We start from the raw sequence: 1153433 nt of genomic DNA, 5'->3' as shown, positions 1-1153433 counted from the left end.
CAACCACAGACAGCATAGAGAAATGCATATAGAAGTGACCTTTTGGCATAGCACAGGTGGGAATTTAAATTGTTATTTTTCTGGGATTAGGAGTAGGGGCCTGAGTAGTTTCAGGAGGAGGAGCAACGGCAGCATGAACTTGGTGAAAAAAATAATCGAGCAGTGGTGTCACAAGGCAGCAGATAGGTGATTGGTTGGTGAGTTTTACCGTTGTCTTGTTTTTCTCTCTATGTTAGGGCAGCGGGTTAAACTAAAAAATTTAGTTGATATTCTAATAAATTTTAAATTTGGTAAATTATAAATTTCATCAGCTTTAGATAATTATTCAGTTTTATTTCTGGTCAGTTTAGATAGTTGTCAATGAATAGAGGCATGCAGGTGTACTTCATTCCTGTTGAATGCACATCACATGTCATATGGGAAACCCCCTGTATTTTACCAGGTGTGGGGGGGTGGGGTGTGACTTACTGTTGAACACTCAGAAGAAAAGTCAGCCCCAAATGGACCAATTTTAAACAAGGTCACCCCACAGCAAGAACACGCTGGGGGTGGCCTTAGCAATCGGAAGGTCTGACTTCCGCCCCTCAAGAGCTGCTAGCCAATCTGATTGACTAACAGACCTAGCAATCCCAGCAGCACCAGAATTTAGTGGTGGGTGCTTGTGGGACTACAAGCAGGTCCCAAGAACATCGATGGTGTCCAGACCCAGGTCAGTCCCGGGCTTTTAGGATGGGGAGGGATTGGGCACCCTAGGGAGGGAGATGATGGGTTAGGGGTTGGTGAGTTTTGGAGGTTAGGTGGAGAGGAACAAAGATGGGGAGGTAACATCTTCGTGGATTCTTCCAATCTGCACAGGGCACCCCGCCAATTGATGGGCATCCCCCCTTCCTTCCTGCCTTTTCAAAAGAGTTGTTTAAAAAATAGTCTTGACTCCCACCTGTCTGCCACTGCCCAGTGTTTTATGATAGTGGAGGCAGATTGAGGGCCTTAAAAGGGCCTCAGTAGGCCTAAGGGCAGTGGGCGCCTTACCAACCCTTTCGCATTACAGTGACCTTGTCAGGGGTGGGCAAGAAGGCAGTGGGCTTGCCACCCACTGAAAACCTGCCTGGCAGGGGTGGGGGTTGGGGGTAGTCAGTAAAATCCAGCCCAAGGAGGTTTCTCGTGTCCTGGACATCCACCTGTGTTGTCAGCTGGAGTGGCTCAAGGTCTGGATTTCAGAGCTTGAGAAGCAGCTGTTGGCACTGCAGTGCATGTGTGAGGTTGAAAGCTACATGGATAGTACATTTCAGGAGGTGGTCATCCCACAGCTTCAGAGTGACAGCCAGAGAGAATGGATGACAGCCAGACAGACAAGCAGGACCAGGCAGACAATGCAGGAGGGCTCTGAGTGCATCACGCTTTCCAACTGGCATTCAGTTCTGAATACTGATGAGAGAGATGGTTCATCTGGACAGTGCAGCCAAAGATAAGTCACAGCACAATGGGTGGCTCAACTGTACAAGGGACAGGGAGGTGGAAGGTCAAGAAACAATAGCAATAGATGATTCAATAGTTAGGCGAACAGAAATGAGTTTCTGACTACAGATTGGTATGATGCCTCCCTTGTGCCAGAGTCAAGGATGTCAGTTAGTGGTTGCAGAACATTTTGAGGCGGGAGAGTGAACAACCAGAGGTCATTGTATATATTGGTCCCAATGATGTTGCTAGAAAGGGAATGAGGTCCTGCAGGAAGATTCTAGAGAGCTAGGAAAGAAATTAAAAAGTAGAACCTCAAAGGTAGTAATCGCTGGATTACTTGAAGTACCATTCACTAGTGAATAAGAAAGAAAGGATAACTGAATGCATAGCCAGACAGATAGTACAAGAAGGAGGGTTTTGATTCTGGGGACACTGAGGCTTGTTCCTGGGAAGTGGGACCTGTGCAAGCCAGAAAGTTTGCACTTTAACAGGACTGAGACTAATAGCGTGCTGGCGAGGTTTGCTAGAGCTGCTGGGAGAGTTTGGACTGGTTAGTCATGGGACGGGGACCTGAGTGTAAATTCAGAAGATAGAGAAGCAAAGCGTGAAATAGAAGCCAGAAAATTACTAAGCAAATATGGAAGGCCTGGGGAACAAAGGCTAGAAAATAGGCAGCAAAGGAGTTGTTCTGTGATTATTGGTATATACTTCAATGCAAGGATTCCAATGAATAAGGTAGATGAGCAAAGGGCACAGATTAACAGATGGGAATATAATATCATAGCTATTACGTGTAGCTTAAAAAGGATCAGAATGGCAGATCATTATTCCTGGTTGCAGGGTTTTCAGACAGGATAGAGAGATTTAAAAAAAGGAGAGAGTCACGGTATTGTTTAAAAAAGTAATCACAGCTATGAGGGGGGATGATATGCTAGTAAGATAACCAAATGAGGTCATATGGGTTGAGCTGAGGTACAAAAAAGGAGCAATCATACTGCTGGAAGTATAACATAGACCCCCAAACAGTCAATGGAGATAGAAGAGCAAATATGTAGGCAAATAGCTGAAGTGTAGAAAAAATTGAGCAGTAAGATTAGGGGATTGAATCTACCCTAACATTAACTGGGATAAAATCAGTGTAAACAGGTATTGAAGGTGCAGAATTCTTCAACTGCATTCAGGAGAGCTTCTTTAGCTAGTGCATAGCAAGGCCAACAACTGAAGGAGCAATATCAGTGGGGGAACATTTTAATGGTAGTGATCATAATTCAGTTCGATATATTGTAGTTACAGAAGAGGATGAAGATGGATCAAGAGTAAAAGTTCTAAATTGTGGAAAGGTCAGTTTTACTGAGGTGAGTTCTGATTTGGCAAATGTGGACTGAACACAGCCACTTGAAGGTAAATCAGTATCACAGCAATGGCAGGCATTCAAAGAGGAGATAGTGAGGGTTCAGAACAAATATGTCTCTACTAAGAAAAAGGGTGGGGCTTCCAAATCTAGACCTCACAGTAAAGTGTGGATTAACTTACTGTGTATGATAAGATGAAAAAGGGAAGTAAGCATACATCAAAAATCCTAGAGGAATATGAAAAGTGCAAGGGTGAAATTAAAAATGAGTTTAGGAAAGCAAAGGAAGAGCATGAAAAAATATTGCCAAGTACAATGAAGGAAAACCCAAAGATGTTTTAATAAATACAGAAAGTTCAGAAGGATAACTAAGGAAAGAATAGAGCCAATAGGGCCAATAGAGGCCCTAAAGTTAAAATGCAAAAGCAAGCCAAAGGCTCCTTCAACAGCACCTTCCAAACCCGTGATCTCTACCACCCAGAAGGACAAGGGCAACAAATGCATGGGAACGCCATCACCTGCAAGTTCCCCTCCAAGCCAAACATCATCCTGACTTAGAACTATATTGCCATTCGTTCACTGTTGCTGGGTCAAAATCCTGGCACTCCCTCTCTAACAGCACTGTTGGTGTACCTAAACCACAAGGAGTGCACCAGTTCAAGAAGGCGATTCACCTCCACCTTCTCAAGATCAATTAGGGATAGGCAATAAACATGCTGGCCTAGCTAGCGACGCTCATGTCCCATGAAGGAATGGAAAAAAACTTGTGTACAAAGAGGCGTGGGCATGGGTTTTAATGAATACTTTACACCTGTTTTCACAACAAAGGGAGGTGAGCAGACATTGTAGTTGAGGAGGAGTGTGAAATATTGGATCAACTAAGTATAATGAGGGAAAAATTATGAAGGTGTTTAGAATTCTTGAAAGTGGATAAATCGGCAGGTGTGGATGCAATGTATCGCAGGCTGCGAAGAGAAGCAAGGGCACAAATAACAGAAGCTCATTTCCAATCCTTTCTGGCATGATGCAGGAGGACTGCATTGTTTAAAAAGGGAGGATAGGCTAACTCAAATAATTACAAGCCAGTCCGGCTAACCTTGGTGGTAGGCAAATTATTGAAAAAAAATACTGAGGGATAGTATAAACCATTATTCAGAAAGTCACAGGTTAATAAAGGCCATTCAGCATGAATTTGTTACGAGAAGGTTGTATCTGACTAACTTGATTGATTTTTTTGAGGTGGTAACAAGGAAGGCTGATGAAGTAGTGCATTTGATATTGTCTAAATAAATCTTAGCAAGTCTTTTGGCAAGGTCCCACAAAAGGATTGATCAGAAAATGAAGAGTCCATGGGGTCCAAGTGGCAAGCGGCTCAGTAGCAGGAAGCAAAGGGTAATAGTTGACTGGGTGCCTGGGTCACTTGAAGGATGTTTCTAGTGGGGTTCCATAGGGTTCAATACTGGATCTCTTGCCATTTGTATTATATACCAATGATTTAGACTTAACTGTAGAGAGCATGATTTACAGGTTTGCAGATGATACAAACATTGGCTGTGTGGTTGATAATAAGGAACAAAGCTGCAGATGCAGTAGGGTATCATGAAGCTGGGCGGGCAGAAAAGTGGCAAATGGAATTCAGTCCAGAGAAGAGTGAGGTAATGTATTTGGGGAGAGCATAAAAGGCAAGGGAATACACATTTCATGGTAGGATACTGAGAAGTGTAGAAGAATAGAGGAGAGTTAGGGTGCATGTCCACAGATCCTTAAAGGTAGCAGGACAGATACAATGGTTAAGGAGGCAGATAGGAGACTTTCCTTTATTGGCTCAGGCATCAATTATAAGAACAGGGAAGTTCTGCTAGAACTGTATAAATTGCTAACTAGATAGACCACAACTAGAGTACTGCATACAGTTCTGGCCGCTGCATTGCAGGAAGGATGTAATCACACTAGAGAATGTACAGAGGAGATTTACAAAGATGTTGCTAGGAATGGAGAATTTTAACTATAAATAAAGATTGGATAAGCTGGGGTTGCTTTCTTTGGAACACAGAAGGTTGAGGGAATATTTAATTGAGGTGTATAAAATTATAAGGACAGAGAAAGAATGGATAGAAAGGATCTATGTTGACAAGAAAAGTCAATAACCTGGGGAACATAGTTTTAAAGTTGTAGTAATTATAGTTTTGGGAAACATAGAACTGTATCTTTAAGAACAATCCGGTGTTGTAAGATCACATGATCTGTTTAGACCAATGTGTTAACAGTGCAGGGAACCTCTGCAGGGGAGTTCTTCTTTAATTATGGTGTTTGGTGCACAAATGTAATTGGTTCTGCAGTCTTGTAAATAAAGCCAAATGTTTCCACTTAGAAAAGTTGTCTGAAGATCAACCCAATAACAAACTGGCAGCAAGGATAAATCAGATCTGGTGCTATTCCTCGCCCAGCGATTGTGAGTATCCAAGCTTGGTAAAGATAAAACAAGATATACTCATCCGAAAGCCACAATTTGACAGAATCGCACTCTTTGAGCCAACCACAGACTCAATATATAGAACATCTTGGATTCTTCTCTGAAGCAAACAAAATCACAGGGGGTAAACCATTAAAAATGAAAGTAGACACGGCTGTTTCTGGCACTGTAATAGGGGAACGTACTTTCAGATATTTAAATAAAGATGATCAACAATTACATTTGGAATAAGCATCTGCCAAGTTGAAAACGTACACAGGTGAAGAAATCCAAGTAAAAGGTATCACTAGAGCAACTGTTCACTATAAACACCAATCAGCATATCTACCAGTGAAGGTGGTAGCAGGTGAAGGGCCAAGCCTTCTAGGACATGATTGGTTGAAGGAGATTAAATTAAACTGGACCGATATCTTCCAGTTGTGAGCAGGTGGACTACCAGAGCTGCTAAAAAAAAGACACCATCTTCAAAGATGAACTGGGAAAAATCTAAGGCCTACAGGCCAAGGTTTACATGGATCCAGAAGCAACTACTTGCTTCCTGAAAGCAAGACCGGTGCCATATGCCCTGAGAGAGAAAGTTAACACTGAGCTGAACTGGCTAGAGGGGCTGAGGATCATAAAAGTGGTTCAGTTCTCAGAGTGGACAAAACCCATAGTCCCCTTCCTTAAACCAGTCCAGATGATCAGGATCTGTGGGGACTATAAACTAACGGTCAACAGAGCAGCTAAACTGGACAGTTAGCCTATTGCCAAGATTGAAGACCTATATGCCAAACTAGTAGGAGGGACAACATATACAATGCTTGACATGGGTCATGCATATCAGCAACTGGAGCTGGATGACGCCACCGGGAATTCATAACCATAAATACCCACAAAGGGTTATACCACAATACACACCTGCCCTTCAGTATTTCTTCAGCCTGTGCCATTTTCCAGAGGGCAATGGAGAGTTTACTACAGGGACTATTTCAGGTTGTGGTCTAGCTGGATGGTGTACTGGTAACTGGATTCACAGAAAAGGAACACTTGGCTAACCTAGAGGAAGTCCTGAAACGATTTTTAGAAGCAGCCGTGCACATGAAGAAGGAAGAATGCATTTTTCAAGCAAATGAAATCATCTATTTGGGCCAGCAGATAGATGCCCAAGGGCTACATACGGTTGAAGAGAAGGTTAAAGCAATAAGAGAGGCACCTGCACCAAAGAACACCTTGGAACTTAAATTATTTTTATTTTTAGGGATGATAAGTTATTATGTTCTACCAAATTTATCCACAGTTCTAGCCCCTCTGCATTCAATGCTAAGAAAAAAAACAGCGTTGGTTTTGGGAGGCACCCCAAAAAGAAGCCTTCATGAAAGTAAAACAGCTCTTAAACTCTTTGAATTTGCTTGTGCATTTTGACCAGATGAAGGAATTGGTGCTAACCTGCAATGCTTCCTCCTATGGAGTGGGAGCAGTACTATCTCCAAAATGGACGGCAGCACAAAGAGGCCGATAGGCTATGTATCCAGGACACTTACCACAGCTGAAAAAGGATGTTCTCAGATTGAAAAGGAAGGTCTGCAGATTATTTTTTTTGTAAAAAAATTCCGCCAATACATGCATGGGCAACATTTCAGGATAGGATCAGACCACAAACCATTTTTGGGTCTATATAGTGAGGAAAAGTCTATACCTCCCATATCCTCTGCAAGAATACAAAGATAGACCCTAATTTTGGCAGCATATGAATACACCTTTGTACATGCACCAGGATTCATATAGCAAATGCCCTAAGTCACCTTCCTGTGCAAGATAATGATGAACATGTCCCAATCCCACATGTCCACAATCCTCACTAGTCTGTGCCAGGCAGATAAGAAACTGAACGAATTGTGATCCAGTCCTGTCTCAAGTGAGAGACTAAGTGTTACATGGTCGGTCCCAGAAACCAGTCTCTGATAAAATGAAGCCATTTTTCAATCAAAGACACGAGATTAACAATCAGGATGGTATTCTATTAAGGGGTGCATGGGTCATAGTTCCTGCACAAAGAAGGGAACCACTTTTAGTAGAGCTACACAGTGCCCATCCAGGGATCTCCTGATTGAAGACAATAGTGTGGAGTTATCTTTAGTGGCCGGGGATGGACGGCAATATTGAAAATGTGGGGAAACACTGTGTGCAATGTCAAAAAGCTACAAAAAGTGCCAGTGGCAGCTCTATTACACCCATGGAAGTAGCCTGGTAGACCCTGGGTGTGATTGCACATTGATTATGTAGGTCCTTTCCTTGAAACCATGTTTCTACTGATTACAGATACTCATTCTAAGTGGTTAGACATTCATGAGGTAAAGTTGTCAATGTCAGGTGCTTTAATAGAAAAACTACGCCAGAGCTTTGCCATCCACATATTGCCAGAGGTAATTGTCTCAGATAATGGTACTGCACTTATGAGAACTGAGTTCCAACAATTTATCAGCCTCAACGGTATCACTGCAGACTGAAGACTGCACCGTACCATCTGTCATCAAACGGAGTGGTGGAAAGGGCAGTACAAGCTTTTAAGACGGGAATGAAAAAGTTAACAGGCAATTCGTTGGAGACCAAATTTGCTTGTTTTCTATTTCACTACAGAACGACCCCCCACACTATGACAGGAGCAACACCTGCACAATTACTGATGAGGCGCCATCGTCATACAAAACTAAGTCTAATACTTCCCAATTTGAAGGGGAAGGTGGGGAAAAGTCAAGGGAACCAAAAAAGCGACTCGTGATTTGCATAGTCTTGAGCGATAACTTATTGTTGGAGAAACAGTATATGTAAAGAATCTCAGTGGAGGACCGAAGTGGTTACCTGGTGAAGTGAGTTCTGTGCCCAGGCCATTGTCGTCCATGTGCAAGTGGAGGGACGGATCACCCCGTAAGCATATGGACCATTTAAGAAAAAGTGAGATATCCCAACAAAATGATGTTCCGCCTGTAACCATTACTGAACCAGTGGTTCCTGTTGAAGATGCTCAACCAGGGCTAGACATGCCTGATGTCTCTATCAGAGTGGAAGACACTAAACTGCAAGTGCCTAATGAGGGACCTGATGTTAATGCACTTCCAGAGAATGTGCCTCCTACAAAACAACCTGACGTTGTGGAGCTGCGAAGTTTCATATGGCCCAGGAAACCACCTGAAAGATTGAACTTATAATTTCAAGACCTGTGTAAATATTGTAATGTAATGAGATAAATATCCTTGTAAATACAAAATTAACAGAAAAGTTAAAGGGGGAGGAATGTAGTAATTATATTTTTGGGAATTATATTTTAGGACTGTAGCTTTAAGAATAATCCACTGTTGTAAGATCACGTGATCTGTGTAAACCATGTTAATGGCGCGGGAAATCTCTAGTAGGGAGTTCTTCTTTAGTTATGGAGTTTAGTTTACACATGTAGTTGCTGCTGCTATCTTGTAAATAAAGTCAAATGTTTCTAATGAGAAAAGTTGTCTGAAGATCAACTCTATAACAAAAGTCTTTGGTGGAAGGATTAGAAAGGAATTGAGGAGGCGTTTCTTCACCCAGAGGGTAGTGGGGTTCAGGAACTCACTGCCTGAAAGGGTGGTAGAAGCAGAAATCTTAACTGCATGAAAAACATGGATATACACTTGAATGTCATAATCTACAAAGAAATGGACCCAAGAGCCAGAAAGTGGGAGGCTGGATAGGACATTTTGGCTGACACAGACACAATGGGCTGAATGGCCTCCTTCTGTGCAGTAAATTGTCTATAGTCTAATGAGAATTCAAATGAAATTGTCTGAATCATTGTGTTTATACAAAATGTTATGAGGAAACAGAGTTAATTTCAGGATGGAAAACTGTAACTTGTGGAGTGCCACAAGGATCAGAGCTGGGCCCTCAACTATTTACGATCTCTATTAATGACTTGGATGAAGGGACAACTGTATTAAAGCCAAATTTGTTGATACAAAGATAGGTAGGAAAGCAAGTTATGAAGAGGATATAAAGAGTCTGCAAAGAAATATGGATAGGTTAAGTGAGTGGGCAAAAATTTGGCAGATGGAGTATAATGCAGGAAAATGTGAGGTGTCCACTTTGGCAAGATGAATAGAATAACAGAATATTATATAACTGGAGAGAGACTGCAAAATGCTGCGGTACAGAGGGACCTGGTGTCTGTACATGAATCACAAAAAGCCAACATGCAGGTACAGCAAGTAACTAGGAAGGTAATTGGAATGTTGGCCTTTATTGCAAGGGGGATAGAGTACAAAAGTAGGGAAGTCTTGCTACAACTGTTCAGAGCACTGATGAGACCACACCAAGAGTATCGTGTACAGTGCTGGTCAGCTTACTTAAGGATTGCATTGGAAGCAGTTCAGAGAATGTTCATTAGGCTAATCCCTGGGATAAAGAATTGTTGAGTGGTTGGGCCTACAGTCATTGGAGTTTAGAAAAAAGGTGATCTTATTGAAATGGATAAGATTCTGAGGAAGCCTGGCAGGGTAGATGCTGAAAAGATGTTTCCCATCGTAGGGGAATCTAGAATTGGGGGGCAAGGTTAAAAATAATGAGTCTTCCATTTAAGATGGAAATGAGGAGGAATTTCTTCTGAGGAGAGTTGTTCCCCAGCATTCAGTGGAGGCTAGGTCATTGAATATATTCAAGGCTAAGTTAGATTTTTGATTGACAAGGGAGTCAATGGTTATGGAGGGCAGGTAGGAAAGTGGAATTAAGGCCACAATCAGATCAGTTATAATCTCACTGAATGGCAGAGCAGACTCAAGGGGCTGGATGGCCTACACTTGTTCCCATTTCTTATGTTCTTATGAAGACCAGATTGATCATTGTCTGAGTTCTTATCCCACTTTGCAATCTGGAGAGTATGCCCAAGGTCATTAAGTTAAAGATAACAGCAATGATGCTGATATCTGGTAGAATACTTCATGTAACTTGGGTTTCATTTGGTCTGCTTCCTATTTTAGTTTCAATAATGAACTTGGAGATTTTGCTTATAATACCTTTGTCTCTGCCACTCTTCTATGTTATCATGAAACTGGTAAAAGTGATATCCGAAGTATGGCCTCTGTTCCTGTTTTTAAACCAAATATCGATGTAGCACATTTTAACCCTCAAGTTTGAATCCTTATTTTAGCCATTAGTCATCAATCTAGAACCTTATCAAAGGTTTTACAAGTGCAAAATTAAATGCATTTTCAATCCACGAGGCCTGCAACATCTTTAAACATGACTTTTTTTCTATAGAAACTGTTGGTGCCATCTTTAACTGTGGGCACCAGTTTTATGAAGAACCATGCATAGGTGGTGGAGCAATATTGCTTGATTAAGTATTATTTCCCTGCTAGAACCAACTACAGTAAGTCCCTGTTTTAAGTCATTCTGCTTTAACATCAGTCAGTTAATAGGGCCCGTCTTCACAATTAAACATTGTTTCGTGCCAGGGCTGTATCGCATGATCCAATAGGCACCATTTTGAGGCAGCCTCTTCCACTCCCTGACCCTCCCTCTTGGCAGATCTTCCCCATCACTGCTAACCCTCGCTCTCACTAATCTTCTCAGTCACTACTGACCTTCCCTCTCACTGCCTCTCCAGCTTGCGGCTTACCTCTGCACCCCTGTAACTTGAAGCTGCTCTTCCTGCCTCCCACCGGATGAGCCCTCACTCCCAGAGAGGGTTTGGGAGAGGGAAGCAACGAATAGGAGAGGGGGGTTCTGTGAGAGGGAAGGTCAACAAGCATGATTGGTGGTGTCCAAGAGGGGCAGCCAGCTGGAGGGTTAGGGAGATTGAGAGACGGTGAGCCAGAGGGTCAGGAAGCAGGAGAAACTGTGGACTGAAAGGTTGAGGAGTGGGAGAGGTGGTGAACTGGAAAGGCAGCATGCCAGAGGGTCAGGCTGCAGGTCAGAGAGGTAGCAAGTCGGAGACACAGCAAGCCAGAAGAAAGTAGAAGGAGTTAGTATATTTCCTCTATATTTTTTAATTTATTTTATTTTAAAAGTTATTTCATTTTTGAATACAGGAATCAGGCAATGTAAAGTATTTCAACTTACAGCATATAATGTTTTCATATTTTTTAGGATAGGGTCCTACAGACCCTGAATATAGCTTTTACATTGGTTGTAATGGGAAAATCTGATTCCTTTGAAGTTGTTTCATATAAAGTTGCATTTTTCAAGAACGTGACTACAATGTTCAGTAAGGACTAACTGTATATGGTTTGAACAGAGCTAATTGTTGCATCAACTCTCCTGGTTTATCTAGAAGTCTCAAGGAATGGGGAATGGAAGATGAATCTCCCAGGCACTGCTGTTAGCAATCTGGGAGAAAGTATAACATTGTAAATGTGAACAATCCTATTTCCTTTAAATGGACTTGGGCAACCTCCTGATTCTCAGAATTTCTTGTGCAGCAGCTACTGTCACAAAATGATGAGCAAAGGGACATAATTACAAGGCACCAAGCTTCATAAAATTAGTGACATTTGCAAACTGTGACAAGTTGTCTCATGCTCAGACTCTAGGAATACATTCAGAGTTGTCAATCTTGACTCGGCATTAATATTACATAGAATGTACAACACAAAAAAATAAGTTGCTCAGCCCAACTGGTTTAGGCTAGTGATAATGCAATACATAAGCCTCCTCCCACATAATCTATCTCTCTGTCCTTTAGGTGTTTGTCCAGATTTCCCTTAAATGCATCTATGCAATTTGGCTCAACTATTTCTTGTGGAAGCGAGTTCCACAGTTTTACCACTCTCTGGGTAGGAAGTCCTTCCTGAAATCAATGTTGGATTTATCTTATATATTTATGGCCTCTAGTTTAGGACTTTGCCCTGAAGTTCCTCAAATTCTTTGAGGAAGTGACAAGAAGGGTTGATGAAGGTAGTGCAGGGTATATTGTGTACATGGATTTTAGCAAGGCATTTGACAAGGTCCCACAAGGCAGATTGGTCAGGAAAGTAAAAGCCCATGTGATTCAGGGTAATGTGGCAAACTGGATAAAAGGTTGACTTTGTAACAGGAAACAAAGGGTAATGGTCGAAGGATGCCCTTGCGAATGGAAAGTTGTCTCAAGTGGTGTTACACGGTGTTGAGACCCTTGCTGTTTGTATTATATATTAATGATTTGGACGTGAACGTGGGGGGCACAATTGGGAAACCTGCAGATGACACAAAGATTGGCCGAGTAGTGGATAGTATAGAGGATAGCCATAATCTCCAAAACGATTTAGATGGGTTGGTGGAGTGGGTGGTAAAGTGGCAGATGGATTTTAACATAGAGAAGTGTGAGGTCATACATTTAGGGAGGTCAAACAGTTACAGGGATTTCACAATAAATGGGAATATACTAAGAGGAGTAGATGAAGTGAGAGATCTTGGTGTACAAGTACACAGGTCCCTGAAGGCAGCAGTTCAAGCAGACAAGGTTGTAAAGAAGGCATATGGAATATTCTCCTTCATTGGCAGAGGTATAGAATATAAAAGTAAGGATATAATGTTGGAATTGTATAAAACACTGGTGAGGCCACAACTGGAGTATTGTGTGCAGTTCTGGTCACCACATTACAGGAAGGATATAATAGCTCTGGAGAGAGTGCAGAGGAGATTGACAAGAATGTTGCCAGGGTTAAAAAAGTGTGGCCATGAGGAGAGATTGGATAAGTTGGGGTTATTTTCCTTCGAACAAAGAAGGCTGAGAGGTGACTTGATTGAGGTGTACAAAATTATGAGGGGAATAGATAGGGTGGACAGGATAAAATTGTTTCCCTTGATGGAGAATTTTAGAGCCAGGGGACATAGATTCAAGGTAAGTGGCAGAAGGTGTAGGGGGGACATGAGGAAGAACTTTTTTACGCAGAGGGTAGTGGGTGTCTGGAATTCACTGCCCAAGTTGGTGGTAGAGGCAGAAACTCTAAACTTTTTTAAAAGTACCTGGATCTGCACCGTAAGTGCTGTAAGTTGCAAGGCTATGAGCTGGGTGCAGGAAGGTGGGATGGGTGTCCTCGGGCTGGCATGGACAAGATGAGCCGAATGACCTCCTTCTGTGTTGTAATTTTTCTATGGTTCTAAATGGAAACATTTTTTCTACATCTACTTTAGCAAATCCTTTCATAACCTTAAAGATCTTTCATTGTTGTTGGAGAAAAGAAGCCCAGCCAGTGCGGTCTTTCCTGATAATTACAACTGCTCAGTTGTGGTATCATTCTTGTAAATCTTTTTCATAAATCCACCAGTGGCTCTTTTTGTAGTATGGAGACCAGAACTGGTCTAACTAAGCTTTATACAAGTTTAATAACTTCTCAGCTTTTCAATTCTATCCTTCTGGAAATGAACCCCATCACTTAAAATGGTTAGAGGTTTATGATCAAAACTTGAGTGAGCAGGAACACAAATTGTTTAATCGGACAGAGCTATGTTTATTTTTCAGACAGAGTAGATTTTTTGAATCAAATGACTGGAAGGAAAGCGGGGGCTGGGGGGGGGTGGGGATGCGGGTGCAGTGGCAGTATTCACTAAAGATAGCAATACAGTGCTGGAAAGAGGATATTCCAGAGGGATCAAGGACAGAATTTCTTTGGTTAGAGGTAAAGAATGAAAAAGATGCAATAACATTGATCACTATATATATAAACCTCCAACTAGTGGAATGGATGCAGAGAAACAAATCTGCAAAGAAATTACAGTCATGTGCAAAAATTATAGGGTAATTATAATGGGGGACTTCAATTATCCAAATATAGAATGGGATAGGAATAGTGCAAAGGGACAAGAGGGCTGAGAGATCCAGAATGTGTTCAAGATAGTTTTCTGCAGCAGTATGTTTATTATTGAAAAATGTTCATTTTGTCAAAGATTTTTGTCTTGCACTCATCAGGACAATTGCAAGAATAGCAATGTCAGGGGAAGCAACAACTTTATATTGTATGAGGAGAGAGTGCTGATTGGTTGGCAAGTTGCTAGAGGCATGCACCACTTAATGACTGACAGTTAACTGCCTAGCATTGTTTGAAATCTTAAACCAGGCAGCTTGACTCTGGTCAAGGAATGAACCAGCGAATGGCTATCACTCATTTTGCTTAGCTGAAACATGCGCAATGTGTGTACATGTTCTTTCTGTCTGCAAAGAACAGGGCCCTGTGTATTATTATATGTAGCTTCCTGTACATGCAAATGCGCAACACTGCAAGCCAGGCTGACAATATTAAATTGGCTGTCAGCATAATTTTTAACACACTGAGGACTATTTAGCAAACGTTATCCAATCACAGAATCACATCTATTGTTGGGCACTGTGTTTTGAGTTTTGCAAGCATGGGCTAGTTAGGTATGGTCGAAACCTTGCCCATTGCGAACAGCGGAATGGACTTGCAGTTTGATATGATCTGCCATTCTTTGGAATGTATGTCCTACATACCTAGCATCACACTGGCACTAAAATTCATATACTACCTTACTCATTTGTGTGATAGGCAGAATGTCTTTTTGACTTGATGACAGCATCCTGTTAGTGGTGAATACCACTCTTCACCACTTTCTCATAAGACAACCCACTCAGTACAGGTACCATGAGGGCACCCTTTTAGGACAGAGATGAGGAGAATTTTTTTCTCTTAGAGGGCTGTACGACGTTGGAACTCTCTGCCTCGGAAGACGATGGAAGTGGGGTCACTGAATATCTTTAAGGCGGAGGTAGATAGATTCTTGTTAGGCAAGGGAATCAAAGGTTATTGGGGGTAGATGGGAATGTGGAATTGGAAATGCAAACTGATCAGCCATGATATTATTGAATGGTGGGGCAGGCTCAAGGGACCTATTGCGTATGTTTAAAATTTCAAACAATGCTTGGCAGTTAACTGTCAGTCACCATTAACTGGTGCATTCTCCATGGCAACACCTCTACCAATCAGTGTCCACTTGCCAACCAATCAGCACTCTCTTCTCATACAGTATATAGTTGTTGCTTCCCCTGACGTTGCTATTTTGCCATTGTCCTGATGAATGCAAAACAAAAAGCTTTGACAAAATGTCTTCTTTCAACAATACGCAAGTTCTGTACTACCAAATGATTATAAGTTAATTAAACATGATTTTCCCTTAATGAATCCATGCTGGCTTCGGCAAAATGTCCTTTTTCAGCGATACTCAAATTCTTTGGTACCAAACCGCCATTAGCAATATGTTTCCAGCCCAACAAGGAGGAAGGCATTGTTGGACCTGGTTCTGGTGAATGAGTTGGTCCAAGTGGATCAAATAGCAGTGGGAGAGCATTTAGGGCACAAGGATCATTGTATCACAAGGTTTAGGTTGGCCATGGAAAAAAACAAGGAACAATCCAGAGGAGGGATAATTAACTGGGGGAAAGTCAACTTCAATGGGATGAGAATGCATCTGAGTCATGTGAGTTGGAATCAAATGTTGGCAGAAAAGACGGTGGCTGAACAATGGGCTTCCTTCAAAGAAAAATTATTGCAGGCAATGTCAAGGTATATTCCCCTGAAGGAGAAAGGTAGGACAAATAAATCCAGAAATCCCTGGATGATGAGAGAGATAGAGATGAAGATGAAAAGGAAGAAGCGAGTATACGACAGATGTCAGGTAGAAAAGAGAATGGAGAATCAGGCTTAATATAGAAGGACCAAGGAGAAGTGAAGAAACTAATAAGAAAAGCAAGGAGAGAGCATGAAAATGACTGGCAGCTAATATATAAGGAAATCCCAAGGTCTTCTATAAGCATATAAATAACAAAAGGGTGGTAAAAGAAAGAGTAGGGCTGATTAGGGATTTAAAAAGGGGAATTGTACATGGAGGCAGGAGAAATAGCGGAGGTATTGAACTAGAACTTTGCATCTGCCTTTCTACCAAGGCTGAGGTAAGAGAGGAGGTAATTGGTGTACTAGAAGAATTTACAATTGAGGAGGAGGAGGCTTTAGAAATCTTTACTTAAAATTTATAAGGTACCAGAACCAGATGAAATGCATCCAAGGGTACAGAAGGAAGTGAGAAAGGAAATTGCAGAGCACTAGTGATAATCTTCCAGTCTGCCTTGGACACAGGGGTGGAGCCAGAGGATTGGAGAATTGCGAATATTACACCCTTGTTCAAAAAAGGGTACAAGAATAGAGTTGACAAATACAGACCATTCAGATTGACATTAGTAATGGGGGAACTTCTGGAAACTATAGTTCAGGACAAAATCAGTAGTCACTTAGACAAGTGCAGGATAATTAAGGAAAGCCAGCATGTGGTATGTGAATTTTAATGCCAGTGTGATGCTAGGTATGTAGGCCGTATGTCCCAAAGACTGATGGATTGAATCAAACAGCATGTCTCAGCCGCTGTTCACAATGGGCGTAGGGTACAGACCGTACCCGACCAGCCCATGCTTGCAAAACTCAAAACACAGTGTCCAACATTAGATGTGATTCCACAATTGGACAAAAATTTGCTAAATAATCTTCAGTGTGCTAAGAATTACACTGACAGCCAGTTTAAGATTGAGAGTCAAGTTCGCAGTGTGGCACATTTGGAGACTACATATATTAATACACAGGGCCCTGCTCTTTGCAGACAGAAAGAACATTACATACATTGCGTCTATTTCAGCTAAATAAAATAAGTGACAGCCATTCACTGACCCATTCCTCAGGACAATGACTTGACCAATCTGGGTCAAGCTGCCTGGTTTAAAGTTCAAACAATGCTTGGCAGTTAACTGTCAGTCACAATCAGTGGTGCATTCTCCATGGCAATGCCATTTGCCAACCAATCAGCACTCTCTTCACATAAGTATAAATTATTTCCCCCTTATATTGGTATTCTTGCAAGTGTCTTGATGAGTGCAAGACAAAAAGTTTAGATGTCTCTTTTATCAGCAATATTTAACTAACTTGCTGGAGCTTTTTGAGGTGGTAACAGGGAAGGTTGTTAAGGGCAATGCTGTTGGTGTGGTGTTATATGGATTTTCAAAAGGCATTTGATACAATGTCACACAACAGACTTGAGTAAAATTCTAGCTCATGGGATAAAAGGGAGAGTAGGCACTTGGATAAGAGAGTGGACGTGTGACAGGAAACAAAGTAGTGGTTGATGAATGTTTTTCAGACATGAGGAGGGTTTGGAGTGGAGTTCCCCAGGGGTCAGTGTTGGGACCCTTGCTTTTCCTGATATAGTAATAACTTAGACAGTGATGTTCAGGGCATGATATCAAAATTTGCAGGTGATACAAAGGTTAGAAACATTGTCAACTGTGATGAGGATAATCTGACCCTCAAAAAGACAGACATGTTGGTGGATTGGACAGACAAATGGAAGATGAAGTTCAGTGCAGAAAAGTGTGAGGTGATTCATTTTGGCAGGAAGAACATGGAGAGACAAGATAAAATAAAGGGCAAAGCTCTAAAGAAGGTGAAGAACCTCCTTTGTGCATAAGTCATTGAAGATGGCAGGGCATATTGAAAGAGCAGTTAATAAAGCATATAGTATCTTTAGCTTTATTAATATGGGCTTTGAGTACAAAAGTAAAGAGGTCATGTCAAACTTGTACAAGACACTAGTTAGGCCTCATCTAGAGTACTGCGTCCAATTCTGGGCACCATACTTGGGGAAGGATGTGAAGGCATTGGAGAGAGTACAGAGGAATTTCACAAGAATGATTCCATGAATAAAGAACTGTAGCTATGAGGATTGATTGAAGAGGTTGAGACTGTTAAAGCAGAGAGGAGACTTGATAGAGATATTCGAGATCCTGAGGGGTATGGGCAGGGTAAATTGTGAAAAACTGTTCCCACCCAAGGGAGCATCAAGAACCAGAAGGCATATTCATGTGGCTAACTCCCAAGCCTGAATGTGAAAGAAACGCAGAGCAGGATGCTTAAGTAGAGAGCTTTATTGCTCACTACTAGAGTTCACTTCTCCCCTCTAACACACCAGATAGCCTGTGTTCCTCTTTTGAGAAAACCAATTAAACTAAATTAGGAAAACCAAGGGACAAAACAAAATGCAGCCCTTAAAAGGGATACTGCAAACAGAAAATCAAATATTAAAGGAAACTTACAAACATTAAACCAAAATGTGATCAAAGGAGTCTATAAAGCACCCCAGTCCCCACCGAGCACAGATAGCCTCTATGGATCTCAGATAGCAGACACCATAAGCGCCTTCTCCAGGGACACCCAGCCACAGAAGAGGGGCAGACAGTCAGGCTAGATGACCCCACTGCCTGGACCTGTTCATGGCCAGGCCCAGGAGCAGGTCCTCCTCCCTCTGCACCAGGCATCAAAGATCAGAAGTGTAGGAGAGACAGTGTTGGCTGACTCTTCCTCATATCCAATTGAGTATCATTAACTAACAGTACCCAGCACCTGTTCATCTTATTACCAGCAAGTACTTGGTATTTACATTCATTAACCAAAACCTATTAGCTGTTAACAATTCAAAATAATTGGTAAAAGGAGTAAAAGTGATGAGCAAAAAGAAATTCATCCGGGGTGGTCAGAATCTGGAACAAACTTTCTGAGTGGAGGCAGGTTTGATCAACGTATTCAAAAAGGAATTGGATGGCTATCTGAAAAGATAGAATGTGTAAGGTTACAGGGATAAGGCAGGAGAGTGGAACTAGTTAGAATGTTCTTTCAGGGAGCCAGTGCTGATTTGGTGGGCCGAATAACCTCCTTCTGCACTGTAAACATTCTGTGAATGAGACTTGACAGAGGTTTACGCGATCCAGCCAGCCGCCAGTCACTGAACAATTCAATGTTTGCAAGTTCCCTCCCTTTCCCTTCCCCTTACGAGCAGGAAGGGGTTTGCAGGCCTGCAATGCAGAAACTGCATTGGGACAATAACAATAAGCTTCTATTCAACACAGAACATTTTAAATTCACACAAGAAATATTTCTAAACAGACCACACTCGTAACTTATCATCACTGTGTAACTAATTCAACTCAACAGCTTCCAGACTATTTTCCACCTGGCCACTTGCTCTCATACCCCATTACAAACTCCCTAGCTTCCACACAACACACATATGACACAGAGATAAAAACAAAAAAACTGCGGATGCTGGAAATCCAAAACAAAAACAGAATTACCTGGAAAAACTCAGCAGGTCTGGCAGCATCGGCGGAGAAGAAAAGAGTTGACGTTTCGAGTCCTCATGACCCTTCAACAGAACTTGAGTTCGAGTCCAAGGAAGAGTTGAAATATAAGCTGGTTTAAGGTGTGTGGGGGGGGGGGAAGAGAGAGAGAGAGAGAGAGAAAAGTGGAGGGGGGGTGTGGTTGTAGGGACAAACAAGCAGTGATAGAAGCAGATCATCAAAAGATGTCAACAACAATAGAACAAAAGAACACATAAGTGTTAAAGTTGGTGATATTATCTAAACGAATGTGCTAATTAAGAATGGATGGTAGGGCACTCAAGGTATAGCTCTAGTGGGGGTGGGGAGAGCATAAAAGATTTTAAAATATTTAAAAATAATGGAAATAGGTGGGAAAAGAAAAATCTATATAATTTGTTGGAAAAAAAAGGAAGGGGGAAACAGAAAGGGGGTGGGGATGGGGGAGGGAGCTCATGACCTAAAGTTGTTGAATTCAATATTCAGTCCGGAAGGCTGTAAAGTCCCTAGTCGGAAGATGAGGTGTTGTTCCTCCAGTTTGTTTGCTGCATTGTTCCAGTGAAGCCCAACGCAAACTGGAGGAACAACACCTCATCTTCCGACTAGGGACTTTACAGCCTTCCGGACTGAATATTGAATTCAACAACTTTAGGTCATGAGCTCCCTCCCCCATCCCCACCCCCACCCCCTTTCTGTTTCCCCCTTCCTTTTTTTTCCAATAAATTATATAGATTTTTCTTTTTCCACCTATTTCCATTATTTTTAAAGATTTTAAAATCTTTTATGCTCTCCCCACCCCCACTAGAGCTATACCTTGACTGCCCTACCATCCATTCTTAATTAGCACATTCGTTTAGATAATATCACCAACTTTAACACCTATGTGTTCTTTTGTTCTATTGTTGTTGACATCTTTTGATGATCTGCTTCTATCACTGCTTGTTTGTCCCTACAACCACACCCCCCCCCCTCCACTTCTCTCTCTCTCTCTCTCTACCCCACACACACACCTTAAACCAGCTTATATTTCAACTCTTTCTTGGACTCGGACTCAAGTTCTGTCGAAGGGTCATGAGGACTCGAAACGTCAACTCTTTTCTTCTCCGCCGATGCTGCCGGACCTGCTGATTTTTCCAGGTAATTCTGTTTTTGTTTTACACATATGACACATCCACAGCCAAGACCCGCACACGTAATAAATAGCCCCACCCCGATCCGTGGCCCCGCCCTCGAATCTTCAAACACCGCCCGAACCCCTGGCCCCGCCCAAGAGTCTTCAAGCCCCGCCCGAACCCCTGGGCCCGACTCGAGAGCTTCGGCCCTGACAAGGCAAAGCGTTGACTTTGGGCTGTGGGGCTTCTCACGGACTGTTGAGCCTAATTAAGTGCCTGACAAAATTGTTGAGATTTTATCATTTTTTTGCCAAATTACTCGACGATCCACATTAAATAGAAACAAATCAATAGAGTTGCGTTATGTTTGTTCAAGAAAATGGTGGTCGATATAATCAGGCATTCGGGAAGCCCGGCCGTGCAAAGGATGATGTCAGTGAAGGGTTTGTGGGGGTGGGGCTTGTGATCTGGGACGCCAACAGCGGAGGCTCAGCGTCAGCAAGATGCCGCTGTTTGAGGGTCTGGGGACTGGCGGCGAGAAGACGGCAGTTGTCATCGACCTAGGAGCCGCATACACCAAGTGAGTTGGGTAGAGGAATAGGATACTGATAATCAGAATTACTGATAAGAGTTAGCTGGATAGGGTCTGAGGAGGCTCGTGTGGAGCATAAACGCCGGCATTGAGCTCTTCAACAACACTCAGGCCGAATGGCCTGTTTCTGTACTGGGAAAATAAAAGTGGTACACAAAACAGTTGTTAAATCCTAAAATAAAAGCAAAATACTGCGGATGCTGGAAATCTAGAACAAAAATAGCTGGAAAAATTCAGCAGTTCTGACAGCACCCGCGGAGAGGAATACAGTTAACGTTTCGAGTCTGTATGACCCTTCGCCAGAACTAAGGAAATAGGAATAAGGAAGAGTTGATAAATCCTAGTTGAATTTGCCACAGTACGTTGCATTTGTCTTTACCAAGGAAGCAAGCAGACGCTGCCTAGGTCATGGTGGAAATAGTTGAGACACTTGAAAGGTTTTGAATTGATAAAATGGGGCCGGGTATTGAATACACTACTTAAATTTGATAAGATGGTAGTATGGGATGAGATGCATGCAGGAAAGCTGAAGGGAGTGGGAATTGGTCATTCTTTTCTAGCCTTTCTTAGACTTGGGTGGTGTCAGAGGATTGGAGAATTGCAAATTTTACACCCTTGTTCAAAAAAAGGGTGTAATAATTTCAGCAACTAGGGGCCAGCCAGTTTAACTTTGGTGGTGGGGAAACTTTTAAAATGATAATCAGGACAAAAGTAATAGTCACTTGCAGTCACAATAGCAAATGCAGGTTAATTAAGGAAAGCCAGCACGGATTTGTTAAGGGAAAATCTTGAGATTATTTTTGACGAGGTAACAGAGTGTTGATGTAGTGTACTGGAAGTCCATGTACACTACATCAACAGCATTACCAAACCTCATTATGCCTACTTGGCTGAGAATCCAGACTCTTAAAGAAGGATTATGTGAATGAGCTTGTTTACACAGGTGCAAAGAAATGTTGACTTTGCTTATCTGACATTTCTGTGCAGTTATAATTTATTTTTTCTGTGGTCTCTTTTGTTAATGTCTCTGTTTACAAGGTGCCAAGTGCTTAAAGCTTCTGCTATTGATAATTTAATGGTTTTATTGACCTCTAGGGCACTGTAGGAACACTTTTTTAATTTCCCTCCCTAACAGTACTGTGGTTGTACCTACACCATGTGGGCTGTAGCAGTTCAAGAAGGCATCTCACCACCATCTCAAGGGCAATTAGGGATGGGGAATAAATGCTGGCCTATCCAGTGATGCTCCACAACCCATGAATGAATGAAAAACGCTAACTGCCCTGCTATTTGTTTCCATCTTAATTGATTTTATTTCAAATTTCCTTCATTGTAGCTTTCTCCTTGATTTTGAAAACTAAAATCTCAACAAGTATGAAATTAGTGTTAGTGATCAAAGATACCTTAGAATTGTCCCCTCCTTCCAGCAGGCAACCCATATATTAGCATTTCAAGGGCATGAGATACACCAGTCAGACCCCTTCCCAATGGAAGCTGGCCATTTCCTGGTAGTTGAATATATTTTTATCGCAGATGAGACATAGGATCCCTATTCTGCATAGAAAAACAACTTGATGGCAATCTTTATATTAGTCTGCATTTTCCTCCAAATACGTTGTCCTGTTTCAGCTACTCCAAAGACTCCTGTGGGGAAGCTCTTGCAGTCTATAAGCTGAAGCCTTCCCTTATTGTGAGCTCAGGGGTTAAACAGAAAACTCCTTCATCTTCAACTTTGAAAAGTAATGGAATGTTTGATTAGACCTTGGCTTAGGACTTTAAAGATTTTAGATGGGTGGCTTAATTAGAACAAGACAGGTTGAGATATACTTTCAAAAGTCCAGGATAAAGGAGATAAAATAGGTCGCTCTTGGTAGCCAATTTTTTTTTATCCAAGTTGATGATAGTGACAGAAATGCCTATATATCCCCGTGACGATGGAATCTCCTATAAAGACTGAATTTCTACTCTTCAATGTTCCTTCTTGTGCAGTCCCTTGCGCATTAGTACCTTGGTCTGAACTGCAGTCCTTCAAGGTGTCCCCAGTGCTGAGCACCAATCTTGAGTGGCACATACCCCAAAGCCTCCTGTACTCCCTGCCTCTTCCTACTCTTATGGGTAGCCCCCATCTAGTATCCTGAACTCTCATTGTCTATGAGGTGGCCACTTCATGGAATGTATGATCAAGGAAGCACTCATCTTCTCTGCTCTGCAGTGACTCCAGCTGCCCCTCAAGCTCAGAAATCTCAAGCTTTGAGCTGGAGACACTTACCACACACATGGTTCCCCCAGACATGTCAGGCATCTAGAAGCGTGCTCATCGTGCAGGAATTGCAATTTCCAGCTCTGTTCATTCCAAGGACAGCTCATGTAAGCAAGCCTATGAACTGTGTAATATTATTGGATCATTTTTCCAGAGTTAACAGAACATTCTTTGTGACCTACCTAATTTTTTAGACAGTGGAAGCTCAATTACAGGTAGCATAACAAAAGCTAAAATACAAATTAGATCTTGAAAGGTTAAAAACTGAATAGTAGAAAAAGATCAAACATCAAATTTTACTTAAACATTATTTAACACTCAAATCAGTTGTGAAACAAACATTACGAAACTCTGGTAGATTTTTTTTTGTCTGAAGCTTCTGTGAAGTGCCTTGGGGTATTTCACTGTTAAAGATACTACATAAATGTATGTTGTGATGTTCATGGGGCATTTCCACCCTTGCCAATCAATTGTCTGAGACAGAGAAAACCAAGGAAGAATGGTTGCAGGCTGAGGTCAGAGATATCTCATGACCCTTTAAAATTCAAACTAGAACAAAGATATTTTTCACTATTAAGTAAAGCTGTTAGCTATCTGTAGGATTTAAAAGCACAGATTACTGCAACAGGTTCTCATTTTCTGGTAGGCTAACTGGCCCTAGTGATTAGTTTTGTCTACATTTTGGGCTCCTGAATGCACTTAAATTCTTCACCTGCTAAATAATAGTGATACAACTTCTCCACCTGTTTGGCCTGATCTTACATTTCCTCTTGAAAATTATAAACATTAGATAAGAAAATAAACTTTGAATTGATTTATTCACACAAGTGAGCTTTAGCTAGTTGGAATCTTGCCTCTCTTTGACTATATCAGCGCACGAGTGTGCCTGGAGTTGAAGCATGGACTATCCACTGGTTTGTTTGAGGCCTTCCACTATCAGTGGGCTCCAGAGGGGTTGGAATGCTTCATCAGTAATCGATAGTTTTAATTTAATATGCCAACCTTCCTGTAGTGATTGTGGGTTAAAACTTTTCTTACTGCTTTTAGAGGTCTCGTGATTGTAAAGACTAACCAGCCCCAAGCATGGGTAATCTTAGGGGTGGAGCTTTCTATTCGTGGACCTGGTTCCAGCATGTAGCTTCTACAAGTGCTCTGTAAATAAAGTTATCTGTTTCATGTAAGACACCTGTACAGTACACCAAGTTTATTACAATTGGCTGCAAGGCTAAATAGTTCCGACGCTGCACCTTGCCCTTGTGAATGTGAGTTTGCTAGTTCTTAAGGAAAGAAAGAAAAGCTTACTCACCAGTCATGCCACTCTTCGGCAGAATTGACCCTTATGACTCGTTAATGAAGACTGGAGCCAATACATAGAGTGCCTAGGTTTTTATTTCGTGGCGAATGAAATAACAGCGGAGGTGAAGTAGAAAGCAGTTCTTTTAAGTGTCTGTGGGAGCAAGACATATACCCTCCTCTGTAATCAGATGGCCCTGAATGTGCCCAAATCTAAATCTTTTAATGAGCTGGTAGACCTCGTGAAGACACATTTTCAGCCGAAGCCATCGGTGATTATGCAGAGATTAAGTTCAACTCCAAATTAAGGGCCCCAGGTGAGTTAATTGCAGTTTATATCACGAAGTTGAAACAGTTGACTGAACACTGCAGCTTCAGAGATGCACTCAATGACATGTCGTGGGACCGTTTGATTTGTGGCATTCACAACAACACCATTCAGCACTGTTTACTTGCAGAAGTTAATATTGATTTGAGGCGGGCCATGGAAATAGCGCTAGCAACGGAGAGCACTGAGAGGGTCTCATAGGCTTTTCAGAGTATGTAACATGGCACTGTTCTTTAGTTGGGCTGGGAACCTACTGAAAACCAGAGAGACAGTCGTGAAGCGGGAAACAGTCTTTACTGCTCAAGAAATGAAAAGACATATAGGAAGCATCTCGCCAGCGATTCAGAACTTCATTTGTTACCAATGTGAGAGTAACCAGGTACCAGAAACCTGCAGATTTAAAGAGGCAAAATGCCACCACTGTCACAAATAAGGGCATGCAATAAAGCAATGTAGGGCGAAAGCGAGACAGCCAATCAGACAGCAGACCAAGATGATTGAAGTGCACAATATAACTGAACCAGAAGCTGCTGATACTGATATCTATTCTCTATATAATGTCAAAGCAGTAAAACCTGAATCAATCACCATCACCCTTCAAGTGAATGGGAAGCCTTTAGCCATGGAGGTAGACATGGGAGCATCGACCACAGCAATGGGAGAGCATGCATTTAAATACCTAAGTGAAGGTACCCACTCACTGAATCTGGAGCAAACCATGGTTTAGCTGAAGATGTACACTGGAGAGTCAATACAGGTGAAAGGCATCACCTCTTTACCTGTGTCCTACAGGCAACAGACAGCCCAGCTGCCAGAGATCTTTGTAACAGGTGAAGGACCTAGTCCTCTGGGCCGCAATTGGCTAAAAGAAATGAAGCTCAAATTCGAGAGAATTTCGAGAGAACAGGACAAATTCCTGAGTTGATAGGGAATATGACAGTATATCTTGGAATAAGTTAGGAGAATCAAAGGACCTTCACAGGATGCAAGGATCCCTAAGGCTTGGTTCCACTGGAAACTCATGAAAACAAATATAGTGCCACTCTGAAGAAACAGCTGGTAGAGAAGACTCAACAATGTTTAATGTTCCAGGAGGAAGCCAAAAAATACAGGAGGAGACAAGGAGCTGAAGTATCAGCTGATTGAAACAAAAAAGGCATTAGAAGGAAAAGTTGTGGAACATTCAAGATGCAATTGGGTAACAAAGCCATGGGTAGTTCAACCACTGAACTGAACCAGGTTAAGATTTCACCAGAGAGAAATTTGGCTGATTGTGAAATTAGAATGAAGGTTGAGATAAAACTCTGCGGTAAACAGAAGAAGAAAGATGGAAATCAAATCTGAAAGGCCAATAGGCTATGTCTTCAGAACCCCCTCTGCAGCTAAAAAGGGTTATTCACAACTTGAAAAGGAAGGTTTATCTGTAATATTTGGAGTCAAGAAATTCCATCAGTATCTGCGTGGTTGACATTTTACCGTAGTGTCCGATCATAAGCCACGAATGGAAGGTAAAGTAATTCTGCCGATTGCCTTAGCAAGAATTCAACGGTGGGCTTTGATTTTATCGGCGTATGAGTACACCTTTATGCACTGTCCTGAAATGCATATTGTAATTGCAGACGCACTGCATTGTCTTCTGTTACCAGATAGCATTGTACATGTTCCAGTGCCACAAGAAGTTGTGCTTGTGTTAAATTTCTTGGACTCTTCGCTGGTCTATGTGAAGCAAATAAGGAATTGGACAAGCCAGGATCCAATTTTATCAAAAGTCTGAAACCAGCTATTGCAAGGATGGTTGAATGCACCAGTCTCTGAAGAGATGAGAACATTCCATGCCCATAAAACTGAGTTAGGTTATCAAGATGGAATCTTCTTGTGGGGATTAAGAAGGAAGGAAGAGAACCACTCTTGACAGAGCTTCACAGTGCTCATTCAGGCATTTCAAAGATGAAGATGCTTGTGAAGCTATGTCTGGTGGCCAGGTATAGACAGTGATATAGAAAAAATGGTTAAACACTCTCCAGTGTTAGTAACAACTGACTTTGTAAGTCCATTTTTAGGTGCCATGTTTTTATTGATCATCAATGTGCATTCTAAGTGGATGAATGTGTATGAAGTTAGATCACCAACATCGTGTGCAACTATTGAAAAGCTGTGCTAATGTTTTAGTTTAAATGGCCCACCTGAAGTAATTGTTTCTGAAAACAGTACAGCCTTCACTAGTACGGAATTCCAGAGATTCGTGAGTTTAAGTGGAATTAAACATTTTAAAACAGCACCATATTATCCCTCATTTCAATGGGTTAGCAGAAACAGCAGTGCAAACATTCAAATCAAGAATGAAAAAGCTATCCGAAGAAACATTAGAAACTCGAATTTTACGTTTTCTTCACAATTATCGTATGATACCTCATGCAACTTAAGTAATTCAGATGGTGTTGAATTCAGATGAAATGCTGCCTTCGTACAAGGTTAAGTCTGGTGTTTCCAAACTTAGAGGGGAAGGTAGAGCAGAACCAGAGTAGTCAGAAAGTGAATCATGATATTCATAGCAAAGCTCAAAAACTTACTATGGGGTACAGAGTTTTCGTGAGAAATTTTGGCTATGGACCTAGTTGCGTTCCTGGCATAATTGTCTCTGAAACTGGACCTTTGTCGTACCATGCGGAAGGCCAGATTGTTCGAAAACGTGGATCATCTAAGGAGTAGAGAGACATTCCAACAACCAGTTAATTCGCCTATAATTGATGTTGAACCTTTAATCCCTGAGGTGCCAGATCGGCCTAGAATGGACATACCTGATGTCACTGTTGAATTACCTAATTCAGAACTGCCTTTGTCTAAGGATGTCCTGACTCTGCAGTTCCTGATCATGTCGATCCAGTGCAAGAATCTCAAGCCGTAGAGCTATGTCACTCTAATCAAATTAGAAAACCACCTCAGAGACTTACTTTATAATTACATGACTTGTGTATATATGTATATGTTGCAGGTTAAGATATTCCTGTAAATAAATGTAAAAAAAATTAAAGGGGAGGAATGTAGTGATTGTGGGTTAAAACTTTTCCTACTGCTTTTAGGGGCCACGTGATCAGCAGGTAATCTTAGGGGTGGAGCTTTCTAGTCATGGACCTGGTTCAAGCAAGTAGCTTCTACAAGAGCTCTGTAAATGAAGTTATTTGTTTCAAGTAAGAAACCTGTCCAGTACACCAAGTTCATTAAATTGCCTTTCAATTTTTATTTTAGCGCTTTAGTGGTATACCCTTAAGATTTATTACCTCTTAATTATTAAACCCTTGCAGTTAGTTGAAAGTAAAAACAAGGCAGATGGTGAAAGTAAATTAAATATCTAAATTGCCACCAGCAGTGAGAAAAGAAACCAATCACCAAAATTTCTCGGATTTTGAGACTGCAGTCTTTTTCTGATTTGAAATGTGACAAATTTTTATGTCCCTGCATTGTTAAAAATTTCTGTTAAACATGTATCCCACTATCTAACCTGAAGATGTTTGTATTTTATAGTTTAAAACAGTTACTACTTGGTAACAACACAAGCTGGAGCTCAAATTTAGAGTGGAAACCTAGCCTGACTCATGTAATAACCTGATGCACTGGGGAAAGTAGTTTTGCACGACTTGAGTGAAGCATTATATGTAATACACGTGATGATAAACACTGTATTTATGTGGTTAATTTGTGTTTAAAGAATGTAAACACTACCACTTTCACACACTAAATTTAAACTATTTTAATAGGAGCTCAATATATACATTTCCTTGGCAAGGGAACTAGAGATGCAGAAAGACAGTTCAAAATGGTTCAAACCCTTCCTGCATTTACTAGTTTGAATATAAATGCAATACAAAGAGTAAATAAAATACCTTATAGGAGCAAAAAGCTGTAAAGTGATCTTACACTTTGCTTTGGGGAATTGCCCCTCTATCGCCATGATTTAATTTTATTTAATATAATAGACTGTCTTTCCACAAAGAAATGTAAGGCACAAACCATGGCTTTATAAAGAATACATTAAAACATTAGAACATTCTCATTTGCATTTATTTTGAACAATTTGTTAGCTTTGTGCAAAATTTAGAATTACCTTAACAATACACACTACCTCGTGAATTTCCAAAATGCACAACCTTTAGAATGAACTGTCTGTCCTAGACTATCTAAAGTCACATATGTATGTCTGGTATGAAGATTGGCAACAAGCAGCCAAGAAGACACCAGGAAGTGAAAAGCAAGTTTGGAGCAGTTGTGGTGAAACTGTGTCTCCTCCCACTTTGCTTAAAAGTCTAACTTTTCTAAAAGTCTATTTTAATCTACCACGGCTGAGGCACTGACAATGATTGGGCGACACACACTTATTTACTCTGTTCACAACCTAACGTGAGCAGGTGCTCAGATTTACTTCCAACTGAACCTGACGTGTTCTCCTCTACTCTGTGCTCTTTTACAAAGGATTCAAAACATATCCAAGTTGGGAGGTGCTCAAACAACCTCATGCTGGACCCAATTTACTATCAGGGCTTCATCACTACGTATAAGGCCTGAATTGGGGGTAGAGATGGAAAGAAAATAGATTTAATTTTTAAAAAATCTTTTATTCAAGAAGTACGTGCTAAAACATTCTAAAAGTTCTACAGAAAAAACAATTAAAGACCCTCCTTTTACTGTTTCAATTGTTGAGTAATTTTATCCAGTGAGCAGTTGACTGTACGGACCAGGAAGATGTGCGGTCCAATCTCTGGTTTGTGCTGACTTTGTTGATCTCAGCTGGTAACAAAGTTGGCACCTTAGGTAGTGGTAACCCTGGCTCCCACACATCTTCACTAACCAGAAACTTCAATATGTTTGGCCTTCGAAGATTGAATGGAGCCAGGCAGTGATAGCCCCATCTGTCAAAAATTAGCAGAGAAAAAGCTAGCATGGTGGGAAAGAAATCCAATATTAAAATACCTCTGCCAAAAGAGTAACTGGATGTTTATTTTCTGTCAATTGATCTGTTTCTTGAAAAAGAATGTATAGCTTCATCGTCATAGTCAGTAAATGTAACTTTTTGAAGTTTCATTGTATGTTCATAATGGCTATTAATGTAGGTATGATATTTAAAAATACCTGGTATATTGAAGATTTCTTCCAATTTCTAGATGTGGTTTTGCTGGAGAAACTGGACCAAGATGCATTATCCCTAGTGAAATTAAGAAGCTGGGTATAACACAAGTAAGGTTTTTTACCTTCACTTCAAAAAGTAATTTGTGTAAAGTGCTTTAAGACAATTTTGGAGATGTGACCAGCTGCTCTGTTAATGCAAAACTTTTGTTTGCTTTTCTGCAGTGGACCTGGGGCAGGTCATTATAATAGAAAAAAAGCAAAATACTGCAGGTGTTGGAAATCTGCCAGATGCTGCCAGACCTGCTGAGTTTTTCCAGCATTTTCTGTTTTTATTTATAATAGAATTCTAACATAGCTGCAAAGCAACCTTCAATTCAAAGTGTAATCCCAATTGACTTGGGAACACAGGAGTATCAGATTTTTCAGGAATGTTGTCTGATGGTATTTGGGGCTTGATGCTGCACTGGTACATTATCTGGCTGGGTTTAAGAAATATTCAGGTGGTTTGGTAGAATTGTTAGGTGTTTTATAAAACTTAAACAATTAAATCTTTTGAGAAGCAAATTGTTCTGCTTGTGATCTTTAAATATTAAAATATTTAATAGTTGTTAATGCAGCTTTCTCATTGTTAGAGTGCAATTGACAGTATGCCCTAAAACTTAGTACAACCTTTGCAGCTATCCATTTCCTATGTCTATGATGGTGACTAGCTGCTCATGACTTAGCTTGCTAAGATTTAGAATTGCAAAACTTCACAAATCTATTAATTTTTAAGCTTTATCAATGAGTTAAAATGTGGATAATATAGGTGCATAAATAATATGTTGCTCTTTGATATTTTTAGTACACCTTTTACTATGATGAAATTTGTTCAGGAAGTGGGTGTCACTGGCAAGGGCAACATTGATTACCCATTCTACTTATCCTTAAGAAGATGGTGGTGAGCCTTGTTCAGGTGCATTCCATGTTCTGAAGGTGCTTCCAAAGTGCTGTTAGATAGGGAGTTCCAGGATTTAAGGCTATCCCTGAACATTTCCTTGTATTACTCTCAACCACATTCCGCTTCCAAGTTCTTAACCCTACTTCCTTCTGTGTCTGCCTCGGCCATAAGACATAGGACCAGAAATTAGGCCATTCGGCCCATCGAGTCTGTTCTGCCATTCAATCATGGCTGATAAGTTTCTCAACCCCATTCTCCCGCCTTCTCCCATAACCTTTGATCCCCTTACCAATCAAGAACCTATCTATCTTGGTCTTAAATACACTCAATGACCTGGCCTCCACAGCCTTCTGTGGCAAGGAATTCCATAGATTCACCACTCTCTGGCTAAAGAAGTTTCTCCTCATTTCTGTTCTAAAAGGTCTTCCCTTTACTCTGAGGCTGTGCCCTCGGGTCCTAGTCTCTCCTACTAATGGAAACATCTTCCCCACGTCCACTCTATCCAGGCCTTTCAGTATTCTGTAGGTTTCAATCAGATCCCCCCTCATCTTTCTAAACTCCATCAAGAATAGACCCAGAGTCCTCAAACATTCCTCATATGTTAAGCCAATTAATTACTGAGATCGTTCTCGTGAACCTTCTCTGGATCCTCTCTAGGGCCAGCACATCCTTCCTGAGATACGGGGCCCAAAATTGCTCACAATATTCTAAATGTGGTCTGACCAGAGCCTTAAAAAGCCTCAGCAGCACATCCCTGCTTTTATATTCTAGTCCTCTTGAAATAAATGCCAACATTGCATTTGCCTTCCTAATTACAGCGTCAACCTGCAAATTAACCTTAAGAGAATCCTGAACTAGGACTCCCAAGTCCTTTTGCACTCCAGATTTCTGAATTCTCTCCCCATTTAGAAAATAGTCTATGCCTCTATTCTTCCAAACAAAGTGCATGATCTCACACATGCCCACGTTGTATTCCATCTGCCATTTCTTTGCCCATTCTTCTAACCTGTCCAAATCCTTCTGCAGCCTCCTCGCCTCCTCAATACTACCTGTCCCTCCACCTATCTTTGTATCATCTGCAAACTTAGCCAGGATGCCCTCAGTTCCTTCATCTAGATCATTAATGTATAAAGTGATAAGTTGTGGTCCCAACACTGACCCCTGCAGAACTGCACTAGTCACCGGCCACCATCCTGAGAAGGATCCCCTTATCCCCACTCTCTGCCTCCTGCCAGACAGCCAATCTTCTATCCATGCTAGTACCTTGCCTCTAACACCATGGGCTCTTATCTTACTGAGCAGCCTCCTTTGCGGCACCTTGTCAAAGACCTTCTGGAAGTCCAAGTAGATAACATCCATTGGCTCTCCTTTGTCTAACCTCTTCGTTACCTCCTCAAAGAATTCTAACAGATTTGTCAGGCATGACCTCCCCTTGATGAAACCATGCTGACTTTGCCCAATTTTACCATGCACTTCCAAGTATTCTGAAATCTCATCCTTAATAATGGACTCTAAAATCTTACCAACGGCCTGTAATTTCCCATCTTTTGCCTCACTCCCTTCTTAAACATGGGGGTTACATTAGCAATTTTCCAGTCCTCTGGGACCCTCCCTGACTCCAGTGATTCCTGAAAGATCACGACTAACGCCTCCACTGTCTCTTCAGCTATCTCCTTCAGAACTCTGGGGTGTAATCCATCTGGTCCAGGTGATTTATCCACCTTCAGACCTTTTAGTTTTCTTAGCACCTTCTCCTTGGTAATGGCCACCATACTCACCTCTGCCCCCCCAACTCTCTTGAACATTGGGGATGTCACTCGTGTCTTACAGTGTGAAGACTGATGCAAAGTACCTATTCAGTTCCTCTACCATTTCTTTGTTCCCCACTACTACTTCCCCAGCGTCATTTTCCAGCGGCCCAATGTCCACTTTTGCCTCTCTCTTACCCTTTTATATATCTAAAAAAATGCTCTTGCAATCTTCTTTTATATTACTGGGGGGGTGGGGGGGGGATGGTTTTGAAACTTTCCACCAATTCACTTACAACTGCGCTTTCAAAATCCCAACTGTCTAGCCTTTGACCCTCACACATAACAACATTTCTGCAGCTACTAATTTGCTCACCAACAACCTCAACTCCACCTTTGATGCTCTAATCTCCACTGAAATCATTACTCTGTTTTACTTCGGCCGTTCACCCAGTATGGCCCTCATTGCTACTCCCTTAGGTCAGGGGGTGCAGACCTGAATAGATATGGTGGACAACTTCTTCAGCCATTCACTGTCAGATCTGGCTGGACCACATGAAGTGCTATTGGGTCTTGCTCTCATATGCCGAAAATGCTCATGATTCCAGGAGTATTCTTGAATGCGAAGATCTTTTCTTTACTGCATAACAACTTCTTAAAACCCTCTCCCCTGCCTCTTTCACATCTTCTCCACCAAGTGCAAGGAGATCCACCACCTGCTCCCTCAATCCTATTTTCAGTAAACTACTGACTATCCCACTTCTCCTCCTGGTCCCATGTTAGCCATTATTGTTAACAGTTCTCTCTTTTCAGGTTGATATTATGATTCCAGCTGATGTTACCACTGGACAAGCCAGATTCTAGGGTGGAACCTGGCTTGATAGATCCTAACTTTTATTTTAGTTTATAAACATGCAGGGCGACTACTGAACAGAGTCACTGGAGTCAGCTGATAAATTTTTAACAAAAGAACATAACATTTATTAAACAAAAAAAATGAACTATATTACAATACTCCTTCACACACTATACTTTTACAGATATATGCAGCTTTGTAAAGATAATGCAAGTTACAAAACCTATCTTATACTCTAACGTTCATAGTACGTACACAGTCCATATAAATCAGTAGGCAACCTGTGATCAAACACACCACACTCTGAAACCAAAGGACACATACCACCCCAAATAGATGCTACAGATCTCCCATTAACTCCCACCAGACATTTGTCACACCATAAGCCAACCAGTCTCTCTGAACTCCCACCTAAGGGTTCCCAATCTCCTTTCTCGAAGAACCTGCTTTGGAATCTTCTCCCAAACAACACTTCCTCTCAGACCACTCCCACAAGGGTCCATCTCCAGGGTTTCAAACTCTCCTTCCAATGTTCTTTTCCCTTGGATCGCCATCTGCATTCAGGCTTTGCCTTCCACCCACTCTCTCTCGGATACTCAGCCATGTCAACAGAACACCACTGCTTCACATGCCCATAGCAAGGAGTCACCAACCTTTGGCTGTCTCCTCGAATCTTCTGGCTTCTCAAGCTTATTTTGCTTTTAAGTCTGCGTCCTGGATCTTACTCCCTTTAATCAAGGAACCTTCCTCTGCTCCTCACTCTTGGCTTCACTTAACTGGACCTTTACCAGATTCCTGTTCTTTTCCTTTGACTAAATGGTCTTCTTGGGACCCCTCCTTTCTGTCCCACACCTAGGCTTTGGGACCTTTTGGTCCTTTTGGGAAATCTGCTCTCTGCAGTTCCCTCTGCTGTGTCCAGCTTCTCCTAGTTCCTGGTTTCAACTGAACTAAAAAAAAAACTGCTTTTCTGTTTCTCCTTGTGTCTGTGGCAGTAGCCCAGTTTTTCTACTTTGAGTCATAAAAGCACAATAGAATGCAGGTATACAAAGTCTTCAGACTTGCAAGCAGCTTTTAAGATGAAACTAAACTCAAGTTCCCCCCTTCCTTAACACCAATACAGAAGCACAAAAACAACCCCAAATACTAAGATAACTCACTCAAACCATCACCTTTCTTTCCCACTCCTTGGCTTTAGGACCTTTTAGTTCTTTTGGAAAATCTGCTCTCTGCAGTTCCCTCTGCTGTGTTCAGCTCTCTGGCTCCTGGTTTCAACTGAACTAAAAAAAAACTGCTGTTCTGTTTCTGTGTTCGTGAGCCCCCTGTTGCTAGGCAACAGCCCAGTTTTTCTACTTCAAGAGTTGTAAAACCTCATTAGAATGCAGGTATACAAACAGTGCCTTCAGACTTGCAGACAACTTTTAAAATGAAACTAAAACTCAAGTTCCCCCCTTAACACCAATACACAACCACAAATTAAACAATGCTAAAATTCGTTCCTAACACCGACAAATATAAATTTAACTCACTCAAACTATCTCTAGTTACTAACATCTCTTTCCTTTAAATTTGTCTTCATCAACCCTCTTTTAAAAAAAAACTAACCCTTGACCTTGCCATCCTTGTAAACTACCGCCCAATCTCCAACCTCCCTTTTCTTTTCCAATGCCTTTGAACATGTCGCCTCCTAGTTCCGTGCCCATATTTCCCGGAACTGCATTTTTGAATCCCTTCAATCAGGCTTCTGCCTTTGCCACAGTACTAAAATGGATCTTATCAAAGTCACAAATGATAACCTATATGACTGTAACAAAGTTAAACTCCCCTTCTTGTTCTTCTCAACCTATTTGCAGACTATGATACAGTTGACCACACCATCCCTTTTCAATGCTTCTCTACCATCTTCCAGCTAGGTGGGACTGCACTCGCCTCATTCCACTATCATCTATCTAACTGTAGCCAGAGAATTGCCTACAATGGGTTTCTCTTGCTCCTGTACCGTTACCTCTGATGTTGCCCAAGGATCTATCATAGGCCCCCTTCCTATTTCTTATCTACAAGCTGTCCCTTGGCTTTAGTTTTCACATGCGCATTAGGGGCAAACAGATTTACCTCACCACCACCCCCCTCGACTCCTTTGCTGTCTCTTAAGTATCAGATGGATTGTCTGACATCCAGTACTGAATGAGCAGAAATTTCCTCCAATTAAATATTTAGAAGACCAAAGCTTGTGTCTTTGGCCTCTGCTACAAGCTCCATTCCCTAATCAGCAATTCCATCCCACTTCCTGGCAACTGCCTGGGGCTCAACTGGCTTCCGATCACATATCTGCACCATCACTAAGACTGCATATTTCTGTAACATCGCCTGACTCCACCCCTGTCTCAGCTCATCTGCAGTTGAAACTCTCATGCTTTCATTAGCGCTAGACTTAACTATTTCGACACGCTTCTAACCACCCTCGTTCTACCCTCTGTAAAGTTGAGAAAATCCGAAACACTGCTGCGCATAGCCTTACTCACACCAATCACCCAATGCTCACTACATTGGCACCTGGTTAAACAATACCTTCTTTCTTAACATTCTCATCCTTATTTTCAAATTCCTGCATGGCATTGCTCCTCTCTATCTCTCTACCCTGCTCCAGGCATGCAAACATTTGAGGTATATGGCCTCTTCTAATTCTGGCCCCTTGAGCATCCCCAATTTTAATTGCTCCGCCATTGTTAGCCGTGCCTTCAGTTGCAAGGGCCTAAGTTCTAGAATTCCTTCTCCAACTAAACATCTCACCTTTCTTCCTTTCTTTTCTCCTTGAAGGCGCTTCTTGAATCCTACCTCTTTGACTAAGCTGTTGGTCCTTCTAATATCTCCTTACGTGGCTTGGTGTAAATTTTACTTTGTAACACTCCTGCAACGTGCCTTGAGACGTTTTACAATGTTAACGGCACTACATAAACACATGTTGCTGCTTATGTTGACCATGCTAAGATGTCGGGATGACAGGGTGGAGTGTAACTTGGAGGTGATAGTGTTCTAATGTGTTTGCTGCCCTTGCCCTTCTGGGTAGGAAAGTTCACAGGTTGGGAGATGCCGTCGAAGGACCCTTGATGAGTTGCTATAGGGCATTTTGTAGATGGTATACACTGCAGCCTTGTTGAACAGGTGGTGGAGGAAATTAATGTTTATGGTAATGGATGGGGTACTGATCAAGCAGACTGCTTTGTCCTGGATGGTGTTGAGCTTTGTGAGTGGCATTGGAGATGCACCGATCCAAGGAACTGGGGAATATTCTCTACATTCTGACTTGTAACTTACCTCCTGATAATGCACTTGCTGCACAATACCTAGCCTCTGACCTGCTCTTGTAGTCATTGTATTTATGTGGTCCAGGTAAGTTTTTGGTCAATGGTAACCCTGAGGCTGTTGATGGTGGAGAACTTGACAACACCATTGATTTTCAAAGGGAAGTGGTTAGACACTCTCTTGTGATGGTGATTGTCTGGCATTTTAACACCAAGAATATTACCTGCCACTTATTAGCACAAGCCTAGATGTTATTCAGGTCTTGCTGTGTATAGGCACAGACTGCTTCATTATCTGAGGAGTTATGAATGGAACTAAATACTGCAATTGTCAGCAAATATCCCCACTTCTGGGGTGGGATTTTATGGTGCTGCCGAAGTCAATGGACTTTTGAATGGCTTGCTGCATTTTACAGCCTCGTCCCCACTGTGAAGGGGCTGTAACATTCTGCCTCTGACATATGATGAAGCAGCTATAGATGGTGGGTCCTAGGTCATTATCCTGAGGAGCTCCAATGACAGTATCAGTGGGCTGAGATGATTGGTCTCTAACTACAGCAATCATTTTCATATATGCTAGGTATGATCCAGCCAGTGGAAGGTTTTCCCCTGATCTCCATTGATTTTAATTTTACTAGGTGTTGCATAAAAGCAAAATACTGCGGATGCTGGAAATATGAAATAAAAACAGAAAATGCTGGAAAAACTCAGCAGGCCTGACGGTATCTGTGGAGAGAGAAAACAGTTAACGTTTCGAGTCCGCACAACTCTTCAGAGCTGAAGAAGAGTCATGCGGACTTGAAACATTAACTGTGTTTCCTCTCTCCTCAGATGCTGTGAGGCCTGATGAGTTTTTCCAGCATTTTCTGTTTATTATTAGGTGCTGCACTTGGTCAAATGCTGCCTTGAGTCAAGAGCAGCCACTCTAACCATAACCTTCTGACATTCAGCATTTTTTGTCCATATTTTGACTAAGGCTGAAATGAGGTCTGGAGCCGAGCAGCCCTGGCTCAAAATTTAATTATGTAGCCTGTGTGGCTGGGAACTTTCACACTCTCTTAACATTTGAATCAACTCCAGGTGGGCTTTGAACAGGAATTGCAGGAGGGGCCTATCTTTTTTCCCAGGTTTGGTATTTTGTTGGAGTTATAGTCCATAAGGAATTAACCCAAGCATTATGAGACTGCCTGCCCTGGGGATCTCTCATTTCTTCCTGGAATCCAGCTGGAACCCAACTCCTGATTCACACTACAACACCAACAACTACTTACGTTAAAAGCACTATATAAATATAGTAAAGCACTTCCAGTTGCTCCACTGGTGCATTATAAAACAAAATATGAAATTGAACCACATAGGAGATATTAGGTCAAATGATCAAAAGCCTGGGCAAGGAGACAGTTTTTAAGGAGTGCCTTAAGGGAAGAAAGTGAGGTAGAGAGGCGAAGAGTATAGGGAGGATACTTAGGGCCTTGGCAACTGAAGGCACAGTCACCAATGGTGGAGCAATTAAAATCTGGAATGCTCAAAAGGCTGTAATTAGATGGGTGTAGATAAGCTGGAGGGTTATGGGGCTGGAAGAGAATACAGAGAGAGGAACAAAACCATGGAGGGATTTGAAAACAAGGAAAATAATTTTAAAATCAAGACATTGCTTTACTGCGAACCAGTGTAGGTCAGCGAGTACAGGGGTGATAGGTGAACAGGACTTGATGCGAGTTAAGACATGGGCAGCAGACTTTTGGATAACCTCAAGTTACTGTGGGAGACCAGTCAAGGGTGCAATGGAATAGTCAAGTCTGGAGGTGATGAAGGCACAAATGAGGGTTTCAGCAGCAGATGAGCTGAGATGGGTGAAGTTGAGAAGGGTTCAATCATGTAGATTGGGCAACAGGATTTCAATCTCATTCATTTGAGAGAGTGTGAAGGGAGTTTCAGGATTAAAATCCTACTTAGAGTTTTGATGGGGGAGCGGTATGTGGTGAGTGTTGCAGGTGTTGGATTACTAAAGTTCATTGTGGGGAAGGGGGTTGGAATAATGAACTCCAGTTAAGTTGGGGAGTGGCGCAAGTGCAGGAGGACTAGAATTGTGCTTTTGCTTTTTTTTTACTGCCTCTGTAATGAGAGACTTCAGATCTTTTCTAGTTGCATTGTAACAACAGATTTTTCTGCTGGTGCTTACTGGTTCTGTTTTCTGTCTTCTGGAGTTGGGAGTGGAGAGAGACACTTATTTTTGTAATTGTGTTTTTAGGCAAAATGCCTCTGACAATTTTAACTGAAGTCTTGAATTTTTCTATTTTGGCTGAGTTAGTATTGCTCTAACAGACCTTTTCATCGATTCTGCTGAACTTTCCATTTCTAGTTTTCCAACATTTTTGGTTTCGTTTTGGTCCTTCAACTTTATCAGAATGAGTTGAATGCTTCCAAATATGGTAGGTCTGTTGCATAATGTTGGAAAATCATGCCTACCTACTGAATGGTGCACTCACAAGCAACTTTTTATATATACTTGATGTTTTTACTTACCTATTGATTACTATTAGAATTGTGTCAATTTGCATTGTTTTTTGCACATGACTAACAGTGAACCAAAAGGAAAGCTTTGCAGCTGTATTAGCAGCAATAATATATATGAACTTATTAGTCTCCATCACTTGTAGACTTAGAGTAATGATTGTAAATTGTAAACCTCCAAATGCACATCTAGAATGTCAGTAAGATGTTTTTGCTTTTTTTTTCAGGCTGTGAAAGTAGTTCAGTTTAACATTAATACTGAAGAGCTTTATGGTTATTTGAAGGAATTCATTCACACATTGTACTTCAGGTAGAGTGAATTGTAAAAATATTTTTTACTAATACTGTAATTGTTCGTTGCAATTTTAATATGCTAAGCAAGCTGGGATTCAGGGCATAATAGATTTTGCATTAAATTTCTCTTTTTTTAAAAGGTATTTACCTTCCCGTACCAACGAGAGTAGACTTATTCCAAATCCCTACACAATATTACTCTTGATCTGGCTGCGAGCACATGTACAACAGCATATTTTATCTTTCAGTAAAAATCGCACCAGGATAAAATTTCTGAGGTGAAGGGTGGGAATTGCTGACCTCACAGCATAACTTCATTGAATGTTAGCAGAAAGCCCCAGAGAAATGGTGCAAAAGGCCATTTGTGCTGTTTCTCTAGAATTTGCACTGAAGTTACAGGAGAGCCCAAACAACAATTCCTCACCACTTTTTTTAATAAGTTGCAAGAGATTGAAAACTTGCTGTGTGGGAAACAGTCAATATAAACTTTAATTCCGCCATTATAATTAATTTACAGTCATGCTACTCTGGAGGGAAAAATAGAAGATTTAAAAATTACAATTTTCATTTTAGTTCTGAGAATGTGATTGATCCTTAATTTTGGGTTACATGTTGATTGCTCCATTTTTATGACTTCTAGTTGACTAATTTCTGTTTGTTAATTTCTCTGAAGTTTGGAACCAGTTCTATTTAACTTGGTCTGTTTTCTTCCCCCTTTTCCTTAACAGACATTTATTGGTAAACCCAAGGGATCGTCGAGTTGTTATTATTGAATCTATTCTATGCCCATCACACTTCAGAGAAACGCTTACCAGGGTGTTCTTTAAGCACTTTGAGGTAGGAAGCAATGTAGCTAATGATGTATTATATAAAAGAAAATAAATAAGATAGATTAACCTGAGTGTAATCTAATTGGAAATTAGTTTATATGTTAGCTCAGTCACTGCCTGTATAAATCTATAACTGGCTTTTATCACAAAAGTCAGAAATCACTTCTGAAGGCATTCAATAGTTTGTGGATTTTGTAATTTATCTGAATAGATAGCTTATAAAATAAACAGCTGATGTGTAACCAAGCAATGATCTATCTTCATCAAACGGGCAGCTCTTGTGCACTTTTTACCTGAAAGATTTTAGCAGCATTGGATGGTAACTGAGAACAGATTACCTACCTTCACAGTTGGAGAAGACCATGTGCACAATGGGCCACACAGGAGTAAAATAAATATATCAGAATGGCACCTATCTTGGTTACTAAAGGTGCATTGATGAACATGCTGAGAAATATGTGTTTTATGTTTTTAACTGCAGAACCAGACCAGATTTGTTAGTTCTTTGCCATACCACTAGATGGAGTACAAAATGACCTGCTCCATTTCTGGATGGGAAACAGAAGAAAGAAAATTGGTTGATTTAAGAATTACCTCCTGGTGACTCTGCATATGTGAACTATTGAGCAATAGATATTTTAAATGATTACATTTGGATTTTCCATTGTAATTGAATACCTAGGATATAATTTCAAATCAGAAATAATATAAGGATTTGGACTCTACTAAACCCCAAGAAAATTCTTGTTGACAAACAACCATATTGGCAAAAAGAACAATCACTAATTTAGATTACAAACTAACAAGGTTTATTGGACAATAAAGATTAATAGTTAATATTTCATTAGTGAAGGCATGGCATGATTTACAAGTTCAACGTGTGTCAGTTTGTCTTTCCTGTGGATCCAGGGACTTTTGGGATCTTCTCTTTTTGTTCCTTGAACCTGGTCTCTTGACTCATGAAGTCCTTCAAGATTTTAGCCTAGCCAACTTAACTCTAACATACAAACAAATCCCTTTGCAGCTTGAAGACTTCAACTCTGAAGAATTCTTTTCCAATCCAAAGCTACATACTTTCACAACTGCCTGCTGCGTACTCATTCTTTCTCTCTGGCGGAAAAGGCTTTCTAACAAAGATTGTGGCTTTCCTAAAGTGACTAAGACTGTAATTTACTACTGATTTTCTAAGCTAGACTTTAACTGACTGAACGATTCCTCGGGAGTTAAGTGGTTAAATGTTTTCTATTCACTCTCCCTTGAGGCAATTGCTTTAACTCTGGAAATCCTGTCTATGCTGGATCCACTGATCTCTCATACTGGGGTTCTTACAGAAACCCCTCAGCCTGTGACAAATGCGCATCGACTGACAATGTACTATGCAAATACTTCCTAGCAAGTGCCCTACCCCTAACATTCTCTCCTGACAAATGCCATGTGACAAATGCTAACCCTTGGCAAGTGCAAAGACTTCAGTGAAGTACCCCATTTTTATACCCCTTTTGCAGGTAGCTTTGCAGCATTTAGCCTGAGTATGTACATAATAACGATAACTATCACTAGAGACAAAGCACTAGGGAAACTAATGGGGCTAAAGGCCGATAAGTCCCCTGGACCTGATGGGTTGCATCCTAAGATATTAAAGGAAGTAGCTACAGAGATAGTGGATGCACTGGTAGTAATCTTCCAAGAATCCTTAAGTTCTGGAAAAGTCCCAGAGGATTGGAAAACAGCCAATGTAAGACCTTTATTCAAAAATGGAGGGAGACAGAAAACAGGTAACCATTGGCCAGTTAGCTTAACACCTGTCATTCGGAAAATGATGGAGTCTATTATAAAGGATCTAATAGCAGAGCACTTAGAAATACATAATCTAATCAAGCAGAGTCAGCATAGCTTCATGAAGAGGAAATCATACCTAACAAATTTATTAGAATTCTTTGAGGATGTAACAAGCAGGATAGATAAAGGGGAACCAATGGATGTAATGTATTTGGATTTCCAAAAGGCACTCAGTAAGGTACCGCACATAAGACTACTTAATAAGATAAGAGCCCATGGTGTTAGGGGTAGTATATTAGCATAAATAGAGGATTAGCTAACTAATAGAAGACAGAGTTGGGATAAGGGGGGCATTTTCGGGATGGCAACCTGTAACTAGTGGAGTTCCACAGGGAACAGTGCTGGGGCCTCAATTATTTACAATATATATTAATGACTTGGATGAGGGAAGTGAACGTACTGTCGCCAAATTTGTGGATGATACAAAAATAGGTGGGAAGGCCAGTGGAGAAGATGGCAAGGAGTCTACAGAGAGATATAGACAGGTTAAGTGAGTGGGCAAAAATCTTGGCAGATGGAATATAATGTGGGAAACTGTGAGATTATGCACTTTGGCAAGAAGAATAGAGGAGCTGAATATTATTTAAATGGAAAAAGGCTGCAGCACAGACAGATTTGAGTCCTTGTGCATGAATCCCAAAAAGCTAACATACAAGTTCAATACGGAATGCAAATGGAATGTTGGCCTTTATTTCAAAGGGAATGGAGTATAAAAATAGGGAATTCTTACTAAAACTAAACAAGGCACTAGTTAGACCATACCTAGAATGCTGTGAACAATTTTGGCCCCTTTTTCTAAGGAAAGATTTACTGGCATTGGAGGCAGTCCAGAGAAGGTTCACTAGGTTGATCCTAGGTATAGAGGGATTTTCTTATGAGGAGAGGTTGTTTAGGTTAGGCCTGTACTCATTGGAGTTTTGAAGAATGAGAGGTAACCTTATTGAAACATATAAGATTCTTAGGGGGCTTGACAGGGTAGATGCTGAGAGGTTGTTTCCCCTTGTGGAAGAGTCAAAGACCAGAGGGCATAATGTCAGAGTAAGGGGGTGCCCATTTAAAACAGATGAGGAGGAATTTCTTCTCTGAGGGTAGAGAATCTGTGGAACTTTTTATCACAGAGGGCTGTATAGGCCGGGTCATTAACTATATTCAAGGCTGAGATAGACAGATTTTTAACAAGTAAGGGAATCGAGGGTTGTGGGGAAAGGGCAGGAAAGTGGAGTTGAGGATTATCAGATCAGCCATGATCTCATTGAATGGCAGAGCAGATTCAATGGGCCGAGTGACCTACTTCTGCTCCTAAGTGCACCTGGATCAAAACAACTAATGATTTCTAATTCAATATTTCCAACACTTGACCAACGGGAAGAACACTGTTAGCATCCCCACAATAATCTAACCTTAATTTGTATTTCTAACCAGAGGTCCTTGGAACATCTAGTCAATCAGCTTTGCAGCCTTGGCATCCCTTTTGACTGCTAAACTATAACTTGTATCTTTGACCAGAGGTCCTTGGAACATCTCGTCCTCAAGCCACCTTCCTAGCCAATTAGCATTATAGCTTTGGCTTCTCTTCACTGCTAAGTTAGACTTGCTGGAGCCCAAGTGTGTAAATCTGGCCTAGCTGTAACTTCAATTCACTCCCAAAGGTCCATGTGTTCTTTCTTAAACCTACATCACAGTGTTTGGCACCTAGAGATGCCAACTTTGACTTTCTCAACAATATACCCCAAAATTCATGAACCATCCTAATAATACATACAAATTAAGCCTTTTTGTCTCTAAGTTTATATACAGTACAATTTGATCATTTAAGCCTTATTAATTACATAAATGAGCCAATGAGGTTAAGTTGAACAATAAGTTATATAATTTCAGATTTCTCCACTTGTATTTTTGTAGGTTCCTTCAGTGCTTTTTGCTCCAAGCCATCTCATGTCTCTCCTGACTCTCGGCATCAATTCTGCTGTGGTATTAGATTGTGGGTATACAGAAGCACTAGCATTACCTGTATCTTTTTGAAAATGTGTTTATATTTAACCATCATCAATGTGGGGAAAGAATACTGGTAATAAATAGAAGCTCAGTTGTACATATTTTTAAAAAGCAAACTTAATGACTGAATTTAATGGCATTGTGATAAGGTTTCACAAGGAAGGCCCTCTGATGATTTCTAACTTCCTCCTTCCTGGAGTTGTTAAACCCATTTGTACAAAATGATTTCATACTCTATGCTGTGGATGTGTTTATTCCTGAACTGTGCTTTCAGATTCTGGTGACCATGACCAAAATTGTTCATTTATTGACTGCCTTTCCTGTTGTAATGAGTTTTATATGGTAAAGGTTGACTTGATTGCATTTGCAGTGTTACAATATCTTAGTCCATCAGCTTTTGAATAACTGAAACTTACACTCTCTCAATTGTTTAGTAGAAAATTAAAAGAAAGTAAAATACTTTAGGAGGAAAATAATTGGAATAGATTTAGGTTAATTTATGTCAGTGTATAATAAAATTCTATACAAATGAGAGAGAAAGGGGTGAGGAGTGAAGAGACTTGATACACTAGTGTTTTTATAATGTAAATAGTTAAGTATTGTAATGTTTGCTTCAACATTATAATGAAAACATTTTTCTTAAAGTTATGTCCATGGAGAGCCAAATTTCTCTAGACATGTAGCATATCTGTTCATTTTAAGAATTAAAATACCTTTTTTTTAAATCATGTATTTTCTTCCCCCTTCGCTCGCAGCGTATTATATTGGCTCAGTCATAACCACATATGGCAGTTAAAACTGGTAACACAATCTTTTTAACATTTTGGGTGAATAGGTTGCTATAAGGAATTTTATCTGTTAATATTCAAAAATAACCTCCTTATACTTGCTGTCTGGGCTAATGAGTGCATAACTCATTTTCAACGGTGGTTAATTGCTTGAAAAAAGGGATATTATTAAGAATGGGGAGAAAACAGGGAAGTCATATAGACTGGTTAGATTATTTGGGGAAAAAGCAATGGAGTTGTTGGGCCAGGTGTCCTGTTTCTGTGCTGTAAGGTTTGAGGGGAAGATGTTCCTTTAAGGGAAAACAGTGACTGTAATGGTATGCAAAGCAATACTGAAAATATATATATGTTATATAACTTTTTGCCTATTTGAAATTTAACCTTAGCTTTATCAGATATATGAAGGAATTCCTATTCTGAGTGCTTGGGAAGCACTTCCACTGGGTGGAAGAACAATCCACATGTAAGGATTTAAAATATGTAACATCTGCACATGTATTGATATTTTAATATTTGACTTGAATTTGACATTCAATCCACTTAAAGATTGAAGTGGGAAAAAAATCTAAAATGTTTTTATTACTGAAGGGAGTTGGAGTCACGGTTATTAGAAGAATGCAGTGTGGACACTGGGACTAAGACTGGAGAAGGCTTGGCATCTGTGATGAGTAAGGCTTGAAATACCAATGTTTTAATATTTTGCATATTTCTATATATTTCATGGTACTCCATCAATAAGTTCTCTATTTCTAGATAGCTCTCTGGTTTCAAAATGATTTGTATCCTAAGAAATACTTTTTGTGCCAGTTATGTATGCACATTGGTTGAAACATGAAATAGCAAAAAGTTCATTTTACAAAGACTTTGAATGTGTTAGATTTTTAAAGGTGTCTAGTAGTAAATATTTACATTTTTATAATGTAATATTCTGTGGCCTGGGCTCTTAATGTTGTTCCAAATTCATTTCATCAGGCTCACTTCCAGAAGAAACTCTAGAGGATATCAAAGGTAGGAACTATCTTGCGTGATTCTTTCATTGTTAGTGAAGATTTATGTGGCAAATATGTTAGCCCATTAAATATTTTTAAAAGTGCAAATGTTGTAAATATAGAATAAATACATAAAATGCTGAAATGTGCAATAGATTGGTCATCTATGGAATGTAGTGGTAGTAGGGGATAGTATAGTGAGGGGGATTGACACTGTTCTCTGCAGCAAAGAGCAAGAGTCCAGATGGCTTCGTTGCCTGCCTGGTGCCAGGGTTTGGAACATCTTCTCAGGGCTGGAGAGGAACTTGCAGTGGGAGAGAGAGGATCCAGTTGTTGTGGCCCACGTAGGTACCAATGACATAGGTAGAACTAGGAAAGAGGTTCTGCAAAATCAGTATGAGGAGCTAGGTCCAAATTAAGAAGCAGACCCTCAAAGGTAATAATCTCAGGATTATCACCTGAGCCACATGCAAATTGGCATAGGGCAAATAAGATTAGAGAGACGAATGCGTGGCTCAAAGACTGGTGAGGGAGAAGTGGGTTCTGGTTTGTGGGGCACTGGGGAAAGTGGGGGTTGTGCTGTTGGGACGGCCTACATCTGAACAGTGCTGGGGTGAAGTGTCCTTGCAAATCGCATAACTAGAGAAGTAGAGAGAGCTTTAAACTAAACAAGAGGGGTGAGGGATCAAAGTTGAGTAGAGGTAGCAATTCAAGGTATATAGTCAAGACAGGAGAGCAAAATAGTAATATGAGAAATGAGGGACAGAGAGAAAAAAAACCTAAGAGTAAATCAACAGTCAAGACTAGATATTATAAAGCCAACAAAACTGAAGGCTCTCTGTCTGAATGCACATAGCATTCATAACAAAGTAAATGAACTGATGGCCCACATTGAAGTAAATAAATATGATCGGATAGCAATTACAGAGACATGGCTGCAGGACAACAAAGATTGGGTCCTTAATATTGAAGGTACATTACATTCAGGAAGAATTGGAAGCTAGGTAAAGCTGGAGGGGTAGCACTGTTAATCAAACAGGGCATTGGTGCAATAGTTAGAAATGACAGTTCAAGAAATCAGGATATAGATTCGTTTTGGGTGGAGATGAGGAATAGTAGGGGGAAAAGTTATTAGTGGGAGTCTACAGGCCCCCTAACAGTAGCCACAGTGTAGGACAAAGTATTCAAGAGAAAATATTATGTGTTTGTGATAAAGGGACGGCAATAATCATGTGTGATTTTAATCTACACGCAAACTGGAAAAATCAGATTGGCCGTAGTAGCCTGGATGAGGAGTTCTTAGAATACTTTCGAGAGAGTTCCTTAGAACAGCATGTTCTGGAAAGAACCAGAGAGCAGGTTATATTAGATTTAGTATTTTGTAACGTGACAAGATTAATTAATAACTTCAGAGTAAAGGCAGCCCTAGATAACAACAACCACAATATGATTGAATTTTACATCCAGTTTGAAAGGGAGAAGAGCGGGTCTAAGACTAGTATCTTAAATTTAAATAAGGACAACTACGTGGGGATGAAAGCTGAGCTAGCTGAAGTGCACTGGGAAACTAGGCTAGAGGATAGATCAATAGAGAAGCAGTGGCATATGTTTAAGGTGATATTTCAGGACATACAGAATAAATACATTCCTACTACAAAGAAAAATTCTAAGGGGAGGACCCACCATCCATGGTTAACTAAAGATATTAAGGAAAGCATCAAACATACAACTCAGCAAAGATGAGTGGCAAGACAGATGATTGGACAGAATATAAAGAACGGCAGAGAATGACTAAAAGGTTAATCAGAAGAAAGAAATTAAAGTATGAAAGGAAGCTAGCTATAAATTGTAAAAAAACTATTTACAATCTATATTACTGACTTGGATTCAGGAATAGAAGGTACTATAGCTAAATTTGCAGCTGACACCAAAATAGGTGGGAAAGTAAGTTGCAATGAAGAAATAAGAAATTTACAAATGGATATGGACAGGTTAGGTGAATGGGCCAAAATTTGGCAGATGGAGTTTAATGTGGATAAACGTGAGGTTATCCATTTTGGTCAGAAGAATAAAAAGGTGACTTATTATTTAAATGGAGAGAAACTTCAGAATGCTTCAGTGCAGAGGGACCTGGGTGTCCTCATGCATGAATTGCAGAAAGCTAGTATGCAGGTACAGTGGGTAATAAGGAAGGCAAATGGAATTTTGGCATTTATTGCTAAAGGAATAGAGTATAAAAATAGGGAAGTGTTGTTGCAACTGTACAAGGCATTGGTGAGACCTCACCTGGAGTACTGTGCACAGTTTTGGTCCCCTTACTTGAGGAAGGATGTAGTTGCATTGGAGGTGGTTCAGAGTAGGTTCACTAGATTGATTCCAGAGATGCGGGGCTTGTCTTATGAGGAGAGATTGAGCAGCTTAGGCCTATACTTGCTAGAGTTTAGAAGGATGAGAGGAGATCTAATTGAAGCAAATAAGAAGCTAAAAGGGATAGACAAAGTAGACGTGGAGCAGATGTTTCCCCTTGTGGGACATTCTAGAATGAGAGGGCATAGTTTTAGGCTAAGGGGTGGTAGATTTAAATCAGAGATGAGGAGGAATTACTTTTCTCAAAGGGTCATGAATCTGTGGAATTCACTACCTCAGCGTGCAATGGATGCTGGGATGCTGAATAAATTTGAGGAGATAGACAGATTTTTAATTAGTAACAGGTTGAAAGGTTATGGGGAGAGGGCGGGAAATTGGAGTTGAGGCCGAAATGAGATCAACCATGAGCGCATTGAATGGCGGGGCAGGCTCGAGGGGCTGAATTGCCTACTCCTGCTCCTAGTTCTTGTGTTCTTATGAATTGCAAGAGTTTCTACAGGTATTTTAAAAAGGAAAAGAGTAAGTAAAGTGAGTGTTGGCTCTCTAGAGAGTGACAGTGGGGAGTTAATAGTAGATAATGAGGAAGAGGCAGAAGAAATGAACAAATATTTTGCTTCTGTGTTCACTGTAGAGGATACAGAAAACATTCCAGTAATAGCTGCAAATCAGGAGGTGAACAGGAGAAAAGAACTTGGTGAAATTGAAATCACTAGGGAAATGGTACTGAGCAAATTGATGGCGCTACAGGCTGGCAAGTCTCTGGGTCCCGATGGACTACATCCTAGGGCCTTAAAAGAGGTGGCAAATGAGGTAGTCAACTGGTGTTAATTTTCCAAAATTCACTAGATTCTGGAAAGGTTCCATCAGATTGGAAAGTAGCAAACATAACCCCTCTATTCAAGAAGGGAGGGAGGCAGAAAACAGGAAACTATAGGCCAGTTAGCTTGACGCCAGTCATGGCAAAGCTATTAGAATCGATCATTAAGGAGGTTATAGCTGGCCACTTAGAGGAGTTCAAAACAATTGGGAAGAGTCAACATGGTTTTGTGAAAGGAAAATCGTGTTTAACCAATTTATTAGAATTTTTTGAAGGCGTAATATGTGCAGTGGATAAACGGGAGCCTATAGGCGTACTGTATTTGGTTTTCCAGAAGGCATTTGTCACATCAAAGACTATTACGGAAAATAGAAATGCATGGTGTAGTGGGTAATATATTAGCATGGATAGAAGATTGTCTGGCTGGCTGGCAGAAAGCAGAGAGTATGCATAAATGGTTCTTTTTCTGATTGGCAGGATGTGACAAGTGGAGTCCCACAGGGGTCTATACTAGGGTCTCAACATCTTACGATTTACATCAATGACTTAGGTGGGGGGGAGTGAAGACATTGAGCTAAATTTGCAGATGACACAAAGATGGTTAGGAAAGTATGTTGTGAAGAGGTTATGAGGAGGTTGCAGATGGATATAGGTAAGTTGATTGGGCAAAGATCTGGCAAATGGTGTTTAATGTGGGAAAATGTGAAGTGCACTTTGGCAAGAAGAACAAAAAAGCGGAGTGTTACTTAAATGAGAATGACAGCATAATTCTGAGGTGCAGAGGGACCTTGGTGTTCTAGTACGTGCGTCACAAAAAGTTAGTATGAGGTACAGCAAGTAGTTAAGACTAATTGAATGCTATCCTTTATTATGGGAGGGATTGAAAATAAAAGTAACAATGTTATGCTTCAGTTATCCAGGGCACTGGTGAGACCGCACCTTGAATACTGTGTGCAGTTTTGGTCTCCTTATTTCAGGAAGGATGTAAATGCATTGGAGGCGGTTCAAAGGAGGTTTATTACATTGACACCTGGAATGAGTGGGTTGTCTTATGAGGAAAGGTTGGACAGACTGGGCTTGTTTCCACTGGAGTTTAGAAGAGTGAGGGGTGATTTGATTGAAGTATACAAGATCCTGAACGGCCTTGACAAGGTGGACGTGGAAAGGATGTTTCCTCCTGTGTATGAATCCAGAATTAGGGGGCACTGTTTTAACATTAGGAATCACACTTTTAGGACTGAGATGAGGAGAATTTTTTCCTGAGTGTTGTGCAACTTTTGGAATTCTCTGACTCAGGAGGTGGGGGAGGTGGGGTCATTGAATATTTTTAAGGCAAAGGTAGATAGATTCTTATTAGGCAAGGGAATCCAAGGTTATTGGGGTTAGATGGGAATGTGAAAATCGAAACACAAACAGATCAGCCATGATCTTCTTGAATGGCGGAGCAGGCTCGAGGGGCCGAATGGTCTACTCCTGTTCCTATTTCTTATGTTCTTATCTGAAACAGCAAAGTAGATTAATGTTTCTGGTGTAACCTTTGACAGATTAATCTGAATTTTTTTTGAAGAGGGTGTGAAGTTAGCATGTGAAGTTCACATCTGTTCAGAATCTTATTATTAGGACTAACAAGCTTTCCATTTTCTTTAAAACCATGAAATAACTTCACAGCACATTGATATGAAATCTGATTTAACAAAAGGAGGTGCATAAAGCAACATGGAAGTGAAATGCATAGTGAAAATTAGGATGAAGCACGAAAAAAGTTATCAATATTAACCTGTGCCGAATAAGCATACATTTGATTGAAATCCATGTACTCATATAATTTTTAGAAAAATTTAATTTTTTCAAATTGTCCTTTTCAGTTCGCACTTGCTTTGTGAGTGATCTCCAGAGGGGACTGAAAATTCAAGCTGCCAAGTTTAACATTGATGGAAAAACTGAGGTCAGCATTAATTACTGGTGAATAAGATTGACTAATCGAGCTGCAAAGTCAGAGGTGCATTGCAGTAATTTGATATTTTATATTTGTTTGTAGCGCCCCCAACAACCTCCAGATGTGGCATACCCTCTAGATGGAGAAAGAATTTTACATGTCAAAGGATCAATCAGGTTGGATCACTTGTATAAACAATATAAATTAGCTGCATCATAACTGGGTTGTGCTGAAAGGAATGGCATAGTATGTTGAAGTGGTAAGAGAAGTTTTTAACTCCGGCTTCTCCACTTAATGTCGGCTTGATTTCAACCGTTTTGTTATTTGGGTGTAACAAAGCAAATTGGCAATTGGGCAATTATCATGCATTTCCTACCTTCTAACTAATCCAACAAAGAAACCCTTCCACTGGAATTTAGTTGAGCTTTTCAGTTGTGAAACCATTAGTATATGCTTATGAAGAATATAAGCAAAGGGCAGATTAGAGGGAAATGGATCTAAGTAACCAGTAGAAAAAATAAATCAGCTCCTGTGGTGAAATAAAAATTGAACAAATCAGGCTCCCTCAGTGGTTTTGTTTGTTAATAACATTGTCTGGTATGGAACTGAGCCATAAAGACTGGAGAAATATTGGGTTCAGTCCATGGTTTGTGTTGAATTAGATAATCTCTTAGATGATGGGAATGCGACATTTAATTTCAGTATACATAGGCTAAGGTAACATAATCGGCAGAATATTACACTTGGCGTGTGGGCGCATGCCCAAGTGTAAAATGACCCGCGATGATGTCGGGTGTGCGTCCCGACGTCATCGCGCAGTCTCGTGATTTCATTTGGTGGGCGCGTGCTGGAGTTGGCTGCGTGCCCGCCTATAATTAAAGACCTATTAAGACCATTAACAATCTAATTAAATTCAAATTTATGTTGCCCACCCAACCTAACAGTTGGCAGGCAGGCGAAAAGGCCAAGCAGCCTTTCCATTTTTTAGGAAACTTCATCCACGAGCAGGTTTCCTGAAGCAAATAAACATTAAATAAAAACTTTATTTTTGAATTAAAAACATGTCCCAGCTCATGTGACAGTCACATGAGGGGACATGTTTTATTAAATTTTTATTCTCCTCTTTTTTTTTTAAACAGCTCTTCAATCTCCCTGAGGCAGCTCCATGCCTCAGATAGATTGAAGTGCTCTTCCTCGCACATACACAAACTGTGCACTAGGCCCAGCTCTCCCTCCTCTCCCCCAGCCTGCACAGGCAGCCGCTTGCGATCCACACAGTGCGTGCCTTAATTAGTAAAGAAATTTTAGCAACCAACTAAAAAAAGGTGACTTACAATTTTATAGGCATGTTAAAGCAAACTGTTATAGGGAACTTTGTTAACTTATCATTCTATGAATGTTGCCCACGCACAAAACTCCTATTGTCAAGATTTTATCTTTTAAGTTAAGGAGTAATAGTGTATTCTGAGTCTATATTGTTACACTGACTGCTAAATTAGTTGTTTGTAATATCGTTATAAACAAAGTGATTTGATTGAATTTTTAGTTCAAAGACTTTTTCATTTTTTGTTTGCAGAGATTCTGTAATTGAAATTCTCTTTGAACAAGATAATGAAGAGAAGTCTATTGCCACTTTAATCCTTGACTCACTTTTACAGGTAGGAGGGTGGTGTGTGCTAAATTTGGATTTATTATGTAAAAAAGACTTTGTCAGCCTCTTTGGATACAATATTATAGTTTACCGTTAAATGTGTGGAAGTGACCCAGAGTTAAAATACTGTTTTATCATCATGGGACTCATGTTTAGGTATAGCTTCGGTGGCAGTTCACATCAGTAGTTGCACTATAACTCCATGTATCTGGGTTGAGTCCAAGCCTCACTTGAGCGCACAATCTAGGCTGATGCTTTAGTACAGTACTAAAGGAGTACTGTGTTGTCAAATACCATCCTTCAAATGATATTTTAAACAAAGGTCCTTCAAGTAAATAAAATAATTCCAGGGCAGTGTTTAAAGTGAAGCAGGGGGTTTTCCCAATGGCCTACCCAATATGAATTCCTAAACTATTACTGCCCCCGCGCACCCCCCCCCCCCCCCCCAAAAAAACCCAGATTAACTGGATCTTTCTCATTTACTACTGTCGGACATATTGTTCAAAATTGTTTACAAAGTAACAATAATCATACTTCAAAAGTAATTTGATGTGAAGAGCTTTGGGGTTTCCTGCCAACATGAAATCCCAAAGGTCTTCACATCAAAATACTATATGAAAGTAAGTTATTTCTTGTGCAAGCACTATTATGTGGCAGCAGAACAAGATGGGTGGTGTAGGTTTGATATTTTTTCACTTATGAAGTGGCAGTCTTAGTTGTACTGATTGAGGAGAAGCCAGGCACTTCCTTGTGGAGCATGGGGGAGAAGAACAACACATGAGCATATGAATTAGGAGCTGAATTAGAGCATTCGGCCTTTCGAGCCTGTCCTGCCATTTGATATGATCATGGCCTCAATTCCACTTTCCTACCTATCCCCAATGCCCTGTGACACCCTTGTAAGTCACAAACCTATCTACCTCTGCCTTAAATATATTCGGTGACCCTCCCTCCATTGCTCTCTGGAGAAGAGAGTTCCACAGACTCTCAAACCTCAGAGGAAAAAATTCTCCACTTGTTTGTCTTAAATGAGAGACTGCTTTTTTTAAACTGCGTCCCCAAGTTCTGGTCTCTGCCACAAAAGGAAATGCCCTTTCAGCATCCACCCTGTCAGGTCCCCTCAGGATCTTATGTGCTTCAGTAAGATCGCCTCTTGTTCTTCTAAACTCCAATGGATACAGGCCTACATGTCCAACCTTTCCTCATAAGATAAGCCCCCAATCTCAGTAATCAGTTGAGTAAACTGTCTCTGAAATGCTTCTAATGAAATGATATTCTTTCTTAAATAAGATGACCAAAACTGTACATGGTACTGTAGATGTGGTCTCACCAATACCCTGTACAGCTGTCACAAAACATCTCTACTTATAAATTTCATTCCCCTTGCAATAAATGACATCATTCTATTTGTCTTCCTAATCACTTGCTATAGCTGCATACTAGCTTTTTGTGATTCATGTACCAGGAAATCCAGATCCCTCTATACCTCAAGAACTCTGCAATCACTCTCCAATTAAATAATATGCTGCTTTTCTACTCTTCCTGTCAAAGTGTACAAGTTCACATTTTCCCACATTATACTCTATCTGCTGAATTTTTGCCCACTCACTTAACCTATCTATATCCATTTGCAGACTCCTTATGTCTTCTTCACAATTTACTTTCCTACTTATCTTTGCGTCATCAGCAAATTTAGCAATCATATATTTGGTCCCTTCATCCAAGTCATTGATATAGATTGTAAGTAGTTGAGGCCCCAGCACTGATCCTTGTGCCCTCCACTTGTTACATATTGTCAAACCAAAAATGACCAATTTATACCTACTGTTTCTTGTGGGTAGCTAATCCTCTATCCATGCTAATATGTTATCCCTTACACCATGAGCTTTCATTTTGCGTCGTAACCTTTGATGTGGCACCTTGTCAAATGCCTTATGGAAATCTAAATACATCACATTCACAGGTTCCCTTTATCCATGCTGCTTTTTACTTCCTCTAATAAATCAAACACTATTTCCCTTTCACAAAACCATGTTGACTCTACCTGATTGAATTGAGATTTTCTAAGTGCCTCGCTATAACGTTTATTAGATTCCAGCATTTTCCCTATGATAGATGTTAAGCTAATTGGCCTGTAGTTTCCTGCTTTCTGTCTCCCTCCTTTCTTGAATAGAGGAGTTACATTTGCTATTTTCCAATCTGATGGGATCTTTCCAAAATCTAGGGAATAGATCTACTATTTCGGCAGCCAAGACTCTTGGATGAAATCCATCAGGACCTAGGAACTTGTCAGCTTTTAGATCTAATAATTTTCTCAGTACCGTTTCCCTGGTGATTGTAATTGTTTTATGTTCCTCCCTCCCTTTCACCCCCGTGTCACAGTTATTTCTGGAATGTTGTTTGTATGCTCTACAGTGAAGACAGACGCAAATACCTGTTCAATTCATCCCCCATTTCCTGATTTTTCCATTATTAATTCCCCAGACTCTCACGCTGGAGGGCCAAGGCTCACTACTTTTTTTCCTTTTTAAATACTTGTAGAAACTCTTCCTATCAGTTTTTATATTTCGAACTAGCTTTCTCTCATACTCTAATTTCTCCATCACTATATTTTTAGCTATCCTTTGCTGTTTTTTTTTTTATACTCTGTTCAAGCTTCTGACCTGCCACTAATCTTTGTGGAATTTTACACTATTTTCTTTCAATTTGACCCTATCTTTAACTTCTTTAGTCAGCCAAGGATGGTGTGTCCTTCCCCCACTCTTTTTTTTCTCACTGGAATGTATCTTTGCTGAGTGTCATGAAATATCTCCTTAAATGCCTACCACTGCATCTCTACTGACCTAACCCTTAACCTAATTTCCCTGTTCACTTTAGCCAACTCTGTCTTCATACCCTCATAATTGCCCTCATTTAAGTTTAAAACGTTAGTCTTAGACCCACTTTTCTCTCCCTCAGACTGAAATTCAGTCATATTATGATCACTGCTACCTAGGGGCACCTTTACTATGAGGTCATTAATTAATCTTGTCTCGTTGCACATTACAGGATCTAGAATAATCCTGCTCTCTGGTTGCCTTTAGAAAATGATGCTCTAAGAAACTGTTCTGAAAACACAATGTGCTCTTCTTTCAGGCTACCTTTGCCAATTTGATTCATCCAATCTATATGTAGATTAAAATTACCCATAATTATCGCTGCACCTTTCTCACAAGCACACAATATTTCTTGTATACCCCGTCATACAGTGTAGTTATTATTAAGGGGCCTATAAACCAATTCCACGAGGGACTTCCTACCTTTACTATTTCTTATCACCACCCAAACTGATACTACATCTTGATCTTTAGAACTAAAGTGTTCTCTCTATTGTACTGTCATCCTTAATTAACAGAGGTACCTTTCCGCCTTTTTCTAAATTCCTGTCCTTCCAAAATGTCATGTACCCTTGAATATTCAGGTCTAAGCCTTTGTCATCTTGCAGCTATGTCTCTGTAATGGCTATCAGATCATACATATTTATTTCTATCTATTTTCTTCCAATTCAAAGTCTTTACTTCTGTCTTTTTACTATTTTGCCACTTCCAGCCTTATTTGCTGGCACATTCTTAAGTTTGTACGTGCTGTCCCTTCCTGCCATGCTCTGATTATCATTTCCCTCATTCATATCTTGCTCTCTAGACCTGTCTTCTCTCTTTAATTTATCACATCTTCCCACACTTGATCCCTCCCTCCCACGACTTAGTTTAAAGCCCTCTCTGCCACCCTAGTTATATATGTCACCAGAACATCGGGCCCAGCACGATTCCGATGAAGACTGTCCCAACTGTACAGCTCCCACTTTCCCCAATATTGGTGCCATGAATTGAAACCCATTTCTCCCACACCAATCTTTGAGCCATGCATTTAACTATCTAATCTTGTTTACCCTTTCCAATTTGCTCATGGCTCAGGTAATAAACGAGAGATCATCACCTTTGAGGTACTGCTTTTTAATTTAGCCCCTAGCTGCTCATAGACCCTAAGCAGAACCTCTTTCCTGGTCCTGACCAGGGAAATACCCACATGACCATGACCACTGGATCCTCCCTCTCCCATTGCAAGCTTCTCTGTCGCTCACAGCAGATGTCCTGAACTCTGGGACTGGGCAGGCAACACAGTCTTTTGGACTCTCGCTCTTGGCTGCAGAGAACTGTGTCTATCCACCTGACTATACTGAACCCAACTACCACTTTGTTCCTATTTACTCCCCCAGCTTGAATGGTTTCCTGTACCATAATGCCATGGTCAGTTCGCTCATCCACTTTGCAGCCCCAGCTTTCATCCACACACACTGCAAGAACCTCTAATCCGTTGGACAATTGCAAAGGCTGAGGCTCCTCCTCTTCTACTCCCCTTACATGCCTCACTTGCAGCCACACCCTCCTGTCCCTGACCACTGACCAAAACAGATGAACCTATCCTAAGGGCAGTAAACCCCTCCAGGAACAAAGTGTCCAAGTAACTTTCCCCGTCCCTGATACATCAACGTATCTGCAGCTTGGACTTCAGCTCAATGACTCTGAGCTGAAGCTCCTCAAGCAGCAGACACTTGGTGCCAACGTGTTTGCCCTGGATTACACTGGCATCCAGAAGCTCCCAGGTTCTGCACTTGCAACACGTCACCTCCCCTGCTGTTTTTATTATGTTAATTTATTTTTTCTCAACTAATTTATAATTAATAAAGCCAGCTACTTCCAATTAGCTTTACTACTGCTAGCAAGCCTCACTACTGCTAAGAAACCTTACAATTACCAATAAATTAAATGGGTTTTGAAAGATATACCAGCCAAATACTTACCAACCAATCACCTTTCCTGTTTCCCTGTGATGTCACACTTCAGTTTTTCTCCTAAAGCAGCCAGTCCACAAACAGCATCCCCTTGCTGTTTAATGAACTCTCCACACAGCTAAATTAACTCTCCGCGCAGCTGCATGAGGTCTGCATCACGCGCTTAGTACAGTTGAATGAAGTCGAGGCCACGTGGCCGAGTGAGGTCAGGGCCGCGCACTGTGCACGGCTAAATGACATCTTATTGGGTATACATAATACATTGTTTGAGAGAAATAGAGAGAGAGCAATGATGCTTCTGTTTTACTGAAGTAATTTTTAATGATTGTTGCTAGTGCCCCATTGACACAAGAAAACAGTTGGCAGAGAACCTTGTGATCATTGGCGGAACTGCTATGCTGCCTGGTTTTTTACATCGAATTATGGCTGAAATTCGGTACCTGGTGGAGAAACCAAAATACAAAGAAGTATTGGCTGCCAAGACGTTCAAAGTTCACACTCCACCTGCAAAACCAAACACTGTGGCTTGGCTAGGAGGTAAGAATGTGTTCTCTGTAGCACTTATGAAGCCTTATATGTTTATGAACAGTTTTATTGTCTTGAGCGGATTATTTAAGACTAATGAACAGGTGCCCAGAATGAAAATGTTGCACAGTGGGATATCTGTCCAATTTCCTGTATGTGGCCCTTTTCTGCTCAATATGTTTTGGCTCAAAAACTCAATATTGGGCATATATAGCATGGTCCCCATTATGGAGTAAGCTTGCATTCAAGGAGGTGTGACTTCAGAATACTGATGCAGCAAAAACTTGTACAATGTTTTTTGTTTTCCTTCATTCTGCACTCTGAAATTCAGTGTGGTTGTAAAACAAGAATTCCCTTGGGTTATCTATACATAAATGTGTTAACTTGAGATTTGCTGAAAGAGTGACAAATTGCAAAGATTACAAATCTAACAAACTAAAGCAATGTATTATATATTCATCTTTCAATTATTTTAAATCATAAAATCATGATGGGCCATTTAACATCATGCTTGTGCCAACTCTTTGGAAGAGTTGGAACAACTCAGGCCTGACAGCATCTGTGGAGAGAACGATAGAGTCTGTTTGACTCTTCTTCAGAGCTAAAGGGAAGTAGAAATGTGCTGAAATATATGCTGTTTAAGGGAGGTGGAACAGATGAAGCTGGATAGAAGGCAAAGGAGAGGTTGCAAACAAAAGGTCAAAGGGTTGTTAATAGTGGTGGTTCTGGCTAAAGGAGGTACTAATGATGACATTAAGAGTGGAAAGCAGAATGTGACAATGGCAGGACCAGTGTAAGCACTCTGGAAAGTGACAGATGGCCCTGCTGGGGATGGGGTGCGGGGGAGGGGATGGTGGTGGGGAAAAAAGATCGAAAAGGCTAAAAGCTGGGGAAAAAACAATGATTAAAAATGGAAATAAATTTTTTAAATAATAATGAAACTAAGAAGGAAGAAAATAAATTAATTAAAATTAAGCAATAAAAATGAATATAGAAAAAAGGGGGGATCAAAAAAGGGTGAGGATGGAGGAGAGAGTTCATGGTCTGAAGTTGTTGAACTCAACGTTAAGTCCAGAAGGTTGTAAAGTGCCTAATCAGAAGATGAGATGCTGTTCCTCCAGTTTGTGTTGAGCTTCACTGGAACATTGCAGCAGGTCAAGGACGGACATGTGGGCATGAAAGCAGGGAGGGGTGTTAAAATGGCAAGTGACGGGAAGGTCTGGGTCATGCTTGCGGACAGACCGAAGAAACTCCTCTCTTAGTTCCTTCACCTCCGTCGCATCTGTTCCGATGATGCCACTTTCCGAAACAGTGTTTCTGACATTTCTTCCTTAACCGAGGTTTCCCACCCACAGTCGTTGACAGGGCCCTCAACCGTGTCCGACCCATCTCCCGTGCTTCTGCCCTCGCACCTTTCTCTCCCTCCCAGAACCATGGTAGGGTCCCCCTTGTCCTCACTTTTCACCCCACCAGCCTCCGCATTCAAAGGACCATCCTCCGCCATTTCCACCAACTCCAGCATGATGCTACCAATAACCACATCTTCCCTTCGCCATCACCCCTCCCCCTACCCCTGTCAGCATTCTGTAGGGACCATTCCCTCTGGGATACCCTGGCCCACTCCTCCAACACCTCAACCCCCTCCCACGGCACCTTCCCATGCAATCACAGAAGGTGTAACACCTGCCCCTTTTACTCTCTCCCCGCCGCCACCCCCCCCCCCCCCCAAAACCTCCTCACCATCCAAGGGCCCAAACACTCCTTTCAAGTGAAGCAGCATTTCACTTGCACTTCCCTCAGTTTGGTCTACTGCATTCTCTGATCCCAATGCGGTCTCCTCTACATTGGAGCAGACTGGGTGACTACTTTGTGGAACACTTTCGGTCTGTCCGCAAGCATGACCCAGACCTTCCCGTCTCTTGCTGTTTCAACACCCCATCCTGCTCTCATGCCCACATGTCCGTCCTTGACCTGCTGCAATGTTCCAGTGAAGCTCAACGCAAACTGGAGCAACAGCACCTCCTCTTCCGATCAGGCACTTGACAGCCTTCTGGACTTAACATCGACTTCAGACCATGAGCTCTTTCCTCCATCCCCACCCCTTTTTGATACGCCCCCCCCCCCCCCCCAACTTATTTCTATATTCAATTGTGTTTTTTTAAATATTTATTTATTTATTTCCCACTTATTTTCATTATTTTAAAAATTTATTTCCATTTTTATTCATTGTTTTATCCCCAGCTTTTAGCCTTTTCGATCTTTTCTTTCCCCCATCACCATCCTCTCCCCCCACCCCACCCCCACGAGGGACATCTGTCACTTTCCAGAGTGCTTACCATGATCCTGCCATTATCACACTCTGCTTTCCACTCATAATGTCACCATTTACACCTCCTTTAGCCAGTACCACCACTATTAACAACCCTTTGACCTTTTTGTTTATGACATCTTTCGCAACCTCTCCTTTGCCTCCACCTATTGCTGGCCTTCTATCCAGCTTCACCTGTTCCACCTCCCTTAAACAATATATATTTCACCACAATTCTACTTCCCTTTAGCTCTGAAAAAGGGTCAAACAGACTCGAAACGTTAACTCTGTCTTTCTCTCCACAGATGCTGTCAGACCTACTGAGTATTTCCAGCATTTTTTGTTTTTGTTTGATTTCCAGCATCTGCAGTATTTTGCCTTTATCTTTGAAAGAGTTGTCTAATTTAGCCCCACAACTCTGTTTTTCCTAAGCCTGCAATTCACTTCATATACCAGTTGTGTTTTGAAAGTTCCTATGGAATCTGTAGTAGGTATATTCAGGTAGTTTGTTCCAGATCATCGTAACCCTCTGTGTATGAAATAATTTCATTTTTCCTTGGGGTAGAATTTTACAGCCAGCAGGCTTACAGACTGAGGAGTGGGAGAGTGAGGGGGCCGTAAAATTCCCTGGATGGCTTCCCCACTGCTCTCCCACCCACCCTGATATGTCCGCAATTTTTCGGGGCATGGGTGAGGCCAAGTCCAGCCCCACCATCTTTGCCCCAATTGAGGCCCTTGTGGGCAATTATTCACTGCTTGAGGTCTGTTTCCCACGGGAGGGATTCAGGGCAGGCGTAAGCCTGGCAAATCATCCTGTTTGGACCTCAGGTGAGAAGGGGGATGGGGGGAGCTTCAGTTGCCGCCTTTCCATTTCAGGAGCCAGCCCCCCCGCCCCCCAAAAACATAGATGTTCCCTTCCCCCCTCCCCAGGCAGTTCCATCAACACTCCCACCCCTTCTCCCAAACCCCTAGGCCTCACCTCCCCTCCCCCTGTGAGTCCCCCTGCATTTACTTGGTCTTGGACTCAAGACCTAGAATTTTGGGACTACCAGCAGCCCCATTCCTGGCGAGTGCTACTGGCACTGTTGGGACTATAGAGCTGCCAACCAATCAGAGTACTTTTGCTAATTATTTTAAATCTATGACCATTGGTTCATTGCCTGCTTGCCAGAAGAAATGAGTTCTCCCTACTTGCTCTACCAAAACCCCTTCATAACTTTGAATATCTCTATATTAGGAGAGGCAGTGGCATAATGGTATTGTCGCTGGGCTAGTAATCCAGAGACCCAGGGTAATGCTCTGGGGAGCCAGGTTCGAATCCTGCAGCAGATGGTGGAATTTGTATTTGATTAAAAAAAACGTGGAATTAAAAGTCTAATGATAGCCATGAAACCATTATTGATTGTTGTAAAAACCCATCTGGTTCACTAATGCCCTTTAGGGAGGGAAATCTGCTGTCCTTACCTGGCCTGGCCTACATGTGACTCTAGACCCACAGCAATGCCTTCTGAACAAGGGCAATTTGGAATGGGCAATAAATGCCCAGAACTGTACATGATACTCCAGCTGAGGCCTGACCATTGATTTACAAAGGTTTAGCACAACTTCCTTGTTCGTTTCCTTTATTTCTAAAAACAAGTATTCCAACTTATCAGCTTGCTTGAACATCTTTGTGTTTTTGTGAATATGCACTCCCAGGTCCCCCATCTTTTGCAACCCCCACCCTGGCCTCCCCTCAAAGTAATACAATTCTAATAGTGATGCATCTCCATGTTGTCTCTCCCACTTCACCCTTAATCACATTAAATTGCATCTGCCATGTATCTGCCCATTTCATCAGTCTTTTTATAGCCAACTGAAGTCTGCTACTATCCTCTTCATTTTGTTACAAAGTTTTGTATCATATACAGACTTTGAAATTGTGCTCCTTAATACTAAGTCAGAATCTTTTATATATGACAGGAGAAGTAATGGTCCTACTACTAGGGTGCCCCACTGCATCTTTCTCACCTAAAAAATAAGCCAATTGTTTATTCACTGGGACTCAGTCTCCTGTACTTAAGTCATCACATCCTACCATTCAAAAGTCTGCTGCCTGTGTCCTTACTCGCACCAAGTCTTGTTCACCCATCACTTAGAACTCACTGACCTACATTATGTCTAGGTAAAGCAATGCTTCAATTTTTAAAAATCCCATCCTTGTTTTCAAATTTCTCCATAATATCACCCTTCTCTATCTTTGTAATCTCCTACAGTCCCACAACCCTCTGAGATACCTACATTCCGCTAATTCTGGCCTTTTTAAGCGACTCTATATTGATCACCGCACCATTAATGACCGTACCTTCAGCTACCTAGGTGCTAAGCTCTGAAATTTCCTCCCAAAATCTCTCGACACCCCTGCCTGTTTCCTCTTTAAGCCACTATTTAAAACCTGCCTCTTGACCAAGCTTTTGACCATCTGCCCTAATAATAACTTGTATTTATATAATACTTTTAACATAATAAAACATCCCAGAGCACTTCAAGGGACACTATAAAACAAAATATGACCGAGCCAATTGAGATATTGGGCAGATAACCACTACTTGGCTAGGGGAGATAGCAGCATAGTGGTAATGTCACTGGACTAGTAATCTAGAGGCCCAAGCTAATATTCTGGGGACATGGGTTCAAATTTCACTATGGCAGCCTGTGGAATTTGAATTGAATTCCTTAAACCTGGAATATAAAGTTAGCCTTAGTAATGGTAACCATGAAACTATCATCGATTGCTGTAAAAAGCCATCTGAGTTACTAATGTCCTTTAGGGAAGGAAACCTGCCACCTTTACCTGGTCTGGCCTATATGTGACTACAGACGCTCAGCGATGTGATTGACTCTTAACTGCCATCTGAAATGGCAATTAGGGATGAGTAATAAATACTGGTCTTTGCCAGCAATGCCCACATCCCATGAAAGAATAAAGAAAAAAATGGTGTCATTCTTTGCTTTATAATGCTGCTGTTAAGCACTTTGGGATGTTTTATTATGTTGGCAGTTCCTCCTCATGGGAAAATGCTTGGTTTCTTCACAAGGTATCTTCATCTTGAAGTCCTGCTATTACTCATGTTTTCCTGGTCACTTTTTTGGTTGAATTTAATGGCCATGGTGGTGGCCCCGTCCACCGACCAGAAAGCCAGGATAATCCTGCCTTGGCTATTTTCAGAAGTCTCAACAGAATTCAGTGACTAAGGGCAGAGGTCCTGCACTTGAACTGCCATCCAATCGGGGCCACTGGAAGGGGTGGCTAGTCTGGGTCTGCAGCATGCCCAGACCAGCAAAGATGAAGGCTGTGAGGTGCAGGTAAGTTTGTGGGGCTCGTTGAGACTGATCAGACAGATGCGGGTGGGAAGAGCAGCCATGAGAGCGGTGGGGGGAGGTTCTTTCAGTGGGTTAGCCCTTGCAACCGCAAGACATCCTTCCACATTGAATATACTATTGCATTTCACAATCATTGTTATTCAATGGAAAAATAAATGAAATATTGGAACAATGCATAAGCCACTTACTTGGTACATCTTTGAGCATTGAATTGAATGATATTGCAAATAAATACATTGGAAGCCAGTATGAAAAATTATTTCTGAACTATTCAGTTTTTCAAAGTTATTTTCTTTACCTCTGTGGTTCACCTGTCCTGGACTATTTGCATTTATTACTATACCTACAATATCTGCTAGGGGGTTGGAGAAGTATAATGGAAGATCTGTGAGGCAGGGAGTATGCAAGATTTTTGCTTGTATTTTATTACTAAAAAGTGTTACATTTACTTGCTTTTAGGAGCAATTTTTGGTGCTCTGCAGGACATTTTGGGTAGTCGTTCAGTCTCCAAAGAATATTACAGCCAGACAGGTCGTATTCCTGATTGGTGCTGCCTGAGTAACCCACCTCTAGAAATGATGTATGAAACTAGTAAAGCACCGCCTCCACTGATGAAGAGAGCGTATTCCACCGAGAAGTAGAGATAACATTGATGTTCTGAGACAACCGACTTTAGAAGTAACAAAGTGTCTAGCATATTGTATATTGTAAAATTATGTTGCTCAAATTTTCTGTATGTTCTTGTTATCACTCTCAAAACTATTTGAACACTTGTTAGAGAAAAGGTGATGTGTATTCTAAAGCTCTTAATTTCAACATTGTATGTTTTCCATTAAGCATTTTAAGGTCTGAACTCTGAAAGGTGAAGTAAAGGTATGGCGTTAAATTCTTACTATAAGTGCTGCTGGAGATGAATTTTTCCAACAGATAATGTAGTCAGCTCTGAAGGTTTATAATTGCAAATGTTTGAGTAGAAAGGGATCCTGGTACACAAGTGTATACTTTTGGTCCAAAGTTTACAATAAAAGTTTTTGAAGCCACACTGTGTTTTTAATATAGCAACCTTGTGCTATATTGTAGTTAAGTCACCCTTTGCCAGAAAGCATTTATTGTGTGCAATATCAATGCTATTTTGAAATAATTACATTTTAAACTGAGTCATTATGGGAGGTGGTGGCGTAGTGATAATGTTATTGGACCAGTAATCAAGAGGTCCAGCTAATGCTATGAGGACGAGTTCAATCCTACCATGGCAGCTGATGGCATTTAAACTCAATTAATAAATCTGGAATTAAAAGCTGGTCTCAGTAATGGTGACGGTGAACCATTGTCTGGTTGACAATATCATTTAAGGAAGGGAATCTGCTGTCCTTGCCTGGTTTGGCCTACATATGACTCCAGACCCATAGCAATGTGGTTGACTCTTAAATGCCCTAGTAAGCTTCTCAGCTGTATCAAAATGCTACAGAAAAGTCAATAAGGAGGGAAACTGAATGGACAACCTGAAATCAATCTAGGCACCGGAAACGACAATGGCACACCCAGCCTTGTCGACCCTGCAAACTCCTCATTACTAACACCTGGGGGCTTGTGCCAAAGTTGGGATTGCTGTCCCACAGACTAGTCAAGTCATACTTTCAGAATCATATCTCGCAATGTCCGAGTCACCACCATCCCTGGGCATGTCCTGTCCCACCGGTAGGATAACCCACAAGAGGTGGAGGCACAGTGATATACAGTCAGGAGGGAGTTGCCCTGGGTGTCCTCAACATTGACTCTGGACCCCATGAAATCTCATCACATCAGGTCAAACATAGGCAAGGAAGCCTGCTGCTGATTACCACCTACCACCCCCCTACAGCTAATGAATCCGTACTCCTCCATGTTGCACACCATTTGGAGGAAGCACTGAGGGTGGCAAGGGCACAGAATATACTCTGGGTGGGGACTTCAATGTCCATCATCAAGAGTGGCTCGGTAGCACTACTGCTGACTGAGCTGGCTGAGTCCTGAAGCACAAGGATGCTAGACTGGGTATGCGGTAGTTGGTGAGGGAACCAACAAGAGGGGAAAACCTACTTCACTTTTTCCTCACTGATCTACCTGTCATAAATGCATCTGTCCATGCCAGTGACAGTTGGAGTAACCACCGCACAGCCCTTGTGGAGACGAAGTCCTGTCTTCACCCTCCATCATGTGTGGCACTACCAAAGTACTAAAAGGGAAAGATTTTGTTTAGATATAACACTCAATACTGGGTATCCAAGAGCTTTTGTGAGCCAATAGCTGCAGAATTTTATTCAACCACAATCTGTGACCTCTCTGCCTGGCATATCCCCCACTCTACTATTTCCACCAAGCCAGGAGATCAACCCTGGTTCAATAAATAGTGCAGAAGGGCATTTCAGGGGACAGCACTAGGCACATCTAAAAATGAGTTGTCAACCTGGTGAAGCCATAGCACAGGACTACTTGCATACCAAACAGCAGAAGCAACATGCAACAGGCAGAGTTAAGTGACCCCACAATCAACAGATCAGATCTAAGCCCTGCAGTCCTGCCACATCCAGTCAGGAATGGTGGTGGACATTTAAACAACAACAGGAGGAGGAGGCTCCACAAATATCCGTGTCCTCAATGATGGGAGAGCCAGAACATCATTTGCAACCATCTTCAGCCAAAATTGCCAAGTGGATGATCTATCTCAGCCTCCTCCTGAGGTCCCCAGCATCACTGATGCCAGTCTTAAGCCAATTCTATTCGCTCCATGTGATATCAAGAACAGCTGAAGGCACTGGATATTGCAAAGGCTATGGGCCTTTATTGACAGTATTCCAGGAACAGTACTGAAGACTTGTGCTCAAAAACTAGCCATGCCCCTAGCTAAGTTGTTCCAGTGCAGCTCCAACACTGGCATTTATTCGGCAATGTCGAAAATTATCCAGGTATGTCCTGTTCACAAAAAGCAGGACAAATCCAACCCAGCCAATTACCACCCTATTAGTCTACTCTCGTTCATCAGCAAAGTGATGGAAGGGCTCATCGACATTGCTATCAGGTAGCACTTAATCAGCAACAACCTGCTTACTGATGTTCAATTTGGGTTCTGCCAGGGCCACTCAGCTCCTGACCTCATTTCAGCCTTAGTCCAAACATGGACAAAAGAACTGAACTCCAGAGGTGAGATGAGGGGGACTGCCCTTGACATTAAGGCAACATTTGACTGAGTGTGTCATCAAGGACCCCTGGCATTACTGTAGTCAATGGGAATTAAAGGGAAAATTCTCCACTGGTTGGAGTCATACCTATCACAAAGGAAGATGGTTGAGGTCAATCATTTCCACACTGGGACATCGATGCGGGAGTTGCTCAGGGTAATGTCCAAGGCCTAACCATCTTCAGCTGTTTTATCAATGACCACCTCTCCATCTTAAGGTAAGAAGTGAGGATGTTCACTGATGGTTGCACAATGTTCAGCACCATTTGCAACTCTTCATTCTGAAGCTGTCCATGCCCATATGCAGCAAGACCTGGATAACATTCAGGCTTCGGCTGTTAAGTGGCAAGTAATGTTCATGCCACACAAGTGCCAAGCAATGACCATGTCCCCTTGACATTCAATGGCAGTGCCATCACTGAATCCCCCTCTATAAAAATTCTGGGGGATAATACCATTGATCAGAAACTGAAGTGTACCAAGTTATCCAGCTCCAAAAGCAGGATAGAACCTGAGAATTCTGCGATGAGTAACTGAGCTCAAGTCCACCATCTACAAGGCACAAGTCAGGAGTTTGATGGAATACTCTCCACTTGCCTGGATGTGTGCAGCTCCAACACCACAAGAGGTTGGACACCATCCAGGACAAAGCAGCCTGCTTGATCGGCAGCCCGTCCACTACCTTAAACATTCGCTCCCTCCACCACCGACGCACAGTGGCAGCAGTGTGTACTATCTACAAGATGCACTGCAAAAACTCACCAACGACCCTTAGACAGCACCACCCAAACCCACGACCTCTACCAGCTTGAAGGACAAGGGAAGCAGATGCTGACACAAACTCACCAATCTCACACCAGGACTAGGTAAACTAGGTGTAGATTTGATTTATTTGAAGATACAGTACAGGGTGGCTCAGCAGACAGATCTACTTTAGAAATTCAGCAACTATTACTCACAGGACAACACAGCCTCAATTCCTACACAAACATGCTAGCTGCTGGTCACATGCTTTTTAGCCAGGTTAATTGCTCATTTGCATATCTCTTAAAGCAATATCACAACACTACCCACCCTATCCACCTATTTACTTACCTCACAAACATACGTTCACTAACACACTGAAAAACTATTTGTTTCCCAAAGCTTTTCAGTGTATGAAGACTTATCGAAATATGGCAGCTTGTGCCGGAAAGAAGGGATGTGGCTTGGCTTCTCCCAAGGATCCTGCACTGCGAGGAAAGACTCCAAGAACAGGTACGTTCCACGTTTCTGAAGAAGCCCAGTTCAGAAGCCTGGAGCTCCAAATTGGTGAAAAAAAAATAGGAGTGGAGTGGCAATATGGTGATTGCCATTCATTGGAAGATTCAGCCCATTGATTCTGACGAACATCTGGCAGAGCAGCAGAATCTCAAAAGAAATGCACTCCGCATAATTTATTAACTCATGGAAGTACATCAGAGGAGGATTTCTGCCGAAGATAGGGTGACCTATTGAGAGAATTCCTGAGGAAATTACTGGTGTGTTTTAGTACATTATAACCTTCATGACCATATTAGAGGTTCCCTTTTTTTGTTGATTTGTTCTTAATCAGGGAGCCTTATACCGCAACTCCACCTGCTGTGTCAAGACCGGCATGGTGTCCTTCAGCATGATCATCCCAGGAATATGGCAAGGCTGCATATTCACCCCAATTCTTTTCCTTGTGGTTAAAGATTTCACAATGAGGAATGTGATGGTGGATGCAGACTTTGGCATCTCATGGCACCACCACCGGTTGACGGATCTGGATTTCGCAGACAATATCACCTTGCTGGTCAAAGAATCCTGCACATGTTCCAGGACATGATCACCAGTCTTGAGAGTAGCGGCACCAAGGCTGGTCCACAGTGTATGAAGACTTATCGAAATATGGCAGCTTGTGCTGGAAAGAAGGGACGTGGCTTGGCTTCTCCCAATGATCCTGCACTGTGAAGAAAGACTCCAAGAACAGGTATGCTCCAAGTTTCTGAAGAAGCCCAGTTCAGAAGCCCGGACTTCTGAACCGGGCCAGAGATGCGGAGCTCCACATTGGTGAAAAAAAAATCAGCTGCGAGAAAACGAAGACAATGATGACTGGTTGGCAACAAAGCCTTCCCATCACTATCGGGCAACAGAACATTGAGGATAGCAACCACTTCCCCTCCCTAGGAAGCAACATCTCCAGAGAGGGTGATGTAGAGATCAACACCCACACAAGAATCGGCAAAGCAGCATCAATCTGTCTTCCAACAGTTTCACACAGTTTGGGCATCCAACACCATCAACACAGCCATGAAGCTGTCCATATGTCCATAGTAATACCAACCACAATCGATGCCAGTGAAACATGGAAGAGAACAACAAAGTTGTCACATAAATTAGATGTCTTTCACCATACATTGGACCAGGGCTGGTGGCAGAGTCTTTTTTTTATTAATTCATGGGATCTGGGCTTCGCTGGCTGGGCCAGCATTTATTGCCCATCCCTAGTTGCCCTTGAGAAGATGGTGGTGAGCTGCCTTCTTGAACTGCTGTGTTGTGGTGTAGGTACACCCATAGTGCTGTTGGGAGTTCCAGGATTTTGACCCAGTGACAGTGAACATTCTGCTCATTGTCCCACATGGGACCAGAGGAACTAAGTCCAAGTACCTAACTAAGCCATAATCATGATTTGAGGTGAAAATTTGTCTTTCATTAGGATTGCCATATCTAAAGACCTGTTTGACAGGATTTGGAGAAAGCGAATCTATCTTTCCCTCTTTGATTCCCTGAGCCAGACTGATTTTTGGGGGGTGATTTGTTGTCAATTTGCTTGATACTAAATCTGATAATGAATGATTTCAATACTGAGAAGCAAGTACAAATGGGAATTGATTAATTTGTAATAAGTTTTATTTTAAAAAGTGTTGATCTCTACACTGCAGTAAAAATCAGAATTCATAAATGAATAGTTCCATATATTAGAGCCATGTGAAAGAATATAGTTAGCCAGGAGCCGGCAATGTAGAAAACAGGAGAAAGAAATCACAGACCAAGAAATTCTTTGAGTCTTCTCCCATTCAGCTGCTAGAAATTTACGTGCTTAAATGTGATTTCTGTTGAACTTCCATAGCTTACAGTGGCAGAGTAGGAGAAGACCAAGGAAATTCCCAGAAATAGTGGCCAGCTTCAAGTAGAAAGTAATTACGAGAATCATCATATATAAAAATCATCTCAATGTATTTGTTTTTATAAGTATTCAGATAGATAGCTTCCAAATTCAAAACTTGCATCCTGTAAAGAATCTTCAGCTGTGTCAAGGGTGATTTGTTGTTTTAAATGTGACAGTTAAATTGAATTTTCATTGATTCTTTCTTTTAGGAGCACAGCTCTGATCAGCTTACTGTTTACCAAGCCAATCATAAACTTGGCAGTGTTACTGACTGATCAGGGTTTTCTTGGTATAGGTGCATTCCATTGGATTTGGCAGTTCATTTGAATTATATGTTCATCAGTACCTGTGGTATCAGAGACCTCATCATTTAATTTTTGCTTCTTGAAAAATATCACATTTGTTATTACAAACTCGATTTGCTTCTTTAATCACCAAATAATGATGAATCATTGACTTGTATATTGTTTAGTGAGTTTAATCTTTTCCCTGGTTTTCAAAATATAGAACAGTAACTGATATCTCTGTAGCTATCTCACTGATCATTTACCAATAGCTCAAAATAGTTAAAATTCCTGGTGATTCAGGCGAAGCTGTGATGACCTTCGTCTCATTAACCCAGATCTTGTGGAGGAGGGATGGATTTCTGTGAACTATGTTGACTAGTTTCCCATTCTACAATAAGAAATAAAAGCACAAAAATCAAGGATTTAAATATAGCATCAAATATTATCTTGCATGTATTATTAGGCTTGAATGTTTAGTAAAATTAACATTTAAGATGGCTAACACAGCTCAATGATATACATGCCCAATTCACCAGCCATATATATTAGTCAGGCTTTTAGGAATACATAAAGGGTAAAATCAGAACTAAACATGACTGGGAAAAGAATGTGATTAATGAGTCGGAAGACAATTGGATTCACTGAGAAACATGCTATAAATGTGAGAAACAAGCTGCTGTAATGATTTTTCAAAACATATGAGAAAAGGGGTTCATTCAAAGACTGGGGTTGTTCACATGCTAATATCTACAGGGATCTAAAGACTAAATTGGGAGAGGGGATGGATGCATGCGAGAAAAAGATCCATTTGTGACTGATATAAAAAGTTCTTTAGACAAAGTATGAAATCTGTTCAGAATGGATAGAATAGAGAAGGCAAAAATCTTGGAACCATTTTATTAAACAGCTGGTTCAGAAACATATTGCAATGGGAAGTAAGTGCTTTGTAAGGTTTTTCTACGTTAATAAACTAAAATGGAATGAAAGTCATCTGTAATTATTTTGTGAAATTGCTGAGGTTAATTCTGTACGTTATAGTTAACTGAGCTATAACTTAGAAACAGTTCTGACTTTAAACAAGCTCTAATATATCATTCAATTATATAAGACACAGCTTGCATGAGACATTGTGTTAGTTAGATTATGATTTTTTTTTAAAAAAGCACTGCAACATGAAGCTTACAAAACGGTGATTACAAAAAACTAATTCACTGGACGTAAAATACTTTGGAGTGTCTAAGAGTGCAATAAGGGATAATATAAATGCAAGTTCTTTCTTATTGTAATAAGATATTAAATCTTTGCACACATATTTGCCTATACTTCTTGCGGGTGAGACTTCCGGTTTTCAAAAGGCTTTCTTCATTAAAAGAAAAATATTGCAGGTGCTGGAAATCTGAAATAAAAACAGAAAATGCTGGAAAAGCTCAACAGGTCTGGTAGCACCTGTGGAGAGAGAAACAGAGTTAACGTTTCGAGTCCAGTATGACTCTTCTCCGGAACAGTGGAGAGGTAGGAAGGTGATGGGTTTTATGCTATTGAAAATGGGGGAGGAGCAGTTGGAGGAAAGTGGTCAGGGATAGGTAGGAGGGCAGGAGAGATTAAATGACAAAGGAACACAAAACAAAGGGAGTGGCAATGATAGTATTAAAGACTAAAGCAGGTGTTAATACTGAATATCACAATCACAGAATTGTTATGGTGCAGAAGGCCATTCGGCCCATCATGTCTGCACCAGTTCTCCAAATGAACATTATGACTTAGTGCCATGCTCCTGCCTTATCCCTGTACCCTTGCACATTGTTTCTATTCAGACAATCACCTAATGCCCTCTTGAATGCCTCAATGGAACCTGCCTCCACCACACTTCCAGGCAGTGCATTCAAGACTCAAACAAACACTGTGTGAAAAAGCTTTCTCTCGCATCACATTTGCTTCATTTGCAAATCACTTTAAATCTGTACCCTATTGTTCTCAGCCCTTTTACAAGTGGGATTGTTTCTCTCTATCTACTCCATCCAGCCACCTCATGATTTTGAACACCGCTATCAAACCTTCTCTTAGCCTTCTCCTCTCCAAGGTGAACAGTCCCAATCTCTCCAATTTATCTTCATAACTGAAGTTTCTCATCCCTGGAACCATTCTTGTAAACCTCTTCTGCACTCTTCAATGCATTCACATCCTTCCTATAGTGTGGCGCACAGAACTGTACACAATACTCCAGCTGAGGTCTAACTAGTGTCTTACATAAGCTCAGCATAATCTCGTTGTATTCTGCCCCTATTAATAAAGCCCAGGATACTGTATGCTTTATTAACTGCTCTCTCCACCTGTCCTGCCACCTTCAATAATCTATGCACATATATACCCAAGTCCCTCTGCTCCTGCAGCCCTTTAAGAATTGTGCCCCTTATTTTATATTGTCTCTCATGTTCCTCCTACCAAAATGCATCACTTCTCAGTTCTCCACATTGAACTTCATCTGCCACCTATCTGCCCACTTCAGCAAATTGTCTATGTCCTTTTGAAGTTCTACACTGTGCACCTCACGGTTTACAATGCTTCCAAGTTTCGTACCATCCACAAACTTTGAAATGGTCCCCCACACACCAAGATCTAGATCATTAGTATATATCAGGAAAATCAGGGTTCTAATACCGATCCCTGGGGAACTACACAGCAAAACTTCCTCCAGCCTGAAAAATATCCATTGACCATTACCCTCTGTTTCCTATCACTCAGCCAATCTTGTATCCTTGTTGCTACTGTCCCTTTTATTCCATGAGCTATAACGTTTCTCACAAGTCTATTGTGTGGCACTGTATCAAATGCCTTCTGAAAGTCCATGTACACCACATCAACAGCATTACCTTTATCAATCCTCTCTGTTACCTCTTCAAAAAACCCCAGCAAGTTAGTTAAACACAATTTCCCCTTTAGAAATCCACGCTGGCTCTTCCTAATCAACCCACATTTTTCCATGTGACTACTAATTCTATCCCAAATAACTGTTTCTAGAAACTTCCCCATCACTGAAATTAAACTGACTGGTCTCTAATTGCTGGGCTTATCCTTACAACCTTTTTTGAACAAGGGTGTAATGTTTGCAATTCTCCATTACTCTGGCACCTCCCCTGAGTCTAGGGAAGACTGAAAGAATAAAAGTCAGGACTGTCTAAAATCGAAATAGCAGAATGTATTAATAGCAGGAAAAGGGTCAGCACTGTCTGAAAGCAAAAACATGAGAACAAGATACAGTCTGACACTTTGTGGGGGGTGGGAATCAAAATGGAGAACAGGGCTCATGGTCTTAAGTTGTTGGACTCAATTGTTGACCATCACATTTCTACCTCTCTACAGTTCTGAAGAAGCCATACTGGACTTAAAACTTTGTCTGTTTCTCTTTCCACAGATGCTGCCAGACCTGCTGAGTTTTTCCAAAATTTTCTGTTGTTATCATTATTGGTTCTTCATTGCCGCCTTTGGGTCTCTTAGCACCACACAACACTCCCAGTTGCTGAAGACAGATGGGCAATCTGTTTTCAGTCCTCCATTAATTCTACTTTGAAAATGACTGCTACAAAATGAGTGGTGTTAGCTTAAGATGATTCCCCTATTTCCTTTCCCTCGTTCTGTCAAGTGTTACAGATTTTTAAATTTGTCATCTCGCTCAGTGGCACAGCTAAAGTGGTAACTTATACATGTAAAATGTGAATCCACATGCTAACTCTGTGATACCCCCATTTGTAATTCATGTTTAATGTGCAATTTTTTTGGAATGTATAACAATGTAATAAATGGCAATTTTATTTCTGACTTTCTAATAGACAACTGGTAGGTTTGTCATTATTTTTGTTCTAGATATTCTTGTATCATTTTTATATATTTGTATCAGATTATCTTGATTAAAAAGGGTGTTTTAAAATATATTGATTTGATTAGCTTTAATTCAGCCTTTTTAAAGAAAGTGAAAAAAGACTCATTACCAAAGAGTAAAATTTGTGATTGTTGATCATGATCAATTAAAATGGATATAGTTACATATGCAACATGGAATGCAACAAAACCTATATTTACCGCTACATCCCAGACTAAAATCTTCTTTCTGTCACCTCCACTGATGAGTCTATTTCCATCCAGATGTAGACACCTCACCACCCCAATGTGCTCTGACATGGTAAAGAGACATTTTCCTGTGGAAAATCATTGATATTTCTTAGAGTACTTCACTTCTTACAACATTAATGTAATATACTATTTATTATGAATTCCAAAAAACAATTTGAGCAGTTGTACATTCATTCAAGTACCAAGTGTGGTACACACTTGAACATATGTCCAGCAAATGCTTTCTTTTTTGGTGGTGCGGAAGGGAGAAGATGGTGATGGAGGATTGTAGATTTTTTTTACTGGCACGAACTCGATGAGTTGAATTGCTTCCTTAATCCACACTTAATATTATTTCACTTTTAAAGGTTGTAATTTTTTCCATCACTTTTCTTGGTCTCTGTCACACAAATATTCATGGTGAAGACAGCAGGCACGTGACTCCTTGTACATGGAAAACAGCATTGCTTCCACCGCTAAACTCCAGGCTTTGCTTATATGGGAGGTCTTTGTTCAGCATCCTACTTTTGTCCAATATGGTATCCAAATTTAACATAACCCAAGACAATCTTTCCTCTTTATCTGACAGAGAAATGTCTGTACTTGGGAGTGGGAAGGTCCTGTGCTATGTTTTCTACTTGGGGAAGTCTTAAAGCTATTTATAAGCTATAGAAACAAAATAAAGGTTTCTCAAATCCCCAAGCAGTAGTTGTACTGTTTTATCAAAGATGTCATAGTCACTAACTGTCACAATGCAAAATTCTGGCATTAAAATGTAGTCCTGTGTGACAGTCAATTATGAACTCATTTGCATCACATTTATGTGCAGGACATCTATATAGCAGCTCTGGAAAACCCATACACTAAATATAATCTTGCTGAGAATAAAAATATGGGAACTAAATCCCTTTGGGCTTTGATCACAGCATATGTGCTAGGACCTGCCTGCTAGAGACCTCTGACACTGCCCAAATTTGTGGGATTGAAGAAGTCACATAATTTACCTGTGCCACTGCACATCTCCCACATCTACCATAGGAGAGAAGCTTAAACTTTTAGCCTCAGGTTCTCTGGAGAAAAGAAATAAAACAGTTCTCCCATCAAATCCCTTTATAAATGATACATTTTTCTAAATCTTTGGTGATTCATGCCTTGATTCTTAGGTAGGTCCTCCATTCAACATTCAGTCTGTCTCACCCAGCATACAAGCTTGCAAATGCTCCATCAGACAAGGAAACACCTGGCCTGAGAATCCCCAGCCATAGCCATTATAGTGGCAAAGGTTCTTCCCCTAACAAAGCCCATCAGAAAGTAGCAGAGAAGGGAGGGACCCTGTCTCTTAAGGCCCTGGTCTAACCTACCTGAGTTACCATACCAGCGTGCTGAAGGGATTTCCAGCCAAATACATTTTGATGGAAAGTCGTCCCTTGCATCCTCAGCACTCCCAAATAGCTTCTCTGCGTTATAGGTTCTCAATCATAAGAGAACTCAAATATTACAATATTGTTTGAAGCATAAAGTGTAAGTTTCACTTTGAAATTTAGACATTGAATAAAATTATTTTTTTTGGGGACTCTTGGATTTTCTCATGGAAATCAGTCCAAGTGGCACAATGCTGGAAAACATTAATATTAGTGCCACAAATTGATAAGTTTCTACTTTTTTGGCAGAGTTCCTGATCCAATCAGACACAATAAAGGGATGATTTGAAACACATTACATGAGGGACAAAAGAATAGGGAAATATAAGGGATAGAAAGAGGTTATTAGAATGGAAGGAAGCTTGTATGGAATTGAAACACGAACATGAACCTGTTGGGTTAAATGCCCTCTTTTGTTGTCGGGTCTAGGTAATTGTTTGACTTGCTTGGTATAGAGTGGAGGTGCTATAGTAGGAAGAAGGAATCCATTGATGATGTGGTCCATATCAATCAAGCAAAGTTTTCTAAAGTTCTTTAAAGATTAACATGGATACAGGCCTATAAAAAAGGTAACTGATTGTATCGTTGATGGAGTTATTTGTGGCCTGACAAAGGAAACAAGCTTCTAAAATAAATTCAAAATAAGTTGTCTGTTTTTCACACCTGTAAAGTCCCAGACTCGAATCGTACTATCTGATGAACCAGAGCAGATTGTCTTCTCATTAAACATCAAACAGTACTGTAGAGAATACATCGAAAAATTACATTAAAAATTGTAAGACTAGCTAGGTATAAAATGTGGGTGATATTATTTTCTTTCAATAATATAAATAAAGAGACAGGAACATAAGAGGTCATAAGATATCAAGTCAGTGTAGAGACAGGAGTGAAAGGAAGGAGGAATATTTCAGGAAGAAACTTGGGGTAGGACTTTTGGGAGTAGGGGTTGATTGAGAACAAGCTTTTAAAGAAGAGACAAGAGGGGTGGAAAAAGGTAAGGTGTTCGAAGGAGAAGGTGCTGGATGGGTAAGGGAGAAGAGTTAAAATTTGGTGAAAAGTTTCTCACTGCCAGCATAACAGTTTGGGCAGGGCAGATGGTGAAAAGTAGGGAAGCTTCTGTAAAGGACAAGGTGTTGCCAACTGGACGTTAAGGTTTCATCAATACCATGATGTCAATGCAGTTATCCACAAAAAAGTTGTGGTAGCTGAGGGCCTCATTTACCAGTGAGCCAAATTCTAGAGGGAAATGTGGACGGGGTGATTGATGATCAGCCGGCAGAGTCCAAAGAGGCTGTACTGGATGGAATCAATAGACAGTATTGAAGTTGGTGAAATTAGCCCCCAGTCAGCATGCTGTACCTGAGTGGTCTTGGCAGAAATTCATATGGTTGTTATTTCAGAAATTTTTTATAGATCTTCCTCCCTTTCAGATCTTCACTAAAATAAGGCACCTGTTTAACGTAGTCTAACGCAGACTTTGTGCATTTAGTTCAGTCCCTGCACTTGTTTTATTTCTGTTTAAATAACTTTTATGGCTATGAGCTCTGTGTTAGCAAATAATTGCAGGAAGAGGACCATTAATTTTCTCCTGTAAAACAGCACATTAGATAATAAAGTGTTCTCCATAATTGTGAACCTTATTACAATGTAAAAAGCAAATTCTGTAGGCACAGTCATATAACTTTTATAATGGTAGTGGAGGAATTTCCCCTGTTAATAAATGTTATGACATTGGATCAGGTATAGACCATTTAGCCCCTCGAGTCTGTTCCACCAATAAATGAAATCACGGCTGATCTGTGACCTAACTCCATATACATGCCTTAATACCTTCAGCTAACAAAAATGAGTTAGGTAAGGTAAAATGAATTTTTGAAATACAACTTTTCCCCAGTTTGAAGTCTTGGCAGTTCTATAAAGAACTAGAGAAATAGGATAATGAGTATGCTGTATTATTCCTTCATATATGCATTCATTGACTAATTGGTACTGAAATAGGTGGAAAGACAATCTGAAGTGAAAGATGTCATGAAACTGCAGACAGTAGCAGCCTGATGGGTAAAAATCAAACAGCAAAACAGCAAAAGTAACAACATTTAACAGACAACAATCTGTTCTGTTTTCTTCATTTTTATTGCTGGCAAGGCCAGCATTTATTCTCAATCCTAATTACCCTGGAGAAGGTGGTTATGAGCTACCTTCTTAAACTGCTGTAGTCCTCATATTGTAGGTATACCTGCAGTACTGAAAGGGAAGGGAGTACCAGGGTTTTAACCCACTTGGTGAAGGAACAACAAAATATTTCCAAGTCAGAATTGCCTGCTAATTGGAGGGGAAATTGCAGGTGGCGGTATTCCCATTTGCTTGCTGCCCCTGCTCTTCTAGATGGTAGGGGTTGCAAGTTTGGAAGGTGTTGTCAAAGGAGAATTGGTAAATTGCATCAGTGGATCTTGTAGATGGCACACACTGTTTCCACTGTGCACCAGTGGTGGAGGAAGTGAACGTTTATGGATGGGATGCCAATCAAACAGGCTGGTTTGTCCTGGATGACATTGAGATTCCTGAATGTCATTGGAGCTGCACTCACACGTCAGAAATATTATGAAACCAGCTGCATTAGAATATCTGTCAGGGAGATTAGCACATGACGCAAAGCTAAAAATGATTAGTTTCTTGTTCTTTGGGCCATCTAAGGATAAGTCAGTTGCTGAAAAGACTTTCAGCTGCAGATCCTATTTTCACACACATCTCTGAACTCATCATTGGCAAATTTTCCTCCATTATCAGACAGAAATTTTGCTGGCATCCCTAGTCCAGTCCCTATCCATCCTTCAATATTTTTACTAATTTCACACTTCTCACTAATCTCCCCTATTAGCCTCATATACTCTTCATCAACCACACCTGCATCCTTTAACAGGACTTTTAATCTTTGACAAGAAGGGTATGCAAATCGTCTATGTAACAGTTTTGGTCTATGTCTATTTATAGGGATTCAGGGGAATCACCAGATAATGCCCACCACTTGTATACAATTAAACACAATTAATATATAATTAACATTGTGTACTCCCGCAACTTAGGTAGTCCCTAATAGGAGCATAAGTAGGGGTTAAAGGTTCACATTTCACACATTGGACAGCATGGTAGCTCAGCATGTACACATACTAGAGATTTTGATTAAAATTATTGTTTCAATAAAGTTGTTACATGTGCAAATTGACACTGTTTTCTTGCCAAATTTGGAATGGCCTTCATCACGTGGTATGAAAAGAAGCTATGTGAGTTAAGCTCATGAGGAAATGTCTGTAGATAATTGAGGGACGAGGAAAGATGTCAACAGGAAAGTGACCAATGTGAACATTAAAACATAGTTTACTTCCTTGCAGCCATGAACAGATTATTCTTTGCTCTCTCTTCTAGCTGTTACTGCTCTTGTGAATGATCCTTATGCTGCTCCTGATGCATTGGGCCTCCATGATAAGGCCTCTTTGTAATGCTTCTTGCCCAGCAGGAAAAGCATAAGCTTGCAGTTAGAGACAATCCAGAAGGAACTAGGATTCTAGCGACTGTAGCTGGACTTTATTGCTAGGCGCCCACAGAAAGATCCAGGCATCTAAAGTGCTTCTTTAACATGCCAATAACACACTCTATGATGAATTTAATAGTTACATGGACTCTTTGCACTGATGCTTAGCTCATATCCTGGCAAACTGTGTTGTCAATCACAGCTGCCTTGTTCCCTCGGGAGGCACTCAAGACTCCCGGCTAGAACAGAATAGTGCTGAGGCACTGAGTTGCATTAAAATCAGTTGTCAGGAAAGCAATGATTTACTTCTATGATGAAGCATTGCTGGTTCTAACCAAACTGGACATTGAGAGAATGAAATCCTTTCTTGTTGATGGGATTGAACAAGGAAGCACGAGTGACCACATAGATAAAATCCTGGGACCATGGGAAAATTGCCACTCTCTAAAATTGCAGTCTCCTGCCATGACACTTCTGGTTGTCCAGAGGAAAGTGGATGAAATGGCTTTCTCTAGCAAAAAGCGCACACGTTGCTTATTTTACACATCAGTACATAGCTGATATGGAGGTCTTATGGCACAGCGGTTGCGTCCCTAAAGCTAGGCCAGAAACTCTGGGATCAAGTCCCACTTCAAGACTTGATGGCCATGAGTGGTGCATTCATAATGTGGCCAAACTGATTGATTATGAGTCTATAAATCCTTCCAAGATGCCTGATGGCAGGTGGTAAAAAGCAGGAGAGTTTCCTGGTTAGCCATACTGCAGGAGGCAATGGCAAACCACTGCAGTACTTTGCCAAGCCAATCTTGGATTAATCCAATGGAGGTCCATGGTCATCATTGCCCTCTTAGGACACAGTGTGCAGAAGAGGAGGGGAACATGGCTGATTGGATAATGTTAGTGATGTCCCAAGTGGCAGCCAGAATTTTTTTTATTAATTCATTTATGGGATGTGGGGGTTGCTGGCTAGGCCAGCATTTATTGCCCATCCCTAACTGCCCTTGAGAAGGTGCTAGTGAGATGCCTTCTTGAACTGCTGCAATCCCTGTGGTGTAGGTACACCCACAGGGCTTTTGGTGGTGGTGGTGGTGGGGCAGCGACAGTGAAGAAACGGTGATATATTTCCAGTCAGGATGGGGTGTGGCTTGGGGGGGAAATTCCTGGTGGTGGAGTTCCCATGTATCTGCTGCCCTTGTCCTTCTAGATGGTAGTGGTCATGGGTTTAGAAGGTGCTGCCTAAGGAACGTTAGAACCTAAGGACAGGACTCTGGGGAGTCAGGAGGTGTTACTCACCACAGGATTCCTAGTCTCTTGTAGCCATAGTATTTATATGGCTAGTCCAGTTCAGTTCCTGGTCAATGGTAACCCGCAGGATGTTGACAATGGGAGATTCAGTGATGGTAATGCCATTGAATGTCAAGAGGCAACGATTAGATTCTCTCTTGTTGAAGATAATTATTACCTGACACTTGTGTGGCGTGAATGTTACTTGCCACTTGTCAACCTAAGCCTGGATATTGTCCAGGTCTTGCTGCATTTGGATATGGAATGCTCTAGTATCTGAGGAGTCACGAATGGTGCTGAACATTGTGCAATCATCAGCGAACATTCCCACTTCTGACCTTATAATGGAAGGAAGGTAATTGATGAAGCAGCTGAAGATGGTTGGGCCTAGGACATTACCCTGAGGGACACTTACAGTGATGTCCTGGAACTTAGATAATTGACCTCCAGCAGCCGCAACCATCTTCCTTTGTGCTAGGAATGACTCCAACCAGCAGAGAGTTTTCTCCCTGATTCCCATTGACTCCAGTTTTGCCAGGGCTCCTTGATGCCACACTTGGTCGAATGCTGTCTTGATGTCAAGGGCAGTCACTCTCACTTCGCCTCTGGAGTTCAGCTCTTTGATCCCTGTTTGAACCAAGATTGTATTGAGATCAGAAGCTGAGTGACGATGGCGGAACCCAAACTGGGCATCGGTAAACAGATTATTGCTAAGCAAGTGCCACTTGATAGCACTGCTGATGACCCCCTCCATCACTTTACTGATGGAGAGTAGACTGATGGGGTGGTAATTGGCCAGGTTGGATTTGTCCTGCTTTTTGTGTACAGGACATACGTGGGCAATTTTCCACATTGTTGGGTAGATGTGTGTTTTAGCTGTACTGGAATAACTTGGCTAGGAGCACAGCAAGTTCTGGAGCACAAATCTTTAATACTATTGCCAGGATATTGTCAGAGCCTTTGCACTATCCAGTGCCTTCAGCCATTTCTTGATATCATGTGGAGTGAATCGAATTGGCTGAAGCTGGCATCTGTGATACTGGGGTTCTCTGAAGGGGACAAAGATGGATCATTCACTCTGCATGTCTAGCTGAAGATTGTTGCGAATGTTTCAACCTATCTTTTGCATTGATGTGCTGGGCTCCCTCATCATTAAGGATGGGGATATTTGTGGAGTCTCCTCTTCTAGTGAATTGTTTAACTGTCCACTATCATTCATGACTGAATATGGCAGGGCTGAAAAGCTTAGATCTGATCCGTTGGTTGTGGAATCACTTAGCCCTGTCTATAACTTGCTGTATATGCTGTTTGGCATGCAAGTAGACCTGTGTTGAAGCTTCACCAGGTTGACACCTCATTTTTAGGTATTCCTGATGCTGCTCTTGGCATGCCCTCCTGCACTCTTCATTGAAACATCGTTGATCCCCTGGCTTGGTGGTAATGGTAGAGTGCCAGGTCATGAGGTTACAGATTGTGGTTGAGTACAATTCCGCAGCTGCTAATAGCCCACAGAGCCTCATGGTTGTCCAGTCTTGAGTTGCTAGACCTGTTTGAAATCTATCCCATTTTGCACAGTGGTAGTGCCATACAACACGCAAGAGGGTATCCCCAATGTGAACTCAGGACATTGTCTCCCCCAAGGACTGTGCGGTGATCACTCCTACCGATACTGTCATGGACAGATGCAGGCAGGTGAGGATGAGGTCAAGTATGTTTTTCCCTCTTGTTGGTTCCCTCACCAATTGCCGCAGACCCAGTCTAGCAGCTATGTCCTTTAGGACTCGGCCAGCTCGGTCTGTGTTGGTGCTACCAAGCCATTCTTGGTGATAGACATTGAGGTCTGCCACCCTGACTACATTCCCTAAAGAGATTCCCTAACTAATAATGTGTTCAAATGTTCATACCTCTGGTCTTTAGTGCATATGCCTTTAACAATTAAAGCTCTAAAATAAAACAGGTTGGTTCTGAGAACCCTTGATGAGCTGGAGAGTAAAACTTCGATAGGTCTATAACACACTTTTGCCCAGAGTTGTAGATTCACTGTTAAAATGTCAGTTCTTAATCTGATAGTGATATGCATTTTTCACAACCAGCAGCTGATACACAGCAGTATGCCTAAATTAAACTTCATATAACTGACAGCACATCAACTTGTGTACTGCTAACTCTTCAACTGGTGCTCTGTCTGTAACAATTTGTTTTCTGGTTACATTATCTTTTTCTGTCTTTAAATCTGGAAAGATATGTTCTTCTCATATTTGCTTTCTGTCTCTGTCACCTTGTGCAAACTACTTACCACATCCCCTGTGTGTCCTTGACACTTACACAGCAATTTTCCACTGTCTGTTAACCAGATAAGCACTAAGCAATCCCCTCCTCCACTCACAACGTATCGACAGTCAAACTGACAGCAGTTCACCACTGTGAAGAGGAAAATGCACCCAAGACTATAAACAGATACACTCTCAGTAAAAATTATTTTAAAACATTACATACTTTATCTTTGAATTTTTAAAAGTTTTAATATTCAAGCTTCTACTTTAGAAAAATATCGTGATTGAGATCATCAGCGGACTGAACTATACAAACAATTTACACTCAGGGCAGAATCTTGTGGAGGTGACAGGGATCTCAGCTGCTGGCTGGACAGCTGGTGAGACCACCGCATCCCCTCTTTTTGGGAAGGCCCACTGCATCACTCAAGCACATAATAGGCCATGTTGGGCCTTCCCCCAGTATCAAGGGCCCCACGGGCATAACTGATTACCTGAGCTAGATAAAATGTGGCTATGTCTCAAAATAAGTTGGCCTGTTTTCTGTAAGTTTGCTTTTTAACCATGACAAAAGCAAAAAACTAATACTATAATAAATTCAAAAACATAAATTGGCACCATGAAACACATAACATTGCCATTTTTAAACCAAGAGTTGAGGGGGAAAAAAAAATCACTTCACAAAGTGGTGAAAATTATTTTGTCCTCATTTTAGGCCTGAGAAAAGCAGCATCTAAATGGAAATCTCTGCTCCATCACAGAGACACATCTGTGACAAAACATGTTTTCAGCATTGTTTTACATCAGCAAATGGAAGTATGGTGACACTGTTATATTGTTTAAAGTGGGATTATCAGTGTACACATCCCATATGCTGCCACAAACCACCTGGATTTATATATCAAATGCATCACTGATGTATACAGCATATATTATTAAGAAACAATATCTTATAAATGTGTATAAAACATATTGCTAGAACAATTGTGACAAAAAATTCAATATTTATTTTGGCAAATTCATAAAATCAGCATACAACATCACACAAAGGCATACAGTTATAAACTATAGGCAGCACTTTCAAGTGATGAACCCTGCAGGGCCTTCAGTGGGTTGGGAACATGTTGGCAATTTCAGCAGGCTTTGCTAAGGCTCATTCACTAAGCCACAATATTAGCATTCTGCCTCTGTGTTCCCCAGCCAATCATAGAGGGATAACATATCAATTCAGGAAGGATTTCTGATTAAAGGGTTCCCAGAATGAGTCAGAATGGCTGAACTGGTCAAGGATTCCTGAGGCTGCAGCAATCACGGGAAAGGAGGAGAGGACGAGAGCCGCAAAGGTTGTCCCCCACTATGTGCTTGGCCACACCACCCCCCAGGTTTCTCACCCTTATCTGGTGGTCCTCCTGCGCAATCTAAAGAACTGAAGTGAAGTGATTTTTCCCAAGGGTGGGAGGAAGAGACAAGCCTCTTCAAATTAGCAGACGTGCATGAAAGAGTCCAAGGAAGTCAGCGGCCGAAGTGTGGTCCCTCCAAAGACAGTGCACCAGGAGGATCAAGATCCTCAGGAATAGGGGGAAAGGTGAATGGCATAGCAATGTCAGGTGCCATGCCCTACACTTATGACTTTCCTGGCATTGTCCTGCACAGTACTCCTCCGAACCACACACCGTGCAGCTCCACTCATTCCTCTCTCTCCAGGCAGCTTCTCACATCCCCATCCAGACAGCCAACACTCACAATCACTCTCTTCCTATTGCCCTTTCTCACACATGCTTCATAGTCACCCTCTGGAAGGAGGTCTTGTTTCACTTTGCAGATGTTAGCAATGACTTGCCCTAAAAGCCTGAGCCTCCTGAGGCACTGGTGCTCAGACATAGAGAGAGCTGACTCTCTACTGTAGACCTTTTGTTGGGGGTTTTGTCACCTTGGAGCTGGATCTCCATGTCCATCCTCTGAGCCCTGTGAAGCAGCATGTGACTGAGGAGATGGCAGGTGGTTCTGCTGCTGGTGTTCCTCCGAATACCGTTGGCAATGGTGTTGCTGCTCCTCTTGTTCTCCATCAGGAAGCAAGGCAACTGCATAAGTTTCTCCCATGCCGTGGTGATGGCTGACTGTAGGAAACTGCAGCTGAAGGTGAGTGAAGTGCAAGACAGATGAACTGACTTCCAAGAAGTTGTCAATCACCTGTCAAGCAGGAAAAGCACACTCTGAGAAGAAGTGCCATGAGCACCATCCTCTCACCAGTGCATTGCTGGAACTCTTCATTTTTCAAGGGATTCCCAGTATGTCAGTTTCACTGACGAAGCACTCCACACTGTACATTCGTCTGGTGACCCTGGCAAATTGATGACAACTTGGGAATAGGACCGCTGGCTGTTAAAGTCAGAACGTTTGATTAAAACAGCAGTTAATGACTTACTTGAATATTTTAATTACTTATCTGACAGCCCCAAGTAGAATTCCCATTCACCTGCAAACACACCTTGGTGACACCCAGAAGCGAACAAGATAATGTCGGCATCCTAACTTGACGTCACTTTTAGGGGATGTAATTGCCTGCACGTACCCCAACCCTTAACTGCTAAAATTTCCCCAAAGTTGATGTTAATGGGAAAGAGAAATGGAGGTAAAGAGAAAATCAAATGGAAAATGGGAACATATGAACACACGAATTAGGAGGATTAGGCAATTTGGCCCCGCGAGCCTGCTCGGCCATTCAATAAGATCATGGCTGATCAGATTGTGGCCTCAACTCCACATTCCGTCCATCCCTGATAACCTCTGACTGCCTTGTTAGTCAAGAATCTATCTACCTCTGCCTTAAAAATATTTTTTGACCCTGCCTCCATAGCTCCCTGGGGAAGAATTCCAAAGATTCATGACCCTCTGAGAGAAAAAATTTCTTCACATCTTCGTCTTAAATGAAAGACCCCATGTTTCTAAACTGTGTCCCCTAGTTCTAGTCTCTCCCATAAGGGGTAACATCCTTTCAGCATCCAGCTGTTAAGTTCCCTCAGGATCATATATGTTTCAATAACACTATCTCTCAATCTTCCAAACTCTATTGGATACAGGCCCAGCCTGTCCAACTTTTCCTCGTAAGATAACCCTGCTTTCCCAGGTATCAATCGATTGAACCTTCTCTGAGCTGCTTCGAATGCATTTATATCCTTTCTTAAATAAGAAGACCAAAACTGCACACAGTACCCTAGATGTGGTCTCACCAATGTTCTGTACAATTGTAGAAAAACATCCCTACTTTTATATTCCATTCTCCTTGCAATAAACAACATCATTCCATTTACGTTACTAATCACTTGCTGTACCTGCGTACTAACTTTTCCTGATTCATGTACTTGGGCACCCAGATCCCGCTGTACCTCAAAGTTTTGCAATCTCTCTCCATTTAAATAATAGGCTGCTTTTCTATTCTTCCTGCCCAAGTGGACAGGTTCACATTTTCCCACATTATAATCCAACAGCCAAAATTGTGCCCACTCACTTAATCTATCTATGTACCATTGCAGACTCCTTATGTTCTATTCATAACTTACTTTCCTATCTCTTTTTGTATCATCAGCAAATTTAGCAGCCATACATTCAGTCCCTTCATCCAAGTCATTGACTGTAAAAAGTTGAGACTGACTCCTGTGGCACTCCATTCGTCACATCTTGCCAACTGGAAAAAGACCCATTTATCCCTACCTTCTGCTTCCTGTTAGCTAACCAATCCTCTATCCATACTAATATGTTATCCCCTACACCATGAGCTTTCATTTTGCATCGTAACCTTTGATGTGGACCTTGTCAAAAATGCCTTCTGGAGATCTAAGTATACTACATCCACAGTTTCCCTTTTGTCCATGCTGCTTGTTACTTCCTCAAAGAATACCAGCAAATTAGTCAAACATGATTCCCTTTCACAAGATCACGTTGACTTTGCTTGATTGCATTGAGATTTTCTAAGTGCCTCGCTACAACCTCCTTAATAGATTCAAGCAATTTCCCTATGACATACGTTAACTGGCCTGTTTTCTCTCTCCTTCCTTTCTTGCGTAGAGGATTCACATTCGCTATTTTCCAAGCTTTCCAGAATCTAAAGAATTTTGGAAAATTAAAACCAATGCATCTACTATCTCAGTGACCGCTTTATTTTAAACCCTAGGATGAAGTTCATTAGGACCTGGGGGCTTCTTTTAGATCAAATACTTTTCTCAGTACCCTTTCCCTGGTGATTGTAATTGTTTTGCGTTCCTCCCTCCCTTTCACCTCCTGATTCACAATTATTTCTGGGATGTTATTTGTATGCTCTATTGTGAAGACAGATGCAGAATATTTGTTCAATTCATCTTTATTTTCCTTTTTGTCCATTATTAATTCCCCAGGCTCAATCTCTAGAGGACCAACTCTTGCTTTACTTACACTTTTCCTTTTTAATATATCTAATAAATAAGCAATATCCTGTCAGATGCAATATAATGTTCAATATAATTCATAAGTTCAGAAAGTGACCGTTGTTTTTCCAGAATTACTTCAACAAACGACTGTAGTAATCTCCAGCCAAAATGCATAGACAGATGAAAATGGATATTGATGCATTTTGGGGGAGTTTCTAACGATCTCCTGCCAAATTTGCAAAAAGAGATCTGTGATAGTACTGTAGAATTTCAGAACCAAAATTCTCGCATTCTGGGGTTAAGTTTCCCCTGTTCTGTGTCCAATGAACACTTAATTCATAGACGCAAAGCTGAGAAAAAAGGGGTACAGACGTATTATTTCAGATCACCACCTGCAGTAATTTTGCATTGCTCTCATACTTGCAGGATTTCCCTTCAGGGTAGGCTTGTGCTTGCACCTAAAACAGGCACAAACAATTAATCATTCTTTTTCTTGACCTCTGCAGAAGCTTAAGCAGTGTATAGGATCTTAGAGGTTAGGCAGGACTTGAAGGCACAAAAAGGTAAATGGCCTTTTTGCAAATGCAACAAGAAGTTGACAAGACTGAAGGCCTTTTGGTGACCCCTTTTGGATAGTGGCTAGAAGGACCCACAGCCAATGACCATTACCACTGATGCAAATCTCTCAAGCAGGTTACGAAGAAGAGTCATATTGGCCTTAAGATGTTACTCTCTCCACAGATGCTGCCAAACCTGCTGAGTTTTTCCAGCATTTCTGTTTTTATTTCCAATCTCCAGCATCCACAGTATTTTGCTGTTATCTCAGGTAAGAGCTGCATTTTCTCCCTCATTCCCCGGTGCAGGCACTGGCCAAGGGACAGACTTGCACCAGGGAAATGTGAGGCCTCACAGACTAGGTCATTTAGAATGTACATTGGGTTCAGAGGGAAGAAAATAGGCCTCAAATGTATAATTAAAAGTTAATCTCGAAAATAGACATTGCAATCTTTTACAAACATTTTCTCCTTGTGTTTATTTCAGGGTAATTACCTTCTGTATGGCCTTTTAGTACAGCTGTACATTCTCCTCTTTGTATATTCCACATTCTTACTGTGTGGTCCCAGGATGTGCTAGCGACTAGATGCTCTTTCATAGCTAAGTACTGTTTAGTAAGCAAATGGTTAGTATCATCTTAAGTATATATAAACAATCTTATCACGTTTAAACATATTGCAACATGTACAGTCATTTAAAATTATTACAAATATCATGCAGAGCATTAGTTTGATTTTAAATATATAGATCATTTAAAATAAAATCAGTTAGTGTGACTATATAATGATCAGTAAGAGATCTCCACAACAATGCACTTGTTTTGAAATATTTTCTAATTGTAAACATTAGAAATAATCATCAACAATTATTAACTTGAATACATTTTTACTTATTTTGTGAATAATGTTGTTCAAATAATCAGTGATGAAGACAACACTTGGATAACTGGCTTGGAAGAATTGTTTAATGATTATTCACAAGGGGTTGATTCAATGAGGAACATTTACAGACTGCATGAGTGTTCCAGCGAACTGGGCACCTAATTCATAAGGCATTAACTTCAGAAAAAGATGATCTTTCAAAACTTGAGACCTCAGAGTGTCACTTTTACACTGCTTAGTTTGGCAATTTTAGTACTTAAACTGGTCCCACACTAAGATCAGCAATTTTTTCATCTGTTCACTCTTTCAGCACTGATCATTTGTATAAAATAGATGTAGCTCAGATTTCCTACTCTGGCTTTTCTATGTCTGATCATATTGAGGAGGGCAGTTCTATCTATGAACAGTTGCTGATCATGCATAGCTTCTTTTAAGTGCAGCTAAAGCAACCAAATGATGTTTAAATGTCACACAAGATTCTTTGCCCCTCATGGAAAACAAGCAGGGAGCAGATTATAATCAGCTAATCTTGCAGAAGATGGTGAGATCATCTCCCCTCTTTGCTTGTGAAGGGTCTCCGGAGTGCAGCAATCTTGGTTCCATAGCTTAAATTACATGATCACTACTTAGGCTAGATTAATAATTATGACTGAGGGACTCCAATCTTAATGCCAGTGTTAGTCCACACATTTTAGTGGGTTTACAGTTCCACCAACTATGAGACTTTTAGACTCTTCCAAACCCCACAGATGTGATGGCTTAAAGAGAAAGATTTTAAAATGACATAATTTGACACAATAGTTTGGACTTTTTTGATTTATGAAAGAGAGTCATGGTTACACACACTATTTGGAGAACGTTTAACAGAAAGATTGCCAATTTTTCCTCCTATATCCAAAGACTACAGGGGTAATTTTCTAAATTTGTGTGGCCATTGGAGAGCCTTGCCTCCTGCAATGCACAATGGAAATTCAGATATATGTAGAAGGCGCCCCAAGCTAGAAATTTAACCTAATTTTCCTCAGTGAAAATAACACAGTATTTGAAAGAAAAGCTGATATACAAAGCACTGAGACTTTTTTGTTAAATAATCACTGAATTTCATAAATTGAACACAAAGATGAGCATTAGATTTTAACTACACAGTTAATAACATTACCTGGATCTCATCTTCATGACCTCGTAGAATTTTCCGACACCGGCCATCCTGAATTGACCAAACTCGAAGAGTTCTGAGTTACAAGAGCAAATGAGATAAACTAGCATTGATTTACAGAAAAGGCATACATTAATAAAAAATTATGAATATCAGACAAATATTTATTGCCAAAGTTGTCATGATAAATTTCCTTTAAATTCAAACTAATTTTTTTTCTTACAGTAATATACTTTTGCACAAATTTCAATTGTAGAATATCTTGCTTTTTTATGACCATTGTATGATGATCAATAAGGTACCAAGGTGCTGTTACCCCCAATAGCTCAGCTAGTAAAAGCAGTGAGTAGCCACAAGGTTTGATCTCTGATGTGTGCTGGATGGACCACCTGGCATTGACCTAGGCACCAGAAACAACAATGGCAAACTCAGCATTGTGGACCCTGAAAAGTCCTCCTTACAAACACCTGGGAGCTACTGCCAAAATTGGGAGAGCTGTCTCACAGACTAGACAAGTAACAGCCTGATATTGTCATCCTCATGGAAATGTCCCAGATAATGTCCCAGACACCACCATCACCATCCCTGGGGGTGTCCTGTCCCACCGGCAGGACAGACCGAGCAGAGGTGTGTGGCACTGTGGTATACAGTCAGGAGGGAGTTGCCCTGGGAGTCCTCAACATTGACTGCGGACCCAATAAAGTCTCATGGCATCAGTCAAACATGGGCAAAGAAACCACCTGCTGATTGCCATGTACCACCCTCCCTCAGTGATGAATCAGTGCTCCTTCATGTTGAACACCATTTGGAGGAAGCACTGAGGGTGGCAAGGGTGCAGAATGTTCTCTGGGTGGGACTTCAATGTCCATCACCAAGAATGGCTCAGTAGTACCACTACTGACCGGATTGGCTGGACATTAGCTAAAGGACATAGCTGCTAGACTGGGTCTGCAGCAGGTAGTGAAGGAACCAACAAAAGAGAAAAACATACTTGACCTCATCCTCACCAACCTGCCAGCTGCAGATGCATCAGTCCATGACAGTATCAGTAGGAGTGACCACTGCACAGCAGTTGTGGCAAAGAAGTCCCGCCTTCACATTGCGGATGCCCTTCATCGTGTTGTGTGGCAGTACCACCGTGCTAAATGGGATAGATTTCGAACAGATCTAACAACTCAAGACTGGGCAACCATGAGGCACTGTGGCCCATCAGCAGCGGCAGAATTGTACTCGAGCACAATCTGTAACCTCATGGCCCAGCATATCCCCCACTCCACCAATACCATCAAGCCAAAGGATCAATCCTGGCTCAATGACGAATACAGGAGGGCATGCCAGGAGCAGCACCATGCATACTTAAAAATGAGGTATCAACCTGATGAAGCTATAACACAGGACTACTTGCGTGCCAAACACCACAAGCAGGAGGAGATAGACAGAGCTAAGCAATCCCACAACAAACAGATCAGATCTAAGCTCTGCAGTCCTGCCACATCCAGTCTTGAATGATGGTGGAAAATTAAACAACTCACTAGAGGAGAAGGCTCTACAAATATCCCCATCCTCGATGATGGGGGAGCCCAGCACATCAGTGCAAAAGATAAGACTGAAGCATTTGCTACAACCTTCAGCAGGAAGTGCCAGGTGAATGATCCATCTAGGCCTCCTCCGGAGGTCCCCAGCATCACAGATGCCTGCCTTCTGCCTATTCTATTCACCCCATGTGATTTCAAGAAATGGCTGAAGGCACTGGATAGTGCAAAGGCTATGGGCCCTGACAATATTCCAGCAATAGTACTGAAGACTTGTGTCATCCCGCACCCCCCCCAAGAACTTGGCGTGCCCCTGGTCAAGTTGTTCCAGTACAACTACAACACTGGCATCTACCCAGCTATGTGAAAAATTGTGTACAGGTATGTCCTGTACACAAAAAGCAGGACATATTCAACACAGCCAATTACCACCCCATCAGTCTACTCTCCATGATCAGTAATGGAAGGGGTCATCAACAGTTCTATCAAGCAGCTCTTGCTTAGCAATAATCTGCTCACTGATGCCCAGTTTGGGTTCCGCCAGAGCCACTCAACTCCTGACTTCAGTACAGCCTTGGTTCAGCCATGGACAAAAGAACTGAACTCCAGAGGTGAGGTGAGAGTGACTGCCGTTGACATCAAGGCAGCATTTGACCAAGTGTGGCATCAAGGAGCCCTAGCAAAACTGGAGTCAATGGGAATTAGGGGGAAAACTCTCCACTAGTTGGAGTCATACCTAGCACAAAGGAAGATGGTTGTTAGACATCAGTCATCTCAGCTCCAGGATATCACTGCAAGAGTTCCTCAGGATAGTGTCCTAGGCCCAACCATCTTCATCAATGACATTCCTCCAATCATAAGGTCAGAAGTGGAGATGTTCGCTAATGATTGCACAATGTTCAGCCCCATTCATGACTCCTCAGATACTGAAGCCATCCATATCCAAATGCAGCAAGACCTGGACAATATTCAGGCTTGGGCTGACAAATGGCAAGTAACCTTTGCACCACACAAGTGCCAGGCAATGACCACCTCCAACAACAGAGAAATTAACCATCGCCCCTTGACGTTTAATGGCATTACCATCATTGAATCCCGCATATCAATATCCTGGGGGTTACCATTGACCAGAAACTGAACTGGACTAGCCATATAAATACTGTGGCTACAAGAGCAGGTCAGAGGCTAGAAGTTGTGCGATGGGTAACTCACCTCTTGACTCCCCAAAGCCAGTTCACCATCTACAAGGTACAAGTCAGGAGTGTGATGGAATAATCTCCATTTGCCTGGATGAGTTCAGCTCCCACAACACTCAAGAAGCTCAATACTATCCAGGATAAAGCAGCCTGCTTGATTGGCACCACATCCACAAACATTCACTCCCTCCACCACTGACGCACAATAGCAGCAGTGTGTAGCATCTGCAAAATGCACTGCAGGAATTCACCAAGGCTCCTTCCAAACCCATGACCACTGCCATCTAGAAGAACAAAGGCAGCAGATAGATGGGAACACCACCGTCTGGAAGTTCCCCTCCAAGTCACTCACTATCCTGACTTGGAAATATATCACCATTCCTCGCTGTCCCTGCGTCAAAATCCTGGAACTCCCTCCCTAACAGCACTGTGGATGTACCTACACCACATAGATTGCACTGGTTCAAGAAGGCAGCTCACCACCACCTTCTCAAAGTTTGGTAGGGATGGGCAATAAGTGCTTTCCCAGCCATCCTGTGAATGAATGAAAAAACAATTAACTGTCTAAGGTAGAGTGCCATATTGGTTTCAGTTCCCCTGGACTAAAAATGGGAGAATTAGCCAGAATACCTGCTCTTGATAACTGTATAATAATGTTGTTTACATGTGTGTACACACATAAAATTTTACATATGTGTATGTGGACAAGATCAAGATCAGCTGTGGTGTTTCCTTCAGTTGGATAAGTTAGCAACATTGCATGGCTGAGAGAGGCAAGAGATTGTAAAGGGATGAAGAAAGCAGATAGTTTACCGCAAAATATAAAAATAAACTATATATTACAGGGTGGCAAGATGAAACATAACGGCCCAGATTTTCTGGTCAGTAGCAAAGCAAGGGCGCTTGCCACTGACCTTGTAGAAAGCTGCCCTCCAAGATCAAACGATCTCTGTGGTGGTTTTATTTTCTCCTTTTCTGAAGGCATTTAAATCTGACTCCAATTCAGGGGTACGTCTTGATGTGCCACTGTGGGGGTGTCAACAAGTATCTAAGGGGGCAAAATGTTTTGGTATTGACACATGGCAAACCAGGAAGTTAAAACCACTGAATCTTTTCATTTTTAAGTTAATTTTTCAGATGTCAAAATATATGACAATGATTGGACAAAGGCAGAAGTTAAAGTAAATATAAACAAACTGTTTTTAAAATATGTGGATTTTTAAATTATTATAGCGAACTTTGACATTCCACTAATATAAAAAATTAGCTCTTTTTATTTATTTGTTCACAGGATGTGGGTGTCGCTGGCTAGGCCAGCATTTATTACCCATCCTTAATCGCCATTGAGAAGATACAGGTGAGCCACCTTCTTGATCTGCTGCAGTCCATGGGGTATAGGTACACCCACAGTGCTGTTAGGGTGTTCCAGAATTTTGACTATGAAGGAATAGCAGTATATCAGGATGGTGTGTAGCTTGGAGGGAAACTTGCAGGCGGTGGTGTTCCCTTTCATCTGCTGCCCTTGTCTTTCTAGGTGGTCGAGGTCACAGGTTTGGAAGCAGCCTTGGTGAGTTGCTGCAGTGCATCTACTGCCAGTGTTGGAGCTGCACTTATCCAAACTTGTTCAAATGCTGCCTTGATGTCACTCTCACCTCATCTCCTGAGTTCAGCTCTTTTATCCATGTTTGGATCAAGGTTGTAATGAAGTCAGGAGCTGAGTGGCCTTGGCGGTAGCCAAACTAACTGTAAGTGAGCAGGTTATTGCTGTGTAAGTGCCACTTGATAGCACTGTAGAAGTAACCTTCCAACACTTTGCTGATGATTGAGACTTGATTGATGGGATGGTAATTGGCTGGGATGGATTTGTCTTGCTTTTTGTGGACCGGACATACCGGGCAATTTTCCATATTGTCGAGTAAATGCCAGTGTTATAGCTCTACTGGTATATTTTGGCTAGCGGTGCGGCTAATTCTGGAGCACAAGTTTTTAGTACTATTGCTGGAATGTTGTCCGGGTCCATAGCCTTTGCAGTGTCCAGTGCCTTCAGCTTTTTTGATATCATGTGGAGTGAAATGAATTGCCATAAGACGGGCATCTGTGGTGCTGGGGACCTCAGGAGGAGACTGAAATAGATCATCCATTTGACATTTTGGCTGAAGATGGTTGTAAATGCTTCAGCCTTGTCTTTTACACTGATGTCCTGGGCTCCCCCATCAATGAGGATGAGGATATTTGTGGAACCTCCTCCTCCTGTTAGTTGTTTAATTGTTCACCACCATTCATGACTGGATATGGCAGGACTGAAGAGCTTAAATCTGATCTGTTAGTTGTGGGACTACTTAGCTCTGTCTACCTCATGCTGTTTCAGCTGCTTGGCATGCAAGTAGTCCATCAGATTGACACCTTAAATTTAGGTATGTCTGGTGTTGCTCCTGCACTCTTCACTCTTCATTCAACCAGGGTTGATCCCCTAGTGTGATGGTAATTGTAGAGTGGGGGATATGCCAGGCAATGAGGTTACAGATTGTGTTTGAATACAGTTCTGCTACTGCTGATGACCAACAGCACCTCATGGCTACCCAGTTTTGAGTTGCTAGATTAGTTTGAAACCTATCCCATTTAGCACAGCAGTAGTGCCACACAACATGATGGAAGGTTTTCTCAATATAAAGTCCTTGTCTCCACAAGAACTGTGCAGTGTTCACTCCAACAGTGATCACTCCTACCAATATTGTCATGGACAGATGCATCTGCAACAGGTTGGTGAAGACAAGGTCAAGTAGGTTTTTCCCTCTTGTTGGTTCCCTCACCAACTACCGCAGACCCAGTCTAGCAGCTATGTCCTTTAAGACTCAGCCAGCTTGGTCAGTAATGATGCCACTGAGTGAGTCTTGGTGATGAACATTGAAGTCCCCCAATCAAAGTATTTTTTATGCCCATGCCACCCTTAGTGCTTCTTCCAATTGGTGTTCAACATGAAGGAGTACTGATTTATCGGTTAAAGGGGGAGGGGTGAAGTAGGTGGCAATCAGAAGGAGGTTTCCTTGCCCATGTTTGACCTGATGCCGTGAGACTTCATGGGGTTGGGAGTCAATGTTGATAACTGCCAGGGCAATTCCCTTGTGACTGTATTCCATCGTGCCGCTACCTCTGGTGGGTCTGTTCTGCTGGTGGGACAGGGCATGCCGAAGGATGGTGATGGTGGTGTCTGGGACATTGTCTGTAAGGTATGATTCAGTGATTATGGGTATATCAGGCTGTTGCTTGACTAGTCTGTGCATCAGCTCTCCCAATTTTGGCACAAGCCCCTAAAGGGGCATAGAGAGAGTAGATAGGAAGAAACTTTTCACTTAGCCAAGGTGTCAATAACCAGGGGGCATATATTTAAGGTAAGGGGCAGAATGTTTACAGGGGATTTGAGAAAAATACTTTTCACCCAGGTGGTTGGAATCTGGAACACACTGCCTGAGGGGGTGATAGAGGTAGGAACCCTCATAACATTTAAGAAGCATTTAGATAAGCACTTGAAATGCCTTGGCATACAGGGCTACGGGCCGAGTGCTACAAAATAGGATTAGAATAGATTGGTGCTTGATGGCTGCACAGACACGATGGGCTGAAGGGCCTGTTTCTGTTCTGCATAACGCTATGACTCTGTTAGTAAGGAGGACTTTTCAGGGTCGACAGATCTGGGTTTGCCATTATTCCTGGTGCCTAGGTCGATGCTCGGTTGGCAGTCTGGTTTCACTCCTTTTAGGCAGTTTGGTGTAGTGGTTTGATATGACGGAGCAGCTTGCTCAGCCATTTTAGAGTCAACCATGTTGCTGTGGGTCTGGAGTCACATGTAGACCAGACCAGGTAAGGACAGCAGATTTCTTTCCTTAAAAGACATAAGGGAACCAGATAGTTTTTACGACAATCGACAATGATTTCATAGTCACCATTATTGGGAATAGCTTTTTAATTCCAGATTTACTAATTGAATGCAAATTCCACCAGGCACCCAGAACATGCATCCCAAAACCTGGGCCTCTGGATTACTTGTTCAGTGACATTATCACTACGCTACCGCCTCCCTACCTCCTCTTAAGGGCCAGTGAGTGTGTTTGGCAGTAGTTATAATGTTATTATGCTATTAAAACCTGTTACACTTCATTCATCAAAGTGAAACTTTTTCAAAGATTTATACAGTGAACCTAAAAGTGCATAAGTAGAGGTTTTTGTCAAATCATGATTGCAATGGAGCTTGCAGTCTATGGGAACCTCTACAGTACACCCTCTGGAAGAGTATAGACTTAATGACAGCAACTTCTGGATTTCCACTTTATTCTGCAAATGTGCACATTCCAAAAGTTGATGCCAGTTTCAATGGAGTATAACAGTGAATGCTGACATTTCCACAGCAAAATCCAAGCCAATGTTCAAATCCCAATATTCTGTGCCATGGAGTGATAGGTTGTGGGCTTGTGTCTGATTTGTGACACAGCAGGTTTGATTTCAATAATATCACCTTATTGAGAAGAGGTCAAACAATTCTCGACTGAGGAAGATGGAACAATGAACGTTTAGTGAGCCAGAGGCATTCTCTAGAACCCAACATTGTAGTCAGCGACAGAGTGATTTTGTTGATAATCTGGGAACAGCTCTCCAACCTGTACCCTCAGGCCAGTACAAGGCATGAAGAAAACAAGACAAAAGGCAGAATTTTACAGTCCCCCACTGGTGGGTTTGAAGTTGGGGAGTTTGTAAAATCCAGCATATGGCCTGCTTGATGCCTACCCGCCTGCTCCAACCTGTCTCCCATTTTAAGGAGGGGCGGTGGAGGCGTTGGGCAGCCTGACTGCCCTTACGCCTACTAAGGCCCTTGAGTGGCCAATTAATGGCCATTTAAGTGCCTCATCCCAACCCGCTGCTATTTTTCCCTTGGTAGGGGGAGGCCCATGCCGGGTGGGTAGCCCAGCAGCTTTTGCTGGGCAAGCTGGTGTTGGTAAGGAGAGGGTGGGCATCCTTCAGGGGTCCCTTGTGCCTGTCACCACCCCCCCCCCCACCCCCCTCAAGGTCATTCCCCCCTTTTAACCCTCCATCCCTGGCCTCTCAAACCTGGCCTGATCCCCCTCACCTCTCTTACCCCACTCGATGGGGCCTGCCAGCCAGGACCGTCAATATCCCGGACTTACCTGAAGTCCAGCTTCCATCAGTTCCTCTTCTGTGGGGGTTGGCTGTAGTCCCAGCTGTAACCACTGCCTGAACCTGGCGCTGCTGTGACTAGAGAGCTGCTGCCAATCATGCTGGCCAATAGTCAAATTGTCTGGCAGCTAAGGCGGGACTTCCTCCCAAGTGAGGGCAGAAGTCCTGTCTCCAGCCAATTAAGGCTCCATGGAGCGTTAAGTGGCTGCCAAGCAGCAAGTATTGGCTGGGATGTATTCCCTGCCCATACTTGGGTGGCGGGGTGGGAAACCCCACCATCCAAAAATCCTGAGTGGGATTTTCCATTCTAGGCTTAAGTCCCATTGTGGAGGCGGGAACTGGGGGATGTTTCCCACTGTGGAAGCTGGTGGAAATTTGTGCCAAATCATGTGATGGTGGCCTAATTAATTATGCAGTAGTGGGTTTCTTGATGTATTGCGCAGCAGGGCACACCCTGCCAACATATCCGAATGCCATATTTAAAAAATGCCCGGACATCAACTTCTTACCCACCGTTGGAGCAGACAGGCCAGCGATCTCAGAGAGCTCCAGCAGTTCATCCAACCCACAGAGGACCAAGGACATTCGGGAGGAAGAAGAAAGTGCACCTGTTGAGGTGTCACAACAGTCACCTGCACCCTCCACCAGCACAGACACATACCTTGGTGGGTACCAGATGCAGTTCAGGCACGGTCTCACATTCTGGTGGTCACCACATTGTCATGTGTCCACAGCAGGAGGAGGCAGGGTCAGCCAAGCTCACCTGCACTCGGAGGACTGCTGGGGAAGAGGCAATTGCAACGTCCAAGTCAGTTGATGAGCCTCTGGGATCAACCCCGCCCAATGTGCTGGGGATGCTGCGAGGGGTGGGGGAACATCAGGCAGAGGTGTTGGAGGCCCTCAACAGAGTGGCACGTGAGAAGGAGAAGACCACCCGACTGCTGGCTGATGAAGAGATACTGACATGTATGCACATCGAGGTCTCCATGGGGAGGGTGGTGGACGCCATGGAGAACCTGGTCCAGCAGAATGTCCAGATTCTGCCAGAGATGCATGCAGACCTCACTCCATCACTGTGGTCATGGGTAAGCTTTTGCACTGGCTACACAAGAGGAGAACTAAGTACCTCAATCTCCCTCCAGGTGCCGCTCCCCTTCAAGGAGTTAGGCAGGGCCCCTCAGGCATACAAAGGGAGGAGAAGCAGCTGTTGGACATCCCTAGGACTTCCACTCAGGACTCTTGAGTGTGTCTGGCCCCCTCGCCTGTGACCATCTTCAGCTTCATCCTGTATGACCGCAGAGGGAAAGGCTGCCCAAAAGCAGGATAGCCAAAGTAAGCCGGGGTCCTCCAGGCTTCAAGTCTCCAGAGAACGGCTGGCAAGGTCATCCAAGACAACAGGGTAAACTGGTCAGCAGGCCACCTCCAACCCTGCTGCAGATGTCGGGGGAGCACCTAGGTGTGGTAGGGAACACAAAATTAAGAAATTTTGATTTCACATGTGGGTGCATGGCTGCACTATGATGTTATGATACTGATGTGGTTTATTTGTGATTCCTAGTCCTTTAGCCTGTGCAAATCCCACCCCGCCAACCATCTTCAGAGGAACACCCCAGACTGGGACTATGTCCCCCAGAATCATGCATGTGCAGGAAGGCAAATGTCTTTGCCAAGGCCTTTGCAAGCCATGTGCAAGCAGTTTCCCATGCACGCTGAGCCTTTGCCCTTCACACTCATCTGTTCCAACATCCTAGCATTGTAAGTATTACATGCTAGGGTTCCCCTTCAGTTGTCCAGTTGAAATGACCTACATCTCCGCCCATCCCCGATGACTCAACTCCCATGCAGCATCTCGAGATCTCCACCAAAGGTTCTGGGTAGTTGCCAGCAGCCATGGTTTGTGTTATGGCCATGGTTTGTGTTACATTTCATGTGCAGTCCAAAACCTTTATCCCTCCCCCCGTGACCCACACACTTCCCCCCCATAACCATTGACTCCCCAGGTGTAACATTTGACCATTCCACAGTTATCCTTCAACTCGACCCCATCACCCACCATCCTGTGAGGGTGAATGTACATGTCCCCTACCTTCCAGAAGAGCCCACCCCATTACAATAGACATGCCCCCACCCATTGTTCCTACCCTCAGAATCAGCTTTTACTTCTGTATCCCCTCCAAAAACCAACAGTGCCCCTTCACCTGTCATTGCCAAACCCTCACCATTGGCTCCCACTGTCCCCTTTAACCCTCACCATCCTTTCCTACTTACAATTCCCTTAGTATGTCCCCCACGACTCATCATTTGACACCACAGATCCCTTTGAACCCCTTTCCCTTCCTCTCTCCCATGACTGTTCACACCTGCACACCCCTGCCCACAGCACTTCCCACCCTCCCGCTTTATACCAGCCAGATCATTCCATGATCCCCACAGCATCCCTCTTTCCCCTACCACCCCCACCTCATCTGCCTCCTCTGCCCCCCTTATTCCACCTCTTCATTCCACTCATCCCTGTCTAATGTCACCCCCCCCCCCCCCCCCCCCCCCCCCCCCCCCCCCCTCAAACACAGACCATCACTGCCCAACAGTGCTTATTGCAGCTGCAGCAGGAAGATCCATCTCCTGGCAGCTCTTGCAGCAACAGTTTCCACATGGTTGATGCTCCACCTATCCACTGCTGTACGTGGTGTTCCAGGGTCCATGGTTGCTGAAGTCCTCCATCTTCCAATCTCCAATAGTCGCCCCAGGACTCCTTCCATATGTCCACACCACATCGCTGTGGATGTGTTGAGATATCCCACTGACGGCACGGATAATTGGATGGGGGTACAATTCCGGTCAGGCCTTCATCTGCATTCCATTAATGGGGTGCAAAACAGCTTAATGCCCGCCTCTGGCAGGAGTGGCAACCTGACATGATGGGCAGGAGCATTTAACGCCAGTGGGAAACCGATTTTTAAGTTCCTGCTGCAGTCCCCCCTGTCCGCCCACCATTAAGCCCACCGTTCTTGGGACTGGAAAATTCCACCCCTGTCCATAACATATTACATTTTTATGCCAATATCAATTATTAACAGATCTTTATTGAAAATATTCAATTGTTGAACCATCACTTCAAAAATGAATGTGCTACCTGTAGAATTTGAGTTTTACCTATCCGAGCTGGCACTGACCACCTGTGTTCCATCAAAACAGAGATGATCAATTCCTGAATTGTGACCCATCAGTGCTCTCAGACAAATACCAGTTTCCGTTTGGAAAATTCGAATCAAGCTGTCAGCGCAACCTGTTACAATGACTTCATTCTGAAAATCAGAGATATTTACTTCAGCTTTTACATTATTAATAATTACACCATTCAGACTCAAAAACTGTTGCATCATATAAGTGTTTTTTAAAAGTCATTTTAAGGATGGAATGTTTATCAAATTTTGGCACTGACATCCAGGGTCGGATTTTTTACCAGAGGTGGGAAACAGGAACCAGGCCTGTTTTGTCATAAACTTGCCTTCAGTGGGAAATTGACTGAAGTTCAGATTTTAGCAGTGGTGAGCCCTTGATTGATATGGAGATGGGTTCCTGTCAAATTAAAGTTGGAGTGGCATGAATGGAGGTAGATCAGGAGGATTTATTTAGATACCCACAGCAGCCATCACAGAGACTGCTGATGTCCTCAGGGAGTGGATTTGTGTCAAAGACTTTCCCTGGGCCACAGGGAGGTGAGATGTCACAGGATAGTTTGAGATCTGGCACCCAGGAGGGAAAGGAGGGTGATCTTCTTCTAGGAGGCTGGCAGGAGGATACCACCTTGTCATGCTTTGAGGCATCTTTCTGCTCAGCATCATCTCCCTCTATCTCTAATTCCTACTCCTGTTCCTCCCCTGATGAGCTTTCCCCTTCCAGGCCTCACTGTCTCCAAGGTCCACACTTCTCTGGAGGCCATGTTATGGAGAGCGCAACAGTCTATAGCAACTGAATGCCTTGCAGTGCACCATCTGACCTGGTTGAGTGCCCTCTGAGTCTGTGATGCCCTATCAGTTGTGATCCTGATTTGTTGTCCAGCCTTGGTGAAGGGGGCATCTGTCACCTGGTTGATACATTGGTGTGCAAGCCATCTGTGAATTGCCACAGAGGTTCATACTGACAAGGGTACTGATGTCTGACTGTCACTGAGACAGTCTCCTTCAACATTGGTTCTCAGTCATATCCTCAGTCGTCGCCTCTGCCTGTATATCCTGTGCTCAGGGTAGGGTCACCTTCTCCTTTGTGCCCTCATCCCTTTCCTCATGCCTACTGATGCCCGGTGCTCTGCACTCCCTGTGCAGGCTAGTGCTGTTTATCTCCAGTGGCCTCAATTTCTCGATTACTTATTTCCAGCTGTACTCTTCTTGGCACTTGAGTGCAGTCCAAACAGCCTTGCCCACTTTTCAGAAGGGTGACAATCCACTGAACTGGCAAAATTCTTAATTCTAACTCCTCTCTGACTTACGATGGCTACTGCAATTTTAACTTCAAAGTCCTTTAACCTATGATAAGCATGCATACTTACCTTTTGCAACTTTTCTGGTCTCCATGTCTTGCTCCCGACATAATCCTCACCTCCCTTCAGCTGGCCTGAGGCAGACAGCTGCAAAACACCTGCTGTCTGCAGGAAAATGAATAAGGTTTCTAGAGTCGGACTTTTAACAATAATTTAACTAGATTAATTGGCCTGTTTAGGAGAGCAGATGAGTTCAGAGGTCTGAGCTCCCCACACAACCCTCACAAATAGCACCGACACCAGAAACAGAGGCTGGACATCAGGCTGCATGTTATTATTGCCATTTTTTCCAGCCACCCACCTCCATTCTGGTCTGAATTGGGTCGTGAAAATCCCAGTGTCATTATCAAGCACTCATGTATAACATGATGCAAAAGCTACAGTAAAACTCCTTAGACTTTGTCCTCAATGTGCCTAACACCTCAGAAATTTACTACATGAATGTTTTTATTTTAGACACTGGGGTTTTACAGTCCCCCTGGGTAGGTGGAGGGGTGAAGACATAAAATTGGGCACTATGCCATGGGGTGCCATTCCTGGCACCTACCTGCCCATCCACACATACAATTTTACCAACAGCAGGGTAGGCATCAGGAGGCCCAGCTGCAAGTTGGCCAATTGAGGCCCTTAAGCAACAGCCTCCTTCCTCCACCGTTGGGATTTTACCAATGGTGCAAGAGGCCCATGCCAAGTGTGCAGCCCAGCAGATTTTACTGGTCGGGCTGGTGACCAGTCAAGGGGAAAAGGTGTTTTTTTACCGATCCCCTGTGCCCACTTCAGGCACCCACTAAGGTCTTCTCACCCTGGCATTTCCCTTCCCACACCACCCAGTCTTTTTGTAACTGGCATTCCTCCAGACAACCCTGTGCCATCAATACCACTGAAAAGTCAAGGCTACATAGTGAGTCATTCACCCTGTAAATGTCTTTGTGCAGCTCATGCATTCACTCTAAGCGCTGTTGTCCTTGACTCTCCATGAGCTTGGCCACTCTCAGTGGAAGAGCTACTTGTTCAAAGTCCTAAGCCATTGTGGTGTACATGAGCTGGATCAACACCTCCATCCTCAGCCCTTGACCACGTATTGCCTCAGGGAATTCAGGAAGCACATCTGTTGCTGCTAGTCTGGGTAGAGCCTCCTTTCCTGTGCCTCCTAAGGCCCTGCATCTGTAACCAGCTGAGCAGGGCTGTATTTGTCCTTCCTCCTCCAAAGGGAGGCAGCCTACAGCTGCCTCAGTCTCTGGCACCTCCTCCTGCACACTAGTCCCATGTTCTCACCTAGTGTCACCCTAGGTAACCACGTATGAGGATTCACTGAGGCGACTATACCTGCACTGGTGGAGGGTGCTTGTAAGCTCTCCTATTACTGCTCTTTGTCTAGTGATGGTGAGAGAGACGGTTTCCTTGGCTTGACATCTGCACCCATGAGGGACATAAGAACAGGACGTAAGAATTAGCCTTGAAGAGCAGAAGCTTCTGCATGTGCTGAAATATTCCAATGCAGCTCAGGATTCAGTATGCTGGCAGATAGAGTGGAATGCAATGTAGCCCCTAAATAAACATATTGCACTCTCTCATCACCATCTCTGACATGAATGTCCATTTCGTCTTGCTCAACTTCCTTATCATCCTTGACCCAGGTGATGTCCATGGCTCCCTCCTTTGTGGCAGTGATAATGTGAACTTAGGGAGCACCTCCTACTGTCTGGGCCCTTTCACATGCGTTATGGGTCTGTTTCTCCTGTAAGGACAAAAGAAAGCATGATAAGGCAACGCTGGCCTCCATGGCCAATATCAGTTGCTCCTATTCATTATAAGCTGCACATCTCAGTGCTGACAGGTCCTCAGTAGCACTATTGCTCTGAGCCATTCTGAGGAGTCAGTAGGTGCCCTGGGCGCACACTCCTTCCATGTTCAGGAGAAGCATATGGCCTCAGGCTCCTCAGCTGGTGTGCCTACTGGAGGGTGAATACCCAGAGGCCTGTCCTGAGAGTTGGGGGTTGCACTCACCTGGCCAGAGCATATTAGATCATTGAACCTCTTCCTGCACTGGATCCAATTTCTGTGCGCCACACTCCTTCCGCTGACTGTATCAGCTATCTTGATGCAGGCCTGCTTAGTCTGGTGGGGGTCTCCTCCTGCCACTCTCTGGGAAGAAGACCTCCTTCCTCTCCCTTTCGGCCTCGAGGAGAATCACAAGGCCTGCATCTGCAAATCAATGGGTTTCCATGCCCCTGGTTCTGGGCCCTTGCCTCTCCTGAGACATTCTATGACCTTCCAAACTGAAGGTAAAAAGTGAAACATCAGCCGCAATAATGGCTACTGTGGTATATTTAAATCGGGCTCGCATTTGAAGAGTCCCACCTCCGTTCCCGCCCTCATCACTGCTAATTAGCTGCCAAACTCATCTCTAGGCTAATTAAGGAGGGAGCGCTCCTGTAAAAATCAGGACCGGTGACTGTTTCTCCCCTGGGATGGGTTCAGGAACCAGAAACAGTCCAGAAAATCCTGCCCTGCTTGTCAGGAATTGGTTTCAAGACTCCATGGCCCATTTGAAGCAAACTGAGATTACTTTAGGAAGAAAACCCAGACTAATACCGTCTAGCAGTCTTGGGGAGTAATATGACCTATCCATGATTAATAATACATTGGGATCAAATTGAATCCACTTCACTTCTGGGATGATATGGCCTTTAATCCAAAGTTAACATGTAGAATGCTAGAAACACAAGACTGAATCAAAAAGCTGTAACTCAATCACATGGGTTGGTGTTATCTGTTTCAGATGAAGTTACATTGTTTCATAGTTTGCCATTGTGAGATTTGAACTCTTGATCTTGGGGTTACAAACCCAGTACCATAACCACTTCAACACAAAAACAAAAACAGAATCACCTGGAAAAACTCAGCAGGTCTGGCAGCATCGGCGGAGAAGAAAAGAGTTGACGTTTCGAGTCCTCATGACCCTTCGACAGAACTTGAGTTCGAGTCCAAGAAAGAGTTGAAATATAAGCTGGTTTAAGGTGTGTGTGTGGGGGGGCGGAGAGAGAGAGAGAGAGAGAGGTGGAGTGGGGATGTGGTTGTAGGGACAAACAAGCAGTGATAGAAGCAGATCATCAAAAGATGTCAACAACAATTGTACAAAAGAACACATAGGTGTTAAAGTTAAAGTTGGTGATATTATCTAAACGAATGTGCTAATTAAGAATGGATGGTAGGGCACTCAAGGTATAGCTCTAGTGGGGGTGGGGAGAGCATAAAAGATGTAAAAAAAAAATAATTTTAAAAAAAATATTTTTTATATAATGGAAATAGGTGGGAAAAGGAAAATCTATATAATTTATTGGAAAAAAAAGAAAAGGAAGGGGGAAACAGAAAGGGGGTGGGGATGGGGGAGGGAGCTCACGACCTAAAGTTGTTGAATTCAATATTCAGTCCGGATGGCTGTAAAGTGCCTAGTCGGAAGATGAGGTGTTGTTCCTCCAGTTTGCTTTGAGCTTCACTGGAACAATGCAGCAAGCCAAGGACAGACATGTGGGCAAGAGAGCAGGGTGGAGTGTTAAAATGGCAAGCAACAGGGAGGTTTGGGTCATTCTTGCGGACAGACCGCAGGTGTTCTGCAAAGCGGTCGCCCAGTTTACGTTTGGTCTCTCCAATGTAGAGGAGACCACATTGGGAGCAACGAATGCAGTAGACTAAGTTGGGGGAAATGCAAGTGAAATGCTGCTTCACATGAAAGGAGTGTTTGGGTTCTTGGATGGTGAGGAGAGAGGAAGTGAAGGGGCAGGTGTTGCATCTTTTGCGTAGGCATGGGGTGGTGCCATAGGAGGGGGTTGAGGAGTAGGGGGTGATGGAGGAGTGGACCAGGGTGTCCCAGAGGGAGCGATCCCTACGGAATGCCGATAGGGGGGGTGAAGGGAAGATGTGTTTGGTGGTGGCATCATGCTGGAGTTGACGGAAATGGCAGAGGATGATCCTTTGAATGCGGAGGCTGGTGGGGTGATAAGTGAGGACAAGGGGGACCCTACCATGTTTCTGGGAGGGAGGAGAAGGCGTGAGGGCGGATGCGCGGGAGATGGGCCGGACACGGTTGAGGGCCCTGTCAACGACCGTGGGTGGAAAACCTCGGTTAAGGAAGAAGGAGGACATGTCAGAGGAACTGTTTTTGAAGGTAGCATCATCGGAACAGATGCGACGGAGGCGAAGGAACTGAGAGAATGGGATGGAGTCCTTACAGGAAGCGGGGTGTGAGGAGCTGTAGTCGAGATAGCTGTGGGAGTCGGTGGGTTTGTAATGGATACCATAACCACTTGGCTATTTAAGCCAAGCCTGGGTTGGTGTTATATTGAAGCAGTTTGTAAATGCCAATTGAGCCTTGAAATTGGATTATAGCTTTTAAATTACTCACAGGCATTTCTTATTTTATATCAATTGCACTAAAATAGCTTTAATTTTTAAAAATTATTTTGTGCAATGCCATTTACAAGATTATGATGTTAACCATTAATTTCTGCAGGGATTTTTTTGATCCTCAGCTGCAACTTTGGGGGCAGATCTAAAGAAACAGCATAGGCATTTCCAGTTCTTTTTCAAAATTTTGATAGATCGTCCATAAATGTTAGATAGGAAAATCCCTTCAGGAATTCAACCTCCAATGTGTGATAGGAACAGAGGATATAGAGAATAGAATATGATTTACATTCCCTGATTGAGTGACCTGTTAACTCATGAGCAACAGATATGGGAGAATTGTGGTTAGCTTGTTGTTTAGTGTTCTGATGATATAATTTTAATTACTTATCTATTGTGATAACAGTTATAGGTTGTTTAATTTTGAATAAGATCTAAGCTAATGCACACTTGATTGTTACCATTGCAACTTTTTTTTAACTACCATTTTGTTTTACTACCTCCATGAAATAGCAACATCAATTTGTATTTATATAGTGCCTTTAACAATATATTTACATAGTGCTGTAACATAATAAATCATCCCAAGGTTTTTCACTAGTAATAAAATGTCCCAAGCACTTCACAGGAGCGATACAAAGCAAAATTTGACACCAAGCCACATGAGGCATTATTAAGGCAGAAGACCAAAAGCTTGGTCAGCAAGGGGTGGATTTAATGTAATTGAAGAAGTGCAGGAAGGTCATGCCACACTCGTATGTAATCCCTGAGCCCCTACAACTGGGCTCAGGAATAATTGGTGTCAATTAGCTCAATAATAAACCTAATTAACAACCTGCCACAAGTGGGCGAATTTCCCCCATGGGCCATTCTAGAGGGCCACCTCTAACTTAATCGTAGGAAGTTTTCCCACTTCCAGGAGACTGATGTGTGGCCTCTCCTGTGATTAAGTGGACTTGGCTTCCCATATTTCCTGCTACAACGGGCTGCATTAAATCCAGCGTAAGGTAGGTTTTTAGAAGCTAATTAAAGGAGGTAAGAGAGGCAGGGGATGGAAAGGTTTAGGAAGGAAATCCCAGAGCTTAGAGGCAGCTCAATGCTTGGTTACAAATTTTAGAACAATTAAAATTGAAGATGTTCAACAGGCCAGAAATAGATGAATGCAGCTGTCTGGGAGGGTTGTGGCTCAAGGAGATTGTAGAGGTGGGGTGGGGCAAAGCATAGTGGGATGTGAAAACAAAGATGAGAATTTTCAAATCGAGGAGTTGCTTGACTGGAACCTGCTGACATAGATCAGCAAGCACAGAGGTGATAGGTGAACAGGACTTGGTGTGAATAAAAACATGGGCAGTAGTGTTTTGTATGACCTCATGTTTACAATAGAATGTGCAAGGTGGCCGGGAGTGCATTGGAATACTGATCTAGAGGCAACAAAGGCATGGATGATGGTTTCAGCAGCAGATGAGATGAAGCAGCGGTATCAAGTCCGTGATGTTGCAGAGGTGAAAAATGTTGGTTTCAGTGATGGTGTGAGTATGTGGGCAGAAGCTCATCTCGAGGTAAAATACGACACCCAGGGCAGAAGTTTTTGGATGGCGGGGTTTCCCACCCTGCCAACTGAAGAATCAGCGGAGAACACATCCCCACACATCACAGCAGCCCTGCAGCCAATTAATGCTCCAAAGGGCGTTAATTCATTGGAGGCATGACCTCCACCACTCACTCGGGTGGAAATCCCATCTCAGAGAGCTGCTGACCAATCTGATTAAGCAGCAGCTCTGTAGTCCCAGCAGTGCCAGAGGCAGCAGTGGTCAGGACTAAATTCCAGGGAGCAGGACCAGGTAAATGCAGGAGGTCTCATACTGGGGAGGGGAGGTGAGGCCCAGGGTGGGTGGGGTGAGGAGGATGGGGTTCTTGCTGTCCAGGGAGCACTCACAGGAGGTAGACCTTGTCCTGGTATGGAAAGGGCACCTTTGAGGAAAGCAGCCCCCTCTTTCTGCCTGAGGCCCAAGCCTTGTGACCTACCAGGTTTCCCCACCCACCCCTGAGTTCCTCTTCCCAGCCTCAAAATTGAGGTCAGGCAGGACCTCAAGACCTCAAAGTGACCATTAATTGGTTGAGTGTGTGTGGGCTGTCCTAGGCCTCACAGTCCCTCTGCAAAATTGCAGAAATGTCGGGAGGCTGACAGAAAGGCTTATGGGAAGTTTATGGGCACCCCCAGCTGCAAACACATTGGCGAAGGATTGTAAAATTCTGCCTAAGGTTGTGAGCAGTCTGTTTCAGCCTCATACAGTTGCCAGATACAGGGATAGAGTCAGTAACCAGGGAATGGAGTTTGTAGTGGGAATTGAAAACAATAGCTTCGGTCTTCCCAATGTTTAATTGAAGGAAATTTCTTCTCATCCAATACTGCAATAACAAATCTGATAAGTTAGGAACAAATGCAAACAAAAATGTAAATACTTTGGAATGAATTAAAGTATACAGTTCCTTTTTGTGTTTGTTTAACAATTCTTACTGGTAGTTGGATGAAAAAAAATCTACCTTAATGCAAACACTTGTTACAGCATCTGTGTGGCTATCCAGTACATGCAGACAAATTGCAGTGAACAGATCCCATACACGAGCAGTTTTGTCTGAACTTCCACTAACAAGCCGTTTCCCTGTGAACATGAAAGAGGCAGAAAGTATGTTATAATGGAGACAATGCGAGATAAGAGTCCTGTTGTGTTTAAATATTTTGTTGAAAAAATGGAGTCCACATGTACAATTCAGGTAACGTTTTATATTTCTTAAATAGACATTAAAAGAATATGTGCAGGGCAAGTTGTAACTGAGTAACCTAGTAGAGGTCTTCGAGGAAATAACAAATAGCATTGGCAGATGTTGTTCATTTGTACTTTTATTCAAGTACTTGATAAGAAGGAAGTGGGGTTTTGGCTTAGTGGCTGCATTCCTGCCTCTCAGTCAGAAACTGGAGGGTTTACACCTCACTCCAGACAGCCCAGGAAATAGAGTTTAGAATATGTCTCTAAATATTGTGTGGACGCAAGCAAGTTTCTCATGTCAGGGCAGAGTGATCACTGGCTTAGTGATAGTATTCCAGCCTCTGAGTCAGAAGGGTTGAGTTTGCAGGCCCCAGGCAACTCTGGCAGAAGGGGAGACTGGAGTGCTAGCTTTGGGCATACTGGATTGATTGGTGGGAGAGGGCACTTGGAAACAATGGGTACAAGTGGTCCCCTCCCCCATTGTAAAGGACAGATGGGGTTTTCTAATCCATCTAGGACAAGGTACGCCTAAGATGAAACAGTGAAACACTGGCAATGGCCTACACAAATACTGTTCCCTGGTAGTAGCTCAAGAATCTCATTTGTGAGACTTGATTTAGTAATAAGAGCAAACTAGACCCAAATTCGAATCACACCATGGCAGATGGCGAAATCTGAATTCAATAGCAGAATGTGTTAATAGCAGAAAAAGGGTCAGCGCTGTTGAAAGCAAAAACATGAGAACAAGATACACCGGCACCTGGCAGGAAAAAAATTCAAAAATGAAGGACAGAGTTCATGGTCTGAAGTTGTTAAACTCATGTTGAGTCAAGAAGGCTGTGAAGTGCCTAATTGTAAGATGAGATGCTGTTCCTCCAACTTGTGCTAGGCTTAACTGGAACATTGTAGTAGGCTGAGAACAGAAACGTGAGCACAAGAACAAGATGAAGAATTAAAATGGCATGTGGGTGTCACTGCCTAGGCCAGCATTTATTGTCTATCACTGTGGGTCTGGAGTCACGTGTAGGCCAGACCAGGTAAGGATGGCAGATTTCCTTCCCTAAAGGATATTAGTGAACCAGATGGGTTTTTACAACAATTGGTAATGGTTTCATAGTCATCATCAGACTTTTAATTCTAACCTGGGTCTCCAGAGTATTAGCCTGGGTCTCTCGAATACTAGTCCAGTGATAATACATTATGCCAAGACCTACCCGAATGAAAACAGCAGACTGAGCAAAGGTGTTCCACAAAGCAGTCATGCAGTCTGATTTTGTCTCCCCAATGTAGAGGAGACTGCATTGTGAGCAATGATTACAGTAGACCATATTGAAAGAAGTGCAAGTAACTCGTTGCTTCACCTGGAAGGAGTGTTTTGGGGCTTTGGACATGAAGAGGGAGAAGGCAAAGGGGCAGGTGTTACACCTCCTGCGATTACATGGGATGGTCCTGTGGGAAGAGGATGAGGTGTTGAGGGTGATAGAGGAGTGGACCAGGGTGTCATAGACAGAACAGTCCATTTGGAATGCTGACAGGGGAGGTGAGGGGAAGATGTTTGGCGGCTGCATAATGCTGGAGTTGGCAGAGGATGATCCTTTTGGATACGAAGACTGGTGGTGGTGGAAAATGAGGACCAGGGGAACAATATTGTAGTTCTGGGAGGAAGGAGAAGGGGTGAGGGCAAAAGTGCAGTAAATCAGTCGAACATGTTTGAGAGCCCTGTCAACCACGGTGGGGAGGAATCCTTAGCTGTGGGAAAAGGAAGATATGTCAGAAGCACTGTTGTGGAAAGTAGCATCACCAGAACAGGTGCAACTAAAATGGAGAAACTGGGGGAATGGAATAGAGTCTACAGGAAACAGGGTGTGAGGAAGTATAGCTGTGGGCTCGTAATGAATATTGGTGGACAGTCTATAACAGGAATGGAGAGAAAGAAGTCAAGAAAGGGAAGGGAAGTGTTGGAGATGGGCCATGTGAAGGTAAGAGAAGGGTGAAAATAGGAAGCAAAATTGATTAACTTTTCCAGTTCCAAACGAGAGCACGAAGCGGCACTGCTTGGTGTACTGGAAAAAAAAGTTGTGGGAGGGACCCTGAGTAGGATTGGAACAAGGAATGTTCCACATACCCCACAAAAAGAAAGGCATAGCTATGGCCCATTAAGGTAGCCACACTTTTTTATTTGGAGGAAGTGAGACAAGGTAAAGGAGAAAATGTTCAAAGAGAGAACAAGTTCAGCCTGGCGGAGGAGGGTGGTGGTGGTGGATGGGGATTGTTCAAGCCTCCATTCAAGGAAGAAACAGAGAGCCCTCAGACCATCTTGATGGGGAGTGGAGGTGTAGAGGAATTGACGTCCATAGGGAAAAAGAAGTGCATGTGTAAAAAACCAGATGAGGACAGAATTGGGTTTGTCTGCAATGCCTTGGTTTATATCCTTTCATGGTATAGTTCCTCCCTACCACTTACATCTTTTATTACAACCCACCTCTTCCTGGAACTCTCTGCTCCTCTGACTTGGTATTTTTGCGTATCCCTTCCCTTTATCAACTTTGGCTGCTGTTCCTGCACCCATCTAGGCCTCACTTCCTGCATCTTCTCTTTTAAGGTCCTCCTTTAAAACACATCTTATTGACCAAGCTTTTGGTTACAGCTCCCAATATTTCCTTTTTTGGCCTTTATCCTTTTGTGAAGTGTTTTGGGACATTTTTCGATGTTAATGGTGCTATATAAATACAAGGACTTATTGTAATTGTGATTGAATAGTCAGCCAATGCTCATAGTCTAGTTTCACATCTGAATAATGGCCATTCAGTCAAGGTGCATGAGGGCCACCTGTGTGTGTAAAACTGTATACATCAATGCTTAGGAAAGAAAAATCATCGCAGTTTATTTCATATTCTACGTTTTTCTATTTCCCATTCTCTGCTCTTGCTGAATATTACTTACCATCACAGTCAAGGCAATCTACTCTTTCTTGATGGCCTCGAAGTAAAGGTAAAACTGTATATCTACCCATTGCCCAGTTTTGATTCAGGTAGCAAGCCCTGATGTAAATCTCTTTCCATCGGCAGGTTGGAGACAGTGTTGGAAAATCAGAAAGTGTAGCAGTACTGTATCTTGGAGATGTTAGACCTAACAAAATGAAAGGATGACAATTTATTAACAGATATCAAAGAGCAAAATATTGCATGGTATTTCATTCCATGCTTGTTCTGATAAACCATTGGACTGGCACTTATGAATGGCCATAAAATCCTGAGGTTGTCTTAAAGTTCCAGCCAGACATTGTTATTCTGTTACATAATCTATAGTGAATATCTTACAGGTATGCCTGCCAATAGGCTGAAGGTAGCAGAGGGTGCATGACATATGCAAATGGATAACACAAACAGTTACTGAGTTTGAAAGAATACAATATTTTTCAACCTTTCGGGTGGAATTTTCCAGTCCCGCCAGTGGCGGGAATATTGGCGGAAGGTGGGAGGTCTTGACTTTCAAGGTGGGTTAAAGGTGATTTGAGGTCCTGATGAACAATGGCAAGAACCCCATTTGCATTTATTAGTATCTCATGCATGCTCATTAAAAGACTATCTTGTGGGAATTAAGTTTGTCCTCCAAATTAAGTTTCCTGCCAGTGAGAATTTAGAACATTCAATTTACAACTGTATATAAGTGGTGCGCACCTGGCAAGCTTCATCTCTTCCACAATTTTAAGATCCATAGATATTGCTTTCTCTTTCTTGGGGACCTCACATAACTTCTCTCGAGTGCCGTTAGCAAACCCTGCGTCAAGGCTGGACGAGGGAGGCAGACGAAGGGTGGAAGCAGGGGAGGGAGTTTAGTGGGGTGGAATGAAGACTGGACAGGGGAGGCAGGTTTATGGGGGAAGGGTGGGGGAGAGTGTCCATGGAAGGGTGGGGGGGAATGTCCTTGGAAGTTTGGGGGTGGGGGCAGTGTCTTAGAGGGCAGGATTGGTGTTATCCATGTTGGGGTCCTGGGGGAAGAAATAAGGGTACTGGTGATAGGAAGAAACAGTCACAGTCAGAGATGGGAGTGGAATGAGGTATGGTGGCAGGTCCAATGTCAGAGTCTGGTAGGTGAAGGTCTCATCAGGAGGGGCACAAGACAGTTGGCTTGGATAATTGGGGGGGGCGGCAGGGTCAGGCCATGGGGATGGTAGCAGGTGTCGGCTCTGAGGGGAGGGAAGGCATATGGAAGTGGATCATGATAGGGTCCAAGGTAATGGGGGAGAGGTTCAAGTCTGACAGAGGGGAGAGGATTGGTGATATTGGGTGGGTCTATGATGATGGCAGTGGAGGGGGGGGAAGTTGATGGGTCACAGGGGGAGGGTAGAATCGAGTTTGAAAGGTGACGCGCACCATTTTTTCAAACTGGCCTTGACCACACAGTTAGTCAGTTAGTCAATCACTGAGATCCCTGCAGATGGGAAAGGGGTCTTTTCTGGTGGGTGGAGTTCAAGGTCAACACAAGTGGCCAACTAAAGGAACACCCTAACAATTATGAGGCAACTGGATGTCAAAGATGCTCAGTTGTGCTCCCCTCTCTATGCTGCAGCCCGCATTGCAGCAGGTCTGTTCTGACTTATGGGTCTGGTAACATCAAGATCCCTGCAAGGTGCGAGGCTGCCATTCATTCTGTGCCATTTACTATCAGCTGCAGTCGAAGACAAGAATAAGAGAAGAGAGGGGGTGCAATGCCTCCAAGGGACACTGTGGTTGGAGGGCAGACAACTTGCGACTCCCAACCTCTATCCTGCCGAGTGAACAGTCATGGCTGACAAGGGATCATCATCTTCGTCAGACTTTCTAACGCTGCCATGGCAATAGTCCATCTATAGTTTCAAGGGTAGTGGAGACAAGTGGAAAAGTGTCCGAGTGAGGCTTCTTGCACTTGGCTGTCATCGCCCTAGTCAAAGAACAATGTCTCCATGTGCATTCGTGTATGAACAGGAGGAACACCCATCTTTGGTGCACCAGGATGTCCTTTACCTGGAAGTGGTTGGGTGGGAATGCCATGCCATATGCAGGATGCAGGGGAATCCTGCCTTGGTAATGCCTGTCATCCAAATGAGGAGAAGAAGAGCCTGCCACCGATTGGCACAGGGCCAGGAAGAGCAAGGCCCTGAGCAGTAAGAAGCAGCGGGGACTCGAAGGTCAAAAGGCTGGCGAACATGTGCCACTGCAACGGCAAGCATTTACCCGATCATGGGTGTGTCGCCGGTGGTGCTCTTATCTAGACATGAGCGAAAGGCGATGGTGGAGGCACCCTCGTATGTCCCAGGATATGGTTGCTCACATGTGCCAGCTTCTTCAGTACGAGCTGCGGCTGCAAGGAGGGCAGACAACTTTCATCTAGACAAGTAATCCAGAGTTCCTGGCCTGTATTAAGTGAATGTCTTTCTGGGTGCCATTTAAATATGGCGCTAGGACCTTTGACCCCATGATGTAGCAGCAGAGTGGGCAACTTCCTGCCCGCCCTGCCATGAATTTGCCGCACTCCTCCCGGATGCATCATTAATGAGCTCAAAAGTGGAAGATCACACGTGTTCACCCACCCCTGCCGCCCAGCAGGAATCATACCGACTATCCCATCCTACACAAGACTTAGGGTGGAATTTTCTGCTCTGAAGACCAAGGGCCGAATTTTATGTCCCATGGTCGGGTGCACACCCGATCGGGCGTAAAATTGCACAGGATGACATCGGGCGAGTGCAATATTTCGCTCGGCAGGTGCACAAGGATGCAGAGCCACGCTCGCCATTAAATAAGAGGCCACTTCAGGCCCTTAACAGTCCAATTGATGGTGATTTTTCCTTGCCCGTGCGATTTTTTGCTCGTCGCATGGACAAAACGGATAGGCGGTCAGCTTACATTATCAAAAACTTCAACCACGGGTGGAATAAAAATGTCAGCATCATTGCCAGTGTGAGTAGTGAGATGTTTTGGGAGATTGGTTGCTTATTGGCACTTGGCAGCCTCATCTCTGTTCGGGGTTTCACTCTTAGCATTTCCTGAATTTATTTCAGGACTTATTGGTGTCTGCAAGGTCCTCGGAGGATTCAGGCCATGTGGTCCTTTCCAGGTATCAGTCAGCCTTCCGTTACCCTGGTAATGGGGGTTGTAGACTCCGCTGGATGCACCGCCTCTGAGGAAAAAGAGAGGGGCAGAAGGGGAGGAGGCCAGTTGTCCCACTGCAACTTCCAGGGGAGGGACCTGTGGGAGGAGAGGCACAGGCACAAGGGGTGCAGGGCCACCAGGAAGTCCAAGGCGGAAGGGGTCGCAGAATATGCCACTTTCCTGCTGCCAGGATTTACAGGCAGCAGTGCAGCTACCTCAATATGTGTGAGGCGCAATGCCGAAGGAGACTCTGCCTCTCAAGGGAGACCATGACCTCCATTTGCCAGATGATTGGGCCCTGAGGTCAGCTCCGACTGTGTGGATGGACACCCCATGCCAGTGGCTCTGAAGGTTACGATGACCCTCAACTTCTATGCCTCCGGCTCTTTCCAGGGGTCAGTGGGAGATCTGTGTGGAGTCTCCCAATCTGCTGTCCACGGTTGCGTCTAGCTGGTGACAGAAGCTGTGTTCAGGCGAGGTCTTGACCATTATTCTTTACTGTACGGACAAGGCCAGCCAGGCTGAGTGAGCCAGAGGCTTTGCAGCGATTGCTGGGTTCCCCTGCTTCCAGGGTACTATCGACTGCACACATGTGGTCATCAAGGCGGATCAACCGGGTGCCTTCATCAGCAGGAATGGATTCCACTCCATGAATGTGCAGTTAGTATGTGACCACAGGGTGCAGATTCTGCAAGTCTGTGCAGATACCCTGGCAGCTGTCATGACTCTTACATCCTGAGACACTCCCAGGTGCTGAGGCTCTTCAGTGCTCCAGCCCGGCTGGATGGATGGCTGCTGGGTGACAAGGGCTATCCATTGAAGAGGTGGCTCATGACACCTCTCCGCCAGCAAAGATCAGGCAGAGAAGCATTACAATACAAGTCAGGCCTCCACAAGGGCGGTGGTAGAGAGGACCATAGGTCTTCTCAAGATGCACTTCCCATGCCTTGACCATTCAGGGGGAGCACTATAATACCCCCAAGAGTAGATGTCACTGATAATGGTCGCATGCTGTGCTCTCCACATCTGACACTGACAAAGGGGGACCCACTGGAGGAAGAGGATCTTGACGCTGCTGCACAAGCCACAGATGATGAGTCTGCAGGGAGGCAGGGACTCCAGGGATGCCTTGATCCAATGCCCCTTCAGCTAGGCTACCAAAGATCAGCTTCAACCGCATGCCAGGGCTGCCGCCTCCATTCCAGACGCCTGAAAGGACCCTTTCATATGAACATAAAGAATACTCAGTGCCTGTGCAATAAAGTTCAGAACCGCCCTACGTCCAACGCAGTTTATCTCGTTCTGACAGTTCAATAATATTTACATAAGCATTTCTGGTCTTCAACCCCAGGCTAGTATACATAAAGTCAACATAAATGAACATAAGAGCACCCGTGACCTGTCCCTCTTTGGTGACTTTAACTTACGTTTGCGAGTACTACGTCTTGGTGCTCCCCCCTCACTGGCACCAGCAATGGAGACAGCCTGCTGACAGTGCTGTCTTGTTGGCTTTGATGACTTTGACAGTGGTCCTCTGGCTGGTGGAGCCTGTGCTGGCCCTGCCTGGGAGGAAGCAGCCGGTGCCACGGCTGGCATCTCCCCAGTCGCCACAGCCTCATCAAATGCAACAGTCACTGGCAGAGGGATGGAGGAACTGCTGTCTTCACCAGAGTGCCCTGAGAAGAGCCTGCAGAGACGACAAGCAGCTCGTGCATCAGCGTGAGTTCACTGTGGACGCCCCTGCTCACCATTGATGGACGGGCACCTAGCTGGGATGCTGGGTGCCTCATCCATTTCCGACACGGGCACTGACTACCTGAGGACAGTGCCTGTGTGAGGGCTTGCAGGTCCGAGCGCAACCCCAGGAACCCCTGATTCTGTTCCTGGAGCTGCCTCTCCATTCGCAACAGAGGAGGCAGTGCACTCGATGGTAAACGCAATGCTGATGCTCCACATGGACTCCTCCACTGAGGAGACCATGGCACGCATACCCTTATGGATCTCCGCCAGATCCTCCTGCACATTCTGCTGGACATCCAGCAACTGCCACCTAATGGATGACTCCAGAGATTCATCATCAGCCTTCAAGTGAGCGTCGTCCTGGTCCCCAGCAGACTTCTGACTGCCGCTGCCCTGGGCACACTCTGCCTCCACCTGCATCTCAAGCGAGTGTGAAGTGCCCTCACCAATGTGCACTCAGATACTAGCCACCGATCTAATGCCCACCGAGGTGCTGGTATCTGTGCTAGTGCCTGCTTTAGACAGCGGGTGTTATACAGGTGCAACAGAAGCTTGGTGGTCCTCCGGTATCGGGGTGGCCCTTCAGGGTCCATAGACACAAGTCTGCTGGTGAACCTAAAAGGGAGAACAAGAACGTGTCATTTGTTAAAGTCATCACAATGTCACTGCATACTAGGCATCCTGGTGAGACCATGGAGATCCGCATCATGGTGCCTTCGTTTTCCAATGATCAATGGGGACTCCAGGTTCAAGGCTCACATCAATGAAGAGACTACACTAGAATGGTTGCACAAACCAAAAGTCTCACCTCTGTGCACTGCACTCTTACTTTTGTCTGGCACCCCTGCCTCTCCACACCCGGTTGCACGGGGTGTGTGCCAGCTTTCGAGCTCCAGGGCATCTTGCTCATACCTGAAAAGGATTAGGAGGCTAGCGGGGCCTCCGCTGGTCCACGACCTTTCAATATGGCTGTGGGCCATCTTCTCCTGAAACAACAGAGCATTGAATAGTCTACTCTGTACCTGCAACTCCACTGCAGCCTGGCCAACCCCCTTGGCCAGCTCCAGTGTCATTGACAGTTGGCACTCAGACTGTAGCACCCTTAAGGTCTGCGGGGGGAACAGACACACCATAACACTTCTGAATACTGACCCATGCCAACATGGTACTCACCCTTCCTGAGGGCAGCAGGACATTGAAGCGCTTCCGGCACTTGACCCAGGTGCGCCATACCACATCATAGCTGCTCACCATTGCTGCAAACTCCTCCCATGCCCTCTTTGTGAGATGTCATGGCCTCCTCCTCCCACCCCTGGGTACAAGGGTGTCTCTCCTGGCAGCCGCCACCTGTAGGAGGACAGCGAGGCACTCACCAGAAAAGCTGGTGGCTGAGTGTCCACCCAACCTGCTCTCCCACCTGCCGTGTCCAGCCACACTTGAATCCACAGTGAGAGTGCAGGAGACGTCCTTCCGTGGCAACCTTCCAGAGGCTGCCTGGGCTTCCTTTAAACCAGCCACCAGGTCGCCATTGGACCGCCAGCGTGAAATCGCTGTCGAGGCCCGATTGTGGGCGGCGGACCGTTTCCCGGCTGCTCCCGGGCCTGCCCACCGGGCCCACCTGACAACCTCAAAATTCTGGCCAAAATGCAGTGATGGGCAGGAAAGTTGGCACAGTTCCCACCATCTGGCTGGATGGGTTCCCCACCTGCTTTTCACCTCATTATGTATGCACAAACAAGAATGAGCGGCATGTTGTATCTTGTGGCGGGGCAGGCTGGGATTCGTCAGCCCCACTGTTATCTCATCAGGTCATATTTCAGGGCGTCATATTTAAACGGCACCCACACACACATTCATTCTCTGCAACCCAGGACTTGGTATGCAAGCACCAGAATGGCCATCAGAAGAGACAAACGATGTGCACCAAAGTTCAGCGATAAGGGACTAGTGACATTCCTCCAGGCAGTCGAGGTACGGCAGGAGGTCCTTTACTCTGTGATGGGAGCCGGAGGTCCACCAGCCTCACCACCAAGGCTTGGGAGTAGGTCGTCAAGGCAGTTAGCTCCTGTTATCCTCAGGAGAGGACTACTCTCCAGTGCCGAAAAAGGAAGAATGATGTTATCTGCCAGAGTAAGTCAACCTTCTCCTCCCTCTTAACTCACACTTTCAGAAGGCCATCAGGCATTCACAGGGTTACAGTCCACAGGGACCTCACACACTACCAGCACAAGGAACATGATCACTGATTCTCTTACACACACTATAACATCTTCATCTCTAGTCACATCCTGCGCAAGTTGCATCTTCAGCCATTACGTAGGTCCACTCAGCACAAACAGCAAGCAGACATGCTTATCATATAGTTTGGCATCTGTCCTGCTCACAGTCTATCCATCTGTCTTTATATAGGACAAGATTGCCCACAACAACAGGAATCCCAGACAGGACAGGGAGCATAGCTCAGGCCACTTGCTTCCTTTGAAGAGCAGGTGGCAGAGCTGGCTGGCAAGGACAGGGTCCATAATGCACTGAAGGCGAGTTCGGCATCTCCTAACAAGCCATTGAAACTTGAAACTCAATCCAGTAGTCTTTTCCCACCTGCTGAAACTGAGTGCTCTTTAATGTAGGCGACTATCTAGCCAATCACTAATTATCTCTTCCCTCTATTATAGTCACCAGCAAGGAGGAGACACACCACCAGCCAGTCCATCAGCCCCAGCTCCCAGACCGCCTCAGATGAGGATCCTGAGGAACCACTAGCTGCAGAGCCATCACTGCATTCACCTGCACTCTCCACCAGTGCAGGGACACACACCTCGAGATCTAGTTTTATTGCAGGCTCAGGGTCACCACAAGAGATGGAGGAAATGACAGCCAAGATTACTGTTACTCTGAGGACTGCTGGAGGCCAAATCGAGTCCGATGAGTCTCTGGAATCAGCCCACTGAAAGATGTTGGAGCTCCAGAGACAAGCCAGAATACTGCAGGCAGGATTGTCAGAGGCCGTCAGCAGATTATAATGGAGGAGTCCATCCACATTCTGTCTGATGTTGTGGCACCAACATGCCAGCACACCGAAGTCACCATCGGAAGGGTGGTGACCGCCATGGAGACCTTGGTCCAGCAGCTTGTACTGGAAATATGCTCAGACTTGCACACAATCACGAAAGCCATAAGTGGAATCCATCAATGGCTGTGAAAAGCGGGTGGGGCACCTTGAGCTCCCTCCAGGAGCCCCTTCTCCTCAAGGAGTCAGGGAAGGACTCTTGGGCACCCACAGCAAGGAGAATCAGCCGGACACCCCGGGGCAATCCACCCAGGGCTCTCCTGGCGGTCCAGCCGCTCCAAGTCCCCTCTGCCTGTGACCCCAGCAACTTCAGCTGCTCAAGCCGAGGGGCGTGCACCTGCTCCACGCAGGAGACCTAAAGTAGGCCAGGGCTCTCCAGGCCTCGGCCCTCCAGAGGACGCCCGCCAAGCTCATCACAGTTAACAGGGCATAGCAGTTAGCAGGCATAGCAGTTAGCAGGCTGCCTCCAACGCTGCTGCAGATGTCGGGGATGCATCTAGATGTAGTGGTAGGGTAAGAAGCTGATGCTGCTGCACTGACGTCTTTTCTATGTGGTTCTTATGTGTTTTAATGGCAACCCGTATTGGAGTCATTCTAACTCAGTGCATCTTTCAATGACCTCCATGGAATGTCTTTCAGGCTTGGTTGTGGGTTACATTTCAAGTAATAGTCAGGGACCTTAGCCACTCATGGGGACCTGTAGCATGACATCGTGACCGCATGTTAAGCTAGACATTGCCCCTATAGTAGTTTCTACTCTCCACCTGCATGATGTAGAGTTATGGACCTAGCAAGCACTTGGTGACTCCTGAAATGTCTGCTCGATGGCCATGACTGTGCGAGATTAGGGTGTGTTTCTAGGCTCATGATGCCGTACTATTAAATGGGAGAAAGCTGGTTTGCACCTGAAGATCTAGCTAGCATGGCTTGACAGAATTCCTGACCTAGCTCTCCGATGGCTAATTGACATGGTTATTTGATCATGACAGTGCCATCAGTGTCCCAGGCTTCATTGCGCATATCTGAAACTGCTGGAGTGAAAATGTAGAGTCCTCAAATGGGATCAGAGCAAAGTTCCAGTATATCTGATGTCTGAGTTTTATTATCAAGAAAGTTACTAAGTAAATGCAGTGTTGAGATTGACTGGGCCACCTCATACCCATATGCCAATGCAATGCTGACATGAAGTTGGGAAGCTCCGTACGAAGGCTGGGTCATGGTGCTTGTCAATTATCAGACGATGGTGCCGTTGAAGCTCCCACACAAAGGTGGCCTGACTCGCAGACTCACATCCATAACTAAGAATGACAGATCAGAGTGTCCTAAAAAACAATCATGCTGGGACTCAGTATGAGGATGAGGCATGAAAATCATTCTTGCATGAGGATAGCCTGTGGAGAGATGCCACAGTCTGGATTCAAATCCGTCATCAAACGTTCTCACGAGAACCAGTGATTGATGATTGTCCTCCTTGAGGCGCCTTGCAGCACTCCAGACATACAGCCATGAGTGCACTGAGGTTTGCAGTGGTGTTCCTGCCGGTTGAAGGATGCCATAGGCAATGAAATGATGGCATGATGCTTGAAAAGACCGCAACATGTCTAATTGCTTCACAGTGAGCAGTTCTTATCCCATAACAGAACAGCCACATTCTCCAGAAGCCACCTCGCCTTCCAAGGATGAGATGTTGAGGATAGCAAATAAGTTGCTAATGTTGAGCTTGCATGGAGGGCACAAATAAAAGGCTCATATGAGTTAGTGATATTCATTGTCCTGGGACCTTGTGGCTATAAGGATCTCACGGGCATGTCTGTTGCAGCTGGGTTGTGCTGTGGCCTCTTTCTATGGGGCCTCAACATCCTCGCCCTCATTGAGCTCATCCTTCTCAACGTCCTCATCATCAGAGGAGATGTGTAGTTCCTCCATTTCTCCATCTGGCAGCTCATCCCATTGGCACATCAGGTTGTGTAGAGCACAGCAAACCATGATGATGTGGGACACCCTCTGGGGAGAGTGCTGGAGAACGCCGCCTAACCAGTCTAGACATCTGAAATGCATCTTGAGCCTGCCAATGGTCTGCTCAATCAAGGAGCATGTCACAAAATGAGCTGCATTGTACAACTCTGATGCACTCAGTGGCTGCCAAAAGGGCATCATTGGCCATGTCTTTTGGGGTAGCCTTTGTGACCAATGAGACAACCCTGAATACGCCAAAGACCCTCGAAGATCTGTAGCACCTGCGACTGACCAAGATGTAAGAGTTATACGAGCTCCCAAGGTCTCTCGCACAGACCTGCATAATCTGCTTTTGGTGATCACAGCTCAACTGCACATTAAGAGAGTGGAATTTTCTATTGATGAATCTTTGTGGCTGCTGCCAGTGAGCTCTTACTGCAACATATGTGCAGTCAATGGCACCCTGCACTTGTGGGAAGCCAGGGATCACCACAAATCCCACTGCTCTGGCAGCCTGGCTGGCTTCAGCAAGGGAGAAATGAACATAATTGTGTGCCTTACTGAATAGAACGTCAGATGATCTTTATGAGCGGAGGTTTGTGATATCCTGTAGAGGTCCACAGTGGAGCCCTGGAATAAGCCACTCGCAAAAAAGGTTGAATGCGGTCACCTTTAGAGCCACTGGCAACGGTTGGCTTCCCAGGCCGTGCAGCATTAGATCCTCCAGAAGAATTTGGCAGATGTGAGGCACCACATCCCTTGCAAGCAAATGCAACTTCGGCACTATCTCTTGCTCATCTGCAAGTATGAGAGGCGTCTTCGGTACACCCTGCATCGCATCATTGGTCTCTCCACCTCAGCTTTTGGCTCTTCATGGGCCCCACTGGCCCATGTTCCTCAGGGTGAGGCTCTTCCCTTTGCCCTGCCTAACGGTGATGGGCCCTTTTTCTCCTCCTCAATTGCATGAGAGCCATGAAAAAGACAGCCTTGCCTGCTGCCTCCATTGTGCACTCCTCTTCACCTCTGGAAAAATTGAACAGAGACATGATTGAACATTATCCTGCAATAATAACCTTCCACCGCCAAGCTAGGGTGTTATTGTGAAGCCCTTGGGCTGCTCTCATTCCAGGTGTTCCATCCCCAGATCTTCCCTCACAGCTGTAGCACGGCCTTAAAGCTCACTGGAAGCTGTCTCCATCCCTCACCAATGCCCCAGTCATGACAAAGCTTTCACAAAGTGGGTTGGATCTGGATGAGCACAGCCAGGCACTATAAGCCTCAGTCAGGGTAATGTCAGGCTGCCTCCTTTGGAGTAAACTAAGCCCAGTCTTGCACTAATGTAATGACCATAATTGTTGAACAATGTAAAGCCTGAACCTCTCAGCTGCAACGTATAGAGGTCTTTGGAGCATCCTACACATGTACGTTAGCTGTGGACCCTTTTACAGTTGGATTCTTCTGACCTTTGCACATTCCTATGAGAGGGACACATGGTCATTCACACCCATTCAACATTTGGCCCCAAGCCGTAATGGATTCTTGGAAGTATGTGCATGATGGGTTAAATTGCCTAAATCATTCAATTGGCTTTTGAGCCTTCCTAACATTTCTTAGCTGAGCCTTGCTCACCACGTCCTGAAGTGGAAATTATTATGGTGCCTCTTCATTTAAAGTACAGTGGTTCACTCCTCCCACAAGCCTTCAGACCCCCGGCAAGTTTTTTTCCAAGGTTACTTTTCAACTGCATTATCCCATCGCCTGTCAAAATGGTGCTGCTCCACTTTATTATGAAACCAGCTTCGAACCACCACTCCCCCTTCCTCCTGTAATTGTCCAAGTCCCTCCTATCACGCTTGAAGAGCATCACACACAAGTTTCCCCCCTCCAATCACTGTCCTGCCTTCCTCTTTAACCCTGGAGCCCATCGTAATTCTTGTAGATACCCCTGTCCTACCCTCTGAACCATTTCCTGTGGATGTCCCAATGCCCCATGTCGACCTCACCCCTCCCAATCCTGAGGCCCTGTGTACAATGACCTACTGAGACCGTCCCCCCACCATTAGGCTATCAAGTGCCCCTGCAACCGACACCCCCCCACCCCCCACCCCCCACCCCCCGACCACCTACTTAACAGTTACCCATTTACAGGTTGCAGATGCCTCCCCTGACTGTGCTCTCTGCAGCCCAGTACCAAACCACCAACCCCCAGGACCCTAACTTGTAAGGGATTAACCAAGCCCTGCACACCATGTTATGCATGACTGACACAGCACGGACAGGCCCTTCCCCTCCCTGGACTGGGACCAGGACATGCATGCCATGCACAGCCTTGTAGCATGGTGCATACTGCCCCAGGACTGCCTGTGCTTTCTGGCCCCAACTCCATGGTTTGCACTGCCCCAGGACTGCCTCAGACTTATGCTCCCTCTTCCTTTCTGCACTGCACACATCAGTCATGGTCTCTGTCCACCCCTTCCCTCCCAGGCTCGAGTCAACACCCGCCCGCGCACCCCCATCCCAGTCGTGTGTGTCTGAACATCCCTTCCCTTTTGTGCCCCACTCACCTCCCCTGCAGTCAAGCGTATGCCTTCCAGCCCCTTTCCTTGCCTCTGTCTAGCTTTACCAGCCCCCCACCCCACCCAATCAAGCATGTAGAATTCAGCCCCTTCCCTTCCCTTCCTACTGGCTTCGCCTGAGCAGCCTTGACACAGAGTCAGAGCAGCTGCAAGCGCAGTGCAGTGAAAGGTAGACGACCTCCGTGTGCACAAGCCTCGAAGTCACAAGTAATGTGCAGTTCACCAGGTGCATGTCAGTAATATTCCATCGAGATTCACACCGATCTGATTAACCGCTGAAGTGGCCATCGGATTTGGAGTGTAAGTATAATTCCGGCGAGCAGGGTTTTTAATGAGCATTCATAGGATGTAAAGGCCTGCAAATGCGGTTCCTGCCACGGTGCAGCTGGCAACCCAAACCATCGTGAAAGTCAGGAGAGGAAAATCGCAACCCATTTTTACAGCGGTGGAAAACCAACTTTTGATCGCACGCTAACATTTTCGGTGCCACCCATCATGATGCCTGCCTTTGGTGGGACTGGAAAACCCAGAACTTAGTTCTGCCCTCAGTTTTTTTAATACAAATATTATACAGAATAAAAAATTGCGCACTATGTACAGGCATTATAATACGACATACTTAGCTGCAACAAAAAATACATATTTTCCTGTTTGATAATCAGGCTACATATTTGATGCAGAGGAAGTACATGCTGATTTTTAATGATAGAACATAATGCTTTAGTTATACACTTGTTAGCTCCTCTTAGAGAAAGTGCAGAAACACAAGCCTTCAGTGCTGGGACAGGCAAGAAAAAGGAGTACAAAACAAAAACAGAAATACCTGGAAAAACTCAGCAGGTCTGGCAGCATCGGTGGAGAAGAACAAAGTTGATATTTCAAGTCCTCATGACCCTTCAATAGAACTAAGTAAAAATAGGAAAGGGGTGAAATATAAGCTGGTTTGAGGTTGGGGGGATGGGGTGAGAGAAGTGGGGGCGGGGTGGTTGTAGGGACAAGCAAGCAGTGATAGGAGCAGATAATCAAAAGATGTCACAGACAAAAGAACAAAGAGGTGTTGAAGGTGGTGATATTATCTAAAAGGATGTGTTAATTAAGAATGGATAGCAGGGACACGCAAAGTACAGATAGCTCTAGTGGGGGTGGGGTGAAATAAGGCTAAAAGGGCATAAAAGTTATAGATTTAAAAATAATGGAAATAGGTGGGAAAAGAAAAATCTATATAAATTATTGGAAAAAACAAAAGGGAGGGGGACGAAACGGAAAGGGGGTGAGGATGGAGGAGGGGGGTTCAAGATCTAAAGTTGTTGAACTCAATATTCTGTCCGGAAGGCTGCAAAGTACCTAGTGGGAAGATGAGGTGCTGTTCCTCCAGTTTGCATTGAGCTTCACTGGAACAATGCAGCAAGCCAAGGACAGACATGTGGGCAAGGGAGCAGGGTGGAGTGTTAAAATGGCAAGCGACGGGGAGGTTTGGGTCATTCTTGCAGACAGACCGAAGGTATTCTGCAAAGTGGTCGCCCAGTCTGCGTTTGGTCTCTCCAATGTAGAGGAGACCGCATTGGGAGCAACGAATGCAATAGACTAAGTTGGGGGAAATGCAAGTGAAATGCTGCTTCACTTGAAAGGAGTGTTTGGGCCCTTGGACAGTGAGGAGAGAGGAAGTGAAGGGGCAGGTGTTGCATATTTTGCGTATGCATGGGGAGGTGCCGTAGATGGGGGTTGAGGAATAAGGGGTGATGGAGGAGTGGACCAAGGTGTCACGGTTCATTAGCTTATTACTCATGGTTCCTTCAGTCTTAAATGTGTTCTTAAATTTGGAAAGTTATTTTTGATCACTGCTTTGCCAGCTTCCTGTGAATTCCTTCAGAGAATTAACCCAACCCAACCTTGATTCAAAACAGAGAAACTCATCTCATGCAGTAGCAAGTCTACTTAGCCAGCCATTACACAAAAGCAGTGTTCCTCTGTCACTTGACTGTAGACTCTGCTTTGCAACTCCACACTGTGCTTTCTGAATTTGCATTCCCAGCCATCACTTTTTTCTTTATTTCAGCTTTGCACAGACTGAAAGCTTTTCAGAATTATATTCAAGACTTTAAAAAGACTGCAACGTTTTTTAATCCCCATTTGTGGCCGCATTTCTTTTAACATTCAAGCTCAAGCCATCTAGCATGGCCTGCTCAGCTCCAGGACTGTCATTTGAATCAGTCCCTAACAGTGTGGTCTCAGCCCCAGGATTGTCTTCTGAATCTGCCCCTGACAGTGTGACCTCAGCCCTAGGAATGTCTCATACTAATACCCTCTGTACTTTTGATAACGACCCCCTAGACATGAGCCTGTGCCCCACTCTTCCCTCCCACACACCACTCACTTCTCCCTGCCCCAGTCATGCATCTGTGCTCCACTCTTCCCTCCTGTGCTCCATGCACACTTCCCCCCACCACCCCAGTCACGGATCGGTTTCATCTTCCCTATCATGCTTCATTCACTCCCCCCACCACCCCCCAGTCTGTGTTCCATTCTCCCTTCCCATGCTCCACTCACTCCCCTCCATCAAATCATGCCTCTACCTTTTCCCCTTCCCTCCAGTGCTACACTCACTCCCTCCCAGTCATGCCTCTGTCTTCCCCCTCTCCAGTGGTATTGCCTCCCATGCACCAGCCTTGGTGCAGCTTCTGACAAGCACCAAGATCTCGCAGTGGCGCTGTTAAAGGTAGGCAAAAGAAGTGTCCACATGCCTCGGAGTCACTGGTGAAGTGAGGGTCACCAGGTGTACACCACTTATATACAGTTGTGATACACACCTTTCTAATTATCCATTGGCAGGGCATTTAAATTTGGAGGTGCAAAGGGATACAAGTGTGGTTCCCAACATGGATCAGCGGGAAAGAGGTTTAACCTACCATGGAAGTCGGGAGAACAAAATTCCAAACTATTTTCCTGCCAGCAGGAAACTGACTTTTGCCATCACTTCGAATTCTGTGCTCCCGCCTGCTTCAAGTCCCACCACTGGTAGGAGCGAAAAATTCCACCCATTTTGTTGAAAATTAAAGTGGTCAAGTAAAGTTGCAGCTTTAAAGGGCAAGCAGCTCAAAATTAAGGAGATGCAGACATTTGAAGGTAAATGTTGTTGAATAAGGCATAGCAATTTGCAGATCTTAATGTAATATTCATAGGCTCTGTATTGCTGGTTTGGATCAGTGAAAATTACAATCACAAATTTCTGTGAATATATCTTATTTTCATTGGTACAAACTATCAATCCAAGAAATATGAAATTACAATAAGATTCATAAAGTGCTATACCTTATTCAACAGTGGAGTAACATTTTATCACTAATTGTGTATACTATAAGGAATGATATATATTATAATAAAAGCAAAATACTGCGGATGCTGGAAATCAGAAACAAAAACAAAAATAGCTGGAAAAACTCAGCAGGCCTGATAGCATCTGTGGAAAGGAACACAGGTAACGTTTCGAGTCTGTATGATTCTTCATCAGAACTAAGAAATATAGAAATGAGGTGAAATATAAGCTGGTTGAGGGGGTAGGACAGGTAGAGTTGGATAGAGGGCCAATAATAGGTGGAGGCAAAGAAGAGATTGCTAAAGATGTCATAGATAAAAGGACAAAAGGATGTTGACGGTGGTGATATTAGCTGAGGAATGTGCTAATGATGACATTAGGGGTAGAAAGCAGGACGAGCAAGGTACAGATAGCCCTAGTGAGGGTGGGATGGGGGGAAGGGATCGAAATAGGCTAAAAGGTAGAGATACAACAATGGATGGAAATATATTTAAAAATAATGGAAATAGGTGGGAAAAGAAACACATATATAAAAAAGAAAATATAAATTATTGGAAAAGGGGGGATTGGAAAGGGGGTGGGGATGGAGGAGAGAGTTCATGATCTGAAGTTGTTGAACTCAATATTCAGTCCGGAAGGCTGTAAAGTGCCTAGTCAGAAGATGAAGTGCTGTTCCTCCAGTTTGCGTTGAGCTACATTGGAACATTGCAGCAGGCCTAGGACGGACATGTGGGCATGAGAGCAGGGCAGTGTGTTGAAATGGCAAGCGACAGGGAGGTCTGGGTCATGCTTGCAGACAGATCGAAGGTGTTCCGCAAAGCGGTCACCCACTCTGCGTTTGGTCTTTCCAATGTAGAGACCGCATTGGGAGCAGCAAATGCAGTAGACTAAATTGAGGGAAGTGAAAGTGAAATGCTGCTTCACTTGAAAGGAGTGTTTGGGCCGTTGGACAGTGAGGAAAGGGGAAGTAAGGGGGCAGGTGTTGCACCTTCTGCGGTTGCATGGGAAGGTGCTGTGGGAGGGGGTTGAGGTGTAGGGATGATGGAGGAGTGGACCATGGTGTCCCGGAGGGAATGATCCCTGCAGAATGCCGCCGGTGGGGTGAAGGGAAAATGTGTTTGGTGGTGGCATCATGAGTTGGTGGAAATGGCGGAGGATGTTCCTTTGAATGTGGAGGCCGGTACGGTAATAAGTGAGGACAAAGAGGACCCTATCATGGTTCTAGGAGGGAGAGGAAGGTGTGAGGGCGGATGCGAGGGCCCGTCAACCACCGTGGGTGGAAAACCTCGGTTAAAGAAGAAGGAAGAAATGTCAGAGGAACTGTTTTTGAAAGTGACATCATCAGAACAGATGCGACGGAGGCGAAGGAACTGAGAGAATGGGATGGAGTCCCTACAGGAAGCTGGGTGTGAGGAGCTGTAGTCGAGGTAGCTGTGGGAGTCAGTAGGCTTATAATGAATATTGATTGACAGTCAACCACCAGAAATTGAGACAGAGTGGTCAAGGAAGGGAAGGGAAGTGTCAGTGATGGACCATGTGAAAATGATGGAGGGCTGGAAATTGGAAGCAAAATTAATAAATTTTTCCAGGTCCAGACGAGAGCATGAAGGGGCACTGAAGCAGTCATCGATGTACCGGAGAAAGAGTTGTGGAAGGGGGCCTGAGTAGGACTGGAACAAGGACTGTTCCACATAGTCCATAAAGAGACAGCCATAACTGGGGCCCATGCAGGTACCCATAGCCACACCTTTTATTTGGAGGAAGTGAGACGAGTTTAAGGAGAAATTGTTCAGTGGGAGAACAAGTTCAGCCAGACGGAGGAGAGTAGTGGTGGATGGGGATTGTTCGGGCCTCTGTTTGAGGAAGAAGTGGAGAACCCTCAGACCATCCCGGTGGGGGATGGAAATGTAGAGGGATTGGACATCCATGGTGAAGAGGAGGTGGTTGGGCCAGGGAACTGGAAATTGTTGAAATGAGGTAGGGTGTCAGAGGAATCACAGATGTAGGTGGGAAGGGACAAGGGTTTATATATATATATGATATATATTAATCATTTGAAGTCAGTGGGTTTCTCACTATTCAAACAAAGAATATTCTCAACATTTATCATCCTATCATTTATTCTTCACCAACATGTACATTGAATTTCCTAATTACTTAGTCACAGCAGATAATTTGTATTTTCAAAAGCATTTTTTCTAAATGAATTTAACAGTATAGTATGATTTTCTTTACTGCGATAAAATCCTTCTAACATGGAAGTGAATAATTTAACCAAAAATGTACAATTCTCAAAGACAGTCATTAGTAAAGTTTGCTAGAAGCACCACCAACCAATGGATCGTGCAGTATGTTACCTGTGGGACTGTAACTGTACTGGTTCTTGGAGAAGAGTTGCTGATCAATGTCAAAATTAAGCCAGTTTTGAACAGCACATAGTGGCTGCCTATTAAAAAAAAAACAGTATTATACATGACTTGCTGATGAAAAATAAAATTGAAACCATTTACCATGCAAACAAATGTTTTGCTCTCGTTAATTTCAGTTTTCAAAACAATTCAAATATCTGAAATTTTGTGTAATTTATCCATCTGTGTTCTACAAGTATTTGCTTTAAAAATATATCAGATTAATGAGCAAAAGTTGGTAAGTTCAACCTTATTAGCACAGTACGTAGACTGATGCTTCAAAGCTAATGAAGGACAATAAACTATTTAAAATTCTCCTTGAAAACGACAACATTTAGCAGTTCATAAAACAATTTATTTTCCTTAAGAGTGACATGCATACATTTTTCTCTAGAGGCTTCTGTGATTATTTGATCCTGATCATCTCTTAACAACTGTCAGTTAAGTATTTTAAAAAGTTCCTTTGCTCTTAAAGCAAGATGAGTAAAGACCAGACTATTTTGAATTAATTAAACTCTGATGAATTTCTCGAAGAAATAATTGGAAGTAAAATTTTAATTTTCACTATGGGCCAGATTTTAGTTTAGGGAACGGTAGTTTCTCCATGCCCCCCATCCCTGACCGAAAAGATGGCCATCAGCCTGCCCACCCGAAACCCGGCCTCTCCGCAGCAATATTACACTGGGAACGCCTTAAATGCTTCAGACTGGGACTTTCTCCCCACTTGCGAGGAAGTCCTGCCCTACATGCCAGCCGGGTTAGAACAGTGGCCACTGCTGGGACTACAAGTTATAGAGCCTGGATTTCAAGATAACTGGGATTTTGGACAGGCCAGGCTGCTAGACCACAGCAACGGGAGTGAAAGGCTGGGCTTGGGAGAACAAAGGGGAGAGTTAAAGGGGGGAGTATGATATGGGGGGGTGGCAGTTGTCTCCGATAGGCACAAGAAGCCCTGCACATGAGGTATCCCACCTTCTTGCCCTACAGCAGTTCGTCCAGAAAAGCTGCTGGGCTACCGACCTTGCCCCCGCCTCCCCAAGCCGCATGTAAAATAGCGGAGATGGAATGAGGCTCTTAAATGACCATTAATAGGCACTTAAGGGTCTCATTAGGCCCAAGGGTGGGTGGGCTGCCTGATGCCTTCCCTGCCCACTGTAATACAGAGATAGGTTGGGGGTGGGCAGGGGGGTAGTGGGAAGGCCACCCGCTTTATTTTACAAACCCAGGGCTGTAAAGTCAAGCCCTATGATATTTCTAAAGACTGATTCTCTACTAATATTTACAATGCTGAGACATTTAATTTTACACCAGGATACTTCCTGACTCAAGAGACCCACCTCGGTCGTAGAAATCTGGAAATTTCCCAACTCAGCAGACCCATCCCAGTTTAAAAGGGTCCCATTAGATTTAATTTTTTTTTCCAGGGTGGCATGAACAGGATCACGTCAGGCCCACCAACTCCAGAAGCAAATCCTAGTTGGCCACGGGAAGAGCAAGTGCCAGATGGGTTGGTTAGAAGGCCCACTTCAGTTCGTGGAGACTTTGTCCCAGCTGTTTTAGGAGCTATTAGGCCCCTTAACACTCACCCCTCAACCCCACCCACCCCATGCCCCCTCCATGTCAACCCATGCCCCCACCCACCCTCATGCCCCCACCCAACCTCCATGCCCCCTCCATACCATCTCATGTTCCCACCCACCCCCATACCCCATCATACGCTCCCATGGCCTCTCATACTCTCATGCCACCTGCATAGATAGTCACTCAATATCTATCAGGAGTCTGATGGAATACTCCCCACTTGCCTGGATGAGTGCAGCTCCTACAACACTCAAAAAGCTTGCACTGTCCAGGACAAAGCAGCCCGCTTGATTAGTACCACATCCACAAACATTCACTCCCTCCACCACCGAGGCACAGTAGCAGCAGTGTGTACCATCTACAAGGCGCATAATTGCAGTAATTCACCAAGGCTCCTTAGACAGCACCCTCCAAACCCACGACCACTACCATCTAGAAGAACAAAGATAGCAGATGGATGGGAACACCATCATCTAGAAGTTCCCCTCCAAGTCACTCACTATCCTGACTTGGAAATATATAGCTGTTCCTTCACTGTCACTGAGTCAAAATCTTAGAACTCCCTTCCTAATAGCACTGTGGGTGTAACTACACCACAGGACTGCAGTGGCTCAAGAAGGCAGCTCACCACTACTTTCTCAAGGGCAACTAGGGATGGGCAATAAATGCTGGCCCAACCAGCGAAGCCCACATCCCATGAATGAATTTTTAAAAATCTACCATGGGCAGACCTCAGGAATTATGTGGAGTAAAGTAAGTAAACTTCTAACAATCTAATACAGCTCTCATTCATACACACTTGATTGTGAAAAACTCCCATTCATGAAACCCATTCAAAGCATTTGAATTTCAAGTATTCAATCTCTTATAAAAACAACAAACTTCTATTCAGACCCCCACATCAAAGACAGTTAATCCTTTCATAGCCTCTTTATACAGTCAATCAAACTGTGAACTCAGAACCTCCTACTGAGATTATTGTAGATTTTGAAATTTAGCCAAACATTTATTAAGACAATAATAGTAGCCCTTGGAAAATTCAACAGAGATCTATTGAAACAGCACAAACAGATGGTATTTTTAACCTACATCAGATGGCCTGTCAATCAAAACAGTCCAGCATTAATTTTTTTTAACTTTCAGTGACAGCTTAAGCCAGTTTTTTGTTCAAGTTTAAAAAGCAGGGAGTTTGAAAGAGTTCAGACTATGACACTTAAACAGACCTTATCTGTCCTTCCAGTGTGTTTATATCTCCTTTATCAATTCATAACTCTCACGTCCTGGAACAGCCAAAATAACGTCTGTTTGAACTCAACTCCTGCCTGTGTGAATCATGTGCCACCCCTTTCCTCATGTTAGCAAAAAATGGGGTCTGTTGGGAATGGGGGCAGGACTTCTGCATCCAGGTCCTGACAACCATTTTTAAATGTCCATGGAGTCTTAGCGATTTGGCAAAAACCTGGCCCTGGGTTTTGTAAAGTTGTCTTCATTCTAAAATTTGGTATAATTTACAGTTGCAGTTGTTCAAACTTTACATTAATTAAAGCGTCACACTAAGAAACATTTTAAAAATACCAATACTTAAGCAGTATGCATGTCATTGCAGTTTGTAATTTTTTGCATAACTATTGTTATATTCATTAAAGTGAAGAATTCAGAGGAAAGGGTTATCATGTTGATAAGACTGTTAACAAAGTGTATAGGATCATGGGCATCATAAATTGACGCATAGGGCTTGATTTTAACTCTGTGCAAGTGGATGGGTTTTGATTGAATTAAAATCACACTCACAGAGTACAAAAGCAAGGAACTTATGCTAAAACTTTATAAATCATTGGTTACGCTTCAGCTGAAGTATTGTGCTCAACTCTGATCACCACATTTTAGGAAGGATGTCAATACTTTGGAGAGAGTGCAGAAGGGATTTATGAAGGATGAGGGTCTTCAGTTTTATGGAAATATCAGAAAAGCTGGGATTGTTCTCCTAAAAGCAGAGATGGTTAAGTGGGGATTTAATAGAATTGTTCAAAATTATGAAGGGTTTTGACTGAGTAAAGAGAAACTGTTTCTGCTAGCAGGAGGGTCGGTAACCAGAGCACATAGATTTAAAGTAGATTTAGGACTAAATGGATTAACCTTTCAAATAATCAGCACTGGCAGGATAGGCCTTTTGTGTGGTATAATTCCATAACTTTCCATTTTGGACAGTGTCAGCATGAATCAAGCAAAAGGTTTTGCACCCTGTGAAGAGCTTATATCAGTCTGTTCCAGCAACAGCTGCAGATCTCTCTCTACTTGGCTCTTTTCTAACACGAGCTATTATTTGGCTTCTCTGCCAATTTATACCTATGAATGCTGCATTGGGGGCAGTTATTGTCCTTTAAATCCATGCCCATTAGGAATTGAACTGAGACTGCACAAATTCTTTTCGTACAGGACAGACGGCACACAGATGATTTAAGTGGGCAGAATTTATACTCCGGTCCCAGAGATGATAGGTTAGTGTCTCACCCAATCTCCTGCAGTCTGTATTTATTAGTTTAGGTTCACTGGATTACATGTACAGAGAGTTTTTTTTACAAACAATAGATAAACAAAGTTTTTTTAAGATGATTTTAACTCACATTCAGAATATTAAAACAAGTAAAGAAGTTTTAGTTTACCACAGAATGTCAGTGTTTGTAAATTCCCTCCAAGATCTGTTACAGCATGCCATCCTGCAAAGATCCTCCGCAGACAAAAATGAAAATATTCTTTCTACCAGCTCTTGTGGAAGAATTAATACAAAGTCAATGGATAACAAGGGACAGAGTTCAGTGTAGATCTTTTTTAGCTGTGGCAGCTGGAAAATAAAAATAATGAGGTAATCAGAATTGTTCTAAAAATAGGTGTGATCCGAATTAGTATTTGAAGACACTATTAAAATGATTTCTATAAGAAAAAATATCTCAGATTTATATAGCACCTTACCACATCCCAAAGCATTTCATAACCAATGAATTATATTTTTTAATTGAGCAAATACAGTAGCTAATTTGGACATAGCAATATTTCAGGAAAAACAATTGTGATAAATGTTCTTCAAATAGTGCTGTGGGATCTTTTACATCCGCCTAAAAAGGGAGACAAAACCTCGGTTTAACATGTGACCAATGAATAACAGCAATACAGTATTCCCTCTGTATTAAAAGTGTCACCCTAGATTATGTGATTGAACGAATAATCCTCTCAGAACCAAGAACGCCAATAATTAAATCAAGCTGACATTCATTCTAGTTTTTGACAACAACTTTACCATCACTGAATCACAGAATGACTATAGTAAAATCCATGCCAGCTCACTGCAAGAGCACTCTATTAATCCCACTCACCCACCCTTTCAAAATAGCCCTGTAATTTATTTTCTTTTCAGGTACTTAGCCAATCCTCTTTTGAAATCCCTGGTTATGTCTGTGTTCACCACACTCTCAGGTTACACCTTCCATAGCCGAACCACTCGCTGAGTGAAAAAGGTTTTTCCACATGTCACAGTTAATTCTTTTTCCAACTAACCTTAAGTTGATAACATCTTTGTCAGGATTATTGCACTACAAGCTATCTGACTGTATAGAGTATCAAAATTAATTAATATGGTTTTGAATACCAAGCTACTGCATGGGAGTGTATTTCATACTGCAATGACTTCCACTGCAGTGAATTGAAATTAGTTTTCTTTTTAGAACATAAGAACATAAGAAATAGGAGCAGGAACAGGCTATTCAGCCCTCGAGCCTACTCCGCCATTCAATAAGATCAAGGCTGATCTGTTTGTGTTTCGAGTTTCACATTCCCACCTACCCATGATAACCTTTGATTCCCTTGCCTAACAAGAATCTATCTAGCTTTTTTTAAAAAAAAAATATTTTATTCATCACGGGATGTGGGCTTCGCTGACTGGGCCAGCATTAATTGCCCAGCCCTAGTTGCCTTTGAGAAGGTGGTAATGAGCTGCCTTCTTGTACCGCTGCAGTCCATGTGGTGTAGGTACACCCGCAGTGCTGTTAGGAAGGGATTTTGACCCAGCGACAGTGAGAGAATGGTGATACATTTCCAAGTCAGGATGGTGAGTGACTGGGAGGAGAACTTCCAGGTGGTGGTGTTCCCATCTATCTGCTGCCCTTGTTCTTCTAGATGGTAGTGCTCATGGGTTTGTAAGGTACTGTCAAAGGAGCCTTGTTGCATTTCTGCAATGCATCTTGTAGATGGTTACCGCTGCTGCTACTGTGCGTCAGCAGTGGAGGGAGTGAATATTTGTGGATGTGGTGCCAATCAAGCGGGCTGCTTTGTTCTAGACAGTGTCAAGCTTCTTGAGTATTGTGGGAGCTGCACTCATCCAGGCAAGTGGGGTGTATTCCATCACACTACAGATTTGTGCCTTGTAGATGGTGGACAGGCTTTGGGGAGTCAGGAGGTGACTCACACGATTCCTAGCCTCTCACCTGCTCTTGTAGCCAGAGTATATATATGGCTAGTTCCGCCTTGAAAATATTCAATGACCCCACTTCCACCGCATTCTGAGGCAGAGTTCCAAAGTCGCATAACCCTCTGAGAGAAAAAAAAAAATTCTCCTCGTCTCTGTCCTAGAAGGGCAACCCCTAATTTTAAAACAGTGCCCCCTAGTTCTGGACACACCCACAAGAGGAAACATCCTTTCCACGTCCACTTTGTAAAGACCGTTGAGGGATCTTCTATCACCCCTCACTTTTCTAAGCTCCAGTGGAAACAAGCCCAGACTGTCCAGCCTTTCCTCATTAGACAACACGCTCATTCCAGGTGTTAATCTAGTAAACCTCCTCTGAACTGCCTCCAACGTATTTACATCCTTCTTTAAATAAGGAGACCAAAACTGCACACAGTACACAGTTTTTGAGATGTGAAGTTTTTCACCATTTTGCTGTGATGCCAACCTCCCAGACCATGCAGACCTGGATAGAATACAAACAGATAACGGTGGAAAAAGTCAGTAGGATTCTAAATGTTGTCAACTGTGATGGGGATAGTCTTGAACTTCAAAAGTACATAGACATGTTGGTGGATTGGGCAGACAAGTGGTAGAAGAAGTTCAATGCAGAGAAGTGCGAGGTGATTTGTTTTGGCAGGAAAGATATGGTGCGGTATAAATTAAAGAGAGAGTCTCTAAAGGAGGTGCAGGAACAGAGGGACCTCGGTGTATACGTACATAGGTCATTGATGATGGCAGGACATATTGAGAGAGCATTTAATAAAGCATTTGGTACCTTAGGCTTTATTAATAGGGGCATTGAGTACAAGAGTCATGTTGAACTTGTATAAGACACTAGTTTAGGCCTCAACTGGAGTACTGCATCCAGTTCTGGATACCATACTTGAGGAAGGATGTGAAGGCATTGAAGAGAGTACAGAGGAGAGTCACAAGAATGATTTCTGGGAGAAAGAACTGTAGCAATATGGATAGATTAGAGAGGTTGGGATTTTTTGTCCTTGCAGAAAAGAAGTCTGAGGAGACTTGATAGAGCTTTTCAAGATCCTAAGGGGTATGGACAGGGTAAATAGTGGGAAACTGTCCCCACACAAGAGAACATTAAGAACCAGAGGGCACAGATTCAAATAATTGGCAAAATGTGATGTGAGGAAAAAATTTTTCACCCAGAGGGTGGTTGGAGTCTGGAACAAGCTTCCTGAAAGGGTGGTGAAGGCAGGTTCAATCGAGGTATTCAAAAGGGAATTGGATTACTACCTGAAAAGAGAGATGTGCAAGGTTACAGGGATAAGGCAGGGGAGTAGGACTAGGCGGAATGTTCTTTCAGAGAGCCAGTGCAGACTCAATGGGCCAAAAAGCCTTCTTTTGCACTGTAAAGATAATGTGATACTGTGATGCCTTGAGGTCTGGCAACATCTGTGGAGAGAGAAATGGAGTTAACGTTTGGAGTCTGTATGAACCTTCTTCAGGCCTGGACAGAGGTTGCCACCGCAGTGCGTATATGGCATAAGTCCACAGAAACCAGGTCCAGAGTAGGAAATTCCACTCCCTTTTCACCCTGGCAAGGTGAATGCACTGTTGACCCCTCAGAACAGGTCTCTGGGTATTCAGCCTTCAGCAGACACACCAGCTGTGGAACCTCAGGAGGCAGACTGCCCTTGAACATGGAAGGAATATGTGCCTAGGATACTTACTGACCCTTCAGCAAGGCTCAGAGGCATAATGCTGCTGAGTGCTGCCAGCACTGATACGCAGCTTCCTATCTCAATAAGCTCTTGGTATTGGCCATAGACGTCAGTTGTGCTTTATCCCTCTTTTTTTTGTATTTGCAGGAAAAACAAGCTCATAATGCCTGCGAGGAGGCCCAGACAGGAGGAGGGGTTTCCTGCCTACACACCATCACCACAATGGAAAAGGGAGCTATGAAGATCGCCGAGTCACCGACAAAAAAAAGTCGGAAAAGAGATTAAACCTTGCAATGCTTACATTAAGCGGGTGCATTGAACTCCAGCCCATCCGAAAGCATGCTGAAGACTGAACTGCATGGGGAAGCCTCAGCAGGCAGAGATATCTACTCCCCAAGGCATGGTGTCCTCCTGTGTCTCCCACAGTTCTGACATTGAGGCACAAAGATCAATTCCTTCACCATTGCCGGGTCAAGCGCTACCAGAGCAGAGGTCACACCTGATAAGCACACCCTCCACCATGAAGCCAGGCCTGTGATTCTCCTTTTATTAATGATGCTACAAGAAAATTGGGATGAAGTAGTGAAGGGGAGCAGGGGTCCATGAACAGTGACAGTGAAAAAGCGACAGATGTGCATCCTTCATTGGTGGTAAGAGTTGAGTTTTTCCAGGCTGCATTTTCAGTGGAAGTAGTCTCACAGGCAGCTCAAGTTCCATACCATGAAGTTCCTCCTGGGTCAGAAGAGCTCAACTGGATCAGATAATCCCTGATATTGTTGGTGTCCCGATCAGACCCTTGAGCCCCATGATGGGCCTGGCCATCTCCCTGTGTAACCAGGGCACCTCAATGTTCTGCTTCTTCCTCCTCCTCCACCTCCTCCTCTTCCATGTCCTGTTCCTCCTCTGCCTCTGATGAGCTGCGTCCATCCAGCACTTCACCCTCCTCAAGGTTCATACCGCTCTGGAAGGCCATGTTGTGGAAAGTGTAGCAGATCACCACTATGTGTGGGGGATCCTTTCAAGCGTGTACTGCAGCACTGACCAGTCCAGGCACCCAAATAGCATCTTCAGAAGTCCGATGGCTTGCTCAGTGGATGTCCTAATGAGCAGAAATCTGCAGCCATGGTTCTCCTGCGCCTCTGTGGTGGATTCTCAGAAAGGGGTGAGTAGCCATCTCGCCAAGGCATATCCTATGTCCACTAAAATCCATGCATGGAATTTGGCAAGTCAATTGAGGAGTTGCAACAGCCTGGACTGCCACAGGGTGCAGGAGTAACAGCAGCTGCCAGGAAAGCCAGTGCACACTTGTTGTGGTCACAGGCTAGATGGATGTTGAAGGAAACCCTTCCTGTTGAAGAATGTCACTGGGCTGTCAGTTGGTGCATTGATGGCCAATTTTGTGCAACCGATGATGCCTTACACTTGGGGAATCCAGCAACGGAGGTAAAACCCACTGCCCTCTGTACTGGCAAGGCTCCATCTATATGGAATTGTACATACTACCTGCAGTAATCTGTGAGCTGCAGTGGTATACAGCTGCTTGCAAAATGCTACCAAGCTCTGCAGCTGATCCTTAGAAAGAGCCAGAGGTGAAGAAGTTCAAGGCTACAGTAACTTTGACAGCTACTGGCAGGGCCTGGAATGCAGTGACGTGAGATGTGAGGTCTTCTAGGGCGAGGGCACAAATCTCTGTGACTATCTGCCTGGACAGTCGCAGTCTCTTATGGCACTGCTTCTCAGTCATCTCAAGGTAGCTCCTTCTTTGGCAATAGATCCTATGCTGAGGGAATGGCCTCCATTGCTTTCCTGCTCCTCGTCCCTCTCCTCTGTCTTCCTGATGCCAGGGACTCTGCCCTTCCTATGGAGGAAGTTACTCCTCTTTGCCATCTGACCTGAAATATGATAGTCATGTTTTCCAGCTGCTGCCTTCCTTGTGCTCATGTAGCCTGTGTTTGAAACAGTTATGCTTGGAAGCTCTGCCCCCTCCTTTTATGCCCCCACGATGCCAGGACAGTAAGGCTCCCTGAGCTGCCTGAGCAGTTACTGACCACTTTCCCTGCATCTCCAATGATGCAAAGGCACCTGTAAGCCAATGGCTGAGTCCCTCTCTGTGCCATTCTCCCTTTCATGGGGCCCACCTGATTTGTTGGGACAGCCATGACTGGCTCCCCGCTGTATGTCCTATCCATGCAATTGGTCTGCTCCAGACCTCTTGTGCAGCTTGTGCACTGCCATCAAAATCAGAACATGGCCCTCCATAAGCTCTTTAACAACCTTAATTACCATTATTACTGAATCAGATGAGTTCTCTCCCCACTCTGGTGAAACCTGACACTGCCAGTAACAGCAACGGGAAACTGGCACACCAGTCAGCACTGGTATTTTCAATCCTGCCTGCCTCTGATCACGCCCCCAGCTAAAACTTCAACCTCAAACAATAAGGCCCAGATTTTTGCCACAACAGAGAGCTGTTCGTGGCAAAAATAATCTAAGTGGCTGGAAACCTAAGTCCTGACCCCAAACATGGCAATTCCCATTTTTGTGGGGGCAGGGCACATTTTGGGCATGCACGTTTTATGGAGGCAGCTGGCCATTTAAATCATCAACTGCTTCCATTCCAAAAGTATTTTGGTAGCTCTGGAGGTGAAACTCCAGTGTGCAGATTAGACCTGGTAAGAGCAGGTCTAAGCTTTGTGGATTCATTTGGATAGCTAGGATATCCCTTTGGATAGGGAAGGTACCCCTTTGGATCTGGTCCCGGGACACCTTTGGTGGAGGTCAGGCACCCTTTGGGATAGATCAGATGCTCTGTGGGGAAGGTAAGGTGCCCTTTGAAATTGTTAAAAGTAGGCATAAATGTGTGTAAAAAAGTGCATAAACTCATTACTGTCAAGCTCACTGGAACTGTCAACTGACCTGTCAAAATTAACAGTGAAAACTATCAGAAGCACCTGTCAAAGGGACTTGTCAAAAGGAGCTGTTAAAACTGTCAGAAGCATCTGTCAAAGGGAGCTGTCAAGCTGTCAAGGCATTTAAAAGTCCTCCCTTTAAATCTTTGAAAAAAATGTCTGGAGTGTTAAAACAAGATGATTGCCTGTCATTTCACTCTGTCTGTTGACATAAGCCTAAGGGTTTCCATTACTGGATTAGTGTTGCATGACTGATTTCACAACCATCCATTATCACAGCAGGGTGCCTGCTATTTCACAGTTTGATTGGCAGCTACAGTGGTTATAGATTCTCACCTGGGACTATGAATTCCAATGTTTGTTGTTATAAGCCTTTATTTAATTGAAGGAATGTAAATGTAGTAAATGGGTTTTTTATGAATGAGTGTTTTTTTTAAATATAATGAAGTTTGAAATTGACTTATATAACTTTATTTTATCTCATCTCTGAGGCCCATGGTGAGTTGACCTGGTAGATGTAAGGGCAAAGTGGGTGGGGGCATGGGTTAGCATGAGTTGGCATTAAGTTGGCATATGGACTATAAAGGGCATGGGATGGGTGGAGGGGCATAGGTTGACATGGAGGGTATGAGGGGCCATCAGGTGTGGGAGGACGGAAATGAGGTGACATGATGCGTACGAGGGATTACGGGGTGGGTAGAGGAGCATGAGGTGGCATAGAGGGTATGTGCAGTTATGGGGAATGGGTGGGGACATGAGGTGGCAGCTGTTGGCATGGATGGGTCATGTGAGTGTGTGTGTGGATTGAGGGGTGAGGGCTGGAGGGATGTTTCATGTCCTATTTTTTACTTTTAAACTTTGAACACAGTGCCGGAACCCCAAGGCAGTCCTTCCAACCAGTCAGCCTCTGCACCTGGCATCATCCTCAGTTTTTCCCAGGTCACCCGTCCCAAAGATCCGATGTCTGGGCAGCCATTTTTAAAGGTCAGATTCGCGGAACCAACCCTGGAACAAAAATCTGGGGCTGTCTACAATGTTATGAAAAGGATTAGGGTTGCTTTTCTTCTGAAACAAAAACAGAATTACCTGGAAAAACTCAGCAGGTCTGGCAGCATCGGCGGAGAAGAAAAGAGTTGATGTTTCGAGTCCTCATGACCCTTCAACAGAACTAGGCGAATCCAAGGAAGGGGTGAAATATAAGTTGGTTTAAGGTGTGTGTGTGTGTGTGTGTGTGTGTGTGTGTGGGGGGGGGGGAGGGGTTGGGGGGAGAGAAGTGGAGGGGGGTGGTGTGGTTGTAGGGACAAACAAGCAGTGATAGAAGCAGATCATCAAAAGATGTCACAGACAACAGAACAAAAGAACACATAGGTGTTGAAGTTGGTGATATTATCTAAACAAATGTGCTAATTAAGAATGGATGGTAGGGCACTCAAGGTATAGCTCTAGTGGGGGTGGGGGGAGCAGAAAAGATTTAAAAATATTTTAAAATAATGGAAATAAGTGGGAAAAGAAACATCTATATAATTTATTGGAAAAAACAAAAGGAAGAAACAGAAAGGGGGTGGTTTCTTCTGGTCTGCTCCAAAATGCCACCCTAAAAATATGCACTATTCCCGTTTTCCTCTTAAAAAGCAATGCATCCTGAATTTCTATTTGATATTTCAGATATCTCACTGTGTCCAAAGAAGGCCCAGCTATACATTTAAATAAATGTCAGATGATTTTGCACACACATTTCCTCTAATAGTGTCAGATGTAGGTCTGACAGTAAGCTGTTCCATTACGACCTGATCATACTTGATCTACTGTTTAGATGCTATTTGTCTTAAAGCGCAGGCTAATATTGTCAAGAAAGAAAGAAAGATCTTTACTTTTGACGTCTGGAATTTTATAAAAAATGTTTTTGCTGTTCACCATTTGTTGAAAATTTTTCACTTACTGCTGTGTGCAGTAGTGTGGTTCTCTCCTGTGGTTCCTCTGCAGTCAAGTGACGAGCACTTCCACAAGTCCAACCACAACCACAAGCCCCTTGACAGCTTCTGAAGAAATGTGCCAGGCCCTCTCCGAGCCACCAATAACGTTTCAATAGCACATAACAGGAATTCCACCTCCACCCCACCCCGCTCCAACTGCAATTGTACACCTGCAGCTCGCCACCTTGAATAAAAGACAAGGCTCATAATAAAGCCCAACTTCCCTCTATTCTCACACTATTATTCCTCATATCCACGCTTATTTTCCTTATTCCTCTTACCAGTTTCATCCAAGGCGAACGGCAGGGGCACATGAATTGCTATTTTGGGAGCTGCTGCCACCCTAGCCATATCACAGTTACCGGAACTCATGCATAGGGGATGAAACTTTTAAATCAACATTAAGGTCAGCAAAATGCAACTCAGCGTCTAATAGGCGCAAATTAAATTTAAAACACTCACAACGCCTCAGTAGTTAAACATTTATATAACAAACGGTTGACATACAGAACGTATCTTTCCCCAGAGAAGGTTAATTCGTGATCAAAGGGTACTGCTGCCGACAATTATAAGCTGAGACACGCATCTGTGAATATGCTTCAATTTGTATATTTTATATTTAAAATGTATGATTATTGTGTTATCTTTCTAATAGAAAACTCAAGCAGGCAACAAAAATATTACTAATACTTCCAAAAGGTTACAGTGAACAACATCTTGATCGTGTATCTACATGTGTTTCTCTGGATGATTAAATGTGTTGAGGGGCTGTTTTGCATTTGTTCTTCCGGAAAGAAAGGCAGGTTTGAATCAGAGGCGCATTTACCTGACACACACGGAGCAAACGCGACAACACTTCGTCCTGTTCCTTTACATTGAGGGAGATGAATACAGAGGAGATCAGGTCCATTTTTTCTTCGAATGACGACTCCATCTCCGCCTTTCTGCGGCCCCAGCGGCCGAGTTTCTCCCAGGCCGTGCGAACCTCAGCAGCGGACGCCAGGTCGGTAACCATAGCAACCGGCGCAGCGGCCGCCCCGGGCGGCGCCTATACTTGGCGGAGGGGGGCGGGGCGAACGATCCGAGTGACCGGGGTAGCGGGCACTCAGCTATTACTGGGTGAGCACAAATTGTTCGAAGTGTGTTTAAAATAAAGAAGCGCTTTCATTCTCGGGCAGTACCGATCATTTCCGTGTAAAATGGTAGGTCCAATATTGCTCCTCCCGCCTGACCTGAAACCCGTAACCGCCCCCCCCGAGCGATGAGATTAACTAGTTTGAATGCGAAAAGCTCTGGATGAGATCATTAAACGTACATTAAAGTTTGATATTTAAACGTATTAATAAAATTCAGGTAAGTGCAAGATCATATAAAAAACAACGCCCAACGTGGGGCTCGAACCCACGACCCTGGGATTAAGAGTCCCATGCTCTACCGACTGAGCTAGCCGGGCTAATGCTGCTTAGGGCAAAAACAAAATTAAAAATATCGGGAAAAACCCAGCAGGTCTGACAATATCGACAAAGAGGAACACAGTTAACGTTCCGACTCCATATGACTCTTCATCAGAACTGAGGAAAAATAGAAATGAGGTGAAACAAGGGAGATTTCCAGCAGCCACAGTATTTTGCTTTTATCTGGTACTATTTAATCCTGGCAAGGATTATCTGTAATTAATCTAATACATGTTACACTTTACATTATGTAGTGAAACCATAGAAAAGTTACTGTGCAGAAAGAGGCCATTCAGCCCATCATGTCTGTGCCAGCCAGAAAAAGAAACTAGCCGTTCATTTTAATCCCACTTTCCAGAACCTGGTCCATCGCCTTTCAGGTTACAGCACTTCAGATGCAGATCCAAGTACTTTTGAATTGAGCATTTCAGCCTCAACCATCGATTTAGGCAGTGAATTCCAGACACTCACCACTCTCTGGGTGAAAAAGTTTTTCCTCATGTCCTCTCTAATCCTTCTACCAATCACCTTAAATCTATGCCCCTTAGCTAGACGTAACAAGTCTTCATTGCCTACACTATCTAGGCCCTTCATAATTTTGTACACCTCAAGTAGGTCACCCCTCAGCCTCCTCTGTTCTAAGGAAAACAACACTTGCCTATCCAAACTTTCCTCATAGCTGCAATTTTCAAGCCCTGGTAGCACTTTTGTAAATCTTCTCTGTATTCTGTCCAGAGCAATTATGTCCTTCCTGTAATGTGGTGACCAGAACAGTACATAAAATTCCAGTTGTGGCCTAACCAGCATTTTACACAGTTCACAGAATCACAGAATGACACAGTGCAGAAGAGGCTCTTCAGCCCATCGAGTCTGCACTGACACATGAGAAACACTTGACCTACCTACCTAATTCCATTTACCAGCACTTGGCCCATAGCCTTGAATGTTTTGACATGCCATGTGCTCATCCAGGTACTTTTTAAAGGATGTGAGGCAACCTGCCTCCATCGGCCTCCCAGGCAGCGCATTCCTGACCATTACCACCCTCTTGGTAAAAAAGTTTTTCCTCACATCCCTCCAAACCTCCTGCCTCTCACCTTGAACTTATGTCCCCTCGTGACTGACCCTTCAACGAAGGGGTACAGCTGCTCCCCACATTACAGGAAGGACATAATTGCTCTGGACAGAATACAGAGAAGATTTACAAAAGTGCTACCAGGGCTTGAAAATTGCAGCTATGAGGAAAGTTTGGATAGGCAAGTGTTGTTTTCCTTAGAACAGAGGAGGCTGAGGGGTGACCTACTTGAGGTGTACAAAATTATGAAGGGCCTAGATAGTGTAGGCAGTGAAGACTTGTTACGTCTAGCTAAGGGGCATAGATTTAAGGTGATTGGTAGAAGGATTAGAGAGGACATGAGGAAAAACTTTTTCACCCAGAGAGTGGTGAGTGTCTGGAATTCACTGCCTAAATCGATGGTTGAGGCTGAAATGCTCAATTCAAAAGTACTTGGATCTGCATCTGAAGTGCTGTAACCTGAAAGGCGATGGACCAGGTTCTGGAAAGTGGGATTAAAATGAACGGCTAGTTTCTTTTTCTGGCTGGCACAGACATGATGGGCTGAATGGCCTCTTTCTGCACAGTAACTTTTCTATGGTTTCACTACATAATGTAAAGTGTAACATGTATCAGATTTGCCCACCACTGAGGTCAGACTGACCGGTCTATAATTTTCTGGCCTATCCCTTGCACCCTTTTTAAATAATGGTATAACATTTGCAGATCTCCAATCCTCTGGTACCTTGCCTATATCTAGTGAGGATTGGAAAATGATCCTCAGAGCATCCGCTATTTCCTCCCTGGCTTCCTTTAACAGCCTGGGATACAATCCATCCAGCCCTGGTGACTTATCCACCTTCAAGGATGTCAGTCATTCCAGTACTTCCTCTCTCATTATGCTTATTTTGTCCAATGTTTCACACTCCTCATTAACTAAAAAGTCTGCATTATCCCTCTCCTTCGTGAAGACAGATACAAAGTACTCATTGAGAACACTGCCCACATCTTCAGCATCAATGCACAAGTTACCATGTACACCTCTGATAGGCCCTATCCTTTCCTTAGTTATTCTCTTGCTCTTAATGTATAGGTAAAACATCTCTGGGTTTCTTTGACTTTACTTGCCAATATTTTTTGTATTCTCTCTTTGCTTTCCTAATTTCCATTTTTACTTCACCCTTGTACATTCTACGCTCCTCTAGGCTTCCTACCATATTAAGTCTTTTGTGACTGTCATAAGCTTTCTTTTTTCTGCTTTTTCTTGGCCTGTATGCTTCTGGATAATCAGGGGGGTCTAGATTTAGCAATACCACCCTTTATTTTTGTGGAGACATGTCTATCCTGTAGAATCTCGCTTTTGAATGCCTCCCATTGATTTGACAGTTTTTCCTTCTAATAGCTGCATCCAGTCCACTCTCACCAGCTCATCTTTGAGCTTTGTAAAACTTGTCTTCCCCCAATTTAGAACTTTCACTCCTGTTCTATTTTTGTCCTTTTCCATAATAATGCTAAGTCTAACTGTATTATGGTCACTATCTCCAAAATGGTCCCCCAATGCTACTTCATCCTCTTGCCCAGCTTCATTTCCTAAGACTAAATTTAGAATTGCACCCTTTCTTGTTGGGCTTGTTATGTGCTGGCTAAAAAAGTTCTCTTGAATGCAGTTCAAGAATTTTGTGCCCTCTGTGCCCTTCACATTGTTTGTATCCCAACTGATATTAGGGTAGTTGAAGTCCCCAACGACTACTGCCCTATTGTTTTTGCACTCAGAAATTTGCCTACCTATTTGGTCTTCTAACTCTCTTCCACTATTTGGGGGTCTATAGTACACTCCTAGCAGTATGGCTGCCCCTTTTTATTTCTGAGCTCAACCCATACGGCCTCATTTGATGCCTCATTTAATATATCTTCCCTCCTCACAGCTATAATTGTTTCTTTAACCAATAATGGTTACACCCCCATCTTTTTTATCACCCTCACTATCCTGGCTGAAAACTCTACATCCAGGGATGTTGAGCTGCCATTTTTACCCTTCCTTAAGCCAAGTTTCTGTTATAGCGATGATATCATGCTACCAGGTATCCATCAGCTCATCGGCTTTATTTGCTATACCCCTTGTATTTACATATACGCCTTTTAACACTGCCATATTCAAGGCCTATACACTTTTTAACCTGTGCTTCTTCTGTCTTTCAGAGTCTCTCACTAATTCTCCATCTCCCATTCCCTGCTCTAAGTTTGCCCTCAGGTTGCCATCTCCCGCCAATCTCTTTTAAATCCTTCCCCCCCCCCCCCCCCCCCCCCCCCCCCCCCCCACCCCCCTGCAGCTCTAGCAAATCTCCCTGCGAGGATATTCATCCCGGTCCTGTTCAGGTGTAGACCGTCCAGCTTGTATGGTCCCACCTTCCCCAGCAATGGTTCTAATGCCCCAAAAATCTGATGCCCTCCCTCCAACATCAGCTTTCCAGCCACATGTTTAAACAGCCAATTCTCCTATTTCTCTACTCACTTGCACGTTGGACTGGGAGTAATCCTGAGATTGTTGCTTTAGAGGTCCTGTCTTTCAATTTCCTTCCTAGCTCCCTAAAGTCGGCTTTCAGGACCTCATCCCCTTTCCTGCCTAAGTCATTGGTACCAACATGGACCACGACCTCCGACTGATCACCCTCCCCCAGAAGAATGGCCTGCAGCCACTCTGTGACATCCTTGACCTTCGCACGAGGGAGGCAACATACCATCCCGGAGTCATGTCTATGGCCACAGAAACGCCTGTCTGTTCCCCTAACTAACAAATCCCCTATCGCTATAGCTCTTACATTTTTCTTCCTCCCCTCCAGTACAGCTGAAGCACTTGTGGTGCCGCAAACTTGGCTCTGACTGCACTCCTCTGAGGAAACAGCACCCTCACCAGCTTCCAAAACGGAAAACCGATTTGTGAGTTGGACCCCAAGGGACTCCTGCATTACCTGCCTAATTTTTTGGACTGCCAGCGGGTCACCTATTCCCTCCAGGCTCCTATGTTGCAGTGTGACTACCTCTCTGAACTTGCTATCCACGTGGCTCTCAGCCTCACAGATGCACCACAGTGACTCCAGCCACCGTTCGAGCTCTGAAACCCAGAGCTCAAGGTTCTGCAGCTGGTGACACTTCCTGCACATATGGCTGTCGAGGACATCGGGAGTACCCATGACTTCCCACATATTACAGTGTGTGCATTCTACACGACCGGGTTGTCCTGCCATGGCTCAATTTACTTTTATGTTATATTCACCAGATACTCACCAAACAGCTAGCTTCTTCTCCATCCAATCTAATTGCTTCTTTCCTGTGATGTTATAATTTGCTTTCTTCTCTATCCTTTTGAAACTCAGCACGGGCCGGCTCCGAGCAGCTAACAGGTCCCCCTCTCTGACTGCTCTTCCTGAAGGTGAGTGATGTAGGCCACACTCACCGTGCTGTATTTATTCTCTCCTCGCTCCATGTATCTCCTGCAGGTCCGCCTCTCCAACTGCTCTTCCCAAAGGGTTGGTGTTTAACAATTTCTTGGTGCATGGCCCGCTATTTCTATGGTCCGGCTCTTTAAAAAAACTGAGGCACACGATGAATGTCCCGGCGGGAACGATCCCTGCAGAAAGCCGCTGGGGGTGTGAAGGAAAGATGTGTTTGGTGGTGGCATCATGCTGGAGTTGGTGGAAATGGCGGAGGATGATCCTTTGAATGTGGAGGCTGTTGGGGTGATAAGTGAGGACAAGGGGGACCCTATCATGGTTCTGGAAGGGAGAGGAAGGTGTGAGAGCGGATGCGCAGGAGATGGGCCGGATACGGTTGTGGGCCCTGTCAACCACTGTGGGTGGAAAACCTCAGTTAAGGAAGAAGGTATACATGTCAGGAGAACTGTTTTTGAAAATGGCATCATCAGAACAGATGCAATGGAGGCGAAAGAACTGAATGGGATGGAGTCCTTACAGGAAGCGGGGTGTGAGGAGCTGCAGTTACGGTAGCTGTGGGAGTCGGTAGGCTTGTAATCAATATTGGTCGACAGTCTATCACTAGAAATTGAGACTGAGAGGTCAAGGCATGGAAGGGAAGTGTCAGTGATGGCCCACATGAAAATGATGGAGGGGTGGAAATTGGAAGCAAAATTAATAAATTTTTCCAACTCCAGAAAAGAGCATGAAGCGGCACCGAAGCAGTCATCGATATGCCAGAGAAAGAGTTGTGGGAGGGGGCCTGAGTAGGACTGGAACAAGGAATGCTCCACATACCTCATAAAGAAACAGGCAGAACATCCTTTAGATAATATCACCACCGTCAACACCCCTTTGTCCTTTTGTCCATGACATCTTTGGCAGGCTCTTCTTGACCTCCACCCATCACTGGCCCCCTATCGAGCTCCACCTGTCCCAACCCTTGTACCAGTTTATTTTTCATCTCATTTCTCTATTTTCTAGTTCTGATGAAGGGCCAAACAGACTCGAAACGTCAGTTGTATCCCTCTCCGCAGCTGCTGACAGACCTGCTGAGTTTTTCCAGGTATTTTTGTTTTTGTTCTAGATTTCCAGCACATGCAGTATTTTGCTTTTATCTTTGAGTAAATAGTTGGCTGCAACCTTGTAGTTGCATAATTTGGACACAAAATGGCACAATGTTGAATCTCTGAAATTGATCTGGCAATTTTGACATTTTGTTGAATTAGCTCCATCGCAAAAATATTTTCGAAATTTTAATGAATATAATTTTACATTATAGAATATACTATTTTAACCATTCACTGATGGGCCTTTTTTTAACTTTGCCCTGTTTTAAAGGCATTCTGCCAGCCACCTGCCGCTTGTATTTTTTTCCGAGGAGTTGCAGTCTTTAGTTTCTAGCCTTCGCTTTGCTCCTAGCTTTAAAATTTATAATTTTTCCTGTTGGCCTCACTCTCAGTTCTTATATCTCGCCACTTTTGTCCCATTCCCCATTGTTATCCCCCATTATTCCCCACACTTATCGTTACTTTCTGGTTTCACTTTCGGCTCTGTCTTATTCCACTCTTCAGCGTCTAACCCCGTTCCATCATTAACATTTTTTGAAATCGTCCCTTTGCTCGTCACCACCAAATTCTTGTGTTCTGTGATCTTTGTTTCTCCTTGCTTGTTCTGCACAGCCTTATAAATTCTCGCTAATTTCTCATGACTTCCCTGAACCAAATAATTGCAAAATAAATAATCAATCCTCCCACCAAAACATTTTTTCTCTCAAACATATTGTCGCCTTCATAAATATACTGATTTCAAAGGTTTGTAGTAATCTCTTTTGGTGAATCTGAGGAATCAGTTTTCAGCACTCCTTCGATAGCTCAGCTGGTAGAGCGGAGGACTGTAGAGTTTACAAAGGCATCCTTAGGTCGCTGGTTCGATTCCGGCTCGAAGGAGGTAAATTTTTTTCTTCATGCTGAGCACAGCCTTTGCTTTCATGGTAGACTCTGAGTGATTTTTTTCTGATCCGCTTGTTCCATATTTAGATTTATATTTGACCTCCCATCATTAACACAGACTCGAATCCCAGGCGGCAGCTCAGCAATCCTGGCCCCAGAACAGAAGCGCTCTGCTCGCTGCTGAAGCTATGTTGGGCCGAGTGCCGGCGTGTAGCTCAGCGCCACTCAAATTATGGTGCAGTCAATACACTGACGGATAATAAAGCACAAATGATGATGTGTAAGAAACAGTGCTATCGCCCGGCTAGCTCAGTCGGTAGAGCATGGGACTCTTAATCCCAGGGTCGTGGGTTCGAGCCCCACGTTGGGCGGGAGCTTTTTTTACCGAATTGTTTTATTCAAAGTACAGTTTCATTGGTATGTAGAATTCATTAAAGAATTATAAAGAAAAGGTATAGGCCAGTGGACGAGAAATAATAGTGAGGAGGAAAGCAGTTTTGTGAACTACGCTTGTGCCAAGAAGTTAGTGCACATGATTGTCAATACAATGACTGCATCATTTAACCACAAGGGGACAGGAAGGCAAATCTGTGGACAGTGCTGACATGGGGAATTGAAGGGCGGGTTTGGGGAGATGAGGGCATAGTGTAGACCGGGAAAGGGGCACGGACCAGCTAGCAGCGGAGCGCGGGTATATCAAGAAGAAAATACAGCTACAAAAAAATATTGCCGGATGCTGGAAATACTCAGCAGGTTAGGCATATTTTTGGAGAGCGAGAAACAGTTGATGTTTCAGGACAATGGCCCATCGTCAGTTCTTTAATTGTCCTGAAATGTTTACCCTGTTATTCTCTTCACATACGCTGTCTGACCTTCTGATCCAGCCCTGGCTGTGAGTGGAAAATAAAACTGATTCATCCACAGGAGGTAAGGAGTAATGGTCCACAAACACATTAATAGAGGCCGACTGGCTGCAATTGAGATGCAACCGAGAGTGTATGGAGCAGCAGGCTTTATGACTGATTGTGAAAGCAAACCTCGGGAGTAGGGGCTGTATGAAATAGGACCTTCAAAGTACGTGGATTTAGCTCAACATTTTTCTACTGGAGCATTTGAGCCTGAAGCCTCTGCATTGTAAGATTTCCATGTACAAAATAGATACATAGTCGAAGATACTAAGCAGAACAACAAACAGCTCAGAACAAACTTTTTCGTAATTGGTAATTTGTGATGGTATTTGGGGCTCGGTAATAGAAGCATAGAAAGTTTACTGCACAGAAAGAAGTCACTTGGCCCATTGTGTCTGCACCAGTCGAACAACAAGCCATCCAGCCTAACCCCACTTTCCAGCATTTGGTCCGTAGCCCTGCAGGTTATGGCACTTCGGGCACATATCCAGACACCTTTTAAATTAGGTGAGGGTTTCTTCCTCTGTTACCTTTTCAAGCAGTGAGTTACAGACCCCTACAAGGTTTGTAGAAGGATTAGAGAAGAGATGAGGAAAGATGTGTTTTAATGTAAGGGGATAGTATCAGGGAAAAAAGGGAACTGGAGATAAGGGGCAGGAAAGCAGATAATAGGTAGAAAGCTCTTCAATTTGGAAACATCTCTGGAAGAACTGGCCATCATCTTTATGATAAGAATGTTATAAGATCAGTTGAACAACTGCCTCTACACTGAGCGAGTGAAGCTCAGAATGATTGCAGTTAGACTATCACAAATGGTTTGTCACTTAATGTTAGCCTCACAACGCCACACTCAAGTAGGGTTGCCAACTCTAACTGAATGTATTCCTGGAGGTTTCATCTCATGACTTTGCCCCAGGCTCCAGCCATTAGTTGACCAACACATCCATCCTTGTGATGCACTACCTTAGTATGCCAATTGGAAATCAGAAAGACTCAGTGCCCAATTAAATGATGCTTGACTGTCAGCCAAACAGGCTTTTCTCCCCCCATTTTCAATACCTTTATATCTGGTATAGAGAAATATTCAAAGAAAATAACACAAAAAATGAATCTCCCAATCAGCAGTGTCCTGATGATTGATCTTTAATTCCTGACAATTCAAGGCCAATTTTGGAAGGTTGGCAACCCTACAGGTGCCTTGCCATTAAAATACTCACTGTTTTAAATGTAAAACAATAGATGTTGTTTACAATTTACATAGAATCTAAATATGATCATAAGAAATAGCAGCAGGAGTAGGCCATTCAGCCCCTCGAGCCTGCTCTGCCATTCAATAAGATCTTGGCTGATCTGATTGTGGGCTGAAATCCACTTTCCTGCCTGCCCCTATAACCCTTGACTCTCTTGTCATTCAAAAATCTTCCTAACTCAGCCTTGTACATATTCAATGACTCAACCTCCACTGTTCTCGGGGAAAGAAAATCCTAAAGTCTAACGACCCTCTGAAAGAAAAATTCCTCCTTATTCCTGTCTGAATTAGAAGACCCCTTATTTATAAACTGTGCCCCCTGCTTCTAGACTCCCCCACAAGGGGAGCATCCACCCTGTCAAGCCCCCTCAGAATCTTATCTGTTTCAACAAGATCACCTCCCATTCTTCAAAAACTCCAATGAATATAGGCCTAACTTGCTCAACCTTTCTTAAGACAATAGCTTCACCCCAGCCAAGTGAACCTCATCTGAATTGCTTCCAATGCAATTATATCCTTCCTTAAATAAGGAGACCAAAACTGTATACAGTAATAAAGATGTGGTCTCCTATAAAGCTTTGTACATCTGTAACAGCACTTTGCTACTTTTGTATTCCATTTCCCTTGCTGGAAAGGCCAACATTCCATTTTGCCTTCCGAACCACTTTCTGTACCTGCATGCTAGCTTTTTGTGATTCATATACCAGGACACCAGGGTCCCCTTGTACTACGGATTTCTGCAGTCGCCTTCCATTTAATTGGTGTTCTGCTTTTCTATTCTTCCTGCCAAAGTGGACAAGCTCATATTTTCCCACATTATACTCCCTCCGCCAAATATTTGCTCACTCACTTAACATATCTTTGTAGACTCTTTGGCCTGGATTTTTGCTCTCAGGTTGAAGTGCAGACTTGGGACATTTCTCAGCTCCACAAACCCAATCCTTGCAAAAGTGGCCCAGAAGGTCGGATTTTTGTTCTGGGGGGTGGGTTCCCTGGGAGTTGGGCCAGGCGACCCCAGAACAAGTACAGAGATGTCATGTGTGGAGGGGTTCAGCGGATAGCCTGCCGTTCTGCTCCAGCATTGTGTTGAAGTTTGATTAAAAAACACAGAAAAACATTAAACAGCCCTCCAGCCCTCATCCCTCACACCTCCTCACCCCCCACACTCCATCCATGCCAACCCATGCTGCCACCTAGCACCCATGGCCCCTCATATGCTCCATGCCAAGCTATGTCCTCACCCACCCCCATGGCCCCCATACCCTCCATGCCAACCTTTGCCCCTCTGCCCACCCATGATCCCTCATACCCTCCATGATAACCTATGTCCCCCTCCCACCCCATGGTGTTTTATAGTCCTGTAAGGTTGTGCGATTCTCTCGCAGAGTCTCACTTAGGTTTGGGGCCGTACTCTAGACATAACAGAAATGAGTGACTGAGTACCAAATAATGTGTGAAAACAACAATCTTTATTAAACAATTATTAATGATTAAAAGGAAGGGAAAAAAGATAACTTTGTTAAAAAGAAAGGAAGAATGAAAAAAGCACCTTATATATAGGAAGAAAGACAACTTTATTGTGTAACCTCAAATTGGTACGTTCAGGACAGCTCCCCTAAATGGTAAAACGACCCCAATTTGTTCCCAAAATGGTACAATTCCCCTTGGATCATACATCACCAAGTCTCCGAATAACCTTGCACAGAGGGGTGGACTCTCCAGCCAGTCACTCCGTTGACGTCCCTCTACCTCCAAAGTCTTCAATGGTTGACTATTCCACTCTGGCCGCAGTCCCGAATGTTGACTGCTGTACCCCTTTAAGTCCAATTTCTGACTCTATTCCAGCCTTTCAAGGACGCAGATTTTCTCAAAACAAGAGTTTGATAAACATGAGTCCTTATCAAATTCTTCTCACAGGCACTGCAAGTCTTGCAGACTTCACAATATTCAAGCTGTTTACATATCTTTGATGATGCTTCCCATCTTCCATCAATCAGGCTATATCATACATCAATCAAACTCCAACTCCTAATTCCACCCCATGTGCAAGGTTATCCATTGTCTTGGCTTGTAGTTCAAGAGTCATTGAATGCAGTCATAAACTGACTCCTGTTAAGCAATAACAACTTTTAGCAAGTCTAGCCCAAAAAGGCACAAACAATGGTTTACAATAACAGCTGTGAATGTGGCTTGCTTTGAACAGAATGAAAGCAAAGTGTTGGGAAAAACAAGTCCACAGTTAATACAATCACTACTGATTACTGTTGATTAATTATTTAACTTAAAATCAAGGTCTACAAAGTAACTTTTAAATATTCAATACAGGCTTAATACAGGTTCTTTTAAAATCAAGAGCAAAGCAGAAACAAAATGCAAAAATATAAAATTGCAAAAATTAGTGGCTGCAGGTCTGAGGCCTATGCCAACTTAGTGCCAACAGCACGTGCACCCCCACCCACCACCCACGACCCTTACACCTACCATGTCAACTCACCCTGTATGAATCATGGGAAGACCTCAGTACCCACACTGAGATAAAATAAAATAAAGTTCCAAGTGTCTATTGCAGAATTTATTTAAAAAAATACTCTCATCCATAAAAATCTATTTACTATATTTGTATTCATTCAACTACATTATCCTTTATAAGAACACACATTTCATTCACTTGCATAATCCTGTATATTAACAAGCATTGGTATTCATATTCCCACTTCAAAGAGTCCAAAACCACTTGGAATTATCAATCAAACTATAAAGTGGCCGGCACCCTACTGTGATAAGGGACAGTTGTGAAATCAGTGATGCAGCACTAATCCAGTAATGGTAGCCATAAGGCTTATGTCAACAGATAGGGTGAAATAGCAAGCAATTTTTTTTTACACTTCAGTGAGTTTTTTCAAAGACTTAAAGGGCAGGAGTTTAAATGCCTTAACAGCTTGACAGCTCTGTCTGACAGTTCACGTTAACACTTTTGACAGTTTTTGACAGCTCCTCTTGACAGTTCTTCTTGAAAATTTTGACAGGTGTTTTTGGTAGCTCCTCTTGACAGTTAAGCTTGACACTTTTGATAGTTTTTGACAGTTCCACTTGAAGTTCATCTTGGCACATTTGACAGTTGTTTTGACAGCTCCAATGAGCTTCACTTTCCAATGAGTTTATGCACTAATTTTGGTAATTGCAAAGGGCACCTGACCTCCCCAAAAGGGCATCTGACCTCCCCAAAATGTATCCTGGGACTATGTCCAAAGGGCAGTCTTACCTCTCCAGAAAAGTACCTCAGCTATCCAAATGAATCCACAAAGTTCATCTTGCTCCTGTGTTATCTCAGTCAGATCCATTCTTATTTTATTGAAGTTGGCTTTCCTCCAATTAATTATTCGTATTGTTCCTTGTCCTTTTCCATGGTCAACCTAAACCATACGATACAATGATCATTGTCCCCTACTTACACTTGATCCACTTGACCCACTTCATTCCCAAGAACCAGGTCTAGCAATTCCTCCTTTCTCATTTGACTGGAAACAGATTGCTATAGAAAATTTTCCTGAACACACTCTAAGAACTCTTGCCCCTTCTCTGCCCTTTACACTACTTTTACCTCAGTATATAATCAGATAATTAAAGTCTCCCATTAAAGATACCTTACAATTTTTACATTTTTCTGTAATTTCCTTTCAAATTTGTTTGTTCCTCTACATCTTTCCTACTATTTGGTGGTCTATAGACTACAATGAACAACGTAATTGCATCTTTTTTGTTCCTTGATTATAGCCAAATAGATTCTTGAACCCTCTGGAACATCCTTTCTCTCCAGCACTGCAATGTTCTCCTTAATCAACACTGCCATCCCTCCCCCTTTACTTTCTTTCCTGAATGTCTTGTATTCAGGAATATTTAATACCCAGTCCTGCCCTGCTTTGAACCAGGTCACCGTTATCACCACAACATCATATGTCGACTTGGCTATTTGCACCTGCAACTTACCACACCCTGTGCATTTACACACACATACAGTAACCCTAATGTAGACTATTACTTCCCACGCTTATGCTGAACTCACCTACAACTTTACTATTTCCTACCTGGTGCTATCTTTCCGAGTATTCTGTGCACCCTGATATTCCTCTCTAATATTACTTCCTGATTACACGTATACCAATTTGGTTTAAACCCCCCCACCTCCCCACCCCCAATAGCACTAGGAAATTGTCCAGCAAGGAGACTGGCTTTGTTTAGGTGCAACCAGTCCAACCTGTACAGGTCCCAATCCCCAGGATTGGTCCCAATATTACAAGAATCTAAAGATCTTCCTCATGCACTCATGCACCATCTTTCCAGCCATGCATTCATCTGCTTTATCCTCCAATTTCTGTGCTCACTTGCATGTGGTACTGGTAGTAGTCTGGAGATTGCTACCTTTGAAATCCTGCTTGCTAATTTTCTTCCTAGCTCCCTAAATTCTGACAGGAGGACCACATCCCTCTTCCTCCCTAAATCATTGGTACCAATGTGGACCACAACCACAGGCTGTTCACCCCTCCTTCCCCCTGCCACCGTCAGGTGCTCTGCAGCCATACAGTGACATCTTTGACTCTGGCACCAGGGAGGCAATATACTATACGGAATTCATATCTGTTGCCACAGAAATATCTGTCTGCTCCCTAACTATTGAATTTCCTATTGCTCTTCCAGTCTTCTTCATGCGCCCCTGTACAGCTGAACCCACCATGGGCTTGGCTGTGGCTGCTGTCTCCAGGCTGAATTATCACTCCCATCAGTATTCAGAACTGAATACTAGTTGGAGAGTATTATGATCTTGAGGGAGACCACTTCACTTTTAAAAAGAAATTCAAAGTCCCAGTTATTATCTGAAAGAAATTATGCCACAAAATTTCATGTCTTAAACAAAACTTTTAATGTAAAAGAATTAAACAAAGCAAGTACTACCGCCTGAACAATATATTTTGTAAACCCTTACTGTTAAAACCTTAAAACTCAATGGGACACTCTCTGTTCTATTGTATTTCCACTCAAGATTTCTCCTATACATCACAGGATCTTGAGGATTCCTTCATTTCTCCTGGGACCAAACCAAGGTGTGCAACCAGTCTTAGGAATCCTGCTCAGTTTCCCAGTCTGGCACTTAGGTTTACAGAACTCTCTTTCTCTGCAAAGATTCCTCTGTTGTTCTCTGCCAATAGCTTTGCCAGGCAGATCTCACAAGTTTTCTTCCTCATGCCCTTGGACTTTTCATTCCAAGCATGAGCCCCACTTGCAATTCCTTCTTACTGACTCCAGACCAGGAACACCCCTGATTCTTAATAGATTCTATGCTTCTTGTACTGGCTGCTGACAGATCATTATTGTCGGCTGTCCCTTGATTTGAGGATGATGTCTACTCAGGGTCGCAAGTTTCTGCCATGGGTCTTCAGGTGACAGAACTGGCCAGTTCTTGACCCACAGCTCTTTGGACACATGGGGCAGGGCATCCCATGAAGTAGTGGGACCTGGAGTGCAAGATTTGCTTCCTTTTCTTTCCTTCTCTGATGCTGCTGTGCCTCATCATTAAGGAGTGTGGACTTAAAGCATAATGCAGCTTGATGGACAAGTTGTCACCATTCTGAACAATTGGTAGCAAGCTTCTCCCAATCATTAGTGTCAATGCTGCCACACTTCACAAGAGCTTCAGAGTGTCTTTGAAGTGGTTTCTTTGTCCTCCCCTGGAATTCTGGCCATTTGAGAGTTGAGAAAACAGGATCTCGAGGGGACACACTTTTCAGCCTTCCAGACACAGTTTCCAGTCCATCAGAGTTGATCTTGCAGGAGTTTTACCTGAATGTTTGCGGAGCTGGCTTCAAGAAGGATACCAGCATTTGTTTAATGGCCCTCCCATTGAATCTGGAGAATGCAGAGGAGGTATGCTGATGGAATATCTCTATTGCTCTTATGTGTGGCTGATACACAGCCTAGGTCTCACTGCATTACATGACCATGGTGACAACATCTGCTTTGTATGCTAGGACTTTTGGTGGCTTGCAGAGGTCTTTGTTGTCAAACACTAACTGTCATAGTTTGTAGAAGGCTGAGCTAGCGCAGCTGATCCGGTGTTGGATCTCCTCATCACTGGTGGCCTTTTGTGGGATGTGCCTGCCAAGATATAGGAAGTGCTCAACATATTCCAGAGACTCTCCTTCAACATATGGGAAGTAGAATATTTGGCTGACCACGTGTGGGTTGACATATGAGTTTTGTTTTGACAACATCCAAGGTTGAAAAGCAAAGGGTAAACAAGAGCACGGTAAAAGACGTGGTGGGAAGAGAAAACCCCAGTGATCCAACAGTGTGCTGACCATCGTGACATGAATAGCTTTTTTTTTTGAAGCCACCAGGGCCATCTATAGACCCAGGTCAAATGGACAAAATCCCCTTCACTCACAGGATGGTGTTTCTCTTCTAAAGAATTGCAATTCAATCCGTGAACATTGGAAAGATTATTTTCAACAACTCCTCAACATTCAAGGACATGTATGCAGAATTGAAGAGATCAAGAGTGGCTTGCAAATTTGGTGCACAGTGAGCAATGACACTGCAGTCATCCACAAACTGTAGATCATGTATTTCTATGGAGGTCAGTTTAGTTTTGGCACAGAGATGACTGAGGCTAAGGACTTTTCCCTCAAGGTGGTATTTAATGCTCACACCAAAGGCAGCTGATCTTTAACAAGGTGAATAGCCACTGTCTGGGTAGATTGTAAACAGTATGAGGGCTATCATGCAGCCTTGCTTAACTCCAGTCCAGATTTTGAAGATGTCTGTTTCAGATCTCCCACTCAAGGCATTTGTAAGATCATGAAGCAGTTGCAGGAATGTGATGAAGTTTCTTGGACATCCAGATCTTTGGAACACAACCCACAGATCCTCACGATTTACTGAGTCAAATGCTTTGGCATTTTTGTTTCAGTGGGTCACATATCTCAGCATTGTTTTTGTCGAGCTAGTCCTAATGCTCGATCTCAATTGCTTGGATCCAGGAGTCTAGTACAGCTGAAGTTATTTGATCCCACTGTTCTGAAACTGAGTTGGTTGTGTAAACATTTTCCAGATTGGTTGTGAGCTGCACTTGGAATTCCAAAAGGACCATAAGACCATAAAACATAGGAGCAGAAATTAGGCCATTCGGCCCATCGAGTCTGCTCCACCATTCAATCATGGCTGATAAGTTTCTCAACCCCATTCTCCCGCCTTCTCCCTGTAACCTTTGATCTCCTTACCAATCAAGAACCTATCTATCTCGGTCTTAAATACACTCAATGACCTGGCCTCCACAGCCTTCTGTGGCAATGAATTCCATAGATTCACCACTCTCTGGCTAAAGAAGTTTCTCCTCATCTCTGTTCTAAAAGGTCTTCCCTTTACTCTGAGGCTGTGCCCTCGGGTCCTAGTCTCTCCTACTAATGGAAACATCTTCCCCACGTCCACTCTATCCAGGCCTTTCAGTATTCTGTAAGTTTCAATCAGATACCCCCTCATCCTTCTAAACTCCATTGAGTATAGACCTGGAGTCCTCAAACGTTCCTCATATGTTCCTCACATGTTAAGCCTTTCATTCCTGGGATCGTTCTCGTAAACCTCCTCTGGACCCTCTCCAGGGCCAGCACATCCTTCCTGAGATACGGGGCCCAAAATTGCTCACAATATTCTAAATGTGGTCTGACCAGAGCCTTATAAAGCCTCAGCAGCACATCCCTGTTTTATATTCTAGTCCTCTCAAAATAAATGCCAACATTGCATTTGCCTTCCTAACTACTGACTCAACCTGCAAGTTAACCTTAAGAGAATCCTGGACTAGGACTCCCAAGTTCCTTTGCACTCCAGATTTCTGAATTCTCTCCCCATTTAGAAAATAGTCTATGCCTCTATTCTTCCTACCAAAGTGCATGAACTCACACTTGCCCACGTTGTATTCCATCTGCTACTTCTTTGCCCATTCTTCTAACCTGTCCAAATCCTTCTGCAGCCTCCCCGCCTCCTCAATACCACCTGTCCCTCCACCTATCTTTGTATCATCTGCAAACTTAGCCAGGATGCCCTCAGTTCCTTCATCTAGATCATTAATGTATAAAGTGAAAAGCTGTGATCCCAACACTAACCCCTGCGGAACTTCACTAGTCACCAGCCGCCATCCTAAGAAGGACCCCCTTATCCCCACTCTGCCACCTGTCAGACAGCCAATCTTCTATCCATGCTTGTACCTTGCCTCTAACACCATGGGCTCTTATCTTACTGAGCAGCCTCCTGTGCGGCACCTTGTCAAAGGCCTTCTGGAAGTCCAAGTAGATAATATCTATTGGCTTTCCTTTGTCTAACCTACTCATTACCTCCTTAAAGAATTCTAACAGATTTGTCAGGCATGACCTCCCCTTGATGAAAACATGCTGACTTTGCCCTATTTTACCATGCACTTCCAAGTATTCTGAAATCTCATCCTTAATAATGGACTCTAAAATCTTACCAACAACCGAGGTCAGGCTAATTGGCCTGTAATTTCCCGTCTTTTGCCTCACTCCCTTCTTAAATAGGGGGGTTACATTAGCGATTTTCCAGTCCTCTGGGACCCTCCCTGACTCCAGTGATTCCTGAAAGATCACCACTAACGCATGCACTATCTCTTCAGTTATCTCCTTCAGAACTCTGGGGTGTAATCCATCTGGTGCAGTTGATTTATCCACCTTCAGACTTTTCAGTTTTCTTAGCACCTTCTCCTTGGCAATGGCCACCGTACTCACCTCTGCCCCCCCGATTCTCTTGAACTTTGGGGATGTTACTCGTGTCTTCCACCGTGAAGGCTGACGCAAAGTACCTATTCAGTTCCTCCGCCATTTCTTTGTTCCCCACCACTACTTCTCCAGCGTCATTTTCCAGCGGCCCAATGTCCACTTTTGCCTCTCTCTTACCCTTTATATATCTAAAAAAACTCTTGCAATCTTCTTTTATATTACTGGCTAGTTTACCCTCATATTTAATCTTCTCCCTCCTTATTTCTTTTTTAGTTGTCCTCTGTTGGTCTTTGTGGGCTTCCCAATCCCCTGGTTTCCCAGTGCTCTTTGCCACATTGTATGCTTTCTCTTTAGCTTTTATGCTGTCCCTGACTTCCCTTGTCAGCCATGGTTGCCTCATCTTCCCTTTAGTATGCTTCTTCTTCCTAGGGATGAATTTTTGCTGTGTCTCCCAAATGACTCCCAGAAACTCCTGCCATTGCTGTTCCACTGTCTTTCCTGCTAGGCTCATCTCCCAGTCAATTCTGGCCAGCTCCTTCCTCATGCCTCTGTAGTTGCCTCTGTTCAACTGTAATACTGTTACATCTGATTCCAGCCTTTTCCTCTCAAATTGCAGGGTAAATTCTATCATATTATGGTCACTTCCTCCTAAGGGTTCCTTCAACTTAAGCTCCCTTATCAAATCTGCTTCATTACACATCACTAAATCTAGAGTTGCCTGTTCCCTAGTGAGATCCACCACAACTGCTCCAAAAAGCCATCTCGTAGACATTCCACAAATTCCTTTTCTTGGGATCCACTACCAACCTGATTTTCCCAGTCTAACTGCATATTGAAATCCCCCATGATCACTGTAACCTTGCCTTTCTTACATGCCTTTTCTATCTCCTGGTGTATCTTGTGCCCCACATCCTGACTACTGTTCGGAGGCATGTACATAACTCCCATTATGGTTTTTTTACCTTTGCGGTTCCTCAACTCTACCCACACAGATTCTACATCATCTGACCCTACGTCATTTCTTGCTATCGATTTAATTTCATTTCTTACTAACAAAGCAACCCCACCGCCTCTGCCAACCTGCCTATCTTTTCGATAGGATGTATATCCTTGGATATTTAGCTCCCAGTCCTGATCCCTTTGCAGCCATGTCTCCGTGATTCCCACCACATCATACCTGCCAACTTCAATCTGTGACACAAGCTCATATACCTTATTTTGTATACTGCGTGCATTCAGATACAACACCTTTAGTTCTGTATTTCCCATCCCCTTTCTCATTGATGTCCCTTTATCTGATGTGCTTGAAGTTAGATTCCTAGCCCTTTCCAAACACTCTGTTCTATTTTGTGTTCTGGAGACTTTAATAGCCTCTCCTGGGCTCTCCTTTCTTTTCAGTTTTTTCAAAATTTTCCATGAAGTTGAGTCCACTCCCCCCCCCCCCCCCCCCCCCCCCCCCCCCCCCCCCCCCCACCCCGGCCACCCCCCACTGCCACATGCTAACCTGCTGCTTTGTTTCCCATTAGTCATACTTCTTGGAGTTTTACCAAAACCCCCCCCACTCCCCCCGACCCCCACTTTCTCCCTTTGGTCAGACTGCCTTAGGGCTGAGACATTGACCTTTTTCCTCTTGGATGTACCACTGCCTTCTCACAGCCATCCAAGCTGACTCTGATAGTTCTGTGAGACAACACATAGATAAATCCAAAGGATGGCCTCCCTGCAGTCTATCCCATAGCCACAGCACACCTAGGATGTCCCAGATAGAAATTTAAATTAATTAACACGCATTCCCTGACTTGTCCTTTGATCTGAAAAGTATATGGACACTTTAAGAACAATCTTGTTTACCCTTTGTTTTTCAACCTTTCTTTGATCTGGGGAAATGGCATGAATAATTTATGTATCTGATGGAACTAATGGCTCTCTTACTAGACTTACTGGTTCTATCAAGAATCCCAGTGTTTACAAGATACAACACCTGCCCCTTTACTTCCCCTATCCTCATCATCCAAGGGCCCAAACACTCCTTTCAAGTGAAGCAGCACTTCACTTGCACTTCGCTCAATTTAGTCTACTGCATTCGCTGTTCCCAATGTGGTTTCCTCTACATTGGAGAGACCAAGCGCAGACACCTTCAGTCTGTCCGCAAGCATGACCCAGACCTCCATGTCGCTTGCAATTTCAACACTCCACCCTGCTCTCATGCCCACATGTCCATCCTTGGCCTGCTGCAATGTTCCAGTGAAGCTCAACACAAACTGGAGGAACAGCACCTCATCTTCCGACTAGGCACTTTACAGCCTTCTGTACTGAATATTGAGTTCAACAATTTTAGATCATGAACTCTCTCCTCCATCTCCACTCCCCTTCCGATCCCCCTTTTTTCCAATAATTTATTAGATTTTTCTTTTCCCACCTATTTCCATTATTTTTAAATATAATTTTTAAATCTATTTCCATCCATTCTTTTATCTCTACTTTTTAGCCTATTTCGATCCCTTCCCCCCACCCCACCCCCACTAAGGCTATCTGTACCTTGCTCGTCCTGCTTTCTACTCTTAATGTCACCTATTAGCACATTTCTTAGCTAATATCACCACCGTCAACACCACTTTGTCCTTTTGTCTATGACATCTTTTGGCAATCTCCACCTATCACTGGCCCTCTATCCAGTTCTACTTGTCCCACACTCCCTTAAACCAGCTTATATTTCACCTCTCTTCTATTTTCCCTTAGTTCTGTTGGAGAGTCATACGGACTCGAAATGTTTTACTATGTTCCTCTCCGCAGATGCTGTCAGACCTGCTGAATTTTTCCAGGTATTTTTATTTTGTCCCAGTGTTTACAAGTTGCTTTGAGTTTCTTTGATCTGGGGAGCCTCCAGGAATAAAGTAATTGAAACCTTCTCAGTTTCTAAACATTTTCTGAGATGTCTTCAGGCAAACCAGTTAGATCCAAAGTAGCTATTAAAATCCTAGCTGTGAATACCTTTTAGCACTGTCCCAGCAACACAATAAAACATTCCCTTTGAACTGTAATCACCCAGGTCTGTTTGAATTCCACTTACTTCAGGGTTGTTTACCAGTTTCTCAATCAGATTTTTCCATTTACCTACATTTAAATTTCAATTCATAACCTCAAATTTTGATTCCTAAAACGTATGAATTAAGAAATTACATATTCATAACTAGGGTAAGATGCACTCAGAAGCCTCTTGCATTACCTCACATATGTGCCGCAGTAACCCCAGCTGCTCCTGAAGCTTCAAAACCCGGACATCGAGCTACTTCAACACTTCTTGTGCATATGGTTATGAAGGACCCAGGAAGTGTCCTGGAGTTCCTACATGGCACAAGATGTGCACTTGATGTTGGAGCTGCCTTCCTATTCTTCTATTAGGTAGTAAAACTTACTATTAAAAAAGAGTCACCAGCAACTCACTTCCCTTCAGCTGATGTCACTTAAATATAATTTAATTTAAATTTTAATTCATTTTTCACTTAACCTTTATTATCTAAAATAAAATTGAATTTTTAATTTGCCAACTCCTTAGACTATATTCCTAACTTTGGAGGAAGAGAAACAAAGCTGCAAAACTGGGAATGATGGACACTTGGCAGATGAAATTTAATGCAGAGAAATGTGAAGTGTTACGTTTTGGTAGGAAGAATGAGGAACAGCTATATAAAATAAAAGGATACAATCCTAAAATGGGTGAAGGAGCAGTGGGATCTCTGGGTGTTTGTACACAAATTGTTGAAAGTTGTAGGGCAGATTGAGAACATGATTGAAAAGGCATATGGGATCCTGGGTTTTATAAATGAAGGCATGGAGTACAAAAACAATTATATTATGGTGAATCTTTATAAAATATGGTTCAGCCTCAACTGGAGTGTGTTGTCCAATTCTGGGCACCACACTTTAGGAAGGATGTGAAGGCTTTAGAGAGGATGTAGAGAATGGTTCCAGGGATTGACAGACTTCAGTTCTGTGGATATATTGTAGCGGCTGGGCCTGTTCCTATTAGAGAGGAGATTTAATAGAGGTGTTCAACATGAAGGGGTCTGGGCAGAGTAGGTAGGGAGAAACTCCATTGGAGGCAAGGATCGAGCACAAGAGGTCACAGATTTAAGGTGATTGGCAAAAGAACCAATGGTGACATGAGGAAAAACTTTTTTACGCAGTGAGTGGGTAACATCTGGAATGCACTGCCTGAGAGTGTGGTGGAGTCAGATTAAATCATGGTATTCAAAAAGGAATTGGATAATTATCTGATGAAAAAGAATTTGCAGGGTTAAGGGGAAAAGAGAGGGGAGTGGGACTAGGTGTGTTGGTTTTGCAGAGCTGGCATGGATGTGACAGGCTGAATGGCCTCCTTCTGTGCTGTAACGAGTCAATGAAACTCACCAGCCAATCAACTCACAATTTTCTGGTGATGTCAGTTTGATCTTTTTTGTCTCTCACTTTTTCATACTCAAATGCACCATTGGGCCGCCCCTGCTGCCAACTTACTCTTTCTCTTATCTACCTCTGCTGCTGTGTCCAATCAGGCCTGTGCTCTTCTCCCTGTTTTTAATTGCTCCAACCATTTGCAGCTGTGCCTCCAGCTGCTGAGGCCTAATGCTTTGGAATTTCACCCCCTCCCAGTCCCTCTTTACTCCTTTTAAGATACTCCTTAAAATCTATCTCTTTAGCTAAGCTTTTGGTCATCTGCTCCAATATTCCTTTATGTGACGTGGTGTCAAATTTTGTTTGGTAATGCTCCTGTGAACTGCATTAAATACACTATATAAATGCAAATTGTTCTTTTTTGCACAGCCAGTTATCGTAGTTTGGAATGCTCTACCTGAAAGAGTGAGGGAAGCAGATTTAATTGTTCGAAAGGGAATACAATAAATACTCCTGGTTCCCATAAGTTTGAAATAATTGCACTTTTAGGTTCAAAATGCTGGAGCTTCATGGAGTGTAAAATTTCTTGCAGCTCTCCTTGTGGCTGGTGGAATGATACATTATTGCTGGGCATCTATTGTGCAGCAGTAAATGTGGTGACCTTGATGTACATTCTCAAAACAATTAGTTCCAAGCTCTTTACAATTAATAACACAAGACTCCAGGGAAAGAGCAGGGAATTGGGATGTGTTGCTGCATTTTTAAAAATTCACACACGGGATGTGGGTGATGCTGGCTATGCCAGCATTTATTGTCAGTCCCTAATTACCCTTGAGAAGGTGGTGGTAAGCTGCCTTCTTGAACTGTTGCAGTCCATGTGGTGTAGGTACACCCACAGTGCTGTTACAGAGGGAGTTCCATGATTTTGAGACAACAACAGTGAAGGAACGACAATATATTTCCAAGCCAGGATGGTGAGTGGCTTGGAGGGGATCTTCTATGTGGTAGTGTTCCCATGTGTCTGCTCCTTTTGTCCTTCTAGATGGCAGTGGTCATGGGTTTGGAAGGCGCTAAGGTGCCTTGGTGAGTCCCTGCAACGCATCTTGTAGATGTTACACACTGCTGCCGCTGTGCGTCGGTCATGGAGGGAGTGAATGTTTGTGGGAGGGGTGCCAATCAAGTGGGCTGCTTTGTCCTGGATGGTGTTCTTGAGTGTTTTTTATATTGTAAAACGTCAATTTATTAACAGTCCAGCTCACGATCCATACATCATTTTACAAAGTCTTAAATGACCCCAATAAATCCCCTGAACACAGAACCCGACATCTATTATGCGGATTCAAAACACTCACTGGTGCATTTTTTTTAATATAGAGAAAAACAATTTTGTTTAATCTCCCAGTTTCAAGTGCTGTTTCATCACTGGTACATTGTTTTGGTCACATTGACGCTGCTCCTTTCAGTCCTGAGCTCTCCCTTCATATGGGCAACACGCGCGGCTCGACTACATATTAGACGCTGCTGATTGGTGGATCGGGAACACGGTCTTGTCCAATCAGAAGGCGCCTTATTGGTGGCGTGAGTGGAAAGCCGAGTGAGAAGTGCTGCTGATATCGTTTGGTCCGGAATGAGCTCCATCGGTACCGGGGTGAGTGGGTGAGGCCTGTGGCTGAGCGTTCGGATGGGAAAGTATCAGGCGGGCGGTGTTCTCGGTCTGCGAGGGTTTGCTGAGCGGGCCCGGGCTCGGGCCCAGGCCTTTCCCCCGAGGCCGGGAGCTAGGCCCTGGGGAGCTGGGCCAGCAATTCCACAAGTAGCAGCGCGACAGCCACCGGCTGACGGTGGGGCTGGGCTCCGGGGGGGGGGGTCGAGATATTTTTGAGCACCTTCAATGTGGGCTGGACATTCCGGCCGCCACTCTGCGTCTGAAGCTGCTGAGTCACGAGGACTCCCCCCCGCCCCCCGTCAAAGAGAAAGTACCGGCGAGGGGGCGGGTTCATTCTGAAACCGGGATTATAGTGGAGAGTAGCTTCCTGCTTGTTAGTTGAGAGTCTTGGCCATCATCCAATAACATTCAACAAAAGAAAAACAAATCAAAAAGTTAAATACTGCGGATGCTGGAAATCTGGAATAAAAAATAAAATGTTGAAAATGCTCAGCGGGTCAGGCAGCATCTGTGGGTAGAGAACCAGGGATAACGTGAGGACCCCTAACCTGAAATGTTAACTCTCTCTCCCCAGAGGTGCAAAATCACATTGGTGATGGAAGTGGTGACCCGAATTTAATTAGTTTAAAGGTTAACATGTTAGGTTCACGTTTATTTTATTGCTGAAGAAAATTAATATGTGCTGGGGTACCTACAGCTCCATGGAATCTTTCTAAATAGGACCTGAGTCATACTCTCAGAGCAAGCTTGATGATGAAATAGGGTGCATAAAAGCTACCCTGATCAGCTCATGGTTTGCTTTATGTTGCACAAACTCATGAATGGGCCTAAGGCCACCACTTTCGGTCCTGAAAAGTGCCCAATCTGCCTCAGATTACCCTGCAAGGGTAAGGGGGTCTCAAAAATTTGAGCAACAGGTGAAGCTATTTCACGCTGCTACTATGTAGTAGCAGCACAAGTGGTATTCTCCACTAATAGGATGCTGCTATCAAGTTAAAAAGATTCTGCCAACCACAGACATGAGTAATGTGGTAAGACCATAAGGCATAGGAGCAGAAATTAGGCCATTTGGCCCATCAAGTCTGCTCTGCCATTCCATCATGGCTGATAAGTTTCTCAACACCATTCTCCCGCCTTCTCCCTGTAACCTTTGATCTCCTTACCAATCAAGAACCTATCTATCTCGGTCTTAAATACACTCAATGACCTGGCCTCCACAGCCTTGTGTGGCAATGAATTCCATAGATTCACCACTCTCTGGCTAAAGAAGTTTCTCTTTATCTCTAAAAGATCTTCCCTTTACTCTGAGGCTGTGCCCTCAGGTCCTAGTCTCTCCCATGGAAACATCTTCCCCACGTCCACTCTATCCAGGCCTTTCAGTATTCTGTAAGTTTCAATCAGATCCCCCCTCATCCTTCTAAACTCCATCAAGGAAAGACCCAGAGTCCTCAAACGTTCCTCATATGTTAAGCCTGTCATTCCTGGGATCATTCTCGTGAACCTCCTCTGGACTCTCTCCAGGGTCAGCACATCCTTTCAGAGATCCGGGGCCCAAAATTGCTCACAATATTCTAAATGTGGTCTGACCAGAGCCTTATAAAGCCTCAGCAGTACATCCCTGCTTTTATATTCTAGTCCTTTCGAAATAAATGCCAACATTGCATTTGCATTTCAGTGCCTGTGTGATGCCAGGTATGTAGACCATATGGGTTGATCGTATCAAACAGCACGTCCCTTTAGCTGTTCACAATAAATAAAGTACTGACCGTACCCAACCATCACGGGCTTGCAAAACTCAAAACCTAGTGTCCAACATTAGTTAAAATTCTGCGATTGGACAGCACTTGCAAGACTCTGATTGTGATCCTGATTATGCTAAGAATTACACTGACAACCAATTTAAGACTCAGTTGGGCTCACAGTGTGGCTTACTTGTGTGCCAGAAGCTACATATATTCATACAGAGCACTGTCCTTGCTGACAGGAGCATGTCCACACATTGCAGCTTTCTCAACTAAACAAAAGCTTGGGGGACAGCCATTTCGTGGTTCATTGGTCAATCTTGACTAATCAGAGTCAAGCTTCCTGGTTTGAATTTAAACAGAAGCTTGGCAGTTTACTGTTCCCTGGTGCCCTCTTCTCATGCAGTATAAATTGTTCCCTTTTAAGTTTGGTATTCTTGTGAAACTGTCCTGATGAGTGCAAGACTAAAAGCTTCCACACCATGTATCTCTTTTTTCCAGCAATACTCAATAAAAGGTCTAACTCTTAGAACTGGTGGATGCCGAGACATCATAGAATAGCCTGTCATGTCGGTGCCGGCTCTCTGCAAGAACAATGCACCTAGTGCCACTACCCTGCCTTTTAGCCGTGCAAATTTTCCCTCTTCAGATAACGATCCGAGTCTCTCTTGACAGCCATGATTGAATCTGCTTCCACTACACTGTCAGGTTCCAGGTCCTAATGACAAGTTGTGTGAAGGATTTCCTCATGTCGCTGTTGGTCCTTTTGCCAATCACTTTAATTTGGTGTCATCTGGTTCTTGATTCTTCCACCAATGGAATAGTTTCTCCCTATCTACTCTGACCAGCTCGTGAATTACTTTTGAAATGTAATCACTATTGTTATGTAGGAAGTCTGGCAGCCAATTTGTGCAAGCTAGATCCCACAAATAACAATATGAAAGTGACCAGATAATCTATATTTTTAGTGATGTTGGTTGAGGGATAAATATTGACTGTGGTACTGGGGAGAACTCCTCTGCTCCATTTTGAATATGCTATGGAATCTTTTTACCTCCACCTGAGAGGGCAAGGTGTTTGGTGTACTGGCCAAAAAAAGGCACCTTTGACTGTGGAGCGCTCCCTACTGCGCTGGAATGTCAGCCCAAATATTTGAACATATAATTTGATGTGGGATTTGAACCTACAACCTTCTGATTCAGAAATGAAAGTAGCCCCACTGAGCCATAGCTAACATTTAAGTTTCAAAATGCAAGGAGCTATGTGCGCTAAACCTAATTGTTGGCTGATTTGTTATTTTGTACATTGTGTTCATGTAGAATGGATGTTTGAGTTTTAATATTAAATTATGCTTTTGGTGAAATTTAGGAATAATAGAAATGTACCATTATGTAAGAAGGTGACAAATAGCATTTTAATATTTTAGTTTGCTGTTGGGAGTCATGCTGGGCTGATAGAGATGTAATTTTAATATTGAACATGCCAGAAAAGAGAGGAAAAAAAAGTTTATAGTGCTTTTTTCAAATCCCAAAGCACTTCACAGCCAATTAAGTTCTTTTTGAAGTGCAATCATTGCAGCGTAGGAAACCTGTCAACCAATTAGCACTCAGGTAATCTGTTTGTGATACAAAAATAGAAAATACTAGAAATACTCAGATTTGACAGCATCTGTGGAGAGAAACAAAGTTTAACACTTAAGGTTGATAATGATACTTCATCAGAACTGAGGGAAGATAGAAATGTATTTTTCCTGTTTTTATTTCAAATTTTCAGCATCTGTATTTTGCTTTAGTAATCTATAATGTTGGCTGAGGGATAAATGTTGGTCAAGGCTCTGGATGAACTTCCTATCTCTTTTTGAATAATGTTGTGGAATCAGAGTTTACTATTTCAAAGCAGATACTTCTTGACTCTCCTCTTAGAACTTACCTTCTTGACTAGGCTTTTTTTGAGTTGTACCATTGGACAGTCTTTCATTGGAACCATGCTGGGTCCTGATGATTTGTGTAACTAGAGCTGTAGAGGGGGCACTAAACTAAACAGTGAGGAGGGGGGGTTCATGTGAAGAGATATTTAGAAAGTTAACAAGAAAGGACAAGGCAATAGTGTAGGGTAGTGATATGGGTAATGATAACCAGAGTGTGACAGAAAAGGACAGAGAGTACACCAATAGTGCCAGAGTAGGGAAACATGGTATAAGGAGAGAATGAAGCTCTTGTTATGAATGCTGTGTGCATTCAGATAAAAGTGGATGAGTTGATAACACAATTGGAAATAAATGGGATTGATATAGCCATTACGTAGATATGGTAGCAAAGTGACCAAGGCTGGGAACTTAACATTCAAGGATGACATTATGGAAGGACAGGAAGAAAGGACAAGGAAGTGAGTTAGCTCTGTTAATAAAGGATGAGATCAGTACAATAGTGAGAAATGATCTTGGCTTGGAAGGTCTAGATGTAGAATCAGTTTGGATGGAGATAAGAAATAACAAGAGAAAGAAGTCACTGGTGGGAGTAATTTATAGGCCCTCTAACAGTAGCTACACTATGGGACAGAGTATATGTGAAGAAATATAGATTTCCAATTTGATTTGTCCAAAGGTAACCTTGCTGAGTTCAGAGAGTGTATCTAGGAGAGTTTTTTTTAGAACAATATGTTCTGGAACCAACCAGGGAATTGGCAATTTTTGACCTGGTAATGTGCAATGAGACAGATTTAGATGGTATCAAATTGAAAGAAAAGACGCACAATGCTGCAAAGATTAGTGGTAGGCCGGAAGATTGGGAAAATTTTAAATGAAAGTAAACCAGCAAGAAATTTAAAAACCAACAGGAAGAGCTTCTACAATTATCTAAAAAGAGAGAGTACCTAAAGTAAAGGTTGGTCCCTTAGAGGGTGAGTGGGGAATTTAATTTTTTTAAAATTCATTCACAGGATGTGGACTTTGCTGGCTGTGCTATCATTTATTGTCCATCCCTAGTTGCCCTTGAGGTGGTGTGGTGAGCTGCTGCCTTGAGCCGCTGCAGTCCATGTGGTGTAGGTGTTAGGAAGGGAGTTCAGGATTTTGCCCCAGTGACCGAGAAGGAACAGCGATATATTTCCAAGTCCAGGTGGTGAGTGACTTGGAGGGGAACTTCTAGGTGTTGGCGTCCCCCATGTATCTGCTGCCATTGTCCTTCTAGATGGTAGTGGTCATGGGTTTGGAAGGTGCTGTCTAAGGAGTCTTGGTGAAATAATGGGAAACAAGGAAATAGCAGAGACTTTGAACAAGTATCTGTCTTCACGGTAGAAGACACGCAGCATCCTAAAAATAGTAGAAAATTGAAGGGAAAAGGGAAGGAGGGACTTAAATCAATCTCAATCACTGGAGGAAAAAGTACAAGATAAAGTAATGACTGACAAGTTTCATGGACCTGATGGTTTGCATCCTAGGGACTTAAAAGAAGTGGCTGCAGAGGTGGTGGATGCATTGGTTGTAATCTTCCAAAATTCTCTAGATTTGGTGAAGGCCTCAGTGGATTGATAAGGTGCCAAATAAAAGATTACGACACAAGAGCTCATGGTGTTGGTTGGGGTTAATATATTTGCATGGTAGAGGATTGGCTAATGAATAGGAAACAAAGTCAGAATGAATGGGTCATTTTTAACTTGGGCAAACTGTAACTGATGGAGTGCTACAGAGATCACTCAGCCTCAACTATTTACACCCTGTTTTAACGACTTGGATGAAGGGACTGAATGTATCTTAGCCAAGGTAGATAGGGAACTAAGATAAACAGGCAGGGAGGACATAGTCTGTGGGCAAAAATGTGGCAGATGAGGTTGTCTGTTAATGTGGGAAGAATAGAGCAGAATATTATTTAAAATGAGAGAGACTGCCAAATGCTGTGGTAGAGGATCTGGGTGAACTTGTACATGCATCGCAAAAAGTTAGCATGCAGGTACAGCAAGTAATTAGGAAGGCAAATGGAACGTTATGGCACAGCAGTTGGTAAAGGCTGAATTGTTTAAATCCCAGAGGGAAACTTGAACAACTATCATAACATTTTCAATTGCTATGCTTGATATGCAGCTCTGAATTCAGGAATAAGAACACTGAGCCTCGAGGTTTTTTATATAAAATTAAATTAAACATTTATTAAACAAACACATACGTGTCTACAAATTACTGCCATAATAACTTTTAAACAAATCCCCAAATTAATCATTCCCAGGTAAATCTTCAAGGCAACAATAACCCAGATACCAGGCAAAGCACATTTGACTGCACAAATTCAAAATGAGGTTCGTTGCAATTTGGTTCCTTTGCAGACACCGTTGTAGGCTTACGGGGTGGTTGGATCTTAAATGCCTCTGACTTACACACAAAAGCTCCTTTTTGATTATACCTAGCTTTTCCTTTGAATGTAAATTTTCCATGATATCCTAGTCTTTATAACGTCACTCTTCTAACAATAACATTTTCACCCTAATTTTATTAGTAATATTTTATTAGTAATATAAACACATTGCTTTGTGTCTCCCAGCTAGGTGAGAGATTTTACCCATTCTTGTGAATGCTTTATTCAAAAATGCAAATTGCCCCATGACACCTATGTTTCTAAACTTCTCCATGTTTATCTAATTACCATTTCAAACCTATTTCTTTCTATACATCAAAGCATCCATGCTAGCTGGCTTTAATCCAATTAAGACACGCTACAATTCCATTTTAAAAAATAATTTCAAGTAACATTATAGACATTAATATCTCCATGACAGCCTATGTCACTAGGAGAATGGAGTATAAAAATTGAGAAATCTTGCTACAACTGTGAAAGGCATTGGTGAGGTACACCTAGAGTATTGCATACAGCTTTAGTCTCCTTAAGGAGGGATATTTGCACTGGAGGCAGTTCAGAGAAGGTTCATTTGGTTGATTTCTGAAATTAAGAGTTGTCTTTGAGCAAGTTGGGCCTATATTCATTGAAGTTTAGAAGAAAAGGTTATCTTATTGAAGCATTTAAGAAAATGAGGGGCTTGACTGGGTAGGTGCTGAGGATGTTTCTCCTTGTGGGGAATTTAGGACTTGGGTATTTCAAAATAACGGGTCCCCTATTGGAGGTGAGGAGGAATTTCTTCTGAGGGTCATTAATCCTTGTAATTCACTACCCCAGGGGGCATTGGAGCTAGGTCATTGTTTAAGTCAGCCCCTGAATGTATTCAGATTTTTAATTGACCAGGGAATCAAAGTGGAGTTAAAGCCACAATCGAATCAGCCATGACATTGAATAAAAGAGCAGATTCAAATAGGAGTAGGCTACTCAGTCCTTTATGTTTTGGTTAACTGTCCTAATATTTCCATATATGGTTCAGTGTTGAATTTTGTTAATGCTCTGTGAAACTAAGCTAAAGATATTACATATATGCAAGTAGTTGGGGGATTGGTCAGAGTTCTTCCTACTGATTACCATCCAGCAACTATTGCATAAGTATGTCCTTGTTAAGTGACTGGTATCCAAAATCAAACCCAAAATGGATCCTTGATTTAAATAGAAATATAACAAATTAAGACATTGCAGATGAGGCAGTGCATCGGGATTGTAGCATGTGGGCATTTGTGGACAATGAGACTGTCCAAGGCTGTCACATCTGCAAGAAATATCTCGAGGCACCATGGCTTGGACGTTGAGCTGGAGTCGTATCTGGAGACACATGGACACAAGGGAAGAGGAATTACTGGATTATTTATGAGTACAGTTGCACACTAGAAGGTGGTGCAGGAAGGTAGCTAAGAAAAATTGAGGAGAGGGAGTTAAGCAGGACCAGCAAACACTGCTCCTAGCCAAGTTATACAGTAGTCAAAACGTCTGAAGGAGAAAGACGTGGTAAGGACAACCAGAATGCCAATAAAGACTTAAATGCTATCAAAAGGGAACTAGATGAGCACATGAGAGAAAAGGGAATAAAAAGTTTAAAGACTATCATGAAGTAGCTGGAATGGGAGACTCGTATGAGCGATAAACACCAGCACAAACTATTTGGGCCTGTTTGTGCTATATATTCTTTGCAAACTTTCTATACTTGATTTATAATTTTGGTATTGCTTATAATGTGTAAGATTTTTCTCGCTTGCTTTGAATTTCCAGTATGATTTGTCAGCATCCACCTTCTCTCCTGATGGACGAGTATTCCAGGTTGAATATGCGATGAAAGCTGTAGAGAACAGTAGGTAAGGAGTCCATCGTCATTACGAATGTTTTCTCAGGGAATGCTTAAATTTTTAGAAGCTTCAATGAGGTTTCAGGTTAGTATTGTGTTTTGTGTATGAGCGTTGACTCCTTGCTGTGGTATGATTCCACAGGCATCAGTTGTTCAAGTAGTCATTCTTCACTTGAGAATCAATTGTTTGCATAAACTCCAAATCTGACTCTGTCATTGTCCAATGTCAATTCAGTTACTTTCAAAAGATGCTAATGATACCAGCCATGAAACAAATTAATTTCAAAATGTATGATCCAAGACAAAGGTTAAGTTCACTGTTCGCTTCCATTTGATAAAAGTTGACAAAACTCAGATTTAAAACTCTTGCAGATATTTAAAAGTACTAAAGCAGAGTCAGTTATAAACTGAAAATTTAGCCCTTGATCAAAATAAAAACATGTACAAATGTTTGTGATTTCAAAACCTTAACCTTTCTCTTACCGCAATCAGTTCTTTGTTTCAATTTAATTTCACAGCACAGCTATTGGGATAAGATGTAAAGATGGAGTAGTGTTTGGAGTAGAGAAATTGGTCCTTTCTAAACTGTACGAACAAGGCTCCAACAAACGCATATTTAACATCGATCGTCATGTAGGAATGGTAAGAATTTTATAAGCATCCTTCCCCCAAAAGAGGCACGTTAGTTAGTTTGTGAAGGAAATTGAAACATTCTTGTATTATGTCGATGAGCCCTGTGTGCAAAATTGTATCAAGTATGTAAAGAATTGGTACTGAATAGAACATTGTAGCAAGAATGCGAATTTTAACAACAGTGTACTATATTTTGATTTCAGTACAGGCCTAACTTTTAAAGATCACAATAAGCAACTCTTGTTTCATCCCACAGGCAGTAGCAGGTCTTTTGGCAGATGCACGGTCTCTTACTGATATTGCAAGAGAAGAAGCTTCCAACTTTAGATCCAACTATGGATATGATATTCCATTGAGGGTATGAGATCTATTTAGCAGTTATTGTAGTACAACTTTGAATTTTACATGGGTATATTGCACAATATAACATCTACAACTTAATCCAGTGACTAACCATGGAACAATGTTTAATCCACAAAATCATAAATTGTCCCAGGTGATTTTGATGTGTTATTTCTTCCCCCACCCGAAGGCATTGACTTCCTCCAGTAATCCAGTCCCATGGTTACCAGGAGCTATTTCTCACGTGTTACGATTTTTTGAAATGTGAGCTTCGGGTGATGTCAGCAGGCAATTTGCCCACAAGGTCATTGTAGAATAGCTGAATCCTGTCCTTGCCATACATGAACATGTGCATTTTCGATAGAGGTTGCTGGATAGCAATGATTTTTTAAATAAATGCTTTTTTTCCTCATCCTACTTTCGCCTGAAGAGCTGAGGCTAATTGTAATAAACTACGACTGCGCTCTCAGATTAGGAAACTCAGAAACTAGGGACCAAGCCAGGAGCCTTTCTGGCTTAGGTATTTGCTACATAAATTGCTCAGGAAGCACGAATTACAGTGCTTCTCTTAAATGCATACATTAACTAGAGTATTTAACACAATCCAGTTAATTTGTCCTACCTTGCCCATTCTTGTCCTGTTAGTTTTTGCACCTACCTAATAAAGTTCAAACCCTAAACAAAGTTTCTTGCTAGTCATATGCCAGGACAGTGTTGTCCAATAGGAATTGCACACTTGTGCAAAAGGTGGTATCTTTTTAACCCTAATGCCCTGTATACACTTTGAATACAGATACATAGACATGTATTTATTTACTGAACAGACATATCATTAGTTCATCGTCTTTGCTTACATTTTCCAATTTTGAAATTTGCCACAAAAATTTATAGTATATATTAAAATTAGCTATTTGGGCTAAAGAATGCTGATGTATTGCAAAGTTATCACAAGTATTTATTTTTTCTTTTAGCATTTGGCAGACAGAGTAGCAATGTACGTCCACGCTTACACATTATATAGTGCTGTGAGGCCATTTGGAAGCAGGTAATTTTATTGTAGTGATTTGAAAAGTGTGACTTCTGTATTGCATGTTTATACAGTTGATGTAAAGCACCTCAGCTGTGAATGAACAGTTATGGGATTATGGTGTGAAATTGATAAAAGAAGAAATGTGCAAACCATAGATATTTTAATTTTATGCAGCATTTATTGGAAATCTTAGTGACAAATTAATTTCAAAACTTTTATAGCTTTATTATGGGGTCTTATGACAAGGACGATGGAGCTCAGATGTACATGATTGACCCTTCAGGAGTGTCCCATGTAAGTATCTCCAAGAATATGTTTGCCTAACTTTTTCTGTAATTGACTTAGAAAATTGATCATGTAAGCAGTGGTTTTAAAACATCAGTAAATATCGTATGAACTCTTATTAGCAGCAAGATAATGACTTGATTGTATATGTTAGGGCAGCATGGTGTTTCTACAGAATTTTTTTTTAAGAAAAAGCCCCAAAACTTGGCCCTCATTTAAGTGTGGTGTATTCTATTGAACACCATGTACTATGGTCTGATTAGAAATGAAATATTTAACATTTTAAAGCAGCCAGCAATACTTCCTGTTATATTGTGGAGGAGATTAAATTATATTATGCAGAATATTGAATAACTACATTTAAAGTGATGTTGGATTTGTAAACCTATACAAGAAACTGCACAAAATTATAATGACATTGAATTCTATAACAGCTACACTTGTCGTAAAATACTAATAATTTGAAAACTACATTCTCCTCTTTTAGCTCGTCTCATCATGTGCTAGTTAGTGTGCATCTAAAGGGGTGAAGCAGATCTCGCCTAGTTCAGTTCAGGAACAAGCTGCTTGGAGGTTTAAGGGCAGTGATAATTTATCATCTTGTACCACTTTGTAACCAGTCCAAGTTAAGTTGTCTGTGTTAAGTGTATACATTCTCATACCAGCTTAAGTCATGGAATGAATATGTGCTATGAGATTTTTTTTAAATGACACTTACTTCCTGCATGAATACTGGAGTATTTTGTGGTTAAAATCCTGTTATATTGCTGTAGGGTTACTGGGGATGTGCAATTGGAAAAGCTAAAGAAGCAGCAAAAACAGAAATTGAGAAGCTGCAGGTAAGCCATAAAATTTGAAATGGATATAATGTGAGGAAATGAAACTAAGGGGTATGAGAACAAATTGGGTAATGAAATTAGGTTTTTGGGACATCAGTTATGAAGGAAACTGGCATGGATTAACAAATCAGGCAAAAGCTTGTGCATCAGATTTACTCAACTGTCAGATTAATGAAAGGCTTGTGCTTCTGATACATGTTTGATCTTGGGTGTTAATCTGTCAATTTGTACAAGCATAATATGGTACATTATTGAAATCTGAGATCTGCTAAAACAATTTTTCATTGGGAATAAATGTTGGAGACCAGTTGTAGCAAATGAAAAAGTGCTTTGGAGTTCATCTGCACAAAAAGATTAATTAGAAGAAAGTCCTAAGCGTCCTTAATGTAATATTAGGAACATCACAGGCAGCACAAATTTTTCAATTTAAAACTAGTTTCTTGAAGGGTCAAAGTAGCAGCAACTCTCCCATGAAGTTGATTATGAGTATACCATGCAACAATGGTTTGTTGTTGAGGAAGCTGCATTTTAAGTGGCCTGTCCCTTTGAAGCCATGATGTATAATTACATTAGATGGCCCAAGTTTAATTAGAGTTCAGTTGATTGGAAGTTACTGGTAAATCTTTTGCTCTTAAACATTAAATGACTGTCATTTTTAAAAATAGGTTAAGAATGACATTGAATGGATTCCTTCAAAACTGGTATACTTACATGATGTCCAATGCACGTCAACTTTGCTACAAATTTCAATAAAGGAAATTAAACCCTGCTAACATACATTTGACCATGTAATTACATCCTCTTACCAGTGGAGGTGAGGTGTCAGGTTTAAATGTGAACATTATTTGACTTTATTGAGAATTCATAACAACGTATGACTTTAAAATGGAGGCTGAATGGTGCCTTTGTGTCCTAATCCAATTATCCCTTGATCTTTAACGCCACTTAAATTACCTGCATATGTTCTACAAATTAACAAGTGTAACGAATCAACTAGTGTATACTTTTTTCCCCACAACTGCTTTACAGATGAAAGACATGACTTGCAGGGAAGTGGTTAAAGAAGTTGCAAAAATGTAAGTTTATAATATTGGCTAGAATGCTTTTTGCTATGTATTCAGATTTTCTTTAAACAGTCTTGCTGTCTTAGTGCCAATAAAGTGACTGGTTTACTTTAATAGTTGCAGCAAAGGAAATTTTTCCATTTCTCACCTGCCATTCCTGCAGGCATGACGAGGAGAGAGAGATTCGAGCATTTCTCTAATACTACATCAGCCTTCATATGTGAATGTAGATAAGTGCCAAGTTGAGGAATGCAGACATTAGCAGTTCATTTCTCATCCCATGTCTATACGCATACAGTCTGCACCAGTTCTCTGTTCAGCAGTGAAGTGGGGACCTTGGTATTTTTCTCCCTAACCCAGGGACTTTCCTGGCTGAGGCCATGCAGCTTAGCAAAATTTAGGTGTTGGACCAAGATCATTGTAGTGATGCATTTATACCATTACACTATACTAAACTCCGCATGGGGTGCTCGGATTACCATCTGCACATGTTATAACTATTAAATTTAAAGCTTGAAATATAATCTTTGTATTCCCTACACCTGAGAATTTTTAATCCATTAATATGCAAGTTAGGAGTTAACATTATGTATGGATAACCACGAGTAGTAGCTTGCTTAAGCTATCTTTTGATAATACTTAAATATTTAAATACTGAAAATCAGATTTCTAATCCTGAAGTGTTGCATTCAAGCTGCGAATGTTACATCAGTTTTAGTAAATCTGTCACTTTGCAATGGTAGCTCTAAAGTACAGTACTACTCATGAGGTCAGAGGTTGCTATAATGTGCTTGCCACATAAAAGTGCAATTGTGTATGTTGTGACTTCTCTGGCAGTTGAAAGAAAATTGTTCACTAATTAGTGCGCTTGATAATGTTTAGATATACATAAATAATTAAGCAGCTAAAACCTACAATTTTTGCCCACACCAGCAAGCAACATTCCTTTTAAAGGCCAGAATTCCTGACAAAGGTGCAATTCTCCCTTTGACATCAGAGTGTATTATATCTATTCTCAGTTGTAGATTTGAGTGAATACTACTTTTGCCCTAGCTTGACTACTGCAATTTCAAGGAAAAGCTGAAAAGGAGAAACTCGTCAAATTAAAACAAATTTTGGGGAATGAATGCAGGCACCAAAAAAAAATTTTCATGTGACATTTCATTACTCATTTTGATAGTACCTTAAGTAATTCTACCTTCCTTTAAGTAATTCTACCTTCCTTTATCTCCTGGTGTTAATTGCACTGATATCTCCCCCATACAGATACTTGACTGAAATATATCACAAATGTCCTCACATCCATGGGAAAGCTGACTGATTGATTGATTATCTTCCAGCCCGGGCATGACTAGAGAGATAGATTCAAGCATTTCTCTAGTACTATAACAGTCTTCCTATATGAATGTAGATAAGCACTAGGTTTTGAGGAATGAAGGCAGACATCACTAGCAGTTAATTTCTCCTTATCATCCCATGTCTGTACCAGTTCTCTGTTCAACAGTGAAGTGGGGACCTTGGTATTTTTGGTCATTTGTAGTGCTCCTATTGGGGCCTGGTAGTTAAACTTGTAGGACTTTCCTGGTGTATATAGCTCTGCTCATCATGGGATGAGTTATTGGGAGGGGGAAGCTGGCATAATTCAGTCTTCAATGTTGTCAAATGCAAATTCACACTGACAGGATTGAACTGGAATAACTCAATTTAGTAGTCAAAATATATTAATTACTGTGCCAAAGGAGATAGATTTCAAAAAGATCAAGCAACTCAAAACTGGGCATCCATGAGATACTATGGGTCATCAGCAGCAGAATCGTATACAATCACAATCTGTAACCTCAGCCTGGCATAGACCACAATCTACCATCAATCTAGGGGATCAACCCTAGTTCAATGAAGAGTGCAGGAGGGCATGCCAGAACAGCAGCAGGCATACCTAAAAATGAGGTGTCAACCCAATGAAGCTACAACAGGCCTACTTGCATGCTGCTTCCACTATTTGGTCTGCGATAGACAGAGCTAAGCAATCCCACAACCAGCAAATCAGATCTAAACTCTGCAGTTCTGTAACATCCATTTGTGAATGGTGGTGCACTATTAAACAACTAACTAGAGGAGGAGCCTCCATAAATATCCCCATCCACAGTTCAAAAGACAAGGCTGAAGCATTTGCAACCATGTTCAGGCAGAAGTGTCCAATGGATGATTCAGCTCTGCAGCATCAGGAGCTCCCCAGCATCATAGATGCCAGTCTTCGGCCAATTCGAGTTACTCCGTGACATCAAGAAATGGCTAAAGGCATTGGTTTCTGCAAAGGCTATGGGCACTGACAACAACAGGACCAGCTATAACACTGGCATCTACACAGCAATGTGGAAAATTACCTATGTATGCCTTGTTAACACCACCACCTGGAAGTTCCCCTCCAAGCCATTCACCATCCTGACTTGGAAGTGTATCGCTGTTCCTTCACTGTCACTGGGTCAAAATCCTGGAACTCCCTAGTAGCACTATAGGTGCACCTACACCACAGACTGCAGCAGTTCAAGAAGGCAGCTCATCACCACATTCTTAAGGGCAATTAGGGATGGGCAGTAAATGCTGGCCTAGCCCATGATGCCCACATCCTGTGAAGGAATAATAAAACTAGACAGTGATAAGACAATATTAGGTCTTAACAATGCACTTTCGTCTGTGGGACAGAGGTTTTAATCTAGCTCAGGCTGAAGTGAACACTGCTGTTTCTACAGAATGTACAGATCCCTTGTGAAATGAGTAAGTGTTCCAAATTTGCCTAAACCCACTTCACTAGGCCTACAGCAGAAAACAATTCAGAAATTAATCTTGGGCATAGGAATGACTGTGGGAAGTATTTGTAACGCCATTAGCAAACATATATTTGTTTTGCATCTCTGGGCTCTTGTTCCTTTGCTCATTTTCAGATACAATGTACATTTTTTTTTTTAAGAACACAAGCTATGATATGGTTACAGAAACATGGTTTTAGAGGGTAACTAAGAGTAATCTGTACTGTGCAGGTAAAATATATACTTATGTAAAATGTGATTTTTTTTTTGTAAAAACAGATGAGCATGTTAGCTGTCTAGTGCTAAATTGTGGAACTATTCTTGAGTGGGTTAAATGTGGGGACCAAAAATGGGCTAGGGCCTGTTTTTTGTGTATTCAAAGACAAGAAATTTGTAAGGCCAACGAGCGAATTACATGCCTGCACAACCTAGTTAGAATATTATAGTTTTTGCAAAAGCCAGTATAAAAGTTCAAGCTTTAAGACTAGGCTACTGCCAGCCTGGTGGCAATTGCATGCTAATAAATTACAAAGTGGAATATTTGCTACTTTTAACGTTTTAGAATATTAGCCCCTCAACCAAGAATTAAGTTGATTGTAAATCAAGACAAATATTGCCATCTTTATTCTCAGCAGGACCACCAGAGGGAGCAGTTGTTAATCTGTTAACAAATGTCAATGGTATGTTACTAGTGCTTGTGGTCTCAAAAGTCCCCCTCTTTGGGAAAGAAATAGAAGGGGATTCTGCTGTAGCCTCCCAATATTATGTCCCTACAAATAAATTCATTTTCATAATACACCAAGTGTAATACAATTAGTTCTAAATATAGATAGGCTGACTGTTGAAAAACATTTTACTTAAGTCTGGAGCAAGAGAAGATAGTGGATAATCAAAGTTTTTTTAAAACATCATGTACTACTGTGGTTGATTATTCAAAGTTAAATGCACAATTTCCCCCCCCCCCCCCGCCCCCCCCCACCTTTGAACTTTGATTTTTAAACTATTTACTGTTTTATCTTCAGAATCTACATAGTCCATGATGAAGTAAAGGATAAATCTTTCGAGTTGGAGCTAAGCTGGGTTGGAGAAAGTAATGTTTTCTTTTAAAGATTCTATGTATATTGATAAACAATTTTCATCTTTTAACAGTAACATTAGTAATTTTGAATACTTCAGTTTAAAAATACCCGTGTTCGTTAACATTGTTTCTTCTGACTTCTGTACGTTGCTTGTTTCTATGCAGTAATGTTTAATCAACACATATTTTCTTATCTATTGGCATTGTTACAATCCCAAATTTGCTTTTTGAATCAGTATTTCAATCAACTTTTACTTAGTTGAGGCTACAAGGGGGCTTTCAGCTCAAACTGGCACACTCGAGTTGATCTTCTGGCAGACTAAACTGATGAGCTAGATGAGCCCACAGTACTCTAAATTGTTGTCAATTCATCAGACAACTGGTCTCCTTTACATTGGTTCCTCAATGCGAGTTGAGCGACTGCTTTGCAGAACACCTCCATTCGTTTCAAAGCATGACTGAGCTTCTAGTTGATAATCACTAATTCTCCACCTTGGTCCCACTCTGCAGGAGAGGTCAAGGACAGAAATGTCAGTGAAAGAGACTTGAGTACCTCTTTTCAACTGGGCACTTTACAGCTATCTGGACTCTGAGTTCAATAATTTTAGATCACAATCTCTCATCTCCCCCCACCCCCTACAAACACACCAGCATGCTGTTTTGGGTATTTTTCACTGGTTCAATTTTTCCTCGTTTCTTCTTTATTCCCTTACTGTGCTATCCTGCCATTCACACCACATCTAGACAGCTTGTCATTTAATCTCTCCTGCCCTCCATCCTGTCACAGGCCTTCCTTTTTTACCCCACACTCTTCCCCCATCCACTGCTCAAAACTGATTACATCAGTTCTGATGAAAGGTCATAGAGCTGAAACACTGTCTTCACAAATGCTGCCTGACAACCATCTTGTCTTTATTTTATATTAGCTAATTTACATCATTCAGGCTTGATAAACTCCAGCAGTACATTTTTGTACATTCAATGCATTAGACATCTAGATGATTTAGGAAAGGGTGGGAGGCAAAAGTAGAAGATTGAAAGATATTTACTTTTTCTCTTGATACTATTATAATTTGATGTTTTACTTTGCAGTTACAAAAGGCAGACATGAACTTGTACCTAAAGATATCAAAGAGGAAGCAGAAAAATATGCCAAAGTAAATAAAATAAATTTCAATGCAACTTTTGCAATTTGCCTTGTGTAACACATTCTCCTCACCATGTTTTTTCTTCCTTAGGAATCTCTTGAGGAAGATGACGAATCTGATGAAGACAACATGTAATTAATTTCTTTTAAAATATATAGAGTACTGTTTGAAACAACTCCTGCCTTTTTCCTTTGTATTTTTAAAACTGATATCACAGTATCAAGTTTAAAGTTGGTTTTCTTATGTCTAACTTTGAACTTTACAAAATACTTGTAAGAAGGTAACTCATTAAAAGATTAAATGTTACATCAGTGTGACCAAAATAAAAATCTTACCTATTGACTCAGTTTCTTTCTTTCTTAATAGGACTTTATTGCAGAGGCAGTACATTTTCTCTGGAGTTATGGAACTATTATAAGGTTAATGTGGTCTAGAGATCAGCCAGTGCTTGAACACTTATAGGTATAGATTTGTGAAATAAGATCTCAGAAGACAGGTTTTTCTGGGATGGGGAGAAAAACATCATAGCTAGAAAACATTTCAGCTGCTTTTTCTCTCTTCCCCCTCTGCCCCATGTGGTGGTTAAAGGTGGTGTAATCCAGGATTTTGACCCAGTTAAACAATATTTCCAAGTCAGCATTTTGTTGCCCTTATGTGCTTAAATCAGTAGAGATCATAGGTTTGAGAGAGAACTTGCTAGTTTGTTTTTAAAACATTCATTGGATGTGGGCATCACTGGCAAACCTAAGGGCATTTTAGAGTCAACCACATTGCTGTGGGTCTGGAGTTACATTTAGGAATTCCTTCCCTAAAGGACATTAGTGAACCAGATGCATTTTTATGACAATAGATTCATGGTCATCATTAGACTTAATTCAATAAATATCTGGAATTTATCTGCTGCGGTGGGATTTGAACCCTGGTCCACAGCACATTACCAGTCCAGTGACAATACCATTATGCCACTGCCTCCCCCTAGTTCCTCTAGTATATATTTTGTTTGAATGCACTGCAGTCACTGTGCAATGGTGATGGAAGGAATGAATGTTTAGAGTGTTAAGAGGTGTGACTCAAGCAGGTTGCTTTGGCCTGGATGCTGTTGAGTATGTGTTGCTTTGATGTTATAGATAGTCACTCACCGTGTCTCACTTCAGCTTTTTTGTCCATGTTTGGGCCAAAGGCTGCAATAAGGCCTGGTGGAACCCAAATTCAGCAGGTCATTGATGAGTAAGTGCCACTTAACAGCAGTCAATAGCAACTTCCATCACAGAGATTGGGGCAGTAATTAGCCTGCTATGATTTTTTCTGCTTTTTATAGACGGCATACCTGGGTAAATTTCCATTTTTTATGTAGATGCTAGTGTTGGACCTGTATGGGAACAGTTTGACTAGTTTAAGAGCACAAGTCTTCAGAACCACAGCTGGGATATTGGTAGGGCCCATAGCCTTTGCTGTATTTAGTGTGCTCAGTCATTTCAAATTGGCTGAATACTATCATCTGACAGTAGGAACAGGAAGGGATAGATAAATCATCCATGCAGCAGTCTGTCTGAAGATGGTTACTGTAGCATACTGCTTCTGTTTTTCAGCATGCATGTAGTCTTGTACTGCAGCTTCACCAGGTTACCACCTATTTTTGTTAAAGGTATGCCTGTCCTGCTACTAGCATGCACACCTCATTGAACCAGGGTTGGTCATTGCTCCTCTAGCTGGATGATGATATACCAGACCAGGAGGTTCCAGATCATGGAGTACAATTCCTCTGCTGCTGATGGCCTGCAGTGCTATTTGAACTGCTGTGTTCTGAATCTCTCATTTAGCATGGTAGTAGTACTACAAATGATGGAGTTAAGATGGGACTAGGTATTCATAAAAACTCTTTACTGATCACTCCTAACAAAACTGCAATAAATTGGTGAGGATGAACTGAGGTGAATGTAACAGCATGTGACTTGAACGCGCCTTAGTAAAATTGAAGTTAATGGGAATTGGGGAAAACTCACCACTGGCTGGAGTCCTACCAAGCATAAAGTAACTCTTTCGAGTAGATCTAACTCTTTCGAGTACAAACCCGTTTCCATCTGTTTCAGATGAAGTTAGATAGTTTGCCATTGTGAGATTTGAACTCTTGATCTTGGGGTTACAAACCTAGTACCATAACCACTTGGCTATTTAGGCCAAGCCCAAGCATAAAGTAACTCTTTCGAGTACAAACCTGTTTCCATCTGTTTCAGATGAAGTTACATAGTTTGCCATTGTGAGATTTGAACTCTTGATCTTGGGGTTACAAACCCAGTACCATAACCACTTGGCTATTTAGGCCAAGCCCTATACTTCTGGTGATGGCACTATGTTTTTTAGTAACTCTTTCGAGTACAAACACGTTTCCATCTGTTCCTATTCAGATGAAGTTTCATAGTTTGCTATTGTGAGATTTGAACTCTTGATACTCTTTTTGAGTAAACCTGTTTCCATCTGTTTCAGATGAAGTTACATTGTTTCATAGTTTGCCATTGTGAGATTTGAACTCTTGATCTTGGGGTTACAAACCCAGTACCATAACCACTTGGCTATTTAGGCCAAGCTCAATATCTGAAGGAATGAGACTCTAACTCTTTCGAGTACAAACCCGTTTCCATCTGTTTCAGATGAAATTACATTGTTTCATAGTTTGCCATTGTGAGATTTGAACTCTTGATAATCTTTTAAATGAAAACCAAATCAACAAAATTGGGATAAATCAGGCACAGCCCCTAATTCAGGTCAGCTGTAAAACCAAGGACAAAGTTTAAAGGAACCTTACAAACTTTAAATCAAAATGTGATTAAAGGGGTCAACAAAACACCCCAGTCCCCACGGTGCCCACCGAGCACAGAAGGCCTCGAGTGCAAAAGTCTTGTAACCCTTTCAAGTATAAACATGTTTCCATCTGTTCCTATTCAGATAAAGTTACATTGTTTCATAGTTTGCCATTGTGAGATTTGAACTCTTGATCTTGGGGTTACAAACCCAGTACCATAACCACTTGGCTATTTAGGCCAAGCCCAAGCATAAAGTAACTCTTTCAAGTACAAACCCGTTCCCATCTGTTTCAGATGAAGTTACATTGTTTCCCATTGTGAGATTTGAACTCTTGATCTTGGGGTTACAAACCCAGTACCATAACCACTTGGCTATTTAGGCCAAGCCCAAGCATAAAGTAACTCTTTCGAGTAAATGGTTGCATTCTAACCTTGGTGCACACCAGGAAGTGATCTGTATCACAGTCAGCATTGTCTTAGCTGTGTAATTCTTTCGAGTACAAACCCGTTTCCGTCTGTTTCAGATGAAGTTACATTGTTTCATAGTTTGCCATTGTGAGATTTGAACTCTAGATCTTGGGGTTACAAACCCAGTACCATAACCACTTTGCTATTTAGGCCAAGCCCCAAGCATAAAGTAACTCTTTTGAGTACAAACATGTTTCCATCTGTTCCTATTCAGATGAAGTTACATTGTTTCATAGTTTGCCATTGTGAGATTTGAACTCTTGATCTTGGGGTTACAAACCCAGTACCATAACCACTTGGCTATTTAGGCCAAGCACAAGCATAAAGTAACTCTTTCGAGTACAAACACATTTCCATCTGTTCCTATTCAGATGAAGTTACATTGTTTCATAGTTTGCCATTGTGAGATTTGAACTCTTGATCTTGGGGTTACAAACCCAGTACCATAAGCACTTGGCTATTTAGGCCAAGCACAAGCATAAAGTAACTCTTTCGAGTACAAACCCGTTTCCATCTGTTTCAGATGAAGTCACATTGTTTCATAGTTTGCCATTGTGAGATTTGAACTCTTGATCTTGGGGTTACAAACCCAGTACCATAACCACTTGGCTATTTAGGCCAAGCATAAAGTAACTCTTTTGAGTACAAACATGTTTCCATCTGTTCCTATTCAGATGAAGTTACATTGTTTCATGGTTTGCCATTGTGAGATTTGAACTCTTGATCTTGGGATTACAAACCCAGTACCATAACCACTTGGCTATTTAGGCCAAGCGATAAAGTAACTCTTTTGAGTACAAACATGTTTCCATCTGTTCCTATTCAGATGAAGTTACATTGTTTCATAGTTTGCCATTGTGAGATTTGAACTCTTGATAATCTTTTAAATGAAAACCAAATCAACAAAATTGGGATAAATCAGGCACAGCCCCTAATTCAGGTCAGCTGTAAAACCAAGAACAAAGTATAAAGGAAACTTACAAACTTTAAATCAAAATGTGATTAAAGGGGTCAACAAAACACCCCAGTCCCCGCGGTGCCCACCGAGCACGGAAGGCCTCGAGAGTGCCAGCAGACACCGCGTGCTCCTTCTCCAGGGACATCCGGCAGCGAACGTAGCCACGGAAGAGGGACAAACAATCGGGCGGGACTCCCCCGTCGATCGCCCGCTGCCTGGACCTGTTAATGGCCAACTTGGCCAGGCCCAGGAGCAGGTTCACGAGGAGGTCCTCCTCCTTCCCGACCCCCTTCCGCACCGGGTGCCCATAGATCAGGAGCGTGGGGCTGAAGTGCAAACAAAACATCAATAAAAGGTTTTTCAAATAACTAAAAAGGGAGTGCAGCCTACAACACCCTATGTATACATGGTCCACGGACTCCACAAGACCGCAAAAAGGGCACGTGTCCTGAGAGTCCGTGAACCAATGCATCCTCTTATTATAAGGGACTGCTGCATGCAACACCCTCCAACCCAGGTCCCCGATAGAAAGGGGGAGGACACCTCCGTAGAGGGCCTCCCATCGGGGGCCTCCGCCGCCGGACAAGGGCGAGAAAATGGAAGGTGTGCAGCAGCAGTCCATACAAAAAGCTCCTCTTTGCCGTGCCAAGAGGCACAGAGGGCATGTCCCCGAGGCGGCTCATATTGTGGGGCACCAGCACCCGAGGGAGGGTTCGGGGCTTGGGGCCAATGTGGAATTCCGTCCGAACAGGGGAACGCTCAGACGGAAGACAACCGCGCACCTGGGCCGCCTCAAGACCCAAAATAACGTCGGGTCCGAGCACGACCGTTCTCAGGTCTTGGATGGCATCGGCTGCGACCTGGACACTCACAGACGCGCGTCGCGCCAACTCCTGCGGGAGCATCCAGCCCAGTCCTCCGCCACCCAGCACGTCCCCGATCCTGGTCACCCCTGCGGCCACAGCCCTCCTCTCCGCCAACCACTGAAAAGGACGGAGGGGCGGATTCCTGAGCAGCGGCTCTCTGACGATAGCCGCTACTCCTGACAGGGGAGAGCTGCGTCGCGAGGCGACCACTTTCCAGACTTTGATCAGGTCCTGGTAAAAGACGGGCAACGCCTGCAAGGAGCCACCGAGGCCCAGCTGTTCTATAAACAGGAGCTGCACGTCATAATTCAGGCCGTGCACCTGACGGAAGAAATACGTCATCAGGGCACACCATCTAGGAGGAGGCTCGACGTAGAGGTATCGCTACAGGGTCTGAAGGCGGAAAGTCGCCACCTGTGTGCGTAGGCACACTAGCGCCTGACCACCCTCCCTAAGCGGGAGACTCAGAACCTCGGCAGCGACCCAGTGCAATCTTTTGTCCCAGAAGAAGTCGACTAACAATCTCTGGATTCTTGTGACAAAGTCCGGGGGAGGGGTCAAAGTGACCAGCCGATACCACAACATGGCGGCGATCAGCTGGTTTATGACCAGAACTCGACCTCGGTAAGATAGCACTCGGAGCAGTCCTGTCCAGCGCCGCAGGCGAGCGGTGACTTTCGTCTCCAGTTCCTGCCAGTTTGCCGGCCAGGATTCCTCAGCGGGGCAGAGATGGACCCCCAGGTAGAGGAGGCTGGTCCTGCTCCAGGTGAAAGGCCTGAGCTCCTCGGGTAGGGGATCCATCTGCCACTGACCGACCAGGAGTCCAGAACATTTACCCCAGTTGATCCTGGCAGAAGAAGCGGCAGAGTAGACCTCCAGGCACTCGCGCATCCTCCGCAGGTCAGCCGGGTCACTAAACATAAGGAGCACGTCATCGGCGTAAGCCGAAAGGACCATCCCGATGCCCGGCCCGCGCAGAACCAATCCCGACAACCTCCTCCGCAAGAGGCGCAGGAAAGGCTCCACGCAAATAGAATACAACTGGCCAGACAGGGGGCAGCCCTGACGTACCCCTCTCCCAAAGCGAAGGGGCGCCGTCAGGGACCCGTTAACCTTCACTAGACACTCCGCGGCGGTGTACAGAAGTCGGATCCGGGCGACAAAATGCATCCCGAACCCGAAAGCTCGCAGAGTTCCGAGTAAGTATTCGTGATCCACCCTGTCGAACGCCTTCTCCTGATCAAGAGACAGGAAGGCGCTCGACAGACCAGCCCTCTGGGAATGGTGGATGATGTCCCGGACCAGATGGATGTTATCATAAATGGTTCGGTCGGGGACGGTGTAGGACTGGTCAGGGTGGATCATGTGGTCCAGCACGGTGCCGAGCCGAGAAGACATGGCTCGGGCGAAGATTTTGTAGTCCGTGCTGAGGAGGGAGACCGGGCGCCAGTTTTTAAGAAGGCGGAGATCCCCCTTCTTCGGCAGCAGGGCAATCACGGCCCTGCGCCACGAAAGGGGCATCTCCCCGGTAGCAATGCTCTCCCCCAGGACCCCCGCGAAGTCGCTCCCCAAGACGTCCCAGAACGCCCTGAAGAACTCCACGGTCAGCCCGTCTAGTCCCGGGGTTTTGCCCCTAGAAAGACCGTCGAGTGCGCCGGTCAGCTCCCCCAGACTTATAGGGGAGTCGAGCTTTCCGGCGCACTCCGGGCCGACCTGCGGCAGGTCCTCCCACAAAACTCTGCAAGCTTCCTCACTGGACGGATCCGGAGAGAACAGGGCAGTGTAGTAATCTCGGGCAATGGCCCTGATGCCCTCCGGATCCGAGACAAGGGATCCGTCGTCGGCCAGCAGCGTAAAGAGCTGCTTACGGACCCCGTGCCTTTTTTCCAGTGAGTAGAAGAAGGGAGAGCCACGGTCCATCTCCTTAAGGAAACAGATCCGCGACCTCACGAACGCGCCCCGAGACCCGACCAGTTGCAGGTCCCGCAGCGCGCCCTTCTTCTCATCGTACACCGACCGCAGGGCCGGGTCCGCGTCGGGCTGACGGAGACGTGCCTCCAGGTCGAGCACCTCCTTCTCCAACTCCTCGACCCAGGATTTGCGTCTCTTTGTCGACCCCTTCGCGTACTCTTGACAGAAAACTCGGACGTGAGTCTTGCCCACGTCCCACCATAGCCTCAAGGAGGGGAAGCCTCCCCGCTTCCTTCTCCAGCCGGCCCAGAAGCGACGGAACGAGTCCAGGAACCGCTGGTCTTCCAACAACAGGTTATTAAAATGCCAGTACGCGGACCCCGTCCGAGCGCAGAACGAAGTGAGCTCCGCCCACACCAGACGGTGGTCCGTGCATGGAACCTGCTGTATAGAAGCAGCCGGAACGCAGGACACGTACGCCTTCGAAACGTAAAGGCGGTCGAGTCTGGACGCTCCGACTCCAGGTGACACAAAGGTGAACACGCTAGAGTCAGGATGGAGATTTCGCCAGACGTCCACTAAGTCGAAGGACCTGACCAGGTCCCGCAACTTACTCACACCTCGCGTGCAGTGTGGGGTACCGTGACGGTCCCGGACCCCGAGGGTGCAATTGAAATCCCCCCCGAGGACGATGCACTCGCCAGCGTCGATGGAGCCAAGATGAGTGGACACTTCTTCAAAGAAGCTCGCTTGCTGCTGCGTGCCCAGGGGAGCGTACACATTCACAAAGTGAAGCACCGCCCCCCCCAGACGCACAGTCAGGTGCAGCAACCGGCCTGGCAACGGCTCCTTGACCCCCAAGATCTTCGGCTGAAAATGCGGGGCCAACAAGATAGCCACCCCGCCCAAATTGGAGGCTAGGTGACTCATGTAGACCCCCCCTCGCCACTCCAGGAGCCACGTGGCTTCGTCACCCGGAACGGTATGGGTTTCTTGCAGGAAGCACAACGCATACTTCCCGTCCCTGAGGACCGAGAAGTTCTGGAACCTGCGCTGTGCAGCCCTGCTGCCGCGGATGTTGAGGCTGGCTATAGTCGTCTTCATTGTCAAAGGTACATCAAATCTTCACCTTAAGTCATTAAAAAGAAGAAGAGGACTTTTTAGTCCTTCCTCTCCTTCAGGAGCCCAGCGAGAAACGTTTGGACCCTCCGCCGCGCGTTCCTATCCAACTCAGGAGACTTGAGAGCCTCGCGAGTGGACCAGAACACCAGCGGAAAAGAATGCCACCGGTCCAAGGCCAACTGAACCCTGTCTCGGCGACCGCGATGACTCGCCAAAAAGTCCCGGAGTTCCCTTGGGGGGATGAGGGGGGAGTCAGTGGAGGGCACCAGGGGATCCACCGCCTCGCTTGAGAGCGACTCAGCGTAATCTCCAGCGCTCACCACGGACACCCTGTCCTCCTCCAGGTCGTCGCCTCCAGCTTCCGATCCCTCCCCCGCATTGAGTACGGGGGCTGATTCGGAGCTGCCAGCTGGCCCCACCTGTACCTCGATCCCACCCCCAGGATCAAGGCCAGAGGGGTCCTCTCTGGTCTCCTCTAAACGTTTTGGGTCAGAGGGCAGCGGCAGTTCTGATGCCCGCTCTCCTCCCGGCACCGGGTCGTCCGGGGAGCTCAGGACAAGCTCCTGACCCAAAACTAGGACGCCCGGTGCTAAGGTTTGGGAGGGAGCGGGAAGGCCTTCCTTCTCACCGCCACCCAATGACCCGTTGACATTTTTTAAATTTTGAAAGTTACAGTCCCCCGATGAGCCAGAAGGTACCTCGGGGGTATCGAGGGTCTCTGAGTCGGGCACCACCTCAAGGGAGGTGCCTTCAGTGACCCCCGAGGGGCCCTGTTCAGGGGACTGCAGCAGGTTGACAGGGGTAACAGTGGTGGGAGTCGGTGCAGGGGTTTTGAGTTCCCCCAGAGGACAGGGTGAGATTTTACTTGGCGGAGACGCCACCACCTCTTCATCGGGGGAAGGGACACACCCAACTTCTTCAGTTTGGGCATCACCCACCTCCTCCTCCGAAGCGTGACGTCTCTTCCGGGTCAGGCTGGGGGCTAGGGAGACCTCCATTTCCGAGGCCCCCTCCTCCTTGTCCAGCCCTCCCGGACACTCCACCCTCTGGGTTTTGGGTGTTAGATACCCCGGCTCGGGGTCCCGCGTCTTTTCCCCGCCGGCCCCGGGAGCACGCACAGAAACGACGCCGGGCCCAGCACTCAGCGCCTTAGCACCCACAGGCCCGGGAGCACACGCGGACACGACGCCGGGGCCGGATGTTGTCTTTTCCCCCGAGCCGGTGCTTGCAGGTGTTTGGGGGTTTTGGGGCGTTTCAGGGGCCGCCTCCAGGTTGCGGGTCTTCCTCTGCGCCTTCTTACGGCGTGGGGGCTCTCCCCCCGCCTCACCGGCAGCCGAGATGGCAGTGGCCGCCGGCGTCGCTTCCCCTTGCGGGGAGGGAGATGGAGTGGTGGCGGGGGGAGGAGGGGCGGTGCCAGCCGTGGCCGCTTGGGTGGGGCTCGTAGCCTTGGAGGCGGGGCAGTTCTTCCTCACGTGCCCCGCCTCCTTACAAGCATGGCACCGCACGCCCTCCACGGTCCAGAAGACCCGATAGGCGGTCCCCTCAAAATTGATAACGAAGGCCCCCTCCAGGCACTCCTCCTGGGCCAAGCGGACAAATACCTGGCGCCGGAAGGAGTACACATGGCGGAGGGCCGAGTCTTTGAGGCCGAGCGGGATTGGTGCAACCCCCGACCTGACCTCCCCCAATTTATTAAGGTGGGGGAGGAGGAGCTCACTGGATAGAAAAGGCGGGATGTTCGAAATAATAATTCTCTGGGCGGTGGCCTCAAGGGGGTCCACCGCCAGAAAAGTCCCGCCCACAGTGAGTCCTTTTTGCAGGGCGAGGTGCACCGCCCGCTCGGACCTCAAGAAGAATATGGCCTTCCCATACATTTTAGAGGCCGCGACAATGGCTGAGGGGCCGACGACCCCAGCCATAGCCTTTACACAGGCCTCTATTGTCATTTCAGGGTGAGCATAGCTCTTTACCCCAAGGGCCCTGGTCAGGAGGCGGAAAGGTGACAGGGCAGCGGGAGCAGCTGGAGCCGCAGAAGCAACCACCCCCGCATAAGTTTTCTTTTTTTGAGGCCCTGCCACCGGTGACAAAACCGCCTCCACATTAGCCCTCGAGGGCCCGGCCACAGGTGATGGTGAATTGGCCTTAGGGCCAGAGCCACGCCCACCCCGGGAAGGATTGGCCATTTTGTTTTTTTCTTTTTTTTTAGAAATATAGGGAGGAAAGGGGGTGGGGGAGAGTGGTAGAAACAACCTCCCCTCTTTTAGGCAGGAGAGGAGAGGAGGGAGAGGAGTAAAAGACAGGGAGGCACAGGAGGGAAAGAGGTAAATGTCCTGGTGGGTGTCCTCGATGGTGGATGGACGGTGGGTGGGGGCCTGATGTTCTTCAGGCAGGGGGAGGCGATGTCTTCACCAGCTATTGCTGGCCTTACTGGGAAAAGGGCTGGGTTGGGGGGAGGGGTGGCAGAAAGATGGTTTCAGCACACACACACACCCTCCCTCTCTTCCTTCCCCAACTCCTCTGGCAGTCTTCTTGCCTCCCCCTACAAAAACACAGTTCTTAATTGCCCCCACCTTAAACAAAAATACACAGTTCAGACACCCACCTAGGATGTTGTTTTTTAACTCAGTCCTGGCCTCCTGGCCTTCCTGTCCTGTATCAACAGTAGCAACTGTTCTCTTCTCTCCCTCTCTCTCCTTTGGCAGCACTGGAGGAGCAGCAGCAGAAGCAGCAGCAGCACACAGCAGAAGCAACAACCCCAAAGGCAACAGCAGAAACAGTTGAAACACTGAGGAGCAGCAACACCAACACCACACACCTTCTCTCCTCAGTATCAGGAAACCAACTGAATCCACAATTGCCTCCACGAGATCGTTAAGAAGATGAACTCTTGATACTCTTTTTGAGTAAACCTGTTTCCATCTGTTTCAGATGAAGTTACATTGTTTCATAGTTTGCCATTGTGAGATTTGAACTCTTGATACTCTTTTTTTGAGTAAACCTGTTTCCATCTGTTTCAGATGAAGTTATATTGTTTCATAGTTTGCCATTGTGAGATTTGAACTCTTGATCTTGGGGTTACAAACCCAGTACCATAACCACTTGGCTATTTAGGCCAAGCCAAATGAAATTCGCAAACATTTCTATACAGCAAGGGTGGTAGAAGAGCTCTTAGACATATATTCATGGTAATAGTCAGAGGAAGCTCTTTTGTAACCCATACATATTGCATTTGTTTGTTATCTTTTACATTGTTTCATAGTTTGTCATTATGAGATTTGAACTCTTGATCTTGGGGTTACAAACCCAGTACCATAACCACTTGGCTATTTAGGCCAAGCACTATTTGAAGATGTAACTCTTTCGAGTACAAACCCATTTCCATCTGAAGTTACATTGTTTCATAGTTTGCCATTGTGAGATTTGAACTCTTGATAATCTTTTAAATGAAAACCAAATCAACAAAATTGGGATAAATCAGGCACAGCCCCTAATTCAGGTCAGCTGTAAAACCAAGAACAAAGTTTAAAGGAAACTTACAAACTTTAAATCAAAATGTGATTAAAGGGGTCATAAAAAAAAAAAATTACATTGTTTCATAATTTGCCATGGTGAGATTTGAACTCTTGATCTTGGGGTTACAAACCCAGTACCATAACCACTTGGCTATTTAGGCCAAGCACAAGCATAAAGTAACTCTTTCGAGTACAAACACGTTTCCATCTGTTTCAGATGAAGTTACATTGTTTGCCATTGTGAGATTTGAACTCTTGATACTCTTTCGAGTACAAACCTGTTTCCATCTGTTTCAGATGAAGTTACATGTTTCATAGTTTGCCATTGTGAGATTTGAACTCTTGATCTTGGGGTTACAAACCCAGTACCATAACCACTTGGCTATTTAGGCCAAGCATTAAATGGAAGGTGTGTTAAGATGTAACTCTTTTGAGTACAAACCTGTTTCCATCTGTTTCAAATGAAGTTACATTGTTTCATAGTTTGCTATTATGAGATTTGAACTCTTGATCTTGGGGTTACAAACCCAGTATCATAACCACTTGGCTATTTAGGCCAAGCTCTATAAGATTTGAACTCTTGATACTCTTTTGAGTAAACCTGTTTCCATCTGTTTCAGATGAAGTTACATTGTTTCATAGTTTGCCATTGTGAGATTTGAACTCTTGATACTCTTTTTTGAGTAAACCTGTTTCCATCTGTTTCAGATGAAGTTACATTGTTTCATAGTTTGCCATTGTGAGATTTGAACTCTTGATACTCTTTCAAGTACAAACCTGTTTCCATCTGTTTCAGATGAAGTCACATTGTTCCATAGTTTGCCATTGTGAGATTTGAACTCTTGATACTCTTTTTGAGTAAATCCGTTTCCATCTGTTTCAGATGAAGTTACATTGTTTCATAGTTTGCCATTGTGAGATTTGAACTCTTGATCTTGGGGTTACAAACCCAGTACCATAACCACTTGGCTATTTAGGCTAAGCACAAGCATAAAGTAAGGTGATGTGATTATTAGAAGCCAATTATCTCAGCCCTAATTCATTGCCCTGTGGAACTCCCTCAGCTGTGTCCTAATAACCATCTATAGCTGTTTCATCAATGACCTTTCATGTAGTGTTCAACATAAGAGTACTGATCAATAAGCAGGTGGTAATCAGGTTTCCTCACCCATATTTGACCTGATGCCATGAGAGTTCATGGAGGTCTGGAGTCAAGGGCCATGTCCCCCTAACTATGCCATTGCACTGAACAAGCCTATTCTGATCCAGTATTTTCTTATTCATGAAGATCACAAACACTAACATTGCCTTTCCTTCAGACTCAGTTATTCCAATATCCTCCTGGCCAGCCTCCCATAATCTATAGAAGTCAGCTGCATAACTATCACTCCATGTCCTTGATCCACACTGGGTGCCAGTCCCCAAAAGCTCCAAATTAACATTTTTTCACAGTCACTTCCCTCCTAACTTTATCCTCCTCTAGCTCCAGGACCTTCCTTCTTCTGAACCCCACCAAACTCTGTTCCCATGACTAACCACTTGCTGATACCTCTTTACCAAGCATTGGTGTTCATTCTATCAGCTGCTTCATTAATGACCTTCTTTCCATCATAAGATCAGAAGTGGGGCTGTTTGTCAATTGCATAATGTTCAGCACCATTTGCGATCACTCAGATGTCCAAATGCAGCAAGACCTGGACAATATCCATGCTTGGGCTGACTAGTGGCAAGTAACATTCCAGCCACAGAAGTGCCAGGCAATGGCCACCTCCAGCAAGAGAATCTAACCATTTCCCCGTGACTTTCAATGGCATTATCACAATCTCCCACTATCAATATCTGGGGGGTTACCACTGACCAGAAAATGAAATGGACTAGCTACATAAATACTGTGGCTACAAGAGCAGTTTGGAGGCTAGGAATCCTACACCAAGTAACTCACCTGACTCCCCAAAGCCTGTCCACCATCGACAAGGCACAAGTTAGGAGTATGATGGAATACTCTCCACTTGCCTAGATGAGTGCAGCTCCAACAACAGTCAAGAAGCTTGACACCATCCAGAACAACACCATCCCACTTGATGGGCACCGCATCCACAAACATTCATTCCCTCCACCACTGACACAGTGGCATCTACCATCTACAAGATGCACTGCAGCGACTCACCAAAGCTCCTTAGGCAATACCTTCCAAACCCACAGTGCTAACATCTCAAAGGACAAGGGCAGCAGACACATGGGAATACCGCCACCTGGAAGTTCCCCTCCAAGCTACTCACCATCCTGACTTGGAAATATATCATTCCTTCATTGTCACTAGGCCAAAAACCTGGAACTCCCTCCCAAACTGCACTGTGGGTATACCTACACCACATGGACTGCAGTGGTTCAAAACACAGCGCACTGCCACCCTCAAGGGCAATAAATGCTGGCCTAGCTAATGTTACCCACATCCTATGAATGAATAAAAAGAGACTCTAAGGAACTCCTGCAGTGATGTCCTGAATTGAGATGATTGACCTCCAAAAACCTCAACTATCTATCTTTGTGCTAGGAATGACTCCAACCAGCAGAGATTCCCCTCCCCCCACCCCCGATTCCCATTGACTCCAGTTTTGCTAGGGCTCCTTGATGCCACACTCAAGTCAAATACTGCCTTGGTGTCTAGGGCAGTCATTCTCGCCTCACCTCTGGAGTTCAGCTCTTTTGTCCATGTTTGAACCAAGGCTGTAATGTGGTCAGGAGCTATGTTGTACTGGCGGAACCCAAACAGAGCATGTGAGCAGGTTATTGTTAAGCAGGTGCCGCTTGATAGCACTGTTGATGACCCCTCCCATCACTTTACTGATGACATAGATCTTTAGGATTCTAAACTTGTGGTGGGTTATGTGGGATTTTCCCCAAAACTCCAACCAATTGGGAATGTGGGTTTGCATGCTGCTACCTTAACACAAAACTAAGATCAATAACATTGGTGAGAGAATTGAAATGCTATGTATTATTTGCATTGGCAAAAAATTTGTTTCCGGTATGTCAAGTTACTTTTTAATTTGGTATAAAATATACTGTGCATTTGATGTAGAACCCTAAAGTAGTTTAAATCCAGTTACAAACTTATTTGTATGGGATGTTTGTTACAATAAAGTATACATATCTCTCAAGGGGTGCTACTGAGCAACAAATTAAGACAAAGAAGGGTCTGCCAGACAATCATTGACTGCTGCCAAAAAAATCTCAAAACACAAACTTAAATCCTCTGGCCCTTTAAAGGAAGGATCCTGACTTGATGGTCTTAGTTGGAAAGTAGTTATTATAATGTCTACAACTGAAATGTTCTAATGTTTTTCCAATTTAAACTTGGCCCTTTTCAAAATAAAGGCATTTGGCAAAAAAAAAGTTTAGGGTCACTTTCTGATGACAAGACTGATTAAACAGTTGGAACTGAAAACTAGTATTCAAAGGGAAGAATGGAAACACCACCACCTGCAAGTTCCTCTCCAAGCCACACACCATCCTGACTTGGAAATATAAAGGCTGTTCCTTGACCGTCACCGGGTCAGAAAAACTGGAACGCCCTTCCTAACAGCTATGTATGTGGGTGTACCTACACCACATGGACTGCAACAGTTCAAGGTGACAGCTCCCCGTCATCTTAGGGATGGACAACAAATGCCAGCCTGACCAGCAATGCTTCTATGAACAAATTATACTTTAAAAAAACATGGCGCAAACTTTTAAGTGTGAACTTTTCCTGATCTTCAGAGACAAAAGTAGTGGAAGGGTATTTGTAGCTTGTCTAGAAGTCATTTAAAGGTAATTGAAGAAATTAAGTAGACCAGGTCTAGCAACAATGAAGCCAATTGTAAATTATATGATGTATCCTGTTTAGTTGCATTCACCAAAACTGTTTTCCGAATGGAAATATGAAAATTTGCCTGCTTAACAAGTATTAATTGTCTAAGTGCTTTTTATTGCAATTGTTCTTTGATTACTTGTGTAACAGTATTGTAGTAATATAAGCTTTACTGAGTAAACTTACAGAGAGGGAGGCTTCAGGTGAAGGACCATAAGACCCTAAGATGTAGGAGCAGAAGTAGGCCATATGGCCCATCGAGTCTGCTCCGTCATTCAATGAGATCATGGCTGATCTGATAATCCTCAACTCCACTTTCCTACCCTTTACCCATAACCTGCGGTTCCCTTACTGATTAAAAATATGTCTATCTGAACATTTAAAAATCCAAACAGAAGATCAAGGAAATGAGCAATATAGCAATGTGGGTAAAGACAAGCAGAGTTGGACAGGAAGGGACAGAGAGTTGAACATAAATTATACATCAGCGAATAAGGACACTGCAGGGAATAGAAAAAAAATAAAATTAAAGGTTCTTATCGGAATGCATGGGACATCTGCAGAAAGATAGATGAACTAGTGGTACAAAGAGGTAAACGGTTTAGATTTAATCACCATTACAGCGACATGATTGTAAGGTGACCAGGATTGGGAAATAAGTATTCCAGTGTGAGAATGGATTTTTTAAAAAATATTTTCTGGGAATATCATGTTGTTCTGTAAAGAAAGCTAGGTGTCCGTGTGTGTAATTTAATTAAGCTGGGCAATAGATTGATAGGAGTCAGGTTGTCTGGTGAGCTTAAAACATGAAACAATAGAGATGTTAAGTTTGAGGTACAAGTACATTGGTTAGATCTAATATTTGCGTTTTTAAGATAAGTGGATAGTTTGTTTGAATATCAAAGGGTGACCAGAAACATGTTTTCATCTTGCAAGAGTTCCAGAGGTAAACAGTAGTGGGGATGTTATATTTTATTGACCTGAAAGCAAAGGCAAGATAGAGATATAAAAGATTTTATATTTTGGAAGAATGAATTTCAAAGAGGTGCGAGAACAATGAAACTGGAGAATTTTTATTGGTTGTTTGGGGGTGGGGGGGATGGTATTTTAGAATTACTGTAGAAAGCTTAGCAAGAAAGTTGCGAGGAGAACATAGAGGCTACAATGAGATATAGACAGATTAAGTGAGTAAGAAACAAGATGGCTGATGGAGTATAATGTGGTAAAGTATGAAGTTATTTGCTTTGGTTGTAAGACTAGAAGAACAGAATATTTTTTAAAATAAAGGTGTGAAACCTGTAAATGTTGGTGTTCAAAGAGACTTGGGTGTGCTCATACAAGGAGTGCAGAAAGTTAGCAGGTATAGCAAGCAATTAGGAAGGCAAATGGCATGTTGATCTTAAGATAAAAGCAAAAAACTGCGGATGCTGGAAATCCAAAACAAAAACAGCTAGAAAAACTCAGCAGGTCTGGCAGCTTCTGCAGAGAGGAGCACAGTTAACGTTTCAAGTCCGAATGACCCTTCAACAGAACTAAGTAAAAATAGAAGAGAGGTGAGATATAAGCTGGTTTAAGGGGGGGTGGAACAGGTTGAGTTGGATAGAGGGCCAGTAATAGGTGGAGGCAAAGAAGAGATTGCCATAGATGTCACTGACAAAAGGACAAAGAGGTGTTGAAGGTGGTGATATTATCTAAGGAATGTGCTAATTAAGGGTAGAAAGCAGGACAAGCAAGGTACAGATAGCCCGGTGGGGTGAAGGAATGGAAAAAGGCTAAAAGGTAGAGATACAACAATGGATGGAAATACATTTAAAAATAATGGAAATAGGTGGGAAAAGAAAAATCTATATAAATTATTGGGGAAAAAAGGGGGGTGGGGGAGAGAATCGGAAAGGGGGTGGGGATGGAGGAGAGAGTTCATGATGTAAAATTGTTGAATTCAATATTCAGACCGGAAGGCTGTAAGTGCCTAGTCGGAAGATGAGGTGCTGTTCCTCCAGTTTGCGTTGAGCTTCACTGGAACAATGCAGCAGGCCAAGGATGGACATGAGTGGGCATGTTGATCTTTACTGCATGGGGATTGTAGTACAGGAATAAAGTAGTCTTGCTACAAGTGTACAGGACTTTGGTGAGACGACATCTGGAATACTGTGTGCTGTTTTGGTCTCCATATTCAAGGAAGGATATACTTGCATTGGAGGTTCACGAAATTGGTCCCTAGGATGAGGGGGTTGTCATATGTAGAGAGGCTGAGTAAATTGAGCCTATATTTTCTGGAGTTTAGAAGAATTAGAGGTCACCTTATTGAAACTTAAGATTCTGAGGGGGCTTGACAAGGTAGATACTGAGAGCATGTTTCTTCTTGTGGGGAAATCTAGAACTAAGAGGCACAGTTTGAAAATAAGGGGGTTTCCCCATTTAAGATACAGGAGGGGAGGAATTTCTTCTGAGGGTCGTTAGTGTTTGGAATTCTCTTCCACTGATAGTAGTGGAAGCTGGGTCATTGCACATATACAAGGCTGAGTTAAACAGATTTTTGACTTGACAAAAGAGTAATAGGGGAAAACAGTCTGGAAAGTGCAGTTAAGGCCACAATCAGATCAGCCATGGTTTCATTGAATGGAAGAGCAGACTCGAGAGACCAAATAGCCTACTCCTGCTCCTATTTCTCATGTCCTTATAATTGAGCTGATCAGACTTTTTTTTTAAACTTAGTGCCCATCTTTTGCCCCTCTCTGCAGCAGTTTGCTCAACTCTCGTTTCCTTTCACCATCTAGTTTTTCACCATCAATTGTCATACAGGTGAAAAGCTGTAGCAGGTGGTTAAGGATCTGTGGACCTCCTCCTGCTAGATCGAGTCCAGCAGGGTTCTAGAGGAAGCGCATATAGAAGTAGTACCATGATGCAAGTTGCAGCACAACTAGCTCTTAGGAAGTTGATGAGATGAAAGAAAATATGTAATGCAGAATGCCAGATATTTAGTCTCAGCAAGAATGATCAGACATAGTATTTAATTTTTATTTTAATTATATTTTGATTAAATTACAACTATTTGAATCTAGAAATGGTTTAATGTTGGCTACTAAGTGACTTACCTATAAGCTAATTGGAGCTAGTAGTAGGTTAATTCATTGGTCACAAAAACGGTAGGATTAGTTATGACTAGCTTTTTACCGCCCCCCCCCCTCCAAATGAGTGAGGATGTGACAGAATAAATTTGAACTCAGCAGTGAGAGATCAGCAGAATGCTAAAAGCCAGGAGTATGTTATGTTTAGCCTGAGCAGGAGAGCAGTCTTGCTGAGGTGCAGTTGGCTTAAATTATACTTAAGGGTTAACTCACTTAGGATGCTTAGGCAGGGATGAAGCTGGTTATATATACACACACTATCTGCATAGTGAGAGATCCTGCACACTTCCCACCTCCAGGATGACAAGAATTGTTTGCCACTGACGTTGAAGACAGTTGATATGCCATCATATGTGCGGGTTTGAAGGATTCTTAGAATCCACATTTGAGGAGAATGTCACATTACAGCTAGTGCGAAATTGAGAGGAAGAGAAGTGGATGACCATCCACTGACAAGAGGTTTGATTGGAAGTAATAATGAAGCCTTCAGCCACCAAATCACCAAGAGTATTGAATGAACAACGAGTACTGAAATTTAAAGTTTTGTGACAATTACGACAACTGACAAGGATAACTAAGAGTGCAGCCACAGCATGGTGAAAGAGTGGGTACCAAAGGGGAGAAATGTCACAGGGGTTGGAGAGGTTCTTTCATAGCTATGCTAGTGTCATAAATAATGCACTCAGTGCCAATTCAAACAGGAGTATCTTAAAGTGGCAGCTCATAGGAAGAAACAGAACTGGAAGCATCAGAATTACACCAATTTAACAGTAGAACCAGAATGCAGATAATTTCAAAATTGCTCCCAGTGTCATGTGGCAGTCTGGAAAAAATGTAGCTAGAGAGACAAAGGAGGGAAGGGCTCGGATGGATTCAGTCTGAGACAATTATGTGGTGCTGTTTACATATGTCCCAAGGAACTTTACAGCCATACAAGTATTTCAAACAAAAAAGTGTAGTCACTATTGTAATGTAGGGAAAGCAACAGCCATTTGCACATGGCAAGCTCCCTCAAAACAGCAATGTGATAATCACCATGTAATCTATTTTTAGTAATGTTGGCTAGGGGATCAGGAAAATTCCCCACTTGTACTTCAGAATAATATCATGGGATGTTTTACATCCACCTGAGAGAAAAGAAAAAGGTAATCTATAATCACGCTTGCATTTAATGTGCATTTCTTAACATTACATAAGAACAGAAGTAGGCCATTATTGGCTGTGTTACACATGCCATGACTGGGAAAGGTACTGTTTAATGCATATTGTTCCTTACACTGTTATCAACTTGATTGGATTTTTACCCTATCTTCAATCTACTTTAAGGATCAAAAATGCCAGATTACAAAATTTCTTTGCCCAAATTAGTGTGTGTAGAGATCTGAGGCTTGTGGGGTTGAAGGAAGTTACAGAGCCACAAGTGTGGCAAGTGAATGGGGGGGGGGCTTTAAAACAAAGATGTTTCACACTATGAGCCAATGTTGGTCAGTGAGCACACTATATTTGTGAGGGGAGAGAGAAGTGGCAAACAAAGATAAGAGAATGAAACAGTCTTTAATACCAAGTGTGCTGATTCTTAACCCCACCCACCAGTCAAGTTCAGAACAAGCAAAAGATTTGTTCGCCCTTGCTTACAAACTGATTAGACCCACTGCCTATAGCCAATGTTCCCTCCAAGATGTGCGCGAGCATGGTAGCACAGTAATCTGAAATGTACTGGGCACTGAAAAAACAGACTAAACACAACTTTAAGATAAAAGCAAAATACTGCGGATGCTAGAAATCTGAAATAAAAACAAAAATACCTGGAAAAACTCAGCAGGTCTGACAGCATCTGCGGAGAGGAACACAGTTAACGTTTCGAGTCCGATAACTCTTCATCAGAACTTTGTCAGTTTGTTGGGAAAAATTTTCAGCTTGTCAGTCACTACTTTAGAATGTAAACTGTCCAATGACAAAAAAGTAGTACCATTGAGTTTATAGCAAAACTAATACAAAGACAAATTAGAAGGAATTAGCTACAACCCTAAAAACAGCATCCTTCAAAGGCCAGAGACAAAACAGCCTCAGAAACCTACAATTGATAGTATCACAAAGATGCTTCAAGAGGTTTGAACATCATGAGTGCACCTGATTAGTCCATATGTTATTCATTAATTTCAACCCATATTATGAGCTGTGTTTAGTGGCATGGGTCACTAAGTAACAACTCAGAGCAGAACCGTTGCTGATTTTAGCTTTCAAGTCACTGCTGAATATTTTAATATCCCCTAAAGCCACCTGGCTGAGACTGACTACTAACCAAGGATTAAATCCAAAGCTTATCCATATGGTTCAATTTTTCAACTTCAATTCACTAACCCAACAAATCATGAAGTAGAAACAGAAAATGCTGGAAAAACTCAGCAGGTCTGGCAGCATCTGTGGAGTAAAAAAGAGTTAATGTTCGAAGTCCAATATGACCCTCCTTTGGAAAAGAGTCATATTGAACTCGAAACGTTGATTTGAAATGTTAACAGTTTCTGCACGTTTCCCACCCATGCAAAATTGCATTGCCTGTGAGGTCAAAGCCAGCGATCTCCAAGGCAGCTACCTACATCAAAGATAGCGCAGATCTTCACAGAGTCCTCCCAAGCCAGCACAAAGTAGCACAGAGAACTGAAAGTTGAGGACACCTTTTGGCAGGTCTGTCCTAATTGGCATTGCAGCCTAGAGGTGGGCATGGCCCGATGCAGTGTTGACAATATTAGCAGCAGTGGAGGAGAGTTGATACAGCAATGTGGTTACTTGGATCGGTTTTGATGATCAGGCCTCCATTTTAGCAGCGGTAAAGGGATTCAAATTGCACTTTCACAGAAGCTGCACTTAGTTCAAGACGTGTTTTACCCAGAAGCCAGCAGCCCTGCCAGTAGAAAATATCCATCTTCCAGTTGAGGGATGGGTGCATAAATGGTACATTGCTAGTAAGGTAACTGGAACAGCTTAACAGAACTTTGTCATACAATAGGTTGAGATGCACAAATCCCTGAGAAAAACAGCAACCCCAAGATTCCTATGTTCGGAAGAGCCAAAGTTGAGATTTGCACCTCTGCAAGAATTTCCATTGTGACCGATTTACCCAGGATTCTCCTAAAGCACCAAACCACAGGATAACCAACTCAAATAAAATAAGGAACATTTCGACTGGGGGTCCAGGAGGAAGGTGGTGGGGTGGGTGCTGATCACCATAAGATTTGCGGTGGTAGCGAGCATGACTGTAGGGGTGGGGGGGCAGGGGGTTTCTGGTTCACCATAATAGCAGGGAGCACCATAATTTGCAGGTGCCAGAAGCTCCTCAGTGGTCAGACCACTATGACGCCAAGCGGAAGACATCCAAGAGATGAACCTGTAGCAAGAGCTTCAACCATTGGCAAGATACCGCAAGACAACATGACACAGGTGCTGCAACCAACAGCCAGTACAACCATTAGCCAGATGATGCTGGGACTGAGAAGCAGCTATCAACTGACCGCAGCACACTTCAGTAAGGCAAGGAAGCAAACCAGTAAGAAATCTGTTGCACAGAAAGCTAAACTGCAAGGTAAGCCTATTGACAAGTCACACTCACAATAGTTAGAGACTTTTTCCATCCCAACGTGCATCATGGTAAAACACACATAGGAAGAAAAACAGAATGAGCACTATAGATGAGCTACAAGTTTGTTCCCCCCATAAGGAACGGAATAAGCCAATGACCACTGATCCCACCAGAGCTGAGAAGGAGCGGTTCAACTCAAATAACAAAAAATAATTAAGATCAACCAAAAGCCAGAAAGACCACACAAAGCAACCTCTTATTCAACAAGGTTTACCCAGTAGAGTCTACCACTCCAACTGTTGGGAAGACAAGATCTGGAAGATCTTCAGGCAGTCTGGAGACTGCTGAACCTTGGTCTCTTGCCGAACAAGAATCTATCTACCTCTTCCTTAAAACATTCAGTGACCCTGCCTCCACTGCCTTCTGAGGCAGAGTTCCAAACTCTCTCAGTCCTCAGAAAAAAATTCTCATCTGTCCAATAAGGCTGACCCCTAATTTTAAAACAGTAACCCCTTGCTCTGAACTCACCCTCAAGAGGAAACATCCTTTCCATGTCCACCTTGTCAAGATCATTCAGAATTTTATATACTTCAGTCATCACCCCTCACTCCTAAAAACTCCAGTGAAAACAAGCCCAGCCTGTCCTACCTATCTTCATAAGGCAACCTGCTCATTCCAGGTATCAATTTAGTAAACCTCCTCTGAACCGCTTCCAATGCATTTTTTATTCAATGACTAGATCAGCATTTATTGCCCATTCCTAACTGCCCTTGAGAAAGTGGTGGTGAGCTGCCTTCTTTCACCACTGCAGTCTATGTGGTGTAGGTACACCCACAGTGCTGGTAGGGAGAGTGTTCCAGGATTTTGACCAGTAAGTAAAGGAATGAAATATATTTCCAAGTCAGGATGGTGAGTGGCTTGGAGGGGAACTTCTAGATGGTGGTGTTCCCATGTGTCTCCCATCCTTGTCCTTTGAGATGGTAGTGGTTACAGATTTGGTAGGTGCTGTCTAAGGAGCCTTGGCAAGTTCCTCCAGTGCATCTTGTAGATGGTATACATTGCTGCCACTGTGCGTCAGTGGTGGAGGAAATGAATATTTATGGATTGGGATGCTGATTATGCAGACTTTGTCCTGCATGGTGTCTCGAGTGTCATGGGAGCTGCGCTCATCCAGGCAAGTGGAGAGTATTCCAACACATTCCTGACTTGTGCCTTGGAGATCGTGGCCAGGCTTTGGGGAATCAGGTGAGTTACCTGCTGCAGGATTCCTAGCCTTTGACCTCATGTATCCATAGTATTCATACAGCTGGTCAATGATAACTTCCAGGACATTGATAGTGGGGGATTCAGCAATGGTAATGCCATTGATTGTCAAAGGGCGATGTTTTGATTCTCTCTTATTGGAGATGGTCATTGCCTAGCACTTGTGTGGCACGAATGTTACTTGCCATTTTTCAACCCAAGCCTGAATATTGCCCAGGTCTTGCTGCAATTGGACATGGACTGCTTTAGTATCTGCGGAGTTGCAAACGGTGAACATTGCAGAATCACCAGCAAACATTTCTACTTCTGACCTGATGATGGAAGGAATGTTATTGGATGAAGCAGCTACAGATGTCTGGGCCTAGGTCACTGCCCTGAGGAACTCCTGCAGTGATGTTCTGGAACACAGATGGTTGAACTCCAACCATCTTTCTTTGTACTAGGTATGGCTCCAACCAGCAGAGAGTTTCCCCCTGATTCCCATCAACTCAAGTTTTTCTCAATGCCACAATCTGTCAAATGCTGCCTTGATGTCAAGGGCAGTCATTCTCACCTCACCACTGGAACTCAGCTCTTTTGTGCATGTTTGAACCAAGGGCTTAAAGAGGTTAGGAGCTGAGTGACCCTGGCAGAGCTCAAACTGAGCATGAGTAAGCAGGTTATTGCTAAGCAAGTGCCACTTGATAGCACTGTTGATGACCCCTTCCATCACATTTGAGATATTTGAGAGTAGACTGACTGGACAGTAATTGGTTGGATTTGTCCTGTCTTGTGTGTACAGGACATACCTAGGCAATTTTCCACATTGCCGAGTCGATGCCAATGCTGTAGCTGTACTGGAACAGCTCAGCTTGGGGCATGGCAACTTCTGGATGTCATGAAGATATTATGATGTTATTGGAAATTATTTTAAAGTGGGCTTGTAGTAGTGTGTGCATCTTAATTGGATTGAAGCCAGCTAGTCTGGGTGCTTTGATGTATAGTAGTTTTGAGATGTTAAACAGTAAGGTAGAGGGTGCACTCGCATTTTGTTGAATATACCATTCGAAGATTGGGGGTAAAATCTTGCACCAAGCTAGGAGATACCAAACAATATGTTTATATTACTAATAAAGTTGGTACTATGAAACGGGTTTTACTGTTAGAAGAGGTGGAGTTCAAAGGGCCTGGCAATACAATGATAATTTGCATTCAAAGGGAAGGCAAGGTATATACAGAAGAGTTGTGTGTGTGTCAGTGAAAAGGCATGTAAGATCTAAGCCGCCTGTGAGCCTACAACAGCACAAAGGAACCAAATTGAAAGGAACCTCGTTTTGAATTCATAAGATAAAACATGCTTTGCCTAGTGTCTGTTTATGTCTATGGCCCATTACAAAGCCTAGGAGCAGCTCTGTTACTGCTATAGCTGGATCTGCAACCTACAACTAGATCATGGATTGCTCTTAAAAGTGAACAGAAAACTAAGTACAGTTCACAACATTTATGTCATAGGCTCATTCCAGGAAACTACAGTTATTTGGTCATTCAGCCAATTTGCTGTGCAATTCTCCATCAGGAAAGTCATTTATGCCTCCTTCTCCAGGGCAGTTTATTGTGATTTGGCTGTACTCCCATGCTGATGGTCGAAGTTTTCAGAATTGCTGGATTCTCAGGACAATTAATTGTGCCCATATTGCACTGTGCCCCAAATGTAGCCACTCCCATCCCCAGTAATATGAAGTACAAAGGCTACCATTCCATTCCCACTGTTGCATGTGAATGCACAGCAAAAACAACTTGTTTTTATGTAGCATCTTTAATGTTCTCAAACATTCCATGATAACTCTTATCATTTCCTCTTCATTCTTAAAGGCACCTTGTTCTCCTACACCCACCCCCACCTTACCCAGGCAAATTACTACAGGGAAGAGTATACATGCTCTACAACAATGTAGAAATTCTCACAATTAAAAAAAGTGGATGATAAATAGATTTTGATTCTTGAATCTTTAATTCTTGGGACCTTTGTATTGACGTTAAAGATAATAAAAATTAAAATGGATGTTTACTTATTAAAAATGAAGCTCGTGTATGATGATCAGAATATTAGGGGATTATTGCCTCTTTATTAAAAGAATTTATTACTTCCACGGATTCCAGGTACCCAGCAGGATTTTTAAGTTGCTGAACACGTGTCCTTCAAACAAAATTCCAGATTCAGACTGCAGAACTTCACAAAACATATTGAAGCTATCTCTAGATTCAAATGCTTACCAGGCCCTTAGTGCAATTCTCAGTGGATTTTTCATGACCATGGAATGCTTAAGTGTAGCAGACACATTGGTTAAATTAGATGAAAGCCACTTCAACTGATTCCATCAGAAAACTGCCATTTCGAAATGAGGTCTACAAACAAAAGAGAAACCCATGTAAGCATGACCAAATGCCATATTTTATTTCACAAACACAAATTTTACCATTTTCTGAGATTGTGGGTGGGGGGAAGAAAAGGGAAAAAGGAACACATCAAATCGGTGTTCTCACTCATGGCAGGATGCAAGTTGAGACATCACTTTTCACCTTCTGCCCTCCAAGCGAGGCTTCAGCGAGCAGAGTGGAGCTGTCGAGAGCAGGGCTTCCGCGAGCAGAGCGGGGCTGTCGCGAGCAGGGCTTAAGTTTAAGGAAATTGTCTTTTAATTAACAAAAAGTATGGCAAGGGAGCTCAGTCCCATGTGTTGTATGGCCTGCAGCATGTGGGAATTCTTAGATACTTCTTGCAGTCTGCATGACCAGCTTGAGCAATGGGTTTCAGAGCTTGAGTGTCAGTTGCAGTGCATAAGGGTTACGTGGATAGCACATTTTTAGATGCGGCCACTCCACAGCTTAAGGAAGTGCAGTCAGAGGAGTGACCACCAGCAAGAAAAAGGGAGGGAGGCAGGCAGGTAGTCAGGAAACTCCAGTGTATCTCACTCAAGAACAGTTTTTCTGTGTTGGAAAACGGTGAGGGTGAAGGTTCCTCTGGAGAGTGCAGCCAGAGCCAAATTCATGGCATTATGGGTGGCTCAGCCTTTTTTTATTCATTTGTGGGATGTGGGCGTCGCTGGCTAGGTCAGCATTTATTGTGCATCCCTATCTGCCCTTGTTCAATGGGCATTTTTAAGAGTTATCCACATTGCTGTGGGTCTGGAGTCACATGTAGGCCAGACCAGGTAAGGACAGCAGATTTCCTTCTCTAAAGGGCATTCGTGAACCAGATGGGCTTTTTTTTTTGACAATCAACAATGGTTTAGATTTTTAATTCCAGATATTTATTGAATTCAAATTCCACTATCTGCCATGGTGGGATTCGAACCCCGGTCCCCAAAGCATTAACCTGGGTCTCTGGATTACCAGTCCTGTGACAATACCACTATGCCACTGCCTCCCCAAGCTGTACAAGGCGGGGAGGAGTAAGAGTGCAAGAGCAATAGTGGTAGGAGACTCAATAGTGAATGGTGCAGACAGGCACTTCTGCGGCTGTAGTTGTGACTCCAGGATGGTGCATTGCCTCCCTGGTGCCAGGGTCAAGGATGTCACAGAACAGCTGCAGGCATTCTTAAGGGTTAAGGAAAACAAACAATCAGAGGTTATGGTTCACATTGGTACCAACGACATAGGTAGAGAAAGAAGGTTGAGGTTGTGCAATAAGAATTTAGGGAGCTAGGTAGTAGATTAAAAAGCAGGACCTCAAAGGTTGCAATCTCTGGATTACTTCCTATGCCACATGCTAGTGAGTATAGGAATAGGAGGATGGAGATGTGAATGCATGGCTGAAGAGATGGAGTAGGAGGGAGGGCTTTAGTTTCCTGGATCACTGGGTCTGTTTCCGGCGAAGGTAAGGCCTGAACAAGTCGGACAGGTTGCACCTGAACTGGAATGGGACCAACGTCCTTGCAGGGAGGTTTGCTAGTGCTTGGGGGGGGGACTAATTTGGCAGGGGATGGTTTACATAGTAGAGGTACAGAAGGGGGTGATGCACAGTGACATATAGAAGAGAAACCAAGTCAGTCTGGAAGGCAAAGCATATACAGACCTGTTAAGGCACAAGGGAACAATGCAAGGCTGTATTGCATCTATTTTAAACACAAGAAACCTCACAGGAAAGGCAGATGAATTGAGGGTGTTGATTAACACATGGTAATATGATACTGTTGCTATCACAGAGACATGGTTAAGGGAAGGGCAGGACTGACAGCTTAATATTCCAGGGTATAGAAGCTTCAGGCGTGATGGGTGGGTGGTCATGTGTAAAAGAGGAGGTGGCATTGCACTATTGATCAAGGACTGCAATAAGGAGGGATGGCATCTTAGAAGGTCCTTCAAATGAGGGCCATATGGGTAGAACTTAAAAACAAAAAAGGGACAAACACTTTGCTGGGAGTATACTGTAGGCCTCCAAACAGTCAGGGAAGTGTTGAGGAGCAGATATGTCGGCAAATCTCAGAGAAGTTAAAAATAATAGGGTAATAATAGTAGGGGATTTCAACTTCCCCAATATTAATTGGGATAGTCTTAGTATGAATGGTTTAGAGGGGATGGAATTGTTAAAGTGCATCCAGGAGAGCTTTTTGAGCCAGCACGTAGAGAGTCCTACTAGAGATGGGGCAGTACTGGACCTAATTTTAGGGAAAAAAGCCAGGCAAGTGGTAGAAGTGTCATTTCAGGGATAGTGATCATAACTAAGATTTAACAGTGTTATGGAAAAGGACAAAGGTGGACTGGAAATAAAGGTCCTGAATTGGGGGAAGGCCAATTTTAATATGATAAGACAGGATCTGGCCAAAGTGGACTGGGAGCAGCTACTTGTAGGAAAGTGTACATCAGACCAGTGGGAGTCATTCAAAAAGGAAACAGTGAGAGTAAGGTAACATGTTGACCCTGAGATGATGAAGGGTAGGACCAACAAGTCCAGGGAGCTCTGGATGTCAAGGGATATAGAGAATTGAGTAAGGAAAAAAAAGAGGAGCCTTATGGCAGATACAGAGGGCTGAAAACAGCAGAAGCCCTACAGGAGTATAGAAAGTATAACGGTGGTTTGGGGGCGGGAACTTAAAAAGTAATTAGGAGAGCTAAGAGGGGGCATGAAAAAACACTGGTGGGAAAGATAAAAGAAAATCCCAAGGCATTTTATAAGTATATTAAGGGCAAGAGGGAATGAGTAGGGCCCAAAGTGACAATCTGTGCCTGGAGCTGGAGGATGTAAGTGAGGTTTTAAATGATTACTTTTCATCTGTGTTCACCATGGAGAAGGACGATGTCAGTGTGGAAATCAGGAAGAGGGGGGCTATGATTTTCTTAAACAAATTAGCAAAGGAGGAGGTATTAGCGATTTTAGCAGGCTTAAAAGTGGATAAATCCACAGGCTCAGATGAGATGTATCCCAGGTTGCTATGTGAGGCAAGGAAGGAGATTGCAGGGGCTCTGGCACTAATTTTCAAATCCTTTCTGGCCACAGGAGGCATGCCAGAGGACAGCGAATGTGGTATCTTTATTCAAGGGTAGTAGGGATAAACCAGGTAATTACAGGCCAGTGAGTCTAGCATCAGTGGTAGGGAAACTATTGGAAAAAAATTCTGAGGGACAGGATTAATCTCCACTTGGAGAGGCAGAGATTAATTAGGGTTAGTCAGCATGGCTTTGTCAGGGGGAGATCATGTCTAACAAATTTGATTGAATTTTGAGAGGTGGTGACTAGTTGCATAGGTGAGGGTAGTGCAGTTCATACAGTCTACATGGACTTTGGTAAGGCTTTTGACAAGGTCTCGCATGGGAGAATGGTCAAGAAGGTAAGAGCCCATGGGATCCAGGGCAATTTGGCAAATTGGATCTAAAATTGGCTTAGTGGCAAGAGGCAGAGGGTGATGGTCCAAGGTTGTTTTTGTGATTGGAAGCCTGTGAAGAGTAGTGTACCGCAAGGGTCAATGATGGGTCGCTTGCTGTTTGCAGTGTACATTAGACATGAATATAGGAGGAATGATCAGTAAGTCTGCAGATGACATGAAAATTGGTGGTGTCGTAAATTGTGGGGAGGAAAGCCTTAGATTACAGGACCATATAAATGGACTGATAAGATGGGCAGGGCAGTTAGCGAATGGAATTTAATCATGAGAAGTGCGAGGTGATGTATTTTGGGAGGACTAACAGGGCAAGGGAATACACAATGAATGGTAGGACCCTAGGAAGTACAGAGGATCAGAGGAGCCTTGGTGTACGTGTCCATAGATCCCTGAAGGCAGCAGCAGAGATAGATAAGGTGGTTAAGAAAGCATATGCGGTACTTGCCTTTATTAGCCAATGCATATAAGAGCAGGGAAACTATGTTGGCGCTGTATAAAACACTAGTCAGGCCACACGTGGAGTAGAGTGTGCAGTTCTGGCTACCACACTTTAGGAAGGATGTGATTGCACTGGAGAGGGTGCAGAGGAGATTCACCAGGATGTTGCCTGGACTGGATAGGTTAGGGTTGTTTTCCTTAGAGTACAGAAGGCTGAGGGGGGGGGGGGGGTGGAGAAACCAGAGTGGTATACAAAATTATGAGGGGCATAGATAGGAAGAAACTTTGCCCCTCAGCAGAGGGTCAATAGCCAGGGGGCATAGATTTAAGGTAAGGGGCAGGAGGTTTGGAGGGGATTTGAGGAACAAATCTCACCCAAAGAGTGGTTGGTATCTGGAACACACTGCCTGAGGGGGGTTGTAGAGGCAGGAGCCCTCAACATTTTAGTATTTTGATGAGCACTTGAAACACCATAGCATTCAGGGCTACGGGCCAAGTGCTGGAAAATGGGATTAGAATAGATAGGTGCTTGATGGCCGGCACACACACACGAATGGGCCGAAGGGCCTGTTTCTCTGCTGTATAACTCTATGATCCCACCCCCACTCTCAGCTTGAAGGCTCCTGATGCAATTTCACATTCTACTTTATTCGCCCACATTTTTCAATGTTTCAATGAGACATTTTAAATTTTCTTTTAAAAACTTAAACTACAGAAAAGCAAAGCATTGCTCAGGCTACTTTTATTTATGTCAATTAAATGGTTTTGTGTGCTTCCTAATTTCATTACTAACATTGAGAGAATATATGTACACAATTAACCTAACCTCCTTCAGGATAACACCTTTCTCTCTCACTACTCCTCTGGCACCTTCATGTGCTTAGCTTCGTTTAATTCTCCTGTCCTTGCTTTAACATTGTTATTTACTGATGTCAAAGCTTTAAACCTTGGCCCCTCCTCCAATTTCACTTCCCTCCCTAAACATCCCCCCCCCAACCTCCCTCCCTGTCCCACCCATATTCACTGCCACATCCTTGAACCTGCCATCTCATAAGGTCTCACTGAGATGAGGCCATTTCTGGCCACTTCCTTGTATTCTTCACCACATTTCCAACCTCCTTCAGATCCCACTTTTCATCCTGCCCTAAAAACTCCGCTAAACCACTCTCACCAGTGCTTTCAAACAACAAACTGTCTAGCCTGTCTATCTACTCCCTACGATACTTCAATAGTTGTCAATCTGCTTAGCCATTCCCTTACCTTTACTTTGGCGTCCTTGTTTCCAGCAAAACTTTGCTTTGCTCCCAACCCAGTGACACAGGTATAACCCCCATCTTCATCCATTGATAGACCAAATGGGCTATTTCTACTCCTATTTAGGTCCCCTGAAGTTCAAGAGGTGCAGCTTTAAGAACATCTGTCCAGGATCATCGGAGAGAAGCTAACCCCTGCCGCTAACTTTTCTTCACCAGCTAGCCTAAAGCTCAAACAAAAATACCTGGAAAAACTCAGCAGATCTGGCAGCATCTGTGGAGAGGAACACAGTTAACGTTTTATCTCTACCTTTTAGCCTTTTTTGATTCCTTCACCCCACCCCCACTAGGGCTATCTGTACCTTGCTCGTCCTGCTTTCCACCCTTAATTAGCACATTCCTTAGAAAATATCACCACCTTCAACACCTCTTTGTCCTATGGTCTGTGACATCTTTTGGTTATCTCCACCTATCACTGGCCCTCTATCCAGCTCTTCTTGTCCCACCCCCCCACCCCCAAACCAGCTTATATTTCACCCCTTTTCTATTTTTCCTTAGTTCTGTTGAAGAGTCATGCGGATTCAAAATGTTAACTGTGCTCCTCTCCACAGATGCTGCCAGACCTGCTGAGTTTTTCCAGGTATTTTTGTTTTGGATTTCCAGCATCTGCAGTTTTTTGCTTTTTTCTTAGTGTTTAATTGACTGCCTACCTTGAAGAAGTTTTGCTCTTCTCTCTGTCAGGATTTTCATATCTCTCTTTTGCCTTGTTCACCTTCATTGCTTTCCATTTCTCTCCTGGTGTTTGACAAGATGTTTACTAATATTTCCTTCCTCAGTGACTGTCTCCGATCCGACTTACCCAACATGGATTTCAACTAAAGTTCCATCCCTTATGTTTCGAACCCACCCAGGATTACAGGTATCTCTAGGACATACAACGCTCCTCGGACTGCTGTTCTCATCGCATTCTGAGATCCACATTCAGTGCCGTGCGCCGCCATATGAACACACTCGACCTCTCCCTCCAGCAGCACCGCCGCACCCTTTTTCAAAGCTGCGCATGCCCCCAGTTTCATTTTATTCTTCGTCTTATACGAAGCCTCAACAAGAAACTTTGTCTCTTTCTTTCAGGTGCAAAGGAATGCAAAGCTCCAACAACTCATCGACACCAACACCCATCCAGGACCCTGCACCCCGCCTGTCCCTCTGTCCTCATCCTGTCTTCCAATCCCAGCCCCGGCCATGTATTCACCATACCCCCTGACCTTCCCCTCTCCGACGCTGAACGTTCAGTGCTCAGCAAAGGACTTAGTTTCGTACCCTTACGCCCTCATCTCAATGAATTTCGGGCTCGGCACGATGCTGAACTCTTCTTCCGCCACCTTCGTCTCCGTGCTCACTTCTTTGGGCAGGAGTCCTCTCCCCGTTCAATGAATCCTTTTACCCACCTCCAATATTCTCCCTCTGGATTCTTACCTTCTCTTGATCTTTGCATTGAGAACTGTCGGTGTGACATTAGTCGTCTCAATTTCTCTGTTCCTCTCACACATTCTAACCTGTCTCCCTCTGAACTTGCTGCGCTCTGGTCTCTCAGGTCCAACACTGACATTGTCATCAAACCTGCTGACAAGGGTGGTGCTGGTGTTGTCTGGCGCACTGATTTCTACCTTACAGAGGCTGAGCGTCAACTCGCAGACACTTACTCCTACCTCTCCCTGGACCATGACCCCACCACTGAACATCAAGCCATTGTTTCCAGGACTGTTACTGACCTCATCTCCTCTGGAGATCTTCCTTCCAAAGCTTCCAACCTAATGGTCTCCCAACCTCAGACAGCCCGCTTCTACCTCCTACCCAAAATCCACAAACAGGACTGTCCCGGCAATCCGATCGTGTCAGCCTGTTCCTGCCCCACGGAACTCATTTCTTGCTATCTTGACTCCATTCTCTCCCCTTGTCCAGTCCCTTCCCACCTACATCCATGATTCCTCTGACACCGTACATCATATCAACAATTTCCAGTTACCTGACCCCAACCGCCTCCTCTTCACCATGGACGGCCAATCCCTCTATACTTCCACCCCCCACCAGGATGGCCTGATGGCTCTCCGATTCTTCCTCAAACAGAGGCCCGAACAATCCCCATCCACCACTACTCTCCTCCGTCTGGCTGAACTTGTTCTCACACTGAACAATTTCTCCTTAAGCTCATCTCACTTCCTCCAAATGAAAGGTGTGGCTATGGTACCCACATGGGCCCCAGCTATGCCTGTCTCTTTATGGGGTATGTGGAACATTCCTTGTTCCAGTCCTACTCCCGCCCCCTCCTACAACTCTTTCTCCGGTGCATTGATGATTACTTCAGTGCTGCTTCATGCTCTTGTCAGGATCTGGAAAAATTTCTTAATTTTGCTTCCAATTTCCACCCCTCCATCATTTCTTCAAGGTCCATTTCTGACATTTCCCTTCCCTTCCTTGACCTCCCTGTCTCAATTTCTGGTGATAGACTGTCCACCAATATCCAGTACAAGCCTACCAACTCCCACAGCTACCTCGACTACAGCTCCTGCTTCCTGTAAGGACCCCATCCCATTCTCTCAATTCCTTCGCCTCCGTTGCATCTGTTCTGATGATGCCACTTTCAAAAACAGTTCCTCTGACATGTCCTCCTTCTTCCTTAACTGAGGTTTTTCACCCATGGTAGTTGACAGGGCCCTCAACCGTGTCCGGCTCATCTCCCGCGTATCCGCCCTCACACCTTCCTCTCTCTCCCAGAAACATGATAGGGTCCCCCTTGTCCTCACTTATCACCCCACCAGCCTCCGCATTCAAAGGATCATCCTCCGCCATTTCCGCCAACTCCAGCATGATGCCACCAACAAACACATCTTCCCTTCACACCCCCCGGCAGCATTCCGCAGGGATCGTTCCCTCCAGGACACCCTGGTCCACTCCTCCATCACCCCCTACACCTCAACCCCCTCCCACGGCACCTTCCCATGCATCCGCAGAAGGTGCAACACCTGCCCCTTTACTTCCCCTCTCCTCACCATCCAAGGGCCCAAACACTCCTTTCAAGTGAAGCAGCATTTCACTTGCACTTCTCTCAACTTAGCCTACTGCATTCGTTGCTCCCAATGCGGTTTTCCTCTACATTGGAGAAACCAAACACAGACTGGGTGACTGCTTTGCGGAACACCTTCAGTCTGTCCGCAAGCATTACCCAGACCTCCATGTCGCTTGCCATTTCAACACTCCACCCTGCTCTCATGCCCACATGTCTGTCCTTGGCTTGCTGCATTGTTCCAGTGAAGCTCAACGCAAACTGGAGGAACAGCACCTCATCTTCCAACTAGGCACTTTATAGCCTTCCGGACTGAATTTTGAGTTCAACAATTTTAGATTGTGAACTCTCTCCTCTATCCCCACCCCCTTACCGATTTTCCCCCTCCTTTTTGTTTTTTCCAATAACTTATATAGACTTTTCTTTTCCCACCTATTTCCATTATTTTTAAAATGTATTTCCATCCATTGTTTTATCTCTACCTTTTAGCCTTTTTCGATTCCTTCACCGCACCCCACCCCCACTAGGGCTATCTGTACCTTGCTTGTCCTGCTTTCTATCCTTAATTAGTACATTCCTTTAGATAATATCACCACTTTCAACACCTCTTTGTCCTTTTGTCTGTGACATCTTTGGTTATCTTCACCTATCACTGGCTCTCTATCCAGCTCTTCTTGTCTCACCCCACCCCCTTAAACCAGCTTATATTTCACCCCTTTTCCATTTTTCCTCAGTTCTGTTGAAGAGTCATTCGGACTTGAAATGTTAACTGTGCTCCTCTCCACAGATGCTGCCAGAGCTGAGTTTTTCCAGGTATTTTTGTTTTGGATTTCCAGCATCTGCAGTATTTTGCTTTTAGTCTAAAAGTCTTCTCGTGTCTCATTTTACCTCCAACAAATGCAAGGAGCACATGGATTTCTTTGGCACTTAGATCAAGAACATGAATTCAACTGCCTCTGTTGATCCAACAACCATCCTACCTGCTCTTCTCCATGGCAAAATAAATTTCCCCACAGAATCCCCTGCCCTAGGAGGGAAAATCAATTATTTGTACTTAATGGATGTGAAGATCAATTGCCATGTGAATGCAATCCACTAGAAGTACAAGTTGACTTTTTCATCTCATCAACAGCACAATAAAGAAAACAAATAGCAAACCTAGATGGCCTGGGATTGCTAACATTCCCGAGTGAAAATATTGTAAATGATCCCATTAGTTGGGAATGGATTCCCTGCACTATGTGCCTAGTCCAATTAAATCCCAATACATACTTCACCCAAAGACTATATTTTGTCTCAACTCCATATGGAGTGCCACAGATCATCTATACTAATATTCAAGTTATTCTAAAATAGCAGAAAGTGACAATACTAGTGCCGCACGTGTTTAAATCTGCCATGCAAGTTTCATTGCCAAAATAGTAAAATATATTGATACTCAATGATAAAGAACTGGAGTGAAAAATATGCTCTTTGGTAAGTTTCACACTGGAAACAGATTCTACATAAATATCTGATGTGAAGTTCCAAATAAAGGATCATGTTGCAACTTATAAAAGGCACAGCTGCAACAATCCATTCAAATCCTGACAGATCCAAAGCCAATTTAAATCCCAGTCTGATAGGCGTGCAATCAATAACTGCAGAGCAAAAAAAAATTTGAAAGATTAGAACTTATGTTAAACAGTTATAATATGACCAAACCATTGCAAAATGCTTCACATCAGTGATACTTCTAATCCAACTGTGAACGTTAGTACATTTGTGGATAAGAATAGGCCACAAGAAAGCACCAACGTACTTTGGAAAGGCAATTAAAAAAATGCAATATATAATGACAATCATTCAACACTAGAGGCACACAAAAAAAGTAGACTGCTACATATTGTATTAAAAAACCATATATATTGCTCATCCTGGCTATGCCCTGTAAAATTACAGCTGCAATATTGTTACTTTGTGCAATTTCAATCTAAATGTGGCTGTACGTTTCTGCTGAGGAATGGGTTTTAATTGTACCATTGACAAGGCTTAAATAATTTAAAACAGTACTGACAAAAGTACACAAAATTATAAACAAGTTCATTTTGTCTTGTGTGCAGGTTGCATCACAAACTAAAACGTTTAACTTACTCAGTGTATTAACCCTACAAAGAAAGTCAAACCAAAAAAAAAGAAGCACCAGAAAAACACATTTCCACATCTTTTGTGCCCAGAGTTTTGTTTCTATTACAGGATACTTCTCACCAGTATTCAGCAGAATGCACAGATAAGGAGAAAAGTGAGATCTGCTTCAGGTTGCGGAGCCTCTAGCATGCACAGATACATAAAATTCCTCAAACAACAGCAAACATGTTATGGTACAGGTCTTCTTTCCTGTATAATGAGGTGTTTAGCTCTAACAGTATTCTAAAAGGTAGATCTGGGACGAGAGAACATTAATGTGTTAATTATATCTGCACCTTCAAGAAACATGAGAACTTCAACCCTCATCTAATTGTGGATCAGTTAAGCCACTCCATCTGGAAAAGGGCCATACTATGCATAAGATAGTAAGACACGTGTGCCAACCATGGTTATGCATATTATCAATTATCCCACTAGATTGCAAAGGGAGAAAGAGAAGAGCAGAAGCATCTGAGCTCACCTGTAAATAGCCACCTGGGCAAAGTACAGGAGAGCTGCTGACACGGACAGAATTTTTTTTTGCAAACTAGTACCTTCAGAAGGCTAGAGGAAAACAAAGACGACCATTTACTACGACAAATAGCTGCAAAGAGAAATCAGATTTGGACAATAAAATTCAATTGTCATGCATTCTACCAACTGAGTCCACATGACTATTTTTCAGAGTGTACTCAAAACATTAACTCCGTTTCTCTCTCCACAGATGCTGCCAGACCTGCTGAGTTTTTCCAGCATTTTCTGTCTTTATTTCAGATTTCCAGCATCCGCAGTATTTTGCTTTTATTCCTGTGGTATCTGTTAGTCCTATAGGTGGCGAGATAGGTATTTTCAGCATTGAAAAGGTGTCACAATGTGACACGGAATGCTATTTCATAACAATGTTTATTTTAGCCACTGGGTTCCCATATGTGGCCCAAAAACATTTTTTTTTTGGAGAGTTTTGCTTGACCACCATATTTTTAACAAAAATTTTTGGCGTCCAAAATAAAAAAAAAATTAAATCAGTTCATGACAACATAACATACTTAACCTTATTGAAAACAGTAAAAGACAAGTCAACAAAGTTTTTACTTAAGGTCTCTGCCTCTTCAGAAAGCCTGAACTTTTATTTGATATCTTTGCCCAGAAACATTTAATGAAGAGAATAAAAGCCAGAGCTTTCTGCCTAGCATCCACCTACAAAAGAGAGGTTCCAAAGACTGGGAAAAAAATGAAAAGGTAGACAGGAAGTAAGTATCTCCACAATAACATTAAAGAAAAGGTGAACTTAAAAATTACAAATAAAGCCTTAAAAGCAATAGACGGGAAGTTAGGAAGGAAATTTGAGGCTGAAGGGGCCTCTTACGACTGCATCTAGTTTTGGGAAAGCTGGGGGGCCAGGGTGCAGCTTGATAGAGAATGAATGAATGAGGGGTCAAAGGGGACAGGAACCAAGAATACAGGAATTGTGGGGCTCTTTCAAGAGAAGAAAGAAAAGTGATAAGAGTATGGGGATAGAAGGGAGGAAGGAAAACAGGTTATAGGAAGCTGAAGAGGCAAGGGCATGAGTGATTAGGGGACAATATAGGAAAGAAGTTGCCGAGGACAGAGTTTTTCCTGCACCCTCTACATCAAATGTCACTTGAAGCTGGTGGCTTTCTTCCCCTACCACACCAGATTGTACCTCCTGAAAGGAAAACAAGAGTTAAGGGGAATTAAGAGGTGGTAAAAGTAGCAGAGGAATATCAGCAATATGAAGCTATCAAATTCAGATAAAAATATAACATACTCATGTAGGTTTTAGCCATGCTCCCCACATTTCCTAATGACAGAGGACTCATAGAATCCCCTCCCCCCCAACACATCCACACACATTATAATCAGCCTTTTGTCCAACCCCACCAGACACCAGCCCCTCTTTTCCCAATCCCCCCCACCCCCACTCACAAAACAGCTCTTCACTCTCGATCTCCCTTTACTCTCCTAACATAAAGCAGACCCTCTTTGCAAATTTCCTTCCTCCACACCATCACTCACTCAGCAGCCCCTTTCCAACCCTCCTTCCTTCCCTAATCAAGTCAGTCAGCAGCCCCTCTCCCCTTCTGGTCTAGTTATCAGTGCCTATGGGTCTGTACAATAGGCAGACAGGAGCAGAATCAGTTTGAAGCCACCACTCACCTTCCTGGTTCACTTACAAGAGGTATACCATATACTTCACGACAATTTTAAGTAACATTGGTGACTCAAACATCTACCATTTGGCAGCATGGGTGTTGGACAATGCCTTGAGAGTGACACCAGTTGTACAGCCCAAAAACACCAATCTCTTTTTGACATAAACTGACGCCACAATTCAAGAACTATTAGCCTGGATTCTATGGTCACCAGTCACCACACTTAAAGCCACCCACAAAGTTTGTGCACTTTAGAGCAGAGACTTGCTCTAACTCAGCATCAGTTCCAATGTAGTACCCTTTACAGAGATCAGTGGCATCTGTAAGTAGAAACAGTGTGATTCTTCAGTGAGACATGCAGCAAGTATAAATTAGATTTAAATCATGTACAGAAATCAAAATAAAAAGATTGTAAGTGACATTTGGAATTAAGATGGAGAGATAAAAGAAACAGAAGTGTCGCACTTCATTGGCTATAAAGTACTTTGGGATATCCTGAGGTTGTGAAAGGTGCTGTATAAACGGTTCTTTATATCAGTGTTAAATTATATAAATCTATGCTATTGCATAACTGATCTATATTTCACTGCAAATCATAAGCTGCATTCTCCAGTCAACATTGCTTTTGCCACCTTTGAGCTACCAAATTTGACAAGTTTAGTTAAGTGGCATTACATAGATCATTTATGTAGAAGAGAAGTGCTGCTCCAAATTCTCACTCCTGCAGGATTTCAGTCTACTCCTTGCCCCCTCTCTCTCCACCCGTCTGACTATGCAATATGAGCACTTTTTTTTAATGAACGCATCTTATCCAGTTCCTTACTTTAAAAAAATCTAAGACAGTAAATGATGTTGTTTTAGTATCATTGGGTACATTCTATTTTCTCAGATCAGGGATACAATGGAGGTACTATTCGATAAACTGGTCTTTCATTGGTACTTCCCACATATGTACAAATCTCCCACATGTGCACCTGTGGTGCAAAAGTTAGCTGCCATTTAGAAACCCTAGCCTGAATGTTGTCCAGGTCTTTCTGCATGCAGGTACAGACTGCTTCAGTTGTGAGGAATTGCGAATGGTACCGAACACTTGTGCAATAATCAGCAACATTCCCACATCTGCCCTTAATATGGAGGGAAGGTCATTGATGAAGCAGCTGAAGATTGTTGGGCCTAGGAGTTCCTTAGTGTATTTCTGTAGCAATGTCCTGGGCTGAGATGATTGGCCTTTATATAAGCATTACTTTGTTTGAGAATTATATATGAGCAATACAAAGGGCATTCTACAATGAGAGCTGAGCTTTTGGGAGCATTTTCTAAATACATTTTTTTGAACAGCAACCAAACTTTACTTAAATGAATGCATAATGGAGTATACAGAACATAATGTTAAACAGAGTCTACAGAATGTAGCTAGTGCATGGCTTAAAGTGAAAATCAAAAAACTGTTGGTGCCTTATGTCTTTCTAAAGAGGCCCAGTCCCTGTAAAAGCAGTACTCTGCCAAGCAGTAACATTGTCTAGGTTTTGGCAGCCACATTACATTTTTAAAATCTTGAATCCAGTGCCAAGTGCTGCTCAATAGCACAGCTAAGCAAAAATGCCACTTCTGAAGTCCTGCACCTGGAGGGAGTTTCCTTTTCAACTGATGTACAGGAGAACATTAACAACTTTCAAAATGTCAATTTCTTTCGTTAAGTTTCTACTGGAGCAGCATGAACAAATAGACTTGTTTTAATGTCAGTGAAGCTTTACTTCATTCATGAAAAGGGCAACATAGTAAATTTAAACTGTTATAGAGGCTTGGAAATTTTATCAACATGACAAAGGGAATATTGAGAAAAACTACTGAATGTTATAATAAAAAGAAATGTCTTGCATTAATATTACTCAAGACACAGGGGATAACTCACCCAATCTCATTCAAAGTTGTGATGTGGGATCTTTCATGAACACACGTGGGTGCAGACAGGGTCTCAGTTTAATATCTCATTCAAAAGACATGACCTCTGACACTGCAGCATACCCTCAGTACTGCACTGGAGTATCTGCCTTGATTTTTGTGCTCAAGTCCCCAGGATGAGACTTGAACTCTCAGCCTTTTGATTCAGAAGAGTGTACTACAAACTGAGCCACAACTAACAATAAACTTAAGTATAGACCACTACTGCGGCAAAATGGAATATTTGTCTGTTTTAATCTTCAGTACGTTACACTACTCAAGTTAACTGATTTTTAGGGAAGTCATCAAAATGACTTCTGCCATTGCATGCTGGAAAATAGTCTACATTTCTTGGACCCTGTCTGAAGCACAGAAATAAGTCAGTTAAGTTGCTAATTAATAACAGACAGTCTGTGAGGAAAACAACGGTGAAAGTGCTAAGAACACTATGTATAATCAGCCAACTAATCAACTTCAATCTATTGAGAACAATCTGGTCTCAAGTGGTCTTCAAAAGGGAAGGTCGCTGATAAAAATAAAAACCTTACATAGCTGCTGCTAGGTCAGGATTGATAAAAACTTGCATTTATGTCCTTATGACAAGCAATAATGTATTTCTGAAGTGTAGTCACCATTGTAATGTAAACAAGCGAAGCAGTCAATCGAAGAACAGAAAGGTCCAAGCCTTCAGTTGGTCGATGGACAAGTATTGACTGGGACATCAGGAAAACTCTGTTCTTCCAGTAGCGCCATGGGATCTTTTATATCAAATGAACTGGCAGACAGGGCATCAGTTTAATCTTATTTTAGGCCTCAGTGTAATCTTAAAGATAAATGGCACTCCCCTTTTCAAAGATAGATTAGGAAATTAGTAGTTTACAAACAGCAAAAAGATTAAATGACCTATTGAGTCCATGATGATGAAATTAAGTACAACAACTTCATATATAAACAGGTTTCTTTAATGTTCTAAAACATACCAAGGCACTTCACAGAAGCATTATAAAATAAAATACGACACCAAGCTACATAAGGAGATATTAAGTCAGATAACCAAAAGTTTGGTCAAAAAGTTAAGCTTTAAGGAGTGTCTAAAGGGAGGAAAACAAGGCCGAGAGCCACGGAGATGTAGGGGGTGAATTGAAGAACTTAGGACCTAGGTAAATGAAAGCATAGCCACCAACAGTCGAACAATTAAAATTGGGGATGCTCAAGAAGCAGGAATTAGATGAGTTAAATATCTCAGAAGGTTCTGGGCTCAAGGAGATTTTAGAGGCAAGGCCACAGAGGTATTTGAAAACAGAAAATGGTAGGTGGTGTGAAAGAAACTATTTGAATGGCACATTGTGGCAATTGTTGTTTCACATGGCTCTAAACTGCACTTATATACACAAAGTTGGTTTTTGATAGATGTTTTCAAAAATATGAAGGTTTCGATGAGTTAAGTAGCAATCGCTTGCTCTGACTGGCAAGAATGTAACCGGAAGGTACAAATTTAAAGTGATCACAAGAACAGAAAAAGCGTTTGCAAAACATCTATTCAGAATTTATTTAGAATGTGAAGCACTCTGAATTGGGGATTATATAGTTGTTTGAAAGAGGAATGTTAAGTATATAGGGCGAGAAGAAAGTTAGATCAGATCAAATGGCTTATGTAAGAAAAACATAAGATAGATTTAATGAATTTAATTTAATGAATTTAATTCTGCTTTAGAATAATGATGCTTTGTATTAATGTAGCTGGCCATTCATTGTACAAGAAATTGCTTTAGGTTCATATTCATTTTGGGCCTCAAGAAGCCAGACATAAGATTTGGATGTGACATTCCTGTTAATTATGATTTTAAACAAACAGCAACGCTCGAAGACCAGATACAAACACCAACATATAGGTAATGGTGAATAAACTTTGCACAATGCATTTTGCAAGGAATGAACAGTGAGTTGGCTGATCTTTGCCATGATTCCAGTTACAGAACACTATCACACTGATGCTGAAAAGTGTGTGTACAGGTTGAGATATTAGCTTAGGGCAGGATTAGTTTTAGCTCTGACATCCTACCTATGAATGAAAAGCTTTACACTTCTGATGTAGGTTCACACAAAGAATGCTGAAGGGTTGAAGAATGGCTCACACAAAGAGCTGAAGAGTTGCTTACATACATGGAACCAAAGTCTAGTTCTTTCAGGAGAGAAAATGCTGCTGGGCTTACCTACTGGATTAGAACATTGTCCACTTAATTAGAAACAAAATACATTTGATCTTGTGTTTAAGGGCTTTCAAAAAGGTATTAGATAAAATACCACAATCAACATTTTTGCAAAACTGAATCCCATGGGGCTAAATGGGCAGTGGCTGTGTGGTTACAAAATTGGCTTCGAGAGTAATAGTGAAAGTTGTTTTTTTCCAAGACTGAAAGGAAGGCTTGCATTTATATAGCAACCTTTCACAATCTCAGAACATCCTAAAGTGCTTTACAGCCAATTAAGATTTTTGAAGTATAGTCACTTCTGCAATGTAGGAAATAAGGCAGGCAATTGAGCACAGCAAGCTCCCACAAAAGCAATGTGATAATAACCACATAATCTATTTGAGATGTTGGGAGGTAAACGTTGGCCAGTGCACTGGGAGTAACACACCTGCTCTTTGAAAGTGTTTAGCATCTTTTACATTCATCTGAGAAAGGAGACAATGCCTTTGTTTAATGTCTCATTCGAAAGACAAAAAAAAAACAATGGTGTCCCCCCCCAGGGATTGGTATTTGGGCCACTGTTCTTTTAATGACCTGGACTTGGATTTACAGGAAGACATTTCAAAGCTTGCAGATAATACAAAACTCGGAAATGTAGTAAACACTGAGAAGGAGAATAAGAGATTTTTATAAGACTAGATGGGTGGACGCAGATGAAACGAAATTTAATGCAGAGAAACATGAAGTGCTATGTTTTAATAAAAACAGAGACAATATGAACTAATTGGTACAATTTTAAAGGGGATGCAAAGATACTGGGGCGGGGGGGGGAAATCACATCTAAGTACACAAGCCTTTGAAGGTGGCAGTGCAAGCTGGAAAGATGAAAAAAAAAAGCATAGGGATCCTGGACTTTATTCGTAGAAGAGTACAAAAGCAAGAAAAATATGCAAGGCCTTTACAGAACACTGGTTATGCCTTCGATGAAGTATTGTGGCCTATTCTGGGCACCATATATTTTACAAAGAATGTTAAGGCCTTGGAGAGGACACAGAGGAGATTTACTAGAAAGATATCAAGGATATCTCCACTTATGTGGAGAGACTAGAGAAGCTAGGATTGTTAATCTCATGAGCAGAGAAGATTTAATAGAGGTATTCAAAATCATGTATGGTTTTGGTTGAGTAAATAAGGAAAAACTGTATCCAGTGGAAAAAGTGTTAGTAACCAGAGGACACAGATTTAAGGTAACTGGCAAAAGAATCAGAGGTCAAAAGAAATACTTAAGCAGGAAGTTATGATGATCAGGAATGCACTGCCTGAATGGATGGTGGAAACAGATTCAATAGTAACATTCAGAAGGAATTGGATAAAATACTTGAAAGAGAAAAAAATTGCAGGGCAATGGTGAATGTGCAGGAAATAGAACAGCTCTTTCAAAGAGCCAGCACAGGCACGATGGCCAAATAGCCTCCTTCTGGACGGTTTTAAACTATGGTTCTAAGGCTTCATTTATTGAGAACTGTTCAGGATTAATTTTACAATGGCAGTGTGCTTTTGCATCAAGCATGGTCCCAGAAACAATCCCAAAGATTGAACATTATTCTATTTATCTGGAAGAGAGCAGGACAAGAAAATTGGGAAGTGGTGTAAATGCTCTCATTTGGATTTGAAACCAGCCTGGATTTATGAGGGAAAACTATCTCCCTCTCTCATATCTCCAGGATATGGACTCAGAGCACAAAATTACCAGTCTGAGACCTATTGGATGGCTGCTTTGAGAAGTGGAAACCTTCAATACTGCAGAAGCTGCTTTTTTAGATCTTGCACTAAGAAACATTTCTGTGCTTATATTTTGAGCATGTCTTAAGATGTTAAATTAACAAATCTTTTCTAAGTTTAACTTTACTAAAATAACAGCGCATTTGAATTTTAAAAGCCAGGATTAGAATTTCAAATTATGTGGTCCAAGTTTAGTTAATTAGCAGGGAAAGAAAAAGAAAATTCAGCAAAAGGCATTCAAAACAAAGCAAAAGACTTTTGGTCATATGAAATTTTCTTGAAACTTCTGGTGTTCAAAGGGAGGAACACAAATGGGCCATCGGAAAAGGAACAGGCCAATTAGTCCCTTGAGCTTGTTCTATCATTCAGTGCAGTCATGGATAATCTGTAACCTAACTTCATGTACCTGCCTTTACCCCATATCCCTAATGCCTTTGATTAACAAAAATCTAACAATCGCAGATTTAAAATTAACTGACCTAGCATCAATTTGCATTTGCAAAAGAGTTTCAAATTTCTTCCTCCTTTTCCTAATTTCACTCTCAAAAAGATCAGGCACTAATTTTTAGACAATGTTCATGTCCTCAACTCTCCAACCAGCTCTAAGGTAGATAGAGAGAAACTATTAATTCCCCTTAATACCTTGAAAATTTGTATCAAATTACCCATTAACCTTCTAAATTTCAGGGAAAAGAATCCTAGTTTGTGTAATCTCTCCTTGAAATTCAACACCTGGAAGTCCAGGTATCATTCTGGTAAATGTACTTCCTCCAGTATCTTCCTAAAGTGTGGTGCCCAGAATTGCTCACAGTACTCCAGGTTTGATCTAACCAGAGCTTCGTATAGTACAGGATAACTTCTACGTCTATGCTGGGGGATAAAACATGTCCATTTTGGTCACCCTCTCCAACAATATGCAATTATTTAGTGCCTTTAATGCAGTAAAGCATATACCAAGACTCTCACAGGAATATACCTTAGATCACGATGTTTAAGTTGGCCCACTGTATAAGATGACCCCATTTTGTCAGTGCCAAATGCATGTTTAGGCCTATTCTTAGTGTGCAAGTTGACCACACATATTACAGCTCTGAAATACATGTTGAGGGTTATGCTTGCCTTACAAGTCAGTGCATGGAATCAAGTATGCAATGATACAGGCTATGTTGATAAGATGATGAAGGGCAGTTTCAGGCAAGGCAATTCTCAAAGAGAAATGGGTCCTCCTGCAAAAAGAATGAACAATAAAGCTGCTTTCAAGCTAAAAGGTGTAACATTTGCTATCTCGTTAGATAACTGTGCTGCGAGGCAATTTGTTGAGAGTGAACAACTGGTGTGAGAATGGAAGAAGGAATCCACCTTGAAGAGGATGCTCAAGGCCAAACACACCATGAGAACAGGAAAATGGTGGTCATAATACAAATGAATTCCACATTAAGTTTGCAATGACATACTCCAAATCAAAAACGAGAATTCTAAACTTAAAAAGCCAATTAGGGGTATGAGCAAAGAGCTGTCCAAGGTTGATTGAGTAAAGAAAGTTGAGGCTATGACAGTATTAAATATGGGAAACATTTAAAGAAACATTAAAATTGGCCAAAACTAGTATTAGATTAGAATCGGAATTGTTACAGCACAGAGGAGCCCATTTGGCCCATCATGTTTGCAGAGGTTCTCTGGATGGCACCATGTGAATTGCGCATTCATCCACCTTCGCCCCATAACACTGCATGTTCTTCCTTTTCAGATTAGTCTCCTTTTGAATGCCTCGACTGAACCAGTCTCCACCACAGACTCAGGCAGTGCATTCCAGACCTTAACCATTTCTCTTGAACAAGTTTTATCATGTTACTTTTGCTTCTTTGGCCAATTACTTTAAATCTGCACCCTCTTGTTCTCAATCCTTTAACAATTGGGATTAATTTCTCCCCATTTACTCTGTCCTGACCCCTCATGATTTTGAATACCTCTACTCTGAAGAGAAGACTGAGCAGATTTTTAAAGTCATTTAGGAGCGAAATTAGGACAAAAAAAAACTTATGCCATCGCAAAGAACAGTAGTAAATCTGAGGATTGGGAATGTTTTAGAAACCATAGGACTACCAAAGCATTGATAAATAGGGAAAAAAATAGAATGAGAGTAAACTAACCAGGAATATAAAACCAGATTGTAAATGCTTTTACAAGTATGAAAAAAGGAAGAGAGTAGCTAAAGCAAGCACTGATCCCTTAGAAGCAGGGACAGAAGAAATCATCATGGGGAATGAGGAAATGGCAGAACAAATATTGTGTGTCAGTCTTCACAGCAGAAGTTAAATACCAGAAATAGACAGAAACCTAGGGGGCTAATAAGAGTGAGGAAATTAGGGTAATTAATATCAGCTGAGAAGAGTACCAGAGAAACTCAAGGGACAAAAATCTGACAAATTCCCAAGACCTCATGACCTACACTTCAGGGTTCTAAAAGAGAGCTGCAGAGGTAGTGTATGCACATGCACAGATTTTCAAGGTTCCGTAGATTCTGGAATGCTCCTTGCAGGTTGAAGGTTAGTGGAGTGCTCAGTTATTTACAATGTATATTAATGATTTAGGCGCACAGACAGATTAATGTATCTATGCTTTTAACAATTATTTCATGGGATGTGGGTGTTGCTGGAAGGCCAGCAGTTTGCTGACAATATAAAGCAAGGTGAATGCAAGCTGTGAAGAGGACACAAAAAGGCTGCAAAGGGATATAGACGGGTTGAGCAAGTGGACAATGTAGCACATAGAGTAGATAGAGGGAAAATGAGAAACTTTGATCGTAAAAATAAAAAAAGCAGAATTTTGTTTTAAAATGGCACAAAACTTGTAAATGTCGATGTTCAAAAGACTTGGGTGTACTTATATAAAGGAACACAAAGTTAGCATGCAGGTACAGCAAGCAACATGGAAAGCAAGTGGCGCTGGCCTTCATTGCAAGGGAATTGGAATACAACAATAAAGACATCTTGCTACAATTGTACAGGGCTTTGGTGTGACCACACTGAGTGCCGTTTTAGTGTTAATATTTAAGGAAGCATATAATTACATTGGAGGCAGTACAGCAAAGATTCACTAGATTCATCCCAGGGATGAAGGAACTTGACAGTGTTGACACCAAGAGGCTGGTTTCCCTGGCAGGGGAATCAAGAACAAGGGGCTGATCATATAGGACTAAGACAAGGAGAAGTTCCTTCACACAACAGGTTTGAATCTCTGGAAGAGGGTTGTGCATGCACCATCATTGAATATATTTTAAGGTTGAGATAGACAGTTCTTTGGTCTCTCAGGAAATAAAGGGATATGGGGAGCAGGTGAGAAAGTGGAGCAGAAGCCAGGGATCAGCCACGTTTATATTGAATGGTGGAGAAGGCCCAATGGGCTACATGGTCTTTTACTGCTCCTATGCTTCATTTTCTTGTTGGAAGGATGCATGGGCATTCAGGGATTAAACAATAGTATGAATATTTGAAAACTGAGACACTGGTGGAGCCAGTGTAGGTCATGAAATACGGGTAATGGGCAAATGGGACTTGCTGTGGTTTAGTTTAAGGGCAGCAGCATATTAGAGTTCAAGTATACGGAGGATGGAAGATAGATCAACCAGGAGTACACCGCAACAATCGTGTCATGTGGCAACAAAAGCACAGATGCGCGTTTCAGCAGTTGACAAGCTCAGGCGAGGGTGGAGACAGGCAGTCTCATGGAGCTGAAACTAGGCGGTCTTTGTGAAGAGAATATGGATTCTAAACTCAACTCAGGATCAAATGACAGAGATGACAAACAGTATAGTGCAGTCTGAGACAGTGGCAAGGGAGGGCAATGGAATCATTGGTGAGGGGTAATGATGCAAGGTGAGGCATTGGTCTTCCCAATGTTTAACTTGGGGAAATCATGTATCATAAAGGACTGGGTGTCAGAAAAGCAGTCTAACGGAGAGGCTGGAAAAGAAAAGGGATGACAATGTACAGCAAGCATTGGCAATGTGCATGTGGAACCCAATATTGTGTTTTTAAAGATTATGAGTGGTGAATATTATGGCTTAGTGGGTAGCATTCTTGCATCCGAGTAAGAATGTGTGGGTTCAAGTCCCACTCCGGAAGCATGAGCACAAAACTCTAGGCCAGGGTCAATGGCTTTTTTTAAACCTGAAGGGCCTTAAAAAAAAACCCTAAAATAAAAACTATTGGGAGCTGCAAGAAAATTTGGCATTTCTAAACCAAATACTTGGTAAATTGCCAAACAACTCTGTTAGGATGCATAATTTGCATGAATAATAAATGAAATTCATGTATTGAATTTGTGTAATGGAAAAATCAAAAATATAATAGACATAACTGAATTATCATGACTTGTTGTTTTTAAAACTATAATTGTTAGTCACCTTTAGGATGTGTATAATCTAGACTTTTTTAGGCTATTGATTCTCACGATAAAAAATAGTTTCTAAGAGCACATTCAGAATAACTAACAATAATGGTTGCAGCCTTAAAACCTATTCTTCAAATCAAAGGCATTCTCTTTAACCATGGTGTAGCTATACCACACAAACAGTTATTTACAGCACGATTTTTTTTGTTAAAATCATTTGAAACGGTCAAGTGCAGCATGGCTCTAAAATTTTTGACTGTTTCTTCATGTTAATGCGATCCAACTGAAAAACACTGGGAGCTGCAAATGGGATGTTAAAGAGCTACAGGTTGCAGACCCCTGATCTAGACTAACACTCCAGTGCAGCACTAGGGGAGTGTCACAATGTCAGAGGTGACACCTTTCGAATGAGACAGCAAACCAAGGCCTCAGCTTCCCTCACAAATGGATGTAAAAGATCCCAAGACACTGTTCAAAGGCAGAAAAGTTCTCCCTTGTGCCCTGCCCAATATTTATTCTTCAATCAACATCACAAAAAGATCACGTTGCTGTGTACAAATTGGCTGGAGCATTATAACACTGACAAACTTGTAAGAACTTAATTGGTCGTAAAGCACCTTAGGCTGTGCCAAGATCTATATGGACACTGCATAAACATCAGGTCGATGTCACTGAGGTAACAGGATGAAAGGCAAGAGTGAGCTAAAGGCAGATCCTCAGGGAATGATATGAAAAGCCTTAACAGGAGATTCGCTCACTGTGACTGGATGGATAAAACTGAAACCATACAAGGGTGTTCCCACTCAGCTGGACATGGGGGTGGTTATGCTGGAGGTATAGAAAATACTAGTTAGGCCACAACTTGAATACTGCGTGCAGATCTGGTCATCCCGTTACAGAAAGGATGTAATTACACTAGAGGGTACAGAAGAGATTTAGGAGGATGGTGCCAAGATTAGAAAATTGCAGCTACGAGGAAAGATTGGATAGGCTGGGATTGCTTTTCTTGTAACAGGGTAGGCTGAGGGGAGATTTAATTGAGGTATACAAGGTTGTGAAGGGCCTGGAAAGAGTGGATGGGAAGGACCTATTCTCTTAGCACAGAAGTCAATGATGAGGGAACATAGGTTTAATTAGAAGGATTAAAGGGGATACAAGGTTTTTTTTCCACCCAGGGTGGTAGGGGTCTGGAACTCACTTTCTAAAGGGTAGTAGAGACAGAAACCCTAACCTTATTGGAAAGGTGTCTGGACATGCACCCAAAGTCCTGTAACCTCCAGGACCACAGATCTAGTGCTGGGAAATGGGATTAGGCAGGAGGGGCTTGTTCTTCAGCTGGCACACACACAATGTGCAGAATGGCCTCCTTCTGTGATGTAATTTTTTTATAACATCTTCTAAGTACCTGAAAAGGAGGATGTGCAGGGGTGTGGGGAGGGCAGGGAGCAGCAGTATGTAAATTGCTCCTTAGGAAAGCCAGCATGAACACAATGGGCTGAATGGCCCTCTGTGTTCTAATGTTTCTATGACTCTAAAAAGCATCAGAGAAGGATGATGCAGTTAATTGTGCCCAAGGCTGCAGACAGATCGAGAAGGACGAGGAGGGATAGTGCACCACGGTAAAGTCAGAGAATATCATTTGAGTGTTTGGTTAGAGCTGTTTCAATGCTATGGCAGGTGTGGAAACCTGTTTGGAGGGATTCAAAGATTCAAACGGTTGAAGGATGGATGGACATGGATTTGGGAGGCAACATGTTCAGTGATGCAGAGAGAGGTTGTTGATGGGCAGTGGCTTGCAAAGACTGAAGGTAGAAGGGTGGGTTATTTGGTTGAGGAATGGTGATGAAAAATTTGAAAGGGAAGGGGTCAATACTGAGAAGAGGTAACCATTTATATAACAGCGAACACGAAAATCAAGAAAGGAAGCTGGGAGATCAGCAGTAAAGAATTGGATCAAGGGACTAGGAGGTGGGTTTCATGGACATGAGCTTGGCTTTAATATATGGGGAGAGGAGAACGAAAAAGAAATGTATGATCTCAGGATTACAGCAGGAGAAAACCTGAAAAAAATCTAGCTTGATGGGCAAGGCAGGCATGGGGAAAGGTATGTAGCAGTAATAGCTAATAGATAGTCTCAATTCTAGTTGTCCATGAGATTGTTGCATATGTTGGAGGTGAGGAAGAACAATGTTAAGGAATTTAAGGAGATGATTGGCCAGTGATGAAATAAGCTACAGTTTAACTTTGCATTCCAGGATGATTCTGGAGTGGTCAGCAGTCTTGATATAATGAGAGCACTGCCTGATGGTGCTTGATGTGATCCAGCCAAATGCAGCAATAAATGGCTAACCCACTTGTAGATTCAAGTCTGCACCCCTTAGATTTGTATGACAGAGGGAGAGCAAGTCTGTCACTGGGAATAATGGAAAAGGTGGAAGGGTGAGGCGATGATTGAGCAGATCGATAATTGCAGAAGTATCATGGCAAACAGAGAACCAAAGGATTGACAGTTGGGTTTTTAAAAACGTCACTGTAAATCAATTGGCAAGTCTATTTTCCATGGGCAGATTCATAAAGAAGTGGGGTTGGAAGAGGGATGTCAGTCTCGAGTTAGACAAGGAATTGATCAGAGATAACCTTGTCTGTGACAGAGATTGGAATAGAGGAGGCCACTTTGTGGGAGTAGGTAGAGAACAAGGATTTTAAAAAGACATCACCACCACCATGGTGTTTTGATGGGAACTACTACCTTACGGAGGTTTCAGCAAGGGCCAAATTGTCACCACAAGCCAAGTATCCAACAGGACCAAGCTGTTAATGCAATCAAGTGCAATAAGGTCAGGATGACAAGTACGCTGCAAGTGAACATACATTCTGGAAGGAAATGCAGAAGGGGGCAATGATTGTTGATCCACCAGAGTTCGCTGGGACAGCAGTGGGAAGGCCAAATGTGATAGCAAGGAGCTTGGCAAAATTAGCCCCAGTAGCCTCTGGGGTTGACATGAGTTTGGGTGAGCAGGAACATAGTGGTCCTAGGTGGGGACAGCTGCATCCAGAATATGCTGACGGCTTATTGATTTGGAATATCCTGCCACTGTTTCACTTCCTGCTCCCACACTTAGCACTAGAGTTGCCCATGGGCCTATCCTTAGCCCATGACTACTTCTCATCAACTGGTTGTCCCCTCCGCGACATCATCCAAGAACAATGCCAGGTTCCACATGTATGCTGTTAACGACATTCACCCTACTCTCCCTCACCACCTTCCTATGTGATTCGCTAGGTATGACTGGATAGTCAGGAACAGAACAGTGGATGGTATTGTCAACTGTGTCAAAAGGCTGCAGGCAGGGAGAGGATTAAGATAGTTCACCAGTCACATATCAAAATCATAAATGACATTCTAAGAATCATTTCAGTGCTGACAGTGGTGTAAACCTTAGTGGATAGGCTCAAACTTGAGGTTGCAGGAAAGATGGGCACAAATTTGGGAGGGCAACATATTCAAGAGCTTGAGAGAGGAAAGGGAGGTTGGAAATGGTGTAGTTTACAAAGGTGGAAAGGATATGGGTTGGTTTTGGAGACAGGTGATGACAGCAAATTTGAAGGACAGTATCCAAGAGGGAACTATTATCATCAACCAATACTGTTATTCATTCCAAATTTCCAGCATCCACTACATTTTGCTTTTGTATCAGCTGACACAATGGCCAAGAAGTAAAGTTGATCACAAATCTGGTGAGAATTGGGTCAAGGGAACAGGACATGGGTCACATGAGCACAGAGGTTAAGAGGGGAAATAGAAGAGAAATAGAGAAAGATGCAAGAGCGTTTGGTAATTGCTGCTACATGCCATCCCACTTATTGGATATTTAAGAGGGTTAGAAACAAGCATGAGCATGAATTTATATTTCCCATTGCAACAGAAACACAAAACTAAATGATCAAGGAACATTAAAAAAATGTGAAGTATTTTAGAAATGCATAAACAAAAGAAAAGTCAGGATAGTGAGAGGTCCATAAAATTAAATGCACATGATAAACTGGCAGGTAATAATAGTGAAATGGGAGAAATATTTACTAGTTACTTTGCCTCACTATTCACCCCAGCCAGTGTGGCCATGATATTAGAAGAGATTAAAAAATACAAGAGGGAATAATTGATAAACTAATCAAACTTCTAGGATAACACTCATGGTCCAGTGCAATTACATCCACATATGTTAAAGAAAGTTATGAGAGATCTCGCAGCAGCTTTATAACAGAAAGAATGACATATATTTAACAGAATCAGAGAATTGTTACGATGCTGGAGGGGGCCATTCGGCCTATTGTGTCTGCACTGGCTCTCCAAATGAGCAATTCACTTCGTGCCATTCTCCCACCTTCTCCCTAAAACGCTGCACATTCTTCCTTTTTAGGTAACAGCCTAATTCCCTTTTGAATGCTTCAATTAAACCTACCTCCACTACACTCAGGCAGTGCATTCCAGATCTTAACCACTCACTGCTTGAAAAGGTTTTTTCTCATATCACTTTCGCCAATTATTTTAAAATTGGTGCCTTCATTCTTGATCCTTTCACGAGTGGGAACAGTTTCTCCCTATGTATTCTGTCCTGATCCCTCGTGATTTTGATCTTGTCGATCAAATCTCATCTTGGCCTTCTTTCCTCCAAGGGAAACAGTCCTAACTTCGCCAATCTATCTTCATAACTGAAGTTCCTCATCCCTGGAACCATTTTCATGAATCTTTTCTACACCCTAACGCCTTTATGTCATTCCTAAAAAGTGGCGCCCACAACTGGATGCAATGCTCCAGATGGCACGAACTCGTGTCCTATACAAGTTCAATATAACTTCCATGCTTCTGTACTCTTGCCTCCTAAGCCGAGGGTATTGTATGCTTTATTAGCCGCTTTCTCAACCTGTCCTGCCACCTTCAATGTCTTATGTACATATACACCCATGTCCCTTTGTTTCTGTACCCCATTCAGAGTTGAACCTCTTTTTATCATCTCTCCATATTCTTAACAATCGCTTCACATTTCTCTGCATTGAACTTCATGTGCCATCTGTCCACCCATTCCACCCACCTGTCTATGTCCTTAAGATGTACACTATCCTCCTCACAGTTCATAATACTTCCAAGTTTCATAACATCCACAAACTTTGAAACTGTGGCCTGTACACCAAGGTTTAGATCATAAATGCATTATCAAGAAAAGCAAGAGTCCCTGGAGAACTCCTCTACAAACCTTCCACTTGCCCAAAAAAAAATCCATTAACTGCTACTCTCTTTTCCCTGTCACTCGGTCAATTTCACATCCAAGTTGCGACTGTCCATTTTATTCCATGAGATATAACTTTGCTCACATGTCGTGTGGCACTAGATCAAATGCCTTTTGGAAGTCGTGTACACCACATCAACAGCATTGTCTTCATCAACCTTCTGTGTTACCTCTTCAAAAGATTCTAGCAAGTTAGTCAACTTGACTTTCCCTTAAGAAATCCATGCTGACTTTCCTTAATTAAACCGCTATTAATTTTGTCCTGAAACATTATAGTGCCTTGGATAGTCATTAGATGACTCAAAGTGCTGTACAGCCAATGAAATACCTCCAATGTATAGTCACCTGCAATATAGGAAATGCGGTAGCCAATTTGCACTCAGCAAGCTTCCACAAATGATTAGTATGATATTGCTATTTGTGATGTGACTGAGTGATAAATATGAGGGCATCAGGGATAACTCTCCTGCTCTTCATCTTTTACATCCACTGGAGCAGGCAGATGGGGCCTCCGTTTAACTTCTCATCTGAAAGATGGTACCTGACAGTGCAGTACTCCCTCAGTTCTGCACTGGAGTGCCAACACAAATTTGTGTTCAAGGCCTGGAATGGGACTTGAACCCAGATCCTTGAGATGTGGGGAGAGAGTGCTACCAATTGAATGATGGCTGACAAAAAAATATATATATTTAAAAGGGACAAGAACAAATCCAAGGAATATAGACCAATCAGGTTAATGTTGGTCACGGGAAAGGTAATGGAATCTTTCCTCAAAGTAGTAATAGAAAAACATTTAGAAACTGGAAACAGAGGAGTCAGCACATATTACAAAAGGGAAGGTCATGCTTAACCAGCCTTATTAAATTCTTTGAAATAACTGAAGATGGATGTTACCTTCTTTAATATTTTGGGAACATGGTAGTATTCCGTAAAGGTGGCTATGTGTGTGTCCATGGGTAATTAAACTGGGGGAAGGTTAGTAAAGACAAATTGCCTGTAGGCACTGAGAGATGAAAGGTAAAGGTGCGAGATACATGCATCTGTAATGAGGCGTTATAGTGAAGCTGGCATTACAAGTAAATAAATTGGGTTTTAAAATTTTCATTGAGAGATAGATAAGGGCTTGACTTTTCAGCTGCTACATTTCAGAGGCAGTTTAAGGGACTTTTACAACTCAAAGATTTATAGGTAAACAAGGGACGGTGATGACCTGTGGTGCAATTTTACTCTTGTACGTATAAGTTTTCCTTCTTGTTAAGAAATCTTTTAATTTTAAAATCCTAAAAGTGTTACTGGGATTCTACGCTTATGGGATCAATCGTTTTAAAATGTAAAAAAGTTATGGTCAAAGTTTCCCTCTGGGTTTGGCTTGCTCAGCGTATAACATTGGCTGTTGTCGTAACATAACAGAAAATAAATAAGGGGAATGGAGTAGATGTAATATATTTGGATTTTCAAAAGGTCTGAGATTAAGGTACCACATAGTATATTCACAATTAATGTCACAGCATGTGGAATCAGGTGATAAGCAGCAGAATGGATAGCAATTTGGCTACAAAAGGAGAAGGGGTAAAGGTAGATACTCAGACTGGCATGAAGTAAGAAGAGATGTTCTTCAAGTATCGGCACTGGGACCACTGTTGTTCACCCTTTACATACTAAACTATATCAATTTGGAAGTACAATTTCCAAATTTTCAGAAGGCACTAAATTGGGAGGTATAGTTAATACTGAGAACAACTGTAACAAAATACAAGACAACATTAATAAACTTGAAGAATAAGTGTGTAATTGGCAAATGAATTTCAATATTGGCATGTGAGGTTGTGTATCTTGGTAGCCAAGAGTCAGATGGCCAAATACTCCTTAGAAAGTGAGTTTAGATGGGGTAGAGACGCAAAAGTATCTAACGGTGCAGTTACAAATCAGGAACGTAGAGAGCTTGATAAAGCCATAAGGCAGCAAACAAGCTACTAGTACTCATTTCTTGAAGTATAGAACTGAAAAGCAGAAAAAGACCACACCTGAAGTATGAGAACAGTTCTAGTCTCCAAATTAACAAAGAAACAGGAGCATGAGTAGGTCAATCGGCCCTTTGAACCTGCTCCACCAGTCAATATCATGGCTGATCCCCTATCTCAAAGCCATACTCCCACTTTCCCTTCCATACTCCTTGATGCCTTTAGAGTCTAGAAATCTATTTCCTTCTTAAATATATTCAGTGACTTGGTCTCCACAGCCCTCTCTGGTAGTAGGGTCACCACCCTCTGAGTGAAGAAGTTTCTCCTCACTTCAGTCCTAAATGGCCTGCCTCATATCCTGAGACTGTGACTCCCTTGTTCTGGCTGGGGCTTCTAAAGGAAACATCATTCCTGAATCCAGGCTGAACAGCTCTGTCAGAATTTTATACGTTTCAAAGAGATCCCCTCTCATTCTTCTAAACTCCAGTGAATATAGTTGATCCAATTTCTCCTCATATGACAGTTTTGCCATCCTAAGAATCAGTCAGGTGAACCTTGGCTGCACTCCCTCTATGGCAAGTATATCCTTTCTTAGGTCAGGAGACCAAAACTGTACACAATAAATACTCCAGGTGTGGTCACACCAAAGCACTGCACAGCTGCAGTAAGACATCTTTGCTCCTGCACTCAAACCCTCTCACAATGAAGGCCAACATACCATTTCCCTTCTCAACTGCTTGCTGCACCTGCATGCTTGCTTTCAGTGATAGGTGTAGAAGGACACCCAGGTCCCTTTGTACCTCAACATTTCCCAATCTATCTCCATTTAAATAATATTCTGCCATTTGGTTTTCCTACTGAAGTGGATAACTTCACACTTATCCACATAATACTGTGTCTGCCATGTATTTGTCCACTCAACTGTCTAAAATCGCCCTGAAGCCTCTTAACATCCTCCTCACCAAGTTGTGTCATCAGAAAGCTAGGAAATACATTACATTTGGTTCCCTCATCCAAATCATTGATATATATTATGAATAGCTGGGACCCAAACATTGATCCCTGCGGTACCCCACCAGTCACCACCTGCCACTCTGAAAAAGACCCATTTATTCCTACTCTTCTTCCTGTCTGTTAACCAATTCTCAATCTCTGCCAATATATTACCCCCAATCCCATGTGCTTTAATTTTACACACTAACCTCTTATCCATCAAAAGCTTTCTGAAAATCCAAATACATCACATTCACTGGTTCTCCCTTATCTACTCTGCTAGTTAGGTCCTCAAAAAATTCCAGTAGGTTTATCAAACATGATTTCCCTTTCATAAATCCATGCTGACTTTGACTAATTCCACTGATATTTTCCAAGTGTCCTGTTATCACATCCTTTATAATATACGCTAGTATTTTCCCTACTGATGTTAGGCTAACTGGTCTGCAAGTCACTGTTTGGCCCTTCTTTTTGCCACCCTCCAATCTGCTGGGACTGTTCCAGAACCAACGGAATTTTGGAAGATGACAACCAATGCACCCGCTATTTCCGTGGCCACCTCCTTTAGTATTATAAGCAATTAAAGGCACTGGAGAAGGTGTAAAAAGAAATCTACAAGTTTGACGCAAAAAAACGGAGAGATTAAACCTATCAGAAAAGATTGAACACGATGGGCCTCTCTTCTCTATAAAACAGATGGCTGAGGAGTGATCCAATAGCAGTCATTAAGATTATGAATAGGTTTAAATAGGGTAGACACAGAAGGTATTTTCACTTGTGGGGAAGATCAGAATTAGAAGCCATAGATATATTGATAGTCACGTACAAGCCATTAGAGTAAAGAAGTTTCTCTTGAATTCCAAGTGTGGTTAGAATGTCGAACTCTACCACAAGGAGTAGTGAGACAAATAGCTGCTTTTAAAAAGGTAGAAAAACACAGAAGGGAGAAAGGAATAGAAGGATATGTTGACAGGGGCAAATAAGTTATGGTTAGAACAGGCATTATGTGTAATTCCCTGTGAGACCCCCTGCCCCCACCCCCTGTTTAGGATTTCCTCATGCCCAGATATTTAAGCAAAAGCATAGGAATGCTTCCTAATGCTATTTACTCAGGATCACAGAAAAGCACCTTTGACCTCAACAGTGGAAGTTTCCATCTCCCAAACTAACCATCCTATATCAGGTATGCACTGAGCACATACCCACAAGTTATACAAGAAAGGTACACGCCGAGTTCCCCCTCACTAATCTGGGTTGATTTCAAATACAAATATGAGTGGCATTAAAGTCACTATCCAGTTTCCTCTACAATTTAGATATTAAACAAATTTTAAATAACTAAGTTATAACATTCCTCTTATCCCACCTCCTGCATTTAAATAATCACCAAAATTACAAGTGGGCAGGAACATGGCTGCAGACTACTCCGTTCACTTAATTTAAAAGAATGGCACTGGCAGATGGTTGCTATTATAGGTTTACAGACTGATGATAGAATCCGAAAAGCACTGATCTTAAACTGATTAATAAATGCACCTTGAAAGTAGCATGGGTAATTGGACCCCTTTCGCTCTTTGATGAGCGTATAGCTGGCAAGGCTAGCATTTATTGCCCATCCCTAAATGCCCTTGTGGCGGTGAGCCACTTTCTTGATTAGAACAAATGGATCTTGGATACTGTAAGTGACTGGTTCATAGCTGGGAATAGGCAGGAACTATAAGGAAGCTGTCCTGAATTTTTTTCAATTAACATAGTGGCATCAACAGCTGTTTGTCATAATGACACATTTGGTTCAAGAAAAATTTGTTGGAATTCAGATGTGTTGCTGAAATAATTTCTCTCCTCTTTCTAACTGCATCATTACCATTTTTTAGTAAAGAATGATGGGTTTAATTTTGTAAACTTTACCAAACATCCAGCAGAAAGTTTCTGACTTCATGTTTAGCAGTTGCGTAAATAAGTAGCTACATTTACATGGTTGCTGAGCAAGGGAGGGCACAAAGCACAAATTGTCAGCTTCCAAAAAAATGTTGTCTTACGACTTATTTAGCATGTATGTAGTAGAATCACATGGCATCACTCAGGGGGAGGCGGAAGCTACATAATGCGTTACCAGGATCAACGATTTATGGCTGAATGTGAACTAGTTGCATGCTATCCTTGGATTCACAATATTTATGGAACAAATCTAACAGCTTGACCGTTTCCCTTGAAAGCCATAAATGGTCATCCCAATTATATTTCTTTACTGATGTAGCTCCTATTTTTTAAAAGCCCAGGATACAACATGGTTGGGAGAATGTTTGCAGATCCATATAGATAGCAGCTTTATATGGCAATAGTTAACATAGGGATCCTTGCTCTGGTGGAACTGGCTGGTGCTACTGTACTCTAGCAGTACTGTGATAAGGATGGATGTTTTGTGGCTCCTTTGGAAAGGGTGGGTGAGAGAAGGTAATGATTCTTAGGGCAGGAGCAAAGCAAAGAATCAGGAATTGGAAGGCATATCCAATTGGGGCAAATGGAGTGAGATGATGGAGAATAAAGGCTGTAAGCATTTTTGTTGCCTTCAGGTTTGGGAAAGTCTGTTATTTGAAGATTTTGGACTTCAGATGCTTCCTCAAAATGATAGGGACCTGACAACAGAACTGTACTTTCACATCTCAAACTGCATTCCAATCCCTTACCAGGATTTGGGTCTTATGGTGCATCAGGGACTTCTTCATAACTTTGGGAAGGTGTTACCTTGTAAATGTGAATAGCAGACAGTTCGTGGTTAGGACCAGGAATTAAGTTTTGAAGTATGGAGGTTCATATCATGTTGAATTGGGGGAAGAGGTGGTGAACAAAGGCTACCTTGGCTGTGAGAGATGTTTGGCAGTCTGCAAGCTTTGGGGTTGAAAAAATAAAAGCCACGCAAGCAAACATAGGCAGAATTCAGTGGAGATTTGGATAGAGAGAAGAAATAATGCTGTGACTTTGGAACTGAAAAAATAGAACAGGGAAAGGAAAACAATGTGATAAATTAACAGACCTTTAGTAAAACATGGTTAAGGAAAAACAAAACAAAGTCATGAGTCATACCTAGGAATGCATTGTGATCCATCCTTGCTAATGTTAAAGTATATGTGAAGATTACAGATATAAAAACAGAAAATGCTGGAAAAGCTCAGCAGGTCTGGCAGTATCTGTGGAGAAAGAAACAGAGTTAACGTTTCAAGTCCGTACGACTTCTTCACTGTGAAGATTAGTATCTTGGCACCAACCAATTGGGGAGTTCAGCTAAGAAAACTGAAAAAGACTGACTGATTTGCATTTATAATAGCATCTTTCATGATGGCAAGTTATCCTAAAGCACTTTACAGCCAATGAATTTTTTTTTGAGTGCATTCACTGTTGCAATGCAGAAAACATGAGTCAATTTTCACACAGCAAGCTCCCACAACAGCAATGTGATAAATAACTAGATAATCTGTTTTGTTAACACAAAATTTGAATATTGCTGCAAAGAGAGAGACATGTTGGCAAAGCTGTCCGCCTTTCACTCATCAGGACTAGCTCCAGAATGCTCAATTTCAAATGATCACAACAATTTGTACCACAGGAGAAAATGGTGTCGACTTGCCAACCAATCAGCACCCTTTTTTCCTGTAGCATAAATTGTTGTGATCATTTGAAATTGGGCATTCTTGGGTTTGTCCTCATGACTGCAAGATGGAAAGCTTTGGCTACATGTCTCTCTTTTCAGCAATATTCATTATCTGTTTTCCATGTTGAGGGATAAATATTGGCCTGGACATCGGGAATAAGTCCTCTGCTCATTTGAAATATTGCCTTGAAATCTTTTGCATCCACCTGACAGGTCCAAAAGGCTTCAGTTTTACATCCCATCCAAAGGATGGGTGGTAGTACTGCACTGCCTCAAAACTAGACTGATGAAAATCTAAACAGTTTTAATAAGTGCTATGGATCTGGCACAGCATTGTTCATGGGAAGCTGGATGATGTATTTGTGAGGGAGGGTTGAGAGATTTAATGGAGAATGCATTATTGTGTATATTTAAGGTGTATGGAATAGAGGAAATGGTTGTAAAAGATATCAATGCATAATAGGTCAGTTGATGGAGACAAATTAAAACGGAAATAGCTGGAGAGATTAAATTCTCTATTGTCCAAGTTCAAAAAGACTGTGAATCTTTGAAATTTTCCACCCAAGAGCTGTGGATGCTCAGTCATTGAACGTGTTCAAGACAGAGGTCAATAGATTTTTTTTTTAGGTACTAAAAGAATTAAGGGGCATGGGGATAGCGCAAGCGGGTGGAGATAGATCAACCTGTGGAGCAGGCTCGAAGGGTCAAATGACCCGTTCCTGTTCATATTTCCTATGTTCTTATGTTATGTATTTGTAGAGATTTATAAAAGGAAATAAGTTATAACTTTAATTAATATAAAATTATATAATCTTTGCATCCAGTAAACATTGTATTACATGGTAAATATAGAGGAAAATTGTTCTTCCCTAAAAATTGAGTTTCTAACACAACTCAATGCCAATTTGATTACAAGGCTCACACAAAATGAGATAAAGCACAGGGTAATCTGTTTTAGTGATGTTGCTGAGAGATAAATGCTGGCCAGGACACAGGGGAAACTCACCTCCTCCTCTTTCAGCACTACCTTGGGATCTTCTATGTGCACCTGAGGGAGAAGGGGCCCCTGTTTAACCTTAGTATGTATTCTTCACACATAATTATCTTGCAACAATAAGTCACTGTACACAATGTATTTAAATATATTATTTCACATGAATTTACTTCAACTCAAGATTTCTTTTTATAAAATTCTACATGCTGTCTTAAATTTGGATTTTCCTTTCATAATATTCCAAGTGCTGGTGATTTGTTATGAGAAAATAAAGTTCCTGATATTCCTAGATTTGCTTTTCACCACTTGAAACAAAACCCTTAACCTGTCCTACTTTAATTAGATTGTGAAATTATGACAAAGTATACCATTACACTAGATTTTAAATCCTGTTTGGTTCTACAATTGTTCAAAATGAAAATCTGAGTCATTAAACTGGGAATCTCAAGACATCTCTGCAAGGTAGGAGTGCATTGGAACATTCACCACCTGTCCGGATGAGTGGAGATCTACCACCACCAAAGCAGCTCAAAATTATTCAGGACAAAACAGTCTGTTTGATGGGCAGCTGATCCGCACTGGCTTTAAAACATATTTCTTCTACCACTTGTGTACCATCTCAACATACCATCTCTTCTTCAGGGGCACTGCCCAAAATAGCAACCACGCCAAAAGACGAATGATTTTCATTTATATAGTGCTTTTAACAACCTCAGAATATCCCAAAGTACAGCCAGAGAAGTAATTATAAAGTAACTTTTGAAGTAAAGTAGGAAATGCAGCAATCTGTTTTAGTGATGTCAGTTGATTGACAAATATTTGACAAGAACACCCTTACTTCAAAAATAGTATCATGGGATCTTTTATGCACACAAGGGGGATGCTGTGGGAGATCTAGTAGCTTGCATTAAAAGTTTTCCATTTGTTCAAAGTTGGCAACATTTTCCATTCTATCATGTCTAGGTAATAGAAATTGTGTATATAAACTCAGCATGCTGTAATTACACTCTAAAGAGATAGAGTGCCAGCATCGGCAAGAGTGATGGGACAAGAGGAGAAAATGTGCCTATTTTTCTCTTAACAGAACCAGAGGGATTGAGACTTTCGAAAGGAAGACGCAGGGGCAAAATTTCAGCTCCATCGTAAGATCTGGTAACAGTCACCTACTGCAAAAGTAAGAAACCTTGCCTCTGTATTAAAGGGAAATCACAAGCTTATAACATGCATGTGTACAGTCCTTTCACCTCTTGGTTTTTTATCAAGTCCAGCTAGATGGATTGAAAGCTCCCTTCCTCTCCTCGCCATCTAAGAGACAATTCTTTTAATCAAAATGCAGGCCCTGTGTTTAGAGGGCCACAGCACAAGACAACTTTTAGCTGCATTTTAAGATTAAGATAAAGTTAGAAAGGCAAATAGTGTGCTAACCTTTATTGCAAGAGGATATGAGTGCAGGAGTAAAGAAGTCTTGCTGCAATTGTATACAGCCTTGGTGAGCCCATACCTGGAGTATTGTGTACAGCTTTGGTCTCCTTATCTAAGGAACAACACACATGCAATAGAGGGATCGCAACAAAGGTTAACCAGACTGATTCCTGAGATGTCAGGAATGTCCAATGTAGAGAGATTGAGGAGACTGGGCCTATATTTTCTCTAGAGTTAAGAAGGATGAGAGGTAATCTCATTGAAGCATTTAAAAGTCTTACAGGGCAGATGTAGGAAGGATGTTTTCCCTGGCTGAGGGGACAGAAGTAGGTCATTTTGGAGATGAGATGGAATTTCTTAACTCAGAATGGTAAATCTTGGGCTGTGGAAGCTCAGCCATTGAATATGTTCAAGACAGAAATCAACACATTTCTAGATATTATCAAGGAATATGGGGATAGACTGGGAAAGTGGCAATGAGCTACATTGGTATTGACAGCATGTTAGTCTTTCCGAAAGGCGTACTATTTTAACAACTAATATAAGCACACAAGGAAGATACAGATGCACCGCCAGAGTACAAAACATTAAGTTTCTTAATACATTCACTGGAAATGCAGAGCCTAAGGTCGTTTTACGGCATTTAAAGGCGTTTTGTAAATGTAAGTTTCTGTTATCTCCACCGTGAGTAGGTAATTACAAGTAAGATTTTATAATCTACTGGTCTTTCGAGTGCTGCAAAGTTTCTGCGCCCTACAGTAGTAACAACTCTACAGATTGACAGTACAAAGCCCCTCGCGCATGCCGCGTGCACACTATTTACAGCCGCAGCTGTTTCCGGGTACGTAACAGCTCCATGACGCACTAACAGCTAAAGACGCCATTGAACCGAACCAACTCCCCAATGACGAGAACAGAAATAGCCTTCATTTGACCTTTTATTTTCACTGTCTGAAACATTTTTCACACTCCGTAACAATCCTAAAACTTACATTAGAAAGCATCCTAACGACCCCGATGAAAAAACGACGAAGAAGCCGCCAGATGGCAGTTAAAAGCAAAGAATTTCATGACCCACCTCATCCTCCTCGCGGTCGCTGCTGCTTCAACAGGACCTCAAACTGCAAAAATCGCCACCAAAATGGCGCCTGAGCACCTCTCCCATATGCGCCTGCGCACGGCTTGAGCGCCGTCTGAAGCAATAGAGCCTGCGCAGAAAGAGGGGGATGTGCTGCACCCTGGCCTAAGCCGCCGCTCGGGCCCGTTTCCATGTGACCGCGCAGCCAATCAGTGAACGGAGCGGCCGTCTTGCTCAACATTCAGCCAATCGGAGTTCGAGAAGGGCAGGCTGCTCAACAGCTTGTTATTTCGGTTTTCGCTGGGACCCGGGGAAGTGGACGTTATCGGTGGACGTGTGTGAGTATGCGGTTCCCCAATCTGCCCGGCTAACCCTTCACTTCTGTAGTTTTAGTGCAAAAAACAATCTGCCTTTAAATAGCATCGTGGGCGGAGGCTGGTTCGTTTTCGGTTATGAAGCTGAGGTGAATTCGCTGGAGCCCTTTTCCCCTCTTCTCTCGGTTTAAAGTGAACGTAGGTGGGCATTGAATGGCAGTCAGCTCCGACTTCTCCACTACCCGCCTGTTCACGCATTTTGCTGTTCCCCTTGGACCGGTAGTTCAATTAAGAACCCAGGTTTTTAATCTGTTGGGACAGTACGAAGGTGACTTGTATGTTTACAGTGGTTTCGTGCTTTTTTTTATTCATGTGCGGAACCTCGATCGTCGCGATTTTTGTTAAAGCGCCTTTAGATGTGAGGGGGGACGGGCTTGGAAGGCGGTCCGAGGTAGCAATGCTCTTTTTAACTTCGCCACTGTTTCCCATCGACCTGTTTTAAAGTATTGGCCTCACTTGCTTCTCTACAGATGGTGCGTTTGTACAATCGTTTCGAACTGCAAAGGAAAAGTGGGGGTAAACGAGCGATTTCTACTCGTAGGGAGGGTGTTGGAGGGGGAGGGTGCATTTGGCTGTCGATCTATGAGCGGAGAAGGCGACTGATTTGCCGGGACACCTCCATAATTGTACTACAGGATCTGAGCTTGTTGAACTGACATGGTGCAGAAAGCGAGAGAGCAATGGCGACGTGACACAGGATGGAGGAGCAAGCGGGAAGGGGCAGTTAAATTGTCCTCAAAATCCACACTCGGTTTCAATTGAACCGTCATTGATCTCCCAGTAATGTATTTATTAGATTGTTTAATAATTTCATGGGTGTGAACTTCGTAGCTTCCCCTTTATGGGACGAGTAGTGTAGAACGAGAGGAAAAACACGTTATTTACATTTTAGTATGTTGGAACCTTGTTTGATCGTACCTTTTCTTTAACTGCAGTGATCACAACTTCGAGCTGGAAGCACTCACGTAAATAGGACAACCGAAAATGAAGGTAAGTTGTTTGCATTGACTCCATTACTTCTTGACAATGTTTCTCTTTTTTGACGAGTTATGTTAACTACTTTTGTCCACAGTGGTAATGCTTGACCGTCTCAGATCGATTGTTCTTATTAAAATAGTTATTTGAACTGAGTAGGTCTAGTAGTAATAATGCTAGGAATACTGTTTGGAGCACTGTTGTGGTTAATTTCTAATGATAGATATTATACATAACCACCAATAACTGCCTTTTGAAATATAGACTAACGGATGAAACTTCTGAAAGTGTTTCAGAAGAAGCAAAATTATGAAGTACTAAAATGCACTTAGAATGAAAGAGGATACTGCAAGGGATAAAAGAAAATGGTGATTTTTTTGGAGAATCCCCTCAAACTTTATGCTAGATTGGGTAAGGTGCTGGAGGACTTCTTGTGCCTTTCAAACTGTACCCTTATGCCCCACAAATCTATCTTTTACAAATGTATCATTGAAAAAGCCCCATGTTTAATGAATGTTGTCACAATTGGAAACTGCAGAAAAACTCAAAACATTGTGCATTTGCCTAATAACGATTTTGAACTGTTTAATGGCCATTTGCATTGTCTTTTGGTATGTGTGCAATTTTTTTTGATAATTTTCAGCTGTAACAGCGTTCAACAAACTGATCTGTTTTAGTTTATTTGTTTGGTTGTAGGTTTCCAGTTGTAATTGCAGTCAGCAAATCGTGATCTGTTTCAGTTTATTCATTTGCTTGTAAGTAATAAAATAAATGTCAAATATATTGTTAGAAATATCAGTTGGCTAGGACATTAATTCTTTTAGTGTATAATAACTGTCCAGCTTAGACATGACTTGAGAAGTATTTGGGTTTTTACATAAGCATACTTGATGCTTGCTTTACACACCTGAAGAAGAACTTGCATTTGTATAGTGTCAACTTCAGGATGTTTCTAGCTGCTTGTCAGTCAACGAAGCACTTTGAATTGTAGCCACTGTTGTCATGTAGGGAAACAAGGCATTCAGTTTGCATATAGCAAGTTCCCTTAAAAACAGAAATGAGAAAAATGACTAAATAATATGTTTTAGTGCTGCTGTTTGAGGGATAAATATTAGCTAGAACATTTGGAGAATGCTTCTGCTCTTCTTTGTATAGTGAGACCTTTCATATCTACCTGAGGATAGATGGGGCCTCAGTTTAATGTCTCATCTGAAATTATAGCACTTAATCAGCTTTGCACTTAATAGAGGAAAGTATTTATTTTATTTAAGTGTAAGTCCATCTAAAATAACTAATATAAGTGACTTTCTCTTACCGGTAAGTAGTTACTTTTAAATATGGATATTTTGGCAACTGCTGGGGTGGTGTGAGAGTAAACACTATTGTAACATCGGACCTCAAGATTGGATTGCTACCAAATTTGACAGGTGATTTTTCTCTCAGCAATTACAAATCCTTTTGAAAATTGTTGTGCTGGAATTTGTTGGTTCAACATTGTTTTACTTGAGTATTATTTAAGAATACAGTATTCTCTTAATATGACTTCTTGTGATGTTTACTTAATTCAAGCTGCTGAGTAATTGCAAGCTTTTCATAGTAAAAAAAAACACTTTGAATTAAGAGGAGTAGATTGCACATTTCATATATTTTGAATACCAAATGAGTGGCTTAGCTAGAGAAATACTGCTCTTTTGGGCTCTTAATTAGAAATCCCATTTTGCTTAGGGAAGGAGCAAAATATGAATAACACATGCTCACCTTTGTCTTTTTGTTTATCAGCATGTATCATTGCATTATTGAAGTACTAAATTTTGACTAGATATAAATGGTTTGGTTCCAAGTAGTTAATATTAAAGTCTGTGATCTGGAAATGTATTGATGACTGTCTTGTTTCTGGCTGGGAAGAAGGTTATGTACTTGTTTTGAAACCATTTATCTACATGTGTGTTGTTTTTAAATACAAGTTTGCAAAGTACTGACAGGAAGAGGGAGTAGTGAAATCAATATGCTGTGTATGTGTGCAAAGGTGTTTCACTGATTCAAACTCCATAAGCGAATTAATCTCATTAGGCATTGGATTCCTTTTGATAATGGGTCAAATGATAACTGCAAGTGCTTGGTCTCAAAGAAGTGGTTGGTATTTTTGTTACCGGGAAAGGTAGCATAGTGATTGTGTTACTGGATTAGTAATCTACTGGCCTGGGATGAATAATCTGAAAGCTAGTATTGTATCTGTAATAGTGACATGTAACTACTGGATTGTCATTAAGAAAACTCACTTGGTTCACCAATCTGAGCCTGCTCTTTTTTACCTGTCTGGCTTATATGTGGTTCTAGACCCAATGTGGATGACTCTTAAATTCCTTCTGAAATGGCCAACATGGCACTCAGTAGTCAAGATGATGGTTCACCACCTTCTCAAGGGCAATTTGGGATGGGCAGTAAATTTTGGCCTTGCCAGCAATGCCCAGATCCTGAAATTGAGTAAACAAAAAATGTGTTTTGAAGATGGATTTACATTGTTGTGAAAGATCCACAAAAGTAGTGAGGCATATACAGTTTAATTACATTCCTTCGGAATCCACAAGGTATCTTGGTGCATATTCCCAAGACAATCAGATATTGGGTTAGCCCTTGGGCTAATACTGAAGCACTTACTCTTAGCAGCTCAAAATGCTTGACCATCAGCAGCTTCCTCCACTTGAGTCTTTCTTAAGTTATGTGTAAAATAAATAAAACTAAACGAAGCATAATGCAAATTTTAAAATAGTAAATATTGAATATGTTTGTTTCGAGGAAAGGGAGTGGAAAAAGATTTTTTTAAAGTGCATGCCAATATTGTAGTACTACAGTACTAAATCCACTTGTGATATTTGAGCCTAATTGGTGATTTCTCAATCCATGCATGTGAAGTAAAATTTGATGGATCAGTCAAAAAGCAAATGAGCATGCAGTAACAGAAGGGGGAAATTTATTTTTGGTCAAATAAGTGCTGTTTATGCATTTATGTTTCAAATATAAAAGCCAAGGTGTTAACAGCCTTTATTTGATACAATTTTATTGGAGGACATTTTTGAGTAGTTCTTAGTTTTCAACTTTAGAAATTACAGTTTGGATGCAAACATGGTTTTTACACAGCTTGTGGAGTGCCAGTTTTCACATTAATTCTGCTTTCCATTGTTAGTGTAAGTTTTGCTGCTATTTAGTCAAACTACCTTGACAGTTTTTTTTCTCAAGGAAAAAAAGACTAATCTTTTTCTCTTGTGTAATTAAAAAAGCACTTTTCGTTGGATTACAGACTGACACATGTTGTGTTACATTGAAACCAACCCATTTTGGCTGAGGGTGATTGCATGATTGTGATCACTTCTTGATTTCGTTAGAAGTTCCTTACACTTTTGAATCTAGCACTGAAAAATGACTTCTAAAGTTACCTTTCATTAATTTCTTCTTTTGGCTTTTATTTAGGTTTCTCTGAATGGCACATCAGTTCCCAAATGAGGAAATGAGCATTTTTTTCCCCCAAACCTCCAGAAATACATATTTAAACTAACTGTTCCAAATACGTCAAAAGGCAAGGTGGGGTTCACTCATCCACATTTTCATCTATCAGAGAAAGGTCATGCCTCTGGTCAGCAATTTTTCTGTAAATAGGAAATTTGAAAGATAAACCAGTGCCTTATGTTTCCATGCCACTGTCAATCAGTAAGCCAGGAAACTGAGCTGCCTTTCTTAAAAAAAAGTGAAATGACATCATCATTGAAGGTGAAATCCCTTCTTGCTTATAGTTATGTGTGATAGTGATTTCTCGGAGATTTACAGTGAAGCTGCTTGGTGGGGCACTTTGCCCACAAACAGGGAAGGAAGATGGAGAATCATTCCAGAGATCTGGAAACTGGCTACAACCTTTAGTTTACAATGTTTAATAATGCATGACATATATTGCAGAGATTATAACTGACTGAAATAAATAAATTGATAATATAGCAATTTTATCTGCAGAGCCAAATCTAAATTATCTTGTTTTTTAAATTAAACTTTAAACAAGTACACCAAAAACAAATAAGGGCAGCGAAGTATACTGTTATAAACATGGCTGATGGCTGTAATGATGCTCACAAACCTGGAATGCAAACAATCTTGGTAACAAATACAAATGTGTTAAATTCGATGAGGCAACGCTTATGGAAATTAACTACTTAGATGAGGTACTGTCACTAGGAGTTGCTAGCATAAATGAAGGAGGAGTCGTGGGGGTGGGGTGTAACCTCATCCTCCATTGGGGCAGCAGCATTTTATTTGTGTTGTATTTTGCATCTGCTGAGGTTTTCTTATTGTGGGTGAAATTAAGGAAAAATTATTTGTACGAGCTATTAAAGATCCAGGAATCACTAGTGATAGTTGAGGGAAAAATAACAGACTCTGAAAATCATGCGGGATAATCCAAGAATCTTTCTTGGCTTGGAATGTCTTTTTCTAGGATTCACGAGCAATACATCAGGAAAGTGGGCCAACCTGAAGGCTCTGTTTTAATTGGAAAGCATGCATAGCTCTTCTTGACTGGACAGTCTTTAGAGCATTTAGATCCAGACTAATCATGATGGTAGAAATATTTGGTGCATAGGTGTGGACATCAGTGAAGAACTGGAGGTGCATAAGTTGGCCAACTCTTGAGTCCAGTGGATCGCCAGTGCAAATTCTAGAAGGCTTGGGTTGGTGCGAAGGAATAGTAATCTCATTAACACGTTCCTATTTGGGTGGACCTATTGACTAGTCCAAGATATGCAAGAGAATATGTTCTGATTTGTCAGAGTTTTGCATTCTACTTCAGGGCCATGAATTAAAATTGAAGCAGATTTAATTGAGCACTGACCTTGGACCCATGCAACTGCTTTCCAGTGTGTGACAAACATCATCTGTTGTTGGCTTACTATATCGTTATATACACATTTAAAGTCCTGTTGACTTGTGATTAATTTAGGTACAACAGAATTGATGGTCCAGTTTTTTTAATCAAGCTTCAAAAAGTTTGTCTTTAAAAATCTTGTCAAAGTTTGTATAAATATTTGGTCACAGATTTGTATTCAGATGTCTAAACAAAATAGCTCAGGATTCTTCAGGTATAGATTGCTCATTGGTTTATTTTGCAGTCTATATAATCAGTAAAAATATGCTGCAATTATTTTGAAGTTATGAATTTCTGCTTACAGTTATTTGAAGTAATTATTTTGATTTATGTTCGGCTTAGATGAAGTTCGGTTTCGGTGTCCTACAGTTACAGGTAGAACCATCAACACTTGCAGACAAATATAATTTACTATATAAATGGAGGCGATAAACTAAACTGGAAGGAGCATCGGTGTTGCTGTAGGTAACTGGTTGAGCTTCTTGTAAACGGGATAGTTTAAAAAATATCTGGCAAACTTGAACAGTTAATCTGCATTTGTGAAGTGAAGATATTTGTGACAACAATTTCAAATTCAAATCCAATCTCAGCTCTTGAGTTTGGGCTACTGATGTAAACTCTAAAGGTTCATGTTATTGTCCTATGATTGTATTCTCAAGACTTATAACACCATCCTCTTCTTGGGCTAGCTAAAGACAAGCCTAATTTTTGTTTTCTCCACTACTGAAAGTCTCCGAAAACTTCCCTAGCCCTTCCACTTTAACTTCCAACTACAACAACTTGTATTTACATTTTATATAATAAAACATCCGAAGGCGCTTCACAGAGGCATAATGAAACCAAATATGACGCAGAACCATGTAAAGAAATGTTAGGTCAGCTGACCAATAACTTAATGAAACAGATAGGTTTTAAGGAGTGTTTCAGAAGGGAATTCCAGGGCTTAAGGCCCAGGCAACTGAAGGCATAACCCGTAATGGAGTGATTAAAGTCAGGGATGCTCAAGAGGTGGGAATTAGAAGAGCACAGATATCTTGGGGGTGGGGTGGCTGTGGGGTTGGATAAGATTAGAGAGACAGAACGAAGTCAAGCCAGAAAGCAATTTGCAAACAAGAATGAGAATTTTGAAGTTGAGGTGCTGTTTGACTGGGAGCCAGTATAGGTCAGCGAACACAGGAGTGATCAGTAAATGGTATTTGATGTGAGTTAGGTCAAGGGCAGCAAAGTATTGGATAACCGTAAGGTTTTGGAGGATAAAATGTGGAAGGCCAGGAGTATTTAAGAATAGCCAAGTATAGAGGTAACAAAGACATGTTACGAGGGTTTCAGCAGCAGAAGAACTGGGGCAGGGTAAAGGCGGGCCATGTTACAGAGGTGGAGTAGGTGATCTTAGTGATTTTGGATATATAGTTGAAAGTTCAACTTGGGGACAGATATGACACATTTCAGCCTCAGACAGTTGTCAGGGAGAGGGATGGAATCGGTGGTGCAGGAGTGCAGTTTATGGTGGATGGAACACAGTGGATTCTGTCTTCCCAATATTTTATGGCCAGGGTGGATTCTGTCTTCCCAAAGCTTGATTTGTACAAGTGAGATCATATGCCCTACTGTTACAGTCCTGTGTGCCCATCAGACCACCCCCCCTCCGGCTTCCTTGTGCTGAATCTTCATCTCCCTCTCATTTCCCTCCTGTTTCCCCTCATGCCTTCTCCAAGCTGAACTTGTCCATGGGGCCTGCCTCTCATTCTCTTGAGCTCCTTACCATTGAACACCTGACCTCCAATTTCCTTTCCCAACCTTAATCCTTAAAACGTTGTAATTGGTTTCCTTTCTTCAGGGACTGTCATCTCCTTTTCAAAGCTGTTGACAACACCCCAATCTGTCAAACAGAAAAAGCACTTGAGCTCAGTCTTTTCTCCCCTTTCCTGTCCATCTTCCCCGCAACTGCTGTTTGAATCTCTCCAAAGAGACATTCATATAAACATATGAACATACATAGAAAATAGGAGTAGAAGTAGGCCATTTGGCCCCTCGAGTCTGCTCTACCATTCAATAAGATTATGGCTGATCTGTTTGTGTTTCGAGTTCCACATTCTCATCTACCCTGATAACCTTTAATTCCCTTGCCTAACAAGAATCTATCTGTTCTAAAATTATTCAGTGACCCCACTTTCACTTTTTCTGAGGCAGAGTTGCAAAGTCACACTTTCAGGAGAAAAAAATTCTCCTCACCTCTGTCCTATAAGGGTGACCCCTAATTTTAAAACAGTGCCCCCTAGTTCTGGACTCACCCACAAGAGGAAACATTGTCAAGACCATTCAGGATCTTATATACTTCAGTCAAGTCACCCGTCACTCTTCTAGACTCCAATGGAAACAAGCCCAGCCTGTCCAACCTATCTCATTCCAGGTATCAACCTAGTAAACCTCCTCTGAACCGCCGCCAATGAATTTACATCCTTCCTTAAGTAAGGAGACCAAAACTGCACACAGTATTCGAGGTGCGGTCTCACCAATGCCCTGTATAACTGAAGCATAACATCCTTACTTTTATGTTCAATTCCTCTCGTAATAAAGGATAGCATCCCATTAGCCTTCTTGATTACATGCTGTACCTACGTACCAACTTTTTGTGACTCATGCATGAGAACACCTAGATCCCCGGCACCACAGAATTGTGCAGTCATTCTCCGTTTTTTTATTTTTCCTGCCAAAGTGAACAACCTCATATTTTCCCACGTTATACTCCATCTGCCAGATGTTTGCCCACTCACTCAACTTATGTATATCCGTCTGCAAACTCCTTATGTCTTATTTACAATGTACTTTCCTTGCTATCTTTGTGTCGGCTGCAAATTTAGCCACCATGCCTTCACTCTCCTCATCTGAGTCATTGATGTGAATTCTAAAAAGTTGAGGCCCCTGCACAGACCCCTGCGGGACCCTCCTAGTCACATCCTGCCAATCAGGCAAAGACCCATTTATGTATCCTCTGCTTTCTGCCAGCCAGCCAATCCTCTATCCAGTTTAATATGTTACCCCCTGCACCATGAGGTTTTATTTTCTGCAATAACCTTTAATGAGGCACCTTATCAAATGCCTTCTTGAAATCCAAGTACAGTATGTCTACAGGCTGCTCTTTATCCACAGCACATGTTACTCCTTCAAAGAACTCTAGTAAATTGGTTAAACAAAACCATGCTGACTCTTCCTGATTGCCTTCTGTTTTTCTAAGTGCCCATCTTTTTAATGAGCAACTCCAACACCTTCCCCACAACAGATGTCAAGCTAACTGGCCTATAGTTTCCTGTTTTCTGCCTCCCTCCCTTCTTGAATAGAGGGGTTATTTTGCTACTTTTCAGTCTGATGGAGCTTTCCAGAATTGAGAGAATTTTGGAAAATTAACACTGACACATCTACTACCTCATTAGCCACGTCTTTTAAGACCCTAGGATGAAGTCCATCTGGACCCGGAGACTCGTCAGTCCGCAGCTCCCAACAGTTTGCTCAGTATCGCTTTCTGAGTGATTGTAATTTCACTAAGTTCCTCTCTCCCTTCCACCTCCTGATTTACCGCTATTACTGGAATGTTTTTTATACCCTCTAAAGTGAAGACAGAAGCAAAATATTTGTCCATTTCATCTGCCATTTCCTTTTTATCTACTATTATTCATCTCTGCCACAACACTGAAACAGCACCAGTCCAAGGTACAGACGACAAGCTGTGTGATGTGATGGATTATCAACCGTTCTGCAACTTTGGACTCATTCAATCACACCATCCTCCACCTTGCATAGTCCAGCTCAGTGGGATTGTCCTCACTTAGCTCTACTTTTGCTTATCTGATTGAAGCTAGACTATCTCCAGCAGTGGCTCCTCTACCTGCTTTCACACTCTTGTCCCTACAGGCCCCGTAGAGTCTACACCTGGCTTAATTCAACAGCTCAGGCAGCATCTTTGGAGAGAAGCAGAGTTAATGTTTCAGGTTGAGTGACCTTTCATCAGAATCATTCTGATGAGAGGCTGTTTGACCTGAAGTGTTAACTCTGTTTCTCTCCACAGAAGCTGCCTGAACTGTTGAGTTTTTCCAGCATTCTTTTCAATTTCAGATTTCCAGCATCCACAGTATTTCGCTTTGCTATACCTGGCTTCTTCATTTAAACACTACTCAGCACCAATTCAGCTTCCATGCATAAGCTGAACAGCTGAAAAGTGTGAATGCTGACTACATCACCTGTGATCTCGCCACCTCAAATTTTGTACACTTAGCATCTATTCCAACCATTTTCAAGACGATTGTGAGAACATTAATGGGAGCAGAAGTAGGCCATACAGCTTTTTGAGCCTGCAATCATGGCTGATCTTTGATCTCAACTCCACTTTACTGTCCAATCCCCATTTCCCTTGATTCCCTTAGTCTGAAAATCTACCTATTTTGGTCTTGAAAATACTCAATGACTGAGCATGCACAGCCCTCTAGGACATAGAATTCTAAAAGTGAAGAAATTCCTCATCTCAGTTCTAAATGACCAGCCCCTTACCCTGAGACTATCCTGCTTATTCTGGACCTTTCATCTGGTGGAAACAGCCCCATAACATCCATCTTGTCAAGTCCTCGCAGAATCTTAAAAGTTTCAGTTAGATTACACCTCATTCCTCTGAACTCCAGAAAGTATAGACCTATTCTACTCAATTCAATAAGGCCTGATCACGCTTTTTGTGCTCTCAGTCCTTTCATCCTCATGTGCCCCAGTCCACCAAAGCTGCCTATTTTTACCTCTATCATCCCCTACCTTGAGCTCAGACCACTTGCCACTGAAACTGACATCCATAAATGCTCTCTTGGTTGACCTTCCATCTCCCATGCTTCATAATGTTGAGCTCGTCCAAAATACCAGAAAGCTGGTTCCTGGCTGAAGCAAAGAATGGTAGGTAGCAAAGAATATCTCCAGGTTCATGTAGTCTCCTGGGGTACTTTTGATTAGCGTGGATAGACAGACTGTCTTTTTCATTGAGTTGCATTGAGGGCGCAACACAAAAACAGGCCAGTTCATCCCAATAGTATATGTTGATACCTCCTGTCATCCTGCTTCATCTAATCCTTTCATCCGATTATGCTTATTTAGTTTCCTGGTAAATGTGCAAGGAAATGTTATCCTCAACTTACCCTTGTGGTATAGCATTGACATTCATACCATTCTTTAGATAAGGAAGTTTCTCCAGAATACTCCGTTGGATTTATTAGTGGCTGAAATTCGTGACCTCAGGTTTTGGACTTTCCCACAAGTAGAAACATTTATTTTATGCCTCTGTCTGTGTAACCTACTCCTCCTACAAGCTCTTGAGATCTTTGCAGTCCTCCAATGCTGGCCTCTTGTGCATTCCCTAAATCCCTATGCTTGTCTTCCTCTCTGTTCCCCTTGAAGATGCTCCTCTTTGGCCAAGTTTTTGCTTAACTGACCTAATATTGCCTTATGGGGCTTGGTGTCAAGTTTTGTTTTATAATGCTCCTGTTAATTGCCTTGGGCTGGTTAACCGTGTAAAGGTACTATAGAAATGCATGTTCTTGTCTACTCTATCAAACCTTTTCATTGTCTTGGTGACTTTGATCAGGTTATTCTTGAGCTTTCTCTTTTCTAGAGAAAAGATCCAAAGCCTGTTCTGCCTTTCCTGATAAATGCATCTTAGTTCTGATATTGTCCTCGTTTCCCTATTACGATCTTGATGACACTTCAGAAACAGTTCATTGGCTGTAAACTGCTTTGAGATGTCCTGTGGTCATGAATGGCACTTAGGTAAATGTCCTTTGAATCTTTTTAGATCCTTCTCCAATCCTTTATTATGTTTTTTTATAACATGGAGATCAGAACCATGCTCAGTACTCTTGAGTGTGGTCTAACCAAGGCTCTATGCAAGTTTAGCATGACTTCCCAGTTTTCCACTACTATCAGTCCAGAAATGAATCCGTGTGCTTTATTTGCTTTTATGGCCTTTTTAACCAATGCTGCTGCTACATTTAATGATTTGTCTATCTCTAGATCATAGGCACACAGGAACTGGAGTAGGCCATTTAGCTCCTGGAGCCTGTTCTGCCATTCGCTGACATCGTGGCTGAAATGTGACCTAGCTGCATATACCTGCCTTTGCTCCATATACCTGAATGGCTTTGGTTAACAAAAAACTATCAATCTCAAATTTAAAATTAACAATTGATCTAGCATCAGTTGTTGTTTGCAAAAAGGAGTTTTAACCTTGTATCACCATTTGTGTGTAGAAATACTTCTTGATTTCACTCCTGAAAGGTCTGGCTCTAATTTTCAGACTATGCCCCCTAGCCCTAGACTCCCCAATTTTCTTCCTACTTACTCTTTCTATGTCCCCTAATACCTCAACTACAATCAAATCACCCCATAACTTTCTAACTTCCAAATTTGTGTAATCTTTCCTTATAATTTAACCCTTGAAGTCCAGGTATCTTTCTGGTGAATCTGTACTGCATTCCCTCCAGAGCTTTAGAAGGATAAAAGCAAAATACTGTGGATGCTGGAAATCCAAAATAAAAACAAAAAATGGTGGGAAAACTCAGCAGGTCTACAGCATCTGTGGGAAGAGAAACAAAGTTGACGTTTCGAGTCTGTAACTTTAATTTCGTTTCTCTCTCCACAAATACTGCCAGACCTGCTGAGTTTTTCAACCATTTTCTGCTTTTATGAAGGATACATTGGCCATGCCCAGAACTGCTCACAATACTCTGTGTGTGATCTAACCAGGACTTTGTATAGCTGTAGTATAACATGTATTCTTGTCCTCTAAATATAAAGGCCAGTATCCCATTAGACTTATTATTATTTTCTATACCTGTTCATGACTATGTTCCTGGACACCCAAATCTCTTTAGACCATTACACTTTCTAGCTTTTCATAATTGAGAAGGTATTCAGCTCTATCCTTGATCCATAGCGGATGGCCTCACGTTTATCTGTATTGAAATTCCATTTGCCACATTTTTGCCCACTCGCTTCTTCCGTTAAAACTGATGACGGTCATTGACTTGATGGGTTAGGTGGAATTTAATGACTCCACCCCAACCCCTCAGAGGCAGGAGAGGATCAGCCAGGAAGGTGTGAGGTGGAGACCCCAACACTTTTTCATCTCTAAGATAAAAGCTAAAAACTGCGGATGCTGGAAATCCAAAACAAAAATAAAAATACCTGGAAAAACTCAGCAGGTCTGGCAGCGTCTGCGGAAAGGAACACAGTTAACGTTTCGAGTCCTTATGACTCTTCAACAGAACCATACGGATTCGAAATGTTAACTGTGTTCCTCTCCGCAGATGCTGCCAGACCTGCTGAGTTTTTCCAGGTATTTTTGTTTTTACTTTTTCATCTCCCTCTGATTAAGTCCGGGGAATGGGAGGGCTTAATGGTTTTGCTGCCCTTGGAATCCTACCAGTGCCAGGTGGGGTACTCACCACCCAGGATTACTGCACAGCAAACTGGGTTTGCCTGCAGTCTTTTCGGGGTTCCCTGGTTCTCGGGTACTCCTATGTCCAACTGAGGGACCCAGCATCAGGAAGTGGGGGACCCGAAGGAACCCCCCCTCCCCTGCCTTTGCTGCCGATTCCCCCATCCCTGGGCCCTACATCATGCCACACTTAGCTGACTCTGGAGGATCCATCGGCAAACCTCTGCTTAGGCCCCAGTGCAATATTGACAGTGGCCACTGCTACCAGTGGTGCTGCCAGTACTGGAAGCAGCCAGCCAATCCCACTAGAAGGTTCCAGGATTTAATGTCCCAGGAATCCTCGGAGGCAGTGTGTCTGCTACACCAGTTATGTACTTTATTCTGTCCTGGAGATCAAGTTGATGGCCACCCATTTTCATTGTGGAGGTCAATGTCACCAACCACCCCCCACTCTCAAAACCTGGCTGCCCACATTAAATTCTGCCCATTAACTCTGTTTCTCTCTCCACAGGTGCTGCCTGACCTGCGTATTTCCAGCATTTTTTTTTTCAGATTTCCAGCATCTGCAGTAATTTGCTTTTGATTTAATCTGTTAATATCTCGTATTCCTTGGCTCCTCAAGCCATTCAGTGTCTTATTACCCAACTAGTAAGTGGCCTCCTTATTCTTGCCAAAATGCACCAGCTTACACCTGTCAGTAATGAATTTTGTGGGAGTGTGTAATGAGGCCTGAGTGCAACAAGGTACTAGTGCTTACTGGGGAATTTGATGCAGAGGGAGAAGGAGGCACTGCTTTTTCTTTCTCTTTTTCAGCCTCCAGAAGCTGATGAGTGTTCAAAGCTTAATTAAGTGAGCAGGTAGGAGATTGATCACTGAGTTTTAAGATTTTATCCCTCTGAACAGGGGCAGTAGTTTAAACTGATACTGAGGAGATGTAAGTACTGTGTTAAATTTTATAGCTTAACTAGTTAAGGTAGTTGGTAAACTACAGGTAACAATTAAGTGATATTTATAAATTTGAAATCTAATTAGCTTTATATAACACAATAAAGGTGGCAGAGCAGGTTATGTGTTGCAGCTGTAGCATGTGGACAGTGTGATCCACAGCAACCAGATCGGCAGTAAATATCTGCAGTTTGAGGAAGCTTTGGTCCAAACCCGGACAAAAGAGCTGAACTCAGGAGGTGAGGTGCGAGCGACTACCTTTAACAGCAAGATAGCGTTTGACCCAAGTGTAGCATCAAGGAGTCCTAGCAAAACTGGAGTCAATGAGACTTGGGGAAAATTCTCCAGTGGTTGGAGTCATACCTTGCACTAAGGAAGATTGTTATTGGAGGTCAGTCATCTCAGCTCTGGGACAAGAGTTCCTTAGGGTGGTGTCCTGGGCTCAACCATCTTCAGTTGTATTATGAATGACCTTCCCTCCTTCATAAGGTCAGAAGTCGGGATTTTGGCTGATGAATGTTCAGCACCATTTGTGACTCCTCAGATACTAAAGAAGTCTGTGTACAAGAGTAGCAAGACCTGGAGAACATTCAGGCTTGGGCTGATAAATGGTAAGTTACATTTGTGCCACACAAGTGCCAAACAATGACCATCTCTAACAACAGAGAATCCGACCGTTTCCCCCTGAAGTATAATGGCATTACCAATGCTGAATTCTCGACTATCAAACCCCTGGTGGTTACAATTGACTAGAAACTGAATTGGACCAGCTGTGTAAACATTGTGGTTACAAGAGCAGGTCAGAGGCTGGGAATTCTGTGGCAAGTAACTTGCCCCCTGACTCCCTAAAGCCTGTCCTCCATCTACGAGGCACAAGCCAGGAGTTTGATAGAATGCAATCCACTTGCCTGGATGAGTGCAACTCCAACAACATTCAGGAAGCTCAACACCATCCAAGACAAAGCTGCCCGCTTGATTGGCACCCAATTCCCCGCCTTCAACATTCACTCCCCCACCACCGACGCACAGTGGCAGCAGTGTACCATCTACAAGATGCACTGCATAACTCACCAAGGCACCTTTGAAAAACATCCCAAACCCATGACCGCTGCCATCTGGAAAGACAAGGACAGCAGAAGCATGCGAACACTACACCTGCAAGTTCCCCTCCAAGTCACGCACCATCCTGACTTGGAACTATATCACTGTTCCTTCACTGTCACTGGGTCAAAATCCTGGAACTCCCTTCCGCCCAGCACTATGGGAGTACCTACACCACGTGGACTGCAGCGGTTCAAGATGGCGGCTCACCATGACTTTCTCAAAGGCAATTAGGGATGGGCAAGTAATGCTGGCCTTGCCAACAATGCCCACATCCCATGAAAGAATAAAAAAAACTTCAGCTCAGAGTTGATGAGCTGGAGCCTTGACATCCTTCCTAAAATGTGGTGCCCAGAATTGAACATAATAGTCTACCTATGGCCTAACCTGTGTTTTTATAAGGTTTGTACTCTACTCCACTGTTAATAAAGTCGAGGATTCCAAGTGCATTTTTAAAAATGTCTTCTCAGCTTGCCCTGCCACCTTCATACACCCCAAGTCTCTGCACTGTTGCGCCCCATTTAAAATTGTACCAATTAGTTCACATTGCCTCTTCTCAATTTTTTTCAAGCAAAATGTAGCACTTCATGCATTTCTGCATTAAATTTCATCTGCCATGTCCCTACACATTACCAATTTTTCTCTATTCTCCTCAAATCTCTCATTATGCTCCTTAGTGTTAGTGTATTTCTGAGTTTTGTATCATTTGCAACCTTTGAAATTATGTCCTATAATCCCAAGTCCAGCTATTAATATATCTCAAAAAGAACAACAGTCCTAATACTGACCCCTGGTTGACACCACTATGTACTTCAGCCTGAAAAGCAACCAGTCACACTTTTTTTTTCTGTCCCTTGGTCCAGTTTTATGTCCATGCTCTCATTGTCCTTTTCATCCCATGGGCTTTAATTTTGCCAGCAAGTCTGTTATATGGTGCTTTGTCAAACACCTTTTGAGTGCCTACATACACAATATCAACTGCACTACCCTCATCTACCCTCTTCGTTACTTCTTCAAAGAAGTTGAACAAGTTAGTCAAACGTGATTTGCCTTTAACAAACCCATGCTGATTGGCATTTGAGAAGGTATGGACTGATGAATGAAGTTAATTTGTTTTGGTCTATTCTTCCTAAAAGGCTCCCCACCACTGATGGTGGACTAACTACTCAGTCATTGCTAGCTTTAATCCCTCCCCCTTTTTAAACGGGTGTAACATTTGAAATCCTCCAGGCTATGCTAGATTAACTTTGCTCTGTTTTCTGCCACAAAATAAAATAATGTCTAAAATTAAGTTTATTTGTTTAGAAATAAGTTTTACAGTACAAACAAAAATATACTTGTAAAATGCTGTTGATGATCCATTTTGGTGTGTAAAAATTGCTTAAGTTTGATTGTACTTTGACTTCGCCAACATGCTCAATTGAATTACTGTCTTGTACATGTCAAAAGATTACACTGTAATGTTACTGACTTTGGGTACTGCAGGTGTTGGGCTATCTTTTCCCTCGAGAAAAACTGATTAAATTTAAAACGTACAATCTATAGGCACTTTACGGTGTGATTATAGTTTTTTTTCTTATCCACAGCCTTGTTATGATTAGGAATGGTAGATATTCAACCACAAACCGCTTCAAATTTTGCTTCGAAGGGGAAGAAAGAACTTGCGTTTAGTTATAGGCTTTCATGAGTCCAGGACATCTCAAAGCACTTTACTGATAATTAAGTGGTTTTGTTTGAGTGTAGTTACTGTTCTAATATAGGAAATGCAGTAGCCAATTTGAGTACAGCAAAGTCCCACTAATGGCATAGAAATGTGACCAGGTAATCTGTTGTACTGATATTGGTTTGGGAATAAATGTTGGCAAAAATGCCAGGTAGAAGTCCCCTGCTGTTCTGCAAATAGCACCATGGGATCTTTTATGCCTACTTCAGAAGGCCATTGGGACCTTGGTTTAATGTCTCATCAGAAAGACGGCATCATGCTTTTTTATCACTTTCCCTTGGCCTCTTATTTCTCTACTCCTGTCTGTGCTCCCTTCTTTGACTGAATTACAAGTGTTTCAGCAGAAAAGGCCATTAATTCCTCTGCATGTGCCACCTATTTTATTCTAACTCTGCTCATCTCCTTTGATATCCCACTCTTTAAAGCCATAATCTAAGTAACTTTTTTCAAGAATGTATGCATTTGCTTTGATGATGGTCTGTAGCAGAGAGTTCCAAATGGTAATCAATCATTATGTTAAAAAAATTACTTTTTTATGACCTCCTTGAATACTCTGCGATTACCTGAGATTTGTGCCCTTCTTACCATTTCATTGACAAGTGCAAGCACTCTAGCATCTTCTACTGCAATGTAACTATTTAAAATCTGAAAAGACATTGATCAGCTCATAACTTAAACACTTGGGTGGCAGTGAAAAAGCACTGATTTCTTCAGTGTCTTTTTGGCTATAATCCTATATCTCCGATAACAGTATTAAATGGATTTGTGTAAAAATATTTTCACCTTTAGTAAAGTTAGTTTTATTAATACAAAAGCAAAATACTCAAGATGCTGGCAATCTGAAATTACAGAAAATGCAGTCCACGCTCACCAGGCCTGGCAGCATCCATGGAGAGAGAAACATTTGATATTTCCAGACTGTGACCTTCCACCTAGTTTTATTAACATTGGGACAGGCAAATTATTTTCTTGTCGGGTGTTCGCCTTCACAGATATTCTCATGTATTTGTAGGCAGAATGAGAAAGTGGCTGCTTGTTCTGGTGAAGGTTTCATAATAGTCTGTTATAATGTATGTGCTTGCATAGTAACTACAGTGCAGCAACAGACATTTGGCTCAACAGGTCTATGCCAGTGTTTATGCTCCACTTCAGCCTCCTCCCATCCTTTTTCATCTAACCCCATCAACATGTTGCATGGATCTTTCTAATGGCTGCAGCTGTTATTGAGAAATCTTCATTCTTCTGTAAATCTGCAGTAACTAGTAATAGTTGTGAGAGATTGTCAGTGAATTTGTATCTATTTCTAAAATGCTTACAAATTTTCCAAGTATTTCTTCAGTCCTTACCAAGCTGTAATTGATATTTTTCTTCTCCTGTTTTCACCCAAAAGTGGAAAAAAAGTCACCACAAAAATGCAAACCTAGTCTCTTCTTTGTATGATCTGCTTGACTTTAGCTAAACAATTTGATTCACAAAGGAATTTTTAAGATTGAAACACTGATATATCATAGAATCATGGATTGATACATCACAGAAGGAGTCTATTCAGCCCATCATTCCTGTGCCTGCCCTTTGAAAGAGCTATCCAATTAGTCCTGTTTCCCTGCCCTCTTCCCCATAGCGTTGCAAATTTCCCCCTTCATGTTTTTATCCACTTGTTTTTAAAAGTATTGTTGCATTTGCTCCCACCACCTTTTCAGGAACTACATTCCAGACCATTACAGTATGTTTTTTAAAAAAGTCTCATCTCACCTCTGATTCTTTTGCCAATTAGCTTAAATCTTTGTCCTTTGGACCTTTCTCTACTGGAAGCAGATTCTCTGGATCTACCCTATCAAAACCCAACATAGTTTTGAACACTTCTCTTAAATCTAACCTTGAGAATAATTCCAGCTTCCCTAGTCTAACCATGTAATTGTTTTGAATATAATTTATTGTATATACTTGTAACTTGTGTTAGTGGCTTTTCAGAAATGGTTACCAGATGTCATTTTGGAAAAATTGTACTATCAATTAGCCCCCACTAAACCTAAAACACTTTGTTTTTGTTGGTTGAGAAATGAAGACTGTTACACCTATTAATTTTCCCCTGACCCCCAAAAAAGGGAAAACTGATGAATTGGACTGATCAGCAACCCTTGGGCACAAATACATTTGTAATATTTTTCCTTTTCCCTGTCAAAATTTTCTTTTCTACTTTTGCTTCTGTAATAACCTGACCTCTAACTAAAAGAGTAAGCTTGCTCCTGAGTGACATGCAAGAGCAGCATGTGTTGACTTTTAGTTTTCTTCCCCTTCCTCACTCCTTGTGAGGAGACTGCTCAACTGAATGTTTCACAATGACTGAAAAGATAAACTTCAACATCACCAAGCTGACGCAGTATTGATGAATTAATGTTTGGGACTACCTAGTTGTTTGTCGAAAGTTCAATGAATTATCAGAAGACGGAATAACTTCTTAAATAACCTTGCATATATTGGGTTGCCATGCACATGAGATGATATGCATTCTCAACCTAGCACATAACATGGCAACATAGATATATGGCACAGAAAGAGGCAATTCAGCTCATCATGTCTGTGCCAGCAGAAAAAAAGCTATCAAGCCTAATTCCATTTTCCAGTTCTTGATCCTTACTTAGCCTTGTAGATATGGCATCTTAAATGCGAATAAGAGTGTTTTTTAAATGTCTCTACCATCCTTTCAGGCAGTGACTTCAGATCACCCACCACCCTTTGGGTGAAAGAAATAATTACCCTCCACTCCCCTCTAATTCTTTAACTTTAAATCTATGCCCCTGGTAACAAAAATTGGTCCTTCCTATCGACTCTATCTAGCCCTCTCATAATTGTATACATCTCAATTAAATCTCCCCTTAGCCTTCTGTGCTTCAAAGAAAACAAACCCAGCCCATCCAGTCTTTCCTCAAAGCTAAAATTTTCCATTCTTGGCAATATCCTTGTAAATTTCTTCTGTACCCCCTCTAGAATTTTTTTTTTAAATATACAAATTTAAAATTCAGAGCCATACAATTAATCGTTTCTAATCAAGATTTACAGTAGAGTTCTGTTGGATCAATATTTTGTGATGAGTGAATTTTAGCCAGAGGTGGAACCTGTTGCATCAAAATGTCTATTTTGTGTTTCTGTTGTAATTCAGTAAGATGCCACCCAAAAGATAATGGAGAAAATTATTGTTTATGGGATTGAGATTTATGTATTAGCATGGATTATCGATTGGTTAACAGAGTAGGAATAAACAGGACATTTTTGGGTTGATAAGCTGTAACCAGTACCACAAAGATTAGGGCCTCAACTTTTCATAATCTATGTCAATGACTTAGGTGAGGGAACCTTATGCAATGTATCCAAGTTTGCCAACAATACAGAGTTAAGAGGGGAACTAAGCTGTGAGGAGGACTCAAAGAGGCTGCAAACTGAGAACATGAGAAAAGGAATACAATGTAGAGAAATATGAATTTGCCAACTTTGTTCAGTAAAATACAAAAGTAGAATGTTTTTCATTTGGTGTGAAATCTGTGAAATGTTAGTACTCAGAGGATCTGGCTGTCCTTGAACACAAAGTGAACATGTGATACAGCAAGAAATTAGGAAGGCAAACCATATGTTAGACTTGGAATATAAGAGTAAAGAAGCCTTGCTGTAATTATAGAGGGCTTTGAGACCACACCTGGAGCTGTGAACAGTTTTGGAATTGTTACCTAAAGAAGGATAAATTTGCTTTAAAGGGAGTGCAGCAAAGGTTCAATACTGATTCCTGGGATCAGGGCATTGTTCTGTGAAGAGATATTGAATAGGCTAGGCCTATATTTTCTCCAGCTTAGAAGAATAAGAGGTCATATCATTGGCACATATAAAATTATTAAGAGGCTTGATACTGTAGATGTTAGGAGGATGATTTCCTTGGCTGGGGAGTCAAGAACTAGTAATCTCAGACTAAGGGGCTGGCCACTTAGGATTGAGATGATGAGAAATTTCTTCACTGAGGTTGTGAAAGTTTGGAATTCTCTATCCGATAGAGCTGCAGATGCTTAGTTGAAGAATATAAGGGTAGTGTGGGAAGGTGGAGGTCAGGTAGAAGATCAACAATGATCTTATTGAATGGAGGAGCAGGTCGAGGGGCTAAATGTGGCTGACTCTGAAATTCCCTCTGAAATAGCCCAGCAAGCCACTCAGTTGTATCAAACCACTACAGACAATTGGATAAGGAATGAAACTGGATGGACCACCCGGCATCAATCTAGGCACTGAAAATGACAATGGCAAACGGGGCTCTGTCAACCCTGTGAAGTTCTCCTTAATAACATCTGGGAGCTTGTGCCAAAATTGCAGATTGCTGTTCCTTCATTGTCACTGGGTCAAGATCCTAGAACTTCCTCATGGACTGCAGCAGTTCAAGAAGACAGCTCACCACCACCTTCTCAGGACGATTAGGGATGGGCAATTAATGCTGGCCTAGCCAGCAACATCCACATCTCATGAATGAATATTTTTAAAAATGGCCCTGTCCTGCGCCTATTTCTTATGTTCTTATATCTAGTTTTCTTTTGAAATATTACTACAAGTTATAAAATGTGTTTTTGCTGATGCGTAGTTGTCTTCAGTCGTGTAATCTGGTTTTAAAGTAGGCATAGCCATCATTATTTAGAATTATTGGAATTGTGTAGAGGAATGACAAAGTAAATCATTAGATGTGTCAAATAAATAAAACATAAGATGTCTCGATAGATTAGATGAAGGAGTGAACATTGATTACATCGGGAAATAATTTGTGGCTGTAGATTTTGGATAGTTTAGTGTCTTGTCAATGTTAAAGTGAGCTGTCACTTCTGAGGCAAGTTTTTGATGCAAAAGTTGTATTTGCTATTTCTGATTTGTTAGCTTCCTGGTTGATTTAGTCCTCTATGGTTCATGCAAAATGCATGCAATTCACTGAGTTGAAGATCTGAACCCTCATTTTCAACATTGACTGAAGAAGTGTTCAGGTAGTGGATATTTTAGAGTGGTTTAGGGAGCCACTTTCTGGACTAAAGATAGAATTGCTTCTCTTTAGCCGATGTCCATTGTGTTTCACATAAAGTGCTTCTATGTATCAATTAACATATTAAGGAATAGAAGGTGCGTTGTTTTATTAATTGGGAATATATTTGTTTTGAGAAAGGAGATGGAGTTCTGTTATAATTGTGTTTTCATTTACTTTTTGGCAGAAGCAATTTTCTCGCATATATTCAGCAATTCTTATGGTTGGGGAAACGCTTATAGTTCAATGTCAAAGTTAACAATCCATTCAACGGCTTCAGCTGCTGCATTGTGAATGGTTGTGATGCTTCCAGGAATGGATCTCTCGGGGCAGAAGTTCAGTATGTGGGTGATGGTCTTACTTGGATGGCCGTAGTCACAGTTTGAGCTGTTCCTTATATTCCACTTTTGGAACAAATGTCCACATTTTCCCTGGTCCACCCTCAAATGGTTGAGGGTTGTCCAAATTTTCTGTGAAAGGTTGAAATCTTGGACTTCACCACTTTGATCAGTTACCAGCGTTTGGTTGGTGATGCTTGCAGTCAACCAAAGCCTTGGTACTCGACGAGAATGCAAGCATAGCTAATTCATGTTTTAAAGCCCAAGTCATATACAGAATTACAAAATCTCTCCACGCTCGAAGGATTCCTCATGTAACTTCAATAAATGCAAGTTATTGATTCACTCATAACTAAAAGGAATTTCAATCTATAATGTAGGTTAAATGTACAAGGAAAGTGTTCACCATATAATAAGATGGTACTTGTGTGTGTTTCAGATCCAGGTATATGAGTGGTAGAATGGAAAAGCAGAATATATTTTAAAGGGGTGAGAGACTGGTATATGTTGGTATTTGTAGGGACCTGGGCATTTTTGGAGACAAATCAAATAAAGTTAACATGTAGGCACAGCAAGTAGTTAGGAAGGCAAATTGTGTGTTTGTCTTTAGTGCAAGAGTATTTTGGTGAGATCACATCTTGAGTACTATGTACAGTTTTGAACCCGTACCTAAAGAAGGCTATACTTGTCTTAGAGGGGGTACAAGATAGATTCTTTAGATTAATTCTCAGGGTGAGACAGCTGTACTTTGAGGACAAGATTGAGTAGATTCTCTGGAGTTTAGAAGAATGAGAGATATGAACATTCTTAGAGGTCTTCACAGGTAGATTCTCAGAGGCTGACTCCTTGACTGGAGAGTCTGGAACTTGGGGTCATAGTCTCAAGATAAGATGTTGGCCATTTAAGAGTGAGTTGAGGAAAAATTTCTTCTCTGAAGTGGTTGTGAATCTTTGGAATTCTCTATCCTAAAGAACTGTTGTGGTCAGTAATTGGACACTAGGGGAATTAAGGAATATAGGGATAGAATGGGAACGTGGTGTTGGTTTAGAAGTTCAACCATGATCTTAATGATGGAGCAGACTTGATGAGCTCTTTGACCTCCTCCTGCTCCTATTTCTTATGTTCTTGTGAGGTTTGGACCTGTCATTTTCAGAATCTTTGTGTATCGTGGCTAATCTAATTCCACTCAAATGATCTTTGGAAAAAAAATGTTGTCATATCGTATGTGTTCATGGGTCAAGGTATTTATTTCCATCTTCCACCAAGAAGTGATGTAAAGTACTGACTGTATGGATCCTTTGGATTCAGCAAATTAGTTGCGATTGATAAGGCATTTTTCTAAATCAACTAATACTTGACAAAATTAAACTTAACGATCTGGCTACAAAGCATTTATTTAATACTGCACTAATAAAATTTTTGAAGAACCTCGTAAAACGTGTGTAAGATGTTTTTAGTCTAGAGTGTGTTAGATGGGCAATGTTATGAGGCTGTCATTGTCACCTTAACCATGAACTGTGTTGCTGTGTAATGCCTATCAGTGTGGTGTTCTGTTAGAATTGAGAAATATGGGTGACGCTTCCATTTTTCAAATGTGTTTTCCCTTGGTGGATGGTCACAACCTGCATTGTGTGATTTAGTCATGTGAGAGCTGGATATATTTTACTTTCTAATAGAGAAATACCATACGTAAGAATTTACATTCATGTAGAATGAAGTTTATGAGAAAAGCAGTATTACATTACTGAGTTAATAATTAGATAACTTGAGCTAGCTTGTCTCCTACAATAAATTTGTTACTTTTATGTAAGAATTATAAATGATCATTGTGTACATTAAATGCTACCCTAAGGATTCCTTGCAGACCTGCAGTGTGTAGGAGATACTAAGATGATAATCAAAACAGAAGTGAACTTCCACAGAACTACAAATTTAATTAAATATATTTTGGAAAACAAAAGCTGAATTCTTCAGTTGGCTATTATGTGTACTGCTTGTGAGACAGGTAGCTGATTACAAAGATGAAGAACAGGATTGCTAAACTACTTCACTTGCATCTAGATGTGGTTACACTTTTAATGTTGGCAAATTGTTGTCTTGAGTTGGATCTTTGACATGTAACAGTTTAAAAAATGACACCCAAAAGCTTCTGGATGCTTAACTGACCATCTGGCATATTTTAAAGGTTTGCCTTAGACCAATTGCTGTTCTGCAACAATGCAAAGTCAGAGTGGTATGAGACTATCTGTCGGAGGAAAATATGATTACCTAATGATGAGGGTTTAATTATCTAGGTGACAACTGTTGTGTAGTAAAGCGAATAGCGGACACGGTTCCCATTTTATCTTCTTTCCTGAAGGCATGCTAGATATGGTTCTCTGGAAGTCAGCAGCTCTCGTTCCTTGCATTGTTTTTATTCATACGCGGGATGTGGGCATCACCAGCCAGGCCAGCATTTATTGCCCATCTCTAATTGCCCTTGAGAAGGTGACAGCTAGCCGCCTACTTGAACCATTGTAGTTCATTTGGTGTAGGTACATTCACAGTGCTATTAGGCAGGGAGTTCCAGGATTTTGACCCAGTCACAGTGAAGGAACGGCAATAAAGTTCCAAGTCAGAATGGCGTGTGGCTTGGAGGGAACTTGCAGGTGGTGGCGTTCCCACGCAATTGCTGCACTTGACAACCTAGGTGGTAGAGGTCCCGGGTTTAAAAGGTACTATCTAAGGAGTCTTGGTGAGTTGCTGCAGTGTATCTTGTAGATGGTACACACTCCTGACACTGTGCATCGGTGGTGGAGGGCGTGAATATGTAAAGCAGTGAATGGGGTTCCATTCAAGTGGGCTGCAATGTACTGGCTGATGTTGAGTTTCTTGAGTGTTGTTGGAGCTGCATTTATCCAGGCAAGTGGTAGGGTATTCCATCACACCTCCTGATTTGTACCTTGTAGATGGTCGACAAGCTTTGAGGAACCAGGAGATGAGTTACTCACCGCACAGTTCCCAGCCTCTGACTTGCTCTCATAGTCACAGAATTTATATGGCTGGTCCAATTCAGTTTCTGGGCAGTGGTAACCACAGGATGTTGATTGTGGGGGATTCAGCGATGGTAATGCCATTGAATATCAAGTGGATATGGTTAGATTCTCTCTTGTTGGAGATGGTCATTGCCTGGCAATGGTGTGGCATGAATGTTACTTGCCACTTATTAACCCAAACCTGAATGTTGTCCAGGTCTTGCTTCATACGGACACAGACTGCTTCAGTATCTGAGGAGTTGCGAATGGTTCTGAACATTGTGCAGTCATCAGTGAACACCCCTACTTCTGACCTTATGATGGAAGGAAGGTCATTGATGAAGCAGCTGAAGATGGTTGGGCCTAGGATACTGCCCTGAGGAACTCCTGCAATGATGTCCTGGGACTGAGATGATTGACCTGCAACAACCACAACCATCTTCCTTTGTGTTAGGTATGACTCCAAACAGTTGTTAAGATATGGCAGGTGGTATTTGCAAGGCTGACCAAATCCACAAGAGAAACTTGGCCAAGCTATCATAATGGTTTTGGCTATTTGTATTTATTACGAGAAGGTTTGTGCACTGAATTCAGAAATAATGAATCTGCTTACATCTTAGATTTTAAAAAGTAAATTAAAACATTTATTAACAAAAGAAAAGAATAAAGTATATACACAGGATTACAATTACATGGTTACTTAATATTACAACAGTTCCCAAAATTGCTAGTTAATCAAACTCCCAACTACACACCCTCTTTAAGGCAACTGTCCAAAATAGATTTTAAATTTGTAGAGACAATCCAGCAAGATTACCACACACACCCACTCAACAATGGAATTCCAAAGGCTTTTAACACAACTTTGCTTACTAGAACAGCAGATTTCTGCAAAGTGGCTAGAGGCTTTTCCCCAAGTCTGTTTCACTTGGTTGCATCTATCAGATCTTGCACAGCCACACCTCCACAGCTTTCCAATCCTTCCATAAATATATTTCTTCCTCTTTAATCTGTAAATCCCATTGTTACCCCATGTCTTTGGAATTTACTTTTCCCGTAATATAAAAATCTTCAATGTTGTCATTATGGCTGGCACTTTTGGGAAAAATCAATGTAATAACCTGCTTTATTTGTCTTGTTAGTTGTAAACATCCTACCATGTCTCTTTGAAAACCAAACACTTCTCCACTTATCTTAAAATGCAATTTTCATTCACACCCTATCTGCTGACTTTACCCTAGCTCACTCATTAGCATTTCAAATGCCCTTTTACACCTTACTCTGTTGATAATTTCAACCCTGCGGTCTATCTGTCTCTAATTTTTTAAAATCAGCCGCACAGACAGAACCATCCACGCACATGCACAAACATAAGCCTACTCTACAGTACCCCACAGTAATATTATGAAAAATATGATGGTTTTGTGACACATTGGGGAGATTTCCCTGTGATTCCCATTGAGTCCAATTTTGCCAGGGTTCCTTGATGCCACCTTCTGTCAAATGCTATCTTGATGTCAAGGGCAGTCAATCTCAACTCACCTCGAGAGTTCAGCTCTTTTGTCTATGTTTGGACCATGACTGTAATGACAGGGGCTGAGTGGCCTTGGCGGAACCCAAAATGAGCATCAGTGAGCAGGTTATTGCTGGGCAAATGCCGCTTCATAGCACTGTCAACAACCCCTTCCATCACTTTGCTGATGATCGAGAGTAGACTGATGGGGTGGTAAATGACTGAATTGGATTTGTCCTACTTTTTGTGGGCAGCACATTCTTGGGCAATTTTCCACGTTACTGGGTAGGTAGGTGCCAGTGTTGTAGCTGCACTGGAACAGCTTGGCAAGGGGCACAGCTAGTTCTGGAGCACAATCTTCAGTACTATTGACAGAATCATATCAGGGACTGTAGCCTTTGGGAGTATCCAGTGCCTTGAGCCATTTCTTGATACCACGTAGAGTGAAATGAATTGGCAGAAGACTGGTAAGTGTGATGCTGGGGACCTTGGTGGGGGTGTGGAGGGGCTGAGATCATCTACTTGGCACTTCTTGCTGAAGGTGGTTGCTCGTCCTTTGCATTGATGTGCTGAGCTCCCCCATCATTGAGGATGTGGACATTTGTGGAGCCACCCCCTCCTGCTAGTTGTTTAACTGTCCACCACCATTGACGACTGAATGTGGTAGGGCCACAGAGCTTAGATCAGATCCACGGGTTGTGGGATCTCTTAGCTCTTGCATGATCTGTCATAAATTGTTTGCTGTGGCTCACTGAGCAGCCCCCTTGCTTCTGAGCTAGGAAGTTCCAGGTTCAAGTAAAGCTCCAATACTTCAGCACAAAAATCAAGGCTAACATTCAGTTCAAGGGGTTGTATTTGGAAGAGACATGGAACCAAGTCCCTGCCTCTCCTTGAATGGTGGACATAAAAGATATCATGGCACTGTCTTGAAGAAGAGCAGGGCGGTTATCCTCAGCATCCAGATCAATGTACAGATTATCTGGTCATTATTACATTGCTGTTATTGGAGCTTCTTGTGCGCAAATTGGTTGCCGTGTTTCCTGCATTACCACAGTGACCACATTCATTGGCCCTAAAGTGCTTTGAGATGTTCATTGGTCGTGAAAGGCATCATGTTAATGCAAGTGGTTCTGTGCTTTTGTGTGATCCTGGACATGAATGTTAGCTTTATCCATTTACGGGTGTGGCAAAGCCTATGTAACAGTATGAAGGTAGTAGGAGGCAGAACTAGTTTTAAAAATATAAATAAGTACGTTGTGCTTTTGGTATAAGGCGAAAACTGGGGGTAGTTAAACTGGCTGCATGACATGATGTGCCTGAGTTCCAGAAAGTGGCTTATGTTCGACTGCCATACAATATTACTAGAGTAAAATCTCAATGGGTCAAATCCCAGGGGAACTGCCTCCAAATTAGTGTTAAGCAGAGATTCATGATAGCTGAGGAGGCCCCATGCCCACATGAATGCGTCTCTTTGTAACCTGATATGCCTACAAATGCGGTCTCTGTCTAAAGCAACAGATTCAAATCCAAACGAGAAACAGTAAAGCAGTAAATGTGTGTGAAAAAGTCTTTATTCAATTTGTTCACACCTTACAATGACCCGACATAGTAAAGGGCCGAGGTTTGCATTGAAAATTGCCATTCGTTAGCTCCGGAAAAACCTCTGTCACTTTCTTCTGTTCAGCGTGCTGTCTTCTCGTGCTCGATACAGTCCACCATGTCGTCAATGTAGTCAAACAACTTTTCAATGTTCTTATGCTATGAAATCCCGCAGTATCTCTACGGCCTTTGCGGCATTGGCTAGGGAGACAGGAAGGTGAGTGGGCAGGCATTCACTGGACTTTTAAGGGTCATCAGCCTCTTTGGGGCCCCATGGTTTCGCACTTTTGTGTGGTCTAACTCCACTCTGGTTAGCGACATCATATGTCAAGCGTAGACAATTTCAGGTAGCCCAGAGTTACCTGTGTGGAACTTTGGCTCGTCATGGGCATTGTTTTATGGGATTTGCTATTCTGCTGTTGGGAATGATTCACGACTTTGACATAACTGGAATTTCGTCTCATCTGAGTTTGACTCACTGCGATTTCACTGTATTCTGTTTAAACCAGGGAAATCTTGTTTGGATGCTGTAAACGTCATCTAATTGTTGTTCATTCAGCCTGGAAATGGGGTTGCCAAAGGACAAAGTCATGAATTTGTATTCCAATAGTAGAGAGTTTTAAAGTGCCCTAAAACTAGACTGACAGCAGCAGATTATGTTTCTGTCAGATGGGGATCACAAATTCTGTTTTCAAGTATTGCAAATAGCAGTTAGGAATTTTTTCCACTTATATATTATAGGAAGCTGAAGGCACATTTTTATTTTTCAGCGACATAGTAGGAACTGTGCATTTTCTTCCTCCCGCTTCCTGGTTCAAGCCTGGAAGCATTGAAAGCAATTATTGCCCTCCTTCCTGTTGGTTTAGTTAGCAGCAAAGATTAGACCTAGGATCTTTCTACATCGCAGGCTCCCATTTATCAATGCATTGACCAATGGAATTGTCAGTGGAAACCATATTCTTGAATTCCATAATAAAAACAAGTTCTGGAATGACTCAGCAGGTCCGGCAGCATCCGTGGCAAGAGAAACAGAGTTGATGTTTCGAGTCAAATGTGACTTTTTGCTTTAATTTTATTCTAGAATTCCATATTTGGGCCAATTTTGGATTTTCCACATTACTCTTTAATGGATCTGCTTTACTTTAATTTATGACTTGTGATTGATTGTTTTTATAATTTACAGGCAGCTGATGAGCCTGCCTATCTCACAGTGGGGACAGATGTCAGTGCCAAGTACCGTGGTGCCTTCTGTGAGGCAAAGATTAAGACCGTGAAGCGACTGGTAAAGGTTAAGGTATGTTCCTTGCTGTTCATCAGAAATCCATTCCTTTATTCAGCCACTTTTCTCTTACTATAATATTTTGTTGAGGGGAGGTTTCAGTATGCTAAGTACACTTTTGTTATGTCATATTATCTAGGTGATCTTTAAGCATGACAGTTCTACACAAGTTGTCCAGGATGACCAAGTGAAAGGCCCATTAAGGGTATGTATGACTTTTCACTGATGTTCTGCTTGAATTCCTCCAAGTTAAAGCTTACATTGGTGCAGAAATGAACCCATCATCAGACTTTCTCTGCGCTTTCTTTGCCAGTCTCTCAAGATTTACCTTATATAAACTACAACTCATGCAAAATTGCCACTACTGTTAAGTCCTGCTCTCCTATCACATCACCAATCTCCACTTAGTCTCAATTTCCCCATGTATAATGTTAGATTTAAGAAGTACAAGTTGTTTAATACCTCTTCAGCCCAGAATGCTTAAGACCAAGGCATGTCTGGATTTCAGAATTCTCTGGATTATAGAATAACGTTAGAATGCCTAACTACAAGTGTGTGAATCAGATATAAGTAAGTATCTGAGACATAAAATATGGTTAAAATTAGTGTTAAGACATCGAAGTGCACATTTTCAAATCCATTCATTTGAAAATGTGGGCTGATGCAGTCGGTTCCAGACTAAAATTTAGCATCTTCAACAGTTAAGCAATACACCTCTTTATAAATGCTTTTTAAGGCTTGTAAATCCCAATGCATTCATAGAACAGTAAGTGCTCGCTTAACATTGTAGCTGCATTCTTGAAAAGTACAACCTTAAATGAAATAACAATAAGTGAATTAGATTTTTCCATTATAACCAATGTAAAAGCTGTAGCTAGGTTCTGTAGGACTTTCCTCATCAGAAAAAAACATGAAAACATTATACCCTGTAAGTTGAAATACTTTTGATTGCAAAATTCCCATAGTTCTAACTTCACATCCACAAACTCCCTCCACCACTGACGCACAGTAGCAGCAGTGTATATCACCTTTGGGGGAGGTGATGGTATAGTGGTATTGTCACTGGACTAGTAATCCAGAGACCCAGGGTAACGCTTTGGGGACCGGGCTTTGAATCCCACCATGGCAGATGTTGGAATTTGAATTCAATAAAAATCTGGAATTAAAAGCCTAATGGTGACCGTGAAACCATTTTCGATTTTGTAAACACCCAACTGGTTCACCATTGTCCTTGTGGGAAGGAGATCTGCTGTCCTTACCTGGTCTTGCCTACGTGTGACTCCAGACCCACAGCAATGAACAAAGGCAATAAGGGATGGGTAATAAATGCTGGCCTAGCGAGGGACGCCCACACACCATGAATGAATGATAAAAAAGATGTGCTGCAGGAATTCACCAAGGCTCTTCAGACAGCATCTTCCAAACCCATGACCACTACATCCTAGAAGGGCATGGGCAGCAGATAATGGGAACGCCACCATCTGGAAGTTCCCTTCCAAGTCACTCACCATCCTGACTTGGAAATATATTGCCTTACCTTCACTGTTGCTGGGTCAAAACCCCGGAACTCCCTTCCGAACAGCACTGTGGGTGTACCTACACCACATGGACTGCAGTGGTTCAAGAAGGCAGCTCGCCACCACCTTCTAAAGGGCAACTAGGGATGAGCAATATGTGCTGGCCCAGCCAGCGAAACCCACATCCCGTGAATGAATAACGAAAAATAAATGAAATAACGTTTGAAGTAAGATAAATTTCAAAATATAAAAAGTATTCTGACTCTTGGTACTCACCTCCAGCTTGCCGACCCTCCGACTCCCTGCCTCTCTCCTGATCGGCGATCCCACCCCTTGTCTTACTGCCTCTTCAGTTTGTTGCCCCTCCTGCTCCCTGACCCTCTGGCTTGCTGCCACTCCCATTCCCCAATCCTCCGGCTTGACGGCCCTCTTAGTCATCGCCGATTGTGCTCGCCGACCCTCCCTTTTGCTTAGACACCCTCCCCCACCTTGGTGCTGCTCCTGCAAACTGCTTTCCTCCCCTGAACCCTTTTTGTGTATGAGGTCTTGCGAGGTGACTGGCAAGAGGCAGGAAGAACAGTTTCGAGTTGCTGGATTGCAGCGGTAAGCTGCAAGCTTAAAAGGGGGACAAGAGGGAGGATCATTGAGAGGGAAGGTTGGCAATGACCGGAAGGATCAGCAAGAGCAAGGGTCAGCAGCGACAGGGAGGTACAGCGAGAGGCAAGGTCGGCAGCAATTGGGAGGTTCAGCGAGAGAGAAGATCAGCAAGAAGGAAGCTCGGCAGTGACTGGAAGGGTCAGTGAGAGGGAAGGTTGGCAGCGTCTGGGATGGTTAGCGAGAAGGAATGTTGTCAGTGACTGGAAGGGTGGGCGAGAGGTAAGGTTGGCAAGAGGGTGTGTGGGTGAGAGAAAAGGTCGGCAGCAATTGGAAGGGTTGGTGAGAGAGAAGGTTGCCAAGAGGGAAGGTCAACAAGAGGGAGTGTCAGCAGAAGGAAAGGTCGACAGTAACCACAAGGGTCGATGAGGGGAAGATGGGCATTGACCAGAAGGGTCAGTAAGAAGGAAGGTTGTGAGAAGAAAGGTCGGCAGCGACTTGGTGGGTCGGTGAGAGGGAAGGTCGGTGGTGACCAGGAGGGTCAGGGAGCAGGAGAGGCTATAAGGCCATAAGACCATAAGATGTAGGAGCAAAAGTAGGTATTTTGGCCCATCAAGTCTGCTCCACCATTCAATGAGATCATGGCTGACCTGATAATCCTCAACTCCACTTTCTTGCCTTTTCCCCATAACCCTTGATTCCCTTACTGATTAAAAATCTGTCTATCTCAGCCTTGAATATACTTAATGACCCAGCTGTACAGTCTTCTGCGGTAAAGAATCCAACAGATTGACTACCTTCTGAGAGAAGAAATTCTTCCTCATCTCTGTTTTAAATGGGCACCCCCTTACTCAGATTATGCCTTCTGCTCATAGACTCTCCCACAAGTGGAAACAACCTCTCAGCTTCTACCCTGTCAAGCCCCCTAAGAATCTTATATGTTTCAGTAAGGTCGCCTCTCATTCTTCTAAACATCAGTGAGTACAAGCCCAACCTACTCAACCTCTGCACAAAAAATGGTGTCGATCAGCTCATGCAACCCTATGTCAGACCTGGCAGGAAACTAGGTTAAAACGAAGCTTCCGACATGAAACGCAAATACTATTAGTTAATTGACGTTAAAGCAGAGCAACTTAAAATGGGGCAACTTAAAACTGGGACTTGCTGTATACATTTGAAGACTTTTGCATTTATCTGAGGTCCTTAACTAATCCGTACCCTCTATACTGCTGCTTTCCAAACTATTTTCCTATTTTCTCTCTCTCACTTAAATATACACACAGACAAGTGTCAATACTTTTGAAACAGAATTGCCAGCTTGGGGTAAGGAATGTGTACACCACACAGACAGGAGAAGAAATATAGCAAAGTTTGAAGCCACCAAGTCTTCCTGGCTTAGCTGCACGACCTCTCAGTTTTTCCCACTCTCTGGACATATCAGTCAGTCCCTGAGTTACACTTTCCTGCCTCTGCTTGCACCAAGTTGGCGTACAAATATCCTGGGCCCTCTCATCACTTGCTATTTATAGTGTTTTCTAAGGTCAAAGAGCACTTGGGGCTCACCATCCACCCCTTGCTTTTGGTAACATTGATCCAGTGGGTCAATGGCTGTCCCACCAGAGCCTCCGGACTGGTTATTTTTCCTCCATGGTCACTATTTCTGCCTCGGAAAAGGGGGAGCTTGAGACCCCAAAAGCTATCTCTGCAAACCCCTCAGCTAAATAAAAATACCAGACAACTTCTGTTTCCAGATTTTGGATTTCCAGACTGGAGAGGTTACAGTGCACTGTGCGACCTGTTCTTGATCAGACTTGCATTATGTGAGACAAATAGTGATATGCATTTATAAAATAACTGGTTGCCTATTTAAAATGGGGTCTTTGAACAATGCTGAGAAAGCAGATCATAGTGGTTGCATATCGGATGAGGAATCTTTTCTACCTACTAAATTTTATATTTGGTTTTCCCAGGGCGTGGGATTTTTATTCGTTCATGGGATGTGGGTGTCGCTGGCTAGGCCAGCATTTATTGCCCATCCCTAATTGCTCTTGAGAAAGTGAGCTGCCTTCTTGAACCTCTGCAGTCCATGTGGTCTAGGTACATCCACAGCGCTGTTAGGGAGGGAGTTCCAGGATCTTGACCCAGTGACATTGAAGGAACGGCCATGTATTTCCAAGTTGAGATGGTACGTGGCTTGGAGGGGATCTTCCAGGTGGTGATGTCTGCTGGCTTTGTCCTTCTAGATGGTTGTGGTCGTGGGTTTGGAAGGTGCTGTCTAAGGAGCCTTGGTGAATTCCTGCAGTGCATCTTGTAGATGGTGTACACTGCTGTTACTGTGCGTTGATGGTAGAGGCAGTAAATGTTTGTGGATGGGGTGCCAATCAAGTGGGCTGCTTTGTCCTGGACGGTGTCAAGCTTCTTGGAACTGCAGTCATCCAGGCAAGTGGAGAGTATTCCTTCATAAACTTGACTGTGCCTTGTAGATGGTGGACAAGCTTTGGGGAGTCAGGAGGTGCATTACCCACTGCAGGATTCCTAGCCAATGACCTGCTCTTGCAGCCACAGATTTATATGGCTAGCCCACTTCAGTTTCTGGGCAAGGGTAACCTCCAGGATGTTATTAGTGGAGGAATTCAGTGATGGTAATGCCATTGAATATCAAGGGGCAATGGTTAGATTCTCTCTTGTTGGAGATGGTCATTGCCTTGCACTTGTGTGGCACAAATGTTTCTTGCCACTTGTCAGCCCAAGCCTAGATACTGCATTTGGAAATATTGCATTTGGACAAGGACTGTTTCAGTATCTGAGGAGTCATGAATGGGGCTGAACATTGTGCAGTCATCAGCGAACATCCCCACTTCTGACCTTACGATGGAGGCAAGGTCATTGCTGAAACAGCTGAAGGTGGTTGGGCCTAGGGCACTACCCTGAGGAACTCCTGCAGTGATATCCTTGAACTGAGATGATTGACCTCCAACAAAGAGACACGCTGTTGAAGCTTTTCATCTTGCAGTCATCAGGACAGATTCGCAACAATTTAATCTGCATGAGAAAAGATTGCTGATTGGTTGGCAAGTGGACTGTGATTGGTAGAGGCGTTGCTCTGGAGAATGCACCAAGGAACGTTTAATTGTGAAGCTTTTGCTTAAATTAGCTTCACACCAGGTGGGTTGACTCTGGTCATGGCATTGCCATGGGGAATGGCTGTCCCCGAAGCTTTTGTTTAGTTTAAAATGGCACAATGCGTGGACATGCTTACTCTGTCTGCAAAGGACAGTGCCCTGTTTGTTAAGATATGTAGCTTCTGGCATGCATAAGTGAGCCACACTGCGAGCCCGACTGATAATCTTAAATTGGTTGTCAAGTGTAATTCTTGGCACAATCAGGATTTCTAACAAGTGCCGACCAAACGCGGAATTACATCTCATGTTGTTCACTATGTTTTGAGTTTTGCAAGCATGGGCTGGTTGGGTACATTCAGTACCTGGCCTGTTGCGAACAGCCGAAGAGAGGTGTTGTTTGATATGATCTGCCAGTTGTTGGGACGTACAGCCTACATACCTGGCATCTCACAGGCTCTGGTTCACATTCATACCACATTACTCATTTGTGTGGTAGGCAGAATGTCTTTTTGGCTTGTTAGCAGTCTCCTGTTAGTGGGGAATACCAGTAATACAATAGTAATAACTACTAATAATAATAGCAGTGTGAAATGTTCACCTGTCGCTCAAGTTTTTAAGAGACCTTACCCTTTCAGAGTAATCTGAGGCAGACTGAGCACTTCGTGGGGCAGAAGGTGGTGGCCTTAGGCCCATTCATGAATTTGCACAAGATAGAGTGAGCGATGATCTGATCAAGGTAGCTATTACCCACAGGATGGCTTTGATGCACCTTATTTCAGCAGGAAGAAAATGGCTCAAGCCCTATTTCCAAGGTTGCCAATAACACCAGTCTTATAGTGTGTGGAACTGTAGGAATCCAAATGCGTATAGTGACCAGCGAAGGTAGGCTTGCGATAGACAGCAGTCGAGAACCCATTGGCAGATTTCTCAACTGGCACATCGAGGAAAGGGAGCATTTGATTACTCCTTTCAAAGGTGAATTTGAGTGTAGGATGGAGCCCATTAAGATGTGCAAAGAAATTCTTACGTCCAGCAGAGGATTGAAATATAGCAAATATATCATGTGCGTATCGGAAATATGAAAGGGATAGGAGGTTAGTGGTAATTTCTGTCAAAGACCTTTTTCTCATGGAAACCGACACACATATTTGCAAGAGCTGGGCCTAGAGGGCATCCCATGGCAACACCATCTATTTGGGCATACATGGTATCATTAAAACTAAATTCTCTGCACGAGTGCTGAATTCTTAAGTTCAAAGAATACAGATTCAGACAATGGCAGCCTGTCTAGATCACCATAATGACATGGTGCAAATGTCTATAGCTTCCTTGAGTGGTACATTGCTGAATAGGCTAGCAGTGCCAAACAAGGACATGGATATGGCATTGCTATTGATATGCAAGTCCTGTATTGGTCTTTGCAAATGTGAAGGAATCGTTTACCATGTATGTGGAAAACTTGCTCAGAACTGATTGTAGTAACTCGCTCAACCATTTGGCCAGTTCACATTGTACAGAACCAGCCATAGATAAGATAAGGTGTAAAGGGACATCACTTTTGTGTGTCTTTGGCAGCCCATACATAGGTGGACAGAGTGAGCTGTGAGGATGAATCCTATCTCATATACCATCCAGCAGCTCATTACCCTTACACAAATCCAACAAGCGTTTTCATAACCTGCTTTCGAGCAGGTCTGTCTGGCCATGCTTATCAGTTGGTTCAATGGATATGAACTTGGACCCGTCATTAAGAATGGCATGCATTTTCTTGTTATAGTGACACTTTTTAAGGATGACTATTCTAGTCCCTTTGTTGTGTTTCCAGATATGCATGTATGGGTTGGCCTTGAGGCCTCTCATCACCACCAGACATTCGTGTTGCATGTAGAAATCAACCAAGTTGATCAGTATTCCACAATATGCGTACGCTAGTTCAACCAGACGTGCTTTCAGTTTTTCAGGAATACTCAAGTTCTGTAAACCAAACAACAATTTACAAATAATTATGAATGTAATTCAATCATTGCTGACCAATTGGTGCTACAAAATTATATCATTCAAGATTTTGTTTGATAGACCTTGGGATTTTTGCAGAGTGACACAGTATCTGCAGAAGATATTATTTAATGATTCACCTGGTTTGTGATAATGTTGGGCTTCTGCATTATGGTATTTGGTAGTCATCAAGTACCAGATCAGATATATTTTACTACTGCCTTTTCCCCACCTGCAATTTTAGTTAAACACATATTTTCCTTGTTGTAGGTGACTCATAATTGGCATATGGTTGAAGTGTCGGGAATTGTGCAATGTATTGTAATTTAGAGCAGAAACATAAGAGTACGCTAAAGATGTCCCTATATTGTATCACATACAAGTATGCTCATTTGTGACTCTCAAAAATTGACTAAAAACGCGAAAGTGAAACCAATCATTATTAAATCTAACGAATGATTAAATCTCAAGTTTGATTTCTGCTTCTGTGTTTTATTTTACTTTAGAATTTGAGCATCAGTGCTATGGTTAGAAAGAAAAATTAATTAAGAGATCTAGTTACAGAATAGAATCCGTATCAGTTGAATTCTGTGATTGGGTCACCTGATTGGTTACTCATTGATATGTGCAGAAAATGGCTCATGTTAATTATTACCTTTCCTTAATGGAAGAATTGCTTCATGTGGTTACCTGACGTAGATTAATGTGGTTTTGATATGTTTGTCCTTTGCAGCAATACATGATCCACCATGCCAGTGATTTTACTTTCACTTGCTCCAGAGTGCACTCACCACCTTCTCTCCATTTTATTCATTTGATTTCCATAATGATCTTCCCATCATCATGTTACCTAAAGTGGGCAGTTGGAGGGCAATTTTAGAAATAGTGTCAAACTGTGTCAACAGACCTCCCATTAATGTGATTATGCTCATTTGCTAGTGCCTTGCTCTGATGCTAAAAGAATTTTTTTTCCAAGCATTAACACAACCATAATCGGTTCATTCAAACTGAGGCATCTGCTCATGAGCAACATTTCTACAGAATTAAAAGATTTTATTGCAACGGCAATTTTCTATCACCTTGTCAGGTAGAAGTTGTAGGGACCTGGAGAGGTTCAGTGGGTATCTCTCTTGCCCCTGAACCAGAAGGCCCTGGGTTCAAGTCTCACTCCAGGAATTGTTGGCTATGAAAGAACCCAGCCATTGGTGCAGGCAAGCCAGTATGTATTGGTGCCAGTCCCCAGCCTGGATAAATGAGGAGGGTTCGAAGGACATCTGGCTGTAGAACTACCCACCAAATCCAAAAAATGGAAAGTTGATCTGAAGGTGTGGTCAACTAGCATTGTGGCGACCCTGTATAACATGGGAAAAGTTGAAAGAGAAAAAATTCTTGAACTGCATTCAAGATAACTTTTTCAGTCAGTGTGTAATAAGCCCAATGAAGGGGTGCAATTCTACTTTTAGTCTTAGGAAATGAAGCTAGGCAAGTGGATGAAGTAGCAGTGGGGGACTATTTTGGAGGTATTCACCATAATTTTTTTTTATTCATTCACGGGATGTGGGCTTTGCTGGCTGGGCCAACATTTATTGCCCGTTCCTAGTTGCCCTTGAGAAGATGGTGGTGAGTTGCTTTCTTGAATTGCTGCAATCCATGTGGTGTAGGTACACCCAGAATGCTGTTAAGAAGGGAGTTCCAGGATTTTGACCCAGCGTTAGGGAAGGAACGGCGGTATGTTTCCAAGTCAGGATGGTGAGTGACAGTTAAATTTAGATCATTATGGAAAAGGACAAAGATAGAACAGGAGTAAAAGTTCTAAATTGGGGAAAGATAAATTTTACAAAGCTGAGAGGTCAGCAGGCGAGAGTGGACTGGATAGAGCTACTAGAAGGGAAAACAATGTCAAATCAGTGGGAGGTATTCAAAAACGAGATCCTACGGGCACAGTGTAGAAACATCGGCACAAAGAAAAAGGGTGGTATTGCCCAATCTAGAGCCCCCTGGTTATCCAAAAACTTAAAGGGTAAGATGAAGCAGAAAAAGAGAGCTTATGACAGCCACAGAAAGCTTAATACTGTAGAAAGCCTGGAGGAGTATAAGTACAGGAGTGAAGTAAAAATGGAAATTAAGAAAGCAAAGAGTGGATATGAAAAAATATTGGCAAGTTAAACCAAAGAAAACCGAAATCCAGTACATTAAGAGCTAGAGGATAACGAAGGAAAGGGTAGGGCCTCTCAGAGATGTACATGGTAACTTGTGTCTTGATGCTGAAGGTGTGGGCAGGTTTCTAGATGAGTACTTTGTCTCTGTCTTCACTAAGGAGAGGGATGGTGCAGACGTTCTAGTTAAAGAGGATGTCTGCGAAATATTAGAGACAATAAACACAGTGAGAGAGGAATTACTGAAGGGACTGGCATCCTTGAAGTTGGATAAATCACCAGGGCCAGATGGATTGTATCCCAGGTTGTTAAAGGAAGCCAGGGAGGAAGTAGCGGATGCCTTGAGGATCATTTTCCAATCCTCACTAGATACAGGCAAGGTACCAGAGGATTGGAGGTCTGCAAGTATTGTACCAATATTTAAAAAGGGTGCGAGGGGTAGGCAAGAAAATTATAGGCTGGTCAGCCTGATTTTGGTGGTGGGAAAATTATTGGATTTTAGGAAGGCATTTGACAAGGTCCTACATGGCAGACTGGTCAGAAAAGTGAGATCCCATGGGATACAGGGTAAGGTGATGAGTTGGATCCAAAATTGGTTCAGTAATAGGAAATGAAGGGTAATGGATGTTTTTGCGAGTGGCAACTAGTTTCCAGTGGTGTCCCACACGGCTCAGTGTTGGAGCCCTTGCTGTTTGTCATAAATATTAATGATTTGGACTTAAATGTGGGTGGCATGATTGGGAAATTTGCAGATGACACAAAAATTGGCCATGTAGTTGATAGTGAAGAGGACAGCTGTTGTCTCCAGGATGATATCAATGGTTTGGCTGAGTGGGCGGAGAAGTGGCAAATGGAATTCAATCCAGAGAAGTGTGAGGAAATGCATTTGGGGAGGGCAAACAAAGCAAGGGAATACTCAATAAACGGGAGGATATTGAGAAGGGTTGAGGAAGTGAGAGACCTTGGAGTGCATGTCCACAAGTCCTTGAAGGTGGCAGGACAGGTGGATAAGGTGGTAAAGAAAGTACTTGGAATACTTTTCTTTATTGGATGAGGTATTGAATACAAAAGCAGGGATGTAATGCTGGAACTATATAAAATGTTGGTTAGGTCACAGCTGGAATTTTGAGTACAGTTAGGAAGGACATAATTGCTGTGGAGAGAGTACAGAGAAGATTTACAAGAATGCTGCCAGGGCTTGAAAATTGCAGCTGTGAAGAAAGATTGGATAGGCAGAGTTGTTTTCCTTAGAACAGAGGAGGCTGAGGGGTGCCCTAATTGAGGTGTACAAAATTGAGGGGCCTAGATAGGGTAGATAGAATCGACCTGTTTGACTAGGAGCGATCAATTACCAGATTTAAGGTGATTGGTGGAGGGATTAGAAGGGACATGAGAACAAACTTTCACCCAGAGCGTGGTGGGTGCCTGGAATTCACTGTCTAAATCGGTGGTTGAGGCTGAAACACTCAGCTCAAAAGACACTTGGATCTGCATCTGAAGTGCTGTAACCCACAAGGCTACAGACCAGGTACTAGAAAGTGGGATTAAAAATGAGTAGCTAGTGTCGTTTTTCTCTTTTAATGGCCAGCGCAATCACGGGCTGAATGGCCTCTTTCTGTGCCGTAACTTTCCTGTGGTTCTATGGTTAAAGAAGTAAGATTGTAAGTTATAAAGATATAATAAAGCAGGGCCAGGGAAGACTATCACGTACATCAGTGCTTGCCCTGGGCAACAATACCTTCCCAGCTGTTAGAAATGTTATTTCCTGAGAGAGCTATTAAGGCAAAGGGAGACAGGTGAAATCAAGCCAACTTCAGGAAGAAAACGTTTGAGCAGAATTCTTCTTTTGCTCTTTCATAAGCCGCATGTTACCAAGGCTCACAAGCAGGATGTTTTTAATTCATTCATGGGATGTGGACATCGCTGGCAAGGACAGAATGTATTGTCCATCCCTATTTGCCCTTGAGAAGGTGATGGTGAGTCACCACCTTGTATCCCTGCAGTCTGTGTGGCAAAGGTACTCCCAAAGTACCAAAGCAACAATGAAGAAATGGTGACATATTTCCACGTCAAGATGGTGTGTGATTTGAAGGAGGAATTGGAGGTGCTGATGTTCTCATGTGCTTGCTGCCCTTGTCCTTCTAGATAGTAAAGATCCTGGGTTTAGGAGATGCATTCTAAAAAGCTTTGGCATGTTGCTGCGGTGCATCTTTTATAGATGGTACATTCTGCAGCTAGAGTGCACCAGTGGTGGAAGGAATGTTTGTTTAACGAGAGAAATTTAGTGCCAATCAAGGGGGCTCCTTTGTCCTAGATGGTGTTGAGCTTGATTAACCCACTGCTGCTAGCCAGTGCAGGGATTGGGCTACGGCTGACAGATTGGCAGGTTTGAACTTTAGGTTGGACCAGTTCGGCACAACATAGCCAGGACAATATCCTCCAATGACACTTTGCTGTTTGCAACAATCTCAAAATGGTGTCACAATTTAGAAATGTAAAGATTGGTGTTAAAATTATTTGGGGTCAGTTTTGGCTGAGAGCTGACATAATAAATTGGTGGAATGTTCCTTTTAAAACAAACCTGCCTGATTTTTATATGAAAATGCTTAATCTGTGTTGTGTCTTGTAATTTTGTGGCGAAGATGAAGAAGTATACAAGTTTGGGATCATAGACATGAGCTTTCTGCTTTTTCCTCTTCAGCTCTCTGCCTGAAGGCAAGTCTGACCCACAGCACCATGACCCCCACTACCGATGGGGCAGGAGGCAGGTCCCAAACCCGCCCCAGCAGGAATGGGGACTGAACCCTGTGCAGCTGGTACCAATCTGATCCACAGTGGGCGTCTGGTCAACTGAGCCAACCGACCTCCTAAGGAGTCCAAGTTGCTGTGGCAACATGCACTTTTAACATGAATGTTGTAGTCCAGAGCTATGAATAGTGATCATAGATGCTCCAATTTTTTTTCCACCTCTTAGCTGATCAGGAATTTATTTTTTGATTCATTTGTGGGATGTGGGCGTCCCTGGCTAGGCCAGCATTTGGGCAACAATACCTTCCCAGCTGTTAGAAATGTTATTTCCTGAGAGAGCTATTAAGGCAAAGGGAGATGGGTGAAATCAAGCCAACTTCAGGAAGAAAAAGTTTGAGCAGAATTCCTCTTTTGCTCTTTCATAAGCCGCATGTTACCAAGGCTCACCAGCAGGATGTTTTTAATTCATTCATGGGATGTGGGCATCGCTGGTAAGGACAGAATGTATTGTCCATCCCTAATTGCCCTTGAGAAAGTGATAGTGAGCCGCCATCTTGTATCCCTGCAGTCTGTGTGGCAAAGGTACTCCCAAAGTACCAAAGCAACAATGAAGAAATGGTGATATATTTCCACGTCAAGATGGTGTGTGATTTGAAGGAGGAATTGGAGGTGCTGATGTTCTCATGTGCTTGCTGCCCTTGTCCTTCTAGATAGTAAAGATCCTGGGTTTAGGAGATGCATTCTAAAAAGCTTTGGCAAGTTGCTGCGGTGCATCTTTTATAGATGGTACATTCTGCAGCCAGAGTGCACCAGTGGTGGAAGGAATGGTTGTTTAACGAGACGAATTTAGTGCCAATCAAGTGGGCTGCTTTGTCCTAGATGGTGTTGAGCTTGATTAACCCACTGCTGCTAGCCAGTGCAGGGATTGGGCTACGGCTGACAGATTGGCAGGTTTGAACTTTAGGTTGGACCAGTTCGGCACAACATAGCCAGGACAATACCCTCCAATGACACTTTGCTGTTTGCAACAATCTCAAAATGGTGTCACAATTTAGAAATGTAAAGATTGGTGTTAAAATTATTTGGGGTCAGTTTTGGCTGAGAGCTGACATAATAAATTGGCGGAATATTTCTTTTGAAACAAACCTGCCTGATTTTTATATGAAAATGCTTAATCTGTGTTGTGTCTTTTAATTTTGTGGTGAAGATGAAGAAGTATACAAGTTTGGGATCATAGACATGAGCTATCTGCTTTTTCCTCTTCAGCTCTCTGCCTGAAGGCAAGTCTGACCCACAGCACCATGAGCCCCATTACCTGTGGGGCAGAAGGCAGGTCCCAAACCCGCCCCAGCAGGAATGGGGACTGAACCCCGTGCAGCTGGTACCAATCTGATCCACAGTGGGCCTCTGGTCAACTGAGCCAACCGACCTCCTAAGGAGTCCAAGATGCGGTGGCAACATGCACTTTTACATGAATGTTGTAGTCCAGAGCTATGAACAGTGATCATAGGTGCTCCAATTTTTTTTCCACCTCTTAGCTGATTAGGAATTTATTTTTTGATTCATTTATGGGATGTGGGTGTCCCTGGCTAGGCCAGCATTTATTGCCCATCACTAATTGTCCTTGAGAAGGTAGTGGTGAGCTGCCTTCTTGAACTGTTACAATCCATGTAGAGTAGATACACCTACAGTGCTATTAGGAAGTGAGTTCCAGGATTTTGACCCAGCGACAGAGAAAGAATGGCGACATATTTCCAAGTCAGGATGGTGATTGGCTTGGAGGAGTCTACTGCTCTTGTCCTTTTAGATGGTAGTGGTCATGGGTTTGGATGGTGCTGTCTGAAGAACCTTGGTGAGTTCTTGCAGAGCTTCCTGAGTGTTGTTGGAGCTGCACTCATCCAGGCAAGTGGAGAATATTCCATCACTCTCATAACTTGTGCCTTGTAAATGGTGGTCAGGCTTTGGGGAGTCGAGAGGTGAGTTACTCATCGTAGAATTTCTAGCTTCTGACTTGCTCTTGTAGCCATAGTGTAAAAATGGCTAGTCCAGTTCAGCTTCTGATTAATGGAAATCTCTAGGACGTCGATAGTGGGGGATTCAGGGATGGTAATGCCATTGAATGTCATGGGCTGATGGATAGATTCTCTCTTGTTGGAGATGGTAATTGCGCAAATGTTACTTGCCACGTGTCAGCCCAAACCTGGAAATCGTCCAGGCCTTGCTGCAGTTGGACTATTCCAGTATCTGAGTAGTCGCAAATGGTGCTAAACATTGTGCAATCATCAGCAAATATCCCCACTTGAACTGACCTTATGATGGAAGGAAGATAATTGACGAAGTTCTGAAGAAGCTGGGCCTAGACCTCCCACTCTTTACTGCCTGCCATTGGCATATGTTGAAAAGATTTACAGGTTGATACTTAGCCTATTTTGGCCACATTATGAATGCACCTTTGCACCTTCCCATGCCATCAGATCCAGGAGTGGAATTGAACTGGGAGCTTCTGGCTCAGAGGCAAGGATACTACCCACTGCGCCACAAGACCTCCTAAGACATGAGCTATTCTTGTGCAATTCCCAGGAATTTTACCTTAGCATTAATGTCATACATCATCCTTTAAAATATTACAAGTAATCTTGCAAGGAAATACATGCTTCCTACAACACTGATTCATTTTAATCCAGTTATTTCTTCCTTATGCAAGTTGACAAGCATCTCTTTTCATGATGATTGACACAGCAAGTACATTATTGATGAAGCCATGATAATATAAAACAATTCTTGGAATTATTACCACCTTGGAAGGTGGTAATCCTGTCTTATTTCTATAGTTCCCGTCTGGACCTATTCTTCACAGATTGTATGCATTGCTTTATTGTATTTGGATTGCACCACTTTACATCTGATGGGTGCGTTGTAAGATTCACATGGGATGTTTATTTTTGTTTCAAAATGCTTTGTATTCTGATTCAGATTGGAGCATCAGTGGAAGTGAAAGGGTCTGATGGCTCTTACCAGGAGGCTGCCATCAATAAACTGACAGATGCTAGCTGGTATACTGTGGGTGAGTGAACTGCTTTACATTTTGTTATGTGACAACCTTCAGTATGTTTTTGAAACTAGATTGATAATTCCGTTTATTTAAAATGCATAATGTTCTAAGAGTGTATTTAAGATTCTTTCTGCAGATCCAGATGCGCTGTGCCACACATTTGCCTTGTGCATCACAATATATATGTCGCCAACTCCACCCAAAAGTCAATTAACATGCTAGGAGAGATGGAGATCAGATTAAAACCCAGGCCATTTGGGAGAGGAGAATGAAAATCTGGAATATTTCTCTGACCAATCCTTGCTGCACCCACACCTTAGACAATCTATACTAATCTACGGGACTGCTCCGGCCCTGTTTAATGAAATATAGTACCTGCTTTTTATACGGGATGATGTCTGCACCAGCCAGAAATAGATCCAGTTCTCGCTGTAGGGTTCCATAGTTTCATTTGTTTAAATCCATTAATATATGGAGAAATGTTAATATTTAAATTTATTAACTTAATATTAAATTTAATATTTAAAAAAACTGACCTGATAATAGCTCCATTATTATCAAAAATAATATTCTTCTGAACTATAAATTTTGTAACCAAAGTAAGCTTTAGAATAGCTCCTGTTGTAGTATTCTTTAAGTGGGTAGGTCCATAATTTGTATGCATCATCAGACAGAATATGATGTCCATGATCCCGCCACCGAACATAAACCATTGTTTCCAGGGCTGTCACTGACCTCATTTCCTCTGGAGACCTTCCTTCCACAGCTTCTAACCTCATAGTCTCCCTTAGTTTCACAGCCGCATATGCAACTATGGGAACCCTACAGCGAGAACTGGATCTGTTTCTGGCTGATGCAGACATCATCCCGTACAAAAAGTACGTCCAAATGCTCCTTTCAGGTCAAGCGTTGCTTCACTTGCACCTCCTTCAATTTGGTCTACTGTATTCGTTGCTTCCAATGCGTTCCCCTCTACACTGGGGAGACTAAATGCAGACTGGACGGAACACCTTCACTCAGTCTGTAAGCATGACCCAGACCTTCCTGTCGCTTGCCATTTCAACATACCACTTGTTCCCGTGCCCACATGTCTGTCCTTGGCTTGCTGCAATGTTCCAGTGAAGCCCAATGCAAACTGGAGGAAGAGCACTTCATCTTCCGATTAGGCACTTTACAGTCTTCTGAACTTAACATTTGAGTTCAACAACTTCAGACCATGAACTCTCCCCTCCCTCTTGACTCCTTTTTTTTATCCAATCTTTTATTATTATTTATTTGCCTATATATTTATTTATATATATATTTTTAAGCGTTATTTTATTCCTTTATTTATTCATTTTTAAACCCTTTATCCCCAGACCCCACCCCACAGGGCCATCTGCTACTTATTTTTACGTCTTGCTTTCACGGAGTGCTGACCCTTGTTCTGCTATTAACACCTTCGCCACCCTTACCCTTTACCACTACCATTAACACTCCCTTTGACTTGCGTCAATGACATCTTTGTCAATCTCTCCTTAGCTGTCACCTATCCCTGACCTTCTATTTCGTTCCACCTGCTTCCACCCCCTCTTAAACAGTATAAAATCCATCATATTTCTACTCTTTAGCTCTGAAGAAGAGTCATACGGACTTGAAACATTAACTCTGTTTCTCTCTCCACAGATGTTGCCAGACCTGCTGAGCTTTTCCAGCATTTTCTGTTTTTATTTCAGATTTCTAGCATCCGCAGTATTTGCTTTTACCTTAGGATATGATGTTATCTGTCACGTGACAGTAGTTGGAATGTGTTAGCTGGCCTAGTAAGACTTGCTAGTAAGAGTTCTTCAGCAGTGTGTATGTACTACTGTAACCTTTGAATAAAAAAAGCACACTAGTTTATCAGTCCTCCTTGAGCGATTGGTGAACTTGTGTTTGACAAACAGAAGGAAAAGCAATAGCTTCTAGCATCCACAAGGTTTGTGGGAGGGGAGCATTCTGCTACAGAAGAATATTTCTTAATTTAGGAGTTCTAAGTGATATTCTGGAAGTGTGAGGTCCGATGAACCAAAGCCATTCTTCATCTGACGCAATTAATTGTTAATAAAAACAGAAAATGCTGGAAATACTTAGCAGGTCCAGCTGCATCTGTGCAGAGCAATAGAGTTCACATTTCAAGCTGATAGCCTTTCCCAGTTCTGATGAAAGGTCATCAACTTGAAACATGAACTGTTTCTCTTTCCATAGATACTAACAGACCTGCTGAATATTTCCAGCATTTTCTATTTTATTTCAGATTTCCAGCAAGGACAGTATTTTGCTTCTGTTCCAAATAGTTACTATTCCATTTAATTATTTTATTCTTAATTTCAGTGTCTTTCAATCTAAAGTTACTTGTCAACATTCGAGAGGTGGCATAATTTTAGAAAATGTTTTTCTTCTATTGTGGAGAATTATCCTTGGCCTAAGCATCCTCTCCCCCCACCAAAAGAGCACTGATACTTTTCTGTAACCATTTTTATTAATACATTGCCACCGAATGCATGCTGTACAAGTCTCTTTAAAACAGTTTGTAACTAATCTCATGGCATGTTGATAGCACCAGTACAGATGACTTGCGTTTGGAAAGAGAAATGGCCTACAGTATTTTGTGCTTCTAATTTTTATGAATTAAACTTTGCTGTAAAGTGCACATAAACCTGGATGGAGGGTATTAAATGGATCAGGGAACTATTATACCACAGTATAAACATCAGGATAGGTGAGGAACAGATTGGTAATTTAATAAATTTAGTTAAAGATAGGCCTTTAGCTCATTTGGTCTCATCCTTCAACGTATCGTTTTACCATCATTGCAGTTCAACTTTAACATCATAAATGGGAAACAGGACCTCAATTTAACATTTCCTTTGAAGGATACAACTTCTGGCAACATAGCACTCCCTCTGTACAGCACTAGATTCTTAGCCTAACTTATTACCTCAAGTATTGGTGTGTTGTTTGAACCTACAGCCCTTCTGAGCCAGAATCAAGATTGGATCCAACTGAGCAAATTGTACTTGGTGCCAGAAGTGTTTTACAGATTTCACTGAAATATAAAATCCTCTTTTTAATAAGTGAATTGATGTAAATCATTAGTGACAAACTGCTAGTTTTAGCTTCCTGGCCCTACTCATCCTACCACTATTTCTGGAAGAGATGCACACTGTTGGGCTGTCTTAGAATGCATTCATTTGAACCTCCAGTCTCTTAACTGATCAATTTAATTGTATTTTGGTTTTCATTTTGTGGTTATGTTCTTCTACTCTTTCTGGTGTTGATCTTTTTGGTTTTTCTAAAAAGTATGTGTTGCTTCTTTTCAATGCTGCCCCTGATTTCCCAAGCATTATTCTCATTGGTACCACTGCATGGCAATAATGAGACTGTAACGATGCTGGTTTTGTTATAATATTGGTTAGCTCCCATATAACATGTTATACTGAGAATTGCACATTGTCTCTTTATTCTTTCATGGGATGTGGGTGTCACTGGCAAGACCAGCATTTGTTGCCCATCCAAATTGCCCTTGAACTGAGTGGCTTGCTTGGTCATGTCAGAGGGCAGTTAAGAGTCAGCCACATTGCTGTGGGTCTGGAGTCACATGTAGGCCAGACTGGGTGAGGATGGCAGATTTCCTTCCCTGCAAGACATTAGTGAACCAAATGGTTTTTTACGACAATGGATGATAGTTTCACTATCATGATGCGAGCTGATACTAGCTTTCAGTCCCAGGTTTATTAATTGAATTTAAATTCCACCAACTGCTGTGATGGGATTTGAACCCAAAGCATTAGCTGGATCTCTGGACTACTCATCCAGTGACATTACAACAACACCACCATCTCCCTACTTACCTTACTAACATATTGTGAATTTTATTGTTGCCTGTAAATAACTGTAAATAATCACTCCATTCCCCAAAGACTATGTTAGACTATGCTCTTTCAGTAGCTTGCAGATGGAAAACTTTTTAAAAGAGGGTTGAAGGGATTTTATTATGTTTCATACACTGGTGCAGTGAAAGATTCACTGTAGATTTCCTTCTACCATATTAAGGTCAGGTTTATCTTACAAGGTTGCCTCACATGGTAAATACTGTCATATATGTTCTTCCAGTGCCACCAAAATTTTCCAGGAGGAGGTTTTGCTTCCTGCCTTGAGAGACAAAGTGCCATTGGCAAGGAAGTAAGAGGGATGCTAGTAATATGAATACAAACTTGATAAGAGTGACAGGAAACAGTTGTGGCAAATGGTGTTGTTTCAAACTGGAGGAAGCTTTATAGTAGGATTCCCCAATCATCTTTATATATTAATGACCTAGACTTTGGTGTACTGGGTGATGATTCATGCTTGGAAGTATTATGAACTGTTGAGGAGGATAGTGTAGAATTTCAAAAGGATGTAGACAGCTTGATGGAATGGGCGGACAAGCAGGAGATGAAATTTAATGCCGGTAAGTGTGAAGAGATCCATTTTGGTCAATGTGAGTACATTAGAGGGTACACAAAAGATTCCTGAGAATGGTTCCAGAGATGAGGGACTTCAATTACGTAGATAGAAGTGAAGGTTCAGAGGTTATTTGATCAAGGTGTTCAAAATCATGAAGGGGCTGGACAGAGTAGTTAGTTTCCACCATTCCCATTGGTGGAAAGGTCAACAGCCAGAGGACACTGATGTAAGGTGGTTTCCAAAAGAACGAAAGGCGACATGAGGAAAAAATTTTATGCAACGAGTGGTTAGGATCTGGAATGCACTGTCTTAGTGTGGTGGAGGCAGATTCAATTGTGGATTTCAAAAAAGCATTATTTGAAGAGAAAAACATTTGCAGAGCTATGGGGAATTAACGGGGGAATGGCATTAGATGAATTGCCCTTGCAGACAATTGGCATAGACTTAATGGGTCGAATGGCTTCCTCCTGCACTGCAACCATCTTATGAAATGCCAATAGAATCTGCCAAAGGGGGAATGCCCTTTTGACATTGCTGTAACATTGCGAAAGGTCTGCAGCCAGGATGACAATCATAAAAATGGCTTTTTATATTACATGATTTATTTTAACTTCGTGTGAATTTTGTACTCTTCAATGGGAGACGTTGGTGTAGTGGTAATGTTGCTGGACTAGTAATGCAGAGACCCAGGCTAATGCTCTGGGGACATGGGTTCAAATCCCACCATGGCAACTGGTGGGATTTGAATTCAGTTAATAAATGTGGAATACAAAGCTAATCTCAGTAATGGTGACCATGAAACTATCATTGATTGTGTAAAAACCCATCTGGTTCACTAACGCCCTTTCAGGAAGGAAACCTGCATTCTTACATGGTCTGGCCTACATGTGACTTCAGACCCACAGCAAAGTGGTTGACTCTGAAATGGCCCAGCAAGCCACTCAGTTCAAGAGCAATTAGGGTTGGGCAACAACGGCTGGCCTTGCCAACGACGCCCACATCCCATGAAAGAATAAAGGAAAAAAAGGATGTTGACACTGTGATTTTCTTCCATTTTTCACATGAGGCACCCTGTTTGCTTTTTGAATGGTTACCAATTAGTACCAAGCAAGGGACAGTTTTATGTCATGTTGGCTAATATATGTTTGGAATGGGATTGAGACTGCCCAAACTCATTTCCTAACAGCCCTTTACTGCAAGCAGGAATGGGAGACTTTGAAGCCGTTGGGGCTGTGCCGGAACCTATGTTACAGAAGAGAAAAGCTAGCTCCTAAACCACTTCATCACCTTTGCTCTTCGACTCCTGTTCCCTGCAAGATTTGGACTTGTGCATTTAACCTGGTTTTGGCAAATCCATCCTGATCTCATTGAATAACAAGCTCAAGGGGCAAAATGGCCTATTCATGTTCCTATGTTTCTAGTGTAAATGCAATTATCAATTTGGCAATATTCTTGATACTAAAACTTATCATGGTGCAAATGCTATCAATCTTATTTGTAAGTGTTGGAATGTTAGCAAATAGCATAACCACTAAATTGGTGGGTTTTTGTACAATGTTTTGTTTAGCATCTACTAGCTGTAATTGTTTCCAATTTGGTAGCTTTTCCAATTTATTATTTAATGGCTGTCCTGTCAACATCGATGTATTTTCTAATTTTCAGCAGTTCATGAAAAAAAATCAAACCACCCTGAATGCAAGTCTTATAGGCCCCTTTTATTTCACAGCCCCAATTAAGGCAGTAAGTCCCCCAATTAAGGCAGTAAGTATCTCTGAAGTGGTTATTTTTTTGCAGACAACTTGAGTAGGCAGTGCCCTCAACTGAAAGTACAAGTACTGCAGACAGAAACAAAGGTTTATTTATTGCTAGGCTGTAAAATCCTAGGCTGCCTATACTGTGGAAGCTATCTGTTCTCTATTGCAATGTCACAACGCATAATACCAGAGCAGCATGTACAAGTTGTTGCTATTTCTGGTTGTGACACCTTCCCTGAAGTCTAAGGAAGGTCCAGCAATCAGAAATAGAGATCATTTTCATGTTCTTCCCTAGTACTATGCAATGTAGCATTGCAATATAGAATGGATAAATTCTACAGCACTGGCAGCCTGTTGTAGTGGAGAATCATGGTGATCCTGTAATATGAAGGGATAATTGTATCAAATTCAACATACAAGCTCAAATTCCCATCAGCTACATTGAAAGATGAGACAAATATCTTCTATTTGGAATGCACTATAACTTATTAATACTAATTAATGTATTGCTTGTCATCATTTGCCTTTCTTAGTAAAACACCCACATGTACTTCACTTAGATCTTATGGTTCATTGATATATTGCTATTCCACATGCTTGATAATCCTTGTGAAGTGTTTGTGATTTGCATCCTAATATTTTCAAAATAATTAGGACTGTGGCCCATTAGCCTGGGGTTACTTTTACGCAGAACTTGTAATATTGCAAATTTAAGATGAATTCACTATTTTTTGCTGAATTCCAAAAGTACTGCAGTTAAGATTTAATAGCTCAGCAAGGTAGCAGTTTGCTCCCTTGACAGATGAATAGACTCAATAGGAAATGTTATATGTGAATTTCAGACTACACCCTTAACATAGCATTGTTATGGACTTTGCAGACTGTGTTTCACGTTTTTAGGATTAACTGGGAAGTCTGTGTTTTAACTCTAGCATAGCGAGGGTGTGGTTGAAAGAAAACTTCTTCCAATTCCTTTTGTATCCAGTTTTTATAGGAAGAATATTGGAACTTTCCTGCAGAATGACCTGTATGTGTTGCACTGAGCCAATGTTATACAAGTCGCACCAATACTGTGCTGTTACTCCAATAAATTTAAGAAATGATTTCCAACAGTTTCCTATAAGTGTATTTGTGCTTTGGGCTCTCTCCCAACACTTTAAACTCAGGCTGACAACAAATACCAGTTTCTACAAGCAGATGTGCTTACACTAAAACCTGTGGGGGTCATCAGTAGGAATGGTGTGATGTAATGTTTTAAATTTCCCTTTTACCTTGATATATCGAACTAAGCATGCTCCACTGTTTACTCATGAGGTGAAAGCATCATTCTGTTGGATTATATTGTTTAGGAGAAAGCTGATAAGTTAAATGTATTTATAAGGAATATAATCACACAGAAGGGAAAGATGATAACAAGTAGCCAGCAATTAAAAATTGACATAGATAATACTTGGTGTTCTGAAAATATTAGGGTCTGAAATGTTGGCAGTTCTTTACAAAATATTTTAGTTGAGTGGCAGATTCCATGGAACCTCTTATTGGCAAAAACAACAACTGGTATTTATACAGCAGCTTTAATGTAATAAAACATCCTGGAAAACGTCATGGAAGCCTTATAAACCAACATTTGATACCGAATCAAATTAACTGATATTATGTTAAATCTCCAAAAGCTTGGACAAATAGATAGGTTTTAAGGAGCATCTTAAAGAAGGAAAGAGGCAGCGAGGTTTAGAGATGGAATTCCAGAGCTTGAGCCTTGTACAGCCGAAGGCATGGCCACTAGTGGTGGAGCAGTTAAAATCAGGAGTCCTTAGAGGTTATAATTAGAAGAGTGCAGAGAACTTAAAAGATGTTGGGCTGGAGATTACAGAGATAAAGGTACGATGCTATGGAGGGATTTGGAAGCAAGAAAGAGAATTTTAAGCTTGAGGTGTTGCTTAACTGGGAGCCAATGTAAGTCAGCGAGCAAATCACTCATGGGCGAATGGAATGTGGCGTGAGTAAGGCTGAGCAGAATTTTGGATGACCTCCGGTTTACATTGGGTAGAATGTGTGAGGCCGCCCAGGAGTGCACTGGAATAGTTAAGTCTAGGGGTAATGAAGGCAAGAATGTGTTTTTTAGCAGCAGAGGAGTTGAGGCAGGGCTGACTCGGGACAATGTTACGGAAATGGAAATAGGTGTTCTGAATGATGGCGTGGATGCATGGTTAGAAGCTCACCACGGGGTTAATTATGATACCAGAGTTTTGAATAGTCTGGTTTAGCCTAAGATAGTTGTCAGAGAGAGGGAGGATTCAGTAGCTAGGGAACAGAGTTTGTTGCAAGGACCAAAGACAATGACTTTGGTCTTCAGAAAATTTCTGCTCATCCAATACCAGATGGCGGACTAGCAGTATGATAATTTGATGACAATGCAGGAATCGAGAGAGGCGGTGATGAGGTAGAGAACATCATTGTCAGCTTCCATGTGAAAATTGACATTATGTTTTTGGATCATGTTGCCAAGAGGCAGAATGTAGTTGAGAAATCAGAGGACGAAGGACAGATCCTTGCTGGACACCCTTGGTCATGATGCATAAGTGGGAAGAGAAGCCATTGTAAGTGACTGTCTGGCTATGATTGGATAGATATGAATGGAACCAGGTGAGTACAGTCCTACCCAGTTGAAAGACATTGGAGACGCATGGAAGGAGGATGCTGTGATCTACCAAGTCAAAAGGCTTCATGATGAACGAGAAGGGATAGTTTACCTTTGTCATAGTTACATATGCACAGGGAAGTCAAACCAAGCTTCAAGACACTCAATCAGAGTTCTGTCCAAAAGATGTGACATCAGAATCAATACTACCATTAAAGTACATAGGGTGTGAACAACTGTGTGAGGCTCTGATGAGATAAATTGGGAAGAACTATTTCCCCTGGTAAGTAAATTGATAACTAGAGGGAATAAATTTAAAATGATCACCAAAACGATGTGGGGAGAGATCAAGATTTTTAATGCAAAGGTGTTAGGACATAGAATGGCTTATCAGAAACAGTGCTGGAAGCAGTATTTGTACAGTTTTTAAAAGAAAACTGAGCATATATTTTAAAATGGTAAAATTTAGACAGCTACAGGTAGAGCCAAGTGGAGTAGGACTAAATGAATAGCTGCTTCAGAACTGACTCAAGTATGAAAGACTGATCAACCACCTTCTATGCTGCAAAATTTGATGAGCAGTGGCTTCTTGGCCATTGGTTGAGAGATTTTTATCATGATACCTGCGCAGAAATTAAAACAATATATATTGATATTTCAAATAAAAACAACATTTTGGAAATATGCAGCAGCTCAATTGGCATCTGTAAAGAGAAAAGATAGGGGATTATGATGTTTTGGATATCTATCCATACTATGAGCTAGAACTGCTGTAACCTGAACACACTGGGAAAAACATAGTTCTTTTCTCATTGTAGATTATACTGAAGCAGCCCATGCCCAAATGCAGCAAGACCTAGACAATATCCAGGTTTGGGCTGACAAGTGGCAAGTAACACTCATGCCACACAAGTGCCAGGCAATAACATCTCCAACAAGAGAGAATCTAACCATCACCCCATGACAATCAATGGCATTACCATTGCTGAGTGCCCCACTATCCACTTCCTGGGGAGTTACCATTGAACAGAAACTGAATTGGACTAACCATAAAAATATTGTGGCTAGAAGAGCAGGTCAGAGTCTAGGAATCCTGCAGTGAGTAACTCACCTCCTGACTCCCCAAAGCTTGTCCACCATCTACAAGGCACAAGTCAGGAGTGTGATGGAATACTCTCCACTTGCCTGGATGAGTGCAGCTCCAACAACACCGAAGAAGCTCGACACCATCCAGGACAAACCAGCCCGCTTGTTTGGCACCACCTCCACAAACATTCGCTCCCTCCATCACCAATGCACAGTGGCAGCAGTGTCTACCATCTACAAGATGCACTGCAGCAACTCACCAAGGCTCCTTGCATAGCACCTTCCAAACCCATGACCGGAATGTCCAGAAGGACAAGGACAAGGACAGCAGATGTGGGAATACCACTACTTGGAAGTTCCCCTTCAAACCACTCACCATCCTGACTTGAAAATATATTGTTCCTTCAGTGTCGCTGGGTCAAAATCCTGGAACTCCCAAACCACCCACCTCACCCAACAGCATGTGGATGTACCTATACCACATGGACTGCAGTAGTTTAAGAAGGCAGCTCACCACAACCTTTTCAAAGGGCAATTAGAGATGGGCAATAAATGCTGGTTCAGCCAGCGACATCTACACCTCATGATTGAACTAAAAAAAATGCTGGTGCTAAAATGCCTTGCTGTTTATTCTCATCTTAATTGTTTTTATTTCAAAGTTCCTTTATTGTCTTTTTCTTGTTACTTGATGAAATTTCCCCTTCAAAATTATGAAATTAATGTTAGTGATCAAAGATACTTCAGTTTTGTCCTCTTCTTCCAGCAGGCAACCCATATATTAGCACTTCAAGGGCATGTGATACACTAGTTAGGCCCCTTCCCCGTGTAAGTTGGCTATCTCTTGGTAGCTTAATATACTTTTATCACAGTTAAGACATTGGATCCCTATTCTACATAGAAAAATTGCTTAATGGCAATCTTTATATTAGTCTGCATTTTCCTCCAAATATTTTGCTGTGATTCAGCTACTCCAAGGACTCGTGTAGGCAAGCTCTTGCAATCTACAAGCCTTCCTTTACTGTGAGCTCAGGGGTTAAACAGAAAACTCCTATCATCATCTTCAACTTTGAAAAGTAATAGAATGCTTGATTAGAACTTGGTTTAGACTATCAATTGCTTAACAAATTTGTTAACTGGCAAATGAGAAGTAAGCAGTAATGATGATGCATTCTAGATTTAGAGTAGTTGCTGTTTTAACTATCCATCATTGGTAGATGGAAAAATGATGGTTATGTTTGCTTTGCTAAATTTCAAAATGAGCTGGACCTGGCTCAAGGTCTCTGACTAAACCTTACGTGATAGTTGTTTGCTCATCTACCCAAAGGCTTTCTAGTTTACCTATTTCACTCTAAAGATTTTAGATGGATGGCTTAATTAGAACAAGACAGGTTTAAATGTATCTTCAAAATTTGTCCAGGCCAAAGGGGAAAAAAAAAGGTAGCTCTTTATGCTGTAGAACGCACTAATACGGGAAGTGGTTAAAGCAAATAGGGTGGTATAGTTGCATTTAAGGGGAAGCTAGACATTCATATAAAGGAGAGGAGAAGAGGGTTGTGATGATAGATTTGGATGATGATGGGATGAGACTTGAATGGAACTTAAGTGCCGGCATAGACTAGTTGGGCTGAATGCCCTGTTCCTATGCCATATATCCAATGTAATCCTATGTAAATCTCAAAACAAAGCTGCCAATCAAATCTAAATTTAAATGAAGACCACCTATTGCTTATGTTTAAATAAGGACTTGTCCCTTCTCTCAGATACATGTTGCAGATATTAAAAGCAAAATACTGCAGATTCTGTTTTTATTACAGACATAATAGTTGTTCTGGGTCCATTTTGTCTTGAAACAAGCTAGACTATTCTCTGTGAGTATGTATGCATGTGCTGTAATCAAAACAAAGATGCCAATAGCGTTCTTCATTTCTGTCAGTTATACCAACAAGTAAAAACAGCCTTACACATTGAGGCATGTTGGAACTCCATTGCTGTCACAAATAACAACTGTCGTATTTTCTCCACATTTTTTACATTGTATTTGACTGACTTATGGCTGGAATTACAGTAAATCTTACCTGGTTAGCAGTTTATGCCATAGTTCAGGATATAAATTTGCTGCCTAATTTCTGTTTTTAATTTGGGAATTTTTTTTCCTGTCTAGTGTTTGATGACGGGGATGAGAGGACCCTTAGGCGTACGTCTCTATGCCTGAAGGGAGAGAGACATTTTGCAGAGAGTGAGGTGAGCAATTGTTGTCTAGATATTGTCATGAGGTAATCTTTATAATACAGAACAATAACTTCAATGCTTGCTTTCAGACCCTTGATCAGTTGCCACTGACAAACCCGGAACACTTTGGGACACCAGTCATTGGGAAGAAAACAAACCGAGGAAGGAGATTGTCCTCTGCTCCTGCGTAAGTACCCTCTTACCAGCATGTATGTTTTGTTTTATTCTATAACATTTTGTGCAGGAATTCTTGAATTTGTCTGAGATGTAACCTAGAAAATGGTTCTTCATTCTTAATTACTTTATGGATGGAAAATGAAGTTACCGGAGTTATTCTCTGCATAACACTCATGAAAGCCTGTTTAGACTTCAGAGTACAACTGACATCGGTGACAATAATCGGATATAATTTTAAAAGGTAGTTGAGTGGTACTTGCAGATTTTAATGTGTTCCATGATTATGCTTATGACCACAAATGTGGTTTCACTAAAGTTCCTGCGAATATTTCTTTAATTTAAAGAGATTGTCCTCCTGGAGAGGAAAGTCAGACAGATTGAGCATGTGCTGTGTTTGGCATCCAGTTTCAAAATATCATTGATGGAATTCTTTGCACAGATTACTTGCTCACAAATTGTTTAGACAACAGGAGAAATAAGTTTCACGGGAGAACATGGTAAACTATTTTGCATATCACTAATATTATGTACGAGTGTAATGCAACCAGGTATTTTTATCATGCTTTTGATAGACAACCTCCTTAATCAGTTCTGATGTTGTGAGACTGATGGGCATCAATTTTGAGGCAAGGAATGTTCCCACTGGTATTGAGGTTTCATTCATTGCTATGTTGAAACTGCCGTACCTCATACATTCAAACCTTATTCCAAGATGTTGTCAGTAAAGTTTTACTAGTTGATGAATGTGGGTGAAATTACTCAGAGCTTGTAACCCAGAACAGTAAGAAGGTTAAATATAAATGCTGCCTATTTCTTCATGTGATGAGTTGCTTCCCAGACAGCTCCAGAGTTGTTGATGGGATAGTTGGGAATAGGTTGTCTTTTTGACTCCTATTGTTGTTTTGTCTGAAGAGCTGGGCTCTGTTTCTATGTCAACAAAATGTTGAAGAAATTTCTGAAATTTTGTGAAGAGGAGAGAATGGGAGGTCTCCCACTTTGAGGTATTACAGTAATTCTTTTCTATTCCAAGAAAAAAATATCCATAATGCTTATTACTGATGGCCTCTGATATGAATGAGTGATATTGGCCAGGAACTATCAACCAGAAAAGGCCAATCTGTTCGCAACAAATAATTTTAAATTTAGAAAAATGCGCCTTTGAAGAGCACATTTCAGTTTTAAAAAAGTCTGTAGACCAACAGTCATGATTTACAGATGGGAAATGTACCCCCTTGAGAAGTATATTAATAGAAATTGAAGAAAGCAATGGACTATGCAAATAAAAAGGGTTTAGATATAACAACGGTTGTTGCTATGACTCAAATATAATTTAAATTCTTTAGATAACTCATTGAGATAATAGTTGCTGATCACTGTTGAATTTGGTAAAAAGCAATTTAAAATACAACTGTTAAGTTTATTTTGTATGTTTTGGTAAACACATAAAAATAGCATCTTGAATAAGTTGAAGTAAAGCAGGTTGTCTCAGGCCAGTAGCTGTGAATTCTGTGTTTTATGTTTCCTGCTTCATCTTTTAAATCTATAGTTCTTGGGTCAGCTCATGAACACAGTTAACTTCATTTTTTTGCTGCTGATGTTAAAGGTACCATATTAATTGGAAATCATACCACTGATACCTCCATGTATTTACTTAGTTTTAATTATTTTGTGCTGTGGCAAGTTTTCTTATGGCTATTCTTAATATGTAGATTATTCAAAAGAAATGAAAATCAGCACATTTATTGGTCCAAGTACCCGTTTGGCTTTGCTTCAGTGTGTAATGGCTTATGAGGGAAAACCGAAATTGAACCCGGAATGAAATGTTTGGCTTGGCTCAGTTGATTATACTTTGACCTTTGAGTCAGGAGGTCGTGCGTTCAAACCTCATTCCAGGATTTGATAACATAATCTTGGCTAACACCAAAGTGTAATCCTGAAGGTGTGTAAGAGGTGGATGAGGCATTTAAACTGAGTTGCCATCTGTCCTTCAAGTGGATGTTCAAGATCGAATCTTGATTTGAAGAAGAACAAGTGAGTTCCCCCTGTGACCTGGTCAACAATTATCCTTCAACCAACACAACCAAAAACAAATTAACTGGTCCATCTCACTTTTGTGTTCGAATTGATTGCCATGTTTCCCTTTTTTACACTAACTACACTCAAAAGTCCTTCATTGGCGCAAGTGCTTCAGGGTATCCTGAGGATGTGAAAGGCACTATCCACATACAAGTTCTTTCTCTCTTCAGATTCAAACAAATTCTCGCTTCAAATTACTGCTTAGTCCACAACTATGTAAATATGTTTTCGATTGTATTATGCGATATGATATTAAGTATTTTGCCCTTGTAAATATCTGCATACATGCACAAAACTGAAATATTTATTAAAGCCCTTGTTATGATCATCATTAAGAACTTCATGGGATTTAAAAAATATATATTTTGCAGACCTGAGGATGAAAGGGAAGAGGAACCAAGTGAAGATGAGGATGATGACAAGCGACGTCTTAATGATGAACTTTTGGGCAAAGTAGTTTATGTAGATTGTAACGCAGACAAGAGAAAAGGCTGGTATCCAGCTTTGGTAAGTGAGATAATATCACTACAGGATCTACCTTTCAAACGCTTGATTTAAGATATGTAATTGGATCATTACTGCTTAATTTTAAATATTTGTTTTACTCTCAACCATGACTGTGTGTTAATATGTCTATTTTACATTATTTGCATTCATTTCTAAATCAATGTGCTGTAAGGGTATACGGTTTATTGCTGAAAGGTTGGACATTAAAACCACTTTACTTAGAGTAAAATGGCACTACCTGGTGTAGCATGAAAGGTAACAGACTGGATAGGTCAAGACTTTGTTCTGATCTTTTCTGAGTTTGATATACTCGGGTAGTAGTTCGATTGCTAGTGTTGCCGTTATTTCCCCTGGGCTTGAGAAAGAGAAAATGAGCTCAAATTTGAGATGTTGAGTACAATCCAGTGAACCCCTGTTGGAAATTATGGCTCTGATGAGAAAAAAAATCAGGCTGTGCTGTGATAACCTTCCAGAGTCAAATTGCTTTGCAATATTTGCTGTTTAGGCTTTTGTATCAAGATACTTAGAGAGGGGGAGAGGTGTCTCTAATTGATGCACTTCATATTTGCTATTCCTTATGAAGCTTTAAAGAAATGAGTCGGAAAATTATACCTGTACATTTTGTATTTTACTTTCATTACAAGCTGTTCCTCCATCTTGATTTGTTTAATCAATTGAAACTGATATTTGGCACCTAATAGAGTTTTTAATTGCACAAAAATTCCCCCTCTTGCTATCTAGTGGCACCCTGAACTGCCCCAATGACTTTTGCTAGAAAGCATCCCAATGTAGGTCTACATTTCTTTTGGGCTTACCTGGTAACCAATCTTAAGGTGACCATAGTGAGATTTCAATTCCAGTTGGGTGATGTATATCTAGAGCGTCTTGTTATATTAGCAGAAATTCAAAATGACTTTAAATATTCCTAAATATTTTTCTTCCTAATCTTTTAGCGTTTTGGCTTTGGCTTTTAAAATTTTTTTTAAAAGAAGTGCTTGCCCCTTTTCATTTCAGGTGCTCTCTCCAAGTTGCAGTGATGAAATCACTGTGAAAAAGGACCAATGCTTAGTGCGATCCTTTGCAGACTCCAAATTGTAAGTGTAAATATGAAACGTATGGATGCAAAATAAGCTGTTTAACTTGCAAGCTTTTTGAGTATGTAAATCTGTCACCATCTCCCAAAAGATTCTACACCGGTTGTAGGTAATGTACAGCACTAATTTTTGAATGCTAAGCTTTATGGCAAAGTGAAGCTATACTTAAGTTTCATTCTTTGTTATTATATATTATATATATTATTTTCTACAAATGTGGTTGACTCTTAAATGTGGTTCACTCTTAGATGCCCTCTGAAATGGCCTAGCAAGCCATTCAGTTGTATCAAGCGCTAAAAAGTCAAAAAGGAATGGAATTGGACGGACCACCCAGCATCGACCGAGGCACCAGAAACGACAATGGCAAACTCAGCCCTGTCGACCCTCCTTAATAATATCTGGGGCTGGTGCCAAAATTGGGAGATCTGTCTCACAGACTAATCAAGCAACAGCCTGACATAGTTATATTCACGGAATCAAACCTACAGACAATGTTCCAGACACCACCATCACCATTCCTGGTATGCCCTGTCCCAGCAGCAGGACAGACCCAGCAGAGGTGGCGACGCAGTGATACTTTAGACAGCACCTTCCAAACCCACAACTGCTACCATCTCAAAGGACAAGGGCAGCAAACACATGGGAACACCAACACCTGCAAGTTCCCCTCCAAGCCACTCACCAACCTGGCTTGGAAACATATTGCTGTTCCTTCACTGAGTCAAAATCATGGAACTCCCTCCCTAACAGCACTGTGGGTGTACCTACACCACATGGACTGCAGTGGTTCAAGAAGGTAGCTTACCACCATCTTCTCAAGGGCAATTAGTGTTGGGCAATAAATGCTGGCCTAGCCAGCAATGCCCACAACCCCTGGACAAATAAAAAAAAAGATTCAGAAGTGACACTAAACCGCAAAGAAAGTTTTAGCAGGCTTCATGCTTAAATATGCAGTTCACTAGAACTGACTTTGAAGCTGCTCGCAAATGTCTATTTTACCTTTACCTTTATCTTTAAACTCAGAAACAATTTGGTTCAGGTGAAATATGATAAGATCATTTAACAACTCAAGTATTTGACTATAACAGCTTTTAAATTCTGTTCCAAAACTTTTCCTGATGTTTACATGAGGTTGCTATTGTTCCAGTGCTTTCTGTGGGGTTCCAGTGCTTTCTGTGGGGTTCCAGTGCTTTCTGCGGGGTTCTCCCAATCTGCTGTCACTTCAACAGAAGCCACAGAGAAACTGTATAGATTGCCACTCTGCACTATGTTGTTTAATATTAAGCTTCAGTAACCCGAATGGCCTTTTATTGTTCTTGTCCTGCATTGTTGTAAAGTGATTATTGCTGCTATCATTTGTAAATTGTTCCTTTAAAATAATCTAGGTGTGACTGGACCATTTTCTTTATGCAATCATAATTGCTAAAGTCAGAACAAAGATGATGGCACTAAAGCCGTTCAATCTCATGATGGCATATTGTTTGGCTGGCAGTTTAAATACTTAATTCTAACCAGGTATTCACTAACAAGATTGAAATGACCAAATTAAATGCAGCTTCCACAAAACAGTTTCAAATGCACAGTTTTTAACTGCATTATTAACCATTGTACTCTCAAGTGTTCAGACTTATAGATATAAAAAGCCGTTCTTCATGAATCATTGTGTGACCATCTACCCAGGAGAGGAGTTACTGGTGCAGCAATGTCAAGAAGGACTTGAGCAGGGTGTTTTAAGTGTTATCTTCTCATGGTTGTCTGCATTTGAAGCTCAGTTTTCAAAAGTAAATTTAGATAATTAGCTATGTAGTAACATTGGCAGTGCATGGATGGGGACACTTCATTGAAAACGATAGGGCTGTATTTATTAATTTGGTTTTTATTACTTGGTAAGTAGTTAGTACTAGGACTGTAAAGTCTAATAGAATATCAGGTTTTATGTGACAAAGCCAGTGCTCTTTATTTTAAGCTGAACCTTGGTGTCTTTCTTTTTAAAAATCAGCTATCCTATAGCAAGAAAGGATATCCGAGAGCTTGACTGGGACAAAGTTTCAAAACCAGACCCGGTTGTTAAACAAGGTAAGGAAAGGAAACTAGCATCGAAGGTGGAGTGAATTGCAAATCTTTCCCCTATCATCTAATGCTGCCAATTGTGAGCAGCATATTTGAATCATGGCACAAATGAGGGCTTTTGCCTTGTTTCCTGCTTTTAGACAGTAAAATCTAAATAGAAGAGTCAGACAACAGGCTAGAGCTCTAGATTGTGAAACATGCAGTTGTACTTGTGGTCTGTTGGGCTGTCCATGCAGGAGGTAGATTTTGTTCCATGGGGGAATGCTGTGATAATCCATAAGATTTTTATTTTATAATGGAGTCTCTTTTTACCATTGTAAAGCTTGTTATAGTGCCACTTGCATTTATTCCAACATAATCTTGTGATTTTGACTTGAGCTGTTGGCGGGAGCGTATGGCTCAAATAATTATCAGACTGTTTCTCTCATTTCTGGGACTTGGATTTAAATCTGTTCCACATAGGTGGACTGCAAGTCACCACTCTAATGACTGATAACTCAGTAGATGCTAATTGAAATAAGTTGGGCAGTCTTAATTCACTGTACAGCAAATTCAAGTTGCACCAGTTAGCAGCTTCACTTAGAGGCTGCAAGCATAGATATAATATGAAAAATTGATGTGATTTTGACATGCGAAGATTTTCTCAGTAGAAAAGGGTAGGTAGAATTGCCACCTATCTTAAATTTGTGCAACGCTTGATGCTAATACTAGAAGCTTCCTTCCTCTAGTGTTGACATTCTGTACCTTTGGGAACAAAATTACACCAAAAAGCATCATATCATTCCATCTGTGTGACAACTTTATTTCAGTAAGTTGTAGGGTAACCAAGCCACAGCCATCAATTTCTCCTTTACTCTTTAATGCGATCTTTAAGAGAGCATTCAGTGTTGTCCATCTTAACATACATGGTAATACAAAACCAAAATACTGCAGATGCTGGAAACTTGCAATGAAAACAGAAAATAATGGAAATACTCAGCAGGTAAAGCAGTACCTGTGGAGAGAGAAACTGAGTTAATGTTTCAGGTCAATGACCTTGCATCAGAACTGAGAAAGGTTAGAAATGTAATAGGTTTTAAGCAAGTGAAAGAGGGAGGGTGGAGAAAGAACTTGTCCTTTTGGCTCTGCACCACTACTGTATTGTCATTTAATATCTCCTGTCTTCACCCTATCACTGACCTTCACTTGTGTTCTTTTTTCATTCCCCCCCTCCTCCTCACTTGCTTAAAACCTATTACATTTTTATCTTTTCCCTGTTTTTACAAAAGATCATTGACCTGAAACATTAACTTTATTTCTCGCTCCACAGATGTCCCCTGACCTGCCGAGTATTTCCATCATTTCTTTTTTTTTTGTTTAACTTACATGCAATTTAGTTTCAGGATTTCTAAAGCCATTATAAAAGCAAAGCATTGGGGCTCATTTTTAGAATGATAGAATTGAAAGGTAGAGAAATTATGCTAAACTTATATGGAACTTTGATTAGACTATATTTACAAGTACTGTACACAGTTCTGTTCTCAATATAATAAAAATAGGATATTGAGGCACTGGAGGAGATGCAGTTTATTTTTACAAGGATGATAGCAGAACTTAAGGTTATACCAATCAGTAAAAATTGAACTGACTTGATGGGGGTTCTTGTCTTCAGAGAAAAGATGGTTGAGGATGACCTGACCTGTTCCTAGAATGTGAAATGGTTTGATGATTTGATAAAGTAGATGTGGAGAAAATGTGGGGAGACCTAAACAAGGGGCCACAAATATAATACTATTAAATCCAATAGGTAATTCAGAGGATAATTCTCTACCCAAAGAGTGGTTAGAATGTTGAACTTGTTCGTAGTAGTTAAGGCCAATTCTTTTTAATGCATTTCAAGGGATGCTTGATAAAGACATGGGGGAGGATGGGATAGAAGGTTCTGCTGATAGTTCGATGAAGAGGTGTGGGGCATAAACATGACACAGATTAGTTAGGCTGATTGACTGGTTTCTGTGCTGTACATTGCATGTAATGCTGCATAAATGAATATACATGGGCATGTACATGTTCCTTATTAAACATTATATTGTATTTTAGGTAGATCCAAAATATTTTATTCTGGATTATATAATCAAACAAATATGCATATATTGATTTGCTTGTTGGTCTCTAGTAAACTGCTAAATCTTTTTGGCAATTCAGCATTAGGCATCACTTCCACGTTTGGAGAAGCTGTGTTGCTTTTGTAAAAATGCCTCCATTTCTATAGGTGCTCACTTTCAAAAAGCTGCATTCCTAATAAAATTATGGGTGTATGTTCCATAGGGTCCAGGGCACTTCCATATTTTCACTTCTGGGAGCATGATGAATCTGTGCTGTGAACTTTTATCTGACTTTTATCAACTGAGAAACTGACTTTGCCAATGTTGGCTTGCCTAACATTACAATGAAGGGATTTGCTGGAGTGAGTGAGGAGATACTGATTCCACTGGCTGGATGGTTTGGTAACTAGAGGACATAGATTTAAGATAACTGGCAAAAGAACCAGAGGGGAGATGAGAATATTTTTAACACATCATGTTGTTATGATCTGAAATGTACTGGCTGGAAGGGCAACAGAAGCAGATTCAGTAGTGACCTACAAAAGGGAATTTTTTATACACTTAAAGTAAGGATTTGCAGCATTATTTGGAAAGTGTGGGGCAGTGGGACTAATTGGCCAGCTATTTCAAAGAACTGACATAGATATGATGGCCAAATGATTCTATGTTGGTCAGATATCAACCAAATTAATAAGATCTAACTTTTAAATACTGGTTTTCTGTAGCACTTGAAGAAGCTCACAAATTCTACCAGCAACGGATTGTTCCTGAGAGCTGGAAGGTGGACATGAGTGTCATTTTAGAATCCTCAAGTAGTGATGAGGAGGAGGAGGAAGAGGAAGCGGAGAATGATGAGGACGATGAGGAAAATAAGCAAGAGGTAGGACATTTTTGTAATTTTGTTTATTGAACAATTTTCTGTTTGAAAATTTGGGATCAGAAACTATCACAAGGAATTGATTGTCTTTATAGAATAATATTACGATACAGAGCTTGAATTTTTTTGGTTAAGCATTTTAAATAGATTTTTCTCCAGAGGGAAGCTTAATATAAATATATAAACATGAAACAAACAAATTGACCATGTTGGGATTTTTAATTTATTGAGAAACCTGAAGGCAAATTGCTAAAAGAAGAACAATAGATTGAACAATGGAAGTTTCATGTATTTTCCAACCATAATGCAGACACCACTCCTAAAATGTCAAAGCTACCTGTTTCCAAGCTGTAACAAATGTCAGCAACTCTAGCTTATATGCAACAATGTTGCTACATTCTTAAAGCTAACAGATCAACAGGTCATCACATTTTACAACAATTATTCTTTTTAGCTTCAGGTTTCTCAATGAATATTATAATGTGTATGCCACATTATTGAACATTTGTCTGATTTTTCAATGTAAAGTAAATTGAAAGCGGAGAAAATTGCATCCACAGATTTTCAGTCTCCAGTGAACTGTTAAACCTTTTAAATTCTTTACAGAACTGCTTAAAGTTTTAGAATGTGTGCATATTGGCAATACAGCATTGAACTTCACTTGGATGAAACTTTGCTCCTGAGTAAATTTAGTTTCATTTCCACTGCTTGGTATGATCAAGACTGCACTGTGGATAGAATTGATTTAAAATCTGCATGTTCAAGCTGAAATGGGTGGGTGTCCAGTCCACTTCCTACAGGGTTTCCCTAGCAACATGCTGATGGTTTTATCATGAGCATGCTCAAAAATAATTCAAGACCTTGCAGCAGCTTGGCAGACAGCCTGTGGAAGCTTGCCATATTTTCAAATCCACTTTCCATGACTTGAACGTAATGTTGGATTTTTTTTTCCCAGGCCAAAAACAACACTAAAGTCAAGTAATGACACTAATCAGCTAATTAGGAAAGGGAGCAAAAAGCTTTTGTCCAGATAGATTGTGCTGCAGAATTTTGACTCCTTTATGGTTATAGATTATTTGACTTGTGAAGTAAATGTTTTGTGTCCCGATTACCTCTCCCCTTATCATACATGTGTATATAAATTTAAAAGTATCAAATCTTGACTTTGTAATTATATAAAACAAACTTCTTTTTGATGTAACAATACTCTAGTAAATGTATTCATACCAATAAAACATTCACTTGCAGCATACACATCACACCCCAAACAGTCATACTTACACTTTACATACATTATGGTTTTAAAATATATCACACTTGCACCTGATTGGTTTAATAAATATTCATAAGGCAGCAAGGTTACAGCTGGGCGGTGAGAAAGCTATTCACTTCCTGTTATTTTCTTCTGGCATTTCCCTAAAATAAGGAATTGGGAGACTGACATGCAGTTACCAATTTGAGGAGACACTGCCCTGAGCAGGAGTAACTAGGCTCTAATTAGCCTGAGGTGTACCAGCTCTTGCCTGCAGGGTACAGTTGAGCAGCTGGAAGATCAGGGATGGAATTTTCCATGCTCTGCCTGTCAGTGGTGGGCCGTGTTGCCCACTGTCGGACGATGGGAATCTCATTGAAATACATCTGCATATCGTTTTGAGTCCATCCCACCAGAATCATCCCCCCATGCTTGATCATCTGATGTGTTTCACAGCAGCATATATAAGTCATGCACTTGGCAGGCTGCACTTTGAGAGGAGTTCGGAGGTGAATGCACAGTAATATTGTGCAGTGCTCGCCAGGATCGCCTGTTGGACTTCAAGGTTGAGGCATGTTGTGGGGGTGGGTGTGTGGGCAAGGGCTGCCCTGTGGTTGAGGAATGTTGGAGGGGGAGCACTGGCTGCCCTACAATTGAGGTGTGTTGTGGGGGGAGGGGGGCAAAGGAGGCACCTGGCTGCACAGAGGGAGGAGCAGCACCCTCAGGAAGAAGGGGTGACAGGCTCTCCCACATGCTGCTGAAGAGCCACAGAGAGCCATCGCTGGTCAGCATCTAGCTAGACCCAGGGTCTATAGACACCGCCTTTCATTCCTGCAGATGACCGAGAACCAGCGTCTCCAAAGGCTGTGTGTGTCTAGGGAAGTGGTCGGTCACTGCTAGAACCTGCTGCTGCAGGATTTCGCACCACAGGGACATGTAGGGCATCTACTGCCCGTGGCTGTGAAAGCGACCACAATGCTCAATTTTTATGCCAGTGGCTCCTTTCAGGCTTCATAGGTGACCTCTGTGGGATATCACAAGTCTCTATCCACAAGTGCATCCATGAGGTCACAGATGCCACCTTTGTGAGGGCACACAACTTTGTGCATTTCACCTGGGACCAGGAAAGCCAGGATGCAAGAGCAATTGGATTTGCCCAGCTCGCAGGCTTTCCAAAGGTGCAGGGTGCAGGTGCAGACTAAACTCACGTGGCGCTCAGATCTCTGTCGCAACAAGCAGCCAACTATGTCAACTGCAAGGGATTCCATTTGCTGAATGTGCAGGTGATGTGTGACCACCACAAATGTATCTTGCAGGTCTGTGCACGGTTCCCGGGAAATGTCCGCGATTTCTGCATTCTCAGGCGGTCACAGATCCCTGACCTCTTCCAGGGTCCATAGAGACTGCGTGGATGGCTCCTCGTGGACAAGGACTACCTGCAGAGGACATGGCTGATGACACCCATGTGGCGGCTGGAGGGATGGCTCCTCAGGGGCTAGGGCTATCCACATAGGACGTGCCTGATGACATCCACGTGGCGGCCTCAGACTGCAGCAGCGTGAAGTACAACGAGGCTTATGCTGCAACTTGAACCTTGGTAGAGCAAACCATTGGGATGCTGAAAATGAGTTTCCGGTGTCTGGACCAATCTAGTGGAACCGTGCAATACAGTCCACCAAGGGTGTCATGCATCGTCGTTGCCTCCTGCACCCTTTACAACCTGGCACTGTAATGGGGAGAGGAGCTGGCTTAGGAGAAGCTGGAGGTTTCCTCCGGTGAGGAGGCTGTTGACAGGGATAAGGGTGAGGAGGTCCACGAAGGTGAGGATGACAGTGATGAAGCCCTTGCACTGGCTAGACGAAGCAGGCGTGCTCGGGAGGACCCATAGCTGCCAGATTTGTGGAGGATGATGAAGATATGCATGGAAGAGACACTATAGATCTTCATGTTGCTTCTGTGAACATTTGACTCCTGTGTGGCTTAAGGCAGTGCACAAACCCTCTGTGATAAGGCTTCTGTTGTGGGGACGCAGCAGAAGCCCTAATAGTCGCTTGATTCCAGAAGGACAATGATGACATGCAATGAGGACACTCCATGGATCTTCACACAGCCTCTGTGAATGTCTGATTCCTGTCTGGCCAAGGGCTTACGCTCTGATCAGGTTCATATCTGGAGACGTAGCCGTGAAACTTTAAATGCACCTGATCCTTTGTCAGCCTTCAGCACCTGACCCCTTCAGGAACACAGCATCACTGGTCACAGATGTTGACGAGATGGTGGCCAGCCTCATCTTAAAAGTGCTGAGAGCACACAGAGAGAATGATGGAACTCTGTGACGCCTGCCCACGACATTCTGGCAGCAATGACAGGCACCATCGAGGTGCAGGTATCACTAATGTATCCAGACAGTATGAGGCTGGACGATCACTTTGGTCTGAAGGCTGCACAAAGCACAGGGAAGAGGCCCTGGACTGAGATACCTGCCTTTATCTTGTGCAGAAACTGAGGTTTCACATCTGAGTGACACGAACACTGCTGATCAGAATAAGGAGCCATAGGTAGGGAAACATTCTTGGGAGTTTATTTACAATAGTGAACATTATGTAAAGCTGATTAACACCTGTGCCAAGGTTGTGCAACTACATCTTCTTAACTATTTTGTTAATTTAGTTTAATTGTTTTAACTCCAAAAGATTTATATCTTCTTAACCTTCCCAACCTTGTTGATACATCTTGGTGCTTTCTGGACATCCACAGCAGAGGTGGAGGCAGCCTGCTGCCTGCTATGCCCTGCCTGAGATGACCTTGGCGGGTGTCCTCTGGAGGGCCGAGACCTGGGGGGCCTTACCCTGCTTTTAGGGCCCTGCTGTGTGGCAGTGGCACCCTCCTCGGCCTGTGGAGCTGGAGCTGCTGGAGTCACAGGAAGAAGGTATTCAGATGGGCTAGATACTCCCAGAATCACCTGATCCCGCCCCAGATTTCTTCTGTAGCCTAGTTAGACTTGGTGTACTTAAGAGACCAGGCCAAAATAAACACTATTACATGTTTGCAGCTGAAGACTTTCCTGAAGGAAGTCCCTTTGTGCCTATTATGAAATAGCTATCAAAATGTAAATATTTAACTATTGTATAATCCATTTTATAATCCAATTTTTACAATTGATTGTGAGCTCTTTAGTACAATGCTTCTATCATGATTAAGCATCGTGATCTCCAATTTATCATGAGCAATGCCAAGGGACATCTTCTAGTAAAAATGAAACTTCTGTGATCTGTTCTTGCACCAGGTAGTTACTGTTTAAACAATATTATAGAATCATATAAATTTACGGTACGCAAGGAGGCCATTCTGCCCATGTCCATGCCGGCTGATGATGCTTTCCAATTTTTTAAAACAGAAGTCTTGTGGTGGCGTGTGTGTGTTGTGTGTGAAGATCCATTTGAAACATTACAAATGTTTTACTTCCTGACAAGCAGGTCTATTTTGGTTAACAAATCTGTCCTCTAATAAAACACTGTTGCGTCTGCCCATTTGGTCGCCAAGTACATCAGCATTAAACTCCTGGCATCTGAGATGAACATTTCTCTCCAATTTCTCTTCTTTCCCCAACACCACACCACACCTAAATAAAAGGACATTTGTACCTTCACTTGTATATTTGTACCTAGAAGGAAAAAAGAAAGACTTGCATTTATAAAGTGTCTTTCACATCCACGGGACATCCCAAAGTGTTAACTTATTTTGTGCAGTCACTGTTGTAATATCGGAATCACAGCCAATTTGAGCACAGCAAGCTCCTATAAAACAGTAATTTAATAAGGATCAGATTTTTTTATTAATGATTTTAAGTGGCTAGGTGACGGTGTGGGGCACTGTAGCTCTTAAGGTATTTCATGAGCAGTATATAATGTGACAATTCTTTTTTATGGCTTGATTAACAGTACTGCTATACTTGAGAAATGGTTAACAATTAATAGATTTAGATTAGCAATTTTTGTAGTGTGCATTTCTATTTGAATTCATTATTGCAGCTTCCATAATGAATCAATGATTCAAAACTGCAAATTGTACCAGAATTCTCTGAAGCAAATAGCATCAGTTTTTTTTTTTCAAACTTTGGTTCATAACAGACCAGTTTCTGTTTTTTCATTTATCTTTCACATAATATATTTATCATTTACTGCCAGCCCCTTGGGTTGATGTGGCTCAGAGTAAGTATAGTAATCATATAGTTTAGGGCTCATATTAATATTTTAGAGGTAGTTTTTTCATTTGGGAAGGTTAAATTTGTAAGGGTAAGGTAATTGATATGCTGGACTTTAGAAATTGCCAGAACTCCTCAAATAATGGCATTTTGGAAGGTTCTTTGTATACTCATAAGGTCAGAGTTAGGAGGGTGAAAGCCATAAAAATGGCAGGTGGCCTTCATTTAGCTGGGAACTGCAGACAGTAAGTCTGAGGAGAATTGCCCTAACTTCATTAGAAATTTTAATTATTCATGCAGACCTCGGGGTCAAAAGATTTTGATTTCGAAGCCAAAAATTAATAGATTTTTAGATTAATCGGATATCTCAACTAACCTCTTTTAGCATCAAGATGAGTAATTCAGGGTGGAGCCTTGTCTGGAATTCTAGGAAGTTGTCTGTGGATTTTTCCAGAAGGTCTTTGGGTTTGGAATTAAAGCACCTGAGTTCATCAGTGTAAGCCCTAAGTTCAGCAGGCAGAGAAAGAAAGTCTACTAAAAGCTGAAAAGCTGTAGACCAGAAGCAAAAGGGAGATCAGAAGTTGGGGATATTTCTGAAGTGGAGGCACTAAGTATGAATGCAATGAAGTCCATGTTTGAGCTGAAAAGCCCTTTGTGAAGTGTTAAAGGAAAATTGAAGAATCATTTATACAAAAACTAACGGAAGAAACCCCATGAAATTTCAGACCGCAAAGAATGGCTGAACACCAAGGAGAAATCAAAGTGAATTTCAGAGAACTGTGGCATACCTTTTGGGTTAGTCCCAGGAAAAGTGAATGAATCTTCAAGAGCGTGATAAGTAGCCAGACTTTCTGGGGGGAGGTCACAAGGAAAAAGGGGAGGTTTTGTTGGGAATTTTATTCTAAAGTATGTGTGCTTGTGTATTAATATGCATTTCAATATATCGTATAACGATTCGCCTAAGACTGTGTTTGCTTTAATTGTTTCTTGTATACTAAAATTCATTTGCTTTAAACCTTGAAATCTTGTAGCATAACTTCTTTCAGTTGGTTACCTGGTGTTAGAGTTCCTTTTTAAATGTTTACAGTCCCAACCAGGATTGTAATGTGAGTAAAAGTGTGCTCATTACTTGTTTCCCATATTCGTCCCCTCCTTTGCAATTTACCAGAACATATCTTCTTCAAAGTTGAATTGTAGCTTATTTAAAAATAATATAGAATCTGTTGGTATTTGTGGTCATGTACTTAACTTGTGCTAGAACAAAGGCTGTTGACTGCTTATTGCGCATGTTCTGTCTTGCACAGTGATGTCCAGCAGTGAGAACCTCCTTGGATCTCAGTTCGCTTGCATTTTTGCAAATTTATTGCCAATCCCGAATTGGTGGTGGTGAGCTTCCTTCTTGAACGTCCAGAAAATTGTATCTGCAACCTTTTGCTGAAGAAGAGATTTAATTCTTTTGGAGGGGAGGAGGAGAAATGAGAAGCAGGATACAAACACACACAACTCAACAAGAACTGAAAGTTATATAGTGCTTTGAAAGTAGTAAATCACATCAGAGCAATTAAGAGCGATTTCAAGAGAAACACTCAGCTGCATAAGGAGACTTCAGGACAGAAGTCAAAAAGCTTGATCAAAGAGGTAGATTTTAAGGAGCACCAGCAAAGAAGAGAGACATGGAGAGTTTACAGAGAGAATTCCAGATCTTAGAACATAGGCTACTGAAAGCACAGCCACCGAATGGTGAAGCAATTAAATTTAGGGATGCACAAGATGCCAGAATTGGAAGAGAGCAGAAATCTTGAAGGCTTGTAGGATTGGAGGAGGCAACAGAGATAGCGAGCGAGGAGGTAATGAATCCATATTTAAAAGCATGGATGAGGATTTTCAAATTGAGGCATTGTTGGACTAGGATCCAATGTAGGTCAGCGAACAAAGTTTGGAGCGAGTTAAGATGTGGGGAGCAGAGTTTTAGATGAGCACAAGTTTATGTAGAGTGCAAGATGGGAGGCCAGTCAGGAGTGCATTGGAGAAGTCGGTTCTGGAGGCAACTTTTGTGTATTCATTCATGGGATGTGGGCATCGCTGGCCAAGCCAGCATTTATTGCCAATCCCAAATTGGTGGTGGTGAGCTTCCTTCTTGAACCACTGCAGTCCATGTGGTGTAGGTATACATACGGTGCTGTTAGAGAGGGAGATCCAGGAACAAGACCTGGACAGTATCCAGGCTTGGGCTAACAAGTGGCAGGTGACATTTGTGCCACACAAGGACCAGGCAAAGGCCATGTTCAACAAGAAATAATCTAACCTTTGCCCCTTGACATTCAATGGCAGCGACTCAGTGCTAGTGAAGCAACGGCGATATATTTCCAAGTCAGCATGGTGAGTGGCTTGGAGGGGAACTTATATGTGGTAGTGTTCCCATGTGTCTGCTCCTCTTGTCCTTCTAGACGGCAGTGGTCGTGGGTTTGGAAGGTGCTGGCTAAGGAGCTTTGGTGAGTTCCTGCAATGCATCTTGTAGATGGTACACACTGCTGCCACTGTGCATTGGTGATGGAGGGGGGTGAATGTTTGTGGATGTGGTGCCAATCAAGCAGGCTGCTTCATTCCGGATGTCAAGCTTCTTGAGTGTTGTTGGAGGCAAGTGGAGAATATTCCATCACATTCGTGACTTGTGTCTTGTAGAATGGTGGACAGGCTTTGGGAAGTTAGGAGATGAGTTACTGGCTGCAGAATTCCTAGCCTCTTGACCTGTTATTGTAGCCTCAGTATTTACATAGCTAATCTAGTTCAGTTTCAAGTCAATGGTAATCCCCAGTATGTTGATAGTGGGGGATTCAGCAATGGTAGTCCCATTGAATGTTATGGGGTTATGTTTAGGGCCTGCCTTGTTGGATATGGTCACTGCCTGGCACTTGTGTGGCACAAATGTTACTTGCCACTTGTTAGCCCAAGCCTGGATCTTGGCCAGGTCTTGCTGCATTTGGACATGGACTGCTTTAGCATCTGTGGAATCGCAAATGGTGCTGTACATTGTGTAATCATCAGCAAACATCCCCACTTCTGACCTTTATGATGGAAGAGGAAGGTCACTAATGAAGCAGCTGAAGATGGGTGAGCGTATAATCCTGAGGAATTCCTGCAGTTATGCCCTGGAACCAAGATGATTGGCCTCCAGCAACCCATTCATCTTCCTTTGTGCTAGGTATGACTCCAAACAGCGGAAAGTTTTCCCCTGATTCCCCTTGACTCCAGTTTTGCTTAGGGTCCTTGATGGCAAATTCGGTCAACTGCTGCCTTGATGTCAAGGGCAGTAACTGTCACCCCACCTTGTGAGTTCAGCTTTTTTGTCCATATCTGAACCCAGGCTGTAATGAGGTCAAGAGCTGAGTGGCCCTGGCGGAACCCAAACTGAGCCTCAGTGAGCAGGTTATTGCTAAGTAAGTGCCATTTGTTAGCACTGTTGAAGACCCCTTCCATCATTTTGCTGATGATCAAGAGCAGACTGATGCGGCAGTAATTGGCCAGGTTGGATTTGTCCTGCTTTTTGTGTCCAGGACATAGCTGAGCGATTTTCCACACTGCTGAGTGGATGCCAGTGTTGTAGCTATACTGGAGCAGCTTGACTAGGGGCACAGCTAGTTCTGGAGCCCAAGTCTTCAGTACTATTGCCAGATTATTGTCAGGGCCCTTAGCCTTTGCAGTATCGAGTACCTTCAGTGTTTCTTGATGATACACGGAGTGAATTGAATTGGCTGAAGACTGGCATCTGTAATGCTCTGAAGGAGGCCGAGATGGATCGTCCACTCAGCACTTCTGGCTGAAGATTGTTGCAGATGCTTCAGCTTTATCTTTTGCACTGATGTGCTTGGCTCCCTCATCATTGAGGATGGGGATATTTGTGGAGTTTCCTCTTCCGCCATTCAGTTGTTTAATTGTCCGTCAGTTACGGCGGTACGTGCAGGACTGCAGAGCTTAGATATGATCCATTGGTTGTGGAATCACTTAGCTCCATCTATTACTTGCTGCTTATGCTGTTTGGCACGCAAGTAGTCTTGTGTTGTTGCTTCACCAGGTTGACACTTCTCTTCACTGAGACATTGATGAGGGTTTCAACCTCAGATGAGCTGAGGCAAGATTAGAGTCAAGTAGTTTTACGTTGGTGGAAGTAAGCAGTCTTTATGGTGCAGATATGTGATTGGAAGCTCATCCCAGGATCAAAAGAACAGAGAATTGAAGACTTCGATTTAGATAGTGCATTTCATTACCATAGGACATCCCAAAGCATCTTATCACCAATTAAATGCTTTTGAAATATCTTGAAGGGTTGGGTAGATGGCTTGCTTGGAGGTTTATGTGCTCCCTCTGACACCTCAGCTGACACTGCTCAAACACAACATCAAAGCTGCTAAAGGTCTTGCTCAGCTTAAAGTTGCCAGTGATGGCAACTGCGGACAAGGAACTGATTTTTGTGGCAGCGACCAAAGACAATGGCTTTAATCTTTCAAATATTTATTTCTACTTATCCACTATTGGATGTAAGGCAAGCAGTGAGACAAATCAGAGACAGTAAAGGGATCCAAAGAGATGGTGGTGCGCTAGAGCTGAGTGTGTCATCTCTGCATACAGGTGGAATCTGATGTATTTTTGGATTCTTGGGAGGGATAGCATGTCAATGAAAATAGATGGGGGCCAAGGGTGGATTCTTGGGGGACTCCAGCGGTTTCAGTGTGGGAATTGGAGGAGATACCATTGCAAATAATTCTCCAGCTACAATTCAACAGGTAAGAATGGAATCAAGCAAGAGTAGTTTTGGAGGGGGAATGGTGTGGTCAACGGTGTCAAAGTCTGCAAATAGGTTGAGAAGGATGATGAGGGATAGTTTATTTGTCATCATCAGTTAGCGCCTTTGACAAGGGCTGTCAATACTTTGGCTGGACTCAAAACTTGATTGAAGGGTTTTAAACATGGAATTGTAGGAAATATGGGCACAAACTTGGAAAGTGATAACATGCTCAAGGAATTGGAGAGGAAAGGCAGGTTACAAGGACAGATGGATTGAATGTAGTTTTTTGAGGAGAGGGTGCTGACCGCAGGTTTTAAGCGGGTGGGGACCAGTGTTCCCTCCACCTCTGTGGCTATGCACAAAATCTAGTAGGGGCTATGCACTTAAATTACCCATGTACTCACTGCCTGAGGGGACAGAACTGTTAATTATGTCAGTTAACATGGGACCGAGGAAGGGAAGTTGAGTGGTCAGCAGTTTTTGTTCAGAACAGTTTTGAGGGAATGGTATGTTGCGTGTATTATCAAGGTTAAGGATACACGGGCGAACGACTTTGGGGTTAAGAACCTTGAGCGTATGTAAATAAAGACTTCTGGGACACTGGGTCTTGGTTCAGGAGGAGGGAGACCTGTGTAACGTGGCATTCTGTAAATAAATCTAGTATAAAGTAAAAAGATTGGTGTCTGATTTCCTATTTCACCATCTGGCATCAGAATGAATTAACATGGTAGCAGAGGATGATTGCCTAAACGTGAAGGTTGAAAAGTAAGAAAAAAATCTTCAGACAGAAGTTTTGGTACTCCAAGTTACTTTTGTGAAGAACTGTTGAAAGCGAGTGTAAATTGCCAAGGTATGATTACTCAGCGATGTTTTCTGAATCTGAACCTTATGACCAGTAGAAAAATGAAATGGATGTATGGATATGAGTTACATCCTCACCGAAAAGAAAACAAGGTATGGCCTTGGCATTATTGCTTCCTATTTTGTGAGCTGGAGACCCATCAGTTGGATACCGATAAAGGTTTGGGTCTTCTATGAAGCTTCATGAATGAAATTTAGAAAGGGCAGAATTTTGCCCTTGGCGGGTGTGCAGGCCCGACCGGCTTGGCAGCAGGCAGGTAGCCGATTGCAGCTGCTGAAACAGGCCCTGTTGCCATTTTAAGTGGGCTGCCCAACTGTCAAGAGTGTGCTCTTTCGCATATGCGCTCAAAGAGTGCACATCTCCCTGAGACTAAGTGCTGTCTCAGGGAGATCACTGACAGTGTTTCAAATGTTAAAAATAGAGTAATAAAAACATTATTTACATGGCCCCCTCATGTGACCATGTCACACATGGGACATGTTAATAAATATCACAAAAACTTTATTAAACTTATTTAAAACCGACATGAAACCTCATCCCGCCGGTGGATGAGGTTTCATGTTTTTTTAGAAGCCCGCCGGGGGCTCCTGGCCTGTCTGCCAGCCTTAAAGTTGGATGGGCAGTGCCTTTAATTGGCTTAATTATCCTGTCAATGGCCTCAATTGGCCATTGACAGGTTGGTGGGCAGACAGCTGATCACGCTGTCCGCCCGCCTTCCTGAATATTTAAATGGACCCCCGGACGTCATCCTCCGTCATTTTCGCGTCGGCGAGCCAGGCCCCGTCGCCAACAGAAAAATTCTGCCCAAAAAGTTGACCTATTAGATGCTTACAAGGCAAGGCCAAATTTTGGTAGATTTTGAAAGACGACGGTCAATCCATAGAGGAATATATGATGGACTGCATAACAGACTACATAAAAGATACCAGAAATTCAGTCTGGAAATTCCTGATTCAGTGCTCGCATTTAAGTTGTTGGATAGTACTAAGGTGTTGATTATGGAACAGGTGTTTAATTTTCAGGAAAGGACACCTTTTTAGAGCAAATATCTGCTGCTTTAAAAAAAAATTCTGGGTAAGCAGTCATTTCCAGCAGCATTGATGGCACGAATGGGACATTCTGTGGTGTCTTAAATGATGGAAGATTTAATGATCGTGGCCTTTAAAGATCGTTGAGGTGCAGGTGTCAGTACGACAGAAGAGTTACAGACACGAGGAATGAGGGTGAAGGCATTTTTGGCAGATCTGGCAGATGATAGGATTGGAGTAGAAATAATAGACGAGTGAACCCCGGGATTGCCTGGGAAACTGTTAACAGGCGTTTCAGATGTGACTTGAAATATCATTATGCAATGAATTCCCCAAAGCGGTACAGCTGGGTTTTCAAAGCGACGCATAACACAGGGAATTTGGAAGTTGAAGCTGCCGATAATGATCGGTCTAAGGGAATTGTACTAGTCAGAATAACCTTTAGTCTGGTAGAGAGTTTATTAGTCACAGATTCTTTAATTATGCTATTTCAGATAGCAGGTGCACCTCGACAGTGTGTGCAACAGATTGAAACTAAATAACACTTTGTAATATGGATCAAAGTAAAGTCAGGGAGTATGGAAGTTCTACATGTTTTAGTTTCAGGGATGAAAACACACTGAGGTCACTGAAAAGAGTGATGATTCTATGCAAAATAGCTGGAGTAAGCCACTTTATTAGTACAGATGTAGTCTCCAATGATATATACTAGCTGCTCAAGCATTATTGCATCCTCTTAACCTTGCATTTCTAATTAGAATGTTAAAGGCATCAGCTGATTAAAAATTTGAGGAAAAAAGCAAGTTGTCTTAAAGCTACATTATCAAATTGCTCATCCTTGTCACAGATTAAAAATCCTTCTAAAGGATGTAGGTGTGGTTGATGATGAGTACACAAGGCTCATCAAAGAGATTAGTGAAAATTGTGATATATGTAAAAAGTATCGGAGGACGCCATCACAGCCTGTTGAAAGTGTCCCATTGGCATGATACTTTCATGAAGTTATAGCCATGGATTTAAAGTGTGCATCAAGGACAGGAACATTTTCATTTTACATTTTATAGACATGACAACCAGATTTGGTCATTCTACAGAATTACATGGTAAGAACAAAAAGGTGGTTGTAGATAAATTAATGGAAAAATGGATAAGGAATAGATTGGAACACCAGCTAAATTTCTGACTGACAATGGGAGGGTAATTTGCCAATTACGAGTTTAGAGATACGTGCGAAAATATGAAAATTGTGGTCATGGAATCCTGCAGCTGAAAGCCCTTTCAGCAATGAACTCTGAAAGAAATCACGCAGTCAATCAACCAAACTGCCAGCTAACTACTGCACTGGTATGGGCAGACCATGCAAATAATTTGCTTCAGATGGTGGCGGCAATAGTCCTTATCAGTTAGCCTGTGGGAGGAACCCCAAAATACCTTCTGTGCTGTGTGATAGTCCCCCGGCCCTAGAAGGAACCACAATTAGTTCTGTTTTTTCTGCGCTTGAATGCTTTACACGCAGGGAGAAGGGCATTTATCGATGCAGAAATCTTGGAGACAATTCAGAAAGCTCTACGGCATTGAGTAAGACTGTCTTTTAGGCTTGCTATTGAGCCAATCAGTAGCAAACACTGGAGAGAAATATGCTATGATTCGAGAAGCAATGAACACTGGGAACTGCGAGTGTGTGAAGATAGCGAGACTCTGGGCGTGCGGGGTCTCCACTCACCACACTTTTCCCTGGTTCTGGCTCTTTTCCCGCAGCTCCTGGTTCTCTGGCCTGGCTGTGTGTCTCCCGGCTCTCCACACGTCCCTGTCAGTTCATGGCGTTTCTCTTGGCAGGCACCAGCCTCAGGCCTCACTCCAGGTCTCCCCTCTGCTCTCATCGTACACTCCCCACACATGCCAATTTGGTGAATGAGTGTGTGTGGGGATGGGTAGGTGTGTGTAAAGGCGGGTGTGATAGGGGTGTGCATGTGTGTGAGAGGGTGGGTGTGTGTGTGTGTCTGCGTGTGAGAGGAACGGGTGTGTATGCCTGTGTGTGAGAGAGATGGCTGTGTAAGAGAGAGACGGGTGTGTGTGTGCCTGTGTGTGAGAGAGGCGGGTGTGTGCGCGTGAGAGTGAGAGGTGCATGAGAGAAAGTGAGGGGTGGGGGGTGTGCGTGAGAGAGCGAGTAAGGGGGGTGTGTGTGTGTATGTATGTATGAGAGAGGGGTGTGTGTGTGAGTGAGGGAGGGGGTGGAGAGAGGGAGAGGAGAGTTTATTTCTGGCTCACTCCCAATCTCAGGGTCCTGGTTCATCCTCACCCCAACACACCAACAGGTATTCTCATAATTGGTGGAGGGTAAATGAGTTAACACACTGGGCCTGAGAGTTAGCTGGACACACACACTCTCACCCTTTCACACTCCAGTGGTCATCTTTATTTATTACTCATTTTTTTTAATTATCAATTTATTGTTGTGATTTTTATTTTGCACAGCAAATTGTTTCTTTTCATATGTCATCATTGCTTTTTTTAAAAAATTCATGTTTAATATTGTGCCAAACCTTATCTTTCTGTAATTTGCTCAATGGGCCCCTGAGTGTGGGAAAAATTGAAATGTGACCCCCCACACAAAAAGGTTTGAATAGCCTGTTCTCCACCATTCATTCTAAGGATAAAGCAGCTGCTTGCAAAAGAATGGAAAATTGGAAAATTAGAAAATTAAAATGATTTTGCTGAACTATATTCCAAAGCCAGCAGAAGTATAGCTGTGGCCTGTGTTGATATTGTTGGATTTGTGAAAACCCTGTCTGCTGATGTTTGCACAGCATTTGGTCATGGTTTTTGATTGTAACTTGTATTATGGGGCTAGATGTTTGACTATTGTTATCTTTCTTTCTCCAGTCAGAAGAGGAGCTTGATCCAGAAGAGAGAGATAACTTCTTGCAGCAACTCTACAAGTTTATGGAAGATAGGGGTAAGGGCTTCTTGAAAGCTGAAGCTGGCCTTATAATTTGATCTAATAACTGGTTTGAATTTAGTGCAAGTATAAAAGATATGGACAGTGGCAATATAGATGTAATCGGAAGGTTTTTTTGAGTTATAAATGAAAGTGACTTGTGTAATCAAGACTGAAATGTTTAGAAACAAAGCCTGAAGTGACTTCAAATGTATAGTTGTCTTGCCCAATCGAAAGCCATCCTGCCCCAGCGCTGCTTTATAACAGGTTACTGAGCTTGCAATTCACACACAGCAATGCTGCGAATTTCAGCTAGGATACCAAATAATTTTCCACCATCATTTTGGAGAGGTCAATTAATGCAGGATAAGTGTGTTAATGGGATGCACATCTCGTTTTACCATCCATAATTTAACAAGTGCCAAAATTCACCAAAATAAATAATGCAAGTAATTCTAAACTCCTGGATGCACAAACTTGGTTGATATATGTCCATAGCCATTGTTAACCAATGATGTACATATATTTGAGTTAATGAGTATGATATGGTTGTTTGGCTTGCTGTGAATATAATTGACTTGCAAAGTAAGGTAAACCACGTGAAAATTGATGTATGAAAGTGAATATGTATTTTGATGCTATGCACCCATGCTCCTAAGCTGTGTGGGTGTGCGCCCGCACAGTAGCTTGCAAGATACCGTGCAGGCCTTTTTCTTTGAGAAATAATGCTTGTGCACGGCCGTGCAAATAAATTTAATGGGACTCTGCACTGATCTCAGCCGCAGGTAAAAGCTAAATTTAAAAGGGAACATTGATGATAAGGTACACTTGAGATTTTTGCATAATTCAGTGGAACTTTTTTGTTTTAGGAATATAACCAATTAATTACATTTTCTAGGAACACCAATCAATAAACCACCTGTACTGGGCTATAAGGATCTGAATCTCTTCAAACTCTTCAGACTGGTATATCGACATGGTGGCTGTGACAATGTAAGTTGTCCTTATTTGGGCATGTTGTAACAGAAATGTAATATTTTCTTTAGCTCCAGGAACAAAACAGTGTCATGAGTTTGTACTTTTGGTTCAATATAAGTTGATTTTTTTCTATGTATTTTGTAACAAGATTTTGTATTCCAAGTTTTTTGGAATTATTTAAGCTAGCAGTTGTGGTTTAGAAGCACATTATTCAATTTTCATTGTTTTTAAAATGACACTTTTTTATGAGTGTGTAGTTGACTCCTCTTGTATTTTGTTGGAAGGTGCCTAAAGATCTAATCTATCAATTGAAACACTGAAATTAAGGATCAATACAGATGGACATCATTTAACAGTTCTCCAGTTCATTTTGGTTGGTTTTGTGTAACCTTTTGATTAGATCTAAGGAGTTCTACTTCATAGATTGTTGGAATGATGAATGCTGAAATTTAGGAATTAGAAGTTTGATTTATTTTGTTGAGTTTCATTCGTTAAGATATCTCCCAAAGAAAAGCTTAGCGACCATTGTGGTAGAAGTTAAGATTTTTTAACATTATCAGAGGTTAAAGAATGACCATCACTGTTGTTTTATGTAGTATGCATTTACTTCAAAATTGCATGTTCTTCTCCCCCCTTTTTTTTCTCCCTTTGCCACTGAAGCATTTGTTTCACCACTTGGATTCACTGGCACTATACGCAATTGCACAAAGAATGCCTGAGCAGTGTCTAAAATATTCGCCATTCCAGTCTGGAATTTGACCAATGAGTTGTTCAAGAGTGACTTGGGGCAACGTATTTGAAGATTCTTCCTTCTCTGTAGGCTTGTACTTGGCCTTTGCTTTACACCAGCTTTGAAAAAGTTAAAACAGGGAACTCTTAAGGAAACACAACTAGTTTGTTTCAGTATCAGTGCTTTTTTATTTCTTATTTTGATGCCACCATACAAAATTAAATGTTGATGCCTAAGACATAGTTAAATTTGTGTTCATTTAACATAACCTTCTGAAGTGGATAGAACAACTAAATAAAAACGGAAAATGCTGGAAAACCTTCAGGTCTGGTAGCATTTATGGAGAGAGAAACAGAATTAACGTTTCGAGTCCGTATCACTCTTCAAAGCTGAAGAGGAGTCATATGGACTTGAAACATTAACTCTGTTTCTCTTTCCACAGATGCTGTCAGGCCTGTTGAGTTTTTCCAGCATTTTCTGTTTTTATTTCAGATTTTCAGCATCCGTAGTATTTTGCTTTCATCAGAACGATTAAATAGCTCATGTTACATTTTGAAAAAGTTACCAAATACAGTGATTCCTCACTTAACATTGTAGGTTGTGTTCCTGAAAATTGCAATTTTAAGTGAAGCAACTTTAAGTGAATCAAATTTTGCCCTTACAACCCATGTAAAAGCTGTAATTAGGTTCTGTAGGCCCTTTCTCATCAGAAAAAAAGATCAAGATGAAAAACTGTATATTCCTCAATTCCTACTTGGTATTTGGTAAGATTTCCCTCTGTAGTTCTCCTCTACATTTTCACAGGAGGTGCACAATGACTTCTGTCAATGGTCGCATTAATTTTAAAAAAAGTTCAAAAGATTTGCCTGAAGATTCCATAGAGGGCATGGAGTTAAGCTATTCATAGGAGATTGTTCTTGGGAAAAGGAGTTAGCAAAAGAAGCACATTGGAGTTTGTACAATCGGAGCTGCTGATTGTGAAATCTTTGAGCACAGTCACTTTTGCTCTTGATGTACTGCTTATAAATATTTAATTGGGCCCATTTAAAATTTTATAGATGCATGTCAACCTGTGGGCCTTTCTTTGGTTCTGGTTCACCCTAACATTATGACCAACTTGAGAGACACTGGTATCTCATGAGTAATTGTTTATAACAAAATGAGCTGTCCATCATTGAACTTTCTCAAGGAGGGTAATGCTTTTAGTAGTTTATGGTTCCAAGAAGCTATGCATACTCGAGTGTGGTCTGACTAGTGTTTGGTACAGCATTTACTTCACTGTAGTTGAGGAGTGATGGAAGTTCTGTTTCATGAACCAAAGTGCCTTGTAGCTGCTTGTTGACTTTGTACATTCCACTTTATTTGGATTTAAATTCCTAAGTAAGGGCATCCATTAGTAACTTCAAAGGGGGAATCATGCATTGTGTAGTTGGGTACTGATTGGACATTGAGTATTGCTGATTCGCATGATGTTGCATCTCTGTATGTTGAATTTCGTTCCCCATATATTGACGCATTTGACAAGATTATTTAGATCTTCCTGGACACCAGCCTCATCTGCTACTTCAGTAATGGCTTTGTAGTCTTGGCAGTCATCTGCAAAGGGTCTGATCTGGCTTGATATTCTATCCTGGATATCACATATATTCATAAATGTAATTAACTTTAAACTAAAATAAATTTTAAAATATAAAAGAAACATTCTAACTCTTTCTACTTAACTCCTGCTTGCCGCCTCTCTCCTGCTCACCGCCTCTCACCTGCACTTTTTGCTGGCCAACCCTCCTGCTCACTGCTTCTGTCGCTCCCCATTTCCCTCTCCTGATCCCACTGTGAGCGAGGGCTCAAGGGAGAGATGTCAAGAGTGGGGAAACAAGAGATGGAGCAAGAAAAGCTGCAAGCAGGATGTTTGGGGCAGGAAGGAGTCAGCAAGCGGGAAAAGCTGCTCCAAAATGATGCAATTCTGGTCACATGACACCATGTTGGCCCTGAATCATTTTAGCTGGAAGTGCCTCTATGGTATATTTTTGCCAGTTATGTATATTTAAGGCTCAAATATACTTTTTAAAAATTATTTAATTATGTCTTCTAACAATCTTTAGAAAACTCACCATTCCTGAAAATCTCCCAGTTTAATTACACAAGCAATTATGTAATTGGAAATTCTCAACCATGAATTTCTGTAGAGTGCAAAAAACAATATGGAAAATGAGTCTTTCAGTTGGCTAGAATTGATTGTGTTAACTCTTGCTGGCGTAACTGTGGACCATACAAAACTGGATTGATGAACTATTTGAGAATATTGTCTGTTTTTTCTTGTTGACTATCTGAAATTTAGTTACTAAAACCTGCTTCTTTCTGTAGATTGACAGTGGTTCTGTGTGGAAACAAATATACATGGACCTTGGCATTCCAATTCTGAACTCTGCTGCCTCTTACAATGTAAAAACTGCTTATAAGAAGTAAGTAGCTCTGATATATTTACTTTTTATGTAAAGCTCATTTTACTCATTGGCCTTTTTTTGAAAATTTTAAAGTTCTTCTTGGGAAGGCAGAGGGTAAAACTTTACATCTTCATATTCGCATTTTTCCTTCAATCCTTTTCAATGGCATTTCCAATTAATTCACTATATGAACAGGGCATGCATGGCTGCAGATACTTCAAGCAAGTATTGTAACTCAAGAGCAAATTGTGCGTATACGATTTATTTTGCAATGTACTGATAATTCTGAAACACTGAATTCTTCAGAATTTTCTTTCATTCTGGTTCTGTTCAAATTAAAACACAATGTCTCCATTTATCACTAAGCAAGATGGTCAGACTCCACAAGTTGCATAATCACAAACATTTCCCAAATTTCTTAGTTGCAGCTTGTTGATGTGGAATGTGTAAATCTTTTCAATGTCTATGTGTGGCCAGGACAGACTGAAGGACATAAATGGCCAGGTAATCTTTTTACTTAAACAAACTTGCATATAATGCCAGGAATCTTTTAAGAAAAATGTCACCAGACTAAATGCTGATCAGGGGTAAGTATGATAAATGGTATAATTCCCTGAGGCTATTTTTTTTCAATGGTATGAATAGAGCTACATGAGGGAACTCTCTTAACTGATGAAAGGTTAACATAGGGCAATAGGATTCTCCTGCAATTCACTGCTCATATTGGGATTGCTGTTTGAAAGGCTTCTATTTTTCTTAAGATTCTGCTGCCTACTATTGGCTGACTATTTAATTGTGCTGATACCAAATAATTGAGTAATAAGAAAGGAAAGTAAAGTAACAATGGAAGAGTAGTCTGTTTGTACTCTAGATTTTTCTCTTTTGTTAATTTATCAGGATACTTCTGTAGGTGAAGATTTGCTCCCTATGATTCAAGAGTGCCTTTACTCTTCAATTTGTACTGAACCCAGGGGGTGACCATTATATGATCTTCCTTAGCCTAAAAAGGAAGTTGAATAAATAGACCATGGCATTGTCTATAAATGCTAAACATATTTATTAGAAACAATGTGCATTTATATAGCATCTTTTATGTCTCCAGATGTCCCAAAGCGCTTTACAGCCTGAAGTGTTTGCAACTATCTTCAGCCAGAAGTGCCGAGTGGATGATCCTTCTCAGCCTCCTCCTGAGGTCCCTACCAACACAGATGCCAGTCTTCAGCCAATTCGATTCACTCCACGTGACATCAAGAAACGGCTAAGTGCACTGGACACAGCAAAGGCTATGGGCCCTGACAACATCCCGGCTGTAGTGCTGAAAACCTGTACTCCCGAACTAGCCGCGCCCCTAGCTAAGCTGTTCCAGTACAGCTACAACACTGGCATCTACCCGACAATGTGGAAAATTGCCCAGGTATGTCCTGTCCACAAAAAGCAGGACAAATCCAACCCGGCCAATTATTGCCCTATTAGCCTACTCCCAATCATCAGCAAAGAAACGGTAGGAGTTGTCAACAGCACATTCAAATAGCATTTACTCACCAAAGGTCTGCTCGCTGTTGCTCTGTTTGGGTTCCACCAGGACCACTCAGTTTCAGACCTCATTACAGCCTTGGCCCAAATATGGACACAAGAGCTGAATTCTAGAGGTGAGGTGTGACTGCTCTTGACACCAAGACAGCAGTTGGCTAAGTGTGGCATCAAGGAGGAGCCCTAATAAAATTGAAATTAATGGGGATGAAGGGAAAAACTCTCTGATGGCTGGAGACATACCTGGCACAAAGGAAGATCACTGTGGTTGTTAGAGCCAATCTTCTCAGCCTCAGGACACTTTGTAGTAGTCCTGAGGGCAGTGTCTGAGACCCAACTATCTCCAGTCACTTCATCAATAACTTTACCTTAACCATGTCAGATGTGGGACTGAAAGTTGTTGTTTGTGCCATGTTCATCTCAGCAGATACAACTGGCACAATTCCTTAGATAATGTAGCTTACCATGCCCACATATGGCAAGGCTTGGATAACATCCAATCTCTGGCTGATCCATGGCAGGTAGCTTTCACTCCAGGAAATGACCATCTCAAAGAAGAGAGAACCTAACCACCTCACAATGACATTCAACAACATTAACATCTTGGTGTCCCTCACCATCAGCATCCTGGGGGTTATCTTTGATCAGGCTGGGCCAGTCATTTAAATGCCATGACTGTTGAGCAGGTCAAAGGTCACTGTTGCATGCCTCAGATCCTGATTCCCCAAAGCCTCTCCACCACTACAAGGCACAAGTCAGGGATGTGATGGAATACTCTCCGCTTGCCTGGATGGTTGCAGCTGCAACAACAAACAAGAAGCTTGACACCAGCGAGGACAAAGCAGTCTGCCCGATTGGCTCCTCATCTGTTAGAGTAACCATCTGCTCTGCTAGTCTGCTGTAGCTTAGTGTGTGCTATTTTTAGGATGCACTGCAGCAACTGGCCAAAACTTTTCAGCAGAAACCTGTGACCTCCAACAGCTAAAAGGACCACGACAGCAGGTGCATGGAAATGCTATTAACTCCCCAAGATTCCCTCCACGTTGCACGCCATCCTGATGAAGACATTTATCTCCTTTCCTTAATTCTCGCTACCTCAAAATCCTGAGACTCCCTAAAGCTTTTGGGAGTATCTTCATCACAAGAACTGCAGAGGTTCAAAAAGGACCACCGCCACTTTTTTAACTGTAACAAGAAATGGGTAAAAAAAAATACCAGCCCTGCCAGTGACACCCAAATCTTAAAAACAAATTTATAAAAAAAATTAACTACATTTTAAATGTAATCAGGTTTGCTTTGTAGGTAAACCAGTCAATGGATAAGTGAACAAAAGCAATGACTTAGATTGCTTATGGTTACAAGCCAAACTGTCCACCCTTGGAATAAAGAATATATGAAAAGTTGTATCTGCTATGCTTAACTGCAATCTAAACACTGTATCGCTAAATATTAACCTTTATATAGCAGCTTGTTGTGAGCTGTGCTGATACATCCCTGGCTTAGCTATCTATCTGATTGCATCAGACAGCTGTCTCAATTTGAACATGACAAATAGAAATACTTTTTGAAAAGAAAAATGTTGAGTCAAAGGAAGTTTAAAGATTTGCCTCTTGCCTGAAAAAGATGATTTGGTTTGTTTTGAATTGAATGGCTCAGACCCTCTTTTGGATAATTGACCTGGTATGAGATCTATTTCTGGAAATACACATCTTAACAAGCGCGGAAATTTTCTGTGAGTAAACCTGCTATTTAACCCCAAATGTATCATACTGGAAGAAGCCAGAGCTATTATTTATCACAATGCTTTATTTTTATCACTGGGAACTCTTGTCTGTTTTGATTGGTGTAAGGGATATTGTCTTATGCTTTTTTTTATGCTCTTCTGTGTCGCAGAGCTGCGTGTGCCTTGGTATTAATGTAAGGTTGGTAGCATTATGGGACTCTGATGGGAATTGATAATGGAATAGAGATGGTCCATTCATTGTTCGTGGCTGATCAAAACAGTTGCACATTGCTGAGTTACTGCCATTGCAACTCCATTTCCACATCTTTATTTTTGAGTACTAGCGTATAGTTAGTTGAGGTATTGTCAGGTTGCTCACGGTTCATAGCCTCCAGCTGTGAGATGTTCATTGAGTTTAATATTCTGACTATGCATACTGCAAGAGGTCTGACACAGGAGTTGTGATGGCTGACCAAGTGCAGCCAGCTGCATCTCAATTTCAGTCTACTCTTAACAGGATGGTTCTGGAAAGTTGGGTGGTGAGGTCATGAGATTATTTCTTTTGTTCCTGACTATGGCTACTCTTTTATGTATGGAGGTGTAATACCCAAAAGTAGATAAAGATCATCTCCCCTGCTAGGTTTAAGGCAGCCTGTAATGCAGCTGCATTAGGCATTCAGAACTGAGTTTAATTTCTTTGTATGGGAAGAATGTTTCCATATTTTACAGCAGAAAAACAGAGCTGGAATCCTGATAGTGTTTGGGTCTGTGTTCCACTTTGAGTTGGCCAGATTTTCTGCTATACTTTTCCTAGGTTCAATTTGAGCTTTGGTCTTGATCATGCATTCTTTGTAAGTGCAGTGCGGTACCATCAAGGTATACAGGGTGGGAACAATGATCAGAATGTGGACAAAAGATTCTCTTGCAATGTATATCTCAGTAATAGTAATCACTTTTTGAAATGCTTGTCTTCCCCAAGAATCTGATGTGTATTTGATGCCCTGATACCAAATAATCAATGGAATAAGAAAGGAAAACAACAAAGGACAAACAATAAGCACTTGCAGCATATACTCAAATTGGACTTTTTTTCATTTTCAGCAATCTCTCATATTTTGTTTACTCACCAGTATAAGATTTTAATCCTTTGTCCCTCGTTCCCATTTCTCTCTTTTATAGTGTTCCTGGTGCTTGGCTTGTTTCCTTTGATTCTGTTCTGAATAAAAATAGAATTGCCTCCTTCTACAATGCCAAATCTTCAAAATAAAATCTATTCTCAACCTCTACAATTATCATTCCATTTTTCATCTTTCCTTTCTTTCTAAAGTTCTGGAATGCACGAACACGCAACCTTCTCTCTCTCACACCGCACGCGTGCGCGCACACACACACTCACCCATACCTTGGAATCAAGACCTCCTTCAAGGGGACTGAAATTACGCTGATTATCTTTGTCACTGAAACCCAAGCCCACACCTTCATCACTATCCCTCCATCTCCACCATTATCTCTCTGCTATCTTCAACACTGCTGACCACTCCATCCATAAATGGTTCTCCTCTGTAGTCCACCTTTTGTGCCGCTCTTCTCTCCTGATGTTGTTCTTACCGAACTGTACATTGGTACTAATTCACCTTTCCTTTTATGCTGCACTGTCACCTGTGCTGAACTTCATTGCTCACCCCTCTCCTAATCGTCATTTGCTGCTTAGTGCCATAATTCAAAAAAGTGTTTAGCTTCTACATGTACGCCAATGACTGTTAGCTCTACTTCTGTGCCGCCTCAATCAACGTCATGGCTTTCACCCCCTTCTCCAATGCCTGAATGGCATCAAGTACTAGATGGCCTATGGTTGGAAGCAGCTTAATGTCAGCAAAATTAAAGCCTTCCTCTTTAATGCAACACTTGTGTTCTTTGGCCCTTATTTCCATCTTTAACACTGACGTTGTATGCCAGAGCTAGTCATCTGCTATTAATGTGTAGCGTTACATCAGTCTAATTAAACCTAGTTGCATCACAGAAACCTGACAGCATCATAATAAAACTGCAAATTCAGAGGTAAAAGTTCATAGCTTCATTTTGCCTCTCGTCAATTATTTTCTCAATCATAAATTCTCAAATGTTATGCTATTTAAAAACAATTGATTTAAAGGGAGAATTTTCTGGAAACATTGGTCTGAGAGAAGTCTCCGGCTAGGTCCGCAGGTAAAGATCTGGATGCTCTGCTAGATCTTGAGCTCAGCTTCCTTCCTTGTATCTGACCTGTAGAACTATTTATTTTCCACCTCCAGAACATTACATCACTTCACCTGACCATTCCTACACTGCTTTTGAAACCCTAATCCACGTTTTTATCATTTTAGGGCTAGATCCTCCAATCCTCTAGTTGCTGGTATTTTTGTTTTCACACTTCATAAACTCAGAGTGAATCCAGGATGCTATGGTTTTGCCTTTCTCTGCACCAAGACATCTGTCTTCACTTAGTTTTCAGTGCTGCAGAGTATCAAAAACGACTTGCATTTATTCAATGCCTTTAGCACAGAAAAATGTGCCTGGATAACTCGGAGGCATGTAGAAAGCTGATGTCAAACAAAGAAGAAGCTAGAAGGATGACCAAAATCTTGCCGAAAGAGTTGAATTTTAAAGAAACTCTGGAAGGATAAAAAGAGAGAGATGAAAGGATTTAGGAAGGGCATTTCTAAGAGCGGAGCTGAGGCAGCAGAAGGCATAGCACCAATGGTGGGATTATTTTGCCCCCTCCCGATGCACAAGGATTCAGTCAGAGGGAGAATGGGGTCTAGAGGAGGTTACAAAACTCAGGGAAGGGTGCAACCAGGGAAGAATTTAAACACAATAAAAAATTTTAAATTTGAGGTGTTGAAACTTGAGCCAATGTAGGCCAGTGAGAACTAGTGTGACGAGCAAATATGACTTTGGGATTGGATACAGGCATTTCTGGGTGAGCTGATGTTTATGGAGGGTGGAGGATGGGAGGTCAGCCAGGAAAGCATTGGAGTAACTGAGTGCAGATGTGACAAGCATATGAATGAGAGCTCCAGCGACAAATGAGTTTAGGCGGCAGCTAGAGACTGGATGTCTTGAAAGCCATCTGACAGTGCAGAGGAAGTTGAGAAATTGAGAGAGGTAGGACCTTGTTGGCATACCTGTAAAAGCTGACACCATGGCTTTGGATGATGTTGCCAATGGATAACCTGTAAATGAGGAAGAAGAAGAGAAGGCCAAGGAATCTTGGAAATTGTGAAAAAGTGTGGCTGGTGAAGGTATTGGTAAAGATGGCCATAATTGAATAGTTAAAATTTGAATCAAGCAAGGGCAGATTCATTATTGAACATGGGAAAGTGGCATTGAAGGAGGATCCTGTGATTAGTTGTGTTGAAAGTTGAGGATTGGTACTACACCGCAATCAATCACTGAAAATGTTGTTCATGACTTTGGTTAAAGTTGTTTAATGCTGTGAGAGGAACAGAAACCTGATTGAAGGGATTCAAACAGCTTCAAGAATCTCATCCTCAGTTGTAAAATTCTTCCACAGCATTGTCCCTCCAGATCTTTGTAATTTCCTCCAATCATATGACCCTGCAAATTCTCTCCACTCATTTTTCACCAGTTGAGTTCTCCTTTCTCAGTCCTACCATTAGTTTAAATGGTGGAAAATTAAGAGCATTGTTGCCCGATCTTACAAGCAGGTTGGAGGTGTCTGGTTGGAAAATTACCATTTTAAAGTTGCTGAAGAAACTAAGTAAAATTCTATCTATAATTATTTGTTCAAATTTAAAATACATCAACACAATGAAATATGACTCTCTGTCTAAGACATTGGGATCAGCATGATAAAATTAGTGATAATAGTTAACTCTTCTATCCTGAACTCTTCAATCAGAAAAGTAGTTGATTTAATTAGACCAGATTATTATATATTGTACTATATTCTGTCAGATCCAGGCCTACCCCAGAATTACAGTCCAGCTTCCTAAAACCATTGCAGTATTTCCATCAAAGACAACGTCTCTTTCCCTGAATCTGCTGCCTACTGATCTGAATTTTATCACTATCTGCTGTAACCTTTCAAGGATATATATTTTTTAAATCATTATCACTACTTCAGATTTGCTGGTTACTAAAAATGTTCATGGATACTTTTAAAACTCCAAATTTGGGAATATTTGTATGAATGTTCATTGTCTGAATGTGCTTGACTATAAAACACATAAGCTTCACATAGGTGAGCACATTTCCTGACTGAAATTAATACCACAAAATCATTGCACAAAATGTGTAATTTAGTTTAATTGTATGTCTGTAAAAAGGTTCATAACTGAATAAAAGTTGTGCTGCAAATCTAGTTGAAATGATGCTTAAGTTGGTTTTCTTTATGATTATGAAATATTTTGGGCATTATTCTTAACTTCCTACCCGTCAGTGTTGTATTTTCAAATCTAGTTATAGTCAGTGGCTTTGTTTAACATCAGATCTGTGCCTTTCTTTTCTCCTTCTCTGCATCCTAGGTACTTGTATGGCTTTGAGGAATACTGTCGTGCAGCTGACCTCCGCTTCAGGACCATTCACCACATAGAATCTATAGGAAAACCAGTAGAGAAGGATGAAGAGAATGGGACATGTGATCCAAAGAAAGCACCTACAACTTTAGATGATGAGAAAAGTGATGACACTGAAAATGACAAAGAGGAAAAAGAAGTGAGATCTCCGAGAGTAAGTAATTCTCCAGCTTGAAACTAATTGCAGTGGCGCTGACATAACAGTGTAAAGGTTAAACATTGAATTTTCTTTACAACTTTCTGAGCAGCATCAACATTGGTTCCTTCAGAGTCATCATCGTCCTAATGTAGAGGTACAGTTTCAAATATAAATCACAATAGTGTTGCCGCACCTAAGCAACATTTTACATTTTGCCTGTAAATGTTATGGTATTGCTGTGAATTGTGTGAAATAACTTATTTGTGATCCTGTCTCCAGCTGTCTTCCTGGTCATAGATTTAATTTGATTAGTATGCACAGAAGGAATTAAATTCAGAGTAGATTATCTAAAATCTTTGTGTAGCACAACCCATCTTGTGGTAACTACTTAGAAGTTTGTTTAGATGGATTCTGTAGTATCCAACGTAATAAAATCCTCTAATAAAAATCATAATTTAGAATCCATTTAGATTTTTTCCACACACGGGGGAGATTCCCCACTGCTGAAGAAAATTAGGGTGATGGGGTCAGGGAGGAAGTAGTTCAGGGCGTGCTTATCTTTTTAAAGTTGCCCAACAATTGAACAATTGTTCTGGGCCTGAATCATCAGCCCAGCAGGCATGATTGGCAGGCCTGAGAGTGGTCAGGAAACGGACCACCGACTGCGATCAGCCCCCGACCGTGAGTTCACGTTGGCTGGCCAATTAATGGCCAGCCAGCGTGAAACGCCTGCTGAATAGCTCAGTGCTGCCAGGGTGGGGGCAGGAGGAGGGCAGACGATGACGTTTCCGTGGGCACAGGTGAGTGCTGAACGAAAGCTCCCTGAAGGCAGAGAGCTGCCTTGGGGAGCTACAGACCCAAAAACGATGAAATAAAGTTTTGAAAATCAGGAAAAAAACGTCCAAGCATCACAATCAAGCAACAGAACATATAGATGATAAAAATGCTGTCCACAGATTTTTAAAAAAATTTTATTTTATTTAATAGTGGAAACCAGATCCCGCCCTTGGATGAGGTTTGATGAAAGATGCAAAGTCCGCCTGGCCGATTTGCCTGTCTGCCAACTGTAAGGTTGGATGAGCCACGGAAAATCAGACGGTTGTGCCGTTTATGGGCTTAATTGCCCTCTCAATTGTTGGTGGGCACACTTCTGACTTTTGTGTGCACCCACCGAGCAAAAATATCACGCAAGCGCGGGACACTCGCCCGATGTCTTCTCGTGCAATTTTATGCCCGATTAAGTTGGGCGCATGCCAGCCCATGGGACGTAAAATTCTGCCCTTCATTTTTAAGGGCAGGATACTTCAACACCACCTAGTGGCTGAATCAAGTGCTGGAGACCTGAAACACAATTATCCTTGTACCTTCAAAATAGAATGGAGTAGATTTTCCAATTTTCTATACTCCTTTCCTAAGAACATAACAAATAGGAGGAGGCCAATTTGCCCCTCAAGCCTGCTTTGTCATTTGTTAAGATTATGGCTGATTTGATTGTGGCCTCAAATCTACTTTCCGACCTGCCGCCATAACCCTCAACTCCCTTGCACATCAAAAATCTGTCTAACTCAGCCTTGAACATATTTGATGACCCTACCTCCGCCTCTGTATGGAGAGAGAATCCCAAAGATTAACAACCCTCTCAGATGACATTCTTCCTCACCTCTGACTTAAATGGGAGACTGCTTATTTTGAAACTGTGTGCTGTAACTCTAGACTCCCCCATGAGGGGAAACATTCTCTTGGTATATACCTTGTCAAGCCCCTAATCAGAATCTTTCCTAATAGCACTCACTCTTATTTGGATGCAGTTCCACAGATGGCAATTTCTCTCCATGCTCTTGCTGAGATTGCAAGTCTTCATGTTGTTTCATTGGTGATATGACATTACAGTTGAAATTCATCTTCTCGTTCTTAACTACAAAATCCAACAGGAGTTGGAGCAATCAAGAGAGGAAGCTCTGATTTTTTTTTGTGTATTTCCCTTCCTAAGCCTGATTCTGAGGCCAGTTGTAGCTCTCAATTAATTCTTTACACGACTCCAGACAGATTGGGAATTTAACCTGAAATCTAGTCCCAAGGCTAGATAGGAGTGAAAACAAAAGAAATCTTTCAATGCTTGATATCTTGATTTCTGTTCAGTAACTTTGGTTGGAATGTGGGTTTATGGACATTGCTGGTGCACTGTGCCTTTTACCCACTTGGTTATTGGAGGAACTCTGGAACAAGGTAGATGTGAAGAAGGATTGAACTGTCAAAATCTACAGAATGTACTAACTGCAACAAAAACTTGCTAACTTATCTAGTGTTTTTCTGTGTTAGTTTAACATTTGTCATGTTATCGAGTTTTGAAATTAAGTGGAAATATACTTCTGAAGGAGGACGTTACAAATCAAAGCGATGTTGTATAATATTATATAATATAAATATTAATATTAATAGAATTTTCCAAAAGATATACAAAATAAATCCCCTCTTAATTGGTAATAATGACTTGCCACTGACTAATTTGAACTAATTGTCTGCAGTACTGCAAGTTAAATAGTGTCTTTAAAGGTCATGTTCAGCTCTTAATTTATTTTCTTAATAAAAAGATTAAAGTCTGGGGTAAACGCTTTTGGCACAAATTCTTAGAAATACTGTTAATTTTATTCTTGGGTAACAAATGTAACTTACTGTAAATACTTTGGGCAGGCAACATTGAGATGTGTATTATAGTCGGTTAAACAAATGCTTTGTTTTTCAGATATACTCTTCAAACTGTGCATCTATGTTTAATGTGTCTGTTTGCACATCTGTGCTTGTTTCTGGAATGGCAGAACAATTAATTTGATTTTCTGCCTCTGTCAAAAACTCAGTACTTCAGATGACTGTATTTTGATCTTTGAATCACTTCCTGGGAGATAATAAATACCCATAGATGTTATCTATTTTTGTATAATATTGGATATTACATTTAACAGCATTTAATATTTGTGATGTTTTACAGGTTTTTTATATTTTTAAGATGTCTGGAATTTAATGTGAAGCTATAGCGAATGCACTTTTGTGAGGTGCTGTTAAGTTCTGCCATGTTTGTTCCCAAGCAGTATTGACGAATAAATAACCCAGTTCCTTATAACATGCTTTATAGGGGTTTAATATCATCTTCAAATGCATAACACTTGCTAGTTCCACATCAATAGTTTTTGCATATTGTGAAACGCAAGTACCAATGGAACATAATTGCTAATCAGGATGCATATTTCAACAATACCTAACTATAGGTTGAATAATGGAAATGCTTAATCGGCCACAAAAATGTCTTGGCTGAGGAGCTTTTATCATCCAGACTTACATTGAAATGATCCAGCAAGGAATAGAAAGCTGAATATTTTTGTTTAATCTATTGCAGTTTTAATTATAAGCTTGAGTTTAACCAAACTTTCCTGCTTTAGGGTCGGAGGAGAAATGCAACACCTGCCAAAAAAGAAGTCAAAGAATTAAAAAAAGAAAAGGTGAATGAGGAAATTAGTAAAGAAAATAAAGAGGTTAAGGAGGACTCCAAGAAACAGGGGAAGGAAACTGATACAGGTCAGCAGAAAAATGTGTCTACACCCAAAAGCAGGGCAGAGAAGAATAAGAAAGAAGAGTCTGAAAAAGATTCTGAGGAAGAGGAGGAAGGTGATGAAGACACTGAAGAGGACCATGAGGATAGACAAACAAAGTATGTACTTCATTAAATATGCTGTTGCTTAAATATATTTACACACACATACACTTACACACACACAGCAGTATTGACTTTGCACATAATGTGTTAGGCATGTATCATCTACAAAAGAGCCTCTACCTAGCGAGAGGAACGCAGTGGTGCCACAGAGAATTTATGAACTGTTTGTGTCTTTTCAAAGCATAAAATAGTTATGTTTGTATTTTCTTATATCTGATTGGACACTTTTGCTCAGAGTAACTGGAAATGTATAGGATGGTTTCTACTGAAAGCGAAGTTTAAATGATTAGAAAACAAAGAGCTTGGTTTTCATTTTTACTGCATTTCACATCCTTCAGATATCCTGAAACATTACGTAGGCCATGAATTTCGCTTATGCAACTAATTTATACACTTGGTCCCATAAGCAGGGGAGATAAATGACATGTAAATTTGTTTTGGGAGTATTTGTGGAATGCATTTTTTTTTTAGGAAACAAATAAACTGAGGGCAATCCAGGGGCTGAGACCTGTTGGACAGCACACACCATGAATGAAACCTGTGCCCTTTGTGATCTACACAGCTTAGTTCCAATCTGGGTGGTGCATTTAATTACGCTGCCATTTGAGGAGATTACAACTAAACTTTATTTCTGAGTGCATTTAAAAACTGTGCCATGTCTCTTAATTTTTATTATTCATTTTTTCCCTTGCTGGCTTTTCCCAGGGAAGGGAATGAAAATAAAGAGGAGGAGGAAGATGAGGAGGAGGAGGAGGAGGAGGAGGAGGATGATGAATTTGAACGATTCCCTTCTGGTACCAAGGTTAAAGTAAAATATGGGCGTGGAAAAAATCAGAAAATCTATGAAGCCAATATTAGAAATTCTGAAGTTGATGATGGAGAGGTTGTCTATTTAGTACATTACTATGGTTGGAATACAAGGTAAGAAAGTTGACTTTACAAATTGTTGCAATTATTTTTATCACTCCACTTATTTCTGTTGGCTACTGTAGTTTTGACCTAACTTCGAAGAACAAGCTTGATTCTAATTTTACAAAGCCATCAGAATTGCAATTCCTAAAATGTAGTATTATTTCTTTACTGAAACTATGTACTTCATTCCACCTCAAAACTTTTTTTAAAAGAAAGGTTTGGGTGCCTGTCGTTGCATTGCTGTTTTAATTTGGAGTTTATTGCAGATATTGGCCTGAAATGGTGTGGCCAGCAAGTTACACTGAAATTTATGCCAATCTTCCTATTAGCAAGTTGCACAATTTCCTCAAAATCTCATTACTCACTAGCATTTAAAAAGCAGTGTAAACCACATGTAAGCAGTTGGAGACCAAAGAAGGCACCAAACTTATTCCATGGGCCATCTCGCTATTTCGTTCGGGCGCATGCCAGCCAAAATGTCAACGGCCTATTTAAGTACATTAAGAAACTATTTGAACTAATTAAGAACGCTGCCCATCCAACCTTAAGGTTGGCAGGCAGGTGAAGAGCCCAAGCGGCCTTCGCGTTTTTCAGGAAACCTCACCCACTTGCGGGAAGAGGCTTCCTCAAGCTTTTATAAAATAAATACATTTTCCAAACTTCACAAACATGTCCCAGCTTTCACTTGAGGGGACATGTTTAAATAAATTTTTACTTCATTTATTTAAATGTTTTATAATCTACTCAATCTCCCCGAGGCAGCTCTGTGCCTCAGAGATTGCTGCGCTCTTTCGCGTGCATGTGCAAAAGAGTGCAGGCCCTGACTCTCCCTCCGCCCACAAAGGTAGCGCTGTGCATTACACTGGGTGGGCCTTAATTGGCCCGCCCGCTTAAAATGGCGCACAGCCAATTGCGGGCGGCAATTGGTTCTGCACCTGCTCCGGCCCAGCCCACCCGCCATAGGAAAAATTCTCCCCCTGATTTATATAGCTGGAACTGGTGTCTGTTACTCCTGTTTATGTTGGCTTGTGATGCCAAACCCTGACTTCAATAAGTCTCTTGTTCTGTTTCTGATTGACTTGAGATTACTTGGTTTTGGTGTTTTTTGGGAGTTTTCCAGTTGAGTACTTGTTTCTAATTGTATAAGGTTAGTTTTATCTTAACCTTTTTGCAAAACCTACTGTTCTTGTTTGCCTTTGGTATTGATAGAGATATATTGCATTGTTTTCTGTTCCCTTTACATTTCTTTGTTAAATATGAAAAGGAATTCCATTCAAATAGTTTGAATTGATTTTGACATGTCCTATTTCTATGTGTTGTATTTGGTTTAAATGTTGAGCTTCTGAAAGTATAAAATGTCTTTTTTTTCAGGTATGACGAATGGGTAAAAGGTGATAGAATTCTCTGGCCTTCAGAAAGAGGTGCACCAAAAGGGAAACATAGAAGAAAATTAAAGGTACTAGAAGATAAACGCTGTTTTCTTTAAATCACTTCTTGATATTTTTTGCATCATAATGTAGGAAAATGAATTATGTTGACAAGGGAAATAACCCATCTTAACCAAATGTTCAATGGGTGTTGACGGGTGAAAAAGCGTATTCCATCGCGTAGTGCAGAGATTGCTGAACAAAATATTTGTAAGATTACTATTTTGTCTGCTACAAATTCCAGTGTTTGGGCCTTTCCTCTCCTTCATCAGCAACATGGGAATAAGAGTCGGCTATTTAATTAGATCATAATTGAAAGGTACCTCAATTCCTTTTACCTGCCTTTGATCTATATTATACTATATTTCTAAACTATTTGCTAAATGCTATCAAAATAAGCTTTCAATTTGACCTATTCTAAGGATTTAATATAATAATTTAAAATATTTCCATTGTCGTAGGCAGTTATCTATTTCAAATCCAGATTATTCCAAAGTTGTGGTTAGATATTACTGTTAGTTGTAGAGTTATAAGGTCAAAAGAGTAAGCATTTTAAGTTGACTAGTATGCTGGATTCGCACTTTGTCCTTTTGTTTGATTGCCCTTTCCCATGTTCAAATTCATAACAGACTGACTGAAAATTTGCTATCAATGGAATGAAAGTCAGGTAAGTTCTATAAAGGCCATGCAGTACACCTCACAAGCGTAACGCCCAAGCGTGAAAATTAAAGTCTACACCCTTGTCTTAAACTATTGGCATAAAATGGGTTAAAAAAAACCTTAATCCAATTTTTTGTGCATGTGAGTTTCAGCACAAAACTGCTCAAATTTCAGCATAATTTAATATGGGAATTGGAAAAATTAAAACTGATCAAGATAAAATAAAAAGAAACTTCCCGACGTATCTTACAGTTTTGTATCAAGGGCTCTAGGTTAGTGGGTTTATTAAACGCAGAACAACCAGAGATAGCAACCTATCTCTGTAACCTATGTACTGTTCCGATCTCATAACGTCTGTTTGTCTATGCTCTTTTCTATTGTTTTTTTCAATAGAAACCAAGAGTACTATGGGGAAGTAAGGAAATAAAAACAGAAAATACTGGAAATGCATCACTGGTTTGTTTGCATCTTAAAAGATACATGTATTTCCAGTGTTTTGTGTTTTAATTCCGATCTGCTAATGCTAGAAGTTGTGATGCAATCTCTGTCTTCCACATGCTCTAAGCATTCTTTTCCATACAATAAGAATAGATCAGTTTGATAGTATGGGACAAGAACAAGCCTCACTTTCAAGTAGTGTTCCTGGTTAATTTTAATCTTCTGTGTTCTATCTGGAAGAAACCCATCAATTGAGAGGGATTTTGCAGGCAGGTGGACACCAGAGACATGGAGCAAACACAAGAAGATTAAGAATATGACAGAAAGCATGGAACAAATAAAGACACTTTGATCAACTTGAGCATGCTTTTTAATACTCAGCTTATACCACATTTTTTTACTCCATGTCTCCTGCTTCAAGTCAGTTGATAGTTAGTCCAGCCCCACTGTCTTTGATTATATAATCTAGGCTGACACCAGTCTAATATGAAGAGAATACTTCATTGTTAAGGTGTTATCTTTCAGTTGAGATATTAAAGTGTGGCCGTGTCTGCCTGCTTATGTGAATGTAAAAGATCCTATGATTCTATTGGAAGAATGTTGACAACTGTTGCCATTTGATCTTCTGAGGAAAAAAATCCCATTAATGATCATGGCCCCCGAAAGTAATCATGTAAACAACTCCATGCGCAACTGCATTTTTATCATCTGTCTATTTTTTTAGAACTACTTCGTCAGGATTTTTATTTCTTTAGGAAAGAACCCAGAATGGTTAGATTTAGAAGTCACTACCACAAAGAGTAGTTGAGGTAACTAGAATAGATGCATTTAAAGGGAAGCTGGATAAACACATGAGGGAGAAAGGAATATATGGATAAGTTAATGTAAGGTGGGAGGCGGTTCATGTGGACCATAAACATCAGCATAGACTTGTTGAGCAGAATGGCCTCTTTCAGTGCTGTAAGTGCTATGTAAATGATGCAAAATAGACTTTCGCTTCTGAAATCATGCTGTTTGGTGTACATGTTTTCAAACCAAGAGACTTGCTCACTTTTTATTAGTTCATTGGATAAATTGTAAAATGTTATGTCTTTTAAACAAACTGTCATCTTGGAATGCATCAACTCTGTTCACCCATGTGTTCACTGATCTACATTGGTTCCTAGTCCACCAATCCCTTGAATTTAAAATCCTTATCCTTGTTTGCAATTCCTTCCTGGGGCTCACCACCTCCAACTCTATAACCTTCCAAGATTCCTGCACTCCTACAGTTCTGGTCACGTACACATCCCTGATATCACTTCATCATTGGCAGCCATGCTTTCAGCTGTCTAAGTCCCAAACTTTGAAATTCCCTCCTGTCCCTCCACCTCTTTGTCTCCTTTAAAGTGCTCCTTAAAATCTGCCTCTTTGACTAAGATTTTGGTCACCTGTCCTAACATCTCTCTATGTGACTTGGTGTCAAATTTTGTTTGCTGACATTCCTGGGAGGCACCTTGGGACGTTTTACTATATAAAAGGTGCCATATAAATATATAAATGAAAGCTGTTGTTCTGTAGGTGCTAATTTCATTATTTGTTACATGCAGAATAAACAAGATCACGAAAAGAAAGACGATGACAAACAAAACAAATCAAAACGTGGGCGCCCTAGTCTGAAATCTCCACCGACTGCCAATTCGCAACGTAGTTTATCCAAAACTCCAGGTAACGAGGGGAAAAGTGGAACCAGAAGTATGAGGAATAATACATCTGATTCTTCACCTATTCTCAATGGAGTGGAAGGTATGAAGTGAAATGCTACATTTTACTGTTTCTTTCTCCTCAAAGAGAATTAAGGTCTCTCGTGCCATGTTTATGATAGTAAATGCTACACTGTATTGATAAGTATCCTTAAAACTGCTATAGTATGGATTTTAGATTCTGATTTCAAACTTATGCTTTCAGAATCATCCATCTGTATTGTGCAATTGGTTAAAACTCCAAATGTGTAAGTGTGGTATGAATGTTGGACTTTCTGGCGAGTTACTGTCAACTAAAAATGCATAACTTCAACGTTCCATTGAATCAATGTCTCATCCTGGTCTTGCTTTTCAACTGGCAAACATGCTTTTGGATTCATGTACATTTTAATTAAATGTATAATTTCTGCTAATTGCTTATAACTCTTAATGTTTGCTTTCTCCAGGTCTTCCTCGAAGGCGCACCAGGCGTAGTTCTGGGATGTATGATTCAGACAAAGCATCAAATGGTACAGATAATTGGTTATTAACCTGAACTAATAGTTATTGTTTTATATACCAGTAAATTAAAGGACCAATGTGTGTCCCATTTATATTTTTTATTATATGGTGCCGGTACTTGTTTTCCAAATTTCCCCCATATTTCTTCAGCATAGATTTGAAACAGCAGCGATAATACTATAACATCTGGGTCTACATAGGAATAGCAGTACGCCATTCAGCCCTTTGTGTTTTATGTCTCACTCAGTGAGATCATGGCTGATCTATATTTTCTCCATCCAGCTGCCTTGGCTCTGTACCCTTTTATACCTTTATCTAGCAAATATCTATCAATCTTAGGTTTAAAATTATCTATTGAGCTAGTGTCTACTGTATTTTGTGCAAGAAAGTTCAACACTCCTAACACCCTTTGAATTAAGAGATATTTCCTGGCTCCTCTCCTGAATGGCCTAGCTCTGATTTTAGGATTATATCTCTTTGTCTTGGACTCCTCTGAGATTTGCTAAAACATGTGCACTCAGAAGCATTATATTCTTCTGACCTATGACTTTTCTAGATGACTGTGCCAGTGCAAGGTGTCACTGGTATGGAAATTAATGTTGCTGGCCTACATGACAGCTGACCAGAAGAACATGGTACCTCAGTGGTTGCTATGTACTGTATTACAGGTCTCTTTTTCCATGTAAGAAAGGAATTAGACCACATAGTAAAATTGACTTCTGCCTCTGGAAGTAATTGTGTACGTTATTTATATTGTGTTGCTACATTTGAATAGAGATATGCTTTTGGAGCCAGTGCTGTAATATAAATGACTGGTGCAATATTTAAGGTTTGTACCATTCACAAGCTAATGATCGGATTGGCATGCTTCATATTTGACTCAGTGTAGGATCAATTTGTTGTATTTACCTGTTTGGGCTTGATTGTGATGTGCTGAGGTACTTGACTATTATTTATTCCAGTAATCTAAATCTATTTTTTTGAAGGTTCAGTAAAAAATTACCTTTTTGTTTCAAAGTGAACAAAAATAAGCTTTAAGTTCCTTCTTGCTCCAGTGTGTCATTTTAATGAAAATGCATTGTTCATCTCCAACAGCATAATGTCTAGTTTTTGGGACTGACTCTTGATTGCTCCAGGCTGTTGGTGTGTAAATACTTGCTTCAGAGCAAATACTATTGCAAGATTTTAGCCCAGGATTAAGCATTTGTCTCAAAAGCTAGTAAAGGAGTTCTCCAACCAATAAGTGGGTAGCACATTTCCATCAATGGTAAAAGGAGAAAATCTGGTTCTAGTGAATTACTCAGGTTTTCCCCTTAAAAATAGACCAGGAATATATAAATGTAGATAGTACACGAAAAAGAGGTCAAGAATAAGATGCCCCCTCCAAAAAAGAAACAGATATAAATGTGTTTCTAATTTACACAACTGTTGGTAGCCTCCATAGGTGGTCTGGCTTCTAAACAGAAACACCACAACTTTCATTTATATAGTGTATGTGATGTAGGAGAATGTTCCAAGGGACTTCAGTGGTGTGAGGAAAAAGATGGCATGAGCCAGGAAAGGACAGATAGGACAGACCAAAAACTTGATGGATTTTATTGAGCATCTTAAAGGAAGCCAGAGAGGGGGATGTTTGAAGTTGGAGGACGAAGAGTGAATTTGGGTGGTTAGAGGAGATTAGAGATGGGGACAAGCAAGGTCCTTTTTAAATGGTATAAACCTTGGCTCAGTGGTAGCACTCCCATCACTACAGAGTCATAAAGTTGTGGGTTCAAGTCCCCATCCAGAGATCTGAGCACATAATCTGAGCTGCCACTTCAGTACAGTACTGAAGGAATGCTACACTCCAGATGCCACCTTTCAAATGGGATGTTAAATCAAGGCCCTGCCAGACCCTCAGATTGACTTGAAAGATCTCACTGCTCTATTCAAAAAAGTGAGTGGGCATTCCCCTAGTGTCCCCACCAGCATTTATCCCTCAAACATTTAAATGCGGATGATCTGGTCATTTATTTCATTGCAGTTTATGAGATGTTGCAGTGCTTAAACAACAAAACTGGGTGCTGCGTTTCCTACGTTGCAACAATGATTGCACTCCAAAAGTACTTAATTGAGTGTGATGTGCTTTTGGACATCTTGGTGCTATCGAGAGCCCTATTTTAACAGTAAATTCTGTTAATTTCTCTTTTGGTTGTATGGAGAACTCAGAAGTACAATCTTGCTTTAATAGAGGCAAAATACGGTGGATGCTGGAAATCTGAATTAAAAACAAAGTGCTGGAAATAATCAGCAGGTCTGACAGCATCTGCAGGGAGAGAAAAACAGAGTTAACTTTTCAAGTCGAATATGACTCTTCAGAACTATCTTGTTTTACTGGTAATACTAGGACCAAAAGAAAATTGGTCAGTGTGACAAGCATGTTGCACAATAATTTTTTCTGTTGTGTTTAGATCAAAAGCATATTTTAACGTGTTTCTTTACAAGGGATTACATAGGATATATGGCTCAGAAACAGGCCATTCAGCCCAACCAGTCCATGCTGTACTTTCACCCCATTTAAGCTTCCTCCTGTCTATCCTAGTCTGAATCCCTTCTCCCTTACATGCTTGTCTAAACGACCCCTTAAATGTATCTATACCATTTGCTTCAACCACTCCCTGTGGCAGTGAGTTCCACATTTTCATGTTAGCTGTGCCTTAGGTAGCACTATCGCCACTGCATCCAGGGCTTGAGTTTATGAATCAAGGCTGACACCATGGTGCAGGACTGAAGAGCACTGTACTGAGTTGCTGTCTTTTGGATGAGATGTTGAACTAATGCCTCAAGTGCCTGCTCAGGTGGATGTAAAAGATCCCACGGCACTATTTCGAGGAAAAGCAGGGAAGTTATCCCTGGTGGTCAAGTCAGTGTTCAAAAACAGGTTATCTGATCATTATTATGTTGCTGTTTGTGGGAGTTTGCTATGCACAAATTGGCTGCTCCGTTTGCTACTTTACAACAGTGATTACATTTCCTTTTACAACAATGACTACACTTCAAAAGTACCTCAATAGCTGTAAACTGCTTTGAGAGGTCCCGTGGTCATGCAAAGCGCTGAATAAATGCAAGTCTTGTTATTTGAATAAACTTTCTTCTGAATTCTCTGTTGGATTTCTTGGTTGACTATCCTATATTGATGGTTTCCAGTTATGCTCTTCCACACAAGTAGAAATGTTTTCTCTGTATCCACTCTATCTAAACCTTTCATAATTTTAAAGACCTCTAGCCTTCCACTGCCTTTTTTTCAAGAGGAAAGAGATGTACCTTGTTCATCCTTTCCTGATATGTATATCCTCGCATTTCTGGCATAATATTTTAAAAACTTTTCTGCACTCTTTCAACTGCCTCCAAATCATTTTTATGATTAGGTGACCAGAACCGCACATTGTACTCTTAAGTGTAGTCTTACCAAGATTCGATGCAGGTTTAGCATAATTTTTCTATTTTGAATTTTATTTTTCTAGAAACAAACCCTTGTGTTTGGTTTGCTATTTTTAATGGCCTTGCTAACCAAAGGTACAATTTTCAGTGATTGATGTATTTGTACTCCAAGGCCAGGATTTTCCCGTTGGTGGGGGGGCCCACTCACCGACGCGTGGTGATGTCACGTGGAACTCCTAACGTTTAAATTTTCATGTAGGCGGGGACTCAGCAGTATCAGCTGTGCGCCGGCTGACCTGTCAATGGCCAATTGAGGCCATTGATACGGTCATTAAAGTAACTAATGAACATTCCCGTCCAACCTTAAGGTTGGTGGGCAGACCAGGAGCCCAGGCGGGTATTAGAAAAAGCATGAAACCCCGTCCACAGGTGGGATAAGGTTTCATGTAGGTTTTTAAAAATTTAATTAAAGTGTTTTTACAAGTTATGGACGTGTCCCAGCTCATGTCAGGGAATTTTTTTTTCTATTTTTTAATAATTTTTAATATACAGCCGATCTCCCTGAGGCCTTAATTGGGCCGCCCATGTAAAATGGTGGTGTGCCCCTGATTGGAGGCGTGCCTCTGCATACCAGCTCTTCAACTCCTTCCACCCACCCCCCCCATGGGGGGAATAATCTGCCCCAAGTTCCCTTTGTTCTTCTACCCCATCTAGACCTACATCTTCCAAGTAATAAGTGACCTTCCTGTCCTTCCAACCAAAATGTACTACTTAACATTTAATTGTCCGTTTTGCATATTTATTAATGTACTCGTGTAATTTGTTGTAGTCTCCTTCAATATTGACCATCCTTCTTTAATTTGGTGTCATCCACAAATGTAGAAATTATGTTTTTGCTTCCAAAGTCCAAATCATTCATGTAAATTGTGAACAGCAGTGTTCCCAGCACTGATTTTTGTGGAACAGCACCACCCACCCTCTGCCTTTCTGAATAGCTAGCCTTTACTCCCGCTCTCTGCCTTCTGTCTTGAAGCCAGCTAGCAATCTGTTCTGCCACTTGTCCCCTGAGTTTGCATTACCTGTTCTTATTCATTAGTCCATTAGAGGAGACACCTTATCAAAGACCTTTTGAAAATCCAGATGAATTACATCTAATGCATTACCATTGCCTACTCTCTGTGTCACCTCCTCAAAAATTCAATTATGTTGGTCGAGCAAGATTTTGCTTTTTGAAATCCATGCTGACTACTCTGTTATATTTTTCATTTCTAGGTTTTCTTCTATTCTCACCTTTAATAGAGCTTCCATTATTTTCCTACCACCGAAGTTAAGCTGACAGGTCCATAATTCCCTGGACATGTTCTATCCCCCCTTATATATAGGTATATGTTAGCTCTCTGCCAGTCCTTTAGCATTGCATTTTAACGTTTTCTGTATGTTTTAGGATAAGATATTAGTTGAGCTGCATATTATCATGTTGCATTTTTATTTTTGCTTCATTCTCAATATTTAATTTGAAATCATGTTTTGTTATAGGGTCTACCAACTCCTCAGATGAAAGTGAAGTAGAAATTTCAGCAGACAAATCTGTGAAAGAGGAGGTTGGTTCCACAAAGACATTAGATGAAGAAGAGAAACCTGAAGGGAAAAAACTCAAAGATATTTGTATGCAAGAAATGAGGGAATTACCTTGTGAGGACAATTTGAAAACCACATCTGTAAAGCAAGAAGTAGAAAGTATAGAACAAACTGATAACGAGAAAATGGTAACTCAGGCTGAAGATATACGAAAAGAGATTGTGGATAAGTCTCCAAAAGGCAAAGGAAGGAGGAGTAGGACACGGGATTTGTATTCGGAAAATAGTAAGACTATCCTTGCTAATCACATAATTACTGAAAGCAGAGAAGACACGGAAAAATTGGAAAGCTCAGAGGCCAAGCAGTTACCTGTTCCCAGTGTGCCTGAAGAAGCAGTCCCAGTTATAGACACTGGCTTGTCAAATGAACTTACAAATGATGAGAAGAAACCAGGGAAAAGAAAATCTCCGGAGCAGTTAACGCCTGATAAAAGACTTCGAATAGAAAGTGAAGAAAAAATGCAAACAGTAAAAGATATAGCTATTGAGAATATGGAGTACTTTGCAGGTGATTTTGAAGAATCTAAAACTGTTGACAGGTTAGAACTTGAAAATGGTGAAGCTTCTCCTTTAGAGATTGTGACAAATAGGTGTGTGAAGCAGGAATTGGAAGCGCCCTGTCTAGAAATTGAAGAGAATATTTCATTGAAAACTGATGAAGATATTATGCCTCCAATTGGACCTGAAGCTTTAGTTTGCCATGAGGTAGATTTGGATGACTTTGATGAAAAAGAGAAAAGTAGCAATGAAGATGTACGCGCTGGAAACTCTGGATCCAATTCTCCTGAATCAGTGATAGCTGTTGTATCTGGCTCAGTGCAGCAGGTTTTGCCAATTGCTTCCCCAGCACTGCTTCATCAGGATGAGGTTCGTAGCGTAAAAAGTGAAAGTGATATTACTATTGAAGTGGACAGTGTTGCTGGAGAATCGCAGGAAGGATTGTGCGAGAGTGAGTCTGCCAATGGGTTTGATGCCAGTACAAGCTCGAGCAGCAGCATTATAGTACAAGAGGCTGAGAACAAGGAAAAAGGTAGACATTTGTATACATAAGCAGCATTGTTAACTATGGAATTAATTCTGAAATGTTGGATAATTTGTGTAGTATGTTTCAGGTTTTGTTGGGGGCACTTTTTATTTTGCATTTTCATTCCTTCTTACTGCTCTCTGTGCCAGACACCATTTGCTGATCAGGTGGGCAAACAAGCAACCTATTTTGAGGCTTCTAGCAAAGCCACTCTGAACACTGTTAAAAAGTTTGTAGGAAGGTGAATCTCCGTCTCTTATTAATATTCTGCATGCTATTTTTTCAAGGAAGTAGCTGCATGGATGATCTCCCAGGCCATTTAAGTGGAAAACACTGTTACTGTCCTTTTTAGTGGTTCCCAAAATACCATCCTTTTTGAAAAAAATATTATTAATTCATTTTTTGCTAGTGTCTCGCATACTTGTAATCATTTTGCACACTTTTAAGAATTACATTTTCTATCTCCTTCCTGTTTTGGAAATGTTCAATTACGCTTGGGTAGAACTCAAACTCTCTAGTACCTCAAGAGGGCATATTCTTGGTGTGAGCCTATGCAGTGAAAAGCCTATTTCAGTATGAGAGACATCACAGCAAAACCACATCTAAAGTCATACACCTGCTCATCTAAAATCTTGTGTAACCAGGGATCAATGGATAACATCAATCAGAAGCAATCGTGTGTGGGGTGTGTAAAATTAATTCTCTGGAAGCATGGCAGTCAAGTGGCCCAAATGCTTGGGAGCTTTCATGAGTAACAACAGCACCATTAGAAGCCATTCAGGGAAATAGCTAAATGGGACTAATTTAGTAGACAAAACCAGGGATCAAAAGACTTGTTTTAAAGATTACTTATTGTCGTATGGCTCAGCCTCCAGCAGAGAAGGTATGGCTTAACTTTTATCAGCAGTATTAGGTATGATCCAGGTGATGTGCAAGATTTGGGTAAAGCATTTTGTGTATCCTAGGTCTATATGGGGTTTTGATTATGGCTGGACCCACAGAAGAAATTTCCATCTATAAGCACTCTAAAAACCACTTGGCATTGACCTTTATTTATACCAGTGTCTTATAGGCATGAACATGTTGATATTTAAATGAAATCCAGGAACCATTTGGGTCTTTAATAACTATAACCTCAGTAGCTCAGCAGCTTAATTGTTCTGCAGCAGCATGGTTTACTTTTGCATTCAATTGTTTTAATTTCATGTAGGTCAGAAAAGAATAAGTGACAACAGCAATGGGACACCAGCGAAGAAACAAAAGCGTAGCCACAAACGGTCAAATGTGTCCAGTAAGAATGAAAAGAATGGAACTGGTAGGCTCTGAAGTCAGAACTTTAAAACAAGTTTTTACCTTTTTATTAAATGCATGCACGTTTTTAATTCTGATTTTATCTATAAAGGCAATAGCAGTGACAGTGAGGACCTTGCAGTCACTGACAACTCCAATAAATGCACTCCAGTGAAGAGCTCAAATAAGTCTCAAAAACTTGGCAGATCCCCTTCAAGGACTTCTCCAAACAGTAAAGATGGGGATAAGCATAAAGAGAAAGATGGAAGTGATGGTACATCACCCAGGACTTATAAATGGAGTTTCCAGCTCAGTAAGAAAACTTTACATTACTGTAAATTGTTACTTTACTTGATGCGTCAAACAGCTTAATGTGCTAACCTATCATGTTGATATGAGAGGATGGAGTGTAAAAATAACTGATGAATTTGAAATAAATCTTCTCAGTTTATTCTACAAAGTAAATTTTTGTTTGGCCAATTATCATCTCCAACAGCAATAGCGTGCAGGTTGGTGTTAATGCAAAGTACCTGCTTTTAGATGCGTCTAGAGTTATTGTGCTTGGATGAAACGCCAAAATTTGTATGACAGAACTCCTATTCTTGAATCTTCTGCTGGCTCAATTTTCAAGTGATGGGAATCGGAATCTAATGTGGCTATGTTTTCTTCCGTGTTGCACACCACCTCCTTCACATTAAACTTAAATGATTAAACTGTTTTTGTTAATTAATGGAATGTCAAAAAAAGTATTCGTGGTGCTGATTCTCATTGGACAGCTGAGGCTGATAGAAAAAAACGATGCTGGGGAGATCTCTAATGCCCATAATGCCTAAATGTAACAATGGCTCTGAGCTACATGGAATATGTATGTAATACAATTAGTCTGATCTGCGGGTACTCGAAATAGCCAGCATGTTTATTGTGTTTGACTTCAATGGAAATGGCAAATGGTTAGCGATATTTGCTTAATATAAGTGGCTGATCATGATGAACATGGGTGGTGTAAATGGTGGAGATTTGTCCTTGTAATTTGCAGTCAGTTAAAATTCTGCATTGTACTATCTTACAGTGTTTGTCGTTGCTGCATTTGAAAAATGAACCTTACTTGAACAGAAGGGGAAAATTTCTTTTTTTGCTGGTGCTGGGGAGTGAGCTGGTCCAAGTGGACTAAATATCTCTGGGGAATACTTGGGTGAGAAAATCATGATGTCATAAGATTTAGACAGGTATTACAGTGGAGTAAGGAGCAATCTAAAGTGGAAGAGAGCTAATTTCAATGGGATGAAAAGAGATCCAGCCAAAGTGAAATGGAACAAAAGACTGAGAGAATAAAATCTGTAACAGAAAAATGGGTGATCTTTAAGGAGATGCCTTCGGTAAAGACTAGGTACATTCCAACAAGAGTGCAAGGTAGGAGAACCAAAACCAGGGCTCCTTGGATGACAAGGGAGATAGAGAATATGATGAAATAAAGAAAAGAGGATGTATGATGCACGTCTGGTGAATTCTTTAAGTGAGAGTCAGGTTAAATACAGAAGGTTGAGAGAGGAAGTGAAGAGGGAAAGTAAGACTGGCAAAGAGACCATATAAGAATAGAATGGCACTCAACATAAAAAGGAATCCAAAAATCATCAGCTGACATGTAAATAGTAAGAGGGTAGTAGAAGATGGCATGGGTCTTATTTGGGATAGGAGGGTGATATATGCTTAGAGCGCAGGGTAAGGCTAGAATACTTAATGTATACTTTGTAAATTGTTTACTAAGGAGGAGGAATCTGACAAAATATCAGTGGAAGTAGAGGTGGTAGAGGTAATGGATAGGGTGAAAATTGAAATGCAGCATGTGCTGAAAAGGCAGTCAGTGCATGGAGTGGGTAAATCACTTGGTCCAGATGGCTTGCATCCCAGGTTGCTAAAGTAAGTTGGGGTGGAGATGGTGGAAGGGCTTGCCATAATCTTCTCATCATCCCTAGATACAGGGGAGATGCCAGAGGACTGGAGAATGACAAATGCCTTATTCAAGAAAGTGTGTAAGGGTATCCATAGTAGCTACAGGCCAGTTGGTTTAATATCAGTGATAAACAAGGTGTTAGAAACAATGAACGAGGGAAAAGTCAACAGGCACTTGGAGAGATTTGGGTTATTTAAGGATAACCAGTGCAGATTTGTAAAAGGCAGATCGTGCTTACTATTCTAATTCATTTTTTTGATGAAGTAACAGAGAAAGTTGATGAAGGGAATGCAATGGATGTTGTCTATATGGATCTCAAGAAAGAAGGCTGCTTAACAAAATTGTGACTCATGTAATAGGAGGGTCAATGTCAATTTGGATTTAAAAAAAGCTGTGTTGAGGACAGAAAACAGGGAGTTTTGATTAATGGTTATTTTTCAGACTGGGGGATGGTGGACAATGCTGTTTCCCCAAGGGTCAGTGTTAGGACCACTGCTTTTTTGAGATATCATTGGAATACAGAGTAAAATTTCAAAATTTACCGATGATACCAAACTTGGAGGTGTGGCAAACAGTGAGGATGATACTAATTGACTGCAACAGGACATAGGCTAACAGAATGGGCAGCCAAGTGACAGATGGAATTTAATACAGAGAAGTGTGAGGTGTTGGATTTTGGCAAAAGGGATAGGGAGAGTCAATGTAGAATTAATGGCACACTTCTAATGAACGTGCAGAGACTATAGGACTTGGGGGCTGCACATGCATGGACCTTTTAAGGTGGCAGGACGTACTGAGAGAGTGGTTAGCAAAGCATAAGGGATCTTGCATTTCATAACAGAGGCATTGAGTACATAAGTAGGGAAGTTATGCTGAATCTTAATAAAGCTCTGGTTCAGTCACCACCATTTGCTTCCAGTTATGGCCACCACACTTAAGGGAAGGATATGAGGCTCCTTGAGAGTGTGCAGAGGAAATTTACTGAAACGATATCAGACAGACCATTTTAGCCACAAGGTTAGGTTGGAAAAGCTGGCATTGCTCTCCTTGAAGCTGAGGAGATTTGATAGAGGTGTACAGATTACAACAGATTTGGATAAGGTGGACAAGGAAAATCTGTTCCCCTTAGCTGATGTTACAAGGACCAGGAGACAGAGATTTAAGATTTTGGGCAAGATGTACAGGGGAAATATAAAGGTGAACTTTTTTCCACATTGAGTCATAGTGATTTGGAACTCACTGGCCACGAGGTTGGTAGAAATAGAAATTATGAATGATTTCGAAGGGAAATTGGATGGGCGGTTGAAAGAGCTACGGGGATAGAGCGGTGCAAAGGGACGGATTGGTATGACCCACGGAGAGCTGACATGGACTCGATGGGCTGAATGGCCTCCTGTGCCATAAACGACTCTAAATTACTCTAACCATATCTTGTTGATCATTTTATTTATGTTACCAAGTTGATGCTGGAATGAATCCAGCATGAGATTGACTGCAGAATGAGTGTGACCTAATCGAAATCTTTAAAATCATGAAAGGTTTTGATATAATAGAAAGTGTGTTTCCATTTGTGAAGAAGAGCAAAACTAGAGGCCATCAATACATGATTGTCCACCAAGAAATCAAATAGGGAATTCAGAAGGAACTTAATGAGTGGTGAGATGTTGACCCCGCTACCTCGAGAAGTAGTTGAGGCAAATAGTGTTGATGCATTTAAGGGGAAGCTAGTTAATTATATGACAAAGAAGTGATAGATTTAGATGCGGAGGCTTGTGTGGTGCACTAAGTGTCAGCATGGGCAAATGGCCTCTTGCAGTGCTGTATATTCCATGGAAAATGACTCTGGTGCTATCTCTAAAATGTTCAGATATGGAAATGCATGAGGTTTATATGGTTTGTTTCGAAGTGTCTGCACGTTCTAACAGGAGGCAATTGAAGTGATATTTTTGGGAGGTGAGAGTAGCAACTAGAGGGCTGTTATACTGGGAAGGTGCTCCATATTTGTCATTTTTTTAATGCTTCTGATATGCAGCTTTTAATATGATGCTGATGTTTAAAATTAACCCACCAGATAGCCAATGCCTGAACACAAAATATTGAATTTTTCTGCTCCAAACAATCTGGCCGGTTCTACTTTTCATGGATCCTTTTAGATGTCTGATGGCAGTCATATGACCCATGCCTCCATTAATCCTTTGAATTGATTGGACCATGGGAATTGAATGAACAATTATTATGTTCTTCCAGAGTTTTGATTGGTCCATTGGATCAACACACCTGTACTTCCTGTTAGTCGCTTGCAGCATTCACAAGTTTACTAGAGGAGCAGCAACAATTAACAACTGTATTTTGACTAAGCATCCACACCAGAAATGTCAACTTTTTTTTCCTCCACAGACATTGTCTGACCTGCTAAATGTTTCCAGCACATTGTATTTTATGTTTTAGATTTGCAGCAACTGTGGTATTTTGCATTTATTTAGTTAGTTAACCTGTTTCAGAGCATTTCATCTAGTTATACTTCATGCATTACAATACGTCTCAAATTGAACCCCATGGTCACAACCTCAGTGTCCGACAATGTGTTGGCACTACAAATGTGAGATGAGTTTTTGTCCAGTAAAATTGATGCATTTTTAGGTTTATCCATCCTTGTGCTGTTTGTAACCACAGAACTGACCAATAGTAGTAATGTTAATGACGCCTTGGTGTGATTGATAGTGGATAAAGAAGGACATAAAAAGTTGGGTATTAAGTTGCTTTCCTGGAAATGAAATTGAGAATTAGTTTGTGTTGATGAAGAATAAATAATATACAATTCATTTGGATCCTGTCCTATTTATTGTAATTTAACTGGAAACGTTTTTAAAAATGTGTGTGTGGATTTAATCATTCGTCTTTTCAACAGCTGACCTTAACAACCTGACAAGTGCTGAACGAATAGCCTTTCTACAAGATAAATTACAGGAGATCAGAAAATATTACATGTCTTTGAAATCTGAAGTAGCATCCATAGACAGGAGGAGAAAACGGTTAAAAAAGAAAGAAAGAGAAGGTAATATCCAATATAATTTATGACTTGCACAGTAGCATGAATAACAATGTTTCATATTCTTTTTACATTGGAACAGGAGTCGGCCATTCAGCCACTCAGTCAGATTATTGCCAACCTGTAAACTCAATTTATGCACTTTTTTATATATATCCCATCCCCTATGAATTTCTTTTTTGAAATTTCAATAGGCCCAGAGCCTTTTGGGGTAGAGTATTCCAGTTTTCCGCTGTGTTTCTTGTGAAAAAGTGCTTCTCGATTTCACTCTTGATTGACAAGCTCTGATTTCAAAATTATGCTTCCTTGTTCTCAATTCTACACCAGAAGGACTAGATTCCCTGCATCAAGGCTATTGAATCTTTTGCCCATTTTTAACAGCTCAATTTCTAAACTCTCTAGGGTGATATAAACCAAGCTTATGCAACCTTTACATCAAATCTAACCCTTTCAAACCAGTATCATTCTGCTGAATGTGTGCTGCACCCCCTCCAAGGTCAATGTATCCTTCCTAAGTGTGGTACCCAAACTTAACTCCAGATGGGGTCACACTAAGGTTCTATACAATTGAAGCATCATTTCCTCCCCTTTATATTCCAGCTCTGAGATATAGCCAACATTCCATTTGAGTTTTTGATTAATTTTTGAACCTGTGCACTAACTTTTAATGGTTTGTTTACATGAACATTCTAATCCCTTGGGCAAAAAATTTTCGCTCAGCGGGCGGGCGCGCACCCGATCTGCTCGAGTGTTAAATGATGCGCATTGACGTCACCAAGCGTGCCAACGTCAACGCATAGACGCATGATAGCTAAGTCAACGGGCACGCGCTGGATCTGGCAGCGCGCCCGCTGACAGTTAAAAGGCCTGTTAAGGCCTTTAAGTAATCAATTAACTTAAATTTTTCACTGCCCGCCCAACCTAATTGTTGGTGGGCAGGCGAAAAGGCCAAATGGCCTTTGCATTTTTTTGAAAACTTCATCCGCGGGCAGGATGAGGTTTCCAAAAACAAATAAAGGTAAACTAAAAGTTTTAAAATTGAATTAATAACATGTCCCTGCTCACAAGAGGGGACATGTTTTATTACATTTTTGTTTTCTTTTTTAACAACGCTTCATCAGCCTGAGGCAGCACTGTGCATCAGGGAGATTGTGAAGCGCTCAGCCGGCTCACCCTCATCTCTTCCCACCCTCCCTGCACAGGCAGTGCTGCTGCTGCTGTTTCACGCTGGGCGGGCCTTAATTGGCTAGCCAGTGTGAAATTGCAGTCCATTCCCGATCACAGCTGATGGTCGGCTTCCTGCCCAGCACTACCAAGCCTGCCCGCCAAAGGCAAAGTTCTGCCCCTTTGCTCCTCTTCATCTTTCACTATAAAGAAAATGTCCTGACTTCTCTTTCTCCGTCCAAAGTGGATGACCTCGGACTTCTGGAATTCCATCTGCCTTAATTTTGCCCATTCGCTTCATCTGTTTATGTTCCTTCGTAACTTCCTTCTCTCAAATGTACAACTTACTCCTAATTTAGTATCATTTGAAAACTTGGGTATTCAGCACTCTAGCTCCTTCAACCATCATTAATACTTATACTGAAAAGTTGAGCCCCCAAAAATGTCCCCTTTGTTTCTAGTCACATTCTCTGAGCTGCTAAACAATGACCAAACCAATCTAGATTTTACAACGAAGAGATTAATTTAAACACAAAAGAGTCTTGAACAGTTTCTTCCTATTTTTCCTCAAGCTAACTGATAATATTGTTTTTTTTTTCAATTGAGATCCAGACTTTTTTTATCATTGTTACTATATAGTAATGTAATTGAAATTGATTACATAATATTCAATATGAAGCTAACCAAAATAGCATCAGTCATTCAGTCTTTATATTTAATATTTCTTCATATTGTTCATTTTCATGCTGTGGTAAGATCTAAAAATGTGTTTCTTACTCTTGTTATTTTCTGTCTTTTAATGCTCCCTCCCTAAAGAAGATGACAGACTTCCCAGATTTCATCTCATGTTGCTGGTGAGCCAGCAAAACAGCACCTGGTGACTCACCAGGTTTTATGAGCTTTTTTTTTCCCACCTCTCCTTGTGGGGAAGCATCTGATTTTCTGTTGGGCTCGTCTTCTGATGACATAATCTGGATTGGGCACTTAACTTGTGGAGAATCAAGTCTGAACCTGTCAGCCTTTGGGACGGCGTGTTGAAAGTTCAATGAGCAAGACAACCTATTATAAACTTTGAGATCTTACAAGGACCAGTTATAATAATTATCAGTGCATATACTGACAATGTACAATATTTTATGCAGATCTGTTTGCTAATTTATATGATCTTTTACCCTATAGTTACATCTGCAGCTCCAGGCACATCGTCTGCTTCTTCAGAAACTGGAATGAGTCCTACTTCCTCTTCACCAGCCCAGAATAGTGTGGCAGTAGAGTGCAGGTGATGAAACGCCCCTCCAACCTTCACTATCCCTTTCCACAGCAGCTGCTGCCATGACACAAGTGCTATAAACCCTGGAACATTAACATAGGAAACACTCAGCTGATTGGACTTGTGCATTACCAGTGGGATTCAAGTAAATGTTTCCTACTCCACCTGGTTAACTTCCAGTTCCTTTAGCACTGCAAGGCACAGAGTTGAATGTAATTTGGAAATGCGACATGGTTCACTGATGACTACTGTCCACTCTATTACATGATAAAGCACTTTGTGGAAGCCTCTCAGTGAATTAATAAAATGAATGTGACCATTTTCTTCGGAAGACACACGCAGAACAATAACTGCACCAGAAGAAAGCTTTGTTGGTAATGGAACGGATGATGCAAAGTATGAGCCCAGTAAGCACAGTTCATATGTTGGGTTAGTAGTTCCAATTCAGTCTTAGTTGTGGGAGCATTAGCTATGTTGAACTGCCAAAGTACACGGTGAGCAGAGTGCCCTATTTTGTGTAATTTGGAAATGGGACAAAATAGATTGTTACAGGAAATTTAGTGTATTGAAAACTGAAACTGTAATGAAAAATGTCTTCCGCTATTTTGCTGTTGGATTTTGAGCACACAGTTATGCAAATGAGATTTCTTATTTAAATTTTGTAATGTTTACAGTCATTGGAGAAGCTGGTTTTCAGTAGACTAATTTCTGTAGCAAGACTATTTTGTCTCTTTTTATATGTAATTGCAGAGTTTTTATTTTATTACAAAAAAGTTTCAAATATATCACAGCAATGAAGTTATTTAACAAAAATTTCTAGACCTGAGAATTTTGTGTAAAATAAAAAAATTGTATTATCTTGCAACTTGTGAAGTATATTTATTCAGACAAGGCAATGGACATAATACTTGTATTTTTTATGTATTTTTAAACAAGAAAGAAAGATATTTTCAGACTTGGTTCAGTTTTCCAGGTTTGTTGGCTCTAATTTACAAGATGTTACAAACCTTGAATTACGATTTCAAATCATTTCAAAAGCAGGGTGGCCTGCCCTGAATTACGTATCCTGTAAGGTTCAGTTGTTTAGCTTTATGGTCATACTGCCTAATGGTAAAATGTGTATTATTTGCCCTGTTAAACAAGGCTGGTTGGTCCAACCTTTGAAACTATGCCAAATTATCTACAATCCAAACGTTGTACAATTAAAAGCAGCATAGCACAACAAAAACTACAAGGAATTATGGTTACCATTAGGTGGCTGTGTAGAATTTTCAGTCCATGGGTACAGCCATGGTGACTCCATTGCATACTTTGTATATATTTCAACTCTTCCAGAACCATGTATTTAAAGGATACAGTTTGCACATATATTGTGTACAGATGTGATTATTTTATCAATTTTTATCCATACTTGTACTGTACATTGTAAGGAGTTGGTGTCCCTTCCCAATGTTTAATATACTGTAGAGTAATAGTGTGAATGCTCTAGACTGTTTGTATATTATGATACTGTGGTTCAGAACAGCATTGGGCCTGAGGTGGATTGTAATAGTATTCCATAGAACTGCTAACAAATCAATGTCCATTCATTTTATGTTTGAGATTTTTTTTGTATTTCTTGACAGCGTGAAATTGTAGTAGTTATTACAATGGATTTTTTTCTTCCACACTTGTAGTGGGAGAGAATAATTTGACAATGGCTAAACTTTCTAAAAGCAGAGCAAACTTTTTTTTTCTCTCTTCCACTTGCAAAGCTGGTGTATCGTAATGTGAAATAAAATGGAGCTCAGTACAGAGTTTAATAAAGGCCAAGTTTTAAGAAATCTGCTTTGAATTATTTTTGTCACATTTTGTGACATTTTCTGCATGATGCACCATTCCCTAGCTAAGAAAGTGGGCTGGCAACCTACTTCTAAGCCCCATGCCATTGCTGTTCTCAGTCTGGTTAAGTGGCATATAATAAAAGTTCAAGTGGTGTGCTCATTAACTTAGTACCTCCCTTATTGTCTCAGATGAAATTGAGAACCTGCTTTGCTGGAAAATTGGAATGTGGTGATACGAATAAGATATTGGGCTCAATCACTATTAGAAGTAGTGTGGCACATCACTTATTTCCTCGAAAAGAAAATGAAATCATTCATGTGGTATGTTCCTACAAGGAAAACATACATTCCAGCAGAAATGATCTTCTCAATTTATTTATTTTCCACTTCCAGTAATGTTTTAAATATTAGCATTTCATTAACCATTTACACAACGCAAAATATGAAGAACTTAAACCATTAAGATGCTGAAATTCTCACACATCCTTGCTGAGATTTTGAAAAAGAGATAGTGTCCTGATACGTTATCCTCCTCCTCTTCATTGATCTCTGCAGCCCTAGACATGCGCATTATACTTTCCCTCTCCAATGCCTCTCCTCCATTGTCCAGCTCTGTGGTATTGCCCTTGCTTGGTTCCATTATTACCTGTCCAATAGTAACCAGAGAGCATCTTCAGCAGCGGCTTTTCTTTCCACCCCTGCACAGTTATTTCCAGAGTCCCAAAAATATGTATCCTGGAATCCCTTCTGCTTCCTCACCTATATGGCAGCCCTTTGGCAAATTCAACATTAGATGGGGATCAGAATTCACCTGTATGCTGCTGAAACTGCCTCTCCACCATCTCTCTCAAGCTCTCAGATAACTCTGTAGTTAGCCTGCTTTGCTGACAGTTTTATATGAGCCATAACTTCTTTCAGTTAGATTTGGAAAGGCCAAAGCCAGAGTGTTTGGCCTCCATTACAAACTCTATACCTTTGCCACAGACTTCAACCCCATCCAGGGCCACTGTTTTAGGCTGAAGCAGAATGTTCATAACCTTCATGACCTGTTCACTCTAAGTTGAGCATCTGACCTCACATTTGATGAGACCACCTACTTCCACTTTAGAAACATTGCAGATTTTTCCCTGCCTCAGCCATGCCTTCATCACCTCAAAATTTCCCTTGCTCCAATGATTCCCTGGGACTCCCATCCTCGTGCTTCAAAGTTTGCATGCCATCTCAAGCCGTCCAGCTTATATCCTATCCCACATCAAGTCATGTTTAACCATTATGCCTGACCTGTTTTGGTTCCTGATCTCCTAATGCCTTAAGTTTAAAATTGTCATCCTCATGTTTAAAACTTAACATGGCCTTGCTTATATCTATCTTATCCTGCAATAACCTGCCTACCCCTCCTACCCCTGCACCGCCCAAGTACTTTATGGTTCTCTGACTCTTAATGCTTGTGCAGCATCCTGCCTTCACTGACAGGTAGAGATCTGTATGCTGAACAGAACAAATGCTGTTGTTGTGAATAATTGTTCCTGTACTGCTGACAACCACATTATCACTTATGTATGGTAAGCCATAGTTATAATTGAGCACTTTTTCCATTGAACTTAGAAGTGCTTATTTCTTTAATATATTTTATGAGGAAGCAACAAGTTTGTTACTGAGTACATTAATGCAGTAAATGAGTAGCAGTAAACTTTTGAAGGAAGATTGAAGAACAGCCATGTACCTTTTTCAGAAGTCCTTGAAACTAAGAGGCAAAGTACTGCAGATGCTGGATATCTGAATTAACAGGAAAATTATGGATACACAGGCAGCATCTGTGAAGAAAAGATGGGTAGAATGAATAGTTTAGGCCAATGACTATCTGAGACACCTTTTTACAATTTTAAGTAATGTCATCCTGTCATCAAAGCGTTTTCCTTGTCGACATCAGCCAAGTCTACCTGTCATTTTAGATATTACAGCAAATACACAATCTTTGGTTTGACATTATGTGGTCAGGAGACATGATAATTTTACTCAATTGAAGAGTGCAACTTGGATCGGCCCTTAGCTTGTTACTGTATTCATAATGCCTTACATTTGATGTGATGTTGCTGTTAATTCATAATGAAAGACGGACAGTGAGCAATGAGAATAGTAACATCAAACTAGGTGCAGTATAGCTTTAAGGATCTAGAAACTGATTGGAAGTGGGAATCTTGAATTTGAGAAAATCTGATAAATGTATTCAATTTCTGTCAGTCTCATTCATTTTACATACATCTTACAAACTGGTATTTGTTGAAAATATCGTTAAAGAAAATGAGTGAAACAATGGCTTGAGTGTTGTTTATCTTGCATCCAGTGGGCTAATCACTTAATTCAATGACTCTTGATGCTGTTGGTTCTAGTTTTGAACCCTCGCCTGGATTTCTAGTAGTATCATGTAAATAGTAACTCAGTACCTCGTTAGTTTCACACTGAAACATTTCATACAAGCAGTTGCTGTTGTTAGGTTAATAGACAAAAATAGCAAAAATTGATTGCTTTCCTTATTAAGTTATCTTAATAGATGACGGTGATGTAAGATAAAAAGGAAGGCCACTTAGCCCACCTCAGCTGATTCATCCAGAAAGATTTGCCCTTGCAAACTACCGTGTCATTTCAAATCTTATCTCCCAGGTTCTTACTATGTTCTTAATGTTCAAGTTCATGCCCCTGCTTTCCTAAAGCATGGTGTTTGGATCTCTGAAATCAAGTGCTTCCCCTGCAGTAGCACTGAAATGGCCTGAATGAAAGTTACAAATTACATCCTGTGTGACTGTGACCCTGATGGATCATTATTCCAATTTTTAAGAATTATTTATTTGTTCATGGCATGCAGGCATCGCTGGCTAGACCAGCATTTATTGTCCACTTCTAATTGCCCTTGAGAAGGTGATGTTGAGCCACCTTCTTGAATCGCTGCAGTCAATGTGTAGGTACACGCACAGTGCTGTTAGGAAGGGAGTTCAAGGATTTTGACCTAGCAACAGTGAAGAATTGGCAATATAATTCCAAGTCAGGATGATGTGTGACTTGGAAGGGAACTTGCAGGTGGTGCTGTTCCCACGCATCTGCTGCTGTTGTTCTTCCAGGTGGTAGAGGTTGCAGGTTTGGAAGGTGCTGTCGAAGCAGCTTCGGTAAGTTGCTGTAGTGCATCTTGTGGATCATACACACTGGTGGAAGCAGTGAATGTTGAAGGTATTGGATGGAGTGCCGATCAATCAGCTGCTTTGTCCAGGGTGGTGTCAAGCTTCTTGATTGTTGTTTCAGCTGCACACATCACACTCATTGGCATCACAGGCATTGGGGATTCAGGAGGTGAGTTACTCTCTGCAAAATTCCCAGCTTCTGACCTGCTCTTGAAGCCACAGTATTTATATAGTTGGTGCAGTTCAGTTTCTGGACAATGGTAACTCCCAGGATGTTGATAGTGGGGGATTCAGTGATGGTAATGCCATTGAATGTTGAGGGGAGATGGTTAGGTTCTCTCTTGTTGGAGCTGGTCATTCCCTGACAGTTGTATGGTGCGAATGCTACTTGCCATTTATCAGCCCAAGCCTGAATAGTCTTGCAGCATATGGACTGCTTCAGTATCTGAGGAATTGTGAATGGTGCTGAACATTGTGCAATCATCCACGAATATCCCCACTTCTGACCTTATGATGGAGGAAATATGAAATGAAACCGCTGAAGATGGCTGCGCCTAGGACACTACCCTGAGGAACACCTGCAGCAATGTCCCAGGACGGAGATGATTGACCTCCAACAACCACAGCTGTCTTCCTTTGTGCTAGGTATGACACTAACCAATGGGAAAGTTTTCCCCAATGACCACTTACTTCATTTTGTCTAGGGGTCTTTGATGCCACACTCAGTCAAATGTGGCTGTGATGTCAAGGACTGTCGCTCTCACTTCACCTTTGGAATTCAGGTCTTTTGTCGATATTTGGGTTAAGGCTGTAATGTCAGGAGCTGAGTGGCCCTGGCGGAACCCAAACTGAGTGTCAGTGAGCAAGTTATTGCTGTGCAAGTGCCACTTGATAACACTGTCAATGACATCTTCCATCACTTTGCTGATAATCAAGAGGAGGCTGATGGGGCGATAATCAAGAGGAGGCTGATGGGGCGATAATTGGCCGGGTTGGATTTGTCCTGTTTTTTGTGGACATAACATACCTGGGCTACATCCCAGCTGCAGAGATGGGGGTTGTTGGAGGTGAGGTGTTGGGGATTGTCATGGGGTGGGGGTCTGAAGTCAGGGGGGCTTTGGGAGGGTCCGAGGTTGAGGGGGGGTCTGGGGTCTGGGGAGGGGGTGGTTGTGGGGGTCTGGAGTTGGGGGTTGAGTCTGCGGTAGGGGATGGAGGTTGGTTGGAGGTCCAGGGGCTGTGGGGGAGGGGTCCAAGGTCTGGGTGCGCTGTGTGGGAGGTCCAAGGTCCGGAGGGGGGTCATGAGGTGGGGTGGGGGTTCCGAAGTCTGGGGCAGGTCCAAAGTCTGGTGGGGTGTGGGGCCGAGGTCAGGGGGGAGGGGGTGGGTGGGATTTAGAGGTCTGGGGGTGTTGGAGTTCAAGGGGGGTTGGGGGTATTGGATTTCGAGGGGTTAGGGGGTGTCGGAGTTCAGGGCGGATGGAGTCCCATAGTGGGGGCTGTCAGGGGTGTGGGGGAGTCCTGTGGGGTCAGTCTGGGCCTTACAATAGTTAGTCAGAAGCTGCAAGAGGTTTTAATTCTAACTTTTCTGAGTAGCTATTGGTATAACCCTGGCAGAACCATACGAAGTTTGTGATTTAAACTGCATTTTCAGATGGTTCCCAGCACAGAGCAATTGTCATGCAAACCTTTACCTGGGAACATCCCAGAGGGAATCCCTAGCGCATCTTTGGGATACCCCCCAACTCTGACACTGCTGAGCTGGGAAGTTACAGGCCAAAGTGCTTGTACTCAGTTTGCAGAAAACTTCCATATAATATATGCAAGCACTTCTGTCTGATGTTAAAGCACCATTTCAAACTACCAAGCCTGGGGATAATTATTTCTGAAATTGGAATTGATAGAATAAATTGATATGAGTTGCTATTTTGAGCACTCAAAGGGAAATTTGAAGTTTCAGGAAATAAACAAAATTTTGATTTTCAAAAAAAACTAAATGAAAAACAATCTAGGTAGTGTTATGATCCCAGCTGATGTTAATACTGGGCAAGTCAGATTCCAGAGTGAAACCGGGTTGGTAGATCCTAACTTTGATTATTTTAGAAACCATGGAGGTCAGTTACCGAACACAATCATAAGACTCTGCCAGTATACTTCTAACACAAAGAATAAAATGTTTATTATCAAGAAAAAATGAACTGTATTACACCAGACAACAAGGTTGGAAAGATTTCCTTACAGATACCAGAAAATTATTCAAACTCTCACTACTCCTTTTATCCCAGCAACCCTTCCAGACACAAAAACCCAATGAAACGTTACCACTGTCTAGACATCAAAGTTTATTGCTTGGGTTAGCTCAGTTTCAAACAATTTTCTTCCAGCAGACTTCTGAGCATCCACTAGATGCTTTTCTTCAGCTGATCTCTCTCCCTGAAACACCCGAAAATCACCATCTAAACTCATTATTACTTCAACTTCAGGGCAAACATACGAGTTCCCTAAACTCAGTTCCCCAGCAGGCTCATAGGACTTCTTATTTGAAAGGTTAGACCTTCTGCCTGCACTCTCTGGTATACACACACAAACTGAACTCCCTCCTGTGTTTTCCTGTCTCTCTGTGTGTCTCTGGACTTTTGTCACTAGGCAACAGCACATTTTTTCCTACTTTTTGTTTTTTTTTAACTTCACTAAACTACTAACTCCTTGGTAACCTATCTCTTCACTTAAAGAGTTGTAAAACCTCATTAAAAATGCATGTATACAAACAGGGCCCCAGAGTTCCTGCTACCAAGTTCACAAAAACCTCTAATTGACACTAAAGCCAGGTTTCACCTTAATACCCATTTTTTTTTTTATTCATTCACTGGATGTGGGTTTTGCTGGCTGGGCATTTATTGCCCATCCTTAATTAGACCATAAGACATAGAAGCAGAAGCAGGCCACTTGGCCCATCAAGTCTGCTCCACTATTCAATGAGATCACGGCTGATCTGATAATCCTCAACTCCACTTTCCTGCCTTTTCCCCATAACCCTTGATTCCCTTACTGATTAAAAATGTCTATCTCAACCTTGAATATACTTAACGACCCATCCTCTACAGCTCTCTGCAGTAAAGAATTCCACAGATTCACTACCCTCTGAGAGGAGAAATTCCTCTTCATTTCTGTCTTAAATGGGTGACCCCTTACTCTGACATTATGCTCTCTGGTCCCAGACTCTCCCATAAGGGAAAACAACCTCTCAGCATCTACCCTATCAAGTCCCCTAAGAATGTTATATGTTTCAATAAGGTCGCCTTTCATTCTTCTAAACTCAAATGAGCATCGGCCCAACGTACTCAACCGCTCCTCATAAGAAAAATCCCTCCATACCCGGGATCACCCTAGTGAACCTTCTTTGGACTGCTTCCAGTGCCAGTATATCTTCCCTTAGATATTAGGGGACCAAAACTGTTCACAGTATTCTAGGTACCCTTGAGAAGGTGGTGGTGAGCTACCTTCTTGAGCAGTTGAACTCCATGTGGTGTAGGTACACCCACAGTGCTGTTAGGAAGGGAGTTCCAGGATTTTGACCCAGTGACAGTGAAGGAATGGCATATATTTCACTCACCATCAATATGATGAATGACTTGGAGGGGAACTTCCAGGTGGTGGTGCTCCCATCTATCTGCTGGCCTTGTCCTTCTGGATGGTATTGGTGGTGGGTTTGGAAGGTGTTGTCTAAGGAGCCTTGGTGAATTCCTGCAGAGCATCTTGTAGATGGTACACACTGCTGCTACTGTGCATTGGTGGTGGAGGATCTGAATGTTTGTGGATGTGGTGCCAATTAAGCAGGCTACTTTGTCTTGGATGGTGTCAAGCTTCTTGAATGTTGTGGGAGCTGCACTCATCCAGGCAAGTGGGGAGTATTCCATCACACTCCTGACCTGTGCCTTGTAGGTGGTGGACAGGCTTTCGGGAGTCAGGAGATACGTTACTCATCGCAGGATTCCTAGCCTCTGACCTGCTCTTGTAGCCACAGTATTTATATGCCCAGTCCAGTTCAGTTTCAGGTCAATGGTAATCCCAAGGATGTTGATACTGAGGGATTCAGTGAAGGTAATACCATTGTATGTCATGGGGAAATGGTTGAATTCTCTCTTGTTGGAGATGACCATTGCCTGGCACTTCTGTGGTGCGAATGTTACTTGCCACTTCTCAGCCCAAGTCTGGATATTGTCCAGGTCTTGCTGCATTTGGACATGGACTGCTTCAGTATTTAAGGAGTCACGAATGGTGCTGAACATTGGGCAATCATAAGTGAACATCCCCACTTCTAACTTTACAATGGAAGGAAGGTCATTGATGAGCAGCTGAAGATGGTTGGGCTGAGGACACTAACCTCAGGAACTCCTGCAGTGATCTCCTGGAGCTGAGATGACTGACCTTCAACAACCACAACCATCCTCCTTTGTGCTAGGTATGACTCCAACCAGTGGAGAGTTTTCCCCGGTTCCCATTGACTCCAGTTTTGCTAGGGCTCCTTGATGCCACACTCAGTCAAATGCGGCCTTAATGTCAAGGGAAGATTGTAGGAAATGCTTCAGCCTTACTTTTTACTCTGATGTGCTGGACTCCCCCATCATTGAGGATGAGGATATTTGTGGAGCCTCCTCCTCCTCTGAATTGTTTAATTGTCCACCACCATTCACAATTGGATGTGGCAGGACTGCAGAGCTTAGATCTGATCCATTGATTGTAGGACCGCTCAGCTCTATCACTTGTTGTTTATGCTGTTTGGCACACAAGCTGTACTGTGTTATAGCTTCACCAGGTTGACATTTCATTTTTAGGTATGCCTAGTACTGCTCCTGGCATAGCCTCCTGCACTCTTGAACCAGGGTTGATCCCCTGGCTTGATGGTAATGGCGGAGTGGGGGATATGCCAGGCCATGAGGTTACATATTGTGTTCCAGTACAATTCTGCTGCTGCTGATGGCCCACAGCATCTCATGGATGCCCAGTCTTGAGTTACTAGATCTGTTCGAAATCTATCCCATTTAGCATGGTGGTAGTGCTACACAACAGGATGAAGGGTATCCTCAGTGTGAAGGCAGGACCTCGTCTCCACAACGACTGTGTGGTGGTCACTCCTACCGATAATGTCAGGGACAGATGCATCTGCAGCAGGCAGCTTGGTGAGGATGAGGTCAAGTATGTTTTTCCCTTTTGTTGGTTCCCTTACCACCTGCCGCAGACCCAGTCTAGCAGCTATGTCCTTTAGGACTTGGCCAGCTTGGTCAGTGGTCGTGTTACCGAGCAACTCCTGGTGATGGACATTGAAGTCCCCCACCCAGAGTACATTATGCGCCCTTGCCACCCTCAGTGCTTCCTCCAAGTGGTGTTCAACATGGGGGAGCACTGATTCATCAGCTGAGGGAGGGCAGGACATGATAATCAGCAGGAGGTTTCCTTGCACATGTTTGACCTGACGCCATGAGACTTCATGGAGTCCAGAGTCGATGTGGAGGACTCTCAGGGCAACTCCCTCCTGACTGTATACCATTGTGCTGCCACTCTGCTGGGTCTGTCCTGCTGCAGACCCAGTCTAGCAGCTATGTCCTTTAGGACTTGGCCAGGGATGGTGATGGTGGTGTCTGGGACATTATCTGTAAGATATGATTCCGTGAGGATGACTATGTCAGACTGTTGCTTGACTAGTCTGTGAGGCAGCTCTTTCAATTTTAGCACTAGCCTCCAGTGTTAGTAAGGACTTTGCAGGGTCAACAGGGCTGAGTTTGCTGTTGTAATTTCTGATGCCTAGGTCAATGCCGGATTGTCTATCTGGTTTCATTCCTTTTTTGAGACTTTGTAGCAGTTTGATACAACTGGGTGGTTTGCTAGGCCATTTCAGAGGGCATTTAAGAGTCAAACACATTGCTGTGGGTCTGGAGTCACAAGTAGGCCAGACCAAATAAGGACAGCAGATTTTCTTCCCTAAAAGGACATGAGTGAACCAGATAGGATTTTACAACAATCAACAATGGTTTCTTGTCATCATTAGACGTTTAATTCCAGATTTTTTTTATTGAATTCAAATTCCACCATCTGCCATGGAGGGATTCAAACCCGGGTCCCCAGCGTATTACCCTGGGTCTCTGGATTATTAGTCCAATGACAATACCACTACTAAATTAAACTTAAAGCTATACATTGTTCCTAACAGTGGTTTCTGGGTATTAAAAAAAGTTTGTTTTGGGAAGAACATACTTGAATACTGACAAAGTCTGTGAGCCCAACAGCACTGTTATTTGAATTTAACAGCACTGTTATTTGAATTTAACAGCACTGTTATTTGAAATAGAAAAAGAAAGTCGGGCACAATTTAGTGGGTCATTTTGCTTGAAAAAAAATTGTCTAAAACGAAGATCAAACAATTTGCCTTGTATCAAATGTTAGATTCTGTTTAAAGATATTTTGGGAACATTGTACTGAACAGTGAGGTCTCTCCCTGTCTCCTGAATGAGATGGAATAGTAAATATTGAGATGGCTCACTTAGAATAAAAGATAGTTAGGAAAAATGACCCAGCAACAAAAGGAAATCAGAATAACTCACCTTGTGTGTAGTTCAGTGTAACTCTTTCAAGTACAAACACATTTCCATCTGTTCCTATTCAGATGAAATTACATTGTTTCATAATTTGCCATGGTGAGATTTGAAGTCTTGATCTTGGGGTTACAAGCGCAGTACCATAAACACTTGGCTATCACACCAGTGTAGTAGGTATATCAATCTAGCATCGATGTACATCCAAGTGAAAATTAGGAAAGTGTAGATAAATGAGATTATTAAATGGCTGGTTTTCTCTTGGACATGCTTATGTCCCTGTCTGTGACTGTCTTAAGAGAACTGAATCTGATAGTTTGGCCACTAGTGGGACCTTACAGGGGAGATAAGCAAAGATCTCAAGACAGATGCTCCTTTTGATCTTTTGATAAGATCACCTGAGAGTTGAGATTGTGAGGCATGATATTGGGATACCGGTCTAAGTGTGCAAATGTGAGTTGTTACATATAAAGCAACTAACATATAGAAATACATGGTGAAATGCACTGAAGAATGGGTCTCATACATGCACAATTACATGACAAACAGCTTGACTTGAAATCGTTAATGTGGACACTGGAAAGAAACATTTTTTTAGATCATCAAGGCACTGACACATACTCTATAGTGAAACTGACTTAAAACAATGACAGAATTAAACACACTGGTATTGGTCAAAATGAGTAAAGTTGAAGTAAAAAGAACTTTTAAAAATGATTGGGGTAATTAGGGTTTAGGAGTAAGAATACTTAATAAGAACTATCCACAAGTTGGTTACAGATAAAGGGAGAGCTGGAGAATTTATTAATGATATATTAAACTGTAGCTTTAGTCCACTCCTGCAAAAAGACAAAGGATATTTTTGGGTAAGGTGATCCAGAGGTCAAGACTGATATTACAAGTAGATAGTGATCATGGGTCACACTCCACCAGAAAATAATTCACTTCATTACAAGAAATCTTGGGGATTGAGCACAAATTGCAAAGTTCCACCAACCCCAGTCTTCAGGAGTATAAGAAAGGCAAAATAGGAACCTCCAAACTATGTTGAAAAAGCTGTGTATACAATCAATCAAATATTTAAAGGCATTGTTGTGATTGTATTTGGAAAATGCCACAAGTAACAATCAGAGAGGGTGAAGGATTGAGGGCAGAGTATGAATGTCCTGATGCACCTGGTACAAAAGAGCCTTCATTATCCCAGCTGGCACAAAAGGATTGGAATGGGAAAAGTTGGAGATGGCTCAGTGATGATTAAACTGGCTGAAGATTAATAAAAGAGACCATGGGTTGGAAGCTTGCCACAGTGTGGGAGGAAAAGGATAGCTCATGTATGTAAAAGTGATGCTAGGAATGAGAATGCTATTTTTCAGTTCATTAAAGCACAGGGGCAGTCAGGACTATAGCAAATCCAGAAAGGGGAAATAGGACTCTCCAAACTATGTTGAAAAAGTATCAAATTTGGAAACAATTCCAATGAATGGGAGATTTATAGCCCATCAGAATCTTGGAATGGAATATTAATCTATCCTATGTGTTCCCCCAAAAATTCTAATCAACCAAAACTACAAATGGGACTGCTTGGATGTTGAGTGCTGTTCAGAACGAGGAGTTTAATTGTGTCGATATGATGATAGGAATCCTCGGAAGGTAGCTTGTGGTTTGTATTGGATCAGGAGTCATCCACATGTGACATGGTCATTCAGAAGTATAGAAAAACCATGCTAGACATGTATATCTCCAGTTGTGAACCTGTTGTGTTACCACCAATGCCCATGAAATGTGGTATGGGAAAGAGTCAAGGCCCATTAAGAGGCCACCTGTTGTTTTAAACCAGCTCAGACTACCCGAATAGGGAGTGATGTATCGTTCCTTCTACAGGTCTATATCATCACTGAGCAAAGGATAAACCTTTCAATGCAAGAGGAGACGCTCAAAGTGGTTGCACAGTTTGGATATTCTGTACCCATCTCTCATTGGCCAGTATTTTATTCTTTCCCCCATGGCGAGTTTGGAGGTGGGCAGGGCATTTAATTTGGCAGGATGGTGGCGGGTGGAGACCCCTCAATTAAGTGCGTGGTGGGAAGGCCCAGAGGTAGCTATCCTGCCCAGTTGCCAATTGAGGCGCTTAAGGGGCAATTAATGCCCAATTAAGGGTCTCTTCCTGCTGCTGCTGGCATTAACCCAACATCAGGTGAGCCTGTCATGACACAGGGAGCATGACATGCAAATCTGTATGGGTTGCTTGTGGACTGCTGGGGGGAGGGGGGAGAAAGGCGGGGAGGTGGGGGGAGAAAGGCGGGGAGGTGGGGGGAGAAAGGCGGAGGGGTGGATTCCCTCATTCTAAGACACTCAGTGTTTGCGCGAGGGACACACCACTGAGAAGGGAAGGGGGGGGGGTGGATGGGGAACAGCCTGCTGAAAGCCAGACCCTGCTGAAAGCCAGATCCTGCCTTTGCTGCCAGCAATATCAAACCGCTAAATCTCTCACACCATCACTCACTCTGGCCTAAGTCACTGCGACCCTGGGCCTCTGATGAGTGTCGTTCCAGCAATAGCCACTGGTGGTTGATCAAAAATCTGCCAGCCTCTTCCCTGTGGACTTTCTGCCCTAGGGTCCTGATCCCGTAGGAAGCCCAATGGTGATCTCTCAACTGCTTGATTGGCACCTAATATCAGTGGACCTTCTTGGAGGAGACAGCGCATGTCCTGTGCGGGCTCTCCAGCCACTGGCCGAAACCCCCATTGCCTCCACAATATTCCCCACATTAATTCTGAAATCCATGATAGAAGGGATGGCCACCTCACAGCATCATTTAGTCAAAATAAAACAGAGTAACGAACAAAGAGGCAACAAAATAAGGGAAGATCATGTTTGGAAACTGTCTATAATGCCGGGCAGCAGCCATGGCTCAGGACATTGTTGGTCTGCCATTTGTGATGCTTGGTCCACAGACTGAATAAACAACTAATAGTTTAGAGGTAGCTTCATTAACCTATGGGAAGTAATAATTAGTGAGGGATGAGTAAGTATATTTTATCTTCAAGGCGGGAAGTTTTCTGAGAAAATTATGTCTTAGAATTATGCTTTGTAAAAGAAATAAAGCATGCGTTAAAATTATTTAGCTTTAACACATGTATCAGTTTAAACATTTTAGTTTAGAATCTGAGTGAACCTTTGTAACCTTGGCTTACATATGTGTCTCTAACTGCAAAAAGCTGTGCTGGTCTGGTTAGAGCTAGAACTGATAGATGAAATGTTCTGGAAGCATGAGAATCTTCTTAGGGATGTATAGATTACAAATCTTTCAGGTTAAACCAATTAAACCAAATCAACAAAATGAGGACAAATCAAGCACAGCCCCTAATTCAGGTCAGCTGTAAAACTAAAGACAAAATTTAAAGGAAACTTACAACTTTAAACCAAAATGTGATTAAAGGGGTCAATAAAGCACCCCAGTCCCCGTGGCGCCCACCAAGCACGAAAGGCCTCGAGAGTGCCAGCAGACACCACGTGCTCCCTCTCCAGAGACACCCGGCCGCGAACGTAGCCGCGGAAGAGGGACAAACAATCGGGCGGGATGTATAGATTAGGAGCTAACATCAGATGTTCAGGGCCAATTAAAAATCAATTATGTGCCCTGGTAACTGGTCAGTTGGCTCAAATGGTTTGTAAAAGAGGGGACTAATTAACTGTTTAGGGTATAAGAAAGGAGGTTGAAAGCATGTTCTTTGCAGTGGAGAGAAAACAGATCCAACAAGAAGGATGATCTTTACCCAGGATCCAAGAAGTTGACGAAGGCTGAACAGGGTGCAGAAGTCTGAAGAGATTACAAGAGTTTAAGAAGTCAGAAAGAGAAGATTACAGGATACATCTAGTCTGGATTTTTGCATGCTCTGTTGTGCTTAGTCAAAACAGGTAAGTATATAATGTTAAACTTTAGTTAATTAATGTCTAGTTTATAAAGACATATTATGCTTAATAAGTTTTTCTACTTTGCTATAATTTGACAGTGTTGAATTATTTATCACACCTGAATTCCTTAATAGGAAACAGGGTCAGGATAAACAGGTCATTTTCATGTTGATAAACTAACTTAACTAGTGGTGTGCCACAGGGATCCATGCTGGGACCTCAACTGTTTACAATCTATATTAATGGCTTGGATGAAGGGAGTGACTGTGTTGTAGCCAATTTTGCTGATGATACAAAGATAGGTCAGAAGGCAAGTAATGAGGTGGATATAAAGAGTCTGAAATGGATATAGATAGGTTAATTGGGCAGGCAAATATTTTGCTGATGGAGTATAGTCTTGGAAGTTGAGGTTATCTACTGTGGTAGGAAGAATAGAAAAGCAGAATATGGCCACTATAAATCATGTGATATTTTGAACTCCAGACAGTCCTGTGTATCAACCAAATACCTAATTAAATGTGGACATTCATAGCCATCTGGGGAATTCACACATTCCTTTGTTTAAAGATGGACCATCAACAGAAGAACTATAGCACTCTAGCTGGTCTGTCTTTCTGTTTGTGGACAAAAGTAGCATAGAAACTCAATGTGCTAGATGAATGTGAATGGATCCCATTGATCTCCCATTGTATTATAATGGTCCTTCATCCAAACTAGAATGGGTAAATTTCAAGGTGCCAAACACCAACACCAGATGTATAATCAACACACACCCTTTTTTTTTTTAAAAGGAAAAAGGACTTTGAACTTGTACAATTCTCATGGTGAATAAAACATTTGTTGTCTGCTTTTAAAATAACAGCAAGAAACTATTCTGCAGGCAGAGTTCCAGCAGCACGTCATCTCAGCAGTCAAGGTGATAAACAGCAATATCTTGAAAGTGGGAGAAGGATTCCCCCCGCCAATCTGTTCCAACTCCAAGTTCACTTGTGAACCAACCTTCTGGAAATTCAACTACAAGAAGCCTTCAGCTTGCTAAGAATCCTCTTCTTACAAGGCCTTCATTTAAGAGAGAATATCAACTCACCTAAGAAACCACAGGCCTGCCATGAAAGAGACTGAGACACTCATAAATTTGTAATTTTTAAAAACTTTTACCTGTATCTAACCTGAGTGTGTTTGAATTGAGTGAGTGAGATGTCATGTTTTAAACATCCAGGGCAAGTGTGTGATGGCAAATAACTTTTTAAAATAGAACACTCCAAAAAGTTTTTTGTTGCTGGAATTATTTAAATTGGGACAATCACTGTGTGTGTGTGTGTGTGTGTGTGTGTGTGCGTGTGTGCATAAGAAATGCACACCTTTAGCATACATACCAATATTAATCACAGGCAATAGAAAGGAACACACAAATTCTTTCCATGACAGAAGGTGAATGGAGTGCTGGCCTTTTATTTCAAGGGGGATGGAGTATAAAAGTAGGGAAGTCTTGCTGTAGAGGGCATTGGTGAGACTGCACCTAGAGTACTTTGTACAGTTTGGTCTCCTTCCTTAGGGGGAGAGAAACTTGCATTAAAAGTTCAGACAAGGTTCACCAGGCTATTTCCTGGATTAAGGGTTGTCTTATGATAGATTGTGTGGCTTGAGCCTATACTCGTTTAGAAGGAAGTGAGGTGATCTTATTGACATATAAGACTCTGAGGGGGCTTGACAGGGTAGATGCTGAGAGGATATTTCCCCTCTTGGAGGAATCTAGAACTAGGGGGCACAGTATAAAAATAATAGGTCTTCTATTTAAGACTGAAGTGAGGAGGAATTTCTTTTGAGCGTTGTTAGTCTTTGGAATTCTCTTCCCCAGAGTGTAGTGGAGGCTGGGCTATTGGATATATTCAGGGCTGAGGTAGACAGATTTTTGATCTACAAGGGAGTCGAGGATTAGGGTGAGCAGAGAGGAAAGTGGAGTGAAGGCCACAATCAGATCAACCATGATCTTATTGAATGGCCTACTCATACTCGTATTTCTTATGATCAGGGATAGATACTTGGGGGGCACTAGGGGTAATGCTAAAGGAGCAGGAAGAGAAACCATTGCAGGTGATATTCTAGCTAACATAAGATGGCTACAGATGAAAGCAGGCAAGTGCAGTCCAACCCATCTGGATAATGATGGATTGTTGTTAGAGGATGATAGTGGGTTCAATCATGTGGAAGGTTGCAGAGAGGTCAAAAAGGAATAGTTTGTCTTTGTCACACAAGATGTCATTTGTGACATTGATAGGAGTGTTTGGGTACCGTGGTGGAGAGGATGGTGGTCAGAAAGCTAGTTGGAGGGATTCATGCATGGAGTTTTGGGAAAGAGGTATGGATTTGAGAGATGACAACAAGGGCTTTGGAAAGCAAAATGAGATTGGAGTTGAGGCAGTACAATCGTGCAATTTGCTGTTGAAGTGGAGGTGTGCTAGTCTGTCCCATTGCCCTTAGGAAAGGCTGGAAGCTGGAATGGGGACGGTCCCAGGATCAACCTGGATGGCCTGAGTGGCTTTCCTCGTTCCTGTTCTTGTTTGTCCTTTTTGAAGATGCCCAAGTTCATTGTCTGGCGTGTTTGGTACGCTTCTGGTGGATCTGTGCCTAGAAGGTCCTGCAGCAAATAGGACAGGATTCTACTGATAATTGAATTGTTAGCTTGGGATTTCTCATTCCTAATTATCCATGTAGGGGAGGTCTTGTGGTAGCTTCCCTGCCTCTGAGCCAGAAGCTCAGGGTTTAAATCTCATTCCAAGATATGATGACCAAGGCAGGTGCATTCCTAACGTGGTCAAACAGGTTGAGTATCACCTTGTAAACCCTTCCAAAATGCCAGTGGCAGGCAGTAAGGAGAGAAATTCCAGCCCACCTGCAGAAGGCAACGCCAAACCACTCCAATACCTTGCCAAGCATAACCATGGACCAACACATGGAAGTCCATGGTCGCCAACCTCCTCTTAGGGCATGGAACTTTAGGAGAGAGAGGTGGAATTATCGTGCGAACCCTCCGATTGTTCCAGTCAGAAAGATGGCATCGCCTCGCCCCGCCCCGCCCGGGCTCTCGAACCACCGCACTTGCTGCCAGTATGTGTTAGCGGAAGCTGGGGGTGAGGGTACAGGGTTTCAGTTCCGGGTCGGGTTGCAGACAGGAGCTGACAGTGGGCAGGAATGCTGCTGATTGGTAAGACAGGGGCCATCGTGGCCGGGGTCTTTGGAGCAGCCTTCATCGGTTATTGTATATATTTTGACAGAAAAAGAAGAAGCGCCCCCGATTTCAGAGCAAAGTTGCGCGAAAGTAAGTGTTGCCCTCGGGCCTCGCTCGCCGTCTCCCAGTTACCAACGACAAATGGATGTTTGTATAACTGCAGGTGGTTGTGTCCTGTTAACCAACACTCAACAACATTGCATTTAGCATGGAGGCTGCTGAGACATGCTCAGTTACAGGAATAAATATAATTTATTTAGAATAACAGACAGCCCGCGGGGGGCCCCGGCATCGTTCTCTCAATTGATTTTTCCAGCGTGGATGAACTTGCTAAATTACAGGAGAGTGCAGCTGCTCTAAAGAACGTGGGTCAGAACTGGAATAAAAGCACCTTCCTTGCAGCACAATCTGCTTTATAACGTGAGTTTCGGCTGGTTCTAAAATTATGACTGTCATAAGTATTTCTTCACAGATGCTGCCTTTATATTTCCAGCATTTTCTGTGTTTATTTCAGATTTCCAGTAACTGCAGTAATTTGCTCAATGTGGTAATTAAACCGTCAGATAGTTAGATGAGAGTGCCTCATTGGTTAACCATAGTGAACACATGGTTACAAGGAGAGAAGTGGGGGGCCGTGTGGTGTAGTTGTAGGGTCAAACAAGCAGTGATAGGAGCAGATAATCAAAAGATGTCACAGACAAAAGAACAAAGGTGTTGATATTATCTAAGAGAATGTGCTAATTAAGAACGGATGGCAGGACACACAAGGTACAGCTCTAGTGGGGGTGGGGTGAAATAAGACTAACAGGGCATAAGAGGTATAGATTTAAAAATAATGGAAATAGGTGGGAAAATAAAAATCTATATAAATTATTGGAAAAAACAAAAAGGGAGGGGGAAGAAACAGAAAGTGGGTGGGGATGGAGGAGCGAGTTCAAGATCTAAAGCTGTTGAATTCAATATTCAGTCAAGAAGGCTGTAAAGTGCCTAGTCGGAAGATGAGGTGCTGTTCCTCCAGTTTGCGTTGAGTTTCACTGGAGCAATGCAGCAAGCCAAGGACCGACATGTGGGCAAGAGAGCAGGGTGGAGTGTTAAAATGGCAGGCGACAGGGAGGTTTGGGTCGTTCTTACGGACAGACCGCAGGTGTTCTGCAAAGCGGTGGACCATTTGCGTTTGGTCTTTCCAATGTAGAGGAGACCACATTGGGAGCAACGAATGCAGTAGACTAAGTTGGGGGAAATGCAAGTGAAATGCTGCTTCACTTGAAAGGAGTTTGGGCCCTTGGACGGTGAGGAGAGAGGAAGTGAAGGGGCAGGTGTTGCATCTTTTGCGTATGCATCGGAAGGTGCCGTAGGTAGGGGTTGAGGAGTAGGGGGTGATGGAGGAGTGGACCAGGGTGCTCTGGAGGGAACGATCCCTACGGAATGCCGCTGGGGGAGGGGGGTGAAGGGAAGATGTATTTGGTGGTGGCATCATGCTGGAGTTGGCAGATATGGCGGAGGATGATCCTTTGAATGCAGAGGCTGGTGGGGTGATAAGTGAGAACAAGGGGGACCCTATCATGTTTCTGGGAGGTAGGAGAAGGCGTGAGGGAGGATGTGAGGGAGATGGGCCGGACACGGTTGAGGGCCCAGTCAACGACCGTGGGTGGAAAACCTCGGTTAAGGAAGAAGGAGGACATGTCAGAGGAACTGTTTTTGAAGGTAGCATCATCAGAACAGATGCGACAGAGGCGAAGGAACTGAGAGAATGGGATGGAGTCCTTACAGGAAGCGGGGTGTGAGGAGCTGCAGTCGAGGTAGCTGTGGGAGTCGGTAGGCTTGTAATGGATACTGGTGGACAGTCTATCACCAGAAATTGAGACAGAGACGTCAAGGAAGGGAAGGGAAGTGTCAGAGATGGACCACGTGAAAATGATGGAGGGGTGGAGATTGGAAGCAAAATTAATAAATTTTTCCAGGTCCCGACGAAAGCATGAAGCAGCACCGAAACAGTACCTTGTGTGTCCTGCCATCCATTCTTAGTTAGCACATTCTCTTGGATAATATCACCACCTTCAACACCTCTTTGTTCTTTTGTCTGTGACATCTTTTGATTATCTGCTCCTATCACTGCTTGCTTGTCCCTACAACCACCACCCCCACCCGCCACGTCTCTTTCTCTCTTTTCCCCCCCCCCTCCCAAAACCTTAAACCAGCTTATATGTCACCCCTCTCCTAATTTTACTCAGTTCTGTTGAAGGGTCAAGAGGATTCGAAACGTCAACTTTGCTCTTCTCTGCCGATGCTGCCAGACCTGCTGAGTTTTTCCAGGTAATTCTGTTTTTGTTTTGGATTTCCAGCATCCGCAGTTTTTTGTTTTTATCACATGGTTATAAGACTAAGGTAAAGAGAAACAAATTCCATTAGATGATTTTGTAAACTGGCCTTTGTTTTAGACGTACCTTTAGTTTTTAAAGGTTGATTTGTGATCAACTTTAATATAGTAGTATTAAGTTGAAGATTGAATCATAGCGTAACTACTCTTATTATTTCTCAGAATGATCTGTATACATGAAGATGCCAGTGGAGCGGCTCTTTAAGTTAAGGAAAGCATATCTTGATAATATTTGTGTTGTTTATTCGAAGTTCAACACTTAACATTTGACTTATTTATACTGGGACCCTGCTATAACATGGCTTAGGTGGTCCATATCTCTAGACTGCATTTATAGATGAGACTGTTTTATAATGGAGCCCCAGTGTATTTTGTGAGAACCACATCTGGTTGGGTATAAATTTTATTGGGGTTTTTTTGTTCCCTATATCAATTAACATTTCCTCCTAGGCTAGGAAGATGTGTATGCATTGGGCCCCTCCAAACAGTGTCTTTTGCTGGTGCCTAATACTCAGGCTTACGCATATATACACTATCCAGCAGGAGTCACTGGATAGCCAGCAGCAGTATTAGTAGGTTTGTCTCTTTGCTAAAACAATGGTGTTGAGGTCAACTGAAATTCCTTTGCTGCCTCAGCAGAGTTTAGTTACTTATCTGGAAGCCTTTCTGACTTGTGTGCTCTAATACTAGACTGGAAAAATACTATTTAAATGAAAACTTTGGGGTCCAAGAGGGGACCCATATTATACTGAGTTCCACACTATAGCAGACCACAGTGTATTTTTTATAAATAAAACTAGAATTCCCTTTCTATCCCACTTTCCATTTTTAAGCTCCACTCTCTTCCCTCATGCTGTGTGGTGTTCCCCAGTTGAGAAGGTTAAGGTGAGAAAGTTGTTTTCCTTCTAAGCTTCCTTTGATACAAACTTTTGATTCTTTTATTAGACAGAGTAATTTGCCAACTTCTGTTTTCTCCCTACTTTTTTTCTGGTTCCCATCTTTTCCTTTTCTTTGTTCTCTCAAGGTTGACAATTAATGGATGAGAGAGTGCAACCTACTACAATGCACAGTAATTTAAAATATAACTATTATATCAATGTTAAAGTTTTAATAGAAGACAATTGTTGTAATTTTGATATATTTTAAGTAACTATTATTGCTCAGCTGCAGAATTCAGTTTAGAAGCTATCAAGCCCACAATATAAACTGTAAAGTGAGAATTGGTGGCATGCTTGTAACCTTTTTTGATTATCTCTAGAGTAAATCAGCTATGTTTTGTAGCAGTACTGAAGTTTTATTGTCACAACCGACTTTTCCTTTAGCATGACAGAGCCATTGTTATAGTGGATTCTTGTCAGTACAAGAGTAGGAGGGGCACTAAAATAAGGTTTTATTTGATTTCACTCAATAGTTCAGCGGAAGTTGCATGAATTTATCTCTCAATTTGAGAACTGGGATTTGTTAATGGAAAGAAAGAGTAGTGTTATGTCCACTTTATACATATACTACTTTTAGATCTACGTTTTAATGTGTAATACTGCATGTACCCATGAGTTCTATGCAAGTGATTATTTTTTAAAAAGTCAGTCACCAGTAAACTTATTAAAACTAAATTACATGTCCGAACAATAGTAAAAGTAAATTGGTGATCTGGAATTTATAATTACCAAAGACTACAAAGCATTATGTGCGGCTTTGACATATTCCTTTTTTCCCCTCGAGATTTATTTGCCATACAACTTTTCACTTGGCTGAATGTTGGATGAATGCTTATCTAATCGAAGTAAACATACACTGTTTCAGCTCTGATTACAATGTGAAATGAAATTTTGTAGTCTTGAACTGGCATCAAAATAATCTGTTTGTTTAAGGGCAAAATGTATATAATTTAATCATTAGAACCATAATGAAACATTGTGCTTTTAGAAAATCACATGGTTAAATTTTAATAAACATTTGAACCAAAACTCAGGTACATTTTGAATAACTATCGAGGCCAAAAACCACCATTTTCTTTTTGATTATTAAAATACAAGTTTGTTCAGATAAGAAATATCTTTCTTTAGTAGATAAGAATAAGATAAATTGAATATTGCCTTGCTGGCTATGCTACAGTTGTTCCTTGGCCAGAGTTTTATAATGATGTAAAGGAAGATCACAAGGTTCAAACTGTATTACAGGAGGAAAGAATAGGTTTGATCTTACTTCATGTGCTTCAAAATATATAAAATGAATTAGTGATGCTGTAATTGGCAAGTATAATTGCTCACTGATGTAAATGATCACAGTTGATTTATTTTACAATTCCGGTGAATGAATATAAACATATACAAAACTTATATTCCCAGCTCTCCAGTGGTTTAATAAGGAAGTTCCTTTAACTTCGTCTGTGTTCTACTTCAAAATTCAGAAATTGGATTTCATTTTGCATTCTATATTTCCATGATTTTAAATGGCTATTCTGATTCTCAAAATTTACAGGAAGAAGAAAACAGAAGAAACAAGATAAAGAAAACGATTGTATTGGCAAGGTAAGATTAACTACTCAGTGATGCACAGCATTATACTTGGTAAATTTTTGGGAATTGAGCGAGCAGCAGGTATTTGGACCAGGAACTTTTCCAGGTTCAATTCCTAGTGTCTGCAGAATTATCTGATATCCTCTAAAGGCAGTAAGAACTTGCTGAAATTAGAATCAATGTCTTTGATTATAAAGTGGGTAGAGGGTGGGCACAAGGAGAATCAATCACAGTTTTTGCTGCTTATTGTTATCTAATGATACCTGTTGTCAAGTATGTGGGTGGAGGAAAGCTTGGTGTACACTGTGGTGCAGTTTATATTTTAAAAGCAGCTGACACGCGTTGTCTACATTGATACATGAAGAATGATCAACTGCTTGAAGTATTAGAGAACTGTGTATAAATCTAACATGCCTCAGGAACAAACGGAAGAAAACTGGGTGGAAAAAATATTTAAGAAATATTGTAATGGCATATCACATGGCAGCAGTTGCCAAGCCAAACAAAATGTTGGAGTGTACACATCCCAGGATGTCCATTTTATTGCTATATTTAGTTATTCAAAAAGGAAAATTTAGTTCTGGATCTTAGATTTATGGGCTAAGAAATTTGATTGGAGTGAAATCTGCTCTGATTGGAATTAAACAAAAAAAGGGAAACGTGTCCAAGTTTTTAAAATTATTATCCTTACTAAAATTAGCAATGATTTTATGTTCAGAAGTTAGCTTTTTTTGCATTGAATTAATCATAAAACAAATTGACCGATTCCCGATTCAGTACTGAATAGGATTGACTCATTGCCACTGTGGAGAGAATGATCCCCTATATGTGAACCTAAATGACAGGGAGCTGAGATACACTAAATTACAATTTCTCATCCTTTTATTCTTTCTTAATAAAATATAAGACACTGTAAAACCCCAACAACTTACTTGAAACTGCACTGTACTTCGAAGTGAATATAAACAATGAGCACTACCATGTTTTATAAAACGGTTACAGCAGTTTTAACTACGTGACTTTGGTTTGGACAGGACTAGAGACTTAATGGTGTAGATTTTATGGTCAGTGGTGAAGCAAGGATGCTTACCATTGCCACTGGTAGAATTTAGCATTCAGTTTGGAGAGTGAGAAACTTGGGTTGGAAACAACTGTGCTAAACTTAAGGGTAATTACAGTGGAATGAGGGCAGAGTTGGCTGGATTGGACTGGGAAAGGAGTTTAGCAGAAAAGATGGTTGATGAACAGTGGCAGACGTTTAAGAAAATAGTTCATGACTCTCAACAAAGCTATATCCTAGTGAGGAAGGAGGATTCAAAGAAGGAAATAAACTAATCATGATTAACCAAGGAAGTTAAGGACAGTATCAAATTGAAAGAAAAAAAGACATACAATGTGGTAATGATTAGTGGTAAGCCAGAGGATTGGGAAAGTTTTAAAAACCAACAAAAGATGACCAGAAAAAAAAGGGAGAAAATAAACTTTGAGGGTAAACTAGCAAGTAATATAAAAATGCACCGTAAGAGCTTCTTTAAATATATATAAAAAGGAAGCAAGGCCAAAGTGAACATAGGCACCTTAGAGAATGAGGCTGGAAAAATAATAATGGGGAACCAGGAAATGGCAGAGGAGTTGAATAAATACTTTGCATCAGTCTTCACAATAGAAGATACTAATAGCATTCCAAAAATACTAAACAATCAAGGGGCAAAAGTGAAGGGGGGGTTGTGTGGGGGAGAGGAAATAAATACAATAACTATCACTAGAGAAAAAATACTAGGGAAACTAATGGGGCTAAAGGCCAATAAGTCTCCTGGACCTGATGGGTTGCAGGCCAATAAGTCCTCTGGACCTGATGGGTTGCATCCTAGGATATTAAAGGAAACAGCTACAGAGATGGTGGATGCACTGGTAGTAATGTTCAAAGAATCCTTAGATTCTGGAAAAGTCCCAGAGGATTGGAAAACTGCCAACGTAACACCCTTATTCAAAAAGGGAGGGGGACAAAAAACAGTTAACTGTAAGCCAGTTAGCTTAACATCTGTCATTGGGAAAATGTTGGAGTCTGTTATAAAGGATGTACTAGCAGAGCATTAAGAAATGCATAATCTAACCAAGCAGAGTCAGCATGGCTTTATGAAGGGGAAATCATGCCTGACAAATCGATCAGAATTCTTTGAGGAGGTAACAACCAGGATAGATAAAGGAGAACCAGTAAATGTAATATATTTGGATTTCCAAAAGGCGTTATATATATATATATATAGTGCATGAATCCCAAAAAGCTAACCTACAAGTTCAACAGGTAATAGGGAAAGCAACTGGAGTGTTGGCCTTTATTTCAAAGGGAATGGAGTATAAAAATAGGGAAGTCTTGCTAAAACTACACAAGGCACTAATTGGACCACAGCTAGAATACTGTGAATAATTTTGGTGCCCTTATCTAAGCAAAGATCTACTAGCGTTGGAGGCAGCCCAGAAAGGTTTACGAGGTTGATCCTGGGAATGGAGGGATTTTCCTTTTGAGGACAGATTGAGTAGGTTGGGCCTGTACTCATTGGAGTTTAGAAGAATGAGAGGCGACCTTATTGAAACATATAAGATTCTTAGGGGGCTTGACAGAGTAGATGCTGAGAGGTTGTTGCCCCTTGTGGGAGAGTCTAGGACCAGAGAGCATAATCTGAGTAAGGGGGTGCCCATTTAAAACAGGATGAGGAGGAATTTCTTCTCCTGAGGGTAGTCAACCTGTGGAATTCTTTACTGCAGAGGGCTGTAGAGGCTGGGTCATTAAGTATATTCAAGGCTGAGATAGATTTTTAATCAGTAAGGGAATCAAGGGTTATGGGGAAAAGGCAGGAAAGTGGAATTGAGGATTATCAGATCAGCCATGATCTCATTGAATGGTGGAGCAGATTTGATGGGCCAAATGGCCTACATCTGCTCCTATGTCTTATGGTCTTATTGGACCTTGAAGAAATCTAATGATTTCTATGGTTTGCTTTTCCTCTTTCCTGGCAGCTGTTTAAATCTGGCACCAAGTCAAGGGGCGGTCTTGGCATGCTGGAGTAGTGATATCCGCAAGCAGAGACGGAGTAAATCACAAAAGCTAACCAGGAAATTAAAAGCAGTTAAATTCCTACCTACACTTTTAAAGTAAAATTTTACCTAGTGAAAGAAATGAGCATCACTGGATTAAGAAAGAAACTAAAATAAGAACAAACTTTTTAAAAAAAGAAAAACACCTTTTAAAAAAAAATACTAAGGTAGATTTTTTCATCAGTATGGAGAAATTAGACATTCCACAAATATAAAATTAGCTTTTCAGGGCACACAGAGTGTTTAATAGTAATTATGAAGTTGGTATGGCATTAAAATCCCAGTTACACCTCATTCAAAAGGTGTAACTTTTTCGAGGGTTTTTATAGCAAAGCTAACGGCATAAGGGTGGAAGTTTGCGTTAACTTTTTTTGAATTCCATAATTTTGTGGGGATGTGGGGATGGAAACATGGGGAGAGAAACATAGAATTAATGACAACAACTTCTGGATTTCTGTGTTACTCTGTGCATTTGTGGACTCAAAAGTTGTTGTCAGTTTCAGTGGAGAAATGATAAACACTAAAAGTTTTGCTATCGTTACTACACCAAAATCCAGGCCAATATTCCTTGTTCTAACATTTTCAGCAGAGATAGCGAGTTAGTAATATTAAGGAAGCATTCTACCAGAAGACTAAAATTTAGTGAGTTTCTGGCCAATGTGTTGAGACAAAATCAATGTGCATAGAGCTGAGAACAAGAAGGGTGCTGGTACAATCATCACACATTACAGGGCACAAAATTTTGAAGATAACAGGAGAAATTTATGGATGGTTCTGAGAGATGTGCAATAATATTGGGTAACTTTGCTTTCTAGATCAGTTTTTTAAACCAACAATGAAGGAAGCATTGATTGGTTTTGTTGTGGAAAATTAACTGAGGCAAAATACTTGATATTAAAGTAGAACAATTGTGAAACTGCGACAACAAAATTATTAGGTTCAATATAAGAATAGGAAAGTATAATGAAAAGCCAAAAATAAAATGTTGAAATGGGAAGAGCCAAAGCTCAGTGCATTAAGAACCTTGATCCAAATTAATTGGGTAAAAAAGTTAGCAAAAGGACAACCAATCAGTAGTAGGAAATCTTCAAATATGAAATGGATAGAGTGGAAGACAATTTTTTGCCTTTTGGAATACATCAAAAAGATGAGTTCTGTGAAGACATAGACAGGTTAAAACCAAACCTCAAAGGGAGGTGTATAATAAAATTAGGACTAACAGTACCAAAGAAAATCACGAGGAATGTATTGTCATGGTGAATGGCAAGGTTTGAATGCTTAAAAGGGAATATAAAAAGGGCTAGCAGGTAATATAAAATGAAATAGTGAGAACTTTTTAAAAGCATATTAATAGCAAAAGAATGGCTAAAATGAATCCAGTTGCTTATGGATTAAGGGGAAAATTGAATCTGGATGAAAGCATGAGGTAGACATTAAATGAATATTTTGAATAACTAAAAGCAAAATATTGTGGATGCTGGAAATCTGAAACAAAAACAGAAAATGCTGAAAAAGCTCAGCAGGTCTGATAGCATCTGTGAAGACAGAAACAGAGTTAATGTTTCGAATCCATATCACCCTTCATCAGAGCTGAAGAGAAGTGGAAATGTGTGAAATTTAAACTGTGTGTGTGTGGTGGTGGTGGGGGGGCCGCGGTGTGTGTGTGTGTGCGCGCGTATGCGTGCGCGTCCGCAGGTGGAGCTGGATAGTAGGCCAGTGATAGGTGGGGACAAAGGAAGGATTGACAAAGATGTCATGAATTAAAGGTGCTGATAGTGGCATAAAGGTAAGAAAGAAGAATGTGCTAATAGCGGAGCAATGGCGGGAGGAAAAAAAAAGATCAAAAATGGGATAAAGGGGGGATAAAACCACGGGTAAATACATAAAAATAAAATAAATGTAGAAAAAAGGGGGTGAGGATGATGGAGAGAGTTCATGGTCTGAAGTTGTTGAACTCCATGGGCAGAATTTTGCCGTCGGCGAGCAGAGGGTGTAAAATGCTCGCTGACGCGGGATGACATCAGGGGAATCCCCGATGTCATCCCGCCCCATTTAAATTTTCAGGGAGGCGGGGGCACAGCAAAATCAGCTGTGCGCCCACCAACCTGTCAATGACCAATTGAGGCCATTAACAGGATCATTTAAACAATTAAAGGACCTGCCCGTCCAACTTTAAGGTTGGTGGGCAGGCCAGGAGCCCCGGCGGCAAATAGAAAAAGCATGAAACCTCACCCATTGGCGGGATGAGGTTTCACACAGGGTTCTAAAAAGTTTAATAAAGTTTTACTGTAATTTATGAACATGTTCCATCTCATGTGACATTTTCACATGAGGAGGACATGTTAGCGAATTTTTTTTTTCTATTAATCTTTTTAAAAGTGTAAGCTATCTCCCTGAGGCAGCACTTAGCTTCAGGGAGATGTGCGCTCTTTCGTGCGCATGCGTGAAAGAGCGCACTCTTGTTTTTGGGCAATCCCCTCCTGCCCGCACAGGAAGTGCACAGCGATTCCCGCCGGACGTCACGCTGGGTGGGCCTTAATTGGCCCGCTCACGTAAAATGGCGGTGGGGCCCACTTCTCTGGCGGGGATTGGCTCCCAGCCCGCTGGAGATTGGATCGGGCCAGCCCGCCTGGCAGGCAGAAAATTCTGCCCCATGTTAAGTCCAGAAGGCTGTCAAGTGCCTAATTGGAAGATAGGGTGCTGTTCCTCCAGTTTGCGTTGGGCTTCGCTGGAACATTGCAGCAGGCCAAGGACGGACATGTGGGCATGAACAGGATGGCGTTGAAACGGCAAACAACAGGCAGGTCTGGGTCATGCTTGTGGACAGACCAGAGGTGTTGCGCAAAACGGTCACCCATAAAGGACTTCCTTTAAGGACTTCAACCCGTTCCTCCAGTTCCTTCGCCTCTGTCGCATCTGTTCCGATGATTCCACTTTCCAAAATGGCGCTTTTGACATGTCTTCCTTACCTGAGGTTTTCCCCAACTGTGCTTGACAGGGCCCTCAGCCGTGTCCAACCCATCTCCTGTGCCTCTGCCCTCACACCTTCCCCTCCCTCCCAAAATCATGATAAGGTCCCCGATTTCCTTACTTTTCATCCCACTAGCCTCTGCATTCAGAGGATCATCCCCCACTATTTCCGCCAACTCTAGCATGATGCCACCAAACACATCTTCCCCTCAACCCCCTGTCAGCATGCCTTGGGGACCATTCCCTCCAGGACACCCTGGTCCGTTCTTCCATCACCCCCAACACCTCATCCCCTTCCCACAGCATCTTCCCTTGCAATTGCAGAAGGTGCAACACCTGCTCCTTTATTTCCTCCCTCCTCACCAGTCAAGGGCCCAAACACTCCTTTCAAGCGAAGCAGCACTTCACTTGCACCTCCTTCATTTTAGTCTGTTGCATCCACTGCTCGCATTGTGGTCTCCTCTACATTAGGTGACTGCGAAACACCTCCGGTCTGTCTGCAAGCATGACCCAGATCTTCTGGTCGCTTGCCATTTCAACACATCATCCTGCCCTCGTGCCCACATGTCAATCCTTTGCCTGCTGCAATGTTCCAGTGAAGCCCAGTGCAAATTGGAGGAACGGCACCTCATCTTCCAATTAGGCACTTGACATTTCATTTATTTTTAATTTATTCATTCACTTTTTAAATTCATTTATCTGTAGTTTTATCCCCCCTTCTAACCCATTTTCTTTCCTTTTTCCCCCACCGCCACCCCCCTCCTCGTCCCCTACAGGGCCATCTGTTACTTGTTCCATGATGTTCTTTCACACATTGCTACCCTTGTTCTGCTATTATCACATTCTGCTTTCTTGCCTTTATGCCACTATCAGCACCTTTTTTAGCATTAACCACTACAATTAACAATCCCTTTGTCCTTTAGTTCACGACATCTTTGTCAATCCCTCTTTTGTCCCCACCTATCACTGGCCTTCTATCCAGCTCCACCTGCACCCCCCCCACTGCCCCACAAAACAGTATAAATTTCATCACATTTCCACTTCTCTTCAGATCTGAAGGAGGGTCAAACGTTAACTCTGTTTCTCTCCCCACAGATGCTGTCAGATCTGCTGAGTTTTTCCAGCGTTTTCTGTTTTTATTTCAGATTTCTAGCATCCGCAGTATTTTGCTTTAACCTTTGAATCGATAAACACACAGACATCATACAGCAGTATATGAAATTGATAAGCTTTATAACATGTATTACTGCTTGAATTTGAAAAGCACCTTTAAACATAGAAATTGTTCCAAGACACTTCACAAATAGGTGTTAAGGAAATGGGCATTGAACTGGAAAAAGGGATTAGGCATGAATGAAAATTAGTTGTGATGGATTTTGAGATTTTTAAAGATGAAGAGGGAGGTCCAGAGGTAGGGAAAGCTAAGGGAAGAAGTTCCATGGAGTAGTACAGAGATTACTGAAGTTCTGCCACCACTGGTGAGATGGAAATGTACAAAAGGCCAGAGTCCGAGGAACAATGTATTCATAAAGGATTACGGCATTGAGAGAGGCAGTATTTCTGATTTAAATATGTTTGGGACAGAAAGCCAAGGTTAGTCAAGGAAGTTGAAAAACCTAATAGGCAAGTGGACATGTGAATGATACATATGTGAAAGTTTTGGGACAAGTTGGAGTTCCTGGAGAGCTGAGGATGGAAGGCCAGTAAGGGTTCAGTTTGAGTAGTGTGAGATTTTAGTGACAGTCTGATGTAGAGTTGGTGGCAGGAACTGTTGTAGTGATGAAGGAAGTTGCCTTGGTAATGAAGAGGATATGGGAGTTAAAGCTTAGGAGTTTGTGCTGGAGCCGAAGATGATGGCTTCAGTCTGTCAGATGTAAAACTGGAAGAAGTTGTAATTCATTTGGGTCTGGGTGTCAAACAAAGTCAAGGTGGATAAGGAGGGATGATGTACCAAAAATGCTGTCATGGAGGACATTCATACCTTTGGCTAGAGTTGTTTGGGTGCTATGAGAAGGGGGGATATTGAACTGGGAAAATTTGAATATGGAGTTTTGGGAGATTGGGCAGAGTTGAGAGATGACAGCATGTTTGAGGAGCTTATAAAGGGAGATTGTATTTGTGATAGAGGGAGCGGATGGGCTGAGTTTTTAAGGAGCAGGGAGATGATGATTTTGTCATGGAGCTTGAAGGTGCCAAAAAGAACCTTTGCTAGTGTCAGCCCGCATGGAACCAGGAAATGGAGTTGTGGGGTGTAGACTGAGGAATCAGATGATGTGTTTCACGGAGATGAGCTTGGAGAGTGCAAGGTGGATGGAAATGGTTGAATCCTGAGCTGGTGTGTGGGCGCTGGGGTCAGGGGGAAGAGGTAGAGGTGAAGAAATACAATTAAACGAGGCAGCATATCCAGCTGTGGAACTTTTATGGTAATTAAAGTAGTATACACCAGAAGGACAACAGACTACAGGAGTAAAAAGCCATTCAGGAATAGTCATCATAGTAGACAAAGAACAATTATTTTAGTGACCAAAATTGTTATGATGGTGGAACAAGCCCACAAAGTAGCCAAAAAGCATGCTAGATATTTCAAGATGTATATTATGGTGGGTTTTTTAGTTTGTTAAATCCATACACAAAAAGAGGATAGACCTTCATTTGTTCATCAGACATTGTGTTGTGTAATCACAAATGATAATCTCTCAATAACCCATTAGATCCAACAAGTGTGTTCCTTTTCCATTGCTCCATCTCACCTGTGTTCTCTACCATATTCCTTGATCTTTTCTCTCTTCAAGTGCCTCTAATTTTCTCTTTAACAAGTTTATATTGCTTCAAAAAACTTCCCTGTAACTTATTTCACAATTGTATTTGCATTAGGTGAAAAATCTGCAATTGACTTATACTGCTTTCCTCATTTTTAACTTGTGTCTCATGATGAGATTCTCAGAAGAGTTATAAAGATTTTACAATTTTTAGAAAATATTGGAGGTCTGTAAAACCAAAAGCAATAAAAATAATTACAGCTTTACCATGTCCTTGGGGCATTCCATAAAATTCTTTACATGCAATTAATTACTTTTGAAATGTAGTTACTGTTGTTATGCAGCAAACATGGCAGCCAGTTCGTGCACAGCAAGGTCTTGCAACACAACAAATTTAATAAATATCTGCTAAGCTGTTCTTGGTGGTGTCGCCTAGAAGGAAGAATGTAGGCCAAGATACTGAAAAACCCTTTGCTTTCAAATAACAATTGAACATAAGCTGAGACCCAGTCTGCTTGCTCAGATGAATCTCATTTGAAGGAATGCACCTCCGATAATGTAACATTTCTTATGTGCTGCACATAGTGTCAACTGTTCATGTTAAATCAGTCGTAGGAATTAGTGAGCTGACATTGCAATATCATGACATGAAGGTAATAGATTATATTGTAGGGTTAAGCTATATAAGAAAATTATCATGTTATGTCTGTGAATAACGTTCGGAGTAAGTTATAGATTTATCTAGCCATTATCTTCATTTTGGGTTTTGAAGTAAATGTTAGAATTAAATACTGTTGTGACTCATGTTTCTCATTGGCTTGTAAATTCAGTTACCTGATCTGAAAGATGTTGAAGCAGTACAGAAATTTTTTCTTGAAGAGGTACAGTTGGGAGAAGAATTGCTGGCAAGAGGTAAACCATGGATGTTATTGCTCATTATATAGTTCTTTCACAACTAGACCAGATTTTGTATTGACACCAAAGTTGTACAGTAACCATGTACCACGCTGTGCCTTCATTTTGTTAAGTATCTTTCCTCCCTCTACTTTCATTGGCAAAATCCATTTTAAAAGTGCGAGTATTTGGATCCAGCATCAGTTTTGTCTAAAGATGGTGCTGTGGTATTGATTTATAGTGCAGTTCTGCTTTTCAACAAATATTATGACATCCTAATTGTTGTAAAAACCAGGGCTCAATAAAAATCAGGACCTGGCTGAATTGTGGCCTCCAATTCTTATTTCTCTTTCTTGTGCTGCTGCTAGATTTTAATTCCTGCTTAATTTCACCACTGGCATTTGGCCACACAATCATTCTGGACTTGAAAATCAAAACAAATATGTCAGGGTTTTCTGTTCCTTCAGTTGAATACTGGACTTGCCTGTCTGTCTTGTCTTTCCCCAAGATCTGCTACAACACACGTGGCTCCTGTTCCCTATAGTTATAGGTGAAACCCCTGCAAAAAACTCAATGTCAAATGTGTCCTCAACCCTTGCATTGCTCCCCTGCCCACTTCTGCTCCACAGCTTGGTTGCCACCACATTGCCTTCATCTTGGTGTCTTTCTTACTCGCCATCCAATCTTCTGTCATCTCTGTAATGGCCCAACATTTAGGCGACTCTGGGCTTGTCACTAGATGTTCTGTGAAAATAATTTGAGAGTAGTAGGTACTGGCACAATATCAGTGAAGTCTGCACAGATGGGGAAGTACTCATTGACAGGAACAAGCAAACTGCCCGCTGGGTATAGCACTACTCTGAGCTATTCTCATGAAATATAGATATCTTGCTATCTTGCTGCCTTTGCTTAATGACCTTCTGCAGCTACTCATTATGTATGAGCTTGTTGCAGAACACTCATTACTTGAGCACCAACTCCCTAGCAGCAAGGAAAGCACCTGGAAAGGATAGAATGAACATCAACTAAGTTACTCAAGTATGGAAAACCCCACCTGCTGCCATACCCCCATGACTTCTTCCTCCTCTGCTGGAGAGAAGGCCCTGTCCCACAGGCTGTGTGATGCAAACAGCATCACATTATACAAGAACACAGGCGATCGAGGGGATTGCAACAACTACCAGGGCAATGCACTCCTTACCTTCATTGGGAAAGCCTTTTCCAGAGTCATTCTAACAAGGCTCCATCGACTAACCAACAGAACCAACTGGAGGCACAACGTGGCTTTATAACAGGTAGACATGATCTTCTCCTGACGTCAGCTTTGAGACATGAACAGTGCATCAAACACTCTACCTTGCTTTTGTGGATTTCACAAAAGCATTTGACACCATGACTATGATAGGCCTGTACTGGATATTAGAGAAAATTGGCTGTTCTCTGAAAATTCTCACTCATATGGTGCTTTTACAATCATGTGCACCACAACAGGGCTTCCTCTTGGCTTCTACTCTGGTATCCTTTTCTGTGTCTTACTGACCTATGCTTTCCTTGCCAACATGGAAGGGGTATACTTATCAAGACTGAAAGCCAAGACAAAAGTGTGGCATGTCCTGATCAGAGAACTTCTGTATGCTGATGATGCTGCACTGGTTGCCTAGAAGACCAGCTCCAAAGGTTCATGGATGGTATGTCTCATGCTTGCGTCATGTTTTCCCTCACTATCCATGTCAAGAAAACTGTAGTTATGGTACAGGGTATTGTGAATTTGTCTGTGATCATACTTAACATACCACTGGAAGCAATCCACAAATTCTGCCACCTTGGATCTATGGTGACAGCCTGCCTCTTGACAAAGAGCTCAGGATATACATTGGAAAGGCAGCCACCAAATTTGGCTGACTATCAAAATGGACATGGAAAACAACAACCTGACCCGCAGGACCAAGGTACTACAAGGCCTGTATCCTCAGCACATTGCTGTATGGCAGCAAAGCCTGGGCAACTTACACCTATCAAGAAGAAAGGCTCAATAACGTTCATGTTTGGTGTCTATAATGCATCCTTGGCATCACATGGAAGGATAAAGTCACCAATGAAACAGTCCTTCCTAGGGCAAACATGCTGGGAGGTAACATATGTCAAAAGACCAGCAGGGTGCCCAAAGCTTTGATTCAAGGATGCTGTCAAGAGACACGAGTGCCCTCAATACCAATCATGACAAGTGGGAAGCTCTGCTGACACCTGTGGACAGAAGATTGCCACCACAACATTTTGTTTCATAAACTCCGAAGCAGATGCCAGCCCTGCAAACAAGGTATCAGCAGAGATTATCCTGCACTACTGCAAGGAGCAACTTCATGTGTGGCACTTGTGGCAGACTTTGCCTTTCCAGAATTGGCTTCTCCAATAATCAAAAGAAGTACAGCAGATGATCTCATTTGGCCTTACCAGCTGTATTCCCCCAAATTTTCTCAGATGGAAGGATGGCAATACAGTGAATAAGTAAATTTCAGCTGTTTCAGTTCCATTGGACTGCATAAATAGGTGCAAGCAGATACAATGCAACAAAATTATTTCTGGATTGTGGGAGATCCACATGTAGCAGTCTATTGGGATTTTAGCATTTGTCAGCTGACTTTCAGAGATATATGTGCATAATAACTTGGAACATGGTAATCCTTATTTTAACATCGAACGTCAGACCTACCAAGTATGTAAAGCAATTAGTATCCATTTCCTGATTGATTCAGGTACTTGGCTTGCCTTATCACTGCACTAATATCTAACTGGACAGTGGCTGTTGAGCAAGGTTCACAGCTGGCAAGATAGTTAATAGATTACATTCCCACTACCAAAGGACAACTGCACACATATGCTTAGAGACCTGTAGAATGTAGTGACATGTCAATACATTTTCAGTGTTTGAGTGCAGGTGTTAATAACAGTTAATAATTTTACATGAAGTACAGCGGATCCTTGAATACCCAACTTAACCCCACACAGGGATGGCCCTTAAGTTGAATCAGGCCCAAGTAATGTGGTGAAGCAAATATTTCCTTTTCAAAAATGTTGAAATTTAAACCATTCCATCATTATTCAAGTGGAGCATCATTAATGCATGTTTATCTTGCTCAATTCAGAAAATGTGTACATATCTATAATATATTAAGTTTTATGTGTGGTGGGCACCACCTGTAAGTTACATGTAATTTGTTAACTTTAGCCATCATACTTTACCACATCCTTTGAAACACCTGAGGCAAATCTAAAATCAACCCACAAAATAACAAGTATTGAATTCAGTTTGACAATTTACCAAAGTGGTATTTGAACTCTCAACCTCGATGTTACTTGTCTATAGCTTTAACTGCAACTTTGCTGATTTTCAGGTGATTATGAGAAAGGAGTTGACCATTTAAGCAATGCTGTATCTGTGTGTGGTCAGCCCCAGCAATTATTACAGGTTCTCCAGCAGACATTACCACACCCAGTGTTCCAAATGCTTATCCAAAGATTGCCTGCTGTTAGACAGGTATGATAATATTCATTTCTGATATTTGTAAACTTGTTCACTCTTTTTCCTTAAATATATTGCATGTACTGATTATTATTTGAAAATAAAGGAAATGTTTAATTTAAAGATACAAAAATGTTATATAGTAGACAACCTACAGATTTGCTTTTTATATTTCCAAATCTAATTACTCTAGCATTGGCCACTAAGGAACATTTAAAAAGATTTTCAGAGGAATATGATCACTTATCGAGTCCAAATTTTAAATTTGTATTAACGTATTGAAGATTTTTTTAATATAACAAGTGAAGCACTGGCTGAGTTGCAATTTAGCTGATAGGAAAACCTGCAACAGGGCTTTGGTGAACTACATCTGGAATGCTGTGTGCAGTTTTGGTTTCCATATTTAAGGAGCAATATAGTTACATTGGAGGCAGTACATTAAAGGTTCACTGAAATGATCTTTGGGAAGATGGGGTTTTCCTATGATGAGAGGCTGTGTAAATTGGGAATATATTCTCTGGAGTTTAGAAGGATGAGAGGCAATCTTATTGAAACATACAAGGGAGTTGATGGCGTGGACGCTGAGAGATTGTTTCCGCTGGCTGGGGAATCCAAAACATGGAGTCTCAGGATAAGGGGCTAATCATTTAGAATTGAGATGAGAAATTACTTCACGAAAAGGGTTATGAATCTTTGGAATTCTCTACCTCCAGAGGGTTGTGGATGCTCCATCATTTAAGGCTGAGGTTGATTTTTTTTTTTTGTCTCTCAGGGAATTGGGGAAACAGGTGGGAAAGTAGAGTTGAAACCCAAGATCAGCCATGATTGTATTGAATGGCAGAGCAGGCTTGATGGGCTGTGTGGTCTACTCTTGCTCTTATTTCTTGTATTCTGTCATAAATCTCCAAGTTCAAGACTGGTTTTGTCTAATTAGCAAAACAAAAAACATCGAACTGTTAATATTTGCCAGTTGGTAAACTCTGTAAATAGTCTAGGTTAATTTATCAGAGGTCCTACAGTTTAAAAAAAAAAATTATTTTAAAGTAGTTTCATCTTCAGTGACATTGCAAAGTTGTGTAGAAGTTATTTGGAATTATATTTTTTCTCTAAGGGGCAAATAATCAGTTGAAGTCACAAGTAAAACTACGTGCTCACTTTGTTTTAAAAACTACAGAATCCTACTTGTACCATTCAATGAGGTACAAGGCCCATTTATTTATTTGAAAAGTATTTTTGCAACACTTAAGGATTGCATCAAATATATGAAACTATATTGCCCATTACCCATGGAGTACATTAACCAATTCTTAACTAGTAGTTAATATTTTTCTATAACCCTCCCATAAGACAGTATAAAGCACAAATATGAATTAGTGGAAAACATGGGTAATTAGCATGAACAAACAAGACTGGCTATACATAAGACAACCTCTCTTCGGACAAAAGATTTTTTTCGTGATTAATAGCTATAAAGCATTTTGATTAGCAAGTGGGCTGGTAATGAGACAACTGGTCTTTAATCTATTTCTTAAAAATGGTAGGTACTTGGAAATTTGGCAAAATATGAGGGCAGTGGGCAAATAGTGTGAAGATTAAAGTTAGTGTTCTTATTGCTGTGCTGTTGCTGCATTGGGTTGAATGAAAGGATTGTATTTTGAAAGCAAGTGTATTACTGAAACAGAGCCTAGAAGTTTCCAAATATAAATAACTATGGTTCTAACTGGATATCTTAAACGTTTTATCAGAAGTATAAAGTAAAATGAATACATGTACCATCTGTTTCTTTTTAAACACAGAACAGAAAGATGTCTTGATGATTTCTTGTTTGTTACAATAAATGTGAATTTCTCTTCCTCACACTATCCCCACCCCCCACCATCAGCGTTTTCTTGCAGGTATGAATGCACAGAATTTGGTAGAAGATGACGTTGAATAAAAGGTTTACACCATCTTCAGCTCCAATAAAGTTTATTCCATCATCATTGTGGACTTTAACCTCAGTGATTACTGTAGACTTAAGTTTACAAGCAATTCAAATGTGTACCATTCACTTTCAAATAAACCAGAAGCGTTGGTCCATCAGACATAATGAATTCCTGTTTCCATCTATCTTTTCTTGATTATAAGAATGTTCATTTCATTTGCATTTTAATAGGCACCAGTGTTTGTGGCCATTCTTCTACTAGTGCAACACTGTTTTATACTCCATTTGTACCCTCTCAGTTGGTCCATTTTTATATCCGAGGTTGGCTAATCAGTCCTGCTTTGGCTGCTAAAGCTTCATTTTGTTGAATATGATATTCCTGAAAACGCATTGATATTCTTTGGGTCATCTTCAAATATTTCTGTAGACAATGTTCTGAACAGGTTACCTGCATTGAAAATAAAAGTTTATACCAAAATATATTGCAAGGAAAACTAGTAAATCAAAAGTGCAGCTTCTTTTAGTATACATTTCCAGTGTAAACGGAAACCTTCATATTCCCCATCACATGTAAACCGTTTACATATGCAAAAATATACACAACAGGTATTATGACCAGTACAAAGCAGTTTTCAGAACAGTGCCCAATATGTTTGAACATCGTGACCAGGGGACAATTCAAGAAATGTAACACATCACAAGGATACTTGTTCACACATACCAGTCAAAAAGTCAGTGTACGTGAAATGCTGGTTTGAGTGACAGAATAAATGGAGATATTTCTCCTGATAGCTAATGATTATAAGGAGACTCAAAAAGGGTAAGAGGGAGACGAGCTACTTTCAAGGTTTAGCAAATTCAATTCTTAAGTCTTCTGCATTAATTACAGGAGTTGCCCTCAAGGATAATTCTCCTGCTTCTTTCTCTATTCCTGTGAGGGTCATGAAATAGGATGGCCTTTGGTTGGTGCTTCTTTTGCCTTATGACAATATTCCAGGGGTGGAATTTTATAGCCCCATTGCGGCAGGAGCGAGGTCATTCTAAAGTCCACTGACTTCAATGGGACCACCAGCATAAAATTCCACCCCATGTTTCAAGAGAATGCCAACTATGATTTTGATTTAACTGGCTGGAGTGAAATCCCTACAACTTATAATGAAATACAGAAGACACTTGTTGAGTTGAAACTTAGCTACCGTGAATCATGACGGTAAAGTTTTCACCCAAATAGATCGTAGTTGGAGATTTGTAATGGCTTACGTTCTGTAATTGTGTGGCTGTCGGATAAGTCATGTGCCTGTCCAGAAAATAAAGTTTAACATCTCACTTTATGGAAATTTCATATTACCCTATTTTTTTAAAAAAAAGCAATTTTCAGTGATTGGTATAATTAATGTACTCTGTTATATACGTTTTTGTTTGTAAACTATGTAGCATTTCACATTCATGGTGGGCTCTAGTTATTTTACTTTTTGTCCCTTAATAACCAAGATCTCATACTCAATGAGATGAATGACCTGCAACTGTCTTTGGAAGCATTAGAGGAAAATTCTGACATTTCCACAGGAAAAAGTTTCCTCCTCCTTCAATGGTACAAGAAAACCATTTATGTCCGCTTGGTTTTCTATGATTTTGATCCATTAGACTTTCTAGTTTTCAATTCTCCTTCTGTTTGGGTGTTGCAGAAAATAAAAAGGTTCTTGGGTTAGAGTGAAAGAGCTTCTGCTCCCCTTGAATTTGGAAGGTTGATGATGATGGTGAAATCTGAGGGGCTGATTGCCTCATGTATTCTAGCAGCAGAGGCAGAATGAGTCAATAAATTGGCCCCTTTAGGGCCTCGATAGGCCTAAGGATGGGACGACTGTCTGACCCCTACCCGCCCCCTGTAAAAAAGAAAAAAAGTATTCAAATTCAACACTGACATCCCTGATCTTTGTGAAAACAAAAATTCAGGGAAGAAAAAGCATGAAGGACATTTGTTGTACAACTGGAAGTTCCCCCTTCAAAAAGTTGGTTGCCATCTTATCTATTTCAAATCTGGCTGCCCTGGAGTGATAATACACTGGGGTAGTCTTAATGATTTGAAAGTGGGACTTCTATTCTTCAGGGTCCAAACACAGCAGTGTCCACTGCTGCAAATACAAGTTGAGTCTGGGTATTTTGGTTAGGCAGGAAGGCACAAAGTGGGGTACCATCTTGTGGGAGGTGACCCTGATGAGCGCAGGGGACCCCCACACTCAAAGGAGGTACCTTCTCACCCTTAGCCCAAGCAATGAAATCTGAGAGGCTGATTGCCATCCTCAGCCACATGTGTTCTAGTGGCAGAGGCAGAAATAAGTCAATAAATTGGCCTCTTTAAGGGCCTCAATAAGCCTAAGGATGGGAGGACTGTCTGACCCTACCCTGTATTATGGGGCACTGGGCTACCCACCCACTCTATTTGATGTGTCCCCCTGCTTTCAAATATGCTGACAGGGGGCTGCAAAATTCACCCCCAACCATATTCAAAAAGTCTAGAAAGAAGCATTCCCCGATTTTTGAGTACCATATCACATTTGATATACTGCAACCTCATTGTAGATCACGCACAGATTATTTTAAGCAGCATTTAAGGCTCACAAAATGACAACACCACCTTTCAATTGAACTACCCTAAACAAATGAATTTAAAATAAAAATGTAGTTTTGTTTAAAGATCTAATAAGTGGGGAATATTAGAAAGCATTTGTGAAGGTACGATTCTTCAGTGCTTTCTCAAAACAAGAGTGGTTGAATAGAAGTCAAATTGAGAAATAATTGTGTTGACTTTAAACTACTTCATTGGAAATACAATTAGTACAGAATATACCTCTTCTGTTCTCACTTCCCTAGTTGTGAAGTCCTTTACACAGTCCATAAAGCAGTGCTCAGTCAGTTTGTTGTATGTGCCCAGAAATTCTTTAAACTGTGCAGGTGGAAGAAAAAAGGAACATTGTTATGGTATTAAATCTGTGTTGCCTTCTGTAGTAACACTTAAATGTGTTTACTAATTTTCAATATTAAAGTAAACCTCAATGAAATTTACCTGTTTTATTTGGTCTGTTTCTGATATTTGTGCCATTACAACTATGCTTTTCTGGTCTTGGGAAGGGTTATTGTATCTGGCAATAAAACAACAATTTAGTATAGACACACATTAGAATTGAAAAGAGATGTTGTGTTAAACTTGTATAGAATTATGATTAGACCACATTTGAAGCAGTGTGCAGTTCTGATCTCCATATAATAAAAGGAACACAGAGCCACTGGAGAAATTGCAAAAAAGATTCATAAGGATGATACCAGAACCGAGAGGTTATACCCATCAGCAAAAAAATGAAAAGGCTGAAGCCCTTTGCTCTAGAAAAGAGAAGGCTGAAAGTTAACCTGATAGAAGTTTTTTGATTATTAAAGGTAAACATAAATAAAGTGTTTCTACTTGGTGGTGGTATCAAAACCAGGGGCCATAAATATAAAAGCAAAAAACTGCGGATGCTGGAAATCCAAAACAAAAACAAAAATACCTGGAAAAACTCAGCAAGTCTGGCAGCATCTGCGGAGAGGAACACAGTTAACGTTTTGAGTCTGAATGACCCTTCAAAAGAACTAAGTAAAAACAGAAGAGAGGTGAAATATAAGCTGGTTTAAGGGGGGGTGGAACAAGTAGAACCAGAAGATGTCACAGACAAAAGGACAAAAATTAAGGGTAGAAAGCAGGACAAGCAAGGTACAGATAGCCCTAGTGGGGGTGGGGTGGGGTGAAGGAATTGAAAAAGGCTAAAAGGTAGGGAGGTTTATGGAGGGAATTCCAGACCTTGAGGCTGAGGCAACTGAAGGCATAGCTGCTTGTGATGGAGCAAAAAAAATCAAATGCTGAAGAGACTAGAATTAGAGGAGCACAGCTATCTTGGATAGTTATGTGGCTGAAGATGACAGATGGGGAGGGGCTGAGGCCATGGAGGGAGAATTTTAAAATTGAGGCATTGTTTAACGGGGATCCAATGCAGGTTAGTGAGCACAGCAGTAGTGAGTGAATTGGACGTGCTATGAATTAGAGCAGTGGCAGTAGAGTTTTGGATGGACTCAAATTTACAGAGGGTAGAATGTGGGAATCAGGAATGCATTGGAATAGTCAAGTCCGGAAGTAACAAAGACATGGATAAGGATTTCAGTGGCAGATGAGCTGAGGTGTGAAGGAGTTCGGTGATACTGAATTGGAAATAAATGGTCTTAGTAATAGCATTGATATATTGACACTCATTTCAGGGTCAAATATGACACCAAAGTTGTGAACAGGCTGATTCAGCCTCAGTTACTATGCAGAGATGGAGTTGGTAGTTAGGAAATGGAGTTTGTAGCAGGGACCAAAGACAATGGTTTCAGTTTTTCCAATAGTTAACTGGAGGACATTTCTGATTAGTACTGGATCTCAGCCAAGCAGCCTGGTAATTTAACAGCAAAGGAATCAAATGAGGTGATGATGAAGTAGAGCTGGTTAGCATACATGTGAAAAATGACATCATGGTTTCAGGTGATGTCGCCAAAGGGAAGCATGTAGTTGAGAAATACGAGAGGACCAATGGTTATGGTGCGGAAGTGAGACAAGAAGACATTGCGAGTAATTTTCTGGTTATGGGTATGGCTGGAAGTTGCTGGAGAGATGTTGAAGGAGGATGCTGTGGTCAACCATGTCAAAAGCTGCAGAGCAGTCAAGGAGGGATTGTTTACCTTTCTTGTCATGGTCACATAGGATATCATTTGTGATTTTGACGAGAGCCGTTTTAGTACTGTGGCTGGAGTGGAGACCTGACGAGGGGAATTCAACACAGAGCTCCAGGAAAGATGGGCATGTACTTAGAAAGCGACATGTTCAAGCACTTTGGAGAGGAAAGGTAAGTTGGAGATGGAAGGGTAGTTTGCAAGAAGAAATTTCTTTACCTAAAGCTTGGAGCTCACTCTCATAGAGAGTTGATTTGAACTACATATATGTATTTAAGGGAAAGCTAGATAAACACAAGGGCAATAGATTATGCTGTTAGGGTGGGAGGAGGCTTATATGAACATAAACACTGGCGTAGACCAGTCAAGCCAAATGGCTTATTTCTGTGCTGAACATTCTATGTAATATGGTTCTTAAAAAAACAATTTGTAATGTAACTGGTCAACCAGAGAGATATAGAAAAGCACTAAAAAGAGCTTTGCAGTCCATTTGGGTGGTCCCAAAAATTAATATTTGTTGACTCCTTCACAGCTGTCTAATTCACCCTTGATATTGCCCCACATTATTTGGTTCCATGTCCCAAGGTAGTTAATTCCACAACTTTGCCACCTTTGCATAAAGTATGGGTCTAAACTGTACATGCTATTTAGTTTGGACAATGGCAGTGTGAGCGCGAACAGAAAAAGGAGGATAGGTAGAAAGGGAAGCATAAAAAATTGACAAAGTGAAATAGGCTTCAATGGCTGAGGCACCTGGCAGAAGAAAAACAGAAGCAACAAAACTCTGCCAACCATCAGCAGTGTTCTGACTGGGCTCCCCACCTTAAGTACCAACTGGCTCCTTGCCCCATCCCGTAGATGTCAGGAGAAAATTAAGAATTGTAGTTAAGGTCTGAATATAAAGTCATTCTTAAGATCAGAGGGCTGGAAAGGGCCTAGTAGGAAGATAAGGTGTTGCTCCTCAAGCTTTGAAGTACTTCAAAAGTACTTCATTAGCTCTAAAGTGCTTTGAGACAGCCGATGGTTGTGAAAGGTGATATATAAATACAAGTCTTAATTTGGAACAGTGTCAAAGGCTAAAGACAGGTCAGAGTAGGGTGGAGAATTAAAATGCAAGTGACAGGATGCTCAGGACAGAGAGAGAGAGAGGAGTTCAACAAAGCAAATCAGTATTTGGTTTCACTGATGTAGAGAAGATTGTACCAAGACCAGCAAAGACTAAGTATATGTGAAATTGCTTCTCACAGGATGAGAACTTTCATGGAAAGGTGTGGGAAGGACAGCAGGTGGTATGGGTGATCCAAGAATGAATCAGGATGGTGGGGTATGGCGGGGCGGGGCACCAGGGTGCAGTGGAGGAAACGGAGCCTTTGGGATGTTGAGATGGGAGGAGGTGTTTGGTGGTGAGATCATACTGTAGGTAGTGGAACTGGCAGATGATCTAACAAGTGCACAGCCTGGTAGGATGGAAAGTTAGAACAAGGGGGACCCTATCACGGGTGGGGGAGAGGCGATACGGCATAAGCACCAGAAAGAGCAGTCAACCATGGTGGAGGGGAATCCTCAGCTAGGGAAAAATGCCGTTTCAGAAACTTGAATGGAAGATCATCTGAACAGGTTTCACAGAGGCAGATAAACTGGGAGAAGGTAATAGAGTCCTTACAGGAAGCTGGATGGAAGGAAATTAATGCCTTCCACAACGCCCTGGATTACATTTCTTCTTGAGTTGAGAAAATAATGGAGCTAAATAAAACTGCACATGGCTCCATTTCATTGCGGGGTGAGGAATAGAATAATAACAGGCCATGTGATCCACCCAGTCCGTACTGGTGGTTAACCTTCACAACAGCAGTGCCCACAGATTCCCTACAACCAGAGAAAGAGCCAGTTTGCTGGAAACATGGACTCAACTGTAAAGGGGCCGATCACCTGTGCAGCAACCAACGACGGATGCACTTCAAACCGCACAAAATCCTCCCACAAGAAGTAGGAGCTGTGGCTACAGTCAGTAAAGACACATCGGAGCCTTTCCAGCCACATGCGTTGTGAGTGGTTGTCAAGGAAGAGGTTACGGCTGCTCGATCCCGTTTCACCTCTATTCACGAAAATACCGCTGGAGCCATGACTTACCGGAGCGTCTTCCCGCCTCAAATCCGAACTCCCAGTGGCACATTCACTAGCGTCATCAGTAAAGTAAAATAACCCAGCTTTGTACGGTCACTGACCATTGATTATAGAAGTTCAAGGACCAGATTTCAGTTGAAACAGATTTTTTTTAAGAGAAAGTTATGTAAATAGTGCGGGGGCAATCGAAAGCGTCAGCTGGGAAATCCGGGCTAGTTTTGCTTTGTTGGAGGCGGGGAGCTGGGATTTAACGGTCCAGTAATGCCCGGATGCAGCTCGAGCCCTTTTTGAATTTTGATCAAAAGTTTCGACTCCAGAAGAAATAACAGGATAGGGGGCCCTAGCGGCACTTGTGTGAACCCCCCACGACAGAAGACCCCAGCAATACCCACCTGCCCCTGACAGGAGACCCTAGCAATACCCCTCCAGGGTCCCCAACATCTCTGTCCCCCTCTCGGGTCCCCAACATTTCTCCCCCTCCCCCCCCTTCCAGGGTCCCCAACATTTCTCCCCCTCCACCCCCCCTTCCAGGGTCCCCAACATTTCTCCCCCTCCCCCCCTTCCAGGGTCCCCAACATTTCTCCCCCTCCACCCCCCCTTCCAGGGTCCCCAACATTTCTCCCCCTCCCCCCCCTTCCAGGGTCCCCAACATTTCTCCCCCTCCCCCCCCTTCCAGGGTCCCCAACATTTCTCCCCCTCCCCACCTCCCGGGTCCCCAACATTTCTCCCCCTGTTCCCCCCCCCCACCTCCCGGGTCCCCAACATTTCTCCCCCTGTCCCCCCCCCCACCTCCCGGGTCCCCAACATTTCTCCCCCTGTTCCCCCCCCCCACCTCCCGGGTCCCCAACATTTCTCCCCCTGTTCCCCCCCCCCCCCCACCTCCAGGGTCCCCAACATTTCTCCCCCTCTCCCCCCCCCACCTCCCGGGTCCCCAACATTTCTCCCCCTCCCCCCCACCACCTCCTGGGTCCCCAACATTTCTCCCCCTCTCCCCCCCCCACCTCCCGGGTCCCCAACATTTCTCCCCCTCTCCCCCCCCCCCCACCTCCCGGGTCCCCAACATTTCTCCCCCTCTCCCCCCCCCCACCTCCCGGGTCCCCAACATTTCTCCCCCCACCTCCCGGGTCCCCAACATTTCTCCCCCTCCCCCCCACCTCCCGGGTCCCCAACATTTCTCCCCTCCCCCCCCACCTCCCGGGTCCCCAACATTTCTCCCCCTCCCCCCCCACCTCCCGGGTCCCCAACATTTCTCCCCCTCCCCCCCACCTCCCGGGTCCCCAACATTTCTCCCCCTCCCCCCCACCTCCCGGGTCCCCAACATTTCTCCCCCTCCCCCCCACCTCCCGGGTCCCCAACATTTCTCCCCCTCCCCCCCACCTCCCGGGTCCCCAACATTTCTCCCCCTCCCCCCCACCTCCCGGGTCCCCAACATTTCTCCCCCTCCCGGGTCCCCAACATTTCTCCCCCTCCCCCCCACCTCCCGGGTCCCCAACATTTCTCCCCCTCCCCCCCCCACCTCCCGGGTCCCCAACATTTCTCCCCCTCCCCCCCCACCTCCCGGGTCCCCAACATTTCTCCCCCTCCCCCCCACCTCCCGGGTCCCCAACATTTCTCCCCCTCCCCCCCACCTCCCGGGTCCCCAACATTTCTCCCCCTCCCCCCCCACCTCCCGGGTCCCCAACATTTCTCCCCCTCCCCCCCCACCTCCCGGGTCCCCAACATTTCTCCCCCTCCCGGGTCCCCAACATTTCTCCCCCTCCCCCCCACCTCCCGGGTCCCCAACATTTCTCCCCCTCCCCCCCCACCTCCCGGGTCCCCAACATTTCTCCCCCTCCCCCCCCACCTCCCGGGTCCCCAACATTTCTCCCCCTCCCCCCCCACCTCCCGGGTCCCCAACATTTCTCCCCCTCCCCCCCCACCTCCCGGGTCCCCAACATTTCTCCCCCTCCCCCCCACCTCCCGGGTCCCCAACATTTCTCCCCCTCCCGGGTCCCCAACATTTCTCCCCCTCCCCCCTCCACCTCCCGGGTCCCCAACATTTCTCCCCCCCATCCCCGATAGGGGTCCCCAGCAATCATCCTCTTCCCGGAGCCGCGATTCTACTGCAGTCCGTTAAAACAGATAGAGTCAGTCCGGGCGTTGTCCCTGGAGACGCTGTTAAGCCCGCCTTCCGCGGGAACTGCGGGGCAAAGACCCGGTTTTCACCCGTTTGTGTACGAGCTGCCAGAGCACTCGGCGCCGTTGAAAGGGTTAACGCGTTTCTTTCTAATATTGTTTAAAATTTTTTTTGTGCCAATGGAATAAAAAAGGTGCGGCGAAGTGACCAGTGGTTAGTTTGTGTTTATTACTTTTAAACTCCTGGTGTTTGCGAAGAGGGAAGCAGCCGCTGACTGGAAGGCCTGGGCTTAGGTTGAGTGACGACCGCAAATCTCCAAACACAGCTCATCTCCGGTAGCAAAGGAAATTGGAGGGGGAGGGCGCGAATGGAGTTACCGGTCAGTGTTGTGGAAAGGGGCCGTGCCTGCTATCCTGGGACTGCCAACAGAGACCGAATGTCGGTGCAAAAGTTGCGTGAAGTAACTTCTCTTTCCGGTGCAGAGGAATCAGTTTACATTCCACCCGCTCTGCCAGTGAATAAACCACGGAGCGACAAATTAGCATCTAATGCAGATATGTCAGGAGGAGAGACTCTACCAGGTCAATGTCCATTCTTCTCTAGTGTTCAATCTGTTAACTTGAATTTAATTTGGTAAAATGCTAAATATATGTTTTCTATTGATTTACAACAGCGCATGGGTGAAACTATTATTTGCAAAAAGGTACTGCCACATAGTGAGGTTGGATGTTCGAAGGAAATCTTTGAGTGATGTTGAATTAATGCATTCATAATTACAGCAGAGGCGCCCATGGGTCTACATTGCATCTCTACAAACAGTCTTCTTCACATTTTGGGGCTCTTACTTATTCTAAAGAAATACATACCCTCCAAAGACATCAGTACATTTGGTTAAAGTAGAAACACTCGATACTATAGGGAATTTAGGAGAAACTTCTTCACCCAGAGGAATGAGAATATGGAACTCGCAACCACGGGGAGTGGTTGGAGGGAATGCATTTTAATGCATTTAACAGGAGCTGGACAATCATGTGAGGGTTATTCTGATAGAATTATATAGATGAATGAAGAGAAGAGGTTTGAGTGGAGTGCAGGTGCCAGCATAAACTACTTCGGTTGACTGGCTTGTTTCTGTATACTGGATATCCTATGTAATAAATGAAAAAAATAATATTGCAACTTTTTTTTCTCTCTCCAATCTTGAAGGTATACAAGGTGATTTGTGCTGGGGATAAGGCAAGGGTGGTTTCAGGGGCATGGAAACAACAACTTGTATTTATATAGTGTCTTTAATGCATTAAAATGTCCCAATTTGTTTCACATGCATTGTCATTGTGGAGCTGGAGGAGATCAAAGAGAGAGGGATTTGAAAATAAGGAAGGAAATTTTAAAATTGAAGCATTACTTAACTGAAAGCCAATGTAAATGGGTGAACAGACCTTGGTTGAGACAGGGCATGGACAGCAGAGTTTTTGATGACTTCAAGTTTATGGAGGGTAGAAAGTGGAAGACTGGCCAGGAGCATGTTAGAATAGTCAAGTCAAGAGGTAACAAAAGCAAGAATGAGGGTTTCAGCAGCAGATGAGAGATGGAGGTGGAAATAGGCAATTTTAGTGATGGTGCAGATATACAATTGGAGGCTCATCTTGAGGTCACACATGACACCAATGTTGTAAGCAATCATTTGTTTAGCTTCAGACAGTTGCCACAGAGAGGGATGGAGTTAGTGACTAGTGACTGCAGTCAATTAACCTTTTAAGGTAAGAACCTGGGTATTTAGGAATAGGAATGGAGCATTCAGCTCCTCAAGCCTGTTTCACCATTTGATGAGATCGTGGCTGATCTGTATTCTAACTCCATCGACCTGCCTTGGCTCAATATCCCTTAATATCTTTGGCTAGCAAAAAGCTATCGATTGCAAATTTAAAATGATTAATTGAGTTGGTATCTACTTTTTTTGTGGGAACGAGTTCCACACTTCCAGCACCTTTTGCGTGAAGAAGTATTTTCTAACTTCTCTTCTGAATGGCCTGTGATTTTTAAGCTTTTGTCACATTGCCCTAGACAACTCCACCAGTTTCTAACTCTACCAAATCCTTTCAAAATTCTGAAAACCTCAATGAAATCACCCCTTCACTTTCTATGTTCCAGGGAATCCAAGCCTTATTTATGAAATCTCACCTCATAGTCCAACCCTGGAACCCCGCTAACATTCTAATGAATCTTCCAAAGCCAATGTATCCTTTCTAATGTGCAATGCCTTAACGGTACACAGAACTCAAGATGTGGTCAAACCAGGGCTTTGTGTAGCTGTAGTAAAGTTGGTCACAGCTAGTGAGCCACTCAAACCCGAGTTACTGTTCACGTTACAGTTTTTTCGGTACAGCTATACTCAATTTAAAATCACAATTTTGGCAGAATACCTCTATAACAGAATTGTGAATTTTGATTTTCAGCATGATAATTTGAGACTTTGATGTGTGACAATAGCCAATGCATAAAGTACATTCTTAGCTAGTAGAAGAACCTGCAACTGGACCTCTTGTCACAAATTCCCACGTTCAAGACCTGTTTTGCCTAATCACCAAAACGAAAAGCTACACTTATTAAACTGTAATATTTATTTGCTCAGTTGGTAAATGTTGCAAATAGTATAGGTTAATTCACCAGCGGCCTTCCAAAATCTTTTAGTCAAAACAAAGATATTTATGTCTCAACGTGGTCGCATTTCATCTCTGATGACAGTGCAAATTTAAATCATCACTGTGTTGTGAAGAAGACTGTGCAGTAGTTATTTGGAATTGCATTGCTATCCATATTATTGATTCCTGAAATTAATTAAGTGATAATCAATTGAAATGACAAAATTATGTACAAATTTTCTTTCAAAGCCTGGAGAACCCTGCTTACATCATTCAAGGAGATGAGGCCATTTGTTTTATTTCTTTTTTAAAACATGTTTGCAAGTCTTAATGATTGCGTCCCAGCCACACACAAGCAAAATATTGTAGGTGCTTGAAATCTGGAGGAAAATGTTGAAAATACTCCTTGAGTATTTCCAGCATTTTTATTTGTTTATCACCATGTATTTTAAAATATATATGTTGCATTACCCTAGGGATACAATGGATTAGTAATAAACAGTTCTGCAAGTTTTGTTGTATTGAAATTACTGCATTTAAAACAAAATTAAAGAGATGCAGACCTCTTGAAAGCAAATCTGGTCTTTTTCTAAATTTGGTTATTGTCATTTTATGGAAATCAACAAAGCAAATTATTTATATTTTATTAATTATGAGTACTATGGATTATACGGCTCCGCTAGTTTTGTTTAATTATATCTTGGAACTTCTTAAAGTAAAGAAGAACTGTGAATATTTTGAAAACACTTTCCTGTTATTTTGCATTTCATGGAAATTGTCTATTCTTGATTAAGCTTTATGTGTGGCTCTTTTGTAAGGATTATGCTTATTAATTTATTCATATTGATTTGATTTCAGCACATGTACATGATTATAGAACAAAATCAACTGGTGTCCAGACTCAAAAAGAAACCAACTATAACAAGTTACCACAATGGGTGAGCAAATATTTAATTACCTATAAATTGAGTTTAGTAGCATTTTCTTCATTGAAAAATCTGTTATAATTCAGTCCAGTTTGGTTGGTTGAAAGTCTGTTCATTTGCTGGTTGTTAAGGGTCTTATGTAAAATATGTTAGTGCTGTTTCAAATCAATTACTTGTGTTTGCCACAGAGCACCACTGCTTTCACACTCTGTAAGAGAAACTTTTAACAGCTCAGTTTAAAGAACATTTCTATTTGAGAATGGGAGGCAGGGGAGGGATGTACAAACAACGTTAAATATTACATTTCCTATTAATTTTTGTACATTCCAAGTTATTAATCTTAAATTGCTGATACTAATGTACCTTGGTGTTCTGATTTAGAATTTATTTATTAATGAGACAACAGCTGTGTAAAGAGTTATTTCAAAATTCAAATAGGACAAAACAGCAAATAAAAAAATACAAGCACAAATAGGACAGAGTTGTCTGGGCTTCAAGGGCCAGATTGGCATGGCTTGGTTTATAGGTTGGATACCTACCACTGTTTTAGCATATTTGAGTGACAAATTGCAGTGACAATAACAACATGCATTTATATAGTGCTCTGGGGGAGGTGGGACCTGTAAAACGCTGGTTAGGTTGTACCTAAATAGAGTTGGGATTGAGTTCCTTGTGGGATGCTTTGCTAGTGCTATTAGGGAGGGTTTAAATTAACTTGGCAGAGATGTGAGAACCAGAAGATAATATCAGAGAGGAATACCAAGGAGTTCAAAATACTGGGCGAGATAGATAGCATTAAAATAAGGAATAGTTAGTTAATAGGTGGGATAGAGCAAGGGACAAAACAATAAAGAATAAATCAGGGTTACTGTGCATGTATGTGAATGTGTGGCATGTGAGATAAATAAAACTCGTGAGTTATAGGTTCAGATTGCCATGTGGACATATGATGTTGTGGTAATAACAGAGACCTGGTTTAAATAAGGACAGTCAGGGCGTTAAATATTCCTGGATACTAGTTCTCAGGAAAGATAGGAAAGGGAGAAAAGGAGGAGGGGTGGTGGCATCGATTTTGGGGAGCATTGCAGTGTTGGCGAAAGAGAATGTCCCAGAGGGGTCAAGGATGGACCCTATTTGGCTAGAGATAAAAAACAGAAAAGGTGCAATTACATTGCCTGGTATGGTCTGCAGGCTGCCAACCACTGGGAAGGATGTAGAGAAACACATTTAGTCGTGTAAAGAGCAGAGAGGGGCAAGAGTTCCTAGAGTGTGTTCAGGAAAATTTTCTACAGCATGTTTGCAGTCCAGTGACAAAGGAGGCATTGCTAGACATGGTTCTTGGGAATGAGGTGGGCCAAATGGATCAAGTATCAGTAGGAGAATGTTTACGGGACAGTGATCATTGTAGCACAGGGTTTAGGCTGATTATGGAAAAGGGCATTCTAGAGTAAGAATAATTAACTGGGGGAAAGCCAACTTCAATGGGGTAAGAACGGACTTGGGCCAAATGAACAGGAGTCAAAGATTGGCAGGAGAAATGATAGACGAACACTGGACTACCTTCAAATAAGAGAGAGTTTGGGCACAGTCAAGGTATATTCCCTTGAAAGGGGAAGGTAGGGCAAACAAAGCCAGAGCTCCCTGGATGACAAAAGAGATAGAAATTACGAAAAAGGAGAAAAGTTGTGCTTACGACAGATGTCAGGTAGAAAAGATAATTGGAAACTAGCCAGAATATAGAAGGTTCAGAGGGGAGATGGCAAAGCAAATAAGAAAAGCAAAGAAGGGATATGAAAAAAGGCTGGCAGCCAACATAAAAAGGAACCCCAAAGTCTTCTGTAGGCATGTAAATAGTAAAAAGGTAAAAGGAGGAGTAAGGCCGATTTGGGACCAAAAGGGGATTTACACATGGAGGCAGAAGGCATAGCTGATATATTAAATGAACACTATGCATCTGTCTTTACCAAGGAAGAAGATGCTACCCAGGCCATGATGATAGAGGGGATAATTCAGACATTAGAAGGGTTTAAAATTAATGAACAGAAGGTATTGGATAAGCTGCCTGTACTTAAAGTTGATGAGGAACCAGGACCGGATGAGATGCATCCAAGGATACCGAGGGAAGTGAGAGTGGAAATTGTGGAGGCACTGGCCATAATTTTGCAATCTTCCTTTGGCTCGGGGTGGTGCCAAAGGACTGGACAATTGTAAATGTTACATTCTTGTTCTATAAGGGTGTAAAGATAGGCCCAGCAACTACTGGCCAGTCAGTTTAATCTCAGTGATAGGGAAACTTTTACAAACAGTAATTCAGGACAAAATGAGTAGTAACTTGGACAAATGTGGGTTAATTAAGGAAAGCCAGCATGGATTTGTTAAGGGAAAATCGTGTTTAACTAACTTGCTGGAGTTTTTTGATGAGGCAACAGAGGGTTAATGTGGGTAATGCTGTTAAGTGGTGTACGTGAACTTCCATAAGGCATTTGATAAAGTGCCGCACAACAGACTTGTGAACAAAATTAGAGCTCATGGAATAAAAGGGACAGTAGCAACATGGATACAAAATTAGGTGAGTGATAGGAAACAGAGAGTAGTGGTGAACAGTTGTTTATTGAACTAGAGGAAGGTTTATAGTGGAAAACCTCAGGAGCCAGTTTTAGGGCTCCTGCTCTTCCTGAAATATGTTAAGACATAGAACCAGATGTGCAGGGCCCAATTTCAAAATTTGCAAACGATGCACAACTTGGAAGTATTGTGAATTTTGAGGAGGATGGTGTCGAACTTCAAAAGTACTTAGATGGGTTGGTGGACTGGACGGACAAGTGACAGATGAATCGCTTCACATTTCTCTGCATTAAATTTCATTTTGGTAGGAAAAATGCAGTGAAGCAATATAAAATAAAGGGTACAATTCTAAGGGGAGTGCAGGAGCAGAGGGACCTGGGTGTATGTATGCATAAATCATTGGAAGTGTCAGGGCAGGTTGAGAGCACGGTTAATAAAGCATACAGCATCCTGGGCTTTCTCAGTAGGGGCAATAGGGTACAAAAGCAAGGAAGCTATGTTGAACTTATATATAACACTGGTTTGGCTTCAATTGGAGTATTGCATCTAGTTCTGGATGCTGCACTTTAGGAAGAATGTGAAGGCATTTGAGAGAGTGCAGAAAAGATTCATGAGAATGGTTCCAGGGATGAGGTTTTCAGCTTTGTGCTTAGATTGGAGAAGTTATGACTATTTTCCTTGGAGAAAAGAATGCTGAGAGGGAATTTGAGATTATTTAAAATCACGAGGGATTGGGGCAGAGTAGATAGGGAGAAACCGTTCCCACTCTTGAAAGGATGAAGAATGAGAGGGCACAGATCTAAAGTAATTGGCAAAAGAAGCAAAAGCAATGTGAGAAAAAACTTCTTGATGCAGTGAGTGGTTAAAGCCTGGAATGCACTGCCTGAGAGTGTGGTGGAGGCAGGTTCAATAGAAGCATGGAAAAGGAAATTAGACTGTTATCTGAAAAGGAAGAATGTGCAGGGATACAGGGAGAAGGCGGGAGAATGGCACCAAGGAAATTGTTCATGGAGAAGTGTAGGAGTGCAGGCATGATGGGTTGAATGGCCTTCTGTGTTGTCACAATTCTTTGATTCAATGCAGATAAACTGTCTCAAAGTACATCGCAACAATGGAATTTAATGGGATGCTGAGCCAAAGAAGGAGGTATTAGGAGAGGCTAACTAAAAGCTTGGCCAAGGAGGTGGATTTTAAGGAAGGTGTTGCCAATGACGTATCATAAGAGAAGATGCAAAAGAGGGCAGAGTCGGAGTAAGGAGATTTGGGGTGGGGGAATGGGGTTGAAGAGTTCTGGAGACCATGAAGGATTTAAGTGGAGGGATGAATTTTAAATTGAGCCATTGGGGAATTGTCAATCAATATAGATCAACATTAATGGGTGATGGCCTTTTGGATGAGCTGAAATTTTGGAAGATATGGGTGGCTGGGTGGTGGACTATTGAAGTAGTCAATTCTGGTGATGGCAAAAACTTGGATGAGGCAGATGGGCTGAAATAGTTGCAGAGCCAGATGATATGGAGGTGCAAGTAGACCATCTTTTTGATGGAATGGATGTGAGGTTAGCTCAGGGTCAAATAGGCTGTCATAGTTGCAAACAGTCTGGCTTAGCCTAAGACAGTGACAGTGACTGAGACCCTAGACTAAAATTGCTTAGGGGGCAAGGGTACAGTGTTTGTTATGAGGCCTGAAGACAATGTCTTTTGTCTTCCATTGTTTAGCTGGAGAAGTTAGGTTTTTTTCCAGGACTGGATGCCGGACAAGCAGTCTGACAACATGGGTGGACCTAAGGTCTAAAAGGTAGTTAAGGAGTAGAACTTAACCTTCTTACCAAACTCTCCATTCCTCTGACAAATGTGAATCCCCCCACTTGCCTTTGACTTGTTGTGACAGCTGTGCCTTTAGTTGTCTTGACCCTATGGTCTGGAATTCCCTCCCTAAAACCATCTGACTTTCCAATTGCCCCTCCTTTTAAAGTACTCCTCAAAATCCAGCTCTTCAACCCAGCTTTTGGTTCTGCCTTCTAATATCTTTTTTTGGCATACTTATCTGTTTGATTATTCCTCTGTAAAGCACCTTGGGATTTTTTTTCTACATTAACAGTGCTTTGTAAGTGCGAAAGGTCTCATCTTCTGTGAACATTAAAACCTTATTTTTTTCTATGTTTTCATGAGGATGTAAGCATTCCTGGAAAGGCCAGCATTTGTTACTAATTCCTAATTGCCCTTGAGAAGGTGGTGGTGAGTGACTTTCAAATGAAGGTGCATTCCCTCATGCCTCTATCCTTTTTGCAACATAAAAACATATGACCCCTTACAGTGATTTTCAAAGATTATGCTCCTCCTGCATAACTTAACACACCTTGTTTGATAAAAGAATAATCCCATACGACTTCTGGATAACATTCAAGTTCCAGGATCACAGGAGGTGGTTGGCTACTTATGATCTACAGAAGTCATTTGGGACTGAGATAAAAGCACAATACTGCGGATGCTGGAAATCGGAAACAAAAACAAAGTGCTGGAAAAACTCAGCAGGTCTAACAGCATCTGTGGAGAGAAAGACAGAGTTAACGTTTCGAATCCGTATGACTCAAAATGACCCGAATTGCTCTGAAGAATAGTCATACAGACTTGAAACATTAACTCTGTATTTCTTTCCATTGATGCTGTTAGACCTGCTGAGTTTTTCCAGCATTTTCTGTTTTTGTCACTTGGGACTAAGGTGGCTCTTTTCTCATGAAAGCCTGCCTCTGGCAGGGAAATATGGTTGACTATGATCCTGGACTTGCTCCTGAACAACCTGGTATTGCCTCTATGGTTTCTCTAGTGTAGTGCTCTAAGAGGAAGTGCTGGAGGTCTGCTAGGGAATGATGTTTTGAAATCTGGCAGGTGGACTCTAGTTGCTATATTCCATTTGACTCTGGATCTTTGTGCGTTCTGAATAGCAGAATGGATGGTCTAAAGCTACTATCATGATATCGGAAATGCATGGACATACATAACAGGAAAGGATTACAGGCTGGGTCTCTTTTCTCTTGAAAAAAGAAGGCTGAAGGGTGACCTAAAGAGGTCTTTAAAATTATGAAACATTTTTTTAGGCTGGATACAAAGACCACGTTTCCTCTTGTGGAGAAGAGCATAACTAGAGGCTATCAATGTATACAGCCACCAAGAAATCCAATAGGGAATTCAAAAGAAACTGCTTTATTGAAATAGGGATGACAATGTGGAACTCGCTACCACATTCATTGAAGTGAATAGTAGAGATACATTTAAGGAGAAGGTAGACAAGCATATGAGAGAGAAGGGTGTGGAGGGTTACAATGATAGATTTAGATGAGGAAAAATGAGAGGAGGCTCCGGTGGAGCATAAACACTGGCATGGGCTGTTTGTGCTGAATGGCTTGTTTCTGTGCCGTGTATCCTAATTAATCAATGTAGATGCTGGTATCCTTGAGTTTTGGGTCCTGCAACTCCAAAACCATTGGAAGAATGAGGAGAGGCAAAATAAACTAGATGGTGGAATTTTAAAGGGAATGCAGGAACAGAGGACCTCAGGTGGATATGCACAAATATTTGAAGGTGGTAGCACAAGTGAAGAACACTGTTAGTAAGCATATGGAGCCCTTGACTTTACTAATGGAGGAACAGAGTACAAAAGAAAGGAAGTCACCAGGGAATACGAAAATTTTCCCTTACAACAGTGACAAACCACTCAAAAGTTCTCATGACTTTTGAAACACCAGTCTCATCCAAAGACACTAGAATGAAAGCTGTTTCTATATCATAACTGGAGAACGTGACACACTTAGCAGTTCCCACACAGCAACGGATCTGCACATAATTGCAGTCACTTTTGCAATTCCAATGTGTTCAGACGGGGTTCTAAATTATATGCTGACTGTTTCACTGGTATTGGCAAATTGAAAGGTGCTAAATGCAAGCTGCAAGTAGACCCTAATTTGTCCCCAGTTGTGCATCGATGACAACAAGTACCATTTCATGTCAGAAAACAAACAGGGAAGGAACTTCAGCGCCCACTTGATCTTGAGATTATTGAGAAAGTTGGGGATGAGCCTACCCCTTGGCCCTCACCCATACAGGCCGTCAAGAAACCAAAGAGCAAAAACCAGATTAGAATCTTTGTTGATATGTGGTCATCTAACCAAGCCATTCGACGAGAAAGACACTTGATACTGACAATCAGTGATATGGAGAAAGTGAACAATGCTAAACATTTCACTAAACTTGATCTTGATGCAGGCTTACCATCAAATCAAGCCCTCAGAAGAATCAAGGTATCTTTTGGTATTCTCCATTCACATTGGACTTTATTGATACAAGAGGCTCAACTTTGGAACCAACTCAGCAGCTGAGCTTTTTCAGTACATCATTCAGCCTGCACTTCAAAGACTTGAAGGTACGCTGAACATCAGCAATGACATTTTCATCTATGTCACACTGAAAGAGAACTCAAGACACACCTCCATGCATGCCTACAACATCTTGGAGAATATAACCTCACCATGAACAGAGACAGGTGCTTGTTCAGTGAAAGCAGAATCAGATTCTTTGGTCATGTGTTCAGCAGTGAAGGAGTATCACGGAAAGTTGAATTCATTGCAAATGCTGCAAATCCTACAAATGTGCAGAAAATCCAGAGTCTTCTGGGACCAATCATGTACTGTAGTCGCTTCATTCCTGTACTCTTTGTTCTCCTCATTGCCTGCCCTCCAATATAATCTGACCAAGTGGTTGTGGACCACATCACAGAAACAGGCTGTACACCAGATCAAATCTCTGTTGTCAGCAAGTTGCACAAATACCTATTTTGATTCTGATAAAAGCAGTTAACTAGTCCTGAATGAAAGTCCGGTTGGCTTAGGTGCGGTCTTTTGGAGAAAGACAAGACAGGTAAACCATTAGTCATTGAATAGCAAACAGATTGCTAACACCCACCAAGCAACATCATTCGCAAATAGAGAAAGAAGCACTCTCAATCACATGGGGTATCTTACACTTTCATCTCTACTTGTATGGAAACGATTTTGAAGTAATAGCTGACCGTAGGCCACTAGTAAGCTTGTTCAACAAACCACACAGCAAGCCACCCAGTCGAATTAGAGTGCTGGGTACTCCAACAACAAGAGTATGAGTTCCAAATTGAGTATCAGCCAGACAAACTCAACCCAGTGGACTATCTTTGGTGACATCTGTTGCCGACAGTCAATCGTGAGGAAATGTTGCCAAACAACATCTAAACTGTGTAAGCCTAAATGTGCTAAAGTCACTAAACTAGCTAATATCAAAGTGGCAACAAAGCAAGATGAGGCATTGGAACTGTGTATGATGGCAATGGAATCATAAAACTAGAAAGACATGATCAGGCGAGTGTCTACAAATGAAATTGCTCACACAGTACAAGATCTTCACGATGTTTGAAATCAGCTGACCATTACAAACACATCTGATTTTGTGTTACGCAGCAACTGCATTTTCATTCCGCATTCATTGATGAAATGTGTTGTCAGTATAGTACGTGAAGGTCACCTGACAATTGTCAAAACCAAGCAACTCCTTAGGAAAAGGTATGGTTACCAGGTATTGACCGCATAGTAGAGCACAAAATTAATCAGTGTTTGCCATGTCAAGCAACCACAATGTAAAATTTTCATGATTCTCCCAAGATGTCTGAACTACTTCCAGGAGCATGGATTGAAGTTGGTGTTGGTTACGCAGATTTCTCCATTGATGATCACCTGCGCATCAGTGACAGCTGCAGCAGATTCCCAGTTGTGGAAATAGTTAGGTCAACTTCAACGAAAACCGGCAATCAAAAGCGCGACCAGATTTTCACCTTGTTTGGAATCGCTAAAAATGGTGCGAGGTGACAATAGATCCCCATTCAACAGTGACAAGTTTAGAACATTTGCGAACCTGGGTTTCAGTCATTGCAAACTCACACCCGGTTGGCCAAGAGCTAATGAAAATATTGAGAGATTTATACGTACCTTGAAACAAGTGATATGTATATATATAGCTACAGCTGAGCACAAGTTGTGGAAGCAGGAGTTCTTATTGTTTTCTTTGCAATTGCAGAGCAAATCTTCACTTGACTATTGGAAAGCCTCGCTACACTCATCTTTGCACATCCTACACACATGTCGTCCTGAGCTACCTGCAGAGCTAATGATTAACATGTACACGATCAAGAAGGAAAGGATTGATAGAAGTAAATGCAGAGAGAAGCATGGAATTTAGAACTGCACCGCTAAAGCCAGGACATAGTGCTTGTGAAATGTGGTGATTGTGTTTGAAAGCAAACAGCCCCTTATGACATCCAGTCATTTGTTGTAACCAACACAAGAGGACCATTGATTATTGTTAAGCACAGTTTGCAAATCATCACACAAAATGCATCATTCTTCAAAGCAAAGAAAACGCCATTCATCAGCATTGAATCCGATTCCGACATCAACATTTCAGATGAACAACGAATTAAATGAGACTACACCTGATATCAGACGATACCCTACTTGTGAGTGAAAACGTCTACCATACTTAAGTGACTATGAAGTGAACTATTTTTAGTTGATTAAATCTTTTGTCTCTTTTTGTATATGACTGAGTGCATTGTTAATAATAGAAAAGTTTGCATATGTAATAGTGTTGCTGGTGAAGTTGAATGTTCAAGTTATGCTTAAGTTTATTGTTTATACTTTTGGAAACCAACCATTGAAACATGCTATGCCTCTCATTTATTAAGAAGGGGAGGGATATAGTGTGTTGAAAATTGCATTGTGCATTTTGTCCACTTCAGGCTACCATACACACATGTATCTCTAGAGGGAGTCTAGAAGAAAACTAAAAATAGGCCAATACTGGTTTAAAAACGTTCACTGATTTAAATACATTTTTTGGATAATCTGCTTTCGGGGGAATCCCAGACCAGGAAATAAACAAAGCTTGTGGTTGTTGGAGCCGCAGTTCTCAAAGCTGTCTGATACGGGTTATGCGTGTTGACACTGAAGCAAAAGTCTCAGTGCGGATTCTTGGCACCTGTTACTGAGAGAAACACTTCCTGGTTCGAGTTCCAAGTGGAGAAAGGATTGTGCCGAGAAGCAAACGAAGGGAACTCGTAGAAGTTTGCTTCAGGTCTATTCCTGTTCCACTTAAAGACTTAAGGAGACCTTACTCATTGAGTCTATAAAAAGAATCCATATTTTAACAGCAAGTGCAGTTCTGATTCTTGCTGAATATCTTACTGTGTCTTCCCAAGAACTTCACAGGCAATGTGCCTTTGGCTCCCAAGGTCTAAACTCTGGAATTCCCTTCCTAATCCTCTCCATCTCATTCCTCTTTTAAAATAAAAACAGAAAATGCTGGAAAAACTCAGCAGGTCTGACAGCATCTGTGGAGAAAGAAACAGAGTTAACTTTTCGAGTCTGTGAGATACTTTCTCAGAGCTTTTATCATTCCTCCCCCCCCCTTGAAAATGCTTATTAGAATAGTGCTATATAAATACAAGTTGTTGTTGTTTGTTGTAGTGAAGCTCAATTCAAGTAAATTCTAGACCCCAGTGTTTAATAGTACTGATAGGGTTTTGCTACCCTGGAGGAATCCTTTGTTTGGTAGTCCTGAGAAATGATCTTTTGTTTTAGTTGAACTGGAAAGGCATTCAGGAGTGCATTGGAGCTTCTGGAGTTTGGCAGCATTGAGATTTTGCACAACTTACTGGTAGATTCCTTGTATCTCAATAGTGGAAGGGCATTAGCTGGACAGCACTGGGAGGAAGATATGTGGGTGTCCCAAACCTGGCAGCACTAGTTTTTACCTTTCTAAGGGATCTCTACAATTGGAAAATTTGCTGCTTGTGATTGTGATTGGTTCTTGGAAGTGTTTCTGGCTGTCTTTGTCTTCTCTCTCTTGCTCCCCCCCCTCTCTCTCTCTCTCTCCCCCCCTCCCACTTTATCTGTCTGTCTCACGGGTATCTAAATTAAAATGTTTACCTCTTTCAAGTCTACAGTGTATAGGGGAAGAATCAATTGATTTAATGCCTTTCTTTCAAAACTTTTAATTTGTGTTCATAGATTTAAAGATCCTCATTTTAAAGCCATGCGTTTTGTCCTACTAGTTTAATTTTCATGTTATTCATAGTTAAAAAGCAAAACTTCCCATATTTTGAAAAAAACAGGAGTTAGTTGGAGTATATAAGTTTTTCTGTGGGACAGGTTTGAGGTGAGAGATTCAATTACAGAGACGCTGCAGCACTGCCAGTGACACGAGGATGTAATTACAGTGTACAAAGCTTGCAAGAGCAGTTCTGTTATAAAGTTATAGGAATTTTAAATGGCAAGAGATGAAGAAAGGTGCACGCAAATGTAAGAGATTTTGATGTGCTAAGTATTTCAAACAATTTAGTAACCTATGTTTAAAAAAAATTAAACGCGATGGCCTGGATTGTAGTGAGAATAGTGGCCAGGCTATTGGCACTTACTGTTGTTATAGTACAAAGTCAGATGGCGTCTTCTTGTATTCACACATTTAATTGTAGAAATCTGGAATCTGCTGTTGGAAATATCTTGTTCCTCCATAGGGTGTGCTATAATAATCCTTGTCAATAGACTCAACACTGAAATAAATGTAATGGCTGAACTTGGGACATTAGGCCACTAGTTGTCCAATAAACATGCCAAAAAAAAAATATTAGAGCTGGTGCTTTCAGAAGTATGTGAATTTTTGATGACATGATTATATAAGATTAGGGCTCATGGGATTTGAAGTAATCTATTAGCTTGGATTGAGAGTAAGAATAAATGGTCCATTTTCAGGTTGGCAGGTTGCAACTAGTGGGGTGTCATAAGGATCTTTGCTTGGGCCTCAGCTATTTACAGTTTATATCAATAATTTTGATAAGGGAACCAAGTATACTGTTATAGAATCATAGAATGCTAACAGCATAGAAGGAGGCCATTTGGCCCATTGTGCCTGTGATGGCCCCCTGAAGGAGCAATTCACCTGGTGCCACTGCTCAGCCATTGCCCTGTAGCCCTGCAAATATTTCATTTTCAGATAATGTATCCCAAGTTTTCTATTGATACAAATCTGTGGGAAAATAAGCTGTGAGAAGTACGTAATGGGATATAGACAAGTTAAGTGAGTAGACAAGAAGTGCACAAATGAAGAAATGTAAAGTTATCCACTTTGGTAGGAAGAATAGAAGCAAAGATTTATGTTCAGAGGGTTTGGGTGTCCTTGTACATGAAGCGCAAAGTTAATATGCATGTACAGCAAGCTATTAGGAAGGCAGATAGTGTATTAACCTTTATAGCAAGGGTGTTAGAGGATACAAATAAGGAAGTCTTGTTGTTTATAGGGCTTTGGTGAGACTACATCTGGAGTGCTGTGTACACTTTTGATCTCTGCACCTAAGGAAGCTTATAGTTGCTTTCAAGGCGGTACAATGAAAGTTCATTGGATTGATTTCTGGGATGAGCAGGTTGGCTCATGAGGAGAGATTGCACCTATATTCTCTGGATTTTTGAAGAGCAATAGGTGTTCTCATTGAAACATAAAAGATTTGTCGAGGGTTTGACAGAGTAGAGGCTGAGAGGCTGTTTCCCTGGCAGGAGAGTCTAGATTAGTCTCAAGATAAGAGGTCGGTCATTTAGAACTGAGGTGAGGAGAAATCACCACTCAGAGTTGTGAATCTTTATTTTGTACTCCAGAGGGCTGTAGATACTCATCATTGAGAATATTTAAGCGTGAGACCAATGGATTTTTGGACATTAAGGGAACCAAAGATATAAGGGACAGAGTGGGAAAGTGGATTTGAGATAGAAGATCAGCTGTATTTTTACTGAATGATGGAGTTTGAGGGCCATATGGCATACTTCTGCTCCTATTTCTTATGTTCTTATAAAGACAGATGCAAAGTACTTATTTCGTAAACGAGCCATGCCCTCTGCCTCCACTAGAATATCTCCATTTTGTTCCCTAATTAGCCCCGCCTTTCCTTTGACCACTTTTTTAAAATTACTTATATGTTTATTAAAGAGTTATGAGTTCCCTTTTTATGTTACCTGCTGATCCATTCCCATTTAATAAAAACAGAAAATGCTGGAAATGATCAGCAGGTCTGGCAGCATCTGAAGAGAGCAAAACAGAGTTATCTCTGTTAAAAGGTTATCACTCTGTTCATTCTGTTTCTCGCTCCACAGATGCTGCTAGACCTGATGAACATCTCCAGCATTTTCTGTTTTTATTTCAGATATCCAGCACCCACAGTGTTTTGTGTTTGTAATTTTGTTTAATCCATTCCCACATGTTACCCCTCTAACTTCCTTTCTCAATTCTCTGTATATTCTATATTGACCTGGTTCTCCCTTGTATTATGGGTCTGACATTTAGCATAAGCTTTCTTTTCCTGTATCTCATATCTTTAGTCATCCAGGGAGCTCCAGCTTTGGGGTCCTTTCCTTTTGCCTTTGTTGGAACGTGACTAGTTGGTACCAGATCTATCTCCTCTTTGAAGGCCCCAAATGCTCATTTATTGTTTAATGTGTCAGTATTTGATTCCAATCCACCTGGACCAGAATATTTTTAAACTCACTGAAATTAGTCCTCATGTAGTTGAGCACTTTTACATTTGATCGCTCTTTGTACTTCTCCATAACTACTCAAATCCTAATATTGTGCTCACTGTAATCCAAAAATTTCACCACTGAAACATGATCCACTTGCCCCACTTCAGTACCCAGAACCAGACCCAGAACTGATTCTTTCTTTGTTAGGCTGCAAACATGCTGATCAAGAAAGTTCCCTTGTACACATTTCAGGAATTCCTCTCCTTTGCCTTTAACACTGTAATTTTACCAGTCTATGTTACGATAATTGAATTTCCCATTTCCCCCTAATCTATAATTCTTGTATCTTTCTGGATTTTTCCTGCAAATTTATTCTTCTACCTCCTTCCTATTATTTGGTGACATATAGTAATCACCTAGCACAATAATAGCTCTGTTATAGCTATTGGAGCTATAGCTCCTATTCCAACCAAATAGATTCTGTCTTTGGACATTCAAGTGCATCATTCCTTTTCAATACTGCCATCCCTCCCTCACTTTCCTGACCATCTATTAACCAGGAATATTAAGTTCCCAATCCTTCCCTTATTGGAGCCAGGTCTCAGTTATTGCCACTATTGTCATAATCCCATGTAGTCGTTTGGTAGCACAGAAGTTGAGTATTGCTTGAAAAAAGAGTCATGTCTAAGCGTTTTGTCTTGCATTCATCAGGATGCGTGCAAGAATACTAATATAAGGGAAAACAAAAATTTACACTGTCTGTGAAGTGAGAGCTAATTGGTTGGCAAATGGCGTTGCCATGGAGAATGCGCTACTAATGGTGACTGACAGTTAACTGCCAAGCATTGTTTGAAATTTAAACCAGTCAGCCTGACCCTGATTGGTCAAGGCATTGCTCCGAGGAATGAGTCAGCGAATGGCTGTCACTTTTGTTTTTGTTTTGTTTAGCTGAAAATGGCTGGTTGGGTATGGTCTGTAACCTGCCGATTGCAGCGGGCTGGGCCATGCTGCTTTACATGTCCTGTCAGTCTTTGGGACATATGGCCTACATACCGAACATCACACCGGCACCGAAATTAATATACCATGTTACTCATTTGTGTGATAGGCAGAACGTCTTTTTGGCCTGATGGCAGCATCCTGTTAGTGGTGAATACCTCTTGTGTTGCTACTGTATAGCAGCGTGAAACAGCTAGCTTCACCTGTTGCCCAAATTCTTGAGATACCTTGACCTTCAAGGGTAATCTGAGGTAGACTGGGCAATTGTCAGGGCCGAAAGTGACGGCCTTAGGCTCTTTCATGAGTTTGCGTGATATCAACCAGCCTGTGCTTGCAAAACTCAAAATACAGTATCGAACATTAAATATGATTCTACAATTGGACAACATTTGCTAAATAATCCTCAATAAGCTAAGAATTACGCTGACAACCAACTTAAAATTGTCAGTTGGGTTCTCAGTGTGGCGCATTTGCCTGTACTGGAAGTTACATATATTAATACACAGGGCCCTGTTCTTTCCAGACAGAAAGAACATGTACATATATTGTGCCTGTTTCAGCTAAACAAAATAAGTGACAGCCACTCGCTGACTCATTCCTCAGGGCAACGCCTTGACCAATCAGGGCATACGAACATATGAAGTAGGAGTAGGTCCCTTGAGCCCTGTCCGCCATTCAGTAAGACTATGGCTGATCTGAATGTAACCTCAACCCACATTCCTGCCTACCCCAATAACCTTGCTAATCAAGAATCTACTTAGCTCTATCTTAAAAATGTTTAAAGTCTCTGCTTTCACTTTCTTTTGAGACAAAGAATTCCAAAGACTCCCAACCCTCCTGAGAGAAAAATTTTCTCCCCATTGCTATCTTAAATGAGTGACCACTTATTTTTAAATAGTGACCCCTAGTTCTAGATTCTCCTGCATGAGGTAACATTCTCTCCACATTTACCCTGTTAAGATCCCTTCAGGATCTTGTATGTTTCAATCAAGTCGCCTCTTACTCTTCTAAACTTCAGTGGATGCAAGCTGAGCCTGTCCAGCCTTCCCTCATAAGACAACCGCCCATTCCTGGTATTAGTCTCGTAAACCTTCTCTGAACGGCTTCTAATGCATTTTCATCTTTCTTTAAATAAGGAGACCAATACTGTACACAATACTCCAGATGTGGCCTCACCAATGCCCTGTACAACTGAAACATAACCCTCCTACTTTTGTAATCAATTCCCCTCACAATAAATGACAACATTCTATTAGCATTCCTAATTACTTGCCATACCTGCAAACCAACCTTTTGTGATTCATGCACCAGGACACCCAGATCCCTCTGAATCTCAGAGCTCCTCAATTTCTCACCATTTACATAACAAGCTTATTTTTTATTCTTCCTGCTAAAATGGACAATTTTACATTTGTCCACATTGTACTCCATTTGCTAGATCTTTGTCCACTCACTTAACCAGGTTCAAGCTGCCTGGTTTAAATTTCAAACAATGCTTGGCAGTTAACTGCCAGTCACCATCAGTGGTGCATTCTCCATGGCAATTCCACTTACCAACCAATCAGCACACTCTTCACATTCAGTATAAATTGTTGTTTTCTCCTTATATTGGTATTCTTGCGAGTGTCCTGATGAGTGCAAGATGAAAGGCTTAGGCATGTCTCTTCTCTCAGCAATAATCTCATGTGGCAATTTGTGCCTGCAGCTCACCAACCTTATTGACCATGCTCTATGCATTTATTACATACTTGTACCCCATATCCACCTTGGTCTGCCTTGCACTTCTCCCTGTCTGATCCCTTCTATTTTTCTTTATTATTCTACAGTGCTTTTTATTCTAATTCCATTTGTCTACCCTAGTGCTCTGCACTTTATTTCTCTCTCGTGCTTCAATCTGATGCGCCACCTCCTGACAAATTAATTTAAATCCACCTAATAAGACCATAAGACGTAGGAGCAGAAGTAAGCCATTCGCCCATTGAGTCTGCGCTGCCATTTCAATGAGATCATTGCTGATCTGATGATCCTCAACTCCACTTTCCTGCCTTTTCCCCATAACCCTTAATTCCCTTACTGATTAAAAATCCGTCTGTCTCAACCTTGAATATACTTAACGACCCAGCCTCAACAGCCCTCTGTGGTAAAGAATTCCACAGATTCACTACCCTCTGAGAGAAGAAATTCCTCCTCATCTCTGCCTTAAATGGGCGATCCCTTACTCTGAGATTATGCCCTCTGGTCCTAGACTGTCCCACAAGAGAAAACAACCTCTCAGCATTTACCCTGTCAAGCCCCCTAAGAATTTTGTATGTTTTAATAAGGTCACCTTTCATTCTTCTACACTAATGAGTACAGGCCCAGTCTACTCAACCTCTCCTCATAAAATCCCTCCATACCCAGGATCAACCTAGTGAATCTTCTCTGGACTGCCTTCAAAGACATCTTTCCTTAGATAAAGGGACCAAAACTGTCTACAGTATTCTAGGTGTGGGCTACCTAGTGCCTAGTATAGTTTTAGCAAGACTTCCCTATTTTTATATTCCATTCCCTTTGATATAAAGGCCAACATTCCATTTGCCTTCTCTATTACCTGTTGATTGTATGTTAGCTTTTTGGGATTCATGCATGAAGACCCCACAAAACCCTCTCTGCTGCAGCTTTCTACAGCCTTTCTCCATTTAAATAATATTCAGCTCTTCTATTCTTTCTGCCAAAGTGCACAACCTCACATTTTCCCACATTATATTCCATCTGCCACTTTTTGCCCATTCACTTAACCTGTCTATATCCATATATAAACTCTTTGTGTCATCCTTGCCACTTGCCTTCTCATCTATTTTTGTCATCTGTAAACTTGGCGATAGTACATTCACTTCCCTCATCCACATCATTAATACATATTGTAAATAATTGAGGCCCCAGCACTGCTCCCTGTGGCACTTCACTAGTTACAGGTTGCCATCCTGAAAATGGCCGCCTTATCCCAACTTTCTGTCTTCTATTAGTTAGCCAATTCTCTCTCCATGCTGATATACTACCCCCAACACCATGGGCTCTTACCTTATTGAGTAGCCTTATGTGCGGTACTTTATTGAACACCTTTTGGAAATCCAAATATATTACATCTACAGGTTCCCCTTTATCTATCCTGCTTGTTATCTCCTTAAAGAATTCTAATAAATTTGTTAGGTATGATTTCCCCTTCATAAAGCCATGCTGACTCTGCTTGATTAGATAATGCATTTCTAAATGCTCTGCTATTACATCCTTTATAATAGACTCCAACATTTTCCCAATGACAGATATTAAGCTAACTGGCCCATAGTTACCTGTTTTTTGTCTCCCTTTTTAAATAAGGATGTTACATTGGTAGTGTTCCAATCCTCTGGGATTTTTTCAGAATCTAAGGATTATTGGAAGATTACTACCTGTGCATCTGCTATTTGTGTAGCTACTTCCTTTAATATCCTAAGATGCAACCCAAAAGGTCATGGGAACTTATCAGCCTTTAGCGCCATTAGTTTCCCTATTATTTTTTCTCTAGTGATAGATATTATATTTATTTCCTCCCCCTCTTTTGCCCTTTGATTATTTAGTATTTTTGGAATGCTATTAGTATCTTCTACCATGAAGACTGATGCAAAGTATTTATTCAACCCTTCTGTCATTTCCTGGTTTCCCCATTATTATTTCCCCAGCCTCATTCTCTAAAGGGCCTATGTTCACTTTGGCCTCTCCCTTCCTTTTTCTATATTTAAAAAAGCTTTTATTGTCTGTTTTTATATCCACAACATAAGTTAACCTTGGTGCAGTGAAATTGGTTGGGTGTAACCCATCCATCTTGTACATAACCCTCCTGCACTAGAAGTAGCCTCACTGCCTCAGGAATTTCCACCTTCCTCCTGCACTATTTGTCCAGCCACCCATTAACTTGGCTTATTTTACTACACCTCTCCTCAACAGCTTGTGACACTGAGAGTAATCCTGAAATTGCCATGTTTTGAGGACCTGCTGTTGAAAGTTTGACTGCAATACCTCAATTCTTTTCCTTCCTATGTTGTTGCTTCCAACATGGACCATGACTTCCGGCTGTTCCCTGTCCCTCCTGCATACTGTTTGGCATTTGCCATGTGACACTAATACACTGGTATAGAAAAACTAGACTCCCCAGTTAAAGAAAGTAAGTATTGGATTTATAGGACAAACTTAAAAACGTCAGGATGACCGAAGGTATTTTATAACCAATTAAGTGCTTTTTGAAATGTAGTCATTGTTGTAATGTGGGGAATAAATGCTCTCTAAGAATGGGGAAGAGCAAGAAAGCAATTTGTTTTGAAAATCTTTTCTTGATTCCAGTTTTGTAGAATTGAAGAAGGGTCATATGGACTTGAAATATTCAGTCTGTTTTTCTCTCTCCACAGATGCTGCTAGACCTACTGAGTTTTTCCAGCATTTCTGTTTTTGTTTCAGATTTCCAGCATTTGCAGTATTTTGCTTTTATATTATTGTAGAATTTAAGCAAGTCTTTGAAAAATTTTGGAAAATTTACTGATTGTTTTTGCACTTATAAAACAGTGTTCAAGTTCAAATCATGAACGAGCAACTGCAGGACATGTTCCAACAATACCAGCAGATGGCAGCAGACACGAAGGTATGACCAAGAGCGCACACTTTCAAATTGGCTTAGTGGCATGTTCTGAGAATGTAAATATGTGAAATGGACTGGTGATTTACAGTTTTTCAGTTTAAAATGTGTCACCCACTGCTTGTGTCATTTTTCAGTTAATAGAGCACTATGGCACAGGCTGTGAGTTTACTTGTGATTGCTGTAAATTCAGCTTCATGGTTAGTCCACTGGAAATGCAATTTCAAGGGCAGATGATAAACTTCTCTGCTACTTTTTGGATTAATTTTGTGCTGTAAGTCTGATATTGGTTGTGTAGCAACATTTGATTAATTTTGAAATTAAAGCATAGGAACAAGAGTAGACTATTCCACCCCTTGAGCCTGTTCTGCCAATCAGTTACGTTAGGACTCATCTGTATTTTCATTCCATTCACCTGACATGTATCTTTCTCCTATAATTACATGCTTAACTAAAATCTATTGATCTCAGTTTTGAAATTTTCAATTGATCTAGTCTCAGCAGCCTTTTGGAGACAATATTTTAGATTCCCACTAGCCCTGTGTGTGAAGAAATGGGGTTGAATTTTATCAGGCAGGGTCCTGTAAAATGGCAAGGGAAAGCAGGAAGTGGAGTGTCCGCCAGCTTCCAGCTACCAGACGATATTATCAGCACACCTCCCCTTCCCCCAACAGGCCAATTGAGCCACCTAAGTGACCTTTAAGGCCCTGGCATTCTTCAAGCAACAAATGGCCTCCACAATTTGGGGAAACCACCAGGTAAACTTTGCCAGTCTTCCAGCAGGCTTACGGGGTGAGGGAACTGCTTTTCGGGCACTCCTTGGCCCAAGAAGTGACCACTCCCCCCTCCCCCCTACCATGGCAATAGTTGCGCCCAAAGCAGCGGCATCGCTTGCTCTCACCAATCTCCCTGTACCTCTCAATCCCTCACCAGGGCCTGCCTGATTGGCCCCAACATTCCCACACCATATTTAACTGGTTGGGAGGAAGCCGTCCTTCCATTGTGGCTGTTCTTCCAGGTGCAGTCCCAGTAGTGACAACCGTTCTGGTGGTGCTGCTCATGCTACTGTGCTGCCATCCCTCTGACTGGCCAGCAGCTTCTGGGGGCAAGCAGCCATCCTTCATAGGGATGGTTGCCCCAGCTGCCAAACCAACAAGATGCGGTCCTGGGTCCCACTGACAGTTCAAGTGGGATTGTGACTCGCTTTCAGGCCTGTCTGGGGACTTCTGCTGCAATAAAAAAATTCAGCCTGTTTCCTGATTTCATCCCTGAACAGCCAAGCACTAATTTTAAGGTTATGTCCCTTGTTCTGCTTTCCCTCAGCAGTGGAAAGCATTTTCTCTCTCTACCCCATCTAATCCTTTATTTATTTTAAACACTTCAATTAGATTGCTCCTTAATTGTCAAAACTCAGGAAATTTTATGTCTAAACTGTGCAATTTGCCCCCAAAGTTTTACCCTTTTAATTGTAATATTGTTCTGTGAATCTGCTCTCCTCCAAGGGCAGTATATCTTTACTGTGGTAAGATGTCCAGAACTGAATTCAGTACTCCAGATGCAGCCTAACCAGAGCTTTATACAACTGTAGCACACCTTTTCCTCTTATGATAAAGGCCACCATTTCATGAGCCTTTTAATTTTTTTTGTACCTGTCCACTAGATTTTAGTGATTTCTGTATATATCTAAATCCTCCACAGTTCCTAGCTTCTCACCATTTAGAAAATTCTCTGACCTATCTTATTTGAGTCCAAATGAATCTCTCACTTCCCACATTGAATTTCATCTGCCATGCTATTGCCCACTCACTTTATGTATTGATGTTCCTTTGAAACTTTCTGTTCCTGTTTATGCTACTGTGCCATCAAACTTAGTGCTGTCAGCAGACTTGGATTTATGACACCCCATTCCTTCATCTAGGTCATTGATAAATGTAGTGAAAAGTGAGGCTCCAGTAGAGATCCCTGGGGGGGGACACTACTAGTCACATCTTGCCAATCGAATTACATAGAAAATTCAGCTCAGTTAGTTTGGCATGATTTTCCCTTTACAAATCTTTGCTGGCTCTGATCAGTTCAAATGCTCAGTCACTCTGCTAATGAATGAATCTAGTAACTTATGATAACAACAAACTTTTGACTAATAGATCTGTAGTTTCCTGGTTTCTCTTTCCTGCTCATTCAATGTAAGGGACAAATTCCTAAACCAAGAGCCGGCTGGAAGATCATGATTAAAGCTTCTGCAATTTTTGCGCCTACGTTGTTTCTACCTCAGAGTTTTAAAATATCAGGTCCTGGAAATTTGACAAACTTCACTCTCTACTTTTAACCCACCAAATCTGGTAAATTTCACTGAGCCACAGAACCTTTACAGTGCAGAAGGAGGCCATTTGGCCCATTGAGTCTGCACTGACCCTCTGAAAGAGCATTCCACCTCTTCCCACTCCCTTGACTTATCGCCATAAGCTTGCACATTATTTCTTTTCGGGTAGCAATCCAATTCCTTTTTGAATACCTCGATCAAACTTGCCTCCACCACCCTCTCAGGAAGTTTGTTCCAGACTCCAGCCACCTTTTGGGTGAAAAAATCTTTCCTCACATCACAATGTTTTTGCCAATTATTTTGAATCTGTGCCTTCTGGCTCTTGATGCTCTCCTGAGTGGGAATAGCTTCGCACTACGTACCTAGTCCATTTCTCTCAGAACCTTGAATACCTCTATCAAGTCTCTTCTTAGCCTTCTTTTCTGCAGGGAAAAGAGTCCCAACCTCTCCAATCTATCCTCATAGCTACAGTTCTTTATCGCTGGAATCATTCTTGTGAATCTCCAATGCCTTCACATCCTTCCTCAAGTATGCCGCCCAGAACTGGACGCAGTACTCCAGATGAGGCCTAACTAGTATCTTATACAAGTTCAACATGACTTCCTTACTCTGTACTCAATGCCCCTATTAAAAAAGCCTAAGATGCTATGTGCTTTACTAACTGCTCTCTCAACATGCTCTGCCATCTTCAATGACCTTTGTACATATACACCGGGGTCTCTCCTTTAGAGTCTCTCCCTTTATTTTATACTGTCTCACCATATTATTCCTGCCAAAGTGGATCACCTCACACTTCTCTGCATTGAACTTCATCTGCCACTTGTTTGCCTACTCTACCAACATTTCTCTCCTTGATTTATTTTTATTTTTCCTCATATCTCTGACACTTTATCCTTTTCTTTTGCCTTTTTTCATTAATTTATGGGAAATGGGCATTGCTGGCTAGGCCAACATTTATTGCCCATCCCTAATTCCCCTTGAAAAGACAGTAGTGAGCTGCCTTCTTGAACTGCTGAAGTCCATGCGGTGTAGGTACATATTCAGTGCTGTTCGGGAGGGTCCCAGGATTTTGACCCAGTGACAGTGAAGGAGCTGTGATATATTTCCAAGTCATGATGGTGAGTGACTTGGAGGGGAACTTCCAGGTGGTGGTGTTCCTTTGCATCTGCTGCCCTTGTCTTTCTAGATGGTAGCGGTCATGGGTTTGGTGAGTCTAAAGGGGTCTAAAGAGGCTTGGTGAGTTTCTGTAGTGCGTCTTGTAGATGATACACACTGGTGTCACTGTACGTTGGTGGTGGAAGGAGTGAATGTTTGTGGATGGGATGCCAATCAAGCTGGCTGCTTTGCCCTGGATGGTGTTGAGTTTTTTCAGTGTTTTTGGAGTTGCACTCATTTAGGCAAGTGGAAAGTTTTCTATTGCATTCCTGACTTGTGCCTTGTAGATGGCGGCCAGGCTTTGGGGAGAGTCAGGAGATGAGTTACTTGTCACCAGATTCCTAGCCTCTGACCTGCTTTTATAGCCACAGTATTTATATGGCTAGTCCAGTTCAGTTTTTGGTCAATGGTAACCCCAGAATGTTGATACTGCGAGATTCAGTGATGGTAATGCCATTGAACGTCAAGGATTCTCTCTTGTTGGAGATTGCCTGGCACTTGTGTGGCTCAAATGTTACTTGTCACTTGTCAGCCCAATATTGTCCAGGTCTTGCTGCATTTCAACATGGACTGCCTCAGTTTCTGAGGAGTTGTGAATGGTGCTGAGCATTGTGCAGTCATCAGCATGAAGTAGCTGAAAGCGGTTGGGCCGAGGACACTACGTTGAGGAACTTTGTATCAGCCTTCACAGTAATTATTTTAGCAAGTCTAATTTCTCCTTATTTTCGATTACAATATTATTGCACTTGCAAGATTTAAAAAGTTAATGGACCAGAACATCTACGAAATGGCAATCACAGTCGAGAATCTGGGGGGTGGGTCATCGAGAATGGGGTAGTTGGGGGGTGGAGGGGTTGGGAGGGCAGTGGGTAGTCAGGAGGGTAGTTGGAGCTGATGGGTGAGTCATTGGGGGTCCAGTAGGGGGACGGTGGGGGTGGTGTCAGTGGTATAGTTACCCAAGAGTTAGAAGTAGTCTTAGCCCTTCTAACTTTTCCTGGGTAACTATTCTGCTAATGGAGTTGGAACCATCCGAAGTATCTGATTTAAATCAGGGTACCAGTTGGTTCCCAGTGCGGGGTCATTGCCATCGGAATTTTAAACTTCCTGGGCAGTTGCTGTGCAGTCCTTATGTGGGGTCTTCCGGGGTATCTCCCAGTGCATCTTCTAGGGTACCATTGGAGTATGACCACCAACACCACCACCCCCTCCCCTGAGTTCCTCGGAAATCAGAGGCTGTGGGCTAATATGTTCAGATCTACATGTAGACCCAGATTGCTATTTCCTAATTACTTCTTGGGGTGGGGTGGGGTGGAGGTGGAGTGGTTGGCTCTGTTGGATGGACAGCCAGTGTGGATCAGATTGTTGCCAACAGCATGGGTTTGAGCACTATTCTGGCTGAAGTGGATTCAGGACCTGTCTCCTTGCCCTCCCTGTGGTGGAGGCTGTGGGTTGGATGTGCCTTTGGGCAGAGAACTCAAGAAGGAGTTGTTCCTAATTTCACCTGGATGTCCTGGTAGGAGGCAAAGGTTGTTCTCCACAATGAAGGAAACAAATTAGAATATAAAGTTGCTATCACGAATTTCCAACAGTGTGATTGCAAAGTTTTGCTTGTAGATTATCTCATGTTGGTTAGGAATGGTAGGCATTGGGATGGCAGGGAGCAGCTTAAAGAATGGAGGTAAAGAAAATATCTTGAGAGAAATGTTTTCCTCTAGCCCTTTCTTAGCACAAGCATAAGGTTAGGTGGAGAGAGGGGCATTTCTACTTTGCCCACTGATCTTGATTCTGTACAAACTTGGACATACAATTATCTGTATTGAGGTAGCTGTTTAGGATTAATTATGCTTATATGACTTGCTGCAGTAGCTTTGCATAAAACTGTAATTTGAATTCTCATTTTTGTAGGAAATGATGTTTTGATTTCTCAATATACCAGAGGACAGAAAGAAGCAGTGAAAACTATTGTCAAGCGGTAAGTTGCTGGGTGCCAATTTTAATATTTTGTGATACTGTTTTTGGATGGGAGGGCTTAGGGCAAAGCAAAAATCAGAATGTGATTTCATCTTCAGCTAAATCCATGCTCAACATGGTGAATTCTACATGCAGTTTGAGAAAAAATATAAGTTACTTTAATGGGCGAAAGGTAAAATATGTTTTTGTTAGTTGTGGATGTGCTGGCTCCAAAAACTGGAGTTGTCTGAAAACCGAACATTTTTAGAATGTGTCATGCATCAATTTTAATTGAGTGAAAAAAAAATTTACCTGGACAATTTGGCCAGGCGCTACATTGGTGCAGTGTGGTGCCTGACTCGGTATCCCCTTCACTGCTTGTGCACCAGTTTATTCCTGCGCTGTGGATGACCCTTGATGTTACCTGACCCAGTTTGACTGAACTGCCCATGCCCGAACCGCTTGACCTGTAATCTGACAAAATCTGAAATCTGGCATGACCTCGGTCCTGGGGTTGCTGGTTTTGAAACATGCTACCTGTATCCTTTTCATTTGTTTACACAAATCAGATTTGACTCTTTACTGAAGTCCATCTTATTTTAATGCAATACTTGGATTTATATAATGTCTTTCATGTATTCAACCTAAAGTGTTCTGCAACCAAGGAAGTACTTTTGAAGTGTAATCACTGTTGTAGCAAACATGGCAGACACTTTTCACACAGCAAGTTCCCATAAACAGCAATGTGATAATGTCCAAATCATCTCTCGTCTTCTGTAATGTTGATTTGAGGGATAAATATTGACCAGGATACCAGGGACAACTTTCCTGCTCTTCTTTGAAATGGTGTCACAGGATCTTTTATGCCCTCCCGAGAGACCTGATGGGGTCTCGATTTAATTTTTCATATGATAGGTTGTGCCTTTGACAGGGCTGCACCCCCTCAGAACTGTACAGGAATATCAGCCTAGATTTTTATGTTCAGGTCTTTGGAGTGGGTCTTGAATACTTGCACCTATTGATTCAGAGGCAAGTGTGCTAATAACTGAGCCATGGCTGCTAATTTTATGTACAACACGATCGGATTAAGATAATGGTTATTGCATCTGTGAGTTTGCCATATCCATTTTTTTCCTGGCTTTTATCGTTCAATAGTGAAACTCATTGATGTTGAAGCAGTGGCTTTTCTGTGATATTGTCCTTGGTTAGTTGTCAGGTCTGCTATTTCATAATATTAGGAGTTAGGATATTACCAATCAGCACCCTCTTCTCACATAGTACAAATTGCTGTTCCCTTTGAGATTTGGTATTATTGCGCATCTATCCTGATGAGTGCAAGATGAAAAGTTTCGACAGCATGTCTTTTTTTCAGCATTAATCAACATTAGGAGTGTTAAAGCATTAACTTGATGGCCCAGATTTTGCTGTAAAAATAATGATGAAGCTGTCAGCATTCGCCCTTATTACTGAGTAAAACTGGCAGAGCTTCTGGTGCATGCACATGCACAGTTAAATGCTGAAATCCGCAAATTGCTATCAGTTAAAAGTTTTCTACAGCCTGCTCCATTGCAGTATTTGCCAACGGAAACTGCACAGAGATCACTGGTCAAGGTATGAACTTAGTTGAATATCCCATCATTCTTCCCTTTAAAAACAGCTATAAAAGAGCTTGTTGAGTCAAGAGTAACTCAGTTTTTAACAACTGAATGACCTCTCTGGACCCGAAAAATTAATTTGACAGAATGGAATCTCGTTCCCTCAGAAGAAAATTAATGTTACAGATTTTTAAAAATATAAAATTGGAATAAGTTTTTACAGCTTTTGTGTTTTCACTTTTATGTATTTCCCTTAATCTCATGTACATGTCCCAATCTTTATTTCACTTTCTGTTCAGTGATTTAAATGTAAATTGGTACTTCTTGCTTTGTTAATGTAAGGATGCTTCTGTCTGATTGGTTGAGAAGCCTTCATGCTGCTTTTCTTGCTCACAGACACCACAGATCATCTGTAGAGGGTGCTGAATTCAAACTGATGTCCTATAACTAGAAATCTCTGCTGCCAAGCCTGTTAAGTCTGTGGGCAACTGTACACAAGGTGAACTGCTCACAGCAAAACCTGGGCCTGTGTAAGCTTTGGAGCCATCACCATAATAGGCGAAGCAGTCTTCTGTGCATGGTGTATAATTACAAATGCATTTTCTGTGAATTTGTTATAAGTCATTGATCTCTGACATTGTTCATGGACAGAAAAATATGGTGTCTCATAATAGTCTTTTGATCTGTAATATTCTAACATTTTTCTACGTCATTTTTTTTGTTCCCCTTTGAGTGGGCCTTGCACACTGTTCTCCATCGAGCTGTTTTCAGCTTTGTTCCTGTCCATCTCCCTTTGTCAATGTTTATCACTTTTTTTTGGAGATCTCCCATTTCCTGTGTCTTGTCTCATCTGTGTATATGTCAGTTTCTGGCTGTCAGTCAATTCACTTCACTTTGTTGATGTACTGAGTCCTGTATCTTAACTTAGTGAATGATCATATGCAGCTGGAGTGAGCAAGACCCATGTAAAATTATATGAACTTAGAAATGGGGATGCAAAATAAAAATTTGTAGGTGACCTAACAATGAATATGAATAAAGAAGAATCTTAAGTGACTTCAGGAATGTAAGCCGGTTAGTAGATTTGGAAACTAGATGTTAGTTTAAATTTAATACAGAGAAAAGTGAGATGATATAATGAGAACTATGCATGTTCATAGTACAGGAGGCCATTTGTCCCATTGTTTCTTTGCTGGCTCTTTGCTAGAGTAATTCAAAATTAATCATACTGCCCCATGTTCTTCACATAGCCTGCCTGAAATATTTATCCAATTTTCCCTCAGAAGGTGCAATCATTCCCTGCCTCAGTCACTGCCTGTTGCAAAAGTTCATATACCAACAACCCTCTGCCTTTGCTTGCTCTCTTTGGTTACAATTTTAAATTAGTGATCCTTTATCACTGACTCCCCAACCAGAGGAAGTAGACTTTCTCTATTAAGGTTGTCAAAGCTCTTTAAAAAATTTAGAAATTGTATTAAACATCCTCTTAGTCTACTGTGCTCCAGTTGCAATTGTTTAAGTACCTCATGTCTCCACTGATGAACTGACATCATTCTGGTTGAATCTCTGCTATGTGCACTGTAGCTTTAATGCCCTTTCTGGGGAGCCTAAAATTGCATTCCATATGTGGCCTAAATAATAGCTTGTATAGCTTTACTTCTTTATTTTTGTACTCTATTTATAATATCTAAAATGCTATTGGCCTCTTCTTTGGCCTCATCCATCAGTGCTTGTACATTGAGGGAATAATATTGAACCCTTAAGCCCCAGATGCTTCAGCATCTTTCCATTGAATGTATATCCCCAAATCTTGTTTCTACAGCCAAAATATATTAGCTCACATTTTTATTTACATTAAATCTATTAACTTAAAGTAAAAGTAGAAAGTGCTGGAAATACTCAGCAGGTATGGTAGCACTTGTAGAGAGAGAAACAGAGTTAACGTTTCAGGTCTGTGACCTTTCATCAGAACTGGGCAAACCTGTCTGTCCTCCTGAAATTTGCTTATGGTCTTCCTGACTGATAAGCCCCTTACTTTTGTGAAATTGTGCTCCGAGACTCGGGTTCAAATCATCCATACATACCACAAAAATAACAGACCCATCTAGTATTGATCCTGGAGCACAAACTTTCGATTTTTCACTAATTTGAGCAACATCTATTTGCACTAACTTTTCGGGTGGAATCTTACCAACTTTGAAATTCTCCTGACATTGGGACCAAAAACAATTCCTGACCCCACTGGTGTTGGCTGGTTGCATGGCATCATGATCTTAAGGGAGGCGACCAATTAGGAGGCCGTGTCTGCGTTCACCATCCAATTAAGGACTGTGGTGGGTTTCCGAGGCAGGAGGCCCAATCAGAGGGCCCATTACTCTGGATGGCTGGCAGCCCATCTGGGAGAGGTGGGGGTTGATGAAGTAGGTAGGGCACTGTGAGGGCGCCATGAAATTGATTTCAGAAAATTCAAAAATAAGTGGCCACAATTGTTTGGCAGGACAGGATTCTTTATGGCCCCGGCTGTCACCTTCCTATTCCAGGGCTCTGATGGGGGATTGGGAGGAAGCACAGTCGGCCGTCTGGCCTGCCATTGGGAGGCCACCTCCAGACACCTGCTGGGCTCTGGCCTCGGTGGTGGCTCATCAAATGTCAGGAAGTCCTGGTGGCATCAGGAACTTGTCCCCATTTGACTTAATTGGCTACTCGTCACTGCTTTGCAGGTACCTACCATTGCATTGAGCCTGCCTCTGGCAAGATCGCTCAGGGCGGCAATTCATCGGGAGTTGAGCTGCTGTGCTATTTTCAAATTTTATTCCTGGTTCTGCCTCTATAGAGCTGATAAGATTCTGGCCTTTGTGTTCCTGTCCACTTTCTATCCATGCTGTCACATTTCCTCTTATGGATCTAAATTTTTGCAACAAGCCTTTTGGGAATCACCTTATTGAACACCTTATGAAAATCTACATGCACTATGGGTGGAATCGTCCCAGGTGTGCACTAAGTACGATAGTGGGCAGAAGAAAGGACATTTTATCCGTTGGTTGCAATGGCAGCTTTTCACGCTGGATCCTTCTCATTCCGCCTCATTAATCATGCATCCCCGGTAAACACGCTGTTTTGATGGTGGCCGCAGGAGGGGCAGCAACATTACCGCTCTGACATGGTAGGTGATAGCAGTGGTGATCAGTGCTAATGCTGCACAGAAGAGGTTGGCCATCCAATGCAGATAGAGGATAAATAATCTCATCCATTCCTCCAGGGTAAGACAACCATCTCATCCCTCTAAACTCTCACACTCATGCCCATCACACATTCACTGGCAACTCACTCACTGCCAGCTCAAGGGACATCACCACTCACTCTCTCACACACATCTTTATATCCCCATCTGGCCTCAACTCCTCTGGAGACTGCCTCCTAAGCCTTCACCATCATGAATCCACTTGCATAGATCAACTTGTGCCCCCACACACACCCTGGGAAACCCCTCCTTCCCCAGTACAGCCCTCACCCTGCATCTTTTTCCCTTGCCTGTGGTCACTTCTCCCCCTTCCCCAAGCAAGCCCCTAGCCCTGCAGCCGTTGCAAAGCCACCCCTGCCTTATGGCTGGTCTGGTAAGTAGAGACCTGCCCGTGAGCCCCCCTAATGTGGTCTCCTCTACGTTGGAGAGACCAAACGTAAACTGGGCGACCGCTTTGCAGAACACCTGCGGTCTGCCTGCAAGAATGACCCAAACCTCCCTGTCGCTTGCCATTTTAACACTCCACCCTGCTCTCTTGCCCACATGTCTGTCCTTGGCTTGCTGCATTGTTCCAGTGAAGCCCAACGCAAACTGGAGGAACAACACCTCATCTTCCTACTAGGCACTTTACAGCCTTCCGGACTGAATATTGAATTCAACAACTTTAGGTCTTGAGCTCCATCCCCCATCCCCACCCCCTTTCTGTTTCCCCCTTCCTTTTGTTTTTTTTTCAATAAATTATATAGATTTTTCTTTTCCCTTTTCTATTTCCATTATTTTTAAATATTTTTAAATCTTTTATGCTCTCCCCACCCCCACTAGAGCTATACCTTGAGTGCCCTACCATCCATTCTTAATTAGCACATTCGTTTAGATAATATCACCAACTTTAACACCTATGTGTTCTTTTGTTCTATTGTTGGTGACATCTTTTGATGATCTGCTTCTATCACTGCTTGTTTGTCCCTACAACCACACCAACCCCCTCCACTTCTCTCTCTCTCTCTCTCCGCACCCCCCCCCCAAAACACACCTTAAACCAGCTTATATTTCAACTCTTTCTTGGACTCGAACTCAAGTTCTGTCGTAGGGTCATGAGGACTCGAAACGTCAACTCTTTTCTTCTCTGCCGATGCTGCCAGACCTGCTGAGTTTTTCCAGGTAATTCTGTTTTTGTTTTGGATTTCCAGCATCCGCAGTTTTTTTGTTTTTATCACTGATTTTTTTATATTCGTTCATGGGATGTGTGTGTCACTGGCTGGGCCAGCATTTACTGCCCACCTCTAATTACCCTTAAGAAGGTGGTGGTAAGCTGCCTTCCAGAACCGCTGCTGTCCATGTGGCGTCGGTCCATTCACAGTGCTGTTCCAGGGTTTTGACAGGAAGGAATGGTGATATATTTCCAAGTCAGGATGGTGTGTGGCTTGGAGAGGAATTTGCAGGTGGTGGTATTACCATGTGTCTGCTGTCCTTGCCCTTCTAGATGGCGATGATCATGGGTTTGGATTAAAAAGGAAATAAACAAAGAAAGGATAGAACTTGCATTCGGATAGCACCCTTAATAACTTCAGGATGTTTCAAAGTTGTGCCTCTGTGTTCTATATTCCCCAGCCAAACTAGCTCTATCCTTTCAAGCCCCTTCAGGATCTTGTATATTTCGATGAGAATCACCTCTCATTCCTCTGAACACCAGAGTGTGTCGGCCCAATTTACGCAGCCTCTCATCATAGGACAATCCTCTCATCCCAGGAACCAGTCGGATCAGCATGTGCTGTATTGCCCCCAATACAAGTATATTCTTCCTTAGATATGGAGACCAAAACTACAGGCAGTACTCCACTTGTGGTCTCATCAAAGCCCAAAACCATTGTAGGAGACTTTCTTAGTGTTGTACCTCAGTCCCCTTGCAAAATACATAACATAGGAACATAATAAATAGGAGCAGGAATAGGCCATTCGACCCCTCAAGCCTGCCCCACCATTCAATAAGATCATTGCTGATCTGCCCCAGGCCTCAATTCCTCTTTTGTGCCAGCTCCTCATAACCTTCAACTCCCCGATGTTTCAAAAATCTATCTACCTCCCCTTTAAGTACTTTCAGTAATCTAGCCTCCACAACTCTCTGGGTTAGAGAATTCCAGACATTCACCACCCTCTGAGAGAAGAAATTCCTTCACATCTCAGTTTAAATGAGTGCTCCCTTATTCTGTAACTATGTCCCCTAGATTGAAATTCCCCCACTAGTGGAAACATCTTCACAACATCTACCCCGTCAAGCCCCCTCAGAATCTTGTACATTTCAATAAGATCACCCCTCATTGTCTAAACTCTAATGAATAAAGGCCTAACATGTTTTGCTGTTCTTGATAAGTCAACCCCTTCATCCCAGGAATTGGCTTAGTGAATCTCTTTTGAACTGCCTCCAACGCCAGTATCTCCTTTCTTAAATATGGGACCAAAACTGTACACAGTACTCCAGGTGAGGCCTCACCAACACCCTGTACAGTTGCAACGAGACTTCCCTATTTTTAATCTCCAATCCCCTAGCAATACAGGCCAAAATTCCATTTGCCTTTTTAATTACTTACTGCACCTGCATGCTAACTTTCTGTGTTTCATACACAAGAACACCTAGCTCCCTCTGTGCTGCACTTTTTTGAAGTCTCTCTCCATTTAAATAATAGTCTGCCTTTTGATTTTTCCTACCAAAGTGTAAGACCTCACACTTTCCTTCATTAAACCCCATCTGCCAGATTTTTGCCCACTCACTCAACCTCTATCTATATCCCTTTGCAGATTCCTTATGTCCTCATCTTAACATGCCCTCCCACCTATTTTTGTATCATCAGCAAATTTGGATACATCACTCTGCCCCCTCCTCCAAGTCATTAATATAGATAGTAAATAATTGAGGACCTAAGACTGATCCTTGTAGCACTTCACTAGTTATGTCTTTCCAACCTGAAAAAGACCCATTAATCCCGACTCTGTCTTCTGTAATTTAACCAATCCTCAATCCATGCTAATACATTACCCCTAATACCGTGAGCTCAATATTTCATTTGTCTTCCTAATTGCTTGCTGTATCTCCATGCTAACTTTGTGTTCCTTGTATGAGTATACCTAAATCTCTCTGAACAAAGTTTAATGCCTTTAAAAAATATTCTGGTACTCCATTCTTGCTCCTAAAGTGCATAACCTCACACTTCCCCACAATATATTCCCACCTGTCATCTTGTTGTCCACTCACTGAGTCTGGCTGTATCTCTTTGCAGACTCTTTGTGTCCTCCTCATAGTCAGGAAACTTAATTATATTACTTGGTCTCTTCATTTAAGACATTCATATAGATTATAAATAGCTGGAGCCTGAGCACTGATCCTTGTTGCACTCCATTAGTTATTACCAACCAACTCGAAAATGCCCTTTTATCCCTACTCTGCGCTTCTTGTCTGTAAACGAATCCTACATTCCTGCTAATGTATTATTCCAAGAGCCCTTTTGTTACTGAATGCCTTTTGGAAATCCAAGAGTAATACTTCTACTGGATCCCCTTCACCTACACTACTAGTTACATCTTCAGCAAGCTGTAATAGATTCATCAAATACAGTTTCCCGTTCACAAAACCACATTGACTTTGTCTGTTCATACCATTATTTTGTTAGTGCTTTGTTAAGACTTCCTTAATAGTACATTCAAGCATTTTGCCAGTGACTGATGTCAGGCTTAATTGGCTTGTAGTTCCCTGTTTTCTCTCTCACTCCTTTCTTGAACAGAGGTGTTACACTTGCTAACTTAAAATTCATTGGGACCGTTCAAGAATCGAGATAATTTTGGCAAATCAAAACCAACTGCATTCAATTACCCTTTTAGAATCTTAGGATGTAGGCCATCAGGCCTGGGGATTTGTTGGTTTTCAGTCCCTTAAGTTTCTCTAATACTTGTCCTCTGCTGATATTAATTACCTTAAGATCCTGACTCCTATTAGTCCCTTTGTTGCCCTTTTTTTCTGGTATGTAATTTGTGTATTTTACTGTGAAGACAGACACAAAATATTTGTTTAACATCTCTCCCATTTCTTTATTCCGATGATGATTTCTCCTGTCTCTGCTGTAAGGGACCAATGTTTACTTTATCTACTCTCCTTTTTATATACTTGTGAAAGTTCTTACAGGCCTGAATTTTCACCTGAGTTGGGATTGTTCTGCTCTGCCAACAGCCCTGGTGGGGTCAGTTGCCTTTGTTTCAGAGTCATTTGCTGAAACCTTATACAAGTTCAACAACTTCACATGGGCATTCCGTTCATTTTGGAATCTTTCTTTAACCGCTCCATAGACTCTTTCAATTCACTCGTTAGAGGCTCAATCTGTTTCTTAAAGTTTTCCTTATTTGCTTTTAAAATTTGGATCTGCTCTTCCATATTGCACATTTCATCTTTTTTGTTCCCCAAATTGCATTGGAGTTCAAGAGTTTCATTGCTCTTTTCACAACGAAGTTCCAGTAGTTCATTGGTTTTGGTTTTTATTTTGGCATTCAACCAACTGTTCTTAATACTTAATAGAGACTTCTGATACTTAAAGCTCATTTAGTTTTAATTGAAGATCTATCTTTGTTGAATTTGCTTCTGTGAGTTTATCATTTAGACATTTCAGGTCCTCATTTACGTGTTCTGCTTCCTGTGACTGACACTCAAGCATTCTTGCCATTTCTTATTTTTCATTAGCAAACTCATCTTTCGTGTGTGAAAGATGGTTCTCTACTCTAATCAGCTTTTCCTTAGTAGAGCCTAATTCCTCATGCAGCCTTTGACATTCTTGTATTTCTGATACTAACTTTTCTTGGTCCTGGGCTAGTGGTTTTTCCACTTTGTCCTGTCTCACCTTAACGAGTTTGGGCCCTAGCTATCATGCAATTGGGAAACAGTCCAGGATGTTCCTCCTGCAAAGTCTCTGTTTCGCTCACCTCAGCTGGCTCCCTTGAAACTCTGAGGTAGTAAGAATTTCAAACTTGCCAAATTGTTCCCCAGTATAAAACCCATCCCTTCCATGGGTAAACTAGGAAAAATTCCCACCACAACAATGCAGTTTACTAAGTAATTTAGTTATTTGGTTTTAAACAAGGGAACAGGTTCATAAGTCCCATAAATAGCCCCTGTTAATACTTTTTGCATCATCAGGCAATCTGGAGCACAATTCGGATGATCAGCTACCAACAATGACTGATTTGCCCCAATATCCCTTAAGATGTTAATTTGTTTACTTGTTTCATCAGAGGAGTAAGGGAATACTTCTCTCTTAGAGGCAAAACCTCTAAAACCTCCAGTAACCTAACTCAATTTAGCAGTTTTCAAGAAAGAATCTCCTTGACAATCTTGAGCCATATTCCCCATTCTATTAGGTTCTGAGGGAACACGTTTCATCAGTATCACTGTTTTATCATTTAATACCTTCTGTAAATCAGTCTTTTCTGAAGACTTCTTGAGCATCTCTGCTACTGCAACTGATTTACCTCTTAGCTTCCAACAAGCCATTTTGACACGTTCAGATTTATGATAATGGGAATATACTACTTTCTTTGCTTTACGTCAAGGCTCTAAGTTATCACTTTTGCTAACTTAACCCACATCTGTCTTTTCCCTCAAGCCATCATTTTTCCCATTACCAAATTTTCTATTTCTCCAGTTTCCCTGTTGGTTTCCATATGACAACTTAGGAACACACAGCATTCTGTGAGAAATATCAAATGCTTAGAGACCATAGAACCTAGAAAAGTTATGGTGCAGAAAGAGGCCATTCAGCCCATCGTGTCTGTGCCACCCAACAAGAGAAAAAAGAAACTAGCTGCTCATTTTAATCCCACTTTCCAGCACCTGGTTTGTAGCCTTGCAGGTTACAGCACTTCAGATGCAGACCCAGGTACCTTTTAAATGAGTTGGGCGTTTCAGCCTCAACCACCAACTTAGGTTGTGAATTCCAGATGCCCACCACCCTCTGGGTGAAAAGGTTTTCCTCATGTCCCCTCTAATCCTTCTACCAATCCCCTCTAATCCTTCTACCAATCATCTTACATCTATGCCCCCTGGTAATTGACCCCTCAGCTAGGGGAAACAAGTCTTTCCTGCCTACTCTATCTTGACCCCTCATAATTCTGTATGCCTCAATTAGGTCACCCCCTTAGCCTCCTCTGTTCTAAGGAAAATAACCCTTGCCTCGCCAATCTCTCCTCATAGCTGCAATTTTCAAGCTCTGGCAACATTTTTGTAAATCCCCTCTGCACTCTCTCCAGAGCAATTATGTCCTCCTTGTAATGTAGTAACCAGAACTGTACATAAAATCCCAGCTGTGGCCCAACCAGCCTTTTATACAGTTCCATCATTACATCCCCGTTTTTGTATTCCATACCTCGCCTAATAAAGGAAGGCATTCCAAGCGCTTTCTTGACCACTTTGTCCACCTGTCTTGCCACCTTCAAGGACCTGTGTGGACATGCACTCCAAGGTCTCTCACTTCCTCAACACCTTTCAATAGCTTCCCCTTTATTGAGTATTCCCTTGCTTTGCCCTCCCCAAGTGCATTACCTCACGCTTCTCCAGATTGAATTCAATTTGCCATTTCTCCGCCCACTCAGCCAAACCATTGATATAATTCTGGAGGTGACAGCTATCCTCTTCACTATCACCTAACCGGCCAATTTTTGTGCCGTCTGCAAATTTCACAATCATGCCTCCCTCATTAAAGTCCAAATCATTCAGATATGCAACAAACAGCAAGGGCCCCGACACTGAGCCCTGTGGAACACCACTGGCAACCACCTTCCATTTGCAAAAACATCCATCGACCATTACCTTTTGTTTCCAGTCACTGAACTAATTTTGGATCCAACCTGCCACCTTCCCCTGTACCCCATGAGATCTCACTTTCCTGACCAGTCTGCCATGTGGAACCTTGTCAAGTGCGTAACCAAAATCCATGTAGACAACATCCACTCTACTATCCTCATCAATCCTCCCTGTTACTCCCTCAAGAAATTCTATTAAGTTAGTAATACATGATCTTCCCTTAACAAAACCATGCCGACTATCCTTGATCAATCCGTGCCTTTCTTAGTGACAGTTTATCCTGCCTTTCAGAATTGTTTTCAATAATTTGCCCACCACTGAAGTCAGATTCACTGGCCTATAATTTTCTGGCCTATCCTTGTACCATTTTCAAGTAATGGTACAATGTTCACAGACCTCCAATCCACTGGACCTTGCCTGTATCTCGTGAGGATTGGAAAATGATCCTCAGAGCATCCATTATTTCCCCCTGGCTTCCTTTAACAGCCAGGGATGCAAACCATATGGCCCTTGTGATTTATCCACCTTCTAGGATGTCTGTCCCTCCAGTACTTCGTCTCTCACTATGCTTATTGTATGTAATATTCCACACTCCTCCTCTTTAACTAGAATGTCTGCATCATCCCTCTCCTTGGTGAAGACATAGACAAAGTACTCATTGAGAATCCTGCCCACGTCTTCTGCATCAACCCACAAGTTACCATGTACATCTCTGATAGGCCCTATCTTTTCCTTAGTTATTCTCTTGCTCATAATGTACTGGTAAAACATCTTAGGGTTTGCTTTGATCTTACCTGTCAATATTTTTCTGTATCCTCCCTTTGCTTTCCTAATTTCCAATTTTACTTCATCCCTATACTTTCTATACAGTATTACGCCTTTTATAATGTCTTAAACAAAAACAGAATTACCTGGAAAAACTCAGCAGGTCTGGCAGCATCGGCAGAGAAGAAAAGAGTTGACATTTCGAGTCCTCATGACCCTTCAACAGAACTGTTGAAGGGTCATGAGGACTCGAAAGGTCAAATCTTTTCTTCTCTGCCGATGCTGCCAGACCTGCTGAGCTTTTCCAGGTAATTCTGTTTTTGTTTTGGATTTCCAGCATCCGCAGTTTTTTGTTTTTATTTTTATAACTGTCTTAAGCTTTCTATTTCTGCATTATCTTGTCCTGTATGTTTCTGGATAACCTGGGGGCTCTAGATTTGGCAATACCATCCTTTTTCTTTCTGAGGACATGTCTACACTGTGCCAGTAGAATCTCGCCGTTGAATGCCTTCCACTGATTTGACACTGATTTTCCTTCTAATAGCTGTATCCAGTCTACTCTTGCCAGCTGACCTCTGAACTTCGTAAAATTTATCTTCCCCTGACTTAGAACTTTTACTCCTGTCCTTTCTTTGTCCTTTTCCATAACGATGCTAAATCTAACTATTATTTTCACTATCTCCATAATGGCCCCCCAGGGTTACTTCATCCACTTGCCTAGCTTTATTTCCTAGGACTAAATCTAGAATTGCGCCCCCTCTTGTTGGGCTTGTTATGTCCTTGCTAAAAAAAAGTTATTTTGAATGCAGTTCAAGAATTTTGCACCCTCTGTGCCTTTCACATTGTTCATATCCCAATTGATATTAAGGTGGTTGAAGTCCCCATCGATTACTGCCCTATTGTTTTTGCACTCAGAAATTTGTCTACAGATTTATTCTTCTAACGCCTTTCCATTATTTGGAGATCTATAGTACACTCCTAGAATTGTGGCTGCCCCTTTTTTATTTCTGAGCTCGACCCATATGGCCTCATGTGATGCTTCCTTTAGTATATCATCCCTCCTCACCGCTGTAATTGATTCTTTAACTAATAATGCTACACCCCCACCTATTTTATCCCCCTCCCTATCCTATCTGAAAACTCTATCCAGGGACGTTGAGCTGCCGTTTTTTGCCCCTCCTTAAGCCAAGTTTCCATTATAACGATAATATCATGCTGCCATGTGTCTATCTGTGCTCTCAGCTCATTAGCTTTATCTACAATGCTCCTTGCATTTACATATATACCTTTTAACACTGCCAAATGCCTGTGTTGTACACTTTTTAACCTGTGCTGCTTCTGTCTTTCAGAATCACTCACTAATTCTCCATCTCCAGATCCCTGCTCTGAGTTTGCCCTAGTTCCCATTCCCCTGCCAATCTAGTTTAAACCCCCCTCAGAACAGCACTTGCAAATCTCCCTCCAAAGATATTTGTCCCAGTCCTGTTCAGGTATAGACTGTCTGGCTTGTGCAGTTCCCACCTTCGCTAGAACTGGTCCCAATGCTTCAGAAATCTGTTGCCCTCCCTCCTACACCAGCTTTCCAGCCACGTGTTTATTCGCTCAATTATCCTATTTCTTGCACGTGGGACTGGGAGTAATCCTGAGTACTGCTTTTGAGGTCCTGCTTTTCAATTTCCTTCCTAGCTCCCTAAAGTCTGCTTTCAGGACCTCATCCCTTTTTCTACCTAAATCGTTGGTACCAACGTGGACCACGACCTCTGGCTGATCACCCTCCCCAGAAGAATGTCCTGTAGCTGCTCCGCTACATCCTTGACCCTGGGAGGCAACATACCATCCTGGAGCCATATCTCTGGCCCTGGAACGCCTGTCTGTTCCCCTAACTAATGAATCCCCTAATACTATTGCTCTTTCCCTTTTCTTTATTCCCTCCTGTACAGCAGGGCTGCCTGTGGTGCCACAAACTTGGCTCTGACTGCACTCCTCCGAGGAACCAACGCCCTCACCAGAATCCAAAACGGAAAACTAATTGGTGAGCAGGACCTCAGGGGACTCCTCCACTACCTGCCTAGTTCTTTTGGGCTGCCTGATGGTCACCCATCCCTTTCTGCCTCCAGGCTCCTAAGCTGTGTCATGACCACCTCTCTGAACATTATTTCAATGTTCAAATGGCTGGCATTCCAGGGGAGGACAAAGAAAATGCTCCAAAGACAATCTGAAATTCTCCTTGAAGTGTGGCAACATTGACATTAATGTCTGGGAGGATCTTGCTATCAGTCTCTCAAAATGTCGACAACTTGTCCATCAAGCTGCATTATGCTTTGAATCCAAACACCTTAATGATGAGGCAGAGTGGTGGCAGGGAAGGAAAGAAAAGGAAGCAAATCCTGCACTCCAGATCTCACTACATGGGATGTGCTGCCCCATGTGCCCAAAGATCTGCGGCTTGAGAACTCGTCTGTTCGATGACATAAAGATCCATGGCAGAAACTCACAACCTGAATGGATGTCATTTTCAAATCGAGGGACAGATGATGACGATCTCAGTGCAGTTTAAGTGGAGCCCATCTCAACAGAGCAACTTCCTCTTTCTCCTGGTGCAAGTAACTTATAAAAGTCTACAAAATAAATGTTTCTCCTCATCAATAATTCATACATTTATTATGTAAAAATAGACTGATTAATATTGTTCATGAAAGTTAAACCTTAATTCTCAAGAAAGGTTGCCACAATTTGTGGCATTTTTTGTGTTCAGTTTTTCTTGCTGCTTACTAGCATTCATCGAGGATTAAATATTATGTTTATGAAAAGCTCTTGTATGTACTATCATGACATAGTACCTGCATGATGGTATTATAAATCTTTAAAGACCTATTTTAAAAGACTACATTTTAAAAATAAGTAAACTTGGAACTTAAGATGGCTCCTCAAAGTGATGAGACAGTTTTGTGGATGAGACCATCTTATCTCTCAAGAGGGCAAAGATATCCTTTCTGATATCTGACTCACTGTGCTTTTGGCCAGGAGATAAATGAAATTTAAAACAAAAACAGAATTACCTGGAAAAACTCAGCAGGTCTGGCAGCATCGGCGGAGAAGAAAAGAGTTGACGTTTCAAGTCCTCATGACCCTTCGACAGAACTGATTGAATGTTAGAGGGGTGAAATATATGCTGGTTTAAGGTGGGTTGGGAGGGGTAGGGGTGGGGGGTGGGGGGTGGGGGGGAAGATAAGTGGGGTGGCGGTGGTGTGGTTGTAAGGACAAGCAAGCAGTGATAGGAGCAGATAATCAAAAGATGTCACAGACAATGGAACAAAGAAGTGTGGAAGGTGGTGATATCTAAAAGAATGTGCTAATTAAGAATGGATGCAGGGCACTCAAGGTACAGCTCTAGTGGGGGTGGGGTGGAAAGACTAGCCCGGCATACAAGATTTAAAAATAATGGAAACAGGTGGGAAAAGAAAAATCTATATAAATTATTGGAAAAAACAAATGGAAGGGGGAAGAAATGGAAAGGGGGTGGGGATGAAGGAGGGAGTTCAAGACCTAAAGTTGTTGAATTCAATATTCAGTCCGGAAGGCTGTAAAGTGCCTAGTCAGAACATGAGTTGCTGTTCCTCCAGTTTGCATTGGGCTTCACTGGAACAAGCAGCAAGCCAAGGAGAGACATGTGGGCAAGAGAACAGGGTGGAGTGTTAAAATGGCAAGCGGCGGGGAGTTTTGGGTTTTTCTTGCGGACAGACCGCAGGTGTTCTGCAAAGAGGTCGCCCAGTTCGTTTGGTCTCTCCAATGTAGAGGAGACCGCATTGAGAGCAACAAATGCAATAGACTAAGTTGGGGGAAATGCAAGTGAAATGCTGCTTCACTTGAAAGGAGTGTTTGGGCCCTTGGACGGTGAGAGAGAGGAAGTGAAGAGGCAGGTGTTGCATCTTTTGCGTGGGCATGGGGAGGTGCCATAGTTAGGGGTTGGAGGAATAGGGGGTGATGGAGGAGTGGACCAGGGTGTCCCGGAGGGAATGAACCCTATGGAATGCCGCCGGGGGGGTGAGGGGAAGATGTGTTTGGTGGTGGCATCATGCTGGAGTTGGCGGAAATGATGGAGGATGATCCTTTGAATGCGGAGGCTGGTGGGGTGATAAGTGAGGACAAGGGGGACCCTATCATGTTTCTGGGAGGGAGGAGAAGGCGTGAGGGCGGATGCGTGGGAGATGGTCCGGACACAATTGAGGGCCCTGTCAACGACCGTGGGTGGAAAACCTCGGTTAAGGAAGAAAGAGGACATGTCAGAGGAACTGTTTTTGAAGGTAGCATCATCAGAACAGATGCGACGGAGGCGAAGGAACTGAGAGAATGGGATGGAGTCCTTACAGGAAGCGGGGTGTGAGGAACTGTAGTTGAGGTAGCTGTGGGAGTCGGTAGGCTTGTAATGGATATTGGTGGACAGTCTATCACCAGAAATTGAGACAGAGAAGTCAAGGAAGGGAAGGGAAGTGTCAGAGATGGACCATGTGAAAATGATGGAGGGGTGGAGATTGGAAGCAAAATTAGTAAATTTTTCCAAGTCCCGATGAGAGCATGAAGCAGCGCCGAAGTAATCATCGATGTACCGGAGAAAGAGTTGTGGGAGGGGGCCAGAGTAGGACTGGAACAAGGAATGTTCCACATACCCCATAAAGAGACAGGCTTAGCTGGGGCCCATGCGGGTACCCATAGCCACACCTTTTATTTGGAGGAAGTGAGAGGAGTTGAAGGAGAAATTGTTGAGTGTGAGAACAAGTTCAGCCAGACAGAGGAGAGTAGTGGTGGATGGGGATTGTTCGGGCCTCTGTTCGAGGAAGAAGCTAAGGGCCCTCAGACCATCCTGGTGGGGGATGGAGGTGCAGAGGGATTGGATTTGATCAACACCATTGTAAAAATGCAAATTTGCCTTGTCACTTCTAAAGGTTTTTAAAAAATCCACAGGTAGGAAAAGACTTCCAGATATTAATTAACTTAACACAATCCCTTATTTGGAACCATGACTCAACGCTGATGTAAGGTCTCATGATACCATGGCCATCTTGGTTCCCTGCTAAAGATAGAGCAGAAAATTCAAACTGCTTTTTAAGTGACATCGTCAGAGATGCAGACAGAGCTCACATGAGAGAGTGTGAGTGTCCAACAGGCAAAACCATTGATGCTGAAGCTAGTTAAGCAGCAAAGTTTATTTTTATTCATTCATGGGATGTGGGCTTCGCTGGCTGGGCCAGCATTTACTGCCCATCCCCAGTTGCCCTTAAGAAGATGGTGGTGAGCTGCCTTCTTGATCTGCTGCACTCCATGTGGTGTAGGTACACCCACAGTGCTGTTAGGAAGGGAGTTCCAGGATTTTGACCCAGCGACAGTGAAGGATCGGCGATATTTTTCCAAGTTAGGATAGTGAGTGACTTGGAGGGGAACTTCCAGGTGGTGGTGTTCTCATGTGCCTGCTGCCCTTGTCCTCCTAGATGGTTTGGAAGGTGCTGTCGAAGGAGATTTGGAGAATTCCTGCAGTGCAGCTTGTAGATGGTACACATTGCAACTACTGTGTATCGGTGGTGGAGGAGGTGTGAATGTTTGTGGATGTGGTGCCACTCAAGTGGACAGCTTTTTCCTGGACAGTGTCAAGCTTCTTGAGTGTTTTGGGAGCTGCACTCATCCAGGCATGTGGGGAGTATTCCATCACATCCCTGACCTGTGTCTTGTAGATGGTGGACAGGCTTTGGGGAGTCAGGAGGTGAGTTACCCATCGCAGGATTCTTAGCCTCTGACCTGCTCTTGTAGCCACAGCATTTATGTGGCTCGTCCAGTTCAGTTTCAGGTCAATAGTAACCCCGAGGATGTTGATATTGGGGATTCAGTGATGGTAATGCCATTGAACATCAAGCGGCAATGGTTGGATTCTCTTGTGTTGGAGATGTTCATTGCCTGACACTTGTGTGGCATGAATGTTACTTGCCACTTATCAGCTCAAGCCTGGATATTGTCCAGGTCTTGCTGTATTTGGACGTGGAGTGCTTCAGTGTCTGAGGAGTCACAAATGGTGCTGAACATTGTGCAATCATCAGCAAACATCCCCATTTCTGACCTTATGATGGAAGGAAGATCATTGATGAAACAGCTGAAGATGATTGGCTAGAGGACACTTCCCTGAAGAACTCCTGCAGTGATGTCCTGGAGCTGAGATGACTGACCTGCAATAACCACAACCATCTTCCTTTGTGTTAGATATGTCTGCCACCAGTGGAGAGTTTTCCCCTTGATTCCCATTGACTCTAGTTTTGCTAGGGCCCCTTGATGCCACACTTGGTCAAATGCGGCCTTGATGTCAAGGGCAGTCACTGTCACCTCACCTCGGGAGCTCAGCTCTTTTGTCCAAGTTTGAACCAAGGCTGTAATGAGGTTAAGAGCTGAGTGGCCTGGCAGAACATAAATGGGTGTCAGTGAGCAGGTTATTGCTAAACAAGTGCCACTTGATAGCACTGTTGATGACCCCATCCATTATTTTACTGATGATCAAGAGTATACGGATGGGCGATAATTGATTGGGTTGGATTTGTCCTGCTTTTTGTGTACAGGACATAGGACACAATTTTCCACGTAGCCGGGCAGATGCCAGTGTTGTAGCTGTACTGGAACAGCTTGGCTAGGGGCATGGCAAGTTCTGGAGCACAAGCCTTCAGTACTATTGCTGGAATGTTGTCAGGGTCATGGCCTTTGCAGTATCCATTGCCTTCAGCTGTTTTTTGATATCACATGGAGTGAATCGAATTGGCAGAAGACTGGCACCTGTGACGCTGGGGACCTCCAGAAGAGGCCGAGCTGGATCATCCATTTGGCACTTCTGGCTGAAGATTGTAGCAAATGCTTCAACCTTATCTTTTGCACTGATGTGCTGGGCTCCTCCATCATTGAGGATGGGGATATTTGTGGTCCTCCTCCAGTGAGTTGTATAATTGTGCACCATTATTCACGACTGGATGTGGCAGAACTGCAGAGCTTAGATCTGATCCGTTGGTTAGTTCTATCACTTGCTGCTAATGCTGTTTGACACGCAAGTAGTCCTTTGTTGTAGCTTCACCAGGTTGACACCTCACTTTTAGGTATGCCTGGTGCTGCTCCTGGCATGCCCTCCTACACTTTTTATTGAACCAGGGTTGATCCCCTGGCTTGATGGTAATGGTAGAGTGGGGGATATGCCAGACCATGAGGTTACAGATTATGTTCTAGCAAATTCTGCTGCTGCTGTTGGCCCATAGTGCCTCACGAATGCCCAGTCTTGAGTTGCTAGATCTGTTCAAAATCATTCAGCATGGTGGTAGTGCAGCACAACACGATGGAGGGTATCCTCAATGTGAAGGTGAGACTTCCTCTCCATAATGACCGTGCGGTGTTCACTCCTATTGATACTGTCATGGACAGTTGCATCTGTGGCAGGCAGGTTGGTGAGGATGAGGTCAAGTATGTTTTTCCCTCTTGTTGGTTCCCTCACCACCTGCCGCAGACCCAGTCTAGCAGTTATGTCTTTTAGGACTCGGCCAGCTTGGTCAGTAGTGGTGCTACTGAGCCACTCTTGGTGATGGACTTTGAAGTCCCCCACCCAGAGTACATTCTGCGCCCTTGCCACCCATGTTGAACACCACTTGGAGGAACCAGTGATTCATAAGCTGAGGGAAGGCAGTACATGGTAATGAGCAGGGGGTTTCCTTGCCCACATATGACCTGATGTCAAGAGATTTCATGGGGTCCGGAGTCAATCTTGAGGACTCCCAGGGCAACTCCCTCCCAACTGTATACCATTGTGCCGCCACCTCTGCTGAGTCTATCCTTGGATGTTGATGGTGATGGTGATGTCTGGTATAAGATTTGATTCCGTGAGAATGACTGTCAGGTTGTGAGACAGCTCTCCCAATTTTGGCACCAGCCCCCAGATGTTAGTAAGGAGGACTTTGCAGGGTCGATAGGGCTGAGTTTGCCATTGTCGTTTCTGGTGCCTCAGTCGATGCCGGGTGGTCGGTCTGGTTTCATTCCTTCTTTGTGACTTTGTTAGTGATTTGATACAACTGAGTGTAGGGTCATTTCAGAGGGCATTTAAGTGTCAACCACATTGCTTTGGGTTTTGAGTCACATGTCGGCCAGACCACGTAAGGACAACAGATTTCCTTCCCGAAAGGGCATTGGTGAACCGGATAGGTTTTTACAACAGCTGACATTGGTTTCATGGTCGTCATTAAACTTTTAATTCCAGATTTTTATTGAACTCAAATTCCACCATCTGCCATGGGGTGATTCGAACTTGGGTCCCCAGAGCATTACCCTGGGTCTCTGGATTTTTAGTCCAGCGACGACAACACTACACCATCACCCGTAACTGCGTACAATATCTTGTAAGAGAAACTAAGCCTCTCTCTCTCTAACCTGTTCTATCTTCAAGCCTAACTGTGAAAACAACCTCTGGGCAGATCAACTCTAGGAACCATCATAACTACTGAGAAATCCCTGCATTTTTGAGACTTCCACTTCAGGAAAAGTAACAACTTAATTATGAAACATCAGGCCTGCAGCAAAATAGGGGCTGAGTTAAATTCCATTTTTATAATTATTGTTTTATGTTCAACTGTATCTCGTTTTTATGTGTGTAATAGTGTGGGTGAGTCACATTGTTAACCTCTGAGACAAGGCTGTGAGGAATAAACTAACCTTCTTCATTTTTAAAAACAAAAGCTTGCTGCTGGCTCATTTAAATTGACTCAGCCACTCCAAGGGTAAGAAAATGCACACATCCACATACAAATATATTTGATTGCAGGCAATAAAAGGTAATACCTGCTGATATCATGATTTTTCTGTCAACATTTTTTATTGAAATTGTAAAACATTTAGAAAGACATAAGAACTTAAATAGAAGCTTGCTCCATCATTCAATGTTCATGGTTGATCTTCCACTGCAACTTCAATTCCTGTTCACTTCCCATGTTTCTTGATTCTGTGAGAGACCAAAAATCTATCTTCTTAGCATTGAATATGTTCAACGATGGAGTACCACTACAATTCCAAAGATTCACAACCTTTTGAGTGAAGAAATTTTTCCTCACCTCAGTCCTAAATGATCAGCGCCTTATTCTGAGACTGTGTACCCCTCTGTGTTCAGAATTCCCCAGCTAGGGGGGGCAGCCTTTCAGTGTCTACGCTATCAAGCCTCTTCCAAATCATTTATGTTTCAATGAGATCACCTGTTATTCTTCTAAACTCCAGAGAGGACAGACTCAATGTACTCAGCCTTTGGTCATAGGACAACCCCCTCATCTGGTGAACCTTTGTTGTATTGCCTCCAGTGCAAGCATATCCACCCTTAAATATGGAGATGTTACTATCCTTGGCCAGATCCCAAGCTATTGGGGGTAGATCCGGTTAGGGACCAAAATGTTTTGTTTAAAGTAGATAAACCTTAAAATTCAACACGCTTACTAAGAGTAAAACTACAAAATTCCACAGGTTTGGAACAAACAAAAATAAACTTTACAACAAAAGTTCAGAAAGATAAAACAACTTACAATATCTGTCTTATATGCTAACATTCATGGTAAGTATGAGGTACATGTGAATTAACAGGTGAACTGTGGCCGAACACACCACACTACAGAATAAATGACAGATGCAACCAAACCCGATTCCATGGATTTCTCAACAACCCATCCAAACATTTGTCACATTGTGAGCTGACCAATCTCACTGAAACAACTTCTTTCTCACATGGGTTTCCGATCTCCACATTTGAACATCTCGCCTTGGAATTCTTTTCAAAAGTCACTCTCACTCGGATGTCTTCAACAATGATCCACCTTGCAGGGTTTCAGTCTCGCCTTCTGAGATTCTTTTCCCCTGGATCTCCAAGTATACTCGAGCTTCATCCTCCACGCAGGATTTCAGATCTTCGATCATGCCAAACAGAACACCACTGCCCCAGTGGCTTGCAGCATGGAGCCACCAATCTTCGGCTGCTTTCTCGGACCTTAAGGGCTTCTCTCGTGCCCACTTTGCTTAAAGTCTGCTCCCTGCAGCTCTTTCTTTAATTTTGAGCCCATATCTGTCCCTTTCTTTTAACTTGACTTAATGAGACCTATGTCTGGCACCTGCCTTTAGTCCCTTATCTGGGACTTCCTTTTGGGATTTCTCCCTGTCCCCATCCCTGGTTCGGGGCCTTCTCCCTGTCCTTCTCCAATATCCTGCTCCCTGGGACACACTCACTTACAATGGTACCCCATATCAGGTCATCTGACCTGCTTCTTCATGCTGTTTTCTCTTCTCCGTTCTGTGCAGGCGGGCAGGGCTGGTCCCTGGCCTGAATAAAGTTAAAATAACTGAACTGTGCATGTGTACCAGTTCCCAGGTGGCGCTTGCATGTTAGACCTGAGGTTCGTTGGGAACTGGAGACCAAAATTGCACCCAGTACTCCAGGTATGGTCTCATTAAAGCCCTGTACAATTGTTGTAAGTCTTTTTATTCTTTTACTTCAATCTCTTTTCAATAAAAGCCAATATTCAAGGAACTTGCTGTGTTCCCTGTATGAGTACACATAATCCCTCTGAACTTCAATATTTACAAGTTTTAAGCTTTTTAACAATATCCTACTTTTATGATCCCACTGACAAAGTAAATAATCTTACACTTCCCCATATTATACTCCATCTGCCTCCTTGTTGCCCACTCACTTAACCTGTCTATAACTCTTTGCAAATGTAAATCATGTATGTAAGCAATTGCCTAAAGATGCACTTGTTGCTCTGGATAGTAGCTTGTGCTGTGAATCAAAGCTGCGAAATTTGTCCAATTCTGTCCTCATCGTGTACAATTAAAGATATATTCTACTCAATAATTACTGGTGGACAATATCGTAGAATGATAGCACAGGACAATATAGAAGGAGGCCATAAGCCTAGCGAGTCTGTGGTCACTCTTGTGAGGAGCAATCTAGTTAGTCCCATTTCTTCCTCTTTTCCAATGTCCCTGTAATCTTTTCTACTTTAAGTATTTATTCAATTCCTGTTTGAAGGCTACTAGTGAATCTGTATTCAACACCCATGCATTCTGAATCCTGCCTGCTCATTGCCTAAAAGTTATTTCTCATGTCGTCTCTGTTTCTTTTGTTAGACTCAGTAAATCTGTGCCCTCTGGTTGTATTGATCCTTGTATTGGAAATAGACTAAGTGAATAGAAGCTATCTAAATTCTTCACGATTTTTAGCAACTCCATTCCAACTCCTCTTTGCCTTCGCTGTTCGAAGGAGAGCAATCCAGACTTCTCCACTTTATCCACATTACTGCAATCTCTCATCTCTTGAATCATTCCAGTAAGTTTCTTCTGCAACCCCTCCAAAGCCTTCACCTCCTTCCTAAAGTGTGGTGCCTAGAATTAACACTAGGAAATTTATTGGTGCAAAACATAATTGTGAATTTCTCTGCTTTATTGGCTTAGTTCTGATTTATGTTCTGCTCTATATTTAAAAGTCAAGTGTGTAAATATGAAGATATTTAGTACATTTCCTCCTTTGTTTTATTGAATTGCGTATATAAATCTAGTGCTTTGTTTTACAAACTCATTTTAATGAGATAAATAATGTTTATTTAAGAACAGAAGCACAGATTGTACTTATGCAGTTGATTCATTCAATTCCAGCATAACCAGAATTTACTGCAGAAAGCAAAATTTTTGAAGTGTAAGAGATTCAATGGCACAAGCTTTTTTTAATATGACATGTTGCAAAACTTTGATATTGGATTACATTGGTGAATAAAATATTGATCAGATTTTCAAAATGGCATTTTAATTGATTTGCACTTTTAGTTTTCATTGCAGTATGCAAAATATGAATGTCTTGTAAGAAAATATCGCTAAATGTTTCCCCAAAGTTAAAATGCTAAACATTGACGCAAAGTAGATTTAAGAGTCATATGGACTCGAAATGTTAACTCTGCTTCTCTCTCCACAGATGCTGCCAGACCTGTTGAGTTTTTCCAGTATTGTCTTTTTTAATTTCAGATTTCCAGCATCCATGGTATTTTGCTTTTACCTAGATATAAAATAATTTCTATTTCCTCCAAAAATGCTGAGCTGTGATACATTCAGTCTGATTTGGGAGAAAAATTTATTATGACAGCACCAAATTTATTATGAAAGCACATGCCACTGAACTCAGAGGCTAATTGATTATAATCAATTAATCATTATTGTGGGAAAAAAGAGTTTTTCTATTAATATGCCAATGAAACCTGAGACCTTACGGAATCCTGGAGGGTTAGACACTTTTTGACTTTTAAATGTAAATATCTCTTTTATTTTTATTTTGAAAAGTTAGATTGACACTTATAATAATTGCAAGTTGTTGACTGAATTGTTTTAATCTTTTTCAAACCTTTATCAATTTGTGCTTATGTTGTAGAACTGTCAAAGTTGTCGTCTTTTCAAATAGTCTTGTAGAAGAAAATGTTGAAGCATGTTGCATTGAACGACATGCTACAAGTTTAAAATATCCATTAATTGGCGCCCCTACATTAGACTTTCCTGTCTTTATCAAGTCTTTTTCAACTGAACATAAATTGTGTGCTTCTGTTCTGCAAATAGGAGAAATAGGATTTGCTAGTAATTAACCCTAAACTCTTTCTTAACTAACCCTGCACTTACAGCCAGTCATTAATTCTCTTGGGTTGACAATTATTAGTCACTATGTTGTAGAGAGCACAACAATGAACTACCAAGTGGCACTAATTGCAACACTTGTGTATATCTGCATTATAAAAACACTGATCACACTTGTAATAGATGCAAGTTGTTGTTGACTGAATTATTTTAAATTGCTTATGCTAATACAAATATATTGCAGAAATATTCCCATTACATGAGTGTGGGTCTCTATTTCTGTTTGTAATGGAATTGTTTGTGCAGTGGGAAATATAGTGCACAGTGACAATGGAGTTAATAGATTCCACCTTCTCAAGGGAAATTAAGGATGGCCTTGCCAGCAACGCTCTCATCCCATATAAGAATAAAAAAATAAAATGATTGGATACATTTCTGAATTCTGCCTAACCCAAGTTATGTTTTTCTCCACCTAACACAGAAAGGTACAGGGTGGCCATATAGGGAAAAAAGTGAAAGTACAGCTTCTGCGCAAACCTTCTGTTGAAGATAAGGAGTCTTTTACACATGATGTGAGAGAGACCCACCATCACCTCAATTCTGTCACAACTACAGCAGCTGCCACTGCAGCAGCCATTGTTGCTACTGCACCTCTCCTCAAGGTTGGTGAAATCTATATGTGGCATGTTCAGCAATACATACTGTGCGACCAAATGGCTTGTCATTTTACCAGCAATAAGTTGTATATTGCAAATTGCAGTTATATCATTCTGCTAATGTTAACCTTTGTAGTTTTATGTGAAAACTATTATCAGTGACCAGTATTTAGCAGCACTATTTTCATACACACAAAAATGTTTCTTGGTAACTGGCCAAATATAGCATTGATCATGACCTAGGAACAGGTTGCTTTGCCTATCCATTCATAGTGGAACTTTGTAGTAGTTTGTTTTAATCTTGTCTGAATCATTAAATATGAACATACAGGAATAGTTGGCTCGCAGTAATTCTGCAGCAGTTTGTGCAGTGTTGGGGAATCATAACCATTCTGTTGATTTTGTTTTTGCTGGATCCTATTCTTTATTGAGTAAATGGTTTGTTGGCCTTCATTGTGCGAAGACTTAAGTATAGGAGCAAGGATGTCTTACTGCGGCTGTACAGGGCCTTGGTGAAACCACACCTGAAGTATTGTGTGCAGTTTTGGTTTTCTTACCTAAGAAAGAATATACCTTCCGTAGAGGGAGTGCAGTGAAGGTTTCTAGGATGGCAGGATTGTTGTATGAGGAGAGATTGGCCTGACTAGGCCTGTATTTACTGGAGTTTAGAAGAATAAGAGGAGATCTCATTGAACCATAAATTCTGACAAGGATGGATGACTGCATGCAGGGAGGATATTTCCTCTGGCTGGGTGGTGGTGGTGGTGGTTGTGGGAGGGGGGGGGGTGCTCTAGAACAAAGGGTCACAGTCTCAGGGTATAGGATAGACCATTTAGGACTGAGATGAGGGGAAACTTTTTCACTCAGAGGATGGCGAACCTATGGAATTCTCTAGCACAAAGGCTGTGGAGACCAAGTCACTGAATATATTTAAGAAGGAAACAGATTTCTGACTCTAAAGGCATCAAGGGGTATGGGAAGAGTGAAAGAGTACGGAGTTGAGATAGATGATCAGCCATGGTATTGAATTGTGGAGCAGGCTCGAAGGGCCGAATTACCTACCCCTGCTTCTGCTTAAAAAAAATTGCATAACAACATCATACTTTGGTGATACCTTGCATTATTATTGTTTTATGATTTTCCAAATATCCTGCTACTTCCTCTTTCATAATGGATTCTAGCATTTTCCCAATGACAGATATTAAGTCATAGTTTCTTGCTTTTAGTCTCCCTCCTTTCTTGACCATGGAAAATAGAAGCAGGAGTAGGTCATTCAGCCCTTTGAGCCTGCTCTGCCATTCAAATGATCATGGCTGGTCCTCTATCTCAGCACCATACCCCTGCTCTCTCCCCCTGTACCCCTTGATTCCTTTAGAGTCAGAAATCTATCTATTTCCTCTTTAAATATATTCAGTGACTTGGCCTCCACAGCCCTCTGTGGTAGAGAATTCCATAGGTTCACCACCCTCTGAGTGAAGAAGTTTCTCCTCATCTCAGTCCTAAACGGCCTACCCCGTGTCCTGAGTTTGCGATCCCTTGTTCTAGAGCCCCCTAGTCAGACGAAACATCACCCCTTCATGCAGTCTGTCCAGCCCTGTCAGAATTTTATACGTTTCAGTGAGATCTCCTCATACTTCTAAACTCCAGTGAAACAGTCTGCCCAGCCTCTCCTTATACAACAATCCTGCAATCCCAGGAATCTGCTGAATCTTCACTGCACTCCCCCTACGGCAAGTATATCCTTTCTAAGGTAAGGAGACTAAAACTGCACATACTACTCCAGGTGTGGTTTCACCACAGCCCTGTATAGCTTCAGTAAGATATTCTTGCTCTTGCACTCAAGTCCTCTCACAATGAAGGCCAACATTCCATTTGCTTTCTTAACTGCTTGCTGCCACCTGCATGCTTGTTTTCAGTGATAGGCGTGCAAAGACACCCTTTGTACATCAACAATTTCCCAATCTATCACCATTTACATGATACTCTGCCATTCTGCTTTTCCTACCAAAGTGGATAACTTCACACTTATCCATGTTATACTGCATCTGCCATGTATTTGCCCACTCATTCAACTTGTCTAATTCCCCTTGAAGCCTCTTAAGACGCTCCTCACCGCTGACATTTTCACCAAGTTTTGTGTCGTCAGCAAACTTGGAAAAACTACATTTGGTTCCCTCATCCAAGCCATTGATATATATTGTGAATACTGGGGCCCAAGCACTGATCCCTGTGGTACCCCACTAGTCACTGCCTGCCATTCCGAAAAAGACCCATTTGTTCCTACTCTCTGTTTCCTGTCTGCTAACCAATTCTAAATTTATGCCAGTATATTACCCTCAATCTTATGTGCTTTAATTTTGCACACTAAACCTCTTATGTGGGACTTTCTGGAAATCCAAATACACCACATCCACTGGTTCTCCCTTATCTATTCTGCTAGTTAGGTCCTCAAAAAACTCCAGTAGGGTTGTCAAACATGATTTCCCTTTCAGAAATCCATGTTGACTTTGTCCAATCCCTTTGATATTTTCTAAATGTCCTGTTATCACATCCTTTAGAATAGACTCTAGCATTTTCCCTACTACTGATGTTAGGCTAACTTGTCTGTGATTACCTGTTTTTTCTCTTTCTTTTTTTAAATAGTGGGGTTACATATGCCACCCTCTACAGAATTTTGGAAGATGACAACTAACTCATTCACGATTCCCATGGCCACCCCTTTTAGTACCCTGGGATGTAGATTATCAGGCCCTTGGGATTTATCTGCTTTCAGTCCCATTAATTTCTCTAGCACTTTTTTTAGTGATGCTAGTTCCCTTCAATTCCTCCTCCTCACTGGACCTTCAATTCCCTAGCATTAGTGGGAAGTTATTTGTGTCTTCCTCCGTGAAGATCAAACTAAAGTAGTTATTCAATTGCTCTGCCATTTTCTTGTCCTCTATTATACATTTTCCTATTTCAGATTGTAAGGGACCTACATTTGTCTTCACCAATCTTTTTTTCTTACATACTTATAGAAGCTTTTTTAGTCCTTAATATGTTGCTTGCAAGTTTACACTTATACTCTATTTTACCCCTCATAATCAATCTCTTGGTCCTCCTTTGCTGAATTCTAAACTGCTCCCAATCCCCAGGTTTCCTACTTTTTCTAGCAACTTTATATGACTCCTCTTTGGATCTAATACTATCTTTAATTTCTTTTGTTAGCCATGGTTGGGTCACTTTTTCTGTTGTGGTTTTGCGCCAGAAAGGAATATAAAACTTGCAATGCATACATTCATTCCTTAAATATTAGCCATTGCATTTCCACCTTTTAATGAACATCCCCAATCTATCTTAGCCAACTCATGCTTGTAGATTCCTTTATTTAGATTTAAGACCCTAGTTTCGGATTGGACTGCTTCACTTTCCAGCCCAAGGAAGAATTCTATCATGTCGTGGGGATCCTTAAGGGAACAGTGACCATAACAAGATTATTAATTAACCCATTCTCATTGCACAAAACCTAACCTAGGATAGCCTGTTCCCTAGTTGGTTCCTCGACATACTGCTCTAAGAAACCATCTCGTACACACTCCAGGAATTTAGCCGCCACAGTATTATTGCTAATTTGGTTTGCCCAGTCTATATGTAGATTAAAGTTGCCCATGATTACTGTAGCACCCCTGTTACATGCATCTCTAATTTCCTGTTTAATACTGTACCCTATTTTACCATTACTGTTTGGAGGCCTATAGGCGACTCCCATTAATGTTTTCCGCCCCTTGTTGCTTCTTAGCTGCACCCAGACTGATTCTATATCTAGATTTTCTGATATTCTCTTTCAGTATTGCACTAATTTCATCCTAAACTAACAATGCCACACCACAACTTTTTTACTTTTTGCTTGTCCTTCCTAAATATCGAATACCCTTGGATATTCAGTTCCCAGCCTTGGTCACCTTGCAGCCATGTGTCCATAATCACAATCATATCACACTTGTTTACATCTATTTGCGCTGTTAATTCGTCTACCTTGTTGTGAATGCTCCTTTCATTCAGGTACAGTACCTTTAAACTTGTCTTTTTACACATTTTTTTGTACTATGGCCCTAATTGCTGCCGGTCCCTGTTTCTTCTGTCTTCCACTTTTGCTTTTTACTTTTCTGTCTTTCACTTCTATCTTTGTTTACCACTCTTGTGTCTCCCCACTCAGGTTCTCATCCCCCGCCACTCTAGTTTAAACACTTCCCCACAGTACTAGTGAATATCCCTGCGAGGATGTTGGTCCCGGTCCTGTCGGGGTGCAAACCATCCAGCTTGCACAGGTCCCATTTTGCCCAGAATTGGTCCCAATGCTTCATGAATCGAAATTCCTCCCTCCTACATCCTCTCTCCAGCCACATATTCACCCGGTCTATTCTCCTATTCCTGATCTTGCTAGCTTGTGGCACTGGAAATAATTCTAAGATTACTACCTTTTGAGGTCCTGCTTTTTAATTTATTTCCTAGCTCCCTATATTCTGCTTGCAGGACCTCATCCCTCTTTTTACCTATGTCGTTGGTACTGATATGGACTACGACCTCTGGCTGTTCACCCTTCCCCTTCAGAATGTCCTGCAGCTGCTCAGTGACATCCTTGACCCTGGCACCAGGGTGGCAACATACCACCCTGGCTCACGTCTGCGGCCGCAGAATCATCTGTCTGTTCCCCTTACAATAGAATCCCGTATCGCTTTTTCTAACCCCCGTGCAGTTGAGCCATTTACGGTGCCACAGACTCAGCTCTCGCTGCATTCCCCTGAGAAACCATGTCCCCCCAGCAGTAACCAAAAATCTGTTAGAGAGGGAGATGAATCAAGGGGACTCCTGCACTACCTGCCTAGTGCCTTTACTCTGTCTGGTGGTCATTCATTCACTTTCTGCCTGTGTACTCTTTACCTGCAGTGTGACCACTTCACTGTCTGTGCTATCCATGAAGATCCCAGCCCTGCGCTTGCTCCACAGTGACTCCAGCTGCAACTCCAGATCTGAAACGTGGATTTCAAGTAGCTGCAGCTGGAGACACTTCTTGAACACGTGGTCACCATGGATACTGAAAGCACCCCGACTTCCCACATTGCAGGGATGTTACGTTTGCAGTTTTTCAAACTATTGGGACATTTCCAGAATTGAGGGAATTTAGAAGCTTACAACCAATGCATCTCTGCAGCCACTTCTACTAAGGCACTAGGATGCAGGCCATTAGGCCCAGGGGACATGTCAGCCTTAGGCCCCAGTTTTCTAGTACCTTTCTTTCAATGGTAGTGATTGTTTTAAGTTCTTCACTCCCTTTTGCCTCTTGATTTTCTAATATTTCTGGGATGCTTTTAGTATTTTCTACTCGAAGACGGAAACAAAATATTTATTCAAAGTCTCTGCAATTTCTTCATTTCCCTTCATTAACTTCCTGGCCTCACCCTCTAATGGACCAATGCTCATTTTAGTTACACTTTTCCATTTTAAATGCTTGCAGGAGCTTTTACTGTCTGTTTATACATTTCTTGTTAATTTTCTCTAATACTCCATTTTTTCCCTTTTTATTTTTTTAATCATCCTTTGCTGTTTTCTAAAATTTTCCTGATCTGCTGCTCTACTTCTAACCTTTGCAGCATTGTATGCCTTTTCTTTCAATGTGATACCACCCTTAACTTCCTTTGTTAGCCACAGATGCTGCATCCTTCTGGTTGAGTCTTTCTTCCTCAATGAAATATGTCTTTGTTGAGGGTTATTAAATATCTCTCTAATGTCTGCTGCTGCTTCTCTACTGCCTTACCTTTGAACCTAGCTACCCATTCCACTTTGGTCCAACTCTGTCTTCATATCCTTATGGTTACCTCTATTTAAGTTTAAGCCACCAATTACTGACCCACGTTTTTCACTCTCAAACTGAATGTGAAATACTGCCATGTTATGATTGCTCTTGACTTGAGGATCCTTTACTATGAGATCTTTAATTAATCCTGTTTCGTTACATCTCAGCAGGTCCAAAATAGCATGTCGCCTAGCAGGTTTGAGAATGTATTGTTCTAAGAAGTATACTCAGAGTATATACAGTGTATTCTCTGCTTAAATGCAGGCCTGACTAACATTCATTTCCTTTGGCTCTCTCCACTCGATGAGTTGCAGTCTACACCAGACCAAATCGGCAACTACCTCTGAAATTTCAGAAGTCTCTTCTGAAATTGAACTGGTTGCTTCTGTTAGCAAATCCACACAAAATAAATTAAACAAAAAGAACCTTCTAACCAAGTTTCCACGCTGAATCATTATTTCTATGGAAACATGAAATGCTTTGGAATGTCCTCAAATAGAAATGTAAACTACTTCACCTTCAACACAACTCTTTGACTCTGTAACCCATATGAATAATTTACATTTCTAATAGATGTAATTGTCCTCCCCTCAGACACCCTGGCTCCATTTCAAGCTTATAGATGGATCATTCATTGTTTAATTGTTTTTCACTGTCAACTCTTGACCTTGCAAGATAAACACAAGGCTATCTTTTAAGTGTAATAAACCAAACTTGTTTGAGTTACATTTACATCAGCATTATTTTTGCAGTTTCTCAACCAGTTGCCTGCAATTTCTACAGTTAAAACTTTAATTCCTATATCTGAAAGTTGTGTTTTTAAATATATGTATTATGAACTAGAAATTCACATATACCCATTTATTTCTATTCATGCTATCAATTCATCCATTTTGTTGTGTGAGCATTCAGATAAAGAGACTTTGGCCTGAATTTTTAGCTTGGCTGATGGGTACAATCTGTAGACCCAGGATCAGCCGGGAAACGGACTGCTGACCACGATCGGCTCTGTGCCGCAAAAAGCTCAGCGCTGCCGGGGCGGGTATGGGAGCAGGGTGGGCAATGACATCAACGCGGGCACAGGTGAGCACTGAGAGAAAGCTCCCTGAAGGCAGAGAGCTGCCTTAGGGAGCTGCAGGCCCAAAAATGTTCCAATAAAGTTTTAAAAAGCGGAAAAAAAAGTCCGGGCATCACAATCAGGCATCTGAAAATATAGATGATAAAAATGCTGCCCAGGTTTTTATTTTTATTTTTTAGTTCATTATGGAATCCTCATCTCGTCCTTGGATGAGGTTATATGAAACATGTAAAGGCCACCTGGCCGATTCGCCCGTCTGCCGACTGAAAGATTAGACAGGCGATAAAAAATAGAAGACAGTTCCACTGTTAATGGGTTTAATTGCCCTCTTAATTGTCTGCGGGCATGCTTCTGATTTTTGCACGGGCCACAGAGTGAAATATCGCGTGAGTGCATGATGACGTCGGGCCGGTCGCCCAATGTCATCTTGCACGATTTCACGCCCAATTGGGTTGGGCATGCCCCTGCCCAATCAATGTAAAATTCAGCCCTTTGATTCTGTCTTATTACCATTTTTGCCTACTCTGACCTTACTTGCTGGTGCACTATATTTCTACACTCTGTTCCTTGCTGTCACACTCTGGTTATCATTACCCTGCACTATTGCCTTGTGCTTTCTCTTTAACTTTTCAAATCTCCCCTCAAGTGAACCCCCCCCCCCCCCCCCCCCCCCCCCCCCAACACACAATTTAGTTTAAAGCCCTCTCTACAGCCCTAGTTATACGATTCAACAGGACATTGGCCCCAGCGCAGTTCAGGCGAAGGCTGTCTTAATGGTACAGTTCCCTCTTTCCCCAGTACTGCTGCTGGTGCCCTTGAAACAAAACCCATTTCTCCCACACTAACCTTTCAGCCATGTAATCTGATCTTATTTACCCTGTGAGAATTTGCTCGTGGCTCAGGTAGTAATCCAGAGATTACTTTTGTGGTTATGTTTTCTAATTTAGCCACTAGCTGTTCATAGTCCCTTAGCAGAACCTCTTTCTTATGTTAAGGAAATATAATTTTTTTCCCTAATATTACCGTGGGATACTGAAGCAAGCTTGTGTGAGTGACTAATTTAATTAAACTAAAGATGGCCAGACTGCAAGATTTGAATTATCAAAGGGGTTAAGTATAAAACAGGCATTTTGAAATAGGGATGGGTGAGCTAAAATGAAGTCTCAGCAGATACAGTGTGAATGGAGTTTGCATTTTGTCGAATTTTCAAAGGGACATGATAAGGTGTTCTAAACTGGCAAGGTTAATAAGGCAAAGTTATTCTGTTTGTTTTTTGAAAGCGCTGTCCATAAGGACAACATGAAAGATATTTATATTCTGGGAAGTGTAACTTCCAAAGCAAGGGTGAAACAATGGGACTTACAGACCAAAAGGGAGAAAATATGTTAAAGAAAGATGGAAAGCTTTGGTGAGTGGCCCTGTCAGACCTTGAGAGGTGGACTGTGTGAAATAGACCTGTGAAAAAGCAGCTTCTAGCCATCCCAGAGAAGCGCTGGTTTGGTCCAGAGTGCAAGGTTTTGTTAAAAGCCTTGGAGTTTATTGTTGAGTGAGAGGGAGAGAAACGCTGTGAAATACCTCCCTTATAGCAACAGGGGGTGCTTGTCGGACTGTTAACCGAAAAGGGTGTGTAGTTGGGAATCTAGTTAAGTAGAAATCTTTAGGCAACTGTTATAAGACTAACCTTTAACTGTATAACTGTAATCTGGTGTGTTTAACTTTTCTTTTGTTAATAAATGCTTTAATTTAATCTTTAAAATATCCAAAGGTGGTAGTGGACTCTTTACTTCTGACTTCAGTGTACATACCTTCCCATAATAATTACAAATTGCAGAATCATTGTGATAGCTTGACCAAGTTTCCTTTGGGATTTGGTCAGTCTGGAAATTCCCATCTGCTGTACCTAAGTGGTTGCACCCAATGGACCACGACAACAGGATCCTTCCCCTCCCACTCTAAGTTTATCTCCAGTCACAAGGAGATGTCCTTAAGCTTGTCACTGGGCAGGCAGGTACAGCCTTCGGAATTCAGCCGTCTGCTGCAGAGAACCATATCTATTCCCTGAACTATACTGTCCTTGACTACAACTGCATTCCTTTTAATTCCCCAACCTGAGTGTCCCTCTGCACCATGGTGCCTGCTATCATCCATACAAGTTAGAAGAATCTCAAACCTGTTGGACAATTGCAAGGACTGAGGCTTTTCCAGTGCTACCTCTTGTATCCCTATACCTGCCTCAGTCGCAGTCGTACGAGTCTGTCTCTGACCATGTACCAAATTCAAGGTACCTAGCCTAAGGGATATGACTGCTTTCAGGAACAAGTGTCTGGGTAACTTTCCCCCTCCCTGTTGTATCGCATCCAAAGCTCAGACTCCAGCTCATCAACTCTAAGCAGAGGTTCCTCAAGCTGCATATACTTACTGCAGATGTGATTGCCATGGATCACACAGGTGTCCACCACTTCCTACATGCTACACCTGCAACACATGACTTGCCCTGCCATTTTATTTTGTTTTAACTAATTAGGTTTAGAAATATCACTTGATTATCTGTGGTTTGGAGTTTAAATAGTTATGCTACAATTTTTATTCGGTACTAAAGGGAAACAAAGCTACAATATTCACCAGCCAGTCAACTCGCACCTTTCCTGTGCTATCACAGTTTGATTCTTCTCTCTCAATTTTTCAAACTTGAGTGTGCTGCTATTCCCCTGCTGCTGCTTTCTTTAATCAGTTCCAAGCTCTCCTCCCATGCTTGATCACTTGCTAGCTCCCTCCCTCTCCTCTCTTTTATCCTCCGCTGCTGTCTCCAGTCAGAACTGTATTCTTCTTGTAATTGATCAGTTACGTGATCAGAAATTCAGCTCAGGATCCAATATGCTGAAGTTCAGCTTGAGACAGTGCCAAGGAGAAGATGGCTAAGGAGCAGAGTTTGTGGTGGGTGTCAAAGTCAAAGCTTCGGTTTTACTAGTATTTAATTGATAGGAATTTCATGTCAGCAAGGACTGGATGTTGAGGCAGATAGCCAAGCACAGTCACTAGACTGTTTGGTAGTGAGGTAGAGTTGTGCATTGTGTACATATAAAAAGAAAGACATTTGCATTTATATAGCACCTTTTGTGACCACTGGCCATCCAGAAGTGCTTTATGTTAATAAGTACTTTATGAAGCATTGTCATTGTTGTAATGTAGAAGCCTGGCAGCCCACAAACAGCAATATGATAATGATCGAATTATTTGTTTTTTATGTTGATTGAGGGATAAACATTTGCTTGGACAAGGTTATTAACTCCCTTCTTTAAACCAGTACCCAAGGAACTTTTAAGTCCACCTGAATGGGCAGACAGGTTCCCAGTTTAGAAGGAAAGAGGCTTGCATTTTAGATTTTTTAAGATGGGGCTGTGGAGATGGTAACAGGGAGGAAGAAAGGTAAACAGTTTACTACAACATCTAGCATGAAGGCTAGAGAGAGAAGTTAGATGCCCAACAGTTTAGTGAGAATAAGAGAGCAGAAGATGCATCTCTTGAACCAGATGCACTTGAAATTAGCATGAAGAGACATCAGAGAGAAAGTTCAGGACTAGGTTTAGGGGAATCATTGGGGGAAGCTTGGCTTGAGGGCAAGGTGAAAGATGGATGTAAAAGAGGAACTTCAATGACAGTGAAGTCAGTGAGCTCCTTGCATTTGTTGGTGGAGTGGCTGGGGAATTGAAGTTTAAGGAGAAAACTGGCAATGGAGCTAAGAGAAAAGTTTACTTTGTTTTGTGCAACCATTTATTGGTGAATTATATGTTTAATCTTCAAATATTTATGAACTCTTTTTTTTATAAGAACTGGTAATTAAGGTGATTGCAGTGCCTGATGTCATGTAAGCATGTTATGCCTTAGAATGGTAGAGTCTGAATTCACAATTATGATTTCCATATGCAAAAAAATCCAAATATTGGCTGGACTTGCCACAGTGAATGCACTGAGAAGGGAGAATTATTTAGTTCACTCTTGTGCATCTTCAGAGAGTGTCAAGGCAGACACAAGAGTTGGTTACTTCTGTGTTCACTTGGTTAGAACACAATGGGTTGAGAGGAGTTGAAGGGCTTCAAGGGGGAGGAAAAATTATTTATTTTAGAAAGGGGAGTAAATAATTAAATACTAGTTGATCTACCATGTCTACTATGGCTTTGCACACAGGGAATCTCTCAAATGTAGCCTCAAGGTGAAGCAGGGGAAGAGGCAGGATGATGATTATATCGGGGTATGTAGATGTATTCAGCCACTTATGGAAAAGAGACTGTCATTGTTTCTTCATGTCCATTATAAATTTTTATGTCCACAATAATGGAAAGTGCTGAGTAAACTTGCTCGCTTGTATTTCTACTCCCCTGAAGAGAAGAGAGTGTAATTACAATATGAAATTTTTTTTATTCTTTCATGGGATGTGGGCGTTGCAGGCAAGACCAGCATTTGTTACCTATCCCTAATTGCCCTTGAACTAGGCCATTTTGGAGGGCAGCTAAGTGTCAACTACATTCCTGTGGGCCTGGAGTCATATGTAGGCCAGACCAGGTCAGGATAGATTTCCTTCCCTAAAGGACATTAGTGAACCAGCTGGGTTTTATGACAATTGATAATGGGTTCATAATTACCATGACCGAGACATGCTTTCAATTCTGGATTTATTAATTGAAGTTAAATTCCACCAGCTGCCATGGAGGGGATTTCAATCTATGTTCCCAGAGAATTACCCTGGGCCTCTGGATTGCTAGTCCAGTGACACTGCCGCTGCACCACTGTCTCCCTCATGTACATAGCAATGTATATAGCAATTTTCATTATAAATTTTGATACAGAAGTGTATTATGGGGAAAGTTGACAGGATGCCGATGGAAATCTAAGATTTTTAATCTGTTATGGGGGCCAAACTATAACAAATTGAGCTCAGTTGGTAGAACATGGAACTTTTAATCCCGGGTTTTGGGTTTGAGCTTCAAGTTAGGTTGTTATTTACCACACTGACGATAGCAGTTTAAGAATTACGCCAACCAGCACCTTCACAGTCTAATTAAGGCTGGATAATAAATGAGGACCTTGACAGTGATGCGCTCACCCCAAGAATGAATGTTTTTTTAAAAATTGCATGAATAAAATGCAAATAGCATCAAATACCACGTAAATTATTTGGGTGTGATGAGACCACCATTTGAGAAATCGATGTAATCGTGTTTGCTGTTCTCTATAATAAAATTTAAGTTTTTGTAATAGCTGTTGTAACTTTCAAGTTATTTGTAATTTGTTAAATTTAGGCCCAGACCGACCTCGAAACCAAGCTTTCTAATGTGGCTGAGTTGGGGACTAAACTCCAGGAAATGGATCACCAGATGAAGCAGGTTATAGAACAGCAAGCAAAGGCTTGGGCTCAGGATCCAAGATCCAAAGAACATCAAGAAAGAGTCAGAGAGCTGGAGACACAGTTGAACATGCTCTTGAATCAACGACTGTGCCATTTGGAGAAACTGCAAGAACAGCAACTAGAGCTTCAGGTATTTCTGCAGTATAAACTAATAGCTTATCCAAAAAAGTATCTTCTGAATTCAACAGTTTCCAAATATGATAGCCATAAAATCTAAATTGATTGATTTCTGATAAACCACATGCTAACACACTGCAATGAGCAGAACGTTGTCTGGTTTGCACCATACTGCAGGATTGGAACAGACAATGCAGACTGACACAGTACTGCAGTTTTGAGGGAATGCTGCATTATCAAAGATAATGCCTTTTGGATGACACATTAAACAGGGGCCCTGCAAGGTTGTTGAGATGGATGCAAGAAATCTCATGGTGGCTTTTCAAAGGGTTCTCAGCATCCTGGCCAGCAGTCATCCTTTAATCAACACTACCATTTGTAGGACCTTGATGTATGTGAATTTGCTGTCATATCTTCCTTTCAAATTCCTGCTTTGGGATCTCCTCAGGAAAGTAGGATACAAGATACTTTTCTGTTCTGCCTGCGACTGCTAAAACTGCTTAAAATTTGTCCTGGAACGCAAAGATAAAACTTCCTTTCACAACTGCAAACTGCCTTCTTAAACCCCTATTCCCTGTCTCCTCCAGCCTCACCAACAAGTGCGAGGAGCTCCAGGACCCCTTTCTCGCTAACATCGAGAAAGTCTGATCTGCTGCCTCTGCTGCGTTCCTCCCTTCCACTAGTCATTTGGCCAAACTTCCTTTAATGCTCCCCCCTGCCCTAGCCCTGAACTTGCATCTTTCTATTTCTTTCCTATATCCCCCCATGCCCCTTCTGATCTTATCCTGTCCACGAGACCTACTTCCTGTTCCCACTAAACTGCTGATCATCTAAAATTTTTCCTGGCCCCCATATTAACCAATGTTATAAACTTTTCTCCCTTTGGGTGTTGTCTGTCTCTCCTTTAAACCTGGCATCTTTACACCTCTCCTCAAAAAAAAAACTACTCTTGACCCCCACCGTCCTTGCAATCTACCTTCCCATTTCAAACTTCCCTTTCCTCTCCAAAGTCCTCAAACGTATTATCGCCTCTCAAACCAGTTCCCATTTTTCCCGGAACTCCATATTTGAATCCCTCCAATGTGGTTTCCGTCCTTGCCACAGCACTGAAACAGCTCTTATCAATGTCTCAAATGACATCTTATGTGACTGTGACAAAGGTAAACATTCCTTTGTCCTTCCCGACCTGTCTGCAGCCTTTGACTGCGGTTGACCGCACCATCTTCCTCCAACGCCTCTTCAGATGGTGATACTGCCCTTGCCTAGTTCCATTCTTACCTTTCTAACCATAGCTGAAGAATTACTTGCAATGGCTTCTCTTGCTCCTTCACCATTAGCCCTGGCGCCCCCAAGATCTATCCTTGGCCCCCTTCTATTTTTCAACTACATGCTACTCATTGGCAACATCATCCAAAAGCACAATATTAGTTTTCACACACATGCTGACAACACCCAGCTCTACCTCACAACCACCTCTCTTGATTCCTCCATTGTTGCTAAATTATTAAGCTGTTTATCCGACAACCAGTACTGGATGAGCAGAAATTCCCTCCAATTAAACATTGGGAAGACTGAAGCCATTGTTTTTGGTCCCTGCTTCAAATTTCATTCCCTAGCAACTGACTTCATCTCTCTCCCTAGCTACAGTCTGAGATTAAGTCAACTTGTCGTAACCTTGATCTCACAGTTGATCCTGAGATGAGCTTCTAATCTCATATTTGTGCCATCGCTAAGATTACCTATTTCTAGCATCGCCTGACTTCATCTCTATCTCAACTCATCTGCTGCTGAAACCCTCATTCATGCCTTAGATACCTCTTCACTTGACTGTTCCAAAGCACCCCTGGCTGATCTCCCACATTCTACCCTCTGTAAACTTGAAGCCATCCAAAAATCTGCTGCCCATGTCCCAACTTGCAGCAAGTCCTGCCCGCTGACCTATATTGGCTCCCAGTTAAGCAACATCTTGATTTTAAAATCCTCATCCTTGTCTTCATATCCCTCCATGGCCTCCCCTCTCCCTAACTCTGTAATCTCCTCCAGCCCCACAACTCTTGACTCCTTTTCTCTGGCCTCTTGTGCATCCCCAGTTTTAATTGCTCCACCACTGGTGGTCTTGCCTTCAGTTGCATAGGCCCCAAGCTGTCGAATAACCTCCTTAAATCTCTCCACATTCCTCTGTTAAGCCCTTAAAACCTACCTATTTGCCCAAGCTTTTGGTCATCTAACCTAATATCTCCTTCAGTTGCTCGGTGTCGTACTTCGTTACGTAATGCTTCTCTGAAGCGCGTTGGGACATTTAATTACACTAAAGGCACTACAGATATATAAGCTATTATTGTTATATAAATGCAAGTTTTTTTCTTTGACATAAGTAGATGGTGTTGTACATGGTCTATTGCCTGTTTGTATAAGGACCTGAGTCATTTTATCTATTTCTTTCGTCGTCCCTTCTCAGTTAACAACAGCAGTAGGGTCTTTGCCATATTAAGCTTTGTTCATCTGCCTCCCTGGGTTTTTCTCATTTAGGTTGTGTTCCCATCTGCCATTCCTGCTTCTGGAATAGGTTCTTACATACTTTGTAACATTAAAACAGCATCTGTAGTCATTTGTCCCTTTCCCTACATAATATATTCATAACCTTCAGCAATTTTCTCACATTCTTTCAAACAGGAACCTACATGTAATGTGCTAATCAAGGTCCTAAGACATAACGCCGACATACAATTTTTTGCCATTATTAAATACAGATGTTGATATAAATATTTGTCACTATAAATGCTGATTTTAAAATTTATAAGATTCAAAATTGTGACATAGGAAGTATGGACTGGACATGTACATCATGTGAAAAATTTTAATATGGATGTTAGTTTGTTATGTACGTCTAATTTTATGATTCATATGTTTTAGAAATATAACTGTTAGTTTGTGAATGAAATTTTTAAACATAACATAATTGAAAACACCTAGCTTGAGAAGCTGGTAAACATGTAATTACTTGAAGTTCAAGTAATTACAAATCAATCAAAGTTGGAAGTGGAAAATCCTAAACAGTGGGCCACATTTCTGATCATCTTAGTAGAGACAGGATGTCTTCAGCTGTCTCAATAAGGGGTTTAAATTATTCATCTGGTTTCCTAGAACAAAGGGAATTTTTGGAAATTGGGGATAATTAGTTTAAGTCGCTAATGGGACACCTCAGTTGTGCCACATTGCACAGAGATAGACTGCAGGGAGTTTTTTTGGCTTTGGGTTTTTATCTGGGTGACTTTTCACAGAAACAGGCAGTCAGCTTGGGAGCAGCTTTGAGAAAGGCAGAGAGAGAAACTGCCAGGGGCTGTAAAGCAGCTGGAGTCAGTAGCAGAGGGCTATTAGAAATCAGTGGTGTTTTTGATTTGATGTCACTAAGCAAGAATGCAGTGAGGTCCATGTTTGAGCTGAGGAGTCCACAATCGTGAGATGTTGAGGGAGAGTTTGGAGGGTTCACCTATCTTGATGCTAATGGAAAGATCCAAGAAGTCTCATACTTTTGCGAATATTGGGAACACTGAGGAGAATCAAAGTGGATTCCTGAGGACTGTGGCACACCTTAGTTTGGCCCCAGGAGAAAAGAAGGAACTCTGAGGAGCCTGTAAAGCATAGGGGAACTCTTGGGTGGAAAGAAAAGTAGAATCAGAAGTGTGCTGTTGTGATGTTCAGGTTTAAAGTATAAGTGTTTATGAAATATCGCATTAAGTTAGTGGTATCTGTTTTGTTCAACTCTTGCACATATGAAAATTTTTTTGTTTAAAACTTGAAATCTTGTGGCATAAATATTTCAGTTGATAACTGGGAGTTTGAATTTCTTTTTAAAAGTTACTGGTCTCTACCAAGATCATAGCAATATCCCATGATGTTATACCTGTTGTAAGGTTGTAGTAGGGGAATAATTCGACTGGGGCATGCAGATATAGTTTGATTGCTATTTTAAGCCATATGTTCTACCTTTATTTTAGTGTTTTTATTTTCATGTTCAATGCCAACATTTATAATGGAAACTAGCTATGTAACTTGTCACACTGCAGCACCTGCAGGAGGGTTTTTGTTTTTTATCATGGGATTTGGGTGTCAATTGCAAGTCAGCATTTATTGCCCACTCCTAATTTCCCTTGATAATTGTGATATGTTTGCATAGGCACCTTCCATTATAAATGTGAATATAGGAATTTATAATCAAAGTTGATAGGACATGCATGCAGTTGTAAGTTTTTTAATAGATACATTGCAAATATTGTATAAAATGCATATTTCCTATATGTATTACTTTAACTTATGTGGTCACACTGGCGTAAATGCCGTAATGGCCCCTTTATGTTGAAACTCCTATTATTATAACATGCATGTTGCTTGACTCACCTTGAGCCATTCCACCAGAAATCTTCCAGGATATTTTTGATTTCAGTGAACATTGTTCAAGTGAGTATATGTAATACCAACAAGGGTAATTTTGATTTTCCATTTATTGATTTTTTTTTTTCTCCGTCTGTACAATGAATGTTTACCAAATGGATCAGTGGTCCCGTTCTCCTCTTTGGAAGTGCAGATTTGCAAATTGTTCACCTGAAAATTGTGTTCATTGCTTTATGATTCACCAACTACATGGCCGTAGCCAGAGTTAATGCTACAGTTGTATATTACTTAAGTTGTTTTAAACTGAGATGATACACATATATAGTTTCCTGAACCTTGCTTCACATTTACTTGTAGTGCTTAATAATAAGTTAAAATTATGCTATATTATTGTACATTGACCATAATAGGTATTTTTATGTTTGTCCTTTAGTCACGAATGTTGACTTCAGCATTCACAACAAGCAACATCCATCCTTTTGATGCACCTCCAACACGTTCCGACAAGATGACACAGAGTTCAGCAATACATTGTAGTGCAACACAGGCTCTGAATCAAGGGCTCCAGCAGTTGCCAAGCAACAACATCCATTATGTTTCTCTCAGAGATGTGCCATCTGACTCCTCTGCAACAGCACTGGGTGAGAAGAGCAAACAGATTTGTGTGAGATGGAGAAATATTTTCTTGGTCTATTACAATACTACAGAATAAAAACAAATCTTCAGTGTCATTGAAATTTTGCTCAGTGCTTGTTATGGCATCATTAATAGGAATGAGTTTTATTTTCATAAAATAAAAAATAATTTTGATTATTGCTGCAAAGAAGTCACAAGAATAGGAATCTTTTTATTAGTATTAAATCTGGCATAAAAATTATACAAATTTTTGCAGTTGGGTTTCTTTTCAAATCTGCATTTTAAAAGAATGCATTGATATTGTAATGAATACAGTATTGTTTGGAGTTAATTTTATGCAAAACCACCAAGAAAATTCAAGAGAGTTATTTTTTGGTAGCTATGTTGGTCCAGAATTTCAATGTGCACATTAGGAGCAAAATTATGGGTTCACTCAACAGTATTGTACTATTTCTACCACTGATGGCCACTACTTTAATACTCTGAGGTAAATCCTGGCTTCTAAAGCAATAAAGATATGCACAACCATCATATCCCCAAACCAAATCATTGTGCAGTTACAATCCCTGGGCTTTTGACTATTAGAATTTCTAATCCTCATAGTAGGTAACATTAATGTTAAATTGGTTTGATAAGCTTTTATTCAGGTTTTGAAAAGCTCTTAGAAATTGTATCTATCTCTTTATTCAGAATTATGGCATAAATAATATGTTAAAATCGTTGTCTTCACAGCATTATAAGGAATGTATTCACTTTTCACCATCCTGGCTGTTAGCTTATCCAAGTAAAAATTGATACACAAATGCACATGAGATGAAAAAAATAGTGTCCATTCGTTGCCAAGTAGGGTGAGGGATCAGTTATGAAGAAACAGAAAGCCGAATTCTGCCAGGAGATAAACTACCCGATACTAGAATAGTCTTGGGTCAGTTTCAGTTACTCCAAGTCTACATGTCTGTCATTTCCCCTTATGGTGCAAAGTGTACTTGTTGTTCAAAAAAAAATGAATAACATTGAAACAAGTGTGTAGTCAGAAAGATGCTAGGGTTAAAGCAATTATTGATTCGTTTTCATGAAAATAAACAAGTAATGATTTAAAAACATAAATCTAACTAGTTCCAAATAATTTGAACCATCAAAGTGCAGGTGACATTCATACACTATATTGATTATTTTGTGGTCATGACGAGCAAAGCACAAAATTGCAAAATTTGATCCTAAAACATCAGCAAATATCTCATAATACTATATAACGAAAACTGAATTTCACCAAAAACCACCTTGATCATAATGACTCATGAAAATTTACTATATTATCTCTTCCTAATAATTATCCAATATTTACTTTGAAAATTGTTTTAATTTCATTTTGAATTATTATGGTTTAATGAACATAGTTTATCTGACAAACCATGATCTAAATTACGTTACAGAATCATAAGCTCAACATTTGTCTTCTAAGATACATATTGTTAACTCTTGCAGCAGTTATATACAGTTTCACTATTATATTCATAACATTTCTGGTAAAAATGTCAAACTGTAGCCAGTATAATTTCAGAATGTCATAGTTTGGTTTGCTCATTTATCTCAAAAATATTTGCTATTCAATTTAAAGAGTTAATAGGAAACCTTAAAAAAAATCAATGCTTGGCATGTCATTCTAACTTTCCTCAACAACAGAATATTTTTTGTTTTATGCAATAGAGGGCACTATGGTTCTGTCTATTGATTTAGAAAATGGAATAGTATGTCGGGTAGCTCGATTGTACTGTACAATGTAGTGTAGAACACAAATATAAATCCTCAGATTAGCTCTTTATTGTGTCTCCTAAATTTAATTATTTTTATTTTCTTGCTTAAGTGAATATGTGATTTGTGTTGCATCAGTTTTCTGGTATTTTTGTATAGAAGCTGTTTTATGATATGGCAGGCAGTAATTGCCGGGCTGACCAAATCCCAAAGGGAAACTTGGTTAAGTTATCACAACGATTTGCAATTTGTATTTATTACGAGAAGGTATGTGTACCTAAGTCAGAAATAAAGATTTCACCACCGCTTTTGAAGATTTTAGATATTAAATTAAAACATTTATTAACATAAGAATAGAAAACTTAAACACACAAAATTACAGTTACACAGTTAAATTTAGTCTTATAACATTTCTCAAAAGATTTTTACTTAGCTAGATTCCCAAATAAACACCTTTTGAAGGCAACATTCCCCATCAATTCTTAATCTAAAAAAAAAACCCAGCAATGTTGCCAGAAGGCCTCTGATGCCAAGGGGAGGTATTTCACAGGCTACTCTCTCCTTCTCACTCGACCATGGAAATTCAAGGCTTGTAACAAAACCTTGCTTTCTGGAACAAACAAACATTTCTCTGGGGTGGCTAAAGGCTGCTCACTTCACCAGTCTGCCCTCGCACAGCACACTCTTCGAATCACATGGCCACACAAACCTCATATAGCTTTCAATCTTTCCTTAAATATGTTTTTTCTCTTACTTCTTTAAACCCATTGTTCTTTACTTTGGAAGTTATTTTTCCCAAAATATAAAAATCTTTCATGTTGTCTTTATGGCCACTACTTTTGGGAAAAAATAAACTTAATAACTTTGCTTTATTCATTTATGATCTTTGCCAGTTATAAAACCTCCTTTTATTTTCCTTTGAAATTCAACAGCTAATTGAACAGCTAAAAATTCAACTTACCTCGTAATGCAAACTCCTATTCATGCTGTATGTACTTGTACCCCATCTTAGCTAATTCATCTTTAATTCAAAATGCCTGCTTTTACAACTAGCCTTTTGATGATTTAAACCTTGCAGTTTAACAGTCTTCAGTTTAATTAAGTTAGTCACATGTACACACACACAGACACACACCATACACACAGCCCTCACGAACCTGCTTCACAGTATCCCACATTAATATTGGAAAAATGATATTTTCTTTCCAGTTGTCATTGTAAGATTTACGCTGTTGTAGCACTGCTTACCTGATGCTTTAAGCCTACATAACTATTTGAGATGACACTTTATGGAGAGTAAGAATTTCTCAACATACTAAGGTCGCGGTATAAATGGTTAATTAATTGAAAGATTAAAGCTTTGTGCAATTTATATGTGTTTATTTCAACTCTAAATAATGGTAGCAGCAAGGTTTAATAAAACAGGGAGAGAAGACATTTCAGTTGTTTACACTTACAATATTGCCAAAGTAGAAATCTTAATACTTGCATTTATAATTTTTCTATAAATTCCAGCTAAGGTTTTCCCCCTTGACAATTTTTGGGACCCTATGTTGAATTTTTAACTTACATTTTGGATTGTTAGAATTGCCATGCATGGTGTAAGCAGCGTAAAGAGGTTAATACCAAGGATACACAGAACATCTTCCCACTGAAAACCACAACTTTCTAAGAAGCAGTTGACTGGAATGGATTTCACATGGTGCAAGCTTTTGTATGGTCCATACAATGGGTGCCTGCCGTGTTAATTAATTAATCAACCTTGGACAATATTTCAATCACAAGCTGCTTCGCTGTAGTCAAAAATTAGATTTTCAATTAAATGTAACTATGAAAGATGTTGCCCTTTACTGCTAATCTTCAGGCTATCTGGCAGGTGCGCACCAAGTTACTTGCTGACAAATCAAAAAGATAGGTCTGAGCCTTGGTAATGACTTCAAGAAGGGGCGATATCATTGGCTGGATTTCTGTTTGAGGGGCATTTCAGTCAGAAACTTCCTATTGGAGAACTGGACAGCCTAGGCCCAGTTTTCATCTAGTGTTTCAGCTCTAAGCGGGTTTCATGTAAACTAGGGGAGCTAAGCTAGTTTCTGGCTAACTCAAGTAAATCTGTTTAAAAAATGTTTAGAGATAAAATGAGTGATGTCTTTATTGTTTTATATAGCAAGGTATGCAGACAAATCTATGTTTTACTGGATAAACTATTCAATGTTTCTGCATCTATCTTGTATAAATAAAACAATTTGTTGCCTTAAAAGACTGAGCATGCAGTTTGGTGACAGTGGATATCAAGTTTGCTTTCAAAGAAAAAATAATCATGTGGTGGGATGTGATGCTTTCCAATAGCCAGTGTACAGACTGTAGTTCATAAAATCTTACAGCTGAGAAAGAAGTATTCAGTTCATCATACCTGTGATGGCTTTTTAAAAGGCTATTAGTCCTACTCCATGATCTTTTCCCATTTCTCTGCATGCAATTCCCTTTTCATAATTACTATTGAATCAGCTACTGGTGCCCTCTCAGGTAGTGCACTGGAGATCATCATTGCAGTGTTTATTTAAAAAAAAAATCATCTTCCCACTCCCCCCTTCCCTGGTTCTTTTGCCAGTTATCAGAAGTCTATAACCTCTGGCTGCTGACCCACCTACCATTTTGAGTGCTTCAATTAAATTGCTATCGTTACCACCTTTCAAGAATTGCATTGAGATTAATTCTGTGCAAAATCTTGCTTTACAAATCATCTAATTGCTTTGTAGGTAAAGGAGGAAAAGGAGTCCAAATGAACTAGCAATTTGAATATGAAGCTATATGTTCGTGCCGTCCTCAATATATCTTTCCCCTTCTTCAAACCTTAATAAGTTTCAGTTGGAGACTAGAGCAAGTAGTGATCTATCTTCAATCGATTAGCTACTGTTCCTTTTTTTAAGAGGAGAATGCCTTTGAATATTGAGTTCTTCTCTAGGAAGAAGATGGACTGTTTGTAAATGGTATACCCCAGATCCTACCTTTTTCAAGCCTGAAGCGTGCACAGGTTTTGAAAACTGATAGTAATAAGCCCTATATGCATGAATGAGGAAAAATGGCTTCAATGTAGGTCTTATTTTAATTTCTCTTCTAGTTTTGCCATGATTTATTTTCTATTTCTTCCCTCTAAATTTCCCCTTTCCTTTTCTGAAAGTGCTGACTCATATAGATATGCAGATCTGTTGATAGTCCCTTTGGCACCTCTCTCATGTAGGTTCTTACTGTATGTGCAATAATATTAAGTATATGTTTAATATTTGACAACTGAGACAGGACAACCCACTTCTGTTCTCACTGGACATTCACAATAGGCATAAAAGGATGGGGATCAGTCACACAAAACCTGGATGATTTTTCCCTTTTTGTCCCAGGGCACCGAACGCAACTCTTGTACTAGCAATTACAACTTTGATTGGGACCTTCTTTCTGTACTCCAGTTACAAGCTATGTTTATTAATTGCGTTATAAATGTTTTGCTATCTTCATAATAAATAAGTCACACCATAAGAAGTTGGAGCTTCAAATGCAAGAATACCTTTACAATAGAATGAAGTCAAAAATTAATAATTTGCCCTCAAGTATTGACTTTAATTTCAGTTTGTCGGAATCAATCTGTTGCTGCTGGATTTGGCATGAGAAGTTCTTTGCAGACGCCTGCTCCTCGTAGATGTGTCCCTGTACCAATGTCTAAGGATGTTCAAGTTCAGCAAAAGAAGACAAAGTCTGCCATTCAGAAGGCCAAAGTGAATGCAGTGATTTCTATAGATGGACAAGGTACGACGCAAAAAAAAAATTAGAAATGGTAGTCGCTGAGTAAGTTATGAAAGTACATTTCATTTGAGGCCACCAAAATTTTAATAGAAAATGGAATCCTAGAAATAGTGCTGTTTGATACCAGTCGATGCGTAGAGGGATTATACCTTCCGACCAGCATTGGTTGGTGTTGTCAGATTGATGTTAACTCAGGACTGACATGCATTTTGGTAGACACAAAGCACTAAATTATTTGATGTTGCATTGCGTAATAGTAGTAAATGTTCTAATGTGAATCATGGGAAATATCACTTCAGCTGTACACAATGTCAGGATTCCATTTCTAATGTTGAACCTCACATTGACTAATCTGGAACATATTCAGTTCTTGTTCATTAGGATTATGGTAAAGGGAGCGCTAAACTGAGGTAAGATTCTGAAACATCTTTGGGAAACTTGCATAACCAAGAAGAAGGAGGTGAAATTTAACGTTAAATTAGTAATGAAGTATCCAGAAGCAGCTGTGCATATGAAAGGTTTGGGAACTCAATTGTTTTATTTTTATTTCATTGGGAAGTTTTTTCCCTCATTGGGAGGGGTCGGGACCAGACCGTGATTTCATGTTGGAGGGCCAATTAAGGCTAACATTTTAAAACATTTAAAATAAAGATTTCTGAAATGTTATAAAACATGTCCCCTCATGTGACTCTGTTACTTTTAGTTACTGTATACTGTTACTGTATAGTTTATAATAGTATACTTTAGGATAGAATCATATAGCACAGAAGGTGGTCATTCAGCCCCTTCAGCCTTTGTTGGTCCTTCGAAAGAGCTTTTCCAGTTAGCCCCATTCCCCTTCCATTTAGCTCTGTATTTTTCTTCCTTCTCAAGTCTATAACCAATTCCCTTTTGGAAATGAAAAGTCTGCTTCCACAACCGTTTCAGGTGTTGCATTCCACACCATAACATAAAATGTTTTTTTTTTAAAGAAACCTCCTTTCTGGTTCTTTTATTAACTATCTTAAAAGTAGGTAAAACTTGCTTGTGGATTCTTCCAGTAATACATTCCAATAAAATTAGAGATCTCTGGTTCCTATTTCAAGGTTCTTGAGTGCTGATGAGTTAGTTACCATGTTTATCATATGGTTTTGTAGAATTTTTACTGGCTGCATTTTTCCGTGAAAACCACAAAGGATGAGTCCTGATTATTAAATATTCCTTTACATATGGATTTTTGTTTATTCACATTTTTTAAGCCAAGGATACATAACAAGAAGATAAGAAATGGGAGCAGGAGCCTGAGACGGCCATTTGGTACCTTGAGCCTTCTCCACCATTCAATAAGATCATAGCTAATCTAATTGTGGCCTTAAGTTCACTTTCCTGCCTGGCCCTGATAACCCATGACTCTCTTGTCAATCAAAGCCTTGAAATATATTTAATTACTCAGTCTCCACTGTTCTCTAGGAAAGAGAATTGCAAAATCTAATGGCCTTCTGAGACAAAAATTCCTCCTCATCCCATCTGAAATGGGAGACTCCTTATTTTTAAACTGTGTCCCCAGATCTAGATTCCCCCAAGAGGGGTAACATGCTCTCAGCATCCAGCCTGCTCAAGCCCATTCAGAATCTTAAGTGTTTCAATAAGATTACCACTCATTCTTCTAAACTCCAATGAATGTATCCTAACCTGCTCAACCTCGCCTCATAAGACAAACCCCTCAGTCCAGGAATCAGCCTAGTGAACCTTTTCTGAACTGCTTCCAATGTAAGTGTGTCCCTCCTTAAGTAAGGTGACCAAAACTGCATTACTTTAGGTGTGCCCTCACCAATGCCTTGCACAGTTGTGGCAAGATTCCGGACTTTTATAGTCCATCCCCCCTTGCAGTAAAGGTTAACATTCTATTTACCTTCTTAATTACTTGTACCTGCATGTTAACTTTTTGTAATTCATGCACAAGGACTTCCATGTCCCTTTTTCTGCAGGATCCTGCAGTCTCTCTCCTTTTGAATAATGTTTTCCTATTCTTGCTCTGAAGTGGACAAGCTCATATTTTCCCACATTATACTCCATGTGCCCAATTTTTGCCCACTCACTCAACTATCTATACCCCTTTGCAGTTTCTTTATATACTCCTCACAACTTTCTTTCCTGCTATCTTTGTATCGTGAGCAAATTTGGCTACAAAACCTCCGAATAAATGGATCGCAAGTAGTTAAGTCCCCTGCAGTGATCCCTGCGGCACTCCACCAGGTAGTTTGCCACCCTGAAAATGACCCATTTATCCTGACTCTCTGTTTCCTGTTAGTTAGCCAGTTCTCTATCCGTTGGCTACCCCCAACATCATAAGTTCTTATCTTGCACAGTAATCTTTGACGTTGCACCTTATTGAATGCCTTTTGGAAATCCAAAAACACTACATCTACTGGTTCCTCTTCATCTAACATCCTCAAAGAACTGTAATAAATTTGACAAACAAGATTTCCGTTTCACAAAAACATGTTGACTCTGCCTGATTGTGTTATGATTTTCTGGATGTCCTGCTGCTTCCCCTTTAATAATGGATTCTAGCATTTTCCCAATGACAGACATCGGGCTAACTGGCCTATTGTTTCTTGCTTTCTGTCTCCTTCCTTTCTCGAACAGAGGTGTTACATTTGCAGTTTTCCAATCTGCTGGGATGTTTCCAAAATCTAGACAATTTTGGAAGATTACAGAGGAAGAAATGCAACAGATTTCAGGTAGATATGTAGAGTTTACAAATAATGGAAAGTTAAAGTTTGGGGGCTCAGAAACCGTTTTGGGAAATGATAGTATTTTATAGAACTTAAGGGGGTGAAATGGAGTGTATGGCTAACTGGGAGTTTCCTTGTGTATGCCATACATGGGGAGGAAGTACCAGGTGCCAAGATATGAGACCACAGGAATGGTGCTGGACTCTGGAGTACTGGACAGGAGGTTACCTGCATGTGTAATCATCACTGGTGCATGCTTTCAGTTTTAGTAGTACTGTGGGTCAAAAGGACCTGGCAACTGAGGAAGATCCTTGGGTTTAGGAGCAGTGGGCAGAGAGAGCCTGGGGTAATAACAGAATCCAGCTCCCTGCGGAATAGGTGTTGCTGGCCACCTGCTCCTGCTCTGCAAAAAGCTGTCCTGTTCTTTGGCTGTAAGAGATGTCTGCAGTTTGACTGCTGACAATTTTCACATGTCTTAGCAGGTAGTGCTGTTGTGCCGGGGGTTACAACATGAGCTGAATGGGCCCAGAGACAGGAATGAGATATAGGAGAAATTACCAAATGAGAGCTAAGTATAAGAAATAGGATTTTAAAATAGGAAGTTGAAGCATGATAAGAAATTGTTATAGGAAGTACCAATTAAACTGGCAGGAAGTATAGACGATATGCAACACTTTTAACATATTCTGAGCAGATCTCTGTCTTAATTCCTACTAAGTCAGAGTTTTCACAGCTTTATCCCATGTAACATGCAATATGTTATCAAGGCTACTGAATTAGTGATTTGAATATGTCAAATTGTGTTTTCCTTACGCAATGTTGTGATATGTTAGTGGAATTTTTGATTTGTATTCCATGATTATGTGCATGTTTGCATCAAAACATAAACCTGTGGTCTTTATTATTACCATTATGATTCCTTTTAAGTAGATAGATATTTTCTTCTCTACCGTTTTAAAACCCAGGCTTCAGAGGAAGACTGCAGGAAAGATATTGCAGTTAGGTAGGAGTGAAGGGAGTCAGTGTAGGTGGGTGAGGCATGTGACTTGGTAGTTTTATGATTGTGATTCAAGGTTTGTGAGCACTGCAAGAGGGCATATTGGGTTTGAGCATATGGTGGAGACAATGTTTGAATTGTTGGAAGGGGATTCAGAGGTTTAAGTGTACTGTTGTTTGGGGGTGGTTGTTATAGGTTGTGATGGTGCTGGAAAGGTACTGCTGAACTGAGAGGTAGATATCTAAGAGTTATAAGAGTGAGGTTGCATAGAATTAATTGGAATGCACAGCACATAGAGGCAATTTGGCCCATCTGGTCCCAGTCAGTGTTCACGCTCCACTTGAACCTCCTCCCATCTATCTTCATCTGAGTCTGTCAGCATAACAATCCTCTTCCTTTCGCACTCATCTAACTATTTACCTCCACTACCACTCATGGTAACAAGTTCCATCTTCTAACCATTCTCTGGGTTAAGATGTTTCTTCTAAATTCCCTATTGGATTTATTAGTGACCATTTTATATTTATTGTCTCTAATTTGTGTTGTCTTCACAGGTGGAAACATTTTCTCTCCCCAGCTTAATAAACCCTTTTATAATCTTAAAAGTCCCGACCAGTTCGCCCCACCCTCCAGCCTTTTCTTTAAGGAAAAGAGCCCCTCACTGTTCGTCCCATTTTTGACATCATCCCTGGAAATCTTTTTTGCATCTTCCCCACAAGCTCTCCTATCCTTTTTACAGTATGGAGACCTGAACAACTCTCAGTGCTCCAAGTGTGGATAACAAAGCTGCTATAAAAGTTCAACATAACTTCTCTCCTTTTCACATCTAGTCCCCTAGAATTAAACCCAAATCTTTTGTTTGCTTTTCACGCCTTTAATTAGCCTGCATTACTACTTAGAAACATAGAAAATTGGAGCAAGAGTAGGCTATTCGACCCTTCGAGCCTGCTCCGCCATTCATTTGATCATGGCTGATCATCCAATGCAATAGTCTGCTCCTGCTTTCTCCCCATATCCTTTGATCCCTTTCGCCCCAAGAGCTATATCTAACTCCTTGAAAACGTACAATGTTTTGGCCTCAACTACTTTCTGTGGTACTGAATTCCACAGGCTCACCATTCTCTGGGTGAAGAAATTTCTCCTCATCTCAGACTTAAATGGTCTACCCCGTATCCTCAGACTGTGACCCCTGATTCTGCACTTCCCCACCATCGGGAACATCCTTCCTGCATCTACCCTGCCTAGTCCTGTTAGAATTTTACAGGTTTCTATGAGATCCACTCCTCATTCTTCTGAACTCCAGCGAATATAATCCTAACTGACTCAATCTCTCTTCATATGTCAGTCCTGCCATCCCAGGAATCAGTCTGGTAAACCTTCGCTGCACTCCCTGTATAGCAAGAACATCCTCCCTCAGATAAGGGGACCAAAACTGCACACAATATTCCAGGTGTGGTCTCACCAAGGCCCTATATAATTGCAGCAAGACATCCCTGCTCCTGTACTCGAATCCTCTTGCTATGAAGGCCAACATACCATTTGCCTTCTTTACCACCTGCTGCACCTGCATGCTTACCTTCAGCGATTGGTGTACGAGGACACCCAGGCCTCGTTGCACATTCCCCTCTCTCAATTTATAGCCATTCAGATAATAATCTGCTTTCCTGTTTTTGCTACCAAAGTGGATAACCTCACATTTATCCCATTATACTGCATCTGCCATTCATTTGCCCACTCACTTAGCTTGTCCAAATCACCCTGAAGCATCTCTGCATCCTCCTCACAGCTCACCCTCCCACCCAGCTTTGTGTCATTTGTAAATTTGGAGACATTACATTTAGTTCCCTCATCTAAATCATTAATCTATGTTGTGAATAGCTAGGGTCTCAGTACTGATCCCTGTGGTACCCCATTAGTCACTGCCTTGGAAAAAGACCTGTTTATTCCTATTCTTTGTTTACTGTCTGTCAACCAGTTTTCTATCCATCTCAATACACTACCTCCAATCTCATGCGCTTTAATTTTACATGCTAATCTCTTATGTTACTTCTAGTAACTTCTGCGTTTGTACCCCTCGTTAATTTTGCCTCTGAAACACATTTCGATTTTTACTTTCCAAGGAGTATGTAGCTTCCATATTATTACTACTAAAAGGCACCTTACCAACCTATGTTGAAATTCATTTATATTTACATGTTTATTCTGCAAGTTTATTAAATAGTCTTGTATTTAGTCACATTCTTCCTCACTGTTAACTACACCTTCTCTTTCCCCACTCCCAATTTGGTGTCATCTGCAAATGTTGAAATTGTAACTTTGGTGTATTGTGGGGGTGAGTGTGTCTGGTAGCACTACAAAATAAGTTATGGGATCTGGAAGCCCATGGAGAAAATCTTCCTCTTTGTGGAAGTACCACTTCCACTCATGATTGGGAACCAGCTCTGCTTTGTTTGAGGGCATTATATTTTGAAAAGGGCTGACAGTGCTTAAAGTTAATTAAACTAAAAGTTGGATCCAAGTTTTCATCAGGAATGCTGTATTTGTTAGTGCAATTGGGGATTGCAATTGGTTGATGGAGCAGCAGTGATGAGACTAGGCTCTAATTCTAGAGGGGTAGAATTGAAAAGTAGGGAAGTTTTGCTAAAGTTGTATTGAACCTTGGTTGGACCACGCTTAAGAAGAGTACTGTGTGCAGTTCGTGTGCTTATTCGTGTCAAGAAAGGCTGGGTTTCTTTTTCTTTGAAGAAAGAAGGCGAAACAGGTGATCTAATAGAGGTCTTTAAAATTATGAAAAGCTTTGATAGGAGGATACAGAGTCAATGTTTCCTCTTGGGAGAAAGAGCATGATAGAGGTCAACAATGCAAGATAGTCACCAAAAAATCCAATAGGCATATCAGAAGAAATTTCTTCACTTAAAGAGTGGTAAGAATGTGGAATTCTCTACCACAGAGGGAGTGGTTGAAGTGAATAGTATAGATGCATTTAAGGGAAAACTAGACAAGCATATAAGGGAGAAGGGAATAGAGGGTTACCATTATAGATATAGATGAGAAAAGATGGGAAGAGGCACGAATGGAGCATGGACTGGTTGTGTTGAATGGCCTGTTTCTTTGCTGTATACTCCATGTAATTCTATGGATACTTTCAAACAAACAAGCCACAACATAGCATGACATTCCTGACCATGAGCCTGCAGCCCAAACCCACCTGCACTCTTTTTTGCAGCATCAGATTTCTTGTCCCACTGCCATTTTCCCTATTGCCAGCTGGTTCCTGTCATCATATTCCCACCTTAAAATATTTAAACCTAAATTTTCTGCTTTTCAAGCTAAATGGTAAAAAATCATGTGCACTAATGACATCCAGAACTTTAGCTCCATCAACCTTTTCAACCTCTCCAAAGTAACTCTGCTGCCTGACTGTTTTTTGGCACTGAGTCTTTAATGATCCTCAGTTTCCTCCAGCTAACTATCGGAAAGATTGAAACCATTATCTTTGCTCGCTGCCATGTACTCTGCATGCTCAGTGACTCTATCTTCCTTCTTGATCATTCACTGGAGCTGAAGCTGATTCTTTTAAACCTTGATGTCATATTCAGCCCTCAGCTTAGCTCCAGGCTCTACATCCTCTCAACACATTTTTGTAACATTGTGTTCCTTTTTCCTTCTCTCCGACCCTCCAAACAGCTCAGCCTTTCTGCTGCTGAAATGCTCACCCACGATTTGCCACCTCCAGAATTGAATATGCCAATTCTTTCCAACCTCAACTCTCTGTAAACTTTGCCTTGTCCAAAATTCTCTTACCCATATCATGGCCGGTACAAAGTTGTGTTTGCCCATTGGCCTTGTCCTCATTCATCTACGTTGATGCCTAGTACACGGCTAAATTAAAACTTACTTCCTTGTGTTTTAAATACCTCAATGGCCTTGTCTCTCCCTATCTTGGTAACGTTCAATGGTATTACAATGCCCCATCATTGAACTCTCAGCTCTTCTGACTCTGGCTTTGTGTGCTTTCTCTTTCTCCAGTCCCCTTTGGTGATCATAACTTCAATTATCCTGCCCATTATCTGTGAAATTCCCAGCTGGAACTCTGTGACTATCCTTATATTCCACTTATGTGATCAAGCTTTTGGTCACCTCTCTTAATATTTCCTTCTTTGGCTCACTTTCTTTCTTTAAGGCTCAGTGAAGCTCTTTGGGATGTTTTTGTATGTTAATATGCTATATAATTGTAAGCTCTTGTTGTTGTTTCCAAAGTTGAAAGAAAAATTGTAAACATTAACATAAAAAATATTACAGGAAGTAATATTTGTGACTATGAAGTATGTGCTGGGTATAATATTTTTGATTTTTATACTATATGATAGATTATAATGGAGTATCTCACATGTGATCTTAAATCTGTCTAATTAGATTTGTGATTCAGTGAGCCCCTTGCCCCAAATGGATAATATTTAGATAAGTCCTATCGTGGGCAGAATTTAATGGGGCCTGCTGGAGCGGCCATGATGCGGTGGTTGTGGCGAGAATTGGTCAGGAGTTCCTACATCTGACTCCCAGTGGTGGGAAAAGTGTCCTGCATTTCATGGTGGGTGGGAAGGGTACAACGTGTGAATCCTGCCCGCTGGTGGCAGGATGTCAATTAGACTCATTACTGAGCTTCTTGAGAGCAATTATCCCTGAGTCCATCGGAATTTAATGATGGCTAAGGCACTCAACGGGACTTGCCCAATTTCCTGCACCTCCCGAGAGCCACCCAGCAAACTCTGCCGGGTTTGCCAGTAGTCTTTTGGGGGGGAGGGGGGAATTCCTCGTTCACAGACACTCAGTCCCCGATTGAGAGACCCAACATTCGGAAGAGGGGAGTGCTGTTGAAAGCCACCCCCTTGCTCTTGCATCTGCTCCCCGTTGCCTGCGACCTCCACCCCACCCCACTTATCTCTCTCTCCAGGGATTAGGTGGTGGTCCATAAGACCAAAAGACGTAGGCGCAGAAGTAGGCCATTTGATCCATCGAATTTGCTCCGCCATTCAATGAGATCATAGCTGATTTAATGACCCTGAGTTCCACTTTCCTGCCTTTTCCCCATGACCCTTGATTCCCTTACTGATTAAAAATCTGACTCTCTCAGCCTTGAATATACTTAAATAACCCAGCCTCTACAGCCTTCTGCGGTAAAGAATTCCACAGATTGACTACCCTCTGAGAGAAGAAATTCCTCCTCATCTCTGTTTTCAATGGGCAACCCCCTACTCTGAGATTATGCGCTCTGGTCCTAGACTCACTCACAAGGGGAAACAACCTCTCATTTACCCTGTCAAGCCCCCCTAAGAATCCTATATATTTCAATAAGGTCACTTCTCATTCTTCTAAACTCCAATGAGTTAAGGTCCAACCTACTCAACCTCTCCTCATAAGAAAATCCCTCCGTACCCAGGATCAACCTAGTGAATCTTCTCTGCACTGCCTCCAATGCGTGTATTTTTACTTAGATAACGGGACCAAAACTGTCCACAGTATTCCAGGTGTGGTCTAAACTAGTGCCTTGTATAGTTTTGGCAAGAATTGCATATTTTTATACTCCATTCCCTTTGAAATAAAGATCAACATTCTATTTGCCTTTCCTATTACCTGCTGAACTTATATGTTAGCTTTTTGTGATTCATGCACAAGGACCCCCAAAATCCCTTTGTGCTGCAGCTTTCTGCAGCCTTTCTCGATTTAAATATTATACAGTTCCTCTATTCTTCCTGCCAAAGTGCATAACCTCACATTTTCCCACATTCTATTGCACCTGCCAAGTTTTTGCTCACTCACTTAACCTGTCTATATCCCTCTGTAGACTCTGTCATCCTCACCACTGGCCTTCCCACCTATTTTTGTGTCATCTGCAAACTTGGCGATAGTACATTCACTTCCCTCACCTAAGTCATTCATATATATTGTAAATAATTGAGGCCCCGGCATTGATCTCTGTGGCACTCCAGTTGTTATAGGTTGCCATCCTGAAAATGCTCCCCATTTCCCAACTCTCTGTCTTCTATTAGTTAGCCAATCCTTTATCCATACTTATATACTACCCCCAACACCATTGGCTCTTATTTTATTGAGGAGCCTTATGTGTGGTACCTTTTGGAAGTCCAAATATATTATATCTACTGGTTCCCCTTTATCTATCCTGCTTGATACCTCAAAGAATTCTAATAAATTTGTCAGGTCTGATTTCCCCTTCGTGAAGCTATGCTGACTCTGCTTGATTATGTTATGCATTTTTAAATTCTCTGCTGTTACATCCTTTATAATAGATTCTAACATTTTCCCAATGATGGATGTTAAGCTAACTGGCCTTTGGCTACCTGTTTTTTGTCTCCCTCCCTTTTTGAATAAGGGTGTTATATTGGCAGTTTTCCAATCCTCTGGGACTTTTCCAGAATCTAAGGATTCTTGGAAGATTACTACCAGTGCATCCACTATCCCTGTAGCTACTTCCTTTAACATCCTAGGATGCAACCCATCAGGTCCAGGGGACTTTTCAGCCTTTAGCCCTATTAGTTTCCCTAGTACTTTTTCTCTAGTGATAGTTATTGTATTTATTTCCACCTGCCCTTTTGCTGCTTGATTATTTAGTATTTTTGGAATGCTGTTAGTGTCTTTTACCGTGAAGACTGATGCAAAGTATTTATTCAACTCCTCTGCTATTCCCTGGTTCCCCATTATTATTTCCCCGGCCTCATTCTCTAAGGGGCCTATGTTCACTTTGGCCTCTCTGTTCCTTTTCATATATTTAAAGAAGCTTTTACAGTCTGTTTTGATATTGCTTGCTAGTTTACCCTCAAAGTTTATTTTCTCCTTCTTTATTTATTTTTGGTCTTTTGTTGGTTTTTAAAACTTTCCCAATCCTCTGGCTTACCACTAATCTTTGCTACATTGTATGTTTTTCCTTTCAATTTGATACTATCCTTAACTTCCTTGGTTAACCATGGTTGGCTTATCCCTTTCATAGGATCCTTCTTCTCCATGGGGATATATCTTTGTTGTGCGTCATGAACTATTTTCCTAAATGTCTGCCATTCTTCATCAACCGTCTTTTCTGCTAAACTCCTTCCAACTCTGCCCTCATTCCTTTTTAATTACCCTTATTTAAGTTTAGCACAGTTGTTTCCGACCCAAGTTTCTTACTCTCACATTGAATGCTAAATTCTACCATTGCTATGGTCACAGTTTCCTAGGGAATCTTTTACTTTGAGATCATTTATTAAACCTGCCTCATACACATTACCAGGTCAAAATTAGCCTGATCCCTGGTTGGATCCACAACATGGTATTTTAGGAAACTGTCCTAAATACACCGTATGAATTCTTGCTCGTGGCTACCCTCTGCCAATTTGATTTTCCCAATCTACGTGAAGAAGTCACCCATCATTAATGTACTGCCTTTTTTACATGCCCTCATTATCTCCTGATTTATTATCTGTCCTAGGGGGCTTATAGATTGCTCCCACCAGTGTCGTCTTCCCTTCTTATTTCTTACCTCCACCCATATGGATTCTACATCTTCTGATCCAAGATCATTTCTTATGATCATACTTATTGCACCTTGTACTGACAAAGCTATGCCATCACACTTTCATTCCTGCCTGCCCTTTGGAAAAGTCACATACCCCTGAATATTTAGTTCCCAGCTTGGATCTCCTAGTAACCATGTCTCATACCCATTATCCTCTATTTGTGCTGTTAATTCATTTATTTTGTTCCGTATACCATGTGCATTTAAGTAAAGAGCCGTTAATTTAGCCTTTTTACCATTTTTTCCCCCTTTGACCCTTTTTGCTGTTGTTTATTTATGTTTGTACACTCTGCCCCTTCCTGTCACACTCTGGGTAGCATTACCGAAATAGCTGCCCTGCAGTGCTGCCATATCCTTTCGCTTTGTATCCCCTCTCCAGAACACACACTCCCGTCGCCACTACCCCCTCTATTTAGTTTAAAGCCTTCTGTACAGCCCTAGTTATTCAATTCGCCAGGATACTGGTCCCAACACAGTTCAAGTGAAGCCCAACCCACCCGAACAGCTCCCTTCCACCCCAGTACTGGTGCCAGTGCCCCATGAACTGAAACCCATTTCTCCCACACCAATCTATGAGTGACGCATTTACCCTACTCCAGCTTGTCCGTGGCTCAGGTAGTAATCCCGCTATTATTACCTTGGAGGCTCTGCTTTTTATGCTTTTTAATTTAGTGCCTAACTGTTCAAATTCTTCCTGCAAAACCTCCTTTCTAGTCCTATCAATGTTTTTAGCACCAACGTGGACGATGACAACTGGATCCCTCCCCTCCCATTCCAAGTTCCTCTCCAGTCCTGAGGAGATGTCCTTAGCCCTGGCATCGGGCAGACATCACAGCCTTCTGGACTCATGCTCACAGCTGCAGGGAACAGTATCTATCACCCTAATTATACTGTCTGCTACCACTACTACGTTCTTATTCTTACCCTCCCCCCAACCACTTGAATATCTCCCAGTAACATGGTGCCGTTGTCATTTCGCTCATCCCCCCTGCAGTCCCTGCTGACGTCCATGTAACTGTTGTACAATTGTAGGGGCTGAGGCTCCTCGAATGCTACCCCCTGGGTCCCCATACCTGCCTCACCTGCAGTCACACCATTCTGTTCCTGATCGCTGACCAAATTGGAATGACCTAATATGAGGGGTGTGACCACCTCCTGGAGCAAAGTGTCCAGGCAACTTTCCCCCTCCCTGATGTGTCTACAGCTCGTACTCCAGCTCCTCGACTAGGATCCAAAGTTCCTCGACCTGTTATCACTTAGTACTGATGGGTTCGCCCTGGATCCCCTTGGTGCCCAGCAGCGCCCACATGTTGCAGTAGCAACACAGCATCATTCTCGCTCTTTTTAAAATGAAGCCTCCCTCCTGCAGTAGCAACACATCACCCATTCTTGCTCTTTTTGAAATGAAGTCTCCCCGCTCTTTTTGAAATGAAGTTCTTAATACATTACCAGCAGCAGCCACCACTCTCAGTAGTGGAGAGCTGCTTCCTTCCGCCCAGTTGGGGCCTTAATTCAGTGGGAGGCCTGATGCAGCTCAGGTAAATTCCTGTTTGGAATTAAATAGTGTCGGCTTCCTGTGGAAAAGACGTGTGGGGCTCCAACTGGTTCTCCAATCGGTGTGCAAATCCCCATCATCTTATCTAAATTCTGCCTCTGATTTCTAGTGTCACTATCACATGTTCATTGACAGTTTTTGAGCTGAAGTCCCTCTTATATAATGGGCAAACACTGCTATTGGCCAAAAATGATAACCTTTAGCCATTTGCATTAACTTCAATTTCAAAGCTGCAGGTTATAAGAACTAGGAGCAGGAGTAGGCAACTCAGCCCCTCGAGCCTGCCCCACCATTCAGTATGATCATGGCTGATCTCATTTCGGCCTCAACTCCAATTTCCCACCCTCTCCCCATAATCTTTCAACCTGTTCCTAAGTAAAAATCTGTCTATCTCCTCAAATTTATTCAGCGTCCCGGCATTCCACAGATTCACCACCCATTGAGAAAAGTAATTCCTCCTCATCTCTGATTTAAATCTACCACCCCTTAGCCTAAAACTATGGCCTCTCATTCTAGAATGCCCCACAAGGAGAAACATTTGCTCTACTTCTACTTTGTCAATCCCCTTTAGCACCTTATATACCTCAATTATATCTCCTTTCATCCTTCTAAACTCTAGCAAGTATGGGCCTAAACTGCTCAAAATCTCCTCATAAGACAAGTTCTGCATCTCTGTAATCAATCTAGTGAACCTCCTCTGAACCGCCTCCAATGCAACTATATCCTTCCTCAAGTAAATGGACCAAAACTGTGCACAGTACTCCAGGTGCGGTCTCGCCAATGCCTTGTACAGTTCCAACAATACTTCCCTATTTTTACACTCTATTCCTTTAGCAATAAATGCCAAAATTCCATTTGCCTTCCTTATTAACCTGCATACTAACTTTCAGCAATTCATGCACGAGGGCACCCAGATCCCTCTGCACTGAAGCATTCTGAAGTTTCTCTCTATTTAAATAATAAGTTATGGCATTGTTTATTTTGGGCAGAAATTGCTGCGCTTTACGAAACATTTGTGCCTTGAATGTAATAAAAGAGGCTTATTGTGGCAGATTTCATGTCCCTTAGTCTTCATTTCCCCTGAAATAGTCTAGATATGAACTTAACAAGTCCCTCTATAAATGTAGGGATCTCACTTCATTCCTTAGATACTATTTAAACAAAGAAATTTCAGATTAAATTAGAGTTCCATAATTTTGCTGCATGATTGTTTTTCTATGCTGAAATTGAGAATGTGCTATGTTGTTTCAGATTTTGCAATTTATCTTAATATGAAACTTTGATCTGCTGTTCATAGATTTGGGTTTGCCTGCAAACCACCACCAATATTACTGATTCCTATTTTTCCACTCTTCACCATTTCCTCGTTTGTAATTTTTATGCCATTTCACCTTTGTAAATCATTTTAGTTCAATGGGAAGTTGCTGGGCAAATTAATTTTAAATGATATTGAAAAATAATATTTTTCATTTTTAATGCTACTATGTTTTCTCGACCAATGCATGTGACAGGCAAGTTGTATTTGCACCAACATGCCTGCTGTAAGTACTGTGTAACAAAAGAATTATTTTTGAATTTGTGAATTCAGAAGATTAAAATTTCAACATTTTGTTGTAAATTTACACTGATTATAACAGTCATATCATGTATCTGCCATTGCAAATTTCAACTGGAAATCTTTGTAGCATGATTTGCTCAGCACCAAGAAATGGCGATTGTTGGCTTTCTGTCACAAAAGACGTGGGATATCTCATCTTCAACTCACTGTAGGCTGACACTCAGCAGTCTTAATCCATTCATGTTTCAACAGCCAGTCCAAATTTATTAACAATTCATTTGATATTTACAATAGGCTCCTAACATGACATTGTTCTTTTGGTTATCAAATAGTACTTTGAAGGGTTAAGCCATGAACAGGTTATGTACTTTGAGAATTGCGAGAATGTAAAGCTTAAGTTATCTCACACGATGATATGTTGGGATTTTTGTGTTGTGGCTGCTACATGTGTTGGTTGTATAGCTTTCTGAGGAAAATAAATTATTAAATCAAATAGCTTTAATATAATTAGAAATACATTTTTGAGCATTTGCATTGCTGCCACATAGTGAGATAAACTGAAATGCATCAAATCTAAAAAATGAGTGTATAGTCAGATAGCTCTATTATCTGTGTGAACAAAATTGTTTAACAGTACTCCTGATGTTTGGAATCATCAAATCAGTAGTTGCAAATTCCAATAGTCTGGGAGTCTAGACTTGTGGAATATATCAGTGGGTGGGCCAATGTGAACTATTTAAGTAATCCACCTTTGCTTTTGATGTGAGTATGCTTACATTGCTTTTTAGCAATGCAGAATGCCACCACAAGAAAATATTAATTTAATCAAAAGTCTTTGAGTGATGCATATGCAGCATATGCACGATTGGCACAGTTTGTACTACCCACTCTTGTTTGGGTTAGAACTGTAGGTTTCAGCCCTTTAATGAGGTTTGAGATCATAATTGAATACAGGATTGATTAATTCACAAGGAAGGATTCCTGAGTTGGTATGGTAAAAGCCTTCAAGACATAATTAACAGATCAGGGCATTGTTAGGTTTCTTTTAAGGGATACTTTCCGCATGAGAACCAAGCCCTGGAATAAGCTACTCGGCATTTGATGACTGTACAGGATTTTTTTTTCTGTCTCAGAGGCAAGTTATGTTTCCATTTTATTCAACCTGCTTTCAAGTGTGCTGGAGACTGACCTTAATACTGAGAGCAAAGTGAGGTGATTTTCTTGGCTTTTGTAGTATGGTTACAAGTAGTCATTTGAGTGAAATCCAACTTTAAGTTTTCATCCAGTGTATTTCACGCTATTACGTAAAATCATTTATACTGACAGTATTTTGAGCAGTTAGCTGCTTCCTCATGTTTGAATTATTATTGCCCTAAGAGGCACATTCATTACCAGGAACTTGATTTGAACCAACACAATACTGCTGCAAGAAATCCCAGTGGTCCCCAAATACTTAATTTGACATGTGCAGTGTCATATATATCCTTCCAGTTTGGACTAACAAATGGGACTGCAATTGTACTCTGCCTGGATCCATGGAAGAAAGCCGAGTCAAGTAAAATCTGTTCTACTATGTAAGGACTAATTTTTTCAAACTTGATCTTGGTTTCTGGAGTCTCATCGTGGATGAACTATTGGGCATCCCATCTGACCAGGATGAGGACCAGATGATCAAATGTTTTTTGGAAAGATTTAACTTCAAGGCAATGAGTATGATGCAACTTACAATGTTGGTCTCTTTGGCTGAAGGCATCTATTTCTTGTATGCTTGTTCATCATTGCAGTTAGTGCAGATGATATAAACCATTTCTTGTATTGTTCTTAAATTAATTGACATAGCCTGAAGTTTCATACTTTTACCATCCATTGTCAAGCAGTATTGTGCTGGGTGAGAAATGGGGTGAGGATCTGTTAGTGTGAAGTGCTGTCTATTTATTCTCCTTCCCAGTTTTGTGTAAAATTTTTATATGTATTTTAAATGAAGTGGTAGAGATATCTTATGTACCATATTTGTCATCACCATCTTATTACTGTTGTATGTAAATCACATTCTTAGAAAACAGGCATCCAAGTTATTGGGAGGCAAGGCAGAAATCAATTGAAGTGGCTTAGCAGCTGCTATGAAAGAACTTATTCATTCTCAGATGATTTTCGTCTTATGTGTCCACTGTTGACTCCTGTTTCACTATCAGCTTCTTCTGCTGAAATGCTTAGTTTTTCTTACTCATTCCTCACCCCTCCCATCCCTCCTCATACAAGTTCTGAGGAAATGACTATGGCTCTCCCAGGATACCTTCTATCCTTTTGAAAGAAGAGAGGTGCAATGGAGTGGGGATAGACTGACTGAGTAGTACAAAAGGCACAAGGCAAACCTGCTGGCACTCTACTTCAGAATATAAAACATTAATGTGCTCCTGGGACTTTGCTTTCAGAAGCTGTGCTTCATGAGGGAGGCTATCAATGCCACATGTTGCAACCCTACCCACATTCCACATGTGGCATATGTAATGCATTTAATTGATTATGAAGACCACTGCTGTCATGAAACTTTATTTTAGGGTCTTACAGACTGCCAGTGGAACAACAGTATTGTTAGCTAATCAGCTGAGCACAAATGTATAGGCCCATCACTGATGCTTTGTATGCTGGAGCAAAGTAATCCATTGAGTTCCTTATGGACAAATGGTCGTAACATCACGGAAACTTCTAATTTTGCCAATTTTCTGAATTCCTCAAAATACAAGGATTCATAGATTACATCCACATGGCCATACGTGTTGCCATTATCAGTTACATCACTTGTGTTCTATCTTCCAATGAAAATAACCTGTGGTCATTCAATTCTCTGCTGCCAATATCCTAACTCGCACCAAATCCCATTCACCCCTGTGCTTGCTGACCTATATTGATTCCTGGTCAGACAATGCCTTAATTTAAAAATTTTTGCTCATTTACAAATCCCTCCATGGCTTTTCTTTCCATATGTCTGTAACCTCTTCCAGCCCTCCAAGATCTCTGCATTCCTACAATTGTTGAACAACTACAAGGTACAAGTCAGGAATTTGATGAAATATTCTCCACTTTCCTGGATGAGTGCAGCTCCAACAACACTCAAGAAGCTCGACACTTTCTAGGACAAAGCAGCCTGGTTGACTGGCAGTCCATCGACCACCTTAAACATTCAGTCCTTCTGCCACTGATGCACAGTCGCAGCAGTGTGTACCATCGACAAAATGCATTGAGCAACTCACCAAGTCTCCTTTGACAGAACCTTCCAACCTGCAACCTCTACCATCTAAAAGGACAAGGGCAGCAAATGCATGGGAACACCACGACTTGCAAGTTCCCCTCCAAGCCACACACCATCCTGACTTGGAACCATATCGTTGTTCTTTCGTTGTTGCTGGGTTAAAATCCTGGAACTTCCTTCCTAACAGTACTGTGGGTGAACCTAAACCACATGGACTACAGTGGTTCAGGAAGGCAGCTCACCACCACCTTTTCAAGGGCAGCTAGGGATGGGTAATAAGTGCTGGCCTAGCCACTGACATCCATATCGCATGAATGAATAAATAAAAAAAAATCCTGGCCTCTTCTGCATCCCTGATTTCAGAATTTGCAGCTGTGCCTTCAGCTGCTAAGTCCCTAAGCTCTAGAATTTTCTCCCTAAACCTCTTCTTTTGGTAATATGCCCTCATATCTCCTTAAGTCCTTGTGAAGATGAAGTCCCATCTTCATACTGAATATACCCTTCATTGTGGTATGTGGCACTACCACAATGCTAAATGGGATAGATTCAGAACAGATCTAGCAGCTCAAAACTGGCCATCCATGAGGTGCTGTGAGCCATCAGCAGCAGAATTGTATTCCACTACAACATGTAACTTCATGGCCGAGCATATCCCTTACTCTTTGTCATCAAGCCAAGGGGCCAATCCTGGATAAATGAGCAATGTAGGAAAGCATGGCAGGAGCAGCACTTAAAAATGAGATGCCAACTTGGGCTACAACACAGGACTACACATATGCTAAACAGTGGAAGCAGTTTGTTATAGAAATATCTAAGTGATCCAACAGCCAATGAATCAGATGAAAGATCTGCAGTCCTGCCACACCAAGACATGAATGGTGGTGGACAATCAAACAACTAATGGGAAGAGATTCCATGAATATCCCCATCATCAATGATGGAAGAGCCCAGCATATCAGTGCAAAAGACAAAGTGAAAGAGTTGCAACCATCTTCGGCAAGAAGCGCCTCACGGATGATGCATCATGTCTTCCATTCGAGGTACCCACCATCATAGATGCTAGTTTTCAGCCAATTCGATTTAGTCCACATAATATTAAATGGCTAAGTGCACTGAATACTACAAAGGCTATGGAGCCTGACAACATCTCAGTTGTAATGTGCTCCTGAGCCAGTCACGTCCCTAGCCAGTTTGTGCTGGTACAGCTACAACACTGCAGTCAGATTCAAAGGTAATTTCATCTGGCTATGATGTGGAGCAAAATTTATTTGCTGATGTTAATGGCATCCACTCAATAATGTGGAAAATTGCCCAGGCATGTCTTGTCCACAAAAAGCAAGGTAAATCCAATCCAGCCAACTACCACCTCATTATGGTACTGGGTTTGTAATCCCAAGATCAAGAGTTCAAATCTCACAATGGCAAACTATGAAACAATGTAATTTCATCTGAAACAGATGGAAACGGGTTTGTACTCGAAAGAGTTGAGCTGCTAAAGTGGAAAACAGTGACATTTGCCCTGTTCTCTCCGGATCCATCCAGCAAGGACGCTTGCAGAGTTTTTCGCCCCTCCGTCCTTTTCAGTGGTTGGCGGAGAGGAGGGCTGTGGCCGCAGGGGTGACCAGGATCGGGGACGTGCTGGGTGGCGGAGGACTGGGCTGGATGCTCCCGCAGGAGTTGGCGCGACGCGCGTCTGTGAGTGTCCAGGTCGCAGCCGATGCCATCCAAGACCTGAGAACGGTCGTGCTCGGACCCGACGTTATTTTGGGTCTTGAGGTGGCCCAGGTGCGCGGTGGTCTTCCGTCTGAGCGTTCCCCTGTTCGGACGGAATTCCACATAGGCCCCAACCCCCGAACCCTCCCTCGGGTGCTGGTGCCCCGCAATATGAGCCGCCTCGGGGACATGCCCTCTGTGCCTTTTGGCACGGCAAAGAGGGGCTTTTTGTATGGACTGCTGCTGCACACCTTCCATTTTCTCGCCCTTGTCCGTCGACCGGACACGCCCTGGCGTGCCTTGTTGCCGTCCGGCGGCGGAGGCCCTCGATGGGAGGCCCTCTACGGAGGTGTCCTCCCCCTTTCTATCAGGGACCTGGGTTGGAGGGTGTTGCATGCAGCAGTCCCTTATAATAAGAGGATGCATAGGTTCACGGACTCTCAGGACACATGCCCTTTTTGCGGTCTTGTGGAGTCCGTGGACCATGTATACATAGGGTGTTGTAGGCTGCACTCCCTTTTTAGTTATTTGAAAAACCTTTTATTGATGTTTTGTTTGCACTTCAGCCCCACGCTCCTGATCTATGGGCACCCGGTGCGGAAGGGGGTCGGGAAGGAGGAGGACCTCCTCGTGAACCTGCTCCTGGGCCTGGCCAAGTTGGCCATTAACAGGTCCAGGCAGCGGGCGATCGACGGGGGAGTCCCGCCCGATTGTTTGTCCCTCTTCCGCGGCTACATTCGCTGCCGGATGTCCCTGGAGAAGAAGCACGCGGTGTCTCGAGGCCTTCCGTGCTCGGTGGGCACCGCGGGGACTGGGGTGTTTTGTTGACCCCTTTAATCACATTTTGATTTAAAGTTTGTAAGTTTCCTTTAAACTTTGTTCTTGGTTTTACAGCTGACCTGAATTAGGGGCTGTGCCTGATTTATCCCAATTTTGTTGATTTGGTTTTCATTTAAAAGATTATCAAGAGTTCAAATCTCACAATGGCAAACTATGAAACAATGTAACTTCATCTGAAACAGATGGAAACGGGTTTGTACTCGAAAGAGTTACCACCTCATCAGCAAAGTGATGAAAGATGTCATCAGTGCTATCAATCACCACTTCGTCGCCAATAACCTGGTCACTGATAAAAACAATTCCTCTCTCTCTCTCTCTCTTCCCCCCCCCCCCCCCCCCCCCCGCCCCCACACACACACACACACACACACCTTAAACCAGCTTATATTTCAACTCTTTCTTGGACTCTCTCAAGTTCTGTTGAAGGGTCATGAGGACTCGAAATGTTAACTCTTTTCTTCTCCGCCGATGCTGCCAGACCTGCTGAGTTTTTCCAGATAATTCTGTGTTTGACCTGGTCACTGATGCTCAGTTTGGATTTTTCCAGGATCACTTGGCTCCAGACCTTATTTTAGCCTTGTTCCAAACATGAACAAAATAGATGACGTGAGGGTGACTGCCTTTGATGTTAAGGCAGCATTTGAATGAATGAACCAAGAAGCCCTAGTGAAATAGAAGTCAATAGAACTCGGGGATGGGGTTGGGAAGGAAGCTCCCCACTGGCTGGATTCATGCCTAGCACAAAGGCTCTGGTTGTCGGAAAACAATCACCCAGTACATTGCTGCAGGAGTTCCTCAGGGCAATATCCTAAGTCTAGCCATCTTTAACTGCTTTATCAATGACCTTCCCCGCCATCACAAGGTCAAAAGTGGGGATCTTCTCTGCTGATTGAAGCGTGTTCAGCTCCATTCATAACTCTTCAGAAAATGAAACAGTTCCTGACGGCCTGCAGCAAGACCTGGACAAAATTCAGGCTTGAGCTGATAAATGTCAAGTAACATTCACACCATCCAAGTACCAAGCTATGGCCATCCGCAACAAGAGAGAAACTAAATTTAATGGCTTCACTTTTTATAAGTAATTAAGGAAAGCGCTGCAGTCAGATTCAAAGGTAATTTCATCTGGCTATGATGTGGGCAAAATTTATTTGCTGAAAATGGCAAGGTGGTTATAGTGCAATCACCCAAATGCCCCTTCAGGATGGAGCCATTATGTGTTTTAACATTTTAGACAGATTGCTGCCTCTAAACAGTCATTTCCTGGGTTGCCAGCAATGCCTCCCATTTGTAATCAGACAGTAAAATTCTACTGATGTGGTACTTCCTTCATAAACCTGGCATTTTGATTGTGATCCATTGTAAGTCAATGAAATTTTCTTACAAAGTTGAGAACAGTTAATTATGTAGTTTTCACAAGCTCCACCGACCAGTTTGCTTCCAAATAATGTAGTGCCACAGATAACACAACATAAATAATTGTGTTGCAAGTGGAGGAGTGGATTTTTATTTTTACTGCCTAGGTGAATCACAGGAAAGTTTGGCATAGAGGATTGCATGCCAGTAACAGAATCCTTTGGATTTTCCTTCCATTGAAATTAATGGAAGAGAAATAAAACAGGCTCTGTAAAGAGCATGCAATCCTCCCTGCTAGGTGATCTTGCTAGGCTGATCCATTCCACCGATGTGCTGCTTAATGCCTAGCAGGTAAGGACAAAAATCTACCTCATTTTGTTCACTCTTCTCTGCCACACTCAAAGCATTAAAATCTCATTTTCAACATAATTTTAGTTGAGTGCAAAAAGAGTGCAAAAGTATTTATCAACTGAAGTTGTCTAACTGATGAAGAAAACTTGTGCTTATGACAGATGTCAGCTGGATAATACAACAGAGTCTCAGGCTGAATATTGAAGGTTCAGCAGGCAATTGGAAAAACAAATAAGAGAAGCAAAGAAAGAGTATGAGAAAAGGCTGGCAATTAACAAAACTAAATCCAAAGTCTCCTACAGGCAAATAAATAGTTGAAGTGATTAAAGGAGGAGTGGGTTAATTAGGGACCAAAAAGGGGATTTGCCCTTGGGGGCAAGGGACATGGCTGAGGTATTAAATGAATACTTTGCCTCTGTCTTTACCATCGAAGAAGATGCTGGGCAGGTCATGATGAAAGAGGAGGTAATTCAGACTCTTGAAAGGTTTAAAATTGATAATGGAGAAGTCTTGGATAGGCTGTCTGTACTTAAAGCTGACAAGGCACAGGACCAGATGAGATGCATCCAAGGATACTGATGAGGTGAGGGTGGAAATTGCAGAGACATTGATTTTCCAGTCTTCCTTAGACTCAGGGGTATTTGGTGCCAGATGACCAGAGAATTGCAAATGTTGCGCCCTTGTTCAAAAAATGATATAAAAATAAGCCCGGCAACTATAGACCAGGCATTTGAACCTCGGTGTGTTTGGTGGGGGAGGTGAGGGGGTGGTGGGGGGTGGCGGCGGGTGAGGAAGCATTTAGAAATGATAATTCAGGACAAAATTAATAGTAATTTGGGAAAATGTAAATTAATTAAGGAAACCAGCATAGATTTGTTAAAGGCAAATTGTGCTTAACTAAGTTGCTGGAGTTTTTTTTAAGGTAACAGAGAAGGTAATGCTGATGATATGGTGTACATGGGCTTCCAAAAGGCATTTGATAAAGTGCCACACAACAGACTTGTAAGCAAAGTTAGAGCTGAAGGAGTAAAAGGGATAGTAGCAGCATAGTTATGAAATTGGCTGAGTGACAGGAAACAGAGTAGTGGTTAATGGATGCTTTTTGGACTGGAGGAAGGTTTATAGTGGAGTTACCCAGAGGCTGGTGTTAGGGACCCTGTTCCTGATATATATTAATGACCTAGACCTTGGTGTAGACGGCACAATTTCAAAATTTTCAGACACAACAAAATTTAGAAGTGAGAAAAATAGTCTAGAACTTCAAAAGGATGTAGCCAGGTTGGTGGAATGGCTGGACATGTGGCAGATGAAATTTAATGCAGAGAAGTGAGAAGTGATTCATTTTGGTATCAAGAACATAGGTAAACAAAAAAAGGTTACAACTCTAAAGGAGGTGCAGGAGCAAAGAGACCTGGGTGTATTTGTGCATAAATCATTGAACGTGGAAGGACAGGTTGAGAGAGTGGTTAATAAAGCATACAGCATCCTAGGCTTTTATTAATAGGGCATAGTGTACAAAAGCGAGGAAGTTATGTAAAACTTAAATGGAACTTGTTCAGCTTCAACTGGAGTATTGTGTCCAGTTCTAGGCCCAGCACTTTAGGAAGGATGTGAAGGCATTAGAGAGAGTGTGGAAAAGATTCATGAGAATGGTTCCAGGGATGAGGAACTTCTGTTACGTAAATAGATTGGAGAAGTTTGGACTGTTTTCCTCGGAGAAGAGAAGGTTAAGAGGAGATTTGATAGAGGTTTTCAAAATCAAGTCTGGACATAGTAGATAGGGAGAAACTGTTTCCATTGGTAGAGGGATTGAGAACCAGAGGACACAGAGTTAAGGTAATTGGCAAAAGGAGCAATGGCAATATGAGGAAAAACATCTCATGCAGCAAGTCGTTAGGATATGGAATGCTCTGTCTGAGAGTGTGGCAGAAGCATGTTCATTCAAGAGGGAATTACATTATTATTTGAAAGGCAAGAATGTGCAAGGCTACTGGGAGAAGGCAGGTGAGTAGCGCGAGGGGAATTGCTCCTTGGGCAAGTCAGCACAGATACATTAGGCTGAATGGCCTCCTCCTGTGCGGTAACTATTCTCTGATTTTGTGATTTGTTATATAATTAATGATAACTCACAGACTTTTATTTCAATATGGTTGTCAGCACCTCTAATACTTTAAGAGTCAGTTTGTCTGAGTTTGCTGTGGGTTTAATTTTCACTTCAGAAACCTGAGAATATAATGTAGGTTGATGGTTTAGTGCAGCAATGAGAGAATATTGAGTTGCTGTCTTTCAGATGATACTCTTCCAGAGTCCTGTTCTATGCTAATCCTCAACGAACAAATAAAACAATAGGTGTCCTGATCATTATCACATTGCTGGTTGGTGTATGCAAATTGACTGTTGTGTTTCCCACATTATTTGAGAAATGGAGCAGGAGTAGGTTTTTTGAGGTTGTTCCCCATTCCATTACAGCATGGTTGATTTTCCACCTCAGCTCCTTTTTCCCATGGCTGTGAGGTCATTTTCCCATGGCTTTCTTTTTAAAAATTTTCCGGGAAAAGTAGAGACTTCAACCTGACAAGTGCTTAGACAATGGAATCTTATTTATATGCTTACAGTATAAGGGAAAAAGGCAATATATATATGATTAAATCTCATGAAATGTATCCTTATTTCTATTTTTTAACCTTTTATACATGAGTTCTCACTCATCTGCCAATGTTATTTGGTAGTGTTGCAGTTAACAGTGAGATACTGTATTTGCCTGAGACTGCTATGGCTCATAGAAGTGCTCTCTTTATTCTGACTAGTGTTTAACATTTTTGCACTTTTTCAGTGCTTGTTTTCATTAAAATAATTGTAATGACAGTTGCAAATTAATCCCATTACATTGCAGAATACAAATCCTAGTAACTGCTTAAGCAAATGGGTTTTTGTCTTAATTGGGCAATACAGTGGCTAGGAGCTTTTTTAGCACCAATATACAGAATGATAGTTTGATTTATTTCATTTTGATTTCCATTCTCAGTTGCACTCATATTGGAAGGCACTAGTCAGAACCCAGATGCTCTCTACAGAGAATGAGAAAGAGTGTGAGCTAAAATATTCTTAAGGTTGTACTTGTGAACAATTATTTCAGAATAACATTGTATAAATGTAAGATTGCTTGATGAAAATTCTAAATTTATTAATTTTGTTCATCACTACCAAGCAGACATTCTGTGATTTTCGGTTGAAATGCAATCTGATTTTGTGCTTTCAGAATGGTTCCAAAGGTCTGCTGGAAGCAAATTTAACTAAATCAGTAAATTATTTTAATAGCCTGTTCTATAATTTAAAATATTTTAAAGAGAATGGAGGCAGTGTATAGAGATTTTGGCATATGACAGACTGCTATGAAAAATAATTAAGCTGTGGGATATAGTTTAAGCTATTGTTTAAGTCTCTCTCTCTCTCTCTGTCTCTCTCACTCACTCACTCACTCACACACACACACACCCCCAATACCACTATTTTACCATAAATTCCAATGACATTATTATATCTTCATGACTTTCCCCTCTTTATTAAAAAATGAACCGGCATTATTTAAAAAGACGCTTCATTTTTATTAACCCATCTTATACTATCTCCTATACCTATCTATATACTCACACTATTACGTTACCAGATACATGCATTAACATAATATATATACGCAAATCCTTCGTATCAACAGAAGTCATTTCAGTTCAGTGTCCAGGTTTTAAATGTCTAATTTTCCCTTTAGGCGTCAACTCGATAATGCTTCTGCAATCAGAATTTCTCATCTCTCTACATGTACAATCTGTAGATTAAATGGTTGCAGTAATCAACTCCACCTGAATGGCCTTGCAGTTCTGTCTCGAAATTTGTCCAGAGACTTAAAAGGATTGTGGTCTGTATAAACAATTGTTTCTGAATTGTTTGCCACATAGATTTCAAAATGTTGCAGTACTAACACCATTGAATATCTTCTCTGTTGTGTATCCAACTTCTGTGAAAAATACCCGAAATGTTTTTCAATTCCAGTGTCATCTTGGAACAGTACGGCCCCAATGCCGATATCGTTTGCGTCAATGGCCAATTTAAATTGCTTGGCATAATTGGGTACTGCCAAAACTGGTTCGTAGTTAATACAGTTTTCAGTGCCTGCTGACACTCCAGTGTCCATTGAAACTTCTTGTTCCTATTTAATAGTTCAGACAGTGGAGCAACTACACTGCTAAAATTTGGTATAAATTTCAGGAAAAGCCCACTCATGCCCAGAAATCTCAAAATCTTCTCATTTTGTTGTAGGCATGAGGAAATCCATGACAGCCTTGACTTTTACATCTCTTGGAGCCACCTTACCATGCCCAATGGTATGGCCTAAATACGTAACTTGCGCTTTTGCAAATTCACTTTTAGCCAAGTTCATCACCAAATTAGCTTCTTGTATTTGAGTAAATAATCCTTCCAGATGGTGTAAATGTTCATCCCATGTCTGACTGAAAACTAACTTTTACTGTAAACAGCACAATTACTTAGACCTGCAATTACTTTGTCAGTCTTTGAAATGTCTCAGGTGCATTCTTCATACCAAATGGTATGACTTTAAACTGATGTAATCAATTTGGTGTCACAAAAGCTGATATCTCCTTTGCTCTCTCCGATAACGGTACTTGCCAATATCCTTTTAGCAAGTCAATCTTTGTGATAAATTTTGATGGTTCTACTTTTTCAACCATGGTATGGGATATGAATCCACTTTTGTCACCGCATTCATCTTTCGATAGTCCACACACAGTCTTTTTGTTCCATCCGGTTTTGGTACCAGTACAATAGGCAAACTCCAGTTACTGCAACTAGACTCAGTGATATCATTTTGAAGCATGAAGTCAATTTCTTTCTGTACTTGTGATAACTTTGCTGAATTTAATCTATAAGGATGTTGCCTTATCAAAGATGAAACTTCTACAGAGACATCATGTATAGCTAAAGTTGCCCTCTCCAACCTATTTCCACAAATAGCTTTGTGTGACTGCAATAGTTTTTCCAAATCACTTTGACGCTTGCCTAGAAGGTAACTTAATATTACATTTAAGTTTTCAAGTACCCCCGCGTTATCCAATTTGATTAGAGGAATATCAATTTCAGAAGCCAGCATTTCTACCTCTTTCTCATTATCCCTGTCAAAACACTTTTTAAACATATTTACATGAGACACCCTCTGCTTCTTTCATCTATCTTGAGTATATGAAATAATTTACCTCACTCAATTTCTTTTCATTCTTGTAAGGCCCACTAAACCTGGCTTTAATGAGTCACCCAGTACTGGTAACAGCATTATCACTTTCTCTCCAGCAAAAAAACTCCGAGCTGTAGCCTTCCTGCCTGCTTTCACTTTCATCGAGTGCTGTGATATCTTTAAATGTTCCCTAGCCAACTCACATGCTCTGTCCAATCTCTCTGTGAAGTTTGATAAGTAACTCAAGAGAGTAGTTTCTGAATTTTGACCCACCGATTTCTCATAAATCAAGTTCAGTGGTCCCCTTACCTCATGACCATAATCTAGTTCAAAAGGGCTAAAACTAGTTGATGCATTAGGAACATCTCTAATAGCAAATAATAGGAATGGAATTCCCCCATCCCAATCCTGTGGATAATCCTGACAGTATGCTCTCATCATAGTTTTTAAAGTTTGATGCCATCTTTCCAAAGCTTCTTGTGAGCCTGGATGGTAAGCTGTTGACTTAAACTGTTTTACCCCTAAACTGTTCATTACTCCCTTAAACAGCTGTGACATAAAATTTGAATCCTGATCTGATTGTATTTCCTTAGTTAAACCGTATATCGTAAAAAAATTAGTTGAATCTTCTTTGTTATAATATTTCTTAAACTTATCACTTCAGGAAACCTTGTCGACACATCCATTATTGTCAGTAAGTACTGATTTCCACTTTTAGTCTTAGGGAAGGGTCCTACACAATCAATCATGACCCTAATCAAAGGTTCTTCAAATGCTGGAATTGGGATTAAAGGTGCTGGCTTAATCACTGCTCGTGGTTTCCCTATCACTTGACATGTGTGGAATGTTCTGCAGAATTTTACTACTTCCCTATGCAATCCTGGCCAACAAAAATGTTTCTGTACCTTTTCCTGTGTCTTTCTAATTCCTAAATGTCACCCTGTTAGAATTTCGTGGGCCTCCTCAGATTCTCATTTCTATATCCTAATGGGATAACAATCTGATGTATCTCCCTCCAGTTTTCATTTATTGAGATATGATCCGGCCTCCGTTTTCTCATTAAAATATCACCCTTAAGGTAATAATATTCTGGAATACATTTTGCCTCTGTTTCTGAGTAAGCTGTCTGGTATAAATGTTGTAGTAGAAAATCTTTTTTCTGTAACTCCACTAACCTCCTTGAGTTAAACACTTCAGCTGCTATTCCTCTGCTGTGTCTTTTTGACCAATGTTATCAAACACTCTGGCTGCTAATTGGATTTCAATACCTTCTTCCTGTCTTTGAACTGCTTGCCCTTCTTGTTTTTCTTGTTTCAATCTGTGAGCCTGTGGTCTCGTTATCACACAATCTGGAAACAATTCAGGATATTCTTTTGCAACACTTCTGTTGAAAACACTTCTACAGGCTGCTCAACTACCAATGGCATCACCCACATCCGTGATCCAGCTATATCATTACCCAGAATAAATTGAAGCCCTGCAATGGGCAATTTTTCCACTATTCCAACAATCACCTCACCTGTTTTCCACTCACGCTTTAAATTTACCTTCTACATTGGAATAGGATTAGCATCTCCATGAACCCCCTTATTATCACCTGTCCCTGCAATACTCCCTCTGAACAACAAATGTCACTATCTCACAACATTAAGGATTAACTAGCCTCTGAGTCTCTTAAAATTTTAACGCCCTTACCTACTCCACCCTGTACAGATAGAAAGACTTTCCCTTCACACACAAAATCTTTAAACATTTCTGCAACCTGCTCCTCTGAATTCTTTTGGGTGAATTATGAACATATTTCCACTTCTTTACCTATCACTGATTCTTCCTGTTTTATCTGTACACAAACCACTGGTTTTTCCTGTGCATGAACCTCAAAACCCACAGTACTTTTACTTCCAGTACTTTTCTGCACCCCTATAATTCCAACAGATGTTTCCTGTAATTTCCAGCACACAGATTTTGTATGTCCATTTTTATTACAATGAAAACACCTTGATTTTCAAATATCACTTCTACCCTCAGCACCTTCCTTTTTTATTCTGAGAAAAAGCTTCCTGTGAATTTCCACCTACTCTTTCCTGATTACCCACCTTCCCTTCACCTTACCACTTTGTATCCTTCTCTGATTCAAAAGGGTAACGAAAGAAAGGTTTAACTCTATGAACTAACTCAGAACCATCAGCTAATTTTGCTACTTGTCTTACTGTTTGAACCCTCTGCTCCTCCACATGATTTCTCATGACCGAAGGAATTGAATCTTTAAATTCTTCCAAAAAAGTTACTTCTCTAAGAGCTACATATGTTGTCTTTATTTTTAATGCCTGTTTTTACCGGTCAAAATTACTGTTTTTTACTCTTTCAAGCTCAATATAAGTTTGCCCAGATTGTTATGTCATATTCCTAAATTTCTGGCCGTAAGCCTCAGGAAGCAACTCATATGCACTCAAAATAGCCTTTTTTTTTACCACATCATAGTTCACCGACATTTCTTCTGACAGTGAAGCATAAACCTTGTGCTCTACCCACCAACCTGGATTGTAATAACAATGTCCAGTTTACCTATGGTCATTTCATCTGTTTAACTATCTTCTCAATGAAATAAAGAATGCTTTCACATCTCTTTTCTCAAACTTCGGGAGAGCTTATACAAATTTAAACATCTCCCCACTGGGTTTTAGGTTAAAGGTTTTTTCATCATCAGAACTTTGCTCAGCATCTAATGTCTCCTTTTTAAAATCCAGCTTTTTAAGCTGATACTCTGTCTCTTTCCTTCATTATCTCTGCCATTGCTAATTTTTCCCTCTGGAGATCAAGTTTTCGCATTTCCTTCTCTTTTTGAAATAATCTCTCTTTTTCCCTTTCTTTATCTCCGCCTCTAGTTTCAGTTTTTTTTTCCCATTTCCAATGATTTTTCCTTCTTGTTTGCCTCCAATTCAATGCAATAAAAACTCTCATAATTTTACCAGTAATCTGTCTCTGAACTTCACCTGGCTAGGTGACATATTTCATCCCTAGTTGAAAACAATCTAGTCTGGTTTATTTAAAAATGCAAATGTCCGTTTACTTCTATGTCTGCCTACTTAACATTTCACACCTAGCTCATCTTCTAAAACATCAAAGCCTACAGACCAGTTGACTTTAATCCAACTAATTCTCTCTCACTCACACACACGCACAGAGAACCCATTATTTTACAGTAAATTCCGATAACATTATTACATCTTTCTGACACCCGTTCGCTCTTTTTAAAAAATTCTTTCATGGGATGTGGGTGTTGCTGGCAAGGCTAGCATTTGTTGTCCATCCCTAATTGCCCTTGAACTGAGTGGCTTGCTAAACGCATTTCAGAGTCCAACATATTGCTGTGGGTCTGGAGTCACATGTAGGCCAGACAAGGTAAGGATAGCAGATTTCCTTCCTTAAAGAGCATTAGTGAACCAGATTGTGTTAATACAACAGTAGAATCATGTTGCTACTTTGAAAGATCATGCATAAGATTTAAGTCACATTAGTTGCAGTATTAAATATTGTCCCAGGAAGAATATATCTGCCTGAAAGAAGGTGTATCTGTTCAAAAACAGTATGTGGAAACTATGTGGATTTATTTCAAACCGACTGCCACTGAACTAAGCAAGTTTTGTATTCCCCCTTAACTGGCCATGACTTTTCATTTTATTTCAGGCATAAGAATCAGTGTTTAGGGATCAGCTGTTTTCTGTTTAGCTCAATGACTGGAGGTTGATGATGTACTCTTTTTCTGAGATAATTCAGTTTTTTTAGTGGAAGAAAAACAACTGACTTGTCCGACAGAGACTAGATCTGTAGTCTGTTTTTTATGAAGCTGTTGTTTGACTGGAAGAATTCACAACATTTTCTTAGACAGGGATTCTGACAGCACTGGGGCAGTTAAGGAATTAAGAGGTAGAAATGTGTGTCATTGTCAAGCATATGGATGCAGAACCCACTTTTGTTGGAATTAGTAGGTGCCAGAGGTGACAAATGGGGCAGAAAGATAGTACTGTTGAAGTTGCTCTGAATAATTCAGATAAGTACATGTAAGGTACCTTTGACCAGGAAGCAGTACAGTAAGGAAAATTTTTAATTTCCTTAAAATGTATAGGGAATCTGTATAATCCAAGAAAATTACAATTGATCCCTTTACAACTGATGCAAACTCTTAAAAGTCTTTTCAAACATTCTGAAAAACAATTACAAATTCCCTAGACATTTTGAAGAAATTGCAAATTTTCTTTACTGTATTGCTTCCAGGTCCGAGGTTGTTAACCCCTCCTGAAAACAAGACAGCTTTATTGTAGTAAAGTTAATTGCAGCAAGGTTGTGACATTACAAACACTTTAACAACTAGCGTATTACATGTTACGCAGGTAACAACAATGTTACTTCGTAATTACAAAACAAGTTTCATTACAAGCATTGTGTTATTTTACAATCTTATAAAACCCAATACATTCACCTGGCTTTAAAACATTTCCACCCCTTGTCCTTTAAACTCTTGACAAAGCATCCGCAATCATATTGTTTCAGCTGGCAACATCAACAATTTTTAGTGTAAATGGCTACAGCAAAATGCATCAAAACTGCTTTGTTTCTTGGTCTTGAACCTTTTATGTGGCTTTTTAAAAAACCTGTATTAGACTATATACAGTCAGGATCCTGTATTAGCATTCGTGATGAGCCCAAAGGTTTTACAGTTTGTTTGGTCTGGTTAACTTCGTCAAGGTCAACATTGCTGCAGAGCATCTGGCTTCTGGGTGCTGGTGGCTGTGAATTTGAATTCTAGAAGAAATTCCGTGTCCATACCACTTCTTAACCTCTAGATTCAGCAATCTCCTTCATTCTTCTTTAAAGGCAGACAATACATTATCATCAGAGTTTTCACTTCTTAAAACAGACTCTACACTCTGTTCAGGTTTTGACTCCTGACCTCCATTTTCTTCCATGTCCAAACCTTGGAAAAAAGTTTTTAACCAGCCAAACATCTGAATTGTGCTTCATAATAATTAAATTCACCTGCTCCTGCTTAAATTCAGGATTATTTTCAGCTTCTTTTATTTTCAAGTTATAGTCCATGATTAAACCTTTTGGTTTTCTTTTCTAGGAAGTGCAGGTTTAACAATGCCTCTTTTTGTGCAAGTTGTTCATTCTTCTGTCAAGAAAGATCCTCTTTAGCTGCTTTAAGAATTTTGTTAATGTTATGTCAATATTCAGCTAAGAAAGCTTGATAATCCTTTTTATTTAGTTCCCAAATTTTCTTAATTTCTTTTTGCTTTCTCCCATTGCAAGCTTTGTCTCATTCCTTTCTAGCAAGAGTGAATGCCTCTCTATTTTGAAGTTTTAACTTAAGCTCAAGAACACGTATCCTTCCTTGCACCTCTATAGCATCAGTGCTGGACTCAGCTTTTCCACTTTCCCTCAAAGCATGTTTTCCCTCTGTTTCATCATTAACTTTGAGTGCTGTTAAATCTGCTTTGCTGCCTCTTACTCACACTTTTTCTGCATTTTTAATTCAGGTGATTTTAACTCATCTACAACTGTTGTTATATTTTCCTTTTCAGCTGGATGGTCCAATGTTGTTTTTAGAATAGTAGGCTAAAGGTCTGACTCTTTGGACACATCTTTAGTTGAAACATTAATTTTCATATTCTGTTTACTGAAAGTCATTGATTCTTTTACGTCACTTGGCTTTTCCTGTACAACTTCAGTTTCTACAGCCTCAATGGGTTTTTGTGAAATCACTGAAGACAGTGATACCTTATCCCCAGCCAAGCCAATTCCTCACAAGAAATGAACACCACACCTTCAATGGGTAAAGTAGGAATGATACCCACAGTAACAGGACCAGTGACTAAGCCACATTTTAAATTAATCTTATACAAAGGAACAGGTAAACAATTTCCATTAATATCCTGAATCAATACCTTTTAATTCAGCGAACCTTATGGAAAAAGCTTCATGTGACCTGCCAATATCAGTGACTGTGCTGATCCTATATCTAAGGATAGTAATCAAACTGTCTGCTTCCCCTGATCACCTGATTCATCATCTCATTGAATGTGGGAGATATTCCTGTTTTTCGTGAATTTACTGGTCAGGACATTATCGCCTGGAGAAACAACCTTTAACTGTACAAATGCGACAGACTTGGTTTTTAACTTGCAGCATTCAGCCTTTACATGAACTCTCTTGTGACAAAAGTAGCATGGTGGTCCCCTTAAACGAAACCTACCTTCCGAAGTTTCTCTTCTGCTAACCTGAGAAGGGCCGTGGTCTACTATTTCCACCTTTCTCAGAGAAGCCTGACCTCTTATCCTCATCGACCTTCCTATTTCCAGTTTCTCTGGAAGGTTCCAAATTGGGGCCTGTTATTAATCATCTTATGAGTTAACTCTTAATCATCTGCCATTACCAAGGCTTCCCATTATGGCCTTTGTGGTCTTCCAGATGAGTCCTTAACGCCAAAGGGGCGCTATTTTTGAATTCCTCCAGCAGCTGCATCTCTCTGAGGATATCGAAGGTCTGTTCCACCTTCATTGACCTACACCACTTATCGAATGCCATTTCATAGAAACGTAGAAAATAGGAGCAGGAGTAGGCCATTCAAAGGGCCTTTGAGCCTGCTCCGCCGTTCATCATGATCATGGCTGATCATCCAACTCAGTAGCCAGTTTCTGCTTTCTCTCCATATCTTTTGATCCCTTTCGCCCCAAAGCTATATTTAACCTCTTCTTGAAAACATACAATGTTTTGGCCTCAACTACTTTCTGTGGTAGCGAATTCCACAGGCTCACCACTCTTTGGGTGAAGAAATTTCTCCTCATCTCAGTCCTAAATGGTCTACCCCCTATCCTCAGACTGTGACCCCTGGTTCTGGACTCCCCCACCATCGGGAACATCCTTCCTGCATCTACCCTGTCTAGTCTTGTTAGAATTTTACAGGTTCCTATGAGATTCCCCCCTCATTCTTCTGAACTCCAGCGAATATAATCCTAACTGACTCAATCTCTCCTCATATGTCAGTCCTGCCTTTCCAGGAATCAGTCTGGTAAACCTTCGCTGCACTCCCTGTATAGCAAGAACATCCTCCCTCAGATAAGGAGGCCAAAACTGCACACAATATTCCAGGTGTGGTCTTACCAAGGCCCTACATAATTGCAGCAAGACATCCCTGCTTCTGTACTTGAATACTCTTGCTAGGAAGGCCAACATACCATTTGCCTTCCTTACCACCTGCATGCTAACCTTCAGCGACTGGTGTACGAGGACACCTAGGTCTCGTTGCACATTCCCCTCTCTCAATTTATAACCATTCAGATAATAACCTGCCTTTCTGTTTTTGCAACCAAAGTGGATAACCTCACATTTATCCACATTATACTGCATCTGCCATGCATTTGCCCACTCACTCAGCTTGTCCACATCACCCTGAAGCATCTCTGCATCCTCCTCACAGCTCACGCTCCCACCAAGCTTTGTGTCATTTGCAAATTTGATTCACTGGTACATTTAGTTCCCTCACCTAAATCATTAATATATATTGTGAATAGCTGGGGTCTCAGTACCGATCCCTGTGGTACCCCGCTAGTCACTGCCTGCCATTTGGAAAAAGACCTGTTTATCCTACTCTTTGTTTCCTGTCTGTCTTTGTTTCCTTCCCCTGCCAAATTCTGCATAGGTCTGGCTTGTTCTCTTTCTCAAATTTCTAAATTTCTGCCTATTGGCCTCTGGCACCAACTCACAAACATTGAGTATAGCAGCCTTTACTTCCTTGTAATCATGCAAGTGCTGTGCTGAAAGAGATGAGTACACTTGTAAAGCCTTGCCCATTGAAATAGTTTGTACGAACATAGCCCACTGTCCTTTCTGCCAATTCAGATTTGTGGCAATTTTCTCAAAGGAGATGAAGTAGATCTCCAGTCCCTCCTCACCAAAATAACCAAATTTACCAAATGACACCCAAATGAAGAAATTACCAACAAGATTTCACTTTTTGCAACTTTTACTTCAACATGAATCAGAATCAACATAAATAAAACATTAATTAAAAGGCAAATGATACTTCAAATTGAAAGGTAAATATGACTTTAAATAGTTGATATAGCAAAGACATGCACTATGCAACTACATGCACCTGCATCACCCCTTGCACAAATGTGGCACTATATAGCTACATAATTCCACTGTATGCTGTTCTTTGTTCACACAGGGTAGATCAGGAGCCCTATCTGACAACAGCTTTTACCTTCAAGTTTCATGGTTATGATTATCATCAGCAAGGCACACCTCTACGCAGTTTTCTCCCTTGGTTCATGACAGTGCTGATGGTGTAGCTTTCCAGAGTACTTTTTCAACTCTCTAACCAGTAACACCCTGGTTTATCGAGGTTTGGCCACTTCTGGGAAAACACCCTGCACTGTCTCTGAGCTATTCATACAGCTTTCCAGGTTTTAAACCTTTTCACCCAGCTCGTGCAGTGTCTCCAGGAGCCCCTGTTTCCTTTTCTGCAGAAAAACAAAAAAGTGACCTCTTTTTGCTAGTGATTTACTGCTTCTCAAAAATCTGTGTGTTCCTCTATTTGTCTTTGTCAGCTTTATCCTTGTGTTTGCATTATCTTTGTGCCTTCACCCTCCAACTCCTCTGCTCGTAGCCCTCCTTTTTTCTCTGCAGCTCTCCCTTGTGTCTGCCAGCCATTGGCTTCTGGTCTAAAGTTCCGTTCCTCCTGTTGGTACTGCATCCAGGTTAAGGGTTGCTTGGTCACATGGACCAGTGTTTCTTCTTATCCAAGAAATTTATAATTGATCGCTTTACAATTGATGCAAACTCAAAAAAGACCTTATTCTTAAAAACAGTTACAGATTCCCTAGATATTTGAAAGAAATTACATTTTTCCTTGCTCTACTGCTTCTGGGTCAAAGTTAGTTTCAATAGATTGCTGTAGACTCATTACTTCATCAAAGATTCTAGAATGCCTTACTCAATTAATTCACTACCTAGGGCAATCCTTCCATATCCTATCTTAGTCCTTTGGCATATTTCACATTTAGAAGCTATGAATACATCCTATGAATTCCATTTTCTGGTTAATTACCTGATTAGACTAGGTTTCTTGGAATGGCTGTGACTTCAGGTTTTTAAGAACTGGACGTGATCTTAGGTTGCTTAGAAAATGGAAGCCGGTTAAGACCAAAAAAAAACCCAGAGCCATGGAATCATCTTGACGGTGCAGTTCAGTGCAGGCAGGCAGTGAGGAGAAGAAAGTCGTGGTTCAACTAGAAAGAAAGACCCAAAAGGCTGGATTTTGCTTTTTATAACTTTAACAATGAAACCAAAATGAACATATGTTAAACATGAATTAACCTGCAAATTGTAGTCAATATAAACTATAAATTACACTTTAAATAGCATTTTTAAAACAAGGATGGATCTCTCGGATTTCCCAGGTAGTCTATTCAGCATATTTGGCAACAATCTCAGCCACAAGTTCTTTCAAAACTCTTGTCTTCCTCAGGTATAGTCCAGTTTCTTCACTTAAAGGGATTGGTGGCAAAATCCATCCAATGACAACAGCTTTACTCTCTGCGAGTTTCAGAGGTTCAATTTCCACCAAAGGCACACTTTTTCAGATTCCTCTCGGCTTTGCTCATGGGTGCAGCCTTTTGGGTCTTCCTTTCCAGCTGTGCCTTGACTCTCTTTTCCTCACAACCTGCCCACACTGAACTGCACCTCCAGGATCATTCTATGGCTCTTTTTTTTTCTGGCTTCAACTGGCTTCCATTTCCCTCGCAACCTAAGGCCACATCCCAGTTCCCAGAAACCTGATGTCTTAGTTTCTCTAAGTTTGGGACTGTCTTAAAAAAAAACAACAATCTTTGAGACCTGAATTATTACACCTGACAAAACATTTGACAAGCCACCTCTACAAATAACAGTTCGAATATGCTTTCCTACTTGTCATGGAAACCATAGATTTCAACACCCTTCTGGCTTTGTAAAAAAGAGCTTTATTATAGTAATGGTTTCTTTACAACATTTTTAAAATACAGCAGTTTCTTAACATCATAAACATGTTAGAAAACAGCTTATTGCACACTGTACAAATAATATTTTCCCTTTATCACAGTTCACAATGATACATATATTTACAAAATTATAAGGGCTTTACCAATAACAAAACCAAGAAAATGTAACATTTCAGATTTAGTGTTCAACTTGCATGAATTCTCAGAGTTGTCAATTTCCTGCAAACGAGAATTGTATGTTTTACTGATGGTTGATTTATTTTTTTCAGTCTTCTCAAAAGATTTCTCTTCTGAAAAGATTTCCCTTTTCATTTTGAATAATCTTTGTACTTCTTCCATGTTCTTCTTTAAAATGTTGCACTCCAGTTTTTTTAATGTATTGTCACACTTCTTTAGCTGGATATAATCATTTACAGTTATATTTGTAATAATGTCTATTAGTTTTCTCCTTTGGACATGCTGTAACCTCCTTCGGATGTGCTGTGACTTTCTTGGTCCAACATATAACACTGCTCATCCTCTTTGTGGTTGCCTTCACAGAAAGGCCTGTATTCTCTGCCCCAGGACAGCATTTGTGAATTTGTTTGGTTTAGTTAATCTTGTTGAGAGAAACATTGCCAATTTCTGGCAGTTCATCTGGCTTATGTGTACTGGCTGCAGTAAACAGGAACCCAAGGAGAAATTCCTGGTCATGTTGCTTCTTACTCTCTGAATTCAGCAATTTCCACAGTACTTCTTTGTAGCCAGGCATCAGAATGCCATCATGTCTTTCTCTGGCGCTAGTCTCAGAGTTTTGAAAACAGATTCTGAACCATTTGGTTCAGGTTCTAGCTCCTGATCCCAACTTTCTTCCATGTCTGCACGTTTCTATTTGTCCATGTTTTTGAAAAATGTTTCAGCCAACCAGATGTCTGTATTGTCCTCCACAACAGCTGAATCTGCCTCATCTTGTTTAAATTCAAGAGTATTTTGAACTGTATGTTCTTCTTTATGATCAGACCATTCAGTTTGATTTTCCAGTAGACACATGTTTAATTCTGCCTCCTTTTGTGCAAGGAGTGCATTTTTCTGCATAAAAAGATGTCTTTAGCTGCCTTAAGAACTTTTTTGACTTTATTTTGATGTTCAGCTAGGCTTGATAATCTTTTCTTTAGTTAATTAATTAGTTAGTTAATAATTCTATTAATCTCTTACTTTCAGTATTCAACTGAGCTCAAACTTTTTCCAATTAAGTTTTGGAAACTGCTGCTGCTTCTACTTGTTGAGTCCTAATTTGTGCTCAAGAACAAGTATTTTTCCCTGCAGCTCTGTGATGTTAACACGAGAACCAGGATTCTCTGTTTCTTTCAAATCAGTTTTTCTCAATTTTGGCTTTTGAGTACTATCTTTGGCTTTTGTGTTGCTATCTGCTTTGCCATATCTTGTTCATGCTTTTCCTGCAGTTTCAGTTCAAATTACCTTAAGGCCTCCCTGACTGCCATTATTTTTCCTCCTTAACATGCTGCTCCAATGTCATTTTTAAATTAGCAAGCCAAGTTTCTACTTCTTCTGAAGCATCTCTAGTAAGAACATAAATCTTAGCAGCAGATTCAAAAAGATTAATTGATTCCTTGAAGTCACCCAGCTTTTCCTGTAAAATCTTAGTTGCAGCAGCTTCAGGGAGCTTTCTTGAAACCACTGGAGACACCAATACTCTATCCCCAGCCAAGTCATTTCCTAGTAAAAAATCCACACCTTCAGTAGGCAAGTTAGGAATGACATCAACAGTATTAGAACCAGTGACCAAGTCACATTTTAAATTACAAGGGAACTGGTAAATAATTTCTATCAATACCCTGAACTAATACCTTTGCATTCAACGAACTATCTAGAGGGAAATTCATGTCACCTGCTAACATCTGACTGTGTAAAGCAAAGGACAACAGTAAATATATATTTAATCAGAATAATCAATTGGATCTAAGAGGATAAATTAAAATTAATTTAAGAGGACACCAACATTAAAGAGAAAGTTGAAGAAAAGTCTGGTTGACATAAATAATAAATAGGAGTAAAGGGATACCTAATGAAAAACAGATATCTTTAGTAGGTAGACTTTGAGCAATTGGAGAAGAACTTGGACTGGGAGAGGGAAGGATTAAGTTGTTGTGGTCTGCATAGGGATCAAAGGTATAGGTAGAACTGCGAATGAGGTTCCATGGAGGAAGTTTGAGGAACTGGATTTTAAATGAAAAAGCAGAACCTCAAGGGTCATAATCTCTGGACCACCTGAGCCACATGCAAATTGGCATAAAGTTAAGCAGATTAGAATGATTAATATGCGGCTCAGAGCGGTGTGGGAAGAAGCGGTTTTGGTTCATGGGGCACTGGCACCAATACTGGAGAAAGGGGAAATTGCTAAATTGGGATTGGTTCCACTATGGGGAGATGATGGTGCAGTGGTATTGTCGCTGGACTGGTAATCCAGAGACCCAGGGTAATGCTCTGGGGACTTGGGTTCAAATCCTGCTATGGCAGATGGTGGAATTTGATGTATAATGATGATGAAACCATTGTCAATTGTCGTTTAAAAAAAAAACCCACCTGGTTCACTAATGTCCTTTAGGGATGGAAATCTGCCGTCCTTACTTGGTCTGGCCTACACGTAACTCCAGACCAATGCCCTCTGAAATTGGCAGAACCAAAAAAGGAGTGAAATTGGATGGACCACCTGGCATCGACCTAGGTACTGGAAATGACAATGGCAAACTCAGCCCAATTGGCCCTGCAAAGTCCTCCTGGCTAACGTCTGGACTAGTGCCAAAATTGGGAGAGCTGTCTCACAGACTGATATAGTCATCCTCATGGAATCATATTGTACAGATAATGTCCCAGAGACCACCATCACAATCCCTAGGTATGTCCTGTTCCACCGGCAGGACACACCCAGCAAAGGTGGTAGCCCTGTGGTATACAGTTGGGAGGGAGTTGCCCTGGGAGTCCTCAATATTGACTCTGGACTTCATGAAGTCTTATGGCATCAGGTCAAATATGGGCAAGGAAACTTCCTGCTAATTACCACGTACCGCCCTCCCTCAGCTGATGAATCAGTGCTCCTGCATGTTGAACACCTGCATGTTTATACTCTGGGTGAGGGATCTCAATGTCTATCACCAAGAGTAGCTTGGTAGTACCACTATTGACTGAGCTGGCTGGACATAAGCCAAAAGACATAGCTGCTAGACTGGGTCTGTGGCAGGTGGTGAGGGAACCAATAAGAGGAAAAAACATACTTAACCTTATCTTCACCCAACCTGCTTGCCGCAGATGCATCTGTCCATCACAGTACTGATAGGAGTGACCACTGCACAGTCGTTGTGGAGATGAAGTACCGCCTTCACATTGAGGATACCATCTATTGTGTTGTATGGAGCAGCTCCAGGCATACCTAAAAATGAGGTGTCAACCTGGTGAAGCTATAACACAAGACTGCTTGCATGCCAAACAGCATAAGCAGCAAGTGATAGACAGAGCTAAGTGATCCCACAACCAACAGATCAGACCTAAGCTTTGCGGTCCTGCCGCATCCAGTTGTGAATGGTGGTGCGCAATTAAACAACTCACTAGAGGAAGAGGCTCCACAAATATCCCTATTCTCAGTTGATGGGGAAGCCCAGCACGTCAGTGTAAAAGATAAGGCTGAAGCATTTGCTACAATCTTCAGCCAGAAGTGCCGAGTGGCTAATCCATCTCGGCCTCTTCCGGAGGTCCCCAGCGTCACAGGTGCCAGACTCCAGCCAATTCGATTCACTTCACGTAATATCAAGAAACGGCTGATGGCATTGGATACTGCAAAGGCCAAGGATTCTGACAATATTACGGTAATAGTACTGAACTTGCTGCACCCCTAGCCAAGCTGTTCCAGTACAGCTAGAACACTGGCATCGACCCGGCTATGTGGAAAATTGCCCAGCTATGTCCTGTACACACAGTTGATTGGGTAAATAGACTGAAAGGCATGGCGACAAATAAACATTGGGAAGAATTTAAAGAAATTATTCAACATTTTTAATGAAAATATATTTCATATAAAAACAAAATTTCAATGGGGAGATTTGTACCTGGCCTGTAGGGAAGTTAAGAATACTATTAGATGAAAAGAAGAGGCTTATAATTTGCAAAGAGTGGTAGTAAGCCTGAGAATTGGGAAAGTTTTAGAAACCAAAACATTGATAAAATGAGCAAATATAGAAAGTCAGAATGAATTAGACAAATGTAAAACAGATTGTAAGAGCTTTTACAATTATATAAAAAGGAGAGTATTTAAATTGAGCTTCGGCCCTTTAGAAGCGGAGACAGGAGAAATTATCACGGGGAATTGAGGAAATGGCTGAGACGAACAAATATTTTGTGTCTTTCTTCGCAAGAGAAGACACAAATTACATACCAGAAATGGAGGGTAACTAACGGTCTAATATGGGTGAGGATCTTATGGTAATTAATATCAGCAGAGAAAATAATTGGAGAAACTGAAGAGACTAAAATGCCGACAAATCCCCAGGGCCTGATGGCCTACATTCAAGGGTACTAAAAGAGGTAACTGTAGAGGCCGTGGATGCTCAGATTATGATTTGCCCTATATTCTTGGATAGTTCCAGCGGATTAGAAGTTACCAAGTATAACACTACTATTCAAGAAAGGAGGGAGAGAGAAAACTGGGAACTCCAGGCCTGTTAACCTGACATGAGATGTCAGGAGAATGCATGAAACTATTATTATGGAAGCCTGAACATTAGAACATAGGATCAGGAGTAGACCATTTGGCCCCTTGAGCCTGTTCTGCCGTTCAGTACGACCTGGCTGATCTTCTGTCTCAGCTCCACTTTTTCTTCCCCCTCCCCCTCCTCCTAATCCTTGATTCCCTAGAGATCAAAAAAATCTATCCTAATCTTGAACATACTCAATGATAGAGCATGGAGAATTTCAAAGGTTCACAAGCCTCCGAGTGAAGAAATGTCTTTGTGTTGCAAGTCCTAAATGATTGGCCCCTTATCCTAAGGTAGGTTATAGATTCCCCAGCAATGGGAAACAACCTCTGTGTACACTATACCAAGCCACCCCCAGAATTCTATATGTTTCAACGAGATCATCTCTTGTTCTTCTAAACTACAGAGAGTATGGAACCAATTTATGCAGCCTCTTATCATAGGGGAATGTTCTGACTCCAACCAATTGAGTGAACCTTTGCTGGACCACTCCAAGGCAAAAGGGTATGATAAGGTTCTACATAATTGATTTGTCAGCCAAATGAAAGCCCATGGGATTAAAAGGATAGTACAGCTTGGATTCAAAATTAATTAAGAAACAGAAAGCAGAGGGTAATGGTGAATGTTTTGTTTCCGGCTGGAGGGAAATATACTGTGGTGTCCCAGGGGTTGGCATCAGGACCACTGACCTTTTCAATGTATGTTGATGACCTGGACTTGGGTATACAGGACATGATTTCAAAGATTGCACATGACCCAAAACACGGAAATATAATATACAGTGAGGAGGTTAGTAATAGAATTCAGGAGGGTACGGACTATCACAGACCAGTAAAATAGACAGATATATGGCTGATAAAATTTAGCACAGAGAAGTATATGGCATTTAACAGCAGAGGCCGAGCTAATTTTCATTATTTGCATACCTAACACTGGAAATATTGTTGTGAAAAGATGTCAGTGTCAAATTATCTTTTATAACACACCTGTGAATTGCTTTGGGACATTAGAGGCACCAAATAAATACAAATTGTTGTTGAAATGGATTATCTGCAGGTAAGGCTTCACGACCTTGAAAGGCAGGCTTTTTTTTTCAAACTAGCCCTTGTTTGGTGACCAGGTGGTGGTGCCGTGTGTTGGTGCTTTAATTTGCTTGATGACAAGTGGATGAACATGGGTTGTGGCCTCCTGTTAACCACAGGATAAGCTACAGGCCTAAGCCCTGTCTTCCAGATTCATGCAAACTTCATAACAGTTGCTTCATGACTGACTGGAGAAATTGGAGTTAAGTTGGTTGGCTGCCTGCCTCATCACTATGTAATTTTGTGGCATGCTGAAAAAGAATAAGAAAAGAACTTTCTGTTTAAGTACTGAGTTATTGTATAAAGTAACTGGAAGGAGTTTAAGTTGCTGCTTTCAGCAAATTCAGCAAGTGTTAAATGAAGTATCGGCGAACATAGTTCCTTGACAGGGATGAAACGCATCACAGTTTGGACTGTATTTGCACCACAATTTGCACCTTTGCTAGCAGAGATTTGATGTGTTAATTACAAACCTGATGTTTAAAATAATAAATCGGGAATAAACAACACAATGCTGAGGTGCAGGAAGATCGCCTGGCTCCAAATTACAAAAAAATGTTTCTCTCAAAGCTGAAAACAGCTGAACCTAGGTGGTATAGCATTTTATGCCATATGAATAAGAAGTACAGCTCATGATCCATATCATGAGTCATATAGGAACCTAATTATTTCATCATCAGCAGCATTGAATAGTTAACTAAGGTGTGTTGAGTTAACTAAGGTGTGCTGAATTACAGTCACATTTCAATAATTAGAAAAATTTTCCTTTTAATCTTAAAATAGATGACCCGTAGGTTGAATTGATTCCTAATCATTTGCAGCTAAAAGCATTATGTTCAATGGTTGCTGAGCTGTTAATACATTTATTGCTGCACTTTATTATTTTACGTTGTCAAATCATACTTAAAAGATAAACTCACGGCAGCATAAACGTGAGACTGATAACTTTTAAAAAGATGAATTTCCCAGCGCCCAAAAGACAAGATTTCATGTTTTGAGCCTTTTACTGTAAAGAAACTAAAATCAAGATAGATTAGACATTACATAACATGAAACAAGTACATCAAACTAAAGAAAAGGCACTTTTGCATCATCTAACTAATGCAATCAAGATACATCTTACAACACCTTTTGTCCTGCACTGCACTTGTGGCAGATATGTATCATTACAGGAACAGTTTCAAAGTATCTCCGAGCTCTCCAGCAGGCTCACTCCTCCCCGCCAGGCTAAATCAAAACTTGCGGGGCCCCTTGAAAATCGTTCTACTCAGCCTAAGTATTCTGGATCCAATTTTCACTTGCAAGGCCCATCTCAGCAACTTTCTGTTCCTTAATCCTTTCTGTTTCCTTTTTTTCCTTCCTTTTGAACAGAAAACAAACTCTCACTGGCATCCTGCTTGGTTGTTAATACAAAACATTCACTGCTTCTCCTTGGCATTTCAGTAGGTTTCTGTTTGAGTTTCTAGCCCCATTGTAACAAATCACTTGGGTATGTCTCCAATCAGGTGCTTATGACTCCACCATCCCCCTTTTTAGAATGTTCTGTTCACCTTAAGCTAAAGGAGACATTTTAAAACATAACTCTCTTGTAAAGCCCAGCGTTCATGACATTACGAATGAATAAGTAACTGAAAATATCACAGCAAGCATTAAATCCCAGGATAAAACAACCCAAGAAAGCGAAGCAGAAGAGCACTGGCGAAGCTATAAAAAAGAGTCACCCAAAATAACTACAGCTCCGGCTGAGGCTGTCAGTCAGTCAGTCACTATAAGGGAAGTGGGTATTTAGCTAATTGTACTGGCCAAAGATCTGGTCTTAGGCTGCAGAAGATCTTTGCCATAAAGTCCTATTAAATATAACTACGTGCTTTTCCACATAGTGATGTCAGAGTTATCAATGACTGACACCACTTGTTTATTTGTTCAAGGAATAGCCAGTGGTATTGTTGAGTAATCCTGGTCATCTTTGGTTACAATTGTTACAATTTGGTTACAATAGTAACAGTTGTCCATTCATGAAGTTATCAGGTATTCTGTTTCTGTTGGAGATTTAAAAACGGTAGATGAATGCCCTGTGTTCTATGGATATGAAACAATGTCATGCCATCAGTAAGGTTGGGTCATGTCAAAACAGGGTGCCATTGATAAAAATTTTGTTGCTGCAATTTATTGTTATAGATGAAAATTAGTTCCTGTTGAATATGTCTTAAAATTACTTTGCAATAAATTTAAACCAGAAGGAATTCCATGCTGTTTAAATTTAGACTGCATCAGATATCTCATTTGCTTGGTGTTTCTGTATGATGTCATACTTTACGATTGTATGAGAATCCACAACCTGTATTAATTGGAGATAAATTGTAAACTGTCACTGTCAATGATAGAAAAAGGATCATAATTTTTTTCAGCTCTATCAACTGAAAAGTTTTAGCTATAAATCTTTGCTGGGTGAATGCTTGTTTCTCCATTTTATGCAACTCAGTATTTTCAGGCTTAATTTTTCAGCAGCATTCGGGAAAAGATGGATGAATATAGTATTGGTTATACAATTTATCAAATTACAGCAATTTAAAAACAATTTTAGGTCACAGTGAAAGTTATACTAGTGCTATTACAGCTAATCTCAGTGTTATGAAAGGCCTGGTTAATAAACTTGGAACTTCGCATTTGTTACATTTATTTCATCTCTGGGATTGTTCTTGCAGTCAAGTTTGCTTTGTGCCACATCAATTGGCATGTTAAGGTTCTTGTTATATACATGTCTTTTTGTTCATTATTGTCAATATGAGCTTTTTTTTCTTTATTCTTTCATGGGATTTGGGCATCACTGGAAAGGCCAGTATTTGTTGTTCATCTCTAATTGCCCTTGAATTGAGTGACTTGCTAGGCCATTTCAGAGGATAGTTAAGAGTCAACCACATTACTTGTGGATCTAGAGTCACATGTCGGTCAGACCAGGTAAGGATGGCAGATTTCCTTCCTTAAAGGACATTAGTGAACCATTTGGATTTTTATGACAATGATAGTTTCATGGTGGTCATTACTGGGAGTAGATTTCAATTCCAGATTTTATTAATTGAGTTTAAATTCCACCAGCTGCCATGGTTTGATTTGAACCCATGCCCCCAGGCATTAGTCTGGGCCTGTGGATAACTCGTCCATTGACACCATGCCATCACCTCTCAACCCCAGTTCCTAATCATTACAAATCTGCCTACTTCATTTCTGTAATAATACCTGTCTCCCTGCCAATCTCAGCCCACCTGATGCTAAACCCCTCATCCATGCCTTTTTACTTCCAGACCCTCCTATTCCAATGTTCTAGCTGGTCTCCCATTGTTCGCCCTCTGTAAACTGGAGCTTATCAAAATCTCTGCTACCCGTTTCCTAGCTCCCACTTATTCCCTTCTCCCTTCACCTCTATGCTTACTGACCAACTTTAACTCTCAATCCATCAACGTCTCAAATTTAAATTTCTCACCCTTGTGTTGAAATCCCTGCATGGCCTTGTCTCTCCCTATCTCTGAAACCTCTTTCAGCCCTACAACCCTCTGAGAACTCTATGTTCCTCTAATTCTGACATCTTTGTATCCCTGTATTCCTTTGCACCACCATTGAAGGCTGTGCCTTCTGCTGTCAGGGCCCTTTTGAAGCTTTTGAATTTTCTCTCTACACCTCTACCCCTCACTCCTCCTTTAAGATGCTCCTTAAAACCTGAGACTGTCCCCTCTTGTACCAGATCCCCCACCAGGGGAAAAACTCTTTCAGAATCTACCCTGTCAAGCCCCTTCAGAATCTTGATTGTTTGGATAAGATCACCTCTCATTCTTCAAAATTCCAGAGAGTATAGGCCTAGTTTACTCAGCCTCTCGCATCGCAGAAAGCAATTTAGTCAACCTTAATGTACCACCTCAAATGCAAGTATATCTTTTCTTAAATGTGAAGACAAAAACTGTACACAGTACTGCAGGTGTGATATCATCAAAGCTCTGTACAATTGTAGAAAGACTTCCTCATTCTTGCATTCCAATTCCTCTGTAATAAAGGCCAATGTGCCAGTTGTCTTTCTAATTGCTTGCTGTACCTGCATGTTTTCTTTGACTAAACATTTGGTCAGCTGTCATAATATTTCCTTACGCAGCTCAGAGTAAACATGTGATGACACCTCCCTGTAAGCACTTCGGTCATTGTACTATGTTAAAGTGCTATATAAATACAAGTTGTTATTTTACCATATAAACTCTGTTCTTTGTTACTTACTTCAATTAATTACAAGTAAAAAGTATATTGAAAATCTAAGGCCGGGATTTTCCATGCCCACCAGCGTCGGCAGCGTTCGGTGGCGTGAGCGGACAATATGGCGTGATTGGTTTCACGATGGCATGAAACCAGTTTGCAATCACCATTGAACATCAGGAGCTTCATTGTCTGCATATCATTATTAGGCCAGCTTGCTGGAATCGTCCCCCACCGCTGGATCGCCTGTCCACAGTGACAGGAATGCACTCCGACATGGTTCACAAGAGCATATAAAAGGTGTGCATTTGATGGACGGCACTTTGAGGGGAACTCAGAGGTGAGTACACAGCAACGATGTGCAGCGCTGGCCAGGGTCGCCTGTTGGACTTCAAGCTTGAGGCATGTTGGGGGAGGTGGTGGTGGTGGTAAGGGCAAGGGCTGCCTTGTGGTTGAATTGAGCGCACAAGCATTTGGCATGGGAGGTAGGTTGGGCAAGGGAAGTGGCAATGCGTTAGGGACACCTTATATAAAGTGACCATTCCTCTGCAACTGAGACAGTTCAAGCATGGGCATTGATATGATTGGAGTCCAGCTACTAGTTTATCTGCCCACTCAAACCACGCAGCAATGCAGAGGCACCTAAATGCTCCAGAGCTTTCTTCCCCCCTCCACACCCCCAGCAGAGACTGCAAAGTCATGAGCATTTTAGTGTACTGCAGAACAGTTGTATGACTGCACACATTGTACAATCTCCTTGATAAAGCTAGCCATGGAGCAGTCACTGGTGGAGGCGCTCACAACCCCTTGCAGTGTCAGCATTCCGGTTTGGACCAGTCCCCCCGATGATTCAAGCTAACAGTGCAGCCTTGCAGTGTGGGTTAGGAGAATGCCTGAGCTGAGAGCACAGCATGCCATCCAATGGACAAAGCTGCAGCCAAGCAGTCGGGTGGAGTGGGGCAGAGGTGGGCGGGGTCTCAGGCAACCATGCAGCGCACTAATCTCTGGTCATCCAAGCGGTGGCCAGCACTCTCTGGGAAGCTTTAAGTGGCCTTCAGACTTAACCAGGACAGGTTCTTAGTACACCCATGCTAATCCACCCTTTCAATCTGCAGGAGGAGTACATCAAGAGCATGGAGCCTGGTGAACAAGCTGTATGCCAGATGGCCTACAGAGAGCGAAGACGACAGAGCAGAGAGCGACTGAGGCTCTTGGCTGCGCAGAGGGAGGAGCAGCATCCTCTGGAAGATGGGGCGGCTGGGGCTCTTGCACACGCTGCCGAAGAGCCATGGTGAGCCATTGCTGGTCAGTGCCTGGTCTGTAGACACCGCCTTTCGTTCCTACAGGTGACCAAGAACCAGTGTTGCCGAAGACAGCACATGTCTAGGGAACTGGTTGGTCACATCTGCCAGCTGCTGCAGGATTTGGTGCCATGGGGACATGGAGGGGATCCACTGCCAATGGTTGTGAAAGTGACCATGGCGCTCAATTTCTATGCCAGTGGCTCCTTTCAGAGCTCCACAGGTGACCACTGTGGGATCTCACCAGCCTCCACCCACAAATGCATCCATGACATCATGGATGCCATCTTTGCAAGGGCACACAACTTTGTGCATTTTGCCCGGGACCAGGACAGCCAGGATGCAAGAGCAATTGGATTCGCCCAGATCTTGGGTTTCCCATAGGTGCAGACTGTGATCGACTACACTCATGTGGCGCTCAGATCTCTGTCGTAACATGCGATCAGCTACACCAACTGCAAGCGATTCCATTCGCTGAATGTGCAGCTGGTGTGCGACCAGAAATGCATGCCGCAGGTGTGCGCACGGTTTCCAGGGAGTTTGCACGACTCCTACATCCTCAAGTCGGTCACACATCCCTGAAGTCTTCCAGGGTCCACAAGCTGCAGCAATGGCTCCTTGAGGAAAAGGGCTACCCAGAGAGGCCATTTGCAGCACAGCGAAGATATAATGAGGCTTAAGCTGCAACCCGCAACTTGGTGGAGCAAAACAATCGGGATGCTGAAAATGAGGTCTGGGCTGGTCTGGTGGAGCCCTGCAATATAGTCTATAGAGGGTGTCACGCATTGTTGTCGTCTGCTGTGCCCTTTACAGCCTGCTGCTGCAATGGTGAAAGGAACTGGCTGAGGAGGAGCTGGAGGTCTCTTCCAATGAGGACGACGCCAACCGGGATGAGGGTGAGGAGGTCCTCGAAGGTGATGATGATGGGGTAAGGCCTTCCCACTGGCTAGATGAGGCAGCCATGCTCTAAGAGCCCTTATAGCTGCTAGATTTGTGGAGGATGATGACGACATGCAGTGAGGAGACCCCATAGATCCTCACATTGCATCTGTGAACGTTTTACTCAAGTCTGGTTTATGGCAGCATGCATACCCTCTGTGATAATGCTCCTGTCAGGAGGATGATGACAACATGCAGTGCAGACACTCCATAGATCTTCACATAGCCTCTGATAACGTCTGGCTCTTGTCTGGCTGAGGGCAGTTCGCTTGCGCTCTGTGATCAGGGTCATATCATAGAGACACAACCTTGAAACTTTAGAACCATCTGATCCTTTGTCCTCCTTCAGCACCTGAACCCATCAAGACCACGGCATCACTGGTCACAAACGCTGAAGTGATGGGGGCCAGCTCCACCTTAAAGGTGCTGAGAGCACACATAGAGAATGACAGAACTCTGTGGTGCCTGCCAACAACTTTCTGGCAGCAATGATGAGCACTGTCGAGGTGCAGACATCACTAATGTGTCCAGGGAGTGTGAGGCCGGACCATCACTTTGTGCAGCCTTCAGACCAGGGAAGGGGCCCTGAACTGAGACACCTGCCTTTATCTTGTGCAGTAAGGTTTCACATATGAGTGACACAAACATTGTTCATTAGAACAAGGAGCCATAGACAGGGAGACATTCTTGTGAGTTTATTGACAATAGTGAACATAATGTACAAGAGATTAACACCTGAGCCTGGGCTATGCAGTTACATCATCTTAGTGTGCCTACGCACACAGGTGGTGACTTTCAGACCCTGCAGCGATACCTTTACGTTGTGCCTCCTCCGACATGGTGTGCCCTGACGACGTATTTCTTCTGTCAGGTGCACAGCCTGAACTGTGACGTGCAGCTCCTGTTTATAGAGCAGAGGGGTCTCGGTGGCTCCTTGCAGGCGTTGCCCGTCTTTTACCAGGACCTGATCAAAGTCTGGAACGTGGTCGCCTCGCGGCGTAGCTCTCCCCCGTCAGGAGTAGTGGCTATCGTCAGAGAGCCGCTGCTCAGGAATCCGCCCCTCTGTCCTTTTCAATGGTTGGCGGAGAGGAGGGCTGTGGCTGCAGGGGTGACCAGCATCGAGGACGTGCTGGGTGGCAGAGGATTGGGCTGGATGCTCCCGCAGGAGTTGGCGCGTCGCACGTCTGTGAGTGTCCAGCTCGCAGCCGATGCCATCCAAGACCTAAGGATGGTCGTGCTCGGACCCGATGTAATTTTAGGTCTTGAGGTGGCCCAGGTGCGCGGTGGTCTTCCGTCTGAATGCTCCCCTGCTCGGACAGAAGTCCACATTGGCCCCAAGCCCCAAACCCTCCCTCGGGTGCTGGTGCCCAGCAATATGAGCCGCCTCGGGGACATGCCCTCTGTGCCTTTTGGCACGGCAAAGAGGAGCTATTTGTACGGACTGCTGCTGCACACTTTCCATTTTCTCGCCCCTGTCCGCCGCCCGGACACGCCCTGGCGTGCCTTGTTGCCGTCCGGCAGCGGAGGCCCCCGATGGGAGGCCCTCTACGGAGGTGTCCTCCCCCTTTCTATCGGGAACCTGGGTTGGAGGGTGTTGCATGCAGCAGTCCCCTATAATCGTAGGATGCATAGGTTCACGGACTCCCAAGACACATGCCCTTTTTGTGGTCTTGTGGAGTCCGTGGACCATGCTTATATAGGGTGTGGTAGGCTGCACTCCCTTTTTAGTTACTTGAAAAGCCTTTTATTAATGTTTTGTTTGCAATTCAGCCCCACGCTCCTGATCTATGGACACCCGGTGCGGAAGGGGGTTGGGAAGGAGGAGGACCTCCACGTGAACCTGCTCCTGGGCCTGGCCAAGTTGGCTATTAACAGGTCCAGGCAGCGGGTGATCGACGGAGGAGTCCTGCCCGATTGTTTGTCTCTCTTCCGTGGCTATGTTCGCGGCCGGATGTCCCTGGAGAGGGAGCATGCGGTGTCTGCTGGCACACTCGAGGCCTTCCGTGCTAGGTGGGCACCTCAGGTACTGGGGTGTTTTATTGACCCCTTTTATCACATTTTGGTTTAAAGTTTGTAAGGTTCCTTTAAACTTTGCTCTTGGTTTTACAGCTGACCTGAATTAGGGGCTGTGCCTGATTTATCCCAGTTTTGTTAATTTAGTTTAATTGTTTTGACTCTATAAGAGTTACATCATCTTAGAGTGCCTACGCACACAGGTGGCGACTTTCAGACCCTGCAGCGATACCTTTACATTGTGCCTCCTCCGAGATGGTGTGCCCTGACGACGTATTTCTTCTGTCAGGTGCACGGCCTGAACTATGACGTGCAGCTCCTGTTTATAGAGCAGAGGGGCCTCAGTGGCTCCTTGCAGGCGTTGCCCGTCTTTTACCAGGACCTGATCAAAGTCTGGAATGTGGTCGCCTCGCGACGCAGCTCTCCCCCGTCAGGAGTAGTGGCTATCGTCAGAGAGCCGCTGCTCAGGAATCCGCCCCTCTGTCCTTTTCAATGGTTGGCAGAGAGGAGGGCTGTGGCTGCATGGGTGACCAGGATCGGGGACGTGCTGGGTGGTGGAGGATTGGGCTGGATGCTCTCGCAGGAGTTGGCGCGTCGTGCGTCTGTGAGTGTCCAGATCGCAGCCGATGCCATCCAAGACCTAAGGACGGTCGTGCTCGGACCCGAATTAATTTTAGGTCTCGAGGTGGCCCAGGTGCGCGGTGGTCTTCCTGCCGAACGTTCCCCTGCTCGGACGGAATTCCACATTGGCCCCAAGCCCCGACCCCTCCCTCGGGTGCTGGTGTCCTGCAATATGAGCCGGCTCAGGGACGTGCCCTCCGTGCCATTTGGCATGGCGCGGAGGAGCTATTTGTACGGACTGCTGCTGCACACTTGCCATTTTCTCACCCTTGTCCGCCGCACGGACATGCCCTGGTGTGCCCTGTTGCTGTCTGGCGGCGGAGGCCCCCGATGGGAGGCCCTCTACGGAGGTGTCCTCCCCCTTTCTATCGGGGACCAAGGTTGGAGGGTGTTGCATGCAGCAGTCCCTTATAATTGTAGAATGCACAGGTTCGCAGACTCCCAGGACACCTGCCCTTTTTGTGGTCTTGTGGAGTCCGTGGACCACGCTTATGTAGGGTGTGGTAGGTTGCACTCCCTTTTTAGTTAACTGAAAAACCTTTTATTAATGTTTTGTTTGCACTTCAGCCCCATGCTCCTGATCTACGGACACCCGGTGCGGAAGGGGGTCAGGAAGGAGGAGGACCTCCTCGTGAACCTGCTCCTGGGCCTGGCCAAGTTGGCCATTAACAGGTCCAGGCAGCGGGCGATCGATGGCGGAGTCCCGCCTGATTGTTTGTCCCTCTTCCGCTGCTACGTTCGCGGCTGGGTGTCCTTAGAGAGGGAGCACAAGGTGTCTGCTGGCACTCTCAAGGCCTTCCGTGCTTGGTGGGCACCGTGGGGACTGGGGTGTTTTATTGACCCCCTTAATCACATTTTGGTTTAAAGTTTGTAAGTTTCCTTTAAACTTTGTCCTTAGTTTTACAGCTGACCTGAATTGGGGCTGTGCTTGATTTATCCTAATTTTGTTAATTTAGTTTAATTGTTTTAACTCAAAAGAGTTACATCATCTTAACCTCCCTGACGCTGTTGCTATGTCTTGGTGCTGCCACGACATTCACAGAGATGGAGGCAACTTGCTGACTGCAACACCCTATCTGTAATCACCTTGACAGGTGTCTTCTGGAGCACCAAGACCTGGAGGGCCCCTCCTGGTTTCAGGGTCCTGCTGTGTGGCAGTGGCACCTTTCTTGGCCTGTGGAACTGGAGTTGCTGAGGTCACCAAAGAGGGAATTTAAATGGGCTGGACACTCGCAGAGTCACCTGGATGGACGGCCCCAGTGTGTGCACCTGCTGATCCTCCTCCCTCTGGGTGTCCGAGGGCCCCAGGCTGACTCCTTGAAGAGAAGGGATAGCTGGAGTGAGATCGAGCTGCAGGCACCCCTCTTACATACACGTTGTTGGAGGCCAACTGTGGCATCAGTGATGGAGTTGAGCCCATACAGCAGTGCAGTAGCGACGTCCTGGACCGAGGTCTCAGTGGCAGCCGCCATCCTACCAGTGTTGACCTCGGTGCGTTCGCAAGGTGGGGTATCACCTCAGAGTGAAGGTAGACGGACTCCTCCATCGTGCCTTGCAATCTGAGGAGTGCAGCGGACATCCCTTCCTGATATTCCTGAGCTTGCCTTTGCAGCTCCAGCAACTGTGACATGACCGAGTCCAGCAGCTCATCTATCTGGCCTCATCTAACGCTCCTCCGAGTGCTAGAGGCCAGGAAAGTCCCTGCCGCTGCCTGCTGTGGATCAGAAAGTGTGATTTGCTCACCAGATTGTAATCCCGAGGCTATTCTAAAGCTAGGTCACCGAGGCGTCTGTCTCTGCACTGGTGGAGGGTGTGGGTGAATGCTGTGATGGGACATCAAGGTGGGTGCCTCCAGATTCCTCTTCACAGGTTTCTTTGGGCAATGATTGAAGGCCCGGGGTCATGGACTCCTTTGGCTGTTTCCCAGATGTGCCTGCAGAAGCAAGAAAAAATGATTAGTGTATGGCAGTGGCCTATGAAACACTGACAGCATGGTTGTCTGAGGGATGTTGCACTGCTGGACCCTCACTTGGTAGAACACTGCTAACCTCACTGTCAGCACAGGACTAGTCCAGATTGTTGCCGGCCAGCTGGTGGCTGTGTTTTCAAAGTCGGTGAGGATCTTGATTTTGGGCATTCCTCCAGCGGTCTGCGACCTCTCCCTGTTGTTGTGTGCTAGCTTATCCTACATGAATAGAGATGGGGAAAGTGTAAGCAGGACGCCTGCCAGACCAGATAAGAAGTATGCCTGGCATGTGTGGATGGTGAGTTCCATGGACGCGATGAGGACAATGATGGTGAGTGTGAGAGAATGAATGGTTAATGTCCCTTGAACTGGTAGTAAGTGAGATCCCTGTGGATGTGTGATGGGTTTGTGAGGGTTTGTGTTGAGAGTGATGAGAAGAGTGACCTACCCTGGCAGAACGGAGGAGATCATTCATCCTTTTCTGGCACTGGGTGGCTGCCATCTTTTGAAGGGCATTGGCACTGACCACAGCTGCCACTGCCTCCCATGCCTGGTTGGTCATGCCGCTGCCCATTCTGTGGCCAAAGCGGGGGGTGGAGGACATCCTGGCTGGCCTCCATGGCATGCAAGAGGTGTTCTCGTGACGCGTTGCTAAACCTGGGGGCTGCAGTCTTTTTGCCTTTTGTGGACACCTTCCCTGCAGCTGTCGCGGGCTGGAAGCACTGAGATGTGATGCACACAGCTGGACTTCAAATATGGCGCCCAGCCTGATAAAGCGGTGAGGAGATGGCGGGCGGGCAAATGAGATCCCGCTTGCCATGGAAATGGCGTGTTTCCTGGGAATGTATAAATAATGTGGCAGGTTTGGGATGATACGGTGTGAAAATCAACCGTTGCATCTGGCGGGTAAAATGTCACTTTATCTGCTTGCTACCGCCCTAATTGTCTGAAACGTTTCACTGATACTTCAATCAGTTTATGAGAAATGATGAAACTGTTCAATAAAAATGTCATCAATATAACAGTACTTGACTGGCTCAGTGTGTGGTGTATCACTGAACTGTTCAGATGAGGAAAGCTACAGATTTCATCCCTGATTTTTGCTGAGTGAGCAGGATTCATTTGGGGCAGCAAGGGAACTGTGCAAAACATAATCAGAGTTACCTGGAAAAACTCAGCAGGTCTGGCAGCATGGGCGTAGAAGAAAAGAGTTGATGTTTTGAGTCCTCATGACCCTTCAGCAGAACTGCAATTAGTCTATCTCTCTGACCTGGGGTGAAAGGGTGGAATTAGGGCCTCCCTGTTGGTAAGTTTGATAGTCAAATAACTTGCTGCCTATTCACTTTCTAGGTTTATTCTGCTCCTTTTCTGATGACTCCGAATTTCTCTTTGCTATTCCTGTATTTTTCTTTGATAACCATGTGTCTTTTTGTCTTTTCTTCACCGCCCTGCTTTTTACCCTTACTCTCTTCCTTACTAGTGAAGCATTCCATGCACAGTTTTGTGTACACATATTGTTTGCACTGCAATTTTTTCTCTCATTTGATTTGCTAATGACACTGCAGCTTCTGTGGGAGCGTTTGTGAGAGTTTTGAATTGCTGGGGCTTCTTTTGGAGATTTCCATGTGTAAAGGAGCTCTGTTCTTCCCTCTTCCTAAAATACAAGTCCATTTTCAGAGTTACCTATTTTGCTATTTTTTGTTATTTTCTTAAAATCCTCGAGTCTCAGGTGTTGCCTATCAGATGAAACAAGGTTGTACTCCAGCCTTAGCGAGCATTATTATTCAGCAGGCATCATAACAAGGAGGAATGACGCATGTCTGAATAAACAGGATAATATCAAAATAAACAATTGGTCAGTTCAGCTGAAGTAGATTGTGGGATATTAGACAATGGTCTTTATTTCTTTGGGCTCTGTATGTTGAGTGTGAAATTGGATGTTTACTATTTTGGTGTGGTATGTGTTTTTTTAATCAATTCTGGGGTATTACTTGGAGCTGGTGTACTTGGTCACCGCCTTTGTCCTTTCCGACTCGGCGTGCTTGGCCAGTTCCCCGGGCAGCAGCAGGCGCATGGCGGTCTGGATCTCCCGGGAGCTGATGGTGCTGCGCTTGTTGTAATGGGCCAGGCGGGAAGCCTCACCCGTGATGCGCTCAAAAATATCGCTCACGAACGAGTTCATGATGCTCATGGCCTTGGAGGAGATGCCGGTGTCAGGGTGAACCTGCTTCATCACTTTGTAGATGTAGATGGCGTAACTCTCCTTCCTCGACTTTCGCCGTTTCTTGCCGCCCTTTGCTACCGATTTCTTTAAGGCTTTCTTGCCTCCCTTCTTGGGAGCTGGTTTCTTCTCATCAACCATCGTCACTTTCAGACACACAATAACCATTCAAACGAGCATAGGATATAGGAGCAGAAGTAGGCCATTCGGCCCCTCGAGCCTGTTCAGCCATTCAATAAGATTGTGGCTGATCTGAAACAAAAACAAAAACAGAATTACCTGGAAAAACTCAGCAGGTCTGGCAGCATCGGCGGAGAAGAAAAGAGTTGACGTTTCGAGTCCTCATGACCCTTCGACAGAACTTGAGTTCGAGTCCAAGAAAGAGTTGAAATATAAGCTGGTTTAAGGTGTGTGTGTGGGGGGCGGAGAGAGAGAGAGAGAGAGGTGGAGTGGGGGTGTGGTTGTAGGGACAAACAAGCAGTGATAGAAGCAGATCATCAAAAGATGTCAACAACAATAATACAAAAGAACACATAGGTGTTAAAGTTGGTGATATTATCTAAACGAATGTGCTAATTAAGAATGGATGGTAGGGCACTCAAGGTATAGCTCTAGTGGGGGTGGGGAGATCAGAAAAGATGTAAATAAATAAATAAATAATTTTTTTTTCTTTTTCTCTTTTTATAATGGAAATAGGTGGGAAAAGGAAAATCTATATAATTTATTGGAAAAAAAAGAGAAAAGGAAGGGGGAAACAGAAAGGGGTGGGGATGGGGGAGGGAGCTCACGACCTAAAGTTGTTGAATTCAATATTCAGTCCGGATGGCTGTAAAGTGCCTAGTCGGAAGATGAGGTGTTGTTCCTCCAGTTTGCGTTGGGCTTCACTGGAACAATGCAGCAAGCCAAGGACAGACATGTGGGCAAGAGAGCAGGGTGAAGTGTTAAAATGGCAAGCGACAGGGAGGTTTGGGTCATTCTTGCGGACAGACCGCAGGTGTTCTGCAAAGCGGTCACCCAGTTTACGTTTGGTCTCTCCAATGTAGAGGAGACCACATTGGGAGCAACGAATGCAGTAGACTAAGTTGGGGGAAATGCAAGTGAAATGCTGCTTCACTTGAAAGGAGTGTTTGTGTTCTTGGACGGTGAGGAGAGAGGAAGTGAAGGGGCAGGTATTGCATCTTTTGCGTGGGCATGGGGTGGTGCCATAGGAGGGGGTTGAGGAGTAGGGGGTGATGGAGGAGTGGACCAGGGTGTCCCGGAGGAAGCGATCCCTACGAAATGCCAATAGGGGGGGTGAAGGGAAGATGTGTTTGGTGGTGGCATCATGCTGGAGTTGGCGGAAATGGCGGAGGATGATCCTTTGAATGCGGAGGCTGGTGGGGTGATAAGTGAGGACAAGGGGGACCCTATCATGTTTCTGGGAGGGAGGAGAAGGCGTGAGGGCAGATGCGGGGGAGATGGGCCGGACACGGTTGAGGGCCCTGTCAACGACCGTGGGTGGAAAACCTCGGTTAAGGAAGAAGGAGGACATGTCAGAGGAACTGTTTTTGAAGGTAGCATCATCGGAACAGATGCGACGGAGGCGAAGGAACTGAGAGAATGGGATGGAGTCCTTACAGGAAGAGGGGTGTGAGGAGCTGTAGTTGAGATAGCTGTGGGAGTCGGTGGGTTTGTAATGGATATTGGTGGACAGTCTATCACCAGAGATTGAGACAGAGAGGTCAAGGAAGGGAAGAGAAGTGTCAGAGATGGACCACGTGAAAATGATGGAGGGGTGGAGATTGGTAGCAAAATTAATAAATTTTTTCAAGTCCCGACAAGAGCATGAAGCGGCACCGAAGTAATCATCGATGTACTGGAGAAAGAGTTGTGGAAGGGGGCCAGAGTAGGACTGGAACAAGGAATGTTCCACATACCCCATAAAGAGACAGGCATAGCTGGGGCCCATGCGGGTACCCATAGCCACACCTTTTATTTGGAGGAAGTGAGAGGAGTTGAAGGAGAAATTGTTCAGCATGAGAACAAGTTCAGCCAGACGGAGGAGAGTAGTGGTGGATGGGGATTGTTCGGGCCTCTGTTCGAGGAAGAAGCTAAGGGCCCTCAGACCATCCTGGTGGGGGATGGAGGTGTAGAGGGATTGGACTTCCATGGTGAAGAGGAAGCGGTTGGGGCCAGGGAACTGTAAATTGTTGATGTGACGTAAGGTGTCAGAGGAATCACGGATGTAGGTGGGAAGGGATTGGACAAGGGGAGAGAGAAGGGAGTCAAGATATCGAGAAATGAGTTCTGTAGGGCAGGAGCAAGCTGAGACGATTGGTCTACCGGGGCAGTTCTGTTTGTGGATTTTGGGTAGGAGATAGAAGCGGGCCGTCCGAGGTTGGGCGACTATCAGGTTGGAAGCCGTGGGAGGGAGATCCCCAGAGGAGATGAGGTCAGTGACAGTCCTGGTGGCTGATCTGTTTTTGTTTCAAGTTCTACATTCCTATCCACCCCAAATAACCTTTGATTCCCTTGCCTCACAAAAATCCTTCTACTTCTGCCTTAAAAATATTCAGTCAACCCGCTTCCACCGCCTCTGAGGCAGTGTTCCAGAGTTGCACAACCATCTGAGAGAAATAAATTCTCCTCATTTCTATCCTATAAAGGTGACCCCTAATTTTCAAACATTGTCCCCTAGTTCTGGAATCACTTACAAGAGGAAACATCCTTTTCACCTTGTCAAGATCATTCAGGATCTTACATACTTAAATCAAGTCATCCCTCACTCTTTTTAAGCCCCAGTGGAAACAAGCCCAGCCTGTCCAACTTATCCTCATAAGACAGCCTGCTCATTTCATGTATCAATCTAGTAAACCTCCTCTGAACTGCCTCTAACGCATTTATATCCTTTGTTAAATGAGACCAAAACTGCACACGGTACTTGAGATGCGGTCTCACCAATGCCCTGCATAACTGAAGCATAACATCCTTACTTTTCTGTTCAATTCCTCTTGTAATAAAGGGTAGCATTCCATTAGCCTTCTTGATGACATGCTTTACCTGCATAATAACTTTTTGTGACTCATGCATAAGAGCACCTAGATCCCCGGCACCTCGGAATTCTGCAGTCATTCTCTGTTTAAGTAATACTCTTTTTTTATTCTTCCTGCCAAAGTGAACAACTTTGCATTTTCTCACATTATATTCCATCTGCTAGATTTTTCCCCACTCTTCCGATTTATCTATATTTGTCTGCAGGCTCCTTATGTCTTGTCCACAACCTACTTTCCTACCTACCTTTGTGTTATCTGCAAATTTAGCTACCATGCCTTCGCTCCCCTCATCTAAGTAATTGATGTAATTTGTAAAAAGCTGAGGCCCTTGCACAGACCCTTGTGGACTCCATCCTGCCAATCAGACAAAGACCCATTTATGCATGCTCTCTTATTTCTGGCAGCCAGCTAATCCTCTACCCAGGCTAAGATGTTACCCTCTACACCATGAGCCTTTATCTTCCACAATAACCTTTGATTTGGCACCTTATCAAATGCCTTCTTGAAATCCAAGTACAGTACGTCGACAGGCTCCCCTTTATCCACAACACATGTTGTTCCTTCAAAGAACTCTAATAAATTGGTTAAGCATGATTTACCTTTCACAAAACCTGACCCTTCCCGATTATCTTGTGCTTTTTTAAGTGCCCAACTATAACATCTTCAATGATTGATTCGACAGATGTCAAGCTAACTGGTCTATAGTTTCCTGCCTCCCTCCCTTTTTGAATAGGGGGGTGGTTATAGTCTGATGGAACCTTTCAAGAATCTCAGGAATTTTGCAAAATTAACTCCCAATGCATCTAATACCTCATTAGTCACCTCTTTTAAGACCCTGGGATGATATCCATTTGGACCTGGAGACTTGTCAGGCCGCAGCTCCATCAGTTTGCTCAATACTGCTTCCCTCGTGATTGTAATTTCACTAAATTCCTTTCTCCCCTCCACCTCTTGATTTACAGCTATTACTGGAATATTTTTACATCCTCTATAGTGAAGACAGAAGCAAAATATTTTTTCATTTCATCCACCATTTCCTTATTATCTACTGTTAACTCTCCACTGTCACTCTCCAGAGGATCAACACTCACTTTACTGTTATAATATGGCAGGTGGTATTTGACAGGCTGATCAAATCCAAAAGGGAAACTTAGTCAGGCTATTACAACGATTTTGCAATTTGTATTTATTACAAGAAGGTATGTACACTGAAGTCAGAAGTAATGTTTTCAATACTGCTTTTGGAGATTTTAAATATTAAATTAAAACACTTATTAACAAGAGAAAACTTAAACATATACTACAATCACACAATTAAATTTAGTCTTATAACATTTCCGAAAAGATTTCAACTTAGCTGGACTCACAAATAAACACCCTTTTCAGGCAGCAGTCCCTATAGATTCTAAATCTTTTAAACCTCCAGTAATATTACCGCAAGGCCCCCACTGTTGCTAAAAGGGAGGTACTCACTAGCTTCTCTCTCCCTTTCACTGGACAAAACCCAAGGCTTGTAATAAACTTTGCATTCTAGAATACACAAACACTTCTCTGGGATGGCGAGAGGCTGTTTGTTCACAGGTCTGTCTTCGCACAGCTCACCCTTCAGGTCCTCAAATGGCCACTCATCACATACAGCTTTCAATCTTTCCTTTTCTTTTCTCCCCTTTTATCTTTTAAACCTATTGTTCTTGACCTTCTTTTGAAAGTTACCTTTCCCAGAATCTAAAAATCTTTCATGTTGTCTTTATGGCCAGCACTTTAGGGAAAAATAAACTTAATTAACTTTGCTTTATTAACTTATGATCTTTGGCTTGTTGTAAATCTTCCTTTACGTCTCTTTGAAATTCAACAGCTAAAAATTCATTCCTCATTTGCCTCCTAATGCAAATATCCATTCGGACTATGTCTACTGGGATCCCATCTTATCTTGTCCATCTCCACCTCAAAGTGCCTGCTTTTACACCTTATCCCTTTGATAATTTAAACCTTGCAGTCTGACCGTCTTCAGTTTAATTAAATTAGTCACATACGCGCGCGCGCACACACACACACAAAACATGCACATAGCCCCCACAAACCTGCTTCACAGTATCCCATAGTAATACTGGAAAAAATATTTTCTTTATCAACTCTTTTCCTGTTTAAATACCTGCAGAAACTCGTGCTGTCAGTTTTTACGTTTCTAGCTAGCTCCCTCTCATACATTGGGCAGTTATATGCTTTTTCCTTAAGTTTGATGCTTTCCCTAACTTCTTTAATTAACAGTGGCTCGTGGGTCCTCTCTTGAGAACTTTTGTTTATATTAGGTACATACTTATTCTGAAATATCCCCTAAATGTCTGCCCTTATTTCTCTATTGTTCTATCTCCTAGCCTAGTATCCTAGTTCACTTCAGCTAGTTCAGCTTTCATGCCCACATAGTTGCCTTTATTTAAATTTAAAATACTAGTCTTAGACCCACTCTCCTCCCTTTTGTACTGAATGTAAAACTCAGCCAAATTGTGGTCACTGCTACCTAGGGATGTCTTTACCCTGAGGTCATTAATTAATCCTGTCACATTACACAAGCACCCAGTATTTCTCCTTGTACACTTTTCCTCCATTCTCATTACTGTTAGGGGGCCTGTGGATCGCTCCCACTAGTGAATTCTTTCCCCTACTATTCTTCATCTCCACCAAACTGATTCTACATCCTGATCTCCTGAACCAAGGTCATCTTTAACTAGTGCACAAATGCCATCCTTGATCAACAGCGCAACCCCTCCACCTTTGCTTCCTATTCTTCTTGAAAGTCATATACCTCTGAAAGTTCAGGACTCGATCCTTGTCATCCTGCCGCCACGTCTATGTAATGGCTATCAGATTATTTTTATTTACTTCAACATGCGCTATCAGTCGTTTATTTTGTTATGAATGTAACATGCAATCGGATACAGAGCCTTTAGTTTTGCCTTTTTGTTATCTTTGTGACATCTAGTCTTGATTCTTGGTGCATTCTTAGCTTTTTTTTCTCTGTCCCTTCCTGCCATTTCTGACCCTTATTTCCCATATTGCTATTTTCCTCTCTTACCTTGTCTCTACTCTTTGATATGCCACATCTTTCCACATTCGATCCCTTGCCCCTAGTATTTAATTTCAAACCCTCTCTCTTTCCCTAGTTATGCAGTTCGCAAGAACACTGATCCCAACACAGTTCAGGTATAGACCATCCCAACAGTACAGCCACCACTTTTCCCAGTGCTGCTCAAACCGGAACACACTTCTCCCACACCAGTCTATGAGCAACATGTTCATCTCTCTAATTTTATGTATCCTATGCCAATTTGCGCATGGCTCAGCTCCTATTCCAGAGACTATAACCTTTGAAGTTCAGCTTTTAAATCTAGTACAGAGCTCCTCATACTCTGTATGCAGAATCTCTTTCCTAGTTCTACCTATGTCGTTGTTACCTACGTGGACCACGACAACTGGATCCTCCCCCCTCCCACTGCAAGTTCCTCTCCAGCCTTGAGTAGATTTCCAAACCCTGGCACCGGACAGGCAACATAGCTGTCTGGACTCTCGCTCTTTTCTGCAGAGAATTATGTCAATCCCCTCACTATACTGTCCCCTCCTACCACTACATTCCTTTGTGCTCCCCCCACTTGAATGTTTTGCTTTACCATGGTGCCATGGTCAGTTTGCTCATCCATCCTGTAGTCCCCGCTCTCATCCAACCAAGCTGAGAGAACCTCAAACCTAGTGGACAGTCACAGAGGCTCACACTCCTGCATTCTGGGTCCCCTTACCTGCCTCACTCACAGTCACACCCTCCTGTCCCTGACCACTGACCAAATCAGAAGACCCTATCCTAAGTGGTGTGATTTTCTCCTGGTACAAAGCGTCCAGGTAACTTTCCCCCACCCTGATGTGTCGCAGAGTCTGTAGCTCAACCTCCAGCTCATTGACTCTGAGCCGAATTTCCTCAAGCCGCAAACATTTACTGCAGACGTGTTTGCCCTGGATCACAATGTTATCCAGGAGACCCCACGTGCTGCAGCCTTGACACATCACCTGTCCTGCCATGCTTAATGTGTTTTAAATAATTATTTAATTATATTCACTTTTTAACATTTTTTATCTGTTTTATTAACTTTACCACCAATTGTTATGCTATTTTAAACCTTAGGAATAGAATAGATTTTAACCACTCACCAGATACTCTCCAAACAGCTAGCTGCTTTCCCTGTAGTAGAACAAAAACCAATTCCTACAGGGTGAGAAAGATAGAAAAAGGAAATGAATACCTCCTTCCCCCTTCACTGAACTCCCCCACTCACCAAACTCCAAGTCTCCACTCAGTTTCCTCAGCTGCACTCTGTTTGCCTTCAATTCAGATACATAGATACTGAAATAATGTTGACTGGCCATGATTTTCTTCTCCCTTTATGATGCATAGAACAGGAACAATGATAAAAAAAAGTTTGCTTGTCATAAACAAAGCTTTGGAAAATACAAAAGGAAATCCTTAGGGCCAAATCTTCCGTGGAGTAACAATCACCATTGGATTGCCACTCTGCTCCTGTTTTCCTATCTTAGACCAGAGCTTCACATTTCCTGCCTGAACATCTGACTGGGTCCTGCTGAAAATTGTGGAGTGTTTCCTGCTGCTGGAGTTCTTCAGTAGCAGTCATATGAAACAAAGCCACGCTTCCTTTTTACCGCACCAGCTGCCATATACTGGTAAATTTAAATGTCCCAAAGCCACTTCGACAAGCTAGGAGACAAGGTAAGTGTGGTAAGGTAAGTTGGTGAGCTGGTAGGATGGGTCAGAAGGGGAAGTGGTGGTTGGACAGGTGGATGGGGGTGGGTTAGTCGGTGGGGAGTCAGGCAGTTAGGGGGCTTGTCAGGGGGGTTTGTGTGGCTGGGGTGGGTGTTGGGGGGTCACTAGTATAGTTACCCAGGAGTCAGAACTGGTTTTAATCCTTCTAACTTTTTCTGCTATTCTGCTAAGTAAGTTGAAACCAACCAAAGTCTCTGACTTTGAATTGGAGTTTTGGAGGGTTCCAGGCACAGGATAATTGCCCAACAGAAGTTGAAACTTCCCAGCAATTCCCTGCAGTCCTTGCATGGGGACCTCTGAGGGGTCCCTGAGCACATTTTCTGGGGTACCTCCATGGTACGACCCTCCGGAGAATGGAAGATCTGGGCCATATTATTTGGAAGGAAATTTTGACTCAGTTGCTCCAAACAAAAATTTGGGAAAGGACAGATCTGTTGTTTATGGTGTCCCAAGTGGTGATATATTTAGCTGTTAAATTGTGGGAGATTTTAATATAGTGTGCTGCATTAATTTAGTTAGATTGTCATGTGCTCCATGGGGTATGATCTTTCACACTTTGTTCTTGTGGGGCAGAGGTGTATGACAGTCTATCTATTGAGTAAATCACAGTTTTGATTGAACCAAACTTTTGGTATTATTGTTGGGGTTTATGGGGGGCGGAGTGGTGTTGGGGGGTCCTTCCAACCTATCCTGCTATTCTGCTAAGTAAGCCGGAACCATCCGAAGTCTCCGACTTTAAATCGGAGTTTTAATATAGTGTGATTGATTGATTGCAACTCCACGGAAGATTTAGCCTTATGAATTTCCTTTTCTATTTTCCAAAGCTTTGTTTATTTATTTATTCCACAGATATTATTGCATATTACAATGAAATTAGCTGCATTAGTTCATAATCTAGTCCCTGTTACAATATCGCTTTCTAAAATCGAACAAAACATTGCAGATTTTGATAGGATAAAGTAGGTTTCGGGATCAAATATCATGCTCTGTGGGGCACTGAAGCGTATAATATAGTAACAAATAATTGATCATGCAGCTTTATATAAAAGATAAGAAATTGAGAAGGAGGGAAGTAAATAAATTAAAACAGGAGGAAAACATAGATGAACCAGAAAAATTTAGAGAAATAACAAGTTTCACACCAGATACTATGGAAAGTGAGTAGAAATCATTGATTATTGCAGATGCAATTTGAACTTAATGGCTCAGATGTCCCAGCTAGCGGTGAAGCGGAATTGCATGCTGCTGATTGACATTTAAATGATTCCCTCACTTTTTCAAGATGGAGCCTTTGGACATTCTGGGTGACACAGCTCCTTCCCCCCTCAAACCCCAACACCAGCGTCAGTTGGCTTACCTCCAACACAGATCACCTTCAACAATACATAGCCTCACCTCCATCCGCCGCCCCCCCCCCCCCCCCCCCCCCCCCCCCCCCGCCGCCCGACACAGCTCGTCCCCCCAACACCAACACCTGCCTCAGTTCATTCTTGACACTGCATACCCTCACCCCAACACAGTTCGCTCCCGACAAAGCTCACTCCCCTCACCCCCAACACAGCCCAACGCTGGCACAGCTCAGTCGCCCTCATCCCCAACACAAATCATCCCCTCCTCACCCCTTAAACAGCCCACCACCTTTTCCCATCACTCCTGACACAGCTCACCTCCCCACTCAACCCCCAATCACCCCGACACAGCTCACGTCTGGCAAAGCTCACCCCCCTCGTACCCAACACAACTCAACCCCCTCTCAGCTCACCACGGCCACCCCGGCACAGCTCAGCCCCTTCACCTCCAAAACAGCTCAGCCCGCTCACCCCCGAAGCAGCTCAGCCCGCTCACCCCCGAAGCAGCTCAGCCCGCTCACCCCCGAAGCAGCTCAGCCCGCTCACCCCCGAAGCAGCTCAGCCCGCTCACCCCCGAAGCAGCTCAGCCCGCTCACCCCCGAAGCAGCTCAGCCCGCTCACCCCCGACGCAGCTCATCTCCCCTTAGCCTTGACACAGCGCACCTCCCTGCTCGCCCTCGACACAGCGCACCGCCCTTCACTCTCAACGCAGCTCACTTCCCCTCATTGTCAAGGCAGCTCACCTCCCTGCTCACCCCCGACACATAGCTCGCTCCCTTCACCAAGACACAGCTCTCCCACCCTCACCCCAAGGCAGCTCACACCCCCCACCCCCGACAGCTCAGCCCCCCGCACCTCACTCCCAAGACAGCTCACCTCTCCACTCACTGTCAACACAGCTCACCCTACCCACCCCTGGTTCAACTCACCACTCCCCCCTCAACCCCGGCAGAGCTCACCTCCCTCACCCCTGACATAGCTCACCACCCCCTCAATCCCGACACAGCTCACCCCACTCACGTCGGACACAGCTCACTTCCCTCATGCCTGACACAGCTCACTCCCCTCACCCCTGACACACAACTCATTCCCCTCACCAAGACAAAGCTCTCCCCCCCCCTCACCCCAAAACAGCTCACCCCCCCACCCCTCACAGATCACCCCCCTCAATCCTGACATAACTCAGCCCCAACACAGCTCAGCCCCATCACTCCCGACACTGCTTGCCCCCTCACCCCAGAGAGAGCTCATATCCGACACAGCTCAGTCCCCTCAACCCAACACTGCTCACCACCGCCCCCCCCACCCCCCCAACCATCATCCCTGACATAGCTCAGCCCCTCATCCCAGCACAGCTCACCCACCCTCACTTCTGACACAGCTCACTGCCCCCTCATTCCCAACATAGCACCTCACCCCAACACAGCTCAGCCCCTCATCTCAACACAGTTCACCCCCCTCACTCCTGAAATAGCCCACCCCCCACCATTCTCGACACAGCTCAACCCCCCACCCCCAACACACCTCACCACACCCCCTCACTCCCCACACAGCTTAGCCCCTTCAACCCTGACATAGCTCACCCCCTCACCCCCTGGAAAAAGCTCACCCCCTTCATCCCCAACACAGCTCAATCCCCTTCCCTGACACAGTTCACCCCAGTACAGCTCACTCCCCTCATCCCCGACACAGCTCACTTCCCTTCAACCCCGACACAGCTCACCCCCTTCAACCCAGACACAGCTCACCCCCTTCAACCCCGACACAGCTCACCCCCTTCAATCCCGACACAGCTCACCCTGACACAGCTCACCCCCTACAACCCCGACGCAGCTCACCCCCTTCAACCCCGACACAGCTCACCACCTCGCCATGACACAGCTCCTCCCCCTACTCCCAACACAGCTCATCCCCCTCAACCCAGACACAGGTCAGCACCCCCAACCCAGACACAGGTCAGCCCCCTCACCCCGACACAGCTCAGTCCCTCAACCCTGACACAGGTCAGCCCACTCACCCTGACACAGCTCAGTCCCTCAACCCTGACACAGCTCTCCCCCCCTCACCCCAGACTCTGTTCACTTCCGCCTCAGCTAACCCCAGCTCATCTCCAAAACAGTTCCGACCCCTCACCCCCTCACCACCAACACAGCTCAGCCTCCTCACCTCCGACGTAGCTCACCACCTCACCATGACACAGCTCACCTCCCCCTACTCCCGACATAGCTCATCCCCCTCACCCCCGACACAGCTCACCACCTCACCATGGGCTGTGGCCCACCTTCCCCCCCATTCCCGACACAGCTCACCTCCCCCAAACTCCCGACACAGCTCACCTCCCCTCACTCCCGACACAGCTCACCTCCCCCCACTTCCGACACAGCTCACCTCCCCCACTCCCGACACAGCTCACCTTCCCCCACTCCCGACACAGCTCACCTCCCCCCACTCCCGACACAGCTCACCTCCCCCCACTCCCGACACAGCTCACCTCCCCCCAGTCCCGACACAGCTCACCTCCCCCCACTCCCGACACAGCTCACCTCCCCCCACTTCCGACACAGCTCACCTCCCCCACTCCCGACACAGCTCACCTCCCCCCACTCCCGACACAGCTCACCTCCCCCCAACTCCCGACACAGCTCACCTCCCCCCACTCCCGACACAGCTCACCTCCCCCCACTCAACCCTGTCACAGCTCAGCACCCCCCGACCCCTGACACAGCTCAGCCCCCCCACCGACTCCTGACACAGCTCAGCCCCTCCCAACTCCCGACACAGCTCACCCCCCTCAAACCTGACACAGCTCAGCCCCCCACCCCCGACACAGCTCACCCCTCTCAAACCTGACACAGCTCACCTCCCCCCACTCCCGACACATCTCACCTCCCTCCACTCCCGACACATCTCACCTCCCCCCACTCCCGACACAGCTCACCTCCCCCCACTCCCGACACAGCTCACCACCCCCCACTCCCGACACAGCTCACCTCCCCCCACTCCCGACACAGCTCACCCTACTCAACCCTGACACAGCTCACCCCACTCAACCCTGACACAGCTCACCACCCCCCACTCCCGACACAGCTCACCACCCCCCACTCCCGACACAGCTCACCCCCTCCCCACTTCCGACACAGCTCACCCTCCTCAAACCTGACACAGCTCAGCCCCCCACCCCCGACACAGCTCACCTCCCCCTCGCCCCCGACACAGCTCGCCCCCCTTGCCCCCGACACAGCTCACCCCCCTTGCCCCCGACACAGCTCACCCCCCTCGCCCTCAACACAGCTCGCCCCCGACACAGCTCGCCCCCCTCGCCCCCGACACAGCGCGCCCCCAACACAGCTCGCCCCCCTCGCCCCTGACACAACTCGCCCCCCTCGCCCCCGACACAGCTCGCCCCTCCCTCACCCCCGACACAGCTCACCTCTCCCTCATCCCCAACACAGCTCGCCCCCGACACAGCTCACCTCCCCCTCATCCCTGACACAGCTCGCCCCCGACACAGCTCGCCCCTCTCGCCCCCGACACAGCTCGCCCCCCTCGCCCCCGACACAGCTCGCTCCCCTCGTCCCGGACACAGTTCACTTCCGTCGCAGTTCACCCCACCTCATCTCCGGCGCAGCTCAGCCCCCTCACACCGATACAGCTCACCCCCTGACCCCTGCCACAGCTCACCTCCCCATACTCTCCTAACAGCTCACCTCACCTCACCTGATCCATAAGACCATAAGACGTAGGAGCAGAAGTAGGCCATTTGGCTCATCGTGTCTGCTCTGCCATTCAATGAGATCATGGCTGATCTGATAATCCTCAACTCCCCTTTCCTGTCTTTTCCACATAACCCTTGATTCCCTTACTGATTAAAAATCCGTCTGTCTCCACCTTGAAAATATTTAATGATCCAGCTTCTACAGCCCTCTGCAGTAAAGAATTCCACAGATTCACTACCCTCTGAGAGAAGAAATTCCTGCTCATCTCTGTTTTAAATGGGTGGCCTCTTACTCTGAGATTATGCCCTCTGATCCCAGACTTCCACAAGGGGAAACAACCTCTCAGCATCTACCCTGTCAAACCCCCTAAGAATCTTTTATGTTTCAATAAGGTTGCCTCTCATTCTTCTAAACTCCAATGAGTACAGGCCCAGCTTACTCAACCTCTCCTCATAAGAAAATCCCTCCATACCCGGAATCAACCTAGTGAGCCTTCCCTGGACAGCCTCCAATGCCAGTATATCTTTGCTTCGATAAGGGGTTCACAGTATTCTGGGTGTGGTCTAACTAGTGCCGTGTATAGTTTTAGCAAGAATTCCCTATTTTTAATACTCCATTCCCTTTGAAATAAAGGCCAACATTCCATTTGCCTTCCCTATTACCTGTTGAACTTGTATGTTAGCTTTTTGGGATTCATGCTAATTGGCTTATAGTTAGCTGTTTTTTGTGTCTCTCCCTTTTTGAATAAGGGTGTTACATTGGCAGTTTTCCAATCCCCTGGGATTTTTTCAGAATCTAAGCATTCTTTGCAGATTACTACCAGTGCATCCACTATCTCTGTAGCTACTTCCTTGAATACCCCAGGATGCAATCCATTAGGCCCAGAGGACTTATGTGCCTTTAACCCCATTAATTTCCATAGTATTTTTTCTAGTGATAGTTATGGTGTTTATTTCGTCCCCCTCTTTTGCCCCTTGATTATTTATGCTATTAGTGTCTTCCATCATGAAGACTGAAGCAAAGTATTTATTCAACTCCTCTGCTTTTTCCTGGTTCCCCATTATTATTTCCCGAGCCTCATTCAGTAAGGGACCTATGTTCACTTTGTTCTCTCTCTCTTCCTTTTTATATACTTAAAGAAGCTCTTACTGTCTGTTTTTATATTAGTTGCAGGTCTACCCTCAAAGTTTATTTTCTCTCTATTAATTTTTTAGTCCTCATTTGTTGGTTTTTAAAACTTTACCAATCCTCTGGCTTACCACTAATCTTTGCCATATTGTGTGTCTTTTCTTTTAATTTAATATTATCCTTATCTACATTGGTTTGTTTATCCCCTTGCTTGAATCCTTCCTCCTCACTGGGATATATCTATGTTGTGAGTCAAGAACTATTTCCTTAAACGTCTGCCATTGTCATCAACCGATTTTCAGCTAAAATCCTATCCCAGTCCCCCCCAACCAACGCTGCCCTTATTCCTTTGTAATTACTCTTATTTGAGTTTAGCACAATTGTTTCCGACCCAAGTTACTCACTTTCAAACTAAATGCTCAATTCTACCAAATTATGGTCACTGTTTCCTCGGGTATCTTTTACTCTGAGATAATTTATTAAACCTGCCCTGTTATGCATTTCCAGGTCCAAAATATTCTGATCCCTGGTTGGATCCGCAACATATCTAGGAAACTGCCCTGAATACATTGAATGAATCCTTGTTTTAGGCTACCTCTGCCAATTTGATTTTCCCAATCTACATGAAGATTAAAGTGATCCGTGATTAATGTACTCTATTTTTTATATGCCCTCATTATCTCCTGATTTATTCTCTGTCCTAGAGTATAGCTGTTGTTTGGAGGCCTATAGACTACTCCCACCAGTATCTTCTCCCCCTCGTTACTTCTTATCTCCACCCATATAGATTCTATATCTTCCAATCTGAGATCCTTTGACACAGCTCACGTCCCCGCTCAGCTCCGACACAGCTCACCTCCCTGCCCACCTCCAACACAGTTCACTTCCCCGCTCACCTCCGACACAGCTCACTTCCCCTCACCCCCGCTATATCTCACATCCCCTCACCCTTGACGCAGCTCACATCCCCTCACCCTTGACGCAGCTCACATCCCCTCACCCTTGACGCAGCTCACATCCCCTCACCCTTGACGCAGCTCACATCCCCTCTCCCTCGATGCAGCTCACATCACCTCACCTTCGACGCAGCTCACATCCCGTCACCCTCGACGCAGCTCACATCCCCTTACTCCCGACGCAACTCACCTCCCCTCACCTTCAACACATTTCATCGCCCCTCACCCTTGATGCAGTTTACTTCCCCTCATCCTGACACAATTCACCCATCTTGTCCTCGACACGGCGGCTCACCCATCTTGTCCTCGACACGGCAGCTCACCCATCTTGTCCTCGACACGGCTCCTCACCCATCTTGTCCTCGATACGGCTCCTCACCCATCTTGTCCTCGACACGGCTCCTCACCTCCCTTTACTCTCGACACAACTCACCTCCCTGCTCACCTTTGACAAAACTCAACTCCCCTCAATTCCGACACAGCTCACCTCCCTGCTCACCCTGGACATAGCTTAACCCCCACTCATCGCCGACACAGCTCACTGCCCCTTACCCTCGACACAGCTCACTTCCCTGCTCGCCTCCAACATAACTCACATCCCTTTACCTCTGACACAGCTCACCCCCTCACCACGACATAGCTCACCCACTCACCACAACACAGCTCACCCCCCCCACTCCTGCCACAGCTCACCCCTCTCACTCCCGACACAGCTCAGCCCCCTCTCACTCCCGACACAGCTCAGCCCCCCTCACTCCCGACAAAGCTCAGCCCCCTCTCACTCCCGACACAGCTCAGCCCCCTCTCACTCCCGACACAGCTCAGCCCCCTCTCACCTCCGACACAGCTCAGCCCCCTCTCACTCCCGACACAGCTCAGCCCCCTCTCACTCCCGACACAGCTCAGCCCCCTCTCACTCCCGACACAGCTCAGCCCCCTCTCACTTCCGACACAGCTCAGCCCCCTCACCTCCGACACAGCTCAGCCCCCTCACCTCCGACACAGCTCAGCCCCCTCTCACTCCCGTCACAGCTCAGCCCCCTCTCACTCCCGACACAGCTCAGCCCCCTCTCACTCCCGACACAGCTCAGCCCCCTCTCACTCCCGACACAGCTCATTCCCCCCGTAGTCCCGACACAGCTCATTCCCCCCGCAGTCCCGACACAGCTCACCCCCTCAACCCTGACACAGCTTGCACCTCTACACCCGACAAAGCTCACCTCCCTCATCCTCAACACAGCTGACCTTCATGCTCACCCACGACACAGCTTACCTCGCCCCTTATCTCCAACAGAGCTCACTTCCCCTCACCCTCGACACAGCTCACTTCCCTGCTGACCCCTGATACAGCTCACCTCCTTGCTCACCTTCAACACAACTCACCTCCTCTCACCTCCAACACATCTCACCTCCGTCACAGCTCACCTCCCCGCTCATCCCCAACACAGCTCACCTACCTCACCCCTGACACAACTCAGTTCCCTCATCCTGACACAGTTGACCCCCGACACAGCTCACCTACCTCACCCCAACACAGCTCACCCTTGACATAGCCCACCGCCCACACACCCAGATAATGATCTCCAGCAACCCTAGCATTGCTTGCCCCCCTTCTGCACCCCTGGCACAGTTCATCTCCTTCAAACAACCTCAACAATTTTGAACCACTGACACTGTTCACTACCCCCCCCCCCCAAAAAAACCCATCACCACCAGCATCTCACCCCACCCCACCCCATCTCATCAGCCTCACATTCCTTGGCAACAATGATTGATATGACCGATGCAGTTGGTACAGCTGAGTTATTTTAAAAATCCCAGAGGGAAACTTTAAAAAACTGTCATAAGCTATAATTTTAAGTGTTATGTTTGAGATGTGACTCTAAATTCAGGAGTCAGACCATCAGTTCTTGAGGTTTTACATTAAACTAATTAAAACATTTTATTAATTTACACAGGTTAAAATATATATACGTGGTACAAATTACTACTGTCATAATTTTAATAAATTCCCAAACTAATCTCCATTAAGGCAACAGCAACCCAAAGACTTAACCAAACGCCAGGCAAAGCATTTTCACCTTACGAATTCAAAATGAGGTTCTTTTCAATGTGGAGCCAGTTGGAAGCTTGCTTTTGCCTTTTGATCTTACATTGCCTTTGCCCTGCACACCAAAAACTACTGAAGTTATACCTACCACCACTGCTTGAATTCAAATTCTCATTGTCTCACCAGTTTCTTTGAACTTCACCTTTTAACAATGAAACCCCATCCATTGTACCAGTTTTACTAGTAATATAAACATATTGCTTGGTCGCTACTAGAAAGGTGTCAAGTTTTCACCCCACTTGAATGGTCTATTCAAAAAATGCAAATGCACGTTATGTCTCCTTAATTTCCAGTCAGAAAGTATCTAACCTATATATTTATCCATTTTGTATTCGAATATCTTCCATTGTTACAAAAGCAAAAATACTGCGGATGCTGGAAATTGGAAATAAGAACAGAAAAAGTTGGAAAAATTCAGCAAGTCAGGCAGCTTCTATACCTTTCCGGTGAAAGGTCACTGATCTGAAATGTTAGCTGTTTTTTTCTGCACAGATGCTGCCTGACCTGAGTTTTTCCAGATTTTTTTTGTTCTTACCTTCCATTGTTTGTTTAGTTTTTTATCGTGCTTCATTGCCCACAATCAGATCAAATACTGCATCCCTCCTTGGAAGCTTAGCAGGATTAGAAAATTATCTTGTGTGCATTCCAAGAATCTGTCTGCTTTTTGGGAGACTTTTATTATATGTTACTGTCATGATTCAGTATGTTATGTACTCTCAGTCAGTGCTTCAATTTCAAATAAAAATACAAAAGGTTACAGCAAGATGGCTGCCCGAGGATCACCTGACATTTTTGTGGATTGGAATACTTCCCTGTCTTAAGGGAACAAAAGGAATTTTCCAGAGTAATGTTAACTCATTGCCTTTCCCTACAACTAATTCACAAGGGTAATTTCAGTTTGAATGGGTTATTGAAATGCAAAGACACTAGCTGTCTCAAACTTTCAACGTACATGTGAAAGTCATCACAGTGGATGTGTAATCAACCTGGCCATGCGCCTTATTTGGAAAAGGACTTTGGACAATTCACATGGGTGAGTCAGCCATGTTTGTTGCCTGCTTTTAAAATAGCAGGAATCAGCTCAGCAGGGACAGAGACACCATCAGGAAGCCATCAAACTAACTCAGCAGCCAAGGTTATAAACGGCAATACCTTGAATGTGGGAGAGAGTCTCTCCCTAACCTGTCCCACCTTCAAGTTCACCTTAGAACTAACATCCTGGAAATTCAGCTACAATAAGCCTCGCAGTTTACTGAGAAGTTTTTGCTTACGAGTGTTTCACCTCAGCTAAAAGCATCAACTCATCTAAGAAACTACAGACCTGCCATGAAAGAGAGATCGAGACAAATATACTTTGTAATCGTATTTTTTTGTGTCATCTGTATCCAATTTTCTTGTGAATGATAATATATGTGAGTCAAGTGAGTGAGATGTTGCAGTTTTTTAAACCTCAGGGGCAAGTGTGATATAATAAATAACCTTCTTTATTTTAAATGTCTCATAAATACTTGCTGCTGGGCTTATTTAAATTGGGACAACCACTCTGAAGATGAGAAAAATACACACACCTCACATACAAAACACATTGATCACGGACAGTAAGAAAACACACAGAATTCTGTCCCATAAAAGTTACAGGTGGCTTAAAATACCCATCATCCTCTTCTCTTTTCGACATTGGTGTACTTCACCGATAGATCTCAACCTTAGTTTCTTGATTATAAAACAAACATTATGCGATACCCAAAATGGAACATAAAGAACTTTAAACCACTAATTCCTTCGTTGTTCACATTTGCACTTTTTCTGAACAGGATCTGTATTTTTTTCTAAAGTAATTGTCAGCTTCTCCTTGGAAACACTTCCTCAAAATGCATCTTTTCAAGCATGCTATTGATCATCTTTGACATATTTGGCCCATTAAGTTTGTGCTGGCTCTGTAGCAAAACCCAGTCAGTTCCATTCCCCCAATCTATCCCCATAGCCCTGCAAGTTTATTCCCTTTAAGGGCTCATCTTGTTTCTTGTAGAAATTGTTGATCGTCTCTGCTTCCACCACCCTCAAAATCATTACCACTCACTGCATAAAAAACGTTCTTCCTGATATCCCCTCCACAACTCTTGCCCAAAATCTTAAATCTTGTTTCCTAGTCCTTGTACTGTCAGCTAACGGGAATAGCTTTATTTTGTCTAACTTATCTAAATGTGTCATAATCTTGTACCTCTACCAAATCTCCCCACAACCTCTTTTGCTGAAAGGAGAACAACCCCTGCTTTTCTAATCTAATCTTGTAGCTAAAATCCCTCATCCCTGGAATCATTCGGGTAAATCTCCTCTGCGTCCTCACAAGAACCTTCACATCTTTCCCAATGTGTGGTGACCAGAACTGGGCACAGTACTCTAGTTGTGGCCTTGTCAGAGCTTTATAAAGGTTAAGCATAACTTCCCTGTTTTTGTACTTGATGCCTCTATTTTATACTTTGCTAATTACTCTGTCAATATGTCCTATCATCTTCAAAGATCTGTGCATATGAATTCCCAGGCGTCTCTGTCCCTACGCACTTGTTGGTACTATTTCTACTTCCCAACTCTGCTGCCAAAAATGCTTCACCTCACATTTCCCTGTATTAAATTCCATCTGCCACTTGTCTGCCCATTCTGCTAGCCTAGCTATGTGCTCTTGCAGTCAATTAGTATCATCCTCACTGTTTGCCACACCTCCAAGTTTGGTATCACTAGCAAAATTTGAAGTTTTAGTCTGTATTCCATATTTATATCTTATTTTTGTCTTCACTTTCCCTCTCAACTTATTGTATTTGGAATAAAAACAAAATGATGGGAATACTCAGGTCTGGCAGCATCTGTGGAGAGAGAAACTGAGTTAATGTTTTGAGTCAAAAATGACTCCTTCAGAACTTCTTTATTGTATATGGTTTGGTTCTCATTTGAAGAATTTACCTGGAATGTATCATACACCCCCATTTTTTGTTTCATCATATTCTCTATCCCGCTTGCCATCCAAAGAGCCTTGGCTCTGGTTCCCCTAACTTTTGCCTTTGTTGGAATGTACCTAACCTGCACCTGAAACATCTCCCCTTCAAGGTCTCCCATTGTTCCGTGACAGTTTTAGATCCAATTTTACCCTAACTGGGTACCCTATCATCTGATTGAAGTTAGCCATGTTCTACTTTAGAAGTTCTACTTTAGATTGTTTCTTGCTTTTTACTAATTACTAATCTAAACCTTATGACCTGATGATAACTCTCCCCAAATATTCTCCCATAGACTCTTGCTCCAGTTGGCCCACCTAATTTCCCAGCACAAGATTCAACAATGATCCCTTCTTAGTTGGACCAAGAACATTCTAATCGATCAAGTTCTCTTGAAAGCATTTCAGAAATTCCTACTCCTTTCCGTTTACTTCACCAACTATCAATTGAGATAATGTTAAAGTCCTCCAGTACCACCACCCTATACTCTTAAACATGTCCCTAATTTTCCTGCAGATTTGCTGTTTTATTTCTCTCTCACTGTTTGGAGGTCTTTAAAGTAGCCCCCAATAGTGTGATCATATAATTCTTGCTTCTCAATTCTAATCAAATAGATTCTGTCTTTGCCCCTCAAAGACACTAATCCCTAATGGCTTCCGTCATCAGTACAGCCACCCACCTCCCTTTTCCCCTTCCCTCCTTTTCTTAACACTGTATTCTTGTAATATTAAGCACTCGGTCCTCATCATTTTTAATCCACGCTTCTGTTATTGTCATTACATCATATTCCCACAAAGCTGTTTGTGCTAGTAGTTCACCAACCTTATTCATCACTTTGTGCACTTAGATACATTGTAGATTTATCTTTATATTCCTCTTAGTCCTTCTTAACTGCTCCAATCTAATATGGTATTGCTTCCTTCTCTAGTGCCATCAACATTCTCACTTTATGCACCTTATTCCTCTTTTCTACTTCTATATGCTGGTGCCCATACTCCTGTCAATTTAGTTTAAATCCTTCCCAACCATTCTTGTAATCTCCCTTGGAGGACATCGATCCCAGTCTTGGCTGGGGTGCAACATGTCGCTTTTGAATAGGTGCCTCCTGCCCCAGAATGGGTCCCAATGCCTCCAAAAATCTGAAACCTTCTCTCTTGTACCATATCTCAAACCATGCTTCAAACCTCCCTATCTTCCTATTTCTACTTTCGTTAGTGCACGTCACTGGGTCTAATCTTGAGATTAATTACTACCTTTAAGGCCGATTTGGTTGTGGTCTCCACTTTGTTGTCGCCCCCCCCACCCCAACAACCCTTGATTCCCTTTCAGCAAAAATCTGTCTAACTCTGCCTTGAATAAATTCAGTGATCCAGCCTCGACTGCTTTCTTGGGGAGAGAGTTCTATTTAATAACAACCCTTTGAGGGAAAAAAAATTTCTCCTCGGCTCCATTTTAAACGGTAGACCTCTTATTCTTAAACTCTGTCCCTGGTTCTAGTCTGTCCCAGAAGTGGAAACATCCTCCCTGTATCTGCCCTATTAAATTTCCTCAGGAGCTTATATCTTTCAGTAAGATCACCTCTCATTCTTCTAATCTCCAATGGCTATAGGCTCAACCTGTTCAACCTTTATTCATAAGCCCCTCATCCCAAGAATGAATAGATTGAACCTTCTCTGAACTGCTTTGAAAGCAATTATATATTTTTTCATTAAGCAGACCAAAACTTACACAGTATTCCAGATGTCTCACCAGCTGCAGTAAAACTTCCCTACTTTTATATTCCATTCCCCATGCAATAAATGCCAACATTCCAATTGCCTTCCTAATCACTTGCTGTCCCTGCAAACTAACTTCTTGTGATTCATGTGCCAGAATACCCAGATCCCTCTGTCCCACTGAGTTCAGCAATCTCTCTCCATTTAAACAGCACACTGCTTTCTATTCTTCCTGCTAGAGTGGACAAGTTCATATTTTCACATTATACTGCATCTGCCAAATTTTTGCCCACTCAATTAATCTTTCTATGTCCCTTTGCAGACTTTCTATCTCCTCTTGACAACTTACTTTCCTACCTATCTTGGTGTCATCAGCAAATTTAGCTACCATACATTTGGTGCCTTCATCCAAATCATTGATGTAGATTGTAAATGGTTGAGGTCCCATCACTGATTCCTGTGGCACTCCACTCATTACTGTTTGACAATCCAGAAAAGACCCATTTATCCATACTCACTGCTTCCTGTTGGCTAACCAGCGCTTTATCCATGCTAATATGTTACCCCCTACACCATGCAATCTTATCTTGTGTGGCACCTTATCAAATGCATTCTGGAAATCTAAGTACACATCTACAGGTTTCCTTTTATCCACCTTGCTTGTTACTTCCTCAAAAAATCTCTAATAAATTAGTTAAATATGATCTCCTTTTCATAAACCCATGTTGACTCTGCCTGATCAATTTATGATTTTCCAAGTATTCTACTATAACCTCCTCAATAATGTTTTCCAGCATTTTCCCATTGACAGATGTTAGGCTAACTGGCCTGTAGTTTCCTGCTTTTCGTCTCCCTCCTTTCTTGAATAAAGATGCTACATTAGCAATTTTCCAATCCACTGGGATCACAGAATCTCACAGTGCAGAAGAGGCCCTTCGGCCCATCGAGTCTGCACCGACACGTGAGAAACAAGAACCTTCCAGAATCTAAGGAAGTTTGGAAGATTATAATCAACACATCTTCTGTCTCTGCAACCATTTCTTTTAAGACCAGAGGATGCAGGCCATCTGGTCCTGGGGGCTTGTCAATTTACGGTCGAATAGTTTTCCCAGCACCTTTTCCCTAGTGATGATGATTGTTCTCAGTTCCTCCCTCCCATTCACCCCTTGATTTTGGGAAGTTTTCTAATCTTCTACAGTGAAGACAGACATAAATGCCTGTTCAACACCTCTGCTATTTCCTTGCTTTCCATCATCAGTTCCCCATGCTCATTCTCTAGAGGTCGAACACTATCTTTAGTTACTCTTTGTGTATTTAAATACTTATAGAAAGTCTTACTATCTGCTTTTATATTACTAGTTAGCTTTCTGTCATACTCTTCTTTCTCCCTCTTTATTTTTTTTTTAGGCATTCTTAGCTGGTTCTTAAAATTTGACCAATCTTCTGATTTACCGCTAATCTTTGCAGATTTGTACAGTGTTTCTTTCAATTTGATACTATCCTTAACTTCCTGATTCAGTCATGGATGATGCATCTTCCTCAAATAATTTTTCTTTCTCACTGGGATAAATCTTTGCCGAAAGTTAGTAAATATCTCCTTAAAAGTCCACCGCTACGCCTCTACTGTCCTACCTTTTCACCTAGTTTCCCAATTCACTTTAGCTTGATCTGCTTTCATACCCTTATAATTACCTTTATTCAGGTTTAAAGCACTAGTCTTAGATTCACACTTCTCCTAGACTATCACTTTTCCCCTTCAAACTGAACATGAAATTCTATTATGTTATGATCACTGACACCTCGAGGCTTTTTTACTATGAGGTTATTGATTAATCCTGTCTCATTACTTATCACCAGGTCCAGAATAGCCTGCTCCCTGGTTGGCTCTAGACCATACTGTTTACTGCTCTAAGAAATTGCCCTGATACATTCTATGAGCTCATGTTCCAGGCTACCTTTGCCAATCTAATTTGCTCAATCTACGTGTAGATTAAAGTCACCTTTCTTACATGCTCCATTTATTTCTTCCTGTGTACCCTTTCTCACCGTGTAACTACTGTTTGGGGGCCGATAAACCTCTCTCACAAGTGACTTTTTAGCTTTCCAATTTCTTAGTCTACCCAAAGTGATTCTACTCCTGCTCTTTCGAGCGAAGGTACTAATGACATCCTTAATTATCAAAGCTACCCCACCAACTTATCCTAGCTTTCTATCTTTTCAATACCCTTCAATATTTAGGTCCCAGCCTTGGTCACCCTGCAGCTATGAGCTGAATAATACAGGGTGGAGGTGGACGGCATGACCCCAGGGAAACCATGTGGCTCCACGCTAAGCAGCCCTGGAGCCATAAAGTGCTGCAGGGCTCATTAACGAGCGCTGAGTGGGACTTCCACCCCAATCCGACTGGCTGGCAGCTTTATCAGTACCAACAGTGCCAGAAAGGCGTCAGTGATTGCTTCTGGGACTGCAGGTGAGGAGTGGAGCCCAAAGTGTAGGATCCCTGGAGGAGGTAAGTCCGGGGTCTTGGGCCAGGAGTGTTTGTGAGTGATAGGGACAGGGGCATTTGCGGGGCAGGAGAGGATGGATTTAGGAGATGGGGTGGGTAGAAACGAAGTGAGGACCATTACGTTTGAGGGGGGGGGGGGCTGCCCCACGATTGCCAAAGGGCAGCCCCTGAAAAGCAACCCCCTCACCCCTTCCTTCCCACCCTTCAGCTATTTCAGGTTAAAAATCGGGCTTCCTGCTCTGGCCCTGCTGCCCACGCCAAGTGTATTATGGCATGGGCAGCATTTTATTTGGATCAATAGGCTTGATAACAAGCCTAGTTGACCCTTACTTGGTCATTTTAATATGGCGGGTAGACTGTCGATTTTGGAGTGTGTTTGCCCGCTGTATTATATGGATGAACTCCGAGATGGGCGGGAAGGTGCTGGGATGGGTACCCATCCAATTTAACCTATGCCCCCCCCCACCTCTTGTGGGAATAATGCTTGCGCCAGGGGCACGTAAAATTCAGCCCCAGGTTTTTGTAATGGCTGTTAGGTCATACATATTTATTTCTACCTGTGCTAACAATTGATCCATTTTGTTGTGAATGCTGTGTGCATTACCATTTTTGCACTCTCCAACCTTATCTGCTGGTGCACTCTTAAGTTTGTACTCTCTGTTGCTTCCTGCCACACTCTGGTTATCATTACCCAAATTGCTCCTTTGCTGTATTACCCCTTTGTTTCTTCTTGCATGATCCCTTCCTCCCACTATTTAATTTAAAGCCCTCTCTACCACTCTAGTTACACGATTCACCAGAACACTGGCCCCAGCAAGGTTCAGGTGAAGACTGTCCCAATGGTCCAGCTCCTACTTTCCACAGTACTGGTGCCAGTTCCTCATGAATTGAAACCCATTTCTCCTACACTAGTCTTTGAGCCACCCATTCATCATCTTATTTACCCTACGTCAATTTGCTTGTGGCTCAGTTACTAATCCAGAGATTATTACCTTTGAGATTCTGCTTTTTAGTTTGACCCCTCGCTTCTCATAACCACTAAGCAGAACCTGTTTCCTAGTCCTCTCTATGTTGTCGGCACCTACATGGACCATGACAACTGGATCCTCCCCTTCCCACTGCAAATTCCTCTCCAACCCTGAGCAGGTGTCCTGAAATCTGGCACCAGGCAGGCAACACAGCTGTCTGGACTCGCTCTCGGCTGCAGAATACTGTTTCTATCCCACTGACTATACTGCCCTTACTACCTCTACATTCCCATTAACTCCCCCACTTGAATTGATTCCTGTAGTACAGTGCCATGGTCAGTTTGCTCTTCCACTTGCAGCTCTCGCTTTCATCCATACAGGCTGCAAGAACCTCAAACCTGTTGGATAATTGCAAGGGTTGAGGCTCCTCTACTTCTATCTTCTGGCTCCCCATACCTGCCCCACTCCGTCACATCCTCCTGTCCCTGACCACTGATGACTAGCTTTGGTCGACCCTCACTACATATACATGGCATCACAAGGGCACTGAAATTCATATACCACATTGCTCATTTGTGTGATAGGCAGAACATTTTTTTGGCTTGACGGCAGCATCCTGTTAGTGGAGAATACCACTTGTGTTGCTACTGCATAATAGCAGCATGAAATGGCTAGCTTCACCTGTTATTCAAATTTTTGAGACACCTAACCTTCCAGGGTAACCTGACTGGGCACTTTACAGGTCTGAAAGTGGAGACCTTAGACCCATTCATGAGTTTGTGCGATATATAGCGAGCGATGATCTGATCAGGATAGCCGTTATTCGCAAGATGGCTTTGATGGACCTTATTTCAGTATCAAGCTTGCACGGAGCAAATGGCTCATGCCCTATTTATGAGGTTGCCAATGAGGCCAATCTTGTAGTGTGTGGAACTGTAGGGATCCCAACGGATACATTGACCAGTAGAAGGTAGGCCATATATCCCAACGACTGGCAAATCTTATCAAACAGCACATTCCTTCGGCTGTTTGCAACAGGCAAAATGCTGACCGTACCCAAACAGCCCATGCTTGCAAACTCAAAACATAGTGTCTAACATTAGATGTAATTCTGCAGTTGGACAATACCTGTTAAATAATCCTGATTGTGCTAAGAATTACACTGAAAACAAATTTAAGATTGCCTGTTGGGCTTGCTGTGTGCTCACTTCTGCATGCTAGAAACCACATATTCGCACATTAGGGTCCTGTCCTTTGCATACAGAAGGAACATGTCCACACATTGTGCCTTTTTCAAATCAGCTAAAGCTTAGGGAACTGTCATCCCCTGGCTCATTCCCCAAGGCAATGCCTTGACCAATCAGAGTCGACCTGCCCGGTTTGAATTTGAACAAAGCCGGGCAGTTTAAAGTGTTCCATGCTGCATTCTCCATGACAATGCTCCATTAATCAGAGTCTACTTGCCAACCAATCAGTACAGTCTTCTCATGCAGTATAAATTGTTGTTCACCCGTTACTGTTGGTAATTTCTTGTGAGCTATCCTGATGAAAGCATGATGAGAAGCTTAGATAGCATGTCTTTTTTCAGCAATGCTCGAGATAATTGTTGGTGATTTAAAAAGTCACTTTTAATAAACATGTTTATCTTTCTGTTTCATTTATCTCTCTCTCAATCCAATTGTTTGTTCCTTCTCCTTATTTATGTATTTGTATCTGATTTGATGTTGAATTTATCCATGACAATTAAATGGAATTTACAGCATATAGAAACAGCCCATTTGCCCCAACAAATCCATGTATGCATTTACGATCTACTTGAGCCTCCTTGCATCTTTCCTAAACTAACTCTATCAGCAAATGCCTCATTCCTTCCCCCTCAGATGATTATGTAGCTCCCCATTAATGCGTCTTTGCCTCAGCTACACCTTGTGGTAGTAAGTTCTGCATTGGGTAAGTTTCTTCTAAATTCTCTACTTGATTTCTTGGTAACTATCTTGTTTTGGAAGCACTCTCTTTGTGTCCACAGTATCAAAACATTTCATAATTTTAAATACCTTTGTTAGGTCATTTCTCAGCCTTCTCTTTTTCAAGAGAGAAAATACACATCCTCTTTATCCTTTTCTGATATCATTGCCTCATTGTTCTGATATCATCCTTGTAAATCTTTTTACTATCCTCACCAGTGCTTCTATATCCTTATCAGACGGTGACCAGAATTGTACAGCTTCCTTCCTCTGTTTATTTCTCAATCCCCTAATCTCATTGAGGAAATACTCTGTTGGTCCTATCATTCACTGAGGTGCCTGATGCCTTGTTACCATCTCACATTTCCAGCAACTCAGGGGAAAAAAGAATTTGGACTGAAGAGTACAGGAAAATTTCTAATTAACTGGGTTTGGCATAAGATGCCCCATTCCAGCAAATTCAAGCCCAGTATATCTGGAACTTTCTGTATTTTTAAAATTAATTTACTTCTATCCCTCCAGCCTTAAAAGTAATACAATAGTCTCTAACGCGACAGAAAATTTAACTGGTCTGTCTCTGCCCGTGGTACTTTCTAACCAGCTACAAGAGCAGCCTAGGTTGATAATTGTACTCCAGTTTTTACTCGCTTGCCATAGCAAAGTGCCTGTCTTAAACTTGCTTTTCTCTTATAGCCTGGGCATGCTAAGTGGTCTACAAATACTAATTTTGAATATTGGTGATAAAAGAGACATCAGTGCTCAAGTTCTGTACTACCAAGTGACTATTTGAATATTAATTTTGTTTCAACTGCTTCGCACATGAATCTTGAAAAGATGCCTGTTTGATGCAAAGAAACAATGCTATCAGCAATTTTAAATGACCATTTTTCTCATACCCATTGAATGTTTGCATTTTGCTGCAAGGCTTGTTTTGCCTCCTTGACCTTCAAATTCAGATGCTTATCTGCATGGTTATCTTATTCATCATCACAGGTTTAGTTATAATCTTTTAAATGTTTTCATACTTGTTCCTTTAGTACACTGATATTTTAATTAATGTTTCTGAAATTTTACATTTGCTGTAATAGTATTAGTATCTGCTTCCATATTGTTTAGCATCTCTCCTGTTATTTTATGGTAGACCTTTGTGTATTTTATACTTGACCCACTAACCTCTTCTATATCACAGTTTATAGGTTTTGTAATTTCTTTCCTTTGTTGCAGTTTGGAATTTGCATGTTAAGGTAGCTGGTACAATAGTTTAGGTTCCTTGTTCCAGTCCTGTTCTGGCTCCCTCCCACAACTCCTCCTCTGGTACATCGATGATTGCTTCGGTGCTGCTTAATGCTCTCTTCTGGACCTGGAAAAATTTATTACTTTTACTTCCAATTTCCACCCCTCCATCATTTTCACATGGTCCATCTCTGACACTTCCCTTCCCTTCCTTGACCTCTCTGTCTCAATTTATGTTGATAGATTGTCCTCCAATATCTATTACAAGCCTACCGGCTCCCACAGCTACCTTGACTACAGCTCCTCACATCCCGCTTACTGTAAGGACTCCATCCCATTCTCTCAGTTCCTTCGCCTCCGTCTCATCCGTTCTGATGATGCCACTTTCAAAAACAGTTTCTCTGACATATCTTCCTTCTTCCTTAACCGAGGTTTTCCACCCACAGTGGTTGACAGGGCCCTCAACCGTGTCCGGCTCATCTCCTGCGCATCCACCCTCACACCTTTCTCTCCCTCCCAGAACCATGATAGGGTCCCCCTTGTCCTCACTTATCACCCCACCAGCCTCCGCATTCAAAGGATCATCCTCCACCATTTCCGCCAACTCCAGCATGATGCCACCACCAAACACATCTTCCCTTCACACCCCCACCCCTGGCGGCATCCCGCAGGGATCATTCCCTCCGGGACACCCTTGTCCACACCTCCATCACCCCCTACACCTCAACCCCCTCCCACGTTACCTTCCCATGCAACCGCAGAAGTTGCAACACCTGCCCCTTTACTTCCCGTCTCCTCACCATCCAAGGGCCCAAACACTCCTTTCAAGTGAAGTAGCATTTCACTTGCACTTCCCTTAATTTAGTCTACTGCATTCATTGCTCCCAATGCGGTTTCCTCTACATTGGATAGACCAAATGCAGACTGGGTGACTGCTTTGCAGAACACCTTCAGTCTGTCGGCAAGCACTACCCAAACCTCCCTGTCGCTTGCCATTTCAACACTCCACCCTGCTCTCATGCCCAAATGTCCGTCCTTGGCCTGCTGCATTGTTCCAGTGAAGCTCAATGCAAACTGGAGGAACAGAACCTCATCTTTTGACTAGGCACTTTACAGCCTTCCGAACTGAATATTGAGTTCAACAATTTTAGATCATGAACTCTCCTCCATCCCCATCCCCTTTCCGATCCACCCCCCCCTTTTTATTTTATTCTTTCCCAATGATTTATATAGATTTTTTTTATCCCACCTATTTCCATTATTTTTAAATGTATTTCCATCCATTGTTTTATCTCTACCTTTTAGCCTTTTCTGATTCCTTCACCCCACCCCCACTAGGGCTATCTATACCTTGCTTGTCCTGCTTTCTACCCTTAATTAGCACATTCCTTAAATAATATCACCACCTTCAACACCTCTTTGTCCTTTTGTCTATGACATCTTTTGGCCATCTCCACCTATCACTGGCCCTCTATCCAGCTCTACTTGTCCCACCCCCCTTAAAGCAGCTTTTATTTCACCTCTCTTCTATTTTTACTTAGTTCTGTTGAAGAGTCCTACGGACTGGAAACGTTAACTGTGTTCCTCTCCGCAGATGCTGCACACCTGCTGAGTTTTTCCAGGTATTTTTATTTTTGTTTTGGATCTCCAGCATCCGCAGTTTTTTGCTTTTACAATAGTTTAGGTATTTGTTAGCTTTAATCATTATTTTTCTCAAAGAATGGATGAGATTTCCTACAGTTTTTGGCATATTTTTGTTATTGACTGTTTAAATACATTCTTTGGATCTAAATCTCTTTTATGCTAACATCTTTTTGTGTCTGACCCCCTATATTGCTGGAGATGTACAAGTGAAAATGTGTTTCTGTGTCTCCTTTACCATGGAGGTTTTGGTTTCATCACACCTCAAAATCCTTTCTCAAATATGGTTCTGGGCTGTTTCTTGTTCTTAAACATCTTAATAGCCTTGTCTGTAATGCTCTTTTCTGTTATGATTTTCATTCATCTTCAGTGAATTTTCTCAAAACAATGTAGGACTGCCTTCCATTTAGTATTTGTGGAAAACTTGCTTAACTTGAAAAACATATTGACATTTATTCTGGTACCAATCTAAAGTTCTGCCCATTTTGTAAATGCAAATACGTCAACTATTCTTCAATTGATTTCGCCTAGGTCTGACAATGAATTTCCTGCTCCTGAAGTAATTTGCTTTTAAAATCTTTGTACCTGTCTGCAAGTTGCAGAATGTAGGTTTTCTGATTCAACTGTGGTTTTGTGGGATGCAATTCATGAAAATAAAGAAAAGAAACAAACTGATAGAATCCCCTGTGCTCTTTGATTTAAAAAAAATCCCTGGAATGTGGGCAACATTGAAAAGCATGTATTTAATGCCTATCCCGTTACCCTGGGAAGGTGCTGGTGAGTCTTCTAGTTCCATGTTGTTATTTACACAATTGAGTGGCATTCTGGGACATGTCAATGGCCATTGTGGGTTGATCACTGTTATGACCACAGCCGGTGTTATTTGCTACACAAACCAAATCCCAGAGGGAACTTGGCTTACAGGCCACAGATTTTTTTTTGTATTCTGACAACAAGAAGATGTAACGATCTCAGCAGCAAGAAGTCCAGTAACACTTTTGGGTTTGTAAAAATTAAAAGTAAATGTTTTATTAACAAGAAAGAAAAGAAAACTTAGCACACAAGATTACAGTTACACAATTACAGTTAGTCTTACAAAACATTCCCCAAAAACACTCTACTTGGTCAAACCCACAAGTAAACACCTTCCAGGCAACACTCCCTTATAGATGTTTAAATCTGAAAAATCCAGTAATATCTGCTGTAGCTTCAGTAAAGGTGTACCGCATGACCTTTACACTTTTCACTTTATGGTGTGGAATCCACTTCAGAATAAATCTGCTTGCTGCAGCCCAAGACTTCTCAACAGCTCCAGCCATCTCCAGCTTAACAACTATACAGCCAACTCTCCAACTCAATAACTAAAAACCAGCTATCCACAGTAACTCTAATTTTCCTTTCATCTCAATCCAATTATTCTCACGCCTCTTTGAAACTCAAACGCTTGCAAATATAAGATCTTTCATGTTCCCATCTTGTCTTTGCTTTTGAGTCAATAAAAATATAATATCCCCACCACTGTTTACTATGGATTGCTGCAAGTTGCAAATATTTACCTTTTTACCTCTGATTTCCTTTTGAAATTCAAACAGCCTCTCAACCTACCAGAACAATACAAACATTAGATCTAAACTATTTATGTGTGCCTCAACTTAACACCTCTACCCTTTTCATGTTTCCAAAACCCCAGACAACCTGACTCCTATCAAACTCTTGCCCAGCTTAATTAAACCACACACACAGACATCCAGCCTTCTTTACAGAATAACACATATTCCCCCAAAATATTAAAAGAAATAACATCTATTCTCACAATGATTTATTGAACTTAATTTCACAACTTTCTTTGTTGGCTTTAAACTCCTGACTGTCACTTTGTTCTAAAAATACTTAATTGTATGAAGCACTTTGAGGTATTTTGCAATATTTTATGAATACCAGTAATTAGGTTTCCTTTTGTCATAGAGCATTCTCAATAGATGGTTATCATAAATTCATAAAATATACCATCAAACTATGCATCAATAATTGCATCATTTACTTCAAGTGTGTTTGGGAAGGGTTTAAACTAAATTGGTAGGGATGTGGGAATGAACATATAAAAACAAAACATAGGAATAAGGTGCTTAAAGGAATGTGTGTTTTGGATATTGTTAGACTTGGAAGTAGGACCATCCTAAATAGGAGCTAGGAGGAATTCAAAGACAGGTTTACAATGCATCTATGTAAACACATAAAGTGTAGTGAATAAGGTTGGTGAGTTACAAGCACAAGTAGCAGTGTGGGAATGCGAAGTAGTGGCACTAATGGAAACGTGGCTTAAAAGTGGTGAGCACTGGGCCCTTAATATTTAAGGATACAAAGTGTTCTAAAAAGATAGGAAAGGGAAAAACGGTAGTATTAATCAAGCAAGGCATTGTAGTGTTGGAAATGGAGGCTGTCTTGAAGAGAGCAAAGACAGAATCCATTTAGAGTTGAGAAGCAAATGGGGGTGATCACATGTGTGGGGGCTGTTCTATAGGCCTCCAAATAGTGTGAGAGAGAGGTAGAGGAGCAAATCTGTGGGGAAATCAGGGAGATGTGCATGAACTATAGAGTGGTGATAATGGGGGACTTGGATTACCCAAATATCGATTGGGTTAATGTTTGAGTGAAGGATAAGGAGGGGGAGGAGTTTCAGAAATGTATTCAAAACTTTTTTGACAAGTATATTCTTGGCCCAACTAGGAAAGAGGCATTGTTGGATCTTAGTGCTGGGGAATGAGGGGAGCCAAGTGGATCAAGTGATTGTGGGTATCATTTTATCATAAGTTTTAGATTAGTAATGGAAAAAAAACAAGGAACAATCTAAGATAGAACTTCTAAACTGGAACAAGGTTAGCTCCAATGGGATGATAGAGGAGCTAGCCAGGGTAAAATGGAACAAAATAGTGACAGGAAGTCATGTTTCAGATACTGGCCAGATAACAAGGGTGAAAGGTAAGGGGACCAAAGCAAGGGCGATAGAGAATATGATGAAACAAAAAAGTTGGGGTATAATGCATGTCAGGTGGATTCTTCCAGGCGAGGATCAGGCCAAATACAATTAGTTAAAAGGGGAAGTGAATAGGAAAATACAACATCCCAAAGAGAGAATATGAAAATAGAATAGCAATTAACCTAAAAGGGAATCCAAAAAGCTTCTATCCACCAGCATGTAAATAGTAAAATGGCAAGTGGGACCTATCAGGGGCCAAGAGGCAGAGCAAGGCTAGAATACTTAATGAGTACCTTGTATCATTGTTTATTACAGAAAAGGATGCTGACAAAACATCAGTAGAAGCGGAGATGGTAGAGGTAATGAATGAGATGAAAATTGATGGGCAAGATGTACTGGAAAGGCTGGCTATGCTTAGAGCAGTTAAGTCACTTGGTCTGTATAGTGTGCATCCCAGTTTATTCAAGCAAATGGGGATGGAGATAGTGGAAGAGCTTGCTGTAGTCTTCCAATCTTAACTACATAGGGGGGCAGTGCCAGAGGATTGGAGATTGGCAAATGTAGCACCCTTAATCAGGAAAGGGTGTAAGGACATTTCTCATAACCACAAGCCAGTCAGTTTAACTGGGCGACCGCTTTGCAGAACACCTGCGGTCTGTCCGCAAGAATGACCCAAACCTCCCTGTCACTTGCCATTTTAACACTCCACCCTGCTCTCTTGCCCATATGTCTGTCCTTGGCGTGCTGCATTGTTCCAGTGAAGCCCAACGCAAACTGGAGGAACAACACCTCATCTTCCGACTAGGGACTTTACAGCCTTCCGGACTGAATATTGAATTCAACAACTTTAGGTCGTGAGCTCCCTCCCCCATCCCCACCCCCTTTCTGTTTCCCCCTTCCTTTTTTTCCAATAAATTATAAAGATTTTCCTTTTCCCACCTATTTCCATTATATATAAAAAAAACCCCACTAGAGCTATACCTTGAGTGCCCTACCATCCATTCTTAATTAGCACATTCGTTTAGATAATATCACCAACTTTAACTTTAACACCTATGTGTTCTATTGTACTATTGTCGTTGACATCTTTTGATGATCTGCTTCTATCACTGCTTGTTTGTCCCTACAACCACACCCCGCCCCCCCCACCTCTCTGTCTCTCTATCTCTCCGCCCCCCCCACACACACACCTTAAACCAGCTTATATTTCAGCTCTTTCCTGGACTCGAACTCAAGTTCTGTCGAAGGGTCATGAGGACTCGAAACGTCAACTCTTTTCTTCTCCGCCGATGCTGCCGGACCTGCTGAGTTTTTCCAGGTAATTCTGTTTTTGTTTTGGATTTCCAGCATCCGCAGTTTTTTTGTTTTTATCTCTGAGTTTAACATCATTGGTGGGTAGGGTTTTAGAAACAATAATCAGGGTAAAAAATCAACAGGCACTTGGAAAGGTTTGAATTAATTAAGGAGACCCAGCCGAGATTTGTAAATGGCTTCTTGTGCTTGACTAATCTAATTGAATTTTTAATGACGTAATGGAGAAGGTTGATGAAGGGAAAGCAATGGATGTTGTCTGTACGGATTTTAAGAAAGTGTTTGGCGAAGTATCAAAGTTGGTTAACAAAACTTGAGGCTGATAGGAGAGTCAGTGTCAGCTTGGATAAGGCTCATGGAATAGGAGGCTCAGTGTCAGCTTGGATAAAAAATTGTCTTAAGGACAGAAAACAGCAAGCCGTGGTCAAAATTTGCCAATGACGCCAAGCTTGGAGATCTGGCAAACCGTGAGGATGATAATAATCAACTGCAACAGGAGATAGGTATGCTGACAGAATGGGCAGGCAAGTGGCAGATGGAACTCAATACAGAGTAACGTGAGGTGATGCACTTTGGCAGAGGGAATAGGGAGAGGCAATATAAACTAAATGGCAAGTATAGAAGGACATGTGATTCTTGTGCAAAGATCTTTGAAGGTGGTAGGATATGTTGAGAGAGTGGTTAGCGAAGCATATGGGACCTTAGGCTTCATAAATAGAGGTATTAAGTACAAAAGCAGGGAAGTTTTGCTGAACCAGTATAAAGCTCTGGTTGGGCCACCACTGGACTATTGTGTCTATTTCTGGTCACCACACTTTAGGAAGGATGGTAAGGTTCTTGAGAGGTTGCAGAGGAGATTTACCAGAATGGTTCTAGGGATGCAGGCTTTTAACTGCAATGTTATGTTGGAGAATCTGGGAGTGTTCTCTTTGGAGCAAAGGAGGTTGGGTGGAGATTTGATAGAGGTGTACAAAATTTTGATAGATTTAAATAAGGTTGACACAGAAAAGCTGTTCACATTAGCTGATAGTATAATGACTAAGGGACACAGATTTATGCTTTTGGGCAAGAAATGCAAAGCTGAATCTGAGAAAAAAAATTTATGCAGCGAGTGGTAATGACTTGGATCTCACTCTTTGTGGGTGGTGGAAATGGAGATGAAAGATCTCAAAAGGAAATTGGATGCGCACTTGAGGGAAATAAACTTAGATGGCTGTGGGGATAGAGTGGGGCTAATGGGATTGAGTGGATTGCTCTACAGAGAGTTGGTATGGACTCAATGGGCCAAATGGCCTTCTTCATGCCATAATGATTTTATAACTAAGTTTTCCTAAAGATACTTGCAAGGACACAACACTTCCACAATAAACCAAAAAAGATAGGGCAAAAAAAAAAACGAGCATTGAAAAGGAAGGACTGAAAACTTAGATCTGGAATTTCCAGCATCAAGTCCCAAACAGCAGCTTGCACTTATCTCAAAGTAGTGCATGGCACCATTGCTATTATGTTATGGTTGGGTGTCACATAGCTACCACTACCAGTGATAGCTATTACTGTTAACCAGCTTGAGTATCTTTAGAAGGTTTACAGCAAGATTAAAGAGGTTCAGTGAGGACATATCTCAGCTAAACTAGAGGCCCACTGTTACACTGTCCTATTTATATCTGGACTGGTTCTACAACAACATATCAATAGGTACAACTCTGTCTCCTTTGGAAACACAGGCAGCAGGAGAGTGTCCCCAAGCACAGGTCAACCACCATTTTGGCAGTCTTCAATAATGCCTTAGCTTAGGTAAGACGGTTGATATGAAGAATTATTAATCCTTTATTAGATTTAAACTGGATGAGAAAATCAGTGGCTCTCCACTCTCATTATTAAAATATACAGGTGCTCCTCCAGGAGCATCCAAATATACTCATCAACTGCTCAGTAGATTTCATGCAGTCACATCCTGATTCAGAAACCTGAGAGTCTGAAGATCCTCAATTTCCAATCTTAAACTCCTTAAAGTCAAAAGGATTGATTTCTGCATAAATGATGTGTTATTTGAGCCTTTTCATTCACATGTGGTTGATAGGTAGCAAAGCAGCTCATTCTATCCAGACGGTATCTACAAAGGGCTTGTACCAGATTTACCATGTTGAACTTTCAATGATTCAAGGCAGGATTTCATAACAAAGTGTGGGAATGGAAGGCCCTGAGGCAGAAGATTTCTTGGAACAAAAGCTTAAATATGCTGAAACATTTAATGTGCATTAAAAAGCTCTTGACATGTCTGTCCAGATCCAAAAATAGTGGCCTTCCTCCAAATTTTCCACAGACCAAACTCAGATGTTTTGCTAGGATTTGTCGTACTAACTTCCCTCTGGAATATAGTTGCAGAGATGTGGGAGGATACAGATAATCAGACTTGGCTTCTCAGATGCACAAGACCTGCAAAATACATTATGAATCAGCTGAACAGTAATATAGTATCCCTGGAACAAATTCTACTGTATTATCTCAGTATTGAAACTCGATCTCTCAGAATGCCAACCTTAGTGCAAATCTCTAAGCGTCCAAATACTTTCAGATAGGACATTCTCCTAAGGGTCGACCCATTATCTGTACATCTTGTCACCAGACTTGTTAAGCAGGATTTTGTGAACTTACAGGCATTCTAATACAGACCACAGTAAGGCTGCTGCTTGTCCTCTTCTGGGCCAACTGTTGCCTTATTACCAAAGACCAGCTTTATGAACACTCGAAATCCAAATCATCCTATTGCCTGGGATCCTTATGTAGATACAGAGTTTCCTGCCAAAGAACAGACCTTGGGTTCTATTCAACAATGACTTTAATACAGTAAAATCTTCATTATCCGACATGCACAGGGAACAGGTGTCAGTTAACCAAAAATGTTGGTTAACAAAGAGTTCCATTTACCAATAGAACACAGAGCAATACTTGTAGCATGAACTAAAATGCAAGTACTCAAAAAGTAAAGAACAGTATTCTTTTCACTTCTAAATCTTCAACAGTACATTAACACATAAATTAAAGTATAAAATAATACAGTATACAGGTATAGATTCCGGATAACTTCATAATCGCTTCCAGTTGGTCAAATGAGGTTGTGCATTAGGGGAATATCAGAAATTTCAGTTAGTAGAGAATTCCAGCTGGTAGACTGCCGGATGACACCAAGTTTACTATAGTAGGGTCGGTCACTTTAGCACTGGAGATTCAGCAATTACTTTTGTCCTAAAGATTAAAGAAAATAGGTCTGTTGTTGGCATCCGTCCATCCACAAGAGACAACGGGCACGCAGCAAACAATGCATTTAGAGGTGGGGAGGGTGCGGGTGGGTCTTCATTTTGGGCAACTTTGCTGATGGCTGTGAAGGCATCTGAGAGGCAGTTTCTGCCGCAAGTGCACACATGAAGCTGCTACGTGGTCTTATGAGTTATTGTTTTTTGTGTTGGTGCCTGTTGCCAAGCTGCTGTAGTCACTGGCCGCTGTGGTAGTGCATGCCAGCCAACAGGAGATGTTGCCATTTCCCGCTTTCACCAACCAGTGACTCCCAAGTGTGATAGTCAATACTTAGGGCCTTCATATCAGGCTGACAAGCATTCTTGAAGCAAAGCCTTGTGCACCCCACAGGTCATCTGGCTCCGGCTACCTCACAATCCAGAAGGTCTTTTGATATGCTAGAGTGCACAAAGTGCGAAGCTGGGAGTTTCGTGAGTGAGGGGCTCTTAAGAATTAATCTGTCTCTACATTGTTTACGTTTAGCAATTAACTAAAAATTACTGTTTAAGTTAATAGGTAAGCTAAGTTTCTTCCGGTCTTAAACAGGGATATACAAGCTCTCTGAGAGCAGCTATAACAAGTTAGTTAGGTAGCTATCTTAAACTTATTTCTGAGCTTTAGCAGAGCTGACTCATCATTGTTTTTCAGAAAGTATAAATACAGGGGTCCCTGTGTGTTGCTTGTCTGCATAGTGTGTGAAGCCAAGAGTTTGGTGAGTGAGGGAGTTTACTGAAGAGGACTATAAATTAAGTAAGAAAAATACATTTAATTAAAACAATAATGATGGCAGGACAGGTAATGTGTCATGGCTGCAGCTTGTGGGAGCTCCTGGATGCCACTGCAGTCCATGGCAACCACATCTATACTAAGTATCTGCAGGATCTTCGGCTCAGAGTTAATGAGCTGGAGACTGAGCTGCAGACATTGCAATGCATCAGGGAGGGGTAAATTTACCTGGGCACTTTGTTCCAGAAGGCACTCACACACCTTAGATTAGCTTCATCTCATTTGGTCAGTGGTCAGGGACAGGAGGGTGTGACTGCGAGTCATGCAGGTAAGGGTATCAAGAAGGTGGATGGAGTGGAGGACCCTCAGCCCTTGCAATTGAGCAACAAGTTCGAGGTTCTTACAGCTTGTATGGACAACAGCGAAGGCTATAGAATGGATGAACACACTGACAATGGCACCATGGTACAGGAAGCCATTCAAGTGAGGGCAGTTGAAAGGAATGTAGAGGTCAAAGGGGACAGTATAGTTTCTGCATCTCAGATCGTGAGTTCAGAAGTGTTGACTGCCCAGTGCCAGGGTTCAGGACGTCTGCATGGGGCTGGAGAGGAACTTAAAGTGGGAGGGAGAGGATTCAGTTGTCATGGTCCATGTTGGTAATAATAACATAGGTAAGACTAGGAAGGAGGTTCTGCATAGGGATTATGAGGCGCTAGGCACTAAATTAAAAGCAAAACCTCAAAGGTAAATTACCTGAGCCAAGTAAAAATTGGCATAAGGTAAATAAGATTAGAGAGATGAATGCGTGGCTCAAAGACTGGTTTGGGGAAATGGATTCCGGTTTGTGGGTCACTGGCACCAGTACCAGGGCAAGTGGAAGTTCTACTGTTGGGACCGACTTCACCTGAACCATGCTGGAACCAGTGTGCTAGTGAGTCGTATAACTAGAGAAGTAGAGAGGGCTTTAAACTAAATAGTAGGGAGAAGAAATCATGTCAGGGAAGATTGAGTAAATTTAAGGGAAGTGACAAGACAATAGATCAAGGTAGCAATATATGTTATGATAAAACTTAAGAATGTACCGGCAGATTGGGCCAGAGTTTACCAGGGGGAAGAAAAACTGAATTAAGGGCTCTGTATCTGAATGCCTGCAACATTGACAATAAAACAGATGGTTGTCAGCTCAAATAGACATTCATATGTGTGACCTCATAGCCATTACAAAGACATGGCTACAAGGAAACCAAAGCTGGGACCTGAATATTCAAGGGTATGTGACATTCAGGATGGACAGGGAGCTGGGAAAAGGTGGTTAACTCTATTAATTAAAGAGGGCAGTGATTGATGATCTTAGTTCAAGAAAGGAGGGAAAGTGAAAACAGGGAATTGCAGACCTGTTAGCTTTACATCAATAGTAGGGGAAATGCTAGAATCTATTGTAAAGGATGTGATAAATGGACAGTTGAATAATAATGATCTGATTGAGCATAATCAACATGGATTTATGGATGGGAAATCATGTTTAATGAATCTGTTGGAGTTCTTTTGAGAATGTTACCAGCAGAATTGATAAAGGGGAGTCAGTAGACTTAGAATATTTGAATTTTCAGAAGGCTTTTGATAAAGTCTCCCACAGATCAGTTAGCAATATTAAAGCACAAGGGATAGGAGGTAATATACTGGCGTGGATTAAGGATTGGTTGACAGACAGGAAACAGAGTAGGAATAATAGTGTCATTCTCATGTTACCAGGCTGTTACTAATGGGCTACTGCAAGGATCAGTACTTGGGCCCCAGCTGTTCACAATATATATCAATAATTTGGATGTGGGGACCAAATATAATATTTTCAAGTTCACTCAGCGGGTCTTGAATCTTTGGCATTCTCTGCCCCAGAGGACTCTGGAGGCTCAGTCGGTGAGTATGTTCAAGACGGAGATTAATAGATTTCTACATATTAAAAACATCAAGGGATACAAGGGATAGTGCAGGAAAATGGTGTTGAAGTAGAAGATCACCCATGATCTCATTGAATTGTGGAGTGGGCTCGGAGGGCTGAGTAGCCTATTCCTTCTATTTCTTATGTTCTAAGGATCATATTTATAACTTCTGTTTGTACTACTACTTCATACATCTTGTTACAAATGTTGCATGCATTCAGATAAGTAGCCTTTAATTTTGTCTTCTTACTGTTTTCCCTCTACGCTCTCACAATTTGCTGGTGCACTCTTATGTTTGTACACTCTGTCCCATTTTGTCACACTCTGATTATCATTCCCTGTAATGCTACTCTGCACTATTGCCTTGTTCTTTCCCATTAACTTTCTAAATGTTCTTTCACGTGAATCCTTCCCCCTGACTATTACTTTAAAGCCCTCTCTGCACCCTTAGTTATAAGATTTGCTAGGCCCCAGGTTCCAGTGTGGTTCAAGTGCGGGCCATCCCAACGGTACAGCTTCCTCTTTCTCCAGTACTGGTGCCAGTGGCCCATGAATCAAAACCCATTTTTCCCACACTAGTCTTTGATCCACAAATTTTATTCTCTGATCTTATTTACCCTCTGCCAATTTGCTTGTAGCTCAGGTAGTAATCTAGGGATTATTACCTTTGTGTCTTGCTTTTACATTTAATCCCAGCAGCTCATACTCCCTTAGCAGAACCTGTTCTTTAATCCTACCTATATCACCTGTTTTTAAAATGGTAGTTCTCATACCCGTAACCATTGTGGATTCAATCTGATGCAGGTAAATAAAGTCAGCAGAAAATGTCTCCCAACATGTAGTTCTTAGAAGCCATTTTGAATTAGCCACAAATAAAATAAAAAAGACTAGATTTTTATCAGTTGGAGTTATTACTGCCAAAATGGGTATTGGTGAGTTTCAGGTAGATTAAAGTGTAAGTGGGCTAGCCTACTTTTTTTTTTCCCTTAAGTCAGCTCAGTTGCACAATTTAAGGGCCTAGACAGACAGATCTAAAAAATTACCCTTTTTATGGGAGGGGAAAGTGCATTTAAATTAAAATTAAAGCCAATTAGAAGTAAATGCCATAGTGTTACAATTTCCGGAGAGACCGATAACTTTTTAGAGATGTGAATTTCCCATGACAGACATGAAGAATCGCACGTCAAGACTTGACTTCACATTTCAAGACTTTTCCTGTAGCAAACAAAGTAAAATCAACATTGATTAAACATCACTTAGTAAACAACTAATATGCTAAGCAACAGCAAAAGTATTCCCCAATAATGTCTTAACACAACCGAAAACCCCACGGTACATTGATACGCTACACCACACTCTCAGCAGAAATGTAGTCTTGTGTATAAAGTCCTAAGTTCCTCTGGTTTTGACAAGATCTCTTCTATCTGCTCCACCAGGCTGAATCTAACAGTGTCCTTTTTAAAAAAGACACTTCACTCAATCTTCTGAGTATAATCAAGAGGACAGAATTAGAGTGCAGATACATCAGAGGGTTGTGGAGTTGGAGGAGATTACAGAGATAGGGAGGGCAAGGCCATGAAGGGATTTGAAACCAAGGAGGAGCATTTTGAAATCAAGATGTTGCTTGACCTGGAGACAATGTAGGTAGTGAGCTCATGGGTAATAGGGAAACAGAACTTGTTGCAAGTGGAGACCCCCCCCAGATTGGCCCATGGGTTAATTTGGTGGTGGCGGTGGGGTGTCAGGGGTGGTTGGTGGAGAAAAAGAGCAGAAGGGAAGGGGAGGCCAAGAACACAATTACCATGGCTGGAGTGATTAGAGAGGGGATGAATGGCATTGGAGAAATGGTTGGTGGTGGCAGTGGTAAGGTGGGTGTGGTTGTTGAACAAAGGAACAGCAGTGGATCAATAATAAGATAATAATCCCTGGCTGGGGGGATTGATGATGGGTATGTTCGGCATGGGAGGGGGTGGGGGGATGAGATGGGAGGGAATGGCATGGGAAGGGTGGCATTGCATGAGATGGGGATGGCATGGGAAGGGTGGACAGTCAGGATTGCGGTAGGATTGACAAGGAAGATACCCCTCCACCCCTGTATTAAGGAGTGAAGCTGAGATCATCTTCCACTTTGAGAGTCAGGACTGCCTTTTGTTTAGTTTGGGCATAACTGATTCTAACGGATTTTAATTTGATAGATTTCAAGATGAAGAGGATACTGACAAATATCAGTAGAGGTAATGGGTATGTTGAAAATTGATAGGCAGGGTGTACTGGAACAAAAACAGAATTACCTGGAAAAACTCAGCAGGTCTGGCAGCATCGGCGGAGAAGAAAAGAGTCGACGTTTCGAGTCCTCATGACCCTTCAACAGAACTAGGTGAATCCAAGGAAGGGGTGAAATATAAGCTGGTTTAAGGTGTATGTGGAGAGAAGTGGAGGGGGGTGGTGTGGTTGTAGGGACAAACAAGCCTTGTTTGTCCCTACAACCACACCACCCCCTCCACTTCTCTCCCCCCACCCAACCCCCCCCCCCCAAACACACACACACCTTAAACCAGCTTATATTTCACCCCTTCCTTGGATTCACCTAGTTCTGTTGAAGGGTCATGAAGACTCGAAACGTCGACTCTTTTCTTCTCCGCCGATGCTGCCAGACCTGCTGAGTTTTTCCAGGTAATTCTGTTTTTGTTTTGGATTTCCAGCATCCCCAGTTTTTTTGTTTTTATATCAGGGTGTACTGGAAAGCTGACTATACTTAAGAGTAGATAAATTGACTGGTCCAGATTGCTCACATGCTATTTTGCTAATGGAAGTGAAAGTGGAGATAGCAGGAAGGCTTGCCATAATCTTCCGATCATCCCAAGATACGAGGGATGTGCCAGAGGATTGGAGAGTGGCAAAGGTGCCTCCCTTTCTCAAGAAAGTGGGTAAGGACCTTCCTAGTAAATATAGGCTGGTCAGTTTAACATGAATGGTGAGTATGGCTTTTGAAGCAAATGTTAGAGGAAAAATCAGTGGGCATTCAGATGTTTGAGTTATGTAAGGGGGCCACCATGGATTTGTAAAAGGCAAAAAAAGGCAGGGAAGTCAAGTTCACTGACGACACAAAACTCGGTGGGAATGTGAGTGGTGAGAAGGATGTTAAGAAGCTTCAAGGTGATTTAGACAAGTTGAGTAAGCGGGCAAATACATGATGATGCAGTATAACATGGATAAGTGTGACGTTATCCACTTTGGTAGGAAAAACAGAATGGCAGAGTATTATTTAAATGGTGACAGATTGGGAAATGTTGATGTACAAAGGTACCTGGGTGTCCTTGTACACCAGTCACTGAAAGCAAGCATGCAAGTGCAGCAAGCAGTTAAGAAGGCAAATGGTATGTTGGCCTTCATTGCAAAAGGACTTGAGTACAGGAGCAAGGATGTCTTAATGCATCTGTAGTAGGCCTTGGTGTGAGTATTGTGTGCAGTTTTGGTCTCCTTATCGAAGAAAAGATATACTTGCCATAGAGGGAGTGCAGTGAAGGTTCCCCAGACTGATTCCTGGGATGGCAGTATTGTCTTATGAGGGGAGATTGGGCCAACTAGGCCTGTATTTGCTGGAGTTTAGAAGAATGAGAGGAGATCATTCTTGAAACATATAAAATTCTGCCAGGGCCAGATGGACTAATCCTGTTCCTCCTACTTATGTTTTTAAGGATTCTAGTTTGACTGCAAATGTTTTGTGAGTCTCTGCTTGTTTCTATCTAATATAATGCTTCAATGTAAATGCTCAAGATTAAACTATCCAGCATGAGAATGTATTCCTTTTGACACTGACAACAGTGGTCTTGCTATCAGCTGCCGAAGCCCTCAACACTGGAAATCCATCCTTAATCCTCTCCGCCTTTCTATCTCTTTCCTCCTTTAGGTCACTTCTTAAAACCTACGTTTTTGACTATGCTTTTAGTCAACTACCCTAACATTTCCTTATGTGTATTGGTATCAAATTATGCTTCATAATATTTTCATTCTCAGTTTCATCTGGGAAACGGATGAGCACCTGTATAATGCATTGCTACAAAACCTATATTGCATTCCCACTGGCTTCAGGCCTCTGTGTATGATGTAGCTATTTAAAGTTCCACCAAGACTTAGAAATCCAATTTACATATGTATGTCTTATATTTGCATATTAAATTAAAGCACTTTAAATTGAGTGCATCAAATGCAGCTTTGGGTAATTACATAATTTATAATTTTATAACTTTGCATTCTTTCCAACTTTGAATCAGAACTATGCATGCAGTCTCTCAGATTGCCTTCCAAACCCCAGCATACCAGTTTTGAATGTGTGTGTGCTCAGTCAGATTTAATTTTTCTTAAGTTAGTAGTTTTGTGCTTTTAAACACTAATTCAGAATTTTCAAATGGGGGGTACCAGAGCACACCCGGAACAGTTCTCTAAACTGCAGAACTATAAGGAGAGTGTACAATTTTTAAAAAAAGTAGGGATGGTTGTGGAATCATTAAATATTGTTGCATACTGAGAATGATCTTAAAATCTAAGTGAAATTACCACAAGACAATTCTGATAGAAATATAATCATGCTACCACTGTGTGGAGCTTGTAAAGCAGACAGCTATTTGTATTGTGCCTGGAACCGAGAGCACCACAGCAGCTGCATATCATGTTGTTACTCAAATTAAAACAAAAAATACAGGAAATACTCAATAGGTCTGGCAACATCTGTGGAGAGAGAAACAGTTAACATTTCAGTTGCATTACAATCCTGATAAGGCATGTTCTGATGAAAGGTTATAATTGGACCTGAAACATTAACTCTCTTTCCGTCTCCACGGATGCTTCTTGAGCTGCTGAGTATTTCCAGCATTTCTGTTTTAATTTCAGATTTCTAATATCCGCAGTATTTTGCTTTTATGTTTATGTTACACAAACCCCACAGTGCAAATAAAAATGCGAAAAATTGAGGTGCTACTTAAAAATGTTGGTGGTGATTTTATTTTGATTCTATTTTTCTACATTGCAATGCAGGCCTGCTGGACAGATAATGCTATTACCCATCGATCTCCTGCTGCGGTACCCATGGGGAGTCAATATCAATAGCAGTATTCAGGCCAAGCAGTGTTAGAGGTGATAATTGAATAAGACTAAGAAGTGTGATGGTGAAGGAGAGGATAAAGGGAAAACTGCAGGGTGTGGGAGGAAGACTATTCGTTTAGGATGGGACAGTTGCCAGATCTTCTCTGTGGGAACTGAGTGCCTTATCAGGATTCTGTTCGATAGGATGTTGAGTGGGGTGGGGAAGTCCTAGTTATCACAAAGCTGCTCAGTAAGGGGATGGGGTGCCAGTTCTTGAGAAGCTGCTCAGTATGCAAGAAGAAATGGTTGTTAAATAACAGTTCAATATTGGGGATCTGGGGATGTCAGGCCGTAGTAGGTGAGATCCTAGTCCTTTGATAAATGTAATTCTGGGCTTTTCCAAAGACTGTGTTTTCCTTGCTTTTCCACCTCTACTTTTGTCTTTCAGTTCAGATTTTCCTTGCTTCCCAGTCATGTAACATTAGGCAATATTAAGCTATGCTCATAGTGCCACCTACAGGTGAAATGCAATTAAAATGATGCAAGCCGATGCTGTTTTTAATATATAATTAATTATACATAATATTTATTGCTATTTTGGAAAGCATTGTATGACTCTTTGTTTAAAAGAAAGTACCTGCCTTTTTATAAGCACACTATTTCTCTCAGGTGAAATGGTGCCATTTTGAAGCTGAAGCAGTGGGCAATTAGCTCTGATCAATCTTTGGTCAATGAAAGCAGCCCTCTGTACATGCTTAACTTTTTTTGCGAGTGCTGCTGTGTTTAAAAATAAAGTCTAAAACAATGGACTATTTGTAATTATTTTAACATTTGCTTTGTACTAATTGCAGTTATATTTAAGGTGGTTTTGCACAACTTTCATTGAAGTGAATTGTCATAAGATTGCTGCAGTTATGTTGAAGATTCTATGTTGTTTTGATTTTCATGCCAAATTAATGTGGTCAGTGCTGCTAATTTAAACAACCTTTTAGGGTTTGTTTCCATTTAGGATATCTCAAGTGCCCTGTCCTAGATCTACAGATGATTGAGCAATCAGATTATTTATTTACTTCAGCAAATTGTGAGGGTAACAGGAACTTTATTTTTCTCTCTGCCACTGCAGGAAATAGGAATTTTTTGGAAGAAATTCTAAATAATCAGGAAACTCCAGCAAGTGAGAGAGATGCTGATGAGAAGACCAGTGTTGCCATGACAACTGCAGGCAGACATCCAGACAGGTCCAGGTAAAAAAAAGACTTAGCTGCACATGCACAGCAGTAGTTTTTCCCTTAATAGGAATTAACTGAAAATATATCTTCCAGCTGCAAAGCCATTGATGCTGTCTGACTTTAAGCCTTTCTAACACTATATATAAATGTTGTGCAAACACATAATCGTAGTGGACTCAATACTTTTTTTCTCAAAACAAGAGACAGGAGGCTACATCACAAGGCCATTCTGATATCCTTGTGTTTCTATGGTTACCGTAACAGCATTTATCAGTTCCTTATGAGAAGAGGCAAAGCAAATCTGTATGCACATGGCAAGGTTCCAGCATTTCAATTGAAAAAGCACTTTGAACTGCTGCCAAGTTTATAAGAAGCATAGCTGTCAGGACTGCTTAATGCTGGCAGTTTGTATTTGGCAAGCTTTCATTTCCCATCATTCTTCAATTGGCTATTTTCCATGTACTTAGCGGAAGCTAAAAATTAACCCATTAAGATGATTGCACAAACAGATTTTAAATTTATATTGTTAGTGTGGTTTAGAAAATGGCTAAAAGTACACTTTTTTGAAATGAAATACTTGAGTAATATTTAGTTCACTTTCAATAAATAAATTTCTGTTCTTTAACAACCTATCCATTCTTACAGGGAAGCGTTCATTTAAAATATCCTATCCAATAATTATTTCTAGAGAGATGTATAGAGCTAAGTTTGTCTTCCTTATTGAATTAACTTGAAAATTTGAAATGTCACTATTGTAATAGGTTACAATGGAGATATGAACATTATTTCTCTTTTGAGCTTGAAGGATTCTAGGTGGTATTTTTGTGGACAAGTACACTATAGCTAAAAGCACAATGGGTTCATTATTGGAAAAAAAGGGCTACTCGTTGAAATATGCAGGGAGTTTTAACCAACACAGAGATCAAGAGTATCTACTTTTCCCCCTCTGCTGCTCACCAGTTTCCAGTACAAATGGATTGAAAATTGTCTGTTACTCAGGCAGCTGGAAGAATTTCAGGAAAATTATGCCTGGCATGAATTGTAAAGAATGGCTTGTATAAAACCAACCCCATTATCTATGATGGAGTGTTTGCTAGTTTGTGCTACACAATTAAAGAGTTTTTCATTGCCATTCCCTATTCCAAGAAGGTAAAGTGTATTAAGCAATCCTGAATATATTTATCATATTAGTTATTCAATGAACAATGTTTTTATCCACTGTCTTTTTAATGATGAAATGCTTCTTCATCTATTGCCAAATGAGTAAAACGAGTGCTTTTTAAAAAATTCTAAATTGTGCACTTTTAATTAAATGAAATTTTAATGTTATTTATGTTAAAAAAACAAATTAATATGAAAAAAAATCATCTTTTCAATAATTATTATAACTGGAAAATATAATTTCTGTATTTCAAAATGCAGAATCATGCATTTTATTTTACTATTGAATAGAATCAGAATAACAATACACAGAAGGAGGCTATTTGGCACATCATGCCTGTGCGGCTCTTTGAAAGAGCTATCCAATTAGTCCCACTCCCCAGCTCTGTCCCTATAGTAGTATTTTTTTTCTCCACTATTGAATCTGCTACCATTTCAGGCAATGCATTCCAGAACACAACAAATCACTGCATAAAAAATAATTTCCTTATAATGCCTCTTGTTCTTTTGCTTATCTCCTTAAATCTGTGTCCTCTAGTTACTGAACTATTTGAATGCCTCCAAGAAGAACAATCCTTAGAAACTTCTCCAGTCTCTCTACATAGCTGAAGTCCTTCCTCCCTGGTACCATAATAGTAAATCTCTTCTGTACCTACTCCAAGGCCTTGTCATCCTTCCTAAAGTACGGTGCCCAGAAATGAAAACGATACCCTAGTTGAGGCATAACCAGTATTTTATATAAGTTTAGCATAACTTGGCTTGTTTTGTATTCTATACCTCTATTAATAAAGCCAATAATCCCACATGCTTTGTTAATGGTCTTCTCAACTGGTCCTGCCACCAGCAAAGACTTGCATACACACATCCCAGGTGTCTCTGTTCTGCAGCCCCACTTAAAATTGTACGATTTAGTTTACATTCCTCCCCTTATTTTTTTCTAACAAACCATATCACTTTGCATTTCTCTGTTAAATTTCATCAGCCATGTGCCTGCCAATTCATCTATCTTGTGCTCTTCTGAAGTCTGTTACTATCCTCCTAAATTTTACTTACATTTCCGAGTTTGTGTAATCTGCAAACTTTTGAAATTATGCCCTTTGTACCCAGTTCAGGTTATTAATATGTCCAAAGCAGCAGTGATCCTAATAACGACCCTGGGAAACATCACTGTGTACTTCCTTCTAGTCTGAAAACAGTCATTCATCACTACTGTCTGCTTCCAATCTCTTTAATCCCATGGGCTTTCATTTTGCTTACAAGTATGTTGTGTGGAACTTTGTCAAACCCCTTATGAAAGTCCATATACACTATGTCAACTTCACTGCCCTCATTAACCCTATCCATTACTTCAAATTACTCAATCAAGTTAGTTAAGTACAACATGCCTTTAATGAAAGCAAAATTCTGCAGATACTGCAAATCTGAAATAAAAACAGAAAATGCTGGAAATGCTCAGCAGACCTGGCAGCATATGCGGAGAGAGAAACAGTTAATATTAAAGGTCTGTGTCCTTTTATCAGAGCTTTGCCTTTAACAAACCTTTCATAGTAGCTCAGTCCATAATTTTCCAAGTGCCATTATTTTTTCTGGATTATTTTATGCATATCTTACTGCACATTTCCTGCATTCATTTATTTTTTCCAGCCACAATGGTTGATGACTTTGCATACCTATATGTTGTCATGAGGCTATGCCCTTTTATTTTTTGAAAGTATGACTTTTCAATTTTCAACTGATTGCAAATTTGCAATTTGAACTGAAACAGAGCTAACTGTTTAAAAATGTAAGGCCACATTCCAAGGTGATGATGAGAAACAAACAAATCACCCTCAGGGGAGTGTGAAGAGAGAGACATTTCTTATAATCCAGACACCTATCGAAAATCGTAATTGTCTAAGGAAGCGATATTAAAAATGCAAAATACTGGATATTGAGAAAATAGCTGCCGCAGACAGACACACTCAAAAGCTCTTGAAAACACACAAAGTATTTCAAGATAAGGTTGCCCAGCTACCTGAGAGAGATTGCAAGTGATATGAGCGGTGTCAAAAAAGTCTTCAGTGGAGGAAACAGGCTGAAGACTGCTCTCTCTCCCTCTCTTTGGAATAAATGTGTTACCTGGTATGAGAAGCTAAGACAACCAGAACCCTACCAGAGAACCGAGATCTCATAATAATTGCAACATCTACATCTGTCCGCAACCAAGAAACCAGCTAACCTAAATCGGCCTCAGCGTTTAAAACCTATGCCTCGAGGACCATCAAAGGACACTTAACCATATGTTATTTTACCTTTTTTTAATTGGACTCTGACTCCCGTTATTTCTGATACGTGTGTGTGTGTGTGTGTGTGGGCCCTAATGTTTGCATGAGAGCCGAATGCTTGACATTGCGTTTTTAGTATTTTTCTTGGGTTTAGCAGTTAATAAATTTGTTCTTTCTTTGACTCAAGAAAACCTGTTTGATTGGATCTTTATTGCTCACAGCTTAAATAATTAAATACATGCTGATTTGGAAGAGGCATATCCTCGTGAAAAAGAAACTTAAATCTGTGTTGTGACCAACCAAGGAGGTTGAATAGAGGGGGGCCAGTTCACCCCTTCTCACCTGGTCATAACAATGTCTAATATATGTATTTTTAAGACATCGTTCTAAACTATCTAGCAGTTTACCTCCTTTTCAGTATGAAATTTGGGCTTGTGAGTTTCCATTCTCCATTTTATTATTGATTTTTCAGTCATGTCCTTCCTTGCCTATTTATTCTTCCTTGTGAATGTTGTGAAATTGTAACATAAAGCTTTGGTTGTTTTTCAAATGCCATTAATCACTGATAGAGGCCAGAAGCAGGGGTATTGCTTGGCCACATCTTTGCAAAACATTTGTTGAGTTGGGGATACAGCTTGTTTGAACTTACCATATTTTTGGCAGCCTATCAGTTAGAGTTTTCAGGGATGGAAAATTGTGCCTTTTGGCTTTGGGCGTAGAGGTGGATTGCTGTGTCTATAAGAAGCAGGGATAGATGACTTTATGTAGTTACTAGAAATAAAGATACAAATAAAGTTATATTATCTTTACAGAGCATAGCATTATTTTAAGGGTTTTTTGTATGCTTGTGGAAAAACAAAAGCTATTCACAGCAAAACTAGGTTTCTTCATTATGTGAATAGTCTGCTATGTAACAGCAAACAACCCAGTCAGACTGGTAATGAAAGTTTCTTTACAATGTTGGCTTTAGAAGTTATATGTGAAGTCAGTTTCCACACACTCAACCTAATGCTAAGTGGGCATGGGCCCACATCATAAAACTGCCCATAATTTGGCATTAAATCTACATTGGCAATCTTACCTGTCTGGCCATAAGGATGCTTGCAGTTGGGAACAGAAAATTCATACTGGTAGTGGATGCTCTTCTGATGCTGGGGTTAAAGCATATTGTTAGGGCAGACTAAAAGCTGTTTTGCTGAGCATTTGGCCCATGCTGTATTACAAAAGTGAACAAAATGCTTCATTGCTCAGTGATTACTTTCACTATGGGCAGCAAATAAATTCGACTCCTTTCTCCCTAACCAAAAAGAAAGGCAAGTTTCTGCTGTTTATTAAATTATGCTTGACTTCCTATGTAACTGCAACTTACTGTTTCTTATTGTCTTCCTCAACTTTTCTGCCACCAGATCTGTCTCTGATCCATGATGCAGTTTTGTACCACCCAGCTCCTATGGCAGCATACTTATTTGTCCTAATGCTCTCACTCTGCCTCCTCTGTACAGTCACCTGGGATGTACATCATAATTTCATCCACTGTCCTTTTATATCATTCATCAGCATGGGATCAGCTACTATACTAATTCCTCACTTAACGTCTTAAGTTATACTTATGTTAAATGAATCAGATTTTCCCAAAATAATTAATGTATAAACTGGAGTTAGGTTCCACAGCAAGCTTTTCCCCTGATCTCCAGCCATTGCCTCCTCTTCCCGATCCCCAGTCAGTCCCCTCCCCCCCCTTCCTGATACCCAATCAGTCTCTCCCAAGTTTGTGGTAACAGCAAATCGATAATACTATTGGCCATCTGGAGTGAGGCGGTGAGCAGGGCAGTAAGTTGGGCGGGAGTGAGGCAGTGGGCAGGATGGGAGCGGGTCAGTGAGTGAGGCAAAGCAGGGTGGGAACATGGCAGCTAACAAGGCAGGATCAGGGAAAGGTGCAAGGCAGCAAACAAGGCGGAAGCAGGCCTGATCTCGGAAACTCCCAAGCCAAGTCTTGAGGTTTCAGCCAAACCTCCTGACAGCACTGTTTGATTATGATGACAACGTGCAATGAGTATGTAAAAATGGAAATTGGGACATAATTCAGAGAAACAGGCCCTAAAGAATAAACAGCTTTAAAACAAAACATCGTTCAGCAGGGCGACTTAAAGTGAGGATTTACTGAATCTACAAGCTGTTGCCTATCTCTTAACTGTGGGACTGTTGCTGTATTTCTTGACTTCTTATCCAAGATCAAGTTCTGAATGGGTTACAACTTACCATAGGTATACACCAGCAAACCCAATCTATTCTGTTTGTGTGTTGCCAGTATCTATGTGCCTTGGTCTGTGACTGTCAAGCTCTCTGAGTTCTGTTGAAGGGTCATGAGGACTCGAAACGTCAACTCTTTTCTTCTCCGCCGATCCTGCCAGACCTGCTGAGTTTTTCCAGGTAATTCTGTTTTTGCTTTGGATTTCCAGCATCCGCAGTTTTTTTGTTTTTAAGCTCTCTGACTGCCTGTTGGCCTGAATGCAGTGTTGCCAACTATAATATTCTGTACAACATGGAGCTTTAAACCTCTCTCAAGCTTTGTCATCCACTCTGAACATCATCAGCAGTACTTGCAAGTCAGGTTTGCCCCTCCCGTAAAGAAACTTCCAGTACAGGACTGAATCAGTTAACACCCGAAACTGTCAGTTTACCACTGACCTGGGTTATATTGCTGGTTATATTCAGTAAAATAGAAATATCTTTAGAAAAATCTAGCAGAGCAAAATATATAAATAGTATGCACCATTGTGTTGGGGTTGATGTGTATTGGTCTGAAATGCTGCCAGGCGGTGGGTGATGTGCACCTCCAGCCTGTGATCAGTATCAATTCTATGTGACTATGTGATAATATTTCATGATAGAAACCAGGAGAATTAATTTTTGATATGCCTGCTTTAGAGATTGCAGCCTTATTGATAGCTTTGCACCACGATTCTGCATAGAACAGTTAAAGGATGGCAATTGTGTGCACTGAACTGGAGTCAGGAATGATTACCAGTAAGGCTGAAAACATGGATTTATACTTACTTTGTATTAACTCCAGTAGGTGAGTATGGAAAAGATTGTATTGCTATCAACATTCTGATTCATTGGACCTGTGTTCTGTTTATATTCAGTAAAGGTCTAAAGGATAATACAGGCCTGGATTTTGCCATAAGAATAACAGTGAGGCTATCAGCGCTTACTTATTATGGAGTAAATAGTCTACACATGCACAGTTAAACTTGAAAATGAGGAAGTTGCTGTCTGATTTTACCTGGTTCTCCAAAAGAGTTATTCTAATAGTACCTCATCAAGAGCTTTGGCATTTAAACACATGCAGGGCATGATGTTGTGATGCTTACACCCTAGATGCTGCAGAAACACACCAGAAAATGTTAGGGCTTATCCATTTAAGTGTAAGAGAATTTTTAATGAGTGATGAGCTTAATTACTGCCAAACCATCTCTGTGGCACTGAAAATTTACCTTTACAAGTGTGGAGTCATATTCTTTCAGATTTTAATTATTGATGTAAATTTAAAAAGGTTTACTTTTGTAATGTTTCTATCTTCGTCCCATCTTTCTTTCCCTCTTCATTTTTCGCATGATTTTAATTACAGCTTCTGTTCAACTATCAACCATGCTCTTGTTCATGATGCTGGTGCCTCATCACCTCCAATTTAAATTTCTGATTCTCATGTTTAAATTTCTTCATGGCCTTGCCCCTTCCTACCTCTGTAACCTTCTTTGGTTCTACAATCCACAGAAAGTGCACAGGCTTCTCAGAATCTAGCTAGAAAAAACCAGACTGTTGAAAGAAGAGAGAGATACATCTAAAAAAACTTTACCTATTAAGAACTGCATAGCAAATCAACTAATTGGTATACAATTTGTAGTGTCACTCAGACCTCAGATAAATGGTGTGCAATGAGAGAATTGGTACTGTTTCAGTAGACTTAATTTACTATATGCTGAGATAGAATCAGGGGAACTCCACTCTTTTTTTATCTAGGTTGTGAAATACCTGTTGTGGAGCGTGTTTAATGCTGACACTGGGTAACAGTGAAATGTGTTGCCCAGTACAGACATAAATATTCAAAACAAATAATGTAAAGGATCCTCAATGTACTTGTAGATGGCCAAGAAAAGAAAAGACACAGAGTGGAAATAAAATCATTTTTAAGTCAAGTGGATTGACTTTGGCATTTCACTTCCCTCCACTGAGAAGTGATGCATGTCTGTATCAAATGTGTATATTCTGATTATATTATTTATAAAGTTTGTTACAAATATGGGGAGTATCTTAATTAATAACACTAGCTTTTTACATAGGTGATCACCTTGAAAACCCCTTGTAAGAAGGAAGAATTAATGTGCAAGTTGTCTGTACCTAAAACAAAAGATACTGCAATGATAAGTTAAGGAGCTAGCTGGATGTTTTAACTTTAACTTCGTAGAAAATTAATGTATTTTGGGACCATTAAAAAAATTATTGATTCTGTGACTTAAGCAATCGTTCTAATTGATTAGTGTTTTTCTGTAGTCTCTGGACCAATAAATAATAACTAATTCTTTAAACAGAGGCATTCCATGATGGACACATAATAGGAAAATAGTCCCATATGCACAGATGAATAACTCAGTATTGTGCCAATTTAGTGCTAAGTCTGTTGCCTGTTGCACATTAAGAATGGGGTTTAGATTAATCTAACTCATTTTAAATTAGGACTTTGCTACTTGCATAATGAGAAAACTTCCCGTTGCAGCTGACTGGGAAGAATTTGAAACCAGTTCCTAAAGGTAAAATGACAGTTTCTTAATGTACTTTGTGCCCAATATCCTAACTACTATGCACCTATTGTCTGATTCAAAGTCAAAAATAGTTTTAAAATGCACTTTTGTCTTTACATTAAGTAACAGAAATTTTTTTTCCTATGCTGTATTGTATCATTACATCAAACTTTCCAATTTGAGATGAACTACATGTTTTAATTTGACCTGTGGATTTAATTATCTACAGCTGCTAAGGGGATTTTCAATATATCTGCCAAAATCCTGCTGTATGATTAAAAATAGATCCTGCTGTAGCCACAAAACAACTTTTTTAGGTTAACATAGGTGGACATTTCATTTTTTCAAGGCTAATTGCATTCCTTTCTTTCATTTATCTTCCCATATGTATTAGTTTTAAAGCCTTTATCTGTTGCACTACATAGGACATTTTAAAAATGTTTATGTAAATAATTATTAACTATTAGTCTCAGAATTTACTAATTCTACTAAAGTAGGGATTGTGCAGATGCTTCCCCAGTTTTCGTTCCGCGTCGCATTGTCAGCATTGAACAAGGTGGCTTAAAAGGGTTCGGTGGTCCAGTAACAATGATCGTAAATAGGTATGACATAGAAAACCCAGTGTTATGCCTCGGTAGCATTCTTTGGATGGTCAATCCTTAGGAATTGTGAGCGAACAGCCCAAAATAACATGTATTACTTTAAAATATTGATCTACTGTTTAAATGAGGTCATAACATAATTTTCCCCAAATAAATGATAATGGGTAAATGCACGTTATTGCCCCATCCTCTCGTGGGGGGCGGGAATGGAATGGTTCTAGGTAAATTTAATCTCTGGAATATCTCATGCCAAAAGTTCAGCTGCAACAATGACTTATGTGTCGTAACTCTGCCCCGTTTTCAGTTATGTGGAATTCTAATTCTGCATCGTGAATTGCAGTGTGTTTAAAAAAAAGGCACATAAAATTGGAAAAGCGATAAATACGTCGAGTGATTCACTCAATATGCTGTCGAGATAAGACCCTTCAAGGTGGGCTTTTCATTTTTGTGATGTTGTTTCAGGCCTCAGAAACATGCTTATGCTTTTTATTCAGAATAGAGGACAAACAATTCTCCTCAACTTGTTTAAATCAATGTAGAACTGTATGATGCTCGCAAATATTGAAACTATGCTTTGTATATTCCTGTGAAATATTGATGGGTCGTTTTCAGGGTCCGAATTTCAATTGCACAGCTATGCTCAAAACCGCACTGTTGTAATATTTTCAAAAACTTTGCCGTTTTGTTAGTTTTTAGCGATTAAGTGCTTATCCGGTGAATTTGTATTTACTCCGGTTAAAATATCGAGGGTCACCAGGATGGGAATGAGTGGGTGCTACACGGATGATTTCTTATTTTATGTGGAGCCCGATTGGAAAGGGGTGTATTGGGATTTAAGTTTCTCTATAGAAGCGCTTCAGAAAGTAGTTTTACTTTTGGAATTATTTTAAATGAAAAAGTTGAATGCAATCTACAGCATAGTACGTAGTGGATGTTGGTCAAGTATGGCTCGATTTCAGTGTTCATGGAATTGAAATACGGTAAGGGGAAATTAGACACAAGTTTTAAGATAACATTTTCCAACTGGCGTTGTTTCTGTTCATTTTTATATTCCTATATTATAGCCATTACAAGTTACGTTAAATTTTACATTTATTAAACAGTAACTAAACGGTTATATTTATTTCATAGTGCTGACGTAGCCTCCGAAGTTGATGGCCCACATCCATATTAATGATTAAACCATACTGGAAAAACAAGCAGCACCTCCCTCACCTCAGGGCACGCACCATCGGGCACTTACTTTCATAAAAAGTAAACAGAAGCGTTCATTGGGAGAGAGCTTATCGTTTTAGATTGCCGTTTACACACAGCAAATTGCACAACAGGAAACTGACACTAGGTTGGTTAGATGTGGGTGGAAGTTGCATAATTATTTGGCTATATATTTAGCGAGTTTTTAAGCCTATGAAATGATTTAATACTTTTCTGACGTGACGATGACTCGTTTTAACCATTTTTCCCATCAAGCCTCGCCGAAACTACTCAAATCGGTTGGAGTTCATTTAGTTCCAAAATGATGAGATTGTAGTACTAAGAACTTTGTATTAATTTGGGGATGATCTTAAAAATATGTCTTGTAATGAACAGATTTCTACGAATAAAGCGGGAGTCTACAAACAGATGAGCTGCTTCAGTACAGAATTAGTAGCTCGCTGAGTGACTTGGTGCAAAACGATGGGGAGTTGCGACATTCTGAAGGGAACTGAAATAGAACAGGCCCTGACGTCATGGGGCGGGATTGGAGCTGCAGCTGAGAGGCGGGGGAAAACCTAGTCTGATTTAACACCCACAATTTAAATATACATTTTATACAGTAACTACTTTCTATTATCATAAGTGTTGAGCCTTTATGACGGTTAAAGGAGATCCTCTTATCGCAGTTTTGTTTCTCGTCATTCTAATACTTGCCTCATGTTGCAGTTAAAGAGGCCAATTGCTCAGCAAAAGAAATGTTATTTCAGTTCTATTCGGCCTTGACTGGAGTGCTGGGATTAATTGAAGCCTGGGATTTAAAATGCATAAATTAATTGCTGAGCTGGTGTCTTTGTCTTTAAGTAAAACTTTTGTCCTTTTGCCTATTGGTCTTTGGTGTATTAGGAGAATGTTTAGAATTATAACTTAACTATTTTATAGTTATTTTTAGTTGTATAAACTCCCATAATGTACTCTGGTAACTGAATTGTTAAAATGGGAAGATTCTAGTATGCATCTTTGAAACATTTTTGGGCCAGGACCCATAACACGTTACTATTCCACTACTACCGCGTGAGAAATTGCTTGGTATATTCGAATAAATAATGTTCGTGATGATTCGTCTAAGTTAGTGGAGGGGGAGGGGGAGAGTGAGACTTGGCTGCTTGTGTTCATACCGAAATATATTCGGCCTTTCAGAGCCACATGCTGTGGAGGGGGAGGGAATGGTGCGTCTGCGCATTAGCCTTCTTGCGGGCTGCAGAACGGCGGCTGACGTCACGTGGTGTTCGGAGGAGCTGGGTGGCGCGAGCAGGAGGAGAAGAGAAAGCAGACAGAAGAGCAGGAGAAAGGCAAAGAAAGCAAGGGAGCCCGGGCCCGGCCATAACACCACAAGGAAGGGCCACCGCGGAGAAACCCACAATATACACTCAATCCCCACAGCTTTCACATCATGTCCGCTGCCCAGGTGTCTTCGTCCCGGAGACAGTCGTGTTACCTCTGCGATCTTCCCCGCATGCCGTGGGCCATGATCTGGGATTTTACCGAGCCCGTGTGCCGGGGTTGCGTCAACTACGAAGGGGCCGATCGCATCGAGTTTGTCATCGAGACGGCGCGGCAGCTGAAGCGGGCTCACGGCTTCCAGGAGGGCCGCTCGCCGGGGCCGCCTCCTGTCAAAGTGCAGTCTTTGGGCAGCAGCAAAGAGGCAGCTCAGCAGCTCAACCACGTCGACGGCTCGTCCAAGGCACCGCAGCCGCCTCTCGATCGCTATTCCCTGAGCGAGAGACCTCGTTTCGAGTACCCGAGCCTCGCCCACGCTGGCAGGCTTCCCAATGGCCTGAACGGACCCAATGGATTCCCTAAACCCGAAGACATCCCGCCAGAACTGAACCGACAGAGTCCCAATTCATCACGGAGAAATCACGGCATCGTGCCTCCGGGCCCGGTCACAGTGCCGCCCAACCTGCTGCCTCAGACCACCTTAAACGGTCCGTCTGCAGGAGCTCTGGCTCCGCACGGGATGCTTGGCCGGCCGTCTCCATCCAGCAGCATGGCTGGGACATCGGTGACGGTCAGCAGCCAAGTCCTGAGCGATGTAAACAAACGGCCGGGATCGGTGTCCAGCAGCGACCAGGAGAGGGAACTGAAGGAGAAACAGCGAAACGCCGAGACCCTGGCCGAGCTGGGCGAGAGCTTGAGAAACCGCTCCGAGGACTGGGCCAACAAGCCCAAAATCGTGCGGGAGACACTTCTCACCCTGTCCAACTGCAACCCTTTTGATGTACGCTTCAAGAAGGATCACTCTCTGCTGGGCCGGGTCTTCGCCTTCGATGCCGTTTCCAAGCCCGGCATGGACTTCGAGCTGAAGATCTTCATCGAGTATCCGAGCGGCTCGGCCAATGTCTTCTCCAGCGCCTCCGGCGTAGCCAAGCAGATGTACCAGGACTGTATGAAGGATTTCAGCAGAGGCCTATCGTCCGGTTTTAAGTACTTAGAGTACGAGAAGAAACATGGCTCGGGGGACTGGCGCCTCCTGGGTGACCTGCTGCCCGAGTCGGTACGTTTCTTCAAGGAGGTAGTAGGGGCCGACATGTTGCCGCAGCCCCATATAGACGCCAATTGCCCCATCTTACCCACCGCTCTGTGCAACATGCCTCGGCCCCCGCCTAACAGCTCCAGAACTGGGATGCGCAAGCGGAAAGCGTCTCCCGAGCCCGACTCGGAAACAGGCAGCGTGAAGCTGGAAGAGCGGCAGCAGCAGTGGCTGTCTAACCAGAACGAAGCCTTAAAGCTCACTATGGCGGCATCTGGCAGCTTTGGATCAGGCGGCGTGGCGCACGGGGGATCCGCTCTGCCACCCAACCGGACCACCCCCCCCGAATGCAGCACCCAAAATGGGCAGTCCCCCATGGCCGCCCTCATGTCCGTGGCTGACACCCTTGGAAATGCCCACTCGCCAAAGGACAGCAGCAATTCCGTACATTCGACCACGAGTACCAGCACCAGGAGGAACAGCAACAGTCCGGTCTCCCCGGCTTCAGGGGGCGGCCAGCGTCGCATGGTGTCCAGGAACGGGGATGCTGCTCTGTCTGTGGCCCCTCCTAACAACCATCCCAATCCCAGCATAGACCCCGTTCACCCCCCAAACATTCCAGACTCACCGATGGCCAACAACGGGCCCCTGTGCTGCACCATTTGTCATGAACGTTTGGAGGATACTCACTTTGTGCAATGTCCATCAGTGCCCAATCATAAATTCTGTTTCCCATGCTCTCGGGAGAGCATCAAGGCTCAGGGGGCGAATGGAGAAGTTTATTGCCCCAGTGGAGAAAAATGCCCTTTAGTAGGTTCAAACGTCCCTTGGGCATTCATGCAAGGAGAGATTGCTACAATCTTAGCAGGGGACGTTAAGGTCAAAAAAGAAAGAGACCCGTAATTTTTAAACTTCAGTAATTGAAGTAAAATGTGAATAAGAACTAAAAAGTTAGTCTTATGTATAGACATTTTTCATTTCCGTCGTATGTTTCTATATTTTGAAACAAGGTATGTAATCTTCTTCATTTGAAGGATGAACCTGGTTTTGTTTAAAGAATATCAGATATTATTGCTTAATACTGTTTTCACTTATTGATGGCAGTGTGTTGGCTAGGTACAAAATCATAGCACTTAGCAATTAACGCTGCTGGTGTGTTTTTGTAAATGTATGCACTTCGCTGAATTGCCAAGGCCAGTGTTGACGTCTGCAGAAATGCAAACAAATTGTTACAAAGAATGGTTACAGTTAGTTATGTTACGAGCCCTGGGGATAGTCTCCTACAAAGTGACTTTTTTTAAAAAAAGGTGAGGGGTTCTTTTTATTAGTTTCCAAGGGCAAAATATTTCATTTTATGATTCAGTGATCTGAATTTTTTATAACTTTTTTTTGCTTTATGGATGCACGAATGCTTTAAATAGTAGAGCAAAATGCTGTACTGTATATGACAAAACTGCTCTGTTTGTTCTTTATACATTTCTGTAGTAACAGAAGACTGTAATGTGCCTTGGAGCTGAATAAATTGTAATAAATTCGATGAATAAGCTCCCTGACTAGTCAATTTCTTTACAGATTGTAAGAAATGTGAACAAATTGGATGTGGATACCTGTGAGAAAATGTTTGCTTTATTGCTTTAAAAGTTACATTACTACAATCTCTGTCAGAGATGTCTTTCTTCTAATTAAATAAATACTATCATCGCAATATTTGTCTTGGCAAAGAGCCCACATTTTTATAAATCACCTGAATGCTTATCTTCAAAAACCTGCTGATTCAGGTTTTTCCATTCACTTTTTTTACTGGTCTAAAACCTGACGAGTTCCACTGAAACAAAATATGAAATAATTGTTCTGAGATTAAAGGCACTTTAAAGTGATTGAATGTTACTGTGTGAAATCAATGGCAGTTAGTTAACTGTAGTGGTCCAGGTAATTGCAACAAGTTTGAACACAGATGTCAGACCAAAAAACAGCTGTTTCACTTTGAGCTAATAAAGAAAGCAAGGGCTGTGATGCTGGTACAGGGAACTGTATCCTGCATTCTGTGCAGCAAATTCTTATTCTGAATAAAATGCTTTTTAAATTTATCTCTTCAGATCATATGCACTTTAAGACCGGCAGTTCAATATTTATTCATGTTCAAAAACATTCTTCTGATATAAAAATGAATTCCATTTCCTTGCCTTTTACACATTTGCAAGGCTTACACTTCTGGTAGTTTGTCCTAATGTCTAATCACAAGGTATGTTTCCACAAAGTACATATTAAAAAAACTTAATGCAGTGGATACTGCAACTGGACTGCTACAGTTAATATTTTCTTAGTGTGCACAATTGAGTTTTTATATCTGAAAAATGCACTTTCCCTGAACATTGAAATATTTGAAGTATTCATTTCTCACTTTTGAAAGGTTAATGGTGAAAATTAAAGAGGAAGTTGGTGTGAAAGTAGACTTAATTAACTGGAGATGCAGTGTGATATTTTTATGTTTGTTTTGAATCACAACCTTTTTGCAAGTTTAGAACATATTCCAAAGCTAACAGTCAAATGTATCACTTTTAATTGAAGGACTAGGGAAATGTGATGAGAGCTGAAATGTGCTGTTGGATTTTTTAATCAAACCCACTATAAATGTTTTATTCGTAAATTATCAAAACCCTTGTAATGTAACCTGGCAATTTCACATTGGTATTAATAGTTCCTTATTGCTGCTAAGCTGCATATATTCCATAAATGATTAACAGCATAAAATTAAGTTCCTTAATGTGATAGCTGATACTGTTTTCAAAGAATAACTGAACCCTATTTGATCTTTAATCGAGGGCTTGTGCACTCAAGATTTATAGCTCCAGACCAGTTTGTTTACACAGCTGTTCTTCATCAGTAGGTTTTGATTCTGAAGGTACAAAGTTGGGAGTTATTTTTATATTTTAATTACAAGGATTTTTAATAGTTATTGTTGATGTTTGATAAGACATTTTGCTTATAGCCTTGATCTTGGCCTCTGCCAAATTACATGTTCTCACAATATGGTCTAGGTAACAAGTTCCAGTAAGGTTTTAAACAACAATATAACTGAAATAATTTACCAACTAATGACCATATTTAAGTTAGTTTTTCAAATTTTCTAAGAATATTTGGATGTAGAGCAGATCCAGAGAAGGTGTTTCTTGTCCATTTTCTCCACCACCAATACTAAAGCTGAAATTTTCACTTTGATATACACATTATTTGAAATGGATCTTTTCAGCTTTCTAATGCCCTGGTTTTACATCATCATGAATATATTCTTGACTACTCTGATAGATTTAAATAGAAATATGATCACGTTTAACCAGAAACTGGACGCTTGAAGATTTGGATAGTAATTCTCTTAAAATTTGAAATGATGCATTAGTTTTATGTTTTAATTTGAACCACGAATATTTTTGTGCTGATGTATGTTTATCCATTTGCTGTTCTATTTCACATTTATCTTGGTAAACAGAAATTCTGTAGTATTTCAAATGATGAGCCCAGTACTTCAAAGAACAAAGCATATATTACACACCATAAACTTAGTGAAGCATCAAACAAATACTGTAGAGAGGTAATAAAATTATTACTTGCTTTGAATTTATATATCTAAAAAGATGGGTCTAATAGAAAAATACCTGAGGGAGTACTGAGTGAAAAAAGTTGGCCCAATATTTGTGCAATGAAATTTGTATATTTAATAGAATGTACTGTGTTGGTATGTGCAAGTGTATTACAAAGTCTTAAAAGTTTTTTTAAATGACCCATGATACAAAAACAATTAATAAAAGCAATCATCAGAATAGGCAATTGCAGGGCTTGCGGGGGAAGTGGAAGATGACCAGTAAAGAGTGGATGATAGTACTGAGAGAAAGCTAGACAGTATCTGGATATATATCAAGTTGTAGTGATTTTTTAAAAAGTATATATACTTTTGACATTTTATGAAGAGTTTCACACTAATTCAGTGGAGAAGCAGACTTTTAGATCTGAAGTGTTTTAGGTCTGACTTGATGGTTTTAAGAGTAGAAGATAATATTTTTAGATGTTGCCAAGGATGGACTAGCTGTATCCACATTACATGTTGTTTGCCATTGTAAAATAGAGGAATTAATATTGATGCGCACTCCAGTTCTAAAGCAATGGAATGTAAACTTCAAAACTCAAAGTTCACATACAGAATACTATACAATACTTGGGTTCATTGGAACAAATTATGGATCAGTTGATTAGAAAGACAATTAATTTCTCTTGGAACTCACAAAAAACAATGTATGAAGGCATAGTATATCTGGAGTACAGAGAGGAGGATACTGCACAGATTTGCAATTGCTTACTAGAACACCTAATATTCCATGCTTGACAATTAATGTATCATTTACTTTTTCACATGTATGGAATCCACATGTAATCCATACATTAGGCTTTGGTACAATTTCTGCATTCTTTTAGGAAATTTTATTGTGATTTTCAGACTTCCATGCTGTTGCTTAAGAATTGCAAGAAAATTATTTTATGTGCTCTCTTGTATGTATCCTCAGATTAGTTTAATGGCATCAACTTTACTGATGTTTTATGGCATTACTTAATTCCAACTGACTTGATGTCTAATGTAAGTAATTTTGCTGATTAGAGTAAATGTGCTGGGGTTACACCAGAAGTTTGCTGAGTTGGAAATGCCCATAAAGAAAATAAATTACTTTTATTCAAATTTTCAGTTCAAACAACATAGAACACTTACCAGAAAAACTGAAATGAATGTTCCATTTGACATTTAAACAAAAGTTCCTATTGTCAGAAAGTTCTTTGTTTTAGACTTTATTGAAGTTAACCCCATATGATGTGTTTAACATTGAAAAAATTGCCTTGTCTGAGTAATAGTTATTACTTGAATGCTGCATGCCATGACCTGAAATTTTCTGCAGTCCAACAAGTTTTAAATATGATCATTTAAGTGTACAGCGTAATCCTATTTGGCTATATTTTGCTTTGCTGAGTTGCCATTTCTTTTATTCTGTAGTTATTCTCATCTATGTTCCCTTCCCCACTGTAGGACTCCTGATTTTTAAAGAAGCTCAACATATAGCTATTTGTAACGTAGTTTAAATATTTGCATCATGCATGCCACTGGTGGAACTGTGGAATACAAGCAGTATTATAAAGCTGTTCAGAAAGCAGATGCAAAAGGAAAAAGTACCTGCAGGTGCAGCCCTTTCTATATAAATTCATTGCCATTTTATGTCTTTCATATATTTGGGTGACTTATGAAAAATTTCCTTAGAGAAATCCCTCTGTAAAAGACTAGCTAAGAATGCAATGCTGTTGCTGATGTAACAGTATCTTGGTGTTTTCCAAGAAGGGATATGGGTGGGTGCACTTAGTGATTCATTTATATATTGAACTTGATCAGTTCAGAGTTGTTGAGCAATAGATTTCTTTTACAATATTGAGCTAATAAATAAACACAACCTGTTGAAAGTATTCTCCTAAAGGCAGCTTTTCCTTTGACCCTGTCATTTCTGCTAATAAGTGTATATGATTATAAGTGTAAAATACTTGTACCTGTAATGTTCCTTGTTTAAAATAATAAATGTATCACAAAAATTGTGTTGTGGATTTTTTTAGGATTGTTGCTCAGCTAGCAAACTATCCAGTGACTTACCTCTGGGGCTAACCCTGATTGCAACCGTAACTCTAAATGTTTAATAATTTAATTTGTTTAACAGCCCTATTGCTTTAATCCAAGCCCTTTGATAGCCTTGTAGTGGTTCATCCAAAATAGTGTGGAGCTAAACCTTGTGGAGAAATGCACAATTTCTACAAGTGAAATAATTTCAGTCACTTTTTATATATTTTATATGTGACTGAATTTTTCACCCTCAGCACTTATTTTTGTTTCAATATATGTTTGGGTGTTTTTGATGCCTCTTTACTGCAGGTGGATCTAGTCAGGAGTTTCTGCATCTATGTTTAGGTTTCAAAAGACACCTGAAGGTAATAGTCTGCTGATGAAAGTTCACTGCCAAAAAAAAAACTTTCCAGTGAAATTTTCGTGAGCATTTTTCTACAATGGCTGGGAAACAGCATGACCACATTTTCTCTGGATCATATTTCACAGTAAAGTTTTGCATGGACACTTATCTGTTTTTCCAAATACTTAGTGAAAAACATCAGTGAAACCAGCTAGCTGAAGGGCAATTAGGTAGAGACTTGGGTGCAGTCCGTTCCTACACTTCCTTAACTGAGAGTGACTCATGGAGTAATGAGACTAAAAGAAAAGGGAACACATTTAATAAAAATACAGATCGGAATTGTATTACTAATATTTAGAAGTTCTAATACAATCTTGCAAAAGTAAAACAAATCCTGATGCAATGTTTGTGAAATTAGTTGAGGAATAAACACTTGCCAAATAAGATAATTTGATCACTGGAAACATGCTGTAAAGATTTATAAACTATGTTAAGAAATGATCAATTTGCATTTTCTAAAATTTGCATTTTCCAAGAAAGTTGCATCATTAGGTCAAGTTGGTATGCTGCTTGAGCCTTTATATGTTTATAGTGTTTATATACTCTATGTACTATTACAATGCAGACCTATATCCTTTTAAAAACAAGTATTCCTTTAGTCATAATGTTTTTGAACCTTTCACAACATTCGATAGAAGAACCCTTGATGAGGCTCATTGACTGGATCTCACTGCAGTGGAGAAACCATTTAATATATCCTTAAGCTTTTGTACAATTCTGAAAGGCAAAATTCAAATAGAATGTGCTTTGACAGGAATCATACATTAAAGATCATAAATGTCAGTAACTTTAGAATTATTGTATAGATAGCCTACTTGTAACATTGAATAGTTTCACCACTGGGGGACATTGTTGTTTCACCTTTGTGTAATGCATTCTGGGAAATTTCAATAACTAATTGTAGCCAGTTTGTGTCCTGTAGCAGTGCAATAAAACTTTCCAGAGACTTTGGCTCGTAAACAAAACACATATTTATTTCTTTATGAGCCAGAAATCTCTGGAAAGTTTTATAGAAATGCTACAGAACACAAGCAGCCTGGATTGAAACCAACCCAGAATTCACTACATGAACAAGGAGTAATGATCTCTTCCTGGTGGTGAGAAAAAGCAGTGTGTGCTGAACACTGCAACAGCTGGTTCAGATGACAGAGATTTATGTTGGAGGTTAAAATATTGATGACTAACTCCATTTTTGTAAAGAATGTTCTTTAAAAGTTTAAATAAGCAGCACAGCCAAGTGAATATTATATTTTAAACAACGCATTAAATTGGGTTGTAACAAAGAATATTTTGACTCTCCTGGCGTAGTAGCTGTGAAATGGGGTATACGTTACATCATGTTTGGGAGTATTTTTCATATAGTCTTTTTATACTATGCTGATGTCTATCGCAAGACTGCCTTCTAAATATTCTCATTTATTTATTATAGCAATTAATGCAAAAATAGAGGGCCCTTCAATATATTCCATTAGATAACTAGATATTTTTCTGAATTTAAAAAAAAATCTGGCTTTGTGGATCTGTGACCAATAAATATTAAACTTTAAATAAAATCTTAAGATGTCAGTTTTTTAAAAATTTCTTTGTTGAAACTTTATATTTTAAATTTCTGTGTTAGCTGCTTTGCATTCACATTGTATCCTGTTTGGCCTATATTTAGCTATGAAATACAGATCAATACTGCTAGTACTGCCCTATTTGATAATATGGCAGAAAATGTGTTAAAGGATAAACGAGTCACAACAAGCATTGCAAATTAGCTATGTGACATGGGTAAAATAAAAAGGGTAAAGGAGGGAAGTGGTTAGTTTCTGGGACTGAGGGTTTGGTTGGAAAACATTTCAGTAACCACAGGTGTTATGTCTTTGAAAATATGGAAAATATTTCTGGTTATTATCCACAGCTGTGGTATAAACCAGGTATTTGCAAGAAGGGAAAGGGTACAATGTGCATGCTTGCATCAATCTTGAGCTCATATGCTAACTGCAGTAGTCATGAAAATAAGACACTTACAGGGAAAATTAATCTTGCATGTAGAAGCACACCTTTTTATGCTCATCAGATTACTGAAGTTACCAAACAAATGGTGATTGTACATTTTCTCATTTTTGTTTTACCTCCAATGAAGTTTATGTAAAAAAAACTGTGCAGTGGTTAAAGAACGCCACTTTGTATAGAATAAGTTTAGGTACTTAGCAAATCTTTTGAAGCAACAAGGTTTTCAAGAAGTGGAGTTTAACAGATAAGTTATCCTGAAGACAGTTGTGATGCTTGTGAAACTAATGTCTGAAAAATATGCAAGCCAGACTTATGGATGAGCCAACAGAGCATGTTATTTTTAGTGTGGCTAACACATGTTGAGTGCCCTCTGAATTTGAAAGCATTGCATTTGTTTGTTTTTCAAACAAATGTTTAGTTCAAAATCTGGAGCACACTTACAGTACTGAACACAATTTAGGATGAAAATTAAACAATTTTTAATTTCGCAGGTATTCCAATAAAGTTGTTCATTTGGTTTATTTGGAAGGCATTTTTAAACATGAGTTTTTAATATAAAATAGCATGTCATGTGCGAATTGTATGTATGCTAATCTTCATCACAACATTATTGCGGCATCATTTTAAATTTAATCACCGATAGTTGTCCTATACATTAGTCTACATTTGCTAAAGGAACTTATAAAAACATTTTAAAAGATTCAGTAGAAACATCTTGGTTTTGGAGTGTTGAAAGCTTTATATCTTTCAAAATATGTAAACGTTCTCTTTCTCATGCAAGGCTTAATTACATGGAGGTGAACATCTTTTTATGAATAGCATTCTCTAACCTATTATGGATCTGTTTCCCTCTTATATATTGTACAGCTCACAGTTTGGGAATGGCTGAATCTGGATAGATAAGGAAATAGATTTTAACAAGGAGTCTTACGACTCAGTTTATATAGATTTTATGTCTCATCAATCTGGATTTTTATCTTTTTTTACACTAAATGTTCAACCTGATAATGCCATTGTCCATAACTAGATATGTTCTGCAAGAAGAGTTGTCAAGTGTACAATACTGTTACCAGGAGCTATTACCAGGAGTTGAATGACATTTCAGTGCACCAGCCCTGAATTTGCTAATTGATTTTATTTGAGTGTAAATGTTCTAAGAGTCCCCAAATATTTAATAGAAACAACCCAACAGTAAGCAAAACATTCCATTATCTAATTGTTTATGTTATGCAAACGCTATAGGATATGTAGGAAATTGATGCCTGAGTAAATACTGTCTGTTCAAACAAAAGTGCTCTTTAAAAGAGTACCCATTAACTCACGACATCTATCCCAAAACTGGCAAGTGATGGATCTTCATGAATATTTCCCCCTTTTTTTGTATTCCTACATCACATTGCTTCCAGTTGAGAGAGAAGGTCTTCTGGTAGTCGCTGTTACCTTATATCCATCTATTACAAAGTGCAGAAGATTGCATAGGATAACCTATTCACTTATTTTTCTTTTCCAGTTTCTTACTTAAGTTTATAAAATATATAATTTTATATATACTGTATGTATTTATTTAGCTGCTTGCAACAGCTGTGTGCAACCTTTTTGTTATAATCCCTGTTGTGAATAGGATTCACTTGCAATTGACTCCCACCTCTACATTATGGATTATTTAAGAACAAGGAAACACTGGGAGCAAGCCAGCTTATTTCTGGTTTTCTAACTGTCTCCATCTGTGTATGTAGCTTTATTACAGCCTTTGGCGCACTTTACAAGGTGGTGTATCTGGCCGAATCATCTGCTCTGCATCAAATCTGTGAAATTTGATTAATTTTGATATTTCCCCACACAAAATTAATTTTGTCATGGGTATTTTAATATTTAATATTGCTGTACCAATGTTTACTATCTTGTGATCTCAAGGATCTAGCTACAACATGGAATAAAGAGGAGACTAGTCATTATGCATAATGATTCATAAGATCTTCCACCAACCGATTTTTATTAGCTGAATTAAAACTGGCTGCAATAGGTTGCATTCCACTTCTGATTTGACATAATTTCAAATTGTAAGTATTAAGATAAACATTTCCAAAGATGTGTTGACATTGATGAACCTGCCTTTCTAATATCTGGATTATTTTATACTACAATTTTATACTCTGGCTAATGATGAAAGGATGCTCAGACATGAGGTTGTGTTTTAAAAAGTGCTGTAGTTTCACAGAACAAAGCAAGGATTGAAAAACACAGTTTTGGCTAATCTTTTTGTGCGTTTATATGTTGATTGAAGCACATTTGTTGGAGTTCCTACAATTTGTATAAAATATTCACTAGTTTCTGCATGTGTTTAATTAGGTTTTTCTTACTATTGTCCCTTATTTTGTTGATGAGCAAGTATATATTTCTATATATTGTGTAAATATATATTTTTCCATAATGGCAAAGCCTCCGATATGATTGAAAACTCTGTGAGACAGTGAATGGAATGTCAAGGCATGTGGACACAGATGGAATTAACTATGCTTGACTGGTTACTGGACTAGACAGTCATGTGATGTAGCCTTCATTCCCAGTGGCGTTCCTGAAGGAACAGTTGTTATTGGTGCATGTTACACGTCTGTGCTGCTGTAAGTCAGAAACAATCCTCTACTGTCATCAAGCTCCTTTCATCGAGCAAAGATGAATGACTTCTTACAATTCTTGCATTGTACAGTAATTCACAAATGCACATCGTAATCTATTCAGTTTTTTTATTTCTAGGGGCTATTGCAATCAAGATTGATATTGGCATAAGCCTGTGATAGGATAATCTCATGTACAGTAAGAATGGTAGTGTAATAACTACTTCAAATGTTGATTTAAGTATTTGTGTATTAGGAATAAAAACGTTCACACTGGGGCATAGAAATGACCAATGAAAATTATGCATTTTTTCTTCTATTTAAAAGAACATTTTATTTTAGTAGTTGGTTGATCTGAAGCTTACAATCTCTTACATTTGGCTGAATACAGCTTTTACTGATACAAAAATCATTTATTAAAGTACATAAAATTTGTGAATTTAAATTTTCCACATTGGTAGAAATTTAAAAATACAAAATCACTTAAGAAATCTTGTAGGAAATAATATATTTTTAGTCCTTTTTTAGGGTGGTTTATTATTTTTTCTAAATATTTCTAAGCACTTTTCTTAATTTATTGAACTTGCACATCTTTGCTCTCTATATGGATTGAAAGCTTTTCATTTGAAAGAATTGCATTTTTCCATGCAATATAAAGTGTAAATAGTTATAAAATACAAAGAAATAACATACTTTTAACTTTAAAATGTTCAATGAAAGTTTTAGTGATTGGTCACATCGTTCCCAAATGGAATAAAAAGTCTTATTTAAAAGTGCACTCTGTTCCATTTGTAAATTATTTATAGAATAAAACCAAATAAAATGCTGCATCAAAATGCCACAAATCTAGTAGTAAGAGTACTTACCACACATTTCAGAGCAGTGTTGATGTGATCATTTTTTGATTTTGCACAAGTAAAATAGAAAAAGCTGTTTATTTGGATTCAAAGTTAGCCCTAGTTTAAAGCATTTAAAACAGGTTATCCAATTGGAAGTATTATTCGCAAATCATTTCACTGTTAATTGATGCTTCTGAGGGCTTGTGCGCCTGCATAGTGACAGAGGAGAAACCGAATAGCAGCTCCTTTGTGACTGTTACGCTGCAAAGACTAAGTCTGTCATTGCTTTATTTTTAGCTGCTCTATATTCTGGCAGCTGCTGTGCCTCTCATTTAAGTAGGCTTGTATTACTGTGGCATGTGAGTAGAATACCACACTGTCTAAAAAAAATTGATTATTCTACAGAATGATGCAGTGGAGCTTCGAGTGTAGGATGGTTGAGTGTTGAATTTCAAAGATGGCTTTGCTGAATTGGCACACACATTTAATGGCTGACCATCCCTGCTATTTTGTTTCTCTTTACACTAAATATATCATGTGGCAGTTGCAAATGGGTAGCTGGTTGGCAGAACGGTATACTGTTACATTTGTTCAGGAGTTGAGCAATGCTGGTAGTTATACAACACTTTTGAATGCTGTCCTGCGTATAAAGAAACAGATGAGAATATACTTACATTGCATAATGAGGATTGCTCCCAGGTTTAAATGAACAACTGCACATAATGGCAAAGAATGTTAGTGTAGTAAAAGATACTGATTGCCTGCACTGGCCACTGCGTTCATGAATATTATCCAGAATTAATTCATTAAAAATGTTGTTTTTATTCCTGTTACCAGACAGTCCCTTTTAAAAGAATGACATGGAAATACATGACCATGGTTGTTTTTGCCTGATCTGGACTTGAGAGAAAGCACCAGCTAAAAATACCAGAGCATTTCTGCTGTATCATATACCAGCTGGGGAATCTAATCTGGGAAAGTGTGATTTAATTCCCTGGGGCTTACATGGGAAACAGACTATTTCAGAGCTTTCACTTCAGTTGCCCTGTCTGAATACCTTGTAAATTCAGCAGCAGCCTTTAACTTAGGGTACTCTTGCAAAAGTAATTTCTATAAATTTAATCTCTCTTCTGATCCATAATTTATTGATGGAAAAGGAAATTTAGGAGGGAGCAGCCTGAATGACTTTAGTGTGGCTATTTCAGAGAATAGTCAAAGGATTATTTTACATGTTGGTTTATGTTGCTGCAGTTGTACATGATGTGATGGTGGATTTTGCAGAAGCATGCATTGTCTGTTGCTGTTCTGGGATAGCTGTGTTTCATGCTTCAGAATTGTAGTCTTTGTGTTACAAAAAACAATGAAAGGAATTGGATAAAAACACATCTGTGGGAACTTGCAGTCCCAATGTAATTATTACTTTGGGTTGTATGTTCTGTACTTTAACTCTTTCATTGGCTAAAATCTGACTCAGATTTTGTAAAAGTATTGGCATTTAGATCCATATTCCATTCTGTATGGTTGAATATCTCATGATTTTATGTAAATTATAAATGCAGCAAATTCCTTTTTTCAAAATAACTGATGTTCATATTGACCTGGATTTGATGTTGAGAAGAAGGTGAGGCTAACAATGTTTTCTGTTTATTATGGAGTAAATCAGACAACAGCTTCTGGAGTGCACACCTACACAGTGAAACAAGAAAATCTGAACATTGCTGTCTGTGTCACCTTGTTCCTCTCCAGGCTGTGCGACACCAGTATTGTGTCGATAGACTCAGTATTGAAGTCCATGTAAGAGTGTGAATTTGTGGTACTTATCCATTTGTTACTCATTAAACACAGAAAGGTTAGGGCTGATGCTTTTAGGTGTAAGCAAATTTTTAATGATTTGGTAGGTCATAATTATTCCCATGGCATTGAAAATTTTTCCAAATGTGGATTTTTGTTCCTTCATAATTTTCTATAGGAGATTTTTCATTTTTAAAAACCTTCTGTCTCTTTTATCACTCTCTTACTCCCATCTTACTTTCATTCTTTGTTTTCTATACATACTTTAATATTTCTTGGCTTAGAGCCTGGAAGAAAGCTTAACTCATTCAAAACCCATTCACTTACATAGTTAAAATTAGGCCCCATGTTTCAGCATGGATTCTTCAATCTGGTCAAAAAGCCTCACTATATGTAGATCAAATGCCCAATGGCAGGAAGTCTCTGCTCAAAAGCTTTAGTGGGCAGCTAATGGTGCAGTGAACGGCGATCACAGTTCCTTTGTCACTGCAAAATCTGGACCAATGTAAGCCTGGAGTTGAAATTTACACTTTCCGTGAGTAACAGCCAGATAAGGCCTAAGTTTAATTACGACACCCCATACACCTCATTTGTCATTTAAGTAGTGACTGTGCCTAAAAAGCAGAAACAAGGCAATAATTTTCAAACAAGTAAAGAGTGTTTTGCTTAATTCGTTTTTTTTTTGTATTGTATCACTATTATTATTGAGTATCTAAAATCCAGCTACACAAAAACTGGCGGTGGCCGAAAACTGGCCATTTTTTTCCTGTGCTGCAGTGAACCTTGACCTCACCAGACCCAAGTCAGAAAAGTTTGGGGTGTTGCCAAGTACTGATCCACTTCACATGCCTGACATTTCTTGCGCTCCAGCGTATCTTGATCCCACCTGACCCAGCTCAGACAAGTCTGAGGAGTTGCTCAGTACTGATTGGCTTTGCGTGCTTGATGTTTCCCGCACTCCAGTGAGCCTTGATCCCACCCGACCAAGTGTAGGCCTGATTGAAATCATCCAAGAAGAAAAAAAGACACGCAGAATTCAGTGAGGTAGAATATTTAGCTATGTATTGTACTTGGGATCAGGATATATGCCTCCTCTTGCTACAGTACAGGGTACCTGTTCTGATGAAGAGTCATTCAGATTTGCTGAGTTTTTCCAGGTATTTTTGTTTTTATTTCAGATTTCCAGCATCCGCAGTGTTTTGTTTTTACCTGTATTGAGTTTTGATGCCATTAAGGCCACCCAAATAGAAGACCACAAGCTTAAATTCTTACATTGCACTTGATTCCCAGAAGCCTTGAAGTTCCATGGGCACTGGTTGCCTCCTTGCAACTGGCCCATGTCAGTTCAAAGACAGTTATTAAAGAGTACTGCACAACTTTGTATGAATAAAAAAACAATTAGTTTTCAGTTACAACCACAGGGCATTTTTAACATTTCAGTTTGATCTTTTCTCATTTTAAACAGGTGCGCTGATGTAAGGAAGTGGGGAGGCATGAAAGAATTATTAAATCCAATGCGTGAGAAGTGAATTAATATTAGCAACGACATGGTCATTAACCTAAAGTATTTTGCAGTCATATCAGTTGGTTTTTTTTGTATCCCTTATTCACTGAATTAAGGTATTCTGATTTGAATTAGGATATTCTGCTTTTTTCCCTCTGGAAACCAGCAAGTTCTGAAATCTGGCACAGACTTGGTTCTGAGTTTGCTGGATTTGAGGTACTCTACCTGTAATAGAATGTAAGCTGGGAGTGAAAGAAAACAAAATTTCGTGGTTGACACCCACTCCTGGCAAGCAACAAGTGACGCTCAGTCATTTATCTCTTCTAAAATGTCAATCCTTGACCTATATTCTGTATTTATCAGCCGACTTTCCAGGAAAGGCCTGGTGACTTGGGCTGTGGCACTTTGGGCCCAGCCAGATAATCACAAAGCTGAATCCTAGGCTTGGCTGATGCCTTTAATTCGAATTTGATAAGTTCTAGTCTTAGTTTCTGAGTGAACCTCAGTTCATGTCAGTAAATTGTAGGACAACTGGAATAGCATGCACAAAGATGTCAGCGTCTCAGTGTATTATTTGCTGGCTCAAGGAGGAAGTGCAGCATTGAACAATGAGAGTTGGCCAGTGTAAATGTTCAAGCATATGTAAAATAAACTTGAATTGTTGGTTGTATGTATCCCAAAGGTCTTTTTATGCGTTATTTTAACAGTCCCCCCCCCATTTGCTGCCAGTGATCCAGCTTGATAACACATATCATTATGCACAAGCACAAAACAAAAAGCTGCCTACAGATAGTTGTATATATGCTGCCATCTGGGGTATTTAGTTAGTACTTATCTTTCTGAAAATTGCTGCTTTGTTTTTTTGAAGATTGCTCATTGGGGTCAGATTACACAATTGGTTGAAGAATGTTTTGAGTTTGTATTCAGTGTTGATTCAATCAAAAGAGGATGCTTGAAATTTATGAACGAAGGAACATGAACATGAGTGAATTCAGCAGTACAGTTCTGATGCCAGAAAAATTAGTATTCCAATGGCTTACATGGTGAGTATTCTGTGAGGGAGCTTGGCTTGAGGCCAAGGAAACAGAAGATGGTGAATTTAATTTGCTATTCCAGTAAGGACAATCAAAGAGTTTTTGTCATAGGGGAAGGACTTGTCTTTCTAATTTTCTACCTTACCTTGTTTCTTAAATTCTTATTTCCACACTTTCCCACACACCTCCCCAACAGGGAGGTGATGGGGTAGTGATATTGTCATTGGACTAGTAATCCAGAGACCCAGGGCAACGCTCTGGGTTCGAATCCCACCACGACAGATGGTGGAATTTGAATTCAATAAAAATCTGGAATCAAAAAGTTCGATGATGACCATGAATCAATTGTTGTAAAAACCCATCTGGTTCACTTATGTCCTTCAGGGGAGGAAATCTGGCCTACAAGTGACTCCAGATCAACAGCTTAAATGCCCTTTGAAATAGCCTAGCAAGCCACTCAGTTGTATCAAGCTGCTACAAAGCCTCAAAAAAGGAATGAAACCAGATGGACCAACTGGCAATGACCTAGGCACCGGAAACGACAACGGCAAAGTGAGCCCTGTTGACCCTGCTTACTAACATCTGGGGGCTAGTGCCAAAATTGAGACAGCTGTCTCAGAGACTAGTCAAGCAACAGTCTGACAGTCTTCCTCACGGAGTCATATCTGACAGATAATGTCCATTACCATCCCTGGGTACGTCCTGTCCCACTGGCAGTACAGACCCAGCAGCGGTGACGGCATAGTTGGGAGGGAGTTGCCCTGGGAGTCCTCAACATTGACTCCAGTCCCCATGAAGTTTCATGGCATCAAACATGGGCAAGGATACTTCCTGCTGATTACCACACTGTCAGGCTATTGCTTGACTAGTCTCTGAGACAGCTGTCCCAATTTTGGAACTAGCCCCCAGATGTTAGTAAGCAGGTTCAACAGCTGATGAATCAGTGTTGAACACCACTTGGAGGAAACATTGAGGATGGCAAGGATGCAGAATGTACTCTGGGTGGGGGACTTCAATGTCCATCACCAAAAGTGGCTCAGTAGCACCACTACTGACCAAGCTGGCTACTAGACTGGGATGGGTATGCCACGCCATGAGGTCACAGATTGTGTTCGAGTACAATTCTGCTGCTTATGGCCCACAGCACCTCAGTCTCGAGTTGCTAGATCTGTTCGAAATTTATCCAAGGATGAGGTCAAGTATGTTGTTGGTTCCCTTACCAACCTGCCTGCCACAGATGCATCTGTCCATGACAGTATCAGTAGGAGTGACCACCGTGGAGACGAAGTCCCACCTTCACATTGAGGATAATGCCTATTGTGTTGCGTAGACAACCACCGTGCTAAATTGGATACCCCTCACTCTACCCATACCATCAAGCCAGGGGATCAACTCTGGTTCAATGAAGAGTGCAGGAGGGCATGCCAGGAGCAGCTCCAGGCGTATCTAATAATGAGATGTCAACCTGGTGAAGCTATAATGCAGGACGACTTGCATGCCAAACAGCATAAGCAGCAAGTGATGGACAAAGCTAAGCGATCCCACGATCAACGGATCAGATCTAAGCTCTGCAGTCCTGCCACATCCAGTCGTGAATAGTGGTGGACAATTAAACAACTCACTGGAGGAGGAGGCTGCGCAACTATCCCCATCCTCAGTGATGGAGGAGCCCAATGCATCAGTGCAAAAGATAAAGCAGAAGCATTTGGTACAATCCCCAGCCAGAAGTGCTGAGTGGATGATCCATCTTGGCCTCCTCCGGAGATCCCCAGCATCACAGTTGCCAGTCTTCAGCCAATTCAATTCACTCCACATGATATCAAGAAACAGCTGAAGGCACCGGATACTGCAAAGGCTTTGGGCCCTGACAATATTCTGGCAATGGTACTGAAGACTTGTGCTCCAGAACTGACCGAATCCCTAACCAAGATGATCCAGTACAGCTACAAAAGTGGCGTCTACCTGGCTATGTGGAAAATTGCTCAGGTACGTCCTGTACACAAAAAGCAGGACAAATCCAACCCAGCCAATTACCATGCCATCAGTCTACTCTCAATCATCAGTAAAGTAATGGAAGGGGTCATCAACAGTGCTACCAAACGGCACTTGCTTAGCAATAACCTGCTCACTGACATCCAGTTTGGGTTCCACCAGGGCCACTCAGCTGCTGACCTCATTACAGCCTTGATTCAAACATGGACAAAAGAGCTGAGCTCCCAAGATGAGTGTGACTACCTTTGACATCAAGGCAGCATTTGACTGATTGCTAGGAGCCCTAGCAAAACTGGAGTCAATGGGAATCAGGGGGAAAACTCCACTGGTTGGCGTCATACTTAGCACAAAGGAAGATAGCTGTGGTTGTTGGAGGTCAGTCATCTCAGTTCCAGGACATCACTACAGGAGGCCCTCAGGGTAGTGTCCTTTGCTCAGCCATCTTCAACTGCTTCATCAATGACCTTCCTTCCTTAGGTCAGAAGTGGGGATGTGTGCAATCATCAGCAAAATGTTCAGCACCATTCACGACTCCTCAGATACTGAAGCAGTCCCATGTCCAAATGCAGCTAGACCTGGACAATATCCAGGCTTGGGCTGACAAGTAGCAAGTAATATTCACGCCACACAAGTGCCAGGCAATGACTATCTCCAAAAAGAGAGAATTTAACCCCTTGACATTCATTGGCATTATCATCACTGAATCCCCCACTATCAACATCCTGGGGTTTACCATTGACCAGAAACTGAACTGGACTAGCCATATAAATACTGTGGCTACAAGAGCAGGACAGAGGCTAGGAATCCTGCAATGAGTAACTCGCCTCCTGACTCCCCAAAGCCTATCCACCATCTACAAGGCACAAGTCAGGAGAATAAGGGAATGCTCTCCACGTGCCTGGATGAGTGCAGTTCCCACAACACTCTAAGAAGCTTGACACCATCCAGGACAAAGCAGCCCACTTGATTGGCACCCCTTCCACAAACTTTCACTCCCACACCACTGACGCACAGTAGCAGCAGTGTGTAGCATCTACAAGTTGCTGTGCAGGAATTCACCAAGGCTCCTGAGACAGCACCTTCCAAACCCACGACCACTACCATCTAGAAAGACAAGCACAGCACCACCTGGAAGTTCCCTTCCAAGTCACTCACCATCCTGACTTGAAAAAATATCGCCGTTCCTTCACTGTCGCTGGGTCAAAATCCTGAAACTCCCTTCCTAACAGCACTGTGGGTGTACCTACACCACATGGACTACAGTGGTTCAAGAAGACAGCTCACCACCCCCTTCTCAAGGGCAACTAGGGCTGGGCAATAAATATTGGCCCAGCCAGCGAAGCCTACATCCTGTGAATGACTAATATAGCCTCCCTCCCCTCAAAAAAAACATTGAAGTGATTTAAGTGACAATCTGTCAGGTGCTTCATGAAAGAAAACTAATTCACCCTACTGTAAAATAGGAGAAAACAGTAAAATCTAAAATGAAGGAAAAATTAATAATTAAATCAACAATTGTGCAAAAATAAAGGGAAAATATATCTGCTAGAAACTCAAAAATAAAATTTGCCTATCCTATCAGTTTAATGTTGGACAAATAAAATATGTAGTGGCTTCTTGTTTTCAGTTGAGATTCCTGGTTGAATTAGGTACTACATTGAAATCCACCCAAAAGTGGCACAGAGTAACTGCGCTAAAAGAAATGGAGATGTCATAAGATTTGAATACCAGCTTCAAGTGTTCATTTTATTCTTGATAATTTTGCTACAAAGCCCTGGAATACCAGAATCGCCTTTACTGAATTACCATCATAAAATTAAAAGAATGCATGTATTTTTGTCATTCAGGTTCTACAGAACAGTAAAAATGGCTGAAAAAGATTGTGTGCGCAAAATATTTAACACTTAATATATTAAGAAGTAGATAGAAAATCATAAGAAATTCAAAACCCAAGTCTTACCTAAAGGCAGAAGCATATTTTGGAAGAATCTGAAATATATTTGCCTTTAAATAATCTGTGTTTTTTTGCTAAATTGCAGGATTGAAGGTTGTGTAATTTACCAATTGGTTATTTTTCTTTGCCATATATAAACTCTGATCAAAATGCTGCAGCTTTCAAAAATGGGTTATTTATGTTTCAGGATTCATCCATGTTTAAACTGGATCTTAATTAAGCTGGTTTAAACAGGATCTTAATTAAGGAGGTTATTATTGCTGAACCTGTCAGTGATGCGATACAAAATTAATGATGGGGCCTAGGTTCCCCCATTTCCTCCACTCCTCGTCACCACCCCCACACACACACACACACACACACACAAACACACACCACCGCCTCCACACACACACACACCCCCCCCCCCCCCCCCCCCCACCGCCCCCCGTAACCCATTTCTTAACACTGTCACTGGTTAGGGCTTGAATGAGCAACAAACAGCTGTTGTTTTTATGGAAAATAGTTTTCAGGTAAACAAGTCAAGGAAGCTCAATTCCTCACTGTGAAATACAATTTTGTTTCCTCATGAAACTGAAGCTCTTAACGCATCAGTTAGTTTCATGCATTGGAAATAAAGAAACCATATTTTATGGAAAAATCTTGCGTTCCTGTATCATGAGGTTTACCAAAAATACTTTGGTATTTTAATGTTAATAAAAGCATTACAGGCTAAACTGCTGTGGCAATTTTCTACTGATTGTGGAAAATATTTACAAAATTACTACTGATGTAAATATTATTAAACTAAATTTTGGGCTTCCAGCAAAGTCTTTTCATCTGTATGACTGTGAGCTTAAAAATAATTATAGTTAAATAGCGAGATAAATCAGGCTTTATAGTTATATTGAAAGTGTATTTTATACAGTGTTATGGTCTTCAGCTGAGGTTACCACTGGACAAGCCTGATCCCAGGGTGGAACCCAGCTTAATAGATCCTAACTGTTATTTTTGTTTGTTCAGATGTGTGGAGGGAGGCTACTGAACAGAGCCACTGGTAATGAACTTTTAACAAAAGCGTAAAACATTTATTAAACAAGAAGATATTAACTATATTACAATAATCCTTCACCCACAACTATGCCTTTTACAGATATATACAGATTTGTAAGGGTAACACTAGCTACAAAGCTATCTTATACTCTAATGTTCACAGTAAATACACAGTCCACGTAAACCAATGGAAACCCTGTGGTCAGACACACCACACTTTGAAACCAAGTGACAGATGCCACCTGAACCAGATGCTATGGATCTCTTCTCAGCTCCCCCCAGATGCTTGTTGTAATGTGAGTCAACTGGTCTCACTGCACTCTGTCTTTCACACGGGAGGTTCCAATCTCCACTTTCCAAGAACTTGCTTTGGAACCTTCTCCCAAACCAACACTTTCTCTCAGACGCCTTCTGCAAGGGTTCACCTCCAGGGTTTTGAACTCGCCTTCCGAGGTTCCTCTCCCCTGGGTCACCACATGCATTCAGGCTGTCTTCCACGCACTCTCTCTCACCAACCAAGCTGTCAACAGTTCACCACTGCTTCACATGCTCATAGCAAAGAGTTACAGACTTTTAGTTGTCTCTTTGGACCTTCTTGCATCTTACAAGCTGTTCTCGCTTTAAATCTGCTTTCTGCAGTTTTTGTCTCTTTAAATCTGAGGCATGGAGCCTTTCTCTCTGCCCCTCACTCTTAACTTCACTTAACAGGACATTTTCCAGGCTTCTGTCCTCCTTTTGACTAGAAGGTCTTTTTTGGTACTTTCTCCTGTTCCACTCCATTAGACTTGGGACTTGTTATCTGTCCCTTTTGCTGCAGTCTCTCTCTGGCAGCTACTTTCAACCAATTTTAGCTTGGGACTGTCTATCTGTCCCTTCTAAGTGGCTTCTGTTTGGCAGCTGTCTTCAAATTGAACTTAAAAATCCTGTTTCTTTAGTTTTTCTTTGTGTGTCTGTAGGAGGGACCTTCCTCTCTAGAGCCCTGTTGCGAGGCAGCAGCTCAGTTTCTCTACTCTTGTTTGTTTAACTTAGTTGCCACAGTCGGCAAACTCTCAATAGAAATGCAGGCACCTGTTAAAGTTAAACTAAAACTCAATTTGACCTTTCTTAACATTCAGATACAGAAATACAAATCAAACTTAAACATTAATGCTAAATCTCATTCCTAAAACCCACAAGTACAAATATAACTTAGTTAAACTGTCTGTGTTTCCTAACAACAGCTGTACCCCAGTTTAAGCAGTTCCAAATAATGTTATTTTGTTATAACGTAGTTAAAAAGTTATTACCATTTTACATACCGCTTGCCCTGTTATAATGTACTTTGCCAAAACTTACAGCTTGATCAACAATCCAATTAGGCAATCAGAATAACCTGACCAATGGACCAATCAAGATAAGGGAAAGAAATAAAAAAGAAAAATTTAAGTATCAAAACCACAAAAGCTTGAAATCTGAAATAAAAACAGAGAATCCAGAAAGGCCAACTGTCTTACTGAAGTAATCAAAGGGAAAATACATTTCAACAGGTTTGTGAACGGAGAGAAAGAAGCTATTTCCCAATTTTGGGAGGAGCACAATATCAATTGTGGGATAGAAATGACTTTTTGTTGGTTAAGCAGACACCAACCTAAAATATAGTAAACCAGTGATGAAACAACTTGAAGATACTTGCTGTTTTGCGCAGGTGGTTTATCTTCTTTCTGTCCTTTCCTCCATTCCCCCTTTCCTGGAGAGTAGGTGTGGTCTGGCCTAGCTGGGTGCGCGGTTTACGCTTGGAGCTGAGTGGGAGCGATGCTTGCTCCGGGAGAGGAGAATTTAAATGTGTCCCATCCAAGCCCAGCGATATGGAGGTTAGAAATAGAGAGCGGAGTGGAGCTTCTGACCCTGTCCGGGAGGGAGGGACGGACGGATGGAGGAACGAACGGATGGGCGGGACTTGAATTTGTTGCATGGATTGGCTGTGATGGGAAAAGGAGCAGTGGCTGCGAGTCTCCCCAATTCCTTACCTTCCTATTCTGCAATCTCCCACTCAGTGGCCCCAATGCTCTCTCATAGCTACCATCCCCACCCTGATCTTGTCAGGTTCAAGTCTTGCTGCCAATCCCCAGTTTCAAATCTCCCCCTGTCCCCCACTCTGCATCCTCCAATCTCCCGTCCTCAACTCAGCAACCCAGAGTGCCCCCCCATACCTAACTGCTCCACCCCCATCAACTCTAAGCCTTGCTCCTGGCAGCCACCACCCCCCACAAACTTCCCAGCTCCGAATCTTCCCCATTCTCCTATTCTGCACTCCCCAATCTCCCATTTCCCCATCTGGTGGTCCTGAATTTACCACAAGGTTCAGCAAATCCATTCGACCATTCTTCCAAGCAAAAAGTGAGACAGAAGAGAACCCTCCATCTCCCACTATATCCTTCCCACCTCATTGGTGAGTTTTAATTGTTTTTCTGAATTGCAAGTTGTGTGTTTTGTGTTTTGTTTATTTTTTGGCTTATAAAAATGATGTAATTCATGTGCTGGGGCCAAAAGTTTTGGCACGAATCTCCTGATATTACATCCACAAATGGGGAAAGCTGCTTTGATATAAATGGTTTTATTTTAAATAGTTGTTTCCAGGAATATATCTACTCCTTAAAACAAGGTATTCCTATGCTGACTTTTTTAAACAAATGTCAAACATATAATCCACGAGGAGATATATGAGCGTGGGCTTCTAGCCTTGCTTGCTTTGTGCCATCTCAACTGGGTATGTTTTAGACTTGCATAGAAAACAAAGGCAACTACAATTTAAAACTAACTTGAGAGCTGTTAAAACAATGAAACCCTCAGTAATCATGCTAATTTCTATGAAATCTGCATGCCCAGGCTGTAACACAGTTTCCTAGGTTCGCACAATTCCGGAGTGGTTCTTGGGCCAGTAAGTCATGACCCCCATTGTTTTTGAAGGAAATTCTCATGGATCCTTGCCTTCAGTGACATCAAGAAATGGTCTTACAGGAAGAGGAGGTCTGGCTTCATGTGTCTCCCAGTGGTATTGAGATTGATAGTTACAAAAGTCTTGACAGACCTTATTATATGTCGTTTTTCAGTATTAAGTGGAGACATTAGTGTCCTTCCCTGCCTTAAAATTACTTATCACACCCTACCTTCCTACATGTTTTAAATTATGAACTTACTAAAGCACTTATGAAATTCTCTCTACTGTCATTGTAGCTACTCTCACTGATTTAGGATTATGCACATGCAAGTAGGCTTATTTTTATATAAAGTTATTTGGATTATTGAAGTGAACCAATGACTATGCAAACACAACGCAGCATGGTTGGTTGGTACACTGTTCTTTCATTTGAGAGACCTCGATTTAAGTTTTTTTTAATTTGCTCATGGGATGTGGGCATTGCTATGTAAAACCTAGAATGATGCATTGAAAGACTTTCTCCGTCCATTTCCTCATGAAATGAATTTGATTAATCTCAACCTCCCCAAGTGGTTGTGGACCTGCACCATGAAGCTGCCATACATTCTGACTCAAAAGTAGCGTGAGGAAAATTGATGTAGGAAATGGACATTGCCAGTTGGTACACTGAGTGGTGCTCTTCTGAGTTTGATGATAAGACATGGTGGGGCAGAGGAGAGGGAAGCTTGACTACATTTCTAACAGTGATATGCTTAGCCTAGAAGTGCTTTAAGCCATGTTCAAAATAGAAAAATAAGTTCTATTCCCCGGACTGGCAATCTCCATTTTAATCTGGATAAAAAAGCCTTAACTGTTTTTGATATACACAAACATTGAGTAATTTTGTTCAACCTTTAAGGTGAACTTGTATTGTAAAATGCATTGGTTCATTGTGACACAATGTAAACAAATAGCCACTTTGTACCAAAATATTCCTTAGGATGGTCCTTTTTTTGAATAATAATAATGGGTCCTGACAGATTCTTTCATGGCTTTGGAATGTCTGTAGGATACTACAAATGTTTGTACGCATCTGGTATCTGGCAGGATGTAATAAATGCCAAATAGCTTAAATTGTTTTCAAGCGGTTCAGTTTAGTCAGGAAATGGTTAATTGCTACTTGCAACAGATGGAATATAACTATATATTCTCCACTCAGTTTGGACCTATATATCCACGACTTAAAATTGCTAGAGTGTTAAACGTTGAGAAAAATGTTTTGAGTTTGATGAATGGTGCTGTTGAAGTGATCATAGAGGAGGAGTATGCTGCTACAGCCTGTAGCATTTAGAAATTAAAAATGGTAATTTCGTTTTAACTGCCTCCAATGTCCTTTTGAAGATGTGTCCAGTATTGTACTCCACATTCTAATGGTTTTAATTTAGCAACTATTTTTTGTCTAGATTTCTGTTTTTAAAGCACACAAAAGTAAATGTTACAAATTTGACTCCTGTATCACTGAATGTATTGTTGCTTCTGGCAACCAGTCTTTCAGAAGGGATTGATTTATCCAGGAATGCAAGGGCACTAGATAATTAACTTCTCATGTACCAAAGTTTGTTTTGAACTGTGCTACTGAAAGTACCATTTAACACTACTGTATTTATTTTCTTATATAACTTACTGTTTCTGATAATTGTACACAGTAGAGCTTGAAGTAAATAGGAGTATCATTCTCCACTGGAAGGTACAAATACAACAATGAGTTATTTCCATTCCATTTGCATTAGTTGCAGCTTTATGCTATAAGATTTGCAGACAGCGATGTCAGAAATCTCTTTCAATGCCCTGGGCTGCTTGATAATGTGTGCAATCTAAAGCATTTCATTTAGGCAGATAAGCTGCTCAGGGCTAAGGCTGTACTTCCTGGCCTCTTGTTGGCAGTTTTTCTTTATTTGTTCATGGGATGTGGGTGTCCCTGGCAAGGCCAGTCTTTATTGCCCATCCATTTTGCCACTCAAGGTGGTGTGCACCTTTATGGACCTCTGCAGTCTGTATGGTGAGGATAATCTCACAGTGCTGTTAAGTAGAAAGTTCCAGGATTTTTACCCAGTGACTTTGAAGGAATGGCTATATATTTCCAGGGAAGGACAGCATGTGACTTGGAAGGAAACTTTCAGTTGGTGTTGATCTCTTGCATCTGCTGCTCTTGTCCTTCTAGGTGGCAGAGGTCAACCCTGGCAACAACTGATTAATTGGCCACCACCAGGAATATGCTTCCAAGGGTCCTGCTGCTGGCCAAAGTGGGGCCTCCACCCTCTTTAGGGCCCCGGTGGTGGGACTTAGCCTATATCATAAAATTCAGCTCTGCATTTCTGATCAAATGATGGAGGGAAGGTCATTGACGGTACAACTGAAGATGGTTATGCCAAGGACACTATCCTGAGGAACTCTTGCAGAGATGTTCTGGGGTGGAGATGATTGGCTTCCAACAACCTTTGTGCTAAGTATGACTCTTGCCAGTGAAGAGTTTCCCTCCTGATCCATTGACTTCAATTTTACCAGGAATCCATGATGCCATACTGGGTCAAATGCTTCTTTAAGGGTAGTCACGCACACCTTTGGAATTTAGCCCTTTTGTCCATATCTGGAGGTCAGGAACCAAATGACCCTGGTGGAACTCAAACTGAGTATCAATGAGCAGGTTATTGTTGAGTAAGTGCTGCTTGATAGCACTGTCTGTGACACCTTCCATCACTTTGCTAATGATTGAGAGTCAACTGATGGGATTGTAAATGGCTAGATTGGATTTTCCCTTTTCTGGACAAGATATTCCTAGGTAATTTTCCAACTTGTTGGATAGATACTAAAGTTGCCACTGTCCTGACACAACTTGGCTAAGGTCGTGGCTAGTTGTGGAGTACAAGTCTTTAGCACTGCAGCCAGGTTACCGTTGGTGCCTATAGCCTTTGCTGAATTCAGCGCCCTCAGCTGTGGAGTGAATTGAATTGACTGAAGACTGGCATCTGTGAAGGTAAGGACCTCAGGAGGTTGCTGAAATGGGTCATCCACTCGGCACTTGTGTCTGAATATAATGAAATGTTTCAACCTTTTCTTATGTACTGAATTGCTGTGCTCCACCATCAGTGAGGATAGAAATGTTTGTGGAGTCCCCTCCTCCTGTTAGTTGTTTAATTGTCCATCACCATTCATTACTGGATGTGGCAGGACTGCAGAGCATTGATCTGATCCATTAGTTATGCGATCGCTTAGCTTTGGCTATAGTATGCTGCTTCTGTATGCATGTTGTCCTGTATTGTAGCTTCACCAGGTTGTCACTTCATTTTTAGGTATGCCTGGAGCTGTTATGCTCTTTTATACTCCTCATTGATCCCCCTGGCTTGATGGTAGATGGTAGTGGATACGGAAGGCCATGAAGTACAGATTGTGGTGGAGTACAATTCTGCCGGTAGTCTGCAGCCCCTCATCTATGACTAATTTTGAGCTGCTAGGTCTGTTCGGGAACTCAGTGGTTCAACCTCAATGGGAAGAATATGAAGGTTTTAAAATGGGTGCAGAAAAGATTTACGAGAATGGCTCTGAGGATCAATTTAGCATGGTAGTAGTTCCACACCTGACGGAGGGTATCCTCAGTATGATGACAAGGCTTTGTCAACTGTATGGTGGACATATTCATCTGTGATAGGTAGATTGGTGAGAATGTGGTAAGCTAAGTTTTTCTTTTGTGTTATTTTACTAATACCTATCACAGACCCACTCTGGAAGCTATGTCCTTCAGGACTCTGTCAGCTTGGTCAGAAGCGGTGACGCTGCCACTCTTGGTGGGAGACTTCAGTGTCATTGCCCAAAGTACATTCTATGCCGTTGCTACTCTCAGTGCTTCTTCCAAGTGGTGTTCAACATGGAGGAGCACTGACTCATCACCTGAGGGAGGGTGGTAGATGGCAACAAGCAGAAAGTTTCCTTGCCCATGTTTGATCTGATGTCTGGAGTCATCAGTAGCATAGTGGCAAATTTTTAGGTGCAGGAGCTCTAAGAAAATGTGTTGGCCACATCATTTCTAAATCTATTACTATGTTGTCTTCCAATGTATTAATCATTTGAGTCCCCAAAAGTCAGTTTTATGTGAAAAATATTAGGTCCAGTAGGCATTTTATTTTGAACCATGTGGTATTTAGAATCATTAATCTTTAGCATAGCTAGAATTTCATTATGCAACTGTTTAATTTTTTAATTCAAGCCTATTTAAAAATATGAATTACAGAAAACTTCTGATGAGGGATGGTATATGGAGGGGACACTGCTTTTTTGGTTTATATTAATAACCTGGACTTGGGTGTGGAGGGCACAATTTCAAAATTTGCAGATGATGCAAGGCTTGGAAATATTGTGAACTGTGAGGGGGATAGTGATAGACTTCAAGAGGATATAGACAGGCTGGTGAAAGGGCAGACACGTGGCAGGTGAAATTTAATGTAGGAAAGTGTGAAGTGATACATTTTGGTCAGAAGAATGAGGAAAGATGACATAAAATAAAGGGTACAATTCTGAAGGGATTGCAGGAGCAGAAGGACCTTGATGTATATGTGAATAAATCATTGAAGGTGACAGGGTAGGTTGGGAAAGCAATTGATACATTATACTGAATCCTGGATTTAGTAAATAGGTGCATAGAGTAGAAAAGCAAATAAGTTATGAACCTTCATAAAACACTGGTTCAGCCTCAATGGGAAGAATATGAAGGTTTTAAAATGGGTTCAGAAAAGATTTATAAGAATGATTCTGAGGATGACATTGGTTACGTGGATAGATTGACGAAGCTGGGGCTGTTCTCTTTAGAGAAGAGAAGGTTGAGAGGAGATTTGTTAGATATGTTTGAAATCATGAAGGGTCCGTATAGAATAAATGGGGAGAAAGTGTTCCCATAGGCAGAAGGCCAAGAACCCAAAGATGATTAACAGAAGAATCAGAGGCAACATGAGGAAAACTTCATGCAACACGTGGTTTGGATCTGGAATGAGAGTTTTGCCTGAGAGTGTGGTAGAGCCAGCTTCAACTGCAGTTTTCAAAAGGGTACTGGATAATTATCTGAAGAGAAGATTTGACAAGGTTACATGGAAAAGGTGGAGGAGTGGAGCTAGCTGAGTCGCTGTTGCAGAGAACTGACACAGAGACAATGTGCTGAATGGCCTCCTGTGCTGTAACCATTCTATGATTCTGGTATAGATACATTCAAGGAACTTGATAAACACATGAGAAAGAGGGAATCTGAAGGTTACCCAGATAGTGTGATCAAGAAGGGTAGGAGGAGGCTGGTGTGGAACTTATGCACCAACATAAATGGCGTGGGCCAAATGGCCTGCTTCTCTGCTGCAAATTTGCTATAAAGCTGCAGCAGGGAAGACAAACGTGATACTGCTTTTCACATCCTTGGGTCATCAGGCCAAGGAATTAATGTGAAGCACAACCAATCACCAGCCGTCTCCACAACCACGCCCCCCCCCCCCCCCCCCCCCCCCCCCACCCCCCCACCCCCGGCCCCACACACACACACACACACACACACACACTCTCTCTCTTTCCCCGCCCCCCCCCCTCACCACATACACACACGTGCTCTCTCCCCACACATGCGCATGCACACACTCATTTACCCTCCCCCCACACACACACACTCTCTCTCTTTCTCCCCCCAATACACACACACACACTCTCCCTTCACCCCCCAACACATACACACTCTCTCTCTGTGTCTCTCTGCCCCCCATCTCACACACACACTCACGCTCCCACAAACATACATTCTCTCCCCTACACACACACACACACACTCCCTCACACGCACGTGCACTCTCCCCCACACGCACGCATGCGCGCTCTCCGCCACACATGCATGCGCACACTCCCCCACATGCACGCACACATGATCTCTCTCTCCCCCCCAAACAAACACACTCCCCACACACACACGCACGTGCACACACCCCCACAGGCACGCACACACGCTCTCTCCCCCTCTTCACACACATACGCACACGCTCCCCCCACACACACACTCCCCCGCACACATGCACACTCTCCCCCCACGCACACATGCACACTCTCCCCCCACACACACACTTTCTCCCCTCCCCCAACACACACACACACTCTTCCCACTCCCCCACACACACACTTTCCTCCCCCACATTCTCTCCCGCATGCACACTCTCTTTTTTCTCTCTCTCCCCCAAGCGCGCACACTCTCTCACCACGTGCGCTCTCTCACTCTCCCCCCCACACACACCTCTCGCTCTCTACCCCCCCACACACACACACCTCTCACTCTCCCCTCCCACACATTCTCTCTGTCTCCCCCGACACATTCTCTCTCTCCCCCCTCACACACTCTCTCTCTTTTTTCCCCCAAACACACTCTCTCTCTTCCCCCACACACACGCTCTCTGTCTCCCCACCTCATAGCAAACTCTCTCTCTCCCCATATGACCATAAGACATAGGAGCAGAAATTAGGCCATTCGGCCCATCAAGTCTGCTTCGCCATTCAATCATGGCTGCTAAGTTTCTCAACCCCATTCTCCCGCCTTTTCCCCATAACCTTTGATCCCCATACCAATCAAGAACCTATCTATCTTGGTCTTAAGTACACTCAGTGACCTGGCCTCCACAGCCTTCTGTGGCAATGAATTCCATAGATTCACCACTCTCTGGCTAAAGAAATTTCTCCTCATCTCTGTTCTAACAGGTCTTCCCTTTACTCTGAGACTGTACCCTCGGGTCCTAGTCTCTCCGACTAATGGAAACCTCTTTCCCACGTCCACTCTATCCAGGCCTTTCAGTATTCTGTAAGTTTCAATCATCCCCCCTCATCCTTCTAAACTCCATTGAGTATATACCCAGCGTCCTCAAACGTTCCTCATATGTTAAGCTTTTCAATCCTGGGATCATTCTCGTGGACCTCCTCTGGACCCTCTCCAGGGCCAGCACATCCTTCCTGAGATACGGGGCCCAAAATTGCTCACAATATTCTTAATGTGGTCTACTCACTTCCTCCCCACTTCCTCATACACGCTCCCTCTATACCCCACCTCCTCACGCACACTTTCTCCTCCACCTCCTCACAAACTCTCTCTCCCCCTCCTGCACCTCCTCATGCACATTCTCTCTCTCTCTCTTTTTCCCTAACACCTCATGCACACTTCCTCCCCCACCCCCCACCCACTCTCTCTCCCTCCCCACCCTCTCTCACACTCTCTCTCTCTCCCCCCCACCTCCTCCATACACTCTCACTCTATCCCCCACCTCCTCACACACACCCTCTCTCCCCCAACACCTCACACACTCTCTCTCCCTCCCACACACACTCTCTCTCCCCCACATGCACTCTCTTCCCCCACACACACTCTTTCACTCTCCCCCAACACACTCTCTCCCCCCCAACACAGACTCTCTCTTTCTCCCTCCTCCCCCCACACACACATCTCTCAGTCTCCCCTCCCACACATTCTCTCTGTCTCCCCCCACACATTCTCTCTCTTTCTCCCCCCTCACACACTCTCTCTCTCTTCCCTCAAACACTCTCTCTCACCCCCCACACACACTCACTCTCTCTCTCCCCACCTCCTCACAAACTCTCTCTCTCCCCCTTCCCACTTCGTCATATACTTCCCTCTATACCCCACCTCCTCACGCACACTCTCTCCCCGACATCCTCACAAACTATCTCTCCCTCCTCACCCTCTCTCACACTCTCTCTCTCTTTCTCCCCCACCTTCTCCAAACACTCTCACTTTATCCCCCACCTCCTCTCACACTCCCTCTCCCTCAACACCTCACACACTCTCTCCCCCACACACACTCTTTCCCCCCCACACACACTCTCTCCCCTCCCACACATTCACTTTCTTCCCCCACACACACTCTCTCCCCCCCCAACACACACACACACACTCTCTCTCTCTCTCTCTCTCCCTCCTCCCCCCGACACAAACACTGTATCTCTCCCTCCCCCACCTCCTCACACACATTCTCTCCCCCCGCCCTCCCCCAACCGCTCTCACTCTCTGTCTCTTCCCCCACGTCCTCATACTCTGACTCCAGTCACTCACTCACTCACTCAGTCGCCGGTGTGCCTCACTCAGATTGCCTTGTGCCCCGCTCCAGCCCGCCTGGGCCCTACTACAGCTGCCTTGCACTCTGCTTGGGGTCACCTGGGGCTTCATTGCAGCTGTCTCGCACTCCTGGCGCTGAGACTTACCTTTAAGACTTACCTTCCCACTCTTTGCTGCTCATCTAATCACAGGCTGCTTCCTCCCTGCATTTGCTACTAGGCTCGCTAGTAAGCCTATCAGCAGCAAATGCAGAGAGGAGCCAGCCCATGAGTGGATGAGCAGCTTTACAGCATTTTTCAAATACAAGTCAGCTTAATGTCCAAAACATTTGGCGAGCTGCATTGAGTTAGACAAGCCTGCTTTAAATAGAAGTGCTGGAGCAGTGTGTTCTGGCACTGGGAGTCATTGTTGAGGACTCCCAAGGCCACTTCCTCGCGACTCTATACCACTGTACTACTACTTGGTGGATCAGCCCTATTGTTGGGACAAGACATATCAGGAATGATGATGAGGAGGAGTCTGGGACATTGGCTGAAAGGTATGTCAGCCTGTTGTTTGAATAGTCTGTGGGGCAGCTTTCCCAATTTTGGCACAAATCCCAGATGTTAGTGAGGAGGACTTTGCAATGTTGTCTGGGATGCATGTAACTTTGTGTCTGGTGCCTGTGTTGATGAACGTTTTATTATTGCATCTTATTGTGGTTTGATACAACAGGGTGGCTTGCTAAGCTGGTGCAAAGAGCAGTTAAGAGTCAACTACATTTGAGTCACCTGTAGGTGAGTCCAGTTAAGGAAGGTAAATTTCATTCCCTAAAGGACATGAGTGGATAGATGGGTTTTTACAGCAATCTGATAGTTTCATGGTCATCATTATTGATACTAGCTTTTTGTTCCAGATTATTTTATTTAATTAACTGAATTTAAATTCCCTAGTTGCCGCCGTGGAATCTGAAATAACCCTTAGTCCACTCCTCTGGATTAGTAAAGTAACATAACCATTATACTACCGTATCCTTACTGTATGTATTGTATCATTACTATAGTAACTCTTAAGTAACCAAAATAGAAAACACATTGTGCATGAAATTATGTTTGTATTAGTAAATATATATACAAAACAAGATACAAGGAGAACTGAATATTTCCACACCGTTGTAAGGGCAGCTTCTGCATGCAACTGCAGTCAAAAAACTCCTGCTGTATTACAGATCAGTCACTGAATTAGGATCTGGAGCTGCTCTTTATTATCAGCTTTATGACAGGATTTCATGTATCTTTTAACAAAAAAAAAATAAAGTCCCAAGTATGCATTAAGATATATTTTCATCGCTGAAATATTTGACCTAAATGCATGCACTTGGTTCAAGATGAATAGACGATCAGGAATGTACAGTACTAGCCTGTTTTCATACCCTTTATTTAGCCCCAAGGTGGACAAAAACAGATTCTTGTACATTAGTTTGGGTCATTGAATACTGCCAGGACAGCATTCTCGTATATGTTGTGAGTCAACTTTACAGAGGAATAACAAACTCATACTAGGACATAGCCAAGTAGTGTATTTTTTTTCAGAATGGAAATATGTATGCAATTTGGAACAGAGGATGCAACCATATCAACTTTCTAAAGGGTATTTCATCTTTGTCCGCACTGTCTTTCTAAATGGAGAGAACCTGTTTTTTTTTCTTTTGAAAGTCTTTCAAGTATGTTACAATCTTGGCAAATACAATTTCATTTTGTGGTTCAGGAATTTTGCTGGTCAATTGGAAGTGTAAAAGAAAGCTAAAACCCCAGGACCCATTTTGGAATAATAGATTGTCTGTTACCTAACAGTTAAATATCATGTGTTGGTTGCTATTTGTTTCTCAGTGTTGGTGAAATCAAAACTACATATAACATAGTGAATTGAGGGCCACTCACATGTATAATTATATATAATTGGTAGGAGCAGTTCAGTGAAGGTTCATTCTGTTGATTCCTGGGATGAAGGGGCTATCTTGTGAGCAGGTCAGGCCTGTATCCATTGGAGTTTAGAAGAATGAGAGGTGTTGAAACATATGAGATCCTGAGGGGACTTGACAAGATGCATGCTGAGGTGATGTTTCCATTATGGGATGGACTAGAACGAGGAAAAGAAGTTTAAAAATAAGAGGTCTCCCATTTAAGATGCAGGTGAAGAGCATTTTTTTCTCTGAGAGCCAGTAGCTGTTATTCTCTTCCTCGGAGAGCAGTTGAGGCTGGGTCATTGAATATTTTTTAAGGCTGAGTTAGATTTTTGATTGACAAGGGAGTCAAGGGGTAGACAGGAAGGTAGATTTGAGGCTATAGTCAGATCAGCCATGATCTTATCAAATGACAGAACAGGCTCGAGGGGCCGAATAGCCTACACCTGTTCCTATTTCATACGTATGATCATATTGCAATCTGCTCTCACCATACATTACATTTCTAGATATAATTCCTTGAGATTTTGAGCATTCAAAATGCAGTTGTAAAAGAACAGAATGTTAACTCCAAATTCAATACAAAGTGAGTAGTGTTTTTCCTGTGCTGTTAAGTGGAAAATGTCCTCTTTTACATAGCATCACAAACTATGAAATTCTGTACAATTTATCAAGGTTGTAAAAAGTGACTTTCTAGTGAAATGCACTGTAATGTAGCTTTTGTTTCAATGAAGCAATGCTGTCACATTCTTTTTAAAACACTTATGATTTAGAGATTGAGATTTTTTTGGTGAAAGCTGAAGGGAAATGGTGGCCAGTCAATCTAATTCAGCAGCTAAGTGTGGAGTGTGCCACTAATTGTGCAAGGGAAGTCTGTACAGGAGGTTAGTCATTTTTCTTTAACATTCTTTGGTGTAATGTTTGCACAGGGTGTCTACTCATAGCTTTGTACTGCGTCTACAAAACTCCACTACATGAAATTGATGTACAGTTAGCGTTGGTGTTGGATAATCATCTGAAAACTTCTGTAGTGTTTCAAATCAGTTCTATAGAAATACTATTGGTTCCTTGAGAACACAGTAAGCAGAGGCAGAATAAGCATCACCTGCACCCCTTAAGGTACAAATTCGAACATGTCTTTTTCAGCTATTAGGTTAGGTTAAACTATCTTAATTGGACTTAACCTGGTCATAAACATAAAATCATCTTTAAGAACTATTTTTAAGCTTTATATTACAAGTACTAATCTTTCAAAAAATCCACATTCTAAATGTTCTTATTAATGTTCTCTGTTTTACCGAAAGTATTATCGTCTTGCTGGAGTACAGGTATATGGCAACAAGGTATCCATCGATGCTTATTCAAATGTCTATTATTTATTTGAAAATCCAAGCACTGATTGGGAAGAGACTTTTGAACTTAGCAATGTGACCGAACCCAATTCTTCACACGTCCAGTAGGGGTCATTGAAAAACATTCAAGATGTGGAACTCTGTCCAATTTTCCCCTCCCACTTCAGATGTGTTGAGGCTATTTACATCACTAATACTTACTCCAGAGCTAAGATCTATTGCAATCAGACCGGAAACTCTCCCAGTCTAAGAGCAAAATATCTGCGGATGCAGGAAATCTGAAATAAAAGCAGAAAATTCTGAAAAGGTCATCTGACGAAAAGTCATTGATCTGAAGCATTAACTCAGTTTCCTCTTCACAGATGCTGCTAGACCTGCTGAGTATTTTCAGCATTTTCTGTTTTTATTAATTCTCCAAGTCTGAATGGCTCTCACTCTAGAAACACACTTGAATAACTTGCTGCACTATTGGAGTAGCCCAGAATACATTATCACAATGATGGAGAAGAGCACTTCCCTGTGATGGCTCAGCTGGTAGAGCAGAGGATTGTAGAGAGAGATATTAAACATGCATTTATATAGCATTTTTTACATAGAAAATCATCCCAAAGTACTTCACAACAACAACTTTGTCTTTAACATAGCAAAATGTCTCAAGGCGTTTCATAGGAGCGTATTCAAACAAAATTTGACATGGAGCTACTAATGAAGATATTAGTAGGCTATTTACATCACTAATACTTACTCCAGAGCTAAGATCTATTGCAATCAGACCGGAAACTCTCCCAGTCTAAGAGCAAAATATCTGCGGATGCAGGAAATCTGAAATAAAAGCAGAAAATTCTGAAATGGCCAAAAGCTCGGTTAAAAGAGATCGGTTTTAAGTAACATCTTAAAGGAGGAGACAGAGGTGATGAGTTTTGGGGAGGAAATTCCAGAGCTTAGAGCCTAAGCAGTGGAAAAGGCAGCTGCTAATGGTGGAGGGATTAAAGTTGGGGATTCACAAGAGAGAGCAGATTTGGAGGAATGCAGAGTTCTTGGAGGGTTGCAGGGCTAGAGGCAGTTACAGTGATAGGAAGGGGTAGGAATCCATGGAGAAATTGCAAAATGCTGATGAAAATTTTAACATCAAGCCATTGTCAGAACACAAGCCAAAGCAAGTCAGCGAGTACAGGGGTGATATATGAACAGAGCTTTGTGTGAATTAGGACAGGAGCAGCGTTTTGGATGACCTGAAGTTTATGCCAGTTAGAAGACAGGAGAGGCCAACCAGGAAATAATTGGAAGTGCAATCAAACAAAATTGATACCAAGCCAAGGAGGCAACATAAGCAGCTGTGGCTAAAGCTTTGTCAAAGGTGCAATTTTGAATTAAAAAGAAACAAGTAAAAAGGGAGGAAAGTTTAGGGAGGAAATTCCAGAGTTTTGCCCTAGGTAGCTAAAGGCACAGCCACCACTGGTGCACTGTTGCCAATGAGGGAGTTTCATGAGGTCTGAGTTGGTGGAAAGAGGAGGCTACAGAGCCAAGGAGAGGACATGGAGGGTTTTGAACAGGGGTGATGGGTGAATAGGATTTGGCACAAGCTAGGAGCTAAGGAGGTGCACAGTTTTGAAATCCTGGGTAAGAATTAGAATTCAACAGGATAATCAGTACTGATTTGAATGCAGTTTTATGTGGGGGAGGGGAAGCATATAGAATGGCTTATGCCATGGACAGAATTTGTGCTCCCTTTTATTGCTGGTGATCAGTGTGTTTGTAAAAGATGTGTGTTTTTCTACTCTGAATGATTGTCCCAATTTAAATATCCCAGCAGCAAGCTTTTGTGAGTTTTAAAATAAAAGTTATTTATTATCATACACTTACCCTGGATGTTTAAAACTTGACATCTCACTCACTCGACTCTCTCTCTCTCTCTCTCTCTCATACACACACACACAAAGATTCGATACAAATGAAGGTAAAACAATTCAATTACTTTTTACAATTTCTCAGCCTCTTTCGTGACAGGCCTGTTATTTCCTAGATGAGTTGATGTGAAGGTCTTGTGAAGCAGAAGATTCTCAAGCTGCAAGGCTTCTTGTAGTCTAATCTAGGAAGTTGGTTCTCGGGTGAACTTGCAGTTGGAGCAGGTTGCAGGGAGTCCTTCTCCCACTTTCAAGGTATTGCTGTTTATTACCTTGGCTGCTTATCTGGTTTGATGGTTTTCAATGGAACTCTGTCTGCCAAACAGCTTCTTGCTGTTATTTTAAAAGCAGACAAAATTGCTTCCTCACCATGTGACTTGTACAAGTTCAAAGTCCTTTTCCAAGAAGGGATGGTGTGTTGATTACACGTCCGATGTTGTTGTTTGAAATTCACCCAGTCTAGTTTTGATGAGGGACCACCATAATACAATGGAAGGCCATTGGGATCCATTCACATTCATTAACACACATTGAGTTTCAATGTTTCTTTTATCTGTGGTGAAACAGATGGACTGGCTAAAATGCTATAGTTCTTTTGTTGATGGTCCATCCTTAAACGGGGGGATGTGTGAATTCCCAGGTGGCTGTGATTGATTGTCCATATTTAATTAGGCATTTGCTTGAGACTAGACTGCCTGGAGCTCAAAATATCAAAGGTCACATAATTTGCAGTGGCCATTTTAATAGTCTGTTCAAAATTTTTAAAGTATTGACTGAAAGTTCATATATCCTGGAACATGACATGCCTCCACCGACTGGGGGAAAAAATTGAATCTGCGATGGCATTTTTTTTACATGGTTTCTTTGCAAGACAAAAGAAAAATTACATATTCACTTCTTCATAAGTTGGACATTCATACTTAGTAATTTGGCACTGCTACAGTTTCTCTCATATTCCATTTTCTTAAAATCCCCAGTTATGTGTTATCTTGTGAATGTTCATTAATATCATTACACGAGGTTTTGGGAGTGGTAACTCCAACAGACATTTGATTCTCAATGCAGTTAGCGGTTGGGAGAAGTTCAAACTCCATGTTAGCTCCTAGGGAGGAGTCAGGTTTCACAAGGCTGGATTATGTTTCGAAGCTTATAATATGTCAAATTACTGTGTTTTGTTGTGTTGCCTGTTGGGCTCTTAACCCTTTCATGGCTGCTTCCACAATCCATGAGTCTGATAATTTAGGGTCTGGCTCATTGATTCTTCTTTCTCAGGTGATAGTGTTGGCATATTATTTTTAAATCTGTGTGAGGTGTGTGGGTTCTTCCCTGGCCACCTGATCATCAGTTGCCATAGAAATTGAACTGCTGGGTTTGGGTGGATTTAAGTTTTGAACCTGACCCTGTTGTGATTTTGTGGTTAATTCTGTATTAACTGCACCTGTATTTCCCTTCTGGCTTTCACAAGTGCGGCTCACCTTAAAGGGTACTGACTTCCCCTTTATTACTTTAGGAATGGGTTGGTCCCCAGTCTGCCTCCTATCCTTTGGGACATTACTGCCTATGGGTGGCTGGCTAGCTTCTACTGCTGTTAGACTGGGTAAGGCATCTCCTTCACCATATGTCTGCTGGTTTGGGAACTTCCTCTGTCCCTATTTAAATTGTGAAAGAACGTGTCTGGTTCAGCCCCTTCATTCTTTTTAACTTCTAAGGGCCCTGCCTTAGCCTCTTTAAACTCTATTGGCCTACCTTTGGCCTCTTTAGCTTTTATGGGTTCTATCTTGACCCTTTCTACCTCAGTAGGCCCTGTTCTGGCCTCCAGAAAGTCCCTTGGCTTTCCTTCCATTTCCCTAATCTTCACTGGCTCTATTGCCCCCTATATGATGTTAGGGATTTCTTCAGGGATTTGTTCTACCCCATCCCATTTGAGTTTGGATTTGGTACTTTTAAGGTTATGGACATGGTCCTGACTGCAGCTCCCCCTATTAGTCTCTTGGTGAACCAACAGTTTTCTTTTATGTGTGCAGGCTTGCCACTTGAAGCAAACAGGATGTGTTCCTGCTGATTTACTTTCCAGGCTCATTCTTTTTGATGTTGGGGATTGATCAGTATTGCTTGAAATTCACCCAGTCTAGTTTGGATGAGGGGCCATCATATTACAATGGGAGGTCAATGGGATTCATTCACATTTGTCTAATATACATTGAGTTTTGATATTTCTTTTATGCATGGTGAAACAGAAAGATGGGCAGGCTAGAATGCTGTAGTTCTTTTGCTTGAACAAAGGAATGTGTGAATTCCATAGATGGCAGTGAATGTCCATATTTTATTAGATGTTTGCTTGAGACTCAGGACTGCCTGGAGCTCGAAATGTTAAAGTTCACGTGATTATTAGTAGCCATTTTAATAGTCTGTTTCAATCAAGACTTGAAAAATTTTGAACCCAAAATTCATAATATACCGGACCATGACATTGTTTGAAACTTTGAAGAAATAAGAGTGGAAGCTTCTGAGCAGCACTGACCATAGTGGCAATCAAAAGACCAGGATTTTGGCATGGAAAGGTTGTTAAAAGATTAGATGTGAGAGAAGGCTTTCATATCAGATGAAAATCTTTTTCTTGTGCACTGTGCAGGAGTACAAGAGAGTTGTTGGAATGGAATCTTCATGTATTGAATCAGAAATCAAGTCTTGTAATATACTAGCACTTCACAGAAAATTTCAAATTTGTTGAGGGTAAAGCAAGTGTTTGGCACTAAAGAAACAACTTAACATCTTCGTGGAAGCTTTAGCAATTGAAGTCATATGGCTGTTCCACATGAGATCAAAGGGTAGTGATGCAGCTAGTGAAACTATAACGTTATATGTATTAGACTTGTGATGGATATGAAAAAACTAATTTCAAAACTAATTCAAAGAAACCAGTTTTTCCTTGCACCATTGAAGAATATGGAGGGAGGATATCAAACAACTCTGATTCGCATTAAAAGGCGAATGGAGGTTATGGACAGTTGAAGGTATGCTGATAAAAGGTTAAACAATATCTAGTTTATTTAGCTGCTATTTATATTGTGATTTTAATTTGGCAACAATTCAAAGTTAGTTAGCTGGAATTAAAACAAGTAGCACACTTAAAATCCTTTGTCACAATGTAAAACAGGAACTAAATATGTGACCAGTTCAGAAAAGTTTTGGATAACAAATTGGAAAACGCCTATTTGCATGATTCTTTCCAAGTGTAATTTTGTTCATTTATTTATAAGGCAATTAACAAAACATTGAAAAATATCAGTATGTCATTGACATTTAAACAGCGAGGTGCCATTATGAAATTTCTGGCAAGTCAAACCCTGCTATTCCCAGCACACTTCTCTAAGGTGAAAGAGTAGACATAGTTTCAGGCAGCTCCAGGAAAGCCAAATACAAGCTTAATTCCTTAGTGACTCTCAAATACAATAAACAAGAGTTAGAATTCTACTGGCATAGGTTCAGATTGGAATTTGTAATTTCAGTTCAGAATGCATTTGAGAATTTAATGAGAAATAACATTGTTAGAATATTAACTCTCCACATCCTGAATTTCAGAAGCATTTTGAAGAATGTGAACATTTTTTGTCAGCTGTAAAGTATAGCCCTTTATTAAAGGGATCGTTATTCAGAAACAAAGCACAAAAATTCATTGAATAAACCAAAACAAGTATACCAGTAGCAACTTGCATTTATTATAGCACTTACAATGTAGAAAAACATCCTAAAGGATTTTACATCAGCATGAGGAAAAGCAGACGGCAGCTGAATGGATTAAAGATTAAGAAAGGAGGTGCTGGATTTTAAGGCGGATTTTAATGGATGGCAGTGTAGCAGATGAGTTTAAGGAGGGAATTCCAGAAAGTGAGACCTAAGTTGCTATTGGTATGCACAAGAAGCTAGAGTCAGAGGACTAGACAGTTGGGGCACAGTTGTAGCACTGGAGGAGATAGGGAAGGTTGAGGTCATTGAGGGATTTTTGTGAATTTTAAATTTGAGATATATTTTGAAACGAGGTAAAATACAAAACTGCTGCTGAAATTGTTGAAATGAAGACTTTGAGCATTATTCTGCAACATAGTAATTTTTTTCTATACTTCAGTATGCGTACATAATTTAACTCTATTTGAAAGTCTGAGGAAAAATGCTTGAAGGGAAGACCAGAACAAACGTGAGATCTGAGTTGAAGTTCCCATCATAAACCTACATTGGCTTGTTTTATCAAATAACAAGGCTAAGATTGACCAATAATATTTTTAAAAATTTTTGGCATAGGTTTTAGGTATTACTTTAGATTGGCATATTTAATTTTTAAGTAAAGCATAATTAACCATTTTGAATGAATAACTATGTAAAAACCTTCACTTTACTTTAGAACATTCATTTATAGGTCACCTAAGGTTCAGTTTTATTATAAAACAGTAAGTCATCAACCATCATCATCAACAACCCAATCATATTACTGGGATTGGGAAGCTATGCCAATTTGGGCACATCTGCTCCCACCCAACTACCTCCAATTGACAAAAAAATAGTCACCAAAGAATCTGTTATTTACATTTCTGTGGTTTTATGTAACCGAAAGAATATTTTAAAATAGGGTATACAAGTTTACCTTAATACATATTTACATAAGTGTTTCACTTCCATCAATGCTTTTAAAAAATATTAGCCAAAATGACAGGACTAAACTATGTGGACAATTATGTAAAGTTTGGCCTATCCATTGGATTTTATGGCAATGAGATTGTGTGTCACTATTATGTGTGTGGCATCCTGTAGAATAATGTTTTCCATTCAAGACAAAATAGTTTTTCTGCTGTGAACTATTCCTTTAAGTTCAATATAACGTTGTAACCATTTTGTTCTGAGGTTAATGAAAGCAAAGCACATAGTAGTAATCTTTTTAAAATTCACTTATGGGATGTGGGCATCACTGGCTAGGCCAGCATTTATTGCCCATCCCTAACTGCCCTTAAGAAGGTGGTGGTAAGCTGTCTTCTTGAACTACTGCAGTCTCTGTGGTGTAGGTACACCCAAAGTGCTGTTAGGGAGGGAGTTCCAGGATTTTTACCCTGCAACAGTGAAAGAATGGCGATATATTTCTAAGTCAGGATGGTGAGTGGCTTGGAGGGGAACTTCCAGATGGTGGTGTTCCCATGTATCTGTTGCTCCTTGTCTTTCTAGATGACAGTGGTCATGGGTTTGAAGCAAATCCAAGAAAAATATAAGAACCAGCATTAACCGCTGTACCTTGCTTTTTTTGACCTTCCGAAAGCCTTTGACTCTGTCAACTGTAAGGGTTATGGAGTGTCCTACCTAAATTCCTCCTTGAGGTACCATGCTCTAAGAGAGTGTTGGTGACCAAAGATTTCATTGGATTGGTGCATGATTATGCTTGACAAAGTATTGCAGTAGTTTGACATTGCCTTCTGCAGTAAGGCTGAACAGGAAACTCTCCTGCTCTTTACCATCTGTCAAATTGGCATATTAGAAAGATTTACAGGCTGATAATCACATGTTATGCACACACCTTCCATGGCCGTCAAGTCCAAAAGTGGAAATTGAACCCAGAGCTTCTGGCCCAGAGGTAGGGATGGTACCCACAGTGCCACAAGACCTCCCCAAATTTGACTACCCCCCAGAAGTTTGTCACTATCTGTAACCTACTTCACAAAGATATGCAAACAGTGATCCTCATCAATGGAATCACCACAGACCCAATCTCAGTGATGACTGGGGTCAAACAAGGCTGTGGCATTGCACCAATCCTCTTCTCCATCTTCCTTGCTGCAATATTGCACCTCGATTCCAGCAAACTAATCACAGACACAGAGATAAGTTACAGAACATACGGGAAACTGTTCAGCCAATGCTACCTTCAATCCATTACCAAAATCACTTCAACTTCAGTCATTGGGCTCCCATATGCAGATGATTCTTGTGTGTGTGCAGTCACTCAGAAACTGAGCTCTAGGTTATTGTTGATTCCTCCTCCGAAGCATATGAGAAAAGGAGTCTTTCACTTAGCGCCAAGTAAACCGAGGTCCTCTTCCAACTAGGTCTCATGGCAGAACATCTCTAATCCCCCCTTGTCTGCCAGACCCATCGATTAAGATCAGCAGCAAGACCCTGGAAAATGTGGACCATTTTCCATTTTCTGGTGCCTCCTCTTGATGAAGGCAGACATAGACAACCAAATTCACTATCGCCTCCAATGTGTACGTTTAGCATTATGCCAATTGAGGAAATGAATATTTGGGGACCAGGGATAGTGGTAATAGAGCCAATCCAGTTCAATGTGTGTCATTTTGTATTTGGCTATTTATCATAAAGGCAACTGTTTTTGTTGTAGCAATTTTTTTGTGCTACAATTAAAAACTCCAGTCCAACTGACTTTTGTTTTAGCCTAAAACTGTAATTTTTCATTCTTGAGTTCCCAGGATGTGTTTTAATTGTGCTTTATCTTTGTTCCACAAGTTTAACACCCCTCCTCAGTCTCCGGGCCACTTAAAGGAGGTACTTCTACTGGCTAAGAACCAAAATATATGCTGTTTGGAGTCTTGCCAATGTTTCAGTAGCAGTACAGAATTGCTTTGTGATATTTTCTGATTTGACACTAGGCTCAACTGCAACAGATTTTACTCGTTACTATGTTTACTTTAAAAACATGGTGATTGATGGGGACTGAGTCTTTGTTGCTGTGTAAGCAGCATGAATTCAATATGCTAAGCACCAGGATGTCTGATGTACCGAGTAGCATCCACAATCTGCTGACTTATACATAATGGCCAGTACAAATGTGAGGAGTGACGCATGAACCACAATTAATTCAAATAAGAGTAAATAAGAAGCACTTCATCAACATCAAGACAGGAGAATGTTTAAGAGGTCTTGGTGAATAAAAGTCAAAAGTAACTTAAAGCTGAAATTAATATTCGGGTTGCTTAAAAGGCATTGCCACTGTCTTAGCTTACATACGTTTATCAGTTACTGATAATACATAGCTATTTAAAGCAAAATTAATGCTAAAAGTAAAGAATGAGTAGGGAATTGGCAGTATAAAGTATATTTAAAAAAGTAAAAGATTGCATTCTTGGAGCATAAAAAAGGGAATTAAAACACAGGTACACAGAAAGCCATCATCATATCACCTTATTTTGCCTGAAAGCTTAGATGCCTGTACCAAAGAAACCAGTGTTTGCTTCACCAGCAGTGTTTGCCATATCGGGTATCAGACAGAAATTCCTTACTCGTTAATTTTTAAACTTGTTGCAGGACAACTGATTCATTTTTGTTTAATGGAAAAATACACAATGAACTAAGCATGTTACAAAAGGTTTGTTGAGCATTTCAACTTCAGATATTTTGAGGCACTCCCTTGATATTTCAGCTAAAAGGCATGCAGGCTCTTTTGTTATTTTAGGCTTGTTTACATCAAAGGCTGGGAGCCATCTTGGCTTAAGGCACTCAAACACATCAGAGTTACACTAGTTCCTGGCTGCATCATGTAGGCTTTAGTGCTTTATCAGTTTGAACTGGGCTTCTAATTTCTCCCTTTATCTCGCAGCATATATAATTAAAGTCAAATCCCTTTACACTGCTGCTTGTCATTCTAGTAGCTCATACCAACCCTCTGCTTTTGAATCATGTCATGTGACCACCTGTGAGACCGTTCATTTGATTAATCTTTCATGAGAAGCAGGATGTGAAGCCATAGCTATGACAGGGAAAGAATTAGAATTACTGAAGGCAAGGTCAGATCTGGGGCATTCATTGTCCACATTCTGGCCCACAGCCATCACACAGAGAAAAATTATTTGCACTACAGCTACTTTACTAGTAGAGGCAGTGTAGGAAAAAACTGCTGAGTCATCATTACCTGACAATTTGGCAATAGGATGAGTGTTACATGGGTTCCTTTTATTAGTTTTAGAAAGTTGTGAAATCTTCAGGGAAATCATGTACTTTGACTTTCTAAAGAAGTTACTTGCTTTTCATGAAAAAAATATTTTGCTACTTTTTTTTTTACTTTTTACAGTTCATTTGTCTCTTTTGTAGACATACTGTACACATTATTATTTATAAGAAGAGTATTGATCTTTATTACAGAGTCCAAACTTAGTTTGTTGGAAAGCTTGAAGCAGCTGTGAGGAGGTACAACCACTTAAAGAAACTAAGCAGAATAGTAGCCCCAGGCAAGGGGGACTCTTTCATGTGAGTCATCTTCTATGATTGACATTGTAGTCCCTCCCAGGAAATCAAGTGTGACAAAAGTGTGTAATTTGTGTAAACGCATGCTCAGGTTCCACAAAGCTAAGTTAAGGTGGAATTATGAGGTTTGTGTACTAACCTGTTCTGTGTGGAAGGGTCACCTTGGGTTTCTGCAGCAGCTAATAAATGAGGCCTCAAATAGAGCCACATATCCTTTGTTATGACCAAAACATAAGAAAAACAGGATGTCCATTAAAATTAAATAGACACTTGCCTTCTTTTGAAAAGCAATTTTTTAAAAAAATTCTAAGGCACAACTTCAGAAAGCTTTGGATTGGTTATTGTTAACCTATTGCCAAAGCACTATTTAAAGACTTGCTTGACATCATCACAAAATATTACCCAGAGTGGAATGCTATTAATAAATTTTATTTGTACTTAACTGTTACCCTGTTTTAAAAAAATAAGTTCAGATTTGAACGTTTGCAGCCATCGCCATCCTGTACAATAGCAATTCAACACTTCAGGGAGTATTTTGAGGGAGAAATGACAATCACTCTTAAGCTGCCAGCTTTGGCTCAGTAGTTGTACTTTCACCATTTGAGTCAGAAGTTCATGGTTTCAAGCTATTCCAACTTATATGCCAGCATAAAAGTTGCTGTACTGTACTGAGGGAGTGCAGTGCTGCTGCTGGTGCCATCTTTTAGATAAAATGTTAAGCTGCTCTCTCAGGTGAATGTAAATTATACCATGTCAATATTTGCTGAAGAGCCTGGAGATTCCTGACTAGTATTCCTTAACTAACGTCACTAAACAGATTTTCCATCTCACTGTTGTTTGTGGGACCTTTTTGTGCAAAACAATGGCTGCGCATTTCCTTATAGGCACAATAATAACTTAGAAGATTGATGGAATATTAACCTTCATCTCAAGGGTGGTGGGGGGTGGGTGTGGAAATTCTGCTACAGTTGTATCCAGCTAGGGTTAAACATCTGGAGCATTATGTTCGGTCCTGGATACTGCACCTTAGGAATGATGTATTGGCTTTGGAGGATGTGCTGAGCAGATTTACCAGAATGATATCTGGGCTAAAAGAACTAAATTTTGAGGGCAGGTTGCATAGACTATGAAATAAAAACAGAAAATGCCGGAAAAACTCAGCAGGTCTGGCAGCATCTGTGGAGAGAGAAAGAGAGTTAATGTTTCGAGTCCAATATGACTCTTCATCGGAACTGAATATTGGACCCAAAATCTTGGGTGGAATTCTCCATTTATGAGACTAAGTGCATTGGTGGCACCCACCCCGCTGGCTAGAATGGCAGGAACTCTTGTGCCCGATTCCATGCTTGGAAGCTCATTAACTATGCACAGGTATTGGGTCAAATTACCTGGTGGGCTGGGAGCTGATTCATCTGCCTGCTGTCAGCTGGCGGGATTGAAGATCTGAGTGCCACAATTAAACGCCAGTCCAACACACATCTCACTCTCTCCAGCCCATCTGTCTTCAGGATACATGCAGAAATGTCTTCCAGCCACAAGCGGAAGGCCTAAAGCTTCAAGAAGAAGGCAGCATCCCACTTCACCCACCAGGCCCTCCAAGCCTTGATTAGAGAAGTGCAGGCACACAGGCATGTCCTGTATCCCAGGGATGGCTCCAGGAGCACAACAGCCACGCAACTACAATCTGGGAGGCCATTGTAGAGTAGGTCGGCACAGCTGGCAACCACGCTCTAAATGCCATCCAGTGCAGGAAGAGGATGAATGATCCCATCTGCTCCGCCAGTGTATGTCATCCTTAAACACCCTCCAATATCAAACTCTCATCATGGCATCATGCACTCAAATGGCTATTCTCTTCAGGGTTCTACACAACCGTTAGTGGGGGACACATATCAACACGCATTCTCTCATGGAAACTTTCACATCACAACCATCCCATCTGTCATGTTGCTCACACCCCATCTCCTGGCCTGGCTCACCACACAGGGCACATGTATTTTACCCAACCCCTGCTTTTTCCTTTCTCACCACATGCTTTTTTTCCTTCTTCATACAGGCCAAGCTGGCACACAACAGGCACGAAAGATTGCAGACTGGAGGAGGGATGGCCGACATCATTGCCCTCACTGAGTTCGAGGAGGCTGCAGCCGAGCTGGCTGGGGAGGACAGGGTTCGCTCCTGTGGGGAAGGGGAGGCTGGTCTTTCTCACCAACCTAGTATGGATCACAGGTTCATCACCTCATTAAATCCTGACAATCACAGTGAGTCATATGCCGTCTTATCTAGCTCATGCTCATTAACTGAAACTATATTTTCTAGGCACCAACAGATTGAGGCCCACAAAGCAGCTGAGCACCAGTCCGAGACTCCAGATCACTTGACTCCAGGTCACGGCGCTCATGCACCCTCCACTAGCTCAGAGACACACAGGTTGGTGGGGCACAGCTACAGATTAGGCTCTGCCTCTCTTTCTGTCGGAGGCAGAGACAGCCAGGCCTCCGGCACTTGGAGGGCTGCTGGAGACCAGCCACTCACTCAGTCCAAGTCAGATGATAACCCTCTGGATGTGGCTACCAACTCAGTGGTGGAGATGCAATGACAGGTGGCGGAACATCAGGCAGAGATTTGGCAGTCACTCAGCAAACTAGAGCGAATGATGGAGGAGCCTGTCCGCGTTCTGTCTGATGTTGTGGCTCTGACATGCAAGCGCCTCGAGGTCACCATGGGAAGACCGGCGACCACCATGGAGACCTTGGTCCAGCAGGTGTTGTCGAATTTGTGCTTGGCCCTGCACTCCATGGCCAGACACCCTGGTGGGCTCCATCAAGATGTGGGTGACATGGGGATGAGACATTTTAACCTCCCTCCAGGTGCACCATCTGCTGCAGGAGTCAGGGCAGGGCCCTCGGGCACCCTTAGGGTGGATGAGCGTCATCCAGACACCCCAAAGGCCTCCTCTCAGGACACTCCAAGGGTGTGCAGTTGCTCACAGTCCCCTTTGCTTGTGACATCGTGAACTCCAGCTGACCAGACTGCCAAGGGTGCATCTGCCCCGAGCAGGAGACCCTTATCAGGCTGGGGACCTCCAGGCCTCAGGCCACCAGAGAGGACATCCGCCAGAGTCATCACAGACATCAGGATGGAGCAGTCAGCAGGCTACCTCCACCTCTGCTGTGGATGTCAGGCTGAAACCAGGCGTAGCGGTAGGAGTTAGGAAAGTTAAGCCATTTTGATGTCACTTTTGGGTCAGGGATGTGCTATAATTGTAAAGAAATTGCACTTTTGTGAATACGTTTGATGGTTTTGTGAATGTTTTGGTCAAGTGAAGGCATTGTAAATTTGTATATTGGAACTCTTTTATGTTGAAGTTTAACCCTCCTCCCACTCAGTGATAGTGTCCCACTGTGAGATTCACATTCCTGTGATGTCAACCTCAGTTGAACTAGTCTCCACATCCTTCTGTGATGTCAGGGAGATGTGTTTAAGTCTATATTTGAAGTGTATGCTATAACTGTTTCTAACTCTTCTTCCTCGAGGAACACCACTCGGTGAGGGCAGCTCATCAGCATTGATATTCTAGCAGCATTTGTGTATCTTCAGTGGCAGTGGTAGAAGACAAGGCATACGTCGGAGGAGGAGATCTCTAGGTATATCCATATCTCAGTCGCAGCAGTGTTTGCATCATTAGATGGCGGCGAAGGCTTCAAGTCTTCTCTCGCATCGCACCTGTTCCTCAGTGGACTCTCAGTTCCCAGAGTGAGTGCACTCACAGGGCACCATGGACTAAAGCAGAGATCAACGCCTGGCGATTAATGAGGCCGGAATGCGCAAGTGTGAATGCAGGACTCACTGTGAGTGTTTGGACAGCCATTGAGATGAAAGGGAATGGCATTGAGGGCTAAGAGAGATGTAGCCATACACCTTCACTTAATGACTCTCCATGGAACCTGTCAGCAATCAAAGTATCATGGACACGTCTCTCTTCCTCTATGGCGTGATCATGCTCATATTGACCCTCAGCAGCCTCCTGGGTTCCTGGGCCTCCACATCTTCATCCTCCAATGAGCTCTTTCAGTTCACCCTCTGGCAGGGGTTCACCTCTTTGCATTGCCAGATTCTGAAGGATGCAATAAACTACGATGATGTGGGAAACCGTATGAGGAGTATATTGTAGTGAGTGGTCCAAGCATCTGAAGCGCCTCTTCAGAAGCCCTTGCTGTATCAGGGAGCATGTGAAGCTGTGAGCAGCATTTTCCCTCACTTCAGAAAGACTCGGAGGGCGACGCAACGGCCTCATCAGCCAGCATTTCAGTGGGTACCCCTTATCCCCAAGCAGCCATCCCTGCAGATGTAGTGGCCCCTCAAATCTCAGGCACCTGGGAGTGACTCAGGATGTAGGATTCATGGCAACTCCCAGGGTACCGTGCACAGACATGCAATATGTGCTTTTGATGATCACACACCAGTTGTACATTGATGGAATGATAGCCCTTGTAGTTTATAAACATTAGCGGCTGCTGCCAAGGAGCCCGTATGGCCACATGGGTGCAATCTATTGTACCCTGCACTCTTGGGAATACTGAGATGGCAGCGAAGCCGTTGAATCTTGCAGCCAAGCTATCTTCGTCCAGAGCAAACCTGACATAATGATGGCCCACCTGTAAAGGACATCTGTGACCTCCTTTATGCATCGATGTGTTGCAGACTGAGAGATCCTGTAAAAGTCTCCTGTTGATCCTTGGAAAGACCCAGAGGCAAAGAAATCGAGGGCTGTAGTCACCTTCAACGCCACTGGCAGGGGGTACCCTCCAACTCCACATGGTATCAGGTCTTCACAAAGAATGTGGCTAATGTGATGTTCCAGAGCTTAGGACAAGTGCAGACATGCACAGCATTGTGCCTCACTCATTTGAAAATAGGAGCGCCTTCTACGATAAACCCTAGGTCTAGCGATTTGCCTCCATTGTCTGGGTGTCTCCTCCTGGTCCCTCCTGCTCATGTTCTGGCTCCCCTTGACCATGTCCCTCAGGCTTGGCCTCCTGCTGGAGCTGCGCGCAGCATCACCACTCCCACCTTCACCTCCTCCATTGCATTAGGACCTTGACAAAGAATCATTGACTCCTGGATCCATGTGTACTTTTTGTCTTCTCTCTGAAAGGAAACATTGAAGACATTAATGATTCCAGGGGCAAGCAAATGAAGCTCAGAAGATGAAACCCATGGAAACTGTAAGAGTCCATAATTTTTCCTGCCCTACTTTAATGGTGGCTAGTGCCGCCTTGTCCCTGAGACACTACCACACACATCAAGGTGACCAAGATGGCAGAGCAGATATGAAACATCTTGATCCCTGCATGGGGTGCTGAGGTTTAATTGAGACGAGTGACCCAACTTAACTCTGTGCTTTAATCTCTGATGTGGCTTAGTAATGACCAATCAGTTGCTCATGGTTGATTAGTGGATGCCCTTTGGCCCGTTAGGAATGTCAAATCTGGTGAACATGTGACAGGCCTTCACTGATGGAATGCCATATATGATACAGCTGTGCCTCCTTCACTATTGCCTGCATTCCCAAATTCTACATTCCCATGTGTTATTCTTGAGATGCAGCAACTGTGATGTGAAGCCACTGAGTTCTGAATAGTCCTTTAACAGTGCTAATGAAGCCCTTGACTTTCAGGGACTTTCATCCCAAGGAGGACTTTCTCCTTTCTCTCTAAGCAGACTCCTGTTCATTCTTGTGGCAACAACAAATTAGAGGACGACCCTAGAAAGGCCCACTTATGTTCGCCCTTCCTCCTCACAGCCATTTCACAGCTTTCCCTACCTTTTGCCCCCTTATGTTTGCCCTTTTCCGTCACTGTCATTCCACAGCCTTCCTTCCCTGTTGCCCACCTTGTGTTCGTTATCTCCACCCTCGGCTCACAGTTCACTCCCGGTTGAAGTGCTAGTTTCTGAAAGTGGAGTTCTGCACAGTGGTGTCCTTTTAGACAATGGTCTCAGCCACCGGGAGTAGAAGATCAATGCACTCCTTAACTTCGGCCACAGTACTGGTCACTGTCTGAAAGTAGAGGCCTGCATGAGTACGACAGAGCAGTGCCCTCCAGGACAACGTGGGCAAAGAGCATGAGCAGACCAAACCCTACAGCTCCAACAGTGTGGCGTTCATTGCAACAAGACCAACGCAGCGCTATGGCACTGACCTTGAAGTGACAAGCGAATAGAGTCTGACTTGTGCACGCCACTCCTTTTCAAGTGGGTTTGAGGCTGAGGTAATTTCCTGCTGGTGTGATGCAAGATTGGGAAGCCTGACAAGATTCCGGTGAGCAGCTGTTTTCATGAGCATTCATGAGATGTTAATGAATGAAAATGGTGTTGATGTCATTAGTCGGTAGGATAACGGACCCGCCATTAACCTGCCATTGGGAGAATTGAAAACTGTTTTTACGCTGGCAGATTTCCGATCTTTTGCTTGCCCCTGGATTCTCCGCTCCCGCCTGTCATGAAACCCACCATGGGTGGGATGGGAAAATTCTGCCTGTTCCACAGATGCTGTCAGACCTGCTGAGTTTTCCTGTGTTTTCTGTTTTTATTTTAGGTTTTCAGCATTTGCAGTATTTTGCCTGTATTGCATAGACTATGCTTGAATTAAGAGAATCTATTTCCTCTAGTGGGGAGTCCAGAACAATGGAGCACAACCTTAAGGTTAGAGCTAAACCGTTTAGGCTGAAATTAGGATGCATTTTTTCATCAAAGGTAATGGGAATCTGGAAATCTTTTTCTCAAAAGGTGTTGAGACAAGGGTAGTTAAAAATTTCAAAACTGAGATTGATAGATTTATGTTAGGCAAGGTATTAAGGGTTTTAGAACCAGGACAGATAATTGAAATTAAGACACAGGTCAACCATGATTTAATTGAATGGCAGGACATGTCTGAGGACTGAATCACCTTCTGTTTCTATATCACAACAGTGACTACACTGCAAAAGTGTAGTTGTCCCTTTGGAGTGTCCTGAAGTTGTGAAAGGAGCCAATTAAATTCAAGTTTGTTATTTTTAATTTTAAAATGCTTAGCAGAAAATGGAATGATATTGCAAACTGAAGTATTTTCACCTTAAAACTTACTAAGCATGCAAAAACAGTTGTCGATATTTTTGACATGAAAATTGTATTTTGCCTTTTGTCAATATTGAATGGTAATGGTATTGAGATGAAAATAAATTATGTCAACTTTGAACTGGTAAAAGTTGAAGTGCCTATCAACATTTTGCTAATTTGATGTTAAAAATTTCTTGTGAGCATTACTTTTCAAAAGAAGTTGAATGGTCAACAAATGAGCTGTTAAGTCAATAAGAATCGTCATTAATAAGAACTTATGAAATTTTTTTTGTAAAGTCTTTGTTTCCCTGGTGTTTTCTCCTGAAGCTGCTAATTGATGCCTGGGCATGATTCCACAGGTACCGCTCACCCTCCAGTACCTCACTCAAGTGGCTAATTTTCACTTGAGCTGATGCAATGTAGGCAGGTTAGTCAATCATGGGGCCGATTTATAGCTGAGTGTTTTCCTTACGTTAACCTAAGTCCACATGTGTACACTCCCTAGTAAGGACTAGTAATAGAAGTCCTGAGTAACTTTTTTCCTTCTATACCCAGATTTGCGGAGGACAATTACAGCATCGTATTTCCATTTGTTAATTCAGCGCAGGCCAGGAATTTAACCTGGGATCTCCTGACCTTTATTGTTCAGCTATACAATACCATTACCAGCCAAGATAATAGTGTTATGGAAGATTTGAAAATGAGAATGGCATTCAGTTCTCAGGCTAACCTTGTTGAGAGTGCATATGGGTTTATAGCATTGAAAGAATATTCAATTTATTACGGACGTACAAACATATGAATTAGGAGCATTACCTTAAGCCTGCTCCGCCATTTGATAAGACCATTGGCTGATCTGACTGTGGCCTCTACTTTCCTGTCTACCCCATTTACCTCTAGATTCTTGACTGACAAGTGAGTCAATCTAACTATTCTATTTATATATACGAAATAGAACATACAAAGTTTACTTCAACAATCTTTAACAAAGATATCACCACATCAGTAACAAGAAGCTAGGTAAGATTTTTTAAATTCATTCATGGGATGTGCATGTCTTGACAATGCCAACCTTTATTGCCAGTTCCTAATTTGCCATTGAGAAGGTGATGGTGAAATACCTTCATGAACCACAGCAGTCCGTGTGGTGTAGGTACACCTACAATGCTGTTAGGAAAGGAATTCCAGAATTTTGACCTGGTGATGATGAAAGAATGACAATATCTTTCCAAGTTAGGATGGTATGGGAGTAGGTTGGAACTTGCAGGTGATGGTGTTCCTACATGCCTGCTGCCCTTGTTCTTCTAGGGAATAGAGGTTGTGTGTTTGGAAGGTGGTGTCAAAGACGCCTTAGTGTGATCCTGGCATATATAGTGCACGTGGTGCATTGGGGCTGGAGGGATGAATGTTTAAGATGGTGCGTGGAGTGCTCATCAAGTGGCTGCTTTGTCCTGGATGGTGTCAGAACTGGAATAAGTTGGAGTTATAACAAGGGAAAGTGGGTGGAGAGGAAAGAACAAAAAGGATAGGGTAGAAGAAAAATATACTAAATGGATGATGATGCAAGGCAAAATAGGATGTTAATGAAACAAGAAAAGAAACAAAACATGGGTTTAGAGAAAGTTTAAATGGGAATAGCAGAATCATTACCATCAGTTGCTGCCTGAAAAAGTGGGGGCAGTGGTTATGACCTGATAATGTTGAAGTAAATAGAGTGAGAGGAGGCTCTTATGGAGTACAAACACCAGAATAAACTGACTGGTTGGGCCAAATGGCCTATTTCTATTCTGTAAATTCGGAGTCTTTAACATACTATGAATTATTGTATAAGTGATTTTATCAAGTTAAAATGTGCAGGAAGAATTGTTGATTATAGTGGACGATGCTTGCCAAAACTTGAGTAGTAAAAGTTATTACTGGTTTACACCAAATGAGTAGGATTGGTAGCGTATGAAGGAATAGTGCCTTTTGACAGTCTTAGCTGGGTAAAAATTACAAATCATTCTATTAACAAACTCTAAAATCTAGATGAAATTTGGTGTGGAGAGATCCATTGCTTAAGCCCATCACCTCGTCGTATAAATTAAGAATGTTGTTTGCAATCTACATAAAGACATCAGCTGGCTAAGGTAGTCCATACTATCGAGGGGGCAGAAGGAAGATATCATTTAAAACTCAAAAAGAAACTGTTTAAAAATGTGTGTCAAAATATGTATCATTGTAAAAAGGGATCGAACTTCAAGTCGAGTCATGCTTTCTTAGCTTTTGATTTTTTTAATATATAGTTTTTATATATTTGTTAGCTGTGCCTCAGTTGGTAGCACATTCACCTCTGAATCACAAGGTTCTGGGTTTGGGTCCCATTCCAGGACTTGAGCACAAAAGTCAAGGCTGACACTTCAGGGCGGCACTGAGGGAACATGCACTGTCGGAGGTGTGCCGTCTTTCAGATGAAACGTTAAATCAGGGCTCCATCTGCCTGCTTGGGTGGATGTAAAAGATCCCATGGCACTACTTTGCAGAAGAGCAGAGGAGTTATCCCCAGTGTCCTGGCCAATATTTATCCCTCAATCAGCATCACAAAAAGCAGGTTACCTGGTCATTTGTGGGACTTTGCTGAGCGCAAATTAGTTGCTGTGTTTCCCACATTATAACCCTGACTACACTTCAAAACGTACTTCATTCGCTGTAAAGCACTTTGAGATACCTGATGGTTGTGAAAAGTGCTTTATAAATGCAAGTCTTTAAAACGAGGTTATTATCAGAATTATGTACGATCACATACTTTATCTTACAGGCTTCTGCATACTTTACAAAAATTTGTTTGTTTGTTCAGAATAATTACAAAACTCTCAGTAAAGAATTGCCAGGTGTTTGGAAGCCTTCTGGCTATGAACTTTCACTACTTTGAAGTTTAGAGCCAGCTACAGAATTCTCAATATTCCATTGTTTCCTGTTAGAGTGCCAATAAACCAGCATTGAGTTGCATGCGCTTAAAAGTAATTTTGTTTAAGCCACAGTAACTCGTAACATTGTTCACAACATAATAAATAGTTGCTGCATTCAACTGTAGACGCTTTGACATATACTGTATTGTAAATGAAAGTGATTAGCTCTTTCAAGAGGTGTACAGGTAATGCAGGTTACTTGTGAATTTTTTGTTCAAAGCGTGGGGCGGAATTTTACAGCCCTGTCGTGGCGGAGGTGGGGCTGTGAAACGCGGCGAGCCATCCAAAAATGCATTGACTCTTCAGTGGGACCATTAAGTCCTGCCGGTGTAAAATTCCGCCCATGATTTACTTTGAAGATTGTTTTCAAGTCACAGAAATTGAGACTGGAAAGTGTGAAATTCCTGTCAATTGTGGAGCTGAAAGGAGAATACAAGTCAGCTGTATGAGTGTGCAGAGAATATCTTCCTTCTGTTTCCTAATCTTCACTATTGAAAAAACAATACTTTAAAAACAATTATCCACGTGGTTCAATTAAAAAAAATTGATAATATATATTTCATTGAATAACCAAGTGTTTCAAGAGAAATTTCGGAGAAATGCTTCTGAAACATTAATAAATAATCAGATTTGTTATTTTTATGACAAGTAAACCCTTATGTGTTTAACTTATTTTTTTTGTTTGACACAGACCATGTATGCCTATTATTTGTAATGTGGCAATGTTTTTATCTGTTAAAAACCTTGTAACCCAACAGTGAATTATTGAGTGTTAAGCGAATCATTTTATTTTTGTTTCATTCTTAATTTGATAGATGTCACAGTTCCATTTAAAAAAAATATTCCCCCTTTCTTTCGTAAAAGCTCCACGAGGAATTATGTGACTGTTCAAAACACATGGCCAGAAAAGAATGCTCTGGATGAACGTATCACAGGAATTTTAAACGTGTTTGACAGCTAACTAAATTACAATTCAGCTTTTCTACATGTTAAAATTTTGCTCAGTTGTGTCTATTCAAGCTGAGGATATTATATATGCTCGAGTGGCCATTTATTGAATGGAGGAGGAGGAGGGTTTTTTCTGGAAGAGGTTTGAATGTCAGTGTGATGAGAGAGCATAAATGAAGGGGGCAGAAATATCGGCTCTCTGATGTTCTTGTGGCTGGTCATCAGCCTGAAGAATCTCAGCTGTTCCTGCTTGTGTAAATCATGGGTATGGTTGCCTAGATACAGATGCACTTGATTAGCTTGTTCTTCCCTTGAGATTCTGCACCACCCTATTAATGGAAGACAGCAGCATTAGAAAGTGAGAAAAATGGCCTCCCATAAATGTATTTTTGTATGCACTGAAGCTGCAGCAATGATGAAAAACACTGATGTGCACCCCCAGGCTGTCTTTATTATTCCAGAGCTGACATTGAGCGTAAACAGAGGATGACTCATCAGTCAGACAACAAATGTCACTGTCAGGCGTTATCTTTAACTGAGAATTCTAAACACCCACTTGTCATCTGCTGCACGTACAGGTCTATGCATTCATTATCCTTTACCCTTGCATGGGGTGAATTGAGTCCAACAGTCAAATTATTTTTTAAAAATGCAGATTTATTGTGGAGTAATTACTAGCCTGTTTGAGGAAGAGGGGAAATCTTTTTAGGGAAATCATCATCATCTGTATTAGGAGCACACAACTTACCTTGTAATGCAAAAATGTACGGTAGTGGTGTGCACAACTGGCCTGTTGGTGTGACTATATAAACATTGATCACATGAATTACTGTAGCAGCTTTCATAATTCACACATTTTCTTCAGATTAAATGAACTTTGGTAAATTTCTAATTCTAGATGCCTTAATTAACACTTATTGATGCTTTTAAACTATTTTATCAGTTTTTTTCCCTTTTTGTAAAAAACTATCTTGCCTCCCAAAGGTTTGAACCCTCATAACCTTTGTTCCACAATTCTTTCATTTTCTTTTTAATAATGTTTCTGATGGGAATACGCTCAATTGTTTGTGATTATGTTAATCATTGCAATAAGGTATACAGAGGAAATAAACTTTGTAAGATGCAAGTAAGAAAATAACATGTAGCTATATAATTGAATTCCTCCCTGGAAAAAGATGTGTGGCTTTGAACTATAGGGCTACCTTTAAAAATAAACTATTATCTTGCAATTTAACTTTCTTAACTCTTTCCTCTATCATATGCTTTTCTAAAGCCTGATTGAAGGAGTGGATAGCTCACTTGTTTCCAGGCTTTAGTTTCTCTTGAAATATGCTAGGCAGTGCACAAAAGGTGGCTCACTCTCACCAGCCAGTTTCCCCAAGCAGTATATTCCATATCGTGAAGTCATGTGTAAATTCATGCCAAACAATAACGTAATGGCCTTGAAAATCCACAGGGCCACTTCCTGGCATAAATGTCAGGATATTCCCACCCTTGACTACCATGACTGCCATCACTGACCCCTAAGGTAATTTAAATTCTGTCATTTATTTTGCTCTGTGACTGGAAAAGAGAAATTGGGGTACAAATCCATATTGGGTGGTAGCACAAAACTGTTGTTAGTAATTGTCAGTCTGTTTTAATCAATTTTCTTCTCTTGAGATCAGGAACCAGTTAGTCAAAAATATCCAGCCCACATCCTAGATCATTCATCTTGAATTCCCATATTGTTCAGAGCTTTGTTACCTTAAAATTTCATGTCCTAATTCCTTGTATCCTGACACAGCAGAAATTGGAAATTTATGCTATACCACCAGTTGTCCATTCATTCACTGTCTTTCAACAGGGATTACTTACATGTAAAAAGGCTATATCAGATTTTGTTATAAAAGCCTAATGTTATAAAAATGTTTATATTATACCTTCTGGAAACTGGAATTGTCTTTTGCTGAAATCCTCTTTCCATGGTCACTGCTGCCCTTGTTCTTAAGCTTAAGTCCTGCCTGTTGACTCTGGTCCCTCACAGTATTAACCCCCAGTGATGGCAATATTGTTCAAGGAAAACCATCCCTTCCATGCCTCCACTGCTGCCTCTGAAACAAACCCAACATTTCACCACAAGTTCCCCTTCCACAGTGCTGCCAAACCCCATCAACCTAATACCAATACTGTCAAATCTCAGAATTGTTCCTCCTGTGTGCTACCAAAGCTGAGACTGCTATCCCTCAGTGCTGCTAAAAACCAAGTACCTATCCATAATCGTGCCCTTATTGCATACCCTCTTGCTTTTTATTCTCAGCTTAAAAAATGAAATGTATAAGTAAAGGAAAATATATACATATAATATATATGACTAATAGCAGAATTTGATTTGTCACTGTAAATATATTGTGCGTAATATGCATAACATTGCACTTGTTACAAGACAATGCATTTCTTGATTCATTGGGCCGAATTTTTAAATGGCTGCAGAGGTGGGACTGTAGGCGGGTGGGCAGACAGTTTCCCATCACCATCCAGCATGCCTGTTCTTTGCTGTGGTCCTACCTGTGAGCCATTTTCATTCTGGGAAGATTAGGGCAGGGATTGGTTATAGCATGCAATCCCAACATGGCCCAAGGGATGGAGGTGAAAGCCTAATGTCAGACCAGGTGGGGACTAGTGTTCCATCCATGTAGGGAACCTCTACACCTGTCAAAGTTGTTGGACAGCAGCTGGTGCTGCTGGCTGGCTGTCCAGTGGAGGGATGCCTGGCAGCTGTGGCCTTTTCTAAATTCTTAAAATTATTAATCTCTCTTCAGAGAATGCTGCCATATTGAGTCTCTCTCTCTGTCTCTGCCTCCCTCTCTGTGTCTCCCTCTCTGTGCCTCCCTCTAAGTGCCTCCCTCTCTTTCTATGTCCATCTCTCTATGTCTCTCTCTTTCTGTCTCTCTCTCTCTCTCTCTCTCTCTGTGTCTCTCTCTCTCTCTATGTGTCTCTCTCTTTCTCTGTGTCTCTCTCTCTGTGTGTCTCTCTTTCTCTCTGTGTGTGTCTCTCTCTCTCTCTTTCTGTCTCTCTGTCTCTCTCCCTCTCTGTCTCTCTCTCTCCTCTACCTGGATGAACAGCGTCCACTTCTGATGGTGGGACTGCCAACCAGATTGTCCCAAAGCGCCTCCTGTTGGCTGTCCAGCCTTAGGAGCCCACCCTCCTTAATTGGATGGTGAGAGCACGCTCCAGCCACTAATTGGCCTGTTCTTTAAAAATCGTTTTAGGTGTCAGGTGCCGATGTGATGTAAGGTCAGGACCCTGGAAATTCACTTAAGGTTGGATGGGCAGGTCCATTAATTACTTTAATGACTCTGTCAATGGCCTCAATTGGCCATTAACAGGTCGGCAGGTGCACAGCTGATTCTGCTGAGCCCACGCTACCTGAAAATTTAAATGGGGCATGGTGACGTAGGGAGTTCTGTGTCGCTGACCAGAAAATCCTGGCCAAGGATTGTTTAAGGCCGTATTCAATCTCTTTTCTGTTAGGGCTTTATAAACCCCTCAAATTCTGCTCTTGTGGTTTATGACATTATCATAACTGCTCTGTTGAATTACTACCATCCATCTGTTATACTAGCGATATTCTGTTTCAGTCTTAATTTAAACAGCTTAGATTTCCTGTAGTTTTGCTCATAGTAGTTTGAGGTCACTGTCTTATGCCTGTTATTTGCATAGAGCTAGTGTTGCCATCTTGTTTAACAACAAGTTGCAGTTATCACGAGAGCTTTTTTATGTCTGAGCAAGCATAGAAATTGGGAGTACTTTTAACTTAATTCTCAGGATGTGGGTATTGCTGATAGGGTTGGAAATTTTAGTTGCCCTGAGAAGATTGTGGACCCTCTTGTTGAAGTACTGTCCCTCGTGGTTTGATAGAACTGTCAGCTTGCTGGGTCGTGCTTCAGAGGTCCCACTGTGGTCCTGGTGTCATATGGGTAAGGACAGCAATTTCTTTCCCTAAAGGATATTATTGAACCAGCCGAGTTTAAGATAACCCTCATGGCCACTTTTTTTGGTACCAGTTTTGTACAGTATTTCCAAATTTTTAAAATTGGAGTCAAATTGTTAAACTACAGTGGTAGGATTTGAACTCAAGTTCACTGAATTATTGGGACAGGCCTCTAAATAACTAGGTCAATAATGTAACTGTTATATTATCATATACAGTTCCTTATACTTGAGGATTGACTTTAGGCTAAAGTCTAACAGCTTTCTGGGTGGTGAATGTAGGTGGTCAGAGAAGACTAGTTCACTGTGTATCCGTCCTAAAGGAGCAAATTTTTAGGTTCCAGTCAAGGATTTGGGATGCATGTGGCAGAGTTGCTTTATCATCCCCCTGGATCAGTAACCTTTTTATGTTTCTCTCTGACTCTCTTAATGTCTCAGTTTTCTGTCTTTCTGTTTCTATCTTATGTCCTCCTGTTTCTCTGTTACTCTCCCTTTGCCTTGTTGATTTCATCAGTGTCTATACAACTTCTCTTCCTCTGTTCTATACCTGTCTCCTTTACTGTCTTTATCTTTGTGTTTTTGGCTCTTACTTCCTTATTTCTCTGTTACTTTTCCTCTTTTTCTGTATGCTTTTCTCACTTTCTTGCAGCAGTGTTTTCTCTGGAGAGGAAAAAAATGAAGAACAGCATTTTGAAGAGATTGAAGTGGTCATATGTATACAGTGGCGCTTGGAATAGGAAAAATAATTGGGGCTGAGGCTGAAAGAGGGTTTGGAATAGAAAACAATTGCTAAGTATGAAGAGTGTGATCCGGAAGAGGTAAATCACTTCAGAGTGATGTGAGAAGAGTTGGAAGAGCAAGAGAGGTAAGTTTCACAAAAATAGTGAGACTGCAAAATAGGTTTCATAGGAACAGGAGAGGTCATTCAGCCCTTGAGCCTGTCCCATTGATCCAGGTCCACTTGATGATCAAATGGTGCAGTTGTAACAGTTCAACTAGGCATGGGAAAATTGAATGGTAAACATTGACATAAAAGATTATAATGGGAAATGTTGATATAAGAGTAGGACTAAAAGTCATGACAGTTAGAAATAAAGGTTTTGAATACAAAATATGTATCTCACATCAGACAGTTAATATACATGGGCACAGACTTTTGAAGTTGTAATGATGGTGAGACTGTCAGTGTTCACCGACATTACAACTGTAAAATCTTGTGTGCAGTTAAACACAGAAATTGAGGTTGCTGTCATTGATTCCATCTTCACCCAGAGGGTGCGCTGTTGAAGACCCCACAAATCGAGCAGAATCTTATAGCCTCCCGCTGGCAGGTTTGCAGGTGGTGGGGAGGACCATGATTTTCCCCCCAGGTGTTCTTCATGCTGCCTACCTGTCTGCCCCCAACCTGTCCACAGTTTTACAGGCGGTTTGCTCCAATTTAAGTCCTTGAGTGGCCAATTATTGGTCACTTAACAGCCAGTTCCTGCCCGGCTGATGGGTGGAGTTCAGGGGTTGGCGGGAGGAAACCTGATAGATTACCTGGACCTTGAGTCCAGGGTGGGGGAGTACTTTCCACAAGGGCCCTCTTTCCACATTGGACTTCCCCGCAACCATCCCCCCATGCCCCCTTCCTCCGGTTTGCCTGCTGGTACTCCTTGCCCCATATCTCCTCCATGGACTCTCTATCAAGAGCCCCAAGCCCTTCTCCTCACTCCCCCACCCCAAACTTCACCTCCCCTTCGCACTGTGAGAACTCCGCATTTACCTGGTCTTGGACTCCGAGATTTAGAATCTGGGGACTACTTGTAGTCCTAGTCCTGGCCACTGTTGCCACTGGTGTGCTGGGACTGCAGAGTTGCCGCCCTATCATACTGGCCAAGTGAGGGGCACAAGCCCCATCTTCAGCCAATTAACGCTTCTTGGAGCGTTAGTTGGCTGTGGGGCTGCTGAGCCCTGCTGACTCTTCGGATGGCAGGTTGGGAAGTTCCACTATCCCAAAATGCCTGCTCATAGAAATCTTCTGTAATCAATCGAACTGACATGAACTTCCACTTTTACGCTACTAATCTCATGTAAACATCCTTGAAAATGTTATGCCTTATTGAATGAGGTGTAACTGGGTTTTTAACAGTTTACTAAATTCATAATTGCTGCTGAACAACCACTCTGGCCCTGAAAAACTAATTTTATATTTGTGGAATGTCAATTTTTCCAGTATGATGAAAATTCCATTTGTTTTTAATCTAATTTTTTGGTGATTGTTTATAATATTTCACTCTGTAAAACGATTGCTACAAATGAGGTATATAAGATTATTATATTCTGGTATGTAGCTTGAAATTTAGGGTAATGAAGGGGAGCTCAGGTGACCTGTTCTGAAGTCTGCCTGACGCTAGGCCAGGGTGCTTTGATTGTTAGAGATCAAGGGAGGGCTAAAATTGTTTACTGAGAAGAAGGCGCAAAGTATTGACGCTAGGAGACTGCGGCAGCAGTATCTGAGTTTGCAATGAATACACTCTGAGTCTCTCAAAGTCCAGGAAAGGTGGTATAGGTTAATAATTGTGCTGTGAATTGCCCATTTACTGTTAAGATGAAAGGGGAGTTGGGGCCAAATATAGCGAGTTAACATTTCTATCTGAATGCAAGGTTAATTTGTTTCACATTGCCATGGGGAAGGAGTGTAGAGGAAGCTATTTTTGAGATCAGGTTACAGGCTTCCCTAGAAACCAATGAATTTCTCAGACAGTATGCAGTTCTGTGTGATCAGGAGAGTGATGAGGCTGCTGAACTTTGCAAACTACTACAGCCTCATGTGGGAGGGAAACAGTCTCTAGTCGAGGGGATGCATCCTGCAGCCTCCTAGGGATTCTGGGAGATTTGTTCTTGCATGATGAGGGGGAAGAAGCCTTACTGCTGATGGTAGATTTCCGTAACTCTCTGAAAAGTGAGGAAGGTGCCTGGAGATGGTCACTCAAAGTTACTACTCGGCAAAACACGGATACAGGAACCCATTGGAAGCTGAGAGTAACTATAGATTGTTTGCTAAAAACTGTAATTCTGTGCAGAGTGCAATGAGTGATAAAGATACTAGGGAATGTCACTTTCTGTAGTTAAAGAATAAGCTGCTTACTCAAAAGAAATAGCGTTTAGTCAAGTAATATTGTTTTAGTTATTTGTTGCAGTAAGAATTTCAAAACATAAAATCTTGTCAGGCCATACTTCCAGCTAATCACTGGAAGTTTGAATCTTTTTAAATGATATCAGTGTGTAAAATGATTAAAAAGTGAAGGATAATCAGTTGATTCAAATTCCTTGTTTGCTGTCTGAGAGAATTCTTCAATGTAGTTGGCTGCTTAGCCTACTTGATGACATCAATATTGCTGGACAAAGACGACCCCTATAGCCTGGAATGGGAATGGTGAGATCTATGTACAGAGATCATTAGATCTTTGTGGGCAGCTTACTTTGAGATCAATGGCAAGTGCCATGACTTCACTTCTGACCACAAAATCCAGGCTGTTATAAATGTATGTATATTTGCATTTTCATAAGTGCATTTTAATTTAAGTGTATTGGGCAGGTTCCAAACAGAACCTTTTGTGATAGTCTTCATTGTTTAGTTACAATTGTGCTGTTGTTTTGCATTGGTTTACAAGAATATGGACTCAACATTAGTTTTGTTTGCTGGCAAAGTATTGTAAGGGTTATTGTGTGTAGAATTTGTAGACTAATTCAAAAATGTGTAGATATTTACATGAAATATATGATGGAATAATTTTTTATTTAATTCCTTTGGTACCTTGGCTTATGTACTTGCATGTAGAAAACTGCTATTTCTGACTATATATCAGATTATATTCTCTTTTAAAGGCCAGAACTTTCAGTAAAGTATTTGTACTTAGAATACTGTACTTACTGTAAAATCCTGTCCATAGTTTTCACCTTCTTATACTTTTTTAAACCTGCAAACTCAGGGCTTGTGACTTGTACATTGGTTTTTCCTTTTAGTATAAATTTTGCACTAATGTGACTTGCACAGTGAGGGCTGGAGTTATGCGGTGTCAGAAAGACTCCGTGGATCTTTAAAAATGGTGGGCGGGTCTTGGATGAAGAAGCCTTGCTGCTATTTCCAACAGATCCCAATTTTGCCGGTAGAAGAAAGAGGGCGGGGTGTGATTCACACACGAGGAAACTTGAACTCAGTAGGGCTCTTTGACTTTAGTACTCGGGTCAAATGGACTGCAATTTGGCTGTTGCCAAAGGCCTTAACCCATAATTTGGAAGCCATGAATTCAGGAGTAGACATAATCACTCTTAAAAGGCGGTAAGATCTGTTTAACTGTCATGTTCTGAATCTTTTTAAATCTCCCGCTCTTGAAACTATAGAAAAAACTGTCTGTAGCTGTCAGTGATTGTTTAAAAAAAAAAGTCCACTAGATTGCTTTGATTGACAGGCTGACTGGTGTAGCACCTGTTCCTGTAGTATTTGTTGACATTTCTGTAATTGCTGTTATTATGCAAGCTTGGCTTAGTTTTAAAGCCAACAATTATCTCAACAGGGGTTCTGAGTTCATAGTTTGAATGACAGCTTAAAGAATACTAAAGAATTAACTGTTTTTGATCTGCGATAAGAACAGAAGTTTGCTTTTATAAGAGACTAACCACTTGAGATTTAATATGTTTGAATGGGCTTCATAAATGTTACTCTTGCACTACCAAGTATGTATAGTGAGAGCTCTCTTTAGATTTTTGGAAGTTTATTTTATTTCATCTCCACAAGGCTCCTGAGGTCTGCCCATGGTGAATACTGCCTAAGTTTGTATGGAGGGTATGAGGAACTGTGGAGATGGATGGGGGGCATGAGTTGACATTGAGTTGTTATTAAGACCATGAAGGGGGCATGGGAGTGGGTGGGGAGGGGTGGTTGGTGAAGGCTAGAGGTCCTAACTCTTTTTATCACAACTGGGACAAAGTCCCAGAGAAGTCAGGCTGGCCTTCTAAATGTCCCGCCTCGGCACTCAGGTATCCTTGTGGCTGCTAGGATCTGCTTCTGGGGTCAGCCAGCCTGAATCTATTCTGCATCGCACCCACCCACTGCCCCAGCCACTGCCAGAGCAAAAGTTGTGTGTGACTAGGCCATTTAAACTCAGGCAGTTCTGCTGAATTAGGAAATTTCCTGACTCGATTTACCTACTTCAGTAGCGAAAACCTAGCCTTGAATCTTAGACCATGGACTAATTCCTATTAACTTTGAATTCAAGACTAAAAAATTGTATTAGAGAAAGCACGAAAGTCATATTGAAAGTATTACATTTTTAACAAACCCTTTTGTAGGAAATGTTCAAGATAAACTAAGTTGAATATTATAGACTAACACTGAGAAAGGAGTACATGTAGTTACACCAAATAGTTACCTGAAATCTAATGTGTTGCCCACATTGATTGAATGATTTAAGCTCTTTATTCCATAGAACATTCTGGATTCTGCTTATTCAGGTTATAGGTCTGACCTGAGATTTTCTGTGTATGTGGAAAAACATTAAAGTCATGTCACTAAATGGGAAAAGATACTTAAAATTCAGAAAATAGGAAGAGCTGGATTCTGCTGTACCTTAAATAGTCTGGCTTAAATAATCAAAAGTAGTTTTACTATTACAGGCATGTTGCTACAGGTATGGTGAGAGAATTGGGATCTGATTTTTTTCAGTAGAGTCAGAAATTAATAAGAATAATTTCACTGTACTAAAGTTAACAATCAAATTGAGCAGCTTCTGCAAGCAATATTCTTCAATTCAAGTAACATTGCAGTTGCATTTGTGTATTGTAAAGCTTTAAGGGAATTGCCGGTAAGAAACCATATGCAATTTATGACTGCAAATCACACTGTAGCTACAGTGCTTATGAAATCTAAAAATAACTGCAAATTCATTGTACTTTTTGAAATTTTTGTGGTATGAAGTTATTTGTGTTTACAGTGTGAAATGAAGTGGCAAATCAATAATGCTGCCTTGAAGGCACCGTGAAATTTGCATACATTTTTATTACAAATTATTATTGCCCTTTGAGCTGTATATTTAAGCATATCTTTCAGTTATGTACTGCTTTCTATTTGTAGGATTCCTGCAGTTTGTACTCTTGAGTGGCTTCAATATATTTTTAAAGTGAAGCTTATATACATAATTAGATATAGAATCTTGTCTTGGGTTAGATCATGGAAAAATTTGAAAGTTGTGTAAGACCACTATGGTGTGAGTTTATAATTCTTTGATGTCATTGTCTCCTTCAGTAAAAATAGATAAATGCAGGTAAAAGAAAGGAGCATATTGATCAACAGTTTCCTTATTCAAAAATGTTATTTATTTCAATAGACTTAATTTTCAAATGATCCAATTTCCAGGAAAGTAAGCTATTGACCAAACAAGAAGAGTACTTAAAATTATTTTTAGCTGTGTCTGTTTTCTGTTTTGCTATTCATAAAAATGAAGAACGAGACACAATCAGCTGCATATTCATTGAGTAAGAGGATATTGTAAATGCTTTTTATTATGACTTCTGACCTCCTACTTTCACAGGGCTAGCTTTTCAAGGCCCTGACCAATGCTGATCCAAATGGTTCCTTAAGTTTCCATGTCACTCGGTTGTTTTTTTTAGGCTTTGATCCTAATCAGGAGGCCTCTGAGACAGGAAAACTCAGTGCTCAACTGTTACTGAATTTTTCAGTCTCTCATGTTCCATGCTGCATGAAATGTAATGCAGGCATTGCTGCTGAAAGTTTTTGTTTTCCTGTGGACACTTTTGCCAGTCTTTGGTTTTACACTTTTAGAAGGAATCTGGTATATGGCTAATTAGTTAGGCATCCGTCCATCTTGGTATATGTCGCTACTGTGGTGAACATAGTCTGTTGTGGCTTTAGAGGCCGATTTGTGATTAGCATCCCCTTCTGCAGCTAGCACAGATAATAGTATTGACCCGAGGTTGACTGATTTTTTTTCTTCTGGCAGGTGCATTTTACTGCCTTCTGGTCATTTCCTTTACCCGCTGGTTTTTCCACGCCTTTCCTAACTGCTTGTCTCCAAGCATTCTGGTCAGCAGCAAGGACTTCCTATGTATCAACTCCGATCCCGGTCAGCCTCGCTTCTAGACATTCTTGTATTGCAGACGTGGGCGACCTGTTCAGCTTGAGCATGTCTTTGGGAATGCGGCCGTCATCTATTCGGCTCACATGGCCGAGTCAACGGAGTCGTCGCAGACTCAAGAGGGCAAACATGCTAGAAATCACTGCACACTGGTGTACCTCCATGTTTGGCACTCTGTCTTGTCAGGAGATACCCAATATTTATCTGCGGCGGCAGAGGTGGAAGCTGTTCAGCAGTTTTCTTGGCTTGCGTAAGTTGCCCATGCCTCACTACTGTAAAGAAGGGTGCTGAGAACACAAGCCTTGTCCATTTGGAATTTTGTATTTTTGGTTAGTTTGATCTTGGTCCGCACAAACCTTCTCAACTTTGACTTGACAACTGTGACCTTGGCAATCTTGGTCCTGATCTCAGCATTAAAAGACAGATTGCTGGTAATGGTTGATCCAAGGTATCTGATGCTGTTGGCGACCCCCAGAGTGAGATTGTCGACGTTGATGGAAGGTGGAGTCCCAACATCATGGCCCATAATTTGGTCTTCCTGAAGCTGATTGTCATCCCAAAACTCCTTGCAGGCCCGGGAGAACCGATCTACAAACTATTGCAAGTGAAATTCATCATGGGATGCCTGCCCGGCATCATCAGCAATCAGTAACTCATGGACTAGGACGTTACACACTTTGGTCTTGGTGCACAGTCTTGCCATGTTGAACAGCTTGTCGTCAGCTCCGGCATGCAGGTAGACAGCTTTGTTTCAATCAGCGCAAGCGTACAATAGCAACAAGGAGAAAAATATGCTGAAGAGAGTTGGCGCCCGGACACAGACCTGCTTTACCCCGCTACTGATTTTGAAAGTGTCATGTCCATAAGACATGAAAGCGGTCATAAACTGTGTAAATCAAACCTTACTTGCTGCTTATTAAAAAAAAAAGACTTTGCTGGACAAAAAACTTGGCTGCTACAGGTCACAAGATTTGCAAGTTGACTACAGTTTTCCAGCAACAAATACAGGACAAAGCTCAACCCCCATCCTTGTGGAATTTCACACCTATCATTGTGTGGACCCATTACAATCAATGAAACAAGGGAGCAGCAGACAGTCTGTCTCCCCAGCCTGGACTTATAACAGGGCGAGAACCATCGAAACTTGTTATATCTGCAGAGGCATAAATAGCCACCATCTGTCTCTTAAGGTGAAAATGGATTTTGACCAGAGACGTAGGACGGAATTTTCCAGCGCCCTGTGGTGGGTTTCCCTGCAGCGGGGCTGGCGAGCCATTGAAATCCTCATCCATATCAGCGGGACCGGAAGATTCCACCATCATGAACGAATGGGAGAATTCCGCCCATAGAACCTGAAACTGACTCATCAATAGGGAACAGCACATGACCTAAGTTCCTTTGGCCTTTGGAAAGTTTAAATGTTATGTTCCTGGATTCCAGCCTATCAATACCAAAGCAGGAATCCAGGCTGAGAACAAAGTCTGCCTCAAGCCTAACCTTCTCTAAGCCTGGTTCTCTGGAAAATTCCTGCCATCGCCTGTAGAGTGGACCAAGTTTCTGTATGCTAACCTCATCTTCCTGCATCATCACCAACTTTGAAGGAATTAGCAACTCTTGCTTTCGACTAGCTGAACCTGCCTGAGCTTTAACTCCTACGTGAAGGAACCCTCACTGGACTCTGACATTCCGGACTTTAATATTCACGTGAATTAATATTCCTATCTTTGTCTTAGTTTGTTTTAAGTTATTCCTAGTTGTAAAATTATTCTTTCCTATCTCCTTCTTGTAGTTGCAATGACCATCCCCCAGGTTTGAAAGAATGGATAAACAATACTTCTGATTTAAAACAAAATCAAAAATTGCTGGAAAAACTCAACAGGTCTGACAGTAGTTGTGGAGAGAAAGACAGAGTTAACGTTTCGAGTTCGTATGACTCTTTTTCAGAACTAAAGAGAAGTAAAAATGTGGTGAAACATACTGTTTAAGGGGGTGTGGGACAGGTGAAGCTGGATAGAAGGCCAGCGATAGGTGGAGGCAAAGGGGAGATTGCGAAAGATGTCATAAACAAAAAGTTGAAGGGGTGTTGATGGTGGTGATACTGGCTAAAGGAGATGCTAATGATGACATTAACAATAGAAAGCAGGATGAGCAAGTGACAGATGGCCCTAGTGGGGGTGAGGTGGGGGGGAGGGGACGGTATGGGAAAAAAGATCAAAATAGGCTAAAAGATGGGGATAAAACGTCTGATTTAACCCTAGAGAGAGTTTGCGGCTGGTCACTTTAAAACAAATTTCACAATCAAAGGATTTGATTGTGAAATACTTAACAAGGAGATGCCTCAGTAATTGTTACAGTCACTGCGATCTCCTTTGTTTTTGTACAAGGTTACTATTTTTGCACCATGCATGTCTTGAGGCACAAATTTTTCCTTCCAGCAGAGGCACAAAAGTTCATGGAGATGCTGTAGCAGTGCTGGTTTTCCACTTTTGATGATTTCAAATGGAATGCCTTAGTTTCCTGGGACTTTACCACTGGCAAGATGGTCAATGGCCATAAGATAAAAGCAAAATGCTGCGGATACTGGAAATCTAAAATAAAAACAGAAAATGCTGGAAAAACTCAGCAGGCCTGACAGCATCTGTGGAGAGAGAAACAGAGTTAATATTTCGAGTCTGTATGACCCTTCTTCAGAGCTATGTTAACTGGGCCCCATGCTTGTTGACAAGTGAAGAGTAAGAAGTTTCTCTGAGCCTTCTGGGTGGGGTTCAGGCATCATGAGTAGAGTGTTTTTTGCTGTGAAACCTACTCCATGCTCACGTGTTGCCCCTTGTGAAGAACATGTAGTGTTTTTCTTTCCACTTTGAACAAGCCTAGATTTTTGAAGCTCATCAATGCCCTCATTGACCCATGTAAGTTCTTCATCGATCACAACGGTATTGTATGCATCATCAACGTGCAGAAGGTCATCTGTATGGCAAGGGCGCATGGTCCTTAGGTTTCAGTTTGCAATGTGAAGGACTTGTGTCTTTGTTGAGTTTGTCTTGCCTGGTGCATAGATTAGCAACCTGCCTATGGAGTGATGATTCGCTAAGCTTCAAGCACCCATTCAAGCAAGTAGCCCATGGCAGGACAGCACCTAACTGACTGGGGACTGCCCAGTTTGGGGCCAGCGGTAACTATCCAGTGAGATGCGATGATCTCTTCCACCATCAGAAGTATCCCCTGGTGCATGTGCTCCATGTAAATCTGAGTGAGAACTTATAACCCAGTAACTGTTTCTTTCCATGTTGTGCTAGCATAAACCATGAAGCTGAAGTGTGCTCTGTAGGGCACAGGCCTGGGCGAATTGTATGGAGACCCTGAGGAACTCCACCACCACCACACCCCCCCCCCCCCCCCCCCCCCCCCCCCCCCACACCCCCCAACACCCCCCACAATTCTAATATTGTCCAAAGTAAAGGATGAAACCAGTACTGTTTGGTATCTGTCCTGCTGCAGGCGTTGCTGGAAAACTGCCTGATAGATGCTAAATTGGCTCTTGGCTATCCCTCGCTAGTGAGGATGATTATCTTCCATGAGTCAAAAAATGGCTGATGAGGCCAATTCTGGATTTGCAGACTTTATGGCATGTAGGGCGTTTGTTGTCATGTGGGACATCTGGTTGTGTGTTATTAGTTCGGGCCATGACGTGCTCTTTTCGGCAGTCTCACTTTTCCCCTTCATTTTGTCACCATTGGGTCTCAAAATGCTAGGATCCTTCCCATAGACTCTGCCATCATCTGGATTGATCCAAGATGAAGGTATCCCAGGAGTTGATGTCAATGTGTACTTCTTGTTGGCTTTCAGCACGTCCTTGAAGTTCTTCCTCTGACCTCCTGTGGTACATCTTTCCTGACTGAGCTGGGAGAAGAGACCTACTTTGCGAGCCTGGCATTTGACATCCAAAATATATGACCAACCCACAAAGCGGATGATCATAGCCTTGATGCTTGTGGTGCCACCTTGAGAGAGGACACTGATGTTGGTGCATCTGTCTTCCCACTTAATATATAAGATCTTCTGCAGGCAATGTTGATGATATAACTCCAGAGCTTTGAGGTGCTTCTGCACGTTGTCCATGTTTCAGCTTTGTACAGTAAGACAGGGATCCTGACCGCATGGTAGATCATGAGCTTGGTTTTAGTTTTGATGTTGCGTACATCAAGCATTCGCTTCCTCAGGTGGCCAAAGTCTGCACCAGCAGACTTCAGGCGATGCTGGATTTTTGTCACTGTCAGCTTTCTGTGTAAGATAACTTCTAAGGCACTGGAAGTGTTTCACATTTTCCAGGCACTCATCATGAATCCTAATCAATGGGGCAGGGGTGTGTGCATTTGGAGCCTGCTGGTGGAGGATTTTGTTGTTCTGAATGTTGACTGTAAGTCCCAGCTTCTTGTATGCCTCAGTAAATACATCGACGGTTCTCTGAGATCCGTTTCAGCACAGCACTTACTGCGGTGTATAGGAGCGCAATGATTAAAGTCAATGTGGTCTTGGTTTTTGATTGGAGTCGTCTGAGATTAAATAGTTTACTGTCCATTTCATAAAGAAGCTGCACTCCAGCAGGAGGCTTGTCTCTAATCAGATGGAGCATGGCAGAAAGGAAGATATAAAGAAAATTGGGATGATAACACAAACTTGTTTGATTCCTGCCTTAACCTCAATAGGCTCTGTAATGGAGCTGTTGTTAAGGATCACCACTTGCATATCATCATGAAGTTAGTGAAGGATTGTAATGAATTTTGGAGGACATCCATACTTCAGAATTTCAGAATTTCTCACGATTTATGGAATCAAAGTCCTTTGTCAAGTCAAAGAATGCTATGTAAATAGATTGATGTTGTTTGCGACAGTTTTCTTGTAGTTGGTGAACTGTAAAAATCATGTTGGCTGTGCCTCTTGATGGCCAAAATCCACATTGAGATTCGGGGAGTGGCTCTTCAGCAAGTGTAATAAGTCAGATCAGAAGGGTTCTTGTAGTGATCTATCCTACAATGAAAAGCAAGAAGATGTCTCTGTAATTTTTACGGTTGGACTTGTCCCCTTTCTTGAAGATTGTCACAATGATGGTGTACTTTGGAATACAGTAGATGACAGATTACCTTCTACAGGACTCCACTCTGGATTTTCTGTCAGGGTTTACTCCCCCAGCTGCCTTCTCTATCAAGATACCCACAAGGCTGTTTACCCATAGCTGGGGCAGCAGGGTAGTGTCATCACTACCCACAGTGCGCTTGTATGCCACGTGCCTGGATGTCAGGGCTCCTCTTATTCCTCTGTAGCTTAGCCTGGGTCTACAAGGCATCCAGTTTATGTATGTCACCAAAAGGAGGCACTACTTAGGGCCTGCTGATGAAGAGTTTATGTACTAACAGGAGGGGCTCTTTTTATGCACTGGTAGCCAGTGGTGAGAGCTGAAAGCAAGAGATGACAAGCAGATTGGCCACTATGCACCACCCACTATGCTAACACACCTGATGCATTGCATCAACTGGAGACGTACACATGATTATCACGTGGCTAATTAGACTCGTAATCTGCAATTAAACTTTAACCAATTTTTGGAAACAATTTTCAGAAAAGCCATTAAGCATCCATTGTCAAGTAAAAACCATTTACTTCTTGAGTTGATGCTTATGGATTTCTGTTTGTATTTTAATTTGGGAATATGTAATCATATATACTGTTAAAAAGAATCAGTATAGCAATTAGGAATGGGCTGCCTTACAGGTTACTGAGTTTCTCTGTAGGATTATGGCCCTTGACCAAATGGCGACCAAATATTTCACCAGGCTTGCTGATTAAAGGCACTGCCCAATGTGATACTGAATCACTTGAACCTGAATCTCCTATGTTTGATCCCTGGTCATGACTGAATTAGCTGGGGCAGCAGTTGAGAAACTACAAGATTGGCCTTTTTAAAAAATTGTTCTTGGAATATGGTTGACACTAGCAAGGTCACATTTATTGTCCAAGTAGTAACCCTGAAAAGACGATTGTAGGACATTGTAATATAAATATATAATTGACCTGGTTTGCCAGGTCACTTGTGAAGGAATTGAGAGTCAAGCAGTGTAGACTAGAGTCACAGGCATGTCATACCAGGTAAGTGGTAGGTTTCCTTTCCTGAAGAATTTTGGTTAACCAGTTAGATTTTCATCAGAAGATCTCAACTTTTATGGTGTTCTTTTTTCTGATGATTGCCCACAAATAATCAGATTTATGGAATTTAATCTTGCAGTGTGCCATGGTGGGATTTGAACTTGTTACCTCTGGGTTCAAGGTGAAGTACCATGACCACTATAATATGGACACTATGAACCTGGATGTGAAAAATTAGGCAGAGGTCTAGTTCCTACTTATCAGATGAGGTTCTCCAAGGCTAAATAAGAAATAACCTTGCATTTATATAGCACTTTATCTTAGTATATCTTAAATTGCTTCACAGCTACTGAAGCTAGCCCACTGTTCCACACACTGCACCTTGGGGTGTGACTGGCACAAGTTCTTGAATTGAAGTGGGCTTATTATACGCTTGATGGTGAGGTTGATAGAGGAGCTTGTGGCTCTTCAAAGTAACGTTTCATAAGCTGTGGGAGCTGATGCCCCACCTAACTCTGTCAAGACCATTGCCCTTCACCCTGTATACCTGAGTTGGTGAAGGAGTAGATTCTTAAGTTGGGGATGCATAATATAAAGTAATTCAGCTTGATACCATTGATGTTTTATCCACATTACTTTTGAATGCTTTCACCACATATCCTTGCAGCGTTTCAAAGAAGAAAGCTCACCACCACCGTTTTAGGAAAAAAACAGTTTGGACCAGTACTCTTAATTCCTTGTTTTTTCTGGTGTTCCATTTTAAGGTATACAAGACCAGTTTGGAACAGTATCCTTATTTCCCAGTTGTTACTTTTTTTTTCATTCTGTGAGGACAGCTAGGGATGGGCAGTAAACGTTGGCCTTGGCAACAAAGCCCATGTCCCAAGAATACATTTAAAAATGTATTTTGTTAATTGTCAGCTTCTATGTTATTGGTCAGAGTTTATATTGACTGTTCCAATATATGGTTACCTCATTAGTATGCAAGAATGAATGATGAGATCAGAGCAAAAATTTTTTTTCCTATTTATCAATTACCAATTCATAGTCATGTTTCAGTGAGATAGTAGTTCACTAATTATTGCTGTTGATTATATAATGATTAATTTTTATTTATGAAATTCCAAAATGTATGGAATGGAGAAAATATGGGATGTATCTGGCAAGAACTTTGAAGAAAAAAGGGACAGCAACGCCATGTCCTCCATCTTAGTTATTTTATACCATTTTGACAATTTTCTCTGGCCCCCATAGCTCCAGTGTTTCCTCACTGAAATCCTTCCTGCCCTTGCTCTAGAGGTCATTATTCTTGAGTGAGCCATAATGATAAATGTTGGCTGCTGGCTTTTATTCAGCTAGACTTATTACAACTGAACCTGGTTCTACCCTCAGTTGAGAGTCACAAAGGGCACATCCAGCAGATGCTGCTGGATAGCAGTAAGCAGCAGGAATCCAGGTCAATATTGCACTCTAACCTAGGAATACTGAGGTTATTTGTTGTGGCTTACTGTTGTCCTGGTCAAGGTCAGCTATATTAGCACAGACCTAGAATTGATTTACATGACTGCCTTCCTATCACTTCATGTCCCCTTCACGATGGTCTGAATGGCCTCCTCCTGTGCTGTGTCATTCTACAATTCTATGATGTTTGGGAGCTGTGGACAAGTATTTAGATTCCCCAATGTTGGTATTTTTGTGATGGATGGTACTTCCCATCTAGTAAAATAGTAACAAATCATAGCTCTCATTGAATGCCTTGATCAGCAGCCAGCTTTCAAAAGGGTAATCACATCCGTCTCAACTGTTATAACTGGAACATTGCATATACAAATTGTTTGGTAAACTGCTACGCTTTGGGCAGGATTTTCCCCTTGTTGGGTGGGCATGGCGGGCAGGCCCAGGAGCGGCTGTGAAACGGTCTGCTGCCCGCAATCAGGCTCTGACAGTGATTTCATGCTGGCTGACCAATTGACGGCCAGCCAGCTTGCAACGCACACTGAGAACCTCAGTGCTGCTGGGGTGGAGGCGGCAGGAGCGTGAGTGCTCAAGTTTGCGCTTGCACGCGGGTGCACTCACTGAAAACTCCCTGAAGGCACAGAGCTGCCTTAAGGAGCTGAAGATTTTTAAAATGAAAAATGAAGAATCTACAATTAATATAAACATGTCCCCATATGTGACTCAGTCGCATGAAGAGGGACATGTTAAAAATGAATTAAAAACTTTTTTTTTTTAATTCATTGCTGGAAACCTCATCCTGTCCATGGATGAGGTTTCGCAAAAAATCAAAGGCCGCCTGGCCTATTCGCCTGCCCACCAACTGTAAGGTTGGATGGGCAGCGAAAAATTCTACTTAATTAGCTGCTTAAGGGCCTTAATAGGCCTCAGTTGTCGGTGGGCTCGCTGCTGACTCTCACAAGTGCCTGCTGACTAAAATATCGTGCGAGTGTGCAATGACGAGACGCTCACCTGCCATCATCGTGCGCTATTTCATGCTTGGCTTGTTGGCCATGGACCTGCATGCCGAGCTGAAAATCCTGGCCTTTGTTCAAGTCATTAATGTATATAGCATTGTATCAAGACAAAACTGAAGAGCATAAATTTAAGGTAACCAGGAAATGTTAGAAGGAAAATTAGTAAGGAAACAAATCTTTGTGCAAAGGTTGGGGTTAGAATTTGGAATTTTCTGTTAGAAGTCATTATTGAAGCAGACTTCATAAATAAGGTAAAAAATAAATCAAAGTTGCTGGAAAAAGAACACTAAATGGTACCAGGAATGAACATGTGAATAAGATGCAAGTAGGGGGTTCATGTGGTGGAAAATACCAGCAAAGACTTGATTATGCATGCTGATATTCTGTGATCTCAGAACATATATGGGTGCTTTATAACTATAGTGTTCTTTAAAAAGAATGGTATTTTTGTTTAGATATAATTATAAAATGTGCCAAAATTACTTGCATATGTATTTCTTGTGTATTCCTTGAGTTAATGCAGAAAACTAAATTTGAAAATACCTGTTATACTTCCTGGAAAGGATCACATTGGGTATATAATAACAGCTTGAACTTATCCAACATCCTGCAACACAGTGAAATGTCGTTGGCTGCTTCAAAAAAGAGAACGTTGGTCAGTGAGCAGGAGTTCAAAGTGCAAGTTAATGAAGATGACTGAAGGAGGGTTGAAAATGTCAGTTTTGAATAGTTATGTGAAATTGAGAAATGTACCAGGGCAGAGGGAATTTAGAAGAGCATTTCCAAACGCAGGCATGTGCTGAAGATTTCCTCCTCTGACAGTTGGAAAGGAGGGAAAATGTCTTCAAAGTTGGAAGAGAGGAGTGTGCAAGCTAAGAAGTAGGGCTTGAAGAAATTGTCGAGGCAGGATGATAAAGAAGTTTGAAAATAAGGGCAAGGATGTTGAAATGAATATGAAATTACAGTCATGTCATATGTCCGTAAACTGTATTGGGAGATGGACACTACTTTTAAAAAGCAACATGAAATATGGACACTGCACCTTCACAAAATGGATTTCCGAAAGTCAGGTGACTTCTTTTGTAGCTTTTTTGGACAGAGACAGACATGACCACATATCTCTGGAAGTCATTTAAAATGCAGATGACTGTCCCAGAAGCTAATTGAATACCCCTCAATATTTCAGTGGAAGTGATTTAAAAATGACAATAGCTGCTAGATCTGCTGCCCCATGAATATGGGATTTCAAATAAAATCATTTAGTGGAGATTGTCAAACCTGGAATGTTGATGGGATATCAAACATTATCCCATTGTGTGTCAGTTACTTCAGCTTCGACCCATTGTGTGGACAATGGAGTACATCTATACCGTGATCAACTGACTGAAACTGGCTGGAGAGGGAACTGATACCTTATTAATCCACAGGGCAACCCAGCAAGGATTCTGGAACAAACGCCTCAAAGAGAGATCTTGCCCAGAGAAAGAAAAAAAAACCTGCCTCATAAAGAAAGCCATCTCAGGCAGTGAAGGGACACTAATTAGATTTTCCTGCAAGATTATATTTCTTCACTACAGAGTCTCAACCACAATTTTGACTGAAAAGCCAGAAACGTCCAACCTCCATTTATCTTTAAGGAACCAGGGAGAATCCTTCAGGCTTGTAATGTTTTCAACCACTATATTCAGGACAGTAAAGAAGTGACCTGTTTCTGTTTACCCTTCTAGGAATCTAAGTTCATGTTACATCTCTAGATATCATCATTGTGTGTGTGTGTGTGTGTGTGTGTGTGTGTGTGTATATGACTGTTTGGGGAATGGGTGCTTGTTGCATTTACATTCTGGGTATTGTGGAAATAAATGTTTACCCTTTCTTTTGATTTAAATTTACAAGAAATCCTGCTTGTGCCTGCTCTTTAAGTTCACAGCACTCAAGGTTTAAAACACTCCTCTTAAAATACATCTTCTTGTGGTCTTTTAAGAGGTGAGAAAAGGGGAAAATTATCCCACATCTATCCCCGCCCGTAACAATGACTAAGTCAAGGAAGTAGTGGATATCTGTGAAATTTTGTGTAATCGGTAAAGCAGCAGTTGGTGCAAGATAATTTGTGGATAGCAGAACCTGGATGAGTTAGAAATTATGTATGCTGGATTGGTGGGGGCAGCAATGGGGAAAGTACTGAAGAAGTTGAGTCTCCCAATTATTTGAGGATCTCAAACAATGACATTGGAGGGTTATTGTTATGGAAGTGAATGAAGGCAAGCTGTGTGGTTATGTGATTTTAAACTGAACTTGGGGTTGAATCCCAAGGCTGTGAACCATTCAATTGATCCTGAGCAAGCAGCTGGGAACAAGAATAGAATCAAGAGCTATGGGCCAGTGTTTCCAGTAGAAGGGTGTTCAGTCTTGCCATAGTTCAGATGGTGACAATCCTGTATCCCACTAAAAGCAAAAGAATATATACATTTGTCTTTGTTGTTATAGAAGAGAAATATCATACAGTCATTATGGTTCCCTTTTAAAAATCTATGTGACTGTCTATTTTCATAAAACACATATTTGTAGAAGGCTGCTCACAAGCAGCTGTTATCCAAAACTGGCCTGGACTTGGGAAAATCAAGTGGAACTTAAATTACTTTCAGACTATGGGCAAGTTCTTCCAGATGTATGGGGAGCTTGTGGTCTGCAATTAGTAATAGCAGTTACATAACACGTGTTTTTATATTTTCTGTGTGCCTTCACAAATGAATGTAAAACGTAAAATTCCATAGGTATGAGTATCACGGTTAAAATTATTTTTAGTTTGGACCTTGCTGTATCTCTGCTATAAATCAGCTATATTCATGTACAACCTGTGCTGTATAGAATTTTTTCTTTCTCCATCAGCTGACATTGAATTTGGAAGAGACAGTTTAATGCTGTTTATAGTTAATAAGAATCCCAGGGGTAACATTTGTACAGCCACTGTGAGTTGCTGATGGAAGTGATGGAATTCGGACCAAGCTTGTTTTGTGAATTAAGCAGTTGATCCTTTCTTAAAGAAATTTCAAAATGCCGGACAGTCAGGTAACTCAGAAAATGATCAAAAGTACTGAAGCGTTTGTATTTGTAATAATTTCCATTAAAAATTAACACCATGGGCTGAAACTCCCAAAAACAAGTTGGGGATGCGTCAGAGATTGAGGGCAAAGAATCGGGAGCAGAAACTAATCACACCTGGTTTTAACAAAGACAGAACAATGGCCGGGTGACCAACCCACTTGCAGGAAGCAGATTGGTCATTTAAATATTATAATGAGGGTGCGTGCCTTAATTTTAACAGTTATTTCAATTTTTGTTTCCTGGCCCTCGGGAAACTTGGCAGCTCAATGAAGACGAGAAAGGCTGAATCCATGAGCTAAGTGCCATTTATGGCACTAATTATGGACTAGGTGGAGCAAGAATGCTTCCCAAGGCCCAACAAGCTACCCATTAGAACCTGCAGCAATCTGAATCCTTACTTCTGCACTGCCGCACTCACCCTCATAGGACCCTCCCTTCCTCAATACCAACCTCCCCACCCCCCCCACCTCCAATACAGAACCACTAATGAACCTATCTGCAACCACCCACCCCCACTCCCCTCCCCTATAATTGAAACCTCTGGAGCACCGTTGGAACCTACTCTCAGCATCTGGAGCACCATCAACCCCCCAAAAACCCACACACACACGCGCACATACATATCTACCACAATCTCTCTCACTCCCAATATTCCCCAAATGAGATTGCTTGTGGGCTGGAAACCCACTTAAAGGGGCCCAGCAGTTATGGCAGAACATTGGGGAAACATGTTCTTCTGGGTTTCCCAACTTCATAACAATACCATCTGCCCCTCTGCCACCACACGTCCCGTTCCTCCCCCCACCTGTCCCTGTCCCTGTCCTGTTCAGAACTTATCTCCAGGCTAAAATCCAGGGCTATATTTTTGAAGAAAATTATGCCACATATTCTAGAAAATTAAGGAGCCATCAGTGCCAGCTTATTCTATTCTTGGGGAAAAGATTCTTGACTCCTTTGTAGCTTTGAGGGAAAGAAAATCTAGATATCCATTCTTTATCGTGTGTTCCTACTTTTGGCTTTACAGGGTAGCAGTGTAGATTCTGAACAATACATCAACATCAATTTATCATACTGAATGAAATTTAAAATGTCATTTAGGATGCACAGTACTAATCAAAGAAAAATTCTTGACAATGTTTTTTTCTCTCAGTTGTTCTCCACACTCCCCTTTCCCTTACCACCCATGTGGTCTCACTTTTAAACAGGAGTCACTGGATAGCAACTCGGAGCAAAATTCCTGTCCTTGTTCCCAGCAACCTCAGCACAGGCTGGGGATTGAAACTAATTGTCCACATGTCTCTTTTGTTAAATATTTGGGTTATGTTGCTTTGTTGAAGGCACTCAAGTGCAAGCTGGTGTGTAGATGTTGGCCAGACTTTTTGCAACTTTGGCATCTTTTTGACCCTGACCTGAGCCTGTGATCCCATATTTTCTCTGTCCCTGAGACTGCCTCTTTCTGCCTTTGTGATATTGCCCAATTCCTTGCTGACTCAGCTCATCTAATCCTGAAACCTTTATTCATACTTTTGTTAGCTCTAGACTCATCTATTCCATTGCTCTGTTGACCAGTCTCCCACCTTGCTCACTACATAAGCTTGAGTTCATCTACATTTCTACTGTCTGTATATTAACTTGCACCTAGTCCCATTTCACCCACCACCCTATGCTTGCTAATCTATGTGCTCCTAATCTGGCAAGGCCTTGGTTTTAAAATTTTGAAGGAATCCAGCTTAAATATTATACCTAGGTGGCTCTGTTCTTTCCTGCAGTGAATTTTGAGCAGGCTGACATCACAGTGAATTAACTACATGCTGTCTGCAGTTTCAGCACAAATTTACTTTACAAAGAAGACACTAAAATGAAATATAATAACATCATTTTGCATTGTAAGTCACAAAAACACATTTTGTTTACCTGTGGTTACTGTAGACTTTTCCCCTTTGGATACTTTCTAAACATTTGTTTTATTGTATCAAGTCTGTCTGCTTTTGCTTTGTGCTTTACTGATTTGTGAATGCTTTCCTTAGTGCTTTTTAAATGTTTGAGTTCAGCCTTTTTCCTTTGATAGTCATGACAAGAGTGAAAAAAAATTGCCTCCAACCCAATGTGGTAATTTTGTTACCTTCTGTCTCAAACTTTAATGGAGAGAGCATACGTCTGTCAAGACAAAATCAAATTCAGGTCTCAATGAATCCAGTGTATCCAAAAAGCTCCTGAGCAGTTTCATTTTTCGTTACATTTATTTTAAATTACTTTGATTTTCCAGGTACACTGAGAACATAACAGCATATTGTTTAGTTTTGTATATTGTTACTGTCTAAACTTAGCTTATGTAGGCCAGCCAAAGTGAAGAGTGTATGATGAGTGTTGCAGAGCTAATGGCTTCAACCTAACATCTGTTTGATGCCTAGGTATACAGCATATCTCAACAAAGTGTTTTCAGTACCTGGGATAAAGTGTATTATGATATGCAGGACTTAAAACCCAGATCCACTGACTGATGAACCATTTAACATGCAGCGAGTAAATTGTGTACAGAGGATGGTGAGGCACGTTCAAGACAGTTATTGGAAGCTGCTTCTGACTCAGAATGGAAACTCCCCTGAGGCAAAAGCTGTTTACCATTTGCAGGGGAATCGAATAGCACTGGTTTCATCAGATTTCTCTAGCAATACAATGATATCTTCTGGGCTCTTGTGAACAAAAATAAATGAATGGGAAACAGAAGCAAAAATATTGCAGTTTTGAATATTTTGTTACCTGCAACTGAATTGGTAAAATCAAGTTATTGACTATTTTCAGCTGTTTAAAACATGCAATTTAATCAGTCTCAAAAGAGATAATTAAGCATAATTGGAAAATAATGCAGACTAAATGCATTTTTAACTTTTTTTTCTCACTTTTTTCCTCTTTAATAAAAGCATTGACTGCACACTGAATTGCTGTCCTGTGGGGACCAGACACCCTCTAGGGCCTGATCTATAAGGCCATTATTCATCTGTGAGCTTCAACAATGAATGCAAGCAGGGACTGCGGTGGGGATGAGAGGGGTGTTACGTGGGTTGTGGAGTTGGGAGTGGGCATGGGGGGGTTGGTGGTGGTGGTGGCGGTTGGGTTGGGTGTCACTACATCTTATCCAATCTTGTTCTCATTGGACAAGAAATTTAAACATAAGTCACTTGATAGCTATCAAAGTGGAAATCATGGTAAATTTTCTCCTTTCTAACCTATGACCATGAAGGCCCCTTCTCACCATTCTGCTTTGGAGCAGCTAGCCAAGCACAAACTGAGGAATTTAACTCATATTAACTTCCTGGTCTGCATCGTGTTGCTACAGCTGGATAATCTCCCATAGCCATTGGTGCCCCATAAAACTTCAAGGTTAAGAGAAACAAATTGCACTAGTTAGGAATCTGCCTATTTAATTCAAAAACAGGCAACTGTGCTTTCTAGTTGAGTCAGAATTGAAAAAAAAAACAGCTGATTGTTTCAATAGGCACAGTTCAAAGTTCATGCGTAATCCAAGTGGTTGTTTTTTGGTACAAAACGTGACTGTAACTAAATACCACTGATGTAAATGATTCTCTTGCATTAGTGTGATAGATGGGTTTGGATCCTGAGGTCAGTTGTAAACCATTGGCTTGAGAAGGAAGGAAAAACATGCATTAGTAAATTTTTATTCTGAGCAGTCAAGCATTACCAACTTGAGTACTTCATAGACTTCAGGGCATTGGTATCGATGGATTGGGTTAAGGGGCTTTTGGAAAAAGGATTTGCCTTTGAAGATTTTAGCAGGAGATGGCTGCTGACATTTCCATGGCTTAAAAGGTCAATGTGTCTTCAAGAAATGCATGTGTAGTTCTGCCAACGATTAAAATGGGGAAAAAATGCTCTAATCGCAAAGTTTTTTTTATCTGTCTGAGAACTTTTGCTTTTATGTAAAAAAAACCTGAGACAAACCAACATACAATGGTGGTGATTTATACTGCTAGCAGACTTGTCTGCCCATGTCTCGGCTTGATTTAAATTCTGCTGCATTCGTTTCATTTTTTTCGAAGGCAAATAATACTTTTGAAGTCTGACCTTTTGAATCCTCCAAACAGCTCAGTGTGAAAATATCCAGGTCACCCTTCTTTGGCACTGTGGGGGCACGCTGACAGAATCTATGAAGTGACAATTTGTTGCTGAAGCTATCAGTCGAAACTGCCAGGAATGTTTTCATTCTGCACACATGAATCCATTTTTTCTTTGGAATGCACACACACAGCATCCTGGGTGAAAACTGAAACATTGTAACAAATAAATACATGCAGACAATTGGTTTGTATGTTTTTTGCAGTTATGAGCTTCATTTATATTTGTGAACATTCAGCCATATTCACATGTGTAGCATTAAACAAACATCTGTATCATTTTAGCTACATGATATGAGTAGTATAGCAGAGAAGAAACAATGTTTCTGCAAAGTGCAAAGTACAGTTTGGTTTTTTTTTGCAAACCTATCTTTGACTTGATTTCTCCATTAAAGAAAGAGGAGGAAAAAAAGTTGAAGTGAAAGACAGATGTATTTGGCCAGGCACTGTGGATGATTTCTGATGTTCTTTACACTGCTGATTGGTTTTGTAGAGTTCAAATGCTATTCTCGTTCCTCATAAATGCTTTGCTTCCCCTTGACCTCCTTACTTCTCCCCTCACCCAGCCCAACAAGAAAGTATTTGCAGTTCTCTGCAGTGCTGCTTAATTATATACTGCTGGGAAATGTGCAAGAGCAGTGTAGGTTGTGAGCCATCTGGTATTTTTACTCTTTTTCCCATCTAATCCTAATTAGTGCCTTTGCCAAGGTCTTCTGCAGAGGCCAGTAATGTAGGAACAGGAGTAGGCCATTTAGCTGTTTGAACCTATTCTGCCATTCAGTTAGATCATGGCTGATCTGCTACCTAAGTCATCATACCTGCTTTGCTCCATATCCTTTAATACATTTGGTTAAGATAACTTTATCAATCTCAAAGATTAAAGTTAACAATTGATCTAGCATCAATTGCTGCTTGGAGAAGAGTTGCAAACTTCTACCTTTATGTAGAAGTCTTTCCCAATTTCACTCTTCAAAGGTCTGGCCCTAATTTTTTAGACTTGTACTAGACTCTCCAACCAGCATAAATATTTTCTCCCAATAAATCATTTCTGTTCTCCTTAATATTTTGAAAACTTCAATCAAATAATTCCATAACCTTCTAAATTTCAAGGAATACAACCCTAGTTTTGCGGTCTAAATATGTAAAGAAGGCTGATGGGGTGACCCAGTGGAGGATTTAAAATTATGAAAGGTTTGAGAGAGTGGATAGAGAGATAATGTTTTCTCTTGTGGGGAAGAGCATAATAGAGGCATTCAGTATCAGATAGTTACCAAGAAATCCATTAGGGAATTCAGAAGGAACTTCTTTACCAAAAGAGTGGAACTCTTTGGAAGTGGGTGAAGCAAATAGTATGGATATATTCATGGGGAGGCCTGACAAACATGTGGAGAGAAGAGAATAGAGGGTTTCGATGGTAGAGTTAGAGAGGAAAGATGGGAGACGGCTCGAGTGGAGTATAAGAACCGGTAAGGACTAGTTGGGCCCTATATCCATGTCATGCCTTGAAATCATTCCTCATAATTTAACCCTTGAAGCCCATGCATCATTCTGATAAATCTACGTTGCACTCCCTCCAAAGCTAATATGTCTTTCCTGATGTGTGGTGCTCAGAACTACCCTCAGTACTCAAGAATGGTCTTACCCAGGGTTCTGTATAGCTGTATCATATGCTCTCCCTCCTTGTATTCTAGTTCCCTAGATAGAAAGGCCAGCATTACATTAGCCTTTTTGATTATTTTCTGTGCCAGTGCATGACATTTGAACGATCTATGTCCCTGGACGGCTAAGTCTTTTTGGCCCGCCACTGCTTCTAACTTTTTGATCATTTAGAAGGTACTCTGTTCTATACTTTTAGGTTCAATGTGTATGTGACATTTGGCAATATTGAAATCCATTTGTCACAATCTTGCTCATTCGCCTAATCTATGAATATCTCTGTAATCTTATTCTTCCATCTATTTTACTTACATTCTATCATTGTATAATCTGCAAACTTTACATGTGGCTTTTTAACCCATCATCAAAGTATTTGATAAAGACTGAAAGTAGTTGAGACCACAACACAGATCCTTGCGGAACACCACTAGTCACATTTTGCCATTTACAGTACTATCCACTATCCCCACTCTCTTGGTGGAATCGTGCCAGATTTGCACTAAGTGAGGTAGTGGCTGCAATGGCGGTTTCCCACACCATATTGCCTCAATCTTGCCACATTAATTATGCGTTCTCGGGAAACACGCCGTTTCGCTGGCAGGTGGGCTCTCATTTGCCCGCCATGCCATTAGCTTGCTGCTTCATCATACCGGGCGCCATATTTAAAGTGCAGCCATGCACACCTCTCAGTGCTTCCAGCCCACGAGTGCTGCACAGAAGACATGGCCCTGAAAGGCAAAAAGACTGCAGCCCCCAGGTTTAATGATGCGTCCCTCGAACACCTTTTGGACGCAGAGGAGGCCCACCGTGATGTCCTCTACCCCCGTTGTACCTGCAGAGGCTGTGACAGTGGCGGTCAGCGCCAATGCCCTGCAAAGGAGGGCAGCTACCCAGTTCTGCAAGAGGATGAATGATCTCCTCCATCCTGCCAGGGTAAGTTGTGCTCCTCATTGTTCTCAATTTGTGCATGCTCAAACCCATCACACATCCACAGGGATCTCACTCATTGCTATTTCAAGGGACATCACCATTCACTCTCTCACACATACCTTTGTTGTTCTCATCCCATCTATGGGACTACTCACCACCCACACACGCCAGGCATACTTATCATCTGGCCTGGCAGGCATTCTGCTTACACTCTCTCCATCTCTATTCATGCAGGACAAACTGGCACACAATCATAAGGAGAGATCGCAGACTGGTGGAGGAATACCTGAAATCAAGGTCCTCATGGACTTTGTAAACAGAGCCATCAAGCTGGCCAGCAAGGATCTGGACCATTCCTGTGCTGATGGTGAGGTCAGCAGCGCTCTACTAAGTGAGGACCCAGCAGTGTAGCATCCATCAGACAACCGTGCTGTGAGTGATGTGGCCTGTTTCCAGGCCACTGCCATGCACTAATTATTTGTCCTTGCTTTCGCAGGCACAGATGGGAAATGGCCGATGGAGACCATGACCTAAGACCTCCAATCCAGCCCCAAAGAAACCTCTGAAAAGGAATCTGAAGACACCCTCCTTGAAGGCCCGTCACAGCACTTACCTGCACCCTCCACCAGCGTAGAGAGACACATCTTGATGGGACCTAGCTTTAGACAAGTCTTGGGAATCACAATCTGGTGAGCACATCGCACTGCCTGATCCACAGCAATGGGTGGTAGGGTCTTCCCAAGTCCCCAGCACCCGGAGGACTGCTGGAGGCCAGACTTTTGCTGAGTCCGAGTCAGATGATGACCCTTTGGACTCGGTCTTGTCTCAGTTGCTGGAGCTGTAAAGGCAAGCTTGAGAAAATTACAAAGGGATGTCCATTGCACTCCCCAGATTGCAAGGCAGGATGGAGGAGACTGTCCACCTTCAGGCTGAGGTGATAAAGCTGACATGCCAACGCACTAAGGTCAACATTGATAGGAAGGCGGCTGCCATGGAGACCTTCGTTCAGGACATTGCTCCTGCACTTTTGTGAGGTCTTAGCTCCATTGCTGATGCTATAGTTGGTCTCCAACAGTGTGTACGTGAGAGGGGTGCCGGGCAGCTTGATTTCAATCCAGTTTCCCCTTCTCCTCAAGGAGTCAGCCAGGGGCCCTTGGGCACCCTTAGGGAGGAGGATCAGCAGGTGCACACTCCGGGGCCATCCACTCAGATGACTCTGGGAGTGTCCAGCCCATCCGAATCCCCTCTTCATGTGACCCCAGCAGCTCCAGGTCCACAGGCTGAGGAGGGTGCCATTGCCACACAGCGGGACCCCAAAAGCAGGCCGGGGCCCTCTACGTGTTGGCTCTCCAGAGAATGTCCAGGGAGCACCAAAAGGTAGCGGCAGGGTTAAGAAAATGTAGTTGCACAGTCTGGGTGTTAATCACTTATACATAATGTTCACTATTGTAAATAAACACCCAATAACATCTCCCTCTCTTGTTCTGATGAGCAGTGTTCATGTCACTCCGATTATCCTCCTATACTCGAGCGACTATTAGGGCTTCCACTGCATCTCCGTGACAGGAGCATTTTCACAGAGGGTATGTGCGCTGCCATAGCCAGACTGGAGTCAAATGTTTGTAGATGCATTATGAAGATCCGTGGTGTCCCCTCACTGCATGTCGTTATAATGCTCCACAATTCTAGCAGGTATGAGGGCCTCCTGTGCACACCTGCCTCATCTGGCCAGTTTGAGGGTCTCTTCGCCGTCATCGTCACCTTCGAGGACCACCTCCACCCTCATCCCCACTGACATCCTCCTCATTGGAGGAGTCCTCCAGCTCCTCCTCAGCTCTTCTCCCTGTTGCAGCAGCAGGTTGTAAGTGGTGCAGCAGGCGATGACGATGCGTGACATTCTCTCTGGAGTATATTGCAGGACTCTACCAGACCGGTCCAGGCACCGGAACCTCAATTTCAGCATCCTGATGGTTTGCTCCACCAAGTTGCAAGTCCCTTCATTTATACCTTCGCTCTGTTGCAATCTGAGGCCACCGCATGGGTGTCATCAGCCACGTCCTCTGCAAGGTAACCCTTGTCCCCCAGGGAGGCATCCCTGCAGCCTCTGTGGACCCTGGAAGACATCAGGGATCTGTGACCAACTGAGAATGTAGGATTCATGGAAATCGTGCGCAGACCTGCAGGACGCCTTTGTGGTAGTCGCACACCAGCTGCACATTCAGCAAATGGAAACCCTTGTAGTTGACTGCTTGTTATGACAGAGATCTGAGTGCTACCTGAATGCAGTCAATGGCACCCTGCACCTGTGGAAAACCTGAGATCTGGGCAAATCCAGTCGCTCTTGCGTTTTGGCGTTCCTGGTCCTGGGCGAAATGCACAAAATTGTGAGCTCCTGCGAAGATGGCATCCGTAACCTCATGGATGCATTTATGGGTGGAGGCTTGTGATATCCCATATAGGTCACCTGTGGAGCCCTGGCAGGGGCCACTGGTGTAAAAGTTGAGAGCCCTGGTCACTTTCACAGCCACAGGCAGTGGATGCCCTCCATGTCCCCCGTGTGCCAAATCCTGCAGCAGCTGGCAAATGTGACTGACCAGGTTCCTAGACATGAGCAGTCTTCAGTGACGCTGGTTCTCAGTCATCTGCAGGAACGAAAGGCGGCGTCTATGGACCCTGGGTCTAGCTAGGCGCCGACTAGCGATGGTTCACTGTGGCTCTTCAGCGGCGTTTGCAGGAGCTCCGGTCTCCTCTTCTTCCAGAGGGTGCTGCTCTTCCCCCTGTGCAGCCAGGCACCTTTATCCCTTTCTTCCCTGTCATCTTCATTCTCCATACGCCACAAAGCATACTGCTCATTCACCAGGTTCCGTGCTCCTGATGTACTCTTCCTGCAGGACGCAAGAGAGAGAGACACATGGGTTAGCTTGAATGTTCTGAGAACCTCTCTTGGTTAAGTCTGAAGACCCCTTGATGCATCCCAGAGAGTGATGGCCACTACTTGGATGGCTAGAGTTTAGTGCGCTGCAAGACTGCCCGAAACCCTACCCTCCCCTGCCCCACTCCACCTGACCGATTGGCGGTAGCTTTGCCCATTGGACTGCAAGCTGTGCTCTCAGCTCAGGCACAGGCATTCTCTGAACCCGCGCTGCAAGGCTGCACTGTTAGCTTGAACCATGGGGGAGACTGGTCCAAACCAGGATGATGACATTGCAAGGGGTTGTGAGCACCTCCACCAGTGACTGCTCCACGGCCAGCTTTAGCAAGGAGATTGTACAATGTGCCTAGTTGTTCAACTGTTCTGCAGCCCACTAAAGCTCTCATTAGTTTGAGGTCTGTGCCCGAGAGGTGAAAAGCTCTGGAGCACTTGGTGGCACTTTTATGCCTCTGCATTGCTTGAGTGGGCAGAGATGCCAGAGGCCCGACTCCACCCATGTCAACGTGGCTTTGCTGAACTGTTTCAGCTGCAGAGGAATGGTCACTTCATACAAGGTTTCCCTAATGTATGGCCACTTCCTTCCCCCCACCCTGCACGTGCAGGATAGCCTTTAACCCTTACCCCCTCTCAAACTGTCTCAACCCCAGGGCAGCCCTTTTCTCACACACATCCCCCCCATCCCAAGTTGCCTCAACCGCAGGGCAGCCCTAAAACCCCCCACCCCCCCACCCCAACCCCAACTCGTCTCAACCTTGAGTCCAACAGGCGACCCTCTCGAGTGCTGCTGACCATCATTGTGCACTCACCTCCGAGTTAACCTCAAAGTGCAGCCTGTCAAGTGCAAACCTTATGTATACCATTGAGAAACACATCACGCTGACCTGGTCGGTTGCTCTACTGTGGGGGCATGATTCTGGCAGGCTGGCCTTTTAATGATATGCAGATGTAGTGCAATGAGGTTCCCGATGTCCGACGGTGGGAGAAGAGATACTTGCCTTTATTAGCCGAAGCATAGAATATAAGAACAGGGAGGTTATGCTGGAACTATATGAAATGCTGGTTAGGCCACAGCTAGAGTATTGCGTGCAGTCTGGAATCTGCATTATAGGAAGGATGTGATTGCACCAGAGAGAGTGCAGAGGAGATTTACCAGGACATTGCCTGGGCTGAAGAGTTTTATTTATGAGGAGAGATTGGATAGACTGGGGTTATTTTCCCTGGAGCAGAGGAGATTGAGGGGGAACATGATTAAGGTGTATAAAATTATGAGGGGCATAGATAAGGGTAGACAGGAAGGAACCTTTCCCTTTGGTGAAGGGATCAATAACCAGGGAGCATAAATTTAAGGTAAGGGGCAGGAGGTTTAGAGGGAATGTGAGGAAGAATTTTTTCGCCCAGAGGGTGGTGGGAATCTGGAGCTCACTGCCTAAAAGGGTGGTAGAGGCAGAAACCCTCATAACATTTAAGGAATATTTGGATATGCACTTGTGATGCCATGCCATCACAAATGGGATTAGAATAGTTAGGTACTTGTTTGACCAGCGCAGACTCGATGGGCTGAAGGGCCCTTTCCTGTGCTGTAGACCTCTATGACTCTATGATTCTAAGCGGCCTGCCATCGATGGGCTGAGCAGATAATCGCAAACTGGCTTCTCCTCACCCCTTTTACGTTTTAAAGCCTATTGCGTTTAGCATTTACTTTGCTTTGTACAACATTTCATTCTTAACCTTATCAGCAGCAGAGCTGCACTGAATCTATTTTGTTAAATTAACTTAATCAAAATAGATGTAAATATTTTATGATTGGGAGCAGAAAATACTGGAAATGCATGCATAGTAGGACCTTTGTCACCTGAAAGCCAAGTAAATGTGACAAAAATGTTTTATACTGTTCACCTGTTGAAAACAAAGATCATTGTTCAGTCAAGGTTCTTAATATAGATTGTTATAATATATGAGATCAAAATGATTTTTAAGCTCCACACTTTGTGTAGTGCAATAAATTAAACTTTCACCTGCAAAAAGCTGATGTGATACAATATGAACATTTATTGATAGTAGATTGTCTTAAATGTACAATGATCCAAATTTTGAGGTTGTAATGATGGAAAAACTGCCGCTCTCCATTATCACTCTGTGAAACTGACAGTAACTTCCGGAATCCTCACATGCACTGTTAACGCCTAAAGCAGAAGTTGCTGTCAGTGATTCCCTGCTCTTCGACAACTAACTGAAATCTTAAAAATCACATGAATTGATGTGAACTTTCACTTTTTGTGCTATTGCTGCTGCCTGTAGTTGCTCTTACCAGGAGATATGCTGTCAAGGTATGCCACGCTCGTCTGTCTTGCGCTATCTTCACAAATCTATTGTAGCTCATCTGCATCTGCTCTGTGACATCCATCATTCAACCACGCCTAGGTTGACCCCTCTTTTTGTTGCCCTCAACTTTGTCCTGTAGAAGCGATCTCTAGATTTTCAGCTCTGACCAAATGGCCTAAATACTGATATTTTATTTTCTGGTTGTCATTTTTAGAGTTCTTTTTGTTCTTGCTATTTTAAGGACCTCTTCATTTGTCTTATAGTCTGTATATGGAATTTTAAGCAAATGTCTTAGTATCCACATTTCAAATGCCTCTATTTTCTTTCACAGATCTTTACTTATTGTCCAGCTTCCTGCGGCATACAGGAGAGTGGATAGGATGTAGCATTTTATGAATTTTTTTCCTTGTTACAAGCTTGAGATTTCTTGTTGTTAAAACATTCTTCATCTTCACAAAATTACTTCTGGCTACCTCTATTCTTTTCTAACTTCTGTATCACATCTGCCATTTCTCATTTGTCTTAAATAGACAAACCTACTTGTTCCAGTGTGGCATCCACTTTAATCTTCACCCAAGTTTCTTCTAATATGCTCCTTCTAACTACCATTGTTGTTGTCTTTTTGGTGTTCATACTGAATCCATATTCTAAACTCGTAACGGTTACTTGATTCACGATATTTTGTAGGACCTCTTCTAATTCTGCAAGTAGAGCTATGTCGTCAGTGTAGCACAAGTTTGTTATGTTCTTGCCTCCATGTTTTGGCCTGAAAGAACACCCAATTCTCTGAATATTTGTTCTGTGTACAGATTGAATAACTTTGGCAACAGTACACAGTCTTGTTGTAATCCTCTTCCCTTGAAACATATCTGATTGTCTAGCCTGATGCTTACTATTTGGTCCCAATATCGGCTCTGGATAAATCACACAACTTTACTGTCGATGTCACATTTCAGCAACGTGTCAATTAGCTTTTGGTAATAAACATGATCAAACGCTTTTTTGTTGTCCATGAAGCATATGTAAATTTTCTTGTTTACTTCTAGATACTTATCAAAGATTGTTCTTAGGTTATATATTCCCTCTGTTGTTCCTACTTCAGGTCTAAATCTAGAATGCTTTTCACTTTGCTGCTGTTTTTGTGCTATTAGTCTCACTGAAAAATATCCTTGAAAATGTTATGCCTAGTTGAAGGAGTTATACCTGGATTTTAATGGTGCCATAATTACTGCTGACAACCCCCCGTTCCTGAAATCTATTTTTATATATCTGGAATGTCAAATTTCTCCATTATGATATAAAAAAATAATGGATTTAAAAATTATATATATTTCTAAATTTGTTTATGATATTTTAGTTTCTACTTTAATCCCACGTGTATGTCCCAATTTTTATTTTCATCTCTGTGAAGTGATTAAACAGTGAAAGATAATCAGTGCTTTTTACTACTTGATCTTTTGTCTGTGGGCATTCTTTAGTGTAATTGGCTGCATTGCCTGCTTGATGACATCATTGTTACTTGATGTCAGAGTTGTCTCAAGACTGAAGTTATCATTGAAAAATGTGAAATCCATTCCACATCACTTGTTAGATCTTGTGGACAGCTTTCTTCAAGGTCAGAGACGATCTTTTTGCCGATGAACCCAAAATCCGGACCAAAACCTTAGGAGGGTATTTAACATAGTATCTGTGTTGTATGTATGAGGACATCATTACAAAGATTGAATTTACTAATTAGGGAAGGTAACTGTAAAAATGGTTAAAATGCTATCAAACAGTTCCAGTATTGGCAGAATTATCTTCTACTGAAGTTTTTCAATAAATATAACTACATAGGATTGTAATAATTGAATTTGGGCATCTTCATTCTGTAAGAGCACAATTATTTTTTCTCACAATAGTATTTTTTGGTCATTCTCTAACTAGTGTTCACATGGTGTTTTAATTTCTTCCATATTTGCAACAGTTATAATCATGATACCATATTTAAAAATTGTCCCGATCTGTAAGCGGTTAATACATTTCAGTATGCAACTGCTGTCAGGTTTCAGATGGTGAATGTCATTTGCTTCTTTTTAGCTCTGGCAACCCGCTGACTGAATCGTTTACAGCCTTTGTAGCCCCCTCTAGGGGTTCTGGATCAGCGGCTAGCAAAGGTAGCCCAGCTGTACAGAAAGCCACTGATGTGCTGCATGACCTTGGTAGACTGAAGAGAGAAATGCATGGAATTCTACAGGTAATGACACATTTGCAAGCAAATTGTTAGAATTTGCAGCCCTTTACTGCAAATACAAATTGAGGAATTTGAATTACAAATGCAAAAAGCTACATTGAAATTTTATACAGAATAGTGGCTGGTCAGGTACTTGTCTTGCGTATCAATAAACTGGTAAAATGAAGAAATTGAAGCAAATGCTGGAAACACTCACCAAATGGGTTAGCATTTGTGTAAATAAGAAAGGAAATTTAATGTTGCAGGTTGATTATCATTAATGGCAATTAACTTTAACTATACCTTGCACTCACCACAGATGTTGCCTGAACCACTGAGTGTCTCCAGCATTCTCTGTTTTCATTTCAGATTTCCAGCATCTGCAGTAATGATTGTAGCTGCAAACCTAAAAATCCACAAAGCGCTTATTCACATCTGTAGTTTATCTCCTGGATATCTTTAATTAGGAGAAAAGAAATATTGTGTCATATTATTTGATGATAAGATTTATAATGCAGGAAAATATTTTAATTTTCATGTATAATTTATCTCCTTGAGTTTGTTTATGAAAATGGTTTACATCATGAATTGAATGCATTGGAAACAACCGGTAACACAGAACATGAGTATGTGATTGTACAAATGCTACCCTACAGTGGGTGTCTGATACTTGAGGCACAGAATTATAACAAAATAATTTGCAATTTATAGGGATTACAACGACATAAAATTGGGCAGGGTGGATAGAGGGTGGCCAGGTAGTGGATATCATATCTCAGCTATGAATAGACTGGTGCATAGGGAGGAGGGGAGTTCCAAAGCAGAAATAAAGTCAAAGGTCTGATTGCATCTCATATTTTGTAGCATACAAAAAACTCAGGTACGTTATTTTTATCACTTGAACTTTGGAATTATGCTTCCATTTTGAATTATACTTCTTGTCATACTTTTTAAAAATAAAATCCTTTACTTGATTTTTGTTTGCTTTTTGGAAACTTTAAATTTCCAGTGAAAAGGAACCCCTCACACACCTATGATACGATATTAATGAATGTACATTATAAACCATTCTGTGATAATGCATGGTCTCAATCACATACATCGTTGGGCTTTTTTTTGCAGGTAGGTATTTAGTAATTCACAACCTTTATTAAGAACATAATCTGTTAAATTAGCTTGTGGAATAATGGGTGTGAATGTCTATGTCAGAGTCTTCCTCTTAACACTCTTGAGGTGTCAGTTTGTTCAGTTTGCAATATTTCTGGTTATAGACGAGATTGTGTAGATTCATTCCAATTATGGTCCAATATTATTCCTGCAAATATGTTGAATTTTATCAGTATGAAAAATTGTATTTAAAGATTTTGGACATTTGTAACACAAGTCATGCTTACCTTCTATTATACAACATAGTTACATTATAAAATGTGTCAACATCATCTTATATATTATTATTAAAAAGGGATAAAATTACAAAATGTTTTTTGGAGTATTTTGAAATTACCGATCCTCTGATGTCAAATTAGAGCCAGCTGTGAATTTTAAGGATTTGTTATATTGATTAGTTCGATGTTTCTAAAAAAGGAACTCAATAAAGACTTTAAGCTAAGTGAGTTTTTTAAGGTATAGGAGGAGATTAATCTATTTAGTGAAACTCAAAGAATTTGTGTTCCATAAAAATAAGTCACTGTACTAGATTTGGTTTTATAATCTGAAATTTACCTTCAAATCAGACCAATAATAAATGCCTCTAAGCTACCAAAATGGAAACTAAAAGTATTGAGTGCTATGATTACGTCATTAAATTTGGCCTTGTATCAAACTCATGTATTGAATACATGAAACAAATTTGGTAGGAACCCATGAAAGATTTCTAAAGTCATCAAATTTCAAGACAGATGGAAATGCTAATTGTGATAGCTGCTTACTGCTACTGAATAGCAAATAGGAAATGGTTTCTGTTTATTTTTTGAGCTTAAAGACAGACTATAATTTAAAGACAGAAACCTATTAGGTTAAGAAATTTGAAATGTTTTAGGGTCTGAGAACTTACAATTCTCACATTGAAAATAAGTAAGCAGAGATTGAGGCTTATTGTGAATGTTTGCATTTTGTGTTTGAATGCCATTGACCTTAATTGTAAGAGCCAGGACTTTAGAATCACTGTACTATATTATCTACGGTCTAAATGTTCTCTGTGCTTTTTTGTAGTAAAATCAGAAGCTGATAGGGCAAATTATTCAAAATGGTTCTGTTTTACAGGAGATTTAACAGTTATCATGCTATCTCTTTCAGGAGACAGAGCACTGGCAATCTTGCATGCAAGACATTAAGGTTTGCCTTTTGATTTGCCTTAAATATTCTCAGTGTTTTCAACACTTTGGTAGAACATTGAGATAGGAATAAAATTCATAAAAAGCCTGGTTATAAGATATGACGCTTTACTTATTCTTCTCTTGATTCCCTTTCTTTCAAATAGAGTGTGAGTGCCAATCAGAGCAACAACCATAAGCCTATTGGCTCAGCGCTTCTGCAACATCATCTGGTGAGTTGCCATGGAGATTACTATCCTGTTCACTGCCACTATACGTTGAATTCTGAATTCTTCCCCACTACCACCTCCCCCCTCCCCATGTTTGTCACATGTCATATTGGTAGTTCTTCAGTACATTTCACTTTCTCTGTGCCATGTGAAACAATTTAAAATTACAGCAAAGAATTCTCATGATTGCTTTTCAACACTTACACTGTGTAGCATCTACATCTTTATCATTCAGCTGAAAAACAAGATCAATAATGCAAGCAGCTTGCTTTGAGGAATACACCTCTCTCCATATCGCTAATGTAAACAGTGCAGTCAGTTTTAAAAGTAAAACAAGCGATTTTTTTTCACTTTGACAATTCAACCCCCCTCTTGAAAAGGCTTTGGCTCTGCGTTGGAGTACCTTGAACCTGCCTCCTCCAAATTTTCTGTGCCGGGGACAATGCAAAGAAACCGGTATGCTGGTTGGCACCAGTATTTTTGAACCCATTGGCCTCTGATCCCCCCCCCCACCAGGCAGGTCCAAATCCTGTCCTATAGCTTGGATCAGTACCAGCACTCTGTAGCAGATGCACATGCTTCTACTTACTGATATCATAAGTTAAACTTGCAGCAATAAAAATATATGTTTTCTCCACCATAACGCTGAGTCCAAAATCCCAGGGGAAAGCTTCAGTGCTGTCTTTATTGATGGAATGAAGGAAATAATACAATGGGGGAAGATTTCTTCTGTGTGAAAAGTGTGCTGGAACTGTACGTCTATTTATAAAGAACAGGTTTAGGACTTTGTTATGCAGAGAGCTGAGAAAAAAGATTGTTCCCTCCTGCCTATGGCCAAACATACATATCTGGTCAGAGTGGATAATTATGAACTAGCAGGAAAAACCAAGAAAGCAGGAGTAACAATTAATCTGAGACAATAAAATTAGTTAATTTAAAATGATTTGTAAACAAAGGAGGTCACAGAAACTTTTCATAGCGTTGTTACAAAATGCTTCATGATTGTATCTCTGCTCAGCAGCCATTTCTTCACCTTGAATATTACCAATTGCGTTCATGTGTACCAAAATCTCTACGAGGAGATAAGAATGATTATGGGATACACACCCAAATAAATTGCCTCAGTTTGAAAGGCTGTAGATTTTCTTAATCTAGAAAATAACAAAGGAGCAAGTAGGTATTGATATTCCCATGGGACTCTAAATCCCTTTAATCTTTTGACACCTTTAATTGGCTTCCAAAATAGTGGAGGGATTAGGTGCATTGCAAGAACTATATGAACTGTAGATAGCTATCTCACCATGCGATTTTATCATCAACCTGATAAACGCTGAGGGTTTCAACTAAAATGGCCTAGTTTGAACATTCTCTAGACTTTGCCTTGGTAGCAGCCTGCAGGATATATTGGCCTATACTTTGTTGAGGTTTATTTTCATTGGCCAGGTCATTGAGGTCGGTGAGCGGGGGGCTGGGGCTGCTCGCCAACGGGTGAAATGACACGGGATGACGTAGGGCAGAGCTCCCGACGTCACCCCACGTCATTTCAATTTTCAGGTTGGCGGGGGCGCAGCCGAATCAGCTGTGCGCTCGCCAACTGTTGACGGCTTATTGAGGCCATTGGCAAACTAATTCAAGTAATTAATGGACCTGCCCATCCAACCTTAGGGTTGGCGGGCAGGCCGGCAGCCCTGGCAGGCTTCAGAAAAAGCATGAAACCTCATCCACGGGTGGGATGAGGTTTCATGAGGGTTTTTAAAAATTTAATAAAAGTTTGATTAAAAGTGATGGACATGTCCCAACTCATGTGACAGTGTCACATGAGGGGACATGTTAGGGAAATTTTATTTTTGTACATTTACCATTTTTAAATTTGACACCAATCTCCCTGAGGCAGCACTTAGCCTCAGGGAGATGAGTGCGCTTGTTCACGCGCATGCATGAAAGAGCGCACTCTTGGCTAAGGGAATTCCCCCCCCCCCCCCCGCACATAGTGCTTCCTGGTGGACGTCACGCTGGGCGGGCCCTAATTGGCCTGCCCACGTAAAATGGCGGCGCCAATCAGAGGCGCACCTGCACATGCCTGCTCCTGCACTTCCCCCCCCAAGGGAGGAAAATTCTTCCCATTGTGTAAGAAAATTTGTGCACCAAATTTTATTGCTGCAGTTACTTGGTTATAGTTACAGTTGATTCAATTTAATTGGATCTGCATCTGTGTAGTTACCAGTTAGATGTCAAATAGCTCCATACATTGAATAGTTTTACTATTCCTTGCTGAGCATATGCTGGGCACTGAACTAGCATTGGGTGGAATTTTACACCCCTGGGAGAGAGCTGGCTGGTGGGCGGGGCGTTAAATTGGGTGGGATGGTGACAATGCTTTGCCTGTCACCCACCTGCCTCTGCTGGGATTTTACCACCAGCAGGGGAAGCGTTGGGCACCCCGCCCATCCTTGAGCCAATTGAGGTGGTTAAGGACTTCTCCCACTGCCTCTAGTATTGTACCAGTGAAAGCCCATGCCACCTGGTGTTGCTGCCAGGTGAAAATTACTTGTCTTGTTGCTGGTTGTGGGGGCGATGGGGTGGGTGTTCCTCCTGTTTGGGCATCCTTTGCCCAACTGATGCCTCCCCAAAGCACCCTCCCAAACCCTGTGTGATCCACCAACTGCCCTTTTGAACCCGACCACCAATCCCCCTTGCTGGGGCTTGCCAGCCTGGCCTCGGCAAAACCACTGAATTACCTTTGCATCCAGTTCCATGGTTCCTCGGCATTCGGGACTCCCTGTAGTATCAGCAGTGGTCGCTGCTCCCAGTGGCACTGCTGGTACTAGAGAGCTGCCGATCATTTGACTGGTCAGCACCTCTTGGATGTGGGACTTCCTCCCAGGTGGATGCAGAAGTCCCGCTCTAAGCTAACTGACAGCCCAATGGTCGTAAGATCATTCCGGGCTTCCCGACAAAACAGAGGCAGGCTCAACCCCATATTTTAAGCTGGGGGATCTGGGGGCAGGCCACTGCCTCAGAGTAAAATTCAGCCCAATGTACTAGAGGTACATTATGCAGGGAGGAGTGTGTTGAATTGCACTGTCTCCCAGCATAGGCCACCTCCCTGGAAGAATCTTGCACTGGAATCGAAGGGCATGCCTGGGGAGTAGCAGTTGGATGGAGTCGAGGTCCAAAGATTAATGGTGGGGAAGAGAGGATAACAATCTTTTTTAATCTGTTGGGACCTTTCCAGATGACTAGGCACAAGCCCCACCATCAACTTTTTTTGGGAACCCACCATTTAGCCGTCCCAGAGAGCATTGCAAGGAAAGCAAAGAAGTGCCTTTGAATGTTGTACTAAGTCAAAGGCACTTTATAACTGTACATTGTTGTTCCTACTGCAAGCACTAACTTGCTTTGTAGAAGATCTGGAAATATCAGTGGCAGCGTAATGAGTGTGGGAAAACTCATCTTTTTGCTCTCCAATCCCTTTTTTCAGTTTGCTGCACGTGGAAATTGCGCATTTTTCTAGATACAATTGAGAGAAACATTGTCCCTTCGTTTTTCTCCCTTAATGAACTAAATAACTAAATACCAACCAAGCTTTCTTCCTCATACACAATGTACAATAAATAGCAAATCAGCAAAAGTAAAACATAATTTGTGAAAAATGCATAAAATGTTGGTGATTCATGCCCATGCTTCCCATCATAAGTCAAGTTCTCCTATAATTTAATGCTTGTACTAAGGAGCATGGTGTAAAACTAGTGCCATCCTGATTAGCATATTGCAATGTCACATTGTGTTATTAAGTCTGAATTTGGCCATATTGAACCTGAGGTAGGTTTCAAGAAATACAGTGCAATAGTACAATTAACATTGCATATTATTTGCTCTTTACAGATAAGTTGGCATTCATTCTATTTAGTTATATAATTTCAGGCATCCTTTGTACCAGAGGCTGTTGATAATTGTTAAATATTCATAGAAAATACAGCAGAGAAGGAGGCCATTCAGCCCATTGAGACTATGCAGACCTTTTTGAAGAAGAATCCAGTTAGCCCCACTCCCCTGCTCTTTCCCCATATTCCTGCAATTTTTTTCTCCTTCAAGTATGTAGAAACATGCTCTGGAAGGCTTCTTAAACAAACAAAACAAACTTTATTTACACATGAACTTCCGTGGCTGCATATGTACAGCCACACGTTCATACAGCCATTTTTTCCAAGAAACCCCTCCCTAGAATTTATTCCCCCGTGCTAGCCACACATTGGTTGAACAAATCACGTGACCCCTACTCAATTAAACTGATCTTAAAGTGACAGTCATCACATCCCTCCACCCTTCTTTGTACATCTTTTCAGTTAACAATTGCTTTATACAATTGAACCAAGAGTTTTCTGAATTCTAGAAATAATTACATATGTCGTTAGCCTGGACTTCAATTACACAATACATATGATAGACCCATAGTTATAAATTAAGTCTTTGGGGCGGTTTTCAAATTCATGTCGAGTGGCATAGTTCGACAGGTTGTCGAACTGCATCAACATTTTCCGGAATTGTACGAACGGGTACCTCCTGGGGGACCATCAGCTCCTGCTCAGTCCTGGCCCTTTTGAGTGGGTCTTCAGGCTCTGCTCCCCCCTGCTCAGAGCTCCTCCTCTTGCAGGCACGGGGACAGTTTGTTTCCTGCTCCCTAGCAGTCCTCTGCTCCAGCTGCCCTGGGCTCACAGCCGCATTTGGTATGGACAATTCATTAACTTCCACAGGGATGCCCTTGATGTTTATTACAGGTCAACCCAGAATTTTCGGTGTACACAGGTTCACCAAGACTTGGTGGTAACGCTGAATGCACGAATGCCTCTCTACCCCTTAAACAGTCAACATGCTTCCGAGCGATCTGTCCCTCTATCCTTACTTGATACGAAAGAGGTCGGGTCACAGAGATTATCCTTCCAAGAATCCACCCAGGACCGTGACTGAAGTTTGTCATGTACACATTTTCGTTAGTTGGGAACTTCCTAGCTCTACTGTGAGAATCATGACTTGTCTTCTGGTTGCACTGACTTGACTCTACCCTCCCCTGCAAATTTGGAAACACAAGACTTAACCTTGTCCTGAGGTGACATTTCATTACAGTTCAGCAGGAGGAACATGTGTCATTGTGTGTGGTGTAGTACAGTAACTCACAGAAAACGTGAGACTCTGAGACCATAAGATGTAGGAGCAGAAGTAGGCCATTCGAGTCCACTCTGCCATTCCATGAGCTCATGGCTGATCTGATAATCCTCAACTCCACTTTCCTGCCTTTTCCCCATAACCCTTGATTCCTTGACAGATTAAAAATCTGCCTATCTCAGTCTTGGAATATACTTAATAACCTAGTCTCTACAGTCCTCTGCAGTAAAGAATTCCACAGATTGACTACCCTCTGAGAGAAGAAATCCCTCCTCATCTCTGTTTTAAATGGGCACCCCCTTACCCTGAGAATATGCCCTCTGGCCCTAGACTCTCCCACAAGGGGTGCCTTTCAGCATCTACCCTGTCAAGCCCCCTAAGAATCCTATATGTTTCAATAAGATCACCTCTCATTCTCCTAAACTCCAGTGAGTACAGGCCCAACCTACTCAACCTGCCCTCATAAGAAAACCCCTCTATCCACAGGATCAACCCAAAGAACCTTCTCTGGACTGCCTCCAATGCCAGTGTATCTTTCCTTAGTTAAGGGGACCAAATTATTCAAAGTATTCTGGGTGTGCTCTAACTAGTGCCTTGTATAGTTTTAGCAAGACTTCCCTATTTTTATACTCCATTCCCTTTAAAATAAAGGCCAACATTCCAGTTGCCTTACCTATTACCTGCTGAATTTGTATGCTAGTTTTTTGGGATTCATGTAAGATGAACCCCAAATCCCTCTGTGCTGCAGCTTTTTTCAGTCTTTCTCCATTTAAGTAATATCCAGCTCCTCTATTCTTCCTGCCAAAGGCATAACCTGATATTTTCCCACATTATATTCCATCTGCCATGTTTTTGCCCACTCACTTAACATGTCTATATCCCTCTGTAGGCTCTTTGTTTCATCCTCACCACTTGCCTTCCCATCTATTTTTCTGTCATCCACAAACTTGGCGATAGTACATTCATTTCCCTCATCCAAGTTATTAATATATGCTGTAAATAATTGAGGCCCCAGCACTGATCCCTGTGGCACTCCAGTAATTACAGGTTGCCATCCTGAAAATGCCCACCTCCCTCATCCCCTGTATTCCAACTCTGTCTTCTATCCATGCTAATATACTGCCCCCAACATCATGGGCTCTTGTCTTATTAAGTAGCCTTATGTGCGGTACCTTAGCGAGCGCCTTTTGGAAATCCAAATATATTACATCTATTGCCCCCTGCCACCTTTATCTATCCTGCTTGTTACCTCCTCAAAGAATTCTAATAAATTTGTCAGGCATGATTTCCCCTTCATGAAGCCATGCTGACCATGCTTGATTATATTATGCATTTCTAAATGCCCTGCTATTACATCCTTTATAATAGACTCTAACATTTTTCCCAGTGACAGATGTTAAGCTAACCGGCCAATAGTTACCTGTTTTTTGTCTCCCTCCCTTTTTGAATAAGAGTGTTACACTGGCAGTTTTCCAATCCTCTGGGACTTTTCCAGAATCTAAATCTAAGGATTCTTGGAAGATTACTACTAGTGCATCCACTATCTCTTAAGCTATTTCCTTTAATATCTTAGGATGCAACCCATCAGGTTCAGGGGACTTATCGGCCTCTAGCCTCATTAGTTTCCCTAATACTTTCTCTCTTGTGATAGATATTGTATCTATTTCCTCCCCCTCTTTTGTCCCATGATTATTTAGTATTTTTGGTACGCTATTAGTGTCTTCTACCCTGAAGACTTTGCAATTTATTAAACTGCTTTGCCATTTCCTGGTTCCCCATTATTATTTCCCCAGCCTCATTCTCTAAGGGGCCAATGTTCACTTTGGTCTCTCTCTTCCTTTTTATATATTTAAGGAAGCATTTACAGCCTGTTTTTATATTACTTGCTAGTTTACCCTCAAAGTTTATTTTCTCCCTCTTCATTTATTTTTGGTCATCTTCTATTGGTTTTTAAAACTTTCCCAAACCTCTGGCTTACCACTAATCTTTGCCACATTGTATGTTTTTTCTTTCACTTTGATATTATCCTTAACTTCCTTGGTTAACCATGGTTGGTCTATCACCTTCCTTGAATCCTTCTTCCTCACTGGGATATATGTTTGTTATGAGTCATGAACTATTTTCTTAAATGTTTGCCATTGTTCATCAACCATCTTTTCTGCTAAACCCCTCTCCCAGTCCACTCCAGCTAAGTCTGCCCTCATTCCTTTGTAATTACCCTTATTTAAGTTTAGCACAATTGTTTCCAAACTAACTTTCTCACTCTCAAATTGAATGCTAAATTGCACTATGTTATGGTCACTGTTTCTTCGGGTATCTTTTACACTCAGATCATTTATTAAACCTACCTCATTATACATTACCAGATCCAAAATAACCTGATCCCTGGTTGGATCCACAACATATTGGTCTAGGAAACAGTCTCAAATGCACTCTATGAATTCTTGCTCATGGTTACCTCTGTCAATTTGATTTTCCCAATCTACATGAAGATTAAAGTCACCCATGATTAATATAGTGCATTTTTTTACATGCCCTCATTATCGTCTGATTTATTCTCTGTCCTACAGCATAGCTACTGTTAGGGGCCTATAGACTACTTCCACCAGTGCCTTCTTCCCCTTGTTATTTCTTAGCTCCACCCATATGGATTTCACATCTTCCAATCCAAGATCATTTCTTGCTATCGTACTTATTCCATCTTGTACTAACAAAGCTACCCCACCACTCTTTCCTTCCTGTCTGTCCTTTCGAAAAGTCACAGACCCCTGAATATATAGTCCCAGCTTTGATCTCCTTGTAACCATGTCTCTGTAATGGCTATAAGATCATACCCATTAACCTCTATTTGTGCCATTAATTCATTTATTTTGTTCAGAATACTATGTGTATTTAAGTAAAGAGCAATTAATTTTGCCTTTTTACCATTTTTTTCCCCCTTTGACCCTATTTGCTGCTGTTTTTTTATGTTTTTACATTCTCTCCTTTCCTTCACACTCTGGGTTTCTTTACCTAAGTAGTTGCCCTGCGATGCTGCCATATCCTTTTGCTTTGTAAGCATACTTATACCCTCTCCAGAACCACCCCCCCCCCCCCCCATTTAGTTTAAAGCCTTCTCTACCGTCCTAGTTATTCAATTCGCCAGGACACTAGTCCCAGCATGGTTCAAGCGAAGCCCATCCCACCGGTATAGCTCCCTTCTACCCCAGTACTGATGCCAGCGTCCCATGACTGAAACCCATTCCTTCCTCACCAATCTTTGAGCCAATCCTTGACTTAATTTACCCTATGCCAGTTTGCCTGTGGTTCAGGTAGTAATCCCAAGAACCTTGGAGGTTCTGCTTTTTAATTTAGCTTCTAACTGTTCACATTCTTTCAGCAGAACCTCCTTTCTAGTCCTTTCAACATCGTTGGTACCAATATGGACGATGACAACTGGACCTCTCCCCTCCCACTCCAAGTTCCTCTCCTTTAAAAAGTACCTGGATGAGCACTTGGCACGTCATAACATTCAAGGCTATGGGCCAAGTGCTGGTAAATGGGATTAGGTAGGTAGATCAGGTGTTTCTCACGTGTCGGTGCAGACTCGATGGGCCGATGGGCGTCTTCTGCACTCTGTGATTCTGTGATTCCAGCCCTGAGGAGATGTCCTTAACCTTGGCACCGAGCAGGCAATACAGCCTTTGGGACTCACACTCACGGCTGCAGAGAACAGTATCTATCCCCCTAATTATACTGTCCCCTACCCCTACTACATTCATAGTTCCTCCCCCTTCTTGAATGGTTCCGTGTACCACTGTGCTGTGGTCAGCTTGCTCATCCTCCCTCCAATCCCTGCTGTCATCCACACAGTTTGCAAGAACCTCGTAACTGTTGGATAATTGCAGGGGCTGAGGTTCCTTGAAGCTACCCCTTGGATCCCCATACCTGCCTCACCTGCAGTCGCACCCTCCTGTCCCTGATCACAGACTAAATTTGAATTATCTAACCCGGGGGTGTGACCGCCTCCTGGATCAAAGTGTCCAGGTAACTTTCCTCTCTCTGATGCAATGGCGCAATGTCTGCAGCTCCTTAACTCGGATCCCAAGTTCCTTGAGCTGCAAACACTTAGTACAGATGTGTTTGCTCAGGATCTTGGTACTAAAGATCCACCTGATAGATTTTTCGTGCCGGATTTAAAAGTTTGGATGGCTCTCTCGGCTGTGCCGTTCGATGCTGAGTGGTAGAGCGCTGTCTTTGTGTTTTATATCATTGAGAGTGGTGAAGTTTTGAAACTCCACACTTGTGAACACTGCCCCATTATCGGACATGATTACATCAGGCAAGCCATGATTTGCAAAACAGTGCCACAGCTTTTTGATGCTCACTATCAATGTCGGTGTTTTCACCTCAAAAATTTCTATCTACTTAGAGTGTGCATTCATTATAAGGAGAAATGGTCCTACAGAATCAACATTGGATGCAGACCCACGGCCACCCAGGCCATTCCCAAGGGTGGAGTGGAGCTGTGGCTGGCAAGTTTTACTGCAACTGTCACTGTTGGTCATACCTTATCATGTTCTCAATATCAGTGTTGATTCTGGACCACCACACATAATTCCTGGCTAACATTTTCATTTTTGAGATACCAGGGTGGCCACTATGTAGTTCCACCAGGAGTAGCTTCCGATTTGGTACAGGAATGACCACTTGCAGTCCCCTCAGCACAAAACCATCTTGACAACTATGTTCATGTTTATGGATGGAGTAGGGTTTTATGTCTTCTGAAAATGCCTCATTTCCCCATCCCTTTAATGATTTTATCTTGCACTCCAGATAACATTTGGATCCCAAGTGGTCCAGATTTTGATTTGTCTCATACAGACTCGTAGCATATCCAAAAAAAATTAAGGCAAAGACAATTTCTTGAGGAATAGGTGTAAGTAATACTTTCCCTCAAGGGCATTCACAATATGTACCCTGGTCGGTGTTTGAAGGTATTTGAAGGGTTGAAGGATCCCAGGGGTAGGATCAGATAGGTCAGATTCAGATCAGAAAAATGGAGGTAGAACATTAGCTAGTGACGTTGTGATAGACATGGAGTTACAGGAGAAGCAAAGTTTAAAAAGTGTCCAGCCAGGGAAATTGATGGGGTTAAACTGTTTATACTTCAGTGCAAGGAGTATTACAAACAAGGTAGATGAGTTCGGAGCACAGGTAGACACATGGCAGCAGGATGTCATTGCCATAACGGAGACCTGGCTAAAGGAGGGACAAAACTGGCAGCTTAATATCCCTGCTTATAGAGTCTTCAGACATGATAGAGTAGGAGATAAAAAAGGAGGGGGGTGGGTAGCACTAATGGTTAAAGAATCAATTCCAGTTGTGAGAAGGGATGATATACTAAATGGGTCAACAAATGAGGCTTTGTGAATCGAGCTTAGAAATAAAAAAAGGGCAGTCACACTACTGGGAGTATACTACAGACCCCCAAATAGTGAAAGGGAGATAGAAGAGCAAATATGTAGGCAAATTTCTGCTTGTAAGAATAAGAGGGCAATAATAGTAGGAGACTTCAACTATCCTAATATCAACTGGGATTCAAACAATATAAGGGGCACTGAGGGAGAAAAATTCATGCAGTGTGTCCAGGAAAATTTTTTCAACCAGTTAGTGACAAACCCAACGAGAGGCGATGCAATTCTAGACCTAGTCTTGGGGAACTAAGAAGGGCAAGTGGGTGAAATAACAGTTGGCGACCATATCGGGGACAGTGATCACAATCAGTTAGATTTAGCATTACCATGGAAAAGGACAGAGATAAGGCCAGAGTAAAAGTCTTGAACTGTGGGAAGGCAAATTTTGCAGAAATGAGAAGGGACTTGGCTGAGGTGAACTGGACAGCACTACTGGAGGATAAAACAGTGGAAAATCAGTGGGAAGCACTAAAAAGTGAGATCCTAATTGTACAAAGTAGACATGTCCCCTACAAAAATAAGAGTGGTACTGCCAAATTTAGACCCCACCCCCCCCACCCCGATTGTCTAGAGGAATACAGGATCAAAGAGATCCTGTAGATCAAACAGAAAAAGAAAGCGTACGATAGGCACAAAGAGCTAAGCACTGCAGATAGCCTAGACAAATATAGGAAGTGCAGGGACTAAGTAAAAAAGGAAATAAGGAAATCAAAGAGAGGGCATGAAAAAAGATTAGCAAGTAAAGTTAAAGATAACCCAAAGGTGTTTTACCAATACATTAATGCTAAAAGGTTAGTTAAGGAAAAAGTGGGACCTATCAGAGATGAAGATGGAAACTTGTGTGTAGATGCAGAGGCTATGGTAAGGGTTTTGAATGAATATTTTGCCTCTGTGTTTACAAAGGAAAGGGAAGATGTAGATATAGTAGTCCAGGAGGAACACTGCGAGATATTGAACGGGATAGTCATTAAGAGAGAGGAAGTAATCGAAGGGTTGAAATCCTTGAAAGTTGATAAGTCACCAGGGCCAGATGGATTGTTTCTGAGGCTACTGAAGGAAGTCAGGGAGGAGATAGCAGATGCTCGCAGGATGATTTTCCAATCTTCACCAGATACAGGGGAGGTACCAGAGGACTGGAGAAATGCAAACGTAGCTCCATTGTTTAAAAAGGGATCAAAGGAAATACCAAACAATTATATGCCAGTTAGTCTTACATCGGTGGTGAGCAAATTAAAAGAATCAATCCTGAGAGATAGGATTAACTGTCATGTGGAAAGGCATGGATTGGTCAGAGATGGTCAGCATGGATTTGTTAAAGGAAGGTCTTGCCTCACAAATTTGATTGAATTCTTTGAGGAAGTGACAAGAAGGGTTGATGAAGGTAGTGCAGTGGATGTTGTGTACATGGATGTTAGCAAGGCATTTGACAAGGTCCCACATGGCAGGTTGGTCAGGAAAGTAAAAGCCCATGGGATTCAGGGTAATGTAGCAAACTGGATAAAAGGTTGGCTTTGTAACAGGAAACAAAGGGTAATGGTCGATGGATGTCCTTGCGAATGGAAAGTTGACTCAAGTGGTGTTCCACAGGGCTTGGTGTTGGGACCCTTGCTGTTTGTGTTATATATTAATTACTTGGACATGAACATTGGGGCACGATTGGGAAATTTGCAGATGACACAAAGATTAGCCGAGTAGTGGATAGTGTAGAGGATAGCCATAATCTCCAAAACGATATAGATGGGTTGATGGAGTGGGCAGTAAAGTGGCAGATGGATTTTAACATAGGGAAGTGTGAAGTCATATATTTAGGGAGGCCAAACAGTTACAGGGATTACACAATAAATGGGAATATACTAAGAGGTGTAGATGAAGTGAGAGAACTTGGTGTACAAGTACACAGGTGCCTGAAGGCAGCAGTTCAAGTAGACAAGGTTGTAAAGAAGGCATATGGAATGTTGTCCTTCATTGGTAGAGGTATAGAATATAAAAGTAAGGGTATAATGTTGGGATTGTATAAAACACTGGTGAGGCCATAACTGGAGTTTTGTGTGCAGTTCTGGTCACCACATTACAGGAAGGATGTAATAACTCTGAAGAGTGTGCGGAGGAGGTTTATAAGAATGTTGCCAGGGTTGGAAAAGTGTAGCTACGAGGAGAGATTGGATAGGTTGGGGTTATTTTCCTTAGAACAAAGAAGACTTGATTGAGGTGTACAAAATTATGAGGGGAATAGATAGAGTGGACAGGATAAAATTGTTTCCCTTGGTGGATAATTCTAGAACCAGGGGACATAGGTTCAAATAAGAGGCAGAAGGTGTCGGGGGAACATGAGGAAGAACTTTTTTTACACAAAGGGTAGTGGGTGTCTGGAATTTGCTGCTCAAGTTGGTGGTAGAGGCAGAAACTTTAAACTCTTTTAAAAAGTACCTGGATCTGCACCTTAAATGCTGTAAGCTGCAGGGCTTTGGGCCGGGTGGAGGAAGGTGGGATTAGAAAGGGCACATTGGGCTGGCATGGACAAGATTGGTAGAATAGCCTTATTTTTAAAAGTGGCTTGTGGTCTGAAACAATAATGAAGGGCCTCCCATGTAGATATTGATGGAACTTTTTGACGCCAAAAGCTATTGATAGGCCCTCTTTTTCGATTTGTGAATAGCCTCTTTCAGCTACTGATAGGATATGTATCATGAACACTATCAGCCTTTCCGAGCCGTCACCCATTTCATGGGATAACATGAAATGCCCCAACGCCATGTGGAGAGGCATCACATGTCAGTGTTAGTTCCTTTAAAGGGTCTATTATGATGCAGCTGATGGTAAAGGCTGAGTTGTTCAAATCCCAAAGGAAAACTTGAAACAATTGTCATAACCCCTTTTTGCAATTTGGCTATTTCGAGATGCAGGCTTTGAATTCAGTAGTAATAAGGACCACTGAATCTCAAGTGGATTTTTACAAAACTAAATTAAATATTTGTTTATACAAGAAAGATTGTAAACACATACATATGTCTACAAAATTACTACTATAATAACTCCAAAAATCCCCTACTTAATCTGACTCTCAGTTACACCCCTGTTAAAGGAAATAGTAAAACTCATAGATTTAACAGACCTCTAGCAAAGCACACCCTGGCCAGTCAAATTCAAAATGAGTTTCTTTCAGCTCTGGGTCCTTGCAGACAGACTTGAGGCTTACAGGCTAGAGGCTTCGCACACTTGTTGGATCTTAAAATGCCTCTACCTTACACACGATTTCCTTTCTCCATTATACATATCATTCTCTTTGAATATAAATTTTCCATTGTATCACTAGGCTTTTAACTTTTTCTCTTCTAATAATAGCACCCTTTCATCCCACCAATTTTATTAGTAATCTGAAAAAAAAACCACATTGCTTTGTGTCTCCTAGCTAGATGTAAGATTTTACCCGCAGCCTTGAGTGGTTTCTTTTAACAAATGCAAATTTACACTTTACCATCTATCCTCCTTACGTTTACCTAATTATCATCTCAAAACTACTTTACATCAAAGCACCCAGACTAACTAGCTTTAATCCAATTAAGACACACAGAGAGACACACAGACCTAGATCCCATTAGATCTCTATTTTTAAAAAAAATTTCCGATAACTTTATTATATCTTATTGACAGGGTTGAAATGTACACATAGGCTTGAAGACTGCATCAATTGCTTCACCTTGTTGAAAGCTGTTTCCTGAGGAATTCCCCAAAATCAGCAGTGATACTTCTTTAGTAGGGCATGTAAGAGGGCCAGCACAGTGGTTAGATTTGGCAAAAACCGCCCATAATAATTGACTATTCCTAGAAACGATTTAAGTTCAGACACGTTCGTGGAGGAACGCGCGTCTTTTATGGCCCTGACTTTCCCTGTGACAGTGTCGGGCTCTTGAGCATTGATCCTGTGTGCCAGATAAGTCACCTCCCTGGCTTGAAAAGTGCGCTTTTCTTTCTTGAGGTGAACTCCAGCCTCCTGAAATCTTTTTAACACCTCTTCTAAATTTACCAGATGTTTGGGCACCATGAGGCCCTTGTGATGAGTATATCAGCAAGGTATACCACAGCCTTTGGCAATCCCTGTAGTAGACTCTCCATTGCGCATTTGAATATTGCACATGCCAACGAAACACTAAAAGGCAGTCACGTGTACTGAAAAAGCCCTTTGTGGGTATTTATCATGACATATCCTCGGGAACCGTCATGCAGTTCAAGCTGTTGATAAGCGTGACTCATGTCCAGCTTGGTATATGACTGGTTCCCGGCCAGTTTTGCATAAATATTTTCCATTCATGGAAGAGGATATTTGTCCAGCTTTGCGGCCTGATTGATGATTTGTTTGTAATCACTGCAAATGCTGATAGTATTGTAAGGCTTTAAATGGGATGCAGCCCATTCTGAGAACTGAACCAGCAGGATAATATCTAGTTCTTCTAACCTCTTTAGTTCAGCCTCCACTTTCTTATGCAGGGCATATGATACGGTTCTTGCTCTGAAAAATCGATGGGTGGCTTCCAGATTCACGTAAAATTTGGCTTATAAGCCCTTAATTTTGCCTATCATAGTTAGGCAATATCATATTTTTAACAATTGTGACAATCCTCCTGTCCTCACCTGGAAAATGTCAGCCCGATTTAACTTTATTTTCTTGAGCCAGTCACAGCTCAGAAGGCTTGGTCTTTCAGCCATTACTACTACGAAAGGTAGCTGGGCAGACTGCTGTCCATAGCTTACTGGTACAATGGTGGCACCCCTCACTTTTACTTCATCTCCGGTGTATGTTTTCAGCTTGGCTGAAGTGTTCTCTAAATTTAAAGGCTGCGCACCCCCTCTCAAATACTGGAATGTATGCTTGCCCATCACAGTGACTGATGCGCCTGTATCTGCTTCCATATTTAGAGGCCTCCCAATTACACAGAGTGTTATGGTGATTGCGTCTTGCTTAACATCCTTGAGGCTTGAGGTTGGAAGGAGAGTAAATATCAGACTTATTGGTATCAGGGTCTTCCACACTGTGTACTTGTAACATCTTGCTGGATTGGCTGTTTGACTGCCTGGAACTAGCCCTGCATTTTCTTTTAGGTGCCCTTTTTCCCACAATAATGGCACTTAGCCTCCTTAAATTAACAAGAATCAGGAGTGTGGTTAGTTCCACATTGATAACATTGGACCTTAGGAATCACTGCCTTACTGTCTCCACTGTATCTTTTAGTTCTTTCGCTTACAGGAACTGCTTCCCTTTCTCCAGTGGCCTTGGCCGATTTGGCATCATGGCTGGCTGCTGGTTCCTGCCCTAACTGGTGTATGAGCTCACTTTGAGCGCCCTACAGTTCCAATGCAGCTTCCTCAATGCTTTCCATTGCGAGCGCATTTTCCATCGCATGTTTGAAATCGATATCAACTTCTGCTAACAACCGACATTGTTTGGTGTCATTACACATGCCATACTCGATCGCGCAACATATCACTTATGGATGTACCAAAATTGCAATGCTGTGATAATTGTTTGAATTTTGCAATGTATGTTGTGATCAACTCCCCTGGGGCTCTCACTCATGAATTAAACTTAAAGCGTTGCATTATGTCTGAAAGTTTCAGTTGGAAATGACCCCACTTCTTCTGCAGAAGAGTTGATATCGGTCTATCCGGCTGAAAAAAGGCATTTCAGTGAGTAATATAATTTCCTATTCACAGTCATTGATTAAAAAGAATACCCACAGAGGCAGGCGGGAGACAGTGCCAGGATAGTTTTTTTCCTCATCACTAAATGTGGAAACATGCATTGGAAGGCTTCTTAGTTGAACAAAATGAACTTCATTTACACGAGAGCTTCCATCGCTGCTTTTATCCAGCCAGCCCCTCATATAGCCATTCTTTCCTAGGAGACCCCTCCTAGAGTTTATTCCCCCGCACTAGCCACACATTGGTTGAACAAATCACGTGACCCCTACTCAGTTGAACTGGGCTTAAAGTGACAGTCATCACAAAGTATTTATCCAGTTTCCTTTCAAAAGCTACCATTCAATCTGTTATGATTTCCTTAATTTCCTTGTTTCCTTATTCCATAATTTTCAAGCTTTCATAAATTGATTTTTAGTAACCATGCTTTTTTCAAGTAAACTTATGGGTGGCCTGAATTCTGTCCCATTTCATTTTGGCATATAATTTGTAGTATTTTCACAATTAAGAAAAGGCAAATTGACATTTTAGAAAGTGGTGAGTCAGTACATCTTTGTCCAGTGTCTACCCACAAATAAACACTATAATTGATTAGAATAATTGATATGAAGTAGTGGAAAAAAAATTCTTAAATTTGGCCCTTTAAAATTGTGATGCTTTAAATGCTATCATGGATGCTGAGGATGCTGTAGGTATTTAATTACCTACATTTTCTGGCTTTTGCTACTTAGAGGCTTCAGTCAACAGTAACTTGCATTTAAATACTGCCTTTAACAGAATGTGAGACTAGACAACTGAAACCATGGCTACCAATGCTGGGACAAAGGGAAGGGGAGGAGGGGAAATACATGAGGCTAGGTTCAGTTGAACAAAGTTCACGTAGATTGTAGGAGTTGTAGTATGACGGTCTGGCACATATAGGGTTAATGTTGGACTGAGTACAGCACCGCCACACAGTGATGTAAGAGAGCACATGACCCACATCCAGGGTCACTCTCATGTTGGACAGAGTTGTGTGTACTAGCAAGCATGGAGACAGTTCCCAGCTTGTACCCTTTACTATATATTTCTAAGAGTCAGTAAAGACTTACAGTTAACTCACTTGTAATTACGAAGACTTCTTCAGACATACTGAACTACAACCAACTCCTTAAACATGGGGGCAGTTGTGGAAAAGCCCAAGACCTTACAGAAAATGTAGTGAAAAACTAAAATGCTGGAAGACTGAGATAAATTCAGCAAAGCAGTCTGACCTGAAAAGAAGCTCCAGCCGCAGAGGTGCATGGAAAAGTCACCTGGAAAAAGCTCCAAAGAAAGGCCTGGAAGCTGAGGGCAGAAATTTAAAGTTCCATACTGTAGTAGATGACTACATTGAATCTCCTTTGGAAGTACAGCTTCTAATCCTTGAGTGCAGCGTCAGCAGACCTAGCAGGGGTGAGCTAAATCTTTCAAAACTCCAGGCTATAAATAATTCAGAGTCAAAAGTGCAGTTTGAAAAAACCCATTGCTAAAACCTGATCCCCAAGTCAACGCCTGAACATTCGCTTCAAAATGGAAAAAAATAATGAATTAAACAATCCAGGAGGATCGCGATTTCTAAACTCCTCTGAGAGAAAGCAAAATCCAGGAGTCAACAAATTTGCGACTTAAAGTAAACTGGTGAGCAAGAGAACTCTGCAGGCAGTCAATCATGCTGCCATTGTTCAAATTATTTTTCAAGCTGAGTACGATTGCCACAGAGCAGAGCCTGCCAAAACCAGTAAGCGCAGTAAATTCCTTTGTCTCCAAGTGAATGGTCACATCATCTTGAAATTTGGTAAACTCTTAAAGCTGAACCTACACTTTTTAAAATGTAACCATGGATCAGAATTCCACACTTCCAAATCAATGCGGACGAATCCAAGGCCCAGATCAATCACATAATTGGGGACTTTGGAGGAAAAGATTCCTAAGAGACAGCATAGCTTCAGGTTTAAACAAAAAGTCAGAAGCAAAGCAGGTTAACCCACTGCTTTACTCGGTAGGCCCGATTGCGGATGACATTATTGCAAGACAGGGAACCAGCGAATCGCCTGCTAAATTTGAAGAAGAATGAAATCTTTCGATGTTTATTTTAATATAAGATTCAATAAAACATTTGAGCTAAATTTAATAAGCAAGTCCAGCACCCGGGAAAACCTGTCGATTCATTCATCAGTGATCTGTACAAGATGGCAAAAGGTTGCGAATTCAGAGACTTAAAATCTGAATTCATCAGAAACAGAATATTGGTAGGAGCAGTAGACGACACATTCTCTGACCTCATGCAAGGAAAGGAAGATCTAACCCTGGAAAAGGCAACCCACATAGTTAGAGTCAGAACTCCATCAGCAGCACAGAACCATTTTCGTTGCTATGGATGTGAAAAATTCTGATCGAAGGGATTCAATTAGAGGAATTGTAGGAGAGGTAAAAAAATAGGTGTTTACAAGAGGTGTTTGTTTAGGAGACAGTCTTATGAGTTGAGGGTCTGGTAAATAAATATATTTTAACTTAGAAAGCTATAATTTAAGTTTTGAACAGCTAAGTTTCTCCAACCATTTTGAGACCTAGTGACAACTGATATCTGTGAGAAGTTTCATTGCTGTATGTTGTTATAATGAGACAGTAATTCTTTGTGACAGGCAGAGATGTGAACATTAGCTGTCGGATTACTCTTTAGAGCAGACTAAATATATGATGCAATTTTATGTTGGTGCTTTATCAATGCAATAGGTGTTGCAACGATTCTTCATGATTGGCAGAAATATTGTTTTTTTGAGTTTCTTAATGAACCTGATACACATGAAAATAAGCTTTAATCTTTATGCATCAATAATGTATTATCTGTAATATAAATATACCAATCAATTTCTTTTCAACTTTCTCCATGGAGGAGATTTTAGATAATTTTTCCTCTTTGATGTAATTTTGCCCCTTTCTTTATTAACACGGCTTAATATCATCCTGTTCAAATTCAATAAGCTCAGAGGGTGTTCCATGGTGCTGTAACCATGCTAAATGGGATAGACTCAGAACAAATCCAGCAGAGGAAAGCTGTGTATCCATGATGTGCTGTGGGCCATCAGCAGAAGCAGAATTATCATTTTCTTCTCCTTGAGTTCTCTGCCCGAAGGCAGGTCCTTGACAAATTATCGCCAACCATTTTACTACGGGGAGGGCAAGGAGGAAGTTGCCGAGTCTGCCTCAGCCGGAACAGGGATTGAACCCCATGCTGTTGGTGTTAATCTGATCTACATGATAGCCATCTAGCTAATCAGTCCCCCAGCAAAATTGTAATCAACTAACGGATCAGGTCAGTTTTGCAGTCCTGCCACAGATAGTTGTGTTTGGTGGTGGACAATTAAACAACTAACTGGAGGAGGAGGAGGCTCCACAAACGTCCCCATATTCAATGATGGCAGCACCCTACCATAAAATTTTGACACAAGTTTACATTTAAATGTACTCAATGCACTTAAAAATGATCAATGATCACTTGACATCAAATGTTCTAATTAGGAATGATTTTATCATGGTACAGCAGCATTTTGCTCATCCTAGACATCGAATGCAATCAAAGACGCTCAAAGGCGTCAAAATTAAGCACTCAAAGGTATCAAATGTGATCAGCAACCTACTGCATTGAAAAATACAAGGAAATTAATTAATTAAATAATCTCTGAATTTATGAAGTTTCTTCATTTAGAGAACATGTGGGATGATAGGCATAAATTTCAGTGTCCCTAGTTGCTCCCCCCCAACCGCCTCTGATCTCCTCTTAGCATTCCTCAATGCTACCACCCACTGCCCAATCTCCTCTTGCCATTCCCTGGTGATTCCCTTTCCCCCCAGCCAATCTCCTTTCAACATTCCCTGTTGGTTCCCTCCCACCCTGATCTCCTCTCAGCATTGCTTGGTGCTCCCACCCACCCTCCGCTGTCCTAAAGTTAGCACAACTTTAGAATGTTTGAAGCTATAGTAATTCAGAAATATGGGCAAGGATTTTTAGGATGGTGGAGTTTCCCTTCCCGCCAGCCTGCCCTTCAGCCATTTGATTCTTTAGCCCCCTCAGTCGGGATGAAATCCTGCCTCAGGGAGCTACTAGGCAATCTGATGGGCTGGGAGCTCTCTAGATCCTTCAACGTTAGATGCTGCATTGGACAGCACTGGGATTGCAGACAGTCCCCAGAGCCTAAGCCCCAGGAGTCTAGGACCAGGTAAGTTTTGGGATTTTCAGGGCAGGGAAAGTATGTGAGGCCTGGAAGAGTGGACAAGAGGGGATTGGGTTTCAGTGGAGCAGTGAAGAGGCTGGGAAGGTGGGGGTGCCCCCTCAGGGGTCAGGCCTTTTGGAGTGAGGTGCACCTAATGTTAAAATGAGGTTACTAATGGAGGTGCCATTAGAGAACATGTGGGATGATAAGCATAAATTTCAGTGTCCCTAGTTGCTCCCCCCCAACCGCCTCTGATCTCCTCTTAGCATTCCTCAATGCTACCACCCACTGCCCAATCTCCTCTTGCCATTCCCTGGCCATTTCCTCCCCATTTCCCACCTGAGGCCTAAACACGGCTAATTTTCAGGCTTCCTCCTGCCCCTGAACTCCTCCTGCCAACCTGGAAATTGAGGCTGGGCAGGAAATGGCCCTTAATTGGACAATAATTGGCCACTTAAAGGCCTTAATTGAGACAAGGGAGAGCTAGGCCAGCCTGACCCAGCGTAAAATTGCAGAGAGGTCAGGGTGAGTAGGAACGCGGTGGGATGGCCCTCTGGGTATGTCCTACCCTCAACAAGCAGGATAAATCCAATCCAGCCAACTACCACCCATTGACTCTCAATCATCAGCAAAGTGATATAAGGTGCCATCGACGGTGCTATCAAGCAGCACTTACTCAGCAACACCCGACTCACTGATGCCCAATTTGGATTCTGCCAGAACCACTTAGCTTTAGGCCTCATTGCAGCCTTGGTGCAAACATGGACAATAGAGCAGAATTCCAGTGAGGTGAGGTGAGAGCGACTACCCTTGACATCAAGGCAGCATTTGTCCAAGTGTGACATTATGGAGTCCTAGCCAAATTAAAGTCAGTGGAAATCAGGAAATCAGGAAACCAGCTCTTCACTGGTTGGATTCATACCTAGCATAAAGGAAGATCTTTGTGGTCAATCATCTCAGCCCCAGGATGTTGCTGCCAGAGTTCCTCAGGGTAGTGTCCTAAGTCCAGTCATCTTCAGCTGCTTCATTAATGACCTATTCTCCATCAGAAGTTCACTGATAATTGCGCAGTGTTCAGCACCATTCACAACTCCTCAGGTACAGAATGAGCCTGTGCACACATGCAGCAAGACCTGGACAACATTCAGGCTGGGACTGATAAGTGGCAAGTAACATGCATGTCACACAAATGCCAGGCAATGACCATCTCCAACAAAGGAGAATCTAACCAACTCAACAGCATTACCATCACAGAATCCTCCACCATCAACATTCTGGGGGTTAATTGATCAGGGACTGAACTGTACCAGCCATATAAATACTGTGGCCAGAAGAGTGGGTCAGAGACTTAGAATTCTGTGGCGAGTAACTCACCATCAGACCTCTCGAACCCTGTCCACCATCTTCAAGGCACAAGTCAGGAGCATATTGGAAACCCTTCACTTGCCTGGATGCGTACAGCTACATTAGCAATCACAAAGCTCAACACCTTCCAAGACAAAGCAGTTAATTTGAATGTAATGCCATGTAATACCTTAAACATTCACTGCCTCCACACTGGTGCAAGGTTGCAGCAGAGACTATGGGCAGGATTTTACCGTCGGCGAGTGGGGCAGGGGCCTGCTCGCCGACGAGTAAAATGACATGGGAACTCCTGACATCATCCCGCCCATTTAAATTTTCTGAAAGGCTGGGGCGCAGCAAAATCAGCTGCACCGCCATCAACTTGTCAATGGCCAATTGAGGCCATTGACAGGTCAATTAAAGTAATTAAAGGACCTGCCTGTCCAACCTTAAGGTTGGTGGGCAGGCCAGGAGCCCCGGCAAGAAGTAGAAAAAACATGAAACCACATCCATAGGCGGGCTGAGGTTTCATGTAGGCTTTTATAAATTTTAATAAAGATTTGTTGGAAATTATGAACATGTTCCAACTTATGTGACATTGCCACATAAGGGGACATGTAAGGGAATTTTTTTTTTTCTATTTTTAGTATTTTTGCATGTAGAGCCGATCTCCCTGAGGCAGCATTCAGGGAGATGAGTGCGCTCTTTCGTGCGCATGCGTGAAAGAGCACACTCTCGATTTTGGGAACCCCCCGCCCACACACGCAGCACATAGCGCTTCCCTGCGGATGTCGCGCTGGGTGGGCCTTAATTGGCCTGCTCACGTAAAATGGTGCCGTGCCTCCAATTGGGAGCGCCTGTTTGTGCAAGCCCATCAACTTCCCCGCTGACGGGGGGAAAATTCAGCTCTATGTATATGGCGGTTTTCACTATGCGCCCCCTTGGGCTGTTAGTGGCCCTCACTTGTCTTCTCTGTGGCCAGTTCACTGACCTTCCCACTTAGCTGCATCCCTCCCACTCACTGATCCTTCTGCTTGCTGCTGCCCTCACTGACCCTCCAACTTGCTCCCTCCCTCTTGCTGCCTCTCTCCTGAGCCCTTGCTCACAATGAGGGTTCAGGAGAGAGAAGCAGTGAGCGAGAGGGGGGATCTGCAAGCGATAGGGTCAGAGAGGGAAGTGGCAAGCCAGAGCGGGTGGTGAGCAGGAGGTCGGGAAGGAATCAGCAAGCGGGAGTAGCGGAGAGCAAGAACATCAGATTTATGAGGAGTAGGCCATTCAGTCCTTTGAGCCTGTTCCACCATTCAATAAGATCATGGCTGATCTGGTTATGGTCTCAACTCCACTTTGCCATCTGCCCCCATTACCTTTAACTCCCTTGTCCATCGAAAATCTGTTTAACTTTGCCTTGAATAAATTCAATGGCCCAGCCTCCACTGCTTTCAGGGGAGATAATTCCACATACTAAAGGAGGTATGCTATTAAGAGTTAGTAAGCTATTAAAGGTTAGTAAGCTGTTAAGAGTTAGTAAACTATTAAACTCACGAGTAACTGTGCACATGGTGTATTGTGTACAGTTGCTTATGTGTGTTTTTCTTATATAATCATTTTTGTGTTTTATCTATCAAGATACTTTTTGAAGAAATAAATTGCACTGAATCTGTAAGTATTTTTTAGATTCTACTTGTGGCCCAATTAAAATTTTCCAATATCCCAATTGGCCCTCACTACTTTTCTAGTGAATACCACTGATGTACATGATGCACTGCAGCAACTCATCAAGGCTCCTTCACTGCTATCTTTCAAATCTGCGACTTGTTCTACTTTGAAGAATAAGGGTAGCAGATGTATGAGTACGCTGCCACTTGCAAGTTTTTCTCCAGATCACTTATCATCCTGACTTGGAATTCTATCACTGTTCATCATTGTTGCTGGGCCAAATTCCTGCAACTCCCTAACAGCATTGTGGGTGTACCCACCCAACATGGACTGTAGTGGTTCAAGAAGACAGCTCATTTCCGCCTGATCAAGGGCAAATGGGGATCAGCAATTAATGCTGGCCTTGCATCCCAAGAATGAGTAAAGAAAAGAAATTGCTAGTGAAGAAAGTAATACATTATAGCCATGGTTGTGCGTAACCAGGGAATACTTGTACACACTAATTTGGTAATGCTGTATACTTGTAATTGGCAGATTAAGTGACTTCTCTTGTCTAACTGCCTCCACCTTGTTCTCATCCTTGAGACAATCCCATAACTCAACAATATCTCACCCATTTCTACAATGGTTGTTATTACAGTTATCTCCTATATGAAGCCCAGTACCCACTCTTAACAGTCACCCTCATCAAAGTTCTGACCACCTGAATTCTGCTGCTCAAAGTATTAGAAAGTGGTGCCTTCCAAATACATTCCTTTTGGTGTCTGTCCAACCCAGAGAATTGAAACTGTATAGTCAAAGTCACAAATGACATCCTTTGTAACAATGCCTAGAAGTCTTGCTTCATTCTACTCAATTTCCCTGCTACCTCTGACATCATTGACTAAAAGAAGAGAGAATGTAAGACTTGCATTTATATAGCTCTTTTCATGATCTCAGGAAGCCGCAATAGGAAATGTGCAGCAAGGCCCCACAAACAGCAGTGAAATGAATGACTTGGTATTCTGTTTTCTTTCATCTGTTGGTTCCAACTTATCTTTTATGCAGTATACCCCTGAGCAGGTGCTCTTTCTTGATTCCACTCATGGGTATAACCAGGACTTACTTAATACATTGGAAATTCATTTGCTCCAGAAAAAAATGCTAGTATGAGGACCCCACTATGTCAGTCATCAGCCTAGCAGGGTTCTATATTTCACATTGAATATACAGCACAGAAACAGTCCATTTGGCCTAACTATTCTGTGTTGGTGCTTTTATTCCATCGCCAGCCATGGCCAGGTGAGTAGCACTTCCATCCTGAGTCAGAGGGTTGTGATTCAAGTACCACTCTAGAGATTTGAGTACAGAAATCAAGGCGGACTCTCCAGCGCAGTACTGAGGGAGTGCTGCACTGTCACAAGTGTCAACTTACAGATGACACGTTAAATTGATGCCCCGAGGCTTTGTCTACCCTCGCAGCTCAATATAAAAGATCCCATGGCACTATTTGAAGAAGAGCAGGGAAGTTATCCCTAGAACTCTGGTCACTATTTAACTCTGAATGAACATCACCAAAAAATAACACAAATCTGATCTTTATTGCATTGCAGTTTGTGGGATCTTGCTGTGTGCAAATTGGCCTCTGCGTTTCATACATTACAACAGTGACTTCAGAAAGTGCTTAATTGGCTATAAAGTCTTTCTTTCTGCAAGTCTTTCTTTCTTTCACTACAACAGATGTATCTAACTCATCTCAGTCTCTTTGCATGTCTTTCTATTCTCTTTTCACTCATGTACTTGTCTAGTTTCCCCTTTAAAGCATCTAAGCTATTTGCTCAACCACTTCCTGTGGTACTGAGTTCCACATTCCAACCATTCTGAATAAAGACATTTTTCCTTATTCACCTATTAGATTTATTATTGTATTTACGGTCCCAAGTTTTGAATTGTCCCACAATTGGAAACACTGGGGAGAATTTTAACCTAAAAAAAGGCCAGGGGTTTAAAGCCAGAGACATTCGTTTCATGACAAAATCCTCTTCCAACTCTTCCATTTCTGGCTGCCTGATTGCTTCATCAAGGTTGAGGGTGCGGCGAATTCAGATGAGGCCTTTTCACCTACCTCCTGGAAATAAGGGACTGCCTGAGGAACTTCTGCATTTGGTCACCACCTCGACCCAATGACCTTTCACCCTGTCCCACAACCTTAGCCCCTGCCAATGACTCAACCTCACCACCCTCCCCAAGGCCTCTGATCCCATCACAATGCCTCTGACCTTTGCTCCAATCCTCCTGCCCCATCATCAGGCCAGATCACCCAGATTCCAACCTCCAATCCCCCCACCATGCCTGCAGTTACCCTGCCCCAAATTCCTGAGGCCTGTGATTTTTACTTCCTCCCCACCCCACCCACCAGGGTCTCCAGGCTTCATCCCCCTAATGCCTGCATTTCCCCTCCTGGATCCCCCCTCAGTCCTGCAATGCCTCCAGGCCCCTGATTAATTTAAACCACCAAGCATCCTGCCTCATCCCCCTCAATCAACAGTTCAGCCGATCAACCACCTCCCTTAATAACATCCTGCCCTCTTTCCCAGTTTTACCCCCTTCCCACCACCGCCCCCCCCCCCACCCCCCAACTGTCTATCTTAACTGCCACTCCCCACTGTGGCTTTCCCTACTCCTAAGGCCTTCACCAACTGGCTTCCCACCCGAGTGGAGGCAAGCTTGTTCATCAGGCTGGCTTCCAGGCAAAGAATTGTTCGCTAATGTTACTGACATGCTATGAAGTTAAAGCTCTACAGTGTGTGGGAAATTTACAAATTGCAGGTTTCCCATGACTTTCTGACTGACCCACACCCCACAGGTCAGGTAAGTAAAATCTCCCCCTCTATTCTCTCCACATCTAGCCTGCCTTAATGATTCATAATTTATCAGGTAACCTCTTGAGTTTTTTATTTTCTAAAGGAAAACCCCCCAACCTGTGCGACTCTTCCTTACAGCTGTAATCTCTCATTTTTGTTGCCATCCTTGTAAATTTTTTTATACTTTCTCCAGTGCTTCTATGTCCTTTTCAGAGAATGGAGGCCAGAAATTGTGCGCAGCACTCTTAAGTGCAGCCTACACAAATTTAACATAATTTCACTACTTTTAAATTCTTTACCCCAGAACTAAATCTCAGTACTTTGTTAACAGTATTAATTATTTTGCTAACCGACAATGCTGCTTTTAATGATTTGTTCACATGTATCCATAGGTCCCTTTGCTCTTTGGTGTAGCTGATAATTCTATTTTCTCCACCAAAGCGTCTCACCTTACATTTGTTTATGTTAAAGTTTGTTTCTCACTTAACTGCTCAATCTGCAAGTTTTCTAATGTTGTATATGTTGCATTCTTTCTCAGAGTAAGCTATACTGTGCCAGCTTCAACCAGTTTGTAATCGTTTGTGTTATGCATTCCCTCATCTAAATCATTGATGCAAATTATTAATAACAGAGACCTCTGTACTGATCCTTTGAGAACACTGCTTTCTACCTTAATACATTCTGAATAACTATCGATCACCCTATTCTCTGTATTCTATTTTTCTTACCCCATTCACTATCCATTCAGCTATTTGTCACATGACTCCACATGCCATAACCTTTGTCATGAATGGTACTGTTGTATGGTACTTTATCAAAGGTCTTTTGAAAATAACTTTTTTTTGAAGATTTTTGTGCCTTGGTGCTCAACTTTCTGCTGGCATCCCTCTGTACTTGCTGGCATGGTTGTTTTGTCTGTAATTCTGCCGGGTTCAGCTGTCTGAATCTTGAGCTGTGGCATGCCTGTTGTCAGTGCTGTTGCTTTCTTGATGGGTTGAGAATTATCTGCCAATGACAGCAACACTGAAAATAAATCAACCAGGCCTTCAAATTTCAAATTTGTGAACCGAACAGAAGGAACAACTTACCTATAGAACTATCTGTTACTTCTTGAATCTACAGTAGCTAGGCCAAAACCATAACTACCTGGTCTATTAAAAAGGCCAGATTCTTAGATTCATGAAATCTTTGTAAATCTGTTCTTTGAGAAATCAACCTGTAAGACAGTGGTGCTAAATTGAAAAATAGACAGCAGTCTCCATAACATATACAAAAAAAACCATGCCAAAGGCCATTTATGGTTCTTGACATGTGCTATCTTTATCAGGTTTATCCCAATTATGTTGGTGAGAAATTGACTCTAGTAGCATCCACTTTTTTGGAGGCATGAGTCTTCATGGTTCCATGTCGTCATGTGCGTGCACAAGTCTGACATGAAGTGTGCCAGATGCCATTTTGATAAAGAGGCCAGCATGTGTACATTTAACAACAGCTGTAAGTAAGCAGGGCAGGTAAATCATGACGTCAGTTAGCATGCAGTGCTGAATTGATGCCAGTCGTGCCATTTTGGAACTCCATGCTCCAGCCAATTATCTTTACTCTCTTTACTCTCACACAGCTGAACACCCATTAAGCAATATGAAGGACTTCCGATCAGCATTATTAGTAGGGAAGAGTAACTACTTACAGGTTATTTACCTGCTAATTTTGTCTGGTTGTTCCCACGTTTATACACATTTTTGGTGTTTTCCATAGTTGTTTCAAATTGCAAAAGTCTACAGGGAGTGATGTGTGGCAGGTGCTAAAGTACTTTTTACTGAATTTAAGGCTTTTGCATAAACAAGTTGCTCCCACACAAGTGCCCTAGTTCACCTTCCTGTTGGATTCGGGCATAACTTGGAGAATGAACAGTGGCCACAACCGCTGGAAGGAGGAGGAGGAAGGGGATAAGGACTTTTAGCAGGAGACCATATCTGCCCAGGGCATACAGGGAGAAATTATCCTGCCTGAATTTCAGTGAGGAAAAATGCTTCAGATGATTGCAGTTCACTAAGGATGTGGTCAATGAAACCTGCTGCCTACTGCAACCACAACTCCAACCTCAGAGAAGGACAAGGACCACAATGCCAGTGGCTGCAAAGATGATCATCGCGATGAACTTTTATGTGCCTAGTTCTCTCCAGACTGGTGCTAGAGATATTAGCAGCATCTCCCAGTTTGTCGTCCACTGTTGCCTAAAAGAGGTTTCTGTTCAAAGAGAGAAAACTTAATTTCATTCCTTTTTACCCTAGAGAAGCAGACAGTATTAGCATGGGAGACTGCAAGGTTTGCAGACTTGCCCATGGTGAAAGTGTGCCATTGACTGCTCTCACAGTGAATTGTGGGCTGTGCATGACAACTGTGCCATGTACTAGAATTGAAAGGGATTTCACTCTCTCAATGTGCAGTTGGTGTATGAATTTATACAGCGCATCATGCAGATATCCTGGCAGCAATAATGATGCCATTATTCTACACAGTCTGCCATGCCAGCTGTATTGAAGCAAAATGCAAACCAAAGAGTCTTTGCGCGAGTGACAACAGCTATCCACAGGCAACATGGCTCATGACTCGGGTTTGCAACCCCCACACATGTGCTCATCAAACATACAGTGAGAGCCATGCTACCACAAGAAATATAATAACAGACTTACCTGGAAAAACTCAGCAGATCTGGCAGCATCGGTGGAGAAGAAAAGAGTTGACGTTTCGAGTCCTCATGACCCTTCGAAACGTCAACTCTTTTCTTCTCCGCCGATGCTGCCAGACCTGCTGAGTTTTTCCAGGTAATTCTGTTTTTGTTTTGGATTTCCAGCATCCGCAGTTTTTTTTGTTTTTGTAATAACAGACCATTGGCAGACCATTGCTGAAACATCAAGTCAGTTGAACTGAACTTCTAGACGAGCTGGACTGCAGTGGGTTGCAAGATTTGTGTTAGTATCTATGCTGCATAAGTTCTCATCAGGGAACAGCCCTTGCCACCATCAGCAGGAGAGAAGCTAAGGAACACGAGCATGAAGAAGAGGACGAGGAGAAGGAAGACAAGCTTTAAGCCAGAGAGCCCTTTTCTGAGCATCGACCGTGAAGAATGAATCCAAGTGTGATTCCAGTAACCTTAACCCAATTTTACCATTCATGAATAATGCAAAAATAATAACCAACATTACATAAACATTGCAAACCAAATTTAAATCACACCATATTGCATACAAAATAAAACTAATTGCCCCTGTGCATTCTCTTAGTGCCTGTTTTCTATGTATCTTTACCTACCCTAGTAATCCCATGGAATGCCACCCCAGTGGCTGCAGCATATTGGAAGGTTGCTGACTTTCATTGGGGGAGATTGCAGCTAGCCTTGGAGGGGGTGCAACTGTGAGTCTAGTAGGCTTGGCTTCAGGCTGCACCTTGTTAGCATGGGCAACACAGTCTGGACTGGCTGGCTGACACATAACTATAAGCGCGATGGTGGTGGGGCAAGGATGGGAGGATGGATGATATCCTGAGAGAGGATGGCAGGTTTGTGCTTCAAGGAACCACTGCCACTCCCCCAAAGTGGTGCTTCAGAATCCCAGTTATTGAAGGGCAGATTGCTTGACCACTGTGCCACCCTGCAGACCCACTTGTACACAGCCTTTTTTTAATTCATTCATGGAATGTGGGAATTACTGACATGGCCAGCATTTTTTGCCCATCCCTAATTGCCCTTAAGAAGGTGGCGATGAAACCCCTTCTTGAACCGCTGTAATCGTGTAGTGAAGGTACTCTCTCAGTGCATAACGGGTGAACTTCCAGGATTTTGACCCAGCTACAATAAAGGAGTGATGATATATTTCCAAGTCAGGAAAGCACATGACTTGGAAGTGAACATGGAACCTTGCACCTACTGCTCTTGTCCTCTTAGGGGTAGACTTGCAGGTGCGTCTTTCTCCCCTCTGGTTAGTTCCTGTTGCCTCCAGCTTTTCACTACCTCCTCCGACAAGGGTGAGGGAAGTGCCAGTGAGAATCATGCAATATGCTTGAATGCAAGAGGGAGCAGAGGCAAGTGTTATGCTCCTTATGTACAAATGTTAATGGCTTAATGTGGCTTATAACATGGATAAAGAACACCTCTCGTTTGGTCCCAAACTAGTGGCTGGTGCACTTGCACCAGAATTATACATGCAAAGCGTAGATGCCCCATTTTGGACACTTTTTCCCTTCAGTGCTATTTAATTTTTCCTAATTCTTCCTTTCCTTTGTACATGCCAGGCGTGGCTCATTTGGCAGCACTTTGCCTCTGAGTTCGAAGATTGTAGGTTCAATTCCCACTTCAAGAAGTGAGCAAAAATATCAAGGTTGATACTCCAGTGCAAAACTGATGGAGTGCTGCACTGTCAGAGGTGTCATCTCTCACATGAAACGTTAATCAGTGGCCCTGTCTGCCCCAGATCTGTCTCAGATGGCTTAATAGATCCCATGGCACAATTTTGAATAAGAGCAGGTAAGTTATTCTTGGTATCCTGACCAATATTTATCTATGAATCAACATTGCAAAAACAGATTTATGTAGTAATTATCACATTACTGTTTATGGGAGTTTGCTGTGTGCAAATTGACTGCCATATTTCCTACATTACAACAGTGACTACATTTCAAAAATACTTATTTGGCTGTAACGTGCTTTGGGATGTCCTGAGATCTTGAAAGGTGCTATATAAAGGCAAGTCTTTTTTTTGAATGGCATTCCCACTTAAGTGGTGTTGCTAATGGAAGTGTTGGCAGCAAGTCCTATTCTTAAGAGAATTCTTACTCTCTGTGCATCAGCTGGAATTGCTTCCATGCAGGATATGGAAATGAACAATTGCTAAATGGAGAAAGGCATGGTGGTGCTGATTTTTATCAGTAAAAGCTGACGCATGAAATGGGTTCTCAAAACAGTAATAGTCAGCACGAAATGCTGATAATTAGCATGTAACTCATTTGATCCCACTCAGTATGGAAAGTGGATCCTTCAGTAATGAATCCTTCGGTGTGGAACTGTAAAATTTCACTCACAATCTAGTCCCAAATGATGAATGGTATGAGAAAATTACTGGTGATCTGTTTGGGTTCTGATTATATTTACAGCATTAATTGAAGAGTTTCTTATCTGCTGTCAGTAGCAACGGCATAATTATTTCCTCTGTGTCTATGTGGTACATTTATCCATTTTTTACTCTTGGTATTCAGAATTGCATTCTTCATAATTCCTTGTCGAGGCAGTGTATTTCCCGTAAGTGCTGCTGATCGATATATTTGATATTCATTACTCTTAGGGTCCCTTTATACTACTAGTTTCAGACTGATGCATTTAGCGTGCAATGCTTAAACAGCAGGGCCAAGTTACTATAAGTGTACAACGTACAGAACTTTCTTTGCCAAGATTGAAATAAGATGACCATCGACTGTATTGGAGTATTTGACATCCACCTGCAACCTCTTACGTCTGTGGTAAGGCTTTTAGTTATATTGGCATGCTTTTATAGAGTTCTGTAATATACAGAACAAAGTCTGGTGACTTATCCCCTTGCATATTCTTGATTAGTCTTTCCATCTCAGCTTGCTTAATGGACCAGTCCAATTTATCCAATGGGGATTGATCTCGCTTTGGAATCAAGACTGGAAAAAAGCCGCCATACACAGGGACGGCTACCTGGGATTCGGATTGTTGCTGAAGTCCATAAAATTTATTAAATTTCTTTGTGGTTTTAAGGGACCTGTCTGCAGCTTTCCTATTTGCAATTGATGGGATTGTTACCTCCGCCACTGAGGGTGGGCAGAGGTAATGTTTTTGCCCCCGTTTGTCTGTAAACAATATATCTCAAAAATTAGTGGATGGATTTCAGTGAATTCTGGTACAGAGGGCATGGCCCAAGGAAGAACTGATTAGTTTTGGACAAAGATGAGGATATAAATCTGGATCCTGGAATTTTTAAAGGATCTGTTAATATTGGGAGATAGGAAAAATTGACATTTTTATAAGAATATTGTGGATTGTGCATTTCAAGTATTGTTGATTGTTTTAAAATGTTGTGATTTGTCTCAGCTGCTATGGTGAAATTTGTCACAGCTGTCAAAATGTGAGCAGAGTTTTCAGAGCAGGTTGTTGACAGCCACCAGCATAAGGAGGAGGAGGAGCAGAACCATGAGGAAGGCAGGAGGCAATTTCGATATCCCCTTCCTGGCCAAGCTGTCCATGAAGAACTCAGCTGAATATGATACCAGTAACCACAGCCCCAATTCCCAATCACCAACAGTCTGACACCTTACCTTCTCTCTGTTGCTGACCATCACAATGTCTGAAGGACCAAATTGTAAAAATAAAAAGGAACACAAAATAAACATTCCAAGCAAAATTTATCAATTAAATTATTCCATACATATACAAATGTCACCCATGTGCATTCCCTTAGTGCCTGTCTTCTGTCTGCCTTTACTATCCTTGGTGTTTCTACACAGTGGCTGTAACATGGCTGATGAAAAGCTGCTGATGTTCAATGGAGGAGATTGCAGGTAGGCTTAGAGGATGACCTCGAGCAACTCCAGCTTGGAAGGCCCTGTCTTGCCATAGGCAGCAGCAGTCTGGGCTGACTAGCTGACCTGCAACAGCAAGGGCACTGGCAGAGTGGCAGGAATGGGAGGAAGAACGTTGCCTCCCTGAGAGAGGACAGATAGCATTATTCTCCATGGAGTTACTCCCAATCCTGCATTGGCTCAGAAATCCTTGTTAACTGTTGGAGGGCAGATTGCTGGTCTGCTGAGATGCCCTGCAAGCTCCCTTGCATGCTTGTTAAGATTTCAGTAGAGACCAGTAACTTTTTTTGGAAAAAATCCAAAATCCCAGTTACCTACTGAAAGAATGAGACCTCAAGATTCTACAGTTTAAATTAGAAGAATTTTTACTTTACAAGAGTCAAACAAAGCAAACACTAAATCATATCTTGGCTAACCACCTATACTCTAAAGCCCTAAATCAACATAAATTAAAAATGAAGTGACAGGCAATTATGGTTGATTATAAACTGCAAATTATACATAAAATGGCAGATACAACAAAGACTGATTTTATGAATTGGCTTGGCAGCCACCCAGCATGTCATCAATCTGTTACAATGCCCTTCAAAACTCTGACTTCCTCACAAAGAATTTCAGCTTCTTTTCTAGATTTTAGCCTGATCTCCAGTTGGCAGCAATGCAAATCCAACCCGAGTTCCACGGGCATGATCTTCACTAAAAATGGTACACGTCTGAAGAAGCTCCTCAACTCTGCTTATCATGGTCTGGATGCTGTAAATCCACCAATGTGATCTTCAATTAACAGAAACGGCTGCAGCAGTTATATCTTTGCTTATTCTCAGTTTCTGGATCTAACCTCTCTTCTTCAGCCTCCTGTACTGCACTGGAATCATCATCATCTACTGAGCTCAGAGCTCTGTGTCTTTTTAAATTATTTCAAACAGGAGTTTTGGTTTCCAATCTCAACTTAAATCTTACTTTCCATCGAAACTGGAAGAGCCAGTTTCCTTTCTCAGCTTCCCTTTTCAATTTCCCTTTTCAATTAGGGTCTGTTTCAAAAAAATACAAGCTTTGAAACCACAGATTCCATCACACACTGTAATTCATAGATTGCAGTCTGAGCTTTCTTGGCTTCAGTCAGGGTTTCCTCTGCAACATTCAGACTTCTGGTGGAAATTACTTGTGCTGCAGTAGAAGCTGAGACATTGCCCATCAGACATTGTAGAGTGGTTGCATTCACAAGTGTGCTGATGGAGTTGGCCACAGCTTCGATGCTGGAAAGGATGAGTTTCAAGCTCTGTGCAAAGCCCTGTGTCAAGTTGTTGCTAGACTCTTCCATGCCCCTTCACATTGACTGCAGGTTTTCTGGCAGGTCTTCCAATGCACCAAGCATTTCATTGTGCACATCCATCAGTCTTATGTAGGCTGCCGCATCAAAGTTCTCATCCGACTCCTCTGCAGCAGAATTTGTGTGCTTCCTTGCCTCCATTGAGCTAGCACTTGTGTTATCCTTGCTCTCCCTACACCCACCCCCCCCCCCCCCCCCCCCCCCCCCCCCCCCCCCCCCCCCACCCCCCAACCCCGCCCCGTCCCACCACACCTCTGGCTCTGGCTGAAGCCCATGTGCCCCTCATGCAGAAACTGCTTCTTTGCTATCTTTTAAATTACATATATTATCGGTATCTGAGCTGGTGGCTGCAAGTGTGAAATCAAGTGCTGGTGTGTCTTCATCTTCACTCTCTTCTTGCTGTTCTTCCACTGATTGTCCAGGTTACATTTTTTGAGTATCTGAAAGGGGAAAAGCCACAAAGGTAGAGTTGTGGTGCAGGAAGGATAGAGGTGGTGGGGGAAGTGGGAACTGGAAAGCAAGAGGTCCATGGTTATACCGTCTGCGGTTTGTAATTCTCAAGAGAGCGTCGATTGAGGGGAAAAAGGGATGTGAGATGGAAGATTAGATATGAGGATACCATTACCTTCTATGGGCCTCTCAGGAATGGGGCATCCCAATAATGGGTAGCAACATCTCCTCTATGGGGGTTAGAACATGCAGGTATCTCTCTGGTTACTTCCTGCTGCCACCAGTAGTGTGCTAGCCTGTCCTGAAAGAGAGAGGGAAGTGTGTCATTGAGTGTCAGTTTTGGGGGGCTATTAAATTTAGTCCCCAGAATTATCATCAGTAGCATCTGCGGAATAAAAATATATTCATATGAGAGATTGGCTTACTTAATTTACTTTGATCAAGATTGTTGTAGGCTCTTGTTAGTTCAAAACTCACCGTGTCTCTCTGTACTCTCTGTCATGTCAGCAATCTATGTGGTTCCTTTCCTAATGCTTCAAGTGTGCTTCTGTTCATACCATTGAAAAGAATTTTATCAGTGATACTTAGTAGAAAATGTAAGTGAAAGGATGGCACATTTATGTTTAAAGTTTATTGGGAAGAATGAGATTTATGAGCATTTAAATATTTAATGCACTAGATAATTCACAGCAAATGTATTACATTTATTCTGAGTTCAATATTTTTCTACCAAATAATTGAGGAAAAAACTGTTCCCACTAAACTTCATTATGTTTCTTCATACTTTTCACCATTTATCGAAGGTTTGAAATACAGTTTAATATCATCATAACACAGGACCAAATATTTGCTAGGCAATCATGCTGAGTGTACTTTCTTACCTATAGAATATCATATAATGGTGAGATTAAAGTCAGTTTGTTTTTTTAAAGGAACATTAATAGTGTTATATATAAGTTGAGATGTGCTGTTTGGTCATACAGATTACTGACAGTAACCTTTATGTTTCATCAAGGGGCTGTTAGTTTTACATCTGTTTATTTTGCCACCAAAAATAGCGCGGTAGTTACTTCTTTATGCATGATGGCTAGCTTTTCTTTACTTGTAAAAAGTAGATCTGCATAAATTTGGAAGCATTTAATAGACATGTGAATGTATTTCTGAACATTTTATCAATATTTGAATGTGCCTAAAGTATTCCATTCTATCTTTTTTCTTTAATTCCATTTTTATCTACCAAAGCATAATCTAAAGTATTTTCAATTCTAGCTCAAGCAGCCTACCTATATTGGCGGACAGATAAACTCAAGTCTCTCACAGAAGCCTTCGCTGATTCAGTCAGTAAAAGCATCAAAATCAATGTTTGAAGATGCTGAAAGAATCCTGCGTGAGGTGCAAACCAATAAGAAATTCATTGAAGAAAATCTGGAAGCAATTGTTCGAGCAAAAGATAGTGCTTCTATATATTCGTTAATTGACTCCCTGGCTGCAGACAGGTAAAGAAATAATTCCTAAGAGGAAAATTGGTCAGCCAGACAAATCCTGTTATTAATGCTTTTGGGGAGGAAGATATTTTGTGTGCATGATGAGAGATATTGGCGAATGCCCAGTCAACCTAAAAGTGGACCAGATAAACTATTTTGTTGCAGTACTGCCATTACTCTTCCCCAGCAATTTGCTTGTAGAAAAGCACGAGTGTGTTATTTTACTGCTTCCCACATCAGTCATCAGACTCTATGTTTTTCCCAAATTGGAGGCAGTTTTATTCTGCTTTTCATGCTCATCAGAAACTGGATTGTAATTGCCTAAACTAATTTCAGCCAGCATTCTTACAGCAGGCAGGAGACTTTTCTGTCAAGTCTTAACCCTGGATCTCAGAGGTGAAAGACTGGTCTCTAATGTTGAGCATCCCTCAATATAACTTTTTTGACACACAGAAATGAAAAGATGATGTTACTGCTTTCTTTGGGTTTGAATATAACATAACAGCTTTTGCCTGTGATCTACATTTGCTTTTTACTTAATGTTCTTCTATTCCATTTAAAATTGTAACCAAATGGAGTGTTTTTGTTCTTTTCTCCCAAAATATACTACTCCACATTGTTGTGCATTAACCTCATTAGCCACACATTTGTCTACTTCCCTAACCTACGAATGTAGCAACCTCCATTTTCCCTTCAATTTTTTTATGTCTCTTAATTAGTTTTGTCAGCAGATTGTGATATTGTTCTCTTAATGCCCACGGTCAGATCATTTATATAAATATCACTTATAAAGTCAAGAAAAGCAGTTAATGGCTGAGAACAGGTATGTAATATGCTAATTGGTTTCCGTGATGAGTAACAACTGAGACCATTAAACAATGTACCTTTTAATTGTGCAAAATGAGGGGGAGAGAATTAGCAAGGTGAACCGTAGAGCTGATACAATCTGATAAACTATAACCTCTCCAGTATGGAAATCTATTGTTTGGAAAAACCAGTTGCCTAGACATTTTTCTGAGTAGATCCAAACAACTCATGGCATTATTTTAGTACAGCACTTTGAGAGCAGAAACATGGAAGATACAGTATTTGGATAAGTGAAACAATTTTTATTGCTGCTCTATAATGTTTCATCACTTTTATATTTCAGGCAAATATTTATATTTATGATGTTTTCCAGTTCACAAACTTGTGGTTAGACATTCTAATGTCATTCTATAATCCAGAAAATTCCAAAATCCAGAAATGGCTTGGTCTGAAGCATTCTAGACTGGAGAGGTTATTTTGTTTTGGAAGAAATTGCATGGTTTTTTTTGTATTTGATAACATTAAAAAAAATCATTTTATTTACATATTCACCCTTCTTCTAAACATCCGAATTGTCTTTAGTTGGGGGTGGTAGATATTCCAGATCACAAGTATGTCTAAATACTGTCATAACTGATCCTTGAATAGCCAGAATGCAGACTGTTAACAGATAGTCTTGCTCTCCCCCCCAAAAAAATTAAAAATGCATAGCAATTAGCATTGCAGTACTTTAATATGACAGCTCTTGACAGTTTATTGTTTGCTCCTTCATTTTATATTTGACTTTTCTTAAGTAAAAATAACACTATTGTGGTAAAAGTGTTCAGTGTGATTGTTCAAGAACTAACGCAGAAATTTTAGACTTAGCAACAGAAAATGTTGGAGATGCTCAGCACGTCATGAAGCATCTGTGGAGAGAAAAACCAAGTTAAACTTTCAAGTCATTGATCTTTCATCAGAACCGGGAGAAGTTAGGAGTGTAATAGGTTTTAAACAAGTGAAAGGGGGCACATTGAAAACAAATGACAACTGGGTCTGTAATAGGGTGGAAGACAGGACAGATTAAATGACAAAGGAGTTGGTGTTGCAAGGCCAAAGGGAGTAATAATGGGACAAGTAAAGAAGGAAAAGATGTGTTGAGAAGATGTGATTTCTTTCTATCTTGATTCTATTTTCTTCTCCCCTTGTATAGCCTTTTCCCACCTACATCCACAATTGTTTTGGTGCCCCCTGTCATTTTAACAGTTCCAAACTTCCTGGCCCGAACCATCTCCTCCACACCATGGATGCCCAATCTCTGTACTCCACCATCCCCCATCAGGATGGTGTGGGGATTCTCTGCTCCTTTCCTGAGCAGAGGCCCAACCAGTCATGGTCCACCATCCTCTGCCATTTCTGTCGTTTCAAGCATAACTCCAACATGAACACACCTTTCCCTCCCTTCCCCTTTTAGTATTTTGAATGGACTTTTCCCTCTGCGACACTCTGGTCCATCCCTTAATCACCCACAACATCCGCACCCTCCACCAGCACCTTTCTATGAATATGCAGGAGATGCAACACCTGCCCTTCTACCTCCTCTCTCCTCAGTGTCCAATACCCCAAATACTCCTTCCATGTATTTCTTTCAATTTAGTATATACTGTATTCGTTGCTCACAGTGCAGTTTGATTTACATTGGGGTGACTAAACGCAGATTGGGTGACCACTTTGGGGAACATCTCCATTCAGTCTGCAAGCATGACCCTGAGCTTCTGGCCGCCTGTCATTTTAATTTATCACCTTGCTTTTATGCTGATGCCCCTTTCCTCGGCCTCCTGTAGTGTTCCAACAAAGCTCAATATAAGTTTGAGGCATAACATAATCATTTGATTAGGCACTTTTACAGCCTTGCAGACTCAACATTGAGTTCAATCATTTCAGACTGTAACCTTTGCCCTCATTTTGTTTCCCTTTTCTTTGCAGGCTTTACTCTTGTTTTTGCTTTCTGACAGCATGTGCTCATCATTCTGACATTCACACCTCCTTTAGACACATCTTTTCTCTTTTACTTTTCCCGTTACCAGTCCATTTGGCCTTGCATTGCCAACTCTTTTGACTTCAAACCTATCACACGCCTCTTTTGTTCTTTTTCCCATCTTCTCCCTGTCACTTGCTTAAAATCTATCCCACTTATAACCTTTCCCAGTTTCCCACTTATAACATTTCCCAGAAATGTTAAGTCTGTGGGCTGGATTTTCCTGTTGGAGGCAGGAATTGGAAGATGGGACTATTCCCACTGCCGCGAATCCCCTCCATCTCAAAACTTCTGGAAGGGGGCCCAGACCCTGAGTGACCTGGAGACAAGTCTGCTGCCTTGAGGTGCAAATGGAAGGGGGCTTAGTCCAGAGCGGGCAGGTAAAAGGACCTGTTTCCATTCCCCAAAAAACCTTGGCCCAGGGTGCTTCCAATGCAATCAGTGGCTCATCTACATACAGTTGAAACTTCTGACTACTTTAAGACCCCCCAACCCCTCACCCTGCTTCCTCACCCCCACTGTGCCACCTCAACCCTTAACTCCCTTACTCTCTGCCCTGCCCTCTCATCGTTCTCACCCTCACCCATTATATGAACAGAGCTCTCAAGCTCTATAATAACAGTTGCAAGCCATTGAATAGCCCATAAAACTCCCTGAGTAAATAAACATACTCTTCAAACCATCTATGTGAATAAAGTGAAGCACTCGTAAAATAATTAGGCAGTTGAATTGCGATCAAGAGCCCTTTAAACTCCCCAAGTAAATAAACAGGCTTCAGAACTGCTATCTCATCGGCTATTTAGATTGAATACATAAAAGCCATGAGACATTTACACACAGACTAGTGTGAAGTGTACTCTACCTTCTTATCTATCAGATGAGTTAATAAAGTTCATCTAAAGACTTTTACACATTTACTATGTTAATCTTTTACTTGGCAGCTTGCCAGTTGACAGAAGTAACAATCTGGCAAACATATCATTTCATGGGTAATTACACCTTCAAATCACAGCACTGCCATAACCCACCTGAATGAACACAGATACAACTCATGCTATAGCATGTAATGATGAAGTGTAAAGAAGGCAAAACCATTTTACTTACCTTTTAAACTCTTGCCATTTCCAAACCATGGTTCATGGCTCAATGCAGTTAGTGTAACCTGATAGCTGCTAACGTCTGGCTGCCTCCATGAAAATTAAAAATCTTACTGGAGATGGACTCTTAATGAACCCACAATGCTGTCAATTGCCTCCTTAATAGGAGTAGGTGAGTTCCAGTGTCCTCCTCCTTTAGACTTCTCTCATTTTACTTTTTTAAATTCAGTCATGGGATGTGAGCGTTGCTGGCTAGGCCAGCATTTATTGCCTGCCCTTCATTGCCTTGAGAAGGTGGTGGTGAGCTGCCTTCTTGAACTGCTGCAACCCATGTGGTGTAGATATACCCACAGTGTTGTTTGGGAGGGGCATTCCTGTTTTTTAGACTTTTTAGCAGTTTGATACAACTGAGTGGCTTCCTAGGCTGTTTCGTAGGGCATTTAAAAGTCAACCATATTATAGATCAGATGTAGGCCAGACCAGGTAAGGACAGCAGATTTCCTTCCTTAAAGGACATTAGTGAACCTTACGAGTTTTTATGACAATAGTTTTATGGTTGTCATTAGACTTTTAATTCCAGATTTTTAAAATTGAATTCAAATTCCACCACTCTCTGTAGTGGGATTTGAACCCAAGTCACAGGAACATTACTAGTCCAGTGACAATACCACTGCACCACTACCTCCCCAACATGATAGTAGCATCAGTGGGTACTTGTGGTCAGGAGTCGGGATCAGATCATTGGGAAATCTCCCAACTCCTGATTCCTGCCTGCAAGGTGAAAATTCGACCCATAGTCTCCCGTTTGGAATATAACTTTCAATCATTTTTGTGGTATAATGTTAAAGATGCCTGCCAGTCAGTGTTCAGGAAAAATTATGAGACAAATCTCTCAAGTTGAGCTTGCTGAACATCAACTTTTTGAACCAAACCTCCAAATTCAGCTTAAGTCCTAGTTATTGCAGCAAAAATACAGCTTAGAATTTCTGCATACCATTCTAAAGAGGTGGTTAGGAACCAGTACTATAAAAGATAGAAAATAGCTATCACATGATAGAAATTGAATTGTACTAACTCTGAGTATGCAATTCTTTTGCTTCTTATAGTACTAAATATTATCTTCATTCATTGTCCTTCAATTTTATGGCTGTTTAGTAAAATCAACACAGCTCATTACGATGTGCAGTTTTCAAATTCCAGTTATTTTAACTGCAATTTATCTTCCAAATGTTAATTCAAATGCAACACCTTCTATTTTATTATTTTATTATTTTTCTCATATATGGTGAAATTAAACTTTTATGTAGCTGTACTAAAAGAAAGGTTGCCGTAATGATTATTGTTTTCATTTAGCCTGTTGGTACATCTTTTGGAGGAGGAGTCCATGGGGTAGGCGGGGTGGAATTTCAAGGGGGGAAGGAGTCTGGAGGGGGTGGATGGAGCTCCAAGGAGGGAAGGAGTCCGAAGGGGAGAAGGAGTTCCAAGTGGGGGAGGAGTGCAGAGGGGAGGATGTCCAGATGAACGTGCAAGGGAGGGCCCTGTTGAGTCTATGACTGCCTCCTGGGGAGTGAACTGAAAGGTGGGCGTGGTAAGATGGGTGAGAATGACCAACGGTAGAATGAGGCAGTAGGATGGGAGAGTTAGGACGCGACGGTATTGGTAGAAGGGACGGCAAGGGTGATTGGTGGTGTATTGGAGGCAGACACAGACCCTGGAGGTGGGAAGGAGGAGGTCGGGGAGGTTTGTGTGGATGAAGGTGGGATTTTCGGGAAGGAAGAGAATATGCATGTTCACCAGGACATCCCCGAAAGAAAAACCTTGTGGCTGGTCGGTCAGGGTGGGTGGTGAAGGATGATGCTAGGGGGCTCGACAGTGATGGAGGAAAAGAAATGGGTGAGAGGGGGAGGGGAAAGGACGGGGCGTGCAAGAAAATCTGTAACACTACCATGCTGGCTGAATCTAAAGTGAAACGAGAGTCGTAGTGGGCAGGAACAGGTGCTGCATGGGAGTGTGATTAGTGGGTGGTGGGAGATGCAGGTCAGCTCAGATGGACACCTGAAAGCAAACCTCAGGCAGCATTGAAAATGCTTAAGACATTGAGATGAATGTAATGCTGGAAGGATCTGCTTGCATAGGAGAGCTCTTGCATGAGGCTGGTAAAGGTCCTGCCATACACACAATTCTACCTCCAGAATTCAGTTGGCTGTATGCAGCTGAGTTGCTAGCTGATGGAGGTTGGGCTGTGGGGGGTTGCAGGGGGTAGGAGGACTTGCGAAGCTGGTTAATGAAGCTGAAAGACACCATTAATCATTCTTCAGTGAAAGTGAACATATTTTCAGATTGTAAAGTCACAAAATGTGTCTGCCTGTGCAACTCACTGTGATCAGAATTTCTTAACTTTTGAACACCTTGGACTTCCAGGTGCTGCCCTGACGTCTGCAGCAGAGGTGGAGACAGCCTGTTCAGTGGTTGGCCCTGTGGCCTCTGATGACTTCAACAGGATCCCCTGGAGAACCAAGGCCTTTGGGCCCTGGCTTGCTTTGGCTGTCCTCCAGTGGGCCAGCTGCTCCCTCTGTGGTGACAGAGGACCAGGTTGAGTGAGTCACAAGCAAAGGGGACTTGGAGGGAGAGGACCTTGAGATTTCTGAGTGGATGACCCAGGGATATCCAGCTGCTGCTGCTCCTCCATTCGGGTGTCCAAGGGCCCTGACCTGACTCCTTGAGGGGAGGGAGCACCTGGGGGGATGTCGAGGTGCCCCGTTTCCCTCTCGGATTGCCACTGCAGGAATTCACCCATGGCTACCTCAATGGAGTGCAGGTCTGTGCTCATCTCTGTGTTCTGCTGGACCTGACCCTCCATGGTGTCCACTTCCATCCGCATGGAGATCTCCATACATGCACATATGGGCATCACTTTGTCATAGAGCAGACGGAAGCACTCACCTGACTCGCAAGCCACTCTGGGGGCTTCCAACAGCCCTGCGTGATGTTCCCCTGCCTTCTGCTGAATCTCTAGGATGAATTGTACAGCCAAATCCAGAGGCTCGTCATCTGACACGGACCTCACAGATGCCTCTTACCCAGCAGTCCTCTGAGTGCTGGGAGCTCGATTGAAGCTGCCACTTCCTGCTGCAGACACGTGAACATAAGGTGACCACCAGATTGTGAACCCAAGCCTGATCTAGGTCCCACCAAGGTATGTGTTTCTGTGCTGGTGGAGGGTGTTGGTAAGTGCTGTGATGGGTCTTCCAGGCTGCTTATTTCCAGCTTTTCATTGGAGGAGGTGTACTCTTTGTTGGAGATGAGGACATGGATGGAGCTGAGGGACAGGCTGGCAGAGGGTGTCGGTCACTGGGCAGACCTCCCTGTGAACCCAAGTAGAAATAATTAGCAGGGTCAAAAGCAGGAGAGCGAGCACTCAGTTGCATTGAGGGAGGGATGCTGTGGTGCAGGATCCTCACGAGGGTGTTCGCCGCCAACCACACTGTCACCGCAGGCACGATCACATCCTCACCAGTCAGACCATTGGCATGCTCCTTAAATTGAGTGAGGGGCCTAATGTGAGCCACTCCATCTCTGATCTGGGACCTCTCCCTGCTATTGTAAGCCAGCTTCGCCTGCATGGAAAACATGGAGAGAGTGTGAGCAGGACACATGGCACTCCCTGGAATATTTGTGTGGTGAGCGGAGACATGGACAGGATGAGGACGCGAGCCTCAGAGGATATGAGTCTGACAGAGATGTGAGGGTGTACGTGAGAGTTAGTGATGTTGTTCCTTGAAGTGTGAGATCCCTGTGGATGTGCGATGGGTTTGTATCAGTTCAGAGTGATGAGAAGAGTTACTTACCCTGGCAGAACAGATGAGACCATTCGTCCTGTTGCGGCACTGGTGGCTGTCCTCTTTTGCAGGGCACTGGTGCTGACCACAGCTGCCACTGCCTCCCATGCTGGATTAGTGATGTTGCTGCCCATCCTGCAGCAGGAGTGGGGATGGAGGACATCACGACAACAAGAAGGAAAGGCATACTTGATCTTATCCTCCCCAATCTGCCTTTCACAGATGCATCTGTCCATGACAATATTGGTAGGAGTGACCACTGCATGTTTCTTGTGGAGACGAAGTCCTGCCTTCACATTGAGGATGCCCTCCGTTGTGTTGTATGGCACTACCACCGTGTTAAATGGGATAGATTTTGAACAGATTGAGCAACTCAAGACTGGGTAACCTTGAGGCGCTGTGGGCCATCAGCAGCAGCAGAATTGCACTCAATCACAATCCGTAACCTCATGGCCCAGTATATCCTCCACTCTACCATTATGACCAAACCAGGGGACCAACCCTGGTTCAACGAAGAGTGCAGAAGGGCATGCCAGGAGCAGCACCAGGCATAACTAAAAAAGGGGCATCATCCTGGTGAAGCTACAAGTGATAGACAGAGCTAAATGATTCCACAAACAACGGATCAGATTTAAGCTCTGCAATTCTGCCACATCCAGTTGTGAATTATGGTGGACGATTAAACAACTCACTGGAGGAGGAGGCTCCACAGATTGCCCCATCTTCAATGGTAGCAGAGTCCAGCATATCAGTGCAAAAGTCAGGGCTGGAACCTTTGCAATAATCTTCAGCCAGAAGTGTCAAGTGCATGATCCATCTTGGCTTCCTCTGGAAGTCTCCAGCATCACAGATGCCAGTCTTCAGCCAATTTGATTCACTCCGCATGAAATTAAGAAAGAGATGAAGTCACTGGATGTGCAAAGGCTATGGGCCCTGACAATATTCCGGCAATAATGCTGAAGACTTGTGCTCCAGAACGTGCTGCGCCCGAGGCCAAGCTCTTCCAATACAGCTACAACACTGGCATTTACCCAGCAATGTGGAAGATTCCCCAGGTGTGCGCTGTACATACAAAGCAGGACAAATCCAACCCGGCCAATTGCTGCCCCATCAGTCTACTCTCCATCAGTAAAGTGATGGAAGGGGTCATCGACAGTGCTATCAAGTGGCACTTGCTTAGCAATAACCTGCTCACTGATGCTCAGTTTGGGTTCTGCCAGGGCCACTCAGCTCCTGACTTCATTATAGCAATGGTTCAAACATGGACAAAAAGGCTGAACTCCAGAGGGGAGGTGAGAGTAACTGCCCTGGATATCAAGGCAGCATTTGGCTGAATGTGGCATCAAGGAGCCCTAGCAAAACTGGAGTCAATGGGAATCATAGGAAAACTCTCTGCTGGTTGCACTCATACAAAGGAAGATGGTTGTGGTTGTTTGGATGGCAGTCATCTCAGTTTCAGGACATCTTTGCAGGAGCTCATCTGGGAAGTGCCCTAGGCCCAATCATCTTCAACTGCTTCATCAATGACCTTCCTTCTATTATAAAGTCAGGAGTGGAGATGTTCACTTATGATTGCACAATGTTCAGCACCATTTGCAACTCGTCAGCTACTGAAGCTGCCCATGTTCAAATGCAGCAAGACATGGACAAAATCCAGGCTTAGGCTGACAAGTAGACCATAAGGCGTAGGAGGAGAAGCAGGCCATTCAGCCCGTTCAATGAGATCATGGCTGACCTGATAATCCTCAACTCCACTTTGCTGCCTTTTCCCCATAACCCTTGATTCCTTTACTGATTAAAAATCTGCCTATGTCAGCCTTGAATATATTTAACCACCCAGCCTCTATAGCTCTCTGTGGTAAAGAATTCAACAGATTCACTACCCTCTGAGAGAAGAAATTCCTCCTCATCTCTGTTTTAAATGGGCGCCCCCTTACTCTGAGATTATGCTCTCTGGTCCTAGACTCTCCCACAAGCGGAAATAACTTCTCAGCATTACCCTGTCAAGCTCCCTAAGAATCGTATATGTTTCAATAAGGTCACCTCTCATTCTTCCAAATTCCAATAAATGCAGGTCTAACCTACTCAATCTCTCCGCATAAGAAAATCCCTCCATACCCGGGATCAACCTAGTAAACCTTCTATGGTCTGCCTGCAATGCCAGTATATCTTTCCTTAGATAAGGGGACCAAATTTGTTCACAGTATTCCAGGTGTGGTCTGACTAGTGTCTTGTATAGTTTTAGCAAGTCTTCCCTATTTTTATACTCCATTACCTTTGATATAAAGGCCAACATTCCATTTGCCTTCCCTATCACCTGTTGCACTTGTATATTAGTTTTTTGAGATTCATGCACAAGGACTCCCAAATCCCCCTGTGCTGCAGCCTTCTGCAGTCTTTCTCCATTTAAATATTATTCAGCTTCTCTAATCTTCCTGCCAAAGTGTAGGACCTCACATTTTCCCACATTATATTCCATCTGTCAAGTTTTAACCTGTCTATATTCCCCTGTAGACTCCTTATGTCATCCTCACCACTTGCTTTCCCACCTATTTTTGTGTCATCTGCAAACTTGGCGACAGTACATTCACTTCCCTCATCTAAGTCATTAATGTATATTGTAAATAATTGTGGTCCCAGCACTGATCCTTGTGGCACACCATTGGTTACAGATTGCCACCCCAAAAATGCTCCCCTTATCCCAACTCTCTTGTCTTCTATTAGTTAGCCAATCCTCAATCTATGCTGATATACTACCTCCAACACCATGAGTTGAGTAGCCTTATGTGCTGTCCCTTATCAAACGCCTTTTGGAAACCCAAATATATTACATCTACTAGTTCCCCTTTATCTATCCAGCTAGTTACCTCCTCAAAGAATTTGAATAAATTTATTAGGCATGATTTCCCCTTCATGAAGCCATGCTGACTCTGCTTGATTCTATTATGCATTTCTAAATGCTCTGCTATTACATCCTTTATAATAGACTCCAACATTTTCCCAATGACAGATGTTAAGCTAACTGGCTTACAGTTACTGTTTTTTGTCTGTCTCCCTTTTTGAATAAGGGTGTTACAATGGCAGTTTTCCAATCCTCTGGGACTTTTCTGGAATGTAAGGATTCTTGGAAGATTGCTACCAATGCATCCACTATCTCTTAAGCTATTTCCTTTAGTATCCTAGGATGCAACCCATCAGGTCCAGAGGACTTATCAGCCTTTAGCCCATTAGTTTCCCCAGTACTTTTTCTCTAGTGATAACTATTGTATTTATTTCCTCCCCCTTTTGCCCCTTGATTATTTAGTATTTATGGAATTCTAGTGGTAGCTTCTGTCATGAAGCCTGAAACAAAGTATTTATTCAACTCCTCTGCCATTTCCTGGTTCCCCATTATTATTTCCCCAGTCTCATACTCTAAGCAGCATATGTTCACTTTGGCCTCTCTTTTCCTTTTTATATATTTAAAGAAGCTCTTACTGTCCATTTTTACATTACTTGCTAGTTTACTCTCAAAGTTTATTTTCTCCCTCTTTGTTTTTTATTTGGTCATCTTTTGTTGGTTTTTAAAACTTTGCCAATCCTCTGGTTTACCACTAATCTTTCCCACATTGTATGTTTTTTCTTTCAATTTGATACTGCCCTTAACTTCCTTGGTCAACCATGGTTGGTTTATCCCCTTCCTTGAATACTTATTCCTCACTGGGATGTAACTTTGTTGTGAGTCATAAACTACTTTCCTAAATGTCTGCCATTGTTCATCAACCATCCTTTCTGCTTAACTCCTTTCCCAGCCCAATCTGGCCAACTCTGCCCTCATTCCATTGTAATTACCCTAATTTAAGTTTAACACAGTTGTTTCCAACCCAAGTTTCTCACTCTCAAACTGAATGCTAAATTCTACTGTATTATGGTCACTATTTCCTTGGGGATCCTTTATCCTGAGATCAAAGTGACATGTAACATTCCTGCCAACAAGTGCCAGTCAATGACCATCTCCAACAAGAGAGAATCTAACCATCGCCCCTTGCATTCAATGGCATCACCATCGCTGAATCCCCCAGTGTTAGCATGCTGGGGATTACCATTGACCAGAAACTAAACAGGACCAGCCATATGAACACTATGGCTCCAAGAGCAGGCAGTGGCTGGAAATCCTGTGGCTTGTAACTCACCACCTGATTCCCCTAAGCCTATCCACCATCTACAAGGCACAAGTCAGGAGTGTAATGGAATACTCTCCACTTGCCTGGGTGAATGCAGCTCCAACAGCACTCAAGAAGCTTGACACCATTCAGCAGAAAGCAGCCCAGTTGATTGGCACCCCATCTACAAACATTCACTCCATCCACCACTAACACAGTGGTAACAGTGGGTGTCATCTGAAAGATGCACTGCAGGAACTAGCCAAGGCTCCTAAGACATCACCTACCAAACCCAGGACCACTACCAATTAGAAGTACAAGGGCAGCAGACACAAGGGAACACCACCACCTGGAAGTTCCCCTCCAAGCCACTCACGATCCTGACTTGGAAATATATCGCCGTTCCTTCACTGTCGCTGGGTCAAAATCCTGGAACTCCCTTCCTAACAGCACTGAGGGTTTACCTACACCACATGGTCTGTAGTAGTTCAGGAAGGCAACTCACCCCCACTTTCTCAAGAGAAATGGGCATAAATGCTGGCCTAGACTGTGACGTGCACATGAATGAAAAAACGCTGATCAGAGATTTTGGGCCTAAGTGTTTCGAAAATACAGGGAAGGAATTAAAGGGAACAATAACGAAAATAGCTGGAAAAACACAGTAGGTCTGACAGCATCTGCTGAGAGGAATACAGTTAATGTTTCGAGTTCGTATGACTCTTCATCAGGAATTAAAAGGAGGTGGGGTGGCAGTACCGATTAGGGAAAACGTTGCAGTGTTCGAAGGGGAGTTTGTTCTTGAGTGGGAAAGTTGGAATCTGTTTAGCTAGAATTGACAAGCAATAAGAATATGTCCCATAGTCTCCAGGTTCAAGCTAAGTACACATATGTTGTTGAGTTTCTGACATGCTAAACATCTCTGGGAACTCATTATTTTGGGGTAGGAACTAATGTGCTGCTCCAGGATTTAAGTGGCCTGATGTAGCTTAAAGGGTACTCTACATCCAAAATTATTAAAGAACAGATTAAAAAGTTGTTCAATTATCGGAGGGCCTGCGGGGGGGCAGGGTCCCATAAAACATTGATAATGCTGCCGAAGTACTTTTGCAAGAAGCTGGGTAAATGGAGGTGGCACTATTCAATGCAGGCCCCCCAATGAGAGCAGCACAGAAACAGTGACAGGAATAACCAGGGCAATGAAAGTAATTGTCACCAATTCTTGCATGGTACTTTGTGTCAGAAAATATTTTAATTACTTTACCAGGGTAAAAAGGATGGATGTGCCAGATTGGAGAGGGCTTTTGCTTTTAGTTTCCACATAAATTGGGCTGGGTGTGGACAGGTATTTCATAGAGCTGCACTGAACTCATTGGTATCTTTAGTTTTGCCTGTCCACAGATCAGTCGTCAAGCTGAGACAATGCCCAGTAGTTGACATGTTGAGAACAGCAACACAAAGCTAGACGGTCTTCTAGCCATTTTAATCGCCTGAATTTTTGACTGAAAGGGGTCAGGGCCAGAATGTCCATGTAACAGCAGCCTACAGCAGATGCATTTGAGAATTTAGCTTCCATCAGATAAGAGGTACATCAGTCCCATGGTACTCCTATGGGAACTTGCAATACTCTTGCCGCTCGGCTTGTGTAATATAGAGGTACCAAGGTTAGTAGGAAGAACTAACTACACAGGAAGTTATGGTTATAATTACAAATGTTATAGTAAAGCTGTTCTGCATGTAGGCATAATGGTCTCTGTTTTTGTGATGGCTTTCATTAGACTACATGAATGGGAGTTATATGAATTGATGTGCATAGGGACAGGAACATGAAAGATGGTGTACTTGTGGGAATTAAGTAACTTGGCACGAGATTTAAGACGGATATTTTAGTCAGGAAAATATCACTTATTTGAGTTTATCCCGAGTATATCTTGTAGGTGGCAAGAGTCTTCAGGCTGGAGCTGTTGTTGATGTACTGTTTGGAATTGTTATCCTTCCGGGAAAGGCAGTGTTGTGCAACATGCAGCACACAATAGTGATCTTTGAGACTTCTGCTTGACTGTATTGCAGGAGGCCCCCACATTGGCTTAAAAACAAAAAAACTGCGGATGCTAGAAATCCAAAACAAAAACAGAATTACCTGGAAAAACTCAGCAGGTCTGGCAGCATCGGCGGAGAAGAAAAGAGTTGACGTTTCGAGTCCTCATGACCCTTATTGGCTTATGTACTTGAAATGTGTCTTCTCAGTGGTAACTCCCTTTGATGAATGAGCCTCATTATAGTGTTGCTCAGTTGGAGTCCTAGGAAAGCACACAAGTGGCATCAACCTAGACTGTAAAGCATAGCCTTGATCTCTGTGGATCCACCAGGAAACATATTTTCCTGGTGTAACAAGTGACAGCTCCCAAGCAAGCAATCACTTGCTTGCTGATGTGCTGCTGGTTGCAGTAGACCTACACATTGAGAGAGTAGAATATTTTCCTATTGAGCCTTGATAAATGAAGTACTTAAAGCCATGGAGATGCAAATTATGAATACTTGGACCTTTCCTTTTCTTGCACATGGTCAGTTTTCATTACCTGATCATGCTGGTGTTGAGTGTCCACAGGAAAACTGACGAATTTGCTAGCTCTAGAAATTAGTAAATCCCTGACTTACTTAATGCATCCATGTTTGCCTATATTACAGATTACATATTACAGATATCCAAAGTGGGTGTTTGGAATGACTCCGTCACATAGAATTTAAGGCTTAGTTGTAACTTTATTGGCAACTGGCAAGTAATGGAGGTGGACTGCTGGTCAGCTCATTCCAATATTCCAACAGTTGCCTTTGAAAAGTAAAGCCTCATATCATTGCTGCTTTGTCAAATGCAGGAAAAATTGTCCCTGTCTATTTACTTGTATGGGGACATAGGCAGTTCTCTGTGTCTATGATGTAGCCCCGCTGGGTTGGTGTCTGTCCATTGCTGCTGTTCTTCTAAGAAACAAAAATAGAGAGGAATTTCCGATGGGCATGCCTTTATGCATTTAATTTTTGAAAGGGAAGATGTTGGGAAGATATAAATGCTAGTGGCTCAACTAATGGTACAAAGACAGATGACAAAGTGGATGTGGATGTCAACAAAAACAAAAAAAAGCAATGGAAGTAATGTAATAATAAGCTTTAACAGCACGTGTAAACTTCACCCATCTGCTAGTATCCCCCATCCAAATATATAGACGGAGGCTCTCTTCCCTTCATTTGATTTGAAAAGTTAGATGGTTTAAACTAATTCCACCCTTAGAATAGTGTATAGGAAACTGGATGCCATTTTTATACTGACATTGATCATGACTGTGGAAAAAAAGCAGAACTGATGGAAAACGGGATTGATGATATAGCTAAATCATTACTACCTCATTTGAATGCAGCTGCCAAAATATGGGTGAATATTTCCACCAGCTGCCAGGAACAACAGCGGAAAATGGAGCTGATACAAGAGTAGGCAGGGATCCAAAAAACTAATCTTTGCTCCATTTCCTGCAGTTGCCCACCTGATTAGCATCACAAAATCTGCAGTGCACCAGTGAACCTCTAGGCTACTGTCTTTGAACCCCATGAGAATGCCGTAGCTTACTTTGGTAAATGTTGATTTTTTATGTACAGTAAATTATGGAAAATAGACTGTATAAAACTGTTTCCATCTGTAAAGATAAATAATTGTGGTACCTGCTGGAACTTCTGGTTGCTCACTGTTGAATGGTTGAGATTAGGTTAAAGCTGATAACACACCAGCGTGTAAACTAGTAGTGCATAATGTAAAACATTCCTTTAAAATGTAATGCAATTTTTAGTGTCCATGCTTTTTGAATAGCACAGCAATATGTGTGCCAATCTAAATAGGAAATCATTTTAAAGAGATTGAGGACATACTACTTGGCAAAATCATCCTTTCAAATTTGAATTTTCAACTCAGATGGCTGGTGAGGAATTTGCGTGCTTGGAAATAATGTGAGTTTTTGATGGAAAAATGTATCGTCAACCAAATCAAACAGCTAATCAAATCGCTCTATGTTTCAAATTGTTTATATTAAGATTTCCTAAAAATGGTTAAGGATCCCTAGTATACTTTATTAATTCTGTGCTATGTACATATGTAATATGTGGATGTTGATTTCCCACCTGGCTGGTAACTCCTGGTCACCAAAAGGATTACATTTCTTTTATTTATTTGCTCCTGGGATGTGGACATTACTGGTAAGGCCAGCATTCATTGCTCATCCCTAATTTCCCATGAGAAGGTAATGGTGAGCTGCCTTCTTGAACTGCTGCAGTTCACAGGATGAAGGTACACCTACAGTGCTGTTAGGAAGGGAGTTTCTTGCCATGAGATATCATGGGATCTGGAGTCAATGTTGAGGACTTCAAAGGTAGTTTCTTCAAGACTGTACACCCCTGTGCTGCCACCTCTGGCGGTATGGACTTACCTAGGGATAGTGATGGAGGAATCTGGGAAGGTGGTTAAAAGGTATGATTCTGTGAATATGACCACATCAGTCTGTCACTTGACTATAGTCTGTGAGACAGCTCTCTCAATTTTGGCCTGTCCCCAAGATGTTAGTGAGGAGGACTTTGCAGATTTGATTGGGTTGGGTATGCCTTTGTTGTGCCTGCTGCCTAGGTCAATGCTAGATGGTTTGTTTGGCTTTATTCTTTTTGTTTCTTGTAGTAGTTCAATAAAACTGAAATGCTGTTTCAGAGAGCAGTTAAGAGTCAATCACATTGCTGTGGGTCTGGAGTCACATATAACGCCCAGGTTAGAGCATTAATGAACCAGATGGGTTTTTACAACAGTCTGGTAGTTTTATGGTTACTGTTACTGATTTGAGCTTTTTATTCCAGATTTTATTTAATTAACTGAATTTAAATTCCGCAGAACTCATGTCTCTGCATTATTTATTCAAGACTCTGGATTACAAATCCAGTAACATAACCACTGTGCCACTGTACCTGTTACATTGTTACTCATTACCGAGCGAGTGCCTCACCTTTAAGCCATAATAGAATCTTCACCCAAAAGTAATGGATCAGTGCAATTCTTGAAATTTTGAGGCTGCACAGAAATGTGGAGGAGTCTGATTCAGCCTTTTTTTTGATGCAATTGTACTTTACTGTCCAATCCTAACAATTAAGATTTGGGGAGAGACTGGGTGAAAGGAGAAAATGTAGAAGTCAGTGTCATCAGAGTCTCTTTGTATAGTGAAACTCATGCAATCCAATACCTACCACTAAATAAAGCTTAAGATTTTGAATAAAACAAATTCAGATTTTTTGTAAAGCAATGGGTGTTGGCATTTGGATATTTTGAGCATGTTTAGATATCAAATATTGTCAGAAAAGGTGCATACTACCATTGTTAGAATTAATGACCCTTTGGATCCAAGAGTTTTCATTATGGATTTATCTTATTCACGAACTTCTCTCACATGGATAGGCAACTACAAATGATGTTTCCAGATTGTAGAAGCATTATGGTTTTGTGCCTGAAGATAAACAGTGTCTATGCGGAGTTGTTTGTTATGGGATACTAGGGTTATGGAGTACATTACAAATTTTAGATTTATTTTAAACAGTGTGAAATCCCCTGTAGCTCTTGTGTGCGAGTTGGAATGGTCTGTTTTGTTAGTGAGATTGTGAATGCAGCTTTGAAATTAAGAAAACTTTAATAGACAAAATAGACAAAGAAAATGTACTCAAGATATTACTATGATTTTTAATAATAACAGATAAGGTGAATTATAGATATCGATTGCACTTTATCATTCCTCTATGTCAGTTAGTGCTTTTTTTCAGACAGCTACTTCTGCAATATGAAGATTTAGAGTTTGAACTCAGATTGGAATTGAACTTGATCAGTAATCCCCACTTACTAAGATGTTATATCATACAGTATTTGATACTTAGTTTATAAATAATAATACATGTCATTTGGTAATTTATTTGGTGTCATATGCCACACCCACTCATGAATAATGGTGGACCAACTAACCCAAGGAGGAGGCTCCACAAATATCCCCATCTTCAATGATTGGAGAGCCCAGCACATCAGTGCAAAAGCCAAGGCTGAAGCTTTGGCAACCATCCTTAGCCAGAAATACCACTAGATGATCCATCTCAGCCTCCTCCTGAGGTCTCCAGCATCACAGATGCTAGTCTTCAGCCAATTCAATTTACTCCATGTGATATCAAGAAATAGCTGAACGTACTGGATACTTCAAAGGCTAGGGTCCTGACCACATATGCAGTAGCACTGAAGACCTGTGCTCTAGAACTAGCCATGTCCCTAGCCAAACTGTTCCAGTATGGCTATTGTACAACACTGGCATCTACCCGACAATGTAGAAAATTTCCCAAGTACGTCCTATCCTCAAAAAGCAGTACAAATCCAACCCAGCCCATTACAGCCCCATCAGTCTACTAGGATTATCAGCAAAGTGATGGAAGGTGTCTTCACAGTGCTATCAAGTGGCATTTACACAGCAACAACCTTTAGTTTAGATTTTAGACAGGCAGAGTGAGTGGGCAAGAACATAGCAAATGGAATATAATGTTAAAAAAAAGTGAAGTTATCCAGGGTTAGAAAAAAGGAAATGCAGAGTATTTGTTAAATGGTGAGAGACTGGGAAGTGTTGATGTCCAAAGAGACTATGGTGTTACGAACTAGAGATAGTTTAAGTAAGTTATATTTGTACTTGCGGGTGTTAGGAATGAACTTTAGCTTCAAGTTTAATTTGTATTTCTGCATTTGTGTTAAGAAAGGGGAGAACTTGAGTTTTGGTTTCATTTTAAAAGATGCCTGTGTTCTAATGAGGTTTTTTGACTCTTGAAGGGAAGCTAAAACAATCACAAGGTAGCAAAACTGTGCTGTTGCCTAGCAACAGGGATCCAGAGAGAGGGACCCACAGAGAAAAACAGAAAAGTAGTTTTATTTCAGTTGAAACCAGAATCCAGGAGATGGGACTGCAGAAAGCAGATTTCCCAGAAGAATTGGAAAAGGTCCCAGGAACCAGGGAGTGGAACGAGAAAAAAAAAAGTACCAAGAAGCCCTTCTGTTAAAGGAAAAGAACAGGAATCTGGAAAAGGTCCTGTTAAGTGAACTTAAGAGTCAGGAGCAGAGAGGAAGGCTCCTAGCTTAAAGGGAGAAAGCTGCAGGACGTAGACTTAAAGCAAAATAGGCTTGTGAGAAACCAGAAGATCCAAGGAGACAGCCAAATGTTGGTGACTCCTTACTATGGGCATGAGAAGCAGTGGTGTTTTGTTAGCACAGCTGAGCATCTGAGAGAGTGTGTGTGGAAGGCGAAGCTTGAATACACATGGCAATTCAGGGGAGAGAATCCAGACGGGGAGCTTGAAACCCTGGAGGTGGGCTGGGAGAAAGAAGCCAAAACTCAGAGAAAGCGTTGTTTGGGAGAAGATTCCAAAGTGGGTTCTTTGAGAGTGGAGATTGGAAACCCTCATGTGAAAGATGGAGTTCAGTGAGACTCGTTGGTTCATGGTATGACAAGTGTCTGGGGGAGTTGATTAAGGACTCAGACCACCTTTTTGGGGTTGGCACCTGTCACTTGGTTTTAGAGGTGTGGTGTGCTTGACCACAGGTCGCCTATTGGTTTACATGGGCTGTGTGCTTACGGTGAACATGAGAGTGTAAGATAACTTTTGTGACTTGTGTTATCCTTACCAATCTGTATATATCTGTAAAAATATGGTTGTGGGTGAAGGAATGTTGTAATATAGTTCATCTTTTCTTGTTTAATAAATGTCTTATTCTTTTGTTAAAAGTTTATCAGCTGACTCCTGTGACTCTGCTCAGTAGCTGTCCTCCATGTTTCTAAACAAAAATTAAAAGTTAGGATCTATCAAGCTGGGTTCCACTCTGGAATCTGATTTGTCCAGTAGTAACATCAGTTGGAATCATAACAATTGTGTCCTTGTTCATAAATCATTGAAAGCAAACATGCAGGTTCAATAAGCAATTAAAAAGGCAAATAGTTTGTTTGCCTTTATTGCAAGAGGATTTAAGCATGAGAGTAAGGCAATCTTGCTGCAGTTGTGTCAAGCATTGGTGAGACCACACCTGGAGTATTATGTACAGTTTTAATCTCCCTACCTAAGAGGGAGTGCAATGAAGGTTTACTAGACTGATTTCTGGGATGGTGGGATTGTCCTATGAGGAGAGATTAAAGAAATTAGGGACGTTCTCTTGATTTTAGAACAATGAGAGGTGTTCTCATTGAAGTTTACAAAGTTCTTACAGGGCTGTACAGGGTAAATGCAGGAAGGATGTTTCCCCTGGCTGGAGAGGTTAAGGCCCAGGGGACAGAGACTCAGAATAAGAGGTAGGCCACTTAAGACTGCATTGAGGAGGAATTTCTTTAATCAGAGGGCAATGTACCTTTGGAATGCGTTACCCAAATGGGTTGTGGAGGCTCAGTCATTGAATATATTCAAGAAAGAGATTTATAGATTTCTTGATTTTAAAGATGCTGAGGGTTATGGGGATTGTGCAGGAAAATGGCATTAAAGTAGAAGATCAGCCATGATCTAATTGAATAGTGGAGTAGGTTTGAGGGGCCGAATGGCCTACTCCTGCTCCTATATTCCTAACCTACTCACTGATGCTCAATTTGGGTTGCACCAGGGCCACTTAGTTCCTGACCTCATTACAGCCTTGGTGCAAACATGGACAAAAGATCTGAACTCAAGAGGGGAGGTGAGACTGACTGCTCTTGACATCAAGGTAACATTTGACAAAGTGTGGCATCAAGGAGTCCTAGCAAAACTTAAATGAGTATGAATCAAGGGGAAAACTTTCCACTGGTTGGAGACATATCTAGCACAAAGGAAGATGGTTGTGGTTGTTGGAGGCCAGTCATCTCAGTCCTAGTACACTTGTGCAGGAGTTCTTCAGGGTAGTGTCCTAGGCCCAACCATCTTACGCTGCTTCATTGTTGATTTTCCCTCCATCATAAGGCCATAAGTGGGGACGTTTGCTGGTGATTGCACAATGTCCAGTACCAGATACTGAAGCAGTCCTTGTCAATATGCAGCAATACCTGGACAACCATCAGGCTTGGGCTGGTAAGTGTCAAGTAACATTCACACCAGGCAATGACCATCTCCAACAAGAGAGAATCCAATCATCTCCCCTTGACATTCAATGATATTACCATTGCTGAATCAACATCTTGCAGTTACTATTGACAAGAAACTGAATTGGACTAGCCATATAAATGGCTCCAAAAGCAGGTCAGAGTCTGGGAATTAAGCAGTGAGTAACTCAACTCCTGACTTCCAAAAGCCAGTCCTCCGTCTACAAGGCACAAGTCAGAAGTGTGACGGAATACTTGCCTGGATGAGTGCAGCTTCAATAATGCTCAGGAAGCTCAACGCCATCGCAAGACACAGCAGCCCTCTTGAATGGCACCCCATCCGCACCCTTAAGCATTCACTCCCTCCACACTGACGCACATTGACTGCAACTGTGACAACTTGTCAAGCCTCCTTTAACAGCTTCTTACAAACCCGCGATCTCTACCACTTAGAAGGACAAGGGCAGTAGATGCATGGGAACACCACCGCCTGCAAGTTCCCCTTCAAGTCACACATCATCCTGATTTGGATTTGTATTGTTGTTCCTGCCCTGTCACTGGGTCAATATTCTGAAATTCCCTTCCTAACAGCACTGTGGGTGTACTTATACTATAAAGACTACAGTGGTTCAAGAAGGTGGTTCACCACCACCTTCTCAAGGGCAATTAGGGATGGGCAACAAATATTGGCCTAGTCAGTAGCGCCCACATCCTGTGAAAGAATGAATCAAAAAAAAACCATATTGTCACTATTTTATTGCTGAAGTATACTTGTTCATTTCATTTTAAAAAAAGTAAAGCTTTCCTTGAAATCTGTTGATTGTTTCTCATGATCTTGACTTCATTGTTGTGAGGAGTAATTCATTGGAAGCTGGGAACTGCCTCTAAGATTTATCGCTGCTCCAAAAATTGAATGGTAAATTGCACCCAGCCAATGTGTGTACTTCCCAGTAGGTGTTCATAGTAGCATTGGCAGATGCCAACCTCTATAGTGCAGTTACTAGACAAGGAAGTGAGAAACTTGATACTGTTGTATCAATGACAGTCTAGTTGATCATTTTTGGAAGATAAAATTAATGACTGTACTTGATAGAAAAAAAAATAAATATACTTTTTTGCCCCTTGTTAATTTTAATTTCTCTTGATTGCGCATGTGCTAGGTGGCATGGGATTAGATGCTGGGAAGAAATCCTTTTTTTAATATAAGTTATAAAGTCTGTCATGAAATGCTGATGTAATTTCCTGCTGTACTGCATTTTCATGAAGCAAGCCTTCCTCAGAGGCTCTATTTAGAGCAAATGCACCCCAGTTAGGTTGCCAAAGCAGACTGAGCCATCATGCAACGTGCATGAATTTTTATCTGCTGCTTAGTGACCTCAGCTCAGCTACCTCTTAGATAATTGCCTGAACAGCACGAAAACATCTAATACAGTATGACCTAAACTGGATCCAGTGCTTAGCGTGAATAAAAATGATAATTAGGGCTGCATGGTTAGTTGAACAACCTATCTGGCAATTTTTCACATCTGTCTAAGAAACCATTTATGTTTTTTGTCTGGTCTGATGTTGGAGTTCAAATACATTCCTGAGAAAACATGTATTACTTAAAGGCTGCCAAGAATAGATCAAAGATTTATTGTACTGTATAAAGTACAGTAACCTTAAATTCTTCCCCAAGCAGGAAAAATAAGGTAATGTATTGTATTTTTCTTCTGTCCAGACTAGTCATTACCATGCTTATGTTGTATTTCAAATGGGTCACTTTGACTTGCAACAATTTATTTATATAAGCCTTGTTGTTAGTTTCATCTGAAAGTGTATCAGATTCTTCTTTGTATTAGTAGCTGGGCTGATGCCAATATTCCTGTTAGATATTACTGCCCAATTTCAGAAACCCTGAAGTCAATAGTTGACGTGACAAAGCTTGCTGTTTAAAAATAACCCACATTCAGGTATGCTGCTCATTTTGGACATGTATACCAGGCCACATTTCTGAAATTTTAGGTTGTTCCATCAGGATCACATTGGGGAAAAAGTATGATACAATCAGAAATTCTATTTAAACTTCCTAACATGTGGTTTGTTCCATAGACTGCCGATAACAGATCCCCAGGGGAAAAAATCTGTGGAGTTGCACACATTTTGAACTGCTCTTGATAGTCAGATTTCACTGCTTTAAATTATTAGGTAAAGACAATGATAATAACAAGAGAATGAGGTCAAATGCCAGATCAGAACTCTGATGCTAAAATAATATTTGGGAAGGGTGAACCTGAGACAAATGACTTGTCTGGGTTTAGTAAGATTATGGCTGGGTCAGAGGCACCACTATATTGCTAAACAAGAACCTGCATCCGGAACAGATGCCTTGCCAAGTAAGCTTGCTGAGCCAGACAGGACCAGCATGCAGTCTTTCATCTGTTAATAACTATTTGGCCAATCAGAATCCTGCTGCCCATAAAGCGGAGGCTAGAAAAGATGACTGTGGAATTCAATTCAACAGTTAGAAGTAAAACATAGTTACGTAGCATAATCCCCTACTAACTTCTGCAGATTTCTCTTTGGATGCCCCCTTTAGTCAGAAAATGCAAAAATGCATTCACTTTGTTCTTCTTGCCAGACATATCTGAATAAATTCAGTTCCGCAACAATCTTGCAGTTTACTGTGCACATTAACATGTGGAAATAATTTAGTTTGATTCTGCTGTCAGAAATCGGAAAGTCATAGTAGTTTAAAAAATGTATTCTTCTGGTTTACGCATTCGGACAAAGACACAATAGCAGATCATTTCTGTCTTGAAAATTAGTAGGAGTAAAATCCCTGCTCTAGATTACCTGGAGTTTCGTACAATTCTATTGTAGATGCCAATTATTTTGCTGTTGCTCTGTAACATTTTTGTGAAATATACTGTGTGACTTGTGTGGAAGCTATATGTAATTAATGAAGGTGTCATGTTGGAATTGTGGATTGAGAAGAAATTTTCTTGCAAGGAGCAACTTAGCAAATATTATGCAGCTAATAATTCAAAGTACTTTGACGAGCTCAATAGCCATTGTGAAAGAAAGAATGATCTTGCACTGACATAACACTTTGCCCCCTTGAGCATCACAAATGTTTCAAAGCCAATGAAATGTAATGGAAGAATGTGTGGCAGCCAATTTATACACAGCATGATCTCACAAAAGGGAATGAGATAAATAACTCAACAATCTGTTTTGATAGTGTTGGCTCAGGGATAGAAATTGACCAGGACAGCAAGAGAGCTCACCCCCCACCTTCTCCACTCTGAATAATGCCACAAGAAATGTTACGTTCCTAAAGAAGCAGACAGTGCTTCTCACCTGGAAAGTAGCTCCTCAGGCAGCACATGCCCCTCAATACTACATTATAAAGTCAGCTGGATTATGTGCTCAAGTCTGTGGAATGGGGCTTGAATCCTCGACCATCTGGCTCAGAGGTGATGTAACTAGCGAGCTGAAGCTAACCCTGAAAAATGTGTTGCCCTCTCAATTCTGATCTTCTGCAGTTACATTGAACGCAAAATTGTTTTAATATATAATATTGTCTGCAAAGGGAGTTATGCAATATATCCTCTCTGCTTTGAAATTCAAAGTGATTTTCAAATGCGATGATAGCTTTAGTTGAAATAGTACTAAGAACTGAAACTCTACAATGCTGTTTAATTTGTAGGAAAAAAATCATTGAGGCGATTCACAAATTGGATGGAAAAATAATAGTAACAATATAATCTTCATGTACTTTCAAATTATGATTTTGACAGACTATTAGACATGGAAATGACTGATATAAAAGATTAATAATTAATTGAATTATGTTGCAGTGATGAAGCTGAGAAGATTCGTATTGGGAAAACTGTTGATGCCTGGATCACTGTTATTAACCAGGACATACAGGTATGCTTAGAGGAAATGTTGCCAATCTTCTATAATTAACATATTTTAATCCTTTGACAGCTGAGTATTTGTTTTGATTTGATCTGAAAATTAATTGTTGTTGGTCTTTGAAACATTTTTGCAAGAACTTTTGGGAAGACCGTGTGAAAGAATTTTCAGCTTTGTGATTAGAAGTGATTATACGATGCTGCGTACATTGTCCTTTTACTTGGCACTGACAACCTAGCAGTGATGTGGAAACAATTGTGTTACATAATTAGATCATTTAAAATGATGAATACTATTATCTCAAATAATATAAATACCTTTTTGAATCTAATTAAATTAAGCTTGGAACAAGACATACAACAAAAGGGATCGGATTCGTAACTGCTTCAGGTCCTATTTAGCAGTGCTTGTATTAGCACTAAAGTTCCCAACTGTGCCAGCCTTGCTCTTATACGCAAATGGTCTCAGACAAGTATACCCAATATAAAGGTTGCCTGGAGAGAATATGATATCCCAGATCCTACAAAATAGTTTTGGTTAATATTTCTCCTTTAGCCAACACAACTAAAACTGATAGGCTAACCATTGATCTCATTGCTATTTGTTGAATCTTACTGTCTGAAAAATAACTGATAAATTTGCCTTCATAATTATTATTGCATTGAAAAGTAATTATTCAAATATAAAGCATTTGAAAAAATTCAGAGGCATAATAAGGCTCGATGTAGTTGCAACTGTTTATTGCTTTCAATTTGTTTTATTTTGTGCAGCTTAGGTTGCACATTGTTTACTTGTAGTTGATGCCATTCTGAATTTGAGAGTCACACCTAAGCTGTTTTTATATTAATTTCAATGGGGTATTTTCATTGGTAGTTCCCAAAGAATGGATCTTGCACTGTAGGTGATAACCCAAAAGTTGTCAGATTCACTAAATCCAGTTTTAAAAAATCAGTAAGTGTCAGGTGGGCAGACAGCCTACTGAAAAGCAGCTTCAGTCTCAACACGCAAGAGCTGGTTTCAGTGCCATCAGCTTTACAAAATTTATTCCATTGTGTGCCCAAACCTCTACTGCTTATAATACCCAAGAACCTACTTGTATAAATCCATCGCTATTTTTCTCATGTCTTCCAAAGTTTTAAAAAGTAGTTTGTATGAAATAGGAAGTTACGATAAATAATGAATAAAAACAAAGTGAAGTAGGCCCATCTGCATCACAAATGTTAATCAACCTTTCTATTTTGGGTAGAGACCCTTTATTGAGCTGATCTCCATTGAAAGCATCAGCCTGACTGCATGAATTATCACAATTATGTCACTGTTATTGTTTTCACCTTTAATGTCATTGATATTTCACAAAAATGGCAATAAAATTGGTATGTCATACACTTAAAGGATCACGTACTGTTCTTTGTTTGAACTGCACTTGACAAAAAGGGAACAGCAACAGCAGAACAGATTTTTCACTTACATCACCATTGAATAGTCCTCACCAAAATATTAACCTGCCTTTTCTGATTCCGATGCTGATGAACCTGCTTTCATTTCAGATTTCCTTTGTGTTAATCTTTTCTTTGTAAAACTTCTGTCTGAATGGTACAGATAGTAATAGCAGACACTAGCAGTAAAATTGTGGGAAGGAGCCATCTCTCCTGTATTTCTAATATGTGAAAATAACAGAGCAGCATCGATTCTTTGCATCTCGACCAGCCACATTTTATTGATCTGTTTTGCATTTTGTGAAATAATACCATAGTTTCCATGGTGATAGTGTTGAATGATCTAACCTCCTATCGATACCTTTTTCGAGTGCACCCCATGCAGGCATCTTTGACTGATGTTTTTACTGATTTCATTATCATTTCTGTGAAATACCCCGACACTGAAAGTGAAAATAATTGTAAGGAATGTTTGATAAAACAGAATAATTCATGTATATGAAATAATACATAATGGTCAGCAGCACTAGTATTACAAAACTAATTTAAAGATTAGCTTTAGGTATTATCTTTAGTTGCAAAGCAACAAAATTAAGGTTATTGTTCAGAAATTTTGTGGCACTGAATGGTGGCTTTCAGGTGAGACTCCGTAACAGTGGATGCCACTGTCATATTGATGGATCATGCAGTCCACATTGGACAGAATGTTCTCCCTGTAGCCTGGAAACAAATTTGAGCTGGATTCCTCCACGTTCTGCGATATTTTACGCAAGCTCTGTAGCAGGCTTCGTAATGTACCTCACATTTCCAAGTATATGCCCACCAGCCTTCTTTGGTAGTCTGGACACTGGGAGACAGTATTTGAGTTCTCTGCAGCAGACCTGGTATACAGTCTCACCCTCCAGTAAGCTGAGGTGTTCCATACCCCTGCCCAGCTCCTGAATATTGGAGTTATGGATGAGCTTCTCCTGCAAGAAAGAAGCGAGTGTGCCACTGACGAGCTTGAATTGGTTAGAGAATGTCCCTGTCATGTTGGAATTGCTGCTATGCTGTGCTTCAGCTCTGAGGTGTGGGGAAGTGGGAGTTGCAAACATGATGAGTGTGTGCGTATATGAGGAAAAGGAGGTGTAACAAAGTATGGTGCAGTGATTGCAGGCTAGAAGCAGGGAAAGGGAGTATTGTGTGTCGTGGGAAAGGACGTGTGAGCGAGTAAGAGAGAGCAATATTGTTACTTTGGCAACTCTGGTGAGATCATTGAACTTGTTTCAACATTACAGCCATGCCCTGACAGTTAGGCAGCAGACATGTATGCCCTCTGTGATGTTTCCCAGTAGTGGAGATATTGTTCTGAATTTCATTCAGCAGATTTCTGACCAATGAGGGCCTCATTTAAGCAAAATTTTGTCATACACCATTGGTCCTGCTTCATCAATGTGTTGTTGAGCATTGGTAGTTCATGCTGGGATAGCTTTGAGGTTGATTCTGAGAAACCACTTACTTTACTGTGTCTTCTAACTCTCAAGCATGCAGGTCACCTTAAAGAAGTGGAATCCTGGAGCACAATAAATCCAGAGAGCAAAATCTGGCAATACTTACCAACGGCTTCTGCATCAGGCATAGATGGATGGGATGCAGTAGAGTAGTTCCCAGAAATTTCTTGTTCTTTCTGTGCCCCTTTATCCTTCAGCGTCTTTTCATTCAGCTTGTACTCTTATTGCTTGCATTTTTACCAAACCACATTGCATCACATTTATCCATATTAATTTGCAGCTGTTACCAATCTGCCTATTCCATTAACCTTTCGATGCTCACTTGGTAGTACAACTTGAGTGTTGCTGAGAAAAAGAAACATGCTGTTGAATCTTTTCACCTTGCACACATCACTACAGAAGCAAGAATGCCAAATTTCAAAGGGAACAACAATACTGCATGAAGAATGGGGTGCAGGTTTGTTCACAAGTTGGCTCTGATTGGTCAATGCATTGCTATGGCGAATGCACCAGGCAGCTATTGTCCCCCATGCTTCTGTTTCTTCAAAAAGATGCAATGTCTTAACGTATTCCTGCTTGCTAGAAGCTACATATATTCGTATGCAGAGACCTCTTCCCTGCAGGTTTGTGAAACTCATGACTTTTGTGTCATCAGCAAATGTTAATATAATGGTCTTTACATCTGAATTATCTATATTTCTAAGAAGAAAAATGGAACCAGATTCACCCTGGGATACATCTCTTACCCTTCTCCAATCTAAGCAACATAGATTAACCCTTTCACTTTGCTTCCTGTTTGTCAGCCAGCATTCTGTCTATGGAATTGCATTGCTGCTTACACCATACACCAGGATTTTTAATTAATTTTTTATTTGTTCATGGCATTTGGTTATTGTCCATTCCTGGTACACTGCCTTCTTGAATTGCTGCAGTCCTTGTGGTGCACATACACTCAGAACTGTTAGCTGGGGAGTTTCAGGATTTTGACCCAGCTACGATGATTTTAATCTTAAAATTAACATTGTTCCTGCATCAATTGCTGTTTGTGGAAGAGGGTTCCAAATTTCTACCATCCTCTGTGTGTAAAAGTATTTGTTAATTTCGCTCCTGAAAGTTCTGTCTCAAATTTTATTTTTGCCCCTAGTTCTGGATTCCCCAACCAGTGGAAATATTTTCTCTCTACCTACCTTATTTGTTCCATGTAATATCTTGAAAAGTTCAATAAATTACTCCTAAATCTAGTAAATTCCAGAGAATGCAATGTGTAATCTGTCTTCGGTTGGCCCTTATAGTTCAAGGGCAGCATTTAATGAAGGCAACAGGGGTCTTGCTCGCTGCCTGGAGACCGGTGAGAGCCGCACATCGCCTCTTTTAGGGAAGGCACTTAACTGTGCAGCAGTGGGCCTTCCCCAGGATCAAGGATCCCAGGTGTAGAAGTCCTGCCCACTGAGAGCTACTGGCCAATCAGACTGCATCAGCTCTATTGAACTGCAGCACAACCCGGGAGACGGTGACTGCTGCTGGTAGAGTATCCACCCGAGGCCTAATATCGTCACTGGATCCCACACCACAGATGAGTGTTGGCAGTTGGGGGTCGTGGAGGAGAGAGGTGTCAGCGTGGCTCACAGCGGCCTCCCCCTTTCCTGGTACCAGGTCCTTCAATCAGGCACTGAGTGCCTTGGAATGAAGGACACCCCTGAGAGTTGGCAAGCAACCCCGCATGGGTTTGCTTGTGTGCTCCCCTCTTGGCCATCCCCATCCCATTAATTGCCCACTTAAAGGCCTCAATTGGCGATGAGGCCGGAAGGCCCTCCCAGACTTAATGGTGTCCCCACCTGCTACTCTCTCGCCTGATTAAATTCCCGCCCCCCCACCCGCACCACCACCACCAAACTCACTGCAAGGGAGGACATTAAATTCTTGCCCAGGTATCATCATTCTGGTTAACTTATGTTGCTGTCCCTCCAAGGACAATATATCCTTTCTAAGGATTAGTACCCAGAGTTGCTTGCAGTTCTGCAGGTGTGGTCTAACCAGGCTTTTGTATAACTGAAGCATGACTACTATCCCCTTGTATTCTCATCCTCTAGATATAAAAGTCAGCATTCCATAGCCTTTTTGCTTATTTTCCATTCCTGTTCATGGCATTTTAAAGATCCATGTACCTGGACTCCCAACTCTCTTTGGACTTCCACTGTTTCTAGCTTTTCACCATTTCTAAAATACCTTCTTCTATACTTTTCTGATCCAATGTGGATGACCTCACATTTACCGACCTTGAAATCCATTTTCCACAGTTTTGTCCATTCACTTAAGCTATTAATATTGGTTTGTAATTTTATACTTCCATCCACACTGCTTACAGTGCTGCCTAAATTCCAGAAGCTCTGGCCACAATCTTCCAATCCTTCTTTGATATGGAATGGTTCAGGAGAACTGGAGCATTGCAGATATTGCATCTCTCTACTCCATTCTCCAACTTGGGTCTGTCCTCATTCCAATTGTAGCCAGAGAACCTCCTGCAATGGTTTCTATTCCCACCCTTACACCCTTAGGAGTTCCCCAGAAACCTGTGTTTGTCTCCCTCCTGTTCTTCATCTACATGTTTCCTCTTGACGACATTACGGGAAAACAGAGTGTCAGTTACACATTATATGCTGATGACACTGACCAAACCTCATCCCTAACTCTTGAACCACAGCTTCCTCTGTGTTGTTGTAACCTGGGACTTAACTTCCAACTGTAAAAGGTTAACATCAGAAGCACATGATGCCAATGTAATGATGATGTAACTCCACAAGATTAAGTAACAGAGATATGGAGGGAGCAGAAGTTCCAATCTTGTGCAAAGGTCCTGATATTCACATAGTAGCTGTAAATAAAGAGTAATGGTTTCAACAAACAACAGTCTCGAGCAGCCTACTTTGGGAGAATAGACAAGCCCCAGAGAACCCCATCTAGACCCTGAACACCTGATGAAACAAGGTGGCAGCAGATAGCGAGTAAAAGACCCAGAAAACTTTAACAAGCAGTTACAGGCCTGGCAAGTCAAGAGATCCTTGAAAGGACAAAAGTAACAGATTCAAAACTCACCAAACAGTTGGAGTATGGTAAGTGCAGCAGAAGCAGGCTGAGACAGAGGACGGAATTTTCAGTTCCCACTGGCGGCGTGAGTGGACAATATGGTGAGAAGGCCAAAAATTGCAACGTGAAACCAGTTTACAATTGTCCGCTCTGCCCATCAGTGGCGGGCTGCGTTTCCTGCTGTCGGACTTTAGGAACATAATTGTAATATATTTGCATATAATTATAAGCCCATCCCACCGGAATGCTTGCCCCATGCTGGATCATCCACCCACATAGGCGGGAAAACACACCGGGGCAGAACACGTCTTGACAAGTATGAGGTGCAGAAGTCAGGACTTAACATCAGCTTGCTCACATCGCGGACATCCAAGGATCAGAAGATGTTGGAGCTCAACAGCAATGGGACCCTGAAGGAATGTCCATTGCATGCCAGGTGGATTCTCATGGACATGGCTCTGCCGTGAAGTAGCTCATGGAAGGAGCAAAGTCACCATTGAAGGTCTGCTCACAATGGATGATCATCGAAGGGGTTGAGAGGAAGGCTGGGAGAGGAAGATGTACTGGGGGTTGGGAGAGGAAGGTACCTCAGGTGAGATTGGGAGAGGGGGAACAAAGGTGTCGGGGTATATTTTCATAATGTTGTTGGAGTTTATTGTAAGGTAGGAGTTGTGTGTGTGTGTTTGTGTGTGTGTGTGTGTGTGTGTGTGTGTGTGTTAAATACAGCTGGTCTGAAGGCTTTGATATATCAGAAGAGAATCTAGATTTGAAATGTTAAATAGATAAATATGGCTGAAGTTTTAAAATGTGAGGTGTAAAGGGCAAATTTGCATTTTTTAGATAAACCAGAGTAATTTGAATTTCAAAAGAGGTGGTGAAATGTAACACTTTGCCAGAAGAAGCCAAACAGTGTGTTTATTTTTCCTAAAGCTTACTGATAAAATTGGTACTATGAAAGATTTTTATTATTAGAAAAGTAGAGTTGAAAAGACATATTGGGAGAATGGGATTTACATTAAAAAGGGAGAAACCTGTATAAAGGGAATGAGGTTATGTGTAAGAGGAAGACATTCTAAGATCTCAAGTGTGAAAAGCTCCAGCCTCTAAGCCTCAAGTTGCTGCCTACACAGAATGAAGTGAAAAAAACTCACTTTGAATTTGACTGTTCAGGGTATCGTGCTACCTTGACTCGGCCTTTTAAAATCTATATGTTTTACTGTTGCCTTGACAGAGGTGTAATTGGGAGTTAGGTTAACTAGTGGAGCTAGGAATTATAGTAGTAATTTGTAAACCTATGTATGTGATTAAAATCATTTTTTATTAATAAATATTTAATTTAGTTTTGTAAGAAAGCTGTAAGACTATGTGGTCTTATTACTACTGAATTCAAGGCACATATCTCGAAATAAATACAAATTGTAAAATAGATGTGCCACTTGTTTCAAGTTTCCTTCTGGGATTTGAACAACTCAGGATTTACCACCTGCTGTACCATAACAAAATTGGGGGCTCTTTGCAGGATATATTTGAAATTCCTTGATTGATTTGGAGTTGGTGAATCTTAAGGCTATGAGTGTGAGGAGCACTTTGAATTCAGGAGTTGGTGGGAGGTTTTTTTTTAAGTTGTGAGAACTGCAATATGGCTTTGGCAGTTGCTAAGATTTGTCCGGGAGTTGAAGTGATAACTTTGGTTGGTTTACAAAAGCCAAATAAAGCCAAGTTAATGGAATTGTCAGATAAGTTACAATTAGAGATTTTCCATCACCCTTTTAAATCAGGGAAGGATGGAAAGTGAGAATGTGAAAGGAAGGTGGGTGGCCAGGGAAGAAAAGGAGCCAGTGGAAATTTACAGGAAGTTTTATTTTCAGAATAGAAAGGAAGATGCTGAGGGTAGAAGTGACATTCAAAAATTGAGGTATTTTCATTGTAATAAAGTTGGACATAGAAGTTGGTGTGTTGGAAATTGCAGGGAAAATCTGTTGGACTTATTGGAATGCAGAGAAGTTCTGGAAGTAAAAGTTCTGTAGGTTCTGAGGTTCAGGCACAGGAAAAACTTGTGGTTTGTGTACAGGTAAAACAGGAAGAATCAATAATAGATAAAGAAGTGGGAATGTGTTCACAATCAACCCAAGAGAATTCTGAGGAGCAGGTTGCAGAAATGTTTAAAGATTTTGTATGTGAAGGGGAAGTCTTTCCACGTATACAGGGTGAAGAAGGTAAAGATGTTAAAATTTAAAGAGACACGGGGCTTATCAATTCTTAATGTTGTGGGATAGTGACATTTGGGAGTATTGCAGGAACTGGTGATAATTAGTGGGGTTCATGGAGATGCTAAACCTATTCCATTGTGGAAAGTAAATTTAAGGAGTAAGTGGAAAACAGATGAAGAAATTGTTGGAGTAGTGGAAAAATTGCCCATTCCAGGGGTTCAATTTATTTTGGGTTATGTTATAGCTGGGTGATGCCTATGGTAGTTGAGCAGCATGTAGAAGTGTTTTCAACAGAGGTGCCACAAAGAGAGCATCCTGGATTGTTTACAGCTTGTGTGATAACAAGATCGCAGGCTCATTGGTTGAAAATAGAAGAACAGAAAGTTCAAAGGCAGGGTGAAGGCATGGAAGTCCAATTAGCTGGCACTGTGTGTAATAACATTGTTCAGGAGGAAAGAACAGAGTGCAGTGCCGCTGAGGTGTTTAACTCAAGGCAGCTAGTGGAGTTAGAGAAAAAGGATTCACAAATAAAAGTTATATTAGGTAGCTTCCTCAGAAACAGAGGCAAAATGTATTCCAGAATGTTATTACCTTAAGGGTAATATTTTAATGATAAAATGGTGGCCTTATGCTTCAGCAAATGAAAGGTGGAGGGAGGTGCATCATATTGTAATACCATTTGCATATTTGGATTTGTTTCAAGTTTCCCTCTGGGATTTGAACAGCTCAGTATTTACCAACCGCTGTGCCATAATGGGGTGGGGGGAAACAAAGGTGAGAGGGGGGTGAGGCTGAGCGGGGTGAGGTTGAGGGGGGTGGAATGAAGGTGTTGGGCGCAAGGTTGGGAGGTGGGGAACGAAGGTGTCGGGCTGAGGTTTGGGATGGGAGAGTAGAGGTGTCGAGGTGTGAGGTTGGGAAAAGGTGTTGGGGGGGCGTGAAGCTGTTGGGGCAGTGAGATTGTGGGGAGGAGAGAGTATGGGGGGAGAAGACGGCAACTGGGGAAGTAGGTGAAGAGGGAGAGGGAAGGAGTTCGGAGGTCAGAAGCTGTCCAGAGAGGGGAAGGATTACACAGGAGGAATGAGTCTGGAGAAGGGAAGGAGTAAGGGTGGAGGAAGGAGTCATGAATGTGGAATGACTATGGGGGGGTGGGGTTTTAGGATTACCAAGGAGGAAAGGTGTCCAGTGGGCGAGGGATGTCCAGGTGAATGTGCAAGGGAGGGCTTTTTTGAGTTCATGACTGCCTTTTGGGGAGTGAACTGAGGGTGGGCGTGATAAGAGTGAATATTAAGAATGGCCAAGGGCAGAGTGAGGTGGCAGGTGGGAGGGTTAGGGTGCGATGGTATCAGTAGAAGGGGCTGCAAGGGTGATTGTTGGGGTATCGAAGGCAAACACAGACCTTGGGGGTGGGAAGGAGGAGGTCAAGGGGGTTAATCTGGATGGGGGTGGGATTTTTAGGAAGGAAGGGAAGGTGCATGTTCACCAGGATAACCCGCAAGAAAAAGGTTGTGGCTGGTAGGTCCTGGAGAGAAGGTGGAAGGTGATTCCAGGGGTGTCGACAGTGATGGGGAAAGGAAATGGATGACTGGGGGAGGGGAAACGACAGGGGAGCGCAAGAAAAACTGTAGCAATACCATGCTGGCTAAATCGAAAGTGAAACGAGAGCCTTGGTGGGTGAGAATACGTGCTGCAAGGGAGTGTGATTCATGGGTCGGTAGAGATGCAGGTCCACTCAGATAGTCAAATGAAAGCGAAGTCCAGCAGGCAGCATTGCAAATGTTCAGGACATTGAGATGAGTGAGATACGGGAAGGATCCACGTGCATGGGAAAGTATTTGCATGAGGCTCTGAAAGGCCCTGCCACACACACATTTCTCCCTCCAGAATCACACATGTGCCAGTTGTGTGCAGCTGAACTGCTAGTTGGTGCGGCGGGGGAGGTGGGGATGCTGTTGGGAGGACTCGTGGAAGCCTGTCAATGAAGCTGAAAAACACCATTGTACATTATTCAGTGAAAGTGAATATATTTTCAGATCGTAACGTGACAAAATGTGTTCACTCATGCAACCAACTGTGATCAGAATTTTGTAACTTTTGAATGCCTTAGACTTCCAGGTGTTGCCCTGACATCCGCAGCAAGGGTGGAGACAGCATTTGTTGCCTTTGGGTGGGTACTCTGGAGAGCCGAGGCCTTGGAGGCCTCAGCTTGATTTAGCTGTCCTCCTGTGGGCCAGTTGCTTTCTCTGTGGTGACAGAGGACAAGGTTAAGGGGTCATAGGATTAGGCCACTCAGAGAGGACAGCCTCTTTTATTCCTGAGTGGATGACTGAGGGTTGTCCAGCTGCTGCTGCTCCTCCCTTCAGGTGCCTGTGGGTCCTGGCCTGACTCCTTGAGGGGAAGGAGCACTTGGGGGGACATTGAGGTGCCCCATTTACCTGTTGTGTTGCTACTGCACGGATTTGCCTATGAGAATCTAACAATCGCTGCTTGACTTTCAATGCCATTACCATCGCTGAACCCCCCCACTATCAATATCCTGGGGATTACCATTGACAAAAATTGAATTGGACTAGCCATATAAATACTGTGGCTACAAGGGCAGGTCAGAGGCTAGGAATCGTGCTATGAGGTACTCACCTCTTGACTCCCCAGAGCCTGTCCACCATCAACAAGGCACAAGTCAGGAGTGTGATGGAATATTCCCCACTTGCCTGGATGAGTGCAGTTCCCACAACTCTCAAGAAGCTTGACACAGCCCAGGACAAAGCAGTCCCCTTGATTGGCACTCCTTCCACAAACATTCACTCCCTCCACCACCAATGCAAAGTGGCAGCAGTGTGTGCCATATACAAGATTCACTGCAGGAATTCACCAAGACTCCTTAGACAGCGCCTTCCAAACCCATGACTGCTACCACGCAGAAGGACAAGGGCAGCAGATAGATGGGAACACCATCACCTGGAAGTTCCCCTCTAAGTCACTCATCATCCTGACTTGGAAACATATCGCTGTTTCTTGACTTTCACTGGCAACAGCACTTGGTACTGCAGCAGTTCAAGAAGCCAGCTCACTATCAGCTTCTCAAGGGCAACTAGGGATGGGCAATGTATGCTGGCCTAGCCAGTGATGCCCACATCCCATGAATGAACAATAAAAAAGCTGTTGGAGCTTCCCACTGCAAGTGGATGGCTCCATGAGCTACTGTTGAGCGGCGATGGTCTCTGCTGGGGGAGGGATTAGATGGGGAGGAGTTGCCTGAAGAGACGGGGAAGGTGTGGAGGCTTAGAGGGGGTCGGGGGAGGTTGGGAGTGGTAAGGGTAAGAGACAGATGCTGCGAGGGTCATAGAATGGATGGGCTGGTGTGGAGTGGGAGGTGGGAAGGGCCATGGTAGAATGTGGATGGGGGAGCTGGTATGTGCAGGTGTGAACAGGCATGTGGGGGAGGAGGGGATGTGTGTTCAGAGGGAGGGGTCCATGGTGTCAACTAATGAGTCCTGGGGAGATACTAAGGGAATTGTTAATAGGAAGGGGTGGTGAGGGTTAAAGGGGGCAGTGGAAGCCAGTAGGGTGGGAAGATGATTGTTCGTTAATGACGGGTGAAGGGACGCTGAAGGTTGTTGGAGGGGAGATGGAAGTAAAAGTGGCTTCTGGGAGTCCACAGAACGAGAGGGGCAGATCTACTGTCATGGGAGTAGGGTGACGAGGGTGGGTTGAAGGGTAACTGTGGGACAGTCATATTTTACACCTGGAGGGGTCAATGGTTATGGTGGGAAAGGGTGTGTGTTATAGGGGGAGGCGTAAATGTGTTGGACTGCACATCAAACGTAACATGAACCATGGTTGTTCACAACTATCCAGAACCTCATGGTGGAGATCTCATGAGTTGGGAGTTGGGTCACCAGTGGTGGGCGGAGATGCAGATCACCTCAGCTGGCCAACTGAAGGGGAACCCCAGCATGTAGTCACATGCAATGCTTGGACGTTGGAACAGATGGTTGTGTGAAGGGCAAAGGCTCTTGCCCTTCTTGCACATGGCTTGAAAGGGCCCTGGCAAAGAACTTTGCCTTCCTGCAGATGCGTGATTCTGGGGGACGTAGATCCGGCCTGGGATGTCCCTCTGAAGATGTGGTGGGGGTGCACACAGGCTTAAGGACTACAAAATGCAAATAAACCACATCTGATCTCATTCAAGCTTAAATGTACTCTATATACAGAAGGGTCATACCAAAATCAAAACTTTTTAATCGAGTTCCCTACCACTTTTTCTAGGTGCTCCCCTGACATCCACAACAGGGGCAGAAGCAGACTGCTGACCAGTTTGCCCTGTTGTTTTAGATGACCATGGTAGCTGAACCCTGGAGACCCGAGGCCTGGAGGGCCCCAGCTTACTTTGGCTGTCCTGCTTTTGAGCAGCTGCTCTACCAGCAGTCACAGAGGGCAAAGCTGAAGGGGTCACAGGCAAGAGGGATTCTGAAGGGCCAGACACCCTCAGAGAGTCCTGAGTGAAGGTCCCAGACATATCCAAATGCCGCACGTCCTCCCTTTAGGTGCCCAAGGGCCCTTGCCTGATTCTTTAAGGAGAAGAGGCACCTGGAGGGAATTCGAGGTGCCCCATTCCCCTTCTCGTGAAGTCACAGTGAGATCTCACCAATGGCTACAGTGATGGAGTGCAGGTCTGCGCTCACTGACAGAAACTGGGTGTTCTGCTGGACCAGGTTCTACATGACATCTGCCACCCTCCCCATGGAGATCTCGATGTGCACACATGTTGGCACTACTTCATCAGCCAGTAGGCGGATGGACTCCTCCGTCTCATGTACCACTCTGTTAAGGGCCTCTGATGCCTCTGCCTGATGTTCCTCTGCCTCTCTTAGCATCCCCCGTACCTTGGGCTCGTCCAATCCCAGAGGCCCGTCATCAACCTTGGACGTCGCAGATGCCTCTTCCCCAGCAGTCTTCCGAGTGCCGGTGAGCTTGGGTGACTCTTCCTCCTCCTACTATGGACATGTGACCATGCAATGATCATCAGATTGTGAGACCCTGCCTGAACTACATTTAATACCCTCCGGGGTGTGTGCCTGCGCTGGTGGAGAGTGCAGGTGACTATTGTGACTTCTCTACAGATGCGCTTTCTTCCTTTTCCCCAATACCCTGGGTACTCTGTGGGTTGGAAGACCTGCTGGGCAAGGCTTGCTTTTCTTCCCTTCCCCTTTTCCTGCTGGCACCTGTAAGTCAGAGAGGAAAGCGTGAGTGACTGCATGAGCAGCCTCCAGCATGGAGGAATTCATGAATCTTACGTTTTTGTGTGACTACATTATACATTGATCCTTACTGGATGGAAGCCACCCGCCGACCTCTCCATCTGCGCAGGCCTGGTCTGTTTCAAGCCCTACCAGCTGGGGTGCCTGCACCTCAATCTCAATGAGGTCCTTGAGGTCAGTCTGACTCCCTCCTGTCTTCCTTTTCCTGTATAAAGAGAGAAGATGGGGTTGAGAGCACACTTGGCACAGGAGCATGTGTTTCTGTTCTATCAGACAAAGTAAAGTAGGCAGAATACATTGTACCCCTCATCTATCAAGTTACAGGGTTCTGGTGGGACTACATTGAAAGTCAAAGACCAACTCCTGGCAAAGTTAAATTACAAAGATAGAGAAATCTTCGAACCTCTCTATGTAATATAAAATCAAGAAGAAAGGCATGCTTAAAATTGAGCTAACCCATAAAGTGGATGAAGTTGTTGATGAATATTACAGCAATACATTCAGGAATGAATTTCCAAAATTATTTTTAGGCCGGGGACCTAAAGACTGAGTAGCATATCACTGAGTAATGGTTTTAACAAACTACAGTCTTGAGCAGCTTATTTAGGAAGAATAGACAAGCCCCCAAAGAACCCCATCTAGGCCCCGAACACACGTCAAACCAGCAACAAGTTCCATTCCCCTATCACCCCTGTGCTCACTTACCTACATTGACTCCCGGTCAAGCAACGTCTCGTTTTTAAAATTTTCATCCTTGTTTTCAAATCCCTCTGTGGCCTTTCCCCTCCCTAAACCTGTAATCTCCTCCAGCTCCACAATCCTCCAAGATTTCCGAACTCCTCTGATTTGGCCTCTTGTGCATTCCCAATTATAATTGATCCATTATTGGTAGCTATACCTTCAGTTGCCTAGGTTCCAGGCTCCTGAATTTCTTCCCTACACCTGTCCACCTCTCTACCTTGGTTTTCTCCTTTAAGACACTCCTTAAAGCCTACCTCTTTGACCAAACTTTTGGTCATCTGTTCTCATATCTCGATATGTGACTTAGTGTCACATTTTGTTTTATAATGCTGTTGTGAAGGGCTTTGGGATATTTCTTTATGTTAAAGGCACTGTATAAATATAAGTTGTGTGGTTGTCTGACAGCTGCAATTGCGTAAGCTGCAATTTCTTCACCCACCCCAACAAACTCCATTCCCATGTCACCGATTCTGTCCTCTTCCTCGGGAGTTTCTCTGGCAGAAGCAGACCTTTTACAAACTTAACATTCTATTTAACCCTGAGTTGAAATTCCAACCCCATATCCTCATCACCACAAAGACTGCCTGCTCACACTTTTGTAATATCACCTGTCTCTGCCCCTAATTTAACTTATCTGATGCTGACATCTCATTTCTGCAGTTGTCACCTCCAGACTAGACTATTGCAATGCTCTCCTGGCTGGCCTCCAATACGTCAACTACCATAAACTTAAGCACATCCAAATTTCTGCTTCTTGCATCCTAATTCACACCAATTCTCAATCTGTCTTCCTGTAGAGATCATGAAATTGAAATACCCTGTCAAATCTAAGTAGAGTGTCTATTTGGAAATGAATCATCAAAATTTTTCTTTTTTTTTTAATTAATTGACCGCTAGAAGAGCTTTGTAAGTCCCTGACTCAGCACTGCAAAATGTTCTCATACTGTCCAAAACAGTAGCTTCTATTTTCCATCCTTGCCAAGGAGATTGTTCAGATTATAGCTACTCACTTGTGTAGAAAGATGATGTCAAGTTACTTAACTGTAATCTGTTGAGGATTATTCAAATGCTCCCCATGTACCTGTATTTATAGACAGATCTTTTGAAAACTCACTTGTGGAAGTAATTTTATATTCCACCATTCATTTTGACTATTCTGTCTTTATGGACTTGAGATTTCAGACGCAGGTGCTGCTGTTTACCTGCTGTTACTAATTAGTATGCAGAAAGGATCCTGCAAGTTATTGTTCCACGGTGCATCAGTTAAAAGCAAGGCCATGCTTCTCTAGTAGTGTTTGATTAAAAAATTGTTTTAATAGGGCAGTAAAACAAAATACATGTTTTAAAAGTAAATTGGAAATATTATGTTTTTTATTCTTTTGTGAGGTGTTGGTGTCACTGGGCTAGGCCAGCATTTATTGCCCATATTTGTAATTGCCCTTGAGTAGGTGGTGAGTTGCCTTTTTGAGTCACTGCAGGCCATGTATGTAGGTACACCCACAGTGCTGTTAAGAAGGGAGAGTGGAATAAAATGGATTCATCAGTGTAGCTCAACCATATTTAGTTACATTATTGATGCTTTTGAGCTATTGATTGGAGGCATAAAGTTATCCTTCAGTGAGATTCTGAAAGGAGAGTACTGTTTTTGATCTATTGGCACTTGTGACATTCCACTTCTGCATACCTGTTTTTAGTCAATCAAGCAGCACTAAATCATAAAAATTCTAAAACATGGCAACTGATGGCAATTGGGAGACTAGTAATTTTCCAGGTTAAGTGGGAGTGGAGGGGTGGGGTGCCATTAGTTCAGTTGGCTAGAGTAATACCAATAGTGCATTTGACTTCCATTCCGGCTGAGGTAGACTTGGAGCCTGCCTCCTCCCTTGCCGGTGGTAAAATCATGGCATAAACCATCACCGACCCTCAAATAATCGAGGATGTTATCTAGAGAAGAAGGTGGGAGTGGTGCAGAAGTAGGGAGAAGGATTGGCTATGTCTGTATGTATGTGTCTTAATTGAATTTGAAAAACGTTTTTAACTTATCCATATTTGAATCTTCCATTGAAAGGAGATAACCTTACAAGAGAGGAAGTGTCCTTCACACACTATATTCTGATAGTAACACTATTGAATGAATGAGAGCTTTAACACTTGCAGGTGGAAAGTTATACAGGCTGTGACCTCCCTTGCCTGAGTTCCTAATAATTTATACAATTCACTTCAAAGCTCCTACAGATTTCCCCATTGCACCCAAAAAACACCTACAATTTTTTTTACTGAGCATGAAAAGCATAATTTTATGACTTTGTATGTTTTAAAACACCTTTGAGCCAGATGTGCTTCAAGCCCACCTCAGAGACTAGGCCAGCACTTCACTCCAGCACTGAAGGAGTCCTGCACTGTCAACAGTGTTGTCTTCCAGATGAGATCATTAAATTGAGACCCCATCTGTGTGTTCAGGTAGATGTAAAAGAGTCCATGTCACTATTTGAAGAAGATTGGAGCTCTCCTGGTGTCCTAGTTGACTCTTAATCGCTCAACCAACACCACCAAAATAGATTATCTGATCACTTATTTCATTCCTGTGTGTAATGTAACTGAGCACAAGATGGTTGCCATCTTTCCCTTCATTACAATGGTGACGACACTTCAAAAGTTTGTCTTGTCTGGGAAGAAATTTGGAACATTCAAAGATAGCGAAAGCCATTGCATAAACACAAGTTTGTTCTTTCTCACTTGCAATGTTTCCTCTCAGTTGTTATACTTTTAAAATCTTTTCACTCTATGGGGATGGATGCAGACTTATGGAAATTCACTTTGAACTAACAGAAGTTCAGCAGTATGTTTTAGTTTTCCTTCTGCTTGATTTCACACCTGAAAACAAAGGCATGAGTAGCTGGGTTAACTGTGGACAGACTTTGTTCTCTGAATTTCTGGACAGAAAGAGAGAAGGGTGTTATGGGGGAAACAGCCTCACAGAGACAAAACACTGCAGCTGTTGTGGTCAAGAGGAAAATTGGCCATGCGTTCTCTGTGAGCTACCAGGCAGAACACAGAAGGGAGGACGGTTGCTGATCAAAGACGTGTGTCCCATGGCAATCTAAAGACCCTAGAAGATTTGCCCTGGCGAATCTGGGAAGAACAATCACCAGAATGGCCTTACTGCTGGTAGTCAGTTTGGGTATTCACCAAAACCTGAGGGAAGCACCTTGTTTTCAGTTGTGAACATTTTGTACCTTGGTCCCCGTAAGACTTAGACTGGGCTTCCTGTTCCCATGGTAACCAAGGCACTGAGACTCATCGTCCATGCAGCAGATAGCCCAAGGGATGCTTTAGTAAATCCTGCACTGTTCCATTCAGGTAAAAAGTGCAGAAAACAAGATGAAATCCATTCTGTCAATTATGTTTTCTACCTACATTTCAATAAAGTCCAAATTGACAGTATATACAAAACATTATTGTCCAGATTTAGCGGCAGTGTACAATAATCCTTTAACAGATTGATCCTAACAGCTGCTGTTAAGGTTGTATGGAGGACGTTTCCTCTCCTAAATTTGCACTGCTTTGCTAGACTGCTAAAGTTTGTAAAAGGTGGTGAATTAAGAAGCAATATGGCATAATTCCAAAACAAAAACAGAATTACCTGGAAAAACTCAGCAGGTCTGGCAGCATCGGCAGAGAAGAAAAGAGTTGATGTTTCGAGTCCTCATGACCCTTCAACAGAACTAGATGAATCCAAGGAAGGGGTGAAATATAAGCTGGTTTAAGGTGTGTGTGTGTGTGTGTGTGTGTGTGTGTGGGGTGGGGGGGTGGTGAGAAGTGGAGGGGGGTGGTGTGGTTGTAGGGACAATCAAGCAGTGTGTTGAAGTTGGTGATATATATCTAAACAAATGTGATAATTAAGAATGGATGGTAGGGCACTCTAGGTATAGCTCTAGTGGGGGTGGGGGGAGCAGAAAAGATTTAAAAATATTTAAAAATAATGGAAATAGGTGGGAAAAGAAAAATCTATATAATTTATTGGAAAAAACAAAAGGAAGGGGGAAGAAACAGAAAGGGGGTGGGGATGGAGAAGGGAGTTCAAGACCTAAAGTTGTTGAATTCAATATTCAGTCCGGAAGGCTGTAAAGTGCCTAGTTGGAAGATGAGGTGTTGTTCCTCCAGTTTGCGTTGGGCTTCACTGGAACAATGCAGCAAGCCAAGGACAGACATGTGGGCAAGAGAGCAGGGTGGAGTGTTAAAATGGCAAGCGACAGGGAGGTTTGGGTCATTCTTGCGGACAGGCCGCAGGTGTTCTGCAAAGCGGTTGCCCAGTTTACGTTTGGTCTCTCCAATGTAGAGGAGACCACATTGGGAGCAACGAATACAGTAGACTAAGTTGGGGGAAATGCAAGTGAAATGCTGCTTCACTTGAAAGGAGTGTTTGGGCCCTTGCACGGTGAGGAGAGAGGAAATGAAGGGGCAGGTGTTACATCTTTTGCGTGGGCATGGGGTGGTGCCATAGGAGGGGGTTGAGGAGTAGGGGGTGATGGAGGAGTGGACCAGGGTGTCCCGGAGGGAGTGATCCCTACGGAATGCCGATAAGGGGGGTGAAGGGAAGATGTGTTTGGTGGTGGCATCATGCTGGAGTTGGCGGAAATGGCGGAGGATGATCCTTTGAATGTGGAGGCTGGTGGGATGATAAGTGAGGACAAGGGGGACCCTATCATGTTTCTGGGAGGGAGGAGAAGGCGTGAGGGCGGATGCGCAGGAGATGGGCCAGACACGGTTGAGGGCCCTGTCAACGACCGTGGATGGAAAACCTCGGTTAAGGAAGAAGGAGGACATGTCAGAGGAACTTTTTTGAATGTAGCATCATCGGAACAGATGCGACGGAGGCGAAGGAACTGAGAGAATGGGATTGAGTCCTTACAGGAAGCGGGGTGTGACGAGCTGTAGTCAAGGTAGCTGTGGGAGTCGGTAGGCTTGTAATGGATATTGGTGGACAGTCTATCACCAGAGATTGAGACAGAGAGGTCAAGGAAGGGAAGGGAAGTGTCAGAGATGGACCACGTGAAAATGATGGAGGGGTGGAGATTGGAAGCAAAATTAATAAATTTTTCCAAGTCCTGACGAGAGCATGAAGCAGCATCGAAGTAATCATCGATGTACCGGAGAAAGAGTTGTGGAAGGGGGCCGGAGTAGGACTGAAACAAGGAATGTTCCACATACCCCATAAAGAGACAGGCATAGCTGGGGCCCATGCGGGTACCCATAGCCACACCTTTTATTTGGAGGAAGTGAGAGGAGTTGAAGGAGAAATTGTTCAGTGTGAGAACAAGTTCAGCCAGATGGAGGAGAGTAGTGGTGGATGGGGATTGTTCGGGCCTCTGTTCGAGGAAGAAGCTAAGGGCCCTCAGACCATCCTGGTGGGGGATGGAGGTGTAGAGGGATTGGACGTCCATGGTGAAGAGGAAGCGGTTGGGGCCAGGGAACTGGAAATTGTTGATGTGACGTAAGGTGTCAGAGGAATCACGGATGTAGGTGGGAAGGGACTGGACAAGGGGAGATAGAAGGGAGTCAAGATATCGAGAAATGAGTTCTGTGGGGCAGGAGCAAGCTGACACGATCGGTCTACCGGGACAGTTCTGTTTGTGGATTTTGGGTAGGTGGTAGAAGCGGGCCTTCTGAGGTTGGGTGACTATCAGGTTGGAAGCTGTGGGAGGAAGATCCCCAGAGGAGATGAGGTCAGTGACAGTCCTGGAAACAATGGCTTGATGTTCAGTGGTGGGATCATGGTCCAGGGAGAGGTAGGAGGAAGTGTCTGCGAGTTGACGCTCAGCCTCCACGAGGTAGAGTTCAGTTTGCCAGTCAACAACAGCACCACCCTTGTCGGCGGGTTTGATGACGATGTCAGGGTTGGACCTGAGAGAATGCATAATTCCACCCATCTGTCCCAGCAGCCCCTGCAGGAGTATAGTTTTGTATGATTAATGCCACATTCCCAGGCAGTATAATAGGTTAAGTGATTTTCTATGCAGGTCGAGGAGACTATATTCAGCACGATCTATTAAGAAAGTATTATTACTTTAAGACAGATCAATGAATGCAAATCTGGGTGGGTAGACTTGAATTTTTGAGCTATTTGTTGTTAGTTCATTCTTTTGATGTGATGGGAGAAAAAGCATCCATCAACTGGGTAGAGTTTGAAAGCAAAAATTAAGGTTTATGCAATTAGGATGAGAACAGCAAACTGGATTGGTGAAAATGAAGAAAAACTGAGAGAGAATTAAGTGCAGCTTTTCAGACTGGTTGAAGTGGGTGGTAATGTTCCATCTCTGAGGCCACTTCTGTTCAATTTATGCATCAATGATTTGGATATACTGTAGCCTAAAGGGAACGGTGTCAAAAATTTTAAATGATACCAAAAGAGAGCTCTAGTTAATTCTTTAGAAGACCGAAGGGAGTTTTTATGATGAAACATGGATTAGGGTTAGGGTAGCAGATGGTTTAAAAATGTTACATATGAGTTGATGCATTTGGTAAAAGATAAGTAACAGCAGTAATTGTGTTCTGAATGGAAATAGGCTTGGTACAGTGCAAAAGCAGAGGAATTTATAGGACGGTATTACAGACAAAGGACGTACACTTTCCCTTACTGTCCATAAGTATGTTTTTGGAAAGAGGGATGTGTATGCTTCTCAACCCCTGAGTGTGTGATCAATTTTTAAACTATCAGCAGCAAGTTTTCATGGGTTTAAATAAAGAGGACTATTTATTCACGAATTCACCCTGAAAATCTAAACACCACTTCACTCACTCTCACACATGCATGCACGCACCCGCACACACATGCACACTTGAGAAAGATACAGTTCAAAAGGATAGTATACTTTTACAAGGTGTAAACAAAAGAATAGTTCATATGTTGGCTCATCGTAGGAAAAACAGTTGTTGAGGGGCCTGTTGAGGAAGGTGGTTCATTCCGGGTGGTTTCCATAGCTGGGGTCATATATCAACATTGTTGCAGCATTTCCTTGAGGGGATGGCTTTTTCAGAATATCGCAAAATTGGTTACTTGTGGTGTTTTTTTACTAGGAGGTCAAATTTCTGTTCTGGTGAACTCCAAAAAGGAATGGCTGGGGAGACCTTTAAGATGTAACATCTTCAGGCCTTTTAAAAAAGCATAGGTGCTACTATCATGGTCTGCAGCTGGTGTTCTGCAATTGGTGTTCTTTGCAGACTGCCCAGGTTCTCTCTGCTTCTTAGATAATAAATTTCTTATCTGCACCTGATTTCATTCACATGATGACAAGTTTCAGTGCCTTCCATTGTTCACATATTGGTTTGGGGCCAGGGTGATTGATATACAATGGGAGACTGATTGATAACCCATTAATGTATCAGCTACAATTAGTTCACTGGAAGACCTTATTTGATATTCCATCCTTACGGCTCCGGCACATCTGGCAGCCATTATTTGTTACATCTCTTTCATTGAGCTGGTAAGGATGGTCACTTTGCACTTGAAAAACCCATTTGCATTTGAGAACTTTCCAGGGGCATTTTTAGACATGAGTTAATGCTTTGACAGGGCAGAAATTGCAAAAGTCCCTTGGCAGCCATCTTAGTAGCCTGTTTAGTGTTAATTTTTAAAAGAAAGACAGTTGCACAAAATTATATACTGAATGTCGTCAATGCTTAAAGTGATGAACAGGACATGTCTTCACTGGGCATGACAAACTGTTTCAAAGGGCATTAAAGGCAACACCTCAAGTTGGTACGGCTGCATAAAAAAAGCTTATGGATTTCTAGGTTTTATCTGGACAGAATATAAAAGCCAAGAGGTAATGATGAACCTATATAAAACCTCAATTAGAGTACCAAACGCAGTCTTCTGTTCCATGCTAAAAGAAGGATATTGAAGGTTTAGAAAGGGTGCAACAGAGACTCCCTAGGAGGGTGTCTGGTATGAAAAAATACAAATAAGAAGAAAGACTTGGAAAAGTTAGATTAGAATTATTTACTGGTGTAGAGGGTAAGTAATATGAAATAGTTTTCAAACATTACACTCTTTGTACCATTACTAATCTATAACATTATTGTCTGTAAACTATAATGGTGCTTTACCACTTTTTAAAAAGGCACTTTACAGTACCCTAGTTATCAAAAATATTCATGGCACTAACTTAGTCCCAGACCCTTTTTTGAAAGCATGACTTTTATTGTTTAAATTTCATTCTCGATAGAAAATTGAAAAATGCACATCGAAATATTTAAATACTTTGTACAGGATCATTGTTGTGTTAGAAATAAGACTGAAATTCTGAATGGTTATCTTTGTGTTTTTATTTGTGTTTTTGTCCTAACATTTATCTCTCATCCATAAATAAACAATTTCTTACTTAGAATGAAATTGCAAAGCAGAATTTTCTTCACAAAGTTTCATCAAAGCGAAAAGAACAGGAGCTGAAGAAAGGACGTGATATCAAGGCTATCAAATTTAACAAAGATGTGAAGGATAAAAGCCAAAATAAACCAGAGTTAACAGCAAACAGGTCCTTGAGCACAGCAAGAAATCTGCCGAAGCAGTTTAAAGAGCCTTGTGGAAGTAAAAACCTGAGAAGCAAGGCTGTCATGCAGTCATCGCAGCAGAAGGAGCAGAGGTCAAAGGTAAAGGATATAACTATTATGAGGCGTTGTCATTCAATTTTGCACCCTTATGTTAAGAAACTTTAATTCAAAGATCCAGTTTAATGATATGTTTTTATAGAAACACAGCATGAAAATAGTCATATTAAGTATGAGTGCCTTATCATGATTTGTTCCAAAATATTTTTAAGACATATAATTAAAATAAATACTGAATATAATGGTGAAAAATATAATTTAAATGAATTATTTTGGAAAACTTCTGTTTTAAATTTCCAATTATCGGTAACTGTTGCACGGTTCCATAAATTCCATCCTTTATTCAAAAAGGGAGGGAGACAGCAAGCGGGAGGCTACAGGCCAGTTAGCTTAATATCTGTCAAAGGGAAAATGTTAGAAGCTATTATTAAAAATGTTATAGCAGGGCGCTTAAGAGTTTAAGGCAATCAGGCATGGTTTTGTGAAAGGAAAACCATGTTTAATAAACCTATTGGAGTTCTTTGAAGGAATCACGTGTGCTGTGGATAAAGGGGAACTGGTGGATATACTGTACTTAGATCTCCAAAAGGCATTTGATAAAGTGCCACATCAAAGGTTTCTGCAGAAAATAAAAGCTCATGGTGTAGGAGTAACATATTGGCAGAGATAGAAGATTGGCTAGCTAACAGGAAACGAAGGGTAGCCATAAATGGTTCTTTTTCCGGTTGGTGGAATGTAACGAGTGGTGTGCCACAGGGATCAGTGCTGGGGCCTCAACTTATTACAAATTATATAAATGGCCTGGATGAAGGGATGGTTGGTATGGTTGCTAAATTTGCTGACGACATAAAGATAGGTCAGAAAGTAAGTTTTGAAGAGGGTGTTAGAAGGCTACAAAGTGACACAGATAGGTGAAGTGAGTGGGCAAAGACCTGGCAAATGGAGTATAATGTGAATAAATGTGAGATTGTCCATTTTGGCAGGAAGAATATAAAATAAGTATATCTGAATGGTGAGAGATTGCAGAGCTCTGAGATTCAGAGGGATCTGGGTGTCCTAGTGCATGAATCACAGAAGGTTAGTGTGCAGGTACAGCAAGTAATTAGGAAAGCTAATAGAATGTTATTGTTCATTGCGAGGGGAATTGAATACAAAAGTAGGGAGGTTAGTTGTACAGAGCACTGGTGAGACCACATCTGGAGTGCTGTGTACAGTATTGGTCTCCTTATTTAAGGAAAGATGTAAATGCATTGGAAGCAGTTCAAAGAAGGTTTACTAGGCTAATACCAGGAATGGGTGGGTTGTCTTATGAGGAAAGGTTGGACAGACAGGTTAGGCTTGTATCCAATGGAATTTAGAAGAGTAAGAGATGACTTGATTGAAACCTTTAAGACCCTGAGAGGTCTTGGAAGAGTGGAGAGGATGTTTCCTCTTGTGGGAGAATCTAGAACTAGGGGTTACGGTTTAAAAATAAGGCGTCGCTCATTTAAGACAGAGATGAGGAGAATTTTTTCTCTCAGAGAGTTGAGAGTCTTTGGAACTCTCTTCCTCAAAAGGCAGTGGAAGCAGAGTCTTTGAATATTTATAAGGCAGAGCTGGATTGATTCTTGATTAACAAGGGGGTGAAAAGTTATCGGGGATAGGAGGGAGGTTACAATCAGATCAGCCATGATCTTGTTGAACGTCAGAGCAGGCTTGAAGGGCCAAGTGGCTAACTCCTGCTCCTAATTTATATGTTTGTATGTACATTTATCCCCTAATTAATGATTGAGCCGAGAGAGTTGGCAGGATTTTCAACCCAGATGGGGGAGAGTACATAGGCTGGTGTGCATGCACAAAAATCCATGCCACTGGTTGGCATGCTAGTTTGCCAACACTCCTGTAGCCAGGCCATATTGCTGGAGGCGGGGTTGGGGTCAGCAGGGCTGCCCACCAACAGGCAGCGGGTGGCTAATTAAGCTGGGTAAATAGCCTTTTCAGGCCTATTGTCAGAGGCCAACCAGAATTTTCATCAGGAACTCGGCCAGTTGCTTAGCAGCAGATAAGGTGGCCGAAGCTCCAGGCGAGCATTGAAGTCCTCCATGCTTGCCTGACTACACCTGTGGCTGCAGTTTGCGCTGTGCAGGTGTTCCCCCTCCACAACGGTGGCCAGGATGCTGAGGGGTATTTTTTAATTACAAAGTTTTAAAATTTGAAGAGAGGGTGCCTCAGGATAGAGGTGTCCTCTCTCTTACCTGAACTGCAACTTCTGATCTGGATGGCTTCCTATTGGCGCTCCAGCTTTGAGAGCCTGCCTCCATTCTTAAGTGGATGGTGAGCCTGCCCCCTGGCCACAAATTGGTTAATTTGGGGAAAATCACTGCCAGATGACTCTTTCTCATGCAGTGTGGTGTTTGACCTAATTTGACCCTAGCATCAGTGTCTAGTCCCAAAACCCAAAATCTTGCCCTGATGTCAGCAGACTATTTAATCAAGGGGAGCATTACAATTGAGCCTATTGCTGATCTCACCTGAATCACTGAAGGATTTACGCACTTAATTCAACCAGAGACTTCAGTGCAGTACTAAGGGAGTGCTGGACTGCCATAGGTATTGTCCTTTGAATGAGACTTTGAACTGAGTTCCTGTTGTTTTCTCCCAGCAATTCATGTGGATATTCAAGATCCTAAGGCATAAGCACAGCAGAGAATATTTGGCCTATTCACCAAACAAAGATAGATTATTTGATTATTCATCATATTGGTGTGGGAATTTGTTCTGCCACAATGTTACTACCTTTGCATAAATCACTGCACTTCAAAATAATTTGCTGAGAGACTCGATAAAGCACTATGTAAATGAAAGTCTTTTTAATGCTCACAAATGCGCTTCCCAGCAAAGGTGAACCCTGGCTGATTTTTTTCTCCAAGGGCAGAGACACTGTGATAAACTGTAGAGCCCTACTTACTATAGATATAAAAACAAAAAAACTGCGGATGCTGGAAATCCAAAACAAAAACAGAATTACCTGGAAAAACTCAGCAGGTCTGGCAGCATCGGCGGAGAAGAAAAGAGTTGACGTTTCGAGTCCTCATGACCCTTCGACAGAACTTGAGTTCGAGTCCAAGAAAGAGTTGAAATATAAGCTGGTTTAAGGTGTGTGTGTGGGGGGCAGAGAGATAGAGAGACAGAGAGGTGGGGGGGGGTGGTGAGGTTGTAGGGACAAACAAGCAGTGATAGAAGCAGATCATCAAAAGATGTCAACGACAATAGTACAATAGAACACATAGGTGTTAAAGATAAAGTTGGTGATATTATCTAAACGAATGTGCTAATTAAGAATGGATGGTAGGGCACTCAAGGTATAGCTCTAGTGGGGTTTTTTTTTAAAATAATGAAAATAGGTGGGAAAAGGAAAATCTTTATAATTTATTGGAAAAAAAAATGGAAGGGGGAAACAGAAAGGGGGTGGGGATGGGGGAGGGAGCTCACGACCTAAAGTTGTTGAATTCAATATTCAGTCCGGAAGGCTGTAAAGTCCCTAGTCGGAAGATGAGGTGTTGTTCCTCCAGTTTGCGTTGGGCTTCACTGGAACAATGCAGCAAGCCAAGGACAGACATGTGGGCAAGAGAGCAGGGTGGAGTGTTAAAATGGCAAGCGACAGGGAGGTTTGGGTCATTCTTGCGGACAGGCCGCAGGTGTTCTGCAAAGCGGTTGCCCAGTTTACGTTTGGTCTCTCCAATGTAGAGGAGACCACATTGCGAGCAACGAATACAGTAGACTAAGTTGGGGGAAATGCAAGTGAAATGCTGCTTCACTTGAAAGGAGTGATTGGGTCCTTGGACGGTGAGGAGAGAGGAAGTGAAGGGGCAGGTGTTGCATCTTTTGCGTGGGCATGGGGTGGTGCCATAGGAGGGGGTTGAGGAGTAGGGGGTGATGGAGGACTGGACCAGGGTGTCCCGGAGGGAGCGATCCCTACGGAATGCCGATAAGGGGGGTGAAGGGAAGATGTGTTTGGTGGTGGCATCATGCTGGAGTTGGCGGAAATGGTGGAGGATGATCCTTTGAATGCGGAGGCTGGTGGGGTGATAAGTGAGGACAAGGGGGACCCTATCATGTTTCTGGGAGGGAGGAGAAGGCGTGAGGGCGGATGCGCGGGAGATGGGCCAGACACTGTTGAGGGCCCTGTCAAAGACCGTGGGTGGAAAACCTCGGTTAAGGAAGGAGGAGGACATGTCAGAGGAACTGTTTTTGAAGGTAGCATCATCGGAACAGATGCGACGGAGGCGAAGGAACTGAGAGAATGGGATGGAGTCCTTACAGGAAGCGGGGTGTGAGGAGCTGTAGTCGAGATAGCTGTGGGAGTCGGTGGGTTTGTAATGGATATTGGTGGACAGTCTATCACCAGAGATTGAGACAGAGAGGTCAAGGAAGGGAAGGGAAGTGTCAGAGATGGACCACGTGAAAATGATGGAGGGGTGGAGATTGGAAGCAAAATTAATAAATTTTTCCAAGTCCTGACGAGAGCATGAAGCGGCACCGAAGTAATCATCGATGTACCGGAGAAAGAGTTGTGGAAGGGGGCCGGAGTAGGACTGCAGCAAGGAATGTTCCACATACCCCATAAAGAGACAGGCATAGCTGGGGCCATGCGGGTACCCATAGCCACACCTTTTATTTGGAGGAAGTGAGAGGAGTTGAAGGAGAAATTGTTCAGCGTGAGAACAAGTTCAGCCAGACGGAGGAGAGTAGTGGTGGATGGGGATTGTTCGGGCCTCTGTTCGAGGAAGAAGCTAAGGGCCCTCAGACCATCCTGGTGGGGGATGGAGGTGTAGAGGGATTGGACGTCCATGGTGAAGAGGAAGCGGTTGGGGCCAGGGAACTGGAAATTGTTGATGTGACGTAAGGTGTCAGAGGAATCACGGATGTAGGTGGGAAGGGACTGGACAAGGGGAGATAGAAGGGAGTCAAGATAACAAGAAATGAGTTCTGTGGGGCAGGAGCAAGCTGAGACGATTGGTCTACCGGGGCAGTTCTGTTTGTGGATTTTGGGTAGGAGATAGAAGCGGGCCGTCTGAGGTTGGGCGACTCCGGGCTCACTTCTTTGGGCAGGAGTCCTCTCCCAGTTCAATGGATCCTTTTACCCATCTCCAATATTCTCCCTCCACCTGGACCCCTCCCTCTGGATTCTTACCTTCTCTCGATCTTTTCATTGAGAACTGTCGGCGCGACATTATTCGTCTCAATTTCTCTGCTCCTCTCACCCATTCTAACCTGTCTCTCTCTGAACTTACTGCACTCCATTCTCTCAGGTCCAACCCTAACATTGTCATCAAACCCACTGACAAGGATGATGCTGTTGTTGTCTGGCGCACTGACCTCTACCTCGCGGAGGCTGAGCGTCAACTCGCAGACACTTCCTCCTACCTCTCCCTGGACCATGACCCCACCACTGAACATCAAGCCATTGTTTCCAGAACTGTCACTGACCTCATCTCCTCTGGGGATCTCCCTCCCACAGCTTCCAACCTGATAGTCGCCCAACCTCGGACGGCCCGCTTCTATCTCCTACCCAAAATCCACAAACAGAACTGCCCCGGTAGACCGATCGTGTCAGCTTGCTCCTGCCCCACAGAACTCATTTCTCGTTATCTCGACTCCCTTCTCTCTCCCCTTGTCCAGTCCCTTCCCACCTACATCCGTGATTCCTCTGACACCTTACGTCACATCAACAATTTCCAGTTCCCTGGCCCCAACCGCTTCCTCTTCACCATGGACGTCCAATCCCTCTACACCTCCATCCCCCACCAGGATGGTCTGAGGGCCCTTAGCTTCTTCCTCGAACAGAGGCCCGAACAATCCCCATCCACCACTACTCTCCTCCATCTGGCTGAACTTGTTCTCACACTGAACAATTTCTCCTTCAACTCCTCTCACTTCCTCCAAATAAAAGGTGTGGCTATGGGTACCCGCATGGGCCCTAGCTGTGCCTGTCTCTTTATGGGGTATGTGGAACATTCCTTGTTGCAGTCCTACTCCGGCCCCCTTCCACAACTCTTTCTCCGGTACATCGATGATTACTTCGATGCCGCTTCATGCTCTCGTCAGGACTTGGAAAAATTTATTAATTTTGCTTCCAATCTCCACCCCTCCATCATTTTCACGTGGTCCATCTCTGACACTTCCCTTCCCTTCCTTGACCTCTCTGTCTCAATCTCTGGTGATAGACTGTCCACCAATATCCATTAAAAACCCACCGACTCCCACAGCTATCTCGACTACAGCTCCTCACACCCCGCTTCCTGTAAGGACTCCATCCCATTCTCTCAGTTCCTTTGCCTCCGTCGCATCTGTTCCGATGATGCTACATTCAAAAATAGTTCCTCTGACATGTCCTCCTTCTTCCTTAACCGAGGTTTTCCACCCACGGTCTTTGACAGGGCCCTCAACCGTGTCTGGCCCATCTCCCGCGCATCCGCCCTCATGCCTTCTCCTCCCTCCCAGAAACATGATAGGGTCCCCCTTGTCCTCACTTATCACCCCAGCAGCCTCCGCATTCAATGGATCATCCTCTGCCATTTCCGCCAACTCCAGCATGATGCCACCACCAAACTCATCTTCCCTTCACCCCCCTTATCGGCATTCCGTAGGGATCGCTCCCTCCGGGACACCCTGGTCCAGTCCTCCATCACCCCCTACTCCTCAACCCCCTCCTATGGCACCACCCCATGCCCACGCAAAAGATGCAACACCTGCCCCTTCACTTCCTCTCTCCTCACCGTCCAAGGACCCAAACACTCCTTTCAAGTGAAGCAGCATTTCACTTGCATTTCCCTCAACTTAGTCTACTGCATTCCTTGCTCCCAATGTGGTCTCCTCTACATTGGAGAGACTAAACCTAAACTGGGCGACCGCTTTGCAGAACACCTGCGGTCTGTCCGCAAGAATGACCCAAACCTCCCTGTCGCTTGCCATTTTAACACTCCACCCTGCTCTCTTGCCCACATGTCTGTCCTTGGCTTGCTGTATTGTTCCAGTGAAGCCCAATGCAAACTGGAGGAACAACACCTCATCTTCCGACTAGGGACTTTACAGCCTTCCGGACTGAATATTGAATTCAACAACTTTAGGTCATGAGCTCCCTCCCCCATCCCCACCCCCTTTCTGTTTCCCCCTTCCTTTTTTTTTCCAATAAATTATAAAGATTTTCCTTTTCCCATCTATTTCCATTATAAAAAAAAACCCCCACTAGAGCAATACCTTGAGTGCCCTACCATCCATTCTTAATTAGCACATTCGTTTAGATAATTTCACCAACTTTAACTTTAACACCTATGTGTTCTATTGTACTATTGTCGTTGACATCTTTTGATGATCTGCTTCTATCACTGCTTGTTTGTCCCTACAACCACACCCCCCCCTCCACCTCTCTGTCTCTCTATCTCTCTGCCCCCCACACACACACCTTAAACCAGCTTATATTTCAACTCTTTCTTGGACTCGAACTCAAGTTCTGTCGAAGGGTCATGAGGACTCGAAACGTCAACTCTTTTCTTCTCCGCTGATGCTGCCAGACCTGCTGAGTTTTTCCAGGTAATTCTGTTTTTGTTTTGAGCCCTACTTACTGTCAGCTGAGTTAAGCACTGGTTGAGGACCCAACCTTGGTTCAGTTTAATACTGGGCATGCTTACTAATGGCTTCAATGAAGTATTCTTATTCAAATTTTACATTATTGAATAAGATTTTAAATTGACCCATTCCAGAAACAAATCATAGATTTACACTTTCAGATGAAAATTGGGGACAGTCATCACTGTTACTTGCATTGGCAGACAATGAAAGTTTTCAGTTGAAAAATTGACTTTATATTACAAATCTATTAGTATAGATAATGGGGAGGAAAATATGGGGATTTAAATAAAAGCTAGGAATTTGACTGGATATGCATTTCACAGAAATATACTAAGTGAAGAAAATCTTCCAGTCTCTTACTCTGTTACTTGCTGCTGCTGCTTGTAGCTACTCCTATCAGGAGTTCTGCTGTCATGCTTGTCTGTCTCTCGCCATCCTCACATGTCCATTGTAGCTCGTCTGCAACCACTTTTTGACGTCATCATCCAATCATACCTAAGTCAACCCCTCTTTCTGCTGCCTTCCACTTTGCACTCTAGAAGGGATCTCAAGATTTTCAGCTCTGACTAAATGGCCTAAATACTGACACTTTATTTTCTGTATGTCACTTCTTGGAGTTCCTTTTGCTCTTCATTTGTCTTAGTCTGTATATGGAATTTTAAGCATATGTCTTAGTATCCACATTTCAAAGGCCTCTATTTTCTTCCACAAATCTTTGTTTATTGTCCAGGTTTCTGAGGCATACAGGAAAGTGGATCAAATGTAGCATTTTATGGATTTTTTCTTTGTTAAAAGCTTGAATTTTCTTGTTGTTTACAAATCTTTCATCTTCACAAAATTACTTCAGGCTACCTCTATCCTTCTCCTAACTTCTACATCACACCTGCCATCTTCTGTTCTCATTTGTCCTGAATAGACAAACTTATCTACTTGTTCCAGTGTGACACCATCCACTTCAATCTTCACTCTAGTTTCTTCTAATGTATTCCATCTGACTACCATTGCTTTTGTCTTTTTGGTGTTCATACTCAATCCATATTCTAAATTATAGATATTACTTGATCTATGATATTTTGTAGGGCCTCTTCTGATTCTGCAAGCAGTACTGTGTCGTCAGTGAAGCGCAAGTTAGTTATGTTCTTGCCCCCAATTTTTACCCTGGAAGTACATCTAACTCTCCGGGCAGAATTTTCTGCCTGTCGGGCGGGCGGGCCCGATCCAATCTCTGGTGCGCGGGGGGCCAATCCCTGCCAGTGAAGCGGGCCGCACCGCCATTTTATGTGGGCGGACCAATTAAGGCCCGCCCAGCATGACATCCAGCAGGAAGCGCAGTCCTCTTTTGTGTGGGCGAGGGGATTCCCTAAAAGCGAGAGTGCACTCTTTCACGCTGCGCTAAGTGCAGCCTCAGGGAGATCGCTTCCAATTTGAACAATATTAAAAATAGAAAAAGAAAATTCCCTAACATGTCCCCCTCATGAGACAATGTCACATGGGGTGGGACATGTTCATAATTTACAGATTAACTTTATTAAAATTTTTAACACCCTGCATGAAACCTCATCCCACCTGTGGATGAGGTTTCATGTTTTCTCTATTTGCCACTGGGGCTCCTGGCCTGCCTGCCAACCTTAATGTTGGACGGGCAGGTCCTTTAATTGTTTAAATGATACTGTCAATGGCCTCAATTGGCCATTGACAGGTCGGCGGGCCTGCAGCTGATTTTGCTGCGCCCCCGTCTTCCTGAAAATTTAAAAGGGGCAGGATGATGTCGGGGGTCCGCCCAACGTCATCCCGCGTCGGCGAACGTGCCATGCCCCCTGCTCGCCGATGGCAAAATTCTGCCCTCTGAATATTTGTTCTGTGTACAGATTGAGTAATTTTGGCAACAGTACACAGCCTTGTCATACTCCTCTCTTTATTTGAAACATATCTGATTGTCCATCTTCTAGCCTGATGCTCACTATTTGGTTCCAACATAGGCTCTGGATAGATCTCACAACTTTGCTGTCAACGTCACACTTCAGCAATGCGTCTATTAGCTTTTAGTGATAAACACGATCAAATACTTTTTCATCGTCAATGAAACAACTTTATTACCAATGGACCTTATTATCTTATATATCTGTAATACAACTAGTGATTTTGCTCCATACTGATTTTTAAAAATAATTTACAATTAATTCACCTATTTACTCAAAACATTAGCAATCATGAAAGAGTGAACAGTATGATGCAAAGATTGGGGGACATTGCTGCAAGAAGTGGGTTGGGGTGGAATGGGACTTCTTCCAACCAACCCAACCCACTTCCATTTTTGGAGTGTTGCATTTTTCTGGGTCATGGTCAGCTAATTATGCTTTTGCATTGGGGATCTGCCACTATGAGGAGGAAAATGACTTGCTGCTTCAGGGGAGCACTTGCAGCACCTGAAATGGTCAAGAAAATTGATAAAGCGGGCAGATGTTCTCAAAATTTACTGTATTCTAAATTGCTCAAGGAGAGAATTCCAAAGCCAAAAAATAGGCAGTTGTAGAAGTTCTGGGAGGGCATCAGACCTCTCACCTGCTCCTGCTTCCCACAATTACTGCCCTCTTATATTCTCCTTCTGTCAATCTTTTCTTTTAGTGGTCCAGTGGTAGCGACAGAAGGAAGTTAGTTATATTCCCAATCTGCTCCCTTGGCAGCATTTACCTTGCTCAGGAAGTGCAGTGGGTGGGCAGCCAACTTCATTGGTGGTGGTGAAGAGGAGGAAAATAGGAGACAGTTTTAGGAATGGCTATTTAATCAGATCAACCTACATCAACCATCCTGCATTCACCCATGCATACACATTTGGAGTTAAAAATGGGGGCTTGATTGGTTAACTTCCGAGCTTATGCCCGGATTTTCATGTGGGCTGTGGAAAACCTGGCCTGCTCACTTTTCTACCTTCCGAAATGCACACCCAACTCATGTGCGATTTTGCACAGGATATTTGTCTTTTCATACAGGGTTCGGGTTTGCATTACATTTTGCAAGTCGTGATGGAGTGCAGGAGGAGTATGTTCCCTCTGTTTTTGGAGACAGCAGCCTAGCTTACAACATTATTTAAAGGCCTCCTAACACTCATCCATTGCCCCCTGCACTCATCCCCTATGTCACCCCATGCACCCTCAGTTCCCATGCCACCCTATATCCCCTCAGATCCCCCATGCTCCTCATATCTCTTTGCCACTTCCACACTCACTCTATGTCCCCCATGTATCCTCCATAGCCATTCATGCAGTATCCATTGGACATTCCACACAAGCCAGGCAAAGCAATGGGATTCTTTTGAAGGCAGTTGAAAAAAATTAAACCCATGACAATCTAAGAAAACTATCATTCAAACACACTGCCATTGATACTGCAAAAAAACTTTTTCCATCGAAAAATAAGTTAATCCTTTAAGTAGATATTATGTTATGTTAGCAAATGGCCAGTAAGTCGAAATCACATCAAAAGCAGAGTGTGTTATTGGAACCTTGTAAAAATGTCTGTCATCCTCCTGAACAGCTCTGTTAATGGACCATTGGCTTTTGGAACTCAGCCAAGCATTCATAATGACCACAGCTATCAAAACATTAGCTGTCCAACTCCAAAAACTGAAATTGAAAGAACAGATGGTGTTGTTTGCATTTCAAAGCAATCAATGGAAGGGAGCCGGTGCAGAGATTACTTTAAACTTTCAAAAGCAGGGGATTTTTTTCATTGTCAGAGCCGTCTGTACATTTAAGTCCCAGTGCCAAACATGATGTGGAGGGTTTTATAACTCATTTTCCCATATTTTTGAATGCATAATGGTACTTTTACCATTGGATAAAGTTCATTGTGGCATTTGCTCCAATGGAAAAAGTACCATAATACATGTCAACAGTTACACCTTGATGGTCAATATAATGGTCAACTTACGATTGCAGGACAGAGCCCTATGATGTATCACTCCTTTAAAAACACATCTACATTATACTACAGCATCTAATAGTGACATTTGAAGGCATTAAAACATTTTATACTTACCTTTCAGAATGTTCCTGACTTTAGCAGGCTTCCCCCGGTGATCATGAACTCTCCAAGGTTGTGCATTTTTTAGGGCTTCTGAAACCTACACCAGCACTTGAAAATTGTGTGTGGGAGTAAATACAATTTTCCTTTGATGCCCCCAATGGGGACCCTGACCTTTGAAGAGATGTGTGTGCATTTTGCACCCAGGGCCTTCCTGATCTACGAAAGGGCCACACAAAAATCGCGAGGAATTCGCTGGGCAGAGGAAAATTGTTTTTCCTGCAAAACAAAACTAAGTTCAGCATATTGAAACCCTATTTGTACCTCCTTTGGAGATGGAAATTCAGCCCAATGTGTGTGAATAATTAAACCTTGAAGTTGACAAACATGCATAAAGTTAATTTTGTGTTTTCTGATACAGGTATCTGCTGATCTGGATGGGATTACTTCGATAGACCCAGTGTTGCAAAGTGAAGATTATCTCAGAAGAATATATGGAAAGGCAGTTTATCAGGGACATTGCAGCACTTATAAAAAAGGCCCTTATCTGAGGGTGAACTCTCCTATACCTAAATCCAAACCTCAGAGGCCTAAAATGATTGAGAATATTAAGGGTGAGTGATTTGTATCATTGTAAATTGTGTTTCATGTTTTACCAGTTACGTTGTTCCTCACATTTGTTCTGCTGTTCTGGCTTTAGGAAATGCCTCACAAGTCTGGTTCTGTTTAATCAGTCAGGCAAGACTTGCACATTTTAATCTGATTTTCCCTCCAATTTGAATCTGCATTTAATTAAATGAAGAGACCATAATGATGCTGATTTACCATTAAGTAGGTCATTACCAGATGTGTTTAATTACAGCAACAATGAATGGCTTGGTAATACATGAAGATGTCTGCAATAATTTATTCATTTTATTCCTAATCATGTATATATTTGTGTTTTCAGGGGAGAAAACTTACCAAGCTCACTTCAAAGGAAGCTTAATCAGATGCAAGCTACCATATTTTGCTGAGCTTCATAAGATCTAGTTGTAGTTGACTTCTTAGCATTTTTAATTTTAATAAAATTAGATTGGGCTTTTTTGATGATAGAAGTAGCCTTTAAATTTTTGTAAATGGAACAAGCTAAAGTAAGAAACATGGAGGAAAGGAAGATGACATAAAACAGACTAAGTATTTGAGTCACTTCTTACCAATTTGTGGTTGAAACAATTTGCAGACAACCTCCTCCCAGGCTTCTATGCATAACAACAACTTGCATTTGTGCAGCAGTTTTCATGTAGCAAGGCAATGCATTTAGAAACTCAACAGTAGGAAGACTTAGAAATCAACTAAGTTTCATCACTTTAGTGCGTCTGTGCATTTGACGATCAAATCTCCAAAAACAGTCGATTTAACTGTTTCACAACTACTGTAAGAATGCTATGCACTATTTTCATTTGAGAAACAAATTTATTTTAAAACATTTTATATGAATATTTTTGAGTGAAATATGATTCTGCAGCAGCAGAGGAAGAGCAGTGCAAGTGTTCTGGGCTCTGAGATAAGTGTTCAATCTTCCAGTCATAAAGGAAAATAGATGGAACATTAAGTGTGACATCAGATTGTGTGGCTTTATATACTCCTGTGCTTGGATAGTTCTAGTGAGAAATTGAGCTCATTAGCACCCATTTTTTGGGCACTAAGAGTGTCCTTGGAGCTTCAAAATGCATTCATGCCACACACGCACACTTGTCGGGCAAATTTCTCTGCAAGATATATTGGTGCGTGCACAGTGGACAACCACCAGCATTATACAGAACGGACAGATCATGATGTCAATAAGCATGCTAGCTGATTTGACACTAGTGATGCCCCTTTAGAGCTGTATGCTCCGGTTAATGCCAGCTCTTAATCCCACATAATTGAACACACATTGAAAAGCAGAAAGGAACCCCAACTAGTGCTATTTAAAAGGATCATCAACCACTTACAGTTTAGTTACTGGTTGATTTCTTCTGGCTATTGCTATGATTCAAGAAGTTTTTGATGCTTCCTATTGTTGCTTCAAGTTGGTAAAAACTACAGGGAGTGATGTGGCAGGTGCTGAAGGAGCTTTTGCTGACTTCAGGGCCCCTCATAAGCCAGTTGCTGCTAGACATGGAATGGAGCATTACTGGAGAATAAGCATTGGTCATGCAGAGAAAGACAAGCAGCTGGAAGAGGGAGGAGGAGGAGAAGGGCACTCTGCAGGGGCCAACCATTCAAGATTTTCAAGGACCAATTCTCCTACCTGAGCCTCAAGCAATATGTGAGATGTCCGTGCTTGATCATGGACTTCCTCACTGAAAACTGCCACTGTTGCAGCCACAACTGCAATCTCAGAACAGGGAAAGGATTATATTGCCATTGGCTGTGAAGGTGATTGTGGCAATGAACTTTTATGTGTCTGGCTCCTCCCAGGCTGAAGCTAGAGATATTTATAAAATTTCACAGTCTACCGTTGCATGTCACTAAGGCTGTCTATTTAAAGGCAGCTATCTAAGCTCTGTGCAGTGCCCTATGCCACATTGGTACAGGACTCCTCCATGTCCCATAGTATTAACCACAGACTTTCTCACAAGCTTCCCAATGCACCAAGCATTTCATTCTGCAGAAAATGCTGGAAAAACTCAGCAGGTCTAACAGCATCTGTGGAGAGAAAGAGGGAGTTAAAGTTTCGAGTCCCTATAACTCCCTCAGAACCATCCAGCATTTCCTGTTTTTGTTTCAGATTTCTAGCTTCTGCAGTATTTTGCTTTTATTTTATTCTGCATACCAGCAGTGTTCTTTGCAGGCTACCCCATTGAAGCCTTCGTCTGAGCCCTGATGACATCACTGAAGAACGTCATGTCAGCTGCACTGCCTCCAGCACTGCCTGCCCTTAGGAAATCTACATTGTCTAATTTGCAAGCAGCGCTACATGATTTTCTTCCCCCCTGACGGTACAGAATATCTCTCCATTCCACCTTCTCCACTGAGGCTTCCAGTGCATCATTGGGAAAACCTTGGAGCTTGGCTTCTCCTCTGTCATGCCATTTCTCACTCTTTCCTGGGCCAAGAATTCTCTTCTATCATGAGTGTTACCACCTGTTCCAGCCATAATATACCTCCCTTCTAATAGAATCAAGCTGACATTAGGCAATCAGGCTAATTTTAAGTGGTGCTAGCCACTCACAATATTGGCTTCTTGCCAAGAATAACACAGTTAAAGCAGACTGGTTGCAGAGATCATGGAAATGAGCAGGCAGCAAGAAGTTGATATGCTCCCTGCAGTGCAAACAATAGGTACAGATTAATTGCAAATTGCAGTCCCCACTCCTGCTTTTGGGAGCTACCCAATTTATCCACTAGTTTGTCTAAGTTTGAAACTGCATACTGGACCCTCTGGGATACAGCACTCCAAATATAGGGAAAATTTTCTTGGGAATTATAGGCTCACAGGTTTTAATATTGAGCAGCTATAACCTTCAGTGAAAAGGTTTCTCTATATCTAATGCCATAAATTTATTGCTGATGTCTCATAACCTTTTTGCTATTTTACTAGGTGTCAAGGTGAAATCTGCTAGAACACAAACCACTCTGTTTGCACTCAAGACAGCCGTAACCAGCCCAGAGAGAAAGCGGCATATTTCTGTTCCAAATTTTCAGAACAGTCAATACCTGTTTAGTCCATCACATCGTATAACATCTACATCACCTATTTCAGGCCCAGTTGAAGGACATCTTGTCCCAATGGCAATTGCCCTCGGTAGGTTCAAAATGAAACTTGATTATAAGGTGTGGGTATTGCTGTTCCAAAATGGTAAAGTTTAGATTTGGTCATTGTGTTGTCTTGTGTATTCTTCCTGCAAAAGATTGGTTCTCTATTTTTCAGGACAATTTGGTCAGTTGATGAACTTATTTATAGATAAGATGAAGATGGAGTTGGAAAGGAGACTTCAGAAACTCACACCTCTCCTGAGCCAATATCTCTAGATGATCACAGACAAATAATAACAGACAGAATTTCCATGTTTATGGATTATGTGAAATGTTGACATAAAAACATGACCAAAAATCATAACAGGAAATTGTTCAGGGAGTAGCATACACAACATTTTAAATAATTTACTAGAAACTGCTTAATGACATTACTAACAGTTGATCCTTAATAAGGTACTATTGCCGCTCCATCCCATGATGGTCCCATTTAATATTCTTCCACGGGTTGTGCTGCATGTCTGAGCAGGCCACTGAAATCAGAGAACTGGAGTTGCTAATGCTGTAGCAGTGTAAGCACATGTCAGTTTGAGTGCACTACTTTTGACTATGTTTGCTAGTGTCTTGAAGGAGGTTCCATCGCCTCCACTCTCTAGCTGAGTGCAACAGCATTGCTTTTCTTTCCTGTTTATATCAAAATAGTGCACTCCAAAAACCAGTTAGTAACATTTTACTCATACTTGATCTTTGAAATGTCGGTGCATTGTCTGATAGTTGGTTTGCATGCAAGCAATGGTGTAACATAGAATGGATTATTCTAAGATGTAGAAAAAAATTGGAAAAATTGGTTCCAAAGAAATAAATTGCTTTGCTATGTGGAGACAAGAACAAGATTACCATGTGGAAGTAACTAAAAATTGAGTATTGCTGAAAAAGAGACATTCTGTCAAAGCTTTTGATCTTGTGCTCATCAGGACAGAATTCACAAGAATACCAATTGTAAAAGGAACAGCAATTTATACCGCATGCGAAGAAAGTGCTGATTGGTTGGCAAGTGGACTCTGATTGGTAGAGACGTTGTCAAAGAGAGAATGCACCTGGTTCATTATCATTGCTTTTTCCTACAGAAACAATCAAATTTGTGTAAAGAAAGACATTGCTTGTGTTGGCCTGACTCAGCAGTCGCGCTCTCGCCTCTAAGACAGAAGATTGTGGTTCATACACTCACTCCAGAAATTTCAGCACATCATCTAGACTGACACTTCAGGGCAGTACTGAGGGCATGGTGCTGCCTTTTGGATGAGACATTAAACTGATGCCCTATCAAGTGAGCGTAAAGGATCCCATGGGGCAGTTAACATAAAAGGGATCTCAAAATCTACTAGTATTTAATAGTAAGTGGATACTAAGAGGTGATGCTATTAGGGGCAAAGAGGCACAGGAAAAGGCTAGAAAACTTAATGAATACATTGTATCAATATTTACTAAGAAAGAGGGTGCTGACAAAATAGCGGTAGAGGCGGAGATGGTAGAGTTAATGAATAAGATGAAAATTAATGGGCAGTATGTACTAGAAAGGTTGGCTATGCTTAGTGGATAAGTCACCCAGTCTGGATGGCTTGGCATCCTAGTTTGCTGGGGAAAATGAGGAGTGGCGATAGTGGAAAGAGTTGCCATAATTTTCCAATCTTCCAGATAAGGGAGAGTGCCAGAGGACTGGAAAGTGGCAAGTGTGACACCCTTTTCAATAAGCATGTATGGATATTCCTAGCTGGTGGGTTTAACATCAGTGGTGGAAAAAGTTTTAGAAACAATAATGAGGGAAAAAATTAACAAGCACTTAGAGAGGTTTGAATTAATTAAGGAGAACCAGCTCAGGTTTGTAAATGGAGATTGTGTTTGACTATTCCAAGTGAATTTTTTGATGGAGTAACAGAAAAGATTGATGAGGGGAATGTGGTGGGTGTTGGCTGTATGGATTTTAAGAAAGTGTTTGATGAAGTATCATATAAAAGGCTGGTGAGCAAAATTGAAGCTCATAACATAGGAGGGTCAGTGTCAGCTTGGATAAAATTTTGGCTTAAGGACAGAAAACAAGAAGTCAAGACTGGAAGTAGTTAGACAGTGATGTTCCCCAAGGATCATTGCTAGGACCGCTGCAGTTTTGATATATAAATATAAATGAGATGTATTTTGGAATACAGAGTAAAATTTAAAAAGTTGCCATGATTTCAAACTTGAAGGTACAGCAAACATTGAGGCTGATACCAATAAACTGCAGGTTGATAGATAGGTTAGCAGAATGCTAGACAAGTGGCAGATGGAAATTAATAGACAGAAGTATGAGGTGATGCATTTTGGCACAAGAGATAGGAAGAGGCAATATAGATTTAATGGCGCAGTTCTAAAAGTGTGCAGGGACAGAGAGAACTGAGGGTTCATGTGAATAGATCTTTGAAGGTATCAGGACATATTGAGGGAGAATTTAGCAAAGTATGTGGGATCTTGAACTTTATAAATGGAGGTATTGAGCACAAAAGCAAGGAAGTTATGCTGAACCTTTATAAAGCTCTAGGCCACAACTAACATATTGTATCCAGTTCTGGTCACCACACCTTAGGAACAATGTAAGAGTCCTTAAAGGGGGTGCAGAGGAGATTTACCAGAATGGCTCTGGGGATGAGGGATTTTAGTTGCAAGGTTATGTTGGAGAATCTGGAGTTATTATCCTTGGAGCAATGGAGATTGAATGGAGATATGATTGAGGGTACAAGATTATGACAGGTTTAAATATAATAGACAAAGGAAATCTGTTCCCATTAGCTGATGGTACAAGGACAAGGTGACACAGATTTATAGTTTTGGGAAGGGAATAGAGAGGGATGTGAGCAAGAACTTTTTATGCAGCGAACGGTAATAACCTGGAACTTGCTGCCTAAGAGGGTGGTGGAAACGAAGATGACCAATGATTCCGAGAGGAAATTGGATGGTCAATTTAGGAAAATAAACTTGCAGCACTATAGTGGTAGAGTGGGGAATGAGACTAACTGGATTTCTCTGCAGAGAACTGACTTGGATTTGATAGGCTGCATGGCCTCTTTCGGTGCTGTTATGATTTTATGATTCTGTGACCATTTGAAGGAAAATGTGAGCATTTTCTTGGTGTTCTGGCCAGCATTTATCCTTGAACGAACATTACTAAAAAGGAAAGACTTGTTTCCTCTAGCTGAGGGGTCAATTATCAGGGGGCATAGACATAAAGTGATTGGTAGAAGGATTAGAGGGGACATGAGGAAAACTTTTTCACCCAGAGGGTGGTGGGCATCTGGAATTCATTGCCTAAGCTGCTGGTTGAGGCTGAAATGCTCAACTCAGTTAAAAGTACTGGGACCTGCACCTGAAGTTCTGTAACCTGCAAGGCTACGGACCAGGTGCTGGAAAGTGGGATTAAAATGAGCAGCTAGTTTCTTTTTTCTCTTTTTTGGCAGGCACAGATATGATGGGCTGAATGGCCTCTTTCTCCACCATAACTTTTCTATGGTTCTATGATTATCCAGTCATTATCTCATTGCTAATTCCGAGAGCTTATTGTGCACAAATTGACTGCTGTATTTGCCTATACTATAAACAGATCTACACTTGAGGTATACTTCATTGGCTCTTAAACAGTCCGTGATGTCCTGTTATGAAAAGTGCTTTATTTATGTGTTATTCCTTCTATGTTTCTTCTGATTCTCTTCCTCCCACCTTAATGCTTTCTTAAGTTACTCGAGAAATTAATTTTAACACCAACTAAAGCTACAACTGGCTTTGTAATCAGAACAGTTTGTCATCTCTCACTTTCCCTTTTGCTGTCACTGGCACAAACAGCTTCTCAGATTAGGAAATACATTGATACAAATTCTACTGAATAAAACTTTTGGAATTTCTCCTCTTGTTGTTTTCAAATAGTTTTGAAAAACAAATATATTTTGTCAGAGATTGAGAGAGAATTATTTATAATTTGGCTAGGTTGAATGCTACTGAAGCCATTTCAGAAATTGTGGACACTTCACATACTCAGATTGCAGAATCTGCTTTCAACTAACAGTGAAATTCTAGACAAAATTGTTGTGCTGAAGTCTTTCCATGAGTTGCCCATTGAGAGTTAGTTTCTAGACTGATGGCTAAATATGCTGAAATTTGAAATGTACAGGAAATAATTCCTAGTAGTGATTATCATATTTACACTGGACTGACTAGCTAGACAGGTGATGTGGTCTGTGGTGCTACAGAGGAAATTGTACCGTTTGGTGTTTTTTTGTCATGACTGAAGAAATATAGACTGAGAAGGAAGTGTTTGTTCTGGTAGAACAATGTGGGACCCCCTGGGTACAAGATAAGGTGACTTGTTTATGTTACTATACGGTGTTTTGTCTGGAAATTTGTGGCTATCTTGCACACAGCAATTGCAGGTCGTACTGATTTGTGACACTTCCATGCAAACTTAAAGTACAAGGAGTTACGATAGTTGCAGCTGTAACTTTCTGCCCATCCTGCCCATCGAGTCTCCACATGAGCTACTTAGCCTAATACCATTCTCACAGATAGAAATAAAGATTTGCAGCACAAAAGGAGGCTATTTGGCCCATCATCTCAGCACTGGCAGAGAAAGAGCTTTCCAGTCGAATCCCACCTTCCAGCCCTTGGTCCGTAGCCCTGTAGGCCACAGCACCTCAAGTGCAAGTGTGTTTTTTTTAAATGCAATGAGGGTTTCTGTCTCTACTGTCTTGTTAAACAGTGAGTTCCACACCTGTGCTACCTTCCATGTGAGAAATTAACTCCTCAATTCCCTTCTAATCCTTCCACCAATTACTTAAATCTATGTCCATTGGTTATTGACTTCTTTGTGGATGAAAATAGATCTTCCAATCTACTCTTTCGGGGTATTAGTGACTTTATACACCTCAACTAAATCTCCCCTCTGCTTCCTCTGTCCCAAAGAAAACAAGTCCAACCTAACCAATCTTTCCTCACAGCTAAAATTCTCCAATCCTGGCAACATCCTCATAAATCTCTTCTGTACCCTCTCTCATGTGATCACATCTTTCCTGTAATGCACTGACCAGAACTGTATGCAGGACTGTAGCTGCAGCCTAATTCACATTTTATACAGTTCTAGAATAACCTCTCTGCTCTTATACCCTAGGCCTTGGCCATTAAAGAAATGTATCCTATATGCCTTCTCAACCACCTTTTCTTCCTGCACTACTTTCGGGACCTATCGACATACACTGTAAGGTCCCTCTGTTCCTCTGCACTTTTCAGAATCTGACCATTTATTGTGTATTCCCTTTCCTTGTTTGCCTTCCCCAGATGCAATACCTCACATTTTCTGGATTGAATCCCATTTGCCACTTTTCTGTCCACCTGACCAGTCTATTGATACCTTCCTGCAGTTTACAGCTTTCTTTGTCACTATCACCATGTGGCCAATTTTCATAACATCTGCAAATACCTTAATTATGCCCCCTACATTTAAGTCTAAATCATTGATATATACCACGAGCAGCAAAGGATTCGGTACTGAGCCCTGCAGGTCCCCACTGGAAACAGCCTATCAACCACAAAAACACCCATTGACCATAATCCTTTAGTTACTGCCCCTGAGCCAAATTTAAATGCAACTTGCTGGTATCCCTTGGATCCCACGAGCTTTTAATTTATGATCAGTCTGCCATGTGGAACCTTGCCAAAAGCTTTCCTATCCATGTGAACTACATCTAACAATATCTAAGGATATTGGAGAGGGAGGGGGAGGATCCAGTTGTTGTGGTCCACGTCAGGACAAATAACAAGGTAAGACTAGGAAAGAGGACCTGTTTGGGGATTATCAGGAACTAGGAACTAAATTAAAGAACAGCTCCTCAAGGGTTATAATTCTGGATTACTACTCAAGCCACGTGCAAATTGGCATAGGGACGCGAGAATAAAGGAAGTAAACATGTGGCTAAAGGAGTGGTGCGGGAAAGAGGGGTTCCATTTCGTGGGGCACTAGCATCAGCATTGGAATAGGAGGGATCTGTACCGTTGGGACGGTCTCCACTTGAACCGATCTGGGACCAATGTTCTAGCGAAAAGGGTAAATAGGGTGGCCAATAGGACTTTAAACTAGAAAGTGGTGGGGGAGGGAAGGGTAAAACTCCAAGAAGTATGACTAATGGGAAACAAAGCAGCAGTGTTGGGTGGAGGGGGGGCGGTGGATTCAACTTCATGGAAAATTATGAAAAAACCGAAAAGAAAGGAGAGCCCAGAAGAGGCTATTAAAGTCTCCAGAACACAAAATAGGTGACAGAGTGTTTGGAAAGGGCTAGGAATCTAACTTCAAGCACATCAGATAAAGGGACGACAATGAGAAAGGGGACGGGAAATACAGGACTGAAGGTGTTGTACTTGAATGCACGCAGTATATGAAATAAGGTAAATGAGCTTGTGCTGCAGAATGAAATTGGCGGGTATGATATGGTGGGCATCACAGAGACATGGCTGCAAGGGATCAGGACTGGGAGCTAAATATCTAAGGGTATACACCCTATCGAAAAGATAGGCAGGTTGGCAGAGGGGGTGGGGTTGCTTTGTTAGTAAGAAATGAACTTAAATCGATAGCAAGAAATGACGTAGGGTCAGATGATGTAGAAGCTGTGTGGGTAGAGTTGAGGAACCGCAAAAGTAAAAAAAAACCATAATGGAAGTTACGTACAGGCCTCCGAACAGTAGTCAGGGGCACAAGATACACCAGGAGATAGAAAAGGTGTGTAAGAAAGGCAAGGTTACAGTGATCATAGGGGATTTCAATATGCAGGTAGACTGGGAAAATCAGGTTGGTAGTGGATCCCAAGGAAAGGAATTTGTGGAATGTCTACGAGATGGCTTTTTGGAGCAGCTTGTGGTGGAGCCCACTAGGGAACAGCAATTCTAGATTTAATGATGCATAATGAGGCAGATTTAATAAGAGCGCTTAAGGTGAAGGAACCCTTAGGAGGAAGTGACCATAATATGATAGAATTTCCCCTGCAATTTGAGAGGAAAAGGCTGTAATCAGATGTAACGGTATTACAGTTGAATAAAGGCAACTACAGAGGCATGAGGAAGGAGTTGGCCAGAATTGACTGGGAGATGAGCCTAGCAGGAAAGACAGTGGAACAGCAATGGCAGGAGCTTCTGGGAGTCATTTGGGAGACACAGCAAAAATTCATCCCGAGGAAGAAGAAGCATACTAAAGGGAGGACGAGGCAACAATGGCTGACAAGGGAAGTCAGGGACAGCATAAAAGCTAAAGAGAAAGCATACAATGCAGCAAAGAGTAGGGGATTGGGAAGCCTACAAAGACCAACAGAAGACAACTAAAAAAGAAATAAGGAGGGAGAAGATTAAATATGAGGGTAAACTAGCCAGTAATATAAAAGAAAATTGCAAGAGATTCTTTAGATTTATAAAGGGTAAGAGAGAGGCAAAAGTGGACATTGGGCCATTGGAAAATGACGCAGAAGAAGTAGTAGTGGGGAACAAAGAAATGACGGAGGAACTCAATAGGTACTTTGTGTCAGTCTTCACGGTGGAAGACACGAGCAACATCCCCAAAGTTCAAGAGAGTCGGGAAGCAGAGGTGAGTATGGTGTCCATTACCAAGGAGAAGGTACTAAGAAAACTAAAAGGTCTGAAGGTGGATAAATCACCTGGACCAGATGGATTACATCCCAGAGTTCTGAAGGAGATATCTGAAGAGATAGTGGAGGCGTTAGTGGTGATCTTTCAGGAATCATTGGTGTCAGGGAGGGCCCAGAGGACTGGAAAATCGCTAATGTAACCCCCCTGTTTAAGAAGGGAATGAGGCAAAAGACGGGAAATTACAGGCCGATTAGCCTGACCTCGGTCGTTGGTAAGATTTTAGAGGCCATTATTAAGGATGAGATTTCGGAATACTTGGAAGTGCATGGTAAAATAGGGCAAAGTCAGCATGGTTTCATGAAGCTGAAGTCATGCCTGACAAATCTGTTAGAATTCTTTGAGGAGGTAATGAGTAGGTTAGACAAAGGAGAACCAATGGATATTATCTACTTGGACTTCCAGAAGGCCTTTGACAAGGTGCCGCACAGGAGGCTGCTCAGTAAGATAAGAGCCCATGGTGTTAGGGACAAGGTACTAGCATGGATAGAACATTGGCTGTCTGACAGGAGGCAGAGAGTGGGGATAAGGAGGCCCTTCTCAGGATGGCGGCCGGTGACTAGTGGAGCTCCGCAGGGGTCAGTGTTGGGACACAACTTTTCACTTTATACATTAATGATCTAGATGAAGGAACTGAGGGCATTCTGGCTAAGTTTGCAGATGATACAAAGATAGGTGGAGGGACAGGTAGTATTGAGGAGGCAGGGAGGCTGCAGAAGGATTTGGACAGGTTAGGAGAATGGGAAAAGAAGTGGCAGATGGAATACTACATGGGGAAGTGTGAGGTCATGCACTTTGGTAGGAAGAATAGAGGCATAGACTATTTTCTAAATGGAGAGAGAATTCAGAAATCTGGAGTGCAAAGGGACTTGGGAGTCCTAGTCCAGGATTCTCTTAAGGTTAACTTGCAGGTTGAGTCAGTAGTTAGGAAGGCAAATGCAATGTTGTCATTTATTTCGAGAGGACTAGAATATAAAAGCAAGGATGTGCTGCTGAGGCTTTATAAGGCTCTGGTCAGACCACATTTAGAATATTGTGAGCAATTTTGGGCCCCGTATCTCAGGAAGGATGTTCTGCCCCTGGAGAGGGTCCAGAGGAGGTTCACGAGATTGATTCCAGGAATGAAAGGCTTAACATATGAGGAACGTTTGAGGACTCTGGGTCAATACTCAATGGAGTTTAGAAGGATGAGGGGGGATCTGATTGAAATTTACAGAATACTGAAAGGCCTGGATAGAGTGGACGTGGGGCAGATGTTTCCATTAGTAGGAGAGACTAGGACCCGAAATGAGGAGAAACTTCTTTAGCCAGAGAGTGGTGAATCAATGGAATTCATTGCCACAGAAGGCTGTGGAGGCCATATTTAAGACTGAGAGATAGGTTCTTGATTGGTAAGGGGATCAAAGGTTACGGGGAGAAGGCAGGAGAATGGGGTTGAGAAACTTATCAGCCATGATTGAATGGCGGAGCAGACTCGATGGGCTGAATGGCCTAATTTCTGCTCCTATGTCTTATGGTCTAACGCACAACCATCATCAGCCATCCTTGCTACTTCCTTAAAAAAAAATCAGTCAGCGTAGTCAGACATGACCTTCCCTTAAGAAATCCATGCTGACTGTTCTTGATTAATTCATGTCTTTCTAAATTAGGATTTATATCAGTCCCTTTTCACTTATGATGCTGTTTAATATTCTTCTATTATAGTTTTTTGTGAATGTAACTAGTAAGATAGATAAAGGGAACCAGTAGCTGTAGTATACCTGGATTTCCAAAAGGCATTTGATAAGGTGCGAAACAAAAAGTTAATAGGCATGATAAAGGCTCATCAAGTTGAGGGTACTATATTAGCATGGATAGAGGATTGCTTAACATGTAAAAAGCAGAGACTGGGCATAAAAAGGACTTTTTCAAGTTGGCAGGCAGTGATGAATGGAGTGCTGCGAATCAGTGCTGTGGCCTCAGCTATTTACAATCTATATTAATGACTTAGATGAAGAGACAGAGAGTAATGCATCTAAGTTTGCTCACAATACCAAACTAGGTGGAAAGGATACAGAGGTTACCGGTATAGACAGGTTAAGTGAGTGGGCAACAAAGATGGCAGATGGAGTACAATATAGGGAAGTGTGAAGTTATTTACTTTGGTTGTAAGAATAGAAAATATTTTTAAAAAGGTGTGAAACTTCTAAATGTTGATGTTCAAAGAGACTTGGGTGTGCTCATACAAGGAGTGGAAAAAGTTAGCATGCAAATGCAGCAAGCAATTAGGAGGGCAGTTGACATGTTGGCCTTTATTGCAAGGGGATTGGAGTACAAGAATAAATAAGTCTTGCTCCAAGGGTTTTGGTGGGATCACATCTGGAATATTGTGTGCAGTTTTGGTCTCCACATTTAAGAAAAGATAGACTTGCATTGGACACGGTACAGCAAAGGTTCATTGAATTGGTCCCTGGAATGAGGAGGGTGCCCTCTGATCAGATACTGAGTAAATTGGGCTTATATTCGCTGAAGTTCAGAAGAATGAGGGGCGACCTCGTTGAAACCTACAAAATTCTGACGGGGCTTGCTACTTCCTTGAAAAAATTCAGTATATTTAGTCAGACATGACCTTTCCTTAACAAATCCATTCTGGCTGTTCTTGATTAATTCATGTCTTTCTAAATAGCAATTTATACCAGTCCCCTTTCACTCATGGGGCAGAATTTTTTGCTGAGCGAGCGGCACATGCTTGATCTGCTTGAGTGCAAAATAACATGTGATGACGTCAGCTGAGTGTCCTGATGTCATCGTGCATTTGTGCAATATTTTGGTTGGCGGGCGTGCGCGGGAGTTGGAGCCGCACCCGCCATCAATTACGAGGCCAGCTAAGGCCATTAAGAAGACAATAAAGCTGTATTTTACATTGCCTGTGCGATTTCGCGCTCATCGCATCGGCAGGCGGGCAACTGACAATTTGCTCAACCTCATCCAAGGGCGGGTTAAAAAAGGTCAGCAGCATTGCCAGTGTGAGAGAGTTTGCTGCTGGTTGTTCATTGGTACTTGGCAGCTTCATCTTTGTTCGGGGCTTCATTGTTAGCATTTCCAGACTTCATTTCAGGACTTATTGCTGCCTCCAAGGCCCCTGGAGCATTTTGACAATGTGGGCCCTTCCAGGTATTAGACAGCTTTCCCTTACCCTGGTAATGGGGATTGTGCTCTCCACTGGTGGCACCTCCTCTGAGGAGGAAGAGAGGGGCAGAAGGGAGAGGAAGCCAGGTATCCCAATGCAGCTTCCAGGGGAGGGTCCTGTAGGGAGGAGAGATGCAGACATAAGGGGCGCAAGACTGGCAGGAAGTCCAAGATGGAAGGGGCTGCAGAAGATGCCACTATCCTGCTGCCAGGGTTTACGGGCGGCGATGCAGCTACCTCAATATGTCTGAGGTGCAATGCTGAAAGAGGCTTCAACTCTCAAGGGAGACCGTGACCTCCATTTGTCAGATGATTGGGCCTGAGATCAGCTCCGACTGTGTGGGTGGATACCCCATATCAGTGGCTCTGAAGGTCACAGTGGCCCTCAACTTCTATGCCTCCAGCTCTTTTCAGAGGTCAGTGGGGGATTTGATTGGAGTCTCCCAATCAGCTGTCCACAGTTGCATGAAGCTGGTGATAGAAGCTCTGTTCAGGCGAGTACTGACCTTTATTCATTTCGGTAGATGAGGCCAGCCAGGCTGAGCTGCCAGATAGCTTCCAGGGTGCCATTGACTGCATACGTGGCTGTCAATGCACCAGCAGGTCAGCCGGGTGGAAGGGATTCCACTCGATGAACGTGCAGATAGTGTGTGACCACAGGATGCATATTCTGCAAGTCTGTGCAAGGTACCCTGGCAGCTCCCATGATGCTTACATCCTGAGACAATCCCAGGTGCCGAGGCTCTTGAGCGCTCCAGTCCAACTGGATGGATGGCTGCTGAGTGACAAGGGCTATTCTTTGAAAAGGTGGCTTATGACACCTCTCCACCACCCAAGAACAGAGACAGAGCAGTGTTACAATAAGAATCATGCCCCCATAAGGGCAGTGGTAGAGAGGACCATAGGTCTTCTCAAGATGCGCTTCCAATGTCTAGACTGTTCAAGGGGTGCACTATAATACCCCCCAAAGTGGGTGTCACTGATAGTGGTTTCATGCTGCGCTCTCTACAATCTGGCAGCGGCAAGGGGGGACCCACTGGAGGAAGAGGACCTTGAGGCAGCTGCACAGGCCACAGATGATGAATCCAGTACTGAGCCAGAAGAGGAGCACGGTGAGGAGAACGCTGAGGGTGTGGAGGCAGACTTCAGTAACCTCCAGGGAGGCAGGGACACCTTGATCCTTCAGTTAGGCCACCAAAGATCTGCTTCCACCTCATGTCAGGACTGCCGCCTCCATCCAGGATGTCTGAAATGACCCTTTCATTTGCACTCAATGCCTGTGCAATAAAGTATTGAGCCACTCATGTCCAGCATTACATACTGGTGTACCCTGCACCAGAAAGAAAAAAGGTGAAGCATACTCAGGCCATCAGAACCAAAGCAAGTTTAATGTTATTGTCACAGTGAATGCATAGTGACATTACCATTACTAGTGTTGATGTCCACACCAGCAAACCAAAAATAAATGAATAGAAAATCACCCGTGAACTGTCCCTCTTGTGCTCGTGGTGCCTTTACCTTACATTTCTGAGTGCCAAGTCCTAGTGCTCCTCTCCTCACTGGCACCGGCATTGGAGACAGCCTGCTGACTCTGCTGTCTTGTTGGCATTGATGACCATGGTAGTCATCCTCTAGACAGTGGAGCCAGTGCTGGCCCCACCTGTGGGGGAGTGGCCAGTGCCATGGCTGGCATTTCCCAATCATCACAGCTTCATCAGATGTGACAGTCACTGGTGGAGGGGCGGAGGAGCTGCTGCTGTCATCCAGAGCGCCCTGAGAGGAGCTTGCATAGACAACAAGCAGCTCGTGCGCCAACGTGAGATCACTGGAGTTCCCTGTTCAGCATTGATGGACGGGCACCTAGCTGGGAGACTGGGTACCTCATCCATCTCCCACACTGGCACTGACCATCTGAGGTCATTGCCTGTGTGAGGGCTTGCAGGAACCCCTGATTCTGTCATTGGAGCTCCATGAGAGTTGCCACTCTCTCAATGGAGGAGGCAGTGTGCTCGGCCATGAGGGTCAACGCAGTGCTCATGCTCCGCATGGACTCTTTCACAACGGAGACTCTCATGGACCTCTGCCAGATCTTCCCATACACCCCGCTAGACATCCAGCATCTGCCGCTAATGGATGACTCCAGAGGCTCATCACCTGCCTTCGACTGAGTATCCTCCTGGTCTCCAGCAGTCCACCCACTGACTGCTGGCGCCCTGGGTACTCCCTGCCTCCGCATGCATCTCAAGCGAGTGTGAAGTGCCCTCACCAATGTGCATCGACATTCTAGCCACCAATCTAATGCTGGTATCTGGGCTGGTGCCTGTTTCAGAGAGCAGGTGTGACGCAGGTGCAAATGAATCTCAGTGGTTCTCTAGCATCAGGAGTGGCCCATCGGGGTGCAGAGAGAGAGTACATGCTGGCGAATCTAAAAGGGAGAACAAGGACATGTCCCTCCTGGCAGCCGCCTCCTCCAGGAGGACCACAAGGCAATCATCCAGAAAGTGAAGGGCTGAGCGCCCACCTCACCTGCCCTCCCGCCTGTCATCTTCGGGCGCACTTGACTCCATCACTTTTCTAATGCAGAACTGATGTTTTTCCAGCCTTCCAGGGGCTGCGTGGACCATTTTTAAACCGGCCACCAGGTTGCCATTGGACCTGATGGCTGACAGGTCCTCACCCCCGCTCGGTCCTTGCTGACCAGTGGAGAGCCACGTTTCATGCTGGGTGGGCCTTAATTGGCTCGCCAGCGTGAAATCGTGGTCGGGGGTCGATCGCATCCATGGCTCGTTTCCTGGTCAGCCCTGGGCTCACTGACCACACCCGCCTGCCAAACTCAAAATACTGTAGGCTCTGAGAGATTGTTTCTATTGATCGGGGAATCTAAAACACGGAGGCACAGTGCCAGGATGGAGAGATGACCATTTAGGACTGAGATGATGAAAGTACTTCATCAAAGCGTTGTGAATCTTTGGAACTCTCTACCCCAAAGGGATGTTGATGCTCCGTTGTTGAATGCACTTAAGGCTGGGATTGACAGCTGCTTGATCTCTCAGGGAATTAAGGGGTATGGGGAACAGATGGGAAAATGAATTTGAAGGCCAAGATCAGCCATGATGGTGTGGAATGGCATTGCAGTCTCGACAGTCCATATGGTCTACTCCAATTTCTTGTGCTCTTGTGTTCTCTACTTGAAATAACTAGCCAATCCCCATTTAAAATAATTTATGGATGCTATGTTGTGGCAGAGGATTCCATATCCTAACCATCCTCTGCACAAATAATTTTTTTCTAACTTGCCCCTAATTCTTTTTGTGATCATCTTAAGTTGTTACTGTACTGCCTGCCAAGCAGTGAAAACAAACAATCACTATTTATCATAATCTTCATCTTGAAAATCTGTATCAGGTGATGCCGTAACAGTCTCTGCTGCCATGCCAAAGCCTCAACTTTTTAAGCTTCCCTTCATCTCTGCTAACATCATAATGGGCAGGTTTTGTGTTTTGGGTCAGGATGCTGATATCGAGCTCAAATGAGGGCCCCGACCCTGCACTGTGAAGAGAGCAGGCACCCAACAGAGATTTTGCTTCACTTGGCCAGTTATTGGCTAGAGAACCACTTGCCATCTAATTTGGGTTGGTGGGTGGCTCTCAAAGCTGGAGCACCAATGGATGCTCATCCGGCATGAAAGGTGCTGCAGTCTGCCATTGCAGTTAAGGGAGAGAGAGGGCACTTCCATCTTGAGATGCCTGCCTAGGAACTTGAATAAATCTTAATTAAAAATTTGCCACAGTTGCCAGGCCACCAATATGGTGGGAAGAACCCTCCAATTAGTGCCCTGTTGCCACAGCTGTATCCAGTTAGGCAGGGGGAGGGGTCCTCAAAGGGACTCTCGAGTGCTGGCCTCTCTGGTCTGTCGTTGAAAAATTCCAGTTGGCCTTTGATAATAGGCCTTAATTTTCCCTTAAATTATCTAAATTAGTTACCCAGTGCTTCTAGGTAGGTAGCTACTCTGCCCACGATCCAGCCTCCAGCAAAATGGCTTGGGGTGGGATGGAGTCGCTAAAACTGGCAGGCCGGCCGGTTGGCAGTGAAAACTTAAGCACCTGCCGCTCTCAAGGGCAAGGAAATGAACCTAAATTGCAATCTTTGCTTTTGCATCCTTCCTATACAGAGTATCCTAAACCTGACACAATGATGCAACTGCAGACTAATTAAGATCTTGACTAATTAAGATCTTGTGTAAGTTAATATTACCATTTGTTACGTTTTTGGGTTTCTTTGCTCCCTTCAGTTTTTTGTAGCTTCAATGTCTCAAACTCATGCATTCCTTAGCTCTCTCTGTTCCAAGTACTATTTTCACTTGCCTCATTAACTTGATCCATGTGTCACAGGCGCAGGAAACAAATAAGGAAATTTCTTCAATTTATTTCAGCAACTAGTTTTACCTTGATCTTCAAATGACAGCAGAATGACACTGTACTAAAAGTTAACTTTGGCTAGAACTTCCAAACAAATTTAACAAGTGGAAATAGAAAAGCCTTTGTTCATCCAGAGGTTTAAGATATATATTGAGCTTTGAGTAAACCAGAAGCATAAATACAAAATCAAAATACTGTGGACACTGGAAATCTGAAATAAAAACAGAAAATGCTGGAAATACTCAAAAACTTAGACAGCATCTGTGGAAAGAGGAATAGAGAGAATTTTTCAGGTTGATGACCTTTCATCAGAACTGGCAAAAGTTAGGAATCTAAGAGGTTTTAAGCAAGAGTTAGGGAAAAGGGAGAACAAAAGGGAAGATCCGTGATAGGGTGGAAGGCAGGAGTGATTAAATGACAAAAGTAATGATGGTATAAATCAAAAAGGATTGGTAATGGGACTAATAATAAAAAAAGATGCATCTGGACTAACAACAGGATCATTACCAGCTATCCAAAAAAATGTGAGCAGTAGTTATGATGAATAATTGCCTTCATCGAAGAACCAAGACTGAGCAGATTTAAATTTAAAAATATTTCTTTTAAAAAAAGAATGGGTGCCAACCTGAAACATAATTGAACAAATTCCAGAGGATGTTTGCAATTGAATTTAATGGTATGGCTTCCCACCTGGACACCAGGTATCAATAAACAAATTCAAATCTGTAAATTCAAGTTAGCCTGGAACATGGCTCTTGTGAGTGAAGCCGTTTTGTACACTTAATGAATGGCAGCAGGATTAAAGAAGCCAATATCATTCAAAACCTTTGATAAAGCTGCACTGTTTTCCTCACATCACTATTTTTAGTATCCTAACCTGCATACCACAGCAAAATGTATTCACATTCCCAGTGTCTTAATGAATTTTACAGTGAGTAACTGAGCCATGCAGACCAGTAAATTTGCAGTTATGACCCTTGTACAGTGCTAGGTTGGCTGACCTCAACAGAAATTGTGACACAGGTATTACTATTGCCTCAGCATAATGGGTCAGTAAAGAAATTATGCTTTTCCAAGTCATAAATTACAGCCGATGTGATTGTGACCATGGTAAACTATCATAATTTGTTCATCTCAATGTTTCTGCGTTCTTTTGAATGGTTAACCACATCACTGTCCTGCAATGCCTATCCTCTATTGTCCAGCTGGCTGGGACTGTACATGCAGGTTTCATTCTTATTTATCCATTTGTAGCCAGAAATAAAACACCGGTGATGGGCTTCACTTTCTATACTCGCACTGTTATCTGGAGTCCCCAGAGCATCCAAACTATTTCCCATCCACATGTTGCACCTCAGTGACTTCATCCAAAAACATTATGTCAGGTCTCACATGTATGTAAGTGTTATCCGCCTCATCCCTTGAGCCACCCACTGCCTCTAAATCTTCACACAGCTTGTCCAACATCCAGTATTGGATGAGTAAAAATTTCCTCCAACTAAATGTTGGGAAGACTAAAGCTATTGTCTTCAATCCCTGCAATATACTCTATTCCTGGGCCATTGACTCCATTCTTCTCCCTAGCAACTGTTTAAGGTTGAACCAGTTTGCTCATAGCCTGGGTATTACACTTGATCCATGATGAGCTTCTGACCATATATCTTTGCCATCACCAAGACTGCTTACTTCCTCCTCCCTGACATCACCTGTCTCCATCCCTGACTCACCTGACCTACTACTCTGCACTCATGCTACAATATCCCAATGCTGTCTTGGCCAGCTTCCCATCTTCCACCCTCCATAGACTTGAACTCATCAAAATCTGCTGCCTGAATCCGAACATGGACCAAGTCACGTTCACCCATCACCTTAGTGCTCGCTGAGCAGCATTGGCTTCCAGTCCAGCAATTCCTCTGTTTAAAATTTTTATCCTTGTTTTTGAATCCTTCACTGCTCTATCTTCCATTCCCATCTCTTTAACCTCCTCCAGCCCCATGGCCCTCTGAGACCTCTGCACTTCACCAATTCTGTATTTTTAACGCATTCCTGATTTTTATTGTTCTACCTTTAGTGGCTGTCCTTGCTGCTGCCTGGGTCATAAACTTTAGAATCCCCCCCATCCCAAGCCTCTCCACCTCTCTAACTTTGTCTCCTCAAAACCTTTCTCTTTGACCAAACTTTTGGCCCCTTGTTCTAATATCTCCCTATATGGCACTGCTGTGTTTGATAACACTTGTGTGAAGCAACTTTGGACTTTTTGCAACATTAAAGACACTATAAAAATGCAAGTTGTTATTGCTGTTATCGCCTTCATAACCACATCACAGGGGCAGCTAAAGAAGAAAGCGGAGGCCTGAAGTTAGGTTAGCTCCTATAAAGGTAAGGTATATGTTGATGTTGACAGATGGGTTGCTGACTGATGGTTCAGTGAGTGAACAGACAATTCATTACATTGAGCCACACAGACAGAATTTTATAATCCAAAGGTAGCTAAGCCTGATGGGAGGTGCACAGTGCATTAGTCATTTCGAGTTGTGGAAAGCCAGCCATGTGGTACCTTGGCATATATCTGACTCAGACAAATAAAGTGGAACTGCAGTGTATTTAAGGAGAGCCCTGTTGAGGCTGTGACCTCATTAAATATACTAGTAAAATGCTGCTAGTTCCGGCTAATGCTGTGCCATTGAAGGTCATTCAGCTACCCTGCTGGTGAGCATCATTGAAGAGGCATTGAACTTTAGTCCTCGCATTAATAAGAAGGCTCCCTGTACATACACTCGAAATTTATAAAGGGCATTGGAAGCAAATGAAGCTTTAAGTGAAGAATGTTGGAGGAGGCACGTTGAAATGCCAAATGAGATACTAATGGCAGATGTTTTGAGTAAGAAATCCTTACATTATTAATTTCTTTTGTACTTAAGAATTTTGTTGCAGATGAGTGCATAGTAAATTGTACTACTGTAGCTCCGTATCAACTAAAATCTTTGGAAAAGAGACTATTTTCTTTAGTTTCCATAGTTCATTTCATTTCCCTGAAGTAGAAGCTTGTGTAAAGATTCATATTCAGAAAATTCATTTTGGTTTGCCATAACTCAAACTCCAGAACAAGCTGCTATTACATTTTTGCATGGTATAATCTGCACTAAATGTGCAAACTAATTGTAGAGCTTTCAGCAAATACAACAGTACAACTGCAATTGTTTACTTATTCATAGCTTACAAGTAGACTCAGAAAAGGAATTAAATTAAACAATTCTGGATGATTACTTTAAAAAAAATTCATGGAGTATTGGGAAAAAGCAGGAAAGTAAGAATCGTTGGGAGAAAGCAGGAAATCGTTTCTCTAAAGGCAGCCCCTTAGAGGAGACTAAATTCAGCGCAGGCAAGAAGGACCACCCTCCTGTGCTAAATATTTCTAAGTTGAAAAAAATTGGTTGCCTTTTGTGAAAAATAAACTGACCATAGTGCTCTTAGCTACTGGACTGGGCAATTACTATTATTTTGTACAATGACATAGTCAACAGCATTCTCTACTTTTTAATAGCGAGTGTTTATATTTTACTTGACTCATGAAGCATCAATGGTTTTTTCTATTTAGAATGACCAAGATAGCATTTTGGCTTGTTTTTCAGTAGATTTGAGTTTTAATAGGCACACCTTTGGCACAATGCAAATAGAAACAACCTTTGTAATCTTCGGAGTTTTAAAAAAAGTAACATATGACCCACTGTAATTGTGTAGTATCCATTGTAGACTTTTCATTAAGTAATGCTGTGTTGCCTGTAGAAGCTTGGCGTGGCAAAGCTACACAAAACATTACATAAAGACTGAGATTTTAACCAATTAAAATCAGCTGTGGTAGTAGCCCATTGTCAGCCTGTAATTATATCTGCAATGCAGTCAGGATATCATTAGTTTGCAGTTGCCACAGTGTCACTGTTGACAGTTCTGTGGTTAATGGAGTTGACAGCTTTCAGGCAGCCATCTCCTGGCATAATGAAACACTACATTTATTATATTGTGTTGGGTTATATTTAGACATTAAAGCAATGCTCTGCCTACATAGAAACCTAGGAAATGACTATTATGAAACATGATCTATTACTATTAGGTAGCTGTGTTGCAGTAAATGCAGCTAGTTATCATACAGAGCAGAGGATGTCGAAACATGTCCAAGAAAAAGCAGTGTTATAATTATTATAAAATAAATAATTGTATTCTGATAAAACCTGTTGGCCATTTTACCTCAGTTATGTGCAATCACTCCTTCCATTGGTGTGTCCGGTGCAATAAAGTGTAGCTTCACTCAAGGGCATTTTGTTCTGGCTTTGTTGTAGGCGTGAGTATAGATACCATTGTTTTAAATCAGGAAAAAGGGACTTTTCTTGACAGTATTACATCAACTGATTGACAGTATTACTTCATCCAATTGTTTTTCAACTTATTCTCTTCAACATTTATAAGTGTTCCAGCGAAATTGCAGAATTGGTTTATCAGGTGGTCAGAAACCAAGGCATTTTATGTTTATTAAATATAAATGCATGAGAGCATTGTTGCCATTCATTTTTAGATCTGAGTGAAAAATAAACAGTTACATTATTGGTCATGATTTAAATATCAAACTTTTCTTTAGTTGGACCAATGTCTTCATGGGGAGGTTAACTAGTGCTGTCAAACAGGGTTTAAATGAATTTAGCAGGGGGATGCACCAGAATGAAACATTTGAGAGGAGAAGCCAGGTGCACTGAGAGATGAAAATAGCACTAGAATAAAGAATAGTTCAAATATTGGAGGGACCAAATTGTGGTCAAATGCAAACAATCTGAGAGACATTTGGAGTGCATGTGTGTAAATGCACTTGGTGTGGTAATTAAGGTTGGTGAGCTCCAGGCACAAGTTTCCTGCAACTTAAAGTGGCAATAATTGAGGCCTGGATCATAGAAGGGCAAGACTAGGCACTTAAAAGGTATTGACGGAAAGGGAAAAGAGAGTGGCATGATTACTCAAATAAACTATGGGCAGAATTTTCTGCTTGTTGGGTGGGTGTGTGCCTGACCTGAACGAGTGTAAAATAACGTGCGGTATTTCAGTCGGCGGGCACGTGAGGGAGTTGGCAGCGTGCCCGCCGACAATTAACAAGCCTATTAAGGCCATTAAAGCACCAATTGAATTGAATTTTTCACTGCCTGTCCAACCATACAGTTGGCGGGCAGGTGAAAAGACCAAGTGGCCTTTGGATTTTTTGCGAATCCTCATCCACCGCCAGGATGAGGTTTTATTCAGTGATTAAAAAAAATAAAAAACTTTCAAGCTAATATCTAACATGTCCCTGCTTATGTGACAGAGTCAAATGAGGGGACATGTTATAAACGTTTTTAGTTCTTTATTTTCACTGTTCAAAATATTCATCTCCTTGAGGCAACTCTGTGCTTCAGGGAGCTTCTCCTGCACGCACATGCACGAACTTGCACACTCGCCCTCCTCCTTGTGCTTGCCCTCTTCCCCCCACACACATGCAGCGCTGCAGCACGCAATTCAAGCTGGGCGGGCCTTAATTGGGCAGGGTGGGCCAGTGTGAAATTGCGGTTGGGCCCTGATCGCCGGCAGTGGTTGGCTTCCTGACCACTCCCACTCACCTCTGCCAAGCCTGCTCGACAAGGGCAAAATTCTGCCCTATTATAGCGTTGGAGAAGGATGTAGTTGAGGGAACGGAAAATTAGTGCTGAAGTTACTGGACTAGTAATCTAGAGGCCTGGACCACTTATCTAGAAACATGAATTTAAATGACACCAAGGCAGCTGCGGGAATTTAAATTCAATTAATCAATAAAAAGCTAATTTCAGTAATGAAGATCATGAAGCAGTAGTGTCCTAGGACGAACATAGCACGTTCAGAGAGGTGGTCACACTGCAGTTTAGGAATCTGGAAGCAGAAAGAGAATGGGTGGTAACACAGTCCAAAAAATTGGGCAGGTAGTGCAGGAGCACCCTAGTGTCCTGCTCACCAATCAGTTTCTCGTTTTGGATACTGGTGATGATGTTGGTTCCTCTGAGGTGTGCAGTTAGAGCAAAGTTTGCGGCTCCGCAGGCAGCTCTGCTGTACAGGAGGGGATAAAGAAGAGGTGAAGAGTGACAGTAGTAATAGGAGATTCGTCAGTTTGTTAGGGGAACAGACTGGTGTTTCTGTGGCCATATACGTGAATCCAGGGTGGTATGTTGCCCCCCTGGTGCCAGAGTCATCTCATGGAGCGGCTGCAAGGCATTCTTCTGTGATAGGGTGATCAGCTGGAAGTTGTGATCCACGTTGGTACCAATGACTTAGGTAGGAAAGGGGATGAGTTCCTGAAAGCAGACTTTAGGGAGCTAGGAAGGAGATTGAAAAGCTGGACCTCTAAAGCAGTAATCTCCAGATTACTTCCAGTCCCACATGCAAGTGGGTAGAGAAATAGGAGAATTGAGCGAATAAACATGTGACTGGAAAGCTGGTGTAGGAGGGAGGGCATCAGATTTCTGAGGCATTAGGACCAGTTCTGGGGAAGGTGGAACCTGTTCAAGCCAGGTAATCTACACCTGAACAGGACTGGGACGAATGTCCTTGCAGGGAGATTTGCTAATGCTGCTGGTTTGGAGGGATTTAAACTAGATTGGCACGGGGATGGGAACCTGAGGGAAAATTCAGAGCTGGGAACTGGAGATGGAGAATTAGTGAGTGACTTTGAAAGGCAGAAGCATAGGTTAAAAAATATACAGCACAGGAAGTTGGCAGTGTTAAAAGGTATATATGTAAATGCAAGAAACATAGTAAATAAAGCCAATGAGCTGAGGGCACAGATAGACACATGGCAACATGATCCCATTGCCATAATGGTAACGTGGCTTAAGAAGGGGCAAAAATGACAGCTCAACATCCTTGGACATGAGTTTTCAGGCAGGATAGGGAGGAGGATAAAAAAGGTGGTGGTGTAGCATTGTCTGTTAAAAAATCAATCACAGCTGTGAGGAGGGATGGTAATACTAAATGAAGCATCAAATGAGGCCATTTGGATTGAGCTCAGAAATAAAGAAGGGGCAGCTAGAAGTGTAATATAGACCCCCAAATAGTGGAAGGGGGTTCGAAGAACAAATATGTAGACAGATTTCTGAATGCAAAAACAATAGGGCAGTAATCATTGGGGACTTCAACTATTCTAATATCAATTGGGATATGAACAGTGTGAAGGGCACAGAGAGCACAAAATTCTTGAACTGCATTCAGGAGAACTTTTTTAGCCAGCATGTAACAAGCCCAACAAGAGGGGGCACAATTCTAGATATAGTCTTCGGAAATGAAGCTGGGCAACTGGATGAAGTAACATTGGAGGACCATATTGGAGATAGTGACCATAATATAATTAGATTTAGCGTCATTACGGAAAAGGACAAAGACAGAACAGGAATATAAGTTCTAAATTGAGGGTAGACAAATTTTACAAAGCTGAGAGGCCAGCTGGCGAGAGTGGACTGGATACAGCTATTAGAAGGAAAGACTGTTAAATCAGTGGGAGGCATTCAAAGGTGAAATTCTACGGCACAGTATAGACATGCCCCCAGAAAAAAAAATGATTGTACTGCCAAATCTAGAGCCCCCTAGTTATCCAGAAGCATACAGGCCAAGATAAAGCAGAAAAAGAAAGCTTATGATGGTCACAGAGACTTAATATTGTAAAAAACCTGGAGGAATATAGAAAGTACAGGGGTGAAGTAAAAATGGAAACTAGGAATTGCTTTCTAGAGGATGCAAAAAAATATTGGCAGGTCAGATCAAAGAAAATCCTAAGATGTTTTACCAGTACGTTAAGAGCAAGAGAATAACTAAGGAAAAAGTAGGGCCCATCAGAGATGTACATGGTAACTTGTGGGTTGATGCAGAAGATGTGGGCAGATTTCTCAATGAGTACTTTGTCTCTGTCTTCACTAAGGAGAGGGATGCTGCAGACATTCTAGTTAAAGAGGAGGAGTGTGAAATATTACATACAATAAGCATAGTGAGAGAGGAAGTATTGGAGGGACTGACATCCTTGAAGGTGGGTCAATCACAAAGGCCAGATGGATTGTATCCCAGGCTGTTGAAAGAAGCCAGGGGGGAAATAGCGGATGCTCTGAGGATTATTTTCCAATCCTCACGAGATACAGGTGAGGTCCCAGAGGTTTGGAGGTCTGTGAACGTTGTATCATTATTTTTAAAAATGTGCAAGGAATAGGCCAGAAAATTATAGGCTGGTTAGCCTGACTTCGGTGATGGGCAAGTTATTGGAAACAATTCTGAGAGACAGGATGAACTGTCACTTAGAAAGGCATTGATTGATCAGGGACAGTCAGCATGGTTTTGTTAGGGGAAGGTCGTGTCTTAGTAACTTAATAGAATGTTTTGAAGAAGTAACAAGGAGGATTGATGAGGGTAGAGCAGTGGCTATTGTCTACATGGATTTCAGTAAGGCATTTGACAAGGTCCCACATGGCAGACTGGTCAGGAAAGTGAGATCTCATGGGATACAGGGGACTGTGGCAAGTTGGGTCCAAAATTGGCTCAGTACAGGAAACAAAGGGTAATGGTCAATGAATTTTTTTGCAAATGAAAATGGATTCCAGTGGTGTTCCACAGCGCTCAGCGTTGGAACCCTTGCTATTTAGACTTAAATGTGGGAGGCATGATTGGGAAATTTAGAGATGAAACAAAATTAGACCTTGTAGTTGATAGTGAAGAGGATAATTGTCGACTCCAGGATGATATCAATGGTTTGGTTAAGTGGGTGGAGAAGTGGCAAATGGAAATCAATCCAGAAAAGTCTGAGGGAATGCATTTGGGGAAGGCAAACAAAGTAAGGGAATACTCAATAAACGGGAAGTTATTGAGAGGAGTTGAGGAAGTGAGAGACCTTGGAGTGCATGCCCACAGGTCCTTGAAGGTGGCAGGACAGTTGGACAAGATGGTCAAGAAAGCATATGGAATGTTTTCCTTTATTGGGCGAGGTATTGAATACAAAAATGGATGTGATGACGGAACTATAAAAAACGCTGGTTAGGCTACAGCCGGAATTTTGTGTACAGTTCTAGTCACTGCATTTCAGAAAGGACATAATTGCACTGGAGAGAGTGTAGAGGAGATTTACAGGAATATTGTCAGGGCTTGAAAATTGCAGCCAAGAGGAGAGATTGGATAGGCTTGGGTTGTTTTCCTTAGAATAGAGGAAGCTAAGGGGTGATTGATTGAGATGTACAAAATTTTAGGGCCCTAGATAGGGTTGACAGGAAAGACTTGTTTCCCCTAGCTGAGGGGTCAGTTACCGGGGGCATAGATTTAAGGTGATTGGTAGAAGGCTTAGAGGGAACATGAGGAAAAACGTTTTCACGCAGAGGGAGGTGGAAGTCTGGAATTCACTGCCTAAGTTGGTGGTTGAGGCTGAAATGCTCAACTCATTTAAAAGGTATCTGGATCTCATCTGACGTGCTATAACCTGCAAGGCTACGGGCTAGGTGTTGGAAAGTGGGATTAAAATGAGTGGCTAGTTTCTTTTTTCTCTTTTTGGTTGGTGGAGACGTGATCAGCTGAATGGCCTCTTTCTGCACTGTAACCTTTCTATGGTTCTATCTTCATCTGCTTCATCAATGACCTTCCTTCTATCATAAGGTCAGAAGTGGGGATGTTCACTGAAGATTGCACAATATTCAGCACCATTCGTGACTCCTTAGATACTGAAGCAGTCCATGTCCAAATGTAGCAAGATCTGGGAAAATTCCAGGCGTGGGTTGACAAGTGGCAAGTAAAATTCGTGCCATACAAGTGCCAGGCAATGACCATCTCCAACAAGTGAGAATCGCTCCTTGACATTCAATAGCATTATTATCGCTGAACCCCCCCCCCCCCCACTGTCAACATCCTGGGGATTATATTCACCAGAAAATGAACTGGACTATCCATTTAAATATTGTGGCTACAAGAGCAGGTCAGAGACTAGGAATCCTGTGGTGAGCAACTTGCTCCCTAACTCCCCAAAGCCTGCCCACCATCTACAAGGCACAAGTTAGGAGTGTGATGGAATATTCTCCACTTGCCAACAACACTCAAGAAGCTTGACACCATCCAGGACAAAGCAGCCCACTTGATTGACACCCCTTCCACAAACATTCACTCCTTCCACGACCGATGAAGTGTGCACCATCTACAAGATTCACTGCAGGAACTCAGCAAGGCTCCTTAGGCAGCACCTTCCAAACTCTTAACCGCTACCATCTAGAAAGCCAAGTGCAATAGATACTTGGGAATACCACCACCAGGAAGTTCGCCTCTAAGCAACTAACCATCCTGACTTGGAAACATATTGTCGTTCCTTCACTGTCACTGGGTCAAAATCCTGGAACTCCCTACCTAACAGCACTGTGGGTGTACCTACACCACATGGACTGCAGCGGTTCAAAAAGGCAGCTCGCCACCACCTTCTCGAGGACAATTAGGGATGGGCAATAAATGCTGGCCTAGCCACTAACAGCCACATGTCAAAAATGAATTTAAGTGAAGCTACCAGATTGTTGTAATCATTCATCTATTGGATGTCCTAGGGAAGGAAATCAGTCGTCCTGAACCAGTCAGACCCACAGCAATGTGGTTGACTGTTAACTGCAACCCAATTATTTGTATGAAACTACTACAGAAACGGTCAGTTCCCTCCCTACAGCACTGTGGATGTCCTTCAGAGTGCAACATGACCCATGTAGATAATTTGAATATCATTGCACTTTGTGATGCCATTTTGAAATGTTTCGTAATGTTCTTTTAGATATTTTATGAATAAAGTATTTTTTGTGCAAAATAAAAAGCACTGTGAGTTTACCTGTACCATATGCACTGTAGTGGTTCAAGAAGATGGCTCACCTCCATTTTCTTAAGGGCAGTTAGGGTTCAAAGGCAGGGTCTGTTTGGTTAGAATTAAGGAACAATAGACAAACTATCATGCTGCAGGTTGAAAACTCTAGGCCACGAAATAATAGAAAGGGGATACAGAAGGAAATTTGCAACCAAGCTACAGAAAAATGCAAGGATTATAGAGTAATGATAGGAGGGAATTTCATTTACCCTAATATAGAATGGGATAGGAACAGTGTAAACGGCAAAGTGGGAAAGGAATTGTTAAATTACGTACACGAGAACTTTCTAGATCAGTGTGTTTCCAACCCAACGAGGAAGAAAGCAGTGCTGGATCTATTTCTAGGGGATGAAGTGTGTCAAGTGGAGTGTGCCTCGGTGAGGAAGCATTTGGACAGTGGGGATCATAATATTGTCAGTTTAGCATAATTACAGGAAAGGATGAGAAATGGAGGAGGAATACTTAAATGGAGGAGAGCTAGTTTCTGTGAGTTAAGGGGCCTAGGTTGGTTATTATCAAAAATTGGTAGGCAAAAGAGTAAATGAGCAATAAGAGGCCTTCAAAGAGGAAATGGTTTGGGTACAGAGTAAACTCTGGGTACAAGGTGGGAAAGAAAGTTCAGAAAGCTCAAGCTCCTGGAGCTATAAGGAGCCAAAATAAACATGAAAAGTACAGAGATCACCTAAAATATGGAAATAAGAGTGGCAAAGAGAAAGTATAAGAATAGATTAACTCAAAAAGCTTTTATAAATATATAAACAGTAAAATGGTAGCTGAAGGAAGGATGGGGTTGATTCGGTATCAAAGAGTAGGTCATCTTATGGAGGCAGAGCTCATGGTTGAGGTACGAAATGAGTACTTAACATCCGTCTGCACCAGAAAAGTGAATGTCTCCAATATAACAGTAAAGAAGGATGTAGTAGTAATATTGGATAGGATCAAAATAGAAAAAAGGAGGTATTTAAAAGATTTGTAGTATTCAAAAAAAAAATCATACATTCCAGATAGGATGCATCCTGTCTTACTGAGGGAAATAAGGGTGGAGATTGCTGTGGGCACAATCTTATAATCCTCCTCAAATATGAGGATGATGCTGGAGAACTGACAGATTCCAAAATGTTACAACCCTTTCAAAAAATGGGAAAAGGATTAACTTGGCAACTTTTGACCTCAGTCGACCTAATGGCTGTGGCAGGGAAACATTTTAGAGAGATTAATCTGAGACAGAAATAATTGATACCTTGTACTGGAGAGGGTTGATGAGGATAGTGCAGGTCATTTTGTCTTTCAAAAGGTGTTTGACAAAGTATTGTATCATGGACTTGTAAGCAAAATGAAAGCCCATAGGATTAAAGGGACAGTAACAGCATGGATATAAAATGGACTAGGTTACAGAAAATGGAGATTAATGGTGAAGTATGTGGTGGTGTTCCCCAAGGCCTGGGTATTAGGGCCACTCCTCATTTTGATATTTATGTTAGTGATGGACTGGTGCAAAGAATTAAGAAGTGAATACGTTTTGGTGGGAAAAATGAGGGTGGCAAATATAAACTAAAGGGTGCAATTTTTAAAAAGTGCAGAAACAGAGGTCTGGGGCCATGTGTACAGCGTTCATTGAAGATGACAGGATAAGTTAAGAAAGCCACTAAAAATGTAATGAGGTCCAAACCTGTTTGCTTGTCACTCATCAGAGAACATATGTTTAGCTGCAAAAGGGACTCCACCATAGTGATGATTAAAAGACCAGGTACCCAACAATTTAGAATAGTTCTGTGATGCAATGTCTCTGGAAATACTGTGGAGTGTTTTTGGAAGCGTTGTGTTGAGTTCCTCTTTGGCAGCGAGTGTTGCTGCATGCTCATAGGAAGGGCAGAGGATTTGGTGACCTACCTGCACAAAGGCTGCAACAAGTATGGAGGCTGAGGTTGCAGGTCCTCTGGGTCTGCAACAAGGCAGGCAATGGTGCACAGGCTACAGAGAGTGCAAGCTCTGAACCTTGTCCTCTGCCAACTTGGAGCCAGACTCCTCCATGATCCTTAACAGTGATAGGCTGTCTAGCAGGCCTGCCAATGCACAAAACATCTTCAAAAGCATTCTCCCGTCGGCTGCCCCATTGAAGACCTCATCTGAGTCCTGTATAGCAGAACTTGTTTGCAGTCTCTTCCTCACATGACTCCTAGCCTGGCTGTAGCTACCCAGTGACTTGTCTTGTGCACATCCAATTTGATGCTTGCTTCTAAGGTACCCACACAGCCAATATCTGAGCTGGTGGCTGCGAATGCCTGGGTCTCTTCATCAGTGCTGTACTGTTGTTTTTGCTCTTCCTCCTGTGCATGCTGTGGCTGTGTAAGTGGCAGTTTCTGGATGTCTCAGAGCAGGAAATCAGGAGTGGAAGATTGCAATGAAGAAGGTGTTGGGGTGGAAAGTGAGAGGTCCGTGATAACATCATTAGCAGCTTGCTCATCAAGCCAGATAGCAAGCTCTGGGTGAGCTGAGAGTTAAGAAAGGGCACAAGGCAGTAACATACCATCATCTTCAGTGTTCTCAACAATGCCGGATGCTGTGAGCTCTGTCACAACTGGGCCCATGCTGCAGGGAACCACCTCTATAGACCTCAGGAGATGCAGCTGAACGTTAGGCCTGAGTCCTGACCACTAGGGACTGCTGATGGGTGAGTGATGGGGTTATGGTGCTATGAGCAGCGTGAAAGATATTTGGTGTGGTGGATAGGAGATGTTATGTGAAGATGTATTCATTGACCTTGATGCCATTACACTTCTTGTGGCATTCCTTCAAGCTCCTTGGGGATATCTGTTTTCACGTCCTTTTGTAGGTGGTCCTTGAGGGCCTTCTGGTCTCCCACAAAAACATGGCCTCTCTCTTCCTATCCACCTATGTCAATCAGGCCTCCAGTGCCACACCCATGGATCATTGAGCACTCTCTCAGTCCCAGTGCTTTATTTCCCTTGTTTCAAATTGCAGCAATAACATTCAACAGCAGTAAGCTGTGATTCAGTACAGTTTCCCTATAAGAGGGGCAGACTGCCTTTAAGAAGAGAAGGCTGTCTGCACGATATGTTCTCTGCAAATGCTGCTCAGCCCCTGGATGGTGCTGAGGCAGCCAGCAACGCAGGTCCCACTCAGACTAGCGCTAGACTCATTTAAATGAGGAAGCTGCACAAAGTTTGTATGTAACCTAAATCTATAGCAATAGACTCAGGCAGGGAGCAATTTCAGACCATGACACCCACAAAACAGCTGAGACCATTTTCAAATCCCTAATTGCCCTTGAGAAGTGGCATGGAACTGTCTTTTTTGAACTGCTGAAGTCCATGTGGTAGAGGTACATCCACAGGTGGGATTAGGGATGGGCAGCAAATGCTGGCATTTCCAGCGATGCTGACATCCCATGAAAGAATGTTTTAAAAAGGCCCATACCATCTTTGCTGTATCCAGTGTCTTCAGCTGTTTCTTGATATCACATAAGGTGAATCAAATTCTCTGAAGACTGGCATCTGTAATGGTGAGAACCTTAGGAGGAGGTAAAGATGGACCATCACTCAACACTTCTGGCTGAAGATGATTGCAAATGTTTCAGCCTTGACATGAGAATGGGATGTTTGTGAAACCTCCTGCTCTGGTTGGTTCTTTAATTGACCACCACCATTCATAACTAGATGTGGCAGGACTACAGAGCTTGACCTGATCAGTTAGATGTGGGATCGCTTGGCTCTGTCTATCGTATGCCGCTTTCGCTTTTAGCATGCACGTAGCCAGTCTTGTCTTGTAGCTCACCAGGTTGGCACCTCATATATTGGTATGCCTGGTGCTGCTCCTGGCATGCTCTCCACAACTCCTCATTGAACCAGGGTTGATCAGTTGATGCCCTGGTTTGAGGGTAATGCTAGAGTGAGGGATATACCAGCCATGAGATTACGGATTGTGATTTAACGCAATCCTGCTGCTGCTGATGCCTCACAGTACCTCATGGATGCCCAATTTTGAGCAGCTAAATCTGTTCTGAACCTATTCCATTTAACTTGGTGGTAGTGTCATACAGCATGAGGGAAAATATCCTCAGTTTGGAGATGGGACTGTGTGGTGGGTAGCCTTACCAATACTGTCATAGACAGATGCCTCTGCAAAGAGTAGATTGGTGAAGAGGAGGTCATGTAGGTTCCTCCTTCTTGTTGGTTCCCTCACCACCTGCTGCATGCCCAGTCTGGCAGATATTCGTTCAGGACTCAGCCAGCTTGCACAGTAGGAGTGCTACCGAGCAACTCTTGGTGATGGTCATTAAAGTCCATCACCCAGAGGACATTCTGTGCCCTTGCCATTCTCAGTGCTCCTTCAATTTGGTGCTTAACATGCGGAGTACTGATCACCAGCTGAGGGAGGGCAGTGGTAGTAATGAACAGGAAATTTCCTTGCCCATATTTGACTTGATGCCATGGGCCTTCATGGGGCCATTCCTTGCTGACTGTATATCTCTGTGAGGGCACTTGTGTGTTTGTATTGCCAATGGGAAAGGACACACCTTGGGATGGTGAGGGAAGAATCTGAGAATGGCTGTAAGGTATGCTTTAGTGAGCATGACTGTATCTTTTGTGTGTTGACTAGTCTGTGAGACAACTCTCCCAATTTTGCCAAAAGTGAGTGAGGAGAACTTTGCAGGGTCGACAGGGCAGGTTTACCTTTGTTATTTCTGGTGCCCAGTTTGATGCTGTGTAGTCTGTCCGATTTTGACATTTCTGTCATGGTTTGATACAACTGAGTGGCTTGCTAGGCCATTTCTGAGGCCAGTCAAGAGTCAACCACGTTGCTTTGGGTCTGGTGTCAAATGAAGGCCAGGCCAGGTAAAGGGGACAGATTTCCTTCCTGAAAGGACATTCATGAACCAGGTGGGTTTTTATGATAATCTGGTAGTTTATGGTCACTATTACTGAGGCAAGCATTTTATTTCAGATTCATTTATTAATCAAATTTAAATACCATGAGCTGCCATGTTGAGATTTGAATTCATGGCTCCAGAACATTAGTCCAGACATTACTAAGATAAAAGCAAAATACTGTGGATGCTACAAATTTGAAACAAAAACAGAAAATGCTGGAAAAACTCAGCAGGCCTAACAGCATCTGTGGAGAGTATGACAGAGTTAACGCTTCAAGTCCGTATGACTCTTCTTCAGAGCCCTGAAGAGGAGTCATATGGACTTGAAACGTTAACCCTGTCTTTCTCTCCAGAGATGCTGTTAGATCTGCTGAGTTTTTCCAGCATTTTCTGTTTTTGCCTCTGTATTACTAGTTTATTTGTCTTATGAGAAATAAACAATGCTGGCATCAGCAGTATTTGTTGCCCATCCCTAATTGCCCATGAGAAGGTGGTGGTGAACTGCCTCCTTGAAGTGCTGCAGTCTATCTTTGATATTTTTGACTCTTAGAATATGTTAAGCATAAGCTTTCTGCAGTCACTGTCCGCTAGAGTTATATGACTTCCATCTTTTGTAATTTAGGCCATTTAATATATCAGGTTGAGATGTACAATTCTACTAGTGACTTCAATTATGCCTGAACTATGAAGCAGTCATGCCTTTAAATGAACATGCCTGACTCTAGACAACTTGTTTTTTCTCAATTTATATCAGGTTGTTTGAAGTTTCCCCTGAAAATTATTCTTCTGGGTACCTGTTCTCCCACTTAATAGAATAAGCTACCTTTTTTTGTACATTTATGAACCTAGAGCATGGGCCTGGTGCTTAGTTGAATTTGTTCATGTTAGAGATGTCAACATGGAGTTGCTATTGTAATTTTTTTCCTCACACTTGAATAACCTCTTTTACCTACCAGATGTCAAGTATGGCTATAGCATCTCCTATTTTGTTGTATATTTTCTGATCATTTGATATGCATGAATATATTAATTCCCATCCACTGGGGTTGTTCAAGTTTCTGATCGTCTAATACATAGTAGCTCTTTGTTGCTCCTGTTGTCTCCAGTTCCAGCATCTTATTGTTGATTCTTCTGGCATTCATATTTATACATCATAATTTAGATTTTCCCACTTTCATATGAGAATAGGTTCAAAGTATCTGGTTCCTTTTCATTAGAGAACAGAAGAATGAAGGATATGATTGAGATTTTCAAATTGAAAGACTCAGGGTTGCAGAGAATCAGTCATAGAATTACAAAATCAGACCCTTTGGTCTGCGACTTCATGTAACTGTATTGTCCACACATTAGTCTGATCCCATATTCCCACCAGGCTCCCATTCTAACCCCTCTCTCCTTCAACCACTTATTTACTTGATTCTTAATATTGACATGGGGCAAAATTTTTTGCTCAGCATGCGGGTGCACGCCTGACACGCTCGAGTGTCAAATAGGCTTGTCGGGCGGGCGTGCATGGCTGCTGGAGCCGTGCCACCGTTAATTAAGAGGCCAGTTAAGGCCATTAAAAAGCCAATTGACGCTGATTTTTTGTTGCTCATATGATTTCACGCTCTTCGCAAGGCTAAAATGGCAGGTGGCCAGCTGACATTTCCAAAAATCTCCTCCACTGGCGGAATGAAAAGAGTCAGCAGTATTGGCAGTGTGAGTAGTGAGAAGTTTGGTGGATAATTTGCTGCTGGTGACTTATTGGTATATGGCTGTTTCATCTCTGTTCGGGGCTTCATTGTTAGCATTTCCAGGCTTCATTTCAGGACTCCTTGGTGTCTCCAAGAACCCCGGAGAATTCAGACTGAGTGGACCCTTCTAAGTATCAGACAGCCTTCTGTTACCCTGGTAATGGGGATTGTGGCACCGCTGGTGGCACCTCCTCTGAGGAGGAAGAGAGAGGCAGAAGGGTGAGGAGGCCAGGTGTCCCAATGCAGCCTCCAGGGGAGTGACCTGGGGAGGAGAGCTGCGGAGCCAGCTGGCAGTCCAAGGCAGGAGGGACCGCAGAAGATGCCACTATCCTGCTGCCAGGGTTTATAGGCAGTGATGCAGCTACCTCAATATGTCTGAGGTGCAATGCCGAAGGAGGTTCAGTTCTCAATGGAGACCGTGATCTCTATTTGTCAGATAATTGGGCCTGAGATCAGCTCCGACTGTGTGGGTGGACACCCCATGCCAGTGCCTCCGAAGGTCACAGTGGCCCTCAACCTCTATGCCTCCAGCTCTTTCCAGGGCCCAGTGGGGGATCTGTGTAGAGTGTCCCAATCAGCTGTACGTAGTTGTGTGAAGCTGGTGACAGAATATCTGTTCAGGTGGGTACTGACTTTCATTCATTTTCATATGGATGAGGTCAGGCAGACAGAGCAAGCTAGAGGCTTTGTAGCGATTGCTGGGTTCACCCATGTCCAGGGCGCAATCGACTGCACACATATGGCCATCAAGATGCCAGCGGGGTCATTGGATGCCTTCATCAACAGGAAGGGATTCCACTCCATGAACGTGCAGATAGGGTGCATGTTCTGCAAGCCTATGCAAGGTACCCTGACAGCTCCCATGACGCGTACATCCTGAGACACTCCCAGGTGCCCAGGCTTTTCAGTGCTCCAGCCCAACTGGATGGATGGCTGCTGGGTGACAAGGGCTATCCCTTGAAAAGGTGGCTTACAACACTCTCCGCCACCCAAGAACAGAGGCAGACAGCATTACAATAGGAATCATGCCACAAGGGCAGTGGTAGAGAGGACCATAGGTCTTCTCAAGATGTGCTTCCGATGCCTGGACTGTTTAGGGGCTGCACTACAATGCCCCCCAGAGCAGGTGTCACTGATAGTAGTGGTTGCATGCTGCGCTCTCCACAATCTGGCACTGGCAAGGGGGGACTCACTGTAGGAAGACGATGTTGATGCAGCTGCAAAGGCCACAGATGATTAACCCAGTCGTGAGCAAGAAGAAAAGCATGGTGAGGAGAATGCTGAGGGTGTGGAGGCAGACCTCCGTAACCTCCAGGGAGGCAGGGACACCAGGGATGCTTGATTCAATGCTCCTTCAGCTAGGCTGCCAATTAAGCACGACCTCCACATGCCAGGACAGCCGCCTCCATCTTGGATGTCTGAAATTGCCCTTTCCTTTGACCTCAAAGTCCTCTCAATGCCTGTGCGATAAAGGTTTGAGCCACCCATGTCCAGCATTACACACTGGCGTACCCTGCACCACATTCAATAAAAAAGTCGAAGCATACTCAGGCCATTATGACAAAAGGAAATTTATCTCACATTGACAGTCAAAACAAATTAACGAAACCTTCTCTGGTCTTCAACCCCAGCACTAACTCACGTTTGCTAGTGCTACATCTTGGTGTCGCACCCCACCCCTTGCTGGCACCAGCATTGGAGACAGCCTGATGACTCTGATGTCATGTTAGTCTTGATGACCTTGGCAGTCGTCCTCTGTCCTCTGGAGCCTGTGCTGGCCCCATCTGGGAGGGACTGGCATCTCCCTAGTCGCCACAGCCTCATCAGATGCCATGGTCGCTGGCAGAGGGTCAGAGGAGCTGCTGCCGTCATCCAGAGCGCCCTGAGAGGAGCCCGCAGAGACGACAGGCAGCTCATGCACCAGTGTGAGGTCGCTCTGGACCTCCTTGCTTACCATTGATGGATGGGCACCTAGCTGGAATACTGGGTGCCTCATCCATCTCCCACAGGGATACTAACCATCTGATGTCAGTGCTTTTGTGAGGGCTGCAGGTCAGAGCGCAACCCTAGGAGCCCCTGATTCTGTTCCTGGAGCTGCCTTTCCATGAGAGTTACCACTCTCTCAATGGTAGAGGCAATGTGCTCGGCGATGAGGGTCAACACAGTGCTCGTGCTTTGCATGGGCTCCTCCATAATGGAGACCATGGCACGCATACCCTTATGGATCTCTGCCAGATCCTCCCGCACATCTTGCTGGACACCCAACGTCTGCCGCCTGATGGACGCTCCAGGGACTCATCATCTGCCTTCGTCTGAGCATTGTCCTGGTCTCCAGCCATCCTCTGACTGCCGGTGCCCTAGGCACTCTCTGCCTCTTCCTGCACCTCAAGCGGGTGTGAAGTGTCCTCACTGCTCTGCATGACGATCTAGCCAAAGACCTAATGGCCGCTGAGGTGCTGGTATCTATGTTGGTGCCTGGTTCAGAGAGTGGGTATGAAGCAGATGCATCTGGAGCCTGGTCCTTTGGCATCAGGGATGGGTCTCCGGGGTCCTGCGATTGGTCCTGTCACTGTGCATGCCAGGTAACATGGAGATCTGATCATGGTGCCATCGTCTTTCAATGATCAGTGGGGAATCCAGTTTTGGATTGATGATGAGACTCCACAAGAATGTTTGCACCATCTGAAACTCTCACCCCTGTGCACTGCACTATTTCTTTCATCTGACACCCCAGCCTCTTTGCGGCCGATTGACCGAGGAACATGCCAGCTCTTCAGCTGAGGGGAGTCCTGCTCGTACCTGGTTAGGATTAGGAGGTTTGGGGTCCTCCACCTGTCCATGACCTATCAATGCTGTTATGGGCCATCTTCTCCTGTAAGGACAGAGGAGCATTGATTAGTCCGCTCTCTACCTGCAGCGCCATTGCAGCTTGCCAACCCACCTGAGGAGCGCCTTGATGGGCACATATGAGTCGTGGCCCTCGAGCTGCAAGACACTGGGGCCAAGCAGTGGGGGCTCACTCCCTTGGCCAGTTCTGGCGTCATTGACAATTGGCACTTAGACTCTAACACTCCTGAGCTCCCCAGGGGGATGGCCACATCTTAACACTTCAACATAATGATCCATGCCAACACAGTACTCACCCTTCCTGAGTGCAGCAGGTTGTTAAACCTCTTGCGGCTCTGACCCATGTGCGCCGCATCACATCATGGCTGCTGATCAGCACTGTCACCTCCTCCCAAGCTCTTTATGTTAGGTTCAGTGGCCTCCTCCTTTCATTCTTGGGGCCACCTCCTCCAGAAGGACCACGAGGCACTCATCAGAAAAACAGGGGGCCAAGTGCTGCCTGCCTGGTGTCTGCAGCCGTATTTATATCCATAGTTTTTACTTTCCTGCTGACAACACCAAAGATGCCCTCATCACCGGCAGCCTTCCAGGGCCTGACTCTGCCAGTTTTAAACCGGCTGCAAGGCCGCCATTGGACCCGGCAGCCAACAGGCCCCCGCTGGACTCTTCCCGACCATTGGGGAGCCGGTGTTCGTGCTCGGCAGGCCTTAATTGGCCAGCCAGCATGAAATCGTAGCCAGGGGCTGATCATGGGCAGTGGTTCATTTCCTGGCCGTGCCTGCCCGCCAACCTTAAAATTCTGGCCATGATTTCTGCCTCATTCACTAACTCCGGTTTCTTTTTTCTCTGTGTGTTGCTTCAAAGACGTTCCTGCTCCAACTCCTGTCATACATTTTGTGATGCTATCCTTGGGGCTTGTTTCTTAAGAGTGTCAAATATGGCTGCAGTAATCTTTCCATTGAAGCATCAGTAAACTTTGGGACACACTGTCATGATCAAAATCATGAGGTGTCTGGATAGAGTAGATAGGGAAAATGTTCCCATTGGTAGAAGGATCGCAGCAAGAAATCACAGATTTAAGGTAATTGGAAAAAGAATCAATGGCATGAGGAAAAACATTTTCACAGAGAAAATGGTTAGAATCTGAAATGCACTGCCTGAGTGAGGTGGAAGCAGGTTCAATCGAGGCACTCAGGAAGGAATTGGATTATTATCTGAAAAGGAAGAATGTGTGGGGCTGTGAAAATAAGATGGGAAGGGGCACTAGTTAAATTGCTCCTATGGAGAGCCAACGCAGACACGATGGGCTGAATGGCCTCATCATGTGCTGTAACAATTCTGTGATTTGACCATACGTAGTGATTTTATAATCTGCAGCTCTTGCCTTAAAACCCAGGGTTTTCCATTAACTTTTCTTTTAATGCCCGTAACCACTTGAGGTGCTGATTTTAATGTCTTATAACCTGAATTCCCAAATCTCTTTGCTCTTCCACATTAATCCAGCCTTCCCATTTAAAGTGTAATATATGTTTTACAACATGTACTTCATCATCCTTCTTGACGGTGAATGCCACCTGCTCATTTTTTTGCCTATTCCACCTTTATACCAATACTCCTCGCAGTTTCCTCTTATCCTCTGCATTATTTACCAAACCTTCTATTTTAGTAACATGTGCAAGTTCGGGCAAATAATCCCTTCAGGCCTTTACACAAATTGTTAATGTAAGAGATGAACAGAAACGGTTCAGATCAAACAAAACCTCGTGCATCAATATCCACTTCCAATCAGCCTGAGAAGCTACCCTTAATTCTTAATCTCTGTTTCCTTGCTCTAATCATTTTAAAATCAATTTACCATCCCTCTCCTAATTCCATAGCTCTTATTTTTCACCAGTACTCCCCTGTGTCAAAAGTCTGTATTGACCACATGTATTTCATTTCCTCCATATCTGTCACCTCCTGATATGATGAAAACATAATATTTAAGGACAAAATTTTCGCTCCTGAATCAGGTATGCAGAGTGAGGAAATTTTACAACTCCGCAAACACGACTCAGAAGCAACCTTCCCAAACTGGATTTTTGTTTTGGTGGGGGATGGGCACTAACTGGATTTGGGTACGAGCTTGTTTCAGGCCCACCAACCCCAGAAACAGTGCTGGTTAAAAGGCTCGCCTCGTCACAGTTGTAATAAAAATAATAAAGCAAAAAACAGCCCTCAGGCCCTCACCTCTCTTATCCCCTCACCCTCTCACACTTCCTATGCCGCATCCATGTCAATTCATGCCACCTCATGTTCCCCACCCACACCGCCCATGGCCCCCAATACCCTCCATTCCAATCTACCCCCTTCTACCCATCCCCTATGGCCTTTTATAGCCCCTATGCCAACTCATGCCAACCTGTGACCTTACCCACCACCCTTTGCCCTTACACCTTCCATGCCAACTCACCCAGTATCCACCTTTGGCAATCTCAAGAACCATGCTCAGATGAAATAAAATAAAGTTCGAAATATCTATTACAGACTTCACAATATTTAAAAAAAAACACTCCAATTGATAAAAGCCCATTCAATAATTTTAAATCCCTTCAAAATACTTAATCCCTTATTAAGAAAAAGCAAACATTTGTATTCACAGCTCCACATCAAAGGCAGCTAATCTTTTTATTATCACTTGAAGCTGCCAATCAAACTGTGAACTTACAGGCCCCCTGTGGTAATGATAGGTTGAAGACGCAATCAAGCAGCACTAATCCTGTAATGATAACCCTCAGGCTAATGTCAACAAAGAGCTAGTGAAATTAAAAGCCCCTTTTTCTCAACTGCAAGCTTTTTTCCCCAAAAATTAAAGAGCATTTAAATGACGACAACTTGATGACCATATCCAATTTTTATGTGCATTCGTGTCAACTCGTCACACTTTTTAATATGCAGCTGCCTCCGTGAACCATTGCTGGGCAAAATTCATCCCGCCCCCATTTCTTGCAACCCCCCTGCCTGAGTGAAAATGGTGGATGTCACTTTGAAATTTTTGGAGTGGTGGGACTTCCGGATTTGGGGCCCCAGCGCCATTTTGGCTAAGGCATGCAGCCCTTCCAACTCGATGACAATTCAAGCCTGATATTTGCACGTTTAATTAAAAGTTCCAAAATTTTCCATATATTAGATGCTAAACTAACTGACCTGTAATTACTTGGGTTAGCTCTGTCTTTCTTTTTAAAAATTGGTATTCTGCTCAGCATTTGCATCGTCCAGCATAAGTCTATAATCAGTATAATTTTTTGGACATCCGCTTTTTCTTCATCCATGGAATGTGCTGAGAGGTTGAAAAAATGCATTTGTAGGTTCATTATGAGGGATGGCTTTGGCATGGTAATAGATAAGGGTGAGTATCAGTGGTTGCTGATCAGATGGGGATGTGAAGTGGTGCCTTGAATGAGAGGGATGGATGGAGCTGCTAGGTATGTTGGTCCAAGTAGTTTTGTGCAAGAGAAGACTGGAGAAGCCAGAGTGAAGGGTTTGGAACTTGAACATTGTCACTCACTTTTCCTGTCCTGATAAAGTTTATTGAACCTCCAGTGGCACAGTGTCCGGGACCTGCAACTCACCTTTCCTGCCACTTCCAGCCATCCCTCCCAGCTGCTGGGAACAGAATCTCTCTGAGGTCTGCTATAACTCAGCTTGGTGTACAAGAATGTCTCAGAGAACCCTGGGGCAGCCTTCCTTCATAGAATCACAGAATGGTTACAGCATAGAAGGAGGCCATTGGCCCTTTGAGTTTGTGCCATCTCTCTGCAAGACCAACTCACCTAGTCCCACTCACCCACCCTTTGCAAATAATGCTGCATCTATTTTTGTCTTCAGATGCTTATCCAATTCCCTTTTGAAAGCGACAATTGAATCTGCCTTCACTACCCTCTTAGACAGTGCATTCCAGATCCTAACCAGTAACTGGGTACAAAAGTGTTTTCTCATATTGCCTTTGGTTCTTTTGCCAATCACCTTTTAAAAAAGAAATTGAATTTTGGTTGGAAATGGCTGAAAGGATCACACAAGATTTGAAGTTTTAAAACTTTTACTGTAACACACAAACTAAAACTAATTTCGACTAAACACTATTTCAGTAGGCAGCTTATACTTTAAAGTACAGAACAGATCCTCCATTTAACATTAAATTTCTATGGTTCTCCTTCTACGGTTATACCTTACTCTATCCTTTAAGTAAACACTTCATTCTCCAGGAACCAGTCCAACATGATTCTTGGCTCCTTTTTACTTTTTCAGTTAGATAATTTCTAATCCATGAACTGATTTTCACAGTGTGGACTACACCCTCTAACCAAAGCTAGGCAAATCTTCCAGCTTCATTTAAACCCTCATGAGTTTAGTCTCTTCAATCTGAGTGTGAGCTCTCATTTACGTTTTGAGTGGTGAATAATAGGGACTTGCTGCCTCTGTCCCTCTCCCTTGAATTTTTGCAGACTGGCATTGTCTGTTAGGTTCACTGATGTTTTAGGAAAGTCTGTTACTCAGTCCTGCATTGGCTTCCCAAGGATTCTTCCCCTCTCAAAGCCCATCTCCATGGCTTTGTATCCAGGTAGAAATGCTAGTTAGCTATCCTGTAGACACCGCCCCCCCCAAACTTCTTTCTATCTTGAAATTCAATAGACATATGAAAGTATAACCATTTCCAAAACTTAATATTCCTAACATCTCTCTGGAACTTAGAGAGTAATAATTGATCCACAGTCAGCACGCCGCTCTGGTCATTGTTTATAGGTGTGAATATCTTGCACCTTCTTCCCAGTGAAACAACTTGGGCCCACCTTTAACAACCAAGCCACCTGAAACAGGTCACATGATCCCTTTCATTCCTCTATTTTACTCTAAATTGAAAACACATTCTCGAAACATAAGCATTTGTAACGCTAGGTACTCTGTCTCAACTCCTCCTGACTTTGAACACCTCTATCAAATCTCCTCTCAACCTTCTCTTCTCTAAGGAGAACAATCGCTGATTCTCCAATTTATCCTCATAACTGAAGACCCTCATCCCTGGAATCATTCTCATAAATCTGTTCTGCACCATCTCTAAAACCTTCACCTCCTTTCTAAGTGCAGTGTCCTGAATTTGACACAATACTCCAAATGAGACAGAACCCTGTGTTTTGTAAAGGTTCATTGTATATTCTGCGCTTTTGTGTTCTATGCCTCAGTGTATAAAGCCCAGGATCCTATATGCCTTTTTAAACACTTTTTCAACCTGTGCACAATTTGTGCACATCTACCCCCAGGTGTCTCTGTTCCTGTACCCCCTTTACAATTACACCGTTTATTTTATATTGCCTCTCCTTGCTTTCCTCACCAAAATATGTATCATTTCACATTTCCCAGCATGTTTCCACCTAATCCACAATTCTCTTGAAGTCCATCACTAACATCCTCACAGCGCTTCCAAGTTTTATGTCATCTGCAAATTTTGAAGTTGTGACCTGTACACCCAAGTCTAAGTCATTAATATATGTCAAAAATAGAAGTGGCCCAAATACTGACCCTGGGGAACATCACTGTATACCTTCCTCCAGTCTAAAAAACAACCATTCACCACTACTCTGTTTCCTATTGCTCATCCAACTTTGTATCCATGCTGCCACTGTCCCTTTTATTCCATGGACATCAGCTTTGGCAACAAGCATATTATTTGACACTTTATCAAATGGCTTTTAGAAGCCCATGTAAATCACATCAACTGCATTACCCTTCTTTACCTGGCTCTATCTTGACAGTTGCATGATGAATATATTCTTATGCTCACCGAGTTCCTTTAAATGATGAAGCTCCAACAGTCAAGTGCAGGTCATCAACATCCCTGCCCACTCTAATTGGTTGGGAAACTCGGAAGCAGGATGCTAATGCTGTGGCTCAGTTAAAACATCCAGTAAAACTCACTCCTTGAACTTGAGGTTCCTGATCTGCTGCCAACCACCCCCACTGCTTGGGAGCTAGAATGTTAAAATTCAGCTCCCAGTTTCTCTGCTTGATATATTTCATTAGGCAAAACTTGGCCTGGTGATATTTCTCCCCTTTTGATATATAAGCATGATAAAGTAACCTTGTACACTTTTTAAGAATTCTATTCCGTTTGCTCCTTCCCTGTCCCAATCAATGAATGGGTAATTAAAAACTTCCACAACAGTAATTTTGTTTTTCCTACTCATTTCCCTGAGCTGCGTACAGATTTCCTCTTCCATTTCCCTCATAATTATGGAGCCTGTAGTACAACCCCACTAATGTAATAATCCCTTTATTTTTGACCTCTAACCCTATCAGTACAGTCTGAACCACTTATGAAATGTACGTTATCACTCTTCTCAAAGCCATGTACTCCATCCATCATTATTATCACCTCTCTCCTTTCTTACCTCTCTAGTCCAAAAATATCATAACTTAATATCTGTATTTCCAAATCATATTTGCACACAATGCATGTTTGAATATTTGAATATGATTTGGATCATTTGATTAAAAATAGTTCCAATAGTGTGTAGCCAAATTTCTTTCTTTGAACCCCTGATATAAGCAGATTCTTGATTAAGTAGAAGTTAATATGATAAGTTTCAATTTTCTACTCTCTATAATAGGTGTTCCTCATTGTGTGAATCTGATAATGTACAATGTTCTTCCCAACCTTTACATATAACACAATTGACAATATTCCTATCTTTCAAATCATTTAAGTGGTAATTTTAAAACTTTCTAGAAACTAGATGAGATGTAAAACAAGCAGCAAGTTTGTTAACTCCCGTTTTGCATTCAATGATAAAAGTTAAAATTATTCCTTTTCCAGCACATTGTTGTGTAAATACACAAACATATCCAATGTTTATCACTAATTATATTCAATAAAGCACATGAGAATTTTCTTTTATATTGTTCATTTAGATTGAATTTCTACTCTCATCCATGCCTAAATGCATAGTGTAGTATTGAGTCATTTGAACTTGTCCAGTATCCACAATGTGCATTTTCTGACATATCATTGCTCAGTAAATGGGAATCCCTGCTGTTTTTTCACTATCTGTCTTGTCCAGTGAAGCTGAGCCTAATGATAGTCTCCTCCATGTAACACAGCCAAAAATCACTTTCTCATCGCAAAAAGGACCTTTCTTTCTGTGTGATTTAGCAGGGTGGTTTATATTTTAAATTCACAGTCGGCCCTTAGAACAAAAGTGTAAGCACCAACAGCTTCCCAGACTATGTTGCACTAGCTATCAGTTTGTCTTTAAAGTTTTCTCATTTTAAAAAGTGATTTTTAAAAATCAGAATCTGCTATATTGCTGCTGGGTAATATGCTGAGATGCCTATTTTGGATCTGAGGAGCATTTAAACAGTTATCATTGTGTTAGTGTAATTAACGAAAGCGTGGCGGTAAGTTCACATGTTCGTTCCTAATCTGATGTTGGGGTGTACTAAAGCAAAGCAATATGAGACTGTCTCTAAGAGATTGCCTCAGACTGCTACAATAGAGCTCCATCCTAAATTGTGACAACTCGATCTTTGGTGTTCTAACTAAATATTTCCTAATACTGTTACCTATGAGCTTAACAACCATTTTAGGGGTACAACTTGGTATCCAAACCAATCAGTGTAGGTATTTTCTTATCACCCTCATCAATAAATTTTCTTTTTCTAGGTGAGCCACGGATTGATAGCGGTGTTCCACAAGCTGCAAGTTTGATTATCAACAGTGCACATCCTATCACCATGTCAACCTCAGTTTGTCCATCTCCTCCAAAACCACAGCCTCAGGTGAAAAAACCCAACGTAGCAGTAGTACAAATGAAATCTGAAAAGAGGGACCCTATCAAGCTAACAGTACAGGTATGGTGCTATGCAGGACGGGTGGTGACTTTGGTACCCAATGGGAAACCCTGCAATATAGCTTCCAGGGTGCGCTGCTGAAATTAATCACAGGGTGGGAAAGTAGGAAATGTCTGATATCTGGTGCACTGTGTGAGCTAGGTGCAAGGAGTGGGAGATCGGATGGGGGTGTGAGTCAGTAGGACACCAGAACTATTTTCAGTACACAAGTGGTCTAACCAAAATTCTGTACAGGTTTAACATAACGTCTCAACTTTACAAATTGTATCCTTCTGGAAATGAACCCCAATGCTTAGCTTGCTTTTTTATAACCTTCTTAAACTGTGCTGCTACTTTAAGAGTTTTTTGTATCTGTACCCGCAAATCCCTCTCTTCCTCTAGCCTAGTTAGCCACTTATTTTTCAAGGACTGTGTGGCCTCCTGATTCTTCTACCAAAATGTATTATCTCGCACTTATTTATATTGATGACTCCGTCAATTACATGCCCACTCTGCAAGCTTATTAATGTTTTCCTGTATTTATTTGTAGCCTTCCTCTGCATTAAGTACTCCCTCTAATGTGGTGTCACCTGCAAACTTTGAAGCTGTAAGTGTACTTACCTCAGGAGTTCAGCCCTTCCCAGCCTTTTTACCAATAACATTGCCCAAGTTCCAGAATACATGGCCTCAATGGGTTAAAAATAAAAATCTTGTTAAAATGGATGCAAGAAGTCTCATTAAAATATTTCACTAACCCGAACCTGCCTCCTGAGAGTGGTTTACTTACCCTCCCCTCTCCATTAAACTGGAAGTGGGCAGGTTGTGGTCAGAATTGAGACTTTTAAAACTTTTACTTTGTACCTGCCTCCAACTCACCCACCCTTGGGGATTATAATTTCCCCTATATGTCAGTAGGACTGGAAAAATCATTAGTATCTCATCTATTCTGACTTCCTTTTAACTGAACGCTTTTGCTTTGGTCATGTGGTTTAGAATGTTACACCAAATCAGTGAAGTTGGGACATCCTGAATTGGATAACATTTAATTATTAATTAGCTTTATGTCTGAGCCTTTTCATATTTTTTAATTCCATGAATTTTTAATCAGGTGATGAATGTTGATACTGTCCATAAAGCTGTTTATATATGGAAGCTTAAAAAAGGATTTGGGAAAATCTGAACAAATGCACATCACATGGGCTTTCATGACTTCCCTTCCGGTGTTTCATCTTCCATAGATGTTAACTTTTACAGGATGGCTGTGACTTGGCCACGTGAATATAAGAACAACTTTTTTGTTTAGTCAGAGAATAATGTGCATAAACAAGCATTCTTTATTTCTGTAGATTTCCTTAAATGGACTTTATTAAGTTATTTTCCCTTCTTTTATTTTCCCTCCACATGTACCAATCCTCAAAGAAGTGGATGGTAGGCAGCCTTCACTGTTCATCTAATGTCAGTGTCAAACTGTAGCCAGCTACTCAGAGCAGCTCAGGGCAACTTGATTCCCTTCCTTCCTCTTTATGAAGGAGAGCCCAACTTCCCTTAATTGCTTATTTAGTCTGATAGAGATTTGAAATTTTTGAGGGCAATAACTGTGGACACCCTGCACCCTGCAGCACAAGCTGTTGGCCTTTTGAGCACCAGGAGATTGTAAATAGCTAAGGCCCCAGCAGTGACCCCTCTGCCACTCCACTAGTTACATTTGCCAATCATAAAATTTCCAATTTATCCCTGTTTCCTTTTAGTTAGCCAATCATCTATCCATGCTAATAAAGTATACCCAACATTATAACCACATATCTTGTGTAGTATCCTTTTATGCAGCACCTTATCAAATGCCCATTGTAAATCTAAATACACTACATCTACTGGTTCTTCTTTATCTACCCTGCTTGTTACATCTTCACCAAACTCTAATAACTATGTCAAACATGATTTATCTTTCGTAAAGTCATGGTGACTCTGCATGACTGTATTTTTATTTTCTAAATATCCTGTTAAGAATTCCTTAGTAATGGATTCTAGCATTTTCCCAATGACAGATGTTAAGCTAAATAGCCTATGGTTTCCTGCTTTCTATCTCCCTGCTTTCTTGAAGAGGCAAGTTACATTTGTGCTTTTCCAATCCACTGGGATCTTTTCAGAACCCAGGGAATTTTGGAAGATTACAAACAATGAATCCACTGTCTCTACAGCACTTCTTTAAGATAGTAGTATGAAAGTAATCAGGTTCAGTATACTTAACAGTCCTTAGCCCCCTTAGTTTTGTAGTACTTTTTCTCTAGTGATAGTGATTGTTTTAAGTTCCTCCCTCACTTTTGCACCCCCGATTTTCTACTATTATTCAGATGCTTCTAGTGTCTTCAACTGTGAAAACAGATACAAATTACTTGTTCGAAGTCTCTGCCATTTCCTTGTTTCTCATTATCATCATCCTCTAAAGGACCGATGTTTACTTTTACTACTCACTTCCTTTTTATATAATTGTAGGAATTCTCACTACCTGTTTATATTAGCATAGAAACCTAGAAAATAGGAGTAGGTCATTTGGCCCTTCGAGCCTGCGCCGCCATTCAGTGTGATGATCATGGCTGATCCTCTATCTCATCACCATACTCCCGCTCTCTCCCCATACCCTTAACGCCTTTAGAGTCTAGAAATCTATCTATTTCTTTCTTAAATATATTTAGTGACTTGGCCTTCTGTGGCAGAGAGGTCCACAGGTTCACCGCCCTCTAGGTGAAGAAGTTTCTCCTCATCTCAGTCCTAAATGGTCTACCCCGTATCCTGAGACTGTGACCCCTTTTTCAGACCCTCCTGGCTGGAGGAAACATCATCCTGCATCCAGCCTATCCAGCCCTGTCAGAATTTTACATGTTTCAATGAGATCCTCTCTCATTCCTCTAAACTCCAGTGAATACAGGCCTAGTTGAAACTATCTCCCCTCGTACAACAATCCTGCTATCCTAGGAATCAGTCTGGTGAACCTTCGCAGCACTACCCCTATGGCAAATATATCCTTTCTTAGGTAAGGAGACCAGACTGCACACAGTACTCCAGGTGCGGTCTCACCAAGGCCCTGTACAGCTGCATGAAGACATCCTTGCTCCTGTACTCAAGTCCTGTCACAATGAAGACCAGTATACCATTTGCTGCTTTAACTGCTTGCTGCACTTGCATGCTTGCTTTCAGCGCTTGGTGTACAAGGACACCCAGGTCCCTTTGTACATCAACGTTTCCCAATCTATCACCATTTAAATAATATTCTGCCATTCTGTTTTTCCTACTGAAGTGGATAACTTCACACTTATCCATATTATACAGCATCTGCCATGTTTTTGCCCGCTCACTCAACTTGTCTAAATTGCCTTGAAGCCTATTAACGCCCTCCTCACCACTCACGTTCTCACCAAGTTCTGTGTTGTCATCAAGCTTGGAAATATTACATTTGGCTCCCTCATCTGAATCATTGATATATATTGTGAATAGCTGGGGCCCAAGCACCAACAGTACCCCACAAGTCACCGCCTGCCACTCCGAAAAAGACCCATTTATTCCTACTCTGTTTCCTGTCTGCTAACCCATCCTCAATTCATGCCAATATCTTACCCCCAACCCCATGTGCTTTAATTTTACACACTAATCTCTTATGTGGGACGTTATCAAAAGTTTTCTGAAAACCACATCCACTGGTTGTCCCTTAACTATTCTGCTAGTTATGTCCTAAAAAAACACCAGTAGGTTTGTCAAACATGATTTCCCTTTCATAAATCCATGCTGACTTTGTATAATCCTGATGATATTTTCTAAGTGTCCTGTTATCAAATCCTTTATAACAGCATCTCACATTTTCCCTACCACTAATGTTAGGTTAACCGGTCTGTATTTCCCTGTTTTCTCCCTCCTTCCTTTTTTAAATAGTGGGCTTGTAAAGATGCATTTAAGGGGAAACTATATAAACATGTAAGATAGAGGGAATAGAGGATAATGCTGATAAAGCTAAATGAGGAAGGATAGGAGAGGTTTAAGTATAGCGTAAATGCTGGCATGGAACTTTTGGGCTGAAAGGCCATTTTCTGTGCTGCATGTTCTTTGTAATTATATGTGTAATTGTGGGTTTGCAACATAAAAGACCATGAAAGCTGCAAAAAAGCTTGCCACATCAGCCTTGTCTAGTCTACATCTGACTCCAGCCACTCAATATGTGGTTGTCTCTCAATGCCCTTGGGCAACGAAGGATGGGCAATAAATACTACATTGCCAGTGTTACCCACATCCTAAACACAGATAAAAGAAAAACAATTTTGTTGTTTAAATCTGCATTAGTCAGCCAGTGGTTTAGAACTAGTTATGATTCAATAGTAACTCTGGACTTTTCCAACTGGTAAACAAATGCACTCTAATAGACCATATATTGTAGGTACGAACCACAAATCAACTTTATTAAGAAACAAAATATGCAGAAACCAAGTCAAATAACAAAGATCAATCACTGTGGGTTTGTTTAACTTAAAAAAGTATTTTCAATGTAACAAAACTTTCAGTAATTCTCATAACTTGGAACACACATCTTCAAGAAAAATCTTACTTGTGAAATCAGACATTCACGGACAGTAATTTTTAAAAATTCTTATAATTCATAGTGATAAATAATTTTGTTTGTCTTCAGGTACTGCCAAGTGTAGATATTGATAGCCTTCCCAGTATCAGTCCTGCAGTAAGCCAGAGATCATCAAGCCCTGAACAGCAGCAAATTATGTACCATCCTGCACAAACTCCGATACAGGTATCTTCTTTGTCATTATGTTTAGATGTTTTTCTTTCTGTTTCAAGGAATAACCTGGGTCAGCTTGTATAATATGAGTGTCCTGTGGTTTTTTTTCCCCTCTTGCCTTTTATAAATATTTCATTAGAAACCATATTTGGATGACATTTCACTTAAGGTCACGAGCAGTCACTGATAACATTTGGAAGTTGCCACTTAGAAGGCAAGCTTAAGCAAGCAGGAGGGGGTGATTTCAAACTTCAGTAGCACCGGGTGCAAGAGGCAAAAGTGTAGCTTGAAGTTTTGAGCAACATTTTGGTGGGCAACTTTGGTCAGCTGGCCAAATCCATGAAACCCATCACCATGCTTAAAGGAATGCTATACCAAGCTACTGAATTTCTGTTAGCTCAGTATAGACTGCAGACACACTTCCCATAGACATCCACTAATCAAAACCTACAGAAGCCTAGGTACAGGTTGGCAAGCAGCAAGTCTTGGGAATCCCATCCCCCAAGTGTATTCTGGAATAATGCTAAAGCTAACCAGTTAAAATTCTGCAACTTACAAGCACAGATAGATCTGTCCTACTCATTAGAACATTGTCTTGAAGACTTATATGAAACCAAAGAGGACAAATCCCCCAGTGATAGATCTGCTCCTTTAAGCCCCATTAATAAGTCAGATTAGATAGTCAATCATTAGTCATGCCCTAGAATCCTGCAGACCTAGCTGGCTCTGGTATTGGATGAGTATAGCTACTAGTTGGCCATTAGTTAACTGACAGATGCAGGTTGGAGCCAAGAACTCTTCACAAGTGCCGAGGTGAGCAACAAGCTATTAAAATAAGTGAATATACTGTTGCCATCCTCATGAACAGACACCATACCTCTTTGAATGGTGATTCTAGGAATGAGAGGTATCAAGGTTTAGCAGCAATTGCTTACTGTTCTGCAGCCGTTACTGTACACATGAACCATACACATGTATGGTTTCATATCCAGCCATCAGGCACTGCGTCCCATCAGTTGCCACATGGAGCTTCTTTGTATCACACCGTGGGGTGAAAGAATTAGCACAGGACGGTCACCTTGATGTGCCAACCACCTTCATGCTCTAGATACCCACATTCAATGTCCTAGGCCAGGCTTAACCATCACCATATGTTTAATCCATGTCCTGTTGTGGAGGACTTTAGTAAAGAAGTGCACCTTCCTTAAAGCCAATTCCTCCTCCAAGATTCTGAATGAGCGACTGGTGTAGATCAGAGCCACCCTCCTCTACAGTTGTTGTCTTTCTGCCACAAAACCATTTCACATTTTTCCCTACATATGGGCCAAGGAAGCTCTTCTGTTTAATTATTCTGAATCATGAAGCAGGACAGCTTTAAACCAGGCTTATACAACACTTATTTAACTTCATTGAGATCTTGCTGTTTTGATGGAAGGTAAGAAAACCAAAGCACCTTTCATCTGCTCTTATTAGGACCCCAAAGAGCTATGTCCAAGCTAAAGTTGACATCTACCAAATCCCCAAGTACCAATCTGTATCAACTTTTGAAACAGATATTTTCTGAATGGGCAGTACAAAACTGATATCTTTCTGCCCTTCTGTCGATCACAACTTTCTGAGGTTAGGAGTGAAAGGAAGGTGTTTGAATTGCTGGGAAAATAATAAGAAAAGCAAGATTTTTTTGACTGTTGCCAATTTTAGGCATAAGCCTTGCATTTCAGTCCATATTGTTATGTTACAGAGGAGTTACTTCCAATGCTTACTATTTGTGAGGGGCAGGATTAGCTTGAACTGCAGTTGGGAACTCTATTACCCTATTTGCTATAGATAACCCATACACAATTCCCTGAGACCAGTCATAGTCTCAGTAACAAAAGACAAGGAAGTCTAACTCACTTTTCAGAAAGGGGTTCTTAAAATGGAGCATTTAGCCTTGGGATGGGAAAAAATATCAAATCGTGACATCACAAGAAAGCCTCAAGTCGATTAGCTGGTGAATAACAGTTCTTAGGGAGCATGTATAATTAGAGAAGACATAAGTTTTTAAATATTTCCTTTTAAGTGGTAAAGGTCTATTCTGTTACTAAGGTTTAAATTAGTATAGTAAGTGGTGGTAAGAAGAGGCACTAAAGGAAACATTAAAAAAAAAAGAAAATTAATAATTAAATAACAAGTTAACTAAAACACATTCAGGATGACAGGTGATTTGTTGCAATTGCAGAATGTGGGAACTCCTCGATGCCAGTGTGATGCAGGGCAAGCGTGTCTGCAGTAAGTGTCTGCAGCTTGACGAGCTTTGGCTCAGAGTCATTGAGTTGGAGGCCGAGCTGCAACCACTGCAATACATCAGGGATGGGCAAGTTACCAGGATACTTTATTCCAGAAGGCAATCACACCCCTTAGGATAGGGTCTTCTGATTTGGTCACTGGTCAGGGACAGGAGGTGTGACTGCAAATGAGGCAGGTAAGGGGATCCAGAAGGCAGGAGTGCAGGAGCCTCAACCCTTGCAAATGTCCAACAGGATTGAGGTTTTTTCAACTTGTTTGGATGAGAGTGGGGCCTGCAGAGTGGATGAGCAAAATTACCATGGCATGGTGATACAGAAAGCTGTTCAAGCAGAGGGAGTAAATAGGAATGCAGTGGTTGTAGGGGATAGTATAGTCATGGGGATAGGCACAGTTCTCTGCAGCCGAGAGCAAGAGCCCAGATAGCTGTATTGCCTGCACGGTGCCAAGGTTTAGTCTTGTTATGACCAGCTGAGAAGGATGATCTGGCTCTTCTGTATTCAGCCTCCTTGTTTGGTCACAACAAATGTTTCTGAGTTTCTTTTTCACAAGAATATGCTTTTTTCCAATTCAGAGTATATTTAACTGTTGATGCAGTGAATAATAAGGAGCCAACTAAACAAAGTTTTCTTGAGTTAAAGAAAAAGCAAATTTATTAACCACTATGCTCGAGAAAAAAATAATAAAAACACGATGTCACACAGACAGGCCTCAGAAATAAGGGAAGTTAGAGTCTAGTTAAAAGAATAAATGGTTAAGTGTCCTTTGCTTGTCCTTGAGGTGTAGATTGTTAAACATTGCGGCCACTTTGGATTAGCTGGTTTCGTGGATGTGGTTAGATGTAGATGATGTTGCAATTATTATGAGATCTTGGTTCGCTGGTAGATTTCTAGTAATGTTGTCTTTTAAACTGGTTTATACACTTGTTTCAAAAGACAGAGGAGAGAGAGAGCTTTCAGCCTGACTCTTCTGCTGAAATATTTCCTCCAGTCTCTCTGCAGTGACTGCAGCCTGGCCTGTTATACTTCACCCGTTGTGTATTCCCAAGGAGTTTTGGGTGGGTCTGCCTGTGGCAGCCATTGTTTCAATATCCAGTGCTTTGAATTTTAATGTCTCTTGCTTAGACAGTGACGAGTTTTAATGGATCTTTGAATTATCGGAAACGTCCCTCTCTTCACACTACCCTGAGGGTGTCTTGTTTGCTTTTTCACCTTCAGCTTGGAAGATGGCTTTGCATTTTTAAGTAGTTTGTTCTGTTTCATTTCAAATTGCAAAATTTCCGGTTGATTTAAAGTTGAAAAGTCATATTTTCAAAAATAAAGGGGCATTTCTTTGTTATAGTCTGCTCAGGGCTGGAGATGAACTTGCCGTGGGAGGGGGAAGATCCAGTTGTCGTGGTTCATGTGGATATCAATGACATGTAGATCTAGTAAAGAGGTTTTGCTGAGGGAGTATGAGCAGCTAGGAGCTAAATTAAAAAACAGAGCTTCTGCATTGTTACCTGAGCCACAAGCAAATTGCCATTGGGTGAATAAGAATAGAGAGATGAATACATGACTCAAAGACTGGTGTGGGAGAAATGGGTTTCTATTCATGGGCACTGTCCCAGCAATGGGGAAAATGGGAGCTGCACTGTTGAGACGGTCTACTTCTGAACCATGCTGGGGCCATGTTCTGGCGCATCATATGACTAGGTCAGTATAGAGAACTTTAAACTAAAAAGTGGGGGGAATGGATTATGTGAGAGGAGATATAGTAAAGGGAAACAACAGGGCAGCAATTTGGGTAATGAGTACAAGAATATGACAGGAAGACGGTAAGAGGCCAAAGATTGCAAAAATGGTAAACAAAGCAGAGTTTAAGGCCCTGTATCTGATTGGACATCGTATTTGTAACAAAAAGGGATGAATGTTAACACAGAAAGAGATAAATATGTATGACGTGATAGGCGTTACAGAGATGTGGTTGAAACGTGACCAAGGCTGGGTCCTGAATTTTGAAGGGTATTTGACATATTGGAAAGACAGGAAGCTAGAAAAAGGTGGCAGGGTAGCTCTGTAATTAAGGATGACATTAATTCAGTACTGAGAGATAACCTTAGCTTGAAAGAGGAAGGTGTGGAATCAGTTTGGGTAGACACAAGAAATAGTAAAGGTAAGAGGTGACTTCTGAGAGTAGTTTACAGGCCCTCTAACAGCAGTTACACTGTAGGACAGAACACACAGGAAGGAAGAAATGGGACGTGTAAAAAAAGGTACCCTAATAATCATGGGTGACTTTAATCAACAGGTAGATTGGGCAAATCAAATTGGCAAAGGTAGCCTGGAAAATGAGTTTGTAGAGTGTTTTCAGGAAAACTCCTTAGAGAAGTAGGTTCTAGAGCCAACTAAGAAGCAGGCTATCCTATACTTTATAATGTGCAATGAGTCAGGATTTATCAATAACCTCAGGGCAAAGGAGCCCCTAGGTGAGGTATGTCCAGCCTTTTCTCTTTGGACAGTGGGGGAGGGCACATTTCCATTTTTTTCTCACTCAAGGGGCCGAAGAGCAAATTGCGGAAAGATAAGCTTTGGCACAACATTAAACTAAATTTCAAAAAAAGTTGAGGAATGAAGAAGAGAAACAACTGGCTCACACAATCCAGGATACTGCAGTTAACATAGATACTAGACTAGGCCTGTAGCAAGTGGTGAGAAAACCAATAAGATGGAAAAAAGCTACTTGACTTCGTCCTCACCAATCTACCTGTCACAATACATCTGTCCATGACAGTATTGGTACGAGCGATTACCGCACAGTCCTTCTGGAAGTCCCACCTACACATTGAGAACACCCTCCATTATGTTATGTGGCACCACAACCATGCTAAATGGGATAGATTCAGCACAGATCTAGCAACTCAAAACTGGGCAGCCATGAACCACTGTGGGCCATCAAGAGCAACAGAATTGTATTCAACCACAATCTGTAACCTCATGACCAGGTAGGTCCCTCACTCTACCAGTGCTATCAAGCTGGGGGATCAGCCCTGATTCAATGAAGAGTGCAGGAGAGAGCATGTCAGGAGCGGCACCAGGCATAGCTAAAAATGAGATGTTGACCTGGTTAAGCTACAGCACAGGATTACTTGGATGCCAAGCAGCATGTGATAGACAGAGCTGAGCAACTTCATAACCAATAGATCTGATTAAAGCTCTGCAGCCCTGCCACACCCAGTCATGAATGCTGGTGGACAATTTGGACAACTAACCAGAGGAGGAAGCTCCACAAATATCCCCATTCTCAATGATGGGGGAGCCCAGCACATCAGTGCAAAAGACAAGGCTGAAGCATTTGCAACCATCACCAGCTAGAAGTGCCAAGTGGATGATCCATCTCAGCCTCCTCCTGAGGTCTCCAGCATCACTGACAGCCAATTTGATTCACTCTACATGATATCAACAAAAGGCTGCAGGCATTGGATACTGCAAAGGCTGTGGACCCTACAACATTCTGTAAGTAGCCCTGAAGACTTGTGCTCCAGAGCTAGCCACACCCCTAAGCTGTTCCAGTACAGCTACAATATTGGCATCTACATGACAATGTGGAAAATAGCCCAGTTATGTCCTGTCCACAAAAAGTAGGACAAATCCAACCTAGCCAATTACCACTCCACAGTCTACTCTCAATCAACAGCAGAGTGAGGGAATGTGTTGACGATAGTGCTATCAAGCAGCACTTACACTGCAATAACCTGCTCCCTGATGCTCAATTTGAGTTGAGTCAGGGCCACTGAGTTCCAGTGTTGGTCCAAACATGGATAAAAGAGCTGAACACCAGAGGTGAGGTGAGGGTGACTGCCCTTGACATCACGGTAGCATTTGACCAAGTGTGGCATCAAGGAGACCTAGGAAAACTGAAGTCAATGGGAGCCAGGGAAAATCTCTCCACTGGGTGGAGCCATGCTTAGCCCAAAGAAAGATGGTTGTGGTCGTTGGGGGTCAATAATTGTAGTGCCAGGACATTGCTGCAGGAGTTCCTCAGGGTAGTGGCCTAGGCCCAAATATTTTCAGCTGCTTCATCAGTGACCTTTCCTCCATCATAAGATCATAAGTGGGGATGTTCAGTGATGACTGCACAATGTTCAGTACCATTCACAACTCCTTAGATACTGAAGCAGTTTGTATTACATGCAGCAAGACCTGGTAAGATTCAGGCTTGGACTGATAAGTGGCAAGTAATATTTGCATCATACAAGTGCCGGGCAATGACCATCATCAACAAGAGAGAATCTAACTATCTCCCCTTGGCATTCAATAGCATTACCATCGCTGAATCCCCCACGATCAACATCCTGGGGGGTTACCATTGACCAGAAACTGAACTGGACCACCTATATAAACACTGTGGTTACAAGAGCAGGTCAGAGGCTAGGAATCCTGCGATGAGTAACTCACTTCCTGACTCCCCAAAGCCTGGCCACCATGCACAGGGCATAAGTCAGAAGTTTGATGGAATTTTCTCTACTTGACTGGATGAGTGCAACTCCAACAACACTCAAGACGCTCAACACCATCCAGGACAAAGCAGTCCGCTTGATTGACACTCATCCACCACTTTGAACATTCACTCCCTCCACCACTTATGCACAGAGGCAGCAATGGGTACCATATACAAGATGACCTGCAGAAACTCATCAAGGCCCCTTCAACAGCATTGTTTCATATGCTGGTTGCATGGCCTGTCTTATCTGGAGAGACTGTAGTCTAACTCAGGTCATTACTTCAAATTGGTTTATTAACACTATATGTGATAGATTACAGAACAGGTATGTCTTTAGTGAGTACGGACTGTTCTATCCTCTCTCCCGAATATTTGATACATGACTGCCAATGTCACTGTTACATCATGGTCTGCATCACTCATTATCATAGCTATTCTATTAACCCATTATGCTACATCTCCCCCAAGTATACTATCAACTTCTTAATAACGACGATAAACTGTTTTTAAAACTATTTACATTGCATTTCTGTAACTCCCTTTTACTGCTACAGATTCTATCCAACTTCTGCTCCCACTCTTTCTCAACCCCCGCCCCAATCACAGCTATGAGGGATTCAATCTCTCACAGTTTTCACAGCACACTGGGAAGAAGTCTTGGAGACATGCGGGTGTTTCTCTCTTCCTTGGGGGACAGCATCATCAGCCAAATGGGACAGCAGCTTTGCTGGTAATCAGAATGTAAAGTTTAGGATCACTAAACTGTAAGGACAGTGGAACCTTTTCAAAGAAAGACTGATCCAAGAGAAAAGACTGAAGGACATCAACATTTGGAATCTCTTGAACTGGAAGAGAAAAAATTAGGACTTGCTCAGGAATCTTCTGCTCCCTCAAAACATATGAGGGAAAGACCTGAAAAGATGAAGCATCTTCAACCCCAACAAAGACTTTCACAGCCATATCATTAAGTGCTGCACTGAGGACAAAAAAATGTATCGAAGATTTGAGATTCAAACAAACCTAGACAATGAAAAGAATGAAGAACAAAATTCCAGCGGCATTGCAGGAAATGAAGAAGAGATGATTTCCTGAGGGCATTTCAGAAAAGATGTTTGCATTCTGTAGGCATTGGTACCATTGTCACACTTTCCTCAATGCGAGTCTGCTCTAGCATGGAAGAGGTATTGAGCTAAGGAAGTAAGACAACACCATTTTCAACAATGGGAGGAATCTCTAAAAGTACATAAAGGTGAAATTCCTGTAGAGAACTCCTCAAAGACGTAGAAGTGGAAGCTCTGTAGATACAGCTTTGGCTTCTGTGCCGAAGGACAGGTTTAGGGGGAAGAAGATTTGCAGATGAGACTGAAACCTGGGTGTCACTTTACTTTCACCCAGGTTAATAGGTTCCACCAGCACTCTGGCATAGTGATTCTCTGTGGAATTAAGCATGGAATCAAGCATTTTGTTCTCCCTGGACTCTTCATGGTTAACCAGCGATATGCAAGGCATTGCGTTGGTGGGCTCAGTGGGGATAAGATCTGAATGCTGCCCTGCTGCAGTAAACACAGCTGACTACTCAAAAAAAGAGACTTCATAATGGTTGGTAGTAGATTCAAGTGGCATACCAACTTCTAGAACCTCATCTTCCAATGGATCACTCATTGCTATAATGACCTCTTCCTCATTACCTTCTTCAGGAAAGAAGCAACGCAGGTCCAAAAGCTCTTCTTGCAGGTGGCCACTGTCTGTCGCAGTGCCTTCTGTATCTACATCCACTGGCCTAGCTTTGAAAAGAGTTGAGAGATCCACAATCTCATCTCTGCCTGGGGCCTAATGAGTGGTGTCTCTGAGATGGAGAGTGAACCACTGCTCAATGAATAAACCTCACCAGCTGCTGTAGGATGAAAATCCACTGGTTCGACACATGACTTAGGAAATTCCGCCATGAAAGGTATCCAGTTGTTCAGTTGCAGATCGTCTTACACTTTTTCCAGAATACCCAGTAGTATTCTGACATCTCCACTCATTAAGGATGTGTGTTGATTGCACACAACATAGAGAGAGTCAATGATCTGACACTCCTTGTAGCAAAGAAGGGCAATTAGCTGACTTTTTATTGGAGATTTGTGCCACCTGGACCTTGCAATTTAATATCTGATGGATGGAAGGCTGGAGCCAGTCCAAGGATCAGCTGGTATTGTAACACCTGCTCCTGTATCTATCTTAAAGTCGGTATCAAAGCCTTTAATTTTTACTATAACTGACCAGTAGTTCTGAATAAGACTGTTTACTTCCCTTAGGAACCCTGTAATTTTGTCACTTATTATTTGCAATTTCTTGGGTAGTGTGCATTTCATTAATATTCTCTTTTCTTCATCCTTTATGAAAGTTGTTAGACTTACAGAAGCGCTTGAAGTGTCCAGTCTTCCCGCACAGGCATCTTGGCATCTATGCTGCTTCTTTGCGCTGTAGAGTAAGCACCTCGAGATAGTTGCTGTGGGGTTTCCCACTCTTAAGCCCATTTTGGCAGGCTTTTGAGTAGGTGGGGCCACCACCCTTGGCCTGCCCAGCTAACAGAGTCATCTCGAGCCTTGGTATTGCAACGGATTATAGCCTTATATATCTCTTGAGTTCAGCCTGCCTCATTTATTGAACCGCTTGATTAGAATGAGGTTGTCTTTGATCTGTAAAAAATCCGAGAGCTTTTCATCACAGATCTGATGATAATGTGGTTGCAAATAAGTTTACCTTTAAATGCATTGTTTCCAGAAGAGCTGGCTGGGCGATGTAGGTTGGTAAGAAATAATTCAACAGATTCTCCTGGTCTTTGAGAAGTTTCATTAAAACATGATCCCCCAATCAAGAGGTTTTGTTTCAGGCTAAAATATGTGTCAAAACTTTAAGGACAGTCTCAAAGTCTGCAGAGGTCTCTTCCACCCCCTGTTTCAAGAGGACATCATTGGCGATCAGTCCAATGGTGTAAAGGAATGGACTGACCTGGTGCTTCTGCTCTTTAGCATGGAGGCATGTGCTGCTTGATATTGGGGGAAGTGTTTCTTCCATATCTCCCACTTTTGGCCTCCCTGTGGGCCAAATGGGTGAGGTAGGGCAGTGACTGCTCACCAGATACTGACATCGTCATCACTTTCCGGTTTTGCTTCTTCTTGGGTACGTTTGCAGTTTTACTTCTACCAGGTTTTCTTGCACTTTCTTGCCATGGTGTCCTATTGATGGCACCAACTCTTCGTTAGATTGGTGTCATCACTGCTGCTACCATGTTTCATATGCTGGTTGAGTGGCCTGTTTTATCTGGAGAGATTGTAGTCTGACTCAGAAGCCTGGTCTTTGTGGACAATAGTCACTCTTCTATGATTTGTCCTGAATTGACGAATTAGTGGCCAGATGGTGGGTTTGTCTTCCAGTTAAAGACAACGGCTGGGCTCTTGAAGCTGGAGGACCAATAGGAGGCTCTCCAGCTCAGAAGCAGCAGCAGGCTGCCTTTTCAGATAATCCAGGTAGAGGTGCCCCAAGATGGAGATGCCCTCACTGTGACTTCTTAAAATTTGAAATAGAAAGTGGCCTCAGCAGCCTGACCACCATTGTTAAGGAGGGCAGCGGGGGGAGCTCCTCCAAAGGTCAGCCTGTAGCTGCAGTTGAAGTCAGGCAGGCAGCTATAGGGCTTGTCTGGAGCACTGGAACCCCTCCCCCCCGACTCCCTGATCTGCCAGCAGAAGGCTGCCTCCACTACACTGTTTCCAATGTCCCCAGGGACTCCAACAATGTTCCTTAAGTAACTCTTTTGAGTTAAAACCAATAAAACCAAATTAACAAAATTGGGATAAATCAGGCACAGCCCCTAATTCAGGTCAGCTGTAAAACCAAGAACAAAGTTTAAAGGAAACTTACAAACTTTAAATCAAAATGTGATTAAAGGGGTCAACAAAACACCCCAGTCCCTGCGGTGGCCACCAGGCACGGAAGGCCTCGAGAGTGCCAGCAGACACCGCGTGCTCCCTCTCCAGGGACATCCGGCCGCGAACGTAGCCGCGGAAGAGGGATAAACAATCGGGCGGGACTCCCCCGTCGATCGCCTGCTGCCTGGACCTGTTAATGGCCAACTTGGCCAGGCCCAGGAGCAGGTTCATGAGGAGGTCCTCCTCCTTCCCGACCCCCTTCTGCACCGGGTGCCCATAGATCAGGAGCGTGGGGCTGAAGTGCAAACAAAATATCAATAAAAGGTTTTTCAAATAACTAAAAAGGGAGTGCAGCCTACAACACCCTATATATGCATGGTCCATGGACTCCACAAGACCGCAAAAAGGGCATGTGTCCTGAGAGTCCGTGAACCTATGCATTCTCCTATTATAGGGGACTGCTGCATGCAACACCCTCCAACCCAGGTAGTTGAATTGGCTATCCACCACTTGCAGATGGGCGTTCCATCCAGCCCCTAATCCTGCTGCCGGGAAATGACCCAGGATCAGGTGGAGCTGAAGTACTTGCACCCTGGCTGTCAGGCAAAATTCTGCACCCAGCTGCCTTCATGCATGCCCCCTCTTGGGGGCTAGAAATTCTCCCCATGATTTTATATTTAATCATCATGGCTTTTCATCTGATCCTTGCCTTTTATGTATGCTATTATTTTCCTGAGCTTTGGCTTTGTTAAGAGTATTTCTGCCAACATAGAATTTGATAAAGAGAACAGAAAAACAATGCTTCAGGCAAATAATTCAAGGTTTTTTTTAGTTGTTGCCATGCATTCAAAACCTTTTGAAAACATGTAGTTGTGTCTAGAGAGGAATAAATTTAATAAAGCATATTGCCCCCTTTTTCTATATACCTGTGTGCTACTTTTAATGATGTGTGAATATGTGGCTTTCCATGCCTTTTTTTTAACTGATGCAAGAATGTTTTGGTTTGAAAGCTGGATGGTTGCTGGTAGTTTTTACTGCTCTAATATAATTTGGGCTAAAGAAGGTCATTCTTAATTGTGTATTTTTTCTCTTTTGGACTAATATATAATTCTAAACCATAGTAGTACAAATGAACAGTATGCAGGTAATTAAAATTTGTTTACTATGGCATTTTCAATGCACCAGAGGCTTGTTGGATATGAGGTATAAGAACCACTACGCTTGAATCAAATGCAGGACACAATGTTCCATTGAAATTTCAAGAGAAAAGACACTTGAGACAGCTGAATAAAAAATCCCAAGAGAGTTTACAATTCTTTCTTTAATAAAATGCAGTTTCTAGTTATTTGCTGAGATAAAACAATTTGAATAAAAAGCAAAATAAACAATGTGCAGTTGTTGGAAATTTGAAGCTAAAACAGAAAATGCTAGAAACATTCAGTAGGTTAATCAGTATCAATAGAAAGAATAAACAAGGTAAAATTTCAACTGTAAATATTCAACACAACTTGAAAACATTACAGAAGAAGTTACAGAACAAAGGGAAAGGCAAATATATATGCATGCGCCAGTGGTTAAATTAAAACAGGAGATGGTTAAATGGTTTACCTAATATTAGCATTTGACAGGTTTAATGAGAGATTTGCCTTTAATTTCTCTCATTTTGCCTTCTATTGTGTTATGCTATAATTACTTGAACCATTAAACATTTTGTTTTGTATTTAACTTCTTTACAGGTAATTCTATTTCTTTGTGTTTGTTTTTATCTCACCCCCTTCCTTTTGTTCTGTTCCTTTTTATATGTTGCTCATCTGTATTTATTCCAATTCTGATGATGGGTCTGCACATGAAATGTTATATATCATCTGTTCCCTTCACAGAAACTGTTTGACCTGCTGAGTACTTCCACTCTTATTTGCTTTTATTTGAAAGTAATTTGAAGTTAGCCAGGGAGCCTGGTCCTGTTTATTTACTTCCAGATTGATCAGTCAATCATTTGGGTGTGACTAGAGCCAGAGCATATTGTCTGACTAGAGTCAGTTCCTTTTGTCATACCTGTAGGTCAGGATTCCAATGAGAAACTGACAGCAGGCTTCATCGAAAGATTACTAACCCGGCATGGCTATTTCCTATAACCAAACTACGGTAGAATGGAAACTTCTGCAAAGTACCATAATATGATTCAGGGAGTTTACCCTTTACATTGTTCAAGTTTATGACTGCAGGCACTGGTCATTGACCTGCTATGGAGACCCATGTGGCTTCTAGTTTTGCCTGCCTTTTCTTGGCATACGTGGAACATATCTTACTTAGGACTTGACCCTCACCTCTTTTTTTGGTTCGTTGATGACTGCAATGGTACCATTTCCCGCTCTCGTCCGAACTGGAAAATTTCATCTACTTTGCTTCCAATTTCCCTTTACCGGCTGACCCCTTTCCTTTCTTGACTTCTCCATCTCCATTGCAGGGGATAAGCTATCAACTAATATCCATCATAAGTCCACTGAATCCCATAGCTACCTTGACCATACTTTTTCGCCTCCCCATTTCCTGAAAAGACTCCATTCCATTTTTCCAGTTTCTTCATCTTCATCGTATCTGTTCTGACAATGCCAGCTTTCATACCAGTCCTTCTGATATACAGCACAGAAAGAGGACATTTGATCCATCATGCCTGTGCTGTAAATTGTAGCACCTGTTTTGCTAACCTGCAGGATCTTGGCTAAAAGGGCACCAGAGAGCTCAAGGCCCATTGGAATCTTTTGTTATCAAAAAGGAAAACATATTTATTTTTCTCAGTTGAGTTTACTGAGAAATTCATGAGGAATGCAGAAGAAAAATGTACCTTAGGGCACTGAATAAAAATATGTTAGATGTAAACTATGAGCTGTAAGAGGAAAAAGGTTAGCCATATCAAATCAGAGAGCAACACACAAATGATATTTGCCTTGCAATTCAATCGCGTGCGATGAACCATAGGGGACTATTCCAGTATCTCATGACATCTTGTGTTGTACAACTCCAACTGGAATGTTGGTTCAGCATTCTCGCTTCCTGTCAATAATTTGTAGCCACAAATCAGAAATGGAGTGATGAGAAAGGAAAGCATACTGGAAATCTATAGTTTCTTTTTCTTGGTTAGGATTTCTAATAATGGTTTGTGAAGGGTATACAATGTAGTTATCAACTGAGTCATCAGGTGAAATTAGTGGTAATGTAAATGATCCAAAAATATTATTTAGATTTTTGAAATTAATGCAATAATAACTTAATTTATGAGAGTCAACTCTTTGTTGAAATTATTTTATCCCATATGCAGACAGAAAGCCAATCATTAATATTTATTAATATTTAGCCATTGTTTCCAGGACTGTCACTGACCTCATCTCCTCTGGGGATCTCCCTCCCACAGCTTCCAACCTGATAGTCGCCCAACCTCGGACGGCCCGCTTCTATCTCCTACCCAAAATCCACAAACAGAATTGCCCCGGTAGTCCGATCGTCTCAGCTTGCTCCTGCCCCACAGAACTCATTTCTCGTTATCTTGACTCCCTTCTCTCTCCCCTTGTCCAGTCCCTTCCCACCCACATCCGTGATTCCTCTGACACCTTACGTCACATCAACAATTTCCAGTTCCCTGGCCCCAACCGCTTCCTCTTCACCATGGACGTCCAATCCCTCTACACCTCCATCCCCCACCAGGATGGTCTGAGGGCCCTTAGCTTCTTCCTCGAACAGAGGCCCGAACAATCCCCATCCACCACTACTCTCCTCCGTCTGGCTGAACTTGTTCTCACACTGAACAATTTCTCCTTCAACTCCTCTCACTTCCTCCAAATAAAAGGTGTAGCTATGGGTACCCGCATGGGCCCCAGCTATGCCTGTCTCTTTATGGGGTATGTGGAACATTCCTTGTTGCAGTCCTACTCCGGCCCCCTTCCACAACTCTTTCTCCGGTACATCGATGATTACTTCGATGCCGCTTCATGCTCTCATCGGGACTTGGAAAAATTTATTAATTTTGCTTCCAATCTCCACCCCTCCATCATTTTCACGTGGTCCATCTCTGACACTTCCCTTCCCTTCCTTGACCTCTCTGTCTCAATCTCTGGTGATAGACTGTCCACCAATATCCATTACAAACCCACCGACTCCCACAGCTATCTCGACTACAGCTCCTCACACCCCACTTCCTGTAAGGACTCCATCTCATTCTCTCAGTTCCTTCGCCTCCGTCGCATCTGTTCCGATGATGCTACCTTCAAAAACAGTTCCTCTGACATGTCCTCCTTCTTCCTTAACCGAGGTTTTCCACCCACGGTCGTTGACAGGGCCCTCAACCGTGTCCGGCCCATCTCCCGCGCATCCGCCCTCACGCCTTCTCCTCCCTCCCAGAAACATGATAGGGTCCCCCTTGTCCTCACTTATCACCCCAGCAGCCTCCGCATTCAAAGGATCATCCTCTGCCATTTCCGCCAACTCCAGCATGATGCCACCACCAAACACATCTTCCCTTCACCCCCCCCTATCGGCATTTCGTAGGGATCGCTCCCTCCGGGACACCCTGGTCCAGTCCTCCATCACCCCCTACTCCTCAACCCCCTCCTATGGCACCACCCCATGCCCACGCAAAAGATGCAACACCTGCCCCTTCACTTCCTCTCTCCTCACCGTCCAAGGACCCAAAAACTCCTTTCAAGTGAAGCAGCATTTCACTTGCATTTCCCCCAACTTAGTCTACTGCATTCGTTGCTCCCAATGTGGTCTCCTCTACATTGGAGAGACCAAACGTAAACTGGGCGACCGCTTTGCAGAACACCTGCGGTCTGTCCGCAAGAATGACCCAAACCTCCCTGTCGCTTGCCATTTTAACACTCCACCCTGCTCTCTTGCCCACATGTCTGTCCTTGGCTTGCTGCATCGTTCCAGTGAAGCCCAAAGCAAACTGGAGGAACAACACCTCATCTTCCGACTAGGCACTTTACAGCCTTCCGGGCTGAATATTGAATTCAACAACTTTAGGTCATGAGCTCCCTCCCCCATCCCCACCCCCTTTCTGTTTCCCCCTTCCTTTTCTCTTTTTTTTCCAATAAATTATAAAGATTTTCCTTTTTCCACCTATTTCCATTATTTTTTTAAAAAAACACCCCCACTAGAGCTATACCTTGAGTGCCCTACCATCCATTCTTAATTAGCACATTCGTTTAGATAATTTCACCAACTTTAACTTTAACACCTATGTGTTCTTTTGTACCATTGTTGTTGACATCTTTTGATGATCTGCTTCTATCACTGCTTGTTTGTCCCTACAACCACACCCCCCCCCCACCTCTCTCTCTCTCTCTCTATCTCTCCGCCCCCCCACACACACACCTTAAACCAGCTTATATTTCAACTCCTTCTCGGACTCGAACTCAAGTTCTGTCGAAGGGTCATGAGGACTCGAAACGTCAACTCTTTTCTTCTCCGCCGATGCTGCCAGACCTGCTGAGTTTTTCCAAGTAATTCTGTTTTTGTTTTTGTTTTGGATTTCCAGCATCCGCAGTTTTTTTGTTTTTATTATTATTAATATTTATTTTCCTTATATACAGTTAAGGTGTTTATGAACGCAAAGAATGGTTGCTGCACTCTTATCCTCAGCATGTGTTTCTAATGCCATACAGAGATTTTATCATAATCCCCAAAAGATTAACTCTTCCTTTTTGTGGTAAATCTAGATATTAATTTGATAGAAATTCATTAAACTGATGAGAACAAAAAAGCAGAGCAGATCAGCCATTTTTAAAATTTAAGAGAAAACTTTGAGTCAGGTTTAGAAAGGAGTGACCCTATTATGTTTTGAATTCTCTGTGGCATTTTTTTCTTGTTTTAGTGGATTTCAGTTTTTTTCTGAGGCACTGTTGGACCAGATGTTTGGCTGTGTACCATACTGCAACAGTCACTACCTCTGGGTGTATGTGACTCTTTGATTCTATAAACTGTAACCCACAACACATTCACTGTGTTGCTCAAGTAACTTGTAAGATCACAAATACAAATGCACCCAATCTTTTCGTTGCCCTAGGATTAATGAAAAGATGCTTATTACATTCCTCAAGTGGTTTATCATGATATGTGTTCATAAATTTTTCGCATAAGTATGTATCATAACTATGGAATAAAAAATGCATATATTTGCTGAATGCATACAAAGCTATTCAAATGCCTTAATAGTTAAAAATATGAAAAAAACTACATACATATTCTCATGCAATAGAATTGCTTTGTTATATGTATTTATATATGCTTTGCTTTAGATGTGTAAATCTGAATCACTTCTGGCGAGAATACAACTGTTACCATGGCAATTAACCACATGGTATAGTTCCATATTTCCAATCAATGCTCAATGAATCACATGACATAATAAGCATGGACAATAATATGCTGGTGAGATTTGGTCATCTGTATGTCAGTTTGTAGTGGTGATTCAGCACAGGAAGAAAGTGACATTGCCAAACCTTCAACTCTTGATTGGCTCCCATAAATACATAAATAATCATTGTATGTATCTTTTTATCTCGACAGCATAATGCTGTCTCTCAATCTGTCTGAGAGTTTTCTTTTGTCGGTAGATTGGATATTCTTGTTCCTGTTTACTAAATGTGTTGTTACTGTGCTCTTTGAATCCGTCTTAGTCATTAATGAACTGGATCAACACCAACATTTTCAAACGTTCAACTTTTATTGTTGAGAAGCAATTAATAGCCCAAGAACAAACATGCTTTTTGAATTTGGTATTGGTGGATTATGCATAATTAATCCTTCACTTCATTGCCCTGCCGTGCACAAGATGTTTTCCATCATGGCATATCTGTAAGCACAAATTTTGTATCCATTAAGTTTTTTTCTCTAGCAGGCTGTGGCTAACTGAGCATCCCTGTGTAAATGCATTGCTTGTTCTTTATGTGTCAGTGAGGGACCGTCCAGGATGGACATCTCAAAAGAAAAGCCACCAAACTGGTTCTTGCAGTTCTATGCCAATACTGGAAGAAAGCATGGAACATTTTCATGCAAATGTTATTTGACCAAAGCTAAGGAAATATAGGTATTGTATAAATAAGCAGTTCCTGAATAATGGTGGAATGGAATAAGCTGGGAGATTCATATATATGGCCCTTATTTTCCGGCCGAGCAATTTTTTCTTCATTTTTTTGGAGTGTTTGTTCATCAGCCTGAAAGATGTTAAGTACCAGGAAATGAAACATTTTCCACTTTTCACATTTCAGATAGCCACTGTGCAACTTAAGTATTACCAGGTCAGATAGAGAACGTTTTGCTACAGAATTAGGCTCCCTTTGCAGCAAAAAGATGCCTCAACTACAACCTCCAACCTGAGCCTTAATACACTATTGTGGCATTTTCCCTTTTACAAAGCAGCCATCTCTATGAGCCCTCTGGATGAGATTCTTGTTTTATATCAAGTTTGGGGAATCTTGCACTGTGGGATCATGCCCTACAAGGCTGGGGTTAAAACTGCCCAATTCCTTTCATAAGCCAACTGAGTAAACAGTTAACTGTTGACTTTAAGAGGTACATTAGTCACCCTGGACATTCCCTTCCCATGTTATTTTTATTTTTCTCAGTAAAGTAGCACACTCTTGCAATATTGTCACCAAGGTTTTATTCAAAGTTTTTTTTTAGCTTTATTTCATGTTTGGAAAAATTTAGGGCAAGTGTTAATTCTTTTAGCATTGGAAGTCCTTTGCAGCTTTTTAAATATCAATGGGCATTTCTGTCAAGTAACATAAGTGAAAATCAGGCCGGAATTTACCTCTCCCACTCCACTCCATTGGGTGTGTTTGGAACATGAGCAGATAATACGGTGAGAAGGCCAAAAACCGGCTTCATGCCATCGTAAAACCAGTGTGTGATCGTCTGCTCCACACATCAATGGCAGGCTGCATTTCCCGCTGCCACATGTCAGGAACCTAATCTCAATACTGCAGCATCTCATTGTAAGCCCTGCTTGCTGAAATCATCCCCCCACACTGGATCATCTGGGTATCGTACAAATATGTTTCACAACTGTACATTAGCGACGTGCACTTGGCGAGCTGCACTACGCTCAGGACTTCGAGATTTGTTTGCCTACCTTGCTTCAGGCAGCACTCGCGGTCATCAGTGCCAGGCTTTGCAGGTAGCACCACATCACTTTTTGGGGGGCTCACGGCAGGTCTTTACCAACCAGACCAGCCATACAGTGGGGATGACTTTCCAATGGCTACAGGCTTGCTTGGGGAAGGGGGAGAAGTGGGCTCAGGCAAGGGAAGAGGCTGCACGGCAAAGGCTGTACTGGAGAAGGGGGTTATCCCAGGGTGTGTGTGGGGGCACATGTTGATCTGTGCAAGTGGCCTCAAGATGTTGAGGACTGAGGAGGCAGTCTCCAGAGGAAATGAGGCCAGATGGAGATGTGAGGGTGTATGTGAGAGAGTGAGTGATAATGTCCCTTGAGCTGGCAGTGAGTGAGATTCCTATGAATGTGTGATGGCCTTGTGAGTGTGAGAGTTTAGAGTGATGAGATATTTGCCTTACCCTGGTGGCACAGATGACGTCATTTATTCTCTTTCTGCACCGGATGACCAACCTCTTCTGTGCAGCGTTAGCACTGACCACCATTGCCACCGCCTCCCAAACCAGAGTGGTGAGATTGATGGACCCCCTGCGGCCAGAGCAGGGTTGAAGGACATCATGGCAGGCTTCCAAAAGGCACTCCAGTGACAGGTCACAACTCTTCTTTGCTTTCAGGGCCATGTCTTCACTGGAGCAGTCCTGGGCTCAGGCACTGTGTACACAGCTGCAGTTTAGATATGGCACCCAGAGTGAGGAAATGGTAAGGTAATAGCATGGCAGGCGATTCAAAGGGCACCCACCAGCGAGACGGCATATTTCCTGTGGCTGCATAATTAATGAAGTGGGAAGCAGATGATTTGGCGTGAAAGCCTGCCATTGGTGGTTAAAATGCCACTTTTCACACCTGCTACCTCACTGAGTGCAATTCTGGGACAATTCCGCCCTCAATCTCTGTACACCTTATTAAACTTAATGTAGGCTTCAACCAATATAGGGAGGATGCCGTAGATGAATTCAGACACTATTTTGGGCCTCTAAGGCCACTCCGTGTCGAAAAATTAGGTGCTATGCATCCAAATCTTTGTCCAAATGCCTGAACCTTTGTTCCTGACTTTACTTGAAATGTTGAAAGCTGAAATCCGTTAATTCTTGCCTTATCTCTCTTCCTCTTTTGAAAGTGTTAGAGTACAGTTTCACAAGAGATGGTAGCCTCCTGCTGCTGTTATTAATGTACGAGTCTTGTTAGTGAAAGCCTGTATCCTATTTGAATGGGAGGGGAGCAAAACACCTTAGCCCAGTACTATTGTTACCTGTACGAAAGTTATCTAACAGAAATGAGTGACTGAATAGTGATTAGGAACGAGAACCTCAGTTGATTTTCCCCTTGCTCAACCAGCAAAGTTGTAGCTCTTTTTGCCCCAGTTCAATCCACCGAACATCACAGACTGGCAAATGGACTGCATGTTTCAATTCCAATTACCCATCCACGCCATTGGAAGAGCTATTTGGAATGTTTTGTTAATTTTTTTTTGTTTCTAAAGAGCTGTCCTGTCAAATGCAATTATCTAATTGCTATCACTGACAATTAACCATGCTGTATTGAAGATGTGGACCAAAAGAGAAACTCTGAAAATCCACAGTCTATGGGTTTATGGCTACTGCTGTAATTAGAGAAGTGTTTAGTGGTTTCTCGAGTTCTGTAAAGTTGCAGGTAGTGATGAGACGTATGTTGAAGGACTTTATCCTGTCTTAAAAGAATCTGCACAAACCTGTTGTTCCTATACAGGGGAATTCATTTTGGAATAAAGCACAACAAGGAGAATGTGCAGAGATGACACAGAGTTGAAAAAAGGAGGGGAGAACGGCACTCAGCACAAGACCATATCCACCCAGGGTATTCAGGGGATTTCAACCATTTGAACATTTGTGAGAAACAATGGCCCAGATTTTCCGGACCAGTCATGGCAGGACCCACCGCGGGAGATTTGGCAACCCATCTAAAAGCCCATCAACTTTTGACGGGACTGGGTGATCCAGGTGGCAGGCAGCGTTTGAAAATCCCTCCCAATGTGTCAGACTTCTGCACTTCTTTAAGGATGCACTCACTGAAATCTGCCAACTGATACAGCCACAACTGTAGCCTCAGAGCAGGACTGAGTCCTAAATGACCTGCCCCGTATCCAGAGACTGTGGCCCCTGGTTCTAGACTCCCCAACCAGATGAAACATCGTCCCTGCATCCAGCCCGTCTAGCCCTGTTAGAATTTTATACGTTTCAATCGGATCCCCTCTCATTCTTCTAAATTCTAATGAATACAGGCTCAGTTGAACCAATCTCTCATACGACATTCCCGGTATCAGCCTAGTGAGCCTTTGCTGCACTCCCTCTATGGCAAGAATATCCTTTCTTAGGTAAGGAGACCAAAACTGCATGCAATGCTCCAGGTGTTGTCTCACCAAGGCCTTGTATAACTGCAGTAAGACATTCCTACTTCTGAACTCAAAGCCTATTGCAATGAAGGCCAACATACCATTTGCCTTCCTAATTGCTTGCTGCACCTGTCTATTTACTTTCATTGACTGGTGTACAAGGACACCCAGATCCCTTTGTACACCCACATTTCCCAATGTATCACCATTTAAATCATACTCTGCATTTCTGTTTTTCACACTGAATCGTGTAACTACACATTTACCCACGTTATACTGCATCTGCCATGTGTTTGCCCACACACACAACTTGTCTGAATTGCTCTGAAGCCTCCTTGCATCCTCCTCACAACCCCACCCACCTTTGTGTCGTCAGCAAACTTGTAAATATTATATTTGGTTCCCTTCTCTAAGTCATTAATATGTATCGTGAATAGCTGGGGTCCAAGCACTGATCCCTGCGGTACACCACTAGTCACTGCCTGCCACCCGGAAAAAGACCCATTTATTCCCACAATCTGTTTCCAGTCTGAAAGCCAATTCTCAACCCGTGCCAGTATATTACCCCGATCCCATGTGCTTTAATTTTTCCCACTAGCCTCTTATGTAGGACCTTATCAAAAGCCTTCTTGAGATCCAAATACACCACATCCACTGGCTCTCCCTTATCCTACTAGTTACATCCTCAAAAACTCCAGCATTCTGTTTGGGTGATGTGGCTGTCATGGTTAAACAGCTGCCAGTGTGAGCAAGCTGTGAAATATGGATGTGAGATTTACTGTAGAGATTATTGGTAGGTAAGTGATGGGGCTGTAGTGCATTGAGCATAGTGTGCAGCTCAGTGAAGCTAGTGGTGCAGTTGGTGGGATATGAAACATGAAATTTGAAGATGTATTCACTGATGTAGTTGGTGGGATGAGGAATTTGAAGATACATTCTTCATCACTCATATGAGATCACTGAATGTTTTGCAGAACTGTACACAAGTCCTCGGGCTTGATTCCTGGCATTGACCGCCATGGCTATCTGATCCCACTGCCTTAGCAGTTGGTCTGGAGGGCGACCGCTACAAAAGCACCAATGCAGCATCAAAGAATCATGCTCTCTTCTTTGTTGCCCTGTAATTCGCTCTTATTCCTGCTGAGACTTTCTTCCAGAAACAGTTCCAGCGCTTCCCCTTTGAGTAATTCAGGTTGGCTTTAAGTAGTGCAGGGTGGCTTTAAATGTTGCTATTCTCACACAGACTTGGCCCTCTGCTGAAGCTTAGTGACTCAATTGTTTGTTTAGTGCTGGCTGCATCCAACAGCTATGCAAGTTAGCCCACACCAAGAATTTGGTGTACTGCCTGAATTGGAAGCAAACGACACAGGTTAACCTCGCTTTGCAAATCCCATGCCCAATTTTTTCCCCCCACTGTGTTCCAACCTAGTGTGATCCATTTGTTATTCCAGATTTAGTAAGTTGTACAGGGTAACTATACAGACTTCTTACTATATCTGATCAGGACACAAAAAGCCTTAACTATATATACTTCATACACAACAACGCCATCCAAAAACTGGAATCATTGTAGCATACTGCGCAATGAAATAGTAAATTTCAGTTTCTCTTCGAATTTCTACCTCTAATTCAAACCAGAAGTGACTTTGCATATGGTGGCAGTAAATGTTTTGTAGGGACTAGTAATAAGAACATTCAGTTAACTACTTACTTGCTTAAGGAAATTTAAAGTGATGGAGAATAGTTGATTTCACCAAATAGATTGTTTTTATATGTTATGGGAATTCATTTTACACAACACCTTGTGTCTTTGGACACAGATTGAAATTATACGATTGCACGGTGGATCTGACATTGATCATTTTTTCCTTTTATTTGCTCTTGAGGTATCTAAATTCATCAAGTGGGAGCAGTTTAATGCAAATAGAAACCTTCATTACCTGTGACCTATTTTTGTAAATTGTTTTATTCCCTGATTGTATTTACTTCATAAGAAGAGGTTGCTTAGGTTTTGTCCCTTCCCACACCTCCCCCACCCCCACCCAATTAAGTCCACAGCTCCCATGCCAGTCCGATGCTTTTGATACCAGTAGGGCAGGTTGGCAACATATATTGGAATCTCTTCTAATTCCTGATTTGGAAAGCTGCCAAGAGGCATACAACATGATCCAGTGAGACTCCCACCCATTTATGGGAAGGCTGTTTTGCCCAGCGTCTCTCCACTTGATGCAACACAAATTGAATATTGAGCATGGCACTGCATGTCCCTGCTCTAACTGGACTCATATGAGGATGTATTTATTCTTCAACAGTATTCTTTATCTTTCAAATAAATACCAAGTGCTATCAGAACTTTACAAATTTTGTAATAGGTGTGCTTTCAAAAATTAATTTTTAAAATATGCTTTAAAGTTAGCTGTAAACTTTGACACAAAATCTTACTGTTCAAAATTAGCAGTAATATTATTAATTTGTTAAATGGCCTCAATGTAACAGTTCTGGAGCTAATTATTTATCCATAGTGGTTAGTAGAATTAATATCGAGGTCGATAAGTAGAAAGCAATTGCCTCTGACTGAGTGCAACTACCCAAATAAAAACATGTAAGCAGAATTACTGAATTTAGTTACCGTAACAGCAAATCAGATACTTTAGCATGAGCTGTGTACCATTTTGAGGATAATAGCATTGTTAAATGAGCCACTATGTGTCAACACTTTATAGTTTGAAAATATACATGGCTTATCAAAAATGCATTCTGTAGATTACAGTGAAAATGAAGGTCAATTTGAATATCATGTGTTAGAGCTATTTTCTTTTTAGCTTTTTGTAGATAAATACAAATATGCCCTGTTGAAAATTCTGCATAGTGGGCAGTTTACTGATGTAGCCTGTAACTATTTTCCCCTTCATGTGTTGGAATCAGACGGCTGGCAGCTGTGTTCAATTATCTTTATACAGCAGGCTGGTGCACTTCAGCAGATCTGAAATGCACCACATCACACAGCAGCAACAGCCTATGGCATTTTTTTTTGGAACTGTAGCACTAGTAAAACAGCATGCAGCATAAATTAGCTATTTAAAAGTCGAACCCTGCTCCAAAAGAGCTCAATTCCAGAGGTGAGGTGCGGGCAACTGCCCTTGACATCAAGGCAGCATTTGACCAAGTATGGCATCAAGAAGCTTGAGTAAAATTGCATCATTGGGAATTGGGGAAAAGCTCTTCACTGGCTGGAATTATACCTAACATAAAGGAAGATGGGTGAGGTTATTGGAGGTCAAGCATCTCAGCCACAGGACATTGCTGCAGGAGTTCTTCAGGACAGTGCTCTAGGCCCAATCACCTTCAGCTGCTTCATCAATTACTTTCCCTGAATGATAAGGTCAGAAGTGAGGTGCTTGCTGATGATTGCACAATGTTTGGTTTCATTCACAAGTTGCAAGCAATAAGACCTGGATAATGTTCTGGCTTGCGCTGATATGTGACAGGTAACATTTAGCCACACAAGTGCCAATCAATGACCATCTCCAACAAGAGAAGATCTAACTACCTCCCCTTCCCAACTCAAATCCACCTTCACCAACATCCTGTGGGGCTTACAGTTGACCAGAACTTAAACTGGAGTGGCCACATAAATGGTGTGGCTACAAGAACTGGTCAGAGGCTAGGCATGGCTCAACTCCTGATTCCCCAAAGCCTGTTCCCCATCTACAAGGCACAAGCCAGGAGTGCGATGGAATACTCTCCACTTGCTTGGATGAGTGCAGCTCCAATAACACTCAAGAAGTTTGATACCATTCAGGACAAAACAGATTGCTTGACTATCAACCCTCCATCCACCACTTTAAATATTCACTCACTCTAAAATCAGTGCACCATTGCTGCAATGTGCCATTTACAAAATGCGCTGCAGCAACTTTCCAAGGATTTTTCAACAACACATGCCAAACTTGTTACCTCTACCACCTAGAAGAACAAGGGCAGCAGGTGCATGGAAACACCATAGAACCATAAAAAGGTTACGGCTCAGAAAGAGACCATTCAGCCCATCGTGTCTGCGCTGGCCATAAAAAGAGAAAAAAGAAACTAGTTGCTCATTTTTAATTCCACTTTCCAGCACCTGGTTCATAGCCTTGCATGTTACAGCACTTCAGGTGCATATCCAGGTACCTTTTAAATGAGTTGAGCATTTCAGGCACCAATTTAGGCAGTGAATTCCAGATGCCCACCATACCTGCAAGTTCCCCTGAAGTCAGACACCTTCCTGACTTGGAAGTATCGCGCCGTTCCTTCACTGATGCAGAGTCAAAATCCTGGAACTCCTTACCTAATAGCTCTGTGGGTGTACCTACACCAAATGGACTGCAACGGTTTGAGAAGCTAATTCGCCACCACTCCAGGGCAATTGGGGATGAACTTTCAATGCTGGTCTTGCTAGGAATGCCCATATCCCATCAACAAATTAAAAAAATTAAAAATGAAGATGATTCTTAGCAACATGGCATCTGAGTGCACAGACGATATCTTTGCAGAGATTAGAATAAATGGAATGATGTTGCACTTTTTTTTAGGTATCTGCATTCTTCAAGAATAAATGTGCATAAGCTCTAAATAATTCTAGGAAGTCACACTATCTTATAAAAGATCTGACACAATAAGTTATAACATTTGTTATGTACTTAGGTGTACAGAATAAAAACTTAGAACTTATGATTACTTTGAGAACCCCATTATGAATTTCACTGAGTCACTTTTTCTCTCCATATTCATAGCTTTACCTCAGCACCATCTCCCTTGACACCTCCATTGCCTCTAAATTATTGGACTACTTGTCTGACATCCAGTTCCAGATCAGCAGAAATCTTCTCTAACTAAATATTGGGAAAACCGGAGCCATTGTCTTTTGTCCCCACCACAAACTCTGTTCCCTAGCCACAGACTCCACCCCTCTCCCTGACAACCATGAGACTGCATCAGACTGTTTGCAACCTTAGTGTCATATTTGATCCTGAGAAGAGCTTCCAACCACATATCACGCCATCACTAAGACTGCCTACTTCCACCTCTGTATCATCAACCGACTCTACCCCTGCATCATCTCATCTGCTGAAATCCTCATCCATGCTTTTGTTATCTCTAGACTGGATTATTCTACTGCCTTGCTAGCTGGCTTCTTATCTGCCATTCCCCATAAACTTGCTCATCCAAAGCTCTATTGCCCATATCTAACTTCCACCAAGTCTCATTCACCTATCATATCTGTATTCGCAGACCTACAGTGGCTCTTGGTTAAGCAATGCCTCTATTTTAGAATTCTCATCTTTGTTTTCAAATCTCTCCATGCCTTTCATCTCCATATCAATGTAACCTTCTCTAGCCCTGCAACCCTCTGAGATGGCTATGTTTCTTAAATTGTTACCTCTTATGCATCTTCAATTTTAATTGTCCACCATTGGTGACCGTGCCTTCAGCTCATGAGGCATAAAGTGTGGAATTCCTTTCTTAAAACTTTCCACTTCCCTACCTTTCCTCCTTTAAGAGGCTCCTTAAAACCTACCTCTTTCCCCTATTAGCTCCTCATGTGTCAAATTTTGTTTGATAATTCTCCTGTGAAGTGCCTTGGAATGTTTTACTGCGTTAACAAGGTTGTATAATATACCTTTGTAATGAGGACCACTACTTGTATTTTAATACTATCCCTGAGGTAGCAGAAAGGTTAAATGCTTCAAACTGCGTTCAAAATGCAAAGGGGCTGCGGGTGAATTCACCCTGGACAGCTCCCAAAAAGCCTGTGAAAAATCAATGTCATTGGCGACAAATGTGAGAAAAGTCAACCCATATGCGGGAGAGACAGAACTTAGAAGTAGCTATCCTCCCATCACTGGTCTGCCTTTCCCATGCTCACTGCTCCAGCCCCTCCAATCACAGATGCCCCCCACCTAGCCTTGCTGCCCTTCAAGAGGCAGAATCTATGATTGGAGGAGCAACAAGGGCAGGAAGAGGGAACCTGTGATTGGAGACACTGAACAATTATTCTGGCTGTTGTCGCTGCCATCAACACCAATCACTTTGAGAGGAAGCCATTTTGAAGAGAGGTAAGAAATGTTTTCTGCTCACCAAAATCAGGACCCTGTAACTAAACCCTGATTCAGGACAACCAAAACTTAAACATCTCCAAAACTTGGACACGGACCATGCTAAAACCCGGACCTAAACCCCACAAAATCTAGACTCAGAGCCCACAAAAGATGGACCCAATCTCCTCACAGCCTGGACCTGGACCCGGACCATTGGATACATAGAACCCCCAAAACCCAGACTCCTAAAGCCTGTATTCAGAGCTCAGAAAACCCAGACATGGAGCACCCAAAACACAGACCTGGAGCACCTAAAACCTGGACCTGAACCACCCAAAAATAGAACCCCAAAACAAGCTACTGGAACCTCCAAAACCTGGACCTGAAACTGCCAAATCTTGAATGCCCAAAATATGGACCTCCAAAACCCAGGCACAGGCTGCCTGAATCCAGGCACAGGCTGCCCAAAACCAGACCCAGACCATCCAAAACCCAGACACCAAAAGCTGAACTCCCAAAACCTGGACTCAGACTTCCCCAGTCCAGATCCCTTAAAACCTAGGCTCAGACACACAACACTCAGGCCCCCAAAAACTGGACCACCACAAATCGCAACCAACCAAAATTCAGACGCTGACCTGGAACTGTTGAAACCAGGACTCAGACCTCCAAATCCCGGACCCAGTTCCAGACCCACAATATCCGCCAACTTAAAACCACTGGATCCAGACCCTCAAAACCCAGACCAACCAAAACCTGGACCCAGAACCCCCCAAAACACAGATTCACATGTCAGGCTGAGGAAATTTATTGAAGATATTTCAGACAGGCAGCATACCTCTGTTTCTATATTTGTATACAGACTTCCAATGTCCATTGTAAAAAAAATATGACATTGTGGGTATGTTTAGTGAGTTAACCACTTTTATAAAGTGATATATGTCTTTAATATAGCTAGGGTACTTCTGTGCTAAAGGGTCCCTCATTAAAGCATGGATGACCATGTGAGGAGGTGTATTAGCTTGGAAAAGTCACTGAAATGTGAAGTAAATGTGAATTATACTATTTGTTATCAGATGGTTAGCTTGGTGCTGCAGAATTAATTAATGTGTATTCCCCTTGCACAGTTTGACCGTTGGAAGTCAGTATTGTGACGTGTTTGTCAGCACTCGCTTTAAACAGAAGTAGTGAGGAAAATAAATTTTTAATCCACAGAACAAATCCAAAGAATGCTAGGGAGTACTAATTGCTTGCAATTAATTTTTGAAAGGGGCTGTAGATGTGAAACTCATTTTCAATAAGTTACCTTGTGTCAGGTAGTTAGAATTTCAATTTGGAATTGGAGTATGGGAGATTTATTTACAATAAATTAACAAAAACATCTTATTTATAGATTCCAAGTTAAAAGATTTTATAAGTGTCGTATTTGTGCTATCTTATCTTTCTAAAGAAGGAATTCCTAAAAGCAATTCAACACAAATACAGAAGGTAGTGTTACTATCTGACTGCATCACCTAGTGAAAGAGTTAATGAGAATGAAAAATGAGCTCCTGGAAACTAAAAGGTAGCCCCCAAAAACCAAAAAGTAGCCACCAATAAAATCTCAAGAAGAGTCCCTGAAAAGAACGTATTTTGACACCTGCTTCAAAATGTTGGACAATATTTCATGCTGCTTAAATCAGACTTTGTTATCTAACATATTTTCTGAAAAAAATGATAGAAATATTTTCTATTGTGCTATATAATTTCTTTCATATAAATCTTTAGGTTACAGAAATCATTGCAATGATGAATAATTAAACAGTAATTATAAGCCTTAGCTTTAAATCTCATTATAAATTGTTGAACATAGACGAGTTCACTATTTTAAAGTATTTAATCTTAATACTAATAATACTTAAAATTATATGTTATGCATTTATATATATAAAAATATCAAAAGTGCTGCATTCATTGATTATAACTAAAACTAGTTTAATGTAAAAAAAATCCAATACAGCTGATCCAAAGCATGCTTAGCCATGCTAAAGTGGAGAACCAGAATTACAGCATCACACAGTATCGCAGTTACCATAGAAACTAAAATCTATGCCTAATTGTGCCTTGAGGCATAAATTGCTCAGTTGCTTATAACAGACAAAGTGTCCACGCACAAAACTGTTTGTTATAAGCAATTTATATTGGCTTCTTGCCTCTTACATGTGATTGCTATTGTATGATTTGTTCATGTACTTTGTTTTTAAAGATTTTCTATGTTTGTATATGCATTATAATATCTGTTTATATTGATATTGGAAATGTTGAATTTAGAAAGGGAGGCTGGAAGAAACCATTGATCCATTTATAGCTGCTTTCCTGTTGTTCTTGCAGTTGTATTCAATAATCTTCAAAATGCTTGTTCATTTGAAGAAATTTAAGCTACTTTTGCATGTACAACCTTCATCACCAAACTGTTCTAAAAAATTGACCACCATCTCAGTGATGTTTCTATATATCCCACCTGAATTTAACTCTTCTCAGTTTGTATTCGCATTCCTTCATCCCATTGTGTCATATCAGTACAACTGGCCTTGACTGATCTTGTATATCACTGACACAAAAATAAAAATACCTGGAAAAACTCAGCAAGTCTGACAGCATCTACGGAGAGGAACACAGTTAACGTTTCAAGTCCGTATTACTCTTCAACAGAACTAAGGAAAAGTAGAAAAGAGGTGAAATATAAACAGGATTAAGGAGGGGTGGGACAAATAGAACTGGATAGAGGGCCAGTGATAGGTGGAGATAACCAAAAGATGTCATAGACAAAAGGACAAAGAGGTGTTGAAGGTGGTGATATTATCTAAGGAATGTGATAATAGGTGACATTAAGGGGAGAAAGCAGGATGAGCAAGGTACAGATAGTCCTAGTGGGGGTGGGGTGGGGGGAAGGGATCGAAATAGGCTAAAAGGTAGAGATAAAACAATGGATGGAAATACATTTAAAAATAATGGAAATAGGTGGGAAAAGAAAAATCTATATAAATTATTGGATAAAAGGGGAATCAGAAAGGGGGTGGGGATGGAGGAGAGAGATCATGATCTAAAATTGTTTAACTCAATATTCAGTCTGGAAGGCTGTAAAGTGCCTAATAGGAAGATGAGGTGCTGTTCCTTCAGTTTGCGTTGGGTTTCACTGGAACATTGCAGCAGGCTAAGGCCAGACATGTGGACATGAGAGCAGGATGGGGTGTTGAAATGGCAAGCAACAGGAAGGTCTGGGTCATGCTTACGGACAGACTGAAGGTATTCCGCAAAGTGGTCACCCAGTCTGCGTTTGGTCACCCTAATGAAGAGGAGATCGCATTGGGAGCAGCAAGTGCAGTAGACCAAATTGCAGGAGGTGCAAGTGAAGCGCTGCTTCACCTGAAAGGCGTATTTGGGCCCTTGGACGGTGAGGAAGGAGGAAGTAAAGGGGCAGGTGTTGCATCTTATGCAATTGCATGGGAAGGTGCCGTGGGAAGGGTATAAGGTGTTGGGGGTGATGGAGGAGTGGACCAGGCTGTCCCGGAGGGAACGGTCCCTATGGAATGCTGACAGGGGTGGTGAGGGGGAGATGTGTTTGGTGGTGGCATCATGCTGGAGTTGGCAGAAATGGCAGAGGATGACCCTTTGAATGCGGAAGCTGGTGAAAAGTGAGGACAAGGGGGACCCTATCATGGTTCTGGGAGGGAGAGGAAGATATGAGGGCAGAGGTGTGTGAGATGGGTCGGACACGGTTGAGGGCCCTGTCCACCACAATGTGTGGGAAACCTCAGTTAAGGAAAAAGGAAAACATGTCGGAAGCGCCATTTTGGAAAGTGGCTTTGCAGCTCCAGCAACTGTGATGACTGAGCCCAAAGGCTTGTCATCTGATTCGGACTCAGCAAATTTCTGGCCTTCAGCAGTCCTCCGAGTGCCGTACACCTGGGAAGTCCCTGCCGCCATCTGCTGTGGATTAGACAGTGCGATGTGCTCACCAGTTTGTGATCCCGAGGCTGCGCTAAAACTAGACCCCACCAAGGTGTATGTGTCTGTGCTGATGGAGGGTGTGGGTGAGCGATGTGATGGGACTTCAAGCAGGGTGCCTTCGGATTCCTCTTCCAAGGTGTCTTAGGGGCTTGACTGGAGGCTCTGGGGCATGGACTCTCTTGGCTGTTTCCCATATGTGCCTGTGGAAGCAAGGGGATTTACTTAGTGCATGACAGTGCCTGTGAAACAAGACACATTACGGTTGTCTGATCTATGTTGCACTGCTGGATCCTCACTTGGTAGAGCACCGCCGACCTCACCATCAGCACAGGTCTGGTTGCCGGCCAGCTGAATGGCTTTGTTTCAAAGTCGGTGAGGACTTGATGTCAGACATTCCTCTACCATTCTGTAACCTTGTCCTGTTGTTGTGTGCCAGCTTGTCCTGCATGATTAGAGATGGAGAGAGTGTAAGCAGGACGCCTGCCAGGCTAGAAGATAAGTGTGCCTGGTCTGTGTGGGTGGTGAGTGGTCCCATGGACGGGTTGAGGACAATGAAGGTGTGTGTGAGAGAGTGAATGTGTGATGGGTTTGTGAGTGTGAGAGTTGAGAGTGATGAGAAGAGTGACTTACTCTGGCAGAATGGAGGAGATCATTCATTCTCTTGTAGCACTGAATGGCTGTCCTCTTTTGAAAGCTGTTGGTGCTGACCACCGCACCCCAAGCCTGGGTGGTGACGCCGCTGCCCATTCTGCAGCCAGACCAGGAATATAGGACATCCCCGCTGGGCTCCACTGCATCCATAAGGCATTCCAGAGATGCATTGCTGAGGTGGGGGGGCTGCAGTCTTTTTTCCTTTCTGGGCCATCCTGTCTTTCATGCAGCAGTCATGGTCTGGAAGCACTGAGATGTTTGCTTGCAGCTGGACTTTAAATATGGCATCCGGCATGATAAAGTGGCGAGGTGATGGTGGATGGGCAAATGAGATCCCACCCACCACCAAAACGGTGTGTTTCCCAGAGTGCATAAATAATGTGGCGGGTTTGAGACGATATTGTGTAAAAACCCGTTATTGCAGCCCTAACAATGTTTTACCCACCACTACTGAACTTAGTGCAAATCAGTGACGATTCCGCTCATTGTCTCTCAGGTATGATTCTGTGAGTATGACAATGTCAGGCTGTTGCTTGACTAGTCTGTGGGATAGCTCTCCCAATTTTGGCACATGTCCCCACGTTAGTAAGGAGGACTTTGCAGGGTTGACAGGGCTGGGTTTGCAGTTGTCGTTTCTGGTGTCAAGCTGCTGGGTGGTACATCTGGTTTCATTCCTTTTAGATTTTGTAGCGATATTTATACAGCTGAGTGGCTTGCTAGACAACTTCAAAAGGCATTTAAGAGTCAACCACATTGCCGTGGGTCTGGAGTTACATGTATGCCAGACCAGATAAAGGTGACAGATTTCCTTCCTAAATGACATTAGTGAACCAGAAAGAGGACTTTGCAGGGTTGACAGGGCTGGGTTTGCAGTTGTCGTTTCTGGTGCCCAGCTGCCATGGTGGTACATTTGGTTTTATTCCTTTTAGATTTTGTAGTGATATTTATACAAATGAGTGGCTTGCTGGGCCATTTCAAAGGGCATTTAAGAGTCAACCACATTACTGTGGATCTGGACTTATATGTATGCCAGACCAGGTAAGGACGACAGGTTTCTCTCACTAAATGACATTAATGAACCAGATGGGTTTTTACGACAATTGACAATGGTTTCATAGTCATCATTACTGATTAGCTTTCTTTTTAATTCTAAATTTATTAATTGTATTTAAATTCCACCAGATGCCATGGTGGGATTTGATCCTTTGTCCCTAGGCATGGGCCCCTGGATTATTAGCCCAGTGACATTACCACTATACCACTGCCTCTCCCAAAATAAAAAAAAAATGACTTAAAATGGCAGGTAAGAGAGCATGTCCTATGTTGCCTGCTGGGGTAAGAACCCACTGTGAACTGGCACTGATCAATTTGGGGGAATAGAAGGGGTGGATTTCCTTTCCTCCAACATCACTGGCAACAGCAGCACTACATCAATTCATCCTACATCTTTACACCAAATTATATTTTCATTTCTTGGTAGTAGGAAAAAACAAATGGCCAATTACAGGTCTCATTTTTTGCAATAAATAGGGTACCACAGATACTGGTAGTGATTTGTCTCGCTTGCAAATTGGGATTTTTATTCATATTTAATTCTTGGATGATGCTGATTTGGCAGACCCCTTGAAAACTTCTCCTGAGCTCACGGTGGAGAACCCCTGTTCTATATACTGTCAGAAATAGTTATTCTTTGAAAACAGCAGCATAAATTCAATACCTTGAGGGATCCATCCACATTGCCTCCCTAATCCATGTTTTTCCTTTTAATACAGTAACCTCACTTTGTGTTCTGCATCCCTAAGTGCATTAAATCTCCATTAAACTTTATCTGCCATTGGTTGCCGGCCTCCCAAAGCTATTAAAATCCTTTGTAGCCTGTAATCATCCATCACATCAGCCCTGCTATTTTGGTGTCATCTGTAAATATTGATATGAGGTTCCAGGTGTCCTCTTTCAGATCATTGATGAAAATATGAAAGTATCAACAATCCGTGGTACTCCATTCAGACTTGACATTCACACAGAATGTTATGCTGCTGAAAACCAATTGGTGAAGGGTAGAACTGAAGCCAATGCACATTAAGCATTTTATTACTGAGTTACACATTACAAACATGTACTCCGCAACCCAATAATGATCCATGCCCACCACCTGCATACAATTAATAGTTTGTTTCCTTTTGTCCAGCCATAATTCTATCTATTTTAAGATGCTTTCATCAGTACTTTAATTTTTGAACTATTTTCTCTAAGTTACCTTAGAAAAAGTCTTCCTAAAAGCCAAATATATCACATATATTCTTACGCTTGTGTCCACATTTTGTTACTCCATTTAAAATTCTATCAAATGGCTTTCGGTCAGTGTAGTTCAATTTTTAACGTTTCAGTTATGTAGCAGGAAAACCAAGAATTTGTGATGGCATTACTGAGTCTGGCAAAGATTTATTTGCTAATGGTTCAAATGATTCCATTGCATGCAAGCTCCTCCATCAGTGGGAAGTACTTTATTTGACAATTATGGTTTAGTGGTGTATGCAGGAAGTATTGTTGATAGTAGATAATTTGTGACCTTATTTATCCTCACGATAAAGGAACAAGTACCAGCTGCTGATCAAACAGAGCAAATAAACTTTAATCAGCAACATAAGATGAATGCAAAATTAGGAATTGGCGCAGAAGTGCAGTCAGACTTTGAATTATGACATTTGACATGGGCAACTTGCACTGGCACATACCAAAAGGTAGCATGACTAGTCTGTGGGATAGCTCTCCCAATTTTGGCACATACCAAAAGGTGCAGCTTGAAAGGAATTTGTCTTTTTAATAGATTGGACTTTTAAAAAAATACGTTGTGTTCCCATTACAGTCACAGAGCTATACAGCCATGGTATCCAATTTTGTGTTGGTTTAGCTAGTTAATTATAAGAATGAAGTACTGTAGGACTACCAGCATTCTAACTTATGCCTTGTAAATTATGCGTCCTCTATCAGTTCTAAATTTGGCCATTGTAGACTACAGCAGACTAGTCTGTTGTACTTTAATGGCAATATCACTAGCATGCCTGCTCAGGTTGTTTTCTCTTGATTTTCATTATGTTTGGCATTACGAAACAAACTCGTAGGTCCGCCTTTAATTTATAGGGCAATAGTTTTTTTTGGCATTGTCTGAATTCAAGAAATAATGCTGATAAGAGGTTTTGTCTGCACATTTTCCAAATTCAGACTGATCTTGACTACCATTTTTTTTTCATAAGAAGTCAACACATGTAGAATGAGAAAAGGCTTGCAACCCATCAACTCAGTACCTTGGTCAACTTTTAACTTGTTCTACCTAACTGATTCAAAAATATTAGCCTTACATTTTACATTATTCATTCGTTACTGATTAGCTTTCCCATCACAACATTTCTACAAAACCAGCAGCTCAAGAACAATAATGTCCCACACATCATTCAGTCATCTCAAGTTGTAATTATTCTTACCACACTCAATCAGGTTTCAGGGTATTCAACCAGCTCATTATAAAAGGTGTTAACTGCATCAAATTGGAGTCTGTTCCATGTATTCACTACTTGGCATACACGCCAACAATCGATATTTGTAGGCGGTCAACATTTTGGGAATCCAATCTACCAATAAAAATCAATGCAGAACTGGTTACTTTTCCCTTTGTGCCTCTCCGATCCAACTCCTGCTGCTAATGGAAGTGGCTCCATCCTCTGCATATTGTGCACAACTCCTAAGTACACTATCCAGTGACTAGAATCATTTCAAGTAATAGCAGCAATTGGGTAGAGAAGGTGGAGGAACTGGAAAAGAAGAACAGTCTGGAGTAATGTCTTGAGGGAGGAGAATTGGGTGTGGTGCTTTGGTGTGCACTGTGACAGCCTGGTCAGTCTTTTGAAAATCTAATGTCACCTAGATTTTAATCTGAAGTGAAAAAGACTGTGAAGTATTAATATGCTTAAAACTGACCTGAATGCACCATTTTGAAGGAAAAAAGAATGAGGAAGCATGCTCCCTCAGAACCTTCTAGAAATGTACCACTAATTTTCATTATCATTTGAATTGTCCTTTTCATGCTGTTATGTGCTTACTTTTTTTCCTCCAATGAAGAAATGTTCTATAAGTTTTCAGCTTGTCATGAAAACCCACGCAACCACTGTTTTCACAAATCATGAACTCACAATTAGAGCTGTTTTTCCACTGTCAGTGTTTCTAAACTTTTAGCTAGGTCTTGCGAGCTTTCCAGTTTGGTGTGTGAAGAAGAAATGCCTGCTGATCTCAGGTCTTGCATGAGGTGTGTAAGTATTTTGTGAAGGGTCCTTCAAACTCTTAAATTTCTGAACCTAATTCCATGAGAAGGCGATTTATAAAATCAAACCACATATTCAGGCAGTGTGGAATTTCTGTATTTACCCTAATAATCAATGACTGTGCACGTGACCCTGGTATGGCGCTACTGATCTTGAAAACTAGAGTTTATCAGTCTTCTGTGCCACAGCTGTCAACCTTTGTTAGGAAGCTGCATTGTTGTACCCTGTTCAAAATATGACTGAAATATAAAAGTATCAGCCTCACCTCTTTGAGAGACTTGTCATCAGCTGCAGACCTCCTGTCTATAACCTGATCCATTTTAAAACAAGGGAATATATTTCACTGAATGGAATTCTGTTCCTCTGGGATTTTTTTTCCCCTTTCGGGGCATGTTGATACTGAAAGAGCAGCTGACGCATTAAGCTTGGCTGAGACTATTGGAGCTATGGACTGTGAAATTACAATGACGTGTTAACATTTGCGTTGCCTACAGTCTCAAAGAGACATGGCAACTTCATTCCCAGAAATGATATTCAGATACACATGATACATCAATGATGGAACTACCAAAAGGAAATAGACACATTATTACAAACACATGTAGCTGATAACATCTGGGTCTTCAGAAGCACCGAGAAGGGTAACTCAAACTATTATCTTTTTGCAGCTCTGAAGTTGATTAAAAATTCTGATCTCCCCAGAGGCTCAGTCATCAAAAGTTGTGATGTCGAGAAGCTTAAATCACTCTCAGTAAAATACAGCAATAAATTGCATAATATGGTACCTTTAATCTTGTGAAACATCCCAAGGTGCTTCACATAGCATTATCAAACAAAACTTGATGCTGAGATATTAAAACTGGTGACCAAAAGCTTGATCAAAGAGGCAAGGTTAAATGAGAGCCTTAAAAGCTCTTTTAAGCGTTTTAAGGGAGGGAATTTAGGAAGGGAATTTCAGAGCTTAGGGTCTAAACAGCTGAAGGCACAGCCTCCAGTGATGGAATGGTTAGAAAAGAGATGTGCAAGAGGTAAGAATTGGAGTCGCACAGATTCCTCAGGAGCTCGTCAATAAAACCAAAATGCAATGATTGGATTGATATCGAGCAAGGCCCCCACTCTTGCTGAGATTAAAGAAACTTTATCCAAATTGAAGAATTGAAAACCGCCCAGCATTTTAAAAAAATATTTGTTCATGGGATGTGGGAGTCGCTAGCTAGGCCAACATTTATTGCCCATCCCTAATTACCCTTGAGAAGGTGGCGGTGAGCTGCCTTCTTGAATTGCTGCAGTCCATGTGAGGCATCATTTTTTAACTCCCGCAGAATGCTGACAAAAGCATTATCAATTGCCTGTACCAGTGATTTCTATAAGTATGGACTGATGAAAATATTTGATGTTATTGGCCTTAAGGCACCATTGTGTATTTTTACAAAGGCAAGGGATCCAATACAGACTACAACAACTATCCTACTGTCAACAGTAGCTCAAATATTTGCTTGAGTCAAGAACTCTTTAAGAGACGATTGCTGTGAACAACAAGCTTGCTTCACAGGGCAGAGCTCTGCCTTTGGGCAGATATTTTACACTGTGGTAGGTGGCAACCAAACAACGTAAATACAATGGGCACTAAATGTCACCTACATTGATTTGAAAGAAAGCTTTTAACTGAGTAGAAAATGCCTCCTGGTACAATTTGTAGAGATTTTCCTACCAACATTATAGGATTAATCAGTCAGCTTTATGCCCACACTAGTGGGTGTGTATTGATGGAAAGCTTTCTGAGCTGTTCCAGTTTAATATAGGAGTATGTCAGGACTTTGCTCTTGCCCCCAACTGATTCTTGCCATGTTTTTGACTACATCACAAAGTCAACAACATAAAATAGTACATGTGGAACTTGCCTAGGCAATAACTATATCTGGACAGATCTGGACTTTGCAACGTAGTGACCTTGGCTGAAACTGTGGACAACCTCACCAAAGCTCTAGCATTTTATAACCAAGGTGCATCTAGCCTTCAACTTCAGATCAGCAGGAATAAGACAAAAATGTAATTGTAGGCTTTATTAATAGTGTCTTTGAGTACAAGAGTAAGGAGGTCATGTTGAACTTGTATAAGGTACTAGTTAGGCCTCATCTGGAGTACTGTGTCCAGTTCTGGGTGCCATACTTGAGGAAGGATGTGAAAGCTTTGGAGAGAGTACAGAGGAGAGACACAAAAATGATTCCAGGGATAAAGAACTGTAGCTATGAGGATAGATTGGAGAGGTTGGGACTCTTCCTTGGAGAAAAGAACGCTGAAAGGAGACTTGATAGAGATATTCAAGATCCTGAGCGGTATGGACAGGGTAAGTAGTGAGAAACTTCCTATTCAAGAGAACATCAAGAACTAGAGGGCACAGATTCAAAATAATTGGCAAAAGGAGTAAATGTGATGTGAGGAAACATTTTTTCACCCAAGGGGTGGTTGGAGTCTGGAGCAAATTCCTGAAAGGGCGGCGGAGGCAGGTTTGATCCTGGTATTCAAAAGGGAATTGGATTGCAACCTGGAAAGAAAGACCGCAAGGTTACATGAATAAGGCAAGGGAGTGGGACTAGGCAGACTGCTCTTTCAGAGAGCCAGTGCAGACTTGTTGGGCTGAATGGCTTCCTTCTGTACTGTAAAGATATTGTGATACTGTTAAGGCGTAATATAATTCCGATTTCCTTAGTAAGAAATGGCAATCTATCCAAGACAGTGCAATCAATGAATCAGTCAACTTAGGTAGCATGACTTCCTCCAAAGGGGATTGTTTTGCTGAGCTGTAGATACATTATGGAAATTGAAGAAAACATTAAAGTGCTCTTTAACAGAATGGGCCCAGCTGCCAAAGAGCTACAAGAGAGGATACAGAACCACAATGAGTGGAGAATCAGGGTTATAATGGTATTGTCACTGGGCAAGTAATCCAGAAACCCAGGATAATGCTCTGGGGACCTGGGTTCTAATCTCACCATGAAAATGGTGAAATTTGAATTCAATAAAAAAATGTGGTGTTAAAAGTCTAATGATGACCATTGTGGTCTCATGATGAACCCATCTGGTTCACTTCACTGATGCTCTTTAGGGATGGCAGATCCTAGATTCCCGATCCACAGCAATGTTGACTCTTAAATGCCTTCACTCAGTTGTATCGAACTGCTACAAAATGTAAAAGGAATGAAACCAGACAGACCACCGGCATCAACCTACGCCTGTTGACTCTGCAAAGTCCTTGCTAACATCTGGGAGACTGTCTCATAGCCTGGTTAAGCAACAACCTGACATAGTCATACTCATCAAATCATAACTTATAGAGAATATCCCAGACACCACCATTACTATGCCTGAGGTGACAGTACAGTGGTATGCAGTTGGGCAAGAGGCCCTGGAAGCCCTCAATATCAACTCCAGGCCCCATGAAATTTTATGGCATCAATTCAAACATCGGCAAGGAAACCTCCTGCCAATTACCAACTACTGCATCCCCCCCCAATCAGCTGATGAATTAGTACTCTTGCATGTCGAACAGCACTTGGAGGAAGCACTGAATGTACTCTGGGTGGGGAACTTGAGTGGCTTGCGAGCACCAATACATACCCAGCTGGGAGAGTCCTGGACGACATAGCTGCTAGACTGGGTCTGTGGCAGATAGTGAGGAAATCAACAAGAGGGAAGAACATACTTGATCTCATCCTCACCAACCTGCCAGATGCACCTGTCCATGACAGTATCAGCAGGAGTGACCACTACACAGTCCTTGTGGAGAAGAAGTCCTGTCTTCACATTGAGGATACCCTCCATTGTGTTGTGTGACATTACCACCATGCTAAATGTGATAGATTTAGCTAAGATTTAGCAATTGAAGACTGAGCAATCATGAGGCGCTGTGGGCCATCAGCAGTCATAGAATTATACTCAACCACAATCTCATGGCCCCGCATATCCCCCACTTTATCATTACAACCAAGCCATGGGATCAACCCTGGTTCAATGAAGAGTACAGGAGCACATGCCAGGAGCAGCACCAGACAAACCTGAAAATGAGGTGTCAGCCTAGTGAAGCTACAACAGAGGACTACTTCTGTGCCAAAAATATAATCAGCAAGCAATAGACAGCTAAGTGATTCCATAGCCAACATATCAGATCTAAGCTTTGCAGTACTGCCACATCCAGTCATGAATAGTGATGGACAATTAAACAACTCACTGGAGGAGGTGGCTCCAGAAATATCCACATCTTCAATGATGGGGGAGCCCAGCACATCAATGGAAAAGATAAGGCTGAAGCATTTGCAACAATCTTCAGCCAGAAGTGCCGAGTGGACAATCCATCTCGGCCTTCTCCGGAGGTCTCCAGCATCACCGATGTCAGTCTTCAGCCAATTCAATTCATTCCATGTGATATCAAGAAATGGCTGAAGGTACTGAATACTACAAAGGTTATAGGCCCTAACGACGTTCTGGCAATAGTACCGAAGACTTGTGCTTCAGAACTTGCAACCATCTAAAAGGACAAGGGTAGCAGGCACATGGGAACACTACCACCTGGAAGTTCCCCTCCAAGCCACTCACCAACCTGACTTCGAAAGATATTGTCGTTCCTTTGCTGTCACTGGGTCAAAATCCGGGAGCTCCCTCCCTAACAACACTGTACTAAACCACATGAATTTCAGCGATTCAAGAAGGCACCTCACCACCACCTTCTCAAGGGCAATTAAGGATGGGCAATAAATGCTGGCCTAGCCAAGCAGCACCCACATCCCATGAATTAATTTTTAAAAAAAATTTAAAAATAAACTGCTAGAGGCATTGTTCTGTTAGAAATAAGGACCAACGACAATAATGTCTGTTCCACTATTTGAAAACTAGAATCAGTTCAATGGGACAATAGTTAGGTTGGAGTAAAGGCCAATTTTGGTACCTTTCCAAACAGCTCAGACTTTACCTGCTTTCAGACTCTAATGAATATGAGTGACGGTTTGCAACACAGTTCAGAAGATTGGATTTGTTTGTGTCTGTTCCAGAAATCTTTATGCACCTCATTAAAATTATCATTATATCTATTGATTACTTTCTGTTAATTAACTGCAACTCACTCAAAAGATTTTTAATAATGTTGCAACTGGAAATCTTGAATGCAAAAATATAGTATTATTTTATAGGGAAACCTAGGTGTGATTTCAAGGCAGTGATCTGTTGCGATATGTGTTCTTCTATCTCAGACATAAGACGGTTCTTAGACTGAAGGAACGCTCTGGTATTTGCTTAACATTTGCTTATTGGTTCTGCTCTAAACAAGTTACAGAGTAGGCACATTGCACCTCGGCATGATTCTAACCTCTCTCTCAAGAATTGAGCGCATGACTGACTAGTGTCAGTGGTACATCATCATCCATGTCATACATTAGCATATCCCATCTGTGAACCCTTACATTAAACTCCCCCCCAGTATGCTATCTACCTTTTAATAATAACATGAAACTATGGGCAGGGTCATACCAGATCCACACTAAGTGCAGTAGCGGGTGGGAAAAAGGACCTTTTACCCGCTAGCTGCAATGTTGGGTCTTCGTGCTGTATGGTCCCAATCCAGCCTCTTTAATCATGCATTCCCAGGAAGCAGGCTGGGTCGCTGGAAGACCAGTTTTGTATCCATCACCTGGAATTTTGTCATTTTGTCAACAGCCAAAATAATCCATTTTATCAGTCATTGCAGAGAAAAGGGTGCCTACGATGATTTTTCAAAAACAGAGTTGACAAAGAGATTTGCCAAATTAGTGATTGCATCTACTCCAATAAACGCATTTCAACAAGATCTGCTGGACAAACCCAAAGGCTGTAGTATTACTCAAAGTATGGGCAGGATTTTCCCTTTGTCCAGCGGCCGGGCGCGGGAACAGCTGCAAAATGGACCGCTGCCCGCAATTGGGCTCTGACTATGATTTCACGCTGACAGGCCAATTAACAGCCAGCCAGCGTGAAACACGCTCTGAGAGCCTCAGCGCTGCCGAGGTGGGAGCGGGGGAGCGCAAGCACTGAAGTCTGCGCATGCTGGGGGGAGCTTGCACTGAACGCTTTCTGAAGACACAGAGCTGCCTCAGGGAGCTGAAGAATTTTAAAATGAAAAATAAAGATTTTTAAAATAAGGGAAACGTCCGCACATGTGACTTAGTCACATGAACAGGAAAATATTAAAAATGATGTTTTAAAATTTTTTTTAAAATTACTGTTGGGAACCTCATCCTGTCTGTGGATGAGGTTTCCTAAAAAATGCAAAGGCCGTCTGGCCTATTTGCCCACCCGCCAACCGTAAGGTTGGACAGACAGCGAAAAATAGGATTAAATTAATTGATTGATGGTCTTAATTGGCCTCTTAATTGTTGGCAGGCACGCTGCTGGCTCTAGCGCGCACCTGCCCATCAAAGTATTGCGCAAGTGTGTGATGACGTCAGGACACTCACCCGTGACGCACTAATTTACTCTCGATCGGGTCGAGTGCATGTCCACCCTTGGGATGTAAAATTCTGCCCTATGCAATCATTGTCAGCTGACAAAGTTTGCAGGTCTTGTGTGTAACCCCAACCGTCGACACATTGACCAGATTAGCCAAACCCAGGAAGACGCGTGGAAGGTGCAGACTTCTACATGCACCAAAGAATTGCCTAGCATTTCATGATTTCGGCATGGCATGTGGCACAGAGGGTTGCTGGCAGTGGCAATTCAGAAGAGCAATGGACGAAACAGCAAGAAGTTATGCAAAGGCTCAAGCAGACCTTAAACAAACAATACCTTCGAGTGGCAACAAAGACTGTACCAGATCCCTTAGGGAAAGCATATAAAAGGTGAGGGGCAAACAGGCAATGACTGAGGATCAAGACACTGCGAGGCATGGTGAACATATGTTCCACACCGTCCATGTCACAGAACACATGGATGCCATTACACTGTCAGAAGTATTTGCCTTGATTCAGATCACCTGTCCTCAGAATATTGGTAAACACTTGCTGTTGACAAAAATAGACACAGAGGCAGGTGCGGATGCCATTACACTGTCAGAAGTATTTGCCTTGATTCAGATCACCTGTCCTCACTATATTGGTAAACACTTGCTGTTGGCAAAAATAGACACAGAGGCAGGTGCCAACATACTCTGAGAGTTCTGCAAGCAATGACCCACAGAAGTGGAAGGCCAAGGCGATTCCCACTGCTGTGAAACTTTCAGCATATAATGGGTCGGTAAGTCCGCGTTTAGGATCTGTCATGCTTGAGTGTAAGTACAACCAGTCAGCCTGAACATCGCAGACATTCCACATAGTAGAAACCAAAGGTCCAGTGATTGCGGGTCTACTGGCATGTCAAGATCCTACATTGGTAATGATGCATGGAATAAGCCAGTTACTGAAAGGCAGATCAGCATCATTAAATATACCCATCATTTTGATTAGCGATCTGACATTGCAATATCCTGAGTGTTTTGATAGGATTGGCAGTTTTCAGGGTTTTTTTTAAGTATCCTTTCATCTGTCAATTGTACAGTACATCAAGCACTACAGTGAAATGCTAAGTGCTATTTCCAGTTTATTTGGGGCACCGAAGCAGGTGATCTCAGATAATGGACCACTCTGGCACATGTGTGAGAAGTGGGGAATAAATCACACTACTTCACCGTGGCACTACCCTAAAGCTAACGACACGACCATAAGAATGGTTTGTATGGTGAAATCTTTAATTCTGAAGTGTAGAAAGACCAAAGATCTACAAATTGCAATGCTATACCTTTGGTAAGTGCAACCATTCCATCACCGGTGGAGCTCATGTTTGGCAGGCCAGTGCCAACAAATATATCTAGTTTCATCAATCTACCCTTCTAGAAGCTAGGGAAGAAATTGGTTTTATTAAAAGGAAAGAATGGAAGACCTGCATGGCAGGAATGCAAAGTGTTGCCAAATTTGTTGGTAGGAAAACGGGTTCAAATTCAGCATCCACAGAACTTGTTGAAGTGATAAGTGGAGCCAAGGTCGTATAAAGTCACCAGATGCCATGGTGCAACCGATGAACAGAGAACAAATCAGGGAAGTACCTAATCCTCAATCACCATGTAATTCCATTGCACCCAGGACAAGACCCAAGATAAAATCCAAAAAAAATCCGAGCATGATACTCCCACAGACCATTGTCAGAAAATTCAACAGCCTCAAACTAACATTATAGTCACTAAGTTGGGCATATAAGTTTGACCATCACCCTTCAGGGACTTACAAGTTTATGGGTAGAATCGTCCCAGATTTTCACAAAGTGCAGTAGTGGGCTGGAAACGTTACACTTTACCCACTGGCCACAATGGTGGCTTTTGATGCTGTAACATCCCATTCCCGCCTTATTAATTATACATTCCTGGGAAACACGCAGGGTCGCTGGTGGGGTGGCCTCTGATTCGCCTGCCCTGCAGTCACCTTAGTCCTTCAGTACACAGGGTGCCATACTTAAAGGCCGCCCTGCAGTGAGCTAGCATTCTTCAAGGGATAGAAAGCTGCTGGGAATTGATGCTGCCAAAAGGAGGAAACATGGTGCCCCCAAATTTAATGAAGCCATCCTTGAGCAAAGTGCTCGACCCCCGCCGTGGGCAAAGACCAGCAAGCATGGTCACCAATCCAGCATGCCCAACTTAGTGACTGTAATGTTAGTTTGAGGCTGTTGAATTTTCTGACAATGGTCTGTGGGAGTATCACGCATGGATTTTTTTTTGGATTTTGTCTTGGATCTTGTCCTGGATGAAATGGAATTATACAGTGATTGAGGGTTAGGTACTTTCCTGATTTGTCCTCTGTTCATCTCACAGTTTCACCATGGCATTGATCAGCACCACCCTGCAAAAGTGGACAGCCACCCAATGCAGAAAGAGGTCTCACCATTCTGCCAGGCTAAGTCTCTCTTCTCATCACTCTCAACTCACAAACCTATCACAGATCCACAGGGATCTCACACCTCAAGGGACAACACCATTAACTCTCACACACACCCTCACATCTCCATAAGGCTCTTTTCCTCTGGAACTCGGGTCCTCATCCTGTCCATGGCTCCGTTCACCATGCAAAGATTCCATGCAGTCATGTGTCCTGCTCGCACTCTTTCCATCTGTTTCCATGCAGGAGAAGCTGGCTCACAGCAGCAGGGAGAGGCCCCAGACCAGGGATGGAGTGGCTCACATTAGGCCCTTCACTCATTTTGAGGAGCGTGCCATCGCGCTGACTGGTGAGGATGATGTGGACCGTGCCTGCAGTGACAGTGAGGTCGGCGGCAAACACCCATGTGAGGATCCTGCACCACATTGTCCCTCTCTCAACATAACTGAGAGTGCTCTCTCTCCTGCTTTTGACTCTGCTGTCATGCACTAATTATCTCTACTCTGGTTCACAGGGAGCTCTGCCAAGTGCTCCATCCACTTAGCTCCATCCAGGCCCTTACCTCCAGCCAAGAGGACACCTCCTCCATTGAAGAGCTGGAAATAAGCATCCTTCAAGACCTGTCACAGCACTTACCTGCACCCTCCACCAACACAGAGATGCACAACTCAGTGGGATCTAGAGTAGGCTCGGGTTCACAATCTGGTGGTCACCGCACAGACATGTGTCCGCAGCAGGAGGTTGCAGGTTCGGCTGAGCTCCCCAGCACTTGAAGAACTGTTGGGAAAGAGGCCTCTGTGAGGTCCGAGTCAGAGACGAGCCTCTGGATTCGGCCTTCCAACTCGTCGTGGAGAGCCAACAGAAGGCAGGGAAACATCACACAGAGCTATTGGAAGCCCTAAACAGAGTGGCATGTGAGTTGGAGGGGTGTGTCCGTCTGCTCTCTGATGAAGTGGTGCTCACATGCACACGTATGGAAGCCTCCATGGGAAGGATGGCGGACGCCATGGAGACCCTGGTCCAGCAGAACGCGGAGATGCATGCAGACCTGCACTCCATTGCGATAGCCATTGGTGAGTTCCTACAGTGCCAGTGTGAGAGAGAAACGGAGCACCTTGACATCCCTCCAGGTGCTCCTTCCCCTCAAGGAGTCAGGCTGTGGCCCTTGGGCACCCGAAGGGAGGAGGAGCGGCAGCAGGACACCCCTGGGTCATCCACTCTGGAATCTCAGGGGCTGCCCTCTCCGTCTGTGACCCCTTTGCCTGTCCTCTGTTACCGCAGAGGGAGTAGCTGGGAACAGGAGCCAACCAAAGCAAACCGGGGCCCTCCTTCAGAGGACCCATGCCAAAGTAATTAGAGGTAACAGAGCGAATCTTTGTACAGGCTGTCTCTACCCCTGCTGCGGATGTCAGGGCAGCACCGAGAAGTGGTAGGCCTGGGAAAGCTTAGAATTCCTGATCACAAGTGGTTGCACAGGTTGTCACTTTTTGTCACTTTATAATCTGAAAATATATTCACTTTCACTGCTTTGCAAGTCCTTCCCCTGCACCCCCCGCCACTAGCGGTACAGCTGCATGCAGCCAGCCCATGTGATTCTGGAGGAAGAAGTGTGTGCAAGCGGCAGGGCCTTTCAGAGCCTCTTGCAAGCACACTCAATGTCAATGTCCTGAGCATTTTCAGTGCTGCCTGCAGGGGTTCACTTTCAGTTGTCCATCTGAAGTGACCTGCATCTTCGCCTACCCACTGATCGAACTCTCATGCAGCACTTGTACCTGTACAACATGAGGCTCCTTTCACTTTCGATTTTGCAAGATGGTTGTAGTCAAGTATGTCTTCAGTTCCCCCATTCTTTCCCCTCCCTCAGTCGCCCATGTCCTTACCCCCATCACTGTTAACCCCCCTAGCTTTACCTTCTACCTCCCCACCGTCACCTACTAGCCAGAACCCATTTCTTTCTAGGATGTCGAGGTAAACAGGCACCTTTCCTAACTTCCAAAGAATCCCACCCCCATCCACATTGACCTCCTCCTTCCTACCCACAGGATCTGTGTCTGCCTCTGACTCCCCATCAACCACCCTTGTTGTTCTTCTACCACTATCGTCACACCCTCACCCACCATACTGGCTCACTCTGTACTTGCTCATTCTCACCATTTTCCCATACCATGCCCACTCTCAGGAGGCAGTCATCGACTCCACAAACCCCTCCCTTGCACATTCACCTGGCCATTCCCTCCCCTTACTCCTTCGTTCCCCCCTTTACTCCTTCGTTCCCCCCTTTACTCCTTCCTCCCCACTTACTCCTTCCAACTAATTCCTTCCTCCCCCTGGACCCCTTCCCTGTCTGAACTATTTCTCCCCCACTAAAGTCTTGCCCCCTACCCACCCCTGAACTCCTTCCCTTACACTTTCCTCCCCCTTACATCTACCTCCTCAGTTGCCGCATTCTCCCCTTCACACTCTCCAAACCCTTGTACTCCCTCCTCCCCCTCCCAACCTCACCCCCCTGACACCATTTTTCCATTCCCTCTGCCCCACCCCACACCACCACGACCTCACCCTCCCCGGGCACATCTTCCTCTCCCTGTCAAGTCTAGACCTTCTTCTCCCACCCCCTTGACAATCATCCGTACCAGACAATGGCCAAGACACTGATGTCCCGAAGCCGACCCCAGACATCAACAGTGATCTTCCACCTTCTGTGAGCTGCTTTGCGGCAGAGCCATATCCTTCAGAAACTGGTTTCACAAAGGCATGAAACTGATTTCTGGCCTTCTCGCCATATTGTCCACTTTTGCCCACCATGACGCCTGACGCCAACAAGGATGGAAAATTCTACCACATGTCTTTAACTATTTACACTGCATTTCTGTAACTCCTTTTTTATAACTACAGATTCCAGCCAACTCTAACTCCTATTCTTCCCCTCCCCAAGTTACAATCCTGAGGATTCAGTCTCCCACAGTATTCTCGACCCTTAGGGAAGACATGGTGGAGACGTGAGAGCTTTCTTTTGCATCTGGCAGGACCTCACCATCTGTAGGATAGAACAACATTTTTGCAGCTTTGCTGTCAGCATTGCGGGGAAGCAGAGTGTAGGTTGCAGAATGACTGAATTGCAAGGACAATGGAGACTTTTCACCAAAAGATTGATTGAAAGAAGACTGAAGAGAATCAACCTTTGGGCCCTCTGGAGCTAGAAGAGTAGAACTCATGACACTCTGAGGAACTTGTTGCTCTCTCAAAGGACTCTGAGAAGTAGCATCAGAAGAGGAATGATCTTCAACTTCAGGGAAGGCTGTCACAGCTGTTTTATGCCTTCCTGTATCAAAGACTGAAAAGACATTGAAGATTTGAGATTGAAATGAACTTAGACACCAAAGGAAAAAACAACAACTTCCTGTAAGACTATCAGGAAAAGAAGAAGCAATAATTTCCCAACGATATATCTAGAGAACTGTCTACTTTCTGTAGGCAGTGGTAAGAGAAAGACGCCACTGCATGTTGGCCTACCCAATCTACAGAGTCATATGAAGCCTCATAGTCCCACAAAAGATAGGCCAATTAAGCACTCTAAGCTCAGCCTGCCTTGCAAACTGGACTGCTTGATCCAAAGTGGCATCATCTTTTGTCTGCAGAAAGTCAGAGTTTTTCATCCCAGATACTGTCAATAATGCGATTGTTGGTTAACTCCTCCTTCAGTGCCCCATATCTGCAAGAACTAACTAGGCGGTGTAGATCAATCAGTCGTTTCCCCAGGTCACTGCGAGGGTTGGTTAACAAGTACTCATTCTATGACTAAATTTTGCTTTGAGCTAAAATAGGTGTCAAAAGCTTTAATAATGCTATCAAAATCCACGGTGTGCTCCTGTATACCTTCCCTGAGGAGAATGTCATCTGCAATTTGACTAACTGCATTAGAAAAGGAAATTGAAATTTGGCTGTTGTTCATGAAGATCTGATGCTGCTTGGTACTGGAGAAAATTATATTTCCATATATCCCACTGCTGGCTCCTCTATGGGCCCTTGAGGCAGTCAAACAGGCAGGCAATGGCAGGGACCACTCTCCAGGTATGGTCATCGTTACCGCTCTCCGTCCAGTGTGCCTCTTTCTGCTGCTAACTTTCTTCAAGCTGCTTTCAAAGGTCTCTTCACTCTATGATTCCTTCTTTAGCACTGGATGTGTTGTTCTACATTGATATCTCCATTGCCACCAAGTTGCGAGATGCATTCTTCTCTATGAGACTCTAGGCATATGACTTGGTTCTTGGACAGACTGCAGACGTACTCTGGTATGACATAATCTACTTAACACTTGTTTATTGGCAGTACACTAAACAGGGTACAGAGTAGGCACATTGCACCTCGGCATGATTCCAATTTCTCTCACGAGTTGAACGCATGATTAACTAGTGTCACTGGTACATCATCATCTATGTCACACATTAGTATATCCCATCTGTTAACTCTTACACTACATGATCTTATCTTGGGGTGTAGCTGAGCTGTAAACTGCATGAGCTTTGCTGTGATTGTCTATGATCTCATCTGAACGGCTTGATAAAAATACTTTCTTGTAACCATGCTGTCTAGTACTCTATTAGTTTGTCAGAATTTATATTGATGTGTAAATTAAAGGGAGCAACCAAGGACATTTTTAATTAGAAGTTAGCCAAGAAAAGTGTACATTTCCCACTCCCCCACCCCCACACTGCATCACTGCGCCGCCCCCCCCTCCCCCCACATCCCCAGCCAAAAAGAAATTGAATAAAGTAAGAGGTTAATTTCCGTGTATTGAAATAGGGAAAATGTATGGTCAGCATTTGGATATCAAGTTACTATGTGATTCCTCTCAGACAGAATGGTAAAGAGGGCAAGGCTCCATTCTGTAAAGTGGCACAGGTTACATGACTTTATTCTATGTTCATTTGCAATTATGACTGTTTTGATCTATTGATTGATGCTTAATAATTTTCTCCCTTAAAACGTAATTCTCAAGGGCAACTAGGGATGGGCAATAAATGCTGGCCCAGCCAGCGAAGCCCACACCCCATGAATGAATAAAAAAATAATTATTTTTGCTGAAACCAAATGGAATATTCATGCAAAAAATTTGTTTATAGATTGTACTGCAGCTTTGACACATAATCAATATTTCAGAAAGTATTTTTATATAACTGGCTAAATGACTGAATTATATATATATAAAGAAGCAATATGATTCTGTTCCTTCTCAACAGAATAACATGTTCTCCCAAATACAGGCATGCTGATTTAAGTACAGTGGAAATCTATTTTTCTTTTTCTGCTGGCTTTGTTCCAGATAGCCCTTGGGGTGGTCTCTCATCTGCAGTGCATTCATCACAACCGCTGAATAGAAAAAAAAGGGGTGTGGGCCAGACTGGTTTCCTGTACTTGGGACAAGCATAATTAACAACTGAAGGGTTTGCGTTTTAGCTTGAAAATGCATTGATTGTGGAATCAGGCTATTGTGCTTTGAAATGTGTTGTTAATTGAAAAAAATAGTGTATGTAGCCGTTAGTATGATGACTCATTAGTTTTTTGTAACTTGTGTTGATATGCCTTTTTTTTTTAAACGGGTTATCTAAGGTTTAACTCATTAGTTACATGTTTCAACATGACAACTGGTAAGAGTTTCCAAAGGGCTCTGGCATGCAGCTGTGTGGTGATAATTACAAGTCTGCCAGAATTAAGTGCATAGTGAGTTCAATTAGCAGTCCCAATTATTACTTCATCACAATGTGCAGAGTCCCCCTTATTAACATGTGGGCGTCAATCCAATGCACAACCCATGCTTTAATGAAGGCACAGTTGACAATGCAAAAATACATAATCCCAAGTGTAAATTAGAGGAAGTTGAAAAAGAAACCAGTTTTAAACAGGAATGTCCAAGCAAAGAGTGGCATTTCATCGGTTAATTAAGATTTATGTGATGAACTCTTTTAACATTTCTTTTCCCATTTTTTTACATTTACCTGTCTTTTTTGAGACCACCACTACCCCTCCATGCTGCTGCCCATCTAGTTTTCTCCTCTTCCTTCTAGAAAAATGACTTCCTTTCCACACCACCATTGTGGAGATGTGTATCTTATACGGCCAATCAAACTACATTTAAATGTATTTCACAAAATTGGCAGTGCTGAGTGAATAAGCTGAAGCCCACCTCTTTTCTACAACCACAGATCATTTCCCTTTTCCTTTGCTGAAGCCTAGAGTAATGCCAAAATGCATGAGCTAACAATCTACTTCAGTCTGCAACTCAGCCATTGGGGAAAGGAGCTTATATTTAATATTCCGTTTTGCAACATTTCTAATTTCATGAATCAATGGCTGCTTTATATATAACACCCTTCATAACAAGTACTTCGAGCAAAAGTTTTAGAGCTTGAGAGGAATTGTTATTCAACTTAGCACAGATTTGATTTCATAGCTTGACTAAAATGTTTAAAATGGAAAAATAGCAGGCCTCTATTGCCAGGTAAAGCTTTAGTAAATGGAGAGCATTGACTAAATACTTCAAATGAAATGCAGCGCAATTATTATTGTTTTTAAATGATTTGGAAGTAGATGATTAAGTTATGCAGGCTCTCCCGATAGTTAAGAGAGTTTATCAAAAAATTGTGATTGTGAAAAATCGGGAAAGCAGCAGGTACAATAGTGTGCTGAGAATTAGCTGACGTCACCCAGGCAAAGGTAGCGGAATGCTGCAATTGGTCGCTGTGTATCTGAGATGGTGAAGGGAAATTTGCGAATTTCCTGCTCTAGATTGCTCGCAGCCTTTGCTGGAAGTACATGTGAGAACAGGAGAAGCCTCTGCTCTGATGATTCTACAATAGGGTTGTCTGCCAGTACACACTGTTGAAGCTTATACATGAATATTGGCCACTTGAGCAAGGCGTGAGAAGGTATCCGATGCCTATAGCTGTGTGTCTCAGCAACAGATCAACAACGCCTGCAGGATGGAATGGGAAGGGCTAAACTACTGACAGTAGAGAAAATAAATGGGCTCTTTGCATTGCACCAACTGTAATAAAACTGGGTAAGGTAGTGACAGGAGTTGTCCTGATTCACTATTTAACAACAAAAAAATCTTCCTGAGAGCATGTTTCAAGAAAACAAAAGAAAGTTGACTCAGTTATTCTCTGTAGGCATCCAAGGTCAAGTGTGGTGAAAAACACGATAGCAAGCCTATAACATCTGCGAATTGAAAATAAAGGCCCTCAAAATCCACAGGCTGTAACTGTGGCAGTAACATCTGCCAGCATCTTGCAGTGCAGTCTTCTTCAGAGTCCATGAGATCATTTAGAGGGCACCTAATTTGTGTGCAGCATGTTGGTGCTTGTGCTATAGCAGATGCATTTCCAATAGCTGCCTGTCCATGCAGCCAGAATATCTGGTGACTACCTGTCATTTTGAGATGGGGTTGCCCAGGTTCACAAATCCAGCCGTGCCCCCTTTGTCCACTGTTACTGTCCTCATCCTATATAAGGATCAATTTTTTAAATGTCCATTTTTTGGATGCTTTCCTTGCTTGGGCTGTCTGACTGGATGGTCGTCTGAGCTCTTTACACTCATTTTATTGGATGTACCCACCTCCAGTAATACGCTAAGCCATTTTGAGTTCAGAAAATGGGAACTTCAGATGTAAGGAGTCTGCACTCCCAAAGCAGCTCTGATGGCATTTTCGTTGTAAGGGCAAGCAGAGATTCCGGCCCTTACAAAGAAGCCTGGATCTAGAAAATGTTGGAACCGCCAGAGATCTTTCACAATTGCCAATCAGAGGCTGACAGCACCAGTGAATGGCAGCTCCACCAGGGAGGCCTGTTGCCAGCACTACACTCACCTGAAGCCAAGGATAGTCGCAGGATCTCAAGCCACTGTTAAGTGATGGCAGGAGGGAGATTGTGGGGTGGGGGTTGTGGGGGGAGAGGTTCGCTGTGGAGGGGCATCAGCAGCAAAGACAGACGTGGTTTTCAGTGGGCACTCCCTCTTCCCGATGCTGGGTCCCTTGATCAGGCACTGAGTACCTTTGAATAAAGGATAGCTCTTCTGTAGACCTCTTCTTTTAGTTCTGAAGTACAGCCATACAGACCCGAAATGTTAACTCTACTTCTCTCTCCACAGCTGCTGCCAGGCCTGATGAGTTTTTCCAGATTTTCTGTTTTTATTTCAGATTTCCAGCATCCACAGTATTTTGCTTTTATCACTTGGGATAACTCCTTAGCTTTTCTTCAAAATAGTGCCATGGGATCTTTTACACCCACTAGACAGGGTAGATGGGGCTTCAGTTTAATACGTCATCTGAAAGACAGCACCATCAGCAGTGCAACATTCCCTCAGTACTGCACTGGAGCCTCAAATTTGACTTTTATACCCAAACCCTGAAGTGCGACATGAACCCTTAGCCTTATGACTCAGAAGCAAGAGTGCTGCCAACTGTGCCTTGGCTAACACATACAAAACTGTAACCTTTGATTCACTCTGGTGGTACTTCTCCAGTGCTTTGAGGTGCCTTCTGTAGTTGTCCAAGTCTCTGAAGCATATAGAAGTGAAGGGATCACTGCTGCCCAGTAAATCTTAGCTTTGGGTTTGAGACCCTGGTCCTTAAATACTTTTTTCCTCAGTTGGCTGAAGATAAGCTGGCACATTGGAGGCAGTGATGAATTTTGTCATTTATGCCTGCCTTTCATCAAGAGGAGGCTCCCAAGTTATGGAAAGATCAAGAATCACACCGTTGATCTTAATTAACGGGAGGAGGTGTTTTGCTGTGAGCTGGTTGGAAGACGACATTAGTTTTCCAGGTTTTTAGTGACTGGCCCATTTTCCCATATGTTTTGGAGGGATCAGTCATAACCTATAGCTCAGATTCTGAGTGAACACGCACACAAAACGTCATCTGCACGCTGAAGCTCTATGACTGGGGTTGGAGTGGTTTTGGTTTAGGCTTTGGATTGAAGGCAATGTCTTCGCAAATCTTCCAAATCCGGTAGCAAGAAAGATGGTCCAACAGCAGCATTCTCTCTCAAGCCAACTTGCTAATCAAGGTGCTAATCACTCAAAACCAGCTCTGCTGTCAGGACACCGGACTCCTGAAGCAACTGCTCAGCTCAGAACCTGGTCGCAGGATACTCCTAGGAGGAATGTGAAATGCTTTAGGAATGAAGAGGTTAAACATACCCATCAACTCATGGTAGACCCTGGTTTGTGACTGACCAAAATGGAGAAGGCTCATTCAGAAAGGCACTGAACACATTGAGAGACTTTGTTGGCAATGTGCAATGGTGAAGTAGAGCACACGGCCTCCAAACAACCTATCTATCCAACCCTTCAAACGTCACCTGCCCCACGTGTGGCAGATTCTGCAGTTCATACATCGGACTTATCAGCCAATGCTGAACCCATTGAACCAGAGTGGAAACAAGTCATTCTTAATCCTGAGGAACTGCCAAAGAAGAAAGATTCACATTCATAAACATTGCCATCGGACAATGTTCAAAGACATTTATGTAAAAAATGGAGCTAAAGAACCTGTATATCGTTTTATTTTTCCCCTGGCATTTGATGTCATGATGGACATGACCAAGCACACCCCATGCACCACCTCCTTAAGATTGCTGAAGTGTTAGCAGTTGCAACATAATCATTGCAAGTTTATTAAGTGATAATCTGCAGTTAAGACAGCATTTATTAAATAGGTGATATTATGTAGAGGATAATGAATATCAGGGAGAGATTATGAGACAGTAATCTTATCAAGAGGTTCAGATGGTATCATAAATCACAAGGGTGAAAGATAAAGGCTTACAGAATCTCTTGAAATGAAGATCCATTCCATGATACTCTTATTGTTTCTAATATGAGATTTTAATGTGTGGGTGTGCATGTATATGTGCAGTTGTGGGTGGAGGGAGGTGGTGTTTAATCTAGAGTTAATTTCTGTGCTTACACTGGCTGTTCCTGTGGATAGCAATTGTCTATGTCCATATACTTGGTGACAAATGGTGCTGATCTGGCGGCATCTGTGGAGAGAGAAACAGAGTTAACATTTCAGGACAAGGACCTTTCTTCAGGACTGCCAGTCCTCTTAAGAATACTTGTTTCTTTGACATGTGCCTTTTATGAATTCTGCCTTTGATCCACACTTGCTAGCCTTCGGCCACTTCCATCCTAATCTCTGCATTTCATCCCCTAAAACTCTCTATTTCCATCTCCTCATTTATAAGCCTCTCAGAACACACCTGAGCTTTTGTCCACCCCTCCTAATCATGCTATTCCTGTTTTGTGTTTGCTTTCCTCATGCCAGCCTGTAAAGCACTTTTTAAGATTCTTTGTCTGTTAAAGATGCTATATAAGTACAAGTTATTGTTGTATGTTCTCATAGTAAATTCTCAGGCCAACACCTTTGAGCTTCCCTGGAAACGTAGGCCATCACACGGAATGTTGCATGTTGAAGCAGAAGATTTGCAAAAGCATGGTTATGTACAATTTTTACAGCTGACTTTTACCATTGGAAACAACATATTTATTTAGTCATTTCTATTGTATTATTAATGAGAAAAGACTGAAATGTTTTCATGAGCTGAATTCTTACCGGAGTAAGGGATTAAGAACCGTGGTCAAATCTTCCGATCAGTGTTGGAACTGCTGTGTCTGATACTGATCAGTCAGAAAACTGCACACTCACCTGGTTACATTTAATAAGGTCTGACTTCCAATGTCAGAAGGCCCTCAGTGCAGAGGACCAGCGAAGAGAAGCAGCGCAGAAGACACCTACCATTTTTATGGCACCAGCTAGTGTATGTTAAGATTACTTGTTCAGTGTCAATGTTAGTGAATGGGTGAGTGGATGAACTCCATTCTAAGCGCCATCTCCCTCCACCCACAACTGTGCATATGTATGCACACGCACATATTAAAACCTTATATTAGAAACAATAAGAATGCCACTGAATGGATCTTCATTTCATGAGGCGGTTTTAAACTGCTTATCTTTCATTCCCATGATTTATGATACCATCTGAACTTCTTGAAAAGATTACTGTCTCATAATCACTCCCTGAATGGGTAGGGTGGGTAAGGTGGCAGGTGGGTAGGATGGCAGGTGGGTGAGTGGGACATGGGTGAGGTTACAGGTGGATAGGGTGGCAGACGGTTCCGGGGGTAGTTGGGTTGGGTCAGGGTGTGGACCAGGGGAATAATCAGGGGTCGGGTGGTTGGGCCTTGGTGTGGTCGGGAGAGGTTGTCAGGTTGGGGGTTTAAGGGGGGTCAGAAGTCAGTCAGTGGTAGTTGGGGGTCAATGGGATAGTCGGTGGGGGAGGTCAGTATGAGTGATTGGATGGTCAATTCTGTAGTTACTCAGTTAGACTAGGATTTTTCTGGGATAAAAACAAAAAACTGCGGATGCTGGAAATCCAAAACAAAAACAGAATTACCTGGAAAAACTCAGCAGGTCTGGCAGTATCGGCGGAGAAGAAAAGAGTTGACGTTTCGAGTCCTCATGACTCGATTGAGTTCTGTGGAAGGGTCATGAGGACTCGAAATGTCAACTCTTTTCTTCTCCGCCGATGCTGCCAGACCTGCTGAGTTTTTCCAGGTAATTCTGTTTTTGTTTAGGATTTTTCTGGGTCAAGGATAGCAGACACATGGAAACACCATCACCTGCAAGTTCCCCTCCAAGCCGCTCCCCACCCTGACTTGGAAATATATCACCGTTTCTTCACTGTCGCTGGGTCAAAATCCTGGATCTCCCTCCCTAACAGTACTGTGGGTGTACCCACAGCACATGGACAGCAGCCGTTCAAGAAGGCAGATCACCATCACCTTCTCATGGGCAATTAGAGATGGGCAATAAATGCTGGCCTAGCCAGCGACACCCACATCCCATGAATGAATTTTTAAAAATTTCCTGGGAATTTATCCAGCTAAATATGTCGTAACTATTCAAGTCTCTGTGACTCTAACTCAGAGTTGGAGACTTTTGCAGAGGTTCCCTGGGAGCAGGGGAATTGCCCATTGGAGGTTCAAACTCCCTATGCTAATCCCACAGCAGTCAGTGCATCAGGACATCTGCAGGGTTCCAACACTCACTTGGGCCATACATCCAGTCTATGATGATCCGGAGACAAAAAGATCTGGTCCAATGTTTTAAGCTGTGTGCCATCCAGTAGTATCTCCCAGCCAAACATAACTGATTTAAAAAGCAATAGCAACATCAGTATTTACCTATATAACATTTTGACTTCAGTGACTATAGTTGAGTCCAATATAAGTGTTCCAAAGTAAGTAGGAAACTTCTTGTTCCATATTCACTGCATGTTTTATAAGCAAAGGTTACCTAGTGGTTACTCTCTTGCCAGATCAGAATATATGAAAACAATTGTTGATTATTTAAAGTCAGCTGCTGGTGTTTGTGACTGTATCAGCAAAATGTTTGAATCCTATTGGTGAAGCATATCAGATCACAGTGCATATAGCCCCTAGAGGAAGCAAAACCCTACTTGCTCTATTGCTGCCAGCAACATGTCAAAACAGCACCTTGCCTTTCTTAATATAAAGGAGTTTAAAAACTCCTGTATTCCACAGTGCTGTCAACTTAGCTAGAGTTTGAACATGTATCCAGCATGCAGTACAAATATATTACCCCTTTGAAATATGGTTAGAACTCAAGCTTGCTAGTTAGAAAACAGTGTACTCTTAATTGCAAATTGGGTTTTAGAAATATTAAATTTTAGCTAATACTCATCAGAGAAGGAAAATTGAGAGAAAGGTTATTGCACTTGGTCTGAAAACATACTGATCACATTTTGCGAACCTGGCACATTTATATTGTTTTATTATTATAGAGATTGCAACTAATTGTTATGTGAATATCATGTCCCAGGGTCCCACATTTCATTGCTGCCGTGCTGTCATGTTGCGAGTAACAATGTGTCAGTCGTCAGTGCTCCAGCCACACAGAGAGCTGAAAGAAATACACTCAGTGAAGCTCCAGCATAATTTTTGAGTCTGTAATGTGATTAATTCTAACTTATGAGAATCAGAAAGCATAACATGGTGACAGTGGGATTGGCTATGAGTAAAAACCCAAACTTTTTAAATTAATTTAATGCTAAATTAGATTGAAAAATCAACCCAAATTAGTGGCAGAGAGAGAAAAACTGAGTGAATCATGCATAAGTGAAATGGCCACCACAGCAATAAACACACAGCTCCAGCTCATGATGAATCAAGAGGCTGATGATGTTATAGAGGCATGAGAGAAGTTGAAACAAAAAATGTGGACTGACATTCAGTAGGTTTTTAAAAGGCTGTAGTGAAGAGGAAAGGGTCACCTGCATCATTTTGTGGGTAGGAGAGAAAAGGTCATATTGTTTAATAGCTGGAAGCTCAGTGAAGATGACAGAAGAAAAACAGTCACAATTTATGAAAAATTCACATATCTTCAACCAATGTCAAATCATCGGCTATACTGATTGAATTTCAAGGCCTGAGGCAAGAATCAGGAGAGCCTGTTGACAATTTCATAACAAGATTGAAAAAAGCAGCCAGAAAATGTAAATTTATGGGCACAGCTGAAAAGCTGCTACACCAATTCATTTTGGGGCTCTGCACACCTTGAAGTACAAAAAGAATTAATTTGAAAGGATAAGCTCAAAATATCGCAGGCTGTAGACACTGCCTGAGCACATGAGTAGACAGATGAAGATGCTGACCACCCAAATAGCTAACTTTCAGTTATGAAGAGAAAGGCAGCAGGTTGATGCAGTGAAACAGCAACTAAAGAATGCACGCCAGACAGAGAGAAAGACGTGCAAGAGCTGTGGATGACAACATGAGCTCAGAGGCAGAAGGTAATGTCTCACGTCTGGATCAAATTCCAGTGCTTGTGGAAAGCACAATCACTGGGAAAAGATGCGCAGAACAAAGATAGAAGATGGTAAATGACTTCTCAGTGACAGACCAACAGGGCGAGTGTGAAGTAAAAGAAACCAACCATCCATACCCTGGAAGATGACGATGAGTATGACGATACAATAGGCATAGGAGCTATACAACTACATGAAATGGCTAGATGCGGCAGTTCCCAGAGAAAGAAATTCATACTAAGATAAAAGCAAAAAACTGCGGATGCTGGAAATCCAAAACAAAAATAAAAATACCTGGAAAAACTCAGCAGGTCTGGCAGCATCTGCGGAGAGGAACACAGTTAACATTTCGAGTCCGTATGACTCTTCAACAGAACTAAGTAAAAATAGAAAAGAGGTGAAATATAAGCTGGTTTAAGGAGGGGGAGGGGGTGAATCTTGACAAGGAATCTTCACTGTTAACATTCAGTGCACCCTTTGTTTGATATAAATTTGTGTCTGCCTTTTGGCCTTAAAATGAGCCAGGATTTGTTCCAGCAGAAAGTAAACGAGACATAAAAAGATGTAAAGGAGTATTTGGCATAGCTGATGATATCCAGATCTATGGTGTGGATGAATAAGATCTGCCCACCATCAACATGAAGCCGTGGAGAGAACCAGGAAAGCTGGGATCAAGCTAAACGCACACAAATGCATTGTGAAGGTGACAAAATGCCAGTTCTTCGGAATGGTGTACACACCTGACGGAGTTAAGCCAATTCCAGGAAACGTCACAGCAATATCTAAGATGGAAGCTTCAAGAGACAAGAGAGAGTTGAGAAGTTTCCTTGGCTTGATCTAGTACATGAGTTCTTTCATATCTCAAATGTCTGAACACACAGCAAACCTACAAAAGCTGATGAAAAAGGATATTAATTACCAGTGGTCAGTCATATGAGAGGAGTTTCACCAAACTCAAAGAAGTAGTATGCAAGGAGACAGGCCTGTCATACTGCAACAGATCACCTGTCACTATGCAGGTGGTTGCTTCTACAAAAGGACTGGGAGCAGACGTGGAGAAGTCAGATATGCCAACATAGAAAGAGAGCTTTTGGCAGTCATGTATGGATGTGAGAAATTCCATACATATCTCTATGGGTGATCATCGTCCATTCGAGCAGATCTACAAGAATAATCTGTGTGGGGCTCTAAGACTGCACAGGTTACTCTTGAGGCTTCAGATTTACGATTTCATTCTGAAATACAAGCCAGGGAGAGAAATAATACTAGCAGATGCCTCGGTTGTCGCCACAGGAGAAACATGAGATAAAAGATCTAGGTATAAAGATCCATCACCTGGTGAAGGTTGCATCACCAAAACTATGTCATTTTAGAGACGATAGCAGCAAAGGCAAAAAGATACAGATACTCTCTCAGCAAGTGATCCAGGGATAGCCTAATAAGATATAGCAAGCACAGCCAGCAATCTGGCAATACTGGTCTCTCAGAGATGGCATTCTACTAGCCGGATCCAGAACGATCATACCCAAAATGATGCAGGAAGAGCTTCCCCAAAAGGTACATGAAGGTCACATGGAAATGGAGAAGTGTAAGCTCAGAGCCAGGTCAGCTCTGAACTGGACTGGCTTTTACAGACATTGAAAGAATGTTGTCTACATGCAATATATGCTAGAAGTACAGACATATACAGGAGAAAAAGAGATGGTAGCTACTGAAGTACCACACACAATGGCATACTGCGCGAGCTGATTCACACATGCACACAATCAAGAATGGTATCATATTTGCAGACGACTACTCAAAAGTTCCCTTTTATTGGAAAAATGAAAGAATTGAGAGCTACAGCAATCATCTCAAAAGTATGAGTTCTGTTCGCTGAGCAAGAAATGCTTGAAAGAATAATAAGTGACAAAGGAACCCAATTCACCTCCAGAGAATTCAAGAAGTTCCTTGAACTTCATGGGTCAACATTATTTACAGGAAAGTTGCAGGGAAGGCCAAATCTGTAGAACCTAACAAGGCCAGGGTCAGAGAGGTGCTGCTGGCCAAACCAACAGCTGGACCTGCAGCTGGGTGGGGAAACCATTGGTAGGCAGCCTTAGCTGGTGACCCTTGAGGATGTTCTCTGGCAATCATGAGGGTTGGAGGTTGATGATTATGGAGGGAAGGAAGAAGAGAAGACACTGTGATGGGGTAGGTTCGGGGTGGGTAAGAGAGAATATTACAGCTGGGTAAAGGTAAGAGAGGACATTTACGGTAGGTTAAGACAGGACATTGCCATGGGGTAAGAGAAGGCATTGCGGGTCTGTGGGGAGCAGGGGTAAGAGGGGGCATTTATGCTAAGGGTAAGCGAGAACATTGCAACGGGGTAAGAGAGGACATTGTGGCGGGGGCTGAGAGGGTATTGAGTGGTGGTAAGAGAAGACGGATTAAGAGACAGCATTGCAGCGGAGGGGGTGGGGCTTGAGAAAATATTGTGGCTGGAGGATGGTAGCCAGCAACTGGGCTCAGATGGAGAGAAAGCAGCTGCAATCAGCAGACGGAATGCTGAAGGCTTCCTTAAGTGGCTTAGGAGCATTCCTGGGAAACTTGCTCAGCCACATTGGATCTTGCATCAGGCTCACAATTGAACTATAATAGCCCGATTTAAGTTATGTTATTTAAGTGTCCCATCTCTCCATGGCAGGAAATTTGGATCCACAAAACCTTTAGCCATGTGTGGCACGTTAGGGTTGTGTTTCACATATTTGATGGTCTAAACTCCCGAGCCTCTCTTGTTGTTGTGTGAGGTTTAGTATTTAGGTCAGACAACATTTCAGTCACTCAGTTAATTCGTCCAACAACTGTATGGAATAAGTTTCCTGTTATTGATATTACTAACCATTTTTGTTTTTTTTTAACCATGGGATGTGGGCATCGCTGGCAAGGCCAGCGTTTGTTGCCTATTGCTAATTCACCCTGAGAAGGTGGTGCTGAGCCCCACAGTGCTACTGGGAAGGGATTTCAGAATTTTGATCATATGACAGTGAAGGCATGCCGATATAGTTCCAAGACAAGATGGTGTGTGGCTTGGAGGGGGACTTGCAGGTAGTGGTATTCCCATGCATCTGCTGCCCTTGTCCTTCTAGGTGGTAGAAGTTGTGGGTTCGGAAGGTGTTGTCAAGGGAGCACTGGGGAGTTACTCCAGTGCACCTTGTATATTGTACGTATTGCTGCCACTGTACAATGGTGGAGGCAGTGGATGTTTTAAGTTGATGGATGGGATGTTGAGCAAGTGGGCTGCTTTGTCCTGGAATGATTTGAGTTTCTTGAGCGTTGGAGCAATTGCAGACAATCATCCAGGCAATTAGAGAGTGTTCCATCACACACTTGACTTGTGCCTTGTAATTGGTGGACAGGCACGGACTTTGGGGAGTCAGTAGGTGAGCTACTTGCCTCAGATTTCCAGCCTCTGACCTGCTCTTGTAGCTACAGTATTTATACGGCTGGTCCAGTTCAGTTTCTTGTCAGTGGTAACCTCCAGATGTTCACAGTGTGGGATTCAGCGATGGTAATGCCTTTGAATGTCAAAAATAGCTGTTTAGATTCTCTTTTTTTGGAGATGGTCATTGCCTGGCACATGAGTGGCATGAATGTTACTTGTCATTTATCAGCCCAAGCCTCAATGTTATCCATATTTTGCTGCATATCAACACAGACTGCTTCAGTATCTGAGGAATTGTGAACGGTGCTCAATATGTGAAATCCTCAGCGAACATCCACACTACTGACATTATGATGGATGGAAGGTCATTTTTGAAGCAGCCAAACACGGTTGGGCCTACCCTAATGAAGTCCTGCAGCAGTGCCCTGGGACTGAGATGACTGTCCTCCAACATCCACCTTCATCTCCCTTTGTTCTAGATGTGACTGCAACCAGTAGAGAGTTTTCCCCCGAGTCCCATTGGCTTAAATGTTGCCAGGGCTCCTAGACGCCACACCCGGTCAAATGCTATGTTGAGGTCAAGACCGGTCACTCTCATCTCCCTTCTTGGGTTCAGCTCTCTTGTCCATATTGTTACGATCTGAACTGATGTTAATACTGGACAAGTCAGATCCCAGAGTGGAACCTGATTTGATAGATCCTAACTGTTTTTTTGAAACCGTGGAGAAAAGCTACTGAACAATTTCACAGGAGCCTGAGATTAACTTTTAACACAAAGAATAAAACATTATTAAACAAGAGAAATGAACCATATCACACCAAACAAAAGGTTGGAAAGATCTCGATACAAACACAAGAAGATGATTCAAATTTTTACTATTCCTTTTACCCAGCAATATCTCTACAGACACATTTAAATTCAGAAAGATAAAACCATTTACAATATTTATCTTATACTCTAATATTTAAGGTATGTATGTGGTACATGTGAATTAACAGGCGAACTGTGGTCAGACACATCCAGAGTAAAAGACTAATGCAACCATGGACATCTCAACCGCCTACCCAGACATTTGTCACATTGTGAGCCACCCGGCCTCACTGAAGCATTGTCTTTCTCGTGAGTGTCTCCAATCTTCACGTTTGAAGCTCACACCTGAGAATTCTCCAAACACCACCCCCACTTGGGTGACTTCAACAAGGACCCACCTCAAAGGTTTCACTCTTGCCTCCTGAGATTCCTTTCCCAGGATCTCTGAGTACACTCAAGCTACACCTTCTAAGTACACTTAGACAGGATTTTTGGGTCATTGGGTGTGGTGGGTGGGCCCAGCTGAGGCCGGGAAATGGCCTGCCACCTGTGATTGGCCAATGACCGCGATTTCACGCTGGCTGGTCAATTAACAACCAGCCGGTATGAAAGGTGCGCTGAGAAGCTCAGCGCTGTCGGGGCAGGGACAGGAAGAGGGCGAGTGCAAAAGTCTGCATGTGCACCAGGGAGCATGCAGTGAAAGCAGGGAGCTACCTCGGAGCTGAAGAATTTTAATATCAAAAATAAAGTTTTTGAAAATCACATAAAGATGTCCCCACATAGGACTCACTCACATGAACACAAACATAATGGGCAGAATTTTCCCCTGTTGGGGGGGAAGTTCAAGAGTGGGTGTGTGGAGGCGCCACCCGATTGGGGGCGCGCCACCATTTTATGTGGGCAGGCCAATTAAGGCCCACCCAGCATGATGTCCGCAAGGAAGCACTATGTGTTCCCTGTGCTGGTGGAGGAGGATTCCCTGAGCCGAGAGTGCGCTCTTTCACGTGAAAGAGTGCACTCATCTCCCTGAGATACCTCGGAGATCGGCTCCACATTAAAAAATATTGAAAACAGAGAAGAAGAATTTCCCTGACATGACCCCTCATGTGACACTGTCACGTGAGTTGGGACATGTCCACCACTTTCAGTTTCACTTTTATTAAAAATTTATAAGCATACATGAAACCTCATCCCGCCCGTGAATGAGGTTTCATGCTTTTTCCAATATGCGGCAGGACTCCTGGCCTGCCCTTAAAGTTGGACAGGCAGTTCCACTAATTACATTAATTACTTTGTCAATGGCCTCAATGGCTCGCTGACCGGGAAATCCTGGCCAATAAAAATTATGTTAAAACATTTTTTTTGAATTAATGTCGGAAACCTCATCCTGCCTGTAGTGCTGTGTTGTAGCTTCACCAGGTATTTTTAGCTATGCCTGGTGCTGTTTTCTCAGCTCTAGCCAAATTGATTCTGTCCTTGAACTCTCTGGGACATCCGTTTCTCCAACACTGCAATACTCACCTTCACCAATATAGCCACCCCTCCACCTTTTCTTCCTGCCCCATCTTTGCTGAACACCTTGTACTCAGGAATATTTAACATCCAGTGCTGCCCTATCTTGAGCCAGGCCTCTATTATCGCCATAACATCATAATTCCGCATGGCGTTCTGTGCCTGTAACCCATCAATCCTATTTACTATATTCCATGCATTTGCAAACATGCAATATAGCCCTGATTTAGACTTCTTAATTTCACCCTCATTCCAATTCCGCCTAGTAACAAACTGTTCTCTATTTGAGTGCTATTTGTCTCTCTCAGTACTTTGTGCACCTTCGTATCGGTCTTCCATATTCTCTCCTGTTTTCCACACCCCTGTCAAGTTAGTTTAAAGCCCCCTCAGTAGCACTAGCTAAACGCCCTGCAAGGAACTCAGTCCCAGCTCTGTTCAGGTGCAACCTGTCCGGCTTGTACAGGTGCTAACTCCCCCAGAGCCAGTCTCAGTGTCCCAGGAATCTAAAGCCCTCCCTCCTGCACCATCTTTCCAGCCACACATTCATCTGCCTTATCCTCCTATTTCTGCATTCACTTGTACATGGCACTGAGAGTAATCCGGAGATTACTACTTTTGACGTCTTACTTGCTAATTTTCTGACTAGCCCCCTAAACTCTGATTGCAGGACCACATCCCCTTTCCTCCCTAAGTCATTGGTACCAACGTGGACCACAACCTCTGGCTGTTCACCCTCCCCCAGAAGAATGTCCTGCAGCTGCTTGGTGACATCCTTGACCCTGGCACCAGGGAGGCAATATACCATCCTGGAGTCACATCTATGGCCACAAAAACAGCTGTCTGTTCCCCTAATTAATGAATACCTATCACTATTGATCTTCCTTTCTTCTTCCTCCCCTCCTGTACAACCGAGCTGCTCAAGATGCCACAAACTTGGCTCTGACTGCACTCCTCTGAGGAATCAATGCCCACACCAATATCCAAAATGGAAAACCGATTAGCTAGTTGGGCCCCAGGGGACTCCTGCACTACCTGCCTGGTTCTCTTTGACTCTCTGGCAGTCACCCATTCCCTTTCTGCCTCTTTGCTCCTAACCTGCGATATGCCCAACTCTCTGAACATGCTATCCATGTAGCTCTCAGCCTCACGGATGCGCCACAGTGACTCCAACCGCCAATTGAGCTCTGAAACCCGGAGCTCAAGTTTCTACAGCTAGCAGCACTTCCTGCACATGCGGATGTCTACGTCACCAGTAGTGTCCATGACTTCTCACATATTACATGACATGCATTCCACACGACCGAGCTGCCCTGATATGTCTTAACTTTACTTCCTTCACGTTAACTTTATTTTACTTTGTTTTATTTATATTTCTTTACGTTACTGGCCCTGATTTCTCCTTATTCCTAGTGTTTCTTACGCAAATCCAAGTAGCTACTTCTTTAAAAAAATCACGCTTTTCTAATTTACAGCTATTTAAAGATTCTCCCTAGCAGCTTCTTACCAACCAATGAACTTATGGTTTTCTTGTGATTTCACTGTTCGTTTTTTTTTCAAACTCAGCACTGAAGTTGAGGTTTACACCCTGGTCCGTTTCTGCTTAGCTGTTCCTGTTCCAGACTTAGAATAATTCCTACGTACACCACACCTCTTTCCCCCGTGCACTGAATTCCCACGTAACCCTAATTCGCTACTCACTCAATCTCCGTCTCACTCCGGTGTAGTCGCCTGTCTCCTCGTGCAGCCCTTACTGACCTCAGGAATGTAATGTTTTGAGTTGCTAGGTCTGTTCTGAATCTATCCCTTTTTGTGGAAATCTAAATAACTAGAATACTAACTTTCGTGGGCTGAGGAGTAGGAATGTGGTGTGTGTAAGTTCTAATGTCAACTGTTAAAATGTTTAGCAAGATAATGGAAGAAAAGAAGGAGGGGCAATTAAATCTAAATCTAATTTTGCTTTTTTTGTGCCCATGATCTCATGTTTACTTAGAAGTGAACTGGAAACTGCCCATGTTACTTTCACTCACAATCCTGAATGGCAGTCAGAAACGAGGAAACTAACCTCTCCTTCATCTGGCTTAAATTGAGCCCAGTTCCCAGAAGTGAAAGATGATGTTCTAAAGTTCTGCTAGTCCATCAAGCCCCGGGAGCCACATATATTGTGGTGTTGTGCATATCAGCAAGCCCTTATTATGTCATTGGATCCATAAAAGCGGGCAAAATGGATTGGATTAATTTTAGTAACTACTAAAGAGTAATTAAGTGACAATGTATTTTGTAAATATTTGAAAGCAGTGGACAGAAATAGGCTTTTCTTTGCTTGTGCAACATTCATCGCTCTTTCTCAGATAAGTTCAGTGATTTTGATCAATACTTTCCATTTTTTCTAGTCAAAAGAAGCAGTCCAAAATGAAAAAGAAGATGGCACTGGTTTTCCAGGGGCCAGTTACATTGCTGTTGTAGATTTACCAAAGGTAATGTGTACTTGCCATTATGTAAATGTAAGTTGCCTGTTTAAAGGAAATTATTAAATAAATATAACTTTAATTATTATCATTTCTGTTGAAATATTATAGTGCTGATTAGAATTGAAAAGAATATTCCTTATTTCTGCACTGTGGAAATGTTCTGGCACCATTGAATTCTGTGCTGTTAGAAGAATCCAGAATAATAGCTTATCAACTTCTGACCACACTGTAAGCAATCAGTGAAATTGTGCAGAATGCATCCTAACTCAATACTAGGAATGCTTTCGAAATGTGCATTTCTCTTTTAATTGCTGTTACTTGTTAGCTTGTGGGGAAGTATGTATACAAGGCAATGTATAGTCAAGCCCCTCAGTAAGCAGAATAAGAGACTATATTGTACGTTTAGAAAATAAGTTTCAAACAATAAGTTAAGTTCTGACTAGGTTCACATCTCTGGATGCAATACAGACCTGCAATTCCACTAAATAAAACAGCTTACCATTTCAAGTATAAAAATATTTCTCTCAAGGGAGAGTTGAAATATAAGTAACAGTATACTACACTTGTGGGGATTACCACTACGTGATGTAAATGTTATTTCATACACAGGAGATGTGGAGGTGCTTCCACCTGAGTTAATAAGCTGAATGGAACTAGCTTCCCATGAGTTACCGGTAGTTGAAAATAAATTCAAACAGCTGCGACAGCTTTCAGCAGCAGCGAGTGCCAGTGGTAACCATAGCAACCATCATCTGCTAACTGCTGCTGAGCTTTCTGCAGCACTAGACAAACAAAGCTGGCTCTTGTGGAATACAGATTCATGGCTGTTGTTAGAATGCTCAAGCATCCTACCTGTTACATGGCAATCATATATAACACTACCTCATAGGGCTTTGTTTCAACTACAAAAAAATCCACCAAATTATTAGAAAAGAGAATTCATTTCATATTAAAGTATACTAACTTTAAAAGTGTTCATTATAATGATTGCTTCATTCTGAGGGAAAAAAAACCTGGGTATTTAACTTTAGACTGTTGATGGTCAGTTACATAGTCTGCTTGATATGTGGAATAAATATCATTTGAACAATGTCCCAAAAGGATTATCTTTCCTTTCAATATAATTCCATGATGTATGTAATGTCCAACAATTCAATACATTGTTTATTTGTAATTGTTCCATTATGAGAACAGAGTTTGATTGGAATTGGATCAGGCACATAACTGCAGTATGCTCAGTAAAATTTTGAATTCTCGCCATAGTAGGAATGCTACTCTGCTATAGTTTAACAATGATAAAAAATACATGTTCAGTTATCAAAATGTTGATTTGTTGTTTAACTTTCTCTGTTTCAGGGTAATTTGCATTAATTTGGTTCAAAGCAAAACACCACTTTATATGTGAACTGAAAACTTTAGATTGCAAATGCTCAGGTGCTATTTTCCTTTTCCATGTTTAGTATGCACAAACTGTAAGGAACTTAGAGGTTAGAAGAAAAGGCAGAGGGAAAATGGTGATCAAAGAGTAAACACTATTAGATTTGTTAGGTAATATTTTATAACTAGAATGTCAGTTTTAGTCCTGCTGCTATAGATAGCCTGTAGACATGGCCTTGATATTTTTATTTCCCTGGTTATAATAGTGCCTCAATCATTGCATGCAAGGAATACTTGAATGGAATTTAGTGGTAGCCAGATGGTTATTTGTAACAATTGATGGTGTATGGGAAAAGGGACTTTTAAGTTGTCGTACAGTACGGAACTCTTAAACTAGCCAAATAGCACATTGCTCTTAGGCTAATCATACAGTGCAGAGTTTTAGGCCAACCATATAGCGTGAAGCTCTCGGACCAATCAAATGGTGTGTTACTTTTAGGTCAATCACAGTGCTGATCTCTTGGGCCAATCATACAGTACCTGTACTGCACCTAAGTTCATCATGTTCCTCTTATTCCTGAAAAATAGGATAATGTAGTAGCAGCATAATGCTGTAATAAAACATTTACTCAGTGTTACCATGGTTACAGATGTTACAATCCCCGTGGAGACTGATAACTTAAAAAAGTGATGAGTTTTCCAAATGACTAACAGAAATAAACCAGCAGGATTGCACTTTTTAAAACTTTTACTGTAACAAACAAACTAAAATCAACACAGATCAAACATTAATTAACAAAAAACTAATACATCAAACTAAAGAAAAATGTAAGTTTCATATCGCTAACTAAGATAACCAAAATGTGCGTTGAGGAAAGTCTTTACGCAATGCAATGCTCCTAGCCAATACGAAGCGTTACATGAACAGTCACTCCCAGCTCACCAGCAGCGGTTCACTTTTCGCTGCTATGCCAGGTCGAACTTTCCAGTGTCCTTCAACAATCATTTCACTCAGCCTGAATTTTCTTGGATACAATTACTGCTAGCGAGGCACACATTGGCAACTCTCCATTCCTTAAATCTTCAAGAACCCCGTTTGTTCTGTTCCCTTACTTTTGAATAGCAAGCGAACTTTCAAAGACATCCTGCATGGTTGTTAACCCAAAACAGCTCACCCTGATTCTCCACAGCAGTAGCTTCTTTGCCTTTGCATCTCAACAGCAGCTTTCCTTTTTCTGAGATACTGTAAGAAGCTGTTAAAATGACATTTCAGTTGGTTTCTGTTTGAGTTTCTCTCTCCATGGCAACCAGAACACATGGACATTTCTCTGAGCTGTGAATTCTCTGTTTTACTTTGAGTTAAAGTTCATTTCAAAACATAACTATCTCGTAAAGGTCAGCGTTCATGACACAGACTTAAGCTGAAAATATGGGAAATAAGTCTAACTACTGCCTCCGTGCCTCCCCATTGCACTACCACCCAACCAAACTGATCCTAGCATTTGGGACCCTTTAGTTTGTAATGGTCGTACCTACATGTATTGTATTCTTTCTCTTACACTTTTTTCTCAACACAATTTTGGAAGTTACATCCATGGGGTACAGCAGTTACCTTTGTCAGACATGACAATGGACTCAAGTGCTAATTTTGAAAAACTTTTAATTTCTCCTCCCTTTCTTTCTCCTGAAGATGTCAATTCCTTACTCGGTAAGGCTACACTATGGTAGGCAGCCTCTATAACTCACTTTTTCACAGATGAGCCAAGGTAGCAGGTAACAGCAGTCTGACTGATCATTGAGACATTGGAACCAAGTCTTACCACAGCATTCACATTCCAGTAGAAATTGCTGGATATGGATCAGGAGAGAGAACCCTAGTCGATTTTCCCCTCAAAACATAGGGCAGGATTTTCCCTTCGTCGGGCGGGCACAGTGGGTGGGCCTATTGGAACGGCTGAGAAACGGACCGCTGCTCACGATCAGGCTCCAACCACGATTTCACACTGACCAATTAACGGATATCTTTGAAATTTCAGAAACAAAGCTAATTTGAAAAAAAACTGGATTTAATTATATTTAAATATTCTGGTATGAATTATTCAGCCATTGATTGTGTGTCAGATCTATTGCTGTGTGAAGTAAAACAAAGAACTCATATTAAGGTTCCTCCTGGAATGGCAAAGGTTTGACTGTATGTGATCTGGTCTAAAGGTCTATGATGAGCTTATTAAACCCAGTCCTAGGATGTTACAACAATGTTTCTAAGGGCAGAATTTTGGGTCCTGCGGGGGGGGGGGGAGGGGGCTTGTGCCCAACCCAATCAGGAGTGAAATAGCCCACGATGACATTAGGTTAGTATCCCGACGGCATTGCGTGAAACGCGCACTGAGAACCTTAGCACTGCCAGGGTGGGGGTGGGAGGAGCACAAGCATTAAAGACTGAACATGCACTGGGGAGCGTACACTGAAAGTTTCCTGATGGCACAGAGCTGCCCCAGGGAGCTGAAGACTTTTACAATGAAAAATTAAGATTTTAAAAGAAGGGAAACATGACCCCACATGTGACTTAGTCGCATGAACAGGGACATATTAAAATGATATTTAAAAATTTTAATTTAAAAAAAATTACTGTTGGATACCTCATCCCGCCCGTGGATAAGGTTTCCTAAAAAATGCAAAGGCCACCTGGCCTATTTGCCTGCCCATCAACTGTAAGATTGGACAGGCAGAGAAAAATGCAAATCAATTGCTAGTGTAATGGCCTTAATGGGCCTCTTAATTGTCAGCGGCGTGCTGCCAACTCTCATGCGTGCCCGCCAACCGAAATATCGTGCGAGTGCGCAATGACGTCAGGCTGCGAGCCTGACATCATCATGCACTATTTCACTCCTGATCGGGTTGGGCACAAGCCCCCCCACCCCCTGCAGGATGCAAAATTCTGTCCGTAGAAACATTGTTGTAACATCCTAGGGCTGGGCTTAATTAGCTCATCGTAGGCCTTTGGACCAGATCTCTCACAGTCAAACCTTTGCCATTCCAGGAGGAACCTTAATATGAGTTCTTTGTTTTACTTCGCACAGCAAAGGATCTGACAGAACAATCAATGACAGAATAATTCATACCAGTATATTTAAATACAATTAAATCCAGTTTTTTAAAAATTAGCTTTGTTTCTGAAATTTCAAAAATGTTTGACAATAAATTGACAACTTTCTTCATGTCCTAATGGACAAAGGCATTGACTGATGTATACTAAGGTGTACAGATGAAGAAATTATCTGCTTCATTGTTAATCTGTTATGAGTTCGCTGATCTCAGTTGGGACAGTCGTTTGGCTCTACAAATTGGTCTCGATGCCATGGGCCAGGGCCAGGGAGAAGAAAATTAACCGAAGTCCCTGCTTTTGATCACTATCCAGTAACACTTGCTGGAACTGCACATATGTGAAATGTGGTTAAGTTCAGCCTTCCATGGTTGAGTAGCCGAAAAACACTCCCTATCTAGCGCCTTCTCCTCCCTCCCAGATAGGGTCCCCCTTGTCCTCACTTATCACCCCACCAGCCTCCGCATTCAAAGGATCATCCTCCGCCATTTCCGCCAACTCCAGCATGATGCCACCACCAAACACATCTTCCCTTCACCCCCACTGTCGGCATTCCGTAGGGATCGTTCCCTCCAGGACACCCTGGTCCACTCCTCCATCACCCCCTACTCCTCAACCCCCACTTATGGCACCTCCCCATGCCCATGCAAAAGATGTAACACCTGCCCCTTCACTTCCTCTCTCTTCACCGTCCAAGGGCCCAAGCACTCCTTTCAAGTGAAGCAGCATTTCACTTGCATTTCCCCCAACTTAGTCTACTGTATTCGTTGCTCCCAATGTGGTCTCCTCTACATTGGAGAGACCAAACGTAAACTGGGCGACCGCTTTGCAGAACACCTGCAGTCTGTCCGTAAGAATGACCCAAACCTCCCTGTCGCTTGCCATTTTAACACTCCACCCTGCTCTCTTGCCTGCTGCATTGTTCCAGTGAAGCCCAACGCAAACTGGAGGAACCGCACCTCATCTTCCGACTAGGCACTTTACAGCCTTCCAGACTGAATATTGAATTCAACAACTTTAGGTCTTGAACTCCCTCCTCCATCCCCATCCCCTTTCTGTTTCTTCCCCCTTCCTTTTTTTTTCTAATAATTTATATAGATTTTTCTTTTCCCACCTATTTCCATTATTTTTAAATCTTTTATGCTCCCCCACCCCCACTAGAGCTATACCTGGAGTGCCCTACCATCCATTCTTAATTAGCACATTTGTTTAGATAATATCACCAACTTCAACACCTCTGTGTTCTTTTGTTCTTTTGTCTGTGACATCTTTTGATGATCTGCTCCTATCCTAACAGCAGCCCCCCTCCACTTCTCCCCCCCACCCCACCTTAAACCAGCTTATATTTCCCTCTCCTTGTAAAGAAAGATCAGTTCTGTTGAAGGGTCATGAGGACTCGAACCGTCAACTCTTTTCTTCTCCGCTGATGCTGCCAAACCTGCTGAGTTTGTCCAGGTAATTCTGTTTTTGTTTTGGATTTCCAGCTTCCGCAGTTTTTTGTTTTTAACTCCCTTTCTAGGCTTACTTGTGAAAAATATCAACAGGGCTGCTGGTGCACATGGAAGTACATACCACAGCAGGCATATCTAGATGGATTAGATAGACTGTTTATGATTTGATTTGTTTTAGTTGATGCATCCTGTTAATCTACTATGAAATAAAGTCATTCTGAAGCCATACTAATTTTATACAAAAGAATATTAATAGAACAAAATATTCTAACGAAAATGTAAAATTGATGTGGCAAACAGACTGGACACCAACTTTATACCACTTTAACTCAAAGACATTCAATCATACTATAAGTTCATCCAGATGACAGTATGTGGAAAATTTCCTAAAGAACATGGAAGAGGCTCTACAGGTGAGGCCGATACTATTTCCACAGATAAAGTTGGCAGCCCAGGATTCATGTCCTGGGACTGTCTGTATCATAGATTCCGAAGCTGATGCCCATTGTGACTTTAATGCTGTTATTATGTTGGGTTCAGTGGGTTGCACAGACCACAGGGACTGAGGCTAGGATCTCAGTCAGCCAATGATGTCACCAAAGATTCACTCTGGCTAGTGGCCAAGAATTTCCAATAACAACAGATCTTCTCAAGACTAGCCTACTTGAATCTGTTAGATTTTCTCTGGAGTTCTTGTTGGTTGCATAGACCCACATATCAGATGAAGTAAACCCAGTATGAAGGAAGCAGATGACTTAGGCGCTATAATAAAGCTCATTGCAATACAGACAGTCTTGTGCAGGTGGTTCACAATTTTCAAATGCTGGTTATTTGTAAGTGTTAGTCAGCTGCAAAACAAAACATATAATCTCTCACGTGTATTGGAGGAAACTAAGGTAGACAATAATTTCATTTTTGTGAATGTTTTTTTTCAATGGGAGTTAGATTGCTGAATTTGCCAATCTTGTTGAAGGGGACTGACCTCCATTCACTGTTTTTTAAAATGAATTAAGAAGCCTTTCCTGCCTTACGTAGAGTACCAGTTTTTTAATGTCTGAATGAACCGAGCAGTACAGAACACAGCCTCAAGCAGTGAATGGCTTGCTGTGCACTGTCTTAGTCAGATCTATATACACCAGGGGATGCATTCTTAATGCTTTAACGTTAGAGCAATAAAACCACTTAATTGTGCACACTTGCATAATTCAGTTGTATGTTAGGAAATGTCTCAAAAACTTCAAATATTTCAGACAAGAAATTGAACTCATTAGCGCCTGTGTTTTGGGTGATGCAAACGTTTTTAGAGCTCCAAAATGGGATCCACGGGTGTGCATGCATACTTGTGGGGCAAATGAAACTGGACACCATATTGGTACAGACTTTAGCAAGAGCAGTGAACGTGTACTGGAATTATGCAGAGCAGTAAGATCAGGATGTCAATCAGCCTGTAATATGGATTTGATGACAGCAGTGCCATTTTGGAGGTCAAATATGCACCAGCTTACACCTCTCTTAACTTGCACAGCTGAACATGCATTCAACAGCAGGAAGACCCCCATCAGCACTATTTAAAAGGATTGTCAACTACTTACAGTTTAGTTGCTGGTTAATTTCCTCAGACGTCGCTACAATTCTATAAGTTTTTTTCTATAGCCGTTTCCAATTGCACTGAACACTGTAGTCCATCTGGTCTGCTACACCCATGGTGCTGTTAGGGAGGAAGAGCCAGGGTTTTGACCCAGTGACACTGAGGGAATGTCAATATAATTCCAATTTCAGGATGGTGAGTGACTTGGAGGGGAAATTGCAGGTGGTGGTGTTCCCATGCGCCTGCTGGGCTTGTCCTTCTAGCTGATGGAGGTTGTGAGATTGGAAGATACTGCTGAATGAGTCATGGCAATTTGCTGCAGTACATGTTGTGGATGGTGCACACTGCTGCCACTATGCACCATTGGTGGAGGGAATGAAAGTGTACTGCTTTGTCCTGGATAGTCTTGAGCTTTTTGAGTGATGTTGGAGCTGCACTCATCCAGGCTGTTATGAAAGACAAACTTACCTTAAAGTTGAGAGAGGATGTTGGGAACTTCAACTCCCGATAAACTTCGGTCTTTCTGTGCATGTGCAGACCTGGGAGCAGGCTACATGTGCGCAGTTCTGCTGTATAAGTTCTTCGGGTCCAGGACAGGCCCAGAGCTCCTGCACATAAAGAAAGAAAGGGAAAACAGCAGGAAAACCCAGGTCAGGAGCAGACTGCCATAGAAGGCAGGTGTCCCAGGCAGGGGACAGGGAGAGGTCCCAGAGGTGATAGGGGACAGGGGGAGGTCCCAAAAGAAGAGTCCCAGATAGGGGACAGGGATAGGAAAATAATCCAGTTAGTTAAAAGAGATGAGCATAGAAAAAGGGCTATGAGTAAAGAAGGCAGTGAAAGTTGGTAACTCCATGCTGCGAGTTGTTAGGGCAAAAGTACCCCTTTGGTTCAGCATGGCCAAAGAACTGAAGTTGTGCTTGTGAGTTGGTACTTGAGTGCAGGCCTGGGAATCCAGTGGAACAGAAACTCGGGAGATGAGATTGAAACTCTGCGAGGTAGGCCAATGTTGATGCCGTCTGAGTTGGAGTGACTTTTAGAAAGAATTCCCGGCTTATATCTTTCGAGGTAAAGACTGGAATCCCTTGTGAGAGTAACAGAGTTTCAGTGAGATTGGTGATTTAGTGTTACTGACACATGGTGGGTTGTTGAGAAATCTCTGAGCTCTGTCTTGGTCGCATCTGCATTTATTGTTTAGCATCGTGTGTTCAACCACAGTTTGCTTGTTAATTCACATGTACCTCATATTAGCCCTGAATGTTAGAATATAAGATATTGTAAATTGTTTTATCTTTCTGATCTTGTAAAGGTTATTTATATTTTGTTCAAAACCTGTGGAATCCTGTAGCTTTATTCTATTAGAAAGTGTCTTGAAGCACAAACTTCGTCTACTTTAAACAAAACTTTATTGGTCCCTAACTGGATCTTACCAATCATTTGGGTGTCTGGTCGAGGATCATAACAAGGCAAACTGACAGTATTCTATCACACTGCTGATTTGAGCCTTGTAAATGATGGACAGGCTTTTTAGAGTCAGGGGGTGAGTTACTCACTGTAGAATTCCCAGCCCTTGACTTGCCATTGAAGCCGTAGCATTTATATGGCTGGTCCAGTTAATTTTCTGGTCAGTGGTAACCTCCATGGTGATCATGGTGGGGGATTCAACAGTGGCAATGCAGTTGAATGTCAGTGGGATGTGGTTAGATTCCTTCTTGTTGGAGATGGTCATTGCCTGGCACTTGAGTGGTACAAATGTTACTTGCCACTTATCAGCCCAAGCCTGAATGTTGCCTGGACTTGCTGTATGTAGGCACATATTGCGTCATTGTCTGAGGAGTTGCAAATGGTATTAATATTGTGCAATCAATGATGATCATTTCCACATCTGACCTTATGCTGGAGGGAAGATAATTAATGAAGCAACTGAAGATGGTTTAGGCTAGGACACTGCCCTGAGGAACGCCTGAGCAATGAATGGAGGCTGAGATGATTGGCCTCCAACTACTACAAAAATATTCCTTTGTGCTAGCTATGACTTCAACCAGTGTAAAGTTTTCCTCCTGATTCCCATTAACTTAATTTTATTAGTACTTCTTGATGCCACACTTTGTCAAATACTGCCTTGACATCAAAGGCAGGTAATCTCTCCTCCTCTTTAGTTCTGCTCATTTGTCCATTTTTGGACCAAAGCTGTAATTAGGTAAGGAGTTGAGTGCCCCTGGTGGAACCCAAATTGAGCATCAGTAATCAGATTATTGCTGAGTAAGTGCCACTTGAAAGCACCATCAACAATACCATCCATCACCATTAGTGATTATCCACAGCACATCATGGATGCCCAATCTTAAGTTACTAGATCTGTTCTGAAACTACCTCATTTAGCATGATTGTAGTGCCACACAACATGATGAAGGGTATGCTCAATGTGAAGATGGGATTTCATTTTCACAAGGACTGTCCTACCTATGCTGTCATGACAGATGCATCTGCAGCAGGCAGATTGGTGAGAACAGGGTCAGGTGCGTTTTTCCTTCTTGTTCTCGCCTGCCACAGGTCCAGTCTGCCAGATATGTCCCTCATGACTCAGTGAGCTTGATCAGTTGTGGCGCTACTGAGCCGCTCTAACTTTAAGTGGTGCTTGTTATTCAATACCTGGGCAACCTGTTGATTTGTCCAGCCAATGAACAGCATAGTTAACGCTGACTGGACAGTGATCCTGGAAATGAGCAGGCAGTATAAAGTTGGCATACTGCCTGCAATTAGTGGCACAGGTTAATCATACATCACGATCCTTGTTTTCGGAGGATCTCCAATTTAGCCCCCCAGAGTATATAACACTGGTTCACAGTGGAGATTTGCTTGAAAAAACACAATAGGTTAAACATTAAAATCTGAAAATACAATTTGTTCCAACAATTTACATTAATTTATCTATTAATATATATAAAGAAATATAAATCAAAATACTACAAGATGTAATAAATTATATCAAGGCTAATGGACTTGAGAATTCCTTCCATCATGATTATTCCAAAAATGTATTTGACAGAACTTTACCACCAACACTGAGGGGAACCAAACATATTGGATTGAATATCTCTTTCTAATTCTCTGGAATATATCGGGAAATTCTACTCCTGGGGTGGAGCCTCAATAGGCGGGAATGCAAATCAAAAATGGGGTGGTGGTGTACAGACTTGAAATGTTAACTCTGTTTCTCCCTCCACAGATGCTGCCAGACCTGCAGAATTTTTCCAGCATTTTCTATTTTTATTTTAGGGCTATTGGGTTTCCATGCAACAATGTTTCACAGCAAAATGGAGCCTCGCAGGATAACCCCTATATTGATCACCTCATACTTTGATCAGTTAGAACATTTCAAAGTGTAGAACAAGCAGTTTCAAGATGTTTCTCATAAAAGCGCATTGATCGAGATGCATGTGCAACACTTCAGCTGGCGTTCTTCTTTGCCAAGGCCCACCAAATATTCCTTTCAGTCAGTGAATGTACAAAACATAGTTTCCTTTCATGCAGTGTGATGCTTTCACTAGATAAGGGATAAGGCAGGTTCATCTCACTAAGAAGTGGTGGTACATGTTGTCATGCTTCTGACAGTACTGGGAATGAGTCATCAGTCACTAAGCTATGCAGTAAGCTTTTAATAGGCGTGCAAATGTTTTAAAATATTCCCCTTAAATCATCTGGACTTGTTATTTCTAGAAAACAGCTCTGCTTACCACAATCCTCTTATTGTACACTGCCCTCTAATGGACATTTGCTACAGCATTTTCTTTATACATAATTTCTTTAAGCATTCTGAAAAATGAGCTTTTTTTTCAGGAATTTAGCTACGTCAAAGTTAAAGATTGGATCGTTATGATTTATTTAAATATTTCCTAGAAGACAAACTTGCAAGTTCAATTAACAGAAATTTATTTCAATAACATGACTGCAAATAGTATTTACTTATCAGTTATTGTATTCATTCAGAAAGCGTTCAAAGGATGAAATCTCTCACTGGGAAACCACATGGAAGTTAATTTGTAATAAGTTCCTGTAATACTAAAATAAATGTCAGGAGATGCATGAACAGTGTAATCCTTCCATCTTTTGCCCTGATTATTTTTCCATCTATTTAAGGTTCGCCTGTGCTTCTGGGTGAGTTGATCTCATCTCAGACTTGCCAACAGTGCTGCATAATGAGGTCTGCAACTGCAGTACAGATTTTCTCACTCACTGACTTCTTCCTCCCCCCACCTCTGCCATCCCCAACCCCATCCCCACCCCCTCTAGTGTGAATAGGAAACTATTTAAAAATACTTGAGAGCCGTGTGGCTTAGCACATTGAACAAAAATTATAGCATATATTTATTTCTATTAATTTTGCTTTGGAATCAAGGAACAATAAATCTCAGTGGCGATTGTTTCCATTTATTTTCCTGGCTGCTGGCCACAAGTAAGTGCAGTTACATTAAATTGCTTCAAACTGTATTGCTAACAAAGCTAAAACTGAGCGAGTACAAAAAAATGGTGCAATTTTAAGATTTGCAGCTATTTTTATTCCAATTTGTCATAATTATCATCAGTACCATCTAAAATCTGAAAGAAAGATGAAAGAAAGAACCAGAATTTACTTATTGCTCTTCATGTCCTTAGGTTGTCTCAATGTGCTTTAAGGTTAGCAAGTTACTTTTGAAGTGTAGTTACTAATGTGTTGTAAACAAATATTGCAAGCAATTTATAGTTCCATAGTCAGCAGGTGAGATCAGTGTCTAACTAATCTTTTTTTTTGGTGGAGGATAAATGTCGACCAGAACACCAGGAGAACTCCCCTGCTCTTCTTTGGATAAAGTCATGGGATCTTCTACATCCATCTGAGAGGACAGATGGGGTCTCATTTAACAGCTCATCCAAAGGATGGCACTTCCAACATTGCGCTACTCTCTTAGTACCATGATGAAGCATCCACCTCAACTGTACATTCAAATCTTGGAGTGAAACTTGAACCCACAAATGTCTAACTCAGAGACAAGGGTACTTTACTCCTTGTCCCAGTGAATTGATCATATCCTGCCTTTTACTTTCTACCCCATACTTTCTATGTAACTGAGACATAGGGCAGAATTTTCAGGTTGGCGTGCGGGTGTACGCCCGATGCGCTCGAGTGTAAAATAGCGCGTGATGACATCAGGTGAGCGTCCCGACTTCATCCTGCGCTCGTGCAATATATTGGTCGGTGGGCATGTGCAAAAGTCGGAAGCGCGCCCACTGACAATTAAGAAGGCTGTTAAGCCCATTGAAGTTGTAATTGCCCCCGATTTTTCGTGGTCCGTCCAGCCTCAAGGTTGGCGGGCAGGTGAATCAGCCAGGTGGCCTTTGCACTTTTCATGAAACCCCATCCAGGGGCGGGATGAGGTTTCCATTATTAAATAAAAATCTGTGCACAGAATTTTTATAATGTATATGTTCAGGTGACTGTGATGCTTGGACATTTTTGTTTCGATTTTAAAATCTTTATTTAATAGTTTTGAAGTCTTCAGCTCTGTGAGGCAGCTCTCTGCCTTCAGGGAGTTTTCATTCCATGCTCACCCGCGCCCGCGTTTATGTCAGTGCTCGCTCTCCTCCTTCCCCCACTGCGGCAGCACTGAGCATTTCAGTGCGCGCTTCATGCTGGCTGGCCGTTAATTGGCCAGCCAGTGTGAAATTGTGGTCGGGGGCCGATTGCGGTTGGCGGTCCGTTCCCCAGCCGCTCCCGGACCCGCCGATCGCGCCCGCACGCCATCCTGACAATTCTGCCCATAATGTCTGGAAGACAATCACCAGTAACAACAGAATTTTAGATTATACTAAAATATTCTATATCACTAACAATATTGCAAGTACTTGTTCCAAAGCACCCAGTCCCCTATATTCTTTGCAAAAACAGAATTACCTGGAAAAACTCAGCAGGTCTGGCAGCATCGGCAGAGAAGAAAAGAGTTGACGTTTCGAGTCCTCATGACCCTTCAACAGAACGGATGGCCATTTAATATTTTAAATCATATTTTTATTCTTTTCATTGAATTGTTTATTTTTAAATGCCCTAAAATCATTAACCTATACAACATTGGTTCATATTATTGCTAAAAGTCTCAAAAATCAGCAGGACACAAAAACAAAATGTACCAACTGCTTTAGTGTGATTTCTGTTTATTCTACAACTTTGACTCTGCTCTGCATCAAGTCACATGTCTCTCATATGCTTTGGGTCAGGTCACACAGAAAGTGCAAATGTCTGTCGGTGGTGTCAATTTAAACATCTGTCTTATTTATCTCAGCAATTCAGAATTATGTCATTGTAGAGGGCAAATGTGTAGAATTGTAGAGTTCTCAGATCACATAGTCAGCACAGACCAATCACATCTCTATGGTTAATTCCAAAGGAACATGCAAACCATTTCTATTTTTATTTGCCATCTGCTTATAGTTCCTATCATATTTCATGTTACCTTCCTTTTTAAACACATGCATTTCACACATTACTAGCTTTCTATTTTCATTTGCAATGGTAAAATGAAAATCTCCAATGTGACCAAGTCTCAACAACAACTTATATTCATATAGTACCTTTAACATTATAAACCGTCTCAAGATGCTTCACAGGAGCATTATGAAGCAAAGATTGGATACTGGAACATGTAAGGCAATTTCTAGTTGATGGCCAAAAGCTTGGTCAAAGAGATAGATTTAAGGAGTGTTGTGGAGGAAAGAGAGGTTGAGTGGAGGATAGAATTAGGGAGGGAATTCCAAAGCTTGGAACCAAGGGACCTGAAAGAAAGGCCACTAATGATGGAGCAATTAAAATCGTAGATGCTTAAGAGGCCAGGATTATACATGATTGCAGAAATCTTGGAGGGTTGTGGGGCTGGAGGAGATTACAGAGTTGGGGATGGGGTGCATGGAGGAACTTGAAAACAAGAATGAAAATTTTAAAACCTGAATGCTTCCTTTACTTAAATTTCTCTTCCAAATGCAGCCACACAATGAAGCATCAGCTCCTGGGTCTTATTGCTTTCCCTGACCTGAGTTTGCCCTTCCACACAGGGTCCTGACCAACCATGCTATTCTATCAGACACAACATTGTTGATAGCTTTCCCTGTCTACAATCATGGTCACAAAAGCAGGGCAGTGAAAATAAACATAAGGAGTGACTTTAAGTGGCAATGGGTTCACTAAAAAAAGGCGTAGTGAAGGAGAAAATGAAAGAGAAATGAAGCAAACATTCAATAGGTGAAAAAAAATAGAAAATGAGAGAGATGAATAAAAGAATAGTGTGACAGGAAAAAAAAACTGGCAGACATAAAGAAAGAGAGAAAGAGGAAAAACTAGGTGGGCCCTGAGAGACAAATTGTGTTTTACGTGGTCACACAGAATGGGAGACGTACAAGAGAGAGAAAAAGATGGATTTGGAGGATAAGAGAAATGGGAAAAAGTGAGAAAACCTCGGAGACAAACACCACAAGAGAAAGCGGGGAGAAATAAATTCACACAGCTTCAGAAATCAGGGCAAAATATGCACCCAAAGCCCACAGCCTGAGGCTTGCTGAAATTTGGGCCTCAGGCCTCACCTGCATAAGACCAGCTGATGCCTGTCAGGCATCCTGGAGCTTTAGGAAATTCAGCTGCCCATGCAGCCTGCAGCTATAGGCCAAGGTGGCTGGGGGGGTGGGGTAGTTGGGGAAGGTGAACTGAGTTCCCAATAGGAAAATCCAGTAAAAACTGGGCAATAAGAATACTGGAATGAACTGGTCTTGTATACTTTAAAATGGAACACCAGTAAAAACTGGGGAATAAGAGTACTGGTCCGAACTGTTTTTTCCTTCTGTGCTGGGGGCAAGCACAGGCTGACGCAGCATTTTTATAGAGTGAGGAGTAGAAACAGAAACTCCAACAATCTCTTTAAGGACGACTGGTTTAGACCAGCAAAAACTGAACAAAGCCTGCAAAGTTCAAGTATGGCCGTAAAACATTTGTTGGGATTCTGAGTGCTTCTGGACATTTCGAAATTGCCAGCATTGCCTCACTCCTCCCCCACCCATCCACCTTCCCAAGGAACATCTGACAGTGCGGGTAGCTGACCTGTTAAGTTTCTGTCAGTGCTGCCATTGGACTAGCTGGTAAAAGGTGAATGCAAACTTGCCTAATGTTTCCCACTTCCAACCTTCCCCCCCATTCACAGCATAAAAAGAAAGACTTGCATTTATATAACACCTTCCTTGCCCTCAGGACTTTTTAAAGCAATTTACAGCCAATTAAATACTTTTGAAATATCAGTGAGAATTTAATGCCTTCGGCTGTGGCAAGTTTGATGGTGGGGGTAAGTCTACGATTAACTCTGTAGTGGGAAGACTCATGGACGTCCTCCCTGCCCTATTGTTGATTGAGGCCCTTAAGTGGCCAATTAATGCCCACTTAATGGCCTCATCCCATCACTGCTGGTATTCACCCAGTGGCGGACAGGGGATTCACCGTTCAAGAAGCCTAAAAAGCAAACCCTATCGGGGTTGCTTGCTACTAGGGAAACCCTCGTTGAAAAGCACTCAGTGCCTGATTGAGGGACCTGGCATTGGGAATGGGGTGTCCCTACCCCCTGCCCCTGTTGCTAACCCTGCTCCCCTGCAACCCCCACCCTGCCATCACTCACCTATGACCTGGGTCCGTCAGCGATCCTGGGCCTTGTGGGTGCATTACTGGCAGCAACTACCGCCTTCCTGGTGGTGCTACCAAGTAATGAATATTGGCCGGCAGCTCTTAGCAAGCAGAACTTCTGCCCCCAGGATCCTTGATCCTGGAGAAGGCCCACTGCTGCCCAATTAAGTATTTGATTGACACTTAATGCGGTGGACCTTCCTGAAAAGAGGAGATGTGGGACTCATGCTGGCTCTCTAGCTAACAGCTACATTAAATTCGGCCCTTTGTCAATGTTGAAACATTGGAAACTGTTGTCATGTAATAAACAAAATCGGGACTAATTACATGTATCTCATGGTTGGGAATCCTACCACTCAGTGGCGTGATGAGGTGATGCCAGCATGCAGCAACATTTTGCACTCCTTAAAGAGGAGCATTTTAAAAATTTGTTGTACTGTAATAGTAGGAAAATCATAATTGGGCCAGGTTTTGTTTAAACTATACATGTGGTGGAGAAATACTATTCCTGACCTCAATGGGTTACGTATTTTAATTGGTTCAGTATGCAACATCTCTCTTCCAGTAGATGTAACAGATGTGACTCCGTATGACTTAAGTTATGTTCAAGTTTATTGTTGCAAGTGTGTTGCACCATGTGATCAGTTTTTGCCACATACTTGATAAAAATAATGCGTTCTTCTTCTGTTCCTTTCATTTTTTCAATTTCTGTAATTTCAATTTACATTTTTGAATAAAATGGACCTGATTAATTTCAAACGCTAAACCAAGTACTCCTATCCCAAAACAAAATCAAAAGCATTTCAGTGTGTTCTAGCAACACGTATAAATTTTATTTTCCATAGCGCTGCAGTGTATTTCATAAACTTTAATAAGACTGTTCTATGGATTACATTTTCCTCTTAAAAACATTTATTAATCTGTAGCTCATGCCTCTGGCTCAATGCCTTTTTTCCATTGCCAGGCCAATAAAGTATAATGCTGATTCCAAAAAGTACGACACGCATCTGACCAGAAAAAAACAAAATGCTACACTAGAACCTGGGCTGCCTTTTCCATTTCTGAGCCAGTTGAAACCACTCAGGTTCCAGCACAAAATACAACAGATGCCCTTTCAGTTCACTTCGTAACTTCAAAAGCAGTGTGCTTGGCACAAAAATGTTTGTCTGGAAGTCTGCCTTGGCAAGAGGCCACAGTATAAAAATTGTGCAGACCTCAAGAAAATCCACAGCCTTTGCCAGGAAGTTGATCTCTGGGTTTCACATGAGCCATTTAGTGTTTTTGAGTGGTGTTACTTTGGCAGTTTTTTTTTTGCAGAAACGTCTGTTAAAGTTAAATTTAAAAAGTATAATACTAGCTTTGAGAAAACTGTAAATTTTAAACAGCTTCTCTCAGTTTAGCTCATGGACTGCAACTGTGTTTATGAACAAATAATTTGGCACTGCGTAAATCTGGAATGTACTGAGATCACGTGATGCCTACTTTCAGCAGATTGAGAGTAGTCCACATGATCACAGGGTGAGATCAATGTTTGAGTCCATCATCATTCACCCAGCTTGACCTCAGCCCAGCAAGATGGGGTGTGTTACACACACGTCACTACTCAGCCACTGCTTTAAAGATCTTTGCTTCAGTTCCCTATTTTTTATAGTATTCTTTAGCTCTTTTGCCAATTACAGTGCTGTTTATTCAATTGCTTTTCCTCTACCCTAAAGTGTTAAATGTGCACAGACAGCCACTGGATGAATCCATCCTGTAACCAGTTAAAATGACCTATAATGAAGCTATGATGTAACTAGCAAATATAGCTTAATTAAACATGCAAAAAAAATTCTGATTTCATTTTCCCTCCTGTCACATGTTTCAGTGTAGGTGCTTTCAGCACAAAGGTTCCCAATCTCCCTATGATCATGTGGTGTGAATATTACAACAGAGCATTTCAAACTTTAGGGAAGAAGACAGTAGGAAAGTGAAGTTGTATTACATTTAAAGGAAAAGGAACACCACCATCTTGTAAAGTGCTTTGTATAACCATTTACTCTTTCTAATCCTTAGTTTGCCAATTTTATGTTTTATACAATCAGGTTAAAAAACAACTAATAATATCTGTTTGAGCACAGGATCCTTTGAGCAATCCCGTTATAATTTTCATAGAACTACTTCCAATCCATGTAAAGGCACCACAGAATATGCTAAATTATCAGATTCCTAAACAGCATGACTCACAAAAACCCTGTGTGAAAAAGCAAATGTTTCCGTAGCAACCAAACTGTTAACAAAGAATAGCAGATCTGGACCAACCAATCAGAATTCTCCTGCAGTCACAGCTAGACCAGGAGGACAGGGCCACGATATTGTTTTGCTGCATTAAGTAAGTAGATGTACGTCATGTACTCATCACAAGTTTCTGAATGTCACTTTTCTGCAGTAAGTCTTCACAAATCCTATGTGGTGATCAATCCTACCACTGCTGTCATGGACAGATGCGTTCGCGACAGGTAGATTGGTGAGGGAGAGATCAAGTTTTCCCTCTTGTAGGTTCCCTCACCACCTGCTGCAGGCCCAGGCTGACAGATATGTCTTTCAGGAATCAGCCAGCTGAGTCTGTGGTCTTGCTTCCGAGCCACTCTTGGGCCCGAATTTTACCTTTGGTGTGCGGGCGTGCGCCCAACATAATATGACGCGTGATGATGTCAGGCGTGCATCCCAACGTCACCGTGCACCATCCACAATATTTTGCTAGGCGGGCATGCGACAAAAGTGGAGGTGTGCCTGCCATTAATTAACGGGCCATTTAAGGCCCTTGAGGCACCAAATGTCTGTGATTTTACATAGCCCATGTGATTTTCAGGGCATTGCACGGGTGCAGCGGGCAGGCGGGTAGGCCACATTTTCACAAACCTTTTCCATGGGCGGGATAAGAGAGGTGAGTGGGGCTAATGTGAGTTGTTTGTACTTTAGCTTATAAGTTGCTGCTGCTTGCTTGTGTGAACAAGACAACTTAATTTCACTTCAGAGCTGCTTTGACAGAAATAAGAGGCTTCAGTTCAGGACCCTGGAAAAGTCATATCACTCGGGGCCTTCCAGTTATCAGACAGCTTTCCCTTACCTGGGAATGGAGATTGTGGTCTCCGCTGGAGGCACCTCCTCTGAGGAGGAAGCCAGAAGGAGATGGAGGCCAGGTGTCCCTTTTAGGTCCAGGGAAGAAACCTATGGGAGGACAGGCACAGGCACAAGGGGCGCAGGGCCAACAGGAGGTCCAAGACGGAAGGGACCACATAAGATGCCACTATCCAGCTGCCAGGGTTTACAGGCGGTGATGCAGCTACCTCAATATGTCTGAGGTGCAATGCCGAAGGAGGCTCTGCCTCTCAAGGGAGACAGTGACCTACATTTGTCAGATGACCGGCCTTGAGATCAGCTCCATTGTGTGGGTGGGCACTGCATGCCAGTGACGCTGAAGGTCACCATGGCCCTCAACTTCTGTACCTCCGGCTCTTTCCAGGGGTTGGTGGGGGATCTGTGTGGAGTCTCCCAACCAGCTGTCCACAGTGTGAAGCTGGTGACAGACGCTCTGTTCAGGTGTGCATTGACTTGCATTCACTACCGCATGGACGAGGCCAGCCAAGCAGAGCGAGCCAGTGGCTTTGCAGCAATTACTGAGTTCTCCCGCATCCAAGGTGCAATTGACTGCACACATGTGGCCATGAAGGCGCCAGTGGGTGAGCCCAGTGCCGTCGTCAACAGGAAGGGCTTCCACTCCATGAACGTGCAGATAGTGTGTGATCACAGAATGCAGATTCTGCAAGTCTGTGCCAGGTACCCAGGCAGCTCTCATGATGCTTACATCCTGAGACATTCCCAGGTACTGAGGCTCTTCAGTCCTCCAGCCCGGCTGGATGGTTGGCTGCTGGGTGACAAGGACTGTCCCCTCAAAAAGTGGCTCATGACGCTTCTCCGGCATCCAAGAACAGTGGTACAATAGGAGCCATGCCTCCACAAGGGCGGTGGTAGAGAGAGCCTTAGGTCTTCTCAAGTGTGCCATTTCAATAAAATTCGGTGACAAACAAGTCACTCATACCATCATGGGTTACCCTGCATCTGCAGAACTAATGAAGCACCCCCAGAGGCTTTTGAACAGAAACACAATTAATGCTGTGGTGCCTGGCATACATAATACAAATTAAATTGAAAGGTGTTATCCATCTCATAACGTAAAACTGGGGAAAAAAAAATCACTGGTGATAAGCCCGTGTTGTGCTGAAGGCGCTTTTAAGTTTTCACTTGCAGGTGCTACGTCTAGGTGCTCCCCCCTCGCTGGAACTGGCATTGGAGACAGCCTGCTCACTCCGCTGTCCTGTTGGCCTTGATGACCTGTCTGACCCATTGAGCCTGTGCTGGCTCTGCCTGAGAAAGAGCAGCCAGTGCCACAGCAGGGATTTCCCTAGCCACCGCAGCTTCATTAGATGCCACGGTCACTGGCAGAGCGGTGGAGGAGCTGCTGCCATTATCTGGAGGGCCCTGAGAGGAGCCCGCAGAGACAAGCAGCTCGTGTGCCAATGTCAGGTCGCTTTGGACCTCCCTGCTCACCAATGATAGATGGGCACCTGGCTGGGATACTGAGTACCCAATCCATCTCCCACACTGACAGTGACCACCTGAGGTCATTGCTGGTGTGAGGACTTACAGGTCCAATCACATCCCCAGGAACCCCTGATTCAGCTCCTGGAGGAACCTCTCTTTGAGAGTCACCACTCTCTCCATGGAGGAGGCGGTGTGCACGGACATGAGGATCATTGCATTGCTCATGCTCCGTACCGACTCCTCCACAACGGACACCATGGCATGCATTCCCTCATGTATCTCTGTCAGATCCTCCCACATACCCTGCTGGACTTCCAGCATCTGCTGCCCCAAGGACGACTCCAGAGGCACATCAGTCATTGACTGAGCATGTTCCAGGTCCCTAGCAGTCCTCCAACTGCTGGCACCCTGGGCACTCTCTGCCTCCACCTGCACCTCAAGTGAGTGTGAAGTGCCATCACCGCTGTGCACCAAGATACTATCCGCCGATGTAATGCCCACTGAGGTGCTGGTATCTGCGCTGGTGCCTGCTTGGCTGAGAGGGTGTGATGTTGTTTCCATGATTGCTGTCCTCTGGGGTCAGTGGTGGGCCTTCAGGCTCCTCACCCCAATGGGCTGCTGGTGAGCCTGAAAGGAAGAACAGGGACATGTCATTAGTTGAAGTCATTACACTGTTAGCATGCATGCCTGGCACCCATATCAGGCCGCCCTTGTCTCTCCATTATCAATGGGGATTCCATGTTCAAGGCTCACGTCAATATAGAGACAACAGTGGAATGGTTGACAGACATTCTAACCTCAGTGCACTGCAGGCTTATCTCCCTGTGGCACCCCAACCTCACCGCAGCCTATTGACCTAGGCATATGGCGCCTCTCCAGCTCCAGGGCCTCCTGCTCATATCTACTTCGGATTAGAAGGTGAGATGATCCTCTGCCAGTCTGCAACCACTCCACATTATTACGGGATGTCTTCTCCTAAAAGTGCAGAGGAGCATTGATTAGCCCACCGTGTACCTGCATTACCATTGCAGTCTGGTCAACCCCACCTGAGGAACACCTCGCAGGGCTCAGCCAATTTGTGACCCTGGAGCCGCAAGACACTCATTCCAAGCCGCCAGGGCTCACTCCCTTACCCAGATGCTGCCTCATTGACATTTGCCACTCACATTCTAAGAACTCTGAGGTCTGGGGTGTGGGGGGTGGGTGCTGCTTCTAACAGCTGTGCTCAGTGACCCGTGTCAACATGGTACTCACCCTTCCTGACCGCAGGAGATTAATGAACCACTTACGGCACTGCACCCATGTGCGCTTCACCACATCATGGGAGCTCACCCTGGATGCCACCACCTCCCAGGCAATTTTGGTGAGATGGGGGGCTTCCCGTCCTGTCCCTGGGGACAAGGATCTCTCTGCATGCTGCCACCTCCTCCAGGAGGGTAGTGAGACAAACGTGGGGCCGACTGCCCCGCCAACCTGCCCTCCCGCCTGCCGTGTTCAGCATTTACGAGCTCCATGACGAGGTGCATCTGCTTCACTGGCAGCCTTCGCATGGTTGCTGTGGCCACTTTTGAATTGGCTGCCAGGTCACCATTGGACCCGACGGACATTAAGCTCCCAACTCCGCCCGCCCCTTCTCCCTGTTGCTGCTGTCACATCTTACGTTGGGTGGGCCTTAATTGGCCCGCCCGCGTAAAATGGCGGCGCGGAGCCAATCACGGCTGGCGGCCGGCTTCCCAACCTCCTCTGCTCGCTCCTGCCAAGCCTGCATACCGACTGTAAAATTCTAGCCTTGGTGATAGACATTGAGGTTCCCCCTGCAGAGTACACTCTTTTCCCTTGCTACCCTCAATGCTCCTTCCAAGCGGTGCTTGACATTAAGGAGTATTGATTCATCAGCAGCAGGAGCTCTCCTGGCTTGTTGTCACTGGGAGGCTGGGAACTACAACTCCCAGCATTCCTCGGGGGTTTTGGGCATGTGCAGGCCAGGAGCAGGGGGTGCAAATGCAATCCGGCATTTCGTAGTTCTTCGCTTGGAGGATGGGCCCAGTGTGCCTGGGCAAAAAGAAAATGGCACCATAATCGCGAAGTGTCCCAGGCAGGGGACAGGGAGAGGTCCCAAAGCAGGGGACAGGAAGAAGCCCCAAGAGAGAGTCCCAGATGTGGGACAGGGAGAGGTCCCAGTTAAGAAGAAATAAAGAGAGGAGCAGCGAAAGGGCTCAAATCAGAAGAAGGGCTGTGGCTGGTGAAGGCTTGGGAGAAGCCCTGAATATCTAAGAAGGCAGCAGAAGGTTGATGACTCCATGCTGCGTGCAGTTGGGGCGAAGGTAACCCTTTGGAGCTGCAGTATTTTGCTCGGTGCATCTGAAAAGCTGAAGTTGCACTTGTGAGTTGGCGCTGGAGTGCAGACTTGTGAATCCAGGGGAACAGAGCCTTGGAAGATGAGATTTAAAGCCTGCGAGGTGGGACGTCATTCAAGTCATCTGAGTTGGAGCCACTTTTGGAGAGAATTCCAAGGTGAGATCTATGAATGTGAAGACTGAAATCCTTCATGAGAGTGACAGGGTTTCAACAAGATTCGTTGCCTCACCGTTTTTACTGATGTTTGGGTGGGTTGTTGAGAAAACCGTGGAATCTGTCTTGGTTGCATCTGCCATTTATTGTGCAGTGTGGTGTGTTCAACCGCAGTTTGACTGTTAATTCACATGTACCTCATATTAACTCTGAATGTTAGAGTACAAGATAGACACTGTAAATTGTTTTATCTTCCTAACTTTGTAAAATAAAGTTTATTCTTGTTTGTTTAAAACCCGTGGAATCTTGCGGCTTTATTCTCTTAGCGAGTGTCTTGAATCTCAGATTTTGTCAACTTTAAACAAAATGTTACTGCTCCCTAACTGGATTGTACCAAAAACTTGGGGGCCTGGTCCAGGATCATAACACTGTGTCCGACCTGACACCATGAGACTTCATGGGGTGTGCAGTTAACATTGAAGATTCCCCGGGCCACTCCCTCCCAACTGTATACCACTGTGCTGCCACCTCTGGTGAATCTGTCCTGCCGATGGGACAGGATACATCCTGTTGCCTGACTCGTCTGTGGACAGTTCTTCCAATTTTGGAGTAATTCCAGCATTTCCTGTTTTTATTTCAGGCCCAGATGTTAATAAGAAGAACTTTACAGGGTCAACTGGACAGGCTGTGTCTTTGTCATTTCTTGTGCATAGTTCATTGCTGGGTAGTCTGACCAGTTTTATCCTTATTTGACTTTTCTTCCATATTTTGATTCAACTGAAAACTTTGTTGGGCCATTTCAGAGGAAAGTTAAGAATCAACTACAATGTTCTGGGTCTGGAGTCACATGTAGGCCAGACCAGGTAAATACAACAGATTTCCTTTCCTAGAGGACGTTAGTGAACCAGATGAGTTTTTATGACAATTCAGTAGTTCCATGGTTACCATTACTGATACAAGCTTTTTATTCCATATTTAAGTACGAACAGGACAGATTTCACAGAGAGGAAACTGATGCAATTACTGAACCAGTTTCAATCTGGTGAATGTGATTTGGTGATTTAAAAGCTATAAAAGAATGTCAGGAAGTCACTAAGTCCACGAGCAGAATTTTCCCCACTGGTTACAAAATTCTGCCTCACGGTCAAAGGAGTCGGAAGACTGCACTGTGTGGAGAACCCATTAATCTTTAGGCCCACGGACGAGTAGGCCAACCATGCCTCCACCACCCCCGTTTCCATAAAATGGAAGACAGGTTGGGGATGCAGGAAGGTGGTGGGCTGGCCATGCGCTGCATTTTAAGAGCCCCCCCCCCCCTCAATCTGCACAAATGCTGCCATAACCTACTGAGTATTTCCAGCATTTTCTGTTTTTATTTCAGGCCAGGATGTTTCCTAGTTCGACTGCTGAGCCATGTCGAATTAGTTGATCTCAGCCAAAGCAGTGATCTGCTATTATACTTGGCCTCAGAACCTCTGGTTTAGGGAGGTGAGAGCTAAGGCTCCTGGCTTAATTGATATCTACTGACTTTTTCCAGAAATGCATTTGTGTGATGTCAGGTGAAGAAGACATGATTGAGCTTAGCTGTCATGTTCTCCACAGTTGAATTGACTGCCACTATTCTGGCAAAGCTTACACATTAATGAAGTCACATCAGGTCCTGAATTTGCAACTACCATCTACTCTACAACGTAGCATTTATTCTGTTCTAAGAAACTGTGTACCTACACCTCAATAACAAAATTGCCTACAGATCAAATGAAGAATTTGGAAGTCATCTCTTTACACAGTGGGATATGAATTTGAAACACACTGCCACGTGAAGGACTGAATGTTTGAGCTCTCCTGAGGCCAGAAATCAAGGCCGATGCAGCTGGAAAATGCTGACATCAGCTGAATGCTGTCTCCCTGATCCCACTCCCGGCATCAGCCATTTTTGCATAGGTAGGGCTTCCACCCCCAAAAGGCCGGTAGCCATATGGCTCCTTCAGAACCTTGTTAACCTCATTTAAAGAAGGCCGACCGGAAACAGTTTAACTGCCTGGAGATGGGCATCCAGCATCAGGCTTACAGGGCCAGCACTCCAGGCAGGCTTAGAGCCCTCCCTGCCTGGGGACTTCGACCTCCCACCCCCGCAGTGGCGGCCTGACTGCTATATTCTTTTTTATTTAAATATTTAAAAACTTGATGAAAAGGCGCCTCTGTGTTGAAGTGCTAACTCAGAAACTCACCATTCATTGCAAACTGTGGCTCCTTTTAAGCTGGAAGGCCTCTGATTGGCCCTTCAACCTCAAGAGCCCATCCTTCGACAAGGAACCTATCTCCATTCCAATTAAGGGGCGCCTCCAAAAGAATCCCAAAATGTGACTGTATTTCCCCAGGACGGGTTCGGTACCTGAACATTCCCAACTCTTGTTTCCCATCCCTGGAGGGAAACTGAGAGCATTGATGCATTTAAGTGGAGGCTTGATGCACACATGAGGGAGAAATGACTAAAGGGATGCAGGCAGTGTGGGAAAAAGAAACCAGAGTGGATGGAGTCTTGTGTGGTGTATGAACTCCAGCATGTCTCTGTGTTGTAGATTCTGTGTAATTCTATGTAAATTGAGTGAGGTTACCTGACTCTTGTGTATCCCTCAAGAAATCAAATACTTTTAGTGAGTAAAAGTTTATACTTTTTAAAAGATATTTAATTGATGGGGACCTGTTTGCTTCCAATTCTGATTTTAATCTTTCCCAAAATGATATTTGAGATGGTGGATAAAATATTGAAAATGAGATACAGAATGCATAAATAGGCCATATTTAGAAAAAATATAAATGATGTAGAATGGCATTTTAAAACATTTCCTGTTTTGCTCTCTGTACCACACTTACGGTACAAACTTATTGATAGTAATAAGACAATGAATCCAAAAAGAATCCTGCTCATTAGTTTATTGAGGAAATGCATTCTTTGTCCAGAAGCTTACTCTGCAATGTTCCTTATATAAATGTATATGTTGTGATGAGCTTTGACTCAGAAGCAGTACAGTAAGGAAAATTTGTAATTTCTTTAAACTGCCAGAGGAATCTCTAATTGTTTTTAAGAATGTTTGAAAATAACTTTTAGGAGTCTTGTAAAGGGATCAATTGTAATTTTCTTGGATGATAAGAAATACTGGTCCATGTGACCTGACAATCCTTGATCTGGAAGCAGGTACCAACAGGAAGGAAATTAACATATGAAAGCCAGGTGGCCAGACATAAAGGGAGCTGGAGACAAATGGGAGCTGTATCAGAGGGGAGAACAGAGAAGGCATATTTACATGGTGCTGTTAAACAGAACAGAAAGGTGAAGACATGGGTAGATCAGGAATTGTGAATTGAACAGTTTTATTGCTGCTCCTTCAGTTTTGCCAGCACTGACCAGCCTGTTTAATGGGGTTTATTAAAATAATTGGATAAAGGAGTCGCTGGGGATTCTGTGCCATCAAGACTGCCAAGAATCTAGATAACAAGGTGCTTAAGGAGTTTGCCACTCGGGTGACAACTGTTGCTAGGGACCTAGGTTGGAAGACAGCTGCTGGTAAATGCAACTCGAGGGCTGAATTGCTTGTGTGGGAAAGTGAGAGAACCTACGTACCAGTGGCCAGGTTAGAGAACTTTGAAACTGCACATGGTGTCACATGTCTGTGGGGAGTGATGCTGGTGCTTGTGGTTTTTTAAAGATATATCTTTGTTGTTTCGACTATTTGAAGTACAATTTGTCTTTTTCTTTGAAGCATCATTTGCCTGTTAATTCATGTTTAATTTGTGTTGGTTCTGATATTGGTTAAAATAAAATGTACAAAAAAGTGGAATCTTATTGGTAATTTCTTCATTTGGGGGGCATTCAGTAAATTTGCTTATTTTGGTTTATGGTTTTGTAACAATACGCATATATTCCACGTATATATATATATATATATATATAAACAGATTTAGGAAAAGAGCTGAAAGTACATAAGAGCACAACAATAAAAATGTAAATTTGATCAGAACTAAACCATTACAGAAATTTAGATTGTTAGAATACACTTTATATTTAAACCTAGGTTTCATTTTAGACATCAAATAAGAACTTCATTAAGTTATACTCTCCTGGGTGAAACTGAGCAACTGTGCTGTGATGTAACAGAATTGTGTTTATCTGATGTTTTTCCATTTACCCTCTGCCTGTTTTGTGTATTTAGGATCCAGAGACAGATGATGAACTTCAAGAATCATCCGAGCCCGGTATAGAGCTGGAGGGCTTTGCTGAGTCCATCCCTGTCGCCTACAATGGTCCACCATTCTCTCCCACTGCTCCTGCCCCTCAACCAGCTGTTGACATTGTAGACAGAATGATAAAACGCAAGGAATCCATAGAAAACCAGTTGATCGAGTGGTAGGTAAAATTTCTGAAACACTGAAACCCTCTGAATTGCAGACTTGTTACATTTTCAAGATTTACCTGCATAATATAATTTTCTTTATGTCATTGAAAATTGAAAACCTTATTCTAATAGGGTTGAACAAGAACTCATGTCCCGGATCATCAGTGAGATGTATCCCTTACAGCAACAGCCTGTGCCACATGTCAGCCAATATGAAGATGAAGAGAATGTGCCATTGGACTCAGATATTGGTGAGTTTCTAGCTTATTTTACTCCATATTTCTCAATGCAAAGCTATTTCGGTTTAGAATGCCTTTTGTCATATTGTAAAATATCGAGTTTTAATTCAAAGTTCCACTTCAATCCAGATTTAAGTTTACCTTTGGTAAGTCTCGATAACACTCCTGCCAATTTATTTTAGTTGAACAAGATTGTATTCTTTATCCCTTTCTGCACAATATTTTTTACCATATGGGCAAAATTTTTCACTCGCCATACAGGTGCGTGCCTGATCCGCTTGAGTGTGAAATAGCACGTGATGATATCAGGCAAGTGTCCCGATGTCATCGCGCACTCGCGTGATATTTCAGTCAGCGGGAGCGTGCGAGAGTTGGCATTGGCCCATCAACAATTAAGAGGCCTATTACTTAATGAACATTTTTCGTTGCCCGCCCAATGTTACGGTTGGTGGGCAGGCAAATCGGCCAGATGGCCTTTGCCTTTTTGAGGAAACCACATCCAAGGGCAGAATGAGGTTTCCGATATTAATTTAAAAAAAATGTTTGGACAGAATTTTCATCATCCATGTGTTCAGGCAACTGATTCTGATGCCATTTTTTTCAGCATTTTAAAATCTTTACTTATTGCTTTTCAATTCTTCAGCTTCCCTGAGGCAGCTCTCTGCCTTTAGGGAGCTCTCATTCCATGCTCCCCCATACCCGTGCTGACTTCAGCACTCGTCCTCCTCTGCCTCCACCCCGGCAGTGCTGAGCATTTCAGCACGCATTTCACGCTAGCTGGCTGGTAATTGGCCAGCCAGCGTGAAATCGCAGTTGGGGGTTCATTTCCAGCCCCTCCCGGACCTACCGATCATGGGCACCTGCTGCACTAAAAATCCTGCCCTATGGCTACATGGTTTGGGATTTTATAAGTTAGCTTTTTTCCCATTTTTTTTCTCTGAAGATTCCTTGTGACACATGCCTTCTTTGACAGGATGACAGAATGCAGCAATGCCTGTCTGCAAACCAGCCACTGTGACTGGGAGGTACAAGAGAGTAGCCTCTACATCTCAGCCTCTGGTTTTGCACTTCTCCCTTTGGGGAATTCTCTTCTTTCCAATCTGTAACATGACTGAAATTGGTAATTGCACCTTGTAGGATCGGAACTTCAAATCCACATCCCACTAATTGTGCACATTCAGTCACACTTCTCAGCATTTAACATGCAATTATATCAATTAATAAATGTGATCTTAATCTGACTTGGGACTGTAAACGATACTTACAGGTTTTTGAATCAGTTTTTCTGAAAAAGATGCCAAGACATAGCATGTTTCTTGGGTAAAAAGCAACATTATTTTTCTTATGATATTTCTGATAGGTTATAGTACCAAATAGGGACTATGGGAAATGTTTAAATTCTTTACATGAATTTTCACAAAAAATCATTCATTTTGATGAAATCAGCTTTTCTCTTCCTCTCCAAGTGATAGCAAAAGGCTAACATGTAAAACTAGCACTGGCAGTTGTTAAAGGTGCACTTATTTTCCATACAGGTTTTATTGAAAAACAGAAAATGAGATTTATGCAGCATTATACATGAATATTTCTTCAGTTTTGAAAATTGTAAGAGCTAAGTGGGCTGAATATTATTATTTGCTTCCAAAATAGTTGAAGCTGCTGGTGGAGGAGGCTTCCAGCTGTTTGTGGATGCAGGCGTTCCTGTGGACTCTCAAATGGTTCGACAGTTTGTAGATGAAGCACTTGCTGAGATTATTGCCATCATGCTGGGTCAGAACCAGACTGAGAGCAGAACTCCTATACGAGAACTTCCTCAACATGAAACACCTTCACCAGTAAGAATGCATCTTCTACAAAATACTCGGAGCACTGAGCAGATTTATATTAATAATATATGACAATAACATTTGGTACAGTGTCTAAATTCTAATCAAAACATAAATAGTAGAGAATGGAAATAGAGTGTGGTATAATCATACCACAGGTACTGAAGCAGTCCGTGTCTATATGCAGCAAGACATGGACAATATTCAGGCTTAAGCCGATAAGTAGCAAGTAAAATTCGCACCTCACAGGTGAGAGAATCTAACCATCTCTCCTTGACATTCAATGGCGTTAAATTCACTGAATCCCCCAGTATCAACCCCCTGGGGTTATCATTGACCAGAAACTGAACTGGACCAGCCATATAAATACTGTGGCTACAAGAGCAGGTTAGAGGCTAGGAATTCTGCAGAGAGTAACTCACTTCCTGACTTCCCAAAGCGAGTTCAAAATCTACAAGGCACAAGTCAGGAGTGTGATGGAACACTCTCCACTTGCCTGGAGGAATGCGTCTCCAACAATACTCAAGAAGCTCAACACCATCCAGGTTAAAGCAACCTGGTTGATTTGCCCGCCCCATCCACCACCTTAAACATTCAGTGCATCCATCACTGACACATAGTGTCAACAGTATGTACCATCTACAAGATGCACTGCAGGACCTTACTAAGGCTCTTCGACAGCACCTACCAAACCACTGGAAGGACAAGGGCAGCAGCTGCATGGGAACACCACCACCTGCAAGTTCCCCGCCAAGCCACATACCATCCTGACTTGGAACTATATTGCTGTTCCTTCACTGATGCTGGGTCAAAATCCTGGAACTCCCTCCTTAAGAGCGCTATAAGTGTACCTACACCATATGGACTGCAGCAGTTCAAGAAGGCAGCTCACCACCACCTTCTCAAGGGCAATTAGGGATGGGCAATAAGTGCTGGCCTAGCCAGCGACGCCCATATCCCATGAAAGAATAGATAAGAATAAATCTGCTCATCATTTGATTTTTCAGACTTGCATTGTGCTGGTATATAATGAAAGCATTTTTCGTCTGAATTAAACTGCAGCACCAGTGGTGCCATGTTTACTGCAAGACTATGACTAAAGTTATGCAGGTGTTTCAGAATAAGCAACTACTCCCCCCAAGCTATCTAGATAGTTTGATTCACAAATAAGACATGATTTATGCTTAGTACTAAGTTCAGCGCGGTGCAGGGCTTGTTATTTGTATCATATCACAGGGAAAAGGCACTTCTAGCGTTCATTCACTAATGCTTGTTTCTTTAGGAATGAATTCGAAATTGCTCTGATTCATTTGCTTAATATCCTAAAAGTAACAGCACAATTAAGCATTCTTATTAAAAGAATTCCTTTGGGTAAATCTCCTCAAGGTCATGTTTGTGAATTGTACTAAAATTGTCTCAGGAAAAAAGAGAGGTTTGACTTACCTTTGTATTTTTGATATTCAGTCAGATAAGGAACATTTGTATGTCATTCCAGCCTCTCAGTATTCTCTTTAAAAGTATTATTACAGTCAAAAATTATGCAGTTGCACAGGACATGGAGTTCTGGTCCAGGAGTTGAACTGAAATGCATTATTAGAACAAAACACTGCTGTACTTCGGGCAATCCATTCACTGGCTCATGGCCTGCCATGTTTATTAGCGCCAATGGTAAATTTTGGTGAATTTAATTGGAGCCTCCAACCGAGAATATACCTTTAACAACCATTAGAAAATTTGCACTATATTTGGATCTGGATGCAATGCATTACACAGTCTCCATTTGCATCTTCTAGTCTTTAGTTTATGAGATTCAGTTAGGTTTCACTTAATTTGTAGATTTGATTGGTCAATTAGTCCCACATGAATAGCATGTTAGGAGTACATTTCTATAGACTGCATAACTGATTATCAACAGATATTTTAAATTTTTTTGGGTGCAGGTTTACAATTTTTTAATACAAATTTCCTACGCCTTAATTGCGGACCAGGCTTGAGGGGCCAAGTGGCTAGTCCTCCTCCTAATTCGAATGTTCGTACTATCTCTGTTTGCTCAGTTCATGACTGTGTAGTATGGTTACTACTGAATTTGCATTCCCTGCCTCAGGGAAACCTATTGACCTTCACTTGGCACTTTCCCTGACAACCTGGCTGTAACTGATAACGTGTCATGAGGAAAACTATGACCTTAACACTCCATGCTGCAATATATTGGATAGGTGATAGGCCCGCACACAGGGAAACCTAAACCCTAATTTATTTAGATATGAATCAGTTTGTTTTCAACCATAAAATGTTAGAAATTTCATGAAGTGGCTAGAATATATGATTTAAAATGGCTAGACTCAACATACACATCAGTGGAGTAGATGTAGATGTTACTTTTTTAAAAAGCTGGCACTGGAAGCTTCTGACATTCTTACTATGAGTTTAAATCATATTTGTGTTTTTTACATGAGAACTTTTTTTATGTTAAATTCAAGCAGATTGTATGCATTGTCTTGTTTCTTAAATAAAAAATCCCAAGGACAATCTGATCACAGTTACAAAAACAAAAATACCTGGAAAAACTCAGCAGGTCTGACAACATCTGCGGAGAGGAATACAGTTAACATTGCAAGTCCAAATGACTCTTCGTCAGAACTAAGGAAAAATAGAAAAGAGGTGAAATATAAGCTGGTTTAAGGGGGGGTGGGACAAATGGAGCTGGATAGAGGGCCAGGTAGAGACTGCCAAAAGATGTCATAGACAAAAGGACAAAGAGGTGCTGACGGTGGTGATATTAGCTAAGAAATGTGCTAATGGTGACATTAAGGGTAGAAAGCAGGATGAGCAAGGTACAGATAGCCCTAGAAGGGGTCGAAATAGGTTAAAAGATAGAGATGAAACAAAGGATGGAAATACATTTAAAGTGGAAATAGATGGGAAAAGAGAAAAAAAATATGGATGAATTTATTGGAAATAAGGGGATCGGAAAGGGGGTGGGGATGGAGTTCATGATCTAAAGTTGTTGAACTCAATATTCAGTCTGGAAGGCTGTAAAGTGCCTAGTCGGAAGATGAGGTGCAATGAAGCTTGCGTTGAGCTTCATTGGGACATTGCAGCAGGCCAAGGACAGACATGTGGGCATGAGAGCAGGATGGTGTGTTGAAATAGCAAGCAACAGGCAGGTCTGGGTCATGCTTGCGGACAGAATGAAGATGTTCCGCAAAGCGGTCACGCAGTCTGCATTTGGTCTCTCCGATGCAGAGGAAACTGCATTGGGAGCAGCGAATGCAATAGACTAAATTGAGGGAAGGGCAAGTGAAATGCTGCTTCACTTGAAAGGAGTGTTTGGGCCCTTGGACGGTGAGGAGGGGGGAAGTAAAGGGGCAGGTGTTGCACCTTCTGCGGTTGCACCCCCCCCCCCACCGCCTTTAAACCAGCTTATATTTCACCTCTTCTATTTTTCCTTAGTTCTGATGAAGAGTCATTCGGACTCGAAACATTAACTGTATTCCTCTCCGCAGATGCTGTCAGACCTGCTGAGTTTTTCCAGGTTTTTTTTTGTTTTGGGTTTCCAGCATCTGTAGTTTTTTGCTTTTTGCTTTTATCTGATTACAGTTAATTGGTTTGGGTTCATTTCTTGTCTAAAAATAGCATTTTGAATTTAATAGATAAAAGATTTACATATCAAAGCTAAAACACTTTAACCAAAAAATGTCATTTTTCTGATACTTGTTCAACATCTTGGCCACTAAAGACCGAATGAAGCCCTTATATTGCATAACCCAAAATGTGGTAGGGTCATGATTAGTTATTATGTTTCGTGATTAACCTTTATTTGTTGAAACATAAAGGATTAGGAGACTTCTTCTGTGGCTTGAATGCTTACCATTCAGGCTCACAGATTTGCCATGATGCAACGTAATGTATTTTCAATGTTAAATAGACCTTTATTTCTTTATGAAATTGGTTTTAAATTACTTTTGAAAGTGTTCTGTTGCTTTGCATAATTTTTCTTTGTAATTGCAACTTGATAATTCAACAGTTGAATATATTCATTGAATTATACTGAACCACACATATCCCACTGACCTCTGGTTTTATCCAGGGTTTGTGATGAGTTATCAGTGGCAATGGCATGCAAAATGGGCTTCAGTATCTCAGGCTAAAGGAAGAAAGAAATTGAAACCTATTTAGGTTTGGCTCTGATGTTCCGTCACAACTGTAAAAAATTGCCAACACTCTCTGGTCGGGGTCATACCTGAAGAATGGTTGTTTGGAAGTGGCACTAGAGGATTGTTACATCTTCAAAATATCTCAATATGAGTCATCATCTTAAAGAGAGGAGAACAAGAATATAAAATTAGAAGAGAAAGAAAATGCTCTTTGCACCATTTTGTTATCAGTAAGCTTTTAAGTTGAATGAACTACATTTTAAGATTACAGAGTAGAGTCTTGCCTGCATTATAAGAAGACATTTATGAATATGATCCATTGTTTTTCAGTGATATTACTTACTATTCTACAGAATTAAGCAACACGTAGATCACCAAAACTGGGTAGATGTGACTAAAGAGGCAACATTTTGTGAAAATGTAAATTATCTATAATTTATGCAGTGATTAAGGATATGGCAGAGTCAGGATCTTGGCTCTCTAAACACTCTGCCAGCTAATGACTTGTTTGAGAATCTATTCTCACATATTATTTGGAGGTTTCTGGTTATGCTCACACTAAATCTCTATGTATCTAATTTGTTTAATACATTACCGTTCTTGCAGACGATATTGATCCCAACACCAGATGCAACCCCACCACACACTCCATCACCTCCTGTTGGACGTCCATCTCTGATCCAAACACCAGATGTCACACCCCAAGATTCTGTAGCAGTAATAGAAGAAAAAGAATCAGAGTCTGAATCAGAATTAGAACCTTTATTGAAGCCATCGCCAGGTGAGTAGGAATTTCTTTAAAAAAAAGTCTGAAAATGTGTTCCATAGAGTGTAAGGTTGTATTGAATTTTCTTGGTATCAAAATGCACAAGAAGGCTTTAATTTATTTAAACGTTAGAACAAATTCCATCACATTTTATTATATAAAAGATAAACTTGAACAATTGCTATAATAACTACTCAACAAGATGTATTTATGCTGCGCCTTTAAAAACAAAAGTCTTATGGTGCTTCACAGGAGCTTTGTAAAGCAAAATTTGACACTGAACCGCACAAAGCAATATAGGACAGGTGGCCAAAAGCTTGGTCAGAGAGATAGTTTTTAGAAGCAACTTAAAGAAGGATAGACAGGAATTCCAGAGCTTAGGGCATAGGCAGCTGAAGGCATGATCAATCCATGGAACAATTAAAATCAGAAATGTTCAAGTGACCTGAATTAGATGATTCCTGCTAGAGAATGGAGTTTGTCTTGGGGACTGAAGAAAATGGCTTTGGTCTTTCCACAAGTTAATTGGAGGAAATTTTTGATCTCATACTGGTTGTCAGATGAACAATCTGATAATTTGGCAGCAGGAAGCTCTCAAGAAACAGTCTAGAAAGCTGGTGGGGAGGTCGAGCTGGATGTCGTCAGCTTTCATTTGAAAACTAATGCTGTGTTTTCAGATAACATTGCCAAGGGGCACCAGGTGGGTGAGAAATAAGAGAGGGCCAAGGTTAGATCCTTGGGGGACAGATAATGTGCAGGAATTGGATGAGAAGCTATTGCAAATGATTCTCTGGCTCTGATAAGATAGATAAGAATGGAACCAGATGAGACCATCCCCACAGAGTTAGATGACACTGGAGAGGTGTTGGAGGAAGATGGTGTGGCCAACCTTTTCAAAGGCTGCAGATTAGTTGAGAAGGATGAGAAGGGAAAATTTATCTTTGTCATAGTCACACAGGATGTGATCTGTGACTTTGATAAGAGCTGTTTTGGAAATGGTGGCAGGGGCAGAAACCAGATTGAAGGGATTAAAACATGGAGTTCAGAAAAGATGGAGGACCACATGTTCAAAAACTTAGGAGACGAGAGGGAGGTTGGTAGTGAGGAAAATGTTTGCAAGCTCAAAGGGGTCAAGCTTTGTTTTATTTTGGGGTGGGTGATGACAGCAGTTTTGAAGGAGAGAGAGGGGGAAAGAAGTTCTTGGGAAGAGAGAACCATTAACAATATCAGTTAACATGGGGACCAAGAAGGGAAGTTACATGGTCGGCAGTTTAGTGAGTTAGGATTAATTATTGGATAATAATGCCTTGTTGTGTCAGTCTACTGTCTCTTGGTGCCATTGTTAAGTCTCCTTTTAATTGCTTCCTGTCATTGTGAAGGTGTAATTTCCCATATGACAAGAAAAGATTTTTTCAAAGGTGTTTGTTTTTCTGAAACTAATGGCAATTTTTTTTCCCAAAAAAGAAAATGCTGAGCCTGAAATTTCACTGTGCCAGTCTCCTACTGTAATTCCAGTGGGAGACTATTGTGCCACTTGCATGCAGTCTCTCGCCAAAGCTACAACATATTCATGCATGCTGAGAGTTGAAGTCAAATCAGTTTGTTGAAACAAAGGTGGTTGGCATTACATTCAACAGTAAAGAAAAGCCGATGCATAAACTTTGTTTGCCAATCTAATTATGTTTCTCAACATTTATTCAAGGCAGGGCACATTTAACACAGCATAAGTTTCAACACACAAAGACCAATAAGTTCAATTTTCCTGCCTATTTTTATTATCATCAGTCCATTTGCCATGTTTTTCATATAGATTACCCTGTATTGCAACTAAGGGTAAAGGGCAATTTCCAGCTGATGAGGTTTTAAAGAGGTGCAAGGTTGAATTATTTTCCCTTTTGCCCCTCGTAAAGTGACCAGCAACTCTGCTTCTTTATTCTCCTTCATTGTCCAGCTTAGATCTTGTTGTGGGGTTGAAGTGTCTAAGCACTTCATAACAAAGCTTTTAGAACAGTCAGCCAAACCATAGCAATGTACACTTTAGGGAATCTTGTTCTGAGGGATGGATGACCAGAGAGTAATGTTCTGTTTCTTTCTACACATCCATAAAATAATGCCAAAATGAGCACAATTTGAAGATAAACACAAAAAGAATTAGTGAGGAAGTTAGAAAATAGCTGCATGCACAGAACATGTTAAAAACGTGGAATTCTCCAACACAAATCATTGGTGAAGCAGAGTTCATAAATAATTTCAAAATGTCTTTAAAGAAATGTCTTAAAAGAAATGACAAATGAACAGGAGAAGGGGTTTAGACTATGTGGCCCTTCCAGAGAAAATCACTGGCATAAAATTGGGTTGAATGACCTACATATGTCCTGTTACATTTTATGAGTCTGTGTGCAGAGGAATTAAATTGAATTGAAGACAGGTCTTTTAGTTTTAACATAATTTTTTGGAAAAAATTTTATACACCAATATATTACTTTAGATATTGGGAAGGGTAATTAGAAACGTAGTGTATTAGTATGGTAACTAGTTACTCCATCAAGGAGGCTCATGAGCATTCACACCAGTGGGTTCTCTTCATGCTACTTTCCCCCGCAAGCTTGTGAGGTCATCTGACCTGTCAAGCACAGGGTTAAGTAAAGATACTTCGAAGGTTACAAAGGAGTGATGTGGGCATGCTGTCACTGAGAGAGGGAGAGAGGCAGAAGCATGGGAGCAAGGCCAGCTGTCTGCCCTCCACTAGAGCTGCAAGAGAAGTAAGTTAATAATTTCAAAATTTAGTATTTAATAAACGGGAGGGATGAAAGTATTCCTTCACCAGTTACTTAAATGGGTTACTGTCTCCTTCTGTTGAGCAATCTCTGATTTCTTAAGAGAAGAATCTAAAAGAATGTAATAAGCTAGTGAATGGACCACTGGTATTAATTTTGGGTACTCCATTTTAGGAAGGATTTACTGGCCTTGGGGGACAAAATGGCAATTGTTATGCACAGCTGATTGTAAATGCTGAGTTGCTCAAGTCCCAAAGGGAAACTTGAAACAACTGCCACAACTATTTTGCAATTTGTATGAATTTCGAGATGTGTGCCCTGAATTCAGTAGTAATAAGACCACTGACTCTTGCAGGTTTCTTACAAAACTAAATTAAACCCTTATTAATAGGAGAAATTATTTTAAGCCCACACATAGAACTACACATTACTATTATGATAGCTTCTAAATCCCCTAGTTAATCTAACTCCCAGTCACACTTTTGTGAAGGCAAAGTAAGACACATAGGCCAGAATTTTGATGTTGGGGTGGGCTCAACATGCCGATGCGTAAAACGATGCGTAAAATGACGCGCGGTGATGTTAAAAATGTGGAATTCTCCAGCACAAAGCATTGGTGAAGCAGAGTTCATAAATAATTTTAAAATGTCTTGAGAGGAACATTAAAAGAAATGACAAGTGAACAGGAGAAGGGGTTTAGACTACGTGGCTCTTCCAGAGAAAATCACAGGCATAGAATTGGATTGAAGGACCTACATATGTCCTGTTAAATTTTATGAGTCTGTGTGCAGAGGCATTCAATTGAATTGAAGACAGGTCTTCTAGTATTAACATAATTTTTTGCAACAAAATTTATACACCAATATATTAGTTTAGATATTGGGGAGGGTAATTACCGCGAGACATTGCACTATTTTGGTGGGCGGGCACGCTATGAGCTCCAATGTGCACCTGCCATTAATTAACGGGCCACTTAAGGCCTTTGAGGCATTAATAGATACAGATTTTTCGGAGCCCGTGCGATCTTCAGAGCGTCACAAGGGTGCAATGGGCAGGCGGGTAGGCCACATTTTTAAAAACCTCATCCATGAGCGGCATTAGAGGGGTGAGTAGGCTTGCGAGTGGTATTTGTTAGACATTTACTTTTTAAACTAACTGCTACTTGCTTGTGTGAACAGGATAACGTCAGGTCTCTTCAGAGTTGCTTGTACAGGAAAAACAGACTTCAGGTCAGGATCCTGGAGCAAACATCATTTTTGGGGCCTTGCTGGTTTCTGGCATCCTTCCTTTACCCTGTGAATGGGAGTTGTGCTCTTCAATGGAGGCATCTCCTCTGAGGGGGAAGAGAGGGCCAGAAGGGGGAGGAGGCCAGGAGTCCATATTCAGCTGCCAGGGAAGGCACTTTTGGGAGGACAGGTGCAGGTACAAGGGGCGCAGGGCCATCAGCAAGTGCAAGGCGGAAAGGGCCGCAGAAGATGCCACTATCCTGCTGCCAGGGTTTACAGGCGGCGAAGCAGCTACCTCAATATGTCTGAGGTGCAGTGCTGAAGGAGGCTTCGTCTCTCAAGGGAGACAGTGACCTCCATTTGTCAGGTGATTGGCCCTGAGATCAGCTCCAACTGTGTGGGTGGGCATCCATCCCATGCCTGTGGCGTTGAAGGTCATGGCTGCCCTCAACCTTTATGCCTCCGGCTCTTTCCAGGTGTTAGTGGAAGATCTTTGTGGAGTCTCCCAGTCAGCTGTCCACAGTTGTATCAAGCAGGTGACAGAAGCTCTGTTCAGCCATGCATTGACTTTCATTCACTACCACTGGGACAAGGCCAGCCAGGTGGAGCGAGGCAGAGGCTACGCAGCGATTGCTGGGTTCCCCAGCGCCCAGGGTGCGCTAGACTGCACACATGTGGCCATCAAGGCACCAGCTGGTAAGCTGTGTGCCTTTGTCAACAGGAAAAGATTCCATTCCATGAACGTGTAGATAGTGTGTGACCACAGGATGCAGATTCTGCAATTCTGTGCAAGGTACCCAGGCAGCTCCAATGACGTCCTCAGACACTCCCAGGTTCCAAGGCTCTTTGGTGCTCCAGCTCGGCTGGCTGGATGGCTGCTGGGTCACAAGGGCTATCCCCTCAAAAGGTGGCTCATGATGCCTCTCTGCCATCCAAGAATAGAGGCTGAGCAGCGGTACAATAGGAGCCACGCCTCCACAAGGGCTGTGGTGGAGAGAACCATCAGTCTTCTCAAGTTGCGCTTCCGATGCCTGGACCGTTCAGGGGGCGCACTGGAATACCCACCAGATCGTGTCTCGCTGATAGTGGTTGCATGCTGCACTCTCTACAATCTGGGGCTGGAAAGGGGGCACTTAATGGAGGAAGAAGATATAGACACAGATGCTCTGGCTGCACACAATGAGTCCAGTAGTGAGTCTGAGGACGAGCACGCACAGGAGAATGCTGAGGGGATAGACGCTGACCTGGGCAACCTCCGGAGAGGCAGGGACACCCAGGAGGCTTTGATCCAACAATCCTTTAGCTAGCCCACTACAGATGGACCTCCAACACATGCAAGGGCTGCAGGCTCCATACTTGATACCTGAGAGCAACATCTGCCTGGTTAGGAACATTAACTATGTGCCTTGTCAATAAAGCTCAATGACAAACAACTCACTCATAACATCATGGGTTCCCATGCACATACAGAAGTAAGGAAACACCCTGAGCCTTGTTCACAACTAAAGCATTTAATGATTTCACGAAACAAAAAGAAAAGAAACTTCATTCACAGGTGTTAAGCTGCACATCGACTAATAATTAACTAATACTGGGGCAACAGAAAACCATCAGTGAGAAGCCTTTGTTGTGCCTAAGGTGCTTTACGCTTATGTTTTCGGGTGCTACATCTAGGTGCTTCCCCCTTGCTGGCACTGGCATCTGAGACAGCCTGCTCACTGTGCTGTCCTGTTGGCCTAGATGACCTTGGCGAGCATCCTGTGGCCCGTGGAGCCTGTGATGGCCCCGCCTGGGAGGGAGTAGCCAGTGGCATGGCTTGCATCTCCCCAGTCATTGCAGCCTCATCGGATCCCACGGTCACTGGCAGAGGGATGGAGGAGTTGCTGGCTGCATCTGGAGCACCCTGAGAGGAGCCCGCAGAAATGACAGGCATCTCATGCACCAATGTGAGGTCTCTTCAGACCTCCCTGCTCACCATTAATGGACAGGTACCTACCTGGGATACTGGGTGCCCAATCCATCTCCCACGCTGACACTGACTAGCTGAGGTCAATGCCGTTGTGAGGGCTTGCATGTCGGAGCGCATCCCCAGGAAGCCCTGGTTGATCTGCTGGAGGAGCCTCTCCATGAGAGACATCACTTTCTCCATGGAGGAAGCATTGCTCTCGGCCATGAGGGTCAATGCATTGCTGATGCTCTGCATGGACCCCTCCATCATAGAGATCATGCCACGCATTGCCTCATGTATCTCCACCAGATCCTCCGGTACACCCTGCTGGACTTCCAGTATCTGCTGCCTCATGGATGACTGCAGAGGCACGTCATCAGCCACTGACTGAGTATGTTCCTGGTCCTCTGCAGTCCTATAATTGCCAGTGCCATGGGCACTTTCTGTCTCCACCGCACCTCAAGTGAGTGTGAAGTGCCCTCAACACTGTGACCAGGGACACTAGCCGACGATCTTATCCCCACCGAGATGCTAGTATCTGTGCTGGTGTGAGTATATTTTCAGGGCCCTCAGGTATCAGCGGCAGGCCCTCTGCCTCCTCGTTGCGGGCCTGCTCCAGTGAGGCTGAAAGGAAGAACAAGGACATTTGATTAGTTGAAGTCGTGACTCTGTTAATGTGCTTGCCCGGCCCCTGGATCAATGGGAAACCCATGATGGATGCTGAATTCACTGAATAGTGAACAGTGGAATGGTTGCAATGACAGACATTGTGACCTCAGTGCACGGCACTCTTACCTCCCACTGACACACCAAACTCACTGCTACCGGTTGACCTGGGTGCATGACACCTCTCCAGCATAAGAGCATCCTGCTCGTATCTGGTGAGAATCGCCAACTGTGCCTGCCCTCCACCAGTCTGCATCCACTCAGAGTTATTGTGGGCTGTCTTCTCTTGAAAAGGAGAGAGGAACATTGATTAGCCCACCCTGTACCTGGATTGCCATTGCATACCTGCCACCCCAACCTGAATGAAACATTGCAGGGCTCACGTGAATCGTGACCTTGGAGCAGCCATACACTCACACCAAGCAGCCAGGGCTGACCTCCTTGCCCAGATGCTATCTCCATCACATTTGCCACCCACACTGTATCACCTTCCAAAGCAAGGAAGCACTATCCCGTAGAACGCCAGGGGCAGCAGATGGATGGCTGCCCCAGCACCTGGAAGTTCCCCTCCCAGTTAGTCAGCATCCTGACTTTGAATGTTTTAGGCATTCCAGCACTGCACCTAGGTACAGATCCTTGAGGTTGTCCCCAAAACAGTACTGTAGGTGTACGTGTACCACATGCAGCGGATATAGAAGCCAGCTCAGCACCACCCTCTCAGGGTCAACTAGGCACAGGCATAAATGCTGGCCACCCATCAAAGGCCACATGCTGTAAATGATTCAATGCAGTAACTACTCTCAGAGTTGGAGGGTGGGGCTGGGGGGTCAACCTAACTGTTGTGCTAAGTGACCCATGCCAATATGGTAATCACCCTTCCTGATCGCAACAGGTCGTTGAAGTGCTTGCAGCACTGAACCCAAGGTGCGTCGCACCACATCGTGTGCGTTGACCCTTTCTGCTACCTCCTTCCAGGCACGTTTCGTCATGTGGGGGGGCCTTCTCCCATCCCTCAGCATGAGGATTTCACACCGTGCTGCCACCTCCTCGAGGAGGGCAGCAAGTCACTCATCTGAGAATTGAGGGGCACAGTGCCCCATTGACCTGCCCTCCTGTCTGGCCTGCTCTCCGACAGCGCTGTCGGGAGTCCTTCTGGTTGCCATTGTTGCCAGCCTTTAGAAGACTATCTGCGCGCTCTTTAAAAAGGCCACTAGGTCGCCATTGGACCCGGTGGTCATTGCAGTCCCGCCTCCTCCTGCTGTCTTCGGGAGCTGCGATTCACGCTGGGTGGGCCTTAATTGGCCCGCTCGTGTAAAACGGCAGCGCAGAGCTCTACGCCTGCCCGCTCCCGTTCCCGACCAGGCTGCCTGACAAGCAGAAAATTCTCCCCATAGATTTTAAAAGACCCAAGCAAAGAAACATTATCCCCTGAACAATCCAATTCAAAGTTAGTTTTCTTTAACTTCAGTTCTTTGTAGATAGCAGCTGGAGGCTTAGATTCTGGAGACTTTTCACACTTGTTTTTGATCTTAGAATGCCTACCCTTATACACAGCCTTCTCTCCTTTATCTATATTTTCCCCTTTGAATGCAAATTCCCATTGTTTCGTCGTGCCTTTGGACTTTACCTCTCTAATAATAAAAATCTCTCATAGTACCAATGTTACCAGTAATCTTTGGAAAAAATAAACACACTGTTTCTTAACTTCTCCTGGCTAGGTGAAACATTTCACCCCTCCTTTGAATTCAAACTAGCCTAGTTTATTTAAAAAGGCAAATGTTCCCTCTACACCTATGTTTATCTACTTTACATTATCTTCTGATACATCGAAGTCTTTGGACCGGTTGCCTTTAATTCAATAAGTTACACACACAGACATACAAACACAGACCCCACTATTACTCTACTTTACAATAAATTCCAATAATATTATGAGAATTATATCTTCCTGACACATTTCACCAGTATGATATTGGGGTATGGGTACTCAACCAGGAAGAGAAATTGGATAAATCTGAGCCATATTCCCTGGAGGATGATCTGACTGAAATGTTAATGAGGGATTGAAAAGGTAGATGAGGAATGACACTTCATTCTGGTCATTAGAAACAAGGGAACATTATCTTAAATTTAGAACTAGATCTGATAAATGTGAACTTTGGGAACATTTTTTCACAACAATTGTCATAATGTAGAAAGTATTGACTCAGAAAAACATGGAAGAAGATTTAATTAAGGTATTTAAAGATGATAGATACTTATTTGGTATAGGTTTGGATCAAAAAATTGAATAGCAGATACCGTATGTTAATAAACTGACAGAGCAGGTTTGATAGTTCAAATGTTTATTTTCCTTTTCACTTGTATTGTGACTTATCATAATATCTTATCTAATATTTTAACTTAGTCATAGATGCTGCAGGACTGGCGACTCCAGGAAAATCAAGTCCTGTTAGTACTCCTGTTATCACGCCAATTCCTACTCCTTCAAGAGTGTCAACACCATCACCAGTAACAGAACCTACCTCTGAGAAGATGAAAAGTACAAGCTCAGTGCCTTCACAACAACTTCTAAACCCCTGGGGAAATGCAGAGCTCCCGCTGGAGGAAGAAAATCCCAGCTCAATACAAGAAGCAGCTCCACAGCCAAGGGCTATGTAAGTGATCAGTTACAAGGTGAAAATATAGGCCCAGATGTTTCAATCCCTAGTTGGAGTTGTACCCTGGAAGATGTGCTAGGGAACCCACCCAAAGGCCCCCATGCAAGGGCTGCATGAGAATTTCCCAGGAAGTTTCAATTTCCATTGGGCATCTGACCTGCGTCTGGAACCATCCAAAACTGCGATTTAAATTGGAGACTTTGGATGGTTCTGACTCTCTTAACAGAATTGTACCCAGAAAGGGTTAGAAGGATTAAAACCACACCTGGGTAACAATGGGACTGACCACCCCAACCCTGCCACCCCTCCCCCACCAACCCCAAAAACCTAACTTACACCCCTGACTACCCTCACCCTCCCTCACCATCCCAACTACCCTCTGACTACCCAACTACCCTCCCAACCACCTGTCTACCCCCTACCCCTCCAATCACCTGACTACCCTCCCACCCCCTCCAATTGCCTGACTACCCCCGACTCCTGATTTCTCCCCGCCACCGACTAACCCCCAACCCTTAATCACCTGATCCCACCCCCTAACTATATCCCAACCCTCCCAAGCACCTGACCTCTCCACCCGCCTCTGGCTGACTACTCCTGGACTACCCCTCCTCATCCCGACTACCGCCCAGCCACCTCCGACTCCCACCCGATCTCCCCCGACCAACTGTTCTCCCCCCAACCACCCTAAACCCCCCACCCACTTAACTTAACACTTACCTACTCTCCTGTTAAAGTGGCTGGGACCTTTAAACTTAGCGGTTTATGGATGATAGTGCTGTAAATGGAGGTGTGGCTTCACTTGCACCGATGATCCTGCACTGCACGGAAGGGACTCCAGGGGCAACTGCGCTGCACATTTCTCAGCAGGCCTGGGTTGGTCATCCAGATGAGGAATGTGCAACTGAAGTCTAGGGTGAATTAAAAGGAGCAGAGTGGCAATCTGACGATGATTGCCACTGCACGGAAGATTCGGCCCATAAGGTCAGCTACCTGCAGTTTCCAATATACATAATCAGTATCACAAATCTTATACCTGTCCAGTTGACCTTTCCATTTGTTCTGTGTACACCTTGTGCTAGTGCCATCAAATCATCTAGAATGGCATGCAGTCTATAAAGAGTTTCAGTATAGGTAGTTGCCACAAAATATTACCAATAAAAATAAACTAAGCATAGAAAGCATGAAAGCGGGAAACTAATATTACAATCAGTATACTACAACCATGATGACCAGTGCTGCCACAGCATGCATTTTTATGGTACCATTAATGTAGGAAAACGTCTTCTATTGCTTCATAGAAAAATAAAAAATTTACAGCACAGAAAGAGGCCTTTTTGACCCAGCACCAAAGAGTTATCTAGCCTAATTGCAATTTCCAGCTTAGTCCCTACTCCTGTAGGTTAGGGCACTTGAAGTGCATATACAAGTGTTTTTAAATGTGGTGAAGGCTTCTGACTCTACCATCTTTTCAGGCAGTGAGTGCAGCCCCTGGGTGAAAAAATTTCCTCAACTCCCTCTAGCCTTGTAATAATTGCTTTAAATCTATGTCCCTTTTATATTGACCTCTCTGCTAATGGAAATAGATCCTTCCTATCCACTCTATCTAGGCCCTCATAATCTTTTACACTTCATTTTAATATCCCTCAGCTCCCTTTTGTTCCAAAGAAAACAACCTCAGCCTATCCAATCTTTCCATATAACTAAAATTCTCCATTCCTGGCAGCATCACATAAATCTCCTCTGTACTCTCTCTCATGGGATCACATCCTTCCTGTAATGCAGTAACCAGAACTGTACACAGTATTCTAGCTTCAGAGAACCAAAAGAAAGAATAAAGATCTGAGCAAAAGAAGGAGAGATTGGGAGGACTTATCTGAAACCTGGTCAATGAGTTGTGTTTTAAGGGTGGCTCTAAAGGAAGGAGAAAGGTGGATGGGTTAGTAAGGGAAATCCTCAGCATAAATGGTAGATGCTTGCTTGCATGGCCAGGTGTGATGAACAGGGTGGTAAACCCAAAGAGGCCAGAATTAGAGAAACAGAGAGCTTGGGGTGGGGCTGAGGGAAGTGGATGACTGGAAAAGGTTACAGAGATGTGGAGGACTGAGCCACTAATAGAATTAAACACACGGATGAGAATCTCAAATTGACTGCTTTGGGGCAAACAGGACTTGGTGTGGGATGACATATAGGCAGCAGAGTTTTGGGTGAGCTAAAGTTTATGGAGAGTGGAAGGTGGAAGGTGGAAGGCTGGCCATGGGAGCATATGAACAGCTGAATCTGAAAGTGACAGAGACATGGATGAGTATTTCAGCAGCAGATAGATTGAGACAGGGCAGAGGTACGCTATGTGACCAAGTTGGAAGTAGGCAGTATTAGTGTTGCAAAGGATGTATAATTGGAAGCACAGTTTAAGATTGAATAGGACACCAAGATTACAAGCAACCTGGTTCAGCCTGACATGGTGGGTGGGGAGGAGATTGAATCGGTAGAAAGGGTTTGGAATTTGGGCTAGGGGTCAAAGATGGAAGTTTTGGTGTTCTCCATATTAAGTTGGTGGAAATTTTGTTTAATCTAAATCTGAAAACTAGATGAAAAATACAAGAAAAAATAATACCATACCTTATGCATGTAAACTGCTAGAAGGGTCATTAATCAGTGCTTAAGTTTATACTTTTTAAATAAACTTTGCAAAAGCAAATCTCAGTTTCCTTTGAGGATAAATCTGAAATGTTTATTTGCTGCTTGTTCAAAATTCCCACATTCCTTGTGATTTCCTTCAACAAACCAGAGGATTGAGTGTACAGAATGTTAATGTGTTAAAAATACTAGTGTTGGCCAAAGCCAAGTAAAATTTACAGATAAATATTGCCTCTTATTAAGTTTAAACTTTTAATGAACTGTTTTTACCTTAACTTGTAGCATTTCCCATTCATCCAACACCCTTTTACAGTGAATGACATTGACTCCAAGTCAAGCAATGTACAATTTTAAAACTCTCATCCTTGTTTTCAAATCCTTCCATGGCTATGCCCATCTTATCCCTGTAACTGCCTGAACTCTAGAAATCTCCAAGATTTCTGTGCCCCTCCAATTTTGCCTAGTTATCACCATCCCAACCATACCTTCAACTACTTGGGCCCTGAGCTCTGGAATTCCCTCCCAGAACCTCTCCACATCTTCACCTCTCTTCCTCCTTTAAGACATTCCTTCAAACCTATCTATTTGATTAAGTTTTTGGTCAATTTTCCTTATATCTCCCAATGTGGATGAGTGTCGAAACTTGTTTGATCATTCTCATGTGAAGAGTTTAGGGCATTTTGTTATGTTAAAGGCACTATGTAAATGCAAGCTGATGTTGTCATTGTGATTACATTTCTCTTTTTTTCCTAGCTGTTTTCTTCCAATTTCTTTTTTCCTCTTTTGAAGATACTGGGGTGGGGTAAGGATCAAGTTCAGTTTTGCAGGAGTGTAAAATTAATGTTAATGGATTGGCCACTCAGTTTATACCTTGCCCAATTTTCCTTTCCATTATAATCAGTGGAAACAAAAATCACACAAGGTGTTTGAAGGGTGATCTAGCCGATATCACACGTTTTACACCATCATCAGAAGCTAAATTCACCTCTGATATCTCCAGTTTAACTTTATAAAGCAGAAGTCACAAGGAAATCATTTTTCCAAGAACTATTCTAACAGGTTACTATCTTAAGGCTTCCCTGCGGGAATTGTCTGGTTTATATTAAAGCTGCCGGTAGTTGAAAGTCATGTTGCTATTTGACAGGGGAATGCCGTTGTTATTACATACTTGGTAAACAATGAAAACAAGGCACGAACAACTTGGTATCTGACTGTAAATCAGTTTTTTTCGGCCTCTAAAACAAGTATGAGTCACCATGTTATTGCTTTACTTATGCTGTTGCAGAATTGTGATGGCAGCAACTTGCATGTGACAGCTGGTATGCCATCCAATCAACTAATGTTCAGCATTGAATTCCACCCAGATTTTCCACTACTCTCAGCAAAATGAAAGTAGAACGTTCTTCCAAGCCCTGTATTTTGTTATATATGTAAATGTTTTGGAGTATAGTTTGAGAATTTTTGGCATCATCCAAACCCTTTGATGTATTATGGGTTTATAATATATAGTCTGCTTGTTGTCCCCTCCTGTGGCTTGTAGTGAAATGAAATCCAATATAACTACAATTCAAACCATATGTCACAACGCACTTCAGTTCATATCACGTGATTCAATCACAGAAAGCCTTCTGGCCATCATTGCACACCATCTATAAAAATTGAATGAAATTGTCCACAAACTGTAACTTAAAAATCATATTGAATGGCACAATTTGGAATGTGTTTCAGACTTAACACATTTTGGCATTCAAATGATACTGATGATCTTTTGTGTCTCTATCAGTTTGTGATATCTGAATACCTTGAGGTGTTACTGTGTTGTAGGTATTTTAACCTGTATGTAATGGTCATGAAAAACATAGCAGCTGCTGTGATTTCACAACAACAGCAACTTGTGTCCACCTGTATTGGGCTAATTCATAGCCCATAGATCAACGGAATGTAGCCTGGAGATGACGATAACAGATCTGGAAATTACTAGCTAACCAACAGACAGAAAGACAAGGGGGTGAATTTTATGTTAAGAAATTGGGACTGCTGCCAATTAACACGCATGCATAAAATCCAGTGTGTTGACATTGTCGCCAATAATACGAAAGTTGTTAACAAGGCAAAAGACTTGAATCTTTTGTTGCCTTTGCCATTTTTCTGTGAGTGCATGTGAAAAAACTTGGGAGGGAGTCACGCCAGGTATCAGGATTATGTTACACCTTATGTTACAAAGGCGGATATGAAGGCTCAAAGTGGGACTGTGGCTGCATTCAGCAGAAGACCGCTGCTGAAGGTGGGAGAGTTTCATAGTGGTATAACTTTTACTTTTTATAGTTTCAGCCTGCATTAGGTCATTTTTTCAGGGAAGGGGGCATACAGGAAGTACTACAGTTAAGTTTGTGCATCCAGCATTGGACTTTTAGACTGCTGTCCCCATGGGAATTGTTCATTTTGATAGGAGGCTTCTCCACCAGTGAGGAGGAGGAGGAGGGCAGCTAGCGAGGGGCAGATGCACCCAGTGTTGTGCAACCTGCTGCTATGCAATGGGCTGCAAGGACAGACAGCAATAGCAGGCAGGCAGAGGTAAGCAAAGGCACTACCCTGACAGCCGTGTCTGCAGGATGAGGATGATATACCTCCAGATGTCCAAACAACAGCGCCTCAGAAGACAGTATCTCTAAAGGGAGACAGTCACATCCCTGTGTAACATGCTGTCGGGGGAGATTGCTTCCAGATATGTTAGTGGCCACCTGATACCTACGGCATTTAAAATGACTGTGGCCTTGAATTTCTTCACCTCAGGATCATTCCAAGCATCATGTGAAGACTTTAGTGGAATCTCGCAGCCTGTAACCCATCACTGGATAAAGGTTTATCATGGTTGCCACATTCAGGCGTGCCCATGAATTCATCTCATTTACCAGTGACAACTACAGTCAAGCAGAAGGAGCCAGAGGCTTTCCATCCATGGCTGGATTTCCGAAGATGCAAGGGGTCATCGATTGTACACATGTGGCAATAAAAGTTCCATCTGGACAGCCAGGGGTATTTGTAAGTCACTCCATCAACGTGCAGATTGTGTGTGATCATAGACAAAGGAATTATGCAGGTGTGTGCACAGTATCCCATAGCAGTCACGAGGTATATATACTTAGGCACTCCCAGGTGCCAGGGATGTTCAATGGCCCAGAACCTTTGGATGGCTGGCTTCCAGGAGATAAAGTTCACCCTTTAAAGAGGTGGCTAATGATACTATTGGTCTGCTCCAAATGGATAGATCAGGTGGCACTCTGCAATATGCACCTGCTAGTGCCTCAGTCATGGTCATGGTTTGCTGCACAACCTGGCCCTCCAGAGAGGGGAAGCCCTGGCAGAGAAGGACCTGATGGAGAGAGCTGCACCCTCTGATGATGAAGAAGGTGAGCCATGCTAGCCAGCTGTGCAAGTTGGTGCGCAGGATGCTTTGGATGCCTGGGAGATGTGAGATTCTCTAATACTGTGAAGATTCCATTAGCAATGTGTCTTTTGCTCAACGAGAATGTCTTGGCTGTGCTCAATTTTTTCTGTTATCTCCCATGCATGAACACCAGGGCTGCCTGTGCAATGCCAATTTAGGGTAACAAATCAGGTCAATCAGAGGGACCCACATGAGCACAAACTCCCTTAAAAGCATGCAGCCAATCCAAATCAAAGCCATCACATCACTCATATGATTCACTAATGCACCTGGAGCACCAATTGAAAAGAAAAGTTATTTAATAAAATTACTCAACAATCTTCATATCTATCAAAATTAAATAATCATCCTTGTGAAGCCATATGTGACTAATGAGGTGTTTTTTCCATTCGTTTACAGGTGCTGTGACATGGTGTTCACCTGTCACCATCAGCTGTATTGGAGACAAGCTGCTGACCCTTATGCCCCTTTGTCTGGGATGACTTTGGTGGGTGTCCTCCGTTTGCCTGAGGCCGCGACAGCCCCAGTGTGGTGACAGTCTCTGCATAGTGGAAGGAGGCTCATCTGTCACTGTGGCACTCTGAGGCATTTGTGTCAATGGAAGAGGAGAGGCTGACCCCATCAGAAGCACCCTAAGAGATGCCCTCCTCATGAAGGCAGCAGCAGCCATCTCATCTTGGCTCTGGGCACCAAAGCTCAGAGACAAGGTGATGGAGTGCAGGTCATTATGCATACCCAGTACCCCATCAGTAAGCTGCTGGGTTTGGCCCTCCCCTGACTGCCAGAGGCCTGCTCTATTTCAGTATCCAACATTTGGTCTTGCGGCTGTGCATGTGCTCTCACCAGTTTGTGGATCCCTTAGAGCTGACTCGCGCATACCCACTGAGATGTGTGTATCTGTGCTGGTGCTAGGTGTGGAGCAAGGATTTAACGCTGCACCATCTGAGGCATCCTTGTCCCTCAGAGGTTAACGTTGATCCCTCATGGTTAGTGGCTATAGTTGCCAAAGTTTCACCTGTGGGGGAAACAAACAAGGAGTCTGAAGGGCACCATCATTATTTAAGATGACTTCACACTTCTGGCGCCATTGGGAGATGTTAACCAAGGTCTAAACTTCAGCCCCTTCAACATTGAGACACACGTTCCTTTCCAAATTCTGCAAGGCTCCAAATTCCAAATCTATCAATGCTACCACCCCACCATCTTCTCCAGTCTCCACCAACTACCCCACCACCCACTTCAGCACTATGTTTGCTGGAGAGAGCTATGCACCCTTGGAATATTACCAGCCTGGAACCATCCTCTAACCTTTCCTTGCCCAATGGTATGATTCACTGGTTGACAGGCAGCTCAAATCCTCCAGAGAGGTTGGCTGGACCACCTCCAGTCCTGGCCTTCTCACGGACATTATATGCCGTATTCTCCTACAAATAAAAAGGGACATTGTATTAAATCTGCTGTGGAAAAATCATGACACTAGGCAACCCCACACTTGAGACACATCACACTCTCACACCCTTGCATATAGCTCCATCTGCAAAATGGTTATACACTTACCGTGGCAGATCATAAAAGCCTTTTACGGCACTGCAGCCATTTCTTTGGACAACCCCATGGTGGTGGCTACCTGTGTGACCTACATCCAGGCTGCTTTGGTCTGGCTAGGAGGGCTCCTCTCCCCGTCTGCAGTCTGAGGACCTCCCATCAATCACACAGCCTGGAGGCGACCTCACAGGGAGTCATTATCAGGTGTTGGGGCCATGCTTAGTCTGGACCCTTCAGCAGCTGGTGGCTCGATTCTCTCAGCCATTTGTGGAAAGACAAAGTGCGTTAAAGGGTAGAATTTGTGCAAGGGTCCTGAATAATACAATACTAGCACAATAATCACCAGCATTTAAAAACAAGCTCTTACCTGCTGCTGCTACTCCAGTAAATCAATGGATTTCAAAGTTTTCTTCAGCCTCCAGAGCACCAATCCTGCTGCAGCTGCCACAAACCCATGCCAAGGTCCCTTTAAATAGGTGGTCGTGGCCGACTTCCGGTTTACATCATGCCTCCGCTGTGCCCTGACATGTTGCCTTTTAGCCCCAATTGGGTGCGCTGCCCACCATTCCACTCAGCAGTTGGTTTGCTTCCTGCTGGGTGGCATGCTTTATCCAGTGACTTGAAAAGGCAGGGGCGGGAGTCAGAAAAGTGTAAAATTGATCTCAAGATATTGCAAAAATGATCGTAATTGAGCAACAGAAAAAAGGTGAGAAAAAATGAGACAGTAAAGCAAAAAAGAAAAATATAAAAACAGAAGGAGAACAAAATAAATTGAGAAAAATGGATTGGAAGAAGGTAGACATTTTTAAAATATTTTTATTATTTCAGAGCAGAGAGACCAACAGAAATAAGAAATGGGATGCAGACAGATTCATCATGGATTGACATTAGTTCTGCTTATTTCTTCTTGATATGGCAACTTTTCCATCTATTTGAGATCTGCATTTGTTTTTGTTAACACCCTACTTTGTTTTACTTAGAATTACACTCAAGCCTCCTCCGAACTTTCCTCATCTAACCGTCTTAGCAAAAATCCTCAATTCCCTTCTCCCGCATATGTTTATCTAGCTTCCCCTCAAATGAATTATACTATTCTTGTGGCTTACTTCTCTTTCCTTGGATGTTATCACTGCCTAATTTGTTTATCTCATCTGTGTTCCACGTTTTGTATCTCTGTTTAATATCTTTCCTTTTTTGATGTCTGTCATTAAATATCCATTCTGCTCAGTAAATGAATTCCAGTGAGGATTTGTACAAGTCACTGTAAAATAGCACTGCTAGATTATTCATTTCACCCTTAGTTGTCAATTCTATTTTTCATTATACCTTAGAAAAGGCTTATCCAACCCATGGGCCTGATCGTGGCTCTCAGCGCTAATGTTCAAAATGCTGGTAAGACAGGTAAGCGAAGCTGAAGATTTTGGCAAGGGCTGCTCCCTCAGTCACAGGCTGTTCCTTTCACCCGTTTGTTGCTGATTGGGTCACTAGTGAGCTGCATTCTGCTCCACCACCTCCTCTTCCTCTCCATTGACTTGCCCTGATTCTCCATATTGAACATGTTTCAGCAACATCGATTCTGTAAAGTCAGTGTAGATTGCTGGCCAGCTGCTTTAATGCCGGTGCCTTTCTTTAAGAAGCCCATGTCAGTGCGAAAGTAGGCAGACTGCCAGGGCTGAAAGGGAAGGCTATTGCAAAACCAGGATTGGCTGCACCAAGTGTGCACCAGTATTGGGGATCCAGGCAGCCATGGTCTCAGCCACATCCCTCCCTATTTCTGTGTCTTTGTGTACAATGCAACGTGTGGAAATTTTCCATATATTGTCAGTGATCTCGCCTGTGTAACTTCATTTTGCACAAAAAAATTCAGAAATAGAACAATTAACATGCATGCACTTTAATGGATTTTCATTTTGCAAATGGGTGTGTATGTGTGTGCGCATGTGCGAGAGAGCGTGTGTGCACGAGAGTGTGTGCGCGAGAGAGTGAGTGTGTGTGTGAGAGAGTGTGTATGTGTGTGTCAGAGTGTGTGGGCAGAATTTTCCCCATGTCGGGCGGGCATGGGATTGGCCACAAAACTGACCACCACCCACAATCAGGCTCCGACTGCAATTTCATGCTGGCTGGCCAATTAATGGCCAGCCAGCGTGAAACGTGCACTGGGAGCCTCAGTGCTGCCGGGGTGGGGGCAAGAGGAGCACAAGCGCTGAGATGTGCGCATGCGCAGGGGAGCGCGCATTGATAGCTCCCTGAAGGCACAGAGCTGTCTCAGGGAGTTGACAGATTTTAAATAGAAACTTTTAACATGAGATAAACACGCCCCCACATGTGATTCAGTCACATGAATGTGTGAGCGTGAATGTGTGTGTGTGTGTGAATGTATGTGTACACGTGTGAATGTGTGCGTGTGTATGAGAGTGAATGTGTGCATGTGTGTGTGACTGAATGTGTGCGTGTGTGTGTGACTGAATGTGTGTGTGTGTGTGACTGAATGTGTGTGTGCGTGTGTGTGTGACTGAATGTGTGTGTCCATGTATGAGAGTGAATGTGTGTGTGTGTGCATGTATGAGAGTGAATGTGTGTGTGTGTGAGTGAATGTGTGTGTGTGCGAGTGAATGTGTATGTGTGCGTGGGTGTATGAGAGAGTGTGTGTACGTATGAAAGTGTGTGTGTGAGAGAGACTGTGTGTATGAGCGAGTGTGTGCGCGTGTGTGGAGAGAGAGTGTGTGTATGAGAGAGTGTGTGTATGAGTGCACGCGTGCGTGTGTGTGTGAGAGTGTGGTGTGTTTGTGAGTGAGAGTGGGTGCGAGAGAGAGTGAGTATGTGGGTGAGAGAGATCCTGAGTGTGTGCATGACAGTGTGAGTGTGCATGAGAGAATGTGTGTGTGAATGAGACAGTGTGGGTGTATGTGTGAGTGAGAGTGTGTGGATGTGTGTGTGAGTGAGAGAGTGTGGGTGTGTGTGTGAGTGAGAGAGTGTGGGTGTATGTGAGTGAGAGAGTGTGGGTGTGTGTGTGACTGAGAGTGAGAGTGTGTGTGGTGTGTTTGTGAGTGTATATGTGTGAGGGAGCTTGTGTGTGTGTCTGTGTGTGAATTTGCATGTGTGTGTGTCTGTGAGTGTGCATGTGTGTGTGTGGGTGCATGTGTGTGTGCATGTGAGAGAGTGTGTGAGTGTCACAATGTGTGTGTGAGAGGGAGAGACTGAGTGTGTGCGTGACAGAGATTGTGTGTGTGAGAGAGAGAGACAGAGTGTGTGTGTGAGAGAGTGTGTGTGTGTGTGAGAATGTGTGTGTGTGAGAGAGATTGTGTGTGTGTGTGAGAGAGATTGTGTGTGTGTGTGTGAAGTGGGTGTGTGTGAGAGAGGGAGTGTGTGTGAGAGAGTGAGTGTGTGTTTAACAGAGTGTGAGTATGTGTGTGTGAGAGAAGAGTTTGTGTTTAACAGACTGTGAGTATGTGTGAGAGAGACAAGAGTGTGTGTGTGAGAGACAAGAGTTTGTGTGTGAGAGACAAGAGTGTGTGTGTGTGAGAGGGAGCGTGTGTGAGAGAGAGAGAGTGTGTGTGTTTAACAGAGTGTGAGTATGTGTGTGAGAGCGAAGAGTGTGTGTGTGAGAGCGGAGAGCATGTGTGTGTGAGAGAGAGCGTGTGTGTAAGTGAGAGCGTGTGTGAGAGAGACCGTGTGTGTGTGTGAGAGAGAGCGTGTGTGAGAGAGAGCGTGTGTGAGAGAGCGTGTGTGAGAGAGAGCGTGTGTGAGAGAGAGCGTGTGTGAGAGAGAGCGTGTGTGAGAGAGAGCATGTGTGTGTGAGAGAGAGCGTGTGTGTGAGAGAGCGTGTGTGTGAGAGAGCGTGTGTTTGTGAGAGAGAGCGTGTGTTTGTGAGAGAGAGCATGTGTTTGTGAGAAACAGTGTGAGAGAGTGGGTGTGAGTGTGTTTGTATGAGAGTGGATGTGTGTGTGCGCGTGAGAGTGTGTGTGTTTGTGACAGTGTGTGTGTGCGAGAGGGAGTAGGTGTGTATGTGTTTGGGCACTTGCCCGATATCATCACGCACTATTTTACACCCATTCATGTCGGGCGCATACCCACCCGACAGGGGAAAAATTCTGCCGTCTGTGCGCGAGAGAGGGAGGGAGTGTGTGTATGAGGAAGTGTGTGTGTGTGTGTGAGAGAGAGAGAGAGTGAGTATATGTGTGTATGTCTGAGAGAGAGAGTACATGTTAGAGAGAGAGAATGAGTGTGTGTGTTTGTGTGTGTTTATGAGAGAGAGTATGTGTGTATGAGAGAGACTGATGAACTTTTAACAGAAGAATAAAACATTTATTTTACAAAAGATGTACTATAATACAATACTCCTTCACCCACAACTATACCTTCGCAGATATATACAGATTTGTAAGGATAACACAAGTTACAAAAGCTATCTTATGCTGTAATGTTCACAGTAAATACACAGTCCATGTAAACCTATGGTGACCTGTGGTCAGACACACCACACTCTGCAACCAAGTGACAGATACCACCCCACACAGATGCTATGGATTTCTCCTCAACTCCCCCCAGACCCTTGTCGTGCCATGAGCCAATCAGTCTCGCTGAACTCCATCTTTCACACAAGGGTTCCCAATCTCCCATCTCTAAGAACTCACTTTGGAATTTTCTCCCAAGCTGACGCTTTCTCTCAGATGCCTTCTGCAAGGGTTTCGAACTCTCCTTCCGATGTTCCTCTCCCTGGGTCACCACATGCATTCAAGCTGTCTTCCGTGCACTCTCACTGACTCAGCCGTTAACAATACACTACTGCTTCACATGTCCATAGCAAAGAGTTACAGACCTTCAGCTCTTTGGATACTCTTGCCGCATGCAAGCTGTTCTCGCTTTAAATCTACTTTCTGCAGCTTCTGCCTCTTTAAGTTTGAAGCTTGGAGTCTTCCTTTCTCTCCCTCACTCTTAATTTCACCTAACAGGCCCTTTTTTCAGGTTCCTGTCCTTCCCTTTACTAGAAGGTCTTCTTGGGACTTTCTCCTGTTCCTCACCCCTGGACTTTGGGGTATCTTCTTTAGCTTGGGACTAGCTATCTGTCCCCTTTGCTCCAGTCTCTCCTGGCAGCTTCTTTCAACCAATTTTAGCTTGGGACTGGCTATCTGTCCCCTATAGGTGGCTTCAGTTTGGCAGCTGTCTTCAAACTGAACTCAAAACTGCTATTTCTTCAGTTTTTTTGTATGTGGCTGTAGGAGGAACCTGCCTCTCTGGACCTCCGTTGCTAGGCAACAGCCCAGTTTCTCTGTTTACAGTCGTCAAACTCTCATTAGAAATGCAGGCACCTTTCAAAGTGAAACTAAAACTCACATTTCTTAACACAGATACAGAAATACAAATCAAACTTAAACATTAAAGCTAAAACTCATTCCTAACACACAAAAATACAAATATGACTTACATAAACTAACACAAAAACAGAATTACCTGGAAAAACTCAGCAGGTCTGGCAGCATCGGTGGAGAAGAAAGGAGTTGATGTTTCGAGTCCTCATGACCCTTCGACAGAACTCGAAATGTCAACTCTTTTCTTCTCCGCTGATGCTGCCAGACCTGCTGAGTTTTTCCAGGTAATTCTGTTTTTGTTTTGGATTTCCAGCATCCGCAGTTTCTTTGTTTTTATTACTTAAGCTATCTCTATTTCCTAACAAGTAGTACTTTAACAAACGTGTCCTCATTGTACAGTAAAGCGCTTTGAGATGTCCGAAGGTTATGAAAAGCACTATATAAATGCAAGCCTTTTTTTGCCTATATATGCAAAATAGACTTTTTTTGGTAATGACCTGTCAATCATCCATGCACACAAGCCTTCGGTAATGCCCTGATTACTAATCCTTCAGTGAGGATATCATGATGCACCAACTGCATGGGGTGTCCTAGCTGTCAGCATCTGTCATGTCACCAGCAACTGACAAAAAAATCTTGGCACAAACGTGCTCCTGATAGTCCCACTTCCAAAACAGAGCCGCAAAAATTATTTTAAAAATAGCTTGATGTACATCAGTATGCTAGGATCTGTGCAGCTTACACTGCATTTTTAGAAGTCCTGGGCGCAGAGATATTGATGTGAATATCACACACAAATGTTGTTCATGTCATTATCCCACAAAAATCAAAAGTCTATACTTGCTTTTTGAATAATCAATATAATGATTGTGAAAGTAAACATTTTAGGTCTGAACTAAGGCGTGTTTAGCTCATACACCATTACACAATTGCAACTGCAACCAATAAATATTGAGTCCATTTAGATGACCTAGGAGTCTTCCCTTGTGTGGACTGCTTTTGTAAGATCTTTAGTTTATACTTAGTCTGCTACTGGATGTCAATTTTATCCTGAGTCCAATGTCTATATCAGCACATAGTGAAACCATTCTACTTACGCTAAACTTGGTTTTGAAATAATGAGCTAGCAACTGAGAAGAAAATGTCAGCTAAATGTACCTGACCATTCCTGCTTTCCTGCTGTCAATTCATTTTCCTGCACCATCTATTTTGGTAGGTGTAAGGGGTGTTACAAATTAGAAAACATGCAGCTAAAGAGAAGTTTAAAAAGCCATAATGCTTGTGTCTATGCATCTATTTTCCCTTTTACTTAAAAATAACATTTTTTGCAGCTTCTTTTCCGTACAAATAAACTGAGTAGGTGCAGCATGGGATGGTGAGTAATTAGGCCCACCAGTGTTTCATAATTACATTCTTAATGTTTCAGATTTAGGCCCTGGAGTTGTGCCTATTTCTCCTCTAGTTTTAACATGAGTACATCCTCGGGGGCTATGGAGAATCTGCACAAATTTGGGCTTTGGTAGTTCAGTGGGTATAGTTTATAAAGTGGATATTAGATTGATTCATTACTTTTCCTATGATTCCATGTTCCTTTTTGTTTTTTTTTAGATTTCTGGATCAGACAGTTTCTAATGTAAAGTAATATTGCATATTTAACTATTTATTAATTTTTACCTATTTCTATCTATCTTTTTTATATTAAGCGTTATGTCAGTAGCCAAGGATGAAGAACCTGAGAGTTTGGTTCTACCACCATGTGCTGTTATACCTGTAGTCCCAACTCCAGTTGAGCCACAAGTGCAAACTCCAACATTCCCTGCTCAATCGCTGACTCCACTACCATCTACCGAAGAAAGTAGCTCAACGATCTCCGTCACTGAAACTGAGACTGCTGACCGAAACATCTCTGAAGGAGAGATCCTAATAAGCTATGGGCAGCTGACTGCAGCAAAAGGTATCGCTAGACAAGACCACTTACTTAGCAATTAATCAGTAAATGTACAACTTGTGGACTGTTGCACAGAACTGTAGATACAAAACAATAGGATTTGGAGCAAGTCTGAGAAATGCAAACTAGTTACTCAAAAGCAATTGCATTGGAGAACTAAACAGTGCAATACACAGACTATCCTTGCACCTTGACATGAGTTTGAACCCAGCCTAAACAAATGAATAAATGTTTCTCTTCTGTCCTGGCTGTGAGGTCCTTTGTGAAATGAGTGTGGGTAATTTCACACAATTGTTAATGGTTATGTCCCCCCTCAATTTCCTCTGCTCCAGGGAAAATAACCCCAGTCTATCCAATCTCTCCTCATAACTAAAACTCTCCAGTCCAGGCAACATCCTGGTAAATCTCCTCTGCACTCTCTCTAGTGCAATCACATCCTTCCTATAATGCGGATTTTAGAACTGCACGCAATACTCCAGCTGTGGCCTAACTAGCATTTTATACAGTTCCAGCATAACCTCTCTGCTCTTATACCCTATGCCTCAGCTAATAAAGGCAAGTATCCCATATGCCTTCTTAACCACCTTATCTACCTGTCCCGTTATCTTAAGAGACTGGTGGACATGTACACCAAGGTCTCTCTGATCCTCGGTACTTCCCAGGGTCCTACCATTCATCATGTGTTCTCGTACCTTGTTTGTCCTGCCCAAGTGCGTAACCTCACACTTATCCAGATTAAATTCCATTTGCCACTGATCAGCCCACCTGACCAGCCTGTCTATATCCTCTTGTAATTTAAGGCTATCCTCCTCACTGTTTACACCGCACCAATTTTCGTGTCATCCACAAACTTACTGATCAACCCTCCTACATTAAAGTCTAAATCGTTTATATATACCACAAACAGCAAGGGATCCAACACCAATCCCTGTAGAACCCCACAGCACACAGGCATCCAGTCACAAAAACACCCCTCAACCATCACCCTCTGCTTCCTGCCACTCAGCCAGTTCTGGATCTAATTTGCCAAATTGCCTTGGATCCCATGAGCTCTTACCTTCAATATCAGATTCCCATGCGGGACCTTATCAAGTCCAAGTAGACTACGTCAAATGCATTGTCCTCATCTGGTCACCTATTTGAAAAATTCAATCAAATTGGTCAGACATGACCTCCCCTTAACAAAACCATGCCGACTGCCTTTGATTAATCCCTGCCTCTCCAAGGGTAGATTCATTCTGTCCCTCAGAATTGCTTCCAATAGTTTCCCCACCACTGAGATTAGAATGACTGACCTGTATTTCCCTGGTTTATCCCTTCCTCCCTTCTTGAATAACGGTACTACATTGGCTATCCTTAAGTCTTCTGGCACCTCTCCTGTGGCCAGAGAGGTATTGAAAATTATTGCCAGCACCCCTGCTATCTCCTCCCTTGCCTCACTCAACAGCAACATTCTTATAAATCTCCTCTGTACTCTCTCCAGAGCAATTATGTCCTTCCTGTAATGTAGTGACCAGAACTGTACACAAAATTGCAGTTGTGACCTACCCAGCATTTGTTACAGTTCCAGCATTACACCCTGCTTTTGTGTTCTATACCTCACCCAATAAAGGAGAGCATTCCATCTGCCTTCTTTACCACCTTATCTACCTGTCCTGCCGCTTTCAGTGACCTGTGGACATGCACTCCAAGGTCTCTCACTTCCTCTACCTCTCTCAATATCCTCCCATTTATTGTGTATCCCTTTGCTCTGTTTGCCCTCACAAAATGCATTACCTCACACTTCTCTGGATTCTCCCTAGTGTTCTCACCAATATTTATCCTTCAGCCATATAACTAGAATAGGTTATCTGATCCTTTACCCATCACTCTTTGTGGGGCATTGCTGCTTGCAAATTAGTTGCTATGTTTCCCATATTACAACAGTGACTACATTTCAAAAATTACTTAAAGTGCTTTGGGACATCCTGAAGTTGTGAAAGGTGCTGTCGAATGCAAGTCTTTCTTTCTTCCATCCAAAGAAGGTATAGTGACACTGCAGCATTCCTTGAGCAATGCACTGAAGTGTCAGGCTAGATTATGTGGTCAAGACCTGCATTGGGTCTGGAACACAAAAGTTTTTACAGGGGTAAGGATGAGCAAATGAGAAAGCTCTTGAAGTTTCACAAGTTGGGGACGTCCATCAACAACAACTTGCAATTATATCATGCCTTTAACGTAGAAAAATATTTCATTAGTGCTTCAGAGTCATGGGGTGAAATTTTACAGCCCCTCCCACCGGTGGGATTTTCTGGTCCCATCGACATCAATGGAGTTTTGAATGGCTTGCCGCATTTTCCAGTCCCATACCACCCACAACAGGCCTGTAAAATACCACCATGTTCACTAAAATGAATGCCAAACCAAAGGAGGAGATGTTAGGAAGGATGATCATAAGCTGGTCAAAAAGGCATGTTTTAAGGTGGGTATTAAAGGAGCGGAGGGTTTTAGAGAGATATAGGGGAGAAATTCCAGAGCTTGGAGCCTAGGTGGCTAAAGGCATGTCTGCCAATAATGGAGCGAAGAGAAGCAGGACTGCACAAGAAGTCCGAGTTTGATGAACAGAGAGCTTGGTGGAAAGGGGGAGTTGGTTGTCGTGCTAGAGGAGCTCACTTTTATTTTCAACGGTGAGGCCAAGAATGGATTTAAGCAGGAGAATGAAAATGTTAAATTTAAGGCGTTGAGGCCTAAATCAATGCAGGTCAGCAAGTAAGAATTGATGGATGAAGGAGTCTTAGAGCGGGATGATATGAGCAGCAGAATTTTGGATCAGCTGAAATTTGAGGTGGGAGTGAAGGATGGGAGGCCAGCCAGACAAATAGTTCATTCTGGAGGTTCAAAAACATGGATGAGTCTTTTGGCAACAAATATGTTAAGGTAGGGACAGAGGCCTTTGATGTTGTGCAGGTAGAAGTCAGTGGTATTTGTGATAGAGGGGATGTGGTGGTCAGAACTCAGCTCAGGGTCAAATAAGATGCCAAGGAAACAAATGGTCAATTGCAGCATTAACCCCAGTGGCTGGAAATGAGAATGGAATCAGTGGCAAAGGCACAGATATTTTGGCAAGTGCCTTGGTCTTCCCAATATTTGGATGGAGGAGATAATGACTCATACAAGAATGGATGTCAGAAAGCATTCTGACAACACAGGCAACTGAGAGGAGCGATGTAGAGACAGTGCTTGCTGGAATCTACAGCCAGAATTTTATGTTGAATGAGCAGGCGTGTGCCTGCCCCGAAATCGCATGAAATAATGCGAGAAGACGTTGGGCGTGCGTCCCGACGTCTTCGTGCTTGCACGTAATGTTACAGTCAGTGGGCGCACAGGAGTCAGAAGCGCACTGCATGCCTGCTGACAATTAAGTGGACAATTAAATCCATTGACCACCTAATTGATCGAAATTTTACATTGCCCGTGCAATTTAGCACTCATTGCATGGCAATACAGGAAGGCGGCCAATCTTATTTCTCGTTTCTCGTCCAAGGTCAGGATAAATAGGGACCGGAGCATTGACTGTGTAAGTTGTTAGAAGTTCAGGTGAGAGGTTGCTGCTGCTGTAGTGCTGAGATTTCATGGTTTCTACAGGAGTATTTGCTTTGTTAGCTTTGTTTTGAGGACTCTTTTGTTATGTCAACTCTCTTGGAGGATTTCTGCATTCAGTACATGAGATAGAGCTATCTGTATTTCAGCATTGTTCAGCATTGGGGATTGTTTACTCTGTTGGTGGGGCCTCCTCTGAAGAGAAAGAGAGGGGCAGAAGGGAGAGGAGGCAAGGTGTCCACAGCGGTGTCCCAGGGAGAGATCTGTAGGAGGAGAGGTGCAGGCACAGGGGGTGCAGAGTCAGCAGGGAGAGCAAGGCGGAAGGCACCGCAGAAGACGCCACCATCCTGCTGCCAGAGTGTATTGGCAGCAATCCAACTACCTCAACATGTCTGACAACCAGTGCTGCAGGAGTCTCCGTCTCTAGGGTCACCGTGACATCCATATGCCAGATGATTGGGCTGGAGATGGCCTCCAACTCTGTGGGTGGGAACTCAATGCCAGTGGCTCCAAATGTCATAGTAGCCCTCAATTTTTTTTCATCTGGATTCTTCCAGGAGTCAGTGGGGGATCTGTGTGGAGTGTCCCAATCAGCTGTCCACAGATGCATCAAGCTGGTCACTGAGGCTCCCTTCAGATGGGTCATGACATTCATTCATAACTGGATGGACGAAGCCAGCCAGAGCGTGCCAGAGGCTTTGCAGCATGCTGTGTTCCCTCGCATCCAGGGTGCCATCGACTGTACTCGTGGCCATCAAGGTGCCAGGTCAGCCGGATGCCTTCGTGAACAGAAAGGGCTTCCACTCCATGAACATACAGGAAGTATGCGACCACCATACACAGATTCTGCAAGTCTGTGCAAGGTACCCTGGCAGCTCCCATGATGCATACATCCTGCGACACTCTCAAGTGCCAAGGCTCTTCGCGGCTCCAGCTTGGCTGGATGGTTGGCTGCCGGGTGACAAAGGATATCCTTTGAAAAGGTGGCTCATGATGCCACTCCGGCACCCAAGGACAGAGACAGAAGAGAGGTACAGTAGGAGTCATGCCTCCACAAAGACAGTGGTTGAGAGGACCAATGGTCTGCTGAAGATGAGATTCCACTGCCTGGACCGATCAGGGGGTGCACTGCAATCCTCCAGAGTGTGTGTTGCTTATAATTATTGTCTGCTGCGCTCTGCACAATCTGGCTCTGGCAAGGGGGGACCCACTGGAGAATGAGGATAGCGAGGCAGCTCCACAGGCCTCAGAGGATGATCCTACAGATGGATCTGATGAGTAGCCAGGCAGGCACAGGGTGGGGACATGGAGGCAAACTTGAGGAACCTTCAGGGAGGCAGGGACACCAGGGAGACCTTGATTCAATGCACCTTCAGCTAGGCTGTCAAGGCACAGATTCAATCTCATGGCAAGGGCGCTGCCTCCTTCACACACATTTCTGAGAAGGCAATCCCATGATCCCAATGTTGTTTCCCAACTCTGTAATAAGGTTTGCTGCCCCTGCCATCTAAAATAAGGCACTGATGAACCCTGCATAAATGGAAAAATGAAGGACACTCAGGGCATTGAAACAAATTCTAGATTTATATCTTTTCCAGAGTTGCAAAAAAGGAACCTAATATAATTTTGTTGTCACTCTCACACAAAAACAATACATAACACTGTTGAAAAGAAAGCATGTTACCCATGATAACCCCATCCTGTGCTCATGGTGCCTTAAACTTAACGCTTGCGAGTGCTGCATCACTAGCAGCAGCTTTGGAGGCAGATTGCCGACCGTGATGTCCTGTCGGCTCTAATGATCTTGGCAGTTATCCTCTAGTCGGCGGGTCCTGAACATGCTCCACCTGGGAGGGTGCGACCAGCAACATGGCTGGGCACTCCTTAGTCGTCATGGCTTCATCAGATGCCATGGTCATTGGCAGAGGGGCAGCGGAGCTGCCACCCTCATCTGGAGCGCCGTGAGAGGAGCCCACAGAGGTGACAGGCAGCTTGTCCGCAAGTGTGAGGTAGGTCTGGACCTCCCTGCTTATCATTGATAGACGGGCACCCAGCAGGATGACTAGTTGCCTCATCCATCTCTCACACTGGCTGTGACCTCCTGGGGACAGTGCCTGTGTGAGGGCTTGCAGGCGTGAGCGCAACCCCAGGAACCCCTGATTCTATTCCTGGAGCTGCCTCTCCATGAGAGTCGCTACTCTTTCAGTGGAGGAGCATGTGCGCTCAGTGCTCTGTGCCAATGCAGGGCTCAAGCTCCTCATGGACTCCTCCATGACAAACACCATGACATGCAGACCCTCAGGGATCTCTGCCAGATCTCTCCACGCATCGACTTCCAGCATTTGCTGCCTGATGGACGACTCCAGAGGCTCATCATCTGCCTCGGAATCATCATCATTCTGATCTCCAGCAGTCCTCTAACAGCTGGCATTCTCTGCCAGTTCCTCATTGCAAGTGTGCTGTGCCTTCTCCACAGTGCACTACCATTTGAGCCGTCGAGTTAATGCCCACCAACGTGCTTGTGTCTGCCGTGGTGCCTGGCAGCGAGAGAGGGTGTGACGCTGGTGGATCTGTCAGCAGCTCCTCCTCAGGTGTCAAGGCAGGGTCCTCAGCATCCTGACAGCCTCTGGAGGATGGCTCATGTGAGGGAGGAAGACAATATGTTAGTATTGTCAATCATCACATAGTCAATGCGCATACCAGGTGGGTGGGTGGATAACAGCATCATGGTGGCATTGTAATTGCTGGATCATTGGAGACTCTTGCTCAGAAGTCTTCTAAATTGACCCTACATTGTTTGCACTTTCCACCAGTCTTGCATGTGTCCACTAGACTCTTACTTTCCTCTGATACCCCTGCTTCTCCGAGACCTGAGGACCTTGCTCCTCGCTGGCACTCTAGCTCGAGGGTGTCCATCTCAAATTTGGTCAGTTGGTTGGCCACCCCAATGCCCGTTTGTCTGTACTCCACAGCATTATTGCTTCTTTTCTCCTGTTCGGAACATTAGTCCACCCTCTGCCTTCAAAACCGTACCAGTTTTGCCCGCCCTCCCCGAAGGACCAGGTTGAGGAGCCCATCAAATTTGCACATCCCACCTTTCTATGCCCCCAAGGCTAGCGGCCACATTTCCAAGCCTTGGATGGCATAGGTGTATGTGCCATTTGTCACTCTGATTCTTAGACCCCTGAGTGTGGTGAAGGATGACCACCCTTCACAACATCTCCACACAATACCATGCCAACTTCGTACTCACCCTTGCCGAGCGCAGAAGATTATTAAACCATTTGTGGCACTGGATCCAGGAGCAACACACTATGTCATGCCTGCTGACCTGGGTTGCCACCTCAGACCAAGCCTTCTTTGTCTGCTGTGTTGGCCTCCTCTTGCCACCCTGTGGCATCAGAATGTCCCACCTGCCACTCACTGCCTCCACTAGAGTGCACAGGCACTTGTCCGAGAACGGGGGGACAGAGTGCCTACCAGCATTGCCCTCCTGCCTTGCATGTCTAGCAGGTGCTGAGGCCACAACTCCTGCAAATTTCAAAAGTCTTTCCAAGACAGTTCCCTGAGGCTCCTCAAAACTTCCTGAGAGCCTTCAGGGAGCTGCCTCTGCAGTTTATAAATACCCTGCTGGGCCCCCATTGGACCCAGTGCCCCCACCCTGCTGCCGCGGATCGCCAGTGTTGGGTGCGTTTCATGTTGGCTGGCCCTTAATCGGCCAGCCAGCATGAAATCATGTTTGGGGTCCGATCGCAGTCAGAAACGGAAATCACAGCCGCTTCCGGGACTGCCAATCAAGCATGCCCAACAAGCACAAAATTCAGGCCTTCATGTCTGCAGACCATGTCAGCAATGGGCAGCTTCTAGTTGTGATACCTACTAGATATCATGCACACCTTATATTTAAATATTGGGAGAGTTGGATATTTAACAGATTGAAAGCCTTAAACCTGCTTTTTGGGATCAGAATATATATAGAAATAAATATATAAAACCAAAACAGAAATCACATAGGGTACAGGTCAGGTGTCATGCTCCAAAGTGCTCCTACAAAGACAAATAGTGAGTGTTTTGCTAATCAAAGCTAAATAAACAAGATACTTCAGTAACTTATGTGGAGAAAACCATTATTTTCATTTTAGTACATCATTATAATTCTGAATTGCAATGCGATTGTTCATGTCTATGTGAAATTTATATCTGCGCATAACAACAATTGAATGGCAACTCTGTTTTCACTTTTTATTTATTATTTCATGGGACATGAACATTGTTGGCAAGGCCAGCATTTGTTGCCCTTTCTTAAGTGCCCTTGAGAATGTGGTGGTGAGCAGCCTTTTTGAACAGCTGCAGTCCATGCCGTGTGGATAGGTGTACTCCTGCAGTGCAGTTGGGAAGGGAGTTCCAGGATTTTGACCCCACAGCAGTGAAGGAACGGCAATATAATTCAAAGAAAGGATGGTCTGTGGTTTGGAGGGAAACTTGCAAGTGGTGGAGTTCCCAGACATCTGCTGTCCTTGTTCTTCTAGGTGGTAAATGTCTCAGGTTTGGAAGAATGCTGTTGAAAGAGGCTTGGCATGTTGCATCTTGTATATGGCACACATGGCTCCTCATGTGCATTGGTGGAGGAGGGAGTGAATGATTAAAGTTGTGGACTGGGGGTGGTGGTAAGGCAGTCATGTAGGCTGCTTTGTCCTGGATGGTGTTGAGCTTCTTCAGTGTTGTTGGAACTGCACTCATGCAAGTGGAGGGTACGCCTGACTTGTGCCTTACACGGGGGAACAGGTTTTGGGAAGTCAGGTGATGAGTTACTCATTGCAAAATTCTCAGCCTCTGACATGCTCTTGTAGCCACAGTACCTATATAGTTAGTCTAGTTAAGTTTCTGCTCGATGGGAACCCTCAGTATGTTGATAGTGGGGGAATTCAGTGATGGTAATGCTATTGAATGTCAAGGGGAGATGATTTGATTCTCTCTTGTTGGAGATGGTTGTAGGATGGTACTTGTCTGGGGCAAATGTTACTTGCCACTTAACAGCCCAAGCCTGAATTTTGTTATGCTTGTTGCATATGGAGATGAACTGCTTCAGTATCTGAGGAACACTCTGCAATCATCAGCAAACAACTCCACATCTGACTTTATGATGAGGGAAAGTCATTGATGAAGCAGCTGAAGATTGTTGGACCTTGGATACTACCCTGAGGAATTCCTGCAGCGATGTCCTGATGTTGGGGCAACCATTACCATCTTCCTTTGTGCTAGGTATGACTTCAACCAGAGGAGAGTTTTCCCCCTGATTCCCATTGACTTCAATTTTGGTAGGGCTCCTTGATGCCACCCTTGGTCAAATGCTGCCTTGATGTCAAAGGCAGTCGCTCTCACCTCACCTCACCTCTTGAATTTAGCTCTTTAGTCTATATTTGCGCCAAGGCTGTAATGAAGTCAGGAGCCGCGTGGCCCTGGTGGAACCCAAACTGAGCATCAGTGAGCAAATGATTGCTGTGTAAGTGCCGCTTGAAAGCACTGTTGATGACATCTTCCATCACTTTGCTGATAATTGAAAGTAGGCTGATGGTAATTGGCTGGATTGGATTTATCCTGCTTTTTGTGGACAGAATGTACTTAGGCAATTTTACACATTGTCAAGTAGATGCCAGTGTTGTAGTTGCACTGGAACAGCTCAGCTAGAGGTGTAGCTGGTTCTGGAGCACGTGTTCAGTACTACTGCTAGGTTGTTGTTAAGGGCCAAAGCCTTTGCTGTATCTGATGTATTCATAATTTCTTGATAACATTTTCTGGTGCGTAATTGAATATGTCTTTTCTTTTTCAGCTTTAGTAGAAGAAGGTATATCCTTTCCAAACCTCAATATTAGTTTGTCCAGTACACTCCAAGATGCTCAAGAAATGGTAAGTTTATGAAAGATGTGGCTTTACAAACTCATCCAACAAACTCTTTGAATTCAAATTCACTGTTATCTCTGGCTTTGCATTTTATAAGCTGTATTTCATTTCAGTTTTGCTGCTAAAAAGACAGTTTTGTGAATGTAATTTTATCTGTGAGAGTGACTACTCTGATATATAACAATAGTTAATGCCCAAGCAACATTTCCCATAGTGGACCAAGTATAATATCTGATTGCAGTAACTCTCTTTTCTCTCCCTCATAATTGAAGAATTACTTAAATGCCATTGATTAAGTTTGACTCTTTGTGCGGCACGATTTGGTAAGTGCTGGTTCTGGATGGCCCCTCACTTGAGTTGCCACTATTATACATATGTAGAATCACAGCCCGCCATGTCCATGCCGTCTCTCTGCAAGAGTAACTCAGCTGAAATAAGTCCCCTGCCTTTTCCCTGCAGCCCAGCAATTTCTTTTCTATTCAGATAATTATCCACATCACTTTTGAAACCAATGATCAAATCTCCCTCCGCCACTCTCTCAGGCAGTGGATTCCAGATCCTAATCTCTTGCTGTGTAAAATAGTTTTTCCTTATTCACCTTTGGTTCTTTTGTCACTCACATTAAATCTGTGTCGTCTAGTTCTCAGCTCCCTCGCCAATTGGGACAGTTCCTCCCTGAGTACTCTGTTAGACTTCTCATGATTTTGAACCCCTCCATCTTATCACTGTCAACCTTCTCTTCTCTGAGGAGAACAGCCCCAGCTTCTCTTATCTATTCATGTAACTGAAGTCCCCCTTCCCTGGAACCATTCTCATAAATCTTCTCTGCATTCTCTCCAATTCCTTCATTAAGTGTGGTGCCCACAATTGGACACAGTACTCCAGCTGAGGCCGAACCTGTATCTTAAAAAGGTTCACCATAATTTTCTTGCTTTTTGAATCTGATGCCTGTATTTATAAAGCCCAGGATTCCATATGCCTTATTAATCATATTCTCAACCTGCCCTGCCTGATTTGTGCATACATATCCCCAGTTTCCTCAGCTCTTGCACCCCCTTTAGAATTAAACCTTTTAATTTATATTGCCTCTTCTTGTTCTTCCTACAAAAATTCATCATTTTTTTGCATTAAATTTTATCTGCCCATTTCACCAGCCTGTCTTATGTCTCTTGAAGTCTATCTCTATCCTCCTGACAGTTCGCAATACTTCCAAGATTTATGTCACCTGCAAATTTTAAAGTGATTTCCTGCACACTCAAGTCAAGGTCATTAATATAGATCAAGAAAAGTACTGACCCTAATACCAACCTCTGGAGAACTCCACTGTACCCCTTCCCCCAATCTAAAAAAGCAACCGTTCACCACAACTCTCTATTTCCGTCATTTAGCCAAATTCATATCCATGCTGCCACTACCTCTTTATCCCTTTTATTCTATGGACTTTAACATTCCTTACAAGCTTGTTATGTGGCACTTTATCAAACACGTTTTGGAAGTACATGTGCACCTCATCAACCCTCAGTTACGTCATGAAAAAACTTAAGCAGCTTAGTTAAACTTGATTTGCCTTTAACAAACTTGTACTGACTTTCCTTAATTAATGAACAATTGTCCAAGTCACTTCTAATTTTGTCCCAGATTATCATTTTGAAACACATCCCCACCACTGAGGTTAACCTGACTGACCTGTAGTTGTTGGGCTTATCATAAGAACATAAAAAATAGGAGCAGGAGTAGGCCATATGACTCCTTGAGCCTGCTCCGCCATTCAATAATATCATGGCTGATCGGATTGTGGCCTTAACTCCACTTTCCGACTCACTCTCATAACCCTTAACCCCCTTGTAGATCTAAATCTGTCTAACTCTGCCTTGAATATATTCAATGAGCCAGTCTCCACTGCTCTCTGGGCTGGCGAATTCTAAAGATTATCAACCCTCTGAGAGAAGAAATTCTCCCTCATCTCCATTTTAAATGGGAAATTCCTTATTTCCAAACTGTGGCCCCTAGTTCTAGTTTCCCCCATGAGAGGAAACATCCTCTCAGGATCTACCCTGTCAAGACCCCTCAGAATCTTTTATGTTTCAATAAGGCCAGCACTCATTCTTTTAAACTCTACTGGGTACAGGCCCAGTCTGCTCAACCTTTCCTCAAGAGAAGTGCTTCATCCCAGGAATCAGCCTAGTGAACCTTCTCTGAACTGCTTCCAAAGCAAGTATATCACTTCTTAAGGAGACAAAAACTGTACACAGTACTCTAGGTGAGGTCTCACCATTGCCCTGGACATTTGTACCAAGACTTCCCAACATTTATACTCCATCCCCTTTTTATAAAGGCCAACATTACATTTGTCTTCCTAATTATTTGTTGTACCTGCATGCTAACTTTTTCTGATTCATGTACGAGGATACCCAGTTCCCTCTGTACTTCAACATTCTGCACTTTCTCTCTATTTGAATAATATTCTGCTTTTCTATTCTCCTCACCAAGTGGACACCTTTTTCCACATTATAGTCCCATTTGCCAATTTTTTGCTCACTCACTTAACTTATCTCTATTCCTTTTGAAGACTCTTTGTATCCTCCTTACAACTCGCTTTCCTTCCTACCTTTGTATCATGAGCAAATTTGGCTACAGTGCAGTTGATCCCTTCATTCAAGTAATTAATATATAAATATTTGAGGCCCAGGCACAGATCCCTGTAGTACTCCACTAGTTACAGTTTGCCAACCTGAAAGTGACCAATTTATCCCTTCTTTGAACAAGAGCATAACATTTGCAATTCTCCAATCTTCTGACACCACCCCTGCATCGAAGGAGGATTGAAAGATTTTGACTAGTGCCTCAGCAATTTCCAGCCTTACTTCCTTCAGCATCTTGGGATGCATCTCATCTGGTTCTGGTGACTTATCAATCTTAAGTATAGCCAGCATTTCTAAGGCCTTTCCTTTATCAATTTTTAGTCAATCCAGTATTTCAATTACCTTCTCTTTCACAAAGTGTTACAAAAGTGGAATTCGTTACCACAAGGAGTGGTTAGCAAATAGTATAGATGCATTTTAGTGGAAACTAGACAAGCATATGGGGGAGAAAGGAATAGATGGTTACATTGGTAGATTTAAATGAGAAAAGATGGGAGGAGGCTCTAGTGAAGCTTAAACAATCGCATAGACTGGTTGGACCAAATGGCCTGTTTCTGTGTCCTATGTAACCCCATGTGAGCATCTTCTTCCTTGTTAAAGACAAGTGCATTTGTGAGCCTTACACTGAGTGTCAGCAGACTTATTTGACCACAGTGGTATTACCACCAAGTTCAATTTTCACCTCATCAGTGGCAGATTTATAGTTAGTGGGGCCTGTGCTCAGCTTCATTTTTTGGGACCCCCAAGACCAAGAAAATACACAAATTGATCAGTGCTTCACACACACTCACTCTCCTCCCCCACCCACCACCCTCACACTCTCTCTCACCTCAGTTGGAGTTCACTGCTCCCTGTTGCCTTGCCTGGGGTCTGTCCGCTGCCTTGTCTGGGGTCTGTTCCCATACCCACACACTTCCACACCCACACGTTCACTCCCTCCCACACTCTTTCACACAGGGCAGAATTTTCCTGTTGGCGTGTGGGGGCAGGCCCTGCACACCAATGTGTAAAATGACGCACAGTGGGTCGGGCGAGTATCCCGACATCACCGCAAGCTATTGCAATTTTTCACTGGGCGGGCGCACAATGATCTCTGATGTGCCCCTGCCATTAATTAATGGGCCACTTAAAGCCCTTGAGGCACCAATTGATGGCGATTTTTCAGGGCCCATGTGATCTTCAGGTCGTCGCATGGGCACAATGGGCAGGTGGGTAGGACACATTTGTATGAACCTTGTCAATGGGCGGGATAAGAGGGGTCAGTGGGGTCACGAATGTGCTCAGTCAGATATATATTTTTGAAAGCTACTAATACTTGCCTGTGTGAGCAGAAATACTTCAAAACTCATACCAGTTGCTTGGACAGAATTCACAACCTCCAGGTCAGTACTCTGCAGTGAAGAACCTTTTTGGGGCCTGCAGGTTTCAGGAAGCCTTCTCTTAGCCTGGGAATGGGAGTTGTGCTCTCCACTGGAGACACCTCCTCTGAGGAGGAAGGGAGGGCCAGAAGGGGGAGGAGGCCGGGAGTGCACATCTAGCCTCCAGGGGAGCCACCTATGGGAGGAGAGGCACAGGCACAAGGGGCGTAGGGCCAAGAGGAAGTCCAAGGCAGAAGGGGCTGCAGAAGACGCCAGTATCCTGCTGCCAGGGTACACGGTCGGCGAAGCAGCTACCTCAATATGTCTGAGGTGCAGTGCCAAGGAGGATCCGTCTCTCAAGGGAGACAGTCAACTCTATCTGTCAGCTGATAGGCCCTGAGATCTCCGCTAACTATGTGGATGGGCACCCCATGCCAGTGGCTCTAAAGGTCACAGCTGCCCTCAACTTCTATGCCTCTGGCTCCTTCCAGGGCTCGGTGGGTGATCTTTGCAGTGTCTCCCAATCAGCTGTCCACGCTTGTGTCAAGCAGGTGAGAGACGCTGTGTTCAGGCGTGCATTGATGTTCATCCACTACCACTGGGACGAGGTCAGCCAGACAGAGCAAGCCAGAGGCTTCGCAGCCATTGCTGGCTTCCCCCGCGTCCAGGGTGCTTTAGACTGCACACATGTGGCCATCAAGGCACCAGCAGGTGAGCCGGGTGCCTTCGTCAACAGGAAGGGCTTCCACTCCATGAACGTGCAGATAGTATGTGACCACAGGATGCTGATTCTACAAGTCTGTGCAAGGTACCCAGACAGTTCCCACATCGCCTACATCCTCAGACACTCCCAGTTGCTGGAGCTCTTCAGTGCTCCAGTCCTGCTGGATGGATGGCTGCTGGGTGACAAGGGCTATCCCCTCAGCAGGTGGCTCATGACGCCTCTCTGCCATCCAAGAACAGAAGCTGAGCAGCAGTTCAATAGGAGCCACGGCACCACAAGGGCTGTGGTGGAGCGAACCATCGATCTTCTCAAATGCGCTTCCAATGCCTGGACCGTTAAGGGAGCGCACTCCAGTACTCCCCAGATCGTGTGTTGCTGATAGTGGATGCATGCTGCGCTCTCCACAATCTTGCACTGGAAATGGGGAGATGCTGTGGACAAAGAAGATGTCGACACAGTTGCTGCGGCTGCACACGATGCGAGTCTGAGGATGATCACGCACAGGGAAATGCTGAGGGGGTAGATGCTGACCCGGGCATACTGCAGGGAGGCAGGGACACCTGGGGGGCTTTAATCTAATGAACCTTCAGCTAGAAGACCACAGAGGGAAATCTAACAAAAGCCTGTGCTGCAGGCTCCATTCTCGATATCTGAGTGCTAAATCTACCTGGATAGGAACATTAACTAAGGGCCTTGTCAATAAAGCTCAATGTGACACAATTCACTCATAACATCATGCATAACCATCCACCTGCAGAGGAAAAGAGGCACTCTCAGCCATGGTCACATGTCTAAATTTAGTGATATAACAAAATGATCGTAAGGAAACAAAATGACAAATGTGTTAAACAACATGCCAACTAATCATGACCTCATTGCAGGGCAACACAAAAGCACCAGTGAGAAACCCATGGTGTGCCCAAGGTGCCTTAAATTTACGCTTTCGGGTGCTGTCCCCTTGCCTGTACTGGCATCTGAGACAGCCTGCTCACTGTGCTGTCCTATTGGCCTCAATGACCTTGGCGGATGTCCTCTGGCCCGTGGAGCCTGTGCTGGCCCCGCCTGGGAGGGAGCAGCCAGTGCCATGGTTGGCATCTTCCCAGTCTTCGCAGCCTCACCAGATGCAACGGTCACTGGCAGAGGGGCAGAGGAGCAGCTGCCCTCATCCAGAGCGCCCTGCGAGGAGAGCCCGCAGAGATGACAGGCAGCTGCTGCGCTGACGTGCGGTCGCTTCAGAACTCCCTGCTCACCATAGATGGATGGGCACCAAGCTGGGAAACTTGGTGTCAAGACCATCTCCCACACTGGCACTGACCAGCTGAGGTCAATGCCGCTGTGAGGCTCGCTGGTCCGCGTGCATCCCCAGGAAGCCCTGACTGGTCTCCTAGAGGAGCCTCTCCACAAGAATCGCCACTCTCTCCATGGAGGAAGCATGGCATTCGGACAAGTGGCTCAATGCATTGGCGAGGGTCCGCATGGACTCCTCCACCACGGAGACCAAGCCTCATGTATTTCCGCCAGATCTTCGCGCACACTCTGCTGGACTTTCAGCGTTTGAGCATGTGCCTGGTCCCCTGCAGTCCTCCGACTGCTGGCACCCTGGGCACTTTCTGTCTCCACCAGCTCCTCCAGCGACTGTGAAATGCCCTCAGCGCTGTGCCCCAGGACACTAGCCGATGATCTAATTCCCACCGAGATGCTAATATCTGCGCTGGTGCCTGCCTGGCAGAAACGGTATGATGCTGGTGGGTCAGAGACTTCAGGACCCTCAGGTGTGAGAGGGGGGTCCCTGTGCCTCCTCTTCCTGGCTCTGATCTGCTGAAGTTGAAAGGAGGAACAAGGGCATTTGATTAGTTAACGTGGAGACAATGTCAATGTGCACCCCTGTCCCCTGGATCTTTATGCGCTTATCCTTCCATAAGCAATGGTCAAGCCGTGTTGCAAACTTCAAACCCTGAACATTTAGCAGTGTAATGGCTGCTGGGACTCTAATGGTGATCTCAGTGCTGGGCTAACATACCTGCCCATGGCACCCCAGCCTCACCGACACTTGATTGAGGATCTCCTGCTCGAACCCGGAAATGATGGCCAACTGGGCCGGCCCTCCGCCAGTCCTCAACCACTCGGCAGCATTATGAGCATTCTTCTCCCGAAAAGGAGAAAAGAGCATTGATTAGTGCAACTTGTACCTGGAATCTCTTCGCTGCCGTCCCATCCCAACCAAACTGGAACATTGCAGGGCTCCCGTGCCTCCTCACCCAACAACTACTGCACACTCACACAAAGGTGCCAGGCCTGTCCCCTGACTTTGCCAAATGAAGCCTACATCACATTTGGCACCACATGGTCCAACCTTGCAAAGCAAGGAGGCGCAAGCACGTGGAATGCAGAGGGCAGCAGATAGACCGAAGCTCCCCTCCCAGCATGTCAGCAGTCTGACTTTGACATGTTTTGCAGTTGCAGCACTGCACCTTGGTGCAGGTCCTCCAGGTTGCCTCCAAAACAGTAATGTGGGCGTCACTGTACCGCATGCTGAGGGTGCAGAACCCATCTCATCACCAGCCTCTCAGGGTGACTTCGGCATTGCCAATATCTGCTGGCCCACCCAATGAAGGACACATGCCATCAATAATTCAATGCAGTAACTGCACTCAGAGCTGTGGGTGTGGGAGCCAAGGGGGAATGCCTACCTGCTGGGTTGACTGACCAATGGCAACATGGCACCCACCAGTGCGCAAAAGGTCATTAAAGCGCTTGTGGCACTGGATCCAGGTGCGCCACACCACATGGTGGGAGCTGCCACCTCCTCCCAGGCATGTTTGGTCATGTTGGGGGGGGGCCTCCTCCTCCTGTCCCTCGGAACGGGGACCTCCTGCCGTGCTGCCACCTCCTCGAGGAGGGCAGCAAGGCAATCGTCTGAGAAATGAGGGGCACAGTGGCCCCTTGCCTTACCCTCCTGCCTGGCCTGCTCACCAGCAGGACTCAGGGGAGCCCTTCTGCTGGCCGTGTTTGGAAGCCTTTGCAAGATTGCAGGAGCACTTTTAAACAGGTAACCGGGTCGCCATTGGACCCGGCGGTCATAGCCGTCCTGCCGCTGCCCGCCCACTCCCGCTCTCCTTGGGAGCCGCGTTTCATGCTGGGCAGGCCTTAATTAGCCGACCTGCACAAAATGGCAGCACGGACCCAATCGCGGCCCGTCTGACAGGCAGAGAATTCTGCTCACTGTCCCAGTCCTACAGACACACACATTCTCCCATCCACACACACACTCCCACTCCTACACCTACATACACACTCGCACTCCCACAGCCACACACAAACTTCCACAGCCACACACACACACACACACACACACACACACACACACACACACACATATAAACACTCACACTCCCACAACCACAGTCACTCCCACATCCACACCCACTCCCACATCCACACCCACACTCAGCCCCACACCCACACTCACTACCACAGGCACACTCCCACACCCATACTCACTCCCACACAGTCACTCCCACATCCACACCCACTCCCACTCTCACTCTCACTCCCACACCCACATTCATTCCCACACCCACACCCACACCCACACCCACAGACAATCACTCACTCACTTCGATACCCACACTAAATCACACTCTCCCTCTCATACCCTTGGACAGTGAGTCTTTTCATCCTCATCACCCCCACTATCCACTTGAAATATTGCATCCAGCCTTTTCCGGCCTGGAGCAATTTCCCCTTCCACCCGCCTTGGCCCAGCAGCCTTTCCTCTCTGACCCCCATTGGCTCGACAATCTCTCCTCTCCCAACCTCTCAGGCCCAGCAATCGCTTCCACATTCTTTCTCTCCGCACCACCAGGCCCAGCAGTCTCTCCCCACTCCCCCTCCTCCTCCATCCCTCCCTCCCTCCTCCATCCCTCCCTCCCTCCTCTATCCCCCTCCTCTATCCCCCTCCATCCCCCTCCTCTATCCCCCTCCTCCATCCCCTCCATCTTCCCCTTCTCCTCCATCCCTCTCAGCTCCAACAGTCTCTCCCCTCCACAACCTCTCAGGCTCAACAGTCTCTTCCCCACTCCCTTTCCTCCTCCATCCCCCCTTCTCTCCTCCATCCCCCCTTCTCTATCCCCCTCCTCCATCCCCCCACTCCCCCTCCATCTTTCCCTCCTCCTCATACCCCCTCCATCTTCCCCTCCCCTCCACCCCTGCCCCCTCCACCCCCTGCCCCCTCCACCCCCTGCCCCCTCCATTCCCCTCTCCCTCCATCCCCCTCTCCCAACATCCCCCTCCTCCCCTCCATCTCCCTCCTCCCCATCCCCTCTCCTCTTCCAACCCCCCTCCATCTTCCCCTCTTCCTCTATCCCCTGCTCCTCCCCAATCCTCCCTCTTCCTCCATCCCCTCTCCTCCTCCATCCCACCTCTTTCATCCCCCCCTCCTCCTCCATCATCCCCCCCACCCCCGCCCAAGGCCCAGCAGTCTCTCCCCTCTCCACAAGTGAGCCTATCTGCAGCAAATGCAGTGGAGCAACAGGCTATGATTGGAGGAGCATTTTCTTTAAGAATCTTCCACTGCACTTACCTCAGGGTGGGTGCTACGTTGGGGGGGCTCGGCTTGCAGGTCGGAGGTTGGACAAGCCTGTTTTATATTATCTCACACCAGTCTTAAATCTACATTCAAACTAAAAATGCAGCAGTCATCAGGCTGTATTATCTTACAACGCGTTCAGGTTTATAATGCATCCTGCATTTTGGGCCCCCCCTGTCTTTTGAGGTCCGTGCACCACGGCACGGTGTGTTTCTTTGTAAATCTGCCCCTGGTCCACACCCAACCACCACACATGCCCATTGAATAGATATCAGGAATATCTATTACTAGTCCAGTGACATTACCACTGATGGTGGCGTAGTGGCAATGTCAATGGACTAGTAATCCTGAGCCCCAGGCTAATACTCTGGGGTCATGGATTCAATTCCCAACACAGCATCTGTGGAATTTAAAATAAATTAATAAAATCTGGAATTAAAAGCTAGTCTCTATAATAGTCACCATGAAACTAGTGTCAATTATTGTAAAAACCCATCTGGTTCACTAATGTCCTTTAGGGAAGGAAATCTGCCATCCTTACTTGTGACTCCAGACCCACAGCAATGTGGTTGACTCTTAACTCTCCTCTGAAATGGCCGAGCAAACCACTCAAATCAAGGGCAATTAGAATGGGCAACAAATGCTGGCTTTGCCAGTAATACCCACATCCAATGAAAGAATTAATTAATAAATGACAAGCCTAACTGATTTTCTGTCTTTCCTAAACTAGCAAATTTGCAATAAATCACCAAACCAAAACCTGCAAGCAAAATGTCAAGTGAAGCTCTCTGTTGAAATTTCCATAGCATATTGCTAACTAAAAAAAATAAGTTAGCTACCCTGGAGGCTGTTCAAGCTTATTCAACAAATGCTGTTCCGGGTTTAATTCCCATTCTCCCATTCTGTTCTGAATTAACTGGCAGCTCTGCAATCTACCTTAATGTCTTTGGGTTAAGGAAGGGAAATTCAGCAAGTGTTCCTGCTTCTGATTGCTACCCAGTGAGGATAGAATCAAGCTCTACAGTGACTAATAGCAACTTAGCTGAAGTATTGGGGAGTATTGGGGTATAGAATTGTACCCCAGCTTGAAGCCATGTAACCAGGAAAGGAGGAGGGCAGAAAATTGACAAGAGGACTAGGAAAGGGATAAAATAAGACAACCATTATCTGAAACCTTAACACCATGTCCTGTATTTACACAAAAAGTACAGAACTTGAGTGCTAGACATTCTTTACTTTCTGTACTGGCTGAATAATGAAAAATATAATGCAGTGTCATTTAGAGAGATAAACAGTTGGAGAGTTCTTTGCTGTAGACTAAACGCAATTGAGCCTGTTTTTGAAGCGTTACTGTTTAACAGACAGTAGGAGTTTTATTTTGGACAGTAAGTGTCACCGGTAAATTAATTCATCATCAGTAAGATGCAAAAGTTAATGGAATTATCCTAAGAGTGTAAATTATTACAGAGGCTGTTGCATTGCCCAAAATTTGATCATTCACAATATTAAAAACTAAAAAATCAATTCAGATATGTATTGCTATCATTTAACTGATTGCACTCTCATTCCTCAAATAAGATATGTTATAGACTGCAAGTTTATGTAAATGCAATGGATGTAGAAGATTGCCTGGAGGGAGCAGATAGAGAATAATCAGGCAGAGAGGTTCACATGCATTTAATTTTAACTCAGTTGATGTTCATTAGTGGAAAGACAATCAGGTGGGTTATTTTACAGGCTGCAGTCCCCCCTCACCCAATTTTCCTCTGTATTGCATACTAATGATCCTATACACCCAAACAATAAGAGGAAAAGCTGCCTCACTAATGTGGTGAGGTCAAAACATGCACCACAGGCTAATGATTGAAGCTTAATGATCACCACAAACATATTTGCAAACTGATACCTGTGTCACATTGACATGGTTTATATCACAATATCTTTTACACCATCTCAGAATATAATTTATGTTAATTTTTTAAAAAAATAACAAAATGATTAGATAATTTCAAGGACGAGAAATTCCCACCATATAACAGAATTCTGACTTTTAGATCACAGAATTGCACCCTTTTAATTTTTTTCTCAACCTCTACCTGGCCTGGGGGAACTGCCACTCCCCTCCCCTCCTCTTTAATCTGCCATCAATCTGATTCACTTTCTGTGATTGGGAGATGCAGAGGCTGTGCCCCCAGTAGCTGCTGCTCCAATATGCAGCCTGCAGAGCACTTGCCTGTGCTGGGCCGTCTTCCTGGTGCCGCTTCCACTGTAGGATTCACTGCTGGTGGTGCAGGACAACTGGATCTTCCCGCTCAATCTGCGGCCCCGCTACTGATGGAGCGACTCGATCCCAACCCAACCACAGCCCACTGCTTGCTTCAGTCTCTAGCTCCAGGAGGGAGGGAAAGAGATTTCAGCCAACCATGGTCTCAACCACATCCCACCCTCGGCAGCAGTGACTACTTTGCACCTCCTCTGGCCTCGGCCTTCTTGGGACCCCAGTACTACTTAAGTGTCCAGTGATGGAATAAGCTGCCCTCCCTGGCCTGCTGGTGTCTGATCCCCCAGGGCCCAAGCTCCTATCTCGCAGGGATGCAGCTCACTCTTCCCCAGCAGAGCGGATCTAAATGGTGTCAGTTGAGGAGGAGCCACAACTGCCCACTGACAGCGGGGATGGGGGTGAGGAAGAGGAGGTGGAACAGCGGCTGAAGGAGTTGTTGTTCTGGCACAAGAAGGCACTGCTGGAGTGTTGCAGGTCTGGGGGAAGAGGTGCCAGGGTGGGGTGGGAGAATGGGGCTGAGGCGTTGGAGGCTGGGATCTGGGGCTGGTGGTGGGGTTGATGGTGGATGGGGCTAGATGGTGGGGAGGCAGGGCTGGAGGGGGAAGCGGGGCTGGGGGGAGGGGGAGAGTGGTGCTGAGGGCTGGGATCCAAGGCCACTAGGCAGTGATGGGTGGTGGGGGTGTGTTGAGCTGATATCTGGGGCCTGGGGCCTGGGGTTTGGGCCCTGATAGCTTCTTCTCTCTCACATTAACGTTTTATAAAGGTTTAGGATTTGAGTCTAATTCTGTAAAATGTTTCCCTTTTATTCATTTTATCCACCATCATTATGCTTGCTTTTTCACTCCAGCTCCCCCACATCCGGGCAAGGTGGAGAAATTCAGGCAGAGGGCAGAGTGGTGCAGGAGGGGGGATGAATAGGTGGGGGCTGAGTAGGCAAGGAGGGATGGCATGGACAAGTGAGTGGGGGCTGTGTGGGTTTGGGAGGGGTGAGTGGGGTTGAGAGGGAGGGCACGAATGAGTGAATTGAGGATGGGAGGGAGAACATTAGTTAGTATGTGGGGGAGGAGGTAGGTTGTGAAGAGGTATGTGTGTGATGGGGGAAAGAAGGGCTTCACTGAGTTTTCTGCCACCATAGAATATGGAGAGTTTGACTGAAACCTACGTGAGAACATAAAAAAGTAATATTTTTACAAACTACTTTAAAAACACAGATTTTCATATTTATATGATATGTTATTATATGTTGATCTATAATGTATGAACTTTAATAATATCAAACCAAATATTACTTTGCTGCTTTATTGCTGTTTTGTTTTTGCTGACGCCTGGTGTCACGTTAATTTTCAAGAGTTATCTTTTTCTTGTGTGTGTATATATATTTATATATATAAATTCATGGGATGTGGGCATTGCTGGCAAGGCCAGCCTTTGTTGCCCACCCCTAATTGTCTTTGAGATGGTGGTGATAAGTTAAAATGGTGTCACATTGGGAAATAGTTTGTGAAGCACTGCCATTGCCCTTTGCTTCACCTCGCATATACATAATCCAGCAAGACCATTTTCTTTAGTTTGTATGGATTTCATCCTGTATTATATGCACTAACTAATTTGAATGCTGAAACGCTGAGGTCACTTAGATGATTTGATACTAATGCACTGGTGCACAGTCTTGTTGGTAATCCAAAGAAAAGGCCGGGGTTTTCCACCCCCATCTGCCGCTGAGATCGTCCGGTCCACTGGAAGTCAGTGAACTTTTGGCTGGGCTGCTGAACCTCCCATGGCGAGTCCCGCCACGACGGGGCTGGAAAATCTCAGTCAAACAAAGGGAAAACTAATGTTTCTGCCCACTTGAAGCCTGATAATTCCGCCCATTTGAAGTGGCCTAGAAGCATTTGCATTTCACTATAGATCAGAATAAAATGCTATCATTACATAATTCCCTGTCATAAAAAATTTTCAGGCCTTTTTGTCTTCGGCTACTCTTATCTCTGTAATTTATAATAGCTTTGCAAAGGATTAAAACATTACTAATAATTTTAGACTAATTGGATTATTCCTATAATTTCTTGCGTCTCAAATTATTTATAATTTGAGGTACCCAGAACTTCAAAGCCTTTTGATTTTACTTTCATTTCAGTTTATACCTCAAGCAATTTTACTTGCTTAAGTTTTAAATCTAATTCTCACTATATACAGCGGATAGAACGTACAAATTCTCTGAAGAGATTCTGATATTGCCAGGTAGTTCTTTGGTCATTCAACTTGGATAGCCAGAAGCCTAAAAAGGCTGAAAGCCAAATAAGAGGCCATTAAACTGAGCTTAGTTACTTCTGCCAATTTGCTGCTCCATTGTGGCATCCACCACCTCCCACCTCCTTGAAATACATTGGCCTAGACTTTCTGCCCAATGTTTCAAAAGGTCATGGGAGGATCATTGCTCAGTTGTCCAACACCACCTCTGTGTGCTTCCCCCACCATCATTTCACAGGAACCAGTCTCATTGGCATGTATGTTAACTGTATGCCAGTGAGAAAAACATAGGGTTCGATTTTTACACTCCACCGGGTCCGGGATTGGAGGCTCAGATGGGGTTGGGGTTATCCCCACAGGCCACGTGCTGGCTCCTCCACCCCATCCAGCCCCCAGGTCATTTATATACAGGCAGGATGGGGAGATGGCAGTGACACAAGCCACTGGGTAACCGGCGAGGCTCATTAAGGGCCACTTAAGGCCATTTAAAGGAGACAACTGGGATTTTCCAGTCATCCGTCAGGTTCCCACAGGTGGCAGGGGCCAGTCTACGTGCTTGGAAGTGGTCACCCGGTGTTAGGTCGGACGGGGGTGGGTGAGGGCTGCACTCCAGACAGGCCGGGAGGCCCTTGCTGCCTGCCTGAGTGCTGCTTCGCACACCCCAACCCCCACAATGGTGGCCTAGCTGCAAAAGTTATTTTTTAATTCAAAATTTGAAATGTTTTGAGAAAGCTCCTCCATTTTCAAGTGCTCTCTCCCTTAGCTCTCCTCGCAGCCTGCTGCTCCTTCAAGCTGGGCAGCCTCTGATTGTCTTCCATCTTCAAGAACCACACCCACCTTCCTTAATTGGATGGCGAACCAGTCCTCTGGCCATTAATTGGGGAAAATCAAAACAAGTGACTGTTTCCCACACAGTGCAGACTTTGTAACCTCCATTTCAGCCTGATGAGCGGGTTTCAGATGCCCAGAGGGAAAATTCTGCCCCATGATCTCTGCTGTTTGAATGCTGGACATAATAGCCAATTACTTGTACCAGACATCCAACAAGCTGTGGTCAGCAGAAGGGGGAAAATATCCTCCTGGCATACAGGACCTGCGTGGGTCTAAGGGAGTGCTGCCTCGGGACCCACGAAGAGGTGAAAGGGGGAGGGTGGGGGTGATTTATAAAAGAAAATATTTTGTACGCTGTGTGGATGGGCCATTTTCATTGCATGTCGAAGTCTTCCCCTCACCTTTGTCTCTCTCAGTGCACCCCAAAATAAAAGTGACTTTTCATTGATGTACATACTGTTTCACAGGTATATTGTCCATATGTGAGTCAAGCAGTGAACAGGCGGTCTCCTCTACATTGGAAAGACCAAACTTAAACTGGGCGACTGCTTCGCAGAACACCTGCGGTCTGTCAGCTAGAAAGACCCAAACCTCCCTGTCGCTTGCCATTTTAACACTCCACCCTGCTCTCTTGCCCACATGTCTGTCCTTGGCTTGCTGCATTGTTCCAGTGAAGCCCAACGCAAACTGGAGGAACAACACCTCCTCTTCCGACTAGGCACTTTACAGCCTTCCGGACTGAATATTGAGTTCAACAACTTAAGATTTTGAACTCCCTCCTCCATCCCCACCCCCTTTCTGTTTCTTCCCCCTTCCTTTTGTTTTTTCCAATAATTTATATAGATTTTTCTTTTCCCACCTATTTCCATTATTTTTAAATCTTTTATGCCCTGCTAGTCTTTCCACCCCACCCCCACAAGAGCTGTACCTTGAGTGCCCTGCCATCTATTCTTAATTAGCACATTCGTTTAGATAATATCACCACCTTCAACACCTCTTTGTTCCTTTGTCTATGACATCTTTTGATTATCTGCTCCTATCACTGCTTGCTTGCCCCTACAACCACAGCGCCCCCCACCACCACCACCTTAAACCAGGTTATATTTCACCCCTCTCCTAATATTCACTCAGTTCTGTTGAAGGGTCATGAGGACTCGAAACGTCAACTCTTTTCTTCTCCGCCGATGCTGCCAGACCTGCTGAGTTTTTCCAGGTAATTCTGTTTTTGTAGTGAACCTCAATTCTGCTATTACCCACATTTAAGCAGACTGGTATCGGAAAACAATTAGGAGTAGGAACCAAAATTTGTTTTCTTATACGTTGTTGAGGCCAACTGTAATTAACTGTACTACTACTCTAGCACATATTAACTAACTACTGACAGAGAATTAAACCTGCAATATTCCCAGGGCTGTATGGCTTACGTTTTCATTGGATAAACTAATTGAGTCATGAAGAATCCTGAATACTTTAGGGACACACCTGCATCAACCATAAGATATCAATAAATTATGGGACGTGATTCTGAAAAGACTTCAGCAGCACATCCTGTCACAAATTTTTGATGATTAAATTGCAAATTTGTGATGTCTAAATCCAGTGGTAACAGAGCCAGATAGATAAATTACAATTCCAAATTACTGGGAACCAGGACAGCAAGAAAGAGATACACAAAGGGAAAGGAACTGCAAGAGATGAAAAGGAAACTCAGTACAGGGAAATGAATAGAAAGCAGCTGACAGGAAGAAGGAGAGTGAGTGACAGATAAAAGGAGTGTCAGAGGCAGAGACAGAAGGGAAGAGGAGAGTAAAAGAAGGGAAACAGGAGAAAAAGACAGAAGAGAAGAGAGCTAAAAAAAAGAACCAGCATTTATATAGTGCCTTTCACATCCTCATGGCCAATTGATTACTTTTCAAAATGTAGTCACTTGTTACGTAGGCACTTGTATGTTATGTGATGCTTGAGAGATAAAAGCTTGCCAGGGCTATGGGAGAACTTTACTACACTTCTTTGAATTATGCATTAGGATTTTTTACATCAACCTGATAGGTGTACAGGGCCTCAATTTAAGACTCATCTGAAAATCATATTTTCCACAGTGGAGCACTCCCTTGGTACTGCGCCAAAATTTCATCTTACATTTCATACTCATGTCCCAAAATGGGCCTTGAACCCATGAATTTCTGACTTAGAGTGAGAGAGTTACCACAGAGTCACAGTTATGGAGTGGAAGGAAGAGCCTGACAGAAGGGAGACAGACAGGCATGTAGAAGGGACGGAAGAAGAGATATAGAGGCAGAAAAGAAGGAACAGAGGCTTACCAGCATCAGCATCCTGTGTGGGAAGGCATTAGAATTTGTGTTTTTACATGGATCCAGTTATTAAAAATAGTCAAGCTGTTGGGAATTACTAAATCAGATGGTTTTGATTTATTTTCAAGATTAATATTGTGTGAGTGAGCCCTCAGTAACTATTGCTAAAAATATAAAAGTAATAAATCATTTTGCTCCCCTGTACTTTGTTCAGTAACTCAGAAATTGTGACTCAGTAGATGGATATTATCCTGAAAATACGGTGTAAAAATGAAACAGTATGTTAATAAAGATTTAAAAAATTCTAAACGCTTTCAATTTATTTGCTCATTTCTCTTTTACATTGAACTGTTTTATTTATTTAGGATGAAGAACCCCCCAGTGAGGGACAGGTAATCTCAAAGCCTACCAAAGGGTTACAAAAATACTCACTTGGCACAACGTTAGCTGAAGTCAGTCAAGGTCCCTATGCTCCACAAGAAGTACATCATCCTGAGGTAAAGCAAGCAGTGAATTTTATTAATAAGCTTTATTGTTTTAGGTCAATTATCAAAAAACTTCAAGACTGCAGCAAACTAAAACCAAGAAACTATAGACTCATGGGCTGGAATTTTATGTTCCCCCAGGGGTGTGTTGGCAGGCAGGGAGGGCATCATGGCAGCAGTGCTGTGCTCGCTGCCTAACTGACCATTCCTGCCCCATGGGTATTTTATCCACATCGGGAGAGATGCAGGGGGTGAGCCAATTAACGGCCACTTAAGAGCCTCCCTGCGCCACCACTGTAGTTTTACTCATGGTGGGGTATGCCAGCACTACATCCTGGCTGCCCACTAAAACCTGGCAAGGCTTGTGGCCAAGTATCATGCATATGGACAACACCATTGTAGAATGTACTTATCATTTCCAGGGGAGGGTACTGAAAGAAGGTCAGAGAAAAAAAGATCTAGGTGTTGTTGTGCACAGATCATTGAAAGTTCATGACCAATGTAGAAAAGTTGTAGCTAAAGCTAACAGCATTTTGAATTGTATTAATAGAACCATTCAGTAAAATCAAAGGACTCCATTCTGTCATCATACAGGTCACTGGTTAGATTGCATCTGGAGTACTGCACTTAGTTTTGATTTCCTCAAATGGTGGATGATATAATGGCCTTGGAAACAGTTCAGAGGAGAGCTACCAGAACAATTCCTGGCTTAAAGAACTTAAGTCAGTTGGGCTTAAGGAGATGAGTTTATTTACTTTCCATTAGCACATAAGAAATAGAAGCAGGAATTGACCGTTTGGCACTTTGAGCCTGATCCTCCATTCAACAAGATCATGGCTGATCTTCTGCCTCAAAGCCGCCTTTCCACAATACCCCCATTTCCTTTAATTCCCTTAGTATGATGTATTATAATTCTAGGCACACCTCTCAGATGGTTCCTCTCAACTTCAGGTTGAGAAAGACAGCTCCCAGGGAAGCTTAAATGGGTCTGAAAGACTGATCCATCTCTCCACAAAGGAAAAGAGCCAGCCCAGATTATTACTGTATTCCAGGTAGCCTTTTAGTAAATTAAAGCTAGATTATAATTTTTCCAGATATTATAAGGATCCTGGCAAAAGCTCCTCAATAATGTACTCCCCCACCGAAGGGAGTATGGAATTGGGTTCTCGAGTAGTTATATAGAAGACCATGTGAGATAATATGAATTCTAAAATATACAAAAGCACACAGTACTTCAGGTGTGGCCTCATCAATGTCCTGTATAATTGTAGTAAGACTTATTTACTCTTTTGCCCCAATCTTTTTGTAACATAAGCTTCAAAACAGTATAGATTTAGAAGTAACCTGATCAAGGTTTCTATTCCTGAAGAGTAATGAGCCTCTGGAATGCATTGCCAACTGATGCTCTGGGTGCTTACTCTTTGCTCATATTCAAGAGGGAGCTGGACCAGTTCTTGACTGGGGCATGGATTCAGGGATGAGAAATTTCCACGTTTGGCAAATTTCTGACGTTGATGTTTCGGAAATCCACCATTTTAAATTTGTGTTCCAACCTTCGGGGCTAGTCCAACGTACAGGGGCTTAATAGTCTCTGTTGTCAGTCAGTGAGTGGGAACTGACTGCAGAGCTCTGATTGGAGGAGCAGCAAGCGTGAGAGAGCGATAGATAGTGGGCAACAGGCAACGTTGCTCACTTTCACACTTACAGCTTATTTTATTTATGTGTATATATGATTTCCCAACTTTTTGCCTGGACCTGCTTTCAAGTTTACAAACTATTGCTATTTGTCCGTTGGAGACTTCCTCCCACCACTCTGACAACTCCTCCCTCCCCTACACACACACACACACACACACACACACACACACACACACATCTAACAACTGCTCCTCTTCCTTTCTCGGGTATCACTGATACTTTGGTAGGGTTCATATATTGTTCCTTTATAATGAGGTAACTGGAAAATCAGCATCCCAGCCAGATCAGGTGGTTGTTAAATTTGGACTCCAAAAATGAGCCCAACTGCATTCATCTCTCAGTACTTCTACAATTCCACCTGTCTGAAATGGCTGAGAAGCATTTGCTTTTCACTACATGATAAAAAGTGCTATAATTTTCTGGCCCCTTACACTGCAGTGACTTTGCCTCTTTGCACTATATTGTGTATATGATTCCTTGTCACAAGATATTTTCAAACCTTTTTGTCTTTGGCCACTGTCATCCCTACAGGTTGCATCATACAAAAAGTAAGTGATTTAACAGATAATATATGGTCCATGTGATCTCCTGGGCTGGTTTTGATTGCATAAAGGACTGGAAAGGTATTGTCCAGAGTATTTCTTTTCTTATTGGCTTTGTTTTTTTGCCCCTGCCAGGAGATCACATGACTGCTGGGGGGTAGGAATCTCTGATTATCTTGCTCCTGTTATCATGCGCGTTTGGGCAGGCTTGATGAACTAAATGGTCCTTTCCTGCCCATCGGTTTTGCATGTTTGTAGCAATACCTAGAAGTGTTGTTAACATTATGGTGTCCAATACAGTTTTATTTTACCAATAATTGAGAATACCCTTTCAACAACTTGTATTTGATTAAAATGCATTGCTAATCCATATAAATGACATGGAACAACAGAATTTTACAAAAAATTAGCAATACACATATCCGGATAATATTTCTTGAGTTAATCTACATTTTAACCCCAAACGTGTGAATAAATATTTGGAATTTACTTGAAATAAACTGTTCCCTCCCCATAGATTTTGTATGCCCATTATATTGCTACCCCTGAATATCTGGCCTTCAAACCTTCACCTTTCTTCTTTAAACTGCTGCTGATACATTTAAACCCTCTATTCTCACAGTTTTTTAAGTGATTAGTAAAAACACCTTGGAACATGCAGAATTAAGTGGAAAGCATTCAGGCATAATACCCACAAAAGTAAAGAATAAATGTCTGGATTCAAGGAAATTTGAGTTTCACACATCTTCATTGCAACAGGGTAACCCCCACTGTGGCAAATAAATTAAGTAATTTTATCTAGTTTTGCTTTGGTGCTTGTCCTTTAAATCCTGTCATCAGCCTGGAATTTTGTTTGTTGGGATGGCAAAGAAACAAAGAAATAAGTAAAGACTTTAGTAGTATGATATATAAATTGGGAACAATGCTTTGGCTTCTTTGCAACGTTTGTGAGACTGCACTGTGCAGAGTTCTTGGGGTGATGAAGGTTTCACTAACTGAGCCTGGACTATCCCTGCATAATGCCGTGAGTCAGCCTTTTCTGGGGCTTCCTGACTTTAATGACCAATAGACAATCTTTTCTCTCTTAAGCTCCAATGAACAATATCTCCATGGATGCATCTGTGAATCTGAAAACCCTTTATCGGGGGTAGGTGGGAATATGGAGTTGAGGTTACAATCAGATCACCCATGATCTTATTGAATGGCAGAGCAGGCTTGAGGAGCCAAGTGGCCTATTCCTGCTCCTAGTTCGTTCCTTCCCCCTCATAGTACAATGCTGAAACATTGGCCAGGATTTTCCAGCACCGTCATGGCGGCCCACCCAAAAGTCCATTGACTTTCAGCAGGACTGGACGATCCCGGAGGCAGGAAAGGCTGGAAAACCCTGCCCTTTGTCAGGGGTGCCAAACGTTGGTTGAGATATCAACTCATGAAATTTGGTGGCCATTAAATAGCCTTGGAACTATTCAAAGCAGATCAAAGAATTCTCTTTTCTTCTCCGCCGATGCTGCCAGACCTGCTGAGTTTTTCCAGGTAATTCTGTTTTTGTTTTGGATTTCCAGCATCCGCAGTTTTTTTGTTTTTAATTCTCTGGTTTCCTGGCCAACATTTCTTTGTTCTAACAAGCTTTTTTGTTGTGGCTGAATATAAAATGTTTAACATACAAATTGCTATATATGTGAACGTAGCTTTGGACTGCATATGGGCAGCTCCATGTTCATTCAATAGAGTCTGGGGGGAGAATTTATTCCCTGTTGGGCAGGCCGGTCGGGAGCGGGCACGGGCGGGCGCAGAGCCGATTGCCGCCCGTGATCGGCTGCGTGCCACCATTTTGTGTGGCTGGGCCAATTAAGGCCCGCCTAGTATGACGCACGCCCGGTAGCGCTCAGCGTTACCTGTGTGGGCGGGGGAAGGAGAGAGAGTTAGGGCCTGTGCTCTTTCGTGCATGTGCGCAAAAGAGCGCAGAAATTTCCCTGAGGCACAGAGTTGCCTCAGGGAGGTTAAGTGCAGTTGTAAAGTTGCAAAAAAAAGAAAATTATTCAGACATGTCCCCTCAAGTGACAGTGTCACATGAGTTGGGACATGTTTGTGAATTTTGATAATTTTTATTTCATTAATCCTTCATGAAACCTCATCCCGCCCATGGATGAACTTTCATGAAAAATGCAAAAGCCACCTGGGCTCTTCGCCTGCCATCCAACCTTAAGGTTAGATGGGCAACATTCTCATTTGGGTTAATTGTTTTATTAATGGCCTAAACAGCCCTTTGACAGTTCGGCAGGCGCACAGCTGACTCTGGTGCGCACTCACCAAATGGAAGATCAGAATGACGCATGGTGATATCGGGACGCATGCCTGATGACACCGTGCATCATTTTACGCATCGGTGTGCAAGGTCTGGCCCCACACGCCGAACAGAAGATTCTGCCCTCGATTTCCCATAAGAGCAAACAGTAAAAGATACACTGACTGAATAAGTAGCTTATGGTTAATTCCAGATTCTCCTCATTAGTAAACTTTCACTTATTAACAATAAATTTCACAACTGGCCATTGTTTAGAATACAGTCAACATCATATTTTACATGGCCTATATTTTTATTTTGAGAATTCCATGTAACTTTATAAATGCACTTTACAGTTGAAGAGTGTAATTCCTGCCGCTAAACTGTCAGAGTACATGACTCAATCACCTGTGGCATTGCTGATGTTGACTTAACACCCATCCGTGAGAAAGTGCTTCCTTCCTATCTCAGCGCATTTACAATAATGTCAAAGCGTAAAGCTTGTAAAGCAATGTTGACTGTAATGTTCAAAGTTAGCAATAGAAAATGCACAATGTCTGAAAGCTCCCACAGATAGGAGAATTCTTCTTTTAATTCTGGGTTTCAGATAGCAAGGCAAATTTTCATCTTCATCACATGAATGGTAACCTGGTAGAGTAGGTTGTCTGCCTGTTGTTGAACCTTTCCAGTGTCCATTGTTTTCAATGGGATGAAAATCAGGCGTGTTCTATAATGGTGGGGAATCTGCTCCATCAGATTACCATTTGGGCCGTGAAGATGTAAGTTTACTCCGTTGATTGCCAGATAAAAGATGTTCCTTTGAGTGCAGATGCATTTTCTGAATTAACATCATTGGTGATATTTGTTGTTGTTGTGAAGGTTGTGCTATGAACATAGAATCATTTAATCCTTTTATAATTGACTATATAGGCCAACACCAACAAATACATTTCCTAAAATGCCCCAACAACTCCTCGACACCAACACCCATCTAGGACCCTCCACCCCTGCCTGTCCCTCCGTCCCCACCCCATCTTCCAATCCCAGCCCCAGCCGTGTATTCACTATACCCCCTGACCTTCCCTTCTCCGATGCTGAACGTTCAGTGCTCAGCAAAGGACTTAGTTTCATACCCTTACGCCCTCACCTCAATGAATTTCGGGCTCGACATGATGCTGAACTCTTCTTCCGCCGTCTTCGTCTCCGGGCTCACTTCTTTGGGCAGGAGTCCTCTCCCCGTTCAATGGATCCTTTCACCCACCTCCAATATTCTCCCTCCACCTGGACCCCTCCCTCTGGATTCTTACCTTCTCTTGATCTTTTCATTGAGAACTGTCGGCGCGACATTAGTCGTCTCAATTTCTCTGCTCCTCTCACCCATTCTAATCTGTCTCCCTCTGAACTTACTGCGCTCCATTCTCTCAGGTCCAACCCTGACATTTTCATCAAACCCGCTGACAAGGGTGGTGCTGTTGTTGTCTGGCACACTGACCTCTACCTCGCGGAGGCTGAGTATCAACTTGCAGACACTTCCTCCTACCTCTCCCTGGACCATGACTCCACCACTGAACATCAAGCCATTCTTTCCAGGACTGTCACTGACCTCATCTCCTCTGGGGATCTTCCTCCCACAGCTTCCAACCTGATAGTCGCCCAACCTGGGACGGCCCGCTTCTACCTCCTACCCAAAATCCACAAACAGAACTGTCCTGGTAGACCGATCGTGTCAGCTTGCTCCTGCCCCACAGAACTCATTTCTCGTTATCTTGACTCCCTTCTCTCTCCCCTTGTCCAGTCCCTTCCCACCTACATCCGTGATTCCTCTGACACCTTACGTTACATCAACAATTTCTAGTTCCCTGGCCCCAACCGCTTCCTCTTCACCATGGACGTCCAATCCCTCTACACCTCCATCTCCCACCAGGATGGTCTGAGGGCCCTTAGCTTCTTCCTCGAACAGAGGCCCGAACAATCCCCATCCACCACTATTCTCCGTCTGGCTGAACTTGTTCTCACACTGAACAATTTATCCTTCAACTCCTCTCACTTCCTCCAAGTAAAAGGTGTGGCTATGGGTACCCGCATGGGCCCCAGCTATGTGCCTGTCTCTTTATGGGGTATGTGGAACATTCCTTGTTGCAGTCCTACTCCGGCCCCCTTCCACAACTCTTTCTCCGGTACATCGATGAATACTTCGGTGCTGCTTCGTGCTCTCGTCGGGACTTGGAAAAATTTATTAATTTTGCTTCCAATCTCCACCCCTCCATCATTTTCACGTGGTCCATCTCTGACACTTCCCTTCCCTTCCTTGACCTCACTGTCTCAATCTCTGGTGATAGACTGTCCACCAATATCCATTACAAGCCTACCAACTCCCACAGCTACCTTGACTACAGCTCCTCACACCCCACTTCCTGTAAGGACTCCATCCCATTCTCTCAGTTCCTTCGCATCTGTTCTGATGATGCTACCTTCAAAAACAGTTGCTCTGACATGTCCTCCTTCCTCCTAAACCGAGGTTTTCCAGCCACGGTCGTTGACAGGGCCCTCAACCGTGTCCGGCCCATCTCCCGCGCATCCTCCCTCACGCCTTCTCCTCCCTCCCAGAAACATGATAGGGTTCCCCTTGTCCTCACTTATCATCCCACCAGCCTCCGCATTCAAAGGATCATCCTCTGCCATTTCCGCCAACTCCAGCATGATGCCACTACCAAACACATCTTCCCTTCACCCCCACTGTCGGCATTCCGTAGGGATCGTTCCCTCTGGGACACCCTGGTCCACTCCTCCATCACCCCCTACTCCCCAACCCCCACCTATGGCACCACCCCATGCCCACGCAAAAGATGTACCACCTGCCCCTTCACTTCCTCTCTCCTCACCGTCCAAGGGCCCAAACACTCCTTTCAAATGAAGCAACATTTCACTTGCATTTCCCCCAACTTAGTCTACTGCATTCGTTGCTCCCAATGTGGTCTCCTCTACATTGGAGAGACCAAACGTAAACTGGGCGACCGCTTTCCAGAACACCTGTGGTCTGTCCGCAAGAAAGACCCAAACTTCACTGTCGCTTGCTATTTTAACACTCCACCCTGCTCTCTTGCCCACATGTCTGTCCTTGGCTTGCTGCATTGTTCCAGTGAAGCCCAACACAAACTGGAGGAACAGCACCTCATCTTCCGACTAGGCACTTTACAGCTTCCGGACTGAATATTGAATTCAACAACTTTAAATCTTGCACTCCCTCCTCCGTCCCCACAACTTTTCCGTTTCTTTCCCCTTCCTTTTGTTTTTTCCAATAATTTATACAGATTTTTCTTTTCCCACCTATTTCCATTATTTTTAAATCTTGTATGCCCTGTTAGTCTCTCCACCCCACCCCCACTAGAGCTGTACCTTGATAGCCCTACCATCCATTCTTAATTAGCACATTTGTTTAGATAATATCACCAACTTCGACACCTATGTGTTCTTTTTGTTCTGCTGTCTGTGACATCTTTTGATGATCTGCTCCTATCACTGCTTGTTTGTCCCTACAACCACATCACCCCCCCTCCACTTCTCTCTCCCCCCACCCAACAACCCCCCCCACCTTAAACCAGCTTATATTTCACACCTTCCTGGGATTCACCTAGTTCTGTTGAAGGGTCATGAGGACTCGAAACGTCAACTCTTTACTTCTCCGCCGATGCTGCCAGACCTGCTGAGTTTTTCCAGGTAATTCTGTTTTTGTTTTGTCCTAAAATGTGGTGCAGTTGACAACTAAAGACTAAATGCGCAAACTAATTTGGTAAAGTCACTAGTGTAGCTAATTTGGGAAACAGGATGATCACACTAGTATAATATAGATATTTCTTCTGGGTTTAGGATTTAGGCTTATTACTCTGACAGTGTGTACGAGAATCCATCATGGCAAGTGATGTGTGTGTTAACTGATCAGAGAATGTGTGATAAAGTCAATAATGAACATTTTTCATATTCTACCTTGATTGATACAGAACTCCTTCAGCTAATTGATAAAGTAAGTTTTCACCTTTTTATACTAAAACGTAATGTACGATGGTCACTCAAGCTCTGAAACTGTGTATCACTTGGTATATCCCCTCTGAATTTTACGTGTCCACCATTTCTTTTCCTACCAAATAGGACTCCGAAGATGATAGCAGCACAGGGCAAATTAGTGAAGGCCAGATGCCCAGATTTACTGCAGCAGCAGAAAGCATCCTGACTGGAAAGTCACAATACATAAATTCTTTATCAGTGAATAGAGGCACAAGCTTACAGCAAAGAAGACGTTCACCATCACCAGGGCAGTTTGATACTCAAACAGGTAATAAGTGTGATATAGTTACCTCTTGAGCACAGAGAACTGAATTATGTCTACTTATTGGTCTCCTTATTTAAGGAAGTATTTAAATGCGTTAGAAGCAGTTCCGAGAAGGTTTACTAGACTAATACCAGGAATGGGCGGGTTGTCCAATGAGGTAAGGTTGGACAGGCTAGGCTTTAAGAATTTAGAAAAGTGAAAGATAACTTGATTGAAACCTTTAAGATCCTGAGGAGTATTAACAGGGTGAATGTGGAGAGGATGTTTCCTCTTGTGGGAGAATCTAAACCTAGGGGTCATGGTTTAAAATTAAGGGGTCGCTCATTTAAGACAGAGATGAGGAGAAATTTGTTCTCTCAGATGGTCATCTTTAGAGTCTAGAAATCTATCTATTTTCTTCTTAAATATATTCAGTGACTTGGACTTCATGGCCTTCTGTGGTAGGGAATTCCATAGGTTCATCACCTCTGGGTGAAGAAGTTCCTCCTCACCTCAGTCCTAAATGGTTTAACCCGTATCCTGAGACTGTGACCCCTTGTTCTAGACACCCTTGCCAGAGGAAACTTCATCCCTGCATTCAGTCTGTTCAGCCCTGTCAGAATTTTATACATTTCAATGAGATCCCCTCTCATTCTTCTAAACTGCAGTGAATACAGATCTAGTCAGCCCAATCTCTCCACAATCGTGCCATCCCAGGAATGAGTCAGATGAACCTTTGCTGCACTCCCTCTCTGGCAAGTATATCCTTTTTTAGGTAAAGTATCCTTTCTTATGTAAGGACAAGCCAATTTTAGTAAATTTTATACTGTTCTCATCCAATATCCACACTGGCACATTTGTATTTAAGTCATTATATCACAGTTAGGAGCACAAACCATGCCTATTTTTGTTTTCTCTTCTAGCACTTACATCCAAACTCTGTAACACATATGATGTATGATAGCATTGAGTGTGAAACTCCTCCTTCCCCCATGATGATCCTAATTGTAGGAAAGCTTGTAATTGCAATGTTATCACACTTTGACAATCTGTATGAAATCCCTGTTACAAGATTGATCAGATCATAAAATTATAAGAAATAGGAGCAGGAATAGGCTATTTGGTTCATCGAGCCTGCTGCACCATTCAATAAGGACGTAGCTGATCTGATTGTGGCCTTAGCTCTGCGTTCCTCCCTGTAACCCTTTACTCGCTTGTCAGTCAAAAATCTGTCAAACTCAGTGATGAATAGATTCAATGACCCAGCTTCCACTGCTTTCTGTGAAAGAAAATTTCAAAGACTCTAAGAGAAATTCTCCTCGACTCTCTCTTAAATGGGCGATTCCTATCTCTAGATTTCCCCACAAGAGGAAACATCCTCTCAACAACTACCCTGTCAAGCCACCTCAGAATCTTAAATGTATCAATCAGAATCACTTCTCGTTCTTCAAAATAACAGTGAGCATAGGCCCAACCTGTTCTGTCTTTCCTCATAAGACAGCCCCTTTATCGAGGAATCAGCCTAGTGAACCTTCTCCAATGCAAATGCTTCCCTTATTAAGGAGACCAAAACTGTACACAGTACTCCAGGTGTGGTCTCACCAATGCCCTGTATGGTTGTAGAAAGTCTTTCCTACTTTTATACTCAATACCTCTTGTAGTAAAGGCCGACAATCCATTTGCCTTCCTGATTACTTGATGTACCTATGTACTAACTTTTTATGGTACATGGACAAGGGTACTCAGAAGAATGATTTTTTTTCTGTACAATGGTTTAATTTATAAACTATTATTATTTAATTATTTAATTTTACAAGTCACATAGTTACATTTTTATTCTCTTTTTTCTAACATTGAGGAAAGCTATACTGTTTTGTATCAAGTCTCCATCAGTTGAATACTTTATCCCTGTTAGCAGATTTTCATAGTGACAGTCAGGAGTTAGCCCTGAGAGGTGAGAAGAACCTTACATGTTGTAATGGGGAATATTAAAATGCTCTCTATGCTTGTGGTAATTCCTATTTTTTAAAGAAATAGCTGTCCCGATGCATGTTGTATAAGCAGGATGTACAATGAGGAACTATACTTATGAGGAAACTAAACCACTTCACCATTCTCATTTATTTTATACATCCTCAATACAATTATGAAACTGAGGTAATGTTTGCATTTGTGTGTCTACTCAGATTCCTTTAAGAGGAAGCTGTTCATTTATAGGATAGCCAATTGTATTCACAATACCCAACTTTAACATCTCATAATAAATGTTTTTATAAAAAGAAAGAGCAGAATGAATTAACTCAGATTTCAAATAAGTTCATTTGGAGTCCAAGCCCATACATTGTACTAATACTGTTGGAACCAATTAGCTGCACCACTGCCAATAAGTCTGTTATAGTGTTATTAAGACTGAGACTTTCATAAGCTGCATTCTGTCTTTTGCAAAATGAGTCAGAATTTCCTCAATCTGTGTTACACTGAAATCTGTGATAGTTTTCTAAATTGATCTTGCTGATGGCAATGCATACGAAAATTTGTTAAGAATCTCATCAGTATGACATAAAAACCAATGTGAAATAAGTGCAAATCAGCATAAACAATCTGGGCCTGAAGAAAGCATGGAATATACACCATCTTTCTTCCTGTGGTCCCTATTTATCTTTTTAATGTTATGGAAATAAAATTTGAAGCTGTCAAGCCATTTATGTATGTTAAGCATAGCATGTTAATAGAATGCATTTGTGGAAGCAATTCTCTTTTTAATTTAACAGAATCTAATATCATTAAAAAAACATTCAAATATACAGAAAATGCATTGTCCATTTCAAAAAGACGTAAAAAAAATGAATATAAGACACCAGAAATGGTGACTTTAGGACCTCCTGTACTTAATATTTTGGGGTGTAAATTTACACCCATTTAGAACTGGTGTAAATGCAGGAAAATTGTACTCTCTGGTCACTTGCTTGTGGGTGGAGTTATATGGAAAAGCTAAGTGGGATTTTGACTGATGTAACTCGGAAGTGGCACAAATGATAGAGGAAATTTTTTTACCCTGATGTTTTGGTGTAAAATTGACACAAATCGGAAATAAGTGGATTTTCTTAGAAGAAAACAGAAGATCTCTGCTCTTACATCATAATTACGTCAAAACCTTCCTTGAAATTCCAGGCCTAAGTTATTTTTTCCTTCCTTGACCATCATTGCTTTTATCAATGTAATTTTGGTGAATTTTACTTTTGCAATGTTCATTTCAGGTAAACTTTGATTAAAATTTCAGCGACATTTTAATTTCACCTTCTTTGCACCATAGAATAGCAGGAATGTTGCTCGTTTCTTCTGATCATGATATTGGCGACAAACACCATAAATTAGACCATTTTGCTACCCGATCTTCAGTGCTGAATTTATGTCACAATTTGTTGGAAATAATTGCAACAAGTATAGGAGCAGATCAGGAGAGCCGCATTCTTTAGTGTTTCTGCAGTTCACAATGTTTTTATAATATATTATTTTTAATACTTCGAATGATTATGATACTATTGGTTATGTATTCTTTTAGAGAGGAATGGAAGAGAGTTTGATGCCAGCTATGGACCCATGACCCTGGCAGATCTTGAAATATTTCCAGTCCCAGGACTTCACACCAGTCGAATGAAAGGGGTGCCCCAGAAGACTCCAATGGCAGAAGATAGGGGACAGGTAAACACCTGAGAGGTCCAGTCTGCTTGAACACTTATTTTTAGAATAGTGTTTTCTGTTGTAACTGAATACCTTGCAATCAAAATAAACCACAAATAATCAGAAAGGAGACTGTGTACATTGTATTTTGGAGCAATTTGAAAGCCAGTCAAAGTTTTAGGATTTAGAATATTATCTGCTGCAAAGAAACATGCAAGCTCCCCAGACTATACAAATTGTGGCTTTTACACTAAAAATTATAGCAAACAGAAATTTATTTATTCCCCTTAACCTTGCTTGTGCAGAGGACTGAGTGTTGGGACAAAGGTTACAAACTATAAGTGGACTGGGATAGAAAATGGAAAGACTTTGAAATTTAGAACTTGGACTTTAAGATTCTTTTTTTAGGACACAAAATGTTTCAGCATTTTGGATACGATCCTGTCTTAATCAGACATGTCAGTGCTCCTAGATTTCATGGTCACTTTCTGATATTGTTGCTCTGCCAATGAAGTCCCAGAAATGATGGTTTGTTCATAGATACTGTAATTATCAAACTTTAGGCAAAAACTCCAGACATGGTACTACATGACAGGAGGGGAACTTAGCACTAATTTATCAGATAATTTGAATTAACTAAAGGTGTGTCTCCATTGTAAGTGCCATATGGGCTAGAAAATGGGGGTTAAACCTAGTGCAGCTGGAAATTCATCCATTCGAAAGCAGGCCAGAGAATTCTGATGAGGGGAGAGATAGGAATTTTGGCACCTGAAATTGTTATGTGGGCAACCTTTGTGGTTAAATGCTAGCTGTATTCTTTCCTGATCTAAAAAATGCATGCCGATAGTTAATGATATCAGCTGTTGTTTACTTACTGTAACTTAAAGCTGCCTTAGGCAAAATAAAGATAATGGCCTGGAGTCTTTGTTTTGGGCACAATCAGAGACCCGGAGTGCAAATTGAACTTAAAATTGTGCTAGTTTTGAGAAGTTTTTTTTTACTCAGATTTCTGCTCAAACTCATTTGCGTATCGCCAAACTTAAACATTTCCAGGAATCAGCAGATTCAGGCATTGTTTTAGCATCTGTCTTTTTTAGATCCATTAAAAATATTCCATGATTATACTTGAGTGTTAATCTGGTGCAGTTTTATTAATATAGCTGAAAGCAGGGTTATCACTAAAAATAATGTGTGTAGTCCACCACATGTAGGTAATACAATCTGAAATTACTGCAAATTATTCAAAACAAACTATACTTTTACTAGTTACATTTGTATCCTGTAGTCAGTTTCATAGTAAATTAAAAAGGAAATTAAAACATGTCTATTTATGTCCTTACAACTACAATAAAAGCTAATTTTTAAGAGCCTCCTCGAAGGCCCACAGGCTAGCACAATCAGCAGAAACTTTCAGTGGTGAATAATTCAATCTGGGGACGTGATCAACATGATCAGATTTGTGGCCGTGGCTGGTTTTTGGTGCAAACTTTTTTTAACTAGTGCAAAAAGACCCCAGAGCTCATATTTGCACTGGACTTCATTTGTGCATGAAATTCTTCAATCTTTTGCACTGGTTTGGTTGATTTCAGATTAACTACCTTGTAAAAGGCCACCCAATCTAGCAGAAACTAATGAGTGTATGGACTGTAAGACTGCATGAGCTTTAATCACCGAGTTTTTGCAAAATTTTGTGAAAAAATGATCTTCATGACTCACTACCATTTCAAATATCTGGTCATTGTTTTAATAAATTGAGTGTGAAAAATAAAGTTCAGTTCAGAATAGTTATTGAATTTTCAACATCCAATTATGATCATGCTGAAAAAAATCATTTTGTCTCTATATTGAAGGGATAAGAAAGTTCCAGGCAGCAGTTAAGGTAAAAGATCCTGTATCATCCTTAGCCAGTGTGAGATATTTACAATGCTGTTGGAACAAATTGGAATGCCCAAGGCTGGTTCTCATCATAGTGGCCTATTTTTGAGGCACACTATATTGTGATTTAGATGCTCAAGTGTTAAGGGGTTGGATTTTCACCTTCACCACCTGAGCACTAATTTGGCAGAAAGAATCACCTGCCCTTTAAACAATCAAAGGAATGAAAATCAGACTGGTTCTATAATTGGCAGGTGATTCTTTCTGCCAGATTAGCACTTAGGTGGTGAAGGTGAAAATCTATCCCCTTAACACTGCCAGAATATCACCCAAAGCAGTGAAGGTGGAAATCTACCCAAAATTGGCTCATGAGGAAATGGACCATGCTTACAATTTAGCCTTTAAAGTTTCAGAAAGAAAAGGGTTATATTACTGAACAAAAATGAATGTCAAAGGCTTGAATTATTTATTCTGGCTACATATTTTAGTTTTGTAACCCAAAGTTGTTACTTTCTCCTTCACATTGTACCTACTCTTAACATCAATAGAATGCTCATTACTGTGCCACTTAATCACCAACTATCCTTGTGGCCATTCAGCTGAGATCTCCAATTTGGATCCAATTACACTGAAAATGGGCACTCTGTGGTGTATGTTCACATGCGCTAGGGCCTCAGTTGGAACTACACAAACTTGTTTTCCATTGGAGCATTACATTCCATTGTCTTGGGAAGGATTTGAATTAAGACTCCTAAACTAAAAGTGCAGTATGCCAATTCAGTGTGCTACCCAATCTCAGAACGTGTGCTATACATGTTTATTTTGCTTTTTAACTGTGAATTTGAAATAGTGTAATCCAAAGAAGCAGCAATAATTGCATACACTAAACTAATATCCGAATATCAAATTATTGAATAAACTTAATTTTACATAGAACAAGTCACAACAAATTCTCATATAAAATCTTCATTACACACCACTCCAATTTGACTTCAGATAAACCTTCAGGGGATTTATCTCCTTGAAAATACTTCGGTATTGATTCAATTAAATGTAAAACAGTACTTTGGCTTCACTGATGTAAAAGTGACTGTAGTTCAATGAAAACTGTTACATCGTATGTAGCAAGATTTTCTTGTGTAATTATATCACATCCATAGTTTAAGTACATTTTATTACAGCACTTGTTTTATTTATGATGATTTTATCAGTGTGAATATCAGCAACACTGCCCACCTGAATCCACTGCAATACCAGTAGAACCTTAATTGTTTAACTTGACTGAAACTTTATGGTGTTCTGGTAATGAACTTATTCAGATAGTCAAGCAGTACACCAGGTTTTCCATTCATTATGTATTGTACTGTGTGCACCTTTAAAGTGATTATCAGAACTTGTAAGAAAGGGCATTGGGTGATTGAACAGTCCAGATGAATGACATATAGATAATTGATTCACCACTGTTCCTGCTGTACGGTTTTTAAAAGGAATTTGACTTCACTGGTCTGTGGTGAAAATTGACAAAGTTGTTCTTCATGTCTTTATAGGATGACTATGTTTTCTGCTACCATCTATATATAAGTGAAAATTAAAATCGAGTATCTCTCAGATTTCCAAAAATACTTCCGAAGATCTTGTCAAACTCCCTGCCAACAAACTCTGAAAATAAATTGTAATATTAGTTTCTAGACCAACTACCTAAGCCATTCTCAATGGGGAGGTCAGACACAACACCACATCAGCATCTGCCTCTGGTCCCATAAATGTAACTCTAACTTATCCAGATAGGAGATACACTTGAATGATACAAAAACCACTTCTGTAAATAGTTTTCTCATTTCTTATAATTAGTTTCTTATAACAAAGCCATGAGCAGGATTATTTCCATGGGCTTCGGGATCCTGCTGTCAGGCTAAAATTGAGTCAGAAGCCTGCACTATGTGAGAACAGTCACCCAATGGTGATTTTCCCTGAATTGGCCAATTACTATCCAGAGGGTAGGCTGTTGGTCCAACTAAGGAAGGCAGATGGGCTCTCAAAGCTGAAGAACCATGAGGAGCCTCTCCATCTTGAAAGAAACAACTGAGTGCCTTTACAGGTAAGTGAAGGAGAGGCATCCCAAGACGGAGGCATCCATTCTCCAACTTTTTTTGAAATTTAAAGTAAAAAATGCAATCAGCAGCCCGACCACCAGTGTGGGTGCCAGGTTGATGCAAGGGGAAACCCTTCCATAGGGCAACCTGTTGCTGCAGCTCAAGCTAGGCAGGCAGGAAGGATCTCTAAGGCGCCTAGAAACTGCCTCCTAGCAAATTCTAGTTAGCCTTCCATAATGGGCTTAATAGCCTCTTTTAAAAGGTGAATTAGGTATCTGATGCTCGTGGGCAGATATATCTGCCTCCACGCCCCCCATCACATCCCCCCCCTCCAACCATCCCACTTACAGGAAAATGGCTGAAATCCTGTGCCTGCCCACATCCAGCCCGTCCTCATCAGGGGCTAAAAATTCAAATTTTGTTTAATTTTCTAATACGTTAACTTTCATCTACACCAACATTACATTGGATGATCTAAAGTAATTCATACAAATGGCTATTAAAAAATAATTTCGGTAAATTATTTAGTGGTTTAAAAAGAACATACTTTAGGGTTATGATCACATTCCTGACTAAGGCATCAGTACTTGATGAAAGTCTTGTGAAAAGTGACTTAGACTTCATATGACTTATTGCAAGTTTCTTTAGGGCGATTACATATCAGCGATGGAGCAAAAACCAGCAACTGCACTAGTGATAAGAGTTGAAAGTAGAACTACGGATACCATACAGCCAAGTAAGTCAGCTTCAGTATATCTCTTATACCTAGAGCCTGGTTGCTGTGTTGTGTCTGTCTACCCAACAGCAGCAGTGCCATTGTTGGATGCAGTTAGTGAAAGCTTTTCAAAAATTTAAGAACTTTCAAAGCCTTTCAAATTTAAGAATTTTCCTCTGAGAATATATGGTGGAAGTATGTTTTCTTCTTGGGAGCAAAAACTTCATCTTGAAACAAATGAAGCTGTTTCAGTATACAATCCAATTTGCAAAATCATAAAACATTTCTAATGTTTCACAATTAATTCAAAGTTGAAATGGGTACAAAAGCATTTTCAGTATTTTAAGGAATCAAATCCCTACATTATCATGTATTTGTTTCCTTTTTACAGCATTAATCATTTTTCACTGACTCAATAATAGTAACAAATTATTTCATATTGTGCAGAAATGCCGGTAGAAATTCTAGAAGTAACATACAATCTCCAGCCTAGTGTGAAAAGATCATGAATTTATTCATCACTGAGATTGAAAACGTCTATATAGCTGCCTGTGTTGCATCATTTCTTTCTCTTTTCCACAAGATCTCCTTGCAACCCAATATCCCATCTCTCTGTAATTTCTTACAGAAGGTACCAGTGTTGTTGAACCTGAGGTAATATCTAGCACAAACCCAGAAATTATAAGAGGCACATTGGATCATAGACTGTATAGCCCAGATTTTCATCTCCAGGTCAGGTTTACAGAGTCAGGAGATTTCCTGTCTTGGTGAACCTGACCTTTAAAAATGGCTGCCCACAGGTGGGTTTTTCAGTTGGGCGGGTGGGGCAGGCTGAAAAAGGAGTCAGGGCAGTTGATCCCTGAATGAATGCACAGGCTGCCTGGTGTGGAGGCTGGCTGGGCAGAAGGCTTGCCTCTGTGCTGCTGCACTGTGCTGAAATAAAAAAAACAATAAAACCAAAACATCCCTCCAGCCTTCACCTCTCACCCCCCACACACTCCCTATGCCCCATCCATGCCAACCTATGCTAACCCATGGCCCCTCACACCCCTGTGGCAACTTAGTGCCCCTCTACCCACTCCACATTGCCCCCATACCCCCATGCTAACTTAGTGCCAACTCATGCCAACCCATGCCCCCCATCCACCACCACCTCCATGCCAATTCACCTAGTATCCTTGGACAGTTCCTTGACAGCTTTGACACTTCCTGAACAGGTTTGACAATTTTGACACTACCTGGATAGCTTTGACACTGGACAGCTTTTACAGGTTTGACAGCTAGACAGCTCTTTAAGACTTCCTTGATAGCTGGACAGTTCCAATAAGCTTGTGCATAAAAAGTGCACAGTCATGTTAACTTTTAAGAATCCTAAAGGATGCCTTACCTCTCCAAAAGAGTGCCTTATCTCTCCCAAAGGTGGCCCGGGACATTATCCAAAGGGGGTACCCTGGCTTTCCAAATGCATCCACCGAGTTCAGACCTCCTCTTAGCTGTTCTAATCTGCACATTCCAGATTTCACATTCCTGGCCTTCCAAAATCCCACTTCAGTGGAGGCAACTGTTGATTTAAATCACCAGCTGCCTCTACGAATCGCACGTGCGCAAAACCTGGTCCAACTCCAGTCCCACCCCTGTGAAGATAGGAATTGCCAGATTCGGGATGGGACTTAGCATTTTCGGCCATTTCTGGGATTTTCACCATGACAGAGAGCCTCTCAATCATGGCAAAAATCCGGACCTTTGTGTCTCTAGGTGGCTGCAAGCAATGTTTTTCCGAAGCTGTGTGGCCATACAGCAACCCGAAAGTCTCCGCACAGGCCAGGCGCAAGTCTGTCCCTTTAAATTCCCATGTTGTGCAGCCAAGCAAAATAATTTCAAGGAGCTGCATATTTAAATAAATAGCTCATGCACTTTGAAAAAAGTTAGAAGGAATGTTGCCAGCACAGCTTTTTAAAAATCACTATGTGATCTCCCCCACTGTTACAGTCCCTGAATTATGCTAGGGTACAGTCCAACAGTTGCCAAACACTCTCAGGTACCTCACCCCAAATGTACGTGACTTCTCACCAGCCACAGAGATGTATTTTCCAGTATAAGCCACTTGGGAAACAGTAGCTAATTGTTTTTTTTATTTCTCTCTCTAGCCTAGGACTTGAGATCAATTTGAGTGCCCCCATCCCCACACCATTCTGGCTGAAATGACTAAACAGCAGAGGCCTGAGATTGAACTGGATTCTTTCTGTCTTTCCATATCCTCAGTGCTGCAGCTGATGGAGAATTTACTTACTGATCCAGCTAAAGGCTCAATCTATTTTCGAATAGGAATGTAAGAGCTGCATTCTTGGATGGGAAAGTCAGTTAACCTTTTCTCTCCCTCAGCGTAGTGTAATGCTGAGTGAATTCCTGCAGTGAGATTTGGTGCCGTATGCAGCCTGGGCAGGATTCCCTGAACTCATAAGATTGCTTAGTTATTCAAATCTTTGCGGGTCTCCACCATGCTGTATGAGCAGAATCCTAACACCATTTATAATGAACAAAGGAGGAACTGAAACTGGTAATGGCAGGATAGAATGTACAAATTAGCAAATTTTATAGAGGACAGTTGGGATAGGAGATGCAGAGGAAAGCAAACATTCCTAAAGTGTCATTGCCCCTGATACATGTAACACCATTGTAAATCTCACATAGAAAGATCATCATTACTGCTCAGAGTACTTGAGATTAAACAGGCCAAAGAAAAATAGTGTATAGCAATAGTTTTGAGCAGTGGGTAAAATTCTTTTACATATAGCGTAGGAAAGAAGACCATTGCAATTTTACAAATAGGAAAAGGGGCCTTTGCTGGAAAAATGTTGGGAGAGTTAAAGAATCTGTGCAGTCTCAGCAAAACATAAACTCTGGGGTGTGGACAGGAGGCACAAATACATGACTCAGGAAAAATGGGGCTAGATTTTACCAGCTCTCTGTGGATGGGCTGGGACTCAGGGGGTTGTAAAATGACATGGGAAGGTCTGGTGGGTGGAGTACCTGTAATTTTTCCGCTGTCATTTTATCAGTGGTGAGGAAGGTGGAGGACAGTTCTTCCGCCCATAAGCCAATTGAGCCATTTGACTGGTCATTTGAGGGCTTCTTCCCACTTCCATTGACATTTAGCCGGCAGTGGGGCCCTCTGCCATGTGGGGAGACGGCCTGACAGCCTCCGCAATGGGGGATCCTCCATTTTGGGCAGACTTTGGCCCAAGGATGGCCTCCTCCCAGTGGCTGTGGCTGCCTTCATCAGCTCAAACCACACATCCCCCACCCCCATTGCTGGGGCCTGTCTGACCTGCTCTGACCCTCAGACATCACTTACCTGGTTGTGAGGGCACATGTCCATCGATGTGTCCTCCTACCCCAGGCTCAGCCCAATACTGGCCACTGCTCCTGGTGCCGCTGATGAGCTGCATGCCTTCTGGTTGACTGACGGCCCTTGGGGCAGGTAGCTATCCTTAATAGGGATGACAAGATGCAACCCTGGGTCCCGCTGCCATCACTAAATTCTGGCCATGCAGTCCACAAAGTACAATATAGAAGATAATGGAAATCTGCAGGACCATATGCAATGAGCTTTTTAAAAATATTCTGGTTTGTGAGTTTTATGTTTTGTATGATTTGAATTCATTTTGTTTAAGGAACAAGGAATGATGAAGAGCATTATGTAGTGCTCCATGTATAAGCTTTGTGGGAGATAATTTCATTTCAGTCCTGTCCTCCACCCACACACAGCAGTGGAGGTGACATGCTTTAGGTAGCAGTCTGTGGATCACAGAGTAGCTCCCTTTATTTATTATAATGTGTAGGGAACCATAAGACATGGCAAAATGCATACTACTGGTGGTTGAATACTTCCTGTCTGTAATGGGACTATTTGTTAAAATGTTTATAATGTGTCAATTACCAGTTGAGGTGCATTAATATATTGCAAAGCAGAATAAATCACTGTGTAAAGCACAAAGTTAGCTGACTTCTTTGGTTATATTTTCTCTTTTAAAGCAAACCTATTTATACATTGATACTACTTAGGTTAAATTATTAATTAATGATAGCATTCTTGATGCAAAATATTTTCCATTCAAGAAAATGCCCTGGCACTGAAAATCATAGACTGCATCTGTCGGTAACCTCCACCACTGACCCAGGCAGACATTCCAGGATTAAGGGGATTTTCCCTTATTCGCATACCCATGGTAGGCACAATACTGCATCTGGTGCATTGTTCCTAACAGGAAGGCCAGAAAATCCAGCATAAAAACTCCTGAATCAGGGCTCTGCCAGTTTTCCTTCCCTGCAGAGATTTATAAATTACCCTCTCAGCTGCTATGTAAGGGACCACTTCAATGTTTTATATTTAGCCCAAATAATCTTTAGGGGTTTGAGCCCACAGGTGGACCTCACTTCTGCTAGGACTGAATACCCCTGATTTGACCAGATGTTTATCCACCAATCCTACGCTGGGTCTCTCTAACATGTGAACTCCCAGTGCAGGGAATCCCAGGCCTAGCCCTGACCCTTTATGACGATAGCTATTTTTGAGACATGCAAAAGCTCCCCTCCCTCAACAGGCTGCACACAGCTTGGACCCAAGTTATCTGGATCCCAGCTTTGTTTTCAAGTGCACCAGTTGTTGGATTGGGGAAAAGGAAGATAAATAAAATATAGATCTAGATTAAGCCATGATCTAATTGAACAGATACAAGGGGCTGAATGGCCTACTCCTGTTCAGATGTTTAAGGACAAATTCCTGCCACATGTATTAAGAAATTATGTTGGATCAGCTGTGAATATTCAGGACTATTATCTCAATCATTTTTCCTAATGCTCACATGAAAATTTCAAGTTTATATATTGCTCATTAGTATTTTTCCTTGATAATTGCATTACAGGCAGCACATACAAAGATAGTCTATTGTAATAACCAGCTTTGTTCACTGGAGAGCAGTCTGCAGAAGATATTATTTTCAATTGCTATATTCTGCATCACCACAAGATGGCAGCTGTAGTCAACTATACCATGGCTTACAGTAAAAACAGCAAATGTGCTGCACTGTGGGACAGGAAAGGGGTTTTAAAAACTGCTGCTGAAGAAATCTGATATTTAAGTGCTGACACTCCAGCTTTCTGTGGTTTTCCAAATGCTTGTCATTTGTATGTTGTGTCTCTGTTCACTGATTGCGATTTCCTGTCAGCAGCATATCCCCAAGGTGACATCTGGTGTAAAGCACATTACTCCAAACGACTGACTGCTCCACAGCTCATCTGCCACATCACTTCAGTTTTTATCAAAGTAATATCATTTCTTATCAACAATTGTGAAAATAGAGGATATGCCTGGTAGGTCACAGGTTCTTGCCTGTGATTCCCAGCATTGCCAGTCTAGGTCTTAGCTGTGCTCTTGAAATGAGGAGTTGAGTACAAGTTGAAAGGGGGAAAGCTGCATAAAAATCAGCCCGATCGGTCTCATGGGCCTCCTTGTGTTTGGCTCTAGAGTGCAGTTCGTAGAAGTCTGGGAGCATGTACGCCACTTCTCATCTTAGTTGTGGAATGGCTGAGAAGAGATATAAATGGAGGGTTAATACACAACGTTATGAATCAAAAAGCATAATATTTGTGAACATATAGTGCAATGCAGTTTGTAATTTACTAAATACATTAGAAAATGTTCAGTATATGTTGGCAAATTGAAGCCTTTTGAGATTTATAAAAGTAATCCCATCTCTTAATACAGTTTTAATCCATTGCAGCATATTTTTCAAACTACTGTATTTAATACATTGCACCGTTTCATTAGTTTTGGGTAAAGGCTTGAATTTCGTAATGCTTTATCATATCTCATTGAAGAGTTTCAAATCACTTTGACATGTAGTACTGTCATATTGGTAAACTCAGCAGCCATATTGTACACAGTAAGATTCCTTAAACACCAATTAAATGAGTGACTAGCTAATCTGTTTTTGTTGGTATTGGCTGGGAGAGGAATGTAAGTTAGGGCATTGGGAAAATTTCCTGTTTTTCTTTGAATAAAGACATGGGATTTTCATTGTCCACTTGAATCACCAAAGCAGTCAAATGAAGGCATGGTTTAAGAACCATCCAGCTGACAGCACTTCTGACAATACAGCACACCCTCAGTATTGTATTGGAATGTTAGCCTATATTACATGTTTATATTTCAGAATTCAAAGGTGAGAGAGCTACACACTGGGCTAAGTTAATTCAAGAATTGTATTCTTCTTACTCTATTTGCCGCTGGAACAATTTTATCCTTTTTCTTAAGATAAAATCATAGCTTTTGTAATTCTACCCTACTTTATATTCTTGCCCTGCCTTCCTGCCACCACATAACCCTGCAGGTGAGAGATTAATATATTCTCGGTCTAAATGTCTCCATGGATACTGTCAGTGCCATTTCATTAGCTCCTGTGGCAGGTATATGCTTAAGAAGACAGAAAAGGACTCCTTACATTTGCTACCAAGAGCTGCTCCATTTTGCAGCCCACAAAATATCTGTAATACTCACTCATTGGGAGTATCAGAGTTTGAATCTGTATCAAGGCTGTGAGTGCCATAGTTGGAGTACTGGGCTACTCCCAGGATAAAGCTATAACAAGGCATGCATTACCATCTTCATACTTCTGTGTTATTAATAAAATATGACCTCTGTGAGCAATTTAAATTGCAAGCAATGATTCACAACTTTGATTCAATGGTTTTAAAATATAAGTTGAAACTTTAAGGGAAATTCACCATTATTGCATCCCCAACAGGGAACCTCACCTGAGGGGAATGTGAATCAGGGAATCAGGGCCACAATGATGTGGCCTTATCTCCAACCTATTCTAACTATAAGTGGAACTCTCACCAGGAGCACAGCATCAGTAAATTTACTTTTATGTCAACAAATGCAGCAGTTAAAATACTTTGAAGGGACTCTTCAGTTTAGATTAAAGATATCAAACTCTGCAACTAGGCAGGCTGTCTTCTAAATTATAACAGTGGCGACAATTCAATAATGCTCCATTGGCTGTGTCGCTTTGGGATATCCTGAGGTTTTGAAAGGCACTATGTAAATGCTAGTCATTTTCTTTTTCTTCCAGACCCAGTGTCTACAATTTCTGCACCTATTTTTGTAATGGGAGATAGTTTCATATTATCTTTCTTTTCTATGGGCTGAAATTTTCACTTGGTGGGCGGGCACGCACCCGACCTACTCAAGCATGAAATGACGCACGTTGAAGTCAGCTGAACGTGCCGACGTCAACACACAGTCGCACTATAGATTGGCCGGCAGGCAAGCGCCAGAGTCGGCAGCACGCCCAGCGACAGTTAAAAGGCCTGTTAAGGCCATTAAATGATCAATTAAGCTAAATTTTTCACTGCCCGTCCAACATGGGCAGGATGAGGTTTCCAAAAACAAATAAAAATAAAATAAAAGTTTTACAGTTGAATTAATAACATGTCCCTGCTCTTGTCACAGAGTCACATGAGGCACCAACAGGTGCACATGCACGAAGCTCGCGCACTGCCCGCTCGCGCCCTCCCCCCCTCCCCACTGCCGTACAAGTAGCGCTGAGCACCTTAACTGGCCCGCCAGCATGAAATTGTGGTGCGGAGCCGATCGCAGGCAGCGGTCGGCTTCCCGATCGTCCCGCCCGCCCACCAAGGACAAAATTCTGCCCCATATTTGCAATGAGAGATAGTTTATATTATCTTTCTTTTAAGTTTAAGAATAGCTCAGTGTGATCAAAAACAAAAGTTAAAATAATAATTAAATAAAAGTTAAAATAATAAACTGACTTAAAATCAAAATATTTTAAATTCAGGTGTGATGTTCCATTGCTAATTGTCATATCCATTTGCAGTATATATTGGTGACATAATAAAAATCCTTCACATTTTAAACTGGAGGTGGTTGATGTTGCAAGATATCTGCAGAGCAGAAGCTTGGAGAAGGTTGTGAAGGAAGTGCAAGGCTAGCACTTTCCACATTTTTGCATTACCTTTTAACCACTAAACCTCATGGAACAAATGAAAAGGTTTTTGGAGTCAGCAGGATGCATAAAACACTGACCCTGTAGTGCCTGGATCGATGGACAATAGCAGTGGTATTGCATAAGATGATATCTAATGTCTTTTTAACCTGGTAATTTTCACATTTGTTGTATGAAAATTATTGAGGACAGTCGCATGCACTGCAGGCTTTATTGTTGAAAAAAATATTATGAGAATCATGCAATTTTAAGAAGAATTACAAAAATCTCACTAGGGGCGGACTTTTATGACCCTGTCACGGGGGCGGGACTGTAAATTGCAGCGAGCTGTTCAAAAGTCCATTGACTTTGGCAGGAGTGGAAAATCTCGCCAGCGGGTGGGGCCATAAAATTCCACCCTAGGTTTTCCGATTATAAGATTTTCATTAATAGAGAAAGTTTATTGGAATCTGCCCAGGGCTTACCCGTCAGTATCCTATTTAAACTCAGGTTCTTTGACAGCAATAAGTGTGTATGTATGTGTATATTTTTTATATATATTTATTTATATTTATATAATATAGGGAGAGAGATTGTGGAGGATGTAAACAAATGCAGCTCTTTCTGAAAAAGGTCGACCTTGCTTATTCTGACAGTAACAAATCCAGAACTCATAGTGACATGTGCGCCTTTTGTTTGAAGTATTAAGAATTGATACTATAATTGTCTGCATTCAATTCACTGAGGTGGCTAGCTAGCCGTGTTGAATGGCCTGATTGTTTCTTTGTATTGGCCTTCAACTAAGCCCCATCTGTTTTACATCAGTCAGACTTCACAGCCAAACGTCCCTGCCCTTCCTCTATCCTGACACTTGTAGGCCCCCCTATTATCAAAGTAAGCACAAAGAACTGTCTGGGTTGGCCTTACAGCTGTACTTTGCAGCTTGGAACTATTACCAGAAAACAAGTAACATAGAACTTGAACCAGTGTATATGCCTATTAGTTCCATATGTACTGTGAACTGTTCCATTAACAGTTTTGACATTAAACATGATGTACTTAGATCAGCATATAAAATTATTCAATAACTTAGATTTCCATGTATTTCTTTAACATTTGTTAACTACCTCCTTTTCTGGTTATATCACTTTTTTCATTTTCCGGATTGGTATCCAGGGCATGGTGTGCAGCCTGACTGCCATCACTGCAGGTCGACTGAGCTCAGCAACAAACTAGTCCGTCGCATTGCATGTGTGCTTAAACATTTGAGCAGAGCATGTTAGTGCATTCTTATAACATGAAAAAAGATTAATAATTTACTTTTCATAGTTCACAGGTAATCCAATCGTGTGAGTGGGTGTTATACATCGGCCATTTTTATTGTGCTTCGGAGTTGGATCATTAAACTTTACTGCTGAGTTTTCCAGCTATTTTTGCATCGATATACAGAAAACCCACTTTGGATTGAAACACTCAGTCCTTCTTGACATTTTGGACATTTTGTGGGTGAAATTGGTCTGCACCAGCAGTGTGAAGTGGCCTTGTAGTGAGACAGCAGCAAATTTTTTTGCATCAGTTTTCATTTTCCATTGATTTGGAAAATATATCTCAAAACAGATGAAAACAATTGTGAGACTATGAAACCAGTTTCCAACAAGAGTTTGAACAAACATTCTGTAAACTTCAGTGGAAAGAAGATCAGGCACAAAACCTCAGCTGCTGCTTCACTATGAGCTTGTTTCACCCCCCCTTTTGTAATTTTTAATTTCACAATTACCAAATATATTGGGAGTAACTTTTGAACTCTTGACAAATTCCATTAATCTGTTAACTCAATCATGTTAAAATTCAATCCTTTCCCTACTGCTTTCATCTTTGTCATTGAAAGGCATACTTCTCTAACTTTGGGCTATTACAAAGGCCCAGACATTGGATAATGTTGCTCCCATTTTACGACATAAAACATGTGTAAAAGCATCAAACATGGTGGGTGGGGTATGCACAAATTCTGTGCTGTAAGTGCATCGGCTGCAATATTGGTATATGCATCAAAACAGCCTCCAGGGCCTGTGCCTGAAGTAAGTATTATGTCATTTGCATATGCAAGAAAGGGGCCTAACACCATTTTTCAAACTACCTTTCCAAATAGGTTTGTTCTGAATGCAGCCGGCACAAGCCTGGCTATGCTTGGTAAAATCTATGATATGTCCAAGCCAACTTGAAGGAACCACAGGAAGCCAGCCACCATAAAGGTAAGTTTTGTAAAATATCTGCCTGAACATGGGACTCAAATTTAACTCTGTGCAAGTGCGTGGGTTTTGAATTAGCTAAAATCAGGCCTGTGGAGTCAGCAAGAGCAGGTGTGCTTCTCTCAACTTGTTTGCAGCTCAAGCCTGAAAATTGCTAGCTGCAACTTGGTTTCATCCCAATCTTGCCCTCAACACCTTCCAAGACCTACCTGAGGTCTATTGCAGCAACACAGCAACCTGGAATCTGATCACATTTCACTGGTGAGCCACCTTGGGGCGGTGGGGTGGGGTAGGGTGGGAGAGGGGGAGGGGGAGGGTGGTGGTGGTGCACAACATGTGTTTGCAGATTGCCAGCCTCATTTAAATCATGCCGAATATTGCATGTGCCTTGGGTTTACCCATTATAATGCAGAGATGGAGTTTCTAAGCCTAATGCTACATTTCAGCAGTACCTTAAAAAGGATAAAAGTTATCTTACAATTAAACGAGCTTCGGTGCTCACAACATTTTAGTTCACCACTCTTCTACTTTTTTCAATGTTAGGTGAACAACCTTACTGCTGAAATTAGTTTATTTGCAATGCTTAGGTAATCACATATTTCTTCAAGCATATTTGCCATGTACTATTTTGTTCTTATTTTACATGAATCAAACATTTTAATCTGAAAAAGTAAAAGTGTAAACAAACACACGCCCTGGATTTCCATGTGGATTCTCTCCATTTCCTTGCATTACTTCAATGGGGTGGAGCATCTGAACAAATGGAATAAGCAATTGAAAATGGCATTTGCAGCTTTCTCGGAGAGCTCTGCCAAAGTTATGGCAGGAGATCGAGAGAACCCTTGTGGAAATTTAGAGCCACTGAGTTTAAAGAATGATTCAAAGAATGTGAGACCAATGACACCTTTAAAGAAAAAATGTAATAAAGCAGGCAAGAGAAATATCATAGCCCACAAATGGAAGGCAAAAGAGAAATAATCAAGAAATGTACAAAGAGCAAAAAGAAGTATAAAACATCGTGCAAACGATGTAGAGGAAAAGCTTTTTAGGAAACGGAAATCATTGAAGAGGAGCTAGAGAAACTCAAAACCATTTATGATTATAGCTAAAGTAAGGAAATGGAAAAGTTTCTCAATGAGTACTTTGCTACCATATTTACAATAATTAAAGGAAATATTCAAAGGTTTGTGAATGAGGAATTAAAATAGCAAATATGCATTAGTAAGAAAACTATTCTTAGGGGTTTTAAGAAAAATCCCAGGATTGGATATTATGAGGAGATGGCAGAAGGGTCAACTACAATGGCCAAAATTCAGCTGCTAGAACTGTGCAAAAGAACTTAAAATAAGGGTAATTATGAGGGTATGAAGACAGAGTTGGCTAAAGTAACTGGGAAATCAGGTTAAGGGATAAGTCAGCAGAGGTGCGGTGGCAGACATTTAAGGAGACACTTAGCAAAGATACATTCCAGTGAGAAAGAAAGACTAGGGGAAGGATGTACCATCCTTGGCTAACTCAGGAAGTTCAAGACAGTATCAAATTGAAAGAAAAAGCATTCAATTCCACAAAGATTTAGTGGCAGGTTAGAAGATTGGACAGAATATGAAAATTAAAAAAGAATGGCTAGAAAAAAATAAGGAGGGAGAAGTTAGAGTATGAGAGAAAGCTAGCTAGAAATATAAAAACAGATAATAAGAGTTTCTACAGGTATTCAAAAAAAGGAAAAGGGTAAGTATAATGAATGTTGGTCCTCTACAGAGTGAGCCTGGGGAATTAATAATGGAAAATAAGGAAATGGCAAACGAATTGAACAAATACTTTGCATCTGTCTTTACTGTAGAGGATACAAGTAACATCCTAGAAATAAGTGTGCATTGAGAGGGGAAAGGGAGGGAGGAATGCAAATCACCAGGGAAAGGGTACTGAGAAAATTATTAGAACTAAAAGCTGACTATTCCCCAGATCCTGATGTACTTTATCCAAGGGCCTGAAAATAAGTAGCTGCTGAGATAATAGATGCATTGGTTTTGATTTTCCAAAATTCCTTAGATTCTGGAAAGGTCCCCTCACATTGGAAAATATTGAATGTACCTCCTCTATTCAAGATAGGAGAGAGAGAGAAAGCAGGAAAAGGCCAGTTAGCTTAACATCTGTCATAGGGAACTTGCTGGAATTTATTATTAAGGAGATTATAACAGGGCACTTAGGAAATCTCAATCAGGTGGAGCCAACATGGTTTTGTGAAAGGGAAATTGTGCTGACTAATTTATTGGAATTCTTTGAGGAACTAACAAGCAGAGTGGATAAAAGAGAACCTGTGGATGTGGTGTACTTAGCTTTCCAGAAGGCATTTGACAAGCCGCCACATCAAAGGTTACTACACAAAATAAGAGCTCATCATGTAGGGGGTAACTTATTAGCACGGATAGAGGATTGGTTAACTAACAGGAAACAGAGAATAGGCATAAATTGGTCTTTTTCGGTTTGGAAAGATATAATGAGTGCCCCAGCTTCAACTGCGGCTTCAACTATTTACAATCTATATTAATGACTTGGATAATGGGACCCAAATGTATGGTTGCGAAATTTGGTGATGACACAAAGAAAGGTAGGAAAGTAAGTTGTGAAGAGGGCATAAGGGACAGAATTTTCCATTCAGGAGATTAAGTCTAATGGAAGTTGGGAAAGTCAGCGTGATTCCAGCTGAGCAGCAGGGCAGATGAGCACGTGCAATCTTCTACTTTTCAGCTCATTAATTATGCATCCGTGAGTTGTTTGGCGAATCTCATGGTGGGGTGGGCAGGATGTCACCCACCCTGCCGTTACCTCGTGGGGTCGAAGGTCCTGCCGCCATATTTAAAAGGCACCCAGGCAGACATTCACTCATTGCAGGCCAGGAGTTCTGCACTACTCCTATGGTGTCCTTGCAGCTGCAGCTCCTTCTGGAGAAGCTGGCAGATGTGAGTAAACACATCCTGGGGCCATCTGTAAGTAACATTCATGCCACACAAGTGATAGGCAATGACCATCTCCAACAAGAGAGAATTCAACCCTTGAGGTTCAATGGCATTGCCATCATTGAATCCCCCACTATCAACATCCTTGGGGTTACCATTGGCCAGAAACTGAACTAGACTAGCCATATGAATACTGTGGCTACAACAGCAGGTCAGAGACTAGGAATCGTGCAATGAGCAACTCACCTCCTGACTCCCCAAAGCCTGTCCACCATCTACAAGGGACAAGTGAGGAGTGTGATGGAATATTCCCCACTTGTGGGAGCTGCACCCATCCAGACAACACTCAAGAAGCTTGACACTGCCCAGGACAAAGCAGCCTGCTTGATTGGCACCACATCCACAAACATTCACTCCCTCCACCCACAAACGCACAGTAGCAGCAGTGTGTACCATCTACAAGATGCATTGCAGGAATTCACCAAGGCTCCTGAGACAACACCTTCCAAACCCATGACCACTACCATCTAGAAGGGCAAGGGCAGCAGATAGATGGGAACACCACCACATGGAAGTTCCCTTCCAAGTGACTGACCATCCTGACTTGGAAATATATCACCGTTCCTTCACTGTCGATGGGTCAAAATCCTGGAACTCCCTTCCTAACAGCACTGTGGGTGTACCTACACCACATGGACTGCAGCGCAGTCCACATTCCATGAATGAGTAATTAAAAAAACCTACGAGGGAGCCTCTGGCATTGCCTTTCGCTTATCTGCAGATAAGTACATCGCCTGTGATACACACATTATCGGGCCAATGCTTGCTGTTGCAATGTTCCATGTTCACCAGCGTCTTGACCTTACAGAGATCCTGCTGCCTCTTGCTGCTCAGGCCCTTGCCCCTCCTGGCTGCCTGTGCCAACCTGTGATGTGCCCTCCTTCTCATCTGGATGAGAGCTATTTCCAAGGCCGGGTTGCCTGCAACCTGCATTATTGACGCATCAGTAGGTGTGTGAATGCATTGAAGTGATACATTAAATGAGCACATCCTTCCACCTCAAAGCCAGCAGGCAAGTGCTAAACCCCTGGCCTCCGTCTAGGCATGGCATCCCCACTCCACCCCTTCCAGGTAAAGGATATCCTGGAGGACAAGAGATGGTGTTCCTCCTGTTCATACATGAATGTGTATGGAGACATTGCTCTTTGACCAGGGTAATGACATCCATGTGCAAGAAGCCTCAAGCAGACACTTTTCCACTTGTCTCCACTACCCTTGAAACTTTAGAGAGAGACCATTGCATTGGCAGCACAGAAAGACTAACCGCTTGATACCTTGTCAGCACTAACCCAGGACGATTGAAGTTTGGAGTCGCAAGTTGGTTGCCCTCCATAGTTATATCCCCTGGAAGCATTCCACCTCCATCCCTCCCTTCACCCCTGTCTCTGACTGCAGCTGATAACAATTGGCACAGAATGAATGGCAGTTTCACACCTTGCTGGGATCTCAATGTTTTCAGACCCATGAGTCAGGAACAAACCTGCTGCAACATGGGCTTCACCGTAGAGAGGAGAACACAACTGAGCATCTTTGACATTCAGTTGCCTCATGATTGTTGGCGTGTCACTTCAGACTGCTCCCCCTTGTGCTGACCTTGAATTCCACCCACCTGAAAATACCTACTTTGAGGATCTCACTGACTGACAAACTGTAGGGTCAATGTCAGTTTGGAAAAATGGTGCACGTCACCTTCATATTCCACCACCTTCTACTCTCTCCCTGTCACCTACCAACTCCCCCACTCCCCCCACCCATCACCATAGGCCCACCCAATATCTCCTTTCCACTCCCCTCTATCACCCTGGACCCTATCATGAACCATCTCCACGTACCTTTTCCCCCTTCAGAGCTGACACCCATTACCATTGCCATGCCCAACCTAACCCTGCTCCCTCCCTTTATCTGAGCCACCTATCTTGTCCCCTGCCATGACCCACCGGATGAGATTTTCAGCTACCAGACCCTCACCTTGGATCTTGCACCGCACACAACTGTGACTGCTCTCTCCTATCACCAGTACCCTGAGTTCTCTCCCCAGGACCCACTGTCTACACCACTGACTCCTACCTCTAAGACACGCTCAGCACCCCACCCACCCCCCCCAGACATTCTTCCCCCAACCTTCCCCTGACATTGCCCCCTCCCCTTCCACAGGCACTCTCCCCACCCTTCCCTTGTAAGCCTGCCTCCGCTGTCCAGCCTTCATTCCATCCTTCCACCTCACCTCTCCCACTCCCTTCCAGCCTTTGCCTGCCCCTATGTCCAGCCCTCTAAATTCTTGCTGGTGGGGAATTTAATTTGCAAGGGGAGCTTAATTCCAGCGAGGTGGCCTTTTATTGAATGTGCATGAGATGCTAATGCTTGCAAATGGGGTTCTCAACATTGGTCATTGGGAAGCTCAACTCATCTTGAAAGTCGGGAGAACGAAGTTCCGAAAGTTTATCCCGCCATCGGGATACATTTTTGTTTTACCTCCTGCCAAATTAAGTGCCTCTGCCCACCACGACTCCTCCTGCTGGCAGGATTGAAAAATTCCATCCAAGGAGTCTGCAAAGGTCCATATATGTGTTAAGTGAGTGGGCAAAAAATTTGCAGATGGAGTATTATGTGAGAAAATGTGAACTTGTCCAATTTGGCAGGAAGAATAAAAAAGCAGCATATTATTTAAATGGGGAGAGTTTGTAGAACTCTGAGGTACAGAGGGATCTAGGTGTTCTGGTACATGAGTCACAAAAAGTTTATTGCAAGAGGAATGGAATATAAAAGGAGGGATGTTTTGCTAAAGTCGTACAGTATAGGATATTGGTGAGACCACATCTAGAGTACTGTGCACAATTTTGGCCTCCTTATTTAAGAAAGGACATAATTGCAAGAAAAGCAGTTCAGAGAAGATTCACTCCACTGATACCTGGGATGAAGGGGTTATCTTATGAGGAAGCTTGGACAGGTTGGGCCTATATCCATTGGAGTTTAGAAGAATGAGGGGTGATCTTATTGAAACATAAGATCCTGAGGGGACTTGATAGGGTGGATGCTGAAAGAATGTTTCCCCTTGTGGGAGAGACTAGAACTAGGGGACACAGTTTAAAAATAAGGGGTCTTCCATTTAACACAGAGATGTGAATTTTTTTTCTTTCTGAGGGTCGTAAGTCGGTAGAACTCGCTTCCCCAGAGAGTAGTGGAGGCAGGGTCATTGAATGTATTTAAGGCTGATTTTGATAGATTCTTAATTGATAAGGGAGTCAAAAATATAGGAGGCAGGAAGGAAAGTGGAGTTGAGGCCAAAATCAGATCAGCCATGAGGGGTTATATTTTCTACTTTCCAGTCTGATGGAACCTTCCCAGAATCTAGCGCATTTTGGAAAGTTAACACCAATGCATCTACTACCTCATTAGCCACCTCTTTTAAGACGCTAGGATGAAGTCCAAATGGACCCGGAGACTTGTCAGCCCGCAGATCCATTAGTTTACTCAGTACTGCTTTTCTAGTGATTGTAATTTCACCAAGATCTCCCCTCTCTTCTACCTCCTGCTTTACAGCTAGTACTGGAGTGTTTTTTTGTATCTTCCAAAGTGAAAACGAAAGCAAAATATTTGTTCATTTCCTCTGCCATTTCCTTATAATCTACTATTAACTCCCCACTGTCACTCTCTAGAGGACAAACATTCATTTTACTTACTCTTTTCCTTTTTTAAATACCTATCCGTTTTTACTTTTCGAGCTAGTTTCCTCCTTTACTCTAATTTCTTTCTCTTGATTAACCTTTTAGTCATTCTCTGCTGTTCTTTATATTCTGTCCAATCATCTGTCCTGCCACTTGTATTTGTGCAATTAAACATTTTTTCCTAAAGTTTGATGCTTTCCCTAACTTCTTTAGTTAACCAAGGATGGTGGGTCCTCCTTTTAGAATTTTTCTTTAGAGTAGGAATATACTTTCTCTGAGTATTCTGAAATGTTCCCTTAAATGTCAGCCACTACTTCTGCATTTATCTATCTCCTTGCCTAGTATCCCAGTTTACTTCAGCTAGCTCAACTTTCATGCCCACATAGTTACCCTTATTTAAGTTTAAAATATTAGTCTTAGACCCACTCTTCTCCCTTTTAAACGGGATGTAAGATCCAATCATATTGTGGTTGCTGCTACCTCAGGGTGCCTTCACTCTGAGGTCATTAATTAATCCTGTCACATTACACAATACCAAGTCTAATATAATCTGCTCTCAGTTTGCTGCCAGAATGTGCTGCTGTAAAAAAAAACTATCTCAAAAGCATTCTATGAACTCCTCATTCTATTACTGCCAATCGGATTTTTCCAGTTTATATGTAGATTAGAATCACTCATGATTATTGTTGTCCCTTTATCACAAGCACCCAATATTTCTTCTCGTATACTTTGTCCTACATTGTGGTTACTGTTAGGGGGCCTGCAGACTTCTTCCACTAGTGACTTCTTTCTACTATTCCTCATCTCCACCCAAACCGATTCTAAATCCTGATCTCCTGAACCAAGATCATCTCTAACTATTGCACCAATGCAATAGTGCTATCCCTCCACCCTTACCTAACTTCCTATTCTTCTTCAATATCATATATCCTTCAATATTCAGGACCCAATCCTTGTCATCCTGCAGCCACGTCTCCGTAATGGCTGTCAGATCGTATTTATTTACTTCAATGTGTACTATCAATTCATTTACTTTGTTATACAGAGCCTTTCATTTTGTCTTTTTATTATCTTTGTAACATCTAGGGGAGAATCATCCCAGGTTTTCACTAAATACGGTAGCAGGCGGGTAAAACCTCATATTGTCCCAAACCCACCACATTATTTATGTAACCCTGGGAAACACGCCATTTCCATGGTGGGCGGGCTCTCATTTGCCTGCCTGTCATCACCCCGCAGCTGCATCGCGCCAGGTGCCATATTTAAGGTCCAGCCACAAGCACACAAGTCAGTGCTTCCAGACCACCACTGCTGCACGGAAGACGTGGCCCTGAAGCTGAAGAAGACTGCAGCCTCCAGGTTCAGCGATGCGTCCCTCGAGCGCCTTTTGGATGCCGTGAAGGCCCGATGGGATGTTCTCTACCCCCAGTCTGGCCATAGGATGGGCAGCAACAGTACTAACCCAGCTTGGGAGGAGGTGGCAGTGGTGGTCAGAACCAACACCCTTCAAGAGAGAACAGCCACCCAGTGCCGCAAGAGGATGAATGATCTCCTGTTTGCCAGGGTAAGTCACTCTTCTCATCACTCTCAGCTCTCACACTCACAAACCCATCACACATCCACAGTGAACCAGCAATCACTGCTGGTTCAAGGGACATCACCATTTATTCTCTCACACTCACCTTCATTGTCCCCATCCCATCCATGGGATCACTCACCACCCACACAGGCCAAGCATACTTATCACTTGGGTCCTGCTTACACTTTCTTCATCTCAATCCATGCAGGACAAACTGGCACACAACAAGAGGGAGAGGTTGTGGACTGGTAGCGGAATGCCCGAAATCAAGGTCCTTACAGACTTTGAAAACAGAGCCATCCAGTTGGCCGGTGAGGATCTGAACTGGTCCTGTGCTGACAATGAGGTTGGCGGTGCTCTACCAAGTGAGGGTCCAGCAATGCAACATCCACCAGACAACTATGCTCTGAGTGATGTGTCCTGTTTCACAGGCCACTGCCATGCACTAATTATCTCCCCTTGCCTCCACAGGCACATCTGCCAAACAGCTACCAGAGTCCACTTGCCAAGGCCTCTAATCAAGTCTCGAAGAGAACTCTGAAATGGAATCTGAAGGCACCCTCCCTGAAGTCCCATCATAGCACTCACCCACACCCTCCACCAGCGCAGAGACACACACCTCAGTGGGACCAAGATTTAGAATAGCCCCAGGATCACAATCTGGTGAGCACATTGCACCATCCAATCCACAACAGGTGGAGGCAAGGACTTCTCAGGCTTATGGCCCTTGGAGCACTGCTGGAAACCAGAACTTTGCTGAGCCCGAGTCAGGTGATGAGCCTCTGGACTTGGTCATGACACAGTTGCTGGAGCTGCAAAGGCAAGCTCAGGAACATCAGGAAGGGATGTCCACTGCACTCCTCAGATTGTAAGGCATGATGGAGGAGTCCATCCGCCGCAGACTCAGGTGATAGCACCGGCATGCCAATGAACCAGGGTCAACACTGGTAGGATGGCAGCCGCCATGGAGACCTTGGTCCAGGACTTCGCTTCTGCACTGCTGTGCGGGCTCAACTCCATTGCTGATGCCACATTTAGCCTCCAAAGTGTGTACACGAGAGGGATGCCGGGCAGCTCGATCTCACTCCAGTTACCCCTGCTTCTCGAGGAGTCAGCCTGGGGCCCCTGGCACCCATAGGGAGGAGGATCAGCAGGTGCACACTCTGCACCCGTCCATCCAGGTGACTCTGAGAGTGTCCAGCCAATCTGACTCCCCTCTTCCTGTAACCTCAGCAGCTCCAGCTCCACAGGCCGAGGAGGGTGCCACTGCCACACAGCAGGACCCCAAAAGCAGGCCAGGACCCTCCAAGTCTCGGCCCTCCAGAGGACAGCTGTCAAAGTCATCACAGACAGGGTTGTAGCAGTCAGAAGGCTGCCTGCACCTCCGCTGCGGATGTTCAGGAAGCACCAAGAGCAGGGTTAGGAAAGTTAAGGAAAATTAGTTGCACAGACTCGGCACGAGTGTTAATCACTTGTACGTACTGCTCACTGTTGTCAATAAACTCCTTATGGCTCCTTGTTCTGATGAGCAGTGTTCGTGTCACTCAGATGCAAAACCTTTCTGCGCAAGATAAAGGCAGATGTCTCATTCCAGGTCCTCATCCCTATGCTTTGTGCAGCTTTCAGACCAAGGTGATAGTCCAGCCTCACACTCCCTAGAAACATTACTGATGACTGCACCTCGGTGGTGCTTGTCATTGCTGTCAGAATGTAGTGGCCAGGTGCCACAGAGGTGTCTCATTTTCTTGATGTGCTCTCAGAACCTTTTAAGGAGGGTCTGGTCCCCATCTCTTCAGCATCTGTGACCACTGATGCTGTGCTGCAGAAAGGCTCAGGTGCTGAAGGTGGACAAAGAATCAGATACTTCTAAAGTTTCATGGCTGCGTCACTATGATATGGCCCTGATCACAGAGTGTAAGCCGGCTACCCTTGGCCAGACAGGAGTCAGACATTCTCAGAGGATATGTGCAGATTTATGGCGTGTCCTCATTGCATGTCGTCATTACCCTCCTGCAATTGAGTGACTATTAGGGCTTCCACTGTGTCTCCATGACAAAAGCATTCTCACAGAGGGTAGTTGCGCTGCCTTGAGCCAGACTGGAGTCAAACGTTCACAGATGCGATGTGAGGATCTATGGGGTCACCTCACTGCATGTCGTCATCATCCTCCACAAATCTAGCAGCTTCCCAAGTGCGCCTGCTTCGTCTAACCAGTATGATGGCCTCACCCCCATCATTGTCGCCTCTGAGGACCTCCTCAGCTTCATCCCTGTTGTTGTCCTCCTCATCGCGGGAGATGTGTAGCTCCTCCATCTCCTCCTCAGCCAGCTCATCTCCCCGTTGCAGCGCCAGGTTGTAAAGGGTGCAGCAGGCAATGACGATGTGTGGCACCCTCTGCAGACTGTATTGCAGGGCTCCACCCGACCAGTTCAGGCACCGGAACTTCATCTTCAGTATCCCGATGGTCTGCTCCACCAAGTTGTGAGCTGTAGCACGAGCCTCATTATGCTGTCGCTTTGCTGCAGCCTGAGGCTGCCGCATGGGTGTCATCAGCCACGGCCTCTGCGGGTAGTCCTTGTCCCTGTGGAGCCAATCCTGCAGCTTCTGTGGACCCTAGAAGACCCCAGGAACCTGTGACCGACTGAGGATGTAGGCGTCGTGCACATGCCCTGGAAACTGTGCACTCACCTGTAGGATGTTTCTGGTGGTCGCACACCAACTGCACATTCAGCAAATGGAACCCCTTACTGTTGATGCAGTTCACCATGTGTTGCAATAGAGATCTGAGCGTCACATGAATGTAGTCAATCATACCCTGAACCTGTGGGAAACCCGAGATCTGGGCGAATCCAATTGCTCTTGCATCCTGGCTGTCCTGGTTCTGGTCGAAATGCACAAAGTTGTGTGCCCTTGCAAGGATGGCATCCACGACCTCATGGATGCATTTGTGGGTGGAGGCTTGTGAGATCCCACAGAGGTCACCTTTCGAGCCCTGAAAGGAGCCACTGGCGTAGAAATTGAGTGCCGCTGTCACTTTCACGGTCACTGGAGGTGGATGACCTCCATGCCCTCTAGCACCAAATCCTGCAGTAGCTGGCAGATGTGAGGGACCAGTTCCTTAGACACGCGCAGTCTTCGGCGACACTGGTTCTCGGTCATCTGCAGGAATGAAAGGAGGTGTCTACAGACCCTGGGTGTCATTAGGTGCCGAACAGTGACAGTTCACTGTGGCTCTTGGGCGGTGTCTGTAGGAGACCCAGCTGCCCCTTCTTCTTCCTGAAGTTGTTGCTCCTGCCGCTGCACAGCCAGGAGCCTCAGTCACTCTCTGCTCCGTCGTCTTCGTGCTCTATAGGCCATCAGGCATACAGCAAGTTCACCAGGCTCCATGATCCTGTTGTACTCCTCCTGCAGGACGAAAGAGAGAGACACATGGTTAACATGGGTGTACTAAGAACCTGTCCTGGTAAAGTGTGACGGCCCCTTAACGCTTCCCGGAGAGTACTGGCCACCACTTGGATGGCCAGAGATTAGTGTGCTGTCTGGCTGCCCTGTTAGCTTGAACCATGGGGAGACTGGTCCAAACCAGGATGCTGACATTGCAAGGGACTGTGAGCACCTCCAGCAGTGACCTCTCCATGGCCAGCTTTAGCAAGGAGATTTTACAACGTGTGCAGTTGTCCAACTGTTCTGCCGTTCACTCAAATGCTCATGAATTTGGAGTCTGTGCTGGGTGGTTGAAAAGCTTTGGAGCACTTGGTGGCACTTTGATCCCTCTGCGTTGCTTGAGTGGGCAGATAAGCTATGAATCCGTCCCCAATCACATCAATGTGGCTGTGCCTGAACTGTCTCAGTTGCAGAGGAATGGTCACTATATTCAGGTTTCCTTAATGCGTGGCCACTTCCCTTGCCCATCGTACTCCCCACCCTGTACGCTCGTGTGCTATATTTAATGACAGGGCTGCCCTTAACCCCACCCCCAACCACCAGTTGCCTCAACAGCAGGGCTGCCCTTAACCCCGACCCCCCCAATGCCCCATGAAGCTTGAAGTCCAACAGGCGACCCTGGCAAGCGCTGCACAACATTACTGTGCTCTTCAAGTTTCCCTCAAATGCGGCCCGCAAGTGCACGCCTTTTATGTGCTATTGCGAAACATGTCAGCATGCTTTCCCACTGACGTGGATGGATGATCCAGCGAGGTGGTGGGGGGGGTGGGAAATGATTCCGGCGGGCTAGTCTGATTATGATATATTACAATGAGGTTTCTGACGTCCGGTGGCAGGAAACACGTCCTGCCATTGGAGGGCTGAGCAGACGATGACAAACTGGTTTCCTGTTGTCGTAAAACCGATCGCTCCATATCGTCCGCTCTTGCCACTGATCAGTCCCGACGTCAGCGGGCACGGAAAATTCTGCCCCTAGTCTTGACTATTGGTGTATTTTTAGATTTTATCTCTTTGTCCCTTCCTGTTATTCCATGACCCTCATTTCCCATGTTACTATTATGGTCTCCTGCTTTGAATCTACCCCTTGCTTTGCCACAGCTACCCAAGCTTGATCCCTTATCCCCCTTTAGTTTAAAGTCCTCTCTACTTTCCTAGTTATGCGATTCATGAGAACACATGTCCCAGCAAGATTCAGGTGTAGACCATCCCAATGGTATAGCCCCCACTTTTCCCAGTACTGGTGCCAGTGCCCCATGAACCAGAACATACTTCTTCTAGATCAGTCTTTCAGCCACGCATTCATCTCTCTAATCTAATCTGATCTGCCCTGTGCCAATTTGCACTTGGTTCAGTTAAGAATTCAGAGATTATTATCTTTGAGGTTCTGCTTCTTAATTTGATACCTAGTTTCTCATACTGACTATGCAGAACCTCCTTCCTTGTCCTGCTTATGTCATTGGTACCTACAGAATGGCCTATTCCTGCTCCTAATTTGTATGTTCATAGTGGCAATTGTCATACATCAGTTCAAAAAGAAAGAAAGCAATACATCCTGTGTCTGATTTGGTTTGCTGTATTCAAGAATAGGAAAATTACAGCTAGAAAATGATTAAGTACTGCTTAAGAAATTATTGAGAAAATTTGGACCTACGAGAAAATGGGGAAGGTGGTAGTATAGATAATGACTAAAAGATACACAAAGGATTGTGCTGAATGAATGTTTCTCAGCCAAGCCATGATAACTCAGCTGTGGTGTAAACTTTGAAATACTGTTAGAACATTTCTGTTTCACACTGTCATAAGGCAAGAGACATTACTAGAGTGACCACAGCAACAACTTGCATTTATATAGCATACTTAACATGTCTCAAGGTGCATTACAAGAGTGTTATCAAATACAATTTGATGCTAAGCCACATAAGGAGATATTAGTACAGATGACCAAAAGCTTGTCCAAAGTGTAGGTTTTATGGCATCGTAAAATAGGAGAGAGAGGTAGAGTTGCAGAGGTTTAGGGAGGATTGCTGAGGTCTCTGGAGAAGGTTACAAGGATAGGGAAGACTGAAGCCCTGGAGGGATTTGAAAATTAGGATAGGATTTTTAAAATTTAGGCATTGCCAGACCAGGAGCAAATGTAGGCCAGCGAGCGGGTGATGGGTGAATGAGACTTGGTGCAAATTAGAATACAGGCACAGGGGTTTGGATGAACTCAAGTAAGATGAGAGGCTGGCCAGGAGGGCTTTGAAATAGTCAAGTCTGGAGGTGGCAAAGGCATGGGTGACAGCAGATGAGCTGAGGCAGGGCACAACCTGGGCAATGTTACAGAATTGGAAGTAGGCGGTGTTAATGATGTAGCAGATATATGGTAGAAAGCTCATCTCAGAGTCAAGGTTGCAAACGATCTGGTTCAGCCTCAGTCAGTTGCCAGGGAGAGGAATGCAATCGGCAGCTAGGGAACTAAATTTGTAGTGGAGACTGAAGACAATGAGCAGAGTTGTCCCAGGTTTACACTAATTGTGGTAGGGTACGGGAAAAGGAACAGTTTACCCACCAGCTGCAATGGCAGCTTTTCATGCTGTATCGTCCCAATCCCGCCTCATTAATCATACATTCCCAGGAAACACACTAGGTCACTGGTGGGCAGCCTTTCATTTGCCAACCGCACTTTCACCTCATCGCTTCCTCACGGGCAAGTGCCACATATAAAGTGCAGCTGCGTGCACACCTCTCTGTGCTTCCAGCCCAGGACTGCTGCATGGAAGACATAGCTCCAAAAGATAAGAAGACTGCAGCCCCCTGATTCAGTGACGTGTCTATGGAATGCCTTTTGGACACCGTGGAGGCCTGCCGTGATGTCCTCTACCTCCACTCTGAGCGACGGCCAGCAAGCAAGATGACAAATCCAGCATGGGAGGCGGTGGTCAGCGCCAACGCCCTGCAAAAGAGGACAGCCATCCAGTGCCGCAAAAGGATGGATGGTCTCATCCGTTCTGCCAGGGTAAGTCACCCTTCTCATCACTCTCAACTCTCACACTCACAAACCCATCACACATCCACAGGGATCTCACACCTCAAGGGACAACAACACTGACTCTCTCACACATCCTTATATCTCCATCAGGCTCATATCCTCTGGAACTGACATCCTCATCCCATCCATGGCTCTGCTCACCAAATAAACATTCCACGCAGTGCCATGCTTCCTGCTCACACTCTCTCCATCTGTTTTCATGCAGGAGAAGCTGGCTGACAACAGCAGGAAGAGGGAGTAGATGGGAATGCAGAAATCAAAATACAAGATCAGCCATGATCTTATTGAATGGCAGAGCAGGCTCAAGGGGCCTAATGATCTACTCCTGTTCCTAATTCTTATGCTCTTAGGTCCCAGATGGGAGGGTGGAGTGGCCCACATTAGGCCCCTTACTCACTTTGAGGAGTGTGCCATCGTGCTAACTGGTGAGGATTTGAACCATGCCTATGGCGCTGGTGAGGTCAGTAGCAAATTGTGAGGATCCTACACCACATCATCCCTCTCTCAACGCAAAGGTGAGTGCTCCATCTCCTGCTTCTGACTCTGCGGGCATGCACTAGTTACCTCTACTTGGTTCATAGGGAGCTCTGCCAAGCAACCGACACCCCCAGCCAGCCAGTCCCTCAGCTCCATCCAGGTCCTCACCTCCAGCCAAGAGGACGCCTCCTCCATTGAATAGCTGGAAATAAGCATTGTGGAAGATCGATCACAGCGTTTACCCACACCCTCCACCAGTGCAGAGACACACACCTCAATGGGACCTAGATCCAGAACAGACTCAGGTTCATAATCTGGTGGTCACCGTATGGACATGTGTCCTCAGCAGGAGGAGGCAGGGTCAGCTGAGCTCCCCGGCACGTGGAGGACTCCTGGAGAAGAGGTATCTGTGAGGTCCGAGTCAGATAACAAGCCTCTGGATTCGGTTTTCCAACTCATCGTGGAGAGTCAGCAGAGGGCAGGGGGACATCACATAGAGCTGTTGGAAGCCCTCAGCAGAGTGGCATGCAAGTCAGAGGTGCATCCACCTGCTCTCTGATGAAGTGATGCCCACACGTGTGTATGTAGGTCTCCATGGGAAGGATGGCCATGGAGACCCTAGTCCAGCAGAACATGGAGATGCGTGCAGGCCTACACTCCATCTCAGTAGCCATGAGTGAGTTCCTGCAGCGGCAAAGCGAGAGGGAAATGGGACACCTCGACCTCCATGTGTTCCTTCCCCTCGACATCAGGCGGGGCCTCCGGGCACCCAAAGGGAGGAGGAGCGGCAGCTGGACACCCCTGGGTCATCCATTCAGGAATCTTAGAGGCTGTCCTCTCCCTCCAAGTCCCTTTTGCCTGTGATCCCCCTCAACCTTGTCCTCTATCACCATAGAGGGAGCAGCTGGCCCATAGGAGGACAGCCAAAGCAAGCTGGAGCCCCTAGAGCCTCAGCTCTCCAGAGGACCAATGCCAAAGTCATTAGAGGCAACAGGGCCAACCATTGCACAGGCTGTCTCCACCCCTGCTGCAGATGTCAGGGCAGCACCTAGAAGTGTTAGGCCTAGGAAAGGTAAGACATTCTGATCACAATTGGTTGCAATTGTGGCATAGTGATATTGTAACTGACCTAGTAATTTACTGGCCATTTCAGTTCGAATCCTGGCACAGCAAGTGGTGAAATTTCAACTTAAAAGTCTAATGATGAACACAACCTGTCACTTTATAATCTGAAATTATATTCACCTTTACTGAATAATGTGTGTTGGTGTCTTTTAGCTTCATTGACAGGCTTCGCAAGTCCTCCCACTGCATCCCCCAGCCCCCCCACTAGCAGTTCAGTTGCACGCAGCCGGCCCATGAGTGATTCTGGAGGGAGAAGTGTGTGTGTGACAGGGCCTTTTGGAGCCTCATGCAAGCACTCTCTCACAGATCCTTCCTCCACCACACTCATCTCAATGTGCTGAGCATTGTCAATGCTGCTTGCTGGAGTTCTCTTTCAGTTGTCCATCTGAGCTGACCTGCATCTCCACCCACCCACTGGCCACACAGCCATGCAGCACCTGTTCCTGCCCAACACGAGTCTCCTTTCACTTCCAGATTTAGAAGCATCGTGGGCATAACGTTCTTCTTTAGCTCCCCTGTCCTTTCTCGTCACCCATGTCCTTTTCCCCCATCACTGTCGACCCACCTGGCATCACCTTCCACCTCCCCACTGTCACCTACCAGCCACAACCCTTTTCTTTCAGGGATGTCTAGGTGAACATGCACGTTCCCTTCCTTTCCTAAAATCCCATCCCCATCCTCATCCACATTAACATCCCAATCTCCTCCTTCCCACCCCAGGGAACTTCCTCGACCCTTACTCCTTCCTCCACTCTTACTCCTTCCTCCACCCTTACTCCTTCCTCCCCCTGGGGTCCCCCCCCCCCCCCCCCCCCCCCCCCCCCCCCCCACCGAAACTTCTTCCTCCCTCTGGACTCCTATCCCCTCCTAACTCCTTCCCCCGTCCGAGCTCCTTCCCTTACACCTCCCTCCCCAGTTGCCATTTTCTCCCGCATTACCCCCTCCTACCCCGTACTCCCTCCCCCCTCCCAACGTCATGCCCCCGAAAGCTTCATTTCCTCCCTCCCAACCTCACCCACCCCCCCAGCTCCTTTATTCAGCCCCTCTGAATCTCACCCCCGCGACATACCTTCCTCTTCCAATTAAACCTAGACATTCCTCTCCCATTCCCCAATACACCCTCTTCTCCCAGTCAAATTTACACATTCCTCTCCACCCCCTCAATGACCATCCATAGCAGACCATGGCCAAGACACTGAAGCCCTGAAGCAGACCATTGGTGACATTCCACCTTCTCGCAGCAGAGCCATGTCCATAAGAACCCACCTAGCATGTGATGCACATTCCTCCACAGTGCCATTGCTGTCGGGCTCTAATACCTTCTGCTCCTCGGATGTCTGTGATCTGAGCAAGACCCTGACAGTAAGTCCTGACTTCTGCACATCACACTTGTCAAGACCGGTGTGTTTTCCCGTTTACATGGGCTGTAAATTTGACATGGTAGGATAAATCCGGTGAGCTAGGCTTATAATGATATACAGGTGTATTACAATGAAGCTCCCGACATGCGGCAGTGGGAAACACAGATTGCCATTGACAGGCGGAGTGAACAATTACAAACTGGTTTCATGACGTCATGAAACTGATTTTTGGCCTTCCCACCATATTGTCCGCTCATGATGCCCGACGTTAGCAGGCACAGAAAATTCCGCCCAATGCTTTGGTGAATAGTTTGGTTTTGTGTATATTATTGGAAGTGTTCGTGGATAAAGTTGCTATGGATTGTTTTTTTGTTAGTGGTTTTTATTTCACAGTGATGATATGTAGCAGAAATGTGGGGAATTGTGGAACAACTGTAACCTTAAGGGGACTGGTATCTCAGTGTCCACTCATGAACAGCCTGTCCGTAGCAAAAGGGTCCTTGTGCCTCCTCTTCCTCCTTATGATAGTGAGATTATGGAGGACTCAACAAACCATCACAAACTTGGACACATGCTCTAGTAAGTAGTGGAAGGCATCCTGTCAGCAAACCAGGCAGCGGAACCATTGCTTCAGAACAGCAATGATTTGCTTTACAACTTTTCTGGTTGCTGCATGCCTTTCATTATAGACACACTATCCTGTTGTGGTCAGGTGGCAGAGGGGAGACATTAGCCAGGTGTGTAGTGAGTATCTCAAGTCACCCTGCATCTGGACTCTGAATCATCATGGTAACCTAAAGAGCTGACTGCCACTTGATGAAGGTGTTGCTGATGCCAGGATAGCGGCCATTCATCGAGACAATCTTCTGATCATGGTTGCACATTAATTGGAACATGATAGTGATAGCTCTTGTGGTTAGGGCAGAATCATGGGCAGGATTTTTAGGTTGCCGTGCTGGCACAATCAGCAGGCCCGGGAGTGGCCGGGGAATGGACCGTGGCCTGTGATCAGACCACGACCGCAATTTCACGCGCGGCTGGGGTGGGAACGGGAGGAGGGCAGACACAGATGTAAGCATGGGCGCAGGAGGGAACGCAATGAAAGCTCCCTGAAGAATTTAAAACCAATAAATAAAGATTTTTAAATCTGGGAAAAAATTTCCATGTATCAGAATCAGTCACCTGAACATATACCTGATGAAAATTCTGTCCATACGTTTTTGTATTTTTAAATTTAATAACAGAAACCTCATCCTGCCCTTTGGATGAAATTTCATCAAAAATGCAAAGCATACCTGGCAGCTTCGCCCGTCCGCCAATAAAAAGTTAAAAGAATATAGGATTAAGTCCTTTGCTTGCCTTTGAGGTGTAGATTGTTGAACGTTGAACGTTGTGGCTGTTTGAAGTCGGTTCATTTCCTGTGGAATCCTGGAGTTGACTTGGTTCAGGTCTGCACTTTGTTGAAGACATTCTTTTAGCTTGAGAGAGAGAGAGATATCTTTACAGCTGTCTTCCAGCAGTGCTTTCAGATGAATGTCATGTTTCTTTCTCCTCTTCCCTCCTGATTCTGCTTGGCTGAACCAGTTTGTTATGTCACGGCAGATGATGTGTGCCAGGTAGATCAAATCCGTGAGGGAAACTTGATCAGTCACAACAGTTTTGCAATTTGTATTTTATTTTGTGATGCGTAACTTGAATTCAATAGTAATAAGTCCACCAAGACCCTATAGATCTTTTTAGAAAACTAAATTAACATTTATTAACCAAAGAGATTTTAAGCACATACATAGGCCTACAAGTTACTACCAAAATAACTCTTAAAACCTCTAATTTGTCTAGCTTCCAGTTACACCCCTGTTAAGGCAACATTAAAAATAAATGGATTTAAACAGACTCAGGCAAGTCAACACAATACCCTGGACAATAGAATTCAGAGTGGCTTTTCCCAGCTTCGGTTTCTGTAGACAGCTTTATGCTCTAATACTGGAGGCTTTTCACACTTCTGGTAGATCTTACAATGCCTTCCAACACATAGCCTTATTTCCCTTTATACATGTTTCTTCCTTTTAATGCAAATTCCATTGTTCCCATATGTCTTTGGAACTTTACTTTTCTCATAATATAAATCTTTTCATGGTGCTAATATTATCAGTAGCCTTTGGGAAAAAAAATAAACACACTGCTTGGCCTAGCTTCTCTGGCTCGGTGTAACTTCCTACCATCTCTGAAATTCAAACTACCTTGATTTATCTAAAAATGCAAATTCTCCTTACCTCACATTCCAACTTCAGCCATGTTTGTGTATTTAGCATTTAAAACCTAATTTCTTTTGATGAGTCAAGGCCTTCAGACTAGCTGTCTATAATTCAATTAAATCCTCCACACACACACGGAGAGAAACTATCCAAACCCCACTATTAACCCACTTTTACAATAAATCACAATAATATTATGAGAATTATTATACTTTCGTGATACCACTTTTTAAAACTCCTGTTTGCATATACTCAGAAAGGAATTCGATTAGCATGTCTTGCAGACATTGTTGCAGACCAAGTAATCCAATTTTTTGATCATTTTATCTCTGAAACTTTTGACACATTTCAAGATAAAAATCACCAGGAGATGGGGTTATTTTGTCCTCCACAGGGGTTTTGAATGGCTATCTGACTTGTTAGCAGTTCCCGTTGTCTTGATGGAACTAAAGCTGATCAATGTCCAGCACTTTGCATTTTTAATGCCTCCCTTGCAAGAGAATCCATGTTTGAAGTGGACTTCGATACACTTCCAAGGTATGAAATTCCAAGCAACAGGCCTGCAGTGCAATTCATATAGAAACTTTCCAGAGAAATGGCCATCCTACAGTATCAGACATCAGGTAACTTGTGGTAGTCATTTTTGATCAGTATCTTTTCTTGTATTTTGTGAAAAAACATGTTCTTTAAACATTTCAATATGACTGTGGTTAGCTGGAGAAGTTGTAGTTAGGCCTCACTCAGTCACAGCTTCCCATCATCGTCACAAAGTGCATAAGGCAGAAATTTACCATCTCCTGAAAGTTCTCAGTAATGATGGATGTCACAGCTGGCCGCTTGGTGTGGAGCACCTCCAGAGGGCTCAGGTGATGGAGATGTCTGTGTCTTGCCAGTTATGTGCTGCTCCCTACTAATATGGGCCATTTTTCCAGCAAGCGAGAGGCAAGAATGTCAGTGAGTATGTTGCAATGTATTCGGGTTATGTACCTGCCACAACTGAATAGCTGGAGGAACGTGAAAGCAGTGAAAGATGAGTGTGAGGATGGCAACATTGGTACATTTATGGGGGTGAGATGGGATATCTGAATGTTGGACATGAGTTCTGATTACTTGAGATTGCTGATGGGTGAGTGATGGGGGAAGTGGTGGATTGGACAGCATGAGTGGTTGGTGGCATGATGGGTAGGAAATGTCATATTAAGGTGCATTCAATTACTTTGACCATGCAATATTGAACTTACAGCACTGCAAGGCAGTTTCTTGGAACCAGTCTCCAGGAATTGATCTCCTTGGCCACTTGCTCCCTTCCAGTTCTCAGATGATGCCTTGAGGGCCTCCTGGCCCCCTGTAGAAACATGCCATCTATTCTCATCCTCTTCCTGGACTAATGCCACCAGTGCCACGTCAGGAAACCCTGGAGCCCTCTCCTTTATCTGTTGCTCCAATTTCAGTGCCTTTCTATCCAGGTCTTCGACAGACAGTCTGCTGCATGGATCTACTGTACAATGAGTGCAGCTCCCTTTTTAGAGTGGCAGGCTGCCTTAAAGAAGTGCACACTATCCGTGCAACATGCTTGCTCTACACTCTGCTTGGCTTCCTTGTTGAACATGCAGCCAGGCAGCAATTAAAATAATTTAGATAAGGAAGCAGCATAAAATTGAAATGTTGCCTGCCTCAACTGGAGTGACCACGGGTTTTGCACGCCCCCATTCCCTCACTCAAAAACAGACCTGCACAAATTTTCCACCAAAGTTTCAGTTACACATCGGGATGTACCTTCCTGTTTCAAAAAGATAATTCGACCTATTTAAATAGCTGTTGTTTCCATTTCATTTTTAAAATTTGCTTTCCTCTTTCATGTTTTCTTTTTGAAATTTATTTTCAAGCTCTCTTTAGTGTATTTATTTTATTTTCCTACCTATTTTCTCTGTTTACTTTCTTTTACCAAATATAACACGTTATATGTTTTGTTTGGAATGACAGGAATAGCAGGAGAAACTACAGAGAAGTAGCAGCCAAGGCAGCTGTTGACCCTTTGAGGCTCAATATGAAAAGCCATGAAGAGGCTGCGAAGGGTGTTTGGAGCAGGGCCAAAAGTACAGGAGGCAGTGGGAGACATTCCAAGAAGCAGGCAGGAAAGCCTCGGGCTACATATTGGGCCTACAGTGAAACCCTTTGTACACATTCAAGATGTTGCACAGACCCTAGCGTGCTCATTGTTAATTTCTGCCTGCATAAATACTTCAGCCAACATAAGTAGGGTATTTTGTGGCCCTAACTACTCCCTATCCCCATGGATACTAGGAATGTGAGTGCCTAATGTTATTACTGGATATGGGTTAGGCCAAGAATTTATTATTGGAACAGGCCCATAGTAAATCAGAGCTAATTTCATGTTAAAACAACAAGATCATTCCTGATTATTTCAGCTGCCACCTGGATGGATATGGCGGAAATGCATTTTCACCGGGGATAAATTTCTAACAAATTCAGCCAGTTTATATATGTAATGAAATTCAGTAGCAATATTGTTAATAATCTAGCTTTTCCACAGAAAAATACAGAAAATGTTTTATATTAAAAAATCCAGGCTTCCCTTCCACAGTAACTTCCGACCACCCCCACCCCCCCCCCCCCTCGCCCCGCAAACAGCCCCAATATTTATAAGAGCTGTCAACATTGGGTAAATCCTACAGGTGAGATTATCAGAAACAAACTGCCCCAACTGAGGCATCTACCCATTCAATAACATCAAATTATATCTCACATTTGCCCAGTTGTTTTATTTAAAATGCAAAGAATCAAAAGTTTATCAGTTATTTTGTTATGAGATCCAGAGGTCTTTTGCCCAGCTCCTTGAGGAGGTTAGCTTTTATGTTTTAAAAAAGCTAATTTTTATCAGGTGAGCACTTAGCTAAAGAAGTATCTTCTTTAAATATTTGCTGCAGCACCTTTTATATTTGGACAAATTCATTCTCAAAGAATGAAATCAGACAGAATGTAGACTGAAATTATGCTCCTCTTTATCCAGTAACATAATTTAGTTTAAAATTTAATGAGAAGGGGAAAAAATATTAAAGTAGACTGAAAGTACCTCTCCTCTACCTACATGTTTTGCAGAAAAAGATATAAGCATATAAGGGATAATTTATTTTACAATCCTATTGAAGAGGCTCACCCACTTCAAGGATAGAGTGGAAATTCAGCCACAACAGTTGGAAATTATTCATTGAAATCCATGAAATAATGACAGATTCAAAAATGATCACTGATTCACTGCTCCAGATTATTGCTGCAGCAGTGCAGACAACAAAATACTTCTGTGTAACAAATATTTGTTTCTACTGGTAGAAAATATTCATTCTGATTCTAAAATGGGGGATCCATGTCATAGCCTAGTCTCAATTTGCAGATTTAAAATTCCCAAATTGGTAACAGCTGGTTAGCAAGTCTAACATGACTTGGGTCTCACCCATGGCTGAACTCGACACCAAGGGCTAGATTTTCTTGTGGGCTTAGGAAAACCCGACCTGCGTACTTTTGTGCCTTCCGAAATGTACATCTGATCCATGTGTGACTTTGCCCAGGATTTTTGTCTTTGCACACAGGGCCCAGGTTTGTAGTGCATTTTGTGAGCCGCAGTGGAGTTCGTGAGGAGTGTGGGTGCAGAGGCAGGTCAGTTAGGCCTGCCTCGGTTCTCCTACGCAGCAGCCTAGGTCCCAACATAGCTTAAAGGCTCCTGAACCTCATCACCACCCACCCCCATACCAACCATGCCCCTTCAGGTCACCCATGCCACCCATCCACCTCAATCGCTCATGCCACTTCCATGCCCCCTCACCCACCCACCCACTGTGCCACCCCATGCTCCATCAGATTACACATGCCCCCTCAGATTCCCATACCACTCTATGCCCCCTCATCCCTCATACAACTTCCATGCCCCACCATAGCTACTCACTCAATATACACTTATGTACAGTCCTCAAGAGCCATGCAATAGCACTGGGAATTATTTTAAAATTATTGGAAAAAAATAAAATCTCTAGCAATCTAATAAAACCCTCAATTCAAATACACTGTTATTGATACGGGAAAGAAAAAGAAACTACTCCAGTGCAAAGGAAAATAATCCTTTAAATGCCCAATAGGTTTGTAAACAAACAGGAAACCACATCAAAGCCATATTTTGTTGTTACAGCCTCTTAAAAGTTTAAATCATTCTTGGATCAATAGATCACCTGCTGAGCTGAATCCATAACAGCTTCTGAAACCCAGCCAAACATTCACAATGGCTATATCAAAAGCTTCAAGCTACATTGCCTGAAATCTGACACACTCACAACATCTATCATGTGCAAGTTTTTTTTCAGTTTTCTCCTTCCACCCCCATGGAATTGACTGCTTGCTGAAGTACTGTTCCATAGGTGTTAAATACTCTCCAATACTTTGCACATTCCCATTTTTAAGGTATGAGCTTAAGTGCCCCTCCCCCATCGCAAAGCCCTCTCCCAGAAGAGATCAGCTAGATCAACACAACCCAGGAATTGCCCTTGGTTCCTTCCTGATTTGTAATGGCTTAGCTGAACCCCTGTGAGAGCCACGGGTAGATTTTAACGAGATGAGAATTCAGTGGTACTACCCAGCAGTAACAGGCAGCTTCCCAGAATCAAACCGCAAGCATTTTAATATTGGTCCCTAGCTATGCAACCTAGATTGAATATTCAGAATTATTACTCCCTGTTTCAGTGAAGATGTCCCATCTGCACAGCAATAAAATAAATCAAGAAAATATCTCTAATAAGTTTCTGTTGTTTCTGCTTTATAATTGCTGGTATCTCCTCCAATTATCACCACTGGTTGACCTGGCCTGAATGCTAAAATAAATGTATAAGCTTTATGTTTATGCGCAAGAACAGGTCAGGACAAAAACATTGAATAGCAGCTCCAGCTTCCATTATATATCATCAGGCATCTGGATGTAGCAGGACCGATTTAAGTTTCCAGCATGCTGCATTGGCAATGGAATTGTTCCTAATTGGAGTAGAATAGGGCACATTAACAGAGACATAGGGGGCAATTTTCTGTTCGGCATGCGGGGCCTGCCCCCGCACGCCGATGTGTAAAATGATTGCGGTGATGTCAGGCATGTGCCCCAATGTCACCGCGCGTCATTCCGATCTTCCGTTTAGCGGGCGCACACCGGAGTCGGCTGCACGCCCGCTGAACTGTCAAAGGCCTATCAAGGCCATTAATAAATCAAGTAAAGACACGCACAGTGCTGCCCGTCCAACCGTAAGGTTGTCGGGCAGGCGAAGAGCCCAAGTGGCCTTCATATTTTTCATGAAACCTCATCCATGGGCAGGATGAGGTTTCATGAAGGGTTTATAACGTTAATAAATATTTTTGGGACATTTGAAAAACATGTCCCAGCTCATGTGAGGGGACATGTGTAAATGATTTTTTAGCTTCTTTATTAAAATTCAAGTTATGAAATTAATCTCCCTGAGGCAGCTCCGCGCGCAGGCACAAAAAAGCACAGACCCAGACTCTCCCTCTTGCCCCCGCCTGCAGAGGTAGCGCTGAGCACTTCTGGGCGTATGGCATGCTAGGCGGGCCTTAATTAGCCCGCCAATGCAAAATGGTGGCATGCCTGCTCCCAACTGGCCCGCCCGACAGGAAGAAAATCCTCCCCATAAATAGCCTTGATTTTTGCACATAAAAGACTACAGCTAAAAGGAATCCAGTTCTTCAAAATTTTAAAAAAGCCATTCCTCCAAACCTTTCTACTCTTGAACCTGTTAATGTGAATTCAAGTGAGAACATCAAAATATGTTATGCCTGCATGCTCAACCATGTGAGGCAGAGTTCCTGTTCCTGTATCTGAATATATTGGATCATGTAGCACATCAAGGAAAATTGGGCATGGAGGATCACACACTAAGGGAGTCTAACTGATTTTAAATTATTGGATAGAAACTTAGTTATGAGATGCTCCATTGCCTGTTTATCTTGGTGCATTGCAGCCAGGTGAGCCAGAACATGAATGCAGGATCAGGACAAACTGCTCACATGTGTCTACTTCATGTTGCCAGTATCTGTACTAGGCCTTTTGTAAAATGATAGCTGCCTGGATAGCACAAACATAGAAGAATACAAAACTGAAAAGCCATCATAGATTGTAAAATTATCACGTGGTGGAACAATTGTAACAGCCAAGGTCTTTTCCAATATGCTCATTTGTTGTTGTAAACCTTGACCATTATCCTAGAGTCTCAGCCATTAGTTTCCATCAAATGTTGTTTGTAAAGAGTGAAGATTTCTATCTGGTGATTTATTGAAACTGTTTTTATCACATTAGTTTAATGCTATCCTTTAAACATCCTGGTCACCTTAGTATAGAGATATTTATAAAGGTAACTTGTGCCTTTAGGCAAAGAGTGTAGGATAAAGGTGTTCGGCAGAGTAAGGGTTAAGGTGGGAATGGAAAACAGTACTGTCCGCAGTATGATGTAGAGAGTCACATGAGAGTAGACTGTCTGTGGAGTAGAGTCTGGAAAAAGCCGGCATGGAGACGGCATGGCAATACCTTGGATGTGTATATAGTTATGGGCTTTCAATAAATGGTTTATGTTCAACCAAACAAGCCTCCAGAGCTCTCTGTGAAACACCAAACAACCTTTACAATATGGTGGCAGCAAGATGAATGAACCCAGAACCTCAAAGCAGCTGGAGAAGGACCCCGCAATCCCAAGGTTTGAAAAAATGAAGAAACTGAAGCCTGACCTGAGAGAAGTGCGCTTAAATTGAATACACAGTTGGAGATTGCCTAAAAAGAAAATTTGTAGAAACAATTGGTGATTGCCCAAGTAGAAAGTTCCATTACAGATATGGAGGCTGAAGGACTCCACCAGAGCACGTGGAGGTCCATTGCCAGACCTGATCAAAAAAAGAGTCAAGGAATCTAGTCTGATCATTAATAAAGGCTGCGCAAATTTTTAAAAAACAAATGAAAAAAAAGGCGTATCGAGAAGAATCCACTGTCTAGATGATGAGACAGACCTTAGTGAAGGCAGAGTCCAGAGAGCTGAGTGAAGGCATGATCCAGAGACCTGGCCAAATCTCAAGACAGGTGAGCAAAATATAGTAGAAATGTAAAAAAATTGAACTTACCTTTTAAAATAAGCAGCCATCAGGGTCAGCGTATCCGGAGGACAGCTGTGAGAAATTTGCAGTGCCAGCTGGCACCATAACACCAGGTGGGCCAAGCTGAGCCGAAATAAAATGAAAAGTTTAAAAAACAGCAGGCAGAGAAAAAAAGAATCACCCTGAAATCGACTTTCAGAGCTCAGAGGAGCAAATTGCTGCAGTTTTCAAAGTAAAAAAAAACTAACGGCTCATGATCAAAGCAGGAGCCAGATGAAGTGCGGGAAGATCATATGATTAAAAACTGGCAGCTGCAGAGGCATATTGAAGAGAGAAAAAAATGGTCACTGCAAAGACATTCTTAAAAAGGCAATGACATTTAAAGCAGTAACTGCAGGAAAATCAAACAGCCATGGTAGAAAATTAAAACTTCCAGGCCAATTTAGGCTAAGACAAGGGCCCACAAGGACTAAAATTGGGAGTCTTGGAGAAGAAATTTTTTAACTTATCAGAGTACGTCTGAATTAAGTAATAAATCAGAAGATGTACTAGTTAATATGCTTTTATACTTGTTTGGTGTATTTGCAGATGAAGTAATCCTAAACCAAGTTATAGATTAATCCTCAACCATATTTGGTGAGATATTAAAAGTCTTTGACAAATATTTTAAATTCCAAGTTGTGGAGAGCGCAGACCTTAAAAGGTCTAGAACATTGCCAAAAAAGCACTATGTGAAACGGAAGATACCAGAGCAAAGGAGTCAAAAGACCTCAAAGCGAGAAAGACAAAAAACCCCAGAGCGAGAGAGACAGAAGACTCCAGAGCAAGGAAGATAGGAGACTCCAGGCCGAGGAAGACATCACTCAAGCAAACAACAAGATGGTCACAACCATGTCAGCGTAATGAAGTGCATGAGCCAAAGTGTTTAGTACTGAAGGAAGAGAGTGAGAAGCAGCTGAAAGGTTTAAAAATAGGGTTTTTTTCAGAAATGCTGACAGAGTACCCAAGCTGCAATAACAGGTAGCAGTGTGGAGTGAGCAGCTGGCTGTGCATGAAGAAAAGCTATCGGAGATAACCCAAAAGAAACAAAACCTGCAAAAATTAAATGAAACAATTCCACAGGAAAATGCTCGTGTCAGAGCTGAGTTGAAAGACCTCAACTAAAAGTATAGACAAGCACAACAGCAGGTAGAAAAGGTACACAAAAAGGTTGCAGCCCTGAAAGACTCTTTGAAGAATCAGTATGTAGCCCTGCAGAAACATGAGGAGCTAAAAACATGCCGAATACTACTTCAGCATTGAAGTCATCAGTAGCAACAAAACAATGCACTGAAGTACAGTGTGGGTTGACAAAAAGTTAACAAGTAAATAAACAGTTGAAAGAACAGCTGATTGTCCTCCAAGATCAAATGCAAAAGGAGAACGTAATCCCTCAGCAGCATGAAGAAATGAAGACTGTCTTGAACAGCAGGATGGAAGAACAGCAGAAGAAACTCAAGGAGGCTCTGTTGAATTACAAGAAAACTCAAGACGAAGCAATTGAGCTTCACAAAGAAAAAGAAAACCTGTTGAAGGACCTTCACACACTACAAGGATCTCTCAGGTCAAAGTCTGTTCCTCTGGAAAATTGCAAAGAGAAGCAAAATGAATTGAATGTCGCTCTGAACAAACTGAAGAACCAGTTGGCAGAGAAGACTCAACAATGTTGAATATTCCTGGAGGAAGCCAAGAGGTACAAGAAAGAAACTGAAGAATGGAAAAGAAGAGTCATTGAAAGGAAAAGCATTAGAACTTTCCAAGCTGCAAGCAGATAATGAAACCAAGGGTAGCACGATTACAGAACTGAAACAAGTTAAGACTTCGCCAGAGATAGACCTGACCAACAGTGGAACTAAAATGAAGGACAAGGACAAAGCTTTGGCACAGACAGAAAAATAAAAGACTGGAAAATGTAAGTCTGAGGTTTAAGGAACTAGAAAGAAAGGCACTGGATCCCTCAAACTTACTGAGAACCTTTTGAGTTGCTCAGAAATGAAATGGCTGAAATTGTGCAACAAGTGGAAATAAAGGTTCCATTTTTGAAATTTCAGCGCCCAGGATGGATACGGCTGACCCCACAGAAAGAGAAAATCCAAATCCACTCTAAGGGCAGAATATTATGCCCTGCATGTAGGCGCACGCTCGAGTGTAAAAAATGACGTGCTATGATGTCGGGCATGCGTCCCAATGTCATCGCTCAGCCTCGCGGTATCTCGTTCGGCAGGCATGCACCAGAGTCAGCTACACAACCAACAATAATTAAAAGGCCTATTAATGCCATTAACAATCTAATAAAATTCAAATTTACGCTGCCTATCCAACCTTACAGTTAGTGAGCAGGCAAAAAGGCCAAGCGGCCTTTACATTTTTCAGGAAACCTCATCCACGAGAGGGATGAGGTTTCCTACAGCAAATAATTCAAAAACAACATTTTTATTTGATGTTTAAAAACATGTCCCAGCTCATGTGACAGAGGTTAATGTGACAGAGTCACATGAGGGGACATGTTTTATGACAATTTTATTTCCTTTATTTTTTTTTAAACAGCACTTCAACTTGCCTCAGGGAGATTGAAGCGCTCTTTTGCACGCATGCGCAAAGATTGCACTCCTCCCCCACCCGCGTAGGCAGCACTGAGCGCTGCCACTTGCGTTCTGCTTTGGGCAGGCCTTAATTGGCCCACCAGCGTGAAACCATGGTGCAGACCCGATCGTGGGCGGCAGTCAGCTTCCCAACCGTCCCCACCCGTCCCGCAGTGTAGCCCTACCCAAGGCAAAATCCTGCCCCAGGAATGAATAGACTGTGCATTCCCTTCAGAAGGAGCAAGACAAACCCATGGTGTCCAACCAAAGCAGGTAGGGTGTTGATAAGGAGAAACGCAACTTGAAGGAGCACAAGAACCAAATCAAATGGAGACAACCAAGCACCAGAAACATAGACCACTACAATTTCAATGCCAAACCGACAAAGTCAACCCAAAGCAATTGAGACTATAATTCCTCCAAACATGACAGAATGAGATCTGGAAGAATTGTCAAGCCTCCAGATCGTCTGCATTTATGAAGTCAGAGGCTTGAGGTGGGGAGAGGGGATAGCAAGGAAACTAAAAATTACATGGTAAATGTATTTGCGTAAGGACTTGGTGGGGGCGGGGGAAGGTGTGGGATAAGGGTGTTAGGCAGAGTAAGAGTTAATGCAGGACTGGAGAACATTACAGCCACCATATGATGTAAGGAGTCACATGAGCGTAGAGTCTGTGGAGTAGAGTCTGGAAGGAGCCGGCATGGAGACAGCACCCATGCGTGGCAGTACCTTGGATATTACATAGTTATGGGTTACCAATAAACAGTTTATGTTCAACCATACAATCCTCCAGATTGCTCCATGAAACACCAAACAACCTTTACAACAAAGTGAAGCTGAGAATGGGGAGGGAAATACTGGCGGAAGAGCAATCAGACATTAAGAGAAGTAATGATTACGTGCTGGCTAATGATGCAACATATCTAAGCATGAGTCTTATTTACACAATTAGCAGAAAACTTTTTGATACCTGAGTCATGACAATACACCAAACTCTATTGGCTGGATTTTCAATTGCCCATGGGGATGAGAGCGGGTGCGGATGAGACTGCTGGCCTCTGTTCTCCTGCCTGCTCCTGGGCAATGACAAGCCCAGTCATGGCTACTGTCTGCCTTTCAGCATTGCACAACAGAACCAGTTCCCGCCTCCCAGCATTAAATTGCTGCAGAACAGCCATTGAGATCATGGGCGGGCTTTCCCCACTCCCCAATCCTGACATTTTAACAGGGGTGGCATGGATGGTAGCGGCCCTTAAAATCCAGTCCATAGAGATTAATTGCCATGATTAGTCAACAACTGCATTATTATGGTATCATACAACTACCAAGATGGTAGATGGTGAACTACGTGGGCCTTGGTCTTTTATCATCTGGCAATTTTTATATCACTATGCAAATATATATCACAGCACCACCACGACAAGAGTAACAGATACTTATGGATTTTCAGTGAATCACGAACCTCATAGACCACATTTAATATATAGATTTGATGATAATTCTGAAAATCATAAAACATGGAAAATTGAAAATTCTATCGCAGATGGTAGAATACATTTTATACACACCAGGATACAGATTGTAAAACAAGCATTTGTCTAGGATGACATTTCTCATATTAACAGATGACAAAGATCAAATGGTCACCACACAGCTTCCAGGTAAGATGATGATCAGATCACCAAAGTAACATGGATTAGATTGAGAGACTTGTTTTGAGATGACTTCTGTCTACGATCTATTTCAATGCGCTATAATACCATCTGGCTTTCAAAACTAAGTTATAATGATGAGCCACACATGAGCTAGCCTTTGTATGCTCAAGAAACTGTTAGAAGGAAAACCTGTCAGTGATCCTTGAAAGTTTGATTATGTTGTATAAAATAGCCCCAGGTGTTCCATTCAAGCACATTGGGATAACATTTGTGCTTAGAGAACACCATCTGTGACAACAGGTTTGGTGGGAAAAATAGTGTTTAAAGTGTGCAGCTGGAAGTCATTGATGTCAAAGTAGCTGGAATCTAGTATTAAGAGAAAACATGTAAATAATATTATCCCAAGTCTTTCAGAATGGGAAAAATGTGCCTCTTCTCGCAGGTGCTGGTAGTTTGGCTATTTGTTTCCAGGAAGCTGTAGACTTGTTAAGTATTTTTTCATTTGTGAAACATCTAAGCAGTGACAGCAGTGTGTAGAATAACTGCCTATATGTAGAACTGTTCATGTTATTGAGGTTCTGTAGATTTTTATACATCAAGCAGTGAAATGAGCTTCATAAATACTGTGATCAAACTCCATAAAAAGTGATTGCAGTCTAGTCCTGATAATTAAAATTCATTAGCACTCCACCCCAAAAAATGAATCCAATAATTTGAATTAGGCAATGCAAGTAATAATACAAAGCGGAAATTTAGTGCAAAAAATGTCATTAAGAGTAGACTGTTGGCCAGATTTTCCTTTTCTCCCACCTGAACATAAACGACTGCCTGGGCACAGCACCTAAAGGAACATAAGGTTGCATTATATATCCGTAAGGGAGCCCACCTAGTTTTCCTCTGTGTGCTGTACCAAGACAATTCAATAAGGCTCGGTGCTAGAACAAGGAAATTTTCACCTATGTACCATATATACCCACATTTCTGTTTAAAGAGACCATGCTGAGAGTTCTTTCACTATCTCTGTTTTTGGTGGGTTATTGTAGGTTTGGGAGACAAAGCCCCTCTGGATATTAGTGCCCTTCCAAGGGCTGTGAAACAGATTTTAAAGAGTGCATTCATGGTCAAGATGAATGTCTTGAGTTACCAAAAACAAGACATAGAGCAATGTTTTCCTACAAGAAATAGCGTGACCGGCATCTTGTTTTGAACTTGTTATCTGGTTTCAAATGAAATTGTTTGATTTTAAAAGTTTGATTTTCAAACGCTACATAAAACGCTCTTTAACATGTATGTGTGGACCCAAACATGGCTTATATTAAAAAGACAAATGAGTTATGATAAAGTGTTACAGACCTGAAACGTTAACTCTGTTTTCTCTCCACAGATGCTACATGACCTGCTGAGTATTTCCAATATTTTCTGTTTTATCACAGCATATATTCATGTTTGCACATGCTGGCCATTTTGCAAACATGCAATTTGGGCACCATTTTGCATATGCACACTTGTGTTTTTTCTATTCCAATATTCATGTCTAAAAGCAAAATACTGCAGTTGCTGGAAATCTGAAACAAAAATAGAAAATGCTGGAAAAATTCAGCAGGTCTAACAGCATATGTGGAAAGAAAGACAGAGTTAACGTTTCGAGTCCATATGACTTCACAGAAGTCATCTCAAAACAAATCTCAATCTAATCTATGTTACTTTGGTGATCTGATCATCATCTTACCTGGAAGCTGTATGGTGAGCTTGATATTTGACTCATCATGCATTTGATCTTTGTCACCTGTTAATATGAGAAATATCATCCTATACAAATGCTGAATTTACAATCTGTATCCTGGCGCATGTAAAATGTATTCTACCATCTGTGATACCCTGAAGAGTCATATGGACTCGAAACGTTAACTCTGCCTTTCACTCCACAGATGCTGTTCGATTTGCTGTTAGTTTTTCCAGCATTTTCTGTTTTTGTTTCCCCTCTTGTCTTTTCTCTTAAATGTGTTAATCTTGCTGGGGTTCAATTCCATGGGCAATAGGTACTTCACCCAATTGGCTACTATTCGTGTGATAGTGAGCATTAGCAGGTATTCAATAGCAGCAGGCATCAGTCAAGTTGATGCTGTCTTTGCCCTTTATATATGTATATATGTGTGTGTATTTTATGCACATAGACTTGGGGCTTGCCTACTCCCCTACCCATTGTAAAAAAAAAACCACATCACTTTACTGTGGTGAATAGTTGTCAAGGACCTGCCTTCAGGCAGAGAACTTAAGAAGAAGAAGAACCTAGGCAGTACTTCCTTTCTTTAGCTAAGATAGCTGAAACAACTATTACCCAAGCCAAAATCAGCCAATGTGGAACAGATGGGGATTAAACCTGCAGAATTTGCTATTCCCCATGACTTAGCTGCACACTGGACAAACACTTGCTATGCCATCAGGGCACCAGCATGCTCTTTTGAAATCATTAATTAGATTTGAACCTAGTAAAAGTTGGTCATCCTAACAAAAAGATCAGTAATGTAAGAAGTAACAAGGGGAATGAGGACAGTGTGGTTGAAATTGTATCTATGGACTTTTAAAAGGCAACAGATAAAGTACCATATAATAGACTTGTTAGCAACTTGAAGCCCAAGGCATTATAAGAACAATGGCTGTGTGGACACAAAATTGGCGAAAGGACAAAATGCAGAGAGTAATGGTGAACAGTTTTTTTCCCAATTTGGAAGGAAGTATGGAATGGTGTTCCCCAGGGGTTGATCATAGGGCTACAGCTTTTTTGACATATATTAATGTTTTGGACATGGGTATACAGGGCATAATTTCAAAGTTTGCAGATGATACAAAACTCAGAGATGTAGTAGAAAATGAGAAGGATATTAGCAGACTATTCTTCATTTCCATTCACAACTTCTCAAGTACTGAAACAGTTGATGACTGCTTGCAGCAAGACCTGGACATCATTTAGGCTTCAGCTGACAAGTGGAAAGCCAACATTTGTGCTAGGCAAATGGCAGGCAATGACCTTCTCCAATGAGAGAGTCTAACCACCTCCCTTTGACATTCAATTACCTTACCATCTCTGAATCCCCCATCATCAACATTCTGTGAGTCATTATAGAACAGAAACTTAACTGGACTGGCCACATAATTAGTGGGTGGCATAAAACTAAGTGCAGTGGCGGGCAGTTTCGACAGTGCCCACCCTGCTATCTGGAATGGTGGGAACTCGCGCCTGATTCTGTGCTTGGAACCTCATTAATTATGCAAAGCTGCGTATTGGTCTGAATCACCTGATGGGTCGGAAGTTGATTCATGTGGTTGCCGTCAGCTATCGAGTTTGCAGGTCCGGGTGCCATTTTTAAAGGCCAGTCCAACACAATCTCACTCTCTCCAGCCCACCAGAAATGTCTGGCAGCCAGAACAGGAAGCCAAGAGGCTGAAGAACAAGGCAGCACCCAGCTTCATGCACCAAGCCCTCCAGGCCTTAATCAGAGGGGTGCAGGCACACAGGCAGGCGCTCTATTCTAGGGATGGCTGCAGGAAGCACAGCAGCCTCATCTCTCTGGCCAGAGAGGGGTCGTGGAGCAGGTCAGCGCAGCTGGCACCAGCTCCCGAAATGTCACCCAGTCAGGAACAGGATGAATGATCTCATCCGCTCCACCAGGATAAGTCATCTTTCAACACCCTCCAATATTAACTCTCACCATGACGTCATGCATTCAAATGGCTACTCTCTTCAGGGGTCTCACACAACCATTAGCAGGGGACACATATCAACACTCATTCTCTCACCGAGACTTTCACATCACCACTGTCCCATCAGTCATGTTGCTCACTCTGGCCCTTCTGGGGAAGGCTCACCACACAGGGGACATGCATCTCACCCAACCTCTGCTCCATCCCTTCCCATTACATCACATGCCTTTCTTCACACAGGCCAAGCTTGCACACAACAGGCGCGAGAGAGCACAGGCCAGGGGAGGGACAGCCGACATCATTGCCCCCACTAAGTTTGAGAAGGCTGCAGCCGAGCTGGCTGGGGAGGACAGGGATCGCTCCTGTACGGAAAGGCAGATCAGCCTCTCCCACCAACCCAAGACCATAGTTCCATCACCTCATCAAATCCTGACATTCACAGTGGGTCACATGCAGCCTTACCTAGCTCATGCTCATTAGCTGAAACTCTATTTTCCATTTTCTTGGCACCAGCAGATTGAGGCCCCCAAGCCAGTCCAGCACCACCAATGCAAGCCCCTAGATTTCATCCGAGGCGGAAGCAACGGAAAAATTGTCACGGCACTCACATGCACCCTCTACCAGCTCAGAGACACACACGTCAGTGAGGCACAGATGTAGATTTGGCTTGGGCTCACTTTATGGGGAACACCTCACTGACTCGTCCCCGCAGCAGTCAGAGGCAGAGAGAGCTTAGTTCTCTGGCACTCAGAGGGCTGCTGGAGACCAGCCACCCGCTTGGTCCGAGCTAGATGATGAGCGCAAGGGCGCAACGCACTGTGATGATGCGTGAAACCCTGTTGGGAGTGTTTTGGAGTGAGCCACCTGAGCAGTCCAAGCATCTGAAGTGCATCTTCAGAATCCTATGGTCTGCTCTATAAGGGAACGTGTGGAGCTGTGAGTAGTGTTGTACCTCTGCTCAGAACAACTCTGAGGGTGACTCACTGGTGTCATCAGCCAGTGCTTCAGTGGGTACACCTTATCCCCAAGCAGCCATCCCTGCAGACATAATGGCCCCTGAAAATCTCAGGCACCTGGGAGTGACTCACGACGTAGGAGTCATGGCAACTCCCAGGGTATCGTGCACAAACGTGCAGTACGTGCTTCCGGTGATCACACACCAGTTGTACATTGATGGAATGATAGCCCTTGCTGTTTATAAACATCAGGATCTGCTGCCATGGAGCCCATTTGGACACATGGGTGCAGGCTATTGCACCCTGCACTCCTGGGAAGCCTGAGATAGTGGCAAAGCCGGTGAATCTCGCAGCCTGGCTATCTCCATCCAGAGCAAACCTGACATAATGATAGGCCTTCCTCTAAAGGGAATCTGTAACCTCCTTTATGCATCATTGTATAGCGGACTGAGAAATACCACACAGGTTGCCTGTTGACCCTTGGAAATAATCAAAGGGCAAGAAATTGTGTGCTGCGTTCACCTTCAAAGCCACTGGCAGGGGATACCCTCCAACTCCACATGAAGAATGTGGCATATGTGATGTACCAGATCTCAGGACAAGCGCAGACATGCACGGCATTGCCTCTCACTCATTTGTAAATAGGAGACTCTTGGACGTTAAACCCTAGGTTTAGCAAGTCGCCCCCTTGTCTGGGCCTCTCATTCTGACCCTCCTGTTCATGCTCTGGCTCCGCTTGACCATGTCCTTCCTGATGGAACTGCATGGGGAGTCGCCGCTCCCTTCTTCACCACCTCCATTGAATTAAGACCCTGACAAAGACAGCATTGAGCTCTGGATCCATATGTGATTTTGCCTTCTCTCTGAAAGGAAACATTGAAGACATTAGTGATTCAAGGGCCAAGAAAGCAAAGCTCAGAAGATGACACGTTTGCACACTGTAAGTGTCCATAATTTTTCCTGCCTACTTGCATGGTGGCTGATGTCGCCTTGTCTCTGAGACACTAGCACACACATCGAGGTGACCAAGATGGCATTGCAGATATGTAACATCTTGAACCCTGCATGGGATGATAGAATTTAAGTGAGATGAGTAACCCAACCTAACTCTGTGCTCCAATCTCTAATATGGCATATTAATGACCAATCAACTGCTCATGGTCAATGAGTGGATCCCTTTTGGCCCATTAGGAGTGTCACATCTGGTGAACGCGTAACAGGCCTTCATTGATGGAATGCCATATGATACAGCTGTGCCTCCTTCACTATTGCCTACATTCCCAATTTCTACATTCTTATGTGTTACTCTTGAGATGCAATAACTGTGATCTGTAGCCACTGAGTTTTGATTAGGCCTTTAACAGTGCTAATGAAGCCATTGGCTTTAAGTGGCTTTCAAAGCAAGGAGGTATTCCTTCTTTGTTTCTAAGCAGACTCCTGCTCACTCCTACGGCAGCTAGAGGTTAGAGGGCAACCCCAGAAAGGCCCCCATCGTGTTTGTCCTTCCCTTTTATTGCCATTCCACCACCTTCCCTCCCCATTGCCCCCATCGTATTCGTCAACCTGACCCTCACCTCACAGCCCACTCCCGGCTGAAGTGCTAGTCTCTGAAAGTGAAGGCCTGCATGTGTACCACAACACAGTGGTGTTCCTCCGGACAGTGAAAGCAAAGAGAAGGAGCAATGTTATAGAAACATACATAGAAAATAGGAGCATTCGGCCCTTTGAGTTTGCTCCGCCATTCACTATGATCATGGCTGACCATCCAACTCAATAGCCTGCTCCTGCTTTCTCCCTGTATCCTTTGATCCCTTTCACCCCAAGAGCTATATCTAACTCCTTCTTGAAAGCTTACAATGTTTTGGCCTCAACTACTTTCTGTGGTAGTGAATTCCACAGCCTCACCACTCTCTGGGTGAAGAAATTTCTCCTCATTTCAGTCCTAAATGGTCTATCCCGTATCCTCAGACTGTGACCCCTGGTTCTGAACTCCCCCACCATCGGGAACATCCTTCTTGCATCTACCCTGTCTAGTCCTGTTAGAATTTTATAGGTTTCTATGAGATCTCCCCTCATTCTTCTGAACTCCAGCGAATATGATCCTAATTGACTCAATCTCTTCTCATATATCAGTCCCGCCATCCCAGGAATCAGTCTGGTAAACCTTCACTGCACTCCCTCTATAGCAAGAACATCCTTCTACAGGTAAGGAGACCAAAACTGTACACAATATTCCAGGTGTGGTCTCACTAAGGCCCTGTATAATTGCAGCAAGACATCCCTGCTCCTGTACTCGAATCCTCTCACGATGAAGGCCAACATACCACCTACTGCACCTGCATGCTTACTTCCAGCGATTGGTATACGAGGACACCCAGGTCTCTTTGCACATTCCCCTCTCTCAACTTATAGCCATTCAGATAATAATCTGCCTTCCTGTTTTTTCTACTAAAGTGGATAACCTCACATTTATCCACATTATATTGCATCTGCCATTCATTTGCCCACTCAATCAACTTGTCCAAATCACCCTGAAGCATCTCTGCATCCTTCTCACAGCTCATCCTCCCACCCAGCTTTGTGTCATCTGCAAATTTGGAGATATTACATTTAGCTACCTTATCTAAATCATTAATATATATTGTGAATAGCTGGGGTCCCAGCACCGATCCCTGTGGTTCCCCACTAGTCACTGCCTGCCATTTGGAAAAAGACTTGTTTATTCCTACTCTTTGTTTACTGTCTGCCAACCAGTTTTCTATCCATCTCAATACACTACCCCCAATCCCATGCGCTTTAATTTTACACGCTAATCTCTTATGTGGGACTTGGTCGAAAGTCTTCTGAAAGTCCAAATGAACCACATCCACGGCTCCCCCTCATCAACTCTACTAGTTACATTCTCGAAAAATTCCAGTAGATTTGTCAAACATGATTTCCCTTTTGTAAATCCATGCTGACTCTGTCCAATTCTGCTACTATTTTCCAAGTGCTCAGCTATTAAATCTTTTATAATGAACTCTAGAATTTTCCCCGCTACCGACGTCAGGCTGACTGGTCTATAATTTGTTGTTTTCTCTCTACCTCCCTTTTTAAATAGTGGGGTTACATTAGCTACCCTCCAATCTGTAGGAACTGTTCCAGAGTCTATAGAATCTCGGAAGATGACCACCAATGCGTTCACTATTTCTAGGGCCACTTCCTTAAGTACTCTGGGATGTAGATTATCAGGCCCTGGGGATTTATCAGCCTTCAATCCCATCGATTTCCCCAACACCATTTCCCTACTAATACTGATTTCTTTCAGTTCCTCCCTCTCACTTATGATACAGCTGATGGTAAATGCTGAGTTGTTCAAATCCCAAAGGGAAAATTGAAACAACTGCCAGAATTTATTTTGAAGTTCATATAAATTTTGAGATGTGTTCCTTGAATTCAGTAGTAATAAGACCACCAAGTCTTATAAATTTTTTTAAAACTAAATTAAACATTTATTAATAAGAGAAATGATTTTAAATATATACAAAGATCTATAAATTACTACAATGACAACTTCTAAATCCCCTAATCAATCTAACACCCAGTGTGTAACTCATTGTGTCACTATGACTCTGGACTTTATCTCCCTGTTTATATAAAAAAAAGCACTAAGTTTTACCAGTAATCTTTGGGAAAAATAAACACACTGTTTCTAAAATTCACCTGCTAGGTGACACATTTCACCCCTCCTTTGAAAACAATCTAGCCTGGCTTATTTTAAAATATACCTGTGACACCTATGTTTCTAAACTTCCCCATGCTAATTAACATTTCAAACCTAACCTCTCCTTAAATCAAAGCACCCAGACTAATTCAATGAAGTCACACACACACATAGACACACCCCACTATTACTCTAGTTTACAATAAATTCCAATAACATTATGAGAATTATTTTATCTTCTTGACAGCAGTCCAACCCTATAGCCTCAACAGAGTGACGTTCATTGCAACTAGATCAGCACAGCGCTATGGCAGATATGTTCCACTCACCTCGAAGTTACCAGTGAACTGAGGTCCAACTGGTGCATGCCACCCTTTTTCAAATGGATTTGAGGCCGACGTAATTTCCTGCTGGCGTGGAAGGCGTGGCAAGATTGGAAAGTGTGGCAAGATTCCGGCAAGCAGCTGTTTTACTGAGCATTCATGACATGCTTATGAATGCACATTGCGTTCACACCACTAGTCGGTGGGATAACCTATCTGCCATGGACACACCATCAGGAGAATTGCGACTTGCTTTCATAACAGCGGATTTGCAACCTTTTGTCTGCAGCTGGATTCTCCACTCCTGCCTGTCACAAAACCCACTGTAGGTGGGATGAGAGAATTCTGGCCAGTGTGTCTACAAGAGCAGATCCGAACTGGCCATACTGCAGTGAGTGAATCAACTCCTGACTCCTCAAAGCCTGTTCAGCATCTACAAGGCACAAGTCAGGAATGTGATAGAATACTCCCCGATTGCCTGGATGACTGCAACTCCAAAAGTATTCGAGAAGCTCAACATCATCCAGGACAAAGCATCCCACTCAATTACCACCCCATCCCACCACCTTAAGCATTCACTCCTTTCATCACCAGTGCACCATAACTGCAATATGTACCATATACACGATGCACTACAGTCACTTGCCAAGGCTCCCTCAACAGCACCTCACAAACCTGCAACCCCTAATACCTAGAAGACAAGGGCAGCAGGCTAATGGGTATACTAAGTTCCCCTCCAACTCACCGATTATCCACCTAACAATGCACAATTTGGGTTCCACCAGGACAACCTGACTGCAGACCTCATTACAACCTGGGTCCAAACATGGGCAAAAGAGTTGAATTCCAGGGGTAAGTGAGAAGGACTGTTCTTTACATCAGGTAGCATTTGACTGAAAGTGGCAAAAAGGAGCCTAGCAACACTGAAGCCGATGGAAATCGGTGGGGGTGGGGGAACTCTCCATAGGTTGGAGTCACACCTAGCACAAAGGAAGATGGTTGTAGTTGTTGCAGGCCAATAATTTCAGTCCTAAGACATTGCTACAGAAATTCCTCAGGGCAGTGTCCGAGGACCAGCCATCTTCAGCTGCTTCATCAATGATCTTCCCTCCGTTATAAGGTCAAAAGTGGGGATGTTCATTGCTGATTGCACAGTGCTCAGTTCTATTTGCATCTCCTCAGATAAGGAAGCTGTCCATGCCTGCATCCAACAAAACCTGGACGACATCAAGGTTGGGTTTACCATTTACAAAACACAAATGCCAAGCAATGACCATCTCCAATAAGAGAGAATTTAGCCACCTCTCCTTGATATTCAATGGCATTAGCATCACTGAATCCCCCACCATCAACATCCTGGGGGGGTCACAGTTGACCAGAAACTTAACTGGACCAGCCACATGAATATTGTGACTAAAAGATCAGGTCAGAGGCTGGGAATTCTGTGGCAAGCAAGTCATCTCCTGACTCCCCAGAGCCTATCCAACGCTGGTGGTGTGCATGTCACAAGCCACAAGTGGCTTGGAATGGAATACTTCCCACTTGCCTGGATGATTGCAGCTGTAACAACACTCAAAAATCTCATCCCCATCAAGAATAGAGCAGCCTGTGTAACTGGCATCCTATCCACCACTTTAAACATGCACTCCTGCCATCACCAGCACACAGTGGCTGCAGTGTCATCTACAAGTTGCACTACAGCAACTTCCCTAGGCTCCCAAGCCTGTTATCTCTATCAGCTGGAAGAACAAAGGCAGCAGGTATTTTGGAATACCACCACCTGCAATTTCTTGCAAAATCCTGACTTGGAAGTATATTGCTGTTCTTTCACTGATGCTGACTCAGAAACCTGGAACTCCCTCCCCAACAGCACTGCGGATATACCAACACCACATGGACTGCAATGGTTCAAGGCTCACCACATCTTCTCAAAGGAAATTAGGGATTGGCAATATATGTTGGCCCTGGCAGCAACACCCACATCTTATGAATACATTTTAAAAAGACTTTACAAGGACATAGTAAAATGGACAGACGCACAGTAGAAGACATTTAATAGAGAAGTGTGAAGTGATTCAATTTAGTAGAAAGAAAAAATATGAACTAAATGGTAATATTTGAAAGGGAGTGCAGGAACAGAAAGTCTTGGAGTGTGCATACACAAGCCTTTGAAGGTGGCAGCACAAGTAAAAAGGCTGTTTAAAAGGCATGTGATCCTTAGCTTTATAAATAGAAGCATAGAGTACAAATGTTTGCTCACGTTTACTTCAATTACGCAGAAAGATTAGAGAAGCTGGGACTGTTCCTTTCTCCTTGGACAAAAGAAGGTTAAGAGGAGATTTGATAGAGGTTCAAAAATCATGGGTCTGGATAGAGTAGACAGGGAGAAACTGTTCCCATTGGTGGAAGGATCGAGAACCAGAAGACACAGATTTAAGATAATTGACAAACGAAGCAACGGTGTCATGAAGAAAAACTTTTTCATGCAGCAAGTGGTCGTGGAATGCACTGCCTGTGTGTTGTGGAGGCAGGTTCAATCAAGGCTTTCAAAAGGGAATTCATTTCATTATCTGAAAAGGAAACATTTGCAGGATTGCGGGAAAAGGCAGGAGAGTGGGACTAGGTGAAATGCTCGTTCAAAGGCCCAGCACAGACACAATAGGCCAAATGACCTCCTTCTGTGCTGTAACTATTCTATGATTCTACATAAAAGGACCCTGTGAGAGTCAGAATTGAGTTATTCTACATCTAGAAAGAGAGCCGGAACAAGGGGACACTACCTTGCAGTTATCTGATGCATCCCTAGATGTTATGCTGCGGGCTATAAGAATCTGCAGAGATTCTGTTTCCAGTGGACAGGAGGAAGAACCTTGTATCAGAGACATGTAGACATGGCAAGAAGTGGCAGAGGAGATAAGCAGCAGGGGTGTAATCTCTTGGTCATTGAGAGAGTGTGAAAGAGATTCACTGACTTCATCAGTGCAGGAAAGGTGAGTGCATTCCACATTCAAGTGTCAAACCCCTCACTCTGACTTCACAACATTCTCCTGCACAGCAAGCTGCAGGCCAACACACCTTGCAGGTGCATGCCTACTTCTCTGTCAAGGTACCTCCTCACGCCTACGTCTAACCAGCCACCACTGACAGTCACCTTCATCTTATTACAATGTCACACCAATCCCCCAGTGATCCTCCATAAATGTGTCCCTCCATCCTCAATTTATTCATTTTCTCACGCTTATAACTCTCTTTTTTCTCTCTATGCACAAAACAGGGAGAGGTAGGCAATGTGACTTTCTAATGGGGGCTGGTGTGGGTACAGTGGGTTCAACATTGGTGTGCCAGATGGGTGCATTGTCTCAGATTAGCTGAAGCGTGCCTGAATAAGTCCATCCCAAGAACCCTTGGCAGCTAATTGAGTAGCTGCAGGTATTCTGGCCACATCAGTCTTCTCTTTTTCATCCTGCCCTCCTCCTCTTTCTCCTCCTCCTCCAAAGATACAGGCTGGGATTTTCTGGCCCCGTCGTGGGTGAGACCCGCTGTGGGCAAGATGGTGCCCCAGCCAGAAGTCCATTGACTTGCGGCGGGACTGGAAGACCGGGTATGGAAAATCCCGCCCACAGAGTGCTCATCAGCTTCCTCCCTCTTCAGCTCCAGTCCTTGCAGCAGCTCAATGCTCTGAAAGGTATAGCATACCACTATCATTCTGGACGTCCTTTCTGGTGATACTAAAAGGTGCCTCAGATCTGTCCAGACACATGAATTGCACCTTCAGCATCCCAGTGGTTTTCCAGTGACGATCCTTGTGTTTGAGGACATCATTTGGACCTTTCCTGGATGTCACATGCATGCCAATCTTTCAGTGGTTGCAGACCAGCTGAACATTGACGGAGTGCAATCTCTTTTGATTGATGAATACTGCTGGTTGATCTGAGGGTACCTTGATTGCTATGTGTGTGCAATCTATGACTCCCTGGTCCTGTGGGAAAACAGCCAGAGCAGCAAATCCTGGAGTCCTCTTATTTTGACTGTATAACCAGTAGCAAGTGGACATGGTGGCCCTGGGAAAATATGGCATCTGTTATTATTTAGGAAATGCAGATGCACCAGATTGTGAGGTTCTACAAGTATCATGAGCAAATCCTTGGAAGGAGCCAGAGACGAAGAAATTTAGGGCTGTATTGACTTGACTGTCACTGGCAATGCATGCCCAACTGGTCCATCTGACAGGAAGTCTCCTTCAGGAGGCTGCAAACAACAGCCTGATGTGAAACTTTGAGCCTCCCAAAAGCTAAATCTCTGCCTGTCATGTGTTGGGGGTATCGCCTCCTGGAGGCTAGAGCTCCGTGTCCATCCCCTTTGTCCTGAGGTGGCTGAGGAGTCGGCTGCTTCTCCTTCTTCTGTTGCTACCCTGATGCTGCTGGTATTGCTCCTCTTCTTCCTTATCAGAGGTTCAAGTTAGGGCTGGATATGTGGCACCCATGGTACAGTGAAGGCTGCCAGGCTAGAGGTTCAGATCAAAGTCAAAAAAGCGTAAATAGCCTCCAAAGTTTTGGAAATCACCTCGAAAGCAGTGTAAGTACAATCTCAGACCAGCCCTGTGAGCAAAAGCCTTTCATTTAGGCAAACAAGCAGCTGTCATACCTGGAATACTGGGTACAGTTTTGGTATACTTATTTGAAAAAAATATATAACTGTTTTACTGTTTTAGAAGCAATTTAGAAAAGGCTCGTGCAATTCATTCCTGGGATGAGGGACTTATCTTATGAACAAAGGTTTAACAGCTTGGGGCTATACCCATAAGTTCCTGAGGGGACTTGACAAGATGGATGCTGAAAGGATGCTTCCATTTGTGGGGAGACTAGAACGAGGGAACACAGTTTAAGAATAAGAGGTCTCCCTTGTAAGACAGAGATGAGCAGAATTTCTTTCTCTGAGGGTCATTAGCATGTGGAATTCTCTTCCCCAGAGGTTAGGTCATTGAATTTATTCAAGGCAGTTAGACAGATTTTTGATAGACAAGGCAGTCAAGGGTTATGGGATAAGACAGGAAAATGGAGTTGGGATGACAACTAGAGCTGCCATGATCTTGTTGAATGGTGAAGAGGCTCGACGCGCTGGATGCCCTACTACTGCTCCCAAGTCCTATGTTCCGATGTTCTTATCTCTATTTAAAAGCTTTCTAGCCTGCCAATTGCTCAGCCTCATCAATCCCCACTGTCCTCTCACCTTGTTCAACCTGGCAAGTTCAAGGAAGCCTGGGAAATCTGTGCGCTGATAGTCAAAGCTAGAATTCAATGTTAAAGATGCAGTCCATCGGCTTTTAGCAAACTTTAATGGTAGACCTGTCCCACAGGGGTTTCCCGTATGCTAACAGACATACTCAAGTTAAAAACAAAAAACTGCGGAGGCTGGAAATCCAAAACAAAAACAGAATTACCTGGAAAAACTCAGCAGGTCTGGCAGCATCAGCGGAGAAGAAAAGAGTTGACGTTTCGAGTCCTCATGACCCTTCCACAGAACTGAGCGAATAAAAGGAGAGGGGTGAAATATAGGCTGGTTTAAGGTGGGGGGGCGGTGGTGGTTGGGGGGGTGGTGTAGAGAAGTTGGGGGGGGGGGTTGGTGTGGTTGTAGGGAAAAGCAAGCAGTGATAGGAGCAGATAATCAAAAGATGTCACAGACAAAAGAACACAGGGGTGTTGAAGGTAGTGATATTATCTAAACAAATGTGCTAATTAAGAATGGATGGTAGGGCACTCAAGGTACAGCTCTAGTGGGGGTGGGGTGGAAAGAGTAGCGGGGCATACAAGATTTAAAAATAATGGAAATAGGTGGGAAAAGAAAAATCTATATAAATTATTGGAAAAAAATAAAAGGAAGGGGGAAGAAACAAAGGGGGTAGGGATGGAGGGGGGAGTTCAAGATCTAAAGTTGTTGAATTCAATATTCAGTCTGGAAGGCTAAAAAGTGCCTAGTCGGAAGATGAGGTGCTGTTCCTCCAGTTTGCATTGGGCTTCACTGGAACAATGCAGCAAGCCAAGGACAGACATGTGGGCAAGAGAGCAGGGTGGAGTGTTAAAATGGCAAGCAACAGTGAGGTTTGCGTCATTCTTGCGGACAGACCGCAGGTGTTCTGCAAAGCAGTTGCCCAGCTTACGTTTGGTCTCTCCAATGTTGAGGAGACCGCATTGAGAGCAATGAATGCAGTAGACTAAGTTGGGGGAAATGTAAGTGAAATGCTGCGTCACTTGAAAGGAGTGTTTGGACCCTTGGACGATGATGAGAGAGGAAGTGAAGGGACAGGTGTTGCATCTTTTGCGTGGGCATGGGGAGGTGCCATAGGTGGGGGTTGGGGAGTAGGGGGTGATGGAGGAGTGGACCAGGGTGTCCCGGAGGGAACTATCCCTACGGAATGCCGCCGAAGGGGGTGAAGAGAAGATGTGTTTGGTGATGGCATCATGCTGGAGTTGGCGGAAATGGCGGAGGATGATCCTTTGAATGCGGAGGCTGGTGGGGTGATAAGTGAGGATAAGGGGGACCCTATCATGTTTCTGGGAGGGAGGAGAAGGCGTGAGGGCAGAGGCGTGGGAGATGGACCGGACACGGTTGAGGGCCCTGTCAACAACAGTGGGTGTAAAACCTCGGTTAAGGAAGAAGGAGTACATGTCAGAGGAACTGTTTTTGAAGGTAGCATCATCAGAACAGATGCAACGGAGGCAAAGGAACTGAGAGAATGGGATGGAGTCCTTACAGGAAGCGGGGTGTGAGGTAGCTGTGGGAGTCGGTAGGCTTGTAATGGATATTGGTGGACAGTCTATCACCAGAAATTGAAACAGAGGTCAAGGAAGTGAAGGGAAGTGTCAGAGATGGGCCATGTGAAAATGATGGAGGGGTGGAGATTGGAAGCAAAATTAATAAATTTTTCCAAGTCCCGACAAGAGCATGAAGCAGCACTGAAGTAATCATCGATGTACCGGAGAAAGAGTTGTGGAAGGGGGCCGGAGTAGGACTGGAACAAGGAATGTTCCACATACCCCATAAAGAGACAGACATACCTGGGGCCCATGCGGGTACCCATAGACACACCTTTTATTTAGAGGAAGTGAGAAGAGTTAAAGGAGAAATTGTTCAGTGAGAGAACAAGTTCAACCAGACGGAGGAGAGTAGTGGTGGATGGGGATTGTTCAGGCCTCTGTTCAAGGAAGAAGCTAAGGGCCCTCAGACCATCCTGGTTGGGGATGGAGGTGTAGAGGGATTGGACATCCATGGTGAAGAGGAAGCGGTTGGGGCCAGGGAACTGTAAATTGTTGATGTGACGTAAGGTGTCAGAGGAATCACGCATGTAGGTGGGAAGGGACTGGACAAGGGGAGAGAGAAGAGAGTCAAGATAACGAGAAATGAGTTCCGTGAGGCAGCAGCAGGCTGACAGATTGGTCTACCGGGACAGTTCTGTTTGTGGATTTTGGGTAGGAGGTAGAAGCTGGCCTTCCGAGGTTGGGCGACTATCAGGTTGGAAGCTGTGGGAGGAAAATCTCCAGAGGAGATGAGGTCAGTGACAGTCCTGGAAAGAATGGCTTGATGTTCAGTGGTGGGGTCATGGTCCAGGGAGAGGTAGGAGGAAGTGTCTGCGAGTTGACGCTCAGCCTCCGTGAGGTAGAGGTCAGTGCGCCAGACAACAACAGCACCACTCTTGTCAGCGGGTTTGATAATAATGTTGGGGTTGGACCTGAGAGAACGGAGTGCAGTAAGTTAAGAGAGAGACAGATTAGAATGGGTGAGAGGAGCATAGAACAATACTCAAGTTAAAAACAAAAACAGAATTACCTGGAAAAACTCAGCAGGTCTGGCAGCATCGGCGGAGAAGAAAAGAGTTGACGTTTCGAGTCCTCTTGACCCTTCAACAGAACAGTTCTGTTGAAGGGTCATGAGGACTTGAAACGTCAACTCTTTTCTTCTCCGCCGATGCTGCCAGACCTGCTGAGTTTTTCCAGGTAATTCTGTTTTTGTTTTGGATTTCCAGCATCCCAAGTTTTTTGTTTTTATTACTCAAGTTAAGTTGGACCTGAGAGAACGGAGTGCAATAAGTTCAAAGAGAGACAGATTAGAACGGGTGAGAGGAGCAGGGAACAATACTCAAGTTAAATGCAGAATCAGCAGGTTCCTGCCAACTTCCTAACATTCCTGCCTTTTTTTTGCTCTTTTAACTTCCTGCACACACCAAGAGGTTAAAATTGAACTCTCTCCCCACCACACTCCCCAGGAGTCGGTTCACCTATTGGGTCCCTTTGAGAATTAATGTGCAAGTCTAAATGAAGGGGTATAACTCGATGAGAAATAGGACATGTGCATACATTTTTTCATCAGCTAAAACAAATCAAATTTATTTACAACTATATCAATTTGCCAGTTCTTCACATTTTTTAAGTAGACTCTTGAGATATCACACTTCATGTACAGTATAAGACAATTCCTGAAAGGTCACTTCTTCCTGAACAAACATCAGCAATGTAAAAACTAATTAAAGGACTCAGCAGGTTTAATTTACTTAAGTAATCCCTCTGAAGCTGTGGGTTGTCAACTCAATAATAGTATTTTGACATGGGGCAATACTCAGATTTTCTTTGATATTTAAAAAAAATGCAAATAACAACTTGGGAATTATAGAACCTGAAAATCGCATGAAATCCAAATATTTAAAACTAATGCTGAGTGTCACTACGCTTTGTTCCATCTTTTTATGAGTAAAATCTAGTCAGTTTTATTACAAATATTGACTTTGCATTGCAGCATAGTATATTTTTATCATAGCCATCAATTCAACAGAAACTTAATGAATACATATGCATAAGACTATATGGTCCACTGTATATTTTCATGGGTGATGTATTCAGCAACATTAGATTTTTAATGAAAATATGCCATTCTCACTCCTAATAAACAACACTTGACAGATCAATGTTTCACTATATTTCAATAAAAATCTATCAAGATGAATTTTCACCACCCTTGCAAGAAGCCTCCGAAGAGCCAGGTGCTGTCACAAGATAACACCACTCTTTCTTGGCTACCTATATTTCTACGTCATCCAGCTATAGTTCATCAGTGTTGGAAAGAGCAAAAAAAAAAAATTTTGTACAAAGGACAATGCCAACCTTAAAGAAAACAACTATTATAGAACTCCATCTATTAGAAATAGCTGAGTTCATAGTTAGAAGTATTGGACTGTTGATGGAAAATAATTGAATTATACTTCTGGCATGTGAACTAATTTTATTTATCAAAAATCATGCGATGGTAAAACGAATGCTTACTGGCATAGAATTGAAAGCTTTTTTTTATGGATGTGGCTATTACTTGCGATGAAGTAAAATATTCCATCTAAATAACTTACGTCTGAATATATGTTTTCCTCTAGGGGAGAAAAAAAAACAGGTATTTGTCATACCAATATGATTTTTGAAAAAAATGAGCCTTAGTGATCTTTAGAATATCAAACCTGAATTATCTTAACACTTTTTAAAGTTTCTTTTCAGAATATGTTTTATGGTTTTATGTCTAGTAATATATTTGTACATGAAATGAGGATATTTAGAACTGTTAAGCTTGAGAAAGTCCTGTATTAAATTATTTACTACTTGCAGTAAAATTTAATAGCAATACATTAAACAATAGAAGGACCAAAAATTAATTTATGTTTGTTGCCAAAGAGAATATTTAGACCAGGGTTGCTTAACCCCTTAGATGTAGTATTTATCAAGTATTAATGTATTTTTAAATAATCTGGTCCCTGTTCCTGGCCCACTTTGAACACATCAACAGCAGCTTCATGCTAAGCACCTAGGTCATGCTACAGCCCACCAGATTTGAGTAACTGTCAAACAAAGCCATCACCTACTGGGCATTGGCACAGCATGCCAGTACATCAGTGTATAGGAGCACCCGTGTTACCGCTGGGAATTCATCCCCAAGGTAACCCACAATCCCAACCAGTCAGTAAAATCGACTCACTACCAATCAAGTGATCAATGTAAACATTACATATACACTGTATGCTATGAATCTTAATTTGTTGTAACCAAAGAAAGTATTACTTGAAGTATTAATTACTCAGTTGTCATGGTTAAATATGTTCATTCAGTCCTGTAAACGAACTGATTAACTTGTATTAGCATCTTTAAGGAGGATATTTTGATGATCCAGAAGGACTATAGCAGTTATGAGGTTGATGTTTCTGTTGCTAATTTTTGAAGTGCATCTATGAAGGTCAGTAATAATCCACTTCTGCTTTTGATCAGCGAACAAAATGAAAGCAATTGGTTTACTCCTTGCTACCTTTTCCGCTGTATTTCACAACTTTGATAGTAGGGCGTGTGACCACTGTCAACAGTGGCAATCAATTACAATGTTGGTTATTTCATTTCAGATATTTGATTGGTTGTTACCAAATGTGGTGGTAAAATGGTCTGGATATCCTTCTATGAATCATAATGGGTTGCAATTTAAAGTGAATATTCTCCCCAAAACAGTAGACAAAACAATATTGGTACCACAAATAAGTTTAATTTATTTTGCTTATGGAAAATCTTCCCTGACCTTAAACTTAGATATTTTCATAATTTTGGAATCTGACTTCATGGCAATGTACTTCCATTATTTTTAAGGTACCCAGGTTGAAAGGTCTCATGAACTTCAAGCAACTCCTTTGAAAATGTCTGTAACTCTACCTTCCATGAATGAAGAAGACCAGTCCGACAGCATCAGCACTATAGATGCTGATGATACTTCTGGAGCTGAGATCTTCTAAATCTACCAAACACAGCCTTACAAAAGACTCTTAAATGATTTTTTTTTCTGCAAGTGTTTCAGAACATTGTTATTTTAATGTTTTTGATAATTTTGTTTATATTTACAGTAACAATTGATAACCATAGTTCAAAAACCTTTTTTAAAAACATTATTGATTACAATTGTAATAAATCTGGTATGTTATTGATTGTGCTTTAGTTGTCAATGAACAATAAATTTGAAGTTTCTCTTCTAGGAAGTCAGATAATGATTATCTTGTCTTTTTCAGAAAAGCATTAAACCCTGATGCTTAGTTAGCATCAGTTCTTTTAGTTTCTTTCCAAAATCAGTGTTTCTGGAGTAGAAAAATGCCAATTACCATTAAAAGGTGGAGTGATTAAACAAAGTGAAATGTGTGGCTGCTGACAGTTATTATTTGTAATCAGAACAAGCTGGCACAAATTTAACGAAGAAGTTTGCTCCTTAATTCAAATATTTTCACACTCATCAATTTACACTGAATTCTGCAGAGATCATTATTAGGTTTTGTTGACATTGTCCAAATGCCTGACTGTTTTCCCTCTACTCATTAAAAATGCTATTCTTTGATTTTCCATTTTTTTAATCAGAAAAGGCTTTTAAGCATTGGTATAAACAATAGGCACTTGTATTTAACATTGTCATCCTTGTGAAACCTTAGATTTAGGTGCATTTAAATCTTACGACAATGAGAAAATTCCACATCCTTGTGTATTTTCTTTCATTCTCTGTCTCTCTTTCTATAAGTCAAGGGTTATGAGGACTCGAAACGTCAACTCTTTTCTTCTCCGCCGATGCTGCCAGACCTGCTGAGGTTTTCCAGGTAATTCTGTTTTTGTTTCCCTGTTCCAACCCTGGCTTTTGACCATAGCATTCTGAACCCAATCAGCCATTAAGATTTGGGAGGCAGTGGTGTAATGATAATCACTGGACTAGTAATTCAGAGATCCAGGCTAATGCTATGGGGACATGGGTTCAAATCCCACCAAGGCAACTGGTGGAATTTAAATTCAATGAATAAATCTGGAAATAAAAGCTAGTCTAATGGTGACAGCAAGACCTTTGTCAATTGTCGTAAAAACCCACCTGGTTCATTAATGTCCTTTAGGGAGGGAAATCTGCCATTCTTACCTGGTTTGGCCTGCAAGTGACTCCAGACATACAGCAATGTGGTTGACACTTAACTGTCCTCTGAAATGCTGCTTAGTTGATTCAACTCCGATAAAGTCTACCAAAAGGAATGAAACCAGACGGATCACCTGGCATCAACCTAGGCACCAGAAATGACCACGGCAAACCCAACCTCATCAACCCTGCAAAGTCCTCCTTACTAACATCTGGGGACTTGCGCCAAAATTGGGACAGCTGTCCCAAAGACTAATTAGGCAACAGCCTGATGTAGTCATATTCACAGAATCAAAGTGTACAGACAGTGACCCAGACACCAGCATCAGAGGTGGTGACACAGTGATATACAGTCAGGAGGGAGTTGTCTTGGGAGTCCTCAAGATCGACTCTGGACCCTCCTGAAGTCTCATACCATCAGGTCAAACGTGTAAGGAAACCTGCACCTACCACCACACTCCTCCCCCCACCGCCTCCACCTCCCACTGTCTCAGCTGATGAATCAGTACTCTTCCATTTTGAACACCACTGGAGGAAGCACTGAGGGTGGCAAGGGCACAGAATGTACTCTGGCTGGGGCATTTCATTGTCCAGCATCAAGAGTTGCTTGGTAGCATCACTACTGACTGAGTTGGCTGAGCCCTAGACTCGGTTTGTGGCAGGTGGTAAGGGAGCCAACAAGAGGGAAAAACTTACTTGATCTTGTCCTCACCAATCTACCTGTCGCAGATGCATCTGTCCATGACAGTAACCACCGCACTTGTGGAGACGAAGTCCCGTCTTCACATTGAGGATACCCTCCATTGTGTTGTATGGCACCACCACCGTGCTAAATGAGATAGATTTTGAACAGATCTAGCAACTCAAAACTGGGCATCCAAGAGGCGCCGGAGAACATCAGCAGCAACAGAATTGTTATAGCCACAATCTGTAACCTGATAGCCCAGCATATCCCGCATTCTAGCATTACCATCAAGCTGAGGGATCAACTCTCGTTCAACGAAGAGTGCAGGAGGACATGCCAGAGCCAGCACGAGGCATACCTAAAAATGAGGTGTCAGCGTAGGACTACTTGCATGCCAAGCTGCAGAAACAGCATGCAATTGCAGAGCTAAGCGATCCCACAACCAACATATCAAATCTACACTCTGCAGTACTGCCGCATCCAGTCATTAATGGTGTTGGACAATTAAACAACTAAAACAAACACAGAATTACCTGGAAAAACTCAGCAAGTCTGGCAGCATCGGCGGAGAAGAAAAGAGTTGACGTTTCGAGTCCTCATGACCCTTCAACAGAACTGAGTGAATATTAGGAGAGGGGTGAAATATAGGCTGGTTTAAGGTTGGGGGGGGTGGTGGGGGTGGTGGGGGGGAGAGAAGTGGGGGGTGGTGGTTGTAGGGACAAGCAAGCAGTGATAGGAGCAGATAATCAAAAGATGTCACAAACAAAGGAACAAAGAGGTGTTGAAGGTGGTGATATTATCTAAATGAATGTGCTAATTAAGAATGGATGGTAGGGCACTCAAGTTACAGCTCTTAGTGGGGGTGGGGTGGAGAGACTAACAGGGCATACAAGATTTAAAAATAATGGAAATAGGTGGGAAAAGAAAAATCTGTATAAATTATTGGAAAAAACAAAAGGAAGGGGGAAGAAACGGAAAAGTTGTGGGGACGGAGGAGGGAGTTCAAGATTTAAAGTTGTTGAATTCAATATTCAGTCCGGAAAGCTGTAAAGTGCCTAGTCGGAAGATGAGGTGCTGTTCCTCCAGTTTGTGTTGGGCTTCACTGGAACAATGCAGCAAGCCAAGGACAGACATGTGGGCAAGAGAGCAGGAATGTTAAAATAGAACGCGACAGTGAGGTTTGGGTCTTTCTTGCGGACAGACCACAGGTGTTCTGGAAAGCGGTCGCCCAGTTTACGTTTGGTCTCTCCAATGTAGAGGAGACCGCATTGGGAGCAATGAATGCAGTAGACTAAGTTGGGGGAAATGCAAGTGAAATGCTGCGTCATTTGAAAGGAGTGTTTGGGCTCTTGGACGATGAGGAGAGAGGAAGTGAAGGGGCAGGTGTTGCATCTTTTGCATGGGCATGGGGAGGTGCCATAGGTGGGGGTTGAGGAGTAGGGGGTGATGGAGGAGTGGACCAGGGTGTCCCGGAGGGAACGATCACTACGGAATGCCGCCGGGGGGGTGAAGGGAAGATGTGTTTGGTGGTGGCATCATGCTGGAGTTGGCGGAAATGGCGGAGGATGATCCTTTGAATGCGGAGGCTGGTGGGGTGATAAGTGAGGACAAGGGGAACCCTATCATGTTTCTGGGAGGGAGGAGAAGGCGTGAGGATGCACAGGAGATGGGCCGGAGACGGTTGAGGGCCCTGTCAAGGACCGTGGGTGGAAAACTTCGGTTAAGGAAGAAGGAGAACATGTCCGAGGAACTGTTTTTGAAGGTAGCATCATCAGAACAGATGCAACGGAGGCAAAGGAATTGAGAGAATGGGATGGAGTCCTTACAGGAAGCGGGGTGTGAGGAGCTATAGTCGTGGGAGTCGGTAGGCTTGTGATGGATATTGGTGGACAGTCTATCACCAGAAATTGAGACAGAGAGGTCAAGGTAGTGAAGGGAAGTGTCGGAGATGGACAATGTGAAAATAATGAAGGGGTAGAGATTGGAAGCAAAATTAATAAATTTTTCCAAGTCCTGACAAGAGCATGAAGCAGCACCGAAGTAATCATCGATGTACCGGAGAAAAAGTTGTGGGAGGGAGCTGGAGTAAGACTGGAACAAGGAATGTTCCACATTCCCCATAAAGAGACAGGCATAGCTGGGACCCATGCGGGTACCCATAGCCACACCTTTTATTTGGAGCAAGTGAGAGGAGTTAAAGTAGAAATTGTTCAGTGTGAGAACAAGTTCAGCCAGACGGAGGAGAGTAGTGGTGGATGGGGATTGTTCAGGCCTCTGTTCAAGGAAGAAGCTAAGGGCCCTCAGACTATTCTGGTGGGGGATGGAGGTGTAGAGGGATTGGACGTCCATGGTGAAGAGGAAGCGGTTGGGGCCAGGGAACTGTAAATTGTTGATGTGACGTAAGGTGTCAGAGGAATCACGGATGTAGGTGGGAAGGGACCGGACAAGGGGAGAGAGAAGAGAGTCAAGATAACGAGAAATGAGTTCCGTGGGGCAGGAACAGGCTGACACGATCGGTCTACCGGGACAGTTCTGTTTGTGGATTTTGGGTTGGAGCTAGAAGCGTGCCGAGGTTGGGCGACTATCAGGTTGGAAGCTGTGGGAGGAAGATCTCCAGAGGAGATGAGGTCAGTGACAGTCCTGGAAACAATGGCTTGATGTTCAGAGGTGGAGTCATGGTCCAGGGAGAGGTAGGAGGAAGTGTCTGCGAGTTGATGCTCAGCCTCCACGAGGTAGAGGTCAATGCGCCAGACAACAACAGCACCACCCTTGTCAGCGGGTTTGATGACAATGTTGGGGTCGGACCTGAGAGAACGGAGTGCAGTAAGTTCAGAGAGAGACAGATTAGAATGGGTGAAAGGAGCAGAGAAATTGAAATGACTAATGTCGACAGTTCTCAATGAAAAGATCAAGAGAAGGTAAGAATCCAGAGGGAGAGGTCCAGGTGGAGGGAGAATATTGGAGGTGGATAAAAGGATTCGTTGAACAGGGAGAGGACTCCTGCCCAAGAAGTGAGCACGGAGACGAAGATGGTGGAAGAAGAGTTCAGCATCATGCCAAGCCTGAAATTCATTGAGGTGAGGGCGTAAGGGTATGAAACTAAGTCCTTTGCTGAGCACTGAACGTTCAGCATCGGAGAGGGGAAGGTCAGGGGGGTATAGTGAATACATGGCTGGGGCTGGGATTGGAAGATGGGGTGGGGACGGGGGGACAGGCAGGGATGGAGGGTCCTAGATAGGTGTTGGTGTCAATGAGTTGTTGGAGCTTGCGTTCCTTAGCACTTGAGGGAAAGAGGCATCGGATAAGACGAAGAAAAAAATGAAACTGAGGGCACACGCAGCTTTGAAAAAGGATGCGGCGGTGCTGCTGGAGGGAGAGGTCAAGTGTGTTCATATGGCGGCGCATGGCACTGAGTGTGGATTTCAGAATGTGACGGGGACAGCAGTCCGAGAAACGGTTTATGTCCTGGAGATACCTGTAATCCTCGGTGGGTTCGAAACAAGAGGGATGGAATTTCAGTTGAAATCCACATGGGGTAAGTCAGAGACGGAGACAGTCACTGAGAAAGGAGATATGGCTGTGAAAGCAGGTTTTAGTAAACACCTTGTCAAACACCAGGAGAGAAATGGAAAGCAATGAAGGTGAACAAGGCAAAAGAGAGATACGGAAATCTTGTCGCAGAGAGGAGCAAAACCTATTCAAGGTTGGGATTTCTTGAAGAGGAGTGGCAGTCAATTAAACACAGATAAAAATGAAAAACTGCGGATGCTGGAAATCCAAAACAAAAACAAAATTACCTGGAAAAACTCAGCAGGTCTGGCAGCATCAGCGGAGAAGAAAAGAGTTGACGTTTCGAGTCCTCATGACCCTTCCACAGAAATGAGTGAATATTAGGAGAAGGGTGAAATATAAGCTAGTTTAAGGTGGGGGGAAGAGGAGTGGCGGGGGTGGGGTGGGGGAGAGAAGTGGGGGGGTGGTGTGGTTGTAGGGACAAGCAAGCAGTGATGGGAGCAGATAATCAAAAGATGTCACAGACAAAGGAACAAAGAGGTGTTGAAGGTGGTGATATTATCTAAATGAATGTGCTAATTAAGAATGGATGGCAGGGCACTCAAGGTACAGCTGTAGTGGGGCTGGGGTGGAGAGACTAGCAGGGCATACAAGAATTAAAAATAATGGAAATAGGTGGGAAAAGAAAAATCTATATAAGTTATTGGAAAAAACAAAAGGAAGGGGGAAGAAATGGAAATGGGGTGGGGATGGAGGAGGGAGTTCAAGATCTAAAGTTGTTGAATTCAATATTCAGTCCAGAAGGCTGTAAAGTGCCTAGTCGGAAGATGAGGTGCTGTTCCTTTAGTTTGCATTGGGATTCACTTTCTCTTTTTCTCTTTCTCTCAAGTGCTAAGGAATGCAAGCTCCAACAACTCATCAACACCAACACCCATCCAGGAGCCTCCAACCCTGCCTGTCCCTCCGTCCCCATCCCAACTTCCAATCCCAGCACCGGCCGTGTATTCACCATATCCCCTGACCTTCCACTCTCCGACGCTGAACGTTCAGTGCTCAGCAAAGGACTTAGATTCATACCCTTACGCCCTCACCTCAATGAATTTCGGGCTCGGCACGATGCTGAACTCTTCTTCCACTGTCTTCGTCTCCGTGCTCACTTCTTTGGGCAGGAGTCCTCTCCCCGTTCAACGGATCCTTTTATCCACCTCCAATATACTCCCTCCACCCGGACCCCTCCCTCTGGATTCTTACCTTCTCTTAATCTTTTCATTGAGAACTGTTGGCGCGACATTAGTCATCTCAATTTCTCTGCTCCTCTCACCCATTCTAATCTGTCTCTCTCTGAACTTACTGCACTCCGTTCTCTCAGGTCCGACCCCAACATTGTCATCAAACCCGCTGACAAGGGTGGTGCTGTTGTTGTCTGGCGCATTGACCTCTACCTCGTGGAGGCTGAGCATCAACTCGCAGACACTTCCTCCTACCTCTCCCTGGACCATGACTCCACCTCTGAACATCAAGCCATTGTTTCCAGGACTGTCACTGACCTCATCTCCTCTGGAGATCTTCCTCCCACAGCTTCCAACCTGATAGTCGCCCAACCTCGGATGGCCCGCTTCTACCTCCTACCCAAAATCCACAAACAGAACTGTCCCGGTAGACCAATCATGTCAGCCTGTTCCTGCCCCACGGAACTCATTTCTCGTTATCTTGACTCCCTTCTCTCTCCCCTTGTCCGGTCCCTTCCCACCTACATCCGTGATTCCTCTGACACCTTACGTCACATCAACAATTTACAGTTCCCTGGCCCCAACAGCTTCCTCTTCACCATGGATGTCCAATCCCTCTATACCTCCATCCCCCACCAGGGTGGTCTAAGTGCCCTTAGCTTCTTGCTCAAACAGAGGCCCGAACAATCCCCATCCACCACTACTCTCCTCCGTCTGGCTGAACTTGTTCTCACACTGAACAATTTCTCCTTTAACTCCTCTCACTTCCTCCAAATAAAAGATGTGGCTATGGGTACCCGCATGGGCCCCAGCTATGCCTGTCTCTTTATGGGGTATGTGGAACATTCCTTGTTCCCGTCCTACTCCTTCCACAACTCTTTCTCCAGTACATCAATGATTACTTCGGTGCTGCTTCATGCTCTCGTCGGGATTGGAAAAATTTATTAATTTTGCTTCCAATCTATACCCCTCCATCATTTTCACATGGTCCAGCTCTGACACTTCCCTTCACTTCCTTGAGCTCTCTGTCTCAATTTCTGGTGATAGACTGTCCATCAATATCCATTACAAGCCTACCGACTCCCACAGCTACCTCACACCCCGCTTCCTGTAAAGACTCCATTCCCATTCTCTCAGTTCCTTTGCCTCCGTCGCATCTGTTCTGATGATGCTACCTTCAAAAACAGTTCCTCTGACATGTCCTCCTTCTTCCTTAACCGAGGTTTTCCACCCATGGTCGTTGACAGGGCCCTCAACCGCGTCAGGTCCATCTCCCGCGCATCTGCACTCACGCCTTCTCCTCCCTCCCAGAAACATGATAGGGTCCCCCTTGTCCTCACTTATTACCCCACCAGCCTCCGCATTCAAAGGATCATCCTCCGCCATTTCCGCCAGCTCCAGCGTGATGCCACCACCAAACACATCTTCCCTTCACCCCCCCCGGCGGCATTCCGTAGGGATCGTTCCCTCCGGGACACCCTGGTCCACTCCTCCATCACCCCCTACTCCTCAACCCCTACCTCTGGTACCTCCCCATGCCCATGCAAAAGATGCAACACCTGCTCTTTCACTTCCTCTCTCCTCACCGTCCAAGAGCCCAAACAGTCCTTTTAACTGAAGCAGCATTTCACTTGCATTTCCCGCAACTTAGTCTACTGCATTCGTTACTCCCAATGCGTTCTCCTCTACATTGGAGAGACCAAACGTAAACTGGTCGACCGCTTTGCAGAACACCTGCGGTCTGTCCGCAAGAAAGACCCAAACCTCCCTGTCGCTTGCCACTTTAACACTCCACCCTGTTCTCTTGCCCACATGTCTGTCCTTGGCTTGCTGCATTGTTCCAGTGAAGCCCAATGCAAACTGGAGGAACAACACCTCATCTTCCCACTAGGCACTTTACAGCTTTCTGGACTGAATATTGAATTCAACAATTTTAGATCTTGAACTCCCTCCTTCGTCCCCACCCTCTTTCTGTTTCTTCCCCCTTCCTTTTGTTTTTTCCAATAATTTATATAGATTTTTCTTCTCCCACCTATTTCCATTATTTTTAAATCTTGTATGCCCTGTTAGTCTCTCCACCCACCTCCACTAGAGCTGTACCTTGAGTGCCCTGCCATCCATTCTTAATTAGCACATTTGTTTAGATAATATCACCACCTTCAACACCTTTTTGTTCCTTTGTTTGTGACATCTTTTGATTATCTGCTCCTATCACTGCTTGCTTGTCCCTACAACCACACCCCCCCCTACTTCTCTCCCCCCCACCCCGCCACCTTAAACCAGCTTATATTTCACCCCTCTCCTAATATTCACTCAGTTCTGTTGAAGAGTCATGAGGACTCGAAACGTCAACTCTTTTCTTCTCCACCGATGCTGCTAGACCTGCTGAGTTTTTCCAGGTAATTCTGTTTTTGTTTTGGATTTCCAGCATCCGCAGTTTTTTGTTTTTATCTCTGTGTTTAATTAAACAACTAACTGGAGGAGCTGTCTCCACAAATATTCCCATCCTCAATGATGGGGGAGCCCAGTACATCAGTTCAAAAGACAAAACTGAAGCATTTACAACCATCTTCAGCCAGAAGTGCCAATTAGTTGATTCATCTCGGCCTCCTCCTGAGGTCCCCAGCATTACAAATGCCAGTCTTCAGCCAATTCGACTCACTCCACGTAATATCAAGAAATGGCTGAAGGCACTGGATACTGCAAAGGCTATGGGTCCTGACAGCATTCCAACAATAATACTGAAGACTTGTGCTCCAGGATCAGCCATGCCTGCAGCCAAACTATTCCAAAACAGTCACAGCATACCACACTGGCATCTACCCAGCAATGTGGAAAATAGCCCAGATATGCCCTGTCCACTAAAAGCAGGTCAAATCCAACCCAGCCCATTACCACTCATCAGTCTACTTTCAGTCATCAGCAAAGTGATGAAAGGTGTCATTGACAGTGCGATCAAGCAGCACTTACTCACCAATACCCTGCTCGCTGCCGCTTAGTTTGGGTTCCACCACGGCTACTCAGCTCCTGACCTCATTTTAGCCTTGGTCCAAACATGGACAAAACAGCTGAACTCAAGAGATGAGGTGAGAGTGAGTGCCTTTGACAGCAAGGCAGCATTTGACTTATTATGGCATAAAAGAACTCTAGCAAAACTGAAGTCAATGGGAATTGTCGGACGGGGGATATTCTCCACTGGTTGGAGTCATACCTAGCACAAAGGAAGATGGTTGTGGTTGTTGGAAGTCAATATTCTCAGTCCCAGGACGTCACTGCAGGAGTTCCTCTGAGTGGTGTCCTAGGCCCAACTATTTTCAGCTGCTTTATTAATGACATTCCCTCCATCACAAGGTCAGGAGTGGGGACGTTCGCTGATGATTGCACAAAGTTCGCACCATTTGAAATTCCACAGATACTGAAACAGTCCATGCCTGTATGCAGCAAGACCTGGACAACATTCAGGCTTGGACTGATAAGTGGCAAATAACATTTGCGCCATACAAGTGCCAGACAATGATCGTCTTCAAAAAAAGAGAATCCAACCATCTTCCCTTGACATTCAATGGCATTACTGAATCCTCCACTATCAACATCTTGGGGTTATCATTGACCAGAAACTGAACTGGACCAGCCATATATAAATACTGTGGCTATAAGAGCAGGTCAGAGGCTGGGAATTCTGTGGAGAGTAGCTCACCACCTGACTTCCCAAAGCCTGCCTACCATCTACAAGGCTCAAGTCAAGAGTGTGATGGAATACTGTCTACTTGCCTGGATGAGTGCAGCTCCAACAACACTCAAGAAGTGCAACACCATCTAGGACAAAGCAGGTTGCTTGATTGGCACCCTATCCACCAACTTAAACATATACTCCCTCCACCACTGACACACCGTGTGTACTACCTACAACAGGGGTAGGGAACCTATGGCCTGTGGGCTGGATCTGACCGGTTGCTCAATTTCATCTGGCCTGCAGCAAGATTTCTAAAAATGTAGACCCATGACAGTAGCACCTTCAAAATAGCTTTTATCATCATCATTACAAGTTTGCTTTGGAAAAGTGTCAGCTAAATTACTATAATAATATTTAACAATATAGTATTCAAATTTAGCAATCACATTAAAACAGCGGCCGAGTTGAATGTTTCTGTATTCTCTCTAAAAAGTTGATTTTTACGTCTATGTGACCCGTGACTGTTTTTGTCTATGTGCGAATGGCCCGTGATAAGAAAAAGGCTCCCGGAGCCCCTGATCTACGAGGTGCATTGCAGCAACTCACCAAGGATCCTTTGACAGCACCTTCCAAACTCACGACCTCTACCACATAGAAGGACAAGAAAAGCAGATGCAAGGAAACACTAGCACCTCTAAGTTTCCCTTCAAACCACACACACCATCCTGACATGGAAATATATTGCTGTTCCTTTACTGTCACTGGGTCAAAATCCTGGAACTCCCTAACAGCACTGTGGGTGTACCTACACCAGATGGACAGCACCAGTTCAAGAAGGCAGCTCATTACTACCTTCTTAAGGGCAACTAAGGATGGGCTATAAATGCTGGCCTAGCCAGAGACACCCATATCCCTTGAAGAAATAATTTTTAAAAAGCACAGACTCATTTACTGCCTGATTATTTTCGTTTGGCTCACTCAGAGCATTTTTGTCTCTGAGTCAAAGTGCCTTGTGTTCAAGCCCCACATCACAGACTTGAGAAGATGACCTAAGCTGGCATTTAAGTGCAGTTATGAGAAAGTACTATATTGCAGAAGATGTCATTTTTCAGATGAGAAGTTAAACTAAGGTCTTATTGCATGTTCAGGTGAATTTAAGAGATTAATACAACTATTTGAAGAGCAGAAAAGTTCTTCTGGTGTCCTGGTCAACATGTGTCCCTCAACCAACACCACCAAAAACAGATTATGTGGTAATTTTGTTTGTTTGTGGGACCTTTACCTACATTACAACAATGACTACACTTCAAAAGTACCTCATTAGCAGTGAATACCTCATTTTAGGATGCCCTGATATGTGAAAGTCACCATATTAGTGCACTCCTTTCTTCTTTCTTTGTTCCCTTTGGCACTGTTTCCTGCAAGAGAGAAGTTGCACCTGCCACTATGTTACAAGCATCAGTACATGAAGGCAACCAGTTGTCTTTATTTGGTTTTAGCATCACTGAATTTCAAATCAAGCACAGATGAAAATAGGATTGGAGAGGTCAACAATGATTGACGTAACAGATGATCCCAGTGTAACTCTGTGCTGACACTTTTTAAATGATATGGATTCAAACAGTGAGATATTCTTTCTCAGTTGTTCTACTGCAACAGGAAGGTAACTAGAAATATGATTTGCTATCGAGTGACAGGCTGCATCCACAAACTCATACTACAGTAAATGTTTCCTAGCAAGGATTTGGACAGTCCAAAGTTATTGTCGCAGAGGTAGCAGATATAAGATTCAGTGCACATTGACGTTAAATCAAAAGATTAAAAAGAGGTGAGAATGTGGGTTTTATATTAAGTGGCAATATGCTTGAGGTAATAAAACAGGAAATAGATCCGCATTTTGGTGGAAAGGTCATCCAATCCATCAGTTCTATGTTTGCAAGCAGTTAATAAGATTTGAAATGTTAGCACGATATGAATCTAATGATCATCTCTGCCAAGATGTCACTGTATGTTATTCTGTTTTAGTCATACTGGGACTAGGTGTTTCTTCATACTGAGTAAGTGAAAATCACAGGAAAAGTTACCAGATCCCTCTCACTCACGACATTACAGTGACATTGCCAGAAGAGGGAAACAGATTGACTGCCTGTATTCTCTCAACTGGTGAAGGGGAAAGTAAAAAGACTGAGGAACATCAAAAATACACTGATTATGTATGCAACATGTTTTGAAAATCTGCCTGAAATTATGTATTTTGTTTGAGGAATTTGGTAATTGTACTGTTTATTATTCCAAGCCAGTATAAAAACATGAGCTATGCAGTTTATAATTCTTTATATATTGACCAAAAGTAGTACAAAGAATAAGCTTCACCTCTGGCATGTCTTGGTTAAAGACTATCCCTGCAATTCATATTTAGGGTAGAATCGTCCCAGATTTGCAATAAGCACAGTAGTGGACGAGATAACGGAATTTTATCCATCGACCACAACGCCGTATCATCCCAATCCCGCCTCATTAATCTTCCATTCCCTTGAAACACACTGTTTCGATGGTGGATGGGCTCTCATTCGCTCACCACACTGTCACCTCGCCGCTTCCTCATGCTGGGCACTATACTTAAAGTGCAGCTGCACACACACTTCTCAGGGCTTCCAGCCCAGGACTGCTGCACAGAAGACATGGCCCTGAAAGGCAAGAAGACTGCAGCCCCCCTGTTTAGTGACACATCCCTGGAACACCTTTGGGATGACATGGAGACCCACTGTGATGACCTCTATCCCCGCTTTGGATGAAGATCAGCAAGCAAGGTCACCGATTCAGCATGACAGGCAGTGACAGCAGTGGTCAGCGCCAACACCCTGCAAAAGAGGACAGCCACCCAGTGCCTCAAGTGATTGAATGATCTCATCCGTTCTGCCAGGGTAAGTCACTCTTCTCATTACTCTCAACTCACACAATCACAAACCCATCACACATCCACAGGGATCTCACACTTCAAGGGACAACACCACTAACTCTCACACACACCCTTACATCTCCATTAGGCTCATATCCTCTTGAGCTTGCGTCCTCATATCTTCCATGGCTCCACTCCCAACACAAATATTCCATGAGTGCTGCTCAGACTCTCTCCATCTGTTTTCATGCAGGAGAAGCTAGCTCACAGCAGCAGGAAGAGACCCCAGATGGGCTGGAGTGGCCCACATTAGGCCCCTCGCTCACATTGAGGAGTGTGCCAACACGCTGACTGATGAGGATGTGGACCATGCCTGTAGTGATGGTGAGGTCGGCGGTAAATACCTACGTGAGGATCCTGCACCACATCATCCTTCTCTCTACACAACTGTGAGTGCTCTCTCTCCTACTTTTGACTCTGCTTCCATGCACTAATTATCTCTACTTTGGTTCACAGGGAGCTCTGCCAAGCGACTAACACCCTCAGCCAACTGGCCCCTCAGCTTCACCTGTGTCCTCACTTCCAGCCAAGAGGACACCTTCTCCTTTGAAGAACTGGAAATAAGTATCCTGGAAGACCCATCACAGCGCTTACCCACACCCTGCACCAACCAGCACAGAGACACTTCAGTGGGACCTAGATCTATAGCAGGCTCGGGTTCACAAGCTGATGGTCACCGCACAGACACGTGTCTGGAGCAGGAGGAGGCAGGTTCAGCCGGGCTCCCTGGCACTCGGAGGACTGCTGGGGCAGAGACATCTGTGAGGTCCAAGTCAGGTGATGAGCCTCTGGATTTGGCCTTCCAACTCATCCTGGAGAGTCAGCAGGAGGCTGGAGAACATCACACAGTGTTGTTGGCAGCCCTCAACAGAGTGGCACATGAGTCAAAGCAGTGCATCCGCCTGCTCCCTGATGAAGTGGTGCCACATGTGCATGTATGGAGGTCTGCACGGGAGGATGGTGGATTCCATGGAGACCCTGGTCCAGCTGAATGTGGAGATGTGTTTAGACCTGCACTCCATTGCAGTGGCCATGGGTGAGTTTCTGCAGTGGCATCGCAAGAGGGGAACCTTGACATCCCTCCAGGTGCTCCTTCCCCTCAAGGAGCCAGGCCAGGGCCTTTGAACACCTGTAGGGAGGAGGACCGGCAACTGGACACCCCCTGGATCATCCACTCAGGACTCTCAGAGGCTGTCCACTCCCTCCGAATCCCCTTTGCCTGTGACCCCCTCAACCTCATCCTCTGTCACCGCAGAGGGACTAGCTGGCAAATGAGTGACTCTGGAAGGAGAAATGTGTATGTGGCAGGAACTATTGGAGCCTCGGGCAAGCACTCTCCCAAGCACGCAGATTCTTCCCCTATAACACTCATCTCAATGTCCTGAGCATTTTCAGTGCTGCCTGCTGGGGTTTGCTTTCAGTTGTCCATCTGAGCTGACCTGCGTCTCTGCCCACCCACTGAGCACACTCCCATGCAGCACCTGTTCCCGCCCACCACGAGTCTCCTTTCACTTTTGGATTTGCATGCATGATACGTCGAATATTTTTTCCGCTCCTTTCTCCTCCTGCAGTCACCCATGTCCTTTCCTCCATCACTGTCAATCTCCCTGGCATTACCTTCCACCTCCCTAGCAGCCACAACCCTTTTCTCTTGGGGACGCCCAGGTGAACTTGCATGTTTCCTACCTTCCCGGAAATCCCACCCTCATCCACATTAACCGCCCCAGCCTCCTCCTTCCCACCCCAGAGTCCTTGCCTGAGTCCCCAACAACCACACTTGCCATCCCGTCTACCTATGGTGTTGCACACTAGCCCTCCCATCCTACTGCCACACTCTGCCCTCTGTCGTTCTCACCATTCCCTCCCACCATGCTTACTTCAGTTCGCTCCCCAGGAGGCAGTCATCAACTCCAAAAACCCCTCCCTTGCACATTCACCTGGACATCCCCCCTTCCAGACTTCTTCCTGCCTCAGAACTCCATTCCCCCTTTGGAGCTTCATCCCTCCATGGAAATCCTTCCTCTCCTGGAACTCCTTCCCACCACCCCCCCTCCCCCCCCCGGTACTCTGTCCTCCTCCTCCAACCTCACCCCCGCCCCTCCTGACACCTTCATTCCTCCTCGCAACCTCACCATGCCCCTCCACCCCAAAACACCTCTCCCCATCAAATCTGGACCTTTCCCACCGCCCCCCCACCCCCCCGGTACACATTCCTCTAGTACTCATAACTGGACCTTCCTCTCCATCTCCTTGACGATCATCCGTGACAAACCATGGCCAAGACACTGAGGTCCCAAAGCAGGCCCTCAACTGTGATTTTCCACCTTCCGTGAGCTGCTTCACGGTCCATCAGAATCCACCCAGCATGCAACGCACATTCCTACAGGGTCCCATTGCTGTCGGGCTTCAGCATCTTCTGCTCCTTGAATGTCCAGATGTGAGCAAGGCCTTGACAGTAAGTCCTGACTTCTGCACATCACAGTTGTCAAGATGTGTTGTGTACCGGCATGTTTTCTCGCCAACATGGTGGTAAATTTGATGCGGGGGGATGATTCCAGTTAGGTGGGCTTATAATGATATGCAGATGTTTTACAATGAAATTCCTGATGTCTGACCTCGGGTAGCGCAGCCCACCATTGATGGGCAGAGTGCACGATTACAAACTGGTTTCACAATGGCGTGAAGTCGATTTCTGGCCTTCCCGCCAAATTGTCCGTTGACGCCTACCAGCAGGCACGGAAAATTCCGCCCTTACTCTTTCTTTGGCTGTTTTTTGCATTTGTTTTTATCAATTTTGGCTATTTCCACATTAATTTTGTTTTAATCTTAACACTCCTTCACCCCTATCTGCTTGATCTGAAATTCCTGTCACTATGATCTTTAGGCACTGAGTCAACCAACAGCACAGGCATAATCACATTGCTCAATATATTAAAACATTACAACTTTCTGAAGTCCCCACCATCACAAATGTTGATCTTCAGCCTCTTTTATATACTCCATGTTAATTCAAGAAATGGCTGAGCACACTAGATACAACAAAGGTTATGGGCCCGATTGCGATACTGAAGACTTGTCCTCCAGAACTAGCCCCGCCGTTAGCCAAACAGTTGCAGTACAGCTATTACACTGGCACCTATATAATAAAAAAGTAGAAATTTGCCCAAGTACATACTGTCCATAAAAACAGGACAAATAATTGTGGCCAATTATGACCCTGTAGGTTTGTTCTCAATCATCAACCAAGTGATGGAAGGTGTTGTTGACAGTGCTATCCAGCGGTACTTATCACCAATAGTCTTCTCAACAAAGCTCAGTTTGGATTTTGCCAGGACCACTCAGCTTCATAGCTCAATACACCCTTGGTCTAAACATAAAAGAGCTGAATTCCAGGGGTTTGTGAGTGTGAATGCCCCTGAAATCAAGACAACGTTTATCCAAGTGTAGCATCCAGGAGCCCTGGAAAAATTGAAGTCAATGGGAATCAGGGGGAAATCTTTCCAATGACTGGAGTCCTATCTAGCACAAAGAAAGATGGTTATGATTGATGGAGAACAATCATCTGAGCCCCAGACCACCACTGCTGGATTTCTCAGGGCAGCGTCCTTGGCCCAACCATTTCAGCTGCTTCATCAATGACCTTTCTTTCATCATAAAATCAGTAGTGGTCAGTTGCAATCGCAACTCCTCAGATACTGAAGCAATATCTGCCTGCAGCACCACCTGAACAACATGCAGGCTTGGGCTGCCAAGTGGCTAGGCATCACCAGTGAATAGAAACTTAACAGGAACATAAATACATAAATACTGTGACTACAAGAGCAGGTCAGAGGCTGGGAGTTCGATGGAGAATAACTTGCCTCCTGATTCCCCAAAGTCTGTCCACCACCTGCAAGTATATGCCAGGATGGAATACTCTCCATTTGCCTGGAGGGTGGCAAACTTAACGTCACTATTTAAAAAAAGGAGAGAGGGAGAAAACAGTGAATTCAGTTAGCCGAACATCAGTAGTAGATGCTAGGGTCTATTACAAAGGATGTGTAGAAAATATCAACAGAATTAGACAAAGTCAACATGGATTTATGAAAGGTAAATCATGTTGCACAAACCTACTGGAGTTTTTTGAGGACGTAACTAACAGAATAGATAAGGGAGAACCAGTGAATGTGGTGTATTTCGATTTTCAGAAAGCTTTTGATAAAGTTCCCATAAGAGGTTACTGTGTAAAATTAAAGCACATGGGATTGGGGTAATATATTGACATGGATTGAGAATTGGTTAGCAGACAAGAAGCAGAGTGTAGGAATAAAAGGGTCTTTTTCGGAATGGCAAGCAGTCACTAATGGGATACTGCAGGGATCAGTGGTCGGGTCCCAGCTATTCACAATATATATCAATGATTTGGATGAGGGAACCAAATGTAATATTTCCAAGTTTGCTGATGACATGAAACTTGGTGGGAATGTGAGCAATGAGGAGGGTGCTAACTGGTCTGTAATTTGCTGTTTTCTCCCTCCCTTTTTTAAATAGTGGGGTTACATGTGGCACCCTTCAATTGGCTGGGACTGTTCCAGAATCTACAGAATTTTGAATGATGACAATCAACGCATCCACTATATCTCCATGGCCACCTCCTTTAGTATCCTGGGATGTAGATTATCAGGCCCTCAGTCCAATCAATTTCCCCAGCATAATACTAATTTCCTTCAATTCCTCCTTCTCACTAGACCCTTTTCTGGGAAGTTATTTGTATATTCTTCCATGAAGACGGAACTAAAGTAGTTGCTTAATTGATCTGCCATTTTCTTGCTCTCTACTATAAATTCTCCTGTTTCGAACTGTAAAGGACCCACATTTGTCTTCACTAATCTTTTTCTTTTCACATACTAATAGAAGCTTTTACAGTCCATTTTTATGTTCCTTGCAAGTTTACTCTCATACTCTATTTTTCCCGTCTTAATCAATCTCTTGGTCCTCCTTTGCTGAATTCTAAACTGCTCCCAGTCCTCAGGCTTGATACTTTTTCTAGCAACTTTGTATGACTCCTCTTTGGATCTATTACTATCCTTAATTTATGTTGTTAGCCATGGTTGGGCTGCTTTTCCTGTTGTGTTTTTGTGCCAGAAAGGAAAGTATAACTGTTGCAATGCATACATTCGTTCCTCTGCTGAGTAACAGTGTGCTGAAATCACTCCAGCTGATGTAATTAAAATGTAGCTACTTCTTTCCTTCATTGGTAATATAAAGAGTTCTTCAGAGGTTGGTTTTGCATGAAGTAATCATAATAAACACAAAACACAGAAAAGAAGCTGCTTAACATTCAATTACTAACTGGCAGAACTGACTGTATAATTTATTTGAAGATTTTCCTGTTCATAAAGGAGTATCTGAAAACTTTTTGGCTGTGAGATTATCTGTTTAAATGGAACGGATTCAGTTTTAGGAATTGACTCTTCTTACTGAATCGGAAGTCGCAAGTTTTTTTAAAAATTGGGCATTTACTATCAGGCTGTTTTAATTAATATCTCATAACCATGATAGCACACTGACTTATGAGTTCTGATAATCTCTGAAAGCTTGTGTTTTTACTCCAGTAACTGGAGAAGAGGATGGAACTGATGTCTGGATGAGGAGAGGTCAGGGGATCAAAGCAAGCCCATTGACTGCCTTTACTTCAAACTAAAGAGATGTTTAACCCAGAGATCATATTTTACTGCTCCCCACTTAGGGAATTTCAAGACAGCAGCTAAATACATCTGAAAAGCAGCACAAGATGCCTCATGTGATTTGTATAACTTACGTAGAACACTCATGCCACATATTAAACTTGTATAAATATTCAGGAAGTAACAATCAATGCCATTTTTATCAATTCATTATGAGATAGGTTTCATTATGAGGAAGGTTTTATTACTTATACATCTTTGACAACAAATCAGTCACGTAGTTTTGCTGGTGGGTCTCTATATAAGTAGCTTTGAATTGTGTGGAGAAATATCACTGGAGACTTAAATAAGATCAGCTACGTTTTCCATTTTTGCACTCGCAGTTAATAGAAATGAAAAATATCAGCAGCATTGAAGCTACCATAATCAACCAGAACTGAGAGATTATAACTATCAGGAAAGATTGAACGGGTTGAGAAAAAAAGAGAAGGATGAGGGACGGTTTAATAAAAGTTTTCAAAATTGTGAAGAATCTAACACCACTGGGTCATTAATATAAGATAGTCACCAATAAATCCAATAAGGAATTCAGGAGAGTGATGAGAATGTGGGATTTGCTACCTAGAAAAGCTCCTGACGTCTCCATAATAGCCCCTTTCTCAGTTCATCTGCTGCTGAAATCCTCCATCCATGCCTCCCTTACCTCTAGGCTTGATTAAAAGGTCCCTATTTACAAATAATTGAATAGTTTCTGTTGTACAAAACAATTTGTAATTTCTCTTTTGGATTGATTGAAACACGTTTGTGTGAAATTAGGGCTTTTTTCTGCAGAGCTGTTGCTCAAAATAAGTTCTTTATGATTATGTATTATTTTCTCTTAGAAGAATCCATTATTTGCATAAAGTACATTCAATCAATTTATCTGCACAAAAAAGGAGCTCTATAAGATGCCCATTTTCTTCCAATAGATCGTAGGAGATAGCAAAGAGCTGACAGCTGCATGAAAATAAAATTCTTAGAGGCCTTGACAGGGTAGATGCTGAAAGGCTGCTTGTCCTGCCTAGACAGTCTAGAACAAAGGGTCATGGATCAGAGGTCGGCCATTTAGGATGAGGAGAAATTTCTTCAGTCAGAAGGTTGTGAATGTTTAGAATTCTCTACTGTGCATGGTCAGTTGTTGAGTGTAATCATGATTTCTTTTTATATTCATTCAAGGTATGTGGGCTTCACTGGCTAGGCCAGCATTTATTGCCCATCCCTAATTACCCTTGAGAAGGTAGTGGTGAGCTGTCTTCTTGAACCACTGTAGTCCATGTGGTGCAGGTACACATACAGTGCTGTTAGGGAGGGAGTTCCAGGTTTTTGACCCAGTGACAGTGAAGGAACGGCGATATATTTCCAAGTCAGGATATTGAGTGGCTTGGAGGGGAACTTCCAGGTGGTGGTGTTCCCATCTGTCTGCTACCCTTGTTCATCTAGATGGTAGTGGCCGTGGGTTTGGAATGTGCTATCTGAGGAGCCTTGGTGTGTTTCGGCAGTGCATCTTGTAGATGGTACACACTGCTGACACTATCCGTCAGTAGCGGAGAGAGTGAATATTTGTGGATGGTGTGCCAATCAAGCAGGCCGCTTTGTCCTGGATGGTGTCAAGCTCCTTGAGTGTTGTTAGAGCTGCATCATCCAGGAAAGTGGAGAATATTCCATCACACTCCTGACTTGTGCCTTGTAGATTGTGGACAGCTTTGGGGAGTTAGGAGGTGAGTTACTCGCTGCAGGATTCCTGGCCTCTGACCTACTCTTGTAGCCACAGTATTTATTTGGGTAGTCCAATTCAGTTTCTGATCAATGGTAACCCCCAAGATGTTGATAGTGGGGGATTCAGTGATGGTAATGCCATTGATCATCAAGGGGCAATGGTTAGATTCTCTCTTCTTTAGATGGTCATTGCCTGGCACTTGTGTGGCGTGAATGTTATTTGCCACTTGTCAGCCCAAGCCTGGATGTTGTCCAGGTCTTACTGCATTTGTACATGGACTGCTTCAGTATCTGAGAGTTGCGAATGGTGCTGAACATCATGCAATCATTAGCGAACATCTCCAGTTCTGACCTTATGATGGAAGGAAGGTCAATGGTGAAACAATCGAGGACCTCCTGCAGTGATGTCCTGGAACTGAGATGACTTACCTCCAACAACCCCAACCATCTTCCTTTCTGCTAGGTATGACTTAACCAGCAGAGAGTTTTCTCCTAATTCCCATTGGCTCCAGTTTTGCTAGGCCTTTTTGATATCACACTTGGTCAAATGCGGCCTTTATGTCAAAGGCAGTCACTGTTACCTGACCTCTGGAGTTCAACTCTTTTGTCCATGTTTGAACCAATGATTAAAATTGTTAGATTTCTGGTTACTAGAGGAATCGAAGAAAATAAGCAATATAGCAGAAAAATGGGGTTGAAATATAATTAAGATCAGTCATGACCTTATTCAGTGGATCAAGGTTGGACCTGCTCCTTTTTCTTATGTTGCCAAGTCTTGGAACTTTACAGTTATTATGACAAAGGCATTTTTGACTTTTGTTTTCTACAACACTATAACCTCTCCAGTCTGGAATTCTTGGGACCAAGTCATTTCTGGATTTTGGAATTTTCTGGATTAAAGAATGATATTATAAAATTATAATTTATAAGATTATAAAATGGGAGACAGGTTGGGAGCATATAGGTAAGTGGCAGGAAGGCCAGGTGCTGCATTTTACAAGCTTTCAAACCCACTGGCAGGGAAGTGTAAAATCCAGTCCAATGTTTAAGTGGATAGAATGCGATTCAAGCAGACCCCTTTGTCCTGGATGGTGTCGAGCTTCTTGAGTTTGGTTAGAATGCCTAACCACAAGTGTGTGAACCAGAAATGACCATAGATATAAATATTTCCTTGCAACACAAAACAACGATAAAAAGCAGTAATAAAAATTGTTTTACTCGCCCAAATACTGTACTTTGTTTTATTCTCTCATGAGATGTGGGTGTCATTGGCAAGTCCAGTGTTTGTTGCCCACCCCTAGTTGCCCTTGAGAAGGAGTTGGTGAGCTGCCTTCTTGAACCACTGCAATCCATCTGCATAGGTACACCCACAAAGCTGCTGGGAAGGGAGTTCCAGGGTTTTGATCCTGTGACAATGAAGGAATGGCGATATAGTTCCAAGTCAGGATGGTGTACGACTTGGAGGGGAACTTGCAGGTGGCAGTGTTCCCAAGCATCTGCTGCGCATGTCCTTCTAAGTGATAGAGGTCACGGGCTTGGAAGGTACTGTCGAAGGAGCCTTGGTAAGTTGCTGTTGTGCATCTTATAGAGGACACAAACTGCTGTCACTGTGCATCAGTGGTGGAGGGAGTGGTTGGGCTGGATTTTATGGGACATAGTGTTGCCTACACACATGCAACCATTCCCCCTGCCACCCCCCCGCCAACCATCCCCCCCCACCTCCCCCCCCGCCACCCACCCTCCTCCCCCCCCTCCCCACCCACAATGCAGATTATAAGATAAGTTAGGTGCCCACCCATGAAAAAGCCTTTCTAGCTCAGCTAATTGTCACAGGACAAGACTTCTGCCCCATTCTAGGGAGGAAGTCCCACCTTAGAGAGCTGCTGGCCAATCCGATTGGCCAGAAACTCTGTAGTGCCAATGGTACTATGTTTTAGCGGTGGCCACTTCTGTGGCTACAGCCAGTCCCTGAAGAAGAGGAGGCTACGGAATCCGGACTGAAGGTAAATCCAGGCTATCAGTGGGGCCTGGCTAGCAGGCCCCAGTGAGATGGATGAGGGGTGGGGGAGCTGGCTTTGAGAGCCCAGTGGGGGGAGGGTTAAAGGGGTTGGGGGTGGTATGAACTTGTGGGCTGCCTGCAATGGGCTCAGGGGAACACCAAAGAAGGTTCACCCCAACTTGGTCAACACCAACCCACCCAGTAAAAACAGCTGGGCTACCCACTTGGTATGGGCCTCCCACTGCCATGGATAAAATAGTGGTGGGGGGAGGAATGAGGTACTTAAGTGACCATTTATTGGCCACTTGGGTCTCAATATACCCAAGGGCAGGCAGGCCGTCGCCACTTCCACTGACCCCGGAAAATGGGAGACAGGTCTGGAGCAGGTGGGTGGGCTGTGGGAATGCCACGAACTGCATTTTACAAGCCCCTCCTGCCTTCAAATCCACCAGTGAGGAAATGTTAAATCCAGTCCAATATTTAGGTTAGTGGATGGGATACCAATCAAATGGGCTGCTTTGTCCTGGATGGTGTCGAGTTTCTTGAGTGCTGTTAGAGTTGTAATCACCTAGGCAAGTGAAGAGTGTACTAGCACACTCCTGTAGATGGTGGACAGGCTTTTGGGGATCAAAAGATATGTTACTCATTACAGAATTCCCAGCCTCTGACCTGCTGTTGTAGGCACGATATTTATATGGTTGGTCCAGTTCAGTTTCTGGTCAATGGTAACTCCAGGATGTTGATAGTGAGGGATTCAGCAATGGTATTGTCATTAATGTCAGGGAGGATGCTTAGGTTCTCTTTTGTTGAAGATGGTCATTGCTTGTGCAGCATGATTATTACTTACCACTTATCAGCCCAAGCCTGAATGTTTACCCGGTCTTGCTGCATATGGACACGGACTGCTTTAGTATCTGAGAAGTTGGTAATGTTGCTGAACATCGTGCAATCATCAATGAACATCCATACTTCTGAACTTATGATGGCATGAAGGTGATTGATGAAGCAGCTGGAGATGGTTGGGCCTAAGATACCACCCTGAGGAACCCCTGCAATGATATCCTGGGACTGAAATGATTGACCTCCAACAACCACAACCATCATCCTTTGTGCTAGGTACGACTCCAGCCAACTGAGAGTTTTCTCCTTGATTGTAAGCATAACAGTAGTAATTATTGGTTTTATGTAATGTGTAGTATACCTTTAAGAAGGATGTTATAAAGGAAGATCACATGTAACCAACAGAGGAGTAGCATGGGCTACCTCTATGGTCAGTAGTCTATAGTTAAGAGCCAATAGTATGGAGATAAGGTTTGAGTTGGAAGCACACAAGTGTAGCTGCTGAGTACTTCTGTAAATAAACAGAATGTGTTCCACCTAAGAAGTGACTGTATTGTACCAACTCGGCCATCCCACAACAAGCGTGCAATCAGGATCCATAAGTCCCAATAAATAGGTGACTAGGACACAACAGTAACATGCTTCTGTTTTGCTGCACTTTTCTTCGATGCCATGGTAAGGATTTTAAAAAAACAAATTATACCCTGGGAATGCTTGGGTCTGCTCAAAAACGCCACTGAAAAAGGAGAGGAGGGGAAAGAGAAAGAGACAATGAAAGAAACAGAGAGAAAGAAAAATTGTGTGAGAGTCAGAGAGAGAAACCAAGTGAGAGAGATGGATAAATAAACTGAGAGAGACACAGATCAACAGAGAAAGAGATGGATAAATAGATTGACAGAGATTGATATGGAGAAATAGACTGACAAAGAGAGACCGACAGAGATAGATAGAGACAGCGTAGAGAGAGAAATAAGTGCCTCGGTAACCTTGCGCTGTGTTTGCCTGTGCTATACAGTAATAGCATCGGGTGAGCTGATGCTTTCCCAATTTGTTGCAGCGCCTGAACAATCAAGTGGCAAGTTGAGTGGCGAGTGAAGTGGTGAGTTGGTGGGTCTGCTCAAAAAGTTGAATGGTGGTGCAGGCTTGATGGGGCGAATGGCCTACTCCTGCTCCTAATTGGTAAATTTGTATGAAGTGCACTGGGGGAGGTTGTGGATGTTCTGTCCAGAAAAAAGGTACCATTATCTGTACCTATTCCAGTCATGCACCTCCTGTTAGACACTACCTCACCAAGCCCACTGATTTGGCAGCAGACCTGATGCCACCAATGCTATCAGTGAACCCCTTCATCCATTGCATATCCTGAAGCTATCCCACACAGTGCTTAGACTGATTTGAATGCTTGTGCAGACATCCCCCACCTACAACGGAAAATTAGTATTGATTCTGTATATTCTCTATAGTTCTTGTGGATTTTGTTCTTTCAACACCAACACACCATCCCTCATCTCAAATTAGCTGTTCTTGAGTGCCAGAGCACTGCAGTAAGTCACTGATTTGTCCGGTCTCTCAGCTGTTGTTACTGTATAGCCAGGAGACACTTGGGTGGACTGAAGAATTAATACTGCCAACAACAACAAAAAAAACTGCTAATGCTGTCAATCAGATGCTTTTCAGCCTGATGCAAATTAGAAACTAATCTCAAAATAACACCTTTTTGCCATTGTTAGTGTGACTGCCACTGAATTTCCAAATAGACATTTAGGTCAAGACGTCACCAATTCTGAGTCCATCAGGCATACACATCATTAATGATTGTTAGGGCTAATTTAGAGCACCTTGAGAGTAAAATCAGCCTCTGGGATTACCCTGTGAAAGTCACTCATATGTTGGCCGAACCTTGCATTTAGCCTATGGAGAATCCCACTCTCTAAAAATGTTCTGTTGGGACATCAGCATACTTATTACGCCCTCCCCCAAAAAAATATCAATTTTCTATTTGCATGGTAAAGCAAATAAATGAGCATTGGGGAGGAGGATAATACATCATATCAGATGTCACAGTGTACTTTCCAGTCTCCACAGATCAGAAATTAATTCTTATTTTGACACGTTTACAGTAAATGAGAGATAATTTCCATCTGTTTCCTTGCAGTTTAAATGTCAATTTAGTTAATCTAGAGAACATTGCACTTCAGACAACAATTAGTAAATGTATCCTTCTGAGCTGGGTCATTTAATGGTGTGCTAACCAGAATGCTTGACAAAACATTTCTAAATTTAGATTATAAAATCTTTGTGTCTGTCACTAGGCTTTTATCCAAATCATTGGCTTTTTCCCTCAAGCTAAATCCTATTATAATTGCTACAATTTACAGGCAATTACGCTGGCTGAATCTAATTAATGGTTTTCAATCTCTGTCAGAATCAGTTTGAAAAGATACTTAAATTCTGCATGCATACTATATTTATATGCACCAAACTATGTCAGACTTTTGAAACAATAACTACCCCTGTAGTTGTTAAGTGGAACTGCTTTACCTGGGAGAGAGATGAAGCATTGATGTATGGGAAGCCTTGAAGCAACAGCTATGCCCAATGATAATTTTGAGGGTCTGGTGTGCCCCCAATTCAGTGGTCTGTGTTTCATTGGGTTGAAAAGGTATGGAGCTGAATTTATCTGTCCCTGTCGGGCTGTTTCCTGTAGAGGGGTATGTAAAATAGGGCAGGCCCCCATCCCACCACCTTCCTGCCCATCCCCGACCTTCACCACCCACCCACCATATTTAACTGAATAATTAAGGGTCAATTAGGCTTGTTATCAAGCCAATTGACCCTGATAATACGTTGCCCGTGCCATAAAACATTTGGTGTGGGCAGCTGGTCTGGAGCGAGAAGCCCGGTTTTAAAAAATCAAATGCTTCAAGGGCAGGAACGAGGGCGGGGGGAGGTCACTCTCCAGGGGCTGCCCTTTACTGATTGTGAGGCGGTTCCCCCCACTTCTGGGGTTGCACGCTATCCACACTACCATCACATCACCACCCCTCCCCCGTATTATTCAGACGATGGTGTGGGTTTGTGACCCTTAAAGTTAACTAACAAATTTTCAAATAGGCCCTTTTCCTAATATTTATGTTCATGCAATACTAAAAGAATATAGGATACAGAATCACAGAATTGTTATGGTATAGAAGGAGGCCATTCGGCCCATCGTGTCTGCACCGGCTCTCTGAACATTTTAACTTGTGCCAATCTTCTGCCTTTTCCCAGTAACCCTGCACATTGTTTCTATTTAAATAATCATCCAATGCCCCCTTGAATGCCTCCACCATACTTTCAGGCAGTGCATTCCAGACCCTAACTACTTGCTGTGTGAAAAAGTTTTTTTTCACTTCGCGTTTGCTTCTTTTGCAAAACACTTTAAAACTGTGTCCCCGGTTCTCGATCCATTTCCGGGCGGGAACAGTTTCTCCCTATCTAGTCCGTCCAGCCCCCTCATGATTTTGAAAACTTCTATCAAATCTCCTCTTAGCCTTCTCCTCTTTAAGGAAAACAGCCCCAAATTCTCCAATCTTTCCTCATAACTGAAGTGTCTCATCCCTGGAACCGTTCTCGTAAACCTCTTCTGCACTCTCTCCAATGCGTTCACATCCTTCCTATCATAATCTAGGTTTGCTTATGTCATTTATCAGAGCTCTTTTGTGCTGATGTCAATCCAGCATGAGCGTGATGTTTTGAGGCTTTCCCCCTTTATTTTTGAAAATATGATTTTTTCAAGTTTCAACTGACTTGAAATTTTGCAATTTGAACTGAGACAGAGCAAACTGCTTAAAAATGCAAGGCCACATTCCACAGTGAAGGAAACCAAAAAATCATCCTCAGGGGAGTGTGAAGAGAAAGATGTTTCCTATAATCCAGACACCCATCAGAACTTGTAACTGTCTAAAGAAGAGACATTAAAAATGCAAAGTACTTGATATTGAAACAATGGCTGCCACAGAGAGACCCACCCAAAACCTCTTAGAAATACACAATGGGTGAAGTATTTCAAGGTAAGGCTGCCCAGCCACTAGAGAGAGATTGCAAGTGACATAGGCGGTGTCAAGAAAGTCTTCAGCAGAGGAAACAAAATGAGGGCTGCTCTCTCTCCCTCTCTTTTGGAATAAACGTGTTGCACAGTTCGAGAAGCCAACTCTACTGGAACACTACCAGCGAACCGAGATCTTGTACTAATTGCAATAGCTTCTACATCTGACCACAACAAAGAAACCAGCTAATCTAAATCGGCCGCAACATTTTAAATCTACACTTCAAGGATAACAAAGGACATTTAACCATATATTCTTTTACATTTTTTATTGGACTTTATCTCTCCTAATTTCTGAGACGTGTGTGTGCCCAAATGATTGCCTGAGGGCCAAATACTTGACATAGCGTTTTATTATTCTTCTCAGGTTTAGTGGTTAATAAATTTGCTCTTTCTTTGATTCAAGAAAACTTTGCTTGATTGGCTCCTTATTGCTCACAGCTTAAATATTTAAATACATTCTGATTTGGAAAAGTCATATCCTAGTAAAAAAGAAACTTAAACTTTCATTTTGACCAACCGAGGAGGTTGAATAGAGGGGACCAATTCACCCCTTCTCACCTCGTTTTAACAGTGACACACTTCCTTCTTTAGTTTAATTTAACGTTACTAATGTCAAAGTCCTACCCACTACCAATGCTATTAGGTTTGGTGACTTAAAGGTTGTAAGACTAGCAACTCAGGGTTTGTCAATTCGAAATCTAACATGGTAAATTGGGAAAATGAATTCAGCAAATCTAGTAACTAGTGGGCTTTTTATCTAAATCAAAAAAATGACCAGGAAAACTGCTGAAGTGTCTTAAAAACTCAACTAATCCACTGGGTGTCCTTCAGTGAAGAGAACCTGCTACCCATACCTGGTCTGGCCTACATGTGACTAGAGTACGACACTATATGATTGACTCTTTATGCTCTCAGGACAACCATGAATGGGCAAAATTGCTGTTTTGTCGATATTGCCCATATCCCAAGACCAAAAGAAAACTTCTACATTCTCCCAGCAATATAAGTTGTGGTTGAATACCTACAGACCTTTTATATTCTGTTTTAGCACTGTCCAATTTTCAACACTACTTCAAAACTGAGCATAACCTCTGCTTGAAAGCTTCAATGTTTCAAAGAAGAAACATACAGCAAGCACTTGCGGGAAAGTTGACTGAAAAATTGGTTGAAAAGATAGATGTCAAGAAAGGTTTTAAAGGCAGGTAGAGTGAAGCAAGGTGGGCACATGTTAGGAGGCACTTCTAGACAGCTGAATGATGGCAGGTCAGTGCTGCACTGAGAAACAATACAAAAAATAAGGTGGAGGTTGCCTGAGACCTGCTTCCCCGATGTTGCATGCAAGTCCATGATTTCAGATGATAACAATTTAGGAGACAGTCAATGTTTTCTGCTTGTTTAACACATAGTGTTGGGACACTGCCTTTTCAAGTATTTCTGTGCTGTAAAATCCTTTCCTATTCTGATGGGCACACTAATGTGATTTACTAGATCCAAATAAATATGATTTATACCACAGAATATTTCTAACATCTTCAGGAGACTGAGTTATCAACATTTTCTTTCTAGATGTTGTACTTTAAACTCAAATTAATCTGAAATTAATTAAAGATTTTATATACTGTAGTGCAATGTTAAAAAAAACAAGTGGACATACTGCTAAAGATACATTCATGTAATGAAAAGAAGTCATGGAAAAATGGCTTCAAATTGAAATTAAAATAAAAGATGCTAGAAGTGCTCAGTGAATCAGTGAATATTTGCTCCAGGGATGTAAGGCTGCCGGAGCGCACCAGAGCATCATTCCAGCATCTCCTATTTAAAGGCTTTAATATTCACTGCCGGATGGCAAACTCTCCTTTGCTGATTGCCCATCCATTATATGCCTCACTTGATTTTTCTTTCCACTGATCCCAGTGAAATCCACTTCAATAATTGTCTGACTGGATTTTAATTCTCACTACCTCCAATATTGAAGCTACTATTTGTTTTCAGGACTAACACATGCAGGGGAATTTGGCTCATTGATGCAACAATCAGAACTGGAGGGAAATCCTCTCACAACCACATGGGCTGCGTGGTGTGTGACACAGAGGCAGTGGGCGTGGGGACCATGCTAAGTGAGATTTCTATCTGTGGTATTGTGTGGGGCACAAGGGCAAGTTTGGCCACAAGTTCCTGGAATTTGAGTTTAGGCCGGAAAGTAAGAGTTGACCGGATGTCCAGAGCTGGTGATGTGGCTGTGAATCTGGAGCTTGGGGAAGTTAAGAGGTGGCAGAGAGAATGCCAGGCCCAGGGTTCTGGGCCTCACATTGCTGCTGCCGAATGTCTCTGAGTCAATTTGCAGCAGCAGCAACAGCAGTAACCCTCCTGAACAGGTACCTGACCGTAAAAAATACAGATCTTACAACTCCCTGCGCACAGCTTTCTCATACACAAGCATTTCAGGGTCTTTGAAGCTCAAGGTTCCTGGGATCTAAAGCAGCATCAATATCCCCAAACTCCCTGCTGGGTTTGCCTACTGAACAGTAATTCCTTGGCTTTGATGCCTGAGGATGTGAAACACGATATAGTGTTTGTATTCCCCGCTGGCAGCTTTAAGTAGAATTTACAGCACAGAAACAGGCCATTTGGCCCATCTGATCTATGTTGGTATTTATGTTCCACACACACCTCCTCCCACCCTTCTTGATCACGCTATTAGGTTAACATTCAACTTCTTTTCTCATGTGTTTATAAACTTCATTAAATGTATCTATACTGGAATCATAGTAGTTACAACAGAGGAGACCATTCAGCACATTGTCTCTGTGTCAGTTCTCTGTAACAGCAATTCAGCTAGTCCTGCTCCTCAACCTTTTCTTTATAGCCTTGTAATATCTTTTCTCTTCAGATAATTATCCAGTTCCCTTTTGAAAACTGTAATAGAATCTGTCTCCCCCCCCCCATGCCCAGGCAGTGCATTTCAGATCCAAACCATTTGTTGCATAAAAAAGTCTTACCTCTTGTCGCCTCTGATTTTTTTTGTTAATCACCTTAGGGCTCTTGACCTTCTGCTGATGGGAACAGTTTCCCCATTTACGCTACTCAGACCCCTTAGGATTTTGAACATGTCTAACAAATCTCCTCTCAACATTCTCTCCACCAGGGAGGACAGCCCCAGCTTCGCCAATCTATCCAAACAACTGAAATCTCTCACCCTCGGAACAATTCTCGTAAATCTTTTCTGCACCTTCACATCCTTCTAAAACCTTCACATCCTTCTGATTGAGGCTGAGCCAGTGTTTTATGAAGGTTCATAGCTTACTTGCTTTTGTACTCTGTGCTACTGTTTATAAAACTCAGGATTCAGTATAATTTATTAACTGCTTCTCAACCTTCCCTGCTACCTTCATGATTTATGCACGGTATATACCCAGGTCCCTCTGCTCCTGCATTTCCTTTAGAATTGTACCCTTTATTTTATGTCACCTCTCCTCGTTCTTCTCACCAAAATGTATCACTTCACACTTCTCTGCATTAAATTTCATCTGCCATTCCACCAGCCTGTCTATATCCTCTTGAAGTCTATCATTGTCCTCCTCACAGTTCACAATACTTCTAAATTTTGCATCATCTTCAAATGTTGAAATTTTGTGCCCTGCCCACCCAGGCCTAGGTTATTAATATAAATCAAAAAAAGCAGTGTTCCCTCTATATACCAACCCCCAATCAGAAGTATAGTTTCTGTAATTCATGTTTTTAATAAGCTTGAATTAAATAATTAAGCTGTTGCAAAATGAAATTCTAGCTATGCCAAAGACTAATGATTCAAAATACCAATGGTTTGAAATAAAATGCCCACTGGCACTAATATTTTTCACTTAAAAAGCAGTTTTACTGATATTTGGGGACTCAACTGATTAATACACAGGAAAACAATGTAATAATATATTTAGAAATTATATGGCCAAACATTTTCTTGGAGCTCACGCACCTCAAAATTTGGCACTACACTCATGGTTTGCTCCAAGCCCACTGACTTCCACAGCTATCTCAACTACAATTCCTCACACTCTGATTCCTGTAAGTATTCCATTCTATTCTCTCAGTTTCTCCATCTCCAGCACATCTGTTTTGATCATGTGACCTTCCATAGCTTATATATCTTCCTCTTTCCTCAACTGAGGATTCCCCTCACCATGTTTGGCAGGACCACTTTGAAGAACATCTTTGTTTTGTCCACAATCATGACTATAAGCATCCAGTTGCCTTTTATTTTAATTCTACACCTTGCTTCCATGCCATCCTCTTTGGAACACTGTGGGAAGCCGAGGACAATGAAGCTCAACATAAGCTCAAGGAGCAGCACATCACCTTTTAATTAAGCACTTTACAGCCTTCTACATTCAACACTGAGTTCAACAATTTCAGACCCTGATCTATGCCCCATTTTGTTTTGGTAGCTGTTTGTGATTTGGCCAATCACACCTCCTCTAGACACATGTTTTGTTTCTTACATCTCCCATTATCACTCCCAATGTTTCTACACCATCAACTCTTTTGTCATTTACTTTCTTTTGTCTTCCACCCTATCTCAGACCTTCCCTTCTGTTCTTTTTCCTCCCTCCTCCCTTGCATTTGCTCAAAATTTATTACGTTTCTAACTTTTCCCAATTCTGATGAAAGGTTCCAGAACTGAAATGTTAACACTTTCTCTCTCTACAGATGCTGCCAACCCGCTGAGCTTTCCCATCATTTTCTGTTTTTATTTTAGCCCAAATTTCAATCCTGAAGGAGGATGAGCTGTTTGTGGAGCTGTGACAGGTGCTCACCCAGATTATTTCGATGGCCCCAATTTTGGACCTCCTTAGCCACCCCCGCTGCTAATGGAATGGAAAGCAGCATGGACACAATGGGCCAAATGGGCTGCTTCTGTGCTGTAAAATTAACATTAATGTAATATTAAAAAGCATCAAAGGATACAGGGATAGTGCAGGAAAATGGTGTTGAAGTAGAAGATAAGCCATGATCTCACTGAATGGTGGAGTGGGCTCGAAGGGCTGAATGGCCTACTCCTGCTCCCATTTCTTATTTTCTTATCTATATCTTTCTATGTTTCTGTATGCCGAAACTAATTTCTACCCCACCAATTTTAAAATAATCATGGAAATGTTGGATGAAAGCAATAATATAACTGTTAGTCTTGGTATGTTTGCCAGGTTACACAATCCAAGACAGTTTAGTTTTCTGGGGCAGCAAAGGTTGGATATGAGCTCTACGCATCATACCAGCACCACACCATTATCTCAGGAATGATGCAATAATATGGGAATGCCAATCTGATCCAAATCCAGGCTTAAAATGACACTAGCAAATGGTGAACATGCATCTTCTCTTCAATTGCGGTGGCTTCCTGCTAGGATGAAGAAACTCAGAAGTGGTTGGGGCAGGAAAAGGCCCTCAAAACTTGTTTGTAACTTTCCTTTGTGGGGTTAGGAGGAGGAGTCATAACCTCATGCGGCCACCTGACAGATCAGTAACAAACTGATCATTTTGATTTCATGCTGGAAACCTGCTGGAGTTAAAATCAACACCAATGTCCTCATGATAAAAGCAAAATACTGTGGATGCTGGAAATCTGAAACAAAAACAAAAATAGCTGGAAAAACTCAGCAGGTCTGACAGCATCTGTGGAGATGAACACAGTTAACTTTTCGAGTCTGTATGACTCGACTATTCTGATGAAGAGCCATACAGACTCGAAATGTTAACCGTATTCAGGTGCTGTCAGACCTAATGTCCCCATGTATGTGTTTCCAGCAGGAATCAATTACAATCAGCAACAGGAATCCTGAATAGAGGGTCATGTCTGCAATAGTCTTGTAGGTTTTTGAATGACCATGGCAGAAGTGTCTGGGAGCAGATCAATCATCCAGCTATACTCATAACGATAGCTGGTGCATGATTCAGCAAGAAGAGGATGGAAGAAAATAAAAAATTCACGCTTGGCGGTGGGGTTAAGTGTGGGATGGGGTGGTAATATAAATCTATTACATTGATTGGAGTAACAGTTGTCTCTCCCTGTTGAGTCTATAGATTTAGTGCTCTATCATCTGTCATGGAAATGTTGGATAAAAGCATTAATGTAACTATTCATCTTTGTACATTTGCCAGGTTACACAAGCCAAGACACTTTAGTTTTCTGGGGCAGCAAAGGTTGGATATGAGCTCTGTGCGTCATACCAGTACCACACCATTATCTCAGGAACGATGCAATAATACGGGAATGCCAAGCTGCTCCAAATTCAGGCTTAAGATTACACTAGCGAACGATGAACGTGCTTTAGCCCATCTTCATCCGGTAAAGTCAACCATCAAGTTATGCTTCGCATCTCCACCTGAACCTTTTTTTGCTTTCAATTGTTGATGAATGTTAAAAATTTTTCTTTTTTATCTCCCAAGTTAATCCATGCAGTTTGTGTAATACCCTCAGTTTTTACCTTGTGGTTTTAGAAAAGAACATTTGGGCAGAATTTTCCGTTTGATGTGGCAGGGCAGGCCCTGCATGTTCACATGTAAAATGATGCGCAGTGACATCACCGCATGCCATTGCGATATTTTGCTGGGTGGGTGCGTGATGAAGTCCAATATGTGCCCACCGTTAATTAACGGGCCACTTAAGGCCCTTTAGTCTTCAATCAATGTCGATTTTTCAGCGTCCATGCGATCATCAGGTCGGCGCACAGGCGCAACGGGCAGGCGGGTAGGAGACATTTGTATTAACCTCATCCACGGGCGGGATAAGAGGGCTCAGTGGGGTCACGAATCTGCTCTGTGAAGTATTTATTGATGAAAGTTTTTCAAACTTGCCTGTGTGATCTGTAGTACTTCCAAACGCATCCCAGCTGCTTTTTCTGGACTCTTAACCTTCAGGTCAGCACTCTGCAGTAAGGAATCTTTTCTGGGCCTGCAGGCTTCAGGAAGCCTTCCCTTAGCGTGGGCATGGGATCAGATTTGCCCACTGGAGGCAGCTCCTTTGAGGAGGAAGGGAGGGGTAGAAGGGTGAGGAGGCCAGGAGTGCATGTTCAGCCTCCAGGCGAGCTCCCTTTGGGAGGAGAGACACAGTCACAAGGGGGACAGGGTCAAGAGGTAGACCAAGGTGGAAGGGACCATAGAAGACACTGCTATCCTGCTGCCAGGGCATACAGGTGGCGAAGCGGTTACCTCAATATGTCTGAGGTGCAGAGCCGAAGGAGGCTCCGACTCTCAAGGGCGACAGCCAACTATATCTGTCAGATGATTGGGCCTGAGATCTTCCCTGTGTGGTTGGACACCCCATGCCAGTGGCTCTAAAGGTCACAGCTGCCCTCAACTTCTATGCCTCAGGCTCCTTCCAGGGCTCGGTGGGTGATCTTTGTGGTGTCTCCCAATCAGCTGTCCACACTTGTGTCAAGCAGGTTACAGACGCTCTGTTCAGGCTTGCATTGACCTTCATCCACTTTCGTTGGGACCAGGTAAACCAGACAGAGCGAGCCAGAAGCTTTGCAGCCATTGCTGGCTTCCCCTGCATCAAGAGTGCAATAGACTGCACACATGTGGCCATCAAGGCCCCAGCAGGTGAGCTCGGTGCCTTCGACAACAGGAAGGGCTTCCACTCCATGAACGTGCAGATAGTGTGTGATCACAGGATGCTGATTCTACAAGTCTGTGCAAGGTACCCAGGCAGCTCCCATGATGCCTACATCCTCAGACACTGCCAGGTGCAGGGGCTCTTCAGTGCTCCAGCCTGGTTGGATGGATGGCTGCTGGGTGACAAGGGCTATCCCCTCAGAAGGTGGCTTATGACGCCTCTCCGCCATCCAAGAACAGAAGCTGAGCATCGGTACAATGGGAGCCACGGCACAACAAGGGCTGTGGTGGAGAGAACCATAGGTCTTCTCAAGATGCGCTTTCGATGCCTGGACCGTTCAGGGGGCGCACTCTAATACCCCTCAGATTGTGTGTCGCTGATAGTGGTTGCATGCTGCATTCTCCACAATCTTGCACTGGAAAGGGGAGACGCTGTGGATGATGAAGACATTGATGCAGTGTCTGCAGCTGCACATGATGAGTCCAGCACTGATTCCGAGGGTGAGCACGCACAGGGAAATGCTGAGGGGGTAGACGCTGACCCGGGACTACTCCAGGGAGGCAGGTACAGCCGGGGGGCTTTAATGCAATGAACCTTCAGCTAGCACAACACAGGTGGACCACCAGGACAAGCCTGGGCTGTAGGCTCCATACTTGACACCTAAGTGCAAAATTTGCCAGGTCAGCAGCACTAAGGGCCTTGTAAATAAAGCTGAATGTCCAAAGAATCACTCTTTATACTTTTCTTAAACATACACACGCATAAGAAACGAGGCATCCTCAGTCATGGTCACACATCTGGCACTTAATGTGTGAAGCAGAAGTTATCACAAGTGGAAAACAATAGTGTAAAAATCAAAAAGAAATCATAAGGATCTCATCTCCGGCAACACAAAAGCACCAGTGACAAACCCGTGGTGTGCCTAAGGTGCCTTGTGCTTGTGTTTACGGGTGCTACGTCTTGGTGCTGCCCCATCGCTCGGAGTGGCATCTGAGACAGCCTGCTGACTCTGCTGTCCTGTTGGCCTCGATGACCTTGGCAGTCGGCCTCTGGCCCGTGGAGCCTATGCTGGCCCCGCCTGGGAGGGAGCTGCCTGTTCCAGAGCTGGCATCTCCCCAGTCCTCGCAGCCTCACCGGATGATATGGTCACTGGGAGAGGGGCGGAGGAGCTGCCACCCTCATCCAGAGCACCCTGAGAGGAGCCCGAAGAGACAACAGGCAGCTGCTGCACCGACGTAAGGTCGCTGCAGACCTCTCTGCTCATCATGGATGGATGGGCAACAAGCTGGGAAACTTGATGCCCACACTGCTTCCCACACTGGCAGTGACCAGCTGAGGTCATTGCTGACGTGAGGGCTTGCTGGTCAGAGCACATCCCCAGGAAGCCCTGATGGGTCTCCTGGAGCAGGCTTTCCACAAGAATCGCCACTCTCTCCATGGAGGACGCTTGGCACTTGGACATGTGGCTCATTGCTTCGGCGAGCGTCTGCGTAGACTCCTCCGCCATGGACACCAAGCCAAGCATAGCCTCATGTATCTCCCCAAGATGCTCCCGCACACCCGGCCATGTTTCCTGCACCTGCTGCGTGCAGACAAACTCCAGAGGCACATCATCAGGCACCGACTGAGCATGTGTCTGGTCCCCTGCAGCCCTCCAACTGCTAGCACCATGGGCACTCTCTGTCTCTGCTAGCTCCGCCAGCAAGTGGGAAGTGCCATCACCGCTGTGCCCCAGGGCACTAGCCGACGTTCTAATTCCCACAGAGGTGCTAGTATCTGCGCTGGTGCCTGCCTCGCAGAGATGGTGTGACGCTTGTGAGACTTCAGGCCCCTCAGGTGTGAGAGGGGGCCTCTGCTGCTCCTCCTCCCAGCCCTGCTCTGATGATGCTGAAAGGAAGAACAAGGACAATGGATCAGTGAACGTAAAGACAATGACAAAGTTCATCCCTGTCCCCCCGGCTCATTATGCGCTCATCCTTCCATAACCAATGGTCCAGCAATGTTGCAACAATAACTAATTTAACAATCATCAGTGCTATGGCCGTTGGGAGGACAATGCTGACCTCACTGTTGCGCATAAATACCTGGATGTGGCATCCCAGCCTCACCGACACCAGTAGACCTGGGTGCATATCACCTCTCCAGTTCAAGGGCCTCCTGCTCAAAGCAGCTTAGTATGGAGAGCTGTGCCTGTCCGCCTCCAGCCCTCACATGCTTGGCCATGTTCTGCCTATTCTTCTCCTGAAAAAGAGAGAAGAGCATTGATTAATGCAAATTGTACATGGACTTTCTTTGGGCATGGCCCACCCCAGCCAGAGTGGGACATATTAGGCCTCCAGTGCCTCCTCACCCTGCTGCTGCCGAACACTCACACAAAGATGCTAGGCCAGCTCACATGCTGCCTTCATCACATTAGGAACCACACGGTATTTCCTCCCATAGCAAGGAGGTACAAGCACGTCCAGCGTAAAGGGCAGCAGATGGTTCATTCCCACGTCACCTTGAGGCACCCCCTTCCACCATCTCATCACCCTGACTAGGACATGTCCTGGAGTTCTGAGTCTGAGCCTATGTGCAGCTCTTCCAGGTTGTCCCCAAACCAGTCATGGGGGACTAAGGTCAACACATTCCGCGGGGGAGAACTCATCTCCTCATGACCCACTCAGGCTGACCTCAGCATGGGCACTACCTGCTTGCCCACCCAGCAAAGGAAAAATGCTGTCAATGATTCAATGCAGTCACGACACTAAGATTTGGCGGGGGGGTGGTGGCGCCTGCCGCAGAGTGTAAGTCTACCTGCTGGGTTAAATGCCCAATGCCAACATGGTACTCACCCTGCCAGAGCGCAACAAATTGCTGAAACGCTTGCAGCACTGGATCCAGATGCACTGCACCATGTCAGAGGAGCTCACCACGCCCGCCACCTCCTCCCAGGCACGTTTCATCATGTGGGGGGGCCTCCTCCTCCCATCCTGGGGGACCAACACCTCCCACCATGCTGCCACCTCCTTGAGGAGGGCAGCAAGGCAGTCATCAGAAAACCGAGGGGCGCATTGGTCCCCCCGCTGCCCTACCCTGCAGCCTGGCCTGCTCACCCGAACCCCTCTGCTGCAGCCTGGAAGTGGCCATTGTGAGCAGCCTACAGGAGGCTGCCAGGCCTTCTTTTAAACAAACTGCCGGGTCGCCATTGGATCCAACGATTTGTGCACACCCACTGCCGCCCGTGCATTCCCGCTATCTACAGGAGTCAGGAAATACTCTGGGCAGGCCTTAGTTGGCCTGCCCATGTAAAATGGTGGCACGGACCCGCTTGCGGGCAGTGATCAGGTCCACTCCCGCTCGCTCCTGCCCAGCTCCTGCTCCCCATCCCCCCTCCCCCCTCCCCCCTCCCCCCCACCAAATGGAAAATCCTGGCCTTGAAGTTGAGCAGTTTGAAATGTTGCACCATTTTTACTCATTATTATAAATGTTACTGATTTTAAACAACATCTTATTTTCACCCAATCATTGTGTTTCTTGTTAAAATAAAAAGTAATCTATGCAGGTGGCATTACATCATTACTAGTTTTACACAATTCCATTCAGAAGGTGAAGTTGGAACTGCAAATATGCAAAACAACTGGATAGATCAACAAAAAAGAAACACTGCGATGTTGAAATAAATAAACATTGCAACAAGGAGAGAAAGGAAGCTAATGTCCAAGCAACAATTGTTTGCATACCTGTGACTTAACAATTGGAATATTTCTATTTTTTTAAGCAGATTCATTCAAGACATAAACACATTCTGGTTACTTCTACTCCAGGTGAGGTGCGTACCAGGTGAAAGAAACAGCAGCATGTGACTGTCTGAAAACATTTGCAAGGTTATTTACTCTGGTAAAGCTTTTTGATTCTTTTACTTCACAACAGAAATATTCGGCAATTGTAAAAGCAGAGCTGACATTGGGAAGAGCTGAATGATCAGGTCAAGGGTCAACATAGTAAAGCAGCACGGTACAAATACAATTCCATGTTCTTTTGCAGCACAATATATTTACAGATAAGAAAATTAAAGTGGAACCAGATTTCTATACAATTTAATGATTACCTCCTCTGAATTATAACCTAGTGTTTTGACTATTTGGTTTTTTCTTCCCATTGATGCTGATTGCTGCTTTACACTGGTTGGACGTTTTTAATGGTAAGTTTACTAAGGCTGCTATGCCTTTTCTCAGCTTCATCCTTTGCTAGTTCAACACTATTCAAGGAGTAAGCATGTAAACAATTTTACCTTCCTAGGTTTTGTATTTTACACTTATCTGCATTAAATTTCATGTACCAACATTGGTTCTGCCCAATTACATGTCATGCGTGCTCTGCCTGAAGGCAGGTCTTTGGCTTATTATCTTTGACTTATTGGCTTAATCCTGAGCTGTTTTCATGGCAGTTTTTGTCAGTGATGGTTTGCAATTGCCTTCCACTGTCAGGGGCAGGGCAAAGGGGCAGGTCTGAAGTCCACTTCAACCAGATTGGGAATCAAATGCCCACTGTTGCTGTTATTCTGAACCACATGCTGGCCATCTAGCCAACTGAACAAACCACTGCTCCACCACTGCCCACCCCCACCCACCCCCACCCTCCCTCCCTCCCACTCCTCCTTAGCCCCTTCCCTCTCCCCCCACAACTAAAATTACATTTGGGCCCGAATTTGACCTTGTGTAAATGAATGGGTTTTTTGGATGTGTTAAAATTGGGCCAACTTAGTCTAATTTCTAAGCTGCCTTTTCTGATTCCACTGCCCCCACCCTGAGTTTGGTCCAAATTTAACTGAGTTACATTGAGTTTGTCCTGAAGAGTTACATAAAATAAGGTCAGAAGAGCCTTATACTCTTTTTTTGTCTGAGGAGATATGAAATGGACCCAGGGTTATTGTATACTGGTCTCTATTTCTGGTGAGTTGTTTGAATAATTCTCAATTTGTACATTTTCAAGCTCATGCAAGGGCATCCAATCAGCTTGCATTGTTCATTAAGCCTGCAGAAAGATGAAGCAAGCTGTAATTACTCAGTAACACTTTGTAAGCTTGTACACTCAGAAACTTAATTTTTGCCAGTGACTTCAGTAATAACTAATTTGCAAATAACTACTTATAAATAAGTAAGAAAAACCCTATGATTTAATTAACTGATGATTATAAGGAAGGTGCAAAGGACCAATTACACTAATACTTGATAATTCTCACCTCCATTATAACAGTTTCAAGAGTTGATTAATTATGCCTGTCCAGCAGAGAGATAATTTAACCATTCTGCACACCCACTTGAATAATAACAGTTAAAAATATAACAGTCATTCTGGCATCTGAACATTTGTAGCCATCTGCACTGCATGCTGAAAGGATGCAAGGTTAGTCAGCTGTGTAAAAAGTAGCGGGAACCATTCTGTCATTCTCGTGAGTATAATACACAGAGAACAATTTTTATTCTAAGGATGTGTACATTTTAAATATTCAAGAATTGCACGCACAACTTAGCAGAACACGACTGCATTTAATTACACCACTTGCTTCTGCTGTTCCACATTATTGATATTTCCAGTGCTCATGTAAATTAACAATCGCGACTTCCAAAATGCTCAATACTAACATTGCTAATTAAAGCCTATCCTTTGTCTTTCATCATTTTCTCTGCATTGCAGGTTGTTAATTACAATACATCCTTTCCCTTTTTGGAAACTAGATAGAGAGGGGTTGCAGGAAATGGAAAAGTGGGCTTCCAGATCATTGCTGCCATTGCCAATTCTTACTCCTTCAAAATAAATGACTGCACTTTGCCTTTTATGCAGATATAGTTCCAGTGAGGCCTTCATTTCCATTTTGCAGTACTGCATAACATATATCACAGAGCATTAACCATTTCACAATGCAATTTTGAAAGCATAACCAAGAATGCAGATTGTTGCTTTTTTAAATCCTTTTTTTCTGCCTGTTGAGAGTACAAAACCAGGGGCCCTAAATAAAAGGCAGTCATTAATAAATCCAGTAAGGAACTCATGAGAAACCTCTTAACCCAGCAAGTGTATTTTTTTAATTCAGTCATGGGATGTGGGCTTTTCTGGCTGGGCCAGCATTTATTGCCCGTCCCTAGTTGCCCTTGAGAAGGTGGTGGTGAGCTGCCTTCTTGAACCGCTGCAGTCCATGTGGTGTAGGTACAGGAACAGTGCTGTTAGGAAGGGAGTTCCATGATTTTGACCCAGCGACAGGGAAGGAATGGCGATATAGTCCAAGTCAGAATGGTGAGTGACTTGGAGAGCAACTTGCAGGTGGTGTTCCCATCTATCTGTTGCCCTTGTCTTTCTAGGTGGTAGTGGTCATGGATTTGGAAGGTGCTGTCTAAGGAGGTTTGATGAGTTCCTGCAGGGCATCTTGTAGACGGTACACACTGCCACTACTGTGCGTTGGTGGTGGTGGGAGTGAATGTTTGTGGATGTGGTGCCAATCAAGTGGACAGTTTTGTCCTGGACAGTGTCCAGCTTCTTCAGTGTTGTAGGAGCTGCACTTATCCAGGCAAGTGGGGAGTATTCGATCACATTGCTGACTTGTGCCTTGTTGATGGTGGACAGGCTTTGGGGAGTCAGGAGGCGAGGTACTTGTTGCATGATTCCTAGCCTCTGACTTGCTCTTGTAGCCCCAGTATTTATATGACTAGTCCAGTTCAGTTTCTGGTCAATGGTAACCCCCAGGATGTTGATAGCGGGGGATTCAGTGATGGTAATGCCATTGAACATCAAATGGTGATGTTTGGATTCTCCCTTGTTGGAAGATGGTCATTGCTTGACACTTGTATGGCATGAATGCTACTTGCCATTTGTCAGCCCAAGTCTGGATATTGTCCAGGTCTTGCTGCATTTGGACATGGGCTGCTTCAGTACCTGAGGAGTCACGAATGGTGCTGAACATTGTGCAATCATCATTGAACATCCCCACTTCTGACCTTATAATGGAAGGAAGGTCATTGATGAAGCAGCTGAAGATGGTTGGGCCTAGGACACTGCCCTGAGGAACTCCTGCAGTGATGTCCTGGAGCTGAGATGACTGACCTCCAACTCCTACAACCATCTTCCTTTGTGCTCGGTATGACTCCAGCCAATGGAGAGTTTTCCCCCTGATTCCCATTGACTCCAGTTTTGCCAGGGCTCCTTGATGCCACACTCGGTCAAATGCTGCCTTAATGTCAAGAGTAGTCACTCTCACCTCACCTCAGGTGTTCAACTCTTTTGTCCGTGTTTGAACCAAGGCTGTAACGAGGTCAGGAGCTGAGTGGCCCTGGCGGAACCCAAACTGGGCGTCAGTGAGCAGGTTATTGCTAAGCAAGTGCTGCTTGATAGCACTGTTGATGACACCTTCCATCACTTTACTGATGATCGAGAGTAGACTGATGGGGTGGTAATTGGCTGGTTTGGATTTGTCCTGATTTTTGTGTACATAACATACCTGGGCAATTTTCCACATAGTCAGGTAGATGCCAGTGTTGTAGCTGTACTGGAACAGTTTGGCTAGGGGCACTGCAAGTTCTGGAGTACAAGTCTTCAGTACTATTCCCAGAATGTTGTCAGGGCCCATAGCCTTTGCAGTATCCAGTGCCTTCAGCCATTTCTTGATATCATGTGGAGTGAATCGAATTGGCTGAAGACTGACATCTGTGATGCTGGGGACCTCCAGAGAAGGCCGAGATGGATCAACCACTTGGCATTTCTGGCTGAAGGTTGTTGCACTGATGTGCTGGACTCCCCATCATTGAGGATGGGGATATTTGTGGAGCCACCTCTCCAGTGAGTTATTTAATTGTCCACCACCATTCACGATTGGATGTGGCAGGACTGCAGAGCTTAGATCTGATTTGTTGGTTGTGGGATCGCTTAGCTCTGTCTATCACTTGCAGCTTATGCTGTTTGGCCCCAAGTAATTCTGTGTTATAACTTCACCAAGTTGACACCTCATTTTTAGGTATGCCTGGTGCTGCTCCTGGCATGCCCTCCCGCACTCTTCATTGAACCAGAGTTGATCCCCTGCCTTGATGGTAACGGTGGAGTGGGAGATATGCCGGGCCATGAGGTTACAGATTGTGTTCGAGAACAATTCTGAAGTCCCCCACCCAGATTACATCCTGTGCTCTTGCCACCTTCAGTGCTTCCATCAAGTGATGTTCAACATGGAGGAGCACTGATTCATCAGCTGAGGGGGTGCGGTATGTGGTAATCAGCTGGAGGTTTGAATCTCAAACTTACTATCACAAGGAGTAGTTGAGGCGAAAAACATAGATGCCTTTAATAGAAAGCTAGATGAACAAATGACAGAGAAAGGAATAGAACAGTATGTTCATAGGGTGAGATAAGTTGGGAGGAGGCTCACGCAGAGCATAAACATCGGCATAGACCAGTTGGCCTCAATGGCCTGTTTCTGTAGTGTAAATTCAATACAATTGCTACTTATTATGCAGTCATTAAAAAACAAATTTGCATTTATACATAAATTACTTGTATTTATTTGCCCATAATTAATTAACATAATACATTAAAATGTCCTCAAACACTTCATAAATGAGAATGAACTAAGCACTAGTAGTAGAATTAGGAATATTGATGAAAAATGTAATTGGAAATAGTCGGTTTTAGGGAGTCTTTTAAAGGCAGGGATGGAAATAGTAAACTAGTATAAATTCACCCCATTCATTGTTGGGACACATCAGAAGTGTTGGTCTGGAAGGTTGCATCATCAGTGCCATCTGTGTTGCTGACTTCATGTTGGGAGACTTTAAATCCCTGGCAGGGAACTGTACAATAATTCCACAAAGCATGCAAATTGCCATTTGGAACAAGGAGATACAATGCCAGCTAATCACTGACTCAAATGCGAAGGATTTTGTCTGGTGTGGCACTGCACCATAAAGACTAGGAACATCTGATTTTTCTGCTGAGTTAGCTGAGGTAGCTGATCCACCTCCAAGATGGGATGGGATACCACCACTAGTCTTAATTTCCACAGGATATAGAAAATAAAATTCAGCCAGAGTGACCACTTCTGAGCATCCAGAGTCCACCTGCTGAAAGTGTATCTGGTGAGGGACAGGCCATGTGAAAATGATTATTTAGCAGAGTTGCTGGAGGATGGGTACTGTTCATGGAAGCATAGCCCAGCCACTGCCTTTGATGAAGGGAGAAGGAAGGAGGAAAATTGTGATGAATCAATGCCATTAAACAAACAGAGAACACTTTTCAATGCTGCTCAGAAGGTTTGCAGTTCAAAGAGTTGAATTTCCATTTTTCTAACCAAAGGAAACAGAATGCTTACAGAAGTGACTGCTTTTAAAAGGATTGTTAATTTGTAGCTTCCTACTTCATAAAAATCTTTCTTAAGGCTGCAAGTTGTTATGATGCCAGCTGATGTTACTACTGGACATGGCAGATCCCAGGATGGAACCTGGCTTGATAGACCTTAACTCTTATTTGTTATTTAGAAACATGGAGGGTACATACTGAACAGAGTCACAGGAGTCAGCCGATGAACTTTTAAGAATAAAACATGTATTTAACAAGAAAATGTGAACTATATGACCACTCCTTCACCCACAACTATACCTTAACAGATTTATACAGATTTGTAAGGATAACACATGTTAAAAAAAGCTATTTTATATTCTAAAGTTCACAGTAAGTACATGTAAATCAATAGGCGACCACACTCTGAAACCAAGTGACAGATACCACCCCAAACAGATACTATGGATTTCTGATCAACTCACCTCCAGATGCTTGTCACACCATGAGCCAACTGGTCTCACTGAAACCCATCTTTCACACAAGAGTTTCCAATCTCCACTCTTGAAGAGCTCGCTTTGGAATCTTCTCCCAAAAGATGTTTTCTCTCAGACACCTTCCACAAGGATCCATCTCCAGGGTTTCAAACTCTCCTTCCGATGTTCCTGTGCCCTTTCTTCCATGCACTATCTCTCAGATTCTCAGCCATGCCAACAGAACACCACTGCTTCACATGCCCATGGTAAAGATCTCTTTGGATCTTCTGGCTTCTCGCAAGCCAATTTTGCTTCTGCTTCCTGCAGCTTTCTCCCTTTAAAGTTGGAGCCTCCCTCTCTGCTCCTTACTTTCATTTCCACTGAACAGGATCTTGTTCCAGATTCCTGTCCTTGTCCTTTGACTTAACTTAAAGGCCTTCTTGGGCTGTTTCCTTTAGGACTTGCTCCATGCAACTCCCTCTCCCAGTAGACTGCTGACAACTTCATATCTCCCTTGAGGTCCAGAACTCACTCAACATTCACTGTTACTTCAGCTTTAGAACAACTCACCTAAGATTCTTAGACTTATTTTCCTCAGCAATGTGCTAGTATGTCGAACTAGAGAGAGACTTAAACTGCTTCCTCCACCTTAGAGCATAACCACCAACTGAACTCAAACTGTTTTTGGTTCACCTGTGTCAGTATGGGTCCCCTTTCTGGATGCCCATTACTAGGCAACAGCACAGCTTTTTCTATCTTGTGCTTGTTTTAACTTCCTTTCAAGAGTCATAAAACCTCATTAGAATGTAGGCATCTTTTAAAGTGAAACCAGAACTCAAGGTTCTCCCTTCCCTAACACACAAATATGGAAATACAAATTAAAATTAAACATAAAGCTAAAACTCGTTCCTAAAACCCACAAATGTCAATATAACTAACTTAAACTATCTTTAGTTCCTAAAAATGTACATTGTAGTTTAGTGGTCTGTATTGCATCAACCAATATAGCAGCTTGCCTTTACATAGTGCCCCACAGAAGCACAAGAAAAAAATAGATGCCAGGCCAAAGAAGGAGAAATTAGGGGAGATGGCCAAGGTCAAAGAAATGGGTTTTAAGTGGGGTCTTAAGGAAGAGAGGGAGATGGAGAGGCATCTGAATTTAGGGAGGGGATGCAGAGAGTGGGGACTAGGCAATTGAAGAAGAGGAGAGATATTGGAGGAGGGGTTTATAAGGCTGAAGGAGAGTATGGAGGTTGGAACAGGTGAGGCTCTGGAGTTGAATCACAAAAATGAGAATTTTAAATGTGAGCTATCAGGGGACATTTTTTGTTATTGAAGATGGGGGTGATGAATAAATAAGGCTTAGTGCTGGAAAGGATATGGGCAACAGAGAATTGAATGACCTAATGTTTACAGAGGTTGGGGCATTGGAGTCCAACCATGAGAGCATTGAAGTAATTGACTCTGGAGTTGACAAAGGCATGGATGAAAGTTTTAGTGACAGAGTGGAAAATGACAATGTTCTATAAGTGGAAGTAAGTGGTGCTTGTGTTAGAATCATATCTCTCAACACTGAAGTTTTCTTTTTACAAAATGGAAGGACTTGGCATGAAAAGGACATCTGGGGGAGAATTTTTCCGATGGTGGGCAGGCTGGGCGGGAGTGGCCGGGGGTGGGCATGGAGCCAATCATCGCCAATTAAGGCCCGCCCAGCGTAACACTACCTGTGTGGGTGGGGGGAGGAGGGAGAGTTGGGGATTGCGCTTTTTCGTGCATGTGCTGCTTATATCTTAAACTCATAAGATAAGCTGTCTCCAGGCCCAACCAATGGTATGGAGCTTCCTATCAGCAGGTTCATGATGCTGAATTCCAGTTCTCATAACTGAGATCAGAAATTCAATGCATGATGGACTCGGATCCCGAACTCCATGACATAGTGTACTTGTGGATCAACATGATGGGCTGTTAGCTAACCTGAGAGCTAATGTTTTATAATGCTTCAAGTGTGGAGTTTTCAAAAATATCTAAATTTCCTAGACTGGATAACTGGTTTAAAAATAAGGTACGCATGTTGAATTTTTCTACTAAAATTAATACTAAAATGACTATGAAGATGTCCGTGAAATAAGTGGTGTAACATTAGAAACTGTTTTACTGTCATACAGAATATTTTCAGAGTAATGTCCTGTGCTGCTGATGGCTCTGTTTCAGACACATTAAAAGTTGTGCATCTGATCTACTTGTAATGGCCACATCCATACTTCATTTTCCTTTTTTCTTACTGTCATCAGGAACCTTGCTTGTGCTATTGATGGTGACTGTGGGTTTTCTGAGAAGGCAGCTGGTTTAAATTAAAATGCACTATTTAAGTGGTGCAAATTTGTTTACTCCAATCTTAGTTACGAATAAAGTCCCCACATCTGGTTACCATTTTAAACCTGCTCAAAAATAAAAGATGCAAATCAATCTAGTGTAAACAGATTAGGATCCCTGCTTTTCTAAAGCTCAGAGACCTGGTGTTCCACAGAATGTGGTGGAATTGTAACTTGAGACAGTGCCTTGTGACTTTTCAACTGCTTTAAGGCAGGGGTGTAGACTGCTGAGAATATTACAATTACATAGGCTCATCATCATCATCCAAACTTAACTTAATTCTTCCTGGAAGCTATACAAAAGGGGAACTTTTGATTCTCAATCACAATTGTTAACATCGATCCAGCTGCTACAGAAAATGCCCTGAAATATCAGGAGTGGGACCAAGAGCAGATGAAGGCAAACATTTCAGGAAAGGACTGTTTGATTTAAATAAATATGCGAAGCTCTGAAGAGTCATATGGACTCAACGCATTAACTGGTTTTCTCTTTCCACAGGTGCTGCCAGACCTGCTGAACTTTTCCGGCATTTTCTTTTTTTTGTTATAGTTTGATTTAAATACCTCAATAGAGAGACACAAAAGTGAAGTAGGGCTCTTATCTTCTGGCAGAACAATTGGCATTTCATCAGCTGACCAAAAATAAGGGGGAGAATTAATTTCAAAAGGCCAAAATGGAAGGTGATAATTGTAGTAGTTCTTCACATAACAGAAACACAATTTCCATTATATAGTAAAATTGGTAAGTTCCAATAAATCATATCTGGTGTTGCACATGTGCAGCCAAGAGCAAATGCAGTCTTTCAGTGAAATGGAATTTGAAGATGAGGGATAATTGAACCATGGCATGTAGACGTAACTCAATTTAAAACAGTACATTATAACCTTATTTTGTGTTAGCTTAATTTTATTTGACAATTTCTAGTTTTAAAATAGCAGAACTAAGGGTCATTTGAGAAGTAGAGTTGAGTTGAACATAGGCCAGGATTTTACGGCCCCTCCTGTCCGGTGGGATATTACGGGTCCTGCCGAATTGAATGGAGATTTAAATGGTTCGCCACATCCGCTGGGGGGAGACGCGCCACGGCGGGGCCTTAAAATCCTGGCCATAACTTCCCTGCCGAGGAGCTGGAAGGTGCAAAAAAAAATGATGCTACACTGCCACCAATGGCAGGATGCTGTAAATTGCTGTGTGACAAAATTACACTGGCAGTTTCTATTATAAATGTACGTGTAGGAATTTACAATAACAGAAATTGACAACAGAAAATGATGCTTCTTGGATGGAACTTAAGTACGCTAACAGCAACTTAAAGTTAGTTAGCCCCTGTCAGGATAAAAAATGTTTATTCCAGAGGGTATTTCAGAGCTTGGGCCTAGGCAGAACATACAATTCTTAAAACTATATTAATAGATGTATGGTAGTAAAAAGTATAGGGAAGGTACATCTGGAACAGTAATTCAAGATAACCCATTGACAGCAGGACAAGGAGGCACAGGTTCAGACTTGCCAAAGAGCAACTTTAGGACTCATGTCAGGATGTTTTTTGCAGGAAATGTGCTGAATTTCCAGGGAGGTTGTGAAGGCAAGGATTCTGGAATCATTAAGAAACAGTTGTGTGGTGTGATATGAAGATCACAATTTTCTTTTGAATGGATAAATTAAGATTGAATGAGTAGTTTTCCTCAGCCCGATTGCATGATGCTGTGATCTGAAGTACCTTATGAAATTTGGTGCTAACCTCTGTTTCAGAAGAATTTCTTGTACTTCAACAAACCAAGTGAAAAGATATCTTGATGTGAATTAGTTGAATCTCAGTTTCAATAAAGCAGCACTTTCCATAATTCCTAATGTGATTACAAGATGCCTCAGCAGAGTTCAGTCAGACATGTTACCCTACATAGGAAACCATACATATCAACTCTCAGACTCCAGGGAAAGTTGCCATGACACAGCATTGTGTGCAGAAATCAGATTCTTGTCATGTAGCTTCAATAATAATGTTTCTGGAAACTGAAACGTGCTTCGTTAAGAGCTGACAAAGAGGTGTTGTAGGAAAGTTTCCAAAAAGTGATACATCCTTTATGGTAATTAAACCCCTTTCTATGTGTTCTCTTTTAACAAGTGGCTTTGTTAACTAATGATGGTATTAGCACATTAGAGTGGGATGACCTAAGTTCAGGAAACCAGGATGTAGAAGCGGTTTGGGTTGAGATGAGGAATGACATAGGCAAGAAATCACATGTGGGAATGGTGTACAGGCCCTCTAATTGTAACTACATTGTAGGACAAAGTATAAAAGAAGAGATAATGGGAGCTTGCCAGAAAAGTATACAGCAATAATCAAGGGAGATTTTAATCTACATATGGACTGGAAAAATCAGATGGGCAAAGATAGTGTAGATCAAGAGTTCATAGAATGTTTTCAGGATAGTTTCTTAGAACAGCACGTTCTGGTGCCATCCAGAGAGCAGGCTATACTAGACCTGGTATGGAGCAACGAGATAGGATTAATTGATAACCTGCTAGTGAAGGCACGCCAAGGTAGCAGTGATCATAATATAATTGAATTTTACATTTGTTTTGAGAGAGAAATGAATGCATCCAAGACTAGTATTTTAAACATAAATAAGGGCAATTATGAAGGCATGAAAGCAGAGCTAGCTAAAGTGAATTGGTAAATGAGGTTAATGGATATGTCAATAGAAGTTCAGTGGCTGGCATTTAAAGGGATATTTCAGAAAACACAGATTATATGCATTCCAATGAGAAAGAAAACTTCCAAGGGAAGGGCCCACCATCCGTGGTTAACTAAAAAAGTTAAAGACAGTATCAAACTGAAAGATAAACCATATAACTAAGCAAAGACAGGTGGCAGGTCAGAATATTGGAAAGAATATAAAGAACAGCAAGAATGACAAAAAGATTAATAAGAAGGGAAAAATTAGAGTATGAGAGAAAGCTAGCTAGTAATATAAAGATGGATAGTAAGAGTTTCTATAGATATTTAAGTTCGAAGAGTTAACCAAGTGAGCATTGGTCCTACAGAGAATGCATCTGGGGAATTGATAATGGAAAGTAGGGAGCTGGCGGATGAATTAAACAGGTATTTTGCTTCAGTCTTCACTATAGGGGACACAAGTAACATCCTGGAAATAGCTGTAACTCAGGAAATGGAAGGGAGGGAGGAACTCAGGAAAATTACAATCACAAGGGAAGTGGTATTGAGCAAATTGTTGGGTCTGCGGGCTGACAAATCTCCAGGTCCAGATGGACTTTATCCTAAGGCCTCAAAAGAAGTGGCTAGTGAGATAGTGATGCACCGGTTTTAATTTTCCAAAATTCCCTAGATTCGGGGAATGTTCAATTAGATTGGAAAATAGCAAATATGTGCAGAATTTTCCCATTGGCGTGTGGGGGTGGGCCCCGCATGCCGACATGTAAAATGACCCGCGGTGATGTCAGGCGAGTGTCCCAATGTCACCACATACCATCGTGATATTTAGGCAGGCAGGCACACGATGATCTCTGATGTGTCCCTGTCATTAATTAACGGGCCACTTAAGGTCCTTGAGGCGCCAATTGATGGCGATTTTTCGGGGCCCGTGCGATCTTCAGGTCGTCGCATGGGTGCAACAGGCAGGAGGGTAGGAGGCATTTGTATAAACTTCATCCATGGGCGGGATAAGAGGGGTCAGTGGGGTTGCGAATGTGCTTAGTCAAATGTTTACTTTGGAAAGCTACTGATTCTTGCCTGTGTGAGCAGAAATACTTCAAAACTCATACCAGCTGCTTGGACAGGACTCACAACCTTCAGGTCAGCACTCTGCAGTGAAGATCCTTTTTGGGGCCTGCAGGTTTCAGGAAGCTTTACCTTACCCTGGGAATGGGAGTTGTGCTCTCCACTGGAGACACCTCCTCTGAGGAGGAAGGGAGGGCCAGAAGGGGGAAGAGGCAAGGAGTCCACATTCAGCCTCCAGGGGAGCCACCTTTGGGAGGTCAGGCGCAGGCACAAGGGGCGTAGGGCCAACAGGTTGTCCAAGGTGGAAGGGGCCGCAGAAGATGCCACTATCCTGCTGCCAGGGTATACAGGCGGCGATGCAGCTACCTCAATAGGTCTGAGGTCCAGTGGCAAAGGAGGCTTCGTCTCTCCAGGGAGACAGTCAACTCTATCTGTCAGCTGATAGGCCCTGAGATCTCTGCTAACTGTGTGGGTGGACACCACATGCCAGTGGCTCTAAAGGCCACAGCTGCCCTCAACTTCTATGCCTCTGTCTCTTTCCAGGGCTCAGTGGGTGATCTTTGCGGTGTCTCCCAATCAGCTGTCCAAGCAGGTGACAGACGCTCTGTTCAGGTGTGCATTGACATTCATCTACTACCGCTGGGACCATGCCAGCCAGACAGAGCGAGCCAGAGGCTTCGCGGCCATTGCTGGCTTCCCCCGTGTCCAGGGTGCAATAGACTGTACACATGTGGCCATCAGGGTGCCAGCAGGTGAGCCCGGTGCCCTCGTCAACAGGAAGAGCTTCCACTCCATGAACGTGCAGATAGTGTGTGATCACAGGATGCTGATTCTACAAGTCTGTGCCAGGTACCCAGGCAGTTCCCACGACGCCTACATTCTTAGATACTCCCAGATGCCAGGGCTCTTCAGTGCTCCGGCTCGGCTGAATGGATGGCTGCTGGGTGACAAGGGCTATCCCCTCAGAAGGTGGCTCATGACGCCTCTCTGCCATCCAAGAACAGAAGCTGAGCAGCAATACAATAGGAGCCACGCCTCCACAAGGGCTGTGGTGGAGAGAACCATTGGTCTTCTCAAGATGTGCTTCTGATGCCTGGACCGTTCAGGGTGAACTCCAGCAACCCCCAGATTGTGTGTTGTTGATAGTGGTTACATGCTGCGCTCTCCACGATCTTGCACTGGAAAGAGGGGATGCTGTGGACAAAAAAATGTGGATGCAGTTGCTGCAGCCACACACGATGAGTCCAGTAGTGAGTCCGAGGATGAGCACGCACGGGGAAATGCTGAGGGGGTAGACACTGACCCGGGCATACTGCAGGGAGGCAGGGACAGCCGGGAGGCTTTAATCCAATGAACTGTCAGCTAGAAGACCATAGAGAGACCTCCAACAAAAGCCTGTGCTGCAGAATCTATACTCGATACCTGAGTGCTAAATCTGTCTGGATAGGAATATTAACTAAGGGCCTTGTCAATAAAGCTCAATGTGACACAACTCACTCATAACATCATGGGTAACCATCCACCTGGAGAGGAAAAGAGGCACACTCAGCCATGGTCACATGTCTAAATTTAATGATATAACAAAATGAACTAACTAAAATGAAGTAAAATAACAAAGGTGTTAAACACCACACCAACTAATCATGATCTCAATGCAGGGCAACACAAAAGCACCAGCGAGAAACATGTGGTGTGCCTAAGGTGCCTTAAATTATTGCTTACGGGTGCTATGCCTAGGTGCTGCCCCCTCACTGGCACTGGCATCTGAGACAACCTGCTCACTGTGTTGTCCTGTTGGCCTTGATGGCGGCCGTCCTCTGGCCCGTGGAGCCAGTGCCAGCCCTGTCTGGGAGGGAGCGGTCAGTTCCACAGCTGGCATCTCCCCAGTCATTGCAGCCTCATTGGATGCCACGGTCACTGGCAGAGGTGCAGAGGAGCTGCTGCCCTCATTAGGAACGCCCTGCGAGGAGCCAGCAGAGACGCCAGACAGCTGCTGCGCCAACGTGGGGTCGCTTCAGACCTCCCTGCTCACCGTAGATGGATGGGCACCGATCTGGGAAACTTGGTGCCTACACCATCTCCCACACTGGCACTGATCAGCTGAGGTCAATGCTGCTGTGAGGGCTTGCTGGTCAGAGTGCAGCCCCAGGTCTCCTGGAGGAGCCTCTCCATGAGAGTCACCACTCTCTCCATGGGGGAAGCGTGGCGCTTGGCCATGAGGCTCATTGCATTGGTGAGAGTCCACATGGATTCCTCCACCACGGAGACCAAGCCAAGCATAGCCTCATGTATCTCCGCCAGATCCTCCTACACATCCTGCTGGGCCTCCAGCAGTTTGTTGCCTAATGGATGACTCCAGAGGCACATCATCAGCCACCGATTGAGCATGTGCCTGATCCCCTGCACTCCTCCAACTGATGGCACCAAGGGCACTCTCTGTCTCTGCCAGCTCCTCCAGTGACTATGAAGCACCCTCACCGCTGTGCCCCGGGACACTAGCCGATAATCTAATTCCCATCGAGGTGCTAATATCTGTGCTGGTGCCTGCCTGGCAGATATGGTGTGATGCTGGTGGGTCAGAGACTTCAGGGCCCTCAGGTTTAAGAGGGGGCCCCTGTGCCTCCTCTTCCTGGCCCTAATCCACTGATGCTGAAAGGAAGAACAAGGACATTTGATTTGTTAGCGTGGAGACAATGTCAATGTGCATCCCTGTTCCCCGGATCATTAAGCGCTCATCCTTCCATAAACAACGGTCAAGCCATGTTGCAAACTTCAATCACTGAACATTTAGCAGTGTCATGGAACACAAAGGGCAGCAGATGGATCGGTGCCCTGCCACCTGGAAGCTCCCCTCCCAGCATGTCAGCATCCTGACTTTAACATGTTTTGCAGTTGCAGCACTGCGCCTCGGTGCAGATCCTCCAGGTTGCCCCCAAAGCAGTAATGTGGGTGTCCCTGATGAGACCCCATCTCATCACCACCCTCTCAGGGTGACCTCAGTATGGCCAATATCTGCTGGCCCACCCAGCGAAGGACACATGCTGTCAATGCAGTAACTGCACTCAGAGTTTGGGGGCAGTGGGGGCCAGGGGGGAAAGCCTACCTACTGGGTTAAGTGACCAATGCCAACATGGTACTCACCCTTCCAGAGCGCAAAAGGTCATTGAAACACTTGCGGCATTGGATCCAGGTGCGTCGCACCATGTCGTGGGAGCTCACTAGCTCCACCACCTCCTCCCAGGCACGTTTGTTCATGTGGGGGTTTCCTCTTCCTCCTGTCCCTGGGAACGAGGACCTCCCACCATGCTGCCACCTCCTCAAGGAGGGCAGCAAGGCAATCATCTGAGAAATGAGGGGCACAGTGCCTTCCTGCCCTACCATCCTGCCTGGCCTGCTCACCAGCAGCGCTCAGGGGAGCCCTTCTGCTGGCTGTGTTTGGCAGCCTTTGCAAGATTGCAGGAGCTGGATCGCCATTGGACCCGGCGGTCATAGCAGTCCCACCTCTGCCTGCCCACTCCCACTCTCCTTGGGAGCTGCATTTCATGCTGGGCAGCCTTAATTAGCCCACCTGCGTAAAATGGCGGTGCAGACCTGATCGTGGGCAGTGATCAGGTCCGTGCCTGCTTGGGCACAGTCCACCCGACAGGCAGAAAACTCTGCCCTATAAATCCTTTATTCAAAAAGGGAGACAGAAAGCAGGAAACCATAGGCCACTTAGCCTAACATCTGCCATAGGTAAAATGTTAGAAGCTATTATGCAAGATGTTATAGAAGGGCACTTAGAAAAATTCAAGGCAATCAGGCAGAGTCAACATGGTTTTGTAAAGGGGAAATCATGTTTAACCAATTTATTGGAGTTCTTTGAAGGAGTCATATGTGCTGTGGATAAAGGGGAACTGCTGGATGTACTGTACTTAGATCTCCAGAAGGCACTTGATAAAGTGTCATATCAAAGGTTATTGGAGAAAATAAAAGCTCATGGTGTAGGGGGTAACAGATTGGCATGGATAGAAGATTGGCTAGCTAACAGAAAGCAGAGAATTGGCATAAATGGGTCCTTTTCTGGTTGGCAGGATCTGACAAATGGTGCGCCACAGGGATCAGTGCTGGGGTTTCATCTTTTTACAACTTATATAAATGACTTGGATGAAGGAACCAAAGGAATGGTTATTAAATTTGCTGACGACACAAAGATAGGTAGGAAAGTAAATTGTGAAGAGGACACAAGGAGGTTACAAAGGGATATAGATAGGTTAAGCAAGTGGGCAAAGATCTGACAAATGGAGTATAACGTGGGCAAAATGAAATCGTTCATTGTGGCAGGAAGAATAAAAAATAAGCTTATTATCTAAATGGTGAGAGATTGCAGAGCGCTGAGATTCAGAGGGATCTGGGTGTCCTGGTGCATGAATCAAAAAAGGTTAGTATGCAGGTACAGCAAGTAATTAGGAAAGCTAATAGAGTGTTATCATTTATTGTGAGGGGAGTTGATTACAAAAGTAGGGAGGTTATGCTTCAGTTGTACAGGGTATTATTGAGCCCACATTTGGAGTATTGTGTACAGTACCAGTCTCCTTATTTAAAGAAAGATGTAAATGTGTTAGAAGCAGTTCAGTGACTATTACTAGACTAATACCAGGATTGGGTGGGTTGTCTTATGAGGAAAGGCTGGACAGGTTAGGCTTGTATCCACTGGAATTTAGAAGGGTAAGAGGCAACTTAATTAAAAACCTTTAAGGTCCCAAGGGTCTTGATAGTGTGGATGCGGAGAGGATGTTACCTCTTGTGGAAGAATCTAGAACTAGGGGTCACTGTTTAAAAATAAGAGGTCACCCATTTAAGATAGAGATGACACAAAATTTTTTCTCCCAGAGGGTTGTGGGACTTTGGAACCCCCTTCCTGAAAAGGTGGTGGAAGTAAAGTCTTTGAATATTTTTAAGGCAGAGGTGGATAGATTATTGATTAACAAGAGGGTGGAGGGTTATTGGGGGTAGGTGGGAATGTGGGGTTGAGGTTACATTCAGATCAGCCATAATCTTATTGAATGACAGAGCAGGCTGGAGGGGCAGAGTGGCCTACTCATGCTCCTAATTCCTATGTTCGTATTAATCAGAATCCAATTTCCCAATGAACTTCAGTGTTCAGATTCTTATCGATGACATTAGGGTTTAATAAAGACCAAGCCGACCTCCCAGCAGAATCCAGAACTCGATGGTCCTCAAATATGTTGTATTAAATTACTACTTGCAAAATATCGTTTCTACTTATTTCTCCTTTCGAATCATTTAATGTAACATTTTTACACTCCAAATTTGCAAACGACATTCGGACGATGCTAAAGCTGCGCTAAATTTTTAAAGAAACGTTTTTGTCAATTTAGCAAAAAGTTGACACCTTTTGTTACCTTAGAAAATGTGAAGTAAATTGACGCTAATGAGACATTTTCGGGGTTTTAAAGCGCACATTTTCCAGTAAAATGCTGTGGGGGTTATTTCCGCGGGGAATTACAGAATGATGAGTAGCAGAGGGACCCAAGTTCTCAAAGAGGGAGGTTCATGTCGGTATCTCACGCCATTAAATTATACTGTCTGAATGAAAACCCAGGAGATGAGACGAATCATTGCTGATGCTTGCTGTTCACTTGGCTAATGTGACGCAACGTCGGCTGGATTTTGTCTGGGATATGGGGCCTCCAGTTTTTAACATTCCCATTCCCATGTTGTAATTTGGAAAGACAATTTGGCGGAGTTCGTGCAGGCGACCCTCCTCGGTTGGAGAGGCGGCCTGATTACTGGATTAAACTTTAATGGGTGTAATCTCGATGGTGCTTCTGAAGAGTCCAAAGTAGGAAAATGCCGCTCACAATTTTCTGACTGTTTCCTTGTTGGAAATAAATCCAAAATCCCCGCTAAAAGTCCTTTTAACAGATTGAACCATTGCAAATCTCCGGCTGTCACAAAAAAAATCAGTGTCCATCATGAATTTGAGTTAATTTACAATAACTCATGGGGGAGGGGAGGGGAGTAGCTCTGGTCGCTCACTGAAGCGAAGTCGTTGATTTTGTTTTGAAGGCTGCCCTTCGAGCAGTTCTCCCTCCTCCTAGTCGTGGCGATTGGCAGGAAACGGAAGGCCCTTTGGGAGAAAGATGACATATATATATATATACAGAGAGAGAGTAGTTTATCTTTTATTCCTCTCAATTTGGCCAAATCTTTTCCAATCAGAGCCCCGATCAATTTCAGAAAATCTGTAACTTCAGTTTATCCAATGCCCCTTTTCAAACAGGCCCCGCTAAACCCACGTCCAGCCTTCGCTCAGACCCTTCCTGATGTCTTTGAAATCGGTACATACGTTCGGAGGAAGTGTCCGTCTAACAGTTCCACATTTTAATCTATTTTAACAATAATTTATTACCTACACACACACACACACACACTTTGCAGTGTGCGAGGGCACGGATTCTTGGTTAAGCCTCTGGTACTGGACACGGGGCGAAAAAACGTGAATATAAGCGGTTGCTGTTCACTTTAATTTTTGTTTGACCACAGCGTTAAAGGGAGGTATAGAAAGTGAAGAATATTTTTGTAGGGTGCAGCTAGGAATACCTGAAGTACGGTTGCACGGGCAACTAAAGACTGAAATAGTCAGAAAATGCTGGAAATGCTCAGCAGGTCCGGCAGCATCCCTGGAGAGAGAAAGAAAGCTAACGTTTCAGGTCTGTGACCTTTCAACAGAACTTCTATTTCAGTTTGTCAATATCCTCAGTCACTTGATTTTAAACCAAAAACCAGTGGCTGTGAGAAATCACATTTTCCATCTATGGAGAACGGATCCAGATCATTTCGTTATGATTTCGACCTTATCCGATAGGCATTAATGAGGATTTATTGCAGAGTTGAACTATAAAAGAAAGGACGTGCATCTATATAGCGCCTGTCATGATCTTTCAGGTCGTCCCAAAGCGCCATATTGTACAACCCAGGAAATGGTTGTAAAGTGGAGTCACTGTTGTAATGTGGGATAGTGTAATTGGAGATATGCAAATTACAGGCGCTTAGCATCAGAAGAGCAAATGGCAAATTACAACTGCTGTTGGATTATACTCTAATTTAGAAACAAACTATAGTATGGTGCAAAGTAAATATTTTGGAAGAGGGCTCGAAGGGTTTAAATTCTCACCGCGATTTCACTTTATAAAGGACAGTCTCGCACATACTTCATACCAATGGCATCCATTCGCTACAATTTATTTTGAGGGCTTTCACAAAAATAGATTAAAGAATCGTTACAGCAGAGAAGGAGGCCATTCAGCCCATGGTGTCAACGCTGACGCTCAAAGCAACTCAGCTGGTCCCTCTCCCTGTAGCCCTGCATTTTTTCTCTCTCTTTAGACAATTATCCAATTCCATTTTGAATACTACGACTGAACCTACATCTACCACTCTCTCATGCCCTGCACTCCAGACCCCAACCACTCACTGTGTAAAAAAGCTTTTCCTCATGTGGTCCCTGGCTCTAGAGGACCCCACTATAAACCATACTTCAGGTTGAAAAACGACCCTTCTCCACTAATTTCTGTCTCAACTCATGGGCTGCTGAAAACCTCATACATTGTTTCCTCTGGACTTGACTATTCCATGCACTCCTGCCTCTCTTCCAAAATCTATCCCCCATAAACATGAGATCATACGAAACTCTGCTGACCATGTTTTAGCACACACCAAGCCCACTTCACTTATTACCCCTAAGCTCGCTGACCTACATTGGCTCCTGGTCAAGCAACTCCTTGATTTTAAAATTCTCTTCTTTATTTTCAATTCCCTCCAAATCCTCACCCGCTCCATATTTCTGTAATCGCACCCAACCCTACAACTCTCCAGAATATCTGCTTTCCTCTAATTCTGGCCTATTGACCTCCCTGGTTTTAATCACTATCATTGGTGTTTGCACCTCCATTTGCCTAGGCCCTAAGCTCTGAATACACTTGCTACACTTCCACTCCTCTACCTTGCTCTCCTCCTTTAAGACACTCTTTAAAATCTACCTCTTCACAAGCTTTTGGTCATCTACTCTAATATTATCTTTTATGTCTTAGTGTCATATTTTGTTTTATAATGCTCCTGTGAAGTACCTTGCAATATTTTATTACATTAAAGGCTCTATGCAAAAAAATGTAGTTGTTGTTATTTACTCTCTATTTCCTGTCACTCAGCCAACTTTGCATCCATGTTGCCACTGTCCCTTTTATTCCATAGGCTTGAACTTTGCTAATAAGCTTGTTATGTGGCATTTTATCAAATGCCTTTTGAAACTCCATGGACACCACATCAACTGCATTACTCTTATCAATCTTCTCTATTAACTTATCAAAAAAACTCAATCAAACTAGTTAAATTTCTTTTAACCTCCTCTGTTCCAGTGGAAATGGTCTCTTAACAAATCTATGCTGACTTTCCTTAATTTGTCCCCTTTGTCCACATGACTGTTAATTATTCCTGGATTACTATTTCTAAAATTTTCCCACCATTGAGGTTAAACTGGCTGGCCCGTCATTGCTGGGTTTATCCTTACACCCATTTTTGAACAAGGATGTAGGATTTGCAAGCTCCTGGTGCCACTCCTGTATCTAAGAAGGATTGGTAATTTATGGTGAGTGCCTCTTCAATTTCCATCCTTACTTCCTTCAGCATCTTCAGATACATCTGACCTGGTCCTGGCACTTATCAACTCTAAGTACAACCAGCCTTTCTAATACCTCTCCTTTATTGATTTTTACCCCACCCAGTATATCAACTGCCTCCTTTTTCACTACAACTTGGGCAACTTCATTTGCCTTGGTAAAGATAGTTGCAAAATACTCATTTAGTATGTCAGCCTTGCCCTCTGCCTCCATGCATAAATCCCTTTTTGGTCAGTAATCGGCATCACTCCTCCTTTTACCATCTTTTTACTATTTATGGCGATATCTTTGGATTCCCTTTTAGGTTGGCTGCCAACCTCTTCTCAGACTCTCTCTTTGCCATTCTTATTTCTCTTTTCAGCGCCTCTCCGAACTTTCTTTATTCAGACTGATTCTCGATATTCTCTGGCATTTGTCATATGGACATATTTTTCTGCTTCATCTTACTCTTTCTCTTTCATCATCCAGGGAGCTCTCGCTTTGCTTGTCCCACCTTCCCCTCTTGTGGGAATGTTCCTTCATCGTATCTGAACTACCTCCTATTTAAAGGCAGCCGATTGTTCCTTTACAGTTTTGCCTGTCAATCTTTGATTCCAATTTACCAGTCGTCGAAATTGGCACTCCCCCAAGTATTTTTTTAAAAACTCTATTATTCCTTGTTCTTCTTCCATAACTAACCTAAGCCTTATGATACTATAGCCACTGTCCCCTGAATGTTCCCCTGTTGCTATTTGATCCGCTTGTCCCACCTCATTCTCCAGGAGCAGATCCAGTAATACCGCCTTTCTTGAAGCATATTGATGTAGAAAATTCTCCTGACCACACTTTAGAAACTCTTCCCCCTCTCTGCTCTTTACGCTATTACTATCCCAGTCTATATTAGGATAATTGAAGTTCCCCATTATGTTCAATGGCTTAGGCACCTCTCTGTAATTCGCCGATTTGTATTTTAGGTGAAGATTTCAATGGGTACAGACGACAATGTCAAATCCGGCCATCGTTTTCTCCTGGATTCCGTAATGCTTATCTGTCAGCATGCTTCGTGCCAACTTCAAAAAGATTTAAGTTTGGAAAAGGTTAACATCGCAGTTTGACATCGAATATTCAACTTCTTTATCGGGAACAGTCTGCTGTGAATGTTTATTCTTTCTCTTCGCAACGCCGATCTGTTTTTCTTTAAAGAAAGGACATGCCCTTTATCAAGATCGCAGAGAATGAACTCAAATCAAACTTCCCGCTTTTTCATTAATACATTCGGGTTGGCAATGATGCTCAGATCATCCATGCAACTGAGAAAGCAGCTGTCCTACCTCCCAGAATGACCCTTGTATGCTAACATTGATAAAACCAATTTACAGTACAATAAAGGAACCAGAAGACCAATAAATATTGTTAACAAAATGAATTACTTTTCTGTACAAAGCATCTTGACTGTATTTTGATGAAATGTTGAAATTCGACATGTGTAACACTGTTTCAACCAATCCGAATCTGAATGTTAAAATTTGCATGTGCATATAATATGTATATTTGACCCGATGCTGTGTCCAAGTGCAACCATTAGCAGCTGCAGAATCATCCCCGGTCATGTGGCAGGTTTGATCTAATATCATTTTGAAAGTTGCACCTCCCAAATATTGATGATGAATTTTTAATGTGACAGTTCGGGTGAGAGTTTCAATTCCTCGATTAATTCATTTCACTGCATTTAAAATGCCAAGAACTTCTTTGTTGGGAAAAAAAAGATATTGTGTATATGCAAAGTTATAATTTTAAACGTTGACAGTTTTTTTTTTCTTGAATCTACAGCAGAGGCGCTATCTCTTTAACAAAGGTGGCGTCCCTTGATGCTGTTTGAGGTAGCCGCGCTGCTCTGCTGGAGTCCATCACATTTTGATTAGTCGATTAGATCAGTGGCAGTGTCGGGGCGGCGGGACGCAAGTTGCGGGCTCACGCATCGACGCGCCCGACTGCCTCTGCATTTGAGTCAAGAGAAGTAGGTACAGTGGAGCTGTCAACGGCGGACGCTGCTGCAGCATTCTGGACAAGGAGTGCAGTTTTGCAGTCTCCATTCTCCCTGGCCCCGATCTGTCACCCCGGGAAAACTGTCACCCCGGCGGAGTGGGTTAAACAGGACCCTTTTTTAAATCACTGAACCAAAAAAGACATTGGGGGCGGTGAGCGTTTATTATTGGGAAGTGTTCGTGCGACCCGATACAATGCTGAAGCAGACGTCCACTCTTTTAACGCTGCCTGTTAACGGCGATCGGCATCCGATCAGGCTCGAAGGGGAGATCCGAAGCCGGGAGAAGGCTGAGGCTGACAGCGATCGCTGCCGAACCCGGGACAGGCTCGAAGCGACCTTGGCCGGGCTGGGGGAGCTGGATTTCCTGAAGCACAGGCAGGAACACTTGGTTCGGGGCGCAATGGAATTACTGAAACCTTCGCAACACACTCCAATGCTCAAAGACGAACAGAGAAAGGGATCTCAAGGGGAACTTTATCTGACCCCTGAGGAAAAGCAATTAGAAGATAACATTCTCATGTTAAGGAAACAATTGGTGAGACATTAAAACAAATTCTATGCTAAAGAAACCTTCAATATTATAAATTGTACCAAGGCAAGATTTTTTATGTTTTCTGTAGTCGTGAGATTTACCACGGCCGTAATTTTTCCAAATTGATGTCCTATATGTTAATGAATTCTTTAACGTCACACTTGGTGACATGTTTTGTGACGTTTGAGGACAGAAACAAAGTAAGGATTGTGGTTAACTTTTGTGAAAAAGCCTGTCCTGTTCAGAAATCATTTAAATTCTGTCCGCACGAGGGTCCTTAATAATTTTCCTATTTGCTTTGAGTGACCTCCCTGCCATTTGAATTGATGGCGCAACATGTTCTGTCCACTGGCTTCGCTGATTCAGGAATTCCAGACTTCAGTCGGTGAATAGGGGGTGAAAAGTGGTCCGAGCTGAATTAACTTTCATTTGTCATGGATGAACAACCGAACGATGCGTTACTGTATATAAGGTGTAAGATAGGGGGAGCTGGTCGGTAATGGGAAATGCAGCTGCTGCATTTAACAGCCTTTGAGTGGGTTCGATTAGAGCGCTTTTGAATAGCAGAGAGGAAGGAGACGTGACTTTTTTTTAACCAAAAAAAAGAATGCAGCAGAGTAACTTCCTGCTAACGAAATAACAGCAAAAATATTAATCTCTTCTTCAGAGGAGGTCCAGCTGCAGGTCTTAAAGCCCTTGGTCTGTTACACTAGACACAGAGTGACTGAAATTAACTTTACAAGCAATCCACGGCTCTCCTGCAGAGCTGGGGGCGGGACCTCTGTTTATATTAACTGATCAGCTGACTGAAATGAATCATTCTGGGCGCTTTTCTGTACAGTGTTTCTGCACCAAGTATAGAACAATAGAAATGGGGTATAACGGAGCGAAACGGAGTCATTGGTCACCCCTGTGTCTCCGAATTACTATTCCGCTTGTTGATAAAATCGGAAGAGTTCTTGAGCCTGTTGTTTTAGGGTCTGCAAAGCGATCTTGATATTTTAAAGTAAATCGGGGAACCGAATGTCTCACTCTCCCACCTTGAGCAATTTTTTTCTCTCTGTTAAGGTTGCGTTCCAGCCCATCTCCGCGCGTTTGGATACAATGGCTCGTTAACGCTTTTTAAAGTGAGTTTAATTCGATCATATTTAATACCCGAGACATATGGTCAGAAATGATCCGCGAGCCCATTGCCAACGTTGAGCCCCGAGGTCATCAATCACATTGAACTTTCTGTCACGCCAGATTCACAGGGGATCGAGTTCATTACGGATGGAGGTCTGAGCATGGGCTTTGCTCTTTAAAAAAAATACCTTTTTAATAAAAGCTCATATTGATATTACCTCTGGAATATCCACATAATAAAGCTCTGTTTTAAACCGGGGAACAGTTACCGTTAGCCATTACCTCCCATAATCTTGTGGATAAATCACTCACCGAAGTGGCAAATTGCCAAAAAAAATGAAACATGTTCCCTTACAAAGAATTTCAACTTGTGTCTTTGACTCAAATAACCTTAAAAGAGTATTTTCATTTTACTCAGTGGCTGCTTTATGCAGGAATTTTTTTCTGCATTCAATAATTCTCCGGTGGGACTGCAACAACATTATGACATTTTTCAAAAATATCCTATTACCAGCTTTGTATTCACGCAGCCAACAGTTTTATAGTAAAATATATTGCAGCAGTAATAAACAAAGTATAACTTAGCTGATGTAACTAAAATGAAATAGTTCATCATTTAAGCTAATTTTAAATCAGCACTGAGTCCTGTGTCATTTCTGCAGGAAGCACACTTATGGTTTCATGGTGTGACTGGAATGGTGGAAGTCAAACACAGGCTTAAATAGCACAATAAATGAACAGAATCAATAGCATGTCTTAGCATTCTCTGAAAAGTGTGGCAAGGCCGAGTTTTTCTGCAGGTCCTAAAGAGAATGCGGTCTGACTGCGGTGAGCCCTGCAATTCATTAAAATGTGTTGCGCCTCAATCTTTTCAGAACTGTTTGAGGAGGAGAGATGCTGGCCTCATAAATCAGCTACAGGAGCTCGATCGACAGATCAGTGACCTTCAGTTGGATGCAGAAAAGGCTCCAAATGACAACTTGGAAACAGACAGCCGACCCAGCTCAGGTCAGTATGTTTATGGCAAATAGCTAGATGTACATTTCAAAGGACGAGTCATGTGAACAGGGACAGTAAATACTGGCTAAACTCTTGAACTACTATAAGTCCTTTGCAGTTCTCAAATTTGTTTCCTACAGATGCTCATTCAGCTTTAAAATCCTGAGATCCAGAATCAGCTAAAGTAGTATTCGCTGAATAAACTGAGACATTTTGTATTGCCACTATTTCTCTTTTCTGTGCTCACAGGCATCGAAGGGTTAAAAGCTGACAAGCTAATATTCTGCATAAGACCATCATTGGAGGATATAGTTAATTGTTTTATAATTACTTTTTAGCAAAATATTTTGTATTGCCCAAAAGATGGTATATTTGTAATTTTAAACATTGACAGAGATTTTCCCTAAGGAAAGAATATAACACCTTTCACCTTATCAGGAAATCCTTCAGGCATTGAATCACTTTTGAAGCATAGTCACTATTGTTAAATAGAGAAATGCAGCACTACAAGGTCCTACAAACAGTGATGAGATAATTGACCAGTTAATGTGTTTTGGGGAGTTTGTTAAGGGGTTCATGTTGGCCAGGACACTGAGAGAACTCCCTGCTCTTTTTCAAATTGTGTCATATGGGATCTTTCACATCCACTGAGAAGGTAGATGGAGCCTCTGTTTAACATCTGACCTGAAAGACAGCAACTCTAATGATGCAGCACTAAATTGCCAACCCAGAATATGTGCTCAAGTCCTGGAGTGGGGCTTGAACCCACGATGTTCTAACTTGGAGGCTACCCTAAATTACGTTTTCCCCTTTTCTCCCTCCAGTTTTCACAGGATATTCCTCTTTTTTTAATGTGCTACTTTGAGTTTTCCAATGGCTTAGTAGGTAAGTGCGTTATTCCGTGTCTTACTAACCCACCCAGAGCTAGACATCTCAAAGATTCCATATTTGATGCCCTGGTTTGTTTTTATTAGCTGAGTTTCACCAAGCATTGTTGTAAATCTGCTACTGTTGATGACAGCAGACCCTGCAGTGGGGGAAATCTGGTCAGCTTTCCCGGTCCTGATCACTGTCATGCTGACAAGAACACAAGTGTTGACATCGAGTGAGGACAGAGAAAGGCTTGGTTGTCATGCTTCAAGGTTCAGAAAGCCTGTTGGCACTAAATATCAAGGTCCACAAATGAAGAATAGTCACTTAGTTGAGATACCAGTGCTTTGCCATTACCCCATGGATCTGTATCCCAGCATGTCTCTCTGTGCTTTAAGGAGAGAAGGAAAGTAGTTAGGGAAGGTTGTGGAAATCCAATAGATGGAAAAACAACTGTGCAGATTTACATATGAATTATTGTGCAAATTATAATGTGAAAGCATATTTTGAATATATTTAGTTTGCTTTAGAGATTAAACCTCCTTTGACAAAAACTTGTACTTGTCCAAAGTAAATGTGAGTGTTTTGAAGGTTGCAACAAGATTTGTACACATGAGATACCTGCTAGTATTCATGCTTAAGATAAATGTAGTTTGTAAGAAGGCATTCTACAAATTTAGAGAATAACTTTGTGAATCCTCTTTCTTTGCCACATTCAGCATTTTTAAAGGTTAAGCTAAAGAAGCTTAGTCTTATTTTTCCAAAAATAAATCCTATTTGGATATAGACTGTAATCCAAATGATAGTTTTTGTATGTCAGTGAGTCATTCAAAACCTAAATGATTTTAATTAATGTTTGTTAGTGAACTTGTATATTGAAAATGCCACCCTGCTTTCTGTCTTAACAGGTTTTTATGAATTAAGTGATGGAGCATCTGGATCACTTTCGAACTCCTCTAATTCTGTTTTCAGTGAATGTTTATCCAGTTGTCACTCCAGCACCTGCTCCTGTGGTCCACCGGATGTATCACTGAGCATCACAGATGGACGACCAAAGTCAGCAGGTAAGAGGCACATTAGAGGAATGCAAGCTGAAATGATGAGAGTAGTATGATTGAAAATCTGTTGCTAAATTTATAATCTGACTTGATACAACTGAAATGGAATTGTCTGTGTCTTTGGTTATGTGACAATCTCCTTCTTGTTATATTATGTGCTCATCAACAGCTCATTGCCAATCACTAATTTTGCCAAAAGTTAATCTCAGTGAGTAATTTGATTGCTTTTTAGAAATAAAACCAAAACTATTGGATGAATTCATATTTTTCAAGTATAATTTCACAAAGATTTGTGTTTGGAAACAAATGATGATGTCAGTTTTTTTATCCCCATCAATTAACTGCACATCAGTGACAATAACTACCCAGTTGCCAACACTTAACACTTCAGATTTATATACCCTCAAAGATCAACAGTTGAACAGTTGACTGCTAAGCAGGACCGGTGGTTTTGTCTAACTCGAGTCCTCCGTTTGGGTGAACAAGTCATGAAGAAGCTTGCAACTCAAACTGTTCTAACCTTTTGATTTGAAGAATCTGCCTGTTGCTATGTGGATGTGCAAAGGTAAAACAATCCTGGCAATTAATAATAATTCAGAATAAACAAAGATGTGGAATGAAATAGCATAATTGTGTTTGGAAAGAAAATCTTTCTAGACATCCAGGAGAATGCAGAGCTGGATTTAATGTTCTAGTTGTGTCACTCGCCGGTGGGACTGGAAGTATTCAGGGATTTGGCACTTGTTCATGGCGGCTGGCTGACCTTAATCATGTAATGGCCGGCTGAACCCAATCATGGGATGTGGGTGTTGCTGACAAGGCCAGCATTTGTTGTTTATCCCTAATTGCTCCTAAACTGAATGGTTTCCCAGGCTATTTCAGAGGGCAGTTAAGAGTCAACCACATCATTGTGGATCTGGAATCTCATGTAGGCCAGACTGGGTAAGGAAAGAAGATTTCCTTCCCTAAAAGGCATTAGTGAACCAAATGGATTTTTGCAACAATCGATGATAATTTCATGATCACCATTACTGACACTAGCTTTCAATTCCAGATTTTATTAATTGAATTTAGGTTCCACCAGCTGCTGTGTGCCCAGAGCATTAACCTGAAATTCTGGAATACTAGTCCAGTGACATTACCACTATGCCACCATCTCCCCAATGAAGTGATTAAGTGATTGCACAGTTAAGTGTCCTCAGCTGCTGTCTTTCCCACCACAATGGGGTGGATTAAATTCTGCCCTTAGTCACTGAAAGATTACACTAATTATCTTTTGATGTGTAGTTATGTTAAGATAATGTTTTAATGTATTGGGAGATATCCTGCACATGTCGAAGTGCAGAAACTATGTGCAAAATTCAAACCTGTATTCAAAACTTTCAAATGAATAATGAAAACTCAAGTGCTTTACAAAGCTCCCGAACAGTGCAAGACGGCAGAAAATATTTCATTGTATGAGACTTTTCACTTTTTGGGAACAGTTTCTATTAAAAAATGTCAAAATATCACATGTTAATAACAATAGACCTTTTATATTTCCTAACATGGATAGTTTATCATATCAGTGCCACTTAGAAGGAACTTGAGTTGAGGCCTTTGGATGCAATATCTAGACTGGTGATAATTTATATATCCGTTCTTAACCAATGTGAACATGCAGGCTAAAGAACATATTTTTCATTTTTAAAATGGCTCTAAGCTTAAGTACTAATTAAATCTCACACTGTGGTGTGGTAATAAGCTTCACAGTACCACAATACCATTCAATCACTGCTATTTGGTTAGCTGATCAGATGAAGATATTATCAACCTCAGCTGTTATTCATCCCAAAGTTGAATAGCTTACAACTATTCTTTGTCTTGCTTACCATATGAAAAAGGGGGAATTCACTGAGGTACCTGAAAGTCATTGGCATCATGATGCCATTATCAACACCTTTAGGAGAAAAGATGAGAAAAATGGAGCAAGTTAAGAAGAGAAATGCTTTAAATATTTTGTCACCTCTGGCAACTGGTTTCCCAACAGCAAAAGCAGCTGCTCTCTTATTATATTAATGAATTCAACATTGAACTTCTTTTCACTTTAAACTGAAGAATCTAAGCTTTTTTGTTTTTGCTTTTAATACAACATTTTATAATGTATTTACCAGATTTCCAGTCACTGGACCTAAACCAAGTATACCATGGAATAAATCTAATATCTCCAATAAGAATAAAAGGAAGTGGCTTCTTAGCAAAAATTTAACACCTGCTTCTGGGCAGATTCTTCACTGCCGGTCTATTTGTAAAAATAATGTAAAATCTGTAAACATCCATAGATTCTACAAAGCTGAAGACTCGCAAGTACATTAATTGAATTAAACAAAGCGAGAATTCTGACTGCTACTTTCTTGTTTACAGAGGATTTCATTGGCTGGAGGGATCATGGAGAGGGACTGCTTGATTGCCAGTATACAGGTGTTGTTCGGCGTTCCTTCTCTGCACCGTATTCTAGCTCAATTGATGTTGCTGCTGATGTCCATCCCAAGTATCAGTGTGACTTGGTTTCCAAGAATGGTAATGATGTGTATCGATATCCAAGTCCTCTACATGCAGTTGCAGTCCAAAGTCCAATGTTTTTTCATCCTACGACTGGGAGTGTTAAAGAGGAGAAGTCCCAGTATGGTGTAGGTGACTTGTCAGTGGCACCTCAGTTGGAGCCTGTAAACATTGAGTGTGCTGTTCCAGCCCCCCAGAGCAGTTCCTGTGCACCTGCACATCCCTCAACAATGAAAAGACTGGATAATTACATATTTGGCCTTATTCAGAAGAAAATCCAGCCAGTAAGGCCAAATAAGCCAAGGACCAGCCTGAATACAGATCCACTAAAGGGAATCTTGAGGCAAGGTAGTATCTGTGTCAGACAAATTGCATGTATCACACCATGTAGTACTGAATTGAAAGTGTTCAGAAATGTCTATACACATCCTCCCACTGCTTCTGAAATCAGTGCAGTGTCCCCACAGAGGCAACATCTGAGCAATGACAACAAAGATACGCAAACATCTAAAATTGAATCAACAAATAACCGAATAACTGTTCTTCAGAATAATATTAATGAATTGCAGACAGGTAGCCTTTCGAAGAAAAAGGCTAATGTCGCAAATGGACTATCTAAATGCACCGTGGTTGCAGATTATCAAGAAGAGAATGGTGAGAGTGGTGCTTGTGCACCTAAAGATAATTCATATCAGTGTGTGACAGTACATGAAGAGATCAATGTTGTGCAACCTCCTAAAGTGGTGTCTCCTAAAAGACCCACAAGGTCACCTGCAACATCTCTTTCTGCAGAGGAGAAATCACCACTAGATCTTAGGAGTGAAGAATCCTCAGTGCAGAGCTTAGAGGATAGTGGGCAGTTAGTGAATGCCCAATTCATTCCAGCACAGCAACAAATGATAAAGTCTCGTAAAGGTACTAAAAATATAAAGATCGGCAAAGTTAAGAACTCTACATTGAAGTCCAGACCACACTGTGACATGGCTCCTGAAACAAACATTCAAACCTTAAAACAAAAATCTAAAGCTGTTCCAAAAAAATGTCATTTCTCCAATGATGTTGTCCATGTAAAACGAAATGTAAGGAGGCCGGCCTCCAAAGCAAAGAAAACATTCCACACTATATCTGAGAACAGCACCCTGGGAAGACAGACTGGGGCTAGATCTGCTAAATGTGGTGGGCAAGGAAGGGAAACTGTTCTGGTCAAGTCCAGATACAAACCAAGGGTTGATTACCGAAAGTGGAAATCCCCTGTTGAGGTTTCTCACGAAGAAGCAATGAGACGTTTTAGAAGGCGCAATAGGAGAGTAGCACTCTGTCATGTGTCCACTGTCTACACAAAGACCAATCTGCAGAACAATGGTGTATATGCCTTCAGAGGAAGTGATTCAGAATATTCAGCTGAATGTGAATCTTTATTCCACTCCACCGTGGCAGACACTAGTGAGGATGAGCAGAGCAATTACACCACCAATTGCTTTGGAGACAGTGAGTCTAGTTTGAGTGAGGTAGATTTTGTAGGGGAAACTACTAGCTCTAGTGACTCTGATGAAAGTGGTGCACTAGTCTGGACTCAGTTTGCCCAGAATCGACCCATGAAAGCATCTACTGCTGAGCTAAAGAAGCCTCCACCAAAGGCCTTTGTCAAAATCAAAGCATCACACAACTTAAAAAAGAAGATTTTACGTTTCAGATCTGGTTCACTAAAACTAATGACAACTGTATAAAAGGATATCTGACATTTGTTGCATTGAAAATGAAGGTGATGTAGGTATATTCTAAGATATTTTAAAAGAAAGATTCATTTTTTTTGTCAAAACTAAGCATGTAATAATTTTTTAAACTATCAGTATTCTATGTGCATGACTGTCTAATTGTTTCAATACTGGCACCAAATTGTACACTGCTAACTGTATATAGTACTTGTATATGAATACAA

The 1153433-nt window shown here is 42.5% G+C and overlaps 10 protein-coding genes, 1 long non-coding RNA gene and 3 other non-coding genes across 26 annotated transcripts in view; 9 read left to right on the top strand and 5 right to left on the bottom strand.

Annotated features, from left to right (window-relative positions):
- Positions 1–20965: 20965 nt before the first annotated feature.
- On the top strand, positions 20966–65052 carry actr10 (actin related protein 10). Its single transcript, XM_041215233.1, has 13 exons — positions 20966–21108; positions 30158–30230; positions 39707–39789; positions 40502–40610; positions 44345–44452; positions 45621–45688; positions 45814–45893; positions 46198–46233; positions 51264–51343; positions 51437–51510; positions 52911–52992; positions 58152–58353; positions 64472–65052. Exons 1-13 carry the CDS (start codon positions 21032–21034, stop codon positions 64651–64653), a joined length of 1254 nt encoding a protein of 417 aa, XP_041071167.1. The 5' UTR covers positions 20966–21031; the 3' UTR covers positions 64654–65052.
- A 5811-nt stretch (positions 65053–70863) lies between these two features.
- Positions 70864–144782, bottom strand: LOC121292332 (F-box/WD repeat-containing protein 7-like). The gene is made up of 12 exons (XM_041214184.1): positions 144594–144782; positions 135366–135544; positions 131071–131159; positions 112871–113056; positions 109704–109822; positions 101366–101517; positions 90301–90373; positions 88756–88867; positions 83326–83450; positions 76880–76955; positions 74766–74881; positions 70864–71076 (listed from the first exon to the last, which is right to left on the bottom strand). Exons 1-12 carry the CDS (start codon positions 144780–144782, stop codon positions 70948–70950), a joined length of 1545 nt encoding a protein of 514 aa, XP_041070118.1. The 3' UTR covers positions 70864–70947.
- Positions 144783–145147: 365 nt separating this feature from the next.
- Positions 145148–145220, bottom strand: trnak-cuu. The gene has a single exon. It is a non-coding gene; the product is annotated as a tRNA-Lys (tRNA).
- A 6388-nt stretch (positions 145221–151608) lies between these two features.
- Positions 151609–151694, top strand: trnay-gua. Its single transcript is given in 2 exon segments — positions 151609–151645; positions 151659–151694. It is a non-coding gene; the product is annotated as a tRNA-Tyr (tRNA).
- A 301-nt stretch (positions 151695–151995) lies between these two features.
- trnak-cuu lies at positions 151996–152068 on the top strand. The gene has a single exon. It is a non-coding gene; the product is annotated as a tRNA-Lys (tRNA).
- Positions 152069–168517: 16449 nt separating this feature from the next.
- psma3 (proteasome 20S subunit alpha 3) lies at positions 168518–186203 on the top strand. Its single transcript, XM_041214300.1, has 11 exons — positions 168518–168674; positions 176563–176645; positions 177154–177277; positions 177525–177626; positions 178582–178655; positions 178862–178934; positions 179699–179764; positions 180794–180840; positions 184658–184725; positions 185806–185870; positions 185952–186203. The coding sequence occupies exons 1-11, from the start codon at positions 168654–168656 to the stop codon at positions 185994–185996; spliced, it is 768 nt and encodes a 255-aa protein (XP_041070234.1). The 5' UTR covers positions 168518–168653; the 3' UTR covers positions 185997–186203.
- On the bottom strand, positions 185605–250039 carry LOC121292426. The gene is made up of 3 exons (XR_005946265.1): positions 249963–250039; positions 211574–211705; positions 185605–185976 (listed from the first exon to the last, which is right to left on the bottom strand). It is a non-coding gene; the product is annotated as an uncharacterized LOC121292426 (long non-coding RNA).
- A 146-nt stretch (positions 250040–250185) lies between these two features.
- On the top strand, positions 250186–369686 carry arid4a (AT rich interactive domain 4A (RBP1-like)). Of its 5 annotated transcripts, none has more exons than XM_041214294.1 (25): positions 250186–250300; positions 251272–251326; positions 280140–280250; positions 280375–280440; positions 295341–295431; positions 307529–307608; positions 307686–307783; positions 310221–310356; positions 311371–311450; positions 313450–313526; positions 316330–316484; positions 331494–331566; positions 332447–332541; positions 335621–335718; positions 343480–343684; positions 347104–347372; positions 348084–348299; positions 349662–349746; positions 352405–352600; positions 353004–353066; positions 358015–359145; positions 360350–360454; positions 360542–360742; positions 365289–365435; positions 367773–369686. In XM_041214294.1, the coding sequence occupies exons 2-25, from the start codon at positions 251321–251323 to the stop codon at positions 367874–367876; spliced, it is 3888 nt and encodes a 1295-aa protein (XP_041070228.1). In that variant the 5' UTR covers positions 250186–250300; positions 251272–251320; the 3' UTR covers positions 367877–369686. The 5 variants fall into 5 exon arrangements, with proteins under 5 accessions (XP_041070228.1, XP_041070230.1, XP_041070232.1 ...); XM_041214296.1 differs by lacking the exon at positions 250186–250300 and adding an exon at positions 250313–250425; XM_041214298.1 differs by lacking the exon at positions 250186–250300 and adding an exon at positions 250418–250478.
- A 16816-nt stretch (positions 369687–386502) lies between these two features.
- Positions 386503–406807, top strand: LOC121292409 (mitochondrial import receptor subunit TOM20 homolog). Its single transcript, XM_041214273.1, has 5 exons — positions 386503–386678; positions 391447–391496; positions 401140–401221; positions 404596–404738; positions 406606–406807. Exons 1-5 carry the CDS (start codon positions 386552–386554, stop codon positions 406657–406659), a joined length of 456 nt encoding a protein of 151 aa, XP_041070207.1. The 5' UTR covers positions 386503–386551; the 3' UTR covers positions 406660–406807.
- On the bottom strand, positions 406449–413710 carry timm9 (translocase of inner mitochondrial membrane 9 homolog). 4 transcript variants are annotated; one of them, XM_041214275.1, is made up of 4 exons: positions 413515–413710; positions 409712–409787; positions 409496–409591; positions 406449–407095 (listed from the first exon to the last, which is right to left on the bottom strand). In XM_041214275.1, exons 2-4 carry the CDS (start codon positions 409745–409747, stop codon positions 406958–406960), a joined length of 270 nt encoding a protein of 89 aa, XP_041070209.1. In that variant the 5' UTR covers positions 409748–409787; positions 413515–413710; the 3' UTR covers positions 406449–406957. The 4 variants fall into 4 exon arrangements, with proteins under 4 accessions (XP_041070209.1, XP_041070213.1, XP_041070211.1 ...); XM_041214279.1 differs by lacking the exon at positions 413515–413710 and adding an exon at positions 413314–413514; XM_041214277.1 differs by lacking the exon at positions 413515–413710 and adding an exon at positions 413296–413508.
- Positions 413711–415661: 1951 nt separating this feature from the next.
- Positions 415662–1083001, top strand: kiaa0586 (KIAA0586 ortholog). Of its 6 annotated transcripts, XM_041214270.1 has the most exons (33): positions 415666–415837; positions 419125–419204; positions 427856–428294; positions 437917–437992; positions 443367–443433; positions 468986–469166; positions 481369–481605; positions 486418–486625; positions 491994–492170; positions 595070–595190; positions 700869–701025; positions 703297–703335; positions 703481–703546; positions 739575–739801; positions 764662–764734; positions 787330–787593; positions 799607–799799; positions 802754–802957; positions 846269–846456; positions 851108–851224; positions 918417–918500; positions 946009–946202; positions 946324–946442; positions 948081–948265; positions 953020–953194; positions 962204–962453; positions 977102–977352; positions 986756–986832; positions 1004178–1004309; positions 1012968–1013151; positions 1016690–1016829; positions 1021425–1021512; positions 1082472–1083001. In XM_041214270.1, the coding sequence occupies exons 3-33, from the start codon at positions 428259–428261 to the stop codon at positions 1082612–1082614; spliced, it is 4653 nt and encodes a 1550-aa protein (XP_041070204.1). In that variant the 5' UTR covers positions 415666–415837; positions 419125–419204; positions 427856–428258; the 3' UTR covers positions 1082615–1083001. The 6 variants fall into 6 exon arrangements, 5 of the variants coding, with proteins under 5 accessions (XP_041070201.1, XP_041070203.1, XP_041070202.1 ...); XM_041214267.1 differs by lacking the exon at positions 427856–428294 and having other exon boundaries at positions 415662–416205; XM_041214269.1 differs by lacking the exons at positions 427856–428294; positions 1082472–1083001 and adding an exon at positions 1023639–1023677 and having other exon boundaries at positions 415662–416205.
- Positions 548250–548641, bottom strand: LOC121292410 (histone H2B-like). Its single transcript, XM_041214274.1, has one exon. The coding sequence runs from the start codon at positions 548622–548624 to the stop codon at positions 548250–548252; it is 375 nt and encodes a 124-aa protein (XP_041070208.1). The 5' UTR covers positions 548625–548641.
- Positions 606439–613350, top strand: irf2bpl (interferon regulatory factor 2 binding protein-like). The gene has a single exon (XM_041214272.1). The coding sequence runs from the start codon at positions 606652–606654 to the stop codon at positions 608632–608634; it is 1983 nt and encodes a 660-aa protein (XP_041070206.1). The 5' UTR covers positions 606439–606651; the 3' UTR covers positions 608635–613350.
- Positions 1083002–1144360: 61359 nt separating the features above from the next.
- Positions 1144361–1153433, top strand: part of dact1 (dishevelled-binding antagonist of beta-catenin 1) — a 9116-nt gene continuing 43 nt past the window's right edge. The window contains exons 1-4 of the mRNA XM_041213824.1: positions 1144361–1144904; positions 1146902–1147034; positions 1148804–1148959; positions 1151357–1153433. The exon at positions 1151357–1153433 is cut by the window's right edge and continues 43 nt beyond it. Of these exons, the coding sequence (XP_041069758.1) occupies positions 1144563–1144904; positions 1146902–1147034; positions 1148804–1148959; positions 1151357–1153221 (2496 nt within the window). The 5' untranslated portion in view covers positions 1144361–1144562 and the 3' untranslated portion in view covers positions 1153222–1153433. The remainder of the gene's footprint in view (positions 1144905–1146901; positions 1147035–1148803; positions 1148960–1151356) is intronic.

This window comes from Carcharodon carcharias, chromosome 20 (genome assembly GCF_017639515.1).
Source record: "Carcharodon carcharias isolate sCarCar2 chromosome 20, sCarCar2.pri, whole genome shotgun sequence".
NCBI classification, from domain to species: domain Eukaryota; kingdom Metazoa; phylum Chordata; class Chondrichthyes; order Lamniformes; family Lamnidae; genus Carcharodon; species Carcharodon carcharias.
This window is presented reverse-complemented; position numbering and strand designations above follow the sequence as displayed.

Excerpts from the sequence above, each read along its gene's own strand:
- actr10 (XM_041215233.1), top strand. The coding sequence starts at position 21,032 with ATGCCGCTGTTTGAGGGTCTGGGGACTGGCGGCGAGAAGACGGCAGTT. Across the intron at positions 44,453-45,620 it reads CAGAAGCACTAGCATTACCT|ATATATGAAGGAATTCCTAT; the intron begins GTATCTTTTTGA and ends TAGCTTTATCAG. Across the intron at positions 45,689-45,813 it reads GGTGGAAGAACAATCCACAT|GGAGTTGGAGTCACGGTTAT; the intron begins GTAAGGATTTAA and ends TTATTACTGAAG.
- LOC121292332 (XM_041214184.1), bottom strand. The coding sequence starts at position 144,782 with ATGGTTACCGACCTGGCGTCCGCTGCTGAGGTTCGCACGGCCTGGGAG. Across the intron at positions 131,160-135,365 it reads ACAAACACTGACATTCTGTG|GCAGCCACTATGTGCTGTTC; the intron begins GTAAACTAAAAC and ends TTTTTTTAATAG. Across the intron at positions 76,956-83,325 it reads AAGGACACACAGGGGATGTG|TACTGTTTGATGTTTAATGA; the intron begins GTAAGTAGTTTG and ends TATTCTCTACAG.
- psma3 (XM_041214300.1), top strand. The coding sequence starts at position 168,654 with ATGAGCTCCATCGGTACCGGG. Across the intron at positions 177,627-178,581 it reads GATATGATATTCCATTGAGG|CATTTGGCAGACAGAGTAGC; the intron begins GTATGAGATCTA and ends TTTTTCTTTTAG. Across the intron at positions 184,726-185,805 it reads GCTAAGCTGGGTTGGAGAAA|TTACAAAAGGCAGACATGAA; the intron begins GTAATGTTTTCT and ends TTTACTTTGCAG.
- arid4a (XM_041214294.1), top strand. Across the intron at positions 347,373-348,083 it reads CATGAGGATAGACAAACAAA|GGAAGGGAATGAAAATAAAG; the intron begins GTATGTACTTCA and ends GGCTTTTCCCAG. Across the intron at positions 348,300-349,661 it reads TACTATGGTTGGAATACAAG|GTATGACGAATGGGTAAAAG; the intron begins GTAAGAAAGTTG and ends CTTTTTTTTCAG.
- LOC121292409 (XM_041214273.1), top strand. The coding sequence starts at position 386,552 with ATGCTGCTGATTGGTAAGACAGGGGCCATCGTGGCCGGGGTCTTTGGA. Across the intron at positions 386,679-391,446 it reads CAGAGCAAAGTTGCGCGAAA|GAAGAAGAAAACAGAAGAAA; the intron begins GTAAGTGTTGCC and ends CAAAATTTACAG. Across the intron at positions 404,739-406,605 it reads GATTGCCTGCTGTTAGACAG|CGTTTTCTTGCAGGTATGAA; the intron begins GTATGATAATAT and ends CCCCACCATCAG.
- timm9 (XM_041214275.1), bottom strand. The coding sequence starts at position 409,747 with ATGGCACAAATATCAGAAACAGACCAAATAAAACAG. Across the intron at positions 409,592-409,711 it reads AAACAGACCAAATAAAACAG|TTTAAAGAATTTCTGGGCAC; the intron begins GTAAATTTCATT and ends CCACCTGCACAG. Across the intron at positions 407,096-409,495 it reads GGGAAGTGAGAACAGAAGAG|GTAACCTGTTCAGAACATTG; the intron begins GTATATTCTGTA and ends TTTTCAATGCAG.
- kiaa0586 (XM_041214267.1), top strand. The coding sequence starts at position 415,992 with ATGGAGTTACCGGTCAGTGTTGTGGAAAGGGGCCGTGCCTGCTATCCT. Across the intron at positions 416,206-419,124 it reads AGGAGGAGAGACTCTACCAG|CACATGTACATGATTATAGA; the intron begins GTCAATGTCCAT and ends ATTTGATTTCAG. Across the intron at positions 469,167-481,368 it reads CTACTGCACCTCTCCTCAAG|GCCCAGACCGACCTCGAAAC; the intron begins GTTGGTGAAATC and ends TGTTAAATTTAG.
- LOC121292410 (XM_041214274.1), bottom strand. The coding sequence starts at position 548,624 with ATGGTTGATGAGAAGAAACCAGCTCCCAAGAAGGGAGGCAAGAAAGCC.
- irf2bpl (XM_041214272.1), top strand. The coding sequence starts at position 606,652 with ATGTCCGCTGCCCAGGTGTCTTCGTCCCGGAGACAGTCGTGTTACCTC.